Source organism: Xylocopa sonorina, chromosome 2 (genome assembly GCF_050948175.1).
Source record: "Xylocopa sonorina isolate GNS202 chromosome 2, iyXylSono1_principal, whole genome shotgun sequence".
Taxonomy (NCBI): domain Eukaryota; kingdom Metazoa; phylum Arthropoda; class Insecta; order Hymenoptera; family Apidae; genus Xylocopa; species Xylocopa sonorina.
The window spans coordinates 8,761,197-9,626,266 of NC_135194.1; the positions used below are offsets into that span (position 1 = coordinate 8,761,197).

General features: G+C 43.4%; 24 protein-coding genes, 2 long non-coding RNA genes, 12 other non-coding genes and 1 pseudogene across 66 annotated transcripts; 19 read left to right on the top strand and 20 right to left on the bottom strand.

Moving 5' to 3' along the window:
• Positions 1-3,753: 3,753 nt before the first annotated feature.
• On the bottom strand, positions 3,754-6,301 carry Usp39 (ubiquitin specific protease 39). Its single transcript, XM_076909660.1, has 9 exons — positions 6,102-6,301; positions 5,497-5,775; positions 5,242-5,417; positions 4,945-5,170; positions 4,577-4,863; positions 4,386-4,514; positions 4,248-4,309; positions 3,946-4,168; positions 3,754-3,863 (listed from the first exon to the last, which is right to left on the bottom strand). Exons 1-9 carry the CDS (start codon positions 6,184-6,186, stop codon positions 3,798-3,800), a joined length of 1,533 nt encoding a protein of 510 aa, XP_076765775.1. The 5' UTR covers positions 6,187-6,301; the 3' UTR covers positions 3,754-3,797.
• A 1,332-nt stretch (positions 6,302-7,633) lies between these two features.
• On the top strand, positions 7,634-10,905 carry LOC143432772 (uncharacterized). Its single transcript, XM_076909663.1, has 4 exons — positions 7,634-8,082; positions 8,360-8,794; positions 8,897-9,148; positions 9,268-10,905. The coding sequence occupies exons 1-4, from the start codon at positions 7,942-7,944 to the stop codon at positions 10,723-10,725; spliced, it is 2,286 nt and encodes a 761-aa protein (XP_076765778.1). The 5' UTR covers positions 7,634-7,941; the 3' UTR covers positions 10,726-10,905.
• Positions 10,906-15,654: 4,749 nt separating this feature from the next.
• Positions 15,655-92,326, bottom strand: LOC143433193 (uncharacterized). Of its 10 annotated transcripts, none has more exons than XM_076910401.1 (14): positions 92,062-92,306; positions 90,977-91,150; positions 90,236-90,575; positions 89,955-90,135; positions 21,320-21,469; positions 20,881-21,076; positions 20,233-20,398; positions 19,853-20,081; positions 19,550-19,594; positions 19,296-19,381; positions 17,872-18,164; positions 16,933-17,333; positions 16,423-16,583; positions 15,655-16,150 (listed from the first exon to the last, which is right to left on the bottom strand). In XM_076910401.1, exons 1-13 carry the CDS (start codon positions 92,191-92,193, stop codon positions 16,427-16,429), a joined length of 2,550 nt encoding a protein of 849 aa, XP_076766516.1. In that variant the 5' UTR covers positions 92,194-92,306; the 3' UTR covers positions 15,655-16,150; positions 16,423-16,426. The 10 variants fall into 10 exon arrangements, 9 of the variants coding, with proteins under 9 accessions (XP_076766516.1, XP_076766515.1, XP_076766514.1 ...); XM_076910400.1 differs by having other exon boundaries at positions 16,423-16,553; positions 17,872-18,203; XM_076910399.1 differs by having other exon boundaries at positions 17,872-18,203.
• Positions 24,785-25,269, bottom strand: LOC143433204 (GSK3-beta interaction protein). Its single transcript, XM_076910425.1, has one exon. The coding sequence runs from the start codon at positions 25,176-25,178 to the stop codon at positions 24,822-24,824; it is 357 nt and encodes a 118-aa protein (XP_076766540.1). The 5' UTR covers positions 25,179-25,269; the 3' UTR covers positions 24,785-24,821.
• On the top strand, positions 26,305-30,439 carry LOC143433122 (F-box only protein 39). The gene is made up of 7 exons (XM_076910267.1): positions 26,305-26,667; positions 26,947-27,179; positions 27,455-27,619; positions 28,380-28,606; positions 29,140-29,298; positions 29,866-30,030; positions 30,205-30,439. Exons 1-7 carry the CDS (start codon positions 26,476-26,478, stop codon positions 30,354-30,356), a joined length of 1,293 nt encoding a protein of 430 aa, XP_076766382.1. The 5' UTR covers positions 26,305-26,475; the 3' UTR covers positions 30,357-30,439.
• LOC143433199 (uncharacterized) lies at positions 38,658-40,597 on the bottom strand. Its single transcript, XM_076910421.1, has 2 exons — positions 40,158-40,597; positions 38,658-39,861 (listed from the first exon to the last, which is right to left on the bottom strand). Exon 2 carries the CDS (start codon positions 39,750-39,752, stop codon positions 38,805-38,807), a length of 948 nt encoding a protein of 315 aa, XP_076766536.1. The 5' UTR covers positions 39,753-39,861; positions 40,158-40,597; the 3' UTR covers positions 38,658-38,804.
• LOC143433129 (zinc finger and BTB domain-containing protein 41-like) lies at positions 52,577-54,346 on the bottom strand (annotated as a pseudogene).
• Positions 54,838-56,684, bottom strand: LOC143433130 (uncharacterized). The gene is made up of 2 exons (XM_076910275.1): positions 56,677-56,684; positions 54,838-55,965 (listed from the first exon to the last, which is right to left on the bottom strand). The coding sequence occupies exons 1-2, from the start codon at positions 56,682-56,684 to the stop codon at positions 54,903-54,905; spliced, it is 1,071 nt and encodes a 356-aa protein (XP_076766390.1). The 3' UTR covers positions 54,838-54,902.
• Positions 92,327-101,044: 8,718 nt separating the features above from the next.
• Positions 101,045-201,307, bottom strand: Task6 (TWIK-related acid-sensitive K[+] channel 6). Of its 3 annotated transcripts, none has more exons than XM_076910417.1 (7): positions 201,004-201,307; positions 105,485-105,615; positions 104,421-104,774; positions 103,581-103,736; positions 103,166-103,341; positions 102,395-102,724; positions 101,045-101,709 (listed from the first exon to the last, which is right to left on the bottom strand). In XM_076910417.1, the coding sequence occupies exons 3-7, from the start codon at positions 104,545-104,547 to the stop codon at positions 101,395-101,397; spliced, it is 1,104 nt and encodes a 367-aa protein (XP_076766532.1). In that variant the 5' UTR covers positions 104,548-104,774; positions 105,485-105,615; positions 201,004-201,307; the 3' UTR covers positions 101,045-101,394. The 3 variants fall into 3 exon arrangements, with proteins under 3 accessions (XP_076766532.1, XP_076766533.1, XP_076766534.1); XM_076910418.1 differs by lacking the exon at positions 201,004-201,307 and adding an exon at positions 146,660-146,688; XM_076910419.1 differs by lacking the exons at positions 105,485-105,615; positions 201,004-201,307 and having other exon boundaries at positions 104,343-104,449.
• Positions 201,308-203,745: 2,438 nt separating this feature from the next.
• On the bottom strand, positions 203,746-206,106 carry LOC143433271 (uncharacterized). The gene is made up of 5 exons (XM_076910557.1): positions 204,591-206,106; positions 204,238-204,314; positions 204,051-204,177; positions 203,822-203,979; positions 203,746-203,759 (listed from the first exon to the last, which is right to left on the bottom strand). Exons 1-5 carry the CDS (start codon positions 206,003-206,005, stop codon positions 203,746-203,748), a joined length of 1,791 nt encoding a protein of 596 aa, XP_076766672.1. The 5' UTR covers positions 206,006-206,106.
• Positions 206,107-207,048: 942 nt separating this feature from the next.
• Positions 207,049-208,449, bottom strand: Viaf (viral IAP-associated factor). Its single transcript, XM_076910423.1, has 5 exons — positions 208,432-208,449; positions 208,068-208,203; positions 207,761-207,989; positions 207,455-207,663; positions 207,049-207,363 (listed from the first exon to the last, which is right to left on the bottom strand). Exons 1-5 carry the CDS (start codon positions 208,432-208,434, stop codon positions 207,227-207,229), a joined length of 714 nt encoding a protein of 237 aa, XP_076766538.1. The 5' UTR covers positions 208,435-208,449; the 3' UTR covers positions 207,049-207,226.
• Positions 208,450-214,930: 6,481 nt separating this feature from the next.
• On the top strand, positions 214,931-301,018 carry Ec (ubiquitin specific peptidase echinus). 5 transcript variants are annotated; one of them, XM_076910379.1, is made up of 11 exons: positions 214,931-215,364; positions 237,983-238,238; positions 274,130-274,222; positions 288,158-288,292; positions 291,066-291,230; positions 293,993-294,127; positions 294,691-294,960; positions 295,430-295,804; positions 295,943-296,365; positions 296,557-296,857; positions 296,976-301,018. In XM_076910379.1, exons 2-11 carry the CDS (start codon positions 238,008-238,010, stop codon positions 300,767-300,769), a joined length of 5,922 nt encoding a protein of 1,973 aa, XP_076766494.1. In that variant the 5' UTR covers positions 214,931-215,364; positions 237,983-238,007; the 3' UTR covers positions 300,770-301,018. The 5 variants fall into 5 exon arrangements, with proteins under 5 accessions (XP_076766494.1, XP_076766495.1, XP_076766498.1 ...); XM_076910380.1 differs by having other exon boundaries at positions 296,566-296,857; XM_076910383.1 differs by lacking the exons at positions 214,931-215,364; positions 237,983-238,238 and adding an exon at positions 269,929-269,997.
• LOC143433272 (uncharacterized) lies at positions 224,683-225,846 on the bottom strand. The gene is made up of 3 exons (XM_076910558.1): positions 225,165-225,846; positions 224,847-225,040; positions 224,683-224,769 (listed from the first exon to the last, which is right to left on the bottom strand). Exons 1-3 carry the CDS (start codon positions 225,844-225,846, stop codon positions 224,683-224,685), a joined length of 963 nt encoding a protein of 320 aa, XP_076766673.1.
• Trnae-cuc (transfer RNA glutamic acid (anticodon CUC)) lies at positions 234,411-234,482 on the top strand. Its single transcript has one exon. It is a non-coding gene; the product is annotated as a tRNA-Glu (tRNA).
• Positions 301,019-302,124: 1,106 nt separating the features above from the next.
• LOC143433194 (neprilysin) lies at positions 302,125-308,806 on the bottom strand. The gene is made up of 18 exons (XM_076910407.1): positions 308,581-308,806; positions 307,865-308,028; positions 307,247-307,408; positions 306,603-306,686; positions 306,286-306,497; positions 305,970-306,164; positions 305,789-305,902; positions 304,999-305,140; positions 304,721-304,838; positions 304,247-304,337; positions 303,982-304,158; positions 303,806-303,906; positions 303,661-303,719; positions 303,525-303,576; positions 303,338-303,405; positions 303,107-303,252; positions 302,685-302,846; positions 302,125-302,454 (listed from the first exon to the last, which is right to left on the bottom strand). The coding sequence occupies exons 1-18, from the start codon at positions 308,598-308,600 to the stop codon at positions 302,275-302,277; spliced, it is 2,247 nt and encodes a 748-aa protein (XP_076766522.1). The 5' UTR covers positions 308,601-308,806; the 3' UTR covers positions 302,125-302,274.
• A 1,088-nt stretch (positions 308,807-309,894) lies between these two features.
• On the top strand, positions 309,895-740,043 carry Alpha-man-ia (alpha-Mannosidase class I a). 5 transcript variants are annotated; one of them, XM_076910409.1, is made up of 9 exons: positions 309,895-310,392; positions 315,845-316,066; positions 678,424-678,639; positions 731,378-731,557; positions 733,977-734,190; positions 737,978-738,202; positions 738,370-738,575; positions 738,846-739,040; positions 739,533-740,043. In XM_076910409.1, exons 1-9 carry the CDS (start codon positions 310,012-310,014, stop codon positions 739,653-739,655), a joined length of 1,962 nt encoding a protein of 653 aa, XP_076766524.1. In that variant the 5' UTR covers positions 309,895-310,011; the 3' UTR covers positions 739,656-740,043. The 5 variants fall into 5 exon arrangements, with proteins under 5 accessions (XP_076766524.1, XP_076766527.1, XP_076766528.1 ...); XM_076910412.1 differs by lacking the exons at positions 309,895-310,392; positions 315,845-316,066 and adding exons at positions 611,130-611,544; positions 665,471-665,894 and having other exon boundaries at positions 739,533-740,021; XM_076910413.1 differs by lacking the exons at positions 309,895-310,392; positions 315,845-316,066 and adding exons at positions 654,891-655,026; positions 665,471-665,894 and having other exon boundaries at positions 739,533-740,021.
• Trnag-gcc (transfer RNA glycine (anticodon GCC)) lies at positions 358,711-358,781 on the bottom strand. Its single transcript has one exon. It is a non-coding gene; the product is annotated as a tRNA-Gly (tRNA).
• Positions 423,522-423,737, top strand: LOC143433412 (small nucleolar RNA U3). Its single transcript, XR_013103121.1, has one exon. It is a non-coding gene; the product is annotated as a small nucleolar RNA U3 (small nucleolar RNA).
• On the bottom strand, positions 424,406-424,487 carry Trnas-aga (transfer RNA serine (anticodon AGA)). Its single transcript has one exon. It is a non-coding gene; the product is annotated as a tRNA-Ser (tRNA).
• Trnai-aau (transfer RNA isoleucine (anticodon AAU)) lies at positions 449,040-449,113 on the top strand. Its single transcript has one exon. It is a non-coding gene; the product is annotated as a tRNA-Ile (tRNA).
• Trnar-acg (transfer RNA arginine (anticodon ACG)) lies at positions 449,831-449,903 on the bottom strand. The gene has a single exon. It is a non-coding gene; the product is annotated as a tRNA-Arg (tRNA).
• Trnai-aau (transfer RNA isoleucine (anticodon AAU)) lies at positions 463,861-463,934 on the top strand. Its single transcript has one exon. It is a non-coding gene; the product is annotated as a tRNA-Ile (tRNA).
• Positions 469,847-469,920, top strand: Trnai-aau (transfer RNA isoleucine (anticodon AAU)). The gene has a single exon. It is a non-coding gene; the product is annotated as a tRNA-Ile (tRNA).
• Positions 470,554-470,625, bottom strand: Trnae-uuc (transfer RNA glutamic acid (anticodon UUC)). Its single transcript has one exon. It is a non-coding gene; the product is annotated as a tRNA-Glu (tRNA).
• On the top strand, positions 687,585-690,493 carry LOC143433131 (uncharacterized). The gene is made up of 9 exons (XM_076910276.1): positions 687,585-687,670; positions 688,285-688,354; positions 688,426-688,546; positions 688,652-688,910; positions 688,975-689,038; positions 689,370-689,515; positions 689,600-689,729; positions 689,794-689,849; positions 690,403-690,493. Exons 1-9 carry the CDS (start codon positions 687,585-687,587, stop codon positions 690,491-690,493), a joined length of 1,023 nt encoding a protein of 340 aa, XP_076766391.1.
• On the top strand, positions 709,958-711,972 carry LOC143433200 (uncharacterized). Its single transcript, XM_076910422.1, has 6 exons — positions 709,958-710,127; positions 710,218-710,337; positions 710,411-710,528; positions 710,606-710,870; positions 711,666-711,798; positions 711,871-711,972. Exons 1-6 carry the CDS (start codon positions 709,984-709,986, stop codon positions 711,922-711,924), a joined length of 834 nt encoding a protein of 277 aa, XP_076766537.1. The 5' UTR covers positions 709,958-709,983; the 3' UTR covers positions 711,925-711,972.
• Positions 740,044-747,941: 7,898 nt separating the features above from the next.
• Positions 747,942-779,423, top strand: LOC143433195 (xaa-Pro aminopeptidase 1). Its single transcript, XM_076910408.1, has 12 exons — positions 747,942-748,242; positions 774,313-774,536; positions 775,015-775,194; positions 775,957-776,083; positions 776,462-776,840; positions 776,898-777,018; positions 777,723-778,077; positions 778,148-778,381; positions 778,644-778,804; positions 778,873-778,965; positions 779,049-779,238; positions 779,320-779,423. Exons 1-12 carry the CDS (start codon positions 748,197-748,199, stop codon positions 779,340-779,342), a joined length of 2,133 nt encoding a protein of 710 aa, XP_076766523.1. The 5' UTR covers positions 747,942-748,196; the 3' UTR covers positions 779,343-779,423.
• Positions 757,121-757,193, top strand: Trnaa-agc (transfer RNA alanine (anticodon AGC)). Its single transcript has one exon. It is a non-coding gene; the product is annotated as a tRNA-Ala (tRNA).
• Positions 769,998-772,553, bottom strand: LOC143433205 (esterase FE4). Its single transcript, XM_076910426.1, has 9 exons — positions 772,336-772,553; positions 771,887-772,175; positions 771,636-771,821; positions 771,321-771,520; positions 771,070-771,238; positions 770,779-770,945; positions 770,547-770,691; positions 770,324-770,456; positions 769,998-770,245 (listed from the first exon to the last, which is right to left on the bottom strand). Exons 1-9 carry the CDS (start codon positions 772,525-772,527, stop codon positions 770,083-770,085), a joined length of 1,644 nt encoding a protein of 547 aa, XP_076766541.1. The 5' UTR covers positions 772,528-772,553; the 3' UTR covers positions 769,998-770,082.
• Positions 774,124-774,196, top strand: Trnaa-agc (transfer RNA alanine (anticodon AGC)). The gene has a single exon. It is a non-coding gene; the product is annotated as a tRNA-Ala (tRNA).
• Positions 775,499-775,714, top strand: LOC143433413 (small nucleolar RNA U3). The gene has a single exon (XR_013103122.1). It is a non-coding gene; the product is annotated as a small nucleolar RNA U3 (small nucleolar RNA).
• Positions 779,424-782,481: 3,058 nt separating the features above from the next.
• Positions 782,482-784,407, bottom strand: Mrps7 (mitochondrial ribosomal protein S7). The gene is made up of 5 exons (XM_076910424.1): positions 784,302-784,407; positions 783,820-784,005; positions 783,506-783,737; positions 783,262-783,399; positions 782,482-782,601 (listed from the first exon to the last, which is right to left on the bottom strand). Exons 1-5 carry the CDS (start codon positions 784,346-784,348, stop codon positions 782,521-782,523), a joined length of 684 nt encoding a protein of 227 aa, XP_076766539.1. The 5' UTR covers positions 784,349-784,407; the 3' UTR covers positions 782,482-782,520.
• A 702-nt stretch (positions 784,408-785,109) lies between these two features.
• LOC143433197 (uncharacterized) lies at positions 785,110-788,423 on the top strand. 2 transcript variants are annotated; one of them, XM_076910415.1, is made up of 10 exons: positions 785,110-785,216; positions 785,747-785,916; positions 786,052-786,177; positions 786,250-786,367; positions 786,664-786,925; positions 787,062-787,163; positions 787,242-787,332; positions 787,406-787,542; positions 787,613-787,745; positions 788,272-788,423. In XM_076910415.1, exons 1-10 carry the CDS (start codon positions 785,192-785,194, stop codon positions 788,338-788,340), a joined length of 1,233 nt encoding a protein of 410 aa, XP_076766530.1. In that variant the 5' UTR covers positions 785,110-785,191; the 3' UTR covers positions 788,341-788,423. The 2 variants fall into 2 exon arrangements, with proteins under 2 accessions (XP_076766530.1, XP_076766531.1); XM_076910416.1 differs by lacking the exon at positions 788,272-788,423 and adding an exon at positions 787,833-787,989.
• Positions 788,424-791,970: 3,547 nt separating this feature from the next.
• On the top strand, positions 791,971-803,421 carry Dnah3 (dynein heavy chain 3, axonemal). The gene is made up of 7 exons (XM_076910378.1): positions 791,971-792,150; positions 792,216-796,040; positions 796,152-796,457; positions 796,580-801,619; positions 801,802-801,959; positions 802,099-802,867; positions 803,080-803,421. Exons 1-7 carry the CDS (start codon positions 791,971-791,973, stop codon positions 803,374-803,376), a joined length of 10,575 nt encoding a protein of 3,524 aa, XP_076766493.1. The 3' UTR covers positions 803,377-803,421.
• Positions 803,422-804,362: 941 nt separating this feature from the next.
• Positions 804,363-812,491, bottom strand: LOC143432932 (ubiquitin carboxyl-terminal hydrolase MINDY-3 homolog). 2 transcript variants are annotated; one of them, XM_076909933.1, is made up of 5 exons: positions 812,187-812,491; positions 808,094-808,510; positions 806,048-806,316; positions 805,545-805,842; positions 804,363-805,273 (listed from the first exon to the last, which is right to left on the bottom strand). In XM_076909933.1, the coding sequence occupies exons 1-5, from the start codon at positions 812,195-812,197 to the stop codon at positions 804,967-804,969; spliced, it is 1,302 nt and encodes a 433-aa protein (XP_076766048.1). In that variant the 5' UTR covers positions 812,198-812,491; the 3' UTR covers positions 804,363-804,966. The 2 variants fall into 2 exon arrangements, with proteins under 2 accessions (XP_076766048.1, XP_076766047.1); XM_076909932.1 differs by having other exon boundaries at positions 808,094-808,523; positions 812,187-812,488.
• On the bottom strand, positions 809,011-810,846 carry LOC143432933 (uncharacterized). The gene is made up of 3 exons (XR_013103082.1): positions 810,780-810,846; positions 810,419-810,672; positions 809,011-809,273 (listed from the first exon to the last, which is right to left on the bottom strand). It is a non-coding gene; the product is annotated as an uncharacterized LOC143432933 (long non-coding RNA).
• A 492-nt stretch (positions 812,492-812,983) lies between the features above and the next one.
• Positions 812,984-816,505, top strand: LOC143433001 (activator of 90 kDa heat shock protein ATPase homolog 1). The gene is made up of 9 exons (XM_076910043.1): positions 812,984-813,239; positions 813,685-813,766; positions 813,893-813,972; positions 814,142-814,335; positions 814,961-815,081; positions 815,190-815,272; positions 815,389-815,526; positions 815,711-815,946; positions 816,118-816,505. Exons 2-9 carry the CDS (start codon positions 813,687-813,689, stop codon positions 816,200-816,202), a joined length of 1,017 nt encoding a protein of 338 aa, XP_076766158.1. The 5' UTR covers positions 812,984-813,239; positions 813,685-813,686; the 3' UTR covers positions 816,203-816,505.
• A 1,518-nt stretch (positions 816,506-818,023) lies between these two features.
• Positions 818,024-838,396, top strand: Gw (trinucleotide repeat containing adaptor protein gawky). Of its 8 annotated transcripts, none has more exons than XM_076910669.1 (17): positions 818,024-818,190; positions 821,685-821,826; positions 824,318-824,367; positions 824,655-824,767; positions 826,607-826,784; positions 827,669-830,338; positions 830,700-831,076; positions 831,344-831,677; positions 832,009-832,536; positions 832,652-833,028; positions 833,119-833,316; positions 833,536-833,697; positions 833,770-834,243; positions 834,370-834,705; positions 835,373-835,602; positions 835,889-836,252; positions 837,505-838,396. In XM_076910669.1, exons 4-17 carry the CDS (start codon positions 824,699-824,701, stop codon positions 837,847-837,849), a joined length of 6,642 nt encoding a protein of 2,213 aa, XP_076766784.1. In that variant the 5' UTR covers positions 818,024-818,190; positions 821,685-821,826; positions 824,318-824,367; positions 824,655-824,698; the 3' UTR covers positions 837,850-838,396. The 8 variants fall into 8 exon arrangements, with proteins under 8 accessions (XP_076766784.1, XP_076766785.1, XP_076766790.1 ...); XM_076910675.1 differs by lacking the exon at positions 818,024-818,190 and having other exon boundaries at positions 834,370-834,469; positions 834,545-834,705; XM_076910670.1 differs by lacking the exon at positions 821,685-821,826.
• Positions 820,148-821,013, bottom strand: LOC143433353 (uncharacterized). Its single transcript, XR_013103109.1, has 2 exons — positions 820,470-821,013; positions 820,148-820,399 (listed from the first exon to the last, which is right to left on the bottom strand). It is a non-coding gene; the product is annotated as an uncharacterized LOC143433353 (long non-coding RNA).
• Positions 838,397-865,070: the final 26,674 nt, after the last annotated feature.

Consider the following 865,070-nt stretch of genomic DNA (forward strand, 5'->3'; position numbering starts at 1 on the left):
CGGTGTGACCAGAATTTTTCCTCAGCTCAGAGATCGAGCACGATTTCCTTTCCGCCTGAAGCACGCGGAAGTCACCTGTTATCCGTGCTTCCCTTCAGGATTATGTACACGATCGTTTCTTCTGTTTGGACATGTACGAAGAACTTCTGAAGAATGGTACAACGTTATTTTCGGAGTTTGCACGAAGGAAAGATGGCTCGATATACGACTCGAGAAAAAAAGACAAACCTGAATGATCTCGCTTAACGTACATACGAAAATACGTCCCCTTAGGCTAATCGAATATTCGACGATGATCTCACGATCGCTATCCTAACAAACTCGAGAGTCTCATCGGTAAAAATACTCGGCGTCCTCTGCCATTTTCAAGAATGGGATCGTCCTATCCAATTGTTCAGAGACGAGATATTTTTATCTAATCGACTACACAATAGACTCAAATACTGTCTTTAATCAGTATCGTGTTTTCCAGTTATATGTGATTGTCGCGTGTCTATCTTCAGAACACAACTCTATAAAATGCTAGCGCTACGAAAAAGATTCGAAAAATGCTAGTTGGAAGTTACTATCTTCTCACCAGTTGAAGCTGTGTATAGCCCTCTACGAAAGTGATGTTAATTCGGTTTCAATAATTTATTTTAAGTGAACTAGGTTGCTCCATTATATTATGATACTATCGTTTAATACCAGGCACACGAGTATTGTTGGAACACCTATGTAAACTATGTAAAATCTACTTCGGAGGTACGCAAATACGTAATTCTTAATATCAATATTTAATAAATTTAATTCAATATTGATTTTAAATATCAATACGTATGCGTATGAATACTCGTGTGTACATTAATTTCCACGTCAATCACGATCCACTGAATTATTACAGTATTTATTCATTTCTATTTATTTAACATTATCCGCAAGCTATTTTTTACCTCAAAATACCTCTTCATTGTAACTATACTTGAGAAGCATTAATTCAATTCATGACAACCTCAAAAACTAAAACAATAGCGCCTTGCGTCGCCACCAAAAGAAAAAAAAAGATCGAACATCGCTTGGAGAAACGAATAAAGTAGTGCAACGCAAAGAACAATGAAGTAGGCGTGTTACAACTGTGCGTATTCAAATTGCCCCGGCAGGAAGCGTTTGACAACGCGCTCCTGTATCCTCAATCGATATTTAAGTGCTTCAAGGATGTCTCTCGTAGATGAATGCAACCATGATCCCCATCCTTGACACCTTTTTACATCGATGGGCGGACCGCGGGGAACTCGTGGTCTCGAAAAGCTACGCGCGGCTAGAATCGGCCAGTTTTTTGCCCTTCCCCGCGCGTACGTACAGATTAGCGATTCTAGAGCACGCGAGGATGTTGAAATATAAGGCATAGCAGGACGCGTGCATCGTTGAAGGATCTAGAAACGAAACAGTGCATCACGCGGCGCTCGTTTCTGCTTAATACACCACCCACGTTTTAAAGCATTCCATAGTCGTGTCGCTAACATCCTCCGTACCACGAGAATTACGTTCGTCTCGTGGATTCGTGAATACCGCGGAGAAAAGCCCCGCGACTATACTGTTATCGTAGTCCTTCTCCATTTCGATTTCTCCTTGACTTTTCGAAATGTTACCTGCCCTCGCGCGAGTAAGCTGGTGTTGTTGTCGCGATAGACATCGGGTGTGCGACGACTGACGTAAATATTGCGAGTAACAACTCCGAGAAACGATGTTTTAACATTGTGAATGACGGAGATAGTGAACGGTATCCCGTGCGTGGTACAAATAATGCGAGCACACACTGCGCATTTTAATACGATGTTTTTTTCTACCAACTACTGTGAAATCGCAGTGCGAAATAGGCGAGCAAAAAGCATCTCGTTGCTAAATGTACAAATAATCATTGCATGTTACAGAAAAATGGCACGCGCTTACATTACTGGCAATCATTTGCAAATACATTTTACAATCAGAAAGAGGGATAATTTACTATTGCAAAATGCAGATTTTTGTAATACCTAACATTATCTTATACTTCTAACAGAATAGCACTCGTATAAAATGTAAGAATACTTTTGACAAATAAATTGTACTCTTCTCAAGATAAAATATATTAATCATCGATGTGTACAAACAATGAACGCCATATTTCTCATCCGTCCACACTGAAATCTTTACCTAGAAAATCTATTTTCAACTATCTTTGTTAGATTCGCGGTTCAAGACATCAATCGTGAAATTTCCAGATGCAAAAATGATAACAAATGTCCCATTGCATACGTTTAAAGTAGTAAAGATTCTTATTTCTGTTTATAGTATGTTTCGAAATATTAAAATACATTTGAAAGAAAAAAATATGGCGGTCATGGCGCGCAAACTAGATGACGTACGTTCGATATGTCATCGATGATCCCTCTCGCACGCGGAAACTGGTTTACAAGATACAACGATTACCAAGCGAGATACTAGGAATCCGAAACTCGCAGTTTCTTCGAGAGTCAACGTACCTCCCCCCTTTTTTAACCAAGGAACGTTCAGGTTCGTTCCTCCGCCACGGAGGCCACGCAATCAGACAATTTTTTCGAGGTTCGCATGAAACAGGTATTCGGAGCGGTTACTGGAAGGTACCGCGCATATTGAAGGTAACACGCAAGAAGTCGACGCAAATGAAGATTACTTCGGACGAAACGTGGATCCCCCCCCGTTATATCCCCCCAAATATTTTCCCGTTTCACGCGTGCCCCTAACGAAACGAGCAGTCTTACGCGGGAACGTTTTAAAACAGACAGAGATTCTTGGTCAGGTGGTGATTCGCGCGAGATAGAAACCGTTACCGCCAGCAGCAAGCTGTCTACGATTTTCGTGAATGCTTCGCAGGGATCGCGCGATATCAGCGATCGTGCTTTCCACGAACATGCGTAAACACGCGTGACTCGTGGACCGCATTCCATGCGAGAGGACACGGACGAACTTCGCTGGGAGAAAGACTGGTACACGGTATTCGGCAAAATGAAAAGCAGTACTCACTGTACAGGCAAGCGTCGCTCCCACCGGCAATAATCCACGTGCTGAGAACACACTGGACAACACACCGTACACACAGAGAAGAACACTCGCGGCAATGAAACTACGACGACGGAGGGAGGGAAACGTCAGTGAATATCACCAGCGCGTATGCGAACGATACACTTCGAAAAGCAAAAGGCACGACGGGGAAAAAAGATGGAAAAACCGCGAACCGTGTAACAGAACGCTCGCTCGTGACCGTCTCGCGTGGCCGACTGTGACTCTACTCCGGTTCGCTTCGGCTTCGGCGCGACAGTCCGGCCCCCCACCAAGCGCGACTCCTCCCCTCCCCGCCGCCGTCGCGACGTCTACTTCCAGTTTGTACTTCCGATCTTCTCGGCTAAGTTCGGTCATTCTCGCCGCGATCGCCGGTCTGCGGGGTCAAACTTAATAAAAAGACTGCCGCTTACAATTTTCTTTTCGTTAAATCGAATATCTATACAATACGATCATATACATTGTTCCTGGTATAACATTTAAAGGGGAAAGAAGATTTTAGAAATGTTAATGGTACAAAATACAATTATGAAATAGAAGTGGTGCAACTGCATCGGTAGTTTGAAGACTTTTAAAGTAATCTTTTTCAAGTTACTGATTGTACTAACGTTTATGTAATTACTTTTAAACATTACAAGTATTGTATATTGCAGCCTGTTCGATTTATTAGGAAATATTGTAAGATAAAGCATATAGTAAAGTGGAAAATTGAAATATTTTTATTTAAAAAATTACATTTGTCATATTGCCTTTTTACTTTTACTGTCACCATTTTCTGAGTACACATCTTTTTTCAATTCATAAATCTGAAAGGAAAAACGAAAATTATAACTAGTACTTAAAGCAATGATATGAAAATACTCGGATAAAAATGATGCATATTAATACTTGTATGTATGCTTCAGTCAATGTTATCATCTGAGGTAAAATTTGAGTTACGTGCAAATCTTGTAACTCGTACCACTGACCAGTTGCTCTATGTAAAATATGAACTCTATATGTTCCTTGGCCAGGTTCACCGTCGTGAACTATATTTGCAACTAGATCATATGTTGTAAATGGATGCTTTTGTTTTACTTCAGGCGTTAAAATATCTCCAAAATCTACATTTCTAGAAACAGTATATACAGTTTCTTTAGTGATAAGTTATTATGTTTAATTTTATTATTCGAATACAAGATATTACTTACTTAACTGGAAAATTAACTATAGTAGGATTTTTTTCTACAAAGAATGTGTTCTTTGTAAACCTCTATGTAGGAAGAAATGAGCATATTCGATTATTCTAGTAATTTTTTAATAAAATGTTTACAACACATAATACTCACTTTTATATAAAGTATAAGGTAAGGCGGAAGTTCTGTTATTTCAAATCTTTTCATAAAATTCTCTTTGTAAGTTTTATATTCTTTTTCCGTTACAGCATTAAATTTATTTAATAATGTATATAAATTGACCTATAAAAAATATTTGTACTGTAACAACTTATGATGATCATAGCTTAAAACTCTGTACTTACTTGAGGAATAATATTTTCAGTAAATTGGTCTTTAAACAGTGGTGGAGGTGGGAGATCGCATGTTAAATATAAAAATGGGCTCTCTGTTACAGTTTCACCATATTCTACGGTATGAAGTAATTCACTTCTTTGACTTTCTTCCAACTCAAGTGGTGGTATTTTTCTTGTATATATTCGCATATGACCCAAAAATGTTTTATATACTATACTAGAATCACGTTTTTTTGTACCATTTAATGCTAAGTGAAGAGCATTCAAAAACCAAGAAAGAAAATCAATTGGATCACCTAAAAAAAAATGTTGATTCTTATATACAAACCATGGTAAAAACAAAATATTTATTGTATCATGATGCATTATATATATACCCTGCTCAGTAAATTGGAATCTTTTTTTACTCCACAAAACAACAGCTTGTAACATCTCGTGTGGACTAACATGAGCTTTAAAGTTACGTGGATTCCATAGTTTTCTCATCAACTCTCCAAATCTTTGGACTAAAAGATAAGAAGAATCTCCAGGTGGCCTTTTAACGTGAGAATAGTTACATTCTCTTAAAAAGAAATCTCTTAAAGGTGTGACATGAGAAAGTGCCTAAAATACTGAACTATTACTATTCAATTATAAAAATTGAACAAGTTTACAAATAGGTTTAAATAACTCACTTGTAAAATAACATTACAGTAATCATTTGCTTTAATATTATTCATTCCAACAATACCAGGGGAATATAAAGAACCATCTATGGCTCTGGATAATTTATCGCTTTTATCTAATTGAGCAATTTGTGCTTTGTCAAATGTTGGATTTAAAACATACTTTATATCGTCCAATGATGAATCTAAATAACCATTGTTCACGATGAAACATTAATAATTTTTAACCAGCAGTAGATTAGTAAAATAATAATATTTGCTTACCAATAATTTCATAATTGTCGGGTAAACAATAAAATTTTAAAGTATGAAGATTAAGAAAAACATGATGGCTCTCGGCCACGCTATGCGTATACGCATGAGTGTTAGTACCTCTACCCTGAAAGTACTTCCCGCACACAAGGCATGCGTATACGTTAATTCTTGACAATGACACTGAGCATAATTTTTCAAAATCAAAGTCTAAAAATTGACGATTTATTGTATCTAAATAAGGACACAGTCTCGGTGAATCAGAATTTGTTTTGGGTATTTTAACATTTTCTGTAATGAAGGAAAAAGAACTTTTATCTTAGATTATTTTTAGGTTAGAACCATTGCATATACAGTAACTTCAAATATAAAATAAATATTTTTGAAAAATTGAATTCATTTAACTTAGAATCGAATTCACTAATGCCTGAACAATGTGTAATTCCATTAGAAATAATAATACATGTAATAATACTGACTGTAATAAAGAAAACAACACTTAACCTTAAAACTGGAGAATATAAATAACGATGTTCCTAACATTTTGTTACTAATATAATAAGTTTAAGGTTAACACTACGATCGATTCTACGAGAGATGCAATTATAAATACTCACTGTAAATTTCTTCGCTCGCGTTACTCGTTTGTGTCGCTAATTTTCGTTTTTGTGGGTTCTCCTGTTTATTCAACGCCATTTTCATTACAGAGTCTAACAAATTATATTTAAACAACGCGCGGGATAAGATGTCTTGTATTTACTTGCGTAAAAAATTATATCGATAAACACATTTTATTCGATAGTTTTTTAAGACTAATTTGAAAAGTCTGCGTTTCTTAAAAATTACGCACGATTTAATAAATTTCCCAGACACAGCAAATCACATAACAATTCAAAAAGCACCAGCGTATCACGGTGGTGCCTCCAGGTTCTACCAGGTTAGCACACGGTGCTGTTCCAGTGCTGATACCGCTTGCCAACGTCATTTATTCATGAATTTTCTCAGCAGTGATATACGGTGACATTTTTCCATTCACACTATAAACGAATATTTAAAATAACTAAACTAAACAGTTTACTCATTTTAATTCTAAAATAGATTAACATGAAACAAAAATATAAGATTATATCATTTTATATTTACCGCTTTAGAGGTAAGAGAGAGAAGGATATACAAGAAGGCTATAAGAAAGAGTGAGACAGTTAATGCTGATCCTACTTTCAAACGCCTGGCGTTATCTCCCTGAAAAGCACTCAAACTGATCGCACACAAATATCGACAGCGAAGTAAACTGCTGAAAACTACTAGCGCCATTTGTGTGGAAGATATTGAAACTAAGTTCCGACTAATTTCAGCGCTTCTTTAAGAGATGACGATAGTAGTTTTCAGTAGTTCACTTCGCTGTCGATAACGACGTGCGACCAGTTTGAGCACTTTTCACAGAGGTGGGCGCCAGGGGTGTATCTGTCTCACTTTTTCTTACAGCTTTCTTATATATCTTTTTCTCTCTTACCTCTAAAGCGGGAAATATAAAATAAATTAGAATAAAACTATTGAAATATGCATCTCGACGACACAACTTTGTCACGGTAAGAGCACTGTGATGTCACTTGCGCTGCGTGACTTTGTATATTTATATTATTTATGAATGAATATATTAAACATCTGCTGAGATCTGACGGTTTTAATTTGTACGGAAAGACAGTTTCTCCATTAACAAGTGTCATCCTACGTAACTGGTTAAAAAAATTCATAAATGAACATATAACAGGCGTGTTGTTACCGTGTGCCAACACAACCATCGACGAATGCGGACGTAGATGGCTATGAAATTAATATCACGCGGCGCAAGTAATATCGCAGTGCCCTTACTGTGACAAGGTTGTGTTGTCGGGGTATATTACTTAAACATTTTACTTTAATCTTAAGAATAGAAAAAATATTATCGACACGTTTGTTCTGTTATTTTCTTAACGAATCATCACCGTAAAACTTCGAAAACTGACAATAAACTAGTTAGAATAAGCACGCGTATCGTGTGATCATTTGAAAATGCAATTGCAAAGTATATTTCGATCTTCGAGAACTCGTAGGAATCGATCAAAAGAATGTTTAGCGCGCCATCTACGAAACAGATTCTTTTTAGATGAAAAGAGAGCAGCTGAAGCTAATTCCCCCGCTGCGGATGCCAGAACTGATTGTAAGAAGCTCCCCGATGGTGTGAACGCAGACTCATTTGACAAATATCCCCGGATAATGCATACTTCTAAAGTAGACGAATTTTAAACTAAATATCCGTGGGAGACGAATCAGGAAATGTCGTAATGCATGACACAAGTCTTCTCAATCACGTAAAGAACCTTTCCCGTTGGTTTTTTTGAAGTACAATCGTTCCGATCGGCCCTTCGGGTCGTCCGTTTAGTCTGGTAACGAGACGATCTCCTTCGTTCTGTTGATATGGCCGTCGTCGAGGAATTTGATTATTTATGTCGTCTATGCGCAGCGAAAACTGGTGTCCTAATGGGATTGCCGATCTTCGAAGCCGGCGATCAGATGCGGAACATTGACAAGAAAATAGCCGCGTGTCTGCCAGTGCAGGTAAAATCATGCACAAACGATAGAGCTCCAATTTCACTGCAATCTTCACTGCTCTGTCTCTCACCCCCTCTTTCTAATTTAACTATAAATAGAGGAAGAAAATTGGTGCAAGGTTTCACGATCTTCTTTGTAACCGAGGACCAGCACATTAACTTCAGTCATGTACAATTCATAAAAAAAAAAAAAAAATCTGGAGATTATGATACCAGTTGATATACTATTTGAAAGGAAAAAAAAAAAGTAATGTTAGCGTTGTCAATCGATTGATTATTTTTAGGTGTCTATGACCGATCAATTGCCAAAAGTGGTGTGCGAAGAGTGTGCTTATAAATTGGACCAGTTGTTTGACTTTCGCGAAAAGTGTTTACATACAGAAGGGATGTTCATGGAAATGTTAAAGGAAATTGCCAAGGAAGAGGTCGTTCGTATATCAAAGCGGAACTTGTTAGAGGAGGAGGAAATAAACAGGATTCAAAGGAATATCGATAGAATACAGAATACTATCGAGAATGTACAGAATCATGTAGATCCTAAGCGCACAGGGGAAACTACGCTACACACAATGCAAGTTATGGACGAAATGGACTTGACTGGCGGTGAACAAGTTGTTACTCAAGAAGAAATGGGACAACAAGATGCAGATATCGAAGTTACTGGTATCGACTGCTTAGATGGAGATACCGTCAGAATGGTTGATGAACATATACGAGAAGTAAATGAATGGATATGTTTGCTAAAATATATTGTATTATACTAATAGAAACCATAAGGTGTGTTACTAATAATACAACTTAAATGTATCTTTTTATTACAGGTTTCCAATCATCAAATAGCAATGCACCTTGAGGGCGATATGACTGTAGTTGGAAATTTAACAGTAAGTGGTCATTTGAGTCAATTAGGAATAAATTATGTTACTTCGATAAATCCTGAAGACCAGAATCGTGAACAAATTGTACATTACTGTGATAGTGTAAAGTACGAATCTGTACAAATAAAACAAGAGTATCACAGATTGCAAGATAGATTAACTGCTAAAGATCCTGCTAATGTACTTGAGAACAGCGTAAGTTAATTTGAAACAGCTTGTGATATTAACTTCAAGAGGTTAGACACAATGGTGTGCAACTTCTTAACAGCAAATAAATTGATACAATTTTTTTTAATAAAGAATTCTATTTACAGGTACCGCATGAAAGTTTTACTTCTGCTCAACCAGAAACCGCAAGTGATATAGAAGAGACACGAGTAGGTGAAAGTGAAACGCCTAGGCATACAACGCCCCAAATAAGTACTATGACATCAACGAGTCAAGTAACTACTGGAAATCCAGAAATTCTAGTAGAATACACGAAAAGGGCAAAACACGCACTATTAGAATCGACGTTAAATAATCCCACAGTTGATGAGACAGGATCGCACTGGTATGTATGTCCATTTTGTAATGAAGCAACATTAGGCTCGAGCAACATGATAGCACATTTCGAGCAATATTTCTGTTCCTGTCCTTGCGGTTTATATTTCACAAGCGTAGAAGCGTTGAATGTACATAAAGAAAGATGCGATGTACATAAAGATAAATCGGTTAGTAAAGAGAAAGAAATTATAGAAACAGAATTAGCGCCTCCTCAAAATGACGTAAACGTAGAAGAAAAAAAACAAACAACGGTTAGGCAAAAGTGGACTCCAAAGATTTGCACTCATTGTGGCAAACAGTACCGGACAAATTACAAACTGCAAGAGCACATGCGAAAACATACTGGCGAAAAGCCGTTTCAGTGTGTGACTTGTGAGAAAGCGTTCCGCAGCAAAATCGGTCTCGCACAACATACAGCTACGCATACCGGACAATTTGACTACAATTGTTCCACGTGTGGTAAAGGTTTTCAGTCTAAAAGCTACCTTGTCCTTCACCAAAGAGTACACTCGGACTTAAAGCCATTTCCGTGCAACACTTGTGGACAACATTTCAAAACGAAACAATCGTTATTAGATCACGAGAACAGGCATCTAGGCGTTAAACCGTACGTCTGCGAGATCTGCGGCAGAGGTTTCATAACTAAGGGACTCTGTAAGAGCCACCAGAAAATACATTCAGGCATGGATAACCGTCAGTATCCGTGCGTGGTATGCAATAAGATGTTCGTTAGTAAAAGTTATCTCAACACGCATTTACGCATTCACACCGGCGAGAAACCGTACTTATGCGAAGTCTGCGGTAAAGGATTCTTAACGCGAGTTGATCTCAAGATTCATTCGACGATGCACACCGGAGAGAAAAGCTTCAAATGCGACATGTGTGGGAAGGTATTCGCCAGAAGGGCAGCGTTAAGATGTCACAGAAGGTTGCACACCGGAGAACGACCTTACAGATGCGACGTATGCGGTAAAACGTTTACGCAATTCACTCCGATGGCCATTCATAAGAGATTACATACCGGGGAGAGACCGTACGAGTGTGATGCGTGCGGAAAAACGTTCGTGTCGAGATCGACCATGATGTGCCATAAAAAAAAGCACCATGGCACGGCACCTGTGCAAAAAGAAGAACCAGTTCCTCGTCAGAACGAAGTGAAAAACGTTTTACCAGCTGAGATTGTGCTTCGAGATTCCCAGGAAGGGATTCAAATTACCGCAGACTGAGGCGTACGATCAAAATTGAAGAAACTTCAAAGCGAACACAAACAACGCATGATAGAGAACAAAAGTATCGAGTTTGCATTTTATAAGGAGCGGCATTAGTCACCACGATGTATTCCTTTATCGTAGCACATATATGTTAAAATTGTATACAAAGAATATATTTTCGAGAATTCTTTGCAAGGGGTAATGTTTTCTGAAGTTACACACAGATATAAAAAGGGAAGTGAAACTGAATAATCATTTACATTAGCATTTTTTTTTCTTTTTTTTTATGTCGGTATTGATAGTATTTTACCGAAGTATGTTACTATTTTTAAACTGTCTACTTTATTTTTATTTATAATTTGCTTTATTTAAAATTTCGAATATCAACGGTTACTGTTAATTAAGCGTCAAAAGTATAGTCAATCTTAAGTTATGAAAGTGACGAATATTACTTGCAAGCTTTTTTTAGTCTATATACATACCGACATTATAGAAACTGGTTTCCAGCTTGAAGTAATACATTTCTTCGACGACGTATATTAAAATAATTATTAAAATTTTTAACATATTTTACAAGATTAGCAAGGGTACTGTATATGTTATATAGTTCCGTAATTTCTGATCGAATGATGTATAGATGTATTTCAACGAACAGCTCAAATTATTTACTAAAGATATTTGAAACTTACGGAAGAAAGTACAGATAAATCGATTCGAATAATTTATTTTTAATGCATTTCTATGAAATGCAACACGCGTTGTCAACAAAATAACATTTAATGTTATTTATTTAGGAACGTATTCAAACATATTGAAAAAAGTGATCCGTTTTATTACTCATGTAAAAATTTACATGTTATATCTTATGTGCGTTAGAAATTGTCATAAACGCCACGAACAAAACGAAAAGATGTATCTACTAGCTATATATAATACAAAATATGATTATCGTAAAGAAAGTGAAATATTTTCCTATTTTAATATACTAGCGGAACATTAAAATATTATTTATCAAACGAAAGGCTGATAGCTATTCTTATTGCAAAGAAATGCTATAGAACGGTGGTTATACCTTATTAGCTATATACATAGTTTTTTAAACTTAACAGAAAAGTTAAGTTACATATATAATTACTTTTAACACAGTGCATATTTCTGCGGCAACTCGGCGCAATTCTTTTTTAAACAAAACAGCTTTCAACACGACACACAGTAGACATTGTGATATATAATAATAATAAAATTATTACATTATTTGTAAAATTGTGATGATTGTAATATTATTGACAAGTCTCTCGGAACGAAAATATAAAAAACAATCAGTTTTAGAATTATTATCAAGTTTGATTTACCCAAGCACGTTGTTAATATTTTTCATTTACTATGGTTTTACCTACAAATTATTTAAAGCAATAAGTTTAATAAGTATCCTGTCTCTTACATTCAAAGCATAGAATCGATTTAATTAACAATTAGGTGAAACCAAATTAATAGAAATATATCGATCGATTTTATTAAAAACTCTTTTTATTTTGGAACGGTATTAAATAATAATGTTTTAATGACAACAGCTGCTAAATCGATATTTGATTTGAAACTATTGTTTAGCAGCGATAACATAATACCGGGTATTAAACCCGTATGATTCGTTCTCTCCCTTTTTTCTTCTTTTTTTAAATGGACATAAACTTGATTTTTTTTTCATTTTTAACTACATTGTTATACTGACCTGTTATGCAGCTATTACATACGTACACTCATGTGTATGCATAATTATGTATGTATGCACGTGTGTGTGTGTCTAGCGTGCTAACAATTTCCATTATACAATCGCTGTTTCGTATTTGCCTACATCGTTCTACAATTGACAACAAATATTTAATTAAGATTTATTTAGATTAAATGTTTAATCTATAATTTGACATTAACTACTTATGCAAGGCATCGATGACAATACATCTGTTTCGTTACTTCTTTTTTTCTTCTATACTATTATAACTATATATGTAGGGGGCCCCTAAGATTATTGGGGAGTGCGTGTAACGACCATCAAATTCCATGATTTATACGTTAACTTTGTCGCAACTTATTCAAGCATACATTCTGCATTCCCCCGTGAAGCTTTTGTTGATACAAAATACATATAAAATTGTAAATAGCCGCGATAGAAACGAAAACTCATAGAAAAATGTAATACTTGTAAGATACAAAATACGTCCATCGTTGTTTTAACACGTGTATGTAATCTCTTGTCCATATACAAATATTCATAATCCCGTTCCTATGTCTTCCCTTTCTGTTATTATTACCTTTTCATCATCGTGTAAAACGTTCATGTAAGCGTGCAAATAGGGGCCCTCTCGCTAAGTCGGTGGTCAATAGGTTTCAACAAATTCTCTAATATTGAATTACACGTGTATCTTACAAAGCACCACGATCTAGAGCTCTACAATACATATAGGATGTCGTTTACTTAATACGAAACTACAAACAGGGAAATCGGACGTACACATCTTGCACTTTATGTTTCTCCATCGTTAGCTTATGCGCGTGTGGATAGAAATTTTATTGTGACGATAAACACTAATAAATAGCAGTGATTAACGACCTTAAAGAAAATTCATACAACTAGTAGTGATAATTATAATATGTATATTTTATATAAGCGCATTATTTTGAACATCCTATATATATTTCGTTTAGTTGTCATACAATAATAATCATACGTTTTTATCCGAGATTTGATTTGGATACAATGTAAAATTAGAAATCTTTTTGCAGAATCAATATAATATCGAATACAACGGAATTAATAATTAACGAGAGTGTACATTCACTCTCTTCAGGTATTATTTAATCATAGTAGTAGCTTTTCTCTTTTCTGCAAATGTTACATTTACTATACGAATACTGACTTAAAATTGAGTTGAAAATTTCGTATATATATATAATTATATTGATCCCAAAACTGATTTTTAACTGCTACGCTTATATATATACATATATATATATACATAAACTTAGTATAGTCACAGCGATATATTTATAGAGATGAAAAACGATTATTTTTAGGAACGCAAAAGGATCATTCGAAGAAAACGTTATCATAATATTATTAATAAATTTAATTGAACAAAGTTTTATAATACAATTGTAAAGAAAGTCGATCTCGAGAGAAAATAAAAAAATATACGCGATCCATTGAAATACAAAAATTTTGCCTGATTAAATTATAAATACAGGATCAAACTTCCCCCCTCTCTTGTTTTGACAGGAAATTTTAATAAAAATTCTCCGGATTGTTCAACTTTTCATATGTTTCATTTTTATATTTTTAGCGGCAGAAAATTAATAAGAAAAAGAAGCAGTGCTTGGAAGTAGTATATAAGTAGTATTTGATGGAAATCTAGCATTTAATAGAACATTAGGAAATTTGATATTGTATTCACGAATACCAGGCACGAGGAAACTAAATACGTTGCCACGTAAACTTTATTTTATTTACAGATTTTGTTTATCGATTTAGAACGATTTGTTCGTACTTTTTAATGATCAAAGAACGATGCAATATTACAGTCCGACATATACAAATAAGGAAAACCGTGATTCGCGAACTTATTACAAATTAGAAATGATATAGTTTTTATAAAACATAAAGAGAATTGTCACGTTCTAAGCGGTAAAAAAAGAAACACAAGATACCAACGACTACTGGAAAAGTATTATTTTCTTTGCTTGCCATATGGTCACAAAACGTGGTATCGGGCTGTGAAAGCTTCGTGATCTTTCATTACACCGTGCTCGCACTAACGCTACAAAGACGGAAATCTACTAATGTAACTAATGAAGTAAATGATGTTTCGCCATTAAGTAGCGACAATACGGTCGAAAAATAATTATGCGGACCAAAATGTTTTACACACTCACAGATTTGAGCACCTATGTTTAATTTAAAAATCATTCCCTTTCCTTTGTAATTGTACCATTTTCTTTTATAATTTACCGTTGTGTGTATTATTCTTCTTGTACAATATTTTTTTTTTTACCATTTCAACACTTCTCGATGATTATTTAGCAACAAAAAATTGCCACGAATATTAAATTACTCACAATTGTAACAGCGATGTAGTCCATCAGTCTTTCTCTCATTTCAATATCTGTCATGGTTCATTTCTTTATTATATATTGAATATAATATGCACGCATTCTTGTGTCTGTGGTGGTCTGAGACATTCATGAGACTAAAGAGCACAATAGCCGATGTCAATTAGTGGAGAAGCGTTTTTTTTCTTCTTTTTTTATGTCACGCATGAAAAACAGATAAACGTTACAGAGTAAGAGGAAAAGAGCATGTTGGTCCTCTTGATGTCGAATTATTGTATAAATATTTGTTTGCATTCAAACAATTTTCCGCTTCTATATTCTCATGAATGTATAGTTCGTAAATTACATACAACAGTCATTAGAAATATTGTAGTATCTATGCTTGATAAAAGTTACCCCATCCTTATAGTCAATACTAAAGAATATACCACACTACATTATACACCTCGAGGTGAAGGATGTTTCTATAGCTATTAAGGGTTCTCTTGATTTCTTAGTTTTCTATTACTGTTTACCAACTGGACGACCTCAATTACAAACATTTTAGTTAGAAACGTATATTCGTATTAAATCATACGTTTCCATTAAAATATCAAACGCACGAACTATAGAATCCCGAAAGTAGCGGTGTTACCTACCACAGACACTGATAGAACAATTTTCTTTTCTACCTTTTAATCAGTACTTTCGCTTGTTCAATAACTTTTTTTTTCTAATTCCACGTTAATCAGTTATTCATATAAAAGTGAACGTAATCGCATGACATCAGAATAAATTCTTCTAACAATGTGCCGTATGTAATCAAGCAATATCAGTGTACAGCGTTAAAATTACTGCCTCTTTTATGTTTCATAGAAGTTACTTTATTTTGTTACAAATTATAATTATTATTTTTTTTTCATTTTTATCTGCACGCGATAAATATCGAACGCGTATCATATATTTTTTTAACAAAATTATTGACGGCGCGAATAGAAAGAAATATTTCATAAATAAATTTACAACAATTACATCGGGGACAAAAGACACTTTTGTGTGTATGCGCGCATTTTCCAGAGAAAATCTCTTCTGTCTATTAAGTGAAATACTTTTGCACAGCAAAATATTGTTTCATATATTGTAATTCCGTTAACGATATCAAATGGATTTGATTGTTCATCTAATTTAGTATAGTGGTGCGTGGACACGATCGAATTTAAAATGTAAATAAAGTAATTTGCGCATATACCTACTATTATTGCTCCAAAACTACAGCACTCATAAATGGGTCCAAAATGTTGATCATTGTGTACAACTTTTCTTCATCACAGGGTATGGTAAATTTAAGTATACCACCCTAAAATAAGTTGTCTTTATCGGCTATACTAGAGATTGGTAGGATATTACTTAAAACTGAGTACGAAAATAATTGAAATGTCTGTTTAAATGTTTATTACTTTCTTACGCAAAAATTAACTAGTCTCTCTATTCAAACGCCATATATTGATCGACAAATGAAATAATTCCAAGTAACAGACATTTCATATGTTACGACATCATCGTTAAAAGGCAATAAATTATTTAACTTGAAATTTGCATTATTTCAAATGAAAATGATGATTTACTCACGATGCTACTTAACGGCGAGCGTCTGTTTAAGGTGGCGCATGAGGTGACTGCCGACGTCGTGAACCTCAGGCCATTGTTTGAGCACAAATATTATGCCCAACACAACAAACGTAGTTGTTAATATGCGCACCCTGCACATGAAACAATGAGGCTTAGTACAGCTGCAACAGAGATGTGAAAACAAAATAAAACAATGAGTGTGCGAAATTAAAATCGGATGACGAGTTACGCGATGGAGTATGAATCGAAATGTACGTGATTGAAGAAAAAACTAAGTAAAAAGTAATGACGGAAAGGAAATATATGTCGACAAAAGAAATATGAATCATTACTCTGTGTAATGCGTAGAAAATGGAGAGAATTGAATTATGTATGTTAAAATAAAGTGGATAAGTTTTAGTAGAAACAGCTTAAGCTGGAATCGATGTTAAAGTTTCATATTTAAATAGATTGTGCCAATATTCCCTGAAAAGAGAAAAAATGAAACCTATAAATAGGAAATATCTGTACCTGGTCCTAAGGAAAGGCATCATTATACCAGCACCTGTTGCGACAAGAAGTAGAATAACTTGCAACACCGTTAATACTACATTTATAAGTTTTACAACCAACGCTCTCGCGTTGCTATTATCCAGGCCCTCCAGGGTGACGTACTGCTGATGCTGTTGTTGTTGGTGTTCCATTTTACAAATTTTCGTTTGACAACTCTCCAACATTTCGTGTATGTCCCTTAAACGGTCTTCACTCTGATATTGCACTTTCTCTTCCATGTCCGTTATAGTCTGTTTCAAGTTTTCTACCTCGTTTTGATGCAGCTCTGTTAGATCGTTAATTTGCTCTTCCAGACGCTCGCATCTGAAACGTTCCTCTTGCAAAGAGTTGGAAAGATATGTCACCTCTTGCTGTAAACTCTAAAATTGTTTACGCGGAAGATTAATTATCGACATAATAACGTATGCAAATATGTTGTACTAGGTCGTAACATACACAGAAATTACCGTGCCAAAAATAAATGTAAATATTTCAAAAAGTATAGAAGACTTAATATTTCAGTAATATGTGGATGATAAAAATAAAAAAAACATGTACATGTTGATAAGAAAAAAAGTAACATTTAAAATAGTCAATCCATTAATGTTAGTTACGAAATAATATTATCGCATTCGTGACCACCGTGCTTATTCACCGATATTACGAACGTAATCCAAAAACAAATAAATGTACGTGTTCCGTTGGTAACGACCATGAAAACCGAAGGCAAATACGCGATACATATGCACATGAGCTAATTACAAGATTAACCGCATGACTAAGTAAAATTAGTTTCTCTCCTTAATATTTTAGCTTCTTTTTAAAGCAAAAATTAAAGATTAGGAACGAAAACATAGTTTACGACCTAATGCTTCAGTCATACTTTCGGCTGTTATGTTCTAATTGTAGGAAACGAACCTTTAGACCTTCCAATTTATCCTTCATCCTCTCTAAGTTCTCTCTGTGCTCTTGTAATTCGGTAAAAATCGATTTGAGACTAAGCGAGGCATTATTATTACTGTGACACGTGTGTGCTTGTCCCCTGCTACCAGGTCCGCTTTCACTCGTAACACTAGAGCACTCTGATCCTTCTTCGGATGGGAATTTCATTGCCGTAGCGCTATGAGTTGATCCCAGGCTACAACCACCGGGAAGTGTCGCTGATCCGTGATGTGTCTTTTCATCTTCAACACTAGCGTTATCTCCATTACCTGCACGCGGTGTATCGTTTACATAAAAAGTCGAGCCATCTGCAGGGACACAGACGTCGCAAGTTAGAAGTGTTATCCAATACCAAATCACTCTGCCTTTTTGTTAACAATTAATCGATTTTTAACAATTCTTCGCAAACTGGAACACATCTGTTCTCCTAATATCGTTAACGACAATTTCGAAGGATTTTCTGTTGTACATATATGTTAACTGTGTGTTGTAGTTGTAAAACGTTTCGTAAAATACTAATAGAAAAATTTATATTTCCTCCACAATTTCTGTTTTTTGAAGTTGTTATATATTGTCATGTGAGTTTATAGCCGATGTATTGGATAACTAATATCAAAGAAAGCTAACATTTGGATTTTCGTTAAAGCCACTAAAAATCGCAAGGCAAAATTATTAACACAAAACGATAATAAATAAATGAAGCTTACAATATGTAAACACAACATTCTCGTATAAAAATTATCTGTATCTAATAAACTTCCAATTTTTATTCTTTGTCATATGCAACAACAGAGTAATAGTGTTAAAAGTTACCGTTAAATTAATACAAGAACTTAATACATGTATGCTACATATACTAAAAACAGAAAAAGAGAGAGAGAGAGAGAGAAAGAGAGAGTAGGATGATTATATAAAGAGGAAACATATAATGAAAAAAATGCAGCCAAAATGTTACTTACTACTTTCAACTGCCATGACAGCGCAAAATATTAAACAATGTTTATTCTTCAATGTTGAAATATGTCGGAAAAATATCGTACTATTACTACAGTATAATAAACATTTTCAATTAATCATAGTTAATATTATTTTAGTGTTCAAACGTATAAGATTATTTTTTTAAAATAAATATTATTGACAACAGTAAAATAATCCCGACAGTGTATTTACATATGCATATATAATTAAATAATTAAGATAACGTGCATACTATAGCTTGTAGTACAACATTTTATTAGCATGAAGCAATATGTGCTTAGTGTAAGTGCTCTTATAACATAACAAATTTAATTGATAGTTTTAATAGTAAATATTATTCGAAAATTAAACAATAAATAAGAATTGAGCATTATCAGAATAATTAATTAACTAAATTATAATTTTTAATAAAAATTACTCACGGGATAAAGTATTTATATTATCAGCACTGCCGAATTTATTTTTTATTAAATAATGTGCAAATTCCCTTGGTTTGGACATTACACTTCTGAAAAACATAAAGATGAGAGGATATAAAGACAGTTGTATCTCTTGTGCTCTAACCATTCTATAATTACTCTATAAAATAATCACGCATTTTAAGCGGTAATTCGTGAAAATAAATTATAATAATACGAAAGTGACTATTGAAATCTATTTTAACGTTAACACTCACCCTGAAAAACCACTGATTCCAACCCTAATATTGCCGCCCACGTTCCTGAAAGTAAATCTTAAATTAGACGAAGGTATCATACTTTATATTTAGTACAGAAAAGGGCAAATTGAAGAAGAAGAAAAGGATATGAACAGATTGTACCAACGGTACATTGTATTACATTTAAAGTTAAATTTTTATAAAACTGAAAACCAATTTAACACACTAAGAAGAGTACTTTAATTTCCTATGTATCCTTCATTAACATAAAATGCTGTTTAAGATAAAAATATATTTCATAAATACGTAAAACGAGCATACTTCAGTCCTTGCCCCATATCGCGAAGCACTTCTCTGGGTTGTCTGTGACTCGAAGGTGCGCCGTTTAATTCATATTCTCGCAATTTTTTTGTGTAACTATCCAATTTCTTCTGAAGCTGAGCAATACTGTGCGCTGATTTTTGATTTTTTTTCTCGAATACTGCTTTGATTCGAGTAAGCTGCTGCTTGTCTGCATTGGCAGCTAATTTTAAATATTCATTTACATTTTCTGAAAGTAAATATGTAGCAGATACACATCATGGTATAGACCACTGTTGCATGTTACATTTTCTTATAATTCAGGTAATACTGTCTTAGAACTCTAGCATGCAATGAGTTACAATGGTACACTAATTAACTTGTTAATTGGTGAAAATTACCATCACGCGTGGTTTGTTCTATTCTTATAAGCTCTCGAGTTTTAGCAATTTTACTTTGGATTTGCTCAATTGCTTGGCAAACACGAGCAGAATTAGAGTCAACATCGTCACTTATTAATTCAGAGGATCCATTTGATAGGAACGATTGTGTTGCATGGTATTGTTCCTGTAAATAAATTTACAGTTATAGTAAAATGTACAAATATAATTGACAAGTGTAGCAAATAATTGTAAATACATATAAAAATAAATTGTGCCTGAGAAAGTATACTTTCATGAACGTGTACTTTGACCTTTGGTTTTATAAATATTAATATATGCAGTTTCAAAGTTATTTGCAGCAGAATGAATAGAACTATTTCATTTCTTAACCTGTAACCCTAATTGCACAGTTGTGATTGATGACCTTGCAGTACAGTGTAATTGATGCTGCATGTACATCTTCTCATTATATAAGCAACTTTATACAAACACGTACAATCATATACTTTAGTAATGCTAATCATACATAATATAGATACAAGTTTTTAATATTAGTATTATAAATTGATCCCTACAAAATCACTGGAAATATGTTATTTACAAATAAGACTTAAGAAAATGGTAACTAGATGCTTAGAACATTGTACACACAAATGAATTACATACTCCTTCATCATCGGTCTGTAGGTGAATATTTGGCACAAACTCGTCTTGTTCGGCAGTGATTAGATTGGTATTTGGTTCGTCCATAGCATCTACTCGAATCACAGTTCCTGGTGATTTTTGCCTACTACCTTTCATAATGAGGCTGCCACCGCCACCACTACTTCCACTGCCTGTACTACCCTCCCCTGTTTGGGAACTGCGAAGTCAAATTTAATTTTGTATGGTGCTTCTTTTATTTATCTATTTCTATTTTACTCTTATCTTTCTAGGAACCTATTTTTCATATTTGTAGGTACTAAACATTACATCGAAGCATAAGCTTAAGGTTTCAGTTTCATGTAAAATACTACAAAAAAGAAAAAAAAGATAAGAACGTTTAATATCACAATCTAGACATTCGCGTATACTGACACGTCTAGGAAAATAAATCGGATCTTACAATGAAGCATTACGCGCTTTTGGAGTGTGCTCCGAAGTAGCCGATAATTGTTGTTGAGACGAGGTCAATGTATTTCCTCTGTTCGGTGATGTAGTGCGTGAACTAGTTTTACTCGATGTTGATACCATCAAATTAGCCATTCCTTTTTCTCTGCAAAAATCATTAACTAACTACTTCAGTATCATTACAATTTTAATATAAAGTATAAAAACATAGTACGGTATATACAAAAGACTTGTGGAAAAAATAATCAGAGTTTATTTTTGATAGATTTCACTCTAATAAAGTTTTTATGACCCTTAGGACAAATTACTATTCCTCCCATCTTAACTAAAATATATTATCTTTCAACTTTTGCTTCTTCAGCATACTTTAGTGTATCGGCAAATGTACATTGCTTATATTGTAAAGATAATATTTATCTCAGTTATTTTATAAATGTACCTGAATATTTAAACTCAGGGAAGGTATTACCATAACAGCATATCTAATTTTCAATTATGAATTTCTCTAATCTATTCAATCGTACATTGGTAGTACTGTTATAATGAAAAAAAAATAATATGCAGTCTATTAGTAGACATGCATGTATCTAAACAAAGAATTTTACTTTTTCTTCAGTGACATAGTCTATTTTGTTATAATACACGAAAGAATTAAGATATAACGTCACTTTTAAAACAGTACTTTGCATTATTCATTGTAATACTGTTATTATCACTCATATGAATGCAATGTGTTTTCCTTATCAGGTTTTATCTCGGTAGGAAACACATATTTTTAATCAAGTATTATCAAAATTAATCATAAGGTTTGTTGTGAAGTGCATGATTTTACTGATTGAAATATATACAAAATAAAATTTATAGTATCGGAAATGAATCAATGATACAGTAATTAATTAAATGGTGTATTGTAAACAAAAATAAAAATATATAGTACAGAACAATTCTACTTTAACAGACCCCAGTGTACCTATTTCGAGCTTCAATTTTCTCTAACAGTGATATTATCTAATCTAAATCTTGTATGTATAGTAGATTATACGTGTTCCCCAAAAAATAGTATGTGGTACATAAGGTGCTTAGCTGAAACATCGGTGCTATTCGTCTTTGTAATGGACTATATTTTAAATTTTATTAATGTCATTACAGAGTTTATCTATAATACAGAGTAATTAATGCTTGTGATAAATGTACTGGCCTACTTTTCCGACATAAAGAAAAATCCATACTAAGTGTACTTATATTTAAATAGGAAATCGCATCACTGTTATACTTTCATGTTACAGTTCAAATGAACAATGTAATCAAAAACATATGTTCGATTTATAACAGATGGAGTAACAAATTTATAATAAATGGAGTAACAAATTGTACGGAAGGTAAGAAAGTAAAATTTTTGTTGTGCATTCAAGAGAACATTTGAGAGAGAATTGCAGCTACTTCTTCCACATTCTATCACCTTTAACCCAATCCTTTAACTGATGAATCACTCTGATTATCATAAATAGACCACCGGTATCGCTGTCGAAGTATGACGAATATATTACGCGAAAAACGTGTATCACATACAATAATTTAAACGATTTTATCTCATTTTTCAGTCAATCAAAGCAAAGTTAATACAGAATTTCAAATTTTTTACTCTTGAAAAGTTTCGTTTCTTATCGTTCTTCGCGACACATTATATCATGCGTTAACACCTAGAGATGCTGCGAACCGAAACTTTAAGAGAACAAGAAATCTAACATCGATACAAACAAGAAAATGTCGACCGAAAGCTTTTGAAATGACACAGATTTCGGTATTCAGTGCAGTTCTCGCATAAACTAAGAATTCCTAATCGGACATAACAATGTCACTTTGCGGGTATAAGAAACATGTAAAACGCAACGAGTTTTGATCAAATCTTCCACGCGAAGCTCTACAGTTTCATTAATAAACTATGATCATAAAAAAAAGACACAAAAACCTACAGCACGAACGGGTGGAAATTTGGAATACGCATGTTTGCGCATAAGACACCGATGATATTTAACAATCTGCGAAGCTACGTTACTCTCGCGGACTCGTTCCGACACATATGATACCGCCCACGATTGTTGCTAGCCTCTCGAGGCATATACGAGGCAATCGTCCCATCCCTGTCCACGCTGAAATACGGGGTACAACGATCGAATAAAAACAAACGACCTGTCAAAGGCTCGACGGTCCATCGACGCTCGATTCTTCCGAAACATCTCGTCACTTACCTTCTTTACCGTCCGACAAACGTAGCTCTTGGCTGAAGCATGTTTTCGCTCAATGAAATCGTCACACTAATGCACAGAGAGGGTCGTATTCGCGTACTGCGTTTCCTCTATCGTTTCTGGTCGATCGAAGGATAAGCTGTTGTTATCGTTTTTCACGGGTGTGTCATCGCTCACCGTTCGACATCGTCGCACTGGCCACTGTGATATCAACAAAACGGGAGACACACTGTCGTCCTCAGGCACTTAATCGACGTTGAACTCATTCAGAAACATGACGGACGCGGGCACGGGACGCGATACACTCGGCGAAGCCGCTTCGTTCCTCGCACAACTCGACAGTGGAATCTGCCAAACGGAACATAGAGGCAACACGAACGTAGAGGTGGGGATAAACACACAACCGATATTACCACTTGCAACGAGTGATCTCTCGATTCCTAGGGATATTTCCTAGTGACGCGCGATTCGTCGGGTCTACCACCGCCGTAACTATCGCAACGCGGCGTTATCACAACATTTACATAAGTTACAGTTTTACATTTCACGTATTACTCGAATTATGGCACTGTACGACCGTACAAGCTCCCGCTAAAAATCGCAAAGCTGTACACACGAACGTGGATACGTATGGCAACCTCGTTTCTTGCGTGTCGGTAAATCTTTGTTTCGATTCGAATTTTTTTTAGCGCGCGATCCTAAACAGACTGAAACGTTTATCGGGGGTCAACATTTATAAAGGGAACGAAAGTGATTTATTTATGTAATATCTCACACACGAAACTGCGAAGATACGTGCAAATTCGCGTCGCGTTCAACTTATACTCGACGATCTGTTTAATCGTGCGATCTTGCACGATGCCGTGCTAAAACGCGAGTCGTAGAGCTTCCGATCGGCGATGGAGAACTTTCTTGACAGCACGCGTGCGATGATTCCAGCCGAATCAGATGAGAACTTCTGAATACTTGTTAGCTACTATCGTATACGATACTGTCCTTGTAAATTACCGTGCACTCGGACATCTTCGGCTAGATTCGGAGTAAATGAATACTGCGCAAACAGAGAACGCATTAGACCAGAATGATTTATTTTCGAAATGAAACGCTTATTTTTGAGAGGCGTACATCGAAACAATCGAGTTCGGCACTTTATTGGTATCTATATTTAACGCATTGGCCGAGGCTCTCGCAATAAGCAACGTGAACCGAGGGTGTCATTGAGAATAGCAAAGGGCTCTCTACGGAATACGCTCACTGGCGATCACTCAATCGTTTAAGCTTATCAACCAGCGAATTTCCGAAGGAATCTCTGTACTGCGGGCTAACGAAATCTAACAAGCTGTAGGGCGTCTCGAAGTGCTCGTTCCCTCTGTTCGACGTGTCGTCGTGCTCGTTACCGACGATGGTGAAACCAGCGCTCGACAGTTCTACGCAGATCCTCGAACCCTCTAACGTGGTCAAATTTAAATAGAACAGCTGATTACTGTTTCGCAATTTCTCGGATACTTTGATGTCCTTTACATGGTGCTTCACGTCGCCGATAATCGCCCGCGCCTCGAGCTTCCACTGTTCTTTGTTCAACACTTCGTTACTCGACTCTCCCTTCATTCTCGCGTCCCGACAGCGTCGAAGAACGTTCTCTCTCTATCGACGCATGTAATATTCTAGGCGAGCTGGCAACGTTACAGTTTTGTCAACGTTATAGGCCGGCCCGCGTTGGACAATCCTCGCGTACTGCGCGCTCTAAAGTGGCACGTGAACAGGTTAGGATGAGGGTCAAAGACCAAGATCAAATGATTATGTAATTATCTGGCAATGGTTAGTTGCGGCTAACGGGTGTACAGTATCGTTCCTCGGTGACGGCGGCGACTACGATCCGTGGTCAGTTTAGTCCTTGCGCGGTTATGAATTATATCGTACATACATCCGATCCCACGTACTCACCAGGTACATGTGCACCGAATGCACTCCGAGCACTGAGTATAGATCTCGCCTGTGGAAGTTGTCGCCTCTCGCGGCGCCATCTCTGCGCGTCCTCTGCCACTAAGTTCACCGCAATATTGAACTAACAAGCGGGAAAACTTGTTATGTCACGGGGTAGGTGAAATATTAATGCGATAACGATTTAAACGATCCTACAGTTTGTCGTTACGTAAAGTTATTGTCTTTCTCTTTATTCTCACCGGGACTGTGACAGGTCTTGAAAGGCCGACTCGATTGTGTCACGACGAAAAGCTATTCAAACAACGATCGGTTTCTCGATCTTCGAATTCCGTGCAATTAAATGTAGAATTGGAAAAAATGATACATGTCCTCGTTTTGTGTCCCCGTTTCGCAATGACGCGGCGGACACCAAAGAAACGTGACGCCATCGTAATGAGGCTCACGTACATTTATCAATTTCATCTACAGAATGCGACGTGCAATTGGAATAGGTCGTACCTCCTACCATCGACCGCGGAAGACTTTTTATAATACGTACAGTTACGTAATAGCGTTGCATTTATCCTCCGTATCGTTATGATCTTCCATTTTTTTAAGGATTACGCGCGTATCCGACTTTACAGATTAGATTAAATTTCATTCATAGACTCTAGCGAGTGTCTTGAATCGTACGATCAGGTTCAGGCGTCTATTTTAATGAGAACCGTCGTCTTCGTTCCTAACAGAAACGATCCGTCCTCGCAACCTCGCGCGCGAATATCGAAGGCAAGACAATCGAGCCCGAGATTCGAGCGTCAGTTCACGGCTTGAATGCGTTCGTGAGTTCGCGTGACTCGACCGTACGATTATTTAATGACGATCGAGTCGATACCGCGAGGCATGACAAGAGAACCTACGACGGGGTTGCGACAGCTGCCTTTAGCCACGTAGAGATGAAGACGGGCCAAGCTGAGACTGGGAGATGTGGGATCAGCTGCCGGAGCTGATACTGACGCAGATATTCAGCCACCTCGGTCGTGGGGACCGTGCCAATGTTGCACAAGTCTGTCAGTCATGGAACCGTGCGCTTTCCTCGCCAGTTCTTTGGCGTTCCGTCACAGTCCTCATCGATCGTGATCTGCGTGGTGACTTCCCGTTGGCGGGGGAACTGGCCGTACGCAAACATTTATAAACGAAACGAAATAAAATACAATAAAATGAAACGTCATCGAGCGTGCATCCCCTCGCACGATGATTTATAATTGGTTAACGAAATGCCTCGTGACATTTGAATTAAATCGAAGCTTTCAACACTCGAAGACTGATTGTCACTATTTCCATTCAGTCTTCCATTGTTGTCGAGTTACATTTCGCGGATGGTAAATTTATCGAGCGTCACGGCTAATTTTCTTCGGAGAGAATTGCTACACCACGGTAAATGTATTGTGTTTAGGCAAAATACGGACAGCATATGCGAAGCTTGGAACTGGCCTGGACGCGGCCGTACATCTTGCCAAGAGAAGCGCGCATTACTCGCAATATCCAAGCGGAGGCAGGCGCTGACTTCCTTACGGTTGTACGAGCCAAGAACGTTCAATTGAAGAAATTGATACTCACGGATTGGATTTTCAGCTGCAAATGGGGGAACAGGGGCAAACTGTTGTACGCTCTCGCAAACTTTCTAGGGTAATCGAGCAGTCTGACACGTCAAAGACACGTTCAGAAATTATACAGAAACGGGATCCCGGACAGAGAGATCATACGTTATTAAAATTTTTCTACTTTAATGAGTACGGTACATTAGTTCTCGAGAACCATGGAGAATGGAGAGAGAAAAGTAATTCATCGTTTCTATCTTTGGAACTGTCTTCCACTGGCTCGAAAGCAATTATTCATCGTGTTCCAACGGTAGAAATTCCCCAATCAGTCCTCGGTGATCTAATCAGTATTCATTTACACAGCTGTCAGCACAATCTGGAAACACTAAGCCTGCTGAACGCGAATCTCGGAGTGAGCGACGTTTTACGACTTCTTGGCAGCGTTTCCAGAGGCTCGAACGAGCACCTCGCGTATCTAGATCTTCGAGGCGCGTTTCGGGAATGGCAGGCGCCCCATAGTAATCCGAGGCACGTCAAGTAGGACAGCGAAGCTTCGTTTAACCCATCGAAATTTTATCCGAGTGATCGATTCGCTGGACTTTCGTCAGATCTCATTATTGAGCTTCGATCTAATTGTAGAGCGTCTCAGGATGGATGAAACGATTGGAAGAAAAAAAGTACAAGAACTGCAAATTTGCCGAGTACACGTGCACTTGGCAAACATCCGACTCAGCACGTTTTACTATTTTCAGCTGACACTAATCACTGTTTTATGTAATTCGATGAGAATATTCGACAGCTGAGAGTAACTAGAAGTCGAATTCATTTTCAGCATGCATCCACGCAATCTCAACGTCCGTGTGCGGATGCATGATAAATTATCGCGCTAATTCAAAGTCAAGACTTCAAACATGTAAAATTTACTCTCTGCGTTTCTAAATTATCTTTGCATATAGGATAACTTGTTATCGGTTTCGCCGCCCATGTTCGATTGGGACTTGATCAAGTGCACGCGTACTCATTTAAGCCGACTTGCCTCGAAAACGTAACTCTGAACGAAGAATTTCTATTTTACACAACTTATTTCCTATCCGATTGCGTGAAAAAATTGCCAACAGCAGAGGAAAGAACAATGCTCTCGTTAATAAACGACCGACCCAATTCTTCCAATTGTCCCGTCCTTCCATTCATCCGATACGTTCGGTTGAACGAAGTTCTACCATAGAGCTCGATCGATCCGCTCTCGTTCCTAGAATTTTCCTCCCCGTTACTAAAGTAACTCCCATAGGTATCTACGTCTGCTCGGTCGATTTCGCGCGTTGACGATGCTCAGGCTCGACTACCCAGCCCTGTCCGATCAGACTTTGAACGCGTTGACCAACGCCGCGCCAAGGGTGCTGAGGACGCTGCACGTATCGGTGAGGGACTCCGATTCCAGGCATCACACGATCGCTGACACCGCCTGGCACAATTTGGTGCTCGTCTGCCCGGAGCTCACCGTGTCTTACACTATAGGTACAATATAATACAGAGTGACGTAAAAGTAATCATTGATTTCCGTCCGGCCGCGATTTTAGCCGAGCGACGACGGTCGACCCGAGCGCGCTTACGCGCGTGATTCCATTACGTTTTGTAATTCGCGGAGGTTTCCATTGTGTTACGAGCAATATATAACGGGGTGTGTGTTTTAGAAAACTGGGATTTCACGGTGAACGATTACACTTCGTGTTATATTTTGCTCGTTGCCCAATACATGTTAACGATTTTTGATACCTCAGATTATTCCGGGTCCGATAAGATTGAAAAGAGATTAATTAGTGCGAACGATTGATCGCGAAGCGAGTTGAACTTTTGTTCGGTCACTTTAAACGATCGTGCGATAAGTCTGGAAATGTATATTATCAACACGTTATGTTGAAATCGAGTAAATATCTGAATTAATGCCTAGATTCGAAATGAACGCCACGGATCGCGTTGTAAAAATCGCCGTACGTATCGAGAATAGGTGGATCCTGTGCGCCATTTAGCTTGTTAAGTTTGATTTTCAGTTAACATCTCCCATTATGAAGATATGTGCTACTTGCTGCTGCCCAGTGTGCCATTGGCTAGGTTTCAAATGTTCAGCGGGCACGTGTGGGATCAGAGTAGATCTCGCAATTTCAGAAGCACCGTCGGACTGCTTATTACCCATTACACCAACACACTCGGTATAATAAATTCTCGTTAATCCTACACGTTTTTGTTCTCTATCCGCGGAATATTTCCCCACGCGGAACTTCTATATGCTCTATTTCTCGACAAGCTAACCGCGGTATAACGATCTGGCACCTCGGCTGTTCTCTTCCCTTCAGCTGCGTAATTCCGCGTTATTCGGACAAATTATCGCAAATGTTTTTGGCAATAATCTTCGAACATTTTCGATAACGTACTAATTTTAAATATGATTGCATCTATCGCTTTCTTCCCGATTTCAGTATACTCGAGGTCGTGGTTCCACGCGTTTAACTATTTTTATTCGTTTTTATAAACAATTTCAAAATTTGGCCTGGTTCAGACCAGCCAATGATGTGGTACGCGAGTATTTTTTAATTACCATTCGCTAAATAGATGCTTTACACGAGGAATCGTTTTCTTCCAGCGATTCTGTAAACGCCTTGTATAGCCTTATCTTTCTTGAATGAAGCGATTAAAAATATTTATGATTGTTAAGTATTTGGTAGCTGTCGGAATGCGGTACATGACTGTTGAAGAATATGTCACGCGTGTTGTTACAGCGGAGGTAATGTTACAATTGAGAAACAATCGCGAGATGCTCGACGACTTACTTGTCTCCATGTTAGTGAGTTGTAAACAGTTAACAAGATTACAGTACGACGGTATAATAAGAAGTCTTGATACCTTGCGGGACATCTGTCAGCTACAAACTGAAAGCAAGACTCGTAAGAATTCAAACAGCTCTTCTTCTTTAATAGTATCGATCTTCACAATTAGATCTTCATTTGATGTCCTTATCTATATAAAAAAATTGGATAAAATTAAGGCAATGATAGTTAACATCATTTTAAGAAGAGGTCACTTAACATTAAAAGATAATTCATTTTTAAAACGGGTAGGTTTTCGCACGATCCACGTGAAACCACGGAACGTCAATGCTCGGAATCGTGCCATATTGAACGACATCAACTATCATTACGACCACAAGATGATGGAACAAGGAGTAGATTTTCGTATCGAGGACCCAGCGTCAGTCTTGGTGTTTTACTGAAACGTCAACTTCTCAGCTGTCCACCTGCATCTGTCCCACTTGTGTCTTTCTTCATTATAGAAAAAGAAATAAAACGATATCCGTCCTCCAACTTGTGTACGTTTCATTCCTTTCTCTTTTTTTCTTTTCTTAATTGTACATGTTGATAACTCAAGGTGTTTATCGTTTCTTTTTTCCAATCGGTTGATCTGTTTATTTTTACCGATAAAAGATCGCCGAGCGATTGCAACGTACAACAGTACCGGACGAAACAATGAATTTACAGTATCTCGAAATTATACTTAGTTTTTACTATCGATACGCGGATTAGCTGGCAATCACGTCGATTAACTTCTTTTAATAATAAATACGATATTCTAAAAAAGTCTCGCAGTAACAACTTGTAAAAGTATCTAAAAACCTTAGATGTATACGTATAAAATAATTAAGAAGTCGTTACAGCTAGTATTGTCCCACCGTTTTCGGTAATTGGGATTCGGGAAAATTCTTCTCGTTCACCCCTCGACAGCGTACAGTCTTTCTTTTCTTAATCAAGCACAGCGGTGCAACGCGAATGCGAACAGTACTTGTACATGTATAAAAGAAGTATAAAAAAGTAGAAATCTAAACTGGTATCAAATATACTTATCGCATTACACCAAGTACTTGCGATTTTCTATAAATCATCCAATCGATTGTGAGTCTTCAACTTTCATTTCGATTACATTTCAAGGCTTGCTATCTAATATGGTAAAGATAACAGTTGCGTCTGTATAAGTTCTTATAAGGTAATCCAGAATCGATTAAAAAATAAAGTTTCTCCGCCACGGTAAGTTTCCATGCGCTAAGCTGTCGACGAGGAAAGTATTCTTTATAAGATCTTGCGCAACGTTAAGGAATAGTTCACGTATTATACGCTTTTACAATGCGACTAATTGTACGTTTGCAACGGTCTGTTGCATTTTAATACTAAATAGTATCAAGGACGGCTTTATTACTGCAGAGGCCAGCAAAGCTGCTAGCTCTGCGCGTTTAACCATTGTGTGCTGTCGGAACGGTCAAGAACAGTATCGAACAAGGTTGCTCGCGAGCCAAACAATGTAACGTATGTTTTAAAGAATTGTAAAAAATTATTTCAGGACCCGATAATTTTACGGTTAATATATAAAGTATATTCTTCACAAAATTAAAAAAAAAGTTAATAAGCGCCATAGTTTTGCTATTCATCAAATTAATCCAAACAGTGCACAAGTGTTAAACTTATCATTTCAAAAGTTATGGCGAACCTATAATAAAATTTTCAAACTTTTACAAACATCATCTGCTATATCACTCTTTTCTTCGATCGCATAAGAAAAATGCAATTTTATTTTTCTTCATCAGAGAAAATAGTGGTAATTTATATTCAGAAGGGAACAACACGCAATAACTTGTTGACTTCGAACTCGGAACACAACAAAGGCTGCCCTTCTTTAAAACGATCGATTTCAATGCTTCAGTGGTTACTCCATCTAAGATGGATGGCGATTATGTCTGTAAGGATCGCCCTGATTTCACGAGAGTCTTCCTAAGAGTGCCTCAAGGGCCGTAAGCTGCACGAGGATGTCCCAGTATTAAACGATCGATCTGTGCCAATCTGCTCGACGAGTAGAAATAAGCAACACTGGATGTGCTATACGCGTCGGCTATTTTTATCGGTACAAATCCTGACACAGTTTGAAAATCAAATTTCATTTCGGTATCGGGAAGATCGTATCAATTTCCGTTTCACGCGTATTATTTTAAGATTCTTTGCGAATAAAGTTCTTCAATACAGCCCACCGCGTAAAATTTAATTGACTTCCATTCATTTGCTACTTGATTAATAATGAAACACCCATCGCATTAGTTTGAAAAATGAAACACTCCAACTTAAGACCAGCGGGCTATTAGAATGAATTTCAAATATTCAAATACCGAATACGAGAAATATCTGAGAAACGACTCTCAGTGCTTTGACCCGTTACATCGTCACGCGGTGTTAAGTAGCCAGAAGACCCGTTCTTCCGGTACCAATAATTAAGCCCGTATCGTCCCCAGGAATCTCTTCCACGTCCATCTGACCTGCGACTCCCGTTCAGCGACAGGACTTCATGTGCGTGTTCAAGACGGTCCTGGTGACGAAGCCTTTCCCGCATCGTGGACAAACGTACGGTCGTTCACCCGTGTGGTAGCGTTTGTGAACCACCAGCGTGGACCTCTGCGTGAACGCTTTGCCGCACTGGTCGCAGGAATACTTTCTCTCGCCCGTGTGCGTCACGTTGTGCGTCCTGAGCAGCGTTTCGCAAGCGAAACACTTGCCGCACACCTCGCAGGTGTACGGTTTCTCGCCGGTGTGCGAACGATTGTGAATCTCGAGGCCCTTGGCCGTCTTCAGCTCTTTGCCGCACAGGGCGCACAGGTATCGACGCCTCTCGTAATTGGGCACGTCGCCGTGGGCCTTCACCTTGTGCTGCTTCAGGACCGACTTGTACTTGTACACCTTGCCGCAGACGTCGCATTTGTGCTCGATGCTCTGCGGGTCGGCCTCCTCGAGTTTCTCGCGCTCGGTCAGGCTCGTTTGCTCGTAGTGATAGAGGCGATTGTGCTCCTTCAAACTGCGCCAATTCGAGAAATTGCTGGGTTGTGAGTAGGTTGGTCGGTAGGGGATGATTTGAGAAAGGCGAGTTTAGGGGCGGTTAGATCAGTCAAGGGAATACTCTGATGACTCTTTTCTATCCTAGTACACTTGAAACTCGGATGTTCCTGTATCCTTGCGTTAATGAAGATTTTATTTATTGTTATTTACCAAGCAAAAGATATTTATTTGAGCGAGTTTGTGCAAAATTAGTAAGATTGATAGCATCTCTGAAGGCTGTGCGTGTGGAAAAGAAGCGTGTGTAGACGAACTCTCTGGTTAGAAACCTCTTTCGTAATCTGAATGGTCTAGTTTTAATACAATGCTGCTTTCATACCTGTACACATCGTTGAACGTGCTACCGCATGCGTTGCACTGTTGATACTGCATAAAATTATGCATGGTCGTGTGGGTCATCAGGGAGTCCTTGTCCTCGAAGTTCTCGCTGCAGATTTCGCAGGTAAACTTCACTTCCCGGTGGTGTCGTTTCGAGTGCCTGTCCACGTCGCTGGCATTCACCCCCATGAAACTGCACTGGCCGCAAGGGATCGTCTTAGGTGTGTGCGACTTTTTCACGTGAGCGTTCAGCATGAATTGCTGAGGATACGTCTTCCCGCAGGTGGCACACTTGAAGGGTCTGTGGATACCGTGCACGATCCTCAAGTGTGCCACCAGTCTGGTTACGAAGTGAAACTTTTCCTGGCAAAGCTCGCACGTCTTCTCGTTTCCTTCGTATCTGCAAAGTTCAATTTCAAATTCTTTATCTTTCAGCCAGTCATTGCGAACCTCTCGATTGTTACCCCTCTCTTTCTAACGATCGAGAGATGACTTGGATAAGATTTATATTGTTTACATTAGGTTTTACCAAAATTTGAAAAATCTATCTCATCTACTTCTTTTAAACAGTTGAAATTTGCATTTTTGACTAATTAGTGATGTATCGATCGTACAAAATATGTGGGAAACTTACTTCTGTCCAGGATCGAGAAGAATATCCTCGTTCTTGACGCTGAAATCTTCGCAGCCGTTAAGCTCGTCGTGAACGTCGCTCCAGTGGCTGGAACGTGGTAACCTTCATTGACAAAAATACACGTTTACACAAAGCATCACGTGTGCTTGAAGAAAGTCAACATTGAAATCGGTACATTGGAATAGGATGCTTTCGTAAATGCGCGCACTTAAATCCATAAGCCCAATCGTACATAAAATACGATCCTCAATAAAGTACAAAATTCTATTCAAACTGGTGGTGTCATTCTTTTATTAAAAAAAAACAACATAGTTTCGTAACAGAAAATTACGAACTGATCGATTCGTCTCTCTTTCTCTCTAGAGCATCGTCTCGATCACAGTCAAGCTTTCTCGTGCATTCTGCGATGTTTTCTCAGAAAACTCCCGGAAACGAACCCCTTGCCGCAGTCCGCGCACTGGTACGGTCTCTCGCCCGAGTGGTACCTCAGATGCAAGATCAAAGAGGTCCTTTGCGTGAACCTCCTATCGCAGTGCGAGCAACCGTACGGCCTCTCCCCAGTGTGCACCCTACGATGAATGCTCAGGTTCTCCTTGCTGGAGAACTGTTTGTCGCATAGATCGCAGCTAACGATTTTCTCGTTAACGTGACCTCGCCTGTGCACCATCAGCCTCCTCTTCGAGGAGAGCACTGCACCGCAGAGGTCGCACAGGTGCCTCGTTTTCTCGTGCAATCCGTGGCGTTGCTTCAGATGACTCTCCAGGAACGATTTGCGCGTGAAACCTTCTAGGCAGATCGTGCACGGATGTCTCTTTCTCGCGTCGTTCCTCGACTCCACCGGAAGAGTGCCAGCGTGTTGTGTCCTCACGTGATTGGTCAGGTTCTTCTTGTAAGGGTAGGATTTGTTACAGTGGTCGCATCGATACACCTGCTTCCGTGTATGAACGTTCACGTGCTCCAAGTACTCTGTTCTCAAGTAGAAACCTTTTTGGCATTGCTCGCACCTGAACGAGTAGTCTTTGGTGTGACGTCGACGGTGATTTTCCAGGTTCGATTTCTGGTTCGATCTGTAGCTGCAGAGGTCGCAAGCGAACCTCTTCGAACCGGTGTGAATTAATTTGTGTCGAGCTATGTTCATGGGGCTCCTGAACGTTTTGCCGCATTCGTCGCAGCTGAAGGCCCTGTCGATCCCGTGGAGATTCTTCAGGTGCTCGACCAGCTTCCTCGTGTGGCAGAAACAGGCGCCGCATTTAATGCACTCGTGAATCGCTCGCGAAGTTGCTCTTCGTGGCCTGAAACAGAGCCGTTCATGAAGTAGACAGTAACAGTTAACGCGACAAATGAGTACACGCGATTATCGTAATAATTACTTGCGATAACGAATGTACTTTTCTCGAGATCAATTTCTATTGGTACTTTTACTCATACCTACCGACATTTGATGACGCTTTGGTTTCTAGACGAATATAACGAAATTTTAGTGAAAACATGATGTATGTTTTTAATGTTACATATTTGAAGGAATTTGTCTGTTCATGGAATTCAGATGTAATTATTGTGTAAAAAAACGTTTGGAAGATTTTTTCAGTATTTTATAACTAATTATTAAACGTACATAAAGCTCCGTACGGTCTTCACAAAAGAAGAATTATGTATTCTTTCATTAACGATTATAAATTTAATTATTGTTCGGTATTTTAGTTTTCGTAGAAAACTTCGAGTTTGATTTTCAACGTGGAATAATTCGACGTTCGGAAAAAAAATAGTATCATCGTAATGCATAATCGTAATTAAAGTTCGCTTTTTGTATAAAGTTTGTATAAGATTCCCTATGAGTACAAATTATGCTACTATTAATCTACTATTAAGAAAATAAACAACGTATAATAATGATCTTCCTTAAAACGATGCAATTTATATAGTTCCCTTATCGAGGATCCTCTTTTAACGTCTCAAGTAATATAAACTCTAACGAATTTTCTTTTTCCATACGAAACTCTCATTCAACGCAACAATGATTTTGTTAGAGGCTTCTAAACGTAGACTATACTTCAGTGATTAAAAAATTTGTTTACGCGTTTCTCGAGTAGCATACATCTAAAATATTCAGACTACAAAACACAACAATTCTCCATTTAACACGGGAACAACCAAACTTCTACAAATGTTACTTCAAATTATAGAAGACATTACTCTGACTCTAGCATAACTACGAGTACCAAAATCCGTCAAAAAAAGACGGACCTAATGATTCCATACTTCGTTACGATTTATTTATAAAAATGATACAGTGGAAAGGGGTTTTTATTTATTACAAAAATCACAGTATAGTAACTAGTAGAGTGTCTTTTTAAGGAACCATCAACTCGGCGGGTGTAGCAGAACTAGTGTCCAATCGTGGTTGTTCTAGAGTTAAAAGGAAACAATTTTGATAAAATAAGAATAACGACGGATTAAATGCTAGAATATATCGTGATAATCGAACGCTTTTGCACAATATCAATAAAATATCACTTCCAAAGTAAACCACTATCAAAAGCTCCTAGAACACTTCAGAAGCCTCGGACATCGCGACATCCTTGCGAACCAGAACCACCAGTGTCTGAATAAGTCGAGACGAACGTCCCAGACCATCCACTAAACTCTCACCCACTAAGTCTCCTTTTTCTCCACTGTCGCGTCGCTCAGATTTTGCGTAAAATCCATAATAAGCTTCCTGATGGAGATCACGGGTAGTGGTGGCAGGGGTCCTGGATGCCGCTTCCTGTGACAGATCAGTCCCGGTTTCTGAGCGAACTTTTGTCCGCATATATCACATGTGTACGGCCTCTGGCCGGTGTGTATCAGTATGTGTTGCTCCTGAGCGGTCCTCCTCGGGAACTTTTTGCCGCAAACCGGACAGGCGTACGGCCTGATACCTTCGTGGATCCTCAGGTGAAGATCCAGATCCCTCTTCTGACCGAAAGTCTTGCCGCAGGTCGGGCACACCACTTTCTCCTTCCTCTTGTGCCACAACAGGTGTTGCTCGAGGTTGTTCTGCGTGGTCATGCAACGTTTGCACAGGCTGCACTCGTACGCGGGCTTGTTGTGCTTGTACTTCATGTGCGCCCTCAGGGACGGCAGACTTCTGCACGCGTACCCGCATACGGTGCAGATAATGGGGGGTGCCGTGCTGTGCATCTGTTTTTTGTGCTGCACCATGTCGTTCCTGATCTTGAACTTCTTCCCGCAAACCGAGCAGGAATAGTCGAAGCTGCTGGTGTGCCTGCGAACGAAATGGTCCTTCAGGGTCCATCGGTTGGTGCTTTTGTACTCGCAGATGCTGCACGGGAACAGGACCGGCCCGTGGATCTGTTCCGAGTGCTGCTTCAAGTCCTTTCGCAGTCTGAATGTCTGATCGCAGGACTCGCATCTGTGTCTGTGTTGGTTCATGTGCGACGCCAGGAACGACTTCCGGTTGAACTGTTTGTTGCAGAAATCGCACTCGAACAGTTCCGTTTGCCTCTTTGGTCTCCTCCTTTCGGCGGATCTCGTTTCAATGGGTTTCTTCGTCTCGATCGGTGCTTTCGATCGGTGTTTATTGGCCTCGACGGGTCTCTTCGTTTTGAAGCCACGAGACGGTAGCACGCGATTCTTTAAATTCAACCTCCTGATTCTCTCCCTTTGTTGGCGGTGTTCTTTTCTGGCCAACGAGAACGAGTCTTCCAATGCGAGGACGCAAGATTCGTCCAAAGGGTTCACGTCGCTACCGTTCAGCGGATCCATCGCCGGGGAACTAAAACAGATTAAAATCGTCCCCGTTAGGATTTGGCACTTGTTGGATGTTACTGACAATGCTTCTATATGGAGAGCTTACTTACTTGAAATATGTTTAGCAGATGAACATTTCACGATTTAGTTATACTTTCGTTTAGGGATCTAAATCATTGCGCAATTACTGTTCATAGTATTAAGTCGTAAATGATACCATTTCGATCGATTCGTTTGTATGACTAAGGAAATCGTGTACATTCGATATTCTCTAATTATTTTTCGTATAGCGATTACGTTTTTTTTTCGATTATCACGTTTAGCTGGAAAAATAAGAATCTTGCGTCATACTTACGTATTGTTCTATATATTCATCAAAGTCGAAGGACTTTCTAACGAGAGTTTAGTTAAAGTTAACTGCGATTTTATTAAAAAATTCATAGTACAGTAAATAGTACAAACAACATTCATAGAAAACAGATAAAATTCGTCTTTCGTCAATAAAGAAACACAGGTGTATTGTTAAAAATCTTAATGGTACTTATAAAAATTCACGGGTTTCTTCTTATTACAAAATAGCTCCAGTAAAATCGGCAGTGAAAAGAGAATCTGTAAAGTATTCAAAAACCAGCATATAAATCTTTATCAACAATTCGCAGAAGCATCCGCAGTGATGATTTTTATGAAACACGATTAATCAGTAAAGTCAAACTCTTCAGAGAGATCCAAATTATCCTCTCTTAAAAAAAAAAGTTTCCTCCACAGTGCTACTCATAACTATTCCAAGAATACATATATTTCATATAAAAAAACTCTCCTAGATTATTTTATTGTCAGTTAGTTATGTAACTAAAAAGTTACTACACTGTTCGTACTTGTTCCGTACAAACAATAAAACTATACTCTGCAAACTAACTCATCAATACGTATCTCAAATTTGATAATTACGAGTATACAAATTTCTGAATAATGCATTCATGGGACGCAATTGATAGCCCTCTCAACGATCCATCCGCAAACAATTCCCTCTCACAGCCTTCCTTCGCATAAATCCTCGATCGCATCGAAACCGCGCACGTTAAAGGTCATCCATTCATTCGATCTTAATAATCGTGTTCCTTGTCGTGTACTCCTTCGTGAACTCCGTGACGATGTTCTTTATAGAGACCACGGGCAATGGCGGCAGTGGTCCAGGATGGCGTTTCCTGTGGCAAATCAATCCTGGTTTCTGCGCGAACGTCTGCCCGCAGATGTCGCAAACGTACGGCCTCTTCCCCGTGTGAATAAGCACGTGTTGCTCCTGAGCGGTTTGCCGTCTGAACGATTTCCCGCAGACGGGACAGGGGAAGGGTTTGACACCCGTGTGCACACGCATGTGCGAGTCGAGGTCACGGCCCCGGAACCTTTTGCCGCACGTGGGGCACAACACTTTCTCCCTGGTCTCGTGCCAGGTGAGATGCTGCTCGAGGTTCTCCTGAGTCGTCATGCCTCTCCTGCAGATCCGGCAGATGAACTCGGGCTTGTAGTGTCTGTACTTCATGTGCGCCTTCAACGCGTGCAGGTTCTTGCTGAAATGGCCACATACGTCGCAGACGATGGGCGGCGCGTCGCTGTGGTTCTGTTTCACGTGATGATTCAGAGCCTTCTTGATCTTGAACTGCTTGCCGCAGGTGTCGCAGGCGAAGTTGTAGCTGGTCGTGTGCAGGCGTATGTAATGGTTCTTCAGGGTGCCCTTGTTGTTGCTCTTGTACTCGCACACGCTGCAATCGTACACTTGACGCCGATGGATCTTCTCCGTGTGAGAGGCTAGGTATCTGCGGAGCCTGAAGGTCTTTGGACAGTCGGGGCACTTGTGCTTGTGTTTCTTCAGGTGCTCCGCGAGGTTGCTCTTTCTGAGGAACTTGCGTTGGCAGTGGTCGCATTCTAAGCGAACAACTCGACTCCTCTGCTTCGATTGCTGACCAGAGGTGGTTTGATGGGGTAGCCTCGAGTCCGTTTCTCGCAATCGTTTCACGTTGCTCTCATCTTGGTTCGCGGTCATCGCGTCGAAGTCTCCTTTGACGATCCAGTTCACGTAACCCTCGGGGAAGTCCAGCGGCGAGTCTGACTGCGCATCGGGCTTGAACTCTTCGCTTAACGGGTCGAGAATCCTAAAACAGGAAAATGCGTAGCTCGTGTTAACCGTTGAGTTCGAGTAAATGAAGAAGTTCTTAATCGATAAGTACAGAGATGGTTGAAAGCAAGGCATCGTCGCGTCACTAGAACTCTAAAATTAATTTTTTCTTTCGTTTGGCAAGTATTTTATTAATTGCAGACTCGTTCCTCGAATTTTTACACAACGCGTTGGGTACTCGTTAATCGCTTAAACCTAATCGGTGTTCCGTGGTGTCCGAAGGCTCTTTGAGAAACGAGATCATAGAAATTCTAGTATCTGTGCCCACCATACCTGCTCGCTCTTCTAAACGATCCGTAACAGTCCAGTACAGCCTGGAAATGTATAAAACTGATTATTATCGTCGACAACGCGATGATTTAATAGAACAGATATACTTATCTTGCGGATTCTACTATTCTCGGTTTACTTTATAGTCTGTTCACAATCGTGGTTCGCGTTCTCTTCGACGGCGGCGGGGAATGATCGTTAAAACAACAGTTTCCTTTATTCAAAACTCAACAAAGGTACAATCTCTTTATTCCGTTTAAATTCATTCACGGCTGACAATCATTGCGGGGTAGTTGAAGAGATCGGGCTGAGTAAAAATATTTATTTCAAACTCAAAGCTATACACAGCGTGTACGTGTCCGTTACGAACGTTATTAACGCTAGGGTATTGATTTTTAGAAAAATAGCCGTCCGTAGGCGTGCTTTCTACACCGCGCGGGTTTTCTCTCTCGCTCTTCCACTCTTTCTCTCTCTCTCTCTCTCTCTCTCTCTCTCTTTCTCTCTCTCTCTCTCTCTTTCTCTCTCTTGCTCTGTCACACGCTCTTTCTCTCGACGATTTGTTACATTTATACCCTTGGATAATCACTAGCAACATGGTCGAAGGGGGTAGCAGGTGCGGCACGGGGGACGTATTTGTTGCGTTCGCGGATTCAGAGAGACAGGGGCTGGTGTCATGCCATGTACGTTGTGTTACGAGTTACTCTTAGAAAGACTAGCTCTCGCGGATAGTGTCAGCGACGAACGGCCATTCACTGGTACGCGAACAGAATGGCATCGTTATGTCCCTCCGTATTCCTCTCAATTCTTGTCGAAATGTTTACGCAACGCGGTGAACCGTACTGACTAACGAAATGAAATTGATCGCTGTTCACGTTTTATCTTTATTTGGCCGAAATATCACGCAGACAATTGAAAATGGTCGACTACCATCGTCACGTAGCTCTGACAGAAAGCGAGTAGGTGTTCGCTTTCTTGATGTAAACGCGAGAGATCTGTTCGGTCAGGGATAGCAGCATTATGCGTCTACTGTGGTTACATCGAATAACGGAATTGGCTGACGGGTGGGTGTCTTTTAACGTATCTAGTACAATATCATCTTTGTCTGTCTTTACTATCCTCTCTTTCTCTTCTTTCGTACAGCGTAAGATCACACGATGGACGTAAGATACGATCTGACATTCAGAAATGTTGCCCACCAGCCTACTGCGTTGGCTCGTCTACACGTCATTGTCTGCACGAACGTTGGCAAGAAAATATCCTTGACCGGATAGATCTTTTGGCTTCCACCTCGGGTTTAATCTCCTCCCAAGTCATTAGCATCTGTCGAGCTTAAGAAACATGATTTTGTTCTAACGCGCGAACGATTCACTCCAGACAAGTCCAATTCCATTCCGTTGGCTCCGGGAGTAAGCTGGTCACCTCGCTCTACTCCGTTATTGCATTAAATACGACCTTGGCTGTTGACTCGTTAATTTCACACGCTAATGATACACGTGTTAGGAATAAAGCGCACGAAGATCTTCATTCTCGTGCATGCTTCACTGCCGGAGCAATTATTTGGACATGCCTGGATTCACTTTAGCTGGGAACACGCGTTAAAGAGTCTTGGATAATTCAACTGCAATCTTCGATTGAGTGAGTATAGGAAACTTTCTTCTTTGTTAGCGCATTACACGTTCATGATTAATGTTAATTATAGATTGATTTTGTTTCGTTCCAGGAATGGAACCGGTTATAAAGTAGGCAACATGAAAATGGTCTCCAGAGTTTGCAGGTAAACCGAAAGGATAATTGAAGAAGGGGTGTCCTGTGTTCTCCTTTGCTTCGTGTCTTTCTTTTTCTTCACGTAAATCTTCAATTTACACAAGGCTGTTATTATATTGTACATCTTATATCTTTAAAACTTACAATTATACGCGATGCGTCTAAAAAATAATCATCGTTCGCCCAAGTGTCCTCGATCTATTAATCTCGATGGTATAACAAAGTATTTTGGAGTTTCGGTGATTCGCGAATTATACGTGCTGCTCTTGTTCCGATGAGAAAATCACTCTCTTACTCGTTGTTGAAGCATACATTCGTAATTCCTAAACTACTCTTTAACGGACACAAACGTAACTGAGAAGAATTTTGTCTACCAACTAAGGTATTTAAACGTAAAAATAATTGAAAAAATTTTTATCGATCGAGACACAGGGTGATCCAAAATCGATGCTCGAAAATTAGCAACTACAGTTTACAATCCATAACTAAAAAATCTGCTTGCAGATATAAAATTTCGCTGCTAGAAATGGTATCAATTTTTGTGATGTTCTGATGGAATATTCTAAACCTCCGATCAACTATAAACCCGAATTCATAAAGACCTTGTCTGTAACCTAGAGAAAGTATAAACAATTGCAGCCATGCAAACGTCAGTTCTGAATATCATGCAACGACAAAATTTTCCTAGGAAAATGTACAATTACATTTAATTATATCGTACGATAACTCAATTTATCCTTCAACGACGAGCAGACTGAAGTAGTACCTACGACCGTACGATCGAAGCTTTTTTTATTACCGATCCATCGTTTCGTCGTGCGGTCACCTTTACTAAAATTCTCTGTTATCGAACGCCATATTTACGGGCGAATAAAATCAAGCAACCCCAAACCGATCAAGATAATTACAACATTCTTTACACATTTCATTCGCGATCGAAACAATAGCCGATTAAGTATTAAAGCGTGAGAAACGCGGCCGAAGAGGCAATCCACGCCTCGAACGATTCTACGCCTCCTCCTCGATCCTTTCCTCGTTCTCGCGGGCGTTTATCTCCTGCACGTATCCTTCCGTGAACTCTTTCACGATGTCGGCGATTGGCATGACAGGCAACGGCGGGTGCGGCCCAGGATGCGTTTTTCTGTGACAAATCAGCCCGGGCTTCTGCGTGAACGCCTTGCCACAGATGTCGCAGACGAACGGCCTCTTCCCTGTATGGATGAGCAAATGTTGACGCAGCTGGGATCTCCTCGCGAACGGTTTGTTGCAAATCAAACAGGAATGTGGCTTGCACCCAGTGTGCACCGCCATGTGCCTCTTGAACGAGTCCTTCTTCGTGAACGTCTTCCCGCATTCGGCGCAGACGATCTTCTCCCTCTTCTCGTGCTGCGTCAGCAGATGCTGATCAAGATTCTCCTGCGTGACCATGCGTCTTTTGCATATGTGGCACTCGTACTTCGGCTTATAATGCGCCCATTTCTGGTGCACGTAGAGTGAGCCACTGTTTTGGCACAATTTCCCGCACACGTCGCAGTTGATCGGCTTCTCTTTGTGATGGAACCGGACGTGGTTGGTCAGGTCGCCCTTCACCTTGAACTTCTTCGGGCAGAACTTGCACTGGTGCTCGTATCGGTCCGTGTGCTTCCTGATGAAGTGCGACTGCAACGAGTGCTTCGATCTGCAAACGAACCCGCAAGCGGCGCACGGGAACAGCATGTTGTTCGGACGTTTACGAGACCACGTTTCGTGTTTCCGTTCCAAATGCGCCGCGAACAGGCTCTTCTTCAGCGTTCTGTAGTCGCATACCGCGCATATGTACGCCCCGTCCTCCTGTATGCACACCTTCTTCTTGTGCGTCCACGCGACGTGCTTCCTGAAGGAGATCGCCGAGCTGAACATCTCCGAGCAGACTTTACACTTCAACGCCCCACTCGAGTTCCGAGAGACCTTTCTACGGGTCTTCGTCGGGGTCGTGTGATTGTTCACCGACTCTAGGATCTCCTCCTCTAGATATTCCACCTGTTCCACCTGATCCTGATCCCCTTGATCCTCCTGATCGACCTGCTCCAACTGTTCTTGATCGTTGTACACCTCTGGTTCTTCCTGTTCCTCTTGCTGGTACTCCACCACTTCCTTCGCCTCCTCCACTTCCGTGGACGTAAGCTTCTCTATAGTGACCATGCTACCTTGAACCTTCACCTGGTACAGATCCCCTATCGTCTTGTCGTTCTCACCGTCGATGGTCCCGTTCAAGATAATCGGCTTAACATCCTCCTCCTCCTCTTCCCTCTGCTCGGAACTCCCGTTCAGAAGGTGCTCTTCTTCGTACAGTTTCTCGTCACTGGAATCGTACTGCAAGTCCTCGTCGTTGCCGTAGAGACACTCGACCTTGACGAGGTCCTGTTTCTCGTCCTCGTTCCCCGTCTCGTCTATCTGCTCGGGTATGTCCTCGTCGGCCAACGGCGTGTCGCCTTCAGGTACAAACGCGTAATACGGCTTTCCGTCGAACTCCAGGATCTGCCATTTTTTCATCACGACCGATTCCTTGTCGAAGATAAAGAGACCGCGTGAATGGAGGCTGTCGAGCTCGTACCTGAAACATCAACGACGTTATTAACACGCTACCCCGGACGCTTGTCGGTCAGCAAGCTTTCAAGCGAGTTCGTTCGTTCTTATGGTACGTGTGGCCCGCGGTTCACGCGCGGGCCGGATCGGACGAGCGTCGTCGCGCGGCTGTTAGCACGTCAAATGAAGAACAGTTAGCGCAGGATGCTCGTATGCGAAGCAACTACGATTCAGGAGAGGGTGGACTGATGGTCTCGCTTAGACGTTACTCGGGGATCAGTGGAGAAATACACTCGAGACTGAAAGATCAGGGCGAAACGCGGTAGGACTGGTGTGAGGTGCTATCGTCGTTGGGAAAATAATACTTTATTTCGAGCACGCGAGCTGAATGTTACAAAAGCTTCGAGCACGTAAGGAAGTACAAGATATTGAGCATTTTCTGTAAAAATATTCTCGCTGGGAAGACGATAAACTCTGTAGAACGCTCGGACTGTCCTACCACCTTAAATTTAATACAATCATTTAAAATTATTTAATACAATCAATGCGTTGAAACAATTCGATAGTCCATAGATTTATGGGTGATAATATCAGATCATTAAACAGTACTGGAAACCTCTTTAATCTCTTCCCGGATTCCTTCAAGGCCTCAATGCAATTTACAATACAAAAACAATCAAAGAAAATAATAAACTCTTTCCAAAATCGAATACGAAGCTGCCAAGGAACTAAGTCCCTTTATTTCTTCATGAACTCCTTCAGAATGTGATCGATGTGCATCACAGGAAGAGGAGGTAAGATCCCAGAGTGTATCTTCCTGTGGCATATAAGTCCAGCCTTCTGTGCGAACGACTTCCCGCATACGTCGCACACGTATATCCTCTCCCCCGTGTGCAACAGCAAATGCTGGCTTAAACTACTGTGCGTGGTGAACGCTCTGGCGCACACGGAACAGCTGTACGGTTTATCCCCAGTGTGTATTCTCATGTGTTTCCTGAAATCGTGGTTCTCGAAGAACGTCTTCCCGCACTCCTCGCAGACAGACTTCTCCTTCTTCTCGTGCTGAGTCAGCACGTGCTGGTCCAGGTTCTCTTTGGTCACCAATCTCCTACGGCACACCGGACACTCGTACTTCGCTTTGTAGTGGGCATGTTTCTGATGGGTGTACAGGCTGTGGCTGTTTCGACAGGTTTTACCGCACACGTCGCACATAACTGGCGGCTCGCGGTGATTCAACCTCGTGTGAGTGGTCAGATCGCCTTTGATCTTGAACGCTTTGCCGCACTGCTCGCAAGAGAACTCGTAACGCTGCGTGTGTTTGCGCACGAAGTGGGACCTCAGCGTCTCCTTTCGAGAGCAGATCAAGCCGCAGATGATGCAGGGGAACTTCCCTTTGCCGCTGAACTTGCTCCCGTTGGAACCCTCGTGGCTTTGTGCCAGGTGAGCGATCATGGTCGAGCGTTTGTTGCAACGGAAGTCGCAGGTGGTGCACGAGAGAGCTTCCTGCTTCTGAGACGCTAGCTCCGCGCAGGAAGACTCTATCGGATATACTTCTTTTTTGTCTTGGTGCTCGTGCGCCAGTTTGTGTCTCTTTAATAAATACTTCTTTTTAAACTGTTTCTGACAAATGTCACAGACAGCTGGGGCTTCAGACTCGTTTTTTAGCGGTGACTCCGTGTCTTTTCTAGTTTCTTCGGCGGCGGATGGTTTCGAAACGGAGTTGCAATGTAATTGGTCTAGTCCTTCCCTAAAACAGGAAAACGATTAAAGTTTATTAAGGTTCTAAAGGGATGGTAGTAAGTATCGATAAATTACTTACAGTCGAGGTTAATAGTCACGATGAGTTTTTGGCGTGAAAAGAGTAAAACTATCGCGTGCTTGTTATCGTGATTAAGTAATTAATAATTCTATTTTTGATGGTAAATCGTATTTCACTCGTTTATTTGGTGGAATGAAAGAGATTGTACAAATAGTATTATTATTCGTGAATATGATGTACTTTTAATAAAGTATATTTCTATATTTTTTATTATATACTGAAACGTAGCTTAAAAATTGTGAAGTATTAATAAATAAATGGATTACGAAGAATTATTTACTGCTACGAAAAATATAATTTGAAAGATATTATTCAATACTCTGTCGAAGAGGAAACGACACTTCCGCGTCTTGATTAGAGGTATTGACAAAACTGTCTGAACGTTCGCTCGAGATCATCGAAAAATATTATGCAACATATTTTTAACTGCATCATCGACGGTGTAATCAAGCGGCAAAAACCCATAATAGAAGCAATCGTTTCTCTTTATGGTGATCCAAGGATGCACAATTATTGATTAATCGTTAGAGATTAACTTGCCGTAAGTATCTTCCCGAAATAGCTGTACTGAATTCCCCTGAAACATAAAATCGTAAATATAATTAAATGTAAATTTATTTGATCAGAGGCATTGGATTTGGTGATTTACTTACGCGATTATCTCTATAAATATTTGAAAACATTAGTTAAATTAACAATAATATTAAACTGCTTTACCGTCCAAAGTATTTATAATAAAATAAAATATAATACTTATCCTGTTTAATAAACTTCATTTATAGAAAAACGTGCATTTCTCTGGCATCTTCTTAATTTCACAAATTAAATCAATTTTCATTCGCAATCGCATATATTCGGAAAAAGAAAGTAACAGTAAATTGGGTTGTACAGATTGTTCCATTGAAACGTTTGGTCAGTGTGTCTATATTATGTTAATTAGTTATATCATACAAACAATTCGATGGCATCATGAACCATATCATTTTATTTTAAATAATCACCAGCAATCGCGAATAAGAACTTTAGATATCGTAGTCAAAAATATAAATCTGTCACGCGAGATTGTGTTGAAAATAAATTTGTCTAATCTCTTCTTGTATAGAATATATTTCACAGTACTCCTATGCGCTTTTTTCATCTCGTTTTCTGTTCCCCGGATGATTTATTCCTATAAAAAATCGTTACAGTCGAACGACGCGTCAATTGAAAGCATTTTCCCTCCGCTCGTCGATTACACGCATAAAAGTGGATAAGGATACGAGGAAATAAATGCTTCGAGATCTCAATCTTAACGTACATTCGAGCCCAAAGAACTAAATCGTCATAATTACGCGATATTACACGATCAACGATTCAACATATCCCTCTCGCAGCTCTTCGTCCTCGTCTCGCTGGATGTATCGAACAGCAATTAAGACGGCGTTCTGGTAATGATTCAAGGAAGACCTATTTTCCTCTTCACGATCGCGTCAACAATATAAACTTAATTTAACCAACCAACGTAACTTCCTCGCGAAAGAAACGCAAGTGTCAATTCCAGGAGGAGAACAAGTTTCAGTGTATCCTCCGTGTCACCTCGACGTTAAATTCACACGTTACGCGCGATGCAGGTACTTCGCGAGTCGATCATTCCTTTTTCATGAAGTCGCTAAGTATGTGCTCTATGTGCACGACGGGTAACGGTGGGTGCACACCAGGGTGGGACTTCCGGTGGCAGATCAGGCCAGGCTTTTGCGTGAACGTCTTGCCGCAAATATCACAGATATACGGTCGCTTTCCCGTGTGGATGAGCAAGTGCTGCCTGTAGGCTGTGCGACGCGCGAAAGCCTTGCCGCAGATGTGACAGTCGTATGGTCTGTCCCCGGTGTGCGTCATCATATGCTGTTTTAGACGATGATTCTCGGTGAACGATTTCCCGCACTCCTCGCAGACGAAGCTCTCGCGCCTCTCGTGCTGCAGCAGTATGTGCTGGTCGAGGTTCTCCTGTGTGACCATGCGACGCTTGCAGATCTCGCACTCGTACTTTGGCTTGAAATGCGCCCACTTCTGGTGCACGTACAGGGAGTTGCTGTTCGAGCAGGTTTTCCCGCAGACATCGCAGACGATCGGCCCTTCCTTGTGCTTGAACCGCACGTGCAGCCTCATGTCGCCTTTCACCTTGAACTTCTTCCCGCAGTACTCGCAGTCGTACTTGTACTCGGACGCGTGTTTTCGTTCCAGGTGCTCCTTCAGTCTGCGTCGATTTTGGCACTTGAACTCGCAGACGTCGCACGAGTACTCCTCCGGCTCGGTCGTGTACCTGTAACTGCTCCTCCGTCTGCCTATACGCTTCGTCGAGTGCTTTCTGCTGATGTGCGAGTGCAGGGTGGACTTGTTGGTGCTCTCGTAGTTGCAAAAGTTGCATGCGTACGTCAGGCTCTCGGCGTCCTTCACCTCCTGTTCTTCCGTTTTGTGCTCCAACGCCACGTGCATCTTGAACGCGACCAAGCTGCGACATATCTTGAAGCACACCTTACACTTGTAACGCTGGGCCTGCTCGTGAACCGCGTTCCTGTGACGCTTCAGCATTTGCATCACTGGGAAGCATATGTTGCATTCCTCGCAGGCGTACACTTTACCGTCGTCGCAGTCCTCGTTTATCAACGGGATATCGTCCACGTCCTTCTTCTTTATCTTGATCGAGCACAAACTGTTCTCAGCCGTTTCGTCCTCGGCTGGGATCATGTAGATCTCTTCCATCTCCTCGTTGTTCTTCGAAACCTCGTCCGCTGTCTTCGTGGCAGGCTTCTCGCGTTCCGAGAGCCTCGACGTTTGGTTCGCCGGAAGGAAGGCATAGTAGAGGCAACCCTCGACGTCCACCACTTGCCACGGTTGCATCGGGATCGATTCCTTGCCGTATATAAAACGTCCGTCCCCGTTTAGAATCCTGAAAAGCACAGAACAGTCAGTTAGGTACCTCACAAACGGCCACCGTCGATTATTTTATCAGCAATTCGCAATCGTACTGTGCCATTCTATATTTTTCTTTTACTCTTTCCTTATTTTTCTCTCTCTTTTCTTTTTCTTGTACATGTATTATAAATGCAATTTTTATGTCCGACAATTTTTATCGTTACAATCACGTGCGTGTTATATACTTGTCCACGATGTATCTGACGTAAACTTTCTATTCCGGAGGAAGAAATTATCAGCAGGGTATTGACTGAACGAAAATCGAGGGATTCCACTTGGTTTTTGAACGCTGTAATGAAGACGACGTCGAGAGTGCTCGTCGTTGAATAGAACACCTCGTAAGCTTCAGTTCAAAGTTGGATGTATTACATAAAAAAAGATCTTGTGATAAGTGTTTTACAGATATGCAAGTATGTACAGACGAGTGTTGCGGAACAGAATAAAGCTAGTCAAGAATGAACCGAACGTCGACGAATACGGAGCAAGCTTGTCTTTACAAATAATTCAATGCGACGATTGTAAAATCCGAACAGAGATTCGGACGAGCGCTTGCACAATTCCAAAATACAGTACTATGTAATTCCCTCTGTAGACACTTGAAATTTCCATGAACGTGTAGCCTGTGTATGCGTCGCGTGTCGTAACAGCTGCTAACAAACTACTAGAAACAATACGGTCGACGAACTGTCGCATTAACGTAATACCTTAAAAGTAGCTTAGTTCCTTAAAATAGTACAAATCAGGAAGCGTTAATTACATAAAACTGTTCGTTACACATTTGTCCTCGGTTCCAATTTCGCGATTAAACACGGTTATTCGTCTCATCGTCTACGCGATTAAAAATTTCAATTATTCATAACGTCGGTCAGTATATGGTCGATCAACACTCTTGGAAGCGGTGGGTGCGATCCAGGATGGGACTTCCTGTGACTGATCAATCCAGGCTTCTGCGTGAACGCCTTCCCGCAAATGTCGCAAACGTACGGCCTGATCCCGGTGTGAATCAGCAAGTGTTGCTTCAAAGCGGTTCTACGCGCGAACGATTTGCTGCATATGGTGCAGGTGTACGGTTTGTCGCCAGTGTGGATCCTCATGTGGACCTTCAGTCTACTGTTCCTGGAGAACGTTTTGCCGCATTCCTCGCAGACGACGCTCTCCCTCTTCTCGTGCTGTCGGATCATGTGCTCGTTCAGGTTCTCCTGCGTGACCATCCGTCTCTTGCACACCTGACACTCGTACTTCGCCTTGTAATGCGCGAACTTCTGGTGCACGTACAGAGAGTTGCTGTTCAGGCAGGTTTTCCCGCAAACGTCGCAGATAACTGGTTGTTCCTTGTGGCTGAAGCGTATATGATTGGTCAGGTCGCCTTTCACCTTGAACTTCTTGCTGCAGGTCTCGCAGGAGAACTTGAAGTCGTCCGAGTGTTTCCTGGCCATGTGCACTTTCAGCTCGTACTTGTTCTTGTTCTTGTAGTCGCACTGGTTACAGTAGAACAATGGCGGCTGACCATCGGGTGTGCTGTATTTCGGTTCTTTGTGCTTCCTTTGAATGTGCGAGTACAAGGACGACTTCTTTCTGGCCTTGAACGCGCATTCGCTGCACGAATACACTTCGAGCTCTTCGGGCTTGTGCTGGCGTTTATGCGAGTAGAGAGTGCTCTTTTTTGAACATTTAAAATCGCACTGATTGCATTGTTCCTCGATAGGCTTCCTGGCTTGTTTCTTGCCAGCGCGGGTGGTCATCGACGGCTCGCTCGTGCATTCGGATGTCGCGCACGAATCGACGGAAGTTGTTTTACTCTGATCCTGCGGGTAGGTTTCCTTTGGCCCTTCTGGTTTTGAAGGTTCCTCGTCGGTGCTCTTAGCTACTTTACACGTCTTTTTCGTCGCGCAAGTCCTCTTCGACGTTTGATGATTCTGCGCTACATGAGAGACGAGCGCGCAGCTTCTTTTACAGAGGAAACTGCAATCGTTGCACCGGAAATTCTGCGTCTTCTTGTCTCTGTGCGCCTCCATGTGTTTGTTCAGATTCGACTGACTGTCCGACGTTTGATTGCAAATTATGCAGGAAATTAGCTTCGAGTCTTCTTTGATCGACTTATGTTTCTTCTTGATGTGAACGGTCAGCGTGGACTTTCTGTTGCAGCCGAAGTCACAGGACGTACAGTTGTACTTCCGTTTCTCTGGCGGTTTCTGTGATCGTCTTCGACTTCGCGAAGCCAATTTCGATCGATGCCTGGCGTTCAATCGTTTCCTACGTAGACGCGATCTGAGATCGTGAGATATCTTGTGCCTCTTCAGCATGCCTTCCGTGGGGAACTTGACGCCGCATTTCTTGCAAATGCAAAACCCAATGGATACCTCGCACAAGTGCACCAGGGTGCCGTAACTATTGTCAGTGGCCTCTGGCTCCTCTTTCTCCACTTTCACGGTTATCGCGGAGGTTTTCGCGTCCTCCTCGGATTTCTTGGCAACATCCGACGCCGGTACCAGAGAATAGTGCAATTTACCATTAGAATCGACGTACTGCCAAAGATGCATGGGCACGGAATCTTTCCCAACGACGAATCGACCGGCAGCGTCCGCGGTGACGATCTTCTTTCTGCACCCTCCTCGCCTAAAACACAATGGAAACGGGATTATTAATTTCGAGACACTTCACTCCCCGTATCGGTACACAGACGTTACTTACTGCTGATCTAAGACGTCTTTATAGATTTCTATGCGATTCTTTCTAAATAGAAGTCTATGATACGTGAAGTTTGCGAGGCACGGGTTAAAAGTGACATTTTTATTCTGTAGTATACCTTTTCTTTTTTCGGATTACATCGCCTTTATTGTCGTACCGTCGTACTCCATTTCGTTCGAGTTGTGATTAAAATGGATCAACCGCACAAAATTAAAAAATGGAACAGCATATATGCGACAAATGAGTAGAGAGATAATCAAATGATCGCATTTACTGTACGAAGCATACTGATTATAAACGAATATTTTATAATTTACAACAATATTATAACGATGAAATTTATTTAATATTTCTGAAAATACTGATTTTCTATGTTTCGTTAACTTCACTCTGCACATACAGGCTGTTTCACAGTCTCCTGCGTACTTAACACTAGTTCCACGCACGCACATTGATGTCGTAAAATAGTACTATATTCTGAAACTTTATCACACGCTCTTTTTATACAATCATATTATACACATCGATCTCAGTTCGGTTTGCACAGCTGGTCCACTAAACAAATCAGAATGGCACAGAAATAGTTTCGAATAGCAAACGCTACCAGAAAGTACGGAAACGAAGACTCTGGAATTCAGAGACGATTCTTCTTCTTCTTACCAAGTAGTATCGGTGGCGAGGATAAATAGGTGTCTGGGTGCTTCTTTCGATGCTCTATCATGTAGTATCTCCTCTTGAAAGACCGTCCGCAAAGGTCGCAAACATATGATCTTTCCGCGGAATTCGTTAACAAGTGCGTTTTCCTTATGCGAGACTTTTGAAAGAAGAGGCGAACACTTTCCCGCACTCCTTACTCTCGTACGTTTTACCGTGCTGTTGCATGTTGTTCTCCAAATGTCCCTGAGTCAATAGCCTTTCTTTACAGACGCTACATTGGCACCTATACTCGTTCAAATGGCTCACTTTTCTATGCTTGCACAACGAGTAATCACTCGTGTAGAACTTTCCGCAAATGTCGAATATCCGCTGGGAGTTGCTGTGAACTCCAGTGTGGAACTTTACGTCCCACTCCATTTTGAAGCGTTTCTTCGCAGGCGAATTTATAGTCGTCTATGTCTATCTTTTGATATGATGGGACTTGAAGTTGTGCCTCGTTCTCGCACGATAGTCGCATTTGCTGCAACAATGCAGCGGACTCGAATCAATGTCCTGGTGGACCAGCTTGTGAATCTTCATTTCGGATTCGAACTTGAACGTTTCATCGTAGCTCGAGTATTTGAAAGATCGATGAGAGCTGTGCTTGCTGAAAATGTGGCGAAGAATTCTGCTCTTCTGTTCGAAGGTTGTCTGACAAATGTTGCAGACGTAGGTGCCATCGAGGAGCTCTTTGTATGGATCTTCTTGTTTCGCGCAGTCTTTTTCTTCGCTTTGCAATTTACCTTTTTTCTTTCTTAAAGGAAGAGATTTGCTTGGAGACTTTTTTCATCGTTAATTTCTTCCTGCTTGAGATTTGTACGATTTGCAGAAATACTTTTCCTTTTAGCGTGATAAGAAGAGATATTCAAGCATAACGATCGGAACGCGATTCTTTTTCGAAGAGCACTTGAAGGTTTCCTTTGGCTACCAGCTATGGCTTTGTTCCTCGGGGTTAAATGCTGCGTTGAGTTCCTAAAACATGAATGAAACAAGTCAGTAAAAGGTATTTATTCTACAGTTTTGAATAAACTTCTGGTACTCTGAACCAATGGAAGATAAAACGTGTATTAATAAAGACAAAGTAATGATTCATGCACAGACTTTCGATTGCATATACTCTATACAGTATGTGTGCGATCCAGAGTTTTACAGCTGGTCCTTCATATGTAAAAATAATCTGGAATATTTATTTCGACAAGTGCAATTGTCTGTTTTTATAAACCATTTAATATCACATCAGAGAAATGAAAATAAATTTTTGTTGCAATTTATCTAAAGTGCTCGCCTTATATTATATATCATCTAATTGCAGCAGTTCGTGTAATTAAACATTTGTTATTTTTAAGTATTTAATTGGAAAATTTGTTATTAAAAGTTTCGAAAAATATTTTTGACATACTTAAAACGATTCCTCTGAAATTATCAGAGATGAAACATAATAAGAGGTGAAGTCTTCTCTTTCTTCGTTACGTTAGCAGTTTTGTTTCTTCTTCTCGTTCTGTGAAAAGAAAAAATGTATCTATCTATAAATATAAGAAATAAAATATTTATCCTTTATATACACATTTAGTTTGAAATATCTTTCGAACATTATCCACATTTAATTATAAGATATTGGTTTAGATGTACATATAACATTTGCAATGTATGTAGCTTTAATGCGTAAGAAATTATTTGATATTGTACTTACTTTAGGTGCACCCAACATCACTTTCAATTCAAGTTCCTTGTTGATTTTTGAAAAACACTGATGGCACAGAATTACCGAAAATATAACACGACGCGTAAATTTGCACTTCAGGCCAAACATTCACCATATTTTCAATTCTTATTTCTCATTTATTTTGTACTTACAATAAATTTTCGCCAACACTTATAACTATTACAAATGCTTCGCATTCAACTTAAAAGCACATCGATATTCATTTCCGTCGTTAAAAATAAACAATATTTGTTTAACAGAATTTAAAAGTATCTTCGTTTCATTAAAATCGATACTTCATTTTTAATGTTAAATTAACATTCGTTTATACTCCCACTGAAACGACACTATTCGTATCTTCTTTCGCATATGCGTTCCAGCTGATTGATATTCACAATTACAAATAACATTTTTATCATTAGTTGCTTTCAGCAACGATAATCTCTGGTCACGGACTCAACGGTATTTGGTACATTACTAAAATAGAAAATAAAATGTAAAGGAACAAAAGAAGAAAATATTGCAGATGAACCGAATGAAAACTGAACCGCGTAGCACTAGTTCAGTCTTTGTGCGACTCCTTGTGCTTAAGAAACGAGGCTTTGTATTTGAATACGACGCCGCAAATGTCACATTTGTAGCTGAGCAAGTGCCGTTGCAGATGCTTGTGCAGCAACCTCCAACTACTGAACCGCCACTTGCACTGGGGGCAGTTGAACCGTTTCACGTCGCCCTTTTTTTTCTTCGTGGACGTAGCCCTCAGCACGATCTTCCCGTGAGGGGTGGTCGTGTACTCCGCCACGTTCAGATCGCTCCTGATTCGCTCGTAACGCACGCAACAAGCGGTCCTGCGGTTCTTGCCCATGGTGCGATGCACTCGTAGGAAGAATTCGTTCTGGTACACTTTCCCGCAGACCTCGCAGCGGCAAGGCGCCACCACGTGCTTCATTTGGTGTCGCGTGTAATCTGAGCTCAACTTGAACATCTTCGGGCAGTGAGGACACTTGTAATTGAAATACTTGGAGTGTATCCTGATTTGATGACGCTTCAGGCTGTGGCTCCTCTTGGACATGAAACCGCAGTCGGAACACTGGAACATCTTCCCGCTGTCCTCGTGCAGCACCATGTGAAGTCGCAGCGTCCTCTTCGTCTTCAACAGCTGATGGCACACCACGCACTCGAAGTTCAACGCGCTGTTATGGGTCGCCATATGTCTCCGCAAAGAATATTTCTTGCTGAAGGTTTTCGGGCAATGGTCGCACGTGAATATCTTCTCGTCGTCCTGCATCTTTACGTCGTCCAAGTTGGACTTCACTATCATACTCTCTGGCTTGGAGCATTGCTCGAACAGGCGTGACAATTGTAAGGGCAGCTGGATAGGCAGTCCTGGAGTATATTGAGGTTTCACTAGATGAGGTTTTTGGTTCAGTTCGGATTCCTCGAGCAGCTGCTCGGTTGTATCTTCGAGTATATCTTGTACTTCCGTTTTGATGTTAATCTCCGACATGATAGACTCTCCTTCGTGCTGTTTCGGTGGTATGCTGTGATCGACGGGCAGGAGGAAATACTTGTCAACATTTTGCACAACGAGGTACGTTTGCTCGAGCGGGTCGCGCGGTGTTGACCTAAAAACGAAAAAAAGAATGAAAAGCGTTAATTGATGACGTGGAGCTCGCGGTTTATTTATTAATATCACGTTGAAATGATACAGAGTATCGATATCTGGTATCAGAGAAATTAATTATCGACTTATGCTTCCTTCAAAGGCTGTCTTACATAGCTGGAGAAAAGTGCGTTAGATGTGGTTCGTGTGTTACTGGAAACAAATTCAGAATTAAAACAACCTATTGTTACAGATAAAGATGTTCCATTGTTTTTTCTTTCTTCTTTTTAGCGTGTCTCCTAAGTAATTGTGTTTCCTTACATTTCTCTAGCACGGTTATATTGAAATTTACGTACGATACATGAAACCAAGTGCAAAACGTGGACACCTATCAGTGCAAAAAAACGGTTGCTCTGTACGGATACATAATTTCTGTTCGCCTACGCTAAAAAGAAGAATCTTTAAATTAGCAGCATGTTAAAAGATATTCAAGGAAGAGGGTTGTTCTTGATTGAAAAATTATTCTTCTGTACAAGATACCATCGATAATACAATCCGCAAGAACTAAGATACATTATATAATCTTTTATATATGTATACATATATTTCTTTCTTCAAATTTACAAGCGATATAAATTTCATCCGTAAGAATATCAATATCTATATTACAGGTTTCACGTTACATTTATATTGATATACATATATAAAAACCGTCTCGTCGTAATTGATTTACAAAGCCATGATTCTAGTTAAGTTTCAATTTGTTTCTGCTCGTCGTCTTTATACAGCGCTTCCATCGTCGGTCTCTAGCCTTCGTGATCACATATTCAAATGTAAACGTATTAACATTTCGTGCTAGAAAAGAATAGTTTTATTCCCTATATTACATTATTCCTATACTATACAATACATTAGCCTGTTAAACGAATCGAAGGCAACGAACATCAAACATCGTAACGATTATCTTTTTTCTTATCAAAACGAATTAAAAATTGCATAAAAAAGTAGCTACCTATATTTCTTTGAAAAAAAAAAGTTTCACCATCCTCAAATTCTCCAACTTGCTTCCGAAAATTTAAACATTGCACTTGCAAGTTCCACAGTTTCAACAAAACTATTTTGCCTAATATAATACGAGGAGGTTCGATATGAGAAGCGAAGAAAGAAAATGAGAATATACTTCTTTTCGTGGCAATGTACCATAGATAAAATGGTACACGTTCTCAGCATCACGACACGATAAACCTCTTCACTAAAATAAAATACCAATAAATAAAGTGGTAATTTCACTGATTATTGGAACAAAAGGTGTGCAGTTTGAACAGTTCAGATCAATTGGGGGATACAATCAGGATACATTGGTGTTAGCACGGTTAACAACAATTTGGTTAGAGATAAATTTACTTTAAACAATTTAGATTCAACTTGCAAACTGTTTTATGCACACATATGCGTCGCATCTAGTCGAACTAATTTTTCTCAGAGGTAAACGAAAGAAAAAGAAAAGATGAAGGCTTACGTATCTGGTGGTCTGATGAACACAGTGCAGCCGTACGATTCTTACAACTTTTCCCCAAAGAATTCGATGATTTAATGGAACACTTAATTAACTCACAGAGTGCTTCGATGCGAAATGATATATCACCGTAAACAGTTTCAAATCGAACGAACGATCCTTCGAGAAGTCGATGCCCTCGGCTAATATACTCTCCACTTTCTAACGTAACATAAACAAATGTACAAAAAATAGTTCTCGCCATGCCGCGTCGTTCATTCGTCGCGTGCGTTACTTGCTGCTTTTGTTCACGATTATTTTGTCCTGCACACCGTACAGCAGATTGGTGATCTTAATTGGCGGCGGCGGCGGATGGATGCCAGGGTGTTTCCTGCGGTGCAGCATCATGGGCGACCTTTGCGTGAAACTCTGCCCGCAAATGTCGCAGACGTACGGCCGTTCTCCGACGTGGGTCAGCAGATGAATCTTCTGGGAGCTGAGACAGCCGAACGTTTTCCCGCAAATGGCGCACAGGTAAGACTTCTCCCCGGAGTGGGTCCTGAGATGCTTCGTGAGGCCGTATTTGGTTTTGAACTCCATACCGCACTGCTCGCACACGTACTTAATCTTGTGCAGCTCCATGTGCGTCTCCAGATTCTTCTGCGTCTTGAACTTCTTCTTGCACGTCTGACACTGAAACTTCTTCACTTTCGTCTTGTGCTTGTAGTGCTTGTGGAAGTAGAGGGAGCTTTTACTAGGGTAGCGGGACCCGCAGATGTCGCAGACGCACGACTCCGTGTCGTGGTCCTTCACGTGGGTCGTGTAGTCCGACTGCACCTTGAACTTCTTCCCGCATTGCTCGCATTTGTAATTGTAGTCCTCCGTGTGCTTTCTGATGTAGTGGATCTTCAGGTAAGGCTTGGTGCGTGCTTTGAAGTCGCAGAGGCTGCACGCGTGCAGGTTCACCGGCTCGTCGTGCACCTCCATGTGCCTGCCCAAGTGGGCGGTGGTTTTGAACCCTTTCCCGCATATCGTGCACTTGTGGGGCCTCGAGTTGCTGTGCTTGTACATGTGTCTGGTGTGCTTGCTCTTGCGATCGAACGACGCGTAACAGATCTCGCAAGTGTGCAGCTTCTTCTTCGGTGGCTCCTCTTTGTCGAACGCGTCCTCCTCCTTCTCCAGCTCTTGGCTCTTTCGGAAGTCCAACGGCGTGTCGTCGAGATCGTCGAACGGGTCGCTGCTGCTCGCTAACTCGTTCTCCTTCGTCTTCTCCTCCGGTTCGTTCGGCTTCGTCGACTGATCGGCATCCTTTGGCGACTGTGCGCCCGTTTCTTCGTTGGGCGGCGGTTCCTTCATCATGAACACGCTCAGCGAGGTGGGTATCCGAAAGTAATTATCTTCTAGTTTCACTATCAGAAAAGTCGGAGCGAGTGGGTCTAGCGCATTGTACCTAAAAAACCACAAAGCTAGTCAGTCGATTACAGTCTTGGGTTCAGGTGGGAGGATATAGTGTGATTTCTTTTTCTTTTTTTTTTTTCTTTCTGGCTAAATCGCGTTTGATAGGCATGCACTGATGTGTGTGTCTAAAAACGGCGGACCTTTTAAGAAACTCGCTATTCGGGGAATTTCTTAAAAATTTATTCGCACTTCCTTTCCAAAGTCCCGACTCGCTCGAATATATACGATTAGATATCGCAGTGTACTTATCGAGTATGACCACTGTGTTAGGGAACTTACGTATGTTTACGCTGTAGAGAAAAGAATATTAAATTATTTTTGCAATAATGATTGGCAACACAGTGGAAATAAAATGATAATGTAATCGTGCATCACAGTATGATTGTAATATAAAATTGGAGGATCCTTTTCGAAAGAAAATATATAGAACGCTTGTTTTATGAATTTAACGCAGTTTCGTAGATATGGAATCACAGGTTTTTCTTCATAAATCTATCGTGTTTCCTTTGTATATCCTCGAAAAAATATTTTAAAGTAACACGACTCTTGTATGTTAGTTATTTGTAACTCAGACTCGTAACCTCCAGTTTTTCAAATTTTTATCCATTAACTATCACAAATAATATAAAAATTGTAAATCGAAGTAGGATGATTGGCTCGTTAGTACATTTCATACATAGTTCAAAATTACTATGGCTTTATTGTTAAAGCTGGTAATCTATGTATATATAATACAAATATACAAAAATGCTAGTCTCTACAGATAAAAAAAGTCCGCTCATTTATTACAAACATTCGTATGTACACCACTCGACACAATATCGTCTATTGCAATTGAAAAACAATTTCGTTAATTCTATAGCAAAGAACCAGTTTATAATTTCCAAATAAATATCTTGTTCGTAGAACCAATTGATACCTCAACAACTTTGCACATGTCCTCCAAAGTCATTGCTTAAAAATTATCTATTAGACGTTACAGAGTGAATTCAGACTTACAAAACACCGAAACCGTCGTAGAAACCTTCGTTGTTTCGATCAAGATGATGAAAAATGCAATTCTCATTAATGTGATGAAAAATGTCGAATTCGAAACGCGAACCTCCCACAAGCTTGATCACTTACGATCAAATACCTCAACCGTGATTCAAGTACAACGCGTTCGAACGAGCAACACGATCCCAGATCGATCATAATCTCGCGTTCAACACGTAACTCTTGTCGATCTGATCGCTCTGCAGTTTCTGCAAGTAACTCCTGGCCAGCTCGGCGATTTGCGGATGAGTCGAGCGCAACGGTGGCAGTGGTCCAGGGTGATGCCTCCTGTGTCTCAGAAGGCTGGAACGTTGCGTGAAATCCTCTTCGCAGACGTCGCATTTGTACGGCCTGATCCCAGCGTGCGTCAGAACGTGTTGGTAGAAGTTGCTGCTGGAAGGGAACTCCTTCTGGCATAGGATGCAAGTGGAGATCTTCGCCTGACCGTGCTTGAACCTCTTGTGACTCATCAGTTCGCGCGTCCCCCGGTACTCCTTGCCGCACTCCTCGCATTTGAAGCCTTTCTCGTGGAGCCTCAAGTGGTTGTCCAGTCTGCTTCTGTGATGGAACTTCTTGCGACACAGATGACAAGTGTGCTCGTATTTCACTTCCTTGTTCCGTTTCTGATGCCTCCACTCGTGGCCCTTCACGTCCTTCACCTCCTTCCCACAGAATCGACAGACTTGTAACTCCGAGACGTGCGTCCTCTTCATGTGATGCGTCAGGTCGATCTTCAGCTTGTAGCTACGGCCGCAGTGCTCGCAGACGTACTTCGACTCGTAGTCGCTGTGGGTGCGCAAATTGTGCCTCTTCAGACTGTCCTCGCTTTTGTATTTCACGTGGCAGATCTCGCACTCGAAGAAGTAGTCGGGTCGATGGATCAGCTTGTGTTCTTCCAGGGCTCGAGCTGTGTGGCAGGCCCTTTTGCACATGTCGCATTTGTACGGCTTCCGGTGCACGTAAGTTACGTGATTTTCCACCTTCCTCGCGTTGTCGAAACGCTTCTCGCAGAATGGACAAGTGTTTCTGATCTTCTCCAGAACTTGGTCCACTTCAACGTCATCTTTCTTCGGGGTGGCTGGTTCGGATTCCTTTTTGAATAAGGTAGTTGGCGTTTTTACTTTTGATTTGTTCGTTTGTCGTCTGGTACTTGGCAGAGTTTCAGAATCGTTGTCGAGATCGATGGAATCGCGTTCTGGGGATTCTTCAGTGGGATCTTCGGTTGGTGTTTGTTTCGATCTTTTCTTGAGCGTTTCGTTGTTCTCCAGCTTCCGTGAATCGACGACTGTTAAATGGTAAGGCGAATTTCGGTCTGGGTTTCGTTGCTGTCGTGCGACAGGTTCTTCTCTGAAACAAGGATAGTACGTGTCAATGCATGAGAAGTGTGCAGGGTTTATTGCAACGTTATCGTAATGTAATTTTACTTCTAGAATTTGAAATCACTATCTACTTAAGAAATAGAAATTTCAAGGAAAAGAAATTCCTCGATAGTCGTACAAAAATTGTATTTTACAGATGAAGACGACACTTGCTTCTTTTTTAAGATAACGTATGTAAAAGTACAATTTACTGTAACTAACATCTGAGATATATTAAAAATGTAACTTACTTTTCCGTCGTTTATCGCACACTTTAGCGTAAAAACATTTTCATGCTTAAATGCTTACATTTTCACGTGAGTCGTAAGAAACCATCAGACATTCGTATCACTTTTATATTTCGAAACACAACAAATTTGATCGTACATTAATATAAAAGAAAATCTGTACCAATGATCATTTGTTATTAAAACTCTTTACTGAAAATAGTTGTACTCTAGGATATTACGATGCCACGAAGCAACTTTGCGTACATATGATTTTTCACAGGTTTTATTATAAAAACAGTCCCTGCCTGTGTCATAATATATATCAGAAGAAAATGAGTGATTTGACAGAAAAAAAGAAACATAAAAGTGTAACATATTTTAGATATAAGAAATAAAATATATTTGTTATAACTGCAATATTACGGAACAACTATCTCTTCCCCATAAAGTATATATTATACTTTCCAACTCTTAAATACTTTGCATAACAATAACGTTGAACGCATTCTTGTTTCAAATTACCGCAACAATTATTGCATATGTTAAGACAAGCCAACAATGATATAGTAAAATAATAAAGTAAATTTTTTCAATATATTGTATAACTTAAATATACGTGTAACTGAGAACATGATCTTATACTTCCTTTGAAATGCCACTAATAAAGAAGCATGTCGATATCTTTAGAAAACTCTCTCAGCATGTAACATAAATCTCTTTCTCAACTGTTAATCGTGATATAACTCTTCGTAACAACGCTTCGTATGTAAAATTCACGAAAGCTTTTCCAAAATCTGCTTAGCAATGTTCGCGATGGGTGTGCTCTCAGTGTAAGGCGGAAGAGGTCCTGGATGAGTCTTGCGATGTCTCAGAACGCTCGATCTTTGAGTGAAGTCTTCCCCGCAGACGTCACACTTGTACGGCCTGATCCCAGCGTGGGTGAGCACGTGCTGATAGAAACTGGTCCTGCTGAACGACTTCTGGCAAATGCTACACCTCGCTGTAGGTTTGTGCTTGCGTTCCTTGTGGTACGAGAGCGATGTCTGCGATTTACAGGTTTCCCCGCAGAGATTACACTTGAAACCGTCCTTGTGCAGTAGCAGGTGATTGTCCAAGTTGTTGCGAGTCGAGAACCTCTTCGAGCAAAGGTGACAACGATAGCGTAGAGTGGCCGCCTTCTTGGCTGCCCTCTCGTGCACCCATTCGTGGTGACCTATGTCCTTCACGATCTTCCCACAGGACTTGCAGATGTGGCTCGAACTTGGATGAATCCTCTCGATGTGCTTGCTCAGGTCGAACTTCAGCTTGTAACGTTTCCCGCAATAGTCGCACATGTACTTCGGCTCCACGTTGCTGTGCACGCGAATCTGGTGATTCTTCAAGCCAGCCTCCCGTTTGTATCTCAAATGACAGATGGGGCATTCCAAGTAGTAATCGTCTTCGTGAGATCTCTGATGCGTCAGAAGACTCTGCCTCGTTGAGTATCGTTTATTGCACTTGTCGCAGCTCAAAGTCTTCTTGTGTATCGAGCGCAAGTGTCTTCCCATTAATCTCCGGGTTTTGAACACCTTCTGGCAAACTGGGCAAACGCTTCTCACGTATTGCGGTGGTGGGTTTCCCCATTGAATTTCCGTTTCTTTCTCCTGTTCCATTTCTAGTTCCGTCGTCTCCGTTCCCTTCTCCTCTGTGTCGATCTTTGGCTTATTTTCCATCTGTACCCCCTGATTTTTGTTCCACACTGATCCATCCAACTGCGAACTCGCAACCGATGCGGCACGACCGATCTCCGTGGTACCATCTCCCGTTTGAATGCTTGCCAGCTGCTTCATTTGACTCCCGGTTAATATTATGAACAGTTGCGTGTCTTCTTTCTTCTTCTCGTGTGACTGTTTCTGTACGCGAGTGTGCGACACTATACGCTTGTCACCTGTCTGAGTTGTTGCGCTATTATTCCACACCACAGTGTTCTCCAGTCTTGCCAACGGGCTCGCCTCCAAGTGCACAGGCAACCCCACTTTTTTCACGTCGTACGTTAAGTTGCCGTCGTTCCCAGCGATTGGTGTTAAAATATTCTTCGCAGTGTATTGCACGGAATCGTCGACCGTCTCCATCGGTATCAACGTGTCCTTAATCTCGTTACTCAACGGATCTCTAACCGGGATCAACAACTGTGTCACCGAATCTATGCCTGGATCCTCCTTGATCTTACAAGGTGAATTGCAAGCCGAGTTACCAACGTTGCCTAACAGTAAACCACTGTTAATATTGTTTAATGGTAAACCATCGTTAATACTGCTTAACGACAAACCACCGTTAACATTGTTTACTGGTAGACCGGTACTGACGTTGCTCAACGGTAAGACACCGTTCACATTGCTCGCTGGTAAACCGCTGTTAATATAGCTCAATGTTAAGCTATTGTTAACGTTGGTTATTTGAAAGCTACTATTGACCATCGTCTGGTTACGAATCAAGCCGACGTTCGTCCCGATTAATCCTGACGGGACGCTGGTCAACCTGTTCGCGTTCTTTATCAACACCACCTCTTTGTTACACATGCCAATCGGGTTATGCGGTTTTGGGCGTATCTTAATGTTCCCATCCGGTCCTGCGGCTGGAATAATTTTAAAATTGTGCGGCACTTGATTAGTCTGTTTCGAGTCGGTTGCAGCGAGTCTGCGACACACTTTAACGACTGGCTGCTTCGAGTCCTGTGGCTTGGACACTTCCGTGGTCGTCGACATCCTGAAACACCGATTCGTTTAGTCAGTCGTAAGAAAGAATCAGCTGGGGATCGGATGAACAAAAATCAGATGGGAATTGAACGGATCTGTTTGCGAGGCAATTAAGCCTGAAAACAGTCGATATCTTATTCGTTCGTGTGTTTTTGTAGATTTCGTTAAGTTAGCAGTTCTTCGAACGACGCGATAGACGCAGGGGCGAGGGTACAAGTGGGTGAATAATAATCGCACGCTGAGTGTATAACAATGATTAAAAAGGATTTAATTGGAGGAACAAACGATCCGGTACAAATATTAAATGCGTCGAATGATAAAGTGGTATCGTGAAATTAATATGGACTCGTAATGGATATGTTACTTACACGTCGATAACAAACATGATCGTGACTGTTAGAAAACATTTAACATCAGTGGAACTCGTTTACATTAATTCTTACAATCGACACGAAACTCACTGATGAGATCTGCAACACTTGCTTCCTACCGTTCCGTAAGAGCTGTACAGTCGTTATTTATTTCGTACCATCGGATTGTCTATTATATGATACAGTGATTATAGTATATCGGTACATCCAACTATTTACACAAGCTCTACGTAAAAGTTATTACGCGAGTATCATGGCTGATGGCTTACTTAAAATTTGATACTTGGTCTGGTAAAATTCACAGACTGTACGTTGCCTAATCGCGAAATAGTTGATATACCATTAGGACACATTAATGCAATAATACTGCAGATTTTTGAGCGGACAAATACACTTGTGAGCATGCAAATTTTCCTCGAAATCATCAAGGTTTGAGGTGCTGAAGTCAACTTTAATTCCGTGTAAAGATACGATACTTTGTAAATAAAATCGGCGAAGACATGTGAAAGTAAAATGTGAAAGAAAATGTATTTCGAAGCGCGACACAGTCGGATGAAGTAAAACGTGACCAAGTCTGCATGAATAGAATTCAATAGAATTCAATTAATCTACAATCCAAAATAAGAGGAAAATGAGAAATAAATGAGTTTGACATTGTATATCGAGAAGACAATTTTGAAATCCATCAGGCACGTGTGCATCAATGATAGGAGTTCATTTCGAGACTAGACTTTTGTTACACTAGTAACCAGATCTTACCAGTAAACCCACTGAACAATTTCAGAATCATTCAAAAAAACCCAAACATAATTTTATTTTTTATTTTCGAGCTACGTATCGTTTCTCGAATTGTCCAGCATTTAACTTTCTACCAACAATTGCCAAACATATCGTACAATCCCACCTTTTATGCCACGTATCTCTCCCACCATTTCTCGCAGTTCGCAACGACAACCATAAAAAATATCAACCCTTCAACTAGCATAAATCCTTGACTCTTCTAATGCTCGTTACTTCCTACTCTGCTGAGCACCAAAGGTGGCGGTGGTGGGTGATCACCAGGATGCTTGCGGCGATGCGTCATCATGCTGCTCCTCTGAGTGAACCTCGAACCACAGAGATCGCAAACGTACGGCCTTTCCCCTGTGTGGGTCAGCTTGTGCACCCTGAGGGAGGTGGATCTGGCGAACGCCTTCAGGCACACCTTGCATTGGTACGGTTTCTCGCCCGTGTGCTTGCGAAGGTGCAACTTCAGCGAATTGTTCGACGTTAAATTCTTACCACATTGGGGACAAAGGTAGGTCTGAGAGTGGAGAGCGGTGTGGTTGCGAAGGTTGTACTCAGAGGCGAAGGTTTTATCGCAAACGTCGCACTTGTGCCGTTTCGCCTCGGCTTGACTGTGCATGTGCTGATAAAAGTCGCTTCTGGACTCGAACTTCTTCTCGCAGAGAGTCCTCAGCAAGTCGGACCCGTCCTTGGGATTCTTGTGCTTCATCAGCAGGTGGTTCTCCAAACTGTTCCACGCTTTGAACCTTCTGCGACAGAAGTTGCAACGATACTGGGGGCTGACCTTCTTCTGATTCGTCTGCTCGTGTTTCAATTCGTGCTGCACGATGTCCTTCACGGTTATCCCGCAAAATCTGCAGATATACGTGTTGTTCATGTGAGACCTCTCGATGTGGTTGCTCAGATCTTTCTTCAGTTTGAACCGTTTGCCGCAGTAGTCGCACGTGAACTTTGGGTCTATGTTGCTATGCTCGCGAGCCTGGTGGTTCTTCAAGCCTATCGTGGTCTTGTACTGCAACTGGCATATCGAACATTGGTAGAACGAGACCACTTCGTGCGTCCTTTGATGTTCCTCCAACGCGAAGTCGGAGAAGTAACCCTTTCGACACTTGTCGCATTTGTACGGTTTCTTGTGAGTCCTAATAGCATGGTTTTGCATTTCTTCCTCGTCTTTGAAACACTTCTGACAAATCGGACAAACGTTTCGCAGAGTGTCCAATATCTGATCCATTTCTCCTTTTGGCGCATCTGTTACTGGCGCGCTCGTTGCTGCCTCTCGTTCCAGTATCGTCTGTTCACTCTGTACATTCCTCTCCCGTTGCTCGAACTCACTTCTTCCTTGCAGCTTCGCGTTCCCCTCGGTTACCACTCCCCTCTTCTCTTCATTCTCTTTCTCCTCTTCCGTTTTACAATTCCGCGAAGAAGGCAACAAAGGCACCTGTTTCTCCGGGGTCTTCGTTCCCGCCAGTTTAGTCCGAGCTTTATTACTCTGGGACCACCTCGACACCGATTCGTTTATAGGCACTACCACATTTTTTATTTCGTAAGACACTAATCCATCGACGCCCTCGACTGGTACCAACACACTTTTGATCACGTTCAAACCAGACGCGTCCCTCGCTTCGACCGGTACCAGCATATTCCTCATCTCCATCGACAGAGGGTCTCTAACGGGCACCAACATCGTCTTCGTCGCGTCCACTCTCGCTAACGAGAAATCATCGATGGTTTCGCTCTCGTCGACTTGCAGTTTCCCCTCGCTATCGTCGTCCTCGCAGTCCAACTCGACCTTCCACGGCGTCGAGTCGTGCACGATCGGAGCGGAAGCTGGAACAGTAACTTGGAACGGCACCCGATCATTTCTACCCTGGCCCAGAGACGTTCCCGTGGCCGGCGAACTCCTGAAACAGCCATTCGTTTAGTCAGTCGTAAGAAGGCGATCGAACAAGCTAGGTTTACACAATACAAAAGGGGAGACGGAGGAAATCGGTAGGATCCTGTGGTACGAGGACAGCTCCCGTCGTATTACACGGGGTTTCTCGTTCGAGAGTGTTTCTGCTGACGCGCGTTAGGGGAGGGTAGGGTGTGCGATGTAGATATGAAAGACAATGAATATACCACACAGTGAGAACGATCGAGCTCTTTCTGAAAAGGATTTAATTAAAGGAACAAAGTATTCAGTACAAGCAATGAATGCGTCGCACATTGCACTGAAACGATCCGATCTCCGGGTTAATTGTGAATTTACAGTCAGTGTCTACTTACATCAGTAAAATTGTCACAGCTTCTAGAACAACCGACGTTTATGGAACTCGCTTCAGCATTCTCTCACTCTCTCATTCCGTTTCTTATAATCGACACGTGAAATTCGTAAGGCTCGAATCATACTTAACGATCTACACCGCCGTCTATTTGCACTTGCACCCTCCGTATCCTTCTGCCGCCTTACTGCGCTCGACAGTAATCCTTTGCTTAAGTACATCTCATGTTATGTACACGTTCAAGTCTTATTAAAATGTTTCCTTCCTCCCACTCTTTTTTTTCTCTTTTTTTAACCTCTAACGAAGCAGTTTTTCTTGTTAATTTTCTACAACCACCTGTTCACGACGCTACAGAGTTCGTAAAAACATCAGTGTATACTGTGCACCCTGTCGGTACGACGCTCTCTAAACTTGAGGACTTAACAATAAACGATAACGTTAAAAGCTTAACGGATATCTGCAAAACGCACGGCATACAATCTGTCTCCGCAAAACTCCGGGTTTATAATACGTAAAGCAGCGTTTATTCAAGTATAAAAATATCATTATCGTTATAAATAATCTTCCACCCTTCCTCAAGCGGATAAAAGATAATCGTTCGTGCTATGATGCGAAACGATCGAACTGTTCCGTGGAAACGCGGGCAAACTTACGGTCGGAAATGCAAACGAAAGAAGAAAAGAAATCTTAGAAGCGTAATGCAGTCGGGCGAAGCGTAACGTAACGATTTGGGCACGTGAAAAGCGGGGTTCTATTAAGTCGTTCGTGTTTCCTCGTGGCTCCACTTCCAAACTCTGCCGGAACCATCCACGTTCTCATTTTTCTTCGTTCCTTAACTTCCTCCAAAATATCTTGTGCCCCTAAAAGACGCACACGAGATCTTCGTCCACTTTTCTTCAGTTTTCAACGTTGCTCTTCGGAGTGCCGTTTTATTCGCACAGGTGAAACACGTAGTCTCTGGTCCGAGTGCCCTAATCTATGCATTCCAAACGAAAATCTGTCCAAACGAAGAAGCGTTCGACTAAAACTTTACACTGGTAGTGATCTCTCTTCTGCGTGCTTCCGAGTGTGTAGGCTTTATATCGTAATTGGTCGTAGACTGGACTTCCTTCGCGATGCGTTTTATTCGTTGATAGTACTATTTTAGAAAGACTTTGTTGATCATGGTGAAGCCGCGAGTCCAGCATTTTTCAGGTGTAGATTTTTGTACTTGACCGCGTAACGTTCGTGATCTCCATCTACGCGTCGAAGTAGCAGTCAGAACGATCTTCACCAGTTTGGATATGTAAGTTTTTGTTGTACGATAAGTTCACTCGTACCGATGATAACGATGGTTGCGTTCTTGAACGAGAGACCTTCGATTGCAACGAACGATGCGATCGTTCAGCCGACGAATACGCGTTCGCATCGTTCGTCGCATCTTCTTCCAGATCGTTAGGCGTTTCTTCGGCTGGAGTAAACGGCACGGAACACTGTGGCGACCCTGAACAAGGATAGAAAAAGGGGAACAATCGAACCGTAGCTCGCGACGAGCGGAAGGCATGAGACATTTGGTCGATCGGAGCAGAAAGTCGCTGACGCACGGTTCGTTCTTATCGGTGGATTATCGTTCATTTATTAAACGTATAATAACGAGTATCAATATTCGTAATTAACATGGAACTAGCAGTCGGTGTACTCTCTTATTCGAACGAACTTCGGATCGTCCGCTGCCGCAGAAAAATACACGAATCCAAGCGCAGAGTTGCAGAACCGATTATATGTACGTATACGTAGGAAAACCTTTCGAGAAAGTGGTACAATTTCTTAACGAAGAACTCATCGTCGTGTGAACGCAACTTATCGATATAAATGAGAATGACGAGAAGAACTGCGAAAAAGTAACGGGAACGCTTAACAATGGACGAACGAAAAATACAATTTCAATGGCGGATACGTGTACAGACTGTTCGAAACGAATATCGTGAACCGTAGAAAGAAAAAAAGATTCGTTCGATCGGTTTCATTCGTACGCTCCTTCATCAACTCCTCTCTTTCTCTCTTTCCTTGTTGGTCGAAACTGATCCACGCACTTCTCGTTTCGTCGCTGACCACGACGATCTCTGTCCGTCGCGGTGTATCATCTCTGACATCAGCACCAATGGAACAACTAGCGGTCACGACGGCAACGACGACGACGACGCGGTACCAAGATGGCGGTGTCCACCGGTCGGTGGTTCGTTCAAAAGAGTTCTACCCTCGACGGTGAAGGCACTCGCGATTAAACGCAGGTCGACTTCTGGTGGGCGGTCAGATTACCCTGGCAGGAGAAGCCGCGGTTGCAGATCTGGCAGACGTACGGCCGTTCACCGGTGTGCCCTCGCCTGTGGATGGTCAACGTGGACCTCTGGGAGAACGCTTTCGGGCACTGGTCGCACTTGTACGGTTTCTCGCCGGTGTGCACCCGCCTGTGCATCCTGAGATTCTCCGAGTCGGTGAAACCCTTGCCACAGATGTCGCAAACGTACGGTTTCTCGCCGGTGTGAATACGTCTGTGCTTCTTCAGGTGTTCCGCGCTGCTCAGACTCTTCCCGCAGTAGTCGCAGAGGTACAGTTTCGTCGGGTTGTGGCTCTCCTTGTGACGAAAGAGGGACCGTTTGGTGGCTAGCACGCGACCACAAATGTCGCACGCGGTGCTTGTGACTTTGTTCGCCTTCATCTCGGGATGCATGCGTCTACAATGGGCGGACAGCTGTCGCCTCAGGTAGAACGCGCTGCCGCACAATTGGCAAACGAAAGGCTTGTCCCCTGAGTGTATGTTGTAGTGTTCCTGGAGATCGATCGCTTTACGGAAACGTTTGTCGCAGTCGTTGCACTGGAAGGGGAGGTCGGCTTTGTCCGTGTGCCGCAGCATGTGAATGCTCAACGCTGCCAACACGGTCGTCTCGTAGTCGCACTCCTTGCACATGTAGCTCGGGTAGAAATGGGTCTTCTCGTGCCTGGTCAGGTCGCGGAACAAACGGAACTTCTTGGGGCAGTGCTTGCAGGTCAGATCGCCGACCGTGTGTCGCATCAGATGTTTCTGGTAGTTGCTCTTGTGTCGGAACACCTTGTTGCAGGTTTTGCACAGGAATTCCAGCTCTTGCTTCTCCTTCTTCACCTTCATGTTGCTCGAACGATTTACGGACGCGTTGCCAGCTTTGCGGCCGCTCTTGCGGCCAGTGTGCTTCTTCATATGCTTGCGCAGGTTCACGTACGTCCTGAAGACCCTACCGCACTGAGCGCACGTGTTCTTGCGTTTACCCTTGTGCTCGAGCTCGTGCGTGTCCAACAACGCCTGAGAGGCGAAGAATACGCCGCAGAGCTTGCAGTGGTAAGCCAGAGGCAGGTCTTCCTCGTCGATCTCGTCGTTCACCTCTTGCTTGATGAAGTGGTCCTCCGGGTTCACGGGCGGAGCGTCAGCCGCGTTGTCGCCGCTGGCCACCTCCGGCCGTTTCGCGTTCGTGCCCGTCGTGCCCTCCGACTCATTCGGGTCCTTCTTCATCAGCTCGAGCTTCGTCAACATCGCCATCGGGTAATACTCTTCGGAAAACGGTAGCTGGTTGTACCTGAAATGTAAAAATTCGAAGGGCCACATCAGTATCGAGTGTTGTCCTCGTCGAGCGATTCGTCGAGCCTTTCTGCGCTCGGAACGCGTTCTCAAATCGCATACCTGGAGGCGAACGGCCGATTCGATCGAGCACGCTCTTAGGTTTCAACGTGACGGCCCTGAATAGATTGGCGAATTTTAGAGGTGTTTCTAAGTTTCGTTACGCAATATACGCGTGTCACGCTGGAAAACGTCTTGACAATGGTGTATAATGGAAAACGAAATAATAAATTCCAAAGAGAGACAGTGCGTTGAAGTTACATTTTCGATGTTTCACAGTGCTTACGGTTAGTCGTTTCATTCGACAAAATTGTACGTACAACGATAATTAACCGACTCGATAAGATGCCACGATCCGGATAGACGGTTTTTCGAACTCTTCGGTGGGTGATTCGAGGTATTGCTTTGTACATTTCCTCCCCTTTCATATTTCATATGTACAATAATGTAAAACAATGTAATACTGCGAAGAATATAGGGCACGAATCTGATACGTTTCCGAGGCAGACGAAGCTAAAATCGACATTCTCGTCTGTAGAGGTATACAAAAGAAATATATGATACAAACGCAACTGAAGACTCTCAGCTCGTAACCTTTGGTACCGATAAAAATTTCTTTCAATGCATTATAACCAATACTTCCTTTCAATGACAGCTTTATTTGATCGCATCTAAAATCTAGTGTCAATACCATGTAACGGAGAGTTAAAAACAAATTTACAATCAGGTATGAAAGTAGCGTTCAAAACTGCGAATCCCTTCTGAACTGAAAAATGTCCGTAATTACAGGACGCTCCCGAACAGAGGGCGCCTCTCATTGACACAGATATATCACTTAGAAACGTGATCGTCGAACGGTCATTCCGTTTGGTCCCCGGTAACGTTCGTCGTGTGCACTTTGTTGTGAGCGTTTAACGACGACCTGGAAACGAACGACTTGTTGCACAATTCACACTGGTACGGTCTCTGACCAGTGTGATAACGTTTGTGAATGACCAACGTCGAGTGTTGCGTGAACGATTTCCCGCACGTGTCACACGTGTACGGTTTCTCTCCGGTGTGGGTCCTTTTGTGAACCCTCAACGTGCTCCTCTTGCGAAATGCTTTTCCACATACGTCGCAAACCAGCTGTTTCTCCCCGCTGTGAAGCTGCAAATGATCCTGCAAGGATCCCTTCGAGGACACCGATTTCCCGCAGAAATGACAGTCGAATTTGTTCTCGCCCATGTGCGATTTCACGTGGAACACCAACGAGTTCTTGTACACGAACGTCTTGCCACAGAACTCGCACTGGTGCAGCACGGGCTTGAAGTTCGGGTCGTGGACCTTCAGATGATTCGCCAGAGTGTGATTATTCGGGAAAGACTTGTCGCAGGTCTGGCAAACGTGCTCCTTCGCCCCGTGTTTCACGTTCATGTGACAGTGCAGCTCGGCGTTCGTGAAGAACCCCTTGTTGCAGATTTCGCAGAACCTGGTGTACTTGTCGAAGTGGCGCATCCGATGGATGGTCATCTGGAAGGCTTGGACGAACGCGTGGCCGCAGACGTCGCACACGAATTTCTTTTCCCGGGTGTGAATCCTCCTATGGACGGCTAGAGTGTTGGTCCTCTTGAACGATTTACCGCATATGTCGCATTGATAAGGACGGACGTCGCTGTGCGTCACCATGTGGGCCTCGTATCGATACTTCGCCTTGAATACCTTTTTGCACACCTCGCATTCGTGGATTTTCTTCGACGAATACTGTTCCCACAGATTGGCGTCAGTCTCTTTGGCGGGTGATTCTACCCTCGTCGTTTCCTTCGACTCCTCTTCGTTCGAGATCTTAAGCGGATCTTCGCCCGTTGGGCAACCTTCTGAATTTTCCTGTTGCTGACTCGTCGTGTAGTCCTCCTGTTTTACGACCGCGTATATTATTAACGGCTTTGCTGCGACTACAGTATGCACTGGTGGTATCGTCTCCGTGTTTGGTGTTGGCGATCTGCGAAGAAAATGAAAAAAAGAGCGTCGTCAATAACGATTCTTGTTTTATTAGTTCAGATCTAACGACAACTTCGACTTTATGGGAGGAACTGTATTTTATTAACAGAAAATAATTGGATACACTGAACGTACAGAAGAATATACAAGGTTGGACTTTCGATTACTTCTCGTGTTCATTCCTCTTCTTTCTTCTTGGCATTTATATTATGATCCCACTTTTCGAAACTTTTCCTCTGTACTTACGAAGGCGTTACATTTCTATAGAGTCTGTTCAGAATGAAGGGAAACGCTTTTTACAAGGATAAAATTTTTGTATTGTATTGCTCGTATGAATATACAGAATGTGTGATCTATTCATGTTACAACGTAGTTGTTCCTCCCGTTTCGTAGTTAAAAGTAGCTTATATTCCACTTATACATAATAGTTCTCTTTCTTTCCCGAGGAAAATTGACATCCGACGATTTACAAAAAGATCATTTGTATTATCGTGCTTAACTTTGAATAAAAGGAAGTAAGAGCTTAAGTATCTAATCTGCTACAATTTTTACAACAATATATCCATACAATCCTAAAAAAATAAGTTTAAAACTATGCACGTTTCTCTCTGTTTCTCTTATATATCAGTGATTTTTAGTTGATGTTTAAGATTAGTCTATGTACCGTTTCATAAAAATAAAAAGTTGAATATCAAGTAAAAACAAATAGAAATTTCTTCCGTACATGATCGTTCTTTGTCTCTTTTCAATATTTCCTGTAAATGATCTATGATATTCGTTAAAAAAATTAAAAATATAAAAAAGTGAACACACGAAATATGTATATTACGATTACTATACATAAAATAGATTTACTCGAATTTAGAGATCGATTTTTACTTACGTGGACATGTGCGTAATTGTTTCTGATAAGATACGTTTTTCTAAAAACAAATTACTTCTTGATCTTTTCTAGAAAATTGTATGAACGTACTAAAACCCTAGTGTAATAAACAATGTAAAGAAGAAATATGTATCGATGTTAAATTCAATTTTGCAAAGCGTATAACTCTTTTTCGTTCCATAACGAATTGGCAATAAACTTCGACTAATACATTCTAATAAATAATTCATGATTGTTCATTCTATCGTACATCGTTCCTTTTTCTCATGACATTAATCATACACAAAGAGTATCCCACTTTAAATCAATGCACATGAATACTAAGTCAAAATTAAAAAATTGTAATCAACGACACTCAAAAATGTTTCAGATTAAATTTACAATTTGGAAAAGACGCATTCGTTCCTCGATAAGTGTCGATTAAAACGGGACACTCTGTACATACTTCAAATTAGGCCAGCATTACAAAGATATTAAACACGAACACAAAGACTTGTACATACAGAATATATTCTTGCTGTAATTAAGTTTTTAATTAATTTTTGTACATCATGGCACATTTTAAGATACTATTACCTCTCGTTTTATTTGTATCGCTTCTTAATGCAATAAAAATAAAACATTTAGATATTTTCCTATATTTCCTGATGATAGTTGTAATTCTACAACAAACAGGTAATTATCCGGAGTATTTATTGTTTGTATTTACGTTTACTCAACGTGAAAGACATTTTACTTATATGTCAGGGAATTTTTAATAGTACAAATTCGTTTTCCGACAAATTAAGACTTATGAAGTGTATTGATACACCTGAGTAAAAATCTACCATTCGTTGTGTTGACTACCCTTCCCGTACCGATGTTTTGTAACGTTTAAAAAAATTGAATACTGCGTTTTACCACAACGCATCAAGAAATAAAAGAGACGTACAAAAATCTTAGTGAAATGCATTCGAAGTAGAAGTCTTTGTTACTACAAATCCTAAAGATAGAAATTTAACAGTCAAATAAACTAAATAAAACACGCGATTAAATGTAATTGCACATAACACGTACAGTAATAAATGTCGAAATAAAACTGCACTAATATCTTAATAATTGAAACTACTTTTTTTCCAAACAATCGTATATAAAAAAAATGATCTACAAACGAATTAATGATTGTATTTGATTATTTTCGTCTGTAAAATACATCGTGTAAAACCTCAAATATTACAGAAAACAACAAATATTTCGTATCATTCAATTAACTGTTTTAAAATAATAAGACTACAGAAAACTCATTATGGTAGTCAACACTACAAAGACATGATTTAACGCGTTGTGGATTGAATCAATGATACTTTCGAAAACCATTTGAATTTTCACTAAAATTCAATGTATAAATATATGTAGTTCGAAAGTTAGATTGCTTTATCTTTTAATAAGATTCATGAAAGTTTCTGGTCTCCATTGTATTAACACATGTGAATAACTCTAAACAAATGCCACATACCGTACTACTATAGTATCCTCGACAATACGCCATGCTCTAAGGCGATCAAAACAATCGAGAAAGAAGCTAATCTGCGTGCAAGAATAAATAAAAAATATAATTTTTACGTTCCAACTCTCGTTGCGATGAAAAAAATTATATTCTTCATTTTCAACTCATTTCCACGTATATAAAATATAGCACCTTGCTCGGTTGCACTATCCATTTGAAACACCCTGAATAACAACGTTGGAAAATAAATGATGCGAAGTTTATCGCTTCTACGAACCGCACGAGGAAAACCTGACAAGTTAATGAGAGGAGACCTGGCTGCTAACAAATTACCGTCCGTGTAGACATAGTTTGTGCGTTTCAATGTTCGTGCACGTTTGTCCATTAGCGACGTATTGCACAGATTATAAAAGTTAAAATATCTTCTTAATCGTTGCCGTTTAAGGTACGAGGATTCTAAGAAACCTTCAAATAGTTATGTTTTTACCTGGCCCCAGAGGAAGGTTTCGAGCGAATAGCCACGGACTGTAATGTGTTAAAAAGTGTCGATTGTTGTGTACAGGCCCCAATAAACTTCATTTCATCGAACGTTGCTTGACGCTTTAACTTTGGAGCCTACTGTATTATGGAAGTAACTATAATAGTACTATAACCAAAATTTCATCGATTACACTTATCTCTCTTATTCTCTAAGAGACACGCCTTCGAAGAGTTCCGACACGCAGACTTTGGTTCACTTCCTTTCGTTGTGCAATTTCATGTGCGACTTCAACGAGCCCTGCTGCGTGAACCTCTTCTGGCACACCTTGCACTCGTACGGCCTCTCGCCGGTATGCGTTCTCAAGTGTACAATTAAATATTTGTGAATACTGAAACCCTTGCCGCACACCTCACAAATATGCGGTTTCTCGCCTGTGTGTATGCGCATGTGGACTTGTAGATAGGACTTGCTGGAAACCGATTTCCCACAAATCTCGCAAGTGCTCAGGTTCTCTCCTGTGTGTATCTTGAGGTGCACTTTGAGCGCCGTCTTCCAGTAGCTCTCGAAGTTGCAGACGTTGCACTTGTACTTCTCGCGTTCGCCGTGGGACTTCATGTGTAAGTTCAAGTAAGACGCACTCGCGTAGGAAGTGTTGCACACCTTGCACACGTGTGGTTTCTCGCCAGTGTGAGTGACCAAGTGCCTCTCCAGCGTTTGATTCGTGTAGAAACCTTTACCGCAGATCTCGCAGTAGCTCACGTATTCCCCGTTGTGCTTCTTCTTGTGCAGACGCAGATCGTACCCGGACACCTTCGAGATACCGCATATGTCGCACGTGAAACGTTTGTTGTGCTGCTTCAAATGTGTCTTCAAGAACTGCTCCGTCTTAAAGAATTTGTTGCAGAGCATACACTGGTACGGTTTCTCCTTCTGATGCACCTTGATCATGTGCTTCTTCAGCTTCTCGCGTGTCGTGAAGCTTTTGTCGCACTCCTTGCACCTGGTACCGTACTCCCCGTTCTTCTCGTGGTTCTGTCTGTGCTTTATGAATCGAAACCTTCTGTTTATTCTTTTGTTACAGACTTCGCACTCGTAAACGGACTCCTCGTCTTCCAGAATCAACTTCATGTCCGTGTCGCTGTCCTCCAATGTCTCGGTTACTATTTCCTGATGGCTGATCTCTTCGAACTCCTCGACCGTACAAACGTCGCTTTCGTACTTGACCAATCCCATTTTCTCGAGGGTTTCTATCGCGTCTATCGTCTCTTCCTCGTCGATTTCCAGGGACCTGCAACGGACAAGATTAGTCAACGTATGATACATAATTGGACGCGGTTTTTTATGGAAGGTAACATGTTAGCATGTTCTCGTATTAAGTCAGGTTTCTTCCGTTTAGGTTTACGAGCTGGTCACGATTTTTCTTCTGGTTCTGACGAGTCAACACCGGTTACACGCTTCGTAGAACCCGACCGAATCTTATGTGAACCGTTTGAACACTTTCATGTAGAACTTTTGCGTGAATGGATTTTCATCGAGTCCACGCGAGGTATGCGTAGAAAAATATAACCAAATATACGAAGAATTGTCGATAGAAGAAATTAAACGTTTAAGAACATAACTACGAGTTTTTAGTGCTCCATTTTTGTCTCCAATAGATACGAACGCACTGATATAATTTTGGATGTTACCAAAATTGCAAATATCTTTGTGCTTGCATAGATGATACTATGTTTTATAAAATTTGTGTATGTTTTTAATGTATTGTTGAAAAATAATTTTAAACCCGTTTTCTAATTCTATATCTATTACTACTTCTTTTCTAAAATAATTTACTGCAACAACTACTATTTTTCTACATACTTTTTTTGTTCAGAAATGTATTAGCTACTTACCGGCTATTTTTGGAGTACGACTACTCTAAGCAACAAAATATTCTATCCTATTAAGCTAACATTAATATTTATTAATCAGAAAATCAGTTTCAAAGAAATTTAAAATCGTTTAAATTTTATTAAAATTATGTTCAATATCCTCAAGTTCTTACCACAAGTATTAAAATATTACAAGCAGCAGGATAATTTATACCTACGTACCACTAATTTTATTACGTTATATACAATATACGAGATTTGTCTGTTGTTAATTAATTGTCCAACTCATAATTAGTATAACGAGAATATTCGCAGTTTCACAACAATTTACCTAACATTAAAAAGGCCTATCTTTCAACGCATCAATATTTGGAATCAATCGTACAACTATAAACGCAATAAAATGATTTCCGCAATAGACTAACAATATTAAAAACCAAGAACTTACTATTATCCCATGTAATTTTGATATTCAAGACAACTGCGTACCTGTTCCCCTGCGATTACGAATTTGCAAGTACCCGTACAAATAGATAAAAAACAAACAGAATTAGCCAATAATGAAACATGCCCGTCATAATTCCCAAAATCGTCAAGCATCTCGAAGAGAGAGAGAGCCAACGATATTAATATCGATCTCAAAATTTAACAAGAATCCAAGCCACCAAATTCTTTTTCATTTAGTGGCCTCGTGTCGACGCAAATGAGCGCTCAGGGTGCCCCGTTGTGTGAAACGTTTCTCGCAGATTTTACATTTGTATGGCCTTTCGCCAGTGTGAGTCCTTCGATGCTTGATCAGGTACTTCCTCGAACTGAACGCTTTTCCGCAAAATTCACAAATCTCTGGTTTCTCGCCTGTGTGAATTCTGATGTGAATTTTCATGTACTGTCTTCTGATCAGTTTCCCGCAGATCTCGCAGGCCACCTGGCTTTCACCCGTGTGCGTCCACAGGTGTTCCTTGTAACAATAACTGTAGAACGTCTCAAAACCGCAGATCTCGCATCTGTACTTCTTCCTGCTCTCGGGCTGGCTGTGAATCTTCATGTGGCTCCTCAGGTAGACCCGATTTCCAAAGGACTTGTGACAAATCTCGCACGTGCACGGCTTGTCGTCGCTGTGCACGCTCATGTGCGTCTTCAAGGTGGCCTTCAAGTAGAATCCCTTGTTGCACACTTGACAGAACTCCGTGAACTCCTTGTTGTGCCTTCTGATGTGTATCTTCAGGTAGTACTCAGAGGTCAATTTCGCGCCGCACACGTGGCATATGTGAGGCGCCCCGTGCAACGTTTTGTGGACATTCAGATATTTCTTCTTCTTGAACACCTTGTTGCACACGTTGCACTCGATCGGGCCTGCGGATACGCTCTGCTCTTTTCGTTTCAGTTTCATCGCTTTATCTTTCGTCTTGCTACGTTGCTTGTTCTCCGCCGTTGTGGTTAATTCGCCGCAGCATCGAACCCGTCGATGCTTGAACAACTGCAGTTTCCTCGCGAAACTCTCGCAGCATATCTCGCAAGTGTATTTCTTTTCCGCCTTTCTCAACGCCTCGCGAGTTCGCAGGATCGACTGCTCGGTTCTGTGGACCAGCAGAACAGCCTCCGTGTCGAACTCTTCGTCGCAAGACTCGCATCGATGCGAACCCTCCTGAACGACGCAGGAGTCATCGATCGCATCCTTGACTACGACAAACAACCGACTTTCCTCTTTGGACGATTTAAGAGACCGACTCGGCCTGGCTGGCATCGTCTTCACGCATTTCGGTCTGCAAAAAGATAACAGAGCGTGAGACAGCCTTAGAATCGGACGCCTGCACGCATAGAACCGAGACATTAAGGGAGTTAATGCGGTTTGAAGAGACCTCGGCAGTTAGGACAGCGGCAGCGGGAAGTGAAAGTGTGTTTTGATAATGTATCTGATTCTGCGTTTCTAAAACTAACTCTTTTCCTCGCTGTTGATATTAAACGAACACTCTTCTAAGATGAAACTCTCCGTTTAAATAAGATGAAGCGAAAGTTACAATTCAGATACGGAAAAGCGAAGCTATTTAGTCTGCACAGAGAGCCGGTGAAACTATGATCAACGATTCGTACGCGATCAAGCAAATATCTTTGACAGAATTATTCGTGTAAGTAACATGAGACATGATATTTTCTCGTCTACGCACGCTGCACAAAATGCGTTCGACATGTATGAGTGCATGAATATGCAGAACTACGTAAGTTATGATCTCTCGCTCTCTCTCTCCCTCTCTCTCTCTTTCTCTCTCAAAAGTATCTATTTTATATTCTGGCGATTAGAAATGATCATCTATAACAAACGACTAATGTTCTCGATTTGACTATCGGCATATATTAACGTGTGAACAACTAAATAAATTTTTGTGTGTGTTAATATAATGCAAAATCTTTATTGTATTATTTATTTGTATGAATTTGTTTACAAAAGAAAACTATTACCCTACCCAATTCGGGCAATAAAACAAATATTTGAGGCATCGTAGAAGTTATTATGATAGCTCAGCAGTCTCGTACGCTCATTCAGCTCGCACAGTGTTTGATTTATATATACAAAAGTCTATGGCTATGAATATTTTTTGAGTCAAGTCCTCCGCGGGAACTTGCTGTGAATTAAAGGATCGTAAATTTAGATGTCGAACTTGCATTCTCACCTCAATGAAAACAAAAATCATAAAGTTAAGGAATATTTTAATTACCGTAAATATAATACTATCTACATTAAAAAAAAAAAGTGGTTCATTAAAGCGACGAATCACGCTACAATTATCGACTACAAGGATAAACAAAAATTACTATCCCCCTTGATTTGCACGAAATACAACACGGAAAAGCTACGTGATAAATAAGGCGTTCCCTAAAGTATGTGATGCAATTATACTTGCGTTATAAGTTAAGAGTAGTGCAATGTCATGAATGAGAATAACGTTCGATAGAAAAAGAAAAAAAAAAAACTCATTGTCTCTTAAGATAATTGGTACATACATCATAATTGTTTTATGTACTTAACACAAAAAGACGATATCACAAATTAAAGTACTGATTCTCACATAATCCTATTCGTGTATAATATATTCTGTGTGATTGTATTCACGCTTAATTTATTTGCACTTATTTAAGCGTTATCATAATTGCTACTGCTCAAAGGCTGCCCTACTGATTGAAATAATATGATTTATACCATATATAACGTTAACTTCGTAACTTGTTACGTCGCAATTCGTTAATTCGGACATCATAAATGCACATAATTTTCTCCCACTTTACGGGAGAATGCACCGCTTAACAACTAAGGCACTATCGTATCTTTATCGATCACTAATTTAAAGCACCTCTCGCAAGATTCTATAATAGCTGTATATACACTCACCAAGAACCCGTTAAATCACATGTGCGTATAAAATGAAAGCTGAGTATTTGAGAAATATAATGTAAAAAATATTTCGATGCGTGGACGGCTATGTTTCGTAAAATTACACGTAAAAAATTTTCCTTCGACGTTTGCGCGGGAATCAAGTATAAAACACGAAAACTTTTAATATATAACGCTGGTCATTCTCTCTTATACGTTTACGATTTTCGTATTTTATACGTACGCTTGGCGGCCGTCGTGTTAAAGTTACGAAAAAAATGATCAAGAGAAATTTAAACGTTAATAAAATGGAATTCTCTTTAAGATACACCTATTATCTTTACATTTGGTTTTTATATATATGATCGTCGTATAAAACAATTAAATGCAAATGTAAAAAAAGACGTAGACTATTAAAATCTTCAGCCGAGATTCAAATGCAGTTCCCCATTTTAAACGCGGTATCGGGGAAATCGTATAGCATGGGCATAGCGTTTCATGCAATGCTCTTCAAGACTTAAACTCTCGGTACATTGCTACACAACTTGTAGCAAACTGGATATTCGTATATTCTCTCACAGGACGCCCAATGTCTCATCAATATACAATTTACATTCAAAAATTGCGAATAATGATTAAATATGGAACTAGTTGCGCGCAAAATAAATGCTCCAAATACTAACACGAAATATTTCTCTCGATATTTCAATTGTTCCACTGCCACGATAGCATTTTCGTATAAAAATAAACGAGCATCCGAACTTCAATTACGATCGACTTCAACACTCAATCATAAATGACTTAAATACCCCATACACCATATCTAAACGTAAGTAACTTTCATCCGCTCTGCTAGTGAACAACTCCCCCCAAAAAGGCTTCGATCATTTCAGTGTAGCTACATCACTGTCGCGCGAGTCAACCTAACTGGGTAACAGTATAGTGATCGTATCGAGTGATTGCTCCTCGCGCTGAGCCTCTTGCTCCTGTTGCAACTGTTGTTGCTGTTGTTGCTGACGCGCGCTTTGCTTCGCGTGCGTCTTCAGATGTGAGTTCAGCATCGTTTTCGAGGCAAACGATTTGTGGCAGCACGTGCAGGGGTACGGTCGGTCGCCAGTGTGGCCTCTGAGGTGCACCACGAGCGTGGTGCGTTGGGTGAATCGTTTCTCGCAATGGGTGCACTTGTGCGGTCTCTCCCCCGTATGTGTGCGCCGATGCACGCTCAAATAGTTCTGCGAGATGAACCCCTTGCCGCAAAGATCGCAGACGTGCGGTTTCTCGCCCGTATGCTTGCGCAGATGCACGGTTAAGTAAGTCTTGCTGGACACTGCTTTGCCGCAAACCGGGCAAACGTACTCGTTCTGAGGTCCCACGTTCCCGTGCGTTTTCATGTGCACCAACAGCACCTGTCTCCGAGAGAAACGTTTGTTGCACAGTTCGCAGTGATGCTTCCTCTGGGGTGGTACGTAGTCAGGTTGGTGCAGCTTGGCGTGCAACCTCAGTCCCTGGCGGTAACGAAACGTGGCGTTACAGATTTCACATTGAAATGGTTTCTCGTTGCAATGCATGGTCTGGTGTTCCTCGTAGCTGCTGGCGGAAACGAAGATGGCACCGCATATCTCGCATTCGTACTCGATATTGTGACGCTTTTTATGAACCATCATACCGTCCCGATCGCACATCTCGGAAACGTGAGCCTCGCTCGCTTCGTGTTCCAATTGGTGCTGCTTGAACGCGGACGTCGTGGCGAAGCTGCAACCGCAGTGCTCGCAAACGAGTTGATCGTCCTCTAACTGCATCTCATCGCCTTCGTGCAGTTTTAGGTGCAACGCGAGGGCTTCCTCGGAAACGATACTGTCTCCGCAGAGATTGCACTGCATGATATCATCGGAGATGATTATCTTGCTTTCTACCTTGGGCACGTGCAAACGATCTGTGATGAGCAGCTGCTCTGTGTCGTCTTCCTGATCGAATATGTCGCTCGGGCCGCACTCTTCCTGATCCTCAGGTAGCATCTCAAGCTTTGACACAAAATATCTGGAAAGAAGAGAGACACAAAACGGAGATCAATCAATGTACTATTCGTGTTCGGTCTATATACTTTTACTCTTTCCTCTTAGGGGGCTTGTTATCGTTTTTTTTTTTTTATATCTTTCGGGGACAAGTACTCAAACATCCGTAATTATTTTTACGAGATTTAATACTTCATAAAGTGCCTCGGTGCTTTCCAGTATTTCCTTTATCGAATTATTACGTTTAAGCTTCCTTTATGCTCGTTGTAAATTTATTTTACGCGTCTGTTTCAAAATCATTGACAACATTCAATTCGGCGAGTATATTACCCGATGGCATCGCAATACACTTCCGGATTAGTCATTTCAATACTCGACTCTCTTTACCCAAATCGAGACTGTTTAACTAGTTTTCTACGTCATGCTCGATTTTATACTTGTACATCGCTTAATCATACAAATTAATAAATAAAATGATTAAGGGCATCGATTATAACGCTCGTATGTGGGCAGTAAGCGCAAAAAAATAACTATCATACGTTGCATTATATTTTTTATCAACAAGAACACCGTTAGATAATTAACAACTTGTACAATAATTGTAGCACGTTCATACTTTAGCTGAAGTCAATTCTTTGTCGTACACTTACCGCATGCAGTACACTGTTTTACCGACGATCCAACCATGATGCTATCCGCCATTTTGAATTTATATACCAGCTTATAATTCCATACTTACATCAGATTTTAATATCTTTTTCTCTCTCATTAACATATATTAATATTGATGGGAATAAATTTCTTAAGAAATATCGACCATTTATTCGTAACACGGTATATCAGAATTAATTGTCGTTTTAAAAATAATCCTTTACAAAAAATTCTGATCTTTATCTCAATTAATAATTCATATCACGATTATACAGCCAGATCATATCATTTAGTAACATTGTTGCAAAATATTAATCACATAAAAGTTTCCCAAACTTGATACAATAAAAACCAGAATTAATATTAGTTTTCTTTTAATACCATACCTTTTATTTTAGTATAATTAAAAAAGAAATCACTAGAATAACGACAAAAAAGAAATGCTATTAAGAAAATAGTTATTCGACTCTCTAATAACATTGAAAAGTTTAATTAGCCGAAAAATTACATTCAGGAGTGATAAAGTTCTCAGAAATCTTGTAGCAACGATTACGTCCAACGATTAATTACAACTATATTATTAATAATATCAATAATAGCAGAGATCTTATTTTTACGTGGTTACATAGAAATATTTAAGCGTCTTCATACTTACGTTTTACGATATTCATAATATGTAGTGACCCTGTACTTACATTAAATTAGAGGCACATGAATTCATTTCCAATGCTGAAATGCTAACTGTATCACATCCATCTATTGGTTTAACCAAGGGTAGAAGTAGTCGTATACTCGCAGGGCAATTCTATGCTAATGCTTTTCTATCTAATGTAACGATATTTTTAACATCGAATAACTTCTAACACTCTACACGCAATTGCTTAGCATAATTAGCATCTCTATTTGAAATGTCCTTTTCCATTTTGTCGATTAAAATTTGTCAAAAATTCCATTTTTTAGGCACATTAAACGTTAGTTCGTCGAACAGGTACTAATTTTAGTTGAAGCAAATTTCGCGTTCGAAACTGACATTTTCAAATGAAATTAAAAAATTAAAAACGTTAATTATCGAAAAAGTGATCTATCAGTTTGATTGTTCAGAATGTAACACGAACGAACAATATCACAGTGACGACATGCATGTTATACGTAAGATTAATTAACTAGTAATGCTTTTATGCAATCTTATTAATAATTAACAGATTTGATAGAATTAAAAGAATGCAGTGAATTTCCACTATCGTTAAACTTTGTAGAGATATTAACGCAATAATCCCGACGAATTTCTAATATGCATTATACTTTGATAAGGCGAACTATTTGTAAGCGATTCTGAGGCACTTTGCGATTAATTTAAAACCAAAAGTTACGGTTCTCGAATAAAATAATGATTTTCAATCGAATCTTCGAAACACGAAGAATTCAACTTGCTATCTAATAAACTCCTATTCCTATCAACTATCATAGAAACAAATACAAATACCGAATTCCTCTTTTCTTTCTCTTGTCCTATCACAACACAGAGACTAAACATTTAATCAACAAGGTAAATGTTAACTTAAAGAAATAATGAACTATCGCAACAGAGCACGGAGAGAGTGTATCCCGCGTGCATATTTTTAACGTATACCCGTTAAAACGTTTCTCATCGTGTTCCACGACGATCAGGTTCAGTGCTTTTTCATGTGATTCAGCATGATGGTTCTGGTAACGAATCCTTTACCGCACAACGTGCACGTGTAAGGACGTTCTCCTGTGTGATACCGGCGATGAACGGTTAACGTGGACGCCTGTGTGAACGATTTCCCGCACATGGCACAAAGATACGGCCTCTCCCCCGTGTGAATACGTTGATGCACCACGTAGTACTTCCGATGAGTGAAACCTTTGCCGCAGACGTCGCAAACGAGCGGCCTGGACCTGTGTACAGCCTTATGGGTAGTCAGGGATTCGATGCTAGCGAACTGTTTCGAGCACGAGTCGCACGGATACGATACCACCGCCGATTTGTTCGGCGACGGGACGGTACCGGTAATACTGCTAGTGACCGGATCACCGGAAGACACTACGGTGTCGTTTAGTCTATCGTTGCAGGTCAGTACCGGCTTGTGAGTTTTCGCGTGATGATTATACAAGTTTCTAGTCTCGAAGCGCATCAAACACCTGGGACAGGAGTAAGGTTTCTCCTGACCGATCTCGTGCATTCTTCGGTGACGCTCGAGTAGCGTGCGATACCGGAAACTGGCTTGGCAACGATCGCAGGCGAACGTCTTCTCGACGTTCACCTGCGAGGTCGATATCGTTGGGATCGGCGCGCAGGATGTCGCCGGCGCGGAATGCGTAACCTCGTGCATCCTCAAGTGGCTCAAAGCAAAGAAAGTCCGTGAGCAAATGGTACACGAGTACCTCATCGGGTTCTCGATACTGTGCTCGAATTCTGGTAGGGCCGGGTGACTGGTTCTTATATGGTAATTCAGTTTCATGGCGCTTCGAAACTCGAGGCCACAGGTAGAACAGGGGTAAGACTCTGTAATTATTTGTACGTGATCCAGGAGCGTCTGATCGGAACAAATGGATTGCAAGTGGGATGGGACAGTTTGGTACGTCGAGGACATCATCGACGACTGATTGGAGAACATAGAGTTGTTCTGAAGCAAGGTACAAGTGACGGGTAAACCGGTATCCCCCGTCTCGGGCGATGGAGAAAGTATTTGACGTAGCATCCCTGACAATCCGCCGAACGTCTCGTTTCCTTCCCTGAAATCGATAAAACCCAAGGACAATGCACCACCAGCGAACAGCACTAAAGTATACACAGGCATTTTTTTTTCTTTGATTCGTTCTTGTGATCTTGCTCTCCCTCTCTTTTTCTTTTGCAACAGGGTGGCGGTGAGAATAGATAGAAAAAGCGAAGAAAGAGAATCCACGCTGCGTGATTACTTTTGCAAAGTGAATCGTGCAAAGTGCTTGGACGTTGTGGTTTTACTTCGAGATATACAGCAAGTACAGAGTGCGATGAGAGTGAAAGTGCGGATCGAGCTTAGAGAGTTTTGTCGTCATCGGTCTCTGTTAAACATCTTCACGATCTTCGTATATTCCATTCGTAAGATAAAACTCTATTGGTTTCGGAAAATCGTAAAGAATGTTTTGTTCGTACTTTTATTTTACCTTTTAAAGTTCTTATCAAATCTTGTCCTTCGATAATTTCCATAATCAATTCTATCATTCTAAAATCTATTTTAACGTTCCATATATAAAATAGGCCGTTAAATAAAAATGTTATACTTGTTATTTCTCGCTATTTTATTATATTAAGTGGATTAACGTAATTGAAATGATGCAATCGCGCGTTTTACTTATATGTTAAATTACCTCTCGCCCCTTCACATCTCTAGACTCATAATAAAGTAATTGGCACAAACTGAGAAAGAAATTAAAGATTTCTACAGCAAACCAGCAGAAAAAAAATAAAAGAGTTAAGCTACAAAATCTGGCGAAGAAGTTAGAGGAAGACAAACCCTTGCTAAAAATTATTATCTTTACGAAGATACAATATATTTAGAGAAATCAAATTAATGTAGTATTAAATGGAATTGGATTCTCACCTTTGGAATGGTATCCAATATCCGCGACAGTGTCTTCTTGTCTTCTTTCACTATAAACTTTTATTCGTTAACAGTCTCCATAAAAAAATCTTTTTCCCCGTAAACGTGAACAATATCGAAACGTTCAAAAACATGAACACACTATGGTAAAACATAGCAAATACATGATAAACATGAAATGTTTCAAACACCGTAATCATTCTATTTCCAAATCGTAACTTGTAATATACGTGCGCAAGTATATTTAGCCTGCATCAGTTTCTCACGTACTGATGCAAATGTACTGCGCAAATGAAATAACGTGAAATATAGTATAAAAATTAACTTTTCTCAGTGGCGCGTAAACGCAGCCTGATTCCATGTAAACATGAAAAAAAGGGTAAAATGTTGCATAATAGTTCGGCTGTTTATCTCTTCCAAACAGCGAACGTAATAATGCACGCGCAATGCTGTAATGCGCGACTAAAATTTGTATAGTTTTGAAGTGCAGCGAATTTTCAGCACAAATTGTACTGAAACGCGCATTGATTAGAGCCAAAGAATAAAATCACGGATTTCTCTGGCCGCATCGCGTAAAATGTAAACACGCAATACAAAGTAAATTTCATTAAATACAAATTGCACACATAAAACTATTAGCTAAACGAAAGTTTGACAATATGTATAAAAGTATGATACTCGCCTTAAACGACATATTGCCCGAGGTCCTCTTCATGTTCGTTTATTATTCTTCAACTCTTCTCACATCTTGATAAATCATTACTCTAATTGTTTTATTCATTTTCATTCGAATAAATGAACTTATTTAGAGTCGTCAAACACTTGAATACATTAAAACTAGCATCTAACATAGATGCAAGCCATAAATGGTATCGATTGAAACCGAGCTCATGGCAAGAACACCAGACGATTACCAGCGGGTTTTGAGCGCAGTTAAGAGAACGATAGCACTTATAAACTAACCGATGTACTAAATGTAACTATATATGGTCCTGACGATAATGTAAAAGCGTAGGCATTGGAAAGCACGAAGACGACAAGAAACGGTATTTGATATTTCTCTTCTTTTTTTTTTCTTTGCTTTTTACGAATTATAACGGCTTGGTGACACTTTGATACGCACCAAGCATCTATTATATCGTGACGTTAGCTTACGAAATATTAGTCTGTGATTTTTGGTCGGCCTATTGTTGGCCGGTGTGCGGCATTTTGTGCCTTCACGTAAGCGTGGGATGTTGATACTGACAACATGTAAACATCTGGTTCTCAATTGAACAGAGGAATGAAGTAGCTGCTTTTACACGTTAAGCGACGTATAACAAACAATTCACGTACGTACGCACGATTGAAAAACAATTCGTAGAAATGTTAATAGACTTAATAGACCAAAACACGTAGTTAACAGAATCCCTCTGTTCATTTATTGTACACGTATCAATAATAACTAGGGTAGAGTTCATTTGAATAAGAGAACTGTGATAAAGACAATACACTCTACCATCATGTGTGAACAAGAATGTAAATTGTTACGTTAGGACTACTCTTACCGAAACGAACTCTAAATACATGCTATCACATGTAAGAATACTGACATATTTTGCAATTTGTTTACACAGTGAATATATTTTCTAAGCAAATTGTTGCTTCTAAAATAGCCATTTAATATAAAATGTAAGATTATTTTTTTTTACATTTTATGCACGATTTAATTGTCTCGGAAAAATGAAAAGCATACCAAAATTCAGATTATTTAAGCATATCGCGAAAGCAGATACCAAATTGCAAAATACAGAGAGCCAAAGATGGTTGTGGGGTGTGTATTAACTTACCTTGTTATTCCACTGCACCTTATTCGTTCGAACAAGGTGGCTAACTCTTTCATGTTTACTTATAAAAAAAAAAAAAAAAAAAGGAACAAGCCAAATAGTAGTACAAAAACTATATTTTTTACTCCAACTAGAATATAACAGTTAGTTTTAAAAAGAATACAAATCTATTATTTTTTCATACATTACAGGTATCATCAGGTGCAAAATTATCAATCCACTAACATTATATTTTGCTGAATAATTATTACCTTTAAGTGTAAAAAGAAAAATAAAGTAAAAATGAAACTATGAAATATGATCTTAAACCGTCTAATACTTATCACAGAAAGTATCACATCAAAATAAATAAAGAATTTATCTTAGAAGATATATAAGTATTAAATTTGCATAGAAGAAAAACTATTAGAATGTCCGTGTATATGTTCGTGATCTCCACAACAAAATGGCACCTTTGGCCCTTAAAATATAAAATATAGATATAAGACTCACCCAGATTTGGGATCCCCATCGGCTGATTGTGGAATTGGCATCTCAGGCATATCTGAGATCTTCTGTTGCTGTAATCCTGAAGGACCTGCTTCATCGCATGCCAGGGAAACATTTACAAAAGTTGTAGGCTCTATCGTTCTATTACTGGGATCTTCTTCGCTTTCTTCTTTCACGGGTAGGCCTGAAAAAAGAATATAACACACACATATGTATTCTTGCATCAATAAAAATTCAAAAGTGACAAAATATCTGTATTACAGATATTAGCCTACGAGACCTACCATCATCTCCGTCACACTCTTCGTCAGAGTTTTCCTCATCTTCGCTGCTTTCCTCTTCTTCCTCTTGTTGAGTAGAACTCGTTTGATTCTGTGATATTTGGTTATGCGTAGTTTGCGAACTTGGACCAGGTACCGCCTGAACGGTTTGTACAGAACTACCACTTGTGTCCATAGGAACTGAGGTTATTTGTTGTTGATTGGCACTGGATATTATCATTGGCATACCCAGGCCTATGTTGTCCATCATGCCCATCCCCATATTATTTTGATGCTCTCCCACTTGCTGCATTACACTGCCATCTAACCTGTTCTCTGTACTCTGTTCTTGTTTCATTACACTCTGCAATTAAGTATGAAAAATAAACTACATTAACATCAGTGCACAATTTGTGACTAAACTAAAATCATTTTTACGAGTATGAAGTATATATAACCTTCAAATGCTTTGGTTATATTAAAATTATTATATATACAATATATATTTTAAGTAAGAAAATAAATTTAAAAAATTAAAATATACAAAAAGTTAAACAATTTAAAAACTTACAAAATAGTGAAAATTAAAATATTTTTATCACTAAGAATATCAGTATCTAAGGTAAACACGAAACTGAATGTAAAAAAAAAAACAAATCTATACTTTCAGATTTTGTTATACAAGGTGTTCTATGTGTAATGGTAACTATCCGAATTCAATACTTTGTGAAAATTGTATTATATTTAAGTGAAAGTACAAATTACCGGATTGAGTACGTTGGTAACGTAACCCTGCTTGTCTTCTATACTGACTTCCCCTAGCCATTGTAATAGTTGTTTTTCCGCGTTAACCGTTGTATTCCAAAATTGATAAAATAATTCTACTTTATACACACACTCGTCGCATATTTTTTTCGGTAACTTGTCTTCTCTTGCAACCTGTAACGATACAATTTAATTTATTAAACTTAAAAATTAACTATTCAAATAGCGATATTATTTTCTTTCCATAGTCGAATGATTAAATCAATAGCCAGTATATTAAAAATAAGAACAATAATTGAATTTAATACATAATATGCTTAGTATTTTATCTAGAATTCAATTACACGAAGAATGTGCGAGAAACACGACTAATTGGAAAGTATCTTGTACGTACATATTCAAAATAATAATTATTTATACGATTAGTAAAAAAATGCTTATTTAAAATCCACAAATAGAAACTCAGGCTTGCGGCTGAAGTATGTAAAATAAATAATCAACTGGACTTTTAGTAACATCAATTTGAGAGCACTGTGTTGTTATTTTGAAAACTACTATAAATCCAGCAATGGAATGGTGTTAAGAATCGAAGAAGTTAATTGCAAGTATTTTATAATGAAAACAGTGATGAAAACAAGATGTCGAAAAGGAAGAGGATTATTCAATTACAGTTGCCGTAAATAGAGAAGCAATATTGCGGACTACCCTGAACGAGCAAACGCAAGGGAAGCTTATTATTCAACAGACGAGTATAAATTTTGGGTAGATCCGCAATTCATTAAGGTAGGGAAAAAAGCGCGGCAAAATTTTATTGAACAATTCGTGGCGTCGTGGACGAGTTGAAGACGTTGCAAAAGAGAGAAAAGGAGAGATAAACAGTACACGAGCAGCGTACAATTATGCGGATATCGTTAGTTGGGAGTTCGTAAATTTCTTGTCTATAGGGCGATCTTCGAAACAATTGGGAGCGAACGTATCTACTGGGAGATCGAAAAGTTGTGGACGATCAAAGAAACGCGGTGTAGCTATGAAAATGCACAAGATGGCGGATCGCCATTGTCGGGGCGATGGCGTAGTTGGCTTACCTTGACCGGTAGGCAGGCGGCTATCTTGAGAAATATTTGCCGTACGTCTCCTTCACCCTCGAAAATCGGCACCGACACACGGTCCTTCACAAGACACAGCCGACACAGGTCCAGATAATCGAGGGAGGACATTTTACCATGTAAAACGCCAGCTCGAGACGCAAAACCGCGCCCGTAGACGCGAACGCTGTTTCAATCCAAGCCGGAGAAGACCCCGCGTTCTTCGGTACGCGTCGTTTGCTCACTGTACGTCGGTCAACTTCGGAGGCATTCGAATACCTTCGCCCGTTCCCGTCCAACTTCGGCAATGCTCGACGGAACGATTACGTATCGATCACGTCGCGCTCGGAGCCAACTGCTTTTACACACGACTGTTTTGAACATCGCGAAGATTTCTCTCTTTCAAATTCATCGTCGTTTAATATGGATGGACCACGATATCATCGCGAAATCATTGCCACGCAACAGAAAATTCGATCTTTCACGGTATTAAATTACATATTTTAGTTAACTTTATTCTACAATATGCTTTACATCATACTTGCGTTAAATCGTAATATTGCAAGATGGCTGCAAGCTGCGCCGATTTTAAATTCCATTTTAAATAATAAACTCTTAGACGGAATAAATCGGGATATCGCGTATAGCAAACTTGTCTCTGGTACATACCAATTGATCGTTCAGGTGTTTAAGAGGTCGGTCAAGTTAATGGAAACGTATCAAATTTTCATGTACAATTACTCCCACTTCTACCTGTAGGTACCATCACGCATGATCAAATAGACGAAGCACACTTGTCGATGAATAATAAGAATAAATCTGAGCGCCAGAAAGAATATATAATTACATTTACTAGTTATTTATTTAGCCTTTAGCTCTTTATTTAATCGTAAGAGCGAAGCGCATACTTTATATTATCTCTTCAGAATGTATGCTTTGTTATGCGCATTTAAATATCTGGTAATGGTCACGTGACTGATTAGGAAATGGTAGGAAGTATATTTTCAATCATTTCGTCGACAATGTCATTTGTATAAAATTAAATCGCATAAGGTAAAAAATAACTTTGGAGTCATGAATTTGTTTACTTTTTCCGGATATTTTCTGTCTATATAAAATACAATTTGTTTACACAATATATAATTCTATTTCCTCTTATGGTCAAATTAATTTTAGTACCCAGCATAATCGACAAAAATGATTGATATCTAAAGATAAAAAGGGACATAGTCGTGCAAAAACAGACATCACACAGACAGCACAGTGCTGCCACGTTTGAACATTATTAAAGCTATGCAACTTACCCCCGTACCGTGCCACTAAAGATATCAATGACCTGTCTTGCCTCTTCTTCGAGTTGTATGAACTCAACTGTATATAAAAATTCGATTCGAATTGCACCTTGTGTACTTTGCAAGCTTTTTGCCGTTTTCAATATGCTTACTTGATCAAATGTTTTTGTAGTTATCTCTATAAGAATTTTTTGAATTTCTAATGCTTCTGCATTATTGTTATTTAATACCAAGAAATCATAGAGGAAAGAATAATTATAAGAAATCCTAATTCAAAAGTCTCGTTTTGACTTCTCGAAGAGCGCTGTTTTAGTACGAATGATAGGGCGGGACTTTCCTTACTTGTTTAATGTATTGGGAAACAAAAATGACGGCATTCGTTTTAGATAAAAAAAACTGCTTTATTGTGGCAGAGCACATGTATTATCATATACCAGCATATAATTAGGAAGTCCATAGTAATTTACAAATTACGATCCACTTAAACGTCGGTACACGTGGCGGTGTATGCAGGCAGATTTGGGAACCGATTTCGATCACACGCATGCTGTTACCGTGCTTATTTTCTTCTCATCGTCTCTTCGATCGATCAGCTTTTATTATTTCGTTTAACATTCATTTATTTTTTCGATACTTTTTTGTTTTTGGATAGGGAAAGGAAGAAGGGGGACCTTCTAAAGATACTTGCAACGACAGTGCATTAATTATAATACATGAGAACGAGGGATATGTGGTCTTCTTCCATTCGATTTTTCGAGAAAATTGTACCCGTACGAGCCATTGGGATTTCTATCCCCATTATCTCTCTCTTTCCCTTTCGATAAGGACCTTGTTTCGCATCTTACAAGTAATCGTGATTATCGCAAGTGACAGTACTTCCAGGCATATGTCTTCAATGAACAGATTCTGTCAATCGTGTCGTTAATTTTAAGAAAGAATGAGAACCGAAGTAAGAAAGCCTCGCATATCAGAGAATAATATATTTCTTTGGAACACTGTCCGATCCGAGAAAGCATTCGTCTTCAATCCTCCTATTATTATGTACACCTTAAAGAGTCTTGTGTTTCTATTTGTTTAAATCTTTTATCGATTTATTTAATAGATGGCATTTGTTTTTTTTTCCGTTTCGAGTCGACAACTCTCTTAATAAAATTGTTCGTATTAATTACGTATGTGTATATATAATACGAAAGTGCGATTTAAATTTTCAGAGAAAATAACTAACGCTCGAATTGAATGGTAAAGAAGACACGGTGAAATTAACGTTCTTGATGACATGAAACTATCTTACGAATATAGATTATAGATAGACGCACCTAAATATTAGATACGGAATCTGTTGCTATAAATTTTTCGGTGAAATGATTATAAAAATTAATAAAATCGTAGTGAAAAATTTAATAGGAGGACTAATCGTTAAAAGAACTCGAAAATACAACATGCCAGATTTTGTTGTTTCTTCTTGCTCTCGCATGTTTAGCTTTTCAAGTTTTTCTTCCATTTTTCTTGTGTTTTTTTTTTCTTTTTTTTTTCGTACGACTCTCGTAATTCTTTCGCAGCTTGAAGTTCGCGTCGTCAATGAAACCGCGATAAAACTGTATTATTTCGATGCTCATATATAGTTAATTAATTAGTTAAATTCGTAACTATTTTACTTACACTTTATGCTATAACAATAATAGCAAAATTGCGTGAATGTGTGTCTAAATTTTCTTGTTTAATTTCATATCTCTCCGAGTTGTCGTAAATGTAAATTTACAGCTATTATAAATATTATTGTTTATATTCGTGTAAGGTAACATTAATGGTAATCATCGTGTTCGTTATCTACTAATACAAAGATAAAAATGCGGGAAGTTGAAATTTCGCGGGCTAGCCGCAGAATATATTCGTGTATGTAATACGTACATGCATTTTAGAGCTTTGTCGCAATAGTCGCTTGTACAGAATTGAAATTAACAGAACATGTCATCAACAATTACAATGTTAAACTTAAAATATTACGAAATTTCGTTTGTCTTACATTTTTCGAAGTGTCGACATAAAGATGGTAATAAAAGTGAAACTCGCCTTGCATTTTCGCTACAAATTTTGTAAACCTAACGGAATTAATGACTAAAACATTAAGTGTGACACGTTCTCGTAATTTCATTTTCTGTGTTGAAATTTCAAAGGCCAATCAACAGTTTATTAAATTTGTGAGCCAATCACGTATTCAACACGTTTATTAAACCGATCGGAATCGTCGAATGTGGGAAACAAGCGGAGTGAAAATTCTTGCACTTCTCGTACGTTTTCATTACAGCGGTGTCTGTTGATCGTTACTGAACATTTAATATCGAGATAATTTGAAATCCTTGAAATTTTCAATCGATGCAACTACGTTACGCTAAGGAGGTATTCATAATAATTACCTTCGAGAACTTTTTGAGCCGTCACGTATCGAGAGACGTCAGACACCATGCAAAAATTTTTCACCCGTTTCTCTTTTTGTCAGGTATATATACATATATATGTACATATATATATGTATATCAGAACGATTGATTTTTTTTTTTATTTAAACCGCTTTTTTTCTCGTTAAATACTTAACGTCATCTCGCTTATCCAGCAATACTGGGACTAATTAAGCTAGCGTTGGTCGAAGATCGTTGACAATTTATGCATATTTAGTACATTTCACACCATATCGATACAAGACCTCGTTTTAACAAGCTAAAAATGATCAAACATCGATGGGAGAAGGATGGTAGGAAAACGCAATTCTCTATCGCGACCTGAACGAAGCATATGTGTGTCTGACTTTGAACGGTATAATCTCCTTCGCACGCGCTACGCGTCTCGTAAGTTTTGATACACCTTGACCATTCATAGTGAGTGCTACTTTACTTGAAAAATCGTACCCTTTAAATTATTTTTCATTATAGTATCCCTCTCTTAAACAAGGAGCCAAATGCCTATTTGTTAACGTTAGTGAAATTTCATCAGTTCGCAGTTACTCGTATCCGTTTGTGTTCTCGTGTGTTCGCGTTGGATACGAAATGAAAGTCTGTAAACGTATAAACTTGTCGCCAACTTTTGGCATAGAATAACAATAACGAGTAATCAATGAAAAATAATGTTCCATGACGAATGTAAACCTCCTTGATGAGTTTTAGTTACCGGTGAACTCTATCTGTTTATATGGCCATTTGTACTGCAGTAATCTTGAGAAATTGTATATCGTACAATTTAGTCGTACTTTGAATGAATTATAATTGAAGGGTTTGCAGTAGGATTGCAATGATCTCGATCGAATTGCTAAAAAGTGGGAAAATAAGAATCATCCATTACACAATATCACTATTGTTTAATAGATTACAAACGAAACGTTTTGTACCATTTCTTAAAATCATTTTCTTTGAACACGATAAATCAACACACATGCCTCTTCTGCAAACTCTTCGAACATTTTACGGGCATCTTAAAACGTGACAAAACAACGTGTTATCAATCGTAGATCATTTGCTATAGACTATGGTCTGCCGATGAAACTTTGTTAATGGAAACTATCTATAACTCGTTATTCATCGATCTTTAAATATACTTCTCACTACATCTTTAGTAATATGTATTACCAAAGTAATACAAGGATTCGAACATGCATAAGAAAACGACGGCACTTTAATATAATTCGTGACATTACCTTGAGCTTGCATCTTGTGGTAATATTTTGGATTGATTTTTTTAAATTTTTTCTTCTTTTTTTTTCAATAATTATACCAGTCCACGTTTTCTAGTAAGCCACTCAGAATCGATCAGTTGGTGTAAACAAGCTTCTTATATACTTGCCTGTTTTTCATCAATATCTGTTTATTAATGGCGAAGTGAATTCAGTTTCCACGATCACGGCCATTTCGTTATTATCATTTAATCTGATATTCAGCTAGTTCCGAATTATTTTTTACACTCTAACTGTCCCTGTGTGAACCTTGCAATTTTAAGGTGTGGAACAGAGAGATATGCAACATTACTTATCAATTTAGTGACGAACTGTCGGTATTTATCGTAAAACGAATTTTACTCGATTTATCCTGCGTAAGCGTTTTCATTATGTATCGTAAACGTGTCTTCGCCTTTACAACACTAAAAATCAACGATAAAAACGAAACGGTACTCGTAACTTGCTACAGACTCGAAGATGTTAAAGGGTTTTACAAGCTCACTTATTAATTACGGAATCTTGCTATAAATATAAAATATTATCTGAAAGTCTATATACTCCTTGTACTATCTTAACACGCTATAACGTCCATTTGAGAATAAAAAAATGTATATCGGATTATTAGAAATTTTATTCTCACAGGGGAATAATTTCTTTTTAAACGTTATTATAATAAATCTCTAATTTTTAATGGTACTTGGGCGAGAAAGGGCTGGGAGGGGATGAATGATCGTAGACTTAGGGCAGGGTAATTAATTAGCATTCGTGACTTCGAAAAGGCTACCGTCCTTTATCTGCTAGTCGGTGTAAAGGATAAAAAAATCATTTGTTCGTTAAGAGGAGTGTACAAAATAAAATCCTCCTCGATCGAAAGAATGTGAAATGCGATCTCAACCCTCTATAACCAGGATTCTTTTACCTGCAACCAAAGACATTCCGACTGATTACGGTTTTTGATTTTGATTTAAAAAATGAGGTACCAGTGATGGTGTGGGTGGAATGTTTGGTATCAGTACAACGACGTGGCGATGAAATGCTAATATTGGTACAACGGTGGAAGAGTTTTTAAGTAATAGTTTAAAAATCTGGATGCATGGTGTAACTTTCAACTTGTGAGTCACACGATGTTATAGAGGGTTAACCGTAGATTCGTCGAATTCGTTTTCAATGTGATACTCGCATGTCCGCGTAACTCTTCTAATGAATCGTGAAAATTGTCCATTCCAATCGACGCGATCGTTGTTTGTTCCTACCCTAATTATGTTACAAGTGGAATTCGTTCGTTCGATCATTCTGTCGTAGCGAGTGTTAACGAAGACACAATAAATCTATCGATTCTTCGAATTTTTCTGGTCACTTCCCAGAACAGAACTTTTATCAATAAAAATGGGATCCCGCGGTCGAATAGAACGTTCGATACATAAGTACGGCTGGTTCATCGAATCGCGAACACTTTCGCTTACGTGATCACACTTTCCTCAGCCTCGATTACGGTTTATCGTTTTCATTAACCATTGCAATGTAAATTATCATGGCAACTTAGACGTGTTTTGGATTCGATTTCGATTTCACGGGACGAAGTTTAGTTACAAAAAATTACTACACAAGTACTTCTCTGAGTTTCAAACATTTAAGAAACGAACATAACAAAATCGAAGGAATAATTACTGCATCACTTTCCGATGTGAACGATTTACATAGCAACGTGATTACGTGAAATGATTTATGTGTAATATGACTTGGCCAAGGTAATCAATCTTTTACGGTACGGAACAAAAAACACGGGGTAATCTTTTCTTGTATTAATAATAAGAGCGGTATAAACGATCGTCTGTTTAATATTTATGCGATGCAATAAAAGTATATTTCCAGTGTCGTAATTTTAATCTCTATTCTCGTGTCTCGGCGTTAGAGCATAGATTTTCTTCAACGTCGAGAAATATTTTATTGCGAGATTTCGTGTAAATTTTCACCCGACACAACTTTGTTGGCCGTTTTTATACTCGAAGGGTGGACAAATCGGATGGATTTAAAAATCGACGAGTAGCTGGGATCGACGCGTAACGAAAGTGATGCAATAAGATAACGAAAGAAAGAAGAACGAATGGAGAAGAAAATAAAGCGTACAAAAGGAGGATCGTCTGAAAAATGCCTGTCGCATTGGGCTTCCTCTTTTTGTTTCCTTTCGCATTGGCCGTTCTGCAATTCACTCGGAATGCCGAGCCGGGGCAAACGAAGTTTCACTACTTACGCTACGCGTGTGTGTGCAATCCAGTGTGTGTACGTCTTAAAAATACTCGAATACGTTCTACTTGTCGATAAAAGGCAAGAGAATTGTTCCGCTCGTGTTCGACTATAGTATGACGCGTTTATCTATTCGGAAATACGTGCTTCGTGTCTCGATGGATTGACTTTTCGTAGGTAAACTGTAACCAATAAAGATCGAGGGACGATATTTAATTCTCGTGATCTACGGCTTTTTGGATTGGTTACCTTCGTTAGATAATATATATATATATATATATTTATTTATATATATATTTTTTATTATTTGGTTTAAATTTAATCATTTCCGATCGAGCGTCCGTGCGTGACGAGATCTACGATAGCTAGAATTCTATGTAGTTACGGCCACGATCTCTCAACAATCTGGATCATTAATTAAACGGTAATTAAGTGGAAAATCGATAATGGGATTTTTGTCATGTACGCGCACTCACATGATAAATAATATAATGTTTATCTCGCAAGTATGTATTTATACACATCGTAAGATCGAAACGCCTTAATTCCGTACACCTAGATTCGTACGTGTAATATCTATAGTTCATTATATACAAATTGTAAAATGCTTTCTTAATGAAAAAAGTCGTGTTTATCCTGTGTATATGTCTTTTGGTGTGTATATATTTGTTTATAATATATATATATATATCTTTCTTCCTTGTAGCAGTGTGAACGCAGATATATATACATAGATATATGTATATATATGCATGTACATATATCTATATATATAGTTTTTATCTCTTTCTCTCCCTCTCTCGCGTGCTTATTTGTTGTTTTTTTTAATTTTTTAATTTTTTTGTTTGTTTGTTTGTTAATGCTTCTTGTCTACGGAACACATGATCACTCGCACATCCCTCTTTTGTTTGTACATGCACAACACTTGCTTCTGAGAATTAGTTCACCGCCCTGATTGCATTTCTGACAAGATTCTTGCTCTTCTTTTTCTCATTGCAATGAAATAATTCGATGGAAGATCGTACTGTCTAATTAGTCTTACAACGCACGGAATATCTTTGGCGAGTTCGTATGCAGGAATAGTGATTTCTGAATTATTACTGGAAGAACAAGTAGAAATAATAGGAAGCACTCGAATTCCATTACCTTCGGTATATAGTCAGTTTACTATGATTACGTTTCCAACCAATTTTTGTTCAATAGTCGATTGTACGAAATTGTTGATCGAGTATTTGTGAAATCGTTAATTTCCTCTAGTACTAATAATTTCTTTCGAAATTTCAGTCGATTGTTAAGTGCTCGATTAGAATCTTGTCATTCCTGCGATTGTTTCGCAATAACCGTGCCATCCATGAACCATAGTTACTCGGAGTATTATAGTTTTCGATCTCGTATCAAACAGAAAACTCTGAGTTAAGGACATTTTTGTTTTATCGATCTTCAATTTTAACAGATCGAATCGATACTCTACCTTATCCTACACGTTAAAACAAACCAAACATAAAACAGCTCAACATTCTATCCTAAGTAAAACATCTAACAATTATTCAATCTTCTTCACCAATTTAGAAACAGAACGAAACATAAAACCTAGTACGGACCTCGAAACATTCTCTCGGAAACCGTCTGGGAACCGTTAAACAATTTTTACTGCTAATCCGATCGTATTAAATCCCCATCATTTTTTCTAATCTCTCGTTCCAATATTGCAAGTTGTCTTTCCACGAATGTCCATAAAAAAACGTTCATCCCCGAGCAAAATGTTTCCAGGCGAGTATTGGTTGTAACAATTAAATATCTCCCGTCGTTCTACTCCGATCCCGCGGTTTATGGAACGGTTAATCGCGGTCGTCGTAAGTGAGAGGCGGTAAGTCGCGTTTCCTAGGATTAAATTCGTTGAAGCGGTCGCCGGCAAAAGCTCTCTCTCTCTCTCTCTCTCTCTCTCTTTCTCTCTCTCTCCCTCTCTCTCTCATTTCCACCCCTACGAATCTGTCTGTCCCTCTTCCGTCCGCGTAAAGACCGGGGAGAGCCTCAAACGGACACCCGTCGCGGTAGTAGTTGCTGCGATAGCGTGCTGACGGCGATCGACGGTCGTCAGATGCTGGCTCGATGTTGATGCAAGGGTGGCAGTTGCAGCAACGGCGTCAAAGGCGGCGGGCGCAGCTCACTGCGCATATCCAACGTCGACAGCTGCTGCATCGGCAGCAGGTGCGAGATCTTACCGGGCGAGCGACGGACCGTGAACCGTGGTCTCCGTCGTTTCTTCTGGAATCCGCTGCAGCGGCAGCTGCAGACCGACGTGTCGTCGTCCAACGATATCGTGTCACCGTGGTTGCCTACTTGGCCCGATAGTATCGAGCCGTTCGCCGTTATTACGTCGCCCTCCAGGCGCACTGCTCCTTGCGCAGCCTGCGTCATAATAATTATCTTTTTTTCCCTCACGTTTCGAAATCGTTACGCCGCGAACGGCGTCCGCTCGTCAGTTTCGCGGGCTATTATCGGTCGGTGGTTCACGTTTCTGGCTGTTAGACGGATGGGGGAGGATCCGCACGGGAGCTACGAGGGGTTTGTTGGGACGCTTTTCTTGTATTGATTCGGGCTAGCTAGCGGGGTTCAGGGTACGCTGGAGGCTGGCTACCAACCCTTTGCGGCCCGGCGTCACGTGTAACGTGGCTCTCGTTAAATGAAAAAGGGAAAAATAAATGCTCGCTGCGTTTAAGAAGATTAGGCGAACGTTTGTGGGATTATCGTTTATACTGCGCGAGAGTAGGTTGGTTTCATTGATAAGTTAACGATACAGATACTGTTCGATATCTATGGACAAATGAACTGTGATCGAAAATTTTTTTGCTCGTCGAAAGACATTAATAACAGAGCTGTATCATTCTCTAGCTTCGTACGCTTTGCGTACGAGATATGTAGACCGCAAAGGGTTATCGAATTTCGATTTCCATTGTATTTCTCAGGGAACTTTTCGACCGAAAACGTATCGCGAGTCCTCCCGAATACTAACAAACTGAAAGAAACTGATTATTTCAGAGATATTTAAAAGGATATTCACAGTTACGTGAAAACCGCTGAATCGTTTCCTTACCTGTAGAGCCTCGGCTTCGTCCCGCCTTTCGTCCTCCGTATTCATCGTGACGAATCTCAGCACCAATAAATTGAGGGAGGCGGCGACGATGGCCAAGCCGAATAAAATGAATATCAGAGCGAACATCACGTACTCCGGCTTGTTGTTGAGCGCGTTATCCTTTTGCAACGCGACCATATCGCCGAAGCCGATGGTCGTCAATGTGATGAAACAATAGTAGATGGAGTCGAAGTATGACCAGCCTTCGTACCGTGAGAACGCCGCGGCACCTCCCGCAATTGTTAAGCAAGACAAAGTCGTCACCACGCAGATAAGATTTGTGTCTGAGGCCTGAAAAATCGTACAATCTTTGCGACTCTTAACTGTGACGGTACTGGGTATTTGTTACTAAGGAAATGAAACAGTATTACGTCAAAAAGGAGACTGCAATACGACAAATACAATAGTTATTCGTAATATTTTATACCGATATAGTCGTAATTGTTACTGATATATTCCCTCGATAGCGAGATTATCCTCTGGGAACTTACTTCGGGAACTTTATCGTTGGAAAGAAAGAAGTTTTACGGCAAGTTGTTATAAAACTGGAGAATTTTAAAAAACTTTATATCTTAAAAATGTTCAGCGAAGTTCCTCCTGAATGTATAGTTAGGATTAATGAAACTTTGTTGTAAAATTAGTTAATTGGCAAGAGGGGATTGATTTCTCCACTGTCTTTATCGGACATGGAACGGTGCGTAATGGGGTTTAATGGAGTTTATAGTTATTTACCCGGACATCCTTACAGTGAAGAAGTGTCTTTACGTTCTGTATTACGACGGACGAGAACTTATTCAGACGCTCTCCTATGCTCTGGAACATTACGAGTCCTAACGGGATACCGACGATCGCGTAGAACATCGTGAACAGCTTACCGCTTATGGTGTTTGGCGTCGAATGTCCGTAACCTAAAAATTGAGCGATAAATACCTCGTGAAAGTCATTTGGCAAATTTAGTAATTCGATTGGCCGTGCAAATCAAATCTGTGGCAACAAATTTAGGAACCTTGGTGACTAATTTAAGGAATGATTCGAAAATAGAGAAGAATCAATTTGCGTTTGAGGCTTCTTTTTCTCTTTTGCTCGAATCACAGTTTATAGTTGCTTTAGACAATGTTAAAAAGGGTAGAAACCAATTGAACCGTACCGATAGTGGTGAGGACCGTGGTCGCATAGTAAAACGCTCCGGCGAATTTCCACTGTTGACCAGCTTTGTGAGGTTCAGTCTTCAGCACCACTGTTTCCATGATCTTGAAGTCGTCCTCGCTTATATTGTACTTGCGTATAACCATCTTTTCAATGGCTGTTAACATAACGTTAAAAGATATTGCTTTACGGAAACTTCACTGCAACAATTGAATAATTCTTTGAAACTTTCACATTGTTTTTTGTCATTCAAATTATCTCTATATTTGCTGGAATGAAATGTATAACTCATATTTCCAATTTGCAAAATGAGTATGTATCAGAGAACTTGAATTACGTGGAAAATGTTAATTGGAATGAAAGAGACAGTTACAAAGTTCGTTTTCAGTTTGTAAAGCGACAAAAAATCGATACTTTTAACAAAATTACAAAGTTTTACCAATCGTTTTCTCCTTGATCTAATCTAAACTTTGTCTCCGAATGTGTCAAGAGCTATTTCGAATCATGAAAGTTCAGGGGACATTGTTATCTACATTTGTTTCGTGATATTCTATAAATTAAGAATTAATAATAAAATTTTCATCGTGTTGCATTACTGCATTAACCGCAATCGTCTTCAAAGTCACGAGTATAGGATTATCGAAATTGTCGCACGATACTCCCGTCCATAATTCAACGAATTCTCAATCAACTCGTTAGAAAGAAAAGTTGGGAGTGTAGTTGAAAAACTGAATTAAATACGTACGGCATGCGAGAGACATACCAATAAAGATTTCGTAAAAAATGTCAAAGTGTCCGATAATTTATGGACGGAAGCATGCATTGTCGACAAGGAATGTACCCTCCAATGCTTCCTTGCGTCGTTTCTCCGTCTCGGACTCGAGAACGTCGAAGATTGCAGCGCCGACAAGGAGGTAGGTGAACGTGAAGACGATCAACGATAGGGTCCGGACGTTTTGCTTCTTCATTCTCTAGTGAGCCACATGCTCACTAGCAGGGCCCCGGCCCTAACTACTTGCATCGCTCAGTGGGGTACGATTTGGTGTGCCGGGCCCATGACGACCCCTTCCACTTTCTGATGATGCTCGGGGGGCCCTTCCTCTCTTTACCGAGCGCTACAGACCCGGCACGCGACTCCTTTTCTTCAGGGTGTCTTCTTCCTTGCAGAGACTACCTTGCAGCCGCTTTCGTTCATCTGAAACAATTTCATTTTGAGTGTGCATCCACCTAACGTTCAGCAGTTAGCTATAACCGCGGTTCGACCGTTCAATTAATGACCATAGAGTTAGATTAGAAAAGTTTTAGCTGATAATAGGTTCGTCGGTTTAATTAGCGCTTAGCGAAAGATTAGCCTACGAGAAATCCCTGCGAGGAATTCAGCGGAGAGAAAATTTACCTCCCTTGCGAAATGTACGATAGATGGCCGCGCGATTTCATCCAACGATTGCGCGAATCCACCGCGATCCACAGAAATGTACAAGTTATATGATGACACGATTAGCCGGACGATTTCAAGACGGGCGGAAGTGCGGTTCTCCACGACGATTCCTCGCGAGCGACGCTAATAAGCAAACGACTTCCAGCGCTGATAAAACGAAGCGGTGGAAAGTAGGCGAGCGGTCACGCGAACCACGAAAGGGACCTTTCCCCGAGCAAACTCCGTACGTCCGTATTGGTTTTGTAGTTCGAGTGCTGGCAAAGGATCGCGTTTCAAACGTTCTCTCTCGAACGTTAGTCGCGGTACGACGTTAGGGGTTCGGTGGATATAAAAAGGCATAATCGTCCTTGCCGCTAAAACGGGATTCTTTTGAGAATCGTCCTTTTCTCCTTCGAGCGAGTTCAACCGAGAGATATCCGTGATGAGGCCAGGCCGAGCAAAAAATCTGCTGATATAGACGTACTCACCTGCAGCCTGTTCCGGGTTCTCCTTTACGTACGACAAAAGGTTGAGCAGAATGATATGGCAGTGCTTTCGCTGCTCCCACTGCCACGTTCCCTCCATTCCTCAGCTTAGCGCCCAACGGTTTCAGTGCCGACTGAAACGGAACAGTAGGATTTTGATAAGTTCCCGCTGCTCAATTTTCGTACGGTCGTATAATAATTCTTCTGATTATCGTCCGCACGATTTAATCCGCTGTAATCTCGTATGACTTAGGAGTTACAGTGTCGTAGCAACTACATCCTTTACGTCAATATTTCACTCGCCATTGTACACCTTACTGTTCAACGGTGGTACCATTTCCATTTTATGAAACCTTTGTCTTCGTTAAGTCTGTGAATCTCGTTTTAATTCCCGTCCAAACGCTACGACCCGGACTCGTATTTCGGAAAGGAGCGATCCGATGCGTATTACCAATTTAATTATTTCGAGTATCATTTTGGTAACAAGCAATACGTACGCGATTAATTTAAGAGAACGTACAATCCTATTTAAGAATTTAATAACAGCCGTAACAGCATCAAGTTTTTATCTCAAGAATGCATCGTTTAACTGATTTTCAAGAATTCGTTACAGACACGATTCACCTTAATTGTCCCGCGAACAAAGGGATCGGGTATTACGTATTATTAAACGAATAACGAACCGTTCGTAAGTATCACGAAAGTACGCCGTCCCCAAAGACCGCCCGTTCATTGCGATTATTTCCTTAAATGTCAAAGACTGTGCCCCAGATAAGAAATCGAGCTAAAGTTGCAAGTCGGTGAACCTTTAATCCATTTCGCGTCGACCTTTTCCTCCCGGATCGGCGCGTTTCCTGCCCGCATCGGTCCCACGAACTCTCATCTCAAATGGACATCGATTAGAGCAACGAGAACGACACGTCAAAGAATTATAACGTCGTGTCACACAAAAAACTGAGCAAACATAAAAGTAAACTCGTATACTTTAATTACTGCTTAGTAACTCATTATTCATCCCTTAAAACTTGTCTGGGTGGAATACCCCTCTGGACGAGTATCCCTTCTTTCGACAAACGAAAATGCGAGCTTCGAAATTGTAATTTTAGCATGGAACGTGTACTCTTAGCGGTGCCGTTCGATTAATCCTGTATTTACCACTGGCTTCTTTTTACGCGGTGGGAGGTAGGTGCGGTTGCGTCGTCCATTTGCCAATGGATTTTCCAGGCTACGTATCATGAATCCATGAATAATGGTTATCCCAGGGTTACGGGGGTCCAGCGTCATTATTGTTCCTCCTCAGCCTATTAAATCTGGTTTTACGCTAATAGTCCACGCTTTGTGACGAGGGCGGCGTCACGTTTGTCAGCTAGGATGAGCCACGTTTTACTTTGTGTCGACGCGCGTTTATCGGCAAAAGTCAACGCCGGACGTTTGCGTAACCACGGTTTCAGCCATCGTATGCCGTTGTCACGTGTTTAATTATATTCCTGTCTCGCGGGCGCTGCGATCTGCCTTTTATCATCTCGCCTCGATATTTTACGCTGGCCCCGAATCGCTCGAAGCGGAACAGGTAGAAAGGGCGAGAGAGAAAGAGCGGACGACTTGTAATTTGCCATTAACATACATCTCGCTAACGTTCGTGCATTATCAGAAAGTTTGGATTCAGTCTTACTTATCAGGCAGTTATTCGTGGACCTACAGAAGGATAAATGATGGAGTAGACGTTTCAGGATGTCTAAATATGGGTGGTGTCGTGACAGTACTCGAATTGGTTCATTTAGGGTGCACAGAAACTGTATCGGATAAATGTTTAGTTTTCTGTGAAGTTTTAATGAGATCCAATTACATTCTTTAATTATCTGAACGCCAAATAGTATCGGGAGTATCAAGAGTTGAACTTAATCGAGGTTTATCCGGGAGAGCTTTTATCTGAGGGTATTTACTCTACACGGGAAACAGTTGAAAGGGAATTTCACAGAGAGCAAGCAGATAAGACCACTGCGAAGTAACTCGAGTTAAAATAAGCGAAACGCAAGATGCAACCCTACGAGTTTAAATCCAGTTGCTTCCTTCCTGAGTAACCGACGATCGTGCACCCAGCATTGCTCTGGTATCATCTTTCTTCCTTTATTATTCCATCTCTCGATTCTTTTATGTATCATATGGAATCTATTTAATCTTCGTCAGATTACATGCAGTTTCTGTTTTTATTCTGAATTTTCCGCACGATCATATCGTTCAAGTCCCTATTTAATAGAAAATGATTTTCAAAAATTCCACATGTCAAACTTTCTTTTTCTTTTTCCTTTTCTTTTTCTAAATTTCGTCTGAATTATCGATTCGTTAATAATTAGCTCGTTGCAAAGTGCTAGACTCGTCGGCGAAGTGCATTCTTGGTAAACGACTGGCGTGGTTGTAAATTTTCCGGCTGCGTTCGGGGATGCAGGGAGGCAGAAGCCTGGAACACCTGGGCTAGAAACTTCTAAGGTTAATTTTGCAAGGACGATTCGTGATTGCTCGTATAATCTCGCTGCTAGCTAATTCGTTCTCCTGACAGAATTTAGTCTGCTGAATTTCCGGTTTTGCGGCACGAAATCTCAGGTGGTACGTAAAACTTGTAACAGAGAACGGGAAGGGTACACAGAGATCTGTGCTGGACATAGCTGTCTCGATGTTGTGTATTTTGTTCGTCGTGATATTTTCAATTCAATTAATCTTTTTTTTTTTATAAATAATATCGTTACTAGAGGGATGACAAAATTTCCACAGTGCGATTCGAACGAAACTCGTAACTAATTGACTAATGAAACTTGACAAATTTGTTCGTATTGCAGCCTGAATTCTGCAAGTCCTTCGTAAGAATTTTCTTATGGACTTCCTGGGAAGTTCGAGTTATTTGCTCCAGCGTAGACGCTTCTGTTTCCGTTGTTTTCGACGACGGACATTGTCGTCCGAATGGAAACCTCGTTAACACTAATGAGCAGAATTCCGTGTCGTGTAACTAGGAATCAATATAAGAGCATCGTCCAACGAACGGATTTGCGAGCATCGTTTGGAATACGACTCCAACATCGCTGTTATATAACTGACAGTAACGTTGATACAAGCGACTGTGGAGAAGTTAGTTTATAATCAGAGCTTCGGGTACCAACGTTAAAAGCGCATTATGCTGCTCTCGTCCTTCTAACTCTAAAATGAAACACGACGTACAGCCAGGGCACATTGACACTCTCCCTTAGAAACTTCACTTCAACTTGCTCTAAGAAGTCTACCTACGGTGTCTTTCTAGACGTGCTTAATAAACGAAGCATTCGGATATGAACGTCACTTACAAATTATAAATATTTTATGTTATTTAGTTTCGTACTTTAGTCATTTCATTCGTCATTTTGAAAATAGGTAGATTTATATTCTTTAATTTTCACTTTTAATTTTCGAGTATTAGGTAAAGTCACGCTGTACATTAATTAACTTTTAAATGAGCCGCAATGAGAGGTTCGTAATTTTATAATTGAGTAAGTGAAGCTAAACTGAAAAATATAAGTGAAATGTAATACTTCTGGCTTGTTAGGACTTCTTCGTATTTTATCATTTAGCTCATCTCATGTCACAACAGATAGTTTAATTAAAAAAACGGAGATAATTCAGGATACTTTTATTATTTTCTCTCTTATTTTAAAACACGATGCAAGTTATTTTGCAGCTGCCATTGATTTATTTTGTAATTACGTACAAAGCTTTTTTGTTAATCGTATCATCCCATTAATTGATCAAACAAATCGTTACACGTAAGAACTGACTACATCGTTTCAAACAATACACCCATTTCCACGTTTCTGAAAAAAGATAACCCAGCCAAAAGTACGATAATGTTAACTCGCTATTCTCGTTACTATATTATAAAGTATGTCTCCCAGGAGATGTTCACTGCGTGACTGGAATTCCGGGACCACCTGTACCTTCTTCCCTCCCGACGTTCCAATCGTAACTTTCAGTTCCGAACCAATTTCAATTCTCGTGATTCGAAACTTCAGAAACAAAACGTCTGCCCACGAAGTCCCTGAGAAACTGTGATAGATTCATAAAATTTCGTTCACCACTTAGAATCACGAGGAGCACGGAGTTCTTAAAAATTCTCACCCACGTTCTTCGAAATCTGTCATCCATCGAAGTTAATTAAACTTAATCAAGACACTGTAACGATGTTGCTGGATCCACGATACAAATAATCTCGACGTTGAAGTAAACTACAAGCGCATTCGTTCCATTTGTCGAATGAGATTTTCGATGGAATGCTAACGATAACGAAACCATAAAGTTAATTAAACAGATAAAAGGAAGAAATATATTATGTAAAGTATTTGAATAAAATCCTTATCACTGCTACGTGACAATTTCTGTTGTCATTTCTTCTCGAGCTTTCCCACAACAATCTCCTCCTCTCCATTATTCGTTTTTTTTTTTTTCATACGATCAAAGGAATTGATCGAGTTTCTTCCGTATCTCTGTATTTCTTTTTTCAATGAACACCGTTGAAAGCATTTTCCCCTTCTTTTTCTTACGAAAGCAGCCATTTGCGTCCAATTTCTTCCCGCTCGCGGATCACTCGGTCTTTTTACGAGTTCCCAATAAAATCGTCACGTTAAGATCTTCCGTTCCCCCGCTTTTATCAGCCAAACTACTGGGAGCATTAGAGGTTATTTTCATTACGCCTCATAATCGACCCGCATCTTATCTTTTCACACGTTCACTTCTCGTTTAAGTTTCACTACCCATCCTCTCCATCTCCTCGGAACTTTACTCCTTCGTCCGAGCGAACACTGCCAATTTTCACTCATTTGTCGATGTTCTTCCCCACGTTGTCCCGCCCTCCACGTCTCAATTGTCCTGACTAATGTAAGAGAAACTCGGAGGGTTTACGACGGTCTTTTGTCTTTCGTCACCGCGAGACGCGATGACGATGGAGAACAGAGGAAGCAAACACTCGAGGGTGTCGTAAATTAGGACCTCCTCAGTGCTACGTCATACCCGAAAAAAGTACGCACCGAAGAGAAAAAGATTAATAGACAGGATATTCTAGTTGAGGTCAACAGTGTTGCTCCCGCGGAATTTCTGTTCCTCCGTTTCCGTTTAATCTTCAATTTCCATCGAAAACCATTTGCCTACGCGGCCATAGCATCGCGTGTTGCATAAAATATTACGCTACTTCCGCTATTAGGTATGGGTGAAGCGAGGAAAACCGCGCGTGGATGAAAAAGGTCCCTCTAAATATCAGGTTCCGTGGAAAGTTTTTTCGACGACCCACCCCTAACAAGAAAATGCAATATATCAGTATGTACTCGAAAAACACATATCCAAAGTATTTCTTGCTTCTGTGTTAATGTTAATTTTACATTAATTACGATATATAACTTCCTCATGTGTATCCGTAAAAGACAAGTGGAAGTTGAAACGTTTGTCTCATAAATTCCACGTAAAGCTATCATTTGCTCGTGATACTCGTGCGTTTCACTCGTCCTTCAATTTGGTCTCTGCTTGTAGCTTTCACGTAGCAACAAGAATCTCTTAATTCATGTTCACTTTTACTCCGTTGCTCCTTCAACGTTCACTCGTCGTTTAGTCTTGGCGAACGCGACCGGTCATCCTTTCACCAATAGCCACGGGGAGAGTTATTCCTTCGCCCGTCGCCGTTTCTTCGGACACATTTTGTTCCGCCACTTTTTCCGCTTCCCGTTCGTCCGCTTCCTTCCACCCGGCGTTTCATATTTCTTCGCCGTCGTCTCGTTTCCCTTCCGCTTATCCTGCTTATTCCGTTTCCCCCGCCGCTGTCCCGCCTCTTAGTCCCGTACCGAAATTACCCCGGCTTCGGATAAACGCGGGAGAGCTTTGGAAATCCGCTGCCAAGAGAATTTGCAATGGTAAGCGATCGCGTGGCTTAAGATCGAGCTCCCCGTCCCCTTTGTCCACCTTTTTTTCATCGCGTCAACGGACTCACCGCCGTTTCCGATTTCTCTCCGCTCTTTTTTCCGGTTTCCACGATTTCTCGTCCATCGAGGACGCTCGCTACTTGTTTGCCTCCATTCAGATCTATTCACCGCGGATTTTATTACAAATTTCATCCTCGAATTTGCAATACAGAATGGATCTAATCGCGATAGGGTCTTCAGCGTGGAGAATAATTCAGTCGAGATTCTGTTCCTCATTCATCGCGAAATACCTTCTACCGCGTTGCAAACACAGTTCCCATTACAGGACCGTGGAGGCAACGTTTTTGTACCCCGCACAATCACCAGTTTCAGAGAACATCTTTACTGAACGATTTTTATCCGGCTCGCAGCGCACCACGTGCTTTCGCGCATTTAGAGACTCCCGTGTATACTAAAAACGTTTACACACACAGGCGCGTGTCATTCGAAATCGAGCCATACACCCCAGTCATTCGGTTTGAAACGCGTTTCTCCGCGCTTAAGTTCATTCATACCGAATATGTATTCATGCTGCTCATTCATACCGTATGGGCACTTGTCACTCGCATTACCATACGCCGCGTAACACATTTATGTAACGCTACACGTAGACTCATCGCGCTCCTCTGCTACTTGTTTTCGTCGTTTCATCTGAGAACGCTCGTAATATCTCGCAATCGTCGCGTCAACGCTGGTCGACGAAAATATTATCTCTGTACGTGGAAGATTAAATTATTGAAAATAGCAGCCGTCGATGGCGAGCAGGTTCAATTTGGAGAATGTCAGAGCAGCGCAGCTTCCTCGATTTTCTCAACACGATTCCATATACCGAGACACGAAATCTAGCTACTGCTTGATCCGCTGCATCATCCCCTGGAATTAGGGATATAAGTGTAGGCAATTCCGCAAGCGACGAACTCGCTGGCGAAAGCGAGCCGTTCCTCCTTGCGATTTAAATTAACGCTCGAGTCCGGATTGGCATCTCCGTGTCTTATTGAATTTGCGATAAATTGCCTTCAGAGCTCTCGTCCGTGTTTAGAGGACACCCACCCTCGATATCCTCTTTCCCTTTTTTTCTCGCGTGTCAAGTTGACAGCGTTGCTAACTTCCTTCCGACTGGCGCGTCGAAAGATGTGGGCAGCCCTTATTCTCTCTGTGAATTGTCATGGAAATTTCGTGGTCCCCCGCATCAATCCAACGATCGCGACCGTTATCGCGGAAACGATTTTTCACTCGTACAAAAGGTGAAATTGCGGTGCGTTGATATCTCGAAGTTGCCTCGACAAGAATCCATCGGATTTGATCGATCTTGGTGGGACGTAAATCGGTTCTGTGAACTGGATAAAAGGTGGCATTTTTTTCCTTTACGTAGACCCTTCAAGTTGAACAATCGGATAATTTTCTCGTCTACTTTTCGCAAACAAGATGTTCGATTTGTACAAGGACAATACACAAGCTATAATGGCCACGAGTCTGTTTCGCAGCAACGTCATACCTTCTCGATTTTCGTTTGGTGGACGGCTAAACCCATTCGCGAGTAGTACAATTAGTCGTCGATCGTTTTCGTCGGTGCTGTTTTGAGGAATGAATGGCGGCACGCAGGCAGCCGCTGAATGCTTCGTAAAATCGAACGACGGTACCGCAGTGTGCACAGGCTGCATTGCGCATCGTCGGTCTCCTTGTCCGGAAAAGTATGCGTTCTGTTACGATGCATGCACATCTGCGTGTAACTCGTCTCCCGAGCACGGAAACCCTGGTACGTATGTACCAGATGTTCCGTATGTTTGTCTGTGAAATTACCGCCATTCATTCCTTTGAATTCGATCAGGGCTGCGAAATTGATTGCGTAAATTCGTTTCAGCCGGAGAAACCGGACGGATGCGTCGTGGCATGAAAAAGGGTGTGGAACCACCTCCGTGGAACAAATTCTCGCCGGGTATTTTACCTGTTATAACGATCAATTTTATTACGCGTTATTAATTTATCGAGAATATGATTAGCCGAAGGAATTTATTTGTTACGAATGAAAATCTTTCGATCCGTTCATTTCATAAAAATATCATTAAAGTATTTTTTATCGTTTTCATTATCAACAAATTATTTCCACTCCCTCGTTAATATTAATTATAAAATACAATCGAACGGAAGGCTGAAAATATTATTCGAACTCAAATGTATCGTTACTAATTTTCAATTGATCCTGAAGGGAATGGTACGCGAATATCGAAGCAATAACTAAGTTAGTTTCCTGGTATTGGTTTGTCGGAGTGGCAACCCTATTCGGACAGCTGGTTTAATGGGGCCAATTGTTACATGGCCGTATCATCCAATAATATTGGTTATTATTTCTTTGATTGACCCCTCCAGGAACTTGTTTATTCCTGTTAGGAACTTGTTACCTCTACTGAATTAGCCGCAACAGTGACCCGCAATGCCAATCGAAAGGATCGGTATTTTAATCCGTCTACGTTTGATCTGAATATCCACTATTTCTTACTTTCAGCTTATTATCCGCTCTACAGTTGTATCTGATACTACCCCTTACGATAATTGGTTTCTTTGTATTTATTAACATATCGCGATTAATCGTATGGCGTAACAGAAAAATATGTCGAGAACAGTATAATTTGTCAACAATTCATATTGTTTAACGATTGTTATTAATATCAACAGATAATATATAAATAGTATGCTTGAAGGATAATTCTTGCCTCCTCGAAGACAATAACCGTCTTCGACAGTCCGTTGTCTGCTTCTAATCGTCTCGTACTACTTGCTCACTAGGCACGAACAGGATCGCGTGCGCATTCAAAGTGTAGTCTCTGGTAATACATGCAGTGGCTCATTATCTGACGACAGCAGATTGCAACGCGAACGAGAGAACGTTAATTACAGTTTGCCATGAATTCTTGTTAATTTGCCGAATGAATGAAATAACGTCACTGAGAAAATTAACGGGACGCGCGGTGTACGCCCGGTTGTTTATCCGTTCCCATAAACCGGAAAATACGATAGCCACGGCAATTATCTGATTCGACGTGAAGCGTTACTAGTTTTTCGTTAACGATAACATCGCGAATAATCTTTGCCACGCGACAATGCGTTTCGTTACGCGTTCGCGCGTTAGCCGCGTGGAACGACGGCGGTGTAACACCTGAAAGCACTCAAAATCAATATTATACCCGTCTCCGAGCGCGGAATATCTCCGTAAAGTGTCTTGAGATTGTCCCCAATCAGGCTAATGAAAGAGAGGGAGAGAGAGAGAGGGAGAGGAGTAACTTTCACCGGAACCAATTTCAGCCGCTGGAGCGTGCACATCGCCGCGCTGAATAGTCGCAGATATGGCTGATGAACTGGGTGGCATTATACGAACGCAGCCGCGCCAACTGATACGCGAGACGATCGAGATAGATGGTGGATTATGAGGGTCGACCGTATTTTATGCGCACGTTCCGCCGCGAGTTAACTGTCGCGTGAACCTGACGACGAACCCGCGGAACGCCTCGCTCCTGCGGATCCTCTAATTGCGAAGTCGTCCTCTGAGCGAGCGTAGTCGCTCGCACGGCTCGTTTCGTTTATTTAAAACAATCGTGAAAGGATTGTCGCAAATATTATTGTAAAGGATAACAGCAATAAGACGTAAACGTTGTCACGTGCTGCGAATTGGGGGCAGTAAATAAAAGATGAGGTATTTAAAAAGGATTGCAGCCCGTGTACACTTCTCGACTACTCGCGGCTTTAAAGCTGCAAAAACGAGCAGGTATACAAAATAATTAAAAAACTTTGTACCCCTGTCGGAAGCGTAGAAAAAAATGTCCGGCTTTTACGCTCCTCTAAAGTGGCGGGTAAAAAGGAAGAGAAATGGAAATTGTCGGTTCATTTTTAGCTACACGGATACAATTGAGCTGCGTCTGTCCTTTAATCGAAAGTGATTAGGTATAGTTTCCGCGTAATCGAATATAAATGAGGGTCCGTTGAGGCTGTTACTCTTCCTTCTCCCGTTCACGAGGCACCGATCCGTAGGATGTGAGTAATGAAACGGGATGAAATGAGATGAAATTCACGTACCACCATGGATTTTCCCTCATGGTCTCGCCTAGGCGCACATCGCTAGGCGCGAGGATGGAGAAAGTTCAACTGCTGCTGTGTTCCTCTCGCGATTCAATTACATTAGAGGATGCTAAGAATTCTTTTTCCAACGGGACCTCGGGACACTGTCACAGACGAATAAGCATCGACGTTCCTTTTTCATTTCAAATGAAACATGTCTTTGGCCCCATACAACTGCTGCTGTTAACCTTTACCGTTCTACCTCCTTTTAACTTGCAAATACAACGTTCCTACCATTTTTATTATTTTTTTAATATTCCAGAACAACGTACTTTTCCTCGTCACAGGATTACTATAATAAATAAATGTTTCTCTTACTGATTAAAAACTGACAAAAACATTTTTACAAGGGACACTCGTAGATGAATAACGTTAATGAACCGATCTATCCAAAATAACATTGCAACACCCTTCCACCACGAGTTTTGTCTCGTTAGAAAAACACCGCGGAGTGGTGTCTAAATGTTTGGAAATTTTATATACCATTCGTCGGGTCTTCGATGGTTTTTTGCCGTGAGAACAGAGCTTAAGAGAAAAAGGCGTCGACGAGTAGGTAACTAACCTCGTCCAGCTGGTTGAAAGCACCTCGACCCCTCACAAACGACTGCTCTAACGATTAATGGTCGGACGTGGAAAGAAGCCTTCGAGTTTTTAGCCTCTGTTATATTTCTCTCCTCGTAACACGTTTGTATCTCTTCGCGTGTCCGTTGCTGTTCTTTCTCTCCTGAGAAAATCGAATTACGGACCGATGATCGCGATAGGAATCAGCGAGTTGAACGCCTGGATAGGAGGCTCGAACCAAGGAGATTTAAGATTAGACATTATTAAGCGTTTAGCAGGTTTTTAGGTGGCTGCTAGCGACACGTAACACACGAAAGGTAGAACACTGTCACTGTAAACTGTGTTCGTTAAAACCGGTAGAAACGAGAATCGCGAGTAGGGTTAAGGATAATCGAGTGGCGCGCCGATATAGAACCATCTTAAGGACTCGAACTCTTGCCACTTCGGTGGAGCTTAACGGAATCAGGCCAAAGATAGGGAGAGAGTAACTGTTTGGTGTAAAAAGAGTAGTCGGCTCTTTGGAATGATTCCAAGGAGGTGGATAAAGGAACAGAGGAATCGGCAGCAGCCACTTGTTAATTACTTCGCGTGCATTTGAAAACACCGGTTTAATCCCGAGAAGAATATAACCGGTGCCAAGGTTCGCGTAACCAGGCAAGCAGTTCGCCTGCGAGGCGAGCAATTAATTAGTCTAAAGGAGAGTAAACATCAGAGGGAGGTGGTAATAGGCAATATTCCCTACGCGACAGCTTCGCGTTTCTTTCAAATCGTTTTTCAAGTTCTTCATTCATTCACACTCGTAAATGACACGATTCAACTTTAATCTCGATCTTAATTGATCTGAAATGTGATCATAAAATGTACGACAATGAAAGAGTTAGGTTATCATCCTGTTTTCACGTGCGTTGTTGCAATTTTGTGGACTTAATATTTTCCAAATGCATTTTCGATCTTTAGAAGCCTCGCTGCCTTGAAATTGCATTCAACTCGAACAATAACGGTAATGAACTGCGATGTCGGACGCGTTACACTAATAATGTCTGTAACACCCTCATTCACGAAGGCGAAACATATTTTTCGAAGCACGATGCACGTTTTTAATAGGAACTGCATCGTACGATCCTCTCAGAGTGTAACATATGACGCACTGCAGTATTGTACCAGCTCCGCGAGCATTTTCATTTTTACGGCGCCTACGTTCTCACGTAGTCTCTTTTTATCATCTCCTTTAGCAATTGTTCGAACAGATTCCCATTATTCTTTCCCCCGTTTTAAATGGATCACGAATTTAGCTGTTACCCTCGAGCGACGAGAGCGAGCATTTTCAAGCGAATATTTAATTCCATGGAAAGAAACTTTAACAGTGAATGCCGCTGACAAAGTTCTCATCGTTAAAGGATAAAAGAGCCGGGAAATATGAAGTTCTACAGAATCACAGGCAAAAGAGTACAGTCTCTTCTCATCGAGTGACACGAAGTGAAGAGAAAAATCGGAATTTCGAAAGCAAAAATTCAACGATAAAATCAACGAATCGATGTCGCTGGTATTGAAAAAAAATATTTCCATTCCTCTTCGCAGCTCGCGATAAGCCCGTGACACATCTTGTCGACTGACAGAGGGTAACGCGACGCTTCATTCCGTCGCGTTCGCCACGAGCAACGCGATTTCAAATCGCGTCCATCGTTAAATCCTTCTCCGCGGCTGATCGTACGGCGAATTCGATGGAACATCACGATGCAAAGCGGTGATACGCGAGTGCAACAAGTCTTCCCATTAATAAGCAGCCGGGCCACCCCTACCGACGACGCGCGAGCGAGGCTGGTCACGTCAGCCAGACTGCTAGGACAGAGAGACCGAAAGGGTGGTAAGGGGCGAGAATGCATGCCACGAAGGACGGAGGAGGATAGGTCGAACGTTGCAGTCACGCTGGTGCCGCGTGACTGAACGTCAGAGTGGGGCAGGAATTGTTGCCTGAAATGAGAATGAGGGATGCAACAGGGACGTAAGATATACGGGGTCGTCTTCGCGGCTTCTGTGCGGCTCTACTCAATCACGACAGAGCGACTACTTTCGCTACGCGGTGTTCACAGTTGTTTGCCTTTGGGGTACGCTTTCCTTCTCCATTCTTTGTTATATTTTTTCGTACATTCGTGTATCTTTTTTCTTTATTCCTCGTCACTACATTTTGTGTGATTATTGATGTATCAGGATCCTCTTGGTATTCTTTGCTTCGAGCTCCTCTGTACAGGCATCCTTGCCATCCATGTGTAACAGGAATTTTAAAGGGGTGCTTCGTTGAGAATAATAAAATTGTGTTTGAGATTTAGTTTTTGTGAGAAGCGATTTTGAAAGTTTGAGAAGTAATGCGCGCTAGTATTAATAATCCATGAACCATCGAGCAATGAGTATTGCATGAGAAAGAAGGTGAACTACTTGCAACGGTTGACGTATATCGAAACGATTAAATTATCCGGCTGATTTCAAGATTAAGCACAAAAAAGTACGCTTGCGAATCTCGAGAGGTTCAAGTCCCGGTTCTTAAAGGAGAAACTATATCGCAATCAGCCGGAAAAATCGCTGCGGTGGGCAGCTGATTATAAATGAATGAAGATCCTCGAATTAGAAAAGTTCCGAGGCTGTTGCAACGGTAATGCAACGCGGAAAATATGTTCCGTCTTAATAACGCAACACCAGGACCAGCTCCGTATCCTCGAGAAAGGTTTCGTCTTCGTTGGTTGCGAGGCGCCTTTGGAACAAAGGCAATTCTCCGTTGCCTCCTTTTTTTCAACAGCGATTTAGCGTCTGCCCGATTGCGCGGCCAGGTAAAAGTAAACCGTTTCAAGTTAAATGGGGATTTTAAGGTTGGAACAACTCGTAACAGGTAAAAACAACTGGACGAAATGGCGCGTCTTTTGTTTTAATAACTCCGTTTATACTTCACGGGCATACTTGGCTCGTTCTCTTCGAATTACCCCGCGCTATCTTCGCATAGATAAAGAATCAAAGGAGTTGGTAAATTTTCCGTCTGTCGGCTGGAAATTACCTCGCGGTGGACGTTGCATCTTGTTACTTCGGGTTCTTTGTTTCTCAGTTTTAATAATTTTACACGCTTTAACGTTTCTCTTGATCTCTCTTTCCACGTTTGTACAAGCATTCCACGAAACGAGAACACGAATTCTGTACGTGCGCACCGAGTGTTCCGCTAGACTTTACCAGAGAAACGTCTGTCTATTCTCGCTTGCACTTTCCATCTGTGAACTGCAACGGCGCAGTATGTATTTTTTATGGGGCTGCTGCGAAACTATGGTGTCGTAGAGGCAGCGAATTAAACCCAAACATCGGACGCATTCACCAGACCAGAAGTATATTTTACAGTTTGTTGCGCGATTCTTTCAGCTTTACAATTCCCCCAGCTTTTCACGATGCCGTGAAGCAGAGGGGAAATTGGTGTAAAAAATTGTTCGACTTTAAAAAAATACAAATCAAAGTAAGTACAAACAAATGGGAACAAAGTTCGTTGTAGCGGAAAATGGTTTTCGAAATAAATTTTGATTGCGCGCAGTTCACGTAACGAAATACTTGGTTTATTGTAATCGAATCGGAAATGTTTGTTCAATAGTATACAGTACGTAATGGATGTTTGATATTTATTTTAAAATACGCAAATGTTTGCAGTATTTTCGTAGCAATTTGGAGGAAATTACCAGTATTTCTTCTCTGAAATTTCTATTTACGGCGGCATCGAACAGGCTAAAGAGCATCAGCCGAGTTTTGCGCGTTCGCTCATTAATTAGAATGCTATTTCTCTTATGAATGATAAAGCCGGGGTGCAATAGTAACGAGCGTTTTGTGTTGCCAAGCGTGGTAATAAATTTCTAATACCAGAGGAAGCAGGAGCTTCCTTCGATTTGCAGATGAAGGCATTTCGAAATACGTCTTCGTTTCATGATCTTATGAACGTCAATTTTGTACCGCTTTGAGGCTTATATTTTTTTCGCAACAAATCCATCATTTATCTATCATTTAAAAATTTGTTTCAGACGATAAAAAGAAATGTTATTTCGACCAGTATCCCGCAGAGTTTCTAACGCGTGTAACCACCCTCCGCTGAGAAAGAGTTCTCAGCGTTCTGTACCTAATTCCTCGAGCGAAACACTCGAGAAATGTGTAAAAGCGGAACACATATGTTGCTGTTTATTGTCGTAATATCGATGTTGAATACTCGCCAAGAGGCAATGCCTGCAATCGATTCGTTCAGGCTACAAATCGCCAAGTTTCCGAGCTATTTTTAGAAACTTTTGTGCAACTTCCGAAAGAAACGTCGCGATTACAGTCGCCGATAGTGTATTTCGCGTACTGCACTCGAATCGTAGAGACGTATACAGAAATTTGTCAAGCGTCTCTCTTCTGTTGAAGCTTAACTGCAAACAGCCTTTAAAAGCACGTAACTCCGTTTCAATTCTCGACAGAATCTGCTGCGAGAAGTATTCTCTCTGTCCACTATTCGTTTATTATTTATAACTTTCACAGCGTCACTGTCTGATACGAAGAACGCGTGAGCCACGCGTAATTTTGCATCGCGACAAGCGTACAACGAAATCTTATCCGTAATCTGGAAGCTTCGCGTTTCCTGTCGAAGCTTCGCGCAACGTGCACGCCGCAAGATCCAAAGGATTCTGCGAACGTGTGAAGTTTTGGGAATCTCAATACTGTAAACTATATTTTGAAGCACAGTTATATGCATACGTTGTACAAAGTGTTTACAGAGAGCTTGAGAAGCATTTGAAAATCTTCTACGTGATGAATATATCATTCTTCGACATGTCTCATGAATTAGCAATTTCTCGAGCATTTACAGATATCTTTCAAACTTGTATATGTACTCCTTTACGCAGATTAGCGTAGATTATGTTTTCTAAAAATAAACGAGCTGCAACTGTAATTATACGCGCGCATCTTTGCCTTCGCGAAGAAATCCAGTCCTCGTACCATCGATCATCCTCCGCGAACGATTACTTTCTAATCGGTAGCAGAAAAAGAGCTGTATCGACTGCGTGAATCGCCCTGTATACACGTGTACATATATCGATTGGATCGCAGGGTGAAAGGACGCCGGGCGCCACGGCGTTCTCCTTCTAACCCCTCTAGACAACAACGAGCGAATATAGCTCACCCGATATAGGAGCTAATGAACCAATTACGCGTAATAGGGCCGCCGCCTTCGAGGAACGACTGTCTCGGTTTTCTTCGTTCCTACGGGAACCTTCGTCATTCAAATAATGCCCTTAATTATGGCCACTGTTCCCGGGTTAATCGGTTCCCCAGTGCATCCGTATCGAACAAAGATCGATCGGCCTTTTATTTATACCCCCGTCCCACATAACGAATGTTGTTATCCACGGCACGTCACGACCAGTGATTTCTACGAACAATTCGTGTCTCGCCCGCGGAACACCCCACACGAAATACGTCCTCGTTGATTTCATAAATACGTTATGTCCCCGATTGGATTTCCCCCGGTCCCCTTGTTCGCGAAAGAAACAGCGAAACGCGTAACGTTCCCAGTTTTTCATCAGCGAGTTTTTCATCCCCGGTAAAAGAGGATTAATGGAGGACGAGGCTCTGGGGTAATCCTCATTATTTTAATCTTTCGATCGTAATCCCCACGATTATATAAATATCCGGTTGCACTCTAATTATCCTATTACGAGCCGGCAATGAACGGAGCTGTTCCCCGGAAAGGAATAAAATGAGACACCAAGAGCGACGGGGAACGCGTTCGGGAACTTTGTTTCCTTCTAGAATACCAGCGGATTTTCAAACGTAATTTTATTATCCGCGACTTCGTCTTGTTTCAGTCCGTAGGAAAATGGTTCTCTGAGATCTCTCGGTGAATTGACGGGGCCATCTACATTCGTATACTTCTTGGCAAGACTCGCGGAGCGAAAGGAGCAACCCTTCCGGTTGTCTCGGAAATTTGCTTGCGTCTTCGCAGAGGACACTTTCGCGAAATCGAAGGGAATCGAGTAGCCGCGCGAATTGTTTCGCGTGGTCGCGGTAAACAAAGCGATTCGAGCGCGAAATAACACTCGAAATTTAAGAGGCGAGGCACTCTCGAAAGACGCGCGGATATTGGCTGGCGAGACAGCGGACTCGTTTCGCTCGCGGGTCGAAAGGGAAATCGTTTATTTCCATGGACAAGGGGCCGTTTCTTTTTTCTTCCACCCCCGCGGGGCTGGTTCACGGTTCGTTGCGTCGTAGTTTTAATTAGTACGCTCGCGAGGGGTGGGAAAAAACGGCCTAACGCAGCCGGCGGAAGTGGCAGGAGGAAGCTTTATTCGCAGACGAACAAAAAGGGTGAGCGAATTATTTCGCTGACAATGGAGCCTGGCTGCGACTAAAGTTTATTAGGAAGTTTATTCATTTTTTTCTGTCCACTATATCCGGTTTAATTCGATAACTCATACTCGAGAGGCAAGTGTAGAGCGTTAAAACTCGCATAAATTAGGCTCGTTTCGTTTACCCCTGAATGGACACCTTCCAATATTAACTCGCGAGCCAAACACGGTTCGTTTCAGAATCATCCTCTGCGTCGATCTTTTTCCACTCGAGCAAACGAGTTTAAGTTCCTTTTGAATATTTTATATCGCGTACACTTTGGATTCTAATTTACTCACCTCGTTCTACATTCTACTTTAAAATAGAGAGTTCAGAAATAATTAACATCGTTCGAATGCATGTGACCTGTCTACCTACTTGTATCGATAGCATGGTAACAATACGATGGTCTAATTAATCGCGATATTCTTCGTCGAGGAAGCATCCTGAAATCTAGTATTCTTAAGTGTTTCCGACTTCAAGGCTGGAAAAGTTTTCCCGCATACCGTCATAGAGACGAACGAAGTTGAAGAGTTACGAACTGCATAGGAGTTTCTGACTTCTGCAATGAATGATTCCGTTCGCGAGTTACGCGGGTGTACCGATCGTTTCGCAAAATCTCGACGACATTTCGAAAAAGCAGTGAGACAATTCGAACAATTCCCACCTCGAACGTAATCGTATTAGAGAACGATATTTGAAAAGTATTCGATGAATAATAAAGAAGTATCCTTTATCTTCGAGAGATAGTCACCGATGAAATCGGACGACGAGTGGTTCCTAGATATTTAATGCCCACCTAGACCGATCCCGTATACATTAGCCGACATATCCAGCAACTTGGCAGCGATAACAATGGCCCTTTGTTCGTCCAACCTATAGTTGTCTTGCTTCGTTGATGCCGCTTACGCTATAAAGCTCGACAAAAAGGATAGCATTATCGGTAATGTCCGCTGCAAGCGCGAATTACTTCGAACGAGAATGCTCAGACGTGCACCAGCAATCTGTTCAAGTATCTCCGTGCGACCAACGAAATAATAACCTAATTTCTCGACGCGTGAATTTTATGCATTGTTTCGGGTATCCGAAAAGAATTCTGTCCGCTCTCTTTACAACCTATCACTTGGTGCACGAACGAAACGTCGAAGACTCGAAGAATTCACGTGTGAGAAATAATTCGTGTTAAGAGCGTTTCTATTCGTTTCGAGTTCTCCATTTTTCGAACGTTTTGGTTAACAATAGGTGTAGTTATTATTATGAGTATTTTTATCGTTGTTACAAAAACGTGTGCGTGGTGCACAACGTTGTGTTGATTTATTTCGAGAACAATACACGTGAAATTGATATCCACTTTGTTTGACGAACAATCGCCTCGAGATTACCGCATCGATTCACGTATGCCGTACAGGTCCCTTTATAATCGATTCCCTTTGTGGAAAGCCCTATTTAGGATATTGCTTCGTGACCACGTAGGGTTAGAGCTACTTTCGGAAATTAATAATCAGATTTCATTCGAGCCATCCGAGCTTAATTTCGCGTGCATGATATACTCCGTGGTCGTTAGCTAGCCGCCATAGAAGGACTCTACACCGCGGCGCGTAGTCGAGTTTTGGTAACTTTCACTCGACTGTTTCGAAATATGCAAATTATGGTTAGAAGATGTAATTTTAGAAATTGAAACAGCACTATTTTTAACGTGCAATAAAATTTTATTTCGTCAAAGAGATTTCGATGATACCTTCATCCAGATATAAACGACATCAAGTGAATTGTTGGGCACGAATGAAACGACCAGAGACACGTGGTACGCCCGCGTCGGAAAATGGCACCGGAACCGCTCACGGCCCAGCTGTGCAAAGTTCAACTAATTACACTTTGATCGGCTTAATTCCTTTCTGCGTGAAAGAACCGCGAAATTCGTATCTCTTTTCACGACCCAGAATTCCTTTGAAACGTTCTGGCTAACAGGCAGCCGTAATGAACCCTGTTTGCGTGAGAAATCGCTGCTTAATTTCCCGTAAAAACTGATAGGATTATGAATGATTTCCGTAAAAGGGAATTTCGTTCATTGAATACGCTCTGGGAATAATTACTCGCTTTTTAGCGGTAGTTTTTTTAAGCGAATTATAGCGGAGCGACGCGGGGCCTAAATCTACTGAAAGCTTTTAGGACAAGGGTGGGCAACCTTTGGGGAGCCATATCGTACCAATGATATATAGTCCAGGGTTCGCACTTAAGACTTTCACGACGACGTATGCGCTGTCTATTTAAAATACAGCCTTCCTTGTGTTAATACTCCGCCATATAACGTTTATGCTACGTCAAGCTAACCTTTGATTACCATTTTTAATTTCTGTAAACTAAATTCCGCAAATGTTTCACGCTCAGCTCGCAAATGAAAGTTCGACAAGTAGAAAGCGTCAGGAGAGCATACGTTTTCTGACCACGTTTCAGTAAGAATCAATTGGGCCGATCAAAGCGGAAGTAGTTCCACTTGCGCGCTGCTAGAGCCATCGATAATGCCCATACTCGATTACTTCGGAAAATTTTCACTTGGAACAGTATAATCACCCGTGTACGCGAGCGTTATCGGCGTTAAAGCCGAATGAACTTAAAATATATTCATACTTGACCAACTTTAATCAGAATGCATGTAAATTAACGATAAGCTGATGCACGCGTTTAATCAATATTCAAAGTCGCGGAATTATAACGTCGCTGCTCCATCGAGGGCCGGGAATTCCAGCAAAAATAAACACCGCTCCGATTCGAATCGTCGAACACGCGTGAAATTAAATCACCGTCTCGTTCCGATACACGTGTTAATTGTTAATTGGCGATCGTAGACCACCGCACCCGTGCAGTTAATCACGCGCTCGACTTTAACGCGTTGTTTAATATTATTATAAACTTTAATGGAAGAACTTGAAAAGAGTTCTCAGAGTTCTTAAGCAGGAATTGAAAGTTTCGTCGGGGAAATTGCTGGCGTTAGTCGAGCAAGTCCCCGCCTCGGATACAATTTCAAAAGTTCGGCTACCCGCTACGGATCACATCGAACGCGGCTTTGATGGTAAATATTACTTGTACGTACAACGAAGATTTTCATGAAACGACGTGGGTACACATGTATAGATCGAGTATCAGGTATTGAACGGTTGCAACATGATTTCTTCTGCTCTACTTTCTTCAAGAACTTTAATTCTAACGCGTCGTCGCAAGAATTTAAGTAACCCACCATTCCGTTTGACGAATAGAAAATACTTTCCAACTGCTCGCACTTTGAAACGTTGTGGTATTTGTTACTTAACAATTTATGAAACTTACTTCACATCATTTACTTTAATTAATATGCTCTATCATGACACTCTATCATTTGTTAATACCACTGTCATTATTTTGTCTCCATTAATTTGTTTCCACCTTTCTCGGTACTTTTCTAAAGTAATTATTATTTTATGCTTGTTAGAATGAACACACGTGGTTAGGAAATAAAAAATAGAATTAGAGTATACGCCACACGTCTATCCTTCACCTCGATTGCTTTCATTAGCCCCATTTTCGTTCCATTCAAGCAACGTCGCACGGTAGCCTACATTTATTCATACACACTCGTCCATTATTTGTATCATCTGGAATATGTTTTAAATTTAAACATTTTAATAATATTGCCACGGTACCCCTGTTGGCCGTGGAGACCAGCGAAGGAACTAACGCTGTAACGCTAAGAATAGATGTCCTAGTTACGAGAGAGAGAACCCATTTACGTGCAAAATTTAAGACAAATCCGTCCCAAGTGATATCACTTACGTAGACTATGAATAGAGCCGAAAAGACCGATATCGATAGCGCGTTTCATCAATTGTTCGATAGCTTGGCTAAATGTATCAACCGGGGGAGGCAATTTAGTCCGACTTCGTTCTGTAACACGTGAGCGATGCACCTCCGGGCTCGTACAAATCTATATGAATACATCGCGTACGTATCGAGCATACGAGCGTATCATGCAACATCGATTTTCAAAATGTACCGACGAGAACGCTGTTTTATCACACTTTTTCATTTAACCGCTTTTACCGAATATCGAAAATTAATATCGAAGGTCAATATTGTAACTGAAACACGCAGTTCGATTCATTAAACTTTGATCAAAAGTTACTTCCAATTAAAGAGATCGAATGTACGCCTCCGATATATTCCGACCGTTCCTGTCGTTAGATTTCCCATTATGTTTCGAAGTGGGTTTGTAAATTTGTGAACCGGCTCGGAACGCCTGAACGAAACTCTTCGAACAATATCAATTTGTCCTGGTCTTACGATCTGCCGTTAGCAACGCTCCCTTTTTTTTCTAATAACCACCCCCGTACCTAACACTGGAAACACACCACCCGTTCCTTCCCTCCCCGTACAACTTCCAAACACGAGCAAACCAATATCCAGCTCGATCTAACCGCGCGCCGCCTCCTGCACCGACCTAATCTGAACTAAAACCGCCAGCAAAAAGCAGAATCCGCCCTAAAACCGTTTACTTCTCGTCCAACTATTCCCCCGTGTAATTCTGCCATCCCGACTTACAATCTGTCACGCGAGAAGCGTAGCCGCGGCGGTTGCGGGAGTTCGCTGGCTAATGGGGGGTAAAATGGCGATAATCTAAATACACGCGGGGGCCGCCTCGGGGTGTATTCTGCGCGCGAGCGCCAGTCGAAGAGTGCCGGATCAAATTTTTCCATTAAACGCTTTGTTTTCGAGAAAACGAGGCTCTCGAGTTCATCGAGTACACGCGCACTTGGTTAACCCTCGGGTGAGCGCGTTCAGTGCGGACGTCGGCGCTGGTATCGATAAGTCCTATTTTCACAGACGGGTATCAATAATGCATCGATACCCATTAAAAATGAATTTCTTCTGGGTGTTCAACTAATTTCAGTTACATCGAACAACTGGCGTACATCACAGCGACGGGAATTTCTTCTCCACGAGTCTCTGCAAATACGTAATATCGTTACGTGATAGCTTTTAAAACTGCCCCCCTAAAATTTCCTATCAATAATTCCTACCGTGCGCTATCGATCCGCGTTCGCCTTTTTATATATATGTCACAGACTAAGTGATTAATACGGCCGTTATTTATAACGCTCGGCCCGTATAAATAACATTAACAACCCACCCCCTGTCGCTCTTGATACCATCGATCTAATAGTCCTCGATTTTTGATGTCGTTACTCGTAACTCTAAATAATGCTCGAATTAACCACTTATACGGTCCATAACCGTATGCAAATTAATTTTCGCCAGCGTAGAGCAGACAAAACACCCTTCTAGTGCGAGAGGCTTCGCTTTACTATCTGGTAGCATCCGTTGCTCTGGTACCGATCAGATCACCCGCAAAACTTCGCAAAACCTACCGCGAGAAGGGGGTTAGGTTATACGTCGCGACAATCGAGCGGAATACCCTGCAAGGGGCATTAATTTCCGCGGTACCCAAGGGGGCAGGCCAATTCGCTCGATCCTCCTATCAATGGAGAGAATCGCACGCGTATCCGGCACTCCGTTTCCCGTCGCGTCGCTCCAGGAACCCGCGGCGAATAACAGGACGAAGGATGATGAGCCATCGAGGGACGGTGCAAGAGTGGCGGCCAGATGAGGGGGATGGCGGGCGGTCGGATGGCGGCTTACGAGGCCGTGGCCCATTTCCACGCAGTGACGTCAACTCGTATCCCCGGATACGTCACCGGATCCGATAAATGCGTTAAGTTTTACCCACCACGGGGGTCCGGTGTACGTGATCGGTTCGTTTCGATGCGCTCCGGGCGGAGTGTGCGATCGTGCCGGGCGAAAATCAACGGGGGTTAGAACGGTCTAGTATGTCCCGCGCCAAATTCGATCCGGACTGGCTCGACCAACCGCACGAGCGTTTATTACGATCGGCGATTTTTAATCAGGCGAACTCTGCTATAAATCGAAAATAGCGATTACCTCGAGCCATCGTTCGTTTCACAATTGCGAGCGTGGACGGTTTTATAGCGCGCGGCTGAGCGTGTGCGTGGAAACTTAGAACGACAGAATGTTTGGGGAGAAACAGAGTGGCTGCGTGCGATCGACTTTGAGAGGCTGAGCTGAGAAAGAAGAGCGTTTGGAATTGAGAAACAGAGCCTGTTGACAGGACTTGGCGACAGGATCCTGTGACTGAGAATGATAAGGGTAGCGTGGACGTGATCGCGAACGTTTGAGGAATGGATGCACGAGAAACAGGGTGAATTTTCAGGGCGAATCAGTTCAGTTAAAGGCGAACAGCGAGAGAGTGCGGAGTGGACATGGCAATTATTTCTCTTCCTGAATAGTATTACGATTGGATATTCTTCTTCGAGTATCTCGCACGATGACCCATCGATACAGCTTGTGCGAACACGTATATCCAAGGCAATTGTTGGCTGGCAGCCGCGCGAGTAGACTACCCCTCGATTCGAGGCGAACAATCGCCAGAGAGCAGGGCGGCTTATCGTGGCATTAGAACGCGATGTTGTCAGTTCAGCTCCGTTGTCGTGCGGCGTATCTAACCGAACTGTTCGATGGTTTCAGCAGTCGATTAGCATTTAATCTGTTTCTTGCGATTTTCGACGGGCAACGAGACGAAACGTCCGGTTGGAGCGCTCTCGCTGAATACGCCACTGCGAAACTGCACCCCCGCTGTGTTTTTCACTCGTTTGTACCACGATCGACGCGAGCGGTGTCGAGCAACCTGGAAATCGGTTCGAGTATGGTTTATGGGAACAGGGTGGTCGATCGAGGAGGTGAATTTAACAGTGGAATGGATCGGAGGAGATTTGTCATGGCCGCGCCGGGGATATTGATGTTTGTTTGCGGCTCGTGATGGATGGTCTACTTTTGAGCCGTTTCTTTTTCACTTTCTTCCTTTTTTTTTGCGAAGAGTTATTGTTACGGAACGTGGCTCCGTGATATATCGTTCGAGGGAGTTGTCGAATCTCATCGCCCCTTCAAGCTCCTCGAATAATTGCGCGTCGTTCGATTTGTTATTTTTAAGGCGCGCCTCTTTAATCTTTGTCTCGGATCGAATGGATACACCGGTGTACCGTGAAAAAGGGTAAAGAGCTGTTTAAAGAAAGTAAGACGTTCTGTAAGTAGTTCTCCGGTTAAGTTTTCCAGCGAGAATAATTTCTCCCTGTGTTCGAGGAATCTCCATTGGACACCATTCAGTTCGATTTGTTCGTCATTATTTTCTCCTGCCTCATCCTCGGTAATTGATTCCCCTGAAAGCTTTTCGATGCTCCTTGTACAGATCGATAAAGCATTATCATCAGTATCTACACTAGTATCGTTTGATCTAGAAAAACTTGACTGTGATTCAACTGCTTTTTATATATTTCGTTATGTTACTCTGGAATATATTTTATAAACGCCTTGTTCGTTCGTCCGCTGACATTTCATTACGAGGCATCACAATTTTACGCGTCATTTTCAATGTACAGTATATTCCCGGTACATGTACACCACGTTACGTTCAATATCGCGCGATTTCTTCATTAAAACAGAGATATTTTACGATATAAAAAGGAATTTTCGTTTCACATTTGCTACTCACTGGATTAGGGTGCTTGTAATATCTCTTGGTTCAAAAACTAAAATTTTTCTCATCATAGCCGCACTCGGTGCCGTCTGGAATATATTTTTATTAACACGTTCACGGACAGAGGCGAATATTTCATGAGAGGTACTACATTTGAAGAGTATTTTTAGTCGGTCCTTAATAACAAACTTCAACATGTACCACGTTTCTAGTTCGTCTCTTCTTTCACACGAGCACGTTAAAATAATCCCACACATATCCGTCCGACGGAACTGGTCGGAAGTTTAACGAATGAGAATCAATCGCACGATTTTTCCACTCTCGATTGATAATTAACGGGAGGCATAATTGCCGCCGCGGCAGCCATTCAACGATCTAATTGCTATTTTAGCTAGGAAATTCTATACCGCGGTTAGATTATCGTTTCTATGCAAATTAAACGGGAATCGTCTCGTATCTGTCGGTTGTCCCTGATCGCGTATAGAATATTCAACAGGAATACACTCGGCGGTACAATAGTCGGTCCGCAGGAATTCCCTGGAATCGAAAGCAGGTGTAATATTCGGCAAGTGCTCCAGAAATTTCCGGGTGAAAGGTTATCCGAACGTGTTAACGCACCGTGCCGATCTCGATAAATTATTTCGTGCATCTGCCTCAGCTCAGATCGCGCGATCTAATCGAGCGAGCCTGATTATGCGAGTCGACGCAAACAAAGTTTGTACTTTCCTTCAACTTTTCCTTCTTCGATATCGTACAGCGTAACCGCATTCTCTTTCGATTTTAATATACCTTGATTACCAAGAAGACTTTACTAAGTATTTCTGTCCCATTAATTCGCCTTGCTTCGTCATCTCTCATATTTTTAAAAGCTCGACTCATTATAATTTTCTTCTCGTACGTACTGTACTTTGGCTTTTTATATTTGCGATGCGAATAGATATTTAAGTACGCATGTATGCACGCTCGAATAACACGATTAATTAAGGATTATGTTGGATTGCAGAAAAAGTTAGAAAAATCAGGGATCACCTTTCAATGAAACCCTATTCGCAATGAACGAAATGCCTCGAAGGCTTTCGCCTCTGAACACGGAGTACATATTATAACCGGATAACAGAGATAACGAGATGCGTAAAATCAACAGCTCGATCGATCGTTCCGATCGTACACCGCGATACGTCGAAGCCGCTGGCATTTTGCATATATGCAAACAATTTCGATACCCACAGGCCGGCCAAAAGTAATTTTAATATTAGTCGAAATGCAATGAAGCGGTGAAATCATTCCAGTTCTATAGCCTTCGATCCTCTACAAATATGTAGGCTGCCAACCCTTATAAAAAAGACTCCACGAAAAAAATCATTATTATGTACAAAGTATCGATACTAAAAATATTTGGTATCCAAATTGAAGCATTTGTGATCATAGTTATTCAGATCGAAATATCCGTGCACGTCACGTCGGTTTTGGTCACGGACATTGTTCTAATGGTAGATCGTTACTCCAAGAAGAACGTTATTGCTCGATGAAGATAATTGAAAATTGTATTACGAGTCGTGGACTATACTTGAAATAATCTCTTCTAAGTCAACTATAAAATATCGTGAATACATTTGGAAGAAAAGTTCGCAGTGTGGTCTCCAAAAATACGGGATATATCTGCAGTCACTCGCGCAAATATGAATTCGATGCTCCGCGGACGACCCTTACTTTTTTTAGAATAATAAATCGCTAAAAAAGAACTGGTGAGATGCAATAGGTATTTCTGGAAGGAGGCCAGTCGTAAACTATTCGACGAATACGGTGGTACCGGTGGACCTCGTAAACCGACCAACTTTTTATACTTTCGTTTCAGATATTTAATAAAAATTCTTCTCCAGCAGTCGTGTCTTGTGTGGGTCAACTATACAGGTATACGTTCTTTATAGTCACAAATATAGAAATGGTTATCATCGATGAGAATTATTCTTGAAGAGAACTCTCGAATCTCTCCACTGTTCCCACATTAATACAGAAATAAGGAAACAATTGATTGACCAATGGGAATAATTATTATTCATACGACTATAGTAATGGAACGAATCGAAAGTAACGAGCTTTTTGATACTTCAATTTCAATGTCTCGCGTTTAAAAATTTCGCGGAAACCACAGACTTGGAACATATGCTGATTCCGGTGCGAGCAACACGTACGCAACGAGTGCGTTAATATCAATAAAAACCTTACGAAAAGTCGCTTATCGCGTCCACTCGACAACGCATCGGGGTTAATGCGACTCGTACAACTGTCGCTGATAAAATTATCGCCGAGGGGGGCGAATTGATTGCCGTTAAAAAACGTGCGACGGTGTTCAGAACCGATACGAGTCCGTGTCTCCGTCGATATCGCGCGTGAATTCGACGGAATTTCAGTGCAGAATGCAACTGGTCGCGCGAATTTCTCCGCCCTCCTCTTTCATTATCTCATTCTCGCTCTTTATCGGAATGCGTGCGAAGAATAAAAAATAAAAAAAAAAGAACAGAGAATTATTACGAACGGTTCCCAGCCGTTCCGAAATCACGAGATCGATGGAATTCGTCGCGTTCCGGGTGCAATCAATAGCCAGGAGGAATACCTATCCATCCATCGCGTTGCGGAACAACGCGCAGAGGAATGCTTTCGGCCGTTCGCAAAGGTTTTGAGCTCGCACGCAGAAAATTACACTCGACACGATGACGCGACGGAATTCATGAAATATAAGGTTGATTCCACGCCGCGGGTAGCAGGGGCGAAATCGCGACGACGCGAGCGTGAATAAAATTTCATTGCCACGTGGACCGAATTTACGAGGATACGCGTATACTCTCGTATCTTTTCGTTCTCGCAATATCGTCTGCGATACTCCACTTTTTTCCCTGTTTTTAACTAAAATTAAGCTTCGCGATCTTTAGCAGTCCGTTTTCGTAGAAGGCATTGCATACCGTTTTTTAGGATCGAAGTATGCGATAGCTGTTGGAAATAACGGGAGAAAAATTATCCGACGAATATCAATTAATTAGTCCATGTATTTTACAAGTTACGTGAATTAGTGAAACGTGAATGTGTCATGATAATCGTTGAAACAAATCGAGCTTTCAGTTTGATCGGGCGAAAGCTTGAATCGAGCGTACTCAACTATTTAATCAAAGCGCGATTTGAATAAAATATTTTCATTCCACGCCACGTTAATCGTGATTAAACCGTCAAATTTGTATCTTATTTAACGTTTGCGTTGCTTTGAAGGATTTCTCAAATTCGAGGAGCAAAAGTGAAAGTATGACACACCTCTAATCGTTCTAATACAATTGGATCGTTGCGCTCAGAGTGTGCCTAAATATTCTAGAGCGTTTAACTTGCTTAACACATCTGAGCCCCTATTTATATCTGAAAAATTGCCGTTAGTTTGCTCGACTTATCAGATCTCTCATGCGAGCGGTACGTTATCAGCAGTGCTTCGAGCCTTCTAATAAAACCGGTACTTATAGAGGATAATATCGCTAAATGAGCGGTTCTTTCACAGATCGTGACAAATTCATTTAAGTGCGCATTAGGCTGGCATGTCTATAAATAACCGTACCGCGAGTGGCTATTTCACGTGAGTACGAATTACGTACTTCCTTTTCATACAGGAAATTTGTACCGAGGTCGGCCAATAAATAAGAGTTACACGCTCTTTTCTTTTAAAAGAGGCGAGCGGTGAAGAACATCTCGAAATCTGTTCGTGGCATTTTCACCGACGAAAGCATCGCCTTTCCGTGTCTTTCTTCTCATATCGTTGCACACTCGCTCTGTCGTTACTATTCTTCGCATTCTCGTGCCAATTCTTTTTTTTACTATCGCAACACCCGTGCAACATCCATGCGTTGTTTCTACAACTGGATCTCCCCTTCTTGGTATGCACGCTCTGTTTCTTTCATTCCCGAAATTCCATCCCCCGTGTTCATCTGTTCCTCTCCATCTATTTTCGAAAATTCCATCCCCGCGAAATTTCCTTGGAAAAGTGGATTCTTCCGTTACAAGGATTGAACCTGAGACCACCTCGCTGTAATAGAATTACTTTCAGCAATGTGAAATTTTGCATAAACGTCGATACTTTTTTCGTCACGAAAGATTGCGAGGTTAATAATTCAAAGAATTGAAACTCACAACAACGAGGAAATTTTATACGTTCTATTATTATTGTAATTAAGATATGTTTCTTATTGATATAGTTTAAGTAGTAGCTGCTATTTAATCCTAATTAAAATCGTTTACGATTTACTGCTCTCAACCTGTTTCTATCGTCCGATCGTCACAAGTAGCCGACGACAGCAATGCAGTAGGACATAAGGATATAAGAATACCGTGGTTACTCAATTCGAGACCTTTTACAAATGGAAATTAATTATTAAATTTACGTCCAAACAGGATAATACAATATTTCTATGAAAATTAAAAAATGTTTCAAATCACATTTCCAACGCGTTGACACGAGAAATTCGAATACAACAAACTCCCTGGAACTCCTGAATCGGTCGAATCGAATCATTTCTGAATTCGCACGGGCCAGTTTAACCAAAGAACTCGACCAACAGGATCTCCGCCCGACGGCCGTAGAATCGAACCGTTCCAATTCGCGTCCAACCGCGTGACTCGTAATGGCGGGCAACACGAGACGATCGGCCCGTTCCTTCGGTTTGATTATCCCCCGGTACGGGATTAAAAAAAAAAGGCGAAGGGGCCACGTGCAGGATGGAGCCCGATGGTGTGATAACAGAGCCGCATTGCGGCACACAACCACCCCATGCCTGGAGCGGAGAACGTTGCCCGTAGCGGGTGTACAAATTCCTCCTGGCTCCCCGCTCTTTCGACCGCCTACGTACCCGTTCAACCACCCCCGTGTGGCCCAGCCGCGTCGATATATCCCGCGGTTCAACGTGCTCCACGCATGGTCGATTATTGTTAACAGAGGACCAGAACCAGCTGAAAGGATTCATCAATCGATACGGAGAAACGCCTGTCGATAAATAGTCGAACGTTTAGACAGAAGCGAATTTCCTTTTTTTTTTTGTTTTTAGGAAAATTCATACGTAACGATTTGTTAGAAATACTTGTTATGGCATCGAAGTTGTTTTCTGGTAAAAAAAAAAAACTTCGATCATCGCACGCTGGCGTGATAAATCTGTTAGTTTTCAAGCGTGCAACCACCCTTCATCCTTGGGGAGGAACGATGCACGGTAAAAAGCGTGGCTCGAACGCGAAGCGGCGTTACACGGATGGGCTAATGCCAGAGCTCGTGGAAAAACCCTTACAAGGTTAGTTCGTTGTTTCCCGTGGATTCCACGGTTCGTACCGTCGTACAAGCGCAACAGCACAACCTGCGAGCAGCCTCGTTAATTGCTCGAAACCGAGTGCAAGCTGCGCCTCTTCGGCTTATAGGCTCATTAAACGCAATGAGCGTAAGCTGGGCGACAAAACGCGCGATAAATATTCTTGGATCCTCTTGAATCGTTACCTCGTTGCTCGAAGATTGATGATCGTGGAGACGGTCGAGCAGATGTGTAGTAAGCGAGCCCTGTGATGACTGCACGCAACTCGAGGATGTGGTGCGAGTATTTATGAGTGTTGCGACGAACAAGTATTGATACGACTGTAAAACGTTTTTGTTGGTGGTTGTAAATGGTGTTACAGTCATTTGGATTGGAAAACGAAAAATAACGTGACCTGTGCGAGGAGCAGATCTCGATTTTTAAAATTGGAAAAGGATTTAAGTAGCTGGGTTTGGATTAGAAATAGGAGTTCGCGTCTATCGAATTGCTATGCGGATAGATTTGTACCTTCACAATCTTTACAATCCTATACGAAACGCAGATGAAAGTGTACTTACGATTTTACTGATATACACGTATATATTTTTTGGTGCAGCTTGCAATTGCAATACGTAAATACTTCCTTGTGCACTCTGAAGACTGTTTGAGCACGTGTCTCTAAAAGTGTCTAAATCGAAGTACGCGCAATGGGTGATAACGCTAGTTTAATTCGCGAGGTTCGTCTGTTATTTTAAAGTTTTGCTAGTCGAGCCTAACGCTAGTTACCTGGCTCAATTTATTTAGCAGAAAAAGCGTGCACATCAAACAAATCATAAGTTAGATGAACAGCTGATCGATTGCGATATTTACTGTCGATCAATACTCGCGGTTAATTTCGCGGAACAAAGGCTCGTTAATTGCTGAACATTATTACGAACTACGAACAATACGCAATTGTAATTTACCGCAACTATTTAACAGTAATGTTATCGGTTTTATCGCGCTAGGAACAAGATGTTATTTGAACACTCCAGTGAAAGCTCGATGATTACAGTGGGGTATTAATTATTCGGTGGTTTCGTTAGTTTCTAATTAAAGAACAGCAGCGGGTAGCGCGCGTACCAAGATACACCGCGATTTTAAATAACGAGACCGAGACGCGGAAGGCTCATTAGAATTTTTACACGGGACAACTGTGCGTATTCGCGCGCGCGCAGCCCAGCGTCGGTAAATAACAGCCGCGCGCAGTAGCTGCTCGCTCAGACGGGGGTGCGATAATTAAAATCGATTTATTATTTGAGCTTTGACTAATTAACCGTCGTCCGGTGATTAACTGTTTATTTTTTAACGTCAAAATAGCCTCGTCGAGCGGAACGCAAATTATTAAACGAGAACAAAGGGGGATGTTACGCGAGGAACACGATATTCATTTTCAATGGTTTTCTGTTGAAAAAAAGGGTGGAGTAGGAACGGGGGATTAATAAACGAGAAAAAAATTGAGGGAACGAACGATATCGTTAAAAGAGAGACCGGGTCGTGTGTTTTAACGAGCCATCTGTTTAACAAGGTACAAGCCAATGGATAACAAGGAAGGTGGATATTATTAATTACATTACCGCTCGATCAGTGGCTTATTAGGGATTACATCGACGCGATGCATGTCAGCATCGTGATTTATCATAAATGGGATTGCGATGACGTCGAGGGTGAGAATCGCCCGCAGGTATGCTGAATTTATGTGACTTTCAATTTCGGGTCGAAGCAGAGCGTTAATTAGCAATAATTGGGAACCCAAATCGATCGAACAAATTCCAATTGACAAGTATAAATTCGGATTACAAGAATTTTTCATACAACCTGTTACTTTAGAACTTCATTTCTAACTCAACATAATTACCATGTCTCAAAGTATCATCGATATTCAACAGAATAGCTCTACTAGTACCTACGATTGCACGTAAACCATTTCCACTTCCAGCATATCGTTAATTACCATAATAAAAACGTTTCCTCAAACCCATTAAAATGCGCATCACCTGAGTGCCAGCCATAGATCACGTAGCTCGAAGAATAGCATACTCGCCGCAGAGATCCATGGCTCGTCAACGATTCCGCTGAACGGACTCGATCGTGCGTTGCACGGGAAAACGGAAACAATTCCAAGGTATCAGTGATATGTTCAAAGTTAAAAAAAAAAATTATAATTAATCAATTGAAAATATGTCAATGAACAAACATATTTTATTAGACAAAGTTGTAACTTTCACTGTACACCAAAATCTGCAGAAGACTATTTTATCAGGGAAGGAGTCTTCTGCGCGAGTACAGTCTCGTCTCGAGAGGAAGAAAGAAAAATTCGAGTTACGGGAACTCATCCGCTGGGAGCAGGCCCGTACGCTCTAAGTAGACCAGGTAGCGGCTGACGATGGTGCACTGGGAGAAATCGCGACGGGACAGCTGGAAGAAAGAGGGTCGAAGAGAAAGGGTGGAGAACGTTATCTCTTGTAATTAAACGTTCTCGAGCGCGGTATCGATCGGTACTCGCTGAATTAACTCCGTTCCCGGTCTGTTCTCGGCGAGGATACACCGGTGGCCCGTCGGGGCACGTGTGCGTGGCCTTTTTGTCGTCTCTGGTGTACGTGTATCGGTCGGACGAGCGCGTCGCCGCCTTCGTTAACGAAATCTTGCTAACGAACAGTTTGCTGCCTAATCTTGTTTGAAAATGTCGCCCGCTCGCGGCCTCTCTGCAGAACGTGCCTTTCAGTTTCATCTAAAGCGCTTCCTTTTTTCCCTCCCTCGCTCTTTCTTCCTTTCGCCGCTCGACCGTGGCGCAAATTGACTGCACCCCTTTCTCGTGGGCCAATAAATTGCTCCGGCCGAACGCGGACTCGATTTCCCCTGGACTCTGTCGCGGGTATATTCGTGAACAGTCCTTTGTGCGAGCTGCCGTTGACAGCTCTATCGCAGGGGTTGTTGGGAGCTCGCGGAAGAGTTAGGGTGACGATGGGCGACTTTCAGTTGGGGTTGTTTTCGTCGCACCTGGTCACACACGTTTTCCAAGCGTTTCATATTTTTTATAAACAGTTTAGGGTGCCCCCGGTGTTTTTCGATACGTGGTTGAAAGAGTGGTTCGTTTTATTTAGTGAATTCAGTATTTTGTCTATTTCTCGAGAACTTCTCTAGGTTTCGAACCTCTGTTTCAGTTTCCGTCGATGACTCTCGACTTGGATCGAACATCCTTGGCTCATAGATCGTGGCACGACTATCAGAAGGAGGCACGTAGCAGTCGTGGAACTGTGTCGTCGACTCCGCGGCGATTTCGACGCGATGCAGCTGCCTCTGTGTACTGATTACCCCCGTAATTATGCGCGTGCAGCAACGCGTGATCCTGATTAACCATATCACGTAGACTTAGGGCGCAGCGGGATTGGGAATGCTTCCAAAAGTGATTAAGGCTCGCGTGGCAGGGCTGCGGTTAAGGTATATCGGTAATCTAATACGGGACAATCCGAAGCTAATTCAATTTATATCGGCCAACTCGACGAACGTGAATGATAAGGCTTACCGTAGGGCAACCGACGCTTTATTACGTTTATCTCTGTTCCTCGTACCCGCTATCGCTCGTGGCGACTATCGAATATGAAGGATCAACGGAAAAATAATAGATTTCCGTTCTGATGGCACCTCTCGAGTTCTTCACTATTACATTCGCCACTCATTGTGTAATTATAATTAGTAATACCGCGCGATGCTTCGAAGTAGCGTGATCATTTCATGGATATAGAATTATAGATGAATATTTTATAAAATTTCAAGTCGCCTCTATTATACGCCATTTGCATACTTCTATCCTCCTTCGCAACGATAAAAAGGGAAAAATTGTATGAACGAAGATTCCGGGGGACATTAAATTCTTTCGAGAGAACAAGCACAATATTTATCGCAGACGGTCGCGTTAATTGCAGGGATTACTGTTTGCCACTAAAGAAATTCTTTCTTTACGCGGCTGGACGAAAAGAAGAGGTCCTCCAGATGCTTTTAATTAACTTCCACCAAAGTTTGTTCCCCGTTCAAGACGTTAAATAAATTCAGGGTACAAGCCCGGCTGGGGTGCACGCACGACCTCGGCTACTCTATCAGAAGTGGAGAGCCACCCGCTGTTTGTGGAGCTACTCTAGCTACCGTGGTTAGGGAGCCTGCGCTTCTATTCTATCCAAATGAATTGTCTTTTTGGACAACGAGACGAAACTCTTTGCGCCCGGCTCGTCAGCCCGGAATTGAAATTCTGTGTGGTCGCGCGTAACGACCCGTCTCCTGCAGGAATCAGACTGACTTTTAGAAACTCTCGACGAATCGTTACGTCAATTACTTTCGCACGATCACCATTGAATTTGCAAATAATACGAAAACACTTGCTCTACGTCAATTATCATAATTACGTAGCAGCACGTATAAATTATACCCGGTTCGATAATATTTTTGCAACCACTCTCCTCGTTACGTCGAACACGGCAGCCTCGTGCCTGGAAAATCGTCGAACAGCTGTTTCTTCCCAGCGCACCTCTGCCAGCCGGAAACGGACTAGCTGCGAAAACAGGTTTCCGTTTCGTAATTGAAGTTCGAGCACGGGCTCCGTGGCCGCCTCTGAATCACTTACACAATCTGGAAGTATAATCAATGTACTTGTTGCATAGTCGATACGGGCAAGATGTTTTTTGGTCGACCGCTCGAGGAACGAGGGGATGATTGATCGCCCTGAACATGCACTTGATAGTTTTTTAAGAGACGCTCCCGAGTACCAGCCGAGCCCCTTCAAAGATTTGATATATGCGAAACTAACCTGCTCAGTAATTCGTACCCGATCCGATAATCTGCACCGTTGGCAAGCACAGCGGTGGCTGTAAACAACCCTTTGGAAATTTTATCCCCAGTCGAGGGTAGAAATATCGTGCAACGATGGAAGCCGATAAAAATTATTTCAATTTAATACGTTTACATTTTTTTTTTTAACGGATAATTGCACGCCTCTTAAATGAACTCCCATAGGTTACTCTAATTTTAGCTTAGATGAGTAATTCAGTTTCGAAGTTAACCGAAATCCACTCGCGAGGCAGGTTTCCCGATAAATCGTGTATTAGACACGAAAGTTGAAGCACTAAACTCGCTCGCGCGAAACAAACTGTTAAATTTACGCGTCGCACTTCACCGGTTCATTGACTTTGGAGCCCGATCACCTGAGAATCCCCGACCGGATATTAAACTCTCTCAATGGCTCTGAGAGCGCGAAACACCTAGGTTCGGTTTAGAATTTCTCTCGAGAGACACGTGTTTAGCGTTTGTTCGCGAGTCGACAGTCGCGAAACGCGTGTCTCCTCAAGTGTATTTAATCTTATTTTATTAACTTTATTAACTGTATCGTCGCGTCCTTTGAATTGCTTTCATAAATGGTCCGACAGAGAGTCTGGTTGCTCGCGGGGACGTTGTCGATCGAAACTTCTCACTTCGAAAACTGGATATTGATAAAAACGATTGCAGGCATTATTAGAGATATTAATGGAATGTAATTATCGCGGAAGCAGATAAAAGTGTTTAATTATAACGGTTTAGTTTTTCGCGGAAAAGTCGGTTCATCCTCGAATGCCAGGCGTGTGCGTTGTAACAAGTACAAATCTGTTCTGTTCGGTTATCGATATTCATTGTCCATCACGCGGCGTGCGTGTTGAAAAGTGAAGTACTCGACAAGAGAGCAACTAAACAACCATTTTTCAGTTAAATGAGTGCAAATATTGCGGAGCTACGCCGTCGATCCAATCTCTCTTTTATTCTAACACACACCCCGTCACTTTTTTCACCCGTACGAACTGTCCTCTCTGATTGACGTTCCTCGCGATATAAATAATAAGAACAAACTGATAATCGGAAATCTTCTTGACACTTTTGTTCATTTTCAGAAATATTTTATCCGCTACTTCGTAAATGCGTGATCAAAAATTTGGTGTACTCGAGGGTTGGTGAAGTAACGCGGAAATTGTTTAAAAAAATGATGGAGAAAACATTTCAGAAATGGAAAATTGCAATGCACCGCGGTGGAAAATATTTTTAATATGGATGAACGAAAATTGTATCGGAAAACATGTGCCAGCGAGCCAACGTTGTATCTTACAACGAGGGTATAAATTGTGGAACGGATAAACAACTATATTAGCAATGACGCATGATTGGGAAACGTGATTGAAGGCCATAATTCAACAGAATGACCGAGTAAATGTTTGCGCGAGATAAAGGATTGTCGTCCTGTACACGTTGTAACTTCGAAATCAACAAACAGCTACAGCGAACGCGCAAAGATTTATCCCTTTTTATTTCGCACGAGTTACACCGCATACGTTAACAGCGAACCAACAAAGAAACGGTGAATTAAATTAAAGCATGAATATACATAAAACACGGATGGCGTGCTAATTGAATTTCTGATGGACATTTTTCACTCGTATATGCGTAAACGCGTTTTATGAAACCGAGAATAGTCCACAAGTATTCATGCATTTAAATAAAAACCAATTGACTTGTAAAAACTTCAATTTGCATTTAAAGGGTAAAAGGAGAAGGGCGAGATTGACCAATTTGTAGGAGGCTTTCATTCATAAAAATTGCACAGACTTGGCGTTCAAACATTAGAGCGATACCATCTCCCATTTCTGCAACCCAAAGAATACCATCTAAAAAGTAAAAGCAAGCCCGTTCGTCCCTTAAACCATTACACTTCCTGAAACTGCATTCACCCCCGATTGCAACAATCGCTTCTCACACGCAAATCTCAAAATCCAACCGCAATTATGCTCCCAAAAACCTCTCGAACCCTAAAACAGTCATCAGACCCGCAACCCCCGCCCGATTCCCAATCCAACGCCTCGATTTTCATTAAGGAAAGGCTGGCTCATTAAAAAGACCTCCCTTCCCCGGGGACGGTTCCGCTGTGAGCTCATTCACGAAAATTCTCATCTCACCCTGTCCCACATCCTCGACGGGAGCCGCATAGCGTCGAGGCAGCGTCCCGTCGACGGCCTTCGGTCGCGGAAACCGGAGCTCGATGACGCTAGACGAGAGATGCAAGCGGCGCGTCGTCGCGAACCAGCGAGCCAGCCAACCCCGAATGAGAAGCGCCGGTGGTGGTGGTCGTAGGGGCTGGCGGTTCGAGCGCACGGCGTGCGTCATCGTCCGGGCCGGCGTGTGTGAACGTACCTTAAAAGCGGCTGAATGGATGCTGTATTTTCACGTAAGAGCGGTTTGTTGGCCGCGGGGTAGGGGATGGCTGGCCTGGTTTCATTGAACCTGCACCGGCGTACACCTAGACTGGCCGCAGCAGATCGGTGCGCTTCGAGCGTCGAGGGAGGTCGGCGGTCGGTGGGGTGCCCGGGGTGGAGGCTATGCATAGCCCGCGACGTGTCTATATATAGGTCGTGCTTTCTATAAATAGAACTCAGACTCGCCCCCACCAGCGGCGTCGACCGAGAGGGAAACGCGTACAGGCGAACGACGGAGATATACCGTGGTAGGGGGTGATAAAAACGCGGAAGAAGGGGTGGGCCAGGGTAGGGGTTGGAAGGTGGGAAGACACGAAGAGCGGCACACCGGGTGGAGGAAAGAACGCGATGGCGAATTTCCGCAGGAACGTGACGACAATCCGCCGGCGAGATGTGACGGTGGCTCGTCTCGATTTACTTCGCTCGATCTGCGTGTATGCGCGCGCGCGCGCATGGGTTAGAACTGGAGTATTAACGTGTTCTCGAAATTTTCGGTCAACGCGCAGGAAATTCGATTCGATTTGTTTTCGGGGGGTTTCCTGCTACGGCGTATGACGCTACAAGTAGAATTTTCGAAAAATTCCTGACCTATTTCGCACGCCACCTACGTGCGTCAGCGTTCGAACGTATGCGGTAGCTTTCGTTAAACAAGCTCGCGCGCGTACAAACACACGTTCCACATTTGTGTGAGAGACATCGCGCTTGTACGAGGTTTTCGAAAATTCCGTTCGGAAGTTACGTTTTCGAGTAGAACGGCGTGAATTGATTCCGGTGCACGTGCACTAATGGTGAAAGCCTGTAAGACACCGCAAACGTGTGGCGAAGTCTTACGCGGGGATGCTGGCGAACAACCCCAGCGTCGCACTGGCTTACTGGCTTACACCGTTAGTGCACGCGCACTCGATGGACCTTCCAAGTGATTTGTCCCGAGAATAACATCTGAAATGGAATTTTCTTGCTCCTTATCGTTCCAAGCGTTATTCTACTCGTGCTACAATTTCATAGAACCAGACAAACAAAACGAGGGATGTATCCCAAAAAAAAAGTGTAAAACGGTAGCAATGTATGGAAGCCATTAAGCGTAAAGTGGAAATTATGGGTGCAAAGAAAAGTAGTTCTCCCAAGGTGTGGCGTCCAAAATGTCTCGGACGAAGTTTTACCAACCGACGTTAGGGTTGTTCGAAGGGGTAGACAAGGAAGACGAGAAAGAAGCAGGCCACGAGTCGTCGCGACCACGAGGGTCGCTGTAACGACTAAATATATAGAGGCACCTCTCGGCAGTCACCCCTTTTCATCCATCGCATCGTGCCACCCCACCGTGGCGCTAGTTCGTCGCCAGTGGGCCGGCGTACCCCGCCGCCACTGCGGATCGACTTCTCTGCGCCGCAAAATACTTTTTACTTGCTCGCCTGCGTATTAATGGGCTGCCGTTGAAAATAGGTGCCACGACGCGGCCCTCCACCCCTCGTCCCGGCCTCTCGCCCCCTCTCAATCTCGTCCTTCTTTCCATCCGCGCCGTTCTGCCCTGTGATACTCGCGTATCGGGTTTTTAGGCTTCGCTTTTGTTTTCTCTTATTTCTTTTCGCCAGCACTTAGCTGCATCCGCGCGGCAGCCCGTTTGAGACGGTCCCTTTTAGCGTGAATGCGCCCCGTCCTTCCACTGATAACGGTCTCTTTCAAAGGAACCCGTACGTGGACCCTAGAACGTCGCGAAGGTTGCCGGAACTCTCGTCCGTGGATTCTTTGGGGGATGATTACGATCTCGTTTGATAGTCCCTCGGCTGAAATATCCTTTTCTTTCTGCCTCGCGTCAGTGTTCAGCGGTGTTTCTAATTGTGACGTTTAAATATACAACTTCATGGTCCAGATACGTGCGACGTTGAAATGTACTCGGCGGAATAATTGGGAAGTTCGCACCAACGAAATGGGCGCAACATAGAGAACGAAGAAATCGACGTCACCGACCCAATTCGAACGGACATCTGTGTTACTCAATTATGTCTTTGGATTAACGCAACTACTTTATTCTCAACTTCGTTAGCTTCGTATTTTTTCCGTCCGATTTACATACGTCAAAGTATTTTTCGATCAATCTTCGTTTCGCATATTTTTCCGCGAGCACGAATTCTCATGGACACGCGAGAGACGTTAATATGCATATTTGTCTCGCGATAAGCCACTTTCGAAGCAATTTGGGCAGATAATCCTTCATAAACAAATTCAGAAAAAATGGAACGTCCGAATAATGTCCAGGCATGTACTCGAGCTTCCGATTTTTCAGAGCTTTAATCAAACCAGTCTGGCAGGAAATGGATCGCGTGCCAATCAGTTGATTTATTAGCGCGGATAGCCCGTCGTTAAAATCGTCAAAAGAAGTAAAGTGGCGGAATCCAGAAAAAAAAAGAAACCCGAGGGCGTGATGGGTTCAGGTTAACGACGGTGTCCATTTCGAACACGCGTCACGCATTGGTATTAAACGTGCCGCGATGGAATCCCGACTCAAGCACGAAATTAGCCCTAAAACTGTTTTCGGATAGTGTCTCGTTAAAACTACCGCGCACACCCAAATGGTTAGCCCACTTTTTCTCTTCTTCCTCCTCTCGCTCGATCCGCATTAATGGACACCGTGGTCGGTGTAATTGCCTGCTTGCGTGCGCTTCGATTTCACGGGGAACGCCAGGAATGTTGATTGCACGATTCTACGCGAAGAAATCAATTAATTCTCAAAAGTAGACACGGTTACGCGAGCATTCGAACAGAAATTGCGGAGTTTCCGGCATCGAGGTTTTTCTCGTTACGCTTCAGATAATTTCTTTTTTTTTTCTATAGTCAAAATGGATAGCGTTAACGACGATGATTTTGCGCAATAAAATGGTAATTCTGAATTAGAATCTGTTTGTAATCGAACATCTTTACCCTATTTCTTCTACTCGATTTAATCCAATCTGCAGCATAATTCCAGCAGAATGGCTGAATGGAAAGTAGAACAAAAATGGTAGACGCAGTCCAAGTCAGTTCGCAAATCAATCGGAGTTAGAGGAAATTTATGGTGTTTGTGCAATTTGCTTGCAGTGCACAGACACGTACCAAACGAATGGTCTTGAATTTACAGAATGGGTTGCAGAATGCCTTTGAAACAACTCAATAGCTTTTGAAACGTATACAATTTTTATGTCGTAGAACTGTAATCATTTCGTACGGAAACAAAACGTATTCCATTAAAAACGACGCAATGTTAAATTTTGAAATAAATTATTCCAAACATCCGTCAAACATTTTATCTTCGTGGAAAATGTTATATATACTGCTACTGTACCGAACTAGTACGCAAACAATGATGAAACATAACTCGTTCCTACGATGCATAAGAGTGACGTGAAACTAATAAGGGCAACGATTTTACCGATATTTCCGTGAAAGTATCCCGTAAAACACGGGGTGCTTGACATTTTCATGGTCCTTTCATAAATTATCATATCTAAGATATGCTGCAGTCTGCGTTCTAAAGTGTCCGATTTCTCGATGGTAGCCGAGAATGAATTACGATACGGTGCATCCTACGCTATAACTTCAACCGAGAACCCATTTCGAATATGAGGACAACGTGTTGTGCTCGAATTATCGATTCGCTTCTAGTTTTGCACGCGTTCAATGCACATCCTGTATAATGATACGCCGAATGCATATGGTACACCATTGTGTCAAACCTCTTGAAGATTTTTAGTTATTTCAAGAATCACCTTCAGTTTTTTTTTCTTTCCATTGGCGAATCGGCATTAATTAAATGAAATTGATCGCCAATTAACGACTATGCGTGTCACGATAGCTCTTGAAACAATATTATATTGAAAGTATACTTTTAATATCGGGGGTTTTAAATTTTTAAACGAAGTTCGATTTAATTATCGTTGATTGCCAAAATTGCTACTTATTTAAAGTTTCTCTTGCGAGAGTTTTTGTTACATGCAACTTACGTGAATCTAACACATACTCGTAGGCAGCAGACGATCCTACCTGCAACAGAAACAAGAATTAATAAGATATTATATTTAACTACGACATAATTACACGTAACATTATAAAAAAAGTACACGATTTACGTTTCGCGTGTACTATAAACATGTATCGTATATATATAGAAAAACATGTTGTAAAAAATATGGGGAGAATATTCAGTCGACGTGAGACAAGAAAAAGTGGAAGCATCTTTCAGGCTTGTACATCGTACACTTACTTCGGACGAAAATCCTATTAGGCGTAAGAAAAAGAGATATCTCGCACGGTGAAAAATGGCGCATATCGCGCATCACCCAAAGCAACCCCCAGGCGGCCGTGACTACGAGCACCGGTCAGGGTGCGGCAAATAATAGCAAGGATGACGAGGAACAGCCACCCCGACGGCGTCACCGCTATCAAACGCCAGTAACAAATTATCGTCGTCGATTCTTTACAAAAGAACTTAACTGCAACGTGGGAAAATTGAAAATCGATCCCGAAGCTAGTCCAAGGTTACACTTTTCTCTCACTCGAGCCCAGCGAGGGGTGCCGTGGAATTAACTGGAGCACAAACAGTAAATATATCTCGAAAACCACATATTCTTCACGAGAAATGTATAAACATATTTTTAAGCTGACAAGCTGACCAGTAATTACTACGAAAGGACATAGTAATTCAAGAGACTAAAACGATGCTTAGAGGCTGATCCCTTTTCCTCGGAGAACTCCTGGTTCCTCGAAATGACCGAACCTTCAAACGGAAAATAAAATTGTAAGAGACACGAGGGACCATCGACTCGACCATTTCGAAGACGATGCTCGTGTCTCACGCTCGTGACCCAAGCATTCACGGCGGAAGTACGCAGAGTTCGCGACAAGAAGATGGCACAGGGTCGAGTAGAGGCTCTGTCTGGAGGCGGTACGTGGATGATGGAGTGCCGTCAATAAAGTCGGCTGTCCGAAGTGTACTTTTATCGGCACCCGGCCCGAAAATATCCGCTCGCGTAAATGGATGGCTCCGCGTGTATCCGAACATTTAACGTATTGATCAACGAAGAAGCAATAAATAGAGGCGCCGCGGGGCACGCCACGAGCCTGATTAAACTTCACTCTCCGCTAATGCTTTATAAATAGACGATGCTTTTTTCCATCCCTCTTGCCACCCCCTTCTCATCTGCTTTGCTCTTCTTATGCACGGTCATGGTGACGGAAGATGTCGCGTAGCCTGTTGCCACGGTTTAGTATAAGAACGTTCAAAATGGCGACGGTTGGGGCAACGGAAGCTTCGAATTCATTCTAAAATGCGAAATAGTGGTGTCTCCGATTTCAGTTGAGAAACAGTGATTCCATTTCGTTTTCAGCTACCAGTATTTCGCAAAATGCTTCCAATCCCCTGTACAATTATTTTTGGGCTTGAATTCGTGAAACTCGCGTACGCCGAACAAGGCTGCGCCACGAAACATGACCGAAACGCGGAAATATTCCCCGCGCGGGTTAATAATTCGCGTTGCTATTATGCCGACAGTGAAATTTTAGCCTAACAAGAGGAACGAAGTGCCCGAGAGTTTGGAATTCACGGAATCGTGGATGCCAAAGGCATGCGTTACAGGAACCGAAAATTGGACTCGAGAAATTCGGTTCCGGAACGAGTATTGATTTTCTTAATGGCTGGACCGGATTAAAAGAGGAAACCAACGAAACACATCCGATTTGACGTTTAATTTTTCATAAAATAGAAAAATCGTGTTAAACAATTGAATGAAAACGTGGAGAGTTTACTTATTGCACGTTCAACATTTCAGACGAGTGACTAATTTTTGCATTCTTTGAAAACCTCTCTGCAACCAATTATTTTAATTTCGCGAGATGTCACCTGAGTTAACGATGCAACTTTCTCGAAATGCATTCGTTTCGCGTAAATTGTAAGAGATCAAAGCGAATTCTTCCGCGTATCCGTTCGATCTCTAACCGATAGACGTTTCAGGCCTGTGCAAAGTCACAGGTAATAATTTTCTCTCGCCGATCGTTTTCCATTTCCAGGCCCCGCCGTGGAATTCCGAAAATACCCAGATCAACGGGAAGCCAAAACCGGTTAGGCGCGTTATCGACAGTAACTGTTTCGCATTTTAATTGAATCGTTCTTTATCGGCTCAAGCTCACAAAGAACCACGATTCTGTGAAATGAAAAAAATAAAATAAAATAGAATAAAAATTGAAAGTCGCAGTTCGAAGATTGAGTTGGAATCAGGATACTTTTACAGCTTGACTAATTGGATTTTCCAGAGATACGCAACAATGCTGTATTGAAATAAGTTTCTGTTGCATCTCGACAATAATGGCAAATAATTTCGCGGGAAGCTAACATTATGGCGAAATGTTCGTGCGCAAGATATGATAGAATAAACAGAAATCATTCGTGGCAACTTCAGCGTACAGAGTATTATTTTCTGGTCCACGTTGCATTGTTTGCAAAATACGGTAAATTAAAGTAACAGTGCTTAGGGTATGCCTACCGTGCAATGTATATTAATATTCCAGTTTACATTGCATTTCTACTTAACGATGGCAGTACGGATGGCAATACGACCGAAATATGTTTTACGTTCGTCTGTTCTAATTTTCGTGCTTCCATTTTTAAATTACTTCCTCGTCTTTTTTTTACATTACACGGTAACGTGCGCTATTGTAATTAAATATACCTATCTCCATCTATTTTTATCAACGATTCCATATTTCAAAAATGGATCGACCAGTCCTGCCTGTCTAAAAACAAAAACTTGGCATTCTCTTGGAATTCTCGCGTGCAAGTAACCGTTTTAAAATTCGACGAGTTATTTACCAACCGACGAGAGGCAGAGAGAAAAAAAAGGCCGACGGGACGAGTTTTCCGTGAGCTCGACAGCTCGAAACACCGTCCCCGTATCCGTGCTAATTTTTCCACCGGGCAAACAAGCATCGATAGGGTAAGCGACGCGCGACGAGGCACGGTTAAAAGTCGTCTCCTCGTCAACCGGGTCGCCGCCACCCCTCGATCCAGCTATGATATATAAACTTGCAAATGTCACGAGAGCATCGATACATCTTTCACGGTTTTTTGTTCCGCCTGTGAATAGGCTATTCGCGGAGGCGTAGGTCGGATCGATCGCCGAGTAAAAGTGAAAGGACGTCCCACGGGCTGCCGTGCGGGGGCTTGTGAAATCGTGCGTCGAGGCAAGAGCACTCGTCCGGCTACGGAATCGACATTTCCACCCCGCGACCCTTCCCGTCGTTCGAGAACGATCTTTCAGGACGAGGATTTTCGCGCTCGTGCGTGCACCCGCTCGCTTCTGACGGTACACGCGAGGGGATGATAACAGACGGAACGGTGCCCCAGGGATTTTCGAAACAGAGAAACTGGTCGAATGCCGCGTTGTCAAGCGTTCCGTTTCCCAACGCGACTGTGGCCACTTCGTGAACGTGGCTGAACGCTCGTCGAACCTTATGGTAATTCTTATTTGACGATCTTTGAAGTCTCTTGGGTTTTGCAAAAAGAGCCTTTCGACTTGAGTGTGAAGAGAGCAATATGTAAGAATACGAAGAAATATTGAAAATTGATTGTATTATTATATGGAAAACGAGGTTTCGAGGGAGTGGCAATTCATGGTAGCTAGTTTTTACCCTGTCCGGACCCAGTGACGTATTCAGATGCCAACAAACGTTCGCCGATTAACCCGCTTTATTTTCGCGTAAATGGCGTGTTCGACGAAGTACGTCGACCACGTTCAGCCAGGAGTTATTTAGTAAACCGAGGTCGTTCGTACGCGTGCGAAAACGCCATTACGGCTGCCGGTAAAATTACAGAAAAATCTTGCGGTTCGCCTAATATAATATGCAACTCGCGATAGACGTACGTACGGGAACCGCGCCCTTTTCGTCTCGCCTCTAAACAAGGGAAATTATTTAAATAAAGCGCTCCAATTTCCATAATTATTCGCATTAATCTACTTGGCCAATATAATGTCCCACAATTTCGTTCGCGTCCTATATCAGCAGTGTGTGTTCTATAAAAAAAATTTCAAAGGTAATGAACTACGAGTCGTAACAACCCGTTTCACCAGTATCATCGTCACTTTCATCCAAGCTTATCAATTCGCGATACGATCGAAGAATCGCGTCCCTTGTTTAATTTCAAAAAGAAACGACACTCAAAAGCGGTAGGAAGGAAGAAGAAAAAGAAAGAAATAGGTGGGTGTCGCAGTTGCGTGGCTCGTCCGCTGCTTCCTGCCACGGCTCGATACTCAGGCCACCGCCACCCCCGTGGAACTTGGGGGATGCATCGTTAAAATCGGATCTGCAACGTAAACCCAATATTCGCGGGAGCGTGGCTGGTTCCGGTTAGCCAGCGCGCGATTCCGCTCCCACGATTTCCCTGCGACTTCGATCCCGTGGCGGTCCGAGGACGAGGATTCTCGACGCGCTGGTACAGAGTCCCGCGGGATCCGGCCCGGGATAACGGAAACGTGGCGAATGCTAATGGAGCGACTTACAATCTGCGATTTATACGCTGGGCTGGTAGAGAGCCTCGCGTTCGCTCGAGAACCATCGAGATCGCTTTTTTTTTTACCACCGTCGGGATCGAGGTTGATGCACGCTGCCTGGTTCGCCGTGGATTGGCTTTGTTTTACCAGTCGAGGATCGCTCTTTCTACGCCGATCGCGCTTGAAAATGTAAAACGTTTGATAGTGTGTGATTTCTGCAGGAAATGATGCCACTGCACGCGTATTCGAACTGTAGCGGAAGGGTTGAACGTTCCTTTTGGCATTTTTGCGGAGCGTGCATGTCAGAGCAAGGTTTTAAGGGTGCGTTTTGCGAGGAGCAGAGGAAAATTTTGTGTTTTCGTTATTACTTTCCTGGGGGTATGCAAATGGAGATGAATGAATGATTTTGTTGCGTGTGAGTGGGTATGTGTGGATACTTAAGTTGTAATTGTATAATATTCAATGTTCGAGGATATTTTAAACTGTATGTGTAAAAGTGTGTACATGCTTGTTTGTGAGAGCCTGGGAAAGCATGGAAATTTGGACAAAAGAAGGAAGAATGTTCGATGAATGAATGTATAAAAGGATATGTGCGCGGAGCACGAGTATAATTTTAGAGGAGCAACAGTATACTTTGTCTAATAAAGATAAAATTAATTTTTCAATTCGCACAGGAGAAATTTTTTCATAATTTGACAAAAGAGTACAGTTTTTGTATATTTATTCAGTTAATCGTGAGCTTGTATTAGAAATTACTAAATATAGCAGCAAGGTAATTTTGTTTCCTTCGCCGGAAATTGTTTTAAAAGAATTTTCTCAGGATGGCAGGTTAATTTATGGAATTTATAGATTTTATCGACACGTCCTACCCTGACTAAGATTGCGCTCTACTTTCAGCTTAAAAATTATAATTTCTCGTCTGTTAAAAGGAGACGCTTGCTTCTTAAAAGTTTAGAACAGCTTGGCCAACGAAAGTGAGGATCAGCACGAGATTAACCGAGCGAAATGCTAATTGTACTATAAAATTCTAGTACGAATTTATGACTTCGCTCTTTAGTTAACAAGTTTCATTTTTTCTACCCACTTTACGGTACTCTATTTGTTTCTACCTCGTATATAAATAATATCGTAAATTTATTTGCTACCAATTTGCAAGTATAATTTCAGAGAAGGGAGGGAAATTGTTTTCTATCATGAAACAGACTCCAGTCGATTATTTCCAATTACTTAATTCTTACTCGAAACCGTTTTACAACAGCGAAAATCTGTAATTAGCAATGCAAATTGCACTCCGGCTGTAATTATACGTAACTTTTATCGCACGCGCGTATATCGACATTATATTAATAAATTCGTTCAAAAATTCCAGTCGATGCATCGTTGCTCGTGGCATCATTTTCCAAGCTGCTGATCAACTTTCTTCGTCTAATTACGTCAATTGTTTGCGTTCAAATGGAAATGGTGTGAAGCACAAAGGAATGCAAATCCTCGATTAATTACCACTTTCCTTCGAGCCATCCCGAAAGAAAGTCCGTCCAAATGACTCACTAACCAATGCTCCTCCTCCCCTTTCATACCATCGCCCCTTCTCTTCTCGCCACTCCTTTCTGATAATTATTCGCTCTCGTTATCCCCTACTTTCTAACCGCGGTTCACTCTAACGCTTAAATAGATTCCATTGATTACGCGTAATTCTGTCCGCGCAGTTTAACTGAAATTACTGTATCGACTAGCGGATAATTATTCTATTGGAAAACGGTCCAATATTTAGTAATAACGTTAATCAAAAAATAATTGTTAATTCTGTTAACGACCACGTCTGTGTACACATGTACTTATTACTAATGTCAATATTACCACAATTGATGGTAGCCGTTGCAGTATCGAAATTCTATCCAAAATTACGTAAAATCGATATCGTTTATCCGAAGTGTTCCCCTTAACTTTTTAATCGTCGAGCAGGCTTTCAGGAATCATTCGTACCCTAATCGAAATGATACGCGCGCATTATGTTACGCGTACGTTTTTCTCTTCGCCCATAGTTTACATCGCGTAGAAACGTGAGCGACAATAATGGCCCTGCAAGCTTCACTGACACAAGCACGTGCCACGGCTGACCAATGAGAAATTATGGTAGTAGATAAAGCCACGTCCTTATGCCATGTTTATATCAACGTGTTTCGGTAGACTCAAAATGTTTGCTCGTATCCATATGTAAAAAATACATTATTCTTGTCGCAAACCAAGCGTAACCGTGCCTTAACACTTCTAACAAAATTGTACATTTTAATTTCTCGTTTTAAAAATAAATGCTCGAGTCTATTTCCGCTCTGCAGAAACCCAAACGATAGCGTTACCACCAAACCTTCCGATCGAACGTGAGTCTGTCTGCGAAGATCGTGAAATATCTAAGAGGAAATTCCGATTAGCCAGTCTGATCAGCCGTGAATGTTTAATAAATGTTCGACTCCTAATGCCATAGCAGCGAGTCGGTTCAGAAAACATGGGTCCTCCTGTAAGATTCTGTGCGAGTCCCCGCGTGAGATGCATTATTTTTGTCGGTCCAGGGCAGCCGCTGATACGCGAACGGCTAAAATGCCCTTAATCGAACGGATGTGGTTGAATTCTGCAAAGCGATCGTATCGATTGACTGCCGCCGCGGTCCCGAGCACTTCTCGCTGAATTAATTATGACTGCTCGCGCTGATGTCGAGAGGGGACGTTCAGCGAGCTTTCGAGTGGGTTACACACTCGGACCCGACCCGAAATGATCCGGGAAAATTCACTTCTGCCCGTGGGAACTTATGCAGGATTACCCAAAAACGACTGGAGATCGATAGAGACTTCCTTCTTTTTTTTTATTTAGAAGCGATTATAGGCAATTTTTAAATTCACCAAATTGGTCTGATGTAATCTTATTATATATGTATAATTTAGAATATATTTATTCCATGTATTTTTCTTCTCGAGCACGAATAATATTTCAATTTAGATGTCGTAATTTTTGGTGACGAAAACGATAGGAATAAAATCCAGCAATTTAGCGACAAATACAAGTCCCTCAAACGAGGTTGCAACGAACGCGAGAAACCAAAGAAGGGGTAGAAAAGGAACGTGAGAACCGGTCAGCGTCACCCGTTCCAACGATGGACCAAGGCGAAACTCACTCGCGAAACGTACATAAAGTAAACTCGAGCGCAACTCCTCGCGAAGGTTGTTATTTCTTGGTCGCTGGCTGGCTGGCAGAAATTTCAACGAAGAAAGGAAGTCTTTGGCCGCTTTTCCTCACGGCCGATTACGTCCTAACGAGAGCAATCATCGCTCATTTTCCCCCGCCAGCACCGGAAGCTTACAAGTTTGCCGCGCGACCTTATCTCGACGAATATGAATAGAACGTCGGGGTCTTTATCTTCGATCTATCGATCGCGGATGGTCCTCCAGGGGTCGTCCCGCGAGACACAGGTTGCTTATTGTTAGCCGATAGAGTGACCCTAGGATCGTCTGTTCTGATAACACGACGCTGTTAAAAGTAACCTTTCAGCCTGAACTTTAACAGCCTCGAACCTTTTCCAAAAGCTTGCGACATTAAATTGCATTTTAAATGTCGCTATCTCCTTTGTTCAATTTTTCTAGACTAACAAGAGAATATTTTTAGGTATCTGTAAGCATCTTTAAATTTGAGACGATCACGATACTCGAAGCAGTATAATTACACGTTTCATCCAGCGTTTATAAAAGAATCGTTAGGATAATTGGTTTCTTCTATATTATCAGTCATAAAAAAAAAGAAGAAAATGTAGTACGTCCGAAACGTCTTCTAAGACGGTTGAAGGGGGCCAAAATCGTGTTCCATTTCCTGTTTACTCCATTCTCCGAGCGAACCGCGTTACTCGAGATACCACCCCCTCGGGTTCACCCCAGGGACCCGTACGAGACGGGCGAAAAGACGAACGACTTATCTCGTTCTTCCGGCCGACTGAACGCCGTGGCAGACGCGCCGTTTACGGTCCAACAGTCGAATCGACGTGGCGGGATTTTCGTACAGCGCGGAGGTACACCGAATACGCCCCAGGAAGTCGCGGATTGATCGACGAACGACGCCAATTTCGACGATTCTCGATCGACGATCGACTTTTTACGAACCTGGAAATGAGATAAGATAATCGCGTGCCAGACGTTCAGGCTGGATATCCGAGGAACGACGGACGTGGAGGATATATAATTTCAGGAAGATGAAATTGCGCTCTTAATATTCGCGTGGTTCATACCGCTTTCCGTCGAGTGATTCGTATGGAAATACTACGATCGATTGTCTAATGATTTTCACTTGTTCTACAGAGATAACTAAATTTCAATTACCATATTATTCGAATCTAAATTCGAATTGTAGAATTAAGAATACGATAAAAGAAGGAATACGAAATTGCTATAGATAATTGATGACGATAAGATGAAAATTTTTGTTCGATCACAATTTTGTAATAGCTAGTGTAAAAAGTTGTAGTAGCGACAGACTGGCGACGTTATTTGTTCGACGAGAATGCCCACGGAAGCCTCACCAAAGCCACAATAGCAAGTATCCACAGCATCGTCCGCGATTACGTCTTTTTACGAAACCAGATCCTCTTTCACAGAAGTTAATTCTGTGTCTGTCAACGCGAAGATCGCGAGCAACCAGAGGAAGCCCTCGATCGAGTATCAGAAGGAGCATATCCGTGTCCCGTTCCTTTATTTTCCTTCTTTGAAATCGATAGCGCCGTTCTGGCTGTTGCCTCGCGCAGTTCCTGAATCCGTTTCTATACATATTCAGCGAATACTAATACCCACGTGAATGCTAGAGAATATCTTCTTCGCATCGAAGCGTATCAATTTCCTCTAACAGCGAGTAAGAAAAATAATTGATCAACGAATTCCCCAGGAGGTATGATAAAATCCACGAACAATTTACAATAAGCAGGTACAAAATCCACTCCCTTACAAAGTCCTTAAGTCGCAAAGTCCAACGCGCTCGCGATCCAGACAGTTAAGTCCTTAAAGTCCAGTCGTTAAAATCCGTTTCCTGGAGGCTCTCAAATCGGCTAAAGTTCTTAAATCTCATCCAATCCGTTTTAAAAATCTACATATTCCAAGGCTCCTATCGCTGCACAGCGAGGGGGTAAGAAAAACTTTTCCACCCCTCTATCTCTGCGTTCTATTAATTTCCCCTCCTCTGCATTAAAATTTCTCACATTTCCCTCGACATCGTTAACTCGATGCGATCTCAACAATCGAAACGCTTGAAATCACTCGAAATACCGGACGGTTTTCTCGTCTCTGTAGACTTAGGATACTTATCCTTAAACATTTACTCCACCGCCCACCGTCTCGTCCACTCAGGGCCGATCGATCGTCGAGCGAAGAGGGTTACGCGCGTGGACGTTCAGAAAGAGAGAGAAAGAGAGAGGAAGCAAGGGAAACCCGAATTCTTCGAAGAATTCAGCGTCGAGCTATTATCCCGGCTACGTCCGTTCGATGTAAGCGTGTGCATCAGACACGGCTCGAAAAGGAAGCAGGGCCTCCTTATCGGCCTTAAATATTCGGGCTGTCGCGCGGAAAGAGGCCTGGGAACGTGCGAAAGGAAAGAAAGGCTGAATAAGAGAACGCCCCGGGGCGTTCGACTAAGGCGGCGAACAATGCAGCGGCGAGGATGGAAATTTGCTTGGCCCCGCTGAAAACTACGAACCTCTGGCTACTTTTCGACGCGCGCGAGGGACCCGCCTCGAACCTGCCGCGGCACGCTTCCCTCTTGCCCGCGTTTTCCGCCATTCGGCTCTGATTTATCGTCCGTGACTCTTGTTATTTATATCGAAGACGCTCTTCGAGGGAACCAGTCGTTTTCTTCGTTCCTCTGCTGGGTTTCGTTCGAGCAAGCGATTCAAAGATACGGAAGTGGACGACGCTGGATAAAGGCGGCAGAGGTGTTGATAGATGAAGCTTTTGCTTCTTGTTTAACTTCGTATTTTTTAGTACAAGTGTGAGTACGGGATAGACAATTAAATTGATATACGTGGCGAGATATGAAAACGGAAAGGGTGAGGCTCCTAATTTGTCAGAGAAGCTGTACGTCCGAACGTTCGTTGAGTTTTACTACTTAAACTTAAGTCTGCGCTCTGTCGTTGAAGCACACTGTGTAATCGTTTGCAGAAATACAAAGATATTTTATGGACAATTTCTGTGAACTGTATGATTTATTTTAAAGGAAAAATTGTAAGCAAGAGTCACCAATAATTTGGATAAAATTAAATGTTTTAAATGATTGTGAAAAAAGGATAACGAACTTAGATAGATCAAAGGTAATTGTCTTTTCCAACGAAAACATATCGCTGGAGCTGATTAATGTTGGAAAATAGAGAAACGCGGAAGATTTACAACGGGAAAGGGGGAAGAAATTGGCGGTGAAAATTTTCAGAGAGAAAAAACCGACGGTCCATGAAAAACGCCAGACAAGGACCGCTCTGGGCATAAACTCGACCACGCGCAGCATCCGGTATTTCTATTTTCTCCTGTTCCTTCCGAGCTTCTGCTGGTGAATGCGCATTTCAGTTCCACGTGTTTCGCGTCGGTTGCATAAAAGTTTAGTCGCGGAGGGCGAGCTCTATAATAAATTGCATCTCTGACAGAACTGATAAGTTAAGTCGTTACGCTGATTAATTACGCTGGTATCCGTCGACTCTCGATCGAGTTTCGGATAAAGAACGTGAAAACTGGTGGACTCTGTACTCTGATTACGATGGAAAAACTCGTGTCGAGTAGAAATCGGAAGTTAATTGTTAAGTTGAACAAATAATTATTTCTTTTGCCAACTATCCTTGAATAAAGGATTCATTCGCTTATATCGGTGAAAATGTTTGATCCTCGATTATTAAACAACCAATGCCTCAGAGGTGGCTTTAATCGTCACACTTCGGTTCTCCACAGAACCGGAAGTGAATGTCTTTGATCCATCGAAGGTTCGATCCGTCTTCGAGACCCTATAACAATTTCGAAACTGTCACTGGCGATAATTCCTTTTCGATTGGTCTTAATTGTCTCCCTTGCTAATTCGAGTTCTGAGATAGGCTTTTACTTGTCACTAAGTTCCTATTAAGCGGTGATTAGACCGTTGGGAATCCGTAATCGACCATTCTTTCCACCCGTTTCGTTTCTCAGTTACCTCCGTCACCTCTACGGACTGACAAAAACTGCGACAACGTATGTACGTACGAATTCCGTATTTTTATTTCCATGCAAATACGGAACGACGTCAGCCTCTTTTCTGCAAGCTGTTTGAATCATAAAAAGGACCTCGTCTTCCCCTTTTTCCGCGGGATCCCCCACTTTGTTTCAGTCTCTTGTTTCTTCCTACGAAACATAGTTTGCGCGGTTTTGTTACTAGGGTGTTAGAAATTTTATTTTGCTATATTTTACTTCTGTAACCTGTCTGTTGCAAAATTGAAAAATTAACTCCTCTGTTTGATTGTGAAAGCAAGATCGAATCAAATATTCTAAACCATAATTTCATTAATATTAATGGTATTATCAACGAGAATTGTTTACACATTAGAGAATAACAGGAAATGTAATGTATAGTTACTCGTTGATGATTAATATACAGCGCAAACTATCACCGCGGAGTAGGGTGAAATTTAGTTTGACGTGATTTCGGAGAAGCTAATTCATTGACCCGAATAGCAGTGGCCTAATTCAAGATGTCCCTACAAGAGTTAAGGGATCAATTTTACTCACGACTACATAGTTGACAGTCTGCTATCAACCAAACAGTCGCTGGTATATCGAGAAGAAATTGATTCTTGCACCAAACAACGTGCCATTTATTTAAATATTAATCTTACGTTTTTTTATAATACCAACATTAAAAAATGATATATCGGCCATTTAGCTGGAAATGTTACTAATTTTCTATTAAACGCAATAATTTGATTCATAGTTTAGTACATTCGCGGAGAATGATAGCGTTTTACGCTACCATTCTGACCATATACTGACTTGTACTACTTACAACTACTCGCATTTCCTTTTCATGCTCTTTCCTCGTCGTTTTACAGCTATTTTTCGAAATATGTGTAACAAATTTTTTACAATAATATAAGAATAATATCTAGTAATACATATAATATACAGGGTGATGCAATTTGAAACAGTACGAAGAATTGATACGTGACAATCACTTCTAAAAAAATGTTTACTAAATGACAAACTTCAACCAATTCTATGTATCTTTTTCACCATTTCGTAGTATCAAATATCAGAATCTGTCATTTCAGGCGCAAACTAGTCGCATCGATCAAATGGAATCGATCAGAAAAATTGATTTTAAACACCACAGGAAAGCTGCAGCTTCCGCCACATACTCGCCGCAGCGATCGATCACCCGCGCGTCGCGCATTTAATCAAAAACAATTATCATCAAACAACCGAAGCTCGTTGTTTCCGCATTAAAAAAAAAAGGTGTCAATGTCAAGTGTGGATAACTAAACGTGACGTGGCAAAATTAGGAGAGTACACTCGAGCTTCCCGACACGACGATCCCTCGTCGTTCAATTAAAAGACCTCAATTCAATCATCGTTATCGTCCGTGGGAATCGCGAATCGATCGTGGGATACGTAGCTCGAAAATTATTAGAGAATAACTGAACTTTCGACCTTGCTGAGTATACGTTCGTTCTAGATCGAGCTAACAGAAACGTTAGACGAAGAAATATGTCGAAGCGGAAAAGGAACCATTTAATAATAACTGCACAAGTAAGCAAATTGAAAACGGTGCTGTTCGTTATTCTTATTTGTTTTATGAGTGCTGTATTCACCATTGAATCCCACTTCTATTTAGCAATAAGGATGGAGTTGACGAGGTACAATTTAGGTGACCGACAATAGCCAACTTTCCCCTATATGGGACGGAACGTCGCCATCGGCTAAACCTTCCCTTGCCTTTCGAGCGCGCTTCCTTTTCCTCCTTTTCTCTCTCCGTACACAAAAGCTGGCCACTTGCGTGATCCAATTTGCGGAGCAAAGAGGAGCACGGGTAGCTGGACGAGTCGTGCGTCCGTGCGCGAAGAAAAAAAAAAAAATTAATGCAGCTCCCGCCACTTAACGACATAATTGAAGTGTCGAACCGCGTCGTGCTGCCCCTCGCCGTTCCTTTCTGTCACAGTTCAACGTAGCTTTTCCTTCGCGGCGCCTTATTTAATTGCCGTCCGAGCTTTCCCTCGTCGCGGTGATTTTTTATCGCCAACTCGTTTCGTCCGTCGCGTTTCTCGCGTCGCTACGTTACGCTCGTTTTCGATTCGCTTCTCTTCGTCCACTTCAACGAATAACAAATAACGCATGCAAATTTATGCAAGGTAATCTTCAAACAAACTTCACGCGTGGAATGAACAAATAATTCACACCGTGCAAAGGTGCGTTTAATAAAATAGGAGCGAAAGCGCACCCTCATTTTTCACTCTTACTTTTACTTTTTCTCTTTCTCTCTCTTTTCTACTTCTCCCAATTTCCCTCGTTTTACTCTCCGTTCTACTCTACGGTTCGTCTCCCGCATTTTTTTCTATTTATTCCCCAACCATCGCTGTTCATCATCCCCCAGCGTCCTGCGAGTTCATCCAACCACCGCTTTCTTCGATTCCACCTTCCGTCGACCACTTTTTTCTCGTTCTCCCCTCTCTTTCACGCCCGCCTGGGTCTCCACCCCAGCCCCAGGTTGCGGGACAAAGAAAGTGGAGCGCCGAAAATAGTACCGCGGGCCTGGAAACGAGGGTACACGGCGGCAAGAAAAGTTTATTATGCCTCCACATGATGACTTTCCGGTGGCAAAGACGTGTGGCAAGACGGAGAGGAAGGGTGCAAAAGCTCATTAGGCGGAGGGCCGAAACCACGTTGCATCAAAGGCGACTCGAGACTTTCGGACGGTGCAGGCCACAAAAAAACGACGTCTTCATCGTTCGTGAGAACGACAGACCGTTCTTTCGAACGTCTCGACGAAAATCGTAGGCGACAGATCGTTGAAACAGCATCAATTGATGTTGTTGTAGTAACCATTTGCTGTTTTGTATGGAGTAATAAAGGGTAGTTGAAAAATATACACGTACTGAAACCTCTTACTAAGCGAAAAATATACGATACACATGGTAGAATCATTCTGCACCCTTTTTTGAGGTTTTACACCAACGTTAATCGAGCAATGTAGCAAGTGGAATTCGTAAGAAATTAATACGTTTTGTAAAATATTTCTTATTCTGATGCTATATGTTCCAATAGTTTTAAACAGCTTTTTGAATGATTTTCTTTTTTTTCTATCACCTTTGACTGGCGCCAGTACTGAGCGCAGTGTATTTTGCGACGCACGAAAACACAAGATGAAAGTAAAATACAGAAGGAAATACAAGCTGGTGGTACATTCGATAACCCTTTCCGCTATTTGCAAAGGGAACGCCTATATCAATTCTCAGAGCATTTAATGAAATCTGCTGGTGACTTATCGACATCGCAACGCGATTTCCGCTCCGCTGCCCTATTTTTATCTACATTTCTGCTCGAACATACTTTCCCACCGGTATAAATCAAAAGCAAGCGACGCTATATTTCTCAATTTATATACGGAGCAAGAATACGGAAGAATCGAATTAACGTAAAGACGCAAACCATCAGCGAATACGTGACACGCGAGAAAAAGCATGAGAATTCAAGAAACCGCTAAACCAACTGTCTCTTAACGTTACAACGTCGTTTCGTCGTTCGACCCTCCATCAGCCTCTTTCCGCCCCTCGTCAACTTGACTGGCGTCCCCCCAGCAAAGCGCGGAATTAACAGACGAAACACATTTACATCGAAACGTTCGCGTTTCCTACCGCGGCCATCCTCGAATCCTCTTTAACGCCACGCTGTCCTCGTTCCTTAAAATATCTCGGCTATCGATCTTTCTTATTGCGCAAAGATCTGCAAAATTCAAGCCACGGATTCATCGCCAAGATAGTGTCCCCCATTTTTCCAAAAGTTCTGCTACCACGTAACGTAACGTTAAATCACGTAACGTACGTTCGAAACCCGTAAACATACTTTCGAAATAAATTTTACCATCGCACAACAATTCAGCTCTCCTGTTTGTTCCCCCAAATTTCAGCAATCATTTACCGCCGCCAGGGTGATCTTAATCGAAGAGGCTCTTCCGCGTGAAGGTCCTCGACGGAACGTCAATACTTTCCCCGTAATGAACACGGGGCACATTTATTTTCCAACCAGGAAACGAATTGTTTTCCGATTCGGGGAAAGCAAACGGTTTTTATTTACCCGGATGTTTAACCTGCGCGGTGGACGGTTGGTTTCGGGAATTTTTGCACGGTCCGTGTATTTTCTGATCGGTGTATCAGCACGCATCGAGCGCGTGCGCCGAGTTCGAGTTCAGGGAATTACGACAACAATAAAGTCAGCGGCTGTGATAAGTGTTTTTCCACGGCGGAAACTCGCGGCGGAATGCAAGTGGCTATAAAGTGACGAGTGCTTTCGTTTCAGCGTATGTTTCGCGCTTATTTGACTTACAACCGTGCTATTTTCACTCCCACCTCGCTCTTCGTTTCATTTTTTTATCGCACTTTTTACGCCTCCCCTTTTTTTCTTGAATTTATGGAAAAAGCGTGAAACCAGGAGGAAGCGTTTTTATGTAAATTCTCGTCCGACTTTCATTCGTTTCATCAATGTATGACGCTAAAGATTTCTCGTATTTTTCGTTTGTAAGGATTACGTAAAAATTGTTTAAATGTCGTTGACAAGTCGATCGCCTAATTGTAAGGCGATTTAGGTAGTTTAGTTTGTTTACTTCGGTGCAACGACGTGGCGTGCGTAGGGCGGCCTGCACACACGCGCGATGAACACCTACATTGATCCTCTCACTCTGGTCCTGCGCGCATAAATTAATGAAATTAATTCAACTTCCGCGTTGTGTACACGCTGGTGGAATTATAATTGGTTCATCAGCCTTTAAACTCCGGTATGTAAACGCGAACAACTATTGAGTGTAACTCCATAACGCTTTGTCACGATTAATTTCTTCAATTACGACAACGACGCGGCTAATCGCTCAACATTTACAATCAGCGTTATCACTTTTAATATATTTCTCTTGCATGAAAGGATTTCTTCGCGATTTCTTCCATTGGTGTACTTCAGCGATTTATCGATTAGAACACAGTATCATTCATACATTGATTAACTCATTCATCGATGCTTCCTGGTACAGCGTTCGAATCTGGTCTGAAATAAGTACGTCATAGTTTCCTCGGTTTATTTCGCAACGTATAACTGGAGCTCGTTTAAACGTACATCCGCGTGTCTTAGGAGAGTCACACTTCCGAGCCAGCAGAGCGCGAGCGTCGCACTGTTTACGACGTTAATGGAGATTTCCAATTAGTCACCGGTTCGTTAGATCGAGCGCGCGTCCTCCGTGGACGCCGCAAATAATCCACCCCCGCCTGTTCGCCAGGTTCTCTCTCCCACGGACGCGCGACGCCTTCGTCTAAACGTTTCCGTTTCATTTGCAAATAGTCGCGAAGGATTGGTTTCCTTCGCCTGAAGCCAGGCTACGGCGTGGGAGGCGGCGGAAATTTAAGTTCCACCCCATTATCGGTTACTTCCGATATCTCGTTGCTGCCTCCATTGTTACGACGACCGTCGTTGCTATTATTACCGCCCCATCCTAATATCGGAGGAATCTCCTTTCGACGACCGACTCGGCTGGCGTTCTCGTTCGAATTTATATCGCGCCGCTCAGATTTATATAATCCGTTCGATTTTTAGGGGCAACTTCGTTTCATCGAGAATGGAAAGGGTTGCTGAGAGAGATTCGAATATATTGGAACCGTTGTATGCGGATGGTATTGGATTCTTCACTTGGTAATTTAATAGTAACTGTTAATGATTTCTTAGTATTAAATGTAACATTTGTAGATGTATAGATATAAGAATCGCAGAGTTGCACAAGCAACTTTTCTGTATCGAATCTTGCTAACAAGGGTTGTTCAAGTTTTTTAAGTCGTGCTATATACAAATTGTGTTACAAAAGAGTTAAGTGTACATTAATCTCCCTTACGTGTATGATAATAATTTTGTATGAATAAAGCGTTGAAACGTGCATGCTCTCTCCTTAATTTATTGAAAATCATAAAGATCGAGAATAATTGCTAATACGAAGATAGAGATAGAAGAAGAGTTGAGTGTATTTTATCCAAAAATGTATAATAGCATCGTACGATTGATCCAATGCAAGAGTTTCAGAAAGAACTTCGTGTCTACTGTTCCTCGGTTTAAAGTATCCACTAGAACTGTCCAGCTACTCGAAACATTCGAGTAGAACAAAATTCAACCGAAACGGAACCAGTTTACTCGAAACGACCAACGTATTTGCATAGTCCAACCAGTTTGCGTACCTTGGAAAAACCAAGCGACTCGTACGCGTATGGAATACAAATGTTACATCGTCGTTGTTTATCCTTCGTCAATTTTGTTTCGTACTATAACTGCAGAGGAATTAAGACAATTTATCTTTCGTTATAAATTATACCTGTAGTTGATTATTTAGTGGTTATTTATTAAAATTGATATCCGTAAAGATCCCTACATCTCCGTCCATGATTTATGAACAAACTACCGAGAGAACAGAGAGTTTCCTGGAAAATTGCTTCCTTTAAAAGAAAATATACAGCCGCTGTTTAAGCCAATTAGTAACATCCACCTCATCCTGAGCGGCGTTGAACCCAGCGAATCCTTGAAGCGTAATTCCTCATGATCCTGCGGTGGCCACATTTCTCGCTTAGAAATCTCTGCACGCAGCTACTACAACCTCAACAATTATTTTTCTAATCTCATCTCTGCACAAATTTGATGCCATTTAAATTTCTCGTTTGTAAACCGTGCAGCACCTTTAACTCTCTTTTTCTTTTTTTATAAATGTGTATATTGGAAATTTAGAACACGTAAGTGTATCGCAAAAATTGTTTATCTTATATAGCTTCGTATTTATCGATGTCCATAAAATAGTCCCCTTGTTTTCCTTTAATATTTCGAATTCGGTGTATACGCGCATATATATACGCGCCCTCTCCAAGCGACCATGTGTTTGCGATCGAGTCAATTTCTTCCACCGTCGATTCTCTCGCTGGCGTTACCTTCCTAACGAAAACAGTTGGCCCTATCCAGCCTATAATATCCACCGTTTCCTTTTCTCCCGTCACTGAATCAGCAAACCTTCGAAAACTGCCCGCGACATTATCCCCAGACGAGTCCCCCGCTCATAAACTTGATTCCGTCGTTCCGTCATTTTTATAGGACCGTCCGTTCCGCGATCAATGGAAGGCACCTCGATGGATATGGGCGTGTAAAATCAGCGATAAAATTAAAGGCGGACAGGATGATATTTTCGCCATTTGCGCTCGAATTTGTGTTCGATTTAATGGCGATCGCAAAGAATTTAGATTACCAGCGTTACGCTTCCGGTCCGATTTATGGCGACAACAGCGAGCCCAGCGATGGCTTCCGGTACGTTTCATCCCCGAGGTAATCGGCGACCCTTGGCGAGCGGGATTTTATCAGCCCTCGAATTAAGCAGATTTGTAGTATCCCGGAAGCATCTGAAGAGGAGAAATCGCTTTCTGGATGCGAGGAGACTCTTTCGTTGATTGGACCGATTCATGGATACTAAATGTGTTTACGTTTAACCACCCCTCGAACGTGATCAGAGCTTTGTTCGCTTGCCATGGAAATAATTAGAATTTGTATGTCGCAAGTGAGAATAGAATACAGTTTTTTTTTAACAACGATCGTGTTACTCCTCCGACGACAAGAACAGAATTGTTTTTTATTTCAATTTAAAAAGCAAGAGATATTCCATATAACGTTAAGGCGCGACAGAAATATGCGATCCTTTAATCTGCGAAATCCTGACGGAAGAAATGGAACGTTCGCGATCCTCGAACCACGTTTAAGTACATAATCCGAAATCCGCGAGAACTTCAATTCCGGCTAATTCACTCGAGCGCCCATTGACAACTCCATTAGCGCGGGAAGTTAAGAAGAAATTGAACCTTATATGAAAACTTAATCCCCAATTGGCCAGTGGGTTGTTGATGAAGTCAAGGCTGAATTCGTTCTCATTAAGGATACCGCTTAACTTAAACGGATTTCGCCGGGGACGTAAATCCGAAATGCCTTATTTCCAACCCTTATCGTCGTCGTTTAGCCGGGGAATTTAAGAATGCTTTTCTCGTCTCGATCGTGAAATTCGATCCCCGCGATGATATTTTTCGCTTCGACGCAGGGGGGATCGATACAATTAACACGGTTAATATTTAGGCGCGTATTACGGCGATAGGAGCGAGCCGTTTCATTATGCGGCCTCGAGCCGAGAGAATCCGAATTCCCTGGGCGGTTTATCCTCCGCTTTGCGCAGGGCATTAATCCACGGGGGCGCGCGATGTGCTTTTCCTATTTCACGTCAGATTATTTAAATCGACTCGCGCCGAAACCGGCCCCGTATAAATTCATTGTAACGAGTGCCAGGTGCTTTCGAACACTTCGCGAACGATTTTGCGGCAGCCCCGCCAAGTTCATTCGCAGCATGATAAAGCGTCGATCCGCCGTTGATAACTGAGACTGTAAATTCCGCACGGCTAAATTATTAATCGCGCGTTTACATCGCGATTCTGTGGTTAACGAGAGAATCCAGTTATCTGTTTAAATATGGATCGAATCGATAAAGGTGATAACGAAAGAAAATTTTGTTCAAATATAATTTGCAGCATTATAATAAAATGTATTTGCGTTCTAAGTAGACGATATACCGTTTAATTCGTATAACGTTTGTAAAACGAAGTGGAAAGAATTCGATAGACCGCGTTGAATGATTCGTTCGGTACGCGGTTCACCACGGTATTCTAACACTACAGCGGATAACGTGATTAAATTGAATTTAACCTGTGCCTCTGGAACGATAAATGCCCGCAATATTGATTAGCTATTATCAGAGGGAGGGTATACGATCGCTATTCTCAGGAAGTTGTCATTAGCCGATCACTAGACGCATCTAATTAAACCTCTACTTCAGACCTCGTAAAGCTTCGAAACTCTTCTGATCGCGCGCCTCGCAATTGCAAACGAATAAAAAAAAAAAAAAAAAATTAAGAAGAAAGGAACTTTCCATTCCATCGCAACGATGAATAAAAATCAATTTCACAAGTTGCTCTAAGTTATACTTAAAAGATACCAAAAACTCCAATCCCTCAGGACCACAAACTTAGACGCGTGCGTAGACGAACCACGTGTCATCCCACCATCGACCAGCCAGGTTCGTTTCGCGTAAATGACACGGAGGAACGGGGGTCGAGCAGCTGGAATATGAACGCCATCCAGAAGGGAGACTGGCATCGCAAACGCAAGAGTTTCGTGACAATGGCCACTAGGCCAGCGTCGTCTTGCTTCTCCCCTTTGGCAATCCAAGACTCACCTCGAGTACTCCTCCAGCTCTGTCCTTGATAATCCTATCCGCAGGAAGAGACGCGGTCCGGCCTAGGGGATCGACCGACCGGCGAGAACTTCGGTTACAGTTTCTCCGTTGGTCCCGAGCAGTTCTGACGCGGATTAACCGCGAGACGGGAAGCAATTTTTGAAGAGATTTCGCTCTACCTTGGATCCTGTCTCCCCGACGATACTTGTTTCCGCTTGTTTTCGCTCGGAGTGGTTTTATGGAGAATTTATGCCGAGTGGATGTAGAAAGTCCACAGATTCTCTATTTCAAAGGCGTCGTACTTTTTCGCGATATATAAAACAGGGTTTGTATATTTTTTCCTTTTTTTCTTTCGACTGATAATTCAATGCGATTATTTTCCACTCGTTGCACGAGTGGAACGTAATTGTAAGCAACGATCGATAAACCACCGTTGGTTTCCATCAGAAAACGATCTAACCATCTTGTTTTGTAATTTGTCAAGTTCCTCGTTTAGTCTGTCACTCGAAGGTACACTCCACGAATTCATACGTCCGCTTCGTCCACCGTTTCGATTAGGGTCCGACGATAAGGACATTCGCAACAAATTGCCAGAGTCATCAAGCTCCTCGTAACCAGGGAAGGATCGTATTTGTCAACTTCCCCGAAAAAACTCTCGTCGACCGTAAAACAAACGAGCCTGTCGCGAGGAATCCTCGGTTTCTCGTTGCAGTGACAAAACGGGGGGTTGAAATTACGCGAGTTCCTGGTAATTAGCGATTTTTCTCCGATTCCCGTCTGCTAATAGAGAGCTTTAATTGAACGTTAGTATCTCCTCACTTTCTATTCGAACATAGACGAATTACCAGTTGCTTTCGATCAGAAAATGATGTATTATTTAGACGGAGAAAAAAAATGGTAATACGAATTCGCTTAGTTCTCGCTTGGATCGAAGTCCTGCTGACCGTCAGACGAGCTGGGTCCTCGTGAAAAATCTTTATGGCACCGCGTTGTTGCCCTCTCCCGAGCAAGTATACGGGAAGGAATCGATTCGACGAATGGGATACGCCTGTTCCGTTTACATCGAGACAAGAGTGGGAACGGGAGTTCGACGGGATCTCGGGATATACCGTTTCCTGCTATCCTTTTCATCGCGCAACGAGATCCCTCGTGGCTTCTGCCGGGATTTTAAATCACGTCGAACAACAAGACACCGCAATATGCATTAAGAAACTTTCTCTACCGTCTGAAATTGATCGGCTGGCAATAAATAGGCGTGGGCGGGGTTCAGGGTGCCGCGCGAGAGGGTGCATCGCGATCGAACCGCGATAGGGAGTAATGGTAATTTTAAATACACCGCAGGGTGTTCTTTCTGTTTGATAGACTCTTCCGACGTGGAATCGCTTGGAGTTTTCGAAAAGTATCGACGAGTGTGTTGTACCCATTGAGAAATGAAAACTGAAACGCACTGTCTGAATTCGTCTGCATACCATAGTTCTGGAACAACGATCCCAAACAACCTCCGAAAATGTCGCGATTCTAGCGTTTCAACTGAAGCTCCTTTTCCGGGCGAAGAATTTCACCTTGCCCACGGTATCTTTGCATAAACGCGAGTCTGACCTCCTTTCCCTCTGTGAAATAGTTACATTCTTCTGGTTTTGCGTGTTTTCGCGCTTTCTCCCTTTCATCCTCCCAGCAGTCTCGTTTTGAACGCGTCGGCGAAGAAACGCGTTTCAACCTCTTATTCGCTGGATTAATTAAAACAATTTACTGCTCGGTAAAGGGATGAACCGTCGCGGACGCTAGACTAACGTTGCGCACAGATATGAGGGAACGTTAGTTAGAGTAATCAAAAGAATCATTGCGAGATATACAAATTATCGATTCGTATCCCTTTTCGATACGATTCAAAGTTACAAATTTATGCGAATCCTTAACATTTTGGAAATAGGAAAAGACGAAGAGAAGCGTACGTGAAAGAACGATTCTTCCGTATTTCGAGCATCTTCAGCCGATTAATAATTCGATCGCGCACCGACGCGTACAAGTGTTACCATAAAAGCTCGTCGCAAAAACTCCACGAGCATCCCCATATTTTTGGACGACGGGATACCATCACATAAATCAACCACCGCGCGTCGCTACGTCTCTGAAAAAATTTACGAAGCATCGTTCGCCGTGTCGCTCGACAGGGCCCCAGCCATCGAGCGGTCGTATCAATTCGAGCGAGCAAAGAGGCGACGCGAGAATTGGCCAAGCCCAAGATCCATCGACTGGCGAACGCGTCACGAAACGAAGGAGCCCAGCCGAGTTACGAGCGCGGCTTCGACGTCTCCTCCTCGTTTCCGCACGGTCGTAACCGCGACCTTAGCTTTCCTTCAGTATTGGTCGGTTGTGCCCGGGTCGATATCGGGCCGCAGGGAAGAAACAGCATCCACACGAGCGCCATTCGACCTCCTACGCCTCGGCTCGGTGCCCTCTTCCTCCGCGTCGTTTCGCCCCTTTTCCGACGTCCCCCTAACCTTCCAGAGCGGCTTGAAAGCCGCGAGGAAAAGGCGCCTCTCACCCTAACCCACTGCCTCCGCCCTATCGCGCTCCGTCTCTCCGTTTACCCACCCGTCACCCCGCTCCAGCCCTCCGCTCGAGTGTTCCTCTTTGAGAGAAAGGACGTGGGTATGGCTCATAACGTGGTCATCTGACATTTGCGCCGACAGGAAACTCTGGAACCGGCGAACTCCGCCGTTACTATACGGTTCTACGGGCAGAACAGAGGCAACCCTCCTCCTCCTTCCTTCTACTCTCGCCAGCGAAGCGAGCCGGTTTCGTTTAACCCTTGGCGTTGCGACGCTGACACGCTTTTCCAATTTTCCACCCTCGCGGGAGATTCGATGAATTTCTTGGGGACGTGTTCGTCGTTCGACTTTCAAGTGGATGCGTTCGTTTAGCTTTGTCTTCGGTGGTAACGCGTACGCAATGAGTCTCACAATTTTCACGATTGTTCGAGCGCTTTGATGGAAGAAATTGATGCGTTTCTCTAATTTTCCAAGCTGTTATGTCCTCAAAATTCGCTATCTTTCGAACGACATAGTTACTAAAATGAATTGCTTTAAATGAAAAGTACAAAGGCTGAAATATCTCGAGCACCAATCTAGTTACGGTCCTTTCTAACTCGTCGACGTCCAACTGATCAAACCTTGCCCCATCGCCAACCTCCCTTCTCCGTTACTATAAAAAAAGGCACACGCGAGTCGGTCTCGTTCATCGTTTCGTAACTTCCTCGCAGAATCGACGGGTTCAATAATAAAACAATCGCGTCCCGTGGCCGCTCTGAATTTCAATCATCGTTAAGAGCGAAACGGGTCAATCGTCCAATCTCCTGAATTAGACGAGCGAAGAAAGAAGGAAGGACCGGTGCACGCTCGAGCGGAACACGGGGACGCTATATCCGAAAAGCCACACGTGTCGATCCCGAACCGCGTGAACATTTAACATTTCCGCTGACCTTACCAAGCCAGGCGCAGCCGTCGAGTCAATGGAATTACACAACTCGGACACGATACCATCAACTTGCCCCTTTGCTCGCCGTGTCGGAAGATACGACGTCGGTGGTGAACTGCGAAATGTCATTTGCATCCGATTCGAAAGCGAACGGGTGCGGGTGGGTGGGAATGAAAAAACGTGCGTGCTCGGTAGTTTACTCGAGGATCTGCTTGCGCGAATTTTCCAAGTTGCAACGTGGATTAAATGGAAGTTTTGGATGCGCAATTTTCACGGGTTACGTGGATCCAGGAGAATTGAATTTCAAGAAATAAAGCTGTCTGAGTGTTTCATCTTCCACTTGCCTTTCAATTTCGATCTATAAGATAAAAGTATCTATGGTTGAATCGAAGGAACAAGATATCGATAAAACCATGGAATCTATTGGTTGAGAAAAATTTTGTTCCACTCGGTGTTACGACTTTTAAATTTGTAATTATTTTTTAATACGCTTCTTACACGCTGTAAGGTTTCACACGAGAAACGTAGAAACGTCACGCGCGAGCAATTAGCGATGACCAATTAGCGTAGTGAAGTGTATCACTTAATCAGACGCTCAGCCGGCTCGTTTATTCCATTCAAAACTACCTACGACTGTAATTCTTCGAACAAGATCCACGGTCAAAAGAATTCGAAACGAGGGCTTTAACTTGAGGGATTTAATTAGAGCTACAGTTGGAATCCTTAATATACACTTCTTAACGAAACTGATACATCCGACACATCCAGGAACACACACAAACAGAATCTGCCGTATCTATCGCGATTCATTTCGGTAATTAGCAACGCACCAATTACCTACATTTCTACTAATTAATCGAACTTCTTTCGGATACGAAACTTAATTGCTAATTAAATTATTACCACCACGGGAATATCTACGGAGTAATTACTTTAATAACCTATTTCGTTATCTACACTCGAGTCGCTTAAAGTTGGAGCACGAACGTAGTCTTGCCGGCGCGAGGAATAAACGTTCGACAGCGCGCGTCTCGCGGGACTGAAAATCCAGGGACACGAAACTTCAGATCAGACGGTATCCCGATTTCTTCGCCGCTGTTGTCCGCTTTCCAACTTTCCTCGCGTATTCTCTCGCGGCTAGATCCGAGGAGTCGCCATCCGGCATCTTTAGATGCAACCTGTAGCAGCGGGACGCGGCTCGCGTGCAAGCACGCACGTTGCCTTTCGATCGAAGGTAGACGGACGGCTGCGAGCCGAGGGAGGACGCGCGCGATGGGAGAAAGAAGAAAAGGGATCGATCAGTATTCCGACGGCGTTCGCGGCGCGTCGTGAAACAGGGAAATCTACTTTGCATTTTTCATAGAGGGAGACGGCCGCGAAGGTTTGTTGTAAAAACGGGCACGAACCGAATATACCAGTCAAAAGGCATTTCGCGACGCGGTCGCGGGTGAAATGGACGAGCTTCTGCGGCCGTGCGATGAAAGAAGTCATTTTTCAACTCCACCACGGTATTATCAAAAGAATCGCCAAGTGCGATAGTTATTATCCGCTGAAACACTTGTCGTAGAAAAACCTGCACGCGTACGTGTATACTTGAACCCTTTCACTGCAACGAGAGATCAACGTGGACAGCGTGATATTTATATGTCAGTCGCTGCCATTGGTCGCTCTCCGACTACTGACCAAAACAGCATTCAGAGACATGATACTGTTCTCGAATTTTCCCCGTTACTGCAATGTCGCACATTCGTGCGCGAGAAACATTCATAAAAGACCACTCGAGGTTCCCATTTTTTAATCATGAAAATTTCATAGTAAAAAAAACGTGGAGGACGTATATATACGGTCCATCGTATATATTGATAGACTTGTGAGAGCGCATATATGTGCCCATCCCAGTTGGGCAAATTATATGTCAGTCGTTGCGACTGCTCGCTCTTCGACTACTGACCAAAACAGCATTCAAAAATCTGATACTGTTCTCGAATTTTCGCCGTACTGCAATGTCGCATATTCGTGTGCGAGAAACGTTCATAAAGGACCCCACTCGAGGTTCCAATCTATTAACAGTAAAAATGTCACAGTAAGAAAAACGTGAAGGACGTATATATACGGTCCATCGTATATATGATAGAGTTGTGAGAAGGTATATATATATGCCCATCCCAGTTGGGCAAAGGGTTAAAATGGTTTAACGGGAAATATGGTTTAGCGATCTTCGATCTGTTTGATCAATCTCATTTGATTAACAAACATGGATGGTACTCTGTTCATCGAATAACCGTGCGAGGCGGGCTGTCTGATTGGAAGCGGCTCGAACTACTGTCATCGTTCGCCATCGAACCAGCGTAATCTAAATCCGCGTTTGGTCACCGTTTTTAGTTAACATTCGAGTTTTCCATCGAACCTTCCTCCAACCACACAGCTCAGCCTCTATCCCCCTCTACCGATGATTAATTTCTCGATTATTAGCTATTATGATGAACCAAGTGCCGTGTGATTCAGCTCTTCAAGCTCTCGCGGGCGTTTCGTGGCTTAATTTATCATCGCCGTGGTCGTTCGATGTTCCCCGACAAAAAGGCTTTGTCTACCGAACCAGAACGGGGAGATACACCGTTCCACTTCCAACGGTATTGATTTATTTTCGCCGTGGGTCCGCGTATTGCGACACGAAACTGTCATTCCTTGTTAATCAATCGCTTGTCCGCCAGTGTCGTCGCTAGCGGTCGACCAGCCACCGCCATTCATCCCCTAGGCTGGTGATTCTCGCTTCTTTCCCCGATAACCCACCCTTAACGGTTCCTCGATCTGTCCTCGAGGAAATTCCAACCTCTTCCATCTCTCGTCCGAGGAAACGATTTACGCTCCTCGACCCTGTACCGTCGCGCGTCGCGTCTCCCCACGACGGGACATCCGACGAAAGGGTAAATCAATTTCTGGACACGGGGGAGGGTATCAAGGACGCGATGCAAACAACGCGAGATTAAAGCTCGACGGGCGTTGTTCCGTCGACTCGCGTCAGACGATATTCCCTGAACGGCGTCGCGACCCGATCGCGTCCGTCCGCGTTCCGCTCTGCAAATACAACGCGCGTATCGATTCGGACCTATCGTCGACCTTTTCCCCCGTGGCATTAACGTCCGAGCGAACCTTGGGCATCGAGGAGGAAAACGGAAAATGTCGACGGGGACGCGCGCCTCGAATCGAAGCCATCCGGAGCGTATCAGGCGGCCCACCCTGCACGGTTTCTTATCGCGGTGCCGGGGGAAAATTGAACGGGAACGTCCGACTACGGTTTTCGAATCGTCGATCGTCGCTGACGCGCGAGGCAGTCGGCTTCTCGTAATCGCGACACGGTAAATAGATTTGTCGCGGATCGGGCCCGTTCAGACGCTCGCCCGTACGAAATTGCATTCGAAGCAACGACGAAAAACTCGACGGGAGACCGGTTTCGTGAGTCGACGCGACGCGTGACGAAAATTCTCCACGGTTTTGCGCGCGGACAACATTTCTGCGCTCGTGGATAGAAGAAACGGTGTCGCGCGAGGTGGACGGACGGACATGATTCCGCGTGCATTGTGCAATTTGATGCGGTACCACGTTTTACTGTTCCGTACCGTCATCCGTTATTGCCACACGTGATATTGGTTTGCCATGTAATGGTATAATGTATATTTACATTTCCCAAAGGCAAACGTGACCATAAATCAACGTTATTTCTCTTACGCCCATATTGGTGGCAGTACACAGTGATCGAGATTCGTTCTAATCTACATCTCTGAGTAAACAGACACATTTTTAAATGACGAACGAAAGTTCTTGATAGCATTGTTGCAAGGATAAATAGCTGTTAAAATCGAACGTCGAGGGTAAAAAACCGCGGATATAAGCCAGCTCGTCGCACAACCCGATTCAACGGAAAAACTATGGAATAGCAATCGGTATCCTCCGCGACGAGCTACTCGACTTCCTGCACCGACAACCGGATCCATTGGGATTTTTTGCCGTGACGAGTCTGCGACAACTATCGATCCGTGTTCGTTGGTGCCTTTCGAGAACTCGTTCGACGAAGCGGCCTTTTTTTCTCGCCGCTGGAAAGTCGACTATGCAGACGAAATGAATTTCGTTAGAGAGAAAGAGAGAGGGAAGGCGGAGAGACGAGCTGGGAAGGAAAAATTGGGAGCTCTCCGGACGCCTTGTTTCCGTGCACTTTCCGGTCGCTCTTTTCTCTGGAAACATCGAAAACTGTTTCCCGACGTCGCGTGGAATTATTTTTTTTTCATTGTTTCTGATGAAATTAGATTAGAATTTCTAATGAAATTTACATCCGGATGAAAAGATCGTTCATTTTCTATCGTAATATGCATCGATTAATTTTGTCGAACCTTTTTTATAGCGTACTTATTATAAACGAACCTACATTCCAGTTGTTCAGTTTTTGAAACACTTTCATAGCTTCGTTTGAATTTCATCTTGGCTCCAACGTCGACTCAATGATTTCTTATTTTTTTCTTCTCGAGGATCGCGTTGCGCGAAAATATGAATACCCGTATCCGCGGCTACGAGTAGCACGTGAGGTACACACGATTTAGCATAGATGAATATTCAGCGACTATTTTATTCCCGTTTATTTATGCAACGCGATAAATATTAACGATAGCCAGCGAAGAATGCGCGCGTGTTTAGTTTTATTAAAAAGTTTCGCGAGCCGAAATTATTTCTACGCTTAGATCAGAAAATTCGATAAACTGTCACTTTCATATTTTATTATAAACGGAGAGAAAGAGCAAGAGAGAAAGAGAGAGAAAAAGTGCGAGTATACTACTAAAAATAAAACGATATTAATAATAATAAATCTGTTTAAAATCTCTTTTTTTCAAGGATATTTATAATACGGGTTTAAATGGGGTTAGACGACATAATTAATGTCGTGCATTAATTCATGCACGAAATCGCACGATTAAAGAGAGACGCGTGTACAAACGAGAAATACGAAAGAAACTTCAATAAAATTTGTAATTTTTTGATTGATGAATAGTGCTCTATCTCGTCCTTAGGCTCCATTCTCATCCGTCTTTTGCATTCGCCGACGAGACGCGTGAAAAGCGACAACGAGCAGCCCGTTTCACCGGTGACAGAAGTATCGACTTCTATTCACGTGCACCGCATTTATACAGTTTTTTAGATAAAAGCATTTTCTGCCGCGCGCGCGGCTGCAAAAGCAAAGCTTTTAGCAGCGTCCTGAAACGACGAGCCGCTCGCGAACCGATACATCTCTCTGATCTTCCTCATGATGATGGTCAACGACGCTGAAAATTATGCACCAGTCCACCCACTAGTTTTCCCGCGTCCTTTGCCGCGTCTCGCGCTAAGACGAACATCCGTTTACACTCCTGACGCGTATTAAGATCGCAGGAGGAAATACGACGAGTCTGTTTTGATTTTTTATTTCATCGAGTCGTTTAACGAGGAACGCTTTATCCCAGCACCCAGAAGGTTCCACGATAGCTTTAAAGATAGATAACGATTTACATATTTTACGCTGCGTTCTCGTTAAGTTCGTTCAGTACGCACGAAATGCTATTTCTTTCCGAACGGATGAATTCTGTTTTCTCATAGTAAAAAAGTATCGTCGCGTCGTTCTTGTTGGGCCGCGTTATGGAGCGTAATGAAACGGGCACGTTTAACAAACAGCCGCGGTGAATTTTGCAGAAAAACACGCTAATTTAACGGGGGCTTATCTCCTCGCTTTTTTTCAGTAATTACACCCCACGAAACACTGATCGATCGCGCCAGTGGGACCAATTAGAGCGGTCCTTCGAATTCAGCGGGCAGTTCGCGAATAAAAGAATTTATCCTCTAAAAAGCTTCCATTTTGCTAACGGTACAGCTGTATCAATTAGACATATTAAAAAAAAAACGAGATCGTTTTGCAGAGAAATTTAAACTTGCAACCTTCTAGGTTGAAATTTCTGAATCATTAAGTTCTTCAATTTCTAGTCTTCCAGATTTAAAAAACTATGGTCCTCTCCAGAAAATTTTTATTTCATAGTAATTTGACCGTTTAAGCGTTCTTCTGAAATTACAAAGTTGACGGTTTCAATTGTCAGTTTCAAGAAAGAGTAAGTGGAAACGCGACGTGAATCTTTTTACGAAGTAGCTTCACTTTGTAAATACTCCTTGCAAAGGGTGAGCTAACTAGATTTTCTCCGTTAAAGGAGCTAATGCGCACTCTCCGCAGCGAAATTTTTTTAACACGTAACGTTCAGACGAGAGCGCTTGCAGCCGGAAAAAAAACGTCCTCGAAACGCTTATTGTGTAAAAAATACCGCAGAGGTTGACAGATCGATTAAAAAACGCACGATGCCACGGGTGGTAAAAATCGACAGCGTCGTTTATCTCTGAAAGTAAATAAAAATATCGAGACATTCTATTAACGCCTTTAAAATCCGTATCGTGTCGTTCCAAAATTTGGTCGTATCTAATTAAAAGAATGTTTAAAACAGTTCTAAAAATCTCTAGAGACGTCTAAGAAAAAAGTAGCCTTCGAAAATCCATTAAGAAACCTGTATATTAAATGTTATTACACGCGCGTACCATCTATTCTAATTCGCGTGCCAGTAAAAACCATTACACGAAGAGCTTCGATGACGTTTATCCGCTATAAAATCTTCCGCAACTTCGTCCCACACGCGCGCACTGCGTACGCCTAACAAAATTCACTATTTGCATAATCGTGCCGCTCATTTTCACCAGATTTATCCCTTCCTCGTTCTGAAGAACGAACACTGTTTCTCTGGCAAATTATAGAAATTTTACAGGTAGCTCATTAACAATTTAGCTTGCGTAGACGCGACAGGGGTTGATACTCGTAACCTGGTACAAATTGTGACTGATACTCGATTAGCTTGTAACCGGTAGCTCAGGAGGCTGATAGAGGACATTAGTCGCGGTGTCTCGTGCAGTGGGAATTGTTAAGGAAACTAGGAAGCCAGGAGAGGAGATTGCACGGCCCGCCAGGACGAACGATAAATCCTTATCGGCTTTCGACGCGCTCTAGCTGTCGGGGTAATAAATACAACGAACAAAGGAGAGCCCCATGTCGCGCTCAACGCTGGGCACTGTGCGGACCAATAAATATTTTCCGCACGGTCATCCTATAAAATGTATAATAATGGCGGTGATATTCGCTTCTCTAGCGATTTTAACGAACCACGAAAACGAGACGTCTCTCCATTGCGCCGCGCGGGTTAGGTGGGAATAAAGGGAGAGACCCGGGGTTTTATCCCGTGGTTTTTGCCTTTCGACGAAAGAAGGAGAATTACGCTGGCTTCCCTGTAATTTTTTTTATCGAACGTTAACTCTGCTCCCTTTTATTTCTTTGATGCTTAATCTGGGAAGGGTGGTTCACCCCTTTATCTCTCTCGAAAAAATGCTGCGATGTTGAACGTTTCTATTCGAATACTTCTACTCTTCGAAACGTTCGGTTATTTTTATAACCAACCAAGGCTGATGCCAAGATAAATTTATTCTTTATTGATGAGAAGAAATTCTGAAAATTTTCTCAATCTATCGTTCCATTTAATCGATGCTTTATTCTACGTCCTCGATTTGCTTCATATTTAGTTTTTAATGTGCAATTAGTCGCATTGCGAATTAAAAACACGAAACGACGAATCTAATGGCAGCTGATTATCGCGCGGAGGGTTGAAAAATCACGACGAAGGCGGGTCGATTGTCCGACGATGGCCGCACACAAGGAACAGATTGTAGTAGCCAAAGGCTTAAAGCGGACGCGATATGGTCGATCCTCTGTTGGCTGGCTCGCAGGCGAGTGTATCGCGTATTATTAAAAAGGCAGCTGATCAACTGCTCGAGAGGACGCTCCTCGATAACACAACACTCCGGGCTCGACGGCTATCTTTATTCCACGGAAAACCGGCGGCAGCCACGAGGTGGAGAGAGGCGAGGAGAGAAAAAAAAAGGGTTCGACGAAGTCGAGTGTCGAGCTCGTCGACTGAAGCTTCTCGATACGGTTTTCAAAAGGGACCGATACTTTCGATGATGAGCAACACGTTCCCGCTATTTCGACGAGGAAATCGCGCAAAATGCACGATCGCTCTTCATCGAAATTTTCAGGCTCGATTCTTGAAGATAAAATATAACGAAACTGAAGAATAAGAATTGAAACGGAATTGAAATTCTGTGACGCACTGTTAGAAGGTTGTACGATTCTATGTGTCTGTATCCAAACAGATCGCACAGAATTGTAACGTCGTTGTCTCGAAAACAAAATTTCAAATTCCATTTTATTATCTCCGATTTTCGTCTTATTTTCGCATCTAGAACCAACCACTAAAATTTCTCCCAAATACGAGTCCATTTCGCGTAATGAATTCGCCACAGCTAAACCAAAGGGAAAAGACAAGCATGCGAAACCAGGACGAACTTATTAGCTTCTCTTTTCATGTTTTTCTTCTTTTCTCCAAACCCATTCCCTTTACTCCTCGTCCACGCTTCTCCCTCGCGTTTTTATTACCTTCGACGTTGGAAGTTCACACGAATCTGTTCGCGTGTGCGAAGCAGCCCGCGATTCGAATATAATGGAGACGCGCGGGGTCATTATGCAAACGTATGTTAATGCCAGACAGAATCATGACGGACAGAAAGCGCATGAATATTTTTCCTCGCCCTGCGACCACGTCTAGCCGCGTCTCGTACTCACAGAGTGAAATAGAGTCGAATATGTGGCGGCTGGCTGTTAGAGGTGTCCCGCGGAATCTCGTTTCGATCTTCGTGCTGGTTGAAATGCCGTCAGGATTGCCTGGCTTTCCCTGTTACGTCGTAAAACTTGTTTCCTTCGAAAACAAAGTTGCGGAACACAAACACGAGGTAACGAATCGAAAACACTGGCGCACTTTAACGCGAAAGAACGAAGCGACCGAGATACGCGGCTGAAAACGAGGAGATCGCGAAATGAACGACGCAACACGACACGGATAACCGCGTGGCACGAGCACGCACGCGAAAGAGCAGAACGTCCGTCTCGATGAACATCGAAACACGCACTGAAGGAAACGAGGAAAAACAGCCACCGCGAAAGATGACAAAATGAAAGCATGCCTCCAGTGAACGACCGTGACGTACCTGTTCGAAACTTTCCACGGCTTGCAATGGAACGCAACTCGACTCGCGATAAGAATTTGTTTTCATCGTTCCGCGGTTCCGTCGAGCGAACTTTCGCGAGCCTTGAAATTTTCTCGAATTTCCCAGCTACGGGAGAAAATGTATAAAATTCACGAGTTTGTTACATTGTTCTACCTCAAAGTGGAATCTGCGTATAGAAATACCAGCTAGTTTCACAATAATTGAAGTTTAGTTTAAAGCTACCAGCGAGATAATTAACTCACAATTTTAGCCAATCTGTCCTTTCAACCCAATGCGTCAATGTTCAAACATACACGCGGAAATTATTCAATCAGGATACGATATTAAAAATACACGCGTTGGTACTTTCTAAAGTAACTTTCTCTACTTCGAACTGAGACCAAAGTCGATTCTCCAATGTGAATTGAACGCAGCTGTAAACCGTGCGCGTCCAGCTGAGACATCGAAGGCGTAGCACATGGCGGAACAGGATAACTCGATAATATTGAAACTTTAAAACCAGTCGGGCTCAGAGAGGTTCCTGAGCGTCGGACAATAGTGTTAACAGGTCTTTGATCAAACAAGCCCGACCTGAAGCTCAGAAGCTGGAACAGGGCAAAGCGAGGCAAAGCCTTGGACGCTGTTTGCCTCGGTGGGCGAGGTCTGTTGACATTCGTACACTCCCAGCCAAGGCTGATAGATAGGCAAAGGCCATTTCGAGCTGGCCGGCTTGTCAAATGGAACGCCTGCTCGGCGATCAATCGAACGTTTCTTCTGGAGAAACGGGGAATCCGTCACGAACGACCGGAACAGACAATCCACATCGAGGAGCGTCGACGTCGTGGGTGGACGACGAGCAAACGGCTGGTGCTCGGTTAAATAAGTCTGCGGTAATTCCAAGTGATAATCAACAAAGTCGATTCCATTTCTCAAAGCGAATGCCCGATTTTCTCGCTCGATTTCCTAATATTTCACTCGAATCAATCATTTGTAGGCATCGCGTTGCAAAATAACCTTTTATTCGTAAAAATCGCCACTATTGGTCGATATTTGAAATTCGAAAGTGACGCTACCGATCCTGCGAGGTGTGCAGCGGCGAAGACAAGTCGCTTCGATTTAACAGAACAGTCCGGTTCCAATTTAACCGAGTACGTGTGCTAGGGACGACAAATCGAAGCTACCCTTCTCAACGATGCGATCGCGCGGGTTTCTGGCTGCTCGGTGAAACAAACTGGAGAACTGGAGAACTCGCGTGGGCACCTGTTGCGGGAAAATAAAAAGGAGTGCGGAAACCCGTCGGTTTTTACTCGGTCGGGTTCGAAGGGGAGTAAATGGGATTGCCGTTGGCTCGCTTCGTTCTGTTTCATGGAGAGTAGGTTGTTTCTAGTAATCGAGGTAACACTCGACGGTGTATCGAAATCGTGATGAGTGGAACGAGTGTTTCCAATGTTTGCATCGATTCGTAAAAAAATTAAGTGCAACTAGAAAATATCCACTAAAATTTCTTAAAATTAGCATTAAGAACGCGATAATCCCCTGATAATTAACTCGAAAATTACCAAAACGATATTCCTCGATACGTTGGCGATCTTTCGATTCATGTGAATCGATGAACGAAAAAGTTTTCCGCGGTGAGTAAATGCGAACGAGATCTCTTCCGTTGCCAGTCGAACTTTCGGACGCGACGTTCAACGCTCGCCAGAGAAAAGGGGCGAGTGAACCGGGACGGGCGAACGGAAGGACCGGGAAACGGGGACGCGAACCATCTGGGAAGGCAGATTGCGAGCGATAAGTTGCACCGCGGCTCCATCAGCGAGTTAAAACGGAAATGAGAAAAATATTAACATCGAGGCCGGCGGAGACGGAAACGGCGAGAAGGCTGTTTACCGTCAGACGAGGATCCCAAGCTTCGAGTAATCTCGCGGCAGACGCGCGAGACCGGGTAGAAAGAGGAGTCACGATCAACAGATCGTTCCCTTTTCCGACGTCGGAATTTAAAATTTCATATTTCGACGCCGTGGAACTTTCGAATTCCGCGGACGTCTCGTATCCGTCGCCCCGCTTCCGGAGGAAGGCTCGCGTTATGCGTTCGATATTTTGTATATCAGAGGAGGAAGATTGATGCGCGGCTACGATCGGAGTTCCCGACGCCGTGTCAGCGACTCGGTTTCAAAGATGATTGGTTCTATAAAAATTGCACGTATAGATATGCAAAGTGATCGTGAGAGATGAAAGAAAGTAGGAGAATATAATAAAGCAAAGCGAATAAACGAATAATTAAACTATTTGGTAATCATCGACGATGCTGTCTTCGTTTCTTCAAATTACAAATGAATATTGCTTATTCCATGGTATATGTTTCAAATTCAATTAGATTATTCAATTTCTTTGTAGATATTCAATTTATCACGAAATGAGTTCGTCGAATTCAGTAATTATATTCATGTACTTGGCGTGAATCATTCCAAACTGAAAGAGAAACAAAAGGAGAGTAAGCTACTTCTGTTCCAGTGCCATTCACGTGCAAAGTAGTTAATCGACAGGTCAATTGCAAAACGCGTCCCGTTGAATAATTTATTAAATGTTCGCGGGGCGGGTGCACGCAACACATGGCGACCGTGTCTTACGTTTGTTCAGTGAATCCATTTTTGCCAACGCGACAAGCTTCGCACCCCTAAACTTCCGCGAGTGGCATGCACACCGAACGCAGACTTCTCGAGGGTAGCGAGGCTCCCGTTTCTGGGGCTGGTACGGTGGAAACTTCTTAATTGTCGCGAAATAATCTTCGTCGTGCCACGTTTAACGCAAGTTTATCAACTGCGGCGAAAGTTTCGTCGGATACACTCGCTTTTGCGCCTCGTTCTCGACAATGTCGCCCGGCTTTCGGGTTGGGAATTTTCTAAGCGCGCGCTCGATATTGCAAGGGTGTCGTCGAAGCGAAAATAAACGTAAAATTTGTATGACGTGGGAATTTCAGGCACGTGGATTTTAATTCGCGATGTAGTACAAAAGAAGATGGCTGAAATTTATTTTGAAATCCATATTTTAATTGATTATCAGAAGATTGAAGAATTTGAAGAAATGGATTGCAGTTACCAAAATACTGAACGATAGAACAAACTTTCAGCGAACTTAGCATTGTTAAGTTTGTGAAATATATTTTCGACGTTATCCCTTAGATGGTAACCATCAACGTCGTAGCGCGTCGAACGAAAAATTGTAAATTGTGTGGGGCTAAATGGTCGGCTATTTGAAAACGGGGTCGCGGACTGAAAAAACAGAAACCGTTTCGCATGAAAAATTTATCAATTTCAAAATCAAAAATCGTTGAGTAAAATAAATATTGCAAGACAAGCGATGAAACCTACGTGAAATATTATTTCTGCAAATACCATTTTTTCTGCTCCAATAGCATACGCTGTTTAGAAAGGCCAAAGAACATCGTCACTTGTTTCTCTCCCTTTTCCTCCCTCTCAGAAAACATTATTCGTTTAAAATATAATTTACATCGTACTTAAAAAATTACAGCTGACTTTTTAAAAGCGTCAAAAATATACTTTTGTCCAACACAGAGACACGTCAAATCATTTTGCTTTGCATGCAGAATTCAGCGTAAACGGAACTATTTCGACCCTATTGTGTCATCCGGTCAGCGTTCAATAATCTCCCGTTTATTGAACCAGGGAATAAATGAAAATTTCCAAGTAATGCTCGCGGGAGATTGAAATGGAACGCCCACAGAGTGGCGTAAATTATTTCAAGACGACGTCGGCCAGGCGCATTATTAATTACGTCGAAGCAGCGAAAGAGGACCGTCCGCGATTTTTTGTCGCTCGGATAACTGCAGCGAACCAAGATTTATCGTCGATGTAACCACTGTTCATTACGTAAGATCGGGTTTCTTATTTCGCCGCGTAGCTACGGCCGGCAATAAAAGCTCATCGAGCGGACGCACCTGCAATTAATATTACACCCGCTGTCGCTCGCTACGGAACACTTTAATCTTCCGCAAGGTATACAATCTCTCTCTCTCTCTTTCGAGAAAGAAATTTTGAGAGGCGATTCTACGAGAGAGAATAAAATGAAAATGTTCCAAACTTCATTTTCAGTAAAAACTACGTTGAAAGTTCATGAAACGCGCAGTAATGCGATACTATAATGAGCGATGGTAGGCAGAGAGATTTCAAAGTCTTTTTTCTAGAAAACGAAACCAAAATCGCAATTTTTTTTTCATTCTTGGTTTTCTTCTTATTCTTGCCTGGAGAATCAGCTCTCTTAACATTTCTCCCTGTGATGGCTGAATACCCCATATAAGAATGCCACTGAAGCTCTGTACGACCCCCTCTAATGCAAGTCGACCATTACAGTGGCACGTCGAGCATGAAAGTTTTTCTGCGAGAATTCGTGGCTAACTTAATCCCAGTAACTAGCGTTACAATAATCTTAAAATACAGCGATTTCATTTTAAGAGTCCTCGCGGTTGATTAAAGGGGCGCGATAAGGGTTGAAACCCGGGAGCCACAAAACGAATCGCATTATCGCTCGTTGGAATTCATGGTGGCTGTATAATGAATGGAGCAACGACGTACACATTGTTTGCACGATGGAAACAGAGGCAACGCAGTTGGTTTACTGCTGCCCACCACCCCTGCGAATGGGTTGTACTTTTAAGGCGCTGTTAAAAGAACGGGCACTTGTTACGTGCCAACACTGGTCCGCCACCTTTTAACGCGGATCCGAAGACCTTTATCTGCGTGGAAATATGGTCCGTGCGAACCGTTTTAACTGTTTAATGGTGGCGAAAGGAATGAACGTGTAACTGAGAATCGTGGAAAAAAGTTAATCGGCCCACTGTGGCCTGATTAATCGCTGGAAAAGTGGAATAGATTAGAGGGATGATGATTCAAAGGAACGATGAATAATAATTTATATTCTCTCTAACGTATCGCATATTTAGCACAAAGGTGTCGCGATATACAGTGTATCAAGGGTGACCAGCTAGTTTCAGAAATAGTTGGAATTTTTAAGAGAACAACTACGAGATACGAATGAATATATATTATGGAACAAAGTGCGTGCCTTTTTTTCATTTGAATTATTTTTAAACTGATCTACGCGTATTCTTCTTATTTAATAACTTGTTTAGCTATAGTTAGCGTATCTTCGTGAGGGGTGGAAAATACATTCGACCGACTTTTGGCCTGATGGTTCTAATGTATACGCTACTAAGGGAATCGCGATAACATGTAGGAAGTACAGCTATAATTCAAGAGAACCTTGCGGAAACCCGTCTAAGGGTAAACGATAAGGGTGAAGCCAGAAAACCGCAAGACGGCATTTATTACTAGCATCAACAAGCTCAAGAGAAGAACCTCTCTCTTTCTCATTCTCTTGAAACCCTTTCCTTTTCCTCCGAGTGCTCTCACCTTAATTACGTAACACTTACCGGCTTGAGAGCTTAATTGATCATTAATTACGACGAAGCTGTGAAAAATTTGTGAAATCAACGTGACATTTTGTTAATTCAATCGGGGTTGCAATAAACAAGTGGAAATGTCCGATGTTCAAACGCGACAGTGGAAGACGCGCGCTTCTAAACCCAAATTGTGCCGCTCCGCGAAACATAGGCCTTAATTACTAAATTAACACTCAGACGAGTATAAATCAAGACGTAATTACTTGAAAATTGTACGAGTTAAGTACAATCTAACTCCACCCTTACGCATAACTAGAATATAATTACTGCTATTGTACAAGACGTCTGAAATTACTCTTTTAAGTAGTACAGGTCAATTATAACAGCTCCAAAGTGTCTATTTAGCTCTAAATATGATTGCTTAAATTACAGAATGCTTAAGTCAAATTTACATCGTATCTTGTTACGCATCGACGTCAAAGTTCAACATCAAAGTTTGACACAATCCTAATTCATTCGACAACCTTCGTACATACAAGCGTCATAATTTCATTCGAATTTTCGTCACACTATTTTACAAGAGTCATCGACAACTCGGCTCATTTTTACTGCCAATGAACGAACTCGATCTCTCTGCGAACCTGAAGCATCACGCGACTCAAAAGTAATTCGCGTGGAGGTGCTTCGACGCGAGTAGTACGAGTCACGAATGGCGGCGACCGGTCGACGCTGTATCCGAACGCACGCAGTCGTTCGCCAGCGAATGGCTTTGCATAAAATTTCGCCTGGCGGATGTTTATGCAACGGTTCGAGTGGCTCTTCCGAGAGAGTGTCTAGAAACAAGCGAAGCACTCGTCAGGAAGTAGCGCCGCGCGTGTCAATGCATATCACGGCGATGTTCCAGGTAAGAGAGCGTGACGCGGGTTCGCAGCTATCGTAAAATGATATCGGGTGTACCCGTCCCTTCAACCCCCTAAGTCTGGTTAGAGGGAGGTTTGCGTTTGTGACGTCATCGAACACGCGCACGCGCCTAAACTGGCTTTACGTGTTGATCGTTACCCACCTTCCTCGCGTTAAGGGTGCATTCACACGCTGCTCGGTCAGAGAAACCTCTCTCTCTTTCTCTTTCTCTCTCTCTCTCTTGGATGACGTTCGCGCGAACAAAAAGAAACGGCGACGAGAAATTGAAAATCGAGATTTCGCTGCTCTTCTGTTGAAGTATTTCGAGGATGGAAGACCGCGAAATCGATAATTATTAAGAATCCGCGTTGACTGCTGCGCGATTTTCTTTATCATTTTGCAAAAATTAAGGCTTTGAAACTTCATTTTTTTTATTCTGTCGAAGGTGCACTGTGATTTGGAAATTGGCAGTTCGACTGATAATTTCAAGCACCATTTTCAAGATAGATTCTATGTTTATGAGCGTTCGGAAATGTATTCAGTGATTTTCCAAAAGTTTTTAATTAAACTTTATTAATCAATACGAGGTGAAAAAGAGGAGGAAATGGGAATTGGAACGACATGAATGTTATTAAAATTTTCTAGAATTTCAATATATGAAAGCTTGATGGATATCCGTTGAATCGATAATATTAGTCGGGAATCGAGCTTGCACGCCGTTAAATTGAGTTGCACCGAGTTCTGGGAACATTTGATCGTCGTCAGATTCATAGTTTCGCCAGATTACTAATATCTATCGCCCAGTTATTTCAATTTGAGTGTCTTCTATTGTCGCTAACAAGCCAATGCATACACCATCCCCTTTCTCCTACGTTTAGACCCTTAAACTGTACGTAACCGTAGCAGATATCAGTCGTTATCAGTATTTCTGAGTAAGCTAGAATGCAAATTATTCGATATCTCCAAAGACAAGAAAAAGTGAATAACACTTTCTAAATAAACGTCGAGATCAATAATTTCGAATTGCCAAGTGCAATTGGAACCCGTAGGCCATATTACGGTAATTAAAATTGATCTCGTTACGCCCTTTGTGAACACCAGCCAGACTTGACCGACGCTTCTATTTTACATGAGACAATCGCTATTCTGACGTGCACAGTGCTCTGGTCTTTGAACCCTCTAACGTTTATGGAACTCTTCGCTCTAAATCTAGCTTCGTGTCCCTACGAGCATGAAAGTTCCTGCTATTTCATAATACATCAGACACGAGATAAAAGGAGACCCACGAAATTCGCTAGAAAATGTTATACAAAGTAAAAAAGGAAAGATTGTTTAATCACTCGTAATCATAAATAAGTTACTAGAGACAGAAGAAACAAAGACAAAGGTTAAATGAATTTGACTGGTGTTGAGCATCAACCTCGAGTATGTGTATTTAGGATAACTAGATGTAGATTAAATATATAATAGAATGAAGGAGAAACTTGTACGAATCAGGTTAAGCAAACTAGACGGTAAACCTCCATATAAAAGATATATGAAAATTTAAAACTGGTAACTGCGTGCCCCGAAAAATTATGAGGCCAAGGATCATGAATAACAAATAACGAATAACGCCACGTTTCATTTTTCCGAAAGGACGTAAATACTCGAATGACGTCACCTCCCGTACAAGAAAGCCCCAAGTAAATCAAAGACTAGGATGAACGTATAACTGAATCGTGTAATTAAATTTAACGTTCAAGTAAACATAACCGACACACAAATTTCGATTTCAAGAATTATTCAATTGTCATGCCCTTTATATAATAATTCCAACGCATCGATGTGACAATTTATAGATCAGACACGATAGAAGCGACGTGTGACGCGATCTAATCACCGTGTCTTATTACAACGATACTCGCAAAGCGAGTTACTAGTTATTTGCTATTTTACTCGTAAATAGTCGTTGAAATTTTTGAGAGAAACCATCGATCTCGTGGACCACCGTTTCGTCGTATCAAAGCCGCGAAAACGGCTCGACGGACGTCTCACCTTCCGCGCGAGGAGCCCAAACGCGGACTCGGCAACCGTTCGGAAATTTCCACGGAAAATTCTGGCTCGAAGGCGGGACCTAAACTGGCGCTCGCGCAGTTAAATTTGCATCCCGTATACATTATCCAAATCGGAGCCGTTCCCCGTTGGGGATACCCGGCGACGGTTCCGTAGCCGGGAATTCAATGGGGAACGGAGATTTCGCGCGTACAGCCGGCTGTCGAAACGTCATCGTAGAATCGACGCGGGCTATCGATTGCCTGGCAGGCGGCTCCCTTCCGTGGGGGCGACGCGACCACTCGACATCGAGGAACCCGCCTTCACGTGCCTCGTTGCGGGAAATTGTACCCAACAGAGGGTTCTGTTCGAAATTACCGATGCTAATTGCGGCTGTTACGGCATTAAACAGTCGATCGGATCGCCGGTAACCGTTGGACGGCCGCGTGCGTGCTGGTAATGAGTTTTACGACGGGACGATGCTTCCGTTTCCGTATGGAACGTTTGAATCATTTTATTATGCAATCCGGTGCATCTAGAATGCATTAAGTGTAGCGAAATTTCGTGGTAAAATGTCGTTTAACGAAATGACCCGCAACGAGAGGGTGAAATAATAAAATGTAAGTGAAAGAGGATCGCGTGTTGTCAGATGTGCTTCGTTTAGATTAATATTTGTATAAAGATAGAGGGAAAGAGCGAAACGTAAGTGAGGGGCCAGTATAAATTGTCAGACATGCTACGTGTACAAGGAATATTTTATTTAGATTGATATTTATACAAAGAGGGGAGGAAAAGAGTAAGCGGCGGAGGACTGTACGTTGTCAGACATGCTGCGCATACCGAGGATGTTTCATTCGGATTGATATTTGTATAAAGAGATAGGGGGAAAAGGATAAAGCGCAAGTGAAAGAGGGTCGCGCGTTGCCAAACGTGACACGCGAAGCTACACTCTGCTATTTAACGTGTCACTTTAAATACTAATTATTCGGACGATTAAACGTTAAATAGAGCGTACGCCCGCGTTGATATTTTATTTAACGTTTCCAAGTAATAGTTCCACGGCACCGGCGTATATAAACACCGGCACGGTTTTCGTCGAGTTCTACTACGATTTATTCATATATTCATAGAAATGTAAATTACACGCAACGTTAGAAACGCGTACGCGAAGGTACGTTGCTCGCGGTGAGATGTTATTGATTCCGTCTCTGTGCGTTACGGTGTGAATGCTGAGCGCAAGTTGCGCACAATTACGAACTTTGGTATCACGCGTTAAGCTAAACGAAAGAGGATACCGAGTTTCTCCAGCGCCAACCTGGAAAGAACCGAAACTACCGACTTTCATTTCCCGACAACAGAAATTCATTAGCGACCAGCTAACGGGCAAAAGGGTTCAATTATTTGTCAAATTTAGCGAGTAACTCGATACACGTAAAGTACAATGTGCTCTTATAAAACGTGACGACATCCACGATTGTCGAAATGGTATTTCTAGAAGAAAACGGTGCAAATTGCAGCAAATTAACGTCAGATTAGGTCATTTCTCTAAATAATAGAGGTTAATAATTAATAATTTTAATATGACACAATAACTAGATGAAATTCCAGATCATGGAGTTAAAAAGAAACACTTATCAAATAGTCTTGAAATGTAATTCGCTTCGAAACAACAATTGACTTCTACGCAGGTCCGAAAGAATTGGCATCGATTAGAAATTAATTTGTATTAACGTTCCAATATGAAACGATATTACGCGAGGATAATTGAATTCGTTTCGAATATGGAACAGAGAAAGAACAAGCGTAGAAATTTACTTTCGCGTTAAAAAAAATGTACGATTGAAATAGAAAAAATTTTTAACTAAATGAAAACGTACATGTTATCGTATCACCAATAATCACTAATACTCATTACACGTGAAATAGTCACGTAAGTGATATACGCGAATTTTCGCATCCCATAAAATAGGAATGGCCAGAATAGCGGCGCGTAAATTTTGTCTGAAGAGATAAGACAGAGAATCGGTAAGGCAGCGACTTGTTCGCTTCCGATCCTCAATAATATCGATAATCATGCATACTTATGCAAAATGCATACGGGATGGAAGGAAACAAATCCTTGGCTCGTATTACTTCCACGGCCTCTCGACAGAATACGCTCGATTTACCCTCCAGAATGATCGCGAGCCCGTGTCTATAGGGAACGATATCGCGTATTTCACAGAGCACTCGCGCACATTCGGTCCCGGAACGTATGTTAATACGTGTCCCTTGAATATTTCACGGAAATGATCTCCGCAACATGGCGCGGCTTGTAATTGAACGCGAAGTAGAACCGTTCCGATACGCTCTCAGCGACCGACGAATAAATTAAATTGCGCTTTTGCGCGATCGGAACTCGATATTTAAATGCGAGTCGAGTGTGAACAATGAGAGGTTCAAAGTTCCCGCCAATGGACCTCTAGCGCGATGAAACTTAATTTTATAATTCGCCCTGCTCGAGTAAAAATATAGCTGATATCGAGGTGAGTGTTCGCGGGTAAGGGAATCGAATAACGATACCGATTCGACGAGAAAATTGCGGGCACGTACCTCGTAGTAGAACGAGTCACGTGTTGGAATCGAAAGAGTCGGCGCACATATGCAACGTGGTATCTTCAGCGTGGAACCAGGGGGATCTGGCAGGGAATTACAATCGCACAACGCACGAGTCGCGGACAATTTGGCAATGATTTTTCCGCGGGCCCGGCAACCGTAAGGGTTTTCACGGTCGATTAAACCATGACAAACATTCAATTTGTCCGTGGAATAAATTTTATTCGGGACACGGTTTCGCGGGGAACAGTTCCACGTAATCCGGTAAAGCTCCTCGGAGCTTCTTTTATTTCCTCAATCTCCGTTTCCCACACTTTGATTCAGTTTCAGGAGGCAAAAACCATCCGGGCGTAAAAAAGTATAATTCTTCCTTGGACGAGTGAACGTAAACATCGCGACGCGACTCCTTGCGCGGAGTAATCGAGGATTCTTAAAGATTTTAATCTTTCGTTTTCATCCCCCACTCTCTTCGAAAGTAATGCAATTTTTGCGAGCAAGGTACAAAGCATTTTGCCAGAAATTTTCTAAGGTTTAATCCACGGGCTAACGCGCGATAATTGTAGACTTGATTGCAATTTAAAACGACGGACTCCTAATTAAGCGAACGAAGAGGGAGCGAAGTGAAGAGAGCTGTTATACGCGTCGGAATCCGAAAAGGAGCGAATGTAAAAGGTTAATCGAGACGCGTCGCTCGTGGAATTTCATTACCCGATGCAAATATCCTTTTCTGTGTAGAATAATTTCGAACGAAGGGAGAAATAAAGAAAGAAAAGAAAAAGAAAAGGAGAAGGAAATATCGCGTTAGATTCTATCGCAACGTTGTAACCGAATCGACCGTGTCTTTGGCAGGCTTTCAACCGCGATAACACCCTCCTTACATGGCGGTACAAAGCCTTGCCAAAAGGTAATTCAAACGGACACGAATGAATTTATCGTGTGAAGCGGCCTTAATGGACTGGTACAACCAGCGTCCACGATATAAACCGTTTTTGTATCAGTAATAGCTGGAAATATGAAACCAATAACTTAGCGCCGTCCACGTTACCACGATTTAACGCAATTAGTGCGTGCGCAGACTTTCGCGACGGAGTCTTCGCAAATTTCGAAACCGCGAAATTTCCATCCATCGCGAAAGAAGGAATTCGGTTACGAGCGCCCATCAAAATCTGCGCGCGAAACCGAAGAAGTTTCACGAGCGTGAAACTAACTTGAGTACGTTGCGTCGCTTGTTTCGAAACTATTCGTGGGAGTTAAAATAGCGTGGTTTATGCAAGATAAAACAATGTGCGGTTCGTTAGTCGGTTGGTAAATAATAAATTAAAATGTTCTGTCGCGTGGGATTATTAAAATAACAACGAACGAAGTGTGTAGAAGCGTAATTAAAGAGGTACGAATCGCTGTGGTATGCCGCGCGAATTAGCGTCACGGTAATTCGATTACTATAACGGCAAGTTTTCCGTCGATATATTCACGACAGCGCGTAAATTTGTTCGAAAACTCTGTCGCATTAAAGGCTCTTTCGTTATCTGGTCGGAGGAAAAATTTTCGTCCCTCCCAGCAAAGAATGAACTTGATGAACCTGCGTGGAGGATAAAGTGTGTACTGCGGCGTGAGTCATTCTTTTGTTTAAAACAATTTCACGCAGAATTTATGTTTCACTTCGTAACAGCGTGCACCATAACGTGTACACAGAGGAATATAACCTGGGAATGTGAAAAAGAACGGCGGAATTTGCTTAAGAAAAAAAACTAATCGTGCAAGTGACAATGCACTTGTATATGGTTAGACATAGTTTACTTCCAGTAGAACAACCGCGTCTATGATTCTATCATCTGCGAAACTGTATAGAACATAGCATTTACTTTAAATTATTAGTACAAATAGCGAGCTATAGCTTATAGAGTATTTGAATTTTGATAATAATTTAATTTAATTTAATTAAAAGGGAATTTTTGATAGTAAAAATTGTATCGTGTTCGAAACTTAACGTAAAGTGGTCCGTTTACTCGGAATTGATCTTTTTTGATGGTGAAACGACAAATTGTTCGTACGATGCAACGGATGCACGTGACGAGCCGAAAGCCTAACATTAGGGCGAGAGGAACCTCGAAGCATACGTCCGGCACAGCTGGTGGATTGTACAGGCGAGAAATGGCTCTATTCGGATAGAAAATAACTGGCGGATAGATCTGTTGATAGCCATTTGCCATGGCACTTTTAACCGCACGATTCTTCAGCCAAGTTCATTTATTCGTGACGTCCAACGAGAACTACCGTCGCACGCTAACGGCCTATACTTCATTTCGGAAACTTTAACCGCCATGAATTCGCGCGCTGCAATTACGTTTATCTCTATTTTAGTGATATCAGAATTTCATAGAAGCAATTTCGTCTTCTTAGATGAACGACTGTGACCGAAAACTATTGAATAATTTCTCTCTACTGTCAGGATATAATAGAAATTTCCTCGCGAGGATCGCTAAATGATTTTTCACTAATTCAGTTGACATTTCCTGTGACTCTGTTTTCACGAATTTCTTTACTTCCTCTTGCTTCCTGGCTCGATCTAAATAATGCAATACGCATTTTGCAATATTCAGAACCCCGTTTATTCGAACGCTTTATAAACTCTGCGAATCAGATCAAATCTGAAGTAACTGATAAAATAAAGTTATCTAAAAATGTATTTCTGATACGTACAATTTATCCACGATATTCGGCTACGAATAAAAATCGTTCTTTGTGTACTCAAAAATTCGTGTCTTTGTTTAACTGACGTTCTTACAATCTTCCTGTCAGTTATAAAAATACCATTTCCCTGGACATTGAGAAAAATTCAGCACGCACGCGTGGTACCATTAAAGAATCGAAGCGCGCAAAGGGGAGAAAAAGAACCGAGCAGTCGATTAACCATACGGAACGGGTAGCAAAAAGAAGAAACGAAACGGATCAATCTGCGCGAAAGCTCTTGAAGCTTCCGTCCTGCATAAACGTCCCCGTCGCGCGGGCGTATAAAATTTCGACACCCCTAAGAGACGATGCGGCGACTGCATATTCAGCCATTCCTTTTCATTTCTACCGTTACGACTGCATACAAACGAGGCACGATGCCAACTTGAAAATTACATTCATTTGGACGAGCGTCGCGAGTGCCTACGGTTCAACAGCGAACTTCGAGACCGTCCACGCGCGCATCACCGAGCCCAACCGACATTTATCTTTCACCGTTTATAAATTCTGCCGTTTTCGTCACAGCTCTGATGTTTGTGAACCGACTGAACAAAGGTCCTCGTTTAAACAGAATCGGCGAGCTATCCCGTCTACCCGCGTAGACGGTAAACACCTATTCATCCCCATTGTACGCGTGGCGAATAAACTCTGTCGACGATTAAACCCTCTGTTATCTTATTCTCGATATTGTTCTCGCATTTTTTGCGCGTACGAGGGCTAATTTCGTTCAACGGCTACAGAATGCTCCTAAACGGGAGGAACTCTACAAACTAAATAAGCTTCGGTTCCGACGCACTCGCCACGGTGACAGATTCATAGAATTGCGGGAGCTCGATAGATCCGGGGAAAAGTTGGTCCTGGGCGTAATTGAAAAGTTCGCGCGTACGTGGATACCACGCCAAAGCGGTACCACGCGAAGAGCGAGCAGAGTTTTCGCTTAGGTGGCGAGCGTTCCGTTAATGACGCCTCGGACGGTAACAGTATGCGACACTCGGGGTACTTTTTTGCTCGGTGGAACTACCCCGGCGCCGGGGAAGCTGTTGGGAGCGTCAATTTTCAAACAACCATCCCCCGTCAGCCTCGAACTGTACACCGCCTCCGGACAACATCGCAATCTTTCATCAAGTTTTCGGTCTTCCAACTTTCTGACCGTTATCAGTTTACCGCCGGTGGTGGAAGTTGTTTAGCTTTTCGCAAACTGTCCAACCCTTCCCCGAATAATCGATGGGACCGCCTCGTTCTCGAGGAGGGAAGCAATTTGTTAAAGCGACCGGTTTTTGCAGGTTTTATATTCGAATTAACGTTGGAACTTCTTTAAATGTACGTGAGACAGAGAATGAGACCGGTTCGATAGTAGATTTTCGCTACTTCTACTGACTTCCGTTCCTCTTCCACGGTTCAATTAGGAACTGGGGACAATACGGGACAAGTGTGACTGGAAATATCTTTACGTTGCAAAATTTTCAACGACACGCGAATAAAACATTGAACGAACGATGTTCCTTGTCAGCTTGCACGAATTTCGTGATTAAATTACAAAATATGTACGCATAAAGTGAGCCAGATAAAGTGCTGCAGGCTGTTTCCTTAGGAACTGGACTCCTCCTTCAAGACTTGAATATTTTAACGGTCCGCGAGACAAAGGAGGAGGGTTATTCATTTAGGGTGTCACATACAATATTTTTCAGAGGAAGCTTCTAAGAGAATAAAAAGAGCCTTCATCATTTTTTAAAAATAATATGCCATACTTTTTCCTCTTTCGTGTCTCTGACGCGTGTTGCGTATGAAAAAAAACTCGAGGATGTAACGTTGAAACAAATTATATTGCAAATTTGCTACAAGAAAATTACTATGGTCTCTATTTGCATCTTAACAATGTAATGTAAACAAAATGCAAATCGATATCCGCACTCGTTACAAGGAAACCAGCTCGTAATGCTTTACTCGACTCAGCGTGCATACATATGCATGACTCGTGCCACCCTAACAGAGGACGAACGCAGTGAATCGAAGGAGCAGCAATGCTGTCACTGATAACTTATCATTCGAACCACCAACCCAGGTACCCGTTGCAATTTATTAATGACCGCGCGATAACGGTTCAGCCAAAATTTTGCACTGCCAAAAATCGATGACGCTTAATATTGTCGCTGCTGGCTACGCTTAATGAATGGAGAAGAGCAATCGCGCACGCGGACACGTATTGAAAACGACCAATTTCGAAGACGTCGGATAAACTGCTAAATAAACAGTATTACGGAACACCATTTTTCGCGATTACGTTCGTTAGTGGCGAGGCAAGCATTCGACCACAAATGCACAGAGATCCGTGTGTCTAAGTGAAGATTAAGTATGTCCTTGCACGTGTGGACACGTGAAAAAGATGAATAATCTCATTAGTTGCGGTTTAACCCGTCTAATGTAAACGCAACAAAGGTAAAGGAGCTTAATGCTCCATTTGCACACTGAATACGTTGGCCTGGAAATTTTTTGGGGAAAAAATTCCACGTCCAACTAAAGTCAACCCTGTGCATCGTTCCCATACGCGTACCCCCCAACTATTACCATTACAGAACGTCACAATATAAAATGTTAAATATTCCAAAATTTGCTTGCACCGCGAAAAAAATTTTTGCCAGAGAAAATTTGTTAAAAACTTCCTCGAGAGAGCGTTACCACGCAAAACATACTCGAGGTAAACCAAGCATCAGCATCCGCCAACAGTGACGATGAAACTTTTGGATCGGAAATAATGTTCAAAGCATAGAGCGGCGTTCGGAATTTAATCCGACTGAAGAAAGTTTGATAACGAAAGCAAAGTTCTGTAACAACGTTCGATAATCTGCGCAGATGGTCTGTTCGATTATTTTTGAACGCAACTTTATTTTTTTTTTATTCGACGGGACCAGTGACCAGCGTATTGGACCCGGCTGAAAGGGTTTAAAAATTAATTCCAACTTCGCTGGTGAGCGTTGGAAGAAAATTTCAAAGGATTACGAAGCGTTGAGTGGAAGTTACAGGGTGTTTGCCAGCTGTTGAATGAAAATTACGAAGGATTGCGAACTGGTAACGCGGATGTCGCGATGCCGCCTTTCTTGAAATCGAATCGCCCCGTTAAAATCAACCCATTTGAATTAGACAGTCTTCCATTTATCTTACACTTCGAATCGTTTCCTTAAGAAACACGTACAGGTCGATATAACGGATGTTTTCGTAAAAAATAGAAACATGAATGCATCTTGCAAGAATTTCGAATACAAAGCGGGCTCACGATGATCATAAATCTATCTTATACAAGATTATGTATACTTATGTGATGGAATCCCTTATTTTCTATTTTAAAGAATACTAAGACTCTAAGCGGATTAAAGCCACTTTTTTTTAGACTCTCCTACCATATCCACACCATTTTTCTACCCTTTTTTACATAGACCCTTTTCGTTCGATATTTTCGTAACGCTGGGTTTAAGTTCTCCCATCCATTTTCGTCGACCAGTACTCTCGCAGCGTTGGACGTACCCTCGCGAGGATACGTGGACTCGTCTCAGAGATAAGATTTCTCTAAAGACCGAGACGTCGAGTTAGGCTACCGTTCAAGAGGATCCGGAGTGGTCTATGATGGAGAAATGATCTACGAGCTAATTTCGAGACAATCCTCGAGATCTTTTATCATTCTCGGCTGACGTACCGGCGCCCAGCCGCTCGATAATTTATTGGAATGACTCACATGCTCGAGGGTTATCGATCTCTCGAGGCGCGACACGCGCGACGAAACCTCGGTCGAACTTCGAAAGTTCGTGAAAATTCGAAACGATCGGCAGCGTTGTAACCGGACGGACGTCCGTTTTAAACGGATGGACGCGTTAATCGAATTCGACCGTGGAAAAGCGAGAACGAAGTAATAACGGTCGACGGTGGTGGATGTTTTGATCGGTCACGATTTTCTCGCGGACGAATGCCGTTTAGATTGTATTTAATCCACGCGATCGAACGGCGTATCGCTAAATTCAACGGGGAACAGAGAACGTGGAATTGGACGCGGAACAGTTTCGATTTCCGTGGCGTTATTTTCATTTTTCGCGGGTGCTCGCGTTGTAAGTGTGACGCAATTTTTTATTTCTGTCGATTTGTCGTGATGGGTATGTAGTCGTTTGCGTACGTTTGAACATTTTGTCAAATTGATTGTCGATCGTTTGTAACGATTTTATAACGATTAAAACTGTACTTTATATTGATCATGCGGAAGAAATGATGTCTGACCAGAGACCAGGTCGTGCTACTTAACATACTACTTTTGCTTCTAGTAGCACGCTGTATTTCATTACGCTACGTGTTTCTGCAGTTTCTAATTGTTGTGTTTTTATGTTGAGTATATTTAACGTATATGTACGACCAAGGTCTCGCCCATAATTTATTTTAAGATTCTTAAAATACACCCTTCTTCGCAACATTAAAATAGACTCAAAACTGTTTTCTCGTGGCTCGATACGTCCCTCCGTGCAACAAAGTTTATAAAAAAAAGTTCGTGTCAATGTTGTTAACATATCGAGAACAAACTTTTCCTATATACATATACGTAAATAAGTTCGTACACTGGTCACTCGTATGTGGACAGTAATCACAAGCGAATTTTTTTTAAATAAAAGACAAGTCAGCATCGCGTGACGAAGAAAAGTGTCACGAACGTAACGTTTGCGAGATCAGTAACCACTGGAAAGTTTCAAGCTAAACAGTGCGCCATGGACACGCCTGTTTGGATAACGCTCTAACAACTCCGACCAAAGTTAAAAAGTTGATTGCTTACGTGACAATGACGGAAGCGAAACTAGCCTGTGGTAAACATTCTTCTTCAGATTTCACGTGCAGCGCGTGTTTGCGAACAAGTTCGCCGGAGTGCAATTTAATTTTCAAGCAGAACTCGATTTACCGCTGGTCGAAGGGATACGCAATTTCGTCCGGGCCAACTAAAAGCATCAACGACGAGGGGGCTTTGAAACGTTCACGGGGACCTGTCTAACAAGCTTCCTGTTCCGGTGCCACAACGTATGCTTGACACGTGCTTATCAACGTCAGAAACGGTCAGCCAGAGTACAGTGATAATGCAGTTAGGGTGCGACCCAGGGCGTAGTTTAGGACGCGCACGGATACGTCCGAGTATCATCGCGTTGACATCTTTAATAAAATTACCGGTTGCCTGCCAGCGAAACGTTTTAAAACTCATCGCAGCTGAAGAGTCAACCACGGATTTTTATCGTCGTCCAGATGATCATTGATGGTACAGTACTCTGAATATTTATCGGTATCATTTGTGGCGCAGAATGCAATGTCTCGCGCCATTATTCTTACAAAAATGTAAATATACCAGAGTGAAAAGTATTAACAAAAAATATGAGAGAAATTCGAAGCTTAATTGAGGAGAAGAGAAACGATCATTACGCAGCGAGGAATATCTGAAATTACAGGTGTGGAGTTAAAACCTAAATGTTTCCCTTTCCATCGAGTATGGCTTCGGTGCTTCCACGGGGTTTGTAAGTAATACGAATATTGTGATAGCTTTAATATCGCGCAGTACTTCACAATATGACTCATGTGGGATTGGGTTACACCACACGTGGATTGCTTGTACAACTTTCTATATCTCCAGCTTGTTCAACTAAAATGGAAATTCAGCTTGTGGTCCGGGTAGAAAAATTTCGATGTCCACTCTGTGGAGTGGGTCTGAAGCTATTACTTGTCAATCTTTAATTTTGACAATAATTCTGTTATTTTATTTTCTAATACTATTTTCCTGTAATTCGTGATAGTGTTTTACTTTATTCTTTAGTAACTGGAAAATGAGAAAGATTCTGTTCACATACAGGAGAATAAAATAATTTATATTCACGTGTATTCAGTTATCGAAACTTGTGCTTTTTAACTGTATCTGTTCTTATTTTACAAGTAATTGAGTTTCATAAAGCTAAACACGTATTATTTGCATTCATTTATTCTGCGCGTGCATTGTTTCATTACCTCGAAAATTGTACAAATTCCAGTTTTCAAATTAAAATTAAATGTTTCTTTTTTTTGCTACGAAACTTTCTATTACTCGAACAACACGGTAAATGAATTTGGTGGAATACAATACGATAACGTAAAGTTTTAATGCAAATTCCTTCCAACTACTAGAACGTATCCAATGATACACCCTGCATTTTAATACAGAGTGCGAGAGAAAAACATGTCCCAGACTGAACATTTTTAAAACATTCCTTAAAAACAAAAAAATGCAAATTCGACCAGTTTTAATTAAAATTTCCCTCGTGATAATCTTAAACAAAACTTGTTACTGTTCAATTTTAAATCCTCTACATCAAATCCTTATTACATTCTTACTGCACTTGAAAACAAAATGAAAATCAAGAAACCGAGATACTAAACGCGCAAACGTAATTCGATCGTTCGGTTATCGTACGACGCAACAAAACGTAATGTTTCCAATGGAGCCAATTAAACCAATGAAAACGCTCCATCACATGTACACACGATCGCGCTAACTTTCATCCAGCACCTTTAACGCCTCGATTTCATCCAAACGTGTCCCTTTTTCAAAACCAAATTTCGTATACGACGTGAATATCCGTGGATAATCCACGAGGCACGCGGTCGGAGCGAAAAAAAGTAGTGAAGCCAGAGAAACGGTGGTCCGACACAGCAGGAATGGCAATGAGCAGCACAGTAGTCAGTAGCTAGCATAAGTCAGACGACAGAGGCGCACGCGGCACCGGCTACTGACCGACAGACGGATCATCGCTCGAATCGAAGCCAATTATCGGCGACGGCGGGCATTGGAAATTGAATAAGACGCTCTCGATTCTCACGGCTACCCTGTGGCAGACCCGGATACACCGCAGGTATCCATTTAAACGACGACTAGGTCGACGTGGCCGTGGTAAAAAGGAAAGACGAATGAAAAAAAAAAAAATTCAAACAGGATCCTTACCTTTCCACGTCACGGCGAGGTGCACGCGAAATCCGACCACGCCATTCTCTCTCTCGAGCACAGCACCGCACTGCACCATATATATACACAGAACACACTTCAACACATCTCCACCCCTCCCGGACAGCTTCCCTTCCGAATCTTTCTCTGCTTCACGCGTATTCCTCTCGTCTTACTTGTCTATTCCACCCTCACCATCTTTCTTTCCCGATTTACCGGTCCTCTCTTTGTTTCTCGCGGTTGCCTTTCCTCGTCGAACCCCTTTCACTCCCTCATTCTACCTTTCCATCCCCCACACGTTCTCTCTCTCTCTCACTCTTTCTCTCTCTCTCAATCTCTCTCTCTCTCTCTCTCTCTCAATCTCTCTATCTATCTATCTACCTATCTCTCTCTCTCCCTCTCTCTCACTCTCTCTCTCTCCCTCACCTACCGGCAGGAAACCCTTTCGTCGGCCTCCCTTTTCTCCGGCACCTTTTCTTCTTCTCGTTACGATGGCGAACCGACGAACGAGCCGCACGTTATCCGCCGCATCGAAGGATCGTGACGTCCACCGCGTTCGTGCAACGATACAGGCGACGTGGGGACGTGGTTAGAAGGAAGAGGAAGAAGAAAAGGAAGCACCTCCCTGCGGCACGCGCGCGCACGAGAGAGAGATACAATCCAGCATCCAGCTACGCCCGTGACAGCGTCTGGGCAACTACTGAGGACGATCTGCGCGGTTCCGGCGCAAGCTTTCGTTCGAATTTTGACCGGCTGTGGCGCCACCGTTAGTTATCCCTTTTCGTTTCGACGGGTTCACTATGGTGCGCACCACCGTCCACGGTTCACCGCTGACGCTCTTCCTGGCAACGGAGGGTGGATAATCTTTTCGTATTAACCGATGATCCGTCGCTGACGTGGTAACACTATGCGTTCGAGGGTTGAAAACGTTAATTTTGCGATTGGAAGATGCATCGAGTTTGATTAGTTTAAATGGAGATGAAGGATAATGAAATAGGGGATGATTGTATGCACTGCACATAGGTCACTTGAAATTCTTTTGTAAATGTTAAAATTGCTGGAAATTGTTCAAAAGCTAACACGATTTTAATCTCTCGCTTTAAGGAATACACATGATTATTTTGAGGATATGTAATTGAATTAATATTTTTAAAAGGAAGTTTATTTTCGATATAATGTTCTTTGCGATTTAACATTTCCATCGACTAAAGGATACGTCGTGAACATTACCAGTAGACCTTTAACATTTCTGTTTACTCTTTCGAATGAAAATGTCAGCGTCATATCAACAGGATAAAATTAACTGGTATATTGGCTGACAGTAGTAATCATTAAAAAGTGGTATGAAAAGTTGTACGTCATAATTGTTTAAGATGCGATGTCTACAGAGTTTTCATCTGTAAACACGTACAATTTTTACAACCGAATCGTGTAAATTGCACGACTGTAGAAATGTTTGAATTGCACTCTTGCCTATTGTTCTATCCCCAGTACGATCGTCGGTAAATTCTAGGTACACAGAGACAGAACCTTTTTACGATTTACGAACGAAAGCCAACGTGTAAATAGCGTCGAATCGACGATATTTCGAGAAACGACGACACCGTGACTAGAATTGTGAATCATCTGGGACTGGCTTTGTATCTTATTCTACTTACTTCTTATTCTACTCCCTGCCTGTTACAAAACGATATTTAGGGTTCTGATAAAATAACGATTTTCATTATTTATTATTGTAAGTAACTACTAATACTAGTGTAAAACAATAAACAGCTGATAATATTAAGTAAAAAGTGTTTTCTTATAATGTGACAATTCATATGAGGATATAAAATTGACGATTTCATACTTGAAATCGATAATGAATGTAAATGTATTTTTCTGGTACACGTTTATATAAAAGTAGTTATTCGTATAAACTATTTATCAAATATACTATTCATGCAGATTTAAAAAAAATGGGCCCAGTTTCAATCAAATAAAAAAATCAATGTCGGAATGGAGTCTACCTTTCGCTCGTGTTACCAAAATAGATTGATGCAACATGAAATTACGCGATTCGATATATACTCAGTATAAACAGGAATACAAATATTTAAGAAAATAAGAATCAGTTTATTACTTCACTTACGCATACATTACCACGTTTACTATTTTTATGGCACATGTTTATCAAATACAACTACAAAAATAGAGCTTTGGATGTGCTGTATAATTTAGATTACGACAGTCTTGAAAATGTAAAAAAACAAATACTTTCATTCTTTTATAAAAATAAATATACCTATGTTACATCTAAATCATACAACACTTTAAAACTAACAGTATATACATAAAGTTGCATATCAAAATAATATAATCTAAAATTATGTTCTTTGGTCAATATGAGTAAAAAAGAAACTACGTACGTATAAACGTATCATACATATATCGATAACAAAAAATCCAATCCAACGATAAATAAAAGATGTAGCAGTAATCAAAATAGTATCAAAACTTAAACTCGCAGCTTCCTAGAGAATCGTTAATGTTCTGCAAATTACTAATCGTTTGGACGCATAAGTAATTAATTTTACTTTCTTCCTATCTCAAACGGAATAATACTGAGAACTACTCTATAATCGATAAAAATGATATACAAAGAAAAGTAATATAGTAAAAGTAATAAAATTTTAATAATTCAAGTGTATTGATAAGCCTAAAAACTCAAATAAAAAGTAATATTCCCACTCATGTTTCGTACTAATGATCTAGATCTAGAGATAACGAAAAAATTCGTCACACTCCTTTTTATCAAGTTATCTTATATTATACTTACCAGAAGTATTTTCGTGATATTTTATTATATGATTTTCGAAAGAACCGAATCTCGAATAGACTTTTTTACATAAATTGCAAGTGAATTTCTTCAAATCATTAAGAATGTAATCAACGTCGTGAACTAGTTTTAAGTGATAAACCAAGGATGACTTGTGTCTAGAAAGAAATTTTCATCAATGAATTTAAGAGCTGAAATGCTCTTAAAAAGTTTGAACGTTCTTATTTACCTATACTTTTTCACGCACATATGGCACTTAAAAGGGTTTTTCGACCCACAATAAGTAAAATGCCTATTAAAATGATACTTTCGATTAAAAAGCCTACCGCAGATCTCGCAAAGTATCGTATACGTGTCTGGAAAGAAATTGAAAGTCACATATCACATTCTGTCGCCAATAGAAACGGCGAATTTACCTCCGTGTGCATCCGCTTGATGCATTGCCATTGTACGCGCGTTCGAGAACGTTAGTAGACACAATAAACATTGAAACCTACAAGCGATGTGTTTTATAAAATGAAAACTAGAATGTGAGAAGAAAGAGAAAGGAGTCGCAAAGTTTAATGAAGATATTTAAGGTAAAATAATTCTTTGATTACTATTTGATAGATCTAATAGGTTCCTCTATATAACAATCCTACATTTATAGTTATCACAGAAATATTCGTTTATCAAAATGCAAAAATTTGTTTAAATCATTCAATTACAAAAAAAGTTTAAAAAATTATTTGGTCATATTGTGTGGATATAATATACAAGATTTACTTACATTTTTTTATTTGTACTGTGTCCATTGTTTTCTGGAATTTGTGATGTACACAGGCTGTACAAATCTTCTCCTTGATTCTCAGACATTAAAAACTCTCCACCAGAGTCAGTTTCATTACTAGAATCATTGACTATATTATCTTCTTGGTTATTCCTAGTTTCATGAAACATTTCAGTTTCAATTATCTTTCCATTTGAATAAGAAATGAAATCCATTAATGGTGAACTAATATCATCTTCATATGGCAAACATACTGTGTCAATTACTGACGAACACTTATTCTTATCGTTATACTCATTTAAAGTGCTATCATTTAAATATTCAACAGACTCTGTCATATGCAAATGGTAATTGTTCAAGTCATCTTCCGAATCATCATCAACAGTTTCAGTTAACAATCTATCTTTTATACCAGTATTATCGTTTATATCAGTATCTTCATCCCAATATTCCTCATCCCAATAAAATTTACTTGGCGAAGTACTTCTTTTATCTTGTTTGTTGCCTGTTAAAGGCCAACATTCCATTAAATCATATGTATTGACTTCATTGCCATTTATGTCATATTCCTTTTCACTCTCATATGTAGTGCTTAAGGAGTTACGCGTTTCATCAGAATCCATTGTATCCCAAGTAAAACAATCTAAATTACTATTATTATTATTATAAAATTCATAGTTAAATTTATTAAAAATTTCATTACTTGTGAAATCAATGGAATCTTGGAAACTCCCTGACTCAATTTCCTCTAAAGGTGAAAAAGCATTGTATTCGGACGTATAATCTGTTGATACTTCATGCGATACTGAACATAGTAAGTTCTTTTCTGACTGGTTTACATCGACTGATGTTTTTCGCTTTCTATAACATTTTTTAACGCAACGTTTCGATCTTTTCCTTCGTGAACACTTTTTTCTGTATTTTGTTGATGTAAACAAATGTTTATCCCATATTTCATGTTCATCGTCAACGAAAGAACAAATATCCAATTTAGGCAATTCCTGACACGTATCCACAGAACTGAATTTTTGTTTCCTCTTACACGATACATCTTTATGTTTCGTTTTTCTTTTAAGAAGAATATTTTCACAAAGAATTTGTTCTGATATTGCTGCGTTCGTTACATCTAATGATTTAGATATTCTATGTAATTTGGACTTATTTTTCAAAATATTAGGAACTGTACGTGATGTTTTATTGAATGTTGATGTAGGGTCATTTTCGTTGGTAATGTCTTGCATCTCAACGAACTGAAATTTCTTTTGTTTCACAAAATATTCTTCCTTATTAGACAGACTAATCTCTTCAGTATAACAATGTTCTTTGTTTTGTAACATGTCTAACGAAACAGAATTAATATAACTATTTTCTAAATTCTTATCGAATTCGATAAAACTATTTGGTTCTTCAAGCATTTTCAAATAGATTCTTTTTGTTACGGTTAATTTCTTAACTGTATTTGTTCAACAATATATTGTACTATTTATTATGTCTACAAAATATGCAAAAAAGAAATAAAAAAAATGTATAAATAAATATTTTGTCTTAAACTATTTCAGATAAGACTATTACGAAAAATATGGTAATCCGAAATATATCTCTGATAATAAAAACAAGCGAAAATATATAATTTTCTTACTGTTATCATTACTAAATTGTATACAAAGCTTACCTGGCTTTTTTGACATGTAACTTTAGTAGCTGTATAAAGTTATAAACGCGTATACAAACATCACTGTTTTAACACTTTAATAATTGTGATTATTAAATGAATGGATGCGTGTATTTTTCTTCATTCGATATTTTTTTGTGTAAATACGAACGCAGTTAAATTAATTCTTTTCAGGAATGCATCGCACAACGTTGCGAACCAGCACGCTCGACAGAAACTGAATTGCTTCGTCAAATCATACCGAGAAACACAGCGTGTGCCGTCTGGTAAATAAAGGAGAAAGAAACTCGAGAAGTCCTTCAGTGACAAAACATAAACACCCCTAACAAATCACAGTCACGTCCTAAGTTACGAATGCCTATGCGTGTGCAGTTGTTTTGAATTACTTTCAAGAAGCGTGCTACGTTTCTCCCCCTCCCTTCCACCCGTTACGTTAATTCATATTTACACTGTTATTGCAGGTGTGCACGGTTGTAAACCTGTCAAATTTGATTACGAAAATAAAAATGCGGTTCTGTCAAATGTTAGAAATAGTTGTGAATAAAAGTTTCAATGCAGCATACACTTCGAATAACGACACGACGTGCACTGTGTACTTTCGTAAGTAAAATTACTTATTGAAACAAAGAGATGTATGAAATAACCATTCTGTTTGAACGTTTTTGCATACGACTAAGGTTATTTTTTGTGTTTCGTGAAAAATTGTGCATGTGTTATAGTCTGTAATAATAATTAATTCCATAAAATCGTAATGATCTAAAGGAAATTAGAATATCGAAGAACTGATAACATGATAATAAAATATTTTATTGCGTTGGTAAAATTCTTAGCTATAATGGTAAAATTTCGATGGTAACGAAAAATGATGCGTACGTGACAACGGTGATAAAATAAATAAAATGCTTTGTGCTATGTAGTATTCAAACATTGATTCAGCTTGCATAAGTACCAATAATAAATAGAATTACCAGTCGTTACTGTCGGCAACATCATCAGTTTCATACCTTAATGTAGAAAATAATACGTCCCTAACTTTGGGTTTTGGATCTTCGGTCATTTTTGAAGGCACAGCTTCTGCTTGTCCTAACATCCATTCGAGTTCTGTACAATTAACATGGTTCAAGTTAATATTAGTATAAGTACAAAAAAGAGATATTAGAATATTCTTCGATAAGTTTATAATTAAATATACCTGCTTCGGTTAATTTCATGCCTCTTAATTCTACGGGTCCAATAATTTGTTTCACCATACTTCCATTATGGTAAATAAATATGGTAGGAAGATTACTGTCTGGCCAGTTAGGAATACAAGTGGTAGAAATGCTTTTTAAGAATTTAGTCGCAGGAAATTTTCTCGCTAAGTTAGCTAAGTATTGATTTATTAATGCACAGAGTGGTATGCTAAAATAAAAATTCTAATTAGGTGAAGTTCTTCCGATAGATGAAATTTTTCTTAACAAGCTCAACTGTTTAAGTTATAAAAAGATTTTTATCGTACCCAGATTTATATAAATGGAGTACAACCCAAATATCGTCTCCAGCATTGTTCACTTCTTGGACATAATCCTCTGCCGATATTTCTTTAACTTCGCCATATTTGCATTTGCTAGCTAACTCCTTCATTTCTGCTATTCTCTTTCGCCGATATTCCAATAGAACCTTCTCATCTTCTTCATCCTCTAATTCGTCCAATTCATCCAAAGTTTTATTTTGCAAATCGTTAGCAGCTATAAGAGATAATAAATATCTGTATCAAATAAAATTTTACGCAAAGTTAACATGAACTCAGGTAGATATTTAAGTACCACGCCCAGTTTTCTCGTTTATAGTATTTTCAACAATATCAATTATCTGATCCTCTGTAACCTCTTTCTCTTTCTCGGGTATGATTCCTTTCCTCCTGAGAATGTCATTCCACTCTGTATCTTCATTCGGATCTTGCTACGTTGAGAAAATTTAGGTTATAATCATTTACATAACTCATAGAACTATATACAATTTTTTAAATACTATATTTAAAATTGCTTAGATAGCTTGTCGCATATTGAATTTATTTGTCACTTTCCCAGCCTAGTATCCAATATTACATATTAATAATTTCTAGAGTCAAAAGTATCCATTCTGGCATAACCTCTATTGATAAAATTTAAAATTGCTTTTTTCACTTACCATAGCGAAATTCTTTTTTTCAAAAAATTACTTTATATGTTAAAAAATGATATTTTCTTGTAAAAGTATAATCGATCGATAAATTTGACAGTTCTATGCGATAGAATTTGTTGCAAACGTTTGCGTCTTCTCACGGACAGCTGATCACGTTTCACTATAATGAGTTACGCCACACAACCGTACTCCTACCCTTGACTCATATGCATTTATGGTATCATCAATGACGCATTCAGTTTCGAATCTCATTCTATTTAAAAACCATGCTACTAGGCTGTGACGACTCCAATGTCCGTATTAATATTCCAAAGCATATTTTTCAATTTGTTTAGTGTAAGTTTAGTGAATTTAATAATCTGTGTATTTTTAATGTTGGAGGAATAGAGTGTAATGAAAATTTAATGGCGATAAGGTATAAAAATAAAAAAAATGCAACTTTAACAATACGAACGCTAATAAGTAACAAACCCTGGTAAACGAAGCGTATAATTCTCAAGCAATCGATACTTATTTGATGTACAATGCTTATTATGTATTTATGTTACACTCATTGCCTGTATACTCAATCAATCGGTTGTAATCAAGAAAACCGGTTGATCGTGCAGCTGTGCTGGACCACAGCCATGTTTTAAGTCCCGCATCAAACACCTAAAACCAGTTTGGGACATCACCTCGATAATATTTATAGGTATGTGGAATGATAATTTTGTCCTTAACGGTAAAATCTCCTTATCGAGCCTTACGCTCACACTTAGATTTATGCAGATTAGATCATCTCGCATTTACATTTCTAGTCTTTTTTCCTATCATTTTTTATGTTTAATTTTACGCACGATTTCAAACTGGATTTAAACTGGATACTAACTCGAAATAACTTTCATTTAAATTTTAAATGAACGAAAATGAACCGTGAGGGGTCTTGCGCAAGGTATTACTTCGATTGCTTTTATCTTATTTCGCGATGGGAACAGTAATAAATTGCGCAAAGTTTGTAATTAATAAAATTTGTACATAATATTCTGATTTAAATTAACGTGGACACTTTCGAATTCAGATAGTCATTGGCACTATTTAATATTTAAAATCAATGTTCACTGACATGAAAGAAGATGGAGAAACTTATTATCTAGGTTGTCATTGTAGAAAGAGTACAGATTGATAGTTTTTCATTTTTCATTTTGTTACGTTCATTTCGTTTTTATGGTACTTTCATGTTGCGAGTATGCTTTTGTGTTGAACAGCCTTTGTTGCTGGACCGCATAAAGGAAATATTTCTTCAACAATAGGAAGCAAATTACAGAAAACTGTCTGCATGTCCACGAATGGTGACCGACGAAAGTGGACACATGTTTCCTCATTTTTTTATATCAATACTATGGAGAAAAAATTTTACCAACGCGTATCTTCCTATTTTCCTGTACTTTATAAGAATTATATTAGATGATAAAAATTGTTTAGATTTTAATGGCTTACGTAATTCTATTGAGAATTTTATTGATAGATGATTAATCATACTGATAGACAATTAATCTGTAAACTTATCTACTTTTAAAAATGAATTCTTTCCAAATTATCTTATCGAATTAATCCGTTTTTTGTATTCCCTTTTTAAACGGAAATCACTATTCTCATAAGCTGGAATTTACACTAATGAAGCTTGAATTGTGTAGCATTTTTGGTATTAAGTTTAAACACGAATTTGGTTGGTAACAGAGTCAAATTTGAAAAAAAAGGAATCATCCACATAGGAAACTCATGTAACGAAATAGAGTAAGAAAACATTGACCATAGCTTCCCTTGCGTAAATGTATGTACATTACACGCACCGTCTGCCGTTATTGTTTCCCATTGTTGCGTTCTTTTTTTTCCCCGAAAGCATTGTTGGACCAAGCACTCGCGCTTCCGGTTGCGTGTTAGATTCAACCTTAACTCTGCATTTAAGCGTGTGTATCTCGATTCGATGGAATTCCTCTGTCATTTGTGCTCGTTTGTACATCGCGCTGATGTTAGAGCGATTGTTGCAAACAAAATTCAGACCTATTGATAAGTAGGAATCACTTCTAAATTGATATATATTTCTAGTTAGGTTGAGTGGTTTGAAATTAAAACAATTATTATTCGTGCTTCCTTTCGTTCGTAACAATCGTTTCTCGCGGAAATTCTTTGCGAAACTCCTTCCATTGTGGGTTTGCATAGGGATCAAATATCGAACTTGTTGCAAATGTACATTGGAAGGAGGTTTTATTTAATAATATCTTGTATAAAAAGTGGGTGAATGGGACATGGTTAGGGTGGGTCTCCATTCGCAGCAACCTCCACGTGGTGAGACCCGGGTTCTAATTATTTAATATATGGTTATTAATTGTATCATACAGTGGTACGATACATTTAAAAATTATTGAGTAAATAATTAGAAGCGAATGGCTGCCATAGGTTACTTTATTTAAATTGATTTAGAATAGTTTTAATTAAATCGATTTAGTTGCATCGATAGATAGAAGAAATATTATATTATAACTATTTGTATTATATAAGACTTGAGTTTTATTGTATATTTTACTAGTTTTAGTGCAATTTTTTGAACATTTCAGTAGTTTTATCGTAATTTATTGTATATCTCACTAGTTTTATTGCAATTTTTTGTATATTTTCCGCTTTAGAGGTAAGAGAGAGAAAGATATATAAGAAAGCTACAAGAAAGAGTGAGACAGATACACCCTTGGCGCCCATCTCTGTGAAAAGTGCTCAAACTGGTCGCACACAATTATCGACAGCGAAATGAACTACTCAAAGCTACTAACGCTATCTCTGCGGAGAGTACTGAAAGTAATTCCCGAGCACTTTCAGCGCTTCTCCAAGAGATAGGGCTAGTACTTGAGTAGTTTTACTTCGCTATCGATAATACTGAGCGATCAGTTTGAGCACTTTTCACAGAAATGGCGCCAGGGGTTTGAAAAGAGGGTCGGCATCATCTGTCTCACTCTTTTCTATAGCTTTCTTATATATCTTTCTCCTTCTTACTTCTAAAGCGGGAGATATAATTTATCTTACTCTTTCAGTTCAATTGAAATTATAGAATTTCTTTATTTAATCGACAGTACTCTAAAATTCTGTAATTGAGATGAGAGAGAGAGAGAAGCAGGGAGGAGGAAATAGAAGCGAAAACGAAATCAGGAAGGCCATAGATGTGTAATATATATTAATTTTGTTTCAGTATTCATCGACCAATCATACTACTCTAAGTGTCGGTCATCTGTTAATAAAAAAAAATTGGGGGGTTAATTTTTTTTTCCTTGGAGCCCTACAGGGGTGAGGAGATCTTGAAGTTGGGCTGGTGTGCAGAGAGTATTGGGTCTCTTGTGTGACAGAGATGGCTCACATACGGACACTGCAGAGTTGCAGTACCCTCTATTTCCATTCTTACATATTGTGGATGAAATTAAATCTGACGAGTCTTCTTTTCTTGAATTTTTCCCTCCTACTTGTGCAATGTATACTTCTTGAGTGTAATATTTGTAGCCATGGCCATTCCCCCGTTTGCCAAAGAAGGTAAAAAAACTATCTTTCTCTATGGAATTATCGACTTCTCAGTTCCAGATTCGTGGGGTTTCACTTCAGCATGCATACCTACATGAAGCTACATACGGAGGCTGTCAGGGAGAGCCAATACTCTCTCCAAGACTCCACTCCTCACTCCTGTAGAGCTCCAAGGAAAAAAAGTTACCTCCCTAATTTTTTTATGCGATACGATGACCAACACTTAGGGTAGTATGATTGATCGTGAAAAATTTTCTTTGAAAAGCCGCCTTTAGGGTTAAAAATGAAATTAATCCTTTGTGGGTCAAAATGCATTTTTTTCTTGTTTCATCTGTTTTATAATTGTGAACCTTCTTCCTTCACGTTTACTTGTGCCTTACTGACAGGTCAGTGGCATTAATCCAGTAGCTAAAATGGCACCTGATACTTCTGCATGCTGGCACGCATAAGATCCTTTCTCTTCAATGGAATAAGATTAAAGTACAAATCAATAATAATTTTCAGAGGAAGAGGAAGGAGTTCGCTTTTAATCCTTTGTGCACTGAGTTGTACTTGTGCGATGTTGAGCGTGTGGGCATATTCGCGTCCACAGCCCAGATTGAATGGTTGTGTGAGAACCCGTATGTACGTTCATAGCGCTTAGAGGCTACTTGTATTTACAAATCACGGCGTACGGCACGCACGTACAGCCGTTCGTACACTCCCGTGTATCCTGGATCGTTGTCTTTTTGCAATCTGTTTAATGATCCTCGCATAACTCTCGCAGCAAAACGGCCGGCAGCGAACGCAGAATTTCCTCTCCATTAGGGGGGGAAAAAAATTGTCCGCAGCCTTGGCAAACGTGGCAACTAACATTTCCGAACTTTCTCACTGTCCCGCGTTATCTCCTTTGTTGGTAATTGTTAAATTATTATGCTAAACCCTAGCCGCGGTAAACGTATTGCACTTAAACGTGTACGAGAGCTCAGTGGGACCGTGGCGTGCGAGATTTAAATATTTCACGAAGGGTTGAATTGTAGCTTTTTCTGAGAAATGGTGATGTTGCGTACATATATAGTCGCTCATCAAAGTATATGCGTATATCCTTGAAATTTCATGTAATAAAAGGAGAGACGGAAAAATGTCGAACATTTTATAAGTATAAACGACAAATTCACCCCTGCTGCAAAATCTTCGATCAACAAATAATTGATCAAAGCATACTCCACCCACGCAAGTGTGTTCAAATATAATTGTTCAAGATTAAAGTTAGACTTCTGTTTTTTATTAAAAGTACACTAAAACGTCGTAGTTATTATACAGAAAAGTAACGCTTCGACGTAAAAATTGTACGTTAAAATATGAAGTAGTAATATCGTATTGAAGACACGTGTTCTTAGGCGTTTCCTTGTTTGCTCGTACGGCCAAAAGAATTTGCATAATCACGTGTACGGCATTACAATTCGTCGGTAGGGAAAGGGAGAGGCATACCATCGACCTTGTAGACGCGTACGCGTACGATAGGGCCATCAGAAGAGGCGTTGGACGAAGGGAACGGCAGGGAATTGGAAAACGGACGTCTGACTGAATCTGTACAGAACACACTCCTGTATGCATGCGGCCGTTTCACCTAGGATGTAGCCCACCGGAAATTTGCAATTAGTTGCATTCCTTGCAGGGTCAACTGGTCTAGGGATGCCTTCATTTGCGTGATTGTTAATTGCTCCCCTTCTATTCGACCCCCCACTTGCCAAATGAAAATCGAATTTTCACTCTGCCGCCAATTGGCTTCGATTCGACGGCTAAGTGGATTTTAATTGTGAGTCTTTGGTCGATGCCAAGGGATAATTAGAAAATATTACGACCACAGTTTACATGTGTACGAAGAATTCCTTGTTGCGTTAAAGCGTCATTAGACTCTGACGCAGATCGGTTTCATTCGTTGGTTGGATTTCTTATTTGTTTGTTAAAGTCAAGATTATATAGGTTCAAGTAAAGATTGCACAGGTTTCACTTTATTCGTCGATTTCTTCTATTCGACCAGCAAAATGTAATTTAATTGAAAGGCCCGCATGAATTCAATCGAGGAATCTAGTTTTCCCTCTGATTTGGAAAGTTGTCGAAGTGGGACATTTATACCTGCTCCAATAACAACCTTGCCAATTGGATGGGGTAATGGCAATTAAATGTCAACAATCGCAAGTAGCATTTCCAGTACTTATCACTCTGAAAAGTCGCGATTCTAAATATTTCAATAACGTATTTAATCCAATTAAAAGTTAACCAAATGGAGAAGTTACAGATCAAAGAATTATTCGAAAGCTATTCTAATTTCTTGACTACGTATCTTATGATGGATATACATTATTATGTTACAGTTTAAATGCATGTAATTTAGAAATTAATATAGGAATGTACATCATTAGTACCACAACACACCAAAAACCAAACAACCTTAACCCAATCCGTTCTTCGTGTTACATATTAATAATTAAGTTTAAATATATACACAGGAACACATTTAAAAACCATACATATCTTGTACGAAATTTTTCGAACGTCCTTTAATAATACGCAAATGTAAACAAATTTCAAGGTACTCGAAAGCGGAACACCAGCAGTGGCTGTTATCAGCGGGTTCCCGGAGGCGCACCGCGTTTCACCGTACGATAACAGCGGGCTGCGTATTATGTTATGTATACCTGAGCGCCACGAACAGCCAATGAAAGAGCCGCTTAGGCGTCGACCATCTTGCGCGGCTCCGCTTTCGAGTTCGGAGTCGCGTGGCGGCGACGTTCGGCTTGCAGTGTACGCCGACTGCCGAGCCGTGACTGACTCTCTGTGCCTCGTGGCCCCTGTGGCTTTCCATTGTGACCAGCACGTCCGCTTTTCGCGTGTCTCTCCCTTTTTCACGGGCAACGGGGAAACAGAAATATACCTGCGATCGTCCAGCGTTCCACGCGAGCTTACCTTCTCGTCTCGTTTCGCGCAACGCGATCGCAAAGTTACTGTCAAAAAGTGAAGAGCCGTCGAGGAGCTACGCAAAACAGCGCGTTGTGTTTACGTTCTGGTTTATTTCGCAGCTGCTTTTACTGGGAACTGACCGCGTGATCGTTGCTCGGGAAATTCACGGGACGACTGTGTTTACCGTTTCATCGAGGCTTGTTCGACAGTCGGTTTTAGCGCGACCTGGAGTACGGAACGCGTAGACGTTGCGAGTTCCTTTGCGAGGATGAATCGCGTTTAAGAAGAAGCTGCGAATCCCGTGGTTTTCTCGCGTGTCACGCGTTTCTCGTACCGTTCACGCTGTTATTACCTGTGGACTGGTTTTTTGGAGCCGATAGACGCTGCACGAAGCGCCTTGGAGATCGTGGAGAAGATTGGGGTGCATCGTTGGTCCAAACGCTGTCTTGAATAAAGGTATTTATTGTGGTTTTCGTTTTATTTACTGTGCTTCGAACGATGGTTCGATAAGTCGTACGTGAATTGTGGATGTTTATAGAAATTCCTATTTTTGCTTAGAGAAGTAATAATAATAGCTTTTAAGTACCGTAATGTGTACTTTATTTTAGGTTCTTTCGATGTTTTTGTATGTTATTGTAATCTACATTTCTTCCACATTCATACTTCACACAAGTGTATACACATCTACAGTTTACTTGGAAATGTTGATATTTTATAAATAGAATAGCCTGCGTATTATTACACGAAACATATACTCAAATGATGTGTTCATTCAAGTTTATAACTGTACTTTGAATCGATCACAGTTTCACACTCTAATTGCACATTTTTATTCCTACGAAATTTGGAGAACTTATAGTTGATTCTGTTACGGCTCCAAAAAGTATTCTTAATCTTTTGCATTTATTTGATTTATTTTATAATATATTGTGGTATATATAAAATTTTCTATCTTTAATACCTCTTTCATATGATTACAAAAACTTTCTGCTGTGAAAATAAAATGTGAAACTCGCTTTAAAGCTCCTGTGTTAAAACATATAGGCTCGTTGTGTATTCTATTGATAGCGATTCCGCAACGACCAACGAAAATGGACGTTAATTATTTAAATTCGATAATTACTAAGTTACAAAAATACCTCGTGAACCATCGTACAAATACATTTCGTGGACACTGTGTGTTTGAATAATTCGGCCTTATCAGTGCCACGTTTCGATCGTGAAATCGAATTCACAAAAAAGTTCCAAGAACTGACACCGTCTAGTTGGACGTTTCTGTATCGTTAATTAACACGGAACGATACGCGCGGAATTGCGTCACGGATCGTTTGCAAATTACGCGAGGATTCCGCGTTGACGAACGACCTTCGTTACGTTACACGCGTGGCACTGACATCTTCGCGATGAAGAAAGCGTGCCACGCAGTTGCGTCTAGCATTTGGTGCACCGGGACGGTCTTATTCGATTCAACCTTGCACTTTCGCCAAGGTATTCTGAATCGGCTGTTTGTCGCGTCTCTTGCGCAGCGACAGCTTGATAATCACGTTTTTCTGTGAGTGTTTTGTCGATAGTAATCTTGACATTGTTCTATCAGCGTCATTCGTGTACCGATTGGTTCACTGAACTCTATGTACGTCTTTCAGTGCGTATAATCAGTCATGAATCGTACAAGTAGGAACATTATGGTATAGTTTCAGAATCGACTATCTATCCATTTATTATTGATTTTACGATTATTTCATTTCACTTCTCGTTTCATGTTTTTCAATCACTCTGAACGAGGAATCGTCTTTAATTGAGATGTTAGGCTCTGTAATTGGCGAATTGTTTCGACGCATGTTATGTCTACTCGTTCGTTAAGAATACGCGTGTAGAATGAAAGTTTTGACGAGCTTGGTCAAACAGAAACGGAGTCTCGTAAAGGATTTATGTGCCTGGAGAGAGTGCCATTGGTCCACGCACTGTAATTAATAGCTCGATTAACTCCGTTTCTTATTAAGCAATTTTTTCGTGGCCATACCTACACGGTGACGCACTAATGACAACTTTTTACTTGTGTAATGCAGGAGAACTGGCAAGAAGTTATATCGCCACGTTTAATAAAAGTATTATATAACTCTGTGTGACGTAGAAAAGACTGTTGAGTAAGGGTAACTGACGACAATCGTGTCGCTGGACGCCAGCGTTTTGTTAACGTTTTACTCTATTGTTAAATGGCGAATTTCGTCAGCGACGAATTCCAAAAGGCCCACACGTTATTGTCTCTACGCGAGAACAATGAACCATTTACCATGTTCGACGCTGGATTTTTTCTGTCGCGTGTGCGTACAAGACGCGAGAGGGAAAAAAACCTCCTTTATCTGCTCACGATGCATCTGTTTATATATTCTACGATGCACACCGGTGTGTACGAGTGAATCAGAACGATAATGACCCGCCCAACTTATCCTCGAGCAAACGAAAGTCCGCGAGATAGTTATCAGGAATAGATACGCGAATTTTTGACATTCCACAACCGGAATTCGATCAGAAATCTCTCTGCGTGTCTACATACGTTTTATCACAGAGCTTACATATATTATTTATGACAGTCAGACTGCTGACATTTATGCTAATTCATGTTTAATAATGTACTTTTCCAAACAAATAGAATCTTTCTTTAATATAGTCATTAGAGTGGATGTTATCATGGTAAAGTCTGATTTTATATCTAAATTATATAAGAAAGTAATTTCATATAGTGCTTAACGATATCATCAGGACAGATCGATCAATCTTGTTAATTAAATAGTACGATACAAATGTAAAAACTTCGCACCGCACTCCGTTACAGTTTAATTCCTTTCACTGTCGCCATTTTTCTTCGCAGTGGTTACTCTCCCTTTTCTTCTCCGTTCCATGTTCCTCCCCCTCGAATTTCGTTCGCGGTATATTAATCATTTTAATATTCGCGTATCATTTTCACCACCATTACCCTTTACTTGTTTCTCGCTCTGGATTCAATTTTCTTCGCGTTCTATCGTTTTACCACCACTGATTCTAGCTTCTTCGATGTCTGTACTCCCCCATCTTCTCGTAACGAACGCAGCCATGAATATTTATGCATCCATCGCGTTTTCGTTATTTTTTTGTGTTCGTTCGAATAAAAAATGATTTGGTCCCTCTGAGGTCACCCCAGAAAATAGATCGTACGAAACATTATCATTTCGTCCACTCGACCGATCAATTACGCATACTCTGCATGAATTATATTTTTTAGCTTCTCATCAAGCTTATCGGAATTAAGTGTTTACTGTTTAATTGCGTAGCAAGATTAGTCGAGTAAGCTGCGTCTCTAGCAGATAAGTTGAACGGAAGTTGTGCGATAGAATTCGTAGAAAATACCGATAGAGTAGATTTCCCGTAATTGTTAACGGTTAACAATAAAATAAAAATACGAATCGTAGTGAAATCTTCATGTACGCACGCACAGGGGCTGTGGAAATTTATGGGCAACGGGTGCCGAGTATTTTTTCATACTGAGCATATATGTAGAGTGTATTTCACTGCAGACATTCCTCCTTGAGCAGCGTTTAATTATTAAATACCAAGGATAACAGCTGGTCCGTTTATTTCCTTGAGAACTATTTTGATTTCGATTACGATAAGTTTGTATTTTTTATGCAGAGACGTGAAATGTTGTCTTCATTATGTTAAGTGCTTTGGGCGTAGATTAAGTATCTCAGATGCATCATTCATTTATTTCGTAAAATTAGCGAAACAATTTCTGTTAAAGTAAAGGTAGTGGCTGACGAACATCTGACCATTCGAATGATACTGCGAAAAAGTGTTAATATTCTGTATGCAAGATGTTGCACTACATCTAGAAGAAATCTTAAGGGTCGAATCTAGCGAAACGTACGAACGTTCTAAATTCCAACAGTGGAATAAAAAATGAAATATCGTTGACGAAAGTGGTAAATCAGAAGTGCAATCAAATCACCGGAACATCAACACCGTGAAATATGAAAAGGATTATACGGCACGTTTGAAGTCCGCGCGTGTTTAAGAATAGTTACCCGTACGTTTCGGGGCCAGATTTATTTCAGTACTTTTTCACGCGGTATAATTATCGCCAGGCTTATCTTTTAAAAAAATAATTTAACTGTAACGAAAACTACCTATAAACTTTCTACGAAAATATTCCAAGAATCTGCCACTTTTCACTTTCTTTCTCTCTACGCGTCACGGAATAACAAGTGGTTTTCGATCGATAGTCGAATAGCAGATACGTTCGTCGCTCTCGAACAATTTCGTTACAGTGGCGCGACGAAACGATCCACGGATCATCGAAACGAAGTTCCGTTCGAGTAACATTTAATTCGAACGACGCTCGAGACTGGCTGGCTCGCGAACAACTCTGCACAAAGGGGTTTACACGTAGCGTCTACGGCACAGTCGTGTTTAAATAGTCGAGGTAACTAGGCCCGTCCGTTCTACTTTCCAAACAGGGCTCTGACTCAACGGCGAGATTGTTTTGGGCAAAGAATCCGCGCGGGGTCTCCAACGGCGTTCACCCCGACTTTGTCGAGGCGCCCCGGACTCCCTTCGTTCCGAGACGCCCACCCACGCATCGCCTCCGGCTGCTGGTGCATACAGGGTGTCGTGAAAGTCCATCGATTGCTGGGCGAGCCAAGCTTTGTGGAAGACAGAACCTACGAACTGTGCTTCTATGGTACTGTGTACGCATGGGATACGTCTGGGGCGATTTTAATACGCGATATTATTCAGCCGCCTTCGAGCCATCGCGCAGAATACTCCTCGCACCCCATTCACGCCCCTTTCTTGAACCACGTATGCACACCGATGAAAGGGCGGCTGGTTTTGTATAATTGAACCACCGTATAATCACTGGTTGTCTAATGAGAGATTTCATTTTCATCTGTTATTATTTTTGGAGTTCATCAATGGGATATAGGGTGAGCTTTAGGGATCGTATTCAGTTGTTTGTTACTTGGCAATTTCTTGACACTCTTCGTTACGTTCTTTGATATTTCGTTTTCAATGTTGAACTTCCTTCGATCGTGGTCAGGCTTATTTCTTTGGTTCGCGCAAAAGCGGAGAACCGCGCTCCTCGATATCCGTACACACAGCTGAGACGCGAACACGGTTCTTCAGCTACTCTCGTACACGCGGACTATTCACTCGTTTATCCCGTCTGGTTTCCACCGAGTGGCTCGTACGGACCTCTTCACGGTGGAGTTCAACAGGACGTGGGCATTTCGCGATTCAATTCAGAACGCCCTCGTGTACCACGGGCTTCCTACTGGCCCGCGAGACATCCGCGATTTATGATCCTTCCGTGCTTTGAAAGGAAAATCAACGTTTCGGTTCGAAGCATCGCCGTTTCGATCGTCGCTATTTCTGGGCGTCAAAACGACCGTTTCGCTACGTGCCCGTCGATATTTCGCCGTCGCGTATCGCGAGACGTGAATCCTGCGCCGGAGGAGGAAGAAACGATCGAGCCTTCGGGCGATGCTTTTTTCTCATTCCCCGCCTGGCGATCGCGATACGATAGTCGAAATATTCTGATGTCAGACGATCTCCAGATTGAAACGGATTTCGCAAATTCCGCTTCACGCCAATTAATTACAGCCTGCGCAACGTGTTCGCGGTAGGATTAAGTAACGTGCTAATATTTATCGATAATTTTGAAGGATTTTAGGAGCTTGCACTTGAGAAAATATTTCCTTATGATATGAACATCACGAGATGCTAGCATAACAGCGTCAGCATACAAACACCGAGCGAAATGAATTACGACATGGGGGTGTACGCGGTGGCTTTGTAGCGTGAGCGTGTTTGATGCGAGCTATGATCTCTCGCGAAAAAGCTTTGCGATGGAAATTAAAACTCGTTTTTTTTCAACTGAATATTTTTCGCTCATTTTACTCATTCGCGCGCGATCGTAAATTCTCGTTTAGATTTTTTCTATTCGTCGCAGAGGGACCTTGCTACCGCGATTTGTAATACACGGCGAAATTACAGAATCGAGGGGGGGTGACAAAAGGTCGCTGGAAAGGAGGCCGTAAAAGTTTACGCGACAACGAAATACGCGTTCCATTTCACGGGAATAAAACGTGGGATGGAAAATAAATTCGACGCGGAGTGCGCGGGACGCATTCTGTATCGCGGGAACTTTTCAACATTCTCGCGCTGTAAAAACAAAAAAAAAAGCTCGACAAAGATGCGAGTGTTTCGATACCCTCGAGGCTCTCTCGACGCGATTGTAATCGACACGGTGGCCGATGCTTTTTCCGTCGACGGTCGTGAATGAAGTTTCTATGCGTATGCGTTTCACTAACTCGCCCGTTTCATTCACACGCGGACGTAACGCGTTTAACTCGCCTCGCCTCTCGTATCGATGCGCCATTTGTTTTCTGCCATCGTCGTGCGTGCACGCGGCTCGCGTTGCTTTTTTTCACCCATGATTCTCTGCGAAATTGAAACATAGACGTGTATAACAGTTGCTGTTTCGCGTGGAATTTGAATTTTGGTTACGAAGCTTCGAACGTTCATGGTGCTTCACTCTCGCTGTGAAAGGGTTGGAGTGAATTTGTATTTGGATATTTTATTGATAGTTACATAAAATTTGCAGCTATTCGATAGTAATCATACTTTTCATCGAATTTCTACAACCAAAGTAATCGCAGCAAAACGCTATCAGTAAATAGCTCAGTGTCGCTGGGGAAAGTTAAGCACTGGCCTATATTACGAAGTGTAACTTTCTTTGTGTCGAGTGTCTCACGCTATGAAGAACTCTTTCCCCTGTCTTCTCTCATTATGCGCTTTGTAGCATACTCGCAAATATATCAACCGTGAGATTGTACAGTACCCAGCGAAATTAGCTGTTAGTGGAATTCTTTAAACAGCGACTCCTTTTTCGGTGTTGCACGGATCCGTGTATTTTTCTTTCTCTTCGAGGCGAAGATAAACTTCGAACAATGCGACCAATTCGAATGGAACGCGTTCCTTTTCGCTTTGTTTCGAGTGCACGATCTATCCAAATCGAGAGGACGCTCATGGAACAATCGAACGAAACGTCGATCGGCACACTCGCTATTCATAAGCAGATTTCGACATTTTGCAAGGCCATTCTTGCTGGACACGTTTATCGTTGAACGCTGAAGGGATAAAGAGCTTTGTTCCGCGCTGCTTTTTGTCGTACTTGGCCCACCGTTGATTGCGAACGTTCGTGTCTACTTCTTTCGTTATCTTTGGTTAATGCAAACCTTCGCCAATGGAATTTTTTCAGACAACTCGAAAAGAATCACATTGAATAACAAAGCCTCGATTGCTTGTACAAGAAATCAGAAATGTTTTTAATTTAATCGTCGTACACCTTGGTTACGCAGATACATAATCCAGTTTAAACTGATCCATATCTCTTAAGTCTCGTTTCTTTATCTATCGAAATATCTGACCATGACTTATTAATCTTGAGTGCACTATTCTTATCGACATAGATTTTTCCTTTCACTGTCAGCTGTAATTAAAACTCAGCGCACGAGATCTCGAGATAGACAGGCGAAGCTTAATTCGTATGCGATTAAGTCAGGCGTTATAAACACACGATTGTAGCGTTTAGAAGGATTAAGGATTTCGTCTGGCGAAATAAATAACGATTGGCCTTCAGAAACGGCGCGACGTCGATCGTGTAAGGGCATCAAGTTGACCGAAAGACCGCGCCGGAAGTCCCGTCTGGTAGGGTGGCTTTCCGCTCCACTGATTTCCTGTTTCCTCGAGGTCTTCTTTTTCTCCAGCGACACGTACGACCATGCATCTCCTTTAGTCGGTACCTTTCCTCGCCACAACCGATAATCGTGTATTTTCCGCACACAGAGGGCCGCGCACACGCGCGCAAAGTCCTTGCCCGGACGCTGCCGCGGAATCGCTAAAGCTTGGAATGGGAAACCGCGTTGTGAGAGGAATCCGTAATCGCCCGGTGGAAAGAAGGTGAATCGCGTGGCTATGAAATCGGATTTATCCTCGATTTGACAAACGACGTCCTGTTTTCGCGAGGACTTACCGCGTTCCGCTTAATTGAATTTAAGGATAGCTGGTTACTGGATGAATTTCTGCCCTTTTTTCCCCTTCCTTTTTCATTGGCGAGCTGTTACGCGGTATGAGTAATGTTCGAGAAGAAGCTTAGTGGGAGCTGTGCGAGGTTCTTAAGATTTTCATGGAGCGTACAGTTTTTCTACTGGAACGAAATGGCTACCTTTTACGCTCTGCGATAGAGCGTAATCCTACGCTTTTTTTTTTACCTACGTCAAATTGCAGCTTGTTATGCCGGCTGAGTAAGCGTCCCTTTTTATTAATAAATTCTTCCTGCTATTCCAGGGGATTAAACCCACATAGAATTCCGGGTCCAGCTAAACGAGTATTACGAAATTTCTTTGAAATGGTATCACTTTGTAACTGCCGTTCCTTCTCAGTCGGACTATCTGTATTCCTCGTATTCGGATTGCACGCGTAATCCACCGACGGAAAACAGAGATATTTCCATATAAAAATCGCTGTCGAGCTTTCACGAGGGCGAAATTCATTTTTTTCGTTTCTAAAAAGCAACGACAGCTTGGCGACTCGCGGTGGGCGCGAAAAGTGTTCGCCTTTGCAACAAAGTGCGACGCGGAACGGTCGAGGCCAGCCGCGCGATGTGGAACACTCTCAGGCGTGTCGGATCGCCGTTTTAAAAAACGTGCAACGTGTTAGTTTTCGACGTGTCGCTATCGTAACTGGCGAACAATCGAACCGTTCGAAGCGATAGCGAGCGGTGCCGGTCAGCAGATTATGGCTGGTGCTCGCGGGTAATTTTTCCTCCGCCGCCCTGGCGGATACAAAGCGCGCGTACTCGTACCGCGTCGAACACACGCGTGCTCGCACGTAAGCGTGCGGCTGGCTCTCCTCCCGACGACTTATGCACTCGACAGACGTGCCCAAAGGGAAGCGAATTTGCATACAGAGAGCGCAATGAATTCGCGACTTTGCGACTGCGACACCCAGCATCCTCCGCTTCGAACGTGTATTGCAAATTTCGTTCGCCCCTGCTGATCTCCTAACGCAATGGACGGAAGATGTCTCTCTGAATCGACGCGTATCGCTAGCTCGTCGAATATATCTTGGTACTACTAGTTTGTGAAAACTTGGGTGTATCGAATTGGGGTTATTCGTTATCCTTTAAACCCTGACCAACTGTTAGTTGAAATTGAACATTTGTTAAGTTTTTCTTCTTTTTTTCTTAAGTATTCAGTAAAATTGGTGAAAATTTGGTTAGTAATATCGTTGACATACTTTCTTTGCCTCATCGCTCTCAGAATTGATTTTTACATTAGCAGTTAACTCCGATTTCGCGTCGATATTCGTCATCGATACTAATATTCCTGTTCGTTTCTTTTAATTCGATCGAAACACAAGGTCTTATTGAATGTAACTCGATTTCAAGAGCAGAGGTGGATTTACGCTTGTTGCGTTATGAACATCATCTCGCTGAACGCTTTTCAGGTCCAACTTCGGTCACAAAGCGTGTCTTTCATGTTTGAGTGCAGCACTTTGAGCTTTTGAGTAATTCATACCCTTATGGCGCACTGTGTACTATAAATAAACTTTTTTGATGTCAGTCTTGGTCGGAGTGGATGGTAGATACAAAACGTCATCTTTGTGCGAGAATAAATTCCCATTCTCAAAACTCATCGTGTTTTTTTTATTTACATTATCGCTGCATTATTATTCGCGTTACACAGATTGGATAATTGTTTCGCTGTCGGTTCTCGTCGAAGCTTCTTTCTCCTGGGACTTTCTGTATTTGTACTTGAGAATTTCCTGCAATTAAGAAGAATTTCAAATTTCTGTAATCCTATGTGTCACAAATTAATTCTGAATACGTTCGAGGGACGAACCTGTACGACTTCGTGAAAGTCATGCGATAATAGAATATAAACGAGTGAGAAAACGGTGGGGAACGTCTTGGCTATGAAATAGAGCGCTTCCCTCATCTTGTCCGTGCAGCACGATGCCTTTGGCTCAATGAAATTGATCGCCCTGGCCAGCCGATACGGCATTCGAATCGAGTAGAAAGCAATTGCCATGGTTACTGGAAAAATTTCGTCACACAATAACGTCGCTCGTGAATATAAAGGGAATTAATTCACGCTGAATGAACTTTATTCATCGCTGGATCGTGTAATTACTAGGCGACTCTCAGACAATTCACTTACTCAGCATAAGATAATGCCTCAGCTCTTTCGTCCGCCACGATCCCTCGATCGCTCTCAGTATCATCAGTTCGTAAATGATCAAACTGTCCAGAGCGAGGGATATGATAAACGGCATGACGATAAACATGATCGTGTTCCATACGTAAATGTCCGCCATGTCGCCTTCGAAAAAATCGTATATGTGCAGACCAATAGCCAGCGATACAGTACTCGCTGACCAGATCAGTATGATCCCCTTCACGGTTGTGAACCTTTTCAGCAGCGTGTGTCCGAAAGACAGCTGATCTTGGAAGATGTTGATGTACAGGACGAATTTCAGAATCGGGATCGTGATTACGGATACGTCGAAGCTGATCAGACAGATGTAGTCCATGTTCAGTTTCATGTTTATATCGAAGAACCATCTGAGCACTTGGTCCAGGGGCTCGAGTAGAATCAGCATGTTCGAGCAAGCCAGACTGACGATGTACAGATTAAACGACGTTCTCATGGAGGATTTAGAAACGATCACCGATATGATCGAGAGATTGAGCGTGGTCCCCAAAATCAGTAGAAGCAGGTTTATTACCCTTGTATCGGCTAACGGAATGCTCGACACGATTATGTTGATTTTAGTGGGATTCGTCTTGTGAGATTCGTGTCTGGGTGTTACCGTGGGAATGATAGGGAACGAAACCTCCATGTTGTCCAAGAACGCAGCTTCGAGTTCTGAAACAGCAGATCCGCTCGCTCGTTCGATGTTTGCACGTTAAATTTGCATTTTACACACGGCGTTTGTCTTCTTGAAGCTTTAATTTGGCTCGGTTAGCGCCTGATCAGCGTCATTACGTCCCTGCTCGAAGATCGACAGATATTTCCGGTTGCACCACTCGCGAGACACGCTAATTCCGATTAACACTGGGTACGAAGGGACGGACGGTCGCGTCCGCGTCGATCCAGTACCGAAGTTAATACTGAGCAGCTTCAAGGATGACAGCCTTCAAAGTCTCGCCCCTAATTTTCTTCACGCCCATTTGGGAATTCAACGTTACCACTGCGATGGTCGTGACATTGTTAGACACGCGATACTTTCATTTCATTAAGTGCTTCTCGCGTCATAGCTGGAATAAAACGTCCCAGTATCAGTGTCTGTTACTCGTTACAGATCGTTACCACAGTTCATTCTGTTTGCCATGAATATTTCACGTCTTTCAAAAATGAACATGCTCGATTCTACAAGCACAGACGAAAGTTTCGAGTAGTATCCCCGCGTTCACCACGCAGAATATACCACGGAGGAGGAACCCTTGACCCTGACACCGCGACTGGAGGATTTCGTTCTCCGGCCGCAGTAACGACTCGACGACCAGTGACGAAAATAGTTCTGCACGAATAAATCATGCCCCGTCCGACACATTTATTCGTCGAGCGGAGGAGGATCCCAGCCTCTCGGCTAGAAGGGGACAGAGGGAAATGCAGGCTCGCGTTCGGCTGCATAATGCAACGGGAGATGCAGCAGCGAGAACGGCTCGAGGCTGCTGGTTGGCAAACGGCCACGGGCGCAATGTCGGTCAGTATTTGGCCCTGATGGATTTATCGCCGAATCTGTACGTGCGCGCAGCGTTCGCGAAGATCGTTTCCTTCGAAAGTGGAACGGGTACGAGGTGTCTCACCCATTGTGCGTTCACAATGGACGAGTTTTCGCGGTGAAAACGGAATTCACGGGGCACCAGCCTCGCGATCGGTCCGCTTCGCGAAAGGATGCGTCGAATCGAAAGGTCGGATGATATCGCACGCGAGAAAAAGAAACGAACAGCAATGTTTTCTCTCACCTCGCATTTATGGGTGCAAACTGTGGGATCTGGTTTGCGATCGAACGCTTTTTTCCGTTTGGCAATGCGATAAATTAAAGACACATAGAAATACTTTCAAAGGGCAGAACAATTTCGTTTCTCCGTTAAATACTTGGCTATTTATCTAACGCGAACTTCAACCTTCGCCCTTATCTCGAATCGAATCGTCCAATCTTTCTCGAAATCCAACCGCGGTCCATTAGACCTTCTCGTCCTTTCCTTGGCGTGAAAAAGAGAAAAGAAAAAAATGGCTCTGTGTACTCAGCCAGATCGGCGCCGATTATAGAATCTTCCATGGCTGTTTGGTAAATTACGAAACTCGTGTTGGGGTTCTTGCGCGGTGTATTTTGGACGATGGCCCCTCGTACCGTTCGCACTTTCATCCTTGGGCCAGGTGTGTGGTTCAGTTTTGCGGGTTCCTTACCCGAGCCTTTTTCTTCCTACCTCCGTTGGGATCGGGTTAGGGGCCAAATAAGTGCAGCGGCAAGGCCCGGGCCAGGGCCACAACCGGTTCGCCGGTTGGCCATCGGTACGACGTAACTCAGCCGACCCTGAAGAGGCTCCGGACAACGCGATAATCAGCAGCTCGTGTATTATCATCACGAACGCCGGCATTCCTGCGCATTATCATCGCGGGGAGGTGTAATACGTTCGAGTCGCCGGCGAATTTAGCTTCCATTTTGTTGCCAGCGCGTCCGCCGGATCCGCCACTCTCGCAATCCTCATCGAGGCGATTTAATGCATCTTGTACAGGGTGTCTCGTTGTTTCTCGTGTACAGATCTCGCTGTGCGTAGTGTTTCGAGTCGAAGCTCGTGATAAAAGCTTGCGGCAGGTATGTTTGTTGTTTGTAATGAGATCGTGCCTTAATTTTGGTGTTCGCTCGGACATCGCGCGAGGCAATTTGTTTCAGCTGTTCGACCTGTTTCGTGCTCGGTTTATCTATGCAGTTCTGAATTATAGCTTGTACCATGGTGTACCACGATGTAACTTAGATCACGTGTGTATCATTCAACTGTCACGCATTCGCTTTCCTGCTTTCTGATATGTCGACACGTAGCTTGTTTTCATAACGGACAAAGTGTTGACAGCGGAAAAATGAACGCTCGTATTGGTAAATAGTTTAATGTAACGATGACTGGGAGTCATGCGCATGCAAATTGTCGACAAGTCGGCTGGATCGAGTGAATCATCCAACTGACTCATATCATTTTATTGATAAACGAAAACTGATTAGTTTCTATCGAGGAATGCTTTTTAACGGGAAACTAAAATAATGGAAACATCTTTGTCAATACGTAATACGTTAGATACGTATAAATATATCAGGACAATTCACTCATAAATTCCAATGAGAGAGCATTCTGACCTGACTGTTCTCATATTTAAGACACGGGTCTGTTAAATAACCCTACTGATGAATCCACTGAACGCAACGTTCCTCCTTTCCTTTTCCCTTTCTCCTCTCTTCTCCCCGTTTTCCTCGCAGCTCCGTATAAGACACATTTCCTAGGGATATTAACCCTTTGCTTTACAACCATGACTCATGCCCGTGGCACAGATTATTACCCAATAAACATAAAACCATTTTATACTCGTAATAAAATGCAATGTTTAATCCCAAGTGCGTCTTCAGTTTATAAGGTCAAGAATTAGTAGTAATTATAAATTCTCCACAGTATTTTAATATTCAAAACCGCGCATAGTTTCGAAGCAGCGACTAAGGTCGTATCTGCAGTATGTAATTAAATTGAACTATAAAACGAGGGTTTAATATAAAATACACATTCGATACTATTGGCGTACCAAAAATTTGCCTCTGGCAATTCAAATCACGTTGGAACTAAAAAGGGACTAATTGTTCCGAAATCCGCCATCGTAGAACAGTTCGAACGCATTTGCCTCGCGTGTAACATTGTTCAATCATTCCCTCGGGACACTAGGTGCGCGTAAAACGTTTCTACGCAGACGACGATACGGCAAAAGAAGGAGCGGTCGCGGGTCGACCGCGTCACCGCAACCCCGTGCTGCTTGCGGCCACGTAGCCGCCGCTTGGTTCTCTTGTCAGGAGGGCTCGTGATATTTTACGCGTGACCGGTTCGGCGAGTTTTTCCCGTGGACCGCAATCGCGATGCGCAACTGGCCAACATTCGATACCCGGAGTGCAGGTGCACCCTCAAAAAATTCGCGCGCGACCGAGCGCCCCCCCTCGAAAACGCGCCGCGAACCCGCGACGCTGTGGCCAACAAGAAGAAGATGTAGCTGGCAGGATACCAGTCTGTCTGTTAAAGAGCCCCTTCTATCTATCGACTGACTCGTCTTCGAGGTTGGTACAGGCGCTCGAGTTCGTTCCGTCAGATCCTGACGAAAGGGGTGGAGTATCTTCATCGATGAGATTTAGTAATCGTAAATCGAAGCGCCATTGAAGTTCCTCGAAGATCTAGTGTGCTTGGTATGTTTTTTTTAGACAAGGAATTTAAGATGAGCCTCGAGTGGTTGAGTAATTCTGACTAAATCTGGAGTCCACGTGCGAGCATCCGGTTGTGAATGATACGAGTTTTGTTCGTCTGGTCATCTATTGTCCACGTGTTCATCCATAATCTCCGTTTAAGAGGTAATTTCGTATTACGTCAATTGCTATCAAGTAGGACACGCCCAGCGTTTAAAGTAGCAATTAAATTGTCCCCGTTCTCCTGGTGGGAAAGTTAATAGCCGAAATATTGAAACATTAAAAATCCCTAAAAATAGCAGATGCTCGCCCGCATCATAAAGTTGGGGTAGTGCGGTATAGCCGAGTGCTACTTTGATTACTGTTACACAGAGAAATCAATTGAACGCGAGGAACATTGGGTATCGATAAATGTATGGTATTAAAATGTTCAAGTTTTACTTTGTTAAAGTTATTGCGGAGATATCTCGTGTGTAATAGCGAATTATTTATCGTAATGATACCGCTGAACCACGCGAAGCGGTTACAGTGATTCGCAACGATTTTTCTTGGAACATAAATAATTGCTTGGCTCGGGATTAGCGATTCCCGTCGAAGCGCTACTTGTAATAAAAGAACCACCTGTGGTAGAAATTATAGTAATTGACGCTTTCGAACGTAAAGTTGTACGGAAGCGCCACGAAGACGGCAAAAAGATTAGGGGTTGAACCTGCCAATTCATGGTCGTATTGAGAGACAGACGCCGTGATTGACGCTTCTCGCTTGTGTCATTAAATTAAATATATAGAAACAAAAAAATTTGGCAAATACACGAGCGTCCACTCTTTTGTTTGCCGTGACCTTACGAAATTTGTTAAAAAATAAATGTGGAGGAGATATGACAACAATTTCTAATAACTGTCAGTTTTACGTATTCGTTTCGAACGATCGATATTTATTCGGTAGTAGAATAAATTGTTTCACTTTTCGCGAAATGGAAAACACCAGTTAATGTCGCTCCTCCTAATGGAACTGGCGATACGTGGCTGGAACGTGATGAATGCTCGACAAGTTTTTAGCTCACAAACTACTCAATGCGTTATCGGGACGGAAAGTTTCGGAGGCGTGCTCATATAAGTGGAAAATCCTTAAATCCCTGGGGCGAAAAGTGGCTCGTCCAAAGCTGGAATTACCGCGTCGATCGCCTTTTTTGAGCGAAGGGTTCAAATCCAACTTGACGCACTCAAATCCCAGCAAACGGATGTGTACACGCGTGCTTTAATTGATGCGACTTCTCTTGTCTACTACCTCGAGTGGCTAAACTACTATATTCACCTGGGTTCTCATCGATTTCCAATCCTCTGGGGTTTCAATAATTTAACAGCAGCACAATTTTCAGGCGGTCTAATATTTTATTTTATTTCACAAATAATCTACACGCGCTAAGTAATTCATGGCAAGCATGTTGTAGGATGAATCATTCCTTAGATTCTTATTCAAAAGAAATTCTACCCAGACTCTCAGGATTCCTATCTCCCATCTTTACACTTCACTACCTTCTCTTCCCATTTCTGTCATTTCCATTTTATATTCATTCGCTCGCGAGCTCCGACTGATCCTGGTCTGAATTACTTACGCATACCTTGATCGCATTTCCGTGTCATCTGCCTGATAATGTACCGAAATTCGCAAGACGGATTTAATATCGAACATCCAGGGCATTTCTCTCTGCGAGAATGGAAAGCGACGCTTTCTAATCTTTTTCCGTATTTCCATTTGTCACTTGTCTATAAAATATGTATGAAATTAATTACGATCGGGTCCTTATCGAACAAAATTTTACCAATATATTGAATTTATCTTCTCTTATCTCGTCCAACAAAATCAATGCGCATAACCTTCCCCAACTCGAACAGGAATAACTCTTTTTCCAACATGGAGCCCCCAACCCCCAAACTCTGATCCTGGCGTCGAACGAGAGCTAAATTTTTTCTCATCCTTTCCATCAACGGTTCCCTTCGAAGCAGTGAGTTCTGCCAACTCTTTTTCTCGCGTCTTCGCGTAATTGTTTACGCTCGCGTCAGGCAGCTGCGTTTCGCGAGATCGCGAAAGAAGAGGATTCCATCCTCCGCGACAGAGCGGCCGCGAAGCCCCGCATTGCGGCTGAACACGATCATGCTGACGCGTGTAAATTCGTTCGTCGTACGTCAGCCGAACGTATCTTTGGTCAGAGGACACGGTTCTTCGTTTAATTTCCGTCGTACGCGCGTATTTCGCGCTGCGATAGCCATCCGCTGGAGCAGCGCGCGTTTTAAATTATGGCTCTGCCTACACGGGTTACGCGTGGAGTTATTACGATACGTATGATAATATATAATGGGCCTTGCACAGTGGTGCAATTTTGCTCTGGTCCTCGTGCGAACTGCCCTTCGCTAGGAATTCTTTAATGCATCGCAGCGGACATTTTGTAAAAATTACGCCTGAGTGTTGTAGCAGGATCCTCTCGATCGCTTCGTCTGAAACACTTTCTTCGACTATCAATGTACTTTCGAATACTTTCTAGGCTGTTACATTACGACGCCTAGCATTTTTGTGCGATGATGAGTAAACGAGGCTGGTCGAAGAGCATTGTTTTTGAGCTACCGTTGGTGGTAATGGACCTGAAATGACTGATAATTGTGAAAGCGATATGATAATAGGTGAGTCATGCAGTTTAGTCAAATGGCTTTGGACGATAAATTAACGTCGAGCAAGTTTTGCCGAGGTATGTCGTGGTTTTTTACTAAAACTAAAAGCAGCCTAAAAACTAAGTAAAAATTTCAACCTATGGCAATACATTCTACTTGATAATAGAGGAATAAGTACATTAACTTCACTCGCATACTAAATAGAGACATCCGAAGGCCAGTAGCACACACGATTGGTACTTTAAAGCTTGAGTGTTTTAATAGTTGTAGATAGTGAGTACTTCGCTGAATAGTAAACATAGCTATTAATGAACATCGTAATTACGTAGCCTGTATGGCTACATACGAATGCCATTTAGTGGAAAGTACGTGTGCTCGGTGTACATAATAAAGTAATTCTGTTTCCACGGTTATGGTAGCGTGAAGTTGCACCAACTAATAATAGGAATTTGTAATAACCCTGGATTAACACGTAACACTGTGTAGTTTATTCACAGTGCTTTTTAGCTTGTATATTTAATGAAATATCATCGAGTTAGGATTGGAAAAATCGTCAAATTTTCTCAGACAATATAAGCCCTCTGTATGGCTCCCGCGGCTGTTCCTCTGCGGCGTCTATTCGCGCCTTGAAACGGAAATAACCACGCGATAGTGGCGCGGTCTGAGTTTATGCACGATTTCCCCTCTTGTTGCTTCCGTTTCGCGCTCTGTCCCCCTTCTGGTCTCCTTTCAACCGCTTTTTTCGGCCTACGCGGGCGTCGAAGAGAGAATTTTGCGAGAAAATACGATAATCGTCCACGGTGTCGGGTACAGACACCGGAAACGACCTCGATGCTTCTTTTTCAGCCGCTTGATTTTCCATAAACGCACTGGAGCTGGTAAAAACGGTGAAATCAACCGGGAGCGGCAGTTGTTCGCAGCTCGTCTCCTCTTACTCGAAGCAGTTGTCACACTTGCTTTTTACGCTGACAAGTTCAATTCCATTCCGGATGGAATCGCAGTTAATTTGATATATTTCCATGGATGCGCTAGATGGAATGCGATTTAAAGACGCGCGGGATTAAAGTGAAAATTCTATACGAAAGAAATAATGAGAGTAATGTTACAACCGAGTTACATTTCTCACGCGTTTCCAGTCACATAAATCGGAACTGGAAAGTATCACAGAAGTTCACGTGACAGAACGCTGATTCCCATTGAAAAGTGAGAAAAAATTGCCGACGTGTGTCAAACGCGTAACGCGTTTTGCGTTTAGTCTGATTGCACAAACTTACCCATTGTACCGTTACCGTCTCGTCGTGAGTACGGCGGCGCGTAGATATCTTAAGAAACCGACTAACCAAGCAAAGAAATCGAAGGAAACTCTCGACGTACCAACGGCTATATGGTGGTCGTCTATAAATACGCTCGTGTACATTGTCATTCAGAACAACGGCGGCTTGTTACGTCGGCATGCATAACACGTACGGGATAGTCTTGGAAGGAAAATAACGCGTCGCAGGAAAGCCTAAAACTTTTCAGCTTTTTGAGAGGCCTGTGAATTGAAAATTGCTGTTGAATATGAATCAGGGATCGGTGTTATGAAAATTAATACGGTAAAAAAGAGAAGGAGACGAATATCGTGTGAGGAAAGCAGGAGGCTATAAATGCAAGTGTCCAGTGCATAGTAAGAGTCCTCCTTACCACACCGTTAGACCGAAAACCGCGTACCATGGCCCGTAATGCAAACCTTACGGTTACTAAAAGGCAAAGAAAGTCAACTTGCTCCTGTGAGAGATAATTGATACCACGATATTCATAGGGTGAACCGTTAAACGTTACAACCAATTATGCAAAATCGCGAAAGCATACTCTTTCTATTTTGGGGAACATTCGTCTACTGGTACAACGATAAATGATACATCGTGCTTTATATCCTCTCAACCCCCAAGATCGCAACCCTTTGCGAGCGTGAAGGCTTCGACTCGATCTTGCTTCCATTTCTGTGACCCAGTAGCGCTCTAACTCCAAGACTGCTACTTCTCTGTAATCAAACACCAGAACTCATCAGTCCCTCTACAAAAAAAATAAACAGGAAAAGATATCGATATCCTACTTGATATCAAAACAATCGATAACTATTTGTATCGAATCATTCTTCGTGAAATCATCGAGGTTGATTGTTACTGTTAGAAAGTAAATTTACGTCGTAATATATAGAGTATTAGAAATCTAGGAAACAAATAATTTAAGCGTTAATATAATAGAAATATTAATATACTTTAAAGCACTTGAAAAATTGAAAATATGTACCTCAAGCAATCCGGTATGGTCTAGTGGCTAGGATACCTGGCTCTCACCCAGGAGGCTCGGGTTCGATTCCCGGTACCGGAAAACTTTTCTTTTTTGCTTTTTTCTTTATAAAAACATACATAATGTATCATAGAAATATTTATGCGAAGCTTTCGTTTATGCGTAGAAGAAACAAACTCCTGCTTGGCGTGCAGTATTTAGTCTGGTTTCATTAGAACACTGTTTGGTACCATCAGCAAGGAAAATAGAAAACCTTAAAATCGTTCGAATTCGTAGAGTGTACATAGAAATAATAGACCTTCGTGAAGCGTTTGTATATGGTTCGATATGCGTGGTACGATGGCTCGCATTGATAGCGTAATCTAAAATTGAATCTGAGAGTCACAATGGTCCGTCTGAAAATAGAGAGAGGATCGACAGAGATGAATTTCAAGTCCTGGTTAAAAAGTATCGCGCAGCTCGCTCTCGTTGGAACAATACCCCTTAGAGCATAGAAAATTCGTTGCAAAATCTATCGAAATTACAAAAGTCGCATAACGACACGCGCATGGGGCAACTCACTTGTAAATTCTCTAAGTAGCCTCCGCGTCCACGCGTAACGTTCGATCATTCGTTACGCCTCGATCTCGATTCTCTGTCCAGCGAGTTCTAAACAGACGAGGAACGAAAGAAAGAGCCCGCGGCTAGCAGGCAACGCGTAATCGTTCGATTGACCTGAATCTCTCCCACACGAATCCACCCCGATTTCCTGCGATTCAAGTTCTTCCACTATCGTCGCCACGGATGACTCTTGAACCTGTTCCAGGGGGGTACGATGGAATTTACACGTACGGAAACGTAACGCCTATCGAGTTGCCTACGTTAGCCGTCCGTCCACTTGACGAGCGAAAAATACCGTGGCTCGCATTGTTACAGGGAACCCCAAAAGCGACCACGAAGCCAACGACGCCCAGCTACACCACTCGAGCACGTACTCGCTCCGACCACTTTTCTTGGCCCCCTCGAAATTAACGCCGACCACTCAGCCGTACCATTTAGTGTGTCGGGTGCTATGCCGCCTCGACCGTTCTCCTACCACCTTCAATAACATCTTCCACCATCGATATGTATCGTCTTTCCTCAGCAGCCTTATTTTTGGTCCCCTTCATTTCCCTTTCTACGCTCAGTTTTCAATGGTGAATGCTACGGTTCATAAATGATCGCGCAAATTTATTTCGTTACAATTATAAACTCCATGCTGGTATCTCTTTTTTTGTAAGACACCGCGTTTAAGCTCAGAGACAGTTCCCTTTGGCACGATGGTAGGCGCTTAACCAACGCGGGGTCTGTTGTAGTTTACTCCCGAGTCTCTGGGAGAAGAGAAGTTTCGCTTCTACGGAAGAAGTCTATTTTTAATGATCGTCAAAGTTGACGAGGCGTCCAACGGCGCAGAATTCAAGGAGATATTTTTGTGCCGCATTTGGAACGGAACGAAAATCAACGGGGAGGTCGCGAATTTCGGCCGACTATCCGACAGACCGTAAAGTACGAAATATAGAAAAGATACTGGTCGCGAGGTTACTCGGATACGCGTAACTGTACGTCTCATCCGTGGCTTACATACTGTTACTGTCACCATTTCGTTTACGTGACATTCCGCGGTAACAGCATAATCGTAACGCAATTTTAACGGTATCAGGGATACTTCTAATCAATTTCACATTCTGTTGCGAAATCATTTTGTTTTTACCTGTCGATGCCGCGACGCGAACGGATTTAATGACCCCTCGGATGGGAACGCGTGTCAAACGACACGCGAGGGGAAGCGTACCGATCGTACCACGGTCATTTTCAGGATCCTCGTTTGAATTACACACCTCGGGAAAATACATGGTTTACATCCTGCATCCTGTTTCTCGCGAGACGAGCAATGACTCCTCCTCTCCTTCTCTCTCTCTCTTTCTTTCTCCTCCCCCGTGTATTTCAAATTCATATAGGATAACGGTGCGTCGGGACGCGCGTCGGCTAATACATATTGTTCGCTCGTGGACAAAAAGGGGTCGCGATAGAGAGAGAGAGAGAGTGCGAAGCGAAGAAATTACCCGTCTGAGGCCGATTCGTGTGTTACGTGTTTACCGTTACCGTAATCCCGTGCGACTCCCGCGACTCTCGTCCTGCTAAACTGGGATCCCGCTTTTTGCCGCCGATTTCCATCGAATTTTACACGCGTCTCGAATCCCCGCTCTTCTCATCGTGGACTCGAAAACGGCACGCAAAATGGTAATCTTTGATAGATTTTAAGGAAATTATTTTTTATTGCAATCGCTTCGCGACAGGATAACATATTCGAGCGTTGGCATCGAGGATGATATGATCTAAGATTCTGAAAATAATTTGCATTTGTGAACTTTCAAAATAATTTGCTTTGAAACGTTCACTGTATGTGTTTCGATATCTTGATCCAAAGATATCGATAATTATATACGGGTATGAACCGATAGTATAAAAAATATTCTTCGACAAGCCTCGAATTTATTCTTAGGTTATTTATAATCAATTAGAAACGTGTTCTCGCTATGTCGTTTTCCTTGAAGATCCTCAATCGAGGCCGCGTTTCACTGTTGGGTGGAACATTGGGGACCGCAGGAGAGTGGCTGATGAATATCGATTCGATGTTCATTGATTCGCTGAACGTGATTTCTTGGTATTGTTACGATCGTTTGATACGCGTCGCGTTACGCTACTGCTCCACGCTCGATCACGTTGCACGCGTAGTATAGTAAATGGTTATGAAAGGTATGAGGCTTCCATTCGTATGAATAACGGTGTTGACATCGATATCGATGTAAATCGTTTTAATGCACGCAATCATGTCCTTCTACTCTTGTAACCTTTCAATCTCTTTTTTTTAAATCGTGCGTAAGCTTCGACGTCGCTTTCCCTCTCATCAAGCTACTGAAAGCATTGAAATTCACATCGAAACGTTCGTCAAAAGTTCGATGATGACTTTTCAGCAAACTCAAGACTTTTTTATTTTCTGTCGGTGGACGAAAGTAACATTCTCATAGTTTTAAGTTAAATAACAAGTACCAAGTGTGTCGTTACGCGAGTAAAATTCAGAGTTCGCACATTTTTCAGCAATTTACCCTAATCTATCCAAGGAAATTGATCGTAAAGCATAATGCTGTCGTCCCCTTTATTGTTTCCGCAAAATTTGTTCCACGATTATGTACCCAGTCTTCCGTATGACCGTGGCTTTACGAGCCACTCGAGCACTGCCTTGCAATTTACCTACATTCCGTCAAAAGGTATAAAGAAAAAATGTTTTCCACTCACAAAGACGCGCCATCAATGAGATATGTGCACAACTGCTCGGTGTTTTGAATAGAAACTTCTATTTCCACATTTCTTGAATAACCTTTTCTTTTCTCACTGGAAAATAAACATTTCCAGTGAATCCATCAAACGAGGATATTATTAAAAATTTCTCCCTTAGTTGCTACGAATAAGTACCAACAATTGTACTTTCATAAATACTGAACGCCGCTAACACGTATTTGAGAGTGGTTCGGCAATCAAATGGCAATTTTCCTTTCACGCAGATGACACTGACGTAACTCGTCGAGGATGGCTTCCATCATGGGCTTACAGCAGCCAGCTGCATCCCAGGATACCGTGGATTACGCTGGATATCTGCAAACAACGCAGTGCCATCAGATACATGGAAGTCAGCCGAACGGGCAGATCCAATCGGCGCAGAAATCGCCGTCGAATGATCATAATACCAGCTTCACCAGCACGAAAGGGTTGCTTAATGGTCCTGGCCAAAACAATTGCTTCCTCAACAGCGCCGTTCAGGTAAGTCAAATCATTATTCGTAACGAGGAAATGGTTGGTCTTGCAATTTTATCGTTGCGAGTCACCATTTCTTTTTTCTCATAAAAATTACTATACAAAGCTCGATGAAAATCTGCAGAAAAGCTGAATATAAGATTAAATAATTTTATTATCACAAAAGATCGTAGTAGTTTCTCGTAAATACACATAAAACAATCGTCGCACTGTCTCGCGTCTCTAAATAATCCATCGAGCACGTTCGACGCGAGCCGCCCGATACAAATCTCGCGCCACTGGTCCTCAAAATGGCGGGGAGTTAGCTGCGCGGTTCATTAATGGGAACAATTTCTCGGCTGCGCCACGCAAAAGAAGCCTTCCCACGGGCCGTTAGAATTTATTACGCCGATCGGAACACTGTTTCTTTCTGTTTTTTTCCCAGGTTCCGCGCAGACCGCGGTGTGTCCGATACGCGGCGGTAATTGTAACATCCGCAGGAAGCAATTACACACGGCCAGGCTCGATTAGAACAATCGATCGGGATCGCGATCCGAACGGACGCCCCGATGCCCGTCACAAAAGAGGGCCCCGATCGCGTTTCGAGCTTCTCTCGTTCAGCCAGAGAGAGATTGCGTAACCTTAATCGCGCTGAGCGTACTCGATTCTGAAAACGGACTGCGTACCTCGGGTAATTCGAGTAATGGTCGGACGCGGGCGCGCCTCTGAAATGCGAAAACGTGCTCTGCGTTTCTGCCTCGCGTGTTCGTTCCTCCTGAACGAGCGAAAATCGTGAACGTGGATCGATTCGTTTCGATTATTGCCAAGTGGGCTGGGGATTAATCCGGGCTAGCGCTGCTACGAACGAATTCTTGCTCGTGCCCTAATTTCAATTTCGTTTCTAACGTTTCTCGATGCTCCGCAGCAGCGTTGCAGCGATTCGAAGCAGCGATAACAGGCTCCGTTACAACCTGACAATGGCACGTAACGCGATTGTCCAATATTGAATTGTCTGTCCCTAAATTAACACATTGCTCCGTGGATGGTTCGTGTGCGCGTGTCTGGTAGCGATGGCGTGTGCTAAGGGTCGCTGCGGGCAATTAGATCCCAGGTTGTTTAGGGTTTCAATTTTGAGCTTTCGGATTTTCGGAATCTCTGCTTCAACTTGCTGAAGAACTGTTGACAGTGACAGAAAAAATTCTTTCAAAGAATCGTCTTCGAAGTTACTTACTGTTGCTTCACTTTTATCTGAAAATTGGAGCCATTAGAGAAACGCATCGATTATTTTCGATTATTTAATTTGAAGTACTGGAACGATTCAGAAAGCAAAGGAATATTTTTCAAGGCGAGTTTTTTAATCCCCGTGTCTGGTTCTCGATATTTTTATCGAAGTTCTCTTTTCATGCTTTTTTTCTCGGGATCTGTTTATGTTCCCAATAACGTGGCTGCATTTCTCGAGCTGCATACCTCGTTGAAGGTCACCAAGCGCCTTCGCGAATGCAACCAGATAGCCGACTATGCATTTCGCCGTTTTCAGGACATTCTTTTCCATCCCAGTTCACCGATTAAAACAAAATAATCTCCAAAGAAGTAAAAAAAACATGGTTTACTCTCGATCAAGAACGATGATTCGTAAAACACGCGAGTATCGCGCGTGAAACATCCGAATGAAATGTGGGGAACGAAACCAGCGCAAAACTCGAAAATAACACTTTACAATTTACGATTCGTCGGGAATAGAGTTTCGCTCGAAACGATCCGTCAACGAGGATTTCGAAGGATCGCAAATCTCGTAAGACTGTGGAGAGGAGAGAAAGAGAAAGCATAATCCGTATATACCGACACGAAGGCCCCACTCTCGGTCACTAAATCTCTTTAAAACAGGAATTCACGGGTTTTTCCGAAGCCGCCTGGGACGCCTCCGCTCATGAAGTCTCCGCATCCATAGTTTATGACCACGAGTAGCCACCAAATCTTTAAGGCCTGGCTATCTTCGAGAGCCTTCGAGGCAGACGTAAATATTCATGCCCGTTAAGTGACAATACACACGGGGAATCTTCTTAAGCCACACTATCCTCGACCCTTTCTTTCTCTCCTTCTTTTTCTTCTTCCTTTTCTCGTTTCATTCAAACACACGCACACGCGCGCACGTAATATTACTCACATATACCCTCTACACAACTTGTACAATGATCATTTCGACTGGCGACTTTTTTATCTCCAATTCGAATAAAATTCTAAATTTGGCATCTTTCATTTCCCTGTCCCCTAACAGTCAACAACAATATACACTGTGACGTTTTACCCCGGTCACAATTACGTCCCATCAGTCCGGAACGAAAGGTCGGGCCCTTGTTTGTTCCTGGTTAACGTTGTATAAGTCTCCTCAAGGCTCTTGGACCGATTGTTATCTGGCGGCGACGAGAGTTCTGACCGAGTGGGTACTCGAGGTTAATTGCTGGTGTGAATACGATTTTTTTTTCTCAAATCTAGAAGTACATATTTATTTTTAGAGCTAGCAAGCCACTCGTGGCTCGGATGCTCGGGGATTATAATGATCGAAGTACTTGGACCAATAACGACCGTTCTCGCAAACGTTCCAATTAGTCATCTGTAATCTCGCGGGAGTTGTTTCGCATTTCGAGGGACGGAAAGGAGTGTCTGTTTAAGTTCCACCTCTTTAGTTTTGTTCCTGTAAACATTCACAATCGAGTAGTTACAGTTGAAACGTGAAACGTACGAGGGCAGAACGAGAGAGAAGTCAGGATGCGAGTGCAGGGGAGGTGCAGTCGTTTTTCGAGCATTGTCCACGATCAGGAAACTGCGGCTAGGTATGGGCGCGATTGTTTGAAATTGCAACGACGCCACCTTCGGACGCGTACCCTGCCTTTGTGACGTGCACTTTTCATTCGTGACACGAGACAAAGCAGTTACCACACCCTGTGTAGCTGCGTGCACGGTTTACGCTTAGAACACTTGTATCACGTGTCACGTAAGTCGATGTATTGGTTCTACGCGTGTTTCATGCCGAACGAACCGTCGATAGTTAATGGCACGATCGTTCTATTAGATTAGAACGGTCGTTCCTTCATGATGTATTCGTGCGTGTGTACGCCTGGCGCTGATCGGTGTGCCTTGAAAATTAATCCCTCCCCTCGTGTCGAAGTCGCGCTGATGGACGAGCTTCTCGTCCGTTCGAACGTGTCTGGTCCCCGGGGTCTTGTAAATAGAATGCGAATTACCATTTAGCCGCTGTAAATACCGACTCCGCCAGGATTTCGTAATTGATTTTGCAGTTGGCAAGGGTCGAACGAAAGTTTCTATTGTTCGGTGGAATTGAAATTGTTCCCGTAACGCGTGGCTCGCGTTGCGTAAAAAGAAAGCGTCCTCTGGAGCCATCGATGCCAGCGGGGGGGGGGGGGGGGGGGGGCGGTGAAACGCGAAATGGTACCATTTCACGTTTAGACGGTTCAGAGATAGGGAACGAAACGTTTCGAGATTTAACAGGGAAATAATTATTATTGGTTTACGTGGGAAGTAGCTAGTTGCGTGAACCGAATGAACTTTTGCACAAGATTCTTCTGAGAAAGCGATACTCTGATTGCCTTGGGTACCCTACCGTGTTAACCTCGTTCAACTATCAGCCATTATATTCCAATTTCATTCGAATTTTGCAGCGGCTCCTCGTTGCTCCCAGTTCAGCTTCTTCTTCTGGATATTACGCATAAATGCCCTCCAATTTCACTCGCCAGTGAACGGTGAAATGAAACAATCGCGGCCTGTATCTGTCGGGGCAGCGTCCGATAAACGATGAAATTTTTATCGTTGCCGCTTAATCGGCCAATAAATTAGCGGCCGTGGATTAATGAAACCCAGGAGTGTATCGCTCGAGGGGTTCGTTCGTCGAAACTGTTTCATTAGCCGGGACGAACTAACGAGCGAATCGATGGGATAAGACTCGTTTTCGGCTCGCTTTAAATGGCGTCTCGGGGCTAACGGGGTCCGTTCACCGCTTTCGTCGCTGACGCTGATAAATGTTCAAACGTCCGCGTTATTATCGAGGCCTCCGCGTACAAATTTCGATGCTGGATAGCCTCCTCTCGTGGATGGTTACTTTCGTGTTTCGATTGTTCGCAATTAGCAGTCGACAGCAGGTTGTATTTTCAGCTATCGAAATTTACATAACAGTCCTTAGATGCAATTGTTCTATCGGTACGGCGATTCAATCGAGAAGATCGATTTGCGACCCACTTTTTGGGTAATTGGAAACTGTTACGAAAGGATCGTTATTTTTTTACCTGTTCATCTCTCATCTCCGTTTCTGCTGGATTTTTCATTAATTGGAGAGAGTTTCCGCGTCGCGATTGGTCCGCCGTCAAGAGGGCCCCGTCTCTACGAGCGAATGGAATTTAAAAGTCTGGAAATAATTGAATCTGTCTTCGTTGCTTCGCGGTTGATTGCTGAAAACAATTTTATTCGCTTTAACGTTCAAAAACGGTATGAAAAATTGTACAAATACTTGAATCCCTTTTTGGCACAAACCAATTGCGAATTTTCGTAGCGAATAGTGCGTCGATTCAGGAGTAATAATAGTTACACCACTTTGGAGATAACGATGGAATGTTTATACGCATACGTGCCTATCGCAAATTAATTATCGATCGTCTGTTCACTGCGAGCATGGAAGTCAATGACACTTCAAACCAGAATCATTAGCTCAATGATGTTCCTCGTTTATCTCCGCGGCTAAAGAGCTACTCTCGATAGAGACGTCGTTCGTTCAATACAATATCCTTCTTTTATCAAGCACAATTCGTCCCACCGACGTAATTACACTTTTTCTCGACTCTGCGAACAAAATTGGCCGAAAGAATCCGTAAAAAGTCGCGAACTTAAATCCGTGTTACGTTCAAAGTGGATTTCACGCCTTAGTCCAGCCTAACAAAAAAAGAAAACGAACGCAAACGAGCCGTATTATTCTCTCTCGAGGTAGAGAACGCTATCTGACAACGCGTACCGGTTAATGGGGCTAGGTTTTGCGCTATCTGAAGAACGCGACGACCGCGATGCTCGCGTATTCGTCGCCCTCGCCTAGATAACGTTTCGTCGACGAGGCTGAGAGCCAGGAGGCCCAGGATGCTTTCCAACACGTAGATTAGGTAACTCGTTACTTTTACCCGTAATCTCTGTACATGTACTCGACGCTGTTTTTTAAAGCCACCGCTGAAAAGAGTTGACAGCGCGAGGGATCTTGTCTGGTCGCGTCACGCACCACCCCCACGATTCTCGCTATACGAACAGCTGTTTAAAAAGCCTGTAAAAGGACTCGTTTGAAAGACCAGAGTGGTTACACCCCCGCGTTTCTTGTGCTCGCGCCACGTCAATCCTCGAAGGATTCCCTCTCGTTCTCGTCGTTGTGGAAAGAAGTCGACTGCTCGAGCAACTTTCTTATCGATACTTTCACTGTCTAACTTTTTCAAAAGATCGTCTAACTAACGAAATTCGAAAGTTCACGCGAAGCATTCGTCTTGAAATTTCTTTAATAAGTACAGAAACATACCAAGCTCTCTTCACGCGTGGCTGTTAAATATCAGAAGCAGTTTCGCAGGCCGCGCGTCTTTTTACTCGCGACACCTATACGCTTCCGGCATTCGTATCACGTCGCTCCTGAGCGTTCACGGGCCTGCTGGGGTCAGGGAATTCCCTTTCGTTCTCATCGTCGCATAAAAAGTCGACTGCACAAGCGACTTTCTTATCGATACTCCCACTACTCTGGCAGAAATCTGGCGTTGCACGTCGCAGGATAGACGGCGGAAGGGGATCGGGTTTGCTCGTGGCATAGTCTGCTCGTAATTAGCGTCTGCAGATGAATCAGTTTCCTATTATAATTAGCCGCTCGCCGGAAAGGGACGCGAAGTAGAGACACCCCTTTACACCTGCCCGCCGCCGCGTCTTCCGAGTGTTATTGACACAGTCGCTCCCATCGCACGCCGCACAATGCACTTTTCTCCCCCTCGTCGGACACCCTGCGGGCTCGAATTAAATAGACGTTTCCCAGCTCTGCGCCACGTTTTTTTTTTTCGCCTCTTTCTTTTTAATTGTGTTTACGTCGTCTACAAAATGGCTACCGTGCAACTCGCAATGATAATGTTATATTTTCACTCTTTTTCGTGTAGTTCATATAGAAAAGTCGCCAGATGTTTAATGTCGGTATCGACCATTTGTTTCTTATCGTCTGTGCGTGAACAGTGGGTTATACGACGTCAAATTTATGTAATTTTTATCACGATTGTTCGTATTAACAGTGAGCCTATTTTTTTATTTTTTTTTTATTTGTACATTTGGAACAATCTTGCGTGTTCCGTTTTTTTGATGCTTTATTTTTTCGCAAGTTGCATTTGGTGATGAATCGAAGGCAATAATCGTGTCTGTGTTTCAGATTAAATTGTTTCCAGCCTACGAGGCAGGAAGAAATCGTTTTGCTTCCGTAAACGTGCACGCTCGCGTCTAAATGTAACTCTTGTGTCTCGTTAGTGGAGCAATCGCCTCTATCGCACGGTTCACAATACGCTTTTCTTCTGTCTGCCCCCCGACTGCCTCGTCGGCTGAATCGTAGCTTTCTGCAGCTCCCGCGTTCTTTAAAGCGAAGAAATTGACACGATCGTCGCGAAATAAGGAGCACGTCGATGAATTTCTTTTGTTCCTCCGCGCGTTTGTTCGACAGACAAAGAGGAATCGCATCGTTTATACGGATCTTTTATTAATTTCCTTACGCTTCGCAGTGTTTTCTCGTGCCAGATAAAGGCTCGAACTAATCCAGCTCGGAAAAAGCTGATTAAAATGATTTTAAAACAAAAGAAAGGATCTGCGATGGCAAATTACAAGTTCGTAGCGTACGAATATCTTAATATAACTTGTAAGTTATAAAGAAGAATTTAAAAATGGTAAACTTGTTCACTGTCACCAGATTGTACAACGAGAGTGGAAAATTGCAAGAACAAACACCGTAGCTAAATTTTTCTTCCAATTCTGAGTGATTTCAGGCACACCAAAGATAGCTCAGCACGCCACATGTCATCGCGAGGGCCAGCAAACGTTGTTCATTGAAACAAAAGACGTTTGGCCCATCCATCTGGTGGCACGTGGCCGATCCGCACCTGACCCGATCTCAAGCCCAGGATTTTTAGTTAGGCGATCGCTGAAACGCGTGCCCTGCTCTACGAAACAGCTGCCCGTTTCGCTGGATGCAGATGCACGCGGTCGTTACGAGATTCGCTGGAAGATGATCTGATGGCATTTTCGGATGGCACCCGGTGCCATCTGTGCCTTCCATCGACGCCCACTCGGTCATTGTTACGCAGGCGAGGTCAATTTCGCGTTCCTCGTGATCTCTCTCAATCGTCGTCCCTCGTCCACGTAATGGGCCTTTGTCTTTCTCCCCCGTCGCTTCGTGTAATTTATACCTCTTTTCTAATAGCGCGATACCATTTAATTATCGTTAATTAAGGACCGCGATAACGCCTATCTGTTTGTTCTTTTGTTCGCTGTACAGCCTGTCAACCAATCTTTATTTAACGCCAACTGTTCCTCTCTGTTCAGTGGTTGTTGTAAGCTAATTTCATTTCATGGCTTTACGATCTTCAGGAAACGTCTCGAGCGGGATCGTAAAAGTCACGATTAATCGTCAGAGTAATTTCGTTAGAAAAAACAAACTTCGTACGCATCGTGCGATAAGCGATAGAATAACTCGACGTGGTGCTGATTTGCACGATTCGATTTAGCTCAACGTCACTCGAATCAACACGAAACAGATTCGCAGTCATTTTTGGCCCAACAAATGCGACTCGCTCGAATCAACGCGAAACAGATTATTCGCGGCCATTTTGCGAAGGACTACGGGAAATCTCGCGACTCGACGCACGGTGGTTAGAAAAGACTCTCTACCAACGACAAATCGGTGAACGTCGGGGTCTCGGAGGTCCCGTTCGTGTCGCGAGTCGCTGGCCCATGAATCCGGGTCTCGTTTCGGGGACAATAGGCGAAGAAGTTACGTTTCTGTCGACCCGTGGTAGCCGACCACGAGGAAAAAGAGAGCCCCGCGCATGGACTTAATGGCGGATGGAACCTGCCGTACGCGATTCGGGCTCTCGGTGCAGCAGGTGTCTGGGAAGGGAGTTGCTTCACTGACTCATCGCCAGGTGATGTCTGCCGCGGCGCGAGGAAGGAACCGGAAGCTACTCGCGTAGAAGGCGAACCGTTCCTTAGAGGCCTCGCTTATTAGGTCTGGAAGTACTGCTTCGTTCGCGATCAATCTTCTGGATCTGGACAGAATAATTGATAAATTACTTTCGCTGGTTTGTTCTTCTTTCATGTCGCTTCTTACGTCGCGATGTTGACTCTTGGCTTTTGCGACGCGAACTTTGATTGAGCTCTGATACACGCTCTATTATATTTCATATTTTCCCGCGAGGTTAAGGTCATTTTACTTGGAGATCTTCTTCAAATGCAACTCGAATGATCGCAGAAAATTAGCTACTCGAGATGTAAGAATAATTACTGGAAGACAGGGAAAAGTATCGTCTGTGTAAGTACAACTTCCGCAATCTACTATCGCTAACCAACATTATAAGCTCCTTGATCGTCGCGCACGTACGCGTTCCGCAAGCTCGATGCTTGGAACGTAAAAAAAAAGGGGAAAAAAAGAAGAAAACTCGTCCCGAATAGGCTTGATTACGCAACCGCTGCCCACTCGAAGCAGGAAGGAAAAAAGGAAGACGCGAGTAGAGAGGCAGAAGAAGCGGCGTCGGAGCCTGAAGAGGAGGCGGAAGAGCTGAAAGAGGAATACACAAGTGGTGGAAGGGGGCACCTCTAAGATGGTGCTCCGGTAAGGGGGAGAAGAATAACCGTGGCTCCGTCTACGAACCGCGTGTGGGAAAACTCCGCGATGCGAGACTGAGAAACGCGTGCGTTCGATCGTGAATTCGCACGTGCGTGCGTGCGTGTACGTCGCGACGTACACCCACGCGAGCCGCATGCGTATCGAGCCATTTCTGCTCGTTCTCCTCGCCGACCCCGACAGTGCGTCGCCACCGAACGTGCTGCACGATCCATTTTTCCGACCGATCCACCGAGTGCGAGCTGTCCTCTTTCTCGAAATGGAAGTCGAACCTATACAAAATCAGCTTTGAATGTTACACGAGAATTTCGATAAATAAGGGAACCACACGTCAAACTATTTTCTTAAACCAAGTGGTTTAAGATCCAGCAATTCGTACGACTTAACTCGAAAAATGACAAATTTGTATATACATGTCCACGTCCACGACTTCTCTGACGCGTAACTAATCTCGTGACGACCCGACAAACCTTATCCCTCCACGTAACACTAATCCACTAATCTTCTCACGACTTAGGTCCATTCGCACCGTCCATTCTCATTCTCCGAGCATCCCACGGAGAATTCCAAGTTCACGGTTCGGATGCCGGTATTATCCTTTCACGGTCGTAAGAAGCATCGTCTCGCCGACGTGGCCACGATTTAGTAACGCGATATTCCACCCTGTTCCCCGAGCACTCGAATTTTCTAGGCCACGGCTCACGCAACGCTCGCCCCGCGTTCATTCGAATGTCTCTTGCAGAGGGGAGCCGACTTTCTATCTTCTCCAGGCGAGTTCCATCGCACGGAGATCCGTCTGTGAAATCTAACTCGCCCTCGACGCATCAACGACTCCCAGAGAACCTTTCCCGCGAGTCTTGACGCCTTCCGCCATGTCTTAGTGGACCGGAACCTCTCCCACTGGTCTCAGGTTCTGGGACCACTGTCGATGATCCTGCGCGTCGACCAGAAACGCGTTCAACGTTGATACGTACTACTGATATCTAATGCCTACTATGTAATTACTTGAACGACTTATGTGCTCGATAAGCAGACTTGTATAATTTGCGACCGATTAATTGGTGGATCTGCTCGTCTCGTGGCCGTCGAAACGATCGGTCGAAGATGCGGGAAGTTGGATCGAGCCGGTTCTTAGAGAAAAGAAAGTTAGTTGGACTATCGTAGCGGGTATTAGACGATGGAAATAGAACAGAGGAGGAATTTCTACGTTTCCTTTCTAGTTTTCAAGGAACGTGTTTCTTTCGTTTATAATTGGAGTTGGTTATCTGTTAATCTTATTAGCGATGGTTAGCGACGTCCTTTTGCGACTCCGTGAGTTAGTTAGGATTGCAGGCTAGTCGCAAGATTTAATTCGCTGCTTGAAATAATTGGCGGATTGTTTACTTGAGTTTCCTGAGTTAACAAGCCGTGTAAACTCCGTGACAGACTGTTTTAGTTTGTTTCGAAGGAACTTTATTCAGCTTGATGCCATGGAAATCTTACATCGAATCATTTGATTAAAATACTATTTAATTCACGCGAGATTTAAATCGCATAGTTAATTTCATCGTCGTCTGATTCGAAGCCTGTTCAGTGGAACTGACCGAATCATTCGAAATAGTACAATTCTCTCGATCTGAAAGTAAGCCGAACGCGAGCTATCAACATCGCAGCATCGAGCACTCAATCTCACGTTCACTCATGGTCACGTTCAGCCACTAAAGCACCTCTAAATGATTCACGCGACCGTCCAACGAGCGCATAAATCAGTCCGTCAATCGTGCGGATCGGACTTCGTCATCGCGAGCAGCACAAAGCGAAGGGGTTGCAGCGGAACGAGACGAAAAGGTTAACGCGCTCGAAACCCGTTTCGTTCGGCCTAGTTTCAGAGGTGCGCGCGTATATGCATGTAAATATAACTTATATATATGTACACACGTGTCTTTGGAGCCCATTGTGCGACGGTCCCCGATCGCGTGGCCTAACGAGAGCTCATAGCGAAACGTGTCGAGGTCAGAGCGCACGTTTTCAACGAGCCTCTGCCCCGTTTCATTCCAATCGAGTTCGATATTTAATATGTATCTGCTCGACAAACTCGTTTCCGTGGATATCGTACGAACCTCCAATGGAGTCTCGATCTATCTCGGATAAAGTCGTTGATAATTAAAAAACCATTTTTATCGAAACGATAAATGTACGCTGTGAAAGTGAATGAACACAATTCAAGGTGATCTCGTTGTATATCAAATTATCCCTGTCAGTCATTCTTCGAGATTGCTCGCTTTGGGTCACAAAGATTACAAACTTAGCGAATTACTAATGCCAAGATCTGTACCAAATTTCAAGAGATGATTCTGCGTGCGAAAATAAAGCGACGATCAAGAATAACATATTTGCATACAAAGCCACGTTTACGCGGAAAACGACGGAGAAAATTCTTGGCGTACGCGTGCAGTAATTCGAAGAGCTCGCACATCAGAGCTACGTGGTAGCTCGCGCGTATCCGCGCAGATTTTCAAACTCGTTTTCCTCGAACCTCGCGTCTGAAACGCGATTTCATTATCCTCGATTTTATCCTACGTTTCCTCGAACCTCTCAAAAAGCTACCAAACAGCCCTCTGATACATTACGCAATGGAGAAAAGAAGAGAAAACGAGAGAAGGGATCATCCCACAAGGGTATGATCAAGTGTAATAACTCGCCTCTGAAAAGAAGTCGCATCAAAAGTCCCATTCATTAGAATAATGGGACGTAGCGCGGTTTTTCGTCTGATTTAATTTCCGTTCGGCGACCAGTTCTAGGTACGAACGAGTTAACTCGCGGGCAGACGATTAGCAGCGGCGGAATTTTCATCCGCGAACCGTGGGTGCGGTCGCCAGGTTGGATCGCGAAGTGGTACGAAAAGGGTAAAAAGAAAAATGGCACAACCGGCAGTTAGCCGCTGTTTGGTAGGCTGCAGCACGGTTCTATTGCGGTTCTTCTCGTCTCGCGGCCGTTCGATGCATTCCTGCAGGATTCGAGAGCGATACTCCGCTTCGTTCGCGAACGTACGCGCTTCTCCCGTGCGTCTCGCAGCTTCTGCGAACGCGTTCCACCGATGCTTCTTGCGAGGGGTGACTTCTTTGGCTACAAAATTCTGTATATCGATCGTGGACGCGTAGTCGTGGCCACATAGTTTCGTTAGCGGGTATTACCTTAAGAGGATTCGAATTTTCGAATTCGATTAAAATGTTGGCGATTACCTGAGGGCGGTGCGCGTCGATCGCGGCATTTCTTGTGCGGTCTAATTGTAAGATACGCCTTCGAGACCCTGCTCGCATTAATTCCTGTTAAATGAATCCAGTTAAGATAAGTAAACACAATTTACATATCCACTAAGTGGGAAATCCTTACGCGGCGCACGTTTCGCTGTATCACAAATTATTGTACCGTTAAATATTTATTCTCATTTAAACGTACACACTCATGAAATTATCTCAACTAAGTTTTATCATTTTACTGTAATACCAGTAACCTAACTTACCACTGAAATGAACATTAAAAAACTAGAAAAAGCTTCTTTTCGCGAGACATGATCGTCCACGAGGCTGGCACACGTTCATAGAAATCCTCGCAGATGGTCCTCAAGGCGGACAAGATTCTGTAACAGTGACTCTGAAGGTGAAAAACGGTCCTCCGCCGCGTGGAAGAAACAAGGACGAACCTGCATTCGAACCGAATGGATGGCTGCGAAGAAACGGCGCGCGTTACCTTCGCGGTTTACGAGCAACGCGTTTCGCGAAATGGCGCGAAAAAATTGAGGAGCCTTGGTCAGAAATTGCGAAAGAAGGATCGCTGGCACGAGCTAAGTGCCAGTGGAACAGTCGAGACGAACGTCGTTAGCGGTACCGCCGCTGGAGAACATGGCGGAAACATCTGGTAATTCCTAGTTCCGCTCTGACGCGACGCAACAGCGCGCTATTCTTTTTTCTCGCGCAAAACGCGTCGTGAACGCGTTGTCGATCTTCCGGAATGATTTTCAGTAATTCTCGTGAGAACAATCGTTGGCGTTTATTCGCCCGTCGGTTTTCCTCGATTCCGTTCGCATCTTGCGTGCACTCGCGTGTCACCAGCCCTGCCGTGATCACTTTGTATTGAAAGGACCTTGCGCAGCGCGCGGACGTCCCTCATTAACGCGAGATAAAGAAAATAAAAGCGCGAACGGAAGGTCGAAATCTTCTCCACGGGTGTGTTAGAATCGCGGGCACGTTGTGGGCGTGCGGAGGCACAATCGACGCGCACACGGGCAACGCGGCGGTGTTCCGTGGGAATCCCCGGGGCTGAGGGAATAGTTTAGCGGCTGAATTAACGGCTCGACGAGTAATGATCGTTGTAATTTCGTCGCTCTCACGGCTTGCGACGTATTTCGCCGTCAGCGACGATTTGGTAAGCTAATGCGCCGATCTTATCGCCGTTAACGAGGGTTACAGCGCGGTTTTGTCGAGGTTAGCTTTTCGCGTGCCTGGTCCCTCGACTCTTGGTAATGTCGACCATCTCTCCCATTCGCGGCGTTCTAACTGCTCTTCTTTTAAGTACACCGATAAACGCGTTCTTCTGAGCAATTTTCTTTGACACCACTATCTCGCCTTTGAATTTACCTTTCTATTTACAGTTTCAGTTGCAAATTTTATCGCAATATTAAATATTAACATCGCTTTTCGTGTTTTAGTGATTAATAAATTCAGCGATGCTACGCTATCGGATCTTCCAGTGAATGCACTTTGAATCGACCGTGAAGTAACGTCGGATCATTCTCATGATCACGCTTATTTCTCTGCTCTCGTCTTTATGAGGATTCTCATTCGCGACTAGCAAGCCGGATGCTCTTGCTGGAACGAATGTTGTTTCTCCGAATGAAGATGTACGATCGCGTGTGGTGGTGCGATGAAAGATGGTATCATAGGGTGGAAGTAATTGAATTTTTTGGGAGATTCGATACGATGATGGAGCGAATGGTTCTCGTCCGGCGAATTTTGCACGGCTCTTAAGTGATTTTCCTGTCTCGCGCGAAGCGGTTCGACTGAGTGAATTAGATCGAGCCAATCTTCGTTGGATCACAGGAAACCTTTATGGGATAAAATCGTGAAGTACGGTTATAGTTACACGGCCCTTGCATTATTTTTCCATTAGTTTCATTCTACTAATCAACCAGCTTCCTATTTTACCAGTTCGTTTCTGTTTCGTTCACCGTTAATTTCGATCAGCAGCTAAGCGAAATTAAGATAGTCGCGAGGATCGATCTCTAGTTAACAGTAAATCCACGCGTTTCCACTGACAGAACTAATGACAGGCGAAAAGTGAACAGATCGAGCAGAAATATAAATTTGCCATCGAACCAGATCGCATCGAAAGATACAGAGAGCTGCACAGAAAACGAGCAGAGGAACATTTATAGAGCATCGGCCAGCGTACGTGCCACGCTATAATTAATTAAACTACAGGTATAACGGATGCTATTAAAAGATCTTGATAGCAACGTAACAAATTTAACGCGTTGCATCACATCCCCATTGCGGCATCGCTGCAGCCTAATTACGAGCATCCCCGAATGGAAGTCGAACGGGATTCTCCTCTGAATCCGCGTTCGCCATCGAAACCGCGCGCGTCCTCTGGAACCAACGCCCTGTCGAACAGATCGACCCTCGTCCCTTCAAAACCCGTAATAACTCACGAAACGTTTACGTACCGGTAATTGCAGCAACGTCCCACGTGTGTCTCCATCCCCTCGTCCGTTTCGTAACCTTTCGCAAACGACGTACCCAATTAGCAAGCCTAAGCGGCGCAACCGGGGAGACCAGTCCGTAGACCATCGACGGGAAATTAAATCGCGATTAGACAGCCTCGCCACTCCGCCGCGTCCGCAGTTATAATCGTTCGATACGCAACGATCGACGCGAAATAGGGACATCCAGGGTTTCCTACGTCTTCGTTCGTGTTTTGTTCGCGTGTACGCGAAGGTACGCGATTATAAATTAATCAGAGTCATGGTGTAACGAGCCCCTGTCACGGACACGGTGGCTGCGTCACGTGGGAGTCGGCGTCCAGGAGTAGTCTGGCGCCTCTACGCTCGATCTTCGATTGCGACGATATAGAACTGGTTCGTTAAACGTGGCTACAACTTAATCCGTCTAATATGCCGTCGGTTGCGACCTCGTCTGACGAATTGACCGTGGGATGCTCACTGGAATTGGATTTGTACTTCGCCGAGGCTGGTCGTTACGATTTATGGCGCCACGATTTTGTCTCTTGGAGGAAATCGATCGGTCGATTGGTGAAATTGGTGGCGATGGAAGACACGATCGTGATACGAGATGTTTTTGCTTCGAATATCTCGCTTGATTAAAGATCGATAACGATCGTGCTATAGCTGGCCTTTTTTATGAAATTCATTAACGTTGAATGCTGTCTTCTGATTCTTTCTTTAATTACAACAGTTATGAGTCGACAAGTCGATAATTTGAAAATTGTTTTTGTACGTGAAACAAATTGGGCAAATGATGAGGATTTTGAATTGAGGGGAATTTTCAGTTGGAAAATGGAATGCGTCTAATTGTTATAAGTGAGGATGGTTTCCTTTTTAATCGACGTGAATATTCATGATCCTCGTTGAAACCAGGTAACAGTGCTCTGAATGATGATTGTCGCGGGTCGCTTGTAACTAGAGCAGCCGACCGATTAAATGGTAATTCAACGAAGGAAAAAGGAAAGGGTTAAGAATCGCGGTTCAGATTACGTTCAGAAGTCGCACAGTGTATATGCCAGGCGCTAGATCTCACGTTGTTCAACAACCCCGCTCATAGTAAACAAGTTTGCTCGCGCTTGGCACCATCACACGATGGGTTGATCGCGAACCTGCAAGTTCCAAGCCAGGTCGCGTTTGATATTAACGTAATGCGTGCAAAAAAATGGACTGAGCCTTTTTATTTTGCATCCGGTGAGATCTAGCTTCGGATAAGTGAAAGTCCTCGTAACTTCTGATGATAGCTGCGTATATTTGAATAAACGAAATATTCTACGATACATTTATTATAGCAGCGTGAAACTATAAGAATTCAAATTTTTCTGCTCAGCTACGTGCATATAAATTAAAAAAAACATCGCTTTATGGAGCAATGGGTGATCGTGCATCGGTTGTGCTCTGAGTAACGAAGAATAGATTCGCAAATTATAAAGAATATTCGTCCATCGTACTCTAGAACCGCAGCAAACGATTTTACATACGCGTCGCGAAGTATAAACAGAAGAAGAAAAAGGTTATTGTCCCTCGCGTGGCCTGCGAACACGCGTGAGGCGAATCGGGGGTGAACGTCGAGGGCCAACGATATCTCGAAGACGCGCGTGAACCCACTGGTCCCACGTGGTTCAGCGAGCGTGACCACGTGGCGGGCAATAGTATAGTAAAGTGCCCACGAGATAGAGAGACGATGTCGGCTGAATGGAAAGGCGAAGACGCCTAGGGGGAACGCGAAACAGGGTATAGGTTAAACCGGAAGCCGTCACCGGAACAGCTTCTACTTCGTAGGTTCACATGGCCGACGTTCGCCGCGCCGGAGGTCACGATAATTTCCCTGTGTCGGTGCAGGTGCTCCTATCAGATGAAGAAACGCTCCACTTGTTTCTGAACTTTGCACCCCTCGATTGGACAGGTCAGCTGGAAATTTGAGTGCATTATACAATTTGTATTACAAAGTTGCCAATGATTGAAATCATTTTTCAATCTTGTCGTCACCTTTGCAACCCTCTCTTACTTACGAAGCGTAGATTTGCAATTAAGCGATGGTAAAGTGTTCGAGGAGACCTTGAACGCGTTCCACGAAGACACGCCACAGGAACAATTGTGTGTCATGCTTGAGGAGCGTTACTTTCTGTTTCCTTCGACTCTTCCTAACAGATATAGAGGATTTCCGATGTGTACTCTAGCGAGCTATCGATTTTTAAGCTTCTGTCCCTTCCGGTGACCGAGAGCGTAACCACCCCGTGAGAACACACCCTCACGAAATCGAGGATTGCGCGAGTAATGGCCCGTGAAAACTGGCGCGTTACGTGCGCGTCTATATCTGAGAACGTTACGAATTAATTCAGGTGTGTTTCGTCGAGCGTTGAAAGGTTACGTAGACGAGAAGGTCTTCCCTTTGACATTCTTCGAACTATATTTCGCGAGAGGTTTCTAAATGCTGGCAACGCGGCAGGAACGTGTTTCTTCGGCTATAACTTGCCTCACATCGAGATTATAACAGAGTTAGAGCCTGCGGCTATTTTAGACGTTTTTCATAAATCGTTCAGTAGCGGCATGAATGATTTAAACGGGTTAAATGGGAACATATGAAAGAAACTCGAGAGAGGGAGAGAGAGGTGATTTAAACGCTCTACGGAGTTACGACAGGTGGCTGAGCGTGATGTTTTGTAATCGTTGCTGGAGGATACGTTCGGTTCGATCTTCCGGAGAGATTTCGCTCATTCACGTACTCTTAAACCGAACAAGCTCGACGATCATAGATGAAATACAGCCGAGCAACGTTTCGCCTCTACAGTTCGAGTGTTGAAAAACAAAGGAAACATAAATTAGAATGCGTCGATCAATATCGAGTCGTGTCGATATCCCATTCACCAGGTCTCATTCGCGATCTAATTGTAACGCGTCTAACTGGAACGATCCTTTCTCCAACTTGAAACTAAGATCGAGCAAAGTCTTCGAATGGTGCCTCTGCGTGGATAAATTGAACCGTTATGCAATAAAGCGACCGATGACAAATGGTAGCGGCACGGGAACTCAAAACTCGCTATTCATCAATGGCAGGTAATGGTCGTTATCTGGGAACAGAATCATTTTACGTTGCGAACTGGTGCCACTAGTGGTCGCAACAAACCTGATAAATCGCAACGCCTCGTAGAATTCCAATCGACAAGGAAGCGCACGGTATTTGTATGTAACATCACGAGCTGCATCGAACGCAGCTGCGCCTGTAGCAATGCAAAGCGCATACGCGTGTACGAGTCGCGGTGAATCTTTCAGGCGCCTTTCCTTTCACCGCCATCGCGATACTACGTACAAAACCGCGCGTTACATTCATAAATAGAAATGTCAGTGGCAGAGGCACCAATGGCGATCAAATTCTCTGTTAAATCCAGAATGGATCGCCAACCAAATGGACGATGACACACGAATAACGTGGTTATCTATGTTACACGCGTTGCTACAACTTCCTCGCAATTACAGTTCCCTTTCATTACGGTTCACCGTAAAAAGAATAATAAAAATCTGGAATTTTTGCACGCGCTCGAAGACTGGCACGAAAGACAGTCTGGAGATTTATTATCAGCGAAGATACTCGCTATTGTACCCAGTAGGATCCTCGACGATGATCTAGCCGCGATAGGATAATGAACAGAGAATGCCGATGCTGATTTACGCCTACGCACGCACGGGTCCACACCCCGCGCTCGTAAACAATGCCAGGCGATCGTAAATCATACCGATGAACGCGCGATTGTACTTTTCAGTAGCTGGTTAATATCCCTTTGTTTTTGTACCTACACGCTGTTGCAACCGCGAATACTGCCTTTTGTTGGCCGTCTTACGGAGGATTGGATAGATAAACGGCGTGGAAAATGGCGCCGATTTTTCGTACCGCGGTTTCAGTCGTTTCGATGTAGGAGGTTCGCCCATGTAGATCTAGATTGGAAAGGCTAAATAATGATAGACTCTACCCAGCGATCGTACTCCTAGATTTCGAAAGGAGCGAAATTACCAAGGTTCCTGAGGAATTGGTAAAATTGGCCCAAGGCTAGCGTAACATTACGAGTTCCAAAACATTGCTGATATTACGCGTTTCACCTTATCCGTCGCGAAGTACAATATCAGTGCCGCCATCGACCGTTCTACGCGTTGCGTTTCCAAAAATGTCACGTAGCCGAGCCACGATTAAATCAGGACGAGTCAAGGTAAGGTAACAGTCGCTTAAACTCGCGCGCGCGCTCGAAACTGCCGCGCGTTTCGAAAGCGATCGGGGAGCGCGGCGGGACCACGTAGGTGCCAGCTGTGAGTAGTACTACGATCACGTAAACCGTGATCCAAGATGGCATCGCGCGCCGGGTCAATATCCTGAGCTACAAGCCTGGAGAACGGCCGCTGTGGCGGCTGCTGCGGTGATCCTGCGCCAGTCTTGGGGAAACACCACGCGAAGGCGCCACTGAGAGCCTTTTTAATGGGGACTGGTTTTCAGCCGCGACCATGGACCGCGCGCTTGCGTTTCGCTTGACCTCGGCTCCGCGAGCGCCTTTAGGAGAACAAAGGACCTCGCTGCTACTGGCTCTCGACGTTTCCGGAAGCTTCTCGCGTCCCTTCGATATTTGGAGCATCTGTTTAGAGATGGTACCAGGATGGTCCTTTAAAATGGTTCTTTTCGTCGAATTCTGAAGGATCGTAGGAGAGATTCACGAGTTTGTACGATGGCAGATTCGAATTTGTGAATCAGCTGATTCGAGCAACTCGAGGTTCATATCAGGTTTAACGGTTATTGGATTAATTCGTTTATGAATGTTAGCTACTGTATTTAATGCTTTGGCTATGATGCAGTTTAAAATAAAATTAAATCTACTTCTTCCGCCAGAGGATTAAATGGACCGGAACAATGTGAGAGGGTTAATACGGGGATGATAGGATTACGCGTCTGAACTTTTTACGTGGAAGAATGGAATCGAAATTGTTCGTTTAGGTAGGAACGTGATGATACGCAGAAGAAACTTGTTGCGAAATGTAAAGCACGTTAGGTATTTTTATGGAAGTGTGCAGTTTTGTAATAGGTAAGTAACGAGGTATTCGCTAGACCCTGAAGAAGAATGCTTGCAATGGTTGCGGTGGTTTGCGTAGGCGTGTCGCAGGATAACTTTAATTTTAAAAAAGAGGACACGAAATTGAAGTACACTGAAATTAAAGAGTCATATCTCTAATTTTGTAAGTTGTTCAAATTTTTATATCGCTAAAATAAAAGAACTAGATCTGCTCCAGAAGACTTCTCGTGGATAAAATAATTATTCAGAAAAAACAGTTAAAAATTCATGGGTATATTTTTCCCGTATTTCACAGCCTGGATGGTTTTCACGAATGGTTGCCTGTCGAGAAACCCGTCATCTCGAAGAAACCAAACTCTCGTGCCACGCTGCGTGCATTTACGATCGGTTTTACTCTGTAGCATAACAATCGAGCCTTCCCCGGTATCTTGGGAAAGGGGTCGTAGGTACCTACTCGAGAACCTTCCTAGAAAAGGGATTTTTACGAATTGTATCGAAGCATCGAGCCGGGTCAGCTCGACATGGCGGCTCCCTCTGGCTTCCCGCCACAATTCGCCGCGGCATTGAAATCTCCAGGCTACGTTTCGAGAAATCACAACGGTCGCGCCGGCCAATGGAGGCGCTCCCAGCGCTAGCTCCTCGCCCTTGAGCGTCACATCTTTGTCTTCTCCTCCTTTTTATTTTCGCAAACGTTACAACACGAAGCAAATGCCGACCGCGTTGCGTATTTTACTCGCGAGCGTTCCTCGCGAGTCCCTGTGACGCGTAGGCGTGAGATCATTCCGGTTTATTCTTGCTACTGACGTTGCGGAATGCCTGGCAATTAATGAAGATTGCATCGTTGCGAAAGTAAATGGAGTAAAAAAGTATTCAAGGGTGTTTTCCCTTTAAGTTATCCTCCGATAAAACTGGGATAATTCTTCCAAATAAACCTGTCTTACAAACGCACTACCCGAAAAGATGCCGTAGCGTGATATAAAAGGAAAAAATGAGAGCATGCGTGTACGAGGTTCAGAAATAATAGTACTAGCACAATACCATGTCTGTCGTCGAGGTGAGTGGCATATTAAATCTAAATGGCACGGTTAACAGAGACAAAGGTCTCTTAATATGAATAGCAAAGAACCCCTTTTGTTGTCTGCGAAAGCATATAAAATCCTGTTTCGAAAACCCGTCCCGTATCCGAGGTATGAAACTCGCGGATATTGCCCGCGACCTACACAAATTACGCGTATCGATGGTCCGACTACTTTGTTCACGGATACCATTAATTTCCGCGTGTATTCGCGCAGTGGCACCCCGTCGAATGAACTAAGCTACGATCCCTGCCTCTCGTTCCTCTGAAAAGCTTTTACCGGTTACACATTAATAAACATCGAACTCGATGTTACCTTCACCGACACCACTCACCATTTACCTTCTCGATCGGCAACTTTCCCCATCACCGTTCCATCAAACGGACCAACACAACCGCTCGGTTGTCATTCTCTCAACCGGTCGCAGCCTCCCCCAGCGAATCTTCTACGAGTACTCGCGTAGTCGCGTCACCCGTGTAAAAGGATCGAGCCGTGCACCCCCAGTGGTCCTTCCCGCGCGTCCTATCAATCGCTATCAACACCAACCGCGTCATAAACATGGAAGCACGCGGTTCGATTTCGCGCGTACATGCAGCAGCACACTTTTACTCCAGTTTGTATCGCGGAACCGGTTTCTCTCTCTCGTAACAGGCCACGCTAGCCTCCTTTAGGCGCGCTGCTACACACCGTTCCCCTTGATGGGCAGCAGCAGCGGCGGCGGTGGTCACCGTGCGCTCCTTGGAGAACCGGTTCCGCGCGCGTCCGTCCCTCTTCGACGCGTTCGCCGCCGCTACGGCTGTCTCCGCGGCCGACCATTTTCCTCGAGCGACTCCACGGCCTCCTGCGGGCTACGAAAACAACACGGCAACGGGTTCCCTCGGCTCTCCGATCCGGGACGTGTTTCTTCTGACCGTCTTCGTATCGCGTCATAGCTACGTTTACTCTCTTCTGTTCGGATTCCTTTGCTTTTCTTATTCTCATCTCTCTCGTACGCGATCGGTAGATGCAATTAAGCGTTGTCTGAGTGTGGAGTCGCGGATTGATTAGAAACCAGGCTGATAAGAGCTTTTCTTTTTGTATGTTCTTCTTTGATAGGTTTCGAGAGGTTATATTGTGATTCATTCCATGAATCGCTAAAGATACAGGAAATTGATAAGATTACAAAGTTAGATAGCCATCAAGAGGAAAAAATCTGTATTTAAATTCCAACGATGACACGGTTTTCTTTAATCACTTTTTCCTTCCCTCTCAACGGCTGTCTTGAGAAACACATCATTAGAAATCGATAATTGGCAGAGTGGTATGAGTGTATTGTACTGTCTGCATAAACTCGTTTCTTAGCCAACGTTCCGATCTGTGGAATTGGGACCAGCGATAGAATCTAGTCCAATACGTGCTACGTATTTAATCAACATATTTCTACCCTCCCATCGATATCGCGAGCTGCTATAAAATTTCTTGCACCTTTTTTCTCAGACCTTGTCTGCGAGTAATGCGATTTTTATCAATCCAATTATTTGCCTCTGATACTTTCCACTCGCTGTGGTAATTCGCAACAAACTCTTTGTCTAAAAATCGAGCCAATCTTCAAGCCTGCTCATACTCTTTATTTCCGCCCTTCACGTTAATAGACGCAATCTCCATCGTCGTGCCATTTTACGCTTCTGAAGCTCCTCTGCTTCGTCGTCAGCGTGTCATTAAGTCTCCCAGTCGCCAGGTTCTTGCCATTCGATCATTCAGCCGAGCCGCCATTCCCATCCAAGGCTCGTAGATCATCGCCATCGTCATGGTTGACGCCGCGATACCCTCGATCTCATCTCCTTGCCACGGGCACACGTTCACCGGGCGTGTTCCGCGCAAAACTGTCGGCTGAGTTGCAAAATCGTGGCTCATTTGCGCAAGTTCCGCTGTTCCGCACGCCACTATGCTCGCTCGCTTGGAACCGCTTCTTGCGCCCGTGAATCGTCGTAGCCGTAGTCGATTCCCAACTTCCGTCGCTCATCGTCATGCAAAATATTACGACACCCAGCTAGGGAAAAATTATCTCGACGATCGCTGACGGTGTCACGGAGTGAAAGTACGGCTCGAGAATTAAATGGTAGTACGCAACGGAGATCGAAGTGGCTCTCGTTAACTTCTCTCTCGTGATTCATCGAACGATGATTCTTCGGGGAACAGTTATTCAGATACCCTTCTCAGAGTTTTACGTGCATCTAGGTCAATGTTGAACACGTCCACTCGACGCGATTTGTTGATCCGTTAGTTTCGTCGTGTCGCAAGGAACTTTTTGCCACTTAAAAATGGCGTAACACGAGGGACATTGAATTGTGGAATAGGGGTTGATAGCGAGGCGAACGATAGACCCGTTTCCACTATATTTCAACGTCCACCCGTTGACGGTTTTCGTGGACCAGCAGCCGCAGCGTCGCCCAGAGGAAACCTGTTTCTGCTTCTGCCTCCTTCTTCTCGTCCCGATGTTGTTTTCCTTCCTTTTGCCGGGGCGAGTAGCGCACGTGCGAGCAGCACCTCGACGAACCCGGGGCTAGGAGCCTCTAATGGCGAGGCAAGAAAGCGAAAGACGAGACGCTGGATGCTGGCCACGATTTCTATTCGAGACGGAAGGGATCGAGGTTTACAGTTGAAGCTGGGCTCGCTTCTTAGGCGAGCGAAGGTTTTTTAATCGCCTGACCGCGGTGGGATCTCATAAACAACGAACGTCAGGGTTAATGCCGGTCATTTATAATTGAACGCCACGGTTTCTTATCGTAATTAAAACGAAACGTTATCGACTAATTTCGTCTTGATTAAGAAATGTTTTACTCGTCCATTCGATAGATTTTTACCATTTATATTAGATTGTACTCCTGTGATTTGCGTTGACTTCAATTTTATGGTAGGGTTGAAAGTAATGGTAATTAAAATACGTAAGAAGAAAATGAGAAATATTCTTGGTGATATCAGCAAGGTTATTTAGATCCTCCGCGAGCATTATCGTTCATTCGTCATTGAAAATCTCTGGACGGCCCCGCGGAACGATATTTTTGATCGCCGCCAGACAAATGGATCGCGAGATAATTAACGAGCGAGCATCGCGGGCAGAAAGTGCGCGCGTTACCGCGATGTCGTGGCTCGGTTCAAATAAAACGAGGGCCCCACGAGTTGCTCTATTTATGGCGAATCTTATCCCCTCGGAAGGCGATCATTTATATCCCAGCGTCGTTTTCTGGTTGGCGCGTTTCGCGCGCGTTCTGTTTGCTTTTTGCCCAATGGTGAGCGGCGCACGTGCTAATCGCGGCACGGTGAACCGTGAATCCAGCTGGAATCGCGAAAAATCCAGCTGAAGCGAGAGCAAAGGCGGAGAGCGCGAGAGAGAGAGAGAGAGAGATTCGCGGCTACTCGCGTGCGTTCTCGGTGAAAGGACCGCGCTCGATTGTGCAACCGTAACGGTAATCATATAAATTAGCCAGCAACCAGCGACGTCCGATTCGAGGAAGAATCTTCGTGCATGGTCGACGACGATTTTTCCTTTTCCTCTTCTCTTAGGAAGCGTCTCTGAAATCGGTATTACACGATACACGAATCGGTTTACCGATGAGGTCGGAGGTCGCGAGTTATGGCAACTATTTGCTGTATTTATGGCTGTGAAGTCAGCGTGACGGATGCTGATACCCGATAACGATGCTCGAGCTACCTGCACACTCGGTATATGCAGCGTGCCCGTTCACTTTGAGAAACGATTCTGGAAGGTGTAATAAGATGAGAATCAGAAACGATAAAATTGCGTCTGTTATCTAAACACCGTTCCGGCTTGTCCAACTAAATCTACGGTTCATCATCATTACCATCTGTAAAGTATTGATAAATCGTTCCTCGAAAGCGACTTATTCTAAGAGATGGACTTTATATATATAAACGATAGAATCTTCTAAAAGGTCAGTCGAGTATTTCGTATTGCGCAAACGAACGAATCGATCGAACGGTGTTCGTAAAACTGTCCAGGAGGCAATCGATCGTGCAAGAAACTCTTTTCCTGTTTTCGACGGTCATCGCTGTCCCGACGCGAATCGTGCAGGAAGCAATTCAGTCGCAGGTGCACGCGGACGCAGCGATTGCACTTCTCCCTCCGCGGTGCACTCCGCTGATATCGATGCACTCGGTTTACCGCTTCTTCCTGCTCGCGAACAGCGAGCACGTGCGCCGTGCTCGATGAAGAAGTCGAAATGTCAGTGGCCTGCGCGGCACCGCTTTCGATTCATCGATTTATCGACGCGATTATCCGATCGAGCACTCCCGCAATTTCTGTCGATCTTGTTAAACGCGCATTTCGATTTTGGTTCCTCTTTTTTTTATCAAAAGAATAACAGAAGCGTGGCTAATATTTTACATCTTTATTGCGCGTAGTGAATTTTAATTATGAACAGTCTTCAAACGATATACTATTTTGACAGAACAATCCATCTACGAAAAGAGTAAACTTCTATCTTTCTACGATCTTGAATCTCGTTAACGAAACACGTTGCACCAGCTGACTTCCTTGAATTAATTACCATACTTTAACCAACCTGTGCTCGTTGATACAAAATACAGGTTACTCGTTAAGCTTCCATCCCTTCTACGAATGTACATGAAGATCGTTTCACCCCTTGATCGAACCGTTACATTGTTCCCTTCGCTCTTAATCCATTTTTTAAAATTAATCTTCTCATTCATCCAATCGAGTACATTTGATTGAAACGGTAACGAAGTGAAAACATGCATCATGGATTAACGTTCGTCAAACGATGAAGACTTGACGGACACTCTGTACGTGGCTGCTACGAACGTCCGTCTGGACTCATCGACGCGGGAAGTTGGATCAACGCGGCAGCGTGGTTTGTCTTCGTTAAGTGTCAACGGGGTTGCGATTCTCCGTTGGACCCGAGGTCAATCAGCTGCGTCGCAGGTGTTCTCGGGTCATCGAGTAGGGGGTAAATGTCAACGCGAGAGCAGAGGAGTCCACGCATACTCGATGCTCGTCGCTGGTGAAAGGAAAGGGTTCGCGCGTGCTACGTGTCCAACCGAATAGCTGCGCGTCGTTTCGCTCGTTCCTCCGCGACTTCTCGACCTCTCTGTGACGTTACACAGCTCTGCGGATTGACTAGGCTCGTACGCGAGGCGTTTAATGTTCTCGTGTCTGTTCACGTTGCTTTGACTTTCTGGGTATGCTCCACTGCGATCATATTTAAATTGCGACCATGTAGCTGAGCAAGAATAGAGACGCGTTAAGATCTGAATCTTCGAATAGCAACGGATGGTTTCGTGGTCCCCAACTAGGTCACTCTTGATGTAATCATTGCTTTACAACTTTCGAAAGAAGAATCCAGAAAAAATTACTGTTCACAGAGCATTCACGTAGCCTGTTTCAAGTTAAAAAACGAGGGAAGAGGATAATTCTTCTGACAGAATCGAAGCACAGAATCAGGATGCTCTGATATATGGTTTCAAGTGCATCTCCAGTTGCCAGTGGAACGTCTCTGGGCAACTGGATCCTCAGACCCTGCTACGTGGGTATCGTTTCAAATGCAAATGTCGTCCGCGCCGGAACGGAATCGAGATGGCCACTGAGAAGTCACAGATCAACGGAGACGAACGGAAGAACCGTCTCGACGGTGGCACCTGAAAGTCGGAACGATTCATCTCGAACCGTGCTTCGAGACGAGACAGGTAGCTCTTCCGCGACCCCTGCTTCGACTCGAAAAGCCCTTACCTGTTTCTCTATTGTACGCGACTGGAACCTGCGCGCCCTTTTCCGCCGCATTAACGCCGCTGAATGTCACGAAGCTTCTCTGTGACACCTGCGTCTGGAAGGCCTTACAGGTTCGAGAAAAATCGGGGCTTCCGCATGAATCTTCTGGGAAATCTTTTGTACAATATCGTGGATTGGATTTGGGATTATTTTTATGGTGAATTTGATTCGATAAATCGTGTTTGTTATGTGAGGATGGGTTTGTATGTCGATGGCAGCAGCTATAAAAATAGTATATTTCACGTTTTATATTTAGAAATAATTTTCAAATGATTAAAAACACCCTCTTCTTACTGTCTGCCTCGTAAAAGATTCATTAAGCAACCACCCTCTGAAAACGCCACGAATCATTGCGAGGGATACGTGTAAAGGTATATATCGATGTTAAACGTCACGAACAGGACGCGACTTCAATCGAAGGACACGCACTTTACCACCTGCATCGAATCGAAGGGTGTTGCATGGCGACAGATGCGTCGGTGAAACCCTCCAAGGGGTGCGCGCATCGGGAGCCAGTCGAATTCCCGCCTGGAACGTGCGTGCCACGTATTTTAACCGCATCAGTGAAATAACGAAAAAATCGAACGGCTGTGTTTCGCGTTAAGCGGACGCCAAACGGTGAGGAAATTGACGGCGAGGTATTCGGTTGCTCGAATGGTATGTTTCAAAGTAGAAGATTTTTAACTGATTTCAATCACCTTACAGTCCCATAACGATGCAAATATCACTTAATAAATTCTGTCTAATCAAACATATAAATCGTGTAAAACTTTTATCAAAATCTTATGAACTCCATGTTCGACTTTTACTCATCTCGTATGACATCATATCGACTTTTTCTTTTTCTTCGCTACATTAAATTAACTTCCAGACGTATTAAAGAGCAAAACGAGTGAAGTCACGGTGTCTACGAGTCGATTTACAATTTGATACCGTGACTCGTCCCGTGTGCATAGGTGTCAGCTGATACAACATGATGTTCCCTCGTCGTATTTCGAAGCTTGTCATTTGCACCGACCCACCTCTGTACTCTTTGATTCCTCCACGTGTCGCATATCGAAATCGTTCGCGGTAGAAAGTACTGTTATGCCTACTTACTATTGTGCACCGCGTTTTAATATCGCCATTGTGTATCGGGTCCTAATGAATAAGCGATCGTTGCACGCGCTGTTAGCTGCGCGATGCAACCCTCGATGCGCGTTTCAAATCGTGCTGATTCGAAACTGAACAGAGTGCAACTCACGACTGATAGACGGGGCCATTTTAATCGCTGTCTGTTCCCCTCTAATTATCGTATAACGCGTGATAATCACGGAATGCGTTACGCAGGTGCATCTCTAAAAATGGTACTTTTAACGGTAGCAAATTTTGCAGTCGTATATTATTATAGAAATGTAAAAATTACGCGACAGAAATTTCAGTGAGCATTTAATTAAATAGACGGATAAAGCTGCAATTAACATTATGACAATTATTCGTATGTACTTGAGAATTCATTTGCAAAGAATCTGGAGGAGTGTCGATAACTGGGCTAACGAGTTGCGCGCGTAAAGATCGCAAACGCGCGAGTCTTCCATGACTTTCGCAAGCATCACGAACGGCTCATCGTACACAGCTCTTCGGCTATTCGTTCATCTCGAACAAAGGCCGCCACTTTCGCATTTTCCGCCCACGTCATTTTTCCGTGGAAAAGATTATCCCTCCAATTCCACTTGTACGTTTCGCAAACGGCACATCGACGCTTTCTTCCCCTCGAAATGGCAGACCATTTAATGAATTAGCATTTTTCGAAGAACGATCGAAAGCAACAAGCCCAACGTTAAGCGCAGCATCCTCTTCAGACCCCCTGCTTTCGCGTAACGTTCATTTTTGCACGCGATGTGGAAAACGTTCAGTGACAAAAAGCAGAGCACACGTGTTAAACGGCGGAAAAGAACGGTTCCTGGAATACTTGAGACAATTGTCTGTCGGTTATCCGGTGTATTCTCGAAGACAGCGTAGGAGGTCTGCGGAGTATCCAAGCGAAGGGAGAAGCGGCTAGCACGGCCGTGAGACGAACAGCCCCTTTGTTATCGCGTTTCGTTTTGCTCGCCCCGAAAAGAAAGTCCCTCATTGTTGTTGGACGCTGGCAAGTGGCGTCTGGAAATCCTCAGACAGCGCCAGACCCATGGAAAACCAGCGTCCTACGTGCTTAGGAATATCGCCTGCTAATCGACGAGGACAATCCTCGGCTATGAAGCACTCGAAATTACTCCAAGCGAACAAATGTCGATTTCACGTGTGAATTTCTACGGAAATCTGCGAGAAAACTGTAGGAGAAATTGTTTATGATGTATCTAATATTTGGCAGCGGGGCTTATATAATTTTTTTATTTCATTTCCTCGTCGTTGTATAACGATAGACATTTTCAGTAGTTTAAGACATTTAGAAATCATGTTAAATGACCCGTTCACTTCGCCATGTAGGAAATTGCTGTTACCAATTATCTCCGATCTTGTACGTAACTTCGTTCAATGGTTTCTAACACTGTTGGCTATTAAATGGAATTGGGACAATTACAAGGGAATTTTAGAACGTTCCTTCGACACGACTAAATTGGTTTTTGTCCATAAATCCATAATTCTGGTAGTTTTTCCAATTTTACGGCTACGATGTTATTTTTTAGACATTCATACGTATGAGTTCGTAATTTACAGGATAATTAAATAGTAGAGGCGTTGGTTTATCGAAGCAGAAACGGGCAAGAATCGAAGCAGGGCGCCATGCAAATATAAAGACCGGTTGCGAGGGCGTCATCTAAATCAAGTCTCTTTTATACACCCTGTCCTCGAAACAAGAGAACGCTTAAAACCGAGGCAGCTCGGCTCGCTGAGACGCTCTCGATTGAGACTTCGCGCGTCGCATCGATCGTAAATCGCGGCGATGGCTTCGCGAACCGTTTTTCTCGCGGCGGAAAAAATATTTTTTTGCCACCTTCGAACACGCGCCAGCGTTCCATTCGCGAGGAATGCGTTCTGTCGCAAGCATCGGCAACACGATCGTATCCAGCCGTTCTTTCCATTGTGCGAGTACGCGGAAAAACTCGCAACCGTTTATCGATTCGCCATATGTACTCGCGCATGTTGTCAGGGAGGGAATGATTATAGCTGTCTCGATGACTGACGACCAAATGGAACCGTTTTGATACAAATTCGCGTTTTTTTCGACTTCATGAACGGTGCGTTCGAACGAATATTTTTTTGCGAGACTTCTGGTAAAGGGTTGAAATTATACTCTGTTAGTTAGGGTGTAGAATGGTGTATTTTATTGTATAGGTGTTAATTTGTTCCGTGTATTGCGTTAATATCTGTTATTAAAAGTTTATGGTACGTTCGGTTTGTGGATAACAGATGTGTATACTTGTTCGTTTATATTTGGCGATCAGAAGTCCTTCACGTAGTATGATGGGATTAATATTAACACTTTCTATTATAAGTCAGAGTTCAACAGCCAAACACTGGTACGAACGATCATCGATTGCTAAACGGTACATATAATTCATGATTCACGGATTTCATTGACTAAATTTCTCCAACGACCTCACACCGCGGTTAATATTAATGCGTCCGTACGTACGCAAGTAGTGCGTCCATTCACTGACGTAACCTGCCAACGAGCCACGAGGAGCTCTTACTATTACAACGTCGGTTTCGATTCACACGGTCAGGAAAGGAACACGTGCAAATTAGCGCGGGAGGATTAATGTGAAAATATGGGCCGTGGATACGCACCGATAGAGCCCTCGCAGGGAGGAAGAGGAAGAGGACGATGGCGGTAGGGAGAGTTCCCAAAATTACTCATTCTTTCCCGAATCAAATTGCGTAACAATCTCGTAGCATCGTAGCGTAACGTAAAACGTTGTCAGTGTCGTGATGGGGCCCTCGTTCGTTTCTCCCCAACCTCCTCGTCGCCCCTTCCTCGTCCTCTCTGTCGCTGCACGTTCACCGCCGTCTCCGTGTCTCCCCACCACAAGATGGGCCTCTTCCGTGGCCCTGTTCGCCACTTCCCCTTTCCGCTCGTTCGAAAAGCCGGCTCTCCCCACCAGGCCAGCCTCTCCCTTCTCTCCTCCACGTTACAACTGACCCCAGTCCTCTCACCCACGCTGGGGCCCTTGTAGTAAAAATGATCGTCTGTGTGTTGTGTACTGTAGTAAATCGCAGGGACGCATACGTAAATATTCTAATGAACCTTTTGTTCGAGACTTTTATTCGATTCTCTTCTACGTAGATTGGATACTTTTGGATAAGTTGGATATCGTTATGAGATTCTACGCTTTAGATGGGTATGAAAAGGAAGATGTGTACTCTTGGGGTTGGTAGAGAAGAGTATGGCGATACTTTCAGTGTCAAACATTAGGATCTACATGTCCCACTTAAGATTTGTGTAGATTGGGCTCTCGAACTTGTACAGAACCAGCAAGAAACACTTAGACACGAATATATTCATCCATTTTAATCGTTCATCTTATTTTAAAACATTGCTCTGTTAAACGCACTGATTCCTTACACCTTCTAAGATGATTGTAGAAAACCAGAAGCGACAAACTGATTCGCAGGACGCCTTACTTAAAACAACACCCTTCTGCCCCATCTCACGCGAAATTCGCAAGCGTCTGACCGCAATCCAGACGACCCAAACATCGTCTGCGTCCCTGTGGTTGCCGACAGCACGCAGAAATATCGTATATTATAGCGTACTACACGCGTACCTTACTATACCTCGTTTCGACCTAGACTATAGCTGGATGGCACAAATGCGGGTCCCGCGAGCCGCGCTCACCGAGGTCCGCCGCGTTTCCCAACCTGTCCGCAGGAGTCCCACGGGCGCTGCTGTCGGCGCGGAGCGGTCCCAGCCCTATCCGGGCATTGTCGCACCGACGCCCGGCTAAGAGAGTACTTGTGTCGCTTTGCGTGCAACCCTCGCGCGTCCTACCGTGCACTCGTGTTTTGTTGTTCATTCGAGAGAGGCCAGACCGGCTGAATCATGCCCAGTGCTACCGTTACGAGCCAATTGGGAATCGATCGCGGATGATCCCGTAGTTGGTGAGAAAAATCGTCGCGCGAGCCCCTGCGCGAGTCCCAGGGTTAGGAGAACGGTCTGTTCGCCAGCGAGCCGGGGAAAGGACGAGGATGAAGCAGGAGCAGAGGCCAAGGAGGCAGGCCCTCTTCCAGATCGCCAAGGTTTGATCTTTTCCTACGTCTGCCCTCGATAATTCCTCCTTTCCTCCTCTTCGTGCCTGGTTCGATACGCTGGAATAACGCGTATATACCGTTACATGTATCTCGATCCCGTGTCTGCAGCCTGTTGATTCGACGTTCGGCGCGCCGCTTGTTTAAATCACACCGTGTATATTTAGAGCTTCGCGGTGTGTAACGATTGTTAAAAGCAGTTTGTAATTACATGCTCGCATCTCCTAACGAGCCTGCTTCTAATTGGGTTTTTCATCGTATTCTCTGCCTGCGTAGCTTTGTAATTATTGTATTAGAGAGGAAAGTACAATCGAGTGATTGGAAATTTGAAGCAGTTCGATTCGATCGATGGTTAATATGAGAATGTATGAAGCATCCTGTGTAGCTACTACAGAATTTGTCGTTTAGTCGATTAGAGTCGAGCTTTGCGGTTTCAGGGTTTTGATATCGATGGAAGATTCGAAGGGCTGGGGTTGTGGTTACGGTTACAGGTTTGCAAAGGGATTTCCATCGGCGAGGACAACACGAAGAAATGTCTAAAGTGCACACTTGTCGCATATCCGTCTAATCTTCGATCGCGGTAGATTACGCTAAAGTTTTATCTTCGTTTACTTATCAAAACCGTACAATCGAACGATACACAATTATATCGCGTCCCAACTGGTGGCCACTCGAACAAGGCGTTGTCACGTGCGAACAGCTCTCTCGAAATGGAGAAAACCGTGCGTTGGCACAGATTCAATGGCGCCCATGGCGTTGCCCGTTTCGCAAGGATACGATCGAAGGCAGCGCGATCGATGCTCGCGCGGTTTTTCGATAACAACGGCCCATTAGGTCGCAAGCAACTATGGCGGAACGCGGCTAACCGTGGTCCATTTTCCTCTCGCTTTCCCGTCACCTTTCGTCCAGGTCGATTCTGAATGAACGCGTTCGTGGAGATCGTTACGCGACCACTTTTCCGTCCATTCGACTGTTTCCGCGATAAATCCGCCATGTGTGCACGCACACGCGTAACTGTCGACCCGATCGGGTATGAAAATCGCGCGAAATTGCCGGTTGCTCATGCAAATTGGCGAACGCGGTGGGAAACGAGCCGCTTTCGCGACAAAGTCCGCGAATTAGTACGCGCAGCTGCGTGTGAAGTTTGTTTTCGTGGAACTTGGGAGGTGTCAAGGGAATCGACTGAGAAACGTTACATTGTGACGTAACTTTATGTCGAAACATTGGGAATTTTGACAGTATCGGAAGGCTGAGTGGGAAAAACGTCAGGATTCAGTGTTGTTCCAACACTCTCAGCTGACTAATTAAGCGTATTGTGATTAGATAACTGCAATTCCATGCGCAACGAAGAGAGAAGTTAACGAATCGTCTAAACTCGGTTGTTGAATACTGTTGGCCATTCGTGATCGACATTTTAATCACGATTAACATTCAATGATACTTACGATCAACGTGTACGAAGTTGATTAATTCGTATTCAACCATTAGACTAATAAAACGATTACAAGAATAAGTAATGAGGTGGGATGAGACGGGGTGGTTGAATCTTTTGATTAACAGCCAGGAAGAAGTTTCCAGTTATTTGTATCTTAATTTTAGATGAATCTTCTTATATGTGGGCCTTCGAGTTAAAGAACAGTACAGCTAGGAACTGTTGGCGGAAGAATACGTTTTTATAGCCAGTGCGTTCCGTGCAACAGATCTGAGTGAATGCTCCGGAGTCATGCAACAATAATTAGGTATTTAGCGCAGTCTGGAATTGCGAGGCGTGGATGTAGTTTCTATAAAGCTTTCCCCCTCTCGAATTCATTCGTAACAAACGTACAATCAATAAAGAAGAAAAACGTTTATGTATAGTCAATGTAGTAGCTTAATCGACACGAATCGAGTGACGAACGTGTCCAATAAAAATCGAAGAATTTTGGAAAACACGAAGACAAGAGGATTCTGCGATTTTAATTCACCCTTTAAATTGCTCTGCGTGCGTTCTGGTTCACGATAAAATGAACGGAAGTCATTTATCGACAAATTTTGCAATCGACAATTATTCCACCTGTTTCTAAACGCATAATCGTCACTTTGTAACGTTCACCCATCGATTGCTTCGCGCATTCATCGGATGTCGATTAATATGTATCGAGGTGCGATCGATGTCGTTGTCATTCGTAAAATGACACGTTCACAGTAGCCTTTGGTCTTCCCGACGAATTATTCCCGATTAAACGATAATAACTTAACGCTTCGCGCTATTACCTTTATGCGAGGACCGTATCGATACGCTTCTGGTGCAAGAAGGACCCTGTTCACCTGTTGGATCCCACGAGCCTTTCAAAACACGTCCGTTGAATGAAAACACTTTCCCGCGTATATGTACACGCCTGGATCTTCTTTTTACGATAACGCACGAGGGAAAAAAGAGAACGCCACCGGTCCGGTAATATGGCGGATGAATGGGACGATTCAGTGGATTCGCCATATTGCGGTCAGATCGTTCGTGAATACAATGTCGATGCGATTGTTCTTGGTACGAAAACTCGACGATTTTTATTATATTCGCTGCTCGCAGAATTCTTTTCGAAATGGAACCGCTGAATGTGTACTTTATGAAACGCTTTAAATTGAATGAAAACAAGATTAAATTAGAAAGCATTTTGAGAGACGGATTAATTGTTTCGGTCGAAAGAGCAGGGAATTGTAATATCAGAAACTCATTAATTCGTTCCCAAGCGAATGAATATTCATAAGGGGGTTGGAAACGTACGTTCAGCCATTTCTACGCTCCACCAAGCAGGTGCGGACGTCTCAATCGAAGCGTTAAGAAGCTCACGGAAAAAAAGTTGATTAACGTTTACGAAAAAACGGCCAATTCCTAGCGAGCCTTCTCTAATCGAATTCTATCTGTTCTCATATCGTGCGAACGAACTTCGTATCAAGTTAACTTCCGATATGCCTCGAAGTAACCGCGACCCACAAAAGAGGTCGATTGGTCGTCGCGTTCCACTCCCCTGTTTCTCCTCTCAGATAAAGAAATACCAGCTAATTAAATCCACCGTATCACACAATATCCGCTATATCGCGATCTCGAATTCACCAATTAACGTAATTGCTCGAGAGCTACGATCAACTCTCCGCGTTTTTCTTTTTTCACTCGATCAACACATTGTTCGTCGAAAAAACATCCAGATATCTAATAACGTTAGATTAATCACAGTTATCGTTCCACAATAAGTATATCGCACTTTCTATCGACAAATCGTGAACGATCGAATCTATTTTTTAAACATCGACCGTCTAACAACGACATTCTCACCATTTTGAAATCCTTCTCGCATCCACCGGTGGAATTCGATATTACGTTCGCGTGATTTATCGTAATCGCACATCGTCGTTCGTACTATTGTAAAAAATAGCCATGGCGTAACGTTATGTTATTACGATCCGTTCAGCACTCATTGTTAGTTAGGTTGGCACGGCGTCGCTGTACGATTCCGTAGGGGTAGACCGGATATTTGGCCAGGCAGGCCGGAAAGGCGATAATAATGTTCCGCTATGCGACAGGACACGGCCGCGGAAATTGTGATTTACTTTTCCTCGGAATATTAATGCGCTCACGATACGGTGGGCCACTATCGCGCTTGCTCCGTGTTACGTCGCATTTCCATACCTCCTCGTATTACGCGTACACCCACGGTCGTGCCATTTTTTCCGCTAATCCATCGCGCGCAGTCTTCCCAGAGATTTATTATTAATTACCATACCGAAATTGGGACGCGCCGTTGGAAAGAAATGTTCGCGGGAACGGTGAACTTCGAACGAAGACAACGCGTTGGATAATTACCAAATAACCGTAAGTATGGAGGTAGAGAAAAATACTGTAAAATTGCCGAGGGAACAGTATTTTTTGTTGTCAATTTAGTAGAGGGAAGTTTCAACGCAGAGAAGAAAGTTTACGGTGTTCTCTTGCTCGCGATATCCCACGATGATGCAGAACGCTATGAATCTTCGACGTTTCGAAAAGTTGGAAACTTCGCGCGCAACGTGCACCGGAAGTTCGCGTTATTTTGCTCCCGCCGCGGGTGTTGATTTTACGCGGCTTTTAAACATTCATTTTCTCGCGTTTCAGGTGTTATGGCACCTCGACATCTTCCGGCGGAGCTTCAGGGAACTCTCTGGACATGCCTGCATGCGGGAATCCTGCATCTTCTGCGCCCTCAAGGTAAGCTGGATGGATCCCTTCGTAAAAAAGAAAATCGAGAAAAAGTACGGGGAACCTCATTAAGAACCGAAAGTCGGCTGCCACGTCACTAAATATTATTTTCTGCAGCACGTGACGAAGCGGACAAATTGTCGATGAAAAAAGAGGAATACCTCTGAACGGGTTCTCCTTGCTTGGTTCGATTCTACGTGCAACCAAACGATGCTGCGTTTTGTCATGATCGAGATTCGTGAGAACGCGTGAATTTCTTTTAAATACTCGGATGAAATCATCCTTTAACGTAGATTGCCCATTCTTAGGAAATTTATAAACGATGTAGTTTACCAAACAAACTTTTCACACATATTTCTTTATATGCTTCTATTCGCGTAAGAAATGTTCAAAGTAACCCCTAAAAATTACCCTTCTGGTCTAGAAAAAAAACTCAGGATATACTTTCTATTCGAAATTTAAACTCGACTTGGTACGATGTCATCAGAAGACATCGAATTAAGGTTCTCTTCATTCTGATCGTATAAAGTACCAAAAGAAAACATTTCTCGTCCGAGCAATGTGGAAATCAAGCAACCCCAATCAATGGTCCCTTTGAAGCGATCAATATTCTTAGTAGGGCCGGAGCTACGACACCGAGAGCTTCAGGCAGATCTGGGTTTCGTTAAAAACCGCCTTGACATCTTTACGTATCGATGAGCTCGCCAACAAAAGCGGACAGCCTTGAGTGGGTTGTCGCAGTCGGTCGCGTACACTCCGTGTGTCGCACGGTGCGATTTCGATCATGCGACGCCGCGGCTCCCACGACGATAATGAAAACGTCGAGCCAGAGGAAGAGGGACGCTCGAGATAAAGGTGCATAAGACCGAACCACTCGAGACGCTCGAGAGGTGTAAGGATTGCCTTACGGTTACCAAGCTAGCGCGTTCACTTCGTGTTACAGCTCCGTGAGTAATCTAATCTGAAGGGAAAGGGGCACCTCTTCGAGTTGTCGTTCAAGGGTGGGTTCTTGTTTGCGCTGGAAAATCGTTGTTTCCTGAGAAATATGACTATTGTTCGAGGTGTAATATATTTGGTGGTTTGTGGAGGAATTTTTGTTTGTTGATCAGGGATGATGCGTTATCTCGTCGACCTTAAAATGGATAAATGGTCCGAGGAGGAGAATTATATTTATACAATGGCAAATTAACGAGGAAATTTTTGAGTTATGTAAAAGATCGTTTTTTTGATTCAAGAGTTGCACGTGCAGTACTTCCAACGATGAAACTAGTTTATTCGTTAAACTAAAAATGAAATTAGCAAATTGGTTCTTCTAAGTGCAATTTTAATATGTGTCGTGAAACAGTAAGGAAAGTTTAATGGCGTTGGAATTGCCTACTAATTGTAATGTTATTTTTATCGTTTGAGTGTATCGTATCTTTGAAATGGTTAATCTTGAAACAGACGTAATTATTTCTTACAATTATCCTTCATCCTACTTTATTTCTAGAGTAACAATCTTACATTTCATGGCACGTGCATACGTGAAACATATTGTTAATATATATCTTCGACACATTTTACCATCGGAACACTCGTCTTCTAATTAATTTACATTATACCGTGCCTAACAGTTCTTCTTTTCACGGCCACGCGAAAAATCACGCGTTTCTTAACCAACCGTTGAGTACCCTCGACCGTAGGATTTTTTTACGCAATGGAAAAGCGTTGATGCAAGGCCCGTGCAATTGAACTTCGATGGTGGCGACGATCGTAACGGGCCCTCGCACCTTTCTCCGGCGTGAAACGCGTTTCTCGCGTGTTCCGCGATTGGTCGACGGGAACGGAAAACGGCCCCTCTACGTCCTCGCTGGTTCATTGTAGTAAACGCTCGGCGAGTAAGACTTCTCGGAACACGTACGTCTCGTCCGATGCGTGGAACGAAACGAAGCGAGGCGTCGCGACGCGTCGCGGGACCCGGGACGGGAGAAACCCCACGGAATACGTGATGGATCCTCCCAGCTGTTCTCACGGGGTTAATTAGTAATCTCGAGAGTTAATTGCCGCAGGCAAAGGGTACCGTGTTTCAAGCCAAGTTCGCGGGAACACGTAGACCAGCGTTCCCTTCGCTCGTTTCTTTCTCTCTTCGCTGTGTATTCTCCAGTACGACCCGTGCGATTTCAGAGTCAACCCTGGGGGTAACTTGTTAGACAGAGAATTTTATGTATCGCGAAGGTTCTCTTTTTTTTAGAGCCCTTCGAGATGGGTTTTGGGGATTAGGAAGAGAAACAGGCTGGAGAACAGAAATAGCAACTCGAGGGTTAATCATTGGGTTCGAGAATGTAGGTCTGACGGTGGAAACAGTTAACGCGAAAGGATAAATTTGACGGAATTTTTTAGAGGATGTCAACTCTACAATTTATTCAAGTTTTATGTATTGATTGAAAATGTATCGCGGATAGAAGGATTGAAAACGTAAGATTTTCTCTGTTGTCTCTTAAAGCAGTAATGCTTACGTTAGCCAAGTGCAATTGTACTTGATGCAGACTAAGCTTTGCTGTCGGATGTGTCATGTGTAGTGACGTACAGTGTTATTTTCCTGCCTCATCCAGGCATCGTGATGTTCGATGCATAGGCATAGTTGGTGACTTTATAGCGTTGCACGGAGAACTAACAGAACTATACGTCTGAACAGTGAACGTATTTATCTCTTTTCTTCATTTATATATATTTGCCATCGAAATATTTCCAATACAACTATCCGAATCTTCGTAAGTTTTTTACAACGACTACAATATGAATATTTCAGTATTCACTAGGACACGTGGGGCGTCCACCAATTCTAGGTCAGAAAATTGAAAAGACAGATAGTCCTGTCACGTTCCGGTGTGCAAGCGTCAACTATGAAAGTTTCTTGTGAGAAGAGGAAGTATCCCCGCATACCAGAGGAAGGATACGTGTATCAACCAAGAATTCGAGCCGAGATGGCTCGTGGTGATTCATCAGGAACGTATTTCGAGGGGTCGAAACACCTTCAGGGTTAAAACGAACCGCGGCGACATTCGACGGGACGCCATCCGCGTTGCCTCTTCGACTTTACGACTCGTGGACCTCGCGCACTTTCACCCCAGCCCTTCAACCGCAAACGCCATTGTTGCGGTAAACGAGTCTCGAGTTATATTAAATCCTTGTTTGTTTTCACGATACATTCAACTAAGATAATTTTCTCTGGCGAAAGCTCGAGTCACTCGTATTTCGAATGATTCCAGATTCGAGATTTAATTATTACGTACGTTCCTAATGCGAGCGAATGCTGGTCTAACGATACTCGACGCATTTCATCTTTATCAGGCAAATGCAATCATAGAGCGGTCTGGACACGATCGAGGCTCGCATTATAGTAATGGACATTCGTTATTACAGAGACACGAGCGACCCGTTACGCCGATGCTATCGAGGAGACACGCACTTAAGGGTCGTGGATCTAATTTTTCGTACGCGAAATACAGTTACGTCCGTCGTGGGCCGAGATAATGGCCGGTCATTTAGGCAATTAGGGGACATTATCGGAGACGTTCGCTGTTTGCGTCGACTAGGTGAACAGTTATAACCAGGCTAGGAACGTTCCACACGAGGGCACGAAATTCGTTCCCGTTTTGCACGCCGCCAGGAGTACGATTTGCGGCGATGCTGCGGTCGCGCGCGGTTATGAACACCGTGCGCCGTCGTTTCCGGCCGTCTCGAATGACCCTCTTGAACTTGCACCTTCTTGGCGTCCCAGAGAATCTCGACTCCATTTTCTCGTACAAATATATGGAACCCGGTCGACGCGTCAGTGTACTTTCGTTTTTGTCGTCGTTCCAGTTGGTACTTCGACGGCATCGTTTTCATGGTGCATGGTTAAGTGGTCCTTTGATTTTTCCGGCTGATGATGAACGTTTGGTGATGAGAAAATCTTCTATCTTTTAAAGGAACACGCAGCTAATTGCTTCTGATACTACTATGAATGAAGATTGGGTTAATTTGTTTAGAAATCAGTATTTATTGTACTATAGCGTTATTAATGTAATATTTTTTTATTTAGCAGATTGTGTGTAGTTAGGAATGTGCGATACTTCTATTCGAGTCTATTCGACACCGCACGATGAAGTTTAAAGTTGTGTGCAACTATGTATTAATGGAGGAGTTATGAATAATTGCTGTCGTCAACTTACTATCGCCACATCCTCGTGGGTGTCACCTCACTTCCCGCAAGTTAATTTACTCGGCCCATTACTCCAGATTCATACGTCACAATGAGAGACTCCTTATCTAGAGCCGTTCGCTGCGCGTTTGTTATTCGATAATCGGCGTTCGTGGGCGAGCACGTGTAACGCAAGTAGTCGCTTAACACGCGTAGGCTTCGTAGCATTTCCTTCTTCCCAAATAGCGATCGCCGCATGAATATTTAAATGGAATCGAACCTTCCTACGCTTCGAAGTCGGAGATTCAGTAGGAGCGTCACAGGAAATCACGGTTTTTATCGGGTCCCCGGGACCTTTCTCTCTCGCGTCGTCCGTTCGTGGACAAGTTTTTAAATCTCGCCTGGAAATTATTTTCGTCACCGTGCAATCTTCTCATTGATCCTGGACTTTCGGAGAACTCCACCTCTTAATGTCTACATTTCGCCACTGAGACGGCTGTTCCGAGAAACGAACGGAACGAGGAAGCCAGAATTTCGCAGAAACTCCATCTCGAATTCCTCAATGAACCTCGAACCCGGACACTTCGAGAGAAGTTCTTGCAACGTGGAGTTCCTCCACTAAAATTAAAATTCTTAGACAATATGCAAAAATCAAGACATTAAGTCGTTGAAAAAATGAAAGTTGAAAAAGAAGAAAATTTAGGAATACGCGAACAACCTATGGGACCATTTAAAAATATTCAAAATTGACATTTAAAATACTGAAAGGTCTTTGAATGAGCGGATGGAATCGCAGGATATCGCCTCCATCACGGAACACAGATCAGTCAGGTACAACCGAGCGTAGCCTCTGGCCACTTTTTCCATCCTCCGTGCTTTTTCGTGTACTCTCGTGGCAGCTCTCTCTCTCTCTCTCGTTTGTGTTAGTGGTACAGGACCCAACCGTGTCTTCGATGCGGAGGGTATGGATATATGGAACTGGCTTTGTCCCAGTACTCGTAGTACGGGTCTCTCGTATTCTCGTACGATTCACGTACACTTTGACGACCACACGGAACCGTTCCTCGTGACTGGCGTAGTTCTACGAGAGGAGCGGTGGACCCCAGGGACGTACGCGGAGTGATTTCAACGCGTGGTCGAGCCTGCGAGGCTCGCGAATCGGACTCTCGTTACACTGCAACGGGCTGGCTGACATAACTGTGGGAAGCAGCCAACTTTTTTTGCGCGATCCTCATCTGCATGGTTATTCAGAGGTGGACGCGATGTACAATTTACGTTACCTCTAAAGGGTGGCTGTTGAGACTTTTCAGACGGCTAGTAATTCGAAATCATCAGCTTTAGATAAATCGTACGTGTTGCCTTTTCTTATGCCAACTGTGTCGTACTGTTTGTTTCGCATTAATTGTGATCGAAGGTTTGTGGTTGGGGATAAAAATTTGATGATGGAATTGATAATAGTAGGATGGTTTTGTTATTCATAATTATTATGTGTTTTTGTGGGTTTGATATTGGAAGGTTTTTTTATTCTTCTTTTAGGGTACGTGGTAGTAGTTGTTTCGTAAGCATAATATTTAATGTCTCGAGAGCTGGAGTTATTTGCTCTTTGCACGTGTAAGTTACGCTTGATAGATAAGGAACTGTGTCAGCGTATTTTATGTGCGTTGATAACACCGCCTCTGTGATTAAGGCTTTCTCCCGTGATGTAATTCTTCTGGTTTAATGTGGACAATTATGTACATGTTACACGTTCGCAAAAAAAGTGACAGGAAATGTTAAATCTGTAACCATTTGTTCTCTATTATTTCCTATTTTTTGCTAGAAAATTTTTATTTCAACGACTAGTGATTGCCAGCACTAAAAGCGTGAATTATTTTATCAAATTTATGCTTTGTCTTCAAAGTTTTGCTTCAGTTTGCATTGTACACCACTTATCCCCTAATTCAATCCTCCCAACACCACCTGCTCCCACGCCCCTTCCCAAACACATTTTCTGGCCCTAAGCTATCTTGAAACACGGTTCGTCGCAAACATACAGGTTGCTATGCACATTCGAAGGTTCCTAAGCAGACTGGATTTTAAATACTACCATAAATTTTCGTTTTCCGTTCGAATTTTTTTAAACGCCAAGCCAGCTAACTCTCGAGAAGGCAACGAGACCGAAGAAAAGAGGTCGTGGAAGAGCCTGAGGAATACGTTCCTGGGTTCGACCAGGTTGGTGAACGTAGGACAGCTAACCAGGTGACGTCATTGGCTTCTCGGATCTATGGAGGGCCTGTGGCGGCGGTAGGGGAAAGAAGGGGGCCAGCGTGGCGAGAAAGAAGAGGAAGAGAGACGGAACGAAGGGTGGGGGTTGTTCTCCAGCACAGTACGAGCCGCTGCCTTCAGGTACGAGCGTACGACGCCGCGTGCAGGTAGTCTCGTGTTCGTTCTCCACGTCCCGCGACGCTGTCGAACCTCTCCGCCTGGCTTCGAGGCGATTTTCCGGGTTTCAGAGCCAACTCTTGCTCGATCGAACGATACACAGCAATACCAAGTGCGCGAGACGTCGAATCGGCGAGGGTTGGAGCAGTCGACGTTAGTGTTTACGAGTTCAATTCGATTCTAGTGGACGGATGGAACTTCTCCTTCGATTCCGAACAATTTTCTCGATTTTCAAGCGCACCCTGCGCAAGTGAAAAATCGTACAGACCGCAGAATCGACGCGGTTAACGTTGAGAATCGATCGTGGACGATAAAAGTGAAGTGATAGAGAATCTTGCTGCGAGTTTCAGAGCCCAACCCTTGCTCCATCGAGGAGTTTATTCCATATTGTTTGCGCGGAACATCGACTAGAAGGGGTTCGAGGTGATCAGCCGTGATGTCGGGAGCTCGGTTCTATCGCGATAGGCGATAAAGGTGAAACGTCGAAGAAGTTGATGGCGCCTGAAAAAGGTTAGCCAGGAAATGGGAGAAGTTGATGCAGATGATACATCGATCTCTCCGCTAGCGAGGAGGGATGTTTATGGACGTCGGTGAAGAAACTGGTTACCGTTGATTATGGTCCGACGATGTCCACGTGAGCTGGCTTGGGCGCATCTCGGCGGTGCCAGCGGTTTTGCTGCGGCAGGAAGAGAGTGAAGGAAAGTAGGAGACTTCTTGCTCGAGCTGCTCGATGGTTATCGCCTATATAACTGGTTTTACGTTGTTTAGAGTAAAACTGGTATAGTGGAGCGAGCTGGTAGTGAGATCGAAACGGTCGCCTTTGAAATCCCACGTTTCACGGATCCGTCTTCGCGCGACTCGAAACAAAATTAAACGCTGACGCGTGCTTAGAAAGTAATTTACAACAGTTTAATCAGAAATACGCACGATCTCAAAGGTGATCGACGAACTGGAACAGTTGGAAGGATAAATTGTCCGAAGATCTCGAGTGTTTTCGATCGTCTGGTCCAGAGTCGATCCCCAGAATTTGAAGGAAACCGTGTCAGCCGCGGAGCGTAGCACGTGGCACGGCGAAGTGGAACGGACGAGTCGAGGGAGAGATGCAACGAGTCGTTAACGCCCGGAAGAGAGGCTTGCAAACTGATTGAGGAAGAGTATACTAAACACCTCATGACTACAATCAACCCGATACATCAACGCTCGCGCATTCAATAGAAAATAACGTAATTAATTCTGAAATAATTGAACGCGCCGTAGCTAGTTCTCCGGCTAACGTTCCGTGGGCCATTGTGCAAGTCGGAATACATTTCGCCCCGGCGTTCCTAGCGCCGACGATGGCGGCGTAGAGGGCCCCACGGCGTTTGTTCAGCCCGCGCGAAAGATCGCCGGCGTCGTAGATCGAATCGGTGACTTCACTTGCCAAACGAGTTTATGTTTTTAATCGAGTCTACGACTCGTCTGCCAACGGGTTCTCCCCGGGTACATCCGGCATGCAATTGCTGGATACGAATCCGCCTTCGAGTATTCGCGGACGATCATCTGCCGGGCCCTCTCTTTCAGAACCCGGCCACCTGTTTCCCGTGGACGCGCGTCCCTTTATCCTGAGCCTCCCCACACTCCTCGTGAAAGCAGCGACACTTGCGGCATCGTGCAGCTTCTAACGCGGACGTCGATAATCAATAGCGTGATTCGTACGTTCGATTGATTAATCGCCTCGAACGTCACGTGGAACGTCTTTCTGTGCTAGTTTAATGAGATCCAACAAGCAGGACGTTCGGATACGCGGAAAACTTTGACCTTTGCGTGTTTCCTGAATATCCTCGCGCCTGCGTAATCGGAACAATTGGATAGTTGGATGATTAAATGAATTGAATATTCGAACGAAGAGACGTGAATTTGTTGAAATTAGGACCACGTATTCAGAGAGCGGAGGGTGTAATTAGAATTTAGATGGAACTTATTTCATTACGCATTTCCAGTGTTCTAAATTTTCCTGGAGGAACGATCCGTATCAGTTTGAATCAATATTAGAGGAAAGGTGCACTTCAAATAGAGAGAATTACCAGGCGTTATCAGCGCCAGGGTGAAAAAAAGGGTCGATCGACGGGGAGCACAAAAGGCAAAAGGGTCTTCCGCGTGGCAAATGCAGTCGTGGAGAGAGAGCGGGCTAACGAATGCAGCGTGTAGACAGGGCAAACAGAGCTATCTCTCTGCGAGAGAGGATCAGAGAACGGAGTCCGGCAGAGTGAGAATTTGTATTTGCTCGGGACCTGTCGGACGGACATGTCGCTCGCCTCGTACGCCGCGCTTATCTCGATTTCCAAACGCGATTTAGAGTTGGCTGCGTTTCCACTTGTACTTGAACTTCGTGAACTTTGGTGAGCTCGTGCGCGCGCTGCGTCGTGTACTCGAGGAACAATATTTGGAAAGAGAGCGTTGCCAAGTTTCTTCGGTGTTGTTTTCACTCGAGGAGGAGCGATCTTCAAACACAAGTGGAATCCATTATCAAGTTTCAAGGAAGTCGAAGGTGTTTCTGTGTTATTGTATTTTGGAAAAAGCGATCTGAGAATGATCGAGTAATAAACGAAAGTGTCTGCGAAATGAAACGAAGATGATCGTGTTCCGTTTGATGGGCTGAGCATTGTGAAAAGATAATGCTAGCAACTTCAATGAATTTACTGAAGGTTCGATCGAGTGCAGCTGATGTCGGAGAACCGACTGCTCGAGGATGAGACGCGAGTAGACTTTGAACGATCGCGAGGAGCGACTGGTAAAATGAAACGTAGACCCTCGTAGCCAGTTCCAACGGTCGAGAGACATCGCGGAAGAAAATGTTGAAGTGGATAAAAGTTCGTCAGGACGCGTCCGGGACGCCGACGCCGCTCGTCCGCGAGAAGAAGGACGAGGCGGTGGCAAAGGTCGAAGTTGAAGAAGCGGCGAAGGAGGAGGAGGAAGACAGTGGCATGGAAAGGGAGGATACGCCGTCCAACATCGAGTTGAATGATCTACGAAAAGTATGCTAAACCGTACAATCGACGTAACGTACACAGGGTGCTCGTGAAGTTTCCATTTGTTTCGGTGTAAATCAAATTCATGAATTTGTTAAATGAATTTCTTTAGAATTATTTCAGAATTCCAAAAGATTTTCACTGCGATACATCTGGACTTTATACGCACGCCATTTTCTTCGCTGATCGCACGGTTTAATTTCTTTTATCCTCAGGAAAGCTGGAATGTATTTTTAATTTATTAAGCGTATGTTGTATCAACAGAGAAAAATATGCACGATCGTGCACGTTTGTTTTTTACCTGAAGAATGCAAATTTCGACATTTCCGACATTCTTCCTGTATTTGTTTACGATCGTCGCGTTCTTGATACGTGGCTTGAAAACACAGTCACGCCTCCGTTTGTTTTTTCCCGCCAGTTTTTCGAGGATGTTAATGGTCCCCTGTTTTTTCCTTAAACCGACGGTGACGTCTCTCAAAACGCATTAAGCGTTGCAAGATAAGAATTAATGGCGCATCGCGCGAAAGCATTCGAACCGATACACATGGCCCCCTCTTTAAAATGTCGTTAGTGCTCGGTTTCTTGTGTCTGCAACACTCGAACAGATTCCCCGTCCCTTTTACGATTCCTCCCCGTTTCGTCGAGTTAGCTCAACAGACTGACGTTCTCCGAGCGTAATTCTTAATTGAGTAGTCAAATTTCAAGTACCAAGACCAGCTACAGCAATTTCAACACAGATTTCCACCAAGAACACAAGCGAAACAAATTTCACTTACTTAAAGTTACACCAGATTAATTATCCAACCACGTCAAACGAGTAACACGCTAGCGTTATCTAATTACTTCCTCTCAGATTCCGTCAACGACATTTCCCAACTTTCTCTCGATCCTCTCACGCCAGTACCATCGTCAATTACAGTCGAAGTAATTATCGAGCGTCTATCGGAAAAGGGGAGAAATAAAATTGCAAAACCTGGCGCACAGACTTGCAGCGCGAGTTGCCCAATCTCCACTTTGTTAGCCAACTAGCTCGGATAAATGTTAGAGCAGGGTCGCTTTCATTCATCGATTTCCCTCGCACAGCAATGCAGTTCGAGCAACGTGCAGGCTGGTTTTTTCGACGCCAGGCTAACCTGCTTCGAACAGGTGCAACGTCGTTGTCAACACACGTGGACGTTCAACCCGGACTGTCGTCTTTAGATCGGCGTGCGTGCTCTCGTACTACGTTTGTCAATCTCTGTGTATCGCCTCCGGTGTCTACCGCGATCCTGGTATTCGATATCCATCGAACGACTTTCGTTGAAAAATTTCACTCAGCCATTTGCGGTTCTTTCGATTTGCCGATGGTTCGCGCGCACCTTTCCCGATACTAGTAGTCAACTAGGAAAGGTCCGCTTTCTCTTGATCAACGTCGATTTTTGTCGCGGGACTTGGATAATCAAAACTCGAGCGGGTTTCAGCTCGTGTGATTTCTAATTTTTTTCAATAGTTGTTATCCGTTCTGTAGAAAGCGCTGAGAAATTTGCAGGATAATAAACAATTCTTCGTTTTCAAGAATTTCTTTCGTTTTCTCGAAGCCTCAGACGCGATTATTCGATGCATGTTCGCGATTTTTCATTTCATACCAGAAGTCTCTTTGCAATTACGATCAACTGCGCGTCCTCATCGAAGACTCGACCACTCGATCGATCGCTCGAACGACCGTACGCACAAAAGATCTACGACGCACAGCCGCGTGACGGTCGCCTCGCGCGGCTCGACGTCCTTTTTTCCCTTCGTTAACATTTTTCTCGTCACCGCGTCTCTTGGAACGCTGCCAACTATTGAGCAAGCAGTCGACTTTCTACGCGCGGGCATCGATCGTTCGAGGATCGGTTGCGAAACTAAACTCGTTCGCCCTACGTCTCTCGCGGGATCGCCATTTATTCACCGTCGCGTGTGCCTTTGCACAATCCGCGGCGGGGAACGCATCTCCGCGAGCGCGTACGATCGTCCAAAATTGGCGCCTCGACCGACGCACTCGCTCGGACGGGGAGCGTTCGCCGTCGATCGTTTGCGAAATCGTTCCGCTCGTTCCCTTCATTCATGCCGCGGCGATACGCAGGTTAGGCGAAAGAAAAGCAGAGCTCGTACGATTCGCGTTGAAACGCGGACGGATTTTCGTTCAGGCTACCGATCCGATTTACATACCGCGAGGATTTGCATAACGCTTACGCAATGGGGAACTGAGAGTGCGTGGGCGTCATGAGTTTCCTTTTGCGTTCGCGAACCGCGACCGGGGGGGTAACTCAGTGGCTCGGTTTCGTTAATCCCGTAGTTGGATCGCGATACCAGCGAATCGTGGGCGGATCGTTGGTTGCTCTCTGTGGCTGGTGAACGCGAATTTTCGATCGCGATGACGCGCTCAGCGATTTAGCGCGGCCACGCGAATTAGTTTCTGCGTTACGTGATAATCGAGCTGTTTTTTTCTAACGAAGTTTGTGAAATTTATTATTATCGGTCGATTAATAGCTCTGCTGCGCCAAGGGAATCGTAAATTTCCGCGGCTAAAAGTTTCCAGGTTGTGTTTAGGGACGCGCGATCGATCTCGATCGCGAGTAATTTCGAGCGTATCGTTGAGACTTTGGAAGCGATCGAGAATTTTGCTACGGTGATTGATCGATACAGTTATGTATAGTTGTTGAATGCAGTTAATTGGCGTTTAGAAATATATTCCCGTTGCGCTGCATGGAAATTAGTGCACCTGACAGAAAGGAGGTGAGAAGTACCTGTCCCCTAAAAACGGGGCTGCTTTAATATGGAAATTTGGGGCTCGCATTCATGAATAATAATAAATTACGTGAATAAATCAGTCTTCCGGATCTTTAATACGTCTGCTAAAAACGGGGAAATTTATTTCTTTGAAGGTTACTTTATTCGTGGACAGTTTATTTATTATTCATACGTGCGTTTTTACGCTTCGTCCTTTTATTCCCGGCAACGCTACATATTTGACGATAAATTAATATTTAATCAATTTTTTCGACATCTCGATGCGAAGCGCCAACACTTTCTATCGAGCATTTTTTGCATTATTTGCCGATATTACGGGCAATTTGTATTTCATCGTTGCGCACGGTCACGATACAACTTTCTGAGCAACGTTGCACAACGGTGGTTGCATTTTTTCTGACATTTATGCCATAATTGTTACCCAATGCTGCGAGGGGGTAGGAGTTTCATACGACATTACACAATACGCCTTCATGCCCGGTGGCCAGCGGATTCAAGTGCATCTTCTGCATCGGTAACGCGATACACGTGTCCCACAAACAGGGATATTTACACAGTCTTCGCGACATATGCTGCAGCCGCCGCCCGTTGCCTCGACGCCCTTATTCATCAGAATGTTTCGTCGCTCAACGATGTATCGTTCGAGCATTCAGCGTCGCGTGTTCGTCACTTTGCAACGTGCAAGCTAATTTCAGAATTGGATATCAAATTCATTCGAATTGGCAATCGTTTCGCTTGGCATGAAATCACTCTGGTGTCGCAATTAAAATAGAAACATTTTAAGAAACGATTCTAGAGAACAGATTGAGGTAGAAATCGAGAATAACAAAATCACGTTCGACGCTTCGTTCTCAAGGAAAACATCTTTGAAAAAATATATAGTGATAAAGTCCATAGGACAGTGTGACGCGCGTCGAAATCTTCTTCGACTACGCGTGTTGCATTTACTCGCGACCTTTACCATCAGAGCGTTCAAACTTTTTCAATGATTTCCTTAAAAAAACGGCGTTTCGAACGCGATTACTTGACTTTTGTCTTCTGTGTTATTTTTTCCCCAGATTCTACAACCACAGCGTAAAGGTTGTTCAAGAGGCAAATAGAACAGTCTATATCATTATTACAATCCTTTCACCGCGGTGCCTTTTTACCTACACATCTCATTTATCTCCTAAAACAATAAAGTATCGTTTACCTTGAGCCACTTGAACGATCGATCACAAAAACCGGCATACGTATGCAATTAACCGTGAAACAATTTTTCCAACTGCACAATAGTGTCGGACACGCGAGTACTCGACGTCTCGTTAGCTCGTGCCGCGGAATACCGTGGCGAAAGGCTGAAGAGCGAAACTCGAGCATATATATATATATATATATATATATATATATATATATATATATATATATAGAGAGAGAGAGAGAGAGAGAGACGAACGCGTCGTTAATCACTAAAACGCGGGGAACAATTGAACAATTCCTCGATCGTGTTTCCAAAAGACAAAAGCAGCGTCCCTCTCTCTCCCTCTGTCTGTCTGTTACCAGATCGCCCGCATTAAATGTTCGTCACTTTGTCTGTCGCAGGACCTGTTCTCGCAGCTGCAGTTTTCGCAAGAGAGCGCGCTGCCGCCAGACACGCTGCGCCGCGCTCTGGCCAAGAGCTTTCTCGACCAGCAAAGGTTCCAGCTGGGATTCATGGACGACGCGGCTGAATGTTTCGTAAGTAAACGATCACCTCGTTCCCTTTGGCCTGTTATGCGCGCGATCAACTAGGCCACCAGGTCTAGATTGTATTCCGGACGAAACGGGCTTCGATCTCGTTTCGCGAGTACGCCTCGCAATCTTGCTCTCCTCGATCGTGACTGCAGGTCGTTTCGATCTGCAATTAGGACAGTCGATAGCAGGGAGTTTGCAGTTAGCGCGTATTAAATCTGCTTGAAATTGTCTGGTGTTCGATAATACTTTGGTATTTCATTCGAGCTACTTTTCTGATAGCCTCTCTCAGTTTTTCGTTGTCTTATATGTAATAATCGAGTATCGTCGGAGTATAACGAATGATCAAAAGGCAGCAGGATAAACGTTCGAACGATCTCCGCTCAGTATCTCGAGAAATGTTCGCCTCGCATTGTCTTTCAGTAAAAATGAGAATGAGCGTCGACTCGGTGTGTGCGTGAGGGGAGATCAGGTCCATGGAGTAGCTTATTGTAGCGTGACAGGGGTACGTATAAGGCAAGGTACGACGTATCAAGCACGGCATTATCAATTTTACATTGAATACGTTCCCGTCTCCTATATTATCCAGCCTCGTGTCGATTCTTACCACCCTGTAGACATAAATCATCTTAATCCACTCGAGCAAGATTTGCATAAAATATCTTTGAAATACAAACTTGTTTCGCGTTAAGCACTGTTTCGTTAATTTTATATCAAATTCGTTTCAGCGTCTGATATATTGTCTTACTAACTACTTGCCAGCTACTTAACGCTCAACGTTACTAATACATCAACTTTCTCTCTCTCTCTCTCTTTCTCCCTCTTTCTCTTTCTCAAAATTATAATCTAAACACAATTACTCTCGTTTAATTATTAAAATTCGTTGGAGGATCAAAATAGAAACTACGCATCGAGGTACGAGCGACACGGCAACCTCTCTATAAATTCAACCAAAACCACACGGCGTCGTTTCGCCGTCGTTTTTGCTCATTCATAAGAACTATTAACCATTACTCGCGAGCGTAATGCCGGCGGTAGCATTAATCTTCCCGTTTCGACATTCACACCGCGCGCCGTGTGTCACGATTTCCTTCGGCGACGCAGCCGCGATTTTCCAAGCGGTTTACGATCCTGAATATTCCATCGCGCAAACCAGTTCTCCCTCGCTTCGTCTCTCTCTCTCTCTCTCTCTCTCTCTCTCTTTCTCTCTATCCATGTTTTTCCTAGCGCGTACCGCATAGTGGGCAAGCACCACCGGGGATTGCCATAACCCGGGTGTCCGTAGGCGAGTCTAAGCAAATACACACCGTCGGGAGTCCACTTTCTAGTTTACACCGGAGTCACGTTTAGCCGGCACACGTGTGTGTCGACATCGGTTCGCTGGCTAAAATGAATGTAACGCTCCACGAATGCAGTCCGCGAGCATAATAAACGTAAGGAGGACGGGTGTCGAGATCCCTTTTTCCGTTGTCCACCACGTTTCCGGGGCGCGCTGATTCGACTACCCCTTGCGAGCTAGCGGAAACTGGGTTTAATCGTGACGGTGATCGTTTTCGACGAGTGCTCGCGAGATACTTTTGTGGTTAGCGATGGTAGATTGCGATCGATGGATCGAGCACTGTTTTTGTATCTTTTCGAAGTGTTTGGATGTTTGGAATCTCTCTTAATTTGGAAATCATCATCAGTTTCTTGGGATGAAAGTTGAAGAAAGTATGTCGTTCTATTGGGATTATCTTGTAAATGGGTTTGCACAGGGACCATCACCGGTAATGACAGTCATTTATCTTTCGCAACGGGGACAAAGATCACTAGCAGCTAGAAATTCGTGTCGCGATCCTCATAGTTTCGAAGAACTTCTTCACGATCCAAGGTGAAAACTTGCATCACGTGGAATCGAGTCTGCTTTGTTTCTACGATGGAATTTTAATGTTCAAATAGTGTAAATCGAACTACCTCGAGGTACGTGCGTCTGAGTTAGCTAAATAAATAGTGGAAATGCAAATTGCAAAACACGATGGTACGGCAGGCTTCGTCTACGAAAGTCTGCGCGCATCTTCTGCCTTTTCATTTACGATATTAACACGTTTCCATTGATTTCTACGTCGCTAAGGGTACAAGATTTGTTGATCGTTCGAGTAGAAAGTGCAAACGCATGGCAAAGCAAAGTGGTACAAGGCGAGTGTCCCCGTGGATTTTCAACGGACGACTGTTTCATCACTAGGGATCAACGGTTCGTCGGAAACGCTCGAAAGCAACAGATTCAGGCTTGATTTAAAGACGCGCAACGATTTCAACCATTAACGCTGTCTCAGTGGATATATTTCTAAAGCCTCGAATGTAGCCGTGGACACTTATTGTGCTTCGAGACTTGCTGCCGTTTGACATTCGACGACTAAATTTACGACTCGGTTTTTATTTCCTTGGGCAACTACAGTACCTGGAATGGAAGGATGGTAATATATGGCGTTCTCCAAGAACGTCTCGCGAGATGGACCGGTTGCTTCGACTGCTGGACTTTACTGAACATACAATTTATTTATTTCAAAAGCATCGCATTATCGAACAATCCACGATTCGACTAATAAGAAAAATGTATCCACCATTGCATAATACACTTGGCAGTCATTTTTCTCGATACGTATTCCAGCTTACTCTTTGAAATTATCGTTATCGATCGACGTTTACCAAGGACTCGTCTATTTCCATCGGTGCATCATCGACGTCACGGTAACAATGATCGAAGAGAGAGAGAGAGACATTGATGGTTTTGTTGTTGCAGGAAAACATTCTTCTGCGAATACACCTTCACATCGCCAGCGGGGAGGCGGAAGACATGTGCAGCGCGAGACACTGCGTGCCGCACCAGAAGTTCGCCATGACGCTGGTCGAGCAAAGCGTCTGCGGTGCTTGCGGAGCCACCTCGGAGCCTCTGCCTTTTACACAGGTCGGTTCAGTCGACGACACTCTCGTCAAAGGTAGACGTAATCGACGCTCGCGAACGGGTTAACCGCGGTGTAAATAACGAACGAGCTTCGCTACCGATTCGCCAGCAGAGTTCCATTTTAACTGAGACGCGTGAACCAAGTTTGGAGATGGATCTGCACGGTTGAATATGCTTTGCAATTGAATTTAACTTTAGAACTGTAGTTAAATTGTTGTACGAGTTTATGAATTTTTACGAGGAAAGATTGCAGTAAAAACGGACAGAGAAATGGAAGTCGTTGCAAGGTAGAACAACGATACTCTACGCGAATTACTTGAGGATATTCCGGTCGAAAGACCGCAATTTCCATCGTCATCAACCCTGCTCAATTCAAAACTATAATCGTCCACTTAGACTCTAAAATTTCATCAGATCCGCGAGCATTACGTCTGCAACGGATACATTCGTATAAATATTGAACGCAGAATCTTTAGTTAGCGTGCAGTTCGTGGAAAACACGTTGCTTACGAAACGGACCATTACGTTTCAAGGATAGTGTTCAGTGAATAGTTTCTTTTCCCTCTTTACCCACGACCAACTAATCCATCCGTCCATACGATCCTCCACTACCACCCAACGTTTCTTTTCTCACGTTGTCCACGCAGGTGGACCCGGAAAAACGATCAGGTGGAAGGAAAACAACCTCAGGTAGAAGTCTGAGATCCGTATCTGCCGTTCGTTCGTGAAAAACCTCGAATTTAAACGTTTAGGGGGTGGCACAGGTACCCGAGGGTTCGAAAGAAGAAAAGAAAACGAACAGTGGACCTGGGCGTCTGTGTTACGGGTAGATCACAATCTAGACAGTCCATAAATAAACATTTTTTTGGCAAATTCCCTTTACAGAACTTTTGCAATATTTATCAACGTTATTATTAACATTTGAAATATCCTATTTTTGTTTGTTACAAGAATTTTATTCGCACTGCACAGAATAATTTTAGTTATCTGATTTTGTATCTCTTTGACAACGAGGGATGAAAAAACTGTTAATCCCCTGAAGGAGAACCACCCCTTGAGCGATTTAAGCGGCTTAGCTAAGAAGCCTAAACGCTCCGCGATAACGAACGCTCGAGTTCTGACGTGTAAACGGATTAACTGATCGGGATTTGATGGCTCATTGGTCGCGGGTGGTCGACACGGAGGAACGGGTGGGTTTTAGGAGCGGGCGACTGGATAAGGGGTTACCATTCCGCGCAATAAACTCAGGGCGAAGCGAGAGGGGCGCGGGTAGCCGATTTCGAATTGGTAATGGGCTCTAGGATCAGACGGGGGGATTGTAATTGCCACGAAATTAGGATCCTCTGAGGTGATTCTTAGTTTCGTGTGTTAAGTGGACTTGATTTAATTTAAGTAAAGGGTGGACGAAGTTACGGGAACAATTTACGCGTCTGTAAACGTTCTTTAGGGCTTTCTATAAATTCCGTAAATTAAATTTCACTTCGTGTTTCGGGGAAACGTTCGAGAATCCAACATCGACGATTCTAATAATACTGTGGCTATAAAACCCATAAAAGCCATATATTTTTTTCTTTTTTACCGGAATCGTAAAATTGCTTTTGGCAGATTTATACTGACTTTTATTGCCACTAAATGTTATCGCGCACGGCAGCTTATTTCCCACACACCGTCTCTAATCTTGACCGCTTGCGTACAACGTATTCATCTGTACATTCGCAATCGGCAGTTATAACATCGGACACGCGCGTATTCCCCGCAGAAACGCAGCTGTTTCACTAATTCCGACTAAATAAGAGCAAACATTCGCCCGCCGTAAATTACACCGCAAGCTCGACGGACAACGCACGAATGGATAATTTTCCCTTTAACAAGAAAACCGCGAAACGCATCGCGATCCTATCAATAGAAACCGCTCCCTCGACGCTGGAAATCGTTCGTCGCCGCTCTCTGAGTCATCCCACGGGAATTTCCTCCAGTCTCGCGAGCAGAGCAGCCCTCTCAGCCAACTTTTGCCAACGGGTACAAACTTTCGCGGCTTAATTCAATGAAACCGGTTCTAGACGCGACTCGTTTCGACTCGGACGTGCTTCCGTTTTCCTCGCTCTTTAATTGCCCTTGCGACACGTTTGAATCGGTAAGAAACCGGCCGAGATGCTTTTTCCACGCCACGCAGGGACACCACAGTGTCCATTGGATTTCATTTCTCTGCACGCTCGAGCAACCGTTATCGCGGTTTCTCGCAAACTGCACCCTCGTCCGGCGAGCTCGATTATTTCCGCCTCGAAAGTAAAAGTCTCGTTTACTCGCCTGTCCGCGGTTCCGTCGTGTGCGTTCCGCGTCGAGATACTCGCGATTTTTCCGTCAACGTGCACGATAATTGCCACCAAGTCGAGGTGAAAAGCGCACGGATGAGAACGAAAGCGATGCCCTTTCGAGCACGTTCATAGCGCAACGCGAGCATAATCGAGCGCAGACCGCGAACACGTGGGCGGAGTTGGTTCTCCCTTCGTGCACTCGTATCCCACTATTGTCGGCTGTTTTAAAAAAACTCGTTGCAATCTCGTATCGGTCATGGCCGATCGGTTTTACTGGCTGCTCTGAACCGTAGCTCTACGCTGGATCACAAAGAGACTAGTGATTTGTTCGTTACATCATATTTCCTTAATATTAAACTTTTAATGCTATAACCTTTAAATATATGTGCGTTAAACTATTTTTAATGCTTCTTTAATGACTACTTACGTGTGTAATTGCTCTTTTTCCAGATGGTTCACTACGTGTCGGCGTCAGCGCTGACCTCGCAGGCTCGACAAACCCCTCCAAACTCCCGAAACAGCCCCGATCTTTTTGGTCAGCTGCTTCGAAAGGCTGGCGGCATGGGTGACATCAGAGATTGTCCAGTGAGTAACACAGAAATTTTCATCCGTAAAGTAACTTTCTTCCACGCGAATTCCATCGACCTCGTGGCGTCTTCTCGTACGACGACTCACGAGTTCGGACCTCGAAGCTGGTTTCCGGTGACTCGCGTTCGATTCATCCGGCTGCCGCGATATCAGGTACGCTCTCCTCCTGGCCTTTCTTGGAAATAGTATCGCGTGGACTTTCTCTTCGAAGTGGAACGATAACTATCGTACTCGACCGGTGCCGAGCGTTTGCTCGATCGGATGCTGGGGTTCTCCGTGGAATTCGAAGCGATCCTGGAATCTTGTAATTCGCTGCGATTTCCACGATAAAATCGTTTATCAACCGTTAATACCTTTTAGCATCGATTGGATACTGGAGTTACCTCGATTAGTCGAGTTAATTCAGGTTAACAGGTTTGCATGCTCGCATTGCATTGCTATTACTCAATGAATTAAAAGGGTCGACGTACTGCAATTACGTTGGTAATTAGTTGGTTACACAGAGATGGTTGTTGTGTGTACAGAGTGATAAGAGAAAGAATTTTTCGCTTTGATTGCAGAGCTCCTGCGGCGCAAAAATTCAAATCTGCCGGACCCTGATGAACCGACCGGAAATCGTTTCCGTGGGGGTCGTATGGGACAGCGAGCGGCCATCGTTGGAGCACATCATGGACGTTTTCGCGACCGTGGGAACGTCCCTCAGACTGAGCGACGTTTTCCACAGCGTGGTGGACTCCCGATGGGGTGCCTCGACTGTGCACAACCTCGTAGGAGTCGTCACGTATTACGGGAAACACTACTCCACCTTCTTTTTCCACACCAAACTGAAGGTTCGTGTACGCCGCATTGTTCGAAACGTAACGCTCGTTCGCTTCGAAACATAATTTTCGTGATCTTCCGTATAGAATGAAGCAATTATTTAGTTTACGATTATAAATCGCGTTCATTATTCCGCATTTAAATAAATGTTACGTGGGATATTTCTCAGAGGATCACTGAAACATGAATAATCATGATCGAGCTAATTAAGATGCAACCGCGGTGTATAGAATCACGAGGAAATTGTCCAGCCTTAACATCGAACTTAATTATCCAACCACCTGACTAGCGAAATGATATACGTTGCCTGGTTGATGTAATAACGCGACTCTATAAATTCACAGACTTCCCAACAATTTCTTTCGCATTACGTGAAACGAGGAAACGGAAATTAAAAGGGGGGAAACAATTTTTTTTCGTATTGTCTGTTTGTAATAATTTTCTAAATTAAAATAAAGTTTCTGTACCGTTCGTTTTCAGTTGTGGATTTACTTCGACGATGCCACCGTGAAGGAAATCGGTCCACGCTGGGAACAGGTGGTGGAGAAGTGTCGAAGGGGTAGATATCAACCGTTGCTGTTATTGTACGCAACCCCTGGTGGAACGCCAGTGAACACGGAGAATGCACCGAAGACCGTGACTCCATTTCCGAACGGGAACGGGCTGAAGACACCCCCGAAGAATAACGTTCGACGATCGATCACGCCCAGCCCGGAAAAACCATCGATCAACAGCACAGCGAGACGTGCCATCACGCCCAATCCCGACAGCCCCCCTCACTCTTACACGCAGCGCAGGATTTACAGCGACTATCAGAATCTGACCGATATCCAGAACAATATCTTTGCGAATCAGGTAATCATCGTTTCTGGTCACCTGTTTGTTTTTAAAATACAGTTTCCATTCAAATTTCGAACTAAGAAATGCGAACGAGTTGCTAAATCAGTTGTGATTAACGCGGAGTTGCAATTGAAACTTCCTTTTTTGTTGAAGGGCGTTGACACCGTCGACGGAGAGGCAGAATCAAAGTACATCAGCCGACGAGCCGTCGAGAACGTGATGCAACAGCAGAAGAAGCAACAAATGCAGTTGACGCGCAGCCTGAGCGCTGGATCGACGCCACAGGACGCCATCAGTATCCCGGATCACTTGAACGTGCCGCGAAGGCGAGACTCCGGAAACTGGTCGGGTGATCGAAACAGCGCGTCCTCGAGTTCCTCGACCACGATGGACAATCCGTATCTGTACATCGTGAATAAGATGCAGAGGAATTCAGGAGTGCCGAAAAGTCCGACCAGCAAGTCTGGAGAACTGTCGAGCAGCAGCAGCGGCCATTACGATGCTGGATACGATTCGTATTCTTTGTCCTCCACGGACAGCCTTCCGCTTCAGCAAGGTCTGAAGCATAATCTGCAGGTACGTGTTACGCTTTATACTATTAAAATAATATCAGTAACATTTAAGTAATCTCTTTTGTTATTCCACTCCTTTTTCTTCAGTCTGGTCTCTTTAAGAAGTTTGTTTAAATAACTAGAGAAATAGATTTTGTACCCTTTGATAATACTCAGCAGGGGTAATTTAGAGTTAAATCGATTTACTTAACATAGCTTGCCCAGATCCCGGAAGGCTACCAAGCTTCCTCAGGCGACGACTGCGAACGCCTCTGCAAGGAGACCGACGCGTTGCTGGACAAGTCTCGAGCGGCTGAGGACGCTGGCGATCTTAGCACCGCGGTCGCTTTGTGCAGCGCGGCAAGCAGCAAGGCCAGAGCCGCCATGGACGCGCCGTACAACAATCCTCACACGATCACCATCGCGAGGATGAAGCACAACACTTGCGTGATGAGGACTCGCAGTTTGCACAGAAGAATGCTGCAGGAGCAGGCGACAGCTAACGGCGAGAAAGAAGGTTAGTTGCTAAACGAGAACGTGATATCGTCCAAAATTTTTAGAATATAAAGTAAAAGATTTTTTCAATCGATTAAAGGAAATTCTATTTAGAATGTACGTGTACTTGTGACTTTCAGAAGGCGCGCCTGAGGGAAGACACTCGCGAGAGAACAGCAAATCTGGTCAGCATTCGCGACAGAGTTCCCGGGACAAAGGAAACCATTCTAGGCAAAACAGTCGAGAGCTCCTGGTAAGTGCTCCAGCTACAACCTCTGACAAGCCTACCACGAAGAGCATCGAAATCTACGCGACGCTACCGAAGAAGAAGACTCTGCGCAGCAAAGCAACAGCGGTGAACGTGATCGAAGACGAGGAATACATGTTGTACGATCGACCTATGCAGAGGACCGGGCTATTCAGTCGCACGAAGCGTTGCGACGACGATAAGAAGGACAAGAAACGGGCTCGCAGCGAGGAGAGGAACAAGAACATCTCTAAAGACTTCTCCATCGCTCCCTCCCGATCGTCACCCTCGCCAAAGGGAGCCAAGGTGGAGAAGACGAAGGAGAATTTGGACACGGTTACGAGCAACACGCGAAACTCTCAATCGAGCAACACCAACGGAGAGCAGAAGCAGGGGAAGAAGCAGCATAAAATTCGCAGGAAACTGTTAATGGGCGGGCTAATTAAGAGGAAGAACAGAAGTATGCCGGATCTGCGGGAAGGGCAGGACGGACAGGCGAACGCCAGCGTGGAGGGAGCCTCCAACACCTTGCCAAAGCAGTCAGTGGACGATTCCAGCGTCGGTTTGAAGGGTAACGAAGTGTGCCAGTCTCTGAGCGGTTACCTGTCAGAGGGGCACTTGGAGTTCACCGGGAACAGCAACGGTAGCCCTGGGAACACGAGCAATCCAAACCTGGAGAGAAGTCGTCTGATGAGGAAGAGCTTCCACGGCAGCGCGGGCAAAGTGTTACACGTGGCGAAGGTCCCACCGCCTCCTCCGCTCAGGACCACTTCTCAGCTTAGCAAGTCTAAGTGTTCGGGCGAAGTGCACAACGAGCAGCAGTCCGAGAAATCCGCGTACCCCGCGTCTGAGAGCCAGTGCGCGTCGAATCCGCCTCAGGAGCAGAACGGGAACTACTGGAATCACATGAACGCGACCAATTCGTCAGCCAATGCCACAAGAGCCGCGAATTACGCCGACTACTCGTCCGAGTCTCACTCGCTTCCGTTCTTGCCCACGTACAGTATGGAACAGAACAGCGGCAACGCGTCCTCCTCGTGCCCATCGAATTACAATAGCAAGCCTAGGATCCAGGACGACGTGGTGCAGTACGCTAACGGGATCCTGTACGAGCCAACCTTCGTGGTGACTCGAGCTGACGTGCACAACGAGCAAAGCCCAGTCAAACAGCCGACCCAAGTCGACTCCTTGCCTCCGTATCCTGAGAACGGGAACGTTTCTCATTCGAGGCAACCCAGCGAGGACTTCCCGCCTCCACCTTATCCATCTATTCACTCTGTATCTCACTCGAGGCAAGCCAGCGAGGATTTTCCACCACCGCCACCGCCGATCGACGAGACCTCTAATCACGTTCAGGATAGCCAACAGCAGTATCAATATCAGTATCAACAGCAGCAGTATCAGCAACAATATCAACAGCAACAACAACAACAACAGTCGCAGCAGCAGCAGCAACAGACGAATGCAGCGATGCAACAACGTCAGCAACAGTTGGACAGTCAACATATCAGCACTTTATTGTCGCAGCTGCAGATGAAGAGAGATCAAATTTTGACTTCGGAAGGTGCGAGGGAAGAGAAGAGGCCTGAGGATCAGGAAGGGGAAGAGAAGTCATCCGGGGAAACTTGGTTGCGCGAGTTACAGGCGAAACAGGCGGAAAGGAGGATGAAGAAACAGGGTCCTCTTGAACAGGACGGTTCGAAGGTCAGATCCACGCCTACGATTTCAGGGCCAACGATCGCACGGAGGACGAGCGATTTGATGATGAACAGCCTCGGTCAGACTTACGATCAGACTAGTCGCGACGTGCCTGATTGTCCAAGAGTTGTTTCCTCCGTGAAAGACATGGCGGCTAGGTTCGAGCAGATTAAACTGCAACCAGCCGCGAAAACGGAAGCCGAGCAGAAGGTTCCAACGAAGCAAAACGTCAACTGCGTTTCGCCCTCTCCAATGTTGGACGCTCCTCAGGACGCTCCACAAGTGGAAGAACCAAGACCAATGAAGCTGTCCACGGAAAATGTGGCGAGCTTTACGAAAACCGACGGTACGTCGGGTCAGTCGATCATGAATTCCAGCTTTGAGTCTAGCTCGAGCCAGAATAGCTTCATTTCGACCACGGTACCGAGCAATCCCATACAGACGCAGCAAAGTGGACTAAACCAAGCGATCATGTCGATGTCTCTGACATTACCACACGAGAACGGTTTGCCTATCGATTATCCTGAGGACGATATAAGCGAAGTTGCTATGCAGAATACTATACAGAACACGACGATCCTGCCAAGCGAAGAGGACATCGCACCGAGGAAGGTGAAACGACGAATAGGGAAGAAAAAGAGCGTGTCTTTCTGCGACCAAGTTGTTCTGGTCGCCACTGCCGAGGACGACGAGAAAGACTCTTATATACCCAATCCAATCCTCGAGAGGGTTCTACGATCAGCCATGAACAAACCAGAAACTGCTCAAGTTCTTCGAGAGATTAGGAGTCTGCAGGAGGCAGAGATGAATCGAGAGAATTGCACTGGTACCAAGTTTCAACAGCAAACTCTTCCGCTGAAAAGCGAAGCTGATAGCGTCCCTGCGACTCCGTATCAAGATCAGCTGAGAAGCGTGAACCCGATACCCATCCCAGACACCATGAAACCCACGTTCGGTAGGCAAAACTCGAACGAGTCGGTAGGCTCGCTGTCAGACAAGAAGTTGTGCGGTCCGTTCATTAACGAAGGACAAGATGTCGTTAGAGAAACGTACACTGGACTCCCTAATGTTACCAAACCACCAACATCGTACTCTCCTCAACTTCAACAGCAGATAAGGTATTCTCAAAACGGTTACATGCCGTACCTGCAATCCCAGTCGACGTACCCTCAAGCACAGACGTCTCATCCAAGAAACCAAGGCATTCCACTGTCGCAGACCCAAAAACCAGCCAGCCCGTACCCCACTCAGATCCACGGACAGTACGTTCAGAACAACGTGCAGCAACCGAAACCAATGTGCCAGAAGAACACCTATCAGACGTACTATCAACTGGAGCAACAGCACAATCAGATGAACAAACAGATGTCCCAGCAACAACAGCCGAACATCAATCAGAGGATCACGAACCACAACGCGAGCCCCATAACCGTGCAACACTCGCAGCAACAATTCGCGTACCCTCCAACCCAGTCCCCCAGTCCTTATCAGAACCAATACAGCCACAGTTCCTATCAGGGTTACCCCTACCAATCGGTTCCTCAGCAGAATAGAATTAATCAACCGCTCCCGCAATATCAACCGCCACCCAACCCTCCAAACTCCTACCAGCAACAACAGAACATGCAGAATTATCAGCAGAGACACGACAACTATCAAAGGCCACCGCAGAAGTCAGACCAGCAGAACATCCTGGCGCCGAATCAGACGTATCCGAACGCGTTGCAGAATGGTCAGATCCAGTCGAACATGAAATACCCCACGTACCAGCATCCACCAGTGTCGAAGCAGAGCAAGCAGATGCATTTCGTGTCCGCTGGGAAGGGCAACGCGACGGTGGCCCAGTCAGCGTCGTCCCTTCAGAAGCCTGTTGGAGGCGCTGCGAGAACTGCTCCTTGCCATCTTTGCAGGAAGAAACAGGTCACGGAACCAGCTATCTACTGCTCGGATTGTGACTTCTACATGTCACGCTTCCGACCCAAGAACTGAAGTCCCTTACATTGGTGGGTGATCGATGATGTTGCGATGAACAATTGAAGAATCGTTGATCCTGTGTGTTAACTACGAAGTGTTTGTGAACGAGAGTGTAGGACAATGTGGACTACGAAGGCGGCTGTCTACCTTTTGGCACGTGTGCGTTCTTCTGGGAAATGTATAGTTCGAATATTCGTATATCGTGTAGAACAATGCTGTCTGAGCCAAGCTTCACCTCTCGCGTCCTCAGCGATGACAAAGTGGTCAGCATCATCAGGACCCTTCAAACTGTTCGAAGCCTCGGACACAGGTCTTCTTCTCTTTTTCTTGTTACTTCTTTCTATTGATTAATCGATCGTTATTATTGGCAGTATTGAAAATCTTGGTATATAAGGCGATCTGAAAGTCTCGTTTCACGAACGGGACGATCCCCCCTTTCGCTTGTGTACAAAGTTAAGTTAGTTGTAGATTTGTATTATTGAAGAGACCCTCGTCGTGCAGCTAATAATTAGTACGTATTCGTTGTACCATTGACCGTGTACTTAGCGACGTGTGTAATTTATAGTGGATCATATAGAGCGTAGTTTCGTGTATCCACCGGCGTTTTCCTATGCAGCGTTCATTCTTTCATGCTTCGTAGGTAAGGCTAGCGTAGGTGTTAAGTTCTGTTCTATAATCTTATATCGTTTGTATTTCACATGCTTCTGTTGTACATAAGTAGTTTCCCGTGTATCGTTTAAGCTGTTTGTATAAAATCGTGACGACTCTTTGGATGTCCAGCAGCGCATTTCGAATGGCCGCCGCGGTTGTTGTACGTCGTTCGGGAGACAATTTGTCAGAATTGTGATACTAGCCATGCTACATAGAGTCTTATTCGTTAAACGTAGATACTGTATCGTAACGATCGCGCAGCCGATACAGGTAGCCGCGGATAATCGCGAGACAGTTAGGGGAGGCGCGGAGGGAACATGATCTCTGATGATGGAAGCGTGAAGTTTATATTTTATGTTGATAGGCGTTGATGTTTTATAATTATCGTGTACTTAACGGTTACGTTGTATCGTACGATTGTCTATGTGCTAGATCGATGTACAAATCTCACCCCGCCCCCAACAAAACCACCCACCCATCCACCCACCCGATTTTATACGTTTTGTAATGAGTATTTTGTTTTAAAAATACTTGATTTCCTCCCCGTATGACATTGAATAAAGCGCTGTCGAATTATTTCAATACGAGGGCGTCGGAATTATTTCCATCGCGAGCAATCGACCGCGTTCGAAGGTTGCATGATTTTTCAAGGAGGACGTACGCTGAAATGAATTTTCATACTGAAGATTTATCCATCGACATAGGATACGTAAAACCACTTACAAACAACGCTTATTTTATTCTTTAAACAATACAAAAATGGAAGTACTTTGTTCGATGCAAAACTGGCGGACGGCACTGTTTCCTGTTTTTGTCGGCGATTACTTTGTACAAAAGTCTGTTAACAATTATTGCGGTGCTGTACAACTCTAATTCCACAAGGTGCACTTGCGTCGCGGATTCATGGAACTGTTCTGAGGGCACTTGAAGGTTCTGGAGAACGAGGCCATGTTCGAGAGCGAGCCTATGATGCGATACTTGGCAGGACTGTGCTCGTCGGTGTTGACCACGTCCGCCTCGTATTCTGGCCTCGTCGACGAGCACCAGGACTGCGGAACGAAATTGTGATAATCAGTCGGAGAACATTTCTGTGATACTTGTTGAGAGACCGAATTAACACTCGATAACAGACACTGGAAATTGCCAGTAAACTGAACACTGTTTACGCTCGCAATGTGTACGCTCTTCACACAGGCGTGCAACTCTTTTTACATATCGTCAACACTGAACAAAACTCAAGAAAGAAAACGATCGTTAGAACACGTGGACCATAACTTACGTTCGCGAACGACAGGAAGAACAGCTCGTCGTTGGAAATGTATTCCAGACCAGGCAACACTGTCTGATCCTTTTGTTTCACTACCTTCTTGAACGCTGAATATGCGATCTGTACGCCGATCGAGTCCGCCAAGTTCTCGTCCTCAGTCAAGTTTCCATCCACCTAAATGGAAAATCATACTTCTCTAACAATCTGGTAAATTCGAGGAGCGCTATAAATACTCGTATCTATTTGTCGAATTAATCTGAAGAAAAAATGATTGAAGTCCTGGTGGTACTCGATAATTGCACGACTTGTCTAAGTCGCGCAGTGTTCAAGGTGAGTAATTTTCCAGCAGACGATTCAGATTGTTTTCGTCGGATCGAAATGTTGCACGAAACCACGCGAAACTCTGATCCTGGTGTTAATGAAAGTGTGCTCACCTTATATCGGTTCCCTTCTTCGTCCATGATGTCCAGCTGGTAATTATCGTATTGATCGACAAAACACATTGTTCGTTCGTGGAACTCGTCCGACGCGTGTTTCGAGGTCCACGAGATTTTGTAGCCGTTCTTGTCGAACTGTATCCCTGAATAACACACCCGTCAAATATGGAATTAGAAGGACGGAATCGACCGTGCAACTGTTTGGATAGATTCTGAGCAATTTTTTACCTTCGTGGTCAAAACTGTGGGATAATTCGTGGCCAATCACGAATCCGGTTGTTCCGTAATTAACAGCGCTGGTAAAACACGTGTAAATTCAATTAAGAGCGAAATGTAAAAAGTATAGCAATGGAAATTGCACAATTTCAAAGTAAAGAGAGTTAATAAATCGTAGTGGTGATGAGGTGTGGCTTACTCTGGTATGAACGGAGTGAAGTAAGGATCTTGCAATTCAGCTGCCGGTATAACTGAAAGATTAACGAAAGAATAAACGTGAGATGTTTAAGTAGAAAATTTAAATAACATAGAAGACATTTATCATCATTGCTTACGTATTGCGTTAACCATTTGAGCATAAAACGCATTCACTGTTATAGGATAGTCTAACCATCTGAAATGAATACAACAAAATGCGAATTAAATATTCATTTCGAGAACGAATGAGATTCTTGAACGATCTCTTCGTGGAAAACTTACTGGTCTCTCACAACAACATCCCTAAACTCTATCAAGCTTTTCTTCAACTCGTTCTTCCCACAATTTAATATATTTTCGAAGTAATCCGAGCCTATGCGTAGCTGCGAACAATTTACGAAATAATTGCAGTCTGTCGAATTTTGTGTTAAAAGTTAGTTCTCTAATTATTCAATTACCCCTTGGTAATAACGAGTCACGGAAGCATCGTCCTTGTACCAATCTGGATACCCGATCTGCGTCCTTAAAGTGTCCAATTTTTGCAGCATTAGTATCTTCATAGAACTCGGTAGCCAATGAGCTTGTTCGATGCGATGCCTCAGCTCATCCTTCACCTTCTTAACCATTCTCGTAGCCTTGAACAATCGACGACAGCGGAATAAGAATAATTGTTAAAGTACCAACGTTCTATCGACGATCGAACTTAATTCAAAGCTGATGTACCTCGTGGATAACGTGATCCGTCATGTGCCTTTTAACGAACATGTAGGAAATCGCGTTCTTCATTTGCATATTGAGTACGCAAACTTGCCACCTGAGAATAAATTAACGATAAAGACAAAGTTTGCAAGATCCTAGGAATATTCTGCGTACGCCTTCTGTTCCGGCTTGTGTAATAGAAGAGGATGTCTCGAAGATATCTCCTGAACAATGCACAAACGCCTTATAGACGTTTTAAAAGTCCCGTTCCAGACATTCAAGACATTCTACCCATTCCACGAACATCATAGAAACATGCACTTTTAAAACGTTCAAATGACGCGCGCCAAAAGTGGATGTCTGCACGACATCCTGTGTTATCTACATACTATAATATCTCAGAAATCCCGCAATTTCAACTCAAGATCCTCGATTCGAGATTCCTTTTCTACTTCGACTAATATTCGCAGAACCGAAAAATATCGTGGAAAAAAGTACCGCGGTGTGTAATTGGACATGTTGTACGAGGAGAAGGATATATTGAACTTGAGGTCCCTCATCTCCTGCGTGGTGTACGGGAGAAATTTGTCCACCATGTTCCATTGGACGTAGTTCACTGAAAACAGAGGGAAACAATAAGTGCAAACGATGACTCGTGAAACGCATCGTCCGTAGAGGATCACGAGTGGTACATGTAATCACTGTCTGATCATGGAAACATACGAGGATGAACGGCGGACGTAAATCACCACCGTTGGGTGTAATTAGAGAATTACCTAGTACGCGTCGCGGTGTCCTCGCGAGCAGCTTCGCCAACTTGTGGAGGAATTCCGGATTGTACACCAGGATCGGCTCCGACGAGTTCACGTGGATGTTCGCCAGCTCGAACGCGTGTTGTATCTCATCCAGGAAGTCTATCTGCGAATACTCTTTATCAGACTGCCACCTCGTGGTATTCGCGATCACGATCGTACGTTGTTAGTTTAGTTTCGTTGTAGCTGTTAGTTTTTCGCCTGTCAATCGCTGATGGATTATGACAGCGGAGTACAATCGAGTCGATAGTTTGTAGAAGGACGCGTGTAAATTGCTGGCAAAACAAACGCGGGGCAAGTAACGCAGGAAAATTGTACAAGAGGATACATATTGATTTAGAACTTGGGAGGAAAAATACTTGTAATTCGTGGAACGTTTAGCTGCGGATGGATCGAAACGAAGGGGGTGGTGGTTTCATCGATACGAAAGAGCGAAGTGCAGTTATATGAATTCTTATTTCATCGTTCGAATCACTGAGTCAGTCGGCATTGAAGGTTTTTCGTTGAGAGGAAAACGTAGAAAAAAATCAGCTCGATTTAAGAAGGTTTCGATCATTTAATGAAAGTGTGTCGTAGCATTGATGTTTAGAAAATGACAGTTGTCATTCGATTGTAATATTAAATGGAGCAGAAATCTGTGTTACTGGGTGGAAGGTTTCAGGTTATTTCCGTTTCAGAATGAGGAGAACAGCAAATATCAAATAATTATAAATTGAAAACGAAAGAGAATATAATATCGAGATAATAATTTTACCTTTGCGGTGGGTGACGTAACCCCAGAGCTATTGTACCACTCCTGTAACTGTTTAATCGTCATCCTTTTGTAATTATCGGTAAGCGCGTGCTCTTCCTTCCCACTTTCAATGATCTGTAAGAACAAAGCACCAGTAATTCTCGCATTCATCCTGAAACACCTGAGAAAGAGAGATAATTACTTGAAACAGTTCAATCTCGAAATAGACCATGTTCGTTACATCTGTGACTAATTGGTGGTGATTTACAGTGTACCCCTTTTCTTTTGCGAACGATTGCACCAGTTGCAAGATATCAGCGGTGTACGTGTCGTTGTCGTAGAATATTTTATTCAAATCCATTTTACTCGACAGTGGGTACTCGGTGTCTTGATCTATCTGAAATAAAAATTGTCTCGATAATCTAATCTGAAAAGACTCAATTTTTCTGGACACCATCCACTTATTCTTAATCTTATTCCAATCGAATGACACATGAATTATTATAATTATAGCGTACTGTCAACACGTATTGCTTCGTGTTATTCAGATCGATTTCGTATTCAAGGTTGTAGAAGGCACTGTTGCCAATTAGCCTGATATAGTGTCTATCAATTTTCTGCCAAGGCACTTTATTTGGGTCCCATTTGTTCACTGGCATCGCCGCGGGCCATCCTCCGGTTTGATCCAGGATTTCCTGAATCGGCTTCAGACCTCTCTTCTCGATCGCATCTGTTAGAATACTTAACGATGAACAAAGTGCTGTGCAATCGCGTACATAATTATTCGAATGTTTATATAGAAGCTAGGTTTCAAACCTCAAATTAGGTTTCGTACCTACGTCCATGCAGGAACGATAGAGCCTCCTAGCCAGTCTGACAGGTAGGATATCATTGGTACTATCCTCTTCCTCTAGGAGATCTTTGAAAAGAAAATTCCAGATTACGCGAATCCATGCGTTAAGAAATAAATCAGTAAACCAAGATACAGTGGAACTCCATTCATTCAAATTATGATGGAATTACTTTCAACATTGCGCTGATAATTAGAGAATTTTCGCGACAGTCCAAAAGAAGAGAGAAATATAAAATAAGATCATGTTAGACATTGATTAGACTCTCGATAAACTATGCTTAGAGCTTACTATTTGCTACATGGATTATTTAAGCTTGACTCTGATTATTAAAAATCGTTTGCACGCCGCCACGTTTCGTTCTTGTATACGCTAGCTCATTATGATAGACGATGCTGTCAGCGGATGCAACCTTCCGCTACCATGTCGCATGTGGTGTAAGACAATAGACTGAGACGATTCAGATTAATGACACGTTTGTAGCAAACTTAAGCTTCCACTTAAGCGAAGAAGAATGAAACTCTGGTTCCAATTATGCGTGAGTAAATGGAGTTCTTGTATATCCTCTATCTGTTCGATGTTTCCATTTAAAGATATGATAATACAATTTCAAGAAATATTTCCTCGCCTTTGATACGCTTGTTTGTTTTCTCCATGACAATGCGATCTTCCGACCAATCGACTTCGTTCGGTGGTATCGGGTTGTACTTGTCCCACGAACCGCAAGCGTATTGGTAGAAGTCCTCGCAAGGATCCGCGTCCACATCTCTGTTTTGCAGAATTTTCTTAGCTGGGACGACAAAGATCGAGTCAATGAAACAAGATAAATTTGATAAAACTTGGAATAGTCTCTCGATCCCATTACGACGGGATCTCGAAATTCTGAATGATCATATTTCATCATTTTATACGAGAAATGGGGGTCCGCGAGAGCTCTGATAACGCCCACATTCACCAAATCAATTTGTTACACAATTTCTACCGTAATGGTGAAACTTGAAAGGGAAAGTATACTTTCAGACTTGGTAACGTTCGTAAGCTGGTTCTGAGCGACTTGCCTCTTCGCGCCAAGTATCATCTGATATCGAACGCGCGTTACGATTCTCTGTTATCGTTACGTTATCGTCCGATAAGGATACATCGATACATCAGAACGCAGTCAAGAGCAGCTTCTTATATAATACCACCGATTCACAAGAGAATTGCATCTTATGTAAATGTTACGTCACGAGAGCAGCGAACATACCGATTTCGTAGCAGTACGGTGTCTCGCAAACTCTTCGCTCCCGATTCTCTTGGTCGTGTTCCGAGTGCGCTTCCGTGCCGTTCGGTCCGTTCACTATCCTCCAGACACGCGCGAACATCGGCAAAGGCAACACCGGAATCGCCGTGGCGATCGTCAACTGACATCTGCGACGAGACGATAAAGAAAATCTCGTTAGATTCATGAATAATTCCGAGCCGAACGGTCGAAGTGGAGTAGAGTGACAGAGTCGAGGAAAATATGCTTTTTTCCTTAGCCGCGTGGCCATTAAGAAGCTTGACAACGATTTATTGCCGTTGCAATTTTATTGCGTCCAATAGCACAAGTTTATCCTGTTTGGAATGGTATCAGGAAAATTGATCGGCTGCCACGAGTAAATTAAATATTTCCTTTCGTTATGTAACACGTTGCTTTGATACGATTCGACGGTAGTTTCATTGAAACTACTGGTTTCCCAATCGCGTCTCAGTTTCATTCAACTATTACCGCCGCACAGTAGTCGAAAATGAATTTCACGGTGTTTAATTCCGTCCGAATTTCACATCTACATTTGGGATTCTCTCACGATTTTTCGATCGTGTACACCTGATTTCGTAAACTCGTCTAGGTCACTCAATCATGACGCGATCGGTACCGCGTATCCGGTGGCACGATGAATGGAACGTCGATCTAATCTCGCTGATCGTTCGCGCACTTACATTAGCCACGGGAGCTGCATGCTTGTCGAAGGAGCGGTATCCTGGACTGATGTGTCCGCCTGAACAACGAGCTATCGAAAAGTCACCAAAGCGGCCGCCTTTTTCCCGCGGTCGCGTCCCACCGCGCACTTTTCGAATTACCCGAAGCCAATTGGCTGGCGCAAGGTTAATTTATGAATCGCGTTACACGAAATGAGGCGGCTAGTATTAGATACAGATGGAATAACTGATTCCTCGGTCGTCACGCTTCGATGAACAAGAAGCGGAACGAGTGAACCAATGGGGAACGAATTTTTGTTTAAATTTCGCGATACCACTCGTGTTTGGATGGAAATGAATCATCCTATTGTAGTCCAATAACAATACTGGAAACCTGTGTTTCGAGAATGGTGTTCTCGATCGTTTCAATATTAGGACATAATATGCGTCAAGTCTACGCTTTTGTAGAGAGTCTTAATAGTTAATGTGAACCGTATAAACTGAGAATTTTTTAAGGGTTTACAAATACTGACCATAGAGAAATTGTGAAATTTTTCATTAGCAAATATTCAGTAGACTGGTGTTGCAATCTAAAACTCATCTGTAACCTGTTTAGTTCTATTAAATTGGAAAACAGGAATACATCTGAGGCAGCACTAGTCGAATAAATTAATCTCCATTTTATTTCAGTATCGTACTTCTCACACTCTCATCCTACGTATGATACAAAAACTTATTTCTTTATTCATAGTTCCCTATCAACTGTTACTTTGCTCGCTCTTAAGAAACGAATTCCCTTAACATTAACGTTCCAAAAAGAAATCTTCCGGTTACTCTTGAAGTCGTTTTCCTTAATCTCCGCTACATTTTACATTTTATTTTTTAACTAGTAAATAATTAGTCGTCTCGTTGGTCGTGCTGTTACTGTACTTGGAAAACTCCAAAAGCGCATGAAACAGCGTGCAATACTCCGTGTACAACATGTTTGTCGGCGACAAAAATTTCGAGAACTCATACACGATTATTTACTCACGGCACTAGGCATATTTGCATTTTGAATTCCTGGGGCGTTTGAATTTTCCTAACGCGTAAATCTCGCCGTTACCAATGGCACGAAGAAACAGATTCTAGCGCTCATTATGCCGAGGAGGGCTGTGGAGGTTGAAAATTACCATTGGACGTACATCCCGCGTCTTATCGACCGCGTACAACTTGGAGGGATTTAAACGTATCCGCGTTCGTAGTTGGCGCGCAAGCCGTGTCAGCTGATTGGCGCTCGTCCCGCGACGAGCTGTCAGTCACGGCGGACAGGTGGCGCTCGCGTGCCACCGCATTTGTAATGGCGTGCGACGGCTAGGAAAAGGGCAACAACGCGCACGAGTGCTCCGGTTTTCGTCTGTTGTAAAAACGGGAAGTGCGTTGGTGCGTGCGTGGCGTGACAGCATCGCGAAAATGACAACGACGTCGAGCATCCTGCCGTCGTATCAGCGGTTCGTGAACGGTGTGCCGGTGCCCCTGTTCTCGAGACGGTCGTTCCGTCCGCGTGAGAAGTATCTGATCCTGCTGGTGTTTTTGACGTTCGGTGTCGTGTGTTTCGGCGCGTTCTTCTTTCTGCCGGACTTCCGCGCTGGCACCGGGGGCGTCGCGGTGAACAGTGTCTACCGTGTGTATCAGCACATGCAAAAAGCGGGACCAGAGCTGCTGATACCGGCGCCACCTCGTATGCAGGGGGCCCAGAAGGGGTCGATCGGTCATCCGAACGCCGTGCCAGTTGGACACGAGGGCGTCGATCACCAGGACGTGCATCTGATCGAGGACAAGCAAAAGCTGCAGGTCCGCCAAGCGAGTGTCGGGAGTCTCGACGTGTCCGCTTCTCTCGATTCTCGATTCGAGCGCTCGATTCTCGATTGCCTACCCCCGTGCCGGAAACCCCGCCAAGCGTTCCGCCTGTCAAACAGATCGGTGTCACTCGCTCGCTCACTCTTTCTCTCTATCTCTCTCTCTCTCTCTCTCTCTCACTGTCTCTCTTTCCGCTTTTGACATTGATCCCTCGCGACCTCTGCCACGAGAACGTCCCTGTTTCCTTCCTCGCGTCGTCTTCGCCAGGCTCCGTTCCCTACAGCTGTTACACGCTTTCGCGCAACCCCGTTTGTTTACATGCGCCATCGTGACGTATCTCGTGCACACGTGTGCACGCGTAACGGAGCTAAAGTTCGCACGGTCCGTGATTCCCGATGTCCCTCCGATTCCGCCAGCCTTTCGTGCCGCTATTTAACCAACCCAGTTTCCCCGGTTAACGGTAACTGTCAAATACGCTTTCGTTGGATACGCGTGTACCTGTTCGCGACGAACCACGGGTTATTTAAACGCGATCGATCGATTCATCGATGTTTATCGTTCGAAATCTTTCGCGCGAGGTTACTTCCGCTTCGATAATTCCCGTCGTTTTTTCGTTCTTTCTTTCGATATCGTCCACGTGATGAATTATGCGCGGGCACGCGAAACACACGGAACGCTCTATACGTACGCTCCTACGTACGGCCGCGGAATATTTATAGACAGAATCTGAAAGTCTGAATCGGTCGACTCTGTTCCATTAGAGCGCGCGCGCGCGCGCTTGTAGATTCTCGAGCCCGTAGCGTACCGTTTGTTCGCTGTGTTACGCGAATTTAAACGGCCAGCGAATTACGCGCGTCGCGGAACGTAACTGGCGCGAAACTCGTTTGCACGGGATCGAGTTATCTAATTTTTCGCCGTGTCACTGGGACATCGCCGCGCCATCGAGGAACGAGTCCCATCAATGCTAATAGGCGCTCGCCCTAAAATTTCAAAGCACAATTTCCGACGAATTGCCGCGAGCCTCGTTGCGACTGTTCCGAGTCTCCACCGTTGGGTGCGTATAGGCTGACGCGAAATAAACGGCTGCTTTTTTTTTCACGAAGAACGCGTTTCGAATCATTCTACGGATAAAAAAATTAATATAAATATCGGAGCCGTGAATTGTAATGTAATAGATATGTGTACGCTGGCACGAAAGTAAAGCGATGGCTGGCGAATCATTTTTTGATTCATTTAAAAATCGTAGGAAAAGATATTGTTCATTGCAATGGAATGATTATTAAACTGTGATTATTGATTTTAGCATGGAAAGTAGAAAGTGTCTACTTGCGTTGCTTAAGGCAATTTAAATAGTGCAACAAGTACACCATAAATTCAGCTCACATTTACTTCTAACGATTAATAGTAAACACAGAGAGACGTGATACGATAGGTTTATATTTGTCCGAGCAATGGCAAAACAAACGTCTTGGCAAGTTCGCAGTTCCCACGTAAATATTGAACATTTTAAAATCTCTTTACAACGTTTACTCGCGCGTTGACGCAAGGGGGGCGGCTATAAATTCTCGCCGCCTGTAAAACGCCGGAGAAGTTGGTGAAAGCGATATTAAAAAGACCGTAGAAGCGAAAGGTGGCTGTATCTCGTTTTATCGGCTAATTAACGATGACGAGCGTGAGACCGCGGCTCGATTTATGCAGAGAAACGATCGCGAGGTAGGCGCCGTTTTCGCCTGCGCTCCAAAACGGCCGCGTACCGCCCCTTGTTACCGTCGAATAATAGAATTTATCGGCGGTTCGCGGCGTTCGATCGCGCCCGCGGACACGGCACGCTTGAAACCTTGCGAAACGCGTGAACTTAGTTTGCATCGTTCTCGCGAACGATCGCGAGGATTTCGATCGCGGATCGCCGATGCGAAACCCGTCGACGATTATTCTCGCATCGACATCGCCGGGGGGATTTTCGATAGCGAACTGTCGCGCAGTCCATCGCGCGGGTTATAAATTTTCGCGGGACGGTGGCCGTAACGCGGAGGGAAACGCGCGACGTTGTAAATTTCAAGGAGAAAGTTCCGCGCGTATTAGAAATTCAACGCTTTGTAATTGCATGGGTTGCTCGAGCGAGCAATTTCGACGCGCGAAACGACGGCGGTTCGACTAACGGTTGTTTGCGAGTTCAAGTTATTAAAATCGAGCCGCGATTCTGATGACAATTTCGTAGCTGCCCGGCAGGTAATTCGAGTGTAATTCTCCAGTTGTTCGAGGGTTTAATAGGGTCAACGTTTACACGGATCGGGTTCAGCCTGCTCGAGTTCACCGTGCGCGTCCCTCGCAGCGATCCGCGTTATTCGTTTCGCGGCTTAACTTGAAGTATACCGTGAAAATTTAGCTGGTATAAAATAACCGGTTCGTTTGCCAACTCTTCTCGATCCCGTCGATTCGTGATACCAGCTACGCGACGATGGTAGCGCGGAATTTTAAAGGGGTCGCTCGTGAGTTACGACACGGACGTGCACCTTTCAATCAATTCGTCTCCCCTGAATGTGTTACAGATACAAAGTTTCGATCGACTCGTTCTCATTAATACGCGTAGGTCGCTGGCACTGGGTTCGCATAATCGCCGCTCGAGCGATTTCACGCGTGTAATTACTATCGATCGCGATACGATGCGTTTAATTGAATTAAATGTAGGCCAGCTGGTGACGAATGGAAAGAGCTCTGATGGGAGCCACGAAATATCGGAAAAATCGTTTCGATGGAGGCAATAATTGATTGCTTCCATGGTACTGTGGCATCGTTACGATTTGAAACGATAAAGTTATCGCGATAGCTTAAACTACTGGTATATTGGATCAAGATTCGGTCCCAGATATGTGACACTCTATCAGGGGTCAGATTTATACAGAATTGTAGTGACCTATTTCTTGAATTGACTCAACGCCTGAAAACGATGGGAAAACTTTCGTATGAAATCTGTTCTATTTGATTCTGTTTGTTAGATATACCGAGTTTCGTGTTCCTTCATTTCGTGTCTGATTACCTTCGCAACGGAGATCTAAAACTGATTACTTTGCGTTTCAAGAAATGCACGGTCAAGGCGTCTTCTTATCGACTTATAGTTACCCTTTCAGTTCGCATTGCTGTGGGAATTTTGCTCGAATTGCAACAAATTTGATCGAGATTAGAATATTCGCACGGGCTACGAATTTAACCGGGGAGACTAATCAATTCTGATTGAATATTTCTTCGTGAATTTATTTTTGTCGATTTTCAAAGTTAACATCAATAATTAGAGGTTCACTTAAAGCACCGATTCATGCCGTTTTATATACATCAGATAAGTTCATTTTTGCCCCAAAGGGATCTTGCTTTCGGATATTTAACGTAACAAATCAGGTTCGCAAAAAAATTCGATGAAACGATCGCTAACTGGACAAGTCCAGGAAGTGACACGCGATCGGTAAATGAAAGTTATCGCGGTTGTGCAATTTTTTCTAAGTAAATACACCGTGGTAAATCGTCGACAAATATTAGATAAAGTGCTCCACCAGTAAATTGTTCCGTTCGATACTCGGTGAGACCTATTGTACACGTAGCAGCGAGTCATTTTTATTGAGCGTGATATCGAGGTGTCTGATACGGTAACTTGTTTTATTGGCGCAGTTTGTATCGCAGAAAATTTACTGTGCACAGCTTAACTGAACGAACAATGCGGAAACGTGACAATTAATTAAGATACCGAATTAACCCTGCCATGTTATTTTAGTTGCTCTGCAATAGAAACTTCAGTCTCTTCAGATTTCCGATCAAACGGTATTAAAAAACCAATTTCTATCATTCTATTGCATCAAATTGCTCGAACAAAATAGCAACTACTCTGTGTACTCTATTCCTGTACAATTCGTGAATATCGACGTACAATAAGCTTCAGTGGAATTAATTATCGCGAAAAACTGAGACGCGCCGCGCAAAGCAATAGCAAACGTTATAAGAAATGAAAAAAGCATGTAAACATGGCGCGAAGCGAGTCGACGTTTCTCCTTTCATCCCCTTCTAATCACCGTGGTAGGCGGTCGAGAGCGTTCTCCAAGCGAGCCCAAGCGGAAGAAGCGCGTCCCAGCCGAGATTGCATTCGAGTGGCGGTTCTCTTCGAATAAACGCACCGCGATTCCCCCGAGGTCTCTCGAGCGGTCCGAGGAAATTTCATCCCCGTTCGAAGACACGGTTATCCGCGGTCTCGAGGCGAAACTTTTGTATAATACAATACGCCACGCGCACCCGTTGCTTCGAGCCGGAAAATAGAGTGGGAAATGGGTATATGACCGGGGCGTGGCGCGCGCGTTGACGAATTCTATTGTAAACGGCCGGGGAAATGAATGGAATCGTTTGTTGAATAAATGGGAACGTTTCATGAGCCAAAGAGGCTGTGTTCGCATGTTACTGACCTCTCCAGCACAAGCATCCTGTACCTTTGAATAATTCGCAGAGTTGTTTTTCTGTGTTCTCGCTTTTACATTCAATGCCATTTTGTATCTCGTTATTTGTCCCGTTTCGTCGAATTTTTTAAATAAATCTCGAGCAATCAATTTTACGAGCTGTTCGTTACGTTTCTTCGGAGAATCAGCTGTTCGAATAACTCGTGGTCTAGTATGATGGAATGTTTAAAATTTAATCGAGGATAAATTGAATAATGTATAATTGAGGATACAATTATATGGATTGAATTAAGCGAGACACTCTCTGTGTATATGCAGAATTTTCTAAAGCTTGTTCTACTGGTTTCAAATAAATCGCTGTTGAAGATAAATAATTTAATCTCGCGACAGAACAAATCTCTAATTCGATACAGACTTTCTGCTCGTCAGTAACTGTGAATCACGATCCAAACGTTTTCCAGCAATGAATGGAAGCTTGTTCCCCGGAATATCTCGATCAATGTCCCTATAACTTACATCGTGTTTGATTTCGTTATTCAGTCGCTGTATTTCCCGTTTCCGATTTAATGCCCGTTCCACTCTATTTATTTCGAAAGGGGGAAACCGTCAAAAGATATATTCGAGAACGGTCGGAATGCGCGCGATAGAACCAAAAAAAGAAAACAAATATTATTCCTTATACATCGTCGAGAGACCATCGGATTTTAACCCTCTGCGATCAAACCGCTCTATTTACTTATTATCCACAACAATTGCAATTCTCTGCGTAATTTCTTAAACGTGCCCAGTAATTTTTCTCTTCATTTTCAATCGGAAAAATGAAATGGAATGCTTTAACGAGTAGCTGGTATCGATATAACGACGCTTCGTTACAGCGATGAGTAATGTAGATACGCGTAAATACGTTCAATTACCAAGTTGCAGAGGGTTAACAGTAATTATCCTTATCGAAATGAAAGAGCGGCCGTCGTTCGAAAATCTCGAGCCGCGATACGAGTTCAGCCGGGTTTCAGGCGAAAATCGACGAGGAGTATCAGCAACAGAAGACGCTCGAGAAGCCGGAAGTGAATAGTGATTCGCGTGTGCGCGTGAGTAGCTCGTCCTCGTTAGTTCTCTACCGGAAGGACGACGTGCTGGAGACGGTGCCGCCAGCGCCCGCGGATAAGCTTCCTTTGACCGTTGGTGGGGAGGACAAGGACCCCGTCGCCAGGGAGCGCAGGGACAAGGTGAAAGAGGTAAGCCTGCACTTGTCCGCTGAACAAACGGAAGTAGACAGAAAAAGACTGGCTAATGTAACTTGTACCTTTCTCACGATTAGGTACGGTATTCCGATTGTTAACAATCAAACCCGTTTCGTTGACGTAAAATCGTGCTTTGGAATATTCAGTAGAAGTACAGTTAAGAGACTCGCTATTGTTTATTAATCCGTTAGAATCTTTATTCCTTCTTCACATTTATAACAGTATTATTAAATTATTTTTACGAGTCTTACTATGGAGCTCGATAAAAGAAACAACTCAGAATCTTGAGTTTGGTCGTACGTTTTGAATTGGAATGCGCAAAGTAGTTCTAGTAGGAAAAAAATGCGATGAATTATTGGAAACCGTTGTGAAATGAATAATTGGCATATGCGTGTTATCATTGGTCGTTGTAAAAGGAATATGTTAGATGTTTGAAGCTTTCCTTAGTGATATTGTCTGTCCGATTGGCGTTATCTGGACAATAATGGCGAGCAAATTTTCCTCGCAAATTTGTAATCGTACGCGAGGTTACCTTTCCGCGTGTACAGTAGGCTATCTGTACTCTTATCGTGTTGGGCAAACATAAATACACGCGGTGTTTAGTTAAGTAATTGCTCTCTTGTTGGGAGGGTCGGGTAAAAATTTGAGCGACCAAACAGCTGTTGATAACGCGGCTCGCGAAAGACAGCGAGCGTATTTGTCACGTTGGACTTGGCTGGGTTTATTTTGGATTTCTTCGTTGATATTTGCGAACTTCGCGAAACTTCGAAGAGGAAAGGAGCTGACAGCGTTTCCAGTAACTTGAACCATCCACGCTTTTGTAACAACGCGTTTCTTTAAATCGAAATTTCTATTTTCATACACTTCAGAATCTCGTACGAAACGATAATCGTTACGTTTCGTTGTTTCCACTGCAAGTTCACGAAACTTTCTTCAAATCGATATTACTTTCGAACCAAAGGGAACCACGTGTGCACTTTGATCTCCAATCACCATTGAACTGAAGCGTCCATTCTCGAATCATAATTCGCGCAGTTCGCTGGTTTGTTTGCAATGTTGCTAAATCAGTCGCGTTACGCGGGCAAAGTGAGCCATAACGTTCTCACCCTTAAACCTAATAGCGAGCCTCGAACAGGGCTATCGCGGTGCGTGGGCTCGCTTTCCATTTTCCAGCGAAATTTCAACGGCTTCCGGTTCCACGACGACGTCCCGTTGTTGCGCCGCGTCGGTTACATTTGCGTGTAAATGAGAATGCAGTATGCGCATTCATGGATATCCCGATTAATGGCGTATCCGGTGGTCGAGGGAACGAAACGCTGCGTCCAGGTAAATCACCGCGAAACGGAACGAGCTGCACGTCGTGTCCCTCGTCCGGGACTTGTAGCTTCGATTGACTGCCAATAAAAATTGGGCACCATTTTTACGAGCTAGCGAAATAAAATTAGCAACTCGTTCTACGCGCGACCACTCTCATCGCGTTTCCATTCGCGTCGATACATTTAAACGGAACAGGGGATGACGAAAAATGGTCCCGACAGCGCCATTGGTATCGCGTTCTTTGTTTTTTTACTCGAATTGCAGGGTGGATGGAGATTAATCCGTAGATTGGACGCATAATTCATCGTGTTACGCACACAGTTAATGCGTGTTTAACTAAATTATCCTTTTTATCTCGAATTGCTTTTCCTATCGACGATGAATCTTAATTTGAACCACGAAGAGTTCTCTATTGCACTGTAGATAGTTAATAAGTTGTTTTCAAGATTGCTTGATTAACGAAGTATTCCGTTAATTTTTTACCAAGACACCATGTCCTCGTTGTAAATATCCTACGATGAGCAATGAAAGTTCTCAGCGCCGTAACTGGAATTACATTCGCACGGTATACGTGCAGCGTACAATAGCCGCAACGATTTACGATGGCCATAAATTAATTGAGACCACTGAATCATTAATTCACCGGCCCCAGCATGCATAAATACACATAAACCATATTCAGTTATCCGTTCGCGTTCCGCTCGTTATCGTTTTCTACGATTTTCGCACTTTTGCATATGCAAACGCGCGCAAACAATACGTATCTCGAACGCAGGAAGCGCATATCGGGAGAGCCGAGGGAAAGAAAAATATAAAAGAAATCGCGTTAAAAGAGGAAAAGCGCGCGGAGAGACTGCAGCTTGTATATTTTGCGCGAACTCTGCCCATTTCCACTGGTTCCGTCCCCCTTCCGGCGGATTTCAAATTGCAGCCCCCGTGCAGACGAACTCTCTCGATAATGTACGACATCTCTCGTTGATCCGGCTCGAACGCGCTTTGGCCGATAAATTTTTACGACGATTCGGTCCCGCGGCATCGCCATTCACCACGACCCGCGTGTTCATCGAATTTCCGGGACGTTCACGCTCATTTTCGTGCTTTATCAATGGCCCGCCGCGCCATTATCTATTTATCGGTCTATTAAGTGCTCGAGGCCGTTGCCAGTGTAAACGTGGCGCATCTCTGCCATCGTCGATTTTTAATATCAACGGGTGGGGTACATCGTTTGTCACTGACGCGCGGAATGTGCATCGCCAATTCGTTGGGTGAATTTTTATTTTCGAATTTCCTTTTTATTTATTTTTTTCTTTTTTTCTTTTTTAGACGAACAAGGCCGCGCGTTCGCTTCTCGAAATTGATGGCGCGTTTCCAATTCATTCGATTCAATCGATGCCAAATAAAGAGAGAGGGTGTAGAAAGGGTGTGTTATTTTTTGCGCGCCCGCGCTTTTGAGCCGCGTCGAGCGTGAAACTGTTCTTTGGTATGCAAGAATAATACCAGCTGGGAATATTTGTAGAGCAGAATGCGCGGAGGTTGATTTAAGAAAGTATTTGTTTTTCTTCTTTTAGCAGCTAACCGTAATTACACCGCCTCCGTTTGATTCAGATCGAATTCAGGTCTCTGTCAGTGTCGATGAATAATTTATTGAACTTCTCCGCGGGAATCTCACGGTTTCCCGACTGAATTGTTTAAGAGGATGATTTATTTAATTCCTTGCTCGTCAATCTCATTCTCATCGCGCTGTTATTACAGCCGTCCCGATATGATCTGTTAAATCACCACGACGTAACTGTTATTAAACTCCTCTTCGATCAGATTTCACGCCACTCATTTAACACGCATTTTATATTTAATACGACGTTCACGAACAACAATCGACCGAGTTAGCAATTTATACATGTATCGTATATCTGGCAACGAAAGTATTCTGATTAAACTTTTTTGCTCGACTATTTTAAGAGATTACGTGTATAGACACGTATATACGCGACCGCAAAGTTCCCATCGGATAATTCGACCTGACGTAGAGGAAAAGGAAGCGTGTTTTCGACAGTTAACCGAATAGAGGCTCGCCTTAGAACCGATTCCAATCTCGCCCGTTTGCTCGCTGGCAATTAAATTTAATCGGCTCTATATTCTCTAATGGCAAGGCCACGGCCGCATTTAGCTTTGTTCCTTCCACATCTGATCGCGGCTGCTCGTTCCTCGTGGTAATACGCGAGCGTTTATTGCGTCGGTGCATCTGCGATCGCTTGGATATCCTCGAGGCGCCTCCGCGATTGTTGACGCAAGGTTCGAACCGTCGATACGACTTTTATCGAAGGCAAATGCGAACGTTCACGGTGGTATTACACATTTTTCTTGTTCAGAGACATTTAAACTTGTAATTTTATGAAATTTTCACGTAAAGTAGACTCGCGATTACTATCTGATCGTAGATCGTAGGTAGAAATGTAACTTTTTTTTTGGTAGCTAAACTAACTTCGTATGCATATCGATCATGGTACAATGAAACACGAATTTCTCGACTACTCGTGCGAAAAATAAGAGTTACTTTTTCTGAACAATTTTCAAATGTTTTCATCAGCACTACGAACACTTCTCGAGAGACGAGCAGCACGTAAATGACGCAGAAGAAAAAAAGGTCTCGACAACTTGAAACAGGCGCGACGTAAGAGAATGTTTCTCCCGGCCGTTTCATTTCTCGTATCATTTTCGAGTGGATTAAATTTTTACACGCGAGGCGAGTCCTTGCGGACAGAGGCGGAAGTTGGAGTTCTACCCCCGTGCTCTTTCCGAGGGATGAAAATTCTCAAGTAGACCTGCGAGCCCGCACGGTTCTCGCGCTTATTTAGCCGGGAACTTTTTCAATGGCTTCCTTAACGTTTCTTCGTCGGGGAAACTTTTACGTGAGCGGCGTGCGGGCGCAATATTTGCAAACTCGCGTGTCCGGTTGACGGGTGGAAGACAAATTACACGTTCAACGAGTTCTTGACAATCAACCACTGAAATTTCGATCGAGCATAGACTGAGAAAAACCAGGCGATAGTACATCTTGCGAACCAAGAGAATTCAGAGTTCACGAAAAATGGAATTTCTTTTTTAGAACAGCTTGAAATTGCCTTTGCCATTCTACACGGATCTCCTTAAAGGGGTGACAAATTTTGATTACCATGCGTTTACTCGAAACCGCTCTCGCATTCGATAAACCGCCACAGCGATTCAATAGACTTCAATATTGTTCGATGTAAGACGAGGAGACGGTAGAAGGAGTCGTTAAGCGGCCCTTCGTCCTTCCATCGCGAGCTATTAAGTTTGATCGAGCGATAAATTCGTCTGAGTGGTGATTTTCCGATGGTATTATTCATCGACGAAGTGCACTTTCTATTTGAAAGTTCAATCTCGCGCGAACTTTGACTTACTCATCTAGTAACTAAGGGCTGAAGTTGATCCCGTTCCCGCTATATTATACACACATCCAATACGCTATACCCCTGGCGCTTAGTTTGCGTCGGTAGCAGTTAGTTCATGTCAGAAATTCGTCTGGTCGATTAAACGTCTATTCGAGCTAGGCTGTACTTTATCGCGAGGAACTATCTCTGGTATGTATCTACCAACCCAGAGAATATCTTACAGGTAGGCGAACTTCGGATGGTTCTGGTGAACAAGTTGTTAATCAACGTTTACCCTTTGCGCGAGAATAATTTACGTGCTCGCGTATAAGAGACAATGTGCACGCTAAACGATACCACGTGAGAAGCGTAGTGTTCGAAAGTTTAAAAGTACGGCTTGGTCCTTCGTCCAGTTCATCAGCCTCGATCCTCTCTCGTTCGACTCGTTATCCTCGTCGCGACGGAACGTGTCGCCAGGGCCGATGCTCAGCTCGAAACTAATCAGGCGCAAAGATCTCGCCTACCCTCGACCACGATAACTGCGCGCAACCCCGTCCCCACGTTTGCCCACGATTTATCGTACATATCGGATTTTCGAAGCAGATGACTCGACGCTCGTTGCAGTTTAATCGGTTACGGGTCTAACGGCGCGGCCAAGCGTCGATTCCCATTCCCATCCCGACGGATCGTTTCATCCCCCTCCCCCAGTTCGAATTAAACGCCGCGCCGCGGAAATTTTACGACGCTAATCACGCGCGCATTCTAATCGATCGAAACGCGCGTTACGCTGCGCTTTGCGCCAGGAACCGGCGGTTCGACGCGGTCGCGCCGCACACTGGACGAGTTATTTGCGGAAGTAATTGAAAATTCGAGGTCGAGGATCGGATTTTATTCGCAGGAAACGAGAATGTAGAGGCATCGACGGCGGCTGAGAGGTGCTTGCGAGTAGCGCGCTTTTAATCCGGTTTGATCGAACCTATGCGCGCCGCGGTTCGAACGAATTAACGATTTCCATCGCGATCCTGATGTTTCAGCGAATTAAGAGCAACTAACGCCGCGCGCATTCGAACAGCGAGTAACGGGCAGGATTTCTTCTGATTGCACGATAAATTATTCTTTCATCGAGCAGGAAGCATGGCTACTCAACGGATTTAAGCTCCACTTAACGCGAGAAACATTTTCAGTCACGACGTTTCCATGTGCCGTAAAACTGCATCCCCGTACACATTCATGTAATTCAATCCTGTTGACATTCCGTTCGCAGTCTTGAATATTCAACAAATTTCACTTGGGATTGGGTGGGAATTCAGGTTGTTTAATCAGGTTTCATTCGATTACCTTACAAGGCTCTACCGATTCGCTCCTCCAGGGTTGGGTATTCGATAATTATATTCGATTATCGCGGCAAGTTTAAAGGTACGAGTCGTTGGCAGATTATTTGAAATTATAATATACATCGAGGCGTTTGGAAATATCGTGAACTTTTCTTGTCGTGAAACGTGGGCCAACTGTAAGCGAATTTTGTTTAATTTCAATATCGACTGCACGATTTCGGTTTATTTAATTAATGATATTTATTAATCATTCGCGTGAACAGGTAACGCGGACAATCTATTCATTGTACGATCACTTTGAAAAGTAGCGGAGCAACGGGTTTGAATAGCTCGTTTGTATATTTGCGAGTGCACGGTCCATTTGGCTGTGGAACTTGTTAAATTCACACGTATTTCTCTCCGAGCGGCTCGTTAATTCGCCGTTAATGTTTTTATTGGGGGGCAAAGGGTATCGACGGGGCGCGCGTAGCCCGGCGCGAATACATATTCGATGGCGCGCGATCGAACGAATCAATTTGCCTTTTCACCATGCCCGAGGAGTGTTTATTTTCATTCGAAAACAAAACCGTGGAAAAAACGCGGCTGATTCCCATCGAACCGGGAACTTTTTTAATTGGTTTACGTATTTTCCGGACGTAACCCCTCGATTTGTGTACACTTCGAACGCACTTTTTCCGTCGATTTTCTTCTCCACGTCGGCCTCGAAATTTTTCATCAGGCCTCGATTGCTGTTTGCCCAACGATTTCCAATACTCTGCTTCCTTTCATCGCGTTGCTAGGTGTTCGATTGCATTTCTTTCGGCTGCAGATCATTCGATGAAAACTAGAGATTCAGGTGAGAGGAGTCGATTTTTTCAACTCCATGATACAACAAGTACAGCTCACTATATCTTCCATCGAATGTCATTAAAAATCGCAAGATTACTGGTCCAATATCGTAAATGTCAAGAACCCGTTCGCTCTCGAACTGATAATAAAAAAAAGAAACGCGTGGCGCACGTTTCTTTCTCGTCGCGCACGGTTAACTCGCGTGCCGCGAACCTCCGTCGGAAATTGTATCGATACGTGTGTCGCGCGGAGCTGGATGGAGGGGAACGGAAATTGCGGTGCATTTAACGGTCGAAATATTCCGAAATGGGTCGGCGGTCGCGGGTTCGTTGTCGCCGCACACGCGACCGGTGAACGGGGGCGGCCTACGCGCTCGAAATTAGATTGCGCTCACGTTACTCGCGGCAAAAGTTCACGGCACGGTGCGGTTAACGGTCCCGAGGTGTTCTCGGCTAGGTCAGGCATACGTGCATCGCGCTGCACCGGCGATGTCGAGTCGAGTTTGCGTGCCACGCATCGCGAGTACCCTTTGCCAGTGTGTCCCGCGTTGCTCGGCCACGCGACCCTTCGACCGCGGACCACCATCCCTCCTGGGTGCTAAGGTTTCGATCTTTCTTTTACGAACATTGTCTTTGAGCGATAGAATGTAAATTTGTCTTCCTTTTTGCTCACGTAGAAATGTGATATCATTCGAAAAATTGATTGGAGGTCTCCAACGATGAACTCAATAGCTTTGAAAAGTATTCGATGATACTCAGTGCTCGATAATTCGTTTACGAACGTCGTCTTTGAGCGATAAAACGAAACTTTTCCTTACTTTTTGTCCACGTAGAAATGTGGATACTTGAAGGAATTTATTATGGAATATTATTCGAAAAATTGATTGAGGTCTCCAACGATGAACTCAATAGCTTCGAAAAGTATTCGGCGATACTAACTGTTCGATAATTCGTTTACAAATGCCGTCTTTGAGCGATAAAACGAAATTTTTCCTTACTTTTTGTTCACGTAGAAATGTGGATACTTGAAGGAATTTATTATGGGATATTGTTAGAAAAATTGATTAGAGGTCTCCAACGATGAACTCGATGGCCACGAAAAGTATTCGACGATACTAACTGTTCCATAATTATAAATCGTTAATTGTCGATCGCGAAGTTTGAATCGGTTTAACGATCAGACAGTTATCAAACTGAATTTCCTTTATGACGGTACGAACGAGACTTTCGCCGCGAGTTTCCATAATTGCGAATGGTTGCGCGCGGTGGTTGAGCATGCCTGCTGGAATTAGAGTATAATAGGTAGAAACGGAAGGGATGATGCAATTAGGCAACTGTTATTGCTGAAGCTTCGCTCGAAACTTGGGGGTATTGTACGATTCCCAAGCAGAGAAGGTGAAGACGATGACGCGATAGTATGCTGGCCACGATTCTATTTTTCATTATTCCAATTACCTTGTTGTATTTACAACGCGTGCCACTGTTGCACCAAACCAATTATATTCAGCCTACGTACCACGTTCACGTTCCATCTAAAGGTCTTAATAATTTCCTCTCACATCGAGCCGCTTCCAACAGATCAAACCACTGCGCTCGCAACGGGCGTGTCTGACCAAAGAATCCCGATCTACTCAGAAACAAACTCTCGTTCCTTTCTCTTCGCACCTATCACTTATCCATCGTTTCAGTCTATCGAGGCCTGAACGTGCAGAAGCGTAAACTCTGATACGCGTCGATTGATTTCCGCCACGCCATCCTCTCGCGTCTGACCCGGTTCGCCTCGAGGATCTCACGGGTCAGCTAACGACGCGCGTACGCTCGCGCGATCGTCCCTCGTCACGCGACGCGGTCACGTACGAAACCGCGCGACGATCGTCGCGAATTTCGCTGAACTTTCGTCAAACGAACGCGACGATCTCGTCGCGGCGAGAAGAAACGCGGATCAACGCGAGTCCGCAGGAGTCTCGCGCGTTTCCGGCGATTACAGCCGCGCGAAATCAGACGCCTCGCGTTCACAGAATTACCAGCGCTTCGTTCGCGCGAACCCTTTTGCCACTTCATCCACCGCGTCTCGTAACGAGGGCCAGTCACGACAGTCCCACGGCGTCACGGCTCGACTTTCACTTTGGATACTTGCCACGGGGTGGCTCGATTCGCGCCGGATACGGGCCAAACCCTCGACGCGTCTCGATCACGCCACCTGTTTGCCGAAATAATGGCTTGGTACTCTGGTGGATGCTTGTCCGCAACGTCGTTCGACCAGGCTTCCACGTGAACGCTTGATATTTGCTTAGCAGCGATAAAATTATCTTTGTCCCTTCGTGAGATACTTTAGGTGTCCATTTTGTATTATGACGAAATGGAGAGGCCTAGTAATTGCGCTCAAAAGGGTATGTTTTCACTTCTCAAATTGTCAGTCGTGCAAAAACAGCCAGAGACGGCTCTTTATTTTCATTGTTGCACGGACGCTCGTTTACATATAACCAGCAGAATTTCACATGACAGGCTACAAGATAGCAGTGTCGTTTAGAATTCAGGCACGAGATGTTGGTTCTGTTACGGGTACTTACGCAATTCCCTGCATTCGTACACGTGTACAATGCAAAGGGACATGCCCACGTGCCCCTCCATATCGCGGTGCTTAACGCATGAAACCGGTCGTAGATATATTTGGCGGTGAGGCAGAAAAACGCGTGTACGTTGCAAGCCAGAAATTCTTCCATCGTCTTTCAAAAAACGTTCTCGACTCCCAATATTTGACGAGCCTCAAACGCTCGATACCAATTCATCCCCCTTCGTCTCTCGTTCTCCACTAACCTCCAATCACTCGCTAAGAGAAGAAATCGATAAACAAAAACCATTCTCGCCTCGTTTCTTCGCACGAAAATCAAAGTTACTCGCGGAAAATAAGCGTGTAACAAATTTCCATCGACTTGACCATAGAATCGCGGTCCATTTTTATCAGAGGCAGGGCGCGAGATGAATCTCGCGCGTATGGGGAGGAATTTATCGACGATGATATCGCGACGATGGATAAACGGGCATAAAAGAGATTTTAATACTCCCTACGATGGTTTTGCTCCCTTCGTGCGTGTGCGAGGGCCAGAATGCGATGGTGGTGATGGAGACGCGTAAACACACTCCCGCTATCCCCAATATCGACTCGACGGAGAAACGGGGCATCGCTGGTATCGGTCGCGGTACGTGTGCGGAACACGAGATGGAGACGTTTTATTGGACGTTATCCTGGGTCGTTTGTAATCATTTCGCGGGATCGTGCGCCGCGTGGACTTGAAAAATGAACGGCAGATATCGGGGAAAAGGGAGAGCCAGGAGGCGGCTACGAGGGACGAGCCCAGGGCGCCATTCAGATTTTTGCGCCTCGAGCCGGATCGCTCGATGCCGGATGGCTCGCGTTGTCCGTCTTTCCGCATTCTTTCCACGGGGCCGATGCGTGCCGCGGTTTCGATTGTTCGTCTTTTCACGGCGAAATGGCCGGTTGTGATTAGGTACTTGCGATTAGCTAGCTGGAGATGGGCGCCTGATGGTACGCGTGATTAGCTGCCCGTAGTTCCCGTGAGCCGTAGATGATTGCTGGTTTTGTTCGTCTCGTTTCTCTGACGAGGTGTAACGGATTAATCGAGCAGCTAGGTTTTTTGCGCGGTTCCTTTTTTTCTCTTACACTTCGTTAGCACCCATCCGTTCGATTCTACGAACGGAAGCGAATTTAGATTCGAACAGATTTTTAGTTGGATTAGACTGAAGAGTGGCCATGAAAGTCTCTAACCACTTGTATACGCTTGGATAATCCCAGTTGCCTCCGGAAATATCTTTCAACTCTCAGAAACCTAACCGTATATCAGTCTTCCTCAATAACAGTCTAAAAAGTCATGAGAAAAAAGGGGAAAGAAATGATTTATCCACTTTTGCTGCTCGTTCGTATTGTCAAACGGCAGACTATAAAGTAACGGCGGGGGCGATAAATCCGCGAAAACAAAAGTGGATTATGACTGTTCCGCGCGGGCATCCTGCACACTTTTCATGCACAGCCGCCACGGATGACGGTGCGCGTTTGTATCTGCGCGGAAAGAGTGCGCCGCTCGGATTTGAATATCGGAAGTCGCGAGTTATTACATCCGCAGGAGCCAGGTATCCTTCCTCGCGAGCGTCCGCCATCGACAGACATTCCGAGGCTCGCGCGTAACCGTTTTCATCGACGAAACATCTCCAGCCACGTTGATTTCTGCCCTTTTTAATATTCAACGCACGTCCGATCGTTTCGTCCCGCGGCGTCGACGAAGCGCAAACAATCAGCCGGAAGTAAACAACAGTCGGACGAAAACGTGTCGCGTCGCCGCGTTGGATCCCGGTATTAACGTGGCCTGGCCGCGTTTTAATAACCGCGCGGATCATTTCGAGCGGCGTGGTCCGCGATCGCGGCGACGAGGATTTTACGACGCGACCGGGTTGTTACTCGACGGTGTTATTAAGTCGATCCTCGCCCAACGAACAAGTCCGCGGTGGCCGTGTTAATTAAATAAAGCGTTTTATTCAACTTCCTCCGCGCGCGATGTTAATTTCGTACGTGCAGGCCGTAATGTTGCGAAATTTCGAAAAAATGCCTCGCCTACTGCCGTAGCAACCGTGCAATAACGAACACGGGAGGCGCGGCGTTGTTAATGAGCGCGTAATTATACCGCGAGCGTTTGTGAAACCAGCCAATTTGAGTCTCGTATCCGCGCGCGCGCGCGCGAAATAAAGGAAAAAGAAACGGAGAAAAGGGCACGCTAACGAGGCCGAAATGATCGAGCAACGCGTCGCGGACAGGATGCAAGTTTTCGATGCCAGAGCGGATATCGTCGGTTGTAATTCTACCGTCGAATACGTCACGATGCATTCCCATGATTGTCACGTCCGCGCGAAACGCCAGTAATGATCGATATTAAACAGCGCGGAGAGTTGGGTGAACAAAGGAAAACCGAGGCGGGACACAAACACGTGGACGTTGAATGCAAATGTCCCGTACACGTACAACCCTCGACGCGTTCGCTTCTGCGTTGGTGTGATTGCAATTTTCGCACGTACTTCGCTTCGCTGTAACGACGACGAGGATTACCATTGCTGTTTCTTCTTTCAATTTCTAACTGCGATGACCGATATTCGTCCCCAGATTACCCAAAAAAAAAAGTCCTACGAATACTCTCAACGTACGTTCAATATCGTAACGAAGCAATTTTAATTCGTTACTCCCACCAGGGCAACGGAAACTTTTGCGTATCGCTGATAGTATGATTGCGTTTCTGTCAGAAGATACGATACACGTAATGTATGGTTCAACTGATAACAAGGCTCGATTGTTTCATCAACCGCCACTTGCCAGATAACGCGTCTTACGCTGAATGCCAGGCGAATCTGTCGCGCTGGAGGAACGATTCAGAATCCATCGCGAAAATAACAGCGTCGTGGCGTTTTCACTTCGCGCACAGGTAAACCCGTGTGGATATCGTGCGCAACCAGTTTACCTCTCGCGAGGACCGCGACTTCGGGGTAGAACAGAGATCGAAACGGCCTGAAAACACCGTCTCGCGGATCAAATTTATATCACAAAATTATATTTCCTCAGCAGCAAAGGCGATTGGCTCCTCGTATCCTGCCAATCATGCCCAACTACACGTTACCAGCGGTATAACTTCCGTGACCGCGCGAAAGTGAAAACTAAAAACTCCATCGAGAACGTAATTACCCGGGTGGGTAAACCACTGCGCTTCGATGTAACGTTCAGTTACGACGAGCGTCTTCCGCGGAGACTCGATACCTTGTCGCAGGGAAACGTATCGGGAACCAGTTCTCGAAAATTGCACGTTGCGAGGAGAACCGGTGCTAGACCGGCGTTAGCCCGCTGAAAGAAAGTGCGAACCGGTGAATTCATGGGAATAATTAATGCCAGGGAACGATCGTCAAGCGCGGCAACGTCGGCGAGAGCAGGTATCCGTGCACAGTGGAAGGAATTCGCGAAAGGTGAGGCGGCAGCCGATCGTACCACAAACGACGTGTCGTCATTCGCGATTGGCAACCTTTGCCAACACGCCTTCTTTAGAGTCCGACTATCCTGGCCTGCCGCTAACAATAACTGTCGCCTCTTTGGGAATTTATCTCGCGATTAAACCGGGTTACCGCCGCACGCAATCTTGTTCGTTCCGTGAAACGTCGAATGAAGTCAGACCTTGCCGTTATCCGACGACGGGTTTTGTTTTGTTCATCGAGAGGAGCGAGGATCAGAGTCTTTGGCGGGAATAGAAATTTTCCGCGATGAATATTGATGGTAAATAATGCGAGACGCAGTCAGAGAGCAAAGGTCTTACTACTACTGACACCTGACGCGTTGTTCTATTCGAACTGGCTGCATCTACTGGCATGGCTAGTTGGAAGCGGTTGCATCTACTAGCATCGCTTCTTATTGGAAAGTCGCTGCCACCAACTCGTTTCCACCTAATCGATCTAACATTTAATTTGAAAAAAGAACGAAATATAAACTAACTATAATGAAATACATTTATTTTCGTTAAGAATATGGCCTGATCTGATCTCTAAGTGATCGTCGAAAGTGTAGGCATTACGATAAAAAGAATAACGAGAGAGATTATTATTTATTGTTTACTGTAGCAATTTCGAAACGACGCTTCTTTCGATCGATTCCACGGTGCGTGGATAAGATAAACCTCTGCGATCGTATCCCCTGCAGCTCGCACAGGTACGCAGTCCGGTCGAGGAATTCAGCATTCTTTTGGTTTCCCGCGATAGGCCAGTTTAGAGAATCTTCTTTGGACGAGCTAGGTATTCCGTAGCCGGAATATTATTACACGGAGAAAGCCCATATTTTTCATGGAAGCCCGTCACGGCGGGATGATATTTATCTGCGGGCAGATTTGCGGTTAAGAACATTACGTCGAAGATTACCTGCGCGCGGAGGAGAGATCGCGGTGCTGAACGTTCGCGAGGGAAGCGTCAGAGAAGTTGTTCGCCGTGGATTTAGAGTCGAGTTTCTCCGTTTCAACCCGCTCGTAAGCTCGATAGCGTAACGCGAGGTAGCATTAGCATATTTACAGAACGTTTTGCCGTTGCGTCGTCGAGAGTATCCGCGATACGTACCTACGTTTCCCTCGGGTATCCCGTTCTACCGTTAGAAACTGGCGAGTGCACGCGCGCGGATAATTGGCTCCCCGCGCTTACTTCAGTCCAATTGGAATCAAGATCCGTCGCGGACGGATTCAACGATGGGTCATCCATCGGGATTGGCACGATTTGCGGTCGTTTAACCCGACTACGTCCAAGTCACTTTACAACGATCACCGGATCCGGTAGAATTATGCAGAGATTAACTGTCATTAAATCGTATTACGAGGCATAATTAGAGCGGACCGCAACGCGATCTGAATCCATCCCGCGCGGCCACCGCGAAAATAACTGTCCGAATCCACATAGTCCATTCAGCCACAGATTATTATCCCGCTGTCAGCTATGAATATGTTGGAAACCGAAATCTCGACCGCACAATTATGCCGATGTCATTCATTTATTTCCCTCTGCGCGGGAGCAACCAAACGAATCCCCGTCCCGCTTACACCACGCGCGCGCGCGCTTTCCAGTGCTTATGCAGCCCCGAATTCTCTCCTCTCGTCGACCGCGATTGTTCCCGATACGAGTGATTTTTCATCGCTGCAGCGTTACGCAACTCACTTTTCATTTCAACTCGAGATTAAAATGGATATTTCTGGACTAGATATATACATGTACGCGTTATAAACACGCTTTGCGAATAGGTCGCGAGATGGTTTACTAATTAGGGGCGGATTATTCTAATACCCAAAAGGCACCCTCTCCAACGAAGATCCCTCGCTATACACAGAAATCTGGCGCAGCCTGACAGTTATACTCGTATTTACCCGCAATTAGCGCCACAATCACCTTCCGACAGAGTGAAGCCCTGCGCGTTCCAATTCCCACCCTCTTTCTCGTCGCAACCTTGTTGAAAGGGAGGAGAACCGACATCCAGCGCTCCGCGAAATTAGATTCAAGTGCCTGCACAGAAAGAGAAATTTCTGACACCGAAACACTTCCACAAAACCTATACAGACAATTTTTAGCTACGATCACTTTTTGTTCCGTCGCGCTAGTTGTTGGAGAACAGCTGGAAAAGTATCAGAGAATTCGCGACACGAAATGCGGCTCTAAATCAAAAGTAATATCACAATACGCCAAACGATGTACACGTATCATTTTTATCTTACGTCCACCCACGTCCTGCGAAACATCCTGCGCGAACCGCGAACGAGACAAAGCGAGCCCACCTCGACGAGTCTTCCGGGCCAGCTGAATGGTCCGCGTTTTTTCAGTCAGCCGGTAAGCGCGATGATCTTTCGCGTACGACCCAATTCCGGAGGAGCCGGAAGTTTCGCGGTACACTTTCGCTCTCGAGGGGCGGTCAGACCGTTAGGTCGGCTCGGATCGCCGCCTCCGCATCGGTGGAACGATCGATCGACGAAGGTGGCGCTCCTTGTCGGGACCACGTACCGCTCATTCGGACTTTCGCTCTCGCGCGGCTGGAACCCCTTCCTAGAATCCGTATCGTAGGAGCCTCCAGGACGCAGACCCTCCTCGATTCTAGACCTTACCGACTGCTGGTGGCCGGGTGGCTTTTCCGCGAGAGTTCACCGCAAAGGACGCATCCTCCATTGTTGGTGCGAGTGCTCGCGTATCTTTGTGACGCTGGATATTCTAAAGATGGCATATCTGGTTAAACTAATTCGCAGCATCGTCTCGCTGGACGCAGGATTTCCGATTCACATTTCCTTTTATATTAAGCTTGTTCTCCAAGCAGATGGAATTTTGTATAATTTTTTTTTGGTATGGTTGTACGTTTGAAGTGTGTCTTTATGTGGAGACTCGATCGTGCATCTTTTATGATACACGAGGATATAGAATAAATATTCCTTTCGTTATTTATGACAGTATATTCTCTTCCTCTGACGTGAAACGAACAATTTTTTTTTATTATTCAGAGAACAGAATGTCGATGCAAAGTTAAACAGCAATCTTTCACGACGAACTTTTCAACGGTACGTTGCTCGACCTCCTATTTCGTTCGATCTCTCGTCCATGAACTCATGTTTATGAACTACTCTCGGTTGGGCCAGCGTTAGACAAGCCGTATTAACTTCCGCGTCGTGTTGCGTTGGATGTGACTTGGTAATGACACTCGTTCGCCTGGGCTCGGTTAGAACACGATGGAAGTCTGCACTTAGGGTCTAGCCTAAGGGTGTTCGTGGGCTGTAAATTTATTTTTGCTAAAGCAACACAGCTGAGATGACACAGACAGGATCTTAAACTTCCCCGTCGTCATTTACGACCAGTTATTCGCATCGAATATCCAACGATTTCCAAAAAGATTGCACGAATCGAAAATTCGAACTATTGGCAATCGTCAAGCAGTCGAGCTTCGAGTTTGGCTCGCGTCGAAATGAAAGCCGCGTCGCGGCAAAAAAAAAAAAGTATGCCCACATTGGAATCTCGAAGGATCGATAAAGCTAAATTCCACTCGGCAGCGGGACGAGCCGTACCGTTGAACGGAAACGGTGGTGGCTCTTAAATCTTGCACGGGGCCAGCCCGTAGGGCGGTGGGGCATTTCCATCGAAAACGGATCGAAAACAGATTCGCGCGGAATTTATGCGCGCAACACTTGGAATCTTCCGAGAGTTTCGATCTCTGGACACGTTGGCGCATCCGTTATTCCACGGTTGTCCATTCCATCGGGACGCCGGATATTCCAAAGATGGCATCGAGACACCGACTACCGGGTTCTCCGTAGTGGCGCGACGGCACGCGAGCCGCCCTACCCCTTTCACTGGAATATTAATATCGTCCGGTTGCAAGCGGTCTGAGGGGACGCATAAACTGAGAGCTGAGGGACGACTCGGGAAAACTGAAGCCACCTCTGCCTTGTCCGCTCGAGACACGCGTTCCTGCGCCTTGCTCGATAGCCAACGGGACGTTTTACGGAGTCGCCTCTGTAATTTTACGGCAATTAGTTGCGGGATTAACTGCGGGGTTGACGCGTCTCGAGGTGTATTGTAATGCTTATCGTCATCGTCTGAACGAAATATGACGGTGCAAATGCAAGGGGAATTGAGGATAACGTTCATCGGTTATACTCTTGGATATTTCGCAATCGGCAGGTTTTCGAGGCACGGTTCTACGGGTCGTTCGTTTCTCGTCTCGCGGCGCATTATCGCTAAATGGTCAAAGATGATGAATGATTCTCTTGGCGAAAAACGATTTCGCAAGGAGCATAAATCCTGCGTCTCCCTGTTACAGGGAGATTCGAACAATAGGGAATAGATAGGAGTATTACCGCGAGGAAAGAAAGCAACGATTTGAAACGAATTCCCTGTGTAGTAATATCCATCCGAGCGAACCTTCGTGATCGAGGATCTAAATGTCAGAGGACCGCATCCGTTCCCCGGCTAACTTGCCTCCGCGTGATCGGGTCAGTAATTTTTTCGTTTCTTTCACGAACGCGTTAAAAAACTACGGGGCTATTTTTGCGGACGAATCCGGGACAAAATCGATAGCCGCGCGTGAGATGAAAATGTTCGTACGAGAAAAATGAAGACGCTGATAATGACGCTTGCAATTTATCACTCCGTCGGGCCAAGACCTCCCTCCCTCCCTCTCTCTCTGCCTTTCTCTATTTTTCTGTTTCTACCGCGGTTGCTTCATTTTTACGACACACAACGTCTTTTACCGCGTCGTTCCGTTAGTATGTCGTTTTAACATAGAAACAGAGACGTAGAGAGAGAGAGAGAGAGAGAGAGAGAGGGTAATATTCTGCGGTTAAAACAATTTTTCGTCGGAGATAGTAACCAGAGAATTATCTGAGGCTTGCGATAAATGCAAATTATCCGGAACGCTGTTTCAAACAATTTCCGGCGCGGCCACCGGAAATTTAGCTGGTCGCGAAGTCGGAGGTTCTCCGGTGCATCCAGCTTCCTATCGACTTAAGGTCGATAGAATAGTGGAAACGTGTTTAAATTTGCATCTGATTCCGGTGTCGGACCGTCTACGAGGCACCCGGACGAAGGGGTTAACAAGTGTGGGGCGATGCTCCCTGTGGTTACATCTCGGTTCATGATTAATTCGTGGTATTATCATTTCTCGTTGTTCTTCGTTCCGTAAGACGTCCGAGAGAGGAAGTGATTACGCGCGTAAGATGTTTTAATAACGGTGAGGGATAGAAAATGAACGTGAGAGAAGAGCATCAGCTGCGTATTTACTTTGAAGCTGGACAGTTTACCTTCTTATGAAAAAATGCACCGAGTGGAGGGGATATTCCCGTCTCAATTAAGGCGGATCGATAACGCGACACCTTTCAATTGATTATTTAGAGGCACGGACGCGGGAGAGGCGAGCTCGTTACAGCAGACAATTGATCTGTCGCGTTTGCATTAAAGATACCCGGCGCTCGCGATACCCAGGCGCGTTAAACTAAATCACTCGAAATGGGTGTTAATTACGTAAGCGGATAAATTTAATCCGCGATTGCAATCTGGTTACCTGGAAGCAGACCGTTCTCATCCAACTTGGATACCGTCGGATTAATTATTGCATTAATACCTTTTAAACTGTGTTCAGCAGATTTTAGTAGCGCGGCGAATTCGAAAACCCTCGTAACTCGATGGCTTCGACTGGCTTTGCGCGGCCCGTTCCCACCGCGATTCGCGAACAAATGCCAATAATCTCAGCGGGACGCGTGGGTGGGTATCCGAAACCAGGGGCGACCCCCTTCATTTAAACCGCGGAGCACGACGAATTAGTCGTGTCGAAGTGGGAAATGAAGTCCCCGCCAGGCGTAAGTACCGGAGGACAGTCCGATATTGTAAATTATGGACAGCGAGCCGCCATTAAAGACACCTAATCACGGGCTATCGAGTTTGGAACTGCGCGGGGCAAGTCTAATGGCCGACAGAGGAGCGGGGCGACTGGTCCAGACCAAGTGCCGGATTTGCTGCAGTACTTCGGTCCTCGATAACCCGTGATTAAGTGGCTATTCGTAATGATACTTTATGAGCTACCGCCACGGAATCGATTCCATTTTCCGCGCGAGTTAACAAACTACCGATCCGGCCAATTTCTGCACCCACGCGCGACGCTCGTCGCCGCGTTTCTTGCCATTCGTCGATTACGATCATCGTCCTTCCGTCGTCCAATCTTCGACGACTCGATGAGTAAAAATCGCGATCAGAAACGCGACAATTTCGAATTGGTATTAACGCGCGAACGGAACCGCGTTTCGCGTCGCGTCGCGATTTCATCCCCTTTCGAGGCGACGTCGATTTATAGAATCCCCGTTCGACGTGTGGCGAACTCGATCGCGTTCAGGAGTGGTTCGCGAACCTCGAATGAAATCTGCTCGCTCGAGGATCGCCGCTCGAGGAGGCAGCGTGTATGAATAAACGTCTCGCAGAATGTCTGCCCACGATACGGTTGATTTACTCGCTCCAGATAGGGGGACGGCGGGGGCGAAAGGTGATAGAGGTGGGTGAAAGATATGCACGAGGAGCGACCGCGGCGTTGCTCCGTCGACGATTGCGGAGGCTGGGCTTCCAGTCGAGTTTGTCGAGCAATGTCCCTAAGCGTCGCGTACAAATATACCGGCGGCAGGCTCCGGCTGTTCAGCAGAGCGATCGGTCGATGCACGGGGCGCGACGAGGAACGACCGGCACGGCCATTATGTGTAACCGTCGAACGGACCGCTGCACGGAGCACGTAGATTGAAAACGAATACGTGTATGTTGGGCGGTGATTCAACGTTTTCCGCGGGGCAGTTACCGCTCGATGTTGCTCGACTTTGTGTCACAACCTGGCTGCCAGATAGAGCTTTCGTGGCTTCGATTCGCGCGGAACGTGGATGTCTTGGAATTGATTCATATAGCGAATACGAAATGAATTCTGGAAACTTTCTACTCGTTATTTCTTGGATAGGTTCCTCGCGTAAAGATATGTATCTCAGATTCTCGATTTTTCGTATATAAATATTCGTGCAAAATATTTAGGTTACTCGTCTATATATATATTGAATTATTATCTATATATTTTTCGATGATCAGATGCACGTAACGGAGAGAACGAATTTAAGTAAGTCTGACAAAAGTCCGCGTGGAAATCTGGTATTCCATACGAAACTCCTAGATAAGATCAAGGAAACAGCAGGATGCAATCTGGGCGAACACGGGTAGACCAAAGGCGACGTTAGAGAAGCGTGTCGAATATGACGGTGAAGAAGGGGTTGAAAAGAGTGGGTCCACGATGGAAACAAAAATCAAAGCGTCCGCGTCGTCCGTGGGGTCCCTCGAATGAACAGAGGTCCTGCTTGATGCCCCGTAAAGGAATAGGGGTGGCCATTATTGGATTACGGTGGCTCTGGCACGTTTCGCCACGTAATCCTCGGCCAGCCTAAGGGTCGCCGCGTTACAGGTCTGCGCTGACCACCCTTTGGCCTTTCGTACACCCTCCGGGGTTCATAGCTCCGTAGCGCGTGTGTACGCCAGGCCAAGGGGCCATCCGCAGCTTAGAACACGTTTACGAATTTCGACTGGCATTTCCTTCCTGCGAAATATCGCCCCGTCCTTTGAACGTCTATTCGCGTTGCATATTAAGGGGTAGCAACGATCTGCGGACCGTAAGCACGGTTAAATTCGCTCTTGCAACGCGAGGAAAATTGACTCGACGAACGTTTTATCCTACGGTGAAATAATTTCGGATACGTGTAATGGAAGGGGTGGGTTTATTATGGACGTGCAACACGTACGGTAATTTGACGAATTTCAGTTGGCACGTTGCGTCGAAGGGTCGAACGAAGGGGTGAGCATGAAGCTGTACAATGTAGACTTGGACGATTCGAATATATGAAATATTTCACGAAGCTGGTCCATGCTTGCAAGACGATGGAACGTTAGAAACAGATGTCAGGTCTGGGAAGTCGCGCCCGGTGCTTTTTCCTCGCGCGGCGTGTCCCTACGTCAGAACCCGGTCGAAACGTCGTGTACTCGGGTAGGCAGAAGAACACCAGTGGCCACGGGTAGGGGGGGCCATGTCGAAGTCGTTCTTCAATGTCCAATTGGTACGTCGCCGCGGTGTGGCGAACGGTCTGCGATCGGGAGACCGTTTCGGAATACAAGAAATTACAAGATGCCTATCCGATCGTGGAAGGCTAATGGCACCGACTGAAAGCCCAATAAGAGCGGGCTAAGTGCTGCTCTGAATCACGGCCAGAGTGATGTACAGACAGTCGGTGCCTGTGACGAGCTAACCGGGCATTCCTCCGCGTACTACCCCTGTCTCTTTCACCGAAATCACCGGTCCAGACGATCGAACTGCTCGAATAAATGTCCGCGGGTCTGCTGGATCACCATCGTGGCTGAGGATCCCTGGACATCTGCTGCGAGCCAATATATTTTTTAATTACTTAATCCTTCAGCTTTACAGCGTTGGGTCGTTGACAGGTTTTTCTAACGTTCGAAAATTTCACGATTATCAAATCTCTCATACGAAACGATCAATTTCACATGATCGAATTGACTTTGACCGAGTTCTCGTATCTACTTGAATAGTAAAATTATTCCTGAAAATTCACGGCGACGGAATATTTGATTCTGAACGAAGATCCACCGTCTCGATCCACGACAGGACCGTCTTCTCCTCGCGGCGAGTCCACGGACACGACGATCCCCTATTTATCAACGAGAATAGCCGCGGCCATTTTTACGACGGGTAGTACCGATAGCGTTACGCGGTTTCTGTCGAAGGATTTCACACGGAAGTTCCCGGAGCCAGACGAATGCGTTTTACATCTTCTCGCGCGATTACCTCGCGCGTCCCGCGATCCCGTCCGTGGCGAACGCGCTTGCGAACGTCACCGTGACAAATGGCGGCCAAAAGCGGACGAGCGAGGCTGCGACGTGACCCCTCGGTAACCCCGCTGGCGAACCATCCGAGAGATTCCTCGAGGAATGTCGTGTGACGCTACCCCGCGCGCCCGCGCGGCTCCCTCCTGCCGCTAAAAATTATTTCGCCGTCGTAGAAAATCCGGTCGCTCGACAGCTCGACGTCTGGGAGACATATCGTGCGTCCTTCGTTTCTGCTGTGGGTGCGCGTAGACGCGGAGGTAGAGCGCGTTGGTGTCGGAAGAATTTTGGAGAACTTGCGTCGGGGGTTGCTGCCTGGTCGCGAGAGCTTGGAATGTATGATGTTATGGGTTGCTCTGTGAATTTCATTCCTGTAATTTAACCTTAGTTTAAGATATACGATGGTTTTTGTAATTGTATCAGTGTTTCGTTATAGTACTTTCTGTGGGTTAGATATTCCACTGGTAGATTCCATGTTGGAGTTAATCAGAAGAACGATTCTTGACACGTAAATTCGCACGAAAAGCTGCGAGAATTCGTACAAGTTATTCTCGAGAGTCCAACTTCTTACTCAGCTGGCGCTAACTATTCGCATTATTCACGGCGATACCTCGGCAAATAGAATTATCGTGGCGCCTCCCGAAGCACGACTGTAACGAGATCCAGCGAACAATTGGCTTAATTTACCTAAAATCGTTTCTCCCGCGCCGATTACCGGAAGAAATCCCCGGCGATAACGCTCGAGGCATCCGCCGATTCCGTGGAAATGCAATTACGCGACTGGTTGAAGCTCATCTCCGTCGAAAGAAACCCAGCGCGGCCGAACCTCCACGGACACGCGCGGAGGGATTGCTCCGGTTTGCCTAAATTGCACGCCTCTGAAATCAGCGAGGGTATTTTGCCCAGTGGAAACCGCTGATTTTCGTTTGTTAAACTTTCTTCGACTTTAATTTAATGGCTTCCGTCACGATCCACGAGTTTTTGTCCAATGTTCCTGGTTACTTTGTCGTTTGCGATTATTCGGTTATTCTAATGGAAGAATAAGTTGGAAATTTTCTTCCTTTAGAGTGATTTCATATATTTCTCATGCTTTTCACATTTTCTTTAGACAGAACGTTATACATGGTTTGTGGAACGAGTAATGCATACGCGAACTGGATAGATAACTTTCGTATTTGGTTACTTGAATTAGAAATTGAGGCACTTTTATCTCCGCGCTCGCCTCCCACGTTTGCAGACATTTTTCAGCAATTCAGCGGATCTAATGCTACGTAACGGGTCGGTTGAGCTTCGTTACAGCTTGTTTTTGGCCCTGTTTGCCCAGACTAAATTTTAACCCATCACCCGGCCCAGCTATCATATCCACGAAATACGAGGAACTCGCTTTACCCGAGGCGGTCTCACTGGCAAACACCAGCGAGCTTCCATATTATCGCGCGTAATTCTGCTCGAACTTTAATTAAACTAGGCAGCGGTCTAAATGACGACTCGTCGAATCATCTGCGAAAAACTTAATCCGCGCTCGTAATTAAGGGAAAAATAAAGTCTGGATTGGAAGAGCAAAATTACATTTACCATTCAGAACTGACCGAATGCCAATACGAAAGACGCGAATATTCGTTATTATCTGGCCCACAATATTCCACTGCATCACAAATTATAAAGTCTCGCACGAAAAAATAAAACATGCGTCATTTTTTATTCCATCGATATCCAAGAAACTCGTGTCAATCTTAACCCCTCGCTTTCTCCCTGCGATCCCAACTGTTCGATTCGTAGGTGGAGAAAAAGCAACGACGAGCGAGCGTCGTTGAGGAGCGTCCTTTCGCCTTCGAATCAGCTTGGAAAAAGCAGAGTGCTTGGTACCCGCGACGCGGGTCGGCTGAGAAAAACCGCGCGGAGGCATTGTTTGCATCGCAGACGGCGACGGTTTCTTCTTACCTCGGTTGGAACCGCTTTCCTCGGGTTCCCAGTGCCGCGAGATTCTTACGGGGCACCATCGCCTCTGCCTCGTCTCTCGCTGCAAGAATTATTATGCTGTCTCGATGTTATTACCGTTCTCGCCCGTCTCTCCCCTCGCTCTCGACACTGGCGAGACGAAAACGTCGCGTTCAGTGTTCCGGTTTTTCCAGCACTCGCCGCGAGTTTTTCGCCCGCGTCGCGGCTTCTTTCGAACGGCTGGGACATTATTGGGCGGAAGGTGTTGTTCTTGTTAGCCGCGTCGCTGCAGAATGCGAGCTTGGTTTCGGTTAATTCGCTCGGTGGATCGCGATTGTTCGGGGTATCGGTCGTGTAATTGGTGGAGAGGAATGCGCGCGAGCCGCAGCGTCGCTAAGCGCAAAAATCTGCAGGCGATCCCCGGTTTTTTATCGACCGTTCTTTCAGTTAGACGAAGGATGACGTGTTATTAGTATTATACGCGGAAACTGTACGGAGAGATCTTTCTAAGTCCACTCGAGATTACTCGATAAACGAGCGTTCTTAGACGCGTGCAAGAAGGTAGTAACAGTTAATCCCTCCGGAAGATCATAACCAGCTGGAGCCCCGATTATGAGGCTGCTCGAGAAAATTCCTTTTATTGGCTGCTAAGGGAAAACGTGATGGGAATCCTTTCGAAATTAACTGATTTAAGTTTCACGTGAATTCGCTTTCACGGTCTCGCTGAAAAAAATCATTCCAAACTCCTTATCGGTCTGCTGTTTTAAATAAGTTAAAAATTTCGCGGGGGAATCGTGTCCCGTTACCAGGACGGCGAATCCTGGCGAGAGTTCTCATTAAAATTTATAGGAGAAGTCAGCCAGCGGGGGATAGCCGCGTTATTAAGGTGGAAATAACGTCGTCGCGGAAATTTATCGTAATCGTGTAAGGAGGCGAGGACATCGCCGTGGAAATATGTTGAGCGTCCCGCGGAAACTGGCGTCCCCCCTCGAAAAACTTCTTTCCCGATCCTGGCCACGTAGTCACGTACCGGAAAAATGGCTTAATCCCAGAAGTCCTCTCAGCCAGTTCCCTGACTCTGACGGGCTGTGCTCGCGACGTGTGCTCGTCCTTTGCATCCGCCACCACCACCCTGTCTATCCTGAATATTGGTCGAGCCATGGACGCGCGTCTCGCTCCTCCAGTTCTCCCTTGTCGCGGTTCGCCGCTAAAATTGCGAGCGTTTCAGTTCGCGAATTAACGAGCTTCTATTAAACGCGATTGAGTCCTCGCGAGGCAATGATACTTAGCCGGCTCGCAAGCACCGGAACGAAGCAGCGGGGAACTCGCAAGCGCGATTGTGAAAAGTTCATCAATAAAAAGCGAAGAAGTTGTTACGCGCTCGCGAGATTGATGACTTCTTTGATTACACGTAAAACCGCGCGCGGTTTCACTCGGGCCGGTTGAAAGGCGACGAATCTTCCCGCGTCCCGCATTACCTGTCGTCCAGGCAATAATCTAATCGTAAATAAATTCTGATTTATTACCGCCGCGGCTATTATCGTAATGACGCATAAATAACTAATAATCCCTGATTTGTTATCCATTAAACTGTTTCTTTCTTACGAAAGACGTTATTAATGACAGTGGACTCTGAAACGAACCTTTATTTATCTTCCACGCAAAAATGTACGTAATATATAAACACCTCGAAGAAACAGCTTGAAGAAGAGTAATCTAAGAGAATTCTAATTTCGTCTCTGTTAGATCAACCATACATTTACACAGCAATCATAAAATTAAAAAAGAAGAGACGGAATCACCTTCCACGACACAGTCGAACCACAGAGCGTAGAATCATCCATGCCCGTTTCATAGAATCGTGGCAACCGAGGAAGTTCCCAACTAGTCTTTTTCCCGTTTCGAGACCTGTTCGCGGAATCGCGACCGCCATTTTATCAGGGAGCATGAAAGGGCACTTCCTATGCGCACAGTTCGAGATCACCAGTCAAAGGTCACGCGCGTCACGTCGTTTAGCAAAGAAAACTGGAAGGGCTCGAATAAGTCCCGCAGCACTCGTTAATCCGATCAGAGGCGGTCAGAAGTGGTCCGCGAGCACAAAAGCCGCCCTTCCCTACGCGTTATCCGTGGAATCGCGACGGTTCTAAAGGGGCGTCCATTAGCGACCGATTGCAGAGACGCGTACAGGTGGTTCTCAGCTGTTCCTCAGTGGAGGCGCGCTCGGGGGAACGGAAGAGGAGTCCTCCTCGGTCTGCGTCCAGTTTTTGCCACCGCCCAGCCTTTTTCTGCCTCGGAACAACACCTGTTCCGGCTGTTGCCGCGCGAGAGAAACCTGTCCGATCGGTGCGCGTAGTTGAGGAGGCGTAGGAAGCGACCGATTCTGGCGACGATGCGGTAGGTAACGCGCGTCTCTTCCCGTGATAATGGAGAAATTCCTGGTTCGGTTGCCCGTGTATTTATCGTCCGCTGGCGTCGGCTAGGGGCCACGTACCACGGGGTAAGTGGATTTTTTTACAGCCACGACGTTGCGTCGCGAATAGACAAAATTTATGGCTTCAATTTTACCGGGAAATATGCTGGCGGTACGTTTTTTCGAATATAGCCCCGCGACGTTACGAAGGATTAATATGAGAGAGTAGATTTGACGCGTTAAAATTGGTGGGAATGAAACGAGATTAAACTGTCGAACGCAACGTGGAGTACGTGTAAATGGGGTAGGGGGTGGTTTTACGATTCGCGCGATTTTATGTTCGTTGCTTCTGTTTGAGGACTAGTTTTTTGGTGTTTAGAGCGTTGTCGCTTGGTTTCTTCTTCTTCTTCTTGGGATAATTAAATCTGTCCTTGCAGGAGGAGGGAAATTAGCGGGTGGCGTTTGGTCCCGCGACGATGGCGTAGCGCCAGTCACCGCGTCCCAAGTAGAGGTAATGACGAGCGCGGAGAAGTAGGCTATTGTCTAGATCGCGGAGGACATACATCAACGTCGCGGAACAAGCACCCGAGCACTCGTTAACAATGGCGAGCGTCGCATTAATATTCGGGACGCCACTCTTCTGGCCTTTAACGCGTTGGACGTGTCGAGTGAGCCCCGCGCGATAACTCTCTTTACAGGCGTGCCGCCGCGTTCCGTGAACCATTAATTCCCGCGTTATCTGTTGCGCTGGTTGGACACATGTTTGATAGGCGCGCGTTGTTCAACAAGTAAATCCTCATTAGAATTGTTCGCGTCTACTGTGCGCGACGAGAGCTTCGTCACTTCCGTCGTCGCCGTGGCGCAAGGACGCGGTGCCTAATGTCCTTCGAAAGCTAAGTGGAACGTCGACCTTGTTATCTGTGTCAGCAGTTTCATCGATCTTAAAACTCGACGATAAATTAACCCTTTTATCCCGTCTCGTTGTTCGTTCTGTTTCCTCAACGTCGCGCATCTCGAATTCCCAATGCCTCGCTGGGAACGCGAAACTACCCCAGAAGTGGGTCAACGAAGTACTGCGGGAACCTCTCCCCATCCCTTCGTCGATCACAATGCTCGTCCGCGAATCAGACGCGAATCGGGTCGGTCTACCCTCAGACGCTTTAATTCCACTTTCGCCACTTTCGACGCGAAACAATCGAGCCCGTTAATAAGCGGTGCAGTGCTTTCGTGGACGAAGGGATGAAAACGCGAGATCGTTATCGCGGTTCTGGAAAGTGGCGACGAAGAGCAGCGCGGAAGCGAGCCAGCGGCAGGATGATCGGTGGAAAAGGATACGGAGGGGTGGCGCGATGCTCTCGGAGACAATGAGGGACGCCGCATTAATATTCGCGGTGTGCAGCCTCTCGCTTCGTCCCTTTTCCCAGTCGCCCTCGCATTCGCTCGTCCTCCGCGGCGAAGCTTCCGCCCGAGGCGAGCCGTGCGCCAGATTGCAATCGCAACAGCTTCGTTAATTACTAGATCCTCCTCCCTCCCGTGGCGTCCCGTCAAGGAGAACGTCCGCCATCGGCATCCGCCACGGGGATTTACGCGTCCCTTGGATCATTCCAACGGGACACTCGTGACGAGCGCGTCCTCGCGGATCGTCCGTCGTCGTCGTGGTTCGCTTGTTCTCTCACCCTTGACACGATACCCACATATTCCATGGGATTCCGCCTAGAAGCCAGGGAAACTTCTGCAGGAAGGTGTTACTGCAGGAAGCAGGATGGCTCCTGCTGGCCTTTGTGCTCGACGATCCACGGTTGGACGGCCTCGTCGACTGGCCCTGAGAGTGGCTTCGATCGTTTTTCTGCATGGCAACGGGGATAATGTCTTTCGAGGGGTGTATTAACATTCCGATGCCACGGCTGGATTAACGATGACGCGGCCTCGCGTGTGCAACGCTCCGGTTTATCTGATCAAGGGACGCGAAACGTAACGAGACTGATGCGCAAATGGCACTTTATATTTCGAGAAACTCGAGGTTCGTTTTTTATCAGATTTCACGCTTCGAGTGCCACAGCGTGTAAGCACTCGCTTGGGTGACGTACAAGTTTCTACGGATGGGTGATGGTTTAGTTAGGAGGACTCTGGTAGATATTCACTGGGTATGTTGGGCAAGTATAACGTATAGGAATGGCCGACTGTTCGATGTACGGATATCGTGTAGCAAAGTTGCCATTTCACAGAAGCATCGCGCTTTCATTTCTATTTTTCTCCATTTTAAAGCGATGAATTATCAAGTTTAAAACCCGGAAGCTTTCGTTACACACTGTATTTAACCATTCGGTTGGCAATGACGGCGACATCGCGGCGAATGGGCCATTGCTCTTGCTTTTTCCGCACGGTGTTTCTCGCCATTGCTAAACGTTAAGTACGGAGTGTCCCTTATCGCACTTTTTCTCTTCTGCTCGCTCCTGGTACCACCGTCGCGAGCCCGTGGAAACGTTTCCACCGTTCTTTCACGATTCCTGTTTATCGCCGCCGCGAAACGACGCTACCGAATATACTACTTCCGGTAAATTTAATTCGGGAGATAGCGCGGCCCGATGCCGCGTGGAAATAGAGAGACGGACGAAGGAGGTGGCTTTAAACGGCTCGTTCATTGTTGCTCGCTTGCGAAACTCGTTCCTTAACTCTGCGCGCTGGAAATGCTGCTCGAGTTACGCTGCCAGCACGTGCACCATCGTTTAAGAGTATCAGAGGAGTCGCTGAACAGTTTACTGGTCAGTTATTTGTGCGAGCAATTGGCCAATGATCTGTTTTTATTTACAATTAGTATAGAATGTTTTTTATAGTATCTGTAAAACAGTTGATTTAATTCTGATATATCTGACAAGTAGGAAAATAAACTCAGATGTACGGATATGTATTTAACGTCACTCTAACATCATCGACTATCGTATAATAATGCATCTTCAAATAAATAGCACTAATTTCAATAACGTTACTTATTCCATTTAGATCATACTGTGAAACAGGAATATTTTGTTAAACAATTCGACTCTCTTCCACGATCGTAATGGCACCACTCTACGAGTTCCATGATCGACCAAAGATTTTCATCGCCTTCCCCGTCTCGTCCCATCCAGATTTCCGGTCGCGTTTCACGGCGAAACGTCGAATCCACTTTGCGAACTCTAGCCGTACGCCGCCAATTCGTCCGATTGTATTGTTGTTTAGGAAATTTATGCTTATTCGTTCGGCTCTCGCGGTGACGGCGATATCGTCCCACGAATGGGCCATTGCTCTCGCTCTTCCCTCCTCTTCCAATCTTCTGTCCCTCCCCGCGACCAAGAATAAGCGAGGCGAACCTCAGATTGCGCCAGTCACCCCTGTGCTTTATCGTGGCAACCGCGAAACTGGGCGAGAGAAAAGGAGGCACGTTATCAAGTGTCGTGAGAGAGGGAGGGCGCGGATATCGTCGCGATTTTCGCGACTCGCGAGCCAAGGAAACCAGTTTCCCTCTCGAGTTTTCCTACGTTTCGTTCGCGGCGATCTCTCTGTTTATCGGCTCCAGCAAGATTGAACGACGCGACCGTTCAGACGTCCCGCAACCCCGATGGATTCGATTCGCGCTGCGGAGGGGTCGAACGCTCGGCAGGGGTAGAGAAAATTACCCTCGAAACAGAGACACAGAGACGTTGGGGTTTTCGTATGGTGATTTCCAGCAATCTGGCACAATTTACGGAACGGAAATGCTAGTGTTCGTTGCGGGGGTACGGGTAATGCGAGTTTAATGCGAGGATAATTGCTTGGGACCAGTGGATCTTGTCGTGTCTTTCTGTAATTTAGTGGCTGATCAGTATTCGAATCAGTGACTGTCTGTGCAATTGAATTTATTGGAATTGCTCGGTAAATCGGAGGTTCTACGGTCAACCCTTTACTGCAAAATCATCTATACTCTACTCATACTTGGACTAAATTTCAACAAAACCAGCCGCAGTGGCGTTGAAAACAATTCACACCGTCATCAATGGGAAGCGTAACGAAAAGAAATGCCGAGCAATAAATTGCAGAAAACCCAAAAAACCCGAAAATCAATTCGATCGCGCGCTTGCCAAACCCCCTGCGAAGCCACCCTCCGCTTCGACCCATTCCAAATCCGCTCGAACCCAGCAGAACGCAATTCGTCCGTACGCAAGAAGCATCGAGGCGCTTCGTACACCGTTCGTCGATGCTGTTAAAATTCCAATAACAGACGTCCGCTTGCGCGTCCCGTCTTCTTATGCGCCGCGCACCCCTTTGTTCCGGTCGCGCGCGTTTTTCCCGCGGCCGCATGCCGGCCAGCTTCGTCGCTAGCCGTGTTCCAGGCGCATATCATCGCGGCCCTTTCAGGATGATCCTTTTTGAAATTCCTGCTGCGCCGGAGACAGACCGTCTCGCGGTGCCCGGGTATAATAAATGTCTCTCTCTGTTCCCGTCTCTGACCCGGGCCGTGTTCCGCTGCAGCGGCCCGTCTCCGCTTTCCAGCCGTCCACGACCACGTGGACAGATAATTGAACATACATCAAGGGGCAAAGGGGCTCGACGACACACGGCCGGGAGGACTCGGAAAGGGGCCACGCGTAGGGATGGGATCAAGCCTAATACGCGAGCGCGGTCTCGAGCCAATTCGAGTATACAAATTTCTGCTATGCATTTCTGATGGAACTTCTCTGAGCATGACACTTGATCTCTGATAACTCCAAACAGATTCGTTTGCATTTCTTCTGACGCCACCTTGATTCTTATAGCTCTAGTATTTTCTAATGCTAAAAATTAGAGGCTTGTAGAGTCTGTAATATTGTACTTACGCGAGGTACAAATGGAAGTGTCAGGACAGAAGTGTGTGTTCGATTAAATTCAATCGAAACTTGCAAGATCGCGCATCCATTGGCATCCAGCGAAAACGTCTGTCGCGCGATATGTATTCTCTGTGTATGGTACTTGATCTTTGATAACTTCAAATAAATCCGTTCGTATTGCTTCTGACGTCACCTTGATTCTTCTAACTCCAATATTTTCTAGTGTCAACAATTAGAGGCTTGTCGAGTCTGTGAGATCGTACTTACGCGAGGTGCAAACGGAAGTATCGGGACACGAGTGCACGTTCGATTAAATTCCATCGAAGCCTGCAAGATCGCGCATCCATTGACATATCCATCGAACTCTAACTTGTGTCTCGTACAGTCTCGATCCAGACGCAAGGCGGATACCCGCTAGAACTCTGCGGAGGAAAGCTCGACAAAAAGTCGGATGGTACTTGGTGCATACTTGATCCCATCCGTAGCCACGGGCTGGGAACATCGACTGGGGCCGCGGAAAGAGAGAAAGAGAGGGAGGGATAATTCAGCGCGGGCAATTTCAGGCCCCAACGGCGGCACGACGATATAAATTCAGTAAACGCCGTCATTAAGGCCAATCCGAAATACCGGGCGTCTATTAAACCTGGAACTAAGATAATTACCTGTACTGGACTCAACTCGCTGTCCGACCACCGACCAGCCGCTTTTGCGGACGCTTCCCGGCTGCATTGTTGCGCTTCTTGCCGGCCCTCCGACGAGGCGGACAACAACCACCAGGCCCCCGTCGTCCGTTGTGCAACCTCGAATTTCTGGCCCGTGGACTCTTACCCGCTCGCCTCCGCGTCCCCTTTCTTCGTCGGTTCGCGTGTAGACGGACTTGTTCCCCCGTCTTTTTGATGCTGGTTACCCGCGTTGGCGGAATAACAGCGGCCGCTGAGATTCTTTGCGATAGTTTACACGGCCAGGAACGGGACGGGGCCCGAGGCAAGGGTAATGGGGTGTAGCGTACGCTTGTAAGGCGGTTGCCTCGCGAGCCTTTCAGCGGTGCACGGCTGTCGAGGTGTGATTTATCGGCCGTGTTTTGTGAATGAAGTGACGGGGTGGAGGGAACGACGCGGGGTCTGCTGAGAGCCGAGCGGTGGTTTTTGGGGTTTCGCGCTACTTTTTACACCTTCCCTGCGGTTTCTGGTCAGTGGAGGAGGGGTCGTTGCGTGCCTCTGCGATAGGAAATTGCGGTTCGCGATTATTTTTAGTGTCTGCCGATTTCTTTGACAATGGAATTGAGTTTCGTCGGTGCGTTCTGCGTTGTATTACTAGTATGTATGTATGTATGTATGTATGCGTTCACTGCTGCGATTCTTTTGTTGCATTAAAAGCGTTCAAAAAAGAAGAGGTTTTGAATGTGTCGTACGATTTTGCTACTTGGTCGGAACTTCACTTTCTGAGAAGCTGAAGAACGTTTCTTGGGAAAAATCGTAACTTTTCGTGCTGTAATTACGCAGCTTTGAAAACCGCTAACGAAACGCAATTCACCGGCAGTCACGAAACACGACATTCCACTTAATTAACTTACTACTCACGCGGCAAATGAAAATATCCCCGGTGGTGGAACGAAGTGAATTAAACGGAAATACCCGGCAATTGCTTCAATTCGTCTCCCACTGGATCTCTCCAGCTCTCTCTCTCTCTCTCTCTCTCTCTCTTTCTCTCTCTCTCTCTCTCTGGACACGATTTCTCTAAAGGCATTCGCGTGTAGCAACATGGTGCGCCGCAAAAATGTCCCCGTGTACACTTCCATGTAACACATCGCGGTTGGACGCGGCTCGCGGATGGCTAAGAGTCCATGAAAAGAGGCGCACCGTTGGAATCCGGTCAGCATTGTGCTCGAACCTGGACACCAGGGTCCAGTAGCCCCGCCGGAGGGAGAAAAAGGAACCGAGGCGGATGAATAAGAAACCCTAAACTACGTTTTTAGCCGGGCGTAACATTTGTCGGATACCGTCCGCTCGGGAGTTGAATTCGTGCGCCATCGTCGCGGGAATGTTTCGGGAATGTCGCAAACTTTTATTACACGGCATTCGGATCGACCGTCCCGAACAGAGCCGCTGAATCGGTCGATCGTGTAAGCACGATATTCCCGTGAGAGGACACCGCTCAGACGGCGATGCTTCTCTGCCTAAAATTTTCTGTCCATCAATGTTTCTACTCTCGAAAGTGTCTCGAGTTTTTTCAGTTCGAGTTGGATCTGTGGTTGACTCTTGATAGATGCACAGAAGGGGACGAGAAATGAAAACGAGCAGAATATCTTCCTCTACGAGTCAAAAGTGTAAGAGGGAGACTAAGTCGATGCTCTTGTCTTTTATTTTTGACTCTCATTCTGACGTATCTCGTTCTAATTGCAACGATGCTTGCTTCATAATCTGCTCTGATTTTATAAATATCGTCGTACGATGTCCAATGATAAGTCGTGTGTCTGCAGAAATGTGAAAAGTACAAACGATGGGTCCTAATTGTTTGAGTTGACATTGGGATATTGTAGAGTGGTGCGAGGAGACAATGACCAGGTATAATTACGCGCACGATGCAGGATTCTCGAGTAATGGTAGGTGGTTGCGAGTGCTCGAAGAGACGCGGAATCGTCACCCTCCGGCGACCCCGTCGTAAGAAAATCCTGCAGTTTACCGATTCGGGACGCTTATGTCGCATGCGTGCAGAAATTGTCGGAATATACTAATCGACGTGAAATTCTGATCTAGCTGCTCGATAATACTCGACGGGCATGTATTTCGTGGAATAATCTTTTCGTCGTGCAACTCGGTTTCCTTTCGCCAGGAGGGAACGGACGAAAGTTTTTAAGGACTCTCGGAGAAATCCATCTTTTTAAGAAACTGGGAGGAGAGTACTCGATGTAACAACTTTGTAGGCGTACACTTGAACGTGTCTCGGTAATAAGTAGACGAAATTTCATTTCAGCTTCGAAAGATAAAGTTAATTTAATAAGTTTCGACGAAGGAGCCCGGGGTCTGAGTCTCGATCAGATATAACTAATATTAACGCTTGTATTAAAGTGACTTTACGCGCAGTTTCTAGGGAAGGAAATTAGAATCGGCTCTTTGAGTTTCTACTGATTTTCTGTAACTTTATTTTATGAAATTGCTCTGCACAAAATTGTTTGAGGGTGGTACACGCGCTACGCGATAGTGCTTATTGCTTCGCGTAGAAATGAGAAAGTAATTGCTTTAACTTTAAAACGGTTCGACGTCTCGAAAGGAGCGAATTGAAAGCAAAACGTGGTTCTCATTGGAACGGACCTTTTGTCTGAGCGCTGTCATTTTATGCAACGATGGCAGACAGGATTCTATCCTTTGATCAAAGCCCATCAAAGATGTACGAGTGTAAACAGAACAAAATATTATACTCTAATTTAACGATCAACGAACAATTATTTGATCAAAGCCATTTCACCGTGAACCGTTCGTCTCCCGTGCCTTTGTTTCATCCGCGAATTAATCAAGCTGAATATCATATTTACACATTTCACACTGAAATTAATTATGAAATCTATTAATGATGCAATATCCATTAACAATCTACGCGATCGCTTCGAGCGGTATAAACACTGAAACCGTTTCGCGAACCGCTTTAATTAAATTATTAATTAGCGTGGGCCGATTTTTCGAATGTCGCGGGTGGATAGAATTTGTTTATTCGCAAAATTTCCGCTGCGAAAGGTGGCTCGATCGAATCGTTCCACGGTGAGTTTCTGGGTTGCGCGCGGTGTAATCTGTTGCGCGGCCTGACGAAAGTCAGCCTTTCTAATTCGGGACACCCTAACGTGACTTGATACGCTTGTAATTGCGAGGGAAGAACCCACGCTCGAGAAAGTTCTCGGGGCTACCGAAATTCATTCGCTTATCTTATCTCGAAGAAAATTGCACGCAAATGGACGGGCTGATACGGGAGCCTTAATTAAAGCGATGCAACGGGGCGCAAGCTGGCCGCGTTCATTTCGCGAAATAGGAAACACCGTTTCGAATCGTAAATCCCCGACTATGACCGACGATCTTCGCGCTTGGTACAGTTATTAACAATTCGAATCACCCTGGATCGTACGCTACGGAAGAATAACATTTTCATCAGCCTTACCTCATCCTTGCAGAGATATACAACGTTAACACATCAGAAGAGTATCTGTAAAACTTCTTAACGATCGTTAATACTTTGACGCACATTTTTGGCTTTACGATCGCCCTCAGAAACACATTTTTTTTCGATTGTTTATGAGATGATGCCAGATGAAATCGAGTGTAAGTTGTATGTTTGGAAGTGAAAATTATCACATTTTGCCACAGTTTCTCCCTGAAAACTTTCTACGGCTGTAGTCGTCATTTGCTCAGCCTGTCATTTTTTCTGTTCCAGAAGCAAATGACGGCTATAACCGTCGTGACGACTATACGACATTTGCTTTACTAATTCATTGTATTTACTTAATTTATGAAGAAATACAGAATAAATGGTTCATCTTTACAGAATCATATTTCGATTGCGTGAACTGAAATGAACTAAACTTTTGATCGACTGTTATAGCAATCATTTGTCTCTAGATGTTCAAATATTCCGAAACGAAAAAAAAACAACTAATACGCTGTCTGGCATGCTATCATTTTTTTCTAGATGTGTTACTCAATAATGTAACAAGTATATGTATTAGTACACTTCGTATTAAAATACACACGACGACTATAACCGTAATTCGCGTCAAAGTGTAAAATATTTTTTCGCTAAAAGAAATAGAATCGAATGATCGTTGCGTTTTAACCAACCCTCGATCCACGCGTGCGTACACTCGAAACGCAGCAGAAACACGAGGAAATCCCCAGGACAAGGTGTCGAAGCCGTCATATATTCGATGTTGCGCGTGATTTGCTCGCGTCTGGCCCCTTTCCATGCAAATGCTAGACGGAAGAGAAGAAAAGGCGGGAACCAGGGGGTGGAGGGCCGGCCGTGACATTGCAACGAAAGCATCGAACGCGGCGGAACGTCTGCACCCCCGTGCAATCCGTTCCAGGCCTCTCCGTCCGCGGCCAAGCCCGTCCGGCGATGCGTAAAATTAGACTCTCGGCTGGTACCGATCCCAAGATTTCCCACGTGACACGCCGGCCGAACGTAATACTTACAACCGCCCACGGAATTTCTCTTCTTTATTCAAGGCACGAACGACGGGGACGAAAGTTTCCGCGAACACGTGGACGGGTACGCTCCTGGAGGGCTCCGTTGTTCGAAGTTGCGCACAAGTGGTTAGGAATTTTCCCGGGGTACGTGTCGGAAATTTCCAACCAGTCTTGTTGCCGATTTCTCGTCAGCTTCTTAATCGTGACTGCTCTTCGTTGGAAAAGGAGGATAGGACCTGGGTTCAGCCAAATTTCGCTGATTTTCTTCGAATTTCTTTTGATTTCTCCTTTAAATGTTTCTGTACTGCTTCGTTTCGTACAGGATAAGAAATACTTGAGTAATCTGGGTTCGTTGATGATATTCGTGTCAAATTGAGTATACCACTATCCACATTGACGTTATTTATTAGAGGACTCTTGTCCAATTGTAAATAACTTCTAGTTTAGTTTAGTTATAATCTTTTGAGACCATGGCTCGATTTCTCGTCAGCTTCTTAATCGTGACTGCTTTCCGTTGGAAAAGGAGAATAAGACCGTGGTTCAGCTAAATTTCGCTGGTTTTCTTCGAGTTTCCTTTGATTTCTCCTTTAAATGTTTCTGTACTGCTTCGTTTCGTACAGGATAAGAAATACTTGAGTAGTGTGGGTTCGTTGATGATATTCGTGTCAAATTAAGTACGCCACCACTAACATTGACGTTATTTATTAGGGGACTCTTGTCTAATTGTGAACAGTTTCTAGTTTAGTTGGGTTTGGTGCAGCGATAATCTTTTGAGACTGTGGTATTTGTAGTTTTTCTGGTCCTTAGAATTTAGCTTTCTCTTTTGTTGTACTAGCAGACCCTTCAACTGATTGATACTTTCGTTGCCACATGCGACTACGGTCGTTGTTAGAGACCCATGGAATTTTCCGTGTGCGTCACTCAAGGGTGAACTCGGTACCTGAGAGGGTCCTCCGGTTTGAGGACGGCCACTTAGTTCTCACATATTTGTCCAATAGCGTAATTGGACCGTTTCACTCACCACTAGTTAGTTCGTAGCTTGATTTTCGTCCTATCCGTCCTATCCTCAACCCCCACAAAGACTTAGTTAAGAATTGTAGTGCTTTCGGTTTTTTAGAACGGTTGTTTGAACTGTCTTAGCCCTCAAGCTAAGATCAACGCGTTAATAAAGTTAATTAGAGTAGATTTTGGAACATTAGCGTTTTTGTTCTTCTTTATAAGGGTGGTTGTTCTTCGAGCATCAGAGCTTAGTTTATTAGTCGACATACCGTTGTATAAAATCCACCAAGCTCGAACCATCGACGTTCCAATCGATAACCACGAGGAATACCAAACAAATGGAGTACAGAGGATATTTGTTAAATTCCTCGATTTTTTTGTGGTGTTTCTGTTCTGGAAACAACGTGATTGCCGATAGCGTGCTATTTTATTGGGGATGTTTTTTTCACAATGATCGCAAATCGCTTAACACGCGATGGTAAATCGAGTCAAGCAGATTTTTAGCTCGCCGCTACTTACATTTAAATATCATCCTCGCGGTATTTTAATTCAGGCTTGAGAAATTCGTTTCGTGGAACCGTCGATCGCGCGCGTATCGGTTACGTACGCTGGAACGAATCAAGAAATATTCGAAGCGCCGGGGACGCGGAATTGGAAAAGGGGATGCCCTCCGTTAACCCGTTAAAGATTGTAATTCCCGTGTAACGGTGCACGCGATAATTGTAACATTTATTCCCTTTAGCGCGCACGTTATTGCGCGAGCGGATTTAAAGTTCAAAGTTTGTTACCCGGCTCTCCATTGGATGTGTAGACGAATAACGATACTGGCTGGAATATCGTTGCGTAATCTGCATGCAATTCGTGAGCGGAAACTTGGTATTATCCCTGGAGTACGGTGTTCGCAGGATTGCCGTGACGGCAGCCGAGTTTCTTTGCGAATGGTTAATGCCAGCCATTGGATCCGCTGTAACGTTTCCCCGTTCGTTCGACACTCGCTTTAAAATCAAATAAATTTCACGAATTCGCCGACGAAACGATTCTCCCTCCACACTTTCGCCGCTACTTAAAAACTCGTCTTTTTTGGTGTCCAAAAAATCCTGTCTCTTTCTGTTACACCTGCTGGTTCGTACGTGCGTGAAAGTTGCCAAAGTCTCGCGCTTTTTGTATCATATTTATTCCCGTCGAGTTGCCCGCGCTCTCCGCGTTACCATATTCGTCGACTTCCAATGGATCGATCCTCGTGTATACAAGGTGAACGGGTTCCGTCGAATTATTCGATCGGAAGAGTTTCCACTTTCACCAGAAATTTGCTTCGTCTAATTAAGTTTTACTTAATTAGCCACTTCTTCGGACTGCAACTAATTAACGAAATAATTACAGTTCCCGTTAAAAGCGAGGAATTTCCACTTCTAAAGCGAGCCCTCGTAATTCCTCATCAGAAATGTTCCTATCGGGAATGTTTTTTTTCAAATTAGAATACCGCCCATTATCTCGAAACTTTCCCCATTAATTCATCCGACGTTCTCTCTCCCTCTCTCTCTTTTTCATCTACGATAAAATAAATATCGTGTATCCTTCTTAGAATCTTCGTTCCCCTTTTCAACCTCGATCTCGTCGCGTACGAAATTTCTCGTGGTCGTCGAAACGGATTCAGGCTGAGGCCCTGAACCCGGTTCTCGACGGGACAGGTCCACGGGGACCACTTCCGGTGAACGACGAGGCAAGAACGCGCGCGTTTCGCCTATTGGATGGAAACAAATAAGGGAGAACTCATCATCCGGCTCGCTTGAACGACCCCGATAAAACGAATCGAGCGAGATAAAGGACGCCTCGCGTCCACCCTCCTCGCCGCCGATTTCTTTCCCCCGAATCTAGCGCGCGATCGCTCGAAGCGTCGCTCGTTCGATCCTTTTCCTCTCGTCGCCGCTTGTTTTTGCGAGCCCTCCTCTGCCGGGTCCCTGGGAAATTATAGCCATCGCGCATCCAGACGTTTCTTCGAATCCCCGCCGTTCCACCGCCACCTTTTTGCTGCGAGGCGCGCTCGTGACGCTCGCTTCGCCCCTCGCAATTAGCGACGCAGCGGCTACGCGGAATTCGTTATTGCGAAATTACGATTGCGAGCGGGCCGCCGCGACACGCACACGCCCCGTTTCACCTCACCTTTTGTCCGAGTCGCGGTAATGCACGCGCGAGGGCCACGGATGACGTCCCCGCGTGGCATTTTTTCCTTGGTAGCACGTAACCGCGTCCACGCGCAGGTATTAAAGGGTGGATGCGAGTAGGTGGTGCGTGTAAGACCGTCGAGAGGTAATGGCAGACGTCCGCGTTGTTGGTGGTCGTCTCAAGGGGTGGCGAGTAATGAGTTATTAGCGGCGCAGATAACTGGAATCGCTCGAGATCTGTAATTTTCGAGGTTCGTATGTAACTTCAGATATTTGGGACACTCGAACGTTTTTTAATGGGGACATTTTCAAGCATGAATTCTTTGTCGTTTCGAACTCATCAAATTTAGAACTCTAAAGTCCTGGAGTATCTCTGTAAATTTGTAAACTTCCTTCACACGCATTCTCTTAACGTATTATTTAAAATATGTTTAAAGATCAATTGTATAGCATGACGTTCGAAACAGAATTTTTTTTCCACGTACGAGTGCCTTTTTCACTCTGGTTTCTCATTAATGGCGAGTTCTTCCCCGCGACGCACTACTGCCCTTTCTTTTAAAATTTTCGTCTCGCGACTGAAGGTTTTCATGGCCCTTAAAAGCGGCTGTAGGACGCGAAGGGGTGGCACTTAGGTCATGGGTTGTCTCGAGTGGTGCTCCGTGCTGCGTAAAGTACGTTCCTTGTGCATGAAAATACCGGGCCAAGTACTGTTGCTTGTTTGCCTTTAGAATTGACTAATAGAAGAAGAAGAAGAAGAAGAGTAGGAAGAAGAACCGCAGAGATACTTGCGAAACATCTCTAATCTCTGTTTATCGCTTGCACGAGCAAGACGGTGATAAAAATAACTGAAACAAGCTTCAAATAATTCCTCGTCCAACTGATAACTTAAAATTAGGAATATTCTATCGAAGCATAACAAAATTATATAATCAAACACCATGAATACCTATCGACTCTAAACGAAAAGAAGATTGTCAACGTTGTGACCAACTCGCGTATACGACTCTCTCGTTCTTTTTCACCAACTGGCGATACACAGTTGTATTGGTTAAAAAAAGACTGGAGAGAGGTACACAGAATCGATGAGAGAAGACGTGTCGTTTCGAGGAACCAAGTAACGGGAATCCTGTTTTTCCGTGGACAAGTCGTGAGACATTGACGTAGAGGAACTGCGCGAACGAGAACCGGCGGCTGTTCGCAAATGATACGATGATAAAGATGCAAATGCGCACGCTGGTGCACAGGTTGTATGCAAAGCGACCAAGCTCCGTTGCACCCCTTCTGGGGACCGCGTCCCGTGACCGGCTCATAAACTAACACATTTCGGTTTTCCTTTGATCCGCGCGCGCAGGTCACTCGTTGTTACCCGGCCTTTTGTAAACGTCGATACACCGGCCCGGGATCGTCGGCTGGTAATTGGATTTTGTAATTACATGCAAATTCAATTACCATCGGAATTAATTACGTAATAAAATCTCGCGTACACTGGGAAATCAAAGACACGATCTGTCTTTTGTACTTCCGGGCACGTTGCCTACCCTTGTAGTCGCTCCGATTTACGGTTAGGGGTGGCTGTCTGTCTCGCGATATTTGCTTAATATCCGACGTAAAAAGTCGCGCTATTGTACCATACATTTAGGTATCGTTTTTTGTAAAAATTCTTCGAATATTGCTGAAGCGTTTCATTGCATTCTTTCAATCGAAAGTCTTTTTAATACATTGAACACCGTTTGGTTTAGCATAACGTTACAAATGTTAACAGAACAGCCTTCATCTGTTACAAGATTAGCGAAACGAGGCTTCAACAGCTCGCGATTATGGCAGGAAAAATAGAGGAATGGAGAACCTGATTTTCTTGCTCCGTTTCAATCGACTGAACATTACTGAATGATCTGCTAATGGAATTATGCTTGAATACGATACTGACTTACAATGTCCACTGCTTACATCCCAGAGATTTGTCACTCTTTTCGAATCGTATCGTAAGATATTTATGAACTTTCAGAAACGAATTCGTTGACGGTGATTCAGTGATAAAATGGAGAACGTTCAGCATTGACTCGCATGCTTCCGATATTTTCTTCCTCGCGACCATTCGTCTAAGACTGTCCTGATTAGAAGCTACTCTCGTGAAAGGGTTTCGTTGTTCGAACGAAAGTAGTCAGTCGCGCTCAAGTATTTATTATACACCCGACAAGCGTGTTCAAGTAGCTGAAGTGTGGGTTTTAAGAGAATTACGAAATGTAGGCCATCGACCACCCAGGCCACCGCTGGTAATAAGATCGATTTAATCTTGGGAGCTCGTTCTGAATCTTATGCACCGTTCGCGATCCTATTATCGCGTAATTATCACACTCGAACGTGTTTTCTATGATACATGGCGTGCTGAAAGGCGATTCTGCACGACATTTCCTAAAGGAACGATTGCGATTCGTGGAAAATCGCGTTGCACAGCTGTATGTAACGCGAAGACAATTGACGATTAATTACTCGTTTGCCACTCTCCGTGTTCGACGCTCGTAGTCGAAACTTGAGCAATATTTCCTCAGTCTCATTTGTTTGCAAAGTAGAACAGCAGCAATGTCTGCGTGCGTTTTTGCGTGCGTTTAAAAAAGCGTTTAACAATTTATGTGTAATTTCCATTAACAAATTGTTGGAGGAAATGTTCGTTACAGCTGGAATATTTGTTGCAGCCATTTCCGAGCTGTAGCAATCTTTTTCAGCTGGCGTCTTTACTGAAATTTTGAAAGTCATGTAGAATCGAGGATACAATGTATAAAACATGTTCGTATCTTTACCGTGAACATATGTTCCGCGGTATTACCGTAAGAGTACCTCAAGCGTGGGATTTTCCTCTGGTTTTCGCCAGATGTGGCCACCTTACTGTCAGGCATTCATAAATTTATCATTCCTTTACCGTCCTCCTCTGCGATTTTTGTTTTATTCTAAAATATCGTCTATTTATTCTCGCGTACTATTTCAGACATGCACCTATCCATTTTATTAATATTCTTCCTCGGTTTCCATGAATTAATCTGTTTACGATCCAAATAAATCTCGTACAATAAATTGTGCAATAAGAAATTATAACAGAGTTTCCAGAATTAAATGAAATGATTACGATATAAAATTTATAGTGCAAAAAGAGTATAATTTTTCTGATAAAAATATAGTTTTACCTTGCTACAATCTTTCTTTTTCACGATTTAAAGGATATTTGGTTTTATTTTGTATAAAATAATTAATAAAAATAGGTTAAGTATGGATAATTTTTTATGCATTGAGAAGAAACAAAAAGAAATCTTGCATCGGCCGGGAATCGAACCCGGGCCGCCCGCGTGGCAGGCGAGCATTCTACCACTGAACCACCGATGCTTCGAATACTACTTCTTACCCCTCTACTTGTAAGGAACTTAAAATGGGTTACTAAATAAAAGCCAATACTTCATTCAACAACTTCATAAAACATAACAATACACTTTAATAACCGCCTCTAATATCACACTATCAACAATCACTTAATTAATCAACTCTAGTAACCACGTTAACTACTTCAAAATAACACTCAGATCTCACTTAAAAATGCGTATTAACAACATAAAAAAAATACAGAATTTGTGCTGACAAATTAACGAATAAATTCGTTCCTCAACGCGTATCATGACGATACTTGCGGGCCAATTTCGCACGAAGGAATACTTTGATTAACGACACTCGTTCCATGCGAGAGGATAGACTTGCCACGGTGTAATCGCGATCCGTTACCTCGTGTCGCGCATTAAGCGTTTCAGCATCCGAGCCGATCCATAACTTTCGTCGTTGGCGACTCGTATCGCCTGGGATCCCGTCTGGTTGATACGAGATCGTAGATAACGAGCGTTTACGCCGGAGAGGATTTCAAGTTCGGCTGGAGTCTAAGGCTGGAGCAAAGCGAGTGGCTCTCGTTTCAACCCTGTTCACCGTGAGCATCCTCCTACGGCGGGCTTCTTCCATCGAGCCGTCGCTGGTCCCGCGACTTGTAATTAAACCAACAATGCGGCTGTCTCTTGAAACGTTTCCACCGCAAACTTGGGCGACACGCGATGCGACTGCGATTCACCAGCGGATGGCGAACAGAGGGTGGACGAAAATTAATATTTTAGGGTAGCTCGAATCGCGTAACTTTCACACGACATTGGTTAGAGTCTTCTAATAAATCTGAAGAAGAATAATTCCCATGGACGACACAGAAATTTGATACATCTTGCGATTGAAAAAAAGGGACACCAACAGACGCCTAACACTTGTCGAAAATGGAGTCAGACCGACAGTGGAAACACCCTGTCAGAGACAGACGAACGAAACCTCCGTCCAACATAATTCCAGGCTAGTCTCCGCGTAGCCAGGCCTTCGAGACGACCGCCAAGATCTCTAATTCCACGGAGATCACGATCGATCGGATTTGCTCGGTCCCGATTCGTGTCCCGTGACAGGCAGGTGGAGGGATCGCTTTCGAAATCTCGCATAGAGCAGGCTTACGAGGGCATCGCCGTTGATACACGGCCTCCGCTCGACGCGATTCCGTGTCCATGTCAAATGGGGTCGAGCCGATGGGGTGGGACGAGGGGCGACCCCACTCGCGGAAGAATACCTCTAAATAAAGAATAGCTCTAATACGAGCGGGTCGAGGCGAGGGAGGGTCGAGACGGGATGGTGAACCGTCGATCCAGCGGTTCTGCTAACTTCCCCGTCAATCAGCGTAAGCCTCTTTTCGTGGGCTTAAGACGATGACGCTGGTGGATCCATCCGGTGGAAGAGGAGCAGCAGGTAGAGATCGACGTAAATGTTTTCGTGGATAGAGAAGAGCGGCGGTGGAGAACCAACCGTTCCTCGAAGAGGGGCGCTCGTGATTCAGGGTGGTCCATTTTTCGAATGCCAAAGATCGCTTCGTTTCTTCTTCTTTTTCTTTTTTTATTGCTGTCGTTGGCGCGGTGATAAAATCTGCCGGGTGTGATGGATTTGTTGGTATTTTAGGACGACGCTGGGACTTAGGACGCGAGTGAATATCTTCTCTCTTCTTGTGGAAGATGTGTACAGATTTTATTACGGAGTTTAGCTTTTATGGGAGATACAAAGTAGGAATGTTTCATCTTTAAACAGTCTGTTTAGGGATTTTCTATGTGTGGGAAGTTTTTGAATTAGAAAGTGTGCAAATTACTCGGTGGTAGCGGCGAGATTAGGTTCAGATTCGATCCTGCGATCGAGCCATTACGTCTATCCCGTTCGACGAAGATCCATCTCAGCAAGAAACACCTCAATCAGGCTCTCGTCGCGATGAAAACTCGTGAAGCTGCCGTTCGAAAAAAGAACGCGCAGTTTTTACGCGCAAAAACACCCCGTCGCTTCGTCTTCTTTCGCCTCGTCGGACATCTCCTTTGAGTAATTAGCCTGCGTCATCCCAGCGATGTGGACGGCGCTATTAATCTTTTTTCGTTCTTGCTCTTTTTTAATGCCCAACGCAGACCTGGAGACATTTTCGAGTCGCTCGAAAGTTGTTTTCAAAACGATGTCAGATAAAACTCGTGAAACAAGATTAAAGGCTGATTAAAATTTTATATCCTCGATGAGAGATCAGAAAATAATTTTGAAACGGTTACCAATTTGTTGCGATTAGGAAAATTGTATTAGGAAATGTTTTTAGGGCTGCGCTTGTCTTAACAAATATCGTTGCAATATCGCGCGACACAAAATGCCCTTTTAAGCTACGACACGCGGAATAATTCCGATAGATTTCCGCCAGGGACCCGGCAATCCTTGCGGTACAATATGGTGTCGATTGGAAGGTTTCGTTCGGTCATAATTTGTCGCAGGTGGCTCATCCCGACGTTCGCTCCACGGGAAATCTCGAGCCCCGCGTTCAAATCCGTTCCAGCCACTGGCTTCCTCTTTTGTCCCAACTCTTTCTCTCTCTCTCTCTCTCTCTCTTTCTCACTCTCTCTTTCTCCCTCTCTTCTTCTGATTGCAAGAATTTCGTTGGTCGTTCCTCGCTCGAGAGATAAATGGGAGCAAAGAAACGACGTCCATGCTCGCCTCGAAATTTCATTTCGGTTTTTCACCGATGATACCTATTTTCCCGATGCGAAATTCAACATTCACGACTTTGGCGATGCCTCTGTTTAATGCCTCAACGTTAAAAGAATCTTTAAATATAAAACTGAGGAATTTTAAGCAGAGGAACAAAGAACGTTGCATTTTAGACGCGAGGATGAAGTCATTCTTTTTTATCCTGACCAAGAATGGCGAACAGAAGTGAAAGTTCAAATAGTTAAACGAAGACTTCAAGGATTACCACGGTGTCTAATAATTTCACTTTCGTTTGCGATTTGATCAGAGCTACCAAGATTCAATTTGGAATTTGACTAAGAAGTGAATATTTTCCACGATAGAACCAAGATCCGCCCTTTCCCTCGTTTCACGCGAAATTAAGGGGAAAATCGTTTCCCTTAATCACCGACTTTCCATGATGATCGTGACGGGGGGGAAGTTTGTCCGTTTTCTTGCTCGCTGAGCATTCACGATGGAAGACAAACACCCTCGACGGACAGATGAAACGTAAACTCCAGCCAGCCCTCGTTTTCCTTGCAATTAGCGGCGATCTTCGATCGAGACTGTTATTATTCTTATCGATCGTTCGTCCAGGACCATCTGACCTCAGCCCAGTGGCCCTCTTCAATTTCGGGGATCGACATTACTCCGTGTGTTCCCCTCGAGCTGAATTAATTAGGAACTGAATTAATTAGAAGCATCCGATGTAGTCCTCGATATTCCTTCCATTACATATCCACATCCGAGACGCTCAAACGTCTCTCGAGAAAATGCCATCAGAATTTCTCAAATTTCAAAAGAAGAAAATGCTTATCGTACAAATCCACCCTCTAAAAATATTTAAACCAATCATCTCTCATATTTGAAAGACAAAATCACTCTGGACCATGTCCACAGTTTTACACCCCTTTGATTACGAAACAAACCAAGTCACAATGACCCAATATCGACCATAAATTCTTCGCAATTCCCATACCCAGCTGCGGTGGTTAACGAGAAGAGAGGAAATGATTCCAGCGCGGGATAATCGATTTCCACGTATCGCGGATTTCCGCGATTCCTCGTCGCGGTGGATAAACCCGGGTTTCCCGATGACTCCCGCCGGTAGCCAGCCGATAACACGACGCGGGGATCGACGTTTAAACGGGCGGGTCGCGAGGGCGTACCAAGATAAGGGTGGTAACACGGACGGACACGTAAATGGCGAAACGGATAAAAGGGTTCGATCAGCCGGCGTTACGAGCCGTACACTGGATTATCCTCGAGGTTCGGCCGGATTACGAGCGAGCCTCTCTCTTCGAGGGATCATCCTGCGGTCACGCGAGCCTCTTCACCCCTCCGTGAATCCATCCTGAGAGTGCTTATCGACGTAGTCCCGTTGATGGCCCCTTACTTCTTACAGGAAACAGCGCTTTTCTTTCTCGCGGACGCAAGGGCGAAGGGTTTAGCCAGCTTTCTGCGATGGCGTTAGATGCTGTCGATAAGATTCAGAACTAGATGAGTAAAGAGTGTTGTTTAAGTATCGTTAATGGTAATTCGTTAGGTAGTTTGCGACAGTCAATTGTAGAAGCAACCAGAATTTATTCAATTAACTACTCGATGTTAAAATGGTATGTATGTACTTGGACATTTGGGAATTAGCGAGCACTTTGTTCCAATTTACACGATCCAAAAGAGCGACAATTCTCGTATAGAACTGTTACGTTGTTTGTTCAGTCTATTAGGAAGATGTTCGAGCGTTACGATACAGGATGTCGAGCGAATAACTACACTTTTCTAATTTTTCAGACGTCTCTTTCGTGAATAGGAATCTATACAAGCGATCGATCTTCTTGAAGCCTCCATTCTCTATAATATATTTCGAACACGTCGAATACGTATCCATAGTTCCGAAGAGTTCCCGCTTGGGCAAAGATTGAACGACGCTTTCGATCCATTCTCGAAACGTCTTCCAGGCGTCACTGTATCGCGTCCGACGCGTCTGGTCGGGAAAAGCAAAACCGTGCTGGTCGACGCTGTCGATGCCCTTTCCGTTTTCGCCACGGACACCCTTTACCGCGTCGCGTAGCTGCGGGAAATTTTTCATAGATCGCAGATACCGCTTTCATCCATTTTAATGAGCCAGAGACGCTGTAATGAATATAAATCGCTGTGTAATACGCGCGCAACTGTGTAAACGTGAGCTTACTTTAACTCTGAGAAGGTTTCACGCTACCAGCCAGATCGATGAAATCTTTACGCGTGAAGGTTTCGCTCGATGAAGATCGTCTCGCGTTGATTTAGTTTCCACTCGAAATTTCCAAACTGTCTCGCACTTTCTTTTGCCTCTCTGGTTATTCATAGCCCCAAAATTCGTGCGATTCGAAGGATACAAATTTACACGGGTCCCTCGTCGTGCATCCGACGCACAGGTCCCATCTATTCGCTGGAGTCCACCCAGAAATTCACCGGGACAACGGTTTCCTCCTGCGTCGTCATGCATGCGGCGTCGCGCGCGCGATTTCTCCCGCTCCAATCCGTCAACGTTCAAAGTTATCGCGTCGGCAACTTTCCCGTGGAACTTTCATAGTCGGACAATATAACCGGCGACGAGAAAAAGTCCTTAACCGCGTTACGGTGTCGCGGGCCCGCGACAAATCGCTACAGACGTCCCCGCGGGAACCACCCCGGAGGAATTGCTCGGCTCGAGAAGATTAATCCCACCGCGAGCCAGGCGCACAGTGGATGGAGGGCGAGACGGGGATGAATTTTTCGCTTTTACTTGGGCCACGGTCTGATTTCTTTTGCCACGGTGGACACGCTTCGACCTAACGAGGCTATATTAAACTCGCGGCTTGTCTGACGGCGGACGTATAGCCTGGGCTCCTCCCTTCTGTTCCGTCCCCGCTATTCGAGACGTCCACTTGGCATTTGGAACGAGCTTATTTCCCGTAATCACGGCTCCGTGATGTCCGCCTCGGAAACTTTTCCGCCTCCTCCGCTTCCCTGCTTCACCTGTGCATTTCTTTTCTTCCCTGGTTCCAGTGTGCGAGTTGTACGATACAATGGCGGACGATCGTAGACGTGAAACTGAGTCCACGTCCGTAGCTACTGCTGCCAACTGTTGCAGTTCAGTTTCTAATTTTGCTTGGACTATAAATTGAATTTATCGTTCTGCGGAAAGATCTTAGCTACTTAGTCGGTTGAAGGGCGGTGGGAAATGGTGGTGGAAGTACGTTAACGGTATCCAAACGAGGTTTTCCGACTCCTCCACGGAACAGGTCCCCCGTCGGAGTTCGAATCCGTCGTGAAAATAAGAGCCGTTCGATGTACGGTGTTTCTTAAAACGCGGATAACGTTTCTTCCCTGACGCTAAAGGGATCGGTCCCGCGAGAAATACGCGAAGTCTCAGGGCATGCGAAATTGGAGGATATTGATTTCCCCGGAGGTATATACGTATCTAAAAAGTGGACAAAGGGAGGTGGAACGAAGCGACGGGAATATTTCATGATATCGGTGAACTTCTTCTCGCGGATGAATATTTAAAAGAAAGAGAAATGGGGAGGAGAGGAACGAGACGAAGAAACGGGAACGGTCGCGCCACGGCTCGCGAGACAGGAAAGAATTTTTTTTTCGGGCATTAAACACGCTTAAAACTTGCCACCGTCGGAGTTACCGTGCCCTTTTCACGGTAATTTCCAACTTTTTAATGAGTTTCATGTATCGGACCGCGGAGAGCGCGGGGAATTGAACAGTCCTGTCCTTTACTCGAACGAGACGCGAGCAGCGCCGTTTCTTCTTTTACGATAGGACGCGTCGAAGTTCGTTTGTCGACTGACAAACAGCGAGATCGACTGTAAAGTCCTCAACGAAATGCTGAGGGATCACGAGCAGAGCCTATGGTAAACTACCAACGGAAGCAACCGCGTTTAATCACCTCGAAATTCCACAAAACATTCCCCCAACGCAAACACGGGGGAAGCCAGCCATGAATAAAGATGTCCCTCGCACGGAAGTTCGTGGAAACGGGGGAAAGATCTGGCAACCGGTGGTTTTGGCGTCGCGACGTCCGCGTCGCATCCTGCCGCGTCCGTGGCGTTCGCGTTAATACACGGTTTCACGGGATTTTCATCCCCCTTAACACTCGAGCCTCGTCACGCCGCGGGAGGCCTCGCACGCGATTTGCATCGCGGATGACCGTTTCACGTGCCACGTGGCTGTTTCCTCTTCGCGCGAGGCAGCGTGTTTTCCAATAAAATTGAAACACGCGATAAGCTCGATAGCGAGTCGTCGACGTAATTGCGAGAGGAACAGTTTCAACTGAATTCTGTCGTTACGACACCCTCTCGACGTCCATAAACTTCAAGCTGCCCTACCAACTGGCGAACCATAAATCTTGAGATCGATCCGGTGCGTCCGAGAGAAACGAAAAACGGATGTTAACCAAAAAGTGGAGGAGACTCGCGAAGCTCGATGCACGCCACGGAACGGTAGCTCGCCGCGCAGCGTTAATTTCCGTTTCTGCCTGCTCGGCTAAAACCGTGAGCTCGTTTAGCAGTTCATTAGCCATGCCGTTCCTCGAACGGCAAATTATGCAAAAGGCAGAGCAACCCAGCCCTTACCTACCTCCTTCTTCCCTTATCACACGGAACGGCGATGGTCACGTCTCAACCCTAGGCGACCGGCTATCCTCGTTCACGATCTTCGACGGTCGCCCTCCCCGCGAAATCTCACGGGCGGAAGTCGCGGCCGTTCTCCAAAAGACCAGCGACGTGTCTCGAATAGTTGCCACCGCCAACGATTTACGTAACTGCCGCGCTTCTCGTCGTGTCCACGTGTAAATGGCCACCGTGAATGGCCCGCGTTCTGCGTGCCGCGCGGTTTACCTTGGTAATCTTTGATCTTTATGTCGCGAATGCGGTTCGCAACTCCTGAGTATTGGTAGAATGGACCGCCATCTTTGAGAATAAACCAGTAGCGCCGTTTAAATGGCAAAAGTACCGGTTCTAGAGGATCGTGGCCAGCCTCGAATGTCACTTCGAAAGCATCTCGCGTACAACGTTTAAGCTTGCGGGAAATCAGATCTGCGTTTTTATGTTTAGAAACTATTTGTTGCTTTTGATAGTTATTTTGAGAGTTTTTAATTAGGTAGAAATGGTGGTGAGACGTATGTAGTCTTATGGTTCGTTTGACTCTGATGTGAAATAAATTGATTTTAATAGTTGAAGGGGACTCGATTTTGATACATCACTGAGAGAACTTTATTACTGGAACGGTCGACGTGCGGTTGGTTTGAAGTAAATTCGTTTGGTTACTTCAGGAGTGTTACGGGTGTTAGAGTACCGACACTAATAGGTGCGATATTTCCTCGCAGCGAACGCGGAGAAACGATGGAATTAGTGTTTAACCGCCTTCAAATTGACGCCCGCAATTCGTATTGGTTTTACGAGCCTGTTCTCAGCGAAGGATTAACGGTCGAACGCGGGCACCGATCGTAATTTTGCGAAAGAGGATTTTGAGTGAACTATAAAGTGCGTTCGACGGCAACTTCACCGTGGCCACAATTTAGTTACACTTTCAGAACGAGAGTAGTAATTCTGAAACAAGATGGAACTCGTAATAAAATTATACGAATGCCAGAATCAAAAATTGAGATTCGAAGTTCGCATGATAAACGTAGACCAAATGAATTCGAAAACTCGCGGTAGGATATGCGCCTACGTCAAGAAGACAGACGTCTGCGGATCTGCGACGACCCCTCAGGAGCTTCTCTTCTCTTCTTCCAACGCTGCTCGCCAACGAAAGTTGGCTAATTCTCGTCGCCTCGCCGTAACGAGATGCGCCGTAATTTCCGCGCCCAACCACCTGCGGAAAATTTGATACCTTACGTGATACCATAATGAACCCTTGTGTTCTGTTCGCGGAAATTAATGTTTACGCCGCGAGCCAGCGTAACCCCGTGAACCAACCAACCCCTGCGTAACGTCTTGGCTGAACCATCGGGGGTTGGGCGAAACTAGCGCGAGTAAAACCTGCGCTTTAGACGCGAGCTGCCACGAAAATTCCGCGCACGATTTGTTGGAGAGGCGAAGGAGCCTCGACACTCTCCACACGTCGTCGTCCCAGCTGCGACCCGGGACCCAAGTTACGTTCATATGCAGAATAAGGGCGTCGATAAGCCTGCGTCGACGGCTACCCTTGCTGACTGTGGACGCGTTACGTGGCCTGACGAGCGTTGAGGAGGTTCGATCGTGTTTAGGGTTGCGGGTAGGTTAGTGGGTCGGTGGTTAGAGCCGGATGATGCTTGGGGTTCGTTTCGAGGGTTAAAGTGGTTGAGCGGATGCGGATGTCGATGGGTTAATGGACTGTGGGCTGCGTTACGTATTAGGCTGTCGATTTTTAATCGAGGGGTGACGTACGTTTTAGTTACAGCGTATCAATATTTTCTGGTAGCTTCTTGTCATTCATAAATCCAATTTTCTTGAGAGATATCAGGGTTTAGCTATCGTAGAAGTATACTCATGTTCAAGATCGTAATTTCCGCCCTGTAGATAGCTTTTTCGTGAGATCGTTTTCGATGGAAGCATATTGAACAAGTTTTTTGTTTAAAATAGTGCGATTGCTTTCTCCCTTTTTCTCTGTTCCATGAAATTAACATCATGTAACAGTACATGCGTGGGATTTGGTGAAAATTACAGTTTTACAAATAATGCGATCTACTGTGAAATCTTTTTACACGTCCCGTTTTTTACAAGCTTCATACGGTTCATTACATTTTTGAACGAACGAGGACTTTTAATTATTCGCAACGCAACACTTTTTCCCTCTCAGCCGTTTCAATTATATTTTCCTGGTCCAATATCATAGAATGTTGAATCGAAACGTCAAATGAGCTCTGAAACGCGAGCAATATTCTGCAATACTCTAGGACTGAGCATAATAGCGACACTTCCACGAAAAGAATCCAAGTCTATCGATATTGCGACCAGAGCGCACACGAAAACTGGATGTATGAATGTAAATATTGTTGAGCGTCGCGGAACGCGTTCCCAATTTTCCTGGAAAACGATATCGAAGCAGTACGGAGTATTCAGCGTTTTTGCATAGAGGACGAAATAATCTTGGTATTTCCTCAGTCGGATTGCTGCTGTCGTTCGTGTTGGACCTCGCGTGTCACCAATGTCGCGCTTGTCGTGATTTTCGTTTCGTTACCGCGCCAGTGGTTCACTTGTATGTGCAGTGAAAGTGTCAATTTGCAGCTCCACTTTCATCTTATTCATCAGCAGTGAACATTGTCGTGTAAGTACCGATTTTGTTTAAATCGAATACAATTGTAGCTTAAATAATCGTGATTATAAGTGATTAATATACGGTGCTAGGTTATCTTTAATCTGTGAGGCGAGTGTGGTATACAAACATTTTAAAATTTTGCTAACATCAAATAAACTGATTTATATATTATTATATCACCAATATCAAAAATCAAATAAATACTTTCAGTTTATTCTTCTTATCGTTGATTACAGAACGCGTTCAGAGCGATCGACTGCGTTAAGACCACCCCTGGTCCAAGAGCAAACATCTCTCCACGAACGTACTAAATTAGTTTCGTTGGTTACATCTGCACTCTCATCGCGAGGTCCTGCGTAGCTCGTTTATTAACGTTGGAGAACCGTCGAGAAGAATGCAAGTGTCGCCAGTTTCGCGCCCACGCCCTGACGATCGCGACGAAAAATTGCACGCGAGCGCGGTGCGCCGCGGAGGCGCGGGAAGAGGACGGGCAGGAATTTTAATTTCGCGGTGGCAGCACTCGGAAACTTCGAGGGGATCGTTGATTCAGGCAATGCCCTCGTAACGGAGGCGAGAGCCGCGAAAATTGAGGCCCTCGAACGAGTGTGTCTCGCAGGGCGCGACGGCCCGCGCCCCCCTGAACGCACACGCGGCTCAACTGCAACTTGTTTAACTTAATGCAAGTGCCCATTCACTTCCCGCAGCGTCCTCGAGCGTCGCGGCACTTTCGCGGGCGCATACACGGAACGATAGTTCGCCGCTCTCGGTGGCTGCTTTCCGTTTGCTGGAAAGCATCCGCCAGCAGCCACCCCTTGCGCTGGCTCGTTACGACCGCTTCGTCCCTTCGCGCGACGATTCCACGGAACTTATCCGGTATTCTCTATTCCTGTTGTTTCCTTCGGAAAATGAACGCTGTTCGAGTTCATTTAATCGGTCCACAAATAGCTCAGGATGCCAACTGCAGGCGCGATTACGATTTTCCGTGATGGACGCCCGGTCGTTTCGTTCCTTTAGTACGTATTTCGTTTCACAGAAAGGTAATCTGGAGAAAAATAGAGTACGAACTCGGTTTTTTTTCTTTTTCAAGGGGGAGAGAAATTTTGTGGCAATCGTCGGGCGAAAGTCAGCTTAAATTTTACGGTGGCTCGTATACCTCTCGCCGCTTCTCGGAGGAAGCATTTACATACAGGTTATCGTAGATTGCACGCACTCTACGCCAGATTTTATTGCGTCCAATCTTCATTTCGATGGTACTAGTCTCGAAATATAGCCCATCGATATTGGCGAGCTTGCACGTTTCCGGTTTCCGCGTATTTGCGCCGGTTGTTCGGTTCACTTGCTCCTCCGGTTCACGGTGGTGCGCGGATTCCATCGAAACGGACGGTGAGAGAATGAAATTTCCCAATCACGAGCCAACAGGTACGCAAGGTGTAACGAAAAAAACGATTACCAGGCAATCGTATTATCGATGCTAGTCCGTAGAAAACGCAACTGTCGAAGGCGTGGACATGTAAATCCTCGATAATCTCCGCTCGAACGGATTATTCGTCTGACTAACCGGCAACTATCTCGCTTTCATGAATTTATCGCGAGCCGAATTTAACTCCCCGTGTCGCAACGTCGACGCGACATTACGAATTAATCCAGCCACGGCGGATTTTAGAAGGCACACCACGCTGATTACGGATAAGCGTGGCCCGGCTGTTTTCATATAATTAAAACTTGCGCGCCGTCGAAGAATGCAAATCCGGCGTTTATGACGATAACGATACACACCGGCTGCCGTGCACGGCCGTTCGTTGCTCGTAACGCGTAATTAGCCTGTTAAATCATCGACCGCCGCATTATTAGACTTCGTTCCACGGGGATTCGCGTGTAAACATTCGTCAGTGCACGCTCGAATAGCCAGCCTATTAGGGAACCTCGTTCTTTTCTAGATACTATTGAAATTCAGGGGGAACGTTCTATATATGCACTTTGCAGCATTTCAGTGAACTTTACCTATCGATTATTGTTGAAATGAACGCGTCGTTGATAGGTCACGAGGTAACACGTGTTCGCGCTTGCATTATCTATTTCATGAGAGAAGATATATTCCAAGTTTTATTTTAATTCGTTGTGCATAAGAGTTTATTAAAATTTATTTAGATTGTTTTACCTTCATATTCAATCACTATACTCTGTAAAATTGCTGGTCGACAATCTGCTGAAAGTGAAGACGTTGACGGAACACTGAGTTAAAAAAGATTTGTTTTTAAGTATATTAGTATGGAATGTAGTTTAAGTAATCACTTGTTGTATTAATGTTAATTTTTGCCACTCGAGAAAGGGAGAGGATAAATTTCGAGCCGCAAAGATTAAAAGGATCGAGATATCGGAAGGGATCTTGTGCATCAATCACTTCTATATCGAATCAATATTCCATACAAATAGGAATATAAAATTCATGAAATATTCGCTGAGAATTATGGCCGCAGGAACGGGGGTTCCCTCCTTATAAATTCATCTTTCAATTACGAGTCTGTTCGATCGAATATCCGGCAGCCCGCATCCACGTCATTAATCGACTAATCGCCCGACACTAATTATACCCACCTCGGCAAATTCTGCTGCTCGCGGAAAAGGAAACGGGTATCCTGAGCGATTCGCGCGTTAATACGATGCTCACCGCGATAAATCACCGTTGGATGGGAACCGGTTTGTAGCACTGACAAATTTCATTTTATTACCGGACGCGACGTGCCCCGTGTAACTTAGAACGCCGCTCCCGAGCCGTTTGCGCCATTTATCCGTCAGCTTTGTCAATAACGCGCTTTATTAGCCGCGTTGTACGCCAATTCCAGAGAATCGGCTACGAAAAATCGATAACGAACGCGGAATTCGATCGATAATCGGTGTGTTTCCGTCCAAGTTGGATTTTTTCTCGATCGATTAACCGTCTGCGCTGTTCTGCTGTCGAGCCAGTCTATTAACGAACGTTCTATCAGGGAAAATGTATTGTTTCCAGTTCGTCATGGAATCGAGAGCACGATTCTTGGGAAATGGCCGTCCAACAATTTTCTTTTAACAACGTTGACAATAATAAACACACATTATCTTTATTTCATCGCGAAGAGTGATCGAAAACTCCAATCTCTCTCGACGCAATCGCACAAAAATCCCAAAACGAGAAGCTGAAGGTACCAGAAACGTCCTGCGGCGAGTACGAAGGTCCACGTCGAAGTAATAGTCGATCCTCGAGGGACGCGTACCGTTCTCGAATATAATTGAAACGTGCCCCCGCGGTATTATTTATTGGCCCGCCATAAATCGAATTTACCTATCACCGTGCGCGGGTTGTATCCGATTTATTGGACTCGTAAAAAAAAGCGTTCCTGGCGGCCGCCATTTTGACCCTTTCCGGGTGGCTGTTCCATCGAGTCGTCGTTCGCGACCGATTTCCCGCAGGATATCTCGAGACGTTTCCCAGCACCTGACAGTCTTCCCCGTTTCCTTTCGACGCGATTTCACGCCACACTTCGCGGTCGTTCGTCTGTGAACGCGTTTTTTCGCCACCAACGTCGGGACGGGAGAAGGAATTGGAGGATTGGATGCGTTCGGTTCCGAATGGACTCAGCTCGAAGGTTTACTCGCGGAACAGAGAGACCCACTGTGTTTAACAATGCCACCTTTCTCTCTGCGGCTTTTCTATCGTTGCATTTTCTCTGCTAAGAAGAATATTTTGTATTTTATATTTTCATACGAAATGTATTACAAGATCCTCCATTGTACGGTAGTTTAACTCTCTGACTTTCAGCTCTGCGACGTTTAGTATTTAAAATGGTCCTGAAAATGGCTAAACGTCTTCGTCATCCACCACGTCGCATCCTTATTAAAAGCACACATTCGTAGTCTTTCTAACGGCGTCCTATGCAAAACACGACGAGGAACGAAAACTAATTACCAAGAACAGCAGGATCGTAAATACCTAGGAGCACAGCGTCTAATTTCTCAAGCTTCCTGGTTCGTCGTTAATAATCGCCGGGGTTCGGCTCGGCAGAACACGGCCAGGCTTTCTAAACCAGGCCCGCGCATCGAGCTGTACTCGCTGTCACTCAATATTTACCCATCTGGCCGTTTATCTCCTAGCTCGACGAGTTCCGTTAATAGCCACGGTTTAATGAATTCGCTTCAATTACGGGTAATTGCCCCGGCTGATCATTAACGCAGTTAGTTGCTCGTTGCGCTCGCAAAACTTGCCCGCTGAACGGTGAACTTCCTTCAGCCCCCCCGTTTATTTCTGCCTTGGCTGCTGCCCCCCTCGCCACGAAAACGGGCTCGATTCGCGCTTAAGCCGAGCGATTCCGCGATTCTACCGATTTCTACGCCTCTCTCGTTACACGCAACGTGGTTGCTCGCCGCTGGATAGCCATCGACGCGATCCTCGGTTATTGCAACGGTCGAAATTCTTGTTTGCGAAGCGACGATGTTCGTTTGGAACGCTTGGCGTTGTTCTCAGACAACGAGGGTCGATGCTAGATCCCACGAGAGTCAAAGAAGAAGAGAATGACAGTGGTAAATGTCTAAAGGTTTTTTTGTTCCACGTTTATACGTTCATATCTTGGTTCTACAATTTTCCATAGACATTATCCATTCTCAGTCGTAGCCTTCGCACCCCAACTACACTGTAACGCGAGATCATCCTCGATTTCCACGAGTAGGACGCATGCATCCGCGTTTCCACGGCACAATGGCCGCGTGTATCAGCCCCGAAAACGTTTTCACGCGGAATTGAGCGGCAACGAGCGCGACATCGCCCACGGTACTTTCCTTCCTCTCCCGCCTAGCCGAACCACCCCCGTGCGCGCCCCATTTTTACCCTCGACTGCAGTCACCCCCTGTGCAAGGCCGTTCCTCTCTCGTATACGCGGTGGCACGTCTGAATTGTCGTAGATTTTCTATGGGCGCTGAGAGCGCTGGGGCGAACGCGAGGGGAGGCACATTCGGCTGGGAAAACCTGTTTATATTCACGGTCGTGCGCCGCCCGCGAATGAGAGGGAAAATCGTGAAAGTTTATCTCGTTTGTAGCGACCGCGACAACCCTGTCGTCGCGGTGGTTTCCTCTTTGCGATTTTCTTTATTTCCTTCCTTTCTTCGTCCCCCTCTCCGTTCGCTTCTGTTCTTTACACAGCGTTCCATTTCATAGGGCACGTTTCCATCTTCGCCGATTCCTCGTCTGTTTTACCCTTTTTCTCTTCTCGAAAGAAAAAGAAAGCAGAGTTCTTTGGACACTCTCACGCTTTATTTGAACATCAATATCGTCAAGTTTGTTAATCTTAATAATTGAACGTTTGGTATTAATTATTCGTCGTTTCGCAAGGAATCTCAAGTCAGCTTTGCAGAGCATATTCAACATTGACCACGCATGTATAGTCACAGAGTTCAAAGTATGAAGGTTTCGTTTTTCCGTAATTACTTTCGCCATTTCCAAGGGTGAGGATTTTTTTAAGTATTCGTTTTCATTTCTAACTCTTGTTAATTGTTCTCCAACGTTCCTTTCCTTTGTACAGTTTCGTTCTTTTTTTTTTGTAACTCGCGTTTATTTTCCCGGCTTTATTTCTCGCCCCTAATTCCTCGGTTCCGTCCGAGTCTCTCGCGGCCCTCTTTTTCCTTGGACCGCAACGAACCGGCCAGCAGCACGCTTAAATTGCACGACTCGGGCCACGCGGATCCCCGATCCGGAAATTCGCTCACGTTTGTTCGATTCGCTGTATACCGCGGGCTTCCGGTTTTTCTCGCCGTTCTAACAAGTCCGCCGGAGGATTGGCTCGCAGCGTCTGCTCTGCAACGGTCCGATTCCACTGGAGTCGTCCACTTCTCCTTCCTAAGTTCTGAAGAAAAAAAAACCCTCGTTTCGGATACGGAAATTCGAAGGAGCTTCTAATATAAATATATAGAACGAAGCAAAAAATTTAGTATTCCACTTGGAATCGTAGATTTAGATGGAAAAGTTTCAGATAAAGGATATTATTAAAATAAGTGTGAAACGTTTGTAGAAAGTAATTTGCAAGTCGCTAAATTGGTGTAGAATAGAGTGTGCAAAAGTGAAACGCGTGAATGTTACCGTTTAAAAGGTATCAGTTGACGAATGGCGGTAGAAAATTGTGGGAACACCGCGACCCGCATTTTTTCCACGGAACTGCGTGCGTCGAGGGTAGCAATGGTAAGAGAATGCTGACTACGCGTCTGTCAACCATCCAGCGCGGGTCAGTGACTCTGGAAACGGGAGGCCTGATTGAGGGAGAGCAAAGTGGAGACGGTGAAATATTCAGGATGATGGTCCTCTTTGAACGGCGACGTCCCAACGACGAAACGTCGCTGCGACACGAAATAAAACGCGGTTATCCGAGCAAAAGATAGACTCGGACGCGCGGCAAAGTGGAGCAAATAATTTATCTGACATTTTCCTCTATCTCTGTTCCAGGTTTGCGTTAGAGAAAGGGAATGCCAAATTTAGACCCCTAACTAGTATTCGTTTACGTGGACAGCAGATTTGCAAATCGTATAAGAAGAATACCTCGCGATCAGAGGCGTCGTCGTACGATCTCCCCTTTAAACTCGAGTGAAAGTTAACGTTAGCCGATACGAAACACCGTTCAAACGTTGCTTCAAAATTCCCTCGGATCCCATCGCCGTCAATTTTCGCGCGATTAAGCAAAATCAATCTCATCGCCTCGGCTAATTAAACGATCGCCTGTCTTTCTGCTCCTCTGGCCCCTTTCAGCGTGTCCGGTTACATTAGCGTTTTCATCATGGTCGATAGCTTAATTAAGAATTTCGCCGGACAAATATACGGTAATTTATAAACGCGACGGTCCACCGTGTCAGCCTCGACTGTGCGTCGAAAGGGGCTCTGTTCGACTGCCGTCGGCCATCCACGGTCCTTTGGAACCGCGCAGAACGCTTTGATGGCCGCGATGACGGCGTCATCGCCACGCGCGCCCATGGGACCGGTGTTTTTAATTACACTGTCATTTAGGCGGACTCTATTACAGTGGGAGGTCCCCTTGACGTGTTCACAGTCGGCGGTCATTTATACGTCTACTCGAGAGGCGTCCTGATACTCTCCTCCTCTTTTTCTCTTTTTTTTTCTCCTCGCCACATCGAATAAACTCCTTTGAAGTTTCTGCTCGGGAGACACTTTTTGTTGTTGACTCTTGAAAGTACCGCGATAAAACGTACTAATTGCCGTACGAGAGGTGCAAAGATGTGTGGAATAATGAAGTATAAATTTTTGTGTTATATTAAAAAAAAGGAAGAGAGATTGTACGAGCGACTGGTTACTTCATAGCCGTTGACCTAACCGTCTAATGGAGTCTCGAGGTCGTTAATTAAGCGGCGCGAAATTTCAGCCAATATAAATGCCTCCGCGAGCATTTACTTTTATTGGACGCAAATACCACGGGGCGAGAGGCGTGAATTAATCTTGGTCATCCCTCGTCGCAGCGTTTTTAAATGCCCGCGTTAATTAAGAGCCGTGCGTGCTAACGCGCGGGCACCGTTGGCGTTTAATCGCTTCGTTTTGCGCCGCGAGTTACACGCGGGCCCCGTGTCTTTTTACGGTCTTTGAAGAGTTCGCGTGTCTGATGTTCCCTTTTTTCCTCTTTTCTCTTCCCCCTTTTATTTTGTCTTTGCATGCGCGCGCGCGCGCGCGCGCCGCACATATGACACGATAATGAATGCGCCTCCTACGTGGCTAAAGAGTTCGCCTTCTAATTGAGAATTCAACGGGCCCTGAATCACGAGATTTGAATGTTTCGAGGCGCGCCAACGCGCTCTGACGCGTAGGAGGGAAAAAGTTTATTCACTCAAACACGCGGTGAATGTAGCGCGGGATTATGCGAAATTGTCATTAAGGATGCTTCGCAAACGGTGAATCGAGATTCCAAAGAATCTATGCCAGTAATACGTTAAGGCTTTTGAATCGCTTTCTGAAAAGAAGTGCTCCAATTTAATCCTTTCGAGCACAGTGGCCTCCATCGCGGCACCGTCTATTCGAATCGCTTTGGAACCTCGCAAATGCTGGAGATTGCAATGAAACCATCGGTCAACCTTTGCATAGCGAACGAGGGTAGGAACAATTAATTTCACCAAGAATAATCCTCCCAAGCTAGTCGTTCCATACATTATGGCTGCGTTCGCTATTTCAATAACAAATGCATTAACGCTCGCTTCTATTTCGTGTAATAACATCTCTGGAGGGAAAGTACTTTTCAACACCCCTGGTTTCGTCGAATTCAGGACGAACCAACGAAAACCAATGACCAACGAAAGGGATTTGTCAGAATTAACGTGGGCTGTGAAAATACCCGTTTCAACTGTAACACTCGCATTACCACGTAATCGCTCAATCCATTCCCGACTTTTCCCAAAGTTCGAAACATTAACCCATTAACATTAACCCGGGGGTGGTGCACGCGCGCCCTCAGACGCGTTAAATAACGAAACTCCGCCCGCTTCGTATATATTCCCAGCAACTTTCGACGCTCGCAATTAGAAGCTGCGCGGCGATTACGAACACCGGCCAATTAATTAAACCCTGATGCAATAACGGACCGCGGATACGCGCATTCGAACGGCTCGCGTAGGCTCGCGTTTATTTTCGAGAGCACAGCAGTTACACAGTGCTGGTAACCGGATGAAAACGAAAGTAGAAACAGTCGATGCGGCTTAATCGAGCGAACCAGTCGAACAATACGAAGGGACGTTAAGGGTTGTCAATTCAATTAATTCCGCACGAGAGACTCATCACTGCTGCTTTTTCCCTTCCGTCCCTGTTTTCCAGCTGCACAGGAGAGGCTGCGAACGCGTTATCAATCACTAGCCAGGAGATTAGACGGCAGGAATTAAGCTGAGTATTAATCAAACATCTCTGCGTTCGTCTTCTCGATGAACCACGTATCCGCTAGGTTACTCGCGCCAATCGATCCATTCCTAACGAGAATGATCGAACACTCGAGCAGAATTCATTCGATTCTCTTACCCATCGAGAATCGTGGAAACAATTTTTTTTATTCAATTCAGTCTCCTCGTTCTAAACCTTCTCGATCGAAACGATCGCGATTGTTCCGCTCGAACGCACCACGAGAAAGTAGCCACCGCGATTTCCCGTGGTAACGAGAATTCCGCGCGAGCCAGCGGCTGTAAATCCAACGGTGGCCCTGTTTCATCCTTTTCATATTTACCGCGACTGGCTCGACATAAATATCACTCCTGCTGACCGTTGCCCGAGACGTACGATATTGCCAGGCACTAGCGGAGAACCGGGTGGTGCGTGACCCGGGTCCGGAATCGTCCTAAACGACGTCACTTCCAATCGCCGCCGCTATCCGCTATCTATCCTCGGTACCCAGCGGCCTCCGCCTCGGCTATCGGCGATCGCGGCATTATGCAAACTTTATGCGCCGCTGAAACGATCGGGGACTTATTAATTATTAATATCAACCGGGGCCACGTGCTCGCGCCACGGTTTTAACGTGATACACAGCCTGCGGGGTAATTAAGCCAGAGAAACGTGAGGGTTCGCTCTGTTTACGAGCGACAGATCTCGAGACTGTCGCCTGTAAACGTATTTATTATCCCTGCGCGAATTCATTATTTCGCTCGAGAATAATTAACGTTGGTATTTTCATCGCGAGTTCGTTGCGTTTCTTCGTTTGGCTCGAGGAGCTTTGCAACGTACAGGGAATCGCGATTTCATTGCGACAGCGATGTAAGTGTCGAATGGCGGACGAATCTGTACGAGGGACGCGCAGGAGTTTGTCGAGGGTTGAAGGAAAGAAATTAAATGGTCCGTGGAATATTTGACTGAATGGACGTTACATGGTTGCTCGCGAATTGTCGACGAGTTTCGAGGGCGAAACTCTGTTCAGCTGCTGAATAGAGGGTTACGAACGGGGGACAAAGTTGCGAAGGTACGGTGATGTCGAAAGTTGAGGTGTAAAGCTGTAAAGTTGAACCGCTGAGCTGGATGATGGGCACAGGTTTTGAATAACAGGGTCGAATGGAAGTTGGGATATCGACTGACTTTCCCTGTGAAGTTCGTTTTGCTCGATGCTACGTGACATCGAAGACACGCGATAGCGTCCGATCTAATGATCGGATCTACACGAGAGCCGCGCGGAACTCTCGACGGCGAACAATGGGTCCAGGTTTAATGGAATCTAAGGAGCCGTTGTTGGACACCGGGTCAAGAGTAAGACGAATAACGTCAAGCATCGTTGCAGCTATTATCTCATTTGTCAGCCACGTCGCGCGTGACAGTGGGTACACGGAAATATCACGATGGCGGGCGCAGTTATCTGATGCCAGGTCGGATCGATAGAGCGATCTTAAATAGGTTACGTTTGCCAAGGGTGGCTCCGTGTGCGAATAAAAGTATCGCGCGGGGGTTGGAGCGGCGTTTCAAGTTTCAAGTGGAATATTACGGTGCCTTGTAAGCTCCAGATGAAAATGTGATTGGAAAATATGAATAATACCCTTGCAAAAAGTCGCAAAAAGAAAAACACGCGTCAAACTCTGGTACTTCTTCTTCGAAGCTAATTGAAAGATGAAGAGAAATCCATTGAAGATTCGTAGAAATTTTTGTCACTGTTGCAATTCGAAACGCGCTGCGCATTCCCAACAAAGAAGAGCGTTGCACGTATTCAAGGAAGCTCACAGCATAGACACCACAATCGGCGAGTGTAATCACGAGCTCTCCACTTAACCGCTAATTCAAACCTGAAAAATGGCCCGTACTCGCGATCAGAATCGTGAAACGATCGCGCCCACGCGATTCCACGATCTAAGCGGCGCATAATACGGGGGAGCCATAATCCTGAGCGTCGTTCCTCGCACGGAAACGCACTTTTTGATTCTGTTTCCGGTCGAACAATGCCGCTAGTCGGCGCGCAAATAACGGGAGAGGGCGAAGGGGGGCTGGGTATGAACTCGAGCGCGGAAGGGGTTGGGATGCTGGTGCGGGGTAGTCGAGGGCGGCGAAGGAATAACGGGAATACGCGATAGGATACGGTTCAATTATCCTCGTTCCTTTCTTCCCCGGCTCGGCTAGAGGCGAAATAACAATGCGCCGTAAGATAAACACACGATAAGCGAGTAACATCGCGAGCGAAATGAAACTGCGCCTGGCTCGCACAAAGACTGACTGTTCCTTCCCCGTCTCTTCCTCTTTCGCTGGTCCCGACTCGATCGAACTTCTTCTCCCATCTTTCCCCAACGTTTTCAGAGCTTTAATCTTTCTGCTGGAAATTCGTTTCATTTTGTCAACGAATTCGAACAGGTCAGTTTTACCATTTGGATTGCTCTGCTGGTGTCGAGGGCGATAGCAGGGTGAAACTTTATTTCTTCTTTATCTTCGTTACAGATTCGAGATACGATTATTCTACTTAAATGTGCCATGGTATTTGGCTTATATTCAAACCAATTCTAGTTTCGTTTCTCCAAGAAACTTGCCAGTTTCGATAGAAACACATCAAATTTGCTTTTATCATCTACAATCGTACGTATATTAATCTGTACGATACCATGTGCTTCGTTTCTCTCGAAGTTATGACATTTGAAAGAGCGCTTGGAAGTTCGTGATGGGATTAAAAAAATCTTCTCGCATTAATCGTTGTTCCATCCGACTGACCCATCGTGCAAGCCCGTTCGTGGAACTCTCTCCTGCAGCGTTCGTTCAATATCCATCGAACCAGCGCCGGCAGGCGAGTTCCTCGAGGCGTTTCCGGTTCGATGGGTCGCGCGAGCTGGGCGCGTGCCAGCCCCGCCAGCAAGCCAGACAATGCATCTCTTACGTGGCCAGCGCTACGAGATGTTTAACCAACGATCCCATCCCGATCCCTCCAGGGACGATCGAGGGTGCGGGTCGTCGTCGTCGTGGCAATTGCTAAATGGTCGTCGCGAGCCCACGAATCCTCGAGTTGCTCGCGGCTGGAAACGTTGACGGGAAAAATGGGCCAATTAGTTTCCGCGGATCTCGAGGAGCGACGAGGATGTTGACGAATCGGACGCTGCGGCGAGCTGCATTGTGCCGCGAAGTGAACGATCACCGTCCGGTTCGCTCTGCGCGGATGCAGCCAGTTCCGTCGGAACGAGATGGATGCGAATCTGCTGCCGCGCCATTTTGATATGGATTGGTTAGCCATATTTTTCAAACGAAACGTCGAGGCACTTACGATGGGGATAGAAAATATCGCCAGTTTCGAGCTGTATACACGGTAATCATTTTCTATCGACATCGAGGCTTATAGCTTTTGAACCAGCGTTAAAAAATTTATTCAGTTTGTAAACGAAGGTTTTATTTTTTTTTTTTTTAGGTCGAGCTGTGTAACGTCATTCAATAGCGTACGATAGCGAGTCACGCGTGTTTTGGAAACGTTTTGCACAGCGAACGCACGCGAGAGATCTGCACGTATAATGATATCGGATGTGCATCGCGCTTCTGTTTCTGGGAAAGAGACGCGCGAATCGCGTATAAAAATGGGGAAATAATCGCCGCCCCGGCGATTTCGCTTAATATAAATGCAAAACGTCCACGGGCTGGAATAGTCGTACAATCACAAATACTGATCGGTTTTTATTTCGGCGTTGGACGCGCGAGAGCAGCGGGGGAAAAAAAACCGCGAGCGTTTCCCTAGGACAGAAATGGTTTTGATAATAGTTTACGAGCGAAGGGTGGAGAATCGATTCGAATCGGGAGGATTAAAGCGAGAAGTTTCGTTTTAATTTCAGAGAGAATTTTTCTGATTCCACCGGCTCGTGAAATTTTTATACACGTTTTAGTAATTGCGAATGGAGTTTCACGAAATATAGACACGCTCATTACACTTCCTCCATATTTAATAATACAATATCTCTCTCTCTCTCTCTCAAAATATAGATGTCACTAGAGAAAATACACGACACTTTACACTGTGTACAAAAATACTCGTTACGCTTTATCCATTTTTCTAAAAAAAATCTGCACCTGCGCCCATACCCGCGTACGTAACATCGTATTGATAATAAGGGAGCATATGCAGCCATTTGGGACAAATGCAACAATTTCCTGAACCACCACCTTCGAATCGACGCAACACCCTACCAGTTCCGTTATTTTCCAACTCGTGCCACGTACGATGAGTTAAACCAGAAAACACCGAAACTACCCACTTTCCACCCATCGTTCACGCTCCTACGAAAACCATTTACATTTAGATGGCCGAGCTTAAGGCCGGACAGATCGTTGTTCACCGTGGGCAAGGCGCAGGATCCACGGCTGATCGCTCCCGGTCATCATTCTCTAATCTCTAAGCTCCGTGCACACACACGGATAACATCTGTATTCGGCCGCGCCGTCCATTCAGCCGCGAGATTAACGTGGTATACACACTTGTTATCGCGGTATCGCGTCCCTGCCGATCAGATAGCGGCGTCCAGGCGCGCCGGATACAAATTGCGCGGGGTGTAGTCCTTAGCCCAGGTTACCCTTTTCTCGTGCGCCGCGCTTCGACCGCCCGTTCCGCTCGTCCGCGTCGACCGAGTTCCACGATACGTCGCGATAAAAGTTACGCTCGATTCTGACAGGCTGCTTCGAACCGTGGCGGAAGTTGCGTCGCGCGAGAGACGAGTCGATCGTCCACGAGAAGAGGAGAGCAGGTTTACAATTCTCGATCGAGGCTGTCGCGGTTTTGTCGACCGCGACAGTTGGTACTGGGTGATGCATGCTTTCTTGTTTCACGAGGAAAGTTTAAGTTCGAAGCCCTTCAAGCCTGTGGAGAAGAATTTTCTAGATAGCTTCTCTCCAATCTCTGGTAAATATACGAATGGAAGATACTTGTTTAAAAAATTGCAATTGATGAAAGTCACTGAGACGGAAACCTAAACAAGCTCTCTGGAACGTATCGAACCGTCCAGAGGAACGTTGCGCAATACCCTGCGCCCAGCTTTCGCCAAACATCTTCACTCGCCTCGACATCCCCGCGAGGAACCACCGACAAACCGCCCCCTACCTCGGATCGCAGGAGCGTACCTTTCATGAATGTTTCAACGAGTCGAGCCAACACGAGAGACGACTTCCTCCGCATTAACAGCGGTGTAAATCAAGGATCGTCGATTGTCGCGATGGATCGATGACGGTGGAAGAGGAGCAACGGAAGAGGAGAAGAAGAAGAAGGTGGAGAAAGTCAGAGAGGTTCGATCCGAGGGGTAGGAAGCGTGCGTGCGCAGACGGATCGGAGATGGAATAATGCGCGGATCGAGGCCGTGGGCTCGATTCAAATTAGCTGGAACTAACGAGCAGACGGAATGCGCACCCGCGGAGCGAACGAGGAGAGGGACAGCCGGGAAAAGGGACGAAAAAGAAACGGGCTGAGACGACAGCCGAGAAGAGCTGATGCATCATTTCGGTCCGATTGTATTTGAAGAACGATCAGACCTGGGCCCTCGCGACTACCGTCGTTATTCTTTAATTAGGCCCGGCTACATGCCGCCGAATCGAAGGCCTAACGATCGCATCCATCGATCAGCGTATCCGCTTTTAACGTCATTAGTGTCACGGTGGAGTGACGCTGCCGCAAAAACGAACAACACGCGACGACGAGGAGATAATCGATTTAACGGCTATCACAACATCGGCTGGATCGATGGGCGTATCGGGTCGTTGAGCCTAGCTGATTAAGAAGTCGCGGAGGAGAACCGGAGTTTCCTGTTCGCCAGGGAGATTCGGTCGTGTGGCTATTGTCGAGATTCGTGGAATCGGTGGGAGTTAGTTGGATTGATGCGTCTGCTGCGGTTTGGGGATCGCCTGGGATCAATGGCAGACAGTCGGAAGCCAGACATTGCTTGACGATACTTAGTTCGAAGAACACGTGCAAGAACAGTTAAATCAGATTCAATTTCTACTCGATACTTCACGATTATATACTATTATGAAGTATGCAAAAAAGATGTTGCCCAGCGCCCAGTACATTAAATCTATTAACCTCGCGCGATACCCAGAGAGATGACCTCGCGTCACGTCGCGTCGCGTCGAGTCGCGTCGTCTCAGCAGAGGCGAGTTTTCCAACGTCGCGTTCTACGGTTAGACGGGGCCCCGGCGTTCGACAGGAATTCGACGGGAAGGAATCCAGTCGGATCGAATCGAGCGTCTGGGCCCTTCCCGATGGAGACACACCGAGGGTCTACCAGCGCGGATGGGCTCAGACAAGCATCCATTCGAAGGCATCCCATACCATCAACGGCACGGCCAAGCCATTTCCCATTCCTCGAGAACCTGCCGCTGTACATTTCCCAGACGTGCCCCTAGCCGGCAGTCAAATGCCAATACGGCACTTATTCTTGAACCGACCTAGCCTACCCCGTCCACCAACCCCTTAAACCCTGTCTCACCGTCGATCCTCACGGCGGAATAAGGCGCGCGTACCCTTGCCCTCGCGAGCGCCGTCGAAAGCTTTTAAACCATTACTGCCGGGGAATGACGCATCGTCGATCGTCCCGTGGAATTCTCCCGCGTATATATCCCAGCCGCGTGTCTTCGGGAGCACTTCCAAGGTATTTATGGAGATGGATGCGCCGCGATGGGAGCGAGGAACTGTATCGACCTCGGACCGCCGCCTCGTCGACCCGACCGCACGGATTCGACGCCAATTTCCGTAGCCCGCGGAGAAGTTAGGGGGCGGCTGCTCTGCGGTCGGCTCCTGCGGTCGGATTAGGTGGACGCAGCAGTGTCGAAAGTCTGCTTTTCTCTCGCCAGCTGTTTTCAGGTATTTGTCGGTGGCGGTTCCAGTTGGATCCTTCGGGGGTTGCTCGCGCGGTGATCTCTGCGGTTTGCCTCGAGAGATTCTGAGGACTGGTTTATCATCTGATATGGAGAAGTAAAAGGGATACGTTGCGCGTGAGAATGGAAAGAGGGAAGGGAAAGATAGACAGTTGGTCGCTGTTTTTAAAGTTAATATGCTATGATGTATTGTTTCTATGGACAGAGGTGGAAATATTCGCGTGCGCATCGATCGACGTGCTCGCCCAGTTCCAGCAGCTTTACGAGTTCGTCTTTGTGCAGGAATCGATGAATCTTTCACAAAGCCGAGCGTATCCGTTTCAAAACGGATCAATTTCGTTCCATCCGCTCTCGCGCAGCCGTCTTCGTCCGTATCGCAACGCAGCGTTTGCATTTCACTGCGGAATCCTCGATACAGTTTTCCCGATCCATCGCGGAGGAATGAAACCAACGATTCATTCGATGCTCGATCCGCACGATCCATTCAATTTTCCTGCTAAATACTAATTAGAATTAAAATAGCTGGGTGAGCTCGCGTGAGTCGTGCCGTCGATCGAAAAAAATCCGAGCGGCGTCTCGACGCGACTCTAATCGAGTTACACGAGCGCAGCTCGGTCGCTAATGAAACGAAACGAAAAGAAATCCGCCGGTTGACACGGTTAATTAGCATAAAAGCAGCGAGGAAGATCGTAGTGGTCGACAATGGCGGAGCAGAGGGAGGCGGAGGACTCGATTGGCCAGCCGCGCAGTCCAGGCACACTGGTTAATGTTTTCAACGTGCGTTAAGGGTGATTGAAAAGAGGGTGTTCCCGCAACATTGTTACGCCGCAACCTAACATTTCCAGGGTGCGGTCAGAGGCAACAAAGCGACGCCCATGAAGGCGGGGAACCGGTTCCACACGGTCTGAAGGATATTAATTTCCTCGCCGATAAATCAATCGTCCGGCGTGTCGTTCTCGTTAGGCTGTAAATTGTACGTATACGTAACGGGGTACACGCAAAAATAATGGCGTGGTAATTGGAATCGGGCGTTTGCTCGTTTTAATTTCGCCCGTTCGTTAGCCGAAACCCGTTCGTTGCACCTTTCATTACATTTCCGTATGTACGGTCCTTCTATTTTTCCCCCCTCGTAACCCTTATCGTCTTCTTCTCTCTTTTTCTCCTCGTCGAGATAATACACGCTAGCATATGTTTTCGAAGAAATTTCTCTGGTTTAGAAATAATTTATTCGCGTTATTAATCTCCTTTTATAGCGGGTCCCAGTATTTTCAACGGAATTACTTAATTTACTCGATCGAGGGCTCCCCTCGTATTCGAGCTCGCAACAGGCTCGAAACTTTTTAACGTCGAGGTATATATAAACGCCACGGTGGAAATAAATAATTAATCAAACCCATCGAGCGTCTTGCTCGACGTCTGCCATCCCGATCCACTTCTGCCTCGAAATGGAATTTATACGATTCCCCGGGTAACTCTGATGAATTCGCGATAAATTGCTCGTGTTATCGGTTCGACTTCAATTAAGAGGGATGAAATGACTTCGCTCGCCCAGATATCGCTCGACGTTCCGCTAAAGACGGTGGCTCTTTAAAACTTTCGTCGAAGTAGCGGCCGAACGCCGCGTAAATGTTTCACCCGTTCAAACGTGCCCGAGCAGGAAGTGGGTGTCGAAGATTTAGTTGCCAACGGCGCGGTCCACCAGAGGGGGTGGGCGAAGAGGGATTTTTAAGTACCACCGTCGCCCCCGTTCTCGCGAGCCATTCGCCCGGAAACCCGCAGGAAAGTGGAAATCGACCGTGGGGGATCAGACTACTTCCTTTCCCGTCGAACCTGGCTACCTCTCCTGCCTCTCCTCGCAGACCATGCCGTGAGTTTACTTTAAGAACCAACCAGGCTTCGATACTTAAATACAATACGGTACACTGGTTAGTGGACCTCGAAGAACAGCTTCGTTTCGTATCGCATCGAGATGGGTCGATTGGACGAATCTGATCCTGCTGTCGATCATGTGTTGCCTGTATGTTCCACGAAATGGAATAATATTCGTGTGGATTTTAAGTGTAAAAAGAATTGTGCGATCATAATAATTCGTAATTGTTCTTTGTCAATTTCTTCCACTTTTCTTTAAAGAAGAGGATCCTTTGTCGTTCTTCCGAAAGAGCAGTGCGATTCTGTTGATTGCACCGATGGAAGAGAAAGAATACTGGAGGGGAGGTTTTAATAAAGACACGTTTCATTTCAAAGATGTTCTTTCTTTACTCTTCTAAGGAAGAGTATTGTATTATATTAGTCGTTCGCTAATTTTGTATTATCTTGGCTGATTTCAAAGAACGTGAGAAGAGTATTCCATCGTAGCTTCGAATTTCTTTCTTGCAATGAATGCTTCTTCTTTCTTTGCTTCATTAACGCGAATATATTTCACTGTTTATTACCCAGTGCAACCTGTATTCTACGGTATGATCCTTCGTGCAAATTGAAATAAATAGGTGTATTAAGAATGAGTAAAAGTCGACGCAATTTTAGATCTTTACTGCTTAAAACCAAGTTCTCTAAATACAATTAATTTCATTAGTTCGAGCGAGGCTATGGAAGAATAATAACACAGCTTAGAAATGACGTTAGAAAATGTGTAAATAAAATAGAGAAAACTGCGGGGAAAATCGTGTGGTGCCGCGTCGCCGCGCTATCGATTAAAGTATTCATTCTGGTTCACGCAAAGCGAACTTCATCGACGACCAGGTGCTTGTTATTTTCCGATTCGATGGAGGACGCCGTTTAGTCGAACAATTTTATCGGCAGTGAATTAAATTCCTTTCCAGTTAGGTCTGAGAGATCCAGGAGAGAATTCAACGTCTGTGTCGCGGAGGAATTTCCGTATTAGCGTCAGGCTCGTCTTTGTATCGGGCATCCGCTCAGACGAATCCTGTCGCGCGTTCTCACGCGCATAGACGTGAGACCGTGTTGCCCTGAATAAAATTCCCCTTTGTTTCGAAGTTCAAGGTCCCCGCTTGAGAACGCTTTATCGAACGTCCTCGAAGTTCTAAAAGCGATTCCTTACCAAATTCCAGGTATCCATAAAAATTAAAACACGTTTAATTCGTCGAATCGAACACGCGATGCAAAATGCGTCAGAAGGTTCGATTCGAGAATATTCTCCGATAAAATCGACGAGCATCCAGTTATTTCGGCTAGCCATTCCCTCGCACAGGATCGCTGTGCATAATTAAACTCGCGCGTCGTACCAATCACCGACACCCGTTAACGAGACCGATAAACCAACGTGTTGGCCGAAAAATAAATCCCTCTCGTTCGAGCGTCACTTAAAAAGACTGTCCCAATCAGTCCGCGCGCCATAATGACCGCGTTCACCAATAAATGCGACACGTGCTTGGCCCATAATCGATGGCGTTCGCGATGAAATCTCGTGTCCATCGAGAGAATCGAGGGCGATCGTTTTCTCGTACGAAGCGACGATATTAATTTCGAATAGCAGACTATTATTTCGCAGAGATCAGAGGCAACTCGCGTCCATCCTCGACCACTCTTAATTGCCACGCTATTGTCCTTCCTTTCGCCATTGTTTACTGGCATTTCGCCTGCGATGCGCTCGTCGGATAATGGCCGGATGAAAACAGGGTACGTACGCCAAAAGCCTGGCTCTCCGTCCGTACGCGCGATCTCTGTCCAAGCGATCCAACGACCGCGTCTTCCTTCCGCTGCAGGACTCTTTCCCGTTGGCGATAGAAATCCTGGGCACGCGTTCCCCGCGTATCCATCCGGAATAATCGAACAAACGATTTCGCTCGGACGCGAAACATGATTCTCTGCAACAGTTTGTCGTTCGACTCGATTTCGACATGCACAATGCGGCGCGCAGCTGGTTCCTCGCGTTCGTTTGGTCAGTGGATCCAGCGGAATTCGAGACATCGACTTTCTGGAGGTTCCGTTGAGAATCTTGGAAAGAATGCGGGATCGTCGAACGGTTTGTATGCGAGTGTACGCGGGCATTGGAATATTCTGGCGATGTTTGGGCTTGTCTCTTGCGAGGAATGCTTCCGTGCGGATCGTCGTGTCTCGTTATTTGGGCGCGACGCGTTCGTGTTTGGCATAGACGAATCATAGGATCGCCATGGTTGTTGTCCGCGTGCGATTTTTGCGTTCGACGCTCGATTGCGCGCGGAACTGACTGATGTGGGCCGACGAACGATAAGGGCAGCTCGGTTAGAACGAGTTGGGATCTCGCGATCCATAAGCATCCATAAAGTGGACCGTGATAAATCAGCGGCGGTCGCGGCTGTGGCTTTATCAGTCACGCCATATCCATAGTGGCTCGTTCTAAGCCGGTGCTTTCAGCTGGCCTGTTGTCCGATTTCACGGTATCCGGTAGAATGATAGAGAACAACAGAAGACTGGCCATTTGGATACGACAATGTGGAAGCTGATACGGGATATTGCTTTGCCTCGACCGACGATCGATCTGCCTCGTCGTGCACGGCTTTTAATTGTTACGTAGCAACGGCTGGGTGTAATTGCGTTTGATTAATGACACGGAAAGTAAATTCATGGAATTCGCGCGCGGCGACAGCGGGCTCGATAAGATGATCGATTGGCGGGGTTGTAATGGACCTTACCAAAGATAACAATACGTAACTGTGCATAGAAATTTGTAAAGTTCATTCGAAGAGAAGAATTCATTCATAGGCAAAAGCTTTTGGAGATGGAATTTCATTCGCTGAAACCCGTCGAAATTAATTAAATCCCGACGAATCCAGCGCGATAGAATCGAAACAGGAAACCGTCCTCCAAATTATATCAACCGCAATGAGATCTACCTATTCCCATCCGCTGTATCACAGCGACGTCCGTTCTCGTTCCGTCCGTGTTAAATCACTTTGTCGACTGCACTGAGGGTATCAATCCGATGCAAAGAATGACGTGCGAAATTTCTATCTGTATCCATTTCCAATAGAGTTCCTCGTCTTATCAGAAATGTCCATCAAATACAAATCTATCAGAGAACGAAGAAAAGAGAAAAACAAACACGATACGCAACACTCATCCGTTAAAAACAAAACGTCCGCTCGAAGAAACGTCCCTCTGCAACCACGCGCGTAAAGAAACGTGCGAGGATCGCGATAATCTCGAGCGTCTCGTCCCCAGCGTCTCGCGTCAGGAATCTGCGATCGCCTCGCGAGAGGGATCGATTTTTCACGGGAGACCCGCTCGCGTACGAGTTTCCGCGTGGCGCGGCCATCACTCACGCCGAGTGCGGTCCTCGCGAGGATGCATGCACGCGAACGCACGTGCGTCGGGGTTGGCTCGTCGCCTTACCTCCGCGCGGCTGACCCTCGCGGGGTCGTAGATCACGGGCTTCCTGGAGTGGCCCGCGACATTAATCATCGGCCGCCGCTCGACCTTACCGGATTTATCGTCCGCGTCCGAGCCACTTAATTTATCAGCGGATAAGAAACGGTACGCAACGGAACCGGGGACTAACCTGGCGGAATATCTTTGGCGTTGTCGGTGACCGTTCTGAAAATAATCGAACACGACGCTAGTCGCGCATTACTATTTGTATTTAGACGAGAAATGGTATTTGAACGATCGTTTTGTGGAGTCTGATACTGCTGGAGCACACATTTGGATGATAGAATAATTGATAAGAAAGGAGAAATATTTAGCTATGTCAACTGGTTATGTAGAAAACGAAAGAATTGAAGCGGCGTTGCTTCGGTTTGCTGGAGAATGGAGGAAAGAAGGAAGGAACAAGAGAGGGGAAAGAACGTTTCGTCCTGGGCCTGCTAATGGACTCATCAATGCGGCTACCCAGCAGGCCCTGCCTTAGACGCTGGGATATTAGGGAGAGGTCAGAACTTCTATATATTGGGAAGGATGGGTCATCGGGTACTTTCAGGAAAGTGTAAACGGTGCTGTCCCCCTAGTGGCGAGTGCCGCCACAGAATGAATAGGAATGTTTTTATTCATTTTCTTAAACGTAAAATGTACGTGTCGTTGAATGAATATGTATCGAACTCTGTGCTTCCGTGTACAACATGTACGCAAGTGAACGAAATCACGTTGGAGACACCGCTTATGGACGGCATTGATGTCCACTGTATCTGAACATTGCTTTCTGCTTCGTGTCTGCTTCGTGTACCACCTCTGAGAAAGAAGCTTTCGGTTCGTGCTTCCGATTTTTCGTCCACGGTGTATCGACTGTTCGTGTTCGTGTACCTATGCGGCTTGATGTATGGACGCGTACCTTCGAGGCTGATCGAAGTAGTTTCGTACGGAGCCGTCCTCGAGTGATGTATGCTTGGTAGAACAAGCGAGCTGTTATGAAATTGTTTCTCTGCTGGCCCTTTGAACCCGCATTTAGATATCCTTCGTCCTCAATCGTGAAAATCTTCTCGTGTCCCGACTCTAATGCTTTTTACCAGACACGTGAAGATCATATTTCCTATGAATCGATAAAAAAGATTCGAAAAAAACAGAGGATCGCTCGTCAGACACAGCGGGAGGATTCGATTGATCCAGCATATTCTAATGGCGCGTGGGAAAAGAAAGTCGAGCTCGACGAAGAGTAGCGAGGAGCTCGCGTCTGTCTCGAGGATGGTAGCCAGGGAAATTACGAATATCCATCTTCCGCCGGACGTACCGGTGAACCGGCCAGCCCTGTCCTTTAGCCTGAACTCGGCTCGAGAACGATGGCATTAGGCGAACACGCGGCCATCAATCTCTGGTCGTAAAATATCCGCGCGAAGAATTCGACGGGCGTTCCTTCGAAGGTTGTACACGGTGAATTTCATTCGTTTCACATCGTCAGGAGCTACTGATTCGTATGGGAGCCTACACGCGAGATTTGACGTCGAATCCTCGAGGACGAGGAGGAATGATCGCGAGTGATGTACGACGCAGCGCTGTACAATTCTGTGACATCGATTTCCTTGAAAAATGAACGTCATCGTGGTATTTAAATAATCGAACCCTTTCGAAGTTCGTCTGAAAGAGTTAGCGTTTGGAAAATTCGAGTGTAACGTGATTACGTTCATACGAGAGGCTTCAGCAAATCAGGCGACACCCAGCGCGCATTCCCAGATCGATCCATCGTCTACGATCCACCATCGACGTCCGCAATCTCCTAATTGCTCAGAGCGACGTAATCAACGAGACTCCTTCAAAGGGTTGGCCCGTTTTACTCCACCGCGAGCACGTGAGATTTGATATCCCATCAATTTTGCAAATTGCAGGGCGTCCCGCGTTAATGACGTCACCGATGGGGGACAGAAAGACACGGTCGGGGACGCGCGCGACGACGACGAGGCGCGCCTCTTCTTGCTCGGCGAATCGTGGCTCGTGTTCCGTTTAATTACAAATTACGACCATAATGAGCAATTAAATAGCAGCTGGCAGCGGGCTAATTAACTAAGCGTTGCACATAATTGAACGACCGATATGACTCGTCCGCGCTTTGACATTTGCATACCAAATTATCCCTCCTCGATACGGAGCAACCGCTGAGCAACCGAGGTGCTCGCGAAACGACGCTGCAGATCCGATCGCGGCTCCTCTCTTCGACGCCTGGGACGCCTCTCAGACGTCTGACGCGTCCTCGCGAGATCGCTCGGCTGCACTTTCGTCGCTGTCCGTTTGCAAATGAATCTCGCGCCATTGGGCGTCGACGATAGACGCGTATGGCTCCTGTCAATTTGATTTTAGAAACGGCAATGGTATTCCTGGGGTAATTAAGTTCGCTTTAAATCGAATTTCTCTGTTAAATCGAGTTTCTCTGTTAAATCGACAAGTCTCGCGCGGATGTGTTAATTCGTTCATTGAGCGGTTCGAACATCGTTTTCCTTTTAAGAAGAAGCAACGACACTGTCGTGAATTTGGTACCTGTTATTTCGAGTGAGATTCTTTTTATATCTACGATTAACAGTATTCTTGGGTCCAATGGGAAATGGTGCGCTCTGAACAGGAATTCTTCGTCCCTCTTTTCTCCACTTATCTATCGTTTCGATTCTCGCATTCGAAAGCGATCTTTCCGCGCTGGCAATCAGCCATTCGCAAGGGAGGCGAGCAGTCTCGAGGGAGGTAGCCGCGGAGCTAGTCGAGGGAGATCTAAAATTGAAATTCAGAGTTACGACCGCTGAAATCTTAACCCTTTTTCTCGCGCAGCTATCGTGTCTCTCGTCGACAAGTGTCAGATGTACGCGTCGAGGTTTCTCGGCGGAAAGAAAACTCTGTTGGACCGGTTCCAATTGAAATTTCAATCCTCAAAGAAAATTAAGAATCCAGAGCTAATCGTGAGATTATCCAGAACGATCTTGTTTTACGTGTCTCGACTTAAACACTTCTAATCGGCAATACTTAAACGCGTTCGTCAGCGTAGAACAGCAATGGTGTCGTTCCGCTTTTGCGCCCAAACGCGACACCGCTCGAGTAAACGCTATTTATCACGGCATTCCGCGGTGGTAAGATCCAAATTCGCTGCAGCAACAAACCAAATTAGCAAAGATAACGTAGTACGATCTAGGACAGAGAAACTCGTAGACGTACAAGCGTCTCTGGTCTCAGAGACAGCTGAAAGCAGGTCTCGAGATTACACTCGCTTTCTCAGCGGCGCAACCACAGACGTCCTCCGCATTCCATTGAACCATATCGCGTCTCCTCGTAGCCTCGCGTCCTCGAGATTCCCGGATCGTCGTCTCTCGTAGCCGCGCGCCACGACGATAAGGCTCCCCCCTCTGTTTTCCCACGGTTCCCTCCGTCACGGCGGTATCTCGCGAGAATCTCGTCGCGTCAATTAGTTAATGGCTCGAGGACGCTTAACCAGCCGTGTAAAAATGATCGCGTGGAAACGCCGCGGACGATCGCGGCGCGTTGGTCCATTAAGCATATTGCGTCGTCCTTTCCGCGCCGTTGGGACTCCTGCGCGAAACTGCCGCACAAAGGGAACGGAAGTTGTCCGGTTGCCGGAGGATGAAGCTTGGGCATCGAACCGTAGCCAGGGAATGCTTGGATCGAGGACGTTCTGTCCGGTGACTTCATCGATAGCGTTTCGCGCTTTGTTCGGGGGTTAACTTCACCCCTCTGACGATCTGGGCGAAGGCACGTGAAATTGTGCAGGAATGGAGACGTTCTAGTTGAATGAAATTTAGAAATTCGACATTCTTTTCATCGAATTGCTAATAACTAGTTGATCGTGTACATTCATGAAGAAAAGTGATTCTTTTCAGTTGCGTTTACGCAAATTGTAAGTTTTAGGGCGGTTCGTCAGCCGTTGCGAACTCTGCAGAAGTATTTATATGGCGAAATGTTAGTAGAGAAAAGAGGCATCGAAATACGAGAGTAGATATAAAGTTGGGACGCGAGTGAAATTCAGACGAAGAGAGAGGAAGGGGTGGAACGGAGGAGGAGAGGAAACGAGACGGGTAATCGGTAAATACTCGAGAATCGACGTCGAACCGGAAGATTCCTCCGGTGGCGTCCTGATTAATCGAGCATCCGCGGTGAAATTCGAGCGATATGAAACACGCTCTTTCCGTCCAGATGGGGCGAATGTTTCGAAACGGCGGGCTCCTCGAGCGGCGCTCGTCGCGCATGAATGGCGGCGAATTCAGCCTAATGGGATCTTTGAGGAGGCGCAGCCCCCGGGAGCGTTTAATTAAAATCCTCTCGAACCCGCCGTGAGCGCTCGCAATCGAGTGACGAGTGGGCTTTCGAGCAGTCAGCCGCAGAGAATCAAACTAGCACGGCGAACGAGCGGAGACGGGCGCCGTGCCGCTACCGGAAATGGTCCCGCTCGGTGGTTGGTACCGCGCGCCGTGCTGTCTTTGAATAATTCCGCGATTCCTCCTGTCGAATTGATCTTCCTATCGTGGGAACCTTCCTCGCGTTCCATGGACGTTCATTCGAGTCGTTGACGATAGGTTTCGAGCTATTAGAAACGTAGCTACGCTGATATTTCGAACATTATTAGATATCTGAAAATTCGTAAGTCGATCTATACGAGTTCGATGAAAGGGAACGAAGAAGAGGATCGTGGACGTTGGAATATTTCACGTGACGATTGTTGCCAACTTTATTTTACTTTCTCTCTGTCCCTTTCTTGCACTCTCGCTTTCTCGTTTCACCCCCAACCCTCTCTTCCTCTTTCACTCACTCGAACTCCGATTCGAACGTCTATTCGATTTCCCCGGTTAAACGGCGTTTTATATTAACGAGTCTTCGACTGGGCTTTTTCTTTCGCGCTCTCGCCGGTGCTTAAATTTTAAGCCCTCGAACGGGGCAAGTTTTAATGGTCCGTTAGGCTGAATCGAGCGCGACGGTTCAAATAGGATGCTCGAAATAATTGGAACCGGCGGGTGCGCAATGGGGCTCGCACCGTTTCGGGGCGTCCGACTCGAGGGGGGGAAATGGCACTTTATAAATAATATTTTATTAGCCGAGCGTGCAATCTCGAGCGCAAAAAAGTTCGATCGCGTTTAATCACCGCGATACGCTATTAATATGGGAACAAAGTACGGGGCACCGCGGTTGGTAAATTATTATACAACGATGCGCGCACCGTGGCGGTCGTTTAACGAGCGAATTATAAAGTTAGCGATGATTTATACTTTATTATAACGGGCTGATTATCGGGCAGAAGTAGCGGGCCCATTAATCGCTGCCTCGTTACGCCCTTAAATAATCCCCCATACGCTGTTACGTGACGCCTTAACGCGGCACCCGCCGCTAATTTGCATCGCGCCAGAATTACACGCGACTACGTCGCGCCGCGGCGCTATGCATCGCAATGACGCAACGACTTTTGATCCAGCCGAGGGGGCGAACCCTCGCCGCGGCCGCGACACGCGCGCTTTAAGCCTGATCTCGTTTGCGCTAACTAGAATAGTTGCTGGAAGACGAACGAGCGGGCGATGTTACGGTAAATTAAAGTTTAAAGGGCGGACGAGATGGCGCGTTGGTGTGCCTTCGACGCGAAGCTGTTCGAACGGCGAGGCAGGTCGCAATCAAGTCTATTTTGCATCGGTTCCACCGAGCGAAATCAATTTTTCCGCAGAAATTTTCTGCTCCACGTTGCGTGCTACGTTTTCTTTATTTTCAAGGTGCAATATCGGTTTGAATCGTTCTCAGTGTCGTAGCGGAAATGAAATAATCATAATTGTCTGTTTCATTAAAGACTGTAACGTTCGAAGTAGTACGAGACATATTAGTAGAAGGGTAATTTCAGAATATTTTTAATTTGTTCGTTAATACGTTTACTATCGTCAGTATTATATTTTACATATAGTATATACGATCCCTTTAATGGTATCACAGAACTAGGAAATAATGTAAATTAATTTCAAACAATCGAACAGCCCTAATATAAGGGGTTTTTTTTTTATTTCTGTATGTCTGCGTGTGAATACCGTTAAATAACGTAGCAACATACGTTTGGTACAATTATTTGTACTCATCAAGTGTAATCGCACAGCGACATCAAAGGGATGAACGGAGCGTGCAAGTAGAATACGCGCGTACGTCTGACTAATTATCGGGGTGTACTACTGGCGCCTAGCCGTGCATATCGAATGCTACGGCGGAAGTTTAATGCATGAATCAAGGTGAGCTGCGGGCCCACAAAATACTAAATTAACAAACGCTACTTCGCGCGGCGGTATACAATTCTGTTGTTCATTATAATTTTCGCCAGCGATACTGCGGCGCGATCCTCCTGGGGAAGCCGCCGCGCATCGCGCCTTTGGAGACCGAATTAACGGTGTTCATTAATTTATTCGGCTACGAGAACAATTTCGCGTCGAGATCAACGATGAATCGCGAGTTTTTATCGATAATTTCACTTCCAAATCAAAATCTTAGGTATCCTGTTCCATCGAAACTCTATCTTCGTTATTGTAACAAAATTCTGATATTCTCAAAAGCATATGTAGAAGCTATTAGCAGAAAAAGTTTGTAAAAAACCATTCGAATACATCGAGAGAACAGTCTCAAACAGTTGGTGACATTTAAAGCGGAGAAAGTGTCGTTGCAAGAGTGTAATATCCGCAAGGGTTTACCCTAAAAGAGTTAAACGCGCGGCGGCAGCAGACCGGAATTCCTAGTTTGCAGATGGGCTTGTCCAAGTGCGAAATCTTTGGAGCACCAACGCGGAACTGTAGTAACAACCAGCGACGCCGTTTAACGGCGTATTTATGGGGACGATCGCGCCCGTACCTCTGCGCTTATTCACGCTCCGTAAATTCTCACGGTTCGTTGTATGGTCGCTCCTTCGTCTGCTCGTTCCTTGGTCCCAAGGATACCCGTAGAGAGCACAGCCGAGCGAGATGGGAAAGGAACTAACGATCGTTCGAACGATCCTCGAATATTTCCTGGCATTATTGTTTCTCGAGGGGGCGAGCCATGCCCGTAAGTGAAATGGGCTGTTGGATCATTGGAGAAACTGCTGATCCCAACCGCCTGGAGCCGGTCGAACAGCCCTGATGTTTCACAGGGTTGAAAGATTAGCGGTACAGAGGGTTGGAATTTTTATTCCCCATTTTTCGCTCGCCGTGCCAGTTGTTGCATATTCGCTGTGTATCTCTGCGGTTAAACGTAATTTTCAAAGGAAAATTCAGACGCGTTGATGGCTCATGACAGGCCGTTCGAAACCGTTCGATGTAAAAATTCCTCTTTGTTACTGAAAACTCTTTTATCACCCGTGATGCTGCTTTCATCCCCTCGAATATATTCGAAACTTTTGATATTTCTCTCGAAACTGTGCCGTATTGCGTTTCTCCCGCAGGATTGGTCTCGAATCGATACCAATTCGCCAGAATTGCGATTAAAAATGTTATCAATTCCGTGATTTCTCTGACACCCGGATAATTAATTCCAGAATTACGGGATCCCTTTGAACACCGACGACAGGCCCCGTCCGAGAGTAATCGAATCGAGGAGTTGAAACGGAAAGCCACCCTTCGTTTCTTATCTTAACGAGGGTGCCGTGAAAGTTAAAAAAGCAAAGGGGAGGCAAAAAATAGGCAGCGTTCGGTTTAACGAGCAAAAAGAAGCGTTAGAGATTATCCTGGGGAAAAACGTTCGATCCATTATCGGTCTTGGTTCCGCCCGGGAATTTCCGCGACGGGGTCTCCCTTCTAGGCCACTTTTAATTAACGTCAGACCCGTTTGCCACTCGATTCGACACTTATTTTCCAAGATCCACACGAGCCGCTTCGCTCTCTCCCTTCCTCTCTCCCTTTTCCCTCTGCAATCGTCGTAGATTGAATTTTACCACCGCGAACCCTCGCTAATTACGACTCTTTGACCTCGTCCGTCCATTTAATATCCACCTGTCCAAGACCCAAGCGCGTTTCGAATTTGATCTCTTCGTTCTACGTTACTCGCCACGAACCTCCACGTTATCCTGTCAGTTTCGTCTGCCACGTCGATCGAGATCGAATTTAATCGCGCCAGCAAATCGTCAGGTTCGCTTGAACGATGTAACGCGAGAATCGAAATTTCCCAGCGGTTTGTCGCGGTCTAAGCGAATCGCACGGGCTCGTAGCCGTTAAACGACCTACGCGACCCTCGAAGGGGTTGGAAGAAAGCCGCGTAACTCGGTTACAAAAGCTTTCCGTGAGCAATCTCCCGTGTCCGCGCACCCCTTTTCTTCACCCCGATAATACGGGAACTCGATTTCCCGGTAAATCGTTATCCCCCTGCAATTTTATTCCAAGGAGGCTTAATTCATTTCCAGAGGATCCTTTCTCGCCCGGAAAACGCCTCACTGACGCATAATCGATAGCTTAATCGCCGCTAATACATGGTTCTCAATCGCGACCGGCTCGTGGATCGATGAAACCCGCTTCGATGGTTTTCCGTTCAATTTCTTTCACAGTTTCTTTTTTCTTCCATCTGCAGAAAATGAATAACGTCAGTCCATTAATCAGCAATTTCCTATTGTTTCGTTATTAACATTTCAGATACCATTATCGATGGCAATTCCACGGACGATATTGCAAGTGAATATGGTTATCCGTTCGATTTCTTTCCCAATTTCTTTTTTCTTCCATCTGCAAAAATTGAATAACGTCAGTCCATTAATCAGCAATTTCCTATTGTTTCGTTATTAACATTTCAGGTACCATTATCGACGGACGATATTGCAAGTGAATAATTTATGTCTGTTATCCGTGCAAACTAAATGATCGTATATATGTATTAATGCCTCTAGTACGAATAATAGAAACGTATTGTCGGCTGGTAGAAGTGTTAGCCAGTTTCATTCCAGTAGATCCACTGCGGAAGGAAATATCTCGGGGGCAGAATTGGGTTGATGCGATTCAACATTTCTTTGTTAGCTCGAGGTTCTTTTTAACGCGAGGTCCCACGGGACCTCCGGGAGGCACAGAAATTAGGAGCAACACGGGCCGTCGTGGACGTCTTTTATCATTGTCCGAGTTACCGAAGAAAGATCGCCTTCTCGAAAGTGTCCCGACCGAAAAAGGACGATCGCGAATGAGGGAACCGCAGCGCCGTGTGCGGTTTTCGTTTCGGTCGACCGTAACGAGCGGTCGCCGAAAGTGAGAGAAATTGCGAGGGAAAAAAATAGAAGGCGACCAGGAGGACCTTGATATTACTGGGCGCGTTCGCTTTTTCTGCTCACCGGGAACCTATTTTTCCGCGTAAGGCGGTCGCGCGTGCGAATACCAGGGTTTCTTGTCGAAAACTCGACGCTGGGACTTTTCGAGATTCCTGGTTCCCCTGTGAAATAGAATTTTCACCAGCGCAAATTGTGCCAGGCGAAATAAATTGGAATTTCCATATTTTTTCCAATTACCTGGACTAAAACTAGGGAGAGTCCGTTTCCCACGAATTTCTCGAATCTGTCGATAATGATATGCTAGCCAGGCTTATCGTGATTTATTCTGATCAATAAACGTATGCATCATCGACTCGAGATTTTATTAAACGTTAAAGGAGCCCGCGACGATCGTAACCAGTGGGCAGAGATCCGTCAAAACGAGTAAACTTCCCGCCATTTGTATTCCATCCCCGTGATTGCATTGAAACTTTTCGTAACCGCGTGAAGTGGCCAAGACTGGAACTTTCCCCGGGAGAAGAATCGTGGCAGGAAATCGAGGGTAAGCTGCGGGAAAAGTATCCTCGCGCGGAATCGAAGAAACGGGACAGAACGCTGGAGGGTGGCGGAGGAGAGGGTGGCAGGTCGAGATGTGTCAGAATAGGAAAAAAGACGGGGGATGGGGATGGCGTGGAATTTATTGAAACGCATTAAAGTTTGTTGCTTTTATGGTCCGTATCGGGATGGGTACACAGCTGCGGGTCAAAGGGGAGCTCGTTGATTTATGCGAGTTGAAAAACTTTATTAACTCTCTGTCAAGAAACGTGTTGCCCCGGCGAACTTGTACACCCGCTGCCGTGGAGAACGGCTCTAGAGGTTATACTTTGAATGGCGCAAGTTGCTGCGTGGATTTACCCTCACCAACGGTCCCGCGCGCCATTTCTCTATTTCTAATACCGCGTTTCTCTGTTGGTCTCATCGATCCAGAGGGTATCCGTCCCTCGGAAAATCCGATAGCGACCGCTTAAGGGGTAGTCTTATAAATTTCATGCGCCAACTCTTGCTAGCCAGGGTATAAAAGCATTGCTCTCGCTAGACACGTAAGGGGATGAGGGTGGTCTGCGGTGAGACTGCCAGGGGATGAGTTTCGATGGGTTAGACTCGTAATTACTTATGAGGCTTGCTTTTTATCATACGTTCTAGGATATTAACTGCACCAGCCTAGACGGTTTTTGCTTAGTCCTTTTCTTCAGGGGTGTTCCAATATACGCTGGACTGGAAAGCACGCGGTTATTTATTTGTCCCGTGATATGTGATAAATATCGAGTCTGAACGCGTTCGATCGAATTCGAAAAATTTCGAATACACCCAAAGATGAGGATTAAAATATTGTTTCGTTCATGGATTCGAAATAGACTATATTGCCCTTCTGGTTGTAAATATAGAAAAAAAATAGTATTGGTCGAGAAAGATGAATGATTCAAAGGAGAGTTTACATTTCGAGAGCCCCATTTTTGTTGGAAACAAATCATGTTTCGACCACAATGGTGCAATGTTTTTTTACGTTGGATTGTTAGAACAGTTTGATTTATACACGAAAATATACGCCCCTATTGTAGGAACTGGTGCAACTGTGAAAGTTGCGGTTGCAAAAAATGTATGGTTCTACGAATGATGACCCTTTTGAACGATGCATCGTTTTTTTTTTGCAGAAATTCAAAAGCTCGAAACTCTAAGAAAACTTGCAGTAATTAATAAACATTAGTACCTAATTGGAAAGAATATTAGTTTTCACAGAAAATCGATTTATTGAAATACTTTTATTTGCCAAAGAGATACGAAATCGAACGCAACTAGGCAATTTAAATTTACATTTGATTTAAACTAAAATTCTATATAATCCAACGCGTTTAAATTTGAAATTTAAATTGGTATTTGCAATCTCGGCACTACTGAATTTCTGTTTTACAAATGATTGCGTTCATTATTCCCACGCACCAACAATGATTTTCTCGTTGAATAGAGAGGAGAGTTTCGATTGCAGACGAAAGCGAAAGAACGACAGACCGTCCTGTATTTTCCGAACTAACACTAAACGAGCACGATGACAACGAGAGACCAGAAAGTTTCGTGGAGCGCAGACCACGTTGCTTCTCGCGGTGGTCGCACCTGCTCGAACCTCGACGTCGACGGTCGTGGGTAATCCTGAAAAACTGTAGAACTTTTCCAGCACGCGGTACAAACGTATCTTACAGTGGAAATCCAATCGGACTGAAAATTCCCTTTCGAATTCCTCAAGTATACCTAAAAATTGTCCTTTTTTTAATCAATTCATTGAATGAATATAATAAAATACGTACACCATCAAACTTTGAACAAAATTTAGATGAAATATACGTGTCGTTTTTTCCATGTAACGTAAAAGAAATGGAAATTTTATTTATTGAGACGTTGAACAGCAGAATAATTATTACATATTCATTTGCCAATAAGTGGACGAGTGTAAAAATTCCTAAGAAGGAGACAGAACGAGCACAATAAAAGAGCAGCTAGAATTTAGTGTCCATAGTCGTTCTGACGCGACGAGATTAGAATCTCGTAACCTCAAAACTGTGGTTGTCGATGGCATCGCACCGGAAAAGGCGGCCACCGCGAAGGTTAACTCGAGACCGCACGAAAATGACGGCCACGCCGCCGCAAACACGGCCTCGAAAAAGACCAGCCCGAAATCTTAGCTTCGTGGTAACCGGCCCGGAATTAACGACGTTGCCCGAGCAGAACGTTCGACGGTCATTTCCGGTGGAACCGCGCCGTTCTGGATGATCTAGGGAAATTGGACCGTGCGCTGGGAAAAAAGCGAGCAACTGCGGGTCGATCCTCTTCAACTTAAAGAATTTCAAGTCAAGTTGATCGATTCGACGTCAGGCTAATTAAATTCCAGCGATTTCGAGTTCGAGCAGCTTGATTACACGCGCGAGACGTTTACGAAAACTAGAATTCTTTTTCGTAGATTCGTAGATGAAAACTGCTGAGATTGTTCGTTTCAATTTTATCTCGCCGCTCGTGTCATCTTTTTTATAAAAGCAAATTGAAGGAATTAGTTTGAAACCCGCGCGTAGCGTAATTAACGCCTCGCCTGAAACATACAAATACATTAATTAAAATTGTTAACGAGGGACTCTCGTTATAAAGGTCGAAGATAATTAACCGGCATAAAATTCTTTTTTCCACCGCTGGTCATTAATTTAACGCAATTCAAAGCAGTTTTAACACTTCTTTTACGTTTGCCTACTCGAAGCCGGGCCTGTAAGCTTCGTTAGCCAAACTAATTGCACCGTTTTTATACTTTCAGGTAAGCCTTTGTGAGCGAAGTTCAAAGCTGTTCGCGCAGTACAATTATACGGCTGTAAATCGATTAAATATTGCAATGAAGGATCGACGTGATCAATTCAAGGCAAAGTGAGTAGAAAACCTCGTTACATCGTCGACGTATAAAATTAAATCACCAATCATCGATCCTATATCATAAATTTTTAAACATCTCTTTTTTTCCGATTAACAAAACATTGCTACATAAATTATACAAAATCAATCGCCACTCCGATTCCTCCAAAACTGCTTCCCTCAAACACGTACTCTTCCACTTTTCACTTCCCACGTGTTCAAAACTGCCTCTTCAAATAAAAAATAAAAAAAAAACAGAAGAGGAGGTACACAAGAACATCTCAGTGAAGAGGAAGAGGAAGAAAGGGAGTCAGTCTAGTAGCAACGTTAGGAAGTTCCGCGAATTCTCGCGACGTCGCGGCAGAAAGGACGCTCATCAGGATGCGTTTGTGTCTGGTTCTTCCGCGTCTTCTGATTTCTATTTACCCAACGCTGAAGTGTCCCCTCGCGCCGTCCAAAGAGAGCAAGGAAACGCGCCGCGGGACGAGAGGGTTGCGAGGGATCGTCTCGCGCGGCGTTCGCCGTGTTTCCTCGTCGTCGCTGTTTCGTTCAGTCGCGCGAAACGTTTCCAAAAACGGATTCGACGACTGCAGAATCTGTGCCTAACCCCCTGCACGCTCTCCTACGGGAACGCCTTCGCTCGACAAACATAATATTTAACCTAAGAACGTTTCCTGCCGCCGCCTTTGCTCGCGACGAGCCCTTCATCCCAAGGGTAAATAGGAGTCGATTGTCGAGCGTCGTCGTTCTGACCGATGGGGAAATGATCGAGTCAGAAAGCGTGATCGATCGACGAAGCTGCGAATGGTCAGCTTAAAACTGGGAAACAAACAGAAATTTGTTTCTTCGATATCATTAAAAATCGTAGAAGAACAATTTGTGGTGGAACGAGTGATTAGATTGCTTTAACGATTATTCTGATCGAGTTGATCCATCGCGTGTACCACCTCGTATACAGACAGCACCCTGCGTCTAAGGGACAAAGTAAAGAAGAAAAGGAAGAGGGCGATGGAAAGCGATCTGGTGCGTCTGTGGATTCTGCCGCTCGAGAATCGTGTCAAGTGCAAAGGTACACATTGTTTCTGGTCGTCGGTCCCAAAAGGAAGACCGTTGACGAAGAAAAACGGGAGAGGAGTCGTTGGAACGGGGGGGAGGGAAACGTAAGCGACGAGGCGCGAGCAAACTGCGGGCTGGCGAGACGGGGCGAGAGAAAAAGGTAAAAGAAAGCGGAGGGTGCCTCGAGACGCGCTTGTTTCGCGAGCGTATTATGCGGTGTTAATGACGATGAGCGAAGCCTGCTTCGAACTCGGCATTGTTTGCACAATCCTCGTGGCTCGCCGTACCCCGACTTCCACATCCGCTTCTATAAACACGTCGGCCAGCTTCTTTCGCGATACGAACACCATCGACCTCTTCATCGTGGGACTCAACGCGGAGGACCCGTCGTCTACCTGCGTTCGGCTTCGTGGAACCGTTCCCAGGGAGCTCGCGGTCATTGTTGCGCTCTGCTGCTGTCGACTGCGATTTCGAGAGACGAATAGGCTTGAAATAATATTGGGAGCTGACGCGACGGGATTATTATTTACGACGACTTTTGATGTTTATTTTTATAGGCTGGAGAAGAGGTTTCGTGACATCGAAGAGCTTGTTTTTTTCGAGTTTGGATACGTTTGGAGTCTTAGTTACAGAGATGATAGTAGAAACGATTTCATAACAGCGATGTTTGCGTAGAGTGTTTGTTCGGATTTTAAGAAGATTTCCAGAGATCAGTCTAGGTGAAAATTTTTAAATAAACAGTCTTCTTAGAAACGATGGTGATTGTTCGATTAGATAGAAGGTTCGTTGTTAATCGATCTTCGTAAATACTTATCAAAGCTGCGTCGTTTCAATGAGCAAGTACACGTATCGTAAAATCGTAAGAAGCTCAGTAGATGAACCCAGCAGAGGGCTACCCGATGGAAAACGCTCGATCCCCGACACGTCAGGATAAACGAACCTCGAAGAACCCATCGTGGTTCGATCAAGCTGCCAGGCATGCAACAACAATCAACCGCCTCAGAAAACAGCCGGAGAACTCGCCTCGTAAAACCAACACGCTCTAACTTTACGACAGCATCCCTGTCCCCGAATGTCCGCGTTTCTGGCTTGGAAAAAACGCGCCGTGGAAACAGTTCGCGCGCGAGCAGCCTGGAAAAATAAACGCTATCGCGCCTCGACATCGCGCGGCGATAGGCAAACGACCAAGAGACGAGCGTCAACCGTTTGAAAGCGAGCTTCCGCGCGGTTTCTTCGCGTGGCTCGATGGATGAACGTCGATCAGAACCGCGAGATTCGCGTAGTCACTGATCGAGAACGATGGATTAATAAACGAACAAGAAGCAATAAGCAAATAGGGGCGAAACTATTTCGAGTGAATACTTTGGTATCGCAAAAGCGACATCAAATGATACAATTTGAAGGTTGTGCGAGGAATTCCCTCGAGTGATTAGTTACTTTATTATGAAGAAACATGGATTAATAAAATTGTAAAGTTTTTAGCCTCATTTCACGCGAGTAAATTAAGCTCCAACTATAGTTCAGTTATTTTCTATTTTCGTCTTATGTTAATTTCTACGATGACCCATTTCCGTTCGAACCCACCTGTAGAGTACACGGATATCGATTTAAGACTGCGAGCTAAGCAATTTGCCTACTTCCGGGCGCATCGCGTCGCGGGTATCGAAATCCACCGTCGATACGCCGGACGTCGAATACTTTCGATATTCGCGGTGCAGAGGAACGCGTGGAGCCAGGTTTGAAGCGAGTGAGTCGGCAGGTTCGTCGAGGAGCGACGCGTGTTTGTCTTGCTCGCGGTCCCGAGAGCTGTTTGCATTGGCTCTGCACCTTCTCCGGCTGACTGAAATGATTTCGTCGAGGCGAGCCTCGAGTACGCCCTCGACGGACGAGCACCGGTGCTCGCCGTTACGCGGTGACTTTCGGTTTCAAGGTTTGTTCTTCGCCACTCGTCCGCCGATTCATGCTGATTGCTGCCAAGGCTTTCATAAGTAAGGCTTCGATGAAAAGTGCGTACTTTTCTATTGAGTACGCGTGTGATACTGTTGCGCTTACTGTTTGCGAGACCGCGTTAAGGGTAGTTGGAATTCGTCTCCAATAATTTGGAACCAAGAATTTTCTAACAATTGCGAGAGTTAGCTAAAAATGGACTCCATGAAAATCGATAGATCAATAGAAAAGTGCGTACTTTTCTATTGAGTACACGTATGATACTGTTGCGCTTAGTGTTTGCGGGACCATCTTAAGGGTAGTTGGAATTCGTCTCCAATAATTGGGGACCAAGAATTTTCTAACAGTTGCGAGAGTTAGCTAAAAAAGAGCTCGATGAAAAGTGCGTACTTTTCTATTGAGTACACGTATGATACTGTTGCGCTTATTATTTGCGAGGCCGCAATAAGGGTAGTTGGAGAAGTCGTTTCGAATTGGTACAATAATTGGTGACCAAGAATTTTCTAACAATTGTGAGAATTAGCTATATAAAAGGGTTCGCGAAACTCGAAAGGGATCGTTTCTGTATTTCAGCGTGCTGCCACTTTATTTGTCGTCTTATAAATTGAAATTCCTCGGACCCTATCTAGACTGCAATCTACGAGTATCACCGTGGATAGTCGTCTCTCCTTCATTTTCGCATTCTCCGTTCCTTTTTTCCAAAGCGCGGTATAATATATTATGGAGGTGATGCCGCCTGGACAGGCGGTTGTTTAACGAATCGAGTGTCCGCGCGTAGTGGGCGCGGGACGTTTCCGCAGCTAGGAAGAAAAATGCGAGCCTTTTGAAATGGGACGGCGAACACGCGCGCGGCTACGCGAGGAGCCTGGAAATTAATAGCTTCCACGGCGCGCTGTCAGTGTCCGTGGCGTAGATCTAATAACGTACGGCTGATATTTAACGGCTCCCGCGGCGATTTCACGAAATTCCACGGCAATTCCCGGATAAACGAAACAACCGACAGGACGGGGAAATTGAAAACTCTCGCCAAGCAGACGCGAGAACGTGCGAAACGATTAATCGAGAAATAACCAGAGGGAAACGTTAAAATTTACAATTATTCCCACGGTCAATCGCACGTTTTTCATCTTTAAAAGCTCGAAACGATCGATCATCGATTCGCCCGCCCGCAGAGTGGTTTCTGGGTCCCCAGAAATCGCGCGCAATGGCGGCGGAGTTTGATCGAAGCGTACAATGCGAATGGGTAGCGGGACGAAATGGAGTTGAAAATCGCGGTTCCGTCGAATGGCAGAACTCGAAGACGGGGCTGCCCCCCGTTAAAGGGGCGTAATTGTTTCCATTGTGTCGAAGAAATGGGAAGGCAGGAAAGAACCGTGAACGGCTGGTCCCCTGGCATCCGGTTCTAAACGGCAGTGCGTAGACTGGCCGTTTGTCTCGCCTCGAGTTCGTTTTAACCTCGCGCTATCGTTTACGCTAACCGAACCCTTTGTCCGTCTCGCGTTCGATATCGGTTGAGAAACACGAGTCCCCTTAACACTTTGAAACGGAGAACGACACCCATTGCTCGCCCTCGAGGTGTTACCCCGTCGCTGTTAAATCGCGAACGATGTCTCGTTTGTTTCTTACCTTCCAGCTGGCTGAGAAGTTTCCTGGAACTTTCTTATTCTGCTTGTCGGCTGAATCGTCTCGTTTGCTTGGTTATTCCTTTCAGAAATTATTTTCAGGGAACCAGTAATCGCTACTATAGATATATTTGTCTGAGATTGTCATTTTTCACGATTTTCCTTTGTTATTACCCTCGTCCTCCGTATTACCTCGTATCTAGTTATTAAATTCAATAAAATGGAATACGCGTACCTGATTTTCTTTACTCGACTATAGGAGAGATCGAGAGAGCAACATCGTACACCGCACGCTGGTTCGTCGCAGGTCTATCCGATTATACAGTTGGATCCAGTCTAGGATTACGTTTCAGCGTTTAAAACAACGATAATTGGTCTGTACTCCCGCGGCATTCACGATCCAGCTCCGTTTATCGACTCGTTCGACGACGCTACTTTGCTCCTCCCGTTCCGGTTAACCGGTTTACACGCGGCGAACAGTTACGAGTAGTCCTCGAGTCAGGCTGATCAGCCGGTTGAACTCGTTGACGCAGGAAATCCGTTTATCCGCGCGAGGCGTTCGGCTCCTTAGAAAGTGCGGGCACCTGCGACCGAAATCAGCCGGCTGATTCACGCCGAGGAAATCCTGTTATTGCGTGTAATTCCATCGTTTTGCTCGCTGCGCCGCGCTGGATCCTAACTCTATTCTCCGCGCCGCTCGATATCGGTTGCGAATCTGCCTGCAAGCTACTGGAGAACATCGACGACGGTACATTTCTCTCGTGAATCGTGTTACAACGTACAAATCGTTGAGGAAATCTTGCAATTTAAATATAGAAAGTAGCAATTACGATCTGTGCAAATTGAAAGATTCTGGCTTCGTTCGATCTCAGTTAATTGTCACAAGCGATCGAGATCGCTTTAATAGAAGATATTGACGTAATGGTATCCTATAGCAGGTTGTGACGCTCGAAAAATCGGGGCAAGCGGTAGAGGTGCGAACAAGAATCACTGCGACCGCAAGTCGCAGCAATTTCATCCCTCACCGCAACTCCATACGATCTACCTCCTCTTTGATTCGACCGCAAATTATACTAATTTTCTATAGCACCGTAAGCGATTTGACTGTGATCATTGCCGTCTCACGTAGTCGATCATCCTGTGCTCACCCTGTCACCAGAAATCATCCAAGCTTCTGGGACAGTGGCGAGCAAGAAGTGTCAGTGTTCAACGTGACCGAATCAATCTTCAATAATTTATGTCTTCACTTCCGTAGATACCACAGTGGATATCTAGTCATTACTAACATCATTGCTGACACAAAATTTTTCTAGATATTCTTGGACGAAAGTATATTCAAACAAGGTCGCCAGAACGAACAGGATCAGCACCTACGCCAGGATGGCATAAATGCTCAGACCTAATCAAGCCTGGATAACAATCCGACTGTCACGAACGATAGAGAAGCGGCGTGATAAATCATAGGAAAAGTGAACAGTTTACAAGTAATTGAAAGCCATTAGGGACACGTTTATACCCGGTATTATCACCCATGGTGTACGCAGCGTTATGGTGTACGAACGTAACACGAGGAGAACCGGTTCTGCGAATATATAATCGTACCACCGCTTACCGTATTGATTGTAAATCTCATCGGGACATCAGGATTCTCGATGTCGACTCGATATCGACGAGTTCATCCCGTTAGGGTAGACGGTGTTATTAAGCTGTTGCTCGAGACTGAGCAACAGTGGCGCAGCTAACAGATTTCAGGGTTAAAATCTAGGACATGGAGGGATTTCTGAAATACCTTCCACGATAGGTCACCATCACATTAAATAAAAGAAACGTAACGTCATCCAGCTGTGACTCCACTTCTCGATCACAACCTCACCTCCTGTCAACGTGGTCGAACTAAAAAATACATAATTAAACCGATCAGACTATCGATTGGTATCTAGATGGACCTCTAAACATCCCCCTCAACGACGCACTATACTGAACCATCGTAATTCACAGAGGCATCGGCAATCTCGCGACCGATTAACGCTCGCAAGGCACACCAGCTGTTGATGACCGTAACCCCGCGTCCCTGTTAAAACGGAATATCCAGGAAGTTAGAACTGCGCGAAGCGAAACGACGAGCCGCTAATTGCTGTTTGACCGAAGGAGTTCGACGAAGCCACGGACGAAGCCACTGGGATCGTTGTTCCACGGTTCATCCAGCGGGGTTGGATAGGCTGGCTTCCGCACGGGGTGGAATCCGGGCCAGGATTATCAGCGGAGGCTGCTGGATTAACGTCGAACGATCCCGATCAAAGACGCTGCGTCTCGTCGGGGATCAGTCTGAGTAGATATCGTTTCGTTGCGGATTAACCTTGTTGGCCTGCGGTCGACTCGACGCAGGAGCGGCAAAGTAGATCGAACTGAAAGTTTCGAATCGTTGATTGTCTGAAGAAGTTCTTATATTTCTTGTTGCTTGCCGTTGCTTGTCTTGAGTGGGCGAAATGGGGCAACGTGACGGTGATAAACGAGCCGCGTTTAAGCGGTACAGTTTTCGTCGCGGACGTTCAGTTTAAAGTTAGTCCAAGAAGCGAGCTTATTGAAAAGGTCATTATTGCTTCGCCAGTAAGACTGCGAAGTAATGAGACGCGATAAATGAGAGAATCTGTAATAGTTATTTAAAAATCGAGTAATGGAACTGTTTTATACGTTTCCTTCTTCCTTCGTCCACTTAACCGTGCCACCAAAACTCGAAGACACTTCTCCAGCGGCATGCATAACTAGCAGAAGTTGCTCGCAATGCGAAGATCCCTGTAAACAACCCGCGAAGAGAGAGAGGTATCCGTTGCAGAAGTAAATACAGAAGCAACATGGTACAGTTTTCGTCACGAACGTTCAGTTTAAAGTTAGTCCAAGAAGCGAGCTTATTGAAAAGGTCATTATTGCTTCGCCAGTAAGACTGCGAAGTAACGAGGAGCAATAAATAAGAGAATCCGTGAGAGTTATTTAAAAATCAAAGAATCGAACAATTTCATACGTTTCCTTCTTCCTTCGTCCACTTAACCGTGCCACCAAAACTCGAAGACACTTCCTCAGCGGCATGCATAACTAGCAGAAGTTGCTCGCAACGCGAAGATCCCTGTAAGCAACCTGCGAAGAGAGAGGGAGAGAGGTATCGGTTGCAGAAGTAAATACAGGAGCAACATGGCCAAGCAGAGACGTAGCTGGATCCGGGATTCGCGATCTGGGTGGTGTTTCCCGTGCAGCCTGATGTTTAGACTGCTTAAGTCACTCGAGGTCCCGACATATTTATTCATGTGGGTGCCGTGTGGGTACCGGTATGTAAATTGCGAGTTATACGGGGCCGGGTACGCGACGCCAGGCCACCTGAGCCGGTCACGCGTCAGCCCATTAGCGTTTCTTGCCCGGACGAAATCGGAGAACGGCGCCACCGCAACCGCACCCTCCGTTACTCACCACCCCTCGTCGTTTTCTTCGTCAAGTTTCTGCGGTCGTCTGCTTTCGTACAATAGTCACGCTGGCGTACGTGCATTTTCGCGATCGCCATCGAGATCGAAGGCTGCTCGAGAACGTACCTTTGCCTTGCTCTGGTCGCGCGATTGATTCGACGTTTCGCGATTAGACGCGACGATGTTGTTCGCGATTTTTTAACCGCGAATGAAATTTGATTTTCGAATCGTTCGTGACATCGCGTGCGTTCGATTCGCTAGGTGTAAAAAAAGATTTACGATGTCGAATTTTACTGTCTCTAGTTTTGCATCCACCGTATTATCCGCGACGATTGAAAATTACAATCGACCGGTTTTAATTTCGACGGCAATATTTCACGATCGGCGCGAGCGATGGCAATTAAGCATAAAGGCACGGAACGCTCGTCGGGGTAGCCGCAGAAACGTTTCTTTCCGCGGGAGATTAGCGGCGCTCGGTGTAACTCATCGACTGGCGGCATTAATAACATCGTTTATCACTCTCGTTAAAGGTAGCAGTCGAATGTGCACGCGGCATGATGAACGGGGCCTTTCTCTCCTCGAAAAATCAATCTGCGCGCACGCCGGAAGGAATTAATCTTCCCTGTGGTCCGCGGCGCGGTCCGCGGGCGCAATAATCGCCGCGTGATATATATTTCGCCATTAAACCCGCATTCGGACGGATTTTTTCATTCATCAGCCCCGTTGCCGATTCATACTTAAAAAATCGCCCGCTCGTACGGCTTGGGAAATATGCCTGGCCATACGTCATTCCGACATATTATTCCCTCGTTAACGGACAGACGTTTTCACGCCTTAACGACACTTCATTAAATTAATGCACCCGCCCGTCACGCCTCGAACTTATCCGAATAGTACAACGCTGTGGAACGATCGCTTTGTTCAACCCTTTCGTCGCTTTCGATTAATTCCATCACAGATTGCGTGGTTCTGGACTCTCTCGAAATTGGAAAAATCCAGTTAATCGTATAGTACCATCTTTAAATTAGAAGAAAATTGGAAGGAAGAACGTGGTTTGTTGCATAGAAATTACTAGCAGTACAGTTTACGACGATGAATTCGAATCTTCACTTCGCTCAAATTTCATAGAAGAAAAAAAGACTGGCTAATATCTCTGCATGAATGAAAGTTTACGTTAAAACAAAGTTCTCCAAAATGGAGTGAATTTTATGAAGAAGAAGATCGTGAAGCTCCTCCCGGGAAATCCAGTATTTGGACCGCTTTGAGGGGATCGCAGGCATTCGCGACAAATTTTCTCGCCTTCCATCAACAGGAAAAGGGGTGGTTGAAAAAAGTGGAGGAATGAAATTCGCGTGCGACTCGCGGCCGACTGCCGGCGCGGCTCAATCAGAACCGCGCAGTCTCAGCAAATTTGTATTTCTAAATTGAACCGGCTCTGTGTAAATAATACCGAAACTTTTCTCGATGAACAAAGTAAGTGGCGGCGGAGACGCGGGAGGGAGGGGGGACCAGTGGATGAAAGGAGGACGAGGGGTGGCTCCTTTGAAGTTCCGTACATAACGTTGAAATTTCTGTTAAAGAACTTCCGCGAGTTTTTCAACTTGAACTTGCCCGGGCGTATTTTCCGCCTGTATATTTCCAGGGCTGCCTCGGCTGCGTTGCCGCGGGCGGCTCGATATAACCGGCTCCCGATTTATTGGAAATGAGACTTAACTCGTTCCGCCGTCGGCCTGGTACTCCGTTCAAGCTAAAATATTAGTTTCCACGGCGCGGAAGGAAAGCGGCCGCCGATGGAAAACGAGCCGGCGGGGGTCGACCGTTTCTCCGATTGCTTCGGCTTCTGTTCGAGCGATGATAAATTGGATCCTGGACGCCGCGACACGAAATTAAACTTAACTGCTCGGTGACCCGGTTCTTTTGTAATTTCATTAAACGCCCCGAATAATAATCGGTACAATTGAACTCCATCGAATAACCGCGAGGGACGCTGTTTCTCTGTCTTCGGATACGAATTCTCAAACTTCGTCTATGTTAAACCATATACCTCTTTTCCTTGTTTTATACCGCGCTTTCCGTGCGCGGCAAATTTATTATTCCTCTGTGTCGTGGTCAATCGTACGAGAGTTGGTTTCTGCCAATTATCTTGGAGTGCGTCAGTTGTTTCACGAAGAGCTTGATTAATTCAGAGAGTGACTTTTCTAAATCGTTCCAAGGGTTGCGAATATGACTCAAAGCGAGCGAGTAGATGAGCGATGAGAGAGGCTTTGACGCGGGAGTGTTTGAATTTTTTAAACGTCCCGCGAGCTTATCAGCGACGTTGAGAAATACACCGATTACGGGGCTAATTACGCGGATACAGCGCGTACGAGGCGCGAGCAGGCGCGATAACGACGTAGCCGAGCACCGCGAGCTGAGATTTCAGCCTGTTGACAACGACGAATCTCAGCTATGAAATAATATTATCATCAGGGTGTTGGGCGATCGCGAACCCTGCGGGTGACAAAGAGCAACGGGCGCTATCTGACGGTGACCCCTTCAGTTCGCCAGAGTTTAGATCTTACTTGAAAGGATCCGTCCTCGTCGCTTCGGCTTTCTACCCTCTTTTCACCTCGCGGCGAGGAGATAACCGAGCTGGCGAACGCGGCTGCTTTAAGGGTTGCGCACGCCTCGGATCGCGTCTCTGAGAACCGTCCTGCTTGGTTCACGCGTCGCTGTTCGCCAACTGTACACGTTTGCTAGTGGTGTAACAACTTTTGCGAACAGTGAACATCATGAACGTGAACCTGTCGACGAATCGTGAAGAGTACTTTGTTGGGTGGCGGTACATCAATGGTATTCTTCGCGAGTTGTTCGCGAGCAACAATGTGTAGACTTGGAGAAGCTGTTTTCTTCTTTTGCGCAAAGTCTAGATTTTTTACACCCTTTGAGCACGAATGGTTGGAATAATTTTCGTTGGTGTAATTACCAGGCACAATCTTGAATGCTACGAGTAGTGAGTAGAACGTCGTTTCATTTGTAATGAAATTTTCAATCACGTCATAGAGTTAGCTGGTAATTAATTTACGAGGGTCGTCCCAATTTTAATATTTCAGAAGAGCCGGACGTAGTTTCGCCGGTTGCTCGCGCACCACCCTTTAACCCGCGCCCTTGTTGCGTCCACTTAAACCCGTTTAAGTTCTACTTCAATTAGCCCTTTGAACAGTCGACTCTTTGTAACGCGAAAGGAATTGACTTTTTTGTACTTCTCTTAAGCACTTTTGACGTTATGTAAAGAAAGCACCTCTGCAGCAGCTGCTCTTGATCCGTTGCAGAAAGAAAGCACCCTTTTCTCCCTTTACGCGAAGCTCTTTCGAATCCTTACGAGGAACGAGCGTGGTTTGGGTATCTGTGTGACTTTCACGCAAAAAGCAACTTCAGGTAAATAGGTATTTTCGATTCGCTACAAAAAGAGGTAAAGGTTAAGCGTTAAAGTAAGAAGAAATCAAAATTGAAGCACCGAATGGCCACGTTCTCGGTCAGTTTTCATTTCACTCCACTTTACTGACCACGTAATACTTAAATTATCGTCGATCGAGTGCCTTGTCTGTTCCGTTATTCGTTATATGCACGGTATATTTTGCAAAAAGAATCTTTCGATCGTTCCCCGTTCAATTTTTATCACGACGCGGCGCAGTTTGCATATGCATCTTTATCAATATGGAACTGACGTTTCTCTCTTGAATGCTCGAATGCTTCCTGTCTGTCATAAAATATACAGCACTCAAAAAGTTCCCTACAAAATTGAACAGACGTAGACGGCACTTCTGCCTCGCAGCAGAAGAATGATGAATTAAAAATGAATTTCCCTTACTATTTACCCTCGCGAGTTGCACCCTTCACTGTCGTGCTCTCGCGCAATTGGCATATTCATGCGTCACAGTTTCTGAAGCATCGCTACTCAGAAATTAACCATTACCCAAAGCAGATATGATCAAAGAGCGATATTTAAAAGTAACAGAAAATCAGCGTGGATATCGTCGCAGCGCACAATCCTTCGTGTTTGTAGTTCGATTCTCGAAAGAAACTCGTCTGGAATCCCTCGAAAGACGGGGGCCACTTGATGGCGTCGTATGTGCGCAACCCCTTAACGCAGCGTTACCATAATGGAGCCACGTTTTCTCCGTGGCGCTGGGAATTATTTACTCACGCCGGGAATGCGGAGGAGGGTATCGTTGTAAGAACAGCCCGAGGTCTCACCTACCGATGTCGTCGTAATCCGTGTCGAGAATCACCCGCGAGAGGGACGAGGAAGGGGCGAGGACAGCGGTGGCCCTTGCAGCAACCGGCTCCTCGCCTATCTCCCTCGCCTGCACGCTCTCGCGTCTCTTTCTCGCCGTGGATATCGTTACGCGGATAAAACCGCATTGCTGAAAGGCTGCCGAGCTAATCGACCGCTCGCGCCGCTTCCTCGAAATCTTTCGGGCGCACGCGGAATGCCGATGCTGTGCCGATCGAACAGCGGCCCCGATAAAACAGCACAGCCCTTAACAGGCGTCGGGCGCGAGGTGAATATCGGTATTTCCCTCCTGTTACGCTCTCGCGGACCACGCGGCGGGAAGGGGGATGCCTCGCGAGCGGACGCGGGGAATTTCGCCGATAAAACTGATCGATTGGACTCGCTGCGGCGAGGCGCGTACGATGATCCAACGGGATAAACATCTATCATCGTGTTACGCGTGTGCAAGGTGTTGGACCAACGGCTGGTGGGAATTCTCGAGAACCGATTCCACGGGTATAAACAAGGGTGTACCGAAGGACGCCCTCTTCATCTTCAAACTTATTCTCGCCAAAAACAAAACGTGCAACGGAATTTTCTCTGTTATTCCTTTCCGTCTTGTTATCCTTTACTTTCGTTCACGATAAATGACTGTTCCAACGAGACAGTAAACAATAGACGTTTTGTTATTACACAACGCGTTGCACAGGGGTGGTAACGAGTAACGCACGCGACCGTTGGCAGCTACATCAGAGCCACATCAGAAAACCACCCTTCCAAGACGCGATCGTTCTCGCCTACGGTTTCTCTCCGGAGAACGGCTGCAACACCACCGCGCGGTCGACGCGCAGAGTTACAAGGCTGCGCATAATGCTATCAGAAGCCGGGCATCCGCTCGAGCAAGAAGACCAAGCGGAGAGGAGCCGTAGAGGGCCCGCAGAAGGCCGGGCCGTGGCTTGATGAACGCGCCCGTTTATATCTACCGGCTGGTACCACCGAACGGGGCAGCCGCTCGACGCCGAATTCCGCCGCTTTCCAATAATTTTATTTTTGCTTTTAATGCGCCGCGTCCGCGATGGGATCGTTCGAACGGCTGCCTGCCGGCGGTCGATGGCGCTTCTTGATACTAGATAAAACCGAGGTACGACCGGTCGCCCGCTTTCGGCCCTCCCATCGACCGATCCTCTCTCCTTTTACCACCGCGCCGGCTGGTCCCCGTCGCTCGCCGCGCTTTTTCGCTCCTTTCCACGCTTCTGGCCTCGCTGGCTCCTTCGCTCCTCTCTTTGTTAGGCTGGCTGGCGCGTAACCGCGAGTCCGCGCGCAAAGATGCCATCGCGCGGCCCCCTCGGAACCACCGAGATTGCCTTTTCGACGACGGCATGCGCCTCGCCTCTCCGCTGCTGGCAGAACGGCCTACCGGCCGCGTCCATTGCCGATCTGCGGATATTTATTGCCGCGCGCCCCTCCTCGCCCATCCGCCCGCCGCCTTTCCTTTTTCGCAACCTGCGCCCAACCCCGCGGCGCCCATCGCGCTCCCCAGTGATTGATCTGAATTCTTCCGATGAATTTTTCGAGATCGGACTTTTGGCTCCAGTGGATCGTCTCGTAGAGGATCGAGGCTGGGGTGTCCCTTTTTGCGCGCCAGGGTGGTTTCCGCTCGGATCACTGGAGACGGGTAAGTCGACCTTGGTGATTGTTAATCGACATCGCGAGAAGAGACGCGCGATTTTAGGATAACGAACCGTGAAAAAAGATGTGGCTATTCAAAATGCAAAGTTTCCACGAATGATGTCTCAGTTACTAGAATGGGAGACTACTGGATTACGATTTGTATCGCGCGTCGATACTCGAAAACGGAGAGTATCGATGCAGGATCGACGAGTTGCGAACACTCCTCGCAGTGACCGTGCGTCGTTCGTAGCGTCAAACGAGCGGTCTGTAAAGCACGTTACACCGGACAGAAGCCGGTGGACGCGTGTTACGATCCGTTCGAATGGGACCTCATGAATAACAAATACGCTCCCTGGTTATTTCTCACGACGTGAGAGAGCGTTTCCACGTATACACGGGATCGTCGAACGGACGGCGGACGATGGGCCGCGGTGCGAGGGCGCCGCGTAGTATCGAGAGGGCGGTAAATAATATCCACGCGTGGTTGTACGAGCGTCGAGCGATAAATCACCCGTAGCCGTGACAGGAAATTGAACTTTCGCGAATACTTATGCCCTCGTGATTATTCATGTCGATAGCGCGTTCTACTAAGTGAAAAGGAGCCGAGGGCGAGGGGATCCGCATCGTATTTTAGGCAACGTCCTCGACGATAAATAACGCGTTGGCGTCCCCTCGATCCGTGCACGCGACACCGTCGACGAGCAGAGAAGATGCTTCATTATATTCGCGATCCTGATTTCTGATGCTCGCGACGAATCGCGAAGAGAGAAATCGAGAGACATCAGGGAACAGCTGATTAAAAAGGGTTATCGTCAGATGGTTCGAGTGTGTTTATAAACTTTCCACCCTTTAATCGCGTATCAGAAAAGCAAGCGAATAATGGTTGCTTCGTTGCACGAGTACCATCGGCTATATTTTTGTGCGAAGAGAGGAACCAGCGTCGATCGGCGCAGGCTATAATATAAAACTCGTTTCAGTAATCGAGGGTGGGTTATTCAAAAATAATGAAATCCTCGGAAGAGACCGGCTGGTAACTCTTCTGGCCACCAGGCTACTTTGTAACGCGATCAGCTTTGGTCACGCGCCAAGCCACCACGACGACGACTCGCATCTGCGGCTCTAACCCGACCGAATTTATGTGCGGCCTGCTTCCACCCCCTGACACGGCGAGCCGAGGCACGTGGACACGGTGACGGTTTGTAAACTGCCTCCCTTAGAAACTCGCCAAGGCGGACGCAAGTTTGTCGAGTTAATTGCATCGCGTGGGAACATTCTGTCCTGGCGATATTAAATCCCGCCCGAGTTTTCTCGTTGCCCTCGTTGTTCTCGTTATTCGACCAACCCTCTGTTCTTCTCGCGAGTCTCGCGAGGGGTAGGCCCTGGAATTTATTATTTTCTCTGCTCCTCTAAATTCTCGACTGTCATCGTGCGTGTCGACTGATCGAAAACCGCCAAGACTGAGTCTAAAGACGCGGTGGTTTCTTCGCGAGCAAGAATTACATCGTCTAGGTAAAATAATGGCACCAGAAGCTGGGAGTGATCGATCATCGCGCGTTAGAAAGACGTTTCAATTAAGGCGTGTGGACGCAGCGAGCATTGTTCGAGGCTTCTGTGCGCGATGCGTGCGTACAGCGCGAGACGAGGGATTAATCCAAATCCAGCGGTGGTTCTATCCAGCCGTGGAACGACTGTAAAACCGTGCGTTGTCAGACGAGGGCCTCGTTGCCCGCGCGCTGCGGTGTCGCTTGTTATCGTAGTCTTATTACGTCTTAAGCTGGTTGTCACTCCGAAATGATACGGGTGCTGGCTTCCAGTTTCCGCCCGTGAAGCTATTGTACGGCTTGTTACAGCCGACGTGGTATATACGCCGGCTGTATTCTTACCAAGTTCGCTAATGCACTTTGAATTTATTACCAACGAGATCCGAGAGATCTCGGCATTGTTGGCAGAGTTTAAGATCCGCGAGAGTTTTCGAGCACCTATTTAGATACTAGACGCTGCCTGTTGGACGCGCGTAATCCTTAAGCCGATTACGTTACCACCGAGGATCTTTCACTATCCGCTTGTCAAATGGTACATTTTCTTACATCGTCTAATTTTATAATCAAACACGTGAAATTTATTCGCATTGATAACGTTACAATTTTGCGAGGACAGTTTCGAATGAAATTTGCTGGTGCCTGTACTCGAACATCCTGCGGACTCCTTCCAGAGCGAGAGAAAGAGAAAGAGAGAGAGACACACACACACGCACACAGTTATATAACACCAAAGCCGCGCGCACGATAAGCCAAGAGCGGCGCGCCGCCATTACAGGCGATAAAGTGCTTAAGTCTTCAATCTCATTCAAGGAACTCGCACGGAACCACCCCATTGCGCGTGTGTCACGGTGCAATTACTACGTTTTACTTTCGTCATGCTATTTTTTAATTACGTATATTACACTTCGTACCTTATTGTTAGAGCCAGGCCGTGCGAAGCTGTGCGAAGGCCGTAAAGCTACGATATAAAAGCGCGTACCCGTGTACGTGCGCGCGAGACGCGTGGGGAGGCGACGGTGGACGGCTGGCGTGGAATATAATTTGGCGGAACAAGAAAAGACGCTGGGCTCTGGGAGGGGTGGATCTACCCGGACGGTTCCTGGCCGCGTATTAACCCTATCGGTATGATGATGCCGCGGTTTGCCTCGGTAGGTACTGTAATTACGGTAATGTTATGCGCGCTAATTGGAGGATTTTGCGAGGGCACGATAAAAACGAGATTACCGGCGAAGAGGGCTGCGCGCCGTTGCGCATCACTCGCGCTCCTGCCCTGTATCGCGCGGGTACATCGACTGGAGAAATTGGCTATCGGCGTACTTCTCGGCCCGGGGCCCATTATCTTAGCGGAAAAAAAAAGTTAGTAAATCATCCGCGATACAATCTGCGCCTGGTCCCGGGCCCTCGAACTTGGCCCTGCCTGCCGCGCACCCCCGTTCGACCATCCCCCTCCCACCTTGGTAATGAAGCAACGTCAATAGGATAATGCTCGTCCGTGGTTTTTTAATTAATCCCAATGAACGGAGCTGGGTCGCGGGACAGCGGGTCGTTGCGTGCCACGCGCTTGTTAGCGGCGCGAGTAATCGCCGCTGGAAATCTTCGAGAGGCCCTGTCGCGTGTGTCGAGATCAATTTTCCGGTCGAAATCAATCGAGCGATGGAATGAATCTTGTCGCGTTCACTGGCTATTCTTTGAGTTTCTGATCTGCTTTTATCGTTGGTTCTCTTTGGCGTTTCTTTTGCGAGGCTTGCTTTTCGCAATGACACCCTGTCGCGTCGCGTGATGCTGCGGCAGCTGATGATTAATGAAGTATGGCTGTGTTTAGATGACGCTGGATAAAGGTAGTTTTCAATGGACGACCGTTGTGGATGAATCGATGTTACGTGGCGCGAGAGAATGTTTGAAGCGGTTTGTATGTACGCGTGTAAGGCGTGGATAGTAGACAGCCTTTGTCGAAAAAGGAAATTTCTCTCGGAGGCAGTTGAAATGGTAAACGACTGAAAGAAATTTGAAAGGATCGCTCTGAAAGTCCAAATGCGCGCGAATGGAAGAGGAGAATTGCTTTTTGCTATTTAGATTAATGGCGAATGGCGGTGGGATGTGGATTAACGATAACTCGCGAGAACAAAAATAAAGTTTTCATTTGAGGGATAAGAGATTGCCGCAAATGAAAATTTTAAGAATTCAGAGTAATCGCTACTTTGCTCCAATTAAATATTCGAATAATTTTCCGCGAGCATTGAAAATTTAACCAGAACTTTGAATCTTGAAACGTGATAAGAAGCTTTGGCATCGAGGTTACACTAAAACCTGACGCCTTGCAAAAATGGCGGTAGGAATTCGATTGTAACTACTGTACGATTAACTAGCAACGATAAAACAAAGTCGAGAATGGTCGCACGGTAAAAATTATGAACGCTGCTGTTGATTCGAAGTGAAACACTTCAGAGACCAGCGCGAAAAATAATGAACTACCTTCAACCAGTGATAAATAAGTATTCGAGCGAAATAAGTAAGAAGCGGAGAGGGTGCGAGAAAGGTTGCCTGGCAGAAAGTTCTTTAATTAATACCGAGACACTTTTTGCCATGGAAGCGGTAATTTTCCGGCAGCCAAACTTTACCGCATCCTTGCAATTAGTTTCAGAGCTGAGAAAACGTGTGAGACAAGATGGCCACGCGCAACGGTTGAACCATTCCGGTTAGAAAACGAAAGCAGTGTCCCTGTACATTTTCGAGCTTCAGATTAAAAGATTGCGAGTGATAATGATAATCAAAAAAAGGAAAGGCAAAGAGAGAAATCGGAATAAGACAGGGAGAAACAAAATTCAAGCCAGCACGTAAATATTCGACTAAAGAGAAGCACGAAATCAGAGAGATGGAACGAGAAATGGTGAAGCAAACGCAAGGAAAGATTCGACGAACATTTCTGTTAACGACGCTTGTTAAAACAGCGTCGAGGAACAGGCGAGTAAGACAGATGTAGAATAAATACGAGGGAAATAGGAGAGTTCAGTGGCGGTGTGTATACAAATCTTTAAGAAGAGAGAAAAAATTGAACGCGCAAGAAAATGACTGAGAAAGGAGTAACGCAGTGCCAAATATGGTTTTCAATTATTTTATTTTTCTCAATATCGATGAAATTTTTCAAATACTCCCAGCGCTACGGATACAAACATCCTTCCGACTAATTATTACATCGTGTCGCAAATTGGATCCATTTAATAGGTCCGTAATAAAGGACATGCCGCGTTCAATGAGCATAATTGGTACAATCACCAATTGATCAACGGCACGTCTATTCATGTAATAGATGCGTTGGTTATCTCTGTGAACGCTATTCAGTTCGCCTGTAACGGGACCGTGACAACCGACCGTAATGAATGAATAATTTATACGCGACTAACCTTTTATACACGTCGTGAGTGTAGGCGCTACATCGTGCCACACGTATTGCACATTAATCCAGGGACGAACTGTTTCATGTAAACACGATTAAATTACATTTTTTTCTTGCATCTTAGCGCAAGTACAATTTTCACCTCCTCCAAGTCAAATCGTACACCCCGTCTGACCGTGTCGCGAAATGGCCAGCGTCTCACCGCTCGCGAGAGACAATACAGCCCCCGTCGCCCTCGCCAGAAAAGGGGAAAAAACACGGCGGAAGGTGCGAAACGAGTGGCGAGGCAACGAGAGGAACAGTTAAAAAGGAGAAGAAAAAGCGGTGGGAGACAAAGGTGCTCGCACAATGGCGAGTGTGGGTGCGCGTAAGTGTAATGTATGCCCGCATTGTTTAGAGGCGTCTTGCCGCGGCCGTGTAGGCCATTGCACGCGGTGTACACGTGTCCACCCACCGCTACACGCGGGTTACTCAGCGGCACCCACGCGTCCGCCCGTGTTTCGACGGTGAGCCGCGAAAAACCTCGACGACGAAACGCGGCTCGGCCAAATCGCCGGCGCAACGGCTAATTCGCCGTTTGTGTCATGCAAATGCCGCTGACGAAAGAACGGGGCCACCGTGACGGACGCGGTCGGCCATTGTCGGGGTTGCGTCATTGGCGAATTAGGGTGCGCGTGCGGCATAGTCCGTTGAAAAAGATAAATTCCGCTGCTTATTCTTGTCCCCAGCTTGGAAACTGTTGGAGCCAGACGTGGATACGAGTATGTGAATATTTAAATTAAATTTAGATTTAATTTTTTTCTTTTTTCTTTGCTACACGCTTATATTATGTATCATCGAATTGGTGTTAGGAGGTGATACGCGTAAGAAATGGGAACTTCAGCTGATTGAAGTAGGTTATGCAAACGGCTTCAGTCAGCTGCGTACGGTTCGCGGAATGTAGGTTGATCTCAATCGTTTTATCATTTTTGCTTTCATAAATAACCTACGCGGGAAGCGACTTTCTACTTTCCACTTGTATCGAATTTCCCTGCAATTTTCTTACCGATTTGAAATTCATTCTGCAGACATCGTTAGTGGTCCCCTTTATTTTCATAAATATTTGATCAGACACTAGTGCGCGTTCCTTGGAATGCATAATGATAGCACACTTTTGATCGATAGTCCCCTTCTGCTGCACGTGCGACGAGTGCTATCGTTTATCGCTAATCTCTAAGTTTGTTGCGCGCGAGCATCAAAGATGGATTCGTTTCGATGAAATCTAAACAATCTTCTTCCGTTTTTCTCGAAAAGAAAGGAGAAACATGAAATCCCTTTTGCACCTTGTAGCAATTTACCCTTTTGTCGTCGCGGAAAACAAACAGCGTATAATCGAATTCCGATCCCAACGAGAATTTCCCACTCTCGTGCAATGAAACTCTCACCCGTTCGAAGTTCTAACAAATTCCATCGCGCCAGAGCGCCTGATGAATTGTTTATTCCAATTTTCGTTCGACGCGTGGAGTACAGCGAAATTAACTGTGTGATCGTTCAACTTTCGTTGTTTCGAGGACACGTCACGGGGGATGATGAGCGCAGCAACTTTTCGTATCAATTTTTTTTGCTCACCGTGCAACTGTCAGCAACCAGAAACAGCATCGTTAATTAATTGTTAAACCGTAGAGAATCGATCGCAGGGAGAAGTTGCGTGAACTCGATTCTTCAACCAGCAGAGGACGTTCACTTGAAATCGAATGTGACGCGACTCGATCAATGCGATCAAGCGTAGACGCTAGAAAAATCGTGTTGCGCTTGATTGTTAGTTTCAGACTGCCTAGATTCGGTCTGAATTCAAATAACACGACTAGTCTGATCGAGGCTTCAGTATCAAACTCTATTATTAGATAGCACGTCTCATAATATCATTCGGAGTTGGTTCGAAACTCTCTCACAGATGGCCAGGCAGTTAAACGAGTTCCCGCAGCTGTAAGCGTACCCCACCGGTTAGATATTGTGTCGCGATGGCTGAGGAAACCAAGATCATACTTCACAGGATCATTTCTGTAGTATATCTGACCTGCTCTGAGTCCAAACTTAGAGTTGATGCAGCCACGATGACGAGGCATAGTTCCTTTCCCTGAGCGTGAGGACGACTCGAGAAGTTGACTTTGTTCAACTTCTCAGTCATCGATGATCGTTCACCCCTTGTATCCAGTACAAGGGGGGTGGGGAAGTGGAACTTTCTGAGTGGTCGCAATTTATATAAAAATCAAAATTTCAATTTTTTTACGAGTGAATTTTGCAGTAAATTTTTTATTGCATGCAAAAAATTTGTCAGTTACTTCGTAGGAAATTTTTTTAATTCATGTCTGCAAAATACATTCAGTTGAGAGGAAAAATATATATGGTAGATGTAGAATTTTTATACTGAAACCACATTTTGCTTTTATTTTTGACATCAATTTCTGTCAATTGTTGAAACTAAAAATGAAACTTCTGTTGCTACGCCAGTTTTCTGTTCAATAATTTACGTCGGGACGCTTCGCGGTACTGATACAATTTTAATAAGAATTAAACCCGTTTATCTAGAGCAGTGTTTTAAATTTTTATCAATCGCAATTTATTGCAATTTTATCAGCTGCAGTAAATAACATGGTTTCGATATACATTCGAAAAAGAAGTAAATTATTTATTGTCTGGAACAGAAAAAATAATTACAATCTCGTGAATAATTCAATTGTAACACAGTTGCTACATAAATTTATTATTGGTGCACAAACACTTTATAATTTATGTGTGGAAGCATATAGAATATGTACACTTGACAAAGTCAAATAAAATTTTAACATATTATATTTGTTAAGAATCAACAAATGTACCATGCAAAAAGAATCTACATGGGAAAAAGTAATCACACTCTCGCAGTCGGTAGGACTCGAACCTACGCTCCCAGAGGGAATCTGATTTCTAGTCAGACGCCTTAACCACTCGGCCACGACTGCTCGTTGTGACAAGTTTATTTATTGCTCCTGAGAAGTCTTCATATTATTGCATAAAGGACAAAATGTTACTATAATTTATCTGCCTACGTTTTAAATAATCCCTTCCACAACTGTCAAATTAATACTCCAATATATTAACACGACGAGCGACAATAGAAATATACTTTTAACTGCTTTAAATCATCACTATTAAATTTATATTATAAAATCCAAGAGACCGTCAGCGACCAATCGAATCCAACAAGAACTAATCGAATCGTCATTGAAGTTTCAAATCGCAGCTGCGATGGAATCACGACTAAACCGTGCACGACGAACCTAATTCCTGTTACAATATCCCTCCAATTCCAATCAATTTCCGCGTCAAGCGAGCAAACTGCGAGCTCGACAAAGAAGTCAAAGCAGCTGATTAACAGGTTCTAAATCACGTCGCGCGGCGCGTGTTTTATCAGCGCGAAACATTAAACAAAACACTGTCGAATCAGGGGTTAAACGCGACGCGGATGGAACGCAAAGCTGGCGCCTGGTCGCAGCGAATCGGCGTTCGATGGAAAAGAGCGGAGCGACCAGTCGTCACGCAATTATCGACGGCCGCTTGGGGAACGAGCCGGTGGCTAATTAGCGAAAGTAGTGTCAATGATGCAGCGCGGTTCGTCGGCGTACAAATTTACCCCCTTAACCTGGCAATATCCCCTTCTGCTCGCGCTGGACCATAATGGCGGCGGTATTTGCACGGCAAACGCGCGTCGTTAGTTTTGTCCGGTCGAGGCTAAAGGCTTTATTTAACAGCAAACAGGATACGCGTGCTGCGCCCATGAACACGTTGTAACCCGCTGACGTGACACGCCACCAGGGGGTGGATGGACGTTGTACAACCGCGTGTCACCGCGAAACTCTCCAATGCTGAGGATTATTTTTTCAAATCGCAATTTTACCGTATCCGATTCAGAGTTGCAGATAACAGATTCGTTGATGGGATTAACTTCTCTTCGCAGGTTTCTTTATCGGCGTATTATACGTAGTAATTTAATAGCTGCGTGTAATCAGTTTCACAGTCGCGATATAAAACTACGAGTGAGATTTAAAGAGCAAGGCTCATCAATTCGAACCGACCATCTCACTCGAAATAAGAGCTAGAAGACGCGCGAACGCTCTCTACGCCTCGACACCCTGCGCGCCAGCAAAACAACTTGCCCTCGGTGAAAAAGAAGTAAACCCTGCTGCGCTCGTACAGAAGACGCCTTATCATTTTTCATACCCCGTTACATTCACCCTTATCGCGTTCTCCTCCCCAGCCGCGTCCAGCGAAAGCAGAACCACCGAGACGTTTTAAATATTCACGAAGCCGGTTCGCCCGTTCGCCCAGCTCGTCGTAGCCGGAACCACCCCTTCGTTCTCTGTCGATCCGCCGTTCCGATTGTCACGGCAGAGACAAAGCGTCGGCTGGTTTAAAATACTGCGCCGTTGGATTAGCTTGTTCCGGAGAACGCGTGCGCGAATCGGCTGCGTCTTCGAGGGCCGATTCAGGGGCATCCAGGCGTTAAGCTGATAGCTCAGTCGCGGCCTAGACGTAAATGAGGGACGCTAAAGACGCTCGCTGAATGGCACCAGAGATCCGCGCGCGATTCGCCGCGACGATGCTAACTGTACAAGCGCTACAATGTAATGCCAGTTGGGTGCCTCTCGCGTCTGTAGAGAAGGGAACGTTAAGCCTTCTTTTGTTTCGTCCTTTTACAAGATTGTAGAATTTTTCATCCGTTAAGTATTTCCTGTGACTGCTGGTTTCTATTTATTTCATCCCTGAGCCTGGCTCGCTGATAGATTTGTTTCGTGCAATGACATTAAACTACGAAAGTTATATACAGCACGGGCCGTATCGTACACAGGTTAATATAGCTCGTTGTTCGTCGGAATCCACGCTAGTTACCGAAGAACCCCAAAGGACTCCCTCCATTTTTCCTCATTTCCCCTGCCCCTCCTTTTACTTCCTTTTTTCCTGTACTTTCCTCGTACGACTCATTCGTTCATTCTACTCCCCATCTCTCGCGTCGTATAAAAGCGTATATCAGTTAAGCACGGCTATTTGCTATCAGAAAAAAATGTGGAAGCATGGTGTCGGTGATTATCAATATTTATCAGCAAACTGAAATGCAAATATTTAGCGTCTCCGAACCGGGGGAACGCGGAGCGTTATACCATTTTCGAAACAAACGATTCAGATAAAATATCCTACTATTTCATCGCGTACTAGTATTTTAAAAACCATTTCAAGTAAATCACGGTTAATCCTCGGAGCAACGCGAATTTGAATCGCGCAAACATTTTTTATTTTGATAAATACATCGCGAACCGTGCGAGCATACGCGATAGTTTACACGCCGCACGAAGAGGATCGCAGCCGGATAAGCTGCGAAAATACGCACTTACGCCACAAACTTTTCAATCCACCCTGTCATTTTTTTGGCGCGCTAAAACCCATAACGATGTATTCGATACGGTACAAATAAACGTGTCCAAATTTTCTGAACATATCTCAATGCATTCGCATTTGCACTTTCGGTGCAAAATTTCCACCCCTTTGTAACACCGTTGTATTCATCCCCCAAACCAACCCTTACCCCGCTTCATTCTCTACGTACTCCTTTCCTTATCTCGCAGCAGACCATTTCCACTTGTCTATTTCGTTTCGTAGCCCCGTTTCAGCCCCAACCACTCGCTTTTCCCCCGCGTCGCCGCCTCATCCTTCTTCCAGCCATCCTCGTTCTCACCTATGCCCCCGTTGTCTCTATTTCGAGGCCGTTTCCCGGCGTAACTGCCGCCCCCCCCCCCCCCGACGGTTACAAACGATACTGGCGTTCCGGAGGGGTTGCAATGGATTTAAGTCACGTTCGTTCCGCTTAATCCGCGCGCATTCTTTCCGGCGGTGCCGCCACGGCGAATTCCAGGATCCGCAGCCGACGACACGGACGTAATTAAGACGTAACGCGCGGCTTTAAACGCGGCTGCCACCGGTGAAATAATTACGGCGCGGCTGGAGGCAGCCGCGAGAAGGAACCTCCAGGAAGGCGGCTCCTCCGACCCTCGTTCCAGGTCGTCCTTCGCGCAGCGCGCGCCTCGCACGAACTCGCCGGATACGCCGGTGTTAAGGACTCGTCCCGGAGCCTTTTTCAACCCCCGCGTGATCGATGCCGGAGATCGCGAGAATTGTCTGCGAAACGGATGTACGAAGCGGGCTGTTCTTAGGGGCGCTTGAGAAAGATATATACTGCGGATTTTGGAGGATGTTTAAGGGCTGAGAGTTAAGAGGCGGCGGGGCGAGTTTGGGGACGGTACGGTTGGGGGATGATTAAGTATTCCGGGAGAGGGTTGTGTTACTTGTTCAACGTGTAACGTTGAGGAGCGTTCTTTTTTGGGGGAGGAAGAGTTCTATTAACAGTACGTAACCGTTAATCGCTATGAATATTCAGTATGAAATTCGCGTCAAGTATAAAATTATAAATAACAAATGCGAATTATAATACAAATTGTAGTTACAGAATATCCCGTATGTACATAATGCAATTACTTACGCGATACAACATGTAGCATTTCAAAAACTCTACTGTGGAGTAGAATCATTTATTGAGCTAGAAATTACATGCAGTAAGATAGCAGAAAGTCCTGTTCCAAAAAAACAAAATACATATTATCCTTCCGTAGAACAAAACAATCACATTTTTGATAAAAACGGAATAATCTTCCAAAGTTAACTTTTTCAAATATCCATGCATCTGTTCTCCACGAGTTCCCGCTTTACAGAACAAAAATACAATTCTCACGTTCACTTAACCACGGAAAAGATCACGCGCGCCCTTCGACATCCACTGAAATATTCAGCCTCGACAAACAGCAGTATCGACTCGAAACTAAGTCAGCGGCTGGAGAAAAGTGTGCCCGCGAGAACGCAATTCGTTTCGCGAAGATATCTCTGTCCGTTCCGGCGATACAGGGGTTTGAAGTTGGCCCGCGAGGGCTCCGGAAGCCGCTGAATGGGGCGGCCGAAATTCCCGGAAACGGCGTGACCCACTTTTTACGGCGGAAGCCGCGTACGCGCGTTTCAGTGTAGCAGTAGTAGAAAAAGCGCCGCGTCAGCCAGCGCCGCTGACCAGGGCGCGCGAGCCCACGGTTGGGGTAGGTCAATGACGGGGCGCGAGCGAGAGACCAGCGTAAAGGGAGCTGGAATTACGGATCCCCCTTTGAACGGCGATATCTCGCGAACGAGACGTCGTATCGGGATGAAACGAAAAGTGAATTAAAGGTGGGAATCCGTGGTATCCGCTGGGCGGAACGAGATCGGTCGCGGGTCAGTATGGTACGGAGAAAGAGAGGGAGAGTGTTTCAATTAGCGATTGGTTTTTCCTCACGTTTCTCTTCACTGAAATAGTGATGGATTTGATAATGGAGTTTCGCGAGGAACGGTATGTTGCCTGGATGTCTTTAACTCGTGTGAATGATGTGTTAATCAGTGAGAGAATAGTTCTGTTTTTTGGAGCAATTGGGAATTTTGATGGTTCATCGAGTGCGATGAGTAAATGCTATTTAATGGGACGATATTTGGGTAGGTTTGTATATCGATTGAAACACGTTTCAATCGCTCCTCTCATATTTTATCTAACAGATTTGAAATTTACAAAGTTCGTATTACTAAATGTCTGAGAATCGAAATTTCATATCCGTGTTAATCGCTAATAGAAACGTTACTCCTCGAGCTCCTGTACAACCGAAGAACGAACTGGGAGAACATTTTTTTCTATCCACAGAACAATACCCTTGTCTCGCGAAAATTCAAAAAGGGCGTTTCCAAGTCCGCGCGTAAATCCATTTTCCGGGTGGAAAAAGGAGAACGTAGGAGAGACCGAGGGAAAGCCAGGAAGGACGGGACACGGGATCGTAAAATTGAAATTCGCAGGCGAACGGCTTTGCCCGCGAGTGTCCACACGTTCGCCCGTGTGTCGGGCGGGTCTGACGGGACCGGAATTCATTTCAGCCGGTAACAATTTCGGATAAGAGCGGCGACCGTACCCGGAATTACGTACAAATAGATAGCGTTATCCACTCGCGGCGCGCCAATAAATCGTTTTATCCGGGTGCCGCGGCGTTTATTTAAGTCCAGCCTGCGGGGCCATTTTTCTGGAACTATCCCGAGCGGGGCCATTACGGTGGCCGAGAGTAGAAGAGAACGTTCACAACCGTTTCGGCTATCGTCATTGCGATACGATGCAACTTCTGTCCCGCGGGAAACCCTCACCCCGCTCTTAAATACAACCTAGTTAACCCGTTCCCGTGGATCTCTCCCTCGTTTGTTTCGCCTCCTCTTGCTTCCGTTTGCTTCCGTTGCTTGTAAAATGTTGCAGGCCAGACGGGTTCCACTGTTTTTGAGCAGATTGCCTGTTTATATGGCCAACGCCCGCGAACCTTCCGTTTCAACGACGAGTTCTCGCCGTAACTATCCCGAGATCGCGCCGTTTTATCGCGTACCATCGCATCCAGTGGTGTGTAATTGCTTCTTTCGATCTTGCTTTCGTTCTCCTCGCGAGGACTGTTCCCCGTGCGAGTTTGTTTGTTATAATCTGACGGGAATTTTAATTACGCTTTGCCTGGGATATCGGCCGGGAATAAGGCGAATAAAAATCTTGCGATTTATTGTATCGCGCGGGGGAACTTTCGTATTAAATGAAATATGGAGAAATTGCATTTCAGGAAATGAATTTTCGAGCACGAAAAAGCGCTCTGCTAAGTACATAATTGCCTTACGGTTTAATCGCGTTACGTTTTAACACGCGTGACGTTGCCCGGTTATAATTTAACAGCGAGAATTTTAATTAAATAATCCAACGCCTCCAACGTGAAAAACTACGCGGAAGGTGTGGGATTAATTATCGGGAAACGAAAGCAAACGCGTATTTCCGATGAACGTCAGCCTCATATTTTTCCCGCCGCGTTTGAATGTTCCATTAAAGTTACAGGAACCGCTGCAGTTGAGCGGAAAGGATCACGGCTTATGGCTCCATACCCCTTTTTCACGCGGAACTGGTTAATCCGCGAACCGAATAAAATCGCTCTTTCGTTCCTCTTTCCGGTCACCTGATTCCGCATTTATATTTGCCGCGAGGAGCGCAACCGTTGAATTATTTTTAACAATTTAATGCGACCACGCCGTTGGCGTACAAAATAAAGGCGGACCTGAATGCGGAAGCATTCAAAGTGAAATCTGGAATTATCTGCGGCGAATGAAACGTTGGCGCTCGCCAGAGAGAGAGAGAGAGAGCTACGAATGATTTCTATAAACGATTACGAAATTCCACGTACGCGGTACCAAACAATTTTAGAAATGCAGTAATCTCGTCCATTTTTGGTTAAAATTTTATATATTCAATTTCGTATATTTGGTATCATTTTATACATTATTTCGCGTTCGTATTTGCAATAATATTTTCCAATCCCTTAAAATTGCTTCGAATATTCCAATTCTTTCGTCGATCGCACAATTTTTCCACGTGCATTAAATAAATGGAACTGTAACTCGGAAGGATGATACGCGTGAAGCGAGACGGTATTATTTCCGCTGTCGTTCGCGAGATAACAGAGCCGGGAAACGTCAACAAGCAATGCGTCACTTTCTTCCGCTTTTCAAATTGTACACGCGTCTAATCTACTTTAACCTTGCCCTTCCGGCAGTCTTGTCGCGACCGTCGCGATCGTCGTATCGTATCCGCGATGGCTGCTTTTACGACTGTCGAGTAGTTGAGTGTTACTTACTGCGCTTTCACGAATCTTACGTGTGTACCAACTGTACGAAAAGGATGGCGAGTAACAGACAGTGGACAGAATATTTTAGCAGATGGTAAGTTCATTTAAGTATACAATTAAATAACTTCAGATCGAATGGCATCGAATTTCATGAATTTACGTGGTGGTGCGTCGTTAATTATTGCACTGTTTTTATTAACATCAGACGTTTCTGTCGTTATCATAAAACATACGTTGCATCTTGGAAGTCGTTTAATCATAAATTAGGTGAAGAAATGTAACGTCGTTCTTCGAAGTTCCTTCGAACGATGAAGTAGTTATTGTTCTCCTCCAATACTTTCGCTTCTCAAACGAAAGCTCTTCGAGCGATCTCAATAATCGAGGGTAGCCAATAAATTCCGGCATTGGTCGACTTTCCAAAGTACAATTGCAAATACCATTAAGAGCTCTCGCGCAAAACTCCTTCATCCCTTAAAACAAATACAAACTCGAGCGATTGGTAGCTTTTTGTAGTCGAGCGAGAACTTCATCGATTACAGCCACTCAATTATTTCAACGAAATCGTTTCAGGTAATAAAACAGTGTTGAACATTCTTCCAATCGGTTTCGTAATCCTAATCTACTGTTTCATCGAACACTCCTTCTGAAATACAATATTATTCATCCACGTCGTACAAAAATCTCCGATGAAATTTAATTTCACGCAATTTTCCACCAATCGCGTACATACAGTGCTGGACAAAAGTATTGGCACAGCATGATTGTTATGATAAAAATGCTTATAACTATGAAACAAATTGTTAAAAAGGAAAAATTTGTTTACACGTTTATTTATTTATTATTCTAGATTATTATTTAACAGAAACAGTAATATAAATAAAGTGATATGCGAAATAATAACAAAAACATATTTATTGAGCGTTTTAAGCATGGACAAAAGTATTGGCACAAATGATTGAAAGTACTTAGAAATTAAAAATTAATATTTGGTTGGCCCTCCATTCCTCATGATAACTTCCTTCAATCGTTTTGGCATTGAAGTTACCAATTTTTTTGTAAAATCCGGCTCTATATTGTTCCATTCTTGTAAAATAATAGCTTTTAATTGGTTTTTGTTTGTTATATTATATTTTCTAATTTTTTTTTCTAATTCATTCCAAACATGTTCGATGGGATTCATGTCTGGACTCTGGGGTGGGGTATTTAATGTATGTGCGGTATTGTAAACGATCCATTGTCGTACAATATAGGCAGTATGTTTTGGATCATGGTCTTGTTGAAAATAAAAATCACGCGGGAGATTTAATTTATTAGCACTTTTAAATAAATTTTCCTTTAATATATTTAAATATACATATTTGTCCATAATCTCATCTATGAATACTAATTCGCCAACCCCAGACGCTGCAATGGAACCCCATACCATGACTCCACCTCCTCCATGTTTCACAGTGGCTTGTAAATGTTGTGGATCCATTTCCGTATTTGGCTTTCTCCAAACTAATACTCTGCCATCTGATTTAAATATATTAAATTTAGTTTCATCTGAAAATAATACGTTATTCCAGAATGTGGGATCCTTTTTTATAAATTCTTTTGCAAATTCTTTTCTCATCTTCCGATTCTTCTTGGATATGTATGGTTTCCTTCTTGCGACACACGCAGAATATCCCGCATCTTTTAACACTCTCCGTATAGTTTTCGAACTTACTTCTTTTTTATTTTCTTCATTTAACTTTGCTCTAAGTTGTGATGAGTTTAATTTACAATTTATTTTCACTTCCTTTACAATTTTCCGTTTTTCTCTAACTGTTAACTTTGAGGGACGTCCACTTCGATTCCTACTTTTGAAATCTGATTGATTCTCAAATCGTTTTACGACACTTCTAATAGTGAATCGACTTCTATTAACACTTTTTGCTATTTCACTATAAGATTTTCGCATTTTGTGCAAATTTAATATTATTTTTCTCTCTTCACTTGTAGTTTCTTTCCCTCTTCTTGACATTGTTGCTTGTTATATTTCCTATGTTGCTAATCGACTGAACTTAAGGATGACTGTTAGAAAAAATGACTATCAGGGAATCCCCTACCTATACCATCAAGTGACAATCGGATTTTTTTCGGAGAGATACAACTACACTAAATTTTGTATAATGTGCCAATACTTTTGTCCATGCTTAAAACGCTCAATAAATATGTTTTTGTTATTATTTCGCATATCACTTTATTTATATTACTGTTTCTGTTAAATAATAATCTAGAATAATAAATAAATAAACGTGTAAACAAATTTTTCCTTTTTAACAATTTGTTTCATAGTTATAAGCATTTTTATCATAACAATCATGCTGTGCCAATACTTTTGTCCAGCACTGTATTAACCGAGTCTGTCGCGACTAGTTTACGATCCAGCCTCGATGACGTCCACGTCGATGCAATTAGAAATCCGCGAAGCAAGAGTACAATGAACAAACAACGAGCCTAGTCAAACAGTATTTTATTGGTTACAGTCGCGTTTATTGAACTCGCGAGGGAGACTCATTGTCTGGATTTTACGACACAACGTCGTAAACAAACGACACGAGTCTCCACGTGAGACGCGATGTTCTTTTGATCTTCCAGGAAGGGATGTCGTGAAACTTGTTGAACTCGTGCCAATGGTACCTAGATACAAGCCTATTCGATGTAACGCCTCGTACGTCGAACGATGACGAGCGTAAATTCACAAGACGATCATTTTTTATCGCAGTTTTATGGGAATTTCTCTGACCGAAAGGTAACCGTCGAATTTCTGATAAACGCTGCAATTCTGATTGCTCGTGCGTTCGATGACTTTCAGACGTGATGCAGTCGCGCGAGAAGATTCTATTCCTAATTTTGTACGCGCTGAGTAGACACAGCACCGGGTATTCTTCTCAGTATCGAGTTGTTTAATTTCTAAAAACGGAATGCACGTAACCTGGCTATGAATTTTATAAAGCTCCGTCGTCCATTATTCATGTAAAAAACAATATACGCGCAGTCAGTTGAATATTCCAATAAATATATCGGAGTAGAGGAAAACAAAAGAGTTGAACGACCATTCCGCATATTCCATTCACCGGCGTAGAATAGAAATGAAATAGAGACCGTAAAAACGTGATTGATATTTTTCTGGATATCAGTACGAAAGCTTCGAAAACAGGCTCGCGCTCTTATATCCGACAGCGGCCCTTCAATCGCAATGAATTTTTATTCGTTCGTCAAAGTTGCGCCACTCGTAAATCTTTCCACTCTGCCGCGCAAAGAAGTCTCTTACCTATCAGTTACAATCCCCTACATTATTACCATATATCTGCGAACAATAAATACAGATCGCAAATATCCTGTTTCAAGAATAAAAACAGTAGATAACCCTGTTCAGATCCACTCTTCGTTCCGCTGTATGAAAAAATCGTTATACTGTAACGTATCAGCTTCCTACGTTCTGTCGTAGAATAAAGGAACGTGAAATTATTCGCCTGAAAATTCCAAACTAAAACAGCAGAAACAAACTAGCTGCGGGTACAAAGTGCAGGAGCATCGCGCGTACATCTCCGCCGTCCCACAGCTCGGGTCCACGAGCTCGCCTCCCGGTCCAAGAGCAGCGAGACAAAAGTAACTCCATAAAACTCCGCGAAACGTACATCCTCGTAACCGTAAGAGGTCACATAAGAAAACGCGAAACTGGCCATCCGCGTAGCTCCTCCGCGCGAAACAAAAGCCCCCACAGGAGACAGGACGCGGGCCCGTAAAAATGATTCCGGCAAACGCGCGTAACTCGTCCGATTTTGTCGTGCCACGGGACCGTAAAACTCGAGCGTAAACACCTGCGCGGAAAAGCTCTCTCGCCTGGTTCCTCGTGAGAGTACGAACGACGTTGGTCCCCCTCAACGTAAGTGTACACAGCGCGCGTACGTGAACGCGTCGAGGATATCCGTCGGAGGGTGTCGCGCGATGCAACCAGGAGAGGTCCGCGTGACACCAATGCTGCGATCGTTATTGCTACTTTATCGCCTGTAAATCGTCGTCACGACCTGCGCATCCTGCCCGTAGAAGGACAGGAGCGTTAAAGGGCGCCTCGACCAGTTGACGTTGTCCTTTGCTTGCAGTTTCTTTCCTTTCGGTTGAAAAACGAAACTGGCGACCACCTTCGACCACCAACGAGGCGAGGCCAGAATTTCAGCTGCTTCGTTACGCGGACTGAAGTGGTTTACGCGTGTTTTCGTGGGGTAAATGGTTGTTAATACTGATTGGTGGGCTCGACAATGATACTGTCAATCCATCGACGATACTTGGACCCCGATCGTTCAATATCCATCGTGCACAATCAACATTGTTGTCAATATTTGTTGGTATCGTCAATATTTGCTGGTATCGGCGATATTATTAATCGAACCAGCCGTTTTGGGCTGGAATTCCCAGGTTGCAAAATACTGGATATTTTCGTTTACGGTGGTGCGAAATGGGGATGATCGTATCGTGGGATAAATTCCGAGTGGGAATTTATATCGAATCTGCAGTTTTTTTCTTTTATTTTACAAGAGAATTCATTCGGTTTTTTAAATATCGAAATTCGAAATATTGTTACACAGAGTTCGATGTTTGTACTTAAATCAATCGTTTTTTATTTTCGTTACAGGTGAGTGCCGAACTATGATCTTCCACGTTGGTCTGAATCACTGAAGTCGCGAAAATGTAAGTCGTTTAGAATAATCGTGTTACAACTCGAGAAATGAATTACTACATCGTATTTGATTTTACACGGCACATTCGTTCGCCTCCATCTTTCCTATTCCCTGAAATGTTAAACAATTTTTAAAACCCCGTCGCTGTCTCCTCAATTTTTCGACCTGGTTACTTGCGGGGGTGGTTCCACCGCGTCTTTCGCTCAGACTTGGAATAAATATCCGTCTGCGGAAGTCTCGCGGCGAGAACTTACTTCTCCCGAGACCGCAAGTTTTTTTCCGCCCTCCGGAAAAGTCGAACTTGTAGTTTCCCTCGTTCGTTCTTATTAAAATCAAACCAGACCGTCCGTCGAGCCAGCGAAACTTTCACGTTTCCTTTGAAATTATCACCGTGATCGAAACGCCAACTTGTTCTCCCCTTTCAAACAAACGTCGACTTTCCTCGCAATTTTTAAAAACACATCCAAGAAAAATTACATATATTCTCGAAATAAAAAAAGACTTTATACGATTACGACGGTACGTAAATGACAAGTCATCAGAACTTGTCGTCAAAGTGCAATTACAAATTCTATCGATCCTTCCATCAGTCAAAAAAAAAAGGAGAAAAAACAAGAAACAAAACAAATACATCCATTTTCAACAAGCTACAGTTCCATCAACACCTTTTAATCCGCGCCAGATGGCCGAGTGCCCGAGAACAATTTGTCGTGCCCGCCAGAAACTCTGGAACCAGCTGAAAGGTTTTCCATTTGTCATTGTTAACGCGTAACGCTCGAATATCATTTCTGCGCTGGTTGTTCTCCGTGGGAACGTATTAATACCTGGCGATTGGCGGGCCTGCCCCGTTCCCATTAAATAATTACGTCGCGACGTTAAACAGATAGATGTAAATTGCGCTCTCGAACCCGAGATCGACAATTTTCGAGCGGCTGTTTCGCCCTTTCGACCAGCTCGACTAATCTTCTCACGCGTATGGGGCGCCACGGTGCCCCATTGAAAGGATAGTTTCCAATGAAGTTTTGTAACGATCCCACTTGCACGGCGATTAATTAACAGAGATTGATTTAAACGGTAATGCGCCATTATTCGGGGTAATGCGTACGCGATGTTACGTTTCGCAGCATGTAATTGGAGTGCTGGTAGTACAGTGAAATCGATAGGATAACTTTGAACGCAATTAATCTAGCTTTAATATAAACACGGCTAAAATTGTATAACTACTCGCACGTGAAATAGGCATATTCTCCTTAGCAACAATTAACTAGAATAAAATTCGTTGACACATATAAAGTATCCAAGTACAACGTATTCAATTTCCAAATTACATGACATGTTGAACAGAGTCAAAGGAATCGGCTTGAATTCAATGAATAAAAACGTAAACCAGTTGAATGTCAATATTCCCACGAACAATTCAATGAATAACACGGCAATTAACTCGTAATACCAACGACACGCGAACAATTTCCACGCATCCTCGCGCAATTATACCAGATTTAATTCACCAGCCGCGATCATCCCCTATCTCGGACGATCTCTTTCCACGCGAGCGTACATCAGTTCGAAACCAACGCCACCTTCCTTGACGCGATCCACGGACGGTGGAACTCGTCCTCGAAGAACCCCTCAGGATGGCGCGTCAGGATTGCATAAAAATCGTCGCATAGAAAGCTCGGTTAATTTGATGTTATCCAGCAACGGCCCTCCGTTTGGTAAACGAAGAAACGAAACAAGGCTGCCGGTAGCCACCGCCGCAACGCCACGGGCCATATAAATTACGTTCAGGAACGTCGCCCGATGTAAATGCAATACAAATTGGACCGGGCCACTTATTATTATTCATTGGGGACATTTGTTAGCTTATCTGACGGCTCCTCGGCTCTTCTACCCGTTCCACTCGACTTTTTCTTCCCTCGAACCCCTTCCTCGTCGCGGCCCCGATCCTGAGGACGCGTCCCCCGCGACCAGATCCGATCGCGGCCCCCTCGCGAGTTCCTTGTTGATTATTACCTGCTAAATGCCGCTGCCCGGTGAAAACGGGGCCGTGGCGCATTTAAATCGCGTTCATTTGCAATCCGCCGCGACGACACGCGCACGAAATGCAACTTTGTTAGCCGACTGTCGCGATCCACGATCCCTCTGTTATCTTTATTGGTCCTGGAACGGATCGGCGTACCAGTTGAATATAAATTCGCTCGAGGGGATACGGGCCGATCCTGGAGCTTCTCAATGACTTTAATTTACAACAATGTTGATAATAATTATTTGTGCGACCATTTCGATCGGACAGATAGGTGTGGCGTAAGAACGTACGATGTAGGGCGTCGCGTTTTTAATCAGTACGCGCAATTATCTCTCAAGGTAGTTTTATTTTTTTGCGTTCGCCAGTGGAAGACTTATGAAGATTACCTTCGTCTCTCTCTCTCTCTCTCTTCGATGAAACTGTGCATTTTTCGAGAGGGACGAATTCCGCTCGTGTACTTTCTCGAAGCGCAATTCGTGGCGAATCGCGTTCATCCTGCTGATAGAAATATCAGACCCGTGAAAAATTCAGGATCCAGAATACCTCGCTGCAAATGCATTAAACGTGATTCAATATTCATGAACGATCTCTAAGACGACGTAAACGGCAACCACGCCGGCTGACTAAAATTTCAACGGACAGGGGAACGATTTTAGCGTTAAGTGGCTAAATGACCAACCGACCGAGCCGTTCTAGTTTCGCGGAATCGGAATAGACTCGGGGACCTGTCACCGAAAGAAGAGAAACGGGTCACTGTTGCTCGCATTCGAGCGCCCGCGGAGCGTGGATGGAAAATAATAGGCATTCAAACTATCTCTGACAAAAGGCGCCACGGTTCTACTCGCATTTGAAATTTCTAGGGGGGACGTTAAAAAGGGGACGAGACACAAAGCGTCGTCGATTTTTCTTTTAACGAGGTAAGCGCGGGTGTCGCGGCAGGGAGAGGGAAAGGTAGGAGATGCTGGGTGAATTTTAAGCCGTCAGAAAATTGTCTCATTAACCGACGGAGATGGTCTCTATTATCACGCTCAGATTTCAAGGCCGCTTGAACCCACGATGGAACATAGGCGGGGTCCGTTGCGGTCGCGTTGCGACCGACAAGTAGACGCTTTGTGCCAGGCGAATCGCCTCGAATGGCACGCTGCGCGGTCGAGGTCATTAAATGAAGTTAATTACGCCTGTGTAATCCGCGAGCAACGTTGGATTCTGGTCTCTCTCTCTCTCTCTCTCTGGCTCTCTGCAGAGCGCACCGCGAGCCTGTTGGCGAGTGCGCTGCGCGACAATGCCGATTACAGAACAAATTGCTGCGCCATGCCAACGCAACGTCTTAATTGTGACGCTACGTACGTGGCTCGTTTGCGGATGAAACTGGGAGGATTACTAAATTAACCGACCTGATCCGTGACTCGGTGCGCCGATGAATACCTTCGGAAACTTGGTTAACCCTCTCTCTCTCGCGTTTGTTCGAATCGATTCGAGTGGCTGCAAAAATTTCGCTTTCCCAATAGACATGTTTCTAAATAGATGTATCAAAATATAATTTGTTACATCCGTTGTTATGATATTAATCGATATTTTTAAATACCAAATCAGCTGAGAAATGAAATAGAACTTAGAGGCAGAGGACTCGTTTCAACCCTTAATATCGCGTTTTTGGTTTTTTGTCTTAATTAAGGGTTTAATTGAATTTTTCTTTTCGTAAATTACTATGCGTACACTTTAGAACGTCCAAGCATTCTTTGCATGGCATACATTTCTGAGGAACATTGTAGAAACATGGTATTTAAGTCGTTTCCATTGCGACGCGAAAGGTGTTGGCACACGCATGCTTGTGAAGCATCATTCGAGATGATTAATTATCGAGTACTGTCCGAGGAACAACGTCGCATTAACGCTGCAAGATGCCACCGTGTGATAAGTTCGTTGGTAGTCGAGGAGAAGAATTTCGCTCGAAGGAAGCCAGTGGAGACGTGACGATTCGCGAATCTTTAGTACGACCATCAAGCGATGAATGAAAAGAAGCTGAATCGCGACGGATAATTAAAGACGCAATTTTCCAGCATAATTACAGAGTTGAATCTAAATTACAGAGGCAGGAACATTAACCGGAATCGTTCAATCGGCAGGAATCCGGTTTTCCTTGAGCACGATTCGAACGTTTCGTTCGTTAAATTCTTCTGACTTCGATTGGACATTCCTGTCGACATCGTTCCTTCCGCTTTCACGATCGACGATCCTCGATCGCAATTGACTGGAATTTTCTTGAAAAAGAGAAATAAGAACTACAGTATTTGCCATAAATATTCGTTCGTTCAAACAGAATTATTTACTCGAATCACTTAAAATTGCATTCACACCAGCGAACGTTATCTCAAATGCGTTTATCCCATTAGCTCGATCCGATGTAGCTTTTATATTACGCCTAGCAACTGCCCTCGCGATTAATTAATCGCGCGTACGAACAAAACACCGGCTTCCACGAATCATCCATCTGTTTCGCACTTGTATCCAGGCGCACGTACAGGAGGAACCGGGGAAACCAGGCATTAGCTACCGCGGAAGGAAGGAAGAGGCCCTGGCACGCGTTTTGCGTACGGATGCTCTCCTCGGCCAGAAGCAATTTCCATGCATGGTCGAACTGAATAATTTCCAGTGGTCCGTTGGCCCCGATCTTTGCTCGTGCATGCAAAACGAGGGTGGCCAGGGTAGGGGAGACATTATGAACTCCAAAGAGATCAGCGTCTCGACTAACGTGATATTGTCCGAAATGGTGTTAGCTCGCCTCGAACTAAATTGCAGTCCCCCTAACCCGATATTCGAAGGCTTCGCGTGCTAAAAATTTCTAACTGCCGTGCGTTACGTCAAACGTTGCTCCGTTATTATCGATCTGTTTCAACAACGTCAGTATTCACGCGTTGGTTTTAAAGTTCCCGGCTGTCTCAATGGGAGACACGTCTGTCGCGTGTCGTGAGATAATTTTTTAAACAATTGAGGGGTGTGCGGAACAATCCGTTTTCGTATTTGTATTTTATAATATCGCTTGCGGAGAGCAAAGCGCAGACTTTGGGTCCGGTTGGGTTAATTTTAATGTGGCAATTAAGATATTTTATTGGCACCGGTATTATCGTTAGCTCCGCCGTGGAGGGTAATAAAATTTCATGGTAAGTTAAATCACTTTATGACCGGCGTTATTCGGCTTCCTCTGTATGAAAGCTGGGAAATTAATATCGTGTGCGTTGGATAAATATATCTTGGGAATTGTCTTTAATAGGGACAGATGTTTTGCCTGGTACGGCGTTACGTAAATTTACGCGAACGTTACAAGATATTCTATTCGCCTCGTAAAATATTGAATGTTATTGCGGAGGCGCGCGTGAGTGTCTAAAATTATCACTCTCTGTTTTACCCTCTTATCAGAAGGGGAAGTTTCGTCACTCGCCTACTACCTGTGTGAAAATGTAGCATCTTAATTCGCGAATAACCGATTCGTATTATTTAACAACACGATGAGAGTTAGCGAAATTTAGTGGGAATTTCTTCGATCAATCAGATCGATCGAAAAGGATTTATTCGCGCGAAACGAGCGAATTCAGTTAATCGTTGAATTAAATTTCTCAGATAAACATCGGTGGAGCGTACAAAAACTTTCATTACACGAATTATAGTAAAGAAGAGGAGGGGGCGAAAAGAAAAACAGCGATCGAGTAGAAACGCGAATGGCTTACGGTTTGATGTCTGTTTTTTCGTTCGCAACAAGCAGAGTAAAAAAAAAACTGACTGCCCCTTACTTTGGTTCCGTTCCACGGGGGAGCGTCGAGCTATCGAACGATCGAAAGAGATCGCGGCGCTCGTGAAAGCGCATACCTTAATCGCATTATCCCTTCTAACGGGAAGGTCCGTTCGAGAGTGAGGATACCCACCCCCGATGTTATCCAAAGGGGAGCATTCGCTAATTAAAGTAACCTGAATGCGCTGCGCTTCTGCCTGTACAGCGCGCCTAGCGGTCTGTGTACCAATTCCAGCCATTGGAAGAAATATCCGGCCTGGTAATTGGGATATTTAATGAGTCAGCCCTATTAGGTAAGTTATCGTGGACTACGATTGCCGGATATAGCGCAGGATGCAGGATTTAATGACGAACGATTTATTAATGATCTCCTCTCGCAGTCTGGTTCGCTTGCATAATTAAAGCGGTTCAAATTCAATTCCTGTTTCGGATCGGAACACTGTGTCCCAAGGAAGAAGAGCAAAGGACCGCACTGTAGCGCTATTCTTGATTCCATCTCGTAGTCGTATCATACACTTCATGTTCTTTTACACAATTAAGATTTTTTGAACGAGATTGCTTGAAAATTCCTAATTTCAGACTTGTAGACATTGTTCTCCAACTAACAAATTTGATTGACAATCGAACGTTTAGAATTCAAGTTGAAATTAGAAGAGCAAGACAAGAACGAACCATTGAGTTACTTAAATCGCAGAGCACACGTCCGCGTAGCATTCACGTGCCCCATATCCCGCGTAAACACCGCTCCAGTCATCCCGATCGCCGGATATTCCTTTGAAAGGGGTGAAGCAAGATTCGAGCGTATCACCGGGAAGGTAGCTCGGCTCAGTTAAAAGAATTTTAAATTGAAACCGACCGGTCGTTAAGAAGCCGTAAGTGCGTTGCACGGAATCCAGATTTCCAGCCGCCGCGACTATGCCTGGCGGATAGATCGCTAATCCTCTAACGTGGTCCCCTTCCCCCCTTTTTCTATGGACCCAAGAGGAGAGTCCATCCGAGAAACAAAACGTGGTGGGGGAAAAAAAAGAGGAGGAGAAGAGAAAAAGAAGGTGGATCGGCTCTCATCCTCTCGTTCCTTTCCGCCGACCCTGTCGGCCATTCTTCGCTCCTTAAGGGCGCGCGGAACGCAGAAACGGCCGAGAGTGGAAACGGGAAATTGTCGGCGCTCGATCCCCTACGGACGTAAACGAAGACGTAGTGAGGCGTGCAATGATCAAGTATATCTGAGGAAAGATTAACGACTGGTCGGGCCACGTGAAGGGCCAAAAGCAGAGAGAGAGAGAGAAAGAGAGAGAGTGAGAGACGGGGAACGGGTAGCCGTGAGGATCGACGGCAGCGGAGAGACCGACGGGAGGGCCAATTACCGACGGCCCGTCTCTCGATCCGTCTCGCCTCGATTTCGACTCGATTCCCCGATTTAATCGAAGTTCGACGGGCCGCAGCGGGCAAGTTGGCCGCGACTATCGCGTTCAGAAAACCGTCTAGAAAGTTGCTACGCCCCGCCAGGGTACGCATCCCGCGGATCTGAATGCGAGAAAGGGGTAGGTTAGGGAAGTTCGCGAGAAGAAGTTGCGGCGTCGAGGATTTTGCAATTAAAAGTTAAAACCCTTCCCACCGTGTCCCTTTTTCGCGTGTTTTCCTGTGCGCGTGCAGGATTGCGATCTCTATAGTCGGTTTAGACTCGTTGGACCCTTCGTTTGAGTGTTTGAAAGGATCGGGGGTTCGGATCCGATGTTCTGATGAGGATAGATGGCGGGGTCTATGACTGGGGGGTTGGAGCTGCTGGGAACTTGGCGATGGACTTTATTTCTCATTGTTGGTTTGTCTCGCGGCTGTTTAGAAGATTGATGCGCTGGACGGAAGATTCTTAAGTAGAATAGATGATGTTTAGCGAGCGACGAGAATGCTCGAATACCTTCTAAGCTCGACGTTTTCAGTCGATATTTTCAATGAAGTAGATATAATACATTTATTCGAACTAGAATTGAAAATGGTACTCTGGTAATGTCGCAATTAAGAATCAGAAGGACTTTGTTTCATCGTACCTTGTTGTAATTAGATGGTAGACGGGGTGGGTAGAAATACTTAAAACAGACCCATGGAATAAACTCCCTCGCTTCGTTCCCGTTATTGCTTCAACCCTTCTCGCTGTTTCAGGTTTCCGTTAACTGGAACGTCTTTACTACAAATTCAATTAACCCCGTTCCCTCGAGCCTAGTTGCTGTCTAAACGGATTTGGAATTCGCGCGCGGAGACGCGAGGCGGGACGAAAGAAACAAGACGGCCGTGTTAACGAGATTGCAATAACGAATTTCCTTATCGAGGCTGTTGGTCGCGGAACAGATCTTGTCGGAACTTACGCCCTGGGACGCCGTTTGCCCGCGTGTTATTAAACGCGTGTTCCGATGTTCCGAAGCGGCTCGAAGGCGGTTCCACCTGTTCCATTATCGCGAACACGTAATCCCATAAAAGCCAGGATACCGTTCCCCTCGATGTCGACGCGGTGGAACCCTCTGATTCCACGCTGGCTGCTATCGGACCATGAAAACGAAGTAGCTTCGAAACGATCCTGAAAGCACGCTACTGTCGCCGTCGACTCTCTCCTTGGTTACGTTAATTTTATGGGATACCCGGCTGGTTGATCTGCCGCGTTCGCTGTTTGGCTCCGCGTCGCTTTAAGCAAGCGGCCACTCGCTCTGGAATGTCCGACATTTTGGCATAGAGACTGCCGAACGTGATTCGAAGCGAAATCGAATTCGATATTGGCGAACGTTGGAGAGCAGAATGCTTTTTTTTCCGGGCTCCACGTCAATTTTTAACGATCGACGAGTACTCCACGAGTATTCCATTTTGGGATAACCGAGCTTAATTTACCATTCTGTAATATTTAACGTCGATAACGGTTAGAATCCAGAAATCGATTCGACGGAACGAAGAACAAACATATCCGTGGAAAGTTCGATGAAACTGCGGTTCCCATAACTTCTCCCGCGAATCTACATTCCCGCCAATTACCTTAAACATTAAGGGGCTGGAGGACACGCGAGGTATCCGGCATCGGAATCACCGCGTTAAATTAGACACTCCTATCGAGCCGAGCGCTCGCAGTTTTATCAAGAGGGCAACATTCATCCCAAAGAAACCGCGGACTCCGTGCCATTACTCGTTTCACGTTTGCTCCCTAACGAGCCCCAACCCTTCTTCTCTCCCCGTTTCCTTTCACGGGGCACGAAAAAATTCGCCGTCACGAAGGAACTGCGCCGATAGAGCGGCGGGAAAGGGACCCGCGCGAGCCTGAGCGCGGTGAAAGGAACGATCTCGTCGTCGGGGCCCGCGCGAAAGCCACTTAAAGGCTTTGCCCGATATTAGCATATAAACTAGAAAATGTTTTATCACGCCACCGCGAGAGAGCCTCTCTCACGGGGGACGCGGGGACGCGTCGTTCCGCCGCGCGACGAAATATTTATTGGCCCTTAACGATCATTAGGGAAGCCCGAAAACAAATGGACACACTCGTCCCGCGAGTGATCCCCTTTGATAAAGGCGAAAACGGCACCGTTCCTTCCGCTCGTTACAGGCGGCTGGGATACGTTCTACAGGTGCGCTCGAACTTTTCTTGTTATTGGTTTTACCTTTTATTGATCTTCCTCTGATTGTTTTTTTTTTTCTTTTTTTTTTGTGTATTTTTCGACATCGTTCGTTTGGTTTTTTTTTTCTTAAACTTCTCTTTTGCTTACGTCTGAACGATCATTATCGTAAAGCATGAGAGAATTTTTGTGTACCGATGTCTTGTGTGTATTTTAGGCTGAAGTTGTGGAGGAATGGGGTTGCATTTCAAGAGCTGTCGTTATACGTGTCTCGTGAGATTTGGTAAATTGTGTTAAATTTGTTGAATATAAGATCGATACTGTGCGAGAAAGAATTAGTGCAATCTTCATTTCTTTTTCATCATTCGATCTCGCGAACTTTTATCGACAGAACTAATCGGGTCGACGGATGAAAGGTAAATTCGACTGAACGTAATTGTGCGTTGAACATTTCGAGAGAAAGTACAAGGGACAGGAATGTATCAATGGATTTTTACTCCTCTCGTTGCCTTCTTGGTTATGTATGCAGGGATGGCGGGCGATCGCCCTAGTTCGATGAAGATTGAAAACGATGCGACGGTGTAATTGGATTTTCTTTCAACCCCTACCAAATTGCTTAATGTCCTTCTTTTTCATCGAGCAAGCGTCGGTTGGAATTGAAGCGAGAAATATGATCGATCGACGTGGAGTATTTCAGAGTTCTCCTCGTGGAACGCTTGAAGAATCGCGATTGAAGTTCTTATCGTGTGTCAGAGTCAACGTACACGTGTCTCGCACGATGGTGGGCTATAAAAGTGGCCAATGTTGGATCGTTCATTTTAATTGATAGAAAAATTATTTCAGTCCCCTCGCGGTTGTGGCTTCGAATAAAACGGGCGCCAAATTACACGGGAATATTTTGTTATTATTTATTGCCGCTACAAATAACTAAAAGGACGTAATATTTCAGACAAAATCATTTTCAAATATAATTATACGGGAAACCTGAACTATGAGCGTAATTCCAGGTACGCATAATTAGTTGTATTAAAAAACGAAATAACTTTTACCGGACGTACGAAAAATTACAGGGAAATAACATCGGTTAAAGCAGAGAGGAACTTGTATCTCCAGTTCTGGCAAGGAATTTAATTCGAGGTTTGCCACAGTTAGCCCAGCCCTTGTATCATACGTCGCGCACTGTGCGACGCAAAATTATAAACTAAAACGTGGACGGCGGATGGGGAGGGTGGTAGCGGGGTCGTAATTCATGAAGAAGCGGCGCGTCGTGCAAAAAGGCCCCGTAAAAAACTGGTTCTTTTGTGAGAGGCGCGTATATCTGTTCGCATAAATCTGTCGCTTAAGTGGAGTCTCTTATTTCAGTGCACGTTGTCCGTACGTAACGGGATGGCAGCGTGCTCCTGTCACGGCTACGCAAATACACTTTAAGCTCTTCCAGGAGGGTGCAGAGAAGCGGGAGGGGTGGGTGAATTATTTCACGTATTCCTTTCCCGTGGGATGTTTAATCCGCGTATCGTCATTTGTGATAATTGAAGATTTGTATCTGCTGCTTTCGCGCGCCACCCTCTTTTCCCTCTTCCACCCCCTTCCGCTCTGCTCTCTTCTCTGTTTCCGTGAAATAAAAAACAACTGGACGGTGAATTGTCGTCGGGGGGAAAGAACGGGTCTTCATTTGTGCAATTAGATTACGTAGAATTAAATTCCATGGGGGTTGCGTTATTCGAGCATGCACACGTTTCTTTCGAGAGCGTATGAAACGTTCATGACGAAGATGAAATGTCGAGAGATAATTCCGTTTTGCTTGTACGTTTGACTGGCGTTGGGCTCCTGGATTTCTCTCTCTCTCTTTCTCTCTCTCTCTCTTTACTATAAAAATTAATGAAAAGTCCATAACAATTCTCGTAAATAGTATATTATTATTATTATTATTATTATTATTGCTGCGAAATTCTTCAATATGCTTTTAAATTTTTGATGGTGAAGAACATGGTGTTATAAAAGGATTTAAAAAAAGATTTTCGTGTGTTCGCCAGGTGGGGTCATAAACTCGTATATTGCCTCAATAAAGGTACATAATTTAACGGTGGTTCAAACATTTTCATAAATTGCCGGTGCACGCAAAACGGCAATGAAAGATCGCGAGCAATTTAATTGGAAAAACGAAGAATTTTTCGGTAAGCGAGCAATTACAGTAAATGGCAGCTGACGGTTTAATGACGCTCGTGCCGGTAAAATTTTGAAAAGCGCGCAAGACACAATCGAATAACGTTCGTGGCACGTCTCCATGTGCGACGTCGCCCCTCAAGAGGTTAATAACTCCACTGTAATATTTAGCAGCTGCGTAATTTGTCGGTGCGAGCGAAGTATAATCAATTACGCGCGACAATTATTATTCGCTCGTTATCCTTGCGCCGTTGAATAAACGCGCACGGTGCCATTAATCCAACGACGACGCTTTTCCCGTTTCAATCGGAATCTTTTCGTATCGAGCATATAAATGCGGTTAAATAACGGTAATGCTGCGAGTGTCCAATCACGCGGAAATGAAATATTATGAATTAATCGTTGCGAAATAATTTTCTGATTAAACACTCTTCGTTTAATCCTGCGCAGCGTGTGGACCTCGTCGAAGCTACAGATAAACGATAACCTGCAATCAAAAACTGTAGCGTGTCATTTTCTCCTCGACTAATAGCGTGACCCTTTAAAAATACCTCTAATTTCGAGATCGATCACGTCGAGCTCGCTTTGAAAGTGTCAGAAAATGCGTGGCGTCTTCTGGTACGCGTGGAAACTCGCGCGTTCCTCGTTGGCCCGCTCGCTGGCGTGTCGCCAAGCATCTCGCCGCGTATTTTCAGGACCGTAACATAAAGCCAACGATTTATAGCAGCGATGCGAGCCGCCCAGGCCCAATGTATGTTTTTCGCCGCGGACCGAGACCGCCTTCGGTGCCTCGCGAGCCAGAGATCGGCCATAAAACTCTGATCTACGGTTTGCACCTACCCCCGGGGGCTTGTCGCTTTCCTTTTCGCTTACCTGTCATTTCTTCCAGCAGGAAAGTTTCGCGCCGCGAATGCCCTGGGCCCCTTGGAAATCACTGTTAAAAGACGATATGCAGATTTACGTCCCGTGTGCCGCTCGCGCGGCTTTTGTGCTGCTTCAGGGGGTGTCGCGGACGCGTCGGTTCCGCGGGGTTAAGCGCGCAGATGTCACGATCTCGAACGCGCGTTAAGGGCACACTTTTACAACGCACACGTGCGACCTATCTATCTGTCGGGAAATAAAAAGTTTTTGCTCGTTTTCAGGCCGGTTCGAACTTGAAATTTGAAGCGTTTCGAGGTTGGCGTCTGGTTTTCGTCACTGTAAGAGCCGATAGGAGGGGAATATGGCCAGTAGAGGGTGTTCTGAATTAGACCTTTCTTTGTATCGTAGCTTGGAAGAGTAGGTTTGTTTGGTTTGCGACTAGGGTACAGCAAAGAGACATTCGTTTTAAAACTTGTGTTATTTTTATACACGTGATTAAGGTCGTATGGAAGTGGAAAAATTCGTGAATATTAAAAGTTGTTCAAAGTTTCTGTGATTACAAATTTTTTTAGAGATCAAAATTGTTAGCGCAGTGCATTCTTATACTGAAATTCGAATCTGTCTTCCATCGGCCCATTAGCTCAGTTGGTTAGAGCGTCGTGCTAATAACGCGAAGGTCGTGGGTTCGATCCCCCCATGGGCCAATTTTTTTTTTCTCTGATATCAAACAATTCGTAAATATTTAAAATACATTTTGCATTTATAATTCTATTTTATTTAACAAAACCACGCATATTTTTGTTTTTTAAATCTAAAATTTGTTGAGATATACTGGGCAGAGGAAACAAGCTGAAACGCTCGTCTATGTATACTATAAATAGTTCCAAAGTAATTTATAAATTACGATCGCATCGTTAAATCTATAGGATTTAATTCATGCAAGCACTGCAATTGATAGTTTAAATAAACTAGTGATGGTACTGAAGTTTATGCGATGTGCCTCAGGATGGCGTCTGGAAAATGTTTCCTCAAGTATGTACATCAGGTCATCCTTGCGAGCCAAGAGTCTTAACCCTGACTAATAAATTAAGAACTTAAGGGGACATTTTATACCTGTTGGAGGTCCTTCGACATCTGTCTCGCACCAGTCAGAACTCCTAATTTACGGTATTTTTACAAAAAGGAAATGATTTTTTTCTTTTTATAATAGAGTGTAAAACAAACAGTGAGATCCAAAGTTACCAAACTATATAGGAAATTGTAAACTCGTATGACTCTGTTTCTTAGCTTTGCACGTCACTGTTAAACTACACAAGCGCTCGATATAGCTATAAATAACCAAAAAGAAACGTATAGAAGGAATGTTACATGTTAACATTAAATAAATCTGTAGCAATGTTAAAAAGATCAAAAATAAACGTCGATCCTGCCAGGATTCGAACCTGGAATCTTCTGATCCGTAGTCAGACGCGTTATCCGTTGCGCCACAGGACCTTGCGGTTCTCACATTTGCACTCTTTGGCACGACTGATCCTGGCAAATGTTCACTTTAAAGCTACTTCTCACATGACGATCGATCACCATCATAATTCTACAGCCAATATCTGTACTTATATCGATACTTGCGAGAAACGTAACTGTGTAAACGGGCGCCAGATTCACGCGATAAAGCGTTCGCGAATCAAAGTGGCGATAGAAAAAAGATCACGATCCGTACATTTGCGTGAACGCGCCACTTGGAGGAACGTGTCACGGTAGGCAAAACCATGGCTTTTAGAACGGAGACGTGGAAACGAACGTTTAAATGGGAAAGTTTCCGACGGGGCGACGTTTAACGCGGCCGAGATCCAGAAATATACGACTCGATAAACTATCAGATAAGCGCAATAAGGGAAACAGTTTTCGTCGCGCGGAAAATTTAACGCCGACCGTAAACTTTTACGATCGTCGAATATACCGTTTCTATACGGTCCAGTGTATCGCGAACATCATTATTCCGTTTCGTTCACGTCACCCTGATTAACTCCCCCAATGGCCGACGGTCCATTGCCGAGCAATTAAAAATTCAACTCGTAACGCCGCCGGATACGAGCGAAACTTTCCTCTGGAAACGTCTAATTCCATTGTCGCAGTCTGTCTGCTTCCAAAGTCGATAAAATGTGATATTGCAAAAAAATTACTATACAATTGAACACTTTTTTCTGAACAAGAAGTTCGCAGTTATTGGTCGCAATTTTTATTTCTGTAGAATTGTTAAAAAGAGAGAACATATATATGCGAACCCTGTTCGTACATCGCATCGAAACGTACTCACCCCATGTCTCGTTAACGTCGCTAATAATCATTAATCCCCACGGCTATAATGAATGCAATACCGTGGATTTGGTCCAAGGTACGGTACACAAGAGTAACAGCTCCGAAGAAGCAAACCGGAAAGGATAGGATTAAAATCCTGGGGGGTTACGGACGGCGAGCATCGCAGGGAAAAGTTGTGCGTTCACCATGGCACGGGGTGGCTCGACCAAGCAGAACCTCTCGAACGGCGAAACGAGTAATTGGGTATTTACGAGCCTCGCTGTTCCCAAGACCTCCCGCCGTGCATATTAGGCCGCGTCCGCACTGGGGTGCAATGTACGACTGCAACGGGACTCACCCCTGCGAACTCGAAGCACGCGTCTCTCATGACTCTTGGCGTTTTTACCAAATAACCACTTGAAAAGTGTTTCGTATTAAAATTGACCAATTTTCGAACTGAAGCAATTTTCTGTAGAATGTTTCCAATTGCTATAGATGATTATTTGGACGTTCTAAGACCGACTCTGGTCTGTACGAATGCTTTAGCAACGCCATTATACAGATCTTTTCATCTCAGATCACTTCTCTCATGACTCTTGGCGTTTTTACCAAATAACCACTTGAAAAGTGTTTCGTATTAAAATTGACCAATTTTTGAACTGAAGACATTTTTAGCAGAATGTTTCCAATTGTTATGGATGATTATTTGGATGTTCTAGGAGCGACTCTGGTCTGTACGAATGCTCTAGCGACGCCATCGTACAGATCTTTTTCTCGCCATTGGACGATCGCGCTCGACTGGCGGGGAATATTTGAAGGTTCATTAAAAGCGCAATAATGAAGAAGTCTCGGGGATAGGCGGCTCTCAAATAACTTCCGGCCGTAGAGAGTACGTTCAAACGAAACTTCGCTCGCTCCTTTACGCCGTTCGCCACCCGCTCTTCCTTCCTTCCTTCCTTCCTTCCTGCTTCCTTCCTTCCTGCTTCCTTTCCTCCCAACCCCGTCGTACTTTCCGCCCGTTTTTCGCCTACTCGAAACTTTGCCCGCCAAGTCTTTCCAGCTGAAATTAAAGCCGAAGTTCGGCGGGGAAAAAATTCGCGAGCTCGTTCGCCAAGTGGCCGTTCTCCTTTTAGAACGATGAGAACGCCGGGAGTTTACCTTTTCTCCTTTTCTGTCTTGGGTCGAACGACTTGCCGGCAATTTTCGGGGGGATGCGGAAGAGAGGTTCCGGTTTCGTAGTTTTTACCACTTTGTCCGCAATATATCGATGTTAAATGATATTTTTCTGATATTCAATGTCTGTCTGCTTCACGTGGAAATGAAATTAGAATTCATATTTGCACGCTGCAGCAGCGGCGGTAAAAATTCTTGCGTCTTCGAGCGTCTCTCTTTTCTCGTTTATCTACTGACTGGTAGAAAGTCTGCAAGTAAATGGCAACTTCGTTCGTAGCTAATATCTTAAAAGTGGAGGTACAAACATCAAAGACTCCAATAGAAGTTCCGTCTGTAGTATTCTGTTTAAAATAGAAAAAAAAGCACACTGCGAATCTTCGAATTCTACGATAAAATATTCGCTTGGTGAATTACTGAATCCCACGTAAGAGGAACGTTTATTTAGCTAGTTGCTTGAAGTCTAAAGTAGATTTTCGATCCCCTGATTCACCGAATTCTACAGCGTAAATATTTGTCCCGTAAATTCTGAAGCGGCAAGGCAATTTCGTGAACTTCTTTAAATTCTAAAGTAGAACGGTTATATCGTAACAATGGAATAGTATAGCGTTACGTAGCAGCATCCTGTTTGCCAGTCACTAATTTATGGGCCCGGAGCGCGCGTGATTCTTACGAGGACACCGCGGAATTGCCACGCAGCGACTTGAAATCACGGAACCGGTGGTAGCTGCCGGTGAATTGTTGATGAAAATAGAGAAAGGTTAGTTACCTCGCTCCTTAAATATTGCACGGCGGAGCATCAAACTCTGACGAACGCTGACTATAACGCCGAGGAAACGGTAGAATTTCCAACAGGGCGTATCTCGTATTTAGCAATCTCGGGGTGCATCGTTATTCCAAGCAGCTGTTGTTCCTAGAAGCTGAGTTATTATAGAAACAGTCTTCCAAGCGATATTTCCAGTAAATTTTTTCACTCTCGTGACTCATAAAGCACGGATTAAAGAAGATAACAACAATATTAACTAAGATTATAGCTAGAACTGAATGCAAAGAAACTTCACAAGTACTAAAAATAGCTTGAGACAATAATTCTTCCAGTTTTCAAACCTCAACCCTTTCTTCGTCCAAGTAATTTTCCGTGGGCACCCCGTTCTCCTTGACACAACCTACGCTCAGTCGATGACCTTTGAAAGGGGAAAGAAAGGTGGAGTTACATGCGCCGAAAGGATCGCGCGCGCAAGCACGTTTCCAGACCCCCTGTGAGGACGTCGCGGACCCCAAGTTACGGACCGCTGATGCAGAATAAAGGATTTGGTGGCGTGCTTTAATGAGGACCATACCATACGTTAAATATTTCGACAGGCAAGCGTTAAACGTCCAATTCTTTCGGCTGAAAAACAAACAGGAGGACGCGTCCCTCGTTCGACAACCCCCGCGGATGGCGCGATGCGAGACCGGAAAGAGGGAAGCGTCGTGGCGGCGAAGAATCGAACCGAATCGAGGGGCGACGTATCGATTCGATGCACCGCCGCGCGCCTTCGACTTGTAACCTCATTAAACTTTTACGATTTAAGTTTCCGCGGACGTCGAAGCGCGGCTGAGCTTTCTGGCGGCGATCGCCATCCAGCATCCAGATACAAGGGTCGCGCGTGTACGGTACAATGCTCTGGCGACGATACGGGGATGCCAGCTCGAATAAAAACGAGCCCCGTCGTGTGGTTACGCTCGTGGCCGAACGACGCTGTGAAGGATGAAGCCTGTGCTCGGTCACGTGTTGGACGTTATTCGTGTCGTGGATCTTAAAACCGACGACCGCGCGCAACGGAGACCCTCGAAGAGTAGAACCGGAAACTCGTGACGGCGATGGGCACGTCGAGATTCGGAATCGATGAACCGGCCCTTGTTAACCCCTCGACTCGGTTCTTAACTTTCGTCTGTTTTTGCGTCTCACTGGACGCTGATTTCTGATGGATTGTAGGCAGTCAGCTTTGGTCATCCCTCAGGTTTCTGTCTGCTCTTGTCTGCTGAAGTTTCAAGTGATTTCGAGGTAATATATTATCGAGGATATATTCTCGTGCCTTGGAAAATGTCCAAGCATCCGCGAGTTAAAGACGTTTAACACTGTTGCGTCTATGTAAATAAATGACATTCAGTGTTTGCATCGATAAATCAATCGGACGCTTCCAGCATCTGGGCTTCATCGAAGCTCGATGGCGCGTTCGAGTTGCCGTTGTTTGCGTTGATTCTTCTCGCCTGCCAGTCCTCTGCTCCATAATTTACATTGGCAAACGCGGATGCGTAGTTACGTTCGCGTTCAGTTTCGTACGGTACAGGGTTTACGATGGATGGAGGGTGTGAAACGTTCGCAATTTGACAATGGTGGAATCGGGAACTTCGAACGATCACGCGTTCTTCTCGAACACGAAGTTCTCTCCTTTTTCATGCGTGCTCGAAATCGCACCGTTGTCGAGGTCGTTCGAAAAGATTCTAACCCGACCTCGCTCCTCGGGAGGATCCTGCAGCGAGGCACGAATAAATCCACGAGGAAGGTCCGCGACGCGGTGGTTTACCGGTGCCGAGAATTTATGAAGTCGATCCTTCTAGGCGTGTGCCTTCCGTCTGGGAATTTGTCAGAGACGATCGAACTGTTGGGTGAGCGTAGAAGCAGAAGAGGAGGAGGCATAAAGAAAAAGTAAACAAAGAGATCGAAAAAAGTAAGAAGAAAAGCGATAGAGAAGGGAACGAGACAGAGGAGAAGACATTGTAAAGGAAAGAAAGAGGAGAGGAACCCTCAAGAGAGAGAGAGAAAGAGAGGAGCGAGAAAGATGGGTTATCGAGGATGGAAGGATTCAACGTGCGTTTATAAATATCGCCATTGTACGGGCGCCAAGGGCTGTATTTTTCATTCCTTATTTGTTGTCGCGGCCGTGGCTTCGGTTCCCGAACGGGTATACGCACCGGGCACGATCGTACATTTTCGAGCCGCAATTTGCGACCGGTTGGCTTCCAGCGCGAGCCGATGGGCACCGTCGATGGAACCGGAACGCTTGACCCCTGAAACGGTCCCACGACACGGGGTGCACATCTCGTTCCGTGCCCGCGGATGCACGCGTTCGTTGTCGCGTGAAACGAATTGACAAGACACCGATCTTCCTAGAGAAACCGTAACGAGGTCCGTGTGGGTGCTTGGCTGCCTTGTACGGATTAGATGCATGTATTTCTGATCGATATCGAATCGCCTATGAGCTTTCAGCCTCACGTGTCTCTGAACGATTTCCACGGCTCGAAATTCCAGTCTTTATCGCCTCTCGATAATTAATTTAATATCGTAAGAGTGTTTACTAGAGATAAGAGTAGACTTGCGTACAACGCGAGTGATACGTTCCGCGTAACAGGAAATGGAACTGCGTTATATGGAATCGACAGATTATCAGAGCAATTTAAGCAAGTTTCTCAGTTTAATTCAGATTCAGTTTGAAATATTATAATATTTCATTGGGAACAGACTGTTAGTGTTGCACGCGACTAACTTGTTTCAAATCAAGTTTCTTTTCTTAAAGAGAAGTCAAAACAGAATACAGATGACTTCATGATAAGAAAAGTATTGTATGCGTCAATAATATTTTTATAAAAAGAATATACGGTGGAGTCGACTGTATCTTAAATGGAACTGGATCAAATACCTAAAATCCATCTTGTGCCAATACGCGAACGCTGTGTCACCGTATATTTTGCCAGATTTTTCAACGTGATATTGAAATAGTTTAATACACTACACACGATACCCTATCAAACACTGTTCGCACCGGGAAATACCGACGGCGCCGGTTCTCGGGGCCGAAATGTTTAAAATCCAGTGACAAACGCAAACACGGCGCGCGTAGATCCCGTGATATCAATCACCGAATTTCCGCGAACCCGACGATCGATACGCGTCCAGGATCTATCCCGGGACCATTACGCGAAATTGTCAACGTCTGCAGCGTTCGTCGTGTCCGCGGCTAACATCGCGCGCGTCCCGTTTAAACAAATTTAGTCCGGGCCGCGCGTTTCCACGCACCCCGCCGCTGATAATAACGGGTAGACGAGGTCGATAAATATCGAGGGGGGACTCCTGCACCAGGTCGACGATAAATCACTTTATTTCAAATGCAGGGAAAACGCGAAACGGCCCGCGTACAAAATGTCGCGCGAACGACGCTCTACCCACGCGACGAAATAACGTGCGAACGAGGACGAATTAATTCGGGAGGATTATTTCGCTGGATTGTACGACAAGTCGTGTCGAATTCGCGCCCTATCGTTTTTTGATATTGTAAATGGAATACAGGAATTCTTGGAGTCATCATTTACTTGTATTCGTCTCATGCGCGATTAGAAGGCTTTGGGTCATATGCGATATCGATTGGGGACCATTTATAGTGATAATGATGATGTACGTTAATTCTTTTGGGGAGTGACAGCGAAGCAGAGGGTAATTTTTCAAGAATGGACAAATCTTTTATTTTCGTCGTAGTTTTAGAGAAATGTTTGTCGCAATTTGCTGAACCGTCAATCATTTGGTTACCATTTTATCGTTACGATTAGGGAAGACCGATGTAGGTGCACGCAGTTCAAATTCTAATTTGCATCGGTATCACGATCGCGTCGCGCTAATGTAAACTGGATTCAATGACCGTGACGGATCAGCTGCGCGATGAAAAAGGGAAAAAGGGAACGGTTATGCGTGTCGCATACGGCCATTTTAATTCTGTCGCGCGACACAGAGAGCCGACATTAGCCGCGGTGTCGCGCAGCTTGTGCCCCGCAGAATTCGTCCGACCGCCATAAATAATGACCGCAGGGCCTTTATTAGCGACAATATTTCACGTGTGATCGGCCACAGTCGCCGGAGAGCTCTGGTCCCGTCATTAGACGCTCTTCAGCCGGACATCGCGATGAAATTCTAGAAACGTTGACGAGGGTTTGAAGATTCCTCGGACGACTCGTAGCTGCTTTCTTTCTACCCTGTAAATCTCGATCCTGCAATGTTGCAGCTTCGAACATTAGCTTCTTCTTTCGCGTCTTCGTGTTTTGACTGGGGAAGAATTTCTGCTCATATTTTGCCGGTCACCGACAGTCGCGATGCGCACACGGTGGTGCCATCCGGATGATTCACGATCATGACTCACTTTACCATCGCGCGACTGGTACGAGTTTGCACAAACAGAAAGACGCTCGAAGTCGATCACCAAGATTCGCGTCGAACGATGCGTTAAAAAATACGAGGTCGCGTTTATTATAAAAAAAAAAAAAAAAAATGGCACTAGAGTGTAACTGTAACGCATAAATTTCTGACTGAATTGGAATCGTCGTCGATTACCATAAAAGAATCTTTCGAATTACCATGTAGATGGTTTGCAGAAAAAAGTCGCAAACGGAATTCCGCATGGCTTACAACCAGAAAAAGGAGTTCATTCTTTAATTATACCGTATTAAAATTTAATCGCGCCAAAGAAAGTCGTTGTTTGCGCGTGAATAATGTATAAGCAGTTTGCGCTGGTGGGAGGGAAAAAATAATAGTAAAAGGAGGGACTCGAGCTAGAGTATTTAACTATTCATAAAATGCACGGGTACGGAATTTAAATTTCTGTCGAAATGAATCGTGACCGGCGTTTGTCAACCGTTTAATTACTGGCGGATCCGCGAATTAAATTTGCCCCATTGATTTCATTTGAATTTCACAGCGGCGCCGGTCCCGGCCGCAATTATTGTTCCGATAATTATTCGTACGATTTCCAGATTATTCGGATAATTATATGGCCGACCGTTAATTCCCGTATTTTTTTCTCACCCCGTAAAACGATAGCCCGTTATTTGGCGCGCGCTCGCGTATCTGGCGATAATAATTCCCGGGGCTTCTACCGGGCATCGCGAAAATCTTCTACAAAGCTCCTTAATTAATTTCGAAAGTAGCTTCGTTAAAACGTAATGAACACCGATCAGGTTAAATACTGCGCGAATGAACGCTCTTTAACCGCTGGTATTTACCGTCGCTTTCGACGAAAACAATTTGTAATTGAGACCAGCTTCTAATTGGAAATTACTCTGTTGTCGAAATCGTTGTACTTATAAACTCAACATAAAAATCGCTATTCATCGTTGACCAATACCCAACAAAGTCGCGAAAGGAACAGGAAATATTCTTAAATTCCAAAGAAGCTACCATAATCGAATGAAGAATATAGAATTCAAGTCTGACGCAGACATGGTCATTTTTCTCTCCTGTTCCCAAAAGTACTGGGGACCAAGGCCTCGCGACGCCATTACGGTCCCGCTTATCCGATCTCGCCTGGTCCCGGGTCGTTTCGCGGACCGATCGATTCGTCTCTTTGCCCCGTTAAAGCATCGACGTCGTGCTGATAAATCTGCATACGTACTCTCTTCGCGGTTAGCATGCGTGGAACCGAAATGGCGTGCAAGCCACGGGTGGACGGGGACGCGGGAATGCGGCGTACGCAGAGGCACGCGGGGCGAAATTCACGCGTGTCGTAAATCATCTACGGTCGATACGCCGCGTACGCAGTGTCGTCGACGTGCCAGCCGTTAGCTTGCCGTTCGTTTCCCATTCGAAGTCGTACACCCACCCACGCCAATGCGGCTCGTTTATGTTCGCATAAAATTCGTTGGGGAACGACAGCTGTCTCGTCGTCCGGCTGCGTGATGAAACGAGATTTGTCTTGCCTCGCGAGGGCCTCGCGAGCTTCGAGAATCGTCCGCGAATCACCAGGAATGTCGTATTGTCCGGTTCGTGGGTCTCGCCGAGTTTCTTGTTCGATTTCACCTTTTCAATTCGCGTTGCGACCGCGCGTTTCAATTTTCTTCAGAGCAGCTTCCGCTCCACTTATCAGTTCATCTATAATGCTCCGCTTAGAGTTTCTCGAGACGAATCGAAAATTGGAGCTCCGTTGAAGCGCGCGAACGGGAGCAAACGGGGGATAATCGCGCGCGTGTACCAAGGAGCTGCGAAGCCTAACCCCGTGGAGAACGTTCCCGCGGTGTCGCGCGGGAACGAGCGCGGTTTTTGCGCCGCGGACGTCGCGTAAAACCGCCGTAAATTACTGAAAACGGTGATCACGATAATGCTCGGCGAGCGCCGAGGGCGGTTTTATCGGCGGCAAATGAAACGGGCCGCCGGATGCCGGCTTCGCGGTGCGACAAATGCCTCCGCGCGCGCTCCACCGAGCCATACACCAGACATAAACGACGCGTAACTTACTATTACCCATCGCTAAACAGCTGGCAACGTTATTGCCGAGACAGTAATTTATCCCAGGGAGGGCCACGGGAATTCTTTACCTCCGCCCCGATATTTACCTCCTCCCTCCTTTGAAATCGTTCGTTCTGGCTATCTTCCAGCGGCAACCAGCAGAATTTCTAGCCGTTCCCGGGGAAATCCTTGAATGGATTTTTAAGTGCGAGTTAGTCGACGTGGGATTGCGAATTTGTTATCTGATCCTGCTTGGGCGCAACGAGCAGCGCTGCGGTACGGCGCTGTTTACGGGGGTACGCGCAGGATACTCTTTCGACTAACGAGCGCACGAAAGTGTTTTAATGGACGAATTTTCACGTAATTGGACGATACACAGATTCGTCTGAACGAGAAGCGCAAGATTCGAGATCCAGCACGTGTAGCCGGAATCAGTTCCTCTTGGTTTGTACTACAGCAAAATTATGCGATATCAACGTTGGAATTGGCAGCAGGAGTTCGTAATTGCAATTATGTACGCTCGGAACTGAACTCGAGATCCAAGGAGGCCGAAGTCGACTCCAAGCTTATCAAAATTTACGCCACTGTCAACCAATTACAGACGAAGAATCATGTGGCAGTCGCTCGAACAAGTCGCCTGTTGGTACTGTCAGCCCATAAATCCCACCGAACGAATTGCGCTGCTCGCTGCAGCCGCGAAGCATTCCGAGTTAATTTCCCATTCGAGCTAGCAGAACGCGATCCCAAGCGAGACGGGATCGCTGCCCTTCGTGGCGGATCCACGATCGGTTGTTACTAATGCGCGTCGATCCAGATTTTACACGAAGAACTAAGAATCAAGAAAGCTGAAATACCAAACATTTTGCATCACCCCGTGTACGTGTAAATTGTAGCGTAATTCGCGAATAAGTTTTACGAATAAATTATTTCACGCGGAGCATCTTCACTATAACGATTGTCTTAAAGGAACAAACAGATGACGAGCTCGCATCGATCGAGCGATCGACGCCGTCGAAGTTGTACGAGGCCGCATTCTCGCTCGTCGCATTTCACTCTACAAAATGATCACGTTGCTGAATCTGATACCGCGACGTCCGCGCGTACAATCATTTGCCAATAATTTCAATCTGACTAACTTATCAGCTGTCAACGGAGTTGACTTTGTACCGCGGTTGAACGGCTCGCGTCGCTTTCGACGCGGTTCCATCTCGACGCTGCAAATCATTTCATAATCGCGTTCGGACAGCTGAGTCTCGTCGTTAATAATTTACAAGTGCAACTAACTATTTTTAACAAGCTGACAACGTACCTCGCTTCCCGACGAAATTGTCTATCGTCGCTCTCGATGAAGTTAATTTCGCAGAAAATAACGTCCACGATCGCGCGTAGAGAAACGTGGTTCATTGATGCGAGAATGGTTCACGCGTCGATGTACAGTTCGTATTAAAAGTTGGAACGATAAAATGACGAGTAATACGTCGTTTAGCGATTGCAAGGCAGAAGCGAAGTTCCATCTGAACGGGACGGTATTGTTCCGTTATATTGACCCACAACTGTCTTAACGAACCAATAAACGTGTCGTTGGCAATTTTTAACGGTCACCGTGTTGGAGTCCCCGTCGGTTCTAATAAAGAATAGGAACGCGAGATCGGTATTTTGAACCGGCAATATCGAAACTCGCGACAGCTGTTAATGATTCAGGCGCCAATGACCCGTTCGCCGCGTTCTTCCGCGCTCGAGGAACTGCCGCCATTTACGAAGCCGGTTTATATTTGCCTTGGATTTAACGAACGGTCCCGGTGTTCACTTAGTAGGCTATTACCGTCGTAAAATAACGCGGTGTATGAACGGTAACGCGTCGAATAACGTTGTGAATCACCGTTTATAAACATCGTTTCGCGCACGTGGCTTCAATGAAATTATATCGCCCAGTCGGAAAATGCACCCGCGTAATACTGGAAACTGCGTTTTATTATGTAGACCGTTGATGCACTGGTCTCCAAATTTAACATTAAATAGAAAATTGAACAAAGCTTTACGAGATAGATTGTTAAACGGAAATGGAAGTAAATGTTACAATGTATTTTTATTTTAAATAACAAGTTTTACGTAATAGTGCTAGCAGAGTGCATGTGACGTTTACGTTCACAACGAAGAGCCAATACTTTGCATATAATAATCGCAAAACTCGTACGTGAGTAACGTTACATCGCTAAACGAACCAAATATTGGAGTAGCTTTTAGAGCGAGATATAAAAAGCGTACGCTCAAAGTGTGTTCGAATAATCCAACGTTCAATAATACTCGAGTATTCCGACGTTATCGGGGGTTAAATTTTGCGAGGCAAGTGATAAATTACATTTCTCTTTTAGAAATTGCTCGAAGACGCAGCTGGTTAGCTTCAAGTTCGAGCCGCTATCTTCGATCGTTGACCTAACAAATTAGAGATAAGGAAATTTCGTAACACGCGTAGAGAGCGCATCGTCGAAGCTGCGAAGTTTCGGTGTCTCGCAACAAATGGACGCGCAGCAACCCCCTGAGGGGGTTGCGCGTATAAAGTCGCAACCGTTAGTCTCAGCTAGGACGACGCGAACTCCGCAAGCGAAATGGCCATTCGAGCGGATATTTATCTCCGACGTAATTTATACGCGTCATTTTCGGATTCGTCGTTTCGAATTCGACGCCGTCCGCTTTGAGATTTAAACGCGCCGCTCGCGCGCGCGGTTCCGCGCAGGCCCGTATACAACTCAAAAGCTGAATTTATTGACTGGCGGGACCGATAAATTGTTTCGTGGGCCCGTGGCGGGGCGCTGCGGCAGACGTTATTGAGCCATTAAATCGTGATTACCCGCGTGTTATTGGGTGCGGTGACACGGGGACGAGACGTTCTTTCCTGCCTCCACCTCCCCTTCGTCGGCACCCCGACTCGTCGCTCGACGTCGACTTCTGCCAGTTGCTAACCCTTTTTTTACCTCACTTTGTTCCCTGCTCGTCCCTCCTTTTTTAATCTTTTAATTTTGCTTCGTTTTTTGCCCGCTTCGAGGACTCGACTCGCAGCCAGGGACTCCCGTTCCTTTTCGTTTATTGCCCCTGTCCTGATGACGGATTTGCGAGTCGCGATTCGATGCATGGAATTTCGAACGAAGGGCGCACGTTTGATACCGTCGCGATCGGATCGTGGGTTTAATTGGAAACAAAGGAAGGATTTCGAAGGGTAGTTTCATGTAAAAGTGTTCAATCCCTGTACATCGTGAATCTCTGCCACGATAGTTCGCTTACAGTGAATTTCGCGATAGAATTTTTGTACGATTGTTTTCTGAAATACGTCCATCAATGGAGCAGTCACTGCGATCGCGTAACTCTTTACTACGAGGAGAAGCTGCACAAGGGACGCAGGATCGGTTATTGCCATTTTATAATGAAATACCTCGCGACACGTGTCAACCTCGTAAGCTCACCGCAGCGAGTAATTATTGTTTTGAATATTGTAACAATTTCGATCTCGCAGAGATTGAGTAAATCGTCGCCCTCGCGATAATTAAAAAGTAATTCGCCGTTACGGGGGTGGGGATATTTCCGCGTGCCATTAAATTGTACGAAACGTATTTTATACCCCAGAGGAGGCTGTAATTTCGAACGTGGCCTCTCTGGCAAACCCTTCGAATATTAAATGACATAATTCCGGTTGAACCACATGTTATTTCTCCATCTGTTCTCATTCTCCTCGCGCAGCCCTGGAACACCTCTCGAGGCGCATGAAGAAACAAAAAGGCGCGGCCATTCCCGCAATAAGAAAGCTCGCGGGGTGCATAGTGAATTGAAACACGGGTACGAGAGGTTGATATAGCCCCGTCGAGGGATGGGAAATGAAAAATAAAGGCTCGGGGGAAAAAGAAGAATGATAGGGTTCGATAGGGAATTTGCTGCGGCGTGCGTGCCGACAATAGCTAAGGGCCATAATTGCACTCTAAATATGCATGCTGGATGCGGCTGTCGGGGCTGACTGTTCCATATTCAGCGATTAAGTGTGATGTACGAGTTTTGAGTGTCGCGGCATATCAAACAGGCGTAATCGTACGTGTAGTAATCCCTCGCCAGCTGTCTCCCCTCCCGTTCGACGATTCTGCCCCCCTCGCGTGATAAATTCCGCACAATTAACTAAGCTGGGCACGACGCCGATGGGAACCGTACGTATCGCGAATGCTAAATGAACGCCGACGTCGATTCTTGTCGATCTCGATCTGGGGCTCGTTTAATGTCACGCGGTGACTTCTCTGGGACATCGATGCGGTTCCGTTTCGGGAAATTAATTTTCCACGGTGCTGTATACGTGGTGTGCGTGACATTTTACACGTATGTACCATGTACGAGTCTCTGTCAAATGTCTCTGTACTTCGAACAGTGCCATTTTACTTGCGTCAGGTATAGATACTTGAGAGTATGGCACTCTCCATAAATTACACCCTTCTGCGTCCTTCATCGTAGGGGTTGGACTACTTGGTGACTGCGACGAGAGGTCTGCTGACCATTCTTTGGAAAATCGTAAATTTGAAAAACTCAACTCTCGACAAACACAAAGTTTAGTTTCTAATATAGATAGTGGGTATTTTCATAATACGTCTGGTATTGGTATTAGATTTCCTGTTATTGATTATACGTTAATGAAATTAAATAGATATGTATCGTAAATTTAAGTAGTGCATTTAAATATTTATATAGAAGAACAGTAGTCGTACTGGCCCATTAGCTCAGTTGGTTAGAGCGTCGTGCTAATAACGCGAAGGTCGTGGGTTCGATCCCCCCATGGGCCAATTTTTTTTTCTTCATTCTAATCGATATATATTACATTTAAATACTTCTTTTTTTACAAATATTAGTGCTCACACAATGTTATATATAATACAGTGAAAATGTAAGAAAAAACTGGCGTCGAGAACTAGCAGAATAAACACTCAGAACGTTTCACAGATCCTCTTACACATATCCAACAAAATTATATGTGGATGATGTAAGCGTCCTGTAAAGAGAAAAAAAAACTTGTTTTTCTTTTCGAATAAAATATTCGCGAATCCAAATTCCCCCGCTATAAGTTGCCACGCCACCTGAGGGTCGCATGTCACTTATAAATAAATCTCGCGTCAAACGACAACTCGTCGAACGTTCGTTAACGAGTAATCTCGTTCTGTATGTAGTATCCGGAAGAATTACTATAATTACACGTGCTCCTATTACAATCGACCGACTCGACGGTGTCTGCTTACGAGATGGCGGCCCTTGCAGACCTCGTAGATAATAACGAGCGTTTCGTTCGGATGGACCGGTCGATGCGTGTTCGACAAAGCCCCACGTATCAACGTGAAGCCACGGCCAAGAGGAAGAACATAATTAGCCCCGTGTAATTGCACCCATAAGGATCCTTCCTGAAGGAACTGAACCGAACGAGTCGCGACGAGACATCGTCCCTACCTCGCAGCCCCATCCTTCCACCGTGGCTGGCTGCGGGACCTCGATCGTGTTCACCCGTAATAAGCCTTAATCGGGGCTAGATTTAGTGGCGCGCGGCCCTTTTTTGAATTACACCCTCGTTGCACGCAACGCCCAGCCCTTGTGCATGCCCTCCGCGAGAGGGACACCTCGTGAATTCGCCTTAATTTCGCCCGCCTCCGGCTATCATTTCGATCGATAAATCTCTCGCTTTATCGAGAAGGTCTTTGATGAGCAATCGGTGCGCTGTCGGCCAACCGGACGATCGAATTCGCTTCCTCGACGGATTCGAGCTACAACTTCCCAGGTTTTTCTTCAGAAACTATGACATTTCACTGGTCTACTGAAAGCACGTTCTTGATTGAATTTAAATTTAGTTTGGCAATAGTTAAATTTATCGCAGAGAGCATTCTGTTTCTTGACAAACTAATGACACCACTTGTAAGTCGAACAAATTCGTATCAACCGAAAATGGAATTGGCTTCCTCCACGGATTCGAGCTAAAATTCTCAGGTTTTTCTTCCGAAAATATGACATTTCATGGATCTACTGAAAGCACGTTTTTGATTGAATTTAAATTTACCTTGCTCCTTTAATTTCGTAATAGTTAAATTTATCGCAGAGAGAATTTTGTTTCTTGACAACTAATGACACCATTTGTAACTCGAACAAATTCGTATCAACCGAAAACCAATTACATAATTCGACTAGCCGATATACTAATCCGAAGGCTGAAATTAGAGGTCTTATCGCTATCGCTTGAAACAGCGTAGTAGTGTAACAAACAATTCGTATCGCACCGCTTGGCATGCTAATAGGTTTAAGAGTTAGTCGCAGGATACTGTTCCAGGCAAAGTTGGGGGTTGTTCCATTCATGAACCGTGGTCGCTTAATAGCTGAGGACCGTCCCGTTGAAAGGTTATCATAGCGACCCAATTGGCTCGTGAACGAACGAACAAACGAACTGTTAAAAACCACGCTGTTCGTATTTCAAGTTAAGAGACTCATAAATACGTATTAATATTGACGGCTATTTCGATTTGTCCGTTTTGACGCGCATCAAGACTGGCGTTAAACAAGAAAACGCTTTTACAGACTCGCAAACAATCCCGATTCGAAGACTAAAACTTTTTCCGCGAAATATCGCATTGACGTTCTGGCAGAAGAAAATCCACAGATTCTTGCTTGTTTTGTTCGAAGTATTTTTTAAAAAATCGACTTTCTCGCTTAACCGGACAATCTCGTGACGCTTCAATATCGATGTAATCGCGTGCAAGTTAATTAACTCTTCGTTCGCGAGAACAAAAAGTCTCGCATCGAAGGCGTAAAAAAGAAGGAAACGAACGCGATATGCGCGCGTCGTGTAAATAATCTCGGTACTGATAATCAGCCGACGTTTTCGAAGGACGCCTGGAGTCTCCTGTCCTCTGTTTAAATACAAATTTACCAGCGGAAGCCTGTAATTTTCGACAGAGGACCCAGTTCGTGGTCAATCTTGCACGAAGCGATGAGAGCCACGACGAAGAACAAAACTCGGTTCGTTACGGGTATTATGTGACGAAGTGAATGGAGATCGAGGTAATGTCGCGTTAGCGCCTCCATGCAGCCAGCAAGCAGAAGCATACAGGGTGGTCTCTGAAATCTCAGGCAATTCTGTCGTCGAAATTTTCCTCTCACTTTTTTTTATTTAATACACAAATGGTCAAATTTGTAAATGGCCAATTTAATAAAAATTCGCTTAAAAAAGACCAACGCTCCCTTCTTAAACACAGTGCAACTTGCTGTACGGTTAAACAGAAATTGTATAATTTCGCGAGAGCATTTATACACGTACAACCCGCGCGTACCTCGAGCTTCGACGCTAACGGGAAATGACAAACAGGATAAATTGCACCGTCGCCTTATGCGATCGTCGCATTCTGCCAGCATACCTTCGTACACTGGGGAAACCAGTCCGAACCGCCCCGGCGAGGAAGTTCGTACTTGGGCTTTTTCTTACCAATGGAGATTACAGAACCCATCCAACGGGCCAATCCCGTGAATGAAGATCCAACTGATTGACGCGCGTTCGACTTAATGACACCGGGGAACTGTGTCCGCTCGCAGGAATCCGTCGAACGGCAGCAGCCAGGTCCCCGTGCGCCGCCATTACATACTTCTTGCGGCCCTTTCCGCCCTCTCCAATCCTTCCGGCCCGATATCGCGGCCCGTTTCCCCGCTCCTGTTACGGCGAACCAGTGTTATTGCCTCCTTATTAAGGAAATAATTGCGATGTTTTACGATCGCGTTCCCCGATCAATTATCCAAAGAAACGGAGCAAAACGAACGGGCCCGCGGCCTGCGAGAGTTGTTAACGAGCCTGGACGATCGTCGCGCGGAACCACGCCAGCGGAACCGGGGCCTACTAGAATGCTCCGGGTAATTTCCTCTCTCGTTCGTTCGTGTACCACGCGCAATTTTTAATCCCTGGTTTTGGGTAACCGAGATCAAACCACGTTTACTTTGTAGCTGGCAAATTGGGGGAACCGCTGCTGGGTCTTGACGAATAATTTATCTGCAATTGAAATTTTTCTAACGTATCATTCGGATGAACTTTGCTCGCTGTTTTTATTTTTCACGTAAACCTGTAAAGCGAGTTTGTTCTTCTTCGCTTTTTTTTTCTTTACAGTTGCATTTGAACGGAACCGTTTAACGATAAATAAGAAAATGAACGCATCCTGGTTCTCGATGGAACGTTGCAGAAAAAGGTAGTCCATGGTCGTCACAGGATATTTAACTCGAATCCGCGCGGCATTTCCCCCCTCGAGCCGATATTCCCCGAAATCGTGCAGAAACATCGGTCCCCTAATTGTTTCGCGCATTTAGGGAGGTTCGTTCCCCGGTTACCGGCAAAAAAAAGGTAGATAGGGGGCCATTAGCGAAAGCTGGTCGCGAGCGAGAAATTTGTCTCACGGTCGCGGCGTTAATTCTCGACCGTGCACACGCGTCTAAGGCTTTGTAAAGTGGTCGCGAGGGGCGGCCCAGGGATAAGGTGAAGACTTGCCACCCAAGTAGAAACTTCCATCGTTGATTGTTCCGTGGGCCCCGGTGTAGTAGGTATACTCTCGATGCTATACCCTCGCTGACCAGAGTTGACGCGTCGATTTACCCTCTCTACCAAGCGCAGCTCTCGAGTTACACTTGACGAGTTTTTCTTTATTCATTCGCGACGTACATTCGATCGTTTTTGTGCCTGTTACATGTCTGTTCGTATAAAAAAAAAACGTACAGAAGAAAATCTGCTGAAGCTGTTTGCTTCTTACTGGCACAGATCGTCTGTCAGCTTTCGTCGATTCGAGTATATTTCCATGGGTCTTCTCTGACCATCCACCGATCGACCAGGCCATATGCGAATCGGAACGGATCGCGAAAGAAAGAGGGGAACGGTCGTTAATTATCCCATTCCTGGTCGCCTGTTGTGTGCCCGTTCCTCGTTCCCCGTTGGCCTGTGACAATGGCCAGGGGACACGAGCCTTGAAAGGCAGAGCAACAACTGCGGACGAGAGTGGGACACGTTTCACGATAGACAGAACGTGTTTCACTTTTGTGAGGATTAATTGGAATCCTGTAAAAAGAGTGTTTATTTCTCTTATCGATGAGGTTTTGTTCGGTCGTCTTCGCGAGAATTCATTGGAAAAATAAGAATTTGCGGTTTTGAGAAAATGTTTGACTCTCTACTATAACAAAGTGATACTGATTTGTTTGTTTCATAAGCTTCTGTCACTTCTCGTAGGACAAACAATGTAACTAACTGTTTCTTTCTTTTCTTTCAGGTGAGTGAAATACAGACTCGCTGTTGCTCTTAACAATTCGTTCTTCGTAAAGTACCGCGGCTGTAAGTATAATTACATCCACTCCAATGACCAACGTGATTTTTGGTAACGAATAAAACGCCAGTTAAAAAAGACACTCTACCGCCACGATCGATAAAGAAAGTAGCAATCGTGAACGAAGAGTTAGCCCTAGAGCCTCGTTGAGATATCTCTTTAGAACCAGGTTACCCCTGTCATATAAAACAGCGTTAGTAATTGCAGGAATGGCCGTTTCCTTCCACCAACAGCCGTTTCCTTCGCGAGCGAGTGACCTTTAAGCCTCGTACGGATCGCCATCCGGCGGTTCCGCCGTAAGAGTCTCAGGGACCAGCCAACAGATTGCCTGCCGGTCTCCAGCCACGCCAGGGTGGAAAAGTTCGCTGACATCGTGTAGGGTCGTACGGGACACCTGCAACAGCTTAATAGTTTATGGCGGCCCGTTGGACTTACTTCGTCGACGATATTTTCCACGTTGGTTGGAAAGCGGTAACGTCGCCAGGAACGGAGAGGGTGGGTTAGGCGAGGGGCGAGTCGAGCCAAGCGACGAAGGGGAGATCGCGACGTCCGAGTTGGTTAGAACGACGAAATAAAAGGAACCGTCCGCGATAGGAAGAAAACAGGGCAATTATTCGAGGCTCGAACGGGGACACTTTTATTAAAGTTTCTTATCAAGCCGCCGCGTGATGTATAATGTCATGCTCGAAGCGTTTTTCGCGAGGGGTACTTACCTCGCTCTGAAAAGCGTGCGGGAGATCCGCTCGGTGTACTTGGGAGATTTATGGACGTCGGGGACATTTTTTTCACGCCTGAAGCTGCTATATTTTCGTAGGGTTCGATCGTTAATGCGTTCAAGAACTTTCAGAGCGTAGGGGTGGGGCAACGTTATCGAACACTCTCTTTCTCGTGGGAGTATATCTTTTGAAAATATTTTCGAAACCCTACAGTCGAGAGGGTGTAACACGAAACCAACCGTTCGATCGGGACTCGGATCGTCTAGCTTTCGTCACTACGAGATCCGATAGCAAAGGGAAAGGACAAACATTAGGGGGTGCCATAAATTAGACCCTTCTTGGTACCGCGTTGTGGAGGGGGTTTCACTGTTTTCTGACCACGACACAGCGATGGGTCATTCTTTGTAAAATCGTCGAAGCCAACGGACGCCTCGATAGACACAGAATTTAACTTCGTTATTTTTTATAGTCTCGCTTTTACTACTTGCAATACTCATAGTATTTCTCTAATACTTGTGGTATTCGTATTACAGTTCGTTTTTGGCATTATAATAACGGAATTGTGTATATTCGTCTACATATAAAATTGACAAGTGACAAATTAATATTATAAATTAAAGTGTTGAATTGCACGTATAAAGAACCAGTAGTCGTACTGGCCCATTAGCTCAGTTGGTTAGAGCGTCGTGCTAATAACGCGAAGGTCGTGGGTTCGATCCCCCCATGGGCCAAGTAATTTTTTTTTCCACCGTGGCCCAATGGAAAAACCACCAATCATCAAATCTATACATTCGAAACTTCGATACTCCTTTTTTTTTGTACTTTTTCTTCGTCCCTACGTGCACGAAATATAGATTCGGGAAGTTTGCACCGCCAGTACTGTCGTACCAAAACTTGGTGGCGAATACGTGCCTGTTCGGAAGGAAGTGCGAAGAAAGAAAAGAATTTTAGTTTCGGTCAAGTAAAATACCAAGAAACTTTCAAAAGCTGCGACCGCGCGTCTAATTGAGTAACTTTTCCCCGTTCGATGCGACTTGTTTCGAGGGAGCTAGCTATAATAGAAGTATTTTCGAGCGATCTCTCGAAGGGAGGAGACATCGTTTTCGTAATAGGAAAAAGTTCCTTCGTTTAACCAGAACAACGACTCGTTTATTTACTTCATGGAAAGGTGGTGGTCTCTGGATTCGGTGATTCTTTGGTCTCTTCTAATACCGCACGTTCTTAACTTCGCGTGCATTCCTTTCATCACATTTTGTTACTAACAAAATATGTTCAGTATAAAAAACAGTAGTACGTAGAAACGACGAACAATAGTGATGATAAACGTTAAGTTGTAAGAAAGTGAAAAAAGTAAAAAAGAAATTTTCCGGTACCGGGAATCGAACCCGAGCCTCCTGGGTGAAAGCCAGGTATCCTAGCCACTAGACCATACCGGATTTGATGAGTGGTATGAATCAAGTTCTGCTCTTAACGATATAACTAACATATAAAATCTTCATTTTATTAAATTTCCAATATTATTTTATTACGATAACATGGCACAATATGCGCATCCTACAATACTTATTAAAATTACAAATTTATAATTAAGCCATGATGAAATTATGTAGCTGTTAAAGAAGAAGTGCTTATCGTTACGAAACGATTTTATCGATATTACGTAGCCAAGTGTTGCACGCGTGCAACTTTTATAACGCTTGTATTTATATCGAGCCTGGTAGCAGGCGATAAATCCAGGGACAACGATTTAAACGCGGCCACGGCTGTCATCGGATTTAAAAACAGTTATCGCGTCGGTCGACGGCAGGTCGGGTCGCTCGATTGTTTCTGGCAACGAATAATTGATTTATTTTCGTTCCCCCCCTTTTTTGGTGGGGTTCGTTCCCTTTTTTTTTTTCAATCGAGAACATCGATGACGCCAGCGTACCTCTGGATGTTGCGAGGAAAAGGCTTGTCGCTGGAGCGGAAAGGGCGCCGGACGTAACGTCGACACGCGGCGGAACGATTATCGGATGTCCACGATTGACAAATTGCACGGTCAACCGGCTAGGTTTTAATGAAGCTTTATCGAGCTGCTTGCTCGCGTGTCGCGTCGACTGAAGGGTGGAGAACGGAGCGTTCTCCGCCGCGGTTAAGGGTTGGACTCGCGATCGATGATACAGAGGGTCAACTTTCGGTCCGTCATCGATACTGTGCGCTCTTACCTGTCAGACAAAATGCGATACCGCGTACAGAAAGGAGCGGACTAAAAATACCAGGACCAACGTGGACATTTCGTTAAAATACGAGTAACCGTGTACACCATCCAAGGATATATTTCGATTAGTCGAACCGATTCTCTGTTTTCTCGTCGTTGCTGTGTATTTTTCATTTCGAGGTAAGAGGAACGCAAATATTTGCGCCACGTGATCAGCGGTATCGCGACGTGTAGTTGGTCTCCCGTTCCTTTTTTATGCACAGTGTTTTTTGCATAGGTACATACATCCAGGGTGACTTCCGAGCATCCAACTTGAACATACGTATGACAGCTCGCGTAGCTCCTTTTTTTTATTAGTAAATATAGCTGGAATTTAAAGTGTTTCCAGCACGCGCGCGCAAGAGAGAAACCACCCCTTCGTTTTTATTTGACACGCCTGGGCTTCTTTTCGCGACCACCGAGCTTCAAACGCGAAACGTTTCAGCCAGCACCCCCTGTATCCAATATCGTCATGGTCCCTCCCATCTAGAATGCATTTCCTAGGATGTTCCTCCTTAAATCACCGTTTCGTTCGTAGCATAGATCACTCGAGGGTGGGCCACGTGAACGAACCGGATCCATTCCTGGGTTGAATTTATCGCTTGGCTCAATGTATATGCCCCGTATTACGTCATCAAAGTCGCATATTCCTGTTCTCGCGGCTGGGAGCGTCTGGCGGCGTCGTTCCGCCGCGAACGGTCGCGAGAAAATGTTTTCCCCGTAGCCACGGGGCAACGTTTTATGGAAGCTACCGGTGCGTCCAATCCTTCGCCTTGTCTCTCGTAAAACAATCATTTTTCCATCGGCTCGACCAGGCCACGTGCAACCTTTATAGCTTCGCGATATTATTGCGAGAAGGAGACACGCGTTCAGAGATCGCAGATTTCCTTCTTTCTCTTTTTTCATCATTCTTTGCTTTCGATAATCGATACGTTGGAAATAGGTTTTATGAATAACTAATAGCGATTTATTTTTTTGTAATGTTCTTTATTTCCATGTAGTGAAAGTGACCTTTGCCTTACACTCTCTCTAGAGAACAGAATTAAAGTTAAAATATATAGAGTTGATGATCTAAAGCATCGGTTACTAATCATGTGTGTGCCCGAGGCTCTATCGCCTTTTATATAAACAAACTTTAGAAATATATATTTGAAAAGAAATGCTATCTCTTTTCACTGGAGAACAAGAGATTAATTTTTGTATTTGGTTTCCAACGAAAACCAACACGATATTCAGAAGGGGTGTTCGATAATAGAGTAATATGCAATTAATGGATGCATTTCATACTGTAATGACACTTGCGCTTACTTTCTTTCGTAAAAGGAAGGATGTAAATTACTATATAATTGTCCTTATAGCATGTTCATAACGTAAATTTTCCAATTGCATAACACCATGTGTCATTGCTGTTCGCAGATGAATGTTTATCCGCTAGTAATAGACGCATTTTTCTCTGCATACGGTTATAAATCGCATGAAATCGAAAATTCCTTAAAACTCTGAAAGATGGCGAGCAAATCTTTATTGGTAGCGTTCATTTCTGAACGCATCCTTGCTCTTTCTCTCTCTCTCTATGTATACCAAGTTCGATATAGTTTATTCCAAAGACCTCTATCGATCATCGTGTCCCATACGTCAATTTTGCACGCTCCTGTCTTCCACTTACGCTTTTCCGAAGCTGCCTTCCTCCGCCTCCACGGGGATATAACCTCGTCACGGCAAAAAGCACCTCGTTCAATCGCCAAGCACGGGCTTCTGCGTGAAAAGCTTTCTCCTATGACAGCAGATCCGTACAGGTTGATTCCCTGTAACAGTTAAACCACACTAAAAGCATATTCCATTCGAGCTAAAATAGACCTTGTTTCAATAAGATTCCTAGATTGTTAATCAAACTTTGACAAGTTCCCTGTACCTCGATTATACCTCTCCTACATCAAACACTCGCGCAAACATATTCTATTCCAACAGCAATTCTAATCATATATACCCCTTCGCCTTTAAATTTCAGCATTTCGCCACGAAAACCTCAACAACCGAACGCTCTGCTGCTCGCAAACACCTCTAAACCGCTTCATACGATTTGCAACCCCTTTGGCTCGTTCACTTTTTGGCCCAAAAGTTTTACGACCGTGCCCTTTACATTGGTAGCCGGAAGTTCAAACAAAATACATCTCAGTTGCTTTTCCTTGGTCCCAGTTACATCAATCTTCCTCTAGCTCATCGCGAGATCTCACCTGTACCAGGCGTCCAGAAACAACCCCTTCCATGCGCGCGAGTACACTCTCCCATTTCGCGTTTCTTTTCACTCCCAAAGAGATCTAATAAAACTGTTTACCACTTTGCAAGCTACTTGTATCACAATCACTGGATCCACAAAAATCACTTAGAAATAAAAAGAATTTCACGATTATCTTCTCGTCGACCTTTGCTTTATCGATATGACCCAGATCCATGGAAAAGCAATCGACAGTGTAATTAAACGAAGCGTAGCTTCTGCTCGCAAGCAAGACGCCAACAGGTCGACAAGCGTGAAACGACGGAATAAGCGACGAAATAATTTCACACCGGTCGAATGCGTGTTACAGGTACGCGTCTCGTTTCTCAGTCGCGCTTCAACACTCCATTCGGGGCTGCTGTCCTCGAGTTCCACAGGGGTGGAGAGGCAGCGCTCTCTCCTCGTGATATTCCCTTGCTCGCGAGCTCTCATAAAGGCGTACACTGTTTAAAAAAGGAAGAAAACCCACTCTTTGTCGCCGGAGCCTCGCATGGTAACGAGACTTTGGAGGGCCTTTTGGTATTAAAAGGCGAGCTCCTCCACGGCGCATGGCGGACGGGAAAGGTCGGGATGGGAAAGAAAGGAGGGAAGAAGGAGCACGCAACGGCATATTTGCCGTGCATCAAAGAGCCGGAGGGAGCTGTAATGGAATTGAGAGGAATCCGACGGGCTTCCTGTTTACCAAGCCTGATTCCGTGATTTTTATTGGGGCCCTCCCCCCCTCGATCGCGGGCCAGAGAATTTTAAGCGGCCGCCAAGCCTCGAGTACAATGTGCTTCGTGGTCGAATTGATCGAAGTTCCATCCTCTTCTCTCATCTGGAACCGTTTTGCTCCTCGTGAAACGTTTCGAAGCAGCTTAGATTTATTTTAGAAGACGATACGTAGGCGTGGCGAGGAGAAACGTGCGCGGATAGACATTTGTTAGACGTAATTAAGGAGTTAATTTTTGCTGAAATGATAAAAGATTCGAGTTCTTCGAGGTTTATCCTGTTTTATTTCATAATTTCATGTGATTACGATTTACGTGCGAAGGGAACAAATATCAAATGATCGTTCTCAGTTTTCAGTTTCACTAGAACGCACTGCGTTATTCTTTACTCTAGTTCTCGCTATTTTTCAACGGTAATGATTTTCAGATACACTCGCGGTCGAGAACACGCGATACAGCCATTATCGTTTAAACGTAGTTCGCTTCTCTGTTGAATTCATACTTGTATCTTCCATTTTTGAACGAATCGTCGCGTTATTTCACGTCGAAAGGCATTGGGCTGAATTAGCGTAACCCAGTCCGATGTTTGACGGTTAAGAGTTCCCTGGACAACGGGTAAGTTGTTTGATTTGCATCGCTAATGCATCTCCGGATCGAAGATCCCCCGATTGAAAGTTTTAGTAGCTATCCGTTATGGCGGTGGAAAGTTTGCCGCTATCAGCCGGGTGATTTGTGACGGTAAGGACAATCTCGGCCCAATTTCCCACGCGGGACGTACCCGAAATGCGCATAATCTTCATGAATGCATAATGCGTCGTCGCGCCACGTCCTTCGATAGCCCCCATTCGGGAAGCTTCCTTTTAATGGGATGAAATAAGACGCTGACGTGACGCTCTACCTTTTCATTCGATGGTGACAGAAATTCTTATTAGACTCCTGTTTCACCCCTCGTCCTTCGAACACATTCGAACGATTCGCCAAAGAACGTATGTGTTTCTTTTTAATTTTTCAGAAAAGAAAAAACGATGTAACCGTAGGCTTGAGAATAAGGTAGAAAGTAATCTTGGATGTATCGCGCTTCCCTTTGCTTCGACGGTAATGAAGAGGGGTTTAGCGAACGCGGTGAGGGATTCATATCTGCGGGGAGCTGACAGCCGCGATTTAGGGGCAAATTTGTCGGCGAAATGAAAATGTAACCTCATAACTCTGCTTCTTACGGGCAATGCGCTATGCATAGTCCAGCCACAGCCACCGGTCTTATACACTTCATAAACATTCCACGAGGTTTTTTTTTTTTTGCTACCCCCCGTTGCTCGATGTCATCATCTCCCTCGAACAGGCGACATCCACGGGTACGCAGATTTCCTGCTGAAATTTACTTACTGCTCTCGCTTCGTCTTTATTTCGCGCGCGTTCAACCCCTTTTAAATGTTCACAAAATAGCTACGAATATTCGAACGTATATTAACCCTCTTCGTTGCCATGTAAACTCGCTAAAGTGAAAAACGTTTCTCTAAATTCATTTCGAAATTATCGTACGCGGGAACGATCGAACGCTGAACGCAAAACTGAGCTAGTGAATTAGACGGTTAGGTGTAACAAACGTCGCTAAAATATCGTCTATAAGAAGAGAGAAGGAGATAAAGCAGTAAGAAAAGAGATTCGCCGCGTTCCAGCTAAAGCTGCTGTCCATTAGGAAATTTATACGAGCCGAGGGTAGGAAAGTTGATTAAATCTGGCAGTCCTCTTTCCGGCCGGGAGGAGCCCAAAGTCCCTCCGACGGAATTGAAGGAACGATCTTCCGTCTCGTTGCGGGCGATCGCGACGAAATCAAGAAAAGGGGAAAGGAAACAGAGGGTTGCCGCAACGGCCGTGGGGGAGGGGATTTTTATCTGAATCCGCAGGCCTGGGTACTAGGCGAGGAAAAAAATGTAATAGAATGGTAACAGTTCACACCCAGACTTGGCGAGGGTGGATAAAGCCGAGGCGACTTACCTTCGAAACACGAGCAACGTTATCCCGCATCGAGATAAGACCTTTCCTCCGGCGAATTGAATTAAATCTTCCTTCGAGTGCCCGGCTGAAACGCTCCTCCTTAATTTAATTCCCCCCATGGTTTTGTATAATTGACGCAATCCGTGAGCCGTGAAATTTTTAGATTGCCTGGTCGTGCTTCCGCGCGGTCAGAGTCGAGCTTTCTTTCTCTCTCTCTCTCTCTCTGATTCGCCTCGAATATTGACGCAATTAGATCCGTTCCCTGTTTGAACGCGAACTTTTTTTTCCTACCCGCCGTTTCTCGCCAACTGTGCTTGTTCGTGGTTTCGTCTCGTTACAGCGTTTCGTTTTTGCTGCGGCTACAAACGTGGAGACATTTTTTCGAACGTGCGACTTCGTTGTCCCATGAAACGTCGTGGCGACTGAGGGTTGCCTCTCGAGCGCCAAAGGGTTAAAATAGGAATTGCAATAGTAAACCATAAAATTACGCTTATACTTTATTATTGTTATTTTTAATGTATCACAAATATGAACTCGCTTTTTCGTTGAACGGTAACAATGCGCCAGCAGGATTCTATTTCGCAGTGAGAGAAGTTACCCCATGGCGTAGTTACGAATCGAAGAGAGGGCGAATGAAGACGTAACAGAGAAATGTGGCTGGGTCCCAGGATCCCCTACGGTGACGGGATCAATTCTATTTTGCGCTCTAACGAAAATGTTCCTCGCATCAACTTCGTTTAAGCCGCAACAGGAAGGGTGATAAAATCAGTCGGATTTGCCGGGCTCTGTGTCTCATCCGCGTTAGACACCGGCTTTTTCCTGCCTCCCCTCGATTTTTCTTCGCGCGCCAGCACCCCCGGGGCGACTCAAGCCGCAATAATTTGCAATTTTTGCGCGACCTCCTCCGGGCCATCGTCAACGCTCGTATCGAGTTTGAAAATAACGTTCCTACCAGTTTCGTAAACTTAAATGACGTTCATCCACGCTGGAGGTGAGCCCAACCGTTTTGCAACTGGTTTAAACAACTTCGTGCCCTTCGACGCGACTTCCATCTCGCTTAACTCTCACTTTCTTTCAAAAAACCAATTACAATACATTCATACTTAGAGATTTTATTGTTGTTTCATTGTGATCTGCAGCTAAAATGTTTATCTTATTCTTTAACATATTCGTTACAGAGAAAAAAAGAAAAAGAATCATTGATCTTTTACCTGAAACGTTCATCCATTTTCACTGTTAATGGATGACTCGCCTTGTTCGTTCGATTAATGACAAGAATCACGAAGACACTGAAAACACTCGAGTATTGAAACGGTTGAGAAATGACAAGGTGTAGAACCTGAAGTTGCTACATATTCGTAACTCTCGTCCGTTCTCGCATTATGCGTGGCGTGTGTGAAATTAGAAGGGGGAATTCCAGCGTGGCCGATCGGCCGTCACGCGCTTAACGAAACATTAAATCCGCGGCGCGAAAAGGAAGCCAGGAAAACGCGAGCTTTATTGACCGGGATCACGCGAGCAGCGCAGGATCGATCGCGGTGAACCGACCGCGCGCCGGTTGAATTCGCGGAACTGGAAACGACGTTCGCCACCGATCGCCGGAAATATCGTAAAAGCACGCCTCGGGAGAGGCACAGACGCGAGAAACGCGGCGTGACGTTTAGCTTCTATTTTTATGGGCGAAGGGTGTACAAACGCGCGGGTTAACGTACATACCCACAAACCCATTGGGGGGAACGTTATTGTTCTGCTTGGGACGAGGGAACTTTTTACGGTTTCGTGGATAAGAATTGCTCCTTCTGCTAGATTTTAATCTAATTTGTTGGAGGGAGAACGCGGCGGGGCACGGTTGGAAGGGTGGAAAAGGGTAGATAACGTGAAACGCTACGAAAAATGTTGCTTATCCATTCTCTTGGATGCTCTGAAACGCTTGGTCTTGAAACAAATAGTTTGTATTGTTATTTTCAGAATATCTGAGAAATATTAAGATTGATATTAATAAAAGAAAAAAGAAAGTAAAGACCGCGGGACAGTATGAAGAGTCAGAAACGCTCGCAGCGAGTGCAAACGTCAACCCTTCAACCCCTAAAGAACTTAGCTACAACTTTATCAAAAACTTCGTCGTGGCACGCAAAATCCCGTCGCGTTCCGTCGCGAGAGACCAGCGGAAGCAGGTACACCCCGGAAACCACGAGAAATTAGTAAAACGCTCGTCTATCCGATAAATCGATAAATCAGAGGGTGCGCGCGGATCGGTTTCGGAGGCGCGGGAATTTATCGACGATATATCCGAGCGAGCGATGGGTACGCGTAAGCCGATTGATCCGCGAGGCTTTCCGCTCGCGGCCACCGCGTACAACTCTCACGAAATCCCGAGTATAAAACGGATACGTGTATACGTGCGTTCGCGGCCTTAAAGCGGTTTCTCGCGGTGTTTTACGAGCGGCCGTGTGTCATCGCCACCGTCCCCCTCCTCCCCTGACCTTTTCCATCTTAAGGATCCTGGCGTGCACGGCCGGCCGTGTTCGAGCTTTGCGCTCGTGTCTCCTGCAGCCCGTCCTCGGCTTATCTCGAAGGGTTATGGATCAACGTTGGATAGTTCCGCGACTCGTCCGTGATATCGGTTGATTTAACGCTCCCGAGCGTTGTTCGTGCGTTAGATGCTTACTTATTCGGATGAAACGACCGTTCGCCTACGCGTGAACGATATTTCAATCAAGCGTTTCAATAATTGTTGCCAGGGAAAAATTAGTAAAAAAAAATCATGGAAAAATAGTAAAGAGGCGATGTTATTAATATTACAAGTGTGAAGCACTTGGAAATGAAGGAAAAGAGCTAGTTTTCTCAATGATGATATATTATTTCGTGATTATCCGTTCAGCATTCGTTTAGATTTATCGAGATACCACGCGAAACTGACCACAGTTCTATTTCGCCCCCTTACTCGCAATAAGCTCCCAGAGCAAACAAGTGAAAAATCCGTTCGAAGAAGCCAACAATTACAACGTCCACGAGGGGGAAGCGCAAAAAGGAAGACGGAGACGCCATATATTCGTCGCAGTGCCTTCGCAATCAGCGACGCGGAGATAAAAACAAACAAGCCGCACGGCGGACCGAGACCTCGCTCACTTGGCGAATTTCGCAGTCGAGTACACGTGACAGGAAAACGCTTTCAGTCTCCGCCACTTTACTTCCTCTAATTGAGAAAACGGGCAGAGAAGTGCTTCCTCTTCCACCTCGTCCAGATCTGTATCGTTTCTATCTCTAATGTACCGGGGGTACGTGCATACCCGCCGTTGTGGTATTACCCGAAACGGGGTGAATCTGTACGGGGAGAAATAGGGTGAAAATGTAGATTGGATGCTGTTTTCTTTAGTTGAAGCCTGAATCTGGAGTGAAATGAATTTTGAAATTTTCTTTCCGTGTATTCTACGTGTGTTTGGCTGGCTCGTGAATCGCTAGGGGTGGCGCAGTTCCATAAATAAGGGCGTACGATGCGTGCAAACACTTTTCTGTTTATAATGTTCCAACTTTTCGAAGATTGAAGATGAAACGTGAAAAACACTCAAACAAGACATCGAATTCTTCTTAAAGCATCAATAATTTAAATAATATATGTGTAAATCTTTTCAGAGGGTATTATCTTTTAATACGTAAAATCCATAACGAAGAACAACTGTTCTGCGACAAACAAGCTGATACCGCTTACTCAATCACGCATGCCGATAATTTTCTAAGGTTAACACCCTTATTTGGTGTCTGGTTAGCCTCCTTGTTTGGGGACCAGCTGAAGCAACAGCCACCGTTGGCATCGAGGCGGTCGCGTTGTTGACGTTCCGCTTAAAAACTGGCATGGCGAGCGCAGATACCGCGGCTACGTGTAAAAACGCGGTTTTATCAGCGATAAAAATGTATTACGGAATCTTCTATTCAAAGCCAGACCCTCGTCGGGAGAGATAAAGCCGCGCACGATGTCTCGTGGTACGTGCCTGATCTGCATGCCGAGAAGAATAACAACTTCCCCGCGTCCCCTTTCCTCCGCCATTATCCGTTCTCTGTCGTGAAAACTGTTAGTTCCGATGGAACCGATTGTAGTGATTCTCTGGAGGCAATCGTAGGTAAAGTCGATCTTTTTTCGTCGCTACGTGTATTATTTGAAATTATTTTCATACTCGCGATGTCGCGTGACCATTTTCGTCTACATCTGGAGTTTCATTCCTTCCTCTGTAGAAAAATGTATGCCACGTTCCTCGTAGGGATGCATAACGATCCTTGCGATTTCGATTCGTGTAAACGTAAGATTCCAGCGAGCTCCGATTCGAAGGGGTGGTCCGGTGGCGTGTCAGATCTGGCGGCGGTAAGAAATGTAAATTTAATCGGGTCCGATGGTCGAGCTTCACGCGAACTTTCGTTCCGGTTCAAATTGTAAATTGACGTGACGAAGTTCGGGATTGAACGTTTGGGTGCAGCGGAATATGAGGCGGGGTCGCATATCGAGAGAAGCCAACGAAACTCGGCTCGATCGATTGATTGGACCCCGTAGCTCTTCGCGAAAATTCTTGGGGCGTTTTATCGAATATTAAAAATACGAAGCTCTCTCAGCAGCTCCAGAAGAATCGCGTAGCCTAGAAATCGCGGCAAAAATTGCTTTCGCTCGAAATCAATGCACGCGATGCGAAACGAGATGGAGGTCAGGGACGAAAAGATCGCAGCATCCACGGAATACATTCTTGGGTGAAATTGAAGGGGCGATTACCCAGGGATTACTGCAATTGCCGGGGTACCGTTCTCCTATACTTCCGGCGGCATTGATATTCAACTAGGAACACGCCGCGAATAAGTAATTTCCGATGGCGCGAGGCGGTATCATCCTCCCCAGAGCCCCCGTCCACCGTTTTCCATCGGGGATGCCCTTTGCCAGCCCATCTCGAACGTGGCTCTGTTCGCCCTGAACGCCAAACTTACGACTCGCCAGTCCATTACATCGAAGCAACGGCTTGCCAACCGATTCCCTCGAACTTTGCGAAACCAACGGCCATTCGATGGGGCGATCCGTGGGCGTGTGGAAAAGATCGGTGAACAATTGAAGGGATGAAAGAAATGGATCGAAGCTTTGTGATCCTTCGAACGATTTTTCGAAATCTTTAAGAGTTTGTTGACACTGGAAAAGAAAAATGCACGTGGATCATTGTTAAATTTGTGTTTGTTCCTTGAAATTGATTACAATAGGGGTAGTAGTGGTATCACGATTAATTCATAAGAAGGCAAAACAGTTTCACATCTACCAAGGATACAAAACGCGCGTATTGTCTTTTAGAAATACATCATTTATTCCGCATCGTTGCCAGTGTAAAGATTAATCGGCTTTTTAACCATCCAACGCGTACAACCGTCGATTGTTCGCCTGTTCGCCTTCAGACGCGGCCGTAATCCACTCTAACTGAACCGCGCACACTTCGCGAACATCATTCGTTCGTCGTCAATCAATCACCCGAGCGGAGCCACTCCAGCCTTTCGATTAACTCGAATTGCCATTCTGGAGGAGCCAGCCAGCGATTAATGCACTCCCTGGCCCAACCTCCGATTCCACGAATTCCTCGATACTTTCGCGGGATACGGGCGAGGAAAGCTCGATGAGAAAATTCGCGGTCGAGACAAACAGAAGGTGGAACGGGGCGATTTTCGTGCAAGGGGGCTCTCGTTAATTCAGAATCCGGACGCGCAAACCCGCAACGGACCTCGAACGCCGGATGGACGAATCGAATTAAACCCTGGCGGTAAGCTTCGATCCGAGTTTACGGAATCACCTGAAGCAGTGTTCGCATATTTTATTTTCTAACCGTACAACTCGCTTTCTCGGAACTTTCAACTCGAATTCCCTCTCGAACACTCCGTTCACTTACAAATAATAGCTAACGCTTGATCACAACCTCCATTTAACACCAATCATCCCTCGAGTCACTTAACCTTTTAGGTACAGCTGAATTCTGCGTGTGGCTATTTCTCTGGACGGCAGGGTCTGACGTGAACGATGTATAATCGATATAACACCGCAAATTTGTGACGGGAAATTCCGCTCTGTGCACGAGAACATTCGAATAAAGTATTTGATGATTAAATCGTTCAAAGATCACATCCGCGAAAGCCACTATAGTGGCGCGTCGTTCAGAGAGATGACATACACAAAATCCACCATAGTGGCGCGTCGTACCTAAAAGGTTAATCACTCGAGCCAACACGTGCTACGTCAAATTCGAGCAGTAAAAAAAATGGTACCGCGCGTACCTGAACGACACGCGACATCTTTATCCACTGACTCATCCGACAGAATTAATCGTCATTCCCGAACGATTTCCTGTTACCCGGAACTTTACCACGTGGAGAACTCGAATGAAGCCCGACCGCGAGCACAGAGATCGTCCCCAGATAACTCTGGCCCCGGCGGTGTTCTCCTCGCGAGGAGAAACAGACGCGGCCGCCTGGTCCCGGCGTTACAAGCGCGCGGGCCCCGCGAGCGTACACGGAAAGTCGCGCTTACACGCGGGACGCATTCGTACGAGGGATCGCCGACGATCTTCATTGTTAGTCGACCGGCGTGCAGACCGGCGGAGCCTGTGCGACGATACGTGAGGCACGCTGACGAGAGAGAGAGAGAGTCGCCTGCCTTAATTCCCATCGCCTTGGCCGCCCACAACTTCGCCATCGACTTTCCGGCTCCCTCGATGGGACGTACGCCTGGTGCTTTTGGATGGAACGGGGTTGGTTTTCGGTGGCGAACGAAGCGAGAGACGTCTTGGAATTCCATCGAAACGGAAGGATCTGAAGCTACTATGCTTTGGTTCGCTATAAAGATGGAAGAGGAAAGAAGGAAGGAAAAGAGAGGGGAAGAACGTTTCGTCCTGGGCCTGCTAGTGGACTCGTCAGCGCGGCTACCTAGCAGGCCCTGTCTTAGACGCTTGGATATTGGGGACAGGTCAGAACTTCTATATATTGAAAAGAATGGGTCATCGAGTACTTGAAGGAAAGTGTAAACCGTGCTGTTCTGCTAGTGGCGAAAGTCAGAGGGTCGCCATCGAAACGGAAGGATCTATCTTCGAGGACGAAGTACCACGGACAGAACGATCAGAAATGCGACGCGTTAAACTGGGGAGCCGATGTCTCACCCGAGGCGAGTCGACAAAAACGCGCTTCCACCTGGTCGGGACAATAAAATTAGCAATTGTAATAGGCTCTGTAGTTCCCGTTGGGGTAAGGGAACATCTGGGATCGCGTAATTACCGATTCGTGTAGATCGGACGGTTGTATCGAGCGTGGGTACAAGGCGCGATCGCGAAAAAATCGACCGGTTACCGGCTGGTAGCCTCGCTACCATTTTCAATCAGGCCAGCCTACTGATAAGGGATGCGGCACGTGAACCTGACGATCCATTTCCGGCGAGGGCCTCGTTTCAACGCGCGTACAAGGGACGCGGACCAATCAGCGCGTCATAGACGGGCCCCATGTCGGTCTCGATTCTTTAAAGCCGGGTCGAAAGAGGAAAAAAGGGAAGAGAGAGAGAGAGAGGAACGATTCGCTGGGAATTCAGATTCCCGCGTTGGAAAGTCTGCGTGGAAACGTGAAAGGAATTCCTCTGGCCGTGTGTCGAGGCGTGTTACACGACCGACGAGCGCGTTCGATGTAAATAAAACCGATTACTTCTTCTCCAGACTATTTTTGGCAGCTCTGAAAAGCGTGTGTAATTTAATCGAGTCGAAATCAGTTCTGAATACGAATCAAAAATTTGATATCTCTCAAATGAATACCTAGCACTCTTCAGTTTAGTCGCGTCGAAGCGGTAACGCATAATTCTGCCGGCAAGTATGGTCGGGCAATAACATCGATCTACCCGTGTCTAATTCGCAGAGGAAAAAGGACGATCGTCAAGTTACATTCGAAGGAAGCCCGCCAACGAATCGATGGCGGCAACTTTTCGAAACCACTTCATCACCTACATGTATAATTCAAACGCCTGTGGCAGACGCGTGGTCAGCCCCAACCCCCGTTGGACGTCCTCCCTCGCCGGACCGCGCGGAATCAAGCACGAACGAGCGTTCCCTCGTTCGCATTGTGCCAATAAAATGGAACAAATCGAGGCGTTCGTTGAAAAGAAGACGGTCGGAGGGACGGGCGACGAGGACGCGACGTGAACACGCGACTGTCGCGACGTCGTCCGATTCGTTTTGTATGCGAAAGCAAGTTTACGAGCCGGCTTTGTCGCGCGACAAGATAATCCAGGCATTGTCGTCCGGCTGGTGTCCAGCATTCGGCCAGTCGGTCGGACCGGCGTCATTGTCGTCCCTCCCTTTTGTAGACGTGGGATGATTTTCGTAACGCCAGTGACGCGCGCGAAATTCACCCAGCGAGGAGGAGGACTCGAGAGGATCATCATCCTTCGAGCGTCTCGCGATGAAGCGTTCGACTTTTGCGACTCGATCGTTGTTTCTCAGCTGTTGGCAGAGTGCCTCGTCGATTTCTTCTGTTGCTCGATGGTTCGCGAAGACGCAACGTTACACACGTTCTCGTGGTGTTCAATCTTGAATTGGCTATCGCGAAAAGATTTAAGCCAATGAATTAATTTACGCTCGCAAAGTAGGTATTAAAGTTAATGCTATCGCCGGTTGCGACGTAAAGCTTGTCGTTTGCTTGATGTTACCCTCGGAACTTTCGGTCACGCGTTCAGTATGACACGAAAACTTTGAAATGAAGTTTCTGAAAGTAATTTGCCTGCATGGAGTGTTAGAACGTGGCCTGTAACGTCGCATTATCCCTTCTGTTTATAAACTTGATTTAGTCATATCATTTTTTTTCTTTATTAAAAAGTAGTAAGGGAACGCAATTTCTTAGTGGATGATTGCATAGCTCGTACGTAAGATCACTTTGGAAGTTTGAATTTTCAAAATCAAATCAAGTGAAGCATTATCAAAATTTGAGCAAAGGGACGAGAAGAGTCTCGAGCCGAAAAGTTGCATCGAATCGCAGTGTTCGTAGCAAAATTGCACCTAAAACATTCGATATCCGAACCGTCTAAGGTATCGAGAAGCGATAATGGCCCGTTGAATCGTCCGGGACACGTGCGAATAGTTTATCAAATTGATTGACGATCTAGTAATGTCAGTAATCCGCGACACGCCGTTACCGGGGTCAATGGGTCTGGCATCGAAATCACCAGGTTGTTTTATGGCATTGCCATGCCCGGGCAGACTTACGAGCCATTGAAAGAAACGGCAATTTATAATATTGCGCCCACGTGTCAGCTTTGCAACATTTAATCGGATGTTCAGCGTCCTACGCTCGAACAATCCTCGCTGTTACTTCAGCGGAAGATGGATTTTTTTTTTATGCCAGAGTTTAATCTCAAACGGACTCGAATCAAACTTTAACCGTTAATATTAGGAAATGTATAACCGAGATACTTATATTTGTCGTTAATCACGAAAGTATTCCAGTGCCCTGTTGCAAATTACGTATTGGTTACACGTCGAATAAATTCGATGTTAGAAAAATTGGAAGGCGTGCTATAAAGACTCATAAATACGACTGTACGTCGTATACTGCATCATTTCTAAGCCATGTATTTCGTGCTACCTTATCGTGTGGAAAAGTAGAGAGACATTCCCAACATTGTAAACGCTATCGCGGATAGCTGATTTACTTGTATCGCCGTATCTTGAGCCTCGTCGCGGAAAAACGCGCGATAAGTCGGAAATTATTGGTGCACGGTATCTAATTTTCAAAGATGCACACGGAGATACTGGATGTTTATGAATCTGCACGGCGATCCTTCCGGATAACTCTAATCCGATACTTCCTTGATCAAACGATAGGTTTCGATTTACCGTGCATAATAAATATTTTACAGCCATTTTGGAGTGCGCACTTGTCTCAGTTTACTTGAAGTTCACACCTCGCCAGATCGAGAAGCAATCTATAGAGGATTAGTCTTACTCGAAGTCGAGACGAACAACAGATTACTCGTATTTAAGTAACTCGATGCTGAAAAGTAAAATCACGCGATCGAATTGGCTCGACAACGAGATTGAGTCGATTTAACGAAATTGATAGTAAAACGCGTGGCCTGGCATTGTCGTTTTATCAGAGCGTTCAATTCTTTCGACATCAACCGCGTTGTTCGACCAAACGAATCGAAACGAATGGCGCGAGCTCGCTTTAACGAGTAAGAAAGTGGCGATGTTCGATAAAAAAAAATCGTTTTGAATTGGATCGCGAAACGCCTCGCTGTTCGCGAGGGTATTGATTCCATCGTGGCCATGAATTTGTGGAGATGGCCGGTTATTCCTTCGTGTATTTGGAACCAGTCCAGATCGTTAATTTTCCATTAGTGCCTTCCCGCCGATAAGTGTTCCGCCGTTCCCTCAATTAATGTTAATGTATTAACACTGCACAATGATGCACGGCTTTTCTGGAACGTACGTCCCCGTTGTCACAGTATTTATGACGGTTATAAACCGGCCCGATTTTATGTTCACTTTGCCATTTTAACGATATTTAGTAAGGATTGCAGAGGATGTGCCATTTCTCTTTGATTCTTTTTACGACCGTCCCACTATCATAAACTACCCAAGTTCTAGTTTAATAACCGTTTAAACACTTTTCCAGCCCCTCTATTATTTCTCACGATTATACGTATCTTGAAAGGTTGTTATCAATCTTTTTTTTTTCCTATAAATTCTGTCTACGATATTATGAGCGAACATGAACTACGTTTAACGCATAAGTTCATAGTAAGACAAGAAGAAAGTGTAAAACAGATTTTCATTCCAATTTTTGATTCGCAAATGAGATTAAATTGTTTGGTAAAATATGCTTGTTAAGCTGATCTTCTTTGTACTTGGTCGTAAAACGCATTTAGTTAGATTCTTGCTTCTACAAGGGTTCAAATAAAGGAGGAGACGAACCTGGAGCAGTTTTCAAATAGCACCGTGGATGATTAGAACGTTCCCGTTGTCCATTTGGGTTGGACAAAAAAATTCTGCAAACGAATCCCTCGAGAGGAACGATGAACCGGCTAACGAATCCGCCAAATGAACGCATCGACGAGCAGAAGCAGCGGAATCGTGCAACAAAAACACGCTACAAATCTCATTACGATGCGCCACGCTCGGAATTCGCCTGTTCCGTTTCCCACAGACGGTGAGACACGTGTACATATTTAAAGGATCGCGCGATTCCTGAGATTATTTATTCAACGATGGCTCCAGGCTGCTGGTGAACCCCTCTCAGCGGCCGACGAACGCTTCAAATCCTATGCTAATGTTTCAAGAATTTATTTATCCGAAGTCCCGGCAATTTCCCTCGAAAATCACCAACCCCGCGCACGGAGCGTTCGCTCACGGGAGGAGAAACTAAGCGCGCGAGCGGGGCACGTTTACTCGCCGGGGCAAATAGTTTTAATAGAATCGAGTCTCTAGAAAGGACACAGGCATCGAAAAGATCGACAAGTCCGCGTGTGTGCGCGCGCCACGAAACTCGCGTTCAGTCACGTTCGACAAATATCGAGTCCCCCGTCCGAAAAGTTATTGGCTTCGACCGACAATCGCGCGGAATCACGGCAGAAACTGCATAAAATTTCAGCCATCTTTCGTTTGTTTCGTCCTGTTTGAAGCTACAGGCCTCCTCCATCGAATTACCTGGTAGCACGCAACAAAGAGAATCATCGATGGTCGTTCGCGTAAATCTTGTCACCCTCTTTCCACCACCCTTTACTGTTCCGTTTCTCTATATCTCGATATCGTATCCATTTCTTTTTTTTTTTTTTTGAACGAAGGATGCGCTTTTAGACGCGCGCGCGACGACAAAACGAGCCACCCACGAGGGTGGACCAGGGGTGGCTTCAGATATTAAGCTGGCGACGTTCGATCGCATTTCAGATTGCGCGGGACTCGAATTCCATGGGGAATTGAATGGGATCTCGTTCGAGCCGCGAGAGGGTAGCGGACGAAAAGAGCCGTGTGTGTGCCCATACCCCCCTCAGCCTCTTCCTCGTGGCTGGTTAATCCGATTACGCGGAAAAATTTCGATACGCAGCGATGTAGAGCGGCTTACGCGCAAGGGTTGAAATCGTTTCGCCTGGAATAGGGGCTGCGTGCTGTCTGCGCGGCGATGATAGTTTTTTCGCGCGTGCAGACGCGCTCCCGTGCGCTCTGGCCGCCTTTCGATAGCGCTGATTTTACGATCGCGATATGCAGATTTTATGCGCCGACCCGGAGAGCCGAAGGAATAACCGTAATAAGTAAACGGTGGGGCGGGTGGGCTGAATTGGGAATCGAAGTGTGTTATTTATAAATTTCGAATTAATACACGGTGGAAGTAACAACTATGGTGCGCGTTCTCGTCGTGAAAGGGTTTTTCGTTGGAATTCCGATAACGCGCGAGCGTTTTTCTGAGTCGCGTCGCAACCACGGAAGAAAGGGACTGGATCGTTTCACCCGGCTATCGTGGATCAATCTGTGTATCTCGTTTCGGTGAACAAAGTAGGCTGTAAGGATTATTACGGATATTATATAGATATGCGTGTATTCGTCGGAAATTGAATATCCCTGGTGTACCTTCCGGCTGCTCGTGCCTCGAAAAATCCCTTCGAAAAATGATAGGATGCGAATAAATACGTAGGAGGGAAATAACGGGGGCGGAGAATGAAGGCACGAAGGGAGAAAGGAGGAGAGAGAGAAGGGAGTCGCGAGCACGTGAGCAATTTCTGAAATTGCTCGCCCTCTCGGGACTGAATATTTCTATTTCGGCGGTTCCTTCGAATAGCAGGAAAGATCTCTGGCTGCCGCTATCCCGCAAAGGAACGTAGATCCCTTCGAAAAATTTGATATCGTAAATTGCGGATTTATCGTGGGAGACGTGGGGCGTGCCGAAGCTTCCGCGAGTTCGCTGTGATTTTTAGCCTTGCAATCTTCTCTCTTCGATTCGATGTTTTTTCAACGTACATCTAAACGAGGAAACTTATACGATTTCTAACGTTTCTAACGCGCTTTGCGCTAATTTTTATTCTATATTCTCGCGCAACAGAGATCGTCCTAAATTTCACGATCGAAACAGTAAGCGATTATACGAAACGATACTCACCCCTCTCTGTCGCGAGGGTATGCGGGTGTCGCAAACGAGTCACCGTGCTCTTGGCGTCTGCGAAACGTTCAACGAATCGTAGGAGGGGCACGGAAAATCTGCTTGAAAGGTTGTCGTCGATCCAGACAAAGTGTGCGATGTGTCTTTTGGCGCAGAGAAAATCTTGGCCGGTCTGGAAACTTCACGGTAGATTGAAATTCCAGTTCCAGCAATCTGATGTTGGAACTGTCACGTCTCCCGGTGTTCCTCAAAGGGAGGACCGCTTCCACGGTAGTCTTTCTCCGGAATGTGGAAATTTCATGGGCCAGTGGAAGTGGAATCGAGGAAATTTTCTTCGCCAAGACTGTGCTACGCAGCCATTGTTTCTTGTTTCTCCATCAACCGGAGCGTCAAGCGTTACTTGCTACCTGCAAGTTTATTTATAACCAACTGAAATGATCCCATTTTATCATACATGTTTTCCTACGGAAGCGTGAGACCATATTTATATTAATGGAAGTATGGAAGCGTGTATATACGTCCTTTGCGTGTCAAAGGGTTAACACGTAGCGACTACGAGAACTCGATGACCGCGTTAACGCATGCAAGGCTCGTCCGCGTTGGGAGCCAAAAGGGAAGTTAACGTCACGTCGTCCAGCGGTGATTAACCCAGTCATCGTCGATCATCTGTCGATAATCGTTAACCTAGACAATACCAAAGCACACGTACGTCCCCAAGGATTGTTACGAACCAGATTTGTCGTACAGAGTTCAGCTATCTCCACTGTATTGTCATTTCTCATTCTAACAAACCCAATATCACGTTTTATGACGCTGACTTTCGTTGCTCGCTGCAGGAAAGATCGAAAGATCGGATTTCACCAGAATCAAGCTACCTCATTACGATTCAGGGACGAATTCGTAGCGAACAGCCACTTTCATCGTCCAGTCGATAAGAGAGCCATCGCGTAGACGAGCGAGGACGCTCGAGCGGCGCGAAACCTCCCTCTTCCTCGAAGGACGCTGGATCCGTGCCCGGAGCGGTCACCAGTACCATACACGTATCCGTACCACTTGTCTCCTCATCCGTCTACCCACACTACTCGTCCACCAGTGCACGTATCTACACCACTCGTCTCCCAGCAATTAGATGCTGCAACGAGATAGCGATTAATAGCCGCCCCGATGTCGTGTAATTATAGTGATCGCGCCTGAGCGGAGTCATAACCAGCCGCGTTTCGACGAAAGCCACCGGGGCCCCTGCTAAGGGGATGGTGCGCACCTCCAGCCACGCGAGAGCTCGTACTTAATGTCAGTCATCGGGCAGCTTTTTCGCGGATTTACTTTGACGCATTTGCATAGCCAGATCGCGAGCGTACACCTTCTGTTTTAGCACAGGGTGAAATTGTTTTAGATGCGCGAGTCGATCGGCTTTTGCTTCGCGAGCTACGTTTTCGCGTTTGAAGAGAGGTTCAAGGTGTTTGGCTGTGTTTTGTTTTCGAGCCCGAGGAAAGTGATCGTGGTCGATTATTCAAGAGTGTTTTGCCAGGATGCGATTATGGTTTCGGGTAGTGAGCTTCGCGAAGAGGTGAGCAATGATACAAGTAATTTAGTAATGGGATATAGAGTGACAAAGAAAAGTATTAATTTTAATTAAGATTATCTTTGTTGGAGAATGGTAACTTCAGCCGCATGCACGGTTTCCAAATATTTCTATTCTTCTCTTGGATCGAGTATCACGTTCTGCATTAAAAAAAGAAAAAGAATGAAACACATGATCCAAAAGTTGATCGCTTTCCTGCCTCTTTCTTTTACACGCGTACACATAACATTGACTTGGAGGTTTAATTACAATTTTGACCGAGTTTCGAGCGTTCGCCTCCGTCTACTCGCGCTCGTACCCCGAAAGGCAATTCTGCCGGAGTTAATAACAAGCGTTACAATCGGCATTTCGAATGCACGACATTACAGACGGCTACGGGTGCCGTCGAGCGACCAGACTGCCGGTTATTCGGGCCACGTGAAGTACGAAATTGAAATTTCATTTAATTAATGTAATGTGTTCAAAGCACGAACACGTAGGACCCGAGTGGCCCCGAATCAAAGTGAACCCCCGTGCGCGTTGCGTTCGGTTCATTTCTATCGCTAATGGATTTCAAGCAATCGACTCACTGCGCACACCACTGACAAAATTGCCGATTGTTCTCCACGCGGTTCGCTTCGTCGCCCAAAATTGCGACGCCCGCGATTGAGGTGTCGATATAAGACAGAAACGAAGAATAACGAGATTGCGTCTCGAGCGTGATTTCTTTAACTTCAAAGGACCCTATTCAAGAACCATATGCTTTCGACGCCAACCGATTTTGCTTGAACTTTGCATATTTGTAGATCTATATTTGTCTCATCAACTGCCAGAATCTCTATCCGTCGAGCCATTTAATAAGGGTGGGGGAGAGTGTCAAAGTACGCATTTGGCGAAATCTTTAGGAGGTTATAACTTTTGACTGAAAAAAGATATCGACTTGAAATACTTCCCGTGCAGCTAGATCAAAAATTCCAACGGCATTTTAAAGAGCGTTCCAAGGCGCATCTTTTAGCATAGAAATTAGACCAAAAAAAATTCCAACCAATCCAACCAAAAAAAATTGGTTTAATTTCTATGCTAAAAGATGCGCCTTGGAACGCTCTTTAAAATGCCGTTGGAATTTTTGATCTAACTGCACGGGAAGGTACTTTTCTTTTAATTTGAAATTTCAAAAACACCCCAATGGGGGGGTATTTCAAGTCGATATCTTTTTTCAATCAAAAGTTATAGCCTCCGAAAGATTTCGCCAAATACGTACTTTGACACTCTTCCCTACCCTTATTAAATGGCTCGACAGATAGAGACTCTGGGAGTCGATGAGACAAATATAGATCTACAAATATGCAAAGTTTAAGCAAAATCGGTTGGGGTCGAAGACATGTGGTTTTTGAGTAGGGTCCTTTATAGTTCGACTAGTCACGAAGAAATGAATAAAACGACGATAGTTGAGAAGTAGTTTAAAATGATTTTGATCGAAGTAATCCGGTTTTAATCTCCGCGAGGCTTTAAGTCGGAGGTAGAGTTGTCTCTCTCGCGTTCAGAAGCGCCGCGGGCTTTCCATTTCGCCTTTGCCTCCATCCGCGTTATTGAATTTCGCGCAACGCGTTTCAGGAAAACGCGTCCGGCGTGCATGCAGCGTAAAGGCATCTCATCAGCCCCCGTTCAGTTTTGTTCTTCGGTATTAAACATTCCTGATCCCCCCGACATTCCACGGATGGGTCCATCGCGTCTACCGCGTCTTGTCTGCTTCCCTAATTAGCAGAAATTAATTAGCAATGGCCCCGTAGTCACGTGGAAATTGCCGTATCGTGATTAATTACCGTCTATTCTATATACGACTGTTATTACCATTAAATTTGTGAATTTCATTGCGCCACTTCATCCTTGCTCTTTAAATCGTTAATATCGCGAAAGGAGAAGCCCTTTCGTTAACAATGTCTCATACGCACATACGTTGAAACGCTACAATTCTTAGAGTATTCTGAAATTTTCTTTTTTAACCTTTCTTGTCAATGGACAATTGCTTCGAGAGCGATTTAATTAATTTTAACGATAAAATTGTAGCGGATATTCGTCTTGACGCAAGTTTCCAATTTTTTTCATGCTACTCACAAGCTTTAACGCTTTTTTTCAACGCGGTTTCAAACTGAAGCGCCCTTTCGCAAGCTTCGTCCGATTGCACCAGCGAGCGTAAATGCTTTCGCGATTACCGCCAGCTCGTTGCAGAAATTCCCATGAAAGACTCTGGTTTCGTAACATTTTTCGCACGGTATCACCGCTGGAATAAAAACCTTTGCGAACAATGTTTTCATACGTTTCGGCACTTGTGTGTCTAGGGTGAAATTACGACGATGCGTTGCAATTCTCGCGAAATCGAAGAGACGTTGCTACAAAATTTCTATCGCGAATAAATATTCATATTTGAAAAAGAAAAAGTGTAATACACTCTCGAGTAACCATATTTCTGTAGACACTTCGAATTACGCTATCGAAACCACTATTTTATCAATTTCCCAACTGAAGCCTAGAGCGCCAACAGTTTCTAGTGTACCCTGGGAACGGAGGGTGTCGGTACACTCATGGTAAACCGTGGTCGCAAACTCTACGTGACTTTTCGATGATATGGCCCGTCTATATTAGATTTTCGGCAAAATTCGAGCGGTGCTGTGTCACCGCGCGAACTTGAGGCACAAGCAAACAGAAAGAAAACTCTGAGTTAATCCAACCCGTGCACAGCAAACTCGAGCGACTGATACAGTCTGGTACTGGCGGGCTATCGATAGCACCCAAGCGAGTCTCGTCGTTTCCCATCCCCGCGGCGATGCACGAAGACGCGCGCGGACGCAAGGGGATGAAAAAATTCTTGAAATTGAAACAAATAACCGCGGCCAGTGGCTTTCCTGGTCGCAACTCCGGATACAACTCCTAGTTTGCCCATGAATTATGGCGAGAGCACGCTGGGCGACATCGGTCGCGGCCGCGTTTTCCGCGCCACTTTGAGAACAATGAGCTGGGAAAAAAGTAATGAAACACCCTCGTCGAGAGCCCTTCCGGGGTTAAAGCGGCATTATCTTTCTCGTGGAAGTGCAGGAAACAGTCTTCGCGGTTGGCTATTCTTTCCGGTGACGACCCAGTATCTTTCACTCTTGTTTCGTTCTTTCGTTCTCCTCTCTCTCTCTCTCGCCTCTGGATTTATCACGGAAAAGGAGGGGCTGGAGAATTATGGTATCTTCGACTGGAGAAGAGGAGGGCCTCTCGAGACGGCGGGCAGATCGGCGACTTTCCTCGGGATTAAACGATTACGAGAGAGAGGATATCGCGGATTGAAGTTACGTGTTATGAGTTCGTTGTTGAACATTGCTTTGCTCTTTAGCTGGAGGAAGTCTTGTTTGCGTAATTTTATCGGGGATCGTTGGGATCGTAAGAAGTCTCGAAGCGGAAGCGTTTCAAACTTCCAGACATCCTTCGTCTTTTCCAACTTGGAAACACAGGTCTACCTCGCTAGTTTCGAGGCATTAAAATGCTTGAAAAATAATTCGAAGGAAGAAACATTCTTCGAGCTTGTCGATCTCGCGTAAATTTGTTCCGTTTACACGTGACAGAATAGAAATTAACCTCTCTGTTGTCGCCGCGTGAAACTTCCAGACATCCTCCATCTTTTCCAACTTGGAAACACAGGTCTACCTCGCTAGTTTCGAAGCATTAAAATGCTTGAAAAATAATTCGAGGAAAGAAACGTTCCTCGAATCTGTCGAATCTTGTCGAATCTGTCGATCTCGCGTAAATTTCTTCTGTTTACACGTGACAGAATAGAAATTAACCTCTCTGTTGTCGCCGCGTAAAACTTCCAGACATCCATCCACCATCTTTTCCAACTTGGAAACACAGGTCTACCTCGCTAGTTTCTAAGCTTTAAAATGGTTGAAAAATAATTCGAAAGAAGACACATTCCTCTAGCGATCTGTCGATCTCGCGTAAAGTTTCGTTTACACGTGACAGAATATCTCTGTTGGCCTGTTGTCGCTGCATGAAACCATGTCCCGCGTGAAAGCCGATTGCATCCAAGACGTGGCGCGAAAATAGCCTCGATTTCATGGAAGGCAACGGATCAGCGACAGTTGCCAGGTCGCGAGTAGTTGCATCGGCGCGAGAGACGATCCGAAGCTCGCATTTAACGGGTGGGATTAGCTTGGTTGGGGGCGCGCGCACACTCTGGGCCGACCCAGAAATTTCGAACAATGCAATTTCGAAGGTGTAAGGAAACGGGGATTAATAAAACAACAACTGGGTTAAACCGGGCCCTGGAAACGGCGGATTCCGGCTGCTACCGGGAAGACGTTCCGCGGGATAAGCGAAATATTCCCGCCCAGCCTCGGCTCTCATTAAAACCGCCTTCCCGCTGTCAAAGCTGTCACTCTGTTTGCTCGGAGTAACTCCGCCCGTCCGGGATATTAGATTTAAGTTTGAAAGCGAATTTATTCGTTTGTAATCCCGTTAAGAGCCGTCGTTGCTAACGAAACTCGCGTATTATTACCTGCGCCGAGGCGCGTCAAGTATTTACGCGGCGCTGCATCCGGTTCGTGCGAACGAACTTTTCTACGATTACCGCTTTAAAGCGACTAGAAAAATGTGTCGAATATTAAGAGAGATATTATGTAACTTCGTAGCAAATTGATCTTCTGTTTCTAATTTTTTTTCCAAGATTATCAACTAAACGGGTTCTCATCCCCCCAAATGTGGATCTCAATCGATAAAAAATAATCCATATCGAATGTTTCTCTTTCTAGACAAATCCAGGAAGTTTCAGAAAAATCGTCGTGTTGTACTTAAACGTGCCCTCAGTAGAAACTCTTTTCAGAACAGCATCGAATCTTCATCCCTCGAATCGCGACAACTCCTCGCACTCCGCGCACTACTTCCCAGTTGAATGTAAATCACGATTTAAATATGAATCGAGACGCGGCGGGGCGGTTTTGTTCGTCGCTAGCTCTCGCGTATACAACCGTCCGTGACCCCGCAAGGCGTGCATAGAAAAGCGAACGACAAATGACGCGAAACGTATCCGGAAAAATTGCATCCCGCCGCGAGAAGTCGATCAATATTCATTCGCCTGGTGGCGTCCCTTATTCCTCGTACCAGCCACGGGAGCCAGGGTCTTCGCTCAAGGAACACGTACGACTGATTCTGTCTCGCCTCTTTTTCACACCCTCTCCCCATTCTCTCTCTCCCGCGTGCATCTTTTCGAATAAATCGTACGCGAGCGAGAAGTCGACAATGGACACGGTGTATAAAGAAACTCGCGCGCATTCAGGCTGATATCGCTATGCATCGGGGAGGTATCAGTGAGAGTGCTGGAAGATTCATGAGTTTTTCCATCCCTTCCTTCCCTTCTGCGAGGAATATTTTAATTCATTATCTTCCACGCACTATCATTAACGATCAAAGTACACAACCAGTACCTCAGATTTGAAGGACTGTTTTACACTCTTCATTCAACAAATACGTTTCCAGAATGATTCTCGAGGCTCTACGAATTCGACGCTCGAGAGAAGCACCCTCTGCACCGCTTCACGCGCCAAATAACTCTTCCCACGTCCATCGACAGGCTTACCCAGCGCCCCTCTATTTCGTATGCTCGTCGATGGTAGGTTCGCAGGGTTCAGGGGGTGGAAAAACAGATCGCAGTGTCTCCAGTTTCGAGGGTAACGTCTATCTGACGAGCCGCACGAGCGAGCTTTCGTCTTCGCGAGTCGGACGCGGAGGAATTCCACGACGGGCTGGGACGGCGTAAAGGGAAAAAGGAATGAGAGAGGAGTGGGAGAGGGCGGTCGAATGTAAATCTGGCGGAAGAACGCGGGTTCTCCTCTCTTTGGCTCGATCGGGAGCACCGACACGAGGCGCGTCCGGTTTTCGTGGGTCGGTTGGAACGCGACACGAGGGAAACGGCGTAATAAAGTTTGATCGTTGTCTCGTTGCTTTATTGGAATTCGTTTCCACGGGTCGACCGCGCGGCACCGCTGCGATGCTCTTTCAGGGAGTTTTTAATTTCATGGACACGGGTATTTCTGTTTCCTTTCAGTTCTGCTCGGGGATTTAAACGCTGTTCCGATTTATATAGATATATAATTATTACAATTACCAGGTTACCCTTGCCAGTGCTTGGATAAAATAAATGTCTCTCGCCAGTAGGTAGCAGTGATTCTCGCGTACGATTAAAGTATCCGCTTGGCGAGTACACGCGTGTAAACGCGTGGGATGCAAGTGGAGAGTGAAGAAATGGAAAGATTTCATTTGCACGCGAACCTTTCCGGCTTCCAGCCAGTCAGGATTCGGAACGCAATTGTCAGTAAACCATACGTTAGAATCAGCTGTCCCGTCGCTCTAATTCTCAAACAGGCGGCTGTTCGCGCGATACGTCGAGCCACGGGGTAAACATCGCGCTGCCTTCGCTATCCACAAATATTTGCACCGGTTATATCCGCCACCCGCCGTCCCCAGCACCCTTTGCATCGGGAATCCTTCGTCCGTTCCGGAAGCGCCATCGTCGCCCGTTAAACGAACTCGAATATAGGGGATATTGCGTCCGTCACACCCGTCGAACGATGGTTTGCTCGCGTTATGCGAATCTCTCTTGATATAACAAACAGCGCGATAAATAGACTATTAGGGGATACGAAACCTGAATAATTTCTCGTTTCTCGTATACGATTCGTCTACGCTTTTTAATCGCAAAGAAGGAACGTCCTACTTTATCAGGGGTCGTTAAATTTCTATTCGAGAACCCACCCCGTCGTAAAAAAAAAAAGGAAAACGGCGGTGAAAAGAATTTGTCAAACTTCCGGCGAAAACGCGTCAACAGTCCATCGTTGATGGAACTGGCAAATATTTCCCGGGGTGAAATTTTCTTTGCGAGATTCTCCGTCTGGAAACGTCGTTACTCGCGTTCTGCGTCCGTGCGGAGGCAAACATTCGCCGGAGAGGGTGGAAAATACGACCTGCGACTAACGGGAAGTCCTACTTCCGTCTCGAGTTATATCGCTTCCCTCGATCTCGTGTCTGCATTTTCTTCAACTTTGTCTCGTTGGTTCTGCCTCACCTTTTTTTTTCTAGCTTCGATTTCGATTTCCACGGTTTCACGCTTTATACGCGGGTAGATCTGTGTCGCGCAGATTGCTGGCATTCTTTTGTTACTTTTTTTTTTCATCGTCGAGGAAATGAGTTGAAAATGAAATTATTTCCTCGTCGTATGATTTATATAAAATGCATAATTTAATAATCAATATCCTTGAGACTAATATTCTCGAACGACAGATACGCGTTGCATTGTGGTAGCGTGGCTCGACGCGGGCCATTAATTATACACGGATGCCGCAAACAATCCTGTCGTTAGAAAGGGAAACGCTGAGCTCGATACGGAGTTCATATTCAAACCCTGTCTACGCTCGAGACACGAAAGAAGCGGATATCATTCATGAAAACTTGCGTTCCTCCGTTCTTTTTTTTTGAACCCTCGTCGCATAAAAATGGAGACTTACTTCGTCTCTCCCTAAACAAATAGGAACATTATTATTCATAGAATTCTCGATTACTTCCGCACTGTCCACTCTTCATGCATATTCCGAAGGAAATTTCCCTTAACACCCTCCCCCCAGCCATTTCTTTTCTTCCTTTCGAAGTAAATTCTTCGACTATTCTCGTCAGTAGATAAAATCACATAAATATTTTCGTTCCCTGTGTCTCGTCGCTCGATTCTCGACTCGATCGCTACCACGGTACGAACATCCGATGGACATATTTCGAGAAGGTTTTCTTAACATCTAAGTTCTCTTACTGTCAGCCAGTTTTACAGTAAAAATAACTCGTCACGTTAAATCGTAATGGTCTCGTTTCGATGGAAAGTAAAATTTCTCCAGCACAGATTGAACCATCACTGTGACAGTTCTGCTCGGCAAGGAATCGATTAAGTCGATCGCATTGGCACGCTCCTCTCTTTCAGGCCTGATTCCGCCTCGCGCCGTTTTTGCCCATCGCGGAGGTCAGCGTTCGCCATAAAGGACGACATCGTTCGGTCGGTTCCCATTGTCCTGCGGGAGCATTTACATCGCGCTTGGAAATCGACTCGTGTCCGAAGTCACGATCCCGATTCTACAGCGCTGTCCATTCGTTTCGACCCTTATTTTCCTTTCAGTCCTCAAACCTGCAACGAAACGTGTCCTCCTAAGTCAACTTTTATTCACTTTCTTGCGGCGCCTTCAATTTTCCTCGCGAGGACTTGTCCTTTTGCAATTCTTCGTTAGAAATCGAACGATTAAACGTGCAACGTGTATGCGAGACAAGATAGAATAATTAATAAATCGTACTGAAATGTTTCCTAAGAAGCATCTTTTATGGACAGACATATCTTATCGCATCAATTGAACGACACATTATACAAAGTGGACAAATTTTTTGATTTCGAGCCAATGATAATCTCATATCTGAAATGTAACCTCTCTCCAGTCGGCCGCAGGATCTTTCTAAACGCGTTCGAGGAACATATCCACTTAACAAGCTACTAATTTTTTAATCTCTGGTCCCTCCCTCTGGTGTCCTAATAAAAGTCCAGCGAACGAGCAGCCCAATCGAGACCACGCGGCGTCGTTCCACGAATCTTACGCGACGTCCTCCTCCCCCTGTTTCGGCTCAATTAAAACCGCAAACCGTCCTGGCCCGAGGAATAACGATATCTTTCGAGCGCAGCGTGCAGGCGACTTCAAAGCAGCGAGACGAGGCCGAACGAGGCCGCTCGTTAACGGAATTTTTATTGTCCCAACGGGGAAACGGTTGCCGGGTCTCGAGAGGTGGACTCGCCTGTACACTCTCGAAACTGCCACGACCGGCACCTTTTTCTTGCTTCCTCGTCGCTGGGGTGCCAGGTAGATTCGGCCTCGAGTGGCGGCGCAGGGGCGAGAGCGCGCGCGCGCGCGCAAGAGGGTGCGAGGAAGAGAGAGGAGCGACGAAGAACGACGAGGCACGAGATTCTTTTCCCGCGATATCGTCCGGGCTACGACCCTGCCGCCTATTTGTTATTGTAATCTGCATCACTATGGATGAGACACGGATAATGGGATCTCAGGATTTACCAGGCAGCCGGAACTTCCGCGGCAGAGGAGGAAGACGAAGAGAGGTGCTGGTGGGTGGGTTGGCGCGAAGGAAGAAAAAAAAAAACCAGGGGACGGGATCCTCTTTTTCTCCTCTTTTCTCGTGGCGCTTTGTAATCGACACGCGAAGAGATCTCCGTAAATCAGCCGGCGAGGTAGGGACGCTAAAGAGCATGGAAATCGTCCTTCGGACGATCCTTTCCCCTCCCTCGTGTGGGATTATTTATTGGTCACTTTATGGGGATGGATTATTCTTTAAGGATCGCTCGTTTCTTGGGACTACTTTGTTCAACTTGGGTATTAAGAAGCGATGGTAGTTATCTTTTCTGTTACACTGTTATACTATTCGAGTCTGTATTGAACGCGTGATCAAAATGGCGATCTCAAATACAGTCAAAGGAAGATACAGCTATTTCTTGATACAACAAAGTCGAGCGTTTCCTTTCACGTACAATCGAACATCGATGCATCAAACTGTTATCCGTTACATCTTTGCGAGAAATCACGCGGAACACAGTGTGGCCATTGAGAAGTCCTTTGGGCCGCTCTCAGGAGCCATCCGCGTCCGCGCATCGAGAGCGCATCGGTTTCCAGCTATCGCGGATACCGTTGAGCTGACGTTTATTCGCGTGTTCGATCGGCGTTTAAATTACGCTTTGAACTACGGCTCGAAGAGGTACGTACTCGAGAAGCCAGCTAATAACAGCGTCCAGGATGCAGGAGAGTAAACTAGTTTGCGCGCGCGGGCCCACCGTGTGCAGCCGGCTGGCATCTTCCAGCTAACGGCGAAACTGCCGCCTCTATTTCATTTCAATGGAGCCTCTGTTATCATAAATCGTGATTTATCGACGTCAGCCGTAGATTGGCTCCCGTGGCCGTGTCCTGGCACACGTGCCCGCTTCGTCCCGTGCCGACTCGAGCGTTCTGCGCCGCTTGCAAATTTCTGCTACCAGAAACGAGCGATGCTACCCCTCGATAGCCTTATTTTATTACCACGTTGGTGTCTTTCGATCGTTCCAACCGTCGGTTACTTTCAACTTCTCCCGCTTCTCTCTCGCGCTTTGAATAGTCCGACGTGTGGCTCGAAACTGGTCTAAGTGGATCATTTTTTTTTTAAGGGTTGCCGCGCGTGTATCGGCGCGAGAACATTCGAAGGGGAGGGACGCGTCCGCGTTGTAATTTATTTTCAATTCCCGGCGCGTTCGGTGGCTTCGCGAAGTTTGTTAGCGGACGTTGAAAAGGGGACGGTGGGTAATTTCAGGTGGCTCGTTTTAATTCCAACGTGGGCAGTTTTATATTCGAAACGCGATAAAACGCCTCGAGTAGTGACTGTCAACCGCGCAAGAGTACAGCGTTTGAGAGATGTACCAGGAGAGCGGGAAACTTTCTTTTGTGAGTTTTAATTGCGACAAGGAAATCCTCCCAAGTCGCGGGAACTTTTCTCACCGTTCTCAATCCAGCTGACAAATTTAGAATGAATAATTTCCATAACAAAGCTATTACTTTCTTCCAGAGGAGGGCACGATCGTCGTCGTCCCGTTCTTACCCACTTTTCATGCCTGTTATTCAGACGATAATTATTACCCAGACGCGAAAGACTGTTTTTTATAAAAGCAAAAGGTAATGCAACAAAATATTCGAGGGTCAACGTCTCCCACTGAAGACGACACGAATCAATTTTAATGAGAACAAAAAAGTTCCTTTTCCTACACGTGCCTCGAGAAGAAAACCTATTAAAACTCTGTCCACGCCGTATAAACCATATTTCTGTATAAATTTCTCTGGCCAGCGAACAATGAATGCGAACACAAAAGCGCCTAAAGGATGCACCGGCCGTAAAGTGGTTTTATCCGCGCGGTACACGAAAGCCGCGGGGAGCAGAAATTCCCAAAATTCCTACAGTTTCGTACGCCGCGTCGATGCGCCTAAATAAAATAATAAAATCAGTCGCATAATTTACCCGCGGGACATTAATACTTCGTGCATCCGCCGATGCCGATAAAAAGTCGCCTGCGACGGTAACATAAACGTCGTCTCGTAAAATGGCCAGCGTCCCGCGTTCCTCGGCTCATAAAGCGCGAGTTAAGCTCGCAGCAACGGTCACACGCACCCGGAGACAACGTTTCTGTTCATCCAATACGCTCGAATCATTTTCTTTTCGCTTTCACGTTTAGTACGAGACCCTTTTTTACAATATGAGAAGCGTATGCTCGAAAGAAAGATGATATTTCCTTTAATTAATTGCCACTGTACAGCATTGCAACCATGCGAGTGAAGAGAAAAGGTTATGCCAAGTCTCGACGTTCCTCGCGATATTAAAATTCTCGAGGATGGAACGTATAACTTGCAGATTCGCGATCCGTCTGTTATTAGAGGAGAACGGGGCGAGCACGACGAACGCGGTTTATTTCAACGGTTCCCATCAAATGTCGTTTCCGGTTCGAAGCTATTTCGATATCCGATATTTATGGAGCGATGTTTCGAAGCTGGATTGGAGCTCGGTTTCGCGGATGGAACAAGACGAGGATCGTGCAAACGTCCCTCCGCGGACGTTTAGAGGGGAATCGATTCGAGCGGCTTTCCGTTCGGACGACGCGCATCGTTACGCGAGATTAATTCGTCGAACGCATCGTTAATCGAACTGTCCGCTTTAATTTCAATAGTTGGGTTCAATCCGCCTGGGAAAGTATTCGAAAATATTTAACGGTTGAGCGGTGTTTGATGAATTTAAATGGCCGCGGGGGATAACAACGCGGGAGCGTATAATTTGATTCGCGCACGAAATAGGGCAACGTGCACGTGAAAACTCGCATAAATTAGCATCGCAACAGGTCACGTGCCATCAGTATCCGTTATCCGTGGCGTACAGGTGGCGCCGAAATACGTCATAATTTAACCTCTAATCGGATAGCTGAATGCGCCATAAGTAGTCCTGAGTGGTTCCCAAATGGCTTTCGATCTACCTCGACGTACTTTATCCGGAATCAACGCGAAGTGGCCTCGCCTTGATTAGCTCGCTACTTTTTCCACCTTTCTCCTCTCCTCTATTTTTTCTCTCCTCTTTTTGTTCGTCACTCTCCTGGCACCGTTCGCGAAGATCGCAGAAATATATTTATGGACGTACAGCTGCAACGTTAATTCCGTTGAATCGTTCCTCGTCCGTATTTTAATGGCGCGCGCGGCTTCGCGGATCGCCGTGGCGATGAACAAAAAAAATGCTATCCGCGATGGTGGCTCATTAACAATGAAAACGGCTGCTTTAGCCACCGGCGAAAGAAATTGAATCTTTGAATGGAAACGCATAAGTGATCTACGAGGGGTGCATTCAAGCGTTGATGGGCTCTGTATTTCCGAGCGGGGTGGCGCGCGTTGAATGCCGCGAGAAGTTTTCATTTAACCATCTCGAGCGTAATTCCGCTCGTATCGTTCGCGCGGCGACGTGGATAAAGGGTGTTGCTAATTCGTTTACGCGAGCGCTGTAATCGCGAGCATTCTTTGATTACCGCCTCGTGTAATGCCTGAATGGGCGTACAGAACCGTGAGAGCGCGAATTATTCGAACACCTGTTACAATTTTGTATAATATTCCTGCTAAATCAATTTATAATAATCAGAGTACGAGAGAGAGGGAGATAGAAAATTTATAATACCAGAGCGTGTGCCAAATATCGTAGAAATTAAGCGATTAATTTTGGTGGAGCCGATGAATTCAGCTTCCGTGCAATCTTAAGATATTCGACTGGTAATCGCGTAATGATAATTTACGAGTGCAACGCGACGAAGACGCAAAAACTTATTCCCCGTCCTGTTTCATTCATCTTCGTACTTAACGTCGAACGCTGACCAATCGCATCGATTAATAATGGAGGGTAAACGCAACCAACCAGATACGCCTGGGGGGGTAAGCCCGTTTCATCATTTCTAACAGAATTACGAGCGGTACCCGGGGGACACGCGAGTCCGATTCCTGGAGCGCAATCGTTCGTGTTCATCGGCACGACAGATTTCTGCCGTGACAGCGGGACTTTAACATCGTTCTCAGCGTTCGCGTTTATACAGTGCCGCGCAAAAATCTTCAATTAAATACCAGAGATTTGATTTATCATCTTTTTCACTTTATCGTGAAATTATCGAATGCCTTCTTGATAAACTCATTCACCACCTCCATTAGCGTATCAATTATTCATTCAACCCTCGATTCGACACGCGTAAGGGACAATATACTCGATCGAGCATTCGAGTGGATGCGAAAAGAGATGCATCCGGAATGATAGCATTTCTTTTAAATATTTGCATGGACACACGCGTGACGAATTAACCGATACGAGTATGAGATTCAGTGATACAAGCGAATCGAGACTTTTGCCCAGTACTGTACGCACGACGCAGTATCGCATTCATTTTGACACGGGCACGCATGGGACTCGATAATCCGGCGTGAACGTCACGCGTGATTCTCTGGCAAGTGGATCGAGGAATCAGCGCGCTTTTGCCACGCCGCTTGAAAAATCCGCTAATGGAATCGTTAAGCTTTAAAGAGGGTTCCTCGTCGCGTACTTCGTCACGCCTCTGGATCGAACCACCCCGGCGCGACCACTTTGCTTATGTCCGCCGGACGTTGACGGACAACGCGTTGGGAATTGTTCGTCGCGCGATTCCGGGAATAATTCGCCTCGAATCTCCTGGTAATTATATTTCAGTTCGACGGGGACGCGGACGGACAGGGTTCGCGTTCACTGACCGAGCAGAAGGATCCAAGGAAGAACGCGCTAGAGAGTGGAGAAGGAGCGATTAAAATTGCATTTTAACAAAGTTAACTCTTTAGTTGAGAAGGTGCTCTTATTTAGTCGCTAAGAGAATTAATGCTGAAAGTTCCGTACACAGGCTGTTTAATAACTAATAACTTTGGATTAATTAAGGCTGCAGTTAAGCGGAAGTTTAATTCTGGGAAATTAGATCGTAGTTATAAACATCCACCATTGATTATATATAACCCCAATGAAGTTGATATATTAAAAGGTCTCTTGGAAAGTTCTTCGGTTTAAGCCGATAATTGACTACGATCTTTTTTTTTTATTTTTTGTTTGCTACGCGTTTAATCATTTTTAATTAATACACTGTCGAAGAGATGGGCAAATAAATAAATGAGTAATGGTTTAATCTTTTCGAACACCGATGAGAGTTCCCCGCCGAAATGGGATCATCTTCCAAGCCGGGAAGCGCCACCCTTATTATCGAAGAAATCCCTGCCCGATGGCGTCGAGTCTCGCGTGTACATAAAAATCCTCGAACTTAATTTCGCACGTACACAGAGCCCCGAACCGTCTAATCCCATGGCACGGCGCCCATGGGAAATTAAAGTCGATGATTGATACAGATAAAAAAAGAAATTAAGACGCGTTCACGCGTGCGTCCACCCTTTTCATCCCCTTCGTTCTTATTCTTTCTTTATTCTTTTGCAGCAACCGACTATTAGTTCTCTTTGAGTAAAATCAGAGGGACGAGACTCTTCTGCGTCTATCGAACAAAGTGCACTTAATACGAAGGACTTTCGATTATGCAGGAAGAATCGATTCGATATCTCTCAAGAAATGAAATCAGAAAACTTCAAAATTGCGAAAGTTCGCCTCGCTAAAATAAACTTCTAGGACGATTCTATCGTTCCCATTGTCCGCTGAAAACATTTCAAAGAAAAGCGTTCCCCTGATGAGTTTCTAGGAGCATGCTACAACTGAAAACTGTTTTATTATCCGCGACCCTGTTTCTCTCATTTCCACGTGACTATAGCGCGTCGTACGAACAATCTTGCTCGTAAAACTTGTATCGTTCGTATTCCTCGATCATCCGCAAAATTCCACTGAAACGAATATACATATATTTTTAGCGTCAAGAAGTATCTATCGTTAAATATATAAAGGATCGCGTTCCTCGAGAGGCACTTTTGTCTTCGTGGCCTTAGTTTTCCGGGTCCGTTGAATCCGACGAAGGGAGGCGAAGAACTGCAATTAAGAGAAGATTTTAGCCGTGTAGAAACGATCGAGGATCTCGCGCCGAGGGATTTACGCGGCTGCTAATAACTTCTCACTATAAATAGTCCCGGAATTCCTGTGTGTCTGGCTGTCCCACCCACCTTTGTTAGCTGGCTTTTCACACGGACAACTCTCCACCCCCGACTCAACCCCCTCTCCCTCTTTTCGCTCTTTCCGCCGGTTCTTCTTCCCTTCTTCTTGGCTCTTCCTTCGCTCCACTCACCCCCTCGACCATCTCCCTTGACCGTTCATTCTTCTCAGAGGTAGAACGGCGACCGCGCTACCGGGAAGAGGCTCGAAACGGGGAGCTACGAGAAGACTCTTTACGTATAATGCGAAGAGGACACTTGGGCGAGGGTGACAGGGTGACTCTGCTTCCCTCGTTTCTTCTATCGACCGATACGATCGATATATGGGAAGGAATAACGCACTTTCGAGGGACATGGGAGTGGCACCGGTGATTTTGGCCGAGGTTTTCAAGAAAATCGATCCTCCGCCGCGAGAGGTGGGCTTTAAGCGTGTTATTTCCGGCCGTATGATTGCTAGCCGGTAGGACCAGCTTCTAATCTTCTCTATCTCTTTGTGAAATTGAATGATTGGCTTTGGGATCGTCGTGTCACGTTAATACGATTTTCGAGGAGTGAAACCATTTTCTAGATAATATCTCAGGTTCAGATCGCAACTCTTTTATAATAAGTGTATAGGGGGAACATTTAAGGGGATGGTTATGTTAAACTTGAGAAATTAAGAAGTGTTAAATACAATTCTTGCGGATTTTGTCTTCATCTCGCGTCCTGGAATGATCCTCGAACATTTTTACGCGCGACCATTACCAACCTCGATAATTCGCCAGGAACCGCCCTCCTAATGGTCGGAACGACCTTCTAATGACGCTCGACGTTAACAGCCGGCCTTTTTTCCGCGGTGGTAATAAGTCGAGAGTGGAAATTCTGGAACGGGACGGCCGTGACGGCGGGCAACTGCAACATAATCGCGGGCCAGTTTCCGGCAAACGACGCGGCCGGTAACTCTTCGCCGCGTGTTTTACTCTGTTTGCTGTGTTTCCCGTGGAAAATTGTTCCCCGCGGGCGCGTCGTGAACGACGCCACGCCGCGGAAGAATGCGGCGTGGGAAATCATGCGAATATTTTATGGCGCATAAAAGCGTTGAACAGTTACAGCCTACTTGTCCTGCGACTCGGTGTCGTAAACCAGCTATTAAAAGAATCATTGCCTATGAAACGCGTCCCTCCATCGGACGCATTTTTCGTACAGACCTCGAGGCACTAACGATCGTTCTCGCCAGCGCCCCGTTTCACCCTGTTCGATTAATAATTTCGACGATTTCCAGCCTGCCGCCTTCGTTCTAATTTGCACGCGTTTCCCTGCTACGAGGAATTGAAAGGTTTTCCACGAGAACAAGCGTAATTGCGTTTTAATTGAGTGGGTTGTTGGGTTATTTTCGTCGAACACAGCCACCCCGTTGCTGTTCCTTTAAATCGCACTCGCGCTTCGTACACACACCCTCTTTGTACGTTCATTCATCGAACATTCTCGATTCTTTTCTACGTGGATTTCCATGCGTTCCCTTGTTTTCCCAGGCATTCACGCACACGCATGCTCTTATGCGTACAGTTTGGAATATCCTCGAATGTATTCAATATTCGAAAATATTCATAATTACATTTGATGTTTTCAGACATACTGAATTGCAGGCAATAAAATCATTCACACCTTACAATCATGAAAGCAATTTCGTTATTTTTATGGGAAAATTGTTGTCCGCTACTTTCGCGTGCGATTTATGCAATTTCGCATCGTTAGATCCGGAAAAGATCGTGCCAGGAAGAAAAGGAAGATTAAACTGTAAAACATTCACGGTTCAATTGAACGACTAGATTGGAAACGGATGGGAATGCATGGTGGTAGAATTTCCATAACCATGAAGCACCCCGTTATACAGATGTTCTACTATCTGGATCTTCTATTATTCGGACTGCATATTTTCTACTGGAACACTGCATGCATATGTAGATCCACACACGGTTTATGTTCGTTTGTAAGATGAAATATCTATTCAGTGCGCGTGAATTATTATTTTACAACATTTTCAACCTCGTTTAACTGTACAGTATCTCTCTCTGTCTTCCATATTTTCCAAACCGTTGTCATTTATTCGCTCAACTATTGAATTATTAATGCACAGCGGAGGGAGAATATCAATCATCGTAACACTTTTAATTCCGTTTAGAACAGAGGTGGAAATCCAGAGAGGGCAGGGAACAACGGGAAAAGCGTTTTTACACCAATTATTCCGCGTTACCCCGCCCGCCGTGTCGTGTAATCGAGCGAATTTCATTAATTCCTGTTTTAGCGTCCTCGTAAATTACGTAACATAAATAATTTTCAGCGCTGGCTGCTTTCGTAATTAATGATTCGGCCTTGTACAGTTTGATCAATTGGCCGGGGATTCATAATTTCGGGCTTATTAACGCGCGCGACCCTTTATTATCGGGGTGGAATTGTATGCGCGGCGCGCGGCCGTTTTCACCGGGAAACGCGGGGGAAAAAACATAAACTGTCGAAAACCAGTCCGGCCTTACAATCACGACGTTTCCAATTGGCTCATAATGGAGAGAGCAACCGAACGTAATACATAACCACGCGCCAAATGTTACCAGTTAATTTGTTCCTCGCGGCGTAATTTACAATCCAATACCTCGGGTCAATTTTTTAGATCACGTCCGGCTAATTGTTCGATTTGTCTCCGCACCCTTTCGCGCCGCATTTCGAATTATTAATCAGGCTGGAATTAAAAGTTGCGCAAAGCGCTCGTAATCGTTTCGAGTCGGTCCTTCGTTCAAGTGCTACGTCCAATTTTATTATCCGTAATTTTTGTGCGAATTTCACTTCAGAAGGCGCCCCTTTTGTCTCGATCCATCGATCATCTTGAATAACCTGTACAATACTTATACACGTAACGTTTCTCTCATACATCATCCCACTGAATTTCAAAATCTACAATACGCCATTGATAAAATTAATTTTGTCCCAATAAGACTACTCCCAGAATTCATCCCTTCCCAACATCCGCTCGTTTCTCCGTGACGGAAGAGGCAATCACATTTCATAAAGGGTCCATTGGACACGCGTTAAATTTGCGTCCTTCGCGGCGCTGTTCCGCCGCCCTGACGGAAACGCGACCCAAAACTCACCCCTTCGAGCGGCGAAAACGATGGCTGGCGGGTTGGTGGTTGGAGATTCTCGAGACGTCGATTAAATTCCGGAGAAAGAACGTACCCAGGCCTCGAAACCGGGGGTACGTATATATACTCGAATCATTTTATCATTTTATACGGGCTGCGCGAAGTGTCGGCGTGGCCGAGGGTGGCCCAATGGTGTCTGCGGAGGGTTGAAAGGAGCAAGGGAGAGGGTCGATGAAAAAGGAGAGTGCCGCGTAAAATGTTCGAGGATATAAAACTCTTTCGGTGTTGGAAGTTATACCCATTAAAGATTAATAAACCATCAGGGTGGAAAAGAGCCAAGATGGTGGCTGTCCTTGGTGGTGGGGAGAGGAAGGAGAGATGGAGGAGGATGAGAATTGAGAAAGAGGGATATCGAAGCCCCTGTTTCGAGAGCTTCTTCGGGTAGTATCTCTTAACATTTATTTATTTTTCTGTTTCTTTTTTTTTTGTTAATATTTCTATACAAATGATTTTCTACATTACTATTAGAGGAACGTTTGCTCTTAACTATCCTGTTTGAAAATCAAATATGTGGCAGGAAATATGTACGTTGGATGAACAATATGATTAATTACGAGCGATTAATATCTGTGATACGTAAAATAGAAGTGATGAATCGTTTATTGATACGACGCGTCGAAATTAATTTGCCTTGTGTTATTAAATGGTGTAATAATTCACCGCATCGTTTTGTAATTACGGTTATTATGAAATTCTCGATTATTAATGCGAACGAGTTAATTGTGCTCGAACTTTCGGCTCAAATTTTAGCAAGACCCGTCTGCGAAGTAAGAAAAGGGTTCGGTTCGTAAATTCAGGGCGTAGAAACGATATGGTCCGTGGCACGTTAATGGCGTTGTATTTATAATATGATATTCGATTCTCGCGCGTTTCCACGTTCGGAGAATTGGTTCTGTTGAAGATGGGATTGGCCTGGTAATGGCCACTAATATATCAATTTATATCTCGAACGGGCGAGACTGAATTATGGGAAATTGAGGGAGAATATACGCGGCTGGTAAAGGGGACAGACAAAGGAAGCAAAATGTAAGTTGGCTCATCGCCAGATATCCTGAATTACTTACTCTTCCCACCTTTTTCGTGCCTTCGAAACCTTTGTGTCGGCGGCTTCGATCAGAATAATGAACAGTTTAAAATTTCCACTTTCAGAACTTGGAACAGTTATTAAATATTTGCCGGTAATATTCCACACAAATTACCACCCTTTTAATTAGTCCCTTTTAACTTTCACGTCTAATCGCCATCACGTTGCCTCTCTTCGCTTTGAACGCAAAATTTCCTACCCACGTAGCAATGTCTAAAATTTTTAAAACCAATTAACAGACACGCTGGGAATAATCAGAAACCACAAAAGAAAAAATGATAGAACAACGTGCTACGAGTTCCTTTATCTCGTCAGCGGTTCGCGAGCAGCGTTTTCACGTGAAAACGAGGCCAAACGGAAGCAAGAAACTACGGGCGATTCGCATAGCAGGGTACGCAAAACATTTACGCAGGAAACAACAGTTGAACCGGAACGAACTGACTGATCGATGCAGCCCGCGCGAAATCCAATCGGCAATTATCGGCCGCGAACTTAATCGGCGCCCGCCACGGTTTCACCCCCCCTCGTTATAATGAATACCAAAGCTTGCCTCCGTTCCGTTTTCGATCCCAATATCGACGGATATTTCCGTCCGGGACGGATCCGCAGCGATAAATATACGATAAGGTCGGTTGCCTGCGAATCCCGCGGTCGCTTCATCCCTCGTTCGCGGTTCAATCGAATAAATCAATTAGCGGCTCGGTTGATAATGATAACGAACGAGCCGACACGCGAAACGTTTCGTCAGCGCCTGTTTTCAACGTTCGTTCGATTCCAAACGTTGCTTCAAACGATCGTTTATACTGAACAGCTACGAGCTGGTAAGATCGTTGAATCTTGCAACCCCTTGCAGGTGATCGATAATATCGATCGAAGGAGATATTAATGTTAAGCGTATCGTAAAAGTTATTGCAGTAATCGTCGAGTAGGATAACCGATGCTACCAATAAGAAGAAATATTGATACCGTTAATGATCGCGTGAGACCAATATTGGAGAGGCAAGGTAGAAAGTATTGGGGGTGGTTTGACAGTACTATTGTCAAGCTGGATTGATCAATGACATCATCGATGCCAATAAATATTGACGGCGTTATTGATCGCGCGCGTCCAATATTGAGAGATTAAGGGGAAAAGTGACGATGCGGATTGACAGTATTATTGTCAAACAGAATTGATCAATAATAATATTGCCGATGTGAGCACATATGAGCAATCCTATTGATCGTGCGTTCTCGCTATTGGAAGTTGAAGTATGTATGATATATTCTTCAATAATTTCTCTTTTCTAATTAATTCTCGAGTGCTCCTCGATAATGCTTAAAATTCACCGCAAGTGTATACTTACATATCAACCTATTAATCGAAGAATCAACTTTTGTTCAACTCATTTCAAATACCTTCCCAAAAAGAAAGTACGAATAACCAAAAAACTCGTGCCCATTGGAGTCGTTTTTTTGTCTTCAGTAGATTAAAGCATCTGTTTAAACCTAAAAGCTATTACGTGCCATCGTGATCGTATAAAAAATGACTGTTCACATCGAAGACCCAGACGATAATACAAATTGAAACGGCTGACCGTGTCGCGAAATAATCCATGGAGCACGCAGTCGTATTTTCTCCTCTTTTTCTCTCTCGCGTCTGCCTTGCGACGGTTTCCTCCCTTTTTTTTTTTCCCTGTCGCGAAGAGATACCGGGGTTGGCGAAAGGGCGGCGCGCGACCGCGGGTCCCCGCGGAGGGCAACAAATAACTTTGACAGAGAATCGCAGTCTCCAGCGAGAAATATTTCGCGGATTACCGCGGCTACCGGCCGAAAGCGGAATTTATACAGGAACTTCGGGGAAATGTGTCGTTCCATGAGGTAACTTTAAGTGGCCTCTTAGCCCCTACTGTCTGCCTGGCTGTGTATCGGGGAAGAACGTCGCGTGAGAAAGGTGAAGGAAAACTTGCTGGTAAAGAGAGTTCCTTCACGGTGGCAAGATAGAAAGCGGAGCAACTGCGCGACATTTTGCCGCGTTGCTCCCACTCGAGGCATCCCATCATTTTATTCGAATATTCGTTCGACGATGTCCTCGTGCCTGACTCTCTTCGTCCCGTTATCCGACGTTCTCCGTATTGCATTTGATTTCGTGCCTGGGACTAACGGGAGGGAACGTAGAAAGGAGAAGAAGTTCCCATCGGACGAGTTCGAAAAAGCGAAAGAAAGCTGGCTGTAATTAAAACGCAGGAATGAAATTATACCCAGCGCCGCGTCCCGACGTTAATTAATCTGGGGGAGGGGCGAGGGACGACGGTAGTTTGCGAGCCGGAGATAAAATACCGGCAATAATATCATAGAGCAAGAACTGGTGCCCGGTTAAGTGTGTCGTATTTTACGTTTCACGGCCTGCCACGGTTACTCGCGATTTCGAAATTTTATCACAAATACGAGTCGGTTTCTCTGGCTTGGAATCCTGCGAGCGAAGCTGAGGGCGCTATCGAGGGATGGTCGCGCGAAGGATGTCGGTAAAATACGAAATCAGGGGTAAGAAAATTAATTACAGCGATCGACTATGTATGGGACGTATGGAGATTTTTAGAATAAAGGTTAATGATATTGTTTGAAGGTTTTGAGGGCGCTCTCGAGGGATGGTCGCGCGAAGGAAATTGACAAAATACAAAATCAGGGGTAAGAAAATTAATTACAGCGATCGACTACGTATGGGACCTATGAAGATTTTTAGAATAAAAGTTAATGATATTGCTCGAAGGTTTTGCCGTTATCTCTTCAGTTATTACAAAGAATCGGCGAATCGCAGACGATTCAACGAGACTTCTATTATATTGTCTCGCGACGTGGATGGCTGCGAGGCGCTCGTATTTTTCCATCGTTCCACGCGCACGAGAAGATAATTCGAAACAACATCTCCCGCGGAACTTTTACGTTCCCTTATTCTCGTCCACGGCTCTCTGGGAACGAAGATCTTAACGTCGTCACGCGAAGCTCGAATTTCACGGGCAATTTTTCTCGTTCCAGTCACGTAGCTCGCGATTGCTAATGGACACGGACTCACCGTGCTCGTGGCGACTCGCGGTGATTCGAAATCGAAATTCTAAATGAAGTTCGCCAAGCGGCTGTTCGCTCGTTAATCCTCGAACCAGCTCCGAAGGACGACCGCCTGTACCCTTAATTCGCTCGTTTCATTAGCCATTCCCGTAAGCTGTCGCGAATGCAAATATCCAACGGGCACCAGAGATATGAACTTCAGTAAATGAATGATAATTTTTAGTTGATTTTGACGAGCTGCTCTTTGCGTGCAATTAACGCGAGGGTATAAACAGCAGGTGTTCCACCGCGAACAACTTCATTCCAGATGAAACCTACGAACGCTTGGAACGTCTCGACGTAACGTGTAATCGAAGAAAACCTGTTTAATTTCTGATCAAAGAATTTCGATATTCTATTCGAATTTATGGTAATCGACGTATGGTGTCGTAAACGACGCCGCTATTCGCGGGGGTATTTTGCTCGACAAGCGTTAATTAAAAATAATTCCAGCTACGCCCAGAGCGCCGAACAAAGTTGGCACGGTGATAATTTAGCAATTTGTAACCGCGAATTAAGTTCAATTTTAAGGGGAGACAATTTTTGCCTGGGCCGATTGTTAGTTCTCGTAGCAGGCGGTGAAGCACGCGGTGCGGTAAATTTCACCGGCAGAAGGTCACGAAGCTTCATTAAGCGTGGGACGGTGGAAAATTGCGGGATTCCGCGGCCATTTTATCGTCAAATAAAGTCATTAACACTGTTCGAGCGGGGCGCAGGGTGGCGCGAGGTGTGCGCGCAAACAAATCGAAAATCGCGTTATCGCGAGCCGCGTGATGTATGCAAAGCGTGTTTTGCGAATCCAATTTGCCCGATAAACTGGATACGAAATGAATCATCCGCCCCACCACGGGCTTCTTTCCTTTTACAATTCTCCTTCGTTCCCCGCGGCGTTCGCCAAGCGTAGACAAATTGTTATTCACTCGTCGTTGCTCGTTTAATTCGCACGTTTTCGATAAATTCCGGAAATACGCGTCATTGATTATCCACGCCCGAGGGATCTCTGTATAAGCTATCGAAATTCTAGCCGCCAGGGAACTGCGTTCACGACGATCTTTGCGTTCGATTGAAAACTCGAAAAAATTCTCGATATCGAGAAAAAAGTAAATCACGCGAGGTTTGCTGGTCTCTTCGCGTTCTTAAACGAACTCCCGTGATCTAATTTCGATGTTAATGAACCGTTCGTTTCGCTAGGCTGCTCGCTGGTATGCAACTCTAATGGCATATAACGAAGCGCTCATCGGCGCGGAGAAGATTTTTTAATACACGCCGCGTTAGCGTCGCGTGTGAAACGGCCAGCGTCGATTTTAATGACCGCCTATCCCTCGAACTACCCCTCGCGGAAAGGGTTTTCGCCGGTCGTTCTAGGTAACCCATGGAGAATCGTTCTGGCCGGTTACCGTCGGTTCCAACGATTCCGTTAATGGCTCGGTTGCTTTGGTCCGTTTTCATTGCTACGATAATGAACGTTCGACGATTCCGTTGAACGGGACGCTACTTCCAAGCGCCGACGTTCTGTTTCAATTACTAGAACTTTCGTTCCGTCCCGTGAGCTGGTATAATTTCAAGCGTGACACGACGTTCGTCTGAAAATTTTTCTTACAGGTGTGTGGAAGCAAATTGTAGCTTTAATCCTTGACACTCGACACTTGAATCGATTCTCATCGAGAATTATCCTTGAAAATATATTCGAAAGTCCACGAGTAAGGAATTAGAGACAGTGGATAGAGTCTAATCAGGTCGAACATCGTTTTTCACGTTTGAAAATCGCGTTTCTCGTAGAACGCGACGAGGCGACGTTTCCGATCAGGACTCGAGGAGATCGCTCGATAACGATGCTGAAAAATGATCGTACGTGCGGTCGCGAATGCCGCGCGCGTCTCCTGAGGATTTCACGATGAGCGATGACGAGCGATCCCCGTCGATAAACGTCGAGTTAACGTTCGATAAAGCTGACATAGTAGAGATGTTTATGGCGCGGGACAATCAATTGTATCTCTGAACGACCCACGGTTCCTACCGCTCCGACAGCGTCACTGGATATCGTGTAAGACCATCCTTCTTCCCCTTTCTTTTGTCTCCAGTTTCCCTTTAATGAACGAGCTGCTCGGAGTCAGCTCGACCTCTGCTCTCGATCTTTAAACATTTTTATTCTACGCATTGAGACACGCGCACGGAAAATGTCTATTTGTTATCCCAATCGAACATTTATACGCCTCGTTTTAAAAGTATATCCTGCGCGAACTCGTTGCACTTGGCGAGAAGAGAAAAGGAAACCATTTCGCAACGCAGCCTTCGTCGAGCCAAATATTTTTTCTGGCTCGAGTCCAGCATCACCTGCTTTCCGGCCCATCGAATTTTATTTCCATCCACCGGCGGATTTATGCCGCGCGAGTTTCGCCACTACGAATCGACCGATAGAGGCGGCCGTTTAGGATCGACTGGGAATCCTTCCGTCCTAACCCTGTGGGAATATTCGACGGGATACCCGGGCCACGCCTGGCCCGCGTATACGACTGATCGAAGGCTCCATAAACCATACTTTCTGCCCCGGTAAATCTTATTTCGCGCTCTTATTCAATGAAACTCCGCGGAGAACTGCGATCGTTTATTTTCCTGATAAACATCCCAGTTCGCCCGGCAACTTTACCCCCTGCACATTTCACGACGGCCCCACTGTGCGCCGTGTTCGATTTAATTCGATTTCGACCCCTTTAAACGGCGAACTCCGCTCCCTGCTGCGCCGCGTAGGGTTGCGCGGGGGTTGTTCGTTTGCCGCTGCGGATGAAACTTTAAAGGGTGTTTCTAGAAGTCGAATCGAGACGAAAATCGAATCTCTGTCTCGCGAAGAACGAGATTAAAGATACACGCCTTAGATATGCGTGCGTAAATGGTGGAATCGTTCGATACACTGCGTTTCGTGACAATAATCCCGCGTGTCTGTTTCGCACGGATTTTCAAAGCCGTCTCTCGCGAAAGCAAAACGTCGAATACATTTCTATCGCGTTTCTACTTCCAGAATCGTCCGCCCACATTTTCGTCTCGAATATCGCGCCTCCAAAACGTCAACTTCGCAGTCGATTCGGTCCCGCGAAACCATCGGCGACCACGGCGGCGGCGAACGTTTTCCCAATACGCGCAATACGAACCGCGTAACGATAAATAATCCGCAGCATCGGCGAAAGCAAAGTGTAAACCGAGCTGTCAAACCGTAGGATCGATCGATCGAGTTGTGTGTGTGTGTGTGTGTGTGTGTGTGCACGAAGGATCGAGCGATCCGACAACGAGGACGAAATCGGCAGACGAATGGCCGCGGTCGGCTACGGTATGTTACGTGGGACGCGATCAAATTTCCCCCCGTCGCCGCTGGAAAGAGGAAGTGCACGGAGGTGGCCAGCATCATTTCCGGTACGCCAGCGTTTAGTTTCCGCCGCATCCGGCGGCTATCTGTATCACTGCGTCATCGCGGTGCACAACTGCGCTCAACGGTGCACCACCGCTGGGCCCCGCGGTTCGATTCAACGCGTCGCCGTTATTGTTGCGTTCTGTTTGTTCCCGTTGCGCGTTTATGGTCGTGGCATACAGAATCGGGTATTTTCGAGCGTAGACACTGATTCTTCGGGAATATCCATCCCCTGAAGGATATCGAAGTTATGGGATTGAAGGCTAGAGTTTGTACAGATAAGGGTTCAGTTAAATTAAGGTTAAAATAGGGAGGTAATACTAAGGGAGAATAAGCAATGAGTTTTTAATTTGATCAAAGTGGTTATAGTTTGTAGGAGCGTGGAGGAATATGAACAATGTGCAGGTTTTAATTGAAATATATCAATTAATTGCGCTTATGGTCATGGCATACAGAATCGGGTATTTTCGAGCGTAGATACTGATTCTTCGGGAATATCCATCCCCTGAAGGATATCGAAGTTATGGGATTGGAGGCCAGAATTTGTACAGATAAGGGTTCAGTTAAATTAAGGTTAAAATAGGGAGGTAATACTAAGGGAGAATAAGCGATGAGTTTTTAATTTGATTAAAGTGGTTATAGTTTGTAGGAGCGTGGAGGAATATGAACAATGTGCAGGTTTTAATTGAAATATATCAATTAAAGTAATTCAAACGTTTTGAACATTTTTAACACGAACGGTAGTTTAATAGCGTTCGTGTGCGAAGGGTTTACATTCTCTGGAGCCAGCCGTTCGGGGAAAAGGGGAAAGTAGGGCGCGTAATTCGAAACGAAAGGTGAGCTCGTATTTCAAAAAAATCTACCATAAAGATGTGACATTCTCATTTTATGGATCCTTTCAGGCCATACAGAGAATCGAGAAACGCTTTAGGTGCGCGGTAAAGTCAGATGTCGCGTCCAATACGCGGAGCCAGCCAGTTCCTACGTTTCCGGGACGCGCGTATACCTGTACACGGTACAAACGCATAAAAGTAACAACTTTAAATGGGACCCGTTGTAGAGTAAATTTGCCACTAAATTAAAAAGTCTGGACTTAAAGGTAAACGAATCGAGCCTCTCGGAACTCTTGCGCGGAACGTTTGGGTTCCACGGTGAAAAAGGGGGCGTAAAACGAGGCGAGAGAGAGAGAGAGAGAGAGAGAAAGAGACAGAGAGAAAGAAAAAAGAGCACGCTGAGGGGTAGTTCGAAGCGACACTCGCAATCAGCCGCGAAACCCGTGATCCCACGAAGCGAGTGATCGCGCGTAGTCCTCCTGACGCGGCGCGGCCGGTGAATCACGGATAATGAGCTCTCGAAATCCTGTTTCGCGGATATGAGGCCGAGGAGAGGACGTGCCTCCACTCGTCGTGATGAGCTCGGCTGCAAAGAGAGGGCTGATTATTCGGGCTTAATGGAGCGGTGGGGGTGGGCTGGGGGTAGGTAGCGCAGACGGGGCGTTTAATAGCGGGCACGAAACGACGCTGGGACGTCGATCGATAAAAGTGGCCAGTTTATTTTCCAGGGGCAACGTGGCCTGGGACTCGCCACCACCACCACCACCGCCGCCGCCGTCGCCACCCCCTTCCTTTCTCGTTCCTTAAAAAAGAAGCCAGCAGCCAAAAGAAGATGGAAAGGCAGCGCAGTGGCAGGGGGAGTAAAAAGAAAAACGGAGGAAGCGCACTCGACCTCTTCGCGAGTATACGCCGTCGAAGAAATTGCTTGTCTTTTTTCGCTTAGTCGGCTAATTTCGGCCCCGTGGATATAACGCTCGAGCGTACTTTGCGCGGGCCTGCCTAAAAGAACGTAAAAAGTACCCGGTGCACCTTCTGATAATTAGTTCCGATGGGTCATGCTTCGATGCTTCGCTATGCGTCCAAGATAAGGGAAAAGGTGGAGAAAGCAATCGTTCTTGCTGTTTCGTAAGATTGCTACGAGCCTCGCGGGGATGAGTCGAGGAAGGGGGGATTTAGTGCCACTTGGCAACGAACGATTCGTGTTCACGTGGTCAGAGTTGTGTGCGGAAAATGTTCGCACTTTGGCCATTTTATATTCACAAACAGAAAAGCTATTAGTCCTCGTGAGGATAGTTAGAATAAACGCAATCGAACGAATTCAGTGGATCAATTTTAGCGCGAGAAATTGCAAGCTGCTCGATATCGAGCAAAACCTGAGCAGAAGCTGAAACACAGCCGTCCTCCAAAAGACAACCAAGGCACATCTGTCCGGATCGATTGACCTCGTGTCGAGGTGTTTCTTCAGAAAATACTGTGGAACTCGATTCAAACGACGTTCGACCTACGACGTAAGCGAAGGATCCTCCGTCTAGAAGCGAGAGATATACAAAGGTCGAAAAGGTACAGGGGGAGAGGCGGAAGTCGGTACAAAGGGCACGGGAGGGTCCTCAGGGAGACCGTGTACTTTCGCGCGGCGTCCTCGAATCGACCAGAAGGGGGATGCAAAGAGGGGACGTGGCGAAATTAAGAAAAAGCTAGCCTCTTCAGCTCGTTGGCCGCTACGTATCCGGGTCGTGCGCCCGGAAGATCGCAGATGTCGCATAATGAAGCCGTTACACGAAGGACACCGAGCTCTGCACACGATCCCGTCTCTCTTACTCTCTCTCTCTCCCTCTTTTTGCCTGGTTGATGCATAGAAATGAGAGACCTCGTTTCCCTCCGATAAAGGGAGACGAAAAAGGGAAATAAGAAAGGTGGACCTCGTCCTACCGATTCTTCTTTGGCCACCGCGTATCGGGATCCATGAAAGTCAAAGCCGGAAGCTATCTCGCGCTGGGATCCTCCGGCTGGACGATCTTCAGAGGGAAATTATACGGCTCGGGTCCGATGCGATTCGTTTGCCCGAGATCTTTCGGCTCTTTCATCGGTAGCATGGATTGCTGTACTTGTTAGCGACTTGCATAGCGCGTTTTCTTAACTTGCTGCTTCACTTGGTAGAACGTAGTAACGATTATCGATCGTTTCTTGAAAGTTTGTACATCATAAGAAAAATTTATAAAGTGGTTCACATGTATTGAAAAGATTGTTGAATTATACTGTGAAGTTTGAATTTTCTGAGCGAAAGAAACACATTTTAATTCATCTTCTTTGTTTCATTACAGGTAAGGATATCAACGGTTATCCTAATAAGTTGCCAGATAAGGATCGCATCACTGTGAGTAGATAAAAATCTTCTACGTATGTACACGTTTGTTGGATTCTTGGATTTGTTTAATTAACTCCTGCTCGCGCTATAAAAGGGGAATGTCCGATGTATCCAAGTCAAACAGCGTAGTAAAATTATGTAAATTCGCTTGTTTACACTGATACTTATCGAGGCAGTGTCAACGAATTCCCTCGGCTCCGTTTATTCTTGGTATTCGGTAGAAATCGTTGGCGGCGCTTTGAGTCACCCACGTAAGAATGCTGATAATTAATTAGCGTTCGATGCGATAATGCAACGCGATTGTGGCTCTAACCGAATCAAGAGGGAACGTTCTCAAACTCCACGGTACAACGGGAATACCAATTCCTCCGCGAGAAAACTTTACGATTTCCTTCGACGTTTATTTCGAACCTCGCTTCACGCAGAAAATATCATCGACTGCGCCCAAAATCGACGCAACATAGCCGCGCGAATTGGAAATATATTAATTTGTCCAGCAGTAATCGTATAATTATAATTTCATGTACTTCATCCAATCCCAATGGTTCGTTAATTACCATTTTAATAATGCCGTGTAAATTAAAATGTAATTAGCCAGCGGGGTATTAGCAATTAACCGTTCATTAAAATTCTTCATCCGCGTTCGACGTAGGTGCAAAAATATTTCTATAATTACGATCTGATATAAAATCTCAATTGCCGTATCGCGTCCCATGGTACATAGTAACTCGTACCAAATTTCGAAGTCAGATTCGAGCACTCGCAAGCAACGGCGCGATTATCAAATTTCCAGCAATTTGTTCGTCACGGTTCGAAGAGGTTACCCAACGTGGTCGTCGAACAGCCAGTCGCACCCTAAAATATATCTATATATACATCCAGGACACAAATAAAGTCCGAAGGATCGGTACCAGAAGCAATTTAAAGGCGCAAAGTGTTCACGGACAGGCCCGTTGCCCGAATAAGGCGCGACGCTTGGGGACAGAAGTTTGGGAGGTCCGGTACGCGGGTAGAACCGGCCTCGTCCTTGGCGAAATCGTCGTCGAGGTCACCCTAAACCCTCCCGCCTCTCCCTGGCTCCGTCGACTCGTTCGAGTCCGGCTCCTATTCGTGGGCCCAGCGGGTGACTGGGCCTGGACCAGAGGCGAACGGGCAACGACGATACATCACGCGACGACCACAAATCCTATCCGGTCCACTAAACGGAACGAACGATGAGCAGCGGGACAACAATTCGACTGGCCAGGCGAGCAGAGAGAGACGCAGCGGGTCTCTCCTCCCGTGGTGGCTTTGAACACCCAGCGAGACCGCGGGCCACTGTATCAAAAGGACCGTGAAAACGTCACCGCGGGACTAACTGATATTTATGAGCCACTTTTGCGCGACAACCATCAGATTCGTCGACGATCGGTTCGATCAAAGTTGGTCCCAGCGTTGTTTCGGGAGTTCTCCGAGGATCTACGACCCGATCGAGAGTGATTAACAACGGGAAACATGCGATATTGAGATATGGAAACCGAAATTCCATTTATCGATGTCCAAGTTGGAATATTTCATAACTATTACGATGCGTTACAATTCTTCCACGATTTCATCGAAGCAATCATAAAAAATCACCTTCCGTACACAGCACACGAAATCCAGCCGCAAACACAAGCGGAAACCATCGAAAGTAGCTGTTCCTCCTCGCAATCGAGTCGAACTCCCCAGTCGTTCCGTTCGAAACGCGTCCGTTTCGCGATGCTGCATCGGTGGCCAACCGCGGACGTTCACGTTCGTCGACCTGAAATTCCATAAAGCCGAAGCGAGACGAGGAACGACGGACGGGGACAGAGGAGACGAAGGGGGCAGCGGCCAACGGGGGTTCCCTCTGAGGACGTCGGGTCGCAAATCAGAAATGCGCGCCGCGTCCGTTCCCGGGGCCCCGTTGGAAGATATCGGGCCGGCATCTGCTCTCGAGTCCCCGTTCGGGACACAGCTCGTGATCCTCCTGGCCGCCGTAAAAATGCTCTGGTTCTGTTGTACCTGCGCGAGCGAGCGAGCGCGCGCGCGCGCGCGCCGTGACTCCTCGAGAAGAAGGGCCCGGGGGTGGACGTCCACCCTGGCCAGGACGGAACCATATTTCTGTGTACGCGATTTCGCTTTGTAACGTTTAGAACCTGGCTGCCCTGGAGAAAGACGAGGCGCACCGGTCCGTTCCTACGGGGACTACAAATGGCTTGTCAGTTGGATCATAATAGAGACCCGGGATCGCGAGATAATCTCACGCTGCGGTCCACGTATCCAGCCCCGCGTCCTGTTCGCCGCGATGCCGCGCCGATGGAACGGGAATATCGAAGGATTTGCGTGAGACTGGCCTTCGGTTGTTTCGACCACGTTGATGCAGAGATACGGTTATTGTGCCTCGATCCGTGGACCTGTTCCACGACTCGTCCTCGACGGGATGAGAGGAGGATTTTCGGTTTATTCGCAGGTTATCACTGTACGTACCGTGAGTTCGTATGGGAACGCGCGCGATTTTGCTGGACTTTGGATAAAGCATCGAACGGAGACGAAATTGTCGTCGACGTTAATGGATCTGTAATGAGAAATTTAGGATGGGAGTTATGGTACGCTGGATGAAATCTTTCCCGATTTTAGATTATTGTTGGCACGACTTGTTAAAAGGATTATTAAAAACTATATTTGGTATTTTAAATGGACGACACGGAGTCTTAATAGGCTGATAAAGCAAGAGGGAATAATTTACGAGATATTTCTCCGCGAAACCATCCAATCAAGCCAATCCGAGCCGAGTCACGTAGCCTTCCCCCGTATCGTTCGTTGCATTACGTTAATTATAAAATAAAATCCCGGACGGCTCTCTGGAATCATGATCGAAATCATCCGGATCGATTTTGGAGCCATTTCGAGTAACGAGCCGAGGAACCATAATCCTGTAACTCACAATCATCATCGAATAACCAGAAATTACCTGTCCAAGAGCGAATGACGTTACTAATAATTAATATTCCCATTGATGGTGGTCGTGCCAGGTACGTACGCGCGCTGTCGTGGTATTGGTGGACGCGTAAAATCGAGGCACGGAACGGGACCGGTGAACGGAAGACATACCGAACAAAGTACGGCGAACAGGCTAATGACGACCGAGTCCCGACGATCGTTCGAGATAATCTCTCGTGGGATAATCTTACCGTGGGTTCAACCGAGAGTCCGGTCGATCGTAGCCGCGGCGGGGCAAAACGAACCAGAGGTTATGAGGCCTCTGACGCTGCAGGAAGTCTAGACCTGATTGCCGTCGTGACCGATCGGCAGGGTCCACGAACTTCCTGCTTCGACTGCTTCAATTCTTCCCTCCGTTCGCTTCTTCTCTATCTTTCTTTCTCTTCTCTTCTCTCTCTGGACGTTGCGTGATCTTGTTTCTGTTCCCGGGTTCATTTGGATTCCTCTCGAGATGACAAGTCGATCGATTTTGTATTTGACGTTTGAGAGTTTCTTATCGAGCAGTGATTGTATTCTATTTAGTACAAGATTTCGTGTATTTTTGAAGACTTAAAAATGGAAAAATATTCAATGGATCTGTAAAAGTAATTTGATGTAATTAATTTTATCGTTGAATCGCGTCTTCGTTTTTGGGTTAAGTTAAGATATTTCCTCGTCCGATGTCATTCTTTTACTGTCAATATACCGCTCTGGATCTCGAGTCCTCCGATTCAGACGCAATATCGCAGAAAGGAAAATCTAATCAAATTCTGGCGATACCAAGCTCGAGGACCGTCGAGACGGTTCCATTTCGTCAAAGCGGAATGTCGCCGGAAGTAAAATACGTCTTTAGAGGATCAGTTTAGTCCTTTTGCCTGACCCGTGCCTGGCTGTCCACGATTTATCGGGAGTCGAGAGGAACGTCTCTCAAGGAAATTGCAATAACTTTCGCATTATTACACGAGCCTGGCAACGATCCCGTTTTACCCGACGAGGACGCTTTCCAGAAGCGAGATCGAATGCCCACGATTTTCTAACCCCTTCGGAATTCCACTTCTCGAGAACACTTTCCCTCTAGTCACCAGATAATCTCGATTAAAGTTTATTTCATCCACGATCTCCATATTTCCTTTTTTCTTACGCATCACGATTGTTCTTATCTCAATTTCAATAGAGATACAATCTGTTATAAAAAAAAGAAAAAGCAGAGCCCACGATCGAACGATCCTCAGCCATCACAAATGGAACGTTCGTCCCGTTACGATAAATTACAATTTATAGGCAGGGGTGGCTGTTCTCGGAAGAACACTTCCTCTTTCGCGGTCCCAAAAGGCGCATCGATACCCTCCGCCGCTACCTCGAGCCACGGTAATGACGTCACTAACCGGCGAATCCGAAATTCGATTATCATATCTGGCTCGTGCATCGACTCGCGTCCTTCGACGGGGTGTGCCACCTCCGCGGTCGTGTATCGTTCGGGGATCTAAATCGAGAGTGGCCTCGCGGCACGCCCCCGCGACAAATGTCCGCAGAAGATCGGGAGAACGTGAGCCGGTTAATTTATTACCAGGGAATTTTTCAGCCCCCCTGGGCGGGGCTGTCGCTCAAATTGCCCGCCGTTTGTCTTCCGCGGCGTCAGAATTTCTGCGCTCGAACGCGCGAGAATCGACGATCGAAAGCGATCGTGGCAATTTGACGCGCGGTCATCCGCGGAAATCTCATCTTCTGTCACGACTGATAATCGGGATTCTTCTATTTTCGATAATTCATTCCATTGAGAAAATGTTCGTAGATAGTCGCTGGGTAGACGTGGTACAGATGTATAAATATCTCTTCATCATCCGCCAAATTCGGATCATCGCTAAATACGCGTTCGATATCCAGGTCGTAGCGAGACGCATCGCCATCGCGTACTTCAAATTCTCGAACTCTGTCGTCAGATAATCGTGATGTATTCGTTCCAGTTCCCTCGCGAAACCGCAAACGTTATTTTCCTGTATCCACGTGTCGGTATTTACATAAATCATGGCCGGGCAGCAGTTTTCCAGCGAGCCGCTGGAAATACCCGTTGATCCTTTTTACGGTAAGTGCGGCTATATTTCCCCGACGAAACGTCACGAAGATTAAACGTACCTATAGAAAGAAACTTCCTCTGATCTTCCTCCACTATTCTTCTTACGTTTCGATGTTGATAATCTATACTATCTCTTGATAACGCGTTTCAATTTGTTTAGTTACCAGTTATGGTAATTCGTAGATTCATTTGATTAACCCTCTTTCTAACGGAAAACAATTCCTAACGACTGCAGTGGAAACTACTTTCACCCTTAATTAATCGTCAAACGTAATTCGTGGAGCGAAGATTGGCGAAAACACGAGATTCCGCTGGAAAGCAGTGCGTTTAATTTTAAGGATGGATCGTCGCTCGAGATTCTCTGCAGTGAACAAAGCATGGCAAAGACACTCGCGTCTTTCACGGATCGTCGAGTCGAATGATTCGCCTTGTCTCACGGAGAGGACAATCGCGTTTCCCATCGCCATTCCAACCACCCCTGCCGTTCTCTTCCGTTCACGTCGATCCTCGCCGTTCGCACGCGCGCGGCTTAATTACCAGCGGACAGAAAAATCCTGGTATCGATCGTAACGCGTGTGTTCTCTGTGCGTGGTTTGTTGATCCGTCAGGCACCGTACGAGAGGACCCACGGTCTCCTATTAGCCGAAGGTTCGCGTCAGACCTGCACCACCACTGATACGCTTCTCCTTTATTTTTTCAATCGGTGAAAATTGGTTGACACGATTTCTCGATGAATAAAACCGGGCTTCCACGTGGAGAATTTGCCGGATCGAGTACAGAGAACTCGCCGAAACGATTAAAACGCTACGTGGCTCTGACGTCCGACGAGTTCCAGCGTCCTAGATTTTTAATTAACAGAGGTTCTTTGTGCACCGCTTCTGCGCGGATCTTTTTTACCCGCCGCCTGTAGCGTTTGAGGAAATAAATTTCGTGTGTATTCGAGGGGTGAATGGGGAACCGTGAACAGAACTGGGATTAATCGAGTCCACCGAGTGGTTGAATCGTCCTGGAAGTTAATCTCAAATTTTCATATTCAATAATCAACAGCTCAGCAAATCCTAAAGACAAAAATAGATCTAATAAAAAATAGCTACTCAAACAAAATTATCTAACAATCGTTAGATACTTCAATCGCCTCCAAAATAAAACCCTCCACCCTTTCAAACCACCAAATAACAGAATACAACTCCCATCGCAATTCACGATCGAAGTATCCCACCGCCGTTCACACACTCAGAATTTCACGTGGCATAAAAAAAAAACGAAAAAAAGATCAAAGGGGTGACTCTCTCTGGGCGTACGAAGAGGGGGAAGATTCGCGAGTGCCCGCATCGTCGGAGCAAAGTCTGACGCTCCCGCTGAGTGACTGACAACATGTTCCCCCTTCGTGTTCTTTCTTTCGTGCTTTCTTCCGTCCGTTCTTCAGCGACACCAGCCCCTCCCGCCCTTGCTCTCGACCGTACGAGGGCCTGTCCTGGCCCCCCTCACGGATCACGGAATCGCGGCTCCGTCGTTTTTACCGTACCCGGCTGCCTGTCTTCATCCGTTGGTCCGCGCGCCGCTGCTCAATATGCTGGCGCGGACCTCCGCTTATTTAGGGTCGGCCATAAAGGAACAATGATGTCGTACTTTGTCAACGGCCAGGCTGCTTAATTGAGTCGAGCGTCGAAAGGCGTGCGAGCTTTTTTGTCAGCCCTGGCGCTTCGTGCTCCCCCTGTACCTTGTCCAAGCTTTTCGACCTGCTCGAGGAGACGCTGTCGCGCGCCCTTCGCTTGGTAGCGCGACGCGTGCAGCAGTTGGTTAACGTGGCTCCATCGCCGCGCCCTTTTCTTTCGATACTATCTGAATACTTACTAGCGTGGGGGAGAATATTTCTTTCGGCTAGAAGGCGATGCCAGAGTGGAATTTCTGTTTCCAGTGTACTCGAATTTAGTAGCTGAAACGATACTCGTGACACTTTCGAGTATAATTTTGTGAAACTGTTCAGAACGCGTACATATGTTTCGTTAGTTGCGAAAGCGTCAGATTTCACCGGCTGCCGCTTTAATTCGGAACTCTCCATGGCTGTACAAGCCAGCCATAACAGGCTTCCCGTGTTTTCCGTCGCGAAAGTCTGGCTAACTAACGCGACTCGAAGTAACTGACGTAATCCTAGCCTGCGAGACGTTAGATCGACCAACGGATCAATCAATACTCGCCACCCCCCCGTCGTTTCGAGGGGAGCATTTTGCCGGGCGCGCACAGGTTGCTCGCAGACGAACTCGCGAACGCGCTCCTTATTATTCCCGGCTACGTTCCTCCAACAGTACCCGGCGATTAATTTGCGCCGGTTGAAATTGTACAGAGCAACGCGGAAACGGTGTCTGAAATTAATTACCGCCCGACATACCTTTTAATAGAAGGTAATTACCTCTCGATAAAAAAAAGGGAAAGCCTGTTTGATCAAACGTTCGACTTAAATACTGTACAAACGTTTGTCGAGAGTAATCAGATGAACGTGACCAATTAGCAAGGCAAACGAGCGTCTTCGATCATCTCGAACGAAGAGCCCAGGCCTTCTCTCTCTCCCTCTCTCTCCCTCTCTCTCTCTCTAAATACGTCGCAACGCAATTTACAATTAGAACGATCCATCAATTCGGCAAACTGCTCCGCTGGCGTACGCCAAAACGAACGGCGATCAAAGGGCACTCAAGAAAGAAGATTGCCAGAGGGGTGGAGAAGAGGGGCTCGTGAAAGTGGTACGGACGTCGAACAGACGTCGGACAATTACGAATCAATTTGTTCGCCCGGCGGAATCCAAGCACCGCACGAATACCCGCCAGGATGAACAATCAAATCGGAACGAGTGTGCCCCACATTCCTCGAAACGGACGGGGAAACGTGAATCAACAGCGTGTTCGATTCTCGCCCCCCTGCCCCTTTCGATCCGCCTCGTCGACACGTCGATCGATTTCCACTTTTTTTCCCCGCCAGCCATTTCTCTCTTCGTTTTTTCCGTTTCGTTTCCCTTCTTTCCACGGAGGCTGCGAACGAGACTGCCGTTTCTCGGCGCTGAGCAACGCGACGGAAAGGAGGCGACGTTACCCCCTTTCCGTTACCTCGGATCCAATTCGGTTCCGGCCAATTTATGTGGCTCGTACGTTCCCAGATCGTAATTACCTCGATCGTGAATCGGCCGGGAGAGAGAATCGTCCAGCCGAAAAACGCGGGACCGGAAAATTGTCTGGATACCTGTGTCGTGGCCGCGTCTATTGGCGCTTTCGCTCAGCCTCGACCCTCTCGGGTGGTGTCGCTTTGAAAATTTCCTGCCGCTGTGCCGTCCACGCCTCTCGACGATTAATTAAAAGCCGCTCGTGCGGTTCGAGGTTTGCATCGGGACGCGTCAGACGTAACGTACCGTGACTGTTAATATAATTAATTATCAGAGTTATTCATTTTAATGGTACGCGTGGTAAATCGATTCGCAGACTCGTTCGATTGTTTTTGTGATAAAATTTCTCATGGAATAACTTTACGCGTAAATGAAAAGAGGAAGAAATCGATCGAATCATTTATTACCGTTGGCTTCGATAAGAAGCCTGTTTTGATGGAGAAATTCGCTGTGTGTATTTGCAAGGGTTAAAAAAGAGGGAGAAATGGGTGTTCAACTGAAAATAGAAGGAGGGATGAACGTTCACTCGGTGTTAGGCTCGAGAGAAGCGTCGATCGATCGAGAATCGTCGATTCGAACGTAAATCGGTAGAACACGGTGACGCAGCACACCCTGCACGGACGAACGGGACAAAAGGTCATCGCCAACCGGGATTTCCTGGCAAACAGTAACGGGTAACGAGCAACACACAGATGACACCACTATGGGGACCGATATTTAATTACCACGAATACGTTGCGACCGCAGAAACGTTCATTTCCTACGATGCGAGCCAGAATTCTACGCTGGCTGCGAGTCACGCTTATTTGCCACGGTTCTCCCTGTTTGTCGAATTAAACGTTCATTTGAAATCGGAGGGCCGATGAAATTGGTTGCACCGGGTAACAAGTTACTAATCGTACGGTTTAGATTTTTCAGTTCGAGACGAGTTATAATTGAAGGGGTTGTTCTCCACCCTGATTAGTTGAATCACTGTTCAGAGTTGCAGAATTTTTGATCCTCTATTCGCAAGTGTCGCTTGAGCATGCTCGAAAAATGTTCAACAGAAACAACCTCTAATTCTGGTTAATTGGCAAAAATTTGAAAGGGCGTTTCAAAAATCCATGAAACACCGTCACGATGAAATGCATCGAGGGTGGAGACGGAATCGCGACGGAATAAAATTTCGCTGGCGGAGGAGGACACGCTCGATGGTCGTGGTGAACTTTGTTGACGGAATCGCGAACGCGGAGGGAAAGGGTGCGCGACGGAGAACACGGAAACGGAGGAAAGGAGCTTTCGCGTTCGGTTAGCAGAAAACTCGACACGTCGGTTCGCGCGCGGGGAGCCTCTTTTCGCCGACTTTCTCCCGTGCTTTGTCCCTGTCCCATTCCACCGTATAAAAATAAAGTCGTAAATCTCCGTTTTCACACGTGCGCCCACCACGTTCCCCGTTCGATTCGTGGGGGCCGCGTTCGTCGATCTCGCGAATTTCCGACGATGGAGCCCGCTTTCATCCCCGCCGCGCCGTTCCAGCCCGTGCCAAAAATAATAATTTACGCCAAACCGCCGCCGCGCGTGACTCTGCACAATGATCACGTAGCAGGAAATCATTTCCGTTCCGTTGACAGAAAAGTTTTCTCGTTCACTTTTACCTGGAACCCAGTCGACTCTGAATTCTCTTCGCTTCTTAATTTTCTACCTTCTCGCGATGCAGTTAACCGTGGACAACCGCGCTTAACAGCCACGATTAATTAGATCCAATATTAAATTCCTTCTTATTTAATAGCACTTGGTCGAGAAACGTGTTTCATCGGAATTTCACTCGATCAAACGTAAGGTGCTCCCGCCACCAGACTTGCCCAGTGTTTAATTAATTTACTGATATTCCCAGCACAAATTATACCCCCATAATCTTCTTGAAACGTAACGAGCTTTACGCAACGAGCAATTTCAAACGAGTCGTTGGACCGTTTCAACGGTATCGTCAAAGCGTGGAAGGCTTATGTAATGCCATCGCCGTGAACGCGATAACGCGATCTTTAGAACGCGGCGGCATCGGTAATACCGATCAATATTCAATTATCGGAGATCGTCGCATAAGCGCGTGGGATCGTTTGTTGCGCGCCAGGCTCGCGTTATTCCACGCAGCTATGTTATTTCCCCGTGCGCGCACGACCTGGTATCATCGACGGTAATTTCGTCCGATCGGGACGAAGTTCGTTAGTCACTCGCATACGCGTTCCGTCTATCGCATTTGTTCGTCCCAGATGAAATAACCATCGTTACCCTTCTACGCAATGCTTCTCTCTGCCGTGTCTTTTTTCGTTCATCACGAAAGAACATTACTCCCTCCAGGAATGAGGATGCACGGTTCAAATTCACCCCTGTTAGAGCAATCGCGTTCTTCCCTTTTACGAACCTCTCGTCGAACGATGACGACAACGTTGTCCGTTGAATGTTAAATCGAAACAGTTTCTGTCATTTTAAAATTTAATCCCTGGAAAGTCATTTCAACCATAGACATAGTCATTTTCGCAAGACAATCATCCCCTACGCCTGGCACACCCTCTTAAACCGTCTGTCTCTCAGAGAATCGTGAACCGCTGCGTCGAACTCATTCGACTCGATGAAAAGCTCCTCCCATAAATCAAAACTAAACATTCGATTCCGATTTTTCCACGGCCCTTTTCATTTGCGAAACGATTTCAGCCGATAGATTTAATACAGTTTCCAATCAACGGGACGTTCGCCGGCGAAACGATTCATCGATAGAGCGCCTGGCCTGTATATTGGCCGTTCGAGCGTCCGCTGAAAAGGAGGGATTAAGCACGAAAAATAGGTTATTGACAGATCCGGCGGGCGGGGCGTTTCGGTAGTCATTGTTTAAGCACTCGTTACCGGTTTCGTTTTGTCCCGTCGCGATGAAATACGATGTCACGGGCAGCGGTTCCCGTTCCGACCGTATAAAACGATTTTCCGCCCGATGGCGCGTCGAATGTAGCCCCGGAAAAAATTACCCTCCGCGCGCTGCTAACGAGCATCACCGCCGCGTTTCAGGTCATTGATAATACTCGCGACCACCCCTTCTCATCTGCCTCGAAACACGTTGCAGAGTTCAGGTTGAAATCGACAGGTTCCCGAAATAATTAATGAACCGTGGTGAGAACGAACCTGCGCAAATACGAAGCTAACGTTCCACGATTAGCCACTCCCTTCCACATTTCGCAGTCGCGTGTCTAAATCGATCAGAAGCCGCTCTAATTGACATCGCGACAAGATTAAACAGTTAAACGGACGCGGAGTAGTCCTCTTCGCTCGAGCTCGAATAAGTCGACGGTTAAAAATATACGAAATGACTTGCTTCTAACTCGTAACGAGCGTTCCTTTCATTGCTGCTGCGACGAGCTACTTAAATATTAAATTCAATGTTAGAATTCACCTGGAGACCTAAACAGAGGCTCCAAAAATTCAGGTAGAGAAGAAAGAGGAGTCAAAGGAGCTACATAGTATCCCAGACGAAGAGCAGCAAACGAAAGCTGCCAGTCAGGGTTGGAGAAAAAAGGAGGAAACTTTCACCGATGGTCGCGCGCCGCTAGGTGAACGACCGTGCCGCAGGAGAACTGAAGAAGCCGCGATCCGAATCGTTGTTGCACACTTCGCGGGCCCCTCGCGTGTATATATACGAGATAACAGACGACTGCAGACGCGCGACGTGCTCCACGTCCGACCACTCGTGAATCCCTCCGGGGAATCCACTTTAACTTTTTAACGAGGATTTGAAGAAGGACGTGGGCGGTGAGCTTGGGCGGGGTACGCGGCGACAGGAGCCCCGCGTCTCCTCTGGGCTCCTCTCTGCCTCTCCACGCGACGCGTCGTCGACCAGCGACCACCGTTTACCGATCTGTGAATTTTCATTTCGACGTGGATCGCGGTGACCAAATCAACGGACGGAATTAGAGGCCATGGCGAGTGAAACTTTTAACGAACGCGCTTGTTGCGCTCTGACGCGTTCCGCGGACGCCATCCTTGTGTCGTCGCTGTTCTATTCGATCGGTTCTGCTCTTTTTCAGTCTTCTCTCGACTTTTGTTGCATCCTCGTTTCGTTTGTTTATGGCGAAGAGTTGGTTCGATTTTCGCGATGGGAATTTTAGGCATGCGTAATTTGCGAAATGATTGCTCTCGATGTAGATTTAGGTTTCAGTAAGAGGATAATTTGAGAAGGAAATAAGAAAATGAAGGAGGGACGATCATATAAACCAAGGGACAAAGTCGATCAGCGTTAAGCTATCTGGTATAAATTCGAGCCGCTGAACTCCAACGTTAGGACCGCGGTCAATAAACACTGGTGAATAAAGCACCCTCTAGTTTCCGGCCTCGCGAGCTGCCGAGGTGCTACTTCACGTTCCACGAGTGCCCACCGCCTGCACACTCTGCTGCACCCTTGTGTCAGCCTCCCGGGGCACCCGTTAGATTTTATGGGGACTCCGTTAATGGCATAGGTGGCAGGCGGTAACGGCCGTTCTCCTCCTGTCCCAGGAATCTCCTCACCTAGTTCCCAGTGTTTTAGGACCACGGGATGTTGCCTCGATCCATTCACATTATTCCCCGCGTAATTTCGCGCGATGGTATTGCAAACACTTGAGTGCTCCATCAAGTTTAGTCGAGGGTCCACTTTGCAGCTTCGAAAACGATCAGAAAAACGACGACGAGAAAAAAGTCGTACACGAACGTGTATGAATATTACACTTAAGTGCACTTAGTGCGTTAAATACTGAAAATTGATTAAATTAATTAACGCATTCAGTCGCAATCGAAGATCGAAACATCAAAGCATCATCGTCCGCGGATATCCACTTCTTCTTCTCCATTAGACAGCTTCGAAACTAGCCCCCAACTCGAAGGGTGGGGACAACCCTCGAAACTCTCGACAAGGCCACCAACCATCGCGTATCGTGTGTTTCCAATGCCATGACCGATAGTCTGATCACGGGTGGAGTCGATATCGTCCCTTCCGCGGCCTTTCCGCGCGAAATCGGTTGAGAAACCAGCCGCTGAATTTTACGAGCGACCGTTGAACGATGTTCGCCGAAAGCTCGGAGGCCCGGCTGATTGAAATTCGCGGAAACTCGAAGCGTCCGCCGTGTCCCTCGCGACACTGGAATTGCTGGACATTTGTTGCAGCCTGCAATCGGCCGCCTCTTTTTCCCGACGTCCCGCAAGACTACTCGCCCCGTGAAACGGCACCTCGAATGGAACACGCCCTGCCACTGGGAACTGCCATGAATCGTTCGCTCCTTCCTTTTTTTTCCGCGTCGAATGGGCGCGGGGGAAATTGTCTGAGGAAACGGATGGATGACTCGTCGAGTTCCTACTGTTCGGTGGGATCGCTGGATCGATCACGTTTCACCCTTAAGTGCACCACAGAGGTCTTGGGTGGAGCACCGTGGACGGTGTAAACGTAGTCATTGCTTTTGCTTTCGTCTAACAGATAGTCAGGTGTGTTAACGATCTTCCTTTTCTTAAATCGATCGCGTACTGTAATTTCGTGATATCGAATTTATTCGTGAGAGTCTAATTTTTCGTTCGAATTTATTTCAATCCTCGTAATGGCTCTATAGTGTATCGCGTTTGCAGTTGTTATTAATTGAAAGCAACAGAGCAAGGGTAGAAAGGAAGAAGTGTGTGTATAGCTTAGACGGATGTTTGGCAGTCAAAGAAATACCGAGATACCAACGAAAAAGAAAGGGAAGAGAAAGTAGCAGAGTGTATTCTGTTTGTAGTCTCTTTATGGTAGATTTTACGAGGATTCCGCTAATGTCGTTGGCGAGGCAGTATCCCTTCGACCGACCGTGGAAGAGGGTTTTCAGCGCTGGCTATTCCTACGGTCTAGCCGGCGTACTCGAACGACGAGTAAGCACTTTCTAACACATTCTCAGCGTGGATTTATGACGGATAACAAGACTCACAGCCGTGGAAAATATTTATAACGCGCCTTTTATGGATGTCGTTTGTTATTCCTCCACTCCCGCTCGTATCTTTGTCATTATAATGCGCGTGTCATTCGTTTCTCGATATTAAACATTGTGCGCGATTTGTATGACGAACGCCCCGCCGTCCCGAGCGTTCCTCCCGATTGAAATGCTCCGCGTGCGCTGTCAGGGTCGATAGGAGTCGTTTATCGCCGAGTCACAGCGGCAATTATCCTCTGGCAATTACGTATGGAAGCTTCAATTCGATTCGAGAATTTCGCGATCAACCGTCACACGGTTATTAAACATAGTTGCGGATGTAAGCCGAGTTCTAGTCGGAATTCCACGGTTCTCCGTTCCCGTTTGTCGTTGGTTTACGATCCTGTAAAATCTACGGAACCCTCGCCAGAAATTCGACGCGGCGTCTGCCGTCGATTTCTACCTGCGATCCTCTCTGTTCGTCGCCGTTTATTGAGCGTGATCGAACCGTTTTGGAGAAATTGCGAAGGGCACGCCCGGACGGACGCAGATTTTCTTGTTAGCCGCGCGTCATCCGATTTGCCTGCGAGTCCTTGCTCGACAAAGATAATTCCGTGTCAATGAAACTGAATCGGGGGTGCGCGAACAATACCAGCGCGAAACGGATCGAACTCGATAACACGAGTCATCCGCGCCGGAGACAGATAGTCAGGCGCGCCTTTCATTGTCATGGAAATTCCTAGGCTGATTTCATGCGAATGCTAAAAATGCTAGCTGCGCCCAGCTCTTTCGTTTCCTTTCCCCGTTGTGATGCTAATACGTCCGTGATGCATGATCGAGGAACCTCGAAATCTCTACAACGGATCTAGGCTCTCCGTTCGTAGATCCACTCGGGGGTGGAACACGGTTTCGGCCACTCGACTCGAAATCGATTATTCTTGTTCGTCAAACTCTTGTTGTTTCCCGTGTCTCCGCGAGACTCTCTTGGCGCGTTCTCTTTTTTTTCTTGCGAGCGTTTATCTTCAGGGGAGGCAAGAAAACGTAATTTCTTCTTCTTGTCGCGCGAAATTTAGTGCCAGGTAGTGAATTCTTGCGCGCTTTGTCATTGTCCGTGCCGAGCCGATAACAGCGACGTCTCTGACAGGTTCTCTGGGTTCATCAGCGACATGGGAACGAAAACGCATTACGTATCTGTACACGTAGATCCTCGGCGCCATGGCTCGATAATGCGCGATGACACGCTCGCGATAAACCTCCCCCTGTCTAAAAAGGTGAACACTGTTACACGCGAGTGCGATAAAAAGTGTCTTTCAGCCGGGGTCAATGTTAACGGCGAACGAATTGCAAGCGGTGTTTGGAACGATAAATTTATTTGCACGGTGCGCAGATAACGAGTAAAAATTCTCACCTTGCGATCAGAAGTGGTCCTTTTTTCCCCAGAATATTTATTACACTTGATATCTGTAATGAACGAGCAGCGAGAGGAAATCCTTTCGAACCCGTTCGCGCGACCCGCAGACACCCGAAGACTCGTTGGGAAGGTCCTCGCACCACGCTTGCAACGATGGGATCGAGGGTTAATTCGATTCGAGGTCACAATGGCCAATCAGAGACGAAGCGTCGAATTATGTGCGGCTTGTCGAGCTCGTCGCTGAATCCTGGATCCACGCATTCGTCCGGGGGAACAGGATTATCCCTGGTGATCCTTTGACACGCCGCCAGGCAACGATCGAAAAATATCTGCCTGCGCTGAACCGCGCTCAACCGATTCACAAAACAATTCTATTTACCCGGATGGCAAGCCTGTATAAATCCGAACCGAGCCCGCTAATTTCACTTGGCGCGCACGAAACACACCCGACCGATTTATCAAACGATCCTATTCACCCCAATCTCAACCACCTCTTCACCCAGTCGTCCTCCCCCCCTCACCTTATCCAACCCGTCGCGCACCCATCTGTCTCTCGCACCCTCGAGCAACGTCTCGCGCTTTATCACGTCGGTATCGATCACCAGGAAAAACACGCTGACCGAGCTTCGATTCCCATTAATCCACGTCCAGCGAGCGGCCGCTAAATAGAGGTGAACAGAGGGTGGTGGGCGAGGAGGGAGGTCGGAAACGGCACTCGACGACGTAAACGGGCGTCCCAAAGCAATGCGGGCTCGCACAATGTGGTATTGTTGGTCAATGAAGCTAATCTCTCGGATGTGGCTGGCCGGAATGGAATTTCTCTCCGCGGAGGAGAGAACACGGTGCTGAGCAGAGAGCTGGAACGAGTCGCGACGCGAGGAGCGAGCGACAGGGTTGCTCTCGCGGAAAGGGGCGCCAGCGGAGAAGCAGGGTTTGGCCTTTGCCCGGCACAATGCCAGCCGGCGTAATCCTGTGGCAACGATCGACTGACAGTTCTCTTCTGGCCCCATAAACCCTCTTTCGAAAGGGCTTCGATGAGGCTTACGCGCGGCATCGGCCATTTGCTGGACGCCGTGAAATACCGCCGTGACGCAGCGACGCATCGGTTTGTTAAATCCTTGATTCCGATTCCGTAGGGGGTGGGGCGCGAGGAGAAACGTGGAACGATTGATAGACAAAGGGAAGGACGAGCTGGGTGGAAGCCGATTCCGTACGTGACTGCCGTCGTCCTGCACGCTCGACGGCATTACCGTTCCCGTATTACGATAACGACGTTAAAGTGGAAGATACAGAGGACGATCGACCGGATGATCGTTAATAATTGTCTTCAGTGGGCTGGGTTGGTTCTCCTCGTGTACCTCGGTGGCTCTCGATGCTTTTAGCGGTGAGTGCTTCGATGACGGTTGGAAAGTTGCGAGGCGTAATTAGTGGCGGTGAGGAACGGGAGTAGTCAAGATATGAATTCATGTTTTGGTGGTTTTTAATAGCCAATTAGGATGTGTCAGTGTGTCACCTTTTTATTAACCAAATGCGTATGGTAGCCTCGAGATACTTTTTCTTTTTGTTTTGACGTAACCGAATGACAGCCTTAGTAACTCGACGACGCGTCGAATAATCCTTCGTTCGCAAACCAGCAGATATTCCAGCACACCTCATCGACACATGGCCAGATTCTCGTCTTTCAAAACAATCGACCACGACCAACTACAACGTCCACGCGAAAAGTGGCCTCGATTATCGACAGGAAGCTGACGTCCGCGTCCACCTCGAGCATCTGAAACGGATCGTAAAATCCGTTGAAACCGTCGTGCACGAGAACCCGCGTCTTCCTCGACCGACGCTCGAAACGGAAGACTGGGAGCGTGTGTGGAAACGGGTGGGACGGAGAGATGTTAATACGGCTAGAGTTGATCAAACAGCTCGGCTACCGGGTCATCTTGATACCGGGTGCCAGATTAATGACCACGGACTGGCCGGTTGCTTGTACGAGTTGTGTTTTCACCATTCGAGAGATATCGATCAATTACGAGTACGTTTCAACCGGTATCATTCCGCTAATTATCTTGTACGTTCGTTAACTAATTATACCCCGGCGCCGGGGCCTGGAATATGAACGATGACTACGCGAAGGTTCAGCCCCGGTGGGACTACGGCCACGAGCGATTGGACCACTTTCCCCGGCTAATTACGGCCTGACGCGCTCCCGTGATTTAGTTAGCGTTATTTTGCTGAAACTTCAGGGGGCGTTCTTCCCGCGGACGTTTCTTGGTAGCTCGCTGTTTTTTGCGTTACGAGCTATTCTCGTAGAGATGCTCGCTCTTGAGAGATGCTGACGAGACCGCGATCGATGGTTGCCAACGAATCGTCTTCATGCTTCGTAACATTTAATTCAACTTTGTAAGATGTTCCAAATTATTTTCTACCACTCTGAAACCTGCAATAGTTCTAAATTTGTATTATACTTTAAAAAATCCGCAATTTATTACATAGTAAAGAAACTAGAAGCTTCAAGAATCATCGCATAGCTGATTCTTCAACGATCAACGTGCAACTAAATCGACCAAAATCGTACAAACTTCCTCTAATAATTCTCTACACGATCAGCTATCTACAAACGTAACTCGCCGTGATGGTAAAAAATCAAGCTATCTTGGTAGGCTGCTAGCGGGTGTTCAGAAATATATCCCAGACCGTTCAAGTTCAATCGCAATCTGTATAGGCTGTCTGGAGCCAGGAGATAGGTGGCAGCGCGCATTTAATTTCCCCGGTTGGCAGCGTAAGACCGGATGAAAGAAAGCTGCGCGGGTACAAGGACGCCCAGGCGGACTGGAGAAAATTCCAGGCTGGTCGGTACTGGTTTCTCAAAGGACTCGCCTCGCCCACGCTTGTCGCCGCTGGGCCGCGTCCGCTTCGAGCCGTGGCTAAGAAAAATACCTGTTTCGTATCTTATTAGAGACATTCGCGGTCAAACGTTTCCGTTCGTCCAACTAATGCGAAACGCGTCGCGAGCGACACGCTCGTGCGTAGGGTAGAAGCGATTCCTGAAGCGTCGAGTGGCGTTCGAGTCTCGTTTCGCGGTAGACAAAGCGAGGCGTGTCCACCCGGCAGCGAGGTCGAAAAGTCAGGAAAGAGCGGACACGAGCGCGTCGAGGGCGAAGCAGAAGGTAACGAACGACGGGACCAGCAGTCGTAACTCTGTGCCAATAGCCACTCCCACGTCTCATCCCTGGAGAACCGATCGTGCGCCCCTGCGTGCTCGCGTGTACGCGCGAAAACACTCGCCCCGGTAATCTCTGCCTACTGGCTTCTCTGTGTACACCTTCGATGCAGTGGCGTAAACCGTGCTTTCGTACGAGTGAGTCTTATTTCGCAGCTGGAACTGGAGGATCCGCGAATTCGTTCGAAGGAGTCGTGGGACGAAGTATTTTTTGAGAAAGTTTACGATGACTTTTGTTGACATAGAGACACGATAATTGTTGTTAATGTAACTCTGACTGATCGTGGCGAACTCTGCGAGGGTTGTTTTTGTGGTGAAATTTCATTTTTGAGTGATAAGTAGTCATTTGTTTGGAATTAAATGGTATGAGTAATGGTAAAGAGAAGAGAAAATTGCCTTTGCTGGTTGCAAGGATATTTGACATTTTCTACTGAAAGGCGCCAATGTGTCCACGTTGACGAAAGGATATTTCTATTACATCTTCCTGTTCCGCAGCTTCTCGATCCTAGCTGGAGTGCCTGCTGGTATCGACGATCTGCAGCGGACAATAGAGAATGAATTAGTGGCTGGACGTAACAATGATAGAGGCGGACATTTATTTAAACCCAGACAGTAGTATTTTTGCGCTTCCAACGTTATGATCTCAAATGAAATCTAGAAAAGTCTATTAAAACGGATCGTCGATATCGTCATTTATTCATTTTATTCGCAAGTATTCTGAAAGCATCGCAAGCACCAAAAAAAAGTTTGTTAGTACGATTAATTTTTTCAATTCCTCCTCAAACTACTCGAATATTCTCAAAGCGAAAGAAGACTGCCCCATTATTCATAAAACAACTTCGTAGCTTTATTACAAAAAGAGCAAACATGTAATCATAAGAATTCCTTGCTGCAACATCGAGCGCCATTTTCGAAACGAAGCTAGCTAAGCTCGCACAATTACGACGTCCCTCCGTTACACTGGGTTCCATTTTAAAAAGCAGAGAAGGAAGAACCGGGAAGCAATTTGTAATTTTCCGTGGCGAGCATCACCGCGCACGCGCGCACCCCCGTCGCGCGTCTGGCGGACTCCGCTTCGCGTGCAAGCGCGAAATTCACGGCTGTGAGGCCCCTTGCAATTTTCATTGCTTCCAAGTACACACACACGCACACACACACGCAGGCGAGTGGCAACCTAGCTGGTTCGTTCTTACGTGGAAATTACCGCTTACCCACGGCTGTTTGTCCTACCTGGCAGCGTTCAATTTCGCGACAGAAACGTCCCTGTTCCCGCACGTGTGGGAACCATCTCTGCCGCGCGAGGGATGGGCCCGACCTCTGCCGTTTTGCAAAATTCAACGGCGTATTTAGACGTTTATTCGTCGAGTTCCGCGGCCGACGAATGAATTACGAGCCAGCAGTTCCGCTACTTTGTTGGCCTTAGTTGCCGCTGTTTGCCAAGTGCGAAATCCTGCGGCTGGCCCGTACCGTTGCGCGCAACGTCCGTCGGAAGAATTCCCCGTTTCCCGAATCCTGCACGCGAATATCCAAGTCGATACTTTTGTTGCTCGCTTTCGGCTAAGCAATTCGTGCTTTAGCTTTTTAACGAGTTCCACCAGGTAATGTTTGCTCGACGCTGACATTTGTTCAGGTAAATTTTTATCGATGCAACTTTGCCAGTTTTTTTTTATCGATTTCGTTAACAACTGCCATAAATCACGTTGGCTTACTAGATTCGTGTGTTGTAATGGATCGGTTATTTCATTTACCTGTAAAAATGCATGGCATTAAAAGAAACACAATTTCATACGAGCAGCGTTTTTCTCTTTGCAAAGGATTCAGTTGGAACGCGAAACGAAACAAGAACGGAAGTTGTGGGATATCGTTTGAGAAAGCGTGCAAAAATATTTTTACTTGCCGCGCAGTGACTGTGTTTCAATTAAGCCCCCGTGAAACGTCTACTTTCCCGGATCGTTGGAGCACGTAATAAAGATTCGATAAACGCCGTCTAGCGATAATCAGGTTATCGATAATCGATTCCGACTTATCTTGTCCTCGTGGAAATTCGGAATCAGCAAGTCAAGTGACCAGTTAAGATTCGTCTCCTTGGAATTTTTCTAACAAGGAGCTAACTTAAAGATCTCGCCTTAAGAACTGAGAGACGTTATTCCACTTTAAAGTAAAGTTAAGAACGTGTCTGTATGTCTGAAAAGAATAATTACGTGAAAAATTGCATTTTTTATCCTCTGAGCTGGCTACAACCTCCGGCTGAACACGAACGACGCGCAATATAAATTTACGAACGACGCACCCCTTTATTCGTAATATTTTCAGGATCTGTATAGAATGTTTTATGCCTGACAAAGAAACGTGTTTTTGAATGAGAAATCAAACACTGTCGTGGAAAGAAACGACGGTTACTCGCAGTTCCATCGAGGTTCCTGCTGAGTTCTCTTACTTTTTCTTAATACCTGTCCTCCGCGCGGATTTATAGCTTCCTCGAAAGGAGTTCCTCCGCTATCGCGTACTCTGTATTTTTCCTAGCAAAATAATATTTTTATTTCGACCGTTGCTTCCTCGCCCCGACGTCCCCGTTTATATCCTTGCCCCGTTCCTCTATCGTCTCGATCGAACTGAATTCCCATGGAATTCTTGCGCCGTGTTATCTCAAGTCCAACCATATATTATGGGACTTGAAAAATTAACAAAACGAACGTACAAACGAACTAGTATGCACAGTTCGATCTCTCCGTGCGATTTTAATCCCTCGCATCCGTTCTACATCCCCTTCCCTCGTTTTATATATCTTACGACCAACGCTTCATATGTTCATAAAAAAGAACGACACCGATAAAACACTTTAACATCGTTTAAAAACCAAGAAACCCTCTTTGGAGTTCCGAATATTTTACAGACCCTTGAAGAAGAAGAAAAAAAAAGAAAAGTTACCCGATAGACGCTTAATTTACGAGGACGATGCAGACCACCGGTTCAATTTATTTTTAATGAGACGTCCCGTATATACGAGCTACGCTATCGACTAAAAACTTCCGAACCGTCACGTGCCGATCGAATAAAAACCGGGGGTAACGAACAACTTCCCAATGAAACATTCACGATAGCAGCGGATACTGTCGTTAATCACTCCCAGGGGCTTTGTCAATTGGAAATTGATAAGGAAATTACGGAGAGGCTTGATCCCCGTAAACGATCCGAAACTTTTAACCGGAAGTGTGTGCGCGCGCGCGCGTCGAATCGGTCGTTAAATATATATCGGACGACTCAATTTATCGCGCGGCCGATCGATCTTCCGAGAGATTATCCCCGATAATCCGACAGGCGAAAGATCGCCGGCGGTTTTTACGGGGCGAGCCGTTGCAACGATGGTAAAAACGAAAATTAGGCCCGACGTGATATTTTTAAGTGTACCGCGAGTTGTTCTCCGCCCTCTGATCGGCCGACGCGATCGTCCGTCAGAAGCCCCGGACAGGTTTTCGGGGCACCGTTGCAATTTGTATCAATTCAACTACAGTTAAGCCTCGGCTAACGAGCGACTGTCCGGCGTGAAAAATTATCGCCGATCAATAAAAACCCGGCGAAATAAAGGTATTGTATATTTTGCGAAAATATATCTTGTAACGCTGTAACGCTGTTCTCGCGCTGGCGGAGATTAATCGCCCGGCGTGCCCTGGTAATTGTTACAGCTGACGATAATATTCATTTTCTCGCCCGGGAAACGCTGGACCCTCGAACAATTTTTATCCCAATTATCCTTCGAGCATTAATTAAATAATCATTCCGCCCGTTACGAGCGTAGTTAATAATAATGTAACAACGGGAAGAATTTTCTTTCACGGTGAATTAAAATTCTTCTACTTTACTGGAGTTATCCGTTAACTGGTGGCTGCGTCGATTAGTGCATATTTAAAGTTTGTATATTTTTTTTTAATATTTTTTTATATACATTCTATAGAAAGTGATTGATTCCGTCAAGGCGATAGAAAACACTCCTCCTATAATCAACAAATCCTCGCGTTCGATGATACTGTCTGTTTTAATTATGATATCGGCTGGCTGCAATATTCATTCGCCGCGGTAATTATCCGCCGATCAATTTTCAAGGGTGGCTAGTTATGTAATTGAATATTTGAAGCGCAAGCTCGGCAGCGAAAGCATTTCCATAACGCGAACGCGACCAGCGGCGTCCTGGCCCGTGAATTATAGTCGGTTTCGTTACATTTGCCCTGAAATCGGACGATTTTAATTGCCTTCCACTTCATCTGCGATCGATTTAATTTACCTAATTGTTGACTCTCGAGGAATCGACGGCTCCCAGGCGATATATTCTTCCCGGGAACGAAATCAGTGCCGATGGAATATTAATTATCCGGTTATTTGATACCAATTATTTTCAGAGTCATTTTTATTTCGCCACTCTTCGCGAACTATTCGCTTTAATGCAAGAAGGGCCTCAATGCGAAATGTATAATTTCTTTTCACGATTTTTCTGTCGTTTCATTATTTATTTACAATATTTCCAGATCGTCAATCGGTTTTCGATATAGCTCGCACGTTGCGACGTCGCGACGCGTCCTGATTTAATATTCGATCGAATATGAATTATTGCGGGCCGACAACTCGATCCCGCCATTGTTAATTCTGCGCGAAATTTCAATCGCTTTTATTTAATTCTATTCTAAATACACCGCCGCCGCGGAATTATTTCTATCGAAAACTCGGCTCGATGATCTCTGGAAAAATTTCAAAGCGAACTTCCGCCGATGAATTATTGCGCGCCAGATGAAACTTCCCGATCCGGTTGCGATTTTTCGCATTGCGCGAAACGTGTCTGCGGATTGTAATTACTTTCTCGACAGTACGTGATGAATTAACGCTAATTAAACCGCTCGAAAGTTTCCCGATCGAAAAAACTTTTTTTTTTATCGAAATCCTCCGGTAGCTGTCTTCCGGCGATACGGGTAGGCATTATCCGATACGGAGATTATTTTTTGCCTTCAGTATCGGAAAATGTTGCTCTAAAAGGTTTCTGGTAGAAAAGACTCGTTTAATTATTCCAACCTTTTTGTTCGACTCACGAAAGCATCCCGCGTTTAAATTAAATACGTCCTTCGGTATTTTACTCAACCCTGCGTCCCAATCGATACAATTATTAATATGAAAACCGTGTATACGTGTCCTCTTACGTGCACAGAAAACGCTTAGATAATTATTTGCTATACTCGAATGCCAATCTCTCCTCTTGCATGCACAGAAAACGCTATACTCGAATCCGAATGTACCCCTTTACAATTGGACAGGCTCGAAAACCTCGATGAATCGCGAACGAGTGGTGAAAGAAAGCGGGTCCAAGCACGTGGGTAACGGAAGAATGAGGGTGAGTGGTTAATTGGCCGCGTTTCATACAAATGTATTTCATTTCACGGGTGGACGATCGAGACCAATGCTTTTTCGCGTCGAGATTTATCGTGGGCCCGCCTTTTCCCTCCCCGTCAGGGACATTATCTCTCGCGAGGCCAGCCGCTCCTCGCACAATGAATTCCTTTGTCCGACCTAATAACACGGGGATGCCCTCCCGTATCCGTCGATCGGGTCAACCGGAACAACCGCGTCCGCGATACAATAAATACGTCCGATCGTTTCCGATAATACCTGCCGATGATTTAGCACGCATCGTCGTCTCAAGGAACGCAACAGCCATTGAGAAACTTTCTGGCGAACCCCACTGTCGACCTCTCCTCGTCGTGCTTGGACTTCGCTGCGAAACTTTGCTCCTCTTTTGAGCCGAGCTTACATCGATCTGTGTGCACGTGAGAAGAATTACAAAGGTAAATTACGTGGACAGAGAAAGATGAAAACCAATGTTCTTGATGGATCTGACTGTGAAATACCTTCGAGCGAGAGGAACATAGTAGTCCTCGCAGCAACCACCCCTTAACTGTCGATTTAAAAAAAAGAGGAAGCTATTTAGCATTCTCTTCTTAATATATTGAAGACTTGCATGTCCTTACTATGAATAGATTGCCATCTAAGTAGGATAATATCTACGAGCGACAAGATTTTTCTATCGCTACGCATAGACGACGTACGTGGCATTTCTGAGAAACGCTGAGCAGCAGGACCATCGAGAAACGTAACGCAATTGGGCATTACGATCGCAAGAGAGAATATCTTGACAGTGAACACCTGGGAGCTTTCTAAGCGCCTCTGAATTAGTCAAGCAGTTACACGGGCGCAGTTGTCACGCACGCTACTACCCCAGCGTCTCCAGGACGAGAAGAGGTAAAGTAAAGCCCGTGGTTGCTGGATACGGCAGAGGACTTAGGAGCGCGAGATGCCTCTATGACGAATCGAGGACCGTCGTCTGTGAACACAATCTGCATACGTCTCTCAGTGAAATCTCGAGCGTACCTCCCCGTTTCTGGATTCAAACGCATTCTCTTTCCTCGCGTACCGAGTCACCTTTTTCCTGCGAACTTGACCGCGTCCACGTAGAACGTCCTACTCGAGATTGTGGTCCAGACCACGCTTGCTCTCTCGAACGCGCAGCTTCTACTTTCAGTTCCGCGCAGATGTAGAGATCAGTGTCTCTCGTATTGGTCAACTTTCCGCGAGATCGCAGTTTATTGCTTGGAATCATATTCTCTTGTTGCGTGTGCTTGAATTGTGGGCGAAAATGGATCGCATTTCCACAGGTTTTGCCTTACTGCTTAGGTGGACTGACCCAGATTCGCGTCTGGGGATTAGCGAGGTTTAGAATTATTCGAATTGTACGTGGTTGCTCGCTCGAGAAACTGTGTTTCGTAAGACAGGCTTATGCTTCTCGTGGAATTCTTTAGTCTGTGTTCAGTGTGAATTATTCCCTCGAACGAATCTACATTTTCAGCCGTCTGAATGTAGCTGGTGTACACGTTACATCCGTGACTAGGCTAGCGTTTTTTTACCTCGACGAAACACGCCGTGCTGGCTTTCAATCATTTCCCAACAATCACCGCCGTCATCGCCACAACAATACGAGCACGTCTTCGAAGTTGCGGCACGATCCTCCGGCAAAAACGTAGCCGCCATCGCAGAGACGCTTCCGCGACAGGCGAGAACACCTCCGAGAACGAGGCGTCTCGCGAAGATCGCGCGCTGCAAGAACTTTCGACAGATCCCGGGTCACCCTCCAGCCGATGCGACGTCGTCGAAATAAAGGGGCGAGCGCGCAAGAACGGATATGGAAATCAGACCGTGTCGTTAGATCCGCGAGCCAGGGAACTGCTACTCGGCTCTACTTACAACTTTCTCACCGTCGTCGTCGACTTCGCACCCGTCTTTTCGCCTTGCTCTCTCCTCGTGGCCCGTCGCAGTTTGGGAGACCAAAAAACCGTCTGTATCATCCCGCGAAGGGTGATTTTCGTAGCCTCGAACGTCGTGCTTACTTCACCTACCCCATCCAGCATTGTTGCGGTTTCCTCGTACGCGAGGGAAAATACCTCGCGACTATTCGCGGCTTCCACGCCCGTGGAATTTATTTCGCAGCGTTGAGAAGGAATAGGAGACTATTTTTTCGAGATATTTCTTTTTCTTCCTGAGAATCGTTGCGGATGCGTTGCTGCGCGCAAGAAATAGGTTCGATGGTAATGAGATCGTGCGGTGGAAAGGAAGGTTATGGTGTTGGCGATGGTACATTTTGGTGTCGCCTCGATTTAATTCAATGTGTCGCTGGCTCTCGCGGATATTACGCTGATACGGTGTTTTTCAGCGGATAATTCGATTTGCGAAACGCACGTACAAGTTGATGGGACACCGCAATTTCACTGGACGTTTATGATTTAACAGGTTTTGGCGCCGCGTCTGTCCTGCGGAATGTTTGACTTTGACGCATGAGTGACGATTGATAATGGCCGTAATGAGTAATAATTTTACACTCAATCTAGTTACAGCGGCCAGAAATCTGGCTGACCCGGCTTCATGTAGCCATGAATCACTAATGGCGAAATGACAGCCTTAAACCGTTTAATTCAGCCGGAAACGTTTCAACAATGGCTCATTCGCCGAGAGTTAATTTTAGGCATTAACTCTATCTACGAAGCGATGCAATCGACTCGATGTAAATTTTCGATGTCACGAGAGAAAAATCGCTTCGATTTACGCCCGCTAATTTGATCTCGTGGTATGAATCCAATTTCAGTTGCAAATTGAATAAAGTACACGAAGAGAGAACAATGGTGGGTTTGAAAAAACGTTTCGACAAGAATTTCCAAAGACGGGAACGAATTAGTATCCAGATGCACGAAGGCGAAGATGGTCGAAAGCAGATGCAAGACGCGAAACCACTCCTTAGGGTCGTTCAACGCATTTACCCCCGGCGTCCACTTTCGAGAAGACGAACGGAGCCACTCTCCGCCCATTACTTACTCAAGTAGACTGCACTACACCGTGAAATCCTCTTTCTTTTCGCCCCGACGTCGCTGAACTGCTATTTACGCGCGACCAAGGACCGGGAATCTTTTTCTCGGCGAATTTAACAGCCCTTTTCTCCCTTGCCCGTTTACGAATTTTCGAGCGATTTCCGCGGGGCACTTTGCGCTCGAACCTCTTAACGATTTCGATGCGAGAGCATCCTTGCCTCCAAAACCGGCGAATGCGTGAGACAGGGAACTAATTCGAGTCATGGCTCATCGATAACGCCTCGAGCAAGATGAAGGCTACGGGTGTAAACGGAAATGGCGAACTTTCCTCCGTAGAATTCCATTACTTTTATAAAACCACCTATCGAACTTTACATTTTTTTAAATCGAAGAATGGATAAAAGAAACAGTTTGCGATCGTCACTGATTACGTCTGCGATGTTTCTCGGAACGATGCTTTATTATCCGAAAACGCGCATCCCCGCGCGTTCGTTCTATCGCCACGGATAATGAAGCATCCGGCTTGTCAAGAAATTCCATCGCGCGGCACTTACAGTCAAATTAACGCAGTTACGGGTTGGCGTGGATATACGTACACCACGGGACCGGTCCCTTCGTTATTCCTTCCGTTATTAGCGTCTCGAACACCTGCTGATCTAGCCGCGGCGACGTGAAATACCGCGCCTCGCGCGTTTACACAACCGGCGGTCCCCCACGGGTTCTCCCGGGCAGCCCGCAACACCGACGCTAACTCCGGACACGCCGGACCGTAACTAACCGGCCAAGTAGCCCGCGTACCTCGTCGATGCCGCGAAGAATAAACGTATTTCAAACTGATTTACACAGTTAATCCGAGTGGTAAGCGCGGTGGACGGCAAACGCGATTTCAGATTACGCGGAAGTTCGCTGGACCTGCGGGAGGAGGAAGCCACGTCCACGGAGGTTTCTCTCGTTTAAGCGCCCTCCCCCCTCGAGTTACTGGCCCTTCTGGCAGCGAGAAGCGCGCCACGTTGATCTTCGAGCTATCTCCTCTTAGCTTTCTATTTTAAACTGGTGAGTTGGTTATTGCGCGAGGTCTGGAAGTTGACGATTTCTAGGTGGAAGATCGGAAGGGTATATCGAACTTCGAGAATCGACTTCAACCCTTAAATGTTTACCATTAATGATAAAAGAGTGAAGTTTCAATAAAATCGCAGAGTAACACGAAGGTGGGGTTACTTGTTGGAGCGTCCACGCCTTTTCCATGTTGGAATGATCCTTGTTGGTTTTCATAATTGCTCGACGAGTTGATTTCCTAGAGGTTGCTCACGAGGAAATGAAGATGAACGATAATTGCACGCTGGTACACGTTTGCTATAATCTAAAACATATTTACATGCGGGTTATCTCTAACCTCGGATCTAAATGAAACGAGCGCCCTTGGGAACCGGGAGAAATATTCCAAAGAATGTTACTCGCATTTCTCAACAATTATTAACTCGTTACGCTGCAGCTACGTTAAATATCGATTTTCCAGATTAGCAAAATGAACCTCCCGAATTAATCAAAATTCGAGCAAAGTAATTTTAGCGTTGATTGAAAGAAGCTGCGCTCAGACGCATCCTGCTCGACAATCCTCGCAATTAAATTCCACCAGCACCCCTTCGAAACAGAAACGATGGGTGTAACTCGTAGAAATTCCCCCACGTTTCTCCTCGTAATGGTTCTCACAGATTACTGCGTCATAGACGTGACAAATTATCGTACAATTTACATAAGTGTCCAACTCGCGGCTCGGATTCAATCCACTGAGTGCAACGGTTAAGGGACAAACAACCGTCTCCATCCGCTTGCTTTCACGGAGAGCGCGGTGGCGCGCGAGTGCTCGCGAAAATCACCGACTAACACTATAAACCGAACGGGCAACGAGGCACGGAAAGAGAAACGACCGTAACAAATCACTCCGCGCAAACGACGCCTTAAGCAGCGGTGATAAAAAGCGAATGCAATTTCCTCTCACTATTGTAATTGCACGTTTTAATTACGCCAGGGCGCGCCGCCCCGTCTAAACCAGCTCTCCTCCACCTGTGCGGCGAGCGTAACCCCGCCGCGCGCGAACAGATTAGATGCATCCCGACAACAGCTGGGATACCGGGAGAGCTACTTGGGACTGTAATCCTGCGCGTTGCGTACGAACGCGTCAAGATAGCAGACAACGCCAACTCGGGACGCTGACAGACTGGCCTGCCGTTCTAACTTCCCTCGTTTCGGTACCAGGAATTATCGAGCTTATAAATTACGGCCGCGCAAAGTTGGCGGGAGCCGCGCCGGTGCTTATGAAACTTGTTAAACGGGCCCAGGATAAGACTGATCGCCGACAGGGACTTTTTTTATCTTTTTTTTTTTCAACTGAGAACTTCAGCCAGTTTCCCGCGGGAATTTCGAGAAACACGACCGGCGAACCGCTTCGTCCGCCTCGACGATTAGCAATTACTTCTGAGAGGTACGAAGTCTGACTCATTTACGCGTGCAATTTGTATTTTTATGGCTTCTTCCTTTAGGGTTGCAGGTTGGTTGAGATGCATCGCGTATGTAACTGAACAATTTGTGTCGAGACGCAATTTCTGCTCCTTCAAACGATAAATGTGACAATGATAAAATGTAGTACAGGTAGCCCTCCTCTAACACGGTATCTTATAACACGGTTTCGCTATAACACGATTCGTAAATTGCGGGAAACCTCCTACAACACGGTATCCTACAACACGTTTTCGCTATAACGCGATGAGAAAACTGCAAATCCTTTGTACATACAACACTGTATGTACTTATACAGCCGCGGCGAGGCTTGCTGTCCTAAAGATACATCGTTGCGGAAATGTATGTAGGTCTGATGCGTATTAGGTATCCCAAGGCATGGACCAGCACTTGAGACGTTCACCAACGGAGACTGTTTAGTATAAGAGTTTTCCGTGCGGTCTTAGCCTTAGACTAATTTACGACCGGGTAAAGTGCCCGACGCGGCTCTGCTAGCCACGTGCACGATGTCACTTCCAAATTGCTGGAAGAGCAAGACGGTTGTTCCTCTTATCGGGCCCTATGTCCCCCGTAGGACATTGGGGTACGCCCAGTTAGGGTGGGAACACACGATTGCTGCTTAATAATTAGGCAACGCCTACGATAGTTCTGGTTTAAAATGCGTGTGTTTTTTCCTCGAAGAGTCAGTCAGTCAGTTTTCCGTGTGGTTTTCGTACGTTCTTTACTTTCATCTCCGTGGCCTGAAAACAAAAGTGTCTCACGCTGCTACTCGGTAGTCTACGTCGCGCCACGGTGTGTTAAAGAACAATTTTTTTATCTTTAAGACATTAAGCTTCAGCCCCAAGCAATGTCAGGTAAAGATAAAACAACGTTCAAGAGAAAATTCATTTCTTTAGAAGTAAAGATTCAAATCTTGGATCGTCTATCGAAAGGAGAAAAAGCATCCCACATTGGGAAAAACCTTAATTTGAACGAAGCAACAATTAGAACAATCAAGAAAAATGAAAAAGAAATCAGAAGTGCAGTTGCCGCAGGATCTTCGACATCCGCAAAACGTTCAGCCCGCCCCAGACCAGCAATAATTGAGAAAATGGAAAAGGCCCTCAGCATTTGGATTGACGATTGCTGTCAAAAAAAAATTCCATTAGATGGCAATATTATAAAACAAAAAGGATTAAAAATTTACAACCATCTCAAACAACAAGGAGAATCCTCTGTCAATCCAGATTTTGTGGCGAGTAAAGGTTGGTTCGAGAAATTCAAAAAGCGTTTTGCGATTCATAGCATAAGAATCCAAGGAGAGTCTGCGTCGGCTGATCATGAAGCTGCTAGGACGTATCCAGAAAAAATTCAAAACATTATAGCCGAGCAAGGATACACAGCAGATCAAGTTTTCAATGCCGACGAAACTGGGCTTTGGTGGAAAAAAATGCCCAGTAAAACTTTCATATCGAAGACAGAAAAAACTGCACCCGGATTTAAGGTGTCCAAAGATCGTTTAACGCTCCTTTTGTGCAGTAATGCATCGGGGGACTTCATGACAAAACCGATGCTAGTGTACAGATCTTTGAATCCTCGTGCACTAAAAAACGTGAATAAAAACACCTTGCCGGTATACTGGACAGCAAATTCGAGAGCTTGGGTAACAGGACATTTATTTAGAGATTGGTTTTTGAATTGTTTTGTGCCAAGCGTTGAGCGGTATTTAAAGCGAAAAAATTTGAGCTGCAAGGCGCTGTTGCTATTAGATAATGCTCCATGCCACCCACAAGATTTAACACATCCCAACATCAAAATAATGTTCTTACCACCGAACACTACTTCGTTGCTCCAACCACTGGATCAAGGTATTATTTACACCTTTAAAACATATTACATAAGAAGATCGTTACAGTGGATTTTAGACGCAACCGATTCGCAATCAATTAGCGTAATGGAAGCATGGAAGAAATTTTCCATCAAGCACTGCATCGATATCATATCTTTGTCACTGAATGAAATAAAAACATCAACATTAAATGCGTGTTGGAAGAAGATATGGCCCTCTGCAATTGAAACGGAAAACATACGTGAAACATTAGAAAATGAAATTGGTGCGATATTAGAAGTCGCTAAATCAATCGGAGGCGAAGGTTTTGTGGATATGGCTTCCAAAGACATTGAAGATTTATTAGTGGAAGAAGAAGTTGACGAAGCGGAATTAATCGAAATGGCATCCCTAGATGCAAATCAAATCGATTTTGAGGACGTTAGCTCTGACGAAGATTGTGCAGTCAAGAATTTAACATTAAAAAAATTACAAGAAGGCCTATGCTTAGCGGAAAATCTGGAATCATTTTTCTTGAATGAAGACCCTTCGACGGAAAGAAGTCGAAAATTCAAAAGGGAGCTGCAAAACTGTTTAGCTCCATACCGGGAAATTTACAATGATCTAATAAGAACCAGCAAGCAAAGTTCCATTACAGATTTTTTTAAGAGGGGAAAACATACAAAAACTTTAAATAACGAAAAAAGTTCAGAAAGTGAAGGCGATGTCGTTCCACCGAAAAAACGTTCTCGGTTGATTATACTGAGCAGTGACGACGAGTAAATTCATTAAATTATGGTTGCGTTAGATTAAAATATTTTTTTTATACTTTGTGTTGTACATACATTTATATTTTTAATAAAAATTACATTGTTTATGTCGAATTAAGAAAAATATTTGTTTTTAATAAGTTTTTGGAACGTAACCCCCCCTTTTTGCACTAGCTCTGGGTCTCATGCAACACGGTTTCACACAACACGGCATTTTCTAGGAACCTAACTACCGTGTTATAGGAGGGTTGCCTGTATTATTAATCGACCCAAGTTTGTTTCAATAGATTAACAAACGTGCTATTCTTTACGCAAATCGACTCACTTCGTAGAACAATGTAACCATTTTCGCGTGAGCATTATGGAAACTACCCCCGCACGATTTCTTGGTCCCGTTTCGAAAACTACTCGAACTCAGCCATCATTAACAGACGTGCTATCGTTTATGCAAATCTACTCACTTCGAAGAACAACGTAACTATTTTCGCGTGAGCGTTATGGAAACTACCCCCGCACGATTCCTTAGGCGCAGTAACGTCGCCTCTGTTTCGAAAACTACTCGAACTCGCTCATCGATCGTCCACTGAATCAACCAGTCGAAAGTCCTGTCCGAGCGTTATCGTTGCCGATCGATCTTCCCGCCTGCGACTTGCAGGGTCGCAAAATCGTCCCCGCAAGCGGCGCGGGCCTGAAACAATGCGCCGCGTCCCGCATAAACTTCCACGCAACCGCTCACGACCGCTAGAAACTGGTAGCCACTCGTAACTTCGAGGCGGTTGCATATACAGATCCGCAGGGGCGATGAGGCGAGCCTCCAGGTGAGATGGAGGGCCCCGTTGCGAGCGTATCGTTCGATACATCGTGGGAAGTGCCCCCGTCTGGCAGCCGTCGACGGCCAACGGCGGCCAACAGCCCTCTCGAGTGCTCGTGCGTGCCACCACGGTCGTGTCCTCGATTGGCGAACGAGCGCGAACGGTGCCACGAGCCGCAGACGTTACTCTCGTCGTCGTTTGAACACGCTCGCATCGTCCTTGGTCGACACCTGAATATCCGACGACTTCTCGAACGTGGCGACGCGTTGACTGAATCAATTGATGACCGAGTAGGGTCGCGTTGGCTTGCGAGGGGGCGAAATGGCGACGGTAGACGATCGCGAGGGAGGTTCGCGTGGTCCTTCGTGTGATCGTTGGCGAGATTGGTGTTTGGGGCGGTTCGTGGCGCGACGATGGAACGGGTGGTTGGAAAGGGAGTCTTAATGGGAGTTTTGGGTGGAGCAACACTTATTTATTCTATGCATACAAATACACCCGGGCGAGCAATGCTGCCTCGAGCCATGATAAAAAGTTTCTCTCGCGAACTTCCAATCTTATTTTCGAGAGAATTCTTTAAGGATTGGGTGCTGTGTATTGGCGCGACGCTGGAGAACGGTTACTTAGATGGGTTCACTTGTTGACTGATAAAACGCTTGGGAAATATTGCAGCGTGGATGTGCTTTCGCGTCGCGTTAATTTAATAATTGAATTATTCGCGTCTGAATGATGAACGCGAATTTGAGCGTAGAATCAAAGCTACGCGAGATAGCACCTGTTTCGCAAGATCGTAGAGAGAATGAGGAACGCGTTTGTCGCGTGCGTATTTTCCAGAACCGAGGGGAATTTGCAACGACGACGGGGCACGCGGATCTCTATTTCTCTTCAGGAATCGCTCGCGCCATCATTCATGCAAGGTAGCCCAGTGTCGGCGACGCGACGCGCGAGATAAACTCGCCTATCGCTCGTCGAGCGGCGTTACTCGTTCGCCAGCTGCGAACGGTGCCGGAGGAATCCCCGCGCTTTCGCCCAACGGTGAATAAATCAGTGCGAAAAACGCGCCATTGCTAAAGTTCCGTTGCAACGGAGGAACTTCGTCCCAGTAACTTTTCCCGACTCGTTGCAGAAAAAAAAAAAAGGGTGAGGAATGCTTTTGTAACCGGCGCTTTGTTTATCGCGCGAGCCAAACTCGTTGCTGGTAATTGTTTTCAGCGCTTGCTCCCGCTCGAGGTTCCTCGAGAAGCTTTGATTACGTTTCTCGTGTTCCACAGCAATTTTCGCGTTCACCAAGGTGTTGAATCCATCGACGAATTCCAATCGCAGAAAAAAAGAAGAGGGAAGAGTCTGGGGATAGAGAAAAGCGACCAAGCGACTAGGGGTGGCCAAGTTCGAACCATTGAACGTCCCACGCGTCAGGTTCGCGGGCAGGCGCGTCGGTTGCGGAAGCGGCTCGAAATTCAGGTCGACGGCAAAGGGCTAAAAGGAGCCTGGGACGGTGATCGATCACCCTGTCCGTTGAAGCTCGGCCGCGTGAAAGCTCGTGACGAAAAATGACGCGGGGCTTATTTACGCGGCGTGCACGCCCGTCCGCTCCTCCGATTACAATGTCCACGGGACAGAGGGGGCTCCTGTTTCCCGCGGACGGATTTACGGCAACAACGGCAACGACAACGGCGAATACCGCCGGTTGCATATTTCTGCCGGCGCGGATCACCGCGGTGCATCGGTCACGCTGCGAGCCCGTCACGATACCATCGCCTATTATCTCGGGTATCATTCATTACCACCCGGGAACGTCGTTAGGCTCCCTTAGACCGCGTGCACATCGAACCGCGTGCCATTTCTCGAATCCGTTTCAATCGAAAGAAACATCTGGTAAAAAAACGATCTGCTTGTCTAATCTTGAACGCATCGATCTGGTTTCTTTTATTGCTTGGATTCTTAATCCTAGACCTTGATTGTGTTACATAAATCCTGCGAAGATAGGAAAAGTTTGCAAGCCTAACTTGCACCCCTGTATCCAACGAGAGACTCAGTTTTTAAATGAAATTAATTTCACTGGCATCCGTTTGAAGTCGAAGCTCGCGATGATCACCGGCTGTAAATGGTATCGCGGCGGTCGGTCGATAACGGTCGGTGGGTGCTGTGTGGCCGCAGCCTTAAGCGTGCGCGCCCGGTTTACGGGGATGGTTCCCTCGTAAAGCGTTCGCGACACGCGTTTATACCGGGTCGGAGAAAGAAGCCGGGGGAGAGAGGCGATGCTTTGAGTTGTTTGGTGTAAGAGGTGGAGTAAGGTGAACGGAGGGCGCGAAGGGAAGGAATAAGGTGCCTGCTAGACGCGTCAAAGGCTCCTGTGGCTCCTCTTCGGTGCTTAATGGATGGCCCCGTGGCCAGGCCGCGGTGAATGTAACGCTTTGAGATGCACGCTCGCGAGCATCGCGCAACACCTGTCCGACGTTTTCGAGGGGGATGGCCTGAATGAAACGAGAATGAAGAATCGGGGTCGAGATTACGGTGTTGGCGGACCCACCCGGGTAGAATAAATTCGCGGGCCGTTTCTCTCTTTTTATCGTTCAGATGGAGAGATAAGTCGGGTGTTGAATTAAAATTTCGATCCGAGGCTGCGCTGGCTGTCGTGTTTTCTTTGCGGTTGATTTATTGCTTGTTACACGATCGTCGAGACATTTAAGAATCTTGCTTCGTCCGTGTATACACTCCGTTACATATCTACGTTGTCGCGTTGAGAAACGATTTCGAATTAACGAGCTTCGACGCGAGAAATTTCGAGATGGAAGCGTAAGTGTCTTTCAGAGAGGCAAACTCAGCGTAACCAGGTGCAGATCGATCTGTAGGCAATGCCACAATCATCGACGCGAGTGACCACGTGTCAACCGTCCGTGTCTAATCTGTGTCGCAACCGTTGGAAGGCCTCAGGAGCCGAAATGATCAACGATCAAACGATCTGACTCGATAATCAGGATCGATCCAGCCACTTTGCTGCCCTATCGGCGTCCGCGCGCAATCTCGATGCAATCAGCATCTCCTATTTACCTGTCGATAGAACCTGACGAATCGAAGGGAATCCCTCGGCGGAGATCGCGCGGATAAACCGAGAAGGCACAGCCAGCGACAGACGTTGAGTCCTGTGGTATTCAAAGGGCACGACCGTGAAGAAGCGGTCGTCTAAAAAAAATCAACTGTCATTTGGAAATTCAGAGGATATTATAATCGAGAAAATTAACGTCTGCGCATTGACGTTTCGTTGCGACGTCGACGTATATATTTCCTCTCCTTTCCTCTCCCTCTCGTTACCTTCTTTACGCGGCAGCTCATTACTCAGCTCCGCAAAGTCGCATCGCTCGCTAAACCCGCGCCTTTTTATTCAAATGCACGTCTTTCCACCCGAAACCGGCGAGAATCCGGCGTTGCGGAGCCAGCACGCACACATCCACCGTGGAACGCGTCACGGTTACGCGCAAACAGACCAGAAAATTACACCTCCCTTCAACGTCCGTCCGAGACCATCAGCTCGGCCTCCGCGCAAATTGAACCAGCCAAAAATCCCGCGATGCAAAAGAAACGCTGCCCGGACCCCGTCGAGTTCAAAGACACAATGGCAGCACGCGTTCGCGCTCGAAGGCGAAAAGGAGGCGCGGAGGGGAAGCAGAGGGTAAAAAAGGAGGCGGATCGTTAGCCGTTAACCATCACCCGGGGCGAACCGTTGTCGTAACGGGGTTCATCGTGCCCGTCCATTACTTACGCCGCGTAATATTATAGCTTCCTCATTAAGGAGCGTAAGGGTGAGCATAAACGAAACTTGTCCCGCGGGCGAAGGCTCGCGCAGGTCAGAGCGCCGCGGCGTAACGACGACGGGTCGCGAGGAACGATCGTTCATTTTGCTACCCCAACCCCTCGCAGACACCCCACCGACGGCTGTCGTCTTCGTAGACGAGCGGCGAACAATAGCTCGGCTTCGATCGGCTGGATTAATTCGTTTCGTTTGGCTTCCGGTTGGCTGCTTGTTTTGCGCAACCCCTCGACGCTCGCGGACAGCGTTTCACCCCCGCGTGCCAATTATTGCGCTGACGATCTTCGATGCTAGCCATCGTCTGGTTCTGATCATCTCGCTATGAGTCGAGATGTTCGTTGAGATGTCTGTTGAGATGGTTTTCGATAGACGAGAGTCTGTGCGTTCGCGTGGAAACTGCGAGTGGAGGGAATATAATCTTGATAGGGGTGGAGATTATTTGTTACGTGAAATACTAGCGTAACGTGTATCGATTGTGAAAGACAGCTGTTAATCGTCTGTATATAATATCTTCCCTCGACGTTTGATCAATTAACGTTCGACGATCGCACGAAATAATATTATTATCGGTCGCGAAATGAGCAGACAGAGGCTGGCGTTAACGGTCGTTCACAGGTAAAAATGAATCTCCAGCCGTCGCGAGGATCGGACCTGGGGATATTCGTAAACCCGATTTCCATCGGCGGTGGGACGGTGAAATCGTGGTAAAATCGATTTCGAATCGATGCTCGGTAGCGCGGAACGCGGAGGTAATTTATCCGAACGAAAACCGGAAGTCCCAACGGTCGGGGAACGGAGGCAGCCGAAATTGGTATGCAAAACGAGATAAATCACGCTTACGTCCGCCGCAGCTGCAGCTGGCTAGCACGGATTCGTTCATCACTCGGACCGGCCGGTTTCCTCGCCCTCGCGTTCGGTTTTGTATCGCGATCTGAATGGGAAAAATCGAGCCGGAATACCGTCGCGGATAAACTGCGCGTGGATTAAGAATTTCGCGAGGAAATTGGGCCGCAGAAATCAAGGGAATTGTTGGAGCTCCGTGAAAGCTGCTGGAATTAGGCTTTATTGTCTATCGTGCTCGCATATTCGATCCGATGGACGCTGATTTCGTTACTCTTCGAACGGATTCTCGATTATTCCACGGTTCTCATTTTCACTCTGGTCGATTATTAAAACGGTTTGATTATTCGTAACTGTACATTACAAATGTCACACGAGTCTCCTCGTGAAGTCGTTTCGAGCGATGTCTCGACGTTTCAAAACGTCACTTCGTACTCTTTATTTTCGCGTATGAATTTTTACTGGAATTATCGAAAGCGACGCTCGCGCAAGGCGACTGCTACGTCCTGCGAGGTGATTTTTAAAGCAAATTCGACGCGACGGCCGCGAAGCGAGCGCGAACGCGAATGCAATTTTCAACGTCGACCCGGTTCAGTCTCGCTTTAAAAGGGGCGCTCGCACGTTTCTTCGCGTATCGCGGCGAACGTGAAACAACTGTCATCGACCACGCGAGCGGGGGGTGAACGCTTTTCGAGGAAAGCGGTGCAATTTCTGCGAGTATATCTCAGAGCTTTCCGAACGAATAAGACGGGGTGAGGAATTGCCGATAGGGTATTGTCGAGCGACTGTCAAAGCGCGCGCGCGCAGCCGCGAAACGTCTCGCCATGGAAAATCGAACGCGAGCGACGCGACGCTTTGTTCCGTGATCGGGGCTGCGAATTATCTTCCGCGTCCACGACGAAGTCGTCGTCTCGCGTGCAAACGTTCTCGATCCAAACGCATTTTTATTTCGCAGCTTTAACCGTAGGATTTTCCAAAGACATCGCAGCGGAATCCATTTTTCGAGACGTTGAATTTCGTAATAAAATTTTTCACACGGTTATTCGACGAATTCCCCGAATGTCTCGACTGCTACGTTTAATTGAAGCGCGTGAGGCACGAGCTCGCGGAATACCTCGCCAGATTCCAGATTTATTATAACGCGTAGCAGAAGAGTCGGTTTCATTCAGCGGCGACAAAATGTTTATTATACCGCTGGCTCGTGTCACGGATAAAAGCCTGTCTGAGTGGAAAAGTAAATAGAAAAGTTGCGCGATGAAATCAGACGCGTTCCTGGGATTCCTTGGGCCAACGTCCCGTAAAAGCAGCGTATTTTCTCATCGTTATCCGCTGCTAAGGGAATAATCCTCGCGTAAAAACGGGCGTAGTTAGGATCTTCCTATAAAAGACGGAGCTGTTAGATAAGCCGTCGAATCTCACGCCTGGGGTTCCTCGCTCGTAAAAATAGTATCAAACAGGCCAGTTTATTGAAACCCTGTCGCAGGTAAACGGTAACGTCGCTGGTAATCCATATGGGAGGGGCATAAATCTTTATTGCTGAAATTTCGTGCAGCTTCCATCGTTCGCGCGGGGATTATTCTCGCGACCGATTTTAACGACCGTTTGAACGGAAACTGAATACGGTCCGTTCTCGAATCAAAGGTACCCGGTGCGCTTCCATTCTATTTAAGATCGACGAATAATTTAATCGGGAAAATCGTCCGTTGCGAAATGATTTAACGCCGTTTCATTGCAGCGCGCGACGTAAAATAAAATTGACTGCGAATCGAGGAGAGCGTATATCGGTGATATTTACGAGCGGTAATGTAGATAAAACAGCTCTGTTTCTAAACCACGGGGTCGTCGTTACGAGAACGCTCGCGCTTTTGTCGGATTAAGGGAGACCCGAACGCGTGACAGCGGCGAGCGCCTCTTTAAAGTTATGGAAAGGACGGTCGAACGATAAACTTCTGAATAAAATACGCGATAACACCGGCGGACGGCCGTGTAAAGTAAATTTTACACGTCTCCCGCTGTAGCTACATTTTTATCCCCCCCGGGGCACGCCGGTTGCGCGTGGAATTTCTGTTTTCTCAGCCAAGCTTAATCGCCTCGTCAATTTCTGGACCGTCACGCTTCTTCTTCCAACGCGTTTCTTCCACCACGTTTCTCACCCGTTCGCGATGGAATATCAATCGAGCAGGCGAACAGACGGACACCGCCGTCCGTAACCAACCGTAACCAACTGTCCACGGTGTAAACAAGAGTGATTTACAGGACGTCGAGAAAGAGGGACACGCGCACTCGATTTCGAAACGAACGGGACGAAAATCCGGAACCGTCGTCGAGAGGGGAGATCTCGTCGAACAAATTTGTTCGACAGGAATTTCGAGCCGTTCCTTCCAATTAAAGATAGAAGTTTCCTCGGTTATGCAACATCTACCGCTCGATCTATCGTCCGTCGAGACACGCAGGGACTCGACGGGAAAAGATAGGATCTCGGCGTGATTCTACGTAACGAAAGGATCAAAAGTCGTCGCGATGGAGATTCGTAGAAGTCGAAGCGTCCACGACAGAATCGTCCAGCGGGGAAAACCGGTCGAGCTGGAACTTCTTACGGACGAGCATTCCATTTCAGTTGGAAAGCGAGGAACGCTGAACGTTGATCTTACCCGGAAGAGTCGCGGCCACAAAGAGCTCTTTCACCGCGTCCGTCAATCGATTGTTTTAATCTGAACGCGGCCGTCGTGCCCTTTCGTTTAATCGACCCGCAACCGCGACGAGGAATTTTTTCTACATTGAATCGCCTGTTATTCGTTTCGCGATCATATAAAAAAAATTAATTCCTCCGATTCCTCTGACAAATAATACCATATTTCGCGTTGAAAGGTTCAGAAGTTAGCCGAGGAAGTTTGAATAGTTACAGCCGAAGCGTCGAGATTTCCAATAGTTCACTCCGCGGGATTTCGAGAGCTCTCCGTTGTAAAACCCAAAGCATTCTCTGTCAGAGAGTTTAAGGAGCCTCGACTTATCGCGGTATCCTCATAATACAAGTTGAACGCTTCGAACTGCTCGATTCGAACTTTCCACTGCATTCGAGCGAGGAGTTAGGAGTTACGCTCGGCCGAAGAAACAAACTGACACGCAAAGCGCTCTGAACACGTGCATGCACGATGCGCAAGGCATCAGAAAAATGATTCGAAAGCAGCCAATTGATTTCGAAGTTACCTTAATCCGATCTCCGCCTCCGAACGGGCACTGCAAGACGCGCCACGGCGGCGAACAGTTCGCGTAGGGAGCGCTCATCCCTCTCGCCACCCTGGCAATCTCCATCAGGGACCTCCCGCTACTCGTTGTACACACTGCCAGGCAGCTCGATGGCGTGCGAACCACGCGAAGATGGGATAATTTCCCGCTCGTGCCGCTCGCTCGTCACGCGATCCACCGTCCGCTCCTCTCCGCTTTCGGGGGGCAGCGGCTCGACGCCATTTGCATACTGCACGGACGCGCGACAACCGCGTCCAGCCGCCTCGTGTCGACGCTGGATTTCGCGGTGATCGCGATAGCGAGCGACCGTGTATCCTTGCTGGTTTATCGGTCGAATCTTTTCCTCGCACCTGCCCTGATACGCCCCGTGTTACGATTTTCGTTCACCATTTCCGTGTTGCTGCAATGGTATTTTTCGTATTCGATTAGTCAACGAGTAACTCTCGAGTCTTTCTTCGACTCTGATATAGTTTTCTTAGGTCAGTTGATTTTTCTTTTGGAAAGGGGAGAATTTGCACGCTGTTCGCTTGGTGAATTGGTTCTTCTGCGATATCTTCGTGCGAGGCGCCATGTTGGTTCCGCTGGTTCTCGTTCGAATCACCCGGATCGCTCGAATTCGCGCAACCATCGCGATGTTGGAAGTAGCATTTTCGTTGAAGCACAGTCGTGGCAAAGTGGTCATAAACGGCCGGGAATTATGAACGTTATCTCCGTTCGTTACCGTGGCATATCAAGAATTAGAATTCCACGGCGGTGGCGCGCGATGCTTCTTTTTTAATCGCAGCCCCTTTTAACTTTTTAATCGCGTCACGTTTCTATCTCTCTTTCCGACCGGGCTTAACGACTCCACTTAGCCCCGCGGGCGCCCCGCGTCGAGCCGCGTCGAGCCGCGTCGAGCCGGCATTACGCGGCGTTCCTGCAAGAAAGTATCACGAAGGTGCTCGTCACCGTGCCCCTAAATCCGTCCGCCCCAAACCGACCGTTTAAATTGTGCAGAAAACCGAACCGAACCGAAAGCCCGATCGCGAGTTAACTTTCTCTTAACACGCGACAGGCCCGATCGATCCTGCAGCTGTTTTTACGATCGATTATCGGGTGCCGGCCGCTGGCCCCGAAATACTTTTCGGCTCCCTCGACCGGCCACGAAAGATAAATAGAAAGGAAACATGTGCCTCGCAGGAGTTCGAGCCACGAGAGAAAGAATTAATTCGCCTGGATCCTCGCCACCGCGGCTATTTACAATGTCTCCGCGCGCGAGCGTTACATCCGCGCCTTATTAAAATGTAAACGAGCCGGCGGTGAATTTATTCCGCGCGCCTTCCTTCTTTCCCGAACGCGAACCCCCGCGCGCTCTGCCGATGCGATCCTCCGCGGTTCAATTTCGAACTTGGTAATCGCTTTGGTGCCGGACAACTTTATTATGCCGCGCGAATCGTTTTAAAAGGCGAGAGTGATATACTCGAACGCGTTGTTCGTGTTCGACTTCGTCCCGTCGTTGCATCACGCGTAGAAACTTCACAAATGTCAACGAGTACCTACACACGTCGTGGAAAGCTTCAGAAAATTTACTTTACCCACTGTTACCACTGTACACGGTACCAATGAACCCTTAGTTTTCATCCCCTCGTTGCATCACGCGTAGAAATTTCACAAACGTCAAAGAGTACTTACAAATGTCGTGGAAATCTCCAGAAAATTTATTTTACCCACAGTTACCACTGTACACGGTACCAATGAACCCTTAGCTTTCGTCCCCTCGTTGCATCACGCGTAGAAATTTCACAAACGTCAATGAGTATCTACAAATGTCGTGGAAAGCTTCAAAAAATTTACTTTACCCACAGTTACCACTGTACACGGTACCAATGAACCCTTAGTTTTCGGGTATTCGAGGCATCGCCTCCACTTAATCAATTCCTGCCCGTCGAACCCAGCAATCACACACCCAGCGCCGATCACCTTTCGACCCCCGCGGTCAGAGGTGGTTCCACGGTAAATGGAGCTGCTCGATCCCAGGGACAAGCCTCGACACCAGGCCAGGCAACCGACGCTAGGGGACTCTTTCTTTGGGTAGTCGGTTCACGAGCGGACCACCCAGTCGCCGCGTGTACACAGGAGGTATCCCAGGGCCTGCTCTAACAAGAACCGACCGCGCAGGCTTAGATTTAGGCTCGGTACGATATACAAGTCGCGCGCGTACGCGAAAAACACGCGAGCGCTGCCCTTCGCGCGGACAGCCACGGGCTGCGTTTATTCCCTCGCGACCGGGCCCCGTCTCGATCCGAGTGACGTGACGCGGCCCGCTTTTTTTACCGCTCGCCAACATCCATCCACCATATGCCGTCCAGAATTCACTTCGTAGCCCAGTATCGAGGATCGCCATCGAGCAGCCGTCTGGACGAATGTCCGCGGATAGAAACCACCGGCGATCGTGCTTCGATGGATGATGATGGATCGAGGATGGTCGATCCTTACGAATTTTTTCTGCACGCGAAGAGAATCGTCGGGTGGTGTGCAAACTGTGTTATTGGATAGCGTATCAATTAGAGAGGTTCGATGTCTTGTGAATTTCGATAAAGGGGAGAGAAGAGATTATCAGATCAAATGACCAAGGTGGAATCTTGAAGACGATGTTCGAACGTCCAATTCAGCGATAAATACGTAGTCTATTTGGGTGTACGAAACATTCCTCTCTCTAGAATCTCACCCCAACATCGGGATTCCTTGCTTTCGCCCCGTGAAGACCGCTCCAGCTGTTCCCCGCAGCATAGTTTCTTGCTGAAACAAGGAGGAACGGTTGCGTCTGTAGCCGTGAAGACAATACGGGGCAAGAAAGTTGCTCGCGAGAGCAAGACGTGGCGGTGCACGGTCCTGTCCGCATCGATTTTGGATAAAAGTAAATAACCGTCGACGACTCGAGGGGCGACGCCGTGCCGCTGGATCCACCCTGTTGATGTTCAAGGGCTAAGAAAGCGCGAGAGAGTCCCGCGGCACCTATACCCAACCACTCTGTCTCTATGGGCTATTTCTGAGATGGCTAGAACCCCGCGACATGAGAGAATTTATTCTTCCTCTACTCCTACCGTGCCTAACCCCATCCAACCTCTCTCGACCGCCACTGTCGTGTCAGACGCCTCTGCATCCCTCCGCGCCTTCAACCCTCTCTCTTTCTGCCCTCTCTACTTCATCTCGTTTTCTCTCCTGCGTTTTTATCTCTGCTCTTCGTCTCCCTTTTTTTCGTCTTTTACTTTTTTACAGTATTCTCTCTTCTCTTTCTATCATCCTCTTGTTTCCACCCTCTTATCTCTCACCCTTGCGTAGCTTTTTTACTTTCCCGGATAATCCTTTCGTTTATTTTTTCTCTCGTCCTTTTTTCTTAAGTCCTTTATCTTTTTCTGTCTCTTTCGTCTTTTTCTCGTCTACTTTCATTTACCACTTTTCTATTATTCTTCAGCGTTCGAATTCATCCTCGTTTTTGTACGTCTCCTTTACCTAAGCGGGATGGTCCCTTCTTCTTCGATCTATGCCTATTCTTTCCTCGCCTCAGCTGGATATTCCGATATGTTCTACGCGAAATCTCGACCAACCAGAGAAACAGAACGAGCGCCAAGGAAATTGGTGGCTTCCGGCGTCTGCCAGTCCGGATTCGCCATTTATCGACGCGTTATTACGCGCTCGCGAGCCTGCAATAATTTCGATAATTTATGGAAAAATTTGGCAGATCGCGAAGGAACGTTGAACTGGATTAATTACGCAGGCTGCTCGGACATTTTTAGAGGAACGATTCTCGAGTACCTTCGAAATTGAAGTTGAAACTCATCCGTTCGAAGGACTGAACCGAGGACAATCCAAGTACGATTACGACTTTCGAGAGGACACGCAACGGTTTCAGTCGAACCGAGTTCGAATGAAAAATGATAAACTGCACGAAACAAATTTCATCTCCTATCGGAAGATTTTATACGGGAATATTTATCCGCTTACGCGAGACGTCGTTCAAACGAGCCAGCAAAAGGCGGAAAGTATCAAAGGCATCGGAGACGAGGACGCTCCTCTATTTTCCCTGACCGCAAAGTCCTGTTGCAGCTTGTTGCAGCTACGTGGAAGTTCGATTGAAATAAAACGAGCATCGAGGATTTTCTTCTGTTGCTACCAGCCGCCGCTTGACCCCTGCCCCCGCACGGAAAGACAGCCAATAAATGGTATTCCAGTTTTCTCGTAGCGCCGCTTCCCCCTGGCAGGACGAATTAAATATCGAAGACTCGACTGTGATTAACTTTACGAGAATAATTGAGACCGCGTTCTACAATCGAACGTCACTGCCTTTCGTTTTACCGTAATTTAAACTTCGACCCGTTTCACCGTCCTTCCGCTCCTTCTCGCCAGCCTCGCCAACGATACGATCGGGCAAAAAGTACTCCGGAACATTTTTCAGAGAGGAATTTCATCATCCCGTTACCGATCGGTTTATCTCGGTATTCTTTTATTGGCCCTCCATCAGATAAGCTTATTTAAACATTCCTCCGGTTAATCTTGTACCTCCTTTACGAAATTTTTCAATCATCCCCCTTTTCCTTCCTTTTGGCAAACTTTTTAATTCGACTCCCCTTTCAAACGGATAGCAACTCGAGCCTCTATGTTTTCTAACGCGCGCAGTTGTACTTATTTTTGTTCTCCTCGAAAGTCAAAGGTTTTGCCATTTTCTTTCCTTTTTTTCTGGTGCGTTATCCTGAGAACCTTCGGCTGAAAAGTTATCTTCATTTCTCGGCATTCTTCCGGTCTTTTTATCACACGAGCGTTGTACAATGGACAGAAGCGAGAGAGGACAGAGGATTAATTAAAATTTCTGAAACTTATTATCCTTATCTTCTCACTTTTTCGACGGCAACAAAAGCTTGGAGTGGAACGACGATGAGAGGGGTGGACGAAGAAGTTCCGTAAGGAAAAAATGTATTGTTGTGGAAACTTATCGGAGGAGATTCTTTTGTTGCCGCGTTATCGAGAGGGAACAATGCGTGTGTTACGTGTAACTAGTTGAACGAGTGGCCCACGCGATGTAATAGAAACAGAGAAATTGCATCGGGAAGGTACGTCTGGGGTGCATCAAATATTTAGAGTATCGATTTATGCGCTCGCCGTTTGGCCGAAAATATTTTTCCAATAATCATGCAAATGGGGACGCGTGTGCCATATTTCTTAAGGAATCGAAGGACTAGTCCCACGGGGACCGCCCAACCCTGATGTCCTTTGGACAGGTTGTCCCTGGTACACCCTAAAATGTGCACGCGAAATTTTACTGCGATATTCAACAGATCGGTGGAAACGTATTCCATTATTTTATGCAAAGCATGTCTCTTCGCGAATTTCAGTTATAGCGTGTACCTAATATTTATTAAAAATTACGTTCGTCGATATTTTGGAAGATATTTTGGTATCCATTTTTAGAATACATTTGAGGTTTCTAATTAAAATTGCTACGAAGGATGACGATTTTTAAGGAAGCTACCATCACAATGGAAACGTTTCAAAGAATTAAACCGTGCAGAGTCTTCAAAGACACCGGTAAACGTTTCCAGGCCCCCTCGTGTTACCCGTTTTATCAGTATGATGACCTGGGAACGTTTCTTGCGCGGCTGTTCAACGTCACAGAATGTTAAGCTCGTTTCTTTCCTTGGCTGATCCACGCTCTGGACTTATCTTGGACTCTCTCTCTTCTCGAGAGACTCGAGGAGACTTACCTCTTCGTCCACGGAAGAAAGTGACGCGAGATTACGAGAGAGACTCGCTTATTACGGTTATTACCGTAACGTTCCCGCTGGCATCCGCGCGATCCGCGAGCGAATCGTTTTTAAACCGGCTAATTAAAAAATTTTTATCTCGACGCTGCTTTAATTTGCCAGCCAGCGGCCCAATCGCGTTTTAATCGGTCCCAGGCCCTTTCCACCTCTCATCCTCGCTCGATCAGAGGCCCGGTTCTTCCCTTCTCTCACTAGTTTCGCAGCGATAGCCTTCGTCCTTCGCGAAAGCAATTGTTGCGGGTCAAGTAGCGTGGAGAATCTTCTACGAGAAAATAATAGTACATTCTTAATGGTCAACGCATTAACCCAGGTATCCAAGATCGTACGTCCTCGATGAAACGAGCAGCTACTGGAATTTCTATAGAGTTATTCGATTCCAATCGAGCGCTTGGTTATCGAGGGTTGCATTTAAGAAACCCTCTGATAAATGCATTATCCTTGGTCCTCTATCTTACCACTCTTCTGGGTTTCTGTACGTGGCTGCTTTTCCCTCGTTTCTCGCGATCTTGCACGAAGTTAACAGGACCCGTTTATCGCGAAACGAGATGAAATCGAGTGGAAGCACAGCCGTTCGCCGTTTATGGATCGATGACATTAATCGCGATCCCAAGCGGCGGAATCATCCGCGTACGCTGTAATACCGTCCGCAAATGTTATTGTAACGCGGTGTTGTTGGTAATCGCGCAGTAATGTTACCTTTATTAATATCGACGCCAGTAATGACGTCAGGCCTGGGCAACGGCGTTACGATAATGGCGGTAATGACTGGCCGCCGAGGGACGGGCCCGATAAAACGATTCCCAACAATGACCAACAGGCCGCGGCCGCGTTTTTGCTCGTCGAAAATCAATATTTGCACGCTTTCGAACGGCCAACGAAACTGTTCGCTATATATACCCCTGCGGTTCGATTAATTAAATTAAGTACATATTCGAAAGCGTTTCACCAGCGAGTCTTTAAACGCATCTGGCCATTTAACAGTCTCTCTCTCTCTCTCGACTGTTCAACGTGTTTATTTGTCTTCGATGGAATTCGACTAAAAATTCGCTCATTCAATTTTTTCAACGCTATCGTATATTGTAATATATCAAAATATATACACGTTACGTTCATCTACTGAACGGATGAAATGGTCGTGGTCGATGTCAATGACGAAGGGCAATATAGCGATTTATATGTCGCGTGGCGATGGGATTTGATTTTTCGATGAAAATTCCGCCAGCTGATCGTGAAAATGCGTGCGAAGTATTTGAAACGAAACTCGATGGAATTCGAGCGATTCGCGGTATCTTATGAATCCCGCGAAGCTGTCGAAAGGAACCTGTTCGCTGCGCGACGACTCGAAACGAGACGACGAAAAATGGAGCGGATGGTGGCAGAGCGGCGACAGGAAGTTCCAGTCCCGTTGCTCCATCGTGGCTGTAATCAAGTTCGCGTTAATCGGTCCCCCACGAAGCAACTTCGTCCACCGCCTCGCGATGGGAACTATTCCGAAACTTTCGACTGCGACGTGTTCGCGACGAAGAGAACGACGAGTCTTTAAACTACGCTCCGGGTATTATGATGGTTCCAAGTGAAAGTATAGTTTCGAGGGAAGTGAAAGTTTGGGGGGTGAGCTCGTCCCTCGAATCTTGACTCGTCCTGGCGATCGCTAAGCTAATGTTGCGATCTTCGCTCGAGTTTACTCCTCGATTTCGAGTACGAATTATAATTCCTTCAATTTTTAATCATCGTTGTATGCGAAATAAATCTTTTACTGGACGAGTTAGCCAATCTTTCTTTCCTCTTGTACAATTAAATCACAGAAAGACGTGAGTTGAAATTCACGCCCCCCTGCACACTGAAACGGAAAAGAACCGCCTGTGTAAATCAGTTCGCTTGCTCATCTCTTTCACGAGGGTTGAAATGAATCTGCCATACGCATCGACAAGCCAAACGCTCGCTAATTACACGTATGGAGGCATCGACATCGTTCACCCACTGTATATTCGTACCCTCTCGATTTATGAACTATTCGACGCCGCGAAAAATTATGCGACAAGCGCGCGTAGATCGCCGCCAACGATCAGGCAGTTGATCAATTGTTTCGAGCTCTCGCGAAGCTCCCCTAATCCTCTTGGCAGCGTACGTTTCCCGCTGTCGAGCGAGAAAGATCGCGAGGACATTAAACGGGAATTTTCCGTCCCTAAATTAAAGGAGCTCGACTATTATAAATTCATTTAAATGAACCATCGACGTCATTTTCAGATTGTACGTTATTTCGAACGACGCGAGGGCGGTCAATAAATGTCGTTCGAATGTACACGTGCTTAACGCTATTCTATGACAGCACTAAAAAAGTTTCGAACTCGTAAACCCCTTTATATCGGTACCATAAACCGGCACGGTAACATTATGGAACAGTATATCGTTTGCCAGTGAACGCTACGCGGAAGGACCGCGGGATAGTTCGGGAACCAGAGGATGAAGTTTAAAAAGTTGAACAAATGTTCGAGTGAAAAAGTAGCTATACAACGTGGTTTGGTTTAACGTTTATTCGCGTAACGCGAAGAACAAACCGAGCGATGGAAATTCTGTGGAAGCCCCCGCGCGAGGATAAACGGCGGCCTCGGGAAAATTATGGATTCCGCTAATTATGCACGAGGTAAATGCCCTCGACTCACCCCCGTTATTAGATATCGAGCAAATTTTACGACGCAACGTAACTTCACACGGGACTGGACGGGGGGTTTATTAAAATTACACCAACCTTAGAGCGAGGGACCAACCGTGGTAACGCGAGGTCGTACAATTGCACCTGTTAAGCTCTCTCTGACAAATTTCTCGACTTTGACCGTGAGTCATTTCATTCTGTCCAGTCCGCTTCAATTTCCGTGCCATCCTGCTCGTAATTATTAATAAGAGCAAAAGTCAGCTCGATGGAAATCGCGAGTTCGCTGAACAACCGGTGGCCGTAAATCCGAACGGCGGTGAAATTTTTTTAGGATCCCGTAAAAATCCGAGGGAATATATTCCCTCTGCGTTTCATTTCGCCTTCGTCCCTCGCTTTGCTTCGACACGCCCCGCGAAATTAAGTTCCCGGGGAAAATATGATTCCCCGGTACATGGATCCGTCTGTATAGGTGGCCTCTCCGCGTCGTCGACACGCTTTGACGAGGCGGACCGGTTTCCACGGGGTGAGTAAAAGTTTACGGGGAATCAATCGTTGCCAGGTGAACTCCGGTTCATAAACTTGGAATCGTAAAACAGCTCGATGGAGTCGCGTAACAGTCGGACAGAAAAAGTGTGCGCGTTCGAGCCGCGGAGTCGATGTACAGGGTGTTCGATCGTCGAAATTTTAACGAGCGATTCTGAAAGCTAAAATAAGACGAGAGTCTGGAACCGCGTCCAGAGCTTCGTTCTCGCTGTAAAACGACTTTGAAAATTCACGAGCGCGCGTACTAATGAGGCGTACTTATGAACACCCACTACAACGAGGGTGCTCACAAACGCGCTATCTTTCCACGTCGCTTTTCTCAGAAAAACGCAGTCGTTTCTTTTTTCGTAGATTTCGCTTCAGAAGGAGTCGAATTTAGAACACAAAGGCACGAGCAGCGCAGCCGTAGCTCTCGCTAATTCAATTGTTTTCGATTTGGAGCTAGCTGGCGCTAAGACTACAGGCTCGCGGACCGTATAATCCTCTTGAAGGGATCGATCCCCGCTAAACCGGCCCGACGACCGGAAACTAGGCTGGAAACTTCTCTAGGACGTGTCTACGCCGCGGAGGACAAGGATACCGCATTAAACCACATTACGTAAACCCTTATAGTTTAAGCTTAAACCCAGGACGGCACAGATGCACCGGTCCCCGGGGATTTCACGGGCTCCTGAAACTTTCATCAAGTCGTTCGTTAAGCCAGCCGGTGGTTTATAGGCGTATCCACTGTGTTAAGGGAAAACCGCCGCCGATCAGGCTCCCGTCGTTATCTGCCGCCCTGTTTTCTTCGGCCATCAGCCACCCTCGTAACGCGCGCGACCCCCGCCAGGGGTGGGACCGCGATACGTGCCGTCTATTGGCTTCAGACTTAACGCGTAATTCTCGGCCAAGTCCAAGCCAAAAAGGGTTCGACGCGTGAAACTTCCGACGAACAACCCCAAGGATTATCGTGGATTACTGTTTGCTTTGAGGAATGCGCGATCGAAAGCGGTGTCCAGAGGATCGCTAGCTTCCTCGAATATTTCGCCAATATTTTTGAAATTTTTCGCTGAAATTTGATTATTCCAGGAGTTCTATAATTCCGTTAAAATTCACTCGACACCGTTTCGATGAGAATGAAACCACGAAAATGCTGATTTATTTTCTACGAACGTGTCATCGTCGATCGAAATATTTTACGTATGTTTCGCAACAACGTTTGAAGAGTGGTATCGAGTGAAAGGGGGGTGGGTTCTTGCAAAATCGAACGAAATCGCGCGTTAATTCGAAGACTTCTCGCGGGGGTCGATTCAACCGCGGCATTAAACGCTGAACGCAGCGTAGGAACTAACTACGGTTCAAAGCGAAGGCAACAGACGTAAGAAGTTGCTTGAATTTATACAGTTGTTCCTGACGTGTTTAAGTTCAGCGGAAGTTTCGCTACGGAACCGACTGCTCGGTTCAGGGCCGAGATGTAACTAACTTGATCAAGAGTTAAAATGCAATTGAATAACTTGCCGGTTAAAGTACAACGCGTCTGTACAAATACGAGCGGCTCGAGGACGCGTGTACAGGTAGAATCCCTGTAACGGCTTCTACTTACATGTCTTTCCCGTTCGCGAATTATCCGGCAAGTTGCGAACTCGTAAACCACGCGGATGCGAGGGGTGGGCGCAACGGAAACTTTTAACGAACCGCGTTTGTCACCAGAGGGGAATCCTTATGCGTGGAGAATCTAATTTTCGAAGATGATATCTTTCACTTGAAAGTTTCGATGCGTGAAACGTTTGCAGGCATTCAAATGAAATAAATTGCACATCTATTTCAAATAAAAATCGTCATTTCACTGTAACCAGTGTCAAGGGCAGTCGAAAAGAGGAAGAACGAAAACAGAGAGGGACCAGGCAGTCAGAGGGATCGTAGCACGTCTGATTGTCTGCTTTTCTAGCATCATCCAGGTTGAAGTCGACCCTTCGCTGCGACCAGTCAGACGACAGTCGTCGAGCAGCCAGGAAGACTGCAAAGCACCGCGACGGTGTATATACTTGACGGTGAAGAACGCTGTAACGGCTCCTCGATGAGAAGAGGGCCTCGGTTCCTGTAATGGACGCGACTCTGCCTTTACTCTCCGCGAAGTGGAGATAAGGATTCGAATAATTGACTGTGTTACGCGCGCGAAGCGCTGCTTCGTGAAAAAGAGCCTGTTCTGCTCTTGGCAGGTGTCGCTGGTTTGGAGGCTGCTGTCTAGGGACTCGTGCCCAGAGGGACACTCTTCGAATTTAACTATTAATCCTCTGTAACCTTACAGAGCCTTCGAAATCATGTGCGTTTACATTTTCGAAGCTCGATTTTATCACTCTGAACAACCATCCGTTCACACTCGAGTTGAACAATTCAAGTTGAAAACCAAGATGGACTGCCGTCGCGTCAGAGCACCAATAGGAGCCAATGGCGGACGGTTTAACCCCCGAGAAATTCAATCACGGATGCAGGGTCCTCGAATAAAGAAGGGGCTCCCTCTCCGCGCGTCTCATTGTATGTCATTGTTTCTCAGAACGCTTGATTAAAGGCCCGTGAATATGGCCTGCCCGTCGAAGGGAGCAGCAGCGTTGCTCCGAATTAACGAGGGGGATACGCTCGTGTCGAGGGCGGGATGGGTGGTTGGGTGAAGGGTCGCGCGGTATCGCGACGGAGATCAGCGGGCCATTGTACCAGCTGTAAATAAATCTCTAATGATCCTAGCTGGGGCCTGGCCTGGCTCCTTCCCGACTAATTATACGAACCGATGGGACATTTGCTGGTATCTTATAACCGGCGCGCGCGCTGCTTCGAGGCCAATTAGTAATTAATAATGGCCACCGGTAGGATGTAGCGGATACTTGTCGCCTCGGCCGAATTAAACCGGGTATTAATCGGCCCTAAACGTCGTCCAAGTGGCCGACACGTTTAGCTCGATTGGCCAACACTTCGTTCGACCTTGACACTGCCCTGGGAAGCGACCACAGCAAGAATAAAACGGCCACGATCACGTTTTGGCGTTCTTGGCGTGGAATTTTTCGCTTCTTTCTTCTTTCTCTTTGATCGCATCGTGCAAGCTGCGAAACTTTTTAATCCTCTACTTTATCGCCTCGATGGCCTCGACTGTTTGTGATTTTAAATACGCAGCAATTTTCAGCAGTGATATCGCGGTGGATTTTATAATTGACACGCTGTTTTACTTTGCTCGCAGGTAAGCCCAGATGAGAGATTCGATTCGGTGCAATCGCTACCTGGGAACGCAGCAGCGAAATACTTCCGTAAGTACATTCGTAAAAAGGAAACCGAGCGCGATAAAAAATGTTTGCAACTCCTGTCGAGATGTAGCTCGAGGAATACCGAGGCATTACACACGGCTCATAAAATTGCAGGCTGGTAAACGTTTCAAAAACCATCGAGACAGTGAGAGACCTTAAAAAGCCGCCAATATCGCAGGTAAGTACGTCAAAGCGTGCATCAGAACGCGGGGAACTTTCGCGATTTCCTCGTCGAAACGTTCCCCGTCACCGACAGACCTCTCGAAGCCCCGTGCATCCGCCACGCACCGCCATTCCTCCCTGGTTGCGCGTTATTACCGCGAAATTGCACGTTAACCGAACCGAAACGTTGGTCCGTTTTATCGACACCGCCAAAACCAAAAGGAACCGACGACGACGACGACGACGACGACGACCTACTTCGAGATTATTCCGCAAAGGCAACGAGGCGAGCGTCGATCGTTGACGGTGCATCCTGGTAGGCGAGCTCGATGAACCCGCGTCGAAATGACGAGCTTACGCTGGGGCGGGTCAGAGTAATCGTGCAGGTAGAGAAGGGTGGCGCAGCGTGGAGGGCGCAGGACTGGCAAGTTCGTATATTATGAGCTTTCCCAAAGTACACCGCGTTGCATTGGAAATTTAGAGCGTGTTCCTTTCTCCTAGACAACGTACGGAAAGTAAGGATGAAAGGGTTGGAATGCATGAGAAATACGGGGTGTGTCCTGAAATCGTGTGGCGTGTACCGCCAGCAGTTTCTACGTGCGAGAATAAAGTGGAAGTAAGCTGTAGAAATTCAGCTGGAAAATGTGTGGAACACGCGAGCTGATCGTCGATGCTGTACACGTTTTATTATTTTAAGAGCAGCTGCTAATTGTTTTATGCGACTCGACACGCGAGGAGTATCGATAAATCGATCGAACGTCGAATTATGCGATATCGGGAACGTGTCGATGCATTGTCGATACCTCGCCTGTAAGTAGAACCCGTCAATATTTGCACCGAGTGTGTGCAGTCAGAAATTGGCTAAAAGTGCATCCGCGTTCGACACACTTTCATGTTCGATTCGAAAATCGAATACCAAACGAGGAGTAACGTATTCTACGTTGTCGATCGTTATAGCTAACTTTCGTTCGTTCGAGGACGACACCCTGTATGCAGGGATTAAGCGAAAAAGTGCGCACGCGAGAACGACGAAAGGAGAGAAGGGAGGAGTGAATAGTTAAGTAAATGATGCTGCATGGAAGCCCGTGATGTGGTTATTAATTTGTAGGTGGGGCTGTGTGAGAGAAGTTGTTAAGAGTTGCTGATTTTCCGAAGTGATTAATATTACGCTCAAATGGAATGTATTTAGATGAGTACGAGGGCTCGTGAGGGTTTTTTTTTCAGCTCCTCCGCCGGGTTCATTTTTATTACAAGATTAATGGATGCTCAGCGATCCGGGAGGGTATTATGTTTTTAATGCACGCCTATCTTCACTGCTGTTATTACACGGTTTTGTAGATATATACTCTTTCTGTGTGGAAGGGCGCATCAACGAGCTACTACCAGATAGAGGAGCAGAAGAACCGAACCGAGTAACCCATTAAGCAAATGGCTAAAGTTATTACCGGGAATACTAATACGCTTCTTTACCACCTTTCGACTTTAAAGTAACACGAGAGTTAACTTAGTGTCAATTACACCGCGCAGCTAAAAACAATTCACTTCCCTGGCTACTTGAACGTCTCTCCGCAAAAAGACCTGGTCCAAAGATCGCGTAGGAAAACAGAAACAGAAAAAATCGTGGTTAGAAAACAAAGGCTCGCCTCCGCGTCGCAGGCTTAATCTCTGCTAATTGTTTTTAAAGTACGAAAGAGAGGACACAGCCGCTCGGAAGGAACGAAGCTCGCCATAGTTGTAGCATCAAAGGCCGCCCCGTTTGATTCTGCGAAAGTAGATTAAAGTCTTAGCGCGGAAGAAAATGAGGGAGGGAGAAACTTTCAACTTATTAACCAAGTCGAGGTTCGAGTAATTCTTAAGCTACCAGCGTGGGTCCAGCGGCTTAACTCGAACGGATAAAAATGATAGCCGAAGAAATTGGCCAGCGTCGTTCGAGTTACACTTCGCGTACCGCGAGATTCACGGGGGGGTTAACAATGGGCTGGATCGCGATCAAGAAGGAACACCCCTGCAACACACAGGGATGAACGCGATGCTATCCGACGCTGGGGATAGGGTGAATAAATTGGCACGGGTTCGCGTTATCTATCTCGTTCGCCAGTTCCCCAAACCCTCGCCAACCCCGTCCCACCCCTACGTCTGACCAACGCCCGGTTTCGCGCATAAACTATTTGCCCGGGCCCAGGAAAATTACCAAGTAAGCGTTATACCCGGCCACGGCAGCGGGAGATATCCGTTTCGAACTTTAAACTAAAGCCTGCACCCCTGCAGATTGCGAATAACCGGCATTCGAGGTGGGAGGGGAGAACAATGCGCCCCAACCGAGTCGAGATAAGCCTTATTCGGTCCCCGTTTCACCGCGATTCTGCTGACTTTAATGAAGAATTCCCTTAATAGAGGAGCCACGCCAAGTGTTTCCGCGCCCCGTCGTTTCGTTTCGACTGTTCGCAGACTTTGTCAGCTGGCGAAGAGCGTTACGATTCTTTTGGTATTTTCGTGGATCTTGTACGCTGATCGACGCGATTATCAAGCAAGGTTTTACGTAGTAAGGTTCATCGATCGCTCAGTGAATCGTCGAACAGAATCGAGCTCGAATCGATCAACGACCTGCGCGTGGCAGTGTCGAGAAGTCGGTTTGTTTGCAGCGGAGGCAAACAAAATCGGGAATTTACTGAATCGACCGAGCGGACCGCCGCGCGGGCTTGATTTTTCGATTCGAAAGGTAAACTGGAAATCAAGGAACCGTCGGGTACGGGCGGTCGTATTTTGATTTTTAATTGAATCTCATAACCGCGCGGCGGGTTGCGCGCAACAGGCTGCGTAACGAGGACCGTTTCGGCTCGGCTCGAGGCGCGCACAATGCGCCGCGTGCGTGCACGCTTGTCGAAAGCTCTGCGCGTTAACGAGGTGAAAGCGCGCCGGTCGTGCCCGCTGAAAAGAAACGAACGCGGCTCCGGCAATTTATGAATTATAGATCCGCGAGTGCGTAGCTGAGGGGAATTATTAACGCCAAGGTATGCGATCGATGTAGACCTGTTTTAGAATCAATAATAATAAAAAAAGCTTTCCATGAAACATGATTCTACATAATATTCCCATGATACATTCTATAAAACAACCGTGATTATAATAACTTAAGTACACAATCGATACTCTGTACGCTTCTGATAGTATAAATCGACCTTGCGCTTAAATTAAATTCAATAGTTAGAATAGCAAAGAAATCGAACATAGAAAGAGCGCAACCCTGTTATTTTGAAAATTTATCCAGTGAATCCTGAATATCTTACAAACGCGATCCGTCGTTAAACCGAGAAACCACGTTTCCGTCGATATCGAATCTCCCTGGAATTAAGGGAGGAGGGAAGGCTGCGTGGAGCGTCGCGCAGATCCGATCGGTGCGCTCGACTCGCGGCGAAAGGCCTTAATATCCCGTGACAACGACGCACAAAGCTATCATTGCCTGCCGGTGATTAGTCTCGCACGAACCTCAGGTAACGTGGCGAGCGCGGCTGCATTCCTCGAGGGGGGACCCAGGGAGATACGCGTCTGTCGAACGCGCCGCCGCTCCGGGGCCGAGGAGGGTTAGAGCGTGCCGGGACAATGCCGTGGGAGAGCAGCTTTGATGCCCGCGGTCTTGTCGATCCAGCGGGAACGGCGAATGAAAAATCTCCGTTCCCGCCACCCATCTTGAGACGGCACTCGAGAAAATGTAACGCGCGCCCGCGGCGCCGCGCCCGTTCCGACCGAGTGCCGTTTTTTATCTGTCGCGGAACCCCCGGGGGTGCCTTTGTGGCGCCACCACGGCTTTTCGCCTCGAGGGTGTTCATCTTCGCGGGGATCGACCGGTGTTCCGCGATTCTTATCCGATTTTCATCACACGGCACAGCCTTTTCTCTCTGGCCTCGTCGAACCCTCGCGCGTTTCCATAGATACAATTATCCGAAGTCACTCGAACATAAATCCCAGCGATACATATTATTCTCGTTATCACGCGGTATCCCGATGATCAGCCAATTAGCGGGTATCGTAAACACACCAACGCGTCCAGTTCCAATGGACGAAAACGGTTCGCTACACTCCCACATTATTCTCACCCCGCGTGCACGCTCGTGTGCATACGTCACCTCGTTAAAATCAAAGCCAAGCGCCAGCCGACGGTAACCAATTTAATGCGGCGCGGTTCTTATCCGTCGCGCGAAAAAAATCGAAATCTCGTAAATACCCGTCTCGCAGGGGCGAAACCCCCTCAGCCTCAGCCTCATCCTCCTCTCGGTTTACTCGCGGCACCGGATACCGCTCGTGCAACGTATCGACGGAAGGATTTACAAGTCACCCGTAAACGAAAACTCCGCTAGCAAGCAACGTTGAATATCGAATGAGCCCGGGGGATCATAATTTCGTCGGGTTTAACAAGATTCCTACTGGCTGAATTATGTTTTCGCAGCGGTGTCTACCCACCGTGCGCGCACCGGTGATTAATCATCCCGCTCGAATCTCACGCGTGCACACCCCCCGGCGTTTTTACCCGGGCTCACACGGGTCCCCACATTGTTCCCCTTTTCCGTTGGCCCCCGTTGCCACCAGCGACAACCCTTTGTCGCTGCCTCGTCTATTAGAAAATCCTCCTCTCATCGATCCTTTATACTCGCGTTATCTACGATCCTGATTTTCCCTCGTTCCAGCAGGAATTCTTTCTTTCGAGTTCCACGCGCGAACGTTTCTCTTTTGTTTTTTTTCTTTTGGTGTTTTCAGTGAAAGATAATTACTGGATTTATTGGGCACTTGTTCGAGGACAACGGGTTTTTTTTACTGGCAGCGTGGAATTATTTACGTATCCTGCTTTTTAATTCGTTTCAGACTTTACATTCGTGTACTCGTATCGTTGGAATAAGTTTGGAAATTTTAATATCCACGGTTCGCAAATTCTGATTCTCCGTGGACATCGCTGGGATTATGATATTCGTGCTTTTTTACGTTTTTTAGATAGTAGACTTTCGCTTCGCCGTTGCAGTTGGGACAGAAACTATTTCGCGATTTTCATTGTTATTTAAGTGAGCTCGCCGCGGCGCAATGACTAATTACGGTTTCATCGCGTAATAAAACCTTATGGTATTTCTCCTGACGGGAAACAAATTGCCGCATTTAGTAACGTGCCTGTTGCTTGTTAGGGGCACGTCTGCTCACCATATTTCCTACTTTAAACATTCTATGAAACAGCGTAAACTACGTCGGATTACTCATGGAACACTATAACAAGCAATTTCAACTTCTCTTTCTTCCTCTCCTATTAACTTATTCGTTTAAAAAAGAGAAAAAGAAGGAGTTTCACAACGCGCGTAGCGTGGTTAATTTTTCATCCGTCAACGTACACCTTCACTCCTTTTATTCCACAGAGGATACATTAATCTAGTAATAAAATGTCCATTAGAATTTCTTTTCCTCCTGTAAAAGGGGTATAACGGTAAGAAGCAGTTGGCCCTAATACGTGCAGCCATAAAAAAGACCGTACCAGGCAAGGTATTTAATCCAAAATTTCTCAAGATCACCGAAACTCATTAGGATACCAACAAAGGGGAGCGATTTGAAGAAAAAACGTGGACCACCCACGCAATCTCCAACTTCAAAGTGATCGCACTTCCTCACGCGTCGTCTTAGACGACAAATTGAAACTACCCTCCATAGGAACCCAACAATCGCAACCACAGCGACCTCAGCCGCGAAATTCGACGATACGCGTCGAACAGGGTCACGGCTGGGGCGTCCCATTCGTAATTTTTCATTGATACGAGCACGCGTTCCATTAACGCGCGCGATCAATCCTGCGCCGTTGGCTAGGAAATTGCGAAAAACGCAGCCACCGTAATTGGACGTCCTCGCGACCATAAAAATAGCCGTTTCATTTTATGGGCGATTAATTTCGAGCGTAGGACGCGCTCCCGTGAAGCGCGCTCGCGCCCTTCCTCTTCCCTCTCGTCATCCCGTGAAAACAGCGTAATACTGGGTCGAACGAGCGGGTATTAAAAAAAAGGGGGGGGGGGGGCTAGGATGAGCAGGAGGAGGAGGATTTGTGTCACGTCGACCGCGAGGCGGATCCTGAGCACCGCCGCCTTTTTTCAAGTTGTAATCGCGTTACGCGAGAAATTAATTCCAGCCAAGAGTGGATGGTTTCACTTCGACATGGATGTCAGCTGTTTCGTTTCCTTTGCCCCTTTACTTTTACAGTGATGGTTTTTGGGTACCTTGAATGTAGCGTTCGTGGTTACCCACGCGTACCACACAAGAAGATTGTACCGCCAAGGATTTTCAAAGATTTTGTTGCCTCTATAATTTTTGTAGAGAATCTCATTTTTCTTCTGCTATCATCTTCGACAAACTACCTCGAATGCATTCTGAGCGTCCATTTTCTGCTGGTTGGCGTAATTTGACTGCAGCGTTCAATGCTAGTTTGCGAAATTATTTCAGAGCGTAAACGTCGTTATTGAGTCAGACTCGCGTCCTTTCTTTTTCTCAACAATCACTTCGTGTACCAGCGATGTTTTATTTTAAACGGCGTCAGATTTGCATAAAGCTGCAATACTAATTTACATTAACTCCACTCTCTCGTGGCACATGCATCGCGAACGTTCCCGCTATTTTTATTGGTTATCCGCCGGTCCACCGTTCGCGTCTACGCGGCAACGCAAATTATTTTAATGCCCCGCAGAAAAAAAAAAGAAAAATAGTCTATCTTTAATACAAACTTGGTATTTAGAGTTCTAATAAAATTAACAAATTGCGCTGGAGTTACTGTATGCATAATACATTCAGCAAAATATGTGTGCTACGTTCCTTTTAGTATAAATTCGATGTACGAAACGAGCAGCATCGATGGACGCATATAAAGCGTGCGATTCCATTAGAAAAAGCAATCATCTTTCTTTCCCGTATAATTAATACCGCCTTGTACAATTAGTACCACTGCAAGAATAATATCTTGCAAAAAATACTCTAAAAACCCTTTACCATCATCCACCTTCCATTTCAGAATCGTACGCGCGCCAAATTAGAGCACTGCGTAACCTCCACACACCCCCTTTCATCCCCCAGTTGAAAGCGCTCCAGCTTCGCAAAGCGGCTCTGTTTCTCGCGAACTATAGGAATCGTTCATCTACCGAGAATGGATCCTCGTCCAAATTTCGATGATTCGACTCGCCTCGCTTCGTCGAGGACATAATCAGGCGGATAATGCTCGCGCGTAGCATGCTAGAGCGTCCTCGTCGCACGTTGAGACGGACGGTAGAGGCTGGGGAGAGCCGCGCGAAATCGGACGGGGCGATTCGCGTGCGGGGTGCTGCAGCCGGAACCACGGGCCCATGGAAATTGCATTAATACGTCGCGTAAACGGCCGGCAAATTGCTTCACCATCGATTTCACCGCGCCAGCAACGTCGTTTGGCGCGAAAGTCGCACCTGAACTGCGCGGCGTCCGCTCTGAATCCAAGGGATGTTTCATCAGCTGCTCTAAATTCGTTATCAAAAATATGTCGTTCACGTGTCACTATGAGTGAATCAAGTTGTTCACAATCTAGAAAAAAATTTAACGAATTAAGCGCACAATTGATAGCGAAAGCAGTTGATCGACAGAGGGTTGATTTTATACATTAAACGAGATCGATCTTGTAAATCAATGTAGAAGGGAAACAACATGGATATGTATCATCTATGATATAATTCAAGGAGTTTTGTAGATTTGTTCGTCGAAGATGTCTCTCGAATTCGTCGCGATTAAGCGCTCGCCTCAGCGATTTCCAATGTCCAATTCTCTCGAGGAACATCTGCGCGAGTACCGAATGAGCAGCAGAAATGCTATTCATCAAGGATCATTAAGCTACGACTGGTGTCGGTCGGAATCGCTCGCGACACGTCGTAGATTGATAATTCCCGACGTTCCCCCTCGGTTGCCATCGGAACTACGATTGCGCGGGACTAGAAGGGTGTGAGCTCCGCTGCGAGTCTACCCTCGCAGCAACAGGTTAAAATACTTTTTTCCCGATGTCCCTAAGGACATCTCGTTCCCCTCGTTTACTTTATTACTCGTCGAAGTATCAACCTTCATCGTACATCTGCGAATGGAAAATTGTCGACGGATCCGCCCCAGAACTCGAAACTTCGAACAAAACCACCCTATCTCTGTCTCATCCCCTAACAAAATACTATACTCGCAAAGAAACCCGAACAAAACGAAGGAATCCTCTGTTCTCTTTGTTCGAGCCGAGTTTAAAAGGCAGAAACCAAGGAAGGAAAGAATAATAAAAGCGTCCACTAAAACAGCGTCCAAGGATATACAAACGCGAACAAAGGGCAAACTAAATAAAAAAAAAAAGCAGAGAGGAAAGAAGCAGGAGGAAAGAATGAGATAAAAAGGAACGAAGGACCGCAGAGGAGCAGAAGGCGGCTGGGCGAACGGAGGGCGAGAGAGAAAGAAGGCTTGGATGTCGTCGCCGTCGTGTGGACGGATCGAAGGATAGCAACAAGTGGTGCCGCGACGAGTCTTCGCCCGATGGAACGACAGAGAGCGGGTGCGCGACGGAATCAGTACGGGGTGAACAGATGCGGGACCTTTGAACCGGCCTCCACCAGGGGCCGGAAGTGAAAATTCATCGCGGAATCCGCGCGGAGCCCGTCACGACGGAAGGAGAGCACCGGGAGCGGTAAAAAGCCTGTTCGAAGGTCCCTGGTTTTGCGTCACTGCCGGCTTTATTTCCCGCGCCGTCGTGCCTCGACTTTCAACGAGGGTTGCTACACCCGCGGCGGAGACAAATGCTACCCCTAATGAATCTCGCGGCATCCTGCGAGGCCTCGACGGTTCGACGATGGGAATTGATTCGTGCTTTAGCCCTGCTATGCGTTCTTCGATCGTACAGTTTTGGAAAAAGAGTCGAGAACGTTCGATGAATGTATAGAAGGATGTGTGTACCATGCGCGAATGTCAGTTGAAAATAAAATATTGGTACTGTAATATATAATTTAATAAAAGTAAAATAGAACTACGAATCTCACAACGACGAGATTTGTACAGGTTAAAATGTACTGATTTGTTTCCATCCAGCAGAAATATACTTAATCAACGTGGAATGTTCCATCGCGAGATTCTGTTCCCAGCAGCGAGTTAATTCTCGCGTATGACCAGTCACGTTTGCATCTCGTTTCGAGGTAAACAAAGCTGAGATATCGAACGACGAAATAACAGATACAATTCATTCGAATTCTCATCCCAAAGATGTTAAACGTTAATTCGCTGAAACAACGGTCACCGTGTAACGAACTGCAAATTACAAGCGTAGCTGCATCCAGTCCATCTCGATAACCAGTACGAACTGCCGAAGAAAATCGAGGACGAAGATGATGAAAGTTGAAGTGCAGAAAACAGCGTCAGCGAGCGAATCGATACACATCCGCGCGAGAGCCGTACCCGTAACGAGGAGAATGGTGCGCCGCGAATTTAATGAAAAATATAATGGAGAATTTAATGAAGAATTTAATGAAAACTCGTGATCGCGGGGAGACGCGCCGCAGGACGATTAATCTTCTGACAAGGGGCCTCGTTGAGGGCCGATCCGATCGTCTCGGTTCGTTCTCTACGTAGCCATGCGCGTCGGATTCCTTCCGCCGGACGAAACTCATTCCCGATGACTTGGCGGTATGTTTTTCAGCCACCATGGGAACCACAATTAAGGCCGCGACGGGCTGTGGAATGGCGGAATAGTCCGAATGCTTTGTTCGCCATTCGGTATTCGGCCGCGGTGCCCTCGCGGGGATAAGAAATCTTCGACGGGTTCGTTTATCGATGGCATCTCGGGATCGACGCGACAAGAAGCTCTTTAAAATGCAACGACACCTCTGTACGAGCTCGTCGACACGTTTTTAACGGCCGCGCCAATTTTCTTTCGCCACGGCTTCCCTTGGGGCTAGCGATGGGATCAAGCGTGTCGCGAGTACCTCGCAACCTGGAGGACGCCTGCCTCGATTATGACGAATGCCTGCGAAAGAGATTATTATGTAGAAATTTTGATGATTTCTCTGGAGGATAATAACGGTTTGTTCGAACGTTATTCGCACTGTCCGCGCGGGTCAGCCAAGTTTTATTAACGTCGTTAGCTTGGCGTTGCTTGTCGGAAAATGGAATTAATTGGCAGCGCGAGGGCAGCGCTCGAACTTCTCTCCTCGGTTCGACAAACGACTTTTTTCCTCGCTCGAAAATTCCCCGCTCGAAAAGAGCCGGCGTGCAAGCGGCGGATTAATTCTTCGAAGGACCCAGGCTCGTCACCAGTCACCGCTTAATAGCCGTGCACCCGTTAAAGCCGCTCGTCGCGGCCCTAATTGCATCAAAAAGTATATACCCCCGGGGCTGCTTATTACAACCTCGCCCCGTCCTCTCTAATTCCCCTCCTCATTATCGTCGAAAAGTTTCACAGCGCCACTTAATTGGCACTTTGTTATATCGATCGAACAAACGAAGCGGTCCAGATTTGCCAAAAGAGAGACGGCCTCGCGCGGACGCAAAAACTACGACCAAAACGGACCAGTCGAAGGAAGCGACCGAGTGCGACGGGCAGGGGAGGAAACGGAAAGAGACGGACGAGAGAACGAAGGAAGTAATATAATAAAATAAGAAAGGAAAGGGAATAAAATGACGGGAACGGCTACGAAGGAGACGGATCGTCGCACCCCTCCGAGAAAGTCGAAGAGGAGGAACAGGGGTGGAAAATGGAGTTTTAGGAGGGGGTAGAGGGTAGGTAAGCAAACTTGGAAAGACGGGAATAAGTTTCCGTAATTTTATTGGGCAAACACTAGTAATAGGGCCCGTGGAATTCCTACGGGACTTGCAAGTGGCGGATTATCGGGGGCGGAGGGGGTTGGTAGCTGGCTTGCGACTTCAGCAATTCCGTAATGACACTTCTCGGATGTAGCTTGGCACGTGTTGCGAGGCTTCCAATTAGCGTTCGCTCTCGTTTACATTAGAAATCGCCGCTCGACGAGCGTAAAACTAGTCGGCGCTCGCCGACTGAAGACAGCACCTGGCGCATCAAGATCGTTAATTACTTAATTACCCGGCTGCCGTGCGTCCGGGGGGCGCAATTTTCGCCGGCTAATGGTAGCTGCGACGACGCTGCGCCGCGATAATCTTGACGAGAACCGATTTCCCGCGGAACGCTTGTTTGCCGTGAATCGAGAGGGGCGTCAAATAAAACTGCGTCCGTGGTTTCCGGCCGGCGATTTCATCGTGACCAGAATAACGCTGATATCGTGCTTTTTCTCTTAAAACGAAAGTTTAACCAATGTTGGTTTAATCAATTTCAGATTTCGCGAGGAAGCAGTTCTATCCATGATCGCTCGATTTTATTAGACAAATTGCAAACGCTCTATCGACTTTTGTGTTACTCTTTTTATTTGCTAGTCATTTCGAGACCATAGCGATTTTATTCGATGAATACGATTGGTAATTTATTTTGTTAGGTAATCCGTTTAACACTGACGAACGAACGTTACATTATCCCCTTAAATGGTTGTTTGTTTAAAAATTTTGAAACGCGGTATTAAAACCGTACCTCGTCGGCGGTATTGTTTCGACCGTGAAGCTTCAGTTTTTTTTTTTTCAACAAATACGCTCTTTTATAAACGTACACACGCGGATCAGCAAAAATTATCAATTACCCAGGCACACACGTCCGCGTATTTTAATAAAACCGGCAATACGTGTAGTAATAAATGAAGCCTCGCCGATTCGCGCGCTAATGGTATATCTGAAAATTAAACTTTATTTCCCGTTCTCCCTCCGGACGAAAAATTCATATTTACGCTGATCCTCTTTTTTTTCCCCCCCAGAAAGGTGTATAAATTAAGCGATACCCCCGGCAAAGGCAAAATATTAAACTTATCCTATAAAAAGAACTTCTCCAGTTATTAAAACCGAGGGAACCGTGGCTAAGTAGTCGCGTACGAAGAAGACTGTCGCGTGCTGTCCGAATGCGTCGCAGCGAAATTTCATAATTTTCTCATAAAATACTCCCGGTGTATCGTGCGGACACTCGTAGTCATTAAAAACTTGGCAATTTCTCTCAAACGCTCGCGAAAGAGCAAACATTACGTTTTTTTCCCCCGTAACGAAGCTATCTCGCGAGAGTTATGAATACTCCTCTGCCGCGCGATAGTTACGCGCGAGAAGTGCGCGGCGGAATATGACAAAGACGAGGAACGAAGCGTCGCGTCGCGTCGACGGGAAAGAAAACGCGCGACGCTCGACAGAAAGGAGGAGAGAGACTTATTTGCGAATGCATGGTTAATGAGAGGCTCGGTAAACGAGTCAGCCAGGAAACGAGATTCCGTCGCAGGGATTCCAATATCATATATGAAGCGTGGCAGAGTGCACTCGAGGGGTGGCTGGGCTACGTGGTAGCTTGTCCCGGCACTTCTTAGCGACGCCGCGCCACGCGGCGTCTGCTCTCGTATATTCAATTTAGGGTAATAACCAGCGCCGCGGGCAATTTGCTGGCGTATACAGATTTTACGGCCGCCAGGCTGATCGTGCGAAGGCGGAAAAATTTGTTTATCGCTAATGGACCTAGTTCCGCGCGTGTATCGCGTGTACGTATGCACAGGGGGTGGTTTATCGATGGCGCTTTAGGCTGGCCGTAAAGGAGCGAGAGAGAAGCCTTAATTGCGCGAGGATTAAACGGATTACGAACCCAGATATATTCTTTGAACGTTCGAAACTTCGAAACGTGGAAATAACGGAATATCTGTTCGTTTATGCGGTGATAAATAACAAGTATAAAATAACTAAAATAATTTCCATCGTTACTAAAAATGATATAAAGCACTGGTAATTCTTGTCGTTGAGAGATACTCGTCTGACACTTGGAAAGGTTTATTCAAATTTCATTTCCATGCCCCTCCGCAGTTCTAATAATAGGATATACTCGCAGAGGTATCTTTAGCAACGGCTGACTCTATTTCGGAATCCAATATGGGATTCGGATGACAAATATTGATAACGAACGAACCGCCATCACGTTTGGTCGATTCCGTGGGTAAATCGGCGGAATGGCGGCTTTACTTCTTTATTCACGGAGGAATCTATCATCCCCGTGAATAGCGGCCGCGGGGGTTAGTCGAGAAGTAATTTCAGCTGGATCGCGGTAGATCATCCCCCGATAAAGAGTTAGCTCGCACGTGAAACGAAGAAATAATTTCCTGCGCGGGGCTCGGACCGCCTGTGCACGCGACCGTGGATACCCGATAGATCTCGCGTGCCTGTGCCATTATTTTATTATTAGACTCCGTTATCCGTCGATCTTTTTACCCACCGTGGAAATCGGATACAAGCGTTGTTACTTGCCACGTCGTCGATTAAATCCGGACGTCGCTACCCCTCTTGCGCGTCCGTCCGATCATTTCTTTACCTATGTGTAATAGCATCGAGCATAAATGCTCGTTTAAATTTCAATTACTTAAGATTTGTTCGCTTTTTGTAGAATTATTTCGTATGTAAGTATTTTAAGCAGGATACAGTACGTACGTACCGGCTATATTTTAATTAATCGCATTTTATTACCCCCGTCGTAATTCGTTTATCACGATCATTCCATTCCTGTCACGTTGTTCAATATTTATTCAATTTAAATGAAGCCAAATAATACAGGGGGCGATTGTTATAAAAGCTTCCACGCGGTACGGCGATTTCATCTTGAATGAAATATTTATAACAGGCCGCTTTGTTTCCCCAACAACGCGGCGGGCTCGCTTTTTGCGCCGCTGCTTACAGCTTGCTCGTCGAACGTGTCTATTAATTACGGTAATTGCCCCGTACGGATACGTGCAGCCCCGTGCCGGCATTTAATACTTTACCAATTACAAATTACAGAATAAACGGACCAAATAGAATAACGAAAACAAAGATACAAAGAGAATATTGGATGCCCTCGCAACGAGTTTGTTACGATAGAAAAGCGTATCATTCATTAAGAGTTAACGTGGGATTTTCAAATCAGTCCTGAATACGCGCACGCAGCTCGCTCGTTATCGATTCGCCCGGCTTAATAACTCGAAATAATTACACAACGCGAATATTCCCCAAGAATTTTATAAAAAATACGAAACGATTCGTCACAAAAATTCTTCACCGATTTCCTTAAAGTCCAGATCGTTCTCCAAGATGAAAACCATCAGGATTGCGGTGAAAAAAAGTAGAAACCGCGCGCACAGAAATCCCACCGAGCAACCCTTTGATCCTTTCCCCGTCCAGGAATCCAGCGTTCCGCTCGTCCGCGGAGGCAAACCAAACATCAATCAAGCTTCGCAAACCGCACGCAAGCCCCTCGAAGAATCTCAGAAAACATTCCCGCGTCAAACAGCGGGGGAGACGCGTTTAACAACCCTCGTCCCAAAGGAGCGGCGTCGACGGCGAAGCGACGAAAGCCGCGAGGGGGTGGCTCGCAGGATACGCGCGAGTATTTTTACAACGGAGTGGCCGCGGAAGGACCTCCGGTGGTGCGAGGCCTTTGGAACCGGTTCCGAGGCACGTGGCGAACCGGACGGAGCCGCGGTCCTCGCTCGAACGCGGACGAAAGTAGCTGATGCGCCAGCTCGTGTTCCGCTCGAGCTTACCACACGCGCACTCGCGTCCCCATTGTTTGCTCGAGCTGCCAGGCAGCGAGGGGGACAGGCAAATCGTGGGATGTTTTTTCTGACGACAGGGAGAACGAGAAAGAGGGAAAGGCTGGTAGAGTGAATTCTCTCGCGGGGTACCAGCCGCTTTCAGCCTCCTCGAAACATCGGTTCCCGGTTGTTCCTCCGCGTCTCCGGCTGGGAACGTACCGCCGTACAACCTGGCAAACAATTTCGCGAGCTCGCAAACGAACGCTTTCGAAACGCGGGACAAAGGGCCAAACTTCGATAAACACTTGTCACACCGGGTCCTTTGTGTCCCTCTCGTTCCCATCTCTTCACCTTCCTTCTCGTTTTCTTTTTTAGGCCCGTGTTTTCCTTTGTCGGGTGGAGGCGGGCGCGAAAAGGTGGTGCTTTCGGTAAAATTTCGGATACGGTTTGGATTGGCTTTGGGCAAACACCCGGAACAGGTGGTAGGGGGCGGACGGTTGGATAAACGAGTGGAGAGCCGAATGTGTTGATACGTGGAGATGCTTAGACGGATAGGTGAATAAATACTGCAGAGCCGAGGGTGTATTTGCGTACATCTGTGGGCGGACAGTTCGTATAAATGGATCAGTTCGTAGCAGGCTGGTTCCATTGATTCTCCCTTTGCCCGCTTGCTCGCGATTTTTCATACCCGAGTGACACTCGACGGTGTGACTCAAGGTAATGGAAGTTCGACGGGGACTCGGATAATCGGCTGGTCACTAAAATATCGTTCCACTAAATCGGATTTGTATGAATCGAGCTCTATTGTAGGTACACGCGTGCAGGACGCATGGATTGATGGATACACGACTGGACGGAACGCTGTGAAATATTTAGGCGACCTTCTCTAGCGTTATTATGGCTTAGCCACTCTCTTTATCACTGTGTTTCGTCATTGAATCATCGTGTTACCGCTAACGAATCTATTCGTTGCAGTTTACCCGTTTAACTGTTTCTCGTATCCGATCGAAGAATCGCGACACACCACGATCTTCTTTCGTAAAGAAAAAGTGCAGAATAATGGAATATTTATGTACAAATAATAACGATAACAATTTACACGTGCATGCTACGTGTTAAAACACATTTAGAGTAGCCAGTAAAATAATGAACGATTAAATTCTCTTCTACCTGGCGCAATAACAACCCCAGAACAAAAACCACGTCTCTCTCGATCACTTTTTCCGCGCGTTCGAAAAAGAGCATCCTTCGATTCATGGCAATCGAACAGGTGCACCTAGCAGAGGGAGAGAGTCTATTTAAAAACACTGGGTCATCATCCTCCGCCACCGAATGCATCGGAGGTGGATCGAACGCACCCGATAGACCTTTCAAAACGAATTCGTCCCGGTCGACCTAAAAACGGCCGAAAAACGGACTGAAATGAACTACAAAAAAAAGAGAAGGAAGAAAAAAACCACAGAGAGAGAGAGAGAGAGAGAGAGAGAGAGAGAGAGAGAGAGAGAGAGAGAGAGAGAAAGAGAGAAGAGAGTGCAGAAAAAATGCGGAGGAAAAAGGAACAGGTGACCCCTCGCGAGTTCGCGGACCGTCGAACAGAAAGAGTTGGGTGAAAAGAGCAACGGCTCGACGATGTTTCGATCACCGCGAAAGCGAACCTTTCAGCGCAATAACGCACGTGTAATGGCTGTTCCATGCTCTGTCTCGTTCCTTTCCCCCGCGAAATAACTATGGCCACCTCTGCGGGTCGTCGAAACGGTGCACGCTCGATTTGTCATATTCGCGCAACAGCCTAGAAATTCCGCTTTCATCCCCCCGGTTTCCACGATCGATTTCGCATTCCTTCGACGCGTCTACTGTTCGTCGCACGGTCAAACGGTTTTGTTCTTCCATAGCGTTGCTCTTTTCTTGCCCCTTGAGACATTGTACCTCGAAGCTTTTGTGCTGCACGTTCGTTTTCGTGCGTTGTTAATTAGTTCTGTTCTCGAGTTTGTCTGCTACTCTTTAACTCTTGTCTTTTGACTCTCCTTCGTTCCTCCGCGCTCGTCCAGCCATTACACGCTGACCTACTTGCTCATTTCTATATCTTTAAGCGTTTTCTCTTGTTCCCCGATACTTTTGCAGATTGAATTTCCTGTTTGCCATTCGATTCGATCGATCTCCCTTCCCAGCGGTCTTTTGTTCGCTACCAGGTTCGAAAAACGTTCCAATCTCGCGCAGTTTTTCACTGTTTAACTTGCTTGATTACATCCACGGGCTCCCTTCCGTTCGCTTCTATAATTCTTCCGAAATGCTTCAGGTTCGCGTCAGTGCGCATTTTGTATTTCGTGTTGCCCCGGCAGAATTAAAAATCTTAATTATAGGCTCGAGTTAATGGTCTGATGTCGCTTAATCCGGACGAGACCCGGATTATTAAACCGCCTGGCGGAATGCTTCCCTTTATCGAGATAATTATCGCCAGCGTCCGTTCACTTTCGAGAAGTATCGCCGCGAGACATTTCGCGAGATTCTTTTCAACCGGCTGCTGCTTCGCGCAAAATTCAGCAAACCGCGCGCGCGCGCGCACCACTTTTCTTATTTCGCGTCCGGTTACCAACTTTTCCTCGTTTCGTTTTCTCCGCGACGAGAGCGCACTCGTGATAATTCGTCCGGTTCTAAGCTAGAAATTTAGAAACGAAACGGACGCGTTACGAGCGTTTCAGAAAATGAAACAAACTTCCACGCTTATTCTCTCGTGTAGTTATTAATTTTCTTAAAATCGACTCGATCATTTTTGCAGAATCCTCGAATTTCGCAATAACTTATAAATTTCACACGGCTGACGCAGAGTGTTGAAAGTAGAACGATGGTGGCTGAGAACCGACTCGAGCTAAGAAAGAAGAAACATCGAGGACTATGAACCATTTCGATCTTAAACAATCGAGCAGAGAACGTGTCAGACATAAAAATCCGTCTCTAAAGATCGATGCCTTCTCTACCTTTCCACGATACCATGCAAAAACGTCCGCACGTTTCTCAACGAGCCATTTCAGGACCTTTTACCGAGACCTCGCGACCTGACACAACGTCCATAGCGACCCAGCCTCGTCCACGAGCACCTAGGCAATTCGTTTCCTCGAGCCTCGCTCTCCACCTCCCCGTTTCCTCTCGGCTGGTCCGCCTCGAACCTCGCCTCGTAGCCGCGAACTTCGATGGCTTAACGACGACTCGACGGTGCGTTCAACCGGAAAGTTCAGCGAGACCTCTTAGGGGAATTTATGGATTCTTTTTTTCCCGTTGGCGAAGTTAACCCCGTTGAAATTGTTCGCGATTGATCGTCCATGGCTCTCCGTGAATCTCGCGGCTCCGTCCGCTCGAATACGTTCCCGAGTGCTACCAGTGAGATACGAAAAGAATGAGGCTACTTTACGTTTGCACTTGATACAAGCAATTCTCGTGTAATTACACCTCGATCGTCGATGGACGGTTCGATAACCGCGTACAACGGATCGATAGGCTGACGCGGAAGTAGAAGAAGAACGGAACTCGAGCGATACTGACGTGACGCTAACGCAGAGCGACCAAGCGGACTGAGCATCCTGCTCGCTTGGCAACCTGCCCGCTTGCGTTTGCGTTAACACCGCGCTAGACTTCGAAATCGCGGAGACAGTACGTGCGTACGCGACTTCTCAACTCGGTCACGGTATCGCGCATAGACGCGCGTTATTAAAACCGTTCTGTCTTAGCTCGTGATAATTCTAAAAAATATATGAACACGTAAAGAAACGACGATCGAAACGACGGAACTTCCTTCTGTCCGTTCTACGAAATGTTATCGTCGACAAGCCAGCCGCTTTGGCCAGGCGATCTAACCACCCTGTAATAACAGACGAACGTTGAACCGCGATCCCGGTGGATAACGCGTGCAGATCGTTGATCGCGATCCAGGAAGCATCGTCAGGAATAAAGTAGTCCAGGCGAGTACACGAGCCGTGGGCCGCGAGCAGATAAACGGAGGCACGGTCGCTTAAAAGTAACACGTCCGATCCCCCGTTTTATCGGGGGTTCGTTTCGTTCCCGCGTGGCAGGTTGCATTAAAACCCCCCCCTTTGGCCGCGGGCCGATAACGAACCGCCTGGCACTGTTATTATTCCGTAATCGTGCCGCTGTGACGCCGCGAACGGATTGATTCGCGGCTCTGTGTAATTAGCCGCGCCTTTATCGCGCGCCGGAGGAAACGAAGAAACGAAGAGACGCGGCTCGAGTAATGGGGAAGAGCGGAAGAGAAAGGGCTGGGCTCTGTATATTCTTCGAGGAAAAAGAAGAAGCTCGAGGAGATAGGATAGAGGGGGGGACGAGCTGGTAATAATTCGGATTGCCTTTTAAAACTTTGTTAACGGACGAATACCTGGGCCGCGTACGCGTACAGCCACTCTTGTTCTTCCTTTGGGCGAAGCGAGGTTTTTTGGGGATAGGCGACTCGACTCGACTCGACTCGGCCGCTGGGGCTGGTTTTGACGTCTTGAAAGGTATGATGGAGATAAGGGTATACCTGTACGGATGCTTGTGCCTTTTAAGCGGATTTATTGGCTAGCGGTCGTTTAACAGAATTTCTTTTCTTTTTCCTTCGAGGGATGTAGGAAGAATTTCGAAGGTAAACGAATAAAACGAGGTAGTTATATGTAGCTCGCGTCACTCCTGTTCAGAGACGGCTCTTCGAAGGTGTCGTTCGATAAAGTTGATTAATTAATGGTCGTGGAAATTGTCTGAAACGGAGATAGGAGGAAAACATTTATTCAGAGTAATGAGTTCGTTAGATTGGCTCGAATGGACGGCGCGAAGACGGGGAGGGGGTTGCAACCCCGAGCTGTAATATTAATCTCCTTAAAACTAAGCCAAGTATTACGCGATTAATTGCCGCCTTAAATTCGCTCGAATGGAACAGGCGGCAGCAGTGGATTTACGAATGGAAACCCGTTGTATCGCGGGTATTACGAAGTTATCGAATAAAATATGCAACCCCCATCTACCCGCCGCCAGTTCTGGCCATCGTCTCGCGGAGTTACTTCTGAAAATTATTCACAAGCCCGCTTTCATGACCGTGGTTGAGCATCGCGGGCATAAATAAAGGAGAATTTGCCGAACGGCATATATCTTCGGGCGTTAATCTTCTTAAAACGCGCGCGCCCAAGTATTATGCGATTAGTTGCTACCTTAAATTTGGCCGGGCGTAATCTTCGCATAAGAGGATTTCCGGTTGAACGTGGCCGCGCGTATTAATCAGCTATCGAGCGGAACAGTTTCGTTTCGCTCGATTCTGTTACCTTTTTTTGTGGAAACATTTCTCATCGCGAGCGGATTCGATACTTTTAAAATGATGCACAGCAGTAACGTAACATCCCCATTGAAATCCTCTCTTTGCATATATATATATACGAGAGTCGCATGGAAGGAATAAGATTGGATTTCGAACCGAAAACTTGCTGACAGAATTATTTTTATTGTATAATTTTTTGGTTGTTAATATTATGACACGGTGGTTGGTATACATTTTTGTGCTTTTAAGTGAAATGTTAAGCTGTTGGGAATTAACAGTAAATTTTCCCAATGAAACAAAGTTCCTGTTGAAACTAGACACACCGTGTACACACACGACCCACTGTACTTTGATGCATGCATTAGTAAATGCGTCGCGTGTGTAAGTTTATTAATGTTTACCAAGCCGCAATTTCCTATTGGCCCAGGGCGTTTCATTAGCGTTAGATGCCTCAAGATAGTCACGATGTCACGTGAATTGCCAGCCTGCCTGTTCTGCCAAGACGCGATCACTTTTTACTGTTATCCTAATCGCCTTTAGCAACATCCTTGGTATCATTACGAAACGGTTAACAGTTGCAACATACTCTCTAATGTATATTAAATGGTTTACACGAGCCTTTATCTATTACACGTATCTACACTAGATTTTCAACTCGAACGCTATTAACGTTAACCGTATTACTCGGTGCAAGGTACTTATTTAGATTATTGATACTGTTAATAATCGCAGAGACGTTTCCTTTTAACTTGAAGCGAATTACACGGCTTATTTGCGCTCGACGATAAATAATAATATTCAATGCTCGTTTCAATTAATAATTGATCTCATATTACTCGAAACTTAAAATAGATCTTATATTAAACCTCTTCATACTTGTGACAAATAATATCCATTACTCATTTACGATAGTCTCTATATTATAGGTCTCCATACTTTTTAATAGCTTCGACTGCTCACACTCGCCATCAATTTCCATCGCTTACGAATTACAGGCACTTAAGAGAAAAAGCTAACGTTCCAATTCATAAAAAAAAACAACCATCCATCAACTCTTAATACCTATACCCGATAATTTCCCTGGGCATCAAATATTTACGTGCAATCAAACAGCGCATCCTGCTCTCTACGTACTGATATCAACAATTTCCCCCATCTTTGTAAATAAAATATAAACCATTCGCCCCTGTTCCTTGCTTCCCCACATTACCAACAAAATATTGACCAATGTCTTGGAAATCATTTAACCGATGTATTACAATGAAATGTGAAATCGATATGACGACCAATACGATAATTCGAGAGAAAATTAAGGGCGGATGCAACGTGTGTCGAAGTAAATTCCGGTGAAACGAATATCATCGAGGAACCGCGTAACCCACGGGACCAATATAATCACACTCGATAGCCCAACCTTACGCCGCAACCATTGTCACGCTGGACGAACAAAAGGGGCCGACAACGATCGAGGTTCCCGTCTAAAGTTGGCTGCACAGCCTCCCAGCCCGTGGCCTGGCCTAGGAAGGGACAATTTAGGGCCGGAAATCGTCGATTACCGCGCAAGGATTAGCGGTTTCGTCCTCCGGGCAAATTTCCCCTGCCGTTTCCATCCCGTATATATCTTACAAGCCTCGCACCCTCCAATATGATCCTAAATTAGCAGATTCCGCAGGTCCGTCGTCGCGAGAGAGCGCGACTGATTCGTACCCGTCGTTGGATGCCTCCAACCCTCTTCGTTTTTCAACCACCCGCGGTATCCGCCGTCTCCGTTCGACTGTGGGGCGAGCCCAAAAGTTATATTACCCAGCGCGCGTTTCCAGACGGCGCGAATCCGTGCTAATTTCGAGGAAAGCGCCCGGGAATCGTGCCGCGCGACGCGTTTCCGGAATTCCGTGAAACCCTTTGATGTCGCGCTCGCAGAGGGATACGTTTTTTTCACCCTGCCCCTTCGAAGCGACAGGTATTTTAATAAATGAACCCTCTCGTCCGTGGGACGGTTGTTTTATTCGAAGCGATAATTTCATTTTGTTGTCCCTCGAGCTTTACTGCGATGCTAATGCGCCGGGTAAAACTCACCCCCCTCGATAATAGATGAGAGGGGGATTTCTCTTTGACGCGACGAGGCGGGAGGGTGAATTATTCCGCTGCAGAACTCTGCGAATGTTTTCTACGATTTGATTGTACTGGTTCGAACGAATTGGTGATTCTTACCCCTTCGCAAGATCAGTTTTTCTCTTTAGCGTTCTCCTTAGTTGGAATCAGTCTTGCATAATTCGTGTTAATCCGACTAGATTAATCTCGAATTGTATTATAACAAATTTAAAAGCTGTAAAATAACTTGACGAAATGATCGTCCTAAAAAGAACCCTGTCTACAAGAAACTTCCTAGAGTTCCATCGAGTTGATATCGCAGACACGCAAGAACGTCGCTCATCAATTAACGTTCTTGTGTCAAGTCGCGAAAAGAAACGAAGGCATTCAGAAATAAATCGACCAGCAATTCCAATAATCCTTGATATTTACCAATATTGACTCTATATCTCGCGGCTACCCCCAACCATCGCGTTGAAATGCGTTCGAAGGGTACGTTTCGCGAGTACTCAGAGGGGTGAAGGACAATGCGAAGGGACATCGAGCAGGATGATGAATGCGCGTAACAGCTGTTACGAGATCGCGTGACACGGTGCTGAAAAGCAGGACGAGCGACCGAGGAGCCACCCCTCCTGTCCCATTTCAGGGTTAATTGAAAGCGACGGATTGATTAAAGCCGGTTCTTTCTCACTTTGCCCTTTGCAGGTTCAGCTTCGATTTGATTCTGAATGTTCGTGCGGAGGAGGCACGCGTGTCATGCGGGCGTGTCTTTCGGGGAATTGAGAAAAATCGATGACCCGTTTCTGGGTCGTGAATTCACTATCGAAGGACGCGACCGCTGCGTGACTGTGGACGCGTCACTGGTACTCTTGGCACGCGACTCTTCGCTGCAGACTGGCGTGGGTATTCGTGTAGCGATGGGCGAAAGGGGTGGTCGTTGCGTGGCAATTGTGGTGAATCGCGAGTTTTGATTGGAGCTGGGGGAAGAGCTGATGGTACGTTGGGTTCGAGCATGGTAGTTCGTTTCGAATACAATCGCGCGATTAGTGAGTTATTAGAAGAATTGAAACAGGGGATGAAACGTTCTTTACCTATCTAAATTTGTTATTTTTGAAGATTGAATAATTTCGTGCAATTTCTAGGCTCTACGATGAGTCTCTAAACAGGATTTCTGTTGGACAACAAATATAAAATAATATTAAGACAGTCCTCTTGTAAACGCTCCTACATTCTCGTTCTCTTGCTTTAATAAAATTTCTATTCGCCACGGAACTTATCGAAAAGGATCGATCTTCTTCGACAACGCGAGAGCGAGCAATGGCTGGCGGATCGAAGCCCAGTTGCTGAGCTGGTCCACCAGTGAGCCCGGTAGTCCTGATGCTCATGACTCAGCAGACACCGTGGCCGCTTCCACTGTCGTATTTCTGTCCCGAGTTTACACATCGCGATCAGACACTGTGATTCTCCGATGGGTCCCCTTTCGACGCTCGCTGGATCTACTTCCAAAAATTACTGGCCCCCGCCGTCAACCGTGTAATCCGTCTTACGTTACGTGAACCCTCGCGAACTTCGAGAAACTGGCTGGCTGGCCGCGTTCCCGCGACTCCCTTGCCGATATGTATGCCAGACTTCAGAAGATGGATGAAGGTTTTCGTCGAATCGAATTTTCTCAGTAAGAAAATTAATCAGAAATCTTTGCTTCTACGAGCTTACGCAACTGTTCTGTTCGTTATAATATGACGAGAGATTGTCCAACGCGACAAGAGTTAGTTTATATTATTAAAAAGGAACGTTTGAGTAAGAATCAAGTCTGAAAAGACGCTCTGTTACATATTTTTAACCACTCGAGAATTAGCGTCGGAACACAATACAACCCTCGTCCAGGCTCCTTCCTTTTTGACCCACTTTCCCACTCCATTTTTTTTTCTTCTCCTTCACTTATTCAACATTCTAACAATTTCATCGTGTTCCTTTCGAAATAATTGGGCCATAACGATCTTCCGTTTCCAGTCCAGTTTCCACGGTGGCTCGCCCTTATAGAAATGCCGTGAATTAAGCCAGCGGCTATAGAAAAGCAGAATTTCATGCAACGCGAAGTAGCTTCCTTAGGTAAATTCACGTGTGTGTCCCACGGAGAAATCTTATCAACATTTACGAGCTCCTTGCCGAACAGAAAATACTCTTTGCCCTCGCCAGCGTTCCCCGCCACCCTCCGCGCGACGCGCTGTATCTTCGTCGTTCCATTGTGTTTTCAGCCCCCTTTGTGAATGGAGCACCTTTCAAAGAGGGCGCCTCCGCCCTCTTCTTTCGTATTGTTGCTCGATGCGCGCGGAAAATGAAAGTTTAATGCAACCCACCGTTGTCCGCCGGTCCATTTGCACAAGCTGCGATGCCCTTAATAGAGCTTCCCGTTCGAAAATTCGCCTTAGCACAATGCCCGGGCTACAGGCACGAAAATCCCTCGAGTTGCGCAACGAAAAAGTCATCGCAACGTCTTCGATCGTTCTTGGTTCGCGATTTCATCGAACATCTCTCTCGTTGACTTCGATTTCTAATCCACTGTAGATTGAAATCGATCGTTCGAACAGGGGTCGAACGACGCGGTCGTTGGAATTTTTCTGTTTCTCTAATTCCTTCTGGAAATCTCGTACGACGAGCCAGGAACGAATGGATCGAGCAAATAAAGTCCTGGATGAACGACAGAGTATGCGAGTTACTCGTTACGTCATCGTGTACTAATGCGATCTAAGAGCGAGTATTAGCAGAACAAATTGACACGGACCTGCTAAGAAGACATCGTAACTACTGTCGCTGTTTGCCGGGTCACTAAACTGTCCTCGCTGGAATTCCACTTTTCTCGTTCCCCGCTTTGTTAGCCCACGGAAAATGAGTAATCGATGCCTTTTACGAGGTGGATCGCGGCGCATCAATTCTACCGTGAGTCCTTAAGTCGGACGCTGACCGATTCTTGTACCTCGTGTATCAAATGAATACTGGCTACCGGAATCCACCGCGTTGGACAGCCTACACCGTCCCTCTTTATATAATTCCCCGCGTTAAATCAGCTACGTCGTTCTAAATTTACGACCCATCGTATAATCGAATAAAATTTGTCAAACGTCTCTTTATTAGGGTACGCGATAAATCTAATCAGCGTACGGTTGGCCTCGTTTCGACATCAATGGACATCAAACCCACGAACGCTTCCAAGGCTAAAATGCAGGCCGTGACGAAACCAAGAAAGAGATGATTCATCTCATGCAAATGTAAATGAAAAACGTGTGACACAATTTCTATTATCTTTAAACAAAAAGAAGAAGCTGTGCACGATGTTTTCGAGGTATCTTCGCGTAACTCGAGCCACGTTATTCCGAATCGTGCCACAGTTTCGTATACACACTCTCGCACTCTCGCGTCCTGTCCAAACAAAGTTCAACGCTTTCGTCTTAATAAACTCGAAACTTAACGAGGCCTTGCCACGGCGTCATTGGCCGCATCGTCGCACTCGTCGTCTGAGTTACACGTCTCGCAAGACCTTCCGGCGAGAATGTGGCTGATAGCGCGCGAGGACGTGGCGCAACTATCCCTGTCGATGTTAATTTAGCTACTACAAGTCTCGCTTAGGCTATCGCTGTTCAACTTTTCTCGTTTCTGAGTCAACGTCCTTCTACATCTCTCTTCCCCTGTTAAAAATAGAACGAAGTTGCTTTACTAACTAACCTCAGCCCATAAGTAACCTCTTAAGCTTCCTCTAGAAATTCTTCGAACTGTCGTTCCATCGCGACTTATCGACGAGGCCAGCAACGAAATAGCATCGCGACGACGGAACAATAGGCGTTATCGAAGGCGAAAATCAACTGGTCTGACAGTGATACAACATCAGGAGGAGAATCTCGCTGACTTCGAACGGTTCACGCATCGGTGGAAACAAAAGCGAGCGGCTGGACAGGGTTGGTGAGCACGGCTCGAACGAGCCGCGGACCGTGTCGGAATCTTCTACACCGAAACGTGAAACCTGGAGCAAAACTGATGCTACCCGCGTAATTACAAGACTTGTACACCGATTATTAGTTAGGATTACGCGGGGCCAGCAATTACACGGCGATTATACAATAGACGGATAATTAACCGGACAAATGGGAAGAAATTGATTGCGGTTACTCTGATAAATAGCGAGCCGCGTATCTGTTCCCATTGTTCCACTGGAAACCGTTTCCATATCTTCGGTACAAGAACTTTTGATTACGCGCTGCGATGATCAAGAGTTAGAGAGAGCTTGTGCTCGTGTAATTGGAATCGCGGGTACTCCGTAAACCGGTGCTGCACGTTGGATGTTTTATTATCAACACAGTATTCGCGATATTTTCTCCTGTTATTTATTGTTGAATTTAATGGAAATTCGTATTTCGAATATTCCTGTTTACCCTTCGTGTGTTCGTAGTTTTATTTGTTAATTAACTCGGGCAATACCGAGGTGGATCAGAATGAAACGTGCGTCCATTGTGTAGAGAATTTCTTTAAACACCTCTAATGCGTTAGAATACAAAAATAATTAAATATCAAGTGCGAACTATCTTATTTTTTATCTGTTCTTTTTATAAGTACGATGAAAAGCCACGAAACGAGTCATAATTGTTTTAAAAGTCTCCTCGCAATATTATAATATTGCACTTGTACCTACGTTACGTGTCCGTTCATAAATGGACATTTTCTAAGCAAATGGAAAACCACCAGCAGCGGGGAACGGAATCAGGTGTATCGAAAACCAGCGTGTACGAACAGCGTGCACGTTGTAGCTTCCAGGCGGTTCAGCACAATTTTCCACGCAACGTTCTCGTAATGGAACGAACGTGGCAATACTCCCCCCAAATTTTCATTCGCACTGAAAAATGGAATTTTGTATACGGTGTCCTGAAACTGACCATACATCCCGTCGATCGACTGGAATTCTCGAACACGCGATCGACTTGGTTTTCAACCACATCTTTCATTTCTAACATCGTCCAGCAAGAAAAAAAAAAACAATATACACAGTAGACTTCCATATAACGCTGTTAATAGCTTGCAAAAGTTATAGAAAACCTTGCTGTACAACAATTTGACGCGTTGCGCGAGATACCACAGGGGGTACGGGGGTTGCACAGTAATTCTTTGGATTTTAATTTCTCTAACGAAATTCAGCAGATATCGCGTACGTTAAGTTCTCATTCTTTTCACGAGGATTCGTATCGACGATGGAACGACGCGATCGTTAGTCGAGGACAGTGCGATCGGGGTATCGACTGGAGCTGGAGCGTGGGAACGGCGAACAGCGGGGTCGACGTGAAAATGGAGCGGTGTCTCGGGATGGTACGCGCGAAGACAATTCCCCGGGCTCGAACACGTTGCTTTTTCATTGGCGGAAAAGTTTCGCGGCGCGTTCACCGCCGTACATTTCAGATAAACCACTTTGCTCGGCACGTCGTTAGACGTGCGTTGAATGAGGGCGCGGCGTTTGATGAGGTCGAAGGTGCCGTAACCGATTCTGGCCGAGCGCGGGCTGAAAAGTGATAGCGATTTTCATTTGCCGGGAAATTTACGCTTATGACGCGCGTCGCCGCGAATTGTGTTCTGTTCTGCTCTGCGAAACTACCTGCGAAACAGGTTTACAGCGTCCTCTTAAAACGATTGGAAAATGTACACGGTTAAGGGTGGAAACGTTATAACATCGTACTGAGATTGACGCGCATGGACGTTTAGACAGATCGTAATTCAATTGAATATAATTATTGGCATGGAAATTCTACTTTATATGTGTGATTGAACATTCATTTATTTATAGTCCATCGTGGAGTTCTAACTTGTCTGTTTAATTTCATCGAACGATCCCTGCAGTTTTTCCACAGAATATTGATAAAATATTAATAGAGTTTCGTGTATCATCGATGCCATACATGTTTCAAATAGAATAACGTTCGGTTCAGCGCTTGAAATAACTGGGAAAGGGCTAACGAACGATTATTAAATATTCTTAAAAATATAACAAAACTCGCGCCGAAATTTAATTAGCAACCGTATCACTAATACGAAATCGATCGAATCGAAGCCCCGCGAGTATCGCGGGAAAAATGTAATCAAATTTCCATTCACGGCTCGCCGTATAAAACGAGGTGTTCGTAACGAGGACAATTTCAACGGAACAAAAATCGAGAACCAAAGGATAATGAACGCCAGGTACAGGATCCGAGTGTTCGCATCGGTTCCCACATTCGATGGTTGCTTACCTGTCGCGCCGGGGAAGCGTATCAGCATGTGGGCCAGCCGATTAGCCGTTGATTTACGGGAACAGCGTACAATTCGCGACGCTGCGAAAGGTATTCGAGATTAAACGCCATAAGCATGGAAACTATGGTACACTCGAAGATAGGATTTGGCTCCATTGACGACGTGGATAAATTCGACGAATCGAAATTCACCGTCGTCCGACGCTGCCGTAGCCGCAGCCCTTATCGGATGAGTCCTTCGTACGATTCGCGAAAACTTTTATTGCGTGCGAATCAGATTTATCGAGGAAACTTTGGCGTTTCTCGAGTGCGAGACGACATACTCGCTGGAAGAACGAGAGGGCCGTCTGCGCGGATCGTTCCCATCCGAGCATGTTTCGAGGGTTCATTTTTTTGGCGCCCCCGGTGTATCTACATATTATTGCCCTCGCTTGGATTTACATATTATTTGTCGCGAATATTTATCCAAATTTGTATGCTTGTTGCTGCTCATTAGCATATTTATACGTCATCTCCCTATAAATATTTATTCAAACTTTGACATTTATTCCGCCGCGCCTGCGTGTATCGGGGACCGTACGCGCGAGCCTGTCCTGTGTGCACGCAGTTTAAAATGAAAATCAGACAGCTAATTCGCAATTTATTTCACCGGGACTGCCGCTGTTTTATTACTCGTAGCCGCTCGAAATACTTCCAGAATCGGTCGACGTACCTGTTCGCTGATTTTAGCCTGAGAACGATTTAGAACGTAAAAGAACTGATCAGATATTTTAATGAGTAATCATCTATGGTAATGTAGACAGAGAGAGTCCCGTTTTTTATTATAAATAGTACAGTCTGCCCCAAGGTACTAATAAAGAATAAGACAAAAGCAGGTTATTCGAAGATTTTTTTCAAGAATTCTCAGTTAAAAGTGTTCGTCTCTCTGAAATATCTTTCGATGACCTCTAGCCTCGAAGATTTTGCGGGACGCGTGAGAATAAAAATTTCAACGACTCGCGAATTCGATTCGACGGACTATTCCTCGGACTTGGTGAAGATCGAAATGACCAGAAGCTTTTATCGGTTGCATTTCCGCGGAACTCGCGCTTGCATTGCGACGATCACGGAAGAGACACGCGCGTCGCGTCAGGAGTTTTTTTTATCGCCAGTCTCCCTTGGCAAGTTGCGAATTACGATTGCGTTGCAAGAATGAAAGCGTGGCCTCGCAATCGACGTTTTACTCGCTTGGTCCGCTGATGAGGTTGGATCAGAGTGTCAGAACGCAAATTATTGTCCACGTATTCTATAACTTTGAATTCTTTCGAGTACACGCGATTCAAATTGCTAGCGAGAGTCTGTTTTCAAGTAACGAAGTGGTAGGAGTGGTAGATCGGTTGAATTGGTTAAAAAGAGACACCCCGTGTACGAGATTCAATTCCTAATCCAGAAATCCCATCAGTCGGCCATCCCTGGCTGGCTTTTAACCGAAACGAAAAAAATGCGAAAGCCAAATTAAAATCGAACGAAAAATTGGTGGGTCCTCGCGGCGGAAAATAGATCGACGAAAGCAATGAACAGAGTATCCGTTCGCGACCGCGTTTCTGGTCGAAAAATTTCAATCAGGACCGTTGGCGCGAACAAAGAGAGAAAAGGGCGGAATGGAGAGTAAAAAAAAAAAAACGAGAAAAGTGGAAGTCGGAAAGAGAGAGGGAGGAGAGTAAAAAAAAAAAAAAAATAGCAAAACGAATCGACCAAGTCCCCGTCCGCACGTGCTCGCTGCGCGAATTTACATTTCCATTAAGATTCCCTCTCGGCCATGCGAAACGAGCGACACAGAACGGAAGGGCCAAAACTCGAAAGAGAGCGAGAGAGAGTCGTGCGGCTGGGTGTAATAAAGTACCTTGGAAATCCTTTGTGTTCCGCGGAACGCATTCGTTTAACTTTGATCCAGCTGGAACAGGCCCGATATTTTCCTTCCCTTCGCCGCCGCGATTCAACACTCTCGTTCTTCCCTTCGCTTTTTCATTTCCTCCCCTTTCTACCCGGACAGAGCCCCGAAGTAGACGCTCTAGAGCGGTAAAGGTGGCGGTTCTCATGAAAAATACAATATTTTTCATTCGTTCGAGTCACCGTTTCCTCCATTCCTCCTTCTTCTTCCTTTTTCCTTTTTTTTTTCTCTTGCCCTCCGCGGAGATCTGTAAGTTTAATTCGACACGGAAGTCTGGACGAGGCGAGACCACGAGTCGCGTCTGATTGCTTTGTCCTTCGAGGCTCTAATATGAATTACAAACCATCGGTTGTCCCTCTCGATCGCTTTTTTCTACCTTTCGAGCCCGTACCCGTGCTCGTTTCGGAGTCTCGCTTTCTTCGAAGACCCCTCGATGCCTTGACCTGTTTCCTTTCATTTCGCTCGCAGATTTCTATGAAAGTCCCGGACGATCTTCACGTGATTCGAGATGATTGAATAACTTTGGAAACTCCAGTGGAAGAGTCTATTTCTAGATTTGTAACCAGTTTCTACGGAACGTGTATGCGTCAGTCTCTGCAATCGTTTATATAACTACTTGTTACGTTATCGAGTCGACTTTCGTGAGTATCGCTGCTACACAACGGAGCTGACGGAAAATGAAAAACAGTGGAACCAAAAAAAAAAAAAAAAACTTAACGTCGTCGTGCGCCAGACGGATATATCGCGTGGCAACAGTCTTCGCTCGTGGATTTTCTGCAGCCCATTACCATTCGTAAGCGAACCGTACCCAGTCGTTTGGTTCTAAACGACGCACGAATCGGAGTCGTCACCGTTGCTGACACCGCGACGCCAGTTAACCCTTTTGACTTGGCGCGCCTCTTTCTACGAAACCGTCGCTTCTTTCTGTCACGTTCCTTGGATTAATCAACACCGTTGCGGGGACAGGAAATGACTTACCGGTTAATTAAGCGGCAGTCGGAGAGTTCAGCTCGAGCTGCCGCAGACTTCTTCCTACGGCGACACGTGTCCATCGCGTTCGATCGTTTCTCACGCGATCGGCCATCTTGATCGCACTCGATGTTGCCTGGATAATATTATAATTGGTATTTTATTATACGCTTAGTGAAGCATCGAACATGATCGTTTTATTTCATTAATCAGGGCATTATTAAAGTGTATATAAAATAAGCTGCAAATTTTCAGCACCACCGAATTCATAATGGAAATATGACGTACGCTCCCTTCTATCCCCGTGTTGTTTCTTTTTCCAGCGATGCGAGTTTCTCTTGTTACTATTGTTAATTATTATACCATGTTTTAAAGTTCAGCTAGGTATTACCACTGAAGATTTACCTCGTTAACGAACAATCCGTGAAAAATAATTATAGCATTGGTAGGAGCGTACGTACGACTGTGAAAAAATGTAATAGCTTCAGACTATTCTCGTTTTAACGAATGCGATGTAATTCCAGTCGAGAGGAGCGGTTGGTGCTATTGTTGTATTTTGTTGCTCCCGTTGTTCCTTATTTCTTTCTCTAACAGGATTATATTATTATAGCGGAACGTGTGCGAGTTTTCCGCCGGGTGTGTCTTTTTCCATCGACAGATTCGATTCGTAATTTACAATCGCGTAATAAAATACCAAATGGGACTTGCACGCGTTCCAAGTGGGCCGATGGGCAATTACACATTCGTTTCGTAGCTTTGACAAGTTTGTTGATAATCCGTATAAACTCGATCAGCGAACAATCAGCAAGATTATCAAACGCGCGATCGAAATTCCATTTCCACGCAGGAATAAATGGCCATGGGAACGGAAATAAAGTTATACCTACGGGTAATTCCGGCGATGTGGGTTATCGTACGTCCGTGGAGTTTTCCTTGACGAGTGAAATATTCCGTGCGGCGCGTCGATATTTAATATACCCCCTCGAGACCATGGACTTAATTCCTTCCTCTCCTATTGCTCGCAGTGGCACTCGATAGAACTTAATATTCCATTCCCATCCCCTCGTCCACGCGTGCGTTTTATACGCTCCCTCGCTTGTGTAACGTAATATCGGCAAGTTGTCGCCACGTAGGAATCACTCGACGCAACTTTGCTGTACGTCTCCTCACGGCACGAGGAATTGATCTCGATCCAACAGGAGCATTCCTTTCCCAGAGTTCCTTCGAGGGGCTTCAAACTCCCTGTGTACCTCGCCAAAAATATAGTTTTATGGTACGTGATAGCGCGCGGTTTCCTTCTTCGATCTGTCGAGAATACTTGTATCCTCCACGCTGAACAGGAAGTCGCTGCATTCAATAGCGACGACTCGTTCCGACATCTGACGTAACCGATAACATCGCGTGATTCATAACAGAAATATTGTATAATTATTACGTCGACGTAATTGGATGCTACACGATGAACTCGCTCGACTGGAAGCGTGCAATTATTTAACGCGAGATAAGATCTTTACTTTTAATTAACTTCAAATCAAATCAACGGTCATTTCTCCATATTTCTTCTCTCCACATACTCTATATATTTCTCCAAGATATTTGTCACGCGTTTCCGTTACAAAAAGCAACGTACCACACCCACGTTTGCGCATAAACCGTAGGACCAGTCTTACGCAACGAGGCTCGAGTCGACGAGGCGTATTCCGCTTATGACGTACGCGTGTGTAACCAGCGACGAAGCAAACGTGTACACGTGGTCGATTTTCGCGTTCTTCATGAATATTCCGCGGGCATCCGGCCCCGTTTAACATTCGCACAGAGCTCGATGAAGATATAATCTGGACAGGCAGCGGCCCAGTCGGACGGGCTCGCGTGTTCCCGGTTATTAGGTCGAAGTTTGGCAACCCGCGACCGCCTCGACGATAAGTGGATAGAAGGATAAATCCTCGCGATGAACTCGTGTACGCGTTGCATCGACGAACTCCCGCGACGTACCTCGAGGACGACGCCGCCACGTGAACGCGATTTAAATCACGCCCGCGCAACGCCTCGCAATCTGAAGCGTGAAACCAACGCTGGCCCCGGTTACTTACGATCCAGACGCGCGACACAATGGCGGAACGGGACGTTCCCAATTCGGAATCAGCTATTTCTGCTTATGTGGAAATCGCGCGATTACAAATAGCTCGCGCACTTTGCGGATGTGGCGGACATCCGCTGATAGATAGCTGTTCGACACTGCCGCGATTAGTAGACCGCGGATGTTTGTATGAACTCAGTTCTATTTTGTTTCGTTTCGCGAACACGAGGAAATGAAAGGCGAGCGAGTGTTCCTGGGATAAAGTGTCGCGGCGTTATTTCACGATTACGGTTGAATACGGTGGGTTTTTATATTGTTGCGTATCGCGCGGGTTTTATATTGCTTCGGACGTTTCAATTCCCTGAAACTACGCGGATATCCTCGCTCTAATGATAAGGTACGAGCCAGCAATCTCTATCTGTTCCAAGTGGAGAACGTTCCATAAAAAAGAATTTCCACGGGGATATTAAAACGCTAATAACCACCGTATCAGCGGAACGTATATCCGTTTGCCTCCATTCAGGATCGCGACAACGATGCGACCGCTTATTTTATCGGATGGGACCGCGTTGAAGCCAGGACGCGGCTGGGCTCTTTCAGGGGGCTCGAGTCGCAAGTTTGGCCGCTTCAATTCGCGTTAATACAGAATCAAGATCAACCGACCCACCCCCTGGGGGCGACGAAAAGATGCGACGCGTGAAAAGCCGCCCCGATACGAATGAAATTCGACGCTCGTCCATTCACTCTGTCCAAGGACCCCAGGCTTTTGTGGGACGCAGATATAATTCAATTTTCTTGCAGCCAGTTTACCCGTACACCGTGGCTATCGCGAGCTTCTATCGGGATGCGTTACAATGGACTCGCGTGTAATTGAAATCTAATGGAGTGGATTCAGGTCGCTGGAACGACGAGTAACTTTCACGTATTTATATACGATATTATGTGAATGTATCGGATACAGAGCGAACCGTTCGTGGTGGGTAAATGGGATCGTCTAAATAGCTCCGTTATTAATGGTTCCATGTAGTAACTTCGTGGGGCGAAGTTGTACTATTTTAAAAGGCAGCTGTATGGAAGAATATGGAATTTGTTCTCCATAATGTTCTTTTTTTCTTTAGAATATCTTGTTCTGTCACATTACTAGTCTATTTGCTATGGAAAATGTAATTTTGTTATGCCAGAGATATTTCTATTTCGTGTAATTTCGTAAATGTACATGGTATTGATTCAGATATCAGATGTTTGCGTTTAAATATGCAGTAATGGAATGTTGCGTGTCTATTAAAAGCTATTTAGTACTCCGTTAATATTCTCAGTAGGCGGCGTTCCTCAGTAGGAATCAATAATTAATGTTCGAAAACAGTTTCGTAACTCAAAATGGGACGTACACTTCGATTCCCTCGGAGAGGTCGATGGAAGCTTCAAGTGGCTAACGGAGCCGAGTTGTCCAACTAATTATGTAATCGAATTCGATGATCGATCGATTCTTCGTAACTTATATCTACTTGGAAAATTGGCCCACTTTACGAAACGTTCCTTTCCACTTCATTAACCTTTCACCGATCTGCTCTGTCATTGCAGAGGGACTAAAACTTTTACCGTGTCGTTTAATTTCTCATAACGCATTTGAAAACACTCGAAGAGAGTACACATCGAGATTTCTGGGGGACATCAATTCGTATTCAATTCTTACGCAACAAGAGCTAAATTGTTTCATTCGATAGCGGAGAAAGAAAGCTCGATGGCGCAAAGTAAAGGACCACTCGACGCTTTCACGTCCATTTCCTACGCGAGTGTAAATTCGCAACGCGACCAGCTTGACCGCAACAGCAAGGAACAGGGACAACTTATGTGACAGTTTCGAGCCAGTTAGCATATCAATAACGTTACCTGGCTGTTCGATAACCGGTACCGTTCGCCACACGAAAACACGTTGTCTTGCTATCAGCATGCTCGGCGCATTCCACGCCGAATCCCGCATTCCAATTTACCTGAATGTAAATCCAAAGTTCGGACGCCGGCTGCCCCCACGGCTGAACGTAAATTGAACCTCAGACCTCGAAAACCGTGCCGATCTTCGCACACCCGGAACATCTACCGTTCCTCTAAATGAACCTCGAACGCATTTTTATTTTCCTCCACGAGTTGCATAGCTCTTGTTAAATTCTGACTGAAATAATAAGTATGCACGTAGTATCGTGTGAACAATTGTTCGAAGACCAGGTACTACAAAAAGGGGTAAAAAATTAAGGAAACTCAAGCACCACTACTCGCATACGAAAATCACGAATGTATACATTCAACTTTCTCGATTTCAACTCGAATTTTATCCTAACTATCGATAAAATCCCCATTCATTTTTGACATATACTCGCTCTAGATGTTAATTATTAACCAGTCCTATTCTAAGACCCAATAAAGTATACGAGACGCACTTAAAGCGGAACATTTAGCATTCACGTCCAAGAGACACGCTCAAGGTACAAAAAGTAAAAAACCGTACAAATGACAAACTATCCATACTTTCTCTAAACGTATAATATCTAACAGCTGCGCAAATAAAAAGCGTGGCAACTTTCACAAGTACATTCAGCCAGCAAAATTTCGCATCATCGATGGAAAACTAAGATCTCTCGAGTAATCCAGGCATCGCGTTGCACAATGGTTTTACCTGGTCGCGTACGTTGTTCCAAGGGTGGTTGAAACGGGGGATGAAAGCAGGGATGCCTCCGTTCCAGCACCGCGGACAGTCGGAGCCGTAGTGCGCGCGGCTCGCGTCCAGCGTCAGCGCAAAGAAACGGTTCGTAGGCATTCGGGCGCGCTCGGTTCCACGAGTCGCGGCGCCGTGGAACGAAGTCGTTCGACTCGAGTCGTGCGTGTGGCTACAGTCACTCGTGGAATCCTGAGTCGTGTCAGTGCTCCGGCGGACGCGATCGCGCGCGAGTCTCTCGTTCGTTTCTCGTCATCCACGTTTCCATCATCGCTGGTAACGAAGGGAACAGAGTGTGATCATCGTGCAGAGGGACGCGTACATTTCGAAAGTACATTAGACAAAAGTGTAAACGACGTCGCATGAGAAGTGTCGAAGAGGATCGCGTCTGTCGACGAAGCACCCTATCGAAGCGAGAGACGACCCCTCCGCGTGTCCCTGAAAGAAAGGCTGGCCGCGTTCCTGGCGATCCTCCTTCCGTGACACGCGTCGCTGGAATTCGTCGTACGACCTTCGTCCCTCGAGGACTGTCCATCGATAGAACAACAGCGTACGTCGTATCAGCGAGCAAGAATTCCACGAATTTCCCTGCGGCGAGGGTGACCGCGACGAAGAGAAACGCGCGCGTCAGCGTACGTGACAGTGTTTGTCTGTGATATCGGCTCCGTTTTCCGGCAGCCACGACGTCCGCGTGCCGTCCGACTTCCTTTTTTTCCAGAGGCGAACACCGCCGCGAAGGTCACGGTGAAAAGTAGCTGGCAACCTTGCACCTGGCACGGTGCATACCTGACGGCTCCCACTTGTGTGACCAAGGTGCACGCTGCTCGCCGATACTGTACCCACGAAATTGCCTGGAACCTGTACAAATCCGTCGACGAGAGTTGTTCGTCGACGTTAAAACGTCCGCGTAATAATTTACGATCGAAGATCGAAAGTACGACTACGTGATCGAGTGTCGAACGTGGTCGCTAAACATCACGTACATCTGTGTACCGTTGTTACTCGCAGAGCGTACGTTTAGCGCTCGATGGTACACGGGTAGCGTCCCTCTTCGAGGACTTTCACTTCACCGTTAAAACGCCGCATGCCTCCGATTTCGGAGTACGGTTCTACGTACGAGCAGCGGTCGACGAGAGGCACGTGTCTTCGCGCGAACGGAAACGTATCAGTGGCAACGCTACGGCGTGGTGAACGCGACGCGTCTAGCTTCCGGTGAACGCGAGGAAAGGCTGTGGGAGCTGGGCGGCTCGCGAGCCTCTCTCTCTCTCTACTCCTGCGTCCGCGCCGCGGCTCGTGAACAGGTTATCCGTCGTCGCGTCGCGACAAAAAGTTCGCGTCGCGGATCCAAGTAGATATTGCTAGCTCTGGACAGCCGTCGAAGGGGATAGTCCTCGTTTGCCGCGCGGACACGCAGTGGAAACGCAGCCTGCGACAGTATTCAGAGCTGCGAGAGCTTTCGTTCATGGACGAGCGTTCAGAGGGAGAGGGACGAAGAGAGATATTATTGTAGTGCGTGTGTGAGTGGCGTCGCGGCGTGGAGACGTCGATTCGGATCGTTCGATAGCCGTTGTGTACCGCGAAGTGAAAACGCGACGCGGATGATAACTGGCGGGGCGGTACGCGACCGAGTGATTCGATACGCGTTTGGTGCAGTTAATTAAGGATCGTCCGTTCGATCGAGGGAAGGTGGACAGCGAGAGCGAGGAGGAGAGAGCTGAAGGGAAGATAGAAACGAGGAGGTCTCGTTGGAAACTTTGAACCGCGCGATAGGGAAGAGAAGAGTTTTCCAGGAAGCCTGTGATACCGCCTGGTGCTGATTGCGAGTCGTCGAGGAAAATAAACAACGATCGACCGTGGCTGGCTGGAATCGTTCCCGACACCAGAAATAGGTTCGTACGTAATTCGACGGTAGACAACGACTGCTTTCCTTTTTTGTTTGTATCGCGTGTTAAATATTCCGCGTACTTTTTGTCCCGCCGTACGAAGCTGGTCGTTTAATGAGTTCGACTCGGATGTCCATTGTGTCGACTTCGACTGTGGGTGGAAATTGAAACACGGCGATGGGATCGATGCGTAACGTTTCCCGATCGGAGTTCGATGGAAACGCGTTTCTTTCCGCGTTTACGCTTTCCACGTGCCCGACGCGACGAGGACGGCGTTATTCACCAGAGAATAACTTGGCTTTTGTTCGACGCGGCTTTGTTGCCTATGGTATCGAAATTAACACTAGAACTACTCGAATTGCCGTACATTTCGATCGAATACAGGATGTTTACGGATTATCACGGCGAGCACATATGCATCGAAAGTGTTTGCAATGGAAATCTAGAATTTTAAATTTTAAATTTATCAGCTCGTTAGTACCCGATAAATTTTACGTAAAACTCTGCTAGACTCGTGTCAGATTAGAAAGTCGAAGAAAAATATTGGTTTGTTTGTCGATGAAGTAACTTATTTGCTCTTTGAGAAATTTAAATATTTTACTGTCCAACTCTATGTTAAAACTTGCGTCATAGCTGTAGATTACTTATCTAATCCCATTGCACACTGTGTAGTTGTCTCAATCGTTTTATCGAACGTCAACAATATCCACTTCTCGGTTAAATATTCTCTGCTAATCGACGGGAGCGCTTCAATTTCTCTACTTCAATTATACGTATCAGTCTTAAATACCAACATTCGATAACCAATACTACATGTAACCTTATCGTATTTTCCATTCCGTGCTTCTTTCCCTTATCGTGTCTCATTAACTGTCTCTACATTACGTACTGCACGTCCTCTGTTCGTAGCCTTGTCTCATAAATCAAGCATAAATTAAAAAGAGAAACAAATTGCAACCGTCGTATTCCTCGAACAGCGATCCGAAAAGTTCGAAATCCTTGGCCTACAGAAGGTGGCCCGCTCAGAGCGTCGCTGAGACGCCACGAGGAGAAAGGGTGTACCGGTTGCCGATGTCGACGAACCCGAAGAAGGTTGACCAAGGCCGTTCGGCTCTATTTATAGCGAGCCAGCAACCGTGTAGACATTTGCCCGGAATCGTATTTTCGTAGATCCTCGCGCGAAGCGTCCTCGAGGCGTCTCGAGGAATCCAGAATGGTCCCGGCGACGCCACCCGCGAGGGTTCCCCGCCCTCTTCCCAGCCGTCCGCTCAGGAGCGACTCGAAGAGTCAGTCGACTGATCGCTCTATCCTGCCGTCACGATTTCTTATCGAGCGGCGCGGGTACCAAGATACGCGCGGAATTTCCGCGACGTGGACCGACTTCGCGATGATAAACCCGTCCAAAGTTCACGTTCGAGACTCCTCGCCGTTGGTGACTCGAGTAAATAGCTTCGCGTCGCGAACCTCTGACCTTTCTCTGCCTTTATCGGGAATTACGAAAACGCTGCGGAGCGAGCGCGCAGGATTTCGTAAAATCGCGAACCGATCGTATCCAGCGGGAATTTTTTCCGTCTCTTCAACTTTCGTTTCGAACAACTCTGTTGTACAATTCCTGGCTGGAACTTTCGTTCGTTTGTAACGAGAGGAATTACGGATGGCGACGAAATTATTATGGTACGAGTACGTCGAGTGTGCCCACGTCGCGGGGGGAAACGAGATTCTGTCGAGGGAGAAGTTTCCGATGAAGTATTCGTGAATGAGGCTATTCAGTCGCTGTATCTGTTGATAAGTCATTTCGCTAACGTTACAAAAAAATTCGAGCGAACTTTTCCGCGGGAACTAATCAGTTCTCTTTGGGATTGAAATGTCGTAGGTTGAATAGAGTTTCTTACTTGCGTTATATTACGAACCAAGGTCGCAAAAAATGAAAAAAAAAATCAATAGAAAGCTGCGTCGGTATTCGAGGTTTATAAAAGCAGAATATTAAAAAGATGATCGATGCGACCCTATAATTACCACGCAACGGCGTTCCGAGCTGGAATTGTTACTCCCAGAAATTGATAGCTCCTCGAATATCGTTTGTTAATTAAAACCGAGTATTCCGCCTCGATTTAATGATACACGCGCAGCCGCGCAGCTTCTCCGCTAAAGAGGGAATTTTTCGATATAAATTGTCGGCGCGGATAACTCGATAGCGAATAGATAGCAGAGGAGTTTGTTTTAATGATACGGGGGGAGCGTCATTTAACCTAGTTCAAGGCAATAATTCCGGTGCGTTTATAGCCGCGCGCGAATATTGCGCCTGTCAAGCGATTAAAACAGTTTTATTGGCTACCAAATTGATTACACCTCGTGCACGCATTGTCACCGGTTAATGCCGGTTGTATGCGAGTGTCGTTTCTCTTGAGTACGCCCGCGCGTGTAGCTCACAGCGGAATATATTAATCGGGACAATTTATTCGCGGACACTTCGCGGTGGCCAAACTGTCGCTCTTTCTCGGGGGCCTGTTAATATTTGCCGAGCGATACGCATCGCGTATCGTCGAGCAATTAATCGTCCGACGAGACGAACCGCAGCGACCCGTTCACTCGCAGCGATCATTGTACGCTTCATTAGAAAAATAAAAATAAAAAAAAAAAACCATACACGACTTCGCGTATCGTCTCGAATCTATATTCTGAATTTCGAGCAACGTTTAGCAATTTTTCGAAAAATCGTCGAAATAGTTATAAGTGGCGGCGTGTATCGATCATTGCATCGAGCACGCGTGCCAGTCAACGAAGGAAATGAATAAAACAAATTGGGTTCGCGTTGCGGAAGATTGGAGCGAGAGTAACGCGGGCAATTAAAACACTCGACCGCGGGCATACCTGGGCTTTGATGTTTTTTTTTTTTTTTTTATTTTTTTCGCGCCGTCTCCTCGTACGAGTCGCCTCTCTCCGTGTATTTCCAACGCGTGTGACAAGACAATTGGTGCTCATCCGCGGAACGCGAAACGCTATCGTGTTTGTTGTTCGCGGGAAACCGGAAGTAGGCGGTGGCATAACCGGTCCAGGCGCGGGTTTTCCGCATTTTCTGCCGCTTCACGCGTTTGTAAGCGGCGCGTGACGCTCTCTATCGTTTCGTTCTGTTTGTCTATCGGTCATCCGTCGAATAAATCGCTGATATCGTCCCGATTCAAGGTGAATACAATCGAGGATCGGATCCGTTCGGTTTAACCAATGATTACGAAACCGCTCGGCTGTAAGAGGAAAACGATATTAATGGATAGTTGCGCGTGAATCGTGTTAATTGTTACGGAACGAATGAAACAGCCGGTAATTATGCTTCGACGGATCCCCCTTTAGCTTCCATTTCTTGAGCCGTGCTGGTACAAAAGTATATACGAATTTGTGTATAAACAGCCTCAGGGTACGTGCAATTAATTCATGGGAATACGCGTACGTTTTAGTATTTCTCTCTGTGTACAAGCGTTAAAAAAAAATTAGCGGAAAAAGGAATCTGACATGTGCAAAGTAGTCGGAGACACGAATTTAACCAATTACATAGTCTCGAGCTGCAGTTAACGACTCCAACTTCATCCGCCTGCAATTAGTTGAAGTATACGCGTCTCTAATGACGTTTGTGTTTGTCTTCTCGTACGGTATAAGCTCAGGCTAGGCAGGCAACTCTTTGTACACACGACCAAAAAACACAAATATAACATTTCGCAGTACGTTTAACAGAGTACGGTGCACTCGTGATTATATTTTTCTCATCGCATTTCATACAATTCTACCATCGAATCAATACATCGCCACTCTGTTTCTCTAGCTAATCGCCATCTTTTAACTTAAACTGCGGAATCAAAACTTATCAACTTCAATCGTATCCTTCCAAACGAACGCTGTGATAGTCGACGTATCGTCTACTTTTCCATTTAATTTCCACTTTCCAGGCGAAGCTGCGAGGATAAATCGAAACAGACCGCAACTGTTCTCGCGCGGACGAACGGAATTCCCCCTTTAAAAGAGCGGTAATAGCGTTATCGAGCGATTATTTTAACCTCACGATCGATCGAACGTGACCGAATCCCACCGCTGGCGATCATAAACTGTCGCTTTAGTCATCCATTCTTTTGTTTTCACGGAGTTATAGCGAGCGTAAAACGGTTTATTGCAGCGGACACGAGACCGTGCACCACGCGAGCCAGAACGTGTTCCCAACCCCCGCGGTGGGGGACGAATTTTTCAAACGATTCATCCGTTCGTCCGATCGAAACATCATATATTCGTCGCTGTTTACAACGTTCGTCAATCGCACGGCAAAAAAACGTTTACCCGGCCGTTCGAATCAGCTTTTCGTCACGCGCGATGAACAATCAGCGAAATCCTCGTGCGCCCCGCGTTCGCGTTTAACATTTCGACTGCGAGATTGTTTTTCGATGGGAAACGCGAACGATACATATTTTGCCGCGCGACGAAACGGCACTGGAAATGATGGGAGAGAAAGAGAGAGAGAGAGAGAGAGAGAAAACGATGAGCCGGGGCTGCAGTTTTATTTAGATACTTGAATAAATGGGGCCATTCGCGAGCGTCGTAAAGTGGAATGACCCGTACGAATTTTATTTTTCGATGATTTAAATTGTTTTTCACTCTGAGGCAGTAACGAAACAGTAATGGACGCTGGATTCATATTAATTGTGTATAAAATTGACGTGTTATTCGCGTGCGTATAATATCGAGAGTATTTATTGTGTCGTTTGAGAGTATCAAGCACGTTTCAACAATTTGTCGCATTCGTTAGACTTAGATATATATTATCGCTCGATTTTTATTTCGCAAAGAATCCATCGCGTTGAAACAGTCGCGCGCGAATCGTTTTACAATGTCGAATGAAAATTACTCGACAGGAAACAGAATTCTATTCGAGACGGACAATCGGCGCGGTAATCGCGTCGATTAATTAAACCTCGCGGCACTCTTTTTCTTTCTTAATGAAATTCCGTTCGACCCTGCGTAATTTTCGTTCCCCTGTGGTTTCCATCTTCGCTGAATATCGTCTTCCTCCCCGATATCTGACACTTTGTACGAAACCGTCGAATTCCTCGCGCTGGCCGGACACCGGGTCGGAACGTCGCGGGTAATTCGAGAACCAAAACCGGTTCGCTCTTATGAAATTTCTCGATGCCGTAAGCCCTTTAACATTCCTGGGTGGAACGCCGCGCGAACGCGGGTTTTCATTGAATTTGAACGCGGACGCGGCCATCCCCGGGGCCGCCACCCCTCCAGCCACGGAAGAACGTGGAAAGAGAGCGGCGCGCCCGTCTTTTTCGTGTTCGCGCGCGGAATCAAGCTTGCTTTGCGCCGGAATAATTAAGGGTTGGCCAGCGCGGGGAGACGCGGGAACCGTGGGCGAAGGGAGAACGGCGAAATTTCCGTTTCGCTGTTGAAGATTGAAAGAGCAACCCGTCCCGCCGGGGGAGTCGAGCAATTTTACGAGAGACCAACGCCACGTAACGAATTGGAGTAATTGTCGGTTCGTTAAAGTGTCTGTATCGCGGACGGGAAATTGTATTTATCGTTCTTCCTCGATTCGTCTCTCGTGGACACTTTTCAGAATTCGGGATTTCTCTGCGCGTTCTGTTTTCTAATTGAAGGTTTTTGGATAATTAAAAGAACCGATGGTTTTTGATAAAGTGTTCTGACTATACTTTGGATCATTAGGAGGGCTAAGGGAATAAACGAGCGAGAGCAATTATAAATATTTATGCTCGAGTGAATAAGTGAACGAACGTTGTAGATTAGCGAATTTTAGCATAAAAGAGTCATTAGTATTTACCGTCCACTTTCGCGTTAATGTTTCGCTTTTACGTAATTCCGTGCGCTGAATGCGAAATAAAACAAAATGAATATTGTTCGCCACGATTTATTTATAGTAGACAGATTTCGTCACGTGGAAGGCAATGAACAGGTACATATTTACCTACCGAATTCTATTAGGTGTGAAATGGAAAGTAGGAGGCGGTACGTTCCAAACATAAAGTTTCAAGTGAATTCCATTTGTCCGCTTTTAACAGCGCATAGCATTCTTTTTATTCGCGTTGTAAAATTCTCTGTTTCAAAGACAACGCGACGCGAGAGAACGTAATCTATGACGTTATTTTCGCAGCAGATGAAGAGTTAAACGCGAAAGCAAAGTTACAATTGTCGCGATCCTGCGACACTCGCCATTAGATGGACAGCAACGCGAACCGTTCTCCACGAGTCCTCGCTTCCGTTTTCGCGTAAGAGAATTGTAAAACGCATTCCCCCCTTTCTTCTCCTCCCCTTTCTGCACGTTCTCCGTAATTTTAGCATTTAAGACGACAAGAATGTTCATATCTCGTAACTCAAGGCTAAACTATTATCCAACTGTACGATAAAGAAGTTATTAGAGTACAAACATTTGTTCGAGTGGCGGCCATACATGCGATAACAACATTTATCATCGTTCGTGTCACGCTTTATTCAATCATGAAAAATATATACTATATGGGCTACGTAACAGTGCGTTACATAAGCGCTAACTCTTGGAAAGTATGTTTCGATATCTTTCGATCAAGAATTTCTACTTTTTAATTTCCCTGGCAGAAATTTGCTACTGTTTAAACGGCAATCGATCTCGTGCAGTTAAAATAAATCGCTTCGACGAGAGTTAATTGGCAAAAAAAAAAAAAAATAATTCTCCAAGCAACTGACGCATTAACGGAATAGGAATAAAAATCGCCGTGCTTGACATTTAATTACGCGCGATCGATCCTATTCATCCAACGCCAATTAGTCCGAAAATCAGCGAGGCAATTAACGCATTACCAGCGCGACAAAGGGGCGGAATAAAAGGCAGCAGCAAAAAGAAAAAAAAGAGGAAAAAGATGAAAGAGCGACATAAAAGCAGAACAACCCCCCGGAGACACGTCGAACGATTCAGTTTCCTCGACGCGAGGAGCGGCGGGCCCCGTTTCATCCGCCCCATAAATTCATCCAGCCGTATCCCCTACGCCGGAGCTGAGAGACAGGAATGCTCACGCGTGCCGAATATGAAAGTCAAATACGCTCGTCTGCCGGTAAGGCTCGTGGAATGATTTCGCGGGCCGGCCAAAAGGGAAACAGGGCTGGCAGAAGCGAGCCAAAAGGATAGACGAGGAGAGGAAAAAAGGAACCGACGGAGAGGAGCGGCTCTAAAAACCGGGGAATCGTAAATTCTCTGATGTTTGCCTCCAAAGTGGACTACAGGGATGGGGAAAGGTAGTCGAAGGGTAGGAGCGACGAATGAAATTAGGGGAGGATTACCAGGACGTCATTTGTCCATTTCCATCTGACTCCACTATTTTCGCGTTATTCTTCGTCACTTTATTCAGTGTATTCGTACGTACCTACCGTATCCATGATATTTTTATAGTTCTGCTCAGTTTCTCGTTGTAAGAATTGTTCGCACGCGTTAATTAATAAAACAGAGCAGACATCGTATACTACGAATCTAGAAGGCACCGTAGACGTAAGAACAATCGAAAACATCTGCGATGCACGTGCAGAAACTGACACCCCCCGCTGTAGTCGAAAAACATCCCTGCACGGCGATGTCTAACAAAAAGAAGAAAGTTATCCTTCGATTCTCCATCCAGTGTCACGGTTATTTGTTCGAGGCAAAGAATGTACACGTTGTCTGCGTAAGGGAATAGCGTTTCCTAACGAATCTATCGCGTGCGTGTCAAACGATAACTCCGTAACGAGGCTCGAGGCGAACGCGTACGCTTCATACGCGCGCGCGAATATTCACGAACGCGATAGCATTGTGGGATGGCGGTAGACAGGATGGTGCTGTACATTATGCAACGGCCTTTTTAAAAGTGTACGCACACACACCGAAAAAGTTCGAGACACGGCGAGCTGGCCCGAAAATTTAAATTGCACCGCGCAACTTTATGCTCCACGGCCTGTTTTTCCCACCCCCTCGTCTGCTGCCACCGCTCGTCTTCCGCGATTATTCTTTTTACCCCTCGTCCCTCCCCTTGCGTACTCTTTGTGTCTCCGTGTACCTTGCACCGCCACTTTTCCTGCCCTTTTCCTCCAATCACCCCTTTCCACCCCCAATTTTTCGTTGTTCCCTCTTCTGTTCGGTTCCTGTCGCGCGTTCTTCTCCCTTCTGCTACGCACGTTCGTTGATTTTAGTTGGTGCAGCACAGTTTTGTTTAAGTTTGACGCGTCGCGGTTTGATGACTCGCGATGTTTCGCGTGCAGAGATTGCGATAGATGGCTTCCTTTCGTGGGAATCGAGCCGCGAATTTTTTTATCGTAACACGCTTGCGTTCGAAGGAATTTGGTATTGTTTGAGTATACAGGGGGTTCGAGTTGAATTTGCTCTCCGTCTGCCGCTGTCATTTTTCCGTTTCGACTAAGAGGATTAAAGACGGACAAACTTATACCTGCCGTTCGACGTTCATAAGTCGCCGCGTACCTACTACGGCTGTCACACGCTCGCTCGAGCTGAAAGCGAACTGCACTTACGGAATTCCGCGGGAATAAAAAGATACTTCACCGCGCATAAATGAATAAACTTTCCACCAGATAGAATCAAATTTATTAGCCCGCGTCCGGCATTCGATTTATCAATTCGTCGAATTGAGGCACGCGCGTGGTAGACCGGCGCTGGCGAAGGAATTATACCAGGCGGAGTGAATTAATACCATTTCGCGTTGTTGCTCAACGCGTTTGCATTCCTCGAGTTATCGACGCGAATCGATAGCTTCGAAGCTTTCTTTCGCTGGCTGATTTTATGCTAATCGAGAGGACAGAGGATCGCGCGCGCGATCAAAAGTGAAAGGTGGCCCGCGATCCCGATTCGCAGCGGAATCTGAAACGTGAAAGGTCTTGGTTCGTCTCTATTCCTGAAGTAACACACCTCCTCCTGCTCTTTCACGGCTACTCTTCAATCTTTCTGGATTATCGAAACCCTCGCTTTCAACCTGCACACACTGTTCATTAATTCAGTAATAGTTTCACTTAAAATTAAGTAACACATTTCTCGATTCAATTGACGTGAAAATATAACATTCTCTAGCTAGAGAAATTCCAAAACGCTGAAAATGATAGCAGAATTCATGGCCACCGTGGCTGGATTTCGCATAAACTCGTCGTCGATCGAGTAAGAGCAAGCTGAGCGCTCACCACGGTCTCCCTCGATTCCCATCGGTTTCTTTCGCCGTTTCCGGCGCGCGGTGCATTATGCAGGCTCGCCTCGATAGCTGCAATCAAAGGAGGCGCGTGCACCGCCGCGTAGGGCAAGAAAACGTCTCGTCCGCGATAAATATTCGCCTGTTCCCAAGCGTTGCGACGGGTTGCGACGGGCACCAGACGGGCACTGACTGGCTCTCGCTCTGGGAAGAAACGTCGCTCCTTCGTAGACCCGAGAGAACTCGGGGTGGCAAGATCGCCTTTGATAGCGTCGAGTCCCTCTGCCGCGTACTAATTACGCGTGGCTGCTGTAGACGTATACGAGGGGAAAATACTGGAAATAAATTTAAATGATAAGCTGCTTCGACGGTGGCGCGTTTCATAATTCATGGCTTCGCGCGAATAAAGAAATGGTGGCTAAATACAGATCCGTTTCAAGCATTCTATCGCGTTGCGTGTCACATATGCACCTGTGTGAGTGTGTGTGTGTCGTGGTCCTTTTTTTCTATTTATACCGCGCACAACTCTAGGAAGGAATTTTAATAGATTTTTAATGTATTCAGAAAAACTAGAAATTCTTTTGGTTCGATGTTCGAGAGGAAAGTAATAAAAGTCTGCGAAACAGTACCACGCGCAATTATCGTGCTATGGATATTGCTATATAGTGGTAATGAATGTCAAGTTTTATGATACATATTTTACAACTTGTTCGTCAAAGCGCATAAAATAACGAAGTACTTTCAATTGTATTAATAACAAAAACAATGGATTTTTCTCTCTTTCAAAGAAGTCTCGCTTCGAAACAATCGCTCAAAATCAAAAAGAATCTTATATATCGCGTGTATTCCGTTAATTTGAAACAAAACTATCTCGCGATACTGCGAACGATGACTTAATCCTGTCTCGATTCGCATTCCGTTGCGTCACTGGGGCAAGAAACATTTGCACAAAGCTCCGCAGGAACGTATCGAACTGGTTGGAACGTTTCTTGGAATATAAACCGAATTAAACGTTCCGTTCCCCTGGTGCCACGATTCCTCCAGGGTCGATCGATTTCCCGCGTTCGATCGCGGCTGGTTTGAACAGCCGATCCACGTTCGCATCAATCACCGATATAGACAGTTCGCTGCGCGTGCACACGCGTTTCGTTCAAACGCGAGACGTTTGCGCCCGCGTACGTGTGTTGCGTAACTGATAAATCCTTTCTCTTCATCCTCCGCCGTGTGTGCCCGTTTAACTCGCGTAAGAGTGCATAATGAGGCACATGTGCGTGCCAGCGTTCTGTTTGCATTGATTTCGACGGTGGATCTACGAGCATTCCGCTCGCTGGAGCTCCGTTGCTCCGATTTAGCGTGGAGAATTTGGTGCCAAACGAGCGTGAGATTCTTGTGGCGCGCGACTCTCGAAGTCTAGGAGGTAAGATTGAAACAGATTCCATGAAAGCAACAGACGCTGGTTCTTTGGAACCAGAAAGTCTCGATGATTAGTTAACGATGGAAATTTTCCATTTTCGATGGACTTTTTCCAATCCAAAAGATCGAATTAATTGCCAAATTAATTTCGCCACGTATCTTCAAAAGATAAGTGGAATTATATTTACCAAAATTTATCTAGATTTGATCGCAATATTAAATGCTCTCGATTGCGTGGCACAGTGACACATGACGCAGAGATTATCGTATTAAGCACACGGAACTGGGTTGAAGGGTGGGCGCCGCGTGTGGAACGCGAAATGCTCGAGTTGTATCCGGTATTAGCAGGAAGATACTCCAGTGACGGATAATACGTGACATTACATCGCGTTATGCATGCCATACGCGACCGTAGTTCGTTACAAACTCTCTCTCTCTCTCTCTCTGCCTTTATTCCCTCGAATGCTTATTTGCATAACGGTAATCCCAGTCTCTCCCAGAACTCTTTTGTGTCTCGTTCTTTCTGTGCAGACACTCGTGCACGATATCTACACCAGTGACGATTAATCTCTGCGTGTGCTGAGGATATGTTCGTCTCGCGACGTTAAAGTGGAAGTCGAGTGCTACGGTTAAAAAGATCGCGAACTTCGCAGAAGTTTGTAATTGGATTTGCCCGAGTTTAGTTTCACTGAATATTCCGCGCAATATTTTTCACTAACCCCGAAAGTTCCTTATTGGCTTCCCCCCAAGAGACGCTTGCTTTCATAACGCTTCGCGAGTAAACAGACTTACGCGCATGCGGGATATTATCAGCCGTAGATTACGTTTGAAGTGTGCTTAATTAAAAATTAAACAATTTATCGAAACCTCAAGATTACTTGCATTTGTAAAGATATTAAATTTCAATCATCCGTCGAAACGTCGATTCCTGTCAGCTTATCGTCTTAACTTAATGTATTTTACAATGTCGTGTGTTCAGTTGTTCCGATTTACTGATAATATTAAAGAATGGTCACTGGTATCTATCATTATCAGCTGTCAACGATTATCGATGTCGTGTATAAACAAGTTTTTTTCATTTAGACATTTGTCGCTTTACAAGCTCTCTGACAGCGTTTAGCAAAGTAGAATAACTTTCCACTTATACTTTTCTCTATTTATTCCTTCTGAAAACATTAGTTCCTTCGCTTTCACCTGAAAAACACAAAACATCACGTTCGACTGATATTTAAAAAAAACGTGGACTATCGTGGGAATATCGATCGCAAATTAGCACTGCAAGACTAATGTATTACCAATAAAGTTCCATCGCGAGATGACCGCGAGGTACAGATAAAGGGTTAATTTCCCCCGCAGGAAGTTTCGAACGGAGTCGAAGAAAAGGGCAGTCGAACGAACCTCGACGTCAATCCCGGTAGTTTCATCCCTCGAATGGTTCGAAGCTGTATCGTTGCAAATCGACGTTCAGAAATAACCAGTATCCCACCCTTTCAACTTTTCCAATCATACCCCCCGGGGTGGGGAACTTGTCTGGAAATCCTGCGGTCGAGGAAAGGATCGTAACGAAAGTTGAACGAAGCTGGCGAGGGGGGCAACTTTTCCTTGGTCCGTTTGCACGTCTTCGCGGGGGTCTAACCGTTGACCCTGGAACAATACCTGGCGAGGGTTGATTTATTTCGACCGCCTGATTAACGCGGAAATACGTCTTGCTGTCGAGGCCAGCCACGCCAGAGTTTTTCGCCGCCGTCTCGCGATGAATAATCAAACGGAAACGTTACTCGAGTTGCGGTTTGGACGCGCGTAGTTTCGCGTTGCTGAACCCCAACAGAATAGAATTAATTTTTTTTAACTTCTAAACCAGTGGAATTTTTTTTAGAAACGACTGAAAACTGCTATTCCGTTACGTCGATTGATTAATAATTACTAAATATTGAGAGCATGTTTTTTTGAAAGCAACGATTTCTCGAACTCAATCACTGAGAATGAAGGGTACATTCGAAACGCTGTGTTCAACATTCATTTACCAATCCAACATTAAAACCATCTCTGGTCCCGGCTATTTATTTCAGCTTCATTGCGAATGTATACCAGATTGAAACGACTGAAAACTCCTGCTATTCCATTACATCGATTGATCAATAATTATTAAATATTATAGTGCGTTTTTTTTTTGACAGCAATGATTCCTCGAACTCAATCACGAAGAATGAAAGGTACATTCGAAACGCTGTGTTCAACATTCATTTACCAATCCAACATTAAAACCATCTCTGGTCCCGGCTATTTATTTCAGCTTCATTGCGAATGTATACCAGATTGAAACGACTGAAAACTCCTGCTATTCCATTACATCGATTGATCAATAGTTATTAAATATTATAGCGCGTTTTTCTTTTTGACAGCAATGATTCCTCGAACTCAATCACGAAGAATGAAGGGTACACTCGAAACGCTGTGTTCAACATTCATTTACCGATCCAACATTAAAACCAACTCTGGTCCCGGCTATTTATTTCAGCTTCATTGCGAATACACACCGGATTCCGCTTGTGTAATAATAAATCTTGCGGATGGGGGAGGGTAACGGCCGCGTTCTGCCGGGTTAACGTAACCGTTAATTTTCCTCGCGACGAACCGAGCGAAATTCGAAGGTCGAGCTACAGGATGAAGGAGAAAAAAGAGAAGAAGGAAAAGGTAGAGAGAGGGAGAGAGAGAGAAAAAAGGAGGAACGGAAAGAGCAGAAGGATACGGGCGAACAAAAGGGTCCCCGGTAAATCCATCGTTTTCGTTGCGTTCGGACCACCGTGGTGGCTCGTTCGCTAAAAAGTTCTCGCTCGTCTCGTCAGGATGATTTATCGACGTATTGGCAGGGGTGCACGCGGCTCCATCGATCTCTCGTAGCCGCGAATCGTTTCCAGCTTACTCGAGAAAGCAGTTTAGCGGTACATCCTCGCGAATGCCACGACGGTCTGATATTCCTCTCCCTTTCCTTGCCTCTCGATCATGAAAAATGACGTTGCTCCACCGCGACAAGGCGTTCTCTCGCCTCGTTTAACGCGCGAGCAGGAATTAATTTGTCCTTACTTTTGCGACTCGCGATGTCGCTCGCCAGATAGTTCGCTCGAACAGCTGGACGAGAAAGGAGGTCGAGGGGCTAAAAATTGTGTAACTCGTCCTGTTGACCTCGTTCGATCGTTCGACTGTACCCGATTTTTCCTTCCGATTCGAAACTTCGCCTGACGTAAATATTTGCCATTTTTGCGCGGCGCTTTTCATTGTTCAAACAAAAGGGCGATATTGCCGGCGCTTCGATCTAGCCGGGCTCGCCGTAGTGGCGTGGGAAACGAAGTAGATCAAAATCGAGTAAAGTGTTTCGCCTGTTCCGAGTTGAAGAAGTAGGCCACCGGGTCCTCCCAGGGCTTGACCTTACACACCCTTGCGAGGAACGTATCCGTGATCGCGAGTGCACTTCCTTTCTACGCTTATCTGTTTCTAGAACGCTCGAGAGACCCTCCACGGAATCGAATTACGTTGCCATTTCGAATTTCGAGGGCCTTTCCCGTATCACTCGAGCCCAGATGGTTATTAAACTTATTAAAATGCGTTGGCTGACTTTCCGCTGAATTTCAACTTGAGAGTTTTAAAATTTCCAAATTTCGATATACCAGAAAGTTCGTCCAAGGTTTGCATTAAAAATACTGTAACGCTTTCCTGGAAAATGTCTCGTGACGTTAACGAACAAATAACAGCGATAGAGAGAGAGAGAGGTATCTGCGAAAGAATCGCAAAGGACGCTGAATTCGAAGAGGACCAAAGAACTCGCGTCGCCCATTGCAAGTGGAATACCCGTTCTTAACGGCATTGAGAGTTTTCCGTGTCAACGGAGATCAAGGGAACGGGTAGTGCGCGGGTTCGTATCAGTCGGAAACATTATCAGCTGCTGTTGTTCCGGCCTCGGTGACGGAGCTTAAGCCTCGTTGTCAATTGAAACGGGGCGCGCACCCCTCGTGCGCCATTGTTCACGCGGCCCACCCTGGCCTATCGCCACGGCGAACTTTCTGAAGCGGACCGTGGGAGCCTTGATATCGATGAAAGTCTGTAATCGCGACCACCGTGCGTCTGTCAGCCGATAGCTGCTCGAGGATGTCGCAAAGTTTTCACCACCCTCCCCAAACGAGGGTTCGTCTGTCCTCTTTTCTCTTCAATTTTCGAAATTACGCCAACGCTAATCGTTGTGGATAAGTGAAAGGTGACAGAAATTCAGCGCGCCCCTGAACTTAGCTCGATTTAGATTACGCTGTCTTGTTTGGACGTTGAGTAATTCAAGTCACACGACAAGTGGTCCACGTTAGACCGGTTTTAAAACGAGCTACGAGGGGTATAGAGAAGCTAGTTGGGAACGATGATGTGCCGTTTAAAAGAACGCGGCTAATAACTGTCAGGGCACCAGCCGTGCAAACCTGTCACGGTTTACGTTGATAAAGGTGCCTCTTACGGGACGATGTAACAGGTTGAAATGATCCTATCAGACGCGCGACTTATTTTCTGTTCGAAACCTCCAACTCTTTAACAGACTGTTACAACCTGTGAATCCAATTGTGTAACTTAGTTTGTGATTTCTCGTTTTTCCATTCAATTTTCTTCTTCTACCATTTTTTTTTTTTCAAGCATGGAAGCGAAGGATCTGTGTTTAAATGGTCGCAATTCATCAATTTCCGGACAATCCTTCGAGTTGGCGAGAAACACGAGTTATCGCAGTTCCAAGAAGAGGATTATTATTCGCAGCTAAACCACGCAAAATGTCGGGGTATTCCCCCGAGTTCCTCCTCTCTGACAATAATGGGCAATCAACAGAAGTTCCTTTAATAGCCTCGCACACGAGACGCGAGAGCTGCGTCGTACGAGAAAAATATCGCAGGACTCGCTCGAATCGCGTATTATTTTACAGAGAATTATGCAACACCTCCTCGTAATTTGAGCCTGGCGTTTGTTTCCACAAATTATTGACATCGCTCGATGCAATTATTTTTGCGATTATATTTCCGTAATCACGACTGGCCTGGCTACGTAATCAACCCCCGATCGCGCGTCTGTCAAATTACGAATGTGTCCATAAAGTGTTGATCTATTTTAATGTGAAATTTGATTTATAATAATGCGCGTGTCTGTGTACGTAAACTGTCCAATTTAAAACGTTGGCAGCACAGTAGTAGTTATTGTTCTGTTAAGATTCTTCTTGGAATTATCGATAATGTCCATCTGAATCCGAGCAGAATTCGTGGCCATTCCGCGTGTAACGATTATTATCCATTACTGGGAACGAAATTTTTTCACGAGACTCTCAGGGAAACGTTCTTAACGCGGGAATAATGGAGAATGGAAGCGTTCGAAAGTGCTGTGAAACGCATATTTGCACGGTTCGTTTTTAGTAGCTGGTCGGAGTCGCGGTTTGTGGAAACGTTCGATACACAACTGTTTTATGGACACTCTGTCCTTTCCAGAGGGGCAAGAAGTTATTTCTGCTTCGATTGATGCCGAAATCGGCAGCGGCAAAGAAAGGCGAGCGTTCCGGAGGAATTTAATTAAGCAACGCTTTATGTTGAAAAATTGCCCGTTCTTAATCGCAGGAACTTCGTTAATTTCGAACCGTTTCGTTGAAACGCGAGGCGAAGACGATTCGCCGTGGAACTTTTAAAAGCATTCCCCTCCGTCGATTATTCGTAAATCGCAGACGGGATTGAATACAAGAATTCGCGTGTTTGCGAATCTTTATTCTCGTTTATCAAAGCTTCTCTCTCTCTCTCTTAAAGACTAATGTAAACGAACATTTAGAAAAAAAGAATTAAACGGACAACAAACTTAAATTGAATTCAAGCTGCAGAACAATAAAAAGCGAAGGAAACAATTGTATAAAACATGTAGAATGACTCTTCGATCGTCATCGTACATCGCCACGAGAAAAAGCCATCGAAACGTTACAATATCCAATTAATGGTACCACTCGCAGACATTGAAAGCCCACGTTATACCCAACCGTAACAGTATCTCCACGAACAGGTTCAGGCATTCACGATTCAAGTGTCCGGAAGGTATCATCTGGAATCGCGTTAAACGCGACGATTCTCAGGAGCCCGATACATTTTTCCCGCCAGTCAGACGACGCCATTATACGGTGATAAACAACGATCCTTCGCAGCCAGTTCTCTTAACAAGAAAGGACTCCACCGCGGGATCTCTCGAAGCTGGTTTGCGTTTAACGATAAAACAGAAAGAAACAGGAAAAAGAAGGGAATAAAAAGAGAAGCACGAAGGATGCAGGTATAATCGTTCGTTGGTTAGGTTCGTCTCGTCGAATTGGAAGGCGCACCCTCGTTTACTCGAGGCCCTCCTCGTCTCCTCGTCGAATCGGCAAGGGTTGGTCGGTTTACTTGTGCTGCGAATTAAGACGGTCGCTTCTCGCTGATTAGCTGGATATTTGTGTTGTGCGTTTGATAAGAACGATCGCGTGGAGGGCGTGAGGTTTGATTGGTCGTTTCGCGAGTCCCTTTGACTGGCGTGTTTGCCAACGCGATCTTCTTTGCAACCCTTTGAACCGTCTCGCCCCGTCTTTCGCCCGCGGGACTCGAGAGACGCGCCGTGTGTTTCCGTCCCGTGGAAATTCCGGCGAAAGAGATTCCCTGGGAGACGGGGGATGATAAACGAAGGAAATTCTGGAGCAATTTCGTTCTGCCTGTTTACGATGCTGGGTTTGATGGGGTTCAGATTATGTGGGTTGCGGCATAATTGGACGGGACGGAGTTGTTCGGTAGTGAGATTGAATTTCGGGTTGTTACTCAATTATAATTCTTTGTTACAAGGTTCTCGAGGCTTGCAAATGTTTCCAGCGCTCCTCTTCGAGCTACCAATTCAACCGTCCACCAATTAATTAGCCCCGCGCCCAAGTAGTTCGCTTGAGCAACTTGGCTGGAAGAGCGTTCATTTAAAAACGAAAACTTTCCTCGTCGAACAGATACAAACGGGCCACGACACGACTGCGGCAGTCGCCTCTCGAAATTCAGGAAAATAATTCCAGTCACCGCGCGAAGTAGAAAAGAGATGCAAACCGGAAGGAGGAAGGGAGAAAAACTCGGGAAGGAACGCGAGGGGTTCTTAATTGCGTCCCATAAGTTCACGTCGCGACTGTTGCAAGAAGCTGCACGTAATCTCATAGAAGTCGCTAAATAAAACGCATGGCTGTCCCGTTCTTTCGTTCGATCCTGCGCTCGTATCCGAGAGAGGGTTTAGCACTCGATGCCCACTGTATCAGCATCCGCGCGCGCGCCATGCTTTATTTCTTGCCTCTGCGATGTCGAGAAAAATGCACGTTAAATCGCGTAAAACGAAAACGGTGTATTTGTCGCGGAAGCTGCTTCCAGCACTCCTGGGTTGCTCTCGTGCCTCTGTTTTTCACGTTATGCAATATTTTCGTTCTTGTCGCCCCTTCTGGAGCACCCAGAGCTGCCTCGAGAGGGTGCTCCTTAAGAGCGACATCGAGACAGCTACCGTATACTTGGCGAATAAATCTCGAACGATCGAGTGTCGACGCTTATCGAAGGAGAGGTTGGCTTGTGGCAACGATTTATAATTTTAGATCTTCCGTAGAATGATTCTGTACGCTTACATTGTTTATGTAACGCGTCAATTTAATTTTACACGATTGCATAGCTGATGACGTTTGGGCATCGAAATAGCACGGTTGCTGATCCGCAACTAGTCGTGCGCCATTATCGACATCTATTTCCAGCAATTAATAATTCGTCGATCGTACAACAGTCGATATAGCGAGAACCAAAAATTGGCAGCATAGAAATGTATATTGATTAGAAAATCCATGAACGAATAATCGAGGGTGTCTTTTTAACGAAGGATATCGAAAACAGCGATGAAAGAGCAGTTTAAAGGCGACGCTAGAGGACTGCATCTGTAGTGTTTAATTAGAAGCGAGACTCGGGTGTAACGAACCTTCTTTTTTTTCTTTTGCGGTTTCGGATGACTCAAGAACGCCATTCAGCTGCGCTGGGCGTTGTTCTATATTCATACACGCGTACGTACCACACCAGGGCAATTAAGAATAGGAGAACTTGTGGTACGATTCATTTCCCCAGTACATCGAGGGTGAACTTTCTTCCTTGTCGCTAACTGTATCCACCCCTCGTCGCTTGACATATTGTTCTCACCGAGTTGAGGAAATTTACGTTGATTTAAACGAGTGAAAAAGATTGCGTACCTGCAGGACGAAAGCTGGGAATAGCCTGAACGAATATTGCCTTGTCTAACATCAGCCACGTGAAAATCAGTCGATTATAAAAATCAAAGATCCTTCGTAAAAACAGAGACGTTATTATCTCACTATCAAACAAAAGCTAGCATCGACTTTCATAAAAAACTAATTAAAACTACAAATAGCAAAGCAATCTATTAATTAAAGGCTTGCAAAGATTCTAAACACGCCTCGAAGCAACACCTCAGTCGTCGTCGGGAAACGACAAGGGCTGGTTCGTAACTGGGTCGACGCAACTTCGCACCGGAAGGTCAACCCTGCGTTTGGTGGAGAAGAAAAGAAAGGGGACGAGGCACAGGCTAGAAAAGATGGGATAGAAGAGAGCTCGCTTTACAAGTGAAAATTTCACGAACGAGAGGGTACAAAAGATCGGGAAGAAAGAGGACCGGGTAACCTTGTCGGGTAAAGAATGACATAGTCGAGGGAAAGAGAGGCGAGAAGGGTGCGAGAAAAGGAGAAGAGACTCGTTCTTTCCTGGAAGCAGACGTCCTTCGTGGTCAGAGAGAGAGAGAGAGAGAGAGAGAGAGAGAGAGAGAGAGAGAGAGAGAGAGAGAGAGAGAGAGAGAGCTCTTTTTAGCGGTATTCTCAGCTCCACGCGAAAACGTCGCCTGGGTAAAATGCTAATTACCTCGCGGAGGTTGTTTCCTGCGTGTAAAGGTGCATAAAACCGGGACGAGGAGGGTAGCGACCCCTCCTCGCTCCATGTATATTCATACAGTTTTCATACGTCCCCCCTCGATTACTGCGCGCACCCTGCTGGCCCCTCTGCCGTTCGTGTGCCATTCTATGAGATGCACTTTGACCTTACGCGACCGTCTCTCGTGGAACGCCGCTCTTTCCCCTTTTTTTTCTCCTTTCGCGCTGCTCTTAAATGGGTTTCGTTTGTCGTTGTCCTCCCTTTTGGTCGCGACGCCTGGATCTTTGAGAGGGACGGCCGCGGGGCAGCTGAAACTCGATTTTGGATTCACAAAGTCGGGAAGCTATTTGCGCTTTGGACGGTGAATATCCTTTTTATAATTTCACGACGTAAAGAGGGGTTTATCGAGGGGAACCATCTGCGCGAACCGGTGCTTCCGTGCGCGGTAACGTTGTCTCGTTAACAGCGTCGCGGTTCTTCATAGTTGCAAACCGCATTTTATTTATCCTCAAATCGTCCGTCCCTTTACGAGAACTTTGTTACGTCGAAACGATGTTATTCGAACCTGGTAGCGCTTGGAAATCTTGCCTCCGCGTTAATACGCATCTTAACCACCAATGAAATCGATGTACCAACGTCACACGGATCAAAACTGGTCGAGCAACAGCTTCACTCGTGGTAAATTGCAAATTACAAACGAGAAAAGAATTCAAAATCGCATGGTTATTTCTAACGACTTGGTGTCTTCCGTTTACCAGCATCGACGTTCGTCGACGCAGTCAGAGCAGCTAATTAAATTCCAAGCAGCAAGAATGTATATAGGGACACTTCGCTGGTCCGAGGCAACGTTTTGCATGCGGGTGCCCGTAAATTCTCCGTGTTCGATAGAGATTCCAAGATTCCTCGATCAGAATGCGATGACGTCTTTGGGTGGAAGCAAACGACCGCGCGAACGGGCCGCCTCGAGTTTGTCTCTCTCCCAAGGGTCTCGGTTAGGTCCTCTTTCAAGCGTCCATGGAATGCGTGGCATTCATCCGAGTGCCGTTGTTTCCTACCACCACGTTTTCGTTTCCCCATGAATTGCACGGCTCTGGGCCAAATTTCGTCCCTTCCCATTATGCTGGTCGAAACGAGCGCCATCGTGGAATCGATGGGTGCTCTCGTAAGCCGGTCGAGAGCTACGAAAAGCTTTTCGTTGGGATTTTCCACGTTTGCAAAAAAGAAAAACGAGCGACACCGCGATAAACGTGTGATGTGTATATGAAATAAAATAGTTTTGGTAGCGTATGGATCGTTCGCTCTTTCTGAGTAGCTTACAACTAACTCTTAAAGCTAGAAGCTGGCGAAACGCCAAAAAGGGCTTTTCACTTCGTTTTCACCCTGTGAACGCTCCTACTCTGACACCCGCTGTGCTTCACGCAGATCAGCGTTACTTTCGAGGAGAAAATTCCGTTTAAAATTCTGACCATCTGGAGAACGTCGAGTTCTCTATTCTGGACGAAGATCAGTTGCTTCGACGCTTTTGTTTATTTCGGAGAAGATTCTGTGAGTGTAAAGGTGAAGTTTCTCAGACCACGAATTAATTATTCGTAGGCGATTGCTAAAGTTTCATTATATTTGATTGAGTTTGATGATAGCGTTATGCATTCTGTGATATTTTTGGTGATTACGTTTAATCAGGTGCAATTGGAAGCACATTGTGCAGGAACTCCTAATTATGTGAACACGCTCGGGTACAAGCTCCTCGTATCGTCCATCATCGTCTGTACTTCTGATCTCGGCACGATCTTTCTATATCGTGGAGATATCTATCATGAATTTGAATTTAAAATCGAGTTCAAGTTTGAAATCTGCAATTTGTATTACAATTTGAATTTCAAATTCGAACACAAAACTCGCGAGTTGAACGTAATTTCTATCGTACCGCGTTTACGTGCGTGTAGTTTCGATTTTACATTCGTTTGAATTAAAATCGAACGATAGCTCCGTTGGTAGCCGACGTTGAAATTGCTGCGCGTGTTTGTATTAAAAATACGAGGAGAACGAGTTTCTTAGCCGCGAACACGCGTGACAGTAGATATTCGCAGCGCGTGAATAATATTCGCGCGTAATGGAGACGCTGGTGCACAACAACACCGACACGAGGTTAATTATTGGAGGAAACCAGGTAACCGATGCTACAGCCATATTTCCCATCGCGCCATTCGTCCCATGCTTCTTCATTAATTAGTGTGTCAGCTTCTCATTCCGTCTGTTCCGTATGCTCGAAGGACAATGCTGCTGATAACCAATGAAACACAGCGTTTGTATTATTATACTGCGGAAGAAAAATTCGTCCCGCTAATGAACTAGTTACCCTGACTGCTGACGAATTAATGAACATCGCGCATTAACCACCTGACGTATCTGTTCTTCAATCCAATGATAAATACGAGTGAAAAAGTCACATACATCTGCATTTAGTTTCTAACAATTATTTCTCTCACATTATTCAAACGAATATTATATGATAAGAGTAATAACATTTTTAATCTTAACTTTGTAATTTACAAAAATTGCAGAGGATAGAAAGAAAGAGAATTGTAGAAAGTTTGAAACGTTCGCAACCATAAAGGTGTACGATATAAAAAGTGACCAAACAGGAGAGACTTTAACCCTTTGCTCGAGACAATTTCGCGCCTAAATGAATTTATAGAAGAATTAACATACATAAGTGTTATATATTGATATATTATCTGTGTTTACAATTTGAAAAAGAGAATTATCGAAGTTCAAGTTCTGTAGTGGCGTTTGGTGTGATATTTATACAAAACACTTACCAGAACATTCTGAGTTGCCAGGATCTTGTGGGTCATCGCTGCTACTTCCGGATTCGCTGTCTATTACACTAATTTTTCTATTTCTCACACTCGATACGTCATTACTGTTTACACTTGCTCGAACTTAACCAGTTAACTGTGGAATTAGAGTTTCAGAAGATCACCATAGGGTGCGGAATTAAAAACAGGCAACGACGTGTATACACGTCGAACGCACTTAACTGGTTAAAAACTGGTCGAAACTGTACTAACGCTAGACACATCGTATTCAGGACTACAGTCGTAGACGAATTTTACGTCACAATGTCACTTTCCAATCAAATACATAAACAGCCCAAGGGGCTTATTCGCGAACCAATACTTCGTATCTATCAACTGGAGATAACGAAATTCAGCATAAATACAGCCGCTCGAGTTGCCACGTGAAACATCGTGGCGAGTGAGAGTCGCCATTCGAGCGCAAAGGGTTAAATATTCATCGCCCATTGTCGCGAACAAACTCCGCGTCCTCGCGCGGACCAACCTTTTTACCTGGGCAACCTGCGCAACGACGAACATCCTAAAACGCAATCACCACGAAAAACCTGGCGAAACGAAACTTGGTGATTTTCATTAGGCGAAAAATTAGATTCAATCAACGTTCAGGAAGGTCGCGGGACCAGCTGTTATCAGTTCTGCATAGCCGATTATTATTCATGGAAGCGATCGCGAACTCGCCCGATTCTCGCGCAATTTCCATCCTCCCCCGGAATCAGTGAAAAGAGGTCGAATGGGGAAAAATCGGGGGAGAAAAAGGCAGGGAGGAATAAAAAAGGAGCGAGAGGGGGACGGTCGACGAAACGAGGAAACGAAACCGGAGCCTCGAACTGCCGGATGGAGGTCCGTCGACGAATCACGTATCCGACTCTTTCGCTGCATGACTTATCAACCCACGGCTGTCTTCCCTTTTTCCAATTTTATCTTCCTTCCCCTCGAACGAAATTGACGGGCTCATTACCGTTTTACGTCCCGTGAATATCGCGACGGAGGTGCCGCGCGAACCGGAAGCACGTGCCCTCGTCCTCGTTCGACTGGAGGGGGTGGCGTTCTCCAACATGGCCCCTGGTAATACCCGTTCTCTCCACATAGTCACGGTTTCGCGCCCACCTAGGATTCGTTTCTTCGGTGTCTGAGCCCCGTTTCGATGGATCGACGGCTCCCGTCAATTTGTCACTCGAAGAAATGCTCCGATCGTGCCTTATCGAACGGAGATGCCACGGATGGCTGACTTGGCAGCGTCGAAAGGGATCGTGTCGTCGAAAGGTGCTTGGCCAGGGTTCCTCGAACGATCCAGCAGAGCACGAGTTTGTACGATTCGTTCTGTATACACTCTTTTCTTCTCTTCGAGCTTTCCGTGGAGTGTGTGTACACACCGTGGCGAGGTAATTTCAGATCGAGCGATTAAACGTAACTTACGAATTGAAATTTATAAGAAAAAATTCAGTTTTTTTCGGAGCGATTAAAAGTTGGGTGCGTCTGTGGATCGTGCGTAAATTGATTCGATCCAGTTCCTCGAATCGCGTTCATAATCGTTACGCAGAGTTAATTACGAGGCTATAACTGGGTCGACGGACGGGAATCCCCGGTTTCGTACGCGTTCTACCGCGGACAGTGGACCGTTCGACGCGGATACGCGGAGCAGGTAACCGTTAGGTGGAGAGTGGCTGATTATTCAACGGGGAGCGCGTAGTTGTTTTACGGCTCGGAATGAGTTTCGATTTCCAGGAAACGCGGCATCGTATCGCGAAATTGGCGCCAGTAACGGGAGGGCGATTGGTATCGAGCTGATCGCGATTAAATTACTCCCTGGATGCTCGTAATCTCGTTAACCGGGCCTCTCGTGAACGGGAAAAATTGTTTCGATTACGAAAGTTATTGCTGGCACCCACGAGGCCAATGGAGGGCGTCACTTCCGTTACGCATTCTTGATGGGTCGAGAACGAATAATGGTACGCGTGTTTTAATGATTACCAACGTGACACTGCGACGCGTTTAGCCATTATGGAGAACGTAGACTTTGAATTTAATTTCGTTGTTTTTTATTTTCGTCCGGTTTTGGTCTCCACAGAAGGTTTCCCTCGAGGCAAATGAATCATTCGTATGCGCCTACGGCATTAGTTCCCAACGATGTCTAATTTAATGTCCGCAGACGACACTGAACGATCGGCGGTCATCGCTTACGCGTTACGAAGTTTCCAGCGGGTTTGGTAGCGCGAAACGCGGAAACGTCGGCCACGCGGGGCGGAAGTGCGCGCGGAAAAATTCAATTTTCGCTTGATCGATCGATGCCTGATAAACGAACGGGGCAGCCAGCGTGCGGATTATTTCGAAACGTTGCGCAAACTGGATCTCTCGATTTATCGGACGCAACAGCGTTTCTTTTTTCTCTCTTTTTTTCTAGAATATCGAATATTGTGATCTCTTTGGCTGCGTTTAGATTTCTATTTTTTCGTTCCTTTTTTTTTGGAAATAGGAAGACATAGGATACGGTTTATTTGAAAGTTGATAATTGTTTTAGGAGAAATTTGATTCTTTGGCGATAACTGACGTAGCGGATAGAGTTGGTTATTTCGAAATGGAATACGCATCGAATGTGAAACATTGCAATAGCAGAGAACCTTCTTTGGTGATTACAATCTTGTTAATTAATTGACCTTCGAAATATCGAGCTATGGAAAAATTCATTCGATAAATCGTTCTTCGTTCGCTTGTACGACTCGCAGAGCGTCTTCTGGTTCGAAAACGCCGAAAGCGCGTCAGCTTCTCGTAATTTCAGGCCTGCAGTCATCTTGTGTAAATAATTAATGCGTTAACTGAAGGCATTAACGCGTAATTGCTGGTGACTAACAGCCGGGTGAGCACGCCGGCTGGCACCTTTGCCTCTTGGCTGCGCATTATGCGGACAAACCTTCCCAACCACTTCATGAATTCTGACTCTGTTTACCTTGTTCGGCTCCGCGACCGTCTCCGGGGGAAATTCTTTCAGCAAACCTAGTCGAGCCACGAGCTTTTTTTTTCGTGGCTCACAGTGACGCGGAAACAAGTCCAGCAAAATTGTTGGTAACTGTATCGAGCGTGGTTACGCGCGTTACGTAGAATGGAGCACGTTATTTATATTGGCGATGTAAAAGAAACAAGTTGACGAGAGACTTTGAAAATTGATAAAAATTCTGAGACAGCAATGTAGTAATTTGTGATAACGCGAAATACTTGCGAATAATATTTGTAAATGAAACTGTCGCGCCTTCCTGAGACGCTCGTAGTTAAATTGGACCGAAATTAAGCCCACGCGGTTCTCGTAATTAACGAAAGTCAACTTTCTTAGCGACCGTTGCGCGGATTTAAACATGCTCGTTGATTTACTCACGGTTGTCGAAGGGAAAAATTTACGAAATAACCGCGCGGCTACCTTCATTCGGAATGTCAAACTTAGCCGCGCCACGAGGAGGTAAAAAGGAAAAGGAAAGATTAGGGAACGGTGAAAAAAGAAAGTGGAAACAAGTGGCACGAAATTAATTAAAACGATACAGCCTTAGAAATTGAAATAAATTAAGCACGTGTTGCCGGTGGTCGAGGAAGGAGAAAAAAGTTTCTGAAAAAGAAAAAACAGGGGGAAAAAAATGGCTGCGCGGCCTCTTTTAATTAAAGGAACTCCGGCTGCCTCAAGTTTCGCCTTAGTTTCTCGCAGCACGGGCCTCATTTTTATTCACCGATATGCTACCAAGGAGAAGAAACCGGAGTGCAGAATTTTCGTTTGAAACATTGACCCTTAAGAAGCGCGACAAATTTGTAGATTTTCTAGAACGTAGAACAGAAATGGAGACTTACGAACGACTAAATAGAAACCAGACCACGGATGGACAAATAAATGACAAAACGAATCGCGAATCGATCCAAATACGATCGGCAACGTTCAACCCTCGAGGACCAGGCGCCCACCGCGAGCGTACAAGTCGATGGAACAACCGTGGAGGGGCGCTATATCAGCCAGATCGAGGGTGCTCCTCGAGCCACGGCAGTGCACGAGGGTGCCCCTCGAGTACCCCTCGCGAGCGGCCGCGCGCCTCGGATCGTGTTCCACGCTTTCCGTCGAAGTGCACTCGAGAGCCGATCGCGGGCACAAAGGCCTCCTTCCCCTCTGAACTCGCCCTATCCCTGCACCACCGTTCCAACCCCGGCGTTATTTGCTCTCTCGATTCATTTCCAGTGTCTACCCAATTTCCGTGGCGTATCAGGGCCTCTGCCTTCAGGCAGCCGGAAAAAGAAGACCAGAAGAACTCAGAGACGCTTTGTTTGCGGTAATGAAAAGCGAACGGGTATAACGGAGGGCATCAGAGGAGGGTGGCTTGACCGAAAGATGGGGTAGCGATGGGTGAACCTGGACGGTGATATAGTTTCTGTCTCATTCAAGAGGAATTCCAATAAATACCCATTTGCCTGGTGGATATTCGATCTTCCACGCGTAGATCGTGTGCGATAATCAGGGTCTGGGTTGAGGGCATTTTCTTCTTGATCCGTTCCCGCGATCCTCCGCAGCGATGAATGCGGGCTCGTCTCATTCAGTGGAAGCGCAGGGTTTCGTTGATGAACGTGGCCCACGGTGCGTTTCCCTCGTTTTCCCGGCTTGTCAGTCGATTGGTTACGGCTGTGGCAGAGGAAAGTGGTGGCGGAAAATTTGCCATCAAGGTTCGAGCAGTCGGATCCGTGCGGGCTTCGGTTTAATGCCGCTTCGCGGGCGTAGAACACGCGACGCGTGAATTGGGAAGACTCGGAGGGATCGAAGGGCCATGTTTGCCTTGCCGCTCGACCGTGGCTCGACTGTGGGGTTAGGTTTGGCATGTTTGAACGCTGTTTGGTAACTGTGCCCGGTGATACCGCGGGATGGTGTGCGGAAGATTTGCCGAATGGTTACGTGATTCTTGAATGAACGTTGATTGATGATTGTGAAGTGGATTGGACGCGGATTGTTCGCGGAGCGAATTGTCTGGCGAGCGACTAGGGGATTTGGCAACACTAGGTTTTGTTTCGACCAGCAGGCGTGAAAAGTGTGTCTGGTTCGACGAACTATTCTGTTACGCGACGATGTAAGGGAACGCGTATTTAAATGGATTCATTTGATCATTTAATCCTTATAAATTGAGTGACTTTGAAAGTCGATAATAAAACAGCCCCCAGATTAGTGTTTCTAATTCTCCTAGTCGACGATTCAATTCCATCTAAGATTGTAGTTTGCTTCGAGTAGTTTACACGAAGATAAGTCTTGGTCTAGCAGTAAAGAACGCAGTTTTTCATGGATAAACTGAACCATTCGATATTGGATTAAGTTAGAGAGACAAGTGTATCAAAAGGAACAGCAATGGGTGTTACCTACCACCCGTACATGCTGATTGGCATTTCCCGAATAAGCTGAGTTCCTCAGAAGTTCTCCCAGCTAACATTACAGGGGCAGAATGCGTTTGCTTATGCGAGCTTATCTACAGAAGAACATGATCTCATGACAATTGCGTACTTCTATACGATGTTTAGTCCAATTTATCGTCTCACGATTTAAAAAACACAGAGAGACACAGAGTTCACTCAACGAAGTACTCAGTACACCAGTAAAATTTATAAATAAGTAAAGATAATAACGACCCACAAAAATCTTCAAAAGCAACGCTAAAAATCCTCAAACTCTTCGTTATCTAAATAACAAGCACGTACCAAGTAGAAACCCAAAAGATCCACGTAATCGCGGTCTGGATCCAGAAACGTCCAGGCAAGCTCTACTTACCAGCCATTTCTTTGCTCCTCTCTCTCTCTTTCTGCTTCGAGCTCGCTTGATGGTCGGCAAGGGCCGGCTAAAAATTATTTAGAATTACCTGAATCGGGCAAATTCGCCGTGGCATAATGCGATGCGAAGAGATCGGCCGTTCACCTTCGATATCGACGTCCGATCTCACCCGGGTAACGTCTTTGGGGTCCCTCGGGGCGCTTTAAGCCGGGCCTGGCCCCGAAATCTCGCTCTTATTACCTGCCCACGAAAAGCCGGATTATCACTGTCTTTATCCCAGGCCCGGGATACCAAAATTACATCGTGTTCTTATCGATGTCCAACGATATGTCAACCCGCCGTACGTCGAACCGTCTTCGTAATCGTCGATCCGTACCGATTGCTGCCGCGAGTGCATACCACGACGAACATAATGGATCGATTATCGCGATCGTGGACCAAGGGATTTCGGATGAATCTTTTAATCTGTGACAGCCTCCAGCACCACTTACAGTTTCCTGAAAGTACTCGATGACCTACCCTTTCTAATATATAGAAGTTCTGATCTGTTCCTAATATCCCAACGTCTAAGGCAGGGCCTGCTAGGTAGTCTTATTGATGAGTCCACTAGCAGGCCCAGGACGAAACGTTTTTCACTCTTTTTTCCTTCCTTCTTTTCTATTTCTATGACAAACTGAAGCATCGTCGCTTCAAATCGTCACGTCGCGATAGAATTCTTAACCCTTGATTACGAGAATTGGATCGTACCTATTTGTATCTGCGTTGTTGCGTGTGTAAGTATAGGTGTACACGATAGAAGGTTCATGTGAAAATTGTTTGACGTAAATTTCGTATTATTTGAATATGCGAGGTACGTTTTTCATTTTGACCCACGGTTCGTATGAAAATGTACACGTAGCGTTCATTTTTTCTTCTGCGTAAAATGTATGCATATTTTGGGATAATATTATCGCGCGCGATTGTTTTTGTTTAATTAGTATGCACGGTGTTGTTTAGAGTCAATGAGAATTTTCAAAGTGCAGCGTGTTTATCAGCGAGCTGTTGTGGAAAATATTTTGAATAATAATTAGGAAGTTCGCAGAAATTAGTAACGGTATTGTAGGTACCATCTTGCTTCCAGGGGTATTTTTCTTTCTACTTCGTTTCGAAACTAAACGTGTTAGCTAATATTATTCGAAACGTGTCACTTCTTGCGAATACATTTGTACGACCAAATGTATTCACCCAAACGTATCAATGATGGATCCGTTCTATGCAGTTGCGTCAGAGTTGCGCCAGTATCTACAATATAAAGTCGAGAGTTTTGTAGAGCGCGAGTAGCAGTCGTTAGCTTCATTCGGATAAAAGTTTTGATGGAGCGGACGCTCGAAACATGATGGATTTTGATTTCTGTTCCGATACTGTTTGACCGATTTCAATGCTTATTGTTAGATAGAATTCGCCGGGTCCGCTTCTGGTATCCCGTTCTACGAGCCCAATCACTGTTCACCAGTACATTTTTATTAAAAACCACAGTCTCTTAGTCTCGCGAAGAACCATTGGTACCTGTTATTCTTCAAACTCCAAAATTGGTCCCGTAAACACCACTCCGCTCTTGCACTGGAAAATCCATAAAGCGTGACAGCTTAATGGTCCGCGGTGTTCCTCCAGTCCATCATCAGTCCCGCGAAATATCTTTCTTCGTGGCTGGCCAATTTTCAGAAGAACCACCGCCCTGCCACCGCTCGTTTCGCCTGCCTTTTTTCCTCTCGTTACCATCAGAGAGAGAGAGAGAGAGAGAGAGAGAGAGAGAGAGAGAGAGAGTCGAGCCGCGTTACATCCTGTAAACGGTTGGCACAATAGGAAGACGGGCGCGTCGTGCAAAACCGCGGACGCGCGGTGATTCACCGACGGTTCACGGGGGTAAACGTGTTCCGAGCGTGTCGAGCGCGTTTCAGGCTTTCGTCTCACCGATTTCACGGTTCGTTCACGATCGGCTGAGGATTTCGAACCGTGGACCACGACGATGGCCCGCGGCGGATATTCTCCACGGTGTTTTGCGGCGTTACCGCGGTCCGCGCCGCGTTTCTGCCCCGGTGAGTTTCCCCTGTAACGTCGATTCGGCTTTTTTCCCGGACGGGACCAGTTTTTCAACGGCCCCGAGCAATTTACCGGAGGGGGGATTACGCCCGGATGGCTTTTTCGGACCTGCAAATATTTTGATGTGTGATTATAGAGACAATTTCGCTGTTTTTCGATACTTCGCCGGGAAAAGATTATCTGGTTCGTGTGTTTTGCCGATCGCGCGCGATTCAGATAGAAGACCGGCTGATGGAAGAAAGGATTCGGTGTTTTACAGAAGGTTGGTTTAGGTTGATTCAGGTTTCGTGGATGCTCGGTGGATCTGTGCTCTCAGACATTTGTTCTCTCACTGAAGACAACGCTTCACTGACGGTGACCGTAATCTGATGAATTTTTACGATTTTCAAGTTTAATCATTCTCATCGTATATGAAGTCATCTGCGTTTCAAATTTCATATCAAAAAGCAGCGATGTTAGAGTGATTAATTTACTCGATGGTATTTGTTTTTCGTGCTTATCAATTCGTTGCGTTCCCGTACAAGTTACGTTCCCTCAGAGGTTTTTCAAATACTCAATTTTTTACCAGCCACTTTAAAATCTCGGTTTCATTCAGCATCCGCGTAAAATCTCAATTCCACTCGTTCCCACGAAATCCAGATCTCCGTTGCCTTTTTCCTCTCTATTTCCCCCATTCTTTAGCCCGCGGACCGCTGTTTCTCACTCGCCGCTTTCTGTAAAACCTCAATTTTCGCCTGGCTCCAGTAAAACACGACCCCGCGCTTTAGCTATTTTTTCTTCTCTTTTTTAACCACGATTTTCTTAGCTGGCCGTCGCCCTCGGTCTTCCCCTCAGAAAGCTCGCTCCTCAAAACCCCTCGTTCGAGTCAGCGATCCGCGACAATCGCGCGCGATTTAACCGGTCGTGGAATTCGACGATCGAGATTAATGCAAAATAACCGTGCACATCTATCCGCTTACCAGTCCGTTTTACGCCGGTCAGGGTCGATCGTGAGCGACGTGAAAGTTCCATCCATCGAGTGTCGCGGCCTTCCGCGACCCCTCGACCTTGAAACGGTATTCCGCGCGGTAGTCGCGGATCAATCACGGTCGAGGAGCGATCGATCATCCGTGGCCCGTGGGTCGTGCCACTGTTAGGGAGATTCTGGTGCATATAAGTGTCAAATTTCGATGATCGATGGCTCGCAATAATATGCTAGTGAACACACGACGTCGCAAGGGGATGACGGGAGGAAGGGTGCACGGGGAGGCGCGCAGCAGCCGTTGAACGCGCGGGATCACTACCAGGAATCGATCGACGCACCGAGCAACTTTTTCAGATGAATTTCGTCGAAATCGTCTTCGTTTAAAGAGCTGCAAGAACACGCGGACCTCTGCCTACTTCGAGACGCCCTTAAAAACGGAGAAATCGTTAGATTCCACGTTTCGAAGCCAGCACGATGATCTACGAGTCGAGATCGGTAACGAACAGCGTATGTGGACCAAGAATCTTGGTTCATCGGGTCAGTGTTTCCAACCCTAGCGCAGCTCATCTTCGACTTTTACCAGCACGTGAGAGGCCTTCGAAAGAAGCGTCGCTCTGGATTCAATTCCAACGTGGAATCTCGTTGAAGCACCTTAGTTTCGAACGATCACGATTTTGAGAATAACGCGACACTGTTGTCCACGAAGTACGCGTGTCGAAGTCCAGCGACCCTTGAGATTCGGGATTATTGAATATTCACGGTCCAAGCGTAACGAACGATCGATCCATTGTGTCAGGCGGTTACGTTTACTTCTCGGGGCCATAACTCATCGTGAACTATGGACCTCGAGCGAATAACTATCAACTTGTACGGGGGAATGTGTACGTGCGCGCGTTTGCGTTGATAATTATGGCCTGGCTTTCAGTGGATACTTCGTACTAAACAGGGGACCGAGATACATTAACTTCGTTGCCTGACAAGCTTTATATCCCCTTCTTTACACGTTTATGATCGATACGACGTCGTTGTGTGCCGTAGGAGTGTTCTCTGTTCCTTTTTCGCTCGCAGCTTAAGAAATCCACGCGTATCGCTTGAGTCCACTATCGCTATGGATCGTATATCACTTTATTACGTATGCATTCATACGTGATTAAGATAGTGGAGTAAAAACATTCATTGGGACTTGTTTATCTTAGCTGCTTTTTGGAGCTAAAGAAAGAGGAGAATAAAAAATAAAATTGCTTTTAAAGCTTCACTGTCGATAAAAGTTCTCTCGAAAATCGATGTGTTCGAAGTGTACGCTGTAATGGTCGCCATATGACGAAATTCAATGCGACTGTACCCGTTACACTTGCCTTGCACAAGATTTTTGCTATTAGCACTCGCGAACGCCAAGGTTTTTCGAATAACCAGAGTTGCTTTCATAATAAAGGAAGCCCTAAACGCACTCTTAATCTTGTTCTCGCTTCTAAAGCTCGCTTCCTGGTAACGACGCTTCTTAAAATCAGCAAGCCGTATAAATTCACCGAGAAACTCGAATCTTTCCCAGCCAATCGTCATTCCTTCGTCTCGCGGGTCAACAGGAACTTTTCAGTCCCATTGTTACGTTCGAACAAACCCCCCCGCTATAAACCCCCACCGCGGCGGGACGTTTTTACAGGCCTTCGCCAGCGGACCTTCCCACATTAAACGGATATAAAAGAAACCACGTCGTCCTCGCATCGAACCGTGCAGAATCCGGGCAACCACCGCGTAGTCACGTAACGAATCCCGCGGAGCGACGCACGATCGCGGCTCGAGTCAAACGGCGTAATTGTATTAACCGTCGCGTGCAATTAGAAATTCTACGAGTGTAATTAAATGGCATTGTGCGGACGCGTTTCAACGCGGCCACTCGTTGGATTCGCGGCAAGTAGCCGCGCGTCGCTTATCGCGGAATAAATGTAGCTTGGCCAGAGACAAGCTAAAGAGTCGGATTGCGCTGTCGCGTTCAAACTCGAAACGCGGCGAGCACGCTCGTTAGGTTGACAGATATTCCATTGCTTTCGGCTACACGCCGTGCCCACATCGTGAATCGCGTCCAACGTTTATTAGCGGCGCGGTTAATTTCTGATTCACTTTTGGGGTAACTTCGCGGAGGGATGAAATTTCGAAAAAAGTTCGACGAAGCGTGTTACATCTTCGAGCGAAGAGAGAAGATATATTTTATCCGCGTCGTTGAAATCACGTAACCAGCAGGCGTGACGAAATTAAAATTCCAAACCAGCGCAAAATGACCCACCCACGATTTCGTGGAGCGAGAAACTTTGCTCGCGTCACGTAAGACGAGCCTCGCGTCTGGCTCCTCTATTCGATCCACGTGTCGACGCGAGCCACGGGATGACGTTCTGTCATGCTCGCGCAAATTGCTGCGCCGCACTCAAGAACCACAAATTTCGCGTATTTGGTCGCCCTGGTACCGCGGCGCATCGAAATTTTCACCGCGACAAACGGCCCCTCTGTCACGGCTGGATGGAACTGTCAGCTGTACGCAGAATTTGTATCCGCGGAAAGAAATTAGAATGCGCCGGAGAACGTTGCCACGCTGGAAATAGCTACGAGGTGGTAAACGCGAGACTGTAAACGCGATACAGATCAGTCTAATGGAAAATGTTGGTGCCTCGCGAATATCTCGCGAATATGATGGATTCGCTCCCATTCGACTAGTCTCAGTCTGCTTTTTTCCTCTAGCACCAGCACATAATTTGTACTTTTATTAAATCGCGCGTAATTCCAAATTCATTCCGCACCAATTCCTCCTCCACCCCCTCGCACCCCCTACGCGATCCATACCCAAAGCAATAGAGAAAGACAACCGTGAATGATAAAATTGTTTCGATAACACCCTCGATGACTAAGCTAGAAATACCAGAGCCATCGAATCGTGCCTCGAATCCGTTCTCCGATCGAAAGCAACGGGGGTGAGCGAATCGAGAAGCAAGATACGGGGCGAACCGAGCCGGACAAGCCGCTTATGCGGCGAATTCGTCAGGGGGTTGAGGAGAGATCGCAATGCGCGGCGCGACACGTCGTCAGAGACGCACGCGTCACGGTGAAACATTTATTAGCGAATGCCTCGCGAGGCGGTGTAACCTGCATGGCCTAGCGTTCTCGCGCGCCACGAAGAAGGGGCTTGATTAATGGGGTCGTTTTGTCCGGGCACTTATTACGCGCGGTTCACGTGGCTGGCCGTGACGGGACGCGTCGTTCGTTGGAATCACGTCGGTGTCACAGGATGTTTGCGCGCGTTAAGCTGATTAACGCGATTTAAGACGAACAGCTCGCGCCGCATCGCCGACTGCATCGTGCGTTCGACTGAAACACGCTCGATTACGGTCGGTTAAGCCTTTCAGCGTCTCGAGACGCGCTCGCGAGACAACCGTCGATTTTATGGCGAGATTACTCGCTCTCGATGGTGAGTCTTGCGCCGATCTAGCTGGAACTGCTCGAACTGACTCGTGGCGAGGGAATTTACTTGGCTCGAGTTCGTTACAGCCTTTGCTTTTCTCAGTCGATTCGCGTCACAATCGCGAGCGACTGGAATTTCACTGGAACGCTCGATTGGTTGGAAGTTGCTCCGATTTTAAGTACGCGCAACGACAGCGACGATATCAGATCCGTCGTATCGGTGCCGTGAGAGTAAAACGTCGTATCTTCGGCCACGTCAATCTTTATCAGCACGGCAGATAACGCGGGGTTAGTAGAAGCTGAAATTGACGTTTATTGCGGGAGCGAAAAAATTGACGGACTCGTGCGCCGCGCTGTAATCAGTGCAGAGAACTCCGCGTAATTGATCGGCGCAAAGTCAATAAATTCAATCGCGACGCAGGTATCGAGCCACGTGCGGTTAAAATCCAAGAGCGATTCCCTCGGTCCACTCCGTTTCATCCGGCACGCTCTCTTGCGTGCAACGCGCGTCCGACACGCCTGTGGCCCGGATTTAATCTCCCCGGGAATACACACTCTTTAATTCCCGAACCGGTTCCTTTAAACAATTATTATCGACCAATTAGCATCCGGTGGGCGCGCGGCGTGACTCATCCCTCTTTCACCCTCTTTCTCTCTCTTTCTCTCTGTCTCTCACTCTCTTCTTCTCTCTCTCTCTCTCTCTCTCTCGAGGCATCTTACATAACGACGTATAAATATACGCGCGCTGCGTGGCCCGCTCATTAGTCACGCGAGCTTATACGAGCGAGCGTCGCCCCGTTTGGAATCGCGTTCGCCTCTCAATTAAAATTACGACCGCGTAACGAAGATGTCAGCTTTATGCGCGCGCTGCGAGCTGGCTGATCAAGGAGCTCGTGAAATATTCGACACGTATTTGCACGTTACCCTCCATCGACTGCTACGGGCATCCCCTCGAGCTCTGCTTTCCGCTTCGCTCTAAAGGGTGTACACGGTGATAAAATTCTTTTTCATTCTAACCGTCGCCTTCGAGAGACACGGGACAGGCTTGAGAAGGACACAGCTTGTACACTCGAGGGTTTATTGCGCACTGTTTCGATTTTTTCTTTAATTCGTTCGAGGCGAAACAATGTTCGCCAGTGTTTTAAGAGACAAAAGTATGAATCGCAGCGCAGTTTCAATATTCCTGCGGTGGAATATACATTTTTCAATGGTCGTAGCGTGGCGAACATTCCAGATCGTTAAAGAATGTAAGAGAAGGAGCAGCAATTCTCGCTGAACGAAACCGAGCGGAGGAGACGGTGGAAAGTGGCCGCTCGAAATGGCGAACAACGACGAGTCCCGGTCCGCGTGGCGGGCTCCTATCCATGCATTAACAATTCACGAAAAACGAGATCGTCCTGAATGAATTGGCTGAAATGGAACAGGCTATAACGGACCAGGTTTATCGGACCGTTGGAACGGTTTTGAACGGTTCAAAGAGCAAATCTGGTCAAATAATTCTCTTCATAAATTCATGGGAACGTGGGCAGGCTGTGCGCGGGCACGCTCGTCCGTTTCTGAAACGGAATCCGCGCTTGTATCATTTCTGACCCACTTTTCCACCCGCGGCTACGATCGAAATCCGCCGTGTTTTTTCCCTCGCTCCTCGTTTTTTTTCCAGTTTCTATTTTATTTTAATTGACCACGACGCACGAAAGCCGCGGTGTATCCACGCAATTTAACGCTGTTGTCGCCCGTGCTGGTCGCCTTTTTTGAATAAATTCGTGGCTACTATTTTCGACCTATCAACGTGGCACAAGATGATGCCGTTTAGCCAGTTAAATTTTTAAACAATTAAACGAACGTATCGCGTAATGGTATCGCTGTACGACGAAGCGAAATTTTCCAACATCGATCTGTAATTTCTCGTAATACATATCGAGGGAGAAAGTATTCTTAGAAATCGCCAGCACGAAAGGAGAGAACAGCATTGGACAGCCTATCGAAGGGGCCTGCGATCGATTCAGAGCGTCAAATGTCTGCAACAATTCCAGGGAGCCGTTGATAAAATACTGAGAGCCGCAGGCACGCGATGGCCCGCGAAAAGATCCAAATATAATTGGCACGCCACTCATCCGCGTCATTGGAGCCAGCTCGAAATCGCGAGTGGCGTAATAATATATTTAAAGACCCCGGGAGACGCCCAGCCGGTTCATCGACCGGCGAAAACCCACGGCCGCCTCTTCCTGCCGGATTTAATCCTCGTTTTGCACGCGGGGGGGGGGTCCCGAGATAAACAACTTCGATTAGCGATTACGAGCGGACAGGGGTCGACATGGTCATGGAACACGATCGATGCAAGACGAATGCCCGTTCGGCTCGCGGCAGCTCGACCAGACCTGTTCCCTGCAATCGAGAAAATGCGTCGCTAAATTTTCTCCTTTTCCTGCCTTTTTTTCTTTGAAAAATAGAGAAAATGCGTCGCTAATTTTTCTTCTTTTCCTCCCTTTTTTCTTTGAAAAATCGAGAAAATGCGTCGCTAAATTTTCTTCCTTTCCTCCCTGTTTTTCTTTGGAAAATCGAGAAATTGCGTTACCTAAATTTTCTTTTTCGTTTTCATCTCTTTCATTTTTTGAAAAATCGAAACTTTGCTCTATTACCACTTTCTATGAATTGTCTACAGGTATAATAAACATATAAACGGATTTCAGAACGAAAAATATTGAATAGAATGAAAGAGAAAATTTAAATTGGAATTTTCATAAAGTCGTGATAAATTGAACGGGGATGTTAAATGTCGTCTGTTATATTTTTGAATGGAAAGCTCGTCCCATCGACTCGCGAGCTTTTCTAGATAGAACAACATTCGGATCTCATTAAATGAAGTAATTTTCGATTGGTCTGCCCGGTCTAATTCGCCTCCGTTTATGGTACGTCACGAGAGGAGAAACTTAATTGTAACACGCGAACGTGTTACAGGTGAAATTACTTTCGACGCAATTATCTTAATTAAACGTATTCGCTGGGCGCGATGCATAGACTTTCAATAATTTATCCGGCATACGTTGCGCGATCCTGCCATTCTGAAATTTGATTCGCGGCACCATTTAATCAACCTAATCACGTTTTAACGTCGCTACGGTAATTCGGTTGTTATTAATTTAATGAAAACATTTGGGCTAATTGCGTGGCGCGTACAATACAAGTTTCGTTCCGCTGAAATTTGTCAATTCTAGCTCGAAGTGGTACGATCGTAGCCATATTTCTCTGCCATTTTTGAACGATATTATTTCCCATTTTTAATTTTAAATGCGGTGCTCTACGAAACAATGCGATATAATAAACCAATTGGCTATAATAATAATGACATTAATAATCGAATTAAACTGCTGCGCTATATATGCTAAGAGCCGTTTGTTTCGAGAACAATGCGAACATTACGGAAGTTCTCTCTATAGCGTATGTCTACAACAAACTTATAATGCCTATACAGATTATCTATCAAAGAACGACGCGAACTCCTGCAAAAATATTAGGACTGAACACACGTCGATGTACAGAATATTTAAATCGAACAACGAAACGGCGGGAGAGCGAGAAAAACGGGAACGATGAGACCGATTGCGTAGCAATAAACTGCACGCAGACCGTTGGAGGAGTTCAACATTTTCCAGAAGCACGCGTGGCATATATAAAGTTTGCACTTCGAAAAACTAGCGTGAACTAGTTAACCATAACGTGGAAAGTTTCGAACGGCTGATTTATCGTTCGCCATCGGTCTTCGTGAAAGTGGTGTACGTATGGGGTTCACGTGTCGTCCCGATCGGTTATTGCTATCCTATAATTTCATTAAAATAAAAATAAGAGAAAGAGAGAGAGAGGAAACCCAGAAAGAAAGGAATCGAGTATAACAGATTTTCCATCGCGCGTTTAATATTAAAAATCCTCCGATAGAATCGCGTTCTCTTCGCATCGACCGCGTTCTTCATTGGCTAAAAAAATTGTCCGATTCACCTCCGTCGAGGTATCATCGTCGCGTTCACCCGTTTCGTTCGACACGGCGGACGATCGACTTTTTTCGTTCCCCTTCGCGCGTAAAATCGGGAATAGATCCCCGGCTACGGCATTAACACCGAAATGTCAGAAGTTGCCGGTCGTCCCGGACTGCTAAGCTGAATATATCGGTTATTTTCGCGCAGCTGCCGAATAATGTCACGTATGAAATACGGGTGCACTTTGGCGAACGCGAGGGAGCGGTAGAAGGCGCGGTGGATGAATCTCGGGGAAATGTCAGAATCGCCAACAGAGGGACGGGGCGAAGAAAATATTTACGAGCCCGTGTTGCGGGTGAATTTATTTTTGCCAACCCGCTGTCGGAGTGCATGAACTTTGCCCTGGTTCCTGTCGTTCGTTCGCCACGCTTGTCAGTCCTCAGCCGAATTCCGCTCGGTGGTTCCTGGACTCTCCTAATCGATCGACCAGCCGAAAAGTTACAACGACAACGTCCGTACGCTACGTTTCCAATCACGAGATTTGCTGAAGAAATTGAAGATCGTCGAGACGTAAGAAAATTACTTAAGAATTGATAACGCGTCATGCGAGCTTTCCTCTTGAAAAAGGAAATTGTAGTTCCGATACGATCGATAGGTTTCGCGAAATACGTGGTGCTATTTAAAACGAAACGCTCCGACACAGACACGCTGCGCGCTAGAATTTACTTATAGCATATATGCCAAACCCTGTCTATTCTGAAATTGTCTATTGATTACCTATACGCCGTAAGTGGTACGTATAACTGTGTAAAAATCGATTCTCGAGGAAAGTCTAAGTCGTATAACGAATTAGGTCGCATAGATAGAGAATCGAGGACTGATAACACTAAAAAATCTAATCCATCTGAATAAGAAAAACCATCGATGAGAATGAACGATTCGCTTAACGCGAAAGCGAGCAAGATCCGAGCTCCACTTAGCTCTATCCAAACTCGATGTCCAATTACCATTAGAGGGGGCCCTCTCGCGCCCCTGCGAACGGATCATTTCTCAGCAACTGTCTGGCGTGGTTCTTATTTCTCGATTTCTCGCGAGACAATTTACAAGCGGGCAAGCGAGCATCCCTCTTGGTTCGCACGGGCAACGAACGAATGGGGGACGAGATCCCCCGGTTCGTAATTACAGACGATCGATAACGACGTTGTACGGCTGTCTAAATTAAGAATGTCTTCGGCCGCTATCGCTCGCGTTCGGTCCCGGTAATTTTATTTCCGTGTTCGAGCTGGTTCGCGCGGGCAACTCGATAAAAAACGCTCGGGGAACAGGGCGCCGCGAGGAAGACAGCGCGCGGCTGTTATCTGCGCGTGGCCTCGCGTTCGCCAGCGTTCGCCAGCGTTCGCCAGCGTTCGCCAGCCGACGCGTGATTAAATGCGTGCGTGCGCTCGCAGACGCGGACGCGTGGGCGTCGGCGTGGTTTACACGCTGGTGAACCGAGAGCGAAAGGGTTGAGAGAAGGATGGCCCAGCGCCGCGGAATCTCGACGAACGAAATTGTTCTCACGGCGAATTAATAAAAGTGCCCGCTCGTATTTACTCGTGCCCGTTGAAATTAAATTGCGATCCAACCGGGGATCCCTCGCGTTGACGCGCGCTCGAACGACGCTCCTCGACTCGGTAAGACACCGTGGGCGTGTTTTATTATGTACACGTTCGTAACTATCGTAATAATGACCGTCTTCCTGCGACGACCACGACGGCCACGAATGAAACGGAGGACTGCGAAATTTATGATCGGGCAATCCTGGAAATTTTCATTTCTGCGTCGTTTCGTTTCACGGTTAAATTGATTCATGGTGGACGGGAATCGAGGAAAGAATTAGAGACCTCTCATCGAGTCTATTATCCTACAGCGGTCGGGTTTGAATTGCGATGGTGTTCTCGTTAATTCGATGGAAGTTATTCTCACTAGTCTCCGGAATTAATTCGAGCTAACGAGGAGTCGTTTAGCGGATGATAAGACTTGTCTCAGTTTAAATAGTTAGCATTCGCCCGGTACCGTTTTCCATCAGTCTCGAACAGTGTTTAACGAATCAAAGTCTTCTTCGCGAGTTTAGAATTAGCCGTGGAATAACCTCGTTCTCGACGACGCTCTTTCGATAATCTAAAACGTCATTTTTCATATTCAATGCCCTCCACCTCGGAACAACACTGTTAATATAACATTGGAAGTTCACGGTTAAATATGGAGTACAATCGGATAATTCTCGCTGGGATGAATCTTTCAGATAACTGCGTTTAATATTGAATGGAATATCGTTGCACGAATGTATCTCTCGCTTCGAGATAAAGTTTAAGAGCCAGATAGGATCGTACATCCTCGCTTTCTCGCTAAGAACGATCGTAACGCGGCGTTCCGACACACTTTCATCGCGAGGCGCCTATTTTTGCTGTCTGACGCGTCGACTTAGCATACTCGACCGCCTAGCACCAGTGCTCGTCGCAGTTTCACTTGACGAAGTTAACTCGGCCGTTCCTTAATAACTCCTGAATATGCATTCGAACAGACGCGAGCGTTTTAACGTAAGGATCTGTTAGTCAAATCCGATCGAACTTCCGCTTCGAACAAGCGAATTGAGACGGCTGATCAGAGAGACACGGCTTTTCCACTGGTCCCTTGATGTGAGCCTAAACGTGTTTTTATAGTCGCCACGATTCACGACGGCCTCCACCGCGAATCTCCTCGTCGAACGCGCGCGTATGCAAATAATCCGACGAACAGGTCTTACCAGACGGATAATAATTGTAGGAGCTCGAAAGACGAGCGTAAAACCATGGAGGTATTATAGCGAAGAGGATAAGACGCGGAGATTATTGTTATCTACCGTATAATTTCTTGCCCGCTGGCAATACCGCGGTACTCAGCAGTAGTTTCTGCTACTGGAACTTTTTTATCACTCCGCGGATGGTTTCGTTATCGCTCGATAGCGGCAGTTCATTTATTTACGTCCCTGTGGAACGCAGAAGCGAGCATTTGAATAAGTTATTGAAAATCCGATACGGTTGTTCGCGTTGTAAGTTTCGTCTTCGTTGCATTCGCATTGCGCGTCTCATTCTTGGGACTATCAATCGAGAACGCTTCTGATGTTATTTTGACATAATTCTTGAGTTTTAACACCGAGCACAGGTGTTCATCGACCGACAGATAAGTGTTGCCGAGTGAAATTTTAATTAGAAACCGCGCGAGGCGTCCACTGTTTTGGCAAACCTTTTCATCTGCACGAACGAACGCGTATTTAACCATGGAAATTCTCATCTGCTCCTCTTGAACGTGAAAGGAATATTAAATAGAAAAAGAAGCTTTGTAACCGTGGAAATTACCCCTGGTGTGCTTGAGAAGGGAGAAAGAGACGTTCAAAAGGAGGATATATGTAAAATGTTTCTCTTTTCCTTGGAGAAGGTATTCCTGTTCCGGAATTACGAGGTATCTTGGTCTTTAAAATACTTTTCGTTTCCGTGGATGGAATGCTTCAGGAAGAAAGGGAGTTTTAGACAATAGAGGAATTGTTTATGCTTATTATTCTTTTTATGCATTTTAGTCAGACAAACACGTCTGAAGGAAAATACGAAAATACGCTTGTTTCGTCGTCTTTGAGAAATATTGTTGCAAGGCACGTTAATTCATTCGTTCGTCGTCGTTGAAATGAAAACACTCTCATTTCTATATTTAACAATTATCTCCTCGCTTATTTCGATAGACTCTGTCCATAAAATTCTCTAAAATAACTCGATTCTCTGAAAATCAATTGCTCGAAACGCAGAAACGTTCGCGAACCAACATTTCGCCTTTCTCCAGTGATATATAATTCCATACCTGGCTGGAAAACTGGCAAGAAAATTCTAAATCGGCTCGATCGTATCGGTCGACTGTCGATAGGGACAAACGGGCGCACGGTTTAGGCGGACGTCGAGAACGAAAGAAATAATGAATTCGGTCAGAAACAGTCGGAGCGTGGCCCGTTCAGGCCGCGTGACAGGTTAATTTCGTCGGAACACAGGAAGGAATTGGAAACTGGCCGTTTTCGCGATTCCCTGGGAAACTTTGATCGAGGATTTTGCCACATGCGGTTTGCGGCCAACAGGTTGGCTGGTCACCTCGAGAGTCGTGTAACGGCTCGAATTGGAGCGCGATCCGTGCCAAATTTAAATCTCCGGCCACCCTCCGCCCGATACACGCGCGCGCCCCCTCTTTTGCAACCCTTTCAGACCGCCTGTTCATTATCGCAGCGTACGACAATCGGTTTAAACGCAACACGAAATGGAAAACTTGAAATAACCGCTCATTGAAATGCTCGTTTCGTCTGACTAACCCAATCGTGTGATTAAGTTCGTCAAACGTGGATGAAGCGAAAGGCTTGGTGCGATCGCGTGTCTCGTTGAAAATGACATTTATATAACAGATAAATGGCTTTGGGATATCGTTTTAGATAAAATCCATCTAAGTATTAGCGAAAGTATTGTATAGAAATTGCTGCAGAAATTACGACAGAGGCTCCAGTGATAGGTGAATTCGTAACCAATCTAATTACCATTTCTTACGATCCCAAGATGGTTCCCATTTCCTCGAACAGAATCACACGCGCCGGCGATCTCGAATACCGATTCACCGGAGCGTGACACGCGCGGCGAGAAGGCCACGATTTAATCGCCTGATCCATCGAACCGAAGGGTCAGCGACCAGGTTATCGTCTGACAAAGCGTCCCCCGAGCGGCTAATGAATCCACATCCGGCGGAAATCGCGCGAGACGCCCTCGAAGCCCCGCCGGAACACCCGTAGAACAGGTGAGAGTTTTCGTCGGTTACGCTCGACATCTGCCTTCACCTTTATTTTTTTTTTTTTTTTGTCACCCTGACATCCACCTGGCCACCTCGTTTCACGTCGCAATGAATCCTCGATCGTTAACACCCATTAATCCTGACACCTGGAGATGTTAGCATACCCTCGAAAGCAGCGTCGAACGACACGAAACATTCGTCTCTGCGGCGGAAATGGCAGCCATCGAAGAGGAAGACGACGGTTAACTACGACGAGGTGAAACTTCGTTAAGGGTGGCTCGAAAGTTTTTAGACGCGACTGGAATGTTGTCTCCCCTGGCTCGTAACAGGATCGAGAAGTTCGATCGGTTACTTTCGTTCCCTTTGTAATTCGTTTAGGCAAGGGGTTGAACCGAGTGCGCGGGATATCCGGAGAGACACTTTGGTATGGGGCACGGGGGTTCCTTCCGGGTAATTTAATCCACCGACGATGCTAATAAAGGGAATTGTTTTTCACCGGAGCTACGGCTGTTCTAATTGACGCAACGTACGTACGTGCGGAATTGAGATCGATGGGAGGAGAAATGAAATAACGAGCTTCATGCCGTCGGTCCTTGTGTTTTTCACCCGCGGCTTGGCTGGATCTATGAGACTCGACGCGTGATATTTAATAATGGAGTATGATTTTAGCGAAGATACATAGACGGAAGACTGAACGAAGTTTCAGGGACCGAGAAACGTCGTGTATTTCGTGAAAAGATTGTTCGACGATCTTGTGCGTTCGTATGCAATCTCCGCGTTTGTAGGGACGTTGCAGAGATGTACACACGGGTTTCAATGGAGACTGCCAGTCAGTTTCATCCGGCAAGTTCATTTCTGCCCCTCGAACTCTGATGTATGCATGAATTCAGGGGTGAGATTTCGGGAAATGGCGGTGCAGCTGCCAAACAAGTTACAAGCGTGTGCTCAGACATGTACATTAGTGAAACAAGGGAGTTCTACTGGAAATTTCCAAGTCCCTGGAATTACTCAGATTACCTATCAGCCGTAGAATCAGCTCTGGTAATTTTAAAGAGACACCGATTAATTTTGCCAAGCAAGTTTGCCTGTATTTTTGCACGATATTAGCGCGAGTACACTCTCGAGACCTTTTGTACGAGCGAAAGGATCATTTCTTCCTAAGTCTCGAACAGAAAATTCCGCTGAAATGACAATCGCACGCGATATGTCGGTCAAGCTTACGTCTGACCAAGCACGCTACCGTTTCACTTATCTAACCGCGCGTATCGATTCGTTTCCCCCGGCTGACAAGTCGCCGTTTCCACTACTGCTCGTGGCGCGTTCGTCGAGCCAGCGGTAGTGGGGAGTCCTTGACTTAATCGCGAGCCACCCATAAGTTAGCGGTCCCGGGTGCTGGTGACGTCGCGGCGTCGCTTTGCGGCGTCGGTGCTCGCTCGAAGAGTCTAGCCGCCACCTCGAGATACTTGGACCAGACGTGATAAACACGCGGTACTCCGCGATTAACGCGAAACCCCTCCATTGTCTTCGAGCAAGTCCTCCGCTGAGCGAGCAAAAGTTTGCGATCGCTGGAGAAGACGCGTCGCGGAAATCTTTGTCCAATTTCAGAAACATAATCCTTGGCGAGCACGATTTGCAATCTGATCGACGATTTCATTTTAATTGATTCGACAACAAAATCTAGAAGTTTAATTTGCAAAATTTGCTTTTACATTTTGACTAACCCCTTCCCAGCAACCCTTGTTTAATCGTACGATTCGAAGGCACATCGCTGCTTCAAAGAACGTTCGTTTTTAAATCGCGGATATTTGCTAATCATTTTTCATCGATCACGGAACAATTTAATATTTGAAATCGTCCGACTGTGAGAAGAGAATTGGCTGGAGTAACCCGAGTAAACTCGAGCAGATTCGAAAATTTCATTTCGCTAGAAACTTCCCGGGACAAATTGTGTAATGGCTTGTTAAACCAGTTAGACGCGGCTTTCGCATGCCTCATTCGTGACCGACTGTACGTCGACAAACCGTGAACTTCGGCTACAAGTTGCCTGTATCTTCGCCAACGACACAACGTGCCCACAATACGCTAGACAAGCCAGACTGCCCGTTTATTTCCGTTTCCGTCGCCTCCCAGAGACGAGACATTCGTCCACGAGCCCCGTAAACTTCTTCAATGAACTCCGACTGCCTCCCTCCCGGCGTTCACCCGGGAAAGATTGCTTTGGCTTGTGTCAAACGTGTTGACCATCGCGGGACAGTTCCGCGGGATGCTCGTCGAGGTGCCTCGCGTCGCCTCGAATTAGATTCTCGAGTCGAGTATCAACAATTTTCAGATCTCGAAATCCACCAAAAATTGTGTCATTCCTTCGTAACTGCGATCGAAGTTCACGAAGAAGTTTCCACACGCATAGACATACTGAAATTCACTTTCAGCGAGAGTACAAAAAGCTTCTGCGCAACTGTCTCGCAGCGGACAAGGAACATTTCGACGTGTCCGATGCGTAACGTTCGCGATCCCATCAGAGCAGGGTGCTCTCTCACAGGGTGGCCGCTCGATCTCTATCAGGGCAATATATCTGAGAGGTGGAATCGTCGATAATCGAGATTCAGAGAGCGTTATAGTTGGCTTTAATGCTGGGTATTTAGATCGAGGCACGTTGTGTCCCGACTGACGTCGCGTCCAAGGTCTCATCTCCTTTTCTCCTCCCTCTCTTTCTCTTACTCCCTCTCTCTCCCTCGACCCTTCTGTTCGCATCGAGCACACGTATTACGCGAACACAAACGCGTTCCAGCTGGATGATAACCGTCGGGACGCCCGGGGCTTTACCTTGACGTGTTCATGCTCCGGTCTTCTCGTAAACTTTCTGGACCGCCTTGCACCCCCTCCGCCCAACCCTTTCTTCGTCTTCCTCTTCGTTACACCGGTCCTGGCTGCCTTTCAAACCTCGAAAATCGATGGATTGCTCGTTGACCTCTCCTTGTTCGCTCGTTTCGCCAGTTCCTCCTTCTGCCCCCGCCCCCCGCCATGTCCAGTGATCCTTCTTACTCTTATTAGCTCGTATGTTTGTTCGCGCAGCTGCGCTCGCGAGCTCGTTCGAATTGTTGCTTTCTTAGTAGTTGTCTTCTCTCTCTGTGACGTTTCTTTTTTTTTTTCCTCATTGATTCTGTTTTTTCCTCTTTTCGTTTGAAGTTGCCTTCGAATCGATGGACCATGAAGATTGCCGCAGTGAAATCTTTAAAGTTCCTCTGCAGGATTTCTCTCTTTAAACCTAAATTCATAGTTGATGCTCACGAGGGGATGAAAAATGTAAAACTAAAGTGCAATGGAAATGCATTTTTAAATATGAAGGCTTCTTAAACACCACTATCGACTTTCACGATAGTCTTTACCTTATTTCCTGTTCTCCTTAATCTTTCTTATTTATCCCTAACCGTAACCCCATCCCTTGGCCATCATTTCAATCACTCGCCATTCCACGCTCGATAGACCCGCAATTCTTTCCATTTCCACTCTCTGTCGACAATAAAATAACATTTAAGCATCCTTTTTCCCCACTCGGCCACCCTCTCGTTTAACCCCACCCTCGCGCGCGCTTAACCCTTTGTTATTTCCTCGTCGATGCTTATCCCGTGGCCCTGTGGTCCGTTCACCTTCTCTTCCTCTTTTTTCTCTCTCTCTCTTTCCCTCCCCCAGTTCTCGTCCCCTCGTAATTCGCCGTGGTGAAGCTGCAAGCGCCGCATCGTGCTCGATATGCCGGCAGATACGACCTTTTGCGAGATCGGCCCGCTCCTTCCACGGCAGTAATAAGATCAAAAAGCCCGTCACTGCTATACACCGGTGGAAAGTTCCCGTCTCCGCGAGGCATGTCTCGCCCCCTCTTTCAGCCGGACAGGGTTGCTCTCGGTGCAGAAAAACGTGTTGTTGAAGGTGTGCGACGTGGGTCGTTGAATCTGCTTTAGGGAGCCGCTCTTTTTATTCTCGATCCGACGATCAGACCTGGCTGCAATTTAAAATAGAACGTATCGCGAGCCTCGAAAAGTGATATTTCGCTGGACGTTTCGCTCGCATAGTAAGCTTTCGTAGTTCGCGAGCAAGCTTTAAAAAATCGCAACCTCGTGCAGCAGTCTTGAATAAAAAGTTGGAGCTCGCAGCTAGCGGAATGTAATCTGGCCAGTGAAGAATCGTTCGTCCAAGTGCAACTATTTCGCGCAACGTTAACGCGGCTGTCCGCGCGCAAAAGCTGCAAGCCCGCCGCGGAACATCAAAGCGGGGAAACCGACGAGCAGCGTAGCTAGAAAGCGTTACAAAGGATCGTTAACGACGCGAAGTTGAATCGCGCGCGGACGCGCCTCGCTGTTCGGTCACTTCTTTCACCTCGGAAAGGGTTTCGAGCCGCGAAACCTTTGAACGCTTCGAATGGAGTCTCGTTCGGCGGGAACGGCGAACTTTCGTTTTTATGGATGCCTCGACTCGCTGAATCTCCATCGTGGCACGCGCTCGTTCGCGATCACGCTGCAATTATTATTATTCCCGGGGAGAAAAATGGGAACTCCAACCGCAACAGTTATCCAACGTTTCGCCGTTTAAACGCGATCTCGAGTTAAGTAACTCGTTCGCTACGAACGCGAACTTGCAGTCAAGTTGAGAGTTTAAGCAACTCGAGTTCAACAAACTCGACTAATCCGAACAAGGCCGAACGATGCAAGAGAATTGAACAGCGGAGACACGTTACTTGCAGAGTTCCATCGGATTAAGGCAAGTACGTGCGGGCTGCAGCTCGCCTGGCAAACGAACGCGTTACAACGGGCTCGGTAAAAATTCAGCTACAATTCCACGGAACGAGATTACGGTAATTACCTGCCACGAAGAGCAACAGTTTCATTACGGATAAGGCTGCGCGTGCATCGGATGTGCCCCAACAACCGTCTCTCCCTCGCCACGCTCACCCCTCGTTTCATTCGTTCCTCGCCTCTCTTCGCCGTCTTCGCTCGCGCAACTTCTATGCTTTCTTCGACGAACGAACTGTCCTTGCGAGAATCGCTCCTCTCGCGTGTTGCGCTCCTTCTGCCCCCCGGAGGAACCGCATTATCATGCGTCAGCGGTGAACGCGGTCTTTCCCGTGCGAGCGTTCTTGCTACAGATGCCGCGGTGGAATTTTAATGAGATCTTATCCGACGTCTCCGTGAATCTAATTAAGCGTCGCCAGTCGCGGCGACGGGCAACCGGATGGATTGTTGATCACGGAAATTTCTAGGAACGTAGGCGAAATCGATATCGAGCTCTCCCGTCGGGGATCGCGAGATGGAGCAGGGTAAAGTAGATTGCGGTCCGCCAGGGTGGTCCAAGAGGGTGCAGTTGGCTGCTTTCAGTTTCTCGATTCTGTGTTCGTTAAGATAGTCGAAGTGTTTGCGATAAAATATCATAAACGATGGATGCATTGTATCGATTTATTTGTGTCTCGGTTGTTGTTTCGTAATTTGTTTTAAACATGGCAGGATATCGTAGTATGGTTTACGAGTAATTATTGAATTTTATTACGTTTGACATTGACACCAGAAAAATAAACGCGAGTACTGAAAATAGATGGGAGCCGGTCCATGGCAATAAGAAAGGTGTGAATAATGAAAAACCTCGTCCAACTTGTATCCCTTCTTTCGAACGGCTGAGCATTCGTGGCGAGATTAATTGCTTTTTAATCGCCGAACGCTTCGGAAAATAGCCTGAGAAAGTTTATCTACCTTTTCACGTGGCAATTACTCGCGAGGTAATTATTTTCCTGCAAGAGGACGCTTATTTGTTTCCTCTCGCTCGTGAAAATTTCCTTCGAGACGGACATAACGATTCTAGCGAGCACTTTGCGTCTCGTGTTTTCTCTTTTTATATATTTTACGCGTTTAAATGTGTAATAAGAATAATACGCAGCGCATGAAATATAATTTCCTCGTACGATCGTTGTAAAATGTTAGTCGATCGGATTATGTCGGAAACTTGGGTCGATATATTCTCGAACAAGTTTCGCGTCGTTTAAGAGCGTCGAAGGTGAAGTTGATTAACGTCTAAGCGTATTTAGGCAAGTACCTTTAGCACGTCTAACCGGTGCTCTCGACCCGTTTCCATCTGGCAAGTCGATGCTAATTCACCGTAATTAACGCGAATTTTTCGCGGACGCTTCCCTCGATTTCATTCGGATAACGAGCCGTGGACGCAAAAACGAGGAGACGAGACGAACGAAGACGCTTTCCTTATCCCAGCAGTTTCTTACTTCGCGCAAAAGCGTTTAAATTCCAGCAGATTGCGACTCTAAGCGGCTTATCACTCAACGTTCTTCGATACCAATCAAAGGGAATCCCGTTCCCTGTCCCCCTCGCTTTGGTCGCGTCGATGCAAGCTCGTTAAGTTAACTGCGTTTCTCCTGCGCGAAACGGCATTAACTTTTTCTTGCGATCCGTTCTCCTTGATGCATCTTCCACCCCGTTACTCGCCGCGAATTTTCGCCCATTAATCCGCGTGCCTTTTGATCCGTCGAAATTTACAAGTTCCACAAGGCGATCTTAATAAATTGCAATCCGAGTTCGTTCGAGGAATCAGATAACCCCCTTCTCTCTTCGCTATTCTAATTTACAATTTTTCTACATCTACGACTTCGATGATTCGCACGTTTTTTAATTAATATATCCTTTTACAACGATAAAAGTATCGTTTGTAAACGCTTCGATGACATTCGTGGATGTAACGCGACTTTAGAATCGCAACAAAAATTCCTCGGTTGAGCACGACGTACTCCATTACTTTTGGGCAGCAAGGAAAAAAGAAGGAAAGAAAAAACTGGGGGGGGAATAATCATAGATAACAGGATTCCACGATGATACGTCCGGCGCAGGATTTGAAATGGAAGGGAACGGCTAGGGAAATGGCATTTTCCCGGGAATTTTTTCGGGATTGGTGGGTGGTCGAGCACGTCCACGTACGTGTCCATTCGCGACGTGAATTTGCCTGGCTTTAAAGTACTTCCACCGGTCCAATTTTCCGCAAGAATGTGACACGTAGCAATCTTGGTAACCTCCGGGCCCCGGTGCACGATTTATTGGCTACCGAGTGTACCTTCGACGATTTATCTTCCTCCCCCCTCCACCCCACCACTCCGTTTCGCCCTTATTTCCTTCATACAACATCCTCCTTCTTTTTTCCTCCTCCCATTCTCGCCCATTCTCCTCTCTCGTCCTCGTACTTTTCCTTTTCCCATCCTCCAACGTTCTCTTCCTTTTCTTTTCACCCTCTACTCCTTCCTGTCTCCTCCTCGTCGCGCTCCACCTTTTTCTTCCTTCCGTTTCTTGTTAATACTCCGTTCTTTGTCTACCGACATCTCCTCCTTGCGTATGTAGCTACGTGCTTCTTGCCAGCTTCTCGGTTTCATTTATTTCCCAGTCTTTCCCTTTGTCATCGCGCGCTGGCTCCCTTCTCTTCTTCTTTTTTTTCTCGCTCTCTTATCCATGGTGTTTCTTCAAGGCTTCCCTCTCGCGCACCTTTCTCTTCTAGACGTTCCTTTACCCCTCGCTTTTCACGTTGTTCTCGCTTCCTCGACCCTTCGCTCAGTCAAGGCGTCCTGTTTACACGCGTTTCATCATTTTCTGCCATTGTCCCCGTATTTGCTTTGCAAACCTCGGCTAACTTTCTCCGGCCGTTCGCTTCATCCGTGTGCCACGGCTCGACCTTTTACTTTGCGCCGCGAAGTTTCTCTCCTACGCGCCGTCTTCGTTTGAGCGACGCTCAAAGTGCCGCAGCCGTTGATTAATTGTGAAATATTCGATTCATTCATTTCTGTCTGGGTTTATGGGCTGTATAAACAATCTGTATTTTTCGTAAATCGATACTAGAGGATAACGTGAACAAGCACGAAAATGTTGCTAAATAATAAACTAGTCGTCTGAAACAATTGCAACCCCTTAGATGACCGCAATCTATCTATACGTCAACCCATTCGAAACCTTTCATTCTCCCATCTTCGACAATAATCCGACGCACACCAGAAACTCGCATGATCTTATTCCAAACAGCCAGTTCCGATGTCCCAGCACCGTAGCCATCCCCTCGAACTCAATTCAGCGGACCCGTGTCCCAAACTTCGATGCTCGTGTACCTCTGGCCGTGCAACTGCGACGGTTTCGCGGCTAATATCGATGGACCGTGACACGTTCGAGCGAACTTACATCAGAACAATTAATCTTCTCGTTCATGCGTTGGTTCGTTTTAATCACGGTAATAACGGAAGAAGACGCGGTGCGTATCTGCGCATCCACGCGGATCGGTGGCGTCGTACGCGCGAGGCGGATTTCCAAAAATGTCGCGTCCGCTGGGACGGCGGAAGAAAAATGGCAGGCGTAGCCGGGGGAAGCGGGCAGAAACGGCGGATTCGAAGGTGCGGCGCGGCTTGTCCGGGCCGCAAAAAGTAAAGAAAACGGAGGGTCTGCAGGTGTAACGCCCGCAGCGACCGGGGTGATAAAATGCGCGCGGACTCTCGATGCGAGAGAGGGCCGGAGAATCCTTTCGCGATGCCCGGGGCTCGATAAAAAATGCAGTGATCACGTTTCGGCAGAGACTTTGGAATCTCCAATCTGCCTGCGCTTCTCCGATTCGCAATTCGCGCCCCTCGTACATCCTCTCCCCGCCCCTTCTCGACTCACCCTACGCCTCGCGCGAGTATTCTTCGACCGATCGAGATCGCCCGTACGATCCACGACGCGATGCAACTGTCGAGAAATTGGTATCGGTCGTACATCGATCAGGCGCGGATCGTTTCTCAACCGACGCGTTCCTTTAAATCGACGCGATTTAATTCGACAATGGAAATCGAGCGAGACGAACGTTTGGAGAACGGGACGAATCGCGTTCGCGTAAAATGGCGGACTTGAATGTTGCCGCGATATGTTGGTGGTAAATACGAACGCGAAGATTGGCGCATGAATAATAGTTGGATTCTCTTCGATTTCCCCCCCTCGAATGGAAATCTGCCGGCGTATAATAGAGAAAATTGTTTCGATGTTGTAACGAAGAGTTATGCCTCTGAACGAGTCGAGCCCAAGTGAATACACGGCACGCCATTGTTCTCAATTAGAAATTAAGTTGATAACAGGGGCTGATTTGTTAATTTGAAAGTGCGATTGCTGGCCGGCTATGGAAATCGTGCCCGCCATTCAAGCTGCATAACGCGAACTGCATTCAATGCATATTTGAACGATCGGGAACGCGTTTCGTCGACGCTGGGCTGGCCAATTATGCACTCGCGTGAATTAACAATCGGCATTGTCTTACGATATTTGTCTATTATTTCGTCGTGTTTTACTTTTTTCTCCATTTAATCGCTTCCAACATCGCTTTCTCGCGGGGTCGCGGTTTCTCTTGACCCTCAAACCTGAGTGGAAGAGATTAAAATTCGTGACGAGCTTTACCTTATTCGTAAAATGAATCGTATCGCGTATCTTCGTTTCAAGTTAGAACACCTTTTTCTCAGAATATCATCCTAACAAAAGTTCTAAATTCTTCGTCTTTTTGTTGATACCCAAATTTTTTATTTTAGCGCTTCCTGTAGTTTCAGGAGCGTGAAAATGAGGTTACATTGGTATTCCATTAGATCCACGCATATGCGATTGAAATACATGGAATAATTAGCAAAAATAATCGGGTAAATAGACTGAAGTAAAATATGAACCGTGAGGGGATGAATTATTCGCGGAATCTTCCGCGTCTGCCGCATCGATGAATCGCGAACTCCCCCCCGAATCGAGCTCAAAGAACGACCAGCATTCGACAAGTAGGAACGCGATTTCCCGTAGCTGTGCTTCTCCTGAACGCGGTGAATTTCTCTCTTCACAGCTGCGGAGAATTTCGAGTCGATGAGATCGAGGCAGCGGGACGCGAGGTGAAAACGCGCGGCCGTCGTCATTGAAGGCTACTTAAAACGACCATTGAGCACTCGTCGCGGTGCTCGAATTACCCACAACAGGTGGCTCGCAAGTAAGTACCTAATCCGTCCGATTTCCCGTTATTCCGCCACGAGTCGATTGCTCTCGATGCAGAAGCCAACCGTTAATTACGCCCACGGAGATCAGCCTCCTTCTTTTCTGCTCCTTTGCTCAATGGTCGATTTAAGAACTTTCGAACGATCGAAGACGATGGTAGAACTGTTAATGTATGCTGGCTGTTGTTATTCGAACCTGTATGTATATAAATTTTTCTGATGCACAAAGATTCTGAATATTCCCAAAACGTCAACAGCTACACGCTACATAAATACATAATTCGAACCATCGCTCGAAACAGCTACGTACGTCCGAATTCCCCGGACGAGCCGACCAAAACGCAACTAAACACCTCCGCGTCGCCTCGACCGATACCGCGTAAAGTAAATACGATAGGACGTAGACGGTGATAGCATGTTGTAATGTTGTACGCTTAGCTCCGTCAATACGAGCGCAACGTCCGCAACTCCGGGCGGCTGGCAGTGCAGCAAGTGCCTGGACGAGATGCGACTGATACAGAGGTTAGCGATCAGCGGACTCCTGTCCGTGATACTGATCGTCCTTCTGACCGGGACGTTCGTCACTCGCCGCGACCTGGCGAACGCCGTCGAGCGCGGCGTGGCGCCGGAAGAGCGCAGCGAGCAGCAGGTGAACCCAGCCTGGGTGCAGAGCAACGTGATCCCGGGCCAGGACGCGGCGAAACCGGACGATAAGGATCGACGGGTGGACTTCAGGCGCAGACAACCGGAGCCGTCCGCGGTCGGAACCCCGCCGGCGCCGCTCCCAGGCCCCTACGTCATTAAACCGCCTAATCCACCCCTGGATGACGTGACTAATCAGCGCCGCGAGAAGATCAAAGAGGTAAGCGGTCCTACCGTGTCTGATCTCTTTCTCTCTCTCTCTGTCTCTCTCGTCTGTTTATCTTTCCTTCTCTGATTTGGCTAGCTTCTGCTAGCCAATTTCGCGACGATAATTACTACTGGCGTACGTCAGGATATTGCCTTCGCAGATTGATGCGAAGGGGTGTGACTTTGGTGCGAAGGTTAACGCGTATGAATAGAGTGGTTGAGATTTGAACGAGGAGATTTTACGCATTTTGGCGAAGATTTGCTAAATATCTATGTCGTTTCGAGAGGTCTGTAGCGCGTAATACGGTCAATAAATCCCTGTGCTTGTGAATTGGGATGGTTTCGTACAATTTCAAAGAGGTAAGGCACATACGTTACAGGTAGACTCGTCAATTTTTCACTGGGATCGCCGTTTTCAAGCCACGTTACCATTAGGATGTATCGTAAGTGTCTGAAGGAGAGGTAAGTCGACGGTATCCGTCAGAGGACAAGCAGCTTTCTCCTCGTTGAGTCTGTACGCGAGTGATTGGATAAAGGTGAGTAATCTCGGTTCTCGGATTCTCTGCTCTTAATACACGTAATCTTCGGGACGGTACCAGCCCCGGTATAACTGAAATTATCCGTCATTTTGTGATGCAGTAATTGAAGCCTTGCCGAGGCCTGGAAACGTTCATTTCGGATACTGGCAGTGATTTAACGATTACTTAATTTCCTTGTGGCCCGAGCTTTAACGTCCACCCGTCTTCCTCCTCTCGCGAAACTGTAATTTTTAATACGCGATTCCCTATTTGACTCCTACCCGTGGAAATAGGGTAGAACGAGCGCCCGTTCGTAATGCAAGTAACGTCTACCTCCTGTTAGTGGAAATATGTTAGCCCCGCTCTAGATTTCCGCGATAAATCCTTTTAACCGTTGCTGAACGCAGGAGATTTCTCTTTACTTATTTAAAGTAACATCTCTGGTGAAATTTACATGATCGTCCGCTTTCACTCGCATCACAATAGAACGTCGACGCACGAGCGACGTTCTTTTCATTGGGGGACACGAAATTGTTGAGTTTCAATATTATTTCATCTTCGATTAAATTTCAATTCAATCCCGCGCGAGATCGAAAACGGTTCGAACGCAAATTTCAATGGCCGGAGCCAGGTTCACCGAGCACAGTGGAACGATTCGATGACTTTTCCATCGAGCCCCGTGACGACGCGGCGCGTCAAAAAGGGCGGAAATTAAAGAGAATGACAAAGGGAAATCGATGAATCCTTTGCCACGTCGGGCTTGGCCAATCGACTGGCTGCGTAGAAAACGGGAACACAGGGATGAAAACGAGACAACGGTGAAAATGACACGGAAAGCCGACGGGGTTAGTGGATTAGTCAAACGTAATTTCGCGCCCGTTCAAATTTTACGTGCTATATCGTCACTGAAACGACCAAAAAATTCCAAACCGGATGATTACCAAATTTCCAAACTGTCGATTAATTATCCGCTACACTCTGTGCTTTCTAAATATTGCATTCCAACAACAGGACAAAATGTACAAAAAATTTACAATATTCGCTGAAAGACAAAATTATCATAACAATGCATCAAACACGAAAACAGAACGGAATATAAGAAATGTATTTATAAAAAAGTTGAATGTTTTCTTCCAACGTACGCACATGTAGAGTGCAGACACAGCCACGCGAGTATCGTACAGACCCAGCATCCGGCTGAGACGATACATCACGTGGAATCGAAGTCACGAACACCTCGGAACACCCTATCGCGCGTAATTAATTTAGCAAAGAGCGGTAAACTGGATATCCGTGATAATTCCGTTCCCGCTACGCGAGATCCCCGCGATAATGAGTCAATCACGTTAAGGCCGTTCGTTACTCTGGCGTAACCACTACCCCTTTGAAACCAGGCGCACGACCGCCCACCCCTCGGCTCCGTCTCTGTCTGTCTTAATCCCGTGTCTCCGCCTGTAAATCTATTTCGACCGATCGATTAACGTCGCCCGTATCAATCCCTTACGGCCGATGGATTTGTCCGGAACTACATTTGGTAATTGAAAACCGTGGATACGCGAGCGGTCCGTGGCCGGGGTGCGAATCCAATCGACGGGATCTGGGCTCAAACCAAACACTCGAAACGAACCGCGGCTGTCCTAGGTGATTTTTAGATGAATTTGCAAATGGAAAAAGGGGTTTCCGTGGTATTTCGCGTGAGATTCGCAGAGGGTGCCAGAGGGTGGTCGAAAGGGGTAGGTTAATTTAGGCTGAATTGGCTTGCGGATTTGGGTGTTAAATGTTCCCTGCGTTGGTCCTCGAATATCGCACTAGATTATGCAAATTCGTTCCATTTGCACCTTTTTGTTTTTATAATTACGTTTTTATTCATTCGTTTATGCGAATTACTGTTTACAATTTAAACGAAGCAATTGTATTTGCGTTTCCTCAAGAAGTCCTGATTTTTAATTGAATTAGAAAATAGAAGAGAAAAATCAATGTGGACAGAACTTCAGCACTCGTTCAAAATAAGGTAGCTCTAAAATTCCACTAAAAATTTCATCAAATCATTTCTCGCCCCCTTTCCTAACCTGAATCAACCCTCGCCTTCAACACTCCCAAGCAAATCACCCGGCTTTCTTTTTCATCCCCCGGTTTCCCTAGTCTAACGGCGTGCTATTTTTACGATCGTAGAATATAATTAGTTCTGTAATTGGATCCCCCGGGGGAAACACGGCCGCGAACGTTTCACCCCCTTGGGTAAGCCCCGCGTGGAACCTCGGAACACAGGTCCAGCGTGCAGTTATGTACGGGGGCTTATAGATCTAGCGGGCTGGCGGCGGGGCGGCGGTGTACACATCGTTCATTCCGAGCGGCGCAATTTGCCTCGCGAGTGGACTTGCGTAATTCACGAAATGGGTAAACCGCGTCCGGAATAGATCTCGATTTACTGTTCACGCTCCATCTTGAATGGATCCCGGTTACGGCGGTCGCGCGAATAAAAACCAGCCTCGTTTAGCTCTCCCTGCCCCGGTAATTCGAACGTTCCGATCGTTTTGAATATAGATTGGTTGTTTAAGGGGGGTACGTGCCCCGGAAGCGAGCGAACTCTTCGCTCCTCGAGAGGGTTTCCCTTTTTTTTTTTTAACGCCACGCCTGTAGCCGATTGAAATGTTCGCCAGTATTTTTATTCGCGCGATATACGGATTTTATTTTTCGCGACTTCGAATAACAGAATCGCGCGCATTATTTATGCAGAGATACCACGAGTACCTCGGTTGAGTGTTGCGCTCGCTCTTCAGGCGAGAGAATTAGTGGACGAACTTTCACGTCTAGAGTAAATTTTCAATTAGGACCGCGCATCGTTCAAACTTGTTTATCCAATCACTTTGGGGAGCAACAATCAGAGAAATTTCGACCAGTCTCTCTGACCCAGATTTCACCGGGAACGTCTCTCTAGAACCGAAAGCTCGGGCAGCCTGGCTCGAATGGCGTCAGAATCGATTCCACGCGACGTCGATCTGATTACATCGGCCATAAGCGGCGCGTTACTCAAACGATCGCTAATCCCGACGTATATTACGGATCGCGCTTTAAACGTTCCCACTAATTATTGCCACGCACGCAAATCGTATATGTTAACATCACTCTCCGTACCCGCGAATATACTGTTTCGTGAATACACCGTGGAAAATTCGTACGTCCCTAAACAACGCTGTTCCTCAAGCTTGCGCATGGACTTCATTTTTAAATGCCCACGAATATGAGACAAAAATACGAGAATCGTTCCACGATGTGAAACAATTCAAATATCGAACCATGTAACCATTTATATCCACCCTGATAATATTAATTGAATTTCACGTTTTGGACTCTCTTTAACTTAATAAGTGGAGCATGCGCTCGAATCTATGGGGTTGATAAAAGAAGAAAGTAACGTATCTGGAAGTTACGAAATTTAATTCGAAACTTGGCGCTAGTCAGAGATTTCATGTATTTGTACACTTGTGCAGAAGAACAATTGTTGTATCCAAGAAAGAGAGCGCGCGCTTAAAGGGAGGCGCTTCTTCGACGGTGATTACCATTTCCGGTGCGAGGATGGGGCTGAGGGCGCGCGATGATGTTCGAACGAATGCACCTTCCGACAAAGTCGCATTGTCCGCCGGGTGAACGGGTCTGGCACAATGGGAGCGGTTCCTTTTAATGAGACGCTGGTTAAGGGAGAAACGATAGACGGCGGAAGGGACCAAGGGTGGAGAACCAGTACAGGGTGTTCCACAAACAGTAAAACCGAACATAAATCCGATCTTACAGAGGCAGACTAAAAATCATCGATCAATCGAACCAGTACAGGAGTCCTTGAAAAAAAACTACCTTTACTTGACTTCACGCAAAAATTTTCCATCCATTTTCTCCAAGCACAAGAGTCGATTCTGACACGATCTCGAAATATACAACGATTACAAGAACCAGTATCCAACTATGGAAACAAGAATCTAACTATCCCATCAAACTGAAGATTTCCAGTCTGCTGAACCCAGAAAACGAACCTAAACCGTTTCCTACGTCCTTTCAAGGCTTTCCAAGCCGTTTCACCCTCCCCCAACCGAGGACAGCCCTACGACCGTGCCCTGGCGATGCAAGACAGCCGGTACGCCAGGATCGGTCGCGCACAAAGAGACAGAAACGCCTAAGGACAGAAGAGGAATCGTCTCGTAAGCGTTCCGTCGTAGCGAGCTTTCATTCACAGATCGGAGAATAATATCCTGACGTGGAGGCGAGGGTATCGCTCGCCCAGCGAAGAATAATTCTCGCTATTAGCTCGAAGCGGCACAATGCACGCGACCCGGCCCGCCAACAATAAACAAAGACGTAATTATGGCACACCTCCGCAGGGTCGTCGTCGGTGTAGAATTCCGGTCTTAGCGTCTTTCGCCTCCCCCGTCTCTTGCCCCCCTCTCTCTCTCTCTCTCTCTCTCTCTCTCTCTCTCTCTCTCTCTCTCTCTCTCTCTGCCATCCGTTGTCTACCCTCCACGGTCGATCCAGCCGAGAAACAGGTATACCGCCACGGAGTCTACCCTAATTCTCGAGGTGTCGCCCGTAAGCGGTGCCAGGCGTCCGAGACGCGCGTAATCTCGCGTTCCCATGCCGTTCAGACTCTCACGGCTGCCGTTGCCGAGCGGAACCGCGCGCCCAACGTGTTTCGCGGGTGCTCGACGGTCCTCGAGATTGATTAAACCGCGTCTACGATAGGCGTTTCAGGGGATCCTTGGCGCAAAGTGCTGGGGACACGTTCTGGCCTGGATGACTGCGGCTGTTGTGCCAGTGCGCCCTGTGGTTCGCCCTGTTGCCTATGAAAATTTCGATCAGATGAACTTTGCCGATTCTTGATGATCGACGTCTTCGATTCTGGCGGTTGAGGGTTCTGTGCTATTTTTCTAAGGATTTTTGAACGTTATTTTACGTTGAAGGGGTAGAAAAAAGATGGCACTTAACTGATCGAGATTTCTCGAAACGCTTTCGTTTAGATGGTGAATTTATGGCACTTTAGGAGAATGGAAGTTAAATTGTCAATTGCTGTTATTACAACACTCGGTGTAATGTATGCGACACGTCGTTGGGTGGGACGATAAACATTTTGCCGTCCAGCGATTTAGGTTCGAGTAATTGCTGGGTATATGTGTACCGGTTGGTACTAATCAGGGCTAGAATTTATTGCCGAGAAAGTGAACATTGTATGTCGTACTAGCTCTGGTTTGCCGCTTGTGGTGTCGGAGAATGTTGGACTTTCGGATCCGTAGAATATATACAATGGCGTGTTCAGTATGTTACAAGCAAGACACGAGCGCAGTATAGTTGTTCTGAACTCGTACCACGTGTATACGTCAAGTCAAGAGTTAAGCTGAATTTGTGCAACGGTGGTCAATTGTTCTACGGGAGACACAGTCCAATTTCAAAATTGTCATTCGCGTAAAATAATAATGTACGATTAGAGATTTCAGCTTAGATTCGATTTACTTAATTTAATTAAATTCGTTATATGTCTGAGAGATATAAAAGATAAGGAAGATTCAAAAGAAGAAAAAATCATTCGATAGATGAATTAATTAAAATTCCTACTCTTAGAGTAGGTTGAGGAATTCCTGTTCTTCCTCTGATTGTTTTCTATCCTTGGTCATCCGTTACTTGTTCCGTCATTAGTTGAAATCGTACGATAAATAATGTACGATCCCAGTCATCCAATAGTAGCTTGCAATCTTCCAACGAACCAGCGTAGACGTTTTTAACGAACACAGTCGAGCACTTTTCACCCAGTAGGACACAACGATTCCGTAGAACGGAGGGAGAACGGAAAAAGTTGCCAACAAGGCGTACAGCTTCTCTTTTCATTCCTTCGAATGCGAACAGACCAAAATTGTATACCAGCTTGCGACCCGTAAACAGAAATGAAATTCAAGAAGTGTCTTTTATTAAGGAAGTTCCATCCGCGATAATTTCTTAATGCGAACAAATAGACGTTCGGTATCAGAACAGTTCCTGTTGCAATTTTCACGGAATTCTACAGTCTTTACATTCTTTATCATTTTTAAATTGAGAACTTTTATTGTGTAGCAACAAAGACCTATGATATAAAAAAAATATATATATATCAATATATATATTCTGCAATATAAACGACATTGGGAGAAAAACAGTTTCCTGTTTTGTGGCGGGGCCGAAATTCCATATATCGAGTCGGGTATAATCCTGTCCGAATTTCCACCCTTATCGGAAACGTATAAACCGGTCGAAGAGTAACCGGAAGAGGGATACGGTGATTCCAGCATTCTTCTGCGCGGCTGCGAAATTTAATAGAGCCAACGAAATTCGCGCGATATTTCAGCGTCGAGGGAACCATAAAACGTGCGAGCCTTTTACGAGAAAACGGCGCCTGTTTAAATGGCTATGCGATCTCGATCTTTGGCCAGACTCGACCACCGCGCCGAAAAATATCTCCAGTTATACGTTCAGTTAAAGTATCCTGTAATAAATAGACGAATCTACGATAGAGAAAAAATAGAGAAATAATCGGATTCTAATTTACTCCCAACGTATACACGCGCGATAACCGAACGTGTCGTCGATATGAAAATAGAGAAACATTTGATAACGATAGAGGTGGGTAAATCGAAATAAAATAGAAAAAGGGACGATACGTGGGCAGGGAATGAGAAACGGGGAGAATAAATAAAACTAGAAGTGGATAAAACACAAAAGGGAAAGCAAAGGGATAAAAACGCAATAAAGAAGGAAACAGAGGAAAAAGTAGAAAGGCACTGGTGGGAGAGATACACTCGAACGTTATTCGAGAACCAAAGCGTTGGAGGAAAAGAGATTTATACGCACAAAGGGAGGAAAAAGTAGGAACAGGTACAAATTACAAAAGAATGGAAAAAGCCACCAGAAGAGTAGAAGAATTTATGAAAACAGAGAAACACATTTTTCTACCCTCGCCAATAGCGAAACAAAAAGCTCGGGAAATAAGAACTTGGTAGAAACAATGAAACTTCCAAAGGATGATTCGGGGTGTTTAAATCCAACGGGACAACGATTCGATGCTTCTTGAAAAAATAATAGTTCTCTTACTAGCACGGCGCTATTGAACCAAGAGATAATGGAACGAGCAGATTGACGTACACGCGACAATAAAAAGGATCCATAAAAATTCGTATAACGTGGAGCAGAGATATAGGCATAAACAGGAACGAGCGTAGGGGGCAGGGACATTGAACGGAGAATGGTCGGATGCCAAATCTCGCGAGCTCACTGTAGGACGCGACGCGCTGGTGCCTGGGCAGGGTCTGGCAATAAATAACGTAAATTGAAAACTGCAGGGAATAAAGAGAGGGAATAAAACCGCAGCCAGGTTAAGTACAGTTGCACGTGAATATCGGTGGATCCAGTTCCTCTGGTTGTCGGGGTGCGCGTCCGTTTGCGCGACCGGTCACTCCACCAAGGCCAGGAATACCGAAACGAATATCTGCGCCCCGCTGCACCGCGACACTTCAACGATTTTACGTTCTTTGAACGTGGTCACGTATCGTTCTGATTGATTCGAACGATCGAGCGCGGAGAGGGAGGACCGTGACCCGCGTTTCGACGGCGGATTCGTTTAATTTCGAGATGAAAAGCTCGATTTTTATTGGTCCGTTCTTTGGAAAGGCAATATATGTTTGGAGGACAGGGGAGTACAGCGCCAGGACCAAATGAATTCCAACGGAACCGCTTCCTTTTTTGCCCGTCACCATTGTCGAGTCACGCGAACGAACTATCGAGAAGCCATCTTCTCCCATTTCCCTCGATGAAACAGAGGGGTTGGAGAGGTGGCCTTGGACAGTCGAAACTCAGTGCACTGCTGTATAGTCGAGCGCTTTCTATGTTGCGCATCGACGTCAGCATCGATAGTGTCCCTACTTGTTAATCGGAAAATTTCGTGATTTCCTCTTCGCGACTGTAGGTGTTGTTGATTTTTATTATTAAGGAATGGACAGGCCGTGCGATGGTATCTCGATGGAGCGATTAAACAACAGGGTCCTGTCGCAGCGCGGGTTAACGCGTAATTATTTGTAGGGGACGTCGGTTCGGTAAATAGTTGGTAGTTGATACGTCAAACAGACGGTATTTGTCGCGATCATTTGTCAGCAGCTGGAACCGGTCGATCTATCGTGTGTACGTACGCTTAGCGAACGAGCTTCGCCAACGGACGTTTACACGGCGAATTATCCGCACGGACGTGTAATTTAAAAATAGCGACACTTCCTGCCAATTAAAAAGGAGTTCTTTTAATGATCGTATCAGGGAATGCATCTCGTTACTCGTCTTCTAATTGCGTTCACCGTAAACCAGTCGAGATCCAACGGGAATCGTTGGATTGTCTATTTAACGGTGTAAAGTCTGCACTTTGTTAAAAAACGCCAAGCCCATAGGAAACGAAACATTAGAGAAACAACTCGAAACTTTATCTAGGATGGGAAAAACCGCGCACGAGAAGGATCGAGTAAATTGGCTTTCATCGCATCATCGTGGAAAGATCGGTTCTTTTGGTGAATCGATTTCCGTCAATCGACTCCCATACGAGATCGAATTACACGGTGACCAATGCTCGATGCATCGCACCGTGCAAGCAACGCGCACCTCGCGTCTGTTCTCGCAAACGCGCTCGCCCACTTTTTTTTTTTTTACCCCTCCCCTCTCGATTTTTGCGTTTTATTCAACCGAGGCCTGCGTGCATGCCCAATCGTGCAACGCGACGGCGGCCATTTCTCCGCGCTCATATTTTTTCGAGCCCCTCTTCCGTTTGTTTATTAATGGAAACGCGGCGAGCGTTGCCGCCGCATTCCCTCGGAAAGAAATGCCGCCTTCGAATGGCCGCCAATGCCTCCGCGTTATTCGAGCAGATTCTTGCGTGGAACCAGCCTGCCCCGCGTGGAATTCTTTCGGTGCCTGGCGTCACGGGGGTTAAACGAGCTGGCCGTCTCAGAAGCTTTAGCATTCGTTTCGATCCGATTAATTTGTTCTTCGAACCGCTTCGAATTCCTTTTTTCTCTCTCTCTCTCTCTCGTGGTTCGTTAACACTGTGATTGGCGTCCCAGGTGTCTTGTATAATTCCAGCTTTTTAGTCGAACTAATATTCGAGACGAGAATCCTTCGAGCTCCCTTAAACAGAGGTGAAATAATCGAACAAGACCGCGAGCGTCGTACGTACATGGGCTTCCTGGTTGTTCGCCCGTTCCGTATCCTTTCCGAGAGCAGGCTAATGGTTTAATCCTAACACGGATGTTAACCAGATTACCGTCCAACGGGGAAGGGCGTGCGGGCAGCCGCGCTTCGTACACGTTCCGTGCGGTCGCCGCGGAACAAATTAGCCGCGATTACCTGGATAACGGGAAAAAGGGTCGAACGTCGCGATTCACGCCGCCAACGGCCACGATGGCTGCCTTCTGCAATTTTCTGCTACGTCGCTCCCTTCTACGCCACCCTTGCCCGGATTGTTCCAACCTCGGTCTCTTTGCCTTGTCGCACGGTGTCGTACACCCGCTCTGCGCCTCGATGCCCTCTTTTTGTCGCAGCAGTTCTCCCAGCGATGGACGACGTTCCCTTTTCTCGCGCTGAAAAAACATTTCGACGATAGAAACGAGAATTTTTCAGCGGTGAATTAGTCGAACGGTACGAAGAGGGACGAGGGGATGATACGCGAGATGCGACGATTTAATTCGCTTAAATCGTGGAATTAAATGAATTGTATGAATGAAATATTCTTGGGAAATCAGATGGAAATTGATACTGCGCTGTGGAAAAATAACCGGGGCGAAGTGTTGATTTTCGCTCGATGCTAATTAAACGAACGCCACCGCGAGTTTCACGTAATAACCTGGTTACGACGGCAAAGGAAATGAATCTGTTACTGAAACGCGAAAAGGGAAATTCGATCGGTGAATGAAGTTTCAGGAACGTTCCCGTAGACGCGTAATTCATCTTGATCCGTTTCATCCGCGGTGTATACATTCCAGGAACTTCGTTTCGACAAGCGGATTTCATTGGAATTACATAAATGCCGATCTTTCATTTTCGGTAATCAAATCTCGTTACTGGAACGTTTCGCGCATTTATCACGCTTTTAATCGGAAAGCGATAATTCTATAGGGACGAGGCGAAATTTAAGCATCGTCATTTTACTTTCACGAGTTGAATCCGCAGCTCGCGAGCCCCCGACGGCAATTACATTGCCGTCTCTTTTATCTGCTCTCGCAAAACACCGTTTCGATCACTCTCGATCGAAAATGTCGCTTCTCTGACTCTCAATTCGTATACGTACGTTTAACGCAATTATTAGACTAAAAGCCCGCGCGATTAATTACGCGCATAATTAACCATCGCCACGATCCATCAAATATCAATATGTTTACCATTATCGCTCTCATAGAAAATAATATTTAAATAACACGCGCCGAATCATCCCCATAAAACTCTATTTCGCTCATAAATACAGTCGTCAGATTTTGTTCAACGCAGCGTGAGTAAATGCCGCGTCGCATTAAAATTCGATCAGAATTCGATCACACCGAATCAGCGTGCCCGAAATTATTCCGTACGCGAAACAAAGTAGCCAGTGATGAGCCTCGTCGTAAAACTTCATCGACGAGAGCAACTGCGCTCTCGCAACCGGAATTCCTACCTTCATCTCCATTCGTCATGAATATCACCGTGTCAAAAAAATTCCACGCATACCCACCCCTTTCATCGCTCCCCGTGAATTTATCGGTGTTTTTTTTCCCTTCCCCCCTCCTCTAGCTCCCTCTTATTTTTTCTTTTGTTTCGTTTTTATTTTACCCGCGACGACGACCACAGAGCGAAGGGCTCGGCTCGGCTCGGCTGGTGCCACCGGCCAGGGTCCACAGATATTATACTACCCCTGAATTATACCGCCATAAAAACGTGATGAAGCGGCCACGGACTGGCAGGGGCCGGCAAATGGCTCGAAAAATCAAAGAGAACGGGAATAATGGTCAACGAACGACCGGATAGGCTAATATATTCGTTTTTCTCGGTACGATTCGCGTTGCTGTCCACCCTATCTGCCCGTCCCTGTAGAGCACTGGGATACGACCATTATTCTTGTCCACGGCGACGCGTTTGATGGATCTCTCGGCGTAGAGTCATGGGAGTCCGTAAATTTCTTCGTTCCTTGTCCGTACTTTGCCCGATCTTTCGTATCCCCTTTGTTGTTCTCTTCTTTTTTCCCTTCTTTTTTGTTTCTTCCATTGTATTTCTTTACTCCTGTAGGAGCGGTTTAAAATAAAAAAGAGGACTAAATTTCCTGGGCAACCAGTTAAATCTTCCTCGAGTCAGAATACATTTCGCGAACCGCCGTTTCGAGATACAAATCGATACGTTGTCTAGCGATAGACAGAAAGATGAGATTACATAGTTCGACGATACATAGATTCCGTTGAGACGCGACTATCTTTCGCGGAAATATGTTCTCGAGGAAGCGAGCGGTGAGCTTCGACGATGAAAGAACAAACTCGACGGAGGAAGCGCGTTTCTTGTTCGCAAGAAACCACGAGGCGGAAGCGGTTCGAGGAAAGAGAACGGGGCACAAATGACTGTCAGCATAGGTGAAGTGAATCTCTCGGAAGGCTTGATGGTACCTTCGCCGAGACACGCGTCAGTTTTTCCCTCGCCTTACTCGGAAATTCATCCCTCACCGTGTAATTACCCACGTGAACAGGCTTACATTGCGATCTACTAGGTTGCTATCACGTTTGCCTCTACACAGCTACGAGAATCACGGTTGTTCTTCAATTATACGAGAAGATCAGTTGCGATCGATATCTGCTGGCCAGACGATTTTAAATAAAGTCTTATTTCTTGTCTCTGACGAGCCAATAATTTTATCCGTTCTAATTGTATCCAACTTCGCGGTAATATTTTATGAACGTCGCGAACCGTTGTATAAATCACACTGATTTATCCGATCTAACCGCTCGCGTTTCATTTCCACAGATGATGAAGCACGGCTGGGACAACTACGTGAGGTACGCCTGGGGTAAGAACGAGTTGAAACCGATCTCGAAGAGGGGCCACAGCGCCAGCATTTTCGGCGCCTCGAACATGGGCGCGACCATCGTCGACGGCTTGGACACCCTTTACATCATGGGTCTTCACGACGAGTTCAAACAGGGCCGCGACTGGATCGCAGAGAACCTCGACTTCGACATCGTGAGTACCCGTTTTCTTTCCTTTACGCATCCCTGATACGTTCATCGAACGATGAAAACGCACGCTCGCTTGGTTTAACGAGAAATACATTCGAAACGGAAGAAAAGGTTTCGATTTTTATGCGAAACTATCGATAAATATCGGGAACGAGACTTTCATTTTCGTTCTGAAAAACCGTCGTCCGCGCTGATCTCCGAATAAACACGAATACATCGAGGGGAACCGTTCGACGCGCGCATCGAAAGCAATTTCATCGAGTTTCCCCACGGTCAGCCTGTAAATCCCGCGCTGAAACGCAGACTTTCGTCCCGTGTGTGCAGACGGGGAACTCGGTTTTTCCACGCCAAACCCCACGGAAATGTGTTTACTCTAGCCAGTGGCCGTAAGACTCCGCGATCCACGCCCCTCGATTCCCCGTCGAGGATGAATTCGAGTCGAGACGGCTGGATGATCCTCGAGAACGTCGGATAACAATTTTAGCCAAGAGTCCTCTCGTAGAAGTGCGAAATATTGGAGACTGGTCGACTGTTGTCGATAGTATTTTTTCACTGTGTCGCGTAGAGATTCCGTCGCATTGACGTATTCATTAAAAAGAAGCAAAACATTTTTTTAATCGTCGAAAAGAGATTTTTACTGTAAACGTGCTCGTTCTACGGATAAAGAAGGTTTGGTTAGATAAAGCGACGAAAATAAGAGCACTCCGTCATCGTGGGAAAGTTCTCACGAGGATTCGAGGTAATCCTTTGAACATCGGGACCATTAAGAGAAAGGAGGACCCAAGAAATATTCCGCGACCTTGACGGACAATGAAAATGTTATCTGCAGAGAATAGGAGCTACCTTGAAGCCCGTTTAATCCTAAGCCAGGCTTGACTACGTTCGCGAATTTCCCGTAAATACAGAAAATACGCGGCTGTCGGATCAGCTCGCATTTTTCTGCCACGCAGAAATGTACGAAACAATCTCCCAACAGATTAAAATAAGTCTGCAATAATGTAACAACGCTATTAATACCCAGCAGAGATATTTCCTAAGAAGTACTCGTCTGATAACCCAGATAACAAAACAACAACGCCAGTATTCACAGCGCATATGCATTTACACTGTCTGCATTTATCCTGAACTAAAATGAACGATAAAAAACTTATTTAAGCTACTTTCTGGTACATTTGGACCCGTTACAAAGATTCATCCACGCAATACTCTTTAAATAACCGCGACATTTTTCACGAAAACCACTTCAGGAAGTACAGAAAGCCCCTGTGAACGCTTTCTGTTGAAAAACCATTGAAAATGCTTCTTGTTCGAAGTCGATATCTCGACCCGTTCTCGAGATACGAACGTTTGAAGTTACACGGGAAGCGGCGCGGCGGAATTATGAATGGCGCGCGAAATTCGGGTGACCCAGATTGTTTCCTGGAAACGCGTACGTCGCGTAGTAACAGCAGTAGTAGTAATAGTAAAAAGCGGCGCTGACTGGGCGTCTGCTGCTGGCCAATGGCAGGGCGTCGCGCGGTCGTGGCGGGTCAGTGAATGGGAGCGAGCGAGAGGACGACGTAAGTACGCGACAAATTACCGCTTCCTTCGCGGGACGATATCTCCGGAACGGATGCTCGTATCGACGCGAAACGAAAGCCATTTTAAAGGGTAGGGCCCGCTGCTTCCAACGGCGCGACTCAGAACGCTCCATCGCGTCCCAGTGAGATTCTGCGCGGCCTTCTTCCCGCAATTTCTTTCCAACGAGTTTCAAACGAGTTTAATCGCGTAATCGAACTTTGACACGAATTGTTGATGGCGTAATCGGGCGTTGCGGAGGTTGTTAACACCCTGGCGTGTAATTACGTTGGATAGATGAGAGATTATGACGGAAACGAGCGAGCTCGAGCTCACTTGGCGAGGCTTTATTGCACGGCACGGTGATGTATGCCGCACGCGAATCTGCGCTGCTGGATTATGCGGCGTTGAATGCGAGTTTTGTAGCGTCGACGATAAAAAAAAGTCGGTGTAAATCAACTCTGGCTTAAGAAGCATAGCGGTGTTAAAGCTTCGATTGAGCTGGGCCAGAGAATCAAGTACGGTAACGGACATTTTCGCGTATTCACGGACACGAACGAGGCGAAACGGGATATTGGGCACGACAACGCGGAAGCACTCCGGACGCACGGGTAGCGAAAAACGAATCGTGGCAGTTTCAAAGAAATTTAATTTCTGTAAGTTCGCGCACCGGCGGCAAGAACAATTTTGTCGAACCCGCCTGCCTTTTTTACCTCCGCGGCGATATTAATATCGACATTCCTTTGTCGACGTTTGTTCTTTCGCTCGGTTGATTAATAAAAATTCCTGGATATAATAAATGGCTCACCCTCCGTGAATATTGAGAAACGTATCTTGCGTCGCACGGTCGCCTCATCCTCTTCTTCGTGCCGTATTTTAAACGTCCACACTTTTCCAATCCGCTGCATCGTAATTGCGCGACCGAGGATCATTTGCTTCCGTTTGTTAAATATTTATTCGCGTTCGCTTTGTCATTCAATTTCTCCGCTATTAAATTTCATACGCTTCAAATTCAATTGGTCAATAGATATTTAAAAGCGTTACTTAATACAATCACTACAATTTCATTAGTTTTCGCAGCCACGCATGTATCTTTTGACAAAAAATTCCACCAACCCTCCAATTGCACCCCGCGATGTTCAACCGATCTAACTTCAGTTCCCAGTTGATACACTCCCAAGTGCACGGAAACAGAATCGATCCTAATTTCCCTCTAACTCGGCTCCGACTACAACCGAAAACACGTCGCAGCCACGCCACCGCTAAATAATAATTCTCCCCCGCGTTAAACGCGAAACGCCAGGGGCACGCCAGTTCGACGCGCGTCGCGTCCTTTCGCGGCTGCAACTAACAATCCAACCGCGGCGGCTGCTCGTTAATTAACCTAATCGTTATGTAAATCAGTGTCCCGGCCGTTCCTCGCGGGGTTCGCGGCATTCAGCGCGAGAGGGAGGCGGACGAGGGATCGCGAGGAGCACCGGGAATAAACTTTGTCCGAGCGTTTTCGTCGCTAGACAACCGGTCCCGTAAGTACCAGCCAGGCGAACTTAGCTCGGTTTATCCGAACTTGGTAACACTCCCGTTACTTCTGCACGGGCGAAACTCTCTCACGGTTATCCAGCCTCCCGTCTCAGACTCTTACCAGCCCCCTCCGTCCGCCGCGCGATCCACCCCCGATGATGATTGTTCCACGAACACCCAGCCTTGGTGTTAGAGCGTATTCCTAAGTGGATAATTTGCTGTATTAACGGGGTAACCACCCTGTCGGCGAAACTGCCGCCTATCGGCCCGCAGCTGTGCCACAGCCGCCGTGAATTTTGTCTCGAGCGACGATTAAAGGCAGAGGACGAAGATCGAATCGCGGAATTTAATCGCGAGCAACGAGAACGTAAACGACTCACGCCTTCAGTTGTGTTCGATCGGCAACGAACGTTCGTTGGGGTAGTAACGCGGGATCGCATCCGATCGCGATCGTTAGAATTCTGATGGGCGAAGAAGCGGGTCTGGCAAGAGTCAAGGGTCGTTTGGACGTGACGGCAGATAGGGGTGAATTGATTAATACACTCGCGGGGGATGGAAGTTTTTGGGCGAGGTTGCTGTTTCAGTTCAGTCGCGACTCGAGAGTTTCAAGTGTTTTTGTTGCTTCGTGAATTTTGTTTGCGGCCTGGGGGAACTTGGGGATGAGAAATTTCGAGCGCAGATTTAATGTACAATGCAGAGTTAATGTTTGTACGATCGTGGTAGGAACATAAATAACAACCAGAGTGAAAAGTTGCAATTTAAAGACAAAGATTTTTTAAACTGCACAGATATTGTTCGAGTTACTGATGTACATCTGAATTTGATTTTAGTTCAGAAAACAATTATTCGTCATCCTGTTCATTTCGTTATTTATGTAGAATATAATAAATCCTTGCGAAATTCCCTCTCATCCGTTAAATTCGATGCAGTGCGGCTAAAGTTCATCGATATAGCAAAGAATAGGTACGCACGAGCGAATTACGTTCCTTAGCTCGCGTTTCTGGAGACGAATCCGCGGCGGTCCTCAAATATTTGGCTTCCCCGCGTAGTATTCCCGGGGGATTTCGATTCCTGGCATGGATAATAGGACGTTAAACATTTTCCTGGTCTCTGCCAACCTCAACTATTTATGGTGGATTCCTAAACGGATAACTTCTCGTATTAGTCACTTCACCGCACTGCAAACTCGTGCGCGGAACCTGTTCCCGTTGCCTCTTGCCAGAATTCCCGGATAATATTTCACACCTGTGCAATTCACTTACCATTCGTCGTGTCAGACTCTTAAGTAAGCTATTACTTCGGGTATCATTTAAAAGCGGAATTCCGCGAAGGGTAATTGCGAGTACAGCGGCGAGGCTCGTCGCGAGCGGTTAGCACTTTCGTCGCGCGTTATCTCGAAACGCGGGCGCGACTGCTCGTCGTAAAAAATGTGAAAATCCTTCTGAATACGCTGTCGGCTTCCGCGCGATGAACGAACAGTCGGGATCCATCGACAAGGCTCGTGTCCCAGAAAAATAGGACCGTTTGGAAAACGGTGAAATCGCGAGCGAATGGTCCACGGAGATACGCCGGCTGGCGGATGGAGGCTTGCTTTTCCGCACTCTGGCCTGACCGCGCTCGAATAACGAGAAAGAGAGAAAGGAACGCGGAGAAAAACAGAGCAAACGAGAGAGAAAGAGAGAGAGAGAGAGAGAGAGAGAGAGACGCAGGATTAAAAAGCAGCGAGCAAAGAGGTCGCTTTGGGTATTAATCTTTTCGTTGGCCGTCCGGTTGCGCGCACCTCGTGCGTCGGCCCGCACGAAATCAATTTCAATGCGGCGCGCGTATGCAAAAAGGGCTCCACGGCCGGCTGAAACGCGGTCTCGAGTGAATACACCCGGTTACGCCGATATATATATTACCCGCCGCGAGATTTATAAAAGAATGAAAACAGTGCCAGCGCGAGGAGCCAGCGCGAGGACGGGAACGGGGTAAGAAGAGGGTTCTGAGGGGAGCGTCTTCCGCGCTCGTACCTCCCTTTCTCTCTCGAGGTGGGAACCGATCGCGAACGGATTATATGGACTGGCCCGCGATTCGGACGGGCGATAAATTCGACGTGGATGCTGCGCTCCGGCCGAACGGCTAAATGGCCGCGGGTTAAAACGAAAAATCCAATCGCATTATACGCTGTGCCGCGGGAGCCCACGCGGATCGGATGAAAACCGACTAATACCAAATATGGTATACCTGCGCGCTCGCATTATCGTTCGTACGTGTTCGAACGCTCGCAGGAAGCAGCAATTTGATTTAACGAACACCCAGAGCAATGGAGAACGGAAATAAATCGGTGTACGAATTGAGTCTTGCGAGCTGAGCGGCGTCAGTTGTTGTTACGAGCGAGACTTCGTATTTTGAACGCGGTAAGGTATTCTACGGATGATAAATACGCGACAGAAGCGCGCGACACAATGGAATGAATAGAAACTTACTCCCCTTTTGTGAAAAATACCTTCGAACGCGTGTATTCTTCGGAAACAACGTTTCGCGACTGGGTCCACTCGCGCGGTTCCTCTTGACGCCAGGCCGCATATTTCGTACACGCATTGTTCCTGGGGACAGTGCGTGCACTAAAGTCGCCGGTGAATTTTTAATGAAGTCCCTTCCCAGTGTGGACCGTCCGTTCTTCGGCGCCTTTGTATCCGACCACGGTCCTGGCGCGCCTCTAAAAAGAGCAACTTATTTTATTCACCGTTCCTTGGAGACACCTACTACCTATCGAGCGTCGACCTTGGTACAATCTTAAAAACATACTAAAATCACGTATACACGTTCGCGAATCTTCTTCCTCTTTCTATTGAATCTTCATTTAAAAAAAAAAAAAGTCCTATACTAAGCTAGCTGAAAAATTGTTCACAATTTAGGTGCGTATGTCGAGAAATGTTCAGAGAGATAAAGAATCACAGCAGACGCGATTACTCGAGCGTTACGCAGCGGGAACTGCCTTGAAACCTCGCGTAACGCGCACCCTCTTCACCCATACCAGCCCACTCGACGAGCATTACCAGCGTTCAACCCCTTAGTAACTGCAGCCCCCTGAAACTGCCGTGATATGCGCCGGAGAGGTATTTATCAGCCGGTTGAAAAGGTTAATCAGGATCACGTCAAACCCAGGCCTTGCGGCGAGGGTTACGGGACCACGGATGGGTAGGCTAATCGCGCAAAAGCTATGGGACACCGTAATATCGCCGACTCCCGGCCAGCGCTGTAATTAGCCGGCGTCTAGCGGCGCGGCGTTCGCGAATCCGCGCCGTGAACGGGGCCAGCAGGCTCGAGCCCTGCTCATCAGCTCTGCTAATCCTCCGTGTGGCTGCTTTAATCAGGACGACTCTTAAAACCAGCCATCAGACCCGGCTCGCGGTGTTTCGTTGATGTTCACAAATTAGCCGCACGATTATCCAGGCGAACGGTCGCGTGTGGCTCGTTCGTTCAATGGGACCACGCGCCACACCGGTAATGAACTTAGCTGGATGGGAGTGCCTGTGACTCGACCAGTTGCACCTCGTTTCCCAGCCATTTCTGGGACAACTCGAGCCTCGTGACGTACACGCGCGATTTTTCTCTTCTAATGGAATTATCGAGGATCTGTAGAGGTACAGCTAAGTATGTATGTCGCAGACAACGATCTCGTAGAATTAAACGGAGAATATTTGCGTGAAATTGCAGGAGCATGAATAAAACATTTCATTGAGTATTTTGATATTTCGAATAACACACTTGTCTCGTGGACACCGTCTGTTCACCGTGTCTCAACGAGGGATTGCGAACCGTGATCGTCCACGCACTCGAATCTCCACTGCCCCCTCGACATTTGCATGACAATTTCAATGACAATTATATGCGTTATTTGTCCCGAATTTCTGTGTCCCCACGTATCGTTGCACGATCGCGACACCGGCCGTAAATCACAACGGCTTGTATACAACGTAGAAACATATAAAAAACCAATAATTCCTGCTGCCAACCCCGTCCCGGTTCGAAGAATACCGCGCGTAAATCAGGATCCCCGTGAAATATCTGAAACTCCGATTCCTCGAGCGCTGGCGCGCATAAGAACCAGGACAGCGCCGTGGCGGAGCGCCGGATGGTGGAAACAACAATCGACCGGTCGTTAAGAAGAATAACGACATCCTCGAGTCGTGTAAACACAAAGGATCAGCCTCTCGATTGATCCCCCCGATGGATTCTCAAAAGGAGTGTCGCGTCGTTTGTGATTCACCATTCGATATCGATACGCCTACTCGCCTCTATCCGCTCCAGCGTAACGCATGATACTTCGCGCTTCGACTATCGTCCCTGCTTTTAGAATTGGTTTCACAGAGTTTCGGAACGACAGGCCAGGTCCTTCGTCTCGTGTCGCAGCTTTATTCGATCGAGATCGTAGGATGCAAGGATTAAAACTACTACAAAAGCTCTTTGTCAAAGAATTGGCAATAATAGCGGCCGTTAGATACAATAGTCAAAAAGATACGCATTATTTGCCTTTGTTGCTACGTTCGTTAGTGACACGCCTAGTCATCGGTTTACTAAACGTGTACAATAAAGCATGAATCAGCACCAGCTTGTCTGGGCAGACCTGACAAGTCTGTCTCAGTGTGCGTAACTGGCTTAAGAGTGGCTCGAGCAAAATTCTAAAGCCGTTTTCGCACGTTCAGACAATGCTGTCAACTATCCCATTATACGTCAGAATTATAAGCAGACTCGAAAACGAGGAATTAAATGAAACGTAGAAACTAATTAATCTCACAACCACGCTATATTTGTTGTCTATACGATCATCGAGAGTGGGTAGGCTCGTAGGTAGTTAGCAAGGACATCGAGAAAGAGATATCGTAACGTCACAGACAATCCTTTATACCAATGGGGGTTCTTGGCTGACAATTTTCCGACGGCTCACAGTGGAACGACGCATAAATCACTGATCTCGTGAAATGGCCGCACAAAACGTTGACGCTCCCTTGATCGGAAAATTACACGGAAGCTCGAAGCGTCAACTCTATTCTTTTTCTATTCTACTAAAGATTAGTATATTGCGAATCGTTAAAACAGCATAAAGCTCGTAGCTGAAGCGCAACAACGGTTCATCGTTATCGGTAAACGAACAGCATAAAACTTCCTTATCGCGAGTTGTAAAGTGCTAAAAATGTTTTACAACAACGCTAAGTAAATCGCGGAACGATATTAACGATAGAACGTTCTTCTCAATGAAATACTGTTACGAGGGAATGTATCACGCATTTCATTAATGATCTATACTCGTTGCACTGTTTATGGATCGCAATAAATTCTTAATTTTGCGAAGACTCCTTTAGAATCGCCTCGTACGTTCGACTGTAAGAGACGAGACATCTTGTAGCGAACAGTATGTGGCCTTCGCGAGACACGAACATTTTTAAACGTTTACATTTCGTACGTTATATTGGGCATATTGTAACAGTTAAATATTATCAAATCAATTTCGTTACCTGAATTATTTTCGACGATTAATGCTTCTTTGCTCAGGCACTGCTCGAAAACATTCATCGTGCCTGCGTTGTCATTGTTCCGAGATACGAAGCCTTTGATCCATTTATTTTTGTGCGAAGAATATCAACTGGATCAGAGCATGAGATGAAAGGTCTGTCGCGAAGTCCACGTTGGGTTTTGAAATACTGTTATAGCAAAACTTCTGTCCTCCACAGTTATTCTATATTCAAAGATACTTACGTACGTAGCAATCCTTGATTTTAAACAGTGGTTTCACGTTGGTGCACCATTCCTTTCAAGTGTTTCCTCAACAGTGTATCCTTCATGAATTCGTATCAGAAGTATCATCCATCTCGCAAAACTGGAGTAATGTACACCACCATGTGCGAACAATCGTCGAAACAGCACGAGAATGCAATTTGTTCGAGGGTAGAACGTGTACTGAGCAGAAAACTGTAGGCAGCAATTGCAAGCACGCCTGCGCGGTCTGAAGAAACGCGGGAGACATCTGAAACAGTGCAACTGTTGCTGTGAACGACCATCTGTTTACGCAATAAGTTATTTAATACGCTTGACACCACGCACGATCGATACTACCTCTAAAATGAATTATTTTTCTTTTTTTTTTTTACTCAACTTGGAAGCAAAGGGGTTGAACGACACCCCCGCAAAATTTCCCGTCAAACGTTCACCAGCGTTTGAACACCATGGATTTCTTTGAAAACGAATACTACAACAGTACTCGACAACTTCTGCTTCTTACTGGATTGTGGCCGTATAAAAAGTCGAAGCTAGCTCTTCTCTATAGTGGCTATATTTTAATTCTTCTTCTGACTCTTCCGGTTTCTCTGGTATCTATTATTTTGTTGATCAGTGTGACCTTCTTCGTACACGCGTTCGTTTCCAAGTAATGATTTAAATTGAACAAAAGTTAATTAAAATCCACGTTGAAACTTTAAATTATTTAACTTGTACCCCTTGTCTGAGACGAAGGCATTACGAGCCACCGGTTATTACAGATAATTGCAATTGTCCATACGGAATCCGATTTTAAGGAAATTCTATCCAGCTGTGCTTACGTGATCGTATCATTAATATTCATAGTAGAATATTACAGCTTTTGCCTGCAACCGAAAAAAGTGAGTAACGCGAATACGCGATCGACGACGGAAAACTGCAACGCTTTAACGATATCCGTTTGAAAACGCAGATCAGGATGCTGTTCGAATGCATCAAACGCGACTGGAACGATGTCCAAGGGAACGAGGACGAACTGAACATTTTGAGAAACTGCATGAGCATTGCGAGACAGTGCACAATTTTCTGCGCAAGTATATTTGTGTCACGAATGGATATATGTATAGACAAGTCAAACGTACGCTTCTCTTTGATAATAATTTCTAGAATAATGCTAACCATCGTTGTAATCATTCCAGCGGTAATGACTTTGACTGTAATCACATTTGCGATGGCTCACCTCCTGCCAGTGCTACTCGATGTAGTGGTGCCTTTAAACGAGTCTCGACAACGCGAATTAATAGTACCAATCTCGCTCTTCTTCCATCGAAACAGTTTTACTTTTAAGTTTCTTTACCTGATGACTGTTGGCATTTTCGGAACATATGGAATAATAACCGCTGAAACTACTTTTGCACTTTTGGTACGACATTCCTGTGGATTACTGAAAATTACGAGGTAAGAAGTGCCAAGAGCACAGAATTATACCAACACTTATCGGGACTTCTTTTTCACTTTCCAGTTACAAAATCGAGCATTCATTAGATTGGGACGAGAATCAAGTTTCTAGTAGACACAAACGTACCGTAATTTATTTGAGGATAATTGATATCATAGACATGCATAAACGAGCCCTCGCGTTAGTATTTTGAAGTCTGTAATGTACAGCCCTTTTACTCGTTTCTGCACATATTCGATTACGTGTTTGTCGATTTTTCATATTTTATTAAAGGTTTCTGGAGAACACATTGAATACTTACCATACATGTTACATATTTATGGTTTTCCTCGGTATTTGCTCGCTTATTCTTAATTTGTTTCACGTAAGTCACACCATGGTTAACGTATTCAGAACGATTTTACGTATTTTTGTTACTCGCATTTTGTGATATTACCCGTGTCGTATTTCGTTCACAGGTCTTTCAAGCATTACTGGTATTACCGAATTTAAAGGAATTTCTAATAATTCTCATGTTTACTGTCACTCACTTTCTTCTCTGTGCTTTACCTAACTACAGCATACAGAATGTCATAGACCATAATAGGGACATTTTCGTTCAAACGTAAGTCTTTTCGTCCACTGTCTCCGTTTCTTTACAGCAGTGCAACTCTGCTAAATATTACTGGAAAAATGAACATTTTTCTAGTTATTTCGTAAAATGGTACGAGACACCTGTATCCATACAAAAGTTGTATTTGTTCTTGATGCTAAAAACGACAAAAGATACAAAAATAATTCTTGGTTTATTCGTTCCATCGGTGGAGGGTTTTTCCAAGGTAATAAAATTGTTTAAAATAATTTTATTTCGTGTTAAAAACCAAGTGCATTGATTTCTTCTAGCTTATGAATATAACGTTCAGCTACTTTATGGTACTCTGCTCCACTCGAATGGGAACGTAAGAAATGTTCTAAGCACAATGAAATAAACATCATTCTAATTAAAGAGAAGAAAGTTAAGAATAGCGAATATTCACACCCTTTCCGGAAGGTCAAGTTTCTCAGCCGTAACGCGTTCATTGTGTCACAGAGGCATATCGATTTTCCCTGACACGCTGTCTCCCTCATGGTACACTTTCGCATCCCCTCAGAAACAATCGATATTTTTACCATGAGTAAAGCACCCCTTTCTCTACAAATTTCTCTGGCACATTTTTCCCCCTTTCACCAAGATTGCACCAAAATTACTAGTATTAAGAATTGTTAATAACAGTTAGTTCATGTTGGTCGTTGCTTCGATATTATTCAGCTTTAGTGCGTTATGTGTCACAAATGAATAATCAACAACAAATCGTATTCTTAAAAAGCGTCACAAGGTATACTTCTTTGACAATCTCAAACACGATCGTTTCGCTTGCATTCCTTAAACCCTACCAATCTTACCCTCTCGCGACTATAAAGCACCTGACGCCCTGCGTTCGAACTATCGTCGACCTATTCGTCTTTTCGTAGAATGGGTACAGAGAGATTTGAAACGAAGGATCAGATCCTTCATCTCATATCACAACTCCATTCGATCTGTGTCCTAGGATGCCTGGGTTAAAACTATTACATAATCTGTTTATCCAAGAATTTGCAATAATAATGGTCATAAGGTACAGTGGTAAAAAAGTGTATGTTATTCGCCTTTTTTGCTTCTTTCGTGAGTGATACGCCTAGCCACCATCTACCAAACATAGACAGACTTGACAAGTCTATTTCAACGCGTGTAACTGGCTTAAGAGTGGCCAGAGCATAATTTTAAAGCCGTTTCCGCATATTCGGATAATGCTGTCAATTTCTTTATTATACTGCAGACTTGCAGGCAGCCTCGAAAGAAACAAATTAATCACACAACCACACAATTTCTTGTCGTCTGTACGATCATCAAGATCGGGTAAGCACGTGAGTAATTAGCAGGGACATGGAGAAGGAGATATCGTAACTCCTCAGGTAATCAGTTACACCGGTTAGGAAACCTTAGTTGACAATTTTCTTTGTACGCTACTTCGAATGGAAGATTGGTGAAAGGCTAAACCGTATATCCGGCTGTAGAAGACGAGACTTCTTGTACCAAAAAGTTTACATTACGCACGTCACGTTGAGAATGTTATAACAGTCAAATATTATCAAACGAATATCGAAACCTGACTTATTTCCGGTTTGCGGCGATTAATGCTTCTTACTCAGGCACTTCTCAAAAACATTCATCTTCGATCACAGCACGGGATGAAGTGTCTATCGTGAAGTCTACATCAGGTTTAGAAATACCACAGTCTCGCAAAACTTCTGTCCTCTCACTTATTCCATGTCCAAAGTCACTTACTTTCATAGCAATCCTTCAATTCTGACAGTAGTTTCACGTTGGTGCACCGCTCATTCCAACAGTGTACATATACCCTCCGGAATTATCATTCGACTCTCAAAACTAAAGCAATCTGCACAACCACGTGAGAACAATCGTCAAAACAAAACGAGAGTGCAACTTGTTCGAGGGTAGAACGTGTACTGATCAGAAAACTGCAGGCAGCAATTGCAAGCACGCCTGCGCGGCCTCAAAGAACGCGGGACACATCTGAAACAGTGCAACTGTTGCTGTGAACGACCATCTGTTTACGCAATAATTTATTTCATTCGCTTGACACCACGCACGATCGATTCAATTTCTAAGATGAATTATTTTTCTTTAACTTTTTTTCTTAACTGGGAAGAAATAGGGTTGAACGACACCCACGCAACATTTCGCGTCAAACGTTCACCAGCGTTCGAGCAATATGAGTTTCTTTGAGAACGAGTACTACAACATCACTCGACAACTTCTGCTTCTTACCGGATTGTGGCCGTACAAGAAGTCGCAGCTGGCTCGTCTCTATAGTGGCTATATTTTGATTCTTCTTCTGACTCTTCCGGTTTTTCAGGTATCTGTTATTTCATTGATCGATGTGTGCCTCGTATATGCGTTTCGATTTAGATTGAACGAAATTCGACTAAGACTCGGAATGAAACTCTATATTGTTTAACATGTACACTTTTCTGAGGAACTGAACATTACGACTTATCTATTACTACAGATAATGGAGATTCTTCATGCGGAATACGATTTTAAGCATATTTTATCGAGCTCTGCCTACGTGATCGTATCGTTTATATTCATAGTAGAGTATTACAGCATCTGCCTACAACCGAAGAAAGTGAGTTAGGCAAACACTCGATGGATGACGGAAAACTGCAACGATTTAACGATTCTCATTTGAAATATTAGATCAGGATGCTACTCGAATCCATTAAACGAGACTGGAACGATATGCAAGGGAACGAGAACGAATTGAACATTTTGAGGAAGTGCATGGGCATTACTAGACAGTACACAATTTTTTGCGCAAGTATGTATGTGACAAGTGGAACGTACTCTGCTATTCGATAATAATTTCTAGAATGATGTTAACCATCGTTGTATTCACTTCAGCGGTGATAACTTTGATTTTAATCACATTTGCGATGGCTCATCTTCTACCACTGCTACTCGATGTAGTGGTGCCTTTAAACGAGTCTCGACAGCGGGAATTAATTGTACCAATCTCGCCCTTTCTCGTTGGAAGTAATTTTAATTTTAGGGTGGGTTACTTGATCACTGCTGTCGCTTTCGGATCTTATGGAGTGATATCCGCTGAAACTACTTCTGTAGTATTACTGCGACATTCTTGTGGATTGCTGAAAATTACGAGGTAAGAAGTACGAAGGGCATTGTTTTCTGATGTAGGGACACAGAACTATAAGTTATGCTTTAAAAATCCCAACACTTATCGACACTTCATTTTTACTTTCCAGTTACAAAATAAAGCATTCATTAGATTGGGACGAGAATCTAGTTTCTAGTAGATACAAACGTACCGTAATTTATTTGAGGATAATTGATATCGTAAACATGCATAACCGAGCCCTCGCGTTAGTATTTTGAATTCTGTACTGTCCAGCCCTGTTTTACTCGTTTCTGCACACATTCTATTACGTATATGTCGATTTTTCATATTTTATTGAAGGTTTCTCGAGGCCACAGTAAATACCTATCAGACATGTTACATGGTATTGATTTTCCTCGTTGTTTGCTCGCTTATTCTTAATTTGTTTCATGTAAGTCACACCATGTTATAACGAGTTTAGAACGATTTTACGTATTTATATTACTCGCGTATTGTGATGTTGCCTGTGTCTTTTCTCGTTAACAGATCTTTCAAGCGTTAGTAGTAAATCACGATGTGAAAGAATTTTTAATCATTTTCATCATAATTATGCCTCATTTTCTCGTCTGTGCTTTTTCTAACTACAGCATACAGAATATCATAGACCATAATAGGGTCATTTTCGTTCAAACGTAAGTAGCTTCACTATTCTACCTTTTCGGCATCTGCCTCCGTTTTTTGTTTGTAACAGTATAACTCTGCTAAATATTACTGGAAAAATGGACATTTTTCTAGTTATTTCGTAAAATGGTACGAGACACCTGTATCCATACAAAAGTTGTATTTGTTCTTGATGCTAAAAACGACGAGAGATATAAAGGTAACTGTTGGCCTCTTCGTCCCATCCATGGAGGGTTTTTTCAAGGTAATATCACTGTTTAAAACAATTTTGCTTCACGCTAAACATCAAGTGCATTAATTTTTCTAGCTTATGAATACAACGTTCAGCTACTTTATGGTACTCTGCTCCACTCGAATGGGAACATAAGTAATGCTCAATCCGCAATGAAATAATCATCATTCTAGTTAATGAGAAGAAGTTTGAAGGTAGCGAATATTCACCCCCTTTGCGGAAGGTCAAGTTCCACGCTCGTAACGCGTTCATTGTATCACAGAGGCACATCGATTTTCCCTGACACGCTGTTCCCTCAATGGCACACTTTTGCATCCCCTCAGAAACAATCGATATTTTTTACCACAAGTACAGCATTTCTTTCTCTACAAATTTCTGTTCCACATTTTTTCCCCCTTTCAAGCCATTATTTAAATGAGATACCACAAGTGCCGGTTGCACCGAGAATACTGGTAATAATAATTAATAATGTATCACAACTCTATTCAATCGGGATCCTAGGGAAACTATTACAGAAGTTCTTTGTCCAAGAATCTTCAATAATAATGGGGTCATAACACATAAAAGCATAAAAATGTGTATTATTCGCCTTTGTTGCTTCGTTCGTTAGTGATACACCTGGTCATAGATCTACCAAACGTGTAGAATGAGGCATGTCTCAGCACTAACCTGTTTAGACAGACCTGACAAGTCTATCTGAATGCGTGTAACTGGCTTAAGAGAGGCCCCAGTAAAATTCTGAAGCTGTTTTCGGATAATCCGGCCACCTTTCCCACTATACACCCGACTATACAGATAGCCTCGAAAGAAACAAATTAATCACACGGCCACATTATTTATTTCATCTACACGAGCATCGAGATTGAGTAAGCACGTGGGTAATTACCAGGGTCATCGAAAAAGAAATATTATAACTCCTCAGGCAATTAGTTACACCAGTCAGGGACCTTAAGCTGACAATTTTTCTTAAATGCTGTTTCAAACGGAAGATTGCTATACACGGAAGTCTGAAAAATTCACTCAGTTTTTTTCCTGATCTACTGAAAATCCGAATACTGCGAATCATTAAAACAGCATAAAACTCTAGGCGGTAACGACGGTTCATCGTCCTCGGTAAGAAGAACAACATAAAGCTTCCTTACCGCGACGGTAAAATTCTAAAAATGTTTTACAGCAACGCTAACTAAATCATGGAACAATATTAACGATATACTGAACTTTCTAATGATAAACAGTAACGATGTAATATACCAGGCGTTCCACTAATGACGTATATCCATTGCACTGTTCATAGATCAGTTATTGCATAGTTATTGCATAGTTCATAGTTCATAGATCATAATAAATTCTCCATTTCGCGACGGGACCTTCAGAATTGCCTCGTATATTCGTATATAAAAGATCAGACTTCTTGTAACAAGTAGTATGTGGATTGCATATATTTTTAAACGTTTATATTTCGCACGTCACATTGAGAACATTGTAACAGTCATATAAGTCAAATGAATATCGATACCTAAATTATTTCCGGTTCTCGGCGATTAATGCTTCTTTGCTCAGGCACTTCTCGAAAACATTCATCATCCACGCGTTGTTATTCCAAGATGCGACGCTTAAACTCTGTCAGTGCGTACGCTTTTGTGCGAAGCATATCAGATCGATCACGGCACGGGATGAAGTACCTGCCACAAAGTCCACATCGAGTTTAGAAATAGTTACGGCAAATCTTCTGTCCTCTTACTTATTCTATATTCAAAGTACTCACTTGCGTAGCAATCCTTGAATTTCAACAGTGGTTTCACGTTGGTGCACCGTTCCTACCACGTGTTTCCTCAACAGTGTGTCCTTCATAAATTCGTATCAGAATTATCATTTGTCTCTCAAAACTAGAGCAATCTACACCACCACGTGAGAACAACCGCCAGAACAGCTCGAGAATGCAACTTGTTCGAGGGTAGAATGTGTACTGAGCAGAAAACTGCAGGCAGCAATTGCAAGGACGCTTGCGCGGCCTCGAGGAACGCGGGACACATCTGAAACAGTGCAACTGTTGTTGTGAACGACCATCTGTTTACGCAATAATTTATTTAATTCGCTTGACACCTCGCACGATCGATTCCATCTCTAAGATGACTTATTCTTCTTTATGTTTTTTTCTCAACTTGGAGAAAATAGGGTTGAACGACACCCCCGCAACGTTTCGCGTCAAACGTTCACCAGCATTCGAGCGAGATGAATTTCTTTGAAAACGAATACTACAACAGTACTCGACAACTTCTGCTTCTTACTGGATTGTGGCCGTATAAGAAGTCGAAGCTAGCTCTTCTCTATAGTGGCTATATTTTAATTCTTCTTCTGACTCTTCCGGTTTCTCTGGTATCTATTATTTTGTTGATCAGTGTGACCTTCTTCGTACACGCGTTCGTATCCAAGTAATGATTTCAATTGAACAAAAGTTAATTAAAATCCACGTTGAAACTTTATATTATTTAACGTGTACATTTTTCTGTGGAACGGAACATTACGACTCATCGATTATTACAGATAATGGAAATTTTTAATGCGAAATACGATTTTAAGCATATTTTATCGAGCTCTGCTTACTTGCTCATATCGTTTATATTCATAGCAGAGTATTACAGCACCTGCCTACAACCGAAAAAAGTGAGTTAGGCAAACACTCGATGAATGGCGGAAAACGGCAACGATTTAACGATTCTCATTTGAAATATCAGATCAGGATGCTGTTCGAATGCATTAAACGAGACTGGAACGATATCAAAGAGAACGAGGACGAATTGAACATTTTGAGGAAATGCATGGACATTGCGAGGCAGTACACAATTTTTTGCGCAAGTATATATGCGTCACGAATGGATACATGTATAGACAAGTGGAACGTACACTACTCTTCAATAATAATTTTTAGAATGATGTTAACCATCGTTGTATTCATTTCAGCGGTGATAACTTTGTTTTTAATGATATTTGCAATGGTTCTGCTCCTACCATTGCTACTCGATGTAGTGGTGCCTTTAAACGAGTCTCGACAACGCGACTTAATAGTACCAATCCCGTCCTTCTTTGGTGGAAATAATTTCAATTTTGGTGTGGGTTACCTGATCACTGCTGTCACTTACGGAGCTTATGGAATGATAACCACTGAAAGTACTACTGCAGTATTCATGCGACATATTTGTGGGTTGCTGAAAATTACGAGGTAAAAATACAAAGGGTATTGTTTACTGAAGTAGGGACACAGAAATATAACTTATGCTTTAAAAATCCCAACACTTATCGACACTTCATTTTTACTTTCCAGTTACAAAATCAAGCATTCATTAGATTGGGACGAGAATCAAGTTTCTAATAGATACAAACGTACCGTAATTTATTTGAGGCTAATTGATATCGTAAACATGCATAAACGAGCCCTCGCGTTAGTATTTTGAATTCTGTAATGACCATCCCTGTTTTACTCGTTTCTGCACACATTCTATTACGTGTATGTTGATTTTTCATATTTTATTAAAGGTTTTCCGAGGCCACAATAAATACTTATCAGACATGTTACATGGTATTGATTTTCCTCCTTGTTTGCTCGCTTATTCTTAATTTGTTTCATGTAAGTCACACCATGTTATAACGAGTTTAGAACGATTTTGCGTATTTATATTACTCGCGTATTCTGATGTTGCCTGTGTCTTTTTTCGTTAACAGGCCTTTCAAGCATTAGTGGTAACACCGAATTTAAAGGAATTTTTAATAGTTTTCATCACACTTATCCCTCATTTTGTTCTCTGTGCTTTTCCTAACTACAACGTACAAAGGATCGCAGATTATAATAGGAACATTTTCGCTCAAACGTAAGTAGCTTTATTATTCTACCTTCTCGGTATCTGCCTCCGTTTTTTTAGAACACTATAGCTCTGTTAAATATTACTGGAAAAATGAACATTTTTCTAGTTATTTCATAAAATGGTACGAGACACCTGTATCCATACAGAAGTTGTATTTGTTCCTGATGCTAAAAACGACGAAAGATATGAAGATAAATATAGGTTCCTTCGTCCCATCCATGGAGGGTTTCTTCAAGGTAATAAAAATGTTTACAACAACTTTACTTCGCGCTAAACAACAAGTGCATTAATTTTTCTAGCTTATGAATATATCGTTCAGCTACTTTATGGTACTGTGCTCCACTCGAACGGAAACATAAGTTATGTTCTATCCACAATGAAATAAATATTATTCTAGTTAATAATAAGAAGGTTAACAGTAGCGAATATCCACCCCCTTTATGAAAGGTCAAGTTCCTCGCTCGTAAAGCAGTCATTGTGTCACAGATACATATCGATTTTCCAGTCGTATACTCATTGCACTGTTTTTAGATCGTAATCAATTCTTAATTTCGCGACGTCTCCTTCAGAATCGCCCCGTATATCCAGCTGTAGAATACGAGGCGCCTTGTAGCGAATAGGATGTGAATCACGTATGTTTTTAAAATTTTACATTTCGCACGTCACGTTGTAAACTTTGTAACGCTCAAATATTATCAAACGAATATCGATACCTGACTTATTTCTGGTTTGCGGCGATTAATGCTTCTTTGCTCAGGCACTTCTCAAAAACATACATCTTCTGCGCGTTGTGCGAAGCATATCAACTCGATCACAGCACGGGATGAAGTGTTTATCGCGAAGTCTGCGTCAAATTTATAAATACCACAGTTTTGGCAAAACTTCTGTCCTTTTATTTATCCTATGTCCAATGTTACTTATTTGCGTAGCAATCCACCAATTTTAACAGAGGTTTCACGTTGGTGCACCGTTTCGTCCACATGTCTCTTCAACAGTGTGTCCTTTATAAATTCGTATCAGAATTATCACTCGTATCTCTAAACTAGTGCAATTTACACAACCACGTGAGAGCAATCGTCGAAACAGCTCGAGAAGGCACTTGTTCAAGGGTAGAACGTGTACTGAGCATAAAACTGCATGCAGCAAATGCTGGGACGCCTGCGCGGCCTGAAGGAACGCGGGACATATCTGAAATAGTGCAACTGTTGTGAACGACCACCTGTTTACGCAATAATTTATTTAATTCGCATGACATTACGCACGATCGATTCCATCTCTAAGAAGAATTATTTTTCTTTATCTTTTTCTCTTAACTCGGAAGAAATGGGGTTGAACGACAGCCCCGCAACATTTCGCGTCAAACGTTCACCAGCGTTCGAGCAAGATGAATTTCTTTGAGAACGAATACTACATCACTCGACAACTTATGCTGTTTACCGGATTGTGGCCGTACCAGAAGTCGAAGCTAGCTCTCCTCTATAATGGCTATATTCTGGTTCTTCTACTAACTTTTCCGATTTCTCTGGTATCTATTATCTTTTGATCAGTGTCACTTTCTTCGTACACGCGTTCGTTTCCAAGTTATGATTTAAATTGAACAAAAGTTAATCAAAATCCCCAATGAAACTTTAAATTATTTAACATGTACACTTTTTTGTGGAACAGAAGCATTACGATCCATCGGTTATTACAGATAATTGCAATTGTCCATGCGGAATACGATTTTAAGCAAATTCTATCGAACTCTTCTTACGTGATCGTATCATTTATATTCATAGTAGAGTATTACAGCTTCTGCTTGCAACCGAAAAAAGTGAGTAACCCGATCGACGGAAAGCTGCAACGATTTAACGATATCCGTTTGAAAACACAGATCAGGATGCTGTTCGAATGCATTAAACGCGACTGGAACGATATCCAAGAAAACGAGAACGAATTGAACATTTTGAGGAAGTGCATGGGCATTGCGAAACAGTACACAATTTTTTGCGCAAGTATATATGTGTCACGAATGGATATATGTATAGACAAGTGAAACATACGCTACTCTTCGTTAATAATTGCTAGGATGATGTTAACCGTCGCTGTACTCATTTTAGCGATAATGACTTTGATTTTAATCACATTTGTGATTGCTCATCTTCTGCCACGGCTACTCGATGTAGTAGTGCCTTTAAACGAGTCTCGACAACACGAATTAATAGTACCAATCTCGTCCTTCTTCGGTGGAAATAATTTCTATTTTAGGCTGGGTTACTTGATCACTGTTATCGTTTTCGGATGTTGTGGAATGATAACCTCTGAAACTACTGCTGTAGTATTTACACGACACTTTTGCGGATTGCTGAAAATTACGAGGTAAGCAATACTAAGGGCATTGTTTTCTGAAGTAGGGACGCAAAACTATAAACTATACTTTAAAAATCCCAACACTTATCGAGACTTCAATTTTACTTTCCAGTTACAAAATCCAACATTCATTAGATTGGGACGAAAGTCAAGTTTCTAATAGGCACAGATGCACTGTAATTTATTTGAGGATAATTGATATCGTAAACATGCATAAACGGGCCCTCGCGTTAGTATTTTGAAGTCTGTAATGTACAGCCCTTTTTTACTCGTTCCTGCACGTATTCTATTACGTGTTTATCGATTTTTCATATTTTATTAAAGGTTTCTCGAGGCCTCATTAAATACTTTTTGGACATGTTACATGTTTATGGTTTTCCTCGGTATTTGCTCGCTTATTCTTAATTTATTCCATGTAAGTCGCACCATATTTAACGAGTTTGAAACGATTTAATGTATTTTTATTACTCGCACTTTATTACCAATATTGCTCCTGTCGCATTTCGTTAACAGATCTTTCAAGCATTGGTGGTAACACCGAATTTAAAGGAATTATTAATAGTTTGCATTATAATTGTCCCTCATTTTGTTCTCTGTGCTTTTCCTAACTACAGCGTACAAAACATCATTGATTATAATAGGAACATTTTCGTTCAAACGTAAGTAGCTTTATTATTCTACCTTCTCGGTATCTGCCTCCCTTTTTTATAACAGTATAAATCTGCTAAATATTACTGGAAAAACGAACATTTTTCTAGTTATTTCGTAAAATGGTACGAGACACCTGTATCCATACAGAAGTTGTATTTGTTCTTGATGCTTAAAACGACGAGAGATATAAAGGTAACTATAGGTTTCTTCGTCCCATCCATGGAGGGTTTTTTCAAGGTAATAAAAATGTTTAAAGCAACTTTGCATCGCGCTAAACACCAAGTACATTAATTTTTCTAGCTTATGAATATAACCTTCAGCTACTTTATGGTACTGTGCTCCACTCGAACGGGAACGTAAGTTATGTTCTATCCACAATGAAATAAACATTATTGAAGTTAATGAAAAGAAGGTTAACAGTAGCGAATATCCACCCCCTTTACAAAAGGTCAAGTTCCTCGCTCGTAACGCGTTTATTGTGTCATAGGGACATATCGATTTTCCCGTCGTATACTCATTGCACTGTTTATAGGTTGTAATAAATTCTTAATTTCGTGACGGCTGCTGCAGAATCGCCTCACATATCCTGCCGTAGAAAAGGAGGCTTCTTGTAACGAATAGATTTGTTGAATCGCGTATGTTTTCAAAAGCTTACATTTCGCAAATCACGTTTAATAGGCTGTAACGGTCAAATATTATAAAACGAATACCGATACCTGACTTATTTCCGGTTTGCGGCGATTAATGCTTCTTTGCTCAGGCACTTCTCAAAAATATACATCTTCTGTGCGTTGTGCGCAGGATATCAACTCGATCACAGCGCGGGATGATGTGTCTATCGCGAAGTCTGCTTCAAATTTAAAAATACCACACTTTCGGCAAAACTTCTGTCCTCTTATTTATCCTATGTCCAAAGTTACTTGCTTGCCTAGCAATCCCCCAATTTTGACAGTGGTTTCACGTTGGTGCACCTCTCCTTGCAACAGTGTATCCTTATATATCCGTATATAAACGTATCGCTTATAAATTCGTATCGAAATTATTATTCGCGTCTCAAAACTAGAGCAATGTACACAACCACGTGACAACAATCGTCGAAACGGCTCGAAAATACAACTTGTCCGAGGGCAGAAGGTGTACTGAGCAGAAAACTGCAGGTAGCAATTGCAACGCCTGCGCGGCCTCAAGGAACGCGGGAGATATCTGAAACAGTGCAACTGTTGCTGTGAACGACCATCTGTTTACGCAATAATTTATTTAATTCGCTTGACATCACGCACGATCGATTCCATCTCTGAGATGAATTATTTTTCTTTATCTTTTTTTCTTAACTTGGAAAGAATGGGGTTGAACGATACCCCCGCAACATTTCGCGTCAAACGTTCACCAGCGTTCGAGCAATATGAGTTTCTTTGAGAACGAGTACTACAGCATCACTCGACAACTTCTGCTTCTTACCGGATTGTGGCCGTACAGGAAGTCGAAGCTGGCTCTCCTCTATAGTGGCTATATTTTAATTCTTCTTCTGACTCTTCCCATTTTACAGGTATCTGTTATTTGATTAATCGATGTGTACCTCGTATACGCATTTCTTTCTGTATTTCGATTTAAATTGAACTAAAAATTCAATTAAAATTCAAACTTTAAATTATTTAACGTCTACACTTTCCTGGGGAAGCATTGATGGGACGGAGCATTACGATTCATCGATTATTACAGATAATGCAAATTTTTAATGTGGAATACGATTTTAAGCAAATTCTATCAAGCTGTGCCTACGTGATTGTATCGTTGATATTCATAGTAGAGTATTACAGCTTCTGCCTACAACCGAAAAATGTGAGTTAGGCAAATACGTGATGGATGGCGGAAAACAGCAATCATTTAACGATTCTCATTTAAAATATCAGATGAGGCTGCTGTTCGATTGCATTAAACGAGACTGGAACGATATCCATGGGAACGAGGACGAATTGAACATTTTGAGGAAGTGCATGGACATTGGTAGACAGTACACAATTTTTTGCGCAAGTATATATGTGTCACAAATGTATATATGTATAGACAAGTGAAACATACTCTACTCTTTGACGATTATTTTTAGAATGATGTTTATCATCGTTGTATTCATTTCAGCGGTGATGACATTGATTTTAATCACATTTGCGATGGCTCATCTCCTACCACTGATTCTGGATGTAGTGGTGCCTTTAAACGAGTCTCGACAGCGGGAATTAATTGTACCAATCTCGCCTTTTTTCGGTGGAAGTAATTTCAATTTTAGGGTGGGTTACTTGATCACTGTTGTCGTTTTGGGATCTTATGGAGTGATATCCGCTGAAACTACTTCTGTAGTATTTATGCGACATGCTTGTGGACTGCTGAAAATTACGAGGTTAGAAATACTAAGGACACTGTTTTCTGGATTAGCAACATAGAACTTATACTTTAAAAATCCCAACATTTATAGACGCTTCATTTTCACGTTGCAGTTACAGAATCCAACATTCATTAGATTGGGACGAGAGTCAAGTTTCTGATAGAGACAAATGTACTGTCATTTATCTGAGGCTAATTGAAATCGTAAACATGCATAAACGAGCCCTCGCGTTAGTATTTTGAAGTTTGTAATGTACAGCTCTCTTTTACTCGTTCTTGCACATATTCTATTACTTGTTTATCGACTTTCCATATTTTGTTAAAGGTTTCTCGAGGCCTCATTAAATACTTTTTGGACATGTTACATGTTTATGGTTTTCCTCGGTATTTCCTCGCTTATTCTTAATTTATTTCATGTAAGTCGCATCATATTTAAGGAGGTTGGAACGATTTTACGTACTTTTATTACTCGCACTTTATTACTAATATTGTCCCTGTCATATTTCGTTAACAGATCTTTCAAGCATTAGTGGTAACACCGAATTTAAAGGAATTATTAATAGTTTTCGTCATAATTATCCCTCATTTTGTTCTCTGTGCTTTTCCTAACTACACCGTACAAAATATCATCGACTATAATAGGAACATTTTCGTTCAAACGTAAGTAGTTATACTATTCTATCTTTTTGTCATCTGCCTCCGTTTCTTTCGACCAACGTAATTCTGCTAAATATTACTGGAAAAATGAACATTTCTCTAGTTATTTCGTAAAGTGGTACGAGGCACCTGTATCCATACAAAAGTTGTATTTGTTCTTGATGCTAAAAACGACGAGAGACGTAAAGGTAACTCTTGGCTTCTTCGTGCCATCCATGGAGGGTTTTTTCAAGGTAATAAAATTGTTTAAAACGACTTTACTTCACTCTAAACACTAAGTACGTTAATTTTTCCAGCTTATGAATATAACGTTCAGTTACTTCATGGTACTCTGCTCCACTCGAACGGGAACATAAGTAATGTTCTATCCACAATGAAATAAACGTTATTCTAGCGAATGAGTAGAAGATTAACAATAGCGAATATCCATCTCCTTTACGAAAGATCAAGTTCCTCGCTCCTATCGCGTTCATTGTGTCACAGGGGTATATCGATTTTCCCGTCCTATACTCATTGCACTGTTTATAGATTGTAATAAATTCTTAATTTCGCTACGGCTCCTTCAGAATCGCCTCGTACATCCGACTGTAGGAGGTGAGACTTCTTGTACCGAATAGTATGTGGATCGCGTATATTTTTAAACGTTTACATTTAGCACGTCACGTTGTAAACATTATAACGCTCTAATATTATCAAACCAATATCGATATCTGAATTGTTTCCGGTTCGCGAAAACGCTTAAACTTTGTCGGTGCGTATACTTTTGTGCGAAGCATATCATCGCGATCACAACACGAGATGTAATGCCTGCCGCGAAGTCCACATGGAAAGATGCAAAACTTCTATCGTCTTACTTATTCTGTGTTCAAAGTACTCACACTTGCGTTGTAATCCTTAAATTTCGTCAGTGGTTTCAAGTTGCTGCACCGTTCCTTCCATGTGTTTCCTCAATAGTGTATCCTTCATAAATTCGTATCAGAAGTGTTATTCATCTCTCAAAACTAGAGTAATGTAGACCACCACGCGAGAACAATCGTTGAAACAGCTCGAGAATGCAACTTCTTAGAGGCTAGAGCGTATACTGAGCAGAAAACTGCAGACGGCAATTGCAAGCACGCCTGCGCGGGCTGAAGAAACGCGGGAGACATCTGAAACAGTGCAACTGTTGCTGTGAACAACCATCTGTTTACACAATATTTTATTTAATTCGCTTGACACCAGACACGATCGATTCCACCTCTAAGATGAATTATTTTCCTTCATCTTTTTTCTTTTAACTTGGAGGAATAGGGGTTGAGCGGATACCCTCACAAGGTTTCGCGTCAGACGTTCACCAGCGTTCGAGCAACATGAATTTCTTTGAGAACGAATATTATAACATCACTCGACAACTTATGCTTCTTACCGGATTGTGGCCATACAGGAAGTCGAAGCTAGCTCTCCTCTATAATGGCTATATTCTGGTTCTTCTTCTGACTCTTCCGATTTCTCTGGTATCTATTATTTTGTTGATCAGTGAGACCTTCTTCGTATACGCGTTCGTTTCCAAGTAATGATTTAAACTGAACAAAAGTTAATTGAAATCCACGATAAAACCTTAAATTATTTAACAAGTACACTTTTTTGTGGAACAGAAGCATTACGATCCACCGGTTATTACAGATAATTGCAATTGTCCATGCGGAATACGATTTTAAGCAAACTCTATCGAACTCTTCTTACGTGATCGTATCAATTATATTCATAGTAGAGTATTACAGCTTTTGCTTGCAACCGAAAAAAGTGAGTAACCCGATCGACGACGGAAAGCTGCAACGATTTAACGATATCCATTTGAAAACACAGATCAGGATGCTATTCGAAATCATTAAACAAGATTGGAACGATATTCAAGGGAACGAGAACGAATTGAACATTTTGAGGAAGTGCATGGGCATTGCGAGACAGTACACAATTTTTTGCGCAAGTATATGTGTGTCATGAATTCGTATATGTATAGACAAGTGAAAAGTACGCTACTTCACGATAATAATTTCTAGGACGATGTTAACTATCGTTGTATTCATTTCAGCGGTGATTACTTTGGTTTTAATCACATTGACGATGGCTCATCTTCTGCCACTTCTACTCGATGTAGTAGTACCTTTAAACGAGTCTCGCCAACGCGAATTAATAGTACCAATCTCACCCTTCTTCGGTGGAACTAATTTCTATTTTAGGCTGGGTTACTTGATCACTGTTTTCATTTTCGGATGTTATGGAATGATAACCTCTGAAACTACTGCTGTAGTATTTTCAGGACATTTTTGTGGATTGCTGAAAATTGCGAGGTAAGAAATGTTAAGGACATTGTTTTCTGGAGTAGGGACACAAAATTATAACTTATACCTTAAAGATCTAAACACTTATCGGTACTTATTTTTTACTTTTCAGTTACAAAATCCAACATTCATTAGATTGGGACGAGAGTCAAGTTTCTAATAGACACAGATGTACTGTAATTTATTTGAGGATAATTGATATCGTAAACATGCATAAACGAGCCCTCGCGTTAGTATTTTGAAGTTTGTAATGTACAGCCCGTTTTTACCCCTTTGTACACACATTCGATTAACGTGTTTTTTGATTTTTCATATTTTGTTAAAGGTTTCTCGAGGCCTCATTAAATACTTTTTGGACATGTTACATGCTTCTGATTTTCCTCGCTATTTTCTCGCTTATTCTTAATTTGTTTCACGTAAGTCACACCATGTTTGACGAGTTCCGAACGATTTTACGTATTTTTATTACTCACATGTTATGATATTACCCGTGTCGTATTTCGTTAACAGATCTTTCATGCATTAGTGGTAATACCGAATTTAAAAGAATTTCTAATAACTTTTATCATAATTGTCCCTCACTTTTTTCTCTGTGCTGTTCCTAACTACAGCATACAGAATGTCATAGACCATAATAGAGACATTTTCGTTCAAACGTAGGTAACTATACTATTCTATCTTTTCGTCAACTGTCTCCGTTTCTTTAGAACAGTGCAACTCTGCTAAATATTACTGGAAAAATGAACATTTTTCTAGTTACTTCGTAAAATGGTACGAGGCACCTGTATCCATACAAAAGTTATATTTGTTCTTGATGTTAAATACAACGACAGATTTAAAGGTAACTGTTGGCCTTTTCGTCCCGTCCATGGAGGGTTTTTTCAAGGTAATATCACTGTTTAAAACAATTTTACTTCGCGCTAAACACCAAGTGCATTAATTTTTCTAGCTTATGAATACAACATTCAGCTACTTTATGGTACTCTGCTCCACTCGAACGGGAACATGAGTAATGTTCTATCCATAATGTAATAAAGATTATTCTAGTTAATGAGAAGAAGGTTAAGAGCAGCGAATATCCACCCCCTTTACGGAAGGTCAAGTTTCTCGCTCGTAACGCGTTCATTGTGTCACAGCGGCATATCGATTTTCCCCGACACGCAATCTCCCGCATGGCACACTTTTGCATCCCCTCAGAAACGATCGATATTTTTTACCACGAGTAAAGCAGACCTCTCTCTACAAATTTCTCCAGCACATTTTTTCCCCTTTCGACGCATTATTTAAATGTGATACCACAAGTATCGATTGCACCTAGAATACTGATAATAATAATTGTTAATAATTATTCATTCATGTTGATCGGTGCTTTGATATTATTTATCTTAACACTTTAGAAAGTATTTGACACAAATGAAGAATTAAGAACAAACCTATTCTTAGAAATCGACGCAAACTATACTTCTCTGACAATCACCATCACAATCACGATCGTTTCACTGCATCCACTTGCATTCCTCAAACTCCACGAATCTTGCACATTCGTGAGGACAAGACACGGCACGATGCACATCATGCAACATTCCAGACATCAATAGCCGAAGACAGCGAAAACAACGAAAAGTGTGCGCCTGCGTGAAACTCGACGATCAAGTGGGGGTGTCTCGATACCCTTGGCGCGACATAAAGTCTGGTCGGATGCAATTTCACCCTCGGAGGATTCTTTTCACCCGTCGAAGAATTCTTTACACCCTCGCGAAGAAAGAAACTCCCTTGGCTATCGACCGCGACAAATTACCCGTCCCGTCAATCATCCCTTCCACCTACGGTGGGGTTCTGCTGGAAATTAAAAAAACGGGGGGTGGCAAAGCCGCCGCGGCGCGGATCGATCGGGGATGCAAACGTACGCGAGACTTCGAGCGAGAATGACGTGCTACGGAAGGAACGACTACACGATGAAGAGTGGTTTCTGTTTCTTCTTCGACATTAGCCAAGTCTTCGTAAAACGTGTCAGGTATTACGAATCGTCTACGTATCGAGTTTTCTATGTTTCAAGCCTTGAAACAATTGTTTGAGTGTTCAGTTATAGAACTAGTTTGCCTGGGCTGTCTGTTGAGTTTTCGAACATATGAGAGGCATAAATATTTCTTTGCGCGTTCTGATAATGTTTCTTGTATGAGATGAAATACTTACACGTGTGAATGTGCACAAAACGCATGCTTTCAATAGTGTATCCAGTTATGTAAAGATTTCAAGTGGAGTATCATCGCGTAAGAAGCTTCTTTCCGTTCTTCGAATCATTTTGTTGTCCAGACGGTGTACGTGCGAACCAAACTGAAAATATATATTTTACACTTGTTGTAGTTATTTTGTGCTACGCGAAAAATGATTGGAAGATATACTACCGTTCGTACTACTTTAAAAAAAGATCAAAATCCTCGTGTTCACTGTGTCAGGGGGTTCTATCGATTTTCTCTCACCTGCCACGGTTACCCCGTAACATAGTTTTTTGCACCCTCTTATGGGAGATCGATACTTCCCGTGACACACTTCGCGTCTTGTCTTCGCAAACAATATTTTTTTTTATCTTATTGTTATTATGACTATTTTCCTTTTAAGTAGTCAAGACTAAAGTAAACGTGGCGGGAAAATAGTTTCTTGAAATCACTGGTACGAGAATTTTTTTATAATATTCACGTAATAAAAATCTGCTCCACTGCTTAGGTTACACGAGACAACCATAAGATTAAAAAAACAAAACAATGCATAATGAATGGAAGGAAAGAAGTTGCTTTAATTGTCGTAAACAAGACTAACTTCCTCCTCGCTGTGCTGTTCTATATATTAAGAAAAACGCTGCCTCGTACCCTCGACCACGAAGTTTCCTGTCCAGGAAGACACTTCCAAACTGCAATAAACGTCGAGTAACAGCCCGGATGGTGTACCTGCTACACCTTCTTCTAAAACTTGCAGCAAAACCCCGTTTTACATTTTTTACCTCGTCCAGCTACGTCGTCCGGTTAAGTTTCATTGCAAAACTATCATAAAATGTAACGAGTGTCAATCATAATCTAAATTTATTCTTCAAGTTACTGCAAAATCTGGTCTCCTCGCAAATTTTTATACAACGTTCACCTTTCTGGCTCGCATTCTGCGCGTGTCAAAAAGTAGTGCACGTTTTTGCTATTAACTTATGTTAGAAACAAATATGCACCCCCTGTGCGCAGTGGACAAAAATGAAATTGTGTCGATAAATATTAACGATATATTATCAAAAGTATTCAGCACCAATATAGGTCCAACATATGTTGATCTATAATGTTCCCTGGCAACACCAAGACTGTTATTGTTCCTATGCAGAAAACCAATAAGGAGCACACATGTGTTTGCACCAGATGGTAAATTTCTGCCGTGGCATCCTTAACGGATTTCTGCACCAATATTCTACATGTAGACACTTGTGTCCCACTTACTGCAACATCGAACTCACAACTCATTCGATATTGCTTCCATTCTATAAAATCATCTCTCCTGTGATTTAACAAAATTCTACTTTCAGAAGACGTCGCGACTTACTCTTAACAGTAGTTCAACTACCTCTAATGACCAGACGGTACGAAAACACTGAAGCTTAAATTACGTTGACTATTATTCTGTCAGCCGTGGTACAGTTATCTGTATCGTTTAAATTTCTCGAAGCACTTCGCGTTCGAACCTACGCGTTTTTTTCCAGATTCGAGTCTACTCGACGGTACTTCGTTCTAGAGACTGTCGAGTAGAATTTATACCTGCTCGCTTGCTCCGTCGTACAGATCGGCTGCGATCGATGTCGCTCGAAAGGGTAGACGGAAAGAAATGCGAGGTTCCCGGTAAAGCCTTCGAAGGCAGACTAAAGAACCCTCGCCTCCGGTTGCAACCTGTTGCGGCCGCGCTTGCGTTGATTAAAAATTCATCAAGAGGGGATAACAGCGAGAGGGTTAAACCCTCGTAATAGCATAATCTCGCGGAATACCAGTTTCATTTTTTATAAGCGGGATATTAACATCTAGGGGGTGAAAAAAAGGAACGTCTCGCGGGTAGTTTCCTCAGAGCCGCGCGATCGATACCGTCAATCATTCTGGTTGTTCCACGATTTCCTTCGAATTCCAGAAAAGGATTATCGATAAACCAAACGATGGCTGCTGATGGTAGAAAACAGCCACCGCTGTTCTATGCTTCACACGAGTTCCAACCGTCGAACAAAGATGAACTTCTCTGAATACCATTACTACAAATTCACCATCGATCTACTGCGATATTTAGGACTGTGGAATTTAAATGCCGGATGGCTCGAGAGGTTTCAGAGGCTCGCCGTCTGTACGCTTTTCACGACAGGCATTCTCTGCCAGGTAAGGGATTTGCGTTCTTCCTCGATGTTCCGTGTTCGCTTGGTTCCGTTTACAAAGCTTCGCCAATTCGAAACGATCAAATAATTTCAGATCACCGCGTACTTCACCAACGAGTACGACTTGCAAATGATCTCGAGATCCGTGGTGTTCATCGTCGGATCGTTCATGTTTCTCGATCAATACGTATTGTTCTACGCCAACATAGACAGAGTAAGCAATTGACGATTAAGAGCGCGATTCGATTCACTTGCTTCGTTAATTTGTACGCCTCTGTGCGCGACAGATGAGGACGCTCTTCGCGCGTCTGCAGCAAGACTGGAACACGGTGCGAGGCGTCCACGAGTATAACATCTTGAAAGAGTATACTGAGAATGGTAAATTTGTCACCAACTTACACGTGGGTAAGACTACCGTTTCAGATACCAGTCGAATATATTTCTTCATCGTTTCCATTATTTTCGAACAGTCGAATTTTCAGCATGCTTCGTACCAATTCTGCTCTGCATCGTAGTCCTCGAGTTTTTACCAAATATCCTTAACGTTGTGGCGCCTCTCAATCAATCTCGACCACAACAATTTCCTATAATGGCGGAATTCTTCTTGGAGGACAGCACATCGAAATATATATTTATTTACGTGGCGGCGGACGTTACTCTTGTCGTGGGCGCAACCACGTTAATAGCTTCTGAAACATTCGTATTTATGTTGATAGAACATGTCTGTGCGATGTTCAAAATCACTGGGTGAGATGTCTCCTATTAATGTTACTAGCGTGCGGAACAAAATTTCGTTTAATAAGCTATAAATAGTTCTACATCGTTCCAGTGATTGCCTATAAATCTTTCTAACGATTATCATTTCGTTCTTAGCTATCGCATAAAACGCGCGGTTAACGAGCAGAACGAACGTTCGGTTTATGTCAAATTGCTCGATGCAATATTAATGCATCAGCGAGCTATCGAGTTAGTATCGCGAGATTTTTAGCTAGCGATTCTCGTTTAATTCTCTACTAAATGTTCGTCCTGAAATTCTCGAAGGTCTGTCGAACTGTTAAGGGAGACCATCGTGCCTGCTTTCTCTTATTTATTAGCGGCTGGTATAATTTCGATAACCATGAATATGTATCACGTGAGTAGATTTCATTTTTTCTTCCATTTGTACAATATTTCTATTTTCAAAATGTTTCTCTTTTGGCACGACAGCTCTCTCAGGTAATAACGGTGACCAGAGACGTGGGCAATTTCGCGGAGGCTGCTTTGTTCGTGCTCTATCAGTATTTCTACTTGTGCGCGACCCACAATCTGGCGCAAATGGCGATAGATCATAGTTCAGACATTTTCACAGAAACGTGCGTATCGAAACGACTACCGTGAGAAAGATTCCAAATGCAAAGGTACACTGCGTATCGTATCGCACGTGTCGTAACAAAAAATTACCGTCGTCACGCCATTTTTTGTTTCCTCGCGAGTAGCGCTCACAGCTCATATCATAATCAATCAAATGCTATTAATTTCTAATTCGAATCTCTCGTCTCGTAGATACGAAACATCGTGGTACAGAATTCCTTTGCCCGCACAGAAACTAATCATTTTCATTATGCAAAGAAGCATGAAAAGTAACACAATGATGCTCTACGGATTGTACGTTCCATCGCGGCAAGGTTTCACGATGGTAATAACGCATAAGAATCGAGTCTTTCTTAATCAACATAATTCCAGCCCATTAACTGCTCTTTCGTTCCAGCTGTGCAATACCATGATATCGTACCTCACATTCTTATGCTCCGTGCAGAACTGAACGAATTTACATAATAGCAGAAGAACAACGTCACATATGTAGAATACGAGAAAATAAACGTAGAAACACACACATGTTGCAACTGAAACGTGAAGTTTAACATTCAATCACTGAATCCGCGCGCCAATTACTCGAATCTTGTGGATTACATTATCCAATTTGAACAAGTCCCAGATTTCGAGAACAAAACTGGCGCGCTTGCCATGGAATGGCTCGTTTCGCGTGTATTTCTACGCCCAACATTTAACAAATGGCTCACCTTTGTCTCTGCCCCGGAATCAAACATCAAATATCCATCGTTCATCGAGCAATTACATACAGTTTATCAAACGACGCGTACAAATATAGAAATACACCAACGACTCATTTCACGCAGCAAGCAAATTAACAGGAACTACACCAGCATCCACACTGCCAAAACGAGTACCTACGAAAATTCAGTGACGCCAGCAACCACTGTATAAGTCAGCCGTACAAAAGCGTGCTATTATTAATCTTCGTTCCATTCACCAAATTCAGGCATTCGAAACGCCTGGCTGTCGCCGTTTCCCTCCCTCGAGCAGACACCGCACGTAGACGCATCGCTCGCGAGGGTAGGGTGCTACTTGTTGCGCGGTCGCACGCCGATGAACAAGTGGGGTGCTTGCGAAGTGGCCACGCGTAAAACAGACGGACGTGGAAGGGAAATTGACGGCATTAAATTTCCATAACGCTGGGAAGACCGTGGATCGGTTCCGCGCGCGCGTTCCACCGTGAAAGCATCGCGTCTCTCGAGTAAAAGAAGGGGTTGCTGCGCGCGTTCCCACGAGCCCCCGCGGTTCGTCCACCTATGCACGCATACCAATCGATTAAAAGCAAGCAATTTATAAATTGCTCCCGCTATTCCGTCGTTTCTTTTCCAACGGTGCATTAGACTTCGCCGGTGCTCATTAATTTTGCAAGCGACTCGGATGAGAGGAGGGTGAGTTAATGCACGGTGGATGGAGTCGAGGAGGGTTTCTTGCTTGGCTGTGATCTCACACGGGTTTCGACGCTCGCGGCACAATGGACGATCTGGATCATTCTAATTACAAACTTAGCAAAATTTTGCTGTCCTCCGTTGGACTCTGGCCGTACGATACAACGCGGCTGATGTACGCGAAGAGAGCGTTCGTAGCGGTGCTTATCGTCTCCTCTGCAATATTACTGGTACTGGTTTTTGTTTTATTCATTTTGGAGAAATGAGAGTTGAGAGTTTCGTGATTGAAGATACTTTTATTTTGCACGAATTGACGAATGATTGAGAGTGGAGGGTTGCTTCGGTTTTTCTGTTGCAAGTGTGCTAGTTTAAGGGATATTCTGAAGGGTGTAACGCAGGGGTGGACGAACTGAAGCTTGTAGGTAATTTTTTAACGAAAACTTTCAAGCAAAGAGATTTTTCACGTGTTTAAACGATTTTTTTTTATATCTAATTTTAAGTGGGAACCTCAAATATCGCTTGTTACAGTTAGCATCGTACTTTATTCATTCTGCAGAATGCAGCGAGAGTATTCTCTTAAACACGATGTCGTACCTAATACTCATGGCTATATTTATGCTGAAGTACAGTGTCTACTGGTATAAAGATAACGATGTAAGTCGAGGGGAGAAGCTTCCGATCTACATGGCAGAGATTTCTGTTATCTTTCAACTGAACCATCCGAATTTGTAGATAAAGGAAGTCTTAGAGATAGTTCGACGCAACTGGCAGTCAGTGAATAACGAAGACGAGCGAGAAATAATTCAGAAATATGAGAACAAAGGCAAAAGTTTGACCACGATCTTTACAAGTGAATAAATGCAATTTGAAATTTTCCACGGAACACCTCACGCAGTTCACGTGATTGTTATATATTTATTGTTGCAGTAATAACATATCTGGCGCTCGCTGGCTTCACGTATCTGACAATCACAAAGCCTTCGGCGTTGACCATAGATATCTGCGAATCTTCGCGAAATTTGCAGATCACGATGGATTATGTCACCAAGAACAATATATATACACACATTATGCCGATCCAAGTAATTGTTCTCGTTGCCTGCGGAGCAACAACTCTTTTAGGAACCGAAATAACGATAATTATGTGCAGTTATCATATCAGCGGACTATTACGGGTGGTCTGGTAGGAAACGCAAAAAATATGGACCTTCTATACAAAAACAAATACACGCACGAAGTTTACGAGGGCACGAACTCCCTTTAACCACCCCTTTTTCACAGTTATCGTGTGCAAAACGCAGTCGACGACAAAGTCTTGAACTCATCGATTACAAAGAACGACAGACTAATATGCGAAAATCTAATCGAAGCTGTGAAACTGCATAATCAAACGCTAAAGTCAGTATCCAGATTCATACACTACTTAAAAATTGCGTTATTCTAGCACGTGTCCAGATAAGTGTAACGTAAGATGGACGTCCACTTGTTGCGTATCATCGCGTTGTACCATCAGTGTGAACGATAAGCGTTGCATTGTCGCGTATCAAAATGCATTGCATTACCAATTGACACGCAACTGTGGAACGTTTGTTGTTCATTGATACCCAATGGTGATACGATACGAAAGATACGCAACTACAACTAGACCAGGTTGCATTACACCTCCCTCTGGAACGCACTGCGACGTTTAGTACATTCAACTCATAAACAAATCCTTCTTAAAGGTTTTGCAAACATTTGGGGGAATGCCTTTCATTCTCATACCTTATACTGCTCTCGTTGGGAGTAGTTTTCTTGAGCATCAATCTCCTGCGCGTAAGTACATACAATCGTGATTAGAAAGATGAAACCGTTAAACGATCAGATTCTATCGAACGTGTAGCTGTCTAACATTATAACGTCGTCGGATGGATTCATGTTGCTCCTATTCGAAGTGCCTCTGATCCAAACGATATTCGCCTACTTGTTTTTAACAAATCATATGGGGCAGTTAATTATGGACAACAACTGGCAGATTTTCACGGAAATGTGAGTGACGACGAGAAAGTTTTGGGCGCTGTGAGGCTATTTAAAAAGATTCAATAACGCAATATACGTTCGTTTTATAGATACACCACTTCATGGTACAATGCTCCTCTGTCAGCGCAAAAGTTACTGTTGTACATCATGCAGCACACTACGAAAGCCTATATTTTTTCTCTTGGAGGTATAATTGCTCCGAGTTACGAAGGATTCTCTTCGGTAACACGCTGCAACGAATAGTTAAAACTCATATTATTTCAACCCTATTACGTGCAATGTATACACTGTATTATTTTCAGATGGTCCATGCGTCGTTCTCTTATTTTATGGTTATTCGTTCTGTGTAGTCGTACTTTTAAAAGACGTGTGTTACAAATTAACCCTTTCGCTACCAGCGTCGCATATATGCGACACTCTGATTTTCTTTCCTAAGCTCGACGTCAAAAATATGTAGCAGGTGTTCATTATCAATTTATGATAACTGTTTGTTGCACCATACAAATAAATTGGACCATACAAATGGATTATGTTAAATAAAACAGTAAAATAGATACAGGACGTTATTGGTCTGGCGATAATGGTTTTTCTCTCGAGGTCCTGGTAGCGAAACGGTTGAAGATGTTATACTGTTGTACAGTTGTAGCATATTTGAGTCTCGCTTAGAATTATATTAGTATAGCAATTTTAAGAAGTGAATACGTGTAGAAGTACATACGTGTGTAACTGTCGCAGTGTCGCGAAACTTTCGACGGCACTTTATTCTCAGGAATGACATTCTTGCACGTCCCATTGTTACTTCAAGAATGCTTAAGACCTTGTACAATACACTCAGGAAAGTAAAACTCGCATTTTTGTTCACTGACCGTGACAGACACGGTAGATTAGACGGTCGCTTGTTTCAAGAAAAACGGATTTCGGTTCCGTGAACCGCGAACCGCGCTCTACGCCATCCGCGACAGAAATGAAAAAAAGGAATACAACTTCTAGCGATACTCGCCTGAACAAAGGGAGAAAAGCGTGGCACGAAATTTCCTTTTCCCTGACAGCGTATAATCTTCGCAATTGCCAATAAATATATAATAAGGGGGTGTTTTATCGATCGATTTATGTACCGTCTCGCGCCTCCGTCTACGTTTATTTATATAGTTTTCAGATTACAGCTTCTGTCAATCATACCACCCCCTATGCTTCTACGGTTTCACTGTCAAGAGCGGAATATCGCGTGTACGAGATACGGGGAGCAAAAAGAAAATTGGAAACGGGGGGGATGGAAACTTCTATCGTAGAGAAACTTGCGGTCAGTTGCATTTCTGCGGTGGTACAGCATGGATCGTTTGATGTGGAAGTATTATAAGTTTAGTGCTACGATGACATCGATTGTAGGCCTTTGGCCCTATACCAAGTCGAACATTATCCGATTTAAGAATTGTATAACGAGCATCGCGTCTGGAGTATATCTGACCCTGATGGTATACCTATCAGCTATAACTATTTGTTTAAATATTTTTAATTGACATTCTAATCCTTTCGAGTCGATATGATTTCTAATCTGTAAGATAACTCGAGGTTCAACAATCTAGACGATTTCAAGCAACGTTCTTCTTTAACGTTGCTTTATAATCAAGACTTGTTACTTGCAGACCATAAATATCATCAAGAAAGAGTTCACGTTATCGATATTCGTACAGAACATGACCATGTTAATAATGTCAATGGGCGCCTTCTCCAAGTACATTTCATTTTGGTATTACAAAGACACGGTGAGTGAAGAAAATTACGTTTGTACATACTTTTACGTACACCATTAGAAAGGAACGCGAGTGTAATTAGAAATTCAGATCAAGGGAATGATGGAGGAAATAAACGATCATTGGACGACGGGGAAGGACGAGCTGGAGCTTGGGATTTTAGAAAAGTATGCCTATGATGGAAAACGCTACGGGATGGGATTCGCTCGTAAGCTGAGACAAAATCAATGCTGAATAGAATGGAAATCACTCGTGTATCTCTATCGTTATAGTAATGTTGTATCCACCAGCGATTACTGCAATAGCGTCTCATTTCTCGTCCAAGATCCTCGACATCCTGCTGCCCCTGAACGAGTCGCGGCCCCAGATCACTTTCGTGCAGCTGGAATATTTCGTAGATCAAGAGAAACACTTCTATCCGATCGCGATCTTTCAGAATACGATGATCTTCTTAGGGATCACGGCGTTTATAGCCACGGAAGCGTTTAACACTATGTACATCCAGCATATGTCTAGTTTATTTGAGATTATAAGGTAAGAAAGAATGTAGGTTCTTTTAATTACAATGTTAACTGGTTGTATCGTATTCTTCGGTTAACAAACGCCATTTTTAGTCACCGTATAGAGAAAGCGGTTCTACAGTGTATCTCTCGGCCCAGTATATCACAGAAACAACTGAACAGTAGCAAAGAGACTCTAAGCTCAGCCGCGATTGTACACGCGGGAGTAATCAAGTTGGTATCTTGCATGACGGTGAAAAATTAGTCGTATCAGCTTCTGGATGTCGAGATATAATTCCATCGTATCCAGAAACAATTTTAGTGCTTACGATTTTCACGATCGAGACGATTTCTAATTTGTTAAAGGTTTACCAATACATTCATGATTACCTTCTCGACGCCGTACGTTTTTCTTCTTATTTTCGGTGTTGTATCACTGAGCATGAATCTATTTTGGGTAAGCACTCGCGATCGTCGTGAAATTTTCTCAGGAAGAAGAAGATTCAGGATCCAGGGAACTCGTACGAAACTTTTAACACGCGTCTTTTCAGCTGTCGCAATCGATCGCTCTGTGGGACGATATCGAACAGACGCTGATGCCTATGTCACTTGTTGTTGCCGAAATAGGTTACATGTGGTACATAAATTACTTAATGCAGAACATGTTGGATCGTAATAATAACGTTTTATCGACTCTGTAAGTGGCAATGTCAATTTCCTCCACTGCACCTTATTATCAAATGCTATCTTGTCTGTGAATATTTATGTACGTCGCGTTTCTATAGATACAATTGCGAGTGGTATAGAACACCATTAGACATTCAAAAATTCTTATTGATCATGATGTTGAACAGTAATCGAATAGAGATGATCAATAAATTAATCGCGTTTAAACCATCGAAGGAGGGCTTTCTGACGGTAACGATCGCCTGATCATTCCATTTATCGATTAACAAATCAATTTTTTCTCTAAATAGGCCACACGTATTTTTCAGATACTAAGAACGTCGATCTCGTACTTTATGATGATACGCTCTATCCAGTGAAAATTGTGAAACGACGATGGAAAACTGCGTTTACAGGCATCGCGATTTGTTCACGTTGTACGATGTTGTTTATTTTATTGTTCAATAAAGTCTGATCTTAGGACTACTTTAGAAGAATCGATGAAAAAAGAATATGCGAAGAAACCAAGGGTGTCCTCTATTATTTCGAGATGTTAAACAACTTGAGGATAAACTTGGCATTCTCGAGGAGTCGATCGCAGTTCATTCTCGCTCGATTCTCGTTGATATCCGTTGAAGCGAAAGGAATACCCTGCAACAAATTCCAACACCAAAGGCTAGGAAAAAGAACGTTACGAAACACATAGCGGCGGGGATAACAGCAGATTTTCAGGAAAAATACGCCAGTGCACTTTGCTCGCGTCCGCAAATATACTTTCTAGCCGACGCTAGTGAGACTCGCCTGGAACAGACCACCGCGAAGAAGTGACTGCCGCCTTTTTCCTCCTCGTCCAGAGTTAAGCCGCCTCGGGAGTATTCCTAGCGCGAACAGAAGAGTTCCCAGCGACAGAAATTGCGAGGGAATTCTGACAATTCCTGCCCAGGGAACGACCCGTGCGGATAGCGACAAATAATAAAAAATTCACGTGCAATAACGTTCGAGGGGACGACAACGCATCGCGAAACGTGGGAGACCGTGAGAAAGAGAATATTATTTACCCTTAAACGCACTCTATAAACTGTTTTAACCCCACAGCAACGGTTCTACCCTGCAATTACCATAATCGATCCACCATCTTCGCGATTCCAAGTTACGACCGCTGTCTATTACTCGTCGCGTCAACCATTGACGCTTTTATCTTCTCCTCTCTGATAGTTCTCACGCGAATGTAAAAAATATTGAAAAAATAGAGAAATAGCAAGATATCTGATTAAACGACAGGGTATTTGGATATTACTGTCTGCTTGGTCGTCAGACAGTCGTAAACGAATGGAAACGATATTACGAAAATGTGATAGCGATTTCATTCACAGGTGGTAATGTCACAAATCGATAGCACCTTATGGATTACACCTGTGCAAACATAGACACTGGCGAGTGTCTGCGAATTGCGAGCACTGATTCTATAGCTCTGTATCGATCGTACGCAGGGATAACTGGGTCCGTACGATGACACGGACACGATCGAACACTGGCAACAGGTGGTTAGTTGCGACAAGCGTTCGCTCATAATTCGTGTCCTCCCACGAGACATCCGTTTCGTCTCGTTAACCACGTTGTTGCGAAAAAATCCTAGAATGCTATTTGTATTCTCTGCCAATAATTAATACATAGCCAGACGAAAGTGATTACTGTTCATCGTGCGATTCTGTGCGAACGATGTCGTTCCACCTGACTGTGGTGGACCAAAGGACAATATTTTTAATATCACGTTTTGTGCAGTCTCATATTGTGACTTAGATTGTTAGATCGTTCGCACGGCCGTCTTCTATCGCATAGTGATTCAATCCATCCAGTGAAGAGCAGAATTTCTTGCTCGAGGACCGTCGTTTTGCTTGGCATTGAAACACAGATCATCGCAAACATATTCGTGACGAGAAAATGAAAGTTCTTTGAATAAAGTAATGCACGCAAGACTTAACTAATCGTTACCCCTTCTCAGTTATTTTATTCGAGCTAGGTTACAACGTGCACTTAAACTCGCGTTTGCACACCTGCGAAGGGAACGATGGAATGCATCCCCTTAATTCCAAGTAGCAAGTATCCCTCGCATTAAACTTCCCATCGAAGGAGCACGCGCGGACCCCCGAAGGAAACAAAGTATAAACATAAAAACATTTAACGATAACTTACAAGTAATTCGTATGCACCCCTCGGTAGCTAAACGCAGCCGCAATTGCGTCGACCAGAAAAAGCCTCCCCTTTCGCGTGAACGTCGTTCAAATTACACATTGCCGTCGGTTAATGCGAGCCAACCATCGGGCTCGCGTAATATCGGCAAGAAGTTGACATTACGAAGACGGTGCGTCGACGAGAGTCGTATTAGAATTTTGTTAGACCACTGTGCTGGCTCAGTCTCGATTTTCAGGTAGGGATGAACGTCGTTGGAAGGGATCATTGCGAATCCAATTGGAATTCGTCGAAACAGCTCGATTACATATCATATTTAATCCTGAACTATTACAAGAACTTGAAAATCATACCAATTGAGAAGACACGAGAAAGTTCGATGTTTTTTGAAGCGAGTTGCTTCAGTGTGCTATAGAAATGGAAGAGGAAAGAAAGAAGGAAAAGAGAGGGGAAGAACGTTTTGTCCTGGGCCTGCTAGTGGACTCATCAGTAAGGCTATTCATCAGTAAGCCCTGCCTTAGACGCTGGGATATTAGGGACAGGTCAAAACTTCTATATATTCGAAAGGATAGATATTTGTGTACTATCAGGAAACTGTACGTGGTGCTGTTCCTCTAGTGTCGAGTGTCGAAAGGCTGCCACATTTTCTAAGGATTGTTGAATTATACGGAGAAGTCAGACACGTCTGTTCAGCTCTAATTGTGTCAGGTAAAATATACCTTCGTTGTTTCATAAATTAACATCGTGGTCGCACGATTCTCATTGCGCTTCGTTCACAACCATTCGTTATTAACTGTGACGCGTAAACTATTCATATGGCACATCGATACGATTACCACGTCGACGTGTTTTAGTAGGTTTACGATCGTCAAGGGGTTGAGAGAAGAATGATAAGGAATAATAAGGCTGGATATCGTCCGCAATCACGATCGTAACCGATAGTTCACCGTCCTCGGTACGCTTGCTCGATATTCACCGTGGAAAATCGAGTGGTTCGCGTTCAATACGCATCAATTCGCGGGCAAATCCTCTTCTCCATGGATACAAGTGGCGCTCGGATTGCTGTTCGGAAACAATTTCAAGAGTTGCCCCGCGCTGAAAGAGATCCCAAGGCGTAGAAATATCCAGCTCATTGACAGGGAAACGATCAACGGTGTTCCCGGAACCGAAGCGCAAAAGTGCTCCAGCTCGTGAATAGAAATGAACTTCTCTAAAAGTCGTTATCGAAAGGGCGATGGCGTTCCTTTGGCTACGATCAGCTCCACCCGAGATTACACCTCTTGGGTATGGGAAACGCAGCAACTTTTTCTGCCTCTTCTTCCGTATTTACATTACGCAGAACGTGCCAGGATCTCTTTTCGATCTTTTATATCATTTATGCGCAGATCTCGTTGAATAAAATACAGCTAGCTATGGAGAGAGCTCCTTATTCCATTTATGCGAGCGTCATACCATTTATTAGAGCGTCTAAGGTAAACTTGATTTGAAAAAAACTGTGGCGACCTCAAAACACTCCTATGTTACAGTTGTGACAAATTTCTCGCCATTGAAATGGTCGTTTGTACAAACAACTCGTGAATTATCGTAGCAGAAACAGATATATCGTCCTACTCGAGGATCCTCCCCTCGATAAGGGATCGCGAGGTCCTTCCAGGCCTCTCATCGAGGCGGCACTCGCTCGCAAAAAATCGAACCGCCACGGTATCTGGTCGAGGGCGAGGGACGGCCAAGACAGGCACGCAGCGGCGTGAAATTACAAGCGTCCGTGGCCCGTCAACCTCGCGCGATCTTCGACGAAATAGGGAAGCGATTCGCGTGAAACGATGCGTGAAACATCCGCACGGTAATCAGCGGACGGGTCCAAGATCGACTCGAAGATCGCGAGAGATCGCACGGCCCATTTGCGAGCAGCGAGGAAAGCGGAGAGCCTCGGAAACAAACGAAACTCTCGAGATAGATCGCAGTCGATCTTCGCTGACCGCAAAGGAAGCTTCGCGATGCGTACGCGTAGGATGACGAGCGAAAGGTCAGTAAATTTCATCCTCGTTTTGCACATTTCGATCAATGAGAAATATATTACTGCGTTGAGATCGTAGAGTGATAGAAATTGAGAAAACCCTTAGAAACTACCCTTCTAAACTGTTTCTTCTAAGTATCTCTCTTCTCAGAACTGAACCATTACGATTGTGGATCTAGGAGGACTGAACACAGTAATCGAACATTTGCAAGAATTTTCAAGCAACGATGATCCCTACGTACCTATTTCTTTCCCATATCTAGGTACTTTTACCAAAGACACCTTACAAATCCCTCTGTTCGCCGTTTTCGAGTCCAAGCGCTCCTCCAAGACGCTTCACTTTTGCTCGAGCAAACTATGCATACGCGGGTCTTCGCCAGCGAACCGGAACCGCCTCCCTTATCTAAAGTGCGAGCACAATGTCTTCTATCCCGTCACTGCCACCGCTGCCCTCTCCTCTTCCTTTCAGCCGCCTATCAGCGAGGACATTATCGCTTGGTACGCGAACTCACGAAGATTATCGGTTGAAGCCCGTGAAAGGGAACCGTTCCGGACGTCGTCGACTGTTCCGCGTAACACCACCAGTCGCAGGAAGCCACTTTCTCTGTTTTTGCGCTCGTTTGCCGGCTGCTAGTCGGCTGATTTTAATGTTCCTCTTCTTCTCCCCGCGAAACCGCGAGCAGATTGTTTTTGTCCTGGAGGTTCTTTTCTCCCGGCTGATTATGTGTACGGATGGTTTGAAGGAAGGCTCGCGAAGTATGCCAACCGATGTTGAATCGAGTTCAAGGATTTGCTTGTTTTTCTTCACCGCTCCGCGGCGGATCTGTGGTCTTCCTCGAGTTGTCCGCCACTAGTTTACTTGTACAAAAACTATGCAGTATTTTTCTAGATATAGTTATCATTTTCTTTTTTTTTTTTTACTTATCTTTGTACACAAAAGTGAAATGATACATCCTGTTACCGTTTAACAGATACGTATTCTAGTAGATAGTAGCAGTAATGGCACTAGAACCGGGTAATTGATACCAGCATCCCCAACGACTACCATTCCTCGATAATCCACGGTTTAGGAAGCAGAAATTCACACTTCGCGGTTAAATTAACTAACACTCGGGTTCAATTATAGAGCAGCGGATTCACGTGCACCGCATTAACATTCCTGCGTTAGCCCGGGAACAATTCCTGTCGGCGAACGAGGGCCGAGCAGCAACGGCTGTCGTTTAGCCCGTCGGCACACGTGTACGAGGCAAATGGGAAATAATAAAAATCGAACCGTGAAACGACATACTTTTTCGCATAAATGAAGGGAATGCGAAAAACGAAAAAAAAAAAAGAAAAAGAAATGCAACGAACGTTCCGAGAATACCAGGCTACACGCCCATTCGACAACAAAAGAAACGCGCGTTGCCGATGGAACGCGATGCTCTGTAATGCACGCTCATGCCCCGACGCGCGCTTCCTTCACGATGCAACTACACGTTCCAGTTTATCGTGCAATCTCGAGTTACCCCATAGAATCCGAACGAACGTTAACGACCGACAGTTTCCAAACTTGCACGCGCGCCACCCCACGCGCTCTGCCCACCCTCTTCCCAAACGCGGTGATTTCCAATTTCGCCGCAGCTAGCGTCGTTCGAAGGACGCCATAAAAAGGGCGAGGGAACGAGAAGGGTCGACGCTGGTCGAGGAAAGGAAAAAAAGTCGCGGCGCACCTGTCTCGTCGCGTCGTTCGCATTAATTCGAGCTAATCTCGGTGGATCGTAAGGAACGAGGCTGTGTACGCGAGCCGGATCTCGTTACGGGATGCTTCTCCTTCCGCTCGCGGCGTAAAAAGCTCGCCGCCGCTGGATAGCACGACCAACTCATTTCCCTGTAAACCACTTTTCCCGCCGCGAAACACGGACGCACCTGCAGCGAGAGAGAAGGCCCGCGAAAACTGGAGCACGCGAAACGCGCGTCGAAACTTGTTACTCACGAAAGTGCTTCCGTGACTATCTCCAGGCCCGTGGCACGGACCTACAAGTGGCTCGAAAGCACGCGAGTGCTTTTCGCCCCCGCTGCGAATCGCCATCCCCGTTCCGTGAGCAACCGCCGCCATCCTGCCTGCTGCTGCTAATCATATCCGCGTAATCCGTATCCAGCCATCGTTCGTTGCTTACCAGCGAAGCTTTCGACGGTGAATATTGTTTTCCACCACTGGTACTGCCTTTTTGCTCGCGTGCTACGTTTCGCTTGAAACGATATAAAACGATAGTGGAGCGATCGTCAGAATGTCGTACAGAATTGAACTTTTACGCGAATGTAAATGGATCTGTGCGACGGTGGGCGAAGATGCAAGTCATCGCGAATTGTTTCAGAGAAACGTCGTTTGTCGAATCTGGATCTCTGCTAAATTCTCTTCTATTCCTTGCTCTAATCGATAATTTAATTTTCGCTGAATTTCCGGTGGAAAATTTCGCGTGAAATTTGATTTTTCATTAGAAGCAACGTTGGATCTCGGTGAAAGCGGTAATGTAACCATTTGTCGAATTCAGAGATTGTCAGTCAAAGAAAGTTGCAAAGAGTGAGGGAACAGAATAATGGTTAATGCGGATCCGCTTTCACGATGTTATCAACCCTCTTCTTGGTACAAAGCCGGAAGAAGATTTTCGCGTCGAGCGAGCCCAGCTCGGAACTTTATTAAGAAGGTCAGAACTCTTCGACGAGGAGCGAATAGGTTATTACACTTAAATATATGTCCGTGAGTGCTTCCTTCAAAAGATGCTTGGCTCCTTTCTTCTTTTTTCTTTCTATGCTTTAATACGCTATTATGACCTCCTACCTATTGCCTCATTACCTTATGATCCAAAATCAAGCTGCTTCTACAACCCTGCTTTAAACTTCCCTCTTAGTCTTCCTTACAATCATACGCGACTGAATTTCTCTTCGACAAATTTTGAAACAAATGTCTAAAACTGTTTCAGTTTAGTTACATTCCCCATCTCTTCCACGATTTTCCACTTTGCGACTTCTCCTAACTTTCCCCCGCCACTTCCCGCCCTCGACGTCCTTTCCAAGGTTTCACTCGAACCTCTCACCCTCTTTTCGCTCTTTATTGTTTCCTCGCCGTTTCCAGGCTTTCTTTCAATCTTATTGCGCGATTTGAACCCCGCACTGGTCACGAGTCGACCAAAAGACGTACTCCGCGTTCTCGATAGGTGTCCGTGAATCATTAAGCGGGCCCGTCACGTATCTCATAGTTAAGGCTCCATTGGGGTGAGCGCAATACCGGCCAAGGACCAATTTCGACTCGCCTCCGCCACCTGATCCGCACACCTCTCGTCGTGATTTCCCTTAAGCAGCGGCGCATGCACCACCGCGAGCTTCATTTCCTCCTCCGACCCCTTTCTTTTCCTTCTCCCTTCGTACAAGCCAGCGGGGTACCAGCGACGCCGCAATAATCGTCACAATTCCATTTTACTGTCCCCAAGACCGGGACGCGGCGAGCTCGTTCAACTGGCAGCTCGAATAAACGGAATAAGAGACAGAGAGGGACCACCGCCTGGAGGATCTTCTACGCGATCTTCTCGTCTCTGCAACGGGACTTCCTCTCGTTGGAAATTAGGTGGACATGCTCGGAGCCAGCCATCGAATGGCTCGTTCGCCGGAAGTGGATGCTTCTTTTTTTATGTACCCATAAGAATGGATGGTGTTTCCGGGGGATTGGATTGCGCTTTCGAATGGGAGGGTCGGGACCAGCGGCAGGTCGCGCGAGCAGGATAATTGCGACGACCAGAGGAATTTTCGAAGGACCTGAAAATAATGCAAAATTAGAATTGTCTGAAATTCACTGTAGATTCTTACACGCTGCGATATTTTGAAACGTAACAACTATGAACTCTCGTCGATTGAGGGATGCTAAGAAAAGTCTAACGTTGGTATATAAGTTCCTCCCAGCTTTCAGAATCACGAGCGCTCGCCTATCTCGCGTCAATGAAAAAGTAGTTCGAGTAAGTTTGCGGTGATGCACTTAAAACTGAAGCGAACAATGCGATACACCCGAGTTTACGCGGTTTAACGCGGCCGCCGCGTAAAGGAGCAGCCTTAAAACGCGTAGCTGTGGAACTAAAACCGCCCACGGTGCCGTACACGTTCCCGTGAACGGGGAGATTAAAAAGTGGAAGACGCGATGATAGCAGGATTACCTCGTCTATCTCTGTCCGTTCTCGTGCGAAGCTGGTTATCGTCGCTTGAGAACCAGGATGATTCTGGTTCCCAATCCAGAGTTCCCATGAGGACTACACCAATAGCAGCTACGCGAGACGCACGGTCAAACTTTTTTGCCATTCTTCCGTTTTCGTCCCATTTCGTTTCGTGGAATTAACTCTGGAATTAATGGATAAATCCACGCAGAAATGAGCGAGAAACACACATTTCTCTGCATCGAACCTCAGAAATCGCGTGCAATGTTCATCTCTTCCGTTCGAGACGAAGGTAACAAAAAGCAAATAAGCGAATAAACGAAAAGGAAGTAACGCGAAACGGTTCGATCGGATATTCGACTCGCGGGCCCAATCGACACAACACGTCCGGAATATATTAATTGAATCGGACTGGGAGGGTTTTAAAGGATCACCTCGCGTCACGAATTCGCAGGCGAAGTCATTTTTTAAATCAATCCCCGCCACGCGTTGGTCAAAGGTTTCGAACCGAGCTGTAATTGAAATAATTGAAAAGTCATTCCGCGTTGTAGCTTTTTAATTACCAAATGGCACGCCACGGGACGGATACGGATGATTCGAAAAAAAAAATCCCGCGACCCCTTTGACAGAACGTATTGCTTCATTGTATCCGCTGTTTCGATCGATATTAAATGTTTACCCGCTATGCTTCGCGCGATAACGATTAATTTCGTTCAACTAACAACGAGCAGCGATTGATTCTCCTAGAGAGATCAGGAGATTCGAATTTCGATTTAAACCAGAACGTTCGACCTGTAATTTAGACCGCATTTTTTAAATGAAACTATTTGCTCGAAATAATTGGATACAGGTCTCGATACGTGGGAATATCGATGGACGAGGAGGGAAATATTTGCCGCGTCAAATTCGTTGACTGTTAATAATTACTTCGAACCTTTACACGGGGAATGAAATCCGTTTTTAAGCGCGGGAAGTTCGTAGACAGCCGCCAGGACAAATAGTCGAGATATCGCTTTCACGTGACCCGCTCGAATAGAAATCTCAATTGTCATCGAGTCATCGCGGGTTCCGACGTTTTAATTAAAACTTCTCGCTGGCGGAGTGCGAAATGTTTCCCGTGATAACGCCGGCAACCGTCGACGAAGAAGGGAACGGGACAAAAGGAAGCCAACCGGACTAAATCGGCGACACATAACGCATCGATTCGATCGATGTCGAAGTTCGCGTCGAAAAATCAATCAGAGAGAACGATTCAATTTAAACGGAGCTACAGTCGTACGAATTCATTTTTTTATCAGATATTATCGATGACTAAAAAAGTTGAGGATAAAAGTAGCGAAATCACTGGTTCGCTATCCGATTCCACGATCGATCAGGGGACAGCGAGAGAATTCGTTTCCTCGTGCCATTAACCCTCTGCTTAACGAACATCGTAAATCAAACGCTCGAACGAAAAAGCAAAAGGAGAATGGCTGATATCATAAAATCTCCTCGAATAAAACAACAGTCGATAATACGATACGAAAAGAAATGGAATAACGAAGAGAGATTGGGAAAAAGAAATAGCGTTGAGGGTGAGGGGCGTGTGGAAAAAGTTGGAAGGGTTGCGAGGGACAGAAATTGGGTTAAAGCCCACCGGCGAAAGCAGCTCTGTTCCCTTTTTTAACGAAGTACCGGTTTAATAAGAAGGTTGCGCTATTAGGTCCTAAGTAAACGAGTTAATCCGGCACACCTGTCGAATCAGAGGGTGTAGCAGCATCCGTTGGACGGGCCACGTAGAATCCTTTCAACTTAACGACCCAATAAAACAGCCCTCGCGTTGACCTATAACGGTCAATACGAACGGTAATTGCTTTCTTACTTTTTAGTCGCTTTCCCCCCGTCGTTACTCCCTTTTCAACGTTACTCTCTCGCCCCGAAATTTCCTAAAGAGAGACATTTCTCAGCTGAATCGTTAGAGCTACTCTAGCCAATTGGCTCTACGCGAAATAAACTTTTTCACCTCGATAGAGGGTATCGATTTTTGTCTGGTTCGAAAAAAACGAAAGGTCTCGCTCTAATTTTTCGCGTCAATTTGGTAACGCTTCGCAGTTCACTCCAATTTGCAGCGGAAATGAATGGTCTTCACCCCAGAAACGTTTTTTCGACACCTTAACAGCGCGGATCTGGGTCGTTGCGTTTATAATTACTCGAGAGTGTTGCAAAAACTACAGAGAAGTGGTGTTATTTTTCAAACCGATGTTTTTTAAACGAACAGAAAAAAAAGCAGCGCATTTTACTCGAATTTCAAAACGTTGTGTCGTTAAAATATTCTATCACGATCGTATTGTGTCTTATTCGATAGCGTTTTTAGGCACGTTGAAACTTTGGCGGCAGAAATTATCGGTAGAACACGGTTCGATTAAAAATTACGTTACCTACAGGAGTTTGAATAATTATATGCGGAAATATCGTTCGTTGAGAACAATTATGCGAGCGTTCCACTGACGCGAGCCAGTACACACAGTAGTTTGTTGTACATTATAAACGACACCGGTTTCACGTCAGTTTTCAATAGCCAGCGTAGAACGAATTCACGATTATGTAGATTCAATTGCTGTCATTAGAGAAATTACAGAACGAAATTGAGTTCCCCCAGTTTTACCAGCAGTTGTGCGTAATACGAATGTTCGCGCGATGCATTCGCGTATTCGCTCGTTTTGTCCACCGTTTCAGTTTCGACGAGCATATTTAGCAACTACGAGTGGAAGTCAGAATTGTATTAACGACCCTAATTCACTTTAATGCAGCCCAGCAGCAGAGAGATTAATTGAATCGAAAAACTTTCTCAGGAAACGTTCAAACCGATAGCAACAGCGTTTGGTAATTGAAATTGTTCTGAAAAAATATTGAAAACAATGTGTAACGTTATCCTCTTGATCCGGGATACGAAAAAAAAGCTCGCGCGAAATCCGAACGCGAGCCGTAACGCAAGAAGAGGATCGTTACGGGTCGCGGCAATTTATTCGAACGCCGCGCGTATATCACGGAATTGAATGTTCCGATTACCTTATTCCACGCATGCCCGTTACGAAACCGATTATGTCTTTCACCTCGACACCGCGCACCACTGTCTACAGCGTCTCGCGTATTAGGATAAACTGCCGCGATTACGACAGGTGGAGCCGCTCGTATTTTGCAATTTTCCTGTCTGGCCACGGCGAGATGCGGCAAATTGCTGCCCGTACTATTTATGACCGCCGTACGCACATTTCGTTACATCACGCCGCTTCAGACGGCCCGAAATGGCGTCGATACAGGGCCGAGGCGAAGTGACTTTCGTCTCGGCGAACCCCTCGGTTCCTCACTCGAGGCGAACGAACTCCTTTTCATTTTTTCCATCTCCAACCTTTGTATCGCGTTAAAAGCGCGTTCTTGCTTTTCTTTTTGTTTTTTTTTTTGAGGGGGGAAAAAATGATAGTTAGTCCCAGATTTATTAATAAACGCGGTGTTATTGAATGGAAGGCAGCGGAACCGGTTTTCAGAATATCTTTGCTAGCTACCCAGCATTCATTTTGCCTCTCGCATAATTAATAATCGGGTTCCTTGATTCACTTTCACGGTGTTCGACTCTTCGAGTAGGTTCGCACGTGAACAATCACGTCGAGCGGAAGCAAAGGTTCGCCTTCGAAATCTTTTTATCGCGGTCGCGTCGAGTCGCGAATGTGAATTGAACCGTGTCTCTAACTGTTGGAGGAATTAAAAGGAGAAGCGGCATCGATCTTGGCACTATAAGCGCCATGCGTTATTATCCTCTCATCTGTTTCCGATGCTATCTTCATGTTCCTGCTAATTAACACCTATGCCTCGTTCATTGTAGCCTACGGCGGAAGCAGAAACGCATTCACGCTAAGGCACTGTTAGCCTATCGAGAACGCCGACGAGAAGCCCAGGGACAATAACAGTGTGAACGACGTGCAATTAAACTGGAATGAAATTTCTTTGATCTTCTTCCTTCGCGAAAAAATATTCTATTGCCAAGAAATATTACCAGAAAATGCGAAAAATTATTTAGTACAATTACTTTCTTATTTAATAACGCAAATGATATGATTTTTTAAGAATTTTATCAAATATTCGACACTCTATTTATTATGCAATATTTTTTGTTACCAAATTATTGCGTTACCAATGTAGCGTAATGTAGTGATCGTAAATAACTCAATGAAATGCCACGCTATTTTGAGTGTGCACATGTTGTGCAAGAAAAAGGATAAAACAAACGCGCAGCAGATTAGCTCGTAAAGTACCAAGGATCGAGCTGCAGGACGACACACGGTTGCAAAGGAGAACACGAGGCGTGCGAGTTGCAGCTGGTTGGTCGCTGCGAATAACTTTGTAACTCCCGCTGAACTAATAATAATCCTAGCTCATTAAACACCGGCTGGAAACTTAATCGGCGAATTTCCGCCAGCTCTCAGACGTCTGGATCCGCGGGATGCGCGAACCCGGATACACGCGAGTTCCCGGCAACTTTAAATCTACCGAGTTTATCGCATTCACCAGCTCGAAATTACGTTACTGCGGGAACAACATCGAACTGCATTGCGACGCGACTGTTATTAGGACATCGCCTATGCCAGCGTTTGTACGCGTGGTTTTGTTCACATCATTCGTTAGTTCGCGTGGAATAATTCCGTGTCAAAGAAACCCCGTCGAATGCACACTGAAGCTCTTTCAAGCCAGAACTGTTATCGTACGTTTACATATGTAGACTAGAAATACGACTGACAAACACGAGGCGTATTCGATAGGAAAACCGGTCTTGAACGGCAGAAATTAGGTATGCGAGCCAACGTGGCTTTATCTCCTCTCTTTTTCTCAACTAGCGTTTCTTCAAGTTTCAGCTAAAACATTTGTTATTCCCCTTCCTTAACAGAGAACTGGTTAAACCGTGAATACACGGATTTTCAACACTTTCCTAGGAATAAATCCTCCGGCCACCGTAATCCCCCCAAAAAGATTGAAACGAATTGAAGCCACGTTCCTCATACTCGCCCCTGGATTTCCATATCTGTCTGGCTGCCGGCCAGACGAATTAGCCCCCATCCTCCTCCCTCTCGAAGACAGACACGCGTATTAAATGAAAGCGTTACCAATCTAACCATTTTTGTTTCTCTCGACCTTTTCAGAACTCCGAGATATCGCTCTTCGAGACGAACATCCGTTTCATGGGAAGCCTGCTGGCCTGTTACGCCCTCACTGGGGACGTGATGTTCCGGGATAAGGCGGCCCAGCTAGGCGAGCGGATGTTGCCTGCTTTTCAGACGGAAACCGGAATACCTCACTCCCTCATCAATCTCCATACCGGGGTAAGTTCGGGGATACCGCGGCGGCGCCTCGACCGCCGCGTTTTAATGTTAATTACTTCCGGCGTGACCGCGGCTGGGCTTAAATATTCCACGGGGAAGAAGAAGCCAGATTTACGATGCCGATCGCACGGTGAAACGTTCGCCTGGGTATTTGTCAGGACGAAACGCGCCCTGGGCTCGTAACAAGACTCGCGAAGGCAGCCGCGTCGAACGCGACGCCATTTTGGTACCGCGACGTCCGAGCTTTGCCGCGCGAGAGACTAAAATATTGGATACGGATAAAAGAAAATGAGATTTTAGTGGCATGCTTTTTACTATGCACTTTATTAGAAGGCTTCGAGAAGGAATTGTATCGCTCGATAGAAAATCTGGGGTTCTCCCCTATTTTTAAGAAAAAATGACCAATAACATTTCACTGTTTACATACGAGATTCTATTTTATTTCTGAACACAAGCTTCATTATTGCTCTTACGTTGATTTGCTGAAATAATTCAACATAGAAATGACCAATTAATTCTTTCATTATCTTTCGTATAACATGAAGCAATGTTAGGTACTGTTATAAAGTGTACTAAATGACGACATAGCTTAAGTTAAACAGCCAGTATTGAATCGCGCGTACAAATAGAACTGAAAGAAATAGCTACGAAGCTTGTGCGGGAGTCTGTCAAAGAGGTCTCCGTCAAGGAAGACGCAAATCTCGTGGCAGAGAATCAGTCCGTAAAATAGCAGCGTAGCGCTCTTTGCGTCGCAGAAATACGCCTTTGGCAGTAGAAAAAAGACAGTCGAGGAGATCTGGAGGGAAGGCAATAACCTCGGCGGTTTTTGCACCGGGGTTAGAAACACAGGGCTGCGGATGCGTTCGTCGGTTTAATTGAAACGATTCCGTCAAGTCACGTTCACCGAAAGCGACGGGCCGCGATTAATATGCAAATTCTTAATTGGACGAATAATAGGGCCGCGGAAACCGGTGTTTCATCGCTTTGTCCATTCCACGGTGTTTCCCTTCTCTATTTCCCTTCTTTCGTTCACCGTATCCTTTAATCCCTTTCTCCCCTTTGTCGACCCCATTTTCACGGCTGAATTTTTCAATCCATTCCTCCCCACCGTGTTATTCCTCTCTTTTCCTTTCTCGTTTCCTCGCGTATTTTTCCCCGCCCCATATTCCTACGCGTCCCACTCGCTTTTGTTTTTCGAACTTCGAAATCTCGACTACGGTTCCATATATCTCGCGTGACATTTTGAAGTACCGAGTTTAAAAAAAACCGTTCGTTCTGCCCCTTCCCGGTACAGTTCCATTCCGCGATACTTTCACCACCGCGCCGCTCTCGCCCACTGTTCTCGTCTCCCTTCGATCCAATTTTTCCACGCTGCCCGACACGAATGCCCGTTCCGACGGCGTTTTCCATTCCCCCATGGAGTGCTATAACACCGTGAAAACCGGTGGCACCGCGGATTCGGTTTAGAAACTTCGTCGCTTTCAATGGAAATACACCGGTAACTGTTTCGTTCACCGCGACACGTGAATCCCGCTGAATAAACGCCGGCTAACGAAATTCCGCGAATTTTCCGCGAGCGCATCCACGGCTCGACGCGATTTTAATTAAATATCGCGAGAATAATTATTTAAGCGATACACCATCTGACTGGACGATAAGTTATTTCGAGATAATTGTACGTTGGTTCGTACTCGAGCCAAAAGATACGTTTTCATTCGAAACACGATCGACGAAAGTAAAAGAGCAAACGTCGCGGGAATTTGACCGTCTTAAGTGATTAATTTTCCCATCTTCGTTTAAATCAATGCCTGCTTCGCGATTCGATCTGATCCGCCTAAAAATTCCAATTAAAGATACATTTCCATTATCACGGCCAATTAAAGTCCACGGTAGCGCACAAAATCGGGATAATTTCGCTCCGTCAAAGTTCGATGGCCACTGGGGGAGGGAATGGTTTCGCAATTATCAGATTTCCGGTTGGAGTTTTCGCGAAGCAATCAAGGATCGCTTCTTACGATTCGACCCGCGAGCCGGAGGCGAAAATTCGATTAAATTCCAGCCGCGAACCGAACGGTTTCATTATAGTCACGGCGTTGGCGGTGGCGGCGCGGTAATTTCCGTGACAAAGGTTAATATTTATCTTGCAGCCGTGAAGAACGGTACCGCGTTCGTTTCGCGGCGTACAGCGAACCGTCTCTATAAACACCAGTCGTCGTCTCTGTTATTTTCGTTTAATTGAACCCGTTTGATTCAATCGCGGCACGACTTCGCCTTCTTCGTTTCTGGCTTTTTTTTTCATTCGTTCGCTTCCATCGCTCGCTCGCTTCGAGCAAGAAAAATCCTCTTTCCATCCCCGACCAATCCAGGCTGATCTTTTCACAATGATCCGACGGGCGGTTCCGTCGTTGGGAATTTTCAGGCGAGCAAGAATTACGGCTGGGCTAGCAGCGGGTGCAGCATCCTCTCTGAAATTGGCACGATGCACCTCGAATTCACCTACCTAAGTGACATCACTGGCAATCCGGTTTTCAAGAGCAAGGTGGAGAACGTGAGGAAGGTGCTGAAGAACCTGGAGAAACCCAAAGGGCTCTATCCGAACTACATCCACCCGAAGACCGGGAAATGGGGCCAGCGTGAGTTGTTCTTGCAATATTTATTTCAAGTACTGAGCGAATCGAGCTCGATGGACTGCGTAAGATTTGCGCGAAGATTTGCCGTGGAATTTTGAAATCTTGAAAGCTCGAAGCTTTCCGTGTAACGTGAATTAGTTAATAACCCATCGCGCCTTAGTTTATGGCAGAATAACAGAAACGGAGACACATCGTAAGCGTGTCTCCGTTTTCGCGTTTCGTTGCAGTTAAAATTACGAAACGGGGGACCGAAGCGCATAGCAGCGATGATAAATCTTGCAAGCTGATACACAGTATCCAATGTCGTCCATTAACTACGTGCTTAAATTATTGTTCGCATCAATTCCCGGGCGACGATCGGTTTGCTGGCAAAAACAGGAAACTAATTATTCCTCCCATAATACGTCTCGCCTTCATAAATTTCGCACGTGTGTATATAATGAGCGGACTGTCTCTCGAAGAGCCACTTTAAGGCTCGAATGCTTGCGAACCGGATTTAAATAGAATTAAAAGTAACTTTGTTCGTAAAAAATCATCCGTACTCCCGAGAAATAAAAGCGGTCCTGCGAGGGCTTTAATTGCATAAAAAATTACGAACAAATGCAAATAGCCGATGAAAAATTGCTCGCGTGATTTATATCTGTCTGAGTATCAACAGGCGACGCAAAAATTCGCGTCACGGCCCGCTCCATCGAGGAAAGAAGAGACCAAGTCCGAAAAGACGAGCGATAACGATCGATATCGGATATGAACGCAGTCGATGTATGCATGCGCGCGTATCCGTGCGTTCGTACGTGACCCGCGCTTTATTACTGTAATTTCATTTAATAAATCTTCCTGCGCCCCGAGAATTTCGTCGCAAAATAGATTTTTAATCTGACGCCTGTCGATTACGAACGGTGGAAATAGTTTCGACGCGACAACCTCGAAGAACGGGCGCGAAACGGTGTTGCGCGCCCGCTCGAGCGCGAGGTGGTTGGTGCCCGGTGCGCGCATCCTTGCGGGTTTCCTTTTGTGCTCCCGTCGTCTTCCGACGGGCTGGGCTTCTCCGTGGCCGGCGCTCTTTGCGCCTTCCACCCGAATATCGCATTTATCATGCCTCTGCATCCCCTCCGGGTGCTAAATCCTCTGCCTCGCTCGTTGTTCCGCCGACTTTGTGCGCCTCCCGTATTTTCCCGTTGCGCGTATGACGATCCCTCGACGAATATTTATCATCGTCCTCCGACTCCCTTCCCTTCTCCTCCCTTAACCCTTCCTCTTTTTCCATTTTTCTTCCTTATTCCCGGGACTTCTTGCGCCTCCCTTTCTCTCGCCCCTTCGTTCGTCCAGGAGACCGTCAACCATCGAGTCTCCTTAAAATTTATGGTTCTATTGAATCTCGAAAGTCGTAGGTCTTGCTGAGAGAGAAAGAGAGAGGGAGGAAGGGAGAACTCAGGCCACAGCTAATTACCCGGCCGCCTGTATTCTACCTCGATGTCTGAATAGCCGATGAGCAGCTGGAGAAATCGGATGATGCGAGAAACGTTTAAATACTCTCCTTAGATTTAATAATATTGTATATCGAGACAGTATTCAGTCGACGATGGTTGCTTGAATCGATGGATCGATAGAATTTTATTCGAAACTAGCCACGTCGCTAGTAATTAACCCGATAACTTTTTAACGCTGCACGTCCTCAGGTTCGTATAAATGAGCAGCTCCATTATTCAACATTTAAAAGGAGAAAGAAATCCAGCTGGAAATCATGTTCGCCAAAGTCGCTACCAAAGACAAATTTACTTTTCCACCCTATTTCGATCGGAGTCACTCCGTTCCTCCCGAGCACGTTTCTAGTCCATCGTGAAGAGCGAGAGGAAACGGTGGAAAACGAAAGTGCTCGATGTTCACCGCAGCGGGAGCGGAAGGTTCGCGAGAGTGAAACCGAGCTCGAGCTCTCTTTGTCACGCCCGCTCTCTCAGACGAGAGTCGTCCGGAGTAGCACCCTCTTCATCGTGCAAAAACCTCGCCTCGATAGTCGCGTGGATACCGCGCGCAGCCATGGGGGTCTCCTCTGTGCCCTCGAGGACCTCTCGACTCCAACTGTCCCATATCATTTCGCTGCCTGTTCTTATAACGAGTGATTTCCATCTGTCCACTTCGAGTTACCGATTTCCACGTGTAACTTTTAATTCAACACCTGCAACAGTGAAAAATTACATATTCCACGTTGTCATCGAGTTATTCGTGCGCGATGCAACGTCTGTTGCTTCCATCCTGCGTCATCACTCGATCTCCACTAAAACAGATCACTTCTGACCCGACCCTCTTCGTAAATCTTGAACCTGGCTATCTCGAAGAATACGATTTCATACGCGAGTCAAGTATTGGAACGACGAATGGCGCCCGTGCAAACAAGTCGAAGAGTAACGGATCGCAAATATGGAGACTCGAAGGAGCTCTGGCTCAAAGCAATTGTCCTGTCGACTGAAAGTTCTCCCGGACGTTCTCGCCGTCGGTTTGTCTCCCGGCTTTGTTTCTACTTCAATGGGGAAGTTCCTCGAGGTAGAAAGCCGAGAATTATGAAACGGGTAATCTTACTTAGCGCTGGGATGCCTCGGTGTTTATTAAGACAGAGTCCTGCCTTTTACGCGACAGGTTTCTTTATCTTACAAGTTTCGGGGTGTGTAACGAGCTCGAGGGCCGTCGTAGTACGAGTCCGCGAGCTGCCCTAATGAAAATACTCTTTCTCTAATTATTCGGCACAAAGGAAATGCGAGGAAATAGTAGAGATTTTCTCGTGCCATTCCCCCTTTCTTATTCGAATGCATTTATTTCTATTATCTCAGTAAACCACCTTTTGTGTATGGAGTAAACGAGACTCGACGTTCCCACGGTCCAGCGACGCGTAGCGATCGTCGAACCGTGTATATTTATCCGTGTCAATTAAAATATTTATGGGTGCAATGAAAGGACAGGAATTTTCAAACGAAATTCAATTCACCTCTCGAATGTTAGAATACTCTGGACGTTTTTGCATATCATGCATACTCCAGGGATCTAGTTATTACTATTAATGCGTTCAAGTGCAAATCTTTTCATTTTAGAAGAATTACCTCGAAACGTACCTTATGTACAACAATCATTTCCATCGAGGATCGAATAACGCTGTTAATCAGTAGGCAATTTCGTAATGTCTCACTGGTACAGCGAAACCTACTCACGTTCCAGTTCACCGGTTACTAATCACAAAACTTTTAATTAGACAGTTTAGCAAGTTCTCTGATTGCTAAATAATGAACAGAAACGCGAGTAGGTTTCACTGGAACAACTAATCACCGCAATGCACAGATCGCTATTCTGCGTGTAATTCAACCCTTGAGGGTGTTATTCGATAATGATCGCCAAATGTTGGGATAATTCTTTCAGAATAACACGTTCAGAATTACTTTCGTAATCTATGCAACATTGATAAACAGTGAACAAACCTAACATTATTTTAATATAGAAGTAGTAACCAGTGGCGGCTCGTGGCTAAAGTTGATGGGGGATGCTGCACAGTTTCGTACAAAAATTCGTATATCTTTTTCATAAACTGCAGGTCAGCTACTAACGATAAGCTTAATGGTTAATATCGTATAAGTATAAAAGAAGAATTAAAGAAAAAAAAGATTCGTTGCAAACGTAATCGATAATATTAAGCGAAAAGTAGGGGATGTTGCAGTTCCACAGTGCCTATACGCGAGCCACCACTGGTGGAATCGATAAAATTGAGAGTAAAATCAAAGGAGACATATTTCGTTGTCGAATACAGATCACATGTCGCTGGGTGGTCTTGGCGACAGCTTCTACGAGTACCTGCTGAAAGCTTGGATCCAGTCCGGCAAGGAGGACGTCGAAGCCCGACAAATGTACGACGAGGCGATCGCGGCGATAGATCAGCACATGATCAAGACGTCGCCTGGCAAGCTGCTCTACGTGTCAGACCTGAAATACGACAGGCTGGAGCACAAGATGGGTCATTTAGCGTGTTTCGCTGGTGAGCTTAAAAAAAAAATTCTTTCTTACTTTCACCCTTTACAGACTATCGTAGAGGAAAATCGTCTACGAACTCACTCTGCTTAATCCTTTCTACTCCCTACAACTTGCTATAAATCATTCGAACCCCATTTCGAACTGTAAAAACACCGCTTTGTCCATTTTCAGGTGGCATGTTCGCATTGGGCGCGAAAACTCTGCAAACCGAATTGTCCGATAGATACATGACAGTGGCCGCTGGGCTGACGAACACCTGCCACGAGTCGTACGATCGCAGCCTGACCAAACTCGGACCGGAAGCCTTCCACTTCATCGAGGGCAACGAGGCGAAGAGCTTGAAAAACGGCGAGAAATATTACATTCTTCGACCGGAGGTTGGTTTCGTTTAATTTCATCGAGGCAACAGAAACGCCTCGCGCGACGATACGAACTCTTATCGTGGAAAAGAAACGACGAGACGAAATACAAAATCGTACGCGAGAACGAATCGAGTCCGTAAACGGAAACGAACGTTTCATCGTTTATTTCCGGACGTTTTCTCCGTTGGTAACTGAAATATTCAATCCAACCGTTTTTCGCGCGTCATCCGCCGCGGTGAACAGAGACGGGTCACCGAATTCCATGGTAAAATATTTCTCTTTCAGACGTTCGAGTCGTACTTCGTGATGTGGCGGCTGACAAAGGACCCGAAATACCGTGAATGGGGCTGGGAGGCTGTTCAAGCGCTCGAGAAATACTGTCGCGTTCCAGGTGGCTTCACTGGGCTCCACAACGTTTACCTGGCTGAGCCACCCCAGGACGACGTCCAGCAGAGCTACTTCTTCGCGGAAACGTTAAAGGTACGACGAGTCCACGCTGTGATCCCTCAGATTCCCGCTCGAATCTGTTACGTTCCACGCGTTACCAGAAAAAGAACAAAACTAACCGCGATCCGCGTTATTTCCAACTTCTCGTGGCCGCAATAAACGCGCGTTAAGGAACACTCACCGCGTCGTTGCACCGTTTACAATCGCGTCCACAAATTTTCATTTAACCGTTCGCCTGGAACCGCGCGGTCGATGAAACATTTCCTGGCCGTTCGCAACCCGTTTAAAGTTGCATTATCCTTGAAACGCGTGGCCGCATCGTTAACTTCCGGTTAAACGGGAAGGTTCCAACCGAATTCCCACGAGTGCTCACCGTATAAACGAAGACGATTAGAAAATGAAACGAGGGTTTGGCCATTATCGGTTGTAATTAGTCGATTCATCCAGAACACGGTTTGCGACTAGCAAATTAGAGAAATTCTGAGTGTAATAAATATATAAATTGTTTTTCTTCGTAATTTTCAGTACCTCTACCTGTTGTTCAGCGACGACGATCTCATAAGTCTAGACGAATGGGTGTTCAACTCCGAGGCGCACGTACTTCCCATCAGAGGCAACCCACTCTACCGACCAGCCCCTCCTTTATAATTCAAAGGCAACCCCTTCGCACCAGGATGAAACGACGCGGCAGGATCGGTTCGAACGGCTCGGGAGTTCTCCGTTGTACATAACTCGACGAGGCAAGAGCGACGCGAACCACGCGGAACAATCAGACTAACTTAGCCACGCGGAACAAGAGATCACGCTCGAGGACTCGCGACAGTGTGTACGCGACGCGAGAAAAAAAGCAAATACGGTAACAAACAGTGAACGTTTCAATAGTTGAAGAAAAAGCGAAACGGAACGAAACAAAACAAAACAAAAAAGAAGCAAATGAAAAAACGAGAAAGCAAGAGACAGCAGACGAATCGAAGAACACGTTTGTAATTGTCTGTGAGACTGATGGACAGATCGATGAACAATGAGAATAGAGAAACGCGGAGAGACGGGACGAGCAGCGTGGCGGACGCAGCCCGTAAAAAACCACGTGCCCTCGTGATTAATACAATTAAAAATAATTATTTTAGGTAAAACGAAGACGATAGGGGAGGGTGGAGATGATAACGGACACTATTTAAACGGAGAAATATATACACACCCAGATAACACGTACAGTACGTTTGTAAATAGCGAGGAACGAGTGAGTGCGTGAAGAATACATATACATAGGATAAATCGCGGGACATGGGGAGAGTGGTGGTGAACGAGTGAGAGGAAGCGAGACACGTACGAATGGGGAAAAGGAGGAACTTTAAATAGACAGGGAGGAGGATGGGGTGGGGGCAGAGTGAAAATTGAACCGTTTGCCTGAGTGTTTCGCCTATTCCTTTTTTCGTCCACGGTACACAAAAATAGATCCAGCCAGTCGAATTTATCGGTGGATTCCGGTCGGATGTATCGGTGATTATCGTGATACAGTCGCTGGTTTTTAACCGACGCGTTTCTCTTTGCCTTCTTTCTTTCGTTCGAGTCGTTTCTTTTATCTTTTTCGCAAAACGCGTCGCGTTAAAGCTCGCAAGGAAATAGTTGAGAAAGACGGAACTGATACAAAAATTGTCTATTGGGTAACATATAAACGCGGTAATTAACACGATATAATTGGTTGCGGGATTCTGTGGGAAAATGTTATATTAAAGTAACGAATCGTTTTTAGAAAAATATTGCGAGCGAGTACGTTGAAAGTGTTCTTAAAAATGGAACGAAAATGACAGTCCTCCGGGAAGATCGATCGGTGGATTTGCAAATCTTTCTCTGCTTGATCGACCACTTTTCAGACTTGAACCGGACGTAACCTTCCGCTTTTCAGTCTTTTTCTATGTTTTTCTACTTTTGAATAAAGGACACACACCTCTGCTTCGATCGTCTCGGTGGCAGAAAGCGCCGATGGAAATTTGTTCGATAAGTCGTGCTCGCGTTTACGTTCAATCGCGACGAATTTCATTCTGTTCTCTTTTGTTCTTGTTTTTTACCCCTCTGTAACGCTAGTTTTCTCTTCCAACAGAAGAAGAAACTCCAATTACGCCAAATAGTAATTAGTATGTGCAAATTGTCCATTTGTAAATGAAATCGCGTTCGTCACGAGTCATCGATCTGTTATTGTACAGAATTCTAAAAGTCGCGCTATTATTTAAATTGGATTACTCGCATAGACTCCCTTATTTCAGTTCAGACCATGCATAGGCGTTATAGAGGGTTAATCACTAGCGTTCGCGTTGAAATCGAGTTTCGTTCGCTTTGTTCGTCGATAGTTTTAATTCGTTCGAGTTTCAAAATAACGTGTTAAAGTCCCGAAGGGTAACGCTCTTAACGAACATTCGTGACGTTTCGACGGTAAAAAGAACTAATAAACGACACCAGCTATCGCATTTCACGTCGCGCGATCGTTAAACTCGTTTACGAGTTGGGAATGCTCCGTTACCGATCGATCGCTCGAGTCTCTCTCTGTTTAGAACAACGCGGGTCGCGATATCTGCGATGAGATTTGGAAGTCCCCCAGAAAATACGGGTGGCGAAGTTTGCGGAAACGGAGAAGGCAGCGCATAAATGGGTTACGTTTAAAAGTTCCTTATATACACCCTTTGTTTCCGCGCGTCGCGTTCGGTCGTTCCGCTGAATTTTAAAGCGGGTCGCGCTTGCTCCTCTTCTAACCCGCTCGATGAACTCTTCCGTGGGAAGTGCCGGTCGAAACTTTTCTGCGAAATTCCAAGTTTCAATCTTTATGAACCTAATATCGGGGAACGCGAGTAGACGCGCGGTGAATCGCGCGGAAAGATCTCGCGTCGATCCGATGCGGAGGACACGATCGATGGGATCGCGCGCCAACCCGAATCACTGCTAACGCGTTTTTCGAAAAGTCAATTATCCATTAACTGCCGTGCCTATGTAATGCTAGCGAACGAACGAACCAGAGAAACCAACAAATCCCACGATTTAAGCTTATAAATGGCGAGCTTGGATGATTCTACAGCCAGATTTCTATACGCAAATATTATCACAGTTTGGCCGTGTACGTGTTAGTTTAATAGCGCCAAAAAAAAAAAATACCAACGCGGTAATTAATTTCTATACGACCGCGTCGACGTCGATGATCATTGCACGTGGAAACCTGGATCATCTAATCACCGTCGCGCGACGAACGAGGGTAGTTTTCGTTTCTTTAATAATCCCTCGAATGCCTGGCACACAAAATCCGAAACAGCATCGACGAGTAATTAATCAGAGGGTTACCCTTCGATCGATGAAACGAAGCACCATCTGTCGAGTGCTCGTCGCGGAAGATTTTCAGCCATCGAGCGTCTCTTCGGGATCAGTCCGTGATCAGAAAGTTTGGTGCACGCATCGGTTTTTTCTTCTTCATTTGCGTGCACTGAAAGAGTTTACGAAGCGCGAGCCACGTCGACGATAATGAATGATTGTAATAGACGAATTGCTCGCGCCTCTAAGGCCGGATGCAGACGATCGTGTGTCGTTCGCGAGCGACTCGATAGTACGTTCAGGAAATAAACATAATTTATGATAGCAAATATATAAATCTCCATGACAAATATGAGAAAAACTTGGAATAACTTCTCTTCGATTCTATTCTCTAATTTAAGGCTTGTTTTTAAGGAAATACCAGAGTAATGCACTGCTGCGACGCATACGCGTGCGACACACGCTCGCCAGCATCGATTGGGAATCGTGACTAACGAGAAGAGGAAACTGCGGGGAAATGACGCGCGAAGTTAGTCGCGCGCAGGTAGTTTAGCGATCCGCGTAGCAACCGATAAACTAGCGTGTATATATACGAGGAGATATCAATGGAGAGAAGAAGAAAAAAAAAAGAAAGTCATATTCTGTACGAAGTATGAGGTGTAGAAAACAGAGTTATATTGCTGGTGTGCGATTGTATAGGCTTTGCAACGAACGAGAAAGAGAGAGAGAGAGAGAGAGTGCGTGTGTGAACGTGGAGAAACGAACGTGCGTAGGAGATATTGTAAATTAGAGCGAGACGCGTTTCCGTCGAACGTGATCCGTTCGAGTCGGATGCGTTTCCGCGTGGAGAGGCTGCGTTCGATATGCGGGAAACGAGTGGCGTTCTTGTAAAAACTGTGACTAATTCGAAACGGATGCGAGGAAGAGTTTTGTTCCGTCGAAGTTCTTTGGTTATCACGGTTTCAGAAAAGTCGAGGAAAATTTTGATCCGCGTCGGCAGAAGCGTGTACAGATCAAATTGTTGCGACAGTTTCTACGAGAACTAGTTTCTGTTAAGGCATAAATCCTGATTAGCAAAGATCGATTAACGCGTACGTATATCGAGCAATGTTGCAATCACATTTTGAACAATTAAGCTACGAACACGATGCTGATGAGTTCTGGAGGTGCCCAAGGCGGGCTTCTGTAACCCAGTGTAGTGTTCGTAACTTAAGAATTGAAAGAGTGCCTCGACGGCGTTGTTGTACAGAAATTAAAATCGGATGGCAAATATTTGCGAGACGAAAATGAAAATCGACGATTCCTGATGAAGCAGGCTCTGTTCCATTATCAACAAACTTCTAAAGCACTTCGAAATTCTAATCACTGCCCAACTCGTCTTGCTCCTCTTCTTCCAGGAATCACACGAATATTTTTCCAGTTCAACGAAGTTGTTGCCAAAAAAAATAAAAGAAGAAGGTCGCGTGTATTTTTGCTAACAAAAGAGAACGGGCGAATGGACTGTTAACGATCAGTTTGTCAATCGCGAGCCGTTTATCGTTTTTCGCAGTTCGACGTAGCACGCGGGGCGGGAGGCGTCGAAGAATGGCACTCGACGAACTTCCCGCGTCCACTTTCCATACAATCAGCGAGCATCGCACTCGTCGATGACTAAGACGGCCAGAAAGTTACTTAATGTATCATAATATAATATATTTCGCCTCTTGCCTGTTCGTTCCTCGATCTAAGGTGGCCGCTCAAAAGTCTATGTTTTCTTTTTCTTTTTTTTTTTTCTTTTTTCTATTTTGAGCGTTCATCCCCGGAACGGAAACGAGGCGCACCATCAAATGTACATCTATATCCGAAGAGGTATACACGTGTTTGCGTATGTTTTTCGTATACAATGAAAACGAATCGCTTTGAAGCGAAACGGAGGAACTTTGCCACGACGCGTTGCGAGGATTAACTTTCTGTTACACTTTGTGACGTGCATCCATCTGTGTAACATAAAGAGAGTTTGCGTTTCTCGTGGTTAATCGTGGTCAATCGTCGTTCTTCTAAGAGGTTCGTTGATCTTTCGATATAATTGCAACTGTTATTCGTTCGCGGACGCGTTCGCTGTTACTCAAATTTTCAAAAGCGATTTCCTTGACGAAACAGAATCAAAAGTATGCTGTCTTTTTCAGAAAGACTTCAAAATTAGGAATTTTCAATGCAGTCGTTCGCAGTACTATGTATCTTAGCGTGTGAAGTGCAAGGGGTTGTTAAACGGAAGCTGTATTTCATCGAAAAGAGAAATGAGAATTCAACGAACAGGCCACTTTCAAATTTCATTTCTGGCCAAGTAAATCGCCTCGAAAATTCGTTAACAGCGGACCGTACCGACGAACTCCAGTGTCTTCTAGCGTGTGAACCAAGTCCCTCGGAATTGGACTAGCCGTATCTTCGTTTTCCTCCCTTTATACGCGGATGAACCGATCTAACGGACGAAATTCTATTTTGCTGCTGATATACTTACACGAGCAAAACAACAGGGAAACTCTTCAGTAAGTCCTGTATAAAGAATACGTACTGTAGAACGCGGAATGGCGGCGGGTACAGAGAATTTACTCGACGTCGTTTTGGTTGCCAGTTACCGTCCCAGCTCGAACGAGCAGGGGATGATTCCAGTTGGTGTTGGTGCTGATTCAGCGAAATTTTTACTTCACTCTTACTTCGTTCGCATGCACTGGCAATGCGAGGAAAAGGTAACTCGCAGCTATCGACGCGACGGGTGAAGACTTTCTGTCCGTGTCGTTGTTCTGGCACGTAATAGAGTAACGAAAAGTGGTGACGATCGGTGGCGAATGAAAACGGCGACGGACGAGATTTGAACGATGACGAGGATAGTAATAAACGATAATTAGTCTATGCATATATTTGTGAATAGATATTTAATAATTTATTGTTAACTAGAGTATTTTATTTGAAGGATTTTCATTAAACGGGGTTTTGGGTACCAATAATATCATTTCTTACGCCAGATGGGGGTTGAAGAGAGAGAGGGAGTGAGAGAGATAATTGTATGCGAGAGAGAGAGAGAGAGCGAGTGATCGTGTGAAACGGTAAATAGATACACAGAGACAAACGAAAAATGGGAAAAAAGAAACGAATGAAAAAGGACGACAATTTCTACGTGCGCTTTTGTCGATGAACCGGGAAAGATAGAGAGAATTTTTAGCTTTTACTTATCTAATTTTTGTAAGCAGAGCGACACAGGCACGCCGGTCAAAAGAAGAAAAAAAAATGTGTAAAAGTAAACAGAAAAAAATTATATATATATATATTATATATTTATCGTTGGTTGCGCGATATGAATGAAGAGTGGAGGAGAGAGGTGAATGATAAATAAAATAAAAAAACGAGGGGCGCGTCGCGCGCGAGCATTCGACGGACGCGAGCTCTATAATTATACTTGTAAATATAATACACGATTTAGTGATAACGGAGGTTTTACTTTTAACAGCTTTATGTGATTATTACTTTGTCATGATCAGTGAAATAAATAAATGATGGTAATATTTTTCGTTTTTCGTTAACGTTAGGAATTAGATCCCCAAGTTCCGTTCTAATTCTCAAGCTCTACATCTTAACTATTTTATTTATACCAAACACTGTCATGTTCTCGCAATCTGTACAATTTGAATAAACACGTAAATTAATATCAAGCGGGTACGTAAATTTTTGCGCCTGATTATGCATCGGTGTATACCATCAGGACCCTTTTAAAAGATTCGATGCTAAATTTTTACGTGTTTTCTTACGTCTAAATTTTCTGATCGATAATTCCTTTGATCGCAGCTCGATATATCGTAACGCGTTAAATTTCTTCTAAGAACAGCGATTAATATTCATCGTGAAGGACGGACGCTTGTACGCGAAGCTACGTTTATACGTGGCTCGATGGGTATTGGCAACAGCCGAATGGTCATTACAATTATTGTTCGATAATGCAAATCAGACACAGCTGGCTCGCGCACTAATTAGGTCCACGGGGGATGGAGAATGTCCGTTGACTTCGAAGTAACAAATCCCTTTGATGGGCGGCGGAATCCTCTTAATGGTCATGCCGGCGGCCACTGTTAATAACCAATCAGAAATGACCCTTACGCCAGAACACGTTTCTCGGCTAATTGTTAATCGATTCGAATTTCGTGCATGGCATTTAATCGCGTGTGTCAGGGGCATTGTAAAACCCATATTACAATCGCAAACGCTGCTTTATATATCTACTATACACATCAACGAGAGAAAAATGTTCATATTTTATTTAGAATGAGTAACCCACAGTCAAAATTTAATCCTACAAAATTTGTAGTTCTATTCTGAAATTCAAATAAAGACTGTCGAATGGTACAGCTATAGCAGAAGATGCGTACAAACGAAGAACTCTTGAAAGGGATTTTCACGGACCCACTTGCATTCAAGTGTCTGGCACTCAGCAAATCCGCGCGTGCGAGCGCACGAGCATGAATCTTGAGGGTGCACGCGAGTGCCCCTGTTCCGTTCTCCAACCATGTAGCATCCCTTCTATCCTTGCCTATCTTGCCTTCTACCTATTTACTGACCCTGCACCTCTGCTTACCTAAACACCATCCCTTCGATACGATAACGAATGTTCAGCAAAGGTTGCGACAAGCTGAGTGGGGTCAAGCCATGGATACACTCGTGTCGCAGTGACAACGAGCATCCTGAACGAACTAAACACCGGTAGCAATGCGGTCGACATTAACCCGCACAAGCTCCCGCCTTCGATAAGAGCGATGGTGGGAACGTTGTAAGAGTGTGAGTTACAGGCCCGTATATTATGCTCGACTGGTTCAGGGTACTCGCGGTTAAGATTGGTATCGTGTGTTGAAAAATACAATTAAACGATTCGAAAGCAAGCGGTCGAAGGTAAATGCTTCGTGAAACCAAAATTTGCGACCGTACATGATTAGGTGGAGTATACCATATGTGCACGCTGTACAACAGACAAGGACAACACATATCACAGCGGGACCATTGTTGACCAAACCCGCAGTGTACCAGCGATTTCAATTCCGTGACGCAGGCGTGAGCAACGTTGGTCTCTGCGGGTTGTCTCTCTATCATGTATAAGGGTTCCTTTACGGCAGAATTTGGGCAGATAGAAGCCACGCGTCGTAAGAAAATACTGCTCAGGGATTGAGGAATTGGCGAACCAATGAGATGAAGGTTTTGTAAACTTTTCTATGGGTCCATCTTCTTAGACACGACCGTAAGAAATGGTGGATGTTCTTGTATTAAGGGTAGTTACAACCATGTCGAAGGAAAGTGACAGGCACCAGGGAGTTGAATTGTTTCGACTGAACCTGTGACTACGTATGATGTATGATCATATGTGAATATATAAGGATGTAGTAATATATAAGGAGCTTATATTATCACTCCCTTAGGTCGACTAAAAATTTGGAAAAACGTACGTATTACAAAAAAATTTTCATAGCGTGGTAACGAAAGAGTGAGTTGAAAAAAACGCGTGGACCATTACTACTGGAATGCAGGAGCAGTGAAAATAATTAGTCAGGCGCAGCGTAGGTACGGACCTGCATCGCACACTACTACTGCGTTCCCACCACCGCCCTCGCCAAAGACTTAGCCCGCGCGGGCCAAGGTTGCCCATGCGTGCGCTAGCGGAACGCGTCGCGTTTCTCTGCTTCGTTCTCCAGTTTCTCTCTTCCTCAACGTGGCCGGTGCTATTATTGCTGCGCCGCCTAAATGTAGGTTGATATAAATCGAGAACAGAATCTGTAAACGCGCGTCCGCCTCGCGTGAAAGAAGTTCTTTTCTTTTTGCCACGGTTCGAACGGCCGCGAAACAGCCAGCCAGTGCCAGCCGGGGACAATCGACGACGCGATGAAGAACACTTCACACTGGATACTGATCGCGTTTTGCGCCCTTGGTGAGTACCGTCTTCACTTCCGCATCCATTTCTCGTTAACAACCTCGTCGACGACGACGCTTCGAAAATCGTTTCGTACCGCGATTACTATCGATGACACTGTCTGCCATCCGGAAAATTTCCCGAGACATTTCAACAGAGCCGGATAACGACGCTTGCATTCCAAAATTGACGTTTCACGATTCAAATTTAATCGTCGACAATGAGAAAAATTAACGAGGACAAACTTGTCCTTCCTATTGAGAACGAACAGTGTCATCGAGCTGTCTTTAGAAAGGCATCTATGAAAAGTGTCGACGATACCCATTGTAAGCAACAATCATGAGAGAGAAAGAGAGCTTACGCTAATACTTTCTTGTTCATCCAAGTAGGAAGTTCTGGGGATTTCACACGAATGACGACATTTGATATCACAGTGATATGTTGGTAATTAGCTCAACAGTAGCAAGATTCTAGTGGAGCCTCGATAAAAATATATACTAATTAATTGATAATTATAGTTGCACGTTTTACGTAGTCGTAGGCGTTATTATTTGACTACTTCGCAATTGGATCGATCTTTATCGATAAAGGAATATTTCACAAGTTAAGTTAGTAAACCAACAAGTGGCGAATGGTTTCCTACTTTATTGTTCCCAATAAATCACACGGGAATTATCGTAAATCACTTATATAACGATCTTTATCATTCTTCAGCCTCATTATGGCATTTAATGGCATTATGGCAGTAAGGACTTTAATGGCACCCCGGAAATATCGCGCAGATCTCACCGCATATCTCGCATACGCGACAATCTCATTCTTCGAACGAATTAACCATTAGGAAATTCGCTAATCGGATAACAGGAAGGAAAATTTTCAAGACCAACGACGTAAACGGAATAACACGACAAAAATTTCGCTCGTTCCAAGTACTTCCAGCTATCGCGTAAATCGTAACCGAACAATCGCGAAACGTTTTTATTCAGTAAAGTTGACGAACAAAGTAACACGAGTTTCCTTTACTTGTTCGTATGAAATAAATATTAAAGAGAAATCTTTTTCCCTGGCGCCAGTTGATTACGTGACAGCATTCTGATTCATTAAATACATTTCATTCATTTACAAAATCGGGTTAAGATGCGTCTACTTGGCACGATGCTGCTTGCAAATTCTGCTTCATCACCGCAAGATGTTTGCCAGTGGATGATGACTTCTAAAGCCTGGCGTATCTTTCGGTAATTGCATACGGTACTTTATACATAATGCGACAAAAATGTTTTGCAGCGTTAACGTGTCCATTGACACGATAAATCGACTAAAATTGATCGTAACTGATAACAACGTAGCTATGAGAAGTTCACTCGATCAATGCTAAACGTGCCAAATTTACTCGCCCCCTTCTCGAATGCCATCGATTTTCGCGTACACTCGTTGATGCAGAATTTTTATTTTCGAATGCTAAAAGATAAAATTGCAGAAAGGACGATTGGCATCGAAAGACAAGGTCTTAGTATCGAAAAACACAAATAAAGCATTGTCTTTTCTGCAGTAAAGTGATTTTTACTATCTTGAGTCAGTGAAGGCTGTCGCTGTGGCGTCATATCGGCACCAGTCAGACAAAACAACTTTACGTACTGTCAAGTAATAAGAAAAACGTACGAAAGTTTTTCCTTTATAAATAATGCATCGTTTCTTCTTTGGTTCACTTTGTACATTAGCAAAGAGTATAATGAATGACGATAACAAGTAAGGATTTATTGCTCATCGATGGGAGAACAATCGTACCAAGCGATCTACTCCAGAATAATTTAATTGAATGAAAAACGTTCTTAGAATCGTACGCAACTCCACAGGAACGACGATAGTTATTATGCCTGTTTGCTTCAAGGTTCGACGTTTAGTTTCTACAGAGAGTAATATCAAAGTAGTACATCTGATTGAAGTCCACTCCCGAGTTTTACTTTCAATAGCACATCGTTACATCGCTGTACCCAACAAAAATCGCTGAGAACCATTGATTAGACAAGTGTAATTCTCTCCGCCAAATGTCGACGTTGAATCAGACTGGTTTGGCGTAAAGCAAACAGTATATCGCGTATGAAAATAAACGCCATCTCGAGCCTAGACGAGTATTGTAAAGACAGATATTACATACGCGTTTCTGAATATTTTTAAGACCTTGCAATTTCATTTACGTTATACCATAACGTTATTTTAGTAACTCTTTTGCGAATTATAAACTCTGCGTTAACGTATCATTTTTCAAGTTCTACGTAGCGAAATCTAAATTCTACACAACTAAGTACCCCAGAAATGGTGGTATCAATTTAAAGTCAGAATTCTCTCAATGAAGCAATGCTTATAAAAAATAAAGAAAAGTCAGCTACGATTTACACAAGTAGCACAAAGTTTATTGAAAAAATAAAAATACTGTAAAAATATGTATACATCGAAATCGGATGTGGTACACAGGGGGGTTGGAGAAAAATTCCGGAAGGGCTCTCGCCCAGTTTGCTGCTCGTTCATCGCGAAACGCAATGGATTCTCGTGGAGAAACTTTTTCCGCGGCTCTTTAAATCGCGACCGTGCGATCGATAGGGAGTGGACAACACTGATCCTCTTGGATGCTGAGCAGATATAAAAATAAGTAAGGATAAATGGGATGATGGCGGACGGGGCGACCAGTGGAAGGACGATTTTTCTGCAGGGAAAATCGAGTTCCACGATGGCATGCGCGACGTTAATCCAACCGTTCGTCACTCACTTTCACAGCGTAAAAAGTTTGCTTTCGTCACGACTCTGCACTGCGACAGTTAAAGAATATTTATTGAACTTTGCAACGAAAGGGTTGCGCCAGTTTTTCGTCGCTCGGTGACCCTGTTTGCATTTTTTACACACCCGTGCGCGCATGAATAAATAAATAAAATACGTTATACGTAAATATCGTGTAAAAAATAAATTAAGTATCGCCACTGTATTCTTAAAACTGTGTCGTAAGTAGAACAGCGGATACTTTTGAGATTTCGTGATTTTTAACTTTAGTTTTATTTTTGTTTGAGGAATCATCCTTTAAAATTTGATCAGTCGCCGTTGGAAATTCAATGAATCATTATGACTCATCTGGTTCATTCACAGCTGTCTTACACTGTACATATCTGAGAAATTGTAGTTTATAAGCAAAAGATTTTGTATCATGTCTGTTTTTTTTTTTAACTTATGATCTCAAGCGACACGTACACGTGTAACTGAATTTTTAACTGTTACGCAAACAGTTTTGAAACAATTTTGAAAGATACTTTCCTGAAACCTTATTCTTAGCGCTCAAAGTTCTTCGAAGCGTCCTTTTAATTCGCGAAACAAAGATCGAAAGCGAGGGAGAGAAATACATTTATATCATTCTTCTAAAAGTAGTCTCCTCTGTTTTCCACGTGTTTCCACCTAATTGCAACATTGTACAGCAATTTCAAATGTCCTATGCAGATCGTTCATGAAGCTGACCCCTCGTCATCTGTCATACTTAAACCACTCACACGCGTGTCATTTTTTATTAACAAGTGAAACGCGACAAGTGTTTAACTACCGATTCGTTACACGTGAACGAAGTGTTAAATGGCTTCATTACTTTGGTACACGGGCAAATATGAAAACGAATGCGTAGAACAAACGAGGACTTTTAGTGCACAATGTATGGGGTACAATGTTTAATCAATGACACAGACTTAATGATTCAACTGTACTTAAATAATGATAAATTCAGGGACGAAGTGATAAAAAACATTCATTTGTATTCGTTTACACTGGCCGTTTACACTGCTCTTCAACAGCCGAGCTTAACATCCGCCGAGCTCTGTAACATTGTAGAAGTTGCCTCACTCGCATAAATAGCTGTATCGAGGATCGAATATAGATATGAATCAATGGTTGGAAGCAATCAATCTGGGACTACGAAACTACGGAACTCTTTTACGCAGTTATTAAATGGATATCTGACGATGCAACTTTGTGGCATCAGAAGATGAAAAGTTCGTCTATAGATTATATGTAGCCGGAGGTTATTAGCCAGTTAAGTTCAATGTTACATCCTGTATGAGTGTGATAGAAGGTCCCAGCACTCCCCAGTCACCTTTTGACGTTGCTCAGATAATCTGTTATGATCACGTCACTTAATTCCGTCGATATTGTTGTTTTATCACATCCGGAACTCTGTCAGGCGGGTAAAAGGCAATCTACGTTGGAAATCGGAGTATTTTCGTTCGCTCGACACATTTTACGTCTCATGTCAATTTACAAGTAGGTTTGTATTCGGATGGAAAAGAGATATCGTAAACTTTTCGCTTTCTGAGTCACCAGTTAGGTGTTACAGAGGAATTACAATGAAAGAGACTATTCTACTATTCTATTCTAAAATAAGACGAGAGTCAAAAGTGACGAAATTGTGTTTGACGTTCCACATCCGAGAAAAGCATTCACGAAAACTAACTTCACGCGCACTAACAGCGAAATCCCATAACTCGATGCAACAGAGTTATCCCCGTGCAATCGCGTAACATTACATCACATAACTATCCTTCCTTTTTTCTTATATTTCGAGCATCGTTTATCCGGGATTTACGTCACGGATATCAGACTGGCTATAAAATGTACCACTCTCAGAAAATTGCCTCTAAAAATAAAGAGAATGAAAAAGAATTTGACGCGCGACTAACGAGGAAATGAACCAACGAAAAATGGTGTACTCAGCAACCAGTGATACCCGAGTAATTGTAAAAATCTGTAGCGTCGATCGAGGTTTCGTTCGCGTCATTTATTCATTTTATGTATACACGTCAGTTTATATATCCCCATAAATTCGATGGGCATTGCGCGTGGATATTTGCAATGCGTTAGATAATGCGAGGGTATAGGCGGGAAACGAAGGTGGGATGCAAATACGAGTGATGAGGATACCGCGGACAGACGGAACATAACATTCGTCAAGCCAGACTCAAACGTTGGATCTGGATACGAATTTGGCCGGTGAATGCACCCGCGGCAGATAGTTGGCCAGATTCTGCTATAAATAACGCAAGTTCGCAACCGCGCCAATGTATCGAGGGTATTCGTGTGGCGCCTCGAGCCAGACATGCACTTGACTCGACGTCGCTTCTAGTGACGTAACATCCGCCACGTGTTCGACAAGTTCGATCTTCGACTTTCCACGATCGATCGCAAGCTACTTCTAAATATTTAAAACCAGGAACCGAGTGTATACGATTGATTCTTCATTGAATTCTCCTCTGAATTCGAGCCGATTCTAGTCAGAGCTAAAATCGCAAACTCTAGGCGCGAATCATAGTATTCTATACTTAGAAATTAACGCTAGATACGTTGACTGCTCCCATGTGAAAATTTATAGGAAGATGTGTATACGTTTATCTCTTGGAGCTTCGAAATTCCAAATTCCGTTCTTTAAAATTTGTCAGTTCAAGAATCCGAAATATCTCGAGCACTGCGCCATGCATAATTTCAATAGTGTAAGGTAATGATTGCACGGCAGTGACACGAATTATACACTAATCTCGCTCTCAGTAATGTTGTTGCACCAGCGTGCATTCGAATCTGATAAATGTATCTCTGTCGTAGACATTGGCAACGTTCGCTAAGTTAAATCAGAAATAATTTAGAACGTATAAATATGCGTCTCGCGGTGACTGTGCAGATTTTCTCATCTGTTTCTGTTTCGATGGTCAGTCGATGGTAAAAGTTCTCCAAGATGCAAACGCGCGATAATTTTACAAAGGCTGATGTGTAAAAGAATCAGACACAGAATCAGAAACAGACACGTGTACATATTGACAGCTGAATCACTTGTGCTTTAACACTGGAACCGTTCACGTTGGGAACAGGCATACTGTAACTTCATTAAATGTGTAATAAGCAATTTAAAACGTTAGAGACTGACTTTGCGTTACATAATTGCATAACTCCCTGATGAAAAGATTGCATTGTCTTCAGAGATATTTACGACAAGCAATTGAAGTCTAAACGATTTCTATAATGGTATAATAGCTCCATTAATCAAATTTTCAATGATTTCTGCGCGTTAATTCCATCAAGTTTCGCAGCCCAGGCTTTTATACAGATTTTTATAGTGTTATGCACTTACTATGCACTCGAGCTGCACGCACGACACACGCTTAACGCTATGTGGCAACAAATTTGTTGGTTCTGCGTCTGTTTAGATAGTTCGGTGAAGGGTGCAAACTTTGCAGTAGATAGCAGCGTTGGTCGAACTGGGAAGCTAGATAAACCGTGTATATATGTACAACAAACGAACCAGAAATTCCTTTGAGAATGTAAATCATCAGACAAGCGAACGCGCGCGTTTGTGACATCAGCTCGAAACAGGAAGTAAAAGAAATGAATTAGTGTTACTTGTAAAGAGAGCATCGAAGTCGAAAAAGTGTCGAGAGACAAATGGAGTTCGCTGACTCTTTCCATTCTTCTCACTATTGCGAGTTTTCCTATCAGAACGACGATTGGTAATAAACTAAATAAAACTAACCAGCCAATAGTTCAGTTAACCGAGCGTTGGCTAAAATTTTCTTCCAATATAAAATAGAAACATAAAATAGACAAACAATGGAATTCTACGATACGAAAAATAGTATCCCTTCACTTTTCTCTGTTTATTATTCTCTACTGATTTTACAAATTAGTCATTTATATCCAGTAGATCGCGTTTATGAAGAACGCTACGTTCTTATTTTGCTCAACGATAAACGTTCCTACCTTTTCTTCTTTTCTACGCATCCCTACTTACATACTTTTCGCTTTGCACACTTTTCGCATCTAATATCTTCGCATAGATTGTTCTTCTTCTCAACTAAAATTCATTACGCTTCTCTACATCATAACTTAACTCTTTCTTCCCTCTATTAGTCGTCTCTTAAGACAATCAGAGGATACTGTGGGTGTATTCTGTTCCCCACCGCGCAGGGATACCTTTACTTTCCCTTCTGCACCGTTGAAAACGACACATCGCTACGAGTCGCCGTTAGGAATTTAGCACTGTGCAGATTGAGGACACCAGACAAGCTACTCGAAACAATTCCCCGGCAGAAATAGTATTGTCTATTTTTACTAATGAGAGAAGTCTCTTAGGCTAAATGCCACGACGCTAAAGCAATCTCTACGTACCCGTCACAAACGCATTCCTTGAATTCCCATTAGATAGGGCCATCATTGCGATACTTTAACTGGAATAATTTGCCACTCCTTCCATAGTGACTCATCCTTCTGCTGTCATTCCAACATAGTATCAGCGTCGCAATTCACTTCGTTGGTCAACTAAAATTGATCGGCGATCGTAAATCAATTCGACGCGCAATGGCTCACAGGCAGCAATTGCTCGTAATTCTCTCCCAGGAAGAAGTTATCTAATACGATACACGACTCTAACTTTATTACACTGATCGTATTACAGATCCAATTCTCTATTACTCGATATCCTGTATCGCGGACGCTTTAGCATCGTCGTTGTGTTACCCGGTCGTCGTAACGTTACGAGGTCTCTAAAACGAGAAATATCTGAGGGATTCCAGGAACAGCAAACTGCGCGGGTAAGCTGCGAGGGTAAAAAATGAAGAGGGACTAAAAAGAGAGGGTGGACGGTAGTATCGGAAAATAAGAGCAAACGGTGAACAGGACTGCAGCCATCGGAAGAAGGCGCGACGCGACTCTGACGTAAAATCCGAAACTTCTTCCGCCGGAGAGCGTTACTTTTATGTTAATGAGGGGCAAATTATCGGAAAAGAGGGTTGCTGACGTAGCAGGCTGTCATAGGAGGACAGAGATCCGCGGGACCACTTTCTCCCGGTCACACTTCCGTTCTCCGTATCGACCTTCTCCTCCCATCGTTACCGCTTCGACATCTGATAAAGCACGATTTCGTTCACGGTTATCGGAAAGCGATGCTGATGCTTCGTTTGCGACGATACCGGGAAAATCGAATATTCGAACGATACGATATCAGCTGTGCAGCTCTGATCGATTATCCACCCCATCCTTACAGCTTCGCCCATCGCCATCTGGCCAATCTGTTCACTTCAGCCACTTGCAGATCCAACTTTAAAAACATATCGCTAAATTAAAGGGATGTCGTAGTAAAAAACGTAGAAGCTGCATTAATAATTTGAATGGTAAACGAGGCACAGTTTATAATATGGAAAAATGATGGATGAAAAGTATGATTCACTTTAGGGCAATTAATGTGATTTTGTAACAAGTTTTTTTTTTAATTCGTGGTGATGACTTGTCATACTGAATTCCCTCAAAAATGAACGGCGTTCAATATTTCGTGATAAGATAGTGCCACATCAGAATATATGTATATACTATGACGTACGTACACCAAGTACATCCTCCTTCAAGTTTCTGCGATCCTGTGAACAGAGTGGCGCCATGTGGTCAAATGAGAAAGCAAACGAAACAAGTGGGGGATGAAACGAAGACACGCCTTGAAGGGCAAGTAATTTAATTATGAAGCATTCCTGCACGTAATTCAATGACTAGTATTACCAGATTTTTTCATCGTACAAAAAGTTATTTTACAGCAGCGTTTCGCTATTCGTTAGACTGGAAATAATCTTGCCTATTCTGTTATTTAATATACCTTTATTTTATAAAAAAGGGAAGTAACATTTTATGTCTCTAATTATAGTCTGTAATTAAATATGCCACTGCTACAAGCGAAAAATGGTAACACTGATGAGTAACCGGCTGCAATTTTAATCAGTTGTATTGGTACAAATCAATTGGTAAATTATTTTAATTTATTGCTAACGATACGTTGCTTAATATTAATTAACATAAACTGCAAGTCTCGTGAAATGCAGTTGTTGCATGCTTGATATCGGGGGGCGTAGCTCAGATGGTAGAGCGCTCGCTTAGCATGCGAGAGGTACCGGGATCGATACCCGGCGCCTCCAAATATATCTTTTTTTTAATTATAAATATTAATATTCTTTTACTCTAAACCATTCCTGCAACTATATATCTTTCATTTTTTATCATAAACAGCCAATAAACCCATACAATTTCCATTCGATAATATATTACATTGAAATAATCATATTCCATATTACAAGTACATATCTCCATTACACTTTTTGCATTACTGTGCATTACTGTATGCATTACTATACACGTATATCTGCGTCTTCATTTAATCGCTAAATATTCTTAAACTATAATCTGTTCGCAAGTTTCGCCAAAGATCCAGTTATGATAAATACAAGAATGATGAATCGCACAGCTGACGCCGGAAGAACGAGAACTGACCAGCCGCAGAAACGTGTTTCGTAGTCCATAGTATATAGCGTGTGTGTACACACGTGGAACACGTAGAAGCAACGTTTAGACGTTCCTCAGGGCGTTGTCCTAAGCTCGTTTAGTACCTCTGGCCACCTCTTCGGCTGGTCTGTTATCCGGTTGATTCTAAACCATGATTTACCAACAACTGGCAGAGAAACTAGTGCTGGTTCGCCGTACTACGTATCCATCCTAATCGCCTTTCTAATCGCCACACTCTCAACCCCCACACGATGCGTGCCCAAACGCCACGGTCAAACTGCCTGTTCCCCCCAAACTGGTGCCTAAAAACACGCTGACAACAACAGACTTCTAATGACTTGATACTTACATATGCGTAATCAACGCGTGCGTATGAAAAAGTTCGAAGGGTAATCGCAATTTTATAATTCTCTGAATAAACATTGATAATCGATAAATATATCATTTGATAATTCAGCTTCCTGTCAAAATTTTGTCAATCTCACTATCAAAGATGCAGTTAAATGCACTTGATTTATATGTGACAGAAATATGATTTACTCTTTGCCCTTGAAAGGAATTATACAGATGCAACGAAGGACGTGTAGTTTCGTACATTGGTATCCCAACCACCCTAGCTGGTTTCTGTGATCCTGGTTCCTACCCCGATCTATGTTCTCAGAGCCATTGTTCGGATGCGGTCAAGCGTCCTCTTCGTACGGCTCTCTGCGTGACCATTAAAAACTCGAGGCACGTAGCAGAGCTTCTATGGAATGAATACATTTCTCCTTCCTCTTCTCCTTTGCATCCTTCGTTCAATTTCACGTCACGCAGGATCACATTCACGTTCCTGTTTTCTGCATAGCTCTATCTACCGTGCAGTCGTTCAATTCGAGTCGAATCCACTGCTACAACTTACTAAACCGACGCTACAATGCGTTTGCACGTCTTATCAGAAGAGCTACGATCGCTGCTCGCGTTTAAACCAGAAAAAAGTGTCATACTTGCAAAAGATGTAGTAATTTCAATTAGAATACCACCCATGAAATTATGTTTAACGTATGAAGTGGATTGATAAAGGGAAACCTCGCCGTTCCACGTTACAAAGGAAGACGTACGAGCTTCTCGTTCGACCCAGTTAGGGCTGAGGAAGGTCGCGATAAAAAGAACACCACTACAAAGGCGCTTCGCAACCCCCTGTCGCATCGTGTTCTCCTGCTGCTCCGCATGTTTTTTCTTTGTTCAACGTTTCAAAATTTACCACCCTTTATCGTGGCCGTACACACGTGCACACGCGTGTCACGTATACCCCCTTGGGAAGGGTGTACGCTCGCCTCTGCTAGGCCGCTATGTAGATACGCGGGCAACGAATGCAGCAGCGAGCACGTCATGCAACCCTAATAATGCGTGTGTAGACAAGGTGACGTAATGTGCGTGCCACGTGTACCTGTCGTGAATGGGAAATGCGTTCACGAGCTGTACACCCGTTCGTTTCTTAAGCGCACACGTTGCACACGTTGCATTGCCGTGATGGTATTGAATGAACGTTCAACGTCTGCGTATATCAATTTGTTGTATCATTCTCTGGGATGAAAGAAACACTCGATTCGAAGCTTTTCTAATTCATAAAATCGTACTTCTCGACTCCATTATCCGCCTGTTAAATTATATACATACTCTGTGCTCCAAGTCGCAGTTGAATTAAAAACAATTGCCTTTCTAACAGAGTTATCATGAACGTTAGGTACGTTGGGAAGAGGAACAATTAAAATGAAATGGTAGAAAGGAAAAATAGATTAGTCGCGACGTCGCCACGATTTAAAGGGGTGTCAGGAAACGAAGGCGAGGGGACGCATGCCGCGGAAACGGATGTCGCGTAACGCGCCACAAGGATGCTTGTTGTTTATGCGTCCCTTGCACAGTTGGACCGCAGTCAGGCTTTGGCCTCGCTATCAAAAAGGAGTAAAGGAGGAGCCCACAGGAGCAAGGGAAGAGATCATGCTACCCCGATAACTCACGTTCGTACAGCAGTGCGTGAGCCTAACCAGTTCGCCAAACGTGGCGAAACATATGGCGATGCCGTGTACAACTTGTACAGCCTCGACTGAAAGCTCCAAAAACCGAATTGTCGAAGAGATCGATCGGTTTCCGGCGTCCACTTCGACGCAGCGATTCGATAGCCGTCGATATCGGAAAACCAATCGATGTGGAAGTCTTGGCGGTGATTGAGGGATGAAAACCTCGTGGCGTTAATCGCAAATTGTTAACGACAATTTTACTAGTACGTTTCGTTGCTATTCAGGATCGATGCTGCAGTGAAAGAGTAAGAAAAATGTGTGATATCAAGTACGAAATATTTTTTATTATCTTATGCGATTTTTCCAAGCAAACAGCTGGAATTAAAAAAATCAATGCAACGTACGAGGGACTTTTAATTTGACTGCAACCTACGGATATGCTACTTGTAACAGTTTTGTTTGAATATCGAAAACGAAGTGGATGGTAGCGCAAGGAATTGCTACGAATTTTTATTCGATACTGTACGTCGTAAAGTGTGCGTACATGCGTGTACTGAGTGTATATATTTATATGTGGAACACATGGGAGGCAGTCGGGCCCTTTGGACACTCCCTATAGGGGCTGATGCCTTGGTAAGACCACGCATTGCCCCTCAGGCCCTTGAATTCTTCCTGTCCTTCAAGTAATTTAATTCCCCTTTCAATTCATATCGACTGCACCACTGCAAACTAAGGCAAACTAAATAATTGCATCAATTTTTTCTCTCATTGATTGCACAAAGTTAATGAAGACGTACGTGATATACTTAAAAAATGAAAAAGTCAAAATATACGAATCATACTAATATATTAATAATAATGTATATAATTAAGACAAGTTCCTAAAAGTTCATTACATTTATAAATTTATTCCTAACAACTTGCAAAAGTATATTCAGTCAATCATACAAATTCGAAGTCTGCTGTGCACAACTCTCAACATTCTTATTACATTATAACTCGAAACGAGTGTTTAAAATCCAATAGATACAATGTCAAGTCTGTGCGACACAAGTGTTCCTAGCCAAACCGGAAAGCGATGCAACTGAAGAGTATTGAACGTGCTGTAACCAAATACGAAGACACGTCAAACAACAAACAATCACGCGAGAACTGGAACAGAGAATGTGAACGCAAAGGAGGCAATTTACGCGTCCCGAAGGAGCCGTGGCGATAATAAATATGAAATGAAACGCGATCGACACGACCGATTCGTTCGCGCGAACCACGAGCGTTCGATTTTACCCGCGTCGAGTGCAATGCCACTACTCCCACGCCTCGATCTCCTTCGCGCGATACTTGCCTGATAAAAATTCTCGTTCTCTATTGTTCCACCCTAATTAATGTCCGCAATAACGATCTACGCCCCTTCGCCACTAGACACGCACGCCTTTAACCGTCATACAACCCTGTTACTTCGCGCTGTCACTTATCCAATATCTGTGAGCAAAAAATGCTCATTGACAATGGGCTCAGCGAGATGAATGGGGTTTCCTGTACGAGCGTACTACTGTCCTGTATAGGTGAATCGATATACGTGCTAACGTAAGGGCTCGTTCGGATATATACGCGAGAAGACTTCCTGTCGTTTTTTCACCCCTATGTAAGAACCCTAAGAGATACAATACTCTTTTGCAATAACAGAAAGAGGCCTCCATCTTGTCATATCGTACCATAATTCAACCTTGAAAAATACATAAAGCTAAAAATGAAAAATACATAAGCTAAAATTGTTTTTATGAACTTTGACAAACGCATAACAGATGATGGAAGATATAACGAATATGAGACGGATCGTATTGTTAAATAAGGACATCGCACGCTAATCTCGCAATCCTTTACAGTCTGCTGACAGTTGGATTCGACGTTCTATTCTGTTCCGCCGTTATTGATTGTTCAAGACGAAACATGAATGTGTTTCCATCGATTGATACAACTAATTACTATTTATCATTACTATTGCTGTTGTCTAAGTATCCTGTTTACGATACACAGCCATTTGTGAAATAAACAGATAGTATCAATTGAAATGCGCCGATTCAATGAATACTAACGGGGAGGTGGTTGTCATTATCGCGGCACGCTCGCCCACGGCCAATTACGCGCTAATAAATGGCGCTTATCGAGCGGAGGGTTAATGGAGGCGCGTCGAGTAATCAGATCGCTCGATAATTGGTGCTTTTTTAAACACAAAATGTCGCAACGCGTATCAGGTTAGCAGGCGTCGAGTAGGTGCACTTTACAAATGTAACGCGGCCAGCTTATCGGTAATACATCACTGTACCTTCTGTTTTCCTGTGTAATTGCACACTTTACTTTGTTTACAACGATTTGTTGTAAACCCCGCCGCCAAGTAATACAAAATCTACGAGGCGCGTAACGAGCTTGCCCGTATCCACCGACAGGGCCACTCCCTTCGCGAAAATTTACTTGCGCATCCTCTTGTCTTGTGGTACCCCTCTACCATCTTCGCCAACAACGTGACATTTGCGACCCGTTTTACCATACAAACGGGCATTGTAAATTATGTAAAGTTAAACGTTTAACAAAAACGTTATTAACGGTATTAAAATTCAATGGAGCGTAGTTGATTGTAAGAAAGCATCGAGTTTCTTTAATTTTTCAAACGATACGGAACAATTGACGTAATTCTTTAGCATTTTCATTGATCGTCTACTAGAGTATGTAATTACATATTTGGACTTTGAATAACTTTGTATTGTAAAATGAAAATGATAGTCTTTGTATACAAATTAAATATCTACGTGGATATCTGTGTCGTCTGATACATTTTAATCGATTTTCCAAGTTAGAAGTTATACTTGGCGAATAACGATCGCTAATTATCGCCATCTGAAACTTATCGTTGTTCTTTCAGAATCTCAGGCGGAACGATCATATTTTTATAAAAAAAATTGTCGTTTTAGTTGAACAATTGCGAAGTGGTTGACACGCGACAATGGAAATTGAAGTAGCGTGCGCGTATTGAAGTCTCCGCGCACGAGTTCGCGGTCTATCGAACTCGCGGACAGCCTCGTTTCTCGAAACTCCTAAGTTCCTAATAATCGCGTGTCTCGTTTGTTCTAACCCATTTCTTTCCATGAATGGTCCCGCTTCCGGTTCCACCTGCCTCCTCTTCGCCGCGCGCTTTTACTCCGCGCGACGGACTCTTCGCCCCTTTCGTTCACCGCGACGTCACAGTCGCGATTGGACGTTAATTCATCGAATCGGATCAGAATAAACTCCCGCGATGTTGATACTCCTCTAATATCATGGCAACGTGCTCAGGCCACCTCCTTACCGTCGTTTAATCGATTTGGCAGGGCCTCGCGTTCGCTTTTTAAGATCGAACAAACGTTAGGCGTTAATATTGTCGATATTCGTCGTCGCACGATTGACAGAATGCTTTGGTACGCTCTTTTTCTTGGATCCCATTTCACAGCAACTTTGATTCAGCGGATTTTATCGATTGTTGTTCGTGTTTACACGAGGGCATTTTCTATTGGATAAATAAAGTTTGATGATTCTTTATTTGTGTTCTATATAGCTCCTTGTATCTACTCCAAAGGGTGGTTAAGGACCAGCAAGCTTTTGATATTAATTTTTAAAATACTCAGCGTTATTGTACTTGCATTCAGATTGCAAAGTTAAAACTGACCCTTTTCGATGACTTTGTACTAAAATTTAGGTGACATATATCGTAATCTTCAATGAAATTAAGTAAAACATTAATTGCATTCCACCCTTTAAGTATTTTTTAATGGTACCATTAATGTACAAGAGAAATGGTTGGCAAAAAAATACTCCTATTACGGTACAACTATAATTCGTCGTTTGTATAAGCTTCCACTGGATCCAACCGCACAATCGAACCACCCGTGGACGCCCCTAAAGTTCAGAGGCCAGCTGCGCGAAACCCCTGCAGGGAAACAGGATCTGCGAGCCGGTAACCAGTCAATGACGGTTACGTGACTCGTTTAATGAATAACGGGAGCAGCCACCCTGCTGCAATGGGGGTTGTAAATTATCCCCTGCGAGCTCGTGTTATCCTGCTACCGAACCGCCCTTGTTTTCCAATAAATACAAAATGCGCGAGCAGGGCGGATCGTTCGGCAAGACGCGCGCTTCTCTCGTCGGCCATCCCTCGGAGGTGGCCACGTGCCATTGAAAACCGATAAGACGGCGTTATTGAAAATATCCGATGGACCTTCTGGGAACGATGCAGCCCTGCTACGTTTCCGGTCGAGTTTGCATCGAGCTTGCGAGCGGTCGCATTCGATTTATCGATTCCACCGGCGCGACTGGAGAACTTCTAGCCCCGTATGCAGCCCCGTTCCGCGAACCAATCGAGAATTCCTATTCCCGATCGTCGAGCACCCTGTATTTATTGGCTATCGAACCCATCGATACGTACCCCCGCGCGGTTGATGAGCTCTCGATACCTCAAGTTCTCTCAAGATATTTCCCACGTTCCGTGGTCTGCCTTACGAGGACCACGTCTTCGACTGATCGTGCGTACGAGATAGGGGGAATAATCGCGAGGGGATTGCGCGAAGGGGTGAAAAGCGATCGGATATTTCCTTTCTTTTAATCAGTTTTTTTGTCACGGAAGGGGGTGGAAGAAGGACGCAGGAGGTTGTGACACGCGTTGCAGGTGTGCGAAGCAAACGCATGCGAGATTCATCGTGGATATTACCTTGCCGTTGGGCAATTCTGTTTTTTATTTGTGGCATTGATTTATTGAGATATCTCGCGTAGTGGAATGTTGTAAAAGTTTTCTTCGCGTAGAAATTAAACGATTGGGTATTTTGTGTAACCACTGATAATGTATTCTTGCATCAACAATTCGATAATACTCAGTATTAATTTGCCAAATTGATCGATACTTTTCAAAAAACATTCGTCAAGATGTTATTGGAGGATCATTACTCTTGTTAACGATTCTGTAATCCTGTTCAAAAAGCAATGCCATCGGCAAACCTCCTTGTCGCATTAGTTTCCAATAATCCTCCATCGCTTCCTTTAAGCCTATCGGTTGATTAGTAAGGAATCAGCAATTTCATTACTCTTTCGGTAACCTCGAATAAAAACAGATAGAAATCGACATTACTATCGCGTTATTGGAATGAAGAAATCTTGGGAGAGACTTGACAAACAATTGCTTAAAAAATGATTATAAAATATATAAAATTTACGATCAAACTCCGTCGCGATCCCAAGAATGTACAAGAGCCTCGCGTCCATACGAATCCGCCTAAAAAAGTCAAACGCGCGTTACCAATAAAAAGAACCGTGTAAAAACTCCATCCTCGTCTAACAAATCCTCCATATGTACGCTGAACACGAGTGGAGCGTAACTTACGGCTGGCACCGGAAACGCGTTCAGTCTCCCACCAACCGCAGGGTGGTTTTGCTACCCGCGTCGAGGCGCATGGCAGACGTGTCCCCTTCCAGCGGAGCGCAGGAGAGGCGACCTCCACGAGCGGATGATCGCCTGGCAGGGTGGCGGGCAATGGCGACGCTTCGTCCCTCGGAAGGAGCCGATAAAAACCTCCGCAGCATCTTTTTCTCCATTCGACTTTCGACGTGCGAGCGCCTGGAGACAGGGCCCGGGGGACCTTGGACAGAAAGGATCGTACGCTTAAGCAGCCGTCCGTCTCACTACGGCCAGGATCGTATGGTGAACGAGAGGGTTGCGTTCGCGGGGAGCTGAGCGGATTTATGATGTCTTTTTACGCGCGCGCCTCCTTCGTTCGTTTTTCCTTCGACCTTTTTTTCGTGTTCCGTTCGACCGCCAGCGAACGTGTGCACGCACACAAATTCCGCGGCTATCGATATCTGCCGATGATGGCTGACAGCGCCACCGCCGGTCATCCCCCGTCGCGCGCATATTTCCACGTGCCACCCCCGCCAGGAGCGCGCGATTGCCGCGGCTCTGTACACACACCGCAATCGATGTATTTTCGATGTATTTCGATCGCTTTTTTGGAGGCTCGCAATATTTCCAACCTCTCGTTTCGCTCTTGCTCGCTTCGTCCGTATCTTGAAGACGGTAACTGACGAGACTCGAGTGGTAATAGCGCGAAGCCCCGTTCAGATTGATCACCGCATTTTATTTTTAAATAATTTGAAAGGTTTTTTGTTCGCTTGACTTGAAGTGTAAGTTACTTCAAGTTTCTCTACTCTGAACTCAATTAGTCTAGTTTGTTTCTTTCAAGTGCGTCACATCAATTCTTGTTACTTATACATACTTTATGTCAGTCTGCTAATTTCGTTTAACTTCAAACGTTTCCTCGAGCTTCAAGCGAAGTTGAGATTCGTTCACCCTCTTTCTTGCTTTTCAAATATGAACTGCATTGTTGGATATTCAGTATGGATCTGAAGTTAACTATTATAAATACTTTTTGCGAGAATTATATATTATAACTACCATATGAACAAATGAGTACTTTAGTTATCGGCTACTTGAAACTAAACTACTTCAATCGAAATGACATCGAGATATAATGCGACTAAAGTAGCCACTGAAGTCAGATTACAAAATATGAACAAAGCATAAGATAATTGTTGACGAAGAATCTATTAAATATCGAATGATGCCCCATTGCGTAGAACGAAATTCTTTAAGACCAAACGACCGACATTCGAACGGAAATAAACGATCAAAGACACCACGATGGAAAAACAACCCTTGAGAGGTACTACCCTAGTCTACTTCTGGTCTCCTGTTGTAAAAAGCCTCGAGCCATACCAAATCAAAGCACGTTTGATCGCGACGCCGATATTACGTCTCTACTACAGTCGGACGAAGAGGAATACAAGAATTTTTCAAGCAGCTGATACTTTCTCGGCTGTATAAAACGCTGATCCAACATTCCTTCTTTCGTCTGCCGACGAGTTTCTGGATCTGATAAGAAAGGCATGTCCAAACGAACGAAGGCTACCAAGCCAAACCTTGGTCCCCACTCTTCTCCATTACCATGATGAAACCAATCTGACTCTAGTATAACTTCACACACAAGTTTAAATACCAAGTATGCGTCGCTCTCGTTTTATTTCGTATCACAGAGCAAAATGGCATTACAATACTGTCGCTAAACCAGGAAAGACACCACCACCGTAGATATTTCATATTTACGTCAATGCTGAGGAGTGTAACAGCTCCTCAGGCGCTTGCTGCCCCTTGCGAACCTCTTTTCGCGTGGCATTCCTAGCGTCGTCAAGGAAACCACAGACGCTGAAGCATCGTTTACTGTCACAAGCAGATCGCAGACCTGACTCGACACGTGCTACGCTTGAGTGCGTTTTCTCTCCGGATGGTAACGTCGCACGCGACGATAGGAACAGCGTTTGTCGCCAGAGAGTCAAGTTTTCTCACCGTTGATTTACGTCGAGCAAGCGAGAAACGAACAGGAAGAGGCCGCAGAGCGAATGAATCGAAAGAGGTAGCACGCGGGAAAACGTGGAACAAGAAGCCAGAGGATACGAGAGAAGAGGTCCAACCGAACAAACCGGAAACTACGCTAGATTTCATGAGTACCTGTTACGAAGAAGCTGAAGATCATCTCGACGTGCTGTCTGTTGGCGTTCTCAAGCTACCAAGTAAGAAAGAAGATTATTGATACGAAATGATCTGACTTTCCTCGATTGTACGATGAAGAACGATAATTTCTGGTGTATTGTTACTACATCATTGAATATTATTATTGATCTACGGTCTTTGAACTTGTTACGCACGACGAGGCTGAAGAAACGAATAAATTAGTCCATATGCAAAAGCATTGTTATTCGCTAAGAACTGTCCCTGTCCTATCTACAATAAATGATTGTTCTACATGAAGAATAAGTTCAGCAGGAGGTATTTGACTGAAACTAGAGATCGATAGTAGTTCTCGTAGTCACATTTGCGCCATTTTTATCATTTCAAATCACACGATCCTGTCGCCAGGTCCTGCCGCTCGGTTCCAAACACTCTTTTACACCTCAGTCTTAGTCTTACTCTATTTATTTCCTTCGAAACATTCTGTCTGCGTGTTTTAAATTTCGAGGCATTCCAATCGCACGCTATAAAACCATTCACACTCTGCAATATGAATAATGCGTTGAACGAGGTGAGTAATATAAGAGTCACGCAATAAGAATTACGATATCGCTGAATGAGACAGTGAAATTGTGGAGTACCGAGGAGTTGTGTAGGTATAGGATACATAGATGAGTACAGATACGTAAGACTTGAATTACTATAACTGTTAGCAGACCTCTTTAACTAAACTGCTATCCTATTACGATGGAAACACGAAAGTGAGTGACGAACAAATGCGACAACATCGACCCGGCGCGTTTCTATTGACACGTAGAGGAAAACGCATTTTTTCTTGCATTTCCCGTTTTCTAATGTTAATTTCAATCGTACCGGTAATCGCCACGCTTACCAAGTACACGGCATTAATAACTTCCACTGCAGTTATTTCTCAATAAGTAAATGGCTTGCATTTACGGGGGGCTTAATGCATCAACTTATTTGATAACGATGATTAACACCTCGTACGAGCCGCGCAATTATGTGTGCGTTAATAACTGACAGTTAAATCTCAATCTCGAGGTGAGAGATTGAAAATTTTCATTTGTTAAACTTTATACGATTACGTTGGTATGTATGATGTGATATTGTCATTTAAGGGAAAGCTATTAACTCGTCGCAATAATATAAGGAAATGTCGTTTACCCATTTAGGAATGAAGGTATATACTTATACAGTTCCCTTGAACCAACCCTCTGTGTTATATACTATCCGAATATTCCATCTGAGTTGCCAACATTCATCCACCATTATAAAACGTCCATTTTCTCTGTGCGTTTCACCTTTTTCCAAGACAAAAATTCTTCTGAAAAATGCGATTCTAACAGAACTTTTATTTCAGTTAAATTAATTGTTATACAATCGACAACTGAAATAAAGCCTGAACGATTTAAATAACAGCTGGCATTTATTGACGCGACACTTGGTACGTTTGAAAGATGGTGGAAGAACGAAGGGGAAGTGACAAACCATTAGCAATCAAACTGGTCCAGAGATCGAGTAAGACGAAATAAATACCAGCTACCCCTGCATAACAGCCGGGTAAAGAGATGTTGAAGATCATCTCGAGAAACGGTCCACCGTCGCAGCATCTCGATCATCTGCTCTCGCACAGTCGAGGTCATTCGACTGTTCCGTGTCTCTCGATAAAATCGAATGACTTGTGTCACTGGGGGGGCGGCGCGTAAATTCAAGTCTTTTAAGGTGTCGCACCTTCTTTCAGTCCTCGTTCCGCCATTGTAAAATATTATTACCGCGCAACGAAAGATATAGCCCTACAGAGTATTATAACTGTTATTACAGATGACTATTCTTAAAATAAACTTTGCGAACTTAAATCTCCGTCAACTCCTACATACAGTGCAACGTATTTTAATTTCACCAAAGTGCTGGATATTAAATGCAATCGAATAATCATCCACTCAGTTGGATACACTGCGAGATACTACGTTCGAGCAAAAAACGAATGACCGTCATCCATAAAGAGATGTAACGCTCTCTGCTCGTAATCAGTTCTTAAATCGTACACTCTACGCCTCGAATTGACGCGCGACGCATGAATGAAATCACTTCAAGTAGTATACGCCACGCTACGCGCCACCCCCCATTCGCACGTGGACGAGCACGTGGCAACGGGTCGAGCGACTTCTCGCTCAGCTGCGATCCTAATGCGAGCGAAGCATAAAAGTGAGTGGTGAACAAATGGTAGACGAACGACGGCAACGTGGTGACGACTAAGAAAACGAATGACGTTGGTCAGTTCGCAGAACGGTTAACATGGCGACTCGTTTTCTCTTCTTCCGCGTCTTCGCCGTGATTTCCGCGGTGCACCGCGCGTGTCGTATTCGAATGCTTTACCGCTGTCGCGGTAGCCCAAGCCTGGCGATTGGTTCACGCACGGCTGAATAAGGGAACGACGCGCTCCTCGTGGTTTATGCGAGCCTGCTCGTAGCAGGACAGGAATGCGAGTGGTGAACCAATAGCGAAGAACGAGGCGAGACGAGAAGAACGCAAAATGGTGCTCGACGAATAGAAAGTAGGGAAGTATAAAATACAGTTTGATAATAACGCGAGTGGGAGCCGTTTTAATGGCTGGTGATGCCTTCCTGGATTAGCATACATACTGAATAGCGAGTTTAATGCTGTGAGAAGCCAATTGGATCTGCTGGAAACCTTTAAAGTTATTTCTTATACTTAGAAATACCTGTCAATTCTTTTATGAATTTCAACACCACTGCCAACACCAGAAAATGTATATTTTTATAATAGCATTATATTTTATATTATATTCTAATCGTATTAATTGTTATATTTGTAACAATTAATAACAATTACTATTATCTATATGTATGATTTAATTATACAGATCTAATACTGAGGATGGTACCATAGGTGCATAGTTGAAAGGAATCATGGCATAACATTTTTATACTTGTTTTTCCAGTAATCATACTTATCTCGCATTAGATTCTTCTCCATCTTTAATTCCTCGTTTATATTCAGATAATTATTGTCGTGTCCCATTGGTTCCCATTTCACCGTGATATCTTCGTCCAATCTTGGTGTTGGATTTCTGAAAATAAAGGTGAAATACATTTGATTGAAATAAATATTGTATAATTTTAAATAAATCCAGATTGGATAATATTACTGGTCTTTCGCAAAATTCGTCCACAGTTTTGTCATAATATTTATCATCTTTGCCGCGGAGGAGTCTGGTTCTGGTAAATTCTTGAATGCATTGGAGTAAAATAAATAAGCTAAATCGTCACCATGTGCGACACCTGTTGAACAAACGAATAAGCATTTTACGAAATTACAGACACGCTCGTAGGATGATAAATAAAATTTCAATGGAAACAACTGGAACTTGCCCTCGCTAACACCAAATAAATTTTTCATAAAACCAGTCGGTGCTTCGTAGGAGAACAGATATTCATAAATAGGAGAAGAGAGTCGCTTTTTCATGATATCGAGTGACAACAACTCCCCAGCGTTGAAAAAGATATCGCTCAGCATCTGTAAAATATGCAAGAATTAAATATAAATCTATATAATAATATTCGAATAGTCTTCTTCTTTTTCTACGTAACAAATTATAATAACCGTGGTATATTCGTTCAAATCCTCCTTTGACACGTGTTTATCACCAAAATAGAACTCCTTCAAGCATTGCCCAGCCTCTTTCTTCACGTTCGAGTCAGTGAAGTTCAAATCATCCGGCAGAAACATTTCTGGCTCCGTGTTCAGCACGTCAATGCCATCGATCATTACTATGCAGTTGAAAATAATATGGTTACAAGTTGAAAAATTAAAAAAAATTTAAAGGTACCGCTTCTATAATTAACGAGATATATAATTTCAACTGTAACTCATCGAGCATTAAACGTTGCGTACATCGCGAAAAAAATGCACACTCATCAGCGTGGATTCCAGACATTACAGGCACATCCGCGATCTTTCCAGATTTTAACAACGTCCAAGGATCGGTTGAGAGGAATACGTCCTGTCCCAGGTCGACCTCCACCGTCGGTACGAAAGGTTGCATGTGCCCTGATAGCACGTTCTATTAAAAAAATTAACAACATTTTTGACAATTATGCAAAGATAATAAATTGAAATCGATGCTGTTCGGTAAAATACCTTACCTGATTTTTCATTATCTCATTAGTGGCTGTAATGATGTCCTTAGGATGAAATTCGCTCAGTTTTCTCACTAATTCACCGGAATCTGTGGTATGTATTCCAAGAGCTTCGCCTAACATGAAAGCTTGCTCTCTTGGATCGTACGTCATCGCCCATGGATTAAGCACTGTCCCACTTTGTTGTATGACTGAACTGAATAAGCCTGAAACGAAAATCAATTTCACTGACGATGCAACTTCCAAATTACTTCAAACGAGTGTTATTTAATTAAAGCAAGGAAACGTTCACTTATGACGAAAACAAAATATTCGCATTACCCTCAGACATAGGAGACAGCATATGATACTGAACAGAGGCACCGCCAGAGGATTCACCAAATAAGGTAACCCTATTTGGGCAACCGCCAAAGTAATGTATATTATCCTTCACCCACATCAACGCCATTACTTGGTCCTTCATGCCAGCGTTTCCAGGAGCGTTTTTATCTCCCGTGTTTAAAAAGCCTGCGACAACGAACAAATTAACAGATTGTTCGATTAGTTGGTAAAAGATAAACATTCGTACGTACCAAGTGCTCCAAGCCTAGAATTGAAAGTAACGAGCACCACGTCGTTCTCCACCAGAAAATCTGGTCCAAAGAGAGCATCGTCTCCCATACCAGAACTCCAACCACCAGGGTGAATCCATACCATAACAGCTTTACGAGCTTCCTTGTCCAAAACTGGTGTGTAAACGTTCAGATATAAACAGTCCTCCTCTCCGATTAGACCTTTTTGTATCATGCAGTAAAACGGGCACGTAGCACGATGTCTGGTTGCATCGTATATGCCTTCCCATGGATCAGCTGGTTCTGGAGCCTAAAAAATATACTAACATTTAATAAACGTTCTATTTTCTATTTAGCAACATAACTTTATCAATTTCTTCCACTTTTTTGAATCATGATTGTGGATGTTTCTATAGATTTTATTTTTCGAATATTGCAGCAGATGCAACGAAATTGTTATTCCTACTCACTCGAAATTTATCTGGGCCGACATTCGGTTTCGCATACGGAATACCTTTGAAACTGTAGTACGGATTGTTATGCAGAACAGTTTCAACCTTCATTCCTTTCAGAACCCCCTGCGGAATCTCGAGTTGCACGTCCTGATCGGCATGCACCGAGGCAACCGCGAGCCCATAAAGTACAACCAGAGCCCACCACATTTCTGAGCTTCTAACTAGTCGCGAGCAGATAAAACGTAGCTTTTATAGAGATGATACCGTGTAACGTGCGCGGAGAGCGTTTTAAAAAAGGCAGGCCTCGGAAAAATAGATTACGTAAATGACGTGGAAAACGTGATCGTGCTCGAGCACGGATCATCCGCGGGACGATCTTCTCTCATTCGCCGATCATAGTAATCGTGCAACGGATGATTCTTCGGATGGCTAATATAAATATCGGACGTCCTGAATTAATCCTGTTCGTCCGCGAAATAGTCTCCATTGTCAGTGGACAAAACGCATCCGGAATTATCCATCAAAATGAACGAATACATGCATCGACTTTAATGACTTTTTTCTTTTTCCAAGCGAACTGTCATACGTTATTCGGGGATATTATTACATAGACACGCTTGTATGGTCGCGCATTGACGACAGTAACGATTTAAAGTAACGAACGATATACTTTCCAAGGATATTCGAAATAATTTAGATATTTTTTTTTTTAACACGATGTTACCATTGAAGCAAAAAAGTTGCATAACTTGGAGAGAAGGAAGGAAAAACAATGGCAACGGTCTTCGTTGGAGAACGGAAATTCGAACAAAAGCGCGGTAGAATGTAGCGTTTACTGTTGGCGCGCAGGGTGGAAAACTCGCGGGGTGAAAATTGTAAAGTTACAACGGAGTAAAACCCACCTCCCACGGTATCCTACTATCCTAGTAACATATTTAATATTACTTGATATTTACGTTAAATTATTAAATTAAACAATTTGGTAACCCGGTTACCCAGCTCGCCCGATACTACACTGCGACAGAGAAGTTTCGCGTCGTCCTGCTTCTTACACCGCGTACATCGATTTCCTTTCAACTGAACGATTATTCTATTTTTGTTTATATTATTTAAACAACGTGCACGTATGGAGGTAATCGAATTAATGAACAATTATTATAAAGATATTGCATTACAAAATATTACTTGCAAATGAATATGTTGTTACAGTGTATTAATGTAATGAGATGAAACCGATAATTTATTAATGATGGAACGTTAAGGGTCGATACTGGAACCAATCGAAACGTGGATTTCAGACCGATTTACCTCTTCGTGTACTTTGCTTTCCTGCTGCGCGAGCACCACTCAGCACACCCTTTGAATTCCCACAGGATGTGCGTGTGCCTTTCCACGAATCTTCTTGTCACTTTTATACGGGCAAAACCAATGATTATTCGCTTAAAAATCACCAGTAATTCTCAGTCGAGACGGTACTATTTCATTGAATCTGGAACAATTGTAATTCAATTAAAAAAATGCAACACAAATATATATATATATATATATATATATATATATATATACATCACATTATACAATTGGTCTAACAATAAATGTATTACATTAATGTAAATAATTTCATCTATGACTTTTGTATTTAAAAGGTATATTACTGGTGGGTAATTAATTGTTCTAGAAACAAATTATGTACAACTGTAAACTAACGTACTTAATGGAATTTTTTTTATATATTTCTTCAAGTAAAATTATGAATTATTATGTTAACTAGATAAAGTAGTTTATAAAATATCTCTCTCAATTGGGGGCGTAGCTCAGATGGTAGAGCGCTCGCTTAGCATGCGAGAGGTACCGGGATCGATACCCGGCGCCTCCATTCGATTGATCTTTAATTTTGCTTATTTTGATAAAATAAGTAATAAATTATCACCAAGAATACATTCATTTATTGTAAATTAAATTTATTTTAGTAGAAATTATAATTTTACACAGGTCTACCAAAGGCATACTATACTAAAACCAAACACAACGAGCCACTTGTCGATTACAATGGAGCGAAAAGATCTCATTGTCCAGCAACGGCATACGAACAACCATCTAATAGACAGAATACTTCATTAAGATTGAAACAATTAAGGACGGAAATGGTTCGACTCCTATCCGTTCAAGGACCACCTCTTGATGGATACATTGTCACTTCCGATGACGCGCATCAGGTAATTGTAACGCTAAACTAAGAACACAGATGCATTATTTGTGATAAACCATTCGTTTAAAAAAAAAGTAATACTCTAATTTTCTTAAAGCATTATTCTTAAGTAATAATATACTTCTATCATCTCATTCTCCGTCGATATCCTTTAAACTTTCAGAGCGCAAACTTTGTTTATCATGGCCGTGAGGGCCCTTCAAAGGTATATATATGGTACTATCATAGTGTGAGGTTTCGCATTTGCAAAATTTCAAAGCTTTCCCCACATAATTTCTAAGCTAATTTTGCAAGATATTGTTTAAATACAAATTTATCCACATTTATCGCCTTATAAAATATTCCCAAAGTTACTGAAGCTTTTACCCAATAGCTCTTATCTTTAGCTTTTTTATTGCGAACAGCGTTCTTAGTTTGTGAGCAACCAAAGAGTGAAGAAACCAGTTTTTACATGTAATTTAATTACAATATTTCTCTTGGTTTAGAGCAATTCTCTGGATCCTCACGATATGAGGAGAGAATTCATCAGTGGATTTTACGGTAGCTACGGAGAGGCTGTCATCACCTTAGACAAGGCAGTATTTTGGACCGATGGAAGATACCACATTCAAGCAGACAATCAATTAGATTGCAATTGGATTCTCATGAAGCAGGGTTCTGAAGAAGTAAGTTCAGGATGAATGCAAACTAAACTAAAATATAATAATATTAATAATTTCCAGTATTATATTGCATATAAATCGTATATAAAATATGCGATATTGTTGTAATATTTTACAACACTGACATTGATCATTTTTTGCTTTGTAATTTATTATTACAATTAAACATTTATAATTACATACAAAAACCGATATGACTCGAATAGTATGCAACTCTGCCACTAGATGGCCGACTGGTTAACCGTCTTCTCGCAGTTAAGATTGTACGAGGGGTATTATATAAAGGCTGCGACGACAGTGGAAAATTAAGATCATACTTCACAGGATCATTTCTGTAGTATATCTGACCTGCTCTGAGTCCAAACTTAGAGTTGATGCAGCCACGATGACGAGGCATAGTTCCTTTCCCTGAGCGTGAGGACGACTCGAGAAGTTGACTTTGTTCAATTTCTCAGTCATCGATGATCGTTCACCCCTTGTATTCAGTACAAGGGGGGTGGGGAAGTGGAACTTTCTGAGTGGTCGCTTTTAATTTTATATTAAACAAAATTTCTACGAGAACTACTCTAATTGTTCTTATATTTGGATTTTTCAAACACCTCATAATGGTTTGAAAAAGATAGATGCAAAGAAAAATTGTTTGACACCCTTCGAAGGTTTATGAAGAAGTTGACTATCTTGCGTTCTGTATTTTTACAACTTAATTTCAACTATTCGCAACTATTTTCTCTTCCTCTTCTAAAAATAAGCTTTTCGATCACGCAGGTCCCTAGCATAACGGAGTGGTTGATGCACGAGTTTCAAAATCGAACAGATAATGTGCGCATTGGCGGTGATCCAACACTTGTGCCTGGCATCGTGTGGGGAACTTGGAAAGATGAATTGGAATTAGGTAATGAAATATATCTCAGAGAACATTAATCTAGTCAACGTGCATCAACAAGAAATTTATGCGTTTCATTATACAAACTACTTTTGCTACTGCAATAAGCACACTATATATCATGCTGACACAAAAATCTCAGAACATACTACACGTATTAATCTAAACTGAACGACAAATTGTGGAATCATAATGTCTGATTACAATTTATTATCTAAAAAACATCAAATGATAAACGATGCTCTATTTATTGCTACAATACGATAACTAGAGTAAGCTAGCGTACAATATGCATGGGTAAACGTCTCTGCGTAGCTTTTTTTCATACTATAAAACATGCCTCCGATACGTATGCGCTTTCGAATTAATAATAGCGTTCGTGTCCAGCGGGTTCGAACATAACGTTGGTCCCTGTGAGTAACAACCTGGTGGACTTGATCTGGCAGGTCGGTCGACCGAATTACAACACGTTCCCTGCGTACCCTTTGTCGGACAACTATTCTGGTAGATCCTGGCAAGAGAAGATCAAATCCGTTCGCGAGGAAATGAAGATCGTAAACGCGGACGCGCTTGTCCTCACAGCTCTCGACGAGATAGCCTGGCTGTTCAATATCCGTGGATACGATTTACCAAACACACCAGTTCTCAGGGCCTACGCCATAATCACTGAGACATCGATAGATCTGTTCACGCCTGAACACAAAATCCAACGATCTGTGGAGGAGCATCTGAGGATGGACCTTTGCTCGAGCGCGAACTGCGTAAAGTGAGTACAGAGATGGCCAAGCTAACAGACATCCGTTAATTAATCTATTGCTTACAGGAAGCACAATTATACGTCTGTTTGGAACGAGTTACGGACAATGTCTCAAGCTTGGAATCTGGTCTGGGTACCGAGCCAGTGCGCGTACAGCGCGGGTGCGTCCAAGGAAATATTCAACTCTGTACGTGCAGGTTTCTTTATTTTAATTACCCTGAAGATACGTATAAAACTATCGTTCGAACTTGATCGCGGACGATACTTCGAACGTTTGCTGCAACCCTCGTTCCCGCCATTGCATCGCACCGAATACATACCCGAGTGCTTCCATACGACGGAGGTTCTCCCGCGTATTAGAGCGGATAATCCTAGGCGAGAGTACATCTTCGACGGCATGTTCTCCTGCCCGTATAGAGCTTGTTGAGCTTAGCTTGATCCCCACGTGACGGGCTGACACACCTCTATAAACGTAGGATCGAACACGAACGCTTCTCCCGTCGTCGAACGCGCGATATTCAGATTGTTACGGTGGGTACGCGTAGATAGATCGGATAGGGACACGTGTACAGAGAGGCGATAGGAGGCATGGAACGCGTTCCCTAGTCGATACTCATGGTGGCGAACGGTTTCACCTTCTTCTCGATATGGTAGCCGGTGCTTTGGGACGCCTGGACGCCCGCGGCACCAGAAATCAGAGAGCAGTTTCCCCTCGGTTTAGACGAACGATCGTGTAATAGCGTTTAATAATACCGTTAGACGATTTGCGGCGAGAACTTTCGCGCCATTCTAATCGATCGCATTACAACCTGTTGAGTTAATTGCATCTGAACTTCATTTCACTAGGATGAACATTGAATTCGATTCTAATCACCGTGAATATCCGCGCAGATCCCCGAGAAGAAACAATTGGCGCAGCCATCGCCGGTGCTATTTTTGCGAGCGGAGAAGAACAAGGTCGAGGCGGAAGGGATGAGGAGATCTCATCTGAGAGACGGCGCAGCCATGTGCGATTTCCTCTCCTATCTAGAAATGGAATGGGACGCTGGTTTGGACGAGATGAAGGTAGCCAGGCTGGCGAACGAGTTTCGTTACGAACAGGACAATAACAAGGGCATCTCGTTTCCTACCATCGTTGGCTATGGTCCCCATGCTGCTATTCCCCATTACGAACCCAACGATCAGACCAGTACCGCGATTGGACAAGCGTCTACCGTTGTGGTGGACTCAGGTGGACAGTATTTAGGTAACCGGATCGCATTGCCTCGTTTTACAACCTTTGTGCTACCCAACGATTAACTCTGGAAATTTAACAGATGGAACGACTGACGTCACAAGAACGCTGCATTTCGGTACACCAACCGAGGAGCAGAGAAGAGCGTACACGTTGGTGTTAATCGGAGCGATACAGTTGTCCTCGTTAATTTTCCCCAGCAGCTTGACCTCCAACCAGCTGGACATTATCGCGCGGTCGCCATTGTGGAACATCAGCTACGACTACTTGCACGGGACTGGCCATGGAATCGGCCACTTCCTGTCTGTTCACGAATGTGTGTTCCATTAGTTTGGAAACATTCAATATTCGTTCGCGTAGACGATTAATTTTGCGATCTGGGACCCTTTTGATTAAAATTCTAGTTAACAAGAAGCCTCTCACTTGATCATTTAACAATGGAAATTCAAATAGAAATCACGAAACGGTCTGAGAGCTTGAAACTTTCGACAATTGGAAAATTTCTTATGTCCCATTGCGTGTATCGTTTCTTTTAAGTTGTTAATCGCTTTTGCTAATCGTAGTGTTCGTGGTTTTAGCACCCATTAGTGTATCGTACATGCAGGCGGAACGAGTTTGCGGGTCCATCCAGTTCAAGCCAGGATACTTTCTATCCAACGAGCCAGGTTATTACAAGAAAGGCGATTTTGGCGTACGATTGGAGAACGTACTTGAAACCGTGGAGGCGAACACGTCTCGCGTAAGTAGTTCAACTGGAACTTCAGGAATTCAACAGATCCTCCTTAAAGATATATATTTTCCCGTTAGGAAGGCTCGATAACGTTCCTGAAATTCAGGGACGTCACGTTGGTTCCGTACGAACCGAAATTGATCGATATCAAAATGTTGACTCCTAGCCACGTGAGTACTTTTATGTCCATGTCTACGCGTTCTTACATCATTCGTGAGAAGATCAGACAAAGTAACTTTAATCGTGATCACAGATACGGTGGCTGAATAATTACAATCGTCGTATCAGAGACGAAGTGGGTCCAGAATTGATCAGGCGATTGAGAATGGACGCTTACAATTGGATGCTGAGGAAAACCGAGCCGATCTCGGTCGACGGGGCATCTACGCTGGAACAATGTCGCGTGTTACTTTTCCTTGCGTTTACTTATCACACTCTGTTCAGTAAGTGCACGAAAGGAACAAACTATTCTCACAGGATGAACAAATTTTTATCTCGTGTCTTGACGTTTCCTTTTGCGTTAGGTTTCTCTGGTACGTGGAGTTAATGAAAGCTCAAAGAACGATTGAAATGTATAAAAATCAGTGAGCAATTTGCTGGTACACCAGGTCGTTGAAAGACGATACATGGATAGAGGGCAGTAGAAGAGTAAGCTATTGACGAGTGTACTACTTAAAGTCATGGACGATATATCTCGTGTGGTGTAAGCTAAGGATGTACAGTAAATCTTTCGCAGCTACGTAGAACTCGAAAAGGGGCTTAAACAGAGGTGGAGCCGTGACAGAGATAAGTAACGCGATACAAATAAGTATATGGATTTAGTTCGCAGCTTAATCCGTACAGTGTATAGATCTACCAAGCATTGTCTCAGCTAGACACGTTCTAATAATCCTATCAACTGTGTCTACGGCTACAGAACTGTGTAGAGATCGAACTGAACGTCTGCAGCTGACTTTAGAAATCCCTATAAATCGTTCGAACCCGATCCAGATCATAAATAACTCATTAAATATTTATAGTTATTATAATTACGCGTAGTTGGTGTGTATTGTACAATATACTGCAGGCAAGGTATATACAAGGTGCAAAGCTGAAACGAAGGGGAATCAGTTAGCCCACATGGGCCCCTGTGGTTATGCAACAGACTGCTATTGACGCCGTCCTCGAATAATTAGGCTACTGGTTGGTAGTAATTTTGAGCGTTAAACATAGATAGATGTAAATTGTTTTATTTTTCTATTGAATATGTAGATTGTATTAAGTGTGAATAGCGCAAGAATACGATCGCGTCTGAAAGTATTACTAAATATTTCTGGGTGCGCTAGCTTCGATTAATAGATCTACTCTCTGTATAGTATAATATAGTATTCGAAAATATTTCAGTCATATATTACACTACATTATACTTTACGTTATTTGCATTAATGATATTCAGAAGATTTATATATATATTTGTTCTATTATATTTGCAAGTATAATTCCTGCATTATATTTTTGCCATATTGCTTATATGTTATTTAGTTTTATACTCTATCCCTGAGTGTCGTAGCGTTATTTCTATTATTTACTTACATTATGCTTGTATTTATTATGTATTGCATTTAGCATGCACTTCTATTATAGTTGGACTTGTACACCTTATTCGTGTTGATTTTGTTATTTACCTTATCTTGTTATACATTATAGTTTCACTTACAAAACTTACAACTGTACTTATATTATGTACTACGATTAGTATTTACAGCTATTATAAACTTCTTTGCATAATTTACTTGTATATTGTACACCTATTTACGCTAGGTATGTTTGTTTTATATTTCTATTTGTTATTTATTGAAATAAAAATATCAGCTGTAAAAATTTGTCACATGAGTAGTGAAACCCTACATTACACATCTATTGTCTTCCTCATTTCGTTTCCGCTTCTCTTTCCTTCTCTCTGCTTCTCTCTCTCTCTCTCATCTTCATTGCAGAATTCTAGAAAACCGCTGATTAAATAAAGAAATACCTTAATTTTCATTAAAAGACTAAGATAAATTATATCTCCCGCTTTAGAGGTAAGAGAGAGAAAGATATATAAGAAAACTGTAGGAAAGAGTGAGACAGATGCTGCGGACTATATTCCAGAACCCCTGGCGCCATCTCTGTGAAAAGTGCTCAAACTGGTCGCACACAATTATCGACAGCAAAGTAAACTACTGAAGACTACTAGCGCCATCTATACGGAAGGTACTGAAACTAATGCCCAACTAGTTTCAGCGCTTGTCCAAGAGATGGCGCTAGTAGTTTTCAGTAGTTTACTTTGCTGTCGATAATTTTGTGCGACCAGTTTGAGCACTTTTCACAGAGATGGCGCCAGGGGTTCTGGAGTAAGGTCCGCAGCATCTGTCTCACTCTTTCCTATAGCATCTATAGATAATTTGCACAGAAAAATTTCTACTGTCCTATTGTTATATAAGATATACAAATTACATGCACATTTTTATTCTTTGCTTTATATTTAATAATAAAAGTATTTATTATAAGCATAAATTTAAATGCAATATTTTATCTATACCATATCGCGGTACTATAATAGTATCGTGACACAAGTGTCGCCCCAATGCGAAGACTATGCCGTTATAAAATCTAAATACGAGCACTGTCTTAGCATAATTTTGCCACTGAATTTGTTCCAACTCGTTGCCACTGGCGTGCCAATCACTGTGTTATTGTTGGAACACTTAACAATATATTATATACAGAGTGAAATATAAGTAATATAATACAAGTACATGATGTAAGTGAAACACAATTGTAACTTACAAAAACTTGTGTAAACTTAGTTAAAATTTGTATGAACATAAATGTAAAGTCAAATTACGTGAATTCAAGTAATTTCAATAATCCGTGGAAGACTATTTTATATAGAAGATGTATAAGTTTTCAATAAATTTATATGGAAATAGTTTTTGCAAACAATTAAGATATTGTTTGCGTAATAATATTAATAATACAATTAGACAATGCAGTCAAACATTAAACAATAAGCAAGAAAATGCATCGCCAACAATTCGTTCAATAAAATTCCCAGATTATATACTGATCTACAAGTTTTCTTATATTACCCATGCGTTTCTTTTAAATAAGCTAAAGCGTAACTACACACTTTTGACTGGGGCATTTATACCAATAACTACAACTATGCAAATGTTGGATTTTATGTCAGCAACTGATAATATTTTGGTTACATCTATTAGTAAGTTCAAATGATGTTTATAATATTTTAATAATACTAAATTACATCCTAAAATTAGATCGACTAATAATTGATTATGTATTTCAGATTGTTTAATAACTCTTTCATTACACACTATTTGTTATTTATTTAATAATGCAATTGGATCCATTTGCTACAAAGAAGATAACAAAAGTATTATAATATCATATATAAATTATTGGGGTAAGAGAATAGATATGGAAATTACTATTGATGATATTATTTCCATTTCGGAAGATGATTGGGAAGCGCCCCAATACATATATAGAAAACTAAATATTCAATCTTGTAAACACAGTTTAAAACTTTATACAAAGTATGGAGAAATCATTGATGCGTCAACTTTTTCTAGCCTTTTTGGAAATGCAAAGTAACATTTATTAATTCACTTAAATAAGCATCATTGTAATATCAAGTAACCAAATCATTGTAAATAAATAATAATTTTATCTCTGATACTAATGTTTTACAACCACCTATAATGCGCATAAGCTCTATTTGCTTCACATTGTTTGTGTAATTCATGTTTTTTCTGCATAACTCGACCCTGAAAAGTAAATTAAGTTGATTCGGTATACATTACTTTACATTTTGTGAATTTTTTTGTAAAATGAACTTTTCATATATACATGAGATAATTTAATAACTTGTACCAACTTAACTACCTTGTACATTTTTAATGATACCAAAAGTTATATGATATTGAAAGGCATATAATTTAAAGTAATTTTTTTGTAGCTGCATAAAATAATAATAAATATGTATTAAATAATGCCACTAATTTAGAAAGTCTTTTAATTTAAATATTATAAAGTGGAAGTAGGAATGAATGGTTGAATTTATCATACATAATATTGTAAAAAGCATGCTGTATCATTTAAGAAATAAATATCTTTGCAAATATCCTATCACAGTATTAACATTAAAGTGTTTTCTAGAAATGAATATTCTTTTACATAAGAAGATTAAAAAATATTTTTCTTAGGAAATAGCGAACTATATCTATTAATATATTTAAAAATGTACAAATATTATGCATTTCTCTATGTATTGCTACCTACAAAAAATTTTTATGTGGAACAATTCAGTCAGTATCATTAAAAATATATAAGATAATTAATGTAGACAACGTTATCATCTATTTTGTATATATGCTGTTCAAATTAAACACTTTTATAATAATTAAATGAAATGCATCTGAATATACTTCATTTTTTGAAGCATTCAAGATCTCTCGTGCCAGTACTGTACTAAATTTGTCAGTACTGTTTTTTTCTTGTGCAGTTTGAATTAACCAATTCATAGCTAAAAATTGAGCTCTATTTGAATTCATTGGTACAGGAACCTATAATAATAATGTTTCACATTGTTAATTTCTAATATTAATCAAATCATAACATAACAAAATACTTGTCTCAAAAAAAAAAAAAACTTGTTAATTATGTTTATACCTGATACGTAATTCCACCTCTTACTACTTTCATCAGTTCTAAGACTGGTGTGCAATTTTCTACAGCACGATAGAAAATTTGTTTCGGATCTAATGCAATTTGTTCCCTGTATTCAGGTGGGGTATCATAATATTGCTTTAGTTGAATTATTTTAATATTTTCAAATGTTTCATCAACCAATTTCCTGGCTAACTCCTTTCTACCTTTTCTCATGACATAATTTGTGAATTTACTAATACATAGAATACAAGCAATCAATTAAATAGAATTAAAAATAAATTTTTTATTTACATTAGTGAAAATCACATTTTTACCTAACGAGTTCATCATGAAACTCCGAACACGTTTCAGAAGAAAAAGCTGGTTTTATAGGTATATGGGCTAAGGCTTTCGTTTTTTGTTCTTCATCTAACATTTGTTGTTTGTCTTTCTTATAAATTGGTTTTATGTACGTTGGTGGAAACACGCTATAAAACCGAACGCTACTTACCGAATCATGTCTACAACAAACAATTGTTTACATTTGGTTATATATATTAATCATTTATTAACATAAATTAAATACTGTCTACGTATCACTTGATAATAACAACTTCCAAATACAGTTTGTACATTTAATTATATTACCTAAATATACGAAATATATTTATTAGAGTTATAAATAATGTAATGCAAGTATTACACTCTATTGTTCCCAATGAAGGTTATATGATCAATTTCTATTTACTAAATAGAACAATGTAATATAACTGAATAATTAAAAATATCTGTATGCCATTAAAAATTGCAAAATCACCTTAAAGTAAACAATGCTAATGAATTAAATGTCCTTCTGAGAATCATGTTTTATAGATTTAATTCGTTACTGTTCACTTTCCGTAAAGTTGAATCACAGAGTTATAGGTTATAACTGCAGAGACAAACTATTAATTTTCTCTAAATGTAGAGAGTAAACACGTTCACAGAAACCGTAGTGAAAGACATAGCGGCGCCTCTATTGGTTTGAACAGGTAAACCGCGTTAACATAATGGTAACAAATCAAATTCTTACAAATTCTGTATTATCACTATAAGATTAACATATTTTGAAACGATTCGTATGTAAACATTCAATAAAATATCATTTATGTATATAGTTTTTATTTATTTTACCGTACATTCCTGTTCTTAAACGACTAAGAGAAACAAACAAATACCTTCTATCAAGACGGTACGGTCGGTACTGCGTGCGTACAGCAGTCAATCACCACACCGCTGGAACTGTGATTATTAATCTAATTTCTAATAATTTCTATTTATTATCAAATACGTTTCTATTTCTTACGCATTACTACCAGTCTCTATTTTTTCAGATACATTACGAGTCCGTACGAATATAGCCCTTTGATCCATTTATAATAATAACAATTACGATGAAAACGCTTTAGCCTTTAAATTCGAGATACCATTACTGAATCTGGTAGGTAACATTTGGATTTCAATCAAACTTCAACGCGTGATGGAAACTTGAATACTCGGGAAAATTTCCGGCAATCTCGAAAGTCAGGACTGTCAATCGTTAGATCCGACCATGAATAACAATTTATGGTTTCTGATATTTTTTACCACGATCATAATTTTTCCGATACCGGAGTGACATAAGAAAATGGTATCGTAACCAGCTGCAATTTCACAAAACAATTCCCAATGCAGGCTAATGCCAGAGAGCGAAGTAAGAAGTTAAAGTTCTGTCATTCGAATAACAATCATGCTTGTTAAAGATAGATAAGTTCTTTGGAAATGATAATGTATGGCATTCGCATCGAGTTTATAAATAACAATTTTTTACAAAGTATCCTTAGTAGACCGGTATCACGCAAACAGTTCAGAACATATACTCGACATTAGTTAAATTATATAGTTGTCTGAACGAAAAAGTAAGTTCGAGTTAGTACTAAAGTGCAATGAATTCGATAGTGCTCTATTTCATAGTATAGATGCACTTATTGTCATTGGAATAGATTAAATACGAATCAGGATGGAAACACATCGCGAAGATATTATTATTGCATTGTAAAAACATTACGATAATATACATAATAGTAAAACGTAATTAAAATAGTATTTTGCTTGTTTTATATCTTTATAAATTTGGGTGCCAGCTTTATAAATTTTGAGACTTTTGTATATCTTTACAAATGTAATGTGCATGTTGCAACTATTCATAATTATTTTATTGCACGCTGCCATAGTATTGTTTAGTGTTACAGAATGGTAGAAGACGTGAATGCACCGTGTTTGACATTTCTTATTACAAAGTATTTAAGAAGTATTTAATGTTCTTGGGGCAATATCCGACGCAATCGCGAAGAAACAGCAAATTGAACGTGACCATGTCAGCGTGTTCTGTCATAAGTCTTTTAATTCCAGCCGTGAGTAGAATGTTGTAAATTTATCTGCATTATTAAACAAATATTGTAAAAAATAATAACACGAATTCATGAAATATGACTAAATATAAACCAATAAATTTGACTATAACATAATTAAAACTTTCTACTCGATAGCTGTTACTATTTTTCACATCAATAGTCGAGAGAAACTTAAATATGATGATGGAAAGTATGCCTATAATCCTTACGATAATAGTTATTTTGATAAAATTGCTGAACCACAACAGGAACAAGGAGAAAGTGCTTATTTATTAAATTGTATAAAAATTTTTGTTGTAAAAACGGTAATTACGAAACGCACCTATTTTGCAGTTCTCTGAATTGTTTAGTCTCATGAAGGAACAACTGGATATGTTAAATCGCAAAAATCAAACGCACTTGCACGAGAAAGTTACCAAGCCAGGAATTATATTGGCTGGAGCATATAGAAGTACTGAAACTTATGTTTTAATCAGAGGCGTATCCAGCTCAAAATGGAAGCTGGAGCAGTTCTTCAAATTTAATCTATTTCAAGGGGAAAGAATCATGGTACTGTACAGTAATAAATAATAACATAAGAAAAGACACCATTTATTAAAAAGAGGAATGGAAGGTGGGGCAGCTGGCCTACCGTGTTCTACTCTGGATGCGCCTTTGGTGTTAATAAAATTTTGTATTACTCTTATATTCCAGTAATTTCTTTAATCAATAATTTATAAACAAGTGGCATATTCATATCATTTTCAGCTGGTATATTGTTCTGTCTGGTATTATTTCTACTCATTCCGCTGTTTCCCGTGTTTATGGACATTATTATGCCGCTGAATGGAACTCGTCATCGACAGCATTTACTTAAATTGAAATACTTCGTAGACGAACAACGATACTTTTATTTGATATATCTCCATTGCGCTTGGTGTATGTTTGTAACTGCAATAATCGCAATCACTATAGATTCATTATATATGGTCATTATTCATTACACTGGCAGTTTATTCGCTGTATGTGGGTGAGCATAACTATATGTAAAAATTAAGGAATCCAATATTTTTCTTTGAAGTTATTATTATCAATTGATTTCGACTAATCTACTTTGGTGAAATTGAAATAAATTTCGTATATTAAAATATTTTTCATTAATATAGGTATCAGATTACGAAGGCAACGGAACGTAACAATGAAGGCACAAATGAAACTTCTATCGAAGAGTTTATAGACTGTGTGCTCATGCATAACAGAGCCATCCAGTTAGTAATTATTAATCATACAAAAATAAGAAAATGTTTAAAGTCTTCCATTCATTTATTTTTCTACTATTTGTTTAGGTTTTACGAATTGATTAACGACTGCACTCGTACCAGTTACCTTTTTCAACTTTTACTCAATACGATAGGTATTTCCATAACGGGTGTACAAGTAAGATCTACCAATGAAAAGTACATTGACTAATCAATCGAGTATTGAACGTATCGATATTTTGTTTTATTAGACTGTTATGTATTTAGATCGCCCCGAAGAAGCTTTCAGAATTGGTATATTTCTTCTTACTCAACAATTCCACTTGCTGATAATTAGTATACCCGGACAGGTGCTTGCAGACGAGAGTTTAAATTTATCCAATACCTTGTATGTTAAAATATGTTTTCAAAACGTTCCAACGCGATTTAACATCTGTTTCTATTAATTTTATCTACAGATATTACTCGAAATGGTACCAAATGCCACTGAACATTCAAAAAATACTTCATATGATTCAGATGAGATCTAGCAAAGCATGTAAACTGACCGCAGGGGGAGTTGTCGAATTGAACATCGAAAATTTTGGAACAGTACGTAATAATAACAGAGTGGTACATTTATTTCATAGTATTATGAATAACAGCATTTTTAATCCATGGTTTTTCAATTTTTTAAAGACATTTAAAACATGCATATCATATTTTATGGTGTTTTCGTCGTTGAAAGATTGATTTATTATCAAGATGACTCTATCATCTTCTTAAGTACTTTCAATGTGAAAGAATAATACTACGGAAGCCAACCTTTGAAGGGAATATGATGATATGCCTTAATTATGCGACACATTATTATATAAGTAACAATGATAAATATATATATGAACTTCAAATTGTTATTTTACTTCAAATTTTACATCTTATTAAATATTAATGTACAAACTGCAATATTTTTCGTCAAAATTGCTGCTTGTGTGATGACCACAAATGCTCATCAGTGCAATACTAAGTTCTAATTATACCGTTTTAATCTAATACTTATCGCTTTAATTGGTATTAATCGCAACCACATGGCTAGGGGAAACCCACTAAAATCTATAGTTTAATATAAACTTCGTAGTTTTTGGCACAAGTGGCGTTGATATCACACTTTTCGACGTCTAATGCACATTACTATACTCCATGGTAGTATCTATGGGAACTACCCAGCGTCAGAGTTTTATGAGTTGTAACCGTTGTGGTTGTCTAATTAGAAGAATTGTTTTATATACCTATATTAAAATTTATTATGCTATAATTATATTGAAAATAGTAATAATAATTACAATTTATATGTATTAGTGTTTCATATATTAAGGACACGTCTGTGTTTTTGATGTCTCATACTTCACTAAACAAATTTAAGCTAACAATTGTCTAAGGCGATCAATCGTAAACGAGACGCCAGAATCGGAAGAACTGTTTATACAAAATTATTTTAGAAAAAAAATAATGTAATTTTTAGTTTAATATTTATACTCTTATACTATGTAATACAACTTCTAATACTCACTGTGGTTACCATAGTTACACCACTATTTACAACTAGATAAATACTCTCCTCAAGATAGTAATTATATTTCTATTATATATTTATTTAAATGAAGGTAATATGTACTTGCTTGAAACAATAATTATTTTATACTTGTTATAGTCATTTCTTATGAGAAACAATATGTAAATGGAAAGACAATTTTATTATAATTATAACTTATACTTTTTGTAATTTTATATCAATAAAAGTGTATTATATGATACACTATAATTTTTATTTGTGCACAGTATATTTAATCAATGGATACAATTAAACTTGTATAGAGCAAAAACTTAATGAGTATTTTATTTGATTGTGAAATATTTTGTGTATATGAATTAATGGTATACAAAAATCTTTTTCTAAGCTTTTGTTAAGTATCATGGACATTAAAATAGACAACTTCACAAAAGAATCATATTTGTGGATATGAATTACATTATATGATTATTAGAATATGCATATAAGCATACTTATATCAGCAATGGTGTTAAGATTAATGAAGTTTAAAGTATCTGAAGAAACATTTATTATAAATTCTTAACTTTTTAACAGAAATTTATGAATCCATCCGGAGAATACCCAGAAGAAGATAGGAATAATGTAAAAGAAGAGAAGTTTACAAAGTCTTTGCCAAATAATATAATTACTTTGGAAGATTTGGCTGATGGTATATTGTTCTGGAGAAAAAGGCAAAGAGGCTATACTAAAACACTTAAAAGATGTAAAATTAAAAAGCAAAAACAAGAAATAAAGATACCATCAGAAAGAAAGGTATCATATACATATACATAATTTTGTATTGACCTATGAATTAAGAAAAGAAAGCTAAATTTTATTTATACAATAGTAGATTTTACCAATATATAACTAATTAATATAATTATCTACCTTTTCAGATTAAATCTAATGAATCTTTAACATAGTTTCTTAAAATATTTAAAATATTTCATATTATTTTTCAGTGTCCATAATTTTCTTATAAACATATTACTCTTGAAAAGAAATCATTTATTTAGCAGAGACACGGTTATTTATTCTGTAACCTTTAAATTTCCAAAATTATGAAATGAAATAATTTCAAAATTCTGAAATTCTAAAATTGCTATGTAATTAACATGCATGAGCTTTAAAAACAGCCTTCCACCTGTCGTGAGGTCGTTTTCACTCATTTCTCCTCTTCATGAAACAAGCAACTCAACCTTCTCCCTCGAGGCCTTCCTAGACGTAAAGACGATTGAAGAATTCTCGACTTATTGCGTACGCTTTCCAGACTTTGGATGCATCTCGCTGTATCACGATACGATACCGCTGGTCACAATTTTATTGGGTCCTGTTTTAAATATAGTCAACCGCAACCGTTCATCGCTGGGACCGCCAGCCGATTTTTCTGGTCAATTGCCCTCTGGTCTTTACCGCATTATACCTGCCATTGTGTAAAGGGAGCGACATTGGCGACCTTTTTGTTCGCTCTTTTCTTCTTTCAGCTCACTATACATACTTATATATCGTAAAACGAAAAACTAAGGGGATAATTACTAGTTCCTCTCTCACCCCGATTTTTTAAGTGCTTGGTACAGCACCTGAGTTTTAGACTGGTTCAGCTATTGTTCCTAATAATACCTCCTTGTATTTCAGAGGACACGTTTCTGCTATTGTTATTGTGTGTCTGAATTTAATATTCTTAGATAACATAAGGATAACATTTATATTCTCATTAATGAAAATATTGCAGAGTTATGTTTACAGATATTTCGGAAAGAAGCCGATGTTTCAATATCAACGGAAGAGAAGATAGGCGATATATTGAGCACAGTCAATAAAAAAGAAAATAATAAATTAGTATATTTTAAAAACTACTGTATTGATGACAACAGATTAGATTACTACGACAATACTCATTTTATAGAAGCACAGAAACGTATTGCTAGTAGATTACAAAAATTAGAAGAGTATGTGTATGCTGTTTCTATTTGTTTTTTCGTATATAGCTACGTACAATAACAATTTTTAATGAAAAAATTGTTATTTTAGTTTCGATGAGCGATTAACAGAACTGGAAATCGAAATTATTGACACTTATAAACAATTTCTTGTGAGACAACTATGCAGCGAGTATCCAGCCTTAAGTATACAAGCACCTGTTCCATGGCATCAGCCTAAAGTGATGGCAGAGCATTTTATGCATTATAATTTATTTATTGGAAACGAAATATTGAGGGACATTCAAAGTATATATTCTGCCAAGTAAATGTTAAATATTAAATTTTTTATGGTCTGCGCAAGTATAAGACAAAAACAGATTTACTCGATAAAGTATAGATTGCGGAAAAGCATGAACGCTGAGTTGAAATCGCTTCCGCTTATGTGATGTTATAAAACTAACATTTTTCAGGTATCAAGATGTGATGATAGTCAAACTGGAAGATATAGGAACTCTTCCTATTTTAGCGTATGAAGTAGAATCTAAAATAGATTTATTATGTGATAAATCTATGCAGCTACTTATTAATCAGTGGTTGGCCGATGTTGCAGAATTTTTTTTAGAGAAGAAATATGCTTGGTCAAACTTTGTTCAAAAACATTGTAATGCATCCACAGCATTGATCGAGAAATATTTTAGAAGTATAAATACTCTTTTGTCTAAACAGTTGCGACTGATAATGATGAACACATTAAATAATATTAGAGACTTTTTTATGAGATATAGCGACGGAAATTATTTTGTGGACGATTACAGGGATCTCATGTTCCTTAAGTAAGTGATTTATTATTTTTTACTCATTCTAGTATACTGTATACATAATTTTACTTATGATTACATTTTAGAACTCCCTTTATAACAATAAATGTGAAGCCAGAACTTGGTACAATTAATTTACATTGTGATCCGAGTATTTTAGAAGTACGTGCAATAATTTCACAGTGTTTTGATAAAATTATTAGAGTTGGAACATTGATTCCGAAAATTGAAACTATTTTATTTCCCGAATTGGAAGACCAGGGGTTCTTGTTTTCTGTATCACGATCTGAAGATTCGGTAAACGAATGTTATAAATTTTAATACATCTATGAAACAACTATTTAAACGTTCCAACTAGTATTTATTTCTAATGATTCTACTTGATTAAAATGTTATAAGATAGGATACTGTTGTTCATCTTGTTGTTATTGTAACTTTAAACAAATATCACACAGGTTTTAAAACTAATCAATGATGCGCTAGATGTTGTCAGTGCTCACGTTATGGGTCCACAAATATATTTGAAGTGTTATGAAAAATTGTTGTATATTATAGATGGTCAAGCTAAACAAAGTTTAAACAGTTTTTTTATGATCGAGCCCATGCCATATTTACATGAATTTGAACAAAAAATAAAAGGATATGACGACATTAGAAAAGAGATTTTTATGTTTAGGAACAAGGTAAACGTATAATTATTAAACATTTATATAATAATGTGCGTTCTGTTTGTATATTTTTATTTTAGATTCCCCTTAATATGATAGAAATCGACTGTACGATTGTGAACAATACTATAAGACAAATTCTTTATGAACTTCGCACTGAAATCTGTGATTTCTTTGCGGATGAATTACGAAGTAATAACCGAGATTTGTGTTCGAATTTTGATATAATAGCGGAAACAATTTCAAAAATGCCTGAAAAAACGCAAGACGTTGTTGAATTATACAATTATTTATGTGAAAGTCGGGACTCAACGATGTTCAACTTGAGAAGGAAACTGGCACGTTCTATAGAATTGATCTTATTCCTTTTCAACTATCAACCCCCCACAAATGAAGATATTCAATTAAATTCCCGTACTATTACGTGGCCAAAGGAAATGGAAACTGTTATGGATTTGGCGAACGCGAGATTAAATATGAGAAAAGAATACCTCGAGGAAGTATTACGTATAAGAAGGGATAATTTTGAACAAAAAATTCAGCATATGCAGTTGGCGATTGATCAGTTTAAGAAAAAAGATCCACCTGTATTAACTATAGATGAAATGGAAGAGGCGGTAGAGGAAATTGATCATCTTTCTACCGGAATGGAAGGAATTAAAAAGGAAGTCGAAGAGATTAACGAAGAAGAAACACTTTTAGATATGGAATTAAGTCCATATATTACAGTTCCTACAATGTCTACGATAGTTGGTGCGCTACACAGTCTTTGGCACACAATACTAGATTTTTATAAAAATTATGATCAGTGGTGCTATGGCCCGTTTTTCCATCTCGACGCCGACTATATTAAAGAAGAAACTGATAATACCTGGCGAACATTACATAAACTGGCACGGTTTGTTACCGATATTCCTGGTGCGCGAAAAATTACTGAAGTGGTTCGCGGTAAAGTGGAAAAGTTCAAACAATACATTCCCCTTTTACAAATTATATGTACCCCTGGTCTACAGAAACGGCATTGGGAGCAAATGAGCAAAATAGTAAATGTCGATATAGTACTAACAGCTACAAGTTGTCTTTCTGACATGGTCGATCTGGGATTATTAGTTCACGTAAGCAAACTTGAAGAAATATCATCGGCTGCTGTTAAGGAACACGCGCTCCAGCAAAATCTACAAAAGATGAAGGACGAATGGGCAGAGATTGAATTCAAATTTACACCATACCGCGAAACTGGCGTTTATATATTAACCGCTGTAGATGATATTCAACTATTATTGGACGATCACATTTTAAAAGCTCAGACCATGAGAAGTTCTCCCTTCATAAAGGCTTTCGAGCAGGAAATGCAAGCTTGGGAGAACAAATTATTACTAATGCAGGATATTATCGATCAATGGCTAATGTGTCAGGCAACATGGATGTATTTGGAACCTATATTCAGTAGCGAAGATATTATGCGACAAATGCCAACCGAGGCAAAAAATTTTAGAAGGATGGATAAGATTTGGCGTAATATCATGTCATATGTTGTCAAGAATAGTCGTGTACTTGAAGCTACCGCAATGCTAAATATGTTGCAAGACCTAACGCTATGTAATTCACTATTAGAAGAAATACAAAAAGGTTTAAACGATTATCTCGAAAAAAAACGCTTGTATTTCCCAAGGTTTTTCTTTTTATCAAATGACGAACTTTTAGAAATACTATCCGAGACTAAGGACCCTCAAAGAGTACAACCCCACTTAAAGAAATGCTTCGAAGGTATTAATAAATTACAGTTTACCAAGGATGAAGAAATAATTGGAATGTTCTCGAGCGAAGAAGAATATATTCCTCTAAGTGGGAAGATTTATCCTGCTGATGCAAAAGGGATGGTCGAGAAATGGTTGTGTCAAGTAGAACAACTTATGGTAGCTTCGCTTCGCGACATTGCCGAGGAAAGCATTATCGCATATTTCGATACCCCTAGAGAAGAATGGATGCTGTCTTGGCCTGGTCAAATCGTCATTTGTTCTTGTCAGGTACATTGGACTAGTGAAGTCTGTGAATCATTCGAAGACAATTCGACTGCTAATTATTTGCAAACATGCAACAGCCAAATAGAGAAAACAGTTACTTTAGTAAGAGGGAAGTTGGATCCGGGTGCAAGAATAACAATAAATGCCTTAATTGTGATAGATGTTCATGCACGAGATGTAGTACGTTTGCTTGTTGATAAAGAAGTGGACAATGTTATGGATTTTGATTGGATATCACAACTAAGATATTATTGGATAGATAATAGTATTCTCGTTTCGATAATCACGACTAACGTAGCATATGCCTTCGAGTACCTTGGGAATACATCGAGACTTGTCATAACACCATTAACTGATCGATGCTACAGAACACTAATGAGTGCATTGAAATTAAACCTTGGCGGCTCACCCGAAGGTCCAGCAGGAACTGGTAAAACAGAAACGGCAAAGGATCTAGCAAAAGCTGTTGCTAAGCAATGTGTAGTTTTTAACTGTTCAGATGGACTTGATTACAAAGCAATGGGTAAATTTTTTAAGGGACTTGCACAATCTGGAGCGTGGGCCTGTTTCGATGAATTTAACAGAATAGAATTAGAAGTTCTTTCCGTAATTGCCCAACAGATTTTAACTATTCAAATGGCTATCAGCGCAAATTTGGAGAAATTTGTATTCGAAGGCACAGAGTTAAAGCTGAATCCTACTTGTTATATTATCATAACTATGAATCCTGGTTACGCTGGACGTCAAGAACTTCCTGACAACTTAAAGGTTCTTTTTCGTTCGGTAGCAATGATGGTGCCAGATTATGCTATGATAGGAGAAATTACGTTATATTCGTTTGGTTTCATAGATGCTAAGAATCTTGCCGAGAAAATAGTTCACACGTACAAACTGTGTTCTGAACAATTGAGTTCGCAAAACCATTACGATTACGGAATGCGAGCAGTGAAGACTGTGCTTACGGCTGCTGGGAATCTGAAATTAAAATATCCAATGCAAAATGAGTCCATTTTGGTTCTTCGTGCGATTATTGACGTTAATCTTCCAAAATTCTTGGCTCAAGATATTCCATTATTTAATGGAATTTATACAGATCTTTTCCCCGGTATTAGTCTACCACAGCCAGACCGTGACGAATTGATAGAATTAGTCAAGATCGTATTACAAAAACGAAATCTTCAAGCTACACCCTGGTATATGGAAAAGATCATACAAATTTATGAGATGATATTAGTACGTCATGGTTTAATGATCGTAGGCCATACTTTAAGCGGAAAAACGCAAGCATATCAAAGCTTGGCCGAAGCTTTAGGGGATTTAGCTGGTAGAAGACGTGCTACTATGAGAGAATCTCCGGCGATTTACAAGATAATTAATCCAAAAGCTATTACATTAGAACAACTTTATGGCAGTTTCGATCCAGTATCACACGAATGGAGCGATGGTGTCTTGGCTAACATTTTTAGAGAGTATGCGCAAGCTGTGTCGATAGAACGAAAATGGATTGTTTTCGATGGTCCAGTTGATGCCGTATGGATCGAAAGTATGAATACAGTGCTGGACGATAATAAGAAACTCTGTCTGATGTCGGGAGAAATTATTCAAATGTCATCTAAAATGAACATGATGTTTGAACCAGCGGATTTGGAGCATGCGTCACCAGCCACTGTTAGCAGATGCGGAATGATTTACATGGAACCATCCCAGCTTGGGTGGAATGCATTGTTTGATTCATATAAAATATATCTTAAAGATAAGTTGTTAATCGAGCAGTATGAGTTAATTGTAGAACTGATCGAATGGCTGACACAGCCAATTCTGTTTTTTGTAAATCAACATTGCAAAATATTTGTAGAAGTGTCTGAACTTCATATGTTCTTAGTAAGTTGAAATATTTTTTCCATAATATTAGACATACATGTCTTGAACTGTGTGAAGTATTTAGTGATTGTACAGTTTAAAATTGAATAACAATTATTATTTCATTTTAAGTCTTTTACAAGACTCTTCACCACAATGTTGGACGGAGAAACACAAGTCAGTACAGTCTGGCTTCAGTGTACCTTATTATTTAGTATGGTTTGGGGGATGTGTTCAACATTAATAACCGACAGCAGAAAAACGTTCGATATTTATTTAAGAAAATTAATCCTTGGTAACGATGAAGAATATCCTAAACCTAAAGCATTTAAGTTGACAAAACAACAACTATTTCCTGATAAAGGAACTGTTTACGATTGGATATACGATAAAAGAAACAACGGATGTTGGATACCTTGGATGGATGCAACTTTACAGGTGTGTATTGATCATGTTAAAATATGTATTATTTTTCTTCCTCTTATGGTGGTATAATATATTTGTGCAGTATGTAAGTTTAATAATAATTTCAGACACTATCTCATATATTTATGTTCTAGATGTCTTTATTACCAGATATGAAATCTAGCGAATCAATTGTACCAACAACTGAAGTAGTGATTCAGTATTTCTTCATGACAAATCTTCTTCATAGAGCAATACCCATCTTATTTGTTGGGCCAACTGGTACTGGGAAGTCAGCTATTGTATTAAATTATTTAGAATTTCTACCTAGAGACAAATACATAGAAAATATCGTAAACTTCAGTGCTCGTACTACTGCTTCTCAAACTCAGGAAATAGTTATGTCGAAATTAGATCGTAGAAGAAAAGGCGTATACGGGCCCTCAATGGGGAAGAAATATGTATTGTTTGTTGATGACCTAAGTATGCCCCAAAAAGAATTATATGGAGCTCAACCGCCAATTGAACTTATTCGTCAATGTATAGATCACGGGCATTGGTTTGATTTAAAAGATACAACAATGTTACAATTAGTGGATATTTTTCTAATCTGTGCTATGTTACCACCTGGAGGAGGTTCCAATGTAGTTACACCGAGACTAACTCGACATATGCACATAATTGGTATTGACTTCTTCGAGGAAGCAACAATGACGAAAATTTTCTCTTCGATACTTGATTCACACTTTGCAAAAGGATTTACCACAGAGATATCAAGATTAGGAAAAATGATCGTTAACGCTACGATGGATATATTTCTTGGTGCTATAAAAACTTTTCTGCCAACTCCAGCAAAAAGTCATTACACTTTTAACTTGCGTGATTTTAATCGAGTTATTAGGGGTTTACTTTTGGTGCCAGCTTCTAGAATGAGCGATCCAGATAAGTTGATCAGACTGTGGATTCACGAAGTATACAGAGTCTTTAATGATAGACTGATAGATAGCAGCGATCAGGAAACATTATTCAAGATGGTTGAATATACTTGTTACGATCAGTTGCGACAACCGTTGGGGAAAGTTCTTTCCAGACTACTGAAAGAAGGTGAAAATGAAGTTAAAAGTTCTCATATACGGGATCTTTTCTTTGGTAATTACATAGAACCTACCGCTGTGCCCAGAATATACGATGAAGTGGTTGATTTAGAAGACTTGCAAGAAAAAATGGATTACTATTTAACAGAGTATAATATGCTTTCTAAAACACCAATGCCCTTGGTTTTATTCAGATATGCTATTGAACATATTTCTCGAATTTCACGGATATTATTACAGGAAAATAGCCATGCTCTTTTAGTGGGAATGGGTGGATCTGGTAGGAGTTCTTGTGCTAAACTAGCAATAAGTCTGTGTGAATATGTGATATATCAAATTGAAATTACTACTACTTATGGATTTTCGGAATGGCGAGAAGATCTTAAAAACTTACTGTTACGCGTAGGATGCGATGGAAAATCCACAGCTTTTCTTTTTGGCGATCATCAAATAAAAAATGAATCTTTCGTCGAAGATATAAATATGGTATTAAACACCGCCGATGTACCAAATTTATACAATACCGAAGAAAAAGCTGAAATTTTGGATAAAATGATGAACGTGATGCATGCAAGTGGTGAAAAGAAAGCTGAAGCTACTCCTATGGTTCTTTATAACATATTTCTTAAAAGAATAGTAAAAAATCTTCACTGGATTCTGACGATGTCTCCGATAGGAGATAAGTTTAGAAATCGCTTAAGAATGTTTCCTTCTCTGATAAATTGCTGCACTATCGATTGGTATACTGTTTGGCCACAAGATGCCTTGGAAAAAGTAGCTCGGATGTCATTGTTAAATGTTAATATTAATACGGATTTACGAGAAAAATGCGTTCATATTTCTCAACAATTCCACACAAGTATCGTCGTTATTAGTGAAGATTATTATAATACACAAGGCAGAAGATATTACGTTACGCCTACAAGTTTCTTGCAACTTATCAAATCGTTTTGTAAATTGTATAATCAGAAAATTGAAGAAATTACAATGCAACAAGTGCGTTATGAAACGGGACTGGAGAAATTAGATTTTGCAGCAGGGCAAATAGCAATAATGAAAGAAGAACTACAAGCTCTGCAACCAAAATTATTAGCACAATCTGAATTAAGTACCAAGCTTATGGTTAGAATAGAACAGGACACTATCAATATTGAAGCAAGGAAAGAAATAGTAGGTGCCGAAGAAGCTTTAGCAAATGAGGCTGCTGCTGCTGCACAGGCTATAAAGGATGATTGCGAAAGTGACTTAGCAGAAGCTACACCTGCACTAGAAGCTGCTTTAGCTGCACTAGATACGTTGAAACCTGCGGACATCAGTATCGTACGTTCTATGAAAAGTCCACCGGCGGGTGTAAGGCTGGTAATGGAAGCTGTTTGTGTTTTGAAAGGCGTCAAACCTGACAAAGTTCAAGACCCAGCAACAGGCCAGATTGTAGAAGATTATTGGCCAGCATCTATAAAGGTACTGAGCGATATGAGATTTCTTGAAAGTTTAAAGAACTTTGACAAAGACAATATACCACCAGCATATATGAAGAGAATTCGTGAGAAATTTATAAACGATAGAAGTTTTCAACCTGAAGCAATTAAAAAAGTTTCCACTGCCTGTGAAGGTCTTTGCAAGTGGGTACGAGCACTTGAAGTTTACGATCGGGTAATCAAAGTCGTCGCACCGAAACAAGCAATGCTAGCAGAAGCTGAAGCTGCCCTTGCTAAACAAATGGAAGCTTTAAATGCTAAAAGAGCACTCCTTCAAGAAGTTTCTCAGAAATTACAATCATTGAACGACGAATTTGCTGAATGTATGAGAGAGAAACAGAAACTTGAGAACCAAATTGATTATTGCAAGAAAAAGTTGGAAAGGGCTGAAAAATTGTTAGGCGGTTTAAGTGGAGAGAAAAATAGATGGCACGAGACAGCTATTATGTTGGGTGCAAGCCTTCATAACGTTATTGGAGATGTTTTATTGGCTTCGGGTGTTGTTGCCTATTTCGGAGCTTTCACAGTAGAATACAGAAACAAATTGATTGCAGAATGGCATACATCTTGTTTGAAAGCTGCAATTCCATGCGGAAAAAAGTTTAGTTTGATTGATATATTAGGCAAACAAGTGGAGATTAGAGCATGGATAATTTTTGGTTTACCAGCAGATAATTTTTCTGTAGAAAATGGTATAATAGTAAAAAAAGCCGATCGGTGGCCACTTATGATTGATCCACAAAATCAAGCTAACAAATGGGTAAAAAATATGGAGAAAGAAAATAACTTATTAGTTATTAAACTTTCTGATCCAAATTATGTAAAAATAGTGGAAACTTCAATACAGCTTGGTACGCCTGTTTTATTAGAAAATATTTTAGAGGAAATAGATGCAATATTAGAACCAGTGCTTCTTAAGAATATTTATAGAGAACGGGGTGTCTTGTACATGAAATTTGGAGACAATGTTATTGAATATCACCCTGATTTTCGATTTTATATTACAACACGCTTAAGAAATCCACATTATTTACCAGAGGTTGTTGTAAAAGTAACATTACTAAATTTTATGATCACTCCTCAAGGACTTCAGGACCAGTTATTAGGTATTGTTGTTGCTAAGGAATTACCCATTCTTGAAGAGCGCAAGAATCAATTAATAGTAGAAGAAGCGAATAATAAAAGAATATTAAAGGAAATAGAGGACAAAATATTGGAAGTTTTGTCTGCTTCTGAAGGTAACATTTTGGAGGATGAAACGGCGATTACAATATTATCTACTTCGAAATTGTTGTCAGAGGATATCGAAGCTAAACAAGAAGTAGCTGTAAAAACAGCGATAGAAATTGATAATGCTCGCAATGAATATAAGCCAGTTTCGGAACATGGTTCTGTATTATTCTTTTGTATTTCCGAGCTAACAAACATTGACCCTATGTACCAATATTCTTTGTCATGGTTCATTCATCTTTACGAAATGTCGATAGCTAATAGTGAACAGAGTAAAAGTTTAACAAAACGAATAAAAAATTTAAATAGCCACTTTACAGCCAGTATTTACAGAAACGTATGCCGTTCTTTATTTGAGAAGGATAAACTGATATTTTCTTTTGTCCTATGTATTGGTCTGTTACGTGCTATTGGACAAGTAAATGAAGACCTTTGGACATTTTTATTAGCAGGTGACGTAGCTCTGGATAATCCTTATCCTAATCCTGATTCATTTTGGTTAAGCGATAAGTCTTGGTCCGATGTAGTCGCAGCTTCGAATTTACCTGGACTTGAAAAATTGAAAGAATCTTTTGAGACACAAACATCACTGTGGAAAATGTATTATGATTTTTCTAATCCTCAAGAAGAATCATTTCCATATCCATTTCAAGATGAGAGTGAAAGTTTAAAAAAATTGATAATACTTAAATGTATAAGACCAGACAAAATTGTGGCTGCTGTGCGAATGTTTATTATACATCATATAGGACAGTCTTTTGTAGAACCACCACCATTTGATCTTCAAGCTTGTTATAATGATTCTAGTAACGTAACTCCTCTTATTTTCATTCTTTCCCCTGGATCTGATCCAATGGCTGGACTAATTAGATTTTCAGAAGATTATGGCATATCTAAAGAAAATTTGATGACTATATCATTGGGACAAGGTCAAGGTCCAATAGCAGTGAATATGATAGATAAAGGCATAAAAGATGGAGAATGGGTGGTACTCCAAAATTGTCACTTAGCAGTTTCTTGGATGAAAGAGCTGGATAGGATTTGTGATGAAATTATTATACCAGATAACACACATTCTAAATTCCGATTATGGCTAACTAGTTATCCCTCAATGGATTTTCCAATTTCGATTTTACAAAACGGAGTGAAAATGACTAATGAACCACCAAAAGGACTGAAAAATAATCTATTGAGAAGTTATCTAAACGATCCAATATCGGATATGAAATTCTTTAACAGCTGTACTAAAATAGCAGAATGGAGAAATCTTCTCTTTGCTTTATGTTTCTTTCATGCAGTTGTTCAAGAAAGACGTAATTTTGGCCCATTAGGTTGGAATATTCCTTATGAATTCAATGAATCAGATCTGCGTATCAGTGTTTTACAATTACAAGTAAGATTATACATTACAGTATTTACATATAATATTTTTCATATAAAAATCTTTCATTTGAATGCACTCTTCTAATACAGAATATCAAATGGAAAGAATTTGAAGTCTGAAGATATATTTATTATTCTGATGAACCTTATCTGATATGTATAAGAAACTCCTTTTATATTGTTATTTTTCAGCTATTTTTAAATGATTATGAGAAAGTACCATTTGAAGCACTTCTTTACTTAACTGGTGAATGCAATTATGGAGGTCGTGTAACTGATGACAAAGATAGACGTTTGCTGAATTCATTATTGGAACAATTTTACAATCATGAAGTTATTATAAATCCAGAGTAAGTTTTTTATGTTCTAATTTGGCATTTTTAAATTTCTTATAAACTTATAAAATGTGTAATAATAATATTGAGAAAATTAATAATGACTAAAATACTATGTTTAACTGTATGTACATATATATATTTTTTCATATAGATATTGTTTCTCACCAAGTTGTATATATCGTCTACCAGAAAATACAGATTATCATGGATGTCTAACATATATTCGTAACCTACCAATTAATCAACAGCCAGAAGTATATGGTTTACATGAGAATGCAGATTTAACAAAGGACAATCAAGAATCATCACAGCTACTTAAAGGGACCCTATTGACCCAACCACATATAACTGGGGTTGGAGTTGAGAGAGATGTTGATGAAATAGTTTATACACTATGCGCTGATATTTTATCCAAACTGTGGATGCAATTTGATATTGTAAAAGTTTCTAAAATATATCCAGTACTCTATATGAATAGTATGAATACAGTTCTCCGTCAGGAACTCATTAGGTTTAATAACCTTGTTAACGTGATCAGAAGTACTTTAATAGATGTACAAAAAGCTATTAAAGGATTAGTTTTAATGTCCTCTGAATTAGAAGAAGTTTTCTCTAGTATGAGCATTGGTACAGTGCCTACTACTTGGAGTAAGGTGTCGTATCCATCCTTGAAACCATTAGGAAGTTATATTAATGATTTACTAGACAGATTAAAATTTTTCCAAGATTGGATAGATAATGATGCACCAAATGTCTTTTGGATATCTGGATTCTTTTTCACACAATCTTTTCTTACTGGTGTTTTACAAAATTACGCCCGTAAACACAAAATTCCAATTGATAGATTAGATTTTGAATTTGAAGTAACTACATTTGAAACTGAAGTGGAAACATCACCATCCTATGGAGTTTATATAAGTGTAAGGCTTCTATCATTAAACCATAAACTGTTGTTCTTGTTATGAATAACTGAGTTTTTAAAATGTTATGTTTCTGAGCGTGTTGCTGTGTATTAGTGTAGCCTGACAATGTGATCGTACGACCGCGTAGTGTACATAAATGAAAATTAGTAATTTAAGTTATATATATTTAAAACCATCTTGTATTAGCGAAAATTTATTTTAAATTTCAGGGCCTATTTTTAGAAGGAGCAAGATGGAACAGACAGCTAAAAGAAATTGATGAATGCAAATCGAAAATACTCTTTGATCTTGTTCCCATTATGTGGTTAAAGCCTGGCATAAAAGCTGAATTCATTATTAATTTCGTATATTATTGTCCTGTGTACAAGACAAGTGAAAGACGTGGTGTTTTAGCTACTACTGGACATTCTTCTAATTTTGTATTATATATTTTGTTTCCAACACATATTAAAGAATCTCATTGGATTAGAAGAGGAGTAGCTTGTTTGTGTCAATTAGATGATTAAATTGTCTAAAAATATATAATTAATCTTTCATATAAGTATTGTTAGAATAATATACTAGAATATCTAAGAAAACATTGTACATTTGGATTAATTAAAAACTCTAAATTATTAAACTGAAACATACCTTATACCTTATAAACTGTCTTATTTTACATTTAACTTTAGAAACAGGAAAATTATTTTGGGTAATAAAACTAATATGGCAAGTTCTATATAGTAACTTTCTAAACATACAGAACATAATATTTTCAAAATTATACATTAAAATTATTATTAGCATTCCAGAACAATTCAATTGGTATAAATAAAGAATGACATGGAACAACTAGTATTGATCACAAGAGAATTAACTAGAATATATATATTTGTAATAACCTAACAAAAAAATAACATATAACTCGTTTTTAATGTAAATATTCTGCCATTAGATGTTTAAAAAAAGTATACACATTTTTGTCTTTCCTAATCTTTTATTTTTAATTTTACTGTCTCTCTAACATATTAGTTTTTAAAGAGATTTGTTTAATTAAATATTATAAATATAATTATAATAACTGTGCGTATTAATATAATAAATTTATACTTGTGTAAAAATATATAATTATAAAAATATATACATAAAAAAAGATATAGACCTAAAAGGTCAAATTCAAATACACTAGAATCTGAAACAAAATTTGAACTATTTTCTTATTCATATTATGAATTATCTACAGCTTTAGCTTTTCTTGTAGGTACATTTATAATATATAAAAAAGTCAAATACATTTTTTCTTTATTTTACTTCGAATAGTGTGCTCTACATGTTCAAAATAACTAAATTTATGTAGCATTTACAAGATTGAAACCAAGTTTGTAATTCAAATTCTATTCACACACCTTTCTCTCTCTTATTATATTTCAAGAAGAGATAAGTAAACATATTAAAATAGTGATCAAATGCCTAGATTAGGGTAATCTAACTAATAAATTAACCTTGAATGCGATTTACATAGATTTATATATATTTTATTTAAAAATTTATTTCCTTGTTAAAACTACTTTTTTTAAACTATTTCTTTTTATTATATTTTTATCTGAATATTCACATTTTTTTATTACATTAATCATATTATTTTTTCCATTACATTCCATATGCAAATAACCATATGTTATTTTCTTTTCCTTCATTTTTTTTTCTCATTTATTCGTAAATTCAAGTTATTAGTTTTAGTTTCAATGTCAAATACTTTCAGACTTTTTAATATCGAAATTAATTATTATATTCTGCCAAACTGTTAATGGTTATTACAAACTTTTAATAATGTATCATTATTTCTGAAGTAATAGTCAAATTATTTATGTACATCAATTTTATATATAATAAATGAATGTATTTATTTTCTAAGCTAAACAAGTAGGTATGTTATAGTATTGGATTAACAGCTTAATTAACTTTTAAACTCCCCCTCTCATCAATTCTGAAAATTTGTATCATCTTCAAACACAGAAACTATGAGCACGCTTCAAACAGTTTTATAATTTTGTTACTTACTTTCTTGCATAAGAAATTCAACAACATTGTTAAAATTAAAAAGTGGATAAAATTTATTAATTAAGACTTGGATTCTGTATAGTATCCCATTGAATTTCAATTCTAGGCCATTTTGTTTGCAGTACTGTTAACATAGGGTTGCTTTCCATAATACCCTTAATAGTACATTCCAACAATACTGCTTGGCCTCTATGATAAATCACTTTGTTTTCTGGATTGCTATGAGGGAGACCATTATAGTGATACAGAGGAAATGTATCTGGACAAGTTCTTGGTTCCTCAGGGAAAAATTCATCCATAAAATTAGTACGCAAAATAATTCCTAAATTTTCATTATCCAATTTTTTTTTTATCACATGGACACTGTAATAAGAAGGATCTGTTGTATTAAATACAATGAAGCTTGGCCCTTAGAATTGTTCATAAATATTGCATGATGTTTTGCATGATCATGATATGAATGGTTAAGCTTGGTTCCTGGTGCTAGACAAATGCACTATCCATGCAATTTTAGTAACGAAATTATATTAAGAGTTTACAAAATTATGAAATTTAATAAAATTTGAAAGAAAAATTGTATGTGAAAAGACATATTATGCACTAAAATATATATTTTTGTTACTGAGATACTTACTATTCTGTGTCTGTAACTAGTCCAAGTTCAGCAAGAACATCTTGTAACAAATTAACAGGAATAAAATTATTCCCTTCAGGATCGAATTTTCTAAAAACTCTCTTTGCTTGATCTGCTGGTGTTTCAGGACTGACCAATCTCTTTTCAGTTGAAAATAGCACACTCAAATGAGTTTCTGAACCCAGTACCCAAATGGGATGTGATGGAGATTTTAAAAAAGTTCCTACTTCACAATAACATAGATGTTCAAGAAGTGCAAGAAATCCTATTGAATTTTGTTTATCTATTCCTCGTAATTCTGAAATTTTTAGATTATTTTAACATTAATAATATAAACAATTTATATTATCAAATACAGTGATATAGAGATAAATGTAGAGTTTTTGTGTTGATCCAATGATTCAGCATTTTAAAGACAATATTCTCTACTAAAACAGTATTTTCTTTAACATTATTTGTATTATTTTACTACATAGATATATAATACATAATAAATTTCTTACTGAGGCCTCCAACATCTTGATCATGATCCCATACATGACTAACTGCTCTTCCAGTAAGCATTAGATTTATAAGGCTCTGACTTCCATAACCATAGACTGAATCGATCATTGGTTCTAAAGGATCCGACATTTCAGAACGAATTTCAGTTATGCCTTTTGTAACAATTACACTATAAAGAAGCAATAAGATACCATATCGGTCTTTTAACATCTCCAATCTTTCAGAAAAAAATTCTTCCAGTTGTTCAGTAGTATTTGTTGTAAATAGCCTATAAAAAATATTGTTATTATAAACAAGCTCTGCATATTATATTTCTGTGCTTGAGAAATCAGTAAATATATTAGAGGTAGTGTGCAGGTACAGGTATGTACGAGTGTTTGGGCTGGACCATCAAGAGTCAGTTGGGCTATCCATGATATACGAATGCTCTAATTACCTAATACTTTACTTAAATTTATTAAATTATACATTTACATCAATGAATAGCTGACAAATATTTGCTACTCACTTACTTAGGGATGTTATCTGTTCAACTAATTTCTTCCTCTTTTGAATCAGTCTGAAAGTGATAAAGTACCCATAAAGTATTAGGCAATACGAACATTTGTACCCGCACATTTCTAACTAAAGAGACAGTTTTATATTACAGGAAGTATCTTAATATGAAAACATTTACGAATTTATATTATACAATTATATACATTATGGTAAAAATAAACATGACAATCTTTAAATAGTTTCATTACAAATTATCAAGTGAATTGAATTGAATTACTAATAATCGTAAATGCCATTAATAAATATTCAATGTTTTCATATGCTGAATTTTATTTAGAAATATCAGAATTATATAAATATTTTGATGCGTTTTAGATATCGTAAAAAGCAATGCATACTGTATATAAAATGGACTTATTAACACATTTCGTGTCGATTCTACTACCTGCCATTCTTCGCTAGCCGCCGATAAAATATCCACAAATATATTATAAGGCCATCACATACAGTTTATGTAAAAATTTTGCAATATATTGGCACCAAATGTGTTAACAGAATTCATCGAATTCCTTATTTATAGACTATCAGTAAACAATATAAATTACAAAAATGCATTAATGTCGAATGATCATCACTTTAATTGCCCCATTTTTCCAAAAGGCACCTACAGGCGACGTCTCTTATTTATTCTATAACATAAACAAATTGATTGTTTATAGGATTTAATGCACTCTAATGAATAGTAGTAGCATACTGCTATTTGTATTAACACTTTACTTTTTTTATTAATGAAATAAATATATTAAAAGAACGATATAGTACAGTATAAGTTATAACTTTTTGAAAATTGGAACACAAGCTAGAAATTTATCCAACAGACCTATTGATTCTCATTATAAATATAGTTCAAGTTAAGCTTTCGAATTTCATATTCCAGGCTTCATCTGTACTTTCTTGATTGATTCCTTAACATGGCCTGGTTAACATTCAATAGCTTTGAGCAAAGGAGACTTAGATTCTGTTCCAGACACTTTAAATTTCCAAATTACAATACAAGGAATATTTACATGCTTCATTAGTAATGAGATGGGTAAAATAGATTCCTTAACACAATGCAAATTTGCATTAATCTAGAATAATATAAGTAGAAACTGAAGTCACTACTGATTCGCTACTTGTATCCAGTATACAAAATTTTTTACATTTTTGTTAAACATTTTTCCATTCTGTAGTAAAAGTTACCATCAACAAAAGTATTACACACTAGAGATTCTTACTTTTCATTTATAACTTTAATAATTACATTCTCAAAATAAAATACGCATATACAAAATGTGATGAATTCTATATACTAACAAAGTTTTGTTAACTAGTAAACAATTCATTTGCAGAATTCTTTGTACGAATATTGATAAAACATCAAGACTATTTTCTGCCCATTTCTGATAAATAAAACGCAGTACACTTTTTTACATTCTGTACATATATCCATATCCTTTTAAAATTATATTTAAAATACCCTTATCTTTTATAGTATGTTTTTTTACCTTAATTGAGAATGAAAAAGATCACAATCTATATTTTGACATTCTTCATTTATTTCCATCAATAATATTTCTTTATTCTGTTCCATGTTCTCATTATTTTCTATGCTTATTTCTTCTTCACGATTTTCAATTTTTGGTACCTTCTCTATCCACTTAGCTTTTCTTTCATTTTCATGATTTGGAAATGTACAATCCATGAACACAATACAAAACTTTGGAACTTTCTCCCCAGCTGCTTGTTTCAAAATTTCTATTGAAGCTCGCACAAGCAATTGATAAGATGTATCTATGTTTATACTCTTCCATATAGAAATATCAGTCTCAGAAAGTAACTCTTTCAAAATAAAGGCTTGAACAGGAGCTATTACTGCACAAGGACCACCTTCTGTTTGTACTAATGCCGTTGGTTCATCAGGACTAAAATAAAATCCTAGAGCAATAAAAATAAATTATAAAACAATGATAGAAAATTAAATTTACTGTCTAAAATTTATAAATCGTTGTTATGTTATATACATGTATTACTACATCATACGTAAAGATTTTATATGTTACCCATAGATATTTAAAATTTGTACATTAAAGTTATCATAACTTGACATATATTAAAAACTTGCATTATTAATGCACTGTTTACGATAAATATCAAGCCAACAGTTAAAACCGTTGTTAGAAAATAATAATATAAAATTATTAGTTTATCTTTGAAAACTAAGGAAAAATCGAGACACTGGATTGCTATATAAACAGTTTTAAATCTACCTATTAGCTAAAATGTACAAGTATATATTAAAGTACACCCTCTCTGTGCAAACTTTAAATAAAAGAATTAATGTTTTTGTAATACCCAAACCTATTCATTTTTTAGTAATAAAAGTTAAATTCATCCACAAATATGTTAAAATACTTTAAGTAAGCAGCCAGACTAGGCAGGTTGTTGGTATAATGATAATGTCTGTAGGTGAATAAACAGAAAGTTCATAATTTAAACCCAATTTGGGTATAAACTTGTTTATTATTTATTTCTATTTAATGCTTTTAGATATATATCTTTATTATAATCCCTTTTAATCTTTAGCCAGCTGACATTTGGTCACAAAAAATATGTAGCAGTGTCTTATCCAAATTCGTGCCATGTGTTTAGAGAAAATACAAATGCCACTGAAAACTGGTATACTCCCTTGTAATGCAAAATTATTCTGATTACTTGATAGCCATAAAGGAGAAGTAAAGAAACAAGTCAATCAAATGTTATAATATGGTATTGTACAATCTATATAATATTGGTCTACAAAAATGCACTAGTTAGAGATACTCAGATATTTGAGGCTTCTGAATAAAAAATTAAATTAAGTTTCCATAGACGATTTATTCTCAATACCTCATATCAGCTGTACATTAGACTAGTTACGGTAATTGCTCAATCTATTAAAAACTATATAAAATGATCCACTTTCAATTTCATTCAAACGTCACACATTTGTAAGCAGATAGGTTCTAATGCTAGTTTTTATTTACATTCTAATACATAATTAAATATTGTTGTTGTTTTTAATGATATAGCAAATGCTTAAGATACAATTTGACTGGTTTCAAAGGAGGAATATCATAGGAAAGCCTTCTTTCCATCATTTTTAATTAGTTGTTCACATCTATTTTATAAAAAATTACTTATTCTATAGCAGTACATAGCTGTAAGAATGGTACATTCTACAATTACCTATTTTAGGGAGTTTATTGTTACTAATGCATATGTTACATTACTGGTAATTAAAAATCTGATACATGATAAATAAAAAACTATATATTAAAAAATCTCTTGATTTTATTGATGCAAATCTTGTAGGCAATTAGAAATACTGCAAAAACTATGAATTTCTTATTGAAATTTCAAAGTAATTATATTTATATTTTTATGGTAAGGACATGTTAAAATGGTTATTGATCTTGAATTTTTCCACATTCTTTTGGATAATATACATTACTCTAAAAATAAAGAAAAATGAGTGTTTGAAGTTATTTTATGTAGAAAGGAACTACTTTGAATTCTTGTTTTCTATGTTTAGTAATTTTATTATTAGTTCATGTAATTGTAAATATTGCTACATTAAAATATGGCAATAAATAGTTTCTATATAAAAACGTTTAAAGATATTTTAAGACTATTTTGTGGCTTAAAATATACACAAAAATATAATTTTAGAGCATTTCTTATCCTGCCATTTCTTTAATTACATACCTTCTTGAATTTCAAGTTTTTACTTCTTACTTTTCAATCTTTTGTACATTATATGAAAATATGTGTTTGATTTTAAAATCTTTTACCTTTAACAACTGTGGGTGGATTACAGCAAAAATGATGCATGATGTCTTGAATCTTGAAAAAAAGAGAAATTCGTTCCCTTTGAAAATTATTATCTTTTGGATTTTCCATCATGTTTATTATACCATCCTAACACTATTTCAGAATTTGATAACTTTTTTTGGTGTTCAAAGTTATCTGAAGGTCATCTCTCCAATATGCTTAAATGCATTCTAATGTCCATTATAAGACGAAGTAGAAAAAAATATATGCTCTCCTGTAAAAAAATACAGCTAACGTTGAAAAGGTTCAAAATGATGATGGTAAACTAAAATTTTTCTTCCATGATATTACTCCTTTGAAACCATTCAAATGATACTTTACACTTTTTATATCATTAAAAATAAGGGAGATATTTAGATGTTGATGTTTTGGTAAGACATTGTGTTTTACATGTTTACTTTACATTCAACAAACTGTTGAATAATAATTTGACATTAAATAGATCATAGGGCTGCTCCATATTTGTGACCTTCTTATTTTCTGAACTGGATGTCGCTGGATTTCTTTCTTTGAAGATTGGCTAAAGAAATGGTAAGACCACTTAGGGTAGATACTTGTATATAACATTGATAAAGATAAAATTAATGCTAAGTATCTGTGAAAAAGTTTAGAATATCTTAAGTAAGTAAGAATTAGGGTGACCACCTTAAAATATATACACAGGCATGATTATTTTATCGTTACTTATATTCAATCTAATAATTTCTCTACATAATCTTCCTTTTAGTTTGTGAAAAATGAATATCATAAAGAATGACACATATTTATAAAAAACAGTAGCACCACTTTTACATGCTGTTATTGAAAATATATCCTATGCAAAAATTATGGTATTTATGAAGATGCTTTACATTTAAACTAAATGTAATATATCAATTATATAAGTTAAAATTATATAAGTATTTACATGCAAAAAAAGAAACACACATTACACAAGTTTATTAATAATGTTATATATGCGAAATAAATAATGTTACATTTCCCACTATACTATAATGAATAAAATTATAATGTAATAAAGTAGATATAAAACACACACGTTTACAATATTTAAAAATTTGTATTAAAAGTTTATATTTCAAAATATTATACTATTATACTCATTTCTTTATAAATAAAGAATATATAAAATCAATTATAATTTCAATAGAATATATTTCTTGTACATATTTTAATAATTATGATTAATTCATTAAGTAGTTACTTAAAAACCTTTGAAATGATTGTTCAATATTATTATGACTAATTACTTTGCATTTCGAGGGTCTATTTTGTAACAAGTAATATTTTTTATTAATCCTCTATTTTTATCAGATATTTTAATCTTTACTTTATATATAACCCTTTGATCTATGCATTACAATAATATTGCTTATTTAGCATACTGAACTAATTTTAAATTACATTGTAAATTGGTTCTATTATAAAAAAATCAGTTAAAAAAATTATTTGCATAAACTAATTCTAATTATAGTATTCACATTTTATTAAGACTTTTTAATACCCATAGCTTGTTTATCCTAGATAAATTAGAATATCCGATTGTCCTAGATAAATAATAATAATTTACAAATTGCAAACTCAAATACTTTTCATAATATGCTTAAAAATATCCAAAGGAGATGACACACAGAGTTATTGCTCATGATAATAACACAAGTTAAATTATTTTGAAATATATTTACAATTTAATTGTTAAAAGTTTAAAAAACAAAGGTATAAGCTTACCTTGAGCCCATCGCTTAAAAACATCTTTCTTAACAGTATTACCCCATAGCAATGCCTTGATAGAATGTATAAACTCGTCGTCGCACTGACTAACATTTTCAGCCATTATCCACGTTTTCTTCAATTAACAGATCATTAAGCCGCGTTGCACAGGCACCAATTATTTTAAAGTCCAATTATTCTGTTACTTATTATAAAAATTAGACTTAGATTTTATAACCTATTTCATGGAGGAAATCAATCACCCAGTACTTCGCCATTTTGGATATTGCACAGTTAACACAGTGTAATAGAAAGGTATTCGAAGAGAGGACTTCAAAGCACTTTTTCTTCTGCGAACTACTAGTTTCAGTGGTCACCACTGAGATAATGAAGATATAAAGATATAGAATATTTGTAATTATTCCATTTTATTTAATCCATGCAAATAAGTATAATAATTTGAAAAAGTGTTTCACATAAAACTTGTTTTGTATTTATACGAAGATGTTATGATGTATACAATGCTTATCTAAGTGAAAAGGCTTTAAAATTTCAAGATTTTTTATCTATATGTTTACTTAACTGAACGTGTAAGCATACTGAAAAGAATGCATTAATTTTATAAAAAGTAGGCTTAAGTCAGTTTAAGCTTACCATAATCCGGCATCATCTGATTTATTCTATATTCCTAGGCCCATGCCTGAATCTGGATTTAGCTTCTTACATGCGCAATGCGGATACTAAGGGAGTACTATTGTATTTCCTATCTAGAATAACTGTATTATTATATGTTCGCGAAATTTCTGGAAGGATCCTATATCCTCTCCGCTGTAATATTTATTTCCTTAGTAATTTCCAGTTCTGGAAGTGGTTGTCTGTGATTTTTATGTTATTTATTTATTTGCAAAAGCATTGACGCTCAACGTGCTTTGAAACAGTTCCTTTTTTTTTTGTAAAATAATGTATTGTTTACTGAAGTAGATTTTAATTGAAAATTGAATTGAATTGTAAGTAGATAGAAAGTGACTGGCAAAACATTTTTCTAATTGCTGAATAGTCTCGAAAATTTTGGTAAGTAAAATATATGAAATCAATATCACTGGAAACTATGTTAGAAAATATATTTCCCCTTATTGAAAACGTCCACGTTACGTATACGAATTGTAGGTTATGTTTTATAAATTGTGCTTGCTTTAAATTTTAATATTACTAAAAGTCAGTCTTGTTAATTAGTTATCTTTTTCTATCGTATGCTCACATTCTTATTATTTAACAGTTCTCAATGTAGTAAAATATTGGATGACTATACTGTTAAAAGAATAGAAATTCAATTAACCTTATAAAGCAACATTTTTTTTGTTTTAAGACATTTTGATATTGTATAATAAAGTAATGTATCTGTAAGAATAATAATAAACATATTAATGGATAATCACAATTGTGTTATAAAATGATTCATTTATTTTAAATACTAAACACATGGACACTGTTATATTATGGTCTTTTAATTTCTAAGCAATGGCGAAATGGGGCGAAGGAGATCCAAGGTGGATCGTGGAAGAAAGACCTGATGCTACTAATGTTAATAACTGGCACTGGTATGTTAACATATGCATATAATGGTTTTTATTTTCTTGCTTATATTTTCTTTTTTAATTTAAAGATGTTATGGTTAAGTTAACTTTATATCTTTTACTTATAAATTAATGGTATTGTTTGTTAAGGACAGAGAAAAATGCCTGTGCCTGGTCCATTGAGAAAATAAAGGAATTGTTTACCAATATGAAAATGGAAGGAGATGGTGGTTTGTATTCATTCTTATTTAATAAACATTAATATGAAACTAACATTTTTTAACTTTCATAATTAAAGCAAAATAATGTCCATAATTTGTAGTTGCGATAAAATTTATTTACTATTATTTTAATATCAACTATATATAGTTATTAAACATGTTTTATTTATGCCTTTAGTTTCCTGTACAGTAACAGAAGTAGAGAAATGTGAAGGTGAGGCGACAGCAAATAACCGAAAGGGTAAACTAATTTTTTTCTATGAATGGAATATTGTTCTCAAATGGATATCCAATAAAAAATCTGATAAGAAGATTGAGGGTAAAATAAACATTCCAAACCTGTCAGAAGAAAATGATATGTCTGAAGTAGATGTAAGTATTTAAAGTTTAATAAAGAAATTATTCTTACAATATTAGATTCACAAATACTAAATGTATATATGTATAAGTATATAACAAATACAGTGCATAGTACAATATTACATTTACACAACAGTCAAATTTTAGTTAGTTGAATTCCAAGAATTATGTCAATTTTCCATTTTTAGGTGGACAATCATTGCACAGTGTTAATAATTTATGTTTTCAAATTTATTCTACTTTTAATTCACTATTATAGGAGATTTTAATGCCCTTTTTATTATAACCTATGATACTCATTAAGTACAAATTATGCTGCCTTCTTTCTACTTTTGTATTTGTTCACATCCAAGCTATATGATTTTAATATGTATTTTATGTATACATATATGGTTACATCTCAAATATTTATTAAATGTATATCTAATTACAGAATTGTACTAAAATAACTTAACTGGCTAATTTTTAAACAGAATCTATTAGCCCCTTTCATAGTACTCAAATAATTAAGTAATATAATTTCCTTTGAGATATGAATGAATTTAACAGATTTGTAAAATTTTATATATGTTTACTTTTGGATAGTCTATTTAAAACTGTATAAAGCCACAAAACAATTGGTTTTATCTATTTATAGATTGAAATTACTTTGAAAGATAGTACAGATGAGGGTGAGGCAGTCAAACATTTTCTACATACAAAGGGAAAAGAATTTATTAGAGACAAATTGAAAAAATATGTCTCATCTTTGAAAGAAGGTATATTTGTATTGTTAGCATTTTATATATAATTATGTGTTTTCATTTCACTTGAATTGTGTTTAACGTTTTTATTTATACTAACTAAATTTTGTATTTTGTTATTAGAGTTCACAGTTGGAATGATTTTACCTAAAAAAGATAATGTGAAAGAGAATATTTCAAATATTACTTCTGGATTCAATGCAAAAGTAAGTACTAAAAAGTTATTTACATATAATGTTTGTGTACCTATTTTACTATTACATTTTGTAAATTTATTCTTTTATTTTTGTATTATTAAATAATTTGTGATATATTGTTGTAGATGCAAATGAATTCTACTATAATAACTACAAATAATAAAAAAGAAGTAGGTTGTAAAATTTCAACAGCTACAATTAAACAACAACAGAAGTTCCAGTGTAGAGCTGAGGAATTCTACAACGTGTTTACAACAATTGAGGTAAAACTACTATCATTATTAATTTTACTATACTTGATAAAATATGGAAAATGTATTATACTGTTACAAGGAATTATTGATTACATTTCATTTAATTATTTCATAAAGTATGCGTGTACGAGTTTATTAAACGCTTATTAAATTTATTTAAAAAAAAGTAAAAAATAACTATTTTTAATTCTAGATGGTTCAAGCATTCACTAAGGGACCTGTAATACTTGAACCAAAGAAGGCAGGAAGATTTGAGCTATTTGGTGGTAATATTCACGGTTATTTCGTTGATATTACGCCCACAAAAATTATTCAACGATGGCGCTGTAAACAATGGCCTGATGGTCATTTTAGTGATGTTACTATTGATATCGCTGAAAAGAATGATCATACTGAAGTTAATTTAGTACAAATAGGAGTACCAGTTAGGTAAGAGAAGTAAAATGTATTCTTCTTGTATGTAGTTGATTCAATGACTAGGTGCAAAAGATAATACATTGTACTCTATATTACGAAAAAATACCATTGCTTTGTATTTGTTTCTATACATCTATAACAAATAGTAGTTGTTTTATTGAAATTAAACTTATTTGTTTACAGTGAGGAAGAATCTACAAAAGAGAACTGGGAAAGGTATTATTGGGATGCTATAAAACGTACATTTGGGTTCGGTTATTTCATGTGATCCATGTATGTTTTAAATTTCATGTGCTTACTGATAAGTAGAAAATTAATTAAAGCGTGTATTGTTATACATCGCCTCACATACCTGCTGGACATTAGCAACATAATAATTAGTCACGTACAAACCTTTTTTCTCAATGCTGGTTATATAATTTTATTCTTTTCCTCTTCTGTCTTCTCTAGTACAGTGCATTGAATAAAGCAGGATGTTGTGTCATTGCTAAAACACAAATAAAGTATCATCATTATGATACATCTATATTAATAGTTGTATATGTCAAATAAATCATGTGAGATACTTAAATATTACTTTCTTAATTTCGTATCTGCTCTTCAATATGCTCATGGCGATAATTATATTTAATTATCACTATTCTCTATCTAGGAACGTCTGACAAAGGATTGCTGTCTATTTAAGGCAATGGTCGACACAGGAAAAATAGTGCCTTATTTTCAACAAAAAACGAAAACCGTCTTTACGTGGCAGCTTTTGTAAAAAGAAGTTCCCTTTTTTGGACCCATATCCTAGTTATTATGAAACACCGTCAAGACCGTGGGTGAACCACACAAAATATAGACATATTTTAATGTTGGAAATACATCATGCTATAAATCATATTTTATTAGGTCCTATAATTTTCTCAATTGCGATTGGATTAACTTCATGTTAATGTAGTACAAATAATAATTTTGGGGGGAAAACACCATTACTAATAATAAACATATATGGTCATGGGATCAGTATTAAATTCCATTGATTAATGTAATTTGTTGGATTAGATGTAAATTGATTAAAATCATGATATCTGTATTCAAATAATATTTTTTCAACAGAAATTTGGCGATATATATATGGACGTTAGTGTTTAATTTACACACTCTAATAGCACACTTGAAGTAGTATCTATGCCACGATAAAACCGCAATGGCATTGCCGGGCTTTACCGTAAATGTACGCTGAAATTATAAATAAGGAATTCACCTCGAACAAAGATAATAAAGATAATTATAGAATATAGCGGTTGCTGTACAAATAAAGTTTACAACAGCATTTTTGTATTGACAATTAAACAATTCGAGGTAATGAAGATTTGATCAAGCATGCAAATGTATGTAACATTTGGATCAAGTTTAAACAAATGCATGATTTTAGAATAACAAAATTGTGATTCAAACATTATATATTTGAGAAAAATAATTTCGGACATGATATCATTGATATCATCTGTTAAAGTTTTCTGTGAAAACAGTCGAATGCCATTACGTTATAGATCGCATACGTTACTCCAGACAACTGCTTTCATTGTTTAATTTAAATGATTCATTTTTAATCACAAAATTTTCCTAATATAAATTAAAAATGAAAAAAAAAATAATTTTAATTATAGCAAATTTAGTCCTTGCAGATCTATAAACGTAAATTATTATTTATCGACTTTTTGTGCGATGAGTTGATTAAAGAATAATTAAAGTAACGTGAGATACAATTAATGTTTGATAAAAATAAATTATGTAATGTTTAGGAGGCATTTTCACGTTTGATAAAAGATGTATGTATAATTAATCATTTTAATTTCTTTATTTTTCACAATATCATTTTATTATTATTTTATTATTTTTCATCGTTCAGTTTTATTTGTGCAGAACAAAAATAGCTAAAAATGTATTGTAAACCAATTCATATAAAAATTTATGAAGATAGAGAATACAAATTTTATTTATATTATTCATTGTATACGTATATACATATGCTACAACATATATAATTTTTACTTCTGTACGAGATGTCGTTCTTATCTAAAGTAGAATACTGGAGGTTTCAATCTGTTTTGTATGACGTGGCCTACAAAACAGTGCAGTTTAAGACTGTGCCTACCGCGAAGATGAGTTTTCGGTGAATACTATTTTGCTCACGACGAAGCGTGTAAAAAAATTATTTATGATTCATCTAATTTTAAGTATTTTCTATGATTGGTACTACATACTTTGGTAAGTTACTTTTATAGTTATTCTTATATCTATATTATACTATATGTAAATATAACCTTACAACTTCAAGTTCTCTATTGAATTTTTTTATGTTAATGCGAAAAGTTTATACAGTCTTATTAAAATTACATTTTAATATTTTTTTTCATGTTTTGCTAAATTTAAGTTACTATTTTTATGAAAGTACAAATATTAAGAGACAATTATATCAGGTATGTCTTTTTATTCTTAGAATACTTTGAGTGCTAACTTAATATTATTAAAAAACAAACTAAGTACATATTTCTATGAAATTAATACAATCTAATTAGACTATAATAGAAAGTTGTTATTATATTCTTACATATTTAATCATGTTTACTCAAATAATTTATAAGAAATAAAAAATGTTTTTAAACAAATATCTAAGTAACAAATAGTAACATAGTTCGATGCAATTTTTTCTAACAACTGTTTGAAGTTAATAATAATACATTAAATCACTGATTGATTATCATCATTTAATATTAAAAGATGTGAGAATATTCATGTCATACGTCTACATTTCATGTAGACGATTTATAAAATTTTAGTGTAAAATTAGAATAACAGTAATGTGACAAAGATATGATTACTTTTGTAGGATAACGTAGACCATAGAATAGGTAAAGGAACAATAACAAATGCCAAAGTATTCTGATTGTTTCTGTTTTATATACAATTATTCAATTCTATAGAAGTTAAAAGTCAAAATTAGTCTGATGTTTAAATATTCTTATTATTCGCTGTAAGTATATATTTATATCAATGTGTTTATTTAAAAGCATTTCTTGTTTTGAAGTTTTGCTTCTACCATATACAAACACATAATAGCTAATATTGATTGTAGTAATTGCATTCATAAAATAAGAATTGATACTTTAAGTTGATGCTTTATAATCAATTGTAACAATTGTTAATACCTTGTATCAACTTTATATTCATCTTATTAATGACTTGAATCATCATTAATACATATTTTTATTGTAATATGTGTTACTAATATCAATATTTATGTATACAGTTATACAAAAAATTTAAAGGTTTTAACTTTCTTTATCCAATCCAATGTTATTTATAATATTATAACATGCCAGTAAACTAGTAATATATTGGTTATACTTTCGAGTGGCTCGGTGTATAGTTATAAAATATAACGTAAGGAGTAACAAGTACTTTACACAGTAATATTTAGATTTAATTAACAACATGCACACATGTTATAAATTTCTTTTTATATATCTTACTTTTTAAAATATTAGAGAAGCGGTTATCGATTATTTTAGGTAGATTGACAGACATTCATAGGTTAAGTACATTACTTTACTTATTCAATGTTTCAATAATTAAATCCATTTATAATTATTTAATTAATTAGGTGCTAAAGAACAGTTGTAGCAATGTGTTGCTAAACAAATAGTTTGTCATATTTCACATAAACAACTTGCATGCTTTGCTCTTATGGTCGACATAAATATCTGATTATTTATGATCTATCATTTAGTCTGTTGGACATGTAATATCAACATTCGTCTCTACTATGCTCATTCAATTAGGATGTTCATGAATCCAAATTTTTGCTGACACGTTATAGATTTGAATATTTTTTAATAAGAATATAGTGTATTATAGTACACTGAATAGTGTATATAGTTAATGTATAATGTTAAACAAGGGACTTCCCCTGTCTCTGTGACATATCTTATCAGTTATGCAGTATTATTCTTGAAGACATTGGTTTGTCTAATCACTACAGAGACTAGAATCATATTTGTATCCATATACATATTCTGTTATAGAGATTAGTAGTTATTGTGCAGTCTTGTGTAGTTAATGAACTGATTGTTCCACTTATTGTCAGGTAAAGTATCTTTAAGTAATAAATTCAACTGTATCAATAATGCAAATATCTAGACAAACAAAGACAATCAGGGAAGTCTGTATGTATTGTAAAACTTTGCCTAAAAATATTCTTCGTGGATAACAAGCATAAAGTAGACTAAGATATTGGTATGTCAGTTCCCACCATTTTTTAATATTAGGTAAGCATTTTAGTTTCGTTCCGAAATGTCGAATAGTTCGTGTCTGAACGAATATAATGGATATATGTCTTTACGCAAGTCATATATCATTGGCTAATCCTATCTATACGCTTGTGTTAGTGAGGTAATAAGGTTCACTGTCCCCGATTCTACATAGTATTAACATTAAAGAAATTTGTTAAATTCAAAGCTAGAAATTCAAATAGGTCAATTACTTACAGAATAATTGCATGTACGTGTGGCGCTGTGATCAGCACCACAGAATATCTTATTATAGATGGGAATACCGTAGCTAACATGCTTGGCAGATAAGTCCGTAGTTGACAGAATTATTTAACAGTGTTGTAATAATTGTATAAATGTAACAGCAATATAATACCTCTAGTTAGCATTGGTTAATGATACAGTTTGTATGATTCTTAGCGAAGATCTTTCAAATGTTATACCTGCTATATATGGATTGTTACACTGATTTTGACCCATTTTGTAATACTAACATAAGCGCAACTGGCCAATGAGAAATAACGACAGTAGATGGAATTGTTTTCCAGTAGATGATTGCGTTTGCGTTAGTCTCACAAAATTGTCCAAAATCAACGCAACAGGCTATGTAACATGAAACAGCGATTTCGATCGTTCTAATACAAATGTATAAAAACATTACGAAATTCTGTACGGTAGGCGATATAAGATAGGTGTGTCGACATTATTTTGCCGTCTAACAAATCATATTAAAGCAACCGCTACTTTTTTCTAATGAAGTTAGCACCCACGCTTTTATTTTTAATTTTATTGCACTTCCATTATCATTTTAATATCTTTTTATGCAATACAAATATGCATTTCACATTTAATTATTTGTGATTGTCCTTTTGCATTTTTAAAATAGTGTTTGTATGTACAAAAAATTTACATATATAAGCTCTAAAATTATTATACATAATGGGTCATTTGATTATAATGTTCTAAAATATCGGCATATTCGTTAACTATTTATTGACAAGTTGCAGACAACTTCGTATAGTTCCGTATATTTGCATTAGTGCGATAGGAATCGCTGCTCCATATTGTACAGTTATAACTTTACTAGTATCATAACTATAAGTTCATTCAATATTACATATACTATTTTCTTCACACTTCTTTCATGACACGTTACATATTTTCATATTGTTATTTTCTTTTCATTTTTTATTATTACTATTATATGCAAATAATGCTTCAATAGAAACACATTATTAAATAGTTTAAATACAAAAATAATTCTAAATATGAATTATGTATTTAAATTGTATTTTTATTTAATATTTTTATTAAATTATATCTAACAATAAATGTTATTTATGTCGAAAAGTGTGCTTACCATACATTCTGAAATGTGAGAGGGTCTTTTCATGTGTATAACTATGAATTGGGTTTCGGTGCGCGCATCAGCAACACGGAGCTCTCTAAATCCGGGGGAGTAGCGCCGCTCGCGGGAATAGCCCACCAGCGGAGCGGTACTCGCTCTGCCCGTTTCGTGCGCCAACGAAATATCTTTGACTAGACTGAAATCTTCGGGCACCGAATCTAAAAAGTAAGTCCTTGAATTTCATTTATTCTTGATCTGAACACATAGTATGTTTCTATGATTGATTCCTTCGAATATCTTCAGAATGGGAAGCTAACTTTTGTCTTGTTCTTGATCTTCCACATTTTACGTTCTTTCATGTATATACTTTTACGTACATTTGTATAGATATATACATATATATACACATGTACATTGTTTCACACATATACAAGTTATATGGATAGGGATGGCTTTATGATATTACGAATAAATAGTACGTAGATATGCAATACATGCAGATATATCTATAGATATTTGGTTATATACATCCATATGTACGTACGTAATAAATAAATATACATATATATATACAAGTATATATAGATCGCTATATGCATATGCATTGAGGCATATAAGCTGTTATATACATACGCGCGCGCGTGTAAGGCACACACACACACGTATACGAATGATGTATGTATATATGTATACGTTACATGAATCTATGCATTCCTGTGAACAATATATGGCGCCTGTATTGCTAGAAATATCTATAAATGTACTACCGTTTTATGTAGATATGTGCGACTTTTAGGCAGGTTAAACAATTTTCTTCAAAACTGAATTTGTATGACATTTTTATTTGGAGCATACATGTGTGCACATATGTATGTATATTATACGCATCTGTGATTGTTCGTAAAATGTACAAATTCCGTCTTCGTTTCGTTCAGCTTCTACTTGTTATCTAACCTTATATTGCGCACAGATTTGGTAAGTTGCGCATTTTGATAATCTTACTTTGCTACCTTGTGAAAAAATTGCAAAATTGATTTCACGGCTGTTACCAGAATAATAAGATATCAATCGATTCGATGATTTTCATTTTGCTATACGACGTACATTTGCGATTTAATATGAATATTTAGACCAGTCATGTTGTATTTAAGAATTTTATTTATATTATTCGTGGTGTATTTAAACTCACAAGCAAATGAAACCGATTTGTTAACTATTTAGAATTAATTAGAAAGATTGGATATTATATTTTTGCAAAGGTTTCAATCTTCTATTAGTAATTACCCTCTATTTTCAGCAATATGTAAATAAACATTAATTCTGTGAAATGATCAGACACGATGATAAATTATACTTAATATATATCCATGACATTTTTGTTAGTTTCTAACATTTGTCCGTCACACAGATACAAAAAATTCAGAACGTTTAACATAATTTTATTGAATGATACATGTATTACAATTTCAAAAAATTTATAGCCATGCTCTTAGCTTTATTGTTTTTGAAAGTGAACTTTCTGTAGTATTTTTTAAAATGTTCCAATAATAGAAGCATTCTTTATAGTTTTATATTTCCAGTATAAACTTTTGATTAGTTATTAATCAAAATTTAAGTGTATTTGGTATTGACAATATAATATGTAGAATATAGTACTACAAAATATAGAATAGGTAGAATGCAAGTATAATTGTAGATTTTAAATACATGGTACAAAAAAGCAATGTGTATATATTTTGTAATAATATTTAGTTACAATTTATGATAGGTATGAAGAAATAAAAATCTAATGTATATGCATATGATGAAACATGATTTCATTAGGCTTGATTTTTATTCCTTTGGCTTGTAAAGTCGTAGTTCTCCACTCTTCAGGCTATCTTGATCTGTTCGTATTCTTTAAGTAAAAAAATGGACAAAAGAAATTATCTATTAAATATGCTCATTATTATCACTTTTTGTCCTGAGATTTTTATTCAAAAATTTATATTGAACAGAATTGAATTAAAAAATAATGAAACAGTTTTTGAAAAGTAGCTACACTCTAATTGTAGCATAATTACAGAATTTTTTATCAAGTATCAATTTTTCAAATCGCTTATTAAAAGTATAAGACAAAAATATGTTACATGGCAATGATCCATATCTTCCTACATAAACTTTTCTGTTTACGAATTATATGTACATTGCTTACTTTCTCATTTTTAATTCTAGATTGACTGGAATAAACAACAAAATGATAATAAACAACAATAATTCTTGAATATTATAATAAAATGGTGAGAAAGATGTAAAAGAAGCAGTATAACAAAATATATGTTTGTTTTATCACCCAAATTACTTACAATATTAATCCAATAGAATTTTACTACCTGAATACCAATTAACTGTAAAAAATTGTAAAATTTTCAAACTATTAGTACTTTTGCTTAATATTGATGTTCATACATATTTTTATATACATTTTTTACAGATATATATTATTTTGGAACCAAATTATATATATATATATATATTACTCATGACTATTCATATATTACAATATATCAGTGATAATTATAAAATACTACTATATAAAAAATACTACTGTATAACATTTTTATTATTCTAATGTTAAGAGCTGATGTCTTAAAAAAGATTGTAAAATGTGTAATTAAAGATAAGTAAAATGGAAAATGTATTCATTAATGAATAATACAATTCTTCACTATTACAGACCTCCATTGGCATGGAGCTAGGAGTACACTGATAGTGATAGTCTACAAGGTTAGTATTTACATTTAGTTTCTAACACATACATATGCATCATTTGAGCATTATTATTGTTTTTATTATTATTATTTAATTATTTCTTGTCTACTATATTTTTAGTTCCAATTAAAAGTAACTTCAGTTGAAGATTTTGACTTAAGCATGCTCTTCTAAATGCAATAATAGTTAATAACAAGAATGCTAATATATAATAAAAAAAACTGTTAATTTAATGTAATTGATACTTAAAAATTTTGACTGATATACACATTCACTAATGCAAATCTATTAATATTTTTTAGATCTTGGTTTCTATGCATTGCCTGCCAAAGAAGAACTGAGCCCAATGTTTCCACACAATTCTAGTTCACATGAGATTTCTACAGAAACAAATGCCTTCGTACAAAATTCCATGGTAAGTACTGCATTTTTAAATTTTATGTATACATATTTCAAAAATACAATAGTTGTAGATCTGTTTTGTAGTCTTATGTACTTTACAAAATAGATTGTTAAACATAATTAATGTATCACTATAATAATGTAATGTAAATAAGTATCATTAATAGAGTTAATAATTAACATAAATCACTATGAATCTGTAATTGGATTTTTAAATTGAGTAATATGCAGCAATTTTTGTAACATTTATAAAAATATTTTGAAAGACAAGTTCAGATTGTACTTAAGAATTAGCTGATTTTAGTAATCGCTTATGCCTTGTCTAAATGGGTATATGTTTACCTATTATCCATTCAGATGGTTTGCAGCAAATATAACCATTTAATTCAGAATTTTAGTACAAGTGATCAGGACCGAAAATATCTGCATGTTACATGAGTATTATCTAACATGCCTGAACAACTGGTCTAGTTACCTAATCTTTTGACCAAGTAACGAGTTAGGGATTATATGAATCAGTTAATTTTTAAATATAATTATACTTAAAAATGGAAAACAACTTTAATAAGATTAAATGAAAACATACACGCAAGGCTTTGGTCTCAACAGATATGAGTTGTGTTTACTCAAATCCAGTTCAAGCGAATTTGAGTGAGTAAAGAGCTGCTCATCTCAGGTAAAAACAGTTATCCTAATTTGTTCATTGCAGAAGTTCAGTTCATACTCACTTCATGCAATACTCTAAAATAGAATAAATCATATACAAAATGTATATATTCCGTATTTGTGTGTATACCTTATGAGTTTAGTAAAAATATTTTGTTTAACTTGACGCTTGACTTTAAAACATCTCATGATTCTATATTTATGTATACTCAGTTTTCTGCAGAATAGCTTCGCTTGCAATTTTTTTCAAACAAAAGAAATATATTTCTTACAACAATCAATTTATCAAGTTCATTTATTATGTAACAAGTTAAAGTTCAATTCTATTACAATCAATAATTCATAGGTTTTGTAAATTCAGTGGATTAATACGATTTAAATCAATTGAATTTAAAAATGTTTTCAATTTTAGTTTGCCTGTTCATTTTGTATTTTTATCCAAAAAAATTGTTATATAAATTGTTATATAAAATATTTAAAAAATTGTATTTTTATATATATATTAATTATGAAAATAAAAGTAAGAAAGTGCAAAAATTATAAAACCAATCTAAATGTTAGTATCAAAAGCATTGAATTGCAGGAGAGATGCGCATAATAAAATTTCTCCACTTAGTAAACTAAACAAAATTGAATTCATGAACATTCTAATATTTATGTGAAATCTAGCTGCTTATGTGTCTCTACTATTTGGAGAGGATTACTTTTTATTGGAAACATAAGTTATCTACCATAGTTAAGTGTCGCAGTATACTGAAAATGACCATAGATCAAAGTATGAAATTTTTATTATAAAATAATTTTTTATTTGAGTCTTCATTTTAACTAAACAAACAAAAAATTAAATGTATTGCTATTTGGGACAATAATAATACGATCATAAGGTGCTCTTAGGGGATTTTTGTCTATTTTGAAATAAAACTATTAAAGCTTTCATTATTGTGTTAAGTATGACTATTCAAGTTGGGTGTTTCAATAATTTTAATCTATTGAAATCATTATAAATTAATTGAAATATGTAATCTATTGCGATAATGTATATTTATGTTTATATTCATCAAATTATCTTTACAAATTTTATGTGTGATAAAACAAAAGTCATAAATTATATATCATTTTTTATATAAATCTCTTTTTCGCGAATAGACAACGAAGCATTTCTATCATGATGTTATTTTTGTTTCAGGAGAATGTAGTAGTATTAGGGAAAAACAGTCCGAAAGGGGTTGGGAAGGGAAGAGAATCAGAGAATGATAGGTACTGTGATATCGAGTTCATAAACAACAACATGATGGTCAAACCTATTAGCCATCTCGAAAATACCGCCGCCAATGACTTTTTAACCGTCCTGTCGAACCAAACTGGTAATTATTTATTTTTATGATACATATGTGTGTGCATGAAAAATTTGGACACAACAACACACTTTGAAGAGTAAAATATATATGAAGCATGACAAATAATTTTCTCAGAAACTACAGAAAGTATTGAGATGAGTTTTTATTGCTAAATTAGTAATGCAAGAAAGTTAATCATTTGGGGTACGAAAGTGTTAGTGGAGAATTATCATACAGAGAGTGGAGATGGTGTATTCATTCCTATTTTGTAAATGAAATAAGTTATTTTTTCTTTTTATTTAGATAGCCGTCATTAATTATAATAGTATTTACTTGAAAGATTTTCTAATTTTTCGCGTAGTTGAAGAGTTATAAATACTATATGAATACTTTCCTGGAAAAATACTTTGGAGAGAGATTAGAAAATAATTAAAAATCGAAGATAATCTTTAAATATCTACAAATTGGTAGAAATGTTTTCATTTTGTAGTTAATGAAAGGAAAAGGTTTATGAGTGGAAAAAGCAAACCAGATGGGTGTTTAGTTTTATATATTAGATATAAATTAAAGTATTTATCAAAAAAATCTAGAAGGAATTAACTATTTTCTGTTATTAACATTTCGTGCTTGTGTTCTTCAAATAATCATCACTATATTAAATCGTATAATAATAAAAACTTAAGATTTTTAATGTTTTTTTTCCTTTTTTTAAAGATGGCTGTACAAATACGTAACATTCTTTGCCTAACGTAGTCTTTCTCTGTTGGTTCTTATCAAATTGTATAATTTTTTTTAATTTGTTAACTCTGATGAGCAGATTTAACATAGTATATTTTATTAATATTGTAGCAGTTTTGCAGTAGAGAAGGTTTTAGTCATTGTGATATTTATAACATTATTTTATGTTCCAGGCAAGTTTATCTTGACCAGTCGAAGCTCGACCTGCCAGTCAGTGGCGTCGTCAACCACAAAACACCCAATAAAAAATAATCTTCTAACGTACGATAATAAAAAAAATAATATTAATAATAATAATAACAATATTAATAGTAATAATAATAGTAATAATAATAATAATATTAATAATAATAATAATAATAATCCTAAATTAAATGGTCGCTCAAATCGAGCGGAACATAATCATCAAGACGATCGAAAAACAGCAGTTAATACAACAACAAAAAGAAAACAACCGGGCTTGTCCGGCAATAACAAACCGGGCAGCACCGGCAATAACTCTAAGTCTATATCTAAGACATTAAGTGATAATAAGACTAGCTTTAGCGTACTAAACATTAGGGTACTAAGTATAAGCGTAAATCTACGATTAACAGGAGATAAGTGTGCAATCGATGAAGGGGTACCTAGCCTAGTTAAGATACCCAAGTCTGATCGCCCCTCATCAGGCCACTTTTCTCTCGACTCTCTTGACAATTACTCCTTACTAGGATCCTGCCTTCATCCGGGTAAATACAATAATATTAAGTCTAATTCTAGCCTCCTAAGTAATAATAACGATAACTACAAGTCTGTGATATTGCTCAGCTCAACCAGTAACCATTATTTCCTCCGCGTTGAAATGGACGGTGGTGCGATTGCAATGAGACTAAGAACCCGTTTGAATCCATTCAAATTCTTGACGAACTCTTCTTTCGGCGGTTTATCGTTCCGAAGACGATTTCATTTCGAATCGCAGGATCACTACTTTAGAATTACGAAGATGATCTTATTAAACGTTCTAATTATTCGAACCAAACATTCTTCGATTGAATTCAATTTTAATATGCCAAATAATTTGATGAAATATTCAGCGTCGGAAATGCAAAATTTGATGATCTTGTTACACGCAATGGTTTTAAGAAAGTTAAACAGTAAAATGTTAACCTGTATGAGAAATCTTACACAAAATATGAACTATGTGTTCCTGTTAAAAATCTTTAGAGGAATGTATTCAGAGCTTCTGAAAAAAGAACATCTAAACGCTTGGTTATTGATAAGAACCTCAGATATGTTAATTCTGAACTTAAAGAAAAAGACGGTGGAGATGTTGTCCTGGGTAATTAATGGTATTAGTGACGTGGCAACAATTACTGTTGGTGCTCTTTCATTTCAGGATAATGTTAAGTCTAACGAGCCTTCGGGCACTTACTTCGCGCGCTATAGGTACTCGGGGTTACATATGCGTCTTGGCCCTGAGTTTGTTAAGTCTCTTTCTAAGTCTACTATAGGGGATAGATTTAGGGTTAAGGGGGAGAACCAAGACGAGTTCGCTCTCTACATTCCTACTATGACTACCTGCAAGCCTACGATGACGCTTACACGCCAATCTGCATCCCGAATAATCGGTGTACCTGGATCTCGGCCGAACTACTTCGAGATATTATGGCCCGACCAAATGCACACTCCTCACAAATTTTATGACAGTTTGCCAAACTGTTTAATGGACTATCACGATAATTCTCTTCCAGAAGGAGAAGGCAAAGAGAATGCTTTGAAATGTTTCCGTTCTTTTAACGAACAAATCACATGCCGAAACATTGATGAAAATATTAGGTATAATGTACTGGAAAGGATCAATTCTCAAACTGCTATCTACTTGAATGGCGATCATTATACTCGAACAAGAGTATTTTGCTTATGCGGTTTTGAGAAAAACTATTGCCAAAATTCGCACGAGTCAATAGAAAGAAATATTTCTATTAATACATCGTGCTCTAATTTACTTAAACGAACGAAGCTGAAGTATCAAGCTGATACTGGTGTAATAAATGAGAAAACTTCAGAATATCCTTGTGCTTTATATCAAGTTCAAAAGACATTATACAAAGTACATCAAATTATCGGATTTAATGCTGAGAACATTTTCACACAAAGTCTGATGAATATCAAGCAATTCACCCTAACCAGTTCGACGTTTCAAACTGCCCAGTTTATTGACAGTGAGAGTTTAAATGTAATGAAGATGGATGTCGTAGTAGACGTATGTAATTGCAATCAGTGTAAAAAATGTCAAACTACTCTTCGTTTAAAGGATGAACAAAGCTCTGAAGCAAATCCCATCACTTCTGCTTCATCAAAAGAAAGTTTCTCCAAGAACAAATCAATTTCTGGTCTCGCAAGAAAACAAGAAATTAACAATATACATGGCACGAATCGAACTTATCTGCTAGATTATGCAAGGAACCTCATAGCAGCGACTATTGGAAGCTCTAAAGATGTCTTACAGGCTCACAAGAATGATCTTAAACGCGTGTTATCGCTCCTCTTTGGACCACATTGTGATCTTGATGAGTTCAATTTGGAGTATAAAAAAAGGTGGGGAATTCCTAGTATTCTTAAATTGGCCGGCGGAGGTGAAACTTCATTGAACAGTGGTGGATCTACAAATTGGGGCTCTACGCAAACGAGCGCAACAAGTAATAACAACAATAATCAATCAGGATGGGGAGGAAGCTCGGGAAATCCTTCTGGAAATAGTGGAGCACCTGGAAATTGGTCTGGAAACAGTGTAAATAGGTCCGTTACTGGTAATCCAAATGCAAATCAAAATCAAGGACCTCCTGGTGGGCAAAATGTTCCAGGTAAGTAATCAAATTGTTATTCCTCTATTTTTTTTACTGTGTCATAGAAAATTAATCCTTTTAACACGTTGTCCGCACAACGTACCGACCACTTATTCGGAAATTTCTTATCTTCTACAATATATAAACTAAATATTCAAAAACTTAATTCCTGCGCGAAATAATTTAAATTGATCATCGTTATCAATCAGACACAGTGTCAAGAAGAAGAAGAAGAAGAAAGAAGAGAATACTCTATTATTCTATAATACATTTTTTATATTATGATTCCACTATTTTTTTTAAGTAAATAGGTCAGCAAAGGATTTAATGATTAAATGTAATTTGATTGTGCATAATTAGATGAATAATTATTTCTCAGGTAATGTGAACAAGGTGAACAATCCAAATCAACAATCAAATCAACAATCTGGTCCACCAACTTCCCAATCAAGTGGAACAAGTCAAGGTGGTCAAAACACTAACCAGTGGTCACAAGGGAAGTCTAATAATCCTGGAGGATCCATCCAGAATTCTTCTCTTCAAAATAATAATAATTCAACCCAACAACAACAACAACAGCAGCAGCAACAGCAACAGTCAAACCCCAGTAGCAATAACAATCAACCGAATAATCAGACTCAGGGATCTGTTAACAGTAGTAATACACCAGCGAGCAATAACCCTTCAACAAAACAACAATTAGAGCAGTTGAATACAGTGAGGGAAGCACTTTTTAGTCAGGATGGTTGGGGATGTGTGAGTATTTTTGTTATCATGTTAGAAAAGTATCTTCTTGTTATGGTAATTGAGTTTGTAATGTTAGTTTGCTGTTCTTATTCCAATATTGATATTAATTATATATTATATTTCTCACGTTTATTATTTTTAAATGTACGTGAATACAGATTTTTTCTTTAAATTGATATTTATGTAGTTTTATGAACTGGTAATCTTACATACTATAATGATGAGTTTATAACTTTTTTATACTAATTTTGTGGTTTGCCCCTTTACGCGTTTTAGCAGAATGTGAATCAGGACACAAACTGGGATGTCCCAAATTCTCCAGAACCTAGTATGTCCAAAGATGGACTTCCAGTGTGGAAAACACCAGTAAACAATGGTACCGATTTGTGGGAAGCCAATCTCAGAAATGGTGGTCAACCTCCACCTCAACAACAAGCTAAAACACCTTGGGGTCATACCCCAGCAACAAACATTGGTGGAACCTGGGGTGAAGATGATGAGGCAGCTGATTCATCAAATATGTGGACTGGTGCTTCCACATCTTCTCAAGCAAACTCTGCCGCTGGACAATGGGCAACTGCAGCCGGTAATCAAACCGGTATGTGGGGAGGTAATAATGACTATGTAGAAATTTTGTTGGGATTCATCTATTTTTTTTTTTTTTTGTTTTTTTTTAAGATTTCAAATATATATTTTTTTAGGAAGGAAGGAATGATAAAAAATATGTTACTATATTTTTGTTAATAAAGAATTTAGATGAATTATTGTATACTAATATCAGTCTCTAAGAAAACTTTAGATTAAATAGAACATATTTTATCTAAATTTGTATAAATATATAGATTGTGACTATTACTTGAAATATTTTTAATTAAATTTTACTTGTATATTATTGTAAATATTGTTTTTTTAAATTGAGATATAAACAATATCTTTTACAGGATCTAACTGGGGTGATCCAAGAATCGACCATCGAGATCCTCGTGATCTTCGTTCAGTTGATCCTAGAGAGATGCGAGATCCCCGTGATCATAGAATGTCTTTGGATCCTCGAGAACATATGCGCGTAATGGATCCAATGGCTCGAGATCCTAGAATGACAGATATGCGCGGAGATCCACGTGGGATTTCTGGTAGATTAAATGGTGCCAATGCAGATGCAATGTGGGGACAGCCGCCAGGTCCACCACATCATCAAATGGGACATCAACATCCTTCAGGACCTCCAGCAAAAATGTTAAATCCTTCTAATATAAATCAGTGGACAGCGCCGCCACCAAAGGATATAATGCCAGGGAAACCTTCAGGTTGGGAAGAGCCATCTCCACCAACACAAAGAAGAAACGTTCCAAACTATGATGATGGCACCAGTTTATGGGGAAATCCTACTCCTAACCAGAGGACCATACCCGGCAGTAAAGTTTCTCATTGGAAAGATCTTCCAACACCGAATTTAGGAAGAGCAGCAGGTTCGTTTAATGTTAATTCTCTAGTTGTTGTAGATAACTTCATTATATGTTTCTCATTTTACATTTATATACATAACTGTAAAAGTGACGATTATGGTGAAATTGTTTTTTCTAGGAATGCAATGCCCTCCCGGCATGCCACAGAACAGAATGCCAGGTCAACCTGGAATGAAACCAGATGTTAGTGGACCAATGTGGGGGCACCCTGGTGCTCCTGGTGGACGAAACGGTAGTTGGGCGGAAGGACCACATGACGCAGGTTCATGGGAAGACCCAAAAACACCAAGTACTTGGAACGAAGCTCAGATAAATCCTGGAACTTGGGGTGGACCTAGTGCGCACAAACCTAAACCAATGGGACCCGCTGGAAGCTGGGGTGATACTGATATGGATTCTACCCCTGGTTGGGGCCATCCTATGAAACCAACACTTACAAAAGAAGTTATATGGAACAGTAGAGAATTTCGGTACCTTTGTGACATGGGTTTTAAAGTAAGTGAAAATTGGTGTTACATGTATAATCTATAAGACATAAATTAAAAGTGCACAATAAACTTAATCAAATTCTGTTTTTAATTACAGAAAGAAGATGTTGAATTAGCGTTGAGAAATCGCGAAATGAATAGAGAGGAGGCATTGGAACTACTGAGTCAAGTGCGGCCTTTAGATCAATGGAGAAGACACGAGGCACACTCCACTTATGATCCAACGAATCAACCCGCAACTGCGTCAGCATATCCAAGATTTAATCACGTCGGACAGCAAATGTCTTTTCCTCAGGTAAAATTCTACCATACAATGCCAGGGAAACCTTCATATCTAAAAATGTTATTTACCTTTTAATTAAAGTTAATAATTGTGCAAATTACATTTAAAAAATGAATACTATTGAAAGGAAGATGTTTGTATTTATTTACTTTTTAGATTAGTTGTTTAGGTTAATCTAAGCTAACCCAAAATTTATTGTTACTGTTGTTATTAATATGAATTAATGATTAGTTACAGGGTACTGGAGTGCCAAGTGGAAATGCAACTGGCAGTGTAGGAGGATCAGTTGCCAGTGCAAGTTTATTGAAGTTACAACAACAGCAGCAACAAACTGCAGTTCCATTGCAGCAACAACAATCTAGCAGCAATGCGCCACAACCACCTTTCAATCAGGTAAATATTACTTTTAATAATCTAAGCATTGAGATCTCTTCATATATTGAAAATATTTCTTTTATATTTCAGGCTTCCAGAGCTCCTCAGAATCCACCTAGTGCTCAACAACTACGTTTGTTAGTACAACAGATTCAGCTAGCCGTCCAGGAAGGTTACTTAAACCATCAAATTTTAAATCAACCACTTGCACCTCAAACTCTAATACTCTTGAATCAATTATTACAACAAATCAAAGTTCTACAGCAGCTTCATCAACAACATACAGTGCAAAGTGCAGTGAAGGGTAATGGCCAATCTGTTCTTCAGATCAGTGTACAAATTACGAAAACAAAGCAGCAAATTGCAAATCTTCAAAATCAAATTGCCGTGCAACAAGCTACTTATATGAAGCAACAGCAACAACAGCAGCAGCAGCAGCAGCAGCAACAACATCCTGTGCCACCATCTCAAAGTTCAGAATATTATAAGAACTCCGTACATGATCCTATGTCAGCTTTACAAAATAGCTTTACTGACTTAACAATGAACAAGGAACCTCCTGTTGTAAGTACATTTTTTTACTATTTCGTATTAAAAGTGCTTTATTATCAATTGTACTTTGTACGCATAAATTAATATGTGTTTCATATTTTTACTACAATAGTAATACAATGAATTTTTCTATTACAGAGTCAGCAACAGTCAAGACTAAACCAATGGAAGTTACCTTCTTTGGACAAGGACGGAGAGTTAGTTTCGAACGAGTTCTCAAGAGCACCAGGAACAACCAGTAAGCCAGCAGCTACACCGGCTGGTTTAACGCGATCACACAGTAGTCCTAACATGAATCCTTTGTTGGGTCAAGGAGATGGAACATGGTCCACCAGACTTGGAGAGAGTGGATGGCCAGACGCAGGTAACACCGATTCAACTGACGGAAAGGATTGGCAGCCAAGTGGTGCAGCTGCTGGTGCTGCTGCTTTCACCGATCTTGTACCTGAATTTGAGCCTGGCAAGCCATGGAAGGTAATCCATTTCCAATATCGTACTTCCTATGAGAAGGAGATCTGTAAATATGTATATATTCAACTTATTATTTGTGAAACTATGAGTTTCGATAAAAGTATCACATTATTGATTTGCACACTTAGCTCGTGTTCATTGTAATTACGTAGAAAGTCATACAAAATAATATAATATTATAATAATATAATATATAATATTTTAAAATAAAATAGAAATTTCCTTACTTGTCCATTTAGAAAAAAATACTGTGAAAAATTCTTTAACAATATTTTGTGAATTGAATTTAATTTACCATAACACATTTCAGTGGTCATAGGGTAAGCGTTTTACTTTTACTCATACTTCTCGTTTATCTTATTTGAAATCACCTTTCCTTTTTATTAGGAATATAATAAACTTATAATTAAAACACCAAATACACGATGTGTTTAGTGTTCAGTTTTAACTACTTTTGGTATTGAGTTCTTATCAATAGTTGTTGACTGAATTTTGTTTGCACTTAACTGAAAGTTTCGTTTGCAAAATTCAAAATATTTATAAATTGGTTATATCTTGATTCAGATTTTTCATAAGTAAGGAAAGGAAAAAGTAGAATTCTTAATAGCAATAGTAGGTTAAACTGAAGGTAACATTTATTCGGGTCCACCTATATTTCATTTCATTTTAGGGTACCCAGATGAAGAGCATCGAGGATGATCCAAGTATTACTCCGGGTTCTATCGTCCGTTCACCACTTTCTTTAGCAACGATCAAAGATCCAGATACTATTTTCTCTTCAAGTAGTAAGACTTCACCGCCACCGCAACAACCTACCAATCTCGATACATCCATACCAAGTTTAAGTAATTCTACATGGACATTCAATCCACCTGCCACTACTCCAAACGTATTCACGAGGTAATATTATTCTCAAGTACAAAAATACTAATTCTAGTATTTTCCTTATCCTCTATATTCATTATTTTTGCTACCATATAAAGTGTTGAATACTACAATTTAATTCTAAGATGATACCTGAGTATATTTCACATTTCTGCTTATTCATCTTAATTTTTTCTCTTTCATTCTTTAACGAGCCCCGAGCTTTAATCCCACTCTTAGCTTTAATCTCTCCCTTATTCTACTTATTATGTGTCGAAACATTAATTAAATGCTGTGATAATATATAAAATATCATTTTTAGTTCGAAGAATACTTGGGGCGAATCTGCACCACCTCCGACTGCGGTTACTTCGGAGCTCTGGGGAGCACCAATGAGTAAGGTTCGTGGTCCTCCCCCAGGCTTAGCTAGTAAAGTCACGGGAAATACGAGCAATGGCTGGGCAGGTTTTGGCACTGTCGGCAGATCCAGTTCATGGGGCTTCCAATCAAGCACAAATGCTGCCTGGGTTTCTACCTGGTTACTACTTAAGAATCTGACGCCTCAGATCGATGGTTCTACTTTGAAAACTCTCTGCATGCAACACGGTCCTGTTCAAGACTTCCGATTATACCTTAATCATGGAATTGCTTTAACCAAATATTCGTCAAGAGATGAGGCTATTAAGGTTTAGTGACTTTTATAAATTATTTTTGCTATTACATTAAGCACATTAACCTTAAGCGATTTCATAACGTTCTTCACTTTTGCATATTTAATTTTAGCCTGAAGAAATATTTTTGTACAAAACATACTAAAGTATTTGAATAACTTTGAAATATCATTAAAATTAGCTGTATTTATTCGCATGAACTAGAATAGAGCTCGAGCACAATTTGGGTTGCAAATCGTTATTTATTCAGTAATTACTTTAATATTCTTGTCTACATATACTTTATTGCATATATATTTATGAATCTGATGTGTACATTAATTATATGAATATTAGATGCCTAAAAAGTTTGTGCTATTTTCGTTTAGAAAGTGACAGCATGTTCTAGTGATTGTTTCTTTCGGTTTTTTTTTATATTTTATTTGTTGAAGTAGTTATTACATATTAAAATATTCTTCTTGAATACAATATAAATTTATATTTTTCATATTTAAATAATTTCATGAGGCAATATGCTATATAAGTTTATTTTAATATTTTAACAATATATTTCCATTGTTTTACATGAATACATTGAAATTTTCAAACCATCTTCAGAATGTTTTTTAATGTAATTTTTGTTTCATTCATTTTCATATTAATTAGGCGAGTTGTGTGACATCCGTTCTTCAAATGTATTCACATTTTTCGTCTTCTTTAAATGGATACCCACTGCTTCCACATAAGCATGAATCTTCTAGAAGATAGTTCACTTACACAATGCTTTTGAAATCGCTATGATAACGTTTCATTAATAGTTTCTTAATAATTAGTGGAATATTGAAGTATTATTCTCAGAATTCATCTTCAATCACAATATACGTACTATATCTACTGAAAGAAAATCTCATGGAACGAATGCAAATCTAATTATCCAAAGAGGAAGGAGCACGTCTCGTCTCACAAATGCATGTTCAATTCTAACGAATAATTGACCAAGGATGTCACGCATAGCTATTGCGTGACGTTGAAGCAAAAAAATATTTTGTAAAAAATGTTTCCTATATATAACAGATTATAAAATATTTTAGTAGTACATGTGTTCTTGTTGATTAAAAATGGCACGAACTTTCTAGAGTGTTTAATAATTTTTTAAAACTGTTAATAATCGCAGAAACATATGTTCAAGTGTTCATGAAATAAAACAGTGGTTGTAGAATGTGTTGCATACTATATGTAACAAGTGTGTGGCAGTTTTAACCAGAATAATGTTTAATTGGTTTTTCAGGCACAAGGTGCTCTGAACAATTGCGTCCTGGGCAACACAACAATTTTCGCAGAATCGCCAGCTGATACTGATGTAGTACATAGCTTGTTGCAACAACTTAGTCATGGAGGTCAACAGCAAGCAGGAACGACAACAGGGGCAGGCTGGGGCATGCGACCATCAAACAAAACTGGTCTACCACCGGACACTTGGGGCGGTAGTTCCAGTCAACTATGGGGTGCACCACCAAGCAGCAATTCCCTTTGGAGCAACGCTGGTATCGACAGCAACGATCAACAACGTGCTACGCCTAGTTCTCTGAACTCGTACTTACCCGGAGATCTTCTGGGAGGTGAGTCGATGTAGAGTGCCGCACGGAGAAGCGGTATTACTCGTGCGACGACCAAGCCTTCTACTTCACGATACGTCAATTATATTCCGCATTGTCAAATGGACCGGTTCTCGCGATGAAGTTACTTAAATCAGTGCCGCGTAATTTCGGCAGCAACAAGGATCTGATTTGATTTTTTCAACTGAAGATTGAAGAAACAAAGTTGGAATTTGAGGATGATGGGGCAGGGGAGGGTATATCATGAATTTCAAGGCTTTTGGTGTGCGCCCTCTTTTCTTAATGGTTTGGTGTAGTGTCGAGTACGTTTAATAATACGCGCGAATGCCGTGATTATTACGCGTACAATACGATAAAAACGTACGTACTACATCATTCGAAATTAAAATTAGTATTGTCATTATAATATTGCTTGTGTTGCAACCTTTGATATTTTGGTATTTTACAATAACATTAATTTCACCAGATAATATGCGTGTATGTGTGTACACAGAGCGTATCATGCGAGCATACGACGAGCACGTTTTATAACGTTTTAATTAAAGAATTAGTATTCTTCCTGTTCAGGTCACATTCTCATTAACATACGTTTCAACCTCATATTCTGTTTATTCAGAATTATGTATTACTAGTATGTTCCAAAGTTTAAGTTGATTGATGCTACATTTTTCGATGTTTTGATATACGTAATTATAATATTACGCGCGTGTTTTATGATGCATTAAATTGATGTACAAATAACATTATAATTATACAAAATTATGACCTTTTAATATCTCTAGTTACAAAATGTGTGCCGTTCTCGTGTTTGTTAATAATGATTATTGTTTTGTACTTTGTTTTCAATATTGTAATATACTGACGTACGATACACTTGTTTTACTTTAATCGAGATTTTTTACAACACGCGCGAGTATAATTTATATTAAAACATCGATATGCAAGTAATTCCATGAAAATACTACAAAGTTTTAAATTATTCTTAGATATTTTAAAAATTGGAGCAAAAATAATAGTAAAATTAAAAAAATACTGGGTTATACATTTAATACGCCACCTGGGTGAACGAAAACAACACGTACGAATAATCGTCAAAATCATGTATCGTTATCTATCAATTATTGCCAAAAATTTAAGATACCAATGGAAAGTCGAAGATATTTTATTTGTTGCCAGAGAACTCCAAAATTGGAGTACTTATAAATAAAGGAGACGATAATCGTTTTTTCTAAGAGCAACGTATTCTAGTAGTATTTACTACGTACTACTCAATAAGTTCACAATAGGTTAAAATTACGTATAAAAAAATGTTACTGTCCCACAGCAGTAGACTTCATTCACGATGTTTACGAGTTTTATCATTGCGGGCTATAACTTTAAACATATCATTTTTTTATGATTTGGTTAATAATGTTAAGTACTAGAAGAAGAACATAACTCTATTTATTGTTATTAATGTGAAAACAACGCGTTTCGTTGTACAATATATTTGAATCGGACACGAGCAAAATTTGCGTCCAGATAAAACTTTAAAATGATGAGTAAAAGAAACGATGGGTGAGCAGTTGCGATGATTACGCTGCAGTAATTGTTCAGTTATCTTTATTCTATAAATGAATAATATTTGCATTTTTTGCTCTCAATTTCATATTGCTATTTAAATACAAATTTTACCAATGCCTGAATCAGACTATCGACAACCAGGATACGCTGCTATTATATTTTATTTAGTATTTTAACATCATTAATCAACTTTGGGGAAAATTCTGTATTTGAGGTGATGGTGCGCTACGATAAATCTATTGTCTTCTTACTCGTATATATACATTAGTTTTGAATTTCTCTGGTATTAACAAAAGAACATTTCGTGTTCTCTTCTAGTATATTCAATTTTTGGCAAGAATTTATAGAAGGCAATACGAAACATGATGTAGTGGTTATTTGTACGTACAATTCTGATACGCGCAGGTTGTGCGTTAAATAGATAATTCTGTTCGTGTGTATACCGCAGCCATTAGCTTTGGAAAAATGATACATCGGCTGCTTCTAAACAATGTAGCCGTCAACACTTTCTAAATATTGCGCGTGTACGAAAGTAAATTATGATCAATGGTCTCACGAGTGTTCTACTCTTTTGCTCTGATGAACAGTTTCCTTTAATCGAGACTGCGATACGTATCAAATGTAGACTGTACCAATCTAATCAAATCAAAAAGAAAAAAACAAAAAAAAAAAGAAAAAACAAGAAGAAAAATGGAAAGAATGAATAAGATATGAATGAAAGAAAAATAGAGCAAAAAGAGAGGCGGAATGTTACCTCTTAAAAAAACTAAGTGACGATTCGCGTCAATGCTTTGGGCTATATATATATGTATATATACATCTTCCAGTAGCAACGGTGATACTGAATCGAATTTTTAGTGAACTTTACATGCGACAGTGACGAAAATCGAAATTGTTGTTATTGTTGCTGTGAAGTTAACGATGTAATGACATTAGATAGGGATAATTATTTTTATTTATATGTTGTTAGTTCAACTAGCAAGTTGAGGTTAAATGGACGAAGTTATCATGAAGTTAACATTGCTGATTACAAAATGAATTTCGTTGTTGATTCAAAAAAGCACCACTAAATTATTATTATTATTATTATTATTATTATTATTATTATTATTATTACTATTATTATTAGAGTACATTACTATGTACTGGCACTTTTTTTTTCAATTTTATTTTGTCTTTTTTTTTAATGAAATTTGTAAAGACCATTATTTTAACTAAAAATCGATTCTCTATCGTAAAACGCCCAGACACTTTTAAAGGGATGATAAATCGGGATCCGAGTTCTTGCGACGACAACAGAAACGATACCAAATGTTATCGCAATAACGTAAATTTTATTCTATATTAAATCTAAATGCCACCCGTCGTGCCAATGTCCAGCGTGTCTCTTTACCATTTACTAATTATAGAGTTATAACGAATATGATAATTCGATGTTTTTTCCCTAGCTATCTTTGTCTGTCTGTTATCTGCCTATCTGTGTATGGCTTCGTCTCTCCCTCTCTTTCTGTTTCTCTCTTTCCTTCTCTACGAAGTGAAAGATACTGTGGAGGAAATATACCACTTCCCATTGGTTAACATTGAAAACTGATAGACCATTTCAAATGTTTATTCAGGCTGGAATCTAAAATAAAAGATGTCTCTTTTGAAATAATTTCGAACTTTCGAGTAAACCGTCTTTCTAATTACACAGTGACGCAATCTCTTTTGTCAAAAATGTTGATATGCAATAGAATACTGTAATATCTACGCGTAACTTTAGTCAAACAGTGTGCTGTAATGTTGTTATTAATTTTTTTGTTATTTCTAACGGTAAAACAAGATATTTCAAGTATTAAATAATTTTTAACGGCATTAATTGAGAATAATAGAAAAATTAATGGTAACGATGTAACGATATTAATTTATTATTAATAGTGTATATTATATAATGCAGTAAGGACTCATTAATTGTGTCGTGACCAAATTCGTTAAATGCAGGCCGGAATTCTACTCATTGGTCTTCGAAAGTATAATTTCTTGGACTGTGGTTCCTCGTGTAACGCTCTAACATAAACGATAGCCGACCAACAAGAAAATAGGCCATCAGATAGTCACACTTTCTATCGAAATACCGTTGGTTTGTGCTTGTATTAGTGCCCCGCGAAGCATCCCGCTTTTATTGTATGAAAAAGAAAATTCTTAAGTTATTCATTTATATGGGCGAACAAATTATTAATGAGCTAGTAACATCTTTCTAATGACGATTAGTTCAAATTTGGCCTTAATCAGATTATAAGGTCATGTAAGAGTCTAGAGTGGTAATGAGAAAAATGGAATAGTAATGTAATACAGGGTATTGTTAGCGGTGTGTCATCCTCTCTCTGAGAAAAAAAGCTTTATTCATAGATCCAACATTGTTATTTGTATATTAGTTATATTTATTTGTATATTTATTTTATGAGAGGAAAATTATATGCTTTGCACTCTACTTTATCTCGTAAATAAATTCATTGATTTTTTCTGATTCCCACTTATGAACTTGTAGACAGTATTATCAAACTTGGAATAATCTGCATTTGTTAACAATGTTCAAGCCATGCCATGTTCTCGTGACGTGAATTCTTTTAGATATCACATTTAGATGCGTGATATAAGTAAATTAGAGAAACTTTTATTTTCATGTCTTTTTCATACATTGATTAGGATGATAACTAACGGCACGTGTAAGAGAATTATATCAATTGGAACGCCAAGGGACAGAAATTTACTTGTACCGTTTCATGCGCAATTAATGAGTCTGTTATACTGTTCTGTAGTTTACGGATATTGACCGGTTGGGGTCATTGACAATCGCTATTATATCATCTATCTTTATCTCACTAATCTCCTAACGCCAATATACGCTTGTGTATGCGCCAGGTTGAAAAGGTAATAGGGAATTTTCCACGATCGCTGCCAGAAAAAATGACCCTGACCGTCGAATGTTCATAAAGTCCAATTTAGATGGATACTTGAGAATAGTGTAGGGACGTACATCTACACTTAACTAAAAAGTGAAATGAACAAAGTCACAACTTTTCTTTACTATACTTTATTACTTCTCTTTTTTATTGCATATTCTTCATTGGTTATTCTTGGGTCTCGCAAATGAATATATTATGGAAACATTGCATTTCAGTTTAGAAGTAGTTTTATCGGGCTACGTTATGTTTTTCCTCATTCGGTAAATATGTTTTCATTATTTGTAACGATAAATGGGCGACATCGTATTACGTCACTGTGTACGTCGTCCTGAGAAATTAGTATTCGATAGAAAAACCGATAGAACGAAGATAGGCGTGGATAATTTAAGCTTCTGATTGGACCATTGGGATGAGGTTCGATTATAACAGAGGGGTGAAAGTGTCATTCCCTCTGCCCCTCCGTTTTGTATGCATGAAAGGTTTATGCGTGCATGCCTGTGTGCAGGCGAATGTGATTCCGCGTGCTCGCTCGCACGCGCGCGCGCACGTGTGTATGTGTATGTTTTCAACGTCAAAGGTACCTGAATGGACTGATAACCATACCGATGGGAAAAGAGTGTTTATTATTCATTGCACAATATTTTTTTCTCACGTTCTGAAGTATATATCGTATAACGCCCTCAGACCTTCGGTCTTATTCAGCTATGAGACTAAAGTTCATTTTCTAGAGTCCGTTATTAAGCGGACACAAATCTTGCCGTAACGTACGTATAACATGTGTGAAGTTAAACGTCAATCTTTCTCTCTCTCTCTCTCTCTCTCTCTCTCTCTCTCTCTCTCTACCCCCTCCTCTCATTCTCTACCCCCTCTCTATCTCTCTCTCTCAAGTGCCGATGCATTTCAAATATTATGAGATTTCTTTGATTTTCTGGTATTGGATTTTTCATGACTTAATATTTGCGCGTTACAGATATTTAAGTCATTTTCGTGTGTTCCGAGTTTACTGATATACACATAACAAGTATTTGAAGGTAAATCAATTTGAATCACTGAAACTCAATAAGTAAATAATCAAACTATTTATAAAAGAATTTCCCTAAATCAGAGTCATTAGGTTGTTGTATAACAAGTAAACAAGTATGAGGATCGAAATGGTATCGCAAATTTAGTTTTGGGATTGCCTAAAATTTAAGAAGTTAATTCTTCAAAAAATCAAAATTCCGAGAAATGGATACGTCAAAATTTTATGATCATTGAAAAAGCTACAAAACTTAGTAAGTTTATTTACACATCGTTTATCTGTAAGTGTGTGAGTAGTTAAAAAAATCACCTAATACAGATAAATTCCAGTAGTAAGTTTGGTTAACCAAAGAGAATAGATGTCAGAAAACGTTTGCGATGTGCTACTGATGTTGACAATTTAAGGTGAACATTTCACGAACAAAGATTGCGCGTTATCATAGACTGACTTGCATATTCAATCGTAAATGGCGAAATTTTGTTTCGTTTGTTAAATTGATAAAGATTTCGCTGGTTTATGGTCCAGCAGAAATAAACTAATCTCTGTTACGTGACATAGACAGTGTGTGGCTTATAATTAGCAGTTTTTCAATTTTTTACGAACATTTTCTTGCGATATTTATATTCGACAGTTTAACTTCTTACGACATAAAATTGATGATAATTCAGTAAAAAATTCATAGCTTTTTAACTATACGACCATTTTACAATACAGTAATGTTCTGGTAATCCGGCACGCTTAGGATTTCGACTATGACGGATTATCAAATATGTCATATCAGTGAGCTATATCTGCGTAATATGGAAAGATACTGGTAATAACTTCGAACACAATCATGATTAATTATTTATTGGCAGTGATAAACTACAGGGCGTAGATAAATAATTTAATAAATTCGAATTAGCCTTAATAGTCATGAATTTGACAAGCACACTTAATAGATTATTGATTTCATTGGGTTTCTGAATAACATTCATAGGGCATGGTCACGGTCGGAATTACGCGTGCTTGGGCATCAATCATGCTAAATTAATAATCGTTGGATTATTAGAACTTGTCTGTATTTTGAAATACGCTTACTGATACTTCTCTACTATATTAACACAAACATCCACTGTTAATATAAGAGTATTCGCTTATATTAAATAGATTATCGATGAAAGTTTACAAAAATTGAAAGATAGATTTTACAGCATAAAACGAAGTCTTGAGAAAAAGAAGGAAGGAAAGAGATAGTACGTGGTTTACGTCACAGCTACATGATTTATCGCTGTCTTATTCCATTGAAAGTAATCAATATGGGATTTAAAGTTCTTTTTCTTTTTTATACATTCTAAAAAAAATAAAAAAAATAAAAATAACAATGCATTTTCGCTGATTCCTTCTTTTTGTTAATGGCGAATAAATCCGAAGGCTAATTACATTTAAATATACTATTCAGTTCTGCAACTCAAATTCCTATATATATTTCCAAGTACGTCTTTACGCGAATTTACGATAATTTCAGGTGTTTGAATAATATTATTTATAAAGTTTATATTATAATATGCTTGAGAAAAAGCTGCCTCTACAATTCATCGAAATTAGTTTAACTAAGCCTATATCCAGATATCTCAGGTTCCATTGTGGAACCATTGAATTATAACAATAATAATAACATTAAAAAAAGTAGTAGTAGCAGTAGTAGTAGTAGCAGCAGCAGTAATAGCAGTAGTAGTATTAATAGTAGTAGCAGTAGTCTAGTAGCATCTGTAAATAGTAATTTCAGCAGACATAGTAGTGGCAACGGTGGTACTGGTAGTAGTAGAAATAGTAGTAGCAATAGTAATAGTAGTAGTAGTAGTAGTAGTAATAATAATAATAATTGTTGTAATAATAGTAGAAATAGTAATAATGGTGGTGGTAATAGTAATAAAAACAATAATGAATAATAATAATAATAATAATGCTAGTACTACTCGTAATAAATAATATTTGTATCACTAGTAACAGCAACAACAGCTACAGTTATAGCGATTTGATCGATAATTATTCACAAATGTATAAACGGCAAAGATAATACTGGTAATCGTAATAAATTTAGCAAACGAAAGTGGTATCGATGAGAGTAGCAGCAGCAATCGTAATAATAGCAGTATTATAAATGAAGTATTTGTATTACCAATGAGATTGCAAACAAAAGGTAATGATAATCGTAGTAATAGCAGTTGAAACAGTAATAGTGGCGTTAACAATGATAGTAATAGCGGCAATATTGTTTAATGTGATAATAGAGTAATGATAGTGTTACCACTATTATTATTACTGCTTTTGCTACTATTACGATCATCGCCTTCGTAATCATTATTATTACTACGTCCATCATCAATTTTACTGCTATTATTATTACTGCTACTGTTACTGTTACTATTAACTGTTCCGTTTGCTACGATTACAACCGCACCCGTTGTATACCCACTATTCTTATTCTTACGCAATCATTTCCATTATCCCGCTACTGCTTTTGCTACCAATTGAACCTAGTTACTGATGTTGTTGCTATTGTTGTTCACGCTGTTCTAACACCTACTGTAATACTACCGTTACCTACTGCCTCTTGCTGCAACGATAATTCTTGCTTTTACCCGTCACTTCAGTATGGTTAGTCATTATTTGCGATAGTAACGTGTAATTACCATTATTGTTACTATTATTACGGTTGCAACTATAGTTAATACTACAACTACTATTACTAACGGATAACATTGAAATAGAACATAGAACAACTGTTGGTGCTGTTGATTTCTGCTGTTGTTCTGTCAATATTGTCATCATTGTCATCAGTTTTTGTTGCGGCTGTTAATAATTGTCATTACTTATTATTGTCTCGCTACTGCTGTCGTTGCACAGTAATTATAGCAGTAATAGTAAACAATAATAATTGGGTGGTGGTATGATAGTAATAGCGAAGAACGCCAGCCGTAATAGTCAAAATACTGTGGATTAAAATTAACCATGATCATAGTAAGAAAGATAATGATAACGCAAACGATATAATATAAACGAACATAATTGTTGCTGATTATAATATACAGTAATCAATAATCCGTAAAAACAATAATAATAGAGTGATGAGATCAAGAAAACGATAATAATGCATGTAATGAACAGTAGAGTATTAAAAGTAATTGCAATTTATACTAGTTGTAGTGATATTAATAGCAGCAGTGATAATACTTATAGTTACAAGAATTGTCATGGCAGCAGCAGTAGTATAATGTTTCTAGAAAACCAGCAGTCATGTAAGCATTGCTAGTGGTAAGATCGATAAGGGATAATTAATGTTATTGATAATGTACGAGTATAGAGGTCTGAGGGCGTTTGAATATAATGAGTGTACCTTTTTTGCCTTCCAAATGGAACATAAATTTAGATTTCAAAACGGAAACTAAATTTATACGAGCGCTGGTACTTCCAACGACAATGGTTTCTTCTTCTCATTTGAGATAAAGTATAAGAAACGACACATTGTCCTTTATCTTGGCGGCAGCACACTTCAAGCATGATTGACATATTCTTGTAATCGCTTGATATAATATAAGTTATTATTATTGAAGGAAGTATATACCACACTATAGGTATGGGACTTTTACGACACTGGGGGTTAATTGTATAGATACACAGAGTACAGTAGAACCTCGGTTATCAGAACATTGTTTAGTGGAACATTCGAGTAGAGAAAAAAATATCGGTCAGTTTGGAGGTAAGAAAGATTCAGAAAGAAAAGAATAGAGGCTGAAGGAAAATTGCCAAATATTGGTTCAGAAGATTTTGTTTCATTTTAATATCCACAAAATATTCCAAGGTAAAGAACATTCTTTTTCACGAGAAAACAAAGTTGTTGGGAGATTATCTGAAAAATTCTATTACCTGAATAAGTAACAGTGTGTTGTGATTATTTCGAATAATTAAGGTTCCACTGCATATAATTTTGTATTATAAATACTTAATGACTTCTCTAAATGATTGATTCTTTTTGCAATTTTCTCAATCAGATTTACTTAAACATATTAGCGTACCTTATATTGGAATATTTTTTCCGAGTTATTATGAAATAACTTTCTCATGGTACAGAACGATTCTTTTGCATGCAGTGCATTACACAATGTTACTTTTAATCAAATTAGAATCATTAATTTATTTTCTCTAGTGTTCAGTCCGTCGCAAATGGCGGATTTCTAAATAAAAATTTTCTAACTCATACATAGCATATGAAACTCACATTCTCTCTCTCTTTCTCTCTCTCTCTCTCTCTCTCTCTCTTTCTCTCTCTCATTCATATATCTTTGAACAAAATTTTAACTAAATTACAAATGATCTGTTTTTACGAATATTCCGATAATTTTAATTAAGTGAAAACACAAGTATTATGATTTCAACAAAGGCCTGTAAATATTCTAATTTTGATAAATAAAATACGTTTTTGTAAAGCAGAATATATTAAGTTCTATCGAACTATAAATCTTGTGTGATTTACTTATAAATATTTTAAATAGTGAAAAAGAATTAGCTTTCGTTGTATTTAAAGAATTTTTTTCTAACACATATCATAAAAAAAAAGTATGAATATAGATGAAAAAAATTAACGAGTAATTTTAATGCAATAGCCATTTACCTCAGTGTCGTTAATTATTATTTTATAAAACAGCATACTTTGACATACACGAATTAGTGGGCTATATTTAAGACCAATCAGCGATACAACACTACAATCTGTACGCATGCGCTAAAACTACGTGATACTTCCTTGTTATCTTTCCGTTTTATACTAGTTTTATCTGCATATTTAATTAATCGAAATTGTTTATCCCTTCTTACTTCTATTATTCTTCTTACAACTCTGTACTTTCATCCTGTTTAGTAGACGAATGTGTACGTACTTTATCGCACTTATTGTCTGTGTTCTTTTGAAACCGCATGAGTCACAGTGTATTGTCATTAACAGTTCAGTTCTCTTGCCAAATTGCATTGTAATATCGATACTTAGCAGCATTGAATAACATTGACAACGACAATAGATGTTCGAAGAAAACCAACAGAGTTTCAGTGTTTCGAAGCATCTGAAATTTTAGAAGAAGAACGGTAATTTTTGCGAAAATTTGCTCATTCACGTCTCGGTAACATTTAAGTACCCAACGTTATACATTTGTTTCATGAAATTACACTTCTTCGTCTATTCTTAAATAGTAAACGGTATCGGTTACGATGCAAATTCGATCAATGCCAATTGTTATTGTTTCTGAATAATTACTTTCTCTAGGATGTTATTAGCGATGACATTATTATCATATTTTACATGTTTTTAAACATTTTCAATTTTTGGCTGTGTCTAACGAAACATGTGGTATATAGAATGGCTAAGTCTAAGAAAAATTAGGCACTTCTAAAACAATGGAAGGGGGCGGGGGGGAATAGAACGGGAAGGAAGTTTTAAAGGAATACAGCCAATAATAGGTATACGCAATATACACTTGGTGATGTACGATGATAGGAAAATCTTAATACGCTTAAGCGTATGCGTGTTATATCGTGTTTTATAACGTACCGCTACGCACGTGCTCTATTTTATGCATGTATCGTCGATGGAATCGGTATAGCATTATTGTAATTTCGATCAAACCTCGTAGACGCAATTTGATAACATCTAAATGATAATAGAATGGAGTACAGAACGCTTGTCGTCCTAATTGCGACGATATCAATAGACCTATTGCTATTCGATGTGACGATTTACGATCACGCTATATTCGATTCGATCAAGCATATACCGTTGAATAGACTATTTGTTAATTCCATTTTTCGCTTCTAAGATACCCTACAAAACTGCATTCCTATTTATGATACAAGATTCAATCGTACAGACCACAATGACGCGCGTTTCGTCTCTGAATCTTGTGTCATAGTTAAGAATACTGCTCTCCGTGGACTCTCTTGAGAAGCAAAAGTGAATTTACCAAATAGTTTGTTCGATGGTATACATACGGAAGCAGTGATTCTGACCCTACCGACCTTTCTAGTGCAGACGCGTGAAGCGACCATTGAATAAGAAGTGATGACAGTAGATAGAGCTATTTCTAGTTGGACTGTCGGACGGTATATTTCTGGTCAGGCAAGTAAAATCAGAATTAGTACTACCGTATATATCAACTATCTGAATGATTTTGTCACGCTGTGTGACGCTAACACAAGGGCATGGGAAGGGGAATGATCATACAATCGGAAGTAACTCTATCTAATGTTACCTAAACGGATGCATCTAGGGATAATCATTTCCTACGGGGAGTGATTACTCTACGACGTTTGAATTAGTATTGCACACCGCGACAGAATCATTGGCACTGCCTGTACACATGTCAGAGGGATCCAATGTATTTATATACGTCCATATGTAAGCATATGTGCATGATTAATTGGCTCGCTTGCGTTTTACTTCACGTTTTGGTTTACGGATTACGTATTTTGAGCGCATGCGTGTACACGCACCAGTAGGAAAACGTACACATATTTGCGGATACTGTTCTCTTTCGGGATGTACGTATATTGTATTGCCTCTTTTCTTAAAGATGAACGCGTGTGCAGGGGGGGGCTATGTGCCATTGTTAATCCGATGAAATAACGAAGCTGAAAGAAAAACGTGTAATGGAATAAGAAATTCTAACAATGACTATACTAACAGAACGAATTTAGTCAAGGCTCTTAAATAACTTGAAACGCAACGAATGTATCTTTACAGAAGAAGAAGAAAAAAAAATGAATAAATATCTACCTTAATTTATTTTACGAAATTGATCGAATAAACTTAATAATTAACTTTTATGTTTCTCTTTTCTCTCTCTAACGATGTAATGTTATCAATATTATTCTTGTAATTGTACATTTCATTTTTGTGTCACTAAATTAAACGAGACAAAGTTTTAGGAATACGTTACATAGTTGTGCAATGGCTAATGCTAAAGAGGCAGGCGTTGCCGGTGACATTTAAATAAACTATAAACGAAAAGCTATATGAATACACACGAATAGTTTTACGTCTGACAATTTATTATAATACGTCAAGAATATTAGATATAATGCAATATTAACAGAGTTAAATGATATTATTAAACATCCACTAGTAAATCCTTTAACTAATTGAAGTTTTCGCATATTTATGCTCATGTGTTGCAATTATATTAGTAATAATTATTCTTATAGTCTGATTCGTTTTAATTGTGATACAGTATTATTTAAAGATTGCGAATGCGTGTGTTCAAATTTTAATTACTCTTCTTGTTTTTCCTCGTTAAGAGTCCTACACAGTTCCTTGTATTTCTGCGAGAAGTGTAAACAAAATGCGTTTAGAAAACTGGTTCCGTTCGAAACTTATGTCCGCTGTTACTTTATCTCAAATGTTAAAACGTGAACATTGCAATTGTTCGTCAGCTCTTTTCGTTTCATTTACGTCTCGTGCACCTCGCTGAGAATGATCTAAACGACTCTTTTTCGAATTATCGTAAATGTGAGAATATTGAGGTAATTTTTGACATAGACATAATGTTCCAAAGATTTTGTTGGTCATTCTAATTGTTGCTTAGAATTGTATATACGCGTAGTAATTTAAAAGGTTCATACGAATAGGTTTGATGGCATTTTAGGTATAATTTTTCACGAATTCGAATGTTCAAACAATAGGCCGAAATTTTATATAAAAATAACAGATTATTATATACAGAGTACTCGTGCACTTCGTACAACATTTCCAGTGTGTCCTACGAATGAAAATGGATGAAAGTAAACGAGACCAAAATATCACGTAGCAAAATCTATAAATGCTTCGTCAAACAGTTATAGCAAAACTATGACACAAGAAAAAACTTGATAATGTGCTTTTTCTTTCAATTAACAGATATTACTTTCAGCAATAAGTTAATCTACGTGATTCAGTTTCTAGACCTCCTCCGTTTAACCCGACTTTGTAAAAGAAATAGCTTACAATATGGAAAAACTCGATACGACTAAAATCTTGATATTAATAAAGGTGAACGACATCACGAAATTGAGACATTTTTAAGTTTCATATTTTTGTTATAATTTTTTAATAAAGCATTCAAAGAGTTTTTAGTTACTTGACATTTTAGTCTTGTTTTCAACCGAAGGATATGCTGGTGAAGTTTGTGCGAAAAAGTGTAAATCAATCTGCATATGACATATATAAATATATATATATATACTTAAGAGAACCCTTTTAATGTTAAAAAAAATTGTGCCAAGCAAGTTGCGGAGTCCGAAATAATATATGAGTTAGAAAAATTCCGAGCATTCTGTTATAGTATATGCTTCGAAAGTATATCTGTAAATATTATTTTAAGAAAATTTGAGCCAATTCGTGTTTAAAATTTAGATGGCGAGTTTGTCCGCCTTAAACATAAAATTAGATATATAATATCATTTATCTCAAATGTAAAGTAAATTTGAAAGAGTGAGACAAATTTTAAACAATTTCTCGGGATACGAACGGTTCTCGTAGAGAACGTTCTGAAACGAATTTTCCACAACTTACGAATCGAATTTAAATTAAATGTCAATGTTACGTTTAAAAGTCGATTGAAAAAAATTGTTGAGCACGAAAATGTTTGTGGAATGCTTTCAAATCAAAGTATATATATTTAATATCCCTTTGCACTCGGAACGCCAATTTTGCTTACATGTACATTCGTTCCGATAACTCAAAGTATTACTTATATTAAATATTTTTGCATCTCCAAAACACAACGACCACCTATTTTCAGAGATTTCAATCGTAATGCTAAAGTACAACTGTTTAAGAAGGTAGCACACTTTGAAATATTATAAAATGCGTATATACTTCAGTAAATTGATGTATAGATGGTAATATTTAACGTTTCTTATTCGCACAAAATAACTAAAGCTTTTTGCTAATTTGATCTGTTTTTTTTTTCTCCCGAGTTTGGTGGAACGAAATGTTGGGACGCTCTCGACTACAAAGGGATACGGAGTTCGTGAAACTCCAATTTCTAAAGGCATTGTGAAAACCTAGAGAGACATAATTGAAACCAGAATATGTGGCAAATATATGTAAACTAAAAAGTACAGCTAAGTATGCGCCTAAAAGTAGTTGGTACACATCTGGTCATTATTCGGCGGTTAACATATCCAAATATTACGAATAAGAATGATTTCCAATGTTTTTCCGTTAATATATTATTAATTAGTTGCTTAATTGTGACCAGTTAAATTTTGAACATGCGAAAAATGAAATGTTTGTACATACGAACTGATCAGGACCAAGTAATTCAGATTAATGTACAATCTATAATAGATGATATTTACACTTATGGGATAAGCACGATGCTTTATTTTAACGAAGCTTTCACGCACATGTATTATTTAATCTAATTTCTCGGGTTAATTTAATATGTGTTTGCACAGGTGACATTTTCTTTTTAAATAACTCTAAATGCATAGAGAGATGTCGATTGGAAATCTATGAAGATACTAAAAAGTTGATGGTGAAACAACTTCTTTATTCTTAAAAAGGGTTGCAAAGTGCGTTTGCAAGCTAGGACCATTCATAAAATGAAGTGCCATGCACTGATTTCGTAATTAGCAGCGAAAGAAAGTTCTAAGCATATTCAGGAAGTTAGTGTCGTGTTGTTTGTTAGATTTAGGGAAATACCCCTTATGCACACGCTTTGCGAGTAAAAAAGGAAACAGCATCCCGAAAGTTAATAGAAAACGAAGGAAATCCTGAATCAAAGATAAAGTTTAACGCATCACTTAACTGTTAAAACATAAACAACATGTTCTGTTTAGAGGACGGAATAGTAATTGTAAGTACCAGGCACACACAGGCACGCACGTACGAGCGCGCGCGCACATACACATACCATATGCATAGACACACACACCACGTACACTATAAGATTAAATAATAATCATAAAAATCATATAAAATAAACGAATAGATACTTAAGTATATGTACATTATATGTCTACATACATATGGACACAAATAAAGTATATATATATATATATATATATATTATTACACATTCATTTGTGTGCACACACGCGCGGATAACATATCGCGCGCGAACGCGTGCACGTACATACACATACACAAAATATATACATTACAATACTATATATATCTATATATATACACGCGCATACATATATGTGTATATATATGCATATATGTTTAATAAGACAGCATTTTGAAGAGAGTACTAATTAATAAGGTGATTAAATATTGTAAAAGTGATTATTGATTAATGCAACAAAGTGGACTAATTCGCGAGTAACCTCTATTTCCTAACAAGAATGAAAAATTAATTAATTTTAGACAGATTAATATAAACTAACAATAATGAATAATAATAAATAAATGATAGGTATTAACAGTAATAATGACCGTAATGTTTATTAAGATGCGATATAATGCTAATAATAATAATAATTATATAGAGAAACGGTACGAAATAATAGATATAACGATAGTTATTAAAATTTTGCGATTTTCATTGTCTAACGGTATTGAGAGATATATTCACAAGTAGCGTAGTATTCTAACGACTCTGATGGTAATGCTTAGGGTAAGATTTAAAGATTGGGATAAATCGCGTGCGTGGTATGGTGGTATAGGAGATTGGAATAATAACGATTACGATTACAGTGACGATGACAGTTTACGGTGACGATGATGATGATGATGATGATTTTGAGGAATTTTGTGTTTACCTTCTACTTAAATGTTGTTCAAAAATTTTTCACCCATGAATTTTCTCTGGTACCTTTTTCTTAAATCCAGGAACGGTTCACCATGCCCAAGGTGTTTGTCAGTGCCAGTGACATTATCGTATCAATTATTTTATACTTGTAAATGCGCGCGGACGCGCATACGCTGTTTTTTCGAATTACACATTCTCTCTTTTCCATCAGCAGAGAAACGTTCGCAACGAAACTATAATGCTCTGAAGTTGTTTAACATCGCTTCAAAGGTTTTGGGTCGTCTCTTTATTTTTATTTCTTTTTCTTTACTTTGTTATTGTAGTGTGTTTAACGCAAGGCATAATTTAAGCTTATTTTTCGATCTATTTCACGATAGAGTCTATATTATACACATATATTTCATTGTTTTATTCTTTTTATATTCATCTCTTTTTTTTTATACACAATTGTAAAACGTATTAGGAATTCACTAATTTCTTTCTTCTTTTTGCGCAACTTTTCGAAAAGGTCGTCATATATATCAGAGCCTAAGGAGATAGAAAAATATTGTTTTATTCAATATTAATCGAAAAATGTCACAAGAGTGCATCAGTGCAGGTTTATGTCAATGAAATTGTTCAAACGAATAGTTCCATGAATCGCAGACGAACGAGATGTACCTTTCGTTTCTAGCTATTCTGAAAAAAGGCCAGATAGAATTCAAAGTGGAAAATGTAGATTAATTGAATGTCGCGTGTATTAAGTATACACATTGCATTCACATAATTCGTACACACGTACATACAGACGGACACCCGACAGGCATAATCTGTATGTGTGTGTGTGCGCGTGTATGTGTGCGTGTGTGTGTATAATCGAATCAAAGGGCGAAAAGCTTTCTTAAACTAGCGAAAAGATGTTTGTTGTGATAATAAATATTGAATATATAGCTGTTTTAGGGTATGAATTATTACTATAAAAGGGAAAAAAAAATTAAGATTTAAATAATACGCCGGGTTAGTGTGGAAAAGTAAATTTTCAAAAGCCTCGACTTTTTCTACTTGAGAAAAAGGTTCGCGCATGCACGCTGAGCGGACCTATCCCATTTTCTACCTGTATCTCTGTATGTGTGTCGATTGTGGTGAACGACGATGATAAGTTTTTCTTGTGAAAGATTCTCGCACACTTGTATCGTGTGTGTACGTATTTAAAACTATGTTTGTTAAAATTATTCATCATGTACAGGGTGTCAGAGAAATGATAGTACAAGAGCGCAGTTACAATTCCTCAACTAAAGATAAGATGATTTCGAGAAATGAATCCCCTCTTCACTTTCAAACGTCGTGTCCCGGCTTCAAAGTGCACCGCAAAGTTCGAACAAGCGGGAGAACGAGATATGGGGTTGGGGGATGGTTTAGACAGACGGTGGAAACGTTAGGCACAGGCGTGCAGGAAAAACAGAGGAAAGAAAAGAGAAGTAACACGCGGTAAAGGGATGATCAGCCTAATATTAAAAGTGGCAAGAAAGTAATAAACGTGGATATACATGAAATGCGTATTTTACGTCGAGCAAAAGTATTCTGTACACGATTGCGCCTCGTATATTTAAGCACCCTATATGTATACAGTTAAATGTTAAAGTATAAGTTAGTCTGGTCATCGAAGCGATTTAAAATTAATTCTTTACGCTGCACGGTGTTCTTATATACAGGGTGTTTGAGAAGGTACAACAAGAGGCTGTATTGTACTATTTAACCGGCGAATTCTTTTTCGTTTCGGGAACAGACGGATTATTTATGAACGAATCGTTTCGAACCGAGCCGATCGATCTCTCCTTCGAACGGAATTCAAAATGAAAGCTGAAACGCGCGCGCGTGCATTCGAGGACGGCGATCCTTTATTTAGAAAACCTGAATTCAGCACGATGAAATTTGCGTAATTTGAATCCGGGAATCTTACATATCGCACTTCCAAGCTTTATTGCACACCCTATTTACGTCTACGTGTATATATACGAATAATATACACATATGTGTACGCGCGAGCACGTATGTGAACGCATATACGCACACGTTATTATCTACGTATATCTGCTCGTAAATACGTACATATTTACGCTCGTGTATGCGTACATTTATACGTTCGTCCGAGTGTACGCGTGTGTATGTACATACGTGAGCAGCCACACGAGTATGCATGTATATACGTATGTGTTCATACGTAACACGTACATATGTATACATATACATTACTTAGTATAAACTTTCCTGCATACAGGGTGTTTTAAAGATTGTAGTACAAGAGAAAAGTGCGGCCTTTCTATGTATGATGGAACATTATTCTTAATCACGATGTTTTTTCCTCTCTTTTTTTTTCTTTTTTTTTTCTTGCGAAATATCGAGAGCAACTACTAAACAATCAAAAATTCAATGTATACTGTGGCTGCAAACTGTGAACAAATTTTTGAGTTGAAAATAACATGATTCGCCCGGTTTTCTCCACGTGCTCTTTCCTTTGGCTCTTAAACGATCAATCGCTGAGGAAGTAGCAATCGAATATTGTATTTTGATAACTAATATCAATTGTACATAAGAAGTGTTTTATTGATGAAGATAATTCGAGTGACATTATAGAGGTCTAAGACTACAAAAAGTGCTTGTATCGGATACATATTAAATGAAATGTGACTTAGATTATATAATGTTAGATTGCGAACTATTCTATCGTGGCTATCTCGAGGGAAACAATTCTCTTATCTCTTCTCGCAAAGCATTTTTCGAGATCTTCATTTTATCCAGAAAGATTTTACACTGTACAGATGGGGTTATTATAACATTGAATTGCAGCTATTATTTTACTCTGTTTTTTTTTTTTTAATTTTATTGATATATCTATATTAACGTATTATATATCGTCGATACATTTACATTCATAATTTTATATCTGTTACTTTCTATTTATTACTTCTTTTATAGCAAAGGCGGGCAAGAAATCGCCGCTGTCCAGTTAGATTTCAAATTACAATTAGCTTGCTATCAATTTCAGTTGACCAATATTTTAACGAAAAAAATGAAAGGTGTGCGCTGCTTACTTGGCTTAAATGAAATGTTTCCGTAACGAAACGTTAAATACGACAATTATTACGGAGTGACGGGGAAAATTTCAAAAATTGTCTTATCTTCTACTCAAAGATTTCGAGATTGTCTCTTGCACCATTATTTTTTGATCACCCTGCATTCTTGACTCTTTTTAAAAAACTGAACGAAATGTAACCGAATAGTGTATGTTTTTTTTAGGATTTTTAGATAATCACTGCGAAGGTATTAAATAATTAATGTAGAACCGTACCGATAAGCGATTTAATTAATTAATGGATTAGTTAATTCATTCTAGAGGTATTAAAATATCACACGTTTATGAGAAGTCTGGAGATAAATTAACATGTTCTTTTTCCTTTTCATTTATTATTTATTTTTAATCTGAATCTGTGTAGAAAGTTAATTGTATTAATTAATATATGTTATATATATAAAAATATATATATATAAAGTACATATGTATATTAATTAATTGTATGAATTTAATATATGTTTATATTAAGATGTTTATTTTTTTTCTTTATTTCGGCAAAATCTCTGGGTTGCTTTCTTAATTACTTAATTATGTAATTAATTGAGTGAGAATTCGAATAATGAGTGATTAAACGATAATGGGTGTTCTCTCATTTTTTAAGAACTATATAATAGAAATAAAGTTATTGAAAATCAAATAGAACTTTTTTTTTCAATTTCCCTCATGCAGTTTCGGTTGATTGAAATAATTTCCTGTTTTCTTTTTTTACAGCATTCTTTAATTTTTAGTTGCAAGTGGATCTTTTTTCCATTTTTATCATTACACATTTTTTATACAAGGTAAACCAAAGCAAATTATTTAATTGTGTCAGTCTATTCTTGGACCACTGCCCTTCTCTCTTCCTTTAAAATAACTATTTACCATATATTGCTCCCCAAACATTTATTACTTCTATCAGTGAGTATTGTATGCTTTTAAGTCTGACACTTTGTATTTCTAAATCCATTTCCCAAAAAGACCTGAAACTCCCTTTCTCTCCATTTATCGCTAATTCTTTATACATTTACTGGTCACACAATAAATGTACTCTTCAAATTGGACATGTTTCTCCTGATTAGAAAAAGTCGAGGTATAAGTATATATATGACTAAACCGGTGTATAATAATGTACAACTTCTTGGTGATAATTTAATGACTCCGTGCATGTAAACGCGTCTCGTGTCTATTTATTTAGAAAAATCAACAAGTTGGAAGGAAAAAAATGTTGTATTATGATACCTAAGAAAAACAAATGCTTACAATAAATATCTCATTTCAAAGGCTGGAATATCCTTAAATATTATTAATAATATCAAGGAATATTGATTAATTAATTAAGGTAATTAATAGTTTGCTTCACTTTTGCTTTCTTCGCTACAGTAGATTATTTTCAAAGACTGTTGCATAAAACCACCTGCACTGCTTTTGTTTCTAGCAATGAAATCTTCATTGTGACTTCTCTTTCCTGACTTGTTCCGAACAATTCCATTCGCATTCTGCTCTATTCGAACTAAGAATTTGTTCATTTCAAATGTCTCAAAAAACTTTGAATCATATTAGCCATGAATAACCGATATCTAGAAATTCATTTTTTATTATAATATCTACAAGTATTTTCCATCCATACATTCAACTGCCGTTACAATATCAGTAACAGGTAACCCAAGGCTTTAACGTACGAATATATTTACTTGAAGCATTTGTTTGCGTATTTGTGTTATTCTTCGTCACGAAATTCATTGTCCAGTCAAGTTTTTCAAACGGGACGAGAAAGAATAGACATTCGAAAGTAATTAAGGAATTTACTAGAATCATTTTGAACAATTCTTTAAATAGTATATAAAAACATTCCATTTCTTCTCTTACAATTAAATGTCTACTCGTAAAAGAACTTCGAGGGCTGTAAAAGTGGATATCCATTTGCTGTGTGATCTGACACATATCGTATCATTGTTCAGTGTCAATGCGAATCAAATGTTGCATCGCTGCGCATCATTTAACAACTCGTTTTGATACGCAACAATGATACGATACGAGGAAACGCGACGAGTGAATATCTACCTTCAATTAGACCCTTTCGATCTATGTGCAGAAATATATCTCTTTCTAAACTATATGATTGTATCTCTTGGTGATGTCGCGTGGTGGAGGACTAATCGACGTAAGGTGCCTTTCTCGTAAACAACACTGATCTAACTAGTCCAGGCACGATAATTATTGCCGACGACGACGAAAACCATCGTCAATAACCAGTGACAGTAATCGCAAATATGTTTCTCCCTTCAATTTCCTCGGGCATACATATACAATACGAACTGTTAAAAGTTACATGAGATAAAAAATACACACAGGGATACCATCAAATAGAAATCCCTGACTTATATGTAACAGAAAGTAAAAGTTCCGTACAGACACTCGGGCTTTAGCAATGTCATTGAAATATTCGTCGAATTTAATTTTTTATTCATTGCATTATGAATTCTATGTATCGCTTAAGATGATAAAATGGGTGGAGGATTGTACGACTGCGTCGGCTATTAGTTATTACTAGCATTATCTGATAAATATTTTCGCAATTTGTATTTTTCAAACGATATATATTCTGCGACGACACGGTGCAACATGTAATTATTCGAAACGAATTTTTTCCATCCGTACGCCTGCTTCCTTTAGCCAAGATCAGTAGGATAAATTCGTAAAGTTGGACCTTGTAATAACAGGAAACGAATCAAATTTTCAATTGTTACAATTGGTAGTCGCGCAGAGAGAAGGACAACAAAGTATCCTTACGAAATGGTATAGTTACGCGTTATGGTAACTGTCATACGAGCTAGACGATATTTTTTAAAACTCGGTTAAAAGGTTTAACATAAGCAAAAAAAGAATAGAGTATAAGGTAATATCGTATATGTATTAAATATTATGCCTTAAGAATATTTAAGCGCGGATGGTACATATTAAACGGCTGACCATTTGGAGAAACTCCATGTGTCGTTCGTTTACTTCTTTGGCAGGGGTAGTTTCAGCTACAGCTATCGCCTCGCGTTAAGTCCAGATGTAGCTCCAGAGGTAGCTAAGCATAACTGTCTAGTCCAGAAATTCTCAACCTTTTCTTGTGACGCGGCCGAGATTGCAAAAAACAGTGGCAGATGCACGCGATGACAACTAATACAGGGTTGGGAACTTCTGCTCCGGTCTATCACCGATTGTTCTGATTGAGCATATCTTGGCGGTCGTTTCTTCGAGGAAACGAGCTTCTTACTGCAAATCGGAAAGACAGAATTTCGCCATTCGGCGCAGTAAGGTTAGACAATCTGCAAATCCAGAATGGTTGCAGATTCGAAGGTTGAGACACCAGCCATTGCCCTCGCTTTGGGATACCGGCTTGGGCTCACGCGTCGCTTTACTATTGCTACCGCTAGTAATGGTGAATATATAATAATGTCATTAATTAATAAAGAAATAAACATTGAAAAATGACGGTGCATTTTGACGAGCTTCCGAATTAACATGTTTATTTCTATATTAGTAAAGTATCTGGGATATTCGATTCCATCGTTTACGCTGTTCATACCTACTTGGCTGTTATAAAATTGGTATTGATTGATATCGCTTGATGGGCATAGGTATATTCAAAGTTGATACCAATCGTCTAACATTTGAATGCCTTTTGGCGCCTTTGATTTAGTAACGAGGCGTCAAATTGTTCGACTAATCAGCAATATAAATATATATATATATACATGCATATATCGTATACACGTATTGATATTCCCAATGGTATAGTAGCATTGTGTGCTCTTTAAATATGCTTCCGATATGTACTCGATACCGATATCGTTGATCCTTCCCATCGTGTATGTTTATCGTACGAAGCATTCAAAACGGTTAGAATCGAACTTTAAGAGAGTGTTCAATTGATATAGTAATAGGCGAGAGAGTCTTATCGCGAGTATCCTTGTATGTCCGTTCGGAAATTGCTAGCGTTAGATCGGCATTAAACGATGAGACTGGTCGCGTTCAAGAGCGCAAGTAAAAAGCAAGACTTTCGAGGATAGTAAGAGAAAAAGAGGTGTTTAACCAATTCGCGTGTCGCGTTCACGTCCGTGGACGCTTCGTGAGCTCAGATTCTGAAAGCTCTATCCATTCGGTGGAATCGTGCGAACTGACGGCTCACGAGTTACTCGCATCTGGTTCCTTCTGCTGATCACCAATTGCGTTGTGCCTTCGAAAGGCGATCCCCGCTATGCTTGTTTGACTCCGCACAGACTATACAGGGTATCCCAATACTCGACAGACAATTTTCTTTCGCGAGAATGTTCACTCCTAATCAGTTGTTAGCGAGGAACTTCGACCAAATCGTAGCGCGCACAAAAACGAACGCTCCAAGCTACGCGGTTAATCAAAAATTGTCGACGTCCTGTCGGTATTCGCAGTACCGACTCGATCTCTCTTTTAAACGACGTTTATGTGTTCGCCAGTAGTCGAGCTTTAGTTTCGACAAACTATCCAGGCTTGGGATCGGTTCTGTTGGTTGAAGGGTGATGTACCAATAGTTTGATGGTACCTGGGATAGTCGATGTCGAATGTCGATGACATTGGGGCGCCTTTCTCGTCAGTCTCTCAGTTGATGACGGAAGGAGGGATTATGATTTTTGTTCGATTTAAATTGCTAAGAAAGTAATGACTGTATTAAAAATTAATGATACTCTGAAAGAACACGCAATAATGGGTCCCTTTGCGACCTACAATTATTGATATCGATAAAGACGCAAAGCATTTATTTGAGCTCAAATGCAAGCAGTACAATGGCTAAACTACATGTGTTTATTTACTAAAAATCTCATTTCTAGTAAAGCATCGTTTTCTATTAGTTAAATTTGTTGTCGTCCCAGTGTTTCAACGTGAAAATTCACATTTCCCCAAGACACTTGTCTCTAGAGGGACCTGTGAACGCGTAACACGTTTAATTGTCCCAAACGTTTATATGCGTACCAATATTTGTGATATTAGATAATTTTTATCTTATTGTACGATCAAACGGATCATCGGTTGCAAGCTTCTCTCTTTGCTTCCTTGCAGACAGAATTAAATGACAGAATAAATCGTATACGAGGATACGTTATATTTTGCGCTTCGGTTGCGATGAAACAGCGACCGATTGTGAATCGATATATATATCGATATATAGTGGGTATCGAAGATATTTGGTTGCGTCAGCGTGATTTTTATTTCGAAGCCTTATGTACTTTGAACAAGTGTACAACGAATTGCGTTCTTTGTTCGAAGATACCACAAATAATTTGCGTAAATCTACGAGAGTTGTCGAAGGTGGAGGAAAGTGCTGTAGGGAGTATTAAAAGGACGAAAACCAAACGAGGGAGATGCGCGAAAATATTTCATCGAGCAAAAACAGAGCAGAACATAGAAAAACGGAGAAACCGAACAAAAAATAGTGGAACAAAAATCTTAGTTTGTAACGTAAAGCACGGTAAAGAATATTTTTTCTAGGAATGTTAGTGGACCAGCCAGACAAAATAAAAAAGAAAAAATGAAAAAAAAGAAGTAAGAAAAAATACGAAATGAAAAAGAAAATTGCAACGGTGCATAAGGAGGGATATTAAATGAAACACTGCTACACTGAACGCATAAATGTGTTTCATAAGGTATGACGTAGTATCCGAAGACTAAAATATAGTAATATTCAAAGAGGATAAACAAAAAATGAAAATATTATTCTACGAACCATGGATTATCAACAATCACGCGGCGTTCTGGTTAAAAATTTCCAAACGTTCGAGACAAATACTATCCGATATTTTTTAACAACGGTCAGAAACAGCTGGAGGACACCTGTTTTCTAATGCAGCGAAAGTAGCAATAAATTTCGCCAGATTAAAACCGATACGAGCAAGCTAGTAATTACATTAAGATACCGATACAACTAGTACATTTTCGTTTCAATTCTGTATTAATGTCTACCTCTACTTCTGCAGCGTATGCCATACCTCTTGTAGGACACGTGTATCCGATAATCTCTGGACATAGTGTCTTGCAAGAGTGTCGCATACGTAGCAAACAATTTTTCTCTACTCTATGATCGCATCTTCCATCGTAACACCCATAGGTTTCCACACTGTATACAAGTATATTTTCGCCTCTTTCGTCCCTAAACGTAGACGCGTTCTTATTTCCTCTGAATAAGCGAAATTGGTGGCACAGTGCCGTCAGATTCGACGGGAATTGGAAATACTTAAGTGTTCGTACCACGAGTGTGTTGGAGCGCGATCAAACGTTTCTTTGCAATCGTATAAGCCTGACAGACGAGAAATAACACAGCCAACACGCTGCCACTGTGCCGCTATTGTCCACGGCATGACATTTGTGGTTGTCTTGATTTGTGTGTCGTGTACCATACGTTCGAGAGAACGCTGTTCCGCACGCTGTTCGGTCGTTTCTTGAAATGCAACAGAGGCGATGATCTTGGACTAGGAGATCGTTGTGCGTTATGTGATAGTCTTCCAAAGTATCCACACGTGCATAGGCACCGACGACGCGCGGACATCCGTATTAATTAGCGCGCGTGCAGCTAATCGAACGAGGAGAGGCGAACGATTTAAAATTAATCGAGCACGAAAGGAATTCTGTAAAAAAAATTGTGAGGGTACGGGGGCGAAGGGAATGTTAACCGGACTGAAAGTGACGAACGAGTGTTATTGAAATACGATCAAACAACGCGATACAATATCTACGATAGCGTTTAACTTTCGATGTATGTGTAGCGAGTAACGTGTCTTAAGTTCTCCTTCCGCAGCTAGTAAAGCAAGCCGAATGGAAAAAAAGGCGTAAATAGAATCTATCCGAGGGGGTGTAATCGTTGTGGACGTTACGTATAGTAAACGAAATTAAGGGAAAGAAGAGTGTTAAGTACAATTAAAGAAATTAAGATAATTAAAAGAGAAAAACGATAATATTATGAGCAAAGAAAAGTGCTTTTATGAGAAATACCATATTATTTATACCATCCTAATGATACGTATATATATTATAAATACACACACACACACACAACACACAACACGCGCAAGCATCCACATACATACATACACGTAATACACACACACACACGCGCGATATTTATTCGAATTAAATTGATAAAGTAAAAGATAAAATATATGAATTCATGTACCATGTAATAATATTAGAATTAAGCAAATATCACATGTATTCATATATATATATATATATACACATACACACGTGTACATTTAATGCATTACGTGTGTCTAGGGTACTATGATTAAGTAAATGTATATATGTATTTGTTTATTTGTATACAAGTATCGTGTATGTAGACGTACGTACGCACAAGTACGCGCGTGTACACGTATGCACGCAGCCCTCTCATTAAGAACAACATTGGGAACCTGGATTACAACCAGCGTAGTAACATAGATATATTGTAACGATGCGTAGTATTATGTTATAATTAGTATTGTATTAAATAATAAAAGTTGTCTTACATGTGAACGATTCAGTAACTTGTTACAGGCCTGACGTGAACTATCCTCTTACTTCATTGAAAGACATTTAATTATTTGCAATTATTATATATCCTTTTAAGTAATCATTTATTGGCTGGTATTCTACCAGCAGTTTTATTTTATTTAACGAAACACGATATTTTAGTTTATTGTAGTAAAAAATAAATAATCTGCACCACAATTAACAGTCGCGTCTCGTATAAAGTACTTTTTAAATTACCCGTGGCGCCATCTCTGTGAAAAGTGCTCAAACTGGTCGCATACCGTTATCGACAGGAAAGTGAACTACTTTTGGACTGGTGGCG

Excerpts from the sequence above, each read along its gene's own strand:
- Viaf (XM_076910423.1), bottom strand. Across the intron at positions 207,664-207,760 it reads CTCCATTTATATAAATCTGG|CATACCACTCTGTGCATTAA; the intron begins GTACGATAAAAA and ends TTTTTATTTTAG. Across the intron at positions 207,364-207,454 it reads CATGAAATTAACCGAAGCAG|AACTCGAATGGATGTTAGGA; the intron begins GTATATTTAATT and ends TTAATTGTACAG.
- Mrps7 (XM_076910424.1), bottom strand. The coding sequence starts at position 784,348 with ATGATTCTCAGAAGGACATTTAATTCATTAGCATTGTTTACTTTAAG. Across the intron at positions 783,738-783,819 it reads TTTCATGATGAACTCGTTAG|TAAATTCACAAATTATGTCA; the intron begins GTAAAAATGTGA and ends TCTATGTATTAG. Across the intron at positions 783,400-783,505 it reads GAGGTGGAATTACGTATCAG|GTTCCTGTACCAATGAATTC; the intron begins GTATAAACATAA and ends TTATTATTATAG.
- LOC143433122 (XM_076910267.1), top strand. The coding sequence starts at position 26,476 with ATGTGGGATCAGCTGCCGGAGCTGATACTGACGCAGATATTCAGCCAC. Across the intron at positions 26,668-26,946 it reads CGTTGGCGGGGGAACTGGCC|GCAAAATACGGACAGCATAT; the intron begins GTACGCAAACAT and ends TATTGTGTTTAG. Across the intron at positions 29,299-29,865 it reads CCATTACACCAACACACTCG|CGGAGGTAATGTTACAATTG; the intron begins GTATAATAAATT and ends GTGTTGTTACAG.
- LOC143433194 (XM_076910407.1), bottom strand. The coding sequence starts at position 308,600 with ATGCAGCTCCCGTGGCTAAT. Across the intron at positions 304,839-304,998 it reads GACACCGCGACGCGTACTAG|TGAACTACGTCCAATGGAAC; the intron begins GTAATTCTCTAA and ends CTCTGTTTTCAG. Across the intron at positions 302,847-303,106 it reads AAGAAGGGAACCGATATAAG|GTGGATGGAAACTTGACTGA; the intron begins GTGAGCACACTT and ends TTTTCCATTTAG.
- LOC143433200 (XM_076910422.1), top strand. The coding sequence starts at position 709,984 with ATGAACTTCTCTGAATACCATTACTACAAATTCACCATCGATCTACTG. Across the intron at positions 710,529-710,605 it reads TGTCACCAACTTACACGTGG|CATGCTTCGTACCAATTCTG; the intron begins GTAAGACTACCG and ends TCGAATTTTCAG. Across the intron at positions 711,799-711,870 it reads CGCGGCAAGGTTTCACGATG|CTGTGCAATACCATGATATC; the intron begins GTAATAACGCAT and ends CTTTCGTTCCAG.
- Alpha-man-ia (XM_076910409.1), top strand. The coding sequence starts at position 310,012 with ATGACAACGACGTCGAGCATCCTGCCGTCGTATCAGCGGTTCGTGAAC. Across the intron at positions 316,067-678,423 it reads GCAGGGACAAGGTGAAAGAG|ATGATGAAGCACGGCTGGGA; the intron begins GTAAGCCTGCAC and ends TCATTTCCACAG. Across the intron at positions 738,203-738,369 it reads TCATTTAGCGTGTTTCGCTG|GTGGCATGTTCGCATTGGGC; the intron begins GTGAGCTTAAAA and ends GTCCATTTTCAG.
- LOC143433271 (XM_076910557.1), bottom strand. The coding sequence starts at position 206,005 with ATGCTTGAAGAACCAAATAGTTTTATCGAATTCGATAAGAATTTAGAA. Across the intron at positions 204,315-204,590 it reads CACAGTACAAATAAAAAAAT|GTTTCAATGTTTATTGTGTC; the intron begins GTAAGTAAATCT and ends CATCGCTTGTAG. Across the intron at positions 204,178-204,237 it reads TCAAGCGGATGCACACGGAG|ACACGTATACGATACTTTGC; the intron begins GTAAATTCGCCG and ends ATTTCTTTCCAG.
- LOC143433195 (XM_076910408.1), top strand. The coding sequence starts at position 748,197 with ATGAAGAACACTTCACACTGGATACTGATCGCGTTTTGCGCCCTTG. Across the intron at positions 748,243-774,312 it reads GATCGCGTTTTGCGCCCTTG|GTCTACCAAAGGCATACTAT; the intron begins GTGAGTACCGTC and ends AATTTTACACAG. Across the intron at positions 775,195-775,956 it reads TGAAGCAGGGTTCTGAAGAA|GTCCCTAGCATAACGGAGTG; the intron begins GTAAGTTCAGGA and ends TCGATCACGCAG.
- LOC143433131 (XM_076910276.1), top strand. The coding sequence starts at position 687,585 with ATGTACACCACCATGTGCGAACAATCGTCGAAACAGCACGAGAATGCA. Across the intron at positions 688,911-688,974 it reads GGATTACTGAAAATTACGAG|TTACAAAATCGAGCATTCAT; the intron begins GTAAGAAGTGCC and ends TTCACTTTCCAG. Across the intron at positions 689,516-689,599 it reads AGGGACATTTTCGTTCAAAC|TTATTTCGTAAAATGGTACG; the intron begins GTAAGTCTTTTC and ends ACATTTTTCTAG.
- LOC143433193 (XM_076910397.1), bottom strand. The coding sequence starts at position 92,193 with ATGTCCTCCCTCGATTATCTGGACCTGTGTCGGCTGTGTCTTGTGAAG. Across the intron at positions 91,151-92,061 it reads CCGCCTGCCTACCGGTCAAG|GTTGCAAGAGAAGACAAGTT; the intron begins GTAAGCCAACTA and ends GTATCGTTACAG. Across the intron at positions 64,265-89,954 it reads GATGGGGATCCCAAATCTGG|GATGTCGACGACCACGGAAG; the intron begins GTGAGTCTTATA and ends TCGGTGTTTCAG.
- LOC143432772 (XM_076909663.1), top strand. The coding sequence starts at position 7,942 with ATGGCCGTCGTCGAGGAATTTGATTATTTATGTCGTCTATGCGCAGCG. Across the intron at positions 8,083-8,359 it reads CCGCGTGTCTGCCAGTGCAG|GTGTCTATGACCGATCAATT; the intron begins GTAAAATCATGC and ends GATTATTTTTAG. Across the intron at positions 8,795-8,896 it reads TTGATGAACATATACGAGAA|GTTTCCAATCATCAAATAGC; the intron begins GTAAATGAATGG and ends TTTTTATTACAG.
- LOC143433199 (XM_076910421.1), bottom strand. The coding sequence starts at position 39,752 with ATGACCGCGAACCAAGATGAGAGCAACGTGAAACGATTGCGAGAAACG.
- LOC143433205 (XM_076910426.1), bottom strand. The coding sequence starts at position 772,527 with ATGTGGTGGGCTCTGGTTGTACTTTATGGGCTCGCGGTTGCCTCGGTG. Across the intron at positions 770,946-771,069 it reads GTGTGCATTTTTTTCGCGAT|TAATGATCGATGGCATTGAC; the intron begins GTACGCAACGTT and ends TCAACTGCATAG. Across the intron at positions 770,457-770,546 it reads TTTATTTGGTGTTAGCGAGG|GTGTCGCACATGGTGACGAT; the intron begins GCAAGTTCCAGT and ends TTTGTTCAACAG.
- LOC143433001 (XM_076910043.1), top strand. The coding sequence starts at position 813,687 with ATGGCGAAATGGGGCGAAGGAGATCCAAGGTGGATCGTGGAAGAAAGA. Across the intron at positions 813,973-814,141 it reads GAAAATGGAAGGAGATGGTG|TTTCCTGTACAGTAACAGAA; the intron begins GTTTGTATTCAT and ends TTATGCCTTTAG. Across the intron at positions 815,082-815,189 it reads TGTCTCATCTTTGAAAGAAG|AGTTCACAGTTGGAATGATT; the intron begins GTATATTTGTAT and ends TTTTGTTATTAG.
- LOC143433197 (XM_076910415.1), top strand. The coding sequence starts at position 785,192 with ATGCAGGCTAATGCCAGAGAGCGAA. Across the intron at positions 785,217-785,746 it reads GGCTAATGCCAGAGAGCGAA|TGTTACAGAATGGTAGAAGA; the intron begins GTAAGAAGTTAA and ends AGTATTGTTTAG. Across the intron at positions 786,368-786,663 it reads ATTGGCTGGAGCATATAGAA|CTGGTATATTGTTCTGTCTG; the intron begins GTACTGAAACTT and ends TATCATTTTCAG.
- Task6 (XM_076910417.1), bottom strand. The coding sequence starts at position 104,547 with ATGAAGAAGCAAAACGTCCGGACCCTATCGTTGATCGTCTTCACGTTC. Across the intron at positions 102,725-103,165 it reads TTCACTGTAAGGATGTCCGG|GCCTCAGACACAAATCTTAT; the intron begins GTAAATAACTAT and ends ACGATTTTTCAG. Across the intron at positions 101,710-102,394 it reads ACGAAGCCGAGGCTCTACAG|GCTGCGCAAGGAGCAGTGCG; the intron begins GTAAGGAAACGA and ends ATTATGACGCAG.
- Ec (XM_076910379.1), top strand. The coding sequence starts at position 238,008 with ATGGCTTCCATCATGGGCTTACAGCAGCCAGCTGCATCCCAGGATACC. Across the intron at positions 296,366-296,556 it reads GTCTGAAGCATAATCTGCAG|CTTGCCCAGATCCCGGAAGG; the intron begins GTACGTGTTACG and ends TACTTAACATAG. Across the intron at positions 296,858-296,975 it reads AGCTAACGGCGAGAAAGAAG|AAGGCGCGCCTGAGGGAAGA; the intron begins GTTAGTTGCTAA and ends TGTGACTTTCAG.
- Usp39 (XM_076909660.1), bottom strand. The coding sequence starts at position 6,186 with ATGAAAATGGCGTTGAATAAACAGGAGAACCCACAAAAACGAAAATTA. Across the intron at positions 5,776-6,101 it reads CGCGAGCGAAGAAATTTACA|AAAATGTTAAAATACCCAAA; the intron begins GTGAGTATTTAT and ends CCTTCATTACAG. Across the intron at positions 4,169-4,247 it reads ATAGTTAATTTTCCAGTTAA|AAATGTAGATTTTGGAGATA; the intron begins GTAAGTAATATC and ends TACTGTTTCTAG.
- LOC143433204 (XM_076910425.1), bottom strand. The coding sequence starts at position 25,178 with ATGAAGGGAGAGTCGAGTAACGAAGTGTTGAACAAAGAACAGTGGAAG.
- Dnah3 (XM_076910378.1), top strand. The coding sequence starts at position 791,971 with ATGGGTCCACAAATATATTTGAAGTGTTATGAAAAATTGTTGTATATT. Across the intron at positions 796,458-796,579 it reads GGATGGATGCAACTTTACAG|ATGTCTTTATTACCAGATAT; the intron begins GTGTGTATTGAT and ends TTTATGTTCTAG. Across the intron at positions 801,960-802,098 it reads GAAGTTATTATAAATCCAGA|ATATTGTTTCTCACCAAGTT; the intron begins GTAAGTTTTTTA and ends TTTTTCATATAG.
- LOC143432932 (XM_076909932.1), bottom strand. The coding sequence starts at position 812,292 with ATGGCTGAAAATGTTAGTCAGTGCGACGACGAGTTTATACATTCTATC. Across the intron at positions 806,317-808,093 it reads CTTTTTCATTCTCAATTAAG|GCTATTTACAACAAATACTA; the intron begins GTAAAAAAACAT and ends TATTTTTTATAG. Across the intron at positions 805,843-806,047 it reads TCAAGATGTTGGAGGCCTCA|AATTACGAGGAATAGATAAA; the intron begins GTAAGAAATTTA and ends TAAAAATTTCAG.
- Gw (XM_076910669.1), top strand. The coding sequence starts at position 824,699 with ATGTTTCCACACAATTCTAGTTCACATGAGATTTCTACAGAAACAAAT. Across the intron at positions 831,077-831,343 it reads GTCAGGATGGTTGGGGATGT|CAGAATGTGAATCAGGACAC; the intron begins GTGAGTATTTTT and ends TACGCGTTTTAG. Across the intron at positions 834,706-835,372 it reads AGCCTGGCAAGCCATGGAAG|GGTACCCAGATGAAGAGCAT; the intron begins GTAATCCATTTC and ends ATTTCATTTTAG.
- LOC143433272 (XM_076910558.1), bottom strand. The coding sequence starts at position 225,846 with ATGGAGGTTTCGTTCCCTATCATTCCCACGGTAACACCCAGACACGAA. Across the intron at positions 225,041-225,164 it reads GAGGCATTATCTTATGCTGA|TAACCATGGCAATTGCTTTC; the intron begins GTAAGTGAATTG and ends AAATTTTTCCAG. Across the intron at positions 224,770-224,846 it reads ACTTTCACGAAGTCGTACAG|GAAATTCTCAAGTACAAATA; the intron begins GTTCGTCCCTCG and ends TCTTAATTGCAG.